The sequence below is a fragment of the Lynx canadensis genome, chromosome E1 (assembly GCF_007474595.2).
Source record: "Lynx canadensis isolate LIC74 chromosome E1, mLynCan4.pri.v2, whole genome shotgun sequence".
Taxonomy (NCBI): Eukaryota; Metazoa; Chordata; class Mammalia; order Carnivora; family Felidae; genus Lynx; species Lynx canadensis.
Window position 1 is genome coordinate 54,490,951 of NC_044316.2, and position 1,110,469 is coordinate 55,601,419.

Sequence of the window (1,110,469 nt, forward strand, 5' to 3'; positions counted from 1 at the left end):
ACCCTTCCAACTCTGTCCTTGGTCACCCACTCCTTATTGACAGCTGTCATAGGCCCTAACAACACAGGACCTGAAACTAGGCTGTGCACTTAGACCAGCACTCAGGGGACAGTCACAGAGGAAGGCTGGGGAAGGTATAGAGAATGTCTGAGAGCCCCAGACACTGGCTCTGAGCTCTGCAGCCACTGTGACCATGCCCCAGCCTGGAGGAAACCTCACCGTGGAAAGGCACTCAGGATCCAGGGTGGTGGAAGGAGTGTGCCCACAGCTATACAAATTTTATCTTGATGAAGCAGAGGTCAAATGTAAGGGTGGAGGTTCCCAGAGGACAGTGAGATCCTGGGGCAAAGAGAGGGTAGGAGCTTCCAGGAAATCCCTGGGTATTGAGACCCTGGATCCCACCAGAGTACCCAGGGATGGGGTGGAGGGCTGTATCCTGCCTGTTCTGAGTACCCAGGGGCAGGAACTGCCACTGACAGGACTAAGCCAGGCTGAGATGAGGGGTGCTGAGATGGTGCAGACCCCTGAGTATGATCCCCTCAGTCTCCCATACCAGACCCCCCAAGGCTTGAGACCATCCCTAGAGGACCAAGGATGCACTTTAATGGATCCCATCCCCTCCTCCCACTGTTTGTATCTAAGGAAATTCAGGCTAAGCTAAATGACCCTTCGTGTAAGAGCCAATCCCAGCACTGAGACCGCTGGCAAGAAATGAGACATAGGCACAGTGATGATATGTGTCCAAGATGTACCTTATAACTAATACAGGCATCTCCTACACAATTCACCCAGAAGTTAAGGCATCTTAGGGTGGGTGAAGTGGTATCTCATTGTGGTTTCGATTTGAGTTTCCTTGATGACTAATGCTGTTGAGCATCTTTTCATGTGCTTGTTGACCATTTGTATGTCTTCTTTGGAGAAATGTCTACTCAGACCTTTTACCCATTTTTTAATGAGGTTATTTGTCTTTTGGTTGTTGGGTTATATGTGTTCTTTGCATATTCTAGATACAAGTTCTTTCTCGGCTATATTATTGCAAATATTTTCTCCCATTCTGAGGGGTATCTTTTCACTTTCCTGATAAGTGTTTTGGCACACAAAAGTGTTTGATTATTTTTTTAATTAATTAATTTATTTATTTATTTAATTTACTTATTTTATTTATTTATTTATTTACTTATTTATTTTTGAGAGAAAGAGAGAAAGTTGGGGAGAGGCAGAGAGAGGGAGACCGAGGATCTGAAGCCGGCTCCAGGCTGACAGCCGAGAGCCCCACTGGAGGGCTCAAACTTGAGAACTGAGAGATCACGACCTAAGTCAGAGGCAGATGCTTAACCACTGAGTCACCCAGGCGCCCCGATGATCCTTTTTTAAAAATTATATGTGTATGTGTGTGTGTGTGTGTGTGTGTGTGTATATATATATATATTTTTTTTTTAAAGAGAGACAGATTGTGAGTGAGGGAGGAGCAGAGAGAAAGGGAGACACAGAATCCCAAGCAGGTTCCAGGCTCCCAGCTGTCAGCACAGAGCCCGATGCTAGGCTGGAACTCACCAACCATGAGATCATGACCTGAGCCAAAGCCCGAGGCTTAACCAACTGAGCCACCCCCCCCCCCAGGAGTCCCTTATTTTTTATATATTTTTGAGAGACAGACAGAGTGTGAGTGGGGGGGGAGGAACAGAGAGAGAGGAAGACACAGAATCCAAAGCAGGCTCCAGACTCTGAGCTGTCCGCACGGAGCCTGATTCAGGGCTCAAACTCACTAACAGAGAGTTCATGACCTGAGCCAAAGTCGGACGCTGAACCAAAGTTGGACGCTTAACCGACTGAGCCACCCAGGCGCTCTCCCCCCCCCCCCCCTTTTAAAATGGTGTGTGGTGAGAATCCGAGCTCATCTTTTTGCATATGGATTTTCAGTTGTTCCAGCACCATTTGCCGAAAAGACCATTCTTTCCACACTGGGTTGTCTCAACATCTTTGTGGAAAATCAGCTCATCAGAAATATGAGGGCTTATTCTCAATTCTCTTCTATTTGACCTATGTCTATCCTGACGCCCGCACCAAACTGTCTTGATTACAGTAACTTTGTAGTAACTGAATAAGCTTTAAATAATACATATTAAGGGCTGGCTAGTGGGGAGGAAGATGGAAAAGAGCCCGCAGCTCTGAAGAGCGCATGCGGAAGTGGTGGCCGTCTTCTGATCTGCCTCCAAAGGTCTGAGGGTGGCCCTCTACGCTCGACCGCGGGTGTCTGCCTGCGTTCTCCTGGTGCGGCCCTCAAGCTCCAGGCTTTCAACGCAAGGACCACTGGGGAGCTAAAGCCGCCAAAGAACGCTCCACCCTGGCCTCCCACCCGACTCCCGCTGGGAGGTGGAGCCCCTTAATGGCACGCTTTCTCCCTCCCTCCCATTCCTGGAGGCTCTAGCGCGTAGAGGGAGCAGAAAAATCCACAAGTGGAAAAGAGTCTGCGACCTATGCAAATCACAAGCTAATGATATGCTAACCGTCTCGCGGAGCTGGCATCTCAAGCCCCGCCCAGCTACTGGACGGTCCTGGCCACTCGGAGCACTGGGCCAGGCTGAGGTTGGAGGTGCAGGACCCAGTCACGCCCAGCCACGCCCCCCCACCACGAGGCCCCGCCTCCTTCCCCACTGGACGGGGACTCGGAGGTGGGCCCGCCCACCGGCGCCCTGTGCCCGCCCCTCGAGGGCGCGGTTCTCCGCCTGTCGGCGTCCTGCCTCCTCCATCGCCCGCTGGCCGGGCCGCAGGAAGCCGGGCGCGGCGGGAGTGGAGCCGCTTTTCTGCCGGGCCGCGCGAGCCGGTGAGCGGGCCCCCCGGGACCCCCCTCCCCCGCACTGTCCCAAAGGTGCCCTCCCGCCGAGGTCCTCGCCAGCGCCGTCGCAGACCCGCCTCGCCGTGGGCGTCCTGGGCCCCTTCCCGCTTGTGACGGGCTCTGGGTTGAGGATCCAGGAAAGTCTTGTCCCATTCCTGAGCTGCCCCAGCCTGGGATGGCTGGGGACCCCCATGCCTGAGGGGTCTCTCCCAAGCCGTTCCCATCCTCCAGGGCCTAGGGGGCTGGGGGAGGCACCGGCACCGGCACCGGCACCGCGCAAGGCCTGGCCTGAAATCACGCGGGCGCCGCCTGGGCGTCCCAGACGCCCCACCCAGAGGAGATCCGTCCTGGGGAGGGTGGGAAAGCAGAATGGAAACGAGAGCCAGGACGGCAGGGAACGGGGCCAGGCTGGGAAGAGCTCATGAAGTCCCTGTGGCCTACCTATCCCATCCCCCACCCAGGCTGAGGTCAGCCGGCCCCTGAATGTGGGGGAACCTTTGGAGGCAGAGAGAGGAGGAGGGCGACCTGCCCCAGTTCGAGGAGACCTGGAACGCCCTGTTCCTTCCATAGCCCCTGCCAAGTGCAGAGGTTTGAAGACTTGTCAGTCCCAACCTCAAGCTGGTTCTGGCAGCTCTTCTGTCCAGAGGAAGCCCTACCACTGCCACCCTGTGTCCTGGGCCCTGCCTCATATGGGGTCTGGGAAGGGAGGGATCTTCAGGGACTGCTCTGGGGCTGGTGGTTCTTCCTTTTCCCCTCACCGTGGGAAAGGAGCCATCCCCTCCGCTCAGCACACCAAGACCCTGCAAGAGAGCTTTGGCTCACTCCTGTGACCATGCCTGCAAGCTTAGCGGGGCAGAGAGGGGATTCTGAGGGCCTAGGGAGGGCTCTGGCATCAGATGGGAAGCCCTAAAAACAAACCAAGGTGTGTGTGCAATGTGTGAAGGACAAGAAATGCTATTTGAATTTGTGCCCTGCCCATAAACCCAGCTCCCTGCCACTTGGGCGTGAAGGTAGTCTCACTCTGGGCTGGGGTTCCTGAGGGCTGAGGTGGGCAGCTCCTGTGAAAAGCTGCTCACTTCCAGTCCCAGGAAGTGAGAGTGAAGTGTCTCTAGCCGCATTTCTTTCTTTGCCTCAACCACATGCCAGGCAGTGATCATGATTCATGGTGCCCAGTACAAAGGAAAGACCACTTCCCTGCTGGGACAGAATTGGAGCCAAAGCACCCAGCCCCATCTCTGCTCTGCTCTGCTTGACTCTCCTGGAATGGACCTGTCAGCCAGGAAGCCAGGTCACCCCTGGTCCTGGCCTTGCCTGCCTCCCAGGGAACACAGGTGGGTCACTCACATTGATATTATCTTTTGTGCTCACCCAAGGCTGGGTGGGGTGTGTGAAGAGGTCCCTGCTCATAGCGTGGGGGGTGGGGGGAGGAGGGTCGACAATGATAAACAAGGGAATAATCCACTCCAATGTGGTGTGAAAAGTACTATTTAGGAGAGAAATAGGGGTATCTGGGTGGCTCAGTAGGCTAAGCCTCTGACTTTAGCTCAGGTCCTGATCTCACAGTTTGTGAGTTTGAGCTCTGAATCAGGCTCTGTGCTGATAGTGCAGAGACTGCTTTGGATTCTCTCTCTCCCTGTCTCCTACTCCCCCCTCTCTCACTTGCTCTCTCTAAAAAATGAATAAAATAAAACTTTTTTTATATTTAAATTTTTTTGTTTATTTTTGAGAGAGAGAGAGAGACAGAGCGTGAGTGGGGGAGGGGCAGAGAAAGAGGGAGACACAGAATCTGAAACCGGCTCCAGACTGAGCTATCAGCACAGGGCCCAATGCAGGGCTCGAACTCACTAATCGGGAGATTGTGACCTGAACTGAAACCAAGAGTCAGATGCATAACCGACTGAGCCACCCAGGTGCCCCCAAAATAAAACACTTTTTCAAAAAAGGGAAACAGGGGCACCTGGGTGGCTCAGTCAGTTAAGCGTCAACTTTGGCTCAGGTCATGGTCTCACTGCTCATGGGTTCTAGCCCCGCATTGGGCTCTGCTGACAGCTCAAGAGCCCGGAGGCTGCTTCGGATTCTGTGTCTCCCTCCCTCTCTGCCCCTCCCCACCTCAAAAATAAATAAAACATTTGAAAAAAAAAAAAGAGAAATAGAGGAAGAAGGCCTAGCCCAGCCTGGGGTGGGGGCCAGGGGAGCTTCCCAGGAGTGCTGTCAGGACTGAATCTTGAAGGACCAACAGGATTCTCTCTGGCTAGGATTTTGGAATGTCCACAGCTTAGTTCTTGAGGAGGGCCCAGTTTACTGGACGAAGGGGCTGGAGGAACAAAGGGACCAAAAAGCTGTGACCTAGGAGTCACTGGGGGTATGGAAGAGGACGCCCCCTTGTGGCAGGCAGAGTTTACAAGGGAACTCCCAGAGGGAGGCCAGGGGTCCCAGCCGGCAAAGAAAAAGCAAAGGTGCTTGGGGTTTCCTGGGCTCTGACTGTCCCTGGAGGCCTGGAGGAAGGAGAAACTGGGAAGAGTCAGCCCCATTGAAAGATTCAGAGTAAAGGTCAGAATCCTGGACAAAGTCCCCGAAGGGCTGCCCAGAGAAGTGGCTGCTGAGAAGGGTATTCTAGAAACCTCTCTGTAGAGGGCAGGACAAGCAGGAACAAGAAAGGACCAGAACTGGGAAATGGGGAGGGGCTGGGCTGAGGTCCAGCCTCCAGCGCCCCCTCCCCCACATGTCTCCCCTGTCACCCACCTCCTCCCTGCCACCTTGGGGTCAGTGACAGTGTGCTACTCTGAAGGGAACCGGCAGGGTCCCAGGGCTCAGATGGGACAGGAGTAGAGCAGTGGGGACGGAAAGGGCAGGAGGAGGAGAAGGTTGTGGAGGAAGCCTGGGCGTCCTGGGAAGAAGAGGGGAGAGCAGGGGGGGGGGGGTACAAACTGTGGCGAGGGTGTGGAGGGGACATTTGGGCCAGCACAGACAGGATCAGGTGGCGCTGGTGGCCTTTCCATTTGCTGTGGATACAGAAATCCTAGAAGGGACTGTGTCTGAGTCTGATGTTTGCCCGAGCCCGGAACTGGGCCAGGAGGATTGGGGCTGAGGGATCTCTAGGGCCAGTATCACATGCAGGAGCCAGGATGGCAGGACGCCAGCGCGTACAGCATACGCACGCACACTCTCACTCACCCTGAGGTTGGGCTGAATGGACCACTCACTTTGGCAGGGCTCCTGGGGGTCCTCTGGGGAGGGAGCAGACTTTGTGTCCAGAGAAGAGAGAGATTGGAGCGTGTGAAGGAGGCAGTTTAGGGCGGTTCCCATAGGTGCTATTTTAAAGCACCTGAGCCTGGGGCAGAAGGTGTGGAGCGCTCGGCATGTTGGGAAGATGGGGTTGCATATTTCTGATAGTTTCCTGAGTTTCCATGGATCTTCCCAGGACCTGGGGCTAAAAGGAAGAAAACTGTGGGAACCGGAGCTCAGGGGATCCATTGGCTTCACTGGGGTGAAGGCTGCCAGAGCCCAGAGCTCTGAGTGCGGGTGAGGTCTGAAGGCCACGGGGAACCAGGAAGCAGGAGGAGAGCCCAGAGAGAGGGGACTGGAAAAGCACTCTGCATTTGAGGAGGGGGCCTTGAGGCTTTGAGGTCGGGTTACAGCAGCTTCTGAGATGGGAGGGCGGCCCGGATGGGCGGTGTGGAGGGGGGGGAGGTGAGAAACTGAGATAAGACTGAGCCAGATATGGGGGTGGTACGGTTTCATCTGCATGGTGTGTGACCCCATGTGCATGTGGTGTGCCTGTATATTTGTGTAGCATTTGTTTATCTCTGGGCTTGTCTGCATGTGTCCGTGTAGGTGTGTATTTGTACATTTGATGTCTGCATGTGTCTGTCTGTATATGTCTGTGCATGTCTGCATGTATGACTGTGTGTGTGTCTGTGTCTCTAGATTTTTCTGTGTGAGCGTGTATCGGTGTAAGTGTGTCTGCACATACGTCTGTGTACCTGTGTGTTTCTGTCTATGCAGTGTGTGTGTGTGTGTGTGTGTATGTGTGTGTCCGTGAACATGTATCTTGGCATATGCCCATGTGTGGCTGTGTATGTATCTGCATGTTTGGGGGTGGGTGGAGGGGTTGCTCAGAGAAGCCCTGGCAGGTGGTGGGTCATTATCCAGCATCACTGTAGAACTTGACTCTGTCATGGGCTCCCTGTGAAAGGAGTAAGTGCCAAGGGCCTTTGGATGAGACCTGAGCCTTTTCCTGAAAGCTGCTGGTTTGGTGCCCTTGGAGGACTATTCTGTGTGTGCTCCTTTGACTACACTCAGCACCGGCTCACCCACCTAGGCAGTCTCAACAGCAATGACAGTAGAGCCGGCAGCGTTGTGAAAGTCTGTGTTTGTGTGCAGGAAGCCTGCTTATGGATGTTTGAAAATACATCTGTGTGTGCCTGCGGGGGCATTGGGACTAGGCTGGCTCTAGAGGTCTGTTCCATTCTACAAGCGACTACTGAGCGCTTGCTGTGTGCGGGAGGGGACCCCAAGACTGGGCCAGGAAGTACCACCCGCTGACCACCAAACGATGTAAGTCTAGGAAGAGTTCCACCCACCTGCCCTGTTGCATTGTTGGCTCACCTACCTGCCCCTCCTGCCAGGCTGGCTCTGGGAAGTGGGTGAAAGGAAATGCCAAGGCCAGCGTGTTTGCCTCTGGCCATCTCCTAGGGGGCGGTACACTTGGTGATACCTAGTGCTGGGGCAAGAGGAAGGAATGGTTTCAGCCACCCAGGGAAAGTGGCAGGTGAACACGGGGAGGGTCGGCAGCTCCATTCTGTCCCCTCCACAGGTGGCCCAGGCAGTGGCAGCCGTGACAGTGAGGCGGTGACAGCAGAATTTGCGGCAAAGGATGCCCCAGGTCCTGGAGCGTGCAGAGGGCTGCTGGGCCTGGGTAGTGCTGCTGGCCTCCCTGGTGACCCAGGGCCTCACCCTGGGCTTCCCCACATGCACTGGCATCTTCTTCACTGAACTGCAGCATGAGTTCCAGGCCAGCAACAGTGAGACCTCCTGGTTCCCCTCCATCCTGACAGCCATGCTCCACGCTGGGGGTGAGCAGCCTGGGGAGGGCCCAAGGGAGGGTTGAGAAAGAGCAGGGGGTGAGAGAGGAAGCCACAGTCTCCCTGGCCTCCTGGATCCCTCTCTCTGCGACCAAAGGCTTTGTCTCATGGGGTGAATTCCTAAGATGTCACCTGATTTCAGCAGGGCCAGCCCCCCTGGCTGGAATCCCATAGGTCTGGGCTGGGCAGGTCTGGGCTAGGTTGGGCTGGGGAGGGGGAGAGGGCTAGAGGCTCCTGGGATACAAAGCCAATCCTCTCAGTGGCTGGGGGATCAATGCAGACTGTAGGAATGTCAGGCACTCAGCAGACTTGAGGAAGAGACACTTGAGTGATCTCTCTGAACCTGTTGCTTCCTCTGCAATATAGAGGTAATGCCCAGCACCCTACCCACCTCCTACATGGGATCATAGGGAAGATCACATGACTCCCCGGAAAGTAGTATTTGGAAGTCCTCATTAGAGTCTTCAGTATGGGAAAGGGGGCTTGAGGTACACACCAGGTGCAAGATCGGGGCAGGGCAAGAGCCCCATCTCTCACCCTGAGGCAGAAGGGCTGGGGAGGTGGCCGGGAAGGCAGTGCCCCACCTCATTTCCTGTTTAGCTCCTCCAGGAATGTGACCCCCTCACCTTGTGAAGGGGGAAGGCCAGGGCTGCCTGCGAGGCTCTCTACAATAGACTTGGGCTCAGGGGCCTGCCCCTGGCTCCTGAGAGCTCTATCACGGAGACTCCGTAGACAGTGACCTCCTCCCGGTGTCAGGGTGGGGGCCGGTCAACCGCAGCCAGATCTCCCAGTCCTCAGGACTCTCCCCATGGGTGTGCTTGCTTGCCTCAGGTGACCCCATCTCCCTACCAACCTCCTGCCACTCCCTCCACCTGGTACCAGCAGCCTCCTTGTTATTCCAGGTCCTTCCTTCCAATTGGGCGGGAGGTCAGACTGGGATAGATGCCCTCACTGAGGTGATCCCTGCACCTGCCGCCCCAGGGCATGGGCTCGGGGCCCTGGGAAAGGCTGGGACTGGCCCAGACCGCATGACCTTTTCACCTACAAGGCTGGAGTAGAAGTTGGAACCTCAGGCAGTTGCTTCCACGCTTCCGGAGCGGGGTCTGCGTCAGGTACTGGGAAACCGGCACCCAGTGGGGACCCCCACTTCTCCACCAGCTTTAGACTCACCGCCCCCTGGCAGGCACACCAGCCCCTCAGTCGGCCTGGGATGCCTGTCTGCCTCACATACATACACCTTTAGCCCATACTCATTCAGAGTATTGTAGACATTTTAAACTTGAATGTGTCCTTGATCCCAGGCACTCCCTGCCCCACCCATCTTAGAGATGAAGAAAACAAGCAAGCACAGAGTGCAGGGCATGCTCAGGGTAGCAGAGTGGGTTTGGGGAGCAGTGCCCCTGCAGAGGAAACCCCCTGCCTCCCGGCACCCTCAGCTGGCACAGGTCCCAGCCCCACCCCGAACTCCATGACTCAGGACTTTTCCAAAGTCAGGCCAGAATTTGGGGTGGGGAAGATGGCAGAAGTGTGGGACAGCAGTCATGTTCACTGCAGAGGCTTGCCTCTCTATAGCGGCCTCTGCTTGATTATCTCTGAGTATGGGCCACTCACTTCCTCTGTCACTCCCGTACTCATACTGGCTCACACCCCCCTCTACCCCAGAGGCACACACTTCCCTTGTCCTTTTGGCTGCGCTCTGGGAGAGTAACTCTGGAGAAACTCCATTATGTGTCCTTGAGGGCAGGGCACTTGGTGAATGAAGCCCTGCCAGGTGAGGAGAAGCAGCCAGCCAGGACCGGCTGCTTTCTGCCCTGGCTCTGGAGTCGTGAGAAAGCAGCTCGGGATGGGGGTGGGGTGGAAGAGAACAGGCCCTTCTCCACCAGAAGCCAAACATCTGAGTGCAAGACTTTGTGTTGGCTGGATGTGATGGGGGTAGGGGGAGCGGGCACCCCACCCAGTTTTCTCCGGGGTCCCAGGCTGCCCACCCTGGACGTGATGGAGCATAGTGGGAGGACTGTGGCCAGTCCTCTTGAGAATGGGAGGTAGGCAAGGGCCTGAACACTCGTGGGACCTCCCCTCGCAGCTGGTCAGATGTCATCCAGTGTGACCTCCTGTAGGGGAGGAAACTGAGGCACAGAGAGGGATTGCGTTTGCCCCAGCCCAGAGCCAGCCTGTGGCAGGGTGGCAATCAAAATCTAGGCTTATAGGCCTCAGGGCTGTGCCCTTTAAGCTGCCACACTAGTTCCTGCTGGAAGCACCTCCCGACCCCCCTGTCTGCCTCCCTGCAGTCCTCCTCACTCAGCTGCCACCTGCTGGCTGCCTCCTCACCCCTGCCCTTCCCTGCTCCTCCTCACAGGACCCCTATGCAGCATCCTGGTGGGACGCTTTGGCTGCAGAGTGACGGTGATGCTGGGGGGCGCACTGGCCAGCCTCGGCATGGTGGCCAGCTCCTTCTGCCACACCCTTAGCCAGCTCTACCTCACGGCAGGATTCATCACAGGTGACTGCATTCCCATTTCTAGAATTTCTGGGTGCCTCCTAAAAAGTGCCAGACGTAAGTGCAGGCAGTGTGCCTTATCTTCTGGGGCTGCTTCTAGTCACACGAGGGAGAAGGACAACGAACAGATAAATAAAGAAGGATTGTTGCTGATCATGACAAGCACCTGAGAAGACAGGACAGCTGATATGATCGTGTCCTGGCTCGGGATGGGGGTGGGCAGAGATTCAACAAGCAAAGAGGTAAAATATCTAGAACACCCCATGCGGAAGGTAAAGCAAGGGCGGGAGAGGTTACTACTTTCAACAGGGCAGTGAGGGAAAGCCTTGCAGAGAAGGGGACATTTGGGCAGAGAACTAATGGGGAGGTGAGGGAATCTGCAACCAGGCCCTTGGGGAAAGAGCATTGCAACAGCAAGGGCAAAGGCCCAGAAGCGCCCAGCAGGCAGTGAGGTGGCCAGTAGGGTAGAAGCACACGAGTAAGGGGGTCAAAAGGTGGGGTGGCGGCTGGATGGGGGGGTTCAGTAACATCATCCAACTGCCATTTGTAGAGCACCACTCTGGCTCCTGTATTGAGCACTGGGGGGGCGGCGCACCAGGTTGGAGCAGGAGAACAGGTACAGACAGGAAGTGGCTATACCTTCAACCAGGGCAATGTGATGGAGACGATAAGTGGTCAGGCTCAGGACTGCAGGTGAGGTGCAGAAAAGAATCAAGGACAACCCAAGCTTCTAGGACCCAAGAAGGGTGACACCAAGGTTTTTGCCCCAAACCACCAGAAGGATGAAGTAGCCTTTAACCACAATGGGGAAACTAGGGGAGGAGCAGGTTTGTGGGCGCTTGGGAAGCTCAGGTGTGGACACATCCCATCTGAGCTGCAATAGGCAGTTAGGGATGAAGACATGGCTGGCATTCAGGTCTTGAGGCGAAGTATCATCCTGCTCTCCCTGAGGGAACAAGGGTGGGTGGCTGAGGAGGCCTGAACACTGAGTCCCAGGACCCTGCAGTGCCCAGCATTCTGGGTGGGAAGAAGTGACAGAGGCAGGAAGAGACACGGGAGAGCAGGATTTCTCACGAAAGCAAGCAAAGAAAGTGCACGGGGTCGTGGCGGGAGTGAGGGCTGCTGTGGATCAGTTGGAGGGGACCAGCCTTGATCTTTGGATTTGGCAATATGGAGGTTGGTGACGTTGATAAGAGCAATTCTGGAGCAGAGGTGAGAGTGAAAGTCTGATTGGAATAGATTCAAAAGAGAATAGGAAGACAGGAATTGGAGACAGCCAAGATAAACGGTATTTCCAGGAAGTTACAGTGAAGGGGAATGGAGAAATGGGCCAGTATCCAGAAGAGGCTGGGGTCAAGAGAGGGTTTTTTTTTGTTTTGCTTTGCTTTGTTTTGCCTTTTTTTTTTTTTTCTAGAGAGTGAGAGAGAACGTGCGCACACTTGAACAGGGGAGGGGTAGAGGAAGAGAGAGAGAGAGAGAGAGATTGAATCTCAAGCAGGGTCCATGCTCAGTGCAGAGCCCAGAACAGGCTGGATCTCATGACCTGAGCTGAAATCAAGAGTTGGACACTCAAGGGACTGAGCCACCCGGGCGCCCTTTCCTCCCCGCCTTTTTTAGATTGTGTTGTTTGTTTGTTTGTTTGTTTGAGAGAGAGAGAGAGAGAGAGAGAGAGAGAGGGAGGGAGAGAGAGACGCACTCACACACAGAGGAAGAGATAGAATCTTAAGTACGCTCCACACTCATCACAGAGCCCGATGCAGGGCTCGATTCCACAACCCTGGAATCCTAATCTGAGCTGAAATCAAGAATTGGATGCTCAGGGTGCCTGGGTGGCTGAGTCGGTTAAGCGTCCGACTTCGGCTCAGGTCATGATCTCACAGTTTGTGGGTTCGAGTCCCATGTCAGGCTCCGTGCTCACAGCTTGGAGCCTGGAGTCTGCTTTGGATTCTGTGTCTGCCTCTCTCTCTCTCTCTGCCCCTCCCCCACTCACACTCTGTCTCTCTCTCTCTCTCTCAAAAATAAATAAACATTAACAAAAATTTTAAAAATAAAAAAAAAATTGGATGCTCAAAGGGGCTCCTGGGTGGCTCAGTTAGTTAAGCATCAAACTTCAGCTCAGGTCATGATCTCGCAGTCCATGAGTTCAAGCCCCACGTCGGGCTGTGTGCTGACAGCTCAGAGCCTGGAGCCTGCTTCCAATTCTGTGTCTCCCTCTCTCTCTGCCCGTCCCTCACTTATACTCTATCTCTCTCTGTGTCTCAAAAATAAACATTAAAGGGGCGCCTGGGTGGCGCAGTCGGTTAAGCGTCCGACTTCAGCCAGGTCACGATCTCACGGTCCGTGGGTTCGAGCCCCGCGTCGGGCTCTGGGCTGATGGCTCAGAGCCTGGAGCCTGTTTCCGATTCTGTGTCTCCCTCTCTCTCTGCCCCTCCCCCGTTCATGCTCTGTCTCTCTCTGTCCCAAAAATAAATAAAAACGTTGAAAAAAAAATTTAAAAAAAAAAAAAATAAACATTAAAAAAAAAAAAAAAGAATTGGATGCTCAACAGATTTGAGCCATCCAGGTGCCCTATGTTTTTTGTTTTTTTTTTTAAGTTTATTTATTTTGAGAGAAAGGATAGAGAGCACATGTTTGCACAAGTGGGGGAGGGGCAGAGAGAGAGAGGGAGAGACAATCCCAAGCAGGCTTTAAGCCATCAGTGCAGTGCCAGATGCTGGGTTCAATCTCACGAACAGTGAGATCATGACCTGAGCCAAAAGCAAGAGTCCGACGTTTAACCGACTGAGCCACCCAGGCGCCCCACCCCCCATTTTTTGCTTTTTTAAACTGCTTTATTAACTTCACAATATATAATGAGTATCGTTCCATGCAATAGAGTAAAACTCCCCTGCTGACAGAATCTTACAGACTGGGTCAAAATATAACTTTAAAAGTGTGCCTGGCTGGCTCAGTCGGTAGAGCATGTGACTCTTGATCTCAGAGTCGTGAGTTCAAGCCCCATGTTGGGCATGGAGCCTACTTAAAACAAAAGCAAAACCCACATTCAATTAGAAGCTGGTTGGGGCACCTGGTTGGCTCAGTTGGTTAAGTGTCCAACTTCAGCTCAGGTCAAGTTCTGTTTGTGAGTTTGAGCCCCACATTGGGCTCTCTGCTGTCAGCACGGAGCCCACTTTGGATATTCTGTCTCCCTCTCTCTGCCCCTTACCTGCTCGCTCTCTCTTTCAAGAATAGGGGTGCCTGGGTGGCTCAGTCGGTTGAGCATCAACTTCAGCTCAGATCATGATCTCACAGTTTGTGGGTTCAAGCCCCGTGCCTGGCTCTGTGCTGACAGCTCAGAGCCTGCTTTGGATTCTGTGTCTCCCTCTCTCTCTTTGCCCCTCCTTCACTTGTGCTCTGTCTCTCTTTCTCAAAAATAAATAAACGTTAAAAATTTTTTTTAAAAAACCAAAAATAAACACTAAAAAAAAAAAAAGCTGATAACAGGAGCCCCACAAGAAACAGCTAACACCAAAAGGTTTACAATCAAGGTACATCGTGAACATGTAAGTTTAGGAAGCAGGTGCGTCTTCTTATGGACTTGAGGGAAAACATCAGGATTCAAGGCATAAGGCAAAACTCATCATGATGGTCACAGTGAGGAGGGTCAGTGCTAACTGCTCGCAGGCCATAAGTGAGTTGCTTTTCCCTCTGATGTCTCACTTCCTCCTCAATCCTTCTCAAATTCTCTTCTCTTACCCTTGCCTGTGGCTCTCCAAGCCTCTGACTCCTGTCTCACCTATACTGCAGGATAGAATGGCCTAGGATTTACTCTAGGCTCATGATACTCACCAGCTTCCAAAGGGAGGGCTGGGGACCCTCAGGGCCACCAGGAGCAGGTACTGAGAAGGGAGCGATGGCAGGGTTTCTGTTTCGGTTTGGTTTTAATGGGAGAAATAACGATAAAGGAGAATGATCTGGCAAAGAGGAGAAAATGGTTGGTGCAGGAGAGGGAAATTGCTGGAGGGATACAACTTTGAGTAGACAAGATGCAGGTGTAAGTGGAGGATTGGTCTCAGCTGGCAGTCTGGACCGTCCAGTGTCACAGGTGGGAGGCAGGTGGTCAGTTGGGAGTGAGGATGGGGAACGGGTGGGGATGCATGGAGAAGGACTGGTGCTCTTCCGGGAGGGCAAGAGAATAAATGGACGGTGGCATCGCAGGTGGCCCGAGGGCCGTGGTCATGGTGTAGTTGTGAGCTTTCCCTCTAACATGTTCAGCTGTGCAGGGCAGACATGGATTGGGTCGCGGGTGGCATCTGAACTGAGCCAGGAGAGGGAGGTCTAAGGGAAGCGTATTCTAGGCAGTGGGAACAGCACCGGCAAATGTCCAGCGGTGAGGGGCAGCTTGGTGTCCAGAGGAAGAGAAAGAAGCTGATGTCGCTCAATCATGGTGAGTGACAGGGACAATGGCCTGAGATGATCAGGGCCAGACTGTGCAGAGCCTTCCAGGGCATAGTAAATTCTGTGGCATTTTTTTTTTCCTAGATGTGATGGGAAGTCTTTGGAAAGCTAAGCGGGGCAGGGACTTACCCCAATTTAGTTTTTTTTTTTTTTTTTTAATGTTTATTTACTCTTTTTTGAGAGAGAGACAGAGCATAAGTGGGCGAGGGGCAGAGAGGGAGACACAGAATCTGAACCAGGCTCCAGGCTCGGAGCTATCAGCACAGAGCCTGATGCAGGGCTTGAACTCATGAACTATAAGATCATGGCCTGAGCCGAAGTCGGACGCTCAACCGACTGAGCCACCGGGTGCCCCTCAATTTAGGTCTTTAAAGATCACTCTGGTGCTGTGCCAAGGGCAACAGGTATGACCCCGGCAGTCCTGGGAAGGCAGATCTGAGGGCAGGGGTGGGACGCTTCTAAGGAGGTGGTGAGGCAGGCTGCTTCCATCTTAAATCCATCCTTGGGGACCTGGAAGTGGGTCTGGGCTAGAGCGGAAGGAGGGCAGACATGGGACACGACCCCATGACCCCGCTCCGAGTGCTGGTGGGAGGCCCCCCCAATGCCCTTGAGCTGGTCTCTCTCCCCCTGCAGGCCTGGGCATGTGCTTCAGCTTCCAGTCGAGCATCACGGTGCTGGGCTTCTACTTCTCCCGCCATCGGGCACTGGCCAACGCACTGGCTTCAGTGGGCGTCTCCCTGGGCATCACGCTCTGGCCACTGCTCTCCCGCTACCTCCTGGAGAACCTGGGCTGGAGAGGCACTTTCCTCATCTTCGGCGGGGTCCTTCTCCACTGCTGCGTCTGCGGGGCCATCCTGAGGCCTGTGGCCACCAGCACGGCCCCTGAGACCAAAGAAGGCCCCCCTCCACCTTCCAAGACATCCGCACCTGGCTGCCTGGCAGCGTGCGGTGCGGCCATCCAGCGCCACCTGGCCTTCGACATCCTGCGGCACAACGCGGGCTACCGAGTGTTCACGCTGGGCGTCATGTGGATGATCCTGGGCTTCCCGCTGCCTCACGTCTTCCTGGTGCCGTACGCCACGCGGCATGGGGTGGACGAGCACAAGGCGGCCCTGCTCATCTCCATCATCGGCTTCAGCAACATCTTCCTGCGGCCCGTGGCTGGGCTGCTGGCAGGCCGGCGGGACTTTGCTGGCCACCGGAAGTACCTGTTCAGCCTGGCCACCCTGCTCAATGGCCTCACCAACCTGGTGTGTGCAGCGTCGGCGGACTTCCGGGTGTTGGTGGTCTACTGCTTGGTGTACAGCGTGTCCATGAGTGGCATTGGTGCCCTCCTCTTCCAGGTGCTCATGGACATTGTGCCCATGGATCGGTTCTCCAGCGCCCTGGGCCTCTTCACCATCCTGGAGAGCATCTCCATCCTTACCTCCCCGCCACTGGCTGGTGAGGCCCCGGGAGGGAGGGAGGGCGGGACCTGGGTGGCGGGATATGGAGACAGGGAGGAGAGGAACAGTCTGGACAGATTCGGGTGCCATCCAGCATCTCCAGGGCTAGGAACCTGGAATCCGATTTTTCCCAAACACCTTAGGGGCCTGGCCGCAGACTGTTCCCCAGCTGGCACCCAGGGTGTAAATAGTTAAAAATAAGGATTTTCGTACCAGCTGTACTGGAGCCCTTCCCCTTCTTCTCTGTGCCTCTGTTTTCTTATCAGTAAAGTGGGGGCGATGAGAGAATCTACCTTGTAGGCTTGTGAGGATCACCGTTACATAGCAAAGAGCTTACCAGAAAGCCTGGCACGTAATAAGTGCCACGCACGCACATGTTTCCTGTTATTAACATCCTGGCTCTCCCACTTCCTGCCTGTGGGACCCAGGCACGTCATTTTCCTTCTCTGAACCACAGTGTCATCTACAAAATGCAGACAAGAACACCTGCCCTCACCACCGATCAGCCTGTGCCAGGCATTGGTGGGCACGGCTGAATACGGAGGCCTAGTCCCCACCTCTCAGGGCTGACTTTCTGGTGGGAGAGTCCGGAATTAAAGCAGAGAGACACGATTTGCTCAGCACGGTGATTTGTGCCGGGAGGGAAACAAACCGATGTGGGAGCAGAGACCCCCATGAGCAGACTTGCCAGGCAGCTGAGAGTGTGACATTCAAAGTGACAGCGAAGGTGTGTGAAGCCCTTGCTGCTGGGGGACAGTCAGTACATGGCAGGGGTTAGTACTGTAGTGCAGTGATGATGGGGACTCTTCCCAAGTGTGGCACTGAAGTCCCAGTTTCCGAGGGAGTTCTACAAGCCAACAAGTGGAGACAGCTTAGCCAGGAGGAAGTACAGGAGGGTCCGGGCGTGGCTGGGCAGATATCCCAGACTGCTAGCTTCCCGCTACCAAGGGTAAGGGAGACAGGCCCTTAGGTGCTTTTCTGGCCCAGAGGTTCTTCCTGCCCCTGGGAGAGCAGGTTTCCTGTTTCCTCTCGTTTCATTCAACAGATCTCTATTGAGTGCCTTCTAGATGCCAGCCACAATAGCTGATACTGGGGATACGGCAGAGCCAAAAATAAGTCCCTGCTCTCTGAGAGCACACAAGTTAGTGGGAAGGAGGCCTGGTATCCCTGGGACGGTGGCCTAATTTGCTCTCTGTCCCCCAGGGCTCCTCCTCGACACCACCAACAACTTTAGCTACGTTTTCTACATGTCAAGCTTCTTCCTCATATCAGCTGCCCTCTTCATGGGTGGCAGCTTCTGTGTCCTGCAGAAGAAGGAGAGGCAAGGCAGGCCGGCCGAGGCCGAAGGAGCCATCACAGAAGTTGCCTCAGAGCAAGGCCTCACAGTGGAGGACCCACGTGGTTCCGAGAAGCAGCTGTACACCGAGATCACATATGTGACCAGCGTCTGAGCCCTGGGATCGTGTGTGTGACCAGCGGCTGAGCCCCAGGGTCTTGTGTGTGACCAGTGGCTGAGCCCTGAGGTCAGTGAGTGACCACTGCCTCGGCCTAGGGATGTGATGTCCAGCTGCCAGAGGCTGGGGTGAAGGGCTCACCAGGAAGCCTGAACCAAAAGCCATCCAGGCTCTGTACATTGGGACTCAGCCAGGAGCTGGGACCTTGGAGGCTGGCCTCCAAAGACTCAGGGTTCCTTCCAACCAGCAGAATCCGGGAGCGGGTCCTCCTGACTTTTCCCCTTGGGTACCAGAGTGAGTCTAAACCCTCCTCGGCTCAGCTGGCTGTCCAGTATTGCTGTTGCAACTCAGCACACTAGACCCTCCAGTCTAGCTCAATGTCTCTGATGTGATCTCTTTGTCCTTCTCCGGCCTCCAGACAGTTCCAAAGAGCCCACCCCACCTCTGAGTCCCTCCTGCCCCATTTCTTCTCAAGTGCCCCAGCCTTGGCCTTAGGGCTGCCCACAGCACAGGTTGCTGGGCCTCATGCTTACTGGAACCTTGGGAAGAAGAACCTCGTGTGAGAATGAGTTATGGCCAGTGATGGTGGAGGGCCAGGCTGAGGGGTTGGCCTGGACGCAGGCTACGGACAGATGAAATGTTGGGTAGAAGAGCCATCCTGGTGTCCGAGCAAAGAACCGGAGGGGAGCCCTTCCTTGGCTTGAGTCCTAGAATCAGTGTGAGGAGTCCCTGCACACTGAGCAGGGCCTGCTCTAGGGTCTCCCTCCCTCCCTTGCCCTCCCCTCCCCCTGCCCCCCAATCTTAGCCATGAACATTAGTGCTGGGGTAGATGGAAACCTGACATTTGACTGAGCAGGGTGGGGAAGGATTGCTAGGCAGAGCCCAAGGACCTCTGTGAAGACAGGGCTGTGCTTTTGCAACAGAAGCCCTTTTACTCCTCCCTCCTGTCCTGCTCTCTTTACTGTGTCACAGGTGTCCACCCTGCTCCCTGTTGGCCTGTGCCTGTGACATGGAGGTCAGTGGTCCCCACATGCATACTCTTTTTGCTGGTACCGTGGTCATCACTTGGGGGCTAGCTGTCATCAGTCCAAACTTGTCCCAGCAGGGTACCAACTGAGGCAATGGAAAAAGAGTTTGTTTGAATCACACACAAAAACCTTCCTGCCGCAGGTTATAAACCTGGTGAACTAATGAAACCGGAAAACAGGCGTAAGTCCTGCCCCTCCCCCTTCAATGCTCCCTGCTCAGCAGGGGTCCGCTCTGACCTAAGTCCTTGTTTGTTGATTCAGGCTCAACCAGGCTCCAACAAGAAAGCCTTATCAGGAAAATAAATTTTATTTTCGTGACCTGACTTGAGCCTTCCTTCTTTTCCTGCCCAGCTGGCGTGAGTAAGCATCCTTGGGGATGTTCAGTTTTTTCCAGGACCCTGCCATGAGTGCCCCCTTATGGTCAAGGAAAGTAGTGCAGAGGTGAAGCAAAGGGCTCTGGGCTGTCATAATTTGCTGTGTAATTTTGGGCACCATCACTGGGCCTTAAAAAAAGGAGGGGGCGCCTGGGTGGCTCGGTCGGTTAAGCGGCGGACTTCGGCTCAGGTCATGATTTTGCAGTCCATGAGATCGAGCCCCGCGTCGGGCTCTGTGCTGACAGCTCAGCCTGGAGCCTGTTTCAGATTCTGTGCCTCCCTCTCTCTGACCCTCCCCCATTCACGCTCTGTCTCTCTCTGTCTCAAAAAAAATAAATAAACGTTAAAAAAAAATTAAAAAAAAAAAAAGGAGGAGGTTGGCCTGGATGAACTGGATGAATCAGAGTCTCTTCTTGTTTGAAAAATCTGATCCTGAAGACCCCCATTGCCTTCCTGCTCCTCACCCAGTCCTGTGCTTGGCCACCATCTACAGCCTGTGGACCGAAGGGGAAATGCTTGGACACATTTTACCAGGTCCTGTCTCCTCCATCTTAACTGAGTGGAAAAGGAGAGAGTTGGGACTGGTGGGAAGGTGGATGCTTTTGGTGCTAGTAGCCACCAGGCTTTGAAGTGTGCAACCCCTATTAGGCCCACTTCCTGGAAACAGATTTCTTTTAAGGAAAAAAGATACCAGTGAACATTCAGCAGAGGGAAATTCAACCTCATCTGCCCCCAGCCAAGAGTGGCAATAATCTCTGGGAAGAATGCCTTCCACAAATATTGAGCATTTACTCCGTGCCAGAGCTGGGCAGAGAAGAGTAAGTCTTGGTGCTGCCCTCAGCACAAAACCAAGGACTGAGAATTGTTCCCCAAGGAGGAAAGCCCCTGAGTCTCTCGGAGGGGACAAATGACGAAGAGAGAAATGAAGGAAGGCGGCCCATCTGATTCCAGAATCCACACTTAGCTGTTTTCCTGGGAATTCTCTAGAGAGGGTCTGGAGCAGTTCCTGACCAGTGGAGAGTAGAGCTCACGTACATCCTGTCCCTAAGCTCTGCGCCCCTTAGCGCCCAGGACTTTGCTACTCTGCCCAGCCAGAGGCAGAGAAGCCCCCGGCCACCTTGGGATGAGATGTACTTCCCCAGGTTGTATCAGCTCCCCACAGAAGTTGAAGGGCTTGATGAGGGGTCTTGGGGCCACTGTCCTAAGTAGAGCCGCTAGGGTACCCAAGAACCCAGATTCTAGTCATAACTCCTGTCCCAAGGGGTGTGCATAGGGCAGGGGCTGACTACAGGCACCATGGTCAAAAGACGCATGTTGGGGTGCAAGGAACTGACGCCCTCATTCCAGAGTCGTCCCTTGGTCTGAGAGGTTGGTGTGCGCCCCTCATCAAGTGCAAAGGGGGTTTTGAGGTCCTTCTGCTTCGACGTTCCCCCCACATGGGCGCCCTCCGACTCCTCTGGGTTCCCAAGGGCCCTTAGAGACACCCCTCGATGCAACCTCGACCCTTCACCACCCTTCCGGACGCGCGTCGCCCCCAGCCAGGAGCTCAAGGCACAGAACGCGCCGCTCACGCGCGCCGAGCGCAGGAACGACCCGGCCCCTTGTTTGCCTAGGCCCGCCCCTTCCGCCCTCTCGGGTGGGGCTAAGTGAGGCTTCCGCCGGAAACCTGGAATCGAGCAGAAAACCAAGCTCGGAAGCTAAGCTCTGGGTGTTGTTAGTCCCTCGTCCTCGTCCCCTGCGTCCAAATTTAGGTTTTCACGCCCAGTTTTTACAAGGTCCTGAGGCCCCACCTCACCCCCACATTCCAACTTCGGCAGAACCTGAGGCCAGGAAAGGAACCTATTTCCGGCCTCACCTCCCACTCTCCTGTCCTTCCCCGGTCCCCCTCTGCCCCCCTGACCATGGCCCAGAAGCCGAAGGTAGACCCCCACGTCGGGCGCCTGGGATACCTGCAGGCACTGGTCACGGAATTCCAAGAGACGGAGAGCCAAGGTGAGAAGGGCAGGGTGGGGGGCAGAAGACGGGGCAGTGGTCCGGCCGCCACAGCCGTTCCGAACCTGGCCCCAATGCCGCTTTTCTACCGCAGACGCCAAGGAGCAAGTACTGGCCAACCTCGCCAACTTCGCCTATGACCCCAATAACTACCAGTATCTGCGGCAGCTGCAGGTCCTTGATTTATTCCTCGATTCGCTGTCGGAGGAGAATGAAAACCTGGTGGAGTTTGCTATTGGTAAGGATGGGGCAGATCTCCCAGATGCCTAATTTGACTTGGTGAGATAAGTGAGTCATTGGGAAAGGAATCTTTTAAGCAGTCCCTCTGCTGAGAAGGCAGGTCGTCTCATTGTCTGTACCAGCGATGTCTGTGCCACCTCCTCGGTTAACACATTGTCCCGGGTCACAGCTAGCTTGAGTCAGGTCTGCAACTAATACCCAGGACTTCCTCTGCATGCGTGCTTTCCCTCCCACTTAGAGATGAGATAATAATTGAGGGAATGGATTGAAGCCACTTGAAGGGAAAAACGTTTATAGAATGCCGTTTTTAAACATCTCTATTAGAAAAAAAAATTTTTTTAATGTTTATTTTTAAGAGAGAAAGCGTGCACATGGGGGAGAGGCAGAGAGAGGGAGACACAGAATCCGAGGCAGGCTCCAGGCTGTCAGCACAGAGCCTGTCGCGGGGCTCGAACTCAGGAACCAAGAGATCATGACTCTAGCAGAAGTTGGATGCTTAACCAGCTGAGCCACCCAGGTGCCCCATAAACATCTATGTCTTAATGTATTAATATCAGGAGACGTAGAGGTGATTTGGAATGGCTATGACTTCTGTAGTTGTTATGGTCTAAAACCTATGAAGTATTCAGTGGACATACTTATTGGGCATGTACTGTGTGAGGAAGTTACTGTTCTTGTTTTGTTTTTTTCTTTAAGTTTATTTTGAGAGAGGGAGAAGGGGCGGGACAGAGTCGGGGGAGAGAGAATCCTAAGCAGGTTCCGCACTGTCAGTGCAGACAGAGCCCGATGTGGGACTTGATCTCAGGATCCATAAGATCATGACCTGAGCTGAAATCAAGAGTCAGATGCTTAGCCGCCTGAGCCACCCAGGGGCCCCTGCAAGGTACTGTTCTAAATGCTGGAGATATGGGGAACAAGTTGGGGAAAGGTCTTTGCCCTCAAGGAACTTACATTCTAGTAGGGGGAGACAGATGGTGAGCAAACAAACAAAAAAGCTGAGGCTCTGAAAGAAGTGAACAGGGTGATGATGGAGAGCATAGGTGGGAGCTGCTTCATTTCTGCCATCATGGGAAGTCATTGTAGAAAGAGGCCCAGCATGGTCAGGAACCCTAAAGCAGGAGGAGCCAGAAAGAAGGCTGATGTGGCAGGCTATGGTGAATGAAGCAGATTGGTACAAAATGGGTTACAGAGGTGGGCGGCACCAGAATTTATAGGGACTTAGATCTAGGCCATGGAAAAGAGTTTGGATTTATTCTGAGGACAAATGTTCATTTTTCAATATGCATCTTAAAAAATAACGTTTTTCTACACAACCAAAGGAATCTTATTTACATAGAGAAAGAAACCTTTTATTTATTTATTAGGTTTATTTATTTATTTTAAAAGAGAGAGAAAACCCACACGCCTGCCAGTTGGGGAAGGGCAGAGAGAGAGAGAGAGAGAGAGAGAGAGAGAGAGAGAGAATCACAAGCAGGCTCCGAGCTATCAGTGCAGAGCCCCATGTGGGGCTCAGTCTCACGAATCGTGAGATCATGACCTGAGCTGAAATCAGGAATCCGATGGTTAACCAACTGAGCCACCCAGGCGCCCTGAGAAAAAAACATTTTATAATAAATCCATTATCACTTAATACCTACTTATGCAAATTTTTCTAATAGTTCCCAAAATGACATTTTCCTGTTGGTTTGTATAAACCAGGAACCAATCCAGAATTCATGCATTTAATCTGGTTGTTATGTTCCTTAGCTCTCTCTTTCTCTCTTTCTGTCTTTCTCTCTTTTTAAATGAACTTCGTGTTTTATTTCTTTAATTTTTTAAATGTTTATTCATTTTTTGAGAAAGAGAGAGAGAGAGAGAGAGAGCATGAGCAGGGGAGAGGCAGAGAGAGAGGGAAACACAGAATCCAAAGCAGGCTGCAGGCTACGAGCTGTCAGCACAGATCCCACTGTGGGGCTTGAACCCGCAAGCTGTGAGATCGTGACCTGAGCCAAAGTTGGCTGCTTAACCGACTGCACAACCCAGGCACCCTAAAAAAAAAAAAAAAAAAAAAAAAAAAATTTTTTTTTTTTTTAATTAAGCTCTATGCCCAGTGAAGGGCTTGAACTCATGACTCTGAGATCAAGAGTTGCATGCTCCGACTATGAGCCAGCTAGATGCCCCATGAACTTTGTATTTTACAACAGTTTTAGAAAAATTGCAAGAATAATACAGAGAGTTCCCATATATGCCACATCCAGCTTCTCTATTATTAACATCCTACATTAGTATGTTACATTTGTTACAATTAGTAAACCCAGTATTGATACATTATTAACTAAAGTCCACACTATTCACATTTCCTTAGTGTTTCCATAATAGCCTTTTACTGTTCCAGGATCCCATCCAGGATACTATATTACTTTTAGTTGTCACATCTTAGGCTCCTTTGGACTTGCCAGTCTCTTAGACACTCCCTTTTTTTTTATGGCATTGATGGTTTCAAGGATTGCCAGTCAGGTATTTTGTAAACTCTGCCTTAACTGGGATTTGTCTGATGCCTTTTTCTTGATTAGACTGGGTTATGGGTTTGGGGAAGGACAGCCACAGAGGTTAAGTGCCATTTTCATCACATCACACCATGTCATGGGGCTGTGCTCTCAGCATGACTTCTCACTGTGGGTGACGGCTTTGATCACCTGGCTGAGGTGGTGTTGGTCAAGTTTCTCCACTGTAAAGTTACTCTTTTTTCCTCCTCTTTCCATGTACTCTTTGGAAGGAAGTCACTACATAAATTGTCACTTTTTGGGGAGCCTAGCTGGCTCAGTCAGTGGAGCATCGAACTCTTGATCTTGGAGTTGTGAGTTTGGGCGTAGGGATTACTTAAAAAATAAAATCTTTTAAAAAATAATAAATTAAAAAATAAGTTATCTCTTTTAATCATTAGTAGGCTCTTCTTTTTTTTTTTTTTTTTTTTTGGGACAGAGAGAGACAGAGCATGAACGGGGGAGGGGCAGAGAGAGAGGGAGACACAGAATCGGAAACAGGCTCCAGGCTCCGAGCCATCAGCCCAGAGCCTGACGCGGGGCTCGAACTCACAGACCGCGAGATCGTGACCTGGCTGAAGTCGGACGCTTAACCGACTGCGCCACCCAGGCGCCCCAGTAGGCTCTTCTTTTGTAACACTAAATATTAAAGGATCCAGACCAGTTCTGCAGAATTTCCCACCTTCCTAATTGTCTGGTTGCCTCTTTCTGGTGTCATTTAGTTTGTTCCTCTTTCCTCTTTATCTTCTGTAGCCTAGAAGTTAGGCTGTAGGCCTTGAAAGAATTAACTAACACTTTTTTTTTTTTTTTTTTTTTTGCGCTGAATACATCATAGGTAGGTGTGATTTAAAATTTTGAAAGAGGGGCGCCTGGGTGGCTCAGTCGGTTAAGCGGCCGACTTCGGCTCAGGTCATGATCTCGCGGTCCGTGAGTTCGAGCCCCGCGTCGGGCTCTGTGCTGACAGCTCAGAGCCTGGAGCCTGCTTCCGATTCTGTGTCTCCCTCTCTCTCTGCCCCTCCCCCGTTCATGCTCTGTCTCTCTCTGTCTCAAAAATAAATAAAAGTTAAAAAAAAAAAAATTTTTAAATTTTGAAAGACCATCCAGGTTGGCCCCTTCTATTTGGGGTACCTGGGGCCAGAGTACAAATGGGGGTCGTCCCTCCTCTTGTCACCACAGTAGGTCTCACATTCCTTATGTGTGGACATCCTGGCTCTGTCCATACCTGCTCTGTGGCCACTCCTTCGGACTTAGGAGTGTCCGCACAACAGGGGTTGCACACACCATCAGTCGAGTCCACCCCCCTGGGAGTCAGGATCCAGGAAAGAGGCCCATGCAGTTGTGGGAGCAGGTTCAGGGCCTAGAGCTCCAGGTATGGGGCAGAGGAGGATGGGCTCTGGGTGGACTCCCTGGACTCTTCAACCTGTGGACAAGGCTCTTAGAGTGAAGCCCTCTGAAGCAGGGCCAGGAGCCCCCGTTGCCCAGGTGTACGAGTGGTGCTGGCTCGTGTCTCTGTCCCTCTGGAAGGTTATTATGCTAAGTAAATATTCTAAACAATCGGTCACTTTAAGATTTTCTTCTGTGTACGTCCTCCAGCCCCTCCCTCTGCTCCACAGCTTCTGCCATCTGACTGGTGACAGTGGCCCCTGCGGAGCATGTGGCTAAACCTCCACCTGGGAGCAGTAGAGCTCCTCCGGCTCAAGCTTTTGACTGGAGAAAACTTGCATGAAAGGAGCAGTCAACCAAAAAAAGGTTTTGCAGGATCAGGAAGTAACTTTCCCAAAGCAGGAGCTCTCTGAGCCCCTGGTGTGCTGGGCCTGGCCTGGATTCTTGCTCTCCTGGGCAGCTTCCCAGAGTAGGTGATCAAGCCCTGGACCTGGAATCCCCAGTCCCAGCTGTTCCACTTCCTAGCTGATTCTTGTGGCCGAGTTCCATCTGTCCCTTCTTTGAGACTCATTCCCTCACCTGTGTTTGCCCTACTCTGCAGGACTGTCGGGGGAACAGACGCACGGGTGCGTGTGTCTGTCTCCGTGAAGGTACTTTGTCTAGCTGGTTACTCTGTTAGTATCATTATCACCAAGCTTTTCCCTGCCACTTTTCCTCCTTGTTTTCTCTTCCTCTCCTTCCCACCAGCGCAAGATCCCTAATCCCCAGAATAGTAGCTTTCCCAGCCTTGAATCCCTCCATGGGGTTGTCGGCAGAGTAGATTTCTCTTGTATTTATTGTGCGTGACAGAGAGTCCCCGTCGTACTTAGGTGCACGTTTTGCTATTGCTGTCATTTCCTTTTCTCTTAATGTCGCTGGCCCTAAATGGCCAGCTGCCGGGTGCTTATTCCACTAACAGGCGCTTGTGGCAGGCCTGAGATTGTGATCTCCACGAGGACAGAGCCCAGCTTTGCCTATCTCTGGGGAAGGGGAGGGAAGGGCCCAGAAGGTGCAGAGCACAAACCATGACTTGTTGCTGCAGCCCTGAGTGGGGTTGGTTCTGGAATACCTGGCAGAGAGAAGAGGTGGGTTAGATTGCCTGTGGCCCACGGAACCAAAACCAGTGTCCGTTGGTTGGCAAGGAGCGTAGTGAGTTTGGTAAGAGCTGGGCTTTGGGGTCAGGCAGGCCTGGGTTCAAGTCCTGGCTCTCCCGCTTAACTCCTGGCCTGTGATTTGCCTTCTCTCATCATGTCAGCACCAGTACCTGCCTCACATAGTTGTTGAGAGAATCAAATGAGATCGAGTGTCTGCAGCTGCAGGATCCCCTAGGCCTCCACCCCAAGGGCCTGGTGTCCAGGGCCCCCTCTGAGGATAAACAGTTCCCTCATCTCCCAAAGAGGAGGTGGGATGGCATGCTGTCCTTCACGAGGGGAACCACTTGTCTGCCTCAGGGGTTCTTTCCTTCTGGAAAAACACTGAATAATAGAAAAAATAATGGAAGTTGATCGTTGGCCTCCCAGCGAGTGTCTGGGCAGCATTAGGCAAAGGGAGCCTGGCCCTAATGCATGTGTTGGCGCTGCACCCAGGCCCCCCTAGCTACAGAGCTGGTGCTCTCGCACTTCGGAGGACGTGGAGTGATAGCTGGCACTCAGGGAGCACCCTCTGTGTGCCAGGCACTGCCTTCTGTGCTTTGTCGCCTCTGACCCTGAGACACTGAAAGTGGCGCTCATAACTTCCATTTTCCATAAGGAGTCTGAGGCTTAGGAAGGATCAGTGGGTTGGCCCGAGGTTTAAAGAGTGCCAGCCTGGGACAGAAACCAAGGCTGTCAGATTCTAGAAGAGGCCAGAGGAGTTCCCAGTTCCTAGGTCTGTGGAAGGTTGAAAGGCACTTCCTCCAAACCCTTCATGTTACTGATGAGGAACCAGGCATGGAGAGAGCACTGCCTCTCGGCTGGTTCATGGCAGGGCAGGGTCCGAATGCAGGCTTCCTTCCGCCTGCCCTTGCAGCCCACCTCAGTGGCAGGCATGCTCCTGGGGTGGTGCTGATGCGCTCAGCGCTGAGATGAGACCTCCTGTCAAGTGGCTCTGCCCGCCCTGGGGGCTGAGGGCCTGACCGCCAGCCCTTTGGTTCAGCTGCAGTTGTTTTTGTGGGCTGTGGTGGCAGGTCTGAAAGCTGCACTGTGACGAGTCAGGGTCCCCGACCATTGACTTGCCGGGGGGCCATCTTCCTGTGACCTGTGAAATACCCTGGGGAGGATGACTACAACCTTAAAGAAGAATCTGGTTCCGGTGGTTGCCTGTAGCCCGCAGGGATTTTTGAGTCTCTGTACCTTCCCCTTTCTTGGCCTTTTCTTTTGTGGATTTGCCCGTTTAGAACAACTGTAGAACTGTTTTACCTTTTGGTTGTAGTCCTGGCTGCCTTTTTCCCCTCAGGGTGAAGGGCTCTGGTTGGGGGCTGTTATGATAAAAGCTGCCTTTCTGGATGCCTACTGTCTGCCCACGGTGTGCCCACTACTTGCCAGCACATGCCCACCTTGTACCAGCACTGCCTGCAAGGTCTCTGAATGTGTCACCAGCCGCAAGGCAGGTAGGACTCAGCCCTCTTTATGTATGAGGAAACAGCTCTTTAGTGAGGTTAGGTCCATTGCCTGGGGCTCACACTGTTAGTGATGACTGGAGCCAGGAATTTACCCAGTCTCCCTGGATCCAAATTCCATGCCCAGGGGACCCAGCTGGCAGACCCAATGCTGAAACCACAGAGCATCGTCTTCCTTTGTTCTTTGTTTCCACTGCACCTTGCCATTTCCACGCTATCCGTGCACAGCCCGGGGCCTTGCTTGATCGCCCACTAAGAGGAGCTGCCACTGGGAGACAGCAGTGGTTCGGGCCAGAGCTGCCCTTGTTTGGGATGGGAGGTGGGAGTGGGTGAATTACAGAGAGCCAGATAAAAAGCCTGGATCTCAGTAAATACTCAAATGAGTGAAAGAATTTGGAGCTCTTGCTCCAAATGAAGCCTTTGGCATTAATTTGGGAATGTGCCCAAAGCACTATTGGTTGACTCTCACGCGTTCTAGATGCAGTGTGTTCACCACTGCATCAGCCTAGATGCTGTATGGAGACACAAAGGAACCAGGAGAGGGCGTCTGGGCGACTCAGTCAGTTGAGCAAGCATCTGACTCTTGATTTCAACTCGGGTCATCATCTCATGGTTCATGAGTTTGAGCCCCGAGTGGGGCTGCACACACATAGTGCAGAGCCTGCTTGGGATTCTCTCTCTCTCTCTCTCTCTCTCTCTCTCTCTCTCTCTCTCTCTCTCTCTCTGCTCTTCTTGTGCTCGCTCACGCTGTATCTCTCTCTTTCAAAATAAATAAACTTAAAAAAGTGCCAGAAAACTTACAAAAAAAAAAAAAAAGAGAGAGAGAGAGATGCCAGAAGAGAATTCTCTGCCTCCAAGAAAACTGGTTGAATTTTAGGATATCACAGAATACTTGGCAGTTTTGTTACTAAATCAGGGTTCCGGGGAGCACCTAAGTGGCTGCATTGGTTAAGAGTCTGACTCTTGATCTTAGCTCATGTCTTGAGTTCAGCGCTGGACGTGGAGCCTACTTAAAAAATACATAAAAATAAATAAAACGGGGTTCAAGTAAGTGGCTTCCCAGAATTCATGTTAAATTACTTTCCCGGTTTCTATTTCCTGCAATACATGTAGTTGCCACCAGATGGTGGTGGTGCTCAGAAAAAGACCAGTATTTAAAAAATAAAAAAAAAAAAGAAAAGAAAAGAAAAAAAGACAAAGATAAATCCTCAGCAATCTCTGGGGAAAAAAATTTTTTTTAATACTTACTTACTTTGAGAGACAGCGCACACACATGGAAGAGGGGCAGAGAGAGAGGGAGACAGAGAATTCCAAGCAGGCTTGCGTTAGTGCAAAGCCTGACATGGGGCTCGATCCCACAAACCGTGAGATCATGACCTGAACTGAAACCAAGAGTCAGACACTTAACCAGGTGAGCTACCCAGGCGCCCCCCTGGAAATACTACTTAATAAAATTGAAGGCAGGCACTCCCCATGACCCAGAATTGTATTCATAGGGTTAGGGTACATGCACATGCAGACACATGCAAAAATGTCACCAGCAGCATGATCTATAACAGTTCCAAACTTGAAACAGTCAATAATAGAGTGGATGCTGACATTATGGGATATTCATACTGCTCACTTAGCAAGGTAAATGAACAATCTGTAGCTACATGTAGTAATCTTACCTGACGTTAAGCAAATGGTGCTCCGCACATAATACATACAGTGTAACTATATTTCCGTAAAATCCAAAAATAGGCGGAAGCGAGTTATGGTATTAGTATAGCAGGGGTATATATAGTAAAATTATTTTTTATTAAAAATTTAAAAGTTCCTGCTTGTTAATTAGAAATTATTAAACTATTACAAGTCAGGAAGGTGTTCACCTCTGATGGGAGAGAATTGGATCAGGAAGGGACATGCAGAGGCTTTTGGGTTGCTGACTATTTTCCTTCTTGACCTTGGTGCTGGTTACATGGGCACGTGCATTCTCATTGTTAAACTCTACCTGTATGTGTCATTTCTTTCTGTACATGTGGGTTGAAGGTATGGCCCTGTGCCAGCTTCTGGGGCTATAAACAGGTGCATGCTTGGTCCACATGTACTGCGTGCTGGGTGGCAGGGGCGGTGGTGGTACTTGATCGCATTCTTTCAATTATCTTGAGCCATTTTGCTGATAAAGAAACTGAGGCTTAGAGAAACTGAGTTGCTTGCTCTGGTCACCTAGGTCCTCAGTGGCAGTGCCAGGAATCTAACTAGATCTGCCCACCTTTGCTTCATCCTCCATATTCTGGGGCTTCACTATACCTCCTTCTCTCACTGATGAGTTAGGTAGGCTCCTGGGATCATACAGCTTTCTGCTTAAAAAGGAATTCCTCGGGGCACCTTCTGCCTCAATAGTAGAGCAATGCAGCTCAACTCATGATCTCGGAGGTCATGAGTTCAAGCCTCACGGGCTTAGAGTTCACGTAAAATAAAATGAAACAAAACAAAAAACAAGGAAGGGGTGCCTGGGTGGCCAGTCAGGTAAGCACCCAACTTCAGCTCGGGTCATGATCTCATGGTTCGTGGGTTTGAGCCCCATGTCATGCTGTCTACTGTCAGTGTGGAGCCCCATGTCCACCTCTCTCTCTGCCCCTCCCCTGTTCTCTTTCGAGCGCATGCTCTCTTTCTCGGTCTCAAAAATGAATAAACATTAAAAAAAAAAAAAAAAGGAATTCCTCAGCCATCCGTCTGTGGCAGGATTCCCCTTACAGAAAGCGGGTGACGTCAGTGTTCTCACCCTACTGCTTCCTTCCACACTAGCTGGACCGGGGCAGTCTCTGCCCTCCCTCCTGGACTTGCAGAGACCAGTTTCCCTTCCACTTAGTTCTGGACCCAAGCAAGGTGTGTGTGTGTGTGTGTGTGTGTGTGTGTGTGTGTGTGTGTGTGTTAATTTATGTGAATACATGATTGATTCACATGGTATAGAATTCAAAAGGATATGTCGTCAACAGTAACACCTTCTGTAGCCTCTTCTGGAAGCAGCCATTTACTAGTTTCTTTTATATCCTCCCAGAGATTATTTTCAGGATTTATGAACAAATATGTGTATTTACACTTACACCTTTTTGCAAGTTCTACGCTTGTGGTGGCATATGATATGTATGTTCTGCTTTTTCTTTCTTTTCTCTCTCTCTCTTTTTTTTTTTTTTTTTTTTTTTTTAGCTTAGCATCATGTCTCAGTGCACCTGCAGTATCAGCCCATAAGGAGCTGCCTCATTCTTTGTGAATGCTGTCTGCTATTCTGTGCAACGGAGGCAGGGGCACATTTAGGGGCGGCCATTCAGGTTGTCTCCACTTCGCCCTCACAGGTGGTGCTGCAGTGGAATACCTTATTTGTATGTCATTTCTCCCCTGTATGGGGTATGCCTGTAGAGTAAATTTCCAGAAGTGAAATATAGGTCAGAAGTACGAAAAGCCTTGTTTTTTCTTCTTTTGATGTAATTTGACGTTTGTTATTATGGGAAACATTCATGAGTTTAGGTCAAAACTATGTGCAAGGCATTTTCAGAGAAGCCTATCTTCCATCTCTAAGCCTGTCACCTTGTTCCCCTCCTTTTTACACATAATGGTAGCTTTCTCTACTTACTGTTCTGTCTCTCCACATTTAAATTTCAGAAAGAACTGTTTTCAAGATGCTAAAGTAAAACCCAAGAATAAATAGGCTCAGATGAAGACTTTTATCTGGGATGGGCTGCATCCAGCCCAGTGCCCTGAGGCGTCTGAGTCATCAGAGGGCATAAAGTCTTGGGCCACTCTCTCCTAGGGCATGACCTCATTTAATTCCCCAGAACAATCCTTAGACCTTCCTGTCGCAGCATCAGCGACAGCATGCAGCATCTTGCTGTGTGACCTGAGGTCCCCTACCTGACCTCTCTGAGCCTTCGGCTTTCTCATCCTTGGTTTTACTCGGGGTTTTTCTCTTTTGCCTCTCCTGGGGGTTTCTGTGGTTCCGTGTGTCTAGAGGGGCCCTGCTTTTGCCTCTTATTCTTTTTTTTGTCTTGTCTGGTTTGCCTGAAACACTTTCATCAGCCAGTCAGAACTTGGTCTCCCTTTTGTTTGGTAACCACGGTTTAAATGGCAGCACCATCAAAATACAGTGACGTGCACATATCTTAAGTGTCAGTTTGACGAATTTTTTTTCTTGAACTTTTTCTTGTTTTTTTAAGGTTTTAAATTTTGGTTAGTTAAAATTCAGTGTAATATTAGTTTCAGGTGTATGATATAGTGATTCAGCATTTCCACACAACATCCAGTGCAGTTTATTGGATTATTAAATTCATTAAGGTATATGTATATCTATGTAACCACTAAAATCAAGACCTAGAATGTTTCCATCTCCCCAGAAAGGTCTCTTTCCCAGTTAGTGTCTTCCATCCCCCCAGGTAACCAATATTCTAACCCATGGGTTTTACCTGTCCGTCCGTCTGTCTGTCCTTCCTTCCTTCCTCCCTCCCTTCCTTGATTTGATTTGATTTGATTTATTTAATGTTTATTTATTCTTGAGACAGAGACAGAGCGTGAATAGGGGAGGGACAGAGAGAGAGAGGGAGACACAGAATCTGAAGCAGGCTCCAAGCTCTGAGCTGTCAGCACAGAGCCTGACACGGGGCTCGAACCCACGAACTGTGAGATCATGACCTGAGCCACAGTTGGACACTTAACCGACTGAGCCAGCCAGGTGCCCCATATTTTATTTATTTATTTTTGAGACAGAGGACGATAGACCATGAACACGGAAGGGGCAGAGAGAGAGGGAGACAGAATCCGAAGCAGGCTCCAGGCTCAGAGCTGTCAGCACAGAGCCCAATGTGGCCCAAACTCACGAACCATGAGATCATGACCTGAGCCAAAGTCGGATGCTTAACCAACTGAACCACCCAAGTGCCCCAAGATTTTATTTTTAAGTGATCTCCACACCCACCATGGGGCTGGAACTTATGACCCTGAGATCAAGAGTCACATGCTCCACCAACTGAGCCAGCCAGGTGCCCCTGTTTTGCCTGTTCTTGAACTCCATCTGCATACAATCACACAGGATGTACTCCTGTGTCTGGTTTCTTTCACTCAGTGTTTTTGATATCCATCCAGATTTTTACAGTGTCCTTAGTTCATGTCTTCGTATGAATATGCCACAATTTGTTCATCCGTTCACCTGTTGCTAGAGATTTGAGTTGTTTCTAATTTAGAGCCTTTATGAAGAAAGCTGTTAGTTTGTACACAAGTTTTCTTGTATAGGTATGTACTCCTTTTTCTCAGAATTATGTAGAAGTGAAATTGTTGAGTCCTAGGGTAGGTGGATGTTTAACTTGTGAAGCTGCCACATACTTTTCCACCTTCATTATGCAGTGTGAGACCCCATACCCCCTGTGTATGAGAATTCCAGCATCCCCACCTCCCACCAGCTCTTACTATTGTCGTTCTGCTTTCTTTTAGCCATGATAGGCATGTGGAGGCATCTGATCCTGCCTCTGAGAAGTAGCTATGAGCACTGTGTCCTACACTGGCCCTATTGTGCAGAGTTATCCAAGTCTCTGTTCATTTTTTACATTGTGTTCATCTTTCATTGATAGTAATATACTTTAAATCTTTTTTGTTATGTTTATTCATTTTGAGAGAAAGAATAACACACACACACACACACACACACACACACACACGCTCAAGCCGGGGAGGGGCAGAGGAGAGAAGGAGAAAGAGAATCCAAAGCAGGCTCTGCACTGTCAGCACATAGCCTGATGTGTGGCTCAGTCCCACGAACTGTGAGATCATAACCTGAGCTGAAATCAAGAGTCAGTCAGCCAAAATCAAGACACTCATCCAGCTGAGTCAACCAGCTGAGCCACCCAGGCGCCCCAGTAATATATATTTCTTTATATGTTAAGTCTATTATTATATAATTTAATACTTAATATACATTATAGACTTTATATATTAAGTCTATTAATTTTTTTAAATGGTGTCATTTGATGAGGTTTTTTTTTTTTTTTGAGCAGCAAGCAAAAGTTTATTAGAATATAAGATTAGAAAGGAAGAATAGGAAAGCTCTCTTTACAGAGAGAAATAGAGCACGTGTGGGGGAGGGGCAGAGAGAGGATCCCAAGTTCAACGCGGGGCTCAAACTCCCAAAACACGAGTTCATGACTTGAGCCGAAATCAAGAGTCAGATGGTTAACTGACTGAACCACCCATGTGCCCTGGCTTTTACTTTCTAGGTGAAATTCAGCTTTTTTTTTTTGTTTTTTTTAAATCCTTTTCCTGGTTACAAAAAAATTTTTTTTTCATGGAGGAAAACTTGGAAAATAAAATAAAAATGACTCCTAATCCTGCTGCACAGAAATAAGTATTGTTAGCATTTTGCTGTGTTTCCAGCTTGTCTTTTTTTAATGTATCTGTTTACTGAGCATGTGTTATATGCCAGCCTGAGGCGACAGCATGGGACAAGACAAAGTTCCCACCCTTGTGGGATTTGTTGTCTAGTGGGGCAACCTTCAGTAAACATGATGACCAGTAATTAGGTGTGAAGGAAGGGAATGAAGGTGGGGAGGGGGCTGGTTAGGGCTGTCACAGAAGGCTCTCAGAAGAGGTGACATCTTATTGGGCTTGCTTTTTTTATTGCATTTTTATCGTATATACAGTTTGATGACTTTCTTTCCTCCTCAACTTTATGTTGTAAGCATTTTCCCGTATTAAATATTCTTTGAAAACATGATTTTTAAGAACTGTATAATTTTCCATCAGATGGACGTACTGAACTTTATCTAACCAGCCTGCTATTGTTGGGCATTGTTTAGGAAGCTTCCAGTTTTTTGTGTTACCCTCTTCCTACAGCCCTCCTTAGTTCTTTAGGGCAGGGTCACAGAGGTAGACTCAGGAGGGAAAGCTCAAAGCACCCACGGCCTGGGCTTCTCCTGGGTCCTCTGGCTCCATTTTGGGTGCTCGTGTTGAGACTTCTTGCCCCCCCGAAGCCCCTCTCTTTCCAGACCTTCGTGTTCTCCCCTCTGAGGATCGCTGCCAGCAAGGCAGAGGGGCTTGAAGAAGTGCCTGTGGTTGGGCCCCAGGCAGTGGTGAGCTCTGGCAGGCGCAGGATCCACCCTTGGAGACTTCCTAGGTCTCCAGATAGGGAGCAGATTGGGCCAGCTGTCCTGAGGCCTCCTCCTGCCTTCACCGTCCAGCACGTGCCATCTGATTATCCCCCAGCCTGGGTGGCAGTGTCCCGCCCAGGCACATCTGTGTGTGATGGTGACTCACTAGCTGAGAGTGACTCAGGATTCATCTTATCATACTTTACAGCGGAGATAAAGCCTACCCTCTGCCCCCGGTCCATTAGACTACGGTGTGGGTAGGAGGCTGCTTCACCGCTTGTAGTTCAGAAGACGTGGTGTAGGTGAGTCCGGGAAGCCAGAGGCCTGCCAGAGCATTTCTACTTGTGCCATGAGAGTGGCATAGGGTTTCCATCCCTGGGACGCGGGGCAAGTTACTCAGCAGCTCAGCTTCCGCTGAAATAGGGGTGATAGCAACACTTCATGGGGTTCGGTCATGTTCCCAGCATGTGTCTGGTGAGAGGACCCCATTGCAGGTCCCTGGGTTGCGGAAGTAAACCAGAAAGCAGGGCCTTGCCTTATGGTGTCCAGTGACGGGGACAGACAGCAAGTAGGAAGGCAGTCAACAGGATGACCCCAGGATATGCTCAGGCCTCTGAGTGTCCCATAGGGAGGGAGCTCCCCATCAGAGTGCCTGGTCTCCCTCACCTCGTGACTCTGAGAGCACCACTAAGCTGCTTCCTTCCCTCGGAGGTGCTCTGAGCCACAGCTCGAATGCCAGCACTGCAGCAGTCTGGGGGGGGCAACACCTCAGGAAGCCGTCCCATCCCCCAGCCCGCGGCCATTCCACCCTTACGCCCCTGCCCCCACCTTACCCCCCCCCTCCCCCGGCTCACTGCTTTACAACCGCTGCAACAAATATTTGTGGAGCGCCTCTTGCGCCCAGCACCAAGGACTTGACCTCAAGGCACGTACCTTCTGGTGGGGCTTGGCAGTTAGCAAGAAAACCAACCTGCCAAGATGGTTTCTGGGAATACTAAGCGTATAAAGAAGACGTGCAGTGATGAGGCGAGTGCCATGGTCATGGTGGGGAGTGGCTAGTGGGTATTCCAGGGAAACCTTACTGGTGAGGGAGCAGTGAAGGGTTGATTCCCAGCATGAGGGAGGCAGCATGTGAAAATCTGGGGCCCAAAGGCCCTAAGCATGGGCTGAGGTGGTGGCTGTTGCGAGTGACAGGGACAGAGAGGACAGACTAGATGGTACGAGGCTGTGAAGACCTCAAAGGGGAGTTCAGATTTTATCCCAAATACAGTGAGAAGTCCCTAGAGGGTAACTGGATTAAAACCTTTAAAGACATTTCCCTAGGGGCACCTGGGTGACTCCATTGGTTAAGCATCTGACTTCAGGTCAAGATCTCCTGGTTTGTGGATTCAAGCCCAGAGCCCCATGTCAGGCTCTGTGCTGACAGCTCAGAGCCTGGAGCCTACTTTGGAATCTGTGTCTCCCTCTCTCTCTGCCCTTCCCCTGTTCATGCTCTGTTTCTCTGTCAAAAATAAATAAAATGTTAAAAAAAAATTTTTTTTTAACATTTTATTTATTTTTGAGACAGAGAGAGAACATGAACAGGGGAGGGTCAGAGAAAGAGGGAGACACAGAATCTGAAACAGGCTCCAGGCTCTGAGCTGTCAGCACAGAGCCCGACGCAGGGCTCGAACCCACGGACCGCGAGATCATGACCTGAGCCAAAGTTGGACGCTTAACCGACTGAGCCACCCAGGCACCCCCCCCCCAAAAATTTTTTTAATAAATAAATTGCACTGCATCCATAAGGTAGTCACTGCATGGCCATTAGATGGTGCCATGGTTGTAGATCTGTGGGCCTGGAAAGATGTTTACAAATACGTTGTGGGGCTTTTTTTTTTTTTCAACGTTTATTCACTTGAGAGAGCATGAATGAGGGAGGGGCAGAGAGAGAGAGGGAGACCCAGAATCCGAAGCAGGCTCCAGGTTCTGAGCTGACAGCACAGAGCCCGACGCGGGGCTCGAACTCACGGGCTGTGAGATCATGACCTGAGCTGAAGTCAGATGCTTAACTGACTAAGCCACCCAGGCACCCCTACGTTGTTTTGTGTTTTAACGTTTGTTTATTTTGAGAGAGAGAGAGTGCAGGGGAGGAGGAGAGAGAGAGAGAATCCCATGCATACTCCGTGCCGTCAGTGCAAAGCCCAGTGCAAGGCTCCATCTCATGAACCATAAGATCATGATCTGAGCTGCAGTCAAGATTTGGACACAACCCACTGAGCTACTCAGGCACCCTGTTTGTTTGTTTTGTTTTGTTTGTTTTGTTTTTAAAATAAGCTTATTTATTTTGAGAGTGAGAGAGCATACACACATGAGCAGGGTAGAGACAGAGAGAGAGAATCCCAAGCAGGCTCCACGCTACTCAAGGCTTGATCCCACAAACCATGAGATCATGACCTGAGCTGAAACTAAGAGTTGGACGCTTAACTAACTGAGCCACCCAGGCGCCTGTATCACATTTTTATTAAATGTTTATATTTATTCACATATTTTGAAACTGAGGAATGAAAAGCAAATGTTAAATGGATGGTAGGATTAAGATGGTTTGTAATTTGGCTTCTAGTATTTATAACCGCTTTATTGAGATAATATAAGCTGTACATCCTTAAAGGATATGATTTGATATGTTTTGACACGTATACACCTGTGAGACCATCACCTTACCTATGTTTTTTAATTCTGTAAAGTGATGTATTACAGATTTTATTTTATTTTTTTGCTTTAATTTTTTTTTTAATGTATATTTTTGAGAAAGAGACACAGAGCATGAGTTGGGGAGTGGCAGAGAGAGAGGGAGACACAGAATCCAAAGCAGGCTCCAGGCTCTGAGCCGTCAGCAGTGTCCGACGCAGGACTCAAACTCACAAGCCACAAGATCATGCCCTGAGCCAAAGTTGGACGCTTAACCGACTGAGCCGCCCAGGCGCCCCTGTGTTTTTGCTTTAAAAAAAAAAAAAAGGAAAGCATATTAACCATTGAACTGGCTGAACCAAGAGGGGAAGGGATTGGTACCCACTTCCTGAGGCTAGGCTGTGATGGGCAGGTGGGAACCTTGAAAGGAAGGGCTGGGTACCAGAATGGACTTTGGATCTCTTGTCCCTGGGCCACCTTCTCATAGGCCTGGGCCCTTTCTCAGGACAAAGTGGGCCGAGAGAAGCTGGGAGGGGCGGTGGGAGGATGCCCAGGCCTGAGCATCCAGTCTCCCTTTGCCCTTCCCCAGGAGGCCTCTGCAACCTGTGTCCAGACAGGGCCAACAAGGAGCACATCCTGCAGACAGGCGGCATCCCCCTCATCATCAACTGCCTGTCCAGTCCCAACGAGGAGACCGTGCTGTCCGCTGTCACCACAATCATGTACCTGAGCTCGCCAGGCTCTGCCTCCCACCCTGAGCTGACTGCCATGCCCGTGGTGCAGTGCATGCTGCGCTTCTCTCTCTCGGCCAACACCAGGCTCCGGAACCTGGCCCAGATCTTCCTCGAAGACTTCTGTTCCCCAAGCCAGGTGGCGGAAGCCCGTAGCTGGCGGGCTCACTCTGCCCTGGGTATCCCACTGCCAAGGACTGAGGCCCTGCAGCAGCCCTGATCCAGGGAGGTCTCATGGCCATGGACACCCTGACTGCTAGAGACAAGACCACAATCCCAGTGGGGACTCGGGGAGCGGGAGCAGCCTGGCTCCCACTGAGTGTGTTCTCCCCAAAAGGTGCCCTTTAAGGTATTTTAAAGGTGAGTTTTCTCAGTGTGACACGTATTTACACTGTGATGAGAGGCATTAGATGAGTGAGGGAGCCAGACCTGGAGGCCCATGGAGGAGAGCAAAGGCCATTTCCATAGGTTGGCTCCCTTAACCAGCTAGAAGTCAAGAGCCTGCCTCCTACCCGCCCCCAAACCCCCCACTTGAGCCAGGCTCTCAACCTAATGTGAGAGAGAAGCAGCTGGGACCCTAGATCCAGAGGCCTTGCAGAAGGGGGTTTTCATGAGGAGCAGCTGGACCTGGGATTAGAATTGTTCATGCTTGAGGGAATAGGAATTCTCCTTTCACAGAAGTATCTGAAGTAATCTTGAGGAATACAAGTGAGAAGCCAGCTCTGGGAAGTTGGTCATGCCCACTCCAGGGCTATGGAAGCTGGGTACCTACACCACAAGGTCTCCAGGCTGGGCATTGGGTATGGTGGACACCGGCCTGGAGAACTCTGTGGCCCGGGATCACCTGTTTATCCACACAGGCCTATCTGCCGGGCACCATGGGCTTCAAAGATGAAGGTTTGGTCTCTACTCTTGAGTGATGCAGTCCGCCGACTGTGAAGGTGGCCATCAGGTGTTAAGACCACGAGTATGAGGGTGAGGACACATCAGAATAAGGCACAGACCCTTGAAGCTTCATATTCTCCCCTCACCACCCCATGGCCCTGGCCTGAACGCCTTGGCCTTCCTCCTCTGTCATCAGGGTTGGGTTAGTGAGGGCAGGTCCCTGGCCCCTGGAAGTCTCAGACTCAGGAGGGCTTCGCGAATGCAAGAGTGGTGCTCAGGGAACACAGAGGACCTCCTGACAAAAATCTGTGGTTTAGAGTCCACAGTGTATGTTGACCAGCACAGGGGAAGCGGTGTGGGACGACCATGGGAAGTTGGGGTTCAGGAGCAATGGGGAGCTTCCTGGCCTCCCTTCTGCAGTCCCTTAAGGTTGACCTCCATGGCCACGATGAAAGATGGCAGATGCAAGAGGCATGGTATCCAGATGGGTGTGGAGGTGGGACTGAGGACAGGAGAAGGGACGAGAAAGCCTCCTCCTCAGCCTGCATTCCAGCTGCCCTCCCTAGGGCTCCTGTACCTCTACTTTCCCAAATAAAGGGCCTTTAAAGAGTGGTGAGCCAAAGTGTTTTATTAAAAAGGTTCCTGAGTAGTTTTCCCACCATGATTCCTTGCCAGCCGTCTTGTGGGGTTCCAGGTGGCTGCCTTGTGAGAACCGAGGTTACTGTGTCTCCCTGCTCCACGGTGCTGGTGGCCACCGCCATGGCACTGCCCTGTCATCCAGCTCTGCTGGTGTTCCCTGATGGCCTGCCTTCCCTTCCTTCAGCTACTACCCACTGTCCCGCCCCCCCCCCCCCCCGCTTGCTGTCTATGATCTCCCTCCAGTTGTCACTCCAGGAGAGCAGCCGTCTCCTTGTGGGGGGCAGGGCGAGGTGCTGGTTGTGGCAGCAGGTGAACAAAATGTGCTCCCAGCTTGGGGTCTCCTCTTGGCCTGGGACAGGATGCAAGAGAAAGGTAGGGAGATGCAGTCTGTAATCTGGTTATTTTTACTCCCTCCCTAATCCAGCAGGCCAAATGCCTGGAAGGTTGCCAGGAAAACGGGTCTAACCTCGAATGGTGTCCTTGTCGTCAATGAGCAGGTCCCCCAAGACCACCGTCTTGTCCCTCGTCAGGATAATGCGCTCCACAAACTGCGGCCCCAGGTGATTCTCCACCCAGCGGTACTGTGGAGGGGGCACAGGTCGGTCAGCAGGGCCAGTGAGTAAGTAGGTGGGAGTGGGGTCTCCAGCCCTTGAGAGATGCTGCTCCCCTCCCCCCACACTTCCTGTGTTTCTGCGGTTTATTTAAAAAAAGGGCTTTTTAAGTTTAATTGTTTTGAGAGAGAGCACGAGCGAGAGAGCAGGGGAGGAGCAGAGAGAGAGGGAGAGAGAGAATCCCAAGTAGGCTAGGCACCTTCAGCACAGAGCCTGAGCCCTAAGCGACCGAGCCCCCGGGTACCCCTCTGCTAGTTTACTTTAATCCTCAGGATTTAGGAAGCAGTTTGCTATCAAGCGCTGGGGCAGCCGCACCTTCTCGGCCACACAGTGTTCATACTTCGTCAGAGGGCTGGTGCAGATGAAGACTTCGGTGCTGCACGCAAGGGGCGCAGGTTAGACTTAGGGTGGTGCCCTCCCTTCTTCTCCACCGCCCCTCCCCTCTTTGCCCTTTCTCACTCCTGCATGTTGTTCATCTCCTGCAGGGCTTCCAAGGCTCCAGGGATAGGCTCCAAGTCTAGGAAAAAGCCTGGGGCTTCATACACACTGGCCACTTTGTCCTGAAAGATACCATGTTCTTGTCCCAGCTTCTGCCTCCAGCAGATCTAGCCCCAGTGAGGACTCTCCAAAGATTCCTGGGGGGGTTTTGGTCTCCAAATCAAAGCCTCGGGGAGACGATTTTGCTTAGGGGGAAGCGCTCTGACAGACTTTCTCGTCCAGGGCGAACAATGGATTCTAAACGGAGGGTTTTGTTAAACAAAGGGGGAAGACAGTCTTGCCCAAGGGGTGGGCTCCCATTCTTAGGTGCCGTGTGGGGTCGGGGCTCGGGCTCCCTTGCATCCTATGGGGTTCGGGCCCTTGCTCCCGGGTATCCTGCGGGGTCGGGACTCCTCGCTCCCGGGGACACTGTGGGGACTGGGGCTCCCTGCCCGCGGACACCCGGCGTTGCATTCCCGCCCTTTGCCTACTTACCGCCAGGTCTGGCCGCAGGGCTCGGTACTGCTCGCGGGCGAGGAAGCCGCGGCGCTTTTCCAGCGCCACGTGCGGCTCCCCGGGGAACCGGCGGCGGAAGCCCCGCAGGAGGCCGGCCTCGAAGTCGGCCAGCACGCCATCCATGTCCACCAGCACCCGCACCGACCGCGCGCGCCGCGCCGCCATCGCCGCAGAGGCCGGGCAGGGATGGGGGGGGGGGGGGCGGGCAGGCGCGGGCCGCAGCTTCCGGAGGCGCGCGGTGGGCGGGCGCACCGGGCTCATTTGCATGGGCGCCGGTGAGCCGGGCCTCGCGGGAGGGCACGACTTTCCCCTGGAGGCGGCGCGGGGCGGCCCGAGAGCGCGCCCGCCTGCACGTGTACCTCCCCCAACTGCGCGGGGGAACGTACCCGCTCACCCCAAGCGGACCCGGGCGGGTCGTGGGCCGCTCGAGGGCGGATCTCAAATTCTGCGATGGGTGAATCCTGTGGGGCTGGCTCCGCCCTTAGAGTCGCGACCGCGAGTCCCGGGGCCACCGGCACAACTCTGCCCTCCCTGCTTGTGGGACAGGGCACAGGATCACGCCGGATCCCGGGCCAGAACTCCCTGAGGCCCGAATCATGGGGGCTCTCAGTAACTTTGGAGTGAATGACTGCTGAAGACCCCTGACTCGTGTGAGTAGAGCTCCTAAACTCATAAACCAGAGTTGGGAGCATCCACTTTATGCATCCAGTCCCACCCAGAGGACACGATTTCCAACAAGCTCAGGTAATCGGAGGAGGTCCTTTCTGTGGAAGGGACACCGCTGTTCTAGAATTGGCAGTTACAGCCCCCTCTAGAAAATGCCTAACATGGCTAAGTTTTGTTGACGCTCCTTTGTAGATTTTTCTCAACTTCCTGACTACGTCCAAATACATTTTCCTACAAACCATAAACTCAGATTTGATTAAGTGACCCATCTTCCTCTAGTTCCCCATCTGAGCACCCAGTACTTCCAAACCAATGTTGAAACACATTATAAAGGGGAGACTAGCCTCTCCTTCTAAAGTGATGTAATTAAAAAACTCTCAAGAAGAGGTACAATCGCTGTAGGCAATAGTGAGTCCTCCAGTGTTCCCCCTCCTTCCCATTCAAGTCACACAAACTGGGTTTATACCCAGTTTATACCCAGGCCAAAGTGTCAACGAAATACTGATTGTTCTGCCATCATCATAAAATCATTCAACTCCACTTTGTAAACCCTAAGCTTTCTAAGTAGAAAATTTAACACCCTTAGCAAACATGTTACATAGAATTTCATAAAATCTGTTCTGATAGTATCTGAATGATTGGCAGAGCTGTCCCTCCCTCACAACACTTGAATTTTGATTAGGCACTTATCTTCAAAAAATAAAAACTTAAAGCCAAGGTACAAGTGTGACACAAATCAGGGACATCTCTTTTCCAGGATCCCCACCATTAGAGAGAGAAGGGTACAGACAGGTTCCCTACCTCCAAAGAGGCTCCAATAGAAACCATAACTCAGGCTAGTATTTGCAGAGCTAACCTGTTTTCATAAAATCAGACAGATCCTATACCAAAGCTGTTGATTCTCCATTTTGCAAATGCTTCCTTTGCACCTTAAGGGAGAAAAACTTTACCCCCTGAATCTATTCTTCCCAAAGAAATGTCCCAATAGTTCAAATGAAGCCAGTGGTTATGCTCATCGTCTCAACGGTCTTACTTTTTAAGATAGGAAACTGGATCCAAGATGACAAGCCTAAAGAACACAGTTGGGTAGTAGTGCAACTAGACCTAAAAGCCAAGTCTTAATGCCCAATTTGGACATTTAATATAAATATAGCATATTGGTCTGGAACCTTCTGCCTGAACGCAAAGAGCTTTCCTCTCTTCTGTCCGCTCAGATCCTCCTCCCCTTCCTTTGGAGTGCTCTTCTGTAGCCACCCACCATTGAGAAGCACCTTGATGGAGGAGAGGACTTAAAAACTTACATGTTACTGCCCAGCACAGAGAGTGGGTACAAGAGTCTAAAATATATTACCTAGGGGCGCCTGGGTGGCGCAGTCGGTTAAGCGTCCGACTTCAGCCAGGTCACGATCTCACGGTCCGTGAGTTCAAGCCCCGCGTCAGGCTCTGGGCTGATGGCTCGGAGCCTGGAGCCTGTTTCCGATTCTGTGTCTCCCTCTCTCTCTGCCCCTCCCCCGTTCATGCTCTGTCTCTCTCTGTCCCAAAAATAAAAACGTTGAAAAAAAAATTTGTTTTAATATATTACCTAATAAATATTTTATCATTTATCCGTATCCCTGTATTTTATTAGCACAGGTATCAGTTAACTATCTTTTTGGCATTTTGAACTCCTGCTATGACTGTAAACCTGTTCTCTTTTGACAGAAGCCCACTTACTTCTCTGGGCCTTCCAATAGTCTTTAACTTTAGTGACTCATCGGTTCTTGGGCAACAGGATTTATAGTAAAGAAAAAAGCAACTGAACAGGTAGAACAGTGAAACGATCTCAAAAAGATGACACAGGACACGATGTTCCAAATTTGCACATTGTTTACTTTGAGCAACAGTCCAGGATTGTGAAGTACAACACACATGTTAAGGATGAGACTTCAGTTCATGGTCAAGCACCAGCATCATGCACACGGCTTCAAGTTATCTAAGAAGAGCACTGCCCCCTTGAGGTCTGTTCATGACGAAGACCCACTTCTGTGTGGCCACCGCCCTCACTTGCTTTACCACTTGGAAATTTGTCAGTTTGAGTGCACATCGAAGCCTTCCTCTGCAAGACAGCAGCAGGCTTAGCTCATCAGCTAGTTGAGTTAGTATCTGGCTTATTTCTTAAGGTTCAAAAATTAAAAAGGCAGTTTTTGTTTTTGTTTTTGTTTTTTTTTTGCTTTGCAGGCAGCAAGGCATGAGGCACAGACCTCTACTGTTCCATATGGCACAGGAAGATGCTTTTAGCAAAGGGCACGGACAAGGTAGGGCTACAATGAGTAGGTTTGGCATAAAGACAACCCTGTGTTTGGGGGCCTGAAGGAACATGCCTGTGGACTGTTTACTGGTCTGCCCAATCAAGGCTTGGTAAACCCAAGTAAAGCTGACAAGAAAAGGGTTTTAAAAACCTCAGTACAAAAGATCCTCTAACACATTTGGAACCAGATTATTCTTAAAAACACCATACTAAGTGTCACAAAACTTTCCCTCCAATCTACTACTAGAAAACACTCATGCCATGGCCTACAGACCCGGAGGAATCAGGACAGATAAAGAGAAACCTGTTCTTAAAGAAAAAAAAAAAAAAAAGACAGCAGTACATAAAGTGCTTCTTTTTTAATGAAACAAATCCAAAAGATGTACAGTCAGGCTCAAGTTGTGCAGTTCACAAGCATGGAGAAAACAAACAAATAAAACGACAGAGTTCAAGAGAGTCAGAGCTAACCCAGGACGAGGCTGGACTTGCCGCCAGGGGGATTTCTTCGGGACGGCGCTGGGGCCGGGGCCACCGGGCTGGGCACGGGGGCAGCGGGCACGGGCTTCTCCTCGCTCTGCCCCAGGCTGGCCTGCAAATCTGTGTCCACATTTTCTAGAAAAATAGAAGGAGGTTCAGGCTTACTAAGCAACTATTTCTAGGAAAGATGGAGAGTCTTAAGATTTTTTTTTTTTTAGAGGATGGTTTAAATCATACCTAGAGATATATAAGACAAGAATCATTCACCCATGTTCCCACAACCCAAAACTAACCACTTAGTGTTTTGCCTTATTTGTCCCCAGGCCTTTTTCTGTGTGTGCTCATTTCTAAATTGTACAAATATATGAAGATGTAGTATTTTAAATTAGAAGTCCACCTCCGTGTGGGTCTCTTCTTCTGACTCCCAGAGGCCCTACTCGGAATTGTGTCCATTCTAGCCCCTCTGTTATACTTACTTATAAGTGTACTTTATTCCCAAGAGATAATATATACTTCTGGGTTTTGTTGTTGTTGTACTGATACCAACTTCCTTTTTTTACACTCGGAAATTTACCCATATTTATACACATGGTCATAATTTACCCTACTTAACTCCTTTATAGTATTTTATCACATGATTCAATATATTTGATATAATACAGTACTGCATTAGCTGTACTAGTCATGAAAACTGGAACCGACCCAACCATTCCAAACAAAGTTGGAATGTATATAGACTGGCAAAGGTGCCCACGGGGAAACAAGGGCTACCATCTTCAATCTGAACAGACACTATGCATCGCCCTCCCTAGAGGAGGCTGTGCCACATTCTACCCCTAACCTGTGTCAGACTGTGCTGTCTGTACACCTTTGCACATCCATCATTTGATAACCACCTCACTTTAAAATTTGCCAAACTGATGGGTGAAATATTATTTCATTCCTGTTTCATGTTACATTTCCATGATTACTAGGTGAGCCTGATTTCTTTTTCTAACCACAAAGATAACCCATAGTACCAACATCATTTATTAGAGTCTACCTTTCCCCTACTGATTAGTAATATCTCCATTAATTAGATCACTCCCATATATATTAACTAGGTACTTTCCATGTTAAAGGCTTCAGAATTAGTGTACTATTATCCAGCATCCTAGAGACTGCTTGATGATTCACTAATCTGTGAAATTCCCAACAAATATATATTCTTAATGAGGCATTTTCCAAAATATGGAAGTCTTTGTTCAAAGTCCAAAGTGACAGTAAAATTCCAGGTCTCAATTCAGTTGCATAATCTCACACCTGCTTTAGAATAAAATCTCGTAGGGCATCTGGGTGGCTCAGTCGGTCAAGCATCTGATTTTGGCCTAGGTCGTGATCTCACCGTTCCCAAGTTCAAGCCCCGCATTGCGCTCTGTGCTGACAGCTCAGAGCCTGGAGCCTGTTTCAGATTCTGTGTCTTCCTCTCTCTCTGCCCCTCCCCCAACTTGTGCTCTGTAGCTCTCAAAAATAAATAAAACATTTAAAAAAATTTTTAGAATAAAATTTCTTGGGGTGCCTGGGTGGCTCAGTTGGTTAAGTGCCCAGCTCTTGATCTCTGCTCAGGTCATGATCTCACAGTTCACGAGATCGAGCCCCGAGATGGGCTCTGTTTGCCCTGACAGCATGAAGCCTGCTGGGATTCTCTCTCTCTGTCCCTCCCCTGCTTGGATGTATGCATGTACTATCTCTCTCAAAATAAATGCTAAAAAAAAAAAAAAAAAAAATAGAATTAAAATCTCTTCTCCTCAATCTCTCTCTCTCATACACACACACAAAGGCAACTTTAGTGTAAGAAACCAAACACTAATTCATAAAACTTGGGAGAAAACTACCTTAAGGTTTAAAGACATTTATTCCCTCCTCCCCTAGATTAAGGTGTTCCAAAGCCCTGGAAGCAGTGAAACAGAAATACTGGTTATGATCTATACCATTTAAGAAATTCATATGGCCCTCATATTTGACACTGATGAAAAGTTCTAATTTTGAAAAAATGTACTTTAAGTTCCCCAAAGACTAACCATTAAAAGCTCATGTTCCTAAAAGCACCTGTACCAAGTTTTAGCGAACTGATACTGAGAAGTCCAAGGGGGAAGAAGTCTTCAATGAGAAACTCAACAAAATCTCAGAAATATGCTACTGCTGCTTTTGACATTTCCTTCTTTTTTTTTTTTCAACGTTTATTTATTTTTGGGACAGAGAGAGACAGAGCATGAACGGGCGAGGGGCAGAGAGAGAGGGAGACACAGAATCGGAAACAGGCTCCAGGCTCTGAGCCATCAGCCCAGAGCCCGACGCGGGGCTCGAACTCACGGACCGCGAGATTGTGACCTGGCTGAAGTCGGACGCTTAACCGACTGCGCCACCCAGGCGCCCCTGACATTTCCTTTTAAGAATTTTTATGACATTCTATAGAAGTAACATAACACATATGATGTTCTATAGTATTGAACTACAAGTAAAAATCAGTATGGAGCTTTCCAGAATGACAGCCCTCATAATTAACTTAAAGCTTGGTGAGAAAGGGTCACGCCTTAATTTCCTGTTGCTACATTCTTGTTTGCACGGGAAGCAGGATTAAATGCATCAACACTGAGAACCCAAGTCTTCTGATAAGTGTCCCGTGAATAACCTAGAAAAATATGTCCCATTTACCACAAATACAAACAAAACCCCAAAACCCATGATTTGAAATAATCCAAGATGGACAAATACGGGGCATGAGTTCCACTTGAGCCAGCCAGCCTATCAGTTCAAGCAATTTCATTGCTGCTACTAGGACTTGGCCTCACCGCTGCACAGGCTCTCACAGGTATCCATTGTCTGCCTGGATCAAGCAGTTATGAGTACTTCTAAAGGACAAAACATTACCTTGCAGCTCTACCGTGATCATTTATTTCCTACTGATTTTTGGATAAATCAAGCTCACACCTACCATTCTTATATTTGTCTTTCATTATTTTTTTTAAGTTTTTTTTGTTGTTATTGTTTTGTTTTGATTTTGAGAGAGAGCACGTGCATGATCAGGAGAGGGGAAGAGAGAGTGGGGGGAGAGGGAGAGAATCCCAACCAGGCTCCACACTCGCAGTGCAGAGCCTGACGCGGGGCTTGATTTGACAAACCATGAGATCATGACTGGAGCCAACATCAAGAGTCTGATGCTTAACAGACTGAGCCATCCAGGTATCCCCCGTCTTTCATTATTAAAGGAACTGTTTTGTCTTTCACTAGATAACATGCCGAAAAAGAAAAAAAGCACATCTGGAGGATAAACAACAGTAGGCCTTAATTTAAATGCTCCTTTGTCAGGGCACCTGGGTGGCTCAGTCGGTTAAGCATCCAACTTTGGCTCAGGTCATGATCTCGCGGTTTTTGAGTTCAAGCCCCACACTGGGCTCTGTGCTGACAGCTCAGAGCCTGGAGCCTGCTTCAGATTCTGTATCCCCTTCTCTCTCTGCCCCTCCCCCACTCATGCTCTGTCTCTTTCAAAAATAAACAAACATTAAAAAAATTTTTTTAATAAAAAAAAAATAAATGCTCAAATTTGTCAGGGCACCTGGGTGGCTCAGTTGGTTAAGCTTTGGACTTCAGCTCAGGTCATGAGTTCATGGTTTGTGAGTTCATGCCCTGCATTGGGCTCTGCACTGACAGCTCAGAGCCTGCCTGGGATTCTTTCTCCCTCTCTCTCTGCCCCACACCCCCCCCCAATAAATAAACATTTTTAATAAATAAATGCTCCTTTGTCTAGTCAGAAATGCTCCAGCCAAAAAGAACAGAGACTAGTCTGTTACTACGTCCCCTTAGTCTGTAATGAAGTAATAAGTACAGGAACTGAGAGGCTTTAGAAACTTATACAGGATTGACTGAGAAAGCTTTTGCTTGTTGAATCTAATGACTGAAAAATGGGACTTTAAACAAACACTTCACCATAATACACATCTAATATACTCCTGACTTGTCTTTCTTCTTTGGCAAATCAACAAGGCACTGAACAGATACCTACATCAGGATAAATGATAAAGTGGTTCATTACGAGGGTGAAAGAATCAGAACAGCAAGAGATGCAGCAGACTAACTTGCCTAAAGGCAGGAAAGACTTGTACCTAAATTCTGCGGACCTACTCCCTCTGCTGCAGATTTCCCACTGCTCCCTTTAGCCATCCCTAGGTTTAATTCTCTAAGAGAGAACGGCAATCTTCCTTATATCCAAACCAAATCTATCTTAAACCAAGCAGAATAGCTTGGCTTCGAAGTAAATTTGGCAACAGAATCGGGGTTGACCTCTACTCCCCCAGATGGATCTTGAATCATTGTGCCCCTTGTCATTTCATGACAATTTCATGAGTGTGCTACTCACCTGAAGAATCTGAAAAAAAAAAATGAGCTGGGAGAGAATTACTAGTAGCACGTCAAGTGACACATTTTTTTTTTTTTTATAACTCCATCAAGGCCCTCTCATCCTTCTCCAGGCTTCCCAAATTCGTAACTATATCCATTGCCCAAAAGTAGTGACTAAGGATTAGCTAATTCTTGCTAAGTAAGGTCTGCTAGTGGAAGTATTTCAGAATATGAAAAGCAGCAGAACTGAAAAGACTTCCAAGATTTTTTTTTTTTTCTAAACTCCAGAAGAGTCTTTTCAGACAGAACACACTGGACATGAACAATAGCTAATACATCTTCAATCCAGTGAGAAAGTGATTTGTTCACGGAGGAAGAACCCAGGTAACTCTCACAAAGGCCCAACAGACTCTCTTCCCACCGTGCCCATCAAGAAACGCTGTCTGTGGGGCACCTGGGTGGCTCAGTCGGTTAAGCATCAGACTTCGGCTCAGGTCATGATCTTGCAGTCTGTGAGTTTGAGCCCCGTCCGCATCGGGCTCTGTGCTGACAGCTCAGAGCCTGGAGCCTGCTTTGGATTCTGTGTCTCCCTCTCTCCCTCTGCCCCTCCCCCGTTCAGGCTCTGTCTCTCTCTGTCTCAAAAATAAATAAACGTTAAAAAATAAATAAATAAATAAATAAATAAATAAATAAATAAATAAACAAACGTTAAAAAAATTTTGTTTTTAAAAGAAAGAAACGCTGTGTGAGAGGGCAGAAGAGGAGTCTGGCTCCTCAACACTTGTTTCACGGGAAGACTGCCTCACAAAATGTAATGGTCTTCCTTCCAGACCAGAGGGCCTTCTGACTGCTGCATTTCACCGAGTCAACTTTCACCCGATTCCTGCTGCCCGACACACTTATGCCTTTCGTTACATGCAATAGTCATTCTCTGGCACTTGTTAAGGAAGTGCCAATAAATACTTCAAAGACTTAACATCATTAAAGAAATGATTATAGCTCATTTCCACATATAATTGGTAACATGGATGAAAATTTATATCTGCCTCCTAAATCATCAGCCACGAGATCACAGAGTTGCCAACGTCTTGCTGAATAAGCACCTCAGTGTAAAATCAAACAAAGTTTGTAAATTAAATGCTGTGTGCCAAGCTTGAAATGCCAGAGCCTTTTACTAAAAAGCTCTCATTAACAGGAACACCCACCAGCCCGACTACTGCACACATATCTGTGAAGGACTCTCCATTTTTCCTTTCTTGTGCATTCCCGGCCTTGCTCTCACTGCGGCGGACACACATGTGGCCATGTTTGCTAACTTCCCAGTTTTGTGTTTCTTTGCTCTCCACCCAGGGTATGCTATGCTGGCCCTTGGGGCAAAGCCAGGTTTCACTCCCCAAGACACTATTTCAAGAAAAATTCCGCTCTATTCTAAAACCATTTACAGAACCAGAAATGTGTACTTCAGAAGGACTCACCATGAATGTCGCCTTCTCCCTGGAAAAGAAAAGAAAATTTTACTTCAGATTTTAATTTTGTAACAAATAAAGCAGTCACAGTTCTGAGAGGCTACTATTTGAAACCAAACGTGGAAGTTCATTTTGATGCAGTCAAGTTCAGGGTCAGGCCACAACACAATTACATTACAACCTTTATACTGACTTTGGGACAATGCTATACAAAACTGCTGCATGACAAATTGCCCCGGTGCCAGCAATACCCAACACACCAAAAAAACCTTAACATTTACACCGATGGCCTAATATCAATTAGCATTTCAGAGGATCTTTTATCAGAATGTGAAACTGGTAAGTTTATTTTTCCATGCTCCCTTTCCTTTTTCCTTATCTAGCTGTTGAGGGGCCTCTATAAATTCCAAAGTCCATTAAGAGGGTTCCACACTGGGACGGCTGACACCACTGTGTGCTCAGAGGGCCCTACTTAGGAGGCCACCCTACCAGGCTTCCAGACACCTGCCTGGGGACATTGGGATCATGTTCCTCTGCAGACAACTGATGATAACACCCAGGCTGCAGTCTCCTCGAGTTCAGCTCAGAACAACTGGGCAACGTTCGTCAGGTCTTTGACCTCACACACGCTACTATATACCACTTAGGTAGGAAGTGTGATCCAGAAGTTCCCAAAATCGATAGTGAAAAGAGAGAGACTGATCCAACTGGTAGAAAAGGCATGTCACTTCAGTTTTCTGACTTTTCTCTTTATGGATCTTCCAGCACCAGTATGGCCTCAGGCCCTTCCCTAGTCACCTCTATGTAAGGCTCTAGTGACAGAACTGAAGCTCTTATTACAATAGGAAGGAAGTCAATTTCCAAACCGGATTAACCTCAAAGCCTTTCTTTCCCCCCCCAACCCTGTGTTGTCACACTGACCTTCAGATCTAAGAAGTCTCCAGAGTTTGCTTCAGAAGAGTTCCTTCTCTGGGGTCCAGATGACTCAGAATCCTCTCTGCCACCACTAGACTTGGCACCTGAATTAAAACATACTTTCTTAAGGACTATGACAGAAAGACCGAAAGCAAAACACTTCTTTTGTGAATGATGTTCATGTTAGTCTTGTATCAAAAAATGAGCAAACAGGTTAAGCGAGAGCTTAAAAATTCTACAGAGGGGCGCCTGGGTGGCGCAGTCGGTTAAGCGTCCGACTTCAGCCAGGTCACGATCTCGCGGTCCGGGAGTTCGAGCCCCGCGTCGGGCTCTGGGCTGATGGCTCAGAGCCTGGAGCCTGTTTCAGATTCTGTGTCTCCCTCTCTCTCTGCCCCTCCCCCATTCATGCTCTGTCTCTCTCTGTCCCAAAAATAAATAAACGTTGAAAAAAAAAAATTTATAAAAAAAATTCTACAGAGGAACCAAATAGCCCAATTTGACTTCAATCCCTATTCTGACCCCTCTCCCAGGCTTTCCTCCAGTGACGAGACTTAACTGTTGTTGATCTCATTATGGTTGGGCTAGATTTTGCTCCTCAGCACAAAACCAACTAGTTATTCATGCTGGGTCTGTACCTTTGATCAGTGGTCACACATATAAGCAGTACCTGCTGACTTGGCCCATGAAGGGGGGTTTTCCTCAGGTGTCCCAAAGATGCTAGAGGCCATTTTGTTCCTCCTCACGGGTTGTTCTGTTGGTTCATCAAAGCCTAATGAAAAATTGGATCCACCACCTGGAGGCCGCAAAACCCTTGGGAGTAATGGCAAAAAACATCCATTTCAGATCATGCCAAAACATTTCTCAGCGTAAATGTTTTCAAACACCTTTCAAATTCATTTCCCTCACCCATTCATTCCTCCTACCCACCCACCCACCCCACCCCCTCCAAGAGAGAGCTGCTAATGGGAAAAGGGAACTGATTCTGTTGTGGTATAAAGTCAGCACTGGATCACATCAGTCAGAATGCCTAGTAGCAGACAGACAAGAAGTAAGTGTTGACAAGGATGTGGAGAGAAAGGAACCCTTGTGCACTGCTGGTGGGAATGTAAACTGGTGCAGCCACTGTGGAAAACAGTATGGAGTTTCCTGAAAAAATTAATAATCGAAATCCCATATGATCCAGTAATGCTACTTTTGGATATCTACCCAAAGAAAACAAAAACACTAATTTGAAGAGATATATACACCCCTACATTTACTGCGGCCTTATTTACAATAGCCAAGATATGGAAGCAACCTACGTGTCAACTGATAGATGAACGGATAAAGAAAATGGATATTACTCAGCTCAGCCATAAAAAAGAATGAAACCCTGCCATTTCAGACAACATGGTCGGATGTACAGGGTATGATGCTAAATGAAATAAGTCAGACAGAAACAGTCAAATACTACATGATTTCACTTATATGTGGAACCTAAAAAACCAAATGAACAAACAAAAAAAACAGAAATGGGGCGCCTGGGTGGCTTAGTTGGTTAAGTGTTGACTTCAGCTTAGGTCATGATCTCACAGTTTGTGTGAGCCCTGAATCAGGCTCTGCGCTGACAGCACAGAGCCTGCTTTGGCTTCTCCGTCTCCCTCTCTCTCTGCCCCTCCCCCACATGCACGCACTCCCGCTCACTCTCTCTCTCTCTCTCTCTCTCAAAAATAAACAAAACATTAAAAAACAAAACTAGAAACAATCACACAGAGAAAAAACTGGTGGATGCCAGAAGGGAGACAGGTAGGAAGGTGGGTGAACCAGGTAAAGGGGATTAAGAAATACAGATTTCCAGTTATAAAATAAATACATCATGGGGCTGAAAAGTACAGCATGGGGAATACAGTCAAGAATATAATAAATTTGTATGAGGACTGCATTTATCGTGGTTAGCATTTCATAAATGTATAGAATTGTCGAATCACTATGTTGTACACCTGAGACTAATAGATTATTCTCAATTAAAAAACTGAAAGTTTTTAAAAATTCAACACTGGATGTTAAGATACAAAATGCTGTTTTATAATATTTGTAGTAAGGTCTTCTGACATGAAGACAGCTGAAAAAGCCTGAAAGTTATCACAAATAACAGCCTGGCTGACGTCCCCTTTTAGATAATGGCAAAAGACCTAACAGACCTTGCCTAATAGGATCAGCTGGATGTATTTGCAAAAAAGTTTAGAAGCATATCTTGTTATTTATTCAGAAAGCATTTCCATTTTTATTTTCACCAAAATTAAAAATGGAAGATTATACATATAAAAAAGTTGACCAATTTAGAAGCCCATGGAGAGCGATACTAGTCTCTTCCTATCTAGGCATCGCCAGCGAGCCCCATTCATACACTTGCACCACAGTATTCTCACTAGAAAACATGAACAATTAGCCACAAGGAGGAAGTCCGTATGAGAAACTGGTGTTAAGATTCACAGAATGTTCGATAACCAGGCACCTTTGGACTCTATAGCTTTCGGTTCAGCAAGGAAACCCGGCACTTGTCCATTTCCAAAGCTTCCTGCTTGGCTTGACCAACGTGTCCCATCCCTGGAAGAACTCAATTTAATTTGTCCTGTCACTGCTCAAAACATAGAAAATGGAGATGGTTTTATGGAAGGAAAGATTTTCTAACTACAGATTCAATTCTATTACTGGAGACAGGAGTAGTCTGGTTTTCTATTTCTTCTTAAGTCAGTTTGAAAAATATTTTTCTAGGAGGATGTCCATTTTATTCAAGTTTCCAAATAAAGAACAGTTGTCATTTGCAAACACAGCTCCTTATATTAGAAAAGAAAAGGAAACATATGGGAAGAGGGGGGAAGAAAAAGAAAAGAGGGAAACAAACCACAAGAGACTCTTAGTGATAGAGAACTATGGGTTGACAGAGGGAGGTGGGTGGGACGATGGGCTACATGGATGCTGGGTACTAAGGAGAACACTTGTGATGAGCACTGGGTGTTGTATGTAACTGTTGAATCAATGACTTCTGAAACCAATACCACACTGCACGTCAACTAAAATTTAAACTTTTTAAAACAGTGAAAAAGATAAAAATAAATTTTAAAAATAAGAAAAGGAAAAATTAAACACTTACAGCATAAATGCCTTCCTAAGTGCCCCTCTAAAGGCATTCCAAGTTTTGTTTTTTTAACTATTGTTCCACTCTAAATATTTTCTCCTTCCCATTATTTTCTTCTTTGACCCATACATTATTTAGAAGTACATGTATCAGTTTCCAAACACAGGGGTCTTTCTGGTTTATTAATTTCTAGTTTTTAACTACAACACAGACAACAGTCTGTATGATACGAATCCTTTGAAATGTGATGAGATGTGATTTATGGCCTAATATGTACTCAATTCTATAAATCTATATATTCTTAAAAAGAATGTGTATTTGTTAATGTTCTATATGTCTACTAGGATCAAGCTTGCTAATGAGTTGTTCAAATCTGATTTTTAAGTATGTAAAAAAAATTTTTTTTAATGTATTTTTGAGAGAAAGACAGCGCGAGTGGGGGAGGGGCAGAGAGAGGGAGACACAGAATCACAAACAGGCTCCAGGCTCTGAGCTGTGAGCAGAGCCCGACACGGGGCTCGAACTCACGGACCTTGAGATCAAGACCTGAGCTGAAGTCAGACACTTAACTGACTGAGCCACCCAGGCTCCCCTAAGTATGTTTTAGCACTTAATGAGTGAATCTATTAACAATTCTTACCACAATTAAGAGTTTGCCAGTTTCTCCTCAGAATTCTGTCAAGATAAGAGTTCTCTCTCAGAATGACTGCCACTGGAGTAAATGTTAGATCAGTGGGAAAAACTGCATTGGCTGACTAATCATTTTGATAAAACAAAACATATCCCTCACTCATTTTATTTACCAAAGTAAGTTCCAGCTAGGCAAAATTATTTATTCAATTTATGTATTTTTTTTAAAGTTTATTTATTTATTTTGAGAGAGAAGAGGGTAGAGGAGAGGAGGGGCAGAGAGAAAGGGAGAGAGAGAGAATCCCAAGCGGGCTCCGTGTGGTCAGCACAGAGCCCCCACATGGGGCTTGAACCCACGAACCATGAGATCATGACCTGAGCTGAAATCAAGAGTCGGATGTCTAACTGACTGAGCCACCCAAGCACCCTCTTTTACTTATTTTTTGAGAGCATTTCATATACTAGTGATGTTATCCTTTGTTGATTATGTGTATTTTTGCCAAGTTTAATTCGTCCATCTTTTCACAGTTTCTGGCTTTCATCTTGTACTTAGAAATAAAGCCCTTTTCTTCAAGACTAGGACCACATTTGTACAAACTTTTGTTTGCAAACTTTTTTTTTTTAATATTTATTTTTGGCAGAGAGAGAGCATGCGAGCGAGCACGCACACTCACCAGTGGGAGAAGGGCAGAAGAGAGGGAGACAGAGGATCCCAAGCAGGATCTGCGCTGACAGCAGAGAGCCTGATTCGGGTCCCCACTCGCGAACTGTGAGATCATGACCTGAGCTGAAGTCAGACGCTTAACAGACTGAGCCACCCAGGTGTCCCTGTACAAACTTTCTAAAGGACATTTTGATAATATGTGTCAACTGTTTGCTTTTTATACGAACCAGCATTTCTACTTCCAGAAATTGCCCTAATTAGATAACCAGATATATATACAAGGATACTCCTTTAAAAATGTTCATCTACAAATAAATTTGGGAATACCCTAACTGTCCATTAGCAAAGGCTTAATTATCAAAGCATGTCCACACAACAGAAAGCTGTATACATTAGGGTGAGAGTTACCTTCATTAGTGGATATGAAAAGTTACCCAAAACACAGTGAATGAAAAACGCTGGAAGACAAACATAAGCCCAATGACGTGTTACATAAAATGACGTGTACAGAGATAAATTTATCTGGTTGTGTGATCTTAGATAAACTGCTTGACTTTTGTTTTGCTTTTCTCTTCCAATGTTCTTTTGTTTGTGTTTTTGTTTTAAAAGAGAGAGCAGTTTTTTAGAGGAAAGGGGCAGAGAAAGAGGGAAAAAGAGAACCTTAAGCAGGCTCCATGCTCAGCACGGAGCCTAACATGGCCTTAATCCCACAACCCTGAGATCATGACCTGAGGTGAAATTAAGAGTCAGATGCTCAACCAACTGAGCCACCCAGTGGCCCCTGCTTTTATCTTCTACCAAAAGAGGTTGGTAGTAATTGCCTCATAAGACTATTCTAAGAATATCCAATATACTGTGCTTAGAAGGCAGCAGTCGTAGCTATTAGCATCATAGACATAAAGGCCTGAGAAGTACCCACACCACAATGGCATCCAGGGTTTGTGCTCTCAGATAGGATTTCAGGTGAATTTCAATGTCCTTTTTTATACTTCATATTTTTCTGTATTGCCACTAATCTAAAATTCTTTCAAAGACTCCTTCTGGGTTCCAGAATTCCCTGACAATCTTTCTTTTTTTTTTAACTTTATTTTTTTTAACATTTATTCATTTTTTTTAAGCGAGAATGAGAGAGAGAGAGAGGGAGAGAGAGAGACAGCATGAGCATACAAGCTGGGGAGGGGCAGAGAGAGAGAGAGAGAGAGAGAGAGAGAGAGAGAGCGTGAGCATACAAGCTGGGGAGGGGCAGAGAGAGAGAGAGAGAGAGAGAGAGAGAGAGAATCCGAAGCAGGCTCCAGGCTCTGAGCTGTCAGCATAGTGCCTGATGTGGGGCTCGAACCCACCAACCGTGAGATTGTGACCTGAGCGGAAGTCCAAGCTCCCCTCCCTGACAATCTTTCTTTTGACAGTACTAATTTTCCTACTGGCCACTGCATGTGATCATTTGTGGACATCCGTGTCCCCTTGGATCTTTCAGCAGTAATCGTGGCTCCTCTGCTGACACCCTGGCCTGGACTCCCTAACACTGACTCTTCTTCCCGTGTGGCCACTAGCCACAAGCCAGCAGAGATGCAAGGTAACGTGACAAACTATCAACATGGCCTCTCAACCGTATCTAGTTCTTACCAGCTTCTTCACCAATCCAGTCATTTTCTCACTGTTCCCCAGAACAGTTCTGGTTTATCTCCACTTTGGGGTATTTACTCCCATCTTTACTCCTGCCTAGAGCACTCTCCACCCTTTCCTCAAGCATCCCTCAAAACCGGGCCCATCTCTTAAACCTCAACCTCCTCCATAAAGCAGACTAGTAGAGCTCTCCATAGGCTCAAAGAATACCAGGTAGAACACGGAGGAAAGGATGGCTTCTGGTGTGAAGTGCCCAAGAGTAAATATTTTTGGCCTGTGGATCATGCAGTATTTTGTAACTATTGGGGTCTGTCATGTGGCACAGAGGCAGCCACAGACAACATGCAAACAAACGAGTGCAGCTGTTTTCCAATAAAACTTTATTTACAGACACTGCAATCTGACTTTCCTATAATTTCCACAAGTCATGAAATGAATCTTTTTTTTGCAACCATTTATAAATGTAAAAATCAGGTACCTGCTGCGTTTAGCCCTTGGGTGATTGTTTGCTGGGCTCTGTTCTGTCTAGTTCAACAGCCTCATTTTAAAGAGCGCAAAGTCTGGGGCGCCTGGGTGGCTCAGTCGGTTGAGTGTCTGACTCCGGCTCAAGTCATGATCTCATGGTTGGTGGGTTCGAGCCCCACATCGGGCTCTGTGCTGACAGCTCAGAGCCTGGAGCCTGTTTCAGATTCTGTGTCTCCCTCTCTTTCTGTCCCTCCCCACTCTCACTTTGTCTCACTCTGTCTCTCAAAAATAAATAAATGTAAAAAAAAAAAAAAAAATTTAAAGAGCGCAAAGTCAAGCCCCGAGAGCCTCTGAAGAAATTGTCCAACATTAGTTAACTGACAGTGACGAGGACCAGAACCCAAATCCTCAGTCTCTGGCCAGCACGGAAGTGCTCAACGTGCTAAAATACAGGAGGCACAGAAGGCCATTTTCTCTTTCATTTTCCTACACACCTATGTACTGGTGCTTTGATTAGTTTCCATGTTTTCCAATCTTAGAGTGTCTTCTATTTCTTCTGTAGGTCCTCTAGCGTCCTCCCCTGGATCACAGATTTGTGTGTGTCCACAGTATAATTCAATACAGAAATTGCACTAAATAAAAATGTCATTATTTTCCCCCTCGGGCGGGGAGGTGGGGGGGAGGGGAGGTTGGGGAGACCCATTGTGTTTTTGGTAACATGTAAAATATTTATAACTCTACTTTTTTTTTCAAGTTTTAGATATTAAATATCCACTTGGATTAATTTCATTATATGAATTAAGATAAGTGTATTCAGGCATACATTATATAAAGTTGATAATTTTAGGTTTGCTTAATTAAATGGTTTAAATCATAATTAAAGGTGTATTATAAATTCTTAATAGGCTTTCTCTCATGTTAAAGTTTGAAGCAACCAGGTTTTTATCCCTTGTTTGTACCCAAATCAACAAAGAGTCAATAAAATCAAAATTCACTTGTTCCCTTGAGATTAGAATGATTTTTTTTTCCTTTATCATCGTAATTAAACCCTCATGAATTAGCCAGATGAAAATCTCCAGAACCCTAATGGTCTGGGAAGTATTTTTTGGCCTTAAAAAAAGAAAAAAAGACACTAGTGCCCAAACACCAGCTTAAAAAGAAAGTCAAAGCTCTGCGCACCCAACTTTTTAAAGGTCTGTGTTCCTCTTGCAAGAACAGGTAATACCTACTCCGATGACGTCAGTGTTGTAAAGCCCGTTTGTAACAGTGAGACATCCCCAAACAAAGGATTTGGATCATAAGACAGAAATTATTCCAATTTTATTTTTTAAGTTTCTCCTATTCTTTCTGAACCACACAGGGTAACTAAACCAGGATTACCTACTTGAGACTCACCAAAAATGGACCCATGTACCACGGATAACAATTAAAAAAAACAAAAATCACTTTTTCTTTCTTCTTTCTCTAGATGCCAGAGTTCCCATGTGATCTTTGCAGATCATCCCGTCCCAGACTAAATTTACAATGTGCTTATGGAGCCAGAAGAATGTTACTGCAGAAACAACTGAAGGAAAATTAGGTGAGATTACAGAGGAAGTAAAGGTAGGAAGTAAATAAAAGGACAAAGCTCCAGTCCTAGGATCACAATACTGGAGGGAAATTGATGACAAAAGGTGAATAAAAGCATTTATTCTGCAGAACCCAAAACCATTTGGTCTCACATTTCGAATATCCATATCAAAAAACTAGCATGAGGATTCCTTTGACCTGGTTACTGAAATTTTTTATGAAGCACTAAACTACACTCAACCCCAAAAGATGAAACCTGATTTTTTTTACATAATGTATAAATTTTCACGTTCCAGTCACTACAGTTTGACCAGCAGAAAGTTGACCGCATGGCACAAAAAGAAAGGTTCGGCGTGTTCCAGTGTCCTCGGCAAAAAAAATGATCTCATTGCAAGAATGACAACAGAAGAGGGAGTGACCAGTATTTTTGTAGGTCTATCCTCCTCAAGGTCCCCAACCTTCCAGGACCCACTAATTTATTTTAAATATTTCCCACTTTCCTACATTGTATAAGGGAAAGGAATGAGTTGAAAAGGGGTGTCATTTCCAACCTGCCGCCTAAGCCTCGCTGCTGAAGCCAGCTTTTTGTCCCCAAGTTCTCCAACCCCTGTGAGGCACTGCTATTTCACGGCTGTCTTCTTAGCCCCACAAAATGGCTCCCTTTGTGCCACTTGCCCAGGACCCCCAGGCTGGCCGCACACGACTGCAGGTCGTGATCAATGAAGAATAGATGCCTAGAAAAAGTGGAACCTAAGCTTCCAGAAGCCCTGAGCAGGATCCCAGAGATGCCTGTATCCCGTCTTAAAAGAGAACAGTGTGCAATTAGCCGAGACAATGTGGACACCTTCCGCCGGTTCCAAACCCTTCCACCAAGTCAGGCAAGGGCTTGGAAAAGGATCCCAGTGCAAACACCCAGTGCCCTCATCCCCTAATGCAGTAGCGACTGTGGCCAGAAAGGCCCCGGCATCCCAGGTGCAGATAGTACGGAAGAGACAATGGATGTCTCCGGCCCCGCCCAAGAACAGGAAACCTCCTCCTGCTAGGGAACCCGGGCCAGGGAAGAACTCGTTTGACAAACGTCAAAAGGGGGAGGGAAAGAGGTGGGATGCAAAGGCCGAGGTCCGAAGGTTTGAGCGCAGAAAACCCACTCGGACAGGCTCACCCCCCTTTTGCGTTCGGAGGTGGGCGCGGGAGGGGAAGGAGCAGGGGTCTTTCCTTTGTTAGCAGAGGAGAAGCACTTCGCAGAGGGCTGACGGTTGGGTCCCGGACGGGCGTGGGGGTCGCGATGACCAGCCCCGCCCGACCACAAATGCCACCTGCCGGGCGGGCCCCAGTGGATAAGCGCCCGCAAGACTCAATCGCTGCGGCCGAAGGGGGTGGCCACCGGGGGGGGGGGGGGACCGCCACCTGCCCGGGGCCAGAGGCGAGAGCGCGTGGCCAGAGGTGGGACAATGGGGCCTGACCGGGACGCCCCGGGGGCTGCCCCGGCACGTGGGGGCCAAGACCACCGCCCTGGGGCCGGTCAGCCGCACCGCAAAGGGAAGGAAATGAACCCTGTCCGCTTGGCCTGACTACCGAAAGCCCGCAGCACTGCGAGGACCAGCGGCCCCGGCCCTCCCCGACCGACCCCTTGCTCCGGGGGAGGAATGAATGGGGGAGAAGCGGGAGTCGGGCGGGGCCGGCGCGACGGGCTCGCCCGACGGCACAAAGACGGAGCAGACGGCCGAGCCCCGCCGCCCGGCCGGGCACGAGTGCGACAGCCAGGGCACGTCACCGCCAACGACCCGCCGCCCTGCCCCCGTGGCCCCGCCGGACGGCGGCCTTCCCTGCCCTCGAGCCCCGCGCCGAGCGGGGGCGTCCCCGCAGCCTCACCGGGAGCTATTCCTGCTGTTGGGGTCGACTCCCTTGAAGGTGGTGGTGGTGGTCATGGTGCCGAGGAGCGAGGTAGGCTGGCGTGGGAGCAGAGTGCTGAGGGTAGGGTCCGAGGGGCGCAGAGCAGCTCCGCACCGCAACGCCAGCAACCGCTGCAGGAGCCTCCGCCACCGCCTGCCTCACGGGCCGCAGCCTTTATAAGGCTCAAAAGAACCCGCCCCCACCGTGCCTGTATTGGCCAATTCAAATAGCTCTTTCGTTCCTATTGGTTCCCTGAAGTGCCAAGCATCGGGCGGCACCCCGACGGGCTGCGGTGGCCCTGCTCGGCCTAAACCCGCCCCCTTCCTGGTCAGGGTGGGTCTATGGAAGTTCCCCCTCCCCCACCCCCAAATCTTGGTGATGATTGGACAAAGGACAAACCTGCCCAGCGTTGGGCACAAGTTGTGCTCACTGTCACTTAAAAAAGTTACCTGACTGAGGGAAAAGCTCGGTCAGCCCCCACCAAGCCCAGGGCAGATTTGTCTTGACCATTTCACTTACTTGCCTTACTCATGGTGAGATAGTAAGGGCATGCTCCTTAAGGGATGAAAATTACTGCTGCAAATTGACATTCATTGAATACCTACTGTGTGTCCCGTTTGGAAACATGACAGTCTCAAAGCAGCAGCACTATGAGTCAGCAACAGAAAGCAAGCCAAGACGATCCCTTTGAAAACGACTGGAAATTCTTCACATTTTAATGTTACTATTTAGCTGTCAGGGGTGGTGCATGTACTAGACCAAAATTACAGTCGTTCCGATTTGAGGGCCTGTTCTAAGGCTGGTTAATGCTCGGCGGTGGGGAATGGTCACATCCCTTGCTACCAAGACTATCGAGCAGGCCTGGCCTCTGCAGCTGTTTATAACCCTTAAGTCATGACTCTTCCACCTGTCTGGGTAAATCTATCCCTGCAACAAATGCAGACAACACTTGGAGGACTCAAGAATGGCTGTTTACAAGATCGTAATGGGAAAGTCTTGAGCAAACAAGAGTGGAGGGCTTCCCATGTCATGCATGTTTCCTCAAGGCAGACCCTTTTCAGTATTTCCATAAAAATTGAACAACATTCGACTCCGTGTGGCCTCCCCCTTCTTGGCAGTTTGGAAGTTTATATTCTTGGTTAACCTCTCTCCTGGGTTTTCGTGGAAAGGTAGAGAGAAGTTCACTCCTAAAAGGCATGGATCATGTCTTTATGTGCTGACCACTCATTTGAATTAAAATCTTCCCATTCTTTTTTTTTTTTTTTTTTTTTTTTTTGTAAGATTTTATTTTTAAATAAACTCCACACCCAACCTGGGGCTTGAAACACAACCCTGAGATCGAGAGTTGCCCCCCCCCCCACTGACCGAGACAGCCAGGCGCCCCTAAAATCTTCCCATTCTTAAAGACTGGGCCTAAATTTCTGAAACTTTTGAAAAAAGAGAACACCTTTCAGACCAAGTTGGCCAGTGAGCACACATACCCTTCTAGTAAGTCATATAATTATCGACTAAGAGGTAGAGTATGGTCTCTCAGGCTCTCATAGGAGAAACCAGAGTTTGAATCTGAACTCTTACCTTTTCTGAGCACTAGTTTCCTCATTTGTAAAAAAAAAGGACAAAATAGTATTTCAACTCCAGACTTGTAAATGAAGTAATGGATAGAAAGTGTTTGGCTCCACACGTAAGAAGTCATCAAAGTGATAGTAGCTATGCTTATTGTCAGATATACTTGGAAAGTAATTACAAACTTTTTAACAATCTGAAATTGTTTTTTATATATTAAATGAGGGGGTTGGACATATCTTCAGGTGGGTCCCTTTTGGTCTAAAGTTTTGAGTTCATACTTGACTTGCCCTATTTCCTCCATCCCCTGTAATGTAAAAGACAGATTGGTAGGGCAATACACCAGACTGGAAATTGAAAACCGTTAAGTTCTGATTCTGCTCCCTTAAAAAGACACTTCTCCCATAAAAGACACTTCTAGGTCATTTATGCTCTTGCTTCCTCATCTATAAATGGGGTTAACAGCACCTATTCTACGTTGTTGTGAAGGGCTTGAAACGAGAGAATTTTAAGAATGTTGACTTGGTAAACTAAAGCTTTCTATGAGAGCTGCCCCATCCTGGCTGAACATCAGAATAACCTATGAGCTTTTAAGGAACAAAAATGAATGCCAGGCCCCCTCTGAGATCTCCTGAATTGGAATTTCCGGGGGGGGGGGGGCGGGAGAGTGTAGGGGGGGGTGTGGGGTAGGGTCTACTCATGGGTATCTTTAAGAAGTTAAACAGATAGCTTTCCCATGTGGCTTGGGCTGAACACCTCTGCTTCAAAGGTAAGGGATCCGTACCAGGGCACCCTTTTATTCTAATGATTTGTAAAGAAGAATAAAGTATATAAGACAGATAACTGATCAAGGCCATCTTAAGCAGGCCTGTTTGGTGCATTGTATTTTAAAGTAAAATTGTCAGGGGTGCCTGGCTGGCTCAGTCAGTATAGCATGTGACTCTTGAGCTCAAGGTCATTAGTTCAAATCCTGCATAGAGCTTACTTAAAAATAAATAAAAGAGATTCCTGCCTTAAATAATAAAGTAAAATTGCCAAAAATTTCCAGAATAACAAGCCCTCCTATTTACTTGTTCATGTCCTACAGCAGTTTTGACTAAAATCACTGTACTCCCCCTTTCTGCTACAAGATGGAGATGTGGGGTAAAACAGGTATGATACATAACTCGGCTATAATGACCTTTGCTCCAGATGACCAACTGAAAATGGGACATTAATGAAATTACATTCTATACAAAAGATCACAGATCAGATCAGGATGAAAAGATGCAAAAGGATGGCCGCTTTTATTTTTTTATAATATTTATTTATTTTTTTTTATTTTTTTATTTTTTTTTTTTTAATTTTTTTTTTCAACGTTTATTTATTTTTGGGACAGAGAGAGACAGAGCATGAACGGGGGAGGGGCAGAGAGAGAGGGAGACACAGAATCGGAAGCAGGCTCCAGGCTCTGAGCCATCAGCCCAGAGCCTGACGCGGGGCTCGAACTCACGGACCGCGAGATCGTGACCTGGCTGAAGTCGGACGCTTAACCGACTGCGCCACCCAGGCGCCCCAATATTTATTTATTTTTGAGAGACAGAGACAGAGCACAAGTGGGGGAAGGGCACAGAGAGAGGGAGAGAGAATCCGAAGCAGGCTCCAGGCTCTGAGCTGTCAGCACAGAGCCCGACGCGGGACTCGAACTCACAGACCACGAGATCATGACCTGAGAGCCCAAGTCTGATGCTTTTACCAACTGAGCCACTCAGGCATCCCAAGGATGGCTACTTTTAAAATCATAATGGTCCAGGGGCGCCTGGGTGGCGCAGTCGGTTAAGCGTCCGACTTCAGCCAGGTCACGATCTCACGGTCCGTGAGTTCGAGCCCCGCGTCAGGCTCTGGGCTGATGGCTCGGAGCCTGGAGCCTGTTTCCGATTCTGTGTCTCCCTCTCTCTCTGCCCCTCCCCCGTTCATGCTCTGTCTCTGTCTGTCCCAAAAATAAATAAAAACGTTGAAAAAAAAAAATCATAATGGTCCATATCACTGATTTTTTAAATACTTATCTAGGGCTCTGTATCTATACAACAGTTGTTCCAAACCCTTAGGTTAACCTAAAAACCTAAAGAAATAGAAGACAAATGAAAGCTTATGACAAGGAACGGTCCAACAAGCTATTTCACGACTATACCAATGTTTTCCAAACTTTTATGAAACAGAATCCAAATATATAACACAGATGAACAAGAGGGCATCTGTGACTGAAACCGAGCAGAGGGTCCAAAATCCTGGCCCTTTCTGCTTCCCCACCCCTGGCTGGCCTTTCTCTCCACTGTCTTCTTTTGGCACACTCCATGGTTCTATGCAATTTCAAAATCACTGCCCTATATGTATGTTCCACTTACACCTGCTTTTTAAATAAGGTGGAGGGAATGAGCAGTTATCCACACTCTGCATAACTTCTCATGCCTTTAAGCAGTTAAGTGCCCTTTGATTTCACTTAGTCCCATGCTGCCACTTCCCTGCTACAAAGTACCCGTCAGTTATTGGTGGCTGGGTGGCTCAATCAGTTAAACATATGACTTCAGCTAAAGTCACGGTCCCAAGGCTCATGAGTTCGAGCCCCACATCGGTCTCTGTGCTGAAAGCTCAGAGCCTGGAGCCTTCTTTGGATTCTGCGACTCCCTCTCTCTGCCCCTCCCGTGCTCATGCTCTGTCTCTCAAAAAATAAATAAGTGTTAAAAATAAATAAATAAAAATAAACAAACATTTAAAAAATTAAAAAATAGGGGCGCCTGGGTGGCGCAGTCGCTTAAGCGTCCGACTTCAGCCAGGTCACGATCTCGCGGTCCGTGAGTTCGAGCCCCGCGTCAGGCTCTGGGCTGATGGCTCAGAGCCTGGAGCCTGTTTCCGATTCTGTGTCTCCCTCTCTCTCTGCCCCTCCCCCGTTCATGCTCTGTCTCTCTCTGTCCCAAAAATAAATAAACGTTGAAAAAAAAAATTAAAAAATAAAAGATGTCAAAAATGTTTAAAAGCCCTAATAATTTTCCTTTAACATGAACAGAAATCCTAGTGGTTTTTTCATTTGTTTCTAGGTATGTGGAGTTTTATTCGAGAATGCAATGTATAACTTACTCAGAATAATCTGGAAGTCGCTCTTCACCTCTTGAGCCTACTAAGGTAAGTAATACCTAAATTTATTTTTTTTTTTAATTTTATTTATTTTTGGGACAGAGAGAGACAGAGCATGAACGGGGGAGGGGCAGAGAGAGAGGGAGACACAGAATCGGAAACAGGCTCCAGGCTCTGAGCCATCAGCCCAGAGCCCGACGCGGGGCTCGAACTCCCGGACCGCGAGATCGTGACCTGGCTGAAGTCGGACGCTTAACCGACTGCGCCACCCAGGCGCCCCTGTAATACCTAAATTTAAATGAAACACAAAAACATACTAACATTGTGTCTCTTAGCTCTCAAGCATCTGTTTTTGCATTGGATGTTACCAACTTGGTTCTGAATCCCCCATAATTTCAACCTGCCCGGATTTATTCCAGCACCCTAGAAGAAATGGGCAAACCACAGGGCCTTATTATTGGTATTTACTCTGCCTAGATTATGCGATCGGGTTTGAACCAATTTCCTAGTTAACGTCTCTCCCTCTGATCCAAAACACACATATTAGGTTGAGCCCCTATGAAATAAATTGCAGACATTTAACTATTTTTGACCTACAAGAACAATAATTATTTATATTCACCCACAGTTTAATACATCTTTTCTTTTTTCTTTAAGTAATCTCTACACCCAGCGTGGGGCTCAAACTCATGAGTCTGAGATCAAGAGTCACATGCTCTACTACTGACTGAGCCAGCGAGGTGCCCCGATACATTTTCTTAATATTTTCCATTCCTCCTATTATTAAAAGAAAATGCTGGTCTTATGCTTTTGAACTTCACTAAGTAACTGAATTAATGAATGACTGACTCACTGACAAGTATTTCTAACAAGCTTTTGAACCCCAAGATTGCAGGGTGCCCATGTCACTTATGTGTGACTTAACCGCACATATTTACACATACATTCTGTATCCATCACTCCTAAAGCCAAATTTAGTATGCATCTGTCCATTCTTTTCTTAGCTGCACGCATGCATGCACACACACACACACATACACACAAAGGCAGATCAATGCCACAGAAAGACAAGTGAAAGAATTCATTTTCTCTTGAAACTCATTCACCACAAAGCAAATATGAGAGGTCTCAAATACGGAAAATGGCGGTCATGTTTTACCTTCACTGTCAAAGGTAAACAAAATGGCACATACACTCTACTAGGTCTGACACACCACTCTCACATCCTTTTCAATCACTGAATTGTGGAAGGAGAGCGTGATTCCTATTTTCCCATGAGTTCCCCTTTCTATCAGACCAAGCTGAATAAAATGGTGTGGATTAAGTGTGTTCGCTTTTCCCAATCCCATGCTACTATTTCTATATTTAATAAACAAGCAAAAAACTCCCCTCACCCATCTGTCCTGCTCTCCTAGAGATGAATTTGGCCTCCTTTGCTAAAATTACAAAACATCAAACAATTCAAAACAGCATGCCCTGGAAAATGTGAGAAAATTCTTAGTATTCCAAATTCTGTAACTTGAGACAAGGTTAGCCACCTAAAATGCCTTAAAAATAGGAATTGCAAAGAAAGCAAACATTACATGACAATTCTGAGACTTTAAACTGTTTCATAAAGGCCCCAAGGGTATGGGAAATCCTAAAATGATCTCATATGTAGTCACATGTCACTGCTTACCGGGAAATAACACTCCACATTCCAAATAGATTAAATTCCTAACCTGTTTATATGCTCTAATTATGTTCCACTCTGAAGAACTCTTTATTAGCTAACCACTATACAGACTGAAATCTCACTATAAAACATGTGTACGTCCTACAACACGGAAGACTACCCCTTAAATCATCACCTACAGAATCAGAATTTTGAAGCATGTTGTGGATGGGTCTTTTGGTTCTGAGAGTATCGGAGAATCATTAAAATCCTGAAGACTGTTTTTCTTTAAAGACTCATTAGGGCACAATTTAGCATTAAGCATTTATTAAAACACGTAACAAGACAAAGGTTGTATTCAGTTTTAAAAATGAACAGAAAAGCTTTGGCCTTTTTCATTTACATTAAGTGCAAGCCATCGGTACGGATTATAGTATTCTGCTGAAGCCTCAGCACCCTGACAGAGCCCTTACTGCAACGCAGAAGATACTTTTCTTTAAAGGGTTCAGTACGTGGGAGGGACCATGTTAGGCAGCTAAAATATTTATTATCTCATGTAATCTTCACCATAAGGTGCTTAACTCTTAAGAGTTGTGAGAATGCCTCCCAGAATTGCTTCTCAATTTCATACCGCTTTGAAAATACATTTCTGGGGGTAGGGCCCCGGCATTGGTACATTTTTAAAAGCTCATCAGGGGATTCTGATGCAAAACCACAACCTAGAATCACTGTCATATTTAAAAGCAGCAGGATCTTAACTCAGAAATAATCCTCAGCAGCACAGCTGACTCTCTCCAATACACCATAAACTCTGCAAGGGCCTTGAGAAACTCTCCAACAGGCTTCCCTCACATCCTGGGTTTCCACCTTCTACTGACCTCCTGCTGTCACAATGTCCCACAGAACTACAAACATCAAGCAAAACAAGGAAGCAAACAACTTGACACTCCTTTTTCTGAAAAATTGCGAATACCTTTTGTTTTGGGTCAAGCAGCGTGTATGAATAGTAGGGGTGCTTCGGAGCAGAAATTTTCTCATTTCTCTACACAGAACTGTTCACTTAGACAGAATTTGCTACTTGCAGGATATAAATATGTGGGGTATCAACGAGACAGCAGCCAGAAAGAGTTTAGCTAAATTGTCTGAGCAATTAATCAAAATGGAAGTGTAACTCCCATCATTTGAACCTCCCCTCTGAAGCCAAAATAAAATGTCAAGATTACTTTCAGTATTTTCAACAATGTACTTATTTTCAAAGTGTTCTTTAAGAAGTGCTTCATAGCCAGGGGTGGGAGGAAGGGGGAAGGGGGTGCCCTGAGTGGCTCAGTAGGTTAAGCATCCAATTCTTGACTTCAGTCAGCTCAGGTCATTGTGAGATAAAGCCCCTTGTCGGGCTCCATGCTGTTTGGGATTCTCGCTCTCCCTCTGCCCCTACCCTGCTAGTGCTCTCTCTCAAAATAAAGGGGTGCCTGGCTGGCTCAGTCAGGAGAGCAGGCAACTCTAGATCTCAGGGTTGTTGAGTTCAAGCCCCATGGTGGGTGTAGAGATGACTTAGAAATAAAAGCTTAAAAAAAAAAGTGCTCCACATATTTTCCCATAGTTTTCTTGGTTACAACGTATGTGAAATAGGGGAATTCAATTATGAACAGTTCATTTAAGAACAGAAATAAGGTGAGGGGCGCCTGGGTGGCGCAGTCGGTTAAGCGTCCGACTTCAGCCAGGTCACAATCTCGCGGTCCGTGAGTTCGAGCCCCGCATCGGGCTCTGGGCTGATGGCTCAGAGCCTGGAGCCTGTTTCCGATTCTGTGTCTCCCTCTCTCTCTGCCCCTCCCCCGTTCATGCTCTGTCTCTCTCTGTCCCAAAAATAAATAAACGTTGAAAAAAAAAAAAAAAAAAAAGAACAGAAATAAGGTGAATCTTTAGTTATACACTGACCCAACTAATAAGCCACAACACACTATATTATCTGTGTGCTTTTCATGCTTTACCCTCTGGCTTTTAAAATTCTATCAAGTATTTCCATGAAGTTTCATATTCCCCCCCAACATGGCAAAAGCACCCATGACATTAGTTAGTAAATTCCTAATTAAACAAGAACCCAGTTCAAATCCTTTCCATAATAAAGTTCTCTGGCATGAATTTCAATCCAAATTTTTAATATTTAGGGCACCACCAAATTCCACCATTCAACAGTACCTAGTGCAACAAATCAAGAGACATGCACTTACCTGATCTAAGAATTCTTGGGGGCAGGCTTCCCACACAGTTGCACAATATAAATTGTAAAAATTGTTAACACGATACATATAAGAAAATAAAAGTTGTTGGTTCAAGATTAACTCCTATATATAGAGTCAAAGTCCAAAACCTATGGAACAGGGGCACCAGGTTTGTTGAGCATGTGACTGTTGATCTCAGGGTCATGAGTTCAAGCTCCATATTGGGTGTAGAGATTATATAAATCTTAAAAAAAAAAAAAATCTATTGAACACCTATCTTTGGGGAAGCTCACTCACCATAAAAATGGATATATATAAAAAAAGACCATATTACAGCAGTGGTAGGGTGAACTAAGTGAATGACAAGGCAGGAAAGGGAACAATGGGGACTTGACCCAAAAAGGCCACATTGGTGAGGAGGGGTGGGAATTGTTTGAGAACCAATATGGAAGAACACAATGAACAGGTATCAGACCTATTCTCTAGTCCTAGTTTCATAATCATCTCTGGACCTCTGCTTCTTCAGTTCTAAAACAGGGGTTACAATTAGGTAATCTAAATCTTTCCAGCTCTAATATTCTGTTCATTGGTTCTATAGCTGTATCCTTCCCCATATTTGAATTTAAAAACTGTGGTACCCTGCGTATTTAAAGCTTTAAGAGTGGATACATGTAAATACCTTCTGTCCCTCAACATTCTCAAGAACAAAGACTCTGTTTTGGGTTAGGGAATATTTACTCATCAGCATGAGAGTCAGAATGGTTAAGTGACTGGGGGAACCTGGGAGTGGCTCAGTCCTTTAAGCTTGATTTCAGCTCGTGGTTTGTGAGATCCAGCCTTACATCATCTGGCTCTACACAGACAGGGCAGAGCCCGCATGGGATTCTCTCCCTCCCTCTCTCAAAATAAACAAACATTTAAAAAAAAAAAAAAGAAAAGAAAAGAAAAAGGGTAAACTGAGTGATTTATCAGCAGAGTTAGCAAAATCACGGTTTTTTCCTAGCTGCACGTACTAACCCATTCTGCCAGGTAGTGTTACACAGAACTCGACTTGGGAGTAAATCCACATCATGACCCGATTTTTGCTAGTAAAGTTGCAGATTTGGAACTAAGCTTACTAAACAAAGGGGCTGAAACATCAGTTGCTAGTCATTGATACACTTTGTTATTCTTTGTTTTGCACCTGTCTGTCAGGAATGCAGTGTAGCTTTAGTTCTTCCTTGAAATGTTACTTCTAGCAGGCCTACTCATTTCAGGGCTTTTTCTAAGCTTCAACTTTTCTACTTAATATTCTTCAGAATAAAGAAAACAGCTCATTTTAAACAAGAAGTTTATTTAAACAACGAGACGTTTGACTTGAAGGGAAAACTATCTAGGATTCATTTCTTTTAGAGTAATTTATCCCTACTTAAAGACAGATTGCCCTACATGTAACAGCTACGTACAAAAAAGTTATAAAATTGTCCTTGGTTTTACAATGATAAATGAAAAACATTAAAATTCTCCAATCGAACAAGGTATGCAAGGATTTTTATGTTGTTCTTTTTTTGTTAAACAGTGAGAGCAAAATAACTTACTGGAATATAAAGATAAGAGCTGAATGAGCATGCCACTAATGGAGAAAGGGGGTATTTTCACAGAACCAGTATTTTTCCCCATCCCATCTCCATTTGATGTCGGTCAAAACATACCATTGGCCATTTAGTTAAAAAAAAAATGCAAAATGCTTGCGCACATACACAGTTACTTTATGTACAATAAAGGAATGGGGAAGGGGAAAATGAAAGAATAGAGAAAACTATACTGTAGTAGTCAGGATGTGGTGGAACCAAATTGCGGTTTTCTAATTGAGAATGTCTTCTTGGTCTGGAGGAACAGAGTTCTGGAGTAAAGTAGCAGGTTCCCTTTTTAGTAGACACCTCCTGTCTGCTGCTGGAACACATCAATTGTATCTTCATCCTCCATTTCCAACTAGCATGAAAGAGATAAAACAAAAAAAAAAAAAAAACACAAATGGAGGGTCACTGATTATCAGCTCTTAAATCTGTAACTATCAGACTTAAGTACCCTGAAAAACTACACAAGTTCCACCCAATTCCAGTGTTCCTTATTTTAAACAACCCCTAGCTTAATGTAGTATCAGGCTTGGGTTTAAATTAATCTTTCACTTGGTCTTTATTTCAGTATAGAAAACTTAGTTTTTAAGTGAAAAAGCTATGTCCAGGAGTTAAATCACCTCACTTTTAATTACTGAAAATTCAGGTCATGATCTCATGGTTTGTGGGATCAATCCCCGCATCAGGCTCTGCTGCCAGTGCGGAGGGATGCTGCTTGGGATTCTCTCTCTTCCTCTCTGTCCTTCCCCTGCTTGCATGAGCACACTCTTTCAAAATAAATAAACAAACATTAGAAAAAAAAACTCAAAGAAATACAGTACACTCTTACATGAAAAGCACACAGTTGTTATTAAAAAATAGGTTTATATGTGTAGAAATGGAACTATTCCTAAGATCTAGTATTGCATTAAAAACAAATATAAAAAGTAAGCAGCAAAAGTGGTTATAGTATTATTATATTTGTTTTCAAAAGTGTGTGTGCGCGAGTGAGCATGAGTGCATACCACGAATATATATCCTCACATATGCACAAAGCACAGTGGTTGTCTCTGTGCAGCAAGGGAAGGTTATGGCAAGAAAAAACTTACTAAAAAACTAATTTAAATTTTAAAATGCTATTCACAAACTAAGTTTTGTAAGGCTCACTACCCACCCATTGTACATAAAACAACCATGTTTAGAGTGGAAAGGTCTTGGTACCTATGGCAGTGCTGTAAAAGAAATAATCTTTGTTATTGGTTTATTATGCTGATAATTACCTTTGAAAAATACTTTCTAAAAACTGGTAATTTTGGAAATAGAACAAGAACCCTGGGTACATAAAGACAAGAAAGGGAATCATTTCTAACACAGTTCAAATATACTAAAAGTAAGGGTATAGCATTAAAATGTTAATGACTAAGCCTCAATCCCCTCTTTGTAAAGTGAAACAGCATTCAGTTGTAAGAATTAAATGAGTCAAAGAAAGTTAAGTATTTAAACAGAATGGTGGGCACATAATTATATTACTATTAAAACTGGTCATTAAGATGTTCTAATTTATCACAGTTCTGCTACTTAGTACTGGGAGAATAATTCTAAAATGAATCAATTTCATTCTACAGTGAATTCAATCTCAAATACTACAGTGAGTTCAATTCCAAATTCAATTTGAAGATTTTACAATGGAGTTGTGCAAAAATCCTCCTCACAGTTAATATTTGCAGCTAGCACTGTAGAAACAAGAACCTTTTTTACGGTGGTGGGCGAGAGCATCAAAAGACAGAAAATACATTCTCGACATCAGAGTTTAGCATAATGGGTTTTTATTCTTTTTAAACCATGAAAACATGTCTTCAGCCTATCCATTGAAATAAAACTCCTGGGATGTTAAATTTCATGGTGAAACTTGAAATGCCTTCAAAGGATAAAAGACTTTTTCCTGTCTCTCATTCACCAACAGAATTCAGCTCCTCCTTGTGGCTACATACTATAATTGCTTCTTAGAGACTCCCCAAGGGAAATTACTTCAAGATATTCTTCCCTCAAGTACAACTTAGACATTTCAAATTTTTGAAGTTTATCAACAAAACCACAACCAGGGTAGGCTACTTCACTCATACCATATTTATTACTTGCTAGTTTTTATGGAGTGATAAATTCAAAAGTAGAAGAGCTCCAACTTAAGTTTCTATCAAAATATTCTTTCCCCAAACTAGAAGCCTTAAGTAGAACCTCAGAGGGTAAAAGGAAACAAAGACAAAGAGCTTCTGCCACGGAAGACAGCCCAGCTGATCCCTGACAAAGCAAAAGAACTGAGGTGATATGTAAAGAGATTAAAGGATCAGACTGTGTCACCTTTTGCAGAAGGCTTTGGAAAGCCACTTATTATCAAGAACCCAACACTGGTCGAGCTAAGCCATCGAGAGACTTGCAGTTGGGAGCCCAAAGATGCCTTTAGTTGACAAGGATAGGTCAAAAAGAATTCAGCATGAGAAGTTAAAATGGCCAGGATCGACAGCCAACCAATCACCTGTGGGGGAGCCTGGAGAATCATCAAGAACTGCAGCAATGAAAACAACATTCTGAATTATTTGCTCCGAATAATGCTGGCAATAGGGAGGAATGGATTAAAGCAACCAAATGACCTATTAGTTTTACAAAATGATAATTGCATATTAAAAACCTCTGACATCTCCTGAGAAAATACTAACATTAATATTCCTATTATTTTCCCTTCTGTGCCCCTTTGGTCATATTTTACATAGTTTTGAACTCTGGCGAAGAACTATACTGCAATGTCTCAAAGTTCACAAATTAACAAACAAGACTGTTGAGCAAATTACAAACCACACTGACTTTTCTTTTTTTTTTTTTTTAATTTTTTTTTTCAACGTTTATTTATTTTTGGGACAGAGAGAGACAGAGCATGAACGGGGGAGGGGCAGAGAGAGAGGGAGACACAGAATCGGAAACAGGCTCCAGGCTCTGAGCCATCAGCCCAGAGCCCGACGCGGGGCTCGAACTCACGGACCGCGAGATCGTGACCTGGCTGAAGTCGGACGCTTAACCGACTGCGCCACCCAGGCGCCCCACACTGACTTTTCTAGCTAGCACAAAGAGATTTTTTTTTACCTGTGCAGGTGTGTCTGTTTCATTGATTGGCTGCCCATCAAATCGGAATCTGATCTGCCTCATTGACAAACCCTACAAGAGAGTTTAAAAACAGTAAGAATGCAAAGAAAACAGTAAAAACTGAAACCATATGCATATTTAGCCACAAATATATTAAAAGAGGGACCCAAATAAATAATCAATACATTAACATTTCTATGTGGGTAAAAAGATTTGGTAGGATTTTCACTTTCTTTGAACCATGTTTGTTTTTCTTTGGAAAAGTGTTCTTTTTTTAAAAAAAGGTCTTTTTAAAAAAGCTGTTTTGCTTTTGAGATCCAAGCTTGGATAGATCATATACCTTGAGTCAAACAGTACATATAAATGAGTTAGAAAGATATTGAAAAGAAATTTAAAGTTAACAGATACAGCAACAGTCTTCCATCCATGTTAAAGAGCTCTCCAAATGGGGGGGAAAACACCCTTCATAATGAAAACTGGAATTCACCTAAGTAAGTGTAAAGATTAAGTTTGCCTTAAAGCCACTTTACCTTCATTTCTATCCAAACAGCTCCTATCGCTAAGCAAAAGTAACCTGTGTCCCAACCCAGCACCATGCTAGGGACACCACAGGAATTCAACAAGTTTTTACCCTCGGGCAGGCAGGACATTCCCACTAGAACTGTCCTAAAATCATTCATAAGCACACAAGCTTGGAACTATGGAATAGTTCAAAAGAAACACCTGCTTTGTAAATTCCATTTTAGTACTTACCCAGACCAACAATTACTATTTGTCAACCTCACTACAAAGTAAGCTCCAGGAGGGACAAGAACCTAAGACTGTCTTGGTTATACTGTATTCCTCGCACATAGTTGGTACTCACAGGTATAAGTTACTGATGGAATAAAATGGATGAAATGCAATATCATGATTCGTTTTACCATGATTTGTTTTATTTAAAAGTACACCTAAAACTAAGTTAAGGAGTAGCTTCATTACAAAAAGACAATTTAAAATTTATATTACTAGAGTTTAGCTTCAAGAAATTTTTATGTTTTTAAGGAGATAAATGAGCCTGAGCATGCCCCTTCTGCAAAGCAGATTCCGATGTTGTACTCATCATTACCTACCTGACACAGGGGTAGGAAGAAGGGGAAAGGAGCAAAAGCAGCAAAGCTGTTGGGAACTGCAGCCAAATGAAGATAGGAAAATAAACTATCTTTGGAGATATGTATGGAGATAATATGTGTACATATTACCTGGAAAAATAGCATAGGAAGCATCCTACAAAAAAAAAATCACTCCTGTATCATACTCAAATTACAAACTGTAATTATTGTTACACAGAACACTCTGCTTTAATTTACTTAAGAAAAAATTAAACTGAATTCCTAGGACTAGAATACTGAAACAAAGTGCTCAATAAATACTTAGAGGACACTTGTATTCCTTTAACAAGGATTCACTATATCTGTCTTTAAAACTACTTCTAACATGAAGATCATGTTACTTTCCTTTACAAACCCTGGTCTTTGACACTAACACTTTCAGACTAGCCTGTCTTAAGGAATACAAGCAATTCCCAGACCAGATAAGGGATATCCATAACCTTAATTCATTTCTCATGACATCCAAATTTAATTTGTAATTATGCAAAGCAACCAAGAATTAAATGCCAAGCCATTAAGTACTAATTACATATTTGCAAACACTCCATTGAAAACCCATTACTTTAATAAAATACTAAGCCATATGCTGGATCTTTCCTCTAGTACGTCTACTAGTACGGTCCTAGGTCAATGGCATGGCCGTTCAAAACAAGGGGGGGTGGGGGGAGCACAGTCCAGAACACACATCGTATTCCTTCATGCTTTTCCTTATCAATAAAAGCTTTTATTTCGCCACAGATCAAAAACCAAAACCCAGGAAACTTGCCTTTCCAATTCCATAAATGACATCAACTCAAACAATGAATTTATGTTAAACCAGTATTTGGGTTCCACTTCTGAATAAATCGTATCTCTGAGCTTTGGCTTCAGAGATGTGCCACAGAAGAGCTGTGTGAGGTTATCTCTTTGGATCCCCATTCCTTCATTTCACAATAATGAACTGGAATAAACCAATGAATCAATCTATGCTCTCTGAAAGTCACAGTAAATGCACACTAGAATGTAGTAGTATGCTCTCAGCAGAAGGCTACACGGTGACAAGTGGGCAAACTCTAATTCTTCATGTGAATAGAAAACTTCTTCACAATCAACCTCTGGAGACAGTTTGAATGTCCTCTATCATTTTACAAGCATTTACTGAACACGTTCTATAAACCAGGTACTGGTCTAAGCTCTAAAGAAATAGTAAACAAAAAGACCCCATGCTCATGAAGCTTACATTTTAGTGCAGAGACAAATATACATCAATGCAAAAAACAGCTGAGAGGACCAAGTGATGGGAGCAGAGGCACTCTGAATTAATCAGAAAAGTCTCCCAGGTTAGTGACTGAGCAAGAGTGGAATAAAATGGTTGAGGGCTTGGCACTATCCAACACAAACACAATGTGGCAGCTCTTTCTGCCCAAAAGGTCCTGTCCCTGTGCTTTAATTACAACCACCTTTTTGCACCGGGGGATATGGATGGACGGATGGATACATATGTATATGTGCCACATATGCAATTTTAAAATTCCCAATTGCCACATTAAAATCAGGTAAATATTGTTTTAACTTGACATACTCAAAATCCTATTATTTTAGCATGTAACTAACATTTGAAAAGGTGAGTACTTTACTTTTTTCTCTGCTATGAGTTTTCAAAATCTGACATATACTGTGCACTATACAACACATATTAATTTGGACTAGCCATGTTTCAGGTGGTAAAGTCACATGTGGCTTGTGACAGCACACTGTTGAGTTTTGAAGAGCACAGGTTTCAGTAGAGAACAGAATTTGTTGGTGGATTTTATTATAGGAGTTATGAAGCATCATCAGGATGATCCCAAGTGTTTGACCTCCCACCTAGATGCTCAGTTTGAGATGCCTATTAGACATCTACTACAACTCCCCCAAAGATCTGAGGCCAAATGAGTTCAGCAGAAAGTATGAGCATTCAATTAATCTGGATAAGAAATCCTTACTCAAGAATCCTCAACTGTCAAAAAACCAAACCAAACCAAACCAAAACCTTTAGCTACGCAAATTAGGTTGCATAAATATTTTAGACTTTTGAAAGGCTCTATCTACACTTAAAAAGCAAGTAATCAGGGGCACCTGGGTGGCTCAAAGTCAAAGCATCCCACTCTTGATTTCAGCTCAGGTCATGATCTCATGTTCATGGGATCAAACCCCTCCCATTCTCTCTCTCTCCTTCTCTCTGCCCCTCTCCCACCTGCTCATACTCTAAATAAATACATTAACTTAAAAAAAGAGAGGGGAGTAGAGAATCAGCCCAATTAGGTGATACTTCTTCAACTCCCTCCTTCTTAGAATGAGAGAAATAAACATTTGAAAAGTAAACAGGAATCTTGTTTCAGTCAAAACTCTGAGGTTATTCTCAACTTAAAAGGAAATTGAGAACAAATCTTTTCAAATTCTTCCTGGATCATATCTTTAAATCATATCTGCATTCTAAGTGATATGCAGTGGAATTACATTTTTTATGGATTACCAATGCTTCTTTTTCCCATACTGCAAATTGAGTGGCCCCAAGTTTAGTCAACTTAAACCTAACTGAAAAAATTCACAAAAAACTTTATTTACATGAGTAATACACTAAATTTAACATACCAGGAAAACCCAAAAGCTCTTGATTGACCAGCTAACTCAATCTCATAGATCTCTTATAAAGACAATCTGCAACACAGGATGGGCTGTGTCTTTGTTTTTGTGGCACATAGTATAATGCCCTGGCACATGGTAAGTATCTGGTAAATATCAGGTAAGCAAAAAAACCTCTTTTGAGGCCCCAACAGGAAATACAGGAAGTCTTAAATATGAACATTTTAGGATGAAGAATCAATAGATACGTATAATAAAATATTAATAGTTAAATCTAGGTGGTGAGCACATGAGCATTCAAAGTATTTTCAACTGTGCACTACGTTTGAGTTTTCATATTAAGTGTTGGAAAATATGACCATCTGAAACCTAAAATTTATCGGGCATCTGGGTGGCTCAGTTAGGCAACTGACTTCAACTCGGGTCATGATCTCACGGTTCATGGGTTTGAGCCGCATAGGGCTCTCTGCTGTTGGCATGGAGCCACTTCAGATCCTCTGTGCCCCCCCCTTCTGTGCCCCTCCCCCAGTTGTCCCCCCATCAATAATATAATATAAAATAAAACCTAAAATTTAGTAACGAGAAAAAATATGCAAAGAATTTTGTTGAAAACCACTAAATCTATGCATGCTTCTATTTTGCAAATGGTGTGCTACGTAAAAGTTCTACAAGATGATTACCTTTTAAAATCCCCCTCTAACCTGAGGGGGCACTAGTGTTCAAATATGTTAAGATGCTAGAGCAAAAATTCTTTAGCACAACTAGTAAGTACATATTTACTAGTTGTTTAAGTGGATTTCACCAAAATTCTTCAAACAAGAGTACACTAAAAACTCTTGGTCTTTCCAGGGAGCTGTAAAATTAATTTATATGGTGAAGATAAAAGCATTATAAGCACATTCTCACTATAAATTATTGTAAATACACCAGACATAAAATAAAGCTTCAATCTCAAAAAGAAGTTTATTTTGTTTCTTCCAAATGCCCTTAGATCTCATGGAGGAAGTCCAACTATGAGCTCAAACTCAACCTCTCAACTTCTGTAGGTTTAAGTCTTACTCTATTTTGAGCCTATTTTTAGGACAATTTGCAATGCTGACAACTGATTTTAGTCTAAAAGAATGGTTTTCCCAACTTTTACATGTTACGTATTCAGGGTTGAATAAAAAAATACTTCTTCCAGGTTATTGTTGAATTAACTGATCTAGGTACCAGAGTTTTTGTTATACTTACAAAAGTCATCTTTAAAGTTGCCTCTGTATTGTTACAGACTCAACCTCACTAAAGGAAGCTTCTTTGTTTTAAACCTGGCATTCAACTCACAGCATCTATTCATTACTTCCTCTTTTTGCTGTCTATTTACTAATTCCTGAGTAAAATGCAAATGTCCCTATAACATAGGAATGTTTTTGTCTGACTCAGGAGGTTAACTTTCTTTCTTGACCTCTACTATTAAAAAAATATAACAATTTTATATGCTTCAGGAAAACTGCAATGTCGCTAAACTCACAATTTAACTTTATTTCCAAACTGGTTTAAATGCTCAAAATAAATTGTTTTGACACCACACAAATTTTAAATAGACTTAAAAAAAAAAAAAAAAAGAAGAGAGCCTGACAAGAAATTTTATCAAGTTCATCCTTATTTTCTTATAAAAGTAAAATCACATCCCCTCGGGAACTAATCGCATGTTGTCATAATTTGATGCATTCTGGCACAGTACGAGAATCATAGAGCATATTAGCCAAACCATCCTAAGGATTTTCATGAAGCATCAACATACCAAGGGTATGATAAAATTAATATGTTAAGTATATAAGTGCATTCATTCAACCAAAGAAGTCTATTATAATATTATGCCAGTCTAGTGTCTACTCTCAAAAAAAATAAGGTTTTTTTAAAAACACGTTTTATGGGAAGTGCATATGTCATTTCCTCACCTGTCGTTCACAATAGGCTTTCATTAGTTTACTAAGTGGTGTATGCCTCTTAATCTTAAACTGCACCACAGAACCATCCTGCCCCGCCACCTTCAAATTAATATGATCGTTGTTCTCAGTCTTGACTCCTTCCTGTTGAAAGAAAAATAAAAGTGTAATTTGGAAAATGTGAAAAACAAACACCTTTTAAAGTAGCAGCAGCCCAACTTGCTTCAGAAATCAACAGGTTTCTCATTCTGTATGATAAAAGAGCATACAGCTGTTTTCGCCGCTGAAATCAATCTGAAAGATGAAAAATCCTGGAGCAACGACATTAAATAGCTGTCACAGAAACAGAAAAGAAGCCTTAACATGTAATACCATCAGCGATAACAATCGATTTTTAAAGATGGGTCCCACTCAATTTACTGTCAAGAACTCTTAAATCTGAATTTTCTAAAAGAGCGTATTTTGCATCTCTCAAAATATGTGTTTGCCCCGAAAAGATTAAAAATAAGTGTCTTTTCCCTTTATAAAGTGCTTTAAGTACCGAATGCAAGGATAAAAATCTAGAACTTGCAACTAATAACTCATTACAACTCTCCTGTTAAAAAGTTACAAACTCTGTTTAGGAACTTAAATCTCAACTACATTAAAAAAACCTAACTGATGAATACCCGTCGGTTCTCTCTTCAAGCAGCGGTAATAACTTAGAACCACTATTAATGTTCGCCTCTATGAGCAGCCTCATTTTTGTTTATTTTCGGTTCAGAGCTCTTACTCTCCCCTCCCCTTTGTTGTCATGGGTCAAATGCAGTTTTCTTGCAACTCTTCCTTGTAAATTTCGACCCTACCTGAAGTTCACCAAAATCAAGAGTAGATGGAAATCTGTAGCCCCCAAATCACTTCAGAAAGGAAGGGGGAGGGGGTGTCACAAAACAAATCAAACGAAAGTGCCGTGTGCCAGGAAGAAGTGTGCCCTAGTCCTCACGGAAAGAACCTCCCGGTGCCTCAAAACCCGCGTTAAAAAGTTAAGCCCTACCAAGTCTTTCTGCTCGCACATCTGCCTCCCAACTTCTCGAAACCGCATGGTCTCCGCAGGTTAGGGGTTATCTGGCACTCAGGGAAATGCCCCTGCCCTGACCCCCTGGGGACCCTGAGGCCATCAAAGTGGGAAACACTCCCCGGGAGTCCCCCAAACCCCGGCCACTCGCGACGGCCCGATGGGGAACCCATCGACAGCCCATTGATTCGCCCCGAGCCCTCACCAGGCCAGCGCGGCCCGGGGCAGGGGTCCCCAGATGCCGGCTACCCCCTCCCCTGAGGGGGAAGCCCCGGGCCGAGGGAACTCCCCGCCACCGCGAAGGCGGCAACACCCGCCGCGGCCCGGCGCGGGGTCCGCGGAGGGTGGGGACACCGCGCGCCCTAACGCCCCTCCGCACGCGCGCCCGGCCGGCCGGGCCCGACGAGCCCCGCTTGCGGCCGGTGGGCCCGCGGGCGTCCGCGATCCGCCCGCCCAACTCGCGCCCGGCGCGCACTCCGAGGCGGCCGGGGGCGGGGGAGGGCGGCGGGGCCTCCTCCGGCGCGGGAGGGAGGAAGAGGGGAGGGAGGAAAATGGCGCGGAGCGCCCGGGCCTGAGCCGCGGCCAGCCCCGTGGGGGGCCCAGGAAGGCGCGGGGAGCCCGTGGCGGGCTCGGGCCGGACCCTAGCCCGCGCCGTGACCCCGACCGCGCGGCGAGGCGAGGAGGCCGGCGCCGAGCTCACCTTGGGCTTTTCGTCGGCCATGGCGAGCGCCGGAGTCTCCTCAGCTGCCGCTTCACAAAAGAGGTACCAGGTCCGCACCGAACGAGCACACAAGCAGCACCAGGAGCGGCAGAAGAAGGAGGCGGCAGCGGTGGAGGAGGGAGAGGGCGCGCGCACGTCGTGCGCTCCCTCCCCCCACCCTGCGTGCGCGAGCACGAGCCGCCGGGGCTTCCCATTGGTTGCCAGCTCGCGGGAGCGCGCAACGCTTACATAACCACCCCCACCCCCCGCCTCGCACCGCCCCGGCCTGGGCCCGGCGCCCGCCAGGCCGGCGGGAAGAGGCGCGGACACGCGCACCCGGCCCGCCGCGGGGGCGCGCCTGGCTCTGGGCGGGGCTGTATTGTCCTCCTTCTGTGGTGGAGCTTAATCAAAATGGCTTCCAGCTGGTCCTCGGTGGGGACGAGGAGGCTTGAGGCCTAGACGTGAGACTCAGGCCGGGGAAGGCAGACTGACTAGAGGAGAAAGGGGGAGCCTAAGTCAAAGCCCTAGCATGAGGTTCTGGAAAAAACCCTCTTGTTTAGTGGCCTAAATGCAGCTTTCCACACGGTTGTGGGAACATCATACTTACTCAGCCTCTCATCCTTTGAATTTTAAAGCTTCAGCCTCAGCCCGCTTCCCACCAGTCTCCTGCCTCAGTGCGGTGCCTACTTGTGTCTTGCTGGTAAACCCGTACTTCGTTAGCTGAGGAAAGATGTTCACCTTACAAACCCCTTACTCATGGCCTGGCTCCCAGCCTCCAAGAGGAAACAGGATCCGTCCGAGAACTACCCCATATCGAGCTTCCAAACCAATCAGTCAAGTTAAAAAAGAAGTAGGTCCCTCCTGTCTTAAGAACAAACAATCCAGACTCCAGTGCAGTGGATACCTCCCGCTCCTCTAGGTAGGCTTTATTGATTATTTCCTTGGTCCCTATGCTTTCTTCCGTTCCTCCCTTAGCATAGAAAAAGACTCTCCCTCGATTCTATTTCCTTCTTAAGTTACCACCAAATCTCGCTCCATTCTTGGCCAAACATCTTGAAAAACTGTCCATGCCAGCTGCCTCCACTCCCTCACCTCCCACTCACTCCTCAATCCACAGCAATCTGGTGCTGTCCCCGGAGCTCCACTGAAACTGCTCTCTGCAAGGTCACCACAGACTTCTGTGCTGAATCCAGTGTGCTTCCCAGTTTCTCACCCCTCTGAATTCCCTCCCTGTGACTTTGGGCTGTTGACTCTAGCCTGTCCTTGATCCCACTGCCATTTTTTGTTTCCTCCTCAGACCTTCCCTTAAATGTTCCTTGCATCGTGCTTTAGATCCTTTTATCATTCCGTTGTCTCTCCTGGGATGATTTCACCTACTTCTATTACCATTGATTAGCTAATGATTCTCAAATAATGTGTTTCTAACCTAGATCTTGTTCTCAGCTTCCAACCTATAAATCCAATTGACCTCTGAACATCTCCACTTGGATGTCCCAGAGGCACCTCAAACTCAGCAAATCTCAATTAAAATTCCCCACTTCACCTTCCCTCTTTGAGTTCTTAGTTCACTGAATGGCACACCAATGCAACTGTTGTTCCTCCAAGCCAGAAAGGCAGGGAGCATCCTTGACTCCTGGCTCTTCTTCTCCCTGGCCCCTCCCCCTGCAATGGATCTCTGAGTCTTGTCGATTCCATTTTCCAAATATCTAGCAAAGGTAGCTACTTCTCTTTAACCTATGTCTGGTCTCTGGGCTAGTCTACATTTGCTGGGCTTCCAGCTGATCCTCTGTGGGGAAGAAGAAGCTTAAGGCCCTACTAGACGTAAGACAGGCCAAGGAAGGCAGATTGATCAGGGGAAGCAGGGGAAGCCCGAATTCAAATCAGCTTACGCCAAGGCTACTGCGATAGCCTCTTGTTTTTTTGCTGTTGTTACAGTAAGGTATGTCCCTCTTGTGTCTGAGTATGTGAATGGATCAGAATCACCTAGAGTACTGTTTTTTGTTTGTTGGTATTTTTGTTTTTAAGTAGGCTTCATGTCCAGTGCAGAACCCAATGCATGGCTTGAGGTCGCGACCCTGAGATCAAGACCTGAGCTGAGATCAAGAGTTGGATGCTTAACTGACTGAACCACCCAGGTGCCCCTTTTTTTGTTTTTTGTTTTGTTTTGTTTTGTTTTGTTTTAAGCAAGCTCTATGCCCAACGTGGGGCTTGAACTCATGTCCCTGAGATCAAGAGTTGCATGCTCTCTACCAACTGAACCAGCCGGGTGCCCCTAGGGTACTGGTTTAATGCATTTTCTCAGAAAAATAAAATAAAATAAATGCATATTCTCAGGCAGTGTAGCTCTGGAACCACCCCCCCCCCTTTTTTTTTGACAAGCTTCCCTGGTGATTCTTCACACACTGACCTGAGAACCACAAGCCATTCTAAAATAAAAACAAAATAAAAGAAGTTTCTGCCACTCCTTGGTTCAGTGGCAATCCTCTGCCTTATGGTGTAAAGTCCAAAAGTCTTATAAGACCTACAAAGCCCTTTGAAAGCTAATCCATGCTGACCATTCTAGCTTTCTCATCATTTCCTCCTGGAAAGTCTCTGCTTCGGTCATACTGAATTACCCAGGGTTCCTAAATGTGCGCTCTCTACCAACTCTAATATCACTGTAGGTATTCAAAGACTCACTGAATGAGTAAATATATTAAAGCTATCACTATGTGTAGGGTCCTATGCTAGGCATTGGGAAAAGTCCTTCACTGAAATAACTTATAATCAATCGGGGGGTGGGGGTGGGGGGAGTTGGTGGTGGGTAGGAAATACACAAGAAGTGAAAGGGGAAGAGAATCAACTGCTGTGTGCTAGGCACTGAGGGGGGCTTTAATAATATTAGCTCATTTTCTTCTTACACACACTTACAAAAAAGGTGTGGTATTTATTTGCTACTGAGGGTCAAAGAGTTAGGTAACTTGCCCAATATCAGACAGTTGGCAAGTAGCGTTGATTGAGCTTCTATGGTATGCTTGGGAAAGAACATGCTGGGTGTTATGCCAAGTACTATAGAGAAAGAAAGAGAGATGCTATCCTTGGTCTGCTGAACCCAGGTCTTCTGTTGCCATTACATACCTTCCCAACCTTGTAAAACTGCAGAACCATCAAAGAGGAATAGGTCATGTTAAACTTACCCTTATTAATATATGAGGGCCTCCAATAAATGACTGTTTAGTCCTTAGCTTTTGGGCGACAGGTGTATCTTACCATATCCTTCTTTTCCAAAGTTACGCTAAATTACAAAATCACCTTCAGGCAAAGGAGGAGCTCCTTTAAAAAGTAGTTAAGCATATTCAAATGTGTGAGCAATATATATTCCAATGGCAGACTGGGATTGTGTGAGCTGAACCTAGGGGATCTACTGAAGTTATATACTGAGAATCTCTTTCCAATTTCCAAGGCGGGGGGTGGGGGGGAAGGAATGTGAAAAGATAGAAATTTCCCAAAATAAAGTTTCTCCCTTCATCATGTTTATAGGGGTGGGAAGGAGATGGCTGTGCACTGGAAAAGGGTGCTTTAGAATAAGAAAGTAGAAGGGGTAGTAAATACAGAAAAGAAGAGCAATGGCAGATGTTAATGGAGTGATTATAACCTAGGGATTCTGTGCTAAGTTCTAGATCTTCAGGAAACCTCTATTATTATTATTATCCCCATTTTACAGATGAAGAAGAAAATGAGACGTAGACAGTTTGGGCAACTTGATCACCCAGCTTGAAGTGGTAGAGCCAGAATCCTTTTGAACTTGGGCTTTCTGGCTCAGAGCCCAGTGCATAGTTAATGCAGGACCATATAACAGATCCCTATAGAAGGAAGAGAAAAAAACATGCAGAAAAAAATCCTGGAGTAGTGCCAGGAGCACCAGTTAAGTTGTTTTGACTTAAATTTTTGTTTGGTTGTGTCCCGGCAGAATAAAATTTCCATGAAAGCAGAGACCTGGGTGCCTTGTTGGCAGTTTTATCCCCAACACCTTGCTTGCTCAGCTCCTGGGTCCTAAAGGATAAGAGAAGAAGAGAGGGAGGAGGAAGCTGTGTGGTGAGTGTTTTCACCATTAGTGGTTGAGTAGGAACTTGGTCAAGAAAGCCCTCTCCAGAAATCGAATTAAACATCAATAATTTGTGTAAGAGGGTAAGAAGAGGGTGACCTCAGGGTCAGCTGGCAAAGAAAAAGCACTATTCCTACAAGGGGTGGAAAGCAAGAATCACAGAGAGTCTTGTTTGAGCTTTAAGTCTTTGCCAAAAACACCGAGAAACACATCACTGAATTTATAACAGACAACTAAAGTGTGTACTTTATACCATCAAATTTCCTTCACATTCTAACAAAGGTTAGTTGAGTACTTGAGCTATCTCTGTGAACACTGAATGTTTAATGCCTAAATACTGCAGGAAATCTGGAGGCAGAATGGTGATATTATAGAAAACTTCCAGCTTTCTATCTTTGCGTCATGGCAAAGATGGGACTCAAGATAGTGCCAGCAGTCAAAGCCAAGAACCTGCTATATTACACTTTAAATGTGTCAGCTGGGGTATAACTGTAGGGAAATATTGTCCCACTTCATAATACCATACATCACTGTTTAGTAATGTACATATTACACAAACATAACTTAGAGGATGGCCCTATAAGCTTTTTGAGGGCACGTATCACTGCTGTTCAACTTTGTAATCTCAGCAAGTAACAAAGTCCTGATAGCCAGGGATCAATAAATATTTACTGACTTATTGATGCAATAGTAACGTAATACTTGTCATGAGAACACCAAAAATGCCTAAATTGGGCTTCCTGAATGCAGCTTCTACACTGGAATTTCCTCTAATCCCATTAACACTCCAGTTCTACTTCTCTGTCCGTTACTGGATTCAAGCAGGGTCCAGTGACTTGAGGCTGTTTGTTTCATAAAATGAACAGAAGCAAGTTGAACAAAGCTTGTATTTCACAGTCATGCCAAATATAGATAATTTGTGTACCCTTCAAGCTCCTGTTTGTGATTGATCACTCTAAGCCTGAGGTGGAGAAGGTAACTGGAAGCTGGAAGGATGGTTCTCAAAGGGTGGTCCCCTGGCGACAACATGACCTTCACTAGTGAATTTGGTAGAAATGCAAATACCTAGGGCCCACCCTAGACCTACTGAATTAGAAGCTCTGGAGATACAGCCCAGGAGTCAGTGGTTTAACAAGCTCTCTAGATAATGCTGAAGTTTGCTGAAGCTGTGGTTGAGAGCCACAGAGTCAGAGCAACTTACACTCCACCAATATTAAATTTGTCACATTCGTAATTTTATTTCTCAACTTGAAGTCTTATGTGGCCTGATAAACATTACTAGGGCTAGAAAGCAGGTGTTTTCATAAATATAGCCTTATTCATGTATTTGAATATACACAGTATATGTATACATGTATGTATTTAAAAGATTTTTAAAAATTTTTTAAGTTGATTTATTTTGAGATAGAGACAGAGAAAGAGAGAGAATGAGCAGGGGAGGGGCAGAGCCAGAGGGAGAGACAGGAATGCCAAGCAGGCTCTGCACTGACAGTGCAGAGCCCAATGCGGGGCTCGAACTCACAGACCCATGAGATTATGACCTGAACTGAAATCGAGTCAGATGTTCAACCAACTGAGCCACCCAGATGCCCCTTAAGATTTTATCTCTATTTTTTAATTTTTAATTTTATTTCATTTTTAATTATTTTTTCTTTTTTTGTAATTTAACTTTATTTTTTATTTTTTAAAATTTACATCCAAATTAGTATATATTGAAGCAATGATTTCAGGAGTAGATTCCTTAATGCCCCTTACCCATTTAGCCCCTCCCCCCTCCCACAACCCCTCCAGCAACCCTCAGTTTGTTCTCCATATTTATGAGTCTCTTCTGTTTGGTCCCCCTCCCTGTTCTTATATTAATTTTGTTTCCCTTCCCTTATGTTCATCTGTTTTGTCTCTTAAAGTCCTCATATGAGTGAAGTCATATGATTTTTGTCTTTCTCTGACTAATTTCACTTAGCATAATACCCTCCAGTTCCATCCATGTAGTTGCAAATGGCAAGATTTCATTCTTTTTGATTGCCGAGTAATACTCCATTGTGTATATATATATATATATATATATATATATATATATATGTATATATATACACACACACACACACCACATTTTCTTTATCCATTCATCCATCTATGGACATTTGGGCTCTTTCCATACTTTGGTTATTGTTGTAATTATTATTTTTTTTTCAACGTTTTTTTATTTATTTTTGGGACAGAGAGAGACAGAGCATGAATGGGGAGGGGCAGAGAGAGAGGGAGACACAGAATCGGAAACAGGCTCCAGGCTCCGAGCCATCAGCCCAGAGCCTGACGCGGGGCTCGAACTCACGGACCGCAAGATCGTGACCTGGCTGAAGTCGGACGCCTAACCGACTGCGCCACCCAGGCGCCCCAATTTTTTTAATGTTTATTTATTTTTCAGAGACAGACAGAGTGTGAGCAGGGGAGGGGTAGAGAGAGAGGGAGACACAGAATTCAAAGCAGGCTCCAGGCTCCGAGCTGTCAGCCCAGAGCCCAATGTGGGGCTAGAACTCACAAACTGTAAGATCATGACCTGAGCCAAAGTCAGACACTTAACTGACTGAGCCACTCCGGCGCCCCTATTTTTATTTGTTAAATGTTTATTTATCTTGAGAGAGAGAGAGAGAGAGAGAGAGAGAGAGAGAGAACAAGCAGGGGAGGGGCAGAGAGAGACGGAGACAGAGAATCCCAAGCAAGGTCTGCACTGTCATCGCAGAGCCTGACACAGGGCTCTATCCCACAAACCATGAGATCATGACCTGAGCTGAAATCAAGAGTCAAATGCTTAGGGGCACCTGGGTGGCTAGGTCTGTAAGCATCTGACTTTGGCTCAGGTCATGATCTCACCGTTTATGAGTTCGAGCCCCACGTCAGGCTCTGTGCTGACAGCTGAGAGCCTGGAGTCTGCTTCGGATTCTGTATCTCCCTCTCTTTCTGCCCCTCTCCCACCTGTGCTTTCTCTCTCTCTCTCAAAAATAAATAAACATTAAAAGAATTAAAACGAGTCAAGTGCTTAACCAAATGAGCCACCCAGGTGCCTCAGGATTTTATTTTTAAATAATCTCTACATCCAACATGGGTCTCGAACTCATGACCCTGAGTTAAAGAGTCATGTGTTCCACTGACTGAGCCAGTCAGGACCCCTCTTTGCTAGTCTTTTTGTTTTCCTACATAAATATCGATAGATACTTTTAATTTTTTACAAAATTTTCCTGAGTTTTAGCTTAAAAAATTTTTGCTACAGTTACCTTTTAATGATTGCATAAGCTTTTTCATACTGTGAGACATTTAAATTACTTCCTTTTGGGGGGGGGGTCATTATTCAAAATGTACTTCCTGATTATTTCCTGGAATTACAATTATGGGTACAAAAAACGTGAACATTTTAAAAATTCTTGACTTTTCCATGTTTTTCATAGTTCTTTGAAATAGCTGAGTAATCCCATTGCTATTATATTTTCTTAGCTATTCCTCTATGTGTGAACATATATACCAGTAATTCTTTGTTTTTAAAATTGTATTTATTTAAGTAATATCTACTCCCAATGAGGGGCTCAGACTCACAACCACAAGATGAAGAGTCGCATGCCCTTCCAATTGAGCCAGCCAGGCACCTCTATACCAGCAACCCTTAACAGAGGTGATTTTGTCCCCTAGGGGACATTGGGAATATAATATCTAGAGACATTTTCGGTCCTCACAATGGATGAGGGCTGTTATTGGCACCTAGTGGGTAGAAGCTGGGGATTCCGCTAAACATCCAGCAATGCAGAAGACAGCTCTCACAACATAGATTTTGTGGCCCAAAATGTCAATAGCCTGGAGCTCGAGAAATCTTTGTTTTTGCATTATATATAGCACATACCAAAATTCATATACCTCTTTTGTTTTGGAATTATTTGAAATCAATTTTCAAGAGAGGACTTGCAGGGTCAAAGTGCATAAATATTGATAGGTCTCTTGATAATAGATGTCTACCTTGTTTTCCAAAATAGTTATGTCTCTTGAAATGATTATGTATTTCTTTCTCTGCAGGCTAGGGAGCATTATATGCCTCCACTTAGTACTTTACTACCTAGGTCACATCTCTAGCACAATTCTGGCTTGATCTGAGAATGATTCTTAGTTTGACTTTGGAGTGACTGAAAGTGATTTCTGGTTTGACTGTTGTGCAATATATATGTTTTGTTTTAGGAGGTTTTTATTTAATTCCAGAAATATTTTTATTTATTTATTTACTTATTTGAGAGGGAGAGAGAGAGAGAGAGAGAGAGAGAGAGAGAGAGAGAGAGAACATGTGAACACAGGGGAGAGGCAGAGAGAGAGAGAGGAAGAGAGAGAAAATCTTTTTTTTTTTTAATTTTTTTTTGTTTCGTTTATTTATTTTTGACAGAGACAGAGACAGAATGTGAGTGGGTTAGGGGCAGAGAGAGAGGGAGACACAGAAGCAGAAGCAGGCTCCAGGCTCTTAGCTGTCACTACAGAGCCTGACGCAGGGCTTGAACTCACGAGCTGTGAGATCATGACCTGAGCCGAAGTCGGACACTCAACTGACTGAGTCACCCAGGCGCCCCAAATCTTTTTTTTTAATGTGTATTTATTTTTGAGACAGAGAGAGACAGGACATGAGCGGAGGAGGGGGAGAGAGAGAGGGAGACTCAGAATCTGAAGCAGGCTCCAGGCTCTGAGCTGTCGGCACAGAACCTGATGCGGGGCTTGAACTGACGAGCTGTGAGATCATGACCTGAGTCGAAGTCGGACGCTCAACCAACTGAACCATCCAGGCGCCCTGAGAGAGAAAATCTGAAGCAGGCTTCATATTCAGCATGGAGCTGAGAGAGAAAATCTGAAGCAGGCTTCATATTCAGCATGGAGCCCAATGCAGGGCTTGATCTTATGACCATGAGATCATGACCTGAGTCAAAACCAAGAGGCAGACACTTAACAGACTGAGCCACCCAGGCACCCCTGATTCCAGAAATATTTTACTATCTTTCTCAGGTTCTGATATACCTCAGGTTGAAGTGTCTCTTGCATATTTCAAGACTCTTCAGAATAGATACAGGAATTCTAGAGTTCAACCAACCAATATAGGGAGAGGAAGAGCCTATGGAGAGCAAAGAAGACAAAAAGATTTGCATGCTGATTATTTAATTTGTTTTTCCAAAAGTATTCCTTTGGGATTATATGTAAGAAAAGGAGGATACATAAACTGTGTAACTGAAACCTCATTCTTGGAAGTATACTGAGAAGGATTAGAAGGAAGAAAAAGGTCCATACATACAATAATAATAGCTCCATTGGCTGTAGTTTTCTTAGGGGGGAAAAAAGTAGGGGCACCTGGGTGGCACAATCAGTCAAATGTCCAACTCTTGTTTTGGCTCAGGTCATGATCTCAGGATTTGTGAAATTGAGCCCCACTCTGTGCTAACAGTGTGGAGCCTGCTTGGGACTCTCGCTCTCCCTCTCTCTCTCTGTCCCTCCCCCCCCCAATAAATAAATAAACATTTTTTTTAAAAGTGGTTTTGGGGCGCCTGGGTGGCTCCGTCGGTTAAGCGTCCGACTTCGGCTCAGGTCATGATCTCACGGTCCGTGAGTTCAAGCCCTGCGTCGGGCTCTGTGCTGACAGCTCGGAGCCTGGAGCCTGTTTCGGATTCTGTGTCTCCCTCTCTCTCTGACCCTCCCCTGTTCATGCTCTGTCTCTCTCTGTCTCAAAAATAAATAAACGTTAAAAAAAATTAAAAAAAAAACAAAGTGGTTTTGAATGATCGTGTAAAGTTGCTGGTGCATAGTGCACTTAGACTAAAAAATGTTTCCAATACTTTTTCCTCGTATTATCTAGCTCTAGGTCAGACGATTTCACTACTTTTATTATCTTCAAATGACAGCCTTTCTTTTTGAGATTTTTTTAATTTTTATTTTTAAGTAATCTCTACATCCAACATGGGGCTTGAACTTACAACTCTGACGTCAAGAGTTGCATGCTCTACTGAGTGAGCCAGCCAGGTGCCCTTTCAGGTGACAGTCTTAAAATATCAAGAAACTGTAGTACTAAAATTCTCTAAGGTCTTTTGTCATTCAAATTATTTTTTTCCTCAGATCTCCTTTTGAAAGGGTTGATTTCCTTTTTGATCTTTCATCCTATTATTTTTTTTTCTTCTGCTAATCCTGTTCCCCAGAATAATTTTCTCTGAAAGAAATTAGGCATCTGTGTTGGGTTTTGTGCTGACAGCTCAGAACCTGGAGCCTGCTTTGGATTCTGTATCTCCCTCTCTCTCTGCCTCTCTGTTGCTTGTGCTCTCTCTCTCTCTCAAAAATAAACATTTAAAAAAAATGGGGGCACCTGGGTGGTTCAATTAGTTGAGGGTCCGACTTTGGCTCAGGTCATGATCTTGCAGTTTGTGGGTTTGAGCCCCGCATCGGGCTCTGTGCTGACAGCTCAGAGCCTGGAGCCTTCTTTGGATTCTGTGTCTCCCTGTCTCTCTGCCCCTCCCCAGCTTGTGCTCTGTCCCTCTCTCTCTCTCTGAAAATTAAACATTTTTTAAAAATTAAAAAAAAGAAGGAAATTAGGCATGTTTTCAGTTAAAAACTGATCTGCTACTGAATGTTTAATTTTAAACATTACAATGTTTTTAATATTTATTTTTGAGAGAGAGAGAGAGAGAGAGGCAGGCAGAGAGATGGGGGGACAAAGGATGCAAAGAGGGCTCTGTGCTGACAGCAGAGAGTCTGATGCAGGGCTCGAACCCAGGAACTGTGAAATCATGACCTGAGCTGAAGTTGGATGCTTAACTGACTAAGTCACCCAGATACCCCAAGTTTAAAAAAAAAATAAATGTTTTACTTATTAAAAATTTTTAAAGTTTATTTATTTTGGATGAGTGAGAGAGAGAGAGAGTGAGCAGGGGAGGGGCAGAGAGAGGTAGAAAGAGAATCCCAAGCAGGCTCTGCACTGATACGGTGCGTGAAATCACAAACCGTGAGATCATGAGCTGAGTTGAAATCAAGAGTTGGGTACTAAACCGACTGAGCCACCCAGGTGCCCCACGATTTTTATTTTTAAGTATTTCTATAACCCAGCATGGGGCTCAAACTTACAACCCCCAGATCAAGAGTCACATGCTCCCATGACTGAGACAGCCATGCACCCCCATTTTTAATTTTTTAAAAAACTTTGTTTTAGGGGCACCTGGGTGGCTCATTCAGTTAAACGACTCAGGTCATGATCTCACAGTTCATGGGATTGAGCCCTGCGTCCAGCTATGTGCTGACAGTGGAGAGCCTGATTGGGATTCGATTCTCTTCCTCTCTCTCTCTACCCCTTCTCCATACATGCGTTCTCTCTCTTTCTCTCTGTCAAAATAAATAAATAAATAAACATTAAACAAGATTTTATTTTTCTTACTCTTTTTCTAGAGAGAGAGCACGCCCATGTGCATGCATGAGAGTGGGAGAGGGTCAGAAGAAGAGGGAGGGAGAGAGAGAGAGAGAAAGAGAGAGAGAAAATCCCAAGCAGGCTTCATGCCCAGCATGGAGCCCAATGGGACTTGATCCCACAACTGTGAGATTGTGACCTCAGCCCAAATTAAGAGTTGGACCCTTAACCAACTGAGCCACCCAGGCACCTCTAAAATATTTTATTTATTTATTTATTTATTTAAAAATATTTATTTATTTTTAATGTTTATTTATTTTGAGAGAGGTAGAGAGACAGAGTGCAAGCGTGAAAGGGGCAGAGAGAGAGGGAGAGGGAGACACAGAATTTGAAGCATGCTGCAGGCTCTGAACTGTCAGCACAGAGCCCAACGTGGGGTTCAAACTCACGAACTGTGAGATCATGACCTGAGCTGAATTCCAGTGCTTAACTGACTGAGCCACCCAGGCACCCCTAAAAGGTTTATTTGTTTTTGAGAGACAGAGAGAGAGAGAGAGAGAGAGAGAGAGAGAGAGAGAAAATGTGAGTGGAGGAGGGGCAGATCGAGAGAGAGAGAGAGAGAGAGAGAGAGAGAGAGAGACAGGATTTAAAGCTGGCTCCAGGCTCTGAGCTGTCAGCACAGAGCCCAACACAGGGCTCGAACTCACAAACTGTGAGATCATGATCTGAGCCTAAGTTGGACACTCAACCAACTGAGCCACACAGGTGCCCCAGGAGATTTTATTTATTTATTTATTTATTTATTTATTTTTAATTTTTTTTTCAACGTTTATTTATTTTTGGGACAGAGAGAGACAGAGCATGAACGGGGGAGGGGCAGAGAGAGAGGGAGACACAGAATCGGAAACAGGCTCCAGGCTCTGAGCCATCAGCCCAGAGCCCGACGCGGGGCTCGAACTCACGGACCGCGAGATCGTGACCTGGCTGAAGTCGGACGTTTAACCGACTGCGCCACCCAGGCGCCCCAGGAGATTTTATTTTTAAGTAATCTCTACACTCAATGTGATCAAGGGTCACATGCTCTCCTGAGTCAGCCAGGCAACCCCCAAATGTTTATTTTACTTTCAGAAAATATCAGCAGCCTCTTTTTACTCCCCGGAAAATGGACATGAATACATTCCTCATACTTCATAGTCATACCACTGGTGTTAGAAACACCTCAGATGATTACCACTTCACACCTGTCAGAATGGCTAACATTAACAACTCAGGCAACAACAGATGTTGGCGAGGATGCGGAGAAAGAGGGACTCTTTCGCACTGCTGGTGGGAATGCAAGCTGGTGCAGCCACTCTGGAAAACAGTATGGAGGTTCCTCAAAAAATTAAAAATAGAACTACCCTATGATCCACCAATTGCATTGCTAGGTATTTATCCAAAGGATACAGGTGTGCTGTTTCGACGGGGAACATGCACCCCAATGTTTATAGCAGCACTATCAACAATAGCCAAAGCTTGGATGGAGCCCAAATGCCCATCAACAGATGAATGGATAAAGAAGATGTGGTATATATATATACACAATGGAGTATTAGTTGGCAATCAAAAATAATGAAATCTTGCCATTTACGACAACGTGGATGGAACTAGAGTGTATTGTGCTAAGTGAAATTAGAGAAAGACAAGTATCATATGACTTCATTCATATGTGGAATTTAAGATACAAAACAGATGAACAGAAGGGAAGTAAAAATGCTATAAAAACAGGGAGGGAGACAAAACATAAGAGACTCTTAAATATAGAGAACTGAGGGTTGCTGGAAGGGTTGTGGGTGGGGGAAGGGGCTAAATGGGCAGGTGGCATTAAGGAAGACACTTGGGATTAGCACTGGGGTTTATATGTAGGGGATGAATCACTGGATTCTACTCCTTAAATCATTATTGCGCTATATGCTAACTAACTTGGATGTAAATTAAAATAATAATAATCAAAAAAAGAAAAGAAACAGATCAGTGAAACTGAAACATCTGGAACACGTAGGAAGACATAGTTGGTAGGACAGTGTGGAATTTTTTGCAAAACTACATTAAATTTTATCCTCTGGATGGCTGTCTTCAGAGACAAGGATCTCGATGAAATTTTGATAGCCCCGAGATTTTTCTTCCTTGCCCAACAGTCTGCATCTCAAAAGAACAAACTATTGGGGAGACGGGATTTTCCTAACCACTCCGTCGTGGTTTTTTTTTTTTTTTTTTTTTTTTAAACCAATTCAGACAGGCCGTTCAGCACCTCAGGGAAAGGAGCATCTTGAAATTATGTCTTGTTTTCAGATCAAATTTCTTTTCTAAATAAAAGCAGCTACTACATTTCCAGGCAGAATTTCCTACGACTTATCTTTAAATTTCCAATTATCTTCAATTTGCTCAAAAAGTTTATTTGGAAATTTAGAAGCATTCCTATTTTCTTCCCTGTACGTGTATGTACTTGTGAATATGACATTTACAACAAACGGCTCCTTTAAATTATTGGAGCACTTTTGAGTTTTCCATAACAAATTCTGGGATTCCCTGATTTGAGTGTCCCTTCCTGCTTTTCCTTGGTGAGATAACAAACCAGTATTTGTATTTAATTAAGCAAGCCCAGCTGTCTCCATTTCACAGTTGTTTCTAGCTGCAACAATTCTGTCCACGTGCCTTTTGAGCATTTCGGGGTGGGAGTGGTGGCGACCGCCTTCCTACACAGCCCAGTGGCCCGACGGGGCTTGGACAAGGCCTGGACACCATTCAGCGAAGCAGTTGCGACTTGCAGTCGCACAAGGCAGAGAATTGCCAGAGTCTGGAAACACCGAGCGCTCGCTCGCTGGCTCCCGGACTAGGCCCAGCACTCGCCCCAGCCCGCGCACGCGCAGCCGCACTGCCGCTGCTCCCGCCGTCTCGGGGGGCCTTTTCCCTGCCCGGCGCGGGCCTGTCCGCGGCGGCGCCTGACCCGGCTGGAAGATAACTGGGTTGACAGGCTGCCCTTCCGCTGTTTTCCCTGACGCGTTGTCGCCGGCAAAGAAGGGACGACACGTTTAGAGTGTGGCAGAAGGAGGATCGTGGCGGAGAGGAGAGGCCCCTACATGGGGGGTGGGGGTTTGGGGCCTGCAGGCAGCGCAGGAGGCGCTCGGGAGGGGTCCTCTCTCGCAGCCGGTTGTGAGCGGGAGGCCTGAGCTGGGAGCTTTAGCGGCTGTGGAAATTCTTGGTGGCTGAAGCGGAGCGCTATGGAGGAACTCGACGGCGAGCCGACGGTCACTGTAAGGGCGCCTGCAAAAGTGTTGCCTTCGCTGTCCGAGGAGTGTGTCTGCTTCGTCACTGCAGGCTCCCTCGAGGCTCCTTTCCCCTTCCCTCAGCTCAGTTGCCACAATTCGGAGGTCCCATTAGCAAGGTGCTTGTGTTTGGGTCGTGGTGTTCGCTAGGTGTCTACTCTTTTGTGTACTCAGAAATGCCTGGCTCGGAGGCCTCACTCCATCCCTCACCCTGCCTTGTCTTCCTCGCCTTCCCATCCCATTTTTGCCTAGCTTCTCCCGTTGGGCTAGTGCTCTGGTGAGCGGGCTCGGACCATGTAGAGCAGTTGGGGCTTTTTTTCGTCCGCAGAGCTCAGCTTCACATCGCGACACCGTGAGCTTGGCTTCTGCTTCGTGTGCCGTCCTGGCCCGAGGTTTGCTGAAAGTACATATTCTCCCCGGAGACTTCTTGTCTTTATTGCTGTTTGCTCCCACTTCTGTCTGGACTTTGACGAGAGCATATGTCGAATGTGAATGATCTATGATGTCCATAAAGAGATTCATGGGTTTTAGGTCGCAGACACCTACCGTTCCCCCTGCCTGGGATCCTCTCTTTTTCTCTATTAGGTTTCTCTCCTCGTTTTTCAAATGCAAGAACCTGCATCCTCTTTCTCAGGAAAGCCTTCCCTCCCCTCCCTGGCTAGGTAAAATATGTTTGTCCATCATTGGCTTGTTCTGCCCCTCTTAGCTGTTGGTAAGCGATAAGCTTCACTGAACTGCTGGTTGCCTGATCTTGTATCTTTGCTTTTTAGAAAGTCGAAATGTGCCTCCAGTTTTGAGCTAAAGCCATCAGATTGCAAAGCAGTGTCTGAGAAAACCGAAAATTAAAGATGGGGGTCATTTCAAAGCTAACTGGACAAAATGAGACCTGAGATCTTAAATAGCAGTTAACGTGGGTTGTAACTCCAAAAAGTTTACTGCTGCAGAGTATTAAAATTTGAAGATCTATATAAAGTACTTGAAATATTTTATATCTATCAGGAGGGACTATGTCATTGTCCGCAGGAAGAAAAATTAGAATATCAGAGTTGCTGAAACTTCTTTTTTTTTCTCCCCCAGTGGAACTTTTTCTTTCTTCCTTTCTTTCAGCTTTTTTTTTTTAAGTTTATTTATTTATTTTGAGAGAGACAGAGTACAAGTGGGGGAGGAGCAGAGAGAGATGGAGACAGAGGATCCGAAGTGGGCTCTATGCTGACTGCAGAGAGCCTGATGCAGGGCTTGAAGTCATGAACCCAACCGTGAGATCATGACTTGAGCTGAAGTCGGATGCTTAACTGACTGAGCTGTCCAGGTGCCCTTCTTTCAACCTTTTTTTTTAATGTTTAAGTTTGAGAGACAAAGAGCTTCAGCGTGAGTCGGGGAGAGGCAGAAAGCAAGGGAGGCAGAGGATCCAAAACAGGCTTTGCATTGACAGCAGAGAGCCTGATGCGGGGCTCGTACTTAGGAACCGTGAGATCATGACCTGAGCTGGAATCAGATGCTTAACTGATTGAGCTGCTTAGGCGCCTCTTTTCAGTTATTTTAGAGAGGGCAAGCAGGGGAGAGGGGGAGAGAGAGAAAGAGAATCTCAAACAGTCTCCACACTCAGTGTGGAACCCGATGTGGGCTCAGTCTCATGACCCCGGGATCATGACCTGAGCCGAAATCAAAAGTTGGATACTCAACCGACTCAGCCACCCAGGTGTCCCATTTGCTTATCATTAAGGCTTGTGAAGGCCAGTTAGTAATCACATTTAAAGATGTTTATGTATATTGGGGCGCCTGGGTGGCGCAGTCGGTTAAGCGTCCGACTTCAGCCAGGTCACGATCTCGCGGTCCGTGAGTTCGAGCCCCGCGTCGGGCTCTGGGCTGATGGCTCAGAGTCTGGAGCCTGTTTCCGATTCTGTGTCTCCCTCTCTCTCTGCCCCTCCCCCGTTCATGCTCTGTCTCTCTCTGTCCCAAAAATAAATAAAAAACGTTGAAAAAAAAAGAATTAAAAAAAAAAAGATGTTTATGTATAGATTCAAAGTAGAGGGTAGAATAATCTTTTAGTTCTTTTTCTAGACCAGTGGTTTTATCCTTTTGTTTCAAAGATACTTAAGAAATGTAAGTTTTGGTTTTTGTTGCCTTTTTTATTTTCTTCTAAGACAAATATCTAGAAGTAGAATTGCTGGGTTATAGGGTAGATTCATATTTAGCTAAAATAAACTCGTTTCTTCAAATACCATTTTTGCACCAGCAACATGTGGGTTCCAGTTGTTCCACATCCTCATCAACTCTTTGTATGGTCAGTCTTTTTATTTATTTGTTTGTTTATTTAAAAATTACATTTATTTTTGAAAGAGAGAGAGAGGGACAGAGCAAGAGCTGGGGAGGGGCAGAGAGAAAGGGAGGCACAGAATCCGAAGCAGGCTCCAGGCTCTGAGCTGTCAGCACAGAGCCCAACATGGGGCTCGGACTCATAAACGATCATGACCTGAGGCGAAGTCGGATGTTTAATTGAGTACCCAGGCGCCCCTGTGTGGTCAATCTTTTTAAATTTTAGCCATTGCCATTCTGGTGGGTATATAGTGGTACCTCATTATTGCTTTGATTTGTATTTCCCTAATGATGACAGATATTGAGCATCTTTTTATATGCTTATATATGAGTCATCTGTATATCTTCGGTGAAGTGGCAGTTAAAATTTTTTGCCCATTTTGTTATTGGGTTATTTTTATTAATGAATTGTAAGAGTTCTTTGTATATTCTAGATATCAAATATGTGTTTTCAAATATTTTCTCCCAGTCTGTGGCTTGTCTTTCCATTTTCTTAACAGTGTCTTTTGAGGAGCAAAAGTTTAATGTTGACGAAGCCCCAATTTATAAATTGTTTTGTAGTTTGTACTTTTTTGTCCTCTCTTTGCTTACTTTAAGATCAAAAGGTTTTCTACTGTGCTTTTCAAGTTTTACAGATTTTGCTCTACATTTGTTTCTAACTTTTATTTTGTCTATGATGTCAGGTTTATTTTCTGCATGTGGGTACCCATTTGCCTCAGCAGCACTGTGTGTAACGTTTCCCCCTTGCCTTGCCCACTCATCCATTAAGAGTCTACTAAAACATCCTCTTTTGTGTTTTTCTCTGCTTTGGCATTTTTCCACTTTTTTTTTTTTTTTTTTTACTGCCTGTTTATTGGACTTCCTCAGTAGACTGCTAGCATTTGGAGGACAGAAACTGTATTACACATTGTATTCCTAGAGCCCAGTACGGAAAAAGGCTTACTAAACATTGCTTAGTTGTTGAATGACTGCATTAGTTCTTCCTAAGAACTGAGTGCATTTGTCTTGATAACAAATTTATTGTCTGCCAAAAATATTTATGGAGTGCCAATTTTGTGCCACGTTCTCTTCTAGGCAGTGAATGAGAATCCCGGAGTCCTTTGCCCTTGTGAGCTTTTATCTATTTACAGGGAGAGGCAATAACCATGTAGGAGAGTCATTTCAGACACTGAGAAATGCTGTTGCAGTCAGGTGAGAGTTGATGGTGGCTTGGATTAGACTGGTAGACGTGGTAAGTGGTTGGATTCAGGCTTATTTAAGAGCAGAACAGGATTTACTGATAGATTGGACAAAGGCGGTAAGGGAAAGAGGAGAATCACAAATCAGTCCTAACAATTGGGGAAGGCTTTGCTCCAGTGGGGGGAGAATTAGAGATGAGCATCAAGAGTCCTTTATTGGTTCTTATGTTATGGATATAGCTCTATACCTAGGTTAGGTAACCTATAAAAGTGTGGATTAGGTAGTTGGATGTATGAAGCTGAGACTCAAAGGGATTGGTCTGAGTCAGAAAAATTGAGAGTCCTCATCTAAGAGATGGCACAGAAGCCATGGGATTGGAGGGCTCCTTTTAGTGAGTAACAAACACTTCAATTTCTTTATTTTTTTAAATTCCCTTTTTCTGAACTGTAGATCACTAAATTATCGTATAGTAATTGATTGTTAAGTGGCAGGCTGGGTTGAGGTGCCCGACAAAGCTCACTTGCTTATTCGGACTTTAACAGATTAGTTTGATCTCAACCACACTCAGCTGTATACATAGAGTAGCACTTAACTTTCATGAACATTGATTTCTAGGGTTATACTTGCAAATCAGTTGAAAGCAAAGCCTTTAGTAAAAGTAAGTTTCTTTGGCTTTTTTTTTTTTACTAGTTGATTCCAGGAGTGAATTCCAAGAAGAAGCAAATGTGTTTTGACTGGGGTCCAGGAGAGATGCTGGTGTGTGAAACCTCCTTCAACAAAAAAGGTAGGTTTTTTTTTTTTTTCTTCCAGATTATCCATCTTGGCACATTTGGTTGTTTTCTTCTCTCAGATTTGACTGAGGCAAGAAACAGTTAAACTTATTTTGTACCATTTTCACTTTTGAAACTTTAGCTATTTAAGATTTTCATTAACTTATGAGACCTGGCAGATGTTGAGTCCAGGGGAAAAAAATTAATAATCTTCCAGGTGTTAAAGGTTTCTTTTATTATTATTATTTTTTAATATATTTAAGTAATCTCTACAACATACGTGGGGCTTGAACTCAACCCTGAGATCAGAAGTAGCATGTTCTACCCACTGAGTCAGCCATGCACCCTGAAATGTTTCCTGTGTATTTAAAAACTTCAAGTTTTTTCCCCTTCTTGTCCAGAATCACTAAATTCCCTTTACAGCAGCCCCTTTATTGTGAAACTGCAGATCTATGAAGACTTTGAAGTCCTTACCTTTTATTATTATGAACTTAATCGAATTCTGTAGGCTGTTGATAAAAGCACAAAGGATTTGGAGAGTGAAATGGCTCTTCCTTATTCTCTAAGTTCCATCAGGTTTTGGACATGGATCGATCTTTCTTTCTCTCTCTCTCTCTCTCTCTCTTCTCTCTCTCTCTGTTTTTTTTTTTTTTTTTCTCCCTGAGAGAGCATGAGCCAGGAGGGGCAGAGAGAGAGGGAGACAGAGAATGTCAAGCAGACTCAGCACCACCAGTGCAGAGCCCCATGTGGGGCTTGAACCCACGAACTATGAGATCATGACTTGAGCCAAGATCAGTTCAACACTCAACCAATTGAGCTACCCAGGCACCCTGGATCTTCTCGCTCTCTCTCTCTCTTTTTTTTTTTTTTTTTTTTGGATATTCTCTTTCTGATATAGACTTTTCTAGTAAGATAAAACTAAATTTTGACATTTGATTTTGCTTTCTTTTTTTCAAGACGAGTCTTGGGAAATGCTGAAGATATTTTTGTGCAGATCTTTGACAGATTATTCAAATGTGGAGGCTTTCTTTTATTATAGAGAGGAGATGGAGCTAATGAAAGTCTTAAAATTTTGGCAAATCGTGTGCAGTTCATGCAGATTTATTTATTTATTTGTTTGTTTATTTATTTAATTAATTTATGGGAGAGTTCGAGTGCGCGAGGGGAAGAGAGAGAGGGACAGAGAGAGTGCGGAACCCAGAGCCGGGCACCAACTATGAGATCGTGCCCTGAGCTAAAGTTGGATGCTTAACCAACTGAGCCAGCCAGGCACCCCGATTTTATTTATTTTTTAAGTTTATTTATTTATTTAGAGACAGAGCACTTGCGTGAAAGTGGGGGAGGGGCAGAGAGCGAGGGGGACAGAGGATTTGAAGCGGTCTCTGTGCTAACAGAGAGCCTAATATGGGGCTCAAACTCGTGGACTGAGATCAGGACTTATGCCAGAGTCGGGCACTTAACTAACTGAGCCGCCCAGCACCCCTGGTTTTTTTTTTTTTTTTTTTTTTTTTTTTTTTTTTTTTTTTTTTAAAGTAGGTTCCATGCTAAGTGTGGAGCTCAGTGTGGGGCTTGAACTCATGACTCTGAGATCAAGACCTGAGCTGAGATCGAGTCAGACACTTAACTGACTGAGTCACCCAGGTGCTCTGGTTGTTTTTTTAATATGGAAGCTTCACGAATTTGCATGTAATCCTTGCGCATGGGTCATGCTAATCTTCTCTGTATTGTTTGAACTTTAGTATATGTGCTGCTGAAGTGAGCACAGTTCATGCAATTTTTAAGTGATGTAGTTTTTCTTGATTTTGTAGTTAAGAATTGTCCCTGATGTTGCTAACTGTTTCTGGGATATTTTGGTATTAAAGATTTCAAGGTTGGCAGAGCTATAGAAGCTGCCAAAGGGACAGTTGCTTAGAGGAGAACCTTCTTTGAATATGTCTGTCCTCTTTTCGTACTTAATGGGAAGGCTTGTCAACATTTGATAGTTTGTCCTCAATTGTTGAAAACGTGAGGTTTACATCTCTTGCAGTCTCATCAGAGATGAGCCATTGAACATCATCATAGCTTGTTTGGGAAGCTGTTGCATAAGAAATTTCCACAAATTGGTTGTTTATATTTTATCATTATAGAGCCTTTTTATCACTGTTGCAAAATAGTTCAGTTAACTTTTGATTCTTTGCTTTAGGAGTAATGGCAGTACAAAGTGATATAAAAATTTTACTTGAATTTGAGGTTATGTAAAATTTTGTCTGTAGATATATCATATTTTTTGAGTTATATTTAGGCTAATATGAAGTGAGTTTAATTTTTTTAGTATATTTCATTTTTTTTTTTCAACGTTTATTTATTTTTGGGACAGAGAGAGACAGAGCATGAACGGGGGAGGGGCAGAGAGAGAGGGAGACACAGAATCGGAAACAGGCTCCAGGCTCCGAGCCATCAGCCCAGAGCCTGACGTGGGGCTCGAACTCACAGACCGCGAGATCGTGACCTGGCTGAAGTCGGACGCTTAACCGACTGCGCCACCCAGGCGCCCCATATTTTTTTTTAGTATATTTTAACTGTTGGAGGCAAAAGTTCCAAAATAAGCCAGTGAGAGGGGACCTGGCTGGCTCAGTCAGTAGAGCATGTGACTCTTGATATCAGGGTTGTGAGTTCAAGCCCCATTTTGGGCCTAGAGCTTACTTTATTTTTTTAAACATTTTATTTTTAAGTAATCTCCATACCCAGTATGGGGCTTGAACTCAGCCCCGAGATCAAGAGTTGCACACTCCACTGACTGAGCCAGCCAGGCACTCCAGGCCTAGAAGTTACATTAACAAAATAAAATAAGCCAGTCAGCTGAGGAGTAAAGTCTGAAAGTAAACATGTATATTAAATAATTCATGTGTGGATAATTGATAAATAATTCATACTTTAAAAAATGAAATCTAGCAAAGTAGCTGAAGCTGTTGTAATTAGATAACTCAATTTAAAAATTTTAGAGTTGTTATATGAGAGTAATGGTGATCGATGTTAAATTTTTCCTGTTTCAGAAAAATCAGAGACTGTGCCAGGCTGCCCCTTTATCTATATCATCCGAAAGGATATAGATGTTTACTCTCAGATCTTGAGAAAACTCTTCAATGAATCCCATGGAATCTTTGTGGGCCTCCAGAGAGTTGAAGAAGAATTGACTGGAAAATCCAGAAAAGCTCAGTAAGTAGGCTGCTGGTAGGTACTGCAGTCCACAACTAAAGCGTGAAAGCCAAATGAACTGCCTCGTCCTTTTGCATGATGGATGGAGTGCCTGGAGAAATAAGGGGCTCCTGGTTCTATTTTGAGGCTTCTGTCCTGGGCAGTGGAGGTAGGTAGGGATGAAATGTCTTTCAGGGACTGTGCAAATGGCTGTTGATCGATTTGGTGGCTTGATAAACTTTTTGTTTGTTTATATTCCTGTTTCATTTACCCTGCAAAGAAGAAAATTTAGGCCGAATAAGCACCTGAAAATCACTGAAAGAAGTCCCACTGTGGGATGATTTTGGAATTATCTTACTACAAAAATGAGTTTAAAAAAGTAGTTTTGTTGTATCTTTAAAGAATTATTCTCAAGGCATTTTTGGTAAGAGACCAGAAAACTATTATACTGTATATAGACTAGGGTTGTTTGAAGTGTGGTTCATGAGGTAACTGCATCAATATCAGATACTTGTTAATGGCAGATATCTGCGCCCCACCTCAGATCATAAAAATTAAAGTTTCTTGGGGTGGATCCTCAAATCTAAAATCTCCAGGTGAGTCTTAAGCACCATGGAGTGTGAGAACCTTTATGTTAGTTTTTTATCAGTGTCCCTAAATACAGTTAGAGCATGGGCAGTGTTGGTATTTGTATTGGGGGAAAAAAGTTTTTCCTTCCTGTTGAGTGTCTCCTTTGTTACACACTACTGCCATATTCATTTCTTTGTTTTTTTTGTTTGTTTTAAATGTTTATTTTAGAGAGAGTGCATGCAAGTGGAGGAGGAGCAGAGAGAGAGGGAGACAGGATCTGAAACAGAGTCCTCGGTCCATTCGGACAGTAGAGAGCCCGATATATGGCTCGAACTCATGAACTGTGATGACATGACCTGAGCCAAAGTTGGACGCTGAACAGACTGAGCCACTCAGGCTCCCCTTGTTTGTTTATTTAAAAATTTTTAAATTTATTTTGAAAGAGAGAAAGCATGAGCGGGAGAGGGGCAGAGAGAAAGGGATAGACCGAATTCCAAGCAGAGTGGGGAGAGAGAGAGAATTCTAAGCAGGCTCTGCACTGTCAGTGAGATCATGACCTGAGCCAAAACCATGAGTTGGACACTGAGCCAACTGAGCCACCAGACACCCCCATATTCCTTTCTGATGCCAGATGTATGGCACCAGACAATTCTGTCACACCAGCTGGGCATCCTATAATTTTTGTTTTTGTTTTTGTTTTTTTTTAAGTAAGCTGTATTTCCCAGTATGGGGCTTGAACTCACGACCGGAAGATAAAGAGTTGCATGCTTGGGGTGCCTGGGTGGCTCAGTTGGTTACTCATCTGACTCTTGGGATTCTGTCTCCCTCTTGCTCTGCCCCTCCCCAACTTGCTCTCTGTCTCTCTCTCAAAAATAAAAAGTCACATGCTTTACTGACAGCCTGCCAGGTCCCCTGGGTATCATATAATTTATCTCAATTTTGACCCTATCTACCTGGAGATCAGATTTCATAGGTTAAGGGCTTAGTCCCACAAGACTGTTCCCCGCTTCACATGTGAATTGCAGTTAGTGCATTCCCACATTACTTAAAGCATTTTTCTGGCCCAGCTACAAATTGGAGGTTCCTAAACCTCCTCATGTTCAATGAATTTGCTAGAGTGGCTCACAGAACTCAGGGAAACACTTAGCTTACCAATGTATTAAAGAATATGATAAAGGATACAGATGAACAGCTAGGTGAAGAGATAAATAGGACAAGGTTTGGGAGGGTTTGGAGTACAGGAACTTCTGTCCCTGTGGAGTTTGGGTGTGTCCCCCTCCCGGTACGTGGATTTATATACCCACCTGGAAATTCTCTGAACTCCATACTAATGGGATTTTATGGAGGGAGGCATGATCAATTATTAACTCCATTTCTAGCCCCTCTCCCCTCTCCAGAGAGGTAGGGTGCAGGGCTGAAAATTTCTATTTTAATTTAATTTAATTTTAATTTTATATTTTTAAATGTTTATTTTTGAGAGAGACAGAGCACGAGCAGGAGAGGGGTGGAGTGAGAGGGAGACACAGATCTGAAGCAGGCTCCAGGCTCTAAGTTGTCAGCACAGAGCCCGACGCGGGGCTTGAACCCATGAACTGTGAGATCGTGGCCTGCGCTGAAGCTGGATGCTCGACCCACTGAGCCACCCAGGCGCCTCTCTTTTTTTATTTTTATTTGTTTTTGAGAAAGTGAGGAAGTGTGTGATTGGGGAAGGGGCAGAGGGAGAGGGAGAGAGAGAATCTTAGGCTCCATGCTCAGTGCAGAGCCTGACATGGAGCTCTGTCTCAACCAGGAGATCGTGACCTGAGCCTGTTGGGCTCTATCTCAGGAACCAGGAGATCTTGACCTGAGCCGAGATCATGAGCCAAGATCAAGAGCTGAGATCTAGACTGACTGACAGGCCACCCTAGCACAGCAGAAGATTTCGGTCTTCTGTTGATGGCTGAGTCTTTCTTTGACCAACCCCAATCCAGGAGCCCACCCAGAATGGCCTCAATAGAACGTAAGGTGCTCCTGATGCTCTCATCACTTAGGAATTCACAAGGATTATAGGAATCTTGTGTCAGGGACTAGGATAAAGACTAGATGTTTCTTTCTTTCTTTCTTTAAAAAAAAACAACAACAACTTATTTTTGGGAGAGTGCAAGATGGGGAGAGGCAGAGAGAAGGGGACGGAGGATCCTTTTTTTTTTTTTTTTTTTTTTTTTTTTTTTTTAAAGAAAGATTTTTAAGGTTGTTTATTTTTGAGAGAGTGTCTGCACACAAGTCGGGGAGGGGCAGAGAGAGAAGGAGACACAATCTGAAGTAGGCTCCAGGCTTTGAGCCGTCAGCACAGAGCCTGACAAGGAGCTTGAACTTAATGAACTGCTAGATCATGACCTGAGCCAAAGTTGGCCGCTTAACCTATTTAACCTTCCAGGCTTCCCTGTTTTAAATTTTGTTTAATGTTTCTTTTCTTTTTTTTTTTTTTTTTACATGTTTATTCATTTTTAAAAGACAGGGAGAGACAGAGCACAAGCAGGAGGTGGGGTGGAGAGAGAGGGAGGGGCACAGAATCTGAAGCAGGCTCCAGGCTCTGAGCTGTCAGCACAGAGCCTGACACGGGGCTCGAACTCACGAACTGTGAGATTGTGACCTGAGCTGAAGTCGGATGTTCAACCGACTGAGCCACCCAGGTCCCCCAGTGTTTGTTTATTTCTGAGAGAGAGTAAGAGCATGAGTAGGGGAGGGGCAGAGAGACAGACACAGAATTCAAAGCAGGCTCCAGGCTGTCCACACAGAGCCTGACGTAGGGCTTGAACCTATGAACCATGAGATCATGACCTGAGCTGAAGTTGGTTGAAGACATTCAACCAACTGAGCCACCCAGGTGCCCCAGGGGGACAGAGGATCCTAAGTGGGCTCTGTGCTGACAGGTTGATAGTAGCGAGCCTGATTTGGGGGCTTGAACTCATGAACTGGGAGATCATGACCTGAGCCAAAGTTGGACACTCAACTGACTAAGTCACCCGGCTGCCCCGATGTTTATTTCTTATAAATCACAGTATCACAGTATTTTACTTCCTCGTAAAATTTTACAAATGACTCATTCTGGAGGATACCCTAGTCAGCTTCGGGGGATGGCAGAGAGGGAGGGAAGGATAGAAGGGGAAATCACTGGTTTCAAGAGGCTCTGGTAACAGAATATTGGTGACTCAAACATCATTATTCTAAGAGAAAAACATGTCGAAGATCCTGTAATTCCTGGAAGGCAGGGAACTTGTCTTATTTATGTGGGCCCTCTGTTCCCACATACCCTTGCACGTTTATAAAGTACGTGCTCTAAGGGCATCTGGGTGGCTCAGACAGAATCAAGAGTCAGCATTCAACTCTTGATTTCGGCTCAGGTCTTGATCTCATGATATGTGAGATCAGTATGTGAGATTGAGCCCTGTGCTGTCAGTGCAGAGCTTGCTTGGGATTCTCTCCCTTCCTCTCTCTATGCCCCTCCCCCCTTGCTCTCTCTCAAAATAAGTAAACATAAAAAAATAAAATATATGCTCTAAAATGTTGAATGAATGAATGAATGAATGAATGCCATCCTAATGGTGGGGTGATAGCTCCTGTTCTGTGTATCGGGGTTAGCATATCACCTTATTTTTTTGGCTGAATTATTTATCTGGACCTGAATCTTGGCAGTGAAAGGGGATGTGGGGTAGTGAGGATTGGGTGAGGGAATACGTGCAGATTGCTTTACCTCCTGCCAGTCTTGTTGTAGGTCATATGCAGAATGTTGCTATTCTTTTTTTGATTTAATTCCAGGATAATTAACATACAGTGTTATGTTATTTTCAGGTGTGCAATATAGTGATTTAACAATTCTATATGTTCTAAAAAATATGGAACACTTCACAAATTTGAATGTCATCCTTGCTCAGGGGCCATGCCAGTCTTCTCTGTATTGTTCCAATATTAGTATATGTGCTACTGAAGTAAGCATGCTGTTCATTTTTGAATGGAATGAATAGGTGGTCTTTAGGTCTCTTCTTCTAGAACTGTTTTTGTTGCTAAGGACTGCATCTTGGTAACTAAACCAGTTACTTTCTTGTGGATGTTTGTTATGTTTTGTCATTTTCTTTTTTTTTTAATGTTTATTTATTTTGAAAGAGCGTGCATGCATGTGTGCTCACAGGAAGGGCAGAGAGAGGGAGAGAGACAATCCTAAGCAGGCTCGGTGCTGTCAGTATAGAGCCCAATGTGGGGCTGGATCTCATGAGCCATGAGATCATGACCTGAGCTTAACCGAATGAGCCACCCAGGCGCCCCGTCACTTCCTTTTTTAAAAAGACTTTATCTTGAAGTAATTTTGGACTTACAGAAAAGGTACAAGAATAATGGATTACTGCATATCCTTCATCTAGCTTTATAATGTTAATATCTATATGTTACCATATTACTGTCACTTAAACCAGGAAACTTAAACATCAATGCAGTATGCTTGAAGACTTCATTTGAATTTCACCAGTTTTTACACTAATGTCCTTTTTTTCTCTTCTGTGACTGAGGTTGCATTTAATTTTTTTCCCATAGTCTTCTTTATGACTTTGACACTTTTGAAAAATATTGGCCAGTTATTTTGGTGCTGTCCCTCCATTTGGGTTTGTCTGGTTTCTCATGATTAGACAAAGGTTATGTATCGTTTTTGAGATAATGCATTTTTAGTAAGAATACCACAGAACTGGTATGATGTGTCTTCAGTACATCATATTATGGGGTTTATCATGTTGAAGTTTTATTACTGAGTTTATTGACCTTCATCACTTGGTTAATGTGGTTTCTCCTGGGTTTCTCCACTGTAAAATTACCATCTTTCCTTTGTAACTAATGGGTATTTGGAGGAGAAACTTTGAGATTATGTAAATTCTATTTCTCTTTAAAATTTCAACCATTATTTTTAGTGTCTATCAGTAGATCTCATTTGCAACAATTAATATCACTATGGATTTGGGGATATTTATTTATTTAAAATAATTTTTTTATGTTTTTATTTTATTTTTGAGAGGCACAGTGAAAGTGGGGGAGGGGCAGAGAGAGATGGAGATAGAATCTGAAGCAGGCTCCAGGCTCTGAGCTGTCAGCGCAGAGCTCAACGCGGGGTTCAAACTCCCGGACTGCAAGATCATGACCTGAGCTGAAGTCGGACGCCTAACTGACTGAACCACCCAGGCGCCCCTCCGGGATATTTTTTGTACTCAGTGGGTTATCTTATATGTTACTTATTTTGATGCTAAAGTTGTTCCAGCCTAGGCCGTTAGGAACTCCTTCAGGTTGGCTCCTGTATTTGAGCAAGCTCTTATCTTCTATTGCAGACTTCCTTGCTTTTTGTCACTACAAGATGCTCCATGTTCCTGTTGTATGTCATTTCATTTTTGTAGATTGGTCCGAGTGAGTAAGAACTACCGATCAGTCATAAGAGCCTGTATGGAGGAAATGCACCAGGCTGCAAGTAAGGATTTTGTGTGTGTACATGTTACGGTAATTGAAATGTTTGTCAGTACTGCAAGGTAAATCTATTTGACTTTACAGTTCAAAAATCTTACTTTCCCATCTTACGTAACCTAATATTTTGGCAATCGTCGAGTACGTTTTTCAAGTTAGAACATATTGAGTTGACAGGTGTGAGACTAACGGCCAAATTAAAGATCTTTGAAAATCATATTCCCAGTTCTTTTACTTTCACAATTTAAAGTCACCATAACCTTGAGAGCCATGTGATTTCTGGGTGCTGAGTAAAGTCTTTTATAACATGATGGTCTCTGTTCTGTTGCGGTTGAAAGTGTTGCTTGTAACTTAAGGGCATTGGGTTTACAAATCATTGATCTGCAACAAAGAGATATGAAGCACTTTTTAAAAACTTACAGTGAAAATTGGTAGTCATTAGAGGAAATAGGCACAAGCAAAGAACCTTGTATATGAAGCTATAACTATGAGACTAAAAGTTTCATTGCTTACTTCAAAATGTTTTGTGTTTTGTTAGTTGCTGCTAAAGATCCAGCCAGTGGTCGCCAGTTCAGCAGCCAGGTAGGGGCGCCGCCTGCCTTTGTTGTCCTGGCACCGTTTTGTCCTTCTGCATCCTCAGCACCCACCTGGGGTGGCTTTGCAGTCATTGTTATGTACAAGTCTTTCTTCTTACCAGGTAGACAGGCAACTCCTTGGGGGCGGTAAGGATCATCTTGAACTTCTTGGTGCCCCCTTTAAGGCATAATGCATTGGAACACAAGGGTGTGCCTGATAAGTACTTGTATGAATTTACAATTCTTATGGGGAAATATCAGTCCTAACCACATTGTGTCACCTGAGTTAGTGAACTGAGCTTTTGGAACCACTGCTTATTTTTATGAGCTGGACTCAGCTCGTGACCCAGCATTTTTACTGAGTTGTTTATTTTGTTGGAGCTGGAAGATGGCTGAAAGAATTCTCTTTCTTTGGTAGAATCTTGATAGTGTTCAAGCTCAGTGGTGAGTAGGGATTGGTGCAGCAAAGCATTTATTTTCTCTGAATAAGGTCGTCTGTGTTTTTGTATGAAAAGATGGTGGGGAAGGGGACTGAATATTTCCTAGGGCAGGGTCCATACCTGACTTATTTTTGGGTCTTATATTAGGTTTGCTTTTTAGTAGACTTTCTTAAACTTTAGTCCCTTGAATACCACCTTCATGATTTTTGGTATATCTGTAGAATTCTTAATATTATTTACTGAATAAATTTTTCTAAAAATCATCTTCCACTTTACTCAGAGCCTCTTTCTAAATCCTAATATTCATCAAGACCATGGGCGGGATGGGCTAATTATATTTTTCTATAACGCACATTAAACTAAAATGAGAACTATTAAAAAAAAACAATGTTAGTCTGCGTACCATCCCCTAAAATTCTCTCACTGAATTCCCTGTGGGAAATCCTGTGGGATTTCCATAGGAATATTCAGTAAATGTTGGGTTAATAATGAATGACCATCATGTGCTTCATTCCTTTGCTCTGAGAGCAAATATCAGGAATGTTTTCAGTTACAGCCTTGTCTCCATTTCTTCCTTAGGTCTCCATTTTGTCAGCAATGGAGCTTATTTGGAATCTTTGTGAGATTCTTTTTATTGAAGTAGCCCCAGGTGAGCATGGAATCATCCCTTCCCAACATCAAAGGTGTCTACCTTTCCTGCATGTCATGATGAGAGTTTAATTGCCCAGAATGCTCTTTTCATCACTCTCCATCAACGTAACCATCAGAAAGTTGTACGTAACACCCAAAGAAGCCTGCCATTTTGTCACCTCTTAGAAAATGCCTCCTGAAAACCTAAAATGTTAGGCTGGTGGCCCCTGAAAAACACCAGTAAAACGTGTTAAACTGCTGTATGACAGGGGTGGTCAGTATTTATGTTGTGGACTGGTCAAGCTTATGAAAGTTTTAGGAGAAGTCAGGGGAGGGGCATGGAATGGGTTCTCCCTCCTAGGCTCAGAAGGAGCCAACTCTGCTTACTCCTTGATCTCAGACTTCTGGCCTCCAGAAGTGTGAAATAATAAAGGTCTGTTGTTGAAAAATTTAAAAGAAAGAGAAACTTTTAAGGATGTGAGGGATTATATGGTGGGAGGCAAAGTCACTTGGAGAATTCTGTCACCAGTGATTGGGGCAGGGGCAGCCCTACACGTGAACTGTCCATTCTGAATTATCGCATGTTCTTGAACCAAACTGTGGGTGGTACGGTATCCTTGCTCTCTGTGGAGGTGCTGCAGGCTTTGTTTTTTTTTTTTTTTTTGTATCTCTTGATAGTTTATGTTTGCTGTTACCCATAAATGAGTGTTAGTAATCTCTGTAGTCATAGCTTTTTACTCCCATTCCTGCTAAAGTCCTGAGCAACTTGAAATGAAAATTAGTTGTTTCTATGTTTACTGCCTCCAGTATATCTTGAGGGCTGTTGCTGTGTTTCTGTCATTGTTGCTTACCTAGCACCTAATCAGTACCAGTCCCTAAGTGGCTGTTCCTTACCTGGCCATTGCACACTGCATCGTTGTGAAGAATTGGGGGTGGTGCAAGTGGTGAGATTCAGCCCTATCAAAGATTCAGTGAAAGGTGGAGCTGCCTGGCTCAGAGGAAGTATTCCTAAAGGTCCATTTGTCAGCCCAGTCCTTTATTCAGGACCATATGTGTGCCCACCTACGAGGGATAAACCACTTCTCCATAGTTCTCTTCTCTGCCCTATACTTTCTGTCCGTACTGTGGGAAAGTGGAATTTGCTACAGATGAAGCTGAGGTTTGTGTGTGACAAGAGTCTTTCCTCCTAGCCGGCCCTCTCCTCCTCCACCTCCTTGACTGGGTCCGACTGCATGTATGTGAGGTGGACAGTTTGTTGGCAGATGTCCTGGGCAGTGAGAATCCAAGCAAGCATGAGAGCTTCTGGAACTTGGTAAGGACCTCATGCAGGTTGGGGCTTCCTGACTTTCACCTCACAGTGTTTTCCCAGTATTCATAGGCAGGCCTGAGGGTTGCCTGCTGAGCCTGCTCACACTCAGACTGGCTTTTGGGTCTGTGATTATGGAGATGCTCTTAGATCTTTGCTTCCCTGATCCACAGAAGAGTTTAGAACTAAGTTGTCGTGTAAAAAAAAGTAATGCTTTGTAGGCTTTCTGGTGAGCAGGGAAATTTAGTTTCTTTGTGAACCTAAGGAAGAGAAGAGAAGATGGGGTAATACAAACCTGATTGATAGGGGCTGGGGGTGGGAGCTTAATGTAAATAAGCATGAGGGGTTTTGAGGTGATAGAAATGTTATAAAACTGGATTGTAATGATGGTGCACAACTCTGTAAACTTACTACTTAAATAGGTGAATGTTGGTGGTGTGTAAATTATAGGTCCATACAGCTATTAAAGATTGATGATCCTGAAGTCATTTTGGATTATCGGTTTGGGAGTCAACAGGTCTCAGGGGCGCCTGGGTGGCTCAGTTGGTTAAGTGTCCAACTTTGGCTCAGGTCATGATCTCGTGGTTCGTGAGTTCGAGCTCCATATTGGGCTCTGCACTGACAGTACAGAGCCTGCTTGGAATTCTCTCTCTTCTCTCTCTCTGCCTCTCACCCACTCGCACCTTCTCTCTCTCTCAAGATAAATAAAAACTTAAAAAAAACAACAACCGTGAAGAAGGTCAGCATGTCTCTTGGTGTTGTGTGTGTGTATGTACGTATGTATGTATGTATGTATTCTGTGCCTATGAAAGCAATGCTTTTTTCCATTTACCTTTCCTGACTTGTGACCCATTTGGGAGGGCCTGGGGAGAAGATTGCAGTTGACCTGAATAATGGAAGGTTGATTAAACTTATAAACTATGGAATTCAGGTAAAGAATTGTTGCCTTTGAGACAGGAAATCTTGGGCCCAGATTTTGAGTCTCTGATTCATTCACTGAATATTTATCAAGCACTCCTGTTTGCAAGGCACGGGGGAAAACAACTATGACCAAAGTGGGCAAAGATTCCTGCTCTTCTGAGTCTTACATCTTGGGTGGGGAGACAGAAAATAAATACAGAAACAAGTAAAATATGTAGCATGCCTCACAGCGAAGCCCAGTGGTATGGAGAGCAGAGGAGTCCGGGAAGGCCACCCTCATGAGGTGATATGGGAGGAGGGGCGCTGGGCCAAAGGAGGGGAAAGAGCATTGCAGGCAGTGAGACCTGCAAGCGCTCTGACCTGGAGGCACAGTGGGACGAGGAGCAGAGGGAGCAAGGGCTGGAGTTGGGGAGGTAAGGGCAGAGAGCCAAAGGGCCAGATCATAGGGCCCCCTGGACTGTCCTAGGACTTTAGCTTTGAGAGAGGCTGTAGAGCAGAGTGGTAGGAACATGGTCTGTGGTGCCAAACTGTCTGGGTTAGCATCCCAGCTCTGCCTCTAACTAGCTGTGGGGTCTTGAATGAGTTATTTAACTGCCGTTAGTTTCTTCTGTGCAACAGGGATAGTGATCAGATCATGTTTAAGATCATGTAATGATGAAATTAAAGCACATAAATGTGTGTAAGCTGGTTGATAGACACAGAGCTCCTGTTTTACCTTGGAGTCAGATGGGGTGAGGGGGGCTTTGGAGAGCTGAGCAAAGGTACACCATGATCTGATGTAGGTTTTCAAGGCTCTCTGGCTGCCCTACTGAGGACGGAGCAAGGGCAGAAGTAGAGACCAGTCTAGAGGCTATGGTACTAAACCAGGCAAAGATGTTGGGGACTTGGACAAGTGTAGGAGCTGAGCAGAGGAGGTCGTGAGAATTGGTTAGATTCTGGTGCAGCTTACAGATACAGTTGGTGAGATTTGCTAATAGATTGGATGTGCGTGCATTGGATGTGCGTGCGTGTGTGTGTAAGAAGAGAAGGTAGAATGATCAGGTTGGTGAGTTGGAGGTATCTGGGTGTTTACTTTTAGACATGCTATGTTTAAGATGCCTATAAAATCCAAGTGGAGACACTGACTAAGGCTGTAAGATATACAAGTCTGGAATCCAGAGAAGGAAGTCCAGGTTAGAGAAATTGGGGATTTGTCAGCATATATATCCTTGGCTTTTTTCAGCATGACTTAGTAAGGGAGAATGTTACTATGTATGTTTTACATGTATACTTGTGTGTATATTACTGCTGATTGTCATTATTTATAACGGTTAGGGTCTGTAAAGTTGCCTGGAACATTGTATTACTGATTACTGTAATACAGGGTTCTTCTGGCCTCTGATCATGTTTTGTCAGCTGATCAGTATGTAACCTTGTGTTATATATGTTTTTATTTAAAAAGATACCTTATTAAATATATATTATTGATTCCTGGGATGCCTAGGTGGCTCAGTCGGTTTAGCGTTCAACTTCGGCTCAGGTCACGATCTCACAGTTTGTGGGTTCGAGCCCTGCGTGAGGCTCTGTGCTGACAGCTCAGAGCCTGGAGCCTGCTGTGTCTCCCTCTCTCTCTCTCTGACTCTCACCCGCTTGCACTCTGTCTCTCAAAAATAAGTGGATATTAAAAGAAATTTTTAATATATATCACTGACTCCTTAACATTGAACTCATGGCTAAAAGCCTTGTAATGCATGCCTGAATGAAGCTTATCTGACATGTATTTTCTCCCTATCGGCCTTCATTAACACTTAAAAACACTGTATAGGGGCGCCTGGGTGGCTCAGTCGGTTGAGCGTCGGACTTCGACTCAGGTCACAATCTCGCAGTCCGTGAGTTCAAGCCCCGCGTCGGGCTCTGTGCTGACAGCTCGGAGCCTGGAGCCTGCTTCCGATTCTGTGTCTCCCTCTCTCTGCCCCTCCCCCGTTCATGCTCTGTCTCTCTCTGTCTCAAAAATAAATAAACGTTAAAAAAAAATTTATAAAAATAAAATAAAAAAAATTAAAACACTGTATAGCACTTCAGCACTATGCTCAGGGGCTCAGGAAAAAGCACAGACATACAGGGGAGCCTGGGGCTCAGTCGTTAAGCATCTGACTCTTGGTTTCTGCTCAGGTCATGATCTTACTATGGTTCATGAGTTTGAGCCCCACATTGGGCTCTGCACTCCCAGCACAGAGCCTGCTTAGGATTCATTCTCTCTCTCTCTCTCTCTCTCTCTCTCTCTCTCTCTCTCTCTCCCCCCCCCCCCCCCCCCCGCACTCACACTCTCTCTCTCTTTCAAAATAAATAAACTTAAAAAAAAAAAAAAAGACTGAAAAAATATACAAAAAAAGTGGAACTAAATAGATCCTGGAAAAGATACTTGTTTAGTGTGAGTTGATACAAGAAGGTAGAGCACCACCTATTTAACCTCAGCTGCAAATGTGCATATCAAGTGACTCAAATTTTTTGCCATTCTACACATGTCCACAAGTAATGGTGAAAGTACATCATATAATGATTTGGGGGTTACAAGTAGGCAAATTCAGAAACATGAAATCTATGAATAAACAGGATTGACTATATTGAGTGTATGCATCTGTGCATCTATTTATTTGAACTGAAACTTATGAATCAATTTTTATTTGAAAGATTGAACTGAAACTTATAAATCAATCTTATTTATACTGCCATTTTCTGTTTTATTCATTAAGTAAATTCTACGACTAACGTGGGTCTTGAACTCGTGACTCCAAGATCAAGAATCACATGCTCTACTGACTGAGCCAGCTAGGCGCCCTTATTTCATTTTTTCATTTTTTTTTTCTTCAAAGTTGATTTATTTTGAGAGATAGCAGGGACAGGGGAGGGGGCAGAGAGAGAGGGAAAGAAAGAGAATCCCAAGCAGGCTCTGCACTGTCAGAGCGGATCCTGTCGCGGAGCTTGATTCCCATGAACCACAAGATCATAACCTGAGCCAAAATCAAGAGTTGGATGCTTAACCTACTGAGCCACCCAGGGGCCCCCCCCCCCCCCCCATCATTTATTTTTAAAATGTTGGTTGCAGTGGTGCCTGGATGGCTCAATTAAGCCTCTGACTTTGGTTCTGGTCATGATCTCACATTTCGTGAGTTCGATCCCCGCTTCTCGCTCTCTATTTCTGTCCCTCGCTCACTTGTGCCCTCTCGAAAAATAAAAATTAAATAAATATAAGATATAAAATAAATATTGTTTAAAAATTTAAAAAAGGGGGTGCCTGGGTGGCTCAGTCGGTTGAGCATCTGACTTCGGCTCAGGTCATGTTCTCACGGTTCGTGGGTTCGAGCCCCGCGTTGGGCTCTGTGCTGACAGCTCGGAGCCTGGAGCCTGCTTCAGATTCTGTGTCTCCCTCTCTATCTGTTCCTCCCCTGCTCATGCTCTGTCCTTCTGTCTCTCTCTCTCAAAAATGAATAAAGATTAAAAAAAATTTTTTTTAAGATATAAAATAAACAATAAAATATATAATATATAAAAAGCATGTTGGTTGCAATCTGTGATGGGTTACAACATGCAGTTTGAAAAGTATGGTTTAGGTTAAAACCATGAGACTAGATGAGCTAGATTACCTCTGGAGGAAAGGAACCATCATACTTCCCCAATGTAGGAAGTTTAAATGTGGATCGAGGAGACTGACTTCCAGGCCTTACTTGAATGCTTATGTTCTTGGTGCCCTCCCAGGTGACCATCTTGGTGCTACAGGGCCGGCTGGATGAGGCCCGGCAGATGCTCTCCAAAGAAGCCGACATCAGCCCCACCTCTGCGGGCATGTGCCGAATTCTGGGGGACCTGATGAGGACAATGCCCGTTCTCAGTGTATGTGGGAGCAGACCTGCTCTGTTGGGCCATGAGATATGGGTTTGTTCACTAAGCACAAGGGGTCACTCACTGTGAGTGGCAATGGCATCTCACTGTGTCTTTCCCCTTAGCCTGGAAACACCCAGACGCTGACAGAGCTGGAACTGAAGTGGCAGCACTGGCATGAGGAATGTGAGCGTCATCTCCAGGATGGCACGTTCGCCTCCAGTCCTCACCTGGAGTCTCTCTGCAAGGTCTGTGGGAAGGAAGTTCAGGTTGGGGTCCAAGTTGGAGCTGTGGTTCCAGTGCAGCAATAGCAGGAACATGATGGACAGGGCTGTCCATCATCTCTGTCATGAAGGAGAGAGCTTTCAGACCAAATGCTCTACTTGAGATTAGGAGAGTTAATAGAGAAGTTGCCCCTGGAACTAAAGGAAAATGTCTCTCTCCTTAGATCATGCTGGGAGATGAAGCTGCCTTGTTGGAGCAAAAGGAACTTCTGAATAACTGGTATCATTTCCTAGTGACCCGGCTCCTGTACTCTCATCCCACAGTAAAACCCATTGACCTGCACTTCTATGCCCAGGTGAGCCTGAGCTTTAAGGAGTGGGAGGAGGGAGTAGGAATCATGGGGGTAGGTCATTTTCAGTGTGTGGCCTCTTTGAGTTGAACCTCCCTGGAGAACAGGAAAGGTCTTTCCTTTTGCACCCCCCTTTTTTTAAGTTTATCTTTTTTTAGTAATCTCTACCTCCAACTTGGGGCTCAGACTCATGACCTCAGAGATCAAGAGTTGCGTGCTCTTCTGACTGAGCCAGCCAGGCTCAATCAATTAATTGAGCAAGAGACAGCATGTATGCGTGAGCAGGGTAGGGGCAGAGGGAGAGAGAGAATCTTAAGCAGGCTCCACGCTCAGTGCAGGGGCCAATGCAGGGCTCAATTCCAAGACCCTGACATCGTGACCTGAACCAAAATCAAGAGTTGAACGTTCAACCAACTGAGCCATCCGGGTGCCCCTCTTTATTTTTTAAGTCATCTGTCCCCAACATGGGGCTCAAAGCATGACCCAGAGGTGAAGAGTTGCATGCTCTTCCAACTGAGCTAGCTCAGCATCCCCTACTTTGGCCCTTTTTGAGGGACCCATCATCCTTCTCCAGGGTTCCCTACACAGAAGCCCCACCTGCCCCCTTGAGTCTCTGCTTACATCTGGGAATTGAGTTGGTCACCACCTTTCCACAGTCCAGCCTTGACCTGTTTCTGGGAGGAGAGAGCAGCCCAGAACCCCTGGACAACATCTTGATGGCGGCCTTTGAGTTTGACATCCACCAAGTGATCAAGGAGTGCAGGTAGGACCTGCTACACCCCCACCATTCTGTCTTGAGGTGTGCAGTTCAGCGGCATTAAGTGTATTCCCAGTGTTGGTGCAACCATCTCTACCATTCTTTTTTTAAGTTTCGTTTTACTTTGACAGACCATGCGCAAGTGCACATGTGCACAGGAAAGCAGGGGAGAGGGAGGGAGAGAGAATCCTAAGCAGGCTCCACACTATCAGTGCAGATCCCGATGCAGGGCTGGAACTCAAGAACTGTGAATCAGATACTTAACCGATGAGCCACCCAGGCGCCCCTCCACCATCCTTTTTTAGAATGTCTTGTTCCTTCTCACTGGTGTCTTAACTTTCTTCCCACAGACATGCTCTTCTCCTAGGCCACATGTAGGTAGATCCTGGCTTCTCTCTGGACAAGCTTGGGGACCTTCCTAAGGCTTGGGGGCTACTGTATTTACAGCAGTTTTCATTTCAGGGATGTTTACTTGAACAACATTGCAGTAAATTACTTTGGTATTTAAAATCCATAAAAAGCCAGCAGACCTATTTCTTGGAACCTGCTGGATATGCATACCACCTTAAGGGACAGTACTTCTCATTAGTTTCCCTCTCTAGTGAGCCAAGGGCTACCACACCAGCAAACTGCTGGTTGAGTCTGTTTAGAGCAGGGATTCTACACCACCCCTCTCCTCAAAAGGGTATCTTGTCATTGCATTGAACCTTCAGCAAGGCTGGAAAAGGAGTATCAGACATAATGAGTCACAGGTAAAGCTTACTAGGAGTTTCCATACATAGGAAGTCAGACACAATTTATCTTCCCTTCTTGTGCATCCTGGACAAGTGGGTATTGAATTGAAGACTCCCGGAAGGGAGAGAGTTGGGAACTATAGCAGATGACCTTGCTCAACTATCAAATTCACTGATCTCAACTGGATAATTTTTAATAGATTTGGGCAGTGGGAAGGGATCCTTTCCTGCTATGCTCCTGTCAAGCGAAAAGAGAACCAGGGCGTGAAGAAAATGGTGCTAGATTTGGAGAAAGAAAACCGAGTTTTATGTCTATATCCTTTTCACAGACCTGTAGTTGGAGCTGGAAGGTGACTCAGAATCCAGCTGATGAGGGGCATCTGCACGGAACCGTTAGTGAGAATCACTTACAAAGGCACACACGTGTCATTATTTGGCTTTGTCATTGCCTCAGCCTATAATTCGGAGTAATAGGCATTCCCAAATATACTGTCTGTTATAGTACTGGGTTATTTCCATTAAGGCTTCCTTCATAAGCCACATCTGAATTTTTAGGAACAAATCAGATTTGAACAGAACCAGGAGGAAGGATAATGAAAAGGGAAAACACCCTGTTCTTTGCAGTGACAGTAGAAGAAAAAGGGGAATGCCAGAGAAGAGGAGTGGCTTTCATGAATGTCCCAGAAAATGGCATCACCCTCCTCCTACTCACACATAGGGATCAGGCTCTCAGCCCCTCAGTCTGAGCACCTCTGTCTCCTGGCAAGCAGGAAAGAGTCTAAAGTATTTCTGTTTGCTATAAACTTTGGAGTGTGGGTTTTTCTAAAAAATTTTTTTAACATTTTTTTTTTTCTTTTTGAGACTGAGTGTGAGTGGGGGAGGGGCAGAGAGAGTGAGATACAGAATCCGAAGCAGGCTCCAGGTTCTGAGCTGTCATCAGAGAGCCTAACTTTGGGGCTTGAACCCACAAACTGCGAGATCAAGACCTGAGCCAAAGTCGGACACTCAACCAACTGAACCTCCCAGGCGCCCCTGGAGCTTGGGTTTTTCTGATCCGGGAGCTACTTCCTACTCTGTTCTGAAAGAGGCACCATAATGCAAGTCTTGAAACCTCATCCCAGAAACTGGAGGAAAGGCTGAAGTACCTTTAGAGAGAGTAGTAGAGCTTTAGGAATGTGCCCTCCTGGATGGGGAAGGATTGGATTTGGCATTTTACGAACGCTTGGTTTCTCTTGGTTTGTACCAGTCAGACCCAAGCTTGGTTCCTGGGAAAGTGGGGAACGTCTGGTGTTGGGCCAGTGGGCTGGTGATGTAGGCAAGTCTCGCAGGTTTCTTTGGGTATGACGTCAACTGGGTTCATGACTACCCTGTAAAGGGGAATGAAGGGAATCCTTTCTAAAGGTGCTAAAAAGGAGATTTCTAAATGAGTATTCGATGATCCCCATGTTAGCCAGACCCTAAGAGGCACAAAGGGCAGTGAAGGGTGCTGAAGTGGAGCATAAAGGCCCTCAGAGGCTATAGTTCATCAGCCCTTGCTGGAGAGCTGCATGTTTGCCTATTATCCCCACAGCCAAAAGGAGAAGTTGGGAATCCTCCAAGTGCTCATTTCCTCCTCTCTGGCTTACAGCTTCCTCTAAAAGCCAGTTCCTTGCTACCTGGCAAAAGGAAACAGGGAGCTGGCATGTACTTCACTGGGAGCTAGGCAGGATGGCAGCTTTCTGGTGCCCTTAAAGTCCTGTCACAATATTGAACTAGAAGGAAACAGGTCTTCCTTCAAAAATTAAGAAGAGGTCCAGTTTAATGTTTACCTAATCTAGAATCTTCTTGCCAGAACTTTGTCCCGGCCCATAACTTTGGCTGCGGATTATGGCGGTGTGCAGACCCTCACACACCATTTACAGAAGAAGGTCCACAGCCGCCAGAGCTCAGTTAGGTAGTGGTTGCTGCAGAGGTGCCAGAACAAGATACAGGAGTTGGGGTAAGGGGGCAGCAGTGGCCCAGTGCAGGGCAAACAGTCCCGTGGAGAGTTACACTTGTTTGCTCTGGGTAGGGCCTTCGCCACGGCTGGTCTTCCCAGCTCCTCAATTTTCTCTTTTCTGGCAGAGGCCACTCCAGAGCTGTTGAGTCTTCCTCAAACGTTTTTGAATAATGAGGCTGTTTGCTTGGTTTGTATAGAGGTTGCCTTGGGAATTCTCCATCATTTGTGTGTGAAGCTCCAAAATCTGTTGTTGAGACTTGTCTGGCTTTGCAGGGAGGGTGTGGCGGCCTTGTTCAACACTCCATCCTGTCCTGGTCACTTGAGCAGTGTCATTAGCACCCTGCCTTCAGTGGTCGCTGCCCTGTGGCCTTGGAGGCTGCTGTATCCCTTTGGGAGATGCTTGAGGGCTGCCAGACTAGGGCATGCTGTGGCTCCTCAGCCACCTCACTGGCTGTCTCACTAACTGTCACATCAGTCTGGGCAACAGCAGCTGTTCAGGAGGGCCAAGGTACCATCTCCCCTCACCCATCCTTTATGCCCCACCCTGTGCCAAGCTTTGCGATTATAGCAGTTTTTCTTGTATTCCTGAATGTATTATCTAGGCCAGATGTTGTGGAACCCCTTAAGAGAGGACCCTATATCAGATTGTGAGGTGAGGAAAAGCTTCTCAAAGGAGGCTACACTCAAAGCGGAGTCCTGAAAAGTTCAGCCAAAAACATCATTTTGGGCAGAAACAAAAACATAGGGAAAGACAGGAAAGAAAGAAGGCCTGTTACCTGCTGAAGGAACTGTAAACATCTCTTAGGACCAAAACACTAAGTGAGGGGTTGAAATGACAGAGGTCAGAAAGGAGTCAGATTATCAAGGACCAGATACACTGTACCCAGTAGTTTTGATTGTATCCAGATGGGGAGCCACTGAGGATTTTAGCAGGATAGTGCTGTGAAATTTGTATTTGAGAAAGAACAATCTGAAGAGTGTGGAGGACAGCAAGGCTGGCAGCTGGTAACTTAACAAAATTACTAAAATGGTTAGTAACTACAGTAATGGTGATAATAGTTAAGATTTACTAGACTAAGTTTTAATGGATTATTTCAATTTGTCTTGGAACAGACCTTTGAGATGGGTGCCTTTTTTTTTTTTTTTTTTTGTTAAGTTTATTTACTTATTTTGGGGTGCCTGGGTGGCTCAGTCGGTTAAGCGTCTGACTCTGGATTTTAGTTCAGGTCATGGTCTCATGATTTGTGAGTTGGAGCCCTCCAGTGGGCTCTGTGCTGGCAGTGCGGAGCCTGCTTGGCATTCTGTCTCTCCTCTCTTTGCGCCACAGCACAGAGCCCCACGTGGGGCATCGATCTCATGATCATGACCCAAGCCAAAATCAGAAGTTGGACACTTAACTGACAGCCATCTGGGTGCCCTGAGATAAAAAGTGTTGTTTTTTTCTTTTGTTCTTTATTATATTTTTTTTAATGTTTATTCATTTTTGAGAGAGGCAGAGCATGAGCAGGGCAGGGACAGAGAGAGGGAGACACAGAATCTGAAGCAGGCTCCAGGCTCTGAGCTGTCAGCACAGAGCCCAACGTGGGGCTCGAACTCACAGACCGTGAGATCACGACCTGAGCAGAAGTCGGACGCTCAACCGACTGAGCCACCCAGGCGCCCCAAAAGTGCTGTTTTTTTCAAGCCTATCTCACATATGAGGGAAGTGAGCCCTGGTAAAGTCACACTGCCAGCTAACAAGGGCCCTGTGGCTGTTTGGCCCCAAAGCCACTTGCTAAAGCCCATACAGTTTGCTGAGCTCTTAAGCACTAATGAAGCCATCAAGAAGTTCTATTAACTTCAAAATGATCTCACAACTGGTTACTTCTCGTTCCCTCCTCAGCTGCCACCTTAGCCCAGCTACCATTATCAACAGCCTGAACTATTGCAGGTTGACTGGCTTCACCACTGTCCCCATCTCTACATTGTCCATTTGGACACAACCGTTCGAGTACTCTTTTCAGTCTTTAAGTTTTTATTTAAATTCCCATTAGTTAACACACAGTATAGTACTAGTTTCAGGTGAACAGTATGGTGATTCATCACTTCCATACAACACCCGGCGCCCATCACAAGTGCACTCCTTAATCCCCATCACCTATTTAACCCATCTCTCCACCTCCTTCCCCTCTGGTAACTATCAGTTTGTTCTCTAGCGTTAAGAGTCTGTTTCTTGGATTGCCTCTTTTCTCTCTCTTTTTTATTCCCTCTTTGCTCATTTTAAGATTTTATTTTATTTTAAACATTTATTTTTCTTAAGTTTATTTATTTTGAGAGAGAGCATGGGGGAAGGGCAGAGAGGGAGAAAGGGAGAGAGAGAATCCCAAGCAGGCTCCACATGTTCAGTGCAGAGCCCAGTGCAGGGCTTGAACTCATGAACCATGAGATCATGACCTGAGCCGAAATCAATTTGGACGCTTAACCGATTGAGCCACCCAGGAGCCCCTTTAAGATTTTTTAAAGTAACCTCTACACCCAAGGTGAGTGTCAAACTCACAACCCTGAGATCAAGAGTCCCATGCTTTGCTGACTGAGCCAGCCAGGCTTTTTAGTTTTTGTTTTTTAAGAGAGAGTGGGAAGGGCAGAGGGAGAGGGAAAGAGAGAAAGAATTCCAAGCAGGCTTTGCACTGTCAGTATGGAGCCCGATGTGGGGCTAGAACTCAAAAACTGCAAGATCATGACCTGAGCCAAAATCAAGAGTTGGACACTTAACTGACTGAGCCACCCAGGTGCCCCAGGAAGCATTTCTTTAAAGAGTTTTATTTATTTCAAGAGAGGGAGAGAGAGGGAAAGAGAATTCAAGCAGGCTCCACCCCTGAAGTGGGGCTCAAACTCATGAACTGTGAGATTGTGACCTGAGCTGAAGTCGGACACTAAAAAGACCAAGCCACCCAGGTGTCCCTACCATAGCTTCTTTATCCATTCATAAGTCCATGGACTCTTGGGCTGTTGCCATAATTAGGCTATTGTAGATAGTGCTACAATAAACATAGGGGTGCATGTATCCTCTTGAATTAGTATTTTTGTATCTCTTGGGTTAATACTTAGAAGTACAATTGCTGGATAATAGGATAGTTCTATATTTATTATTTATTCATGTATTTATTTTTGAGAAAGCGCGCACACACACACCTGTGAGTGAGGTGGGGAGGGGCAAAGGGAGAGAAACCCAAGAATCCCAAGCAACTTCCATGCTGAGCATGGAACCTAATGCCCCATGGAGCCCATGACCCTGGCATCGTGACCTGAGTGGAAATCAAAAGAGATCTAGTGACCCAAGGTGGTTCTATCTTTAACTTTTTTTTTTTTTTAAACTAAGCTCTACACCTAATGTGGGGCTTGAACTTATGACCCCTAGATCAAGAGTTGCATGCCTACTGACTGAGGTAGCCAAACATCCCCTCTATTTTTAACTTTTCGAGGAACCTCCATACTGTTTTCCAGAGTAGCTGTACCAGTTTGCCTCCCCACCAACAATGCGTGAGGGTTCCCTTTTCTGGGCATCCTTGCCAACACCTGTTGTTTCCTGTGTTGTTGGTTTTAGCCATTCTGACAGGGGTGAGGTGATATCTCATTGTAGTTTTGATTTGCTACTTGTTTTCAGTGTTGAACCATTTTTTCCTGCTTTCTGTCCCAGTGGCTTCCCATCACGAGGCACTAAGTGAGCTGGCCTTTGCCTGACTTGAAGTTTGAGTCACACGGGCTTCAGTCTGAAGTAGGAACGAGACTGACTTCCTGCTCCAGAGCCTTTACACTGACTGTTGCCTAAATTTCAGGGCTGTTCCTTTCTCTTGTCTTCCTGTGGCAGGTTCTCCCTCCTCCTCCAGCCCTCTGTTCAAAGAACTAGTCCCTCGTCATTAATGTTCTCTATGGTCCTTATTCTAGGAGGGTGGACTGTGCCTGTAGTTGTGAGTAGGGGAGGCAACTTGTTTTTAGATCTTATGGGTTAACATTTGCTCACCTTATTTAATATTCTTCCTTAAGACTGGCCACTTCTGATTTCATCTGTTACCCTTGAATTTTTTAGAACTTCAGTCTCTAAAGATAGCTTCAGAGTCTCAGAGAGCTGTACTGACCATCATAATTCCTCCACTTTGGCAAAGAAGCTGAAGTTAAGTAACTGGCCAGTCACTGAGTTAGCAGGACTGGATTTGAACCAATTTGCAGTGCTGCTAGAGCACATCCATGGTGGTCTCTAAGCAGTTTAGTAGGGCACTATTTATGTGTTAACCTCAAAGCTTGGATTTACTGATTTTTGTATTTATAGAGCACTACTGAAAAGAATTTTTTAAAGATATTTTGTATCAATTTTCCCATTTTTTTCTTTAAACAGTCCAGGTAGGCAAGAGATAAAATTACTTCCATTTTCCAGATGACAGGGACAGAGAGGTAAGGACTGACTGAAATGGTGGTCTCGAGTTCCATTTGTAGTATCTTTTCCACGAAAGCACTGTCTAGTTAACCCAATGACAGTGTTCAGTTGAATTACTGATACATAAGGACGTATGACGAAGTTAGAATAGTTAATAGCAACAACATTATCTGATGAGTTGGGGTTTTGTTTAGGGGGCTGCCATAAACAGAGATTTATTGGAATTCTTGTCTAGAAAGGACAAGGTCAGGAAGGAACATAGCAGAATAACAAAATTAGTAAAGCCATAGCTAAGGAAAACATGGCCCAGGAGAGTACTCTTTTGTTTATTTGTTTGCTTATTAGTTTATTTGTTTTGAGAGGCAGGGAGGGGCAGAGAGAGAGGGAGAGAGAATCCCAGATCAAAGCCCATGGGCTTTGAACTCATGCACCATGAGATCATGAACTTGGATCAAGTCCAGTGCTCAACTGACTGAGCCACTCAGGTGCCCCAAGAGAGAACTCTTTAAAAACTTGAGCATGTTAGGACTTCGTGTAGCATGTAATGAATTTTTAGAACTTAGTATTGGAGGATGATAGAAATAGAGGAAAATCTTTGAAATTTGGCACAGATAATTTTTTTTTTAATGTTTATTTTTGAGACGGAGGGAGGGGCAGAAAGAGATGGGGACAGAGCGGGCTTTGTCCTGACAGCAGAGAGTCTGAAATGGGGTGCACAAACTGTGAGCACATGACCTGAGCCAAAGTTGGATGCTGAACCAACTGAGCCACCCAGATGCCCCAGCATGATCATTTTTTAAATGATCTCTGTGCCCAACATGGGGCTCAAACTCATGGCTCTGAAATCAAGAGTCTCATGCTCTACCGACTCAGCCAGCCAGGTACCCCAGCACACATAGTTTTTTGAATGAATAATAATACAGAGCTATTAATAAAGTTGGAAAATAGCTAATCTTCAAAATGAATGTTAGGAAGGCCAACAAGCATATTTATTCCCTAATGGTGGAATCCTGGAACAGATGGAGTCTCTGAGTATGTCCACATCCTTAAGAATGAGGCAGAAGTTTTAAACATTTGTCCAATAATTCAGTGTAAGCCAATCCCTATTTTTATATCACGAAAGCAGCATTTTTTACCGTAATGCATTATTACACCTCCGAGACTCTGTCTGCCTTGATAGTCTGCTCCTTTCATTTGTGCTTGATTTTGTTACAGAAAGCAATCATTAAGGCTTCTTTTCCCTTTTCCCAAGATTTAAAAAATAGGCATCAAATACAGAAGGCCTATGCCAAGTAACAAATGAATAACCTAACCTGAAATGATGGAGGCACACTGATAAGTGTTCTGGTACACTGTACAAAAGGATGCTAGGGAGCTTACAAACATTGATGATGTAAAACAGTGATTTCCAAGGAACTTACTTAATCAGACCTTCAAAGGGGCTTAGAAACCTTCATTTTTCACAAGGGCCCTAGATGATTCTAGGCTTTGATTAAAAGTTTGATTTGAGGGGGGTTGGGGGGGTGAAGTATAGTTTGGGGAAGGACTTAACCTTCATCCTGGTCAGACTATAAATACAATAAAATTACAAATCTTGTAACTGAACAAAAATTTCTTCATGCAAAGTATTAAAAGAAACCTGAACACAAGATGGTTTTTAAACTGTCTTATGTTTACAGTTGTATTCATAAAGTACGCTGATCGAAAGCTATACGATGAGAAACATTAACAGTGAATCCAAATGAAAATATGTTCCTCTGAATTCCATGTTTCCTGAAGCATCAGAAACCACTAATCTTTTAGTCTTTTTTTTTTTTAATTTTTTTTTTTTTGAGAGCGCGTGCGCGCTCATGCAAGTGGGGGAGGGGCAGAGAAAGGGGGGAGAGAGAGAATCTCAATCAGGCTCCACACTGGCACCACAGAGCTCAGAGCCTGATGCAGGGCTCAAACTCTCTAATTGTGAGATTATGACCTGAGCAGAAGTCAGATGCTCAACTGACTGAGCCACCCAGGTGCCCCAGTGTTTGTTTATTTTTGAGAGAACATGAGTGGGGGAGGGGCAGAGAGAGGACAGAGACTCTGAAGTGGGCTCTGCACTGACAGTAGCGAGCTGGACCTGGGGCTTGAACTCATGAACCATGAGATCATGACCTGAGCCAAAATTGGACGTTCAACCAGCTGAGCCACCCAGGTGCCGTGATCTTTTCTTTTTTATCTTTAAGTTTATTTATGAGAGAGCGAGCAAGAGTGAGAGAGCACGTAAGCAGGGGAGCGGGAAAGAGGAGGACAAAGAATCTGAAGTGGGCTCTGCACTGACAGTAAGAGAGCCTAGTGTGGGGCTTGAACTCACGAATCATGAGATCATGACCTGAGCCAAAGTCAGACACTTAACCTACAACCATCCCATCTTTTTTTTAATTGAAGTATAGTTGATGTGTTAGTTTCAGGTTTACGACATTGAACAATTCTGTACGTTACAAAATACTCCCCACCAGCAGTGTAATTACTATGTCATCACACAAAGATTATTATGTTCCCTGTGATGTAACTTTCATCCCCATGACTGACTTATTTTCTAACTAGAAGTTTGTACCTCTTCACCTAGTTCTCCCATCCTCCCACCCTCCTCCCCACTGGCAACCACCAGTTCTGTTTTTATAAATCTGTTTCTTTTTGTTCTTACACATTATTCTGTATCCACATTGTCTGCATCTGATTGGATCCCTGAATTTTATTTTCACTGTGACATTCTCCATAGATACAGATTATTGGCTGCCACTTTGAGGGTTGACCTTCCTTCTGGGTATGCACTGTCAGTCCTCACACAACACAGAGAAATTTCTTCCAAACGGATTTCAGCTTGTCATTGTCCCACCTATCCTTTTATTCAAAGAACATGAGGGGTCCTGGTCATGCTCTGCTCATATGGATCCTACTCTCTGACCCCGACTCTCCTCCTTGGGTTTGAACCCACAGCATTGCCTTAAGCAACTGGTGGTTTGTGGCCCATCTGACAGACCTGCTGGATCACTGCAAGCTCCTCCAGTCACACAACCTCTAGTAAGTATGTGGCAGCCAGGCCAGTCCTTGGGACTTGGCGGGGGGAGGGGGGTCCACTGTATGGAAGCACGGTTGGGCTATGGGAGGGCCCTGAATGGAACAGGCCATGGGTTTTGGTCTCATGTTACATTTTATTCCAGCTTCGGATCCAACATGAGAGAGTTCCTCCTGCTGGAATATGCCTCCGGCCTGTTCGCTCATCATAGGTAGGAAGACCCCGACGGTGCTTTTCAGCATGCAAGATGGTGTTCTTTCCCATCTGGTTCCCTGAAGTTTACGGGGCGTGTGGGAGGAGCCATCTCAGTGCCAATCCTTGAGCTCCAGGGCAGCACCTGGGCTCTCCAGGCCCTCATGTCTGTCCTCGGACTGTTGCAGCCTCTGGCAGTTGGGAGTGGATTACTTTGACTACTGCCCTGAGCTGGGCCGAGTTTCCTTGGAGCTGCACATTGAGCGGATCCCTTTGAGCACTGAGCAGAAAGCCCTTAAGGTGCTGCGGATTTGTGAGCAGCGGCAGATGACTGAGCAAGGTGAGCCTGCCCTCTTCCCGGCATACTTTCTCCTCATGCCGTGCCAGCCACACTAGAGAGAGGCCGGGCAGTGCGTGCCAAGAGATAAGCCAAAACAGGAAAATTATTGAGGAAGGAAGGACAAGGAGCTGGGGATCCACCGAGACTTAGAAAGCAATGGAGCACATTACCTTTTAAAAAGATTCTTACCCACTTCTGTCTCCTGCCTACTCTAAGTTCAGGGTTGGGGTCAGCTTCTCCCAGGTGGGTTGCTGTTGCTAAGGCTGCTCAGTGGGGAAGAAGTAGGACCAGAGTCAGCTCAGGAGGAGCACAGAAAGGAAAGCAGTGTTATTTGTTCCTCCTCCCCTCACCGTTGAGTGCAAAAACTCAAGTTTTCTTTTCAAGGCATTTGCTTGCATATGACCATCTCTGAAAGCACATGGCATTCAAGACCCAAAGGGTTTTTGACACCTGGACAGATAATGAAGGAGCTGACCTGTGGAGAGCAATAAGAATTTTTTGCCATCCCTGAAATCAAACCCACTCACAAAGCCAGTCCTGCCAGGGTGGGTCATAGTGTGATCAGAGTCAGGAGACAATTTATAAACCCCTAAGTTCCCAGTGTTACCGACCAACTTGTATTTGGAGCCTGTGGACAGGCTGCAGAAAGCTCAGAGGAGTTGGGAAGCCTGTTTCTGTCCAGCAAGGGTTATGAATGGAGTGACTTGCAGGGTGAAAAGTTAACCTTCTTTCTTTTTTCTTGCCAAGTTCGCAGCATTTGTAAGATCTTAGCCATGAAAGCTGTCCGCAACAATCGCCTGGGCTCTGCCCTGTCTTGGAGCATCCGAGCCAAGGATGCAGCCTTTGCCACGCTGGTGTCAGACAGGTGGGTTCAGTCAGTCCCTTTTGGCTTTCTGGGAGCTGTATGGGAAGTTGGGAGGTTGAGGAAGTGGGGCCTGGGACTGCCGCTCTGACCTCTGGGCCTGGCCTTGCAGGTTCCTCAGGGATTACTGTGAGCGAGGCTGCTTTTCCGATCTGGATCTCATTGACAACCTTGGGCCAGCCATGATGCTCAGTGATCGACTGACATTCTTGGGTGAGTCTTTGGGCTCTGTCCCCTGGACCTTTGGCATGGTGGAGATGGGAGGTACTATCTAGACTTCTCCAGTGTTTCCTTCCTGTTAAGCCCAAATTCCAAACCACGTAGAACCCTGTGTGCCAGACTCTGCAAAGCATACTTTCTGGTTAACATTTCCCAGTAATTTCAAAATTAAAGAGAAAGGTGCAAAAGTAGTTGCAGGAAGAAGGAACTCCCATGTACACTTTATCCAGATTCACCATTTATATTTTGCCTCATTTATTTTATTAGGTTTTTAGGGAACAGTCTGAAAGTAAGTTGGAGACTTTGTTTCCCTTTCCTCATAAATACTTGAGCATGTATTTTCTAAGAACAAGAACATCCTCTCATATAACCAGTTACCAGAATGCACGGCTCTCCTCAGATCTGTAATCTACATTCTGATTATATCTGCTGTCCCAGCAAGGTCTTTTATCAACTCCACGTTCACAAATTCAGTTGTCCTGTCTCTTTAGTGCCCCTGCCTTTCTTGGTGTTTCTTCACTGTGACATTTTTGAAGAATCTGTTCAGCTCTCTTATAGAACATTCTCTAGAATCTACGTGAATGGGGAGGGGCAGAGAGAGGGAGAGAGAATCCCAAGCAAGCTCCACACAGCCAGCACAGAGCCTGACTTAGGGCTTGAACTCACAAACTGTGATGTCATGACCTGAGCTGAAATCAAGAGGTGGACATTTGACCCACTGAGCCACCCAGGCACCCAAAACATGTTTGTTTGTTTTTAATCCTGTTGTTCTCATTGGTCCAGGACGTTTGGAGTCAGTTCTGAAAGAATCTCTCTGCTTTCACGTGGCTGGTCTGGGGTTTCTCTTGGCTTGTTTAGGGCGAGAGGTGACCTAGTGTTCTCTCTTCACAATAGGAAAGTACCGTGAGTTCCACCGATTTTATGGGGAGAAGCGCTTTTTTGATGCGGCTTCTCTTCTCCTGTCATTGATGACTTCTCAGATTGCTCCACGATGTTTCTGGGTAACACTACTAACAGATGCCCTGCCCCTTTTGGAACAGAAACAGGTACAGTTTTAATCCACAGTGATTTTGTGTTTTATAGTCTTTGACAGAATGCTTCATTCTGTAGCTGTTGCAGATGCACATCCACACATCATCTCCCAAGTAGAGCCCTGTGTGTGGGGCATTCTCTCGTAATGCCCTGTCTGGAAATGAGAGTTATCTACAACGAGAAAAGCTACTTAATTTGAAATGAGGCAGCTGTCTACTAACAATACTCAGCCTAGTGCGCTGACGAGAAAGGCTGGGGGTGACAGTACAGGTGCTGTTCTTCCAGGGCTGCATATATGAAGCCTGCCCCTCCAAAGGGTGTGCACGGAAGGCAATCTCTGAACCCGGGCACATGCCCAGATCAGCGCAGGCCTTGGTTGGGAAGCATCTAAGCAAAACAGCTTCTTTTTTCTCTTTTAGGTGATTTTTACAACAGAGCAAACATATGAGCTGATGAGATGTCTGGAGGACTTGGCCTCAGGAAGGCCAGTGCGGGGAGAGCCTGGTGCTCAGCGACTCCAGGTCATTTTAGCTTTTGGGTTGTTGATTCTGTAATGGCGAGAAGAAAAGGCTCCCTCTATCTTGGACTCCCCTACTTCCCTCCTGAAACGCTGGCCCCTTACAAACTTGTGCTTCTTGGTTTAGCTCTTAACCTGTAATTGACACACCAGCTTGTTTTAGGAGAAAGTGGGGTGATCCTAGTGTTCTGGTCTCTACTTGTCTGTTGGTCAGTCGCAGAGGTTCTTTGCATGCAGTTCCCTCAGATAAACCACTTGCTAGAAGCTATTAAGGGTTAAATGCCCTTGGTCTGCCTCCGGGTCACATAGAACCTTGCAGAACTTTAAAGAAGGAACACTTCCTGCCATACCTTATGCTGGCCTTCTTTACTTTTTAGGAGGACATAGAGAACACCAAGCTGGAAATGCTGAGACTTGCTCTTGCGCGAAATCTTGCCCGGGCCATTATAAAAGAAGGCTCACTGGAAGGCTCCTGAGGCTAGCCAAGAGCTGCTGTAGCCTGGCATCTTTGTATGACAATGTATATAAATTTTTGAAAGAATAAAAACATTTTTTCCCCCCTCAAATAGAAGGCAAATTCTTAAAAGTTCAGCTAGGGGTTTTTCCTACCTCTGCTGTGAACTTAAGGTGTTAGAAAGTACGCGTTCTGTTCTCCTTAGCATGGAACTTTTTTCCTGGTCTCCCAAAAGAAAAAGCCACTCCTGGAAGTTATGGTGAGTGCAGTGCCCTCTTCCTATTTGAAAATCAAACGAGAGCAGTCAGTGGTTTACTTAGGCTTCTGAAATTGAGCCTCATTTTAGAATCAACTGGAACATTGTTAATTGTTCTGTCCTTTAAAAAAGGAAAAGGTTCAGGAACCTGTACTTTCATCAACAAAAACCTCAGGTGATGCCAGCAGATGTGTCTACATTTGGAATTCATTAAATGGTACTCTGTCCACCGTGGGGTGAATGGGTATTAGGATTCCAGCTACGGCAAAAATGATTTTATTTGACATGCAGCAGAACAAGGGCAGCAGAGTTGGGATATTGTATACAGCCATTTGTCACAAAGCAGTGACCTCAGTAGTAACACTCAATTTTAATGTCTAAAGCTTATTATAAAGGTGTATTTTCACACAGTAATCCCATAAACCTTCCCAGGGCTGCTAGCAGCTGGCTTTTGGAAAGCTCTTGGATTTACTCTGTATGTTGTGAATGGATTCACTTTTGACCTGTTCTAATAATCAAGCAGTGAATTCTGCTTGCGGAAGCTGGAAGGGAAGCGGGAGGGGACCTTCTGATACAGTAAGGAAACCTGGCAAAGTGCAGGGAGGGATCAGGGATTGTGGCATGTGCCACCTTTCCCCAGAGATGGCTTGGAGCCATCCAGCTAAGCCCAGATGAGCTGAGTGCTCTTTCCTCAGCTGGTGGTTGTCCCTTTCTTGCCCTGTGAGGCCTGGAGTCCCTGGCCCACTTGCATCTGGTAGAAGGAACAACCCGGACAAGCGGTCGGAGGTTGAGCACTGCCGAAGCAATAGGGTCTGGTGACTCGATTCAAGCACGGCTCCTAATCTCACCACCTCCAGACCCCGTATCTTGCGGACATGCCCCTCAGCAGCTGGGGACAGTCAAGGTTCCTAGGCAACAGGTAAGAAGTCTAGTGCAACATGCCTGACCCTGAGGCTGCCTGTTCCCAAATACATGCCATACCACAGGCCAAATGGAAGAGGGGGAAGCCTAAGCAGGAGAATGCAGAGGATGATGGGAGCTGTCCTCTCCTTCAGAGACTCAAAGGGCAGGAGAGCAGTTTATTTCATGCCAAGCAAGAGGTAGTGAGTAGGATGGCCTATTCCCAAGGCAGGAGGCACACTTTTCCCAGAAAGCTTTGAGTACCTGCTTCCAGAGAAGGGGAGACACTGGTTCTCTTCCATTTGCTTTTGTATCCCTAGTTTTGGCTGCCACAAGGCCAAGTTCTGTTTCTAATAGGCTGAGTTTCATATCCCACTGCGATGTCCATAGGACACAGCCTGCAACCACCAGAGACGAGCACACAACTCCTCACCCAGCGGCCATTCCAGGATGCTGCTGCCCATGGAAGGCAGGGCTGGAGACTCGGTAGTACGTCAACTTCTCTATGCCCAGGGCCACTTGGGACCACCGGGCTTTGCCTACCTCCCAAGAGGAGCCTGCCAGCAGGGGAAGCACAAAGTAGTGATGAGGGGGCTGAGGCCTCTGGGGGGGGGGGGGTGAGAACACGGTCCTTGAGGGAGGGTGCCAAGTCTCTTTAGAGCCCTCCCCCCTTATGGCATCAGGATGCCAGCATGGGAGGAAAAAACCTACTCCCCTGCCTTGGGTCCACGTTCCCAGGGCAATAGTGCAGAGTCTGGAGCCACTCCCCACCCCTGACAGCACATGGCCACTTCAAGTCACACAGGTAGACAAAAAAACCAGGTCCTTTTAGGGGGCCAATGAGAGATCATCACGGCAGCAGCTTGGCTCCCAGCAGCAATGCCCAGGGCCCCTGTTCCGTATCAAAGCTCTAAGCACTGCAGTCAGGATGTGGAGAATGACTGGACCAGAGAGCCCTCCTGTCTCGTGGCAGCCTGCCTGAGCTTCAATGCGGAGGTGACACGGAGTCCTCTGGGGTCATAGGTTACCCCACTGTTCCACAGGAGGGAATTGGTCCACCTCGCCCACCTCTGTGCTCAGCTGCTCTCCCAGGGCGAAGGTCAGCCTATACCGAAGCCTCGCTTTCTCCTGTGACAGAGGGGCAAGCGTGTGAGACCTCCTCTTCTCCTCAAACCTTGGGGGCCCTTTCTGTGCTCCCCTCACCACCCCAGGCTCACTCGGCCACTGAACCAGGGTAGGGAAGGGACACAGTTAATGCTGCGGTATCACGGCACTTCAAACTGGGAGGCAGAGGTCCTAATCTGGGGCAGCTAGGGCTTCAGGATGGACCTTGGTTCTAGCTCACCTTCAGCGGATTGGCCAGCAGCATGACCTGGGTGATGGCTGCAGGCGGCTGGATGGGACTAAATGGAGACAGCTCTGTCCCAGAGGGTGGCTGTAACTTCACCTTCATTGACTGAAGAAAAAGAGAAGCTCCTTTGAAGAGAGATGGCAGGTGCCCCTAGGAGGGAGCCCACTGGAGTCACAATGGACACATGGCTGCTGCCTGCTGGCCTCAGGGCCCCTCAACCCAGTGGGTTCAAGATAAGGCTACTTCTCTGCCTCTAGAGGCCCCAGGAAGCCAGGGGTACCTTTGGCACTGCGGCCTGCAGCACGATGCTCTTGATGGGCAAGGGAGCTGTGTTCAGCATGGACACTACCACCACCAGCACGTCAGGCCGTCCAGGCGGACACTCCTTGGCAAAGTGGAAGAGGATGCGGAAGCCATTTTTATCATAGGCTGTCACAGGAAGGGCGCTGCCTGTGAGGAGAGATCATGTGGGTGAAGGAGAAACCTCACAGAGCCCAGAGGGTGTTGGCCACAGCCAAGTGGGCAGGACCGGGCAACCCTGTGGCCAGCAGGCTCCTTGCAAGAATCTGGGAAAGAGCCTCTCAGAACCTCCCGAGAGTCCAGTGGCAACAAGGAGAGACCCAAGACAGCAGGGAAGCGGGTCATGTCTGGCTCTAAGGGACCTGGGCAGACAGCCTGGGCCCGCCCCTCATTCCCTATGACCCCACAGCCCGGGCCCCACATCCCCTCCTGCCCCATGCTTCCGACACTTACTAGGCTTGATAGATTCCAGGGGAACATGGACACTGGCCAGGGAGAGCTCTGGCCCCTTCATGGGGCTGCCCTGGGGCTGGAAGAGAGGACTGCTGGGCCCAGGGGAGAAGGGGAGGAGAGGCCGAGCAGTGGTGCTGGTGGGGACCAGAGGGGAGGTGGTGGCCCCGGGGAAGAAGATGGAGGAGACGGGTTTCACCAGACCTGATGTCCTGAGAGGCAGGAAGGAGGACAAGGCAAGTCAGAGACCTGGGGAAGCTACAGCGCCAACCCCTCAAAGCACCTCTCCCCTTCCTGCCAGGCAGAGCGGTTCTTCCTACCCCACCTCCCACCGTTTCCAGATTCCCAGCTGACTCAGTAGGCCAAAAGGGCACATCCCCAGACCCTCTGGAGCTGCCCCTGGTTCTGCCAAACCCAGGTCCAGCCCTCCCCAACCCAGCTCTCCCCCACTCATTACGCTCCGGTCTCTTCAAGAAGATGATCAAGGGCATCCAGCTGGTGCAGGGTGCTATCGCCCAAAGCCGAGCCGTGGCACCCGAGGGCTGTGGGCTCAGCCTTGAGGGCTGGGGCTGGTCCAGTTGGGAACAAGAAGGAGCCTGGTTTGGGGGCGGGAACACTGGCTGGGACCGCAGGAGCTGGGAAGGAGGGCGGCAGTGGAGCCTGGGAGCTGCCCGCGGACGGTGCTGAGGGCGGGACGAGAGGCCCATCCGAGGGGCTGGCGGCAGCACTCCCGGGCTCGGGGCCGCCAAAGTCCAGGTCCAGCTGCTCGTTCTGTTAGGGATGGAAAGTGCATGAGCAAAGGCTGTGGAGGGGTCTGCCGCAGATGGCAGGTTTCGGGTCTCCAACTCTGGCCCCCTTCCCTGGGGGCCCTGTGACCCCACCACTGGACGAGCGGCTTCCTGAGGCCAAGGCCAGCCCTTGGATGTGATCCACGTTCCCAAATGCACGCAGGGCAGTGCCCCAAGGAGTAAGGACAGTCGCCGCAGTTGGCTGCAGCCAACTGGGGCTGAGGATGAGTCGGGAAAGAGAAGTGAAGCTCGCCGAGCATTTTAGTGTCGTCCCCTATGTCCCTACCTGGAACAGGGGCCATTGGCTGTTTCCAGCTGACTCTGTGGGAGGGGCAGTGGGGGCTGGATCAGCAAGGCCTGAAAACAGAAGATGATGGTGAGAAGGGGCTCTGCCTTGGGCAGTCCCACCTCACCCAGCGAAGGTCACATGACAAAATGAGCATCAAGGGGTGACAGGCGGGGAGGGTTTCCCCCAGGCAGCCTCCAGGGGGAGAGGGATCCTCTTCAGTCCTTATGTTCCGTATGTGGTGGGGGGCGGGGGGCGGGGGGCGCAGAGGTGGGGAGCAGAGCAGGACAGTCCACTGCGTCCACGCTGGAGCCTGGGTGCAGACTGCCCTGAAGGCCACTGAACTGGACTCTGTCCCTCCACCTGAAGCCCCCTTCTCCACCTCTGCTAAGTACACAGCCACCCCTCAGCCCTCCTCCCGATTCCACACGCCTTTTTGCTCTGCTGGCCCCTCCAGGACACACCCAAGCAGAGCAGCTCCTCGTCCAGCAGGCAGAGGGCATTGCTTGTGCTGTTGGGTCCCAGGGCGGCCTCGGCATGACTGGATGGGTGGCTGCGCCCAGGGCCTGAGGTCTGGGGGGGTGGAGGGAGGATAGGGATGCCGGAGGACGGTGGGGCCGGGGCCGGGGCCGGGGCCGACACTGAGGATGAGCTGCTTGGTGTGTCCAACTCAGCAAGGTCGATGAGAGTGCCTTGGTCCCTGGAGTGGTTTCCTGGATGGGCGAATGGAGGGGGACGGGACTGATTAGGGGCCACTCTAGTGGCTGCACAGAAGGAAGCAGAACCCTGAGCGCGGCCTCCAGCCTGGGCAACACTGAAAAGAAGCAAGCAAAGAAAACCCTGTCCACAGCTCCTGGCCTCTGGGAAGCTGGAGGACCACTTGGAGTGGCTCAGAATCCCCTCGGGCCCTGCAGGATGGCTTGTGGGTCAAGCGCTCAGGGCTCAGGGCTCGGCGGCAGGGCCCACGGCTGGTCTGGATGGCTCGGTGGCGGGGCCCGGGGCTGGTCTGCACGGGTCCAGAATGGAGAGCTGGAACACTTTACCTTCAGAGTCTGGAATGGCTGAGGTGGCTACCTCACCATTGACCACCTGCCCTTCAACGACTGTTTTGTAAGAGCTGATGACCCGGGAGAGGTTGTCACTGGCCTGGAGGATGTCCCCTAGAGCAGAAAAGAGGTACTTCTCACTCCAGGCCATGACACTCCCCCACTCCACGCCTCCGGGCCAAACCCACATTCCTGGGTCATCCTTGCCAACTACTCTTGAACTCACCCAAACTATTGTCATTGTCCTCTGTCTCACTGGCTAGTTTGAATAATGTCCGCCTCTTATTCTCACACCGATCAAACAGCTCCTGAAAGAGTCCCAGACCTAAAAATGAGAGCTACAAAGTCCCTTGGAAATCCTCCGGTGCGGTGTTCACGTCCAGGCGCTCAGGGGGCTCCTCTAGTGCCATGGTCAGTTACCGGCAGAACTGGGCTCAGAGCACACATCTTCCTGCTCCCAGCTGTCACCACGGTGGATCACCCGAAAGGTCTGCTTAGGACCAGTGGGAGTGTGTCCCTTCCTGTCCCCGAGGTGAGCACATGCCTCAGAATTCAGAGCATCTATGTGACCAAGGACTAAGGTGCAGCAGCGTCAGGGGCACAGGGTGGGTCTCTCTACCCAAATGTCCCTGAGGCAGAGAGAAGTGAGCCCTGATGGTGGGTCCGCGGGGTCACACAGACTCGGGTGTACACACGGCTCTTCTAGCCTGAGTTAGCCACAGCTCGTGTAAAATGGGGGTGTCACTGCTCCCACCGCCACCCGGCTGCCGTGCTGATTAATGAGGAATGGCAGGTACTGAGCAAAGGCTGGCCCCCGTTCCCAGAGCCCAGCCCCCCGGAGACGCGCCTACCTTCATGAGCTCTTTATCTGCCTCTGAAGAATCCTCTTTGCTGTAATGAAGCAGCATCTCATTGAGCAGCTTTACGTTGTTATTAACTTCCTCTAAAGTGTGCAGACGCTTGGTCACCTTCTGGATCCGTGCCTCGTCCTGTATCGAAGATGATCAAGGAGAAAAAGCTCAACTAGACTCATCCCACGGCCCCTGATGCCCCACAGCAAGGACTGCACCAGAGGACACGCGCAGAGGCCAGTCCCAGTGGAAGCTCCTTTTCACGCACGGTTCTTGGGAAACACAAGTCCCAGTCCTGACGCACTTTTTCTTTTAAAATAGCGGCCCGCCCTACCCCCCAGGCTGGCCCCATCCAGGTTTGCTCCTCTAGTCCATTCTCCCCCCAGAAGCTCCAGTGCGCCTCCCGCTCTCTGGCCTCTCCAGATGAGGGCTGGGGGCAAGGGCAAGCAGCAGGCCTCACACCAGGGGAAGGGACTATTGTTCTGTGGTCAAGAGTTCCTCCACCCCAAGGCCCAGGGCCCACTCACTTCCTTCACCATGGACTTGATGAGCTTGTTGGCCTCTTGTAGGTCATCTGGGTTTTTGCTTTTCAACAACTTGGCTAAAAGCTGGAAGAGGAGGTACCGAAGGTAAAGGGAAAGGTAACACCCCACCTGGGAGACCGCAGAGGAACCGGAGCTCCCGTGGCACTGAGTGAGCCCACGCCTCATCTGAGGACGCTATCGGCTGGGATGCACTTTACCTTGGATTTCTCCTCATCATCAAAAACAGGGTTTTTGGGACGAGGTGGTGGAGAGGGGATCAGTGTCCTGTCCACGGGGATCAGCGGGTCAGACTGCACTATGCCTGAAAGGGAACATAAGGGGGCGGAGTGTCTGCTCAGGCTGGGGTCACCTTGTGGCCGTTCCTCACACAACGAGGGCGGGCACAGCCCTGTGACCAGGACCTGCAAGGGGTGAGGACCATCTCAACCTATCAAACTGCAGCTGAGCCCTTCCCAGGATCTTCCCTTCAGGAGGGGATGGCAGACACCCCCTCATTCTTCCTGGCCTTAACCAGCCTCTGGGGCTGCTCGGAGGCCGAGGGAAGGTAAGCACATACCCTGTCTCTTCAACATGTGATAAGCATCCTTGATCTTTGTTTCTTCTGGCAGGGCCAATGTCCAGCTGTAAAGCAGCTCGATCACCTTGGTCTTCACTTTCTCAGACACCCTGTCCCCCAGGTACTAAGAGGCAAAAGGAAATAGGGAAAAACCTCGTAACTGGTGTCAGAGGCAGAGACCACGGGAAAGCTCTCTTCACGGCAATGAAAGGTGGCTGGTTAGCCCCAGTCTTCAGGCCTGTCCCAGAGCGGCAGGTGTCCGGTGTGTGTGACATAGAAGGACACCACCGTGGCAGAGCAGGATCTATCAGGGCTACAGTCTGTGCTCAGACAGGGAGTTTCCATGCACAATCTCCCAGAAACAATGGCAATTTATCTCAGAGGAATTAATGAGAATGTCTGAAGTATAAAAAATTGGTCTCTGTGCTTTAAGTGGTGCCTAGAGCTGAAGCAACACCAGCGAGCAACAGAAGCTGAGCGGCTGAGTGATGAGAAGAGTAACTCCTTAGACCTACGGAAGACGGACCAAAGAAAAGTGACCGCGGTCCCAGGAGCCCCCCTCCCCGCCCCCCGCCCCCAGCCAGGGTGCGCGTTAACACCTGCGGCCACATCACCTGTCACATTAAGGCCAGGAGTCCATCAGAGGGCTGCCTGTCCCTGTGGCCTCATGGTCACCCTGCTACACTCAGGGCCTAGCTCTCTGAGGACAAGATGTGGACAGCTCTCTAAAGACAGCTCTGTGGAGATGCCGGCTGCAAGGTGAAGCCAGTAAGACGGGAGAGGGGGAGGAACACGAAAGGAGTTCCTAGAAATGAGAAAACCGCCACTGACTGACCTTTGGAGAGACGACTTTGATTAACTCATTCAAAAACCGGAACTTTCCTACTTCATTATGAAATCTCCTGCCACAGTTCTTCATACACGCCTCCAGCACCTACAGCCACATGGAGGGGAGGTGCTCAGTGCGGGTGAGGGTCGGAGCTGGCGCTCAGCCAGGACCCTGCACGTAGATCACAGTGACTAGACCTTCACAAGGAAGAAACCGATCGGGAAGTTTGTGTGCATTCCCCCCCCCCCCCCCCGGAGCATCAGGGCAACAGGATCACGGACACCTTGGGCCCCTTAAACCTCTTCTGGAGAAGCCGAATAGGAACTAAAGAACAAAGCACTGGGACCCAGATACCAAGACAGTTGAATGTCTGTCGTAGAAAGTGCCTGCTTGCAAGATTCCGCCCTCATCATTTAGATGAGGAAACTGAGGCCCAGAGACAGAAAGTTTCTCTGACTCTGGGTCCAGGGCTCTTGCTATAAGCTGATCAATGTTTGGGGAAGATGGAAGATAATATTTAAACAGTTTTCTTTTTCAAAGACATATTTTCCCTCCCTGCTCCCATCGATTTTCCTTCTGAGGCACATAAACTACCTTAAGTTTTCGGTGCTTCCTGGGGCCCTGGGGCCTGCGGTTTATGCCCAGGAGAGCTCCACCCCAGTGTTCCCTTTTTTGGCTTCTGACTTTGTAAAGCAGGGGTTTTCCAGCATATCGCTACTGACATTCTGGGCCATTCTTTGTTGTGGAAGCCCGTCCTGTACATTGTAAGATGTTCAGCAACATCCCTGGCCTCTAGTCACTAGATACTAGTAATGCCCCATGACACGTGACACCCAAAAGTGCTTCTAGACACTGCCACAGGTCCCCTGGAGAGGAAACCCACTCCAGGTTGAGAAGCATTGTTTTATAAGGCCTTCTCTCTGCAGTGAACGCAACAGAGGTGTGCACGTGAGCCGTCTGAGCGCCCTTCCCATGCATGACCCGGCTGAAGTCAGGGAGAACCTAGGAATCCTGTGAGCTCAGCCACCTCTGGCTCAGTGCCACACTTGTCCCCTCTGAATAAACACTAAGCTCCACCTGTCGGTGGTGCCTTCAGCAGGAGCTAGCGTCACTTTTAGCTACAGAACAACTTTACTTGCCTCATTTTCCTTTAGTTGGCTAACTCTTAACTGGCAACACAGCTGTTAGCATCTCTTCAAGAAGCCGCCTCTGGGCTCCACCCTGGGCTCAGGGCTCCTGCCTCTGGCTCCTTCCCTTAGCCACTCAGCTTCTCCCACAAGACCGGTGGCCATGGTGCAGGGACTGCACTTCAGTCATACGCATTCGTGGGACAGTTTACAGAACGCGCTCCAGATAGATCTAGTATCAGGGACTTCCAGCTGCCTTAGGACGTGAGCCATGAAAACCCCAGAGAACCCAGTGGGCGCATGAGGAAAGGCTTGGGCTCACTGAAATCCACCATCGCCATGAAACCACATACCGTCAGGGCCTGGACTGCCTCCCATTCCTGTGGAGACTGGATCTTATGGGCCAGCAGTCGGACAGCGATCTGTGGCCTGGGAGACAAGCAGACCCTGCTTTCAGGCACTGACCCTGGGACCACGTGACTGGCCCTCCTTGGCCAGTTTTTACTTCTACAGTCAGCTCTCTCCCACTTGCCTCCCAACAGCTTTGAGACTCACCCTTCAAGCTCTTTGTTGATCTGATCACAGAAGCCAATTATGTATTCCCAGTCCTCCTGGCGGTTGGAAGGATTGGTGGCTTTATCTTGGGACAGAGCAAAGCGGAGGACAATTGAGGACACAATGGAAAGTGTTCCAACAATTTTTAGGCATTGATGTGAAGCTAAGTTTGTTTCCACATTTCTTTTCTGATAAGAAAATCCTCAACAGGTCAGTCCAGTATTTTGAAAGTCACAGACGAAAGGGAAAACAAATTCTCAGCCTTGCAAAGCTTAGAGTTGACCACGGTCGATAGTACAGATGAATAATTATAAACACAAATGATAAAAATCTTCAAACTGATATCCGCAAAAATGTTTAATGTAACAAATAAGTATAAATAATTCTAGTTACATAAAAATAAGCTATTAAGCAAGTAGGAGTTATCAAGAAGTGTTTCCTGGAGAAATTAAAGTCAGGTGATACTTGATAAAAAAAAATATATATATATATACTTAGGAAATGTATTTCCTATGTACCCTTCAAACATTTTTCCAAGACCCAACTTTCCTTAACGCTTTAAATGTTTTTTAAATTGTACACAATGTCATCCTTTAAAAAAAAATTTTTTTTTTAATCTTTTTATTTATTTTTGAGACAAAGAGAGACAGAGCACGAGCAGGGGAGGGGCAGAGAGAGGGGGAGACACAGAATCTGAAGCAGGCTCCAGGCTCTGAGCTGTCAGCACAGAGCCCGAGCAGGGCTCGAATTCACAGAGTATGAGATCATGACCTGAGCTGAAGTCGGACGCTTAACCGACTGAGCCACCCAGGCACCCCCACGATGTCATCCTTTTAAGTGAAACTAATATTTAATGAGCCCCTACTGAACACCAATCATCGTGCTCCATCCCCAGGACCGCAGATACAGACCACCCCTACAGTTTAAATGACCTTCTATGGGGCACCTGGGTGGCTCTGTTAGTTAAGCATCAAATTCTTGATTTCAGCTCAGGTCATGATCTCTCGGTTTGTGAGTTAGAGCCCCACATCTGGCTCTGTGCAAACAGTGAGGAGCCTGCTTGGGATTCTCTCTCTCTGCCCCTTCCCTGCTCGCTCTCGCTCTCTCTCTCTCTCTTTCAAAATAAAGAAAGAAACTTGAAACATTTTTTTTGAAAATAATAAAAGAATAAAAAAATAAGTGGTCTCCTATGATTAAGGACCAAGACAAGTGTTGGAGAGTTCTCAGAGGGATCACTGAGGGTTTAAAACCCACGTGCTAAATGTCAAGTCTCCTAATATTTGGTGGGGTCCCCTCTCCCCTGTTATCCCCCAGAACCTTGCTAGGGGTGGTTAAGGGTGTTCCCACCTCTGATTCAGATCTTGGAGTCTGCCTCTTCCAGAAAGCACTCTCAAGCTGTTTGCTAAATTTAGGACTTCAGGTTCAGAAGAGGAATGGAAGGCTGAAGGCGTAAATCGTTTTTAAATCCCCATACTCCCACACATTTCCACAAGTCCCAAAAGCAGAGCAAGAGAACCTTGAAAAAGCCCCTCCACACAAGGGGTGTTGTCAGAAGTTCTTGAATTCTGGTTTCTCGTGACTCTGTTTTCTTAACTTCCTTTTTCCTAATATCAAAAATCACTTGCTCCGTGACCAAATCCTAACAAGGCCTCCCAGCATCTCCCCACCCCCACCCTGCCCCAAAGAGGGCTCTGAGGTGCAAGAAGTCAGCAGACGCCACCCGGAGGCGGAGGGAAGGTGCGCAGGACCCACAGACGCAGCGCGCGTGCCTGGCAGTGTTTCTGCTCTGATCGCAAGAAGATTCTGATGCTTTGAGCTCCTATTTGGAGGAAAAGAGAAATGTCTGTCCTCAATCATGAAGAGAGAATTAGCAGGCCCTTTAAAATGTCAAGCTAGAAAGGAAGCAAATTAATTTCATTCCGTCAAGAGTGGCTATTTATTGCCATGGTGACCTACAAGCTGTCACCTTCCAGAAGCCCCATGTTTCTCCCATCAGTTGCCTGATATCTTCTCAGGTGTTAGCATGGCCGTGTTACTAATCCCCATCATTTGAGATGCTTAAAGTTCTCACATGACATCAAGAAGCTGAAGGATGCAAAAAGAAGATGGTCTGAGAAGCCATACCCCTCCCATCGCTGCTATTATCATTTTGAGAAGAGTCACGTACTTCATGGCGTAAGAAAGACTAACGCATTCACTTGCACTGTTCACAACTGGAAAAGGACGGCGGGGAGTGCTGCATGGATGCTCCCCTGCCCCCGCACGTGCATGAGCAATGGACCGCCACCACACGTGTTCTCCCCAGGCCTCCTGTAGTTCTTGTAGCACTTCTGCTTCCAAGTATACGCCCACTCCCTTCTCACTCGGGTTCAACTTCTCCAGAATCCCACTTCCTTTCATCTGGACAGACCTTTCTACTGCAACTCTGCAGGGAGCTCTCTGCCTACATGTGGGCACAAACAGCCCCTGTTCAGCAATGGTCAGTCCTGGTTCTGAGTATCTGCTCCAGCTCTCCAGCCTACTCAGGAAGCTGACCACAGCGTCCTCAGGAACTGGAAGAAAACTGGGGATACTTCTGGGTGACTCGATCTCTCCATTTGCCCACTGCCTCCCTCCAGCAGATGCACACAACTTTCCACCCACAAAACAAGCTCTATTACCTGGCACAGAGCTGACACCACAGCCTCACCTGTCGACCCCACCCTCTAGAACTAGCCCTGGACTCTACTTTGACTCAAGGTTTCTATTTTCAGGTCTTTCTTGAAAGCCTTATTCTCTTGTGTGTCTGTGCATCTAGATTTTTTGCTCTCATTTTTCAGCTTAGTTCCAACACTAGTTTTGACTGTTGTGGGGCCTCAAAAGGTCAAGTGGGGATGGTTCAAGTAGGGGCAACACTGGCTACCCAATCCCAACACAGCTCAAACATTTCACAGATGACAAATTCTATGTAACATATTACTTAGAGATTAAGAGAGGCAAGAATACAGGATGGAAAAGCAATCAAGAGTCAGCCTTCAGTGCTAGGGTCTTGAATCAAGAGGGTCTTAGTCACCAAGTCTTTGTTAAGTGCTCACAGAAAATTAAGTACACAGATCAACTGTATTGTACTATATTATTCAATCAATCAATAACGTAACTAAAGGAAAACTAAGTACAGAGCATTTGGCCATAGAGGGACTACAGAAAAAGTCCAAGACTCAGAGCCTAGCCTTGAGGAGGTTATACTCTGTTGGTGCAACACGTGCAAAATAACCAGAGCAAAAAATTAGAGTATATGATTTGTTACAGAAACAAGTTTTAAAACAAGCTCATTACTTCTCCTTCCTGACTTCCCTATTTCTATAAATGGTGCCATCATGGGGTGTCTGGGTGGCTCAGTTGGTTGAGCATCGGACTCGGTTTCTGCTCGGGTCATGATCACACGGTTCATGAGTTCGAGCCCCACACTGGGCTCACTGCTGTCAGCACGGAGTTCACTTTGGATCCTCTGTCCCCCTCTCACACTGTCTCTCTCTCAAAAATAAATAAAAAATTAAAAAAAAATTAAAGAAAAATGGTGCCATCATTCAAAAACTCCTTTTGCCCCCACATCCAGGCATCCGGATTTGAACCCCCATTGCTGACTCCTTCCCTCTTACCCATTTCCATCAACCTAGGGTCCCTTCCTTCTCAAGGTCTATTTATTTATCCAGCAAGCACAAGCACGGAATGGGCAGACAGAATCCCAAGCAGGCTCTATGCTGTCACCACAGAGCCCGACATGGGGTTTGATTTCACAGTGAGCCAAAATCAAAAGTCAGACGCTTAACCGACTAAGCCACCCAGGTGTCCCCCCCTTAAAATCTTTTTAAATCTCTCCTTCCTTTCTTACCTCTGCCCCTACCCCAACCCCTTCTTCACCTGCTTCTTGAATTTCTCCTGGCCATCCTATATAAAACCCCTATACTAACCCTTGTAAAACACTGATTTCACGAGAGATGGTAAGATCGGGGACCTGATAACTGTCGAAATTTAAGCTTTTTGAGCTGGAATTCCAGCTTTTCCAGAATTTGGTTCTAACTTCCCAGATTTCTCTCCCACCACACTCCTACTGGAACTACCTGCCTGAACCAGCCAAAAACCTGTTCCTATATGGTTTCTCTATTTACATCACCGTCCAGTGTTTTCTTAGCCAGTTTTCCCCAGTCTTTAAGGCCTGGATCAAATGCTACCTCCTCACTGACAGAATCATGTTTCCATTCCACTTCTCCCCAATTTCCTGAAGAAACTGCCTGCATTTTAGCATTTACAGTTCTTGCCTTGTACCTGTATCTTTTTAATAATGCTTTATCCACCCAGGATCACCTTTACCGAACTTAAGGTAAAGACAGATTGAACTTAATTAATTTTCATAATACCTCACATAACAGGTATTTCTTAAAAATCTTTTTATGTTTACTTATTTTTGAGACAGAAACAGAGCATGAGCAGACGAGGGGCAGAGGGAGAGGGAGACACAGAACCCGAAGCAGGCTTCAGGCTCTGAGCTGTCAACACAGAGCCTGATGGGGGGCCTGAACCCACCAACTGTGAGATCATGACCTGAGCTGAAGTCGGATGCTTAACCGACTGAGCCACCCGGGCGCCCCACATAACAGGTATTTCTTATGGACTGATTATAGTAATGACAGGAATTCAGAAAAGGCTGAAGTCATCAAGAGACAGTCTGTGGACAAGGAGAATCTGGGATGGGTTTTAAAGCATTCAGTTAAGCAAAGGAGAACAGGGTTTCCAGGGAAGGAGAGCAATGTGTGCTGATGGGACAAGAACACATCTGACTTAGCAAAGCAAGAAGACGCTCAGGAAGCCACCAAGAGGCGGCAGGAGGCGTGCGGCAGTGGGACGACCTGATTCCACAGAAGTGCTCTTCTGGGAGCAGAATGCCAAGTGGACAGAAGGGACGTGGGGAGACACCTGAAGCACTGGGACCAGTAGAGGCTTCTATAATAATTCTGGCAACCCACAGAGTGACAAGGACCTAGACTAAAATAGTGCTAAACCCCAAGCACTGGTTCGTTCACCTGGCCAAGTTCACACCAATAAGTCACAAGAACTGTGAAGGTGAATGACGGATAAGAATGGAAGGAATCTGAACACCGCCCCTAATGTCACTCTAATGGGAAAAATCAAAGGCCAGTATCAGCTCTAAAGTCTACAGACACCATTGTCCTTCCCCCACTCACAATCTCTACTCTCCCTCAAAAACAGGTCTGTCCCTCTCCTATTTCAAAATATAACTCTAAATCTAGCCTATTAAACTCAGCTTAAGTCAAATTACTTCAACGTCCCTATTCATATTCGTGAATCAAACAAATTTCAGGGACCCATGGGTGGCTCTGTCAGTTGGGCATCTGACTCTTGATTTCAGCTCGGGTCATGTTATCACGGTTCGTGGGACTGAGCCCTGGGATGGGCTCTGCACTGACAGCACAGAGCCTGCTTGGGATTCTCTCCCTCTCTCTCTCTCTCTCTCTCTCACTCACTCACTCAAAATAAATAAACTTAAAAAACAACAACAACATCCAATTCCAGTGTAGTTATATCTATATCTGGTTAGATGTCTCTGGACAAGTGGTTTGATTAGAGTCAGGGTGTCCTCTTTTTGTGAAATGGTGCCATTAGTACCTGCTTCACTAGGATACTTGATAAATGAATTAAATGAGTGTCTTTGGAGTGCTTTGAGCTCCTTAGAGAACAGTTCCATATATACAGAAGACTGTGACCTGCCTGCAACTGCAGATTTTGCAAATGTAACCTGGGTTCAACAACCTGAAGGGGGGTTCTTATTAAGAAAGCTCAGGCCATTGGAGGAAACAGCCTGGGGGCTCTGGTACATAAGAGGTCTCTGCGCAAGGCAATCTCTAGGCATCCTACCTGTCACCATCCTGCCCAATCTGTGTTCACTTAAAGAGGCCTCCAAGGGCCTCTTCTAGCCCATAGGAAAGTTAACTTATTAACCCTTCAGCAGAGTACTACCTGCTAACAAGGTTAACCTGTATTTCCTTAACAGAAATATGATTTAGCAATTAGAGCAAAGGCCGCTCTAACTACAGCACTAGGCTGTGTTCCTCAGCTTTGCTCAGAGTACGCTATCGACGATGACTCGTTAAGGTGTTCAAGTGTGTGTGTCTCCCAACACAGACATAACCAAGCTTTGGCCGCTGCAGGAAAATAGAGTTCTGTTCTTTACCCTACTTTGGATTATTCTCACTTCAAACATTCTGCCTCAGCGAAGCGGCCACTTCTCAAATACATGGTCGCAATTCTGAAGCAGTATGTGTATACTCACTGGTGCCCACCGCTCCCGAAGTTTCAGCCCCAATCCGCGGCTTTTCCCTCTGTCTGAGACTGAGGCACGGGGGTCTGAGAAGCGGGGCCCCACCACAATGTCCCCAAATCGCCGATGCATGTCAGCCGGGAGCACTTAGCTGACGCTTCCCCGCAGCCCGCGGGGCCGGGACAGTACGCAGCTCCCGCCGCCGCGCGCAGCAGTGGGAGGAGGCGCCGGGAGGGGGACCGGGCGCCCTGCTGGGGAAGGGGCGTGATCGCTGACAGCTTGCGGCGAGGGCAAGCCGAAGCGCGAGCTGCTAGGAGACGCCGCCACTGGACCCTGGGAGGAGGTGTGGGGGGGGGCAGCGGGGGCGGCGAGGGGGCTCGAGGACAGACAGAAGCGGCCGCGGCTACTCACTCAGCCAGGACTCCAGGCTCTCCCCTTCCGCCTCCGCCATATTGCAGCCGCCCGGGCCGGCCCTGCGGCCTCAAACCTCGCGAGAACTTGCAAGAGATGAGCCGGGGCGGGGCGTGCATGGGGCCTGAGAGGAGAGAGCCCCGCCGCCGACGGTCGAATCAGACTGCGACGGATGAGAAGCCGAATGTTTCCTTTCGATTCTTCCCTTCGGACCTCGGAGTGAGAGACTCTTAACGTCTGGACTAATAGGGTGACGCACAGATTTAGGACCCTGTGGAGCTTTTTCCCCGCCTGCCGTCCCTCGCTCAGGCACGCCGAGGACGGCCCTGTTGGGGTCCTTGTGGCCAGCCAAGATGGCTGCGCCCGCGGTGAAGGCTGCGCGAGGGTGGTCCGTTCTGGCGCTGGGCGTACGGAATCGTCTCCTGCGGTTTCCAGGGTAGGAGGGCGGCGGGAAGCCGGGGGGCCGCTTGGGTCTTCACGGAGAGACCTGCAGGGAAGGAAAGGACCACAAGCGGACCGTGCGGGGACCTGGACAGAGCCTGCGGGCCAGGACACCTGGGTCCAAGACTCTGAATTAGCGGCGTGACTTTGGGCCAGTGTGAAGGTTTCGTGATTGTTCCCGGCTATGGGGTTCTGATTGGAAGCTGAAAGTGCGGTCTTACGAAAAGAGCTCAGTGCTGGGATTTTCTGTGTTGGGAGAGGTTGGGGGAGAGCTGCCTAGGCGGGGCGCCTATCCTGTGATTTCAGGAGGCTCTCCTTACGGTTGGCACTTGACGAGGGGGAGACTTTCCTGGCCTTTTTGGGGGGAGTTTACTTACCTCTTGGGACAAGAGCCAGAATTACTGCGTTCAGGTTTGCCTAACGCTCACCCTGCCTCTCTCTCCTCGACGGGTTGGCAAACATGCCTATTAAGTAAGGCCTTTTCTCTTGTGGGGTCAACTTTTGCCCGCCTCTTCCTCTTCCCCCCTCTTAGGCTAACCCAGGTGAGGGGGAGCCGCTATGGTCCTGAATACAAGGATCCACAGGTTGACAAAGAATATTACCGTAAGCCATTGGCAGAGCTGACGGAGGAGGAGAAGTATGAGCGGGAACTCAGGAAGACTCAGCATATCAAAGCTGCCCCAGCGTCGAAAACAAGCTCTGTGTTTGAAGACCCGGTGATCAGGTCAGATGGAAGCAAATACTTCTGTTCCACAGACTGGGACTATACCAGGGAGGGTCTGCAGTTAGGATTCTGTGGAATCCTAGGCCTTGGAAACCTAAACGTGTTGCTTTTCTTCTTGAAGTAAATTCACCAACATGATAATGAAAGGAGGAAACAAAGTCCTGGCCAGATCCCTCATGGCGCAGGTAAGCAGCTCGTCTCCCGTCTGCTTTCTTACAGCTTTGTATGTGGCTTTCACTTTAGCATAAAAAAGCATAAATTCGCATACCTGCCATTAGAATGACCTTCCTATGTATGGGTGGAGGTGGTGACTTTAATACATCCTGCAGGAGTCGGCCACCACCATTCACTCCCCCAATCACAAATCTTGGCCTGTTTGCCTGGTCCTCGCTCAGAAAGAGGGAGGCACTTAGGAACTTTGCCTTAGAAGTTCTGAGAGAGGAGCTGCACTGTTGTAGGAGAGCAGGATGGGAGGAGTAAAGGGCAAGGTACTAGCTCAACTGGGAAAACCCTGTAGGGAGGCTGGTGCGGTGTCTTTCAATGTATGCCTTTGCAGACTCTGGAAGCTGTGAAAAGGAAGCAGTTTGAGAAGTACCATGCTGCCTCTGCAGAGGAACGGGCATCCATCGAACGCAACCCCTATACCATCTTCCACCAAGCACTGAAAAACTGTGAGCCTGTGATTGGGCTGGTACCCATCCTCAGAGGCGGCCATTTCTACCAAGTGAGTGGTCAGGGCCGGAACGCAGGGCTGCCCACCCATGAAACAAGATGGTTGGGGGGGTGCTTGCGAGGGGTAGGGTCCAGAGCAAGGCCAAGATTGATAGTTTTATAGGGACTAGGTTCTGTCAGAATCTGCTCGTCGGAGTCCTAGTGTAAAACTCACAGGCCGAAGATGGGAGGGGAAGAGAGCAAAGAATCATACGAATTACTTTTTCTGGAAGCCCACCCCACCCCCATTCTGTCCACTATGCCCTGTTCTAAATTGTAAGCTTCTTGCAGTGAGGGACTGTGTTTATAACTCCTCTTCATCTCCCGGTGCCTAGAGTAGCGCTTGACCCGTAACTGATACTTCATCACCATTTCCTGAACTGAATGAGGGGTCTGTTACTGCACTTAATTACACATCATTGTTATAAGCCAGTGTTCTCATCTTTTTTTTTTTTTTTTAATTTGCTTTATTTTTGAAAGACAGAGAGCATGAGTGGAGGAGGGGCAGAGAGAAGGAGACACAGAATCTGAAGCAGGCTCCAGGCTCTGAGCTGTCAGCACAGAGCCCGATGCAGGGCTTGAACCCACAAACCGTGAGATCATGACCTGAACCGAAGTCGGACGCTTAACCGACTGAGCCACCCAGGCACCCATCATCTGCTTTTTTAACATAAACTTCACAAGGGAAGAGACTCTCATTAATGACTGTGTCCCTGGGGTCTTGTGTGGTACCTGGTATATAGTGGTGGCCTAGCAGATAATTTTTGGACAAGAGGATTGTGTTTATAGGCACCTGTGATCTGAGTTAGCTGAGTCACCCCAGCTCGATGGGGCTTTTCCCAGTTGATGTTTGTATCAACTTGGCTAAGGTTCCATTTAGAGGTGAAAGAGGTCTGTGCTTAATGAGCGTTTGCTCAGTGAACGCTTTTGTGTCTGCTACACTGAGGTCACTCGGGTGTGGGTAACTCACAAGAGGAGAAGCGAGGCCCTTCTTCTCAGGAGCGTTGCCAGGGCTGGGTCAGAGGGAACCTGTGGCTACCCCTTACAGCTTAGGGAGGAAGGAGGCTGCAGGCCTGGCAAGTTCTTGGACTAACTTGCCCACGTCTTGTCTCCTTCAGGTCCCCGTGCCACTAGCCGACCGGCGCCGTCGCTTCCTGGCCATGAAGTGGATGATTACTGAGTGCCGGGAGAAGAAGCACCGGCGGGTGCTGATGCCGGAGAAGTTGTCCCATGAGCTGCTGGAGGCTTTTCACAACCAGGGCCCTGTGATCAAGAAGAAGCATGACATGCACAAGATGGCCGAGGCCAACCGTGCGCTGGCTCACTACCGCTGGTGGTAGAGGGAGGGTAGGGGCCCTGGGAGGAGCCCGGGGCTCTTTGCTGCAAGAAGTAATGAAACACTTAAGGGTTAAGGATGTCGTTCCTTTTTCAGGGCAGGCAGGCCTCATAAGGATGGAGCAACATATGTATTGCTTGTTAGTCCTTTCTTTCGGGCCTAGAACTTGCTCTTCCTATCCCATCTCCTTACAATGAAGGAACATACCACTTTAGATTTCCTGCAGGAAACTTAGGGCCCATCCAGTCTCTCCCCTCAATTCGGGGGTAGAACTTAGGATGATACGAAAGGAAGCAGTTTTAATGTTAGAAAAGCTTTATTAGAAAACTGTCACCCTGAACTGGTGTAGCATGTGATGGGGTGCTGCCGTTTACTAAAACCGACTAGAAATACGTTTGCTTCCGAAGTGGTCCTTGTACAAAATGTAAAAAGCACTCTCTGGTGGGACTTGTGCTCTGCCCCTTGATATCCCAAAGTATCCCACCAGTAGCTATGGGTACCCATTTTACAGATGGGGAAACTGAGGCACCAAGACGGCTGTTGCACCAGTGGCTACACAAGGCAGTGGTTCTTAGAAGCTGCATTTCTCTGCCTGGCCCAGGTTGGAGGTGATGGGACAGTGGGGGGCAAGTCTGTTTGGTGTTTTCCCCAGTTCCCGAATCCAGAAGGGAAGGGGCTCGGGGCAGGACCACAGCATAAGTGGGAAACCGCTCAGGAGCTGTTGAGAGTCTGGAAGGACAGTCTTTGGGAGAGGCAGGAAGTCGGGTAGGTGAGAGGCCGGTGCTTCTGGTGCGGCAGCCTGACTGGGAGGCCTAGTCGGAGACCTCGCTATAGTAATACTTGTGGGCAGCCGGGGTCGTCTTCCAGCCGGCTGCCCGAAATTCGATGATCTCCAGCAGCAGCAGCTGGGCCAGGGAGCTGAGGCCACTTGGGAGCAGGAAGCCATCCCGGATCAGGACAAAGAGCTCATCCATGCGCTGTCGGTTCATCTTCTCCAGCTGCTCCCCCACCCGATGCAGCTGGAGCACCAGGCAGTCCACCTGTGGGGGAGGGCAGTGGGAGGTGACCCCCAAGGCAGTGCCAGCCCATCACCGAGCAGCCGTGAACGGAGCGCTTGCAGGGTTCCGTGCTTGGCCCCATATGCTCATCTTCTCCTGTCATCCTCACACCACCTGGTGGGCATCAGCCACATTTTACGTGAAAGGAGACCAGTTCAGGACTTACCTAAGGTCTCTTGGGCCAGGCTGGGTGCAGGCCCTCTCTGTAAGCTGCCACTTAACCCAGCCTTTCTACCCCTCTCCTCACCTGCCTAACTGATGGGTTTCTGGGCCATGTGTATCCACAGCTGGATTCCTATCGCAGGTTAGCTTTCCTACTGGGGACAAAGCCTCTGAGCCTGTAGGTTTTGGCTGCTCTGTTCTGGATAAATTCCAGGCCTGGCAGCTTATCCTGGAACTGAGGCAGGCCTCGCATGCCCCCACCAGGCTCCTACCCTAAGAAGTGATGCTCTCGGATGCCTCCATGGACAACAGGCATCTGAGACTGCCCCCCCCTCCACAGCTGTCCGAACGGGTCACCCACCTCCTCCTCCTTGTTCAGACTGTCAGGCTGGGCCAGCCGGAAGAGGCAGTCGTAGACGGGGTTCACCAGGGCCATCATGGGCATGTTGTTCACCTGTGGGGGAGAGTGGGGACCAGAGCACTGGTTTAGTGGCTGAAGGAGACAGGCTGTCTCTGCTGCACAGGGTGACTACCGGGGCCTCACCCTCAAGTAATCAAAGATGTTGCAGATAAAGGTGACATAGCAGACCCAGCCCTGCAGGGACCGGGCTCGCAGCTGCTCCCGAGCCTGGTACTCCTGCTGCAGCCGGTTCAGGAGTCCCCGTCGGAAGACACTCTGGCCTGCTTGCTTGCTCTCAGCCTGTGAGCCAGGGAAAGGATGGTGAGCAGAGGGCGGTGCCATGGCAACCCTCACCCAAGCTTCGGTGACAGAGGACCCTCCTGTCCATCTCTCTCCACCCGAGGGGAGCCCTGTGCATCTCTGCCCTGCTGGCCAGGCTTTCTGCCCTGTGCTGAGGTCTTTCTCAAAGCATCTTCCGCTTTACCAGTCCCGGCCAACCTGAATGATGGCATAGCACATGCGCCCTGCTTCTTTACTGAAGACGCAGTCCTGCAGAGAATGGTCCACAATCACATTGGCCACCTTCTCCAAGTCCACAGCACCTGGATCTGGGGTAGAGACAGGTGGGAATCCAGAGCTGCTGAATTACCACATTTGCCTCTACTTGCTTCTACAGGGATGGGAGATACTTACAAAAGAGCACTCCCATTATAAACCTGACGTGTAAAGAGACCAGAAGATACATGGAGAAGTAACCACACACAGGAGCAGCTCTACCGTGAGCCTGATGGCCCACTCGGAGGAAACCAGAAGGGTTATGTGGCCACTACAGACTAATCAAAGAAGGCCAGTTTTTTTAGGGCACACGTCATTTCCTGGCACTAGGCTGAGGAAGGAGCACTGAACAGCGATGTACTTGACAGCAATTTCACGGAAGAAAGTGTTCTTAACAATACACAGTGTTCTTCTAATACATGAACCCTGACAAGAGCGGTCCAGGCAGGGCCTCCCCAACAGGCTTAGCTTGGCATGTGATGGGCATTACTAACTGTTAGCTGAGTCAAACTTCTGGGTGCTGCAGAAGGCACAGATCCAGGCCAATTACTACATCTCCTCTGCCAAGCACAACGCTCCATCCTCTGTCCCAAGTCAGCCAGCTCTGCACATTCAAGACAGCCTCCTGTGGCTGAAACCTGGTCCAATGTCAGGGCTCAGGAGACGACTCTCTTCTCTGTGCTCCAACCCCTTTCATGGGAACTTGAACTTTAAAAAATGGCTTTACTGCCTGAGAGATGACTCTATGATTCACACTTTGAAATGCTGGTCTAAATGTAGCTTGTCCTCCAGTCCAAGAGTGACTTACTCGCTCCTGCTCACAGAAAGCAAAGGGACAGCTGGGCATTCTGGGCTGAGACTCAGGTCTCCAGGCCTGACACTTTGGACCATTCTGTACAGCTCAGGGGGGTGCCCATGCTCACCTTTGAGTGCTGTCTTCAGCAGCTGCTGAGTCTCTGCGTCAAAAGACTGGATTTTATACTCCTCTCTACCAGGCTCCCCCATGACCATTCAGCCCCAGCAGCTCTTTACTGGGGTGGGACTAATGACAGCACCTAGGGAGGAGGAGAGGGGCAAGGGAGAGGCCTCAGGTGTGCACTGTGGGGCCAGGTTCCGATCCTGCACGCCCCAGGCAGGGCTGGCCCGCACACTGAGACAGGTCCTCCCAGCCAGTCCGTTGCATTGGGCGGTTGGCTGAACGCCCACCAAGTTTGGCTTCTGGTGGAGACTGGGCACCAGCCAGGCACCTGCTGCTCAGTTTAAGAACCCCAGTAGCTTCTGGGATTACACAAGCGTAAAGAGGTGAAGGTGAACGTGCCTACCCTCTTGTCTCCACAGGAGGTAGGGTTATTCTCAGCTCATACCAATGTTGGGGTGGGGTGCGCGGCGCTGGGGGTGTGGATGGGGGCACATCAGACACTTGCCCTGTCTATATAAGCCAGCCTGGAAGCTGCTGGCCCAGCAGACTTCGGCGAATGACCGGGCTGGGGACACCGGGCAGCTGTCTCAGCAGGGTTCCAAGCCCCGTCTCCCCTCCTTCGGCTTTAATCAGAGTCCCTCTCAGTCCCCAAACCCGCCCTTCCAGCCCTAGGCCTGGCCTGTGTGGGCGGGTGCGGGAGCCCGAACTGCCGCCGTCCCGGTCAACTTCTCCCAGGGACGGACTGGTTAAACTCGCCTCCCGAGCGGCAGAAACCCGGTCCTGCCCATTCAGGACTCCCAATTCCTGAGCTCCATTCTGGACCCTTCCTCTTAAAGAAGAGAGGAGCGGGATGACGCGTCTCCCAGCGGCGGTCCCTGTGGGAGTCCCCTCTCCGGACGCGGTGCCTCCCCGCTGGTCAAAGGAGACGACCTTGGGGTCTCCAGAGCCAGGCAGCTTCTCCAAACCCGGAACACCCTGCCCGGCGGCGCAGGGTCGCCGTCCGGAGTCCCGCGGGCGAGAGGCGGCACGAGCGTCGGAACCCACCTGCCGGGCCGGCGCCGCGCCCGCGTGCCCGGAGGCTGCTCGGAGAGCATGGTGCGCGCGACCCCGGCCGCCGCGCAGCAGCAGCTGGAGTGGCTGGTCGGGCCTCGAAGCCGCTTAGGTCATTTCCGAGCGCGGCGCCGGGGCGGAGCCCGGCGTGGATGGGGCGGGGCCCGGCCCGGCTCGGGAGGGGCGGGAGCAGTCTCGCCAGCGCCACCTGCCGGAGTCCCGGGGACGCTGTCCTCACCGCTCGTCCTTCGGAGGTCAGTGGTGGTACCACGGGGAACATCCGCGACGCTGTCCCCACCCTGTCCTCACTCAACTCGCCCGCGCCGGGCGAGACCTACTCCTCCGCCCACAGGAAGCCATTGGTAGCAAGTGGTGGCACCCTACCCCGTCCCAACGCCTGGGGCTCGGGCTAAAACGGGTTCCAAAGAGGAGACTTAAAGAGACCCTGCGGAGGTAGGGCAGTGATGGCTGGAGGGGTAGGAACTTACAGGTGGTGGCCTCTTGCCCCCGACGCGAGAAGGCAGGGGTGCCTGTAACGGCTGGATCACTGCTCCCCTTTCCTTCTCTCCTACTCCAAGTACAAACAGTACTGGTAAAATAAGTTGAAAACCAGTGGACCAGCCCAAGAACCCCATCCCCCTGCTAGCCTGTGACCCGCGAAGTTCTGGGGTGACCCCGAAGTTGGTTAAGCTCCTAGCTTGGTCTTGGCTGGGGCTGGGAAAGAGGCATAGGCCTAGCAGCTTAGGGCCCTCCCCGAGGTTGGCCCTGGGTTGCAGAAAGGCAACCAGAAGGGGCTGGAAGAGAATTGCCTCTTTTCATGGTGTGGACAAGAAGTGTCCATGGTGACTTCCTGTTGCCAGAGTTCTCTCCTCTGATTAAAACAGCTGGCGGGAGTGGTCACCAGAAAAATGAGGAAGGACGGCTGTAGCAAAAGAAAGTAATGAGTAGAAGAGATGAAAAGAATAAAGTGTACTTTATTCCACTCAAGTGGAATTTCTTTAAAAATACATTCAGGCAGCTGCCTTCCTGCAGCCCCAACCCAGGCCTCCAGTGCCCCAAACCCTACCCACAGCCTAGATCTTCAGAATTAGCAGCCAAGAGCAGGGAAGCGTCAGGAGTCAGGGTCCCAAACATACCACAAAGCCCCAGGTCAGAGCCCAAACAGTTCTTATGACAGGAGTCCGAGGGCCACGACACCCACACAGGCTTGCTCCCAGCCTGTGCCTTCATCCTAAGTCACTGCAAAGGCTGGAGCCAGATCCCAGTCTCAGAGCAGGGTAAAGTCCTGCAGGGGACTCCTGTACTCCTCCATGCTGGCCTCCCCTGCACAGCCAACCCTGCAGGCTGGGCTGCCCTGGGTGGGTACGTAGGGGGGCAGAACTGGGTGGAAAGGGTGGTGCTTGTGTTCTGTAAATTCCCTCTCACCCCCGTCCCCCTAAGTGCAGTGTCTCCTCTGTGCACAGATGAGTAGATGTAAATTCTTGCGCTGACACCCCCCGCCCCCAATTGTGCCCTCAGCAGGCTGTCTGTCCGACCCTTTCCTTCTACCATCTGCTCACATGGCTGCTTCAGAGCTGTGGCCCTTCAGGAATGACAGAGGATACACACAGCACCTTGGGGCACCCTGAGAGGGCAGCTGATGCCAACTGGCTCAGCTGTAAGCTTCCCCCCACCCCATGCAAGAGGAGTGATCCCAGGTAGACTAGGGAGAAGGGCCCCCATCTTCACCCACAGTCCTTCCCATCAGCACAACCCCCCACTGCCTTCAGGCTGCTGGGACCTGCCTACCACCCCCCCCCCGCCCTCCCCCCCCAGAGGCCCTCAGCTGTGCTCCGTTGTCCAGGGGAGAGAACAGCCTGAGTGGAAATTAAGACATGAAGATCTGGGCATGGGGTGCGGGTGGGGGGGGGGGCGGTTATAAAGTGACCAGTTCTTCCCCCAGAACTAGAAGCAAAGCTGGGTGAGGGATGCAACTACTTAGAAAAATGGCATCTGAGGAAGGCAACGGTCCCCTCCCTCACACTTTGTGAGGAGGGATGATGAGGAAGGGAAGATGGGAGTGAGATTAAGGAATGTGCTTGTAGCTTCAATGTGTATTAAATTAGTTGGTGGGAGTAAGAGCCTACACGTGAGGACCAGGCCCCTGCCAAGGGCCCGGGCCCAGTCCCAGCCTTCGTGCTCCAGCCACGGCCCCACCCAGAGCAGGGACAGTTCTCTGGGTAGAAGGGGCTAAGAACACAGGGTAGCAGCTGCTGCCTTTCCTGTGAGCATGGGCTACAGAGAAACCACCGCAAACTCCTCGGACCAGCATGGCTGTGTCCCCACAGACCGAGTCCTGTGTGCTCTCCTTGCCCTTCTGGTGACAGACACGCTGGCTGGCAGGGATGGAGCGGGCGGCAGCTCTCAGTGCAACACAAGATCGTAGGTGAGCCTGCCTTCCTTCGGGAGGTTGCCCTTCCTGCCCTCGGGCCTAGCTGTCCGCCTTCTTCATGTGGTGGAAGAGGTTACAGAAGAGCTCATACCAGAAGAACACGAAGCCGGTGGAGAGAGCAGCCTTCAGTAGGCTGGGGGACAGGCCCTTGAAGAAGCCCCTTGGGCCTTCCTCTCGAAGCACCTGCCGGGCACAATCCACGAGGCCCTTGTAGCTGCGAACCTGGGGAGAAGAACAGGGAGGGTACTTGGTGGAGAGCAGAAGAAGAGCTCAACATGTGGGTGTTGGCTGTACTCTTTTGTCAGCCCAGCACCCGGCACATCACAGCTCCCAATAAACACTTGCTGGACAAAGAAATGACAAGGCAAAAAGGACAGAAAAGTAGACCTTTTCTTTCTCTTCCAAGTGGACTAATAATTCAGACTGAACAGATGTACCTAGAAATCAGCACTGGACAGAGCTTCTACTGACTGCGCCTCTTAAGGACCCTCTTCCGAAAGGCACCTCCAACCCTTTATCCCATCCCACCTGGTTCTCTTTGGGTGGTTGATCTGAATTTAGCCCTTGTTAGCTTTAGCCTCCAGTCTGGCCTTCTCAGTTGACCACATATTGCTGCCAGACTCGCGTCCCCAAGACACAGCTCCCTCCAAATCTCCAGTAACTCCCCGTGGTGTTGGCAGTGGTATTATAAAGAACCAAGGGGTGCCTGGCTGGCTCAGTTGGTAAAGTATGCAACTCTTAATCTCAGGGTTGTGAGTTTAAGCCCCACGTTAAGTGAAGAAAAGAAAGAAAGAAAGAAAGAAGAAGAAAGAAAGAAAGAAAGAAAGAAAGAAAGAAAGAAAGAAAGAAGAAAGAAAGAAAAAAAGAGAAAAGAAAAGAAAAGAAAAAAGAAAAAAGAAAAGAAGGAAAGAAAGAAAAAGAGAAGAGGAAAGGGGAAGGGGAAGGAAGGGAAGGGATCAAGTCCACACTCCGTGGCCTGTATTCAGAGTGTTGCTCCATTTGGCCTCAACTTCCCTCCCTGATCTGTCGTCATCCACCACCGGTCCTCCCACAAAACCAGCCACACAGTCTGTTAGAAGCAGGGCCTAGCTCCTCTGCCCTGGGCTCTCGCCAACTGTCCAAACTCAAACCGTCCTTTCAGGACAAGGAGGAAAAAGGAGGTTATAAAAACCTTGTGAACAGCTCCATATTTGTTAAAATGTATACACGTATGTTTATGCAAAGAAACAAACCTAGAGCCAAAGATTCTGCATGACTGCTACCTGTGGGTAGGTGGTGTTGGGAGTCATGTGTGATTTTAATCTTTCCGTCTAGCAGACTTCTCTGAATTTCCTACAAAGATATATTACAACTAACTCCATTCTTTCCCTTCCCTCAAGTAAGAAATGCTCCCGCCCTTCCCTGACTCCCAATCCATCCCACCCCTCTCTTCTGGGTGAAGAATGAATCCATGTATGAGTCGATCAGATTTAATTCATTCCTCTCCAGGAACCACTACAGAATAAAGCAAACAACTCTATGTGCCGGTGGGAGTCTCCTTCTCCGTGTTCTTTAGTATTTTGGGGACCTTTCTCTGGCCCAAACTGAATCGAACACTTTTTAAGAGGAAACACCGAGCTCTCCTTCACCTGGATCGTCCCACAGTGCCCAACATGCACGGGGCTTTGTGTGTGGCTTTCCCGCATTTCTGGGGGTCCCCAGGGACAGGTCAGGGATGACAGGGCTGTGGGGGCTAATGCTGCCCAATGGGCAGGTGAGGGATAAGACTCAGAGCTCTCTGAGGGGGACGGCTCACCTGGCCAAAGGAGGCTCGGGCCTGCTCAAACCCTCCGACCTGCAGCCGTTTCTTGAAGAGGTCCAGGGGGTACGTGAGGGCCTTGCTGATGACTCCGGCTCCACTGCCACAGAGGAGGTTTTTGAGGTTCTCTGAATCAAAGTGGGATTGAGGGGGATAAAGGAGAGAAGTGTTATCGGGGGCAGACAAGTTCAAGGTCAAGAGCCTAGCCCTCCACCGTGAAACAAAGACCCACCAGCACCCTGAGTCTGAGAACCACACACAGCTATGTTGGGGAAGAGTGACAATGAGGATGGAACAGAAGTGAGGGCTTGCCGTCTGCCGTGTGACTCGGTTCAAGGCTCGGGAGGGACCAGGACGCCCACCGCTCTTCCCATCCTCCTCAAACAAGAACCAAACAAAAGACACAACCAAAACCAGGCTGCGTGTAAGTGGGACCTCAGACAAAAATGAAAACCATGACTAAAGTCAGAAATAAATTTTGACAGTGCCACCGATGGGGTGGCAAGATCCAAAAGCGAGGGAGGGTCTACAAGCAGCGGGACTGGTTTGGTTGGCTGGGTGTATTACAGAGCAAGGTCTGGAGAGCGGGATGTCTTAGCTTCTGACAGGAAGCCCTTCTTTCCCAGGTGGTTCAGAAGGAGATGTTCTGGCTTGGGGGAGGGGGTGCAGCGGTGACCCAGCTTCCCTTCGTGTGAGGGCTGTCTCACCGTTTTTCCTTCCCTCGGCAGGCATGACCCACTCATGAACGTGCTTCAGGGCGTTATAAAAGGAGAACTGGAAGCCAGCGTAGGGGAAGATGGCGATCAAGGTGGGGTTCAGGCCTTTGTAGAAGACCAAGGGGCCTTCGGTCCTGTACATGGTCACCACGGCATCTCGAAGGGTTTTATACACCTGGACAGACATGTGCAGCTCGAGTGAGCGTGGGTGCCGGTTTAGCCCTAGAACGCCGCCCATCACATGCATCTCCCCTCATCGAAAATCCCAGCTGCCAGGAGCATTACTTGTCCTGCCAAGAGGACAGAGAAAATATTGGACAAAAACTCCAACAGTGGGGTTTTCCAGCAACAACCTGTCTAGCTCTTTACAAAACTCGTCTGTCTGCACAAGTGCACACAAGAATGTGCCCAAAGACAGCTGCCACAGTGTTCCGCACAAAAGCAAAGACGCAATGTCCACCCCTGGGCACATGATGTCAAAAGAACACAGAGCAACTGTTAAAACGTCATCTATGCGGCTGATAAGGGATCATCCCCCAAATAGACAGCTAAATGAGCACAGTGGGATGCAGAACAGGTATGGTGCTTGTGGAGGAAAAAAACTATGCAGAGATTATCCCGCACAAAGATCCATAGGAAACAAGGAAGGGCGAGCATTACCTCCATGCGGGGAAAGGTGGGGGCAGGGGAAGAGGGAGATTGACTTTCACCATTTTAGATTCTCTGGGTATTTGCCAGGTGCATATATTTAACCTTTTGTGAACTGTCAGCAGGCCATCTCCACGTAGGAAGACAACAGGGCACGGATTTTCCTTCTACTCAACATATACTCTCTGCAGTGGACCAGAGGGGGTTGTGGGCGCAGCGAGGCACGGCCCAGACAGGGCAGCTGAGGGAGTTACTCTGCACGGAGAAGGGAGGACCCTGGCCGCCTCCTCACCACTTGGCTCCCAGACGCAGACATCCACACTGAAGGATTTCGCCCCAGGGGATGTCCACGAAAGGGCCAGGACTCAGAGGAAGGCCATGAGGCAACAAGCCTGCCAGGCACCCACAGTCCCACTCTGCTTCCCTGTGCCCCCTTTAACACCAGGCTGGCAGCCAAGGGACACACACATCTGAGGAGAGCCTTCATAAACAACGGAGACCAGGGGCACCTGGCTGGCTCAGTCAGTAGAGTGTGCGACTCTTGATCTCAGGGTCATGAGTTGGAGACCCACGTTGGGCATAAAGATGACTTACAAAAAAATAAAAAAATAAAAAACCCAGAAAACATAATGATCGATGGGAGGCACAGAAATCATCTGGAAGGAAGAAACAGTATAGACAAAAGAAGAAAACTAACGGAAATGGAAACCAACCACAGAATTGGAAGTGATATTCTCAGGCCACAGAGAAGGGATCACCTCCGTGATATTTTTTTTTTTTTTTAAATTTTTTTTTTTCAACGTTTATTTATTTTTGGGACAGAGAGAGACAGAGCATGAACGGGGGAGGGGCAGAGAGAGAGGGAGACACAGAATCGGAAACAGGCTCCAGGCTCTGAGCCATCAGCCCAGAGCCTGACGCGGGGCTCGAACTCACGGACCGCGAGATCGTGACCTGGCTGAAGTCGGACACTTAACCGACTGCGCCACCCAGGCGCCCCGTGATATTTTTAAAAGAGGTAAGGGGAACGCCTGGGTGGCTCAGTCGGTTAAGCGTCCGACTTTGGCTTAGGTCATGATCTTGCAGTTTGTGAGTTTGAGCCCCTCGTCGGGCTGTCTGGTGTCAGTGCGGAGCCCACTTTGGATCCTCTGTCCCCCCCCCTCTCTGCCCCTCCCCAGCTTTCGTGCTCTCTCTCTTTCAAAAATAAATAAGCATTAAAAAAAAAAAAAAAAAGGTAAGCTTCAGAGAACAAGACAAGCTCTTGAGAGAAAAATCTTTGTGAGTTTGAATTGGGCAAAGATTTCTTAGATAAAATACCCAAAGCAAAATCCATAAAAGAACAAATTGATAAACTGGACCTTACCAAATTAAAAGCATCTTCAAAAGAGACTATAAGAGACAGGGGCACCTGGGTGGCTCAGTTGGTTGAGCATCTGACTGCGGGTCAGGTCATGGTCTCCTGGTCTGTGGGTTCGAGTCCTGCGTCGGGCTCGCTGCAAAGCCCACTTCAGATCCTCTGTCCAGTGTGTCCAGGAAAAAGGTCTGGACTAAAGGGTCCAGGAAGTACCCATCACAACAAATGACAGAGGGACCAGTGCACGTCACTGGTAAACTTCTAGAATGTCAGAAATCAGGAAGGGATCCTGAAAGCTCCCAAGGCAGGAAGGGTGATAGTTTCATATAAAGGGTCATTAATCAGAGTGATTCTGGACTTCTCCCCAGCAACACTGAGAGCTACCTAGAATTCTATACCCAAATCATGAGTCAAGTGTAAGTAAGGGTCAAATTAAGGCATTTTCTATCAAGGTTTCTCTAAAGAAGCCATATCTCATGTTGTGCTCCACCAAAATGAGGGATTAATCAAGAGAAGACACAGGACCCAGCAAGAGAATTTCTAACAGAACAGCTGGCAACAGTCCTGGGACAAAGAGTCCACACTGAAGCCAGAGGGTGAAGGCTGCCAGAGTGGAGGGCTCCAGAAGAGGCTCTGTAATAAAGTGGGACAGATGACCACAGGCTGACCCTATCAAGAGGATAACTTCGTGATGAGCATGCAGAAAGCTAAACAAATAAAATACAAGGCAATCACTAACTTCAGGCAAGACAAAAATATAAAAGAAAATGTAATCATAATGTATTTCAAGGCTCAGCAATAACATTTACATAATCATATCTGCAAGACACTGATATTGATCTAGCCAAAATCTAGAAATCAGGTATACTGTAATCAGACAAAGGAGGAAACACAAGCACACGAGGGTGATGGTAAAGAGGTAAACTCTCATCTTCCACAGTAGCCATCAAGAGTTACTGTCTGTAATTTAAAAATTAGAAAGAAAAAGAGACAGGGGCGCCTGGGTGGCTCAGTCAGTTGAGTGACCGACTTTGGCTCAGGTCACGATCTTGCAGTTTGTGAGTTCGAGCCCCGCGTCGGGCTCTGTGCTGATGGCTCAGAGCCTGAAGCCTGCCTCAGATTCTGTGTCTCCCTCTCTCTGCCCCTTCCCCGCTCATGCTCTGTCTCTCCGTCTCTCAAAAATGAATAAACGTTAAAAAAAATTTAAAAAATAAAATAAAAAAAGAAAGAAAGAAAAAGAGACAGAGATGTAGAAGGTTAAGCATGCTATGAAGAATTAGGAAGTAAATAACGGGAGAAGAGCCACGAGTATTAAAGTGGTTGCCTCTTGGGGACTGGAATCAGGGTGGCTGGTGTTTTCTTTATAATTCATGCAGAACCACCAGACTTTTTAACCTATATTGCTGATTAAGAAACATTTTAGGGGTGCCTGGGGGCTCAGTCGGTTAAGCATCTGACTTCAGCTCAGGTCATGATCTCGTGGTCTGTGATTCAAGCCCCACCTCAGGCTCTGTGGTGACAGCTCAGAGCCTGGAGCCTATTTCAGACTCTACGTCTCCCTTTCTCTGCCCCTCCCCTGCTCGTGCCCTGTCTCTCTCTCTCTCCTTCAAAAATAAGATAAAAACATTAAAAAAAAGATGTTACCAAAAAAACCAGAAACATTTTAAAGTTGAGGATTTACACCATGGCCACTACTGATCTGCAGCTTTTTTAAAAAAAAATTTTAGTGTTTTACTTATTTTTGAGAGAGAGAGAGAGAGAGAGAGACAGAGCATGAGCAGGGGAGGGGCAGAGAGAGAGGGGGACACAGAATCTGAAACAGGCTCCAGGCTCTGAGCTGTCAGCACAGAGCCCGACGTGGGGCTCGAACCCACGGACCGCGAGATCATGACCTGAGCCAAAGTTGGACCCTCAACTGACCGAGCCACCCAGGCGCCCCTGATCTGCAGCTCTTAAACAGATCTTTTCCATTCACTTTTGCACACAGATGATTTCCTGATCATTCCAGAATCTAGAATCCGCATCTCAATCACCTTAGCTAGAGGTAATGAGCTATTCTCTTTTCTCTTATATTTTTTCCTTCTCACAGACTTCTTTGGTTAATTTATTACTGAAGTATAATTGACACACAATGTTATATTAGTTTCAAGGCGCACCTTCTCATAGATTTTTTTTTTTTTCCCTAAAGGCTGGGCAGTCATGGAAGAGGACTCTAGCATCCCAGAGCAGGGAAGGTGATGGAGTGTCATCCCTCATTTTTCCTCATCCCAGCAGCCACCATGTTGCTGAGGTCTGTCTGTCTTTTCCATCTACAAACACCTTTCGTCCCCATCTCTCTGCTCAGTGCCCAGGGCCCCTCATCTCATTTCCCCATTAGGAGAAACCTCTATTTCCCACTGAAGTGCCATACAGAGGGATCTAGTTCTCATGCTCCATTCATGAGCTCGCAGGTTGTTCCCAGGGCACTTTGCCCTTCTGAACCACAAAAGTCATCAGGATGTCTCTTGAACAAAAGGGCTTCACCAACCCAGGATCTCCAGCCCAGGCAACACCAAGAACCAGCAGAACTGAAACCACAGTTATTCTTAAGCAGAGCGTCATTCCCCACCCTAAAGCAGAAGGGAGACGGAAAAATTCTTCCGTTGAGAAGAATCGGGTTGAGCATGGGCACACGCGCACATACACGTGCACGCACACGTACTGCTGTTCTTATGTAAGTCCAGGAAACGGAGATTATGGTGGGGAGCTCTATTTCAGGATTTAATCCCTCCCTTTCACTCAGTAAGTTCTTCCTGGAATCTGACTCAAACTTTCGGCGTAAACCAAAAACAACTCTCGCAATAACCCAGCAATACGATCTCAAGTCTCACTCTCCCGGACGCCCTCACCGTCCAGCCTGCTGTTCAGGATTTGTTCTGTCTCCCACGTGAGGCTGTGAGCACCCTGCACGGGGCTCAGCACAGTTACGGGTGTCACAGATGGACCAGCGGAAGGGACGCAAACCCCGGGTGCTCCCACTTTGTTTCCTCTAAGGAAAAGAGCCCCACCTCCTGGACCACCTTCGGCGACTCATTCCCGCCCCCTCTGGCCCAGCCACTCACCTTGGGCTCACCCTGAGCTGCAAAGCGGGTGCGCAGGACATCCACAGGGTGCACGGCGAGGGTGGCCGTGCTGGCAGACAGGCCTCCGCACACAAAGTGCACTGAGAAGTCGCGGGCATCGTACTTGCTGGCTCTGTGCACCAGCTCGGTCAGCAGTTCAAACGACAGAAACTGCAAGAGCACGCGACAAAGTTACTGACAACCCCCCCCCACCCCAAAACGCCACCATGATCCACGCGCGGCCCGGTTCTACAGGCGAGGAAATATTCTTCTTAGGCAGCGACGGGACACGATAAACATCTAATTTTGTTCAGAGCACAAATGCCATTTTCTACTCACATTTTCTACTGTGAGGAGAGCCAAATATCCAAAGGGTTAAGAAAATATCCGAGAAAAAATTTTACATCAGAAAGTTCTACTCCTCAACTGAGTTTCCTCAGAACCAGGGAAGCAAGGCCCTTATTTGATTCTCGGTGGGCAACCCCGGGGCTCACCTGGCGGTGGCACCGTTTGACAGACGTTCTGCCCTGGAGCAGAAATTCTCTTGGGAGAATTCCACATGTTCCACATTCTATGCCGTAAACCCCCTTTGCTCAGATCTTCCCCAGCCAACTCAGATGGGCCAGGGTCCCGAGAGCACGCTGCTGTATTTATTCATCACGCTGCGGTACCTGAGTGCCAGCTGCTGAGGCTGAAAGGCACGGGCACGTCAACTCATGAGCTCCCGACCCGAGCCATCGCTGTGATGTCATAGAAAAGCAGGCAGGGACTGCTCGGGCCCCAGCTGCCCAGGTGGGCATCCCGGCTCGGCTGCCTTTCCGGCTAGTGACTTTGGTTGGGGTCATTACCTAAGCTCTCTCTGCCTGGTCTTCCGTCTATAACACAGGAGTGACCACAGAACACCCCTCAAAGCGCTTAAAGCAGAGCCGGGCTCACCATTAGCACCACACGCAGGCAGCCCACTACCACCACTCCGACCGTACGGCTGCAAGCCATCCGCCACGAAATCAACCGGCACCGAGCCGCACGAATGTGTGAACAAAAGTCAAGGAGCCTGAATTCTCATCCTGGCCCCACCACTTCCAGGCTGTGTGGCCTCTGGCGGCTCGCTGACCCTCTCTGTGATCCACGTAACGTCTATTCTACCTCCCTCACAATGCTGCTGGGAAGTCTAAAGGAAGCACAGACGTGAAAATGCTATTTTGAAAAAATGCAAAGATTTGTATCGCCCTTTGCCAAGCATGGCGTCAAGACGGTCTCCTAGGGGCAACATCTAATATTCAGTCGGTGCAAAGTGCCCGCGGTGGGGAGGAGGTGCGCAAGGGAATACCCGTGGTATAACTCAGTCTGACTGTCTTCAATTTCAGACTTCAAACTTCAGGTAGTTTTGCAGTTAAGACAAGTAAGAAGTGTGGTGACCGCTCCTGCTGCCCTACCCAGACAGGGTCCCCGCAGGCCCCACCCTCCCTGTGTTCCTCTATTGAACAACTCCAACCCAGGGGCCTGGCCCGTTCCCCTGCCACCTACTTGGACAGCTCCATAGCCTATAGAGAGAAGCTGGGCTGGGATGTGTCCTTTCCAGAATGCTGTCGGGCCTTCCTCCAGCAAAATCTGTCTCGCAGCCTGGAGGATCCCGTGGTATTTTGCACTGGGATCACTGCGAGACAGGCGCTCAATCTGAAGCTAGGGATCAAAATTGAAAAAGTCAGGACAACAGGAGCAGGTGTGGGATGAGAAGGAGAACTTTCAGAAAAGGTTAACAAAGGCAGCAAAGTGCTTCTCCTTGACAAAACTCCAAGAAGAGAGAACTTGCCCTCTAGCCCATTATGTGGAACGAGGGGAAAAAGGTACCTGGAAACGGATCTTGATGACATCCAAGGGGCTGATCATCACCCGCGTGACAAGTCCAGACACAGACCCAGCCACCGCCACCTCGGAACTGGAGATATTCCTGCCATCAGCTTGGGGGTCATAGCCAACCATCCCTGCCCCTGGCCCATACAACGTCCATCAGTTTCAGGCTGCAAGCAAGAGACGTGGAGTAAACACCAGAGCAAGTTCTTAGGGTCTCTGCTCATATGCCACCTCCTCAGAGCAGTCCTCCCGGACCATTCCATCTAAAACAGCACCTACATGCCCTCTTGTCCCCTCGCCCTGATTTAGTCTTCTTTATGGCATTAGCACACTTGACGTTTATTCTGCACGCTTCTTGTCACCCTCCCCCCCTGGAATGTGAGCCCGTGAAAATGTGGCCTGGCTCCCATTTGCCCATCCCTGTATTTCCAGAGCCTGGAACAGAGCCCAGCATGGTGAGTGGTCATATTTGTTAACTGAATGAACAAACAGGCTTGGGCGGAAATCATTCACTTCCAGAGATCAGCTTGCTTTCCAAGACACCTGGCTCTATGGCCAACTCCCATCCAAGGTAAAGTCCCAGGCTGAGCCAGCATGACAGCAGATGAGCATGGAGGGAGACGTCAGACATGCAGGCTCCAGGAACGGCCCATGGGACTCTCCAACAAGCCCACGTGATCCCAAGGAAGAGCCCAGAGACTCCTTAGCTTTCTCCATTGCCTCCCCAGCTGCAGCAATGGGGGGGGGGGTGCTGCTAGGCTTTGAAATGATACTTCCTGGCCCACCCGATCTCCACTGACCTCCTCGACCTCACCCTGGACCTCTCTTCAGCCACTTCAATCAGGGTGGGCTCCGCTCCGGACAAGTTTCTGGAAAACACTGCTTGAGTTCCTACTGCCAGCCTCGCCTCTGCATCTACTGTCCCCCATGTCTGAAACACAGTGGCTCTTCCCCACCTCATATGCCCCCACTCACCCTTCCCCTGTAGCTCCTCCCCCTGCACCAGGGCTCAGCTAAAGAGCATCCCGCCACGGATCGGACTCCTGTCCTCTCTAGCATTCACAGCACTCGCTCTGGTTGAGAACCACTGTTGTCAAGAAACACTAGCAATGGTGTATAAAATGACATGCATTACATCACTCTTTGTAAAACTGGATATAACACAAAGGGATGGATAAATACACTAAGTCACATCCAAGCAATGGACTCGTACGTCGCCATTAAGAAGAACGAGCCAGAGTGATACGCACACTTGAAAAGATGTCCATAATACACTGAAACGTGAGGCAAAAAAAAAAGCAGCAGGTTTCAGAACAGCGTGTCTAGCAAAACCCCATTTTTGCAAAAGTAAACCAGCAAGACCTATGACACTGTGTAGGGTAGTAGAGAGCACGGGGCAAAGTCTGGAACTGCGCACCCCCCAACAGGCTGGTTAAGATCACCTTTACGGGAAGGGTTGGGAAAGGAAGACAGAAAATACATCTCTCCCTTTCTCTTTCTTTTTTTTAATGTTTATTTTACTTCTGGGAGAGAGAGAGAGAGAGAGAGGAGAGAGAGTGTGTGCGTGCACGTGCGTGAGCGGGGGAGGGACAGAGAGAGAGGGAGACAGAGGTTCTGCAGTGGGCTCCGGACAGCAGACAGCCCAACGTGGGGCTCGAACTCACAAAACATGAGACCATGACCTGAGCCATAGTCAGACGCTTAACCGACTGAGCCACCCAGGCACTCCTCTCCCTTTTTCTTTACATAATTCTATATCATATGAATTTGTTACAAAACTAAATATAAATGATTTTAGAAGGAACCGCAGAACCAACCTAGTTTTTGAATACTAACAGTTACAATAAAGTCGGTGCCCACAGAGAGACAAGGTCCATCCCACCACTGATTCTTTTTCTCCTCTGGAACTCTGAGAGCCCCAAACTCACGCTTCTGAAAGTAGGAAAGTAGTGCTCCAATCCATCCTTAAAATTAACAAGGCATTTCCATGGGGCTCTCTTAGCAAAGTATTCTAAAATATTTTATTAAAAGTCTAATGGTATGGGAGCACCTGGGTGACTCCAGTCGGTAGAGCATCCAACTCAATCTCAGGGTCATGAATTCAATCCTCGCACTGGGCGCGGAGCCTACTTAAAAAGAAAAAAGTCTCAGGGCACCTGGGTGGCTCAGTCGTTTAAGCATCTGACTCTTGATTTCGGCTCAGGTCATGATCTCACAGTTCATGGGATCAAGCCCCGCATCAGAGTCTGCACTGACAGTGTGGAACCTGTTTGGGATTCTCTATCTCCCTCTCTCCCTGTCCCTCCCCTCTCAAAATAAATCAACATATATTAAAACAAAAACAAAAAAAGCCTCATGATGTGAAACTGCCACCCCTCCAGGAATGTGTCCGTTTCTCGGCACTTTCTTCCCCACACTCTCAAAGGAGGAGGGAGATCTGGTCTTGCCCACCAACTTCTGAGACATTAATTCAAGCTGCTTCTCTCCAGGCACCTGTGAGAAACAGATGATTGACAGGCAAAACCTCGACTGCTGAGGTCTCACTGAGCAGGGTGAGCTCTCTGCCATCAGGAAGGGAATGAGGTATTTCTACAAATAAGCTGCTGTGCATAGCTGGACATAACATTAAATCTCATATCAATAAACTTAAGTTCTGCCTCCCTAGTACCCCGAGAGGCTTATTTAACCTGGGTTCCCATCCCTCTCCTGGAAAATGAGAATGATGTCCGCCCTGCCCAGCCCAGACTGCTGGGAGGATCATGCACGATAACATATGTGGTAAAGTTTTGTAAAAAAAGGTAAAAGTTTTATACACGTGAAAGGGCTGGTTAAATATAGTTCAGTAGTGACCTTACGTTTCCCGCTTGCTGGATTTCCTTCTTGTACCAGTAAGCCTTGATATTTATCTAAAGACAAAATAAAAATGAAATAGAGCTATACGCATGATATATAGACTAGAGCACCCAGAGGATGGGGGGCCGCTGGAGTGAGTGGCAGGGTGGATGGGGTGCGTGAGAGTTTGCCTTGGCCAGGCCATCCCCCTTCTCTTACTGCGGAAGCCCCTGAGATCGGATATGAATGGTGAGCTCGGGTGCCCGTGTGCCCAAGTGTTCAACGGGGGGGGGGGGGGGGGGGGGGGGGGGGGGGATGTCCCCGCAGGTGTCCCCGCGTGTGGACGCAGGTGTCCAGGAGTGGCTCGGAGCGTCTTCTCCCCGAGTCCGAGAAGATGCCAGCCAAACAGGCACCCACGTGTATGGGTGTCCCGCGTGTGTGCGGTTTTGCCTCCTGCGCCGCTGAAGATGCTTCTTTGGTCAGGCGTGACACGAGTGCGTACAGACCCTGCTCCCTCGTGAGTGCTGGCGCGCGTGTGCGACCCCCGGGTCCCCAAACGCACGGTGAGGAAGTAAGAGGTAGAGGTCACTCACCCGGCACGAAGGGCGCGGCCCGTCTCCGCGCGCTTCTCTTCCTATCTACTCCAGCAGTCTCACAGCAACCCTAACTGAACTCGGCAGTAACTGACGGGCTCCGGGGCCAATCACTGCGCAGCTTCCGACATACGCTGGACCAATAGTTGTACAGCCGTAGAACCGCAACACCTCTCGCAAGGTGTAGCTGGGTAATGTAGTCCGCCGCTACGAAGGCGGGTCCCCGTGCAAGAAGTAGAGCTTTCTGGGAGATGTAGTCTCGCCGCGCGCGTGGCGCGTCCCCAAGTCAAGGCTGCGCCCTTGGAGGTCTCGGCGCCAAGTGGTGTGTGGCTTTCGTCGTCCAACCGGCAGGTGGAAGCTTGGGGTGCGCTGAACTTGACCCGTTTTCCTCAAAACCCTCGTAGTCTCAGAACCCGGACAATCTAAACTTGGGAGAGATGGCGGGAAGTTTAGCTAAAACCTGGAGGACTTGGGAGTGAGACTAGATGGGTTTTTGAAACCAGGAAGAAGACGGCAAAAATGTAGAGGTTTTGTTTTCCCCTAGAGTTTATTATGCATAATTTCTCATTATAAAAATGATATAGAAATACATTACAGACCCTACAGAAAATGTAGAAACGAAGGGAGGAAGTGAGTCATACTACCACTCAAGCCAAGTAGCATCAGCGTTTTTTGCAGGACAGTATTCCCGATTTTTAAATTGCATTTTCCACATTAGTGCAATCACTTTGACGCACACTTTTAAACCATTTTCATTGCACAAGTTAAAACATTCATACATATACAAAAGTAAAATAGCCTAATGAACACCATACAGTCATTACTCAACTTTAACAATGAACCAATTCATGGTCAATTTTGTGTCCCTTATCCCTGCACCTATGTCGCCCCCTAACATTATTTTGAAGTAAATACCAGACAACATATGATTTCACCAGTTAACATTTCAGAATGTATCTTTAAAAGACAAGCACTCCCCTTTTAAAGCATATCCCCCAAACTTACCATCCCCACCCCCCAAAAAATTAACTATAATTTTTCTAATATTATCAAATATCAAATTAGTGTTTACATTTCCCCGATTGGCCTATCATTTTTAATGACATTTAAAAATGTCATTTTTTTTAAAGTTGGGCTAATTGCTATCCAGGCTATACACTGGAACTGGTTAGTATGTCTCAAGTCTTTTCAAATCTATGGTTTCCCTCTTCTCTGATTTTTGCTTGCAATTTCTTTCATGTTCTTCTCATTTCTTTTCCTTTCTCGATTTGTTTTTTAAGAAACTAGGTGGTTTATCCCGTAGCGTTTTCCCCAGTCTGGATCTGGCTTGTGGCATCTGCACGGCATTGTTTTAACATCTTTCTCTGCCTCCTGTGTTGTTTGCTAGGAGGTCTGATCAGATCAGGTTTGATTTTTTATTTTACAAGATTACTTATGTGGTATTGTGGACTTCTATAAGGAGAATCACAGTGCCTGCGTGTCTCTCATTTTGTGATGTTTGCAGTCATTAATATCACCACACTGCCTGGGGGTTGTAAATAGTGACATCATTTCAGCATTTATTAGCTGGACCATCTGTAAGAGGAATATCCCTTCATTGGTTAATTGATTATATGAAGTACACTTCATAGAAGAAAGGCAGGATAAATGCGTGACTATTTTTAGCAGTTTTCAAAATAATTAACTGGTTCCCTAGTATCTTTCAAAGGTGATTGATCAATGAGATTTTTTATTGTTATTATCATTATGACCACAAAACATATTTTATTTACATTTTTATTTGTTTTTTAAGTAAGCTCTACCCCCAACATGAGGCTTTAATTCACGATCCTGTGATCACGAGTCACATAACTCTACCGACTGAGCCACTCAGGCGCCCCCACATAGGACATATTTTATATCTATCATTTGAACATATGGATTTAAACAGATTTGTCCTCGGGGCACCTGGCTGGCTCAGTTGGTAGAGCATATGACTCTTGATCTCGGGGTTGTGAGTTCAAGCCCCATCTTGGGTGTAGAATTCACTTAAAAAATAAAATAAAATAAAGAACCATATTTGGCTAGTGGGTGCCTATTCAAGTTGCCTCTGAATCCTTTTGGCAAAATGTCTAGCTTCCTACTTTCTGGTGTAACAAGTTGTTCTAGGCTCATCACAAGTTTTAAACAGTTTTATTGGAGTATAACTGACATTATGTGTCTTTTAAAAATGTTTATTATATATATTATATGTGTGTGTGTGTATATATATATATATATATATATATGTATTTTTAATGTTTATTTTTGAGAGAGACAGAGTATGAGCAGGGGAGGGGCAGAGAAAGAAAGAGTCACAGAATCCAAAGCAGGCTCCAGGGTCTGAGCTGTCAGCACAGAGCCCGACGCGGGGCTTAAACTCACGAGCCTTGAGATCATGACCTGTAAAATGTTTATTATATTTTTGAGAAAGAGAGCACAAGTAGGGGTGGGGCAGAGAGAGAGGGAGACAGAGGACCCAAAGCAGGCTCTGTGCTGACCACAGAGAGCCCAATGCAGGGCTCGAAATCACAAACCGTGTGATCATGACCTCAGCTGAAGTCAGACGCGCAACTGACTGAGCCAACCAGGCGCCCCAACAATTTTATGTTCTGACGTGTGGTGTATATCGCGACAAAAATAGCGAACATATGTCTGTGACTCCAAAAGATTACTTGTGCTCCCTCACTATCCCACCCTCTTCTCCCTCCCTCTTCCCCAGGCACTCTCTGATCTGCTTTCTGTCATCATAGGTTAGTTTGCAGTTTATAGAATTTTCTATAAATGGAATTATATATGATGTCCTTTTTGTCTGGCTCCTTTGCCTCAGCATAATTATCTTGAGATTGATCCACGTTGCGTGTATCATGAGTTGATTCCTTTTTCTTGCTGAGTAGTATTCCACTGTATGGATATACAACACTTTGATCATCCAGTCACCTGTTGATGAATATGTGGGTTGCTTCCAGTTTGGGGCAATTACAAATAAAGCTGCGATAAATATTCACATATAAGTCTTTGTATTGACATCTGCATTCATTTCTCTTGGGTGCAAATCTCAGAGTAGAATGGCTGGATCATAGAGTCAGTGTATATTTAACTTTGTAAGAAACTGCCAAAGTGTTTTCCAAAGTAGTTGTACCATTTTACTTCCCCACCCCCACCCCTGCAGGATGACATTTCTAGTTCCTCTACCTCCTTGGTAAGGTGATTCTTTATGAATCTATCCATTTTAAAAGATATGTAGTAGTATCTCATTGTGGTTTTAATTTGCATTTCCCTAGTGCCATATCTTTTGAATATCTTTTTGTGTGCTTACTTGCTATCCTTACATCCCCTTGGTGCTCAAATCTTTTGTCCATTTTTTAAGCTTTTTTTTTAATGTTTATTTATTTTGAGAGAGAGAGAGACAGAACGCGAGCAAGGGAGGGGCAGAGAGAGGGGGAGACACAGAATCTGAAGCAGGCTCCAGACTCTGAGCTGTCAGCCCAGAGCCTGATGCGGGGCTTGAACTCACGAACTACAAGATCATGACCTGAGCCAAAGTCAGATGCTTAACTGACTGAGCTACCCAGGCACCACTCTGTTGCCTATTTTTAATTGGATTGCCTTTTTTTTTTTTTAAAGGAGAGAGAGCAGGGGAGAGGGAAAAAGGGAGAGAGAGAGAGATAGGGAGAGGGAGAGAATCTCAAGCAGGCTCCATGCCCAGTGCCAAGTCCAACACAGGGCTCAATCCCATAACTCTGGGATCGTGACCTGAACCAAAATCAAGAGTCAGACACTCAACCGACTGAGCAACCCAGGTGCCCATGGATTGCTTTGTTTCTTAGTGTCGAATTTTGAGAGTTCTTCTCTTTTCTGGATATAAGCCCCTTATCATAATATATGTAGCTTCTCATGAGCTATGTGGCTTGTCTTTTCACTCATGTCTTTCAAAGAGCCCAAGTTCTTAATTTTAATAAAGTCAAGTTTATTGATTCTTTTCCTCTTTTACGGATCATGCTTTTGATATCATATCTAAGAGTTCCTTGCCTAGCCAAAAAAAAAAAAAAATTTTTTTTTCTTCTACATTTTCCAATAGAAATTTTATAGCTTTAGGTTTTACATCTAGGTCTCTGGTCCCTTTTGGTGTTTGTTTGCTTGTTTGTTTGTTTAAGGAAGCTCTAGGCCCAGCCTAGGGCTTGAACTCACAACCGCAAGTCACATGCAGGATGCTTGGTTGCGGGAAGAGCATACGATTCTTGATCTAGAGGTCATGGGTTTGAACCCTACACTGGGTCTAGAGATTACTAAAAAAAAATAAATAAACTTAAAAAAAAAAAAAGAGTCACATGCTCTACTGACTGAGTCAGCCAAGCAACCCTGGGTTCATTTTTGTGTATGACATGAGATATGGACAGAAGTTCTTCCTCCTTTTTTATTTATTTATTTATTTATTTTTTATTTGGATATTTCATTGTTTCAGCACTGGAAATCACTGTGGTTTTTGTTGTTGTCGTTGTTGTTGTCGTTGCTGTTGTCGAAAAGTCTATTCTTTTCCCATTGAATTACCTTTTGTAACTTGGTTGAAACTCAGTTGCTCTGGGGCACCTGGGTGGCTCAGGTTGAGCGCCTGACCTTGGCTCAGGTCATGATCGCACTGTTCGTGAGTTTGAGCCCCGCATCGGACTCGCTGCTGTCAGTGCGGGGCCTGCTTCGGATCCTCTGTTCCCCTCTCTCTCTGCCCCTCCCCTGCACATGCTCTCTGTCTTTCACAAATAAACATTTTAAAACATCAGTTGTTCATATATATACAGAATTTTGACTTCTGCTTTCCTTTGACAAGCATTGTCCACATGGGAAGTGGATGGTTATAAATGTTATGGTGGCCCACAGTGGGCAGAACCAGGTACAGAAATTTGACATGTTGTCCTTCATGAAAATGTCCTCCACTTTGCCCTTCAGGGCACCCCCTCACCCCCACCTCCGGTCCTCACTCACCTCCTCTGTCTCTTTGCTTAGATTGCCTTATTTTGCCATGAAAGCCCAGCCTCTGTTATATCTCTGTTTTCATCAGTTTTGTGGACTGATTTTTTGTGGACTGGCTGGCTACCTCTCCCACATAATCTCTTCAGCTATGGAGATCTTTGGTTCTATTTTGTTCTGGACTAGAACAAGCCTACATTTTAGAACAGGTCTCCCCACGGTCACTCAATAGGTAAGGCAGCAGGACTTTGGCTACTGGCTAGTTGTAGGGTGAGTTAGACTCAGGGAACTACAGATCGCAAGAACTGGAAAGACTCATGGAAATCACGTAGTGCAGCCAGGGCCCAGAGGGGCTAGGCGGTGTGCCCAAGGTCCTTCAAAGGCAGATGGCAAATTCGTGGCCCAGCGGAAATGAGATCACTGGCAGGTGCCAGCCTTCCTGGGCTCACACCTTGGCTCCGGCTTTTGCATATTTAAAATCTGGTCATCTCATTTTAAGTTAAATATACTAAGTATATCCTATCGTGCGGAAAGAGAAACCGGAGAAAAGCGGTTCCCGTCAGCTTGGGGAAGTGAATCCTTCTGTGACCTCATCAAAATTTACCCTAAAGAGACCTATTAAAAGCTTCTTTGGATTTCCCCTGCCTTCTCAGAGGAAGTAAATACCTCCTTGGCCTTGACCACATAGGGTTGGTATTTATCAACTCCTCCACCAATGATCTGTCCAATCACAGGCAAAAGAATCTCTTATTGCCCGAGCCGTCAGCTGTGCCACCAAGAAGAGTCCTGAGAGCCAGGAGGTAATTTGCTGTGGCTCTGTAGCCAGGCACGCCTTCCTTTGGGCCACAGTTTCTCTACCTATGAAGATGGAAGTGTTAGGGGCACCTGGGTGGCTCAGTCGGTGAAGTGTCCGACTTCGCACAGGTTATGATCTCGCTGTTCACGGGTTCGAGCCCCGCGTCGGGCTCTGCTGTCAGCTCAGAGCCTGCTTCAGATCCTCTGTCCACCCCCCCCCATCCTCCCCTGCATGCGCTTTCTCTCTCTCTCTCAAAAATAAACATTAAAAAAAGAGGGAGAGATGGAAGTGTTGGACTACAGGGTGTCCAAGCTTTGCTGCCTCTGTGCTTCCAAAGGTATAAAAATATCTGCATTTTTAGTAAGCATCCCAAGGGTTCTCAACTTCAGCTGATGCAAGAATCATCTGGGGTGCTTATTTAAAAATGCGGGTACGCCTCCTTAGGGATACTCATTCTGATCAAGCAGGTCTAGCATGTGGCCCAGGAATAAGCATTTTGGTTGGTGGCCCATGTTTGGAGGAAGATTGAATTAAGGGGTACACATCTTAGTGGATCATCCCAGGCTCTCCTTATTTCTTTCTCCTTTCTTATGACTCTGGGTGAGATGAAGGGCCTCTATTCCCCATCATTTTTTTCCATCAAATATTTATTGAGGGTCTGCCTAGCCAGACACTGTTAAAAAAATTTTTTTTTATGTTTGTTTATTTTGGAGAGAGAGAGAGAGAGACAGAATGTGAGTGGGGGAGGGTCAGAGAGAGGGGGAGACACAGAATCTGAAGCAGGTTCAAGGCTCTGAGCTGTCAGCACAGAGCCTGACGCGGGGCTCGAACCCACGAACCATGAGATCATGACCTGAGCTGAAGTCGAAGTTGGGACGCCCAATGGACTGAGCCACCCAGGTGCCCCCAGACACTGTTTTTAGATGCTGGAGATATAGCAATGAGCAAATCAGAATTTCTTCCCTTCTGGAGCTTTCTTTCACTTAGTAATACGTACCTGAGTTTCCTCCATATCTCTCCGTGGTGTGATAGCTTACTTCTTTTTAGAACCAATAGTTCACTGTCTGGATGCATCACACATTCACATACTGAAGCACATCTTGGTTGCTTCCACATTTTATTTACCTTTTTAAAGTTTATTTATTTATTTTTGAGAAAGACAGAGACAGCATGGGCGGGAGAGGGCAGAGAGAGAGGGAGAGAGAGTGAATCCCAAGCAGGCTCTTTACCGCCAGCTGCAGAGCTCAATGTGGGGCGCGAACTCACGAACCATGAGATCATGACCTGAGCTGAAACCAAGAGGTGGACGCTTAATCGACTGAGCCACCCAGGTGCCCTGCTTCCATGTTTTAGTGATTATGAATAAAGCTTCTGTAAACATCTGGGCGTAGGTTTTTGTGTGCATGTAACTTTCCATCATTGTCATTTACTTATTTTTTAAACTTTGGGGCTGTAAGTTTGAGAAAATCATCAAAGACCAACAACTGTAGGAGGGTTCTGGAGGAAGCTGGGGCAGCTTGCAAGGGGCCAAAGATAGGGGCATGTTTGACCAAGTTCCCTTTTCTGTCCTTTCAGATTCAGTAAATGATTCAAACACCAGCGTACTAACCAAAGGGCGGGAAAACACACACACACACACACACACACACACACACACGAAAGAAAGAGGATTCACTGTCCAGTAGCTTTCAAGAGCTGATTTCTTATGCATTTCAACTTTCTTCTGCTCTTGTCAGCAGAGCCAAACATCAAGAAGCTATCAGGAATGTCAATGTCAGCCCCAGGAGAAAGCTTTCCAAGTCTGCTGGAGGGGTCTCTGGGCTTCCAGCTTTCTGTGGTTTCCAGCATTTGGTTCTCTCTGACAAGATCATCTGCCTTCGTGGGTGACAACACCTCACCCATTACTCATTTCTGAGCTTCCCTGAGAAGGTGTTTCCTGCTGTGTCTGTGGGAAGCCCGTCGTCAGTCACCGCGTAACGCGCAGAGGAAGAGTGGGTGCAGTTCCATCACAGACGAAAGGCTGCTGTGCCCCAGGTGAACTGCAGACCACGTCCCCTTCCTCCACGACTTCTGATCTCATCAGACTCAAGAATGACTACTTCTGGGAACCTCAAACTTGGACGTAAAGTTGACAGTAAAAAAGATGAACGACCCAATAAACAAATTAGGCAAGAGAGCTGAACAGACATTTCACAAAGAAAGATACAAATGGGTAATAAGCAAAGCACAAAAGCACCCGACAGCATAAGCCCAAAGGAAGTGCAAATTTGAAATGGCAATAAGGCACCACTGCACATCCACCGCAGTGGCTAAAGTTGTAAAAGACGGATGACACCAAACGTTAGCAAAGCTGTGGGGCAACCGGAACTCCGGCCCAGAGATGATTTTTAAGTAATCTCTACCCCTAACATGGGGCTCAAATCCAAAACCCTGAGGTCAAGAGTCCTGTGCTCCACCAACTGAGCCAGTCAGGCACCCCATTTTCAACTATTTTTTATTTTTTATTTATTTTTTATTTTTTAAAAAATTTTTTTCAACGTTTTTTTTTTTTTTTTTTTTATTTATTTTTGGGACAGAGAGAGACAGAGCATGAACGGGGGAGGGGCAGAGAGAGAGGGAGACACAGAATCGGAAACAGGCTCCAGGCTCTGAGCCATCAGCCCAGAGCCTGACGCGGGGCTCGGACTCACGGACCGCTAGATCGTGACCTGGCTGAAGTCGGACGCTTAACCGACTGCGCCACCCAGGCGCCCTTCAACTATTTTTTAAACGTTTATTTCTTTTTGAGAGAGAGAGAGAGAGAGAGAGAGAGAGAGAGAGAGAGAGAGAATCTGAAGCAGGCTCTGTGCTGTCAGCGCAGAGCCTGATGCAGGGCTCGAACTCATAAACTGCGAGATCATGACCCAAACCAAAACCAAGAGATGAACACTTAACCAACTGAGCCACCCAGGCATCCCTCAACCATTTTTAAGTGTCCAGTTTTGTGGCATTCACTCCATTTGCAATGTTGTGCAACCATCACCACTCTTTCTAAAATGTTTTTCTCACTCCAAACAGAAACCCTGTATCCATGACACAATAATTCCCCATTCCCCTTCTTTCCTGGCCCCTGGGAATCTTTTTTTTTTTATTATTTTTTTTATTTTTTAAAATTTACATCCAAATTAGTTAGCATATCGTGCAACAATGATTTCAGGAGTAGATTCCTTAGTGCCCCTTACCCATTTAGCCCATCCCCCTCCCACCACCCTTCCCGTAACCCTCAGTTTGTTCTCCATATTTACGAGTCTCTTCTGTTTGGTCCCCCTCCCTGTTTTTATATTATTTTTGTTTCCCTTCCCTTATGTTCATCTGTTTTGTCTCTTAATTTTTTTTTTTAATTTTTAAATGTTTTTATTATTGAGAAAGCATGAGCAAGGGGAAGGCAGAGAGAGAGGGAGACCCAGAATCCGAAGCAGGCTCCAGGCTCTGAGCTGTCAGCACAGAGCCCAATGCGGGGCTCAAACCCATGAACTGTGAGATCATGACCTGAGCTGAAGTCGGACGCTTAACCGGCTGAGCCACCCAGGCGCCCCTGTTTTGTCTCTTAAAGTCCTCATATGAGTGTGAAGTCATATGATATTTGTCTTTCTCTAATTTCACTTAGCATAATAGCCTCCAGTTCCATCCACGTAGTTGCCAATGGCAAGATTTCATTCTTTTTGATCGCCGAGTAATACTCCATTGTGTGTGTGTGTGTGTGTGTGTGTGTGTGTGTGTATATATATATATATATATATATATACCACATCTTTATCCATTCATCCATCGATGGACATTTGGGCTCTTTCCATGCTTTGGCTATTGTTGATGGTGCTGCTATAAACATTGGGGTGCATGTGTCCCTTCGAAACAGCACACCTGTATCCCGTGGATAAATGCAGAGTAGTGCAATTGCTGGGTCATAGGGTAGTTCTATTTTTAGTTTTTTGAGGAACCTCCATACTGTTTTCCAGAGTGGCTGCACCAGCTTGCATTCCCATGGGAATCTTTACTCTACTTTCCAGGTCTATGGATTTACCTCTTTTAGATATTGCATGTAAGTGGAACCATACAATATTTGTCCTTTTGTGTCTGGTTTCTTTCATTTAGCATAATGTTTTCAAGGTTCATCTACATTGTAGCACGAATCAGAATTTCATTCTTTTTTCTTTTACGTTTATTTATTCATTTTGGGAGGGGGAAGGGGCAGAGAGAGAAGGAGAGAGAAAGAATCCCAAGCAGGTTCTGCACCATCAGTGTGGAGCCAGACGAGAGGCTTGAACACACGAACCACGAGATCATGACCTGAGCTGAAATCAAGAGTCAGGTGCTTAATGGACTGAGCCACCCAGGCACCCCAGAACTTCATTTTTCTACGTGGCTGAAAAATATTCCATTTGCACGCATACACCTCATTTTATTCATGCATTTGTCTTTTGGTGGGTATTTGAATAGTTTGGCAATAACTATAACTGCAACAAACATTGGCTTGCAAGTATCTGAATCCTCATTTTCAATTCTTTCATCGGGTCCATGCCTAGAGGTGGAATTGTTGAGTTATATCGTAATTCTATGTTTAGTTTTGTTTGTTTGTTTGTTTTTAGGAATCACCAAACTGGTTTCCACAGCAATTTCACATCCGCACCAGCAATGTATGAGGGTTCCAACGTCTCCACATGGTTGTTAATACTTCTTTTCTATTTGTCTGATGCCATGTGCTTTTGCATACACAATTTTCTCTTCTTTCCCCCAGCGTCTCTCTGAAGCCCTTCCTGACCCCATCTGAGTCTGTGTTTCACCCCCCGCTTCCCCCATACCCTATCCCTGTCCTGAGACAGATCACTGGTCAGCTTCCTCCCTACGTTTTGAGCTCCCTGAAGGTTGGCGTTTGCCAACCTTCCCACTCTTCTGTCTCCAGCACCTAGCACAGATCCACGTTCAAAATGCTCAACACTTGGGGCACCCGGATTGCTCAGTCGGTAAAGCTACGGAGGAGCTTTCTGCATGGAGGAGAGTTGAATGGAGAAAGACTGTGGGGCCTCTTTGGGTGTCTTTTTTTGCTCACCTTTGGGGTGGGGATACACCTGCTTCTGAGGCCCCTTGAGCTCTGGAGAAAAAGAGGTGTCAGAGAATGTGGAGGATGAACGCTTGATACACATGCGTGAATGGTAGGGTTTCAGGATTAGATTCAGCCATGACAGTGACGGGGCCCTACAGTAACAGCGGCTAAATCCATCAAAGGGCAGGGGACACTGTCCAGGGCTGGTTAGGCCACTGTCTTCACGAATGTCCCACGGGCACAGAGGCCTAGTTCATCATGCCACCATCCCAGGTGTGGCTCTCACTGTCTGACCCCAGGCAGCAGCTGGAATTCTAGCAACAGGATGGAGGAAGGATTTGGAGGAGAAAGGGGTTCTGGGAGGGCTACCTGGAGCTCCCACATGAGACTTTCACTTGAATCCTATTGGTGAGAATTCAGTCACAGGGCCACACCTAAAAGCTGGAGTGGCTGAGAGGCACCTGGGCGGCTCAGTCGGTTGAGCGTCTGACTTCAGCTCAGGTCATGATCTTGCGATTGGTGAGTTCAAGCCCCACATCCGGCTCTGTGCTGACAGCTCGGAGCCTGGGGCCTGCTTCGGATTCTGTGTCTCCCTCTCTCTCTGCCCCTCCCTCATTCCCACTCTGTTTCTTTCTCAAAAATAAATAAACATTAAAAAAAATTAAATAAGTGTTAAAAATTTTTTAAAAAAAAGTCATGTACAGGCTATAAATTGAGTGTTCCACTCACTACTCTAGAAGAGGAGGGAAGGGAGGGGGGGAGGAAATGACAGCCCGTGGCTCAAACCACGAGATCATGACCTGAGCCGAAGTCAGATTGACGACTGAGCCACCCAGGCGCCCCATGGACAGTCTTATTTTCTTATTTTTAAATATCCCACCCCCTTGTCAGCTGGATCCAGAACTCGGGCTGGGAAAGCAGGTCACCGTAGCTCTCCTGAGTCTGATAGGCCTCCCGAATGACAACTGGTGTGTTCGCTCTGAGCTCATGTAAGTGCCCTGAAGCGTAATGGGTGCAAACCTGGCCCTTGCCCTCACTCCTCCCCTGGTCCTGTCCTACGCTCGGGAATCGAAGGGCACCGGGTGCCCCCTCTTCTGTTCGCTCCCGTTCGGGCCCGTTGAGCACTCCTGGCAGCGATTTCCGTGGTCGACCTGGTTCCTGGGGTGTGTGGCCTTCTGACTCTGGAACTGGCGGCACCTGTCGCTCTAGCTAGAGGCTGAGGGGAGCCCATTTACACCCCTCCCTGAGACCATCCGCCGCGCCTTTCCGCTCTGCTCTCGGTCAGCCCGAACCTGGAAACTACCCCACTTCGGGGCGTCTGTGTGTGACACCGGTGCGATCTCCATAGTGACTCCCCTGTTGATATGCAAGCCAGCGCGTGAGAGGATTTCACGGTCTGTGCGTGGTGGGCGGTGGGGGGCAGATGGGACGTGGGCCAGCTCCTGCAGGAGGCTGTCTCGGGCCCCCACCCGGGACAAGTGGGCCCTCCCCGAAGCAGCAGGAGGTGCAGTGTTAGGAGAGGTGGGGGCTGGGACGCTGCTAGAGAGGAACCCGGAGAGCCTCCTGCAAGGCGGAGAGACTCCCGCTGGGTCTTCCCGGCCTCTAACACAGACGGAGCAACAGCCACCTCGCGGCAGACGCCGAGGGTCCCGTCGGTCTTGTAGGTGAGTGGCATGAGGCAGCGTGAGTTTGGGGAGGACAAGCACCGGTGCCCAGAACAAATCAGGATCACCTGGAAGGGGCTGATGGGGCCAGGGCAGTTCGAGGGCGTGAAGAGTTACGGCACAGCCCAGCCGGGTTCTCATGCCTTCTGGTCAGTCTCATGCCTTCACAGTGAGCCGGACTGTGTGCGTTCCGGTTCTGTGTGGCCATGTGACGTTGCGCTGGAACGTGATATGCGCCACTTCTACGCTTGGCTGGCCCCTGAGGCCCCCCACGTTCTCTCCTCCCCGCCGCTGGCTGGATGCACTAGACATGCTCTACCACTGAGGTCGGGGGCGACGAGCTAAATGAGCAGCAAGAGAGCGACGCTGACGCTGCCCCGAGACCAGCACCTTGCAGTCCTCCAGTCGCCTCTGCCAGTTCCCTGGGGCCTCGCCCCCCTCCCCAGGCTCGCGGCTCAGGAGGGCACGGCTGGCCGGTTCTCTCTTAATTGTTCTGACCCTACCTCTTGTGCCCTTGGTCAGTCACTGGGCGCATGTTTGTGCAGATTGTCCTGTGGTTCGTTCAGGCCTCTGCTCAAATAGGAGTCCTCTCTCAGAGAAGCCCTCCCGAAATACAAATAGCAATCCCCTCGATTCCAGCACTTTCTCGTCCTGACAGCACTGTTTTTCTGTATAGCTCCCGGGTCTCTTTCTTTTTTTTTTTTTTTTAATGTTTATTTTTGAGAGAGAAAGAGACAGAGTGTGAGCAGGGGAGGGGCAGAGAGAGAGGGAGACACAGAATCCAAAGCAGGCTCCAGGTTCCGAGCTGTCAGCACAGGGCCTGACACAGGGCTCAAACCCACAAACTGCGAGATCATGACCTGAGCCGAAGCCGGAAGATTAACCAACTGAGCCACCCAGGCGCCCCAAGATCTTTAAAACAAAAGAGCCTCAGGGGCGCCTGGGTGGCTCAGTTGGTTAAGTGTCTGACCTCCGCTCAGGTCATGATCTTGCGGTTTGTGAGTTCGAGCCCTGCATCGGGCTCTTTGCTGTCAGCACAGAGCCTGCTTCAGATCCTCTCTCTCTCTCTCTCTCTGTCTCTCTCTGCCCCTCTCCCCCAAAATAAATAAACGGTAAAAAAAAAAAAAAAAAAAAAAAAAAAAAAAAAAAAAAAAATTCAAAGGAGACTCAGTGCTGGGAAGCAGCAGGCTTTCCATCTCTCCTTGGCCCTGGGGCTAGAGCTGTGCTATTCCAGATAGCCCTGGGAAACAGATCAGCAAGCAAATCTTAAGTCAGGCACTTGCATTACAAGAGAGGAAACTTGTTGGGGCTTACAAGGACCCTTAGGACCCTTAGGCTGCTGCTGATTGAGTTGGGTAACCCTGGGGTAGGGAGAGCAGGGGAGCGGAGGGGGGGCGGGGAGGATGTTGGGCTCGTGGAAGTTGAGGTGCTTGTGGGCAAATGTCTAGGAGCAGCATGGCCTCCTCCCCTGTAGCTCAGGACATAAATCTGAGCAGGGGACCCAGGAAGAGAGGTTGTGGGCGTGGAGGCGGCCCTGAAGCCATGGCCCCGGCTGAGACCGCACACTTGCCACTCTTGGTGAGGAAACAGGGCCGAATTCTGCTGAGCCTGAGGAAGGCCAGGCCCTGAAGGCTGGACAAGGGGAGAGGAGGAAGCAACAGAGGCGGCAGAAGGGGCAGGAGGCAAACCAGCGCTGGAGGTGCTCAGGCAGCCCGTATGTGCTGTGAGGACCCTCCCCGAGGCTATCCTTAGCCAGCCCCTCAGCCTCCACCCCACCCAGACTGCGGCCCCCCTGCCCTGCCACACTTTCCCTCCTCCGCTGAGAAACCTTCCCAGCTTCCAGGACCAAGTGCAGACTCCTAACCCTCAGGAAGGTGTGATGTAAGGGGAAGCGGGGAGGCCCAGGGCTTTATTCCAGGCTGTGTGACCTTGGGCAGGGCCTTAAACTCCAATTCCCTTGTCCATCTGTTTAAAAAGAAAAAAAAAAAAAGCCAATGTCGCCAGGTTGGCCTGAGGATCCATGATTGTGTGTAGGTGTTTTCAAACTTTTTTTTTTTTTTAATTTTTAAAGCTTATTTATTTTGAGAAAGAGAGAGACCATGAGCAGGGGAGGGACAGAAAGAGAGCAAGAGAGAGAATCCCAAGCAGGCTCCACGCTATCAGCACCGAACCCGATGCAGGGCTTGAACCCACTGAACCGTGAGATCATGAGCTGAGCCGAAACCACGAGCTGGATGCTTAACCGACGGAGCCCCCCAGACACCCTGGTGTTTTCAAACCATGAAGTGCAATGGAACCGGTACTGATTACGATCTTGGCTTTCAAGGCCTTTTACAGTCTGAGCCTGGTTCTCTGGGCCAATTCCTCAACTCTTTGGCCCCCTAAGTTCCTTCTGAGTGTCCCTGGCTGTAGCCAGCATCCACTTTTCTCTCTGATCTGGGGCCAAGGGCTCTCTTCCTCTCTGCTTGTCTACTTATCCTCAGCCTGACGCCACAACTGACCCACGCCCCACCCCCCACCCCCTGAGGAGCCTTTCCTGACCAGCTTCCTGTGAGCTCTTGCTCTGCCACAGCCTCAAAACCCCACATGCCTGCCTTCCCTCCAATTGATGTCGCTGGTCTCTTCGTCCAACTGAGGAGCTGCTCCCTGAAGCCAGGACCCCTCCTTGACCTGCCTGTGGCCCTGCCCTCTGGCCACCACCACCAAGCCCAGCACCCCGATTCAATAGCCACCTGCTGGCAGGGCTCATCTGCAGTCAGGAGCCGCAGAGCAGTGGTCAGGACCCAGACTCTGGGTGACCTTGGACAGTTTGCCTCCTATGCTTTGGGAGTAACCAGGAGGTGACCTTGTACAAGCTACCTTTCTCAGCCTCGAGAAAGTTTGAAAAGCTATGTGAGGGTTGCCCAGGATACTGTGGGCTCCTCGATGCCAGCTCCCACACCTGGTAATCCATGCATGCATGCATGCCAGCCCACTTCTGGTCAGCCCTGTGCCCACCCATGGCTTCTGTTCTTGTTGAGGGCAAAGAAATTCATCCATAGTTTCCCTCTTTTATGTTTCAACCTTTGACCCATTTGAAGGCTACCCTGGTGATCGTCGTGAGGTTCGACCCAGCTGTCTTTTTTCAGAAGGGTACCCGTTGTCCAGATTATATTTATTAAAAGGTCCATTGTTGGGGTGCCTGGGTGACTCAGTCGGGTGAGCGTCTGACTCTTGATTTTGGTTCAGGCGAGGATCTCATGGTTCGTGAGTTCAAGCCCCACTTCAGGCTCTGCTGACAGGGCAGAGCCTGCTTGGGGTTCTCCCCACCCTCCCCCTCAAATGAACATTAAAAAAAACAAGAAAGGTCCCTTTTCAGCTCTGAGATTTGAGAGGATGCATTTTACACTCTGAGTTTCCATATGCTGGGGTCCTGTTTCTGGGCTTTCCGTTCTGTTGCTGTTAGTGGCCCTGCTGGGCATGGCCGCCAGGCTCATTCCTGAGTCTTCCCAGGAGGTGGGGGTGTCCGATGCGCCACCCCTCTCCCACTGCTCTCCCTTCTCAAGTTCTCCTGGCTCTTCTGCTTGTTCATGTTTTCAATGTAAACTTCAGATAGTTCCAGGAAAAAAGCCTCTGGGTGTTTTTATTTGGATCGTGTTCAATTTATAAACTACCTTTGGAAGAATTGACATCTTTATGACGTTGGGTTTTTTCCTCGCCAAGAACACAGCTCCGCCTTTCCAATTTCATGTCCTTTGGGAATGTCTCAGAGTTTTCCTCGGGGAGGTTTTGCACGTTTCTTGTGATGTTTATTTCCAGATATTTTATCTGTTTTGTTGACATTGGAGATCAGACCTTCTCTTCCAACACGCCATCTCACTGGTGGGTGTTTACATGTAGGAAGGTATCGATTTCTCCATACGGGTTTTTATCTCACTTTCCTCCTGAATTCCTGGACTGTTTGAAGTGGTCTGGCAGTTGGTGTCATACAGATAAAATTGGTTTTAAATCTCAAGTTTAAACCCCACAACTAGGTGAGCTCTAAGAAGGCTCTTCCACTGCTTCTAGATCTCCCTGCACCGGGATCCCACAGAATTAGTTTAATGAGCAAATGACAGACTGAGAGATGGGGGGCTTAAATGGGATGCTTGATGACTCCTTGTCATGAAATCGCCTTAAATCTGTGCCAACATCTTATCTGCACAAAATTCTTTTTTTAAATATTTATTTTTGAGAGAGAGACACACAGAGCATGTGTGGGGGAGGGGCAGAGAGAGAGGGAGACACAGAATCCAAAGCAGATTCCAGGCTCTGAGCTGTCAGCACAGAGCCCGATGCGGGGCTCGAACTGATGAACTGCTGGATCATGACCTGAGCTGAAGTCAGATGCTTAACCGACTGAGTCACCCAGGTGCCCCTCTTTTTTTTTTTTTCTTTTATTCAAAACATTTTGTTCTAAGGGAAACAAGTTGTTTTACAAATGCTTTCTGCCCATAAAATTTCAATCACTTTTGTAGCCTGAGTAAAGTAACCTGTGAGGAGAGATTACCTTTTTCCGAACAAAATGCCAGATCTGTCAGGATGACTATTGTCAGGCAAAAAAATAAATTAATTTAAAAAAGGCAAAGCAACACGTGTTGGCAAGGATGTGGAGAAATAGGAACCCCCGTGTCCTGATGGTGGGAATGTAAATTGCTGCAGCCACTGCAGAAAACAGTATGGAGTTTCCCCAAAACATTACAAATAGGCCTACCTAATGATCCAGCAATCCTACTTCTGGGTATTTATCCAAAATAATTGAACTCAGGATCTCAAGGAGATATCAGCACTCCCGTGTTCATTGCAAGGCTAGTCACAGTAGCCAAGACTTAGAAACAACCTAAATGTCCATCAACAGATGAGCGGATAAAGAACATGTCACACGCACACACAATGGAATACTACTCATCCTTAATAAAAGGAAATTCTGCAATATGGGACAACAGGGATGAACACTGAGGACACTGTGCTAAGTGAAACAAGCCAGTCATGGGAGGACAAATATTGGATGCTTCCACTTACATGAGTCGAAAATATCAAATTCATAGAATCAAAGACTAAAATGGTTAATCAGCAGGAATTAGGTTTCAGTCAAGCAAGATGAGTAAGTTCTAGAGATCTGCTATACAACACGGTACCTATCGGTCAATGATAACGTATTGTACACATGAACATTTAAGAGGGGAGCGGCGCCCTGGGTGGCTCAGTCGGTTGAGCGTCCTGACTTTGGCTCAGGTCACGATCCTGCAGTTTGTGGGTTTGAGCCCTGCGTCGGGCTGTGTGCTGACAGCTCAGAGCCTGGAGCCTGCTTTGGATTCTAGGTCTCCCTCTCATTCCTCTCTCCCCGACTTGTGCTCTCTCTCTCTCAAAAATAATAAACATTAAGAAAAAAGAAAATTTAAGAGGGGAGATCTTGTGCTAAGTTTTCTTATCACAATAAAAAAAGAAAAACATTGTTGGCTAAAATAGCTGGTTCTGGAAGCTCATGGAAGAGGGGAAGTAGGAAATACACATTTAAGGGAAAAAAATTCTTTGCAAAGCTCCCGGAGGATTCTGGCTCTAGCCCATCCTCCTCCTTTGATAGGATGGGCCAGGGATCAGAAGCCCAGAGGCAGTAATGAGGGTCTTGTCCAAGCCCTTAGAGCCTCACTTCCTTGTGGAGTCATCCTGTTTCAGTGCTAGTAGGTATGGACCAGAGAGAACACGGTCTTCCTACTCTCCAGCTGCACCCCTTACCCTAAGAGGTGAAAACAAGGGGCAGATGCATTTAAAAAACATTACTAATTGGTTTTCCTCCAAATCCTTGCTGCCTTTTCTGGCCTGGCAGGCAGGTCTGAACTTCAGAAAAACATGGCTGGACTTCCCTCCAACCTTCTACCCTCGAAGACTCCTAAAGCAGCTGGATGTGGTGGGGGAAAGCTTTGAGGTCTGTCTCCGTCAGCTCAGGCTGCTATAGCAAAATACCAGAGAGTGGCGAGTCTGAGATCACGGTGCTGGCAGATTCGGTTCTTGGTGAGGGCTCTCTTCCAGGCTTGAGACGCTGCGGCCTCGCTGTTGTCTCACAAGGTGGAGAGAGAAAGCTCTGGTTATAAAGACTCTAACCCAACATGACGACCCCACCCCCATGACCTCACCTAATCTAATTCTCTCCCAAAGGGCCTGCCTCCTCATACCATCACACTGGGGGTTAGGGCTTCAATATTTGGATGGGGGGGGGGGAGGGGACACCCACATTCAGCCCATGGCAAAGTTCGTAGTCCTAGCTCCGGATCCTACGAGTTGTGTAACCTTGGGCGAGTTACCTAACGCCTCGGACCTTATTTCCTCATCAATATGATGGAATACAAAGTCTGCCTCCTAGGGTTTTGGGAGAAGTGAGTAATACATAAGATGTCAAGCACGATACAAGAAATAGGGTATTTGCTCAATACAGGTTTCTCCTCTCTGTCCATCTGCGGCAGAGGCTGGCTGTCATCTTCTCGTCTCACATTTCTCATCTCACAGTTTGTGAGTTCAAGCTCTGAGTTAGGTTCTGCACTGACAGTTCGCTCTCTCCCTAGCCCCCTGCCCCTCCGCCACTCATGCTCCCACTCTCTCTCAAACTAAAAACAAAACCACCAAATGAACACACGCTTCAAGAGCATATACAGAGTCTCCCTGTTCTTTACTGTAAAACAGGGCTCAGGACTGGAGAATGTGCATTTCATGGAAACATGGTGTCTGGGGGAATGAAAGCATTTCTAAGGCACCAGATACCATTCCATGTTCATTCTTCCCAGTTATCCAGGCGCTCTGGTAAAGCAGAGCTCCATCCACACATCGCCGACTGTACGCAGGTCAAGGGGGCAAGACAAGGAAAGGCAGACTTCCTGTGCCCCTGGCCTTATCTCTTTCCATGACGTCGGTGTCTGTGCCCTCAAGCACCATCTTGGACTACCTGAAGGTGGGGTCTGGTGCTGCAGAGACTGCCTTGAAGCCCTCGATGGGAGCTGTCAGCACTGCTCCCTCTGCAATCATGTTTGAAAATGAGCCTGTTACCAGTGAGCCGGGCGTACTGGGCCTCCTGCCGCTGCAGGGCCACCGCAGTGAGTGCAGTACGAGGAAGTCTCAAGGCCACTCGTCCGCCTAACTCGTAGGCATCAAACGCAGCTGAGCTGTCCATGGGGCATGCCTCCCCGGGAATTACACATTCATGGTGGAAGGGGATCCAAAAACACCAAGAAACCTGTGACCAAACTCTGCAAAAGCATCACCGTTCCCATTAATTCCAATGCTGTTCTGACGCCATGAGTCAAACAGAGCAAAAAGCCACAAGGAGGCTGATGGGCAGGGCCTTAAGTTTTCACTAAAACGGCCCCACTTTGGAAACAACTGCTCAGCTTCGGAGTAGCTAGCACAGGTGGTCCAGGAGACCAGCAGAGTCCAGCAGGACGGTATCCACTGAGGTCATCGAAGAAATGCGAATTGAAAACTACTGCACAAGTAGGGCAACCACAAATGAGGCAGGATGCTGAACCGTAAGAACTAGACCACGAACACGGGGCCCCTGGGTGGCTGAGTCGGTTAAGCGTCCTACTCTTGGTTTTGGCTTAGGTCATGATCCCACGGTACACGAGTTTGAACCGGGCACGGGGCTCTGCATGGACAGTGTGGAGCCTGCTTGGGATTCTCTCTCTCCCTCTGCCTCTCCCGCACTCTCTCACTCTCAAAATAAGTAACTTAAAAAAGAAAAAAAAAGATTCTGTCTCCCTCCTTCTTCCTCTCCCCCACTGGCACAGTCTCCCAATTTCTTGCTCTCAAAAACAAAACACAACAACAACAAACATAAAACACACACAACACAGACCAAGAAACTCCTTGGGTTCAATTTCCATCAGGCTCTCCCCAAACAACACTTGTTTGGTCTAGGACAGCCAGCACGATGTGGTCAGACACTCCTGGTCTCACCCTGCAACAGCCAGCCGAGCAGACGCTTTTTTTTAGCTACTTAGCACATGGAGACTGCTTCAACACACAGCATTCTGTGCCTCTGTCCTTTATTTAAGGGAGGGGGAGAGGGGATGAGAACCAAAGAAGCCATGCTCTTTTGGTTAAGCGTCTGACTTGGGCTCAGGTCATGATCTCACAGTTCGCAGGCTCAAGCCCCACATGGGGCTCTCTGCTGTCAGCAAGGAGCCTGCTTCAGATCCTCTGTTCCCCCTAATCTCTCTGCCCCTTCCCCTGCTCACGCGCTCTCAAACATAAACGTTACAAAAAAAACAACCCAAAACACCAGGCATGCCTGGCTGTGCCCTCAAGCATCTCGGAGCACCCAAGGGTGGGGTCTGGGCATCCACACTGTGAACAAGCCCCCCAGGGACCCTGATGAACAGCTGAGTGTGGGCATCCCTAATTCAGGGGCCCAGCAAGACCCACATGCTCCCCAAGGGGCTAGGTGAGTCAGAAAACAGGACACAGGAGTCCTGACATATGACATAGCTTTTAGGTTTTTACTTTAAGACGAAAGGGGGAAAAAAAGGAGAAAAGATACAGAGTGAAGAATTCATTGTATGTTTATTATTCACAGTTAATCACTACCTACCAAATGCTATCCGCAGAGTTAAAGGATTAAGTACATAAGTCTTTTTATTTAAACACTGATTTTTTTTTTTAAATATATACACACACAAAACTTAGTTTAGCAAGGCTTCATGATATACACCAATTCCAAAATAAAACAATCAAATGGTCCAGGTGTAGAATGCCAGAGATTCCTCTTATCATCACCAAGGAAAGGAGAAGCTACCAGAAAGGGCGTGAGGTGGCAGATGCTCCATCCACAAGAGCAGCCGCCTCCGGGGCCTCTGAGTACTCCGGGCCGAGTCCCGCTCCATAACCAAAGTCCAGGGGAGACTCCAACCTCCAACCAATTGGAGACTTCAGAATCCAAAGGCCGTCACCAACTCCGGGCAGCCCCATTTTTTGTTGCAGGAATGGGATCAGGTGGAGAAAGTTCACAGGCACATCACTATGAGGGGCAAGCAGCTGACAAGGCGTGCAGAGAGAGCTCTGCCATGGACACGGCCTTCCTACATTTCCCACTTGTCCTTCCCCAAACAGTCCCTGCCTCACGGAGACACTTCCTTGGCGGGGGGGGGGGGGGGGGGGGGGGAGGAGCAGCTATAAACACAGCCCTCTGGGAACAGAGACACGAAAACCCAGCCACTTCATCAACGATGCCCCAGTGCTCGCCTGGGCAGGTTAGGGAGTCAGCACAAACGAAGAAAGCCACGAACAGACACCTCTGTTTCAGAGCAAGAAAAATGGAAGCTCTCATTTTCCACCCCAGTGCTGGAACACAGTACAACCTGGGACAGTCACAGAGGGACGTTTTAATTTCCTTGGGCTTTCCTGTTTGGAACTTGCTGGCTCCAGGGTTTTGTGTCTGGAGGGGGTGGGGGGAAGGATGGTGGGCGCTCTGGAGTTGAGGAGGGGCAGACAACAGCCTAGATCACAAGGTCAAGGACTCTGACCCCCCTCCTCCCTAGGTTAGATCCAGTCCGATGTGGGAGAAGCTGTAACCTCTCCTCCTTCCCCGGCAGCAGGTGCCACTGCAAACCCCAGAGGGCTGGACAAATATTAAAGCTGAACGTTCCAGGCTCGTGGCTGCGGACAGGCAGAAATGCCCACACCCTCCACCTGCGCTGGCCTCCTCTCCTCTACCCCACTCCCTCTCTCCCTCCCCCTACCCAGGGAGGATGATGTACACAGAGTAGGAGACAAATTGGCTGAAAAGCTCTGGACTGTCTTTAACTTACTTTAAAACAAAAAAACAAAACAAAAAAAAAAACACCACTCATAAGCAACTCTTGAAATAAGGAAAAAGGCACTATGAAAAATCAACGTGCTTAATGATACCACGTGGAGAGAAAACAACATAGAAAAGAGACAAAGGTTTTCAGGTTGACTTTTCTCGGGAAGCCGTGAGGGGCCAACAGTCCTTCCTTTTGCCCTGCTCCATTTCCAACTGTGTCACAAGACGCTGGGGCTGGGGGCCGCCCCTCTGGCAGAAGGTGACCAGCAGGGGCTGCCACCCACTGCCCTCTCCTCTGTGCATCGAGGAGCACAACGACGGCTGTTCTTTCTTCTGTCATTCCGACCACGACAGACAGTTTGCATAGAGAAAATACCAGCCTGCTTGGTTTCTTTTCTTTTATTATTGGCATCAGCTAGGACTATATGTGGTATTAGACGTCATGCACTGATGGACAGAAGAGGAAAAGGATGAAAAAGAGGAGAAAGGAGCAGCGGTGAAAATTTGTAATAAAAACTCTTTTCTTAATTTATAGGTAAGTTTTGGCATTTTTATATCCAACACCCCCTCCCGCCCCCCCAAAGTTCCAACCAAAGTGAGAGGGTCACCAGGTGACCCAGCCAGGTGTTCTGAGCTCCCTCACGGGCTGCTGTTAAGACAGCTCGTGGGTTTAAATCTTTTGTATGTGTTTTAAATTTTTCACTTTCTTTAAATAATCTCTTCTTGATTCTTAGACGTTCCGGTTCACAGGGGTGACGTAATTGCGGGGAAACATGCCGGTCTGCCCGTGGCAGGCCCCTTTCCACCAGTTGGGATCTGAGTTATCCATGACGTGGATAAAGTCTCCCCGACGGAATCCCAGCTCTCCATCCTCCTGGGGATCAAAGTCAAAGAGGGCCTGGACGTATGTTGGTTGCTGCAGAAGAGGGGCAGGGAAAGAGCACATGCTGGGTCTCTGCTCACAGCCAGCCCCCTGCTAGGTGGGGCTGGTCACAAGGGCGCAACAGATGTGTGCGACTCTTTATGTCTCCTGAGATGACCTCCCATTTCTCCTCCCCCTCCATTTATCCTTATAGGTCCTACGTCTACTCTCGTGGGGACAGAGTACTTTCACCAAAGCCCACAACACGCTAGAACACGCTGGAGTCTATTCCGCCACGGCGGCCAGGGCACCACACCATCGAAGCAAGTACTGCTTTCTCAGGGAAGGAACTTGGGAAACAGCAATCAGGCTTTGGTTTACAACTCCAGGCTTTGAAAAGGCTTTACTTCCCATCACTTTATTGCTTATAAAGTCCTTAAGGTTTTACAGAGTCAATAGCTTAAATAAAGTAAGGTGGAGGGCCACCTGGGTGGCTCAGTCGGTTAAGTGTCCGACTCTTAATTTCTGCTTAGGTCAGTTCGAGCTCCACATTGGGCTCTGTGCGGTCCGTGCACAGCCTGCCTGGCATTCTCTCTCTGCTCCTCCCCCCCCACTCACGCTCGTCAGAATAAAAACTTTAAATAAATAAATAAAACAAACAGGGGCGCCTGGGTGGCTCAGTCGGTTAAGCATCTGACTTCAGCTCAGGTCATGATCTCACGATTCGTGAGTTCGAGCCCGGTGTCGGGCTCTGTGCTGACAGCTCGGAGCCTGGAGCCTGCTTCGGATTCTGTGTCTCCCTCTCTCCCTGCCTCTCCCCTGTTCATGCTCTGTCTCTGTCTCAAAAATAAATAAAAACATTAAAAAAATTTGTTTTAAACAAAGAAAAGTGGAGCTCCCCGTAACATAGGAATACAGGAATGAGCGTGGACTCCACTCCCTCAACAAGCGAGGTTTTCCTCCTAACTTGCTTCCAGCGATACAATATTGGACAGCGTTAAAGACCGTTTCCCTAGAGAGACATAGGTGGTAACCAGCAACGCACTGCCTCAGCCGAGGGAGCCTCTGGAAAAGGCAAAACTATTTTGTTTCAACCACAAACCTTTAACATGAGCTAAAGGTAGTATTTTGAACAATGAGCACAGAAGCCCTGGCGGTAATCCTCTGAGAAGGTACTGGCCTGCCCGAGGAGCTACTCTGAATCGCTACAAGTGATCCCGGTCTCTCTGATGAGGCTTACCTGCGGCACCTGTTCTATGTCCCGGAGGAATATCTGCTGGTTTCTGGACACGGATGTAGATCTGTGATAATCTACCAGCTCATTCAAAGAGTTGAATTTCACCACCCAGAGGAAGTACTTCCCAGCTCCATCTCGGAGCACCTTGAAGTGCTGCACGTCATTCCCAAACCTGGGGGCGCAGAGAACAGGTCAGAGGGCTCTGTCCTGGCTCCCTGGGGGTCACCGGCCCATCAGATCAAGGAGGGGTCTTGTGAGGACTAGTATTCTGGCAACACTCCTCACAGGCTGAGGCACAAGAAGACTCCCTCGCTGGAGAGTTAGGACACCAAGCGCTCCTGAGAAGCCTCTAGGGGACTGATGCTCACCAGTGATGACAGGAAGTACCCTGGCAGATAGGGAAACCCTGTCCATCAGGTCAATTCTGAAGATGTTTGTAAAACAGAAGAGAATGGCCTAACCTATGGCATGCCTCTGCGTGCCCTGCACTGTACCACATCAAACAGAACCTCATTCAAGGCAAAGAATGTGACTTCGTTAACTTTTCAAGCAAAAAAATAATTAAAACCTTATGTGAGATTTCAAGATGACAAAAGGTGGGACAGGAAGGAGAGAGAGCGGAGGGACTGGACACACTTTCAACAACTTTCCCGGAACTGGGACAGTTCAGAGTCATGATTCCTGCGTAGGGATTTTAGTTCTACTCATGGGAGAAAAGTATCAGAACAAAAGGACGTAGCAGAACAGTAAGTCCACGAGGCTTGCCTATCACCCTCTCACATCAGCCCACAGGAGTGGGACCGCGACTGGGTGCTGACCACCCCTGACCACAGTGCTACGTGGTGTCCTGCTCACTGCTGGGTCCTCAGCCCTCACGAGGCACTTGATGAACATCTGTAAATGAAGGACAGCGTCTCTTCTCTCTTTCAGTCTTCAAGGGGGAAAGAAATGGAAAAACTTCGTAAAAACCACCCAGCAGGTGGCAGCACTGGGCCTCAAGCAGGGGATTCCATGAGTTCAGAAACCGTGTTGCTATTTCATGGATGTCTCTGACTCCACAGAAGCTTAACCCCCACCGGTGTGAGGCAGACAGTTTCTAAAAGGTGTACTGGGTCCCAGACAGTGAGCTGTTACCTACCACAGTGTTTTCCATCACTGATTCACATCTTGACAACAGAGAAACATCTCAGAGACTGTGGATTCTTGAATCTCCTTTGAGAAGGTTTTTTTTTTTCTCAGTGTTTATTTATTTATTCTGAGAGAGAGAGAGGGAGGGGCAGAGACAGATGGAGAGAGAGAATCTCAAGCAGGCTCTGCACTTGCAGCACAGAGCCCAATGTGGGGCCTGATCCTACGAACCGTGAGACCATGGCCCTGAGTATCTTGAGGTGCAATTACTACCTTGATGTTTCTTGTTATCCTGTGTTTCATCATCTGTTTCCTTACGTTTTATGCTGATCTGAGTAGAAATCAAACACTATCAAACGAGGAGGGCAAGCAGTTACTCGTGGGTTAGTTCTGAGTGACGGCCACCACCATGGCAGGTGGTATGAGGTTGGAGGCCTTGATTACCAGTAAGTACTGTGCATGCTCACGCGGTAGCCACTGGCAATCTCCTGAAACCATTCCGTTTTATCAAATAAAACTTTAGGGGCGCCTGGGTGGCTCAGTCAGTTAAGCGTCCAACTTCGGCTCAGGTCACTATCTCGCGGTCTGTGAGTCCAAGCCCCGCGTCCGGCTCTGGGCTGATGGCTCAGAGCCTGGAGCCTGCTTCCGATTCTGTGTCTCCCTCTCTCTCTCTGCCCCTCCCCCGTTCATGCTCTGTCTCTGTCTCAAAAATAAACGTTAAAAAAATAAAAAAAACAAAACAGAAAAACTTTAAAGAGCCCATGCATTTACTGTTTCAAAAATAAAATTTGAAACAGATGTTATTACTACCTTCAACAACACAAACACCTAGGGGGCACCTGGGTGGCTGAGTGGGTTAAGCATCCGACTCTTGATTTCGGCTCAGGTCATGATCCCAGGGTCATGGGATGCAGCCCCACATTGAGCTCTGAGCTGACAGCCAGAGCCTGCTTGGGATTTTCTCTGCCTCTCTCTCTCAAATAAATGAAACTTAAAAAAAAAAAAAAAAAAAAAAAGGCATTGGTAGAAGAGGAAAATTCTGATGATAATAATTAGACCCGGTTTGACTTTTTCATGTTGGGACTAAAAAAACTCACTCTATAGGACACTGATCTGTGAAGTACTGTATCACAAAAAACTGCCTCCCATACCGTCAGTGAGGAAAGGAACACAAAAATTCAGTTTAAATCTACATTTCCAAAAACCGTACTGGTTCCTAAAATGAAACAAGATATTCAGTTGATTCTGGAAACTGAAATATCTACATTCTGTGCAAATGGCAAATAAATCGTCTTATGGGCTTCGCTTAAAACTAATCAATATAGGGGTGCCTGGGTGGCTCAGTTGGTTAAGCATCTGACTTAAGTTCAGGTCATTATCTCATGGTTTGTGAATTCAAGTCCCATGTCGGGCTCTGTGCTGACAGCTAATAGCCTGGAGCTTGAAGGCTTAGGATTCTGTGTCTCCCTCCCTGTCTGCCCCTACCCTGTTCATGCTGTCTCTCTCTCTCAAAAATAAATACACATTAAAAAAATTAACCTTTCAAGTTTTTATTTAAATTCTAGTTAGTTAACATATAGTGTAATATTAGTTTCAGGAGAATTTAATGACTCATCACTTACATACAACACCCAGTGATCTGGGTCTGTATGTAACCTAATCACACTGTCGTATAAATGATGTATAAGTGATGTGTAAGATTCCCAGGGCAGGGGTGCCTATGATAATACATTAAATGGAAAAAGATGGGAGTCAAAACACATATGGAAATGACACTGATTAAAAATCCTTATTTCACAGATGAGAAGCGATTTGCTCTGAATCCTCAAGGTTCCAACTTCTAGCCTCCATGGATTCCTTGGGCGGTAAAATTCCCACCTTCCCCATTCGTTCCCTGCTTTCCAGTTCCCCTTCACATTTATATCTACCACAGGGGAAAGCAAAACACCCCCAAACCCTTGTGTTAACCTTTTAAAGGTAAAGTGAGAGGCCCAGGACGGTGTAGATTCAAGCTAGGCATCACCAACTGAACGCTGGAGTCACGGGGCTCTAAACTCAGTGCTGGTAGAACTAATTTTTAAGAGGAGCCAGAAATTACTATTTTAATGTACAACTTTCTGATTTGATAAAACACAGTTTAGGCCAATCCTTTACCAGCTGCTAACCTTTGGTGTGTGTAGCCAGACACCCGGCCTGTGGCTTCACAATTCAGATCATCAGAGAGAGGACTCCAGGAGACCAGAGCGGGAAGTACTTACTTGACGGAGAGGGAGAAGTCCCCAGGGGCACTCTCACTCTCTCGGATAAGAAAGGCCCCATCATGCCGCTGTTTGCTAAGCATTTCTTCTGCTTTGGCTCTGGGGATTTTGCCAAAAAACCACCTAAGGAAGGAAGACAAGCCAGTCAACATCTGCTTCCCCACAAAGAAACGGGATATCCAGCCTCCGAAATGTGAGTAACAGAACACTCCTTGCCAAAGGAAGGGGCCTCCCTCTTTACCCTCTAGTGTCAACATGCCCCACAAAGCCATTCAAGTCAGCTTCTCCCTTGAGAGATGGACCATCTCCCTTCAAATGACTGTTCCCTACCCTACTCTCCAGAAAGTGACTCATAAGGCATGATCGTGGGCCACTCTTCCTATAGAGGAAGACACTTAAAGATGGGCCTCCCGGGCCAAGGCCCACTGGGCTCCCTACTGACTCATCAGCAGGGCACTGGGGAAAGCCCGGGTCTGTCAATATGAAGCACCGGAAGAACCACATAAGGAGAGACAGGCCTCTACTTGCAGCCATTTGCCAAGGTCACGGTTTTGCTACAGTGGGATTAAGGGAAATGGAGGTAGGAAACCGGAAGGCCCAGAAACTCGAGACAGGGCTACTTCTTGTAACGGCCCAAGGCAAAGAGGGTCAGGCTCTGAGAGAGCAGCCTCTGCTGTCACAAAGGCTGGCACTCCTCTCGAGGCCCCGCTCTCTGCCATCACTGCTCAGAGTCGGCTTCTAGGAACCATCAGGAACATTATAATTTATCCTATGCAGAGGCAGCTAGTGGCAAAATTCAGCTTTTCATTTGGAGGTTACAGATTCTTCTGCTCTCAATGCTAATTCACCTTGGCCACAAGAAAAAGTGGGTGAATTCATGCAAAACTATGGGAGTATCTGGCCTGTGGAGGAGGAGGAGGAGGAGGAGGAGGAGGAGGAGGAGGAGGACCGGTGAAAAGAGCTTAAAGTCATAGCTGCCTATTTCACACGAAAACCATTACTAATTAGGATGAGTGAACTGTGAAAACAATACTCTCTTTTCAAATTTGTCTTTAATGTGTTACTATTTTAAAAAGCAATGATAGGGGTGCCTGGGTGGCTTGATCAGTTAAGCATCCAACTCCTGATTCCGGCTAAGGTCATGGATCTCACGGTTTGGGAGATCGAGCGCCATGCTGATGGTGTGGAGGCGTGGAGCCTGCTTGGGATTGTCTCTCTCTCTCTCTCTCTCTCTCTCTCTCTCTCTCTCTTTCTCTCTGCTCCTCCCTGGCTCACTTTCTCTCTCAAAATAAACAAACACACATTTAAAAAAATAAAAAGCAATGGTATTACTTAGAGCTAATAAAGATCTATCTGCTTCATCAGACTCTTTACATGGTACTTTGGAAGTCTGTTTATATATACAAGCTGTAATAACAAAGGTACCAAAAAGTCCGTTAAAGTAATAAATCTAACTTCTACCTTACAAGTATGGAATCTCTAAAGTAACATACTAAAAAAATTTTTTTAATGTTTTTATTTATTTTTGAGACAGAGAGGGACAGAGCATGAGCAGGGGAGGGGCAGAGAGAGAGGAAGACACAGAATCTGAAGCAGGCTCCAGGCTCTGAGCCGTCAGCACAGAGCCCGACGCGGGGCTCAAACTCACGGACTGTGAGAACATGACCCGAGCTGAAGTCAGATGCTTAACCGACTGAGCCACCCAGGCGCCCCTCTAAAGTAACATACTATACTGACATTCAAACGGAGTGAGCTGCTAGGGAAGATATGTTCAGAAGCTGCTATTAGCTGGATTCACCTTTAAATACCCCTAAACCTACCTTCTTGTGTCTTCCTCATGTTGAGTACTATAATGCCAGGCTGCTGAGGAGCTGCTACGAGCTAGCTTCTGGCTCCTACAAGTAACTCAAGGGTAAGTCCTCCAGGCCCGGAAGTCAGGCCGCACGAGAGACGTCACATATTAATACAACAGAATGATCTCCAACTACGAAAGGACAGCTGACTGTACTGAGACCATTAACACATTTTCTATTTTAATCTCTAGTGCTTTCAAATGTGGGATGCACTTGCAGGCAGTAAGCATCTGACTCGGGGTTGGGGCGGGGGGGGGGGGGGAGTCACTCAACAGCCGCTCTCTTTTCCTCCTAACCCCCCACATCTTCCCACCAAGCAGGTATTGTCCCTTCTCCTCCCGTTTTAAAGTATAAATAATATGAATTTTAAAATAGCATAGATATTCGTCGAGTAAAAATAAAAAGCAAGACTTCCCTCAAAGTCCCCACAGCAGCAACTGTCAGCAGTTATGGGGGGTCGATTTTAGACCCTTGCTTCCGACGCACAAATTCGTAGATCTGGCCAGTGTTTTCCTGCCCCAACTTAAAACTAACTCAGTTTTGTTTTCAGTTAAAAAAGATAAACTTGGGGCGCCTGGGTGGCTCAGTCGGTTGAGCGTCTGACTTCGGCTCAGGTCATGATCTCGTAGTTGACGAGTTCGAACCCCGCATCAGGCTCTGGGCTGACAGCTCATAGCCTGGAGCCTGTTTCAGATTCTGTGTCTCCTTCTCTCTCTGACCCTCCCCCATTCATGCTCTGTCTCTGTTTCAAAAATAAATAAACGGGGGCACCTGGATGGCTCAGTTGGTTAAGCGTCCGACTTCAGCTCAGGTCACGATCTCGCGGTCCGTGAGTTCGAACCCCGCGTCGGGCTCTGGGCTGATGGCTTGGAGCCTGGAGCCTGCTTCCAATTCTGTGTCTCCCCCTCTCTCTGCCCCTCCCCTGTTCATGCTCTGTCTCTCTCTCTCTCTCTCTCAAAAACAAATAAACGTTAAATAAAAAAAATAAACGTTAAAAAAAAGAATTTAAAAAAAAAGATAAACTATAGTGAAATAAAGTACTCTGTATTGGGATTTTTACAAAGTAAACACACTCATTATAAGCACCCAGATGGAAAACCAGAAAATTAGCTGGAGACCATTTTATACTTCTTTTGTATCTGCTTCCGTTTTTACTAATCTCTCTCTCTCTTCTCTCTCTCTCTCTCTCCCTCTCTCCCCCTCTCCCTCTCATGGATGTCCCGGAACATAAGGGGTATTCGTACAACATAAGCAATCGCTCCCAGTTACAACATTTAAATAGTGACACGTATATGTAACAACATGGCTACGGTCACAATCTTTTAAATCTTTCAAAGTTGGGTTTATACTCTGACACAAATAGCAAAGGAGACAGCTAACGAGAGGAGGTGGCTCATGTCCAATTTAATTCTTTACTATACCCCACAGGCTCCCATCCACATGCACTCAGTGTGAAAAGCATAGATCTGGATGCACCCCCAGTATGTACAACCCGTGGTGCAACACTTCTGCCACCAATCACTTGGTAGTCTGTTTAATTTGTTAACCTGAATGCTGCGTTAGGCCGTACTCCATTTGAAACTTCCCTCCTCCTAACAAAAACTAAAGGTAGGGGGACAGGAAGGAGGGAGGGGAGAGGGAAGGGGGGCTCAATCCCCTGTGCTCTCCCACAGCTATGGGAGCGACGTGGACCCTGTACCTATGGATGACCAGTCAGAGCAGTCCTGGAACAGAATACGTGTCCATGAGGCCAGCTGCTGCAAAGACCCATGGCCACAGTCTGTTCAGCAATATGGTTTCCTTGTTCTGAGCCTGCAGTGGAGAAGCACTGCCCGCATTTCAGCCAGAGGCTGCAAAGACCACCACCACGGAGGCTGTCCTGGATGCTTCCCGATAGATTATTATTCCAGAGTTCTTTAGGGTCCTTGAAAGAGGACAAGGCAGGATAGGGACTCTTCCTCGAGGGCTAAACCATCAACTGCGCAATGGGGCGGTAACTCGTACTTTCTGAGGAAGGAGGCCTTTCTTGTGTTTTCCCAACAGTTGGATTCGAAACGCCTACATTACCTCCAACAATTTGAAGAAAAACAAGGATTTAGAGCCACTGGCATTTTATTTAATATAAAAGTTGCAGTATGATATTCTGCTGAATTCCCTTTCAGCACAGAAATATGGAAATGAAAAGGAACTGCAGTTTACTTTGTTATGACTGCACTGAGTGCAGGAGCCAGCAAATTAAAATTATGGCCCCTGGCCCAAATATGCCCAGTTTTTATATGGCCCACAATCTAAGACTTTGACAAATTTTTAAAGGGTTATTTAAAAAAAATTCGAAATATGTGACATGGCAGATATCGCAAATAGTTCTCAAAGTCTACAATATTTATCATCTGGTCCTTTACACAGTTTAGCCAACCTTTGATCTATTTTGAGGATAACTGAAAGAACAGATGTGTACAGACTACCTGGCTTATACGGACTGAGGGAGCTCCCACTATGTGATCTAAGGAGTCCCCCCCACTCCCGGTAACCCCTACCCAACTGCTTTTCCCCATGGAGTGCATCCCATGATGCTGTCCATGGAAAGTTCACACAGCCCCCAAAGCAAATACTGACACTAAATGGTTACAAGGATGCAAAGCTGTCCTTAGTATACTTTCCAGGACATCTGTACTAGTCTTGTGTTCACCTTCTGGAGTTTTTTGGTCGTTACCATTTGTGCCTATGTTTTAGTGACCTGGGCATGGCTGTTCGTAAACCCCTGATCTAATATTATGGGGACTTCAAATAAGGAGTATTAGCAATCCACTGACAGGGGTCCAGGAATCTCTTCCACAGACACCTTTGGAAGTATTTTTTTTTTAATGCCTACTCAAAAAAAAAAAAAAAAATAAGATAGCATTTAGCTCTTATTTATTTGAGACAGAGACAGAGAGAGGAAGTGCACATGTGGAAGGGCCACAGAGGGAGAGAGAGAGAAGTGAGGTTTACCTGGGGCTTGTGTTTTTACCCAGAGCAGGGCACAAGCTCACCCGATGTGGGACTCAGACTCACCAACTGTGAGATCATGACCTGAGCCAAAGTCAGATGCTTAAAGACTGAGCCACCCAGGCGCCCAGCATTTGGCTTGTACTTGACTGCCAGTGGTGGTCACCTCTGAAAGGGGTATGTGTGTAGAGAGAAACTCATGTACTGCTCTACAGTTTCCTACAATGTCTTTTATAATGAGAACTAAATTCATAAGTTACTGAAATTATAGCAGTGAAATAAAAATAGCTTCCCTAATTTCTAGGATAAAGAGAAATGAACTAGATGATCTTAAGGGCCCCTTCGGGCTCTGTGACACCGAGCCGGGTGTGTGATTAGATGGGGTTAAGATCTTCGCTCTAGTGCTTGGGAGAGGAAAGAAATGACGGCCACCCATGAGAGCAGTGACAGTGAAGGAGAGGGACAGTTGGGCTGCTATTCAAGGTGGGTCAAGTCATCTAAAGGGCTTATCGTTTTGTGTTAACTGAAGTAGACACAACTGACTCCTCCCTCGTGTCTCAATGGCACGCTAGTCTGAGCACGAAGCCTCAATTCCCACCGATGTACAAGGAATGGAAGAGACTGCTTCTGAGGGAGGAGCAGGGCCAGTGAAGGAGATGGTGGGTGAGGGTGGGAAGGCTGTGGTCTGTATGGGCTCCCAGGGTCCCACCATGTCACCTACCAGTATAAACTGGGTGGGGGAGGGGAGGTTCCTAGGGAGAAAAAGAGAAAAAAATTCACTGCTCTCAAGAGCCTGGAGTAGGGAGATTATTTTGTTTTCTCTAACGCGGGAACACTAAGTGGTAGGCAAGGGTAGTGATTAAAATAAGCATTTTCTGAAAACCTATTATACTGCCAAGCATTGTGCTCTGGGGATACAAAGATTATTAAGATAAAGTCCTTTAGGGTAATCAAATGTATCAACAAGACCCTGTGGTAAGTACCCTTTCTAAAACTCAAAACATGTAGAATTATGAAACACTTCTGGCCCCAGGGGTTTTGTGAAAAAGAATCCTGGAGTGGCATTACTGTTGTTTTATTATTTGAAGATCACAGACAGTATCAATCCAAAACGTGTACTATTATTATGTAATAGTATATATACTACTGTTTCAAAAATGAAACAATTGCTTCATTAAAGATAACCAGCAACTGGGGCGCCTGGGTGGCGCAGTCGGTTAAGCGTCCGACTTCAGCCAGGTCACGATCTCACGGTCTGTGAGTTCGAGCCCCGCGTCAGGCTCTGGGCTGATGGCTCGGAGCCTGGAGCCTGTTTCCGATTCTGTGTCTCCCTCTTTCTCTGCCCCTCCCCCGTTCATGCTCTGTCTCTGTCTGTCCCAAAAATAAATAAAAACGTTGAAAAAAAAAATTTTTAAAAAAAATTTAAAAAAAAAATAAAAAAAAAAAAAAAAAAAAAAGATAACCAGCAACTATTATCAGTCTAAAACATACTACTATTGAGTATTATCATTACATACTATTAACATGCAAAATCAACATGCTTTGTTAATTTTCTGGGAAGATAAAAAATACGACTATTATCTCTAGGATCTCAATTTTAAAAACATTCTTTGAAATAAGCAGATGGGTCTGACCCTTGGAAGACTAGCAGAGCCCAACTTACGGATGTGGTTTCATTTCTATGTAATTCTTGGGAATGAAGCCATCTTTCCCGTTGAGCTCTGCCTTGTACCAGTTCTGATCACATTCTTCATTTAAAACCTGAAAAGAAAGAAAACAAGGGGGGAAAAAAAATCAATCATTTCCTTTTCTTTTTTTTTTTCCTCCTTATCATTCTTAAAAAGGCAGCCACTAAGACAATGAATTTTGCCATTTAGGTTTGTTTGTATAAGGTGTTATCTGAAGTATGATCAGTTACATGGATGTAAAACTTCACATAAATTCAGAAAACCAACGTTATTGCCACCTCTTATATATTCTAGTTAAAAACAAAAAGAAACGGTCTCTGAAAATGAGAGTCTGGGGCCCCCAAACATCTAGCATTAACCCCTAGATGCAAATGGGAGAATGACAGGGGAAAGTACCAGTTTGGGAAAGGAGATTCTGGACAACAGCAGGCATTGATGCTGGAGAATGAAGGGAGCCCTACAGGGATGCTCTCTAGGAAAGCAGGCAGAACAGCAGAATGGAGAAGCAGCAGCAAAGAACTTCAAGACTTCTCTAGAACCCATCTCCAGAATCACAGATCCAATCCCAGGTCAGCCACCAAACAGGTGTGTCATGTACGTACATCCTTGTGTCCTCATACATGAATCATTTTTTAATGAAAAAGCACAGCAAATCCTACTTCACTCACCCTCAAGGCCACAATGCGTTTGAGTTAGAAAATGCTGGAAGCACACCACCCAGCCCAATTCAGGGGGAAGGTCCAGAGCCCATAAAACCGAAACACGGCATTCTCTAGACTGAAAACATCCTCTACAAATGTGACATGACTACCCAAGGTTATGAGCTAGCGAATCACACATTGATTTTCAGATCCCAAACTGTTCCTTGAGAGTTTACATGGATAGGCTGGACCATGATACTGCATGACAGTATAAGGAGCAGAAGAGAACAGATAGAGTATAAAAGCCACCTCTGAATTCTAGATTTCTAACAAAAGGTAAAGAGCAGAAGGCATTTTAATGACTTAAAAGAGAAAACAGAAACATGAACCCAACTCCAAAATGCTGAACACAAGAAAAGGTAGATGGACCAGCAGAGTGGCAGTTAGTCTATACTACACAACAAAGTTCTGTAAAGAAATTTTTTTTAATTAAAAAAATTTAAAAAAAACGTTTTTTAAAGTTTATTTTTTCTTTACGTGATCTCTATATCCAATGTGGGGTTTTAACTCGTAACTGCAAGATCAAAAGTCACGTGCTCTTTTAAACAAACAAAAATATTTTTTTTAACATTTATTTTTGAGACAGAGAGAGACAGAGCATGAACGGGGGAGGGTCAGAGAGAGAGGGAGACACAGAATCTGAAATAGGCTCCAGGCTCTCAGCTGTCAGCACAGAGCCCGATGCGGGGCTCGAACTCACGGACCGTGAGATCACAATCTGAGCTGAAGTCGGCCGCCCAACCGACTGAGCCACCCAGGCACCCCAAGAAAGCTGGTAAAATTCTTTACAAAATGATTTATTCAAGGGGTGCCTGGGAGGCTCAGTCGGTTGAACGTCCGACTCTTGATTTCAGCTCAGGTCACGATCCCAGGGTTGTAGGACTGAACCCCGTGTTAAGGCTCTGTGCTGAACACGGAGCCTGCTTTAAGATATTCTCATTCTTATTCCCTCTGTCTCCTCTCTCACTCCCTCTGCTGCTCTCTCACACTCCTTCTCTAAAAATAAAATAAATCTTAAAAAAAAAAAAAAAAAAGATTCTCTCTCTGCCCCCTCCCCTGCTCGTGCATGCTCTCTCTAAAAAATAAAAATAAAAACCACAACCAAAACACCAAATGATTTATTCAAGATGCTGAACGATGCTGTACTCATTATCAAATTAGAACTTAGACTGCTCAGAGTGCATGATGTATAGGTACAGACGGTCCCTGACCTATAACGGTTCGACTTATAAATTTTTGGCATTATGATGGTGTGAAAGTGACACATTCAGGAAAAAACTGTACTTCAAATTTTGAATTGTGATAGTTTCTTGGGCTAGCAATACATGGTCCTATTCTCTTTTGTGATGTGCAGCAGCTGAAGCTCCCAGTCAGCCATGCAATCCTGAGGGTCACTAATTAATCCACTGACAGCCATTCTGTACCCATTCGGCCACTCTGGTTTTCAAGTTTTGTTTTTGTTTTTATTTAAGTAATCTCTACACCCCACGTGTGACTCAACTCAACAACCCTGAGATCAAGAGTAGCACGTTCTTCTGAATGAGCCAGCCAGACACACCCAGCCATTGTTTCTTTCAGTACAGTTTGCAATAAATGATGTGAAACGATCTGCACTTTATTATGGAAATAGGCTTTGTGTTACATGATTTTGCCCAAGTAGAGGTTAGTGTTTCGAGCACAATGAAAGTAGTCTGGATGAAGCTATGATGTTTTCATAGGTGAGGGGTATATTAAAGGCATTTTTGATTTGTGATAATTGTAAGTTGAGGAAGACGGGACATTCCAAAGTAAGACCCAACTTTAGACAGGTCAGCTACCCAACAAACAGCCAAGCTGCATCAGCAACAGCTCTAAGCAAATTCACTCCTGAACAGAAGTTACAACCTGAGGCGTTCTACAGTCCTGGTGCTGATCTGTGACGCTCGCCAGCCTCTGGCCCTAGGTGTCAGATAGTTTCAGCGGGCAGGCTAAGAGGGCAAATCCCGCAAGAGTTAATGAACGAACAGCTCTAAAAAACCAGCTACTGGTAAATCCCAGCAGTTTCAGCGATGAAAACTTTTGATTACTGTTTTCCCTTTTAAACCAATCATTAAGTTTTATTAAATACTGCAACGTTACAAACCAATACATGTAAAATACATTCATAATTTTGAAATCTGCATTTTAAAGACAATGAACTGTGGCAGCAGCCAGCAGTTATTCTGTTGCTAGACCGTCACACAGCCCATACTGAGGATAAGTGTTCCCAAGGTGCTCCCTGCCATGACAGCGCTGGCATCCCTGAACAGTGAGGTCACTCTACCAGTGTCACCCAAGATGCAGTGACCTCGGGTGGAAGCCCATAACGTGCCGGTGTCACAGAAGATTCAACAGCATGAGGGTGAAGGAGTGATTTCAGAAGTTGCTTAAGGGAGCGTCTGGGTGCCTCAGTGGGTTAAATGTCCAACTGACTCTTGATTTCAGCTCAGGTCATGATCTCACAGTTCATGAGATCGAGCCCCATATGGGGCTCTGCACTGACAGTGTGGAGCCTGCCTGGGATTCTCTCTCTCCCGCCCTCTCTGCCCTTACCCTGCTCACATGTGCACTCTCTCTTACTCAAAATAAACACACACACACACACACACACACACACACACACACACACACACACACACACACACACAAAAGGCAGTATTCTGTTATCTACCAAAAAGAAGAGCTTATAGAAAAATGTGGCCCAGTAATTACCTAATTAATAATAACAATAACATCAGTAATAAACCTGTAGGCCTATGAATAAGAGTTTTTCAAAATGTCTTTAAAATTCCTGAAATGATGCATTCTCTACCTTAAAGATTTCTTGGAAAAAGAGGAGAATCAGGCTGACAAGGAGGGGGCTCTGGCCCATTTGGGCATCAAAACAGAATAAGGTAATCTGCCAGAAAAGGACCAGTTTTAATTTGTGACCAATAACCTCGCAGAAGAGGATAACTATGTTATACACCAGTTCATATAGCTGCACATTCTTACCACCTTTACTAAGGGCAACCCCCCTGAAGAATGCTCCCCCCTAACAAAAGAATTTCTGGGACAACTCTCAGACTTGGCAGCAATTTAGAACTACGGTTTTTTCTGCAAAACAAAATTATTACTTGGTGTTTAGTATGATTTTCTCCCCAGGAAGGCAGGGAAATATGGAATTGATGCACTTAGATTATTTTTAATGTATGTGAATAGTTAAAATTTTTGGTTTTCTGGAACATTCTATCACCTTGAATATCACTTTACCAGAAAGTCAAAATGTTGCTGTGCATGCCTCTAAACTTCTCTACTCTAGAACTTAGAAGACTGGTTTCGCTGGAGGCACAGCTCAGGAGAAACAGTGTATCTGCCAGCCTGGGCCACCCTGGGAGGCACGGACCAGGTCTTCCCACCCAGCGGCTTCACTGGTACCTCAGCACGACACGCAAGCCTGCAGCTGGGATGATGGAACACATATTTACAAATTAAGTTTTATTCACACATCTAAATGCTTAAAACAGCAAAGGACACAAAATAACTGAAGTGAGTCCACAGTGGAGCAGACAAGGGGACCAGAACCATATGGGGAGGAGTCTGCACCTGTAAAGACTGGGTTTAACTTCCTAAGGATTTACATGAACACTCACATCCTTCGCTAGCAATTTAAAAAGCCTGATCAGAGTTCTGAGAATGAGGAAGCGCCCCTCTCACCATTCGCCACGATGGAAGGCAAGCGCATTCACTCGTTCCCTCTTAAAGAAAATAGATGGTGAAAAAAAAAAAAAAAATAGATGGTGGAGTTCAACAACCAAATCTTCAGTCTTGAACATTCCAAGGAATATTTTCAGCTTTTACCTCACAGCTGTAGGTTCTATTAACTCTCATAATCCCTCAGATTATGACTCTGTAGCCACACAAAACACTCTAGTTTAACAGAAGCAAACTGATCAAGAGAGGAGATTACAAAAGGAGGAAGTGACAAATTTCAGTGACTTTTCTTCTTCTTTTTCTTCTTTTTTGGCAAAAAGACTGAAAATAATGTCAGAACCAAATCAGAAAGACACCTAAAAGATGAGGAATGATGTGAGGTTTATACAGGACACCTAAAACCATTCCAGTCCACGGAAGGGGACATATCAGGGGCTTTCGAGGTGTCATTAATGTTCTGTTTCTTGACTGTATGCTGGCTACCTGGGTATGTTTGGTTTGTGAGAATTCACTCAACTGGGTACTTAGGATACATGAACTTTTCTACATGCATATCATACTTCAACTAAAAGAAATACTCGGTGTCTGACTGGCTCACTCAGTACAGCATGGGAGACTCTTGACACTGGGGTCATCGGATTGAGCCCCATGTGGCGGGCAGAGTTCACTTAATTAAGAAAAAAATAGTTAGAAATCTTTCAGTCAAGAGAACAGAGTCCTATTCTGGTCCAACTCACACATCAGAAAATCACACCAGGGCTTCCTCATACACTTTGGCCACAAACTTCTCACCCCCCAAAATACACAGGGAAGCAGAAAACAACACAGCGAGACTCCAGAAACTCCCACAATCGTAGCTTACTATCACTACTCTATGAAAAAAATTTTCTCAGAAATACAGCTTTCTTCACCATGTGGTTCTACGTTTCTCCATTATGTGATTTTGATACTATTCATTGCTGCCCTCACCCCCAATCGGACACCATTCTTAAAGCAATGCAAATTTCCATTTATACCAAGTCAAAGCTTTCCAAGTGGAAGGAGGAGGTGGAGGGATGGGGAGGGAGGGCAAAGGGAAAGGGAGGTCAGGTCAAAAATTTCAGTCTCAGGCCTCTTAGGATCCACCTGATCTGGATTCAAGGGGCTGAACACATGAGTTTAAATTCCAGTCTCACCAGTGAACTATGTGGTCTTGGGCAAATGACCTGTTCTCTAATTTTGGTTTCCCCACCTATAAAGTGGTGGTAATACCTACACCTCCCGGGGTTACTGAGGTGATTCATGAGAAAATGTGATAAACAGTGTAGCAATCAGTACAGAGCTACATTTCAGCTGTCTTAGTGGACAAATTTCACAACAGTTAACTCTGCCTTACACATGAGCAGCATCAGATCATAGAAAATGTGGCAATCCTGGGGGGACTGAATTTTATCTCTACTAAATTTCATGTAACGCTGTTCGTGGGCACCAGCAGGACACATATTAACAGAGCGCAGGGATTCTTGTTTTATTCTGAAAACACACAAATACAAGACTCTGGGCTTACTTCAAAAAAGATTTTAAATGCGGAGTTCAAGGGTTACAATAACAGCTAATTCTTTTCCCCCATCTCTTCTATACCAATATTGGAAGACAAGAACTGTACTCAACTTTCTATATAAATTATGGAAAAAGGTATCTTTTAGGAAAATGATAGATAAGTATTTTGTTTATAGACTGCTAGTTTAGATTGTAATTTGAAATATGGGGCTATTCTCCTGCCTGAACATATTCAGTTTTTTTGTAAATAAACAACAAAAAACATGATTTTTAAAAAATAGGTATGTAGTGCAGTATGGAACAGTAGGCCAATCCAGAGTTGTATCAATTCACAGAGCAACTTGTGTAAGAGCACTTGTGCATGAACGATAGGAACAATTGCATATTTAGGCTCTTACACATAAGGCCCCCAAAATACCACTTCTCTATGATCCTTGCATCATGGAAATTCAACAAAAGCCAGTGAGTTTCCTCTGCTCTTCAAAGGTCAATCAATGCTACAGGAACAATACTAAAAAACTGCCATGATGTGAAGACAGATTTCAAGAATCTGGTCATCATATTAACCTGAAGTTCTTAGAAAAGGGAGAACACACACACGCACGATGCACATACACGCTTTTAAAAGGCTTGAACCCCTAAAAAACTTGGCAGGGTCCTGGCTAGGGTAACTGCATTGGGACAGCCACTTAAAAATCAGTTGTGTTCAGGGGCTCCTGGGTGGCTCAGTTGGTTAAGTGTCCAACTTTGGCTCAGGTCACGATCTCATGGTTCATGGGTTTGAGCCCCGTGTGGGGCTCTGTGCTGACAGCTCAGAGCCTGCACCCAGCTTCAGGTTCTGTCTCCGGCTCTCTCTGCCCCTCCCCCTCTTGTGCTCTGTCTCTAAAATAAACGTTAAAAAAGAATTTTGTTTTTAAATCAGTTGTCTTCAGCTGTCTGTGGAGTATTTTATTCAAAACTCCTAGAATGCTCTTCAACTTTAGACTCCCTTTGCATGGATTACGGATTCGGTCTCAGACTTGCACTGATTCACTGCTAACACTTGAGATAAGTGCTCTGCAATCACCGCTCCGTCTGTTACGGGTTTTGTCGATGTGAAAAACATCTCAGTTAGGCTGGCTGCTCTACTGTGTGCCAAATCACGAAAAACACCCACACTGTAGATAAGCTATTCAGCTTTTAATGATGAGATGACCAACTTAAAGGCAGTTTAATAATTAAGGTTCCTGGTCCCACAGAAACCTTCAATTGTTTACCCAAGCACACGGAGAGCAACAGTTCTCCAAGTTCAGCCACCAGGTCAGTCTCCAGGCTGAAGGACTACAGCTCCTTCAACACTTGCCGGGGAACCTATGGCCCAGTTAAGACACTTGACAGGCAGTCGGCCTTTAGAGACCAGAAAGTTGAGAAAAACGAAATGCATTTATGAAGTTTTGTGTGTAAACATCAAACTATACCGTTTTATTTATTAAATGGTTGAAAGAGGGGTCCCTGTCTGCCTCAGTCAGCAGAGTCTGCAACTCTGGATCTCAGGGTCATGAGTTCAAGCCCTACATGGGGCGTAGAGCTTACTTAAAAATAAATAAATAAATAAATGGTTTAAAAAAATTTTTTTTTTCAACGTTTATTTATTTTTGGGACAGAGAGAGACAGAGCATGAACGGGGGAGGGGCAGAGAGAGAGAGGGAGACACAGAATCGGAAACAGGCTCCAGGCTCTGAGCCATCAGCCCAGAGCCTGACGCGGGGCTCGAACTCCCGGACCGCGAGATCGTGACCTGGCTGAAGTCGGACGCTTAACCGACAGCGCCACCCAGGCGCCCCAATAAATAAATGGTTTAAAGAAAGCCTATTCAGGGGCGCCTGGGTGTCTCAGTGAAGCATCTGACGTCCGTCGGGTCAGGTCATGATCTCACATTTTGTGAGTTCGAGCCCAGTGTCGGGCTTGCTGCTGTCAGTGCAGAGCCTGCTTCGAATCCTCTATCCCCCTTTCTCTCTGCCCCCCTCTGACTCTAGTGTGCACGCTCTCTCTCTCTCTCTCTCTCCCTCTCTCTCTCAAAAATAAACATTAAAAAAAAAGGCCTATTCATTAAAAAAAGTATTCACATAAAGATACCAAGAGAAGAGGTATTTTACCTTATGGTGAGGACCTCTCTCAGCAAAAGTATTAACATTTGTGCCAAGAAAAGCTTTTTTTAGTTCTCTTTGAGAAGGGTATTTCTAGAAGATTCATTTCTTTGGGGGATCCAGGAGTCTGAAATCTTTGACTTTTTTATGTTATTTTCTTTTAAGAGAGGATTGCATTTATCAAAGTAAAGAAATCCAATGGGCATTTGTTAGCTGAGCCTACCGTCTGACCACGAGGGACACATGGTGAAAGGGGCTCCGTTTTGCCCTTTAAACAACTGAGAGAGAAAGAGGAAGGGAGGGAAGGAGGAAAAAAACACTCAAACTCCCAAATTTTCCACTGGTAAAAATCATTCATCGCTTTTACACTGCCATCTGAATATGAACCAGTTGTACCCCCAGAAATAGTATCTTCTTCCCTGTTGCTCAAGCTCGATTTCTGTACCCTCTCTAAACAGCTGCTACCAACGGAGATCAGTTTGAAAGGGGAACAGTGGTGAATCAGGAGGCTGAGGCGTACCAAATGCCCAAGCATTAAAGCTGCCTTAGTTTGACCTCAATGTACTGAATGCTCCAAATCAGTTGAAACACCACCGTTTTTCTCTTTAAAGAGTACTCGGTAGCCTTCCACAGATTCAAGTTATCCTTAGTCTGGCATTCCAGTTTTCATAACTTGGCCATCACCCACTTAACTGCCTTCCTACCCACTTAGTTCTCTAAATGAACCCTTCAGTTCAGTCAAGCAAGTCAACTCATCAACCTCTAAACACACCGTACTTCCCTTTGGTTAGACTGTTCTCTTCCTTATCTATTTGATAAGCTCTAAAGATTCAGTTCAGAGCTTACAACCACCTTGGTCAACTTTTCTCTGTTTTACTTTTATAGTAGTCCATGGAGGATCATGCTCAACAGTAACATAATCGCTTATAACATCTTATCTACCACTATACTTTGTACTGTGTTCGGGTGTGCTTTGGCCCTCTCCTAAAATAAACTGCAAATACCCTGGAGCTGGCTCTGTGCCCAATTCTCCATCTGTGGTCCTCATAGTGCTTAGAATGGTGTCTAGCATATTTTGAGGAACTGACTTGTATATGGGGGCTGTGTTGTAAGTAACACATACCATAACCCAGAGCTAGCTGGTCTAAGGAGCAGCACAGATGATACACCACCGTCAAATTCCTTGATGAAAAACAACAGCCTCTTAAACAGACCCTAGTAAGAAGTCTGACCATCACAAGTTTGTTTCCCCAAGGAGGGAGAGGCAAAGTAAAGCAAGTAATAGAATCATCAGGCAGTCAGTCTTGCCGTCCTACTTGGGCACCACTGCCCAAAGACTTCCATGTGAAGATCTCAAAGGGGGTATGCTAAATCCTTTCCACAGGGCTATCTGCTGTTACTTTCCCCAAGATAAAAAGATATAAGGCAGGTATATGGGAATGGGTGGGTAGGGAGGAGAAATTTCAGTATGGAATGGAGAAAAGGAGTGATGACTGGATGGAACAGGGATAGAGGAAGTGTAGCTGCTACACTGTCCAGACTAATACCTTTCAGTAAGGGAGCACTTCCTGAAATGCTGACATGCCTGCTTCAGTCTGCATGTCTGACTTATGACAGACTTTTGCAGGGTATTGTTTTATAGCTACAACCCTTCCAGAAAAATTTTTACACAAGACAGTCCAGAAGACCTCGGACTTAACTATTCTTCCACTGAATGGCAGCTAGATTGATGTGGAGAGAAAAATGATTAGAGACACACACACACACACACACACACACACACACACACACACACACTGATTATATTAAGAGTTCATGCATTTTTTTTTAAATGTTAAGACTTCCTTTATGTTTATATATATAAGAAAATGAACAATCAAGAAGGCTAACCAAATTATATTTCTCTTTCTCTGACCAACAGTTAAGTACTCAAAAAACAAATCAGACACTTTCTTCAACCCCTTAAGGTTCAGTTGTCATTAAAAGCTGCTTGTGACATTTCGACAAAACAGGAAGGTAGTTCACACTTTACGTGCTATTACTCCACCCAGATAAACCTGGAGGCAGTGAAACCTAAGTGCACAGGCAATACCCCAAAATAAACTCTTTCTACCAAAAGGGTACCAAGAGTTTCCACTCAAAATAATTGTCTTTTGTGTTCTGTGATTCATGGAAGTTGTATTACATTGGTGTAGCTGACTGCTCAACAGAAAAGTAAAATGCTCTCAGAACGTCAGAATTTCAACGGCAGGGTGTTGGGAGAGATGGGGGAGGGAGAGGGACAGCGATAGATACCAGAGAGTTTCAAGAGAGAAAATTTTGCGCATTTGAAAAGTTCAGCAATGATGGTCTGCTCTAGGCAGGTACAATGCACAGGAGTGCCAGGCCATGAGCTAGGGGAGTGAAGGAGACAGTGCATACCCCTTCCCAGGAGCTCGGAGTTTGGTAACTGCTAGTGCAACACGGGGAGACAGACGCTGGGAGAGGAGGTAGTAAGGGGTACTACCTACAGCAAGGACCAACTCAACAGAAAAATATGAGTTCCCAACACTGAAGAGAAAGACCCAAGTCCAGTTTGGAAGACACAGGAAAACTTCCTGGATCGAGTGTGAACTAGGTTATACTCTCTGCATCTTTAGTTCTCCTCAGCCCATGCAGAACTGTGAGTGGAAGGAACACACTTCCCAACTTGCTGTCAAACAAACGGGGGATGGATTATTCTCTTGGCCACACTTGGCTGCCATTAACTAAAAATGACAGGTTAAGTTTCCTTAAGTTGAAAGTAAAACCTTACTAGCCGTACCAGAACTTCCCAACCGGAAATAACCAAAATAATCTCTAACTATAGCTAATTATTTAACAATAATATATTTGTACAAGATACTGTCCTGGGTCACCTGGGTGGCTCAGTCGGTTAAGCATCCAGCTCTTGACTTTGGCTCAGGTCATGATCTCACGTGATGAGCTGTGCTGAGAGCAGAGCCCTCTCTCTCTCTCCACCCCTCCCCAGTGCACATGCACCCCCCTCCCCCAAATAAATAACAATAACAACAACAAGAAAGATACTGTCTTTTCCATATTGTTTACTGACAACAGAACGTTTTCAATTTTAGGTCAATTTCTACAACCCTCCCCTCAAAGAACCAAACAAAATAAAAAACAAAGCCAGCCAAGGCAGAGCAGCAGGAGTTACTGTTTTCTGAGGATGAGCAAACCTGCGCCCATTCACCAATTCCAGTGTCTAAGACGTACTCGCTCCTCACTGCTTCAGTGTCATAAACACAACAGGGACAGGCGCTACCAAGAAATTCCCCTGCCTCCAAAAAACTAATGACAATAGAGTTTATTAAATTTCAATTAAGGCTTAACTGATTCAAGATGTGAACTAAGATCTATTGATTTACATTGTTACCTGAGAGCTACCTCAGAAAATGTAACTGAAAGAAAAACAAAACAAAACACAAAAACACCAAAACCAATAGTCACTGAGCTACTTACCGACAGCCACATAAGGATCTAGGTCTCTTAAAAACTCAAGGCCAGGGGTCCTTACACCTAGCATGTTAACATTCTGAGCTAAAAAAGCCAGTTGCAAATGCATTTCCACTTCCAAAGCAGTGAATCTGGCTCTAAATCAGACCAGTGTGTAACACAAGACAGACACAGAGGTACTGGATAGAGTGGGGAGTCCCTACTCCCTACTCCCATGGTGGAGGTGAGTGCAGGAAGTCAGGCAGGTAATTACAATACTAAGGTGAAAATGTGGATTACTGCTAAGTATAATCTGAGGGAGGAAACAAACACAGGAACTATCTAGTCTGCCATTAGGGGAGGTGATCAGAGTGGCATTTGGGGGGAGAGCCAAAGGTCTTTCTGCAGATGCTGTGGGCAGAGAGCTACTGTGTGCAAATCAGGGAATGAGAAGTGGTAGCTAGGGATGACAATAAGGTACTGAAAAGTGACACTTTGCTGGCTGCATTGTGCAGGGAAGACAGGTGGCAAGACAGGTGATGACATTATAGTTGTGGGGACCCATGACACAGGCAGGGGCAGCGCAGTAGAGGGAAGAAATCATATTCAAGACATTTTTTGGAGGTGGAATCAAAAGGGCTTGGTAATGAAACTTTTCTTTTTAATGTTTATTTTTAAGACAGAGAGAGGGAGGGAGGGAGGGAGGGAGGGAGGGAGGAGAGAGGGAGGCAAGGAGGAAAAGGAGGGGGGGAGAGGACATGAACGAGCAGGGGAGGAGCAGAGAGAAAGGAAGACAGAATCCTAAGCAGGCTCCAGGCTCTGAGCTGTCAGCACAGAGCCCGACACAGGGATCCAACTCACAAATTGTGAGATCACGACCTGAACTGAAGTTGGTCGCTTAACTGTCTGAGCCACCCAGGTTCCCCAAAAGCCTTGGTATTTAGATGTGGTTCAGTGGTGTCTCGGCCACTGATTTTTTTCTGAAAAGCATTTTAGAAAAACACCTATGTGGAACTGCTGGGCAAATTTCTTTTAAAGACACCATGAGTAAAAATAATAATTTTATTTTCTCTTTAAGTTTTTATTTATTTATTTTGAGAGACAGAGAAAGTGCAAGTCGGGGAGGGGCAGAGAGAGGGGGAGAATCTCAAACAGGCTCAGCACTGTCTTCAAGAGCCCGATGCGGGGCTCGAACTCATTAACTTTAAGATCATGACCTGAGCCAAAATCAAGAGTCAGACGCTTAACTGACTGAGCACCCAGGTGCCCAAGAATAATTTTAAAAGGCAGATGGTACCCCTGTACTGGTACCTTCCACCTGCCTCTCCAGATCCAGCTGACACCCTTCTCTGTCTTTTCGTCCCTGGACCTGTGTGGACCCCATCAACAGGCTCCTCTACAGGCTCTCACGCTCTCAGTGGTCTCTTGCAACCTGGGGGTTTCTGTGGACAATCTTGAACCCTCAACTGTGGTCTTAGCCCCTCTGACACAATCTTTTTCTCCCCCAGGTAACTGGTAACTTCCCTCACTTCCTTTGCCCCACTCTCTGCAGGCCTCTGATGGCAACCCGGTTCCTTGCTCTGACATGGCACCATCCCCTGTGGTTCCCAGAGAAGCCCTGTCTACACCTTGTAAACAGTCTCATTATTAAAGTCTCCTCAAGAGGCGCCTGGGTGGCTCGGCTGAGTGTCCAACTCGATTTTGGCTCATGTCATGATCCCAGGGTTGTGGGATCGAGCCCCCACGTCGGGCTCTGTGCTGAGTGTGGAGCCTGCTTGGGATTTTCTCTCTCTCACTCTGCCTCTCTCCCTGCTTGTGAACTAAAATTTAAAAATTAATAATAAATGAAGTCTCCTCCAATTAGCTGGATTAAGGGTGTCATGTGTTTCCTCCCAGGATTGTGATTGAAATTACTCTCAAGATCAGTTGTATGTATCCTTTGGAACTCATTAAAAAGATATTTTGTTATACAGAGTGATATTTGTTGTGTGGCAATGAAAATACAAGTATCCAATTTCTACCAACTAACCTGGGAGTAGAAAATTATAAAAGAGCCTTGCTTTATGAGGACCTTATTCTTAAGCAGCCAAATGATTGTTCCATTTACTATTCAAATAGTTCTTGGGAACTTTTGAGAAAGAGGGTGAAGGTATGAAAATCCAGAGCCTGTTACCTGGTCATTACTAGATGGTCATAATAATTGACAGTAGCTGTCCACTTTGAATTGCACTTTAGTGAATGTTTATGTGTCCTAATTACACTGAAAGCATTATGCTAGGAAGCTAAAATGGGAATTAAAAAGAAAAAAAACAGACAGACATGGTCCTTGCCCTCAGAAGCAATTATGAACTAAGGGAGCTGTGTATGTAAATAATGAGGGAGTAAGTAAAATGTGGGACAAGGGAAATTGCTGAGTTTGAATTGAATATGGAACCCACAGCTATCGGTTTCCAAATCAGTCGCATGGCTGATGTATAAAATTCAGTTCCTGTCTGGGAACTATAAAAAGGACAACTTCAAAGAGTCCAGGAATAGAGCAAGAACCTAAAGGTACAGCAACTCAGTATGTCAGAGGATATGGTAAACAAACGAATCTCCCCTCTTATATTTAGAAGAAGGGGCCACTGTTATCTTATCACATTTTGCCTGTGACCCTCTGCCAGGTTACGAGTTATCCTCCGGTGATGAAGCGGTCACGTGTCTAAATGACAAACGGTAATTACAGACACCGGATAGCTGGATGTGGCTCCATCAGGCAGAGTCACCTCTTACAGGTAACCACTCTGGCAGTGCGCTACTCCACTGCAGGGAAACTGCTGCCTAACAGGCAAGTCGAGCTGTCCTCTCCGCTGCTGCCTCCACTTGGCGAAAGGGCCAAAGAGTCCTAAAGCCCAGAAATCTTCAAGGACTTCAAGGATTTCATGCAGGCGTGCCTGGGATAACCAGATCAAGTGGCTCACTCCAAGTCTTCTGTTTCTGTCACTCACTTGACAGACCACCCTTTATCTCCCCTCCCTGTGGATGATCATGCTGGCAAAGATGAAAAAGTTACCGGTTGGAGTAGGAAAAAAGGTGTTATGGTTTTATGAAAAGGAACCTGGCCATACGTATCAAAGATCTGAATTTTCATACCTAGTATCCCAGTAATACCATTCTTAGGGTCCTATCCTAATAAAATAATCAGGGAGCAGGCAGCGAGTGCCCACTTTGAGTCAGACGCTGTGCCAGGGACACAACAAAGAACTGATCCTTACTTGCAAGCAACAGACAGTGCGGAAGGCAAGGGAATCATAACTTCAGGTAGGATAAATTATATGATGAAAAGTTTAGGGCACTTTGTAGGAGAGCACATCTCAGGGAGAAATGATCTAATCCTGCGCAGAGATGAGTGTCAAGGAAAGCTCCTGTGGGCAGTAACACTTCAACTGAAACCTAAGCATGAGGAGGTCTTAGCTACGCTGGGGGTGGGGTGAAGACACAGGTAAGAGTGAGGAAGGGATATTCTAAGCAGAGGGAAGAGTATGAGTGGAGGTTCCTGGGGGTTAGCCTAAAATTCAGACACTGAATCCCAGGGAGGATGTCCAAAGCAGAGGTGCTGGAGGTCACGGAGAGAGACCTGGGCAGGCCTTCAGAGAGAAAGACTCTGGCTTTTGTGGGGACAAAACTGGCAGCAGGAAGAAGCTACTGCAGCAAGCCAGGCAGGAGGAGATGGAAATTTAGAGTAGGGTAGGGGGATTCTGACGGTTTTGAAACGCTCTAAAATAAATATTTGAAAGTCCATACACATTATTTTAAGAATGTTCTCCTCCACGTGCAAAATCCCCGTTTGCAGGGATAGGGAACATAGTACAGTATAAGGTGTGCTAGAACACCTGGCGTCCTATCATGGGCTTCTCAGGGTGACCTAATTTAAAAGCTAAAGTATTTTCCACCATAAGTTAAAAAAAAGAAAAAGAAAATCTATAAAACATTGAGAACATTGGTCATATTTTAATTGCTATACAATTAAAAATAGACAAAACTGACATTACTTTTTCAGACAACCAATTCAAACAGGTATAACGTGAAGACAAACTTTAGAATCTATGAAAATACTCCATTTTAACGAGTACACCCTGACCCACGCTTAGTCACTTACTTACTAAGCTTTCTCTAACTTCCAGAAGTGACATTACAAGTCTTAAAAGACCTCAAATTGGACACTTTCATGAAGAAAACGGACACGAGAGTCCAGGATGGGACAACTTTCTCTAAGCACCTCTAATGCAACTGAAGACAAACGGCCGCCGTTAACAGACAGGCTAAACTGACTACCCCTCCTTTTGCTGATGGAGCACAGGCCTCCCTCTCTAGTAATTAACTAGCTCTGTGGCCTCTTTCAGGCACCTGCACCGCCAGAAAGAGCAGGCTGGCAGGGAGGGCTGGGGGGCGGTGCCACTAGGAACGACCAAGCTGCTGCTGGGGACCATCAGAGATGACAAGCCCAGCCTTGCTCTCCTGTTAGTTTTCTTTCTCTAAGCACCTACACACTGTTCTGTGTGGAAAATCATCATTTTCGTCCCACAGAAATGTCACAACCTGCAGAGAATACAGGGACTGAGGACTAAATAATAGGATGTATTAATGCGAACGATGGCTTTGTCAGACCCTCAATTCCAGACTACAAGAACAACTTCCTGCTTGTACGTGGCATTTAAAGCGGGAAACTTGTGTGCCCCCAACCCCCCCGATTCTGGCCTAGCCACAGAACCAACTGAGGGCAGAACTAATCCGTGCTGCCTGGAAATGCAAGAGGGAAGCAGCCATACGGGATTCCCTCCCTTGTCAACAATAACAAGTAGTTTCCCCCCAAATGACCTGACATATTGCCATCAACTCAGGTATGACTCCTGTTTGCAGCTGCAGGATGCTATGGTTAGGCCTTTATAACCCCCCCCCCCCCCACTCCATGCAGTAAAAGGGTTTTAACGTCACAACTGGTTGCACACAACAGACCTGTAGCGATTAAGCTGTCAAATCTGAACTGACTAGAACCAAAATGCTATGTTCTACAGTTGAATTTTCATTGTCAAGGTCATAGTTTGCACCTCTGGGAGAAAAAGTTAAGCTTTTTTTTTAAAAAAAAAAATTACAGTTCCTTGACTGGGTGGCCTTCTGCTTTTCCTAGAGTTCAAGTGGGCCTTAAAACAATTTTTTTTTTCTGGCTTCATTTCACTTTTAAGTTATTACAACTTTTCAAGAATGCTATAAAATATCTGGGATACCCACTCCCCTCTTCAACAGGCCTATCATTCTGGGGTTTTCCTCCAATACCTTTCTCAGCTGGATGTATCAATTTCCAGATTTCATGTCTTCCCCATTCTTGGTTTTAACTGTAGTGCGCTCTAAGTACTCTTACAAGAAAGGGTGCTTGGGAAGTAAACCTTTTGAGTCCTGGCATGCCTGAAAATGCCTTGATTCTATGCTTCTACCTGAAGCCCTGTCCGACTAGGCACAGAACTCCACAGAATTCTCGGCTGAACAGCACTTCCCCTCAGAACGTGAAGGACACTGTTTTTCGGTATTTGGAGCTGTTCATGCGGAGTTTATTTACTGGCAGTCTGATTATCAGTTCTTTATACAGACTTGTTTCTTCTAGATGCTCTTGGAACTTTTTCTTTTTCACTGCCACTTTGAAATTTCACAACAATGTATCCGAGTGTGGATCTGGTTTTTTTCAGCATGCTGGGTGCTTCGTGGGTAGGCCCTTCCATCTGAAAATTCACATCTATCAGCTATGAGAAGTTCCTTCTTTTTTTAAAAATTCGATCATGTCTTTCCTTCCATTTGCACCATTCTCCTTCTGCATCTTTAACTGTGTGTCAGTTATCAGACCTTATGAAAACCCACAAGGGGGCTCTCACTACATTCACCCTTTCCCAGAGGACTCTCACCTCCTAAGTCTCAACAGTGAGTCCACCACTCTTCCCAGCAGATGACATTCCTTCCTACTTCACTGACAAAATAGAAGCTAAAAGAAGACACCTTAGTAAGCTCCTGCCACACCTATACAATTATCTGTATCTATAGTCTTATCCTGGGGCGCTTGGTTGGCTCAGTCAGTTAAGCGTCCGACTTCAGGATCTGGTGGTTCGTGAGTTCGAGCCCCGTGTCGGGCTCTGGGCTAACAGCTCGGAGCCTGGAGCCTGCTTCAGATTCTGTGTCTCCCTGTCTGGCCCTCGGCTGCTTGCACTCTGTCTCTTGCATTGTCTCAAAAATAAACAAACATTATAGTCTTATCCTCTGCCTCCTATTATTCTTGCCCATGCTAGTACTTCTGTGCCACATCTCGTCTCTTCGGACGCTCATCCAGTAATATTCGTTTCTTTCTGTACCACCAATTTTTTTCTGTCTCTACTGGATCTCTGCTATCAGTAAATAAAAATGCCGTTATTTCTCCCCTCTTTGGGACTGGGGTAAAAAACAGATTTCTTTTGATTCGACTACCTCCTATCTTTCCTTCCCTTTACATCAAAACTCCCCGGAATAGTTGTCTCTATTCCCAATTTCTTTTCTCCTGTTCCCTCCCCCACCCCCAGCGTTAGATTTTCAAAGTTTTCTTTTTTTTCCTTAATTCTCAAGTTAGTTAACATACAGTGTAGTCTTGGCTTCAGGAGTAGAATCCAGTGATTCATCATTTAATGTATAGCACCCAGTGCTCATCCCATCAAGTGCCCTCCTGAAAGCTCATCACCCATTTTTCCTATCCCCACCCCCTCTTAAAAAAAAAAAAAATCACGTATTTATCTTGAGAGGGCGGAGGAGAGGCAAAGAGAGAGAGGGGGAGAGCTAGAATCCCAAGCAGGCTGTGCCGCACTATCAGTGCAGAGCCAGAGCCACGTGCGGGGCATGGGGCTTGATCCCACGAACTGTAGGATCATGACCTAAGGTGAGATCAAGAGTCGTACAGTTAACCGAATGAGCCACCCAGGCGTCCCTATTAAAGTTTTCAAACGTAGAACAAAGTTAAAATAATTTTACAAAGAACACACATTTACCTACCCACCTAATTTATATCATTAACAATATGTGTTTTACGGGGCGCCTGGGTGGCTCAGTCAGTTAAGCATCCAACTTCATCTCAAGTCATGATCTCACGGTTCGTGGATTCTAGCCCTGCGTCAGGCTCTGCTGACAGCTCAGAGCCTGGGTCCTGCTTCACATTCTGTCTCACACTCTCTGTGCCTCTCCCCCACCTGCACTCCATCTCTGTCTCTCAAAAATGAATAAATGTTAAAAAAAATTAAAAACAGTATTGCTTTATCACATATTGATCCATCAATACATTCTTCCACTATCTATCCTGTTTTCTGATACATTTCAAAGTTGCAGACAGACATCAGTACACTTTCTCCTAAATACGTCCGCACACAATTACTGACTACATTTAAGTACCAGTTCGCAGTGTTTTCTTTTGGTGTAAAGTTTACATAATCACTGCCACTCCCTAGCAAGTTTCCTCATGCCCCTTTCCCCGGGCCCACCCTTCTCTCTGAACCCACTCCAAGCCTACATTTGCTCTCACTACTCCACTCTAACTATCCAGAGAGGTCACTGATGATCTCCTATTGCTGAATCCAAAGGTCAGTTCCCCATCCCTATCTGACCTGGTAACGTTATGAGCAGCACATAACTGGGGTGACCACTTCCTTTACCTTGAGATACTTCCTTGGCCTTCAGGACGTGACACTTGCTAGGTTCTCTTTCTATCCAACTGGCCACTCTGGTTCAATCTCTTTTGCTAGCTTTTTTTCCTTTTCATTAACTTTTAAATGTTATAGCCATCCCTAACCTACTTTCTGCTCTATCTGCACTCACTGCCTTAATTTTCTCATCCTGTCTCATGGCTTTTACATACCCCAAATCAGAACGTTCTCTTCACTTCTACTGCTATCACTCTATCATTCCAACTGGCATTACCTCTGCTTGGTTATTACAGTGACTTCTTAACCGGTCCTGTTGACTTTTGTTCTGCCCCCTTTCAGAATGTTGTCAATTCTGCAAACCAGAGTAACATTGGTAAAATGTAAACCAGCTCAGTCAGCGGAGGAATCCAGGCAAACATGACAACTAAGGGTAATGTGGACCTGGAAGGGGCTCTGGGACACAAAAAGGACATTAGGAAAAAAAAAAAAAAAAAAAAAAAAAAAAAAAAAAAAAAAAAAAAAACTAAGGAAATCTAAATAAAGTGTGGACTTCAGTTAATAATGTGACAATATTCGTTCACTAATCGTAGGAAAAAAAATACACCATACTATACCATAAGATATTAGTTCTAGAGGAGATTTGGTGTAAGGTGTACTTGAGCTTTTGTACAACTTTTTAGTAAATCTAAAACGTGCTGAAAATAGTTTTTTGTTTTTTGTTTTTTTTAAGCTAGACTGTCATTCTGTTTAAGATACTTCAGTGGTTTCCCATTCCTCTAAGGTCCGGTCCTCCCTAGCTGTGTGTTCACATCTTAAGCTGAGACAATACAAAAGCCTCCTCTGGAAGTGGGTGAGGCTGGACAACATAAGCCTTTGCTTCAGAAGGAGTGAGCAGGGGTGTAGCTAGGACTCTTTGTTAGGAAGACTGGCTGAGTACCATTTCCAATGCACGAGAGTTTTTGGAGACAATTTAGCAAAAGCGGCATTGTCTGTTTTTCTCAATGACAGTTCTACCTTTGTTGATAAATCCTCTCATCACATTGTGACCTCCCTTTAAATTACAGATCCTGTTCACTGTTCTTTGTATTTTCTACTGAACACTCAACAAGCACTGAAAGGGAACGGGGAATGAGTGTGTCCACAGATGAAGAAGGAAGAAGGGCTACCACACAGCTTAAATTGGGATTAAAAACCAGCAACACAGCAATGTAGGAGACACTTGGTCAAATGTATTAGAGCTTCAAAATTCTCATCAAAATGTTGAATGTAAGGACTTTCCCTCTACCAATGTAGGTAAAATCTAATTTGGAATCATTCATCTTAACAGGTCTATGACCACATTCTTAGTTTAAATATTTACTTACTTATAAAAAGCTATAGGCAGGGAATCTGATAACTCAAGTGAAAAGCTGGGGATTAAGTTCAGGGAGCTGGCCTTTAACTGGCATAGCAAACACTACCAATCATTTGGTACAAGCTCCCAGTGCTTCCAGACTGCTATCAAGGGCACAGCTCCTCCCTATCAGGCCCCCGCCTGGCTCTCCAGTCTTGGCGGCTGTTAGTTACTTCCTGCCTTGAGCTCCAAGTTCCAACAAATACTAAAGCTACTGCAAGTGCTTCCCAACTGCCAGGATGTTTTATGATTTTCAGACTTGGTATATGCTGTTTCCTCTACTTAAAATGGCAAACTCAAGGCTCAACTTCAGAATCACTTCCTCTTTGCTACCGCTGATCTTTGCATTATCTCAGCTCTACCATCATACAGTCTCAATGTATTTTAACGATCTGTCTTCTCTACTAGACTGCGCTACTTGTGGGCAGGTCCCTCAACTATAAATCTTGGTATCCCTCAAGGGCACTCAGTGACGGTTTGATGGTTTGTCTTACAAGGAAAAACCCAAAACCTTTGTTGGAGAAACAGTGCTACAGAAATATTCTAGTTCTTTCTCTCTTAAAAGAAATGACAAACTATCTCCCAAATGTAAATGAGAAAATGTGATTATTGCATAATGAATTTTTATGGCTGGTTTTCTTTTTACTCATAATAAGCAAATGCTTCAATAGCTTAAGTCTCAAAAATATGGTTTCAACAGATTGCAGGCATTTAGTGTGTGCATGTGTCTCTGTCTCTCTCCCCCACCTCGTTCATGCGCACTCTTCCCCCACCCCCATCTTCCACCCACCCACATCTTAAAAAGACAATTCTGGACAACAGGGACTGGTTTTCTATGTGTTTGGAATAATTCCTGGTAATTGTAAGCCCTTCACACATAAAAATCAAAGGACCAGATGGGCTTTTAGGAGATCTTCCAATCCATTTTCCTATTATAAAGCCTAGTAAATGAAGTCACAAATATGGACAAAGTAATTATCCTATTTTAGGAGGCTTCCACAGAACTATCCTTAGGAATCCACACAAATGTAATCACTGCCAATGCAATGTAGGTCTCAATCAGCATTAGCTCACACACAGCCCTCACCATTACCATGTGTGTCCGCCCGGTAAGGAATGGTGTTAGAGAAAAGAAAGGTGCAGCGGAGCCGGAAGAACCAGAGCCAGTGGCATCCATGCTGTCCCTCCCTCTAACCTTGCTCCAGTCCCTTGACTCGTCTGGGCCTCACACAAATCCCTCATAAAATAAGAGTGCTGGACTGGAGCTGCACAATGCTAGCGGTCACTGCTGCCTTTTTTTTTTTTTTTTAACTTTTTAACATTATATTGTGTGTCTGTTACATAACCTTTCTATGTATATGAAAAACAACTCTTCCCAGAGAGGGTATTTTTATTTTATAGATGAACAAAGCAGGGCTCAAAGAAGTTCACTGACCACAAACACAGTTAATAAACCATGAAATTGCCCCTCAAATTTACGTCTCTCTTGTTCTACAATACATTTTGCTCATCTGTCTCCTGGAAAAGGGGGGGGAAACCCAAAACTACACAGTGGCAAAGATACAAATAAGTGTTTTCCTTCAGGCAGTGTAAGGGCAGAAAAATAGGTCAGGACAGTGTACTATGCCATGGGAAGGGATAGGGAAATAGAAGAAAAATGGGCCGAAACACTTGGCTCTTTTAAAATGTCATTATAAATATATTATTTCTTTATCAGTCGCTTCACTTATTAGGAAATACCATCTTACTAGTCGCACAGATCTACCTGCAAAATACTACCTCCTGAATGAAGGTAGAGGTTAATACCTCAAACACGGCGAGGAACCATCCTCAATATCATAGTTGGAGGAGGGCAGGGAGAGAGTGCAGAACAAGAAACTCCTCACCAAATTGGAACACAAAAAATTCCCAATTTAGTAGTTTTTACCATCCCTGAAAACATTATGACGTCATGAGCAAAATGTATTATGCCAATTAAACGTCTGTTGCTAACTGAACAATTCCACTCATACAGATCATTAGTATCGTAAATCATAATGTTGGAAATATTTTAGGACTCATGTTTTCCCACTCTTGGTATTTTTTTCTGATTTTCTCATGTTTAAACCAACCTCAAAGTTCCTTGATGTAAGTGAACTATACAAATCAACTTTTTTGAATCCTTACATATACAGTGTTAGAATCACATAAGTCCTCAAAGCACCCATAGGCATTCTGGAAACACTTCAGATTATTCAGAGTTTATCACCTCAGACCAGTTTTAGGATGAGAAAAATAAAGAAGGTGCATTAACACCCTCACAGACAGACACAGGGACTCAGAGCATGACAGGCACTGGAATGGGGTAGCCCAGTGACCCACAGCCTTAAAAGAAAAAAAAAATCACCCCCCCATGAAACTTTTGTTACCAAAAATATACTATGTATCTATTTATGTAATATATGCATAAAAAGAGTAAGATTTTTTTCATCCTCCAACCACCAAATTTCACCCCCTGAGGGAAGAAGTCATCCCTGATGAGAATGCAGGATCCAGCTCATTTCCTCCACTAAATTACTCAGAATGCATACACGTCAGCAAGTATTAACAATTTGGGAGCCAGCAGATATTTTTTAATACGCTGATTTTTTTAAGCAATCAGCAATACATACAGGTACTGAATAATTTTCACTTTATTTCTGTTCCTAGTATTTTAAATTGCTGGATGAAGAAAAACAGAAATAAAAGTTCTGTCTGTTGTAAAGTTTATCCTCTGGCCCCATTAGGTGCACGGGGCTTTGTCTTGCCTTTAAAAATTCTAAAACTATACATGCTCCCACTCACAGTATCATGCTTTTGCATTCAAAATCCAGCCAGCCTGCCTCTGCTCCTGTGTGGGCATCTGAGCACAATGGTATGTGGGCCAACCTTAAAAAGGGCAGAACAGCCCCCCACCTCCAGCCAAGATCACCCAATTACTAATGTGACAGATACACACAGCCAAATAAAGCACTACAGTTAAAAGCTAAAGGCTTCCTCATCTTTGAGTATAAGAAGGAAGAAGAGTGGGGCGCCTGGGTGGCTCAGTCAGTTGAGCGTCTGACTTCGGCTCAGGTCATGATCTCACGGTTCGTGGGTTCGAGCCCTGCGTCGGGCTCTGTGCTGGCAGCTCAGAGCCTGGAGCCTGCTTTGGATTCTGTGTCTCCCTCTCTCTCTGCCCCTCCCCCATTCATGCCCTGTCTGTCTGTCTCACAAATAAATAAACATTAAAAATTTTTGGAAAGGGGCGCCTGGGTGGCGCAGTCGGTTAAGCATCCGACTTCAGCCAGGTCACAATCTCGCGGTCTGTGAGTTCGAGCCCCGCGTCAGGCTCTGGGCTGATGGCTCAGAGCCTGGAGCCTGTTTCCGATTCTGTGTCTCCCTCTCTCTCTGCCCCTCCCCCGTTCATGCTCTGGCTTTCTCTGTCCCAAAAATAAATAAACGTTAAAAAAAAAAAAAATTAAAAATTTTTGAAAAAAAAAAAAAAGAAGGAAGAATAGTAAGTCCAAAGGATAGACAGGGAAAAAAAAATGAGAATCGTTCGAGTTGGGTCATTTGAAGAAGGAAGGAACAAATGAAAACAGAGGTGCCCAGCTGAGGGCTTGTTCCGGACACCATACTTTGTAATCTACTCTTGTCACAAAGTATGTATGTCCTATTTGTTTTGGGGGGAAAGATTATTTTCTATCACAAAGGTCTCCTGGTTTCTAACATCAAGAATCAAGACAAACTCTCTTAAAGGGTCTGAATACCTAAATTATCTTCTTTGGTCAACCTGTGTCCCAACACCCACCCACTACTAAGTACCTGCCAGATCTTCCACTTTGCGAACGTCTAAAATCAGCTCCAGGGGGTAGGCTACTATCATTTCCACTCTGGGTAGCACCTTCGGCTTCTAAGCTTTCTCTATGGAGGATCTTTTCCACTTTGGAAAACTATGTGGCTTGTGTAGAAGAAGACAGTGATATTTTGTTTGATCATTTATCTCCGGAATCCAAAAGTTCAGTGGACACAAAGAATGCTGTATCTGTAAAATGCTCTACACAGAGTCTCATTCTTAAGAAATCACAACTCTGGGGGCACTTGGGTGGCTCAGTTGGTTAAGCGTCCGACTTTGGCTCAGATCATGATCTCACGGTTTGTGGAGTTCGAGCCCCACATCAGGCTTGCTGCTGTCAGCCTGTCAGAGCCGAGCCGCCTTCGGATCCTCTGCACCCCCCACTTGCGTTCTCACCCCCCAAAATAATATTAAGAATGAAAGAAAAAGGAAGGAAGGAAGGAAGGAAGGAAGGAAGGAAGGAAGGAAGGAAGGAAGGAAGGAAGGAAGGAAGGAAGGAAGGAAGGAAAGAAAGAAAGAAAGAAAGAAAGAAAGAAAGAAAGAAAGAAAGAAATCACAACTCTGAATTTGTTAAGCTTGCCCTAAGAGCGAATCAGCTAAAGAACGGAGAGCTGACGTGGTGTACACCAGAAAGTCAACATACTGACCGCACACCGAAAATTCACCTAAGATGTTGCCAGTACAATTTTACAACGGCCTCTTTCGGTTTCAGGTGGCAGGAGTGCTTCCCCCCCCCGCCCCCCGCGCTCGTGCCAACTCCCCTTCAGATGTCTAACACTCCTCCAGCTTCTCTTCTTGGTACTATTCTAACCTTACAGTTTCACTTTAGAAAAAGCTCACCTCTGCACAAACTCTCATTAGTGCCTCCATTCTACTTGGATATGCACAAATCTCTTTAGCCCAGACCAACCTATTTAACCGTCCAATAAATCTCTTTTCTTGGACGTCTCACAAGCACCTTAATCATAACCAAATGGAGCTCAGGATGTTCCAAAAAATATTCTATCTCCCATATTACCTTTCCCAATGAATAGCACCCAGGCACCAAGCTGCTTTAATCAGACTTCTTCCTGACCCGCCCCTCAGTCTACTTCTATCATCTAAATAGGCATCCTCCTCAACAGAAACACCCACCATCTCTACACAGTGGAATGTCCTCACTGATTTCCCTTTACCACTCAGCTACAACTTCTTTCTTAAAATGAAACTCTGACGTTATTTCCATGCTTAACATCCTCCAATTACTTCCTGCTCTTAAAGAATCAAGTTCAACATGAACTCCCTAATTATATAGTTTCTGCCCACTTCTCCAACTACCCCTGCCATTTCCCCACAAAGACCCTGTTGCATTTTTTTTTAAGTTTGTTTATTTTGAGAGAGAGAGAGGGAGCGAGCAGGGGAGGGGCGGGGGGGGGGGTGGACAACAGAGAATCCCAAGCAGGCTGCAAGCTGTCAGCACAGAGCCCAACATGGCGCTTGAACTCACAAACCATGAAATCAACACTTGAGCAAAACCAAGAGTCAGATGCGTTTTAACCGACTGAGCCACCCAGGCACCCTGACCCTGCTGCATTTTGACAACAGCAGAATCACCTGCGGTTCCCCAACCTTCCATGGTTTTTCATGTCTCTGCTCTCTGCCTGAAATGCCCTTACCTCCATATTTATTTACCTAATCTACTCTCAATCTTCAAAATGTAGCTGAATGGTCCATCTGTAAAATCTATCAGGGCCACTCTCCTTTCTAGGTGTGTACCTTGTACACATCTCCACTAATGAAATGAAACTAACTATACTACACTACCGCAGAGCATATACTCCCTACGTCCTGCAGAGTCCAGTCTTTGGTTTCATCACATTCCTGTATACAGGAGACACTCAACACCTGTTAGTGGGAAGAGTTAATCCCTCCTTTAATGAATAACTGAAATAACACAGCTTACTGTTATTAAGCAATTATTATATGCCAGAATTCAAGATATACTGGGCCATTTCATCCTCCTAACAACTCTGTAAGATGGGTAGGTATTATTCTATTTTAAAAGTGAAGAAGCTAAGGTCCACTCAAAGAGGCCAGAAAACTTGCCCAAAGAGATAAAGCTTGTAAATGGAAAAGGAAGGACTGGAACTCAGGTCTGACCAATTCCAGAGTCCATGCTTGTAGCCATTATGTATATTTCCCATCACGTGTTGTTTTCCACTTCTTTAACAGACATCCCCAAAAGTCCTATCCTGCTACTTTTTATTTATTTGTTTTAAATGTTTATTTTTGAGAGAGAAAGAGAGAGAGCGCGTGCATGCAGAGGAGGAGCAGAGAGGGAGACACAGAATCCGAAGCAGGCTCCGGGCTCTGTGTTGTCAGCATAGAGCCCGACGCGGGGCTCTTGAACTCATGAACTGTGAGATCGTGACCTGAGCCGAAGTCGGGCCCTCAACTGACTGAGCCATCCAGGTGCCCCCATCCATGCTATTTTTGACCAGTACTTCACAGAATTATCTAGTTAGGTTTCTATTAGGGTCTTATACTTTCTGTATCTTAGGGAATAGATTTATTTCAGCTTAAGAATGCTATGGACAATGAGCTCAGAATAATAGGATTACTATAAATGGCCTTGCATGCAAGTATCTGGTACCCAGTCTAATCTTTCCATTGTAACCAAACAGAAAAACCCAGCCACCTGGAAAGGTAGCTTTTTGAGGTCCACATAGGAAGGAGGAGGAGGAGAAAAAAAGGAGGAGGAGGAGGAAAAAAAGGAGGAGGAGGAGGAGAAAAAGGAGGAGGAGGAGGAGAAAAAGGAGGAGGAGGAGGAGAAAAAGGAGGAGGAGGAGGAGAAAAAGGAGGAGGAGGAGGAGAAAAAGGAGGAGGAGGAGGAAGAGGAGAAGAGGAAGAAGAAGAAGAAAAAATCTAACCACTTATTTACTTAGTTCAGTCTTCAAAAGGAGTAACTCCTCTCAATTTCTGGAAGGCAGGGCAGTCTGAAAATATAAAAACAAATCTTTTCATTTGGCAGTTTTGAGTCTCACAACCAAACTTCTGATGGCAGACCATGAAGACAAAGAGCAAACTAATCTAGTAAAAGCCTCTCCTCTGCTCCCAGCCATCTTTATTTTTAGGACATTCTCTGGCAGTTCTAGTATCAAATGATTGCTATACTGAGAATATGTAAGCTGGCAGGTGTCTAATACCAATCCTACCATCTGCTGCTCACCCAGATGCTTACATTTAAACTGGGAAAAAGTCCATGAAGGGAGTAGGAGCTAATGGCTCATCTTAAACCAGATCTCCTACTTTTAGCGATCTCAAAACAAAACAAAACCAAAAATCCTCTAAGTTAGGATTATTTAAATCTTCCCAGATAGAACCTTTTATCAAAGAAATTCTCAATCCTACTTTAATGAATTCTACTTTTGTTGTAAATAATGGTACAGAAAATTAAGCTGTCCTTTTCCTCAGAATAAATCAGTTATGCATTTTTAATAGAAGTGAAACAGTAAAACTAAGAAAGAGATGGCAGGGACAGGCGATTCTGGCCAGAAGTTGCCTTTACAACTGTGGTAGTAATGACTGACCGGTCTGACTTGAAAAGGAACATCCAGGGGCGCCTGGCTGGCTCAGTCAGTGAAGCGTCCGACTTCAGCTCAGGTCATGGTCTCGCAGTCAGAGAGTTCGAGCCTGGTGTCGGGCTCTGTGCTGACAGCTCAGAGCCTGGAGCCTGTTTCGGGTTCTGTGTCTCCCTCTCTCTGCCCCTCCCCAGCTTGTGCTCTCTCTGTCTCTCTCAAAAATAAATAAACATTTAAAAAATTTAAAAAAAGAAAGAAAGAAAAGGAACATCTGGTACCATTTTCATTAAGGTGAAAGGTTCAAATCGAAGGATAATGGGACTGTGGGGGACAGAAATAATGAGTAAAAGAAAAAAGCACCATCAGTACAATTAGTGTCTTTAAAAGTTGAATGGATGAAAATAATTGGGAACAATTAATAACCAGTGGGTAACCAGGGGTTGCTCAGGAACACCAAAAAGATGACTAGAACCATCGGAGGAATGGCTCTCATTCAGTCTGTGGACACCAAAACCAACCGTCCAACCTCCAAGCCTCCCTACTATCCCACTGGCAACTCTATGGTAATACCACCCACTCTCACCATGACTTCTTTTCCCTTTCTTTCATATTCCCATCTACTCAGGTACCAAGTCTTATTTTTCCTTTAAAACACTTCTGAATATAATATTACATTAATAAGGATACTCACCTCAGCATTATTAAATGGTGGGACAGGGAGAGGAAACATTCTAAAATGTCCAACAATAGTGGAATGGTTAAAAATTATGGCACAGTCATATAATGAGATAGTCTGCAGCTGTTACAAATGTTGCTTCTAAGAGTTTATATTTATAATAGCATGGGCGGAGAAGACATTAAGTGGTCTCCTCAAACTCTAGTCTGCCTCTATGTAGTACCCACGAGGCTCGGGTGGGACCGGACCCCCAATCAACTCTCCCCTAACCCCCAGTGACTGGCTTAGTCCTTGGTTACTCGAACGAACCAAGCCAAAATTCAGGACTTTTGCTGGAGGTGAGGAGGGCACACTTCTCTCCCCCCTAATATTTAGTATATCTTTTAGTCAAGGTCCCTGTGATAGGCACACTGAAAACCAGCCTCAGAACAAAGCTAATACGTGTAACAAGGCATAGCTACCAAAAAATTACGGAGACACTGAGCTGAGGCCCTGATCAAACCATATCTGATCTCTACCCAACCTTTGATCTTTCTGATAACATTAGCCTATATTTAGACCAGTGAGTAGCATATTCTGTTGTACACAAACAACAGCAGCTTAATGCAATGGAAAAATACCGATTTTTTAAGAGGCACTTTCACATATGGTATGATCTCTACTTTAAAAATATCTAGAAGAATGATCATTAGAAAAGAAAAGCAAATATAAACAGTGATTATTTCTGGGTGGATTGGGCTAGATTTGGGCAGTGATCAGGAACCGTCACATATTTAATTGCAAAAAAAAGACACTGCCATACTGATCCTTTTGAAACTCATATTCCATGTACACTCCAACCCTCTGTGAATACTACCACCTTTTTCTACCTATCCAGATCTTAGCCACTCAGGATCAGTGTTTCTCTTACTTCTTACCTTTAATCTCCAACAGCCACTTTCTCTGAATGTTCGATGCCTTCTCTGAATAGTTAACAGCAGCCAACTATTATAACCACCACATTTATTGAACATCTGCTATAACACCAGCTACATCCTGGGAACTTTATGTTATTACACGAAAACATAACTGTTTCTGTATTAGTCACTTCTTTTCAACTAAATACTAAATCCCTGGAGGACAGGAATTGTTTTACATTTATGTTGAACTGCCTCAACACCTAGCATATTCTAAAATAAAGCAGAGGTTCTTAATACAGAGTCTTTTTATATACATTTGGAAGGCAGGAAATCGTTTTCAACAGATTTTCAAAGGTGTGACCTCCAAAAACAGGTTAAGAAGTACTGCGACAGAGATTCAGCAAACAGTTCTTACATCAATAACTAAACAGACCACCAGGAAGCCAAAGATTCCCAGGGAAAATAGCCTGTGACAGACACCAGTCAGCAGAAGTCCCATTTTGGTATATTACAAGGCTTTAGGAATCTCACAGAGATAGTACTCTGATGAAATGGAGGCAAACAACTTCCCCTTGACAACTGACAGCACTGTTAATGGTCCCTCTCCACTGGACTCAGGGAGAAGTACCTGTGTTTTCAACCTTCTGTTCATACGAATTAGCTCTGTTTAACCAGAAATCATTTTAGCTAAGCCAGGAAGCTTTACCTAGGTCTACCATAATAAGCATAACTGGGCTAATGGGAAGTATAAAATTAACACAAGACTTTAGTACTTGAGCATCTTACATGGGAATTCTCGCTTGAATCTTTCATTTACAGGGCTATGCTATTAGCTATAAATAAAAATTACATTCTACTGTAACCAATTTAGAAAGTCTACTCCAATGGATTCTAGCATTTGCCACAAAGGGTCACGATCCCATCCATCACTCTATTTTAAGACAGACAGTGAAATAGGAATTGCCTACAGCAGTTAAGTCACAGGGGTGATTCATGCTCCTCCAGGTTAAGGCTGCTTCTTGCCATGGAAGATACAGAAGGAAGTTACCTCGTGAGCAGCGAGGTGGGTCCTGTTACCGTTTACTTAATTCACCCGTGGGTAGATTCTAAACCGTCCACAATATTTTTAGTTAAACCTCTTCCTATGGTTTAGCATTAAAGCTGTTTTCCCCAATTAGCTAATCGTTCACTTTCCCACCTTGGTTAGCGGTACCAGGGTGTCCCAGCCTCAAAGCCTCCCAGTCTTCCTGCCCACCTGCACCTCTTGCCCAATGAAGGCGTTTCTCCCCCTGTAATGCCCTCTAGACTGCGACTCTCCTCTGCTCCTGAGGACTTATCCCATCAGCACCCTGGTGGGATACAACTACATAGTTGCAATTTTAAATACTTATGTATTTTTTTAATGTTTGTTTATTTTTGAGAGAGAGAGAGAGCACGAGCAGGGGAGGGGCAGAGAGAGGGAGACACAGAATCCAAAGCAGGCTCCGGCTCTGAGCTGCCAGCACAGAGCTCGACGTGGGGCTTGAACTCACAAACCAGGATATCATGACCTGAGCCGAAGTCGGACACTCAGCCGACCGAGCCACCCAGGAGCCCCTACTTACGTATTTCAATTCACCTAATCCTCACAAAAATCGGGTGAGTACTGTCAGTATCCCCATTTTTCCAATGAGGAAATTTGGCACAAAGGAGTTAAAAAACTTGCCCAACATCACTCACGGTAAATAGCACAGCTGAAGTCTAAACCCAGACTCTCTGGCTCCAGCCCTGGCTCTTCACCCCTATGCCCTATCTTGCCTCTAACCTTTCCCTAGTCAAAGTCATCTTTCCAAAACACAGCTTTGGTAATCTCACTGTTCTAGGACCTATCAGAAAATGCTGCTGTTAAATCAACATAAATGCCTGCCTTCTGATCAGCCCACAGTTCAAAATCTAAATCTGATCAAATTATGCTCAAATGCCTACCCTCCCACTCATTAGCTATGCAATTTCGCACAAGTTACTCAACCTCTCTGAGTTGCTATTAGGGCATTTGAAAATGCTCTCTCACTGAGCTGTTGAGAAGATTAAGGAGCAAAGTACCTGGTTCAAAGCCTGCCTGGCTCCCAAGACCATGAGCTCAGTAAGAGCTAATTTTCTTGCTCTAGCAAAGCTTTACTTCAGAAAGGCATCTCCATGGGGCGCCTGGGTGGCGCAGTCGGTTAAGCGTCCGACTTCAGCCAGGTCACGATCTCGCGGTCCAGGAGTTCGAGCCCCGCGTCGGGCTCTGGGCTGATGGCTCGGAGCCTGGACCCTGCTTCCGATTCTGTGTCTCCCCCTCTCCCGTTCATGCTCTGTCTCTCTCTGTCCCAAAAATAAATAAAAAAATAAAAACGTTGAAAAAAAAAAAAAAAAAAAAGAAAGGCATCTCCATGTTCACATCATCTCTGGACTCCTGTTTCCTCCTACCCAGAAGGTTCTGATTGCTCAGACGGTAGCTACCATTTCATGCAGTACTTCTGAGTCCAAAATGACTTAGTTACAGTCCACAATCACTACATCTGAGTCTATGTTACTATACATCCTCTAAATCACCATCTTATCAGAAGATGCATTTCAGAGAATGGTCTCCTTTACACACTGATTCACAGGGACACAGAGCCTCAACCAGCCCAACTCAGAGTCCCAAGCACACCGAAACAGTTGGCACATGTGCACGCGCGCACACACACACACACACACACACACACACACAAAAGCTTGGGGACTGACCCAAACACAGTGTATGAAGAGAAAAATCTCAGGAATGTATTATGAGTTCCTTCATTTTACATCAACTTACCACCAGATAGTCCTGAGTCCAAAAGGGGATGTATCAAAACTATAAGTTATTTCAATGATTTTAAGTTAGAACAAGTAGTAGTAGCTTAAAGTTGTAGCAAAACTGGAGGTTTCTCACACTACAATGCCAGGACCCAAAGGTAAAATATTTAAGAAGGCAAATATAAATCTTATGTTGCTTTACTCAAGTTTAAGACTCTGATCAACCTTGTACTGAAAAAAAACCCCATTTATTCCTTTGCTTCTTCTGAGCTCAGCTGCTTAGTCACCTCACATGACTCCTGAGACAAGGGCTGGGGGCTGACAGGGGCTGGGTTGGTAAAAAATGTGGACTTTCTGATTCGAGCCAACCAGCCTACTGAAGAATGGAACCAGTCATAACAGAGATGGTACTTAACTTAAGGACTCTCTAATCCACCTACCACTACTAGAAAAACGCAAAATATATGTAGTCCTTTTGCTTTAAGGATACCATTAATACAGAAGTCATCTTATTACTGATGAAGAGGCACAGACACCCAACACTTTTTTTAAATGTTTATTTATTTTTGAGGGAGAGGGGTGGCAGGGAGCAGGACAGAGGATCCAAAGTGGGCTCCGTTCTGACAGCTGAGAGCCAATGTGGGGCTTGAACTCACAAACTGTGAGGTCATGACCTGAGCCAAAGTTGGACACTTAACCGACTTGAGCCACCCAAGCACCCCTGGAATTTTTTTAAACATTTTGTTTGTTTTAAATAGGCTCCATGCCCAGCGAGGGGCTTGAACTCCAGATCCTGAGATTAAGAGTTGCATGTTCTGCCGACTAAGCCAGCCAGGTGCCCACAGATGCAAATTAATTATTTTGTGAATATCACAAGGCTACAATGTTAACACAGGTCAGTCACTGTTTCGGCTCCAAGTTTATCACCAGTATATGTACATTTCCAAGAGCTGGCTTCTACGGGTAAATTGAAAAGGAGGTATTAGTGCCTTGTTGGTTGAAACCCACTCCTCAGGGCCTAGAAGAACTGAAATGTCAGCCTATGAACAAATCAGAAGCTTGTCAGATCTGCCTGCATCACTCTCCCATGAAGATTTTCCAGAGTCCCACTAGGAGAGTACACTATTTACACCATTTGTTCATTCTGACTTCAGGATCGCATTTGGTTTGGGCCTGTTCCAGGTTGGCTACAGCTATGCCTGGCACCACAAAGCATGCCTCCACTCCTAAGTGTGTTGCTAATAGGAGGTCAGAAAGCGTCCCTGGAAGCACAGGGACACAAGAGTTCAAACAATTGTCTGGAAGCAAAGTGTTCTGGCAAAGTTTCAAAAACAAGAAATTCTTCCCACTTCCCCTCAACCCACCTCACTTTTTAGCAGTAAATTCAAGAGAACATCTGATAAGAAAAGACTCCTCTTCCTGAAATCCAGTGCTCTGTGAAGTTGTTCTCTGGCACATTCTTCAAGGCTATGACTTGTGTAAATTATATAAATCAGAACAAATCATCAGGGTTACTTCAAACTATTTCTTGGAAAATGTTTTCCTGTTTTATCCTTTCTTAAGTTTATTTATTTGAGAGAGCGAGCAAGCCCGCACGCATATGTCATTTACCACCTATCTAATAGCACCCTAGAGGGTCTGGCAGTGCAGGTTGAATTCTGTCACATGTTTGGCTCCCTTCTCTGAATGCGGCCACCCCCATTTCCTCCTTCCCCTCCCTGTGTCCCTACCACCCTGTGTCATGGGTCATGGTGTTGGAGTCCCCTTGGTGCACACACAAGCAGAAGAGGGACAGTCAAGGGGAGGGAGAGAGAGAGGGAGGGAGGGAGGGAGGGAGAGAGAGAGAATGAGAGAGGGAGAGAGAGAGAGAATGAGAGAGGGAGAGAGAGAGAATGAGAGAGAGAGAGAGAGAGAGAGAGAGAGAGAGAGAGAGAGAATATGAATGAATATGAATGAATCCCAAGCAGGCTCTGTGCTGTAGTGCAGAACCCAAAGTGGGGCTCGATCTAAGGAACTGTGAGATCATAACCTGAGCCAATATAAAGAGTCTAATGCTTAACCAGCTGAATCGCCCAAGCACCCCTCCTCTTTCTTCTTCTTACACTTAAATAATAAAGAACAGGGGCGCTTGGGTGGCTTAGTCCATTGAGAGTCCAACTTCAGCTTGGGTCATGGTCTCGTGGTTCGTGAGTTCAAGTCCCACATTGGGTTTGCTCCTTGTCAGCATGGAGCCTGCTTCGGATCCTCTGTCGTCCTCTCTCTCTCTCTGCTTGTCCCCCGCTCATGCTCACTCTCTCTCAAAATTACACGTTTTTTAAAAATAATAATAATAATAAAACAAAGGACAAACTCAAGAGAGAAAGCCTAAGTATTCAGAATCTCCTATAGCAATATTTCTTATATACCTAGGGACTATCTGCTGAAATAAATACCACAATGACTATGGATGGAATAAATGCCCCAAAACAAAAAACTGGAGGAAACTGGAAATGTGTTTTGGACAATAACTTAAAAATAAAACTGATTGAGGGGCGCCTGGGTGGCGCAGTCGGTTAAGCGTCCGACTTCAGCCAGGTCACGATCTCGCGGTCCGTGAGTTCGAGCCCCGCGTCAGGCTCTGGGCTGATGGCTCGGAGCCTGGAGCCTGTTTCCCATTCTGTGTCTCCCTCTCTCTCTGCCCCTCCCCCGTTCATGCTCTGTCTCTCTCTGTCCCAAAAATAGACGTTGAAAAAAAAAAATAAATAAAACTGATTGAGTATTCTTTACATTATATGCACAGAAAAATGTAATTAAACTTTACAAAGACTCCACAAAAAAGCAGCTAAGAAACCTAAGGCAATCGCAAAAAATAAGGGAATAGAAAATACAACAGAAATTCAAGAATTCTTATTTCGTATCACCTAAATTAATGCAAAAACAGCCGAGGCAACATAAGAACCAAGCCTGACCTCTGACAGTGCAATGCTGGTGAAAACAAAGACAGTATCAACTATGGACTTAATTTGTACCGAGCAGGATGAAAGTGGTGTGGATTTCAATGCTTCCATTCCAACCCACTGAACCACCATATTGCTAGGCACTGTCAAGACAGAGACACAGTGCCCTACTGAGATATAGGGAATAGAAATACGCTGTGGCCAGATGTATACAATGGAGCCAAGGGGCAGTGGAGAGGGACCTGTTTGCTCTAGGTAATGAGGGAAGGATGGGAGATAGCCAAGATTACACTGGACGAAAAGAACGACATGACCAAAGACCAGAAGATGTAAAATAGCTTGGTGTTCAGGGAAACTATGCAACCAACTGAAACTTGACCAAATTTTGCTTAAAGATAGCATAAAGATGAACTGACCCATTATTTGACATTAATGGCAAAAGTATTCATCAACAGAACACTGTAGAGCTTTTTGGATGAGGATATTGTGCAAAATTTTAGAACAAGTTGACACAAAGAATCAAAATGACTCTACAAGACGACTAAGACTTTCTCTAAGATTATTTACGTAACACAGTTCTGGGAAAAAAAACACAATAATTATGGTTTTTGAATTCAAAGAAATGCTGCCTCTGCTCTCTAGATGTACCTCAGATGCTGCTGTCTGCACATTTAGCTCAAGGCCACATTACACATCCAGTGACACAAGGAACCCAAATTAGAAGGGAGAGAACTAGACTGGACAACCTCATATGTCATACCAGCAGAGCTAGTCTATGAGCACTCTTCTGGTCCCTCAATTTTCAAAAGAAAAGACAAATACCAGGTGGCAACAAGTTCCAAGTATCTGCCTCTGCACAGGCTGGAAGTAGAGAGGGCGCAGGACCATGAAGAAGGGGGCTTGAGAAACCAAAAGTTCACAAGGAAAGGGAGCAGTACAGACAGGGAAAAACTCCTAAGAGAGAGCCCACCCCAATTCTACCCCCAGCCTACAACAGTATTCTGCCTTCCCTCTCCCACACCAAGTCTGCCCCAGGGCCTCACCTCCAAGGACCAGAGTAACCCTGGACGCTTTTACGAGGAGAGAAGATAGGATTCCTGGCGTTCCAAGGTAAAACCCAAAATACTTTGAACACTAACAATGTTATCTAGGTAGGGACAATGTATAGCAGAGCTGGTCCAAAAACACTTCCTGCAACGATGTAAATATCCTATGTCTGCACTAATACAGTAGTCACTAGCTACATGTAGCTGTTGAGATGCTGAAATACAGCCAATGCAAGTGAAGATGGAATTTTTTTTATTTGACACAATTTTTTTTTGTTTGTTTTTAAGTTTACTTCTTTTGAGCCCAAAACCCACGGAGCCTGACGTGGGGCTTCAACACACAAACCATGAGCCCATGACCTGAACCAAAACCAAGAGTCAGATGCTTAATCGACTGAGCCACCCAGGTGCCCCTAACTTAAATTAATAAATTTTAATAGTCATATATAGCTAGTGGCCACAGTACTGAACAGTGCAGCACTAAAGAGCAGGCATATGGAGACCCAACACTTTGTGTTCCAGCCTTAAAATGTCATTAGCATGTATTACATGAGAAATAACACCTTCCACAGAAACAAATTTATAAGTTTTAGAAACCTGTCATTAAGTAGGGACTTAAGAGACTACTTAATGGACTCAAGAGAATGTTAAACTTTCAGTGTGTGTATGTATATGTACTTTTTAGAATCTAGGTACACAGGGGCTACCGGCTGGCTCAGTCGAAAGAACATGTGCGACTCTTGATCCTGGGGTTATGAGTTTGAGCCCCATGGTGGGTGTAGAGATTACTTAAATAAAAACAACTTAAAAAATAAAATAGGGGTGTATGGGTGGCTCAGTTGGTTAAGCGTCCGACTTTGGCCCGGGTCAACATCTCATGGTTCATGAGTTTGAGCACCAGATTGGGCTCTGCGTTGACAGCAAGGAGCCTGCTTGGCATTCTCTCTCTCCTTCTTTCTGTCCCTCCCCTGCTAACACTCTCTCAAAATAAATATTTAAAAATAAATAAGTTTTTGAGGTTGCCTGGGTGGCTCAGTCAGTTAAGCATCTGACTTCAGCTCAGGTCATGATCTCACAGTTCATGAGATCGGGCTCTGTACTGACAGCTCAGAGCCTGGAGCCTGCTTTGGATTCTGTGTCTCCCTCTCTCTCTGCCCCTCTCCCGCTCACAGTCTTTCTCTCTAAAATAAATAAACATTAAAAATATTTTTTCTGGGCGCCCAGGTGGTTCAGTCGGTTAAGCATCTGACTTCAGCTCAGGTCATGATCTCACGGTTTGTAAGTTCAAGCCCCGTGTTGGGCTCTGTGCCGACAGCTCAGAGCCTGGAGCCTGCTTGGGATTCTGTGTCTCCCTCTCTCTCTCTGCCCTTCCCCTCCTCACACAAAGTAAACTTAAAAATAAATAGTTCCTTCAAGGGGGTTGTGGTGTCAGAGACACAAAATTTGAGTTTAAAGACACTTACCTAGATAAGGTCTTACCTAAATAAAGAAGGGTCATAATTACTCTGAAGATCCTGCACGTGCCACGCTATTACCAATATGGCTCACATCTACTTTTATAACTGCCAAATACAAGGAAAGGCCATTAACTATCCAGGTTTAAGTATTCTAGGACAACTCCCAACATCTCTTCAGGGCTGAGAGCAAGCTCTACTAATGTTAGAAACAGAAGTTCTCAGTAAATCAAGCATATCTGGATGGACAAATTGGTCCTGAGCATTTCTAAATTATGTCGAAAAAATTTTCAATATTCATGTCTCACTAAGTCTGTTTCATTCAGAATATCCAGTGCACACCTCTGGCACAGCTCTTAAAACAGTGTATTACTAAATATTATGTATATTTTGAACCCTTTGCACTAAGCATAGTACCCTTCACGTAGGACATACTCAGTAATTTGTCATGATTTACCAAGATACTGGATAAACAGTTGTAAGAATTCACCAAAATTCCACAATTATCATGACACACTCAAGGAAAAAATAATTCACCAACTAGACCTAATAGACATCTCTTTCTTTCCTTTCCTTTTTTCTTTCCTAATCTCTGTCTGTCATGGGGCTTGAACTCATGACTCTGAGATCTAGAGTCACATGTCGTACCATCTGAGCCAGCCAGGCCCCGCCTACCAGACATCTATGGAACTCTACCCAACAACAAGAGAATAAACACTCATCTCGAATGTGCAGAACATTTTTCAGCATCATTTGTGAGGCAACAAAACAAGCACCAATAAACTTAAAAAGACTGAAATAATTCAAAGTATGTTCTACATGCACAATGAAATTATAACAGAATTCAACACCAGATGGAATTCTGGGAAATTCACAAATATGTGGAAATTAAACAACACACTTCTAAATAACCAGTGGGTCAAAGAAAAAAACAAGGAAAATTAGAAAATACTTTGAGATGAATGAAAAAAAAATAACTGCATACCAAATTTACGGGATGCAGCTAAGGCAAAATTTAGAGGGAAATTTATAGCTGTAAATACCACAGTTCACTCCAAATGGAGGTTGCTATTATTTTATGTATAAAACTCAAAACCTAAACCTCAAAGCAGGTAATACAAGAATAATTTCTCATCAGGTTATTTGAGAATATGGAGATGAGAAGCATGCCCTTTTGGCTAGGCCTTTAGTATCTAACTGGATAGGTATTTGTTTTTTCTGCCACACCAGCAACCTAAATTGGGGAAACCAATAATGCAATTAATCTCAAGAAAAGACCTGTAGGGATACTAGTTTCCACTTCTAGCACTAAGTGGCCATTAGTCACAAATTCACCTGGATATCTCATATGGACAATATTAACACAGTTTTAGAAAACTGACACCAATTTCAGGTTCAAGATCTACTGTGATTCAGCTTTATCATGTCACTTGGAGAAAGTAGTAATCATTATGATCTTCTCTAACAGCCTGGCATAGAAATCCTTTGAGCTACTGCTATTTTCAAAAGAGGTACACTTCAACAGAAACCCTGTCCTTGCTTCCGTAAGGTGAAGTACCTGCTTATTTTCATTATTAAAATTTTGAGTATGGTTTCAAAGTGTTTCTCACTGTATCTGGAAAGCATTAAAAAAGTAACTGTGGCTATATTCTTTAATTTTTTTTTTTCCTGAAAGGTGACAGAAAACCTGACCAATGAGTTTCCTTTTTTACATTTTCTAACAATAAATGCAACATTTATTTATTTAATTTCAAAACAAAAACAGTTATCTGGGTGACAGGAGTATGGCCCAACTCTCTTTTACACTTTTCTATTAAATAATTCTAATAAGTGTTTAAAAAGAATAAAATGAGGGGCATCTGGGTGGCTCAGTCGGTTGAGTGTCCGACTTCGGCTCAGGTCACGATCTCATGGCTCGTGGGTTCGAGCCCCACATCGGGCTCTGTGCTGACGGCTCAGAGCCTGGAGTCTGCTTCGGATTCTGTGTCGCCTTCTCACTCTGCCCCTCCCTCGCTCATGCTGTCTCTCTCTCTCTCTCTCTCAAGAATAAATAAAACAGTAAAAAATATTTAAAAAAAGAATAAAATGAAGACACTTGATTTTTAATGCATAACAGATTAACTAGAAACCATTAATAACTTCAAACCTTTTTGTCTTAATTTTACTTTTCTAAGCTACACATTCTATTAAAGTTGATAAATAACAAAATGTCAGTTTGACTAGACCTAAATATGGACAAAAGGAGAAATGAATAATTAAACCTCTGAGAAGTGCAATTTGGCTGCATTAGTAATTTTAATCCAGTTTGAAAACTGATTTAAGTGAACATTAAATATGTAGGAAAGCACATAACATTACTTTCATTATCACTTGTCGCGAAAAGATGAGTGGGAAATAAATAACTAGATCTGGGTGGCAAGACCAGTTTCAGGGCCAAACTATTCATAAGGAAAAGGGCTGAGCATGCTTCTAGTTCACGGCCACACATTCTACACAAAGCCTGTGCAATAGTCCTCGATGATGTGGAGGATGCTTGGGCTTCCAAACCAAGAGGAGTAAAACAAAAAACATAGAACATAAAACATAAAACAAATTTGCTCCACGAGGCTGTACAGTGTTTTTTCCCTCTTGTTAAGAAAGCAAAACAGGCCTACCAATGTCTGTTGATTTGTAAACTGACATTTGAAAAATTATTGTGGTGGTGTTTTTTACTGCTTTTCTGGTTATGAAACAAATGTTTACAAAAACATCAATTATAGAAATACATGCTACAGAAAATGAAAATTCACCATAATCTCAAATATCCAGAGAAAACCGTTACCAACGGTTTTTTTTCTTCATACTGCAGTACATGTAAGTGAGGATGCTTCAGCAAGTCATTCTACCTTTTTGTTAAAAGCTCTCAGCAGAAGGTCCTGGCTCTAAAGAGCTCAACATTTACAGCATCAACTAACAAAACCTGGTTTGTTTTTCTAAACATAAGTTACCATGGATGATTTCCTCTAGAAGGGTTTCATTTAGGCAAAGTAAAACGGAATTAAAACTACACCTACAAGAGACGCCTGGCTGGCTCAGTCAAAAGAGCCCACAATTCTTGATCTCAGCGTTGTGAGTTTAAGTCCCATGTTGGGTGTAGCCATTACTTAAGTAAATAAATAAACTTAAAAGTAAAATAAAATAAAACTACATCTATGAATACATACCAAACTTCTCAGCTATCAAAATTACTTATTAACCTGACACAGCTATAAAAGCAGATTATGGGCACCTGGGTAGCTCAGTCAGTTAAGTGTCCGACTCTTGATTCTGGCTCAGGTCATGATCTCACGGTTTAGGAGTTCAAGTCCCGCCCTGGGCTCCAGGACTGACAGAGCAGAGCTTGCTTGGGATTCTCTCCTTCTCTCCCTCTCTCTATCTGCCCATCCCCCCCTACACACACGGCGCTCTCTCTCTCTCTCTCTCTCTCTCTCTCAAAACAAATAAACTTAAAAATAAATAAATAAAAGCAAATTATCAGCAGAAGGAATAGCACAAAATAAAATGTGCCTCAGAAAATCTATGTGCTGTTGTCAAGTATCTTAGATGCTGAGTGGAGGTTCCCTTGCTTCACACATCTGGTTCCACCGTCAAACTGAAATAATGTTCTGTGTTAAAGGAGACTGAAGCATGAAGCAGACATTAGCTGTGCTATTATTATGTATTCTGGCTATGCAGTATGAGCCATTGTCATTTAACCAAAGTCAAGCAGGTAATCTGTTCAGCCCTTTTGGGAAGTAGATCATATACACCAAGAACCTCCTTTGAAATTATGAACAAAATTATCATCAGAAACAAGGTAAATATCAGCAATAGGGAAATAGTTAAGTCTATTATGATCGTTAACTTTAAAAGTACTTAATATCAAACCATTCCAAATAATCAGTAAAACTGGGATGCCTGGGTGGCTCAGTCGGTTAAGCATCTGACTCTTGATTTCAGCTCAGGTCAGGATCTCATGGTTCCAGAAATCAAGGCCTGAGTTGCTGGCAGCTCAGAGCCTGCTTAAGATTCTCTGTCTCCCTCTCTGCCCCTCCCCTGCTCATGTTCACTCTCAGAATCAATAAATATTTTTTAAAAAATCAGTAAAACCAATATGGGAAAATGGTAACATATGTTGTATTTTAAGTCTACTACAGTTACAGCATTACGAAAATGTACATATAATAATAAAACCTAGAAGAGATCTGAAATCATAAAAGTACAGGGGGAGGGGAACATGCAGGATTTTGAGCTTCCTATTTTTTTCTATGAATGTATATTAACGTAATTTTAAATGTTAAACTAAAGTGGAAATATTGCTAATAAAATGCTATAAATATATTTTCTCCTAGCAATCCATTTTAAACCATACTTCTCAAAAATAAAAATAAAAAATAAACCATACTTCTCTATGAAAATAAAGGTCTATGCGAGAATAACACAAAGACGACAGGCAATAACCTATTTTCTCACTGATAACACATGCTCCTATTTCTCTGCAAAGCCTACAGTTTCAAGGTTCAAAATTTCCCCTCACTTTATAACTAATTTGATGCTTTTTGTATTTTTCAAAAGCAAAGTTCTACAGAAGGCTTTTGTCATTTTGCTAAACCTAGGTTTTAAAAGTCTGCTATTAAAGAATAAATTAGTTAAAAATTAACAACAAAAATAGACATTAAAGAGGTATTAGAAACAAAAAGCAAGCAAGCTATTGTTAAAGTGAGAAAATACTTCCAATATTTTACCCACAACCCTCAGCACCTGTTGGGGTAAAAATATATGGACAGAAAACATAAGAACTGATGCTAGAAATGGGACACAAGTAGGCTCTAAGCTTTCCTATAAGGTAAAGAAGGAAACATGTTAAAGCCGTATTTAAGCATCTCTAAGATTTTAGAAAGTTGTTTGGGGGGAATATCCGCCTATTTCTGGCACTGAGACCAGAAGAGAATCTTTTCTCGCCGAGGACACTTACAAACAGTGAATGACTCCTTAATACCCCTACAGTAAATAAAATGATGAACTTTCCCAAGGCTGTTTCTCACCTATCTCAATGTTGGCCAACAGCACAACACTAAAGCTCCATTCAGCCAAGAAGTCTACAAAAGGAAGGCCCCCAGCAGAATGCTGGGCAGGTGCCCATTTCCTTGCTTTTGGGTTCAATCCTGAGGGAAACCAAAGACTTTAAGGATGGAGAAACCACTTGTCTTCCACACAACCCTCCACCAATGCCATACTTTTAGCTGAGCTCTACAACAAGGTTTAAACAGTTCTGACTTTGAGGTAATGTCAAGACAAGAACCTGGCTGGTTTTATGGGTAGAGTCATGTGACTTAACCTGAGCCAGCGGTTGGACTGACATCTTATCAAAGCTGTGTACCTGAATAACATGAATAAAATTAATGGCAGGGGCACCTGGCTGGCTCAGTCGGTGGAGGGTGCGACTCTTGATCTTGGGGTCATTGAGTTCAAGCCCCTCCTTTGGCGTAAAGATTACTTAAATAAACAAACAAACCTTTTTAAAAACTAATCAAAAAACAAAACTAATGGCAGCTAGCCTTGTTGTCTACTTCAGTCCAATCACAGCATTAAGTACACTAACATATTAGCTTTTTAAATCTTCATTGTGACTCTAGGAAGGTAGGTGTTCTTCGTTCCATTTTACACATGGTTGAACCAAAGCACAAAGTAAATCGCCCAGGATCAAAATGCCAGCTCTCCCAACGGCTGAGCTGGGATTCAAAGCAGCTAGGTCTAGCCTGGAGTGTTGGAGTATGTGTTCTTTATCACAATACTACAGATGTCTCTCATTCCACATCCACAAGGAGGTGAAACTGAGGGGCCAGTTTCACCAAACTTGCCAAAAGACCAAGATTTTCCTTGAAGTCATTTTGAGTCACTTTTTAAAATGTCTCTAAGTTTTAGGACACTGACACACAGTGAATTTCAGCCTAAAGATTTAAAAGCAGGTTAAGTCTCAGCTATTAAAAAAAACCCAACTGGGGCACCTGGTGGCTCAGTTGGTTAAGAGTCCAAATCTAGACCTCAGGTCACGATCTCATAATTGGTGAGAACGAGCCCCAAGTCTGGCTCTGCACTGACAATGCAAAGCCTCCTTGGGATTCCCGCTCTCTCCCTCTCTCTCTCTGCCCCTCCCCTGCTCACACAAATGTGAGCTAGCTCTCTCAAAAAAAAATAAATAAACATTAAAAAACAAATAAATCTTGGGGGCACCTGGGTGGCTCAGTCGGTTAAATGTCCGACCTCGGCTCACGGTTCGTGGGTTTGAGCCCCGTGTCAGGCTCTGTGCCTACAGCTCAGAGCCTGGAGCCTGCTTCAGTTTCTGTGTCTCCCTCTCTCTACCCCTCTCCTCGCATTCTGTCTCTCTCAAAAATAAACAAACATTAAAACAAAACAAACATGCTGACCAGAGCACTTTAACTTCCCGGAATATTCGTCAAATAAAATGGATACAAAATGGTAACTACTATTTCAATATAACTTTTTTAATTTTTTTAAAAATATTTATCCATTTTTGAGAGACAGAAAGAGACAGAGTGTGAGCAGGGGAGGGGCAGAGAGAGACAGAGGCACAGAATCCGAAGCAGGCTCCAGGCTCTGAGCTGTCAGCACAGAGCCCAACATGGGGCCAGAACACTCGAACCTTGAGATCATGACTTGAGCCGAAGTTGGATGCTTAAGGGACAGAGCCACTCAGATGCCCCATAACTTTATTGTTTTCATAAAACTATAAATTGGTTAAAGTAAGACAAAAGAGTACAAAAGAAGAAGGAAAAAAAATCACCTGAAATCAAGCCCCTTGGAGGTTACCACTGTTACCTTTTAGAGGACCATTCAGAAAGTCCACGTATTTAGCAAGCAAACAGAAATACCCCTAATGGGAGCTCCTTCTCCAGTTTGACCTCATTTGGGAATGAAAAGGCCCTACAGGGTGGCAGTTAAGAGCACAGAATCTGGATCCAAACCAGTCTGAATCTGAATGCTAACTGGTGAACTTGGGCCACTTACTGAACCTAACCCTCACATCCCTCATCAGTAAAATGGGAATAACAGCATCTTTATTAAGATTCTTTGGAGGGCTAAAAGGGAATGGAAGTAAAATACTTAGCTTCCTGCAAGGACATCCTGAGCACTAATGTACTAGTTACGTTACTACTTTTTAAAAAAAGATCCACTTAAACACTTCTCTGTGCCAAGTGTAGACATTCTGTGTTGACATAGATTTACACCAACATTAACACCTTCATAGCATTCCATCTCACGGCACGATAACCTGCTTACGTAGCGTCCTAATGATGGGCTACTTAGGTTTGGGGTTTTGGTGTTTTTTGTTTTTTTTTTTTTTTTTTTGGTAATATGGTTAATTCCATCAATTTAAAGATGCCTCTTTTTACACATTTTAACATGTCTGAAATGCATCATGTTTCATAATTTAACTGCAAAAACTTATTTTCCAGGTGGTACATATATTAATTGAAGTAAATATCCTATGTCTACATTTACACAAACTTGTTTGAGAATTTTCTTAGAATAAATTTTTAAAAGTAGAATTGCTGGGTCGTTTCATGTTCTGATACATGTCACCAAGACACCATTCAGAAAAATTGTATTGTTGGGGCACCCGGGTGGCTCAGTCGGTTGAGAGTCCAACTTCAGCTCAGGTCATGATCTCATGCCTCATGAGTTCAAGCCCTACATCGGGCTTGCTGCTGTCAGCTCAGAGCCTGGAGCCTGCTTCCCATTCTGTGTCTCCCTCTCTCTCTGTCTCTGCCCCTCCCGTGCTTGTGCTCTGGTTCTGTCTCTCTTTTTCAAAAGAAATAAACATTATAAAATTTTTTTTTAAGAAAAACTGCATTATTGGTACAAACCTCTGCTGGCAGAAGGTGACAGAGCCCGTTTCTCCACATGCTGGCCAACACAAGGTGGGGTCAATTTTTATCATCTTTGCTAATCTGACAGGCAAAATGACCTCATTTTCTCCACTTCTTTCACTACTGAAGTCAATTTACTTTAGACAGGATGTCCAATAAGTCACTCAGTAGAAGAGTGCCACAAGCCGGCTGTCCAGGCCTGGCAGGTGAGCAAAGCAGGTCTGCTGATGCCTCACATTTCTGGGCTACTCACACCTGACAGTTAAAAGGAGCGGTAACGTGCTGTCGGGGGAGCATCGCAGCCAGACCTGAGACCAAGCCCCAGCTTTGTAACTTACTGCACTGTGTGAACCTGAGCAAGTTACTTCACTTGTGAGCCTGTTTCTGCAGGTGTAAGATGAGGCTAACGAGGGCCAACCTTTTAGTACCCAAACTAGAAATAATGTACGACATTGGGGCATAGTAAATGCTCCATAAATGGGAGCTATTCAAACCGAAAGACCCCCGAAGGAACACTGTATTTCCTTACTCATTTCTTCCTCTAAACAGGGATGACTGGTCTTCAGCCAGGCCCCCAGAAGGAGCCCTGTATGGGAACCGAAATCTCATTCTTAGCACCTACGTGGAAACAGTCCATTCAGATGACGGGGGAAAAATGCGTACAGTCAAAGGCAAACAAATCATTTGTTCTAAGAGAATTCAAATCATCCTCATACATAAAAATTAAATGCAAAATTCTGGTTTTAGTCAACAAGATCAGTAAGAATTCTTATCAACAGGCAGAGAAATGCTTCCACCAAGCAGACTGATACTAGGAATTTGAAACAGTTCCTTATTAAGTACTTTAAATCCCATCCTGTGTTTAATCATTCAAATACCTGAAAAGAGACTCCTGTACCCAAATTCAGGAGTTCTAGCGGCTGTGAAAACTATTACCAATTCAACCCCAGTTCAGATTCCTGACTTCTCAGGAACAGGCTCAGTGGGCATTCTTCTCTCAGCTACACGGATTTATTCCAAATGTCCCCAGCAGAAATTCCATTATTTTTCCCCCAGCATCTCTCAATGCCATCCACCCCCGACCTTTGTTCCTAGCCTCTGACACCTATGCAGGCACTTGCCTCCCAGGAAGCTAACTGCAACCTTCCAGGCTGGGGCTCCAGGCTTCCCTCCTATCACAGAACACTTCCCTCATCAGCTAAAAGCCTTTAAAGGCTTAAAGACAGATCAAATTCTTACTCTTTTTTCTTATCTTGCTCCAATTCTACCTTCTTTTCTACTATGGCACAGTCTTCAACCCCATTCTAGCATTCCTATCTCAAACACAAGCACCCACTCCCCCTCACCATCTCACGAGGTCGGGTTTAAGTCACACACCCTCCAACCGTCATTCTCAGACTTCAGCTCTTACAATCTCTGCCCTTCCTACATTATTACTCTGGCAGTCACAGTGTGTGACACAACTCGGCATTCCATTAAATAAATACCAGTTCCTTACTGGGACTCCTGGATGGTTCAGTCGGTGGAGTCTGACTCTTGATTTCAGCTCATGTCATGATCTCACAGAGTGTGAGTTCGAGCCCCACATCGGGCTCTGTGCTGACAGCTCAGAGCTTGGAGCCTGCTTCAGATTCTGTGTCTCCCCCCCCCCCCCCCATGCTCTGTCTTTCTCAAAACTAAAGAAACATTTAAAAAAATTAAAAAACAAAAAAACCCAGTTCCTTACTAAGTACTTACTAAGAATTGTGATCTTGGATCATTTAACCTCTGTGGGCCACTTCCTCATCTAAAAAATAAAATCTAAATTAAGACCTTTTAAAAGGTCCTCACCTGTTCTAAAAATCCTCTAATTTTGTATACTGCCATATCCTGTTTCACATATTAATTTCACTTCTCATATTTGATTTTAGAGGTCCTGAAGGGAGAAAGTATAACCTGTATTTCTTCCCCAACTTTCAAAGCAACTTATCCCAGGGTGTGGCTAAAGAAGATGCTCAGTAAATGTGACATTAAAACGGTCATCTGCACCAAGATAGAACGCTTCAAAGAGCCGAGTGTGAAGCCAAGACCTATTTCTTTCTTTCTTTAAGATTTTTATTTTTAAGTAATCTCTACACCCAGCGCTGGGCTTGAACTCACATCCCAGAGATCAAGAGTCACGTGCACCGAGCCAGCCAGGCACCCCGCAAGACCAATTTCTAAAGCAGTCTTGAAAACTGATAAAGGTAGTTAGTGCCAAATGAGCAGAAGACACCTAGACGACCCACTGCTGGTTCTCTTCTAGAATCAAAGGTCTGCCTTGATAGCAAATAAAAGCCACCAACTCTAGAAAGGAATGAGCACAGGTTTGAGAGCTCAAAATGGTCTCTTAATTCGTACGCAGCACTGCCTGAAGCACAGGCACATAAGCCCCTAAATGACAGATCTACCTTGGAGGTAAGCTCAGATGTGTTATGCGCTATAGGGGAGAGGATTCAGGGGCCTTGTCTGGTGGAGAACCCCTGGGACTATCTGAAGCCTGCACTACAACGGCAGGGAAATTTAGGTTCATTTCAGCCACGCAAGGCTGAAAATTGCAACAGACCAATTCCTTCCATTTCTATGCCCCAGTGCCCTTCTTCTCCTCCCCTCCAAAAAAAAAAAAAAAAAAAAAAAAAAAACCACACACACACAGACAAGGGACAGTAACAAAGGAGATATATTGAAGCATTCAGTTCTATTTTAGGTTTCCAGTGAAATGTTTTCATTTTTGTCTCTTTTCTCAGAGCAGCACGAGTCAATATGTAGAAAGAAAGTAAAGAAGTGGTCTGCTGGAGGATGGGGTCCACATTAACCAAAGTTAACCAGGCGCTCCAAGACAGTGAGAGGATGTAATCTTTCTGAACTCTACTCGGAGGCAAAGGGCTAAGCCCTTTTCTAGGGCATTATCTTCAAATAAAATGTATTCGATGCCCATATGTACACACACCCTCCCTTAGCAAAAGAGGGCAAATATAGCCCTATTTCAATCATGTCAAACTGGTCAATGCTATTCCAGCCACTTATAAATATGCTTTGGCTCACAACTAACATCCTTAAGAGCTATCAAATCAAATCAAAGCCACTCAAATGAAACCAGTTACTCCCTGAATAATCAAATGGAGAAAACACTGCTTTTTAAAATAACAGTTCTTAAGACAAAGCAATGTCCCTCCTCTTCACTCAGCTGTTCCACAGAATCATGAGACAAAGGGCAACTACTGTATTAGCACTTTTTTTTTCTTTTTGGAGTAAAGCCACAAGATTACTAACAAACAGCTAACGGTCACCATTCAAGAGTAATAATGACATTATGACTTCATATGCCAGTTATCTACCAAATTGGAAAGAAGCAAATATATGTATTTTTCTCTTCCCAAAGAAAATCTGAAAGTAAATGTGAGCACTCTGACTCACTTTCTCTCCCAACAGAACAATTTCTGGGGGAATGTTAAACAGTACCCTCTTCTCTAATTATAGGATGGGAGAGAAGGGTTTCACACTTGTTCGTGAGCTTACCAACTGAAGCTGGAGAACTTACAAGATCCTCATGGTCTAGGTCTAGGATAAACTTCAGTGTTAACACTCAGGGAAAAGCTCTTGCCTAAAAACTCTTAAAAATAGACCTCAAATCCTTAGTTTTGTTGCTTTAGTGCTAAATATGTAACAGGGTAAACGTAGAGGAAAATATGAACTACCAGGCTTCTAGGTTTAAGTTTCTTGGGTAAGCTTAATGGAGAAATCTACGTTTGTATTGCGGGGCGGCAGGGAAGGCCCCACAGGGTTTCGTACAAGCAACAGATACGGGTAGTTGAACAGCCAACTGTTTAAATTCCACTATAGTTAATGTTCACTGTTATACTGGTTTCAGGAGGACAATATTTGAGTAGCCAATCTTCTGATGATACCACAAGCTGCTTATCTGTTGAAAACAGTAATCACCTATGAACACATCAAATTACTCCTCTGTACACCAATGAAAGAGTAATTTAATAGTTCAAGTTATGTCTGGTCCCTTGCTCTGACTTCTAGTTAAGAAAACAGAAACAGAACACATATATTACCCTAAAACCTATAGCTGGTTCTGTCTGCTGACAATTCAGTGCTGACTTGGAGAATACCCTCAGAAAGCTGGGCATCACAAAAAACAGTTCTGAAAAGAACACACTTTCCTTCTGTTCCAAGGGTTCTTCAATATTGCCTTCTATGAAATACAACCTAAGATCAAGAAACTACTGAGCAGGTAACTTCAGAGTTGAACTCCATGCCTCCGGCAAAGAGAGCAAAATAGTAGCTACCCACAGGTCTGAAGGACTCAAAAGAAAAACAAAAAACAAAAAACAAAAAAACCCGTCCTTCTATAGGGGATATTTCTACATTTCCACTTTGTGCCTCTTTGTAAAATTCTCATAATTTTCATTCAGGGGTAACAAATGGGTGGCAAACCCCCAACCATCAGACTAGGCTCAGAGGAAAAAAATGTCGAAAGCTGAGACGCAGTGAACATGCAAACACTCAACTTCAGGTTCTCCTCATGCAGAGCTGACACATTATTCGATAACACCCACCCTTGTAAAAATAAATTACATACCCAAAAGGGCAAGCTGCTGCCGTCAATTGGGTAAACAACATAATTACCATGTGCCAGGTGGAAAGTGAATCCTCGTGTAAATAGTTTGGGCTCAGAATGAGCTGCAAACTGTAAAGAAGCTGATTTTTAAACTGTCAGCAGGTTTCTTTTGTGCAATTAGAGTTTAACACAGGGTAATTGCTCAAGTTTCTTTTGAGAAAATCGCCCTGTGACTTGTACAACAACGCAACAAACCTCAGGATTTAGAACTCCACTAGTTTTCTCACAAAGAATAAAAATACACTGAGGTTCTTTAATGAGTTTTGGCATATACTTCTAACCGCCTCTCAAAACTAGAGGAAATTAATTTCTAACCAACTAGCATCATGTTCCAGAATGCAAAACCTTGACTGTGTAAGATAAGACTGAGTGCTTTTACATAAATACTTCAAGTTTAAGTCTTAAAAAAAAAAAATCCCCTAATGCTTAATAAAACTGCAAAATGTATCAGGCTACTCCGATACTTCCTTGTGACAATCACGCTGCTCTGACTTTACGTGCAAACAACAAGCAAATAGAGATACTGGAGGCATTCACACAAAGGCAGTTAAAGACCATACATCACACCAACCGTCTTAAGTCATATTTAATATTCCTCTCAGCATCTATCTCAGCTATCCAGAGCACGCCCGATGGTAAATGGTCAACGCGGGCACTGAGAAAGGAGGAGCTCGGCTTCTTTGTGTGTTATCAGGGTAAACGAAGGTAGGGGAGTACAAGGGGAGGCCATCTCAGCATCTGCGTGGCATCACACTTACCTTGAGGATGTCCCCCCTTTTGAAGCTCAGCTCGTCGTCAGCAGTAGCTTTGAAGTCATATTTGGCGATGGCTTCCATTCTGGGCGCCGCTCAGTGCTCAGCAGCCTGAAGCCGGGGGAAGGGAGTCTTCCCTGCCGAAGCCACCCAGCGCCCTGGGCTCGGCCTCGCCGCTCTCTCGGGACCGGCTCGTGCACTCCGGGACACACAATGCCGCCCTGAATCACAAGAGGGATGGTTGAGAGAAGTGGCCAGCACCGAAGGCGGCCCCGCCCTGCCAATCTGCCTGCCGCCCCAGCCCCCACGCCCCCTGGCTCGGCCCGCCTCCCTCCCTCGCAGGCAGGAGCCCCGATCGCCTCCTTCCTCTTCGCAGGCTCGGCCCCCAGGCGACTGACAGGCCCGCCGGCCAATGGCGGCAGGCGCTCGAGCTATTCCCGCACACACTTCCTCTTCCTTCCCGCTGGGTGTGCGCGGTGTTCAGGAGGAGCCGGCTGAAGACCCTCTCGGTCTCCGCCTCTCCTCCCTCGCCCCTTGCGCTCTCTGCTCCTCCGGCCCGAAATGCAGTCCACCCAAAGAAAGGCCTCGCCCTGCGGACGGCACCCAGCCTTTCCCGGTTACACAGGCCTATCTCCTTCCTTTCTCCCTGCCGACCTTTCTGGTGTTCTGAAAATGTTCCGTCCCGTATCCAGTCAAAAGCAAGCAATTGTGGCTTTGGTCTTCAGCTGCTTTATTTCACTGTTCTCGGAAACTAACCTCGGTCTGCTCCTAGGAAAGCAGGTCAAAGTGAACCTAGGAACTACTTTTTAAAATTCAATTTGCTGTTCTGAGCAAGGCAGCTCTCTCTCTCTATCGCTTCCAGACTGATCGGCAAGCTCAGGTAACCAGAAATAGAGATCCAGCTCTGACGCTTGAAAAGGCTCCAGCCTTTTGTTGAAGACCTGCTCTTGCCTAAGGCTCCTTCTCCCCTGAAGACCCCCAAGACTTTGGACTCCAAAGAGCCCTTGAAATAGAGGTCTAAAGTTCAGCAATTCCAGAAGAAGCTTCTACATCACTTCTCACTACCCTAAGGAGCAAAGCTTAAATCCTAACTACACTTGAAAGGAATCCCCTTTTCCGAATCTGAGCTGCCAGATGTCTTATCCGGGGGAAAGAAAGTGCAGGGAGATGGTGCCAGGAAGTCTAACAAATCTCTCAGTCAACCTGAGAACAGCTACTTCTCTCAGCACCAAAGGAATACTAAGATGAACCAAGTTGCATTTTTGCAGGTAAAGATTCTGTAATAACCCTTAGGTAGTGTACTAGGTGATGGTGAACTGTGGGCAGTACAATCACTGTTGTAAAAAAAAAAATCTCCAGGCACCAATACGGCCACAACCTAGACCTTTGCGTAACTAAAGGAAAATAAAGCCCCATTTGTCTTCAGTTACTGTTTTCATACAGGCTAAATAAAAGCAGAAAACAACACGGGACACTGGCAGAATGGGGACAGATTATTTATAGTGACACCGTTCTTGGATAATTACCACCTAGCAGAGAGCTCATCTGAGGGGCATGGGTGATTATCATCCTTTGTTCTAAAGTTAACAATTGGGGCATTAATCAGGCATAGCTGCAAAAGGACTAAGCAGTAAATCAGCTGGGAATATTAAGATTAGAAGAAAATGAGCATTACCAAAGAGGACAGAAATCACCTAGTAATAAAAAGTCCTTTAGTCAAATTCTGAAAGCCAAACATTCTACTGCAGGTAAACTAATCAACCAAACCAATGTTTATTCTATCAGGCCATGATATCCCATGTAGGGCTGGCTCTAAGAGAGGAAAGTAAAGAGAGAGCTCTAGCAAAAAAAAAAAAAAAAAAAAAAAAAATACAATTAGTCTCAGTATTTATTTATTTAAAATTTTCTTAGGTAATCTCGACACCCAACATGGGGCTTGAACTCATGACCCCACAATCAAGAGTCACATGATCTACTAACTCAGCCAGCCAGGGCTCAAAGTATTTATTTTTGTGTGTCCTTAAACCCCCTTTATTTATTCTCTCTGTAGTTGCTTTTTTTAATCAAACTAACCCATGTATATAATTTTGAAAGTCACAGATTTTGAAAGGCTTATTAAAAAAAAAAAGGGCAGTTCCCCACCCCAACACCTACAAGCAATCACCCTCAATTCTGTTTTTAGCTTTCTTTTTGCACCTACAGTATTTCTAAATAATATGCTTCTGTTGTTTTTAAATTTATTCCAGCCATGACCTATTGCTTGCAAGATGTTCACCCCCGACAGTTTCCCCTTGCCCCATCCCAGTAATACCACATATTCCGGTTTAAGCAGTTTCACACTGCAAAATATTCTTCACTGCTGATTTAAATATATTACAACCAACCTTTCTTTCTAGTATAATCCTTTACTTTTTCCTGGCATTAACAACTGCTTTTCCTTCTTTGACTACTCTCCAATATGTGTACCCATTTTTATTTTTTTGCAAAGGCTTCAAAATCTCTGCTATATGCCTGTCAATGTTTTCTACTGAGTATTTATTTTAATTGGCCTCCAGGGTTGACTGTTGGAATCATGTATCAGTGATGGGAAACCTAAGAATAACTGAGCAGATCTAACAAAAATAAGGAGCTGCATTTTTGAAAAAGAGAAATCAGAAAAATCGGACAGAAACTCAAAGCATTGTCATTGTCAAGGTGCTATGTTGCAACAGGGCGCAAACTTCTATTTCATTCGGAATTTCAGACAACTGCAGTGTAACCAACCGAACAGCAGCAGCATAAAAACCAAGACAGTTTTCAACACTGGTTTTCCTGTTACCTAACTCATCTACCACAGGTTTCCTAGAGAAAGCATAAACAGACTAACACTCTTGAAAATCATGTTTCAAGTAACTACTGCTTTGTGAGATACAGTTTGAGACAAATGAAAACCAGGCACAATCAATACTTCTGTGGCTGTGCCAAATAAAAATTAGCAGCTCATGGAGAAGACCTGGAGGGGTCAGCTTATCAGGCCAGCCACAGAAAAGAGCACTCAGGCTATTCAACGGGGTGTGTTTCATTAATAACAAAACTATCTTACACACAACACTAATGACTAAAAGGAAGAAAGCTGAAAGTGGACACAATGTATAATGATTTCAACAGAGAAGATGGGTGGAGAGTACACTGAACCCTAATGAGAATACTTAAAACTGTTTCAGCATACACCCTTCCTTCAGTCCATCACACAGCAAATTCTAAAGCAAGTGCAACTTGAATCGTTCATTTCAAGCAATGTGCACTGAATCCTAAAATGCAGTCTCCTAAAGGTATCTGTAGGATTTGTTCTCCTTCCATTTAACTCTTCTTCCCCAAATTTACAGAAAATAAAAATACACAACATTCACTGGGCAATATCACTTAGTGTTAAGACCCCATGGTCTCTAAAAGCAGGTTGATCTGGGTTGAACTAATGACCTTGGTGCTTACCGGCTATAATTTTGGGCAAGCCCCCCCCCTTTTTTTTGCTGGGGGGTAAGCCTTTTAAACAAGCCCCATTTCTCATTTGTAAAATGGGGATAGTATCACCTACTTCATAAGATTCATTCACCATTAAATTAGGTAATATAGATAATATATACGTGAAGTGCTTTGGACAGGGCCCGACATTAAGTCATTCAAAATAAGTTAAAATGTCCCTCCCCCGTTCATGCTCTGTCTCTCCCTGTCTCAAAAATAAATAAAACGTTAAAAAAAATTAAAAAAAAAAAAAGGGGCGCCTGGGTGGCTCAGTCGGTTAAGCGTCCAACTTCGGCTCAGGTCACGATCTCACTGTCCGTGAGTTCGAGCCCCGCGTCGGGCTCTGTGCTGACAGCTCAGAGCCTGGAGCCTGTTTCGGATTCTGTGTCTCCCTCTCTCTCTGACCCTCCCCCGTTCATGCTCTGTCTCTCCCTGTCTCAAAAATAAATAAAACGTTAAAAAAAAAAATTAAAAAAAAAAAAACAAAATAAGTTAAAATGTGATTCTACTTAAAACAGAGAAGATGTTCAACTTCACTAGTTAGAAACTGCAAATTACAACAATGAGATTTCTTTCACCTACTAGTTGCCCAATTTTTTAAAGGGTTATAATATTTAGCCTCTGTAATTCTCTGGTTGAACAGACTCCCAGGCTCTTTATTCAATGTTCATCCACTTAACAATTTGAGCTGCTACTATATGCCTGACAATGTGCTTGGTATTGGATTGTAATAATAAAACCATCACAGAGCACAGGAGCAGGGAATTAATCAGTTCAATCTTTTTGGAAAGTAATTTTATAGTATCTACTGACAATTTAAAAATACCCTTGAACAAGCAATTCCATTTCCTACATTTATCTTGCTGAAACACTGACAAACACCATGTGCAAAATGCATATATACCTGATCAATATCCATGAGAATGTCTATGAAATATATTTCTATATAAATACTAAAAGATATTATCAAGTTAAAAACAAAAAGAAAGATTTGTTTACCCCATTTCTGTAAAGCAAAACATTATTTATCAGCATGTGCTAAAGAAAAAAAAAAAAAATCAAAGGGTTAACAATGGTTATCTCCGGAAGCAAGGTCACAGAATATTTTCATTTTCTGCACCATATACCTCAGTTATATTTTCATCACTACTTTTATAGTCAGAAAAAACCCAACACCAGGACGCCTGGATTCCTGAGTTCGAGCCCTGCATCGAGCTCTCTGTGTCTGCACAGAGCCCACTTCGGATCCTCTGTCCCCCTCTCTTTCTGCCCCTCCCCCGTTTGCACGTCCAGGCGTGCTCTCCCCCCCCCCAACCAAATAAAATAACATTAAAAAAAAGAAAGAAGGAAAAAACAAACACCAAAATCTTACTGGTGTTCTGGAGTCAAACCTGGATTCAACTGTCGCTTTACCACTTGACTAGATGGGGAACACTAGAGAAATAACTTATAGTCTCTAATTCCTAGTTTCCCTAAGCTGGAAAATGGGGCTAACAGCATCTACCTTTCTTTTAAGGGCATTTTGATGATTAAAAGAAATAGCCCATGGGGCACCTGGCTGGTTCTGTCAGTAGAGCTTAGAGAATGCTCCTCTTTATCTCAGGGTTGTGAGTTTGAGCCCCACATTGGGTGTAAAAAATACTTAAAAAAAAAAAATTAAAAGTCTTAAAAAAAAAAAAAAGGGGCGCCAGGGTGGCTCAGTGCCCGACTTCAGCTCAGGTCATGATCTCACAGTTCCTGGGTTTGAGCCCCACATTGGGCTCTGTGCTGACAGCTCAGGGCCTGGAGCCTGCTTTGGATTCTGTGTCTCCGTGTCTCTGTGCTACTCCCCTACTCACACTCTGTCGCTCTCTCAAAAATAAATAAAGATTAAAAAATTAAAAAAATATATATTAAAAAAAATAAAAGAAATTTTAAAAAATCTTAAAAAGATTGAGATACCATGTGTAAAGGCCTTCATAGAGTCTCTGGCGCAAAGTGCTAAGAAGTGATAACTGGCTAGTATCACCAGTACCTTTTCAAATACCAGGCCACTATATTCTTACATCGTCCATCTTCCATCTGCGTACAAACTTAGCAGAGCATTCTCGTAGGTAAATTAACAGCCCTATTAAGTACAAAGTTTAAAATTAAATTGCTCCACATCACAGTCCTAACAATGCTCACATACTTACGCATATAAAGACTAATCACATCTATCATCAGTTACTCTGTTTGGCTTTTAAATATTTACTCTGTATATACAGAAGGTGTGATTTTAAATGGACTAATTGAAAGCCGCATTCCACTCCATCCTCATTATTTTACAGCTGCATTCTGCAGCAACAGTCTTGGTCCTTGGACCAGTAGCATCAAAACCTCCCTATTCAGAGACTGATTCACTGTGGGGTGCCTTCTGGAGTTCCGCAAAAGGTAGGGGCCTTAGGCCCAGAGCCTGATTTAAAGTAAGACTCACGGTAATTCTCATGCACACTAAATTCGAAGCATCACTGTTGTACTAGAAGGGCGCCTTAACCAGATTTTAAACTTTGCATTCCACACAATGCACTACAAGGTCTTTGCATAAAATGAAAATAATGCGTGTTCACTCGGCTCAACCAGGAAAATGCCAACTTTGACAAATAAAACCAAGGACTCCCAACAGCCATTCAGTAGTGCTGGAAAGTTCTTCTGAATTAAGCAAGTAACTAATTAATTTCTCTCAGCAGAGCGCGGTGAGTCTCCGTATTACTTAATTTCTCCAAAATCTATTACTCTTCTGTTCTAGGTAACAATCAGAACTGCTGCAGCCCAACAGGCAACATAACAGATTTTTCTCAGAAAAATCGCTAAGTACCATCAACTAGTGGTATTTAAAACCTAGCAATCCCTCAGATCTGAATACACTTGCTAACGAAGTGAACTCCCTCAAGCATTTAAATGCTTGCTCTTAGTATCAGAAAAAGCCGATTATAAGAATTAACTTCGCTTTTTACCTTGGGAATTCAGAAAATTTTGAGCAAGGGAAGGAGCAATGGAACACAAGTTATTCCTCTCTGTCAAAAAAAAAAACAAAACAACAAACAACTCCTCAACAACAATAACAAAGATGAGTAATTAAAAGAACCCTGGTAAAGAATTCATACTATCACAATGGCCAGGTTTTAATTCATCGGCGGTCTAAATAAATTCCATTCCCTTAAATATTTCACGTTATCTTAATTCTATTGTAATATACAGGTCTATGACTGGTTTTTGTTTTTCAACATTAACCACTTCCCACTAAAAGCCAAAAAGAAGTCAGATGATGAGTGGGCCCCTGGGTGGCTCAGTCGGTTAAGCCTCCGACTTCAGCTCAGGTCATGATCTCGTGGTTCACGAGTTCGAGCCCCCAAGTAGGGCTTCTGTGCTGACAGCTCAGAGTCTGGAGCCTTCTTCCGATTCTGTGTCTCCCTCTCTCTCTGCCCCATCCCTGCTCTCTGTCTCACAAAAGTAAATAAATGTTAAAGAAAAAAAAAAAAAAGTCATACAAGCCCCAAATTGACCCAATCTTCCTTACTAACATGAGAAACCTAGAAAGAAAAAAGAAAGCAGTCACACAGTACAATGTTAAAATGAAAACAACTAAAACACAAATAACACAAGCCAGCTACACTTGTGACCTACTGGTGGTATTGATTACTTACGGATGAATTCAATCCTTTGAGCCTCCCCGTTCCCAGGGGGAGAACTTAAAAGTCTAGGCAAGGTTCTCTGGCAACTCTTCTGGGTGACTGGAGGAACCCATAAAGGAGGAAAGAGGGTATCTTCCCCAGAGAGAAAACGGACTCTTTAAATGAGGGAGAATACGAATTGCACCAAAGGTCAGAAACCTCGAAAAATTATGCCCAAGAGGGGGACAAAAAGGAGGAAGGGGAAGTAGATTAGAAAGAAAAAAAAAAAAAAAAAACGGGGGCAGGGAGGAAGCAAATGACTTGCATTACACGAGTAAGCATTTAGTGCACTCAGTGAAATGGAGAAAGGAAAGGCAACTACTGGAGAAGTGCAAAGCGAAAAAGTGAGACAGGAAAGCCAAAGAGACTATGCTAACTTCTTTCATGTGTCTTTTAGACTCGTTTCCGAGGCAACAGAGCCAAAAGATAGACCCCGAGTGCCCTTCGGCTCCTCTGCAAATCGGACTTTCATAATAACTCCCTAAACAAGCTATAACTCCTACGGCTTGTGTTTAAAAGAGCAAATGAAAAGTACCACTGCTTTTCTAGCCTCTCGCATTGAAATCATTCCTCGGAACATTTCAACCAACTGCTGCTTGTTGTTCTTTACAAGAATTTTTCAGAGGATAGTTTCAAAAATTAAAAAAAAAAAAAAAAAAAAAAAAGCGACAGACGTAAAGGCATCTCAACCGGCTCCAGGAGCAAAAGGTTCTCATTCATGGTATTCATAGGGTTGGTGGGGTCCCTCCCCAAATTCGGCCTAAAGACACCAGGAGATGGTGACGTGGTGGCCGTGCAGGTCGAAGGAGCATCAATCACCACATATGCAGCCGCTGCGAATCCCCCGCCTCCCGGGCCAAGTCAGACTGACTCACAGAATGAGTACCCAGGGCTCCCGGGCTTCTCCCGGGCCCCTTCTGCGCAAACCCTCTCGAAGAAAGCGTAGAACTTAATTAGGAGCCCCCGGCCCCCTGCCCCAGGGTCCGGGGCTGTGAGCCGAGCGAAGGGCCGGGGGAGGACGGTGCCCCAGGAAGGAAGCGCTCCAAAAGGGGAAACGCGGTGCCCGGAGCCCCGGGGACTCCGTCCCCCGCCATAGGCCTCGCCACTCCGAACCCGAGCCCCGGCAGCCCTCGGTAGGCTCCGGCCCGGTCCCCGCGGGCCAACTACCTCTGCGGAGCGGGGGGGAAAGAGGCACCGGAGCAGCGCCGCCGCCGCCACCGGCCGCACTCACCGTGGCGCAGCTGCTCCGCTCCGCGCCCGGCCGTCCCCTCCGCAGCGGTGCGAGCGGCCACCGACCCCGCTGCTGCTCCCCTAGGGCAGCGCCTGTGCCCGTCGCCGTCACCGCTTCAATCTTCGTCGACACCGCCGTCGCCGCCGCCGCCGCCCGCTCGCCGAAGCAGCACAGCCGCCTGGCTTCCGCTCCTCGTCGGGGTCCCGCGAGAACTTCTCCGCGCGGCCCCGCCCCGCCCCGCCCCCGCGAGACTTCCCCCGGCGGAAAAGCGCAGAGCGCAAGCGCTCCTCCTCCGCCCGGGTCGAGCAGGTAGCCACCATCTAGCAGCCTAGGCGCCTGCGCCAGACCGCCCCGCAGCAGGTGGCACCGCCGTGGCTCCGCCTCCGGGTCGCTGTAACCCTTTCGGTTCCGAGGCGGGTAAATTACAGCCCAGCCCTGAAGGGGTGACTCTCCACCACACCCTAATCACTTCCCTTTTCTTGCCACCAAACCGAGGCAGTTGGCGGGGAGTGGTGATGGGGTGCGGAAATCTCCCTCCAGCATGAAGCACTCCAAATAGAGGACCAGGTTTTGAAATATTTGAGAATCCGGTCCAAACTGCAGTGTTAGGCGAATATATTCTTTGCTCCTTGATCTAATCAAGTGCTTGAAATATGCTAAGCGTAGGTATGAGTATAGGTGCTAGGTATAGAAGGTACAATGATGAACAGAAATCCTAGCCCTCAAGCAATTCAAGGTCTAGAGGGGATTAAAAGTAAACAAAAAATGCTGTATGTAATGTTAGAATTATTTGGGGGAATGCTGAGTAAGCCAAAAAGATGCGAGGAAGGACCGCTACTCTCATGTCAGAATAGCCTTCCCTGAAAAGGTGAATGATGATGATGTCTGAGCTGAAGATCAGTAGGAGTTCACCAGACAGAGAGGTGGAGATAGATGCATTCCTGACGAAGGGAACAGCACGCATGTACAAGGAACGGAGGCGTGACAGAGTCGTGTTCTGTTCAATGCTAAGTAATTCCTATACCAAGGAGATAAGTAGGGTAGCGACAGATGAGGCTTGAAGAAGTAATTCATATTTTTCAGTTCCAAAAGCTCTTTCCAATTAAAGAGAACAGAACGTATCAAATGGTAATGTTCTCCCTGGAAGCCAACAAAATAGTGCTGAGAGGAGAATGACAAAACATCTGATTCTATAGAGAAAACAAGCCATCGAAATAAGGAAAATGAATTTTTCTTTCACCAAGTGATTATTGAGCATCAACTCCATGCAAGGCACTATGGGAGGGAATAGATGAACCCTCCAAAGCCTCTGCTTTCAGCAGTTTGTAATCCAGAGGAGAGTTGCCTAGTCTGCAAGGCAACACAGCTGGCCTTACTTAATTCCCATTGAACCGTATATAAGACTTCAGAGGAGGGAGCCAGTTACTTGGTGCTCAGGTAATCAGGGAGGGCTTGGTGTTTGAACTGCAACCTCAAAGCAGGGAGGAAAGAGTGACAGAATTAGCCAATATTTCAGATTGCCCAGAGTTTAGTATTTGGGGTGGGGGGAAGTAATAAGAGGCAAGGCCAAGATGTATGGCTTAGGGTTCATTGGCAAGCGATTACCAGCCTCTGAAGGCTTTTGAGCTGGACATGTCTGATACGTAGTGAAGATAATAAGAGGACTATCTATTTACTAACTGGAGTATGCTAAAGTCATAGCATTTCTACAGGGTGGATAAAAATATCCCCATTTACAGACTCAGAAACTGAGGCTTAGAGTTTAGTCTCAGCCTAGGCTTAGAAACTAGGCTTCTTAACTTACCCAAGAAAACCCAATTGTAATAGACCCAAGACTTGAACTTAGGCCTGTCTTGTTTCAAAAATCCATATTTTTCCAACTATGATACTTTATAATTACTTTGTAATTCTAGAATGGTGGCCAAAAAAAAAAAAAAAAGAGAGAGAGAGAAATGAAAGGGTAGGACTTTGCTGAGCAGAGAGGAGAAGGAAGCGAGGGAAGAGTTGCATTTCTTTGTTTTGAGTAGGGGGAACAACAGAGAACTTTGCCAGTCAAGGGGACTAGCTAACTGGGCAGGGGAGGAGTTGTGCAGGGAAGGGGCAGGGAAGGAGATAAGGATGTCCAGTTTTGGAAATGGAGAGTTCATCATTCTAGGAGACATGCAGGTAGAAATGTCCAGTATGCTGTTGAAAACCTCAATGCATTCATTCGTTCTCCCCACAACGTTAACCGAGCAACTACTTTGTAGAGAGCGGAATGACCTGTCACAGAGCTTGCAGCCTAAATGGGAACATACCATCGAGAGTATGACATTTGCAGTCCAAAGTCCTTAGCACCTTTGGGAGCATACAGCGGGGGACCTGACCTAGCCCAGGGAAGGCCAGGGAAGGCTGAGGAAGAAGGTTTGAGACTCTGATTAGCCTGAGAGGAAAAGAGCGTTTAAGGAGAGAGGACGGCATGTACAAAGCCCAGACAGTAAGAGAGGACTCACGGAAGCCATCTCACTGGGATGATGAAGAATGTGGGATGTGCATAAAGCATTTGGAGAGGCTCATGCAAGGCCTTTTCAGTGCTGCTAAAAACTAGGCACTTGATCCTATAGGATGCTGAAGCAGGTGTGGGCCACGGTCAGATTTTCATCTTCAAACTACTTTATCACTCTGCCTGCAGAGTGAAAATCAATGAGAACTAAGATATTTATCATCCACAAGACAATAATATCTCAAGTTCCTTGCAAGACCTTTATGGATCTGGCTCCTGCCTGCCAGCCCCACTCTGTCTCCAGCCAACACACACGCTCCACCCAAACTAAACCATGGAGGTTTCCAGAAGGTACCATAAGCTTCTGAGTGTCCATATCTTGGCACATGCAGTTTCCTCTGCTCAGTTGGAGCCACCCCACCCCTTTTAGGCCCTCAAGCCAGTTTTAGGGTTTCTTCCTCACAATTCCCACAGTCCCTCCAATCTCATGGCAGCATTATTTGCTCAAAATCTTCCCCCACCCTCCCTCCCTTCTAATGCTCTACAAGCTCCCAGAGAAACAGGACCATCTCTTTTCACATCTGTATTCCCAGCTCCAGCACAGTGTATGGAGGGAATAATGGATGGATGGATGGAAAATAAATAACAGAAGTTGACTAGAGATAAAGATGTGGCTGCTTTTCTGTGTGATGTGATATTTGAAGCTAAGGAAGTGGGTGAGATCTCAAAGGAGTATAAATTTCTAAGACAACAGGGGGAAAAAAGTATGCACTTCCTTTTAAAAAAGACTCAGTATATCTATGCAAAAATATATGCGTACGGACCAGATTTGGAAGAGAACATTTAAAAATAAAAACAAATGTCTTGAAATGAAGCAATGTTGGTTGACTTATTAAAAAACAACAACAACAACAATACACACACACACACACACACACACACCCACACACACACACAAACCCACCAAAACAAAACAAAAACCCCACTGAAACCTTCAACATTTGTTATGTGGTCTTTTCCACAAAAATTCTTTTCAACAGGCACAGACTCAGAAACTTAAGAGAACAGTTGCCCAAAATCATTCCATGTAGAGAAAATAAACCGCACTAGAGGCAACAGCATTTGGCATGCATGTGGCTAATGTTAAGCAGCAAAAAGATGGTTGGAGTGAAGAGTCAAGTTGTGAGGTCAAAGTCACATCCTGGTATGCAAACCTGTTGTAACTGTAGCAAAACGTGCTGATTACAAACTGGCCACATCAGTCACTTCAGAATGCATAAATTAATCACCAAAAAAAAAAAAAATCTCTCTTTTCGTTTGGGTTGGGGTTTGCGATTATTTTTAGTCGTCAGAAACGGTTTCTCGCTTTGCATTTTGTGAATTGTGGTGCTGCCGCCTGCCGGTAAGAACTGGACATTACCCTGGCGTTTACTGAGCCTTCAAAGCGCAAAGGAAACTGACCTAGCAGTTGACCCCCTAATTTAGGAGCAGCCTCCAGCCTGTCTCAGGCTGGTCCTCGGAGCCCACATTTCTGAACTCCTCTTTAGTGGGAAAGAGCCAGGCAACCAGTGACAACCGAAACTTGGTCATTGAAATTCTACTCCCACCTGTTCAATTGACCTTAGAATTTCCTTTGGTCAAGTTGTGAGCCAAGGCTTTGTAGGCTTCTCAAGCTTCGAGCGTGGCCTCTGATGCTGAGCCTGCCAGTGCGGCAGCTAATCCTGTGGCTTCCCTTCCTCTACCCCCTGACTCCATTTCTAACACCTAACCTGGTCCGCATCACCATCGTTTCTGCAGGGTTGCCCTGGGCTGCTTACTGATCATCCTGCCCCCTTCAAAATCATTAGCTACATGGCAACCAGAGTGGGCTCTCTAACTACAAATTGAATTGAGGGCATAGATAAGGTTCAAAGTCCTTAGCACGCCCCATATGGTCCTCTGTGGCTGGCTCCTGCCAACAATTCCAGCCTCGTTGTCTCCACCCTTCTGAATGACGTGCAGTTCCCCGAATAACTCTATAGTTCTCTTACCTCCATGTTTTTGCACATACTGCTCTTTTGGGCCCGAGTGCCTCCTCTCCCTGCCTTCCCCAGAATCACCTGGCTCCCGTCTTGTCATTTAATATTCTATCTAGGTGCCACCTCCACCAGGAAGCCTCCCATGATGCTCTGGTCCTGCCAGTGCATTCTTACAGCACTCAGCATACTGCATTGCTGACAATTTCTCAAGACCATATGTTGGCCATCAACTTACCTGTCCTGCTCCCCTTTAGATTATAAGTTTCAAGAACAGGTACCATGTCTTGTTTTTCTTGGCTCCTCAAATAAAGCCTGACTCTAAGTAATGTGATCCAGCATGACAAGTGCTCTAGAAGCACACGGACTCAGTGTTAAGGGAGTCCAGGAGAGAGAGATAAGTTGGAGATAGAGAGTCCAAGAAGGCTTCATGGAGGAGGTGATAACAGTCGTCTTGAAGAATAGCTAGTATTCCATTAGGTAGAACCATAGAGGCCCTTCTGGACCAAAGAGCAAGTTTATGGGGTACCTGGGTGGCTCAGTCGGTTAAGCGTCTGACTTCAGCTCAGGTCATGATCTCGTGGTTCATGGGTTCAAGCCTCGCGTTGGGCTCTGTGCTGACAGCCTGGAGCCTGCTTTGGATTCTCTGTCTCCCTCTCACTCTGCCCCTTACCCACTCATGCTCTGTCTCTCTCTCTCAAAAATAAATAAACATTAAAAAAAAGAGCAAGTTTATAAAATGGAGAAAAGAGCCAGCAATTCTTTTCTAATGTTCTTACATTTTAATACACAAGAGAATCCCTGGGGATTTGTTTAAAATGCAAACTCCAGGGGCGTCTGGGTAGCTCAGTCGGTTAAGTTTCTTCTTGGATTCTGCTCAGGTCATGATCTCATGTTGCGAGAAGTTGAACCCCACATCGGGCTCTGCGCCTGCTGGTGTAAAGCCTGCTTGGGATTCTCTCCCTCTCTCCCTCTCCCCCTCTCTTTGCCCCCCCCCAAAATAAATAAACTTGAAAAAATGCAAACTCCAGTACCCTAGAAATATTTAGCTCATTAGGTCTGGGAAAGTCCCAGAAATATGCATTTCAGGAGCCTCCTGCTCTACCAACTGAGCTAAGTGGGCACGCTAGAAACACACATTTTAAATAAGCAGCTGCAGGTAATTCTTTTTTTTAAATAATTTTTAAAGTTTATTTATTTATTTTGAGAGAGACATAGACAGCATGAGTGGGGGAGGGGCAAAGAGAGAATCCCAAGTGGGCTCCATACTGTCAGCACAGAGCCCAATGAGGGGCTCGAACTCACAAAACTGTGAGATCATGACCTGAGCCGAAACGGAGAGTCAGATGCTCAACCGACTGAGCCACCCAGGTGCCCCATTGCCGGTAATTCTTAGGCTATTCTCTGGGCCAGACTTTGAGAAGATAATGCTTACTGAATAAATGAGTCATGGGGATTCTGGAATCTTCCCAATAGGTCCTAGATTACAGGAATCAAAATGTGAATTGCTATGGGCCAAGAGAAATTGGGAACTCATTCCCCTGTGCACTCCCTTGGGATCTTAAGCTGCCCACAGCTGAGAAATTCCAGTAAAGGCCGTTGGTGTGGCCATTATCTGGGTGAGTAGCACTTGGCATCACGGTGTAAATAAATAAAAAAATAAAAGCACAGATAAGCAAATGGACTCTGTTTTGACTGCTCTCTGTAGCAATGCCAGAGTCAAGTTCAGAGCAGGCTAGCTCTATTCCTTCTGTTTCAGTTTCCACATCTCTCTTTCACAAGAACACAAAAGATGGGAGCGCCTGGGTGGCTCAGTTGGTTAAGTGTCTGACTCTTGATTTCGGCTCAGGTCATGATCTCATGGTTCATGAGATTGAGACCCACATTGGGCTCTGGTCTGACAGTGTGGAGCCTGCTTGGGATTCTCTCTCCCCCTCTCTCTCTCTTTCTGCCCCTTTCCCACGCTTGCACATGCTCTCTCTCTCTCTCAAAATAAATAAATAAACTTAAAGAAAAAAAGAGCACAGAAGATGAAGTCAATTAAATTTTGGCTATGAGCTAAAATACAAGTGATGTATCCAAAAGGTGGAAATTTCCCCGCTGTTCCTACGCCTACAAGAAAGAAACATTAGCAATTTTAATACTAGGAATTTCCTCTGATATTGGTTTTATCATATTCTTTTAAGTAATAAAACATTCTGCATATGAGACTCTCCCTTTTCTTCTCCCTTAAGATTTTTCATTTTTAAAAATTTATTGGAGCCTCTGATGCCCTTTTGGTTTCTAATTTTTTTTTTAATATTTATCTATTTTTGAGAGAGAGAAGGAGAGCGTGAGCAGGAGAGGAGTAGAGAGAGAGAGGGAGACAGAGGATCTAAAGCAGGATCTGGGCTGTCAACACAGAGCCCGAGGTGGGGCTCAAACTCAGGAACCATGAGATCATGACCTGAACTCGTCGATGCTTAACCAACTGAACCACCCAGATGCCCTTAATTTTTTTTTTTTTACAAACTGAGTATTAATTAGACAAGCATTACATGGACAAACCCCTTATTTCATGAAAGATGAAAATATTAAAGACTAGCCCACAGGTATTGAGCACTAATTTGAGGCCAGTGAAAGTCTGAAGGCTTTTATGCACATTATCTCATTAGTCCCCACAATAACCACACACAGTAGATATTATGACTATACCCATTTTATTGAAGGGGAAAGTAAGTGTTTCCATATGGAGGGGGTAGTCAACCATGTCCAATGTTACCAGAGCGGATGGGCAAGAGGAAGTCAGGCAATCATTGAATTTGGAGATTGCTGGTGAAATGGACAGGAAGAATCTCAGCGGAGCTGGGGGGTGAGAGTCTGACTGGAGGGGATAAAGAACTGGGGGACAGAAAAACTATGTAAGTAAGGAAGTGCAAGCAAGTAAAAGTTCTTATATAAGAGTTTTGGGATAGGGGTGCTTGGCTCGGTCAGTCCGTAGAGCTCGGGGCTCTTGATCTCAGGGTTGAGGTTTCAAGCCCTTCTTTGGTTGTAGAGATTACTTTAAAAAATAAAGCCTTTAAAAAAAAAAAAAGAGTTTTTCTATACAGCAGAGCAGAGAACAGGATTTAAAGAGCCAAGGAAGGGATTTTAAATACGGGACCTGTTAGGGCATGCTTTATATGCTCAAGGGAATTATCTAGTAGACAGGGAATCTTTGGGATGCAGGAGAGAAGAGGGATTGGGAAGCAAAGTCCCTGTGGCTCACTCATTTTCACGGACAATGAGTGGCACAGATGAGAATAGATACAGGTCCATGCGTGGCAATGGTCGTGGGAAGATGCAATCTCTCTGCACTGTAAACTTCTAGTCCCAAGGTCAGGGCGCCTGGGTGGCTCAGTCAGTTAAGCATCTGACTTCAGCTCAGGTCATGATCCTACAGTTCATGGGTTCGAGCCCCACACTGGGCTCTGTGCTGACAGCTCAGAGCCTGGAGCCTGCTTCGGATTCTGTGTCTTCCTCTCTCTGCCACTACCCACCCACTCATGCTCTGTCTCTCTCTCAAAAATAAGTAAACATTAAAAAAAATAAATAAATGAGTGGAGTCAACACCTGGGTGGGGGAGGGGGGAAGAGCGCAGGAAGTTTGCTTTGGTCAGAAGGCATGAAACTGAACTTTTGGACTGTGGGGCATGAAATCAACTCAGGAAACATTACAGGTTGTGCTGAGGTTCCACTTGGATTTGTGGTTTTAATTTCAAAAGAGGCCACTCAGCCAGGTTGCGTGCCTTTAACCGGTTAAATTTGGCTGCCTGGTTGTAGACGCAGTGCAGGCAAAGGGTCTGAGTTGGCCAGGTTGGGATTTTGTGAAGCTGATATCACCAAAGGTGCAGGGCCAGGGTGTGGAGGGTGCATGTAAGGGGTCAGGTGTCTCGATGGGGCATGGAATCCAAGCCAAGCAGAACAGAAGGGTGCTGTGTGTGTGTGTGTGTGTGTGATGGGGACAAAGTTTCTGTTAGGAAAGATGAAAAAGGTCTGCAGGGGGGTGGTAGTTGATGGTTGCACAATAACATAAATGTACTTAATGTCACTGAACTATATACTTTTCTTTTTTTAATGTTGGTTTTGAGAGAGAATGCACATGCACTCACGTGAGTGGGAGAGGGGCAGACAGAGAGGGAGAGAGAGCATGTCAAATAGATTCCTTGCTGTCAGCACAGAGCCAGATGCAGGGCTGGAACTCACAAACCCATAAGATCATGACCTGAGCCAAAATCGAGAGACAGGCACTCAACCGTCTGAGCCACCCAGGTGCCCCTGAACTGCACACTTTTGAAAAAATATATTTTTTAAACATTTACTTATTTTTGAGAGAGAGAGACAGAGAAAGAGAGCAAGCGGGCGAGGGGCAGAGAGAGAGGGAGACACAGAATCCAAAGCAGGCTCCAGGCTCTGAGCTGTCAGCACAGAGCCCGACGCGGGGCTCGAACCGACGAGCTTTGAGATCATGACCTGAGCCGAAGTCAGATGTTTAATCGACTGAGCCACCCAGGCACTCCCTGGTGGTTAATGGTTAAAATGGTATTATGTATACGTTACCACATTAAGAAGCTTTTAAAATATATCAAATATTGAAAAAAATGTATTGATACCTGGTGCTGTCCCAGATAAAGTCAAATCCCAGGAATTGGGGCCTAGACATGAGTGTTTTACTATACCGTGGAATTGCTGGATTAGCACGTTTTCACTCATTCGTCCCACGAACACACACTAAAGGCACATTATGACCTAGGCACTGGTGAATTTAAAAGGACAGGATTCCTGTTCTTGTGGAGCTTACGATCCGGTGAGGAAAGGTGGATGACACATCAGTAAACAAATAAATATTTAGGAGCGCCTGGGTGGCTCAGTTGGTTAAGCGTCCGACTTCGGCTCAGGTCATGATCTCACGGTCCGTGAGTTCGAGCCCCTCGTCAGGCTCTGTCCTGACAGCTCAGAGCCTGGAGCCTGCTTCAGATTCTGTGTCTCCCTCTCTCTCTGACCCTCCCCCATTCATGCTCTGCCTCTGTCTCAAAAATAAATAAAACATTAAAAAAAACAACAAATAAATATTTAAACCACAATTTCAGAAGCTTGTTGCAACCACTTAAGTGAGTTTGGACTAGGTTGGTGAGTCAGAGATGGCCAGAGGGGCTGTGGGATGGGCGGGCTCGGGATCTTTACTGCCGGAGAAACCACAGCTTTCAGTGATGGAGCGTGGAGACGTGTGGTTGCACGTTGCTGCATTGGAAGGGAGAGGTGAGTGACAGCGGGAAGGAAGGGTGACTCCCGGGCTTCCAGCTCGAGGACGGGAGGACTGACCCAGGAGACACAGTGAAGTACAAGCAGGATTTGACATGGGAGAAGTGGTTCTCATGATAGCTTTTCTGCTAAGTGACTGTGTGATCTCTGACGGGGGTTATGACCTGTTCGAGACTTAATTTTCTTGTCTGGAAAAATGGGGAATGCAAGTCAAAACAGAGCTGTCATGGAAATGAAGCAAAATTAGATAATCTGTTGTAAATGTTCCTTAATCTGTTGCAAAATGTTCCTTAGTCATAACCTTTTATTTTATTTTATTTTATTTTATTTTATTTTATTTTTTAATTTGTTTGTTTGTTTTGAGAGAGAGAGCAGGGGAGGGCAGAGAGAGGGGAACAGAGGATCTAAAGCGAGCTCTGCAGTAGAGAGCCCAATGCAGGGCCGGAATACACGAACCCTGAGATCATGACCTGAGCCAAAATCAAGAGTCCGATGCTCAACTGACTGAGCCACCCAGGTCCCCCCAGGACATTCTTTTATAAGTGAGCACTGGTACACAGTTTCTCCTACAAAAGCCTTAAGGCTCTTCTAGAGAGGAAACATCTCACCACCACCCTGTAGCTGGCCAGGTGGTACCCCTGAGAGACACATGTGTCATTCTAATTCAAGACAATCACTGCCAAGGCCAGGAGGTTGGGCACATCCAAACATTCAGTGGTTTCATGTTTTACAGGAAAGCATACTTCACAGCTTTAATTAGCAAGTGGGATAATTTCAACTTGCTCATGCTGTCAACCCTACCTGTCATCATCAACCACAGGGCAATTAGCAAGGGAAAGAAGCAAGAGGCTTCTGTTGTGACGAGGAGTCCAACATTTCGAAGGGGATCTCTTGCATAGGCTGGAAAATTGGGCAACTCCCTCTGGTTGCCAGTAGAGGTCCATCTAGACAGGCAAGAGCTTCCTCAGAGGTTGTAGCACTAACTGTAAAGGAATGTTGGTGTTTGGCTCCAAAAATGGATTTGACCTCGCTGCTGCCGGGACTAACTGCTCTTGAATGCCAGGAAATGTCGCCTGCCAGGTCCCAGCGATGGAGCGTGGAGGAAATATCCAGTTGCACCCTATGCAATGGAAACCCTACTTCCCTGGAGCCAAAACAGAAATCAAGAATGAACAAGACTCCCCTCCCCTCTCACTCTGCCTGACCCCCAAATCTGCAACCACAAGTTTCAACCCCTTGTGGTTACCAAAGGATAGAAGTAATATTTTCCCGTTTATTTAATAAACCCCAAAGCTGCGTCCCCCTCCCTTTTTGTGTGAAACATGCCTTCCGTCTCCGCTAGACTCTTCTTTTGGTTTTATGGCCTGAGGGCAGAGCGTTATGGAACTTATCCTCTCTTCTCAAACTTTTTCAGATTGACACGGTTCCGCTGCAAGGTTTGTGGTGTCCTCCCTTCTGGCAAGGATCCTCGGTGTCTGAACATTTTGTCTCAGGAGCCTAGACGTAATAACGCACGTAGTGTGTTTAAGTCAGAGCCTGGCCCTCAGTAAGCTCTTAAGAAATGCTCACGGCTACCGTTATTACTATTATCGTGGCATCTGGACCATGACATTAAGATAATAGTCGGGACTGAGAGGAGCGAGACTGGTTGCAGGGATTTATTGTCGCCGCAAAGCCACTCCCAAGGTGGCCAGACAGCCCAAACTAGATGGTCACCGGGAACCACTCTCCCTGAGCAGTTCAACCACAGATGCCGTTTACTGGCTGTGTTTTGTATGACAACACAGCTAAGGGTTTTAACTGGCAACTCGAATAATGTCAACTCCATGGCTCCTCTAACCTTTCTTGTTATCAGCAATATAGTCAGGAAGAGACACAACTTGAACTGAGCGCCAACTACGTTTTAGGAGCTTGGCCCATTTTATCTATGAGATAAGCTATCTTATTATTTTTTTTAATTAAAAAAATTTTTTTAACATTTATTTATTATTGAGAGACAGAGAGAGACAGGCTATGAGCAGAGGAGGGGCAGAGAGAGAGGGAGACACAGAATCCGAAGCAGGCTCCAGGCTCTGAGCTATCAGCACACAGCCCAACGCGGGGCTCAAACTCACAAACCACGAGATCATGACCTGACCCGATGTCAGACGCTTAACCGACTGAGCCACCCAGGCGCCCTGAGATAAGCTATCTTATATAGCATAGATATTTCATCTATGACGGCTTTAGAGCCGTCGGCCTTAAGAACGTGGGGTGTTATGAGGACTAGTTGATAAAGTGCATTTTCTTGCTTTCTTTAGGCTCATTTCATTTGGAAGAGGATTGCTTGTAAAGTAATTCTAATGCTTTTTGTTTTTCCGGTTTCTCCTCCTCCTCCTCCTCCTCCTCCCCCTCCTCCACCCTCCTCCTCTTCCAACTCCTCCTCCTTCAACTTTGTCTAGCTGAGGGTTTTATGAGACTTTACCCTGTCACAAAACACAGGGGAAGTTTACTGATGCCATCCTGTTCTCCTGCTCTGAGCCCCAAAGAAATAAAGCAACTCATTTCAAAGTCTTGCTGGCAGCCTTTCTGGGGCTAAGAGTCAACTGCTGAGTTCCTGAGTCTTTGGATCTGCTCAAGAAAACAAATTTCCATCCTTTCCCAAGTTAACACGAATATTTGGGCTTTAGGAACATGAAATCTCTGTAAGCATCACCGTGAGCTAAGATCAATATAAATACCAGAACTGCCTAGAGACCAGAAGGGAGTGTCTTTATTCACTCACTCTGATATTTTGGAAAGTCAGAAAATCTTTTGCTTTGTAAAGCTGTGCTTATACACACACAGGCCAAAGATGAATTCAGACAAGTGGCTCCAAAGGCTTGTAGGATGCAGGGAAAGAGGATGCTTGTAGGAAGTGACAAATAGATGCCACCTCAAGGATCCTTCCCTATGTTCTGTGGAGGGAAAGTTCTTCAGGAGTCCCTGGCCTGTTTCGGAGGCCCTGAAAAGGAGAGAACACGCAGACCTGAACCGAAGGAGTAACTGAGGGGTTAGAAATTGAATGTAAATGAAAGATGAAGGAACTTGGATGGACTTTCATTTAGAATGAAAAGGACAGGAACGCCTGGGTGGCTCAGTCTGTTAAGCATCCAACTTCAGCTCAGCTCAGGATCTTGCGGTTTGTGGGTTCAAGCCCGCGCCGGGCTCTGTGCTGACAGCTCAGAGCCTGGAACCTGCTTCAGATTCTGTGTCTCCTTCTGTCTCTGCCCCACCCCTCGCACTCTGTCTGTCTGTCTCTCCCTCTGTCCCCAAAATAATCAACATTAAAAGATTTTTGAATTAAAGGGACAAAAGCTAGTGTCTTCAAGCACACAGAAGACGATCACCACTATTTTCCTTAAATACTGGCTACCAGAGGAACTGCAGCTGTAGCGAACTGGGGTTAGATCCAAGTGGGAACTTCCTGACATAGAGTTAAGTACTGGAATGTGTTGCCGAGGTCACAGAATCTCTTTCAATTGGGGTGATTAAATACTCGTTTGTTTGACAGAAGACTGAAGGCAAGTGAGTGAGCTCTCTTAGCTCTATATATACACACACTCACCCTACTGACAGTGTGGCGACAAATAGCCCTGTTTATCCAGTAAACAGGTGCATCTTACGACCTGGGCAGGTTTAAATTCACCAAGTCGACCATGGATAAATATAAGATCTTTGGATTTTACGAAAAGAGACACCGGACTCCAGCAGGCCAGGGAGAGAAGGAAGGAAGGGATCCCTGCTCGTTCCACCCGGCCTCTGCCCGTTGCCTTCTCTGACTCGTGCTTCGGACCCCCCCCCCCCCCCCCCCCCCCCCCCCCCCCGGCAGCTGAGGGCAAAGCTAGGCTACCTCAAGTATCTCTGCCCAGGAGGAAGGCAGAGACCCTAAGCCCTGGGGGAATGTCAGCAATGTGGGCTTGGCAAATGCGGAATGTCGGGAATGAGTTCACAGTGCAGAGTTCAGATCCCACAGTGTGGCTTTGCCCTGCCCTGACGTCCTCCACCGCAGATGAGGGGCTCTCTGCTCTGGGAGCTACGAATCCTGCTTCTGAATCATATTGCTTTTCTGAGCCCATGTGTCTTATTATAGCTAGAAAGACTTTATCCTGTCTGGCTCAGGCTGCAGACAACTAGCTATACTGTCAAAATACTCCCTAAGCTTGGGATCCAACAAGACCACACAGACAGCTGTCTTTATTATCAAACTGTTCTGCCTGGTGTTTAGCAAGGTATTCCACTGCAATGCTCATCAAAACGAATTTCACTCAACTGGGGTGTATGGCTGGCTCAGTCAGTGGAGCATGTAACGCTCGATCTCAGGGTTGTGAGCTCGAGACCCACACTGAGTGTCGAGGTTACTTCAAAAAAATTAAAATCTTGGGGCGCCTGGGTGGCTCAGTCAGTTGACTGTCCGACTTCGACTCAGGTCATGATCTCACGGTTCGTGGGTTTGAGCCCCACATTGGGCTCTGTGCTGACAGCTCAGAGCCTGGAGCCTGCTTGAGATTCTGTGTCTCCCTCTCTCTCCGCCCCTCCCCTATTCGCACTATGTCTCTCAAAAATAAATAAATGTTAAAAAAAAATTTTTTAATTAAAATCTTAAAAAAAACCCGGGGTGCCTGGGTGGCTCAGTCAGTTAAGCATCCAGCTCTTGGTTTTGGCTCAGGTCATGATCTCACAGTTTATGGGATTGAGCCCCTCAATGGGCTCTTCGCTGACAGCATGGAGTCTGCTTTGGATTCTTTTTTATTTTTCTCTCTCTAAAGAAATAAGCTTTAAAAAAATAAAAACAAAAATCTTAAAAAATAAAAATGAGGGGTGCCTGGGTGGCTCAGTCAGTTAAGCATTCAACACGAGCTCACGTCATGATCTCACGGTCCGTGAGTTCGAGCCCCGCGTCGGGCTCTGTGCTGACAGCTAGGAGCCTGGAGCCTGCTTCGGATTCTGTGTCTCCCTCTGTCTGCTCCTCCCCTGCTCATACTCTGTCTCTCTGTCTCTCAAAAATAAATAAATAAACATCAAAAAAATAAAAAATAAATGAAAATCTTAAAAAACAAAAACAAGGGGCATCTGGGTGGCTCAGTCTGTTAAGTGTCCAATTCTTGACTTCAGCTCGGGTCATGACCTTGTGGTTTGTGGGTTCGAGCCCCACATCGGGCTCTGTGCTGGCCATGTGGAGCCTGCTTGAGATTCTGTCGCCCTCTGTCTGTGCCTCCCCTGCTTGCTCTCTCCCTCTCTCAAATAAAAATAATAAAACTTAAAAAAATAGATAAATAAAAACTAATGTCCCTCACAAGGAATTTTTTCAATAATGACAATTTCTGGGAGGATTCTCAGGAAACCTGTATATTAGCTGCCTCTGGAGAGGGGACCTGGAAGGAAGGGACAGGGCTGGAAAGGGACCTGTTTCTCACTGTATACCTCTTTGTTTCCTTTGAGTGACTTAAGTTGCATGTATTACCTATTCCAAAATAAATGTGATAATTTTTTAAACATAAGGTTTGTAAAATTCTGTGTGGAATTTAACTTGGCTCCTTCTCTTCCAAAGCAGGTTTTTTTCCCTTTCTTATTCAGCTCCCCATTTCACTGACGGTCACGACAGCCACATCCACCTGGTACCGACCACTTACTATGTACTGAGTGCTGTGCTCAGTATCTCCTGACCATTACCTCGTGATGTCGCTTAGCAAGCTAATGAGAAGGTTCCCTGGTTATCCAGCTTCTACGGATGAAGAAACTGGGGCTTAGAGAGGTCCCGTAGCCCGTAAGTATCAAATGTAGAATTCAAATCTGGGCTTATCTGGCTAGGCCCAACATAACCCCCAAACATCCTCCCTCAGTAGCAATTAGAACACGGAAGTATTAAGTGCATCAGACATATTGGGGGGGGGGTGCCACTGGGTGGCTCAGTTGGTTGAGCATCCCAATTTTTGATTTCGGCTCAGGTCATGATCTCAAGGTTCTTAGAATGGAGCCCTGCATCAGGCTCTGCGCTGACAGCATGGAACCTACTTGTGACTCTCTCTCTCCCTCTCTCTCTACCTCTCCCCTGCTCATGCACAAGTGCGCTCTCTCTCTCTCTCTAAAATTAAATTAAATTAAAATAAATAAATAAATAAATAAATAAATAAATTTAAAAATATTAAAAAATATTGTGAACTTTCTCACAAATTCCTTTGTCAGCCAAACCCTTAAAAGGCACAAAAGTGATGAAAAGCATTTAATGCACATTTTTCCCTGATAGCAAAGCTGGGTTTTTCAGTACCTGTGCCTTTTCATGTTGGGGGCACATCATTCTGCATGATAACTGACTAAGCCGGCTTATCGAAGTATGAGGCCTCTGATCCCCCGCAGCTAAACCCTGAGAGAGGGCCCTCTCAGCGGGACACGTCATAAGCAGATTCAGATGGGAAAGAGGACACTTTTGGTCTGAGTTAGAAGACACCACCAATAGATACACCAGCTCTATTTCTGGTTTAAGTGGGGAAAGCTCTGGGGTTCAGAGCAAAGCTGTGAGAATCTCAGAGGCCCCTTGAAAGGACAAGTCCCTGCCTTACTGGCAGTTTCTATGGACACAAGAAGAAAGGACAGGATTGCAATGAAAAATAAGTAAGCAGCCAGCAATTTGAGACAAGGCTGCAGAAGGCCAGGTGGAAAAACAGCTGATAATATATCACACGCTCTCATGAAGGCCCTGCCGCCCAAAGATAGAAAAGGGCTTTTATAAACAGTCATCAATTATTTCAGGTTTGTGCGGTAAAAATCAAGGCAAGGATCTGGTCATTGTCCTTAAATAAACATGCCTTCCTTCACGCAGCTTATTCACGTAGTTAGAAGGAAGACTTATGATATACTTTAGACTTGGCAGTTCAAAAGCATCTTCACATACAGTATCTCATGCGATCAGGCAAGGGTCCTCATTCTCCCCAGTCCTGGGGTCCACCAACTTCTGTCTTCACATCCGCCCCCAACAAGCAACCACGTTAGGCATGCTGCCTTTATTTAAAAAAAATTTTTTTTTAATGTTTATTTATTTTTGAGACAGAGAGAGACACAGCATGAGCAGGGAAGGGGCAGAGAGAGAGGGAGACACAGAATGTGAAGCAGGCTCCAGGTTCTGAGCTGTCAGCACAGAGCCCGATGTGGGGCTCAAACTCACAAACTGTGAGATCATGACCTGAGCCGAAGTCCGACGCTTAACCGACTGAGCCACCAGGCACCCCTGGCATGCTGCCTTTAAAGAGCGGACCTTGGGAAGCAGCAGCAGGTGAGGTTCTAGGTCTACAGGTTCTAAGGTCAAGTGTTTGGGGCTGTATCCTTGACTTTAATTTGTGGGTTTTTTGTTTGCTTGTTTTTGTTTTTGTTTTTAGACAGAGAGAGAGCACACGAGAGGGGGAGAAGGAGGAGAATGTTAAGCAGGCTCCACGTCCAGCATAGAGCCCAACGGGGGCTTGAACTCACGACCCTAAGATCAAGACCTGAGCTGAGATCAAGAGTCAGACGCTTAATGGACTGAGCCACCCAGGCGCCCCTCGGGGCCATATACTTGATTTTAAACAATGTGGCTTGAGGTGATTCAGCGTTGGCACTGGAACAAAATTTAAGAGAGATTTCTCCCACCTTCCTTCTCAAAGTTTGCACTTATGACGTTCTTGCAATTAATCACTTCCAAGTACAAGCAACCACCCAAGTGAGCCATGTGGCTGAGAAGCACAGGGGACAGAGACAAGCCTGAGCCATGAGACATGTTCTTTCCCAGTGCTCACACTTCTCTGCCCAACAAATTCCAACAGACTCCCTGGGAGTCTGGCTCCCAATTAATAGTTAAGACTTCTTGGGGTGCCTGAGTGGTCAATTGGTTGAGTATCTGACTCTTGATTTTGGCTCAGGTCATGATCCCAGGGTCATGGGATTGAGCCCTGAGTCAGGCTCTGTAACTCAGCTTGGAGTCGGCTTAGGACTCTCTCTCTCTCTCTCTCTCTCTCTCTCTCTCTAAAAAGAAAGAAAGAAAGAAAGAGAGAAAGAGAAAAAGAAAAAAGTACTAGACTTAAAAAAATAGATAGTTAAGACTTCTAGAAACGATAAGAGCTAATGGTAGGCCATGACTGACGGAGAGTTTGTAGGAGAGAGCAAACCTTCCCATAAAGCGGTGTTTTAAACCTTTTCAGGATTTCATTATTTCCCCCCAAAGAAAAAAAGTAAATTGAATTCAAATAATCCTTAATGAGGGAAATTAAATACCAAGAAATGAGATTTTGTTGGGCAGAAATGAGCTTTGGAGGCTCACCAACAATTGGAATATGTACAGTTTTTTTCATCTTCTGAAAACCAATTTTCTTTATTCCCCTTTAGGGGCAAAATTAGTCCTGTGGAGAGAATGCATTTCATAGAGGAAATTCAAGTGTTTATCTTTTAGGGATATATTTTTTTCCTGGATGGCCATATCTGCATTCTTTCTTCTTCTTTTTCTTCTTCTTCTTCTTTTTTTTTTTTTTTGAATTTTAATTTTAGTTAGTTAACATACAGTAAAATATTGGTTTCAGGAGAATTCAGCGATTCATAACTTAGGTACAACACCCAGTGCTCATCACGAAGTGTTCTTCTTTTAATGTTTTTTTTATTTTTGAGAGAGAGACGGAGACAGAGCGCAAGCAGGGCAGGGGCAGAGAGAGAGGGAGACACAGAATCCGAAGAAGCAGACTCCAGGCTCCGAGCTGTCAGCACAGAGCCCAAGACGGGGCTCGAACCCACGAACCGCGAGATCATGACCGGAGCCGAAGTCAGACGCTTAACCGACTAAGCCGCCCAGGCGCCCCACCATGTATTATTTTTAACTAGAAAATTACGAGCTATACCAAGCAACTAGTATTCTAATGCTGAATGGAAAATGAAGTTTGTTGTATACTTTTTCTTGTTTGAATTTTTCTTTCTTTCTTTCTCCTCCCTCCCCGCCCTTGCAAGGTAAATTCGGTCTTAATCAGTTTTTCAGTTTCCAAATCTGAAGCTTACATATCAGCAGCATTGGCCAAATTGTAACTCTGCAACCCTGGAATAGCCTGGCCTGGCCTGGCTGTTTACCAAGGATAAAGAAAACATACTGTACCTTCAAGTTCAGCTTGGATTTTCCCTTCTGGTCCAGAAGCTGGAAGGGCACGTTCCAAGTGGCTGGGATCCCCAGGCGGCTGTGCAGCAGGCATCTGCCCCCTATAGAACCTGCCCCTCCCCTGGAAAACTCAGAGGCCAGTGGAGAGGCGCTTGAAGCTCACCCGCTGAGGGAAGGGTGTGATGAATGACAAGCTTAGGACTTTATTTTCAGCCTCGACCCATAGCCCATTTATTGTGTGATCCTGAGCAAAACCATTTAGCGTGGTTGTCCTACCATTTTGCCTTGGAGAATATGGCTACGATTTTGCGGACTGCGGCCCATCTCGCGGGGATGTCCTAGGCAGAAGGGAGGTAGGACCTCAGGAAGCAGCTGTGGGAGGACCCCAAGGAAAGGCAGTGAGTGAATTCAAGGCTTTATTACGAGAACAGCAAACAGCTCTGAACTTCAGTCCAATAAAGACGTTCAGGGAGCACGAAAGTTTGTTTGACACCGAGTAACACACTAACCACACCCAGGATAAAATCTAAACACAACCAAGGCAACAACATGGGTTGGCCTTTTCACTCAAGATGAACTGCTCAGCTGCAGGGCTGGCTTCTGAACACCTGCAGAGTGTTGTCCCAGCGAGGCCTCCGGTGTCTATTAGCTGACATTGATCACACAGCCATTACTGCACCCACAGGCCCCCGAGGCTGTCCCCCTGAGGTGGGGAATATGGTAGTGTAGAAGGAGAGGGGACAGCTGAGTCATCGGTGTCACCAGCCCGGCAAGGGACTTCAGCAGAGAAACCAGAAGAATCTTAGGTGCCGTCCTCTGGCAAGTCCCGAAGCCATCCCCCCTCAAACATTCCTGCTCTTTGTGTGGGGCTTGTTGGCCATGCAGATTCCACAGCTAACTTCCATTCATCTGCACGCCCTGAGACAAGTTCCCTGGGGGAGAAAGACCCATCTCTCTGAGCGGACACAGCCTCCAGTGCTGAGGGGCTGGAAAGGGGGTGCACGCGTGAGCTGAAGGGCTGGGGAAAGTACTCATGAGACTTCTGTTACACTCGATACCTAAACTGACCAATTATTATTATTGTTTTTTAAAGGTTTGTTTTTATTTCTGAGAAAGCGCAAGTGGGGGAGGGGCAGGGAGGGAGGGGGACAGAGGATCCAAAGCAGGTTCTGCACTGACAGCAGTGAGCTGGATGCGGGGCTCGAACTCACAAACTGTGAGATGGTGACCTGAGCCGAAGTCAGACGCTCAACCTGAGCCACCCAGGTGTCCCCTTAAAGTGACCAATTTTTTTTAAGTTTATCTACTTATTTTGAGAGAGAGAGAGAGAGAGAGAGAGTAAGTGAGAGCCAGGGAGGGGCAGAGAGAGAGGGAGAGAGAATCTCAAGCAGACTCCACTCTGTCAGCACAGAGCCTGATGTGGGGCTTGAACCCGTGAACTGTGAGATCATGACCTGAGCCGAAGTCAGACGCTTAACCGACTGAGCCACCCAGGGGCCCCAAAATGACCTATTTTTAAACATAGGAATATTCTATTCCTCTGTATTAACAGCACATCCAGACACTAACCAGTCCCCTTGCAAATTTCTGCCCTTGAACAGAAAGGGACATGGATGAAAGGGAGCAGGTGAACTGATACAAACTCATGTCTCCCTTTAGAAAAGGAAGTGACATCAACCTTGTCGGGGAATGACCTGACATGAGGAATCTGCAACTGGCAAGGGTTTTTCTTCTGGGGACATTTTCTGTCATTCTCAGAGGCAATCCCTCACCGCTCCGGTTTTAGGTCACTCAAAAAGTCAGGCGGGTGCCAACTACGCAAAGAATCTCAAGACTGATGTTAACACCAAACTGGTCATTTGATTCATAGGATCCTTCACTACAGGAGGCTCAATAGAGAGGCATTTAAGAAACTTGTCTCGAGGGGCGCCTGGGTGGCGCAGTCGGTTAAGCGTCCGACTTTAGCCAGGTCACGATCTCGCGGTCCGTGAGTTCGAGCCCCGCGTCGGGCTCTGGGCTGATGGCTCGGAGCCTGGAGCCTGTTTCCGATTCTGTGTCTCCCTCTCTCTCTGCCCCTCCCCCGTTCATGCTCTGTCTCTCTCTGTCCCAAAAATAAATAAAAAACGTTGAAAAAAAATTAAAAAAAAAAAAAAAGAAACTTGTCTCTAGGGGCGCCTGAGTGGCTCAGTCAGTTAAGAGTCCAATCTCGGCTCAGGTCATGATCTTGAGGTTTGCAAGTTCAAGCCCCACATCAGGCTCTCTGCTGTCAGTGTGGAGCCTGCTTTGGATCCTCTGTCCCTCTTTCTCTCTCTCTGTGCTCCTCCCCTGCTTGTTCTCTTTCTCTCTCTCAAAAATAAAAAAAAAATTAATTAAAATAAAAGAGACAAACTTGTCTCTGTATCCCACATGACCCAGCAATTTTGCTCCTGGGTAATACCCAAGAGAAATGAAAACACACGTTCACACAAAAACTTACGCACAAATGTTCACAGCACCGTTATTCATAATGGCCAAAGAAAGTGGAAACAACTCAAACGTCCGTCAATGAGTGAATGGATAAACAAAATGCAGTCTATCCTTAGAATATTACTAGTTATTATTATTATTTTAAATTTTATTTATTTATTTATTTATTTTTTTCAACGTTTTTTATTTATTTTTGGGACAGAGAGAGACAGAGCATGAACGGGGGAGGGGCAGAGAGAGAGGGAGACACAGAATCGGAAACAGGCTCCAGGCTCCGAGCCATCAGCCCAGAGCCCGACGCGGGGCTCGAACTCACGGACCGCGAGATCGTGACCTGGCTGAAGTCGGACGCTTAACCGACTGCGCCACCCAGGCGCCCCAAATTTTATTTATTTTTGAGAGAGAGCGCGAGTGGGGCATGGGCAGAGAGAGAGGGAGATACAGAATCCGAAGCAGGCTCCAGCCTCTAAGCAAGCTTTCAGCCCAGAGCCTGATGCAGGGCTGAAACTCACGAACTATGAAATCATGACCTGAGCAGAAGTCAGACGCTTAACCGACTGGGCCACCCAGGAGCCCCGGAATATTACTGGCAACTAAAAAGAATGAAGTACTGGGGCACCTGGGTGGGTCAGTTGGTTAAGCTACTGACTCTTGGTTTTGGTTCAGGTCATGAACTCACGGTTCACAGGTTGGAGCCCCGCATTGGATTCTGCACTGGAAGTGCAGAATCTGCTTGGGATTCTCCCTCTCTCCCTCTCTCTGCACACCCCTCCCCACTCACTCTCTCTCTCTCTCTCAAAGATAAATAAATAAACATTTATAAATAAATAAATAAATAAATAAATAAATAAATGGAATGAGGTACTGATACATGTTACAATGTGCATGAATCCTGAAAACATTGTGTTTAGTGAAATAAGCCAGTCACTAAAGATCACGTGTGTTCTATGAATCTACTTATATGAAAAGTCCAGAATAGACAGTCCGTAAGATAGGAAGTAGATTAGTGATTGCCTGAGGCTGGAGGAGGAGGTGGAGGGAAAATGGACATGACTGCTAGGGAGGATAGGGTTTCTTTTTTGGATTCTAAAAATGTTCTATAGTCACTTGCTAGGATGGTTGCACATATCTACCAATATACTAAAAGCCACTGAATGATAACTTTCTTCATTTTTAATGTTTATTCATTTTTGAGAGAGAGAGAGAGGGAGAGAAACAGAGTATAAGCAGGGTAGGGGCAGAGCGAGAGGGAGACACAGAATCCATAACAGGCTCCAGGCTCTGAGCTGTCAGCACAGAACTCGTGAAAGTGAGATCATGACCTGAACCGAAGTTGGACACTTAACCGACTGAGCACCCCTACTTTATTCATTTTTATTTTATTTTGTTTTATTTGAGAGACAGAGAGAGAGAGAGAGAGAGAGTGTAAGCGTCAGAGGGGGCAGAGGAAATCTTTTTTTTTACTTTTTTTTTACTTTTTTACATTTTATTTATTTTTTTTTAATTTTTTTTTCAACGTTTTTTATTTATTTTGGGGACAGAGAGAGACAGAGCGTGAACGGGGGAGGGGCAGAGAGAGAGGGAGACACAGAATCGGAAGCAGGCTCCAGGCTCCGAGCCATCAGCCCAGAGCCTGACGCGGGGCTCGAACTCACGGACTGCGAGATCGTGACCTGGCTGAAGTCGGACGCTTAACCGACTGCGCCACCCAGGCGCCCCAATTTTATTTATTTTTGATAGGCAGAGAGAGAGAGACAGAGCACAAGTGGGGGAGGGGCAGAGAGAGAGGGAGACACAGAATCTGAAGCAGGCTACAGGCTCTCAGCCGTCGGCACAGAGCCTGATGCAGGGCTCGAACTCACAAACCACGAGATCATGACCTGAGCCGAAGTCGGACGCTTAACTGACTGAGCCACCCAGGTGCCCCTAGAGGGAGAGGGGGAGAGAGAGAGAGAGAGAGAGAGAGAGAGAGAGAGAGAGAATCTTAAGCAGGCTCCACATTCGGCACAGAGCCTGACATGGGGCTTGATCCCAAGACCCCAGGATCATGACCTGAGCTGAAATCAAGAGTCAGACGCTCGGGGCGCCTGGGTGGCTCAGTCAGTTAAGTGTCCGACTTAGGCTCAGGCCCTGATCTCATGGTTTGTGGGTTCGACACCCGCATTGGGCTCCATGCTGACAGCTCAGAGCCTGGAGCCTGCTTCAGATTCTGTGTCTCCTTCTCTCTCTGCCCCTCCCCTGCTTTCGTTCTGTCTCTCTCAAAAATGAATACATGTTTAAAAAAAAGAAGTCAGACACTGAAACGACTGAGCCACCCAGGTGCCTTTGAATAGTATACTTTAAATGGGTGAATTGTATGGTATGTGAATTATATTTCAGTAAAGCTGTTAAAGAAAGAAAGAAAGAAAAGAACCTAGCCTCTAGAGCCAGACTGCCTGGTTGGAACCCGGAAAGTTACTTGGACCCTATGGGCCTCATTTTTCTCATCTCTGAAGTGGAAATGATAGTATTTCTAGCCTAATAGGGTTAGTATGAGTTACGTAAAGCATTTAGAAGAGTGCAGAGTACATAGTAACCCTGCATAAAGGTTAACTATTGCTGACACTGTCATCGATCCCGTGTGTCCCCCAGGGTATCACCCAGCTGGTTTAGAACGATTCAGGAAAATGAATCGGAAGGATGCTTAGTAGTCAGTACTCAGTACTTGGTCCTTAATGCTTAGAAAGCACGAAGTCAGAAGCCGGTGGATATTCTTGTGGGTTACTTCACAGCCTTTGGAAGGCCCTTATGCACTCATTAGTCAAAGTCATCGAATGCGGGCTGGGCACTGTTCTAAGTGTTGAGAAGATAGTAATGATCAAAATAGATACAATTTTCTGCTCACAAAGCCATTCCAGGAGTTCCAGCAGCGGAGTGACATGATCTCACTTCTGTCATGAGGAGGTCCCTGTGGCTACTGGGCAGAGACTGGGTGGAGGGAAGCTGGAGAAGCAGCAGGAACTGAGTTTGGCAGTGAATCATGGCAGCCGGACGGCAGGTGCTAGCAGTGGCCTGGACTGCGGTGGTAGAGTTGGGAGTGAGAGAAGTGGACAGATTAGGGCTGGGGGCACCTGGGTGGCTTAGTCGGTTAAGTGTCTGACTCTTGATCTGGGCTCAGGTCGTGATCTCTTGGTGGTGAGGTCAAGCCCCACGTCGGGCTCCACACTGAGAGTGGAGCCTGCTTAGGATTCTCTCTCTCTGCCTCTCATCGCCCCCTCTTAAAGTAAATAAATAGGGGCGCCTGGGTGGTTCAGTCGGTTAAGCGTCTGACTTCAGCTCAGGTCATGATCTCACGGTTCATTAGTCTGAGCTCCACTTCGGGCTCTCTGCTGTCAGCACGGAGCCCACTTTGGATCCTCTCTGTTCCCCTGTTTCTCTGCCCTTCCTCCACTCATTTTCTCTCTCTCCGTCTCCCTCAAAATAGTTAAATAAAACTTCAAAAAAAAAAAAACGTTAAAAAAAGATTAGGGCTATAATTTGGAGTTAGAGTCCACAGAACTTGCTGGTAGTTGAATACAGATAGTGAGGAAAAGGCAGGACTCAAACCTGACAGGTTGCGGCTGGAGCAGGTGAGTGTTTGCTCATGCTGTTTACTGCAAGGAGGGGGGAAGGAAGCTGTTCCAGGGAGAGGCCATGAGCATGTTTTGGATGTTCCAAGTCTGAGATGCTTCTTAGACCTCCGGCAGGGGCGGGGGGGGGGGATGTCAAGTAAGCAATTGGCTAAGTGAATCTGGAGTTTAGGGGAGAGATTAAAACTGATACAAGGAGCACCTGGGTGGCTCAGTGGTTAAGGGTCTGATTTCAGCCCAGGTGATGATCTTACGGGTTCGTGAGTTTGAGCCCCACATCGGGCTCGTTGTTGTTAGCACAGAGCCCACTCTGGATCTTCTGTCCCCTTCTCTCTGCCCCTTCCCCACTTGTGCTCTCTGTCTCAAAAATAAATAAACATTAAAAAAAAAAAGACTGATACAAATGTGGATAGTCCTCAGAATATATCCAGCATTCAGGACCAGGGGCTTAGAGAAAAACCTGAGCAGAGAAGAGTGGAGGCCCTCCTCATGCCAATATCCAGAAGGGGAGCCAGCACGGGGACTAGGGAGGGGTGAGCAGTGAGTGGGAGAGGAACCAGAACAGAGCAGTGACCTAGAAGCAGAAGAAAGTCTTATTAAAAAAAAAAAAAAATTTAAAGTTTATGTATTTTGAGAGACAGCACGAGCACAAGTGGGGGAGGGGCAGAGAGAGAGGGAGAGAGAGAATCCCAAGCAGGCTCCACACTGTCAGCGCAGCGCCCAGTGTGGGGCTCGAACTCCCAGACTGTGAGATCATGACCTGACCCGAAATCAATAGTTAGCGGCTTAACCGAATGAACCATCCAGGCAGTCTTTCTAAGAGGGTGAGGGGTGAGCGGAGAGTACCGTGTAAGTTTCAGGAAGCTTGTCTGTTACCCCGAAGGAGGGGCGGTGACTGCTCACTGACAAAGAGCACTTCTCCGCAGGAGGTTTGACTGTTTCCTTGATGCGCTGCATCCTGTTCGACTGATGTAGCCTGGTCATGGTCACTTCTGGTCCCGGCTGATCTGCGTCAGGGATTCTCCCACAATCCCACTGGAGTGGTGCCTCATCCAATGGCACTGATGGAGATGTGAAACATCCCTTGCCCCTGAATTTTCTCCAAACCAACCCCTCACACAGGCATCTATCTACGTAGATGTCTCCACTGAAGGGTTGGGGAGGTGTGGGGATTTACATTGTAGAAACACAACCTTAAACTCCTATCAGGGACATTTTTTTCCTGAAAGTCCCTTGCTGTTTCCACAGTTCAGGCTCCAACCCCCGTCCACATTGCTCAGCCTTCCTCTCTGCTCTTTCCTCTCTTGTCCAGCTCCAGATTTTTGGTTCGATTTTCAGTGTAGAACATTTGGGTGCACTCTCTTACCACTTTGGCGCTTGCGGACCTAGGCATTTGGGGCCTCGTCTTTCCTTAAAACACATATCAAGTCTTTTCCTAAGCAAAGACAGTGTCCTCACTATCATTTTTTTGTGCTACTCTTGGGACACAAACGTATATGTAAACAACCACTCTGATAATCTGCGAGGAACTAAAAGCAGAAGGGCACTGTGCTCCCAGAGGGCGTAAATGTAGTTAATGAAATTGTCTTTACACCCAAGTGCTAAGAAGCAGTGTAAAAAATGAGTCCCAAATGCCAGGCAGAGAAGTCTGGAGCTGGTGTTTGGGAAATAAAGTGCTGGAGAAGGTTCCTGAAGTTGGGGTGGGAGGTGAGGATGGCTGGCTCCCTGTCTCCATGGGCTCCTCTTTCTAGTTTCTTTGGTTTTGTTTTTGTTTTTGTTTTCTGAGAGAGAGTGTGTGTGTATGAGTGCGAGCAGGGAAGGGCCAGGGGGAGAGAGAGGATCTTAAGCAGGATCTGTGCTTATTGTAGAGCCTGACGAGGGGCTCGATCTCACAACCCTGGGATCATGACCTGAGCCAAAATCAAGAGTTGGACGTTCAACTGACTGAGCCACCCAGGTGCACCGTCCTCTTCCTAGTTCATTTTCCACTAATATATCTTTCTTCTTCCCAAGCCTATCTTTTTTTTTTCTTTTAAGTTTTATTTAAGTAATCTCCACATCCAACGTGGAGCTTGAACTCTTGACCCCAAGTTCAAGAGTCACATGCTCTAAGACTAAGCCAGCAAGGTGCCCCTCAAGGTGCCCCTGACTGTCTATTCTCCTTCATTATGTATGTATGTATGTATTTTAATAATTTATTGTCAATTTAGCTAACATACAGTGTATCCAGTGTAGTCTTGGCATTGGGAGTAGATTCCCATGATTCATTGCTTACATACAACTCCCAAGGCTCATCCCAACAAGTGCCCTCCCCAATGCCCATCTCCCATTTTCCCTGCCCCCCCAACCCCCACCCCATCAACCCTCAGTTTGTTCTTTGTATTTAAGAGTCTTTTATGGTTTGTCTCTCTCTTTGTTTGTAACTTATTTTTCCTTCCTTTCCCCTATGGTCTTCTGTTAAGTTTCTCAAATTCCACATATGAGTGAGAACATATGATATCTGTTTTTCTCTGACATATTATTTTACTTAGCATAATACCCTCTAGTTCCATCCATGTTGTTGAAAATGGCAAGATTTCATTCTTTTTCATCTCCGAGTAGTATTCTATTGCATATAGATACCATATCTTCTTTTTTTTTTTTTTTTAAATATTTAAGTTTTTTTTTTTTTAATCTTTTTTTTTAACGTTTATTTATTTTTGAGACAGAGAGAGACAGAGCATGAATGGGGGAGGGTCAGAGAGAGGGAGACACAGAATCTGAAACAGGCTCCAGGCTCTGAGCGGTCAGCACAGAGCCCGATGCGGGGCTCGAACTCACGGACTGTGAGATCATGACCGGAGCCGAAGTCGGACACCTAACCGACTGAGCCACCCAGGTGCCCCGATACCATATCTTCTTTATCCATTCATCACTTGATGGACATTTGGGCTCTTTCCATAATTTGGCTATTGTTGATAGTGTTGCTATAAACATTGGGGTACATGTGCCCCTATGAATCAGCAGTCCTGTATCCTTTGGATAAATTCCTAGTTGTGCTATTGCTGGGTTGTAGGGTAATTCTATTTTACATTTTTTGAGGAACGTCCACACTGTTTTCCAGAGTGACTGCACTAGTTTGCATTCCCACCAACAATGCAAGAGGGTTCCCCTTTCTCCACATCCTTGTCAACATCTGTTGTTTCCTGAGTTGTTAATTTTAGCCACTCTGACCTGTGTGAGGTGGTATCTCAATGTGGTTTTGATTTGTATTTCCCTGATGATGAGCGACGTTGAGCATCTTTCCATGTGTCTGTTGGCCATCTGGATGTCTTCTTTAGAAAAGTGTCTATTCTTGTCTTCTGCCCATTTCTTCACTGTATTATTTGTTTTTTGGATGTTGAGTTTGGTAAGTTCTTTATAGACTTTCGATACTAGCCCTTTCTCTGATATGTCATTTGCAAATATCTTCTCCCATTCCGTTGGTTGCCTTTAGTTTATTGACTGTTTCCTTTGCTGCGTAGAAGTTTTTATCTTGATGAGGTCCCAAAAGTTCATTTTGCTTTTATTTCCCTTGCCTTCGGAGACCTGTCAAGTAAGAAATTGCTGCAGGTGAGGTCAAAGAGGTTGTTGCCTGTTTTCTTCTCTAGTAATTTGATGGTTTCCTGTCTCCAATTTAGGTCTTTCATCCATTTTGAATTTATTTTTGTGTATGGTGTAAGAAAGTGGTCCAGTTTCATTCTTCTGCATGTTGCTGTCCAGTTCTCCCAGTACTATTTGCTGAAGAGACTGTCTTTTCCCCATTGGCTACTCTTTCCTGCTTTGTCAAAGATTCATTGGCCACACATTTGTGCGTCCAACTCTGGGTTCTCTATTCTATTCCTTTGGTCTATGTGTCTGTTTGTGTGCCAGTGCCATACTGTCTTGATGAGGACAGCTTCGTAGTAGAGGCTAAAGTCCGGATTGTGATGCCTCCGGCTTTGGTTTTCTTTTTCAACATTACTTTGGCTATTCGAGGTCTTTTGTGGTTCCAAACAAATTTTAGGATCGTCTGTTCTAGCTCTGAGAAGAATGCTGGTGCTATTTTGATTGGGATTGCATTGAATATGTGGATTGCTTTGGGTAGTATTGACATTTTAACAATATTTGTTCTTTGAATCCATGAGCATAGAATGTTTTTCCATTTCTTTGTGTCTTCTTCAATTTCTTTCATAAGTTTTCTATAGTTTTCAGTGTATAGATTTTTTGTCTCTTTGGTTAGATTTATTCCTAGGTATTTTATGGTTCTTGGTGCAGTTGTAAATGGAATAGATTCCTTGATATCTCTTTCTGTTGCTTCATTTTTGGTGCACAGAAATGCAACCAATTTCTGTACATTGATTTTATATCCTGAGACTTTGCTGAATTCATGTATCAGTTCTAGCAGTTTTTTGATAGAGTCTTTCGGGTTTCCACCTAGAGTATCATGTCATCTGCGAAAAGTGAAAGTTTGACTTCTTTGCCAAAAGGGATCCCTTTGATTTCATGTTGCTGTCTGATTGCTGATGCTAGGACTTCCAACACTATGTTAAACAACAGTGGTGAGAGTGGACATCCCTGTCGTGTCCCTGATCTCAGGGGGAAAGCTGTCAGTTTTTCCCCATTGAAGATGATATTAGTTGTGCGCCTTTCACATATGGCTTTTATGATGTTATGTTCCTTCTATCCTGACTTTCTGGAGGGTTTTTATTAAAAAAATTTTTTAACGTTTATTTATTACTGAGAGACAGAGAGAGACAGAGCATGAGCAGGGGAGGGGCCGAGAGACGGGGAGACACAGAATCCGAAGTGGGCTCCAGGCTCGGAGCTGTCAGTACAGAGCCCAAAGCGGGGCTCCAACCCACAAACCGCGAGATCATGACCTGAGCAGCCACGCAGGCGCCCCCTGGAGGGTTTTTTTTTTAATTTTTTTTTTTTTAACGTTTATTTATTTTTGAGACAGAGAGAGACAGAGCATGAACGGGGGGAGGGGCAGAGAGAGACGGAGACACAGAATCAGAAACAGGCTCCAGGCTCTGAGCCATCAGCCCAGAGCCCGACGCGGGGCTCGAACTCACGGACCGCGAGATCGTGACCTGGCTGAAGTCGGACGCTTAACCAACTGCGCCACCCAGGCGCCCCTGGAGGGTTTTTATTAAGAAAGGATGCAGTATTTTGTCAAATGCTTTTTCTGCATCAACTTCTCTATTTAAAAGTGTTGGGGAGGGGTGCCTAGGTGGCTCAATCAGTTAAGCGTCCGACTCTTAATTTCAGCTCAGGTGATGATGTCACCGTTCTTGAGATGGAGCCCTACGTTGGGCTTTTTACTGGAAGCGCCGAGCCTGCTTGGGATTCTCTCTCTCCCTCTCCACCCCTCCCCAACACAAGCGCACGCTCTCTCTCACTCTCTCAAAATAAATAAACATTTTTTAAAAAGTGTACTTTAAAATATATAAAAGTGACAGGGGAAAGGGTGTTTTCCTTTATCTTCAGAGAGTTAATACTGGCTCTTCAGAAAACGGCTCCAACCTCCTCTAGAAGGACTTTCCAAAACAGTCCCTCCACGAAATGCTCCAAGCTCTCTGACCACAACAGGCAAGCTAGGTTAGGCTCAATTCCTATCGATGAGCAGTGAAATATGGCTTCTATTCTGGAAGATTAAAAATAGCTGTTTTGCAGCATGCAGAAGACCTGGATGTGAGTGAGATGCTGTTTAGTTATTTCTGGAAAGCAAAGAAAATAGAGGCCCCTCCTACACTGAATCCCAAAGATCAGTGTAAGGTGATACACTAATGGCATCATGGACATTGTGAACCAGATAATTCCTGGGTGTGGGGGCTGTCCTGTGCATTGTAGGGCATTTAGTAACATTCCTGGCCTCTATGCACTAGATGTCAGTAGCAGTCCCCAGTTGTGACAACCAAAAGTGTCCCCAGACATTGCTAAATAACCCTAGGGGCAACATCGCCTCAGTTGAGAGAGGAGATTGTTTTATATACATATACCTTTGTCTCTTATTTCTCTCTCTCTCTTTCTCTCTCTCTCTCTCTATATGCCTTATTGAGGTAATGTATTTTTTTATTGAATTAATTTAAATACACCAAAATACACAGATTTTTTTTTAAGGTAGGCTCCGTGCCCAGCGTGGAGTCCAACATGGGGCTTAAATTCACCACCCTGAGATCAAGACCTGAGCTGAGATCAAGATCTGGCTGGCTCAATCAGAAGAGCATGAGACTCTTGATCTTGGGGTTGTGGGTTTGAGCCCCACACTGAGTATAGAGATTACTTAAAAATAAAATTTTTAGGGGCACCTGGGTGGCTCAGTCGGTTGAGTGTCTGACTTCGGCTCAGGTCGTGATTTCGTGAGTTTGAGCCCCACATAGGGCTCACTGCTGTCAGCCTATCAGCACAGAGCCTGCTTCAGATCCTCTGTTCCCCTCTCTCTGCCCCTCCCCTGCTTGTGCTCTCCCCAAAATAAATAAATATTTTTAAAAAATCTTTGGAGGCATCTGGCTCTCTCAGTCAGTAGAGCACGTGACCCTTAATCTCACGATTGTGAGTTCAAGCCCCATGCTGGGCATACAGCCCACTTAAATAATAATTTTTTTTAATCTTAAAAAAAAATAAAAGAGAGAGAGGTGCCTGAGTGTCTCAGTCTGTTAAGCCTCTGACTTCGGCTCAGGTCATGATCTCATGGTTCACGAGTTCAATCCCTGCGTCTGCTTCTGTGCTGACAGCTCGGGGCCCAGAGCCTGCTTCGCATTCTGTCTCCCTCTCTCCCTGTCCCTTCCCTGCTCACACTCTGTTTCTCTCTCTCTCTCTCAAAATAAACATTAAAAAAAGAAGAAGTGTAATCAACATTCAGGCCATTTCCAGTTCGCAGTCACCACCCCAGAGGCCTGGCCCTGGCATCTGCCCCCTTTCTCAGCCTCTGAGCCATTTCCTCATGGCTTTTTCCTCCCCTGCTATCTCCTTCCATCCCTTCCTGCTGTGCAGTCGGAAGCCCTTGTGTTTTTGTGAGGAAAATCTCCACCAGCCTCGGGATCTTCAAAGGACCCTCTTGCTATCTGCTTCCTTGCTCCAAGGAGTGACCTTCCCATTAAAGGGTCATTTTTCGGGGCGCCTGGGTGGCTCAGTCGGTTGAGCGTCCGACTTCGGCTCAGGTCATGATCTCGCGGTTAGTGGGTTCGAGCCCCGTGTCGGAGCCTGGAGCCTGCTTCGGATTGTGTGTCTCCCTCTCTCTTCTCCACTCATGCTCTGTCTCTCAAAAATGAATAAACGTTAAAAAAAATTTTTTAAAATAAATAAAGGGTCATTTTTCCCACGGTCCCTGATCAGAAGAAGCACTTCTGCCAAAGCCAAGTACCTCGGGGCTGGGAAACAGCAGCCCCGTTTTCCCTGCTTTTGTGCCTAATTCCAGACCATTCCCTTTTTTCCTCATGAAAATTCCCTTTCAAAGAGCATGCCATCTGGCAATCATCTGTGACCCCACATGTTCCAGTCTGTTCCATGCTCTGCCATGACCCTGTTTGGATAACCCATCCAATTGCTTAGGCTATTCTTGCTTTTTCCCCCTTGAAAGAATTGAGATCTAAGTGGCATACAACATTGTGTAAGTTTAAGGTGTACCCACCCACCCACAGCTTTGGAACTATTTCCTAAAGTTGCATTACCATGGAAAGAGATAATCAAGACAGAGAGTTGATCATTTCATGGTCAGATTGGCCAGCAAAAATATTGTAACCATGTACGATGCAATGCAAAAAAAAAAAAAAAATATATATATATATATATAAACATACAAATTTCACCATAGACTCAGCGTTATTACATTTTATTATTATATCTAGTAGGTGAGAAATGGCACCTGTGTGTTACTTTTATTTATTTATTATTTTAATGTTTATTATTATTTTTTTTAATGTTTTTTATTTATTTTTGACAGAGACAGAGAGACAGAGCACAAGTGGGGAGGGGCAGAGAGAGAAGGAGACAGAATCCAAAGCAGGCTCCAGGCTCTGAGCTGTCAGCACAGAGCCCGACGCGGGGCTCGAACTCACAGACCGCAAGATCATGACCTGAGTTGAAGTCGGACGCTCAGCCGACTGAGCCACCCAGGCGCCCCTAATGTTTATTATTTTGAGAGAGAGAGACAGGAGCGGGGGCAGGGGAATGGGACAGAGAAAGAGGGAGACAGAGAATCCCAAGCAGGCTCTAAACTGTCAGGATGGAGCCCGAGGTGGAGGCTCGAACTCATGAACCGTGAGATCATGACCTGAACTGAAATCGAGTCAGATGCTCAACCAACAGAGCCCCCCAGGTGGCCCTGTGTTTGTTTTAAGGTAATGTTCTTTGCTTATTAGTGAGATCGAACCCTTTCCCCCCAAAACTAATTCCTAATATTCAGTTTCTTCTTGTGTAAACTGTCTGCTCACGTCCTTTGATCCTTTGGTCCACCCTTCCAAAGAGCCTGGAAGTGCCTGGAGGTCTGTCTGGAACTTCAGAGCAATAGAGGTACTTAGCGATTGGCAGGATGTGGATCCCGCCATTGATTTCTGACAAAGGACTCTTGATTCTGATTGCGGTGTTTAGCTCAGTGGAGTTAAAAGAATTTCAGCCCAGAGATCTTCGACCATCACCATCTCATGCTGCCACCTTTAAACAAATGATTAGGTGGAAAGGCCAGGAGGAAGGATGTTCTAGCACAGGGGGAGGGGCTTGTTCAAAACCTGCATCAAGTCCTGCGGAGTCACCCACGTTCGTTCTCTGACCCAGGTCTCAGATCTGCATCTAAATTTTTTTTTTACCGTTTATTTATTCTTGAGACAGAGAGAGACAGAGCATGAACGGGGGAGGGTCAGAGAGAGGGAGACACAGAATCGGAAACAGGCTCCAGGCTCTGAGCTGTCAGCACAGAGCCCGACGTGGGGCTCGAACTCACGGACCGTGAGATCATGACCTGAGCCGAAGTCGGACGCCCAACCGACTGAGCCACCCAGGCGCCCCTCAGATCTGCATCTAGATGAAGTGAAGTCTCATAAACAGTCAGAATTGTTTCCTGGATGGTGCTTCTTTGTTCTGTGCTTTGCTCTCAACTGGCTGTTTCGAGGCATCTGGGGCTGAGCAGAAGTACCTTGCCATTAGAACTGATGCCATGTGAGGTCCAGCATGTAGAAACCTAGGTATCATTCGTCCCTTTTTCTCCCCGGACCTTACGTCCCATCAATCACTACCTTTTGCCTAGTCTGCCTGCTAAATATCTCTGGAACACATCTACCTCTTGCCACGCCGGCTGCTACCCCCTTAGCACTGGGGCTACGTCGAACAGATTACTGCCAAGCCTTCTCTCTAGGCTTCTCCAAGCTGCTGTTGCTTCTCTGCAATCCATTTCCCACTCAGCAGCCGAAATGAGTATTTTTATTTTTTTAATTTTTAAAAATATGTTTGTTTATTTAGTTTTGAGAGGTAGAGAGAGCACAAGGGGGAGGGGCAGAGAGAGACACAGAATCAGAAGCAGGTTCCAGGCTCTGAGCTGTCAGCGCAGAGCCTGACGCAGGGCTCGAATTTGTGAACCGTGAGATCGTGACCTGAGCTGAAGTCAGACGCTTCACCGACTGAGCCACCCAGGCGCCCCCAAAATGAGTATTTTTGTAAATGCCAATTGGACCGTGGTACTCTCTTGTTGTTCAACTCTCTTGTTGAAAACCCTCCGAGAGGGGTGCCTGCTTGGCTCAGTCCGTAGAAGAGGGAATTCTTGATCCCGGGCTCGTGAGTTCGAGTCCCACACAGACTGTGGAGATTACTTACCAACCCCCCCTACCAAGAAACCATCCATGAGTTTTCCAGAGCCCTTAGAATAAAGTTCAAAACCTGCAGCGTGTTGCAGAAGACCCCGGGTGAGCTGCCCCCCGACACCCCTGGCTTTGTCTCCACCATTCCACTCTCCCCCTTCCCTGATCCAGTCATGCAGGAATCCCCTTCAGTTCCTTGGTCTCATATCTTCCTTCCTCAGGGCCTTTACGCCTTCCACCTCTCCCTCTGAGATGCTTGTTTTCATTCCCTTTGTCTGACTAACTTGTCATCCTTCAGATTTCAGCTTCAACGTTACTTCTTCAGGAAAGCCTGCCCCAGCCAACCGAGATGTTAAGATGCCATTAGAGATGCTTGTTTGCAGCACTTTGCACACTGGTGATGAAGTAATTATTTCTTTAACACCTTGTCTCCTCCACTAGAATATTAGCGACTTGAGGGTGGGATCCTGTCAGTTTTCTTCACCACCGTATGCCCAGCGTCCAGTTCCGGTCCTGGCACATACAAGGAACTCAGCAAACATGTGCTGACCAATTGGCAGGTAGGTCAACATAGTATGATGTCGTTGGTCAGTTTCAAACTGAGGTTTATTTCGGGCTGATTTGATAACGTTTGAAACATGTTTCTTAAATTCACATTACACTGACATGTTCAGCTCGATCTCTGAAATATTCCACAGGGTCACAAAATGAATGAAGCAGTGATTTTCTGTTGGCTATACTACCTAAGGTGAAGTCACTAGGTGTTACTACTGGCTAGTATAACAGAGACATTGCATCGCAGAAGGAGAAGGAGCTGGGGCGCCTGGGTGGCTCAGTCAGTTGAGCGACCAACTCTTGATTTCGGCTCAGGTCATGATCTCCCGATTGGGGACACTGAGCTCTATGTCAGGCTCTGTGCTGACGGTGCGGAGCCTGCTTGGGATTCTTTCTCTCCCTCTCTCTTTCTACCCCCCACCTTCTCAAAGTCAATAAATAAACATTAAAAAGAAAAGGAGGGGGGAGCCTGGGTGGCTCCATGGTTAAGCATCCGACTTCAGCTCAGGTCATGATCTCACAGTTTGTGGATTTGAGCCCAACGTTGGGCTCTGTGCTGACAGCTCAGAGCCTGGAGCCTGCCTCAGACTCTGTATCTCCCTCTTTCTCTGCCCCTTCCCCAGAGCTGTGTCTCTCAAAATAAAATAAAACATTAAAAAAAATAAAGAAATAAATAAAGGAGAGGGAACTTCCTGCTGGCAGATCCATTAGCTATATGGCAGAGTGTCACATAGGACAGACCATGGAGTATGGAAGGCCTTCCTCCTTTCTCCTTCTCTTTTCCCTCTACCGCCTCTCCCCTTTTGTTTTAAGGAGAGAACTATGCGTGTTTATACAGCTGGGGGGGAAGAACTGATAGAAAGGAAGCAACTAAAAACGCAAGAGAGACGGGATAATTGGGCACCAGTTCATTTATTCCACAAGCATCAGATGTCTATGGTTAAACAAAGCCAGGCACTTTGTTAATCGATACTGACACACAGATGAGTAAGACACAGTGCTTGGAATCGAGGGGATCACAGGAAGAGAAATGTCACATAGATAATGCTATTAACTATACGAAACCTAGCAATGGGCATATCCATTCTTTACACAGAATTATATACAAAGAAATGTTAGCTGGCACCCAGAAGTAATCACAAAGCAACTTTAAATATTATTGTATTCTCTTGAGAAAAATGCCAAAGGGGGAATTCCATACATGGTTCATAAGAAACCTTCTTAAACTCCTATTGTTCATTTCTCTTTCCCTCCTCCTGTCTGTTAAGGAGGACTCTGTCTTTACCTATTAGATTTCCAGATCATTGCACAGTATTGAATAATAGGGGAAGGCATTTTACCTATTCACCTAAGGTATTTCTTTAAAAAAAAATTTTTTTTTTTTTAGTGTTTATTTTTGAGAGAGACAGAGAGAGAGAGAGACAGACAGACAGACAGAAGCAGAGCATGAGCAGAGGAGGGGCAGACACAGAATCCGAAGCAGGCTCCAGGCTCTGAGCTGTAGGCCCAGAACCCAATGTAGGGCTCGAACTTGAGAGAACCATGAAATCATGACCTAGGCCAAAGTCGGATGCTTAACCGACTGAGCACCCAGGCACCCCATCTAAGGTATTTCTCACTCTGCCCAAAACTTCTCTCTTCCATCGCTCCAAACTTCTTCCACCTCTTCTAGAATCCACACCACCTTGGCTCTTCTCTTTGCTTGCTCCTCCCCTCTTTTAAAACCATCTGCTCTCATCAGCTGGTAACTCCTCTTCCTATCCAAACTAAACCAAGTCATTCAAGACTTGGCCCTTCTCAGTCCTACCCTTCCCCTATTAATCTACTGCTGGGCAATGATCTGGGAACCTAACGAGCACAGACAGAATCCTCCTTAGCAAGCAAGAGGAGAGAAAAGAGACTGGAAATACGCATTATTATTACTGTTACTGTTCTTATGAATTGTAATTTCTTAGTTGAAATATAGCTGAACACTAGTGCATTATTAATATTATTTTCCTGTGGTAAGTGAAGTGATACGGTTATCTAGGGGCATTCGGAACAAACAGAGCAGGACCATCATCATAAAGGACGATAGGGAGTTAGCCAGGAAGAAAGGCGGTAAGAGGCATTTCAGGCACAGTGAACAGGATAAGCTAAGGGCTAGGGATGGCAAATAGCATGTGAGACTGGGGTAGGGGGAGGGACTGAGGATACAGATGGGGAAAGGAAGAGGGGTCTCTCTTTTTTGGAGGCACGTTGAGAAGGAAATAGAAGTAGCTGGAGTAGATGAGAAATGTCCAACTGGAAGGCCTTGGTTTCTTCATCTAGGTTAATTTGGAAGGGAGACAGAGGAGGCTCCAGAACAATGAAGGGTTGGTACAGCTGCCTGATATTGCTAGACAGCCATCAAGACATGACCACTTTGACCTCAGAGCTGCCAAAAGTCTTTCCAGGGTGAACTTAGATTGGGTCCACTGGTATGCTTTGGCTTGAGTGATTTGATTTACTTCTTCAGCAAAGTTTTACGGCTGGGGCTACTGGCAGAGGGAATGGTCAGGGGGTAAAAGGAGTATAGCACAGACCCTGAAACTGGTAGGTGCACAGTTCAAGTTTGTTGGGTGATATTCATAAAACACAGTGGAGCAGAGAAACAAGTGTGGCTAGAGGAGACAGGGGTACAAGGTAGAGCAAGGCAGGATGACTGTGGTACATTTGTTAACTTTCCAAATGTAGCCACCTAAACCTTCTGGGATGAGGTGGAAAGACATAAGGTATAGGCAATTGGCTAGTTCAATTCAGCAAACATTTACTGGGTACAAGGCTCTGAGTAAGGTGCTGTGGGGACTTCCAGGGTAAGCCGGCTGCCTTCAGGGAGCTTCAGATCTTACAAAAATAATGCTGTACAAAGCATTATTTTTGTAAAGGCATCAATGGAGACACAAAGAGGCATAGCACTACACAGAATTTCAATGACTAAAAGTCAGGGAAGGCTTTGAGGCAGGGAGCATTGGAGGTGAACTTTCAGGATGTGTGTATATTTGAAGGTTGGCTTTATTGGTAGAAGGGAATCTTTAAAGGGTAGGGAAGCTCTTGGGTTAAAGAGCAGAGAGGTGGGATGGTCTCAGACGCATTTTAAGGATGGAGAATCTGGGGTGCCTGAGTGGCTCAGTTGGTTAAGTATCCAACTCTTATTATTATTTTTTAATTTTAGAGAGGGTGTGGGGGAGAGGGGCAGAGGGAGAGAGAGAGAACCTCAAGCAGTCTCCAGGCTCAGCATGGAGCCCAACTTGGGGCTTGATCCCATGACCCTGGGATCATGACCTGAGTGGAAATCGAGAGTCAGACACTCTACTGACTGAGCCACCCAGGTGTCCCAAGCCTCCAACTCTTGATATCAGCTCAGGTCTTCATCTCAGAGTTATGCGTTCAAGACCCACGTTGGGAGCCTAAAAATGGATGGTGAATCTATGTGGCTGCAGGATTAGATTGGCCTGTGGGGAATTAGCCTGGAAACCTATATCTGAGTTGATTTATGAGGGGCTTTGAATGTGAAGCAGAGAGATACAGACTTTGTCTATAGGCAAGGATAAACTGCAGAAGATTTTTGTGTGCAGAACGGTAACATGATTCAATCACTGTCTTAAGCAGGGCTAAAACAGTTGAAACACACATGATTAGGTACCAAAAGGATACCTTCTTGAGAAGGGAGATTTTAGTTACATAATTCATTAACAGGGGAAAGGGGCTCTTACTTCCCAGGGCCAGTCATGACCCTCTTCCGATTTTATAAACAGATTGAAAAACAAAACACAAAAAACTTAAGTCTCCAGACTTCCATCTCTGGGAAAACAGAAGTAAATACTGACACAGGCTTGCTTTGTTTTCCCAAGAGAGCTCTCCTAGACGATTTCTCTCATTATCTAGGGGGAAAAAAATTAACTTGTTTTTCCCTTTAGAGTACAGCTGAGCTGAAGGGAAAACTGAAGTATCGCCTTAGATTCTCCAGCTTTGGTTTGGTTGCAGTATTAGTCTCTGAGCCAGGTGTTCACAGCAACAAGAAGGGAGCTTACTTAGAAGAAGTAGGAGACGCGGGTGCTCTGCAAAAGGGCTGATTTTAAAAAGAAAGAAAGAAGGCGGCTGGGGCGGGGCTCTGTCCATCTTTTTTGGATAATTACGTAGGAAAAGTAATTGAGGTGGAAGCCGTGCCCTCGCCTCTAGTCAGGACCTCTGAACCTGAAAGAGCCAGAGCAACATGCCCAAGGATGGACAGGGGTTTCCTACTCTCCCGCCCGCATCACTCGGCGGTTAATTCCGCCAGGCTCCCAGAGGGACGATTTTAGCTACAGTCTAGCGCGCAGTGCAGCCAATAAGAAGCCAGGAATCTCCACCCGTCTCGGATTTCAACCAATCGGCGCCCAGAACTTTAGCTTGCTAGCGGCGTCCCTGTTGTCCGAGAAAGGAGGCAAGCCCCCTTAGAGTTGCCAGCAACGGACATGGCCGCGGCCCCTGGAGGAGGGGACGTGAAGTGAGGAGGGGGCTGGGAGGGAAGAGGACGCGAGCAAGGAAGACAGCCCCCTGGGCCCCGGTAAGTACGAGAAGGCCAGTGGCCCGAAGCAAGGGGAGCAGGGAAGCAAGGGGGCGTGGGGCTCGGCCTTCGACGTCCTCTGGATTCTTGGCCAAGGAGAGAGGAGTCTGGGGTCTGCACCCAGGAAATGGCCTCGGGGGATCTCTTCGAAGGGGGAGTCAAGGGACGGGCTCTTGCCTCCAGCTCCTGGCCATTTCCTTTCCCCAGGTGCTCACACTTGTCCTTGGTCCTGGCTTGGCCCCTTGGGGGTCCCGCGTCAGATCGAAGCCTCCTGCCAACAAAGAACCCTGCCCCAGGTTTGTGGTGGCTGGGCCCTGGCGCAGGGGGGCTTCCAGCGCCGAAGCCCAGTGTATTTACAGGCCTCTGGGGGCCCACACCCCCAGCCCCAGTTCAGACCGTTGTCCCCGCTGCGCGCGCTCTCTGCTGCTGCCCGGGCCCTCGTGCTGACCGCGTCCCGTGTCCAGGTGGATGGAACCGGATGGGGCTAAACCCTGAGCGGCGACGGTGCAGTTTGAGCATGCCCTGCCTTTTTTTTTTTTTTTTTTTCTTTTCTTTTCTTTCCGTCTTTCCAGAAACGTTTAAAGACTCCTTAGAAGCAACTATAGGAACACAGTACTTGCCATCCTGCAAACCGACTGCTGTGCTGTGCCCTCCTTCCCCTGCCGCACACCCCAGAAGTCCAGTCTCGCAGTCCCTCGCGTGCCACGGCGTGAGCCCCTGCCGGGTGCCCGGTGCCAGATGCCAGGGAAACCTTGCCCTTTCATTGGTGTGGAACCACAGGCTGCACTTTGGCGTGTTCGTTGATTTTGGTCACGTGCTGCTACATCCCACCCTCTCTTCCGAGTTTTTGTGTGGCTCTAGGGAAAAAAAAAAAAAAAAAGGAGGAAGCCTTGCACTGAAATCTGTTTCCCTTCAGGCATGTAATTTTAGCTTTGGAGATGTTAGTTTTCTCATGCTTTGTTCACACACTCAGCTTCAGTGACATCCTTCAGTTATTCCCCGGGCACCCTTCGACGACGGAAGGGGGGAAGGAGGAGATGTAATGTTTTTATTTTACAAATGTGGAGAGTAACTTTTGGGAGGGGCAAAGGGGCGGGGCCGAGGTCACCTGGAGCCAGGACTGGAACTCTGAGGTCCAGATGCTTCAGTTCTTTATCCATTACGCCAGTTGTTTCCTAGGTGAGATTGAGAAATCAAGTTCCTTAACTTCTCTGAGCTTATTGCAGGGTGATTGAGGGCCTTAAACGAGAAAGTATACGGAGGATCTCTATCGATAGGTGTATATATAGCATAGGTACCAGCGCTTACTAGGTTGTTAATACATGTTTGCATTTGTTATTTGTAAGTAACCAACAGGTAGTTCACCGGCGGATTTCTTGCATTAATATTTATTGTGGTCTTTCTATATGGAGCCAAATGATTTCAGTGATTCTCAGTTGAGAGAGCAGGAAGGGATGGAGGCAAAGCATCGTAACCTCTTCCTCCATTTTGGCGGAACTGTTGTGTTATTGTAGTGTTACTGACAGGGATGTGTCTCCTATAAGAACAGTGTAGAGGCAGAAAGACGTTGGGAACCACTGCAGAAGAAATACTACTGTGGTATGTCTCTGTGGTAATCTTGGCAAACGAAGGGCTGATCTTCGTATTCCAACAGGTGGTTTTAATTTTTTTTTTTTTTTAAGCAATGGCACAGATAAGGCACATCATCTGAAGAGTCAAATAAAAATGGTCCATGGGATAAAAAAGTTTGAAAATCACTCTAAAGATCAGAACACATCAGAATGTAGCCTATTATGAACCCTGGAACAGGGGCAGCGTGTTCAAATAAAATCCACAAATTATCTGCAAGTCTTATATTGGCTGCCCTCTTAGCTTTAACATCCTTGCTCACTGGTTCTTTTTGTTAGAACTTCAAATAGAGAAACTGCTGGATACCACGGAGACGCTTCCTTGACTGGGGAGGTGAAGTACAAACCATCCCCTTGATAATCAGCCTCCAAACAATTGAGAGTTAACTGCCCTTGAACTCACCCCCACCCCCACCCCTACCCTGCCCCTTGTTTGTGGTGACCCGACATCAGAAGATTAGACCGGGAGAGCCTGGGCTGGGCGGTGAGATGGAAGAAAACAGAAAGCCCTTCACAATTCTATTTTGAGAAGTTGCTAGGGAGTGCCAGCTCCAAGTGTTGAGAATCAGCCTTTTGGAAAGCTTAACTCCTGCTGAACTAATGAGAAGTGAAGGTCACAGTACTTTGGTTCTGTCCCACTGCCCTTTCCCTAATGTTGGGCTTGGGAAACAGTGTCTATGAGGAGGGGGAAGGGCGCTAATGTAAATACTACCTAAGCCCAAGGCTTTACTGAACCTTACCTGGTGAGTTGAGTCTGAGCTCTCACAATAGTGAGTTGGAAAGACACAAAACCTCTAAACCCATTCCTGGTGTTCCAAGCGAGAAAGTCCCAGGTCACGGTTGGCACTTCTCCACTGGTAAATGTGTGTCAATATTTTTTATCTTGTTATCGTGTCAGTGTTGTTTCCTTGAGAGTGTCTTTCTTTACCTAAAAGCTAGGTTCCTTTAAAAATATTGTTTGAACCCTGGTTTCCAAGCCTGGATTTGTTTCTAGTAGCACAGGTGAGCTAAAGGGTAGGTCAAAGCTGTAACAGGAATGTTTTTCTTCCGGAACTGACGCGCCAGCCAGAATGTGTGGTTTGGTGATCAGGGGTTTGTATAATAATAAGCTTCGCCTGTGGCTGCTGAGACAGTAGTAAACAGTATTGGTCACATGGTGTGGCAAGTAGGGTAAGGGCCAGATTTAAACCCGCCTCAAGCTCGGCACATCTCACGCTGATTGCTTTGGGTTTCCCTAGCTCCAAAGACCAAAGTGGTGGGGGAGTCAGGGGTGCCCAAGGGAAGGAGACCCTTCCAGGGCTTACAGCAGCCTTTGGGAAACCAGAAATCTCAGTGTAATTATATGAACCCAGTTGTTTTTTCTTTTTAAATGTTTATTTATTTTTGAGAGAGTGAGCAAGAGAGTAGGGGAGGGGCAGAGAAGGAGGGAGAAGGAGGATCCAAAGTGGGCTGTGTGCTGACAGTAGAGAGCCAGAGAGCCTGATGCAGGGCTTGAACTCGTGAATCTTGAGATCATGACTTGGGCCGAAGGCCGACACTTAACTGACTGAGCCACCCAGGTGCCCCTGAACCCAGTTTTATTAATTTCGGGATCCTTTTGAAAAAGAAATTCATGATAGCAATATTCCTTAGTAGGGAGGTGAACAGAAAAATATTGGGAAGTACTTGGAAAAGATATATACTGGAGAGAAAATCAAAGATGTGTTTAAAAGAGCATAAATATCCCTGGAGTTGACATGGAACTCAAAAGGGGGAGTATTGCTTAGTAACATAAGCCAGATCTAATTGCAAAATCAGAATCAGAAGTTGGTGGGTTTTTTTTTTTATTGTGATAAAATCGATCATTTTATTTTTTATTTTTTTTAATGTTTATTTTTGAGAGACAGTGCATGTGCACACGTGCACACACATGCATGATTGGGGGAGAGGCAGACAGGGAGAGAGAGAATCCCAAGCAGGCTCCGCGAGGGGACTTGAACCTGAGGCAAAATCAAGAGTTGGATGCTTGGGGCGCCTGGGTGGCTCACTCAGGCGTCTGACTTCAGCTCAGGTTATGATCTCGTGGTCCATGAGTTTGAGCCCCACATCGGGCTCTGTGCTGACAGCTTGGACCCTGGATCCTGCCTCAGATTCTGCGTCTCCCTCTCTCTCTGCCCCTCCCCTGCTTGTGCTCTGTCTCTGTCTCTCTCTCTCAAAAATAAATAAACATTAAAAAAAAATTTTTTTAAAAAGAGGAAAGAAATCTAAACCAAAGTCACAAAGATTTTCTTTTATGTACTTTTAGAAATTTTATATTTTTACATTTAGGTGTAGGATCCATTTTTAGTTAGTTTTTGTATATAGTGCAAGCTGTATTTCCAAGTCCTTTTTTTTTATCTCAGTGTTCAATTTTTCCAGTATAGTCTGTTGAAAAGACTTTTCTCCACTGAATTGCCTTTGCAGCCTTCTCAAAAATCAATTGACCAAATATATCTGGATCTATTTCTGGATTCTCTATTACCAGGCCAATACCACACTGCCTTGATTGCTGTGGCTTTACAAACCTTGAAGTTGGATGGTGAAAGCCTTCCAAACTTTGTTCTTTTGCGGTAGTCTAATGTGAATGTCTCTTATTACAAGTGGAACTGAGCATCTTTTCATATGTAGAAGCTGCTGGATTTCTTGATCTCTCAGGGTTAGAAGACATTATAAAAGGTTATTCCTTTCTTATTTGCTCCCTGATGTATTTATTATCTCCATAATTTCCCAGCCTCTGCTTGGATCCTTCCGGTGCTGGGGAGCTCGTTGCCTTTCAGGGCAGCCTGTTCCATTTTTTTATACAGTTCTAATTATGTAAAAGATATCACTCATGTTGAGTCCCAGTCTGTCCCCCCTGGAGTAAGTCTGGCCCTCCATTCATGTGGCAGCCATTGTGCCCTTCTAGACGGCTCTTACCAAGTGTGCTTTGGCCAAGTGGCTAATCCTTTCCAGCATTTCTCATATCAGAATTTCCTCAACCTTTCTGCTGCTGTCAGAAAGCTCCCCACTTTTGTCAGTGTGCGTGATGGACAAATGAACAAAATATTCCAGGTGTGCTCTGATAGGTACAAAAATCAGACTTACCTCTCTGTTTTTGGGGGATGTGGCATGTTAATTAATTAACATGTCTGTTAATGCAGCCTAACTGGAATGAGCTTGGGGTGGCCATGTCACCTGTATTGAAGTTGCACTTAATTAAGCCACTTAGAGTAGTTTTACACAATAGTTTTTAATGTTTAGTTATTTTTGAGAGAGAGAGGGGGCGGGGGTGGGGGAGGAAGTACAGAGGATCCGAATCAGGCTCCAAGCTATGAGCACAGAGCCTGATGCAGGGCTCGAACTCATGAACTGTGAGATCATGACCTGAGCTGAAATCAGTAGCCGGCCGCTTAATCGACTGAGCCACCCACGCGCCCCTATACAATAGTTTTTGAACCTCAGCATAGGACATAATATCGAATCTATTGCAGTTAAATTGAATCTGTTAGGTGCAGCCTGTTGAGATCTTCTTGGATCTTGACTTTTATCTTGTTTCCAGATTTATGCTGAGATTAGCACACCATCTGTTTTCTCACCCAAGTCATTGATAAAAATATTGATTAGGATGCCACCAAGGAGAGAACCCTGAGGCTTGTTATTAAAAACCTCCTTCCAGCTGAACATCAATCCATCAGTTAGTACCCTTTGGGCACAGCTATTCAGCTGAATACAAGTCCCCCGCATTGTGTTTTCTGGGTGTTGGGTATGGCTAGAGTATAAGCAGAGCTAATGAAGATTGTATTGGAAGGGATTAGAAGGACAGCCAACTCCTCAGCTCGCCCTCTGCCTGAACCTTGGGCATCCACTTAGCTCTTTTTGATGCTGGATCTGAACTTGGCACCAGGAAGCATCCGTCCCTTTGTTTCCATGGCTACTATGCTGCCTTTGTCTAGATACTCGTCATGGCAAACCAAAATTACTGTAATTTTCGTCTACCTCTTCTGCCTGTAATTTCTTTCCCTTCCCCCTCTGATCCGTTCTCTACCCTCTTAAAATACTGGGACCTGCTCAGAAACCTTCAGCGACTCCCCAGGGTCACTTTGTTTTGGCCTTCAAGGACCTATGCATTTCAGCTCCTCATTCCCCTCTCTATGTGGCCTTTCATTTCTTCTTACTTAGGTCTTCTGCTCTAATCGAACAGATCAGATCACCGTCTTTCAAAAAGGCTCTGTCCATTTCTTCCTTGGTGCCTTTGTTGAGACTCCTTGTTCTCCCTCTTCTCACCCTTAAGCTTTCCTGAGTGCACCACTTGGGTCTTGGCTTCTTCCAGGAAGGGATCCCTGGCCCCGCCAGCCCCCATTTGCAATTCTCATTTGGTATTTCAATGCCAGTGTGAATATTTAGTTATGTTTTCTCATAATATTCAAAACCTGGCTATAGTATAAATCCCTCTATGGAAGGGACCATATCTTATACTTTTGTCAAAGCAGGACCATTCCGTACGCTTAGTAAATGTATACAGTTATTATGTGCAGTGGGCACTTGATAAATGTTCACTTCCCTCATCAACCCTTCTCTTTTATATCCACCATATCTTGTGTGTGCTAGACATTTTAGAGCTTGGTAGAGCTGATTAGTTGGATCTCAGATCCCACCTTACTTTTTAGAAATGAACTCTACTGGGGCGCCTGGGTGGCGCAGTCGGTTAAGCGTCAGACTTCAGCCAGGTCACGATCTCGCACTCCGTGAGTTCGAGCCCCGCGTCAGGCTCTGGGCTGATGGCTCAGAGCCTGGAGCCTGTTTCCGATTCTGTGTCTCCCTCTCTCTCTGCCCCTCCCCCATTCATGCTCTGTCTCTCTCTGTCCCAAAAATAAATAAACGTTGAAGAAAAAAAAAAAAGAAATGAACTCTACTGACGCAATATTTCCACAAGATAGGATGCACCTATTTTAAGTATGTAGTTCAAAGAGTTTTGACAAAACTATACACCCTCGTCACTGCCACCCACAATCAAGATATTGAACAAAAGACCCCTGTGCCCTTTGCAGTCTTTCCCTCCCCATGACCCTAGGCAACCCCTTCCCTGCTTATTGTCACCATAGATTAATTTCACCTGTTCTCAATTTTATATAATGGGATCATATGCTATGTGCTCTTTTGTGCTTATTTCACTCAGCAAATGTTTTTGAGATTCAGCCACATTGTTGTATGTATCAGTCACTCCTCCGTTTGGTCACTCCTTCTGGGCAGAATTCCATTGTATGGATATACCACAGTTCATTCACATGTGAACAGACATCTGGGTTGTTTCCAGTTTTTGGCTATTTTGAATAAAGATGCTATGAACGTTTGTATATAGTTCTTTTTGAAGAAGTATGTTTTCATTACTAGGATATATAGTGAATGTATACTTAACTTTCTTAGAAACTGCCAAAATGTTTTCCAGAGTGATTGTACCATGTTACATTCCCATCAACAATTTATGGGTTCATATCCTCACCAGCACTAAATATTGTCAGTCTTTTTCATTTTAGGCATTCCAATAGGGTATGTATGGGTATTAATATTGATAAACATGAATATATTAATATAAATTTTAGCATTTAATTATTTAAACATTAAATGTTAATATTGAGTCTTCCAATCTATGAACATGGTATATCTCTCCATTTATTTAGGTCTTGAATTTCTCTCAATAGTGTATAGGCCATATATAATAACTTTTAATGTTTATTTATTTATTTTTGAGAGAGAGAGAGAGAGAGAAAACAAGCAGGGGAGGGGCAGAGAGAGAGGGAGACAGAATCTGAAGGAGGCTTCAGGCTCCAAGCTGTCAACACAGAGTCCAATGTGGGGCTTAAATCCACAAACTGTGAGATCATGACCTGAGCTGAAGTCGGATGCTTAATTGACTGAGCCAACCAGGGGCCCCTTACATATATATTTTAAAAAGTCATCCCTAAGTATTTTGTGGGTTTTTTTTTTTTTTGGTGCTATTGTAAGTGATATTGAAAGTGTCCTATTTTTCTATATTTCATTATAGCATATAGAAATTTAATTTATATTTGTATTTTGTATTTTGACCTGTATCTTGTAACCTTGCACACTTATATGTTCTATTCCTTAGAATTTTTTCATATATTATCTAGCCTTCTGCAAATAAAGACAGTTTCACATATTTCTTTACAATCTTTATGCCTTTCATTTCTTTTCCTTTTTTTTTTTTTTTTTTTTTTTTTTTTTTAAGTGAGCTCTAGGCCCAGTGTGGGGCTTGAACTCATGACTCTGAGATCAAGAGTCGTACGCTCTACTGACTGAGCCAGCCAGGCACCCCTGTTCTCCTTACTTCTGAGTCTTTATTCTTCACCTAAGTGGCACTTTGTTCATATTTCTTGTTTCTTGGTGATAGTAATGGCAAGTATTTATTAACACCTACCATGTGCTAAATACTGTACTAGACCCTTTGCATATAATATTTTATGTAATTCTTGTTCCTTCTTTGTGAAATAGGCATCATTCTATGAACAAGGACCCTGAGGCTCAGAGAGACAAGTAATTTGCCAAGGTGATTTGGCAGTTGACACATGTTGGAGCCAGGATTTGAACCAGGGGTATTTTGCTTTGAAGCCTGTGCTTTCTTTCACGTTGGACGAGGGGTAGAACTGGCCCTTTAAGGATCTAGCTGCTGGTTTCAGATCAGGCAGTTGAGGACCATTCTTTCCCAGAATCCCATGTATGGAATGATGGGAAAACAGAGACTCTTAGAAAAATGTCCTGCTCCTGGCTGCCCTCTCTGAACACTGTGGTTCCAGCTGGCCGCAAAGTTATTACACTCTCGTCGTGTTGGCAGAAGGAGTTAAGCACAATCCCCATCTGGCTTCTGGTGCCTTGTTCTGTGTGGCAACTACCTCATCCAGCCCCTGCTGGGATGGGGCGTATGGGGAGCTTGCTCTGTACGCCGTACTTGTAAACATGGCCTGGGCTGCGTGAGTCAGAACGGCCTTGGGGAGACGTGGATTCAGCCGCTCAGGATCCCATTTCAGTTGGCTGCCAAGGACCAAATGTCACTGCACTGCAAGGCCACTTCCAGTGTCACTGTCTGTCTCTGACCCTCGGGGGCTGGCTCACTCCGCTCTGAAAGCCTCGGCTGCAAAGGCAGGCGTAGGGAGAGGCGTGGAAGCACAGACGCGTGAGGTCAGCCCTGGTGCTGCCATGAGAGGAATCACACGGGGTCCTAGAGTGGAGTGGGTGACTGCAGAGCCTAGGCCTCCTGGCTGGGGTCCCCTGGACACAGCTTTTTTTTGTTGTTTCTAGACAGCTCTTTTATGGATCATTTCTCCCGGGCTTCTGACCAGCTCCTCTTAACAAGGCTTTGCTACAGGCCCCAGAAAGAACTGCCCTAGTCAGCAGGTTGGTGCTTACTCCACAAGGAGTCACTGGGCACCAAACCAGATTACTCAGTGGCACCCTACCCAAACACTCCCTGGTCTGAAACCTTTACAGTGTGCCCGCTGCCAGGATGGATGGGTGACAGTCAGGGGTTGTGTGGGGAGGTAGGGCTAGTCTTCATTTTCCAGATTGTCGTCGAGATCGGATCACCCGTCCTGGTAGGTGTGTGCCCGGGTGCCCGTTGACCGCTGCCCTATCAGCAAAGCACACGAGAGGTTCGGCTACGTGACACGTGGGCACGTGTGTGTGGACACGTGTGTGGGCATGTATGTGCGGGCATACATGTACGTGGGGGGGCGTGTTTGTGGGCATGTGGGGGGGTTCCAGTTACCTTAATGCTCACTTTTATTTATTTATTTGTTAAAAAAATTTTTTTTATTTTAAATCTTAAGTAGGTTCCATGCCCAATGTGGGGCTTGAACTCACGACCCTGATATCAGCAGTTGCATGTTCTACTGACTGAGCCAGCCAGGCGCCCCCTAACTTTTATTTATTCTTAAAATGAATGAATGAATGACTTTCCCTGATCTTTTTTTTTTTTTTAAGTGTTTATTTATTTAAGTAATCTCTACACCCAACGCGCGGCTCGAATTCAAAATTGAGCCAGCCGGGTATCCCTAATCTTTACTTTCTAAAAAGCTGAGAAATCAACGTTTTTCCTGCTTGCCGGAAGTCTGTGAGTTAGAGTACATGCAGAGCAAAACATAGTGTGCCTCCGAAAATGAGGGCTCACAGAGGGGAAACTTCACCCCTCTGGCGTGGCCTGGGCAGGACCAGCCGGGCTCTGGTGCCCAGGGGTCAAGTCTTTCCCATGTAGTGCTCTGTTGTATAGACGACACCATCGTGTTTCTCAGTAGCTGCTTGTTCGACAACCGGGACTCACGGGATCTCTTCCGTCTTTCTCCCCAGATGCCGTGACTGTGACAGAGTCACTGGGCCTTGTACATGCTGGGGAGGAGCCTTCCTTTTGGGGGTGATCACATTCATCTGGGCATGCCTGCAGTACTCTGGGCCCATGGATCTGAAGGAGAAGCACGTGGTAGGCCATGCTCGGTTCCCTTATGGGTATTGTCTGTGTGCCTCTGTTGGACTCTCCCTACTTGTGTTTGCCTGGGGGGGTTCCTCACTGGGGAAGGCTTTAAGCCAAAAGTGACAGGGGGTGTGTGGCTCTGAGGATTGGGGTACGGGATGGTAACCCCCCCCTGAGAGGGTGCTGTCGCTGGGCTGGGAAGCGCTCCGGGAGCCGGGAGCACAGGACAAGGGGTCGACCAGTTAGCGCAGCGGCACGGGAGCAGGTTTCTGATTTGGGTTGGCGCCAAGCCAGTCTTCCACTTCTTGCCCAGGGGTGTGTAATTTCGTTGGTTTGCTCTTTGTAGGGCTCTGCCCCAACCTGCTGAGCCATGTTGAGTACTGTTGGGCACCCTCTCTGTGGTTAGAGAAGAGCTCCCCAGTCAGACTCCAAACACAGCTGCGTAACCAGCTGGAGGTGAGAGCCAGGAGGCCCAGGCATCTGCGAGGTCGGCCCCCCCCTTCCTCCTCATTGCCTGACGCAGGTACACCTCCCAGCCTCCAGGTACACTGCCTTCTCCTGGCATCGGTCTGCCGTCAATCAGAGTATCCCTCTCCCGTGACGGAGACCACCCCGGCAGAGGTCCTTCCGTCTCTTGCCTGGACTTCTGCCACAGCTTCCCACGGGTCCCTCTGTCTCTGATCTCCTTCCTCCACTTGCTGTCAGACGAAGGTATCCAGAATGCAGAGATGGCCTTTTGTCCCCTCTGCTTAAAAGTCACCAGTGGGTCCACACCACCTGCTGAAACCTTGGGTGTGGTGGGCAGAGCCCTCCGTAATCCACTGCTGCCTGTTGGCCCAGTGCCTAGCCTCCCCCGCCGTGGTCTTTAGCACTAGTAATTCTGAATGCTTCAGAGTTTGGGCACACTGTCCACGTTTAGGCTCCTATTTTTTTTTTTTCCTGACAAACTCCTGCTATTCTTTCTTCAAGAGCCATCACCTTCTCCTGATAAGTCCTCCCTCCCCTCCAGAGGACCCTCTTTCCAGCAGTCATAGTCCCTCCGCCACTGTGCCCACCACACGGTATTGAAACAATCTGTCTGTCCCACTTGATCCCAGTGTCCCTGACTCCTAGCACAGAGCCTGGCATGCAGCAAAGGCTTAGGAAATATTTATCAGCTTGAACTTATGGATAGTGATCTTCCTGCCAAAGAGATCTTGGAAGGTCTGGAGAGGGAGCTGTGGGTCTGCACGCTGGGTCCCTGGTGGAGCCTGGCTGACTGCTGGCTCGTTCAGCTCCAGGCTTCACATGCCTCTGGGCCAGCTGTGGAAGAGCTTGTAGGCCTGAACTTGAAGCAGGTATGTTCAGCGTCCTGTTCACAGATGCCTCTGGCTGCTCTCCAGGGGTCCATCCTAGTAGGACTGGCGCAGAGGGAAAGCTACTAGCCTGGCTGCAAGGCTGCTGTATACAGCTGTAAGAGCTGTGCACTGTTCAATTCCAGGGAGCACCCCCTTGAAGCTTTGATATTGTGTGATATGGTGGCCTGCCTGGGTGAGGCTGAGTGTCTCAAAACAGAGGATGGTGTTGTCCTCTGGTTCCAGCGTGTTGCTGAAACACCAGGTTTCTAGTGAGTTGGGGAAACAAAGTTCTGTGATCCAGCCAGCGGGCTGGCTTCTCTCTCGAGCCTGAGTAAGAACACTTGAGAGCCCAAGATGGTTAGGTCTCAGGGGTCATTTTTCCTAGAGAATTTTTCTTTATTCTCGTCTTTGTCCTTCTGGAGAGATGAGTCCTGTCCTAGAAACATCATCAGCTGCATTCATGGAACCCTTCCTTTGGGTTGGTGGAGCTCTAGGCCGTGGGGAGGTAGCCCCTGGCTTGGAGACACTTACAGTCCAGCTGAGGAACTGACAGTACAAGCAGTTAAGAAATAGAACTGGACACGGTTTCTACCGGAGGCGCCTCCTCGTGAGTTGTATACATGGGCTTGTAAAGATCACCCCGGGTGGCCTCCAAGAGTCAGGGCTTCTCGGAGGCATGGGAACAAAGAGAGCTGGATGGCAGAGGTTGATGGAAAGGGCCTGTCGTCCCCTGGCTGTAGCCCAGGATCAGCTTGGCTGTTGCCGGTTGATTCTTTCTCCCCCCGCTCCCCTTCATGACCTACTGGTCCTCATTGTCCCCGTCAGAACCTTATCTCCTCGGTTCCGGGTCCGCTGTGGAGGAGGTGCTGTGGCAGTGAGCGCCTGGGCTTCTGTTTCTTGGGTGCAGCGATCCCTTTTCACTTGCTGAGGCTGGCAGTGTGGCAGGGGGCGGGGTGGGAGAGGGCCTCATTGGGGTCCCGCTGAGCCGCTGGCTTAGACCCTATGAGCTGTTCTTTCCAGGGCCCATCGCACAGCAGGGAGAGTGCTTGCTTAGTTGTGGTGCCCACAGAGCAGGGCCCTGGCAGAAAGCTAAGGGAAAGTGTCTCCTGGGAGCAGGGGACAGGGGGATGCCAGTCCCTTCCTGGCGGTTTGCTAAGGCTACAGCCCACTGCACTGCTGCCTCCTCCACCCCCTGGCCTGCACCTCGCGGAGACTTCCCGCCCTTAACCTCTGGACTGCCTGGCCCCTCCTTTTCTGCTCCTGTTCAGATCTGGATTTGGCAGAGGAAGGGGGCGGGGAGGGGGCTGCGCTGGGTGGGGGGAGGAGAGAGGCGGACTTGAACTCAGCCGAGGCTCTCTCTTCCCTTCCCTGCAGCTGGAGATAGTGGAGATGGTGTTGTTGGTGTTGTCTAGGAAACAGGGCCCTGGAGAAAAGTGTTCAGGCTCTCTAGTTATTGGACCTGTTGGGCTGCTTCCTCTCCCTTGGGGTTTTACAGCCCCTTCCTAAAGGTGGCCTGGACGCAGGCTGAGAAATTTGCGGTCCACTCCCAAGGCCTTTTGAGGGTCTGCGCTGAGAGCTGCCCGTGTGTCAAATTCGGGGTCCCAGTGCTCGTGGAGCCCCAGGTCACTGGCTGGGAGATGAGGGCCCATGTCCGCAGGGGTCTCCTGTCCCAGAAGCTCTTTGGCAGGTACGTCTAAATGTGACTGCGTGATTATCAGCCGCTGGCCCATCTCTGCTGTTGGGGTTCCTCGCCCCAACCTGGTGGGAAGCTGTTAGGTCTTAGGTATTGGAATCCTCAGAAGCCCTTCCTGTCTGCTGGCTCCTCCCCCTTCAGCTGGATTCTTCCACTGGATTCTTCCGCCTGATTCCGGGCCCCCTGCTCTGCCTCTTAGAAGCCACTGCTCCAGGCTTCTCAATGGCCTGTCCTTCCCCTCCTCACGGATGTGCTGCTATTAATAACTGGCAAGTCCCCCCTCCCCTCCTTCCTGCAGCTAGAACTGTGGGAAGAGCTGTTGCTGGCGCGGCTCCGTTCGGGGAGTCTCTGAGTGATTTGGGGGAGCTCTCATGGATGGCGGGCGCCCACCTTGCCCAGTGAGTTGGGGGCCAAGGAGAGGTGGTCTGGGGAGAGAGTCCAGGTACCCCTGGGTGCCACGGTTGCCCCCAGGTTCCAGCAGCCACCTCCTGCACGGCCTCTCCTCCCCATGCACGCACAGCCCCTTGGCCGCGGGTGCCCCTCCGCTCACCCCTCGGTGGCCTCTGATGAATGGACCGAGCTCCTGGGCATCTGGCAGAGCATCTACAAACTTTCTCCTCTCAGCCCGGCTCCTCCCTCCCCCCTGCTCGCCTCTCCCTCCCTCCCACGGCGCTGTTGCAGCACTGCCTCCTCCTCCCTCCCTAAATCTGCAGCGTGACTGGAAATAGGCTGAATTAATCAGCAGGCTGAAGCTCCACTCTGCACGGGTCCGGATCCGCTGCGGCTCCAGCTCCTAGCTCCCCAGCCCTCGCCTCTCTTTCTCTCTCCTCTCTCCCTCTCCCTCTCCCCCTTCCTGTCTCTTCTCCTCTCTGCTGGAGGGTGGCGGTGGAAGTTCTGTAGTTGACTTCTGTGGCTCAGGCTCTACCCCATGCTCTTTAAGCAGACAGAGCTATGGATGCCCCATCGGGGCAAATGCACCAAAGTGAGTATATGCCAACTTGGTTTTGCATTTCTGTTACAAACGCCTTGTTCTCTGCTTTGGGTGCACGGCTTTGACGTAGCAATTTGCGCCAGTCTTGAAGGTGGGTGCCGAACCGCAGGCAGCTCAGATTATGAGGTAGCTGGGACTGAGGAAGGAGGCTGAGAATGCGAACCACAATGCCCGTGTGTCCAGGGAGCTGCCAGCCAGGCTTCGGAGGCACCCAGAGTAGGACTGGAGCTGAGTGTCCCAGTGGGGCATCCTATCGAGTTATGCTGGGACCTGGGTCTCCATGCACAGGTGACGGGAAGCCCTGGGCCTGGAAGCCACCCCTCCTTGGGGCCAGCAAGGGGGCTTTTTTTTTTTTCCCCCCCGGATCACATGGGTCATTGAGGTAGGAGCAACCAGGGCCAGGCTGATTTCTTCCTCAGTCTGGGTGGTCGCAGGAGGAAGAAGATGGGTCGATGGGTCGAAGTGCCAAGGTCAGCATGCGCCCGGAAGAGGAAGAAGCTTGAGGCTTTGCTTTGCCTGGCTGAAGACAAGGCTGATTTGTGTCTGGCCATGCTCAGAAGAGATTTATCGTGGCTACTAAAAAGGACCAGCTTCAGTGATTTAGGCACTATGTGGGTCCCCTCCCCACCTGCACTGGCTAAGAAAGCTGTGACCTGGGGACTTGGTTCAAGGGCCAGCCAGTTCTAATTAGTGGCTATCTGCTGTTGTCAAGGCTAAGGGTCCCCGTCTATGTTTGTAACCTATCTACCTGAGCCTCTGGGACCTGGTTTCTGCTCCCCAAATAGGTGGAGTGGGAAGGAAAAGAGCAGCTGTGTGGACCTATGAGGAGTCCTGAAAGGACAAGGGCTGGGGGCCAGGGACTCGTGGCTCCGGGCCACCTGGGAAACCTGACCGAGGTGGTGCGGGAGAGCTCAGGAGTGTTAGTTCTGGAAAGGCTTGTTAGACTGACCCAGATGCTCTGCGTCAGGCCCTGCAGATCTGGTCCTATTCAGTAGCGGGTTTTTTACAGTTCTGATTTGATGGATAGAGTCCTTTCCCCACCCTTCCGCTCCCTTAAAGCCCCATGCCCTCCCCGTGTCCCCCCTTTGATGACGGAGCAGGCAGGAGAAGTCCAGCTCATGAGGGGCGTTTGTGGCCAGCATCCCCTGAGCCTGGGTTTCTTAGGGGCTCAAGCTACTCTGTTGGGTCCACTTGAGTCTGACATTTAAAATGGCGGGATGGGGTTGCTTCTACCTGTAAAGCATCGGTGTGAGTGGGGAGGCAGGAGCCTGCCTCTGGGGTAGAGATCTCGACCAGCCATCCTGCCTCACCCTGGGAACGTCTTGGGAGGTGTCTGGCGGTGGGGCGGAGTGGCAGATTTTGAGCATCTGGAAGCAGGAAGAATCTCTTACTCCCTGTGGGTACTTAAGGCTGGGGCAGCTTTCTTGGCCCTGTGGACAAGAAAAGCAGACCTTCGGGTGGCGGTGTACGAGTCAGGTCCTTCTTTCTCAAACCAACCATACGCATCCGTGTACAGGGTCCCCCCCTGGCGTCCAGCCTCACTCGTGTATTGAGAAAGGCCGGCAGGGCCAGCTCGCGCGTGGCCCTTTCTTAATTTCCCTTGAAGATGCCCAAGTTCCGCCAAGTTCCTCGGCTTTGGCTCTCACGTTGCAGCAGGGAAGGTGCCGTGAGAGAAAACAGTGATTTTACCTGCAACCGGGACTCTCCCGCTGGAGACAGGGTGAGGTGTTGCTGTTCCGTGTCAGCGAGGGGGCCGTGGCATTTAGATGAGCGTGGCTGGGGCCAGGCAGAGGAGGCTGGCCCAGAAGGCTGTGTCCTCGCCCCAGGGCCTACCTGTACGGGCAGGCACTTTCTTCGGGAAGCATGTAATTACAGAATGGCTACTTTTCCTCTGCTGTGCTGTCTTTAATCGCCAGTCTGGAGCTGGTGTTCCTGGCCAGACACAACATGCGTGGGCAGACACACACAGTCCGTTCCGCAGGCCTCTGCTGGCCCTGACCCAGGAGCACTTTGCCCTCTGGCCCATACCTCCCACACCTGGAGACGCCTGGAGAACAGCAGTGTGCGGGTCCCAGGAAGCCGGGTGCAGAGAGAAAGGGAATCGGTTTCTGGGTTGTGGAAGGGGAGGCCCTGGGTTTGGGGGCACCTGGCATGAGGCAGCGGATGTCAGGACAGCCACAGGGCAAGCAGAGGGCAACTGCGGCTGTCCAAAGTCTAAAAGCCTGGCTGGAGGAGGGGCGCCACCCTGGTTCCCTGGTTGCTCCTCTTAGCCCTCGCCTGCCTTCCTGAGCATGGTCCGCATCCCAGACCCAGCAGCTTCCCACGTGACCTGCAGCCCCCTGGGATTTATCCAGCCCTCCCTCCGTCCTGCCCAATCCCCATCTCTTTGGCGGGCAGCCTTTCTACCTCTGCAGGCCAGCCCTTCCCTGCCTCCGGGAGGTTTTCTCACTGCAGCGTTCCTGGAGGCCCTGGCAAGTCCGTCTTGGGAAGCTTCGCGTCTCCCCCTGCGGAGAGGGAGCTCATAAAGCTCCCGGGGGAGAAGTGGGCAGGGGTGGAGGGGTGGTGTGGGAGGCCCTGTGTACCCAACTTCTTCTTCCCTGGCCCAAATCTTCTTCCCTGGCCCAGGCGTCACCCCCTGGGCCAGTCCCTTAGACATGAGAAGGCCTCGGGTCCCCTTTTCCTTTCTTCCTCCCCTCCCCCACTCCCGTGCAGGAGTCAGGGAAGCAGACGTACAGACCTCAGCCTTACCTGACACTCATTTGTCCCGGACCACGGCTTTTCAGGAAGGCCCCAGGATCTCTGCCAGAGGGAGGTGGATGCTCTGGAGTATAGTATTTGCCCATGCTAGGGTTCGGGCCCTCTGCCCAGAGGGCCATTTCTTCCTGAGCTGAAATACCCAGTTATCCCCTCTGGGAAGAAGCAGCTCTTATCTCCATAATCCCCCAAAGCCAGCATGGAGAGTGGGGATTAGGGGAGATTTAGGCAAGGGATCTGGGAAGTCTTGGGGCCAGGTTTGCTCTGGAGCCCGTCCTAATTTCTCGGACTGAGAAAGCTGGCAATGGGCCAGTGTGGGGACTCCACTCAGGTGGGTCCTACCAGGGTGGGTCTGCAGCCGGGGGACACTGCCCCCGTGCAGCATCCCATTCTAGTAATGGAGACGTGTGTCCTGTGAAAGACGAGGCTGCCAAGGAGAGGGCTGGATATGGAGAGAGGCACAGAGGAGGAAGTCTGGAACATTAGTGGGCAAAGCCAGGGCAGACCCCAGGGAAGGCAGGTGTGGAGTAGGGGAGGGGAATGGGCCGAGGCAGCCAGGGCGTCACCAGCTCAGCCACCCTTGATCAAGACTCGGTAGATGACCTCAGTCCCTTTCTTGACGCCCCAAGTCTAGGGCTTTGCTCCTTTTACTCAAGAACCTTTCCTGGTGGGAGCTCACACTGGTGCTCTTGGGATGGCCCTGGGAAAGACCCAGTTCTCCCCCAGGCCTCCTTTCCCCGGGGGTGTTCTTTTTCCCAGGACCCCCGACCTGGGGATCTGTGCATCAGATTCAATGTGTGCATCAATCCCAACTTCTGAAGTTTTGATTCAGTGGATTTGGGTGGGACCTGGGCATCCACCTTTTTAGAAGCTGCAGGTGTTTCTGCTAGAGATCCCGGGCTGACAACCCCTGATGGAGATGTCACTGGGATCCCAGAGTCCCGTGCATGCATTCATTCAGCAAGCGTTCACTGAGCTGCTGCCGTGTGCCAGGCCCTGTCTTAGCAGTTGGCTGCAGGGGTGTGTGGAGATGGAAGAATTCAGACCTGTTTTCAGGGAACTGACAGCCAGGTGGGAGAGCCAGACAAGTACATCTATAATGACAGCTCTCCATGATGCAGACTGTGAGCCAGGTTGTCCAGTGTGCTATTGGAATACAAACCTCTCCTGTAAGTGCAGCCCTTGGTTTTGGGAAAATTTCCCAGAGCAGGTGATCTTTGAGCTGAGTCTTGAAGGGGGAATAAGAGTTGTCTGGGGCAGGCAGCGTGTTGTTGGTAGGAAAATTCAGAAAGGTGCTCGCCCATCAGCTAGGAGAGCATGGCTTGCGTCAGGAGTGGAAGAAATGCCGGAAAGGGGACTGGAGAAACTAGCAGATCACAGATCATGCTTTGGAGTCTGGGCTTGATTGGCAAGATAAACGCGGTCAGTTGATCTGATGTCTGCTACTGTGGCTGGATGTCACAGTTGGTTTGGAAAAGGTAGAGACTGGAGAGGGGGAAGGGGAGGTAAGGTTGGGGGGAGGGGGGTCACTGCAGGAGCTGTGCTGTCTGGGCCCGGAAGGGCCACATTCCAGGGTTTTGGATGAAACCACTCCTGGGCCCTGTGAAACAGCAGTACAGCAGTTGAGTAAACAGGCCAGAATTCAGGGCAGTGGTCAGGCTAGAGGTAAACTTCAGGAATTGTAAGCTTGGTGGTGATGAGCAACTACTCCATGATGGTGGCTGAGGTTGCCCTGGAAACTTATATGAATTTGTCGAGATGTCTTAGGGTGGGCTGTGGGGTTAGATGGACAGGAAAGAAAAGCCAGTCAGAGAAGGAGAAAACAGGAGCGAAACCCAGGAATGGGGCTGTCAATAAGAAGAGGCCAGGCTGGGGTCACACAGGACAACATGGGTGGTCCCCAGAGTTGCCCAGGACCACCCCCATCCGTGCCCCCTTCCACCACCCTCGGTGACGTGACAGTCGTCCCTTTCCTGGGAGCAGCTGTCTTTTGTCTGAGATTGTGTCCTTCCCCATGCTGGAGCATCCTCCCTTCTGTGAAATGGTGGAAACAGAAGATCGTGGGTTTTTTTCTTAATGCTTTTACTAGGAACAATGAAGAGACAGCGTCTCTTTGTTAGTTATCCTCTCCCTGCTTAAAAACACACTATGTTTCGGCCTGTGAAATATAAAGACGGCAGCAGAGGTAGAGGGGAGGGGAGGGGCCAGATCGGTGCGAGGGGTGGGGAGATGCTGATGGCCTTGGAAGGTGGGTTAGGAAACCCTGAGTAGAGAGAGTCGCGGGTCTGTTTCTGTTTTAAACTTGGCCTTGAGGAGTAGGGGATTTTTAACGTGGTGGAGATTTGAGCCAACACCCTGAGGGCTGGGACTAGTGGAGGAAGAGGAGGGAGGATTCAGGGGGGAGGGATGAGGGAAGGCCACTCCAGGCAGTGACTGGGGGGGGAGGGGGTGCCCAGAGAGATGCTGAGGGCCTTCTGCTTCCCTCCCAGGGCGAGCCACCCTTGGCCCTGGGCCTGTCCACCCGGAAGGCCCTCAGCATCCTGAAGGAGCAGCTCGAGGCGGTGCTGGAAGGACACCTGAAGGAACAGAAGAAATGTCTCACGTGGAAGGTGAAGGAAGCTTCTTCACAGGGAGCCCAGAGCCTGAGTGGGATGGCGGAGAGGCATGGGAGGCCCGTGACTCTCCCCGTGACCCTGGGCTGCCTCGCAGACTCATGTCCTGGGTGCACTTGGCGCAGGAGCCCGGGAGGAGACCGAGGCAGCCCTGGGGGGGAGAGGGGGGGGCGGGGGGGGGCAGCCAGTCGGTCGGAGGGCTGGGGCAGGGTCAAGCAGCTGTGGGAGGAAGGCGGCCAGATTCCAGCAGGACGCTGCGTCCCGGCTCCTTCCCCGGGCCCTCGCTCCCCGCCGCCCTTCCTCACCTCCTCACCTCCTCACCTCCTCACCTCCTCACCTCCTCAGGAGATGTGGAGAAGCAGCTTCCTGCACCACAGTAACCGCTGCTCCTGCTTCCACTGGCCGGGCGCCTCACTCATGCTGCTGGCGGTGCTGCTGCTGCTGGGCTGCCACGGGGGCCAGCCGGCGGGCAGGTGAGCTGCCTCCCTCCTCCGAGCCGCCCCACCCCTGCCTCAGGTTTAGCATGTCTGCACCACCACCCCCCCCCCCCGCCCCCCGCCCGGGTTGTTAGGAATCCTCAGTCCCTTGGCTGGCTGCTGTCAGCACCAGAACCAGACACGCTTTCCAGAAGGGGCCGGGGCGGGGGGCCCCTCTCCCTGCTAGAACCCCCTTCACTCCTTCCTGCCAGCCACGGGGCCGAGCTGGTGAGCGCCTCGGCGCTGTGCCTCCTGCTCCTTCTCAACCTCATCCTCATCGGGCGGCAAGATCGGCTGAAGCGCAGGGAGGTAGAGCGGAGGCTCCGAGGGATCATTGACCAAATCCAAGGTGAGGCCAAGGGTCAGGCGTGCCAGGCGTGATGCGTCGGAGCCCTGTGAGCTCTTCTCCCGAGTCCCAGCCAGGAGCCTGGCACACGGGTGGTCAGCATTCTGGCGGCTGTTGGCGTCAACAGAGTGAGAAGGCTCACCTGCCCTCTTTTGAGCAGGACAGTGATAGCCAGGGACACCTAGGCGCATGCAGGTGGTGGCCTGGGCACGGCACGCGGGCTTGCTAATGGTGGGAGACTAACAGAGAAGACCCTCTCTTGGCAGGAGAACAGTGATATTTTTCCCTTCTATGTCTGTCTTGTCCGGTGGTACTGGGCCAGGGCAGGTGGGAAGATGGGCCAGAGAAGTCTAAGACCTGCAAGAATCAGGGGTGGGGCCCGGAGCCGGGAGCCCCAAATGGAGCAGCCCTGATCCTAAAGAAGGGAGTTGCTCAGTCAGATTTCTGCTTGTCCTTTCATTCAGGTAGTGGTTACGCCCCAGCTATGGATCGGGGGTGTTAGGTTCTTCTGAGAGACGGTGGTTCCCACTTCCCAAGGGCATGTGGTCTTGTAAGAGAAACACCTGTTGTCTGAGACCTTTCTCTAACTGTACTGGGCAGCAGACATTTGAATGCTAAATGAGGGGATGCCTGGGTGGCTCAGTTGGTTGAGTGTCTGACTCTTGATTTTGGCTGAGGTCATGATCCCAGAGTCATGGGATCGAGTCCCATGTCGGGCTCTGTGCTGAGCATGGAGACTGGTTAAGATTCTCTTCCTGTCTCCCTCTGCCCCTCTCCCCCACTTGCATTCTCTATCTAAAATAAAAAAAAAATATTTAATTATTATAAATAAATAAATAAATAAATAAATAAATAAATGCTAAGTGAGAAGACGTTGCTTCATTCTGAAATGACCAATGAGTTGCAGCCATGTGCCAGGCACAGGAAGTGACTGAGAAAGATGGGCCCTGCCCTCCGAGAGCTTAGTCTCTTGCTCAGGAAGCATCCATGGCTCCCTGTTGCTCATCAAAGCATCCCAGAAACTCTGGCCCAGGCTCCAACCTTCCTCTCCAGCCTCTTCTGCTACTCACCCTCACGTGAAAACTACTCCCCAGTCCTAAAACCACTGCGGACTTCCCTGCTTCTGTGCCTCCTTCCTGCTGTCCTGCCTGCCCTGCTCCTCCCTCACTTGGCTCTAACTGAAGATCTTGCCCCTCCTTCAGGACCCACCCTTTTGCCCTGAAGCCACCTCTGATCACATCAGCTCCTCTGTGCTCCCTGCAGCACTGGGATCTTTCCTAACACTCTGAGCACATGCTTGCCTTGCTTTGGTGTTATCTGCCCACATGCATCTCTCTTTTCGGTTATGGCTCCTCAAGGGCAGGGACTGTGTCTTCTTTGATCTTTGCACCCCTCAAAGCCCTCGGCCATGGTTATGAAATGTCTTTGAATGGAACGGGGCTACAAAGAAGAAGAGCTTCAGGTGTTCAGAGGCCTTGGCGGTGCCTGGGCTGGAGCGGTGGGAAAGGCTTCACAGGGGAGGTGACCCTGGGCGAGTCGGAGTGAATGGTGTGGGTTGCGGCAAACCTTCTGGGAAAGGAAGGAGAAAGAAGGCCGCGCTCCATGGTGTGTGCTGCCGGGTGGCTGGGGTGTGGGGCTGTGGGTGAGGTGCTTTTCCTCTTTCCATTCTCGTCAGATGCGCTCAGGGATGGCAAGGAGATCAAGTGGCCGGATGCCATGTACCCAGACCTCCACATGCCCTTTGCACCATCCTGGTCCCTGCACTGGGCGTACAGAGATGGACATCTGGTCAACCTGCCAGTTAGCCTGTTGGTGGAAGGAGACATCATAGCTCTGAGGCCCGGCCAGGAATCGTTCGCCTCTCTGAGGGGGATCAAGGTAGCTCAGGACTTTTTCTCCTCCCCTGGAAATGCCGTGGGAGCATTCACAGGCAATGGTGGGAGGGCCCCAGGGCTTAATCCTGAAGCTTCCTGGCCAGCTCACAGGCTTCTTGGCAAGGGCTCTTAGGAGAACAGAGAAGGGCTAGAATATTTTTCTCCTTCTTGGCCTGTTCTTTCTTTTCTCTGCCCCTTAAGCTTGTGGGAATCCAGTTCCACAGCTGCCCCAACCCTCCGCCCCACAGCTGACTCTTTGCTAACTGATGGTCCCTAACCCAATGAACTGCTTCCATTTAGCTGGAATTGGCAAGGAAGGGTGGCTTCCGAATGAACCTGTTAATTGCCCTCAACCTCCTCCCCCTTCCTCCCTGGCAGGATGATGAACACATTGTCTTAGAGCCGGGAGACCTGTTTCCCCCTTTCTCTCCACCCCCTTCCCCCAGGGGAGAAGTGAAGAAAGGGCCACAGAACCCCCAGCAGCACAGACTCTTCCGTGTCCTTGAGACCCCTGTGATTGACAACATCAGGTAGGGTTGCTATCCTGCCTTCCTTCTGTCCCCTGACTTATCCTCGTCCCTAGTGGCTCTGTGAGCTGGGGGCAGGGGGTGGGTGACGAGGAGCCTTGTTTACGCTGAGGTTCCCTTAGGGCAGGCACCTCTATGGGGTCTTTTCTTTAGTGTCTCATGAGCATTTCTAGACTGGGTGATTGTTCCTCTCCCCCCTGTTGGAACTCTGAGGGGACAGCTCTGGAGGCTGCCCCAGACCCCTCTCTTGGGGGCGGGGGACTTGGTGGGGGCCAGGGAATAGGAGAGATTGCCTGACTCAGTGATGCCCCGTAAAGGTGCATGTTTCTGGCCTCTTCCTGAGAGCTTGCACAACTGTAGGGTCACCCCTTTCTGCAGGTGGTGCCTGGACATGGCCCTGTCCCGCCCAGTCACTGCTCTGGACAACGAGCGGTTCACGGTGCAGTCGGTGATGTTGCACTACGCTGTGCCTGTGGTCCTGGTGCGTGAGGCGGGCCGCGCAGGGCAGGGGAGAGGGCCAAGAGAAAGGGGGAGCCTCAGGGCCAGATTCAGGTGAGCGTGTGAGTGAAGACAGGGATCCCAGAGTGAGCTGGCCAGTGCTGGGGTTGGGGGCGTGTAAGTGGGCAGAGGAAAGGGAACCTTAGAGCCCGAGTGTCTCTCTGGGTGGTGGGGGCTAAGGCTGCACCTCTCCTGTGCCCCAAAGGCCGGCTTCCTCATCACCAATGCCCTGCGCTTTATGCTGAATGCCCCTGGGGTCACGTCCTGGCAGTACACCCTCCTCCAGCTACAGGTAACCCCCACCCTATCCCGACTGTCGTGCTTTGCACTTTCTGTGGAGCCTGGGTCCCCTCACGGCGCCCTGACTGTTCCTTCCTCTCTGTAGCCCCAGGGTCCCTCAGGCTTCAAACTTAAGAATGCCTGCTTTCCTTCTTCTCTTCTTGCCCTGGACAGCTGTCCCTTTCTACTCAGGGAATGGCTTCAGGGCCGGGGAAGCCCTTCCCTCCCTCCCTCCTTCCAGGCCAGCAGCTCCTTGGGAGCCTTCAGTGTGGTTCGCGCTTTCCCAGGTGAACGGCGTCCTGCCCGTCCTCCCCCTGCTCTTTCCAGCCCTCTGGGTTCTGGCGACCGCCTGTGGAGAAGCCCGCGTCCTGGCTCAGATGAGCAAGGCCTCTCCCAGCTCCTTGGTAGGTTGTTCCAAGGCATCTGGGGGACAGTGCAAAAAGAATACAAACCAGGAGCAAAAAGAGGGTGCCCAGCGAATGGGTGCAGACTGTGGGCCCGGCATGTGGGCAGGACTTGGGCAGCTCTCCAGGCCAGGCCTGGGAGAGGCCGGTGAGTGTCTGTCCTGGCGCTCAGCAGACAGGGGATTCGGGGACTGCCCAGGTGTCCTTTACCAATGGCATTCGGAGCCTTGCTGGCGTGGGGCCCCCCACCTTCCAGCTCAGAGGCCTGTGTGAGGGTGGCCCCCTGAGGCGGCTCCCTCTTCTCTGCGCAGCTGGCCAAGTTCTCGGAGGACACTCTCAGCAGCTATACAGAAGCCGTCTCCTCTCAGGTATGTTCACCTGGGACACCTTTGGCCCCAGGCCCCCGTAGGCACCGACCTGAGCTCCCTCAAGCTGGCCCCTTGTGGAACCCTGGGGCTCCCCTGCCTGGTGGCCATTGAGTCTCCTGTCTCATGAGGGCAGCGCGCTTTGCCCAGACAAATGCCTCTCCAACCCCAACTTCCTGGCATCCCTGCACTGTTTCCTCTGTTGGCCCCAGAGGCTATCTCTAGGGAAATAATGCTGGACTTTGCCTCTTCCGCCAGGAAATGCTACGCTGCATTTGGGGTCACTTCCTGCGGGTGATCCAGGGGACGTCGCCGACGCTGAGCCATAGTTCCAGCCTGTTGCACAGCTTGGGCTCTGTCACGGTGAGGCTGGGCCCCGTGGGAGGACCCCGCCTCAGCTGGCCTGCTGCCTGGCTATGTGTGGGGTGCCTTTCTGCCACTTACGTGGACCCTGGCAAGTTGGGGAATGCCAAGCCTCCTTCCCAATTCCTGTCTCTCCCTGCAGGTCCTATGCTGTGTGGACAAACAGGGGATCCTGTCGTGGCCAAACCCCAGCCCGGAGACCGTGTTGTTCTTCAGTGGGAAGGTGGAGCCCCCACACAGCAGCCACGAGGACCTAACAGATGACCTGTCCACCCGCTCCTTCTGCCACCCCGAGGTAGAGGAGGAGGTATGGCCGGCTCCCGGGGACTCAGCTCTGGGCCCGGCCGGTGGCCTCGGGGAGGGTGAGGCTAAGAGGGAGAAGGACGGCTCGAGCACCATTAGGATCTGCTGGGCAGTTGAGGCGGAGCCCCCACAGCCAGCAGTGAAGGGACATAACTGCCCTGCCTCCTTGGTCCGTGGCAGCCGTTGGGACCCCAGTCCGAGGCCTGTGCTCCTTGTTCTCTTCAGCCCCACGAACGAGATGCCCTCCTGGCTGGCTCCCTGAACACTTCCCTGCACCTTTCCAATGAGCAGGAACGCGGTGACTGGCCCGGTGACGGTCCCAAGCCCCCTGAATTCTACTCTCACCACAAAGCACACGGCCGCAGCAAACACCCATCCGGCTCCAATGTGAGCTTCAGCAGGGACACAGAGGGTGGTGAAGAAGAGCCTGGCAAGGTGAGAGGAAGGTGGAGAGCAGCCGTGGGGTGTCCCGGCCTCCCTGCCGAAGAGGCTATGGGGTGCAGATGTCACGGCCTCCGTTCCCAGGCCACCAGGCTTGGCCAGGCAGGGCCGTCTCCCAAGGCCTCATCTGGGACCCTTCCGGGAAGTAGGCCCTTTCTCCCTTTCTGGATTTCGCGGGTGGTAATTGGTCGGGGCGAGGCCCTTTCTCCTAGTTACCACCTTCTAAAGACAGAAAGCTGGTGGCTTCCTCTAAAATATTTCCACCCGCCTGAAAGAGATCCTTCATTGTTCCCTCCCTGGCCTGGGTACTGCCATCGTTGGGGGTAGCTACTAGAAGCAGCTGAAGGCCAGCAAGGGCAGGGAGAGGGTGTCGGGGAGGGATGCACAGAGCGTGAGCACGAACCCTCCAGTCTGACGCTGTCCTCTCCCCTCCACGTTTTCCTTGAGGCCCAGCCCGGGCTGGAGGGCGAGCCGTACGAAGCGGAGGACTTTGTGTGTGACTACCACCTGGAGATGCTGAGCCTGTCACAGGACCAGCAGAACCCCTCCTGCATCCAGTTCGATGACTCCAACTGGCAGCTGCACCTTACCTCCCTGAAGCCCCTGGGTCTCAACGTGCTGCTGAACTTGTGTAACGCCAGCGTCACGGAGCGGCTGTGCCGGTTCTCAGACCACCTGTGCAACATCGCCCTGCAGGAGAGCCACAGCGCCGTCCTGCCCGTGCACGTACCCTGGGGCCTCTGCGAGCTGGCCCGCCTCATAGGTATGCTGCCCGCCGCTTCCGAACCTACTGGTGCCCCGTGGCCGCATGGAGAGCGCCGTCAGCCCTCTTAGCTTCTTTTTTTTTTTTTTTTTTACTGTTTATTTATTTATTTTGAGAGAGAGAATGCAAGCAGGGGAGGAGCAGAGAGAGGGAGAGAGAATCCCAAGCAGGCTCCATGCTGTCAGCACAGAGCCTGATGTGGGGCTCGAACTCATGAACTGTGAAATCATGACCTGAGCCAAAATCGAGTCGGACGCTCAACCAACTGAGCCAGCCAGCGCCCCAGCCCTCTTAGGCTCTGACCACCCCCTTTCACCAGGCACCGTTCGGCAGTGCTTCCTCATCTCGTCTTGGAAAGTAACCAACAGCGGGATGAGCAGGGGAAAGGAAGCAGCCCAGCCTGACTGGGCTTGTCTCCGTGCCAGGGAGGGCGGTGCAGGTGCTTCCTCCCGGACACTCTGAGTTGCTATCCCTCCCCCTGCAGGCTTCACTCCTGGGGCCAAGGAGCTCTTCAAACAGGAAAACCACCTTGCACTCTACCGCCTCCCCAGTGCCGAGATGGTGAAGGAAACCTCGCTGGGAAGGCTCTCCTGTGTCACCAAGCGGCGCCCCCCCCTCAGCCACATGATCAGCCTCTTCATCAAGGACACCACCACCAGTGAGCCTTCCAGGCTTGGCCAGCATCAGGCCAGACCTTCCTGGAGCTTGGCAGGGCGGAGCTTCTTTTAGGCATCCCTCTTTAGGGGCAGCCCGGGCAGATGAGCGCTAGATAACGTCCCGAGTCTTCTTTGCACGTGGCAGGGATTGGATTTGGGGACTGGGGCTGGGATGGCGTGGCCACAGGGGCCTGGACTGTTTGAAGGACGGGCGGCCTAGTGTCTGTTTCACAAGCCCGGCACCTCCCACATAAGCCTGGGATATTGTGTGGAGACCCCCAAGGTCTCCTTAGCACCCTTCTCGAGGATGGCAGGGTGTTCCCTGAGTGAGTGAGCCGGGAGGAGGGCAGCGGTGGCTTGGGGCACTCACGGCTCGGCCTCTTCCTCCCTGCCTCAGGTACAGAACAGATGCTGTCCCATGGCACGGCGGACGTGGTCTTAGAGGCCTGCACAGACTTCTGGGACGGGGCCGACATCTACCCTCTTTCGGGTTCTGACAGGTGGGTGAGGAGGCACACGCCAGTGCTGGTCGCAGACCGCCCTGCCGTCTGCCTTCCCGCCGGCCCACGGGCAGGGGGGCATCTCAGGACTGCTCGCCTCACTCCTGCCCTGCTTCCCTGGCAGAAAGAAAGTGCTGGATTTCTACCAGCGAGCCTGCTTGTCTGGCTACTGCTCTGCCTTTGCCTACAAGCCCATGAGCTGCGCCCTGTCCTCTCAACTCAACGGCAAGTGCATTGAGCTGGTGCAGGCGCCTGGCCAAAGCAGCATCTTCACCATGTGCGAGCTGCCCAGCACTGTCCCCATCAAGCTCAGCACCCGCCGCAACAGCTGGAGCTCTGACGGTACCGTGCACATCCGTCCCTGTGGGGGCCCCGAGTGGGGAGGGCTTCCGGAGGGCCGTGGAGTCCATCATAGCAGAGGGGACAGTGGGCGCAGCATCTAGGTGGCACTCACCGCCTGGTGATGTGGGCCAGTCCCTTAGCCTTCGCGTGGATAGGTAGGTGCTTGCTCTGCTCTCCTCTCCTCACAGGTTTCTTGTGACACTCCGGTGGGATACTGGATAGCAAAGGGCTTTCTTTGAAAGTTATAAAATGGCAGTATTTATAGAACATTGGCCTTACTTGAATCAGACAAAAGGCCAGGTCACAACCCTGCTGAAACAGAGGGACTCAGAGCCACCCTGCCCCTCCCCACTCTACCAAACAGACAGACTCACAGGGGTCTTATGACCCAAAAGACCATGAATTGAGGCCATTGCTGAGAGTGAGGGCAGCCCCCTTGCCTTGGACCAGGGCTGGGCTCTATCGTTACTCCTGAGGATTGTCACCTGACTGATGAGTACCTCTCGTTGTCTTCTCTCCTGTGTCCGTTGGCTCCTTTGTATGTCTTGGCTGTGTGTGTGCGTGGCTGTGTGTGGTCCCCCGGGGCCCACGTGCTCATTGATTTGGGTGTGGCATCTGTGTGTGTGGCCTGGGCCGCCTCCTGGAATCTGCTGGTTCCTGGGTGTTCCTGGCCGGGCTCTGTGCCTTGTGCCTACCTGAAGAAGGGATCGGGGAGGTGCTGGAGAAGGAAGACTGTATGCAGGCCCTGAGCGGCCAGATCTTCATGGGCATGGTGTCCTCCCAGTACCAGGCCCGGCTGGACATCGTGCGCCTCATCGACGGGCTGGTCAATGCCTGCATCCGCTTCGTCTACTTCTCTTTGGAGGATGAGCTCAAAAGCAAGGTGGGGAGAGCCACCCCTCTCTGCTGCCCCTGATCCTTTCTCCCATGGGCTTGTGGGCCCATCTGTTCATGGCCATCTGCCTTTTGCAGGTGTTTGCAGAAAAGATGGGCCTGGAGACAGGTTGGAACTGCCACATCTCTCTCACGCCCAATGGGGACATGCCTGGCTCTGAGATCCCCCCCTCCAGCCCTAGCCATGCTGGCTCCCTGCATGATGACCTGAATCAGGGTAAGGGCGAAGTTTTGTGGTGGGGACGAGGTGGGTGTGGGCACTTCTCTCCTGGGAGCTACAGCTAGAAAGAGCCTCCGCAGATCTTTCCTGATAAGTACATTCCCTTGGAAAATGGCTCTCGTCTCCCCGCGGTAACAACAGTTGACAGCGAAGGAGAGGAGACCCAGATGCAGGAAGTTCTCTGCCATCTTCAGGGCAAGGAAAGGCCCCCAGAAAGGCTGACTCCAAGGTGAAGGACAGGCTTTCATCTCCACAGTGTCCCGAGACGATGCAGAAGGGCTCCTTCTGATGGAGGAGGAGGGTCACTCTGACCTCATTAGCTTCCAGCCGACAGACAGTGACCTCCCCAGCTTCCTGGAGGACTGCAACCGGGTATGACGGCAGGGTCTGTGCCCCTTCACCCCCAGAGGTAGCTGAATCGCTGGCCCCGAGAAGGGGGGCAGGGAGGGACGGACCCTTCTCCCCAGTCCTGAGGCTCCTGGCATCTCTGCTCTCTCCAGGCCAAGCTGCCCCGAGGCATCCACCAGGTGCGTCCCCACCTGCAGAACATTGACAACGTGCCCCTGCTAGTGCCCCTGTTCACCGACTGTACCCCCGAGAGTGAGTACCATAGAGGAATCTGGGCTGGACGAGCTGGGGAATCCAGGGGGCTGGAGCTGTGGGTGTGCCCTTTCTAGGGAGTCAGAAGTGACAATCATTCCATGATATTCATGCTCCTGGGGGCAGGACTGTCCCCAAGAGGGGCCTGCTTCCCCTGTCTCCTGCTCTCCTGCCCCGTGGGTCTCTTCCCAGAGCCTCACACAGGGCTCCGCCTACCTGACTCTTGTGCCCCCCGACTGCACCCCACCCCAGCCATGTGTGAGATGATCAAGATCATGCAGGAATATGGGGAGGTGACCTGCTGCCTGGGCAGCTCTGCCAACCTCAGGAACAGTTGCCTTTTCCTCCAGAGCGACATCAGGTCAGGATGACATCCTAGAGCGGGGGCTTACACGGGCTGGGGCATGTTCCACGGCTGATCTTACCCTAATTGGGACTGAGGGACCTGGACATGGTGGAAAGAGAGGGAGCAGGTGCTTGCCTAGTCCTATGGGCGATGGGATGGGGTCTTTGCGGAGTGTCGCTGAGGGGTATGCTTTCCTCCTGTGCCGAGCAGCATCGCCCTGGATCCCCTGTACCCGTCCCGCTGCTCCTGGGAGACCTTTGGCTACGCCACCAGCACCAGCATGGCCCAGGCCTCGGATGGCCTTTCTCCCCTGCAGCTCTCAGGGCAGCTCAACAGCCTGCCCTGCTCCCTGACATTTCGCCAGGAAGAGACCATCAGCATCATCCGGCTCATTGAGCAGGTGGGGGCTCGGGAAGGCGGTGGGACGTGGGGCCTGCATGGGGTGGGGAATAGTGACACAGGCTCCACCTGGGCTCCCTGGGGCAGATGTACCTGCAAGAGAGCCTTTCCCGGGCACTGTTATTTGCCTCCACCCTTTCCTAGCAGGAGCATCTGGGGCATCTGGCTCTTGGCTGAGATCTGTCAGCTGTAGGCCTGGCCACAATCTGTCCCTCCCGGTCCCTAGGCTCGGCACGCCACCTACGGCATTCGCAAGTGCTTCCTCTTCCTGCTGCAATGCCAGTTGACTCTGGTGGTCATCCAGGTGAGGTGGGGCCGGCACAGGCATTGCCCCTCCCCCGCCCGCTTCCCCCGCCCAGGGCCAGTTGAGTCTGAGGTGGCAGTTCCGGGGGATGCGGCACAGCCTAGGGGCCCCCTAGCCTCTGTGAAACCCCTGGGCTTTTGGTAATGACCCCATCAGCAGAGTAGTGGCCCCTGTGGCCCCAGCTCCTCTGGGCACCTGTCTGGGCACAGGGCCAGGCGGTCCTGGGGCTCCAGGCATCCCACTGTTCGCTAGAATCTAATCATGCTTCCTGGGCTCTCCTGGTCCAGTTCCTGTCTTGTCTGGTTCAGCTGCCACCGCTGCTGAGTACCACTGACATCCTGTGGCTGTCCTGCTTTTGCTACCCTCTGCTCAGGTGAGAGTCATTCTGCCCCTCCGTGCCCAGGCAGGCAGGGTTGGGATGTCCCCGAGCAGCCCCAGGAGCCCAGGTTCTGTGGGACCCGCTTTGTGCTCACGTCTCCTGGTGCAGAGGGCACTGGGGGGCTCTCTCTCCTTCGTCTTATCCCATCTCCTCAGACCTCCCCTCGCGTCCCAAAACTCCCGAAAGGCTACCCCTGTGGGAATTGGGGGACAGAAGGCCACAGTCGCCACGCTTCACCAAGTCCCTGCTTTTCAGCATCTCTCTGCTGGGAAAGCCCCCGCATAGCTCCATCATGTCTATGGCCACGGGGAAGAACCTTCAGTCCATTCCTAAGAAGGTAAGCAACGTGGAGGCCTGTGAGCCTGGCCCTTTCCTGAGGGACGGGTGCGTGGAGGGGACGGAGCCTTGGGGGAGAGAGGTAGGGGCCTCCATCAGGACTTCCGCCAACCGCAGGGGAGGTGGTGGTGTGGAGCCGGGAGGCGTCCCCCGCCCCTGGGCCTGCCCGTGTCCTGGAGAGCCCGCCGCGCCTGGTGCCGGAGGGGCCGCTGCCTTGCGAGTGACAGGCCTCCCTCTTCTCTGCAGACCCAGCACTACTTCCTGCTCTGCTTCTTGCTCAAATTCAGCCTCACCGTCAGCTCGTGCCTCATCTGCTTTGGCTTCACGCTGCAGAGCTTCTGTGACAGCTCCCAGGCCCGCAACCTCACCAACTGCTCCTCCATCATGCTGCGCAGGTGGGTCCTGGTCCCCCCCCCCCCCCCCCGCCCGCCCCCTGCCCACTTTCCCGGGGCCCAGAGGGGGCTGAGCCCACCCCTTGCTTTGGCAGTCACGCCGACACAGCTCCAGCCTGGTTTGACGACTTTGCCAACGGGCTGCTGACGGCCCAGAAGCTCACGGCGGCCCTGACCGTCCTGCACACGGGTGAGAGGCTCCCGGGGAGGGGGCCTGTGGCGGCCGGTGGGGCACCCCGGGGGCAAGGCCTCGGCCGGTGGGAAGTCTAACACCGCCCACTGGCCCTGTTTTCTCCAGTCTTCATTTCTATCACCCACGTGCATCGCACCAAGCCCCTGTGGAGAAAGAGCCCCTTGACAAACCTCTGGTGGGCCGTGACGGTGCCCGTGGTGTGAGTATCTCCGGGCGGAGGTGGGGGAGGGGCAGGGGACTTTGGCAGAGACTAGGGGGTTGAGTGCTGTCCCCCTTGAGCTACTCGTACTGGGAAAAGCAGGGCAGGAGGCAAGAAGAGGCAGGTTCACGCAGGGCTGTCACCTCCCCCCTGCAGCCTGCTGGGGCAGGTGGGCCAGACGGCAGTGGACCTACAGCTGTGGACGCACAGGGACAGCCGTGTCCACTTTGGCCTGGAGGACGTGCCTCTGCTGACATGGCTCCTGGGCTGCCTCTCCCTGGTCCTTGTGGTGGTCACCAACGAGATCGTGAAGCTGCATGAGATTCGGTGAGCTGCCAGCTGGGCACTCCCTCCAGGGTCAGGCGCGTTCCCCAAGCCTGTCACCTCCTGGGCACTTGCCCGCTGCCTGGACTTCCATCCTTCTCTGGGGTCCTACCCTGTTCCCGGTCTGGGGTTCTGCTCTAACCTGTGCTTTAATCTCCTGCCCCACCAGGGTCCGGGTTCGCTACCAGAAGCGACAGAAACTGCAGTTTGAAACGAAGCTGGGCATGAACTCCCCCTTCTGAGCCATTGGCCACAGTGCCCATAGTTGCCCTGGTCCTGGGGCTAAAGCCAGACCAGTTTCTGAGTCTGGGGAGTTGGTATCGCGAAGGTTTCAGGGTTTCCTCTTGCGCCCCATGGCACTGGAGGCCCAGGTCTGTGTCAGACCCAGCTGTCATCCTGCCCCCTCCCCGGGGCTTAACCGTGGAGGAGCTGGTGAGCCATGGCCTCGGCATCAGGCCAGTCTGGTCTTGAATGTATGACCTAGTGCACTTAGTAGAGGGGCCCTTAGCCCCCTCCACCTGTGGGCTGCCCCCCTCTTTAGGGGCTCTTAACCCAGGGCCCTCTGCTCTGGGGTCTCTGGGCAGAGCCGTGAACTGTGGGGCCAGGACCTCAGGGGTAGCAGCCGTGGGAGGTCCAGACAGGCCACTGTCAAAGGCAGCGGTGGTGGTGTATCCTCCCTGCACCCCAGCCTGTCTTCCTGGGGCAGGAGCCTGGATGTGGTTGAGTGTTTCCCCTCCCTCCTTCTACGGGGGAGCCTCACGCTCAGACCTGAAGATGAAGAGCCCGCCCCCCCCCGCCCCCACCCCCGCCTGGCCCTGGCCCCTCTTCCTGTGCTGCCTTCAAGCTGGCCTCGAGCGTCAGTCTTGGGGATGTGGCCCAGGGCTCCTTTTAGCCCCCTGCCGTAGTTCTCGTGTGAGAATGTTTTTACTGGTGTATATTTTTTACTGGAAATGAGCCTTTTAGGAATGAATGTAGACTGGTTTGTATTAAAACTTGTAAATTGCCTAAGAAAAATCTGTGGCTGGTCCATGAGGCAGCCACTAAGGGGCCCACCCAAGACTTTGGCTGGTGAGGGAGCCCCGAAAGCGAGGGGGGGGCCCGAGCCTTCCTCCTTCCACACTGGCAAGAGCCCTCAGGTCTGGCTCAGGTGAGAACCCTGGGCTCGGAGGTCCACGGCACAGATCCAAACACACAGCCCGATCACATGGAATGACACTTTCATTGGTGTTAGTTGGGAGAAGAGGTTAATGGTTACAGAGCCAGGGCCTGGGCCAACCAGATCAGGCTTCCGGCCCCGAGGTGGGCAGTGGGCACTCTTGCTGTGGTTCGAAGCCCCTTCCCTTGTGTCCTCTCAGGTGGTTATAGATAGAATAAATTCCATTTAAAATATATGCATTTCTCTCTGCTTAAAAAATAACATTTACAGTTGAAAAAGTTTGGACTTTGGGCATCTGTTAATCCCACTGCCCCCATGCCTGCCAGCTTTGCCTCACTGAGGGCAGGCAGCAGCGGGAGCAGGGGCTGGCCTGGGCACCGCCACCGCCACTGACAGCAAGCCCCTGGCTGCCTATTTCCATGTCCTGTGCATACCTGTGGGAACTGGGTCAGACACACAGCTTTCTCCAGCCTTTTAGAGTGCCAGGACAGCACGGCACAGCAGGCGTCAGTAGGTCCTCGGCACAGACACTTGAGACATTGGAGGTGGTAGGAGGGCGGAGGAAGCTCTTACCAGGGTCCCTGTCCACGGGGGCAGGGCTGTCTGGTCAGATTACACAGCGGGAGGGAGCCCTGCTGACATGTGAGGTTCTGACAGGTCCCCTCAGCCTGCCATGAAGACCGCCCCCTAGAGCTGCAGTGCTGAAGGTCGCTGGCTTGGAGCAGCAGGGGGGACCCTGCTGGGGGCAAAGGCAACGGACGCTGCACCGCTGACGGCTGCCAGAAAGTCTCAATCAAGCATGGCATCCAGCTGGTCAGCCAGGGCATCAAACATGGTGCTGATGTCATCCAGAATGTGCTTGGTGGAGGTGCCGGGAGGGCTGCAGCGGGGGAAGGACTGGGTCAGATCAGAATGCACCCTGCTGGCCCTGGGCGGGCAAGGGGCTGTTCCTGAACACCTGGCTGGTGCCAAGCACTTTGTGTGCCCCTTGCTTCTCCCAGCCTGCTGAGGCAGCAGGTGCTAGTGTCCATTTAGTGAGAGCTCTGGGGCCCAGGAGGAAGCGCTGTGCCTCTAAGCGATGGCCCCCAGGATTCCCCCCAGGTCACATCTGGGGAACTTAAGAACCAGGGCTCCTCCTGTTTTAATAGGGGTCGCCCGGGCCTAAGGATCTGTCTGGGACCACCCCCCCTCCACATTCCCAGGACCCCGGGGAAGAGGATTCAGGGGGAGCTGTTCCTTCCCTGCAGCCTTCTCTCCCTCCCTGCCCACCGGGCACCCAGCACCCCTCACCCTTCTCGTTCCTCTGTGCCAATGCTCTTCTCTGCGGCCCTTAATGCAGCTGCCAGGGATGAGCTGGTCTGTTCCAGTCTCTGCTGGGCCCGGCCAGAGCCCACGGCTCCAGTGCTCTCTGGCCTTGGAGGGGGCACGGGGCGGGGGCCAAGCCGAGGAGCCAGCTTAGGACCAGAAAATGCCAGCTGGGTGCAGGCCACAGACACAGGCTTGGGGGCTGTTCCTGCAGAGACAAAAAGGTTGGCCGTGACTTGGCTGGGCTTGACACAACCCTTGCAAACACTGCCCCCTCCCGCCGACCCTGCCTCGTACCTGCACCTGGCACCTTGATGAGGGCAGCGGGGGAAGCTGGGGGCTCGGTCTCCCCATGCCGCCAACTGCCCGCCGAGTTCTCCAGAGCAGGCCCAGAGCAGGGGGGAGCAGGGGGCTGGGCTGGGGAGCCGGAAGAAAGAGGGGCTGGAGCTCCCTGAGTTGGAAGGCTGCTAGGGTCAGGCCGGGGAGGGCTGGGAGAAGCTGAGGAGGGGGCCTCGCCGGGGGTCTGGGAGGGCAGGGGGGCAGCGGGGCTGGGCGTGGCACTGGCCACTCCGAAGGCCAGAAGTGCCGTCTGCAGCGGCTCTCTCTCCCGGCATTTGGGCCTCCGCTTAACAGTGTCTGATTCTGTGAGGTTGAAATCAAGGCCAGCGGGCACAGGCGTCTCCCGGGGTGGGGGGCCAGCTGGTTTCGGCCGCTGTTTGATAGTCAGGTTCCCCTCCTCGGCAAACGGGAGCCCTTCTCCTGAGCTGCCCCGAGATGGGGGCGTCCCCTCAGGTCCTGGCTCCTCCTCCTCTGTGTCCGACACGGGGCCAGCTGGGGCAAGTGGGCCGGGGGGCTCTGATGGGCCAGTTGGTTCACTTAGTGTTCGCCTTCGGGGCACAGAGGCCCCCTCCTTGGGCCCCGGGCTTCCGTCTAGTGGAGGCGGCTCCGTGGTGGGGCCAGAGACAGAGCTGAGGCGTTTAGGGGGTGGGGGTGGGGGGCCTTTGCGTCGGGCACGAAGGGCAAAGGACTGGCTGCGGGGGGCCCCTCGAGCTGGAGTCGGGCTAGGGCTGGTCCGAGCTAGGGCACTGCGTCCCGGTCGCCGAGTGAGGGTGGCGTAGCTCCCCAAGGCACTGCCCACTGGCCCTTCAGCCTCTCCCTCTGCTTCCCCCTCGGTGGGGCCGGGGCGGCTTAGGCTATGGGACCGGCGCTTGGGCCGAGGTGGGTCTGGAGGAGTGGCGGGGGGACCAGCCAAGTAGGAGAAGGCACGAGGTGCACCAGGAGGTGGCCCCGGGGCTGGGCTGGAGGGTGAGCCCTGGGGATACATAAAAACATAAGGCGGAGGGCCTTGACCAGGAAGTGGGGAACAAAGCTTAGGGGGCCGCTCTGTGCCCTCTGGAAGGTTCCTCTCCTGTGGGGTGCTCGGGTCTCCACCACTGGGCTGGGGGGCCGGCTGTTCCTGGGAGTGACCGGACCCTCGTGAGCGTGCTCCAATGCTCTCCTGGCTGGGAGAGCGGGCAGGGGGCAGGGGGAGGGGCTCGGGGCCACCCCCAGCCATGGCTGCCTGTAGCTCTGGGCTCAGCTCACTGCCCTGAAAGGTGAGGAGGCGTGGGCCAGCTGCAGCCGGACCGTCCCCATTCTCCAGCCCCTCAATGGCCATCAGCTCCGGGCCTCTGGCTAGACGGCGGCCACCTTCAGCTGGGGCCTCCCCCTGCAGTAGGCCCCGCCGAAGCTCGGCCAGCCGTTTCACTCCCAGCATAAGCTTCTTCTGATGACCTGAGAGGGGACGGGTAGAGGCAACAGGGTTAGTGGGGGCTACAAAGGGTCACCTTGGTCCCCCTGGGATCCCATTCTCCCTTCTGGGCCTGACCCCTGAAATGTTTTAGACACCCTGGGAGGCACGTGGGGGCCCGGCCACAAGGCCCCAGGGCAGTCCTCACCGAGCTTGTTGACCCCGATCTCTTGCAGCTCCTCCCAGGTGAGGTCGGCCACCAGCCCCATGGAGTCGTAGCCACTGCTCACCAGCTGCTTGTGGTACTGCGGCAGCCCCAGCGCGCACAGCCACTCCAGCAGGTCCGCCTGGAAAAGGACCCCAGTGGAGCCGGGTCCCCAGCCAGCCTCAGCCCCCAAGCCAGGAAGGGCCCACACGGCCATGGCTGAAGGTGGGTGCTGGCACCAGCCACCTGCTTACCGGGATGTAGTTGGGCAGCCACTCGGCGATGCTGAGCTGAGCAATCTCCGAGGCGATCTTCTTCCTGTGCCCAGGCTTGGTGACCCCGATGGCCGTCAGGTCCTGCCACACAGACTCGTGCCGTTAGGCCCCCTCCGGTACCCACTGGGCCCTCTGCTGCCTTCCTGCTGTGGCACCTACCTCAGGCGTCATACGGCTGATGGTTGGCACGTCGTAGCCAGCCTGCAGGAAGTGGGCGGTGTAGCCTTCCAGCTGGAACTCACTCAGCCAGTTATGAATGGCCTGCGCATCCTGTGGCGTGCGGGCAGAGAGGGAAGTTAACAGAGCGGGGTCTATGGAGGAAGAGCCGAGGCTGGGGCCCAGCCATCAACCCCAGCCTCCCCTCGGGGCCCGGCCAGAGCAGGGGCTTGAGTCCATACTGAGGCCCATCCCACGCCGGGCCCACAGCCCACTTCTCAGTGCGGGGGGGTGGTGTGTGTGGGGGGGGTGTCACACCTTCCCCTCCAGCAGCTGCTCCGGCCTCACGTCCTGGGTGAAAAGCTGTTCCCCAGAGTGGTAGTTGACCAGAGGGCGGTGGCTCAGGTTGTCTTCAAGAGGGAAAGAAATGGAATCAGGGGTGGCAGGATGGAGGAGTGCCCGCCCGGGTACCATTTACCCTTCCTACCTGCCAGGGACGGGGGGTGCAGTCCTGGCAACACCTGGTCCTCTCCGGGGGAAGGCAGTGGCTAGAGACAGGACAGGAGCCACTCAGCACGTCGGGGAGCTGACAGCAGGGCGGAGGGCTCTGTCCTAGCCCCAATGCCCCCTCCCTCCTACCTGAGCATTCTCAATAAGAAGGCTGGTGCCATGGCCGTTGGTGCCCTCGGAACTCTGCCCGCTGCCGGCACTGCGGATGCTGCCCACGCTGCCCTCGCTGCCCACGCTATTCCTGTCACCTGCTGCAGGGGCACAGGCAAAGGGGTTAGAGCCCCAGTTGGCCTCACCAACAGCTGACTGGCAGCTTGCCAAGGCCAGACACCCACCCCAGTGCCCAGCATTGCCCTCTGGGAGGATGTACCTGGGCTATCTGGGCTGAGGCCCACCCGAGGGAGCTGGCCATAGGTCAGAGAGTGCAGGGGGTCGTCGGCAGGGGGCTGCTGTGTCCGAGAGAAGCCTGGGCGGAGGGGGGTGGGCACCGATGGGAGGCGGGGCGCGAGGATGCCCACTCGCTTGCTGACCACCTCCACGATGCCTGGGGGGAAGTAGCCCACACGGTCCGTGCCCCTCTGGCTCTCATGGATGTGGCCCTTCCAGCGGCCGTCGGGATGTTGCTCAAGCACCTGAGGCAGATGGGGCATGGGGGGGTGATGGCATCGATCACTTCCTGCACCAAGCAAAGGCAGGCAGCCAGCCCTATAGCCATGGTCCAGCTTTTCCTTTCCCCGCAAGGAGCTGATGCCCAAGTGCACCCACAGTTCTGCCCTTCCTGCCAGCATCCGGCCCAATCCACCTGTACCGGGGCCTCACCGTGATGACATCCCCTGCCCGGACATTGAGAGCAGTGGGATCGTGGAGGTTCCAGAAGTCCTTGAGTGCTCGGACCTTCAGGATCCCCGAGGCCTCTGACAGAAGATACAGGGCTGGCATCATCTGAGGGTCCTTAGGGTGTCTTCCCACCCCTCCTGTCCCTTTCACGACCCTCCCCCAGGTTCCCGTTACAGCAGTCCCCTGACCAGCCCTAGGTTTGGGGGCGTGGCATCTTGCTCCTGGGACATTGCTCCTGCTCCACTTCCTCGTACCCACTGGAGTGGCTCTGGCCGCCCCCTCCCCCAACCCTGGGCTGGGTCTCCCCTCACACACACTCACCACGCAGCAGCTGCTTGATTTCTCGGCTGGCCTGGGAGGTGGTGAACTGATTCACAATGTCCAGTGCCGTCTGGTTATACGTGTTCCGAATGTTCACATCCACCCCGCCCTGGGTGCACAGTGTGAGCACACACTAAGAGCTTCACTTACCACTTCCCCCAGTCCTCGTGACTACCCAGGAGGCGAACGGTACCCACTACTTTCGAATTTTACAGACGAAGAAATGGAAGCTCAGAGATAGGATCAAGGACGAACTCAAGGTCATTCAGCTAGTGACAGGCAGAAGTGGGGCTTGAACCAGGTCTGTCTGCTTTCCAGTCACAAGGCCACTGCTTACCCAAACACCACCTCGTGGGTGGAGACCCCCTCCCGCGTGCGGGCTGCCTGGGTGCCCACACTTACCTCCAGGAGCAGCCGGACTACCTCGGTCTTGCCGTACAGCGCAGCCTCGTGGAGTGCGGTGCCTGTCTTGGTCTGGCGGTTGATCTCGATCCCAGCTCTCAGGAGCTGCCTGTGGCGTAGGGCGGGGGGCGGGGTGAGTCACGGGGGTGGTGGGGGCAGGGGAGGAAGCAGACTGCCCCCGGCTGGGAGAGTGATCCAGAGCGAGAGTGAAGAGGGCGGCAGGGCACCGAGGGGACATCACCCATTCCACAGGAAAGGGATGAGGAAGTGGGGGTGGGGGGCGGTGGGTACCTGATGACCTCTCTGTGGCCGTTCTTGGCAGCCAAGTGCAGGGGCGTGGTGTAGTTGGGGTCACACGGGTCCTTGGCCTCACCCTCCAGCAGCGCCACACACAAGTGACTGTTCAGTAGTAGCTGGGCCACCTGCAGCAACCAGCACCCAGGTTGGGCTTCCTCCTGAGACCCCACAGATGCCCACGCCCTGGCACCCTAAGGGCTACAGGCCTCACCTTAAGTCGCCCAAACTCGCAAGCCAGATCCAGGGGCGTCTTCTTTGCCTTGTTGACCAGGCAAGGGTTGGACTGATGCTGGAGGAGCATTTCTGACTGGGGTGTAGGGAGCGGAGTGAGGCGTCTGGCCTGGCCAGCGCCCCCCACCCCCACGCCCCGGCCCCAGCGCCCCTGCAGGCAAACAGGCTCTCATACCACTTCATAGTGTCCGTACTGGGCAGCCAGATGCAGCGGGATCTGTCCATCCAGCGAGGCGGCGTTCACGGCCGCGGAGGCCCGCAGCAGCAGCCTCACGGGCTCCAGCCGGCCTTGCCAGGCTGCGTAGTGCAGTGGGCGCATGCCTGCAAGGAGGGAAGGCGGATCGGAGGAGGTCCTGGGATGTGGTGGGGTCAGGGGAGGGAACTGAGCAGACTGTAGAGCCACCCTAGCTGCAGGGGGAGACGGACCCAAGGGCGGGGATGCTGGTCTGGTCAGGGAAACGTCTGGGTGCCTGGGGCTGAAGTCAGAATCCCACCTTGCCCACCATGGGTGATTCCTCACGATAGGAAGGTAACCTCAGCCTCCTCATCTGGAGAATGGGGTGTTAGTACCACCCACTACCCCAGAAGGCTGTGAAGATTAAAGAGGTAAAGCATCTGCAGGCCGGAGAAGCTGTGCCAACACGTATTAGCATTGCTAGAGTGTAGCAGGAGCAAACTCTGAGCACAGGGTCTGGCTAGGGGACACACCGGGGTCTCACCATTGCTGTCTTTGATGTCAACGGTGGCCTGAGCCTCCAGTAGCAAGGCTATGAGCTCCAGGCTGCCCCCCAAGGCGGCATGATGGAGGGCAGAGAATCTGGTGTGGTGGGTGGGACACAGGGCAGGGGTGTTAGCGAGCGGTGCCCCACCCCCCAAATCCTGGTCTTCCACACCAGACTCATCCTGGAGGCTGGCAGGGATGAGTTACTTGCCCACTGTGCCCCCGCTCCCCCACCCTGCCAGCCCTGCCGTGGGAGCGCAGAGCAGCGGGCTACAGCATGAAAGGGCTCAGTGTCTGGGCTGAGAGGCCTGTTTGTCTGGCCTCCCCCCCCCAGCCAGCCCAGGGGAGGGGGCCGTGGGAGCAGGAGCCCGAGGGCTCCTACCCTCTGGGGAGAAAAAGGGGGCCTAGCAGGAATCTGACCCAGGAGGCCCCTCAGAGAGGCACCAGGGCTCCCTCCCCTCACTCAAGGATAGCTCCACAGGCAGGAGGGTGGGCAGGAACCAAAGCTCTCAGCAAACACCATTCAAGGGCCAAGTTTGAGAGGGGAAGGGATTCTAGGGCCCAGGGCTTTCCCTTTACCCCTCCCCCACCCCCACAGCTCTCGAGGGGGACAGGGGCTCACACTCACCCATCAGCATCCTGGTAGTTGACGTTGAGTCTCTTCGTGGAGCCGAGGAGCTCTGGGGGATCAGAGCAGAAGGCATCAGGACACGTTAGAATGATCCGCCCTTACCTGCATCCTAACCAGCGCTCCCACCCCACCCTGCTCCCTAATCCAGCTGACCTCTTGGTGTGCAAGAAAGCACCTGCCCCATGGCCCTTCTGTGATCCTGTCCCTGTGGTTCCCCACCCGGCCGGCCAGCCCATCAGCTTGAGGGCACCCGGTGCAGGGAGCTGCTGCAGCAGTGGCCTGGCTTCCCTGGGCCCCCAGCCCAGCTTGTTTATAGAGCCAAAGGGGGCGGGAAAGGGGGGGACTGGCATGCCGTGCCCTCAATGGACAGGCCCACGAATGCATGGTTAGCATTCCTGCCTGAAAGGGACAAGGAGTGTCTCATTGTCCCACTGGGCCGAGGGGGCTGCGAGAGAAAGGAGAGGGGCACTAGACGCTGGAGGGTTGCAGGGCAGATGCCAGGACTGGGCCCAAGCCCGGGGACATCCCTGAGTGGAACGTGGTGAAGAAGGTGGCATCAGACAGAACCTGCGCTGTGCCCAGCTCCGCCATGTACCGGCTGTGAGATCCTGAGCAAGTCACTTAACCTGTCGGGCTTAGTGTCCTCATCTGTAAAATGGGCCAATCACAGAGCCGGCTCACCAGGGTTGTGAGGATAATGCCTGACCCTCGTCAGCACGCCAAAGATGGGAGCCGCTGCCCTTTAGGACTCCTTACACGTTAGCCATCAGGGCCCACATGCCGTCCTCTGGTACAGTCCCCCCACTGGCTCCCGTCAGGGAGATAACTGCTGATTCTGCACCCACAGGCTCCCCAGCAGAGATGTCCAGGCCCCGGGCACAGGGCTCTCTACGGGGTGGTGGCCAGAGGAGCCAGGGGCACGGGCAGGCCGCTGGTTCATCCCTGTCAGGAATGGTGACAGGATTCAGGCAAGTGTGCTCCAGGCAGGGGCCAGGACACAGGAGGGGGCGGTCCTTGAGGGGGAAGGGGAATGTCTGTCACAGGCAGGCCCCTGCCTCCTGCTGGAACCCACCCTTGCTGGGAAGGAGGAGGCCTGGCTCAACCCAGGCTGGGCAGGGTGCCAAGCATGCTGGTCCGGGCCTGCCCTCCAGGCCCTGGTGGGCCCCTGAATACCCCAGCAAGACAGGGCTTCATTCCAACAGGGAGGGATCGACGCGATAGTGAGGAGCATGGGATGGGGAGAGAGGGGACCAGCTACGTTTAGGGCTGAGCCGGATTAAGCTATGTACTACGCAGAAAAGGTAAATACAGAGCTGGGCAGTGACAGAAGGGGAGAAGGGGTGGGGCTGCTGGAAAGAAACATAGGCCTCCCAGCCTTCCTCGAGGCCCCTTGGAAAGCTCTTGTCACACAGAACCATTCAGGGCAATGGAAAGGAAAGGGGCTTTAGAAGCAGGAAGTGTGTGGTCCAAAGTCTCCCCCTTACTGGCTGCACGACCTTGGCCAGCCAGGGTACCTCTCCGAGCTTTTGGTGAAGACAACGAGGTCAGCGGGGAGGACACACGAAAAGTCCCTCCACCTGCTGCCAGCCTGGACAGTCCGGAATGGGGCAGCTCAGTGGTGAGATACAGCCCCTCCGGGGAGTGGCAGGACAATGTGACAGGAGGGACAGGAACAGGGGCAGGGGCAGGCTGGGTGGCTCTGTTCTTTCCAGAACAATGGCCGGAAAGGCGGTGGGGGAGAGGCTCAGAGTGACTGGGCTTGGGACCTTGGTTGGAGGGCGGAGGGTCCTGGTTCCTGGCAGTGGCTCCAGGCACTTCCCCTGCATCACAATCTTCTTCCCCGGCCTGGCTCTGGGGGTAGAAGGGTCACTCCTGATTTAGGCTCAGCCAGAGGATGTGAGCTCACTGGGCCACCCTCAGCCCACCCCATTTCCTCTGGCCAGAGAAGGAGATAGCTCAGAAAAGGGAGCAGGGGAGGGAGAGAGGGCAGGGTTGAGGCCAGGGCAGCTGCTCCTCTCTCCTCCCAGCCACCTGCTCCTTTAAGAGGACCTGGGAGGGCAGGGAATGCCAAACCACCAGTGACCAGATATCAAATGGAGGAGGCTGAGGGAGCACCTCTCTTTGGCCAGCCAGAAGGTTCTAGCCATCCACCAGAAGGATAAAGGGGAACCCTGGCACCTCCCTTTCCATCAGTTTCCTCTGCCTCACTGTGATATGGAGTAGGAGTTCCCAGCCTCCCTTCTGAGAACTGTTTTAGAGTCACCTGGAGACCATTTTGATTTGCAGAGTCACAAGACCTCTAGGATGATTCTAACTCTGAGGAAGAACAGGGAGTTGGCACTTTCAGAAAAATCACTAGGTAATTCTGACGGGCAGCTGAATGCAGGAGCGAGGAGGGAGGACAGGGACCCTGATCTGCCACACAATGTCTGTGTGACCTTGGGCAAATCACTGAACCTCTCTGAGTGTCAGTTTCCTTATCTGTAAGGTAGATGTAGAAATACCCATCTCACGGGGAACTGAGGGATTATAACATCTCGTAAACTGTGGGGTCTGCAAACATCACCTTGTGCTCTCCTTTTTGCACCAGATTTCCTAGCTTCTCAGAGGACTGGGAGGGGAGGCTCAGTGCCAGGGCCTCACAAGGAGGCCCAGGACTCTGTCACTCTGTGGCCATGCCTACATTCTGTACAAGTCTCCTTGGGGGCTGAGAGAAGAGATCTCTTCCCCCATTGGCATTTTCCCTGGGGCGGGGCACCTTCCCAGGGCCTAGGAGTCTGGCTGTGAGGTTCCCGCCACCAGCCTCCAGACCCCACCCACTTGCCCTCCCGAGGGCCTCACTTTGAGGCCCCAGAGCTGTGAGGCCAGCAGCAGCTCAACCAAGGCCCTACTGGGCAGGTCGCCAAAAACAACACAGAGGTGAGGGGAGGAGGGGGAGTGGTTCCCACTCTTGGGCCTCCAGGGCCCTCCCAGGACCTCCTTAGCACCTTCCTTCCATCTGCTCAACCTGCATCTACTTCCCCAGGGCACAGAGACCACTCGCCGCCAGCGCCCCCCCACCCCAGCCACTATTCCCATCTCCCCATACCTTGGGTCTCCTGCCCTAGTGTGCAAGTGGGTGCACATACACGTGTACAACTCCCAGGCCCTTCAAATCCATCCTTCTGGCACCCCAAACTCCCAGGTGTGGGTGAGGATAATTATATGTCTTCACATAGTCTGGGGGGCCCCTTCCTGTGCCTGGGGCTATAGCCCCAGCACTCTGAAGGAACCTTCCCACACCCAGCCCCAGTCTGGTGGCAGGGGCTACCTCCTGCCCCTGCTGGTCTGGGAACTCAGAACGAGTCCAGTGTCCTCCTGGGACTGCCCAGAGAGCTTGCCCTGAAGTCCAGAGGTCCACTCTCCTTGGAGGAGTGGGGTGGGGAGGGGTCTCACCACAGAGGTACCCAAGAGATGGGGCTCAGGTGTGGCCACCCATGCATAGAGCCCCTGTAACCCCGTCAAGACTAGAGACCCAGGCTTTGGAGAAACCTCTAGAGAGTTAGCTTTGGCCACACACACACCCCAGGGGATACAGACAGATAAGTCCAGGGGAAAGGGGCTTTAGCAAGAGCTGAGATAGTGGTGAACTTTGTTTTAAAGCAGTAGCGATCTCTTTTTAAAAGCTATCTTACAGGCATCCCCACTACGCTGACATAAATGCAGAGATGCCGTTGCTGAATTGGGGGGATGGGGCTGAAGCTCTAGCTATTCAGTCTTTCCCAACCCACTGCCAGAAATCTCGTGGCTCCTCTTCAGAAAAACCACCTGCTAAAGGCAACTCCATGAGGGCAGGAATTTTGGTCTGTTTCATCCACTGCTGCGGCCCAGTGTGCCTAGAACAGAGCCTGGCACACTGTAGGCACTCAAAAAACCCTTGAATGAATGTATTTCAACCCTTTTACTTTACAGGTGAGAACACTGAGGCCCAGAGAAGTTAAGTGATTTGCCTAAGGTTACACAGCAAGGGGTGACTCAACTTCCTCTCTGGCTCTCTCACAGAGGCATTCCTTATACAGAATAAGACAGTCCTCCTACTCAAGTCCCCAGGTCACAGTGATCCCCAAGCCTCTCTCTGTGGCCTGAGCACACAGGGGAGGGTCTCAGCTAGACAGTCCCCCCCCCACCCCCCCACCAAGCACTCACTTGTTTTTGCAGCCTTGACTTTAGCCACCAGTTTCTGCACACCAGTCACATCTCCATTCTTGACAGCGAGGATCAGGTCCTGTTCACGACCCATTCTGGTCCCTGGGCTGGGATCTGGGATCAGGAGTCCGGGGCAGAGGCAGGAAAACTTTAGGTCTAAGCCAAGGTCTCAGGGTACCATGCTTTGGCCCTTTGGAGGGCCAGGTGTCCTGGGGGAGTGTGTCTGGTGTCCCAGGCAGTGGGCTTCTTGTTAGGCACTGATGGGTACTCCCTCAAGGTGTTTCGTGAGCTGCCACCACAAGCAGGAAAACCGATCTCTGAGGGGGTGGAGGCTGCGTGGAAATCTGGACAGATATCTGCTTGCAGCGTCTGACGGCCCAGGGATGGGCTGGGGCTGGGCACGCCGATCTTCCCAGTGTGGCTCAGGAGCACTGGCGCCCACCCAGAGAGCAGCCAGCATTCCCTCGGGCCTCGGGCAGCAGCAGTGGACAAATCTCAAGGGTCTGGAAAAGGTGCAGTGCCTCTGCTGAAGGCGGGCCAGGCCTGCAACGGTCCCAGAAGTGGGGCTCAGAAGAAGAGGAAGACAGGGCTTCCAGGGAGCCCCCAAGCCCCCCCTAGCTGCCCTTTTGAGTCAAGGAAGGGCCAAGCCACTCAAAGCGGGGAGACAGCTGCCAGGCATGAGAGCAGTATTTGGGGGAAGGAGGTGACTTTCTGGGAGGGGGAGGCTGAGTCACTGAGGCCCCAGGGCACCTGGCAGCACCTCAACCTGGGGGCAGGAGGGGCCCTGGCAGCACGACACGACACACTCGGGCAGGCTGGGCCAGCAGCCTGTTCTCCACAGCCTGGGGCTCTGACACCCACAGACAACTGGTGGGCCAGGAGGTGGAGCCTGGAAGGGTCAGGCACAGGCAGGCGTGCAGGGGTCACTCCCTGTGGAAGGTGCCTGCCCCCAGACTCCTCCCAACCGAAGCTTTACAATAATAGCTGGATGCCCTAGCCCCAGGCTCTTTATGAATTCAAAGGGTGGGGTGGAGAGCTTATAGCTCCCCATTTCTGGCCGGGGTCGGCCTGCTGGACAGGGAGGCTTTACAGCACCTGTTGCTGACCCATCCTCAACCCTCGCACGGGATGAGGAAGCAGCTGGGCAGAGAACAGACAAGAGCTGGGGTACTGTTTGCAAATGGGGCTGCGTGGCCCCCCAAGCCTGAACCTGAGGCCCGGAGCTCCGAATTCGCTGCAGAAAAGCTTACGTCAGTTTTCGGTGGCCAGGAATTTGTTGCCCAAGTCCTGTGGCATGAGACCCGCGCAGGCCTGGGGCCCTAGCTGGGGTCTTCTTACTCCCAGAACGTCCCAAGCCCAACCCAGATGGCACTCCTGCTCTTGCCCGCAGCCGACATGGGAGGAGGGAGCCCCTGGTAGAGCTTGGGGTCGGGCTGGCTCCCCCGCCCCCCGGAATGCCAGTTCAGCGCCGCGCAACCCCCCAACCCAGCCCAAGCCAGGCCGACCCGGGGAACAAAGCGGCGGGAGCGACCGGGAGAGCCAAGCGCCGAAGGGATTGATGCATGAGGACGGAACACGGGCGCGAGGAGAACGGAAGGAGCAGAGAGACGAAGGCGCCCGCCGATCGCGAAAGAAAAGTTAGTTTGTGCCCGCCCTCAAAGGTGCTGACCACCAGCGCAGGCCCCGCAGTCTCACCTCTCCCAGCTGCCCCGCCGGGGGTCCGGCTGGCCTGGCTCAGTCCCTGGCACTCTGGACCGTGGCTCCCACTGCCCCCCTTAGCCCCTTTCTCCTCCTTCTCCTCCTTTTCCAAGGCCGGCTCGGCGCCTCCCGCAGGAAATCCCGCCCCTCCCCCCTCCCTCCCGCCGGATCGGGAGCAGAGGGACCGTCCCGGCCGCGCAGTCGGACTGTCAGTCAGAGCCTGCGGCCCCGCCCCCATCCGTGCCCCGCCCCGCCCCCAATAGCTTTCGTCCGCCCTGGGCACGCTGGCCCGGTCAGCGCATGCGCCCAGGTGAACGGGCCGGGGAGGGGTGAGAATGCGCGCCGCGGTGTCCCTGTTGCGGAGCCGCTGCCACCTGGGGCCCTAGAGTTCAGACCTAAGGGCGAGATGCCCTGCTTATGACTGGGTGGCAGAGAAGACGTTATGTGAAGGGGTCTAGAAACCGAGATGTGGGGACCCCACTTGGGAAGCCCCCTTCCTTTTCGCCCTTCGCCCCTACTGGGACTCCCACGGTGACCTCCACCCACAGCCAGAGTCGCCGACTCAAAGTCGCTGGTTAGAGCAATGGTGCCACCTAGCGGACCATGTCGGAGAGGCCCACGGTGGCTGTTGCAGGGACCCCAGCCTCCAGGAGGTGCTAATGACGGGCCGGAGTGGCGCTTCAGCACCATCGTGGGCCGGACAGCTCCTCCCGCCCCCGGCCCTGGAAGCCCGGCTTCTGAGCCCCTCGGAAGGGACCCAATGGTAGACCGAGAAGGAACTCCGAACCTACCCAGACCGCATCTGACAGCCCACGATGGCCAGTCTACGAGGCTGGAATGCGAGAACCCACAACTCTCCCTTCTCTAAATCCTCCTTTCTTCCCTCCTTGTCCAGCCTGAGTGGTGGAGACTAAGCGTCCCAGGGCTAAGGAGGGGAAGATCACTCATTTATCCATACTACACTCTCAGACGCCGGGTTCCTCAATTTTTACTAGAGAGGAGCCCAGGGCATGGCTGGGGAGGAGAGGAGCTCCTACAAATCCAGAAACCTGCAATCTCTCGGTCCCCGGAATCGAGGCACAAGTTTATTGGCAACGGTAAGACAGTCAGGAAGGTGGGAACCCCGTTGGTTGAGCCCGCAGCGGAGGCAGGATCCGCGGGCGCTAGGGCCCCGCGGAGATCAGGCGGTGGGCGGGCCGAGGGCGGCGCGCGCGCAGCCGCAGACCTCGGCCCGATGGAGCCCGAGCCCGCCGAGGTGGAGGTTCCCGCAGGGCGCGTGCTCAGGTGCGTTCTGGCTCGGGGAGGCGCGGGTCACGCGGAGAGGGCGTGGGGAAGGGGGACGGGAATCCGGGACGGGACCGGGCGGCCCTGACTGTGCGCCGCTGACCCCACGTCCCTTCCTTCCCCAGTGCCCGGGAGCTCCTCGCCGCCCGCTCGCGGTCCCAGAAGCTGCCTCCGCGCTCGCATGGGCCCAAGGACTTCCTCCCCGACGGCTCGGTGGCCCAGGCCGAGAGGCTGCGCCAGTGCCGCGAGGGGCTGTGGCAGCTGCTGGCGGAGGAGCGCGTGGAGCGCCTGTAAGGGGGACGGGCCGGGGCGGGGCCGGGGCAGGCGGGGCGGCCGGACCGCGTAGACTTCGCGGGTGGACTGAGACCGACTCCTCCCTACTCTTCGCTAGGGGCAGTTTGGTGGCTGCCGAGTGGAGACCGGAAGAGGGCTTCGTGGAATTGAAGTCTCCAGCGGTGAGCTGCCGGGCTCAGGGAGAGAGACCTGCCTTCTCTGCCTTTCTGGCTCCTTTGTGACATTTGCTCTGGGTCCTACACAGGGTAAATTCTGGCAGACCATGGGCTTCGCAGAGCAGGGCCGGCAGCGGCTTCACCCCGAAGAGGCCTTATATCTGCTGGAGTGTGTGAGTGGGGCCCCTGGGGGGTGAGGGAGGGTTGGGACCAAGGAACCGAAGGGACATGTTTTTATTGGAGAAAAAGTGTAGATGCAGCGGAGTATTCAAGAAGCTTGTAACCTGAATTGCAGAGCCAGAGACAAGAATACCGTGTAGAGAGCAGGGATTCCAGTCCAAAGCAGTGGTGCTGCCCTCCTTTCCCAGTTGGCCATATTCTTGCTGTGTGATGCTGGGGGCGGGGAGGGGAGAGGGCGCCCATATATCCCAGCCTGGAAGTTGCCCCACTGGGTGTGCCACCACAGCCACAAGGTGAGCTGTTGACCCCACTTCCAGGGCTCCATCCAGCTTTTCCACCAAGACCTGCCACTGTCTATTCAGGAGGCCTACCAGCTACTGCTGACTGAGGACACCATGACTTTCCTGCAATACCAGGTATCTGCCACCCTCTCCCAGGAGAGGAGTCACCCATCCACCAAGTCAGTGAGGATTTGTAAGTACCCATGAGGTTCTAGACAGGACAGGTGAGGGCTCTGCTCTCATGATGCTTGCATCCTAGTGGCAATGGGTAACAAGTGAGCAAATCAACTGAACGATTTGACTTCACAGAACCAAAGGCTAGGAAGAAGACAGAGCAGGGTAACAACCCAAGGCTAGAGACAACTGTGGACATCACGAGCACATGGATGGTGTTTAAAACCACAGGGCTGTGTGGGAGTGTAGCCAGAGTAGAGAGCTGTCTGAGACCTGGAGCACTCCGGTGTGAGGAGATGGGGTGTGGGGGCAGGGGGGAGATAGAGAACCAGAAACAGGGACTGAGGAGTGTCTGACAGCCCAGGAGAAAAACCAGGAGGGGTGGTATCATAGAGGCCGGGAGAAGGACAAAGTGGGTGGCTGTGTTGAAGGCTGCTGAGAGATCAAGCAAGATGGGGGCACTCCTGTATACATCTCTCTGATGCGGGCATTAGAACACAAGGATGGACATGGGGTTCTTTACCAAAAACCACTCCTACTGTACCCCTGTCTGTGGAGGTGTAGGGCTGAGTGGCAGGGGTGGGGGGTGGGCTGTTTACCACCTTTGCCACCTTCTTGTTCCCGTTGTAGTCAGGAGCTTCACTCTGGACAGCTCTGGTATCATAACGTTCTAGGGTGTGGTTCTTTTTCTGCTTCATCAGCTATTGTTTTTTGGGGATTCCACACTTAAATCACAAAAGTGCTAAATGTTATTTGTGCCCAGAGTAAGGTAAGCAAGAGACAGGAATTCAGAGACTGAGACCTTCGTTTGGGGAGGGTGTGTATGATGGAGTATGGTCCAACCCATGCCAGGGTTTGGAATCGGGGTGTGCAGGAGGGGCAGGGGAGGGGGGTGGGGAATGGCTCCCGATTGGAGGAACCATTTGGTGTTTTCAAAAGTGGACGTCTGATCTTTACTTTTTCTCTTTGAGGTCTTCAGCCACCTGAAGAGACTGGGCTATGTGGTTCGACGATTCCAACCAAGGTAAATCCCGATCCCATCTCCCTCCCATTTGTTCTAATCCTGGGACCTGGTAGACAAACCCCAAAGTGGAAAATGGCCTCTCCTTGGCTGGAGACATGGGCTCTGTTGGAAATGCTCTATTGAGAGGCATGTTGGGACAAATCTGGGTCATTTCAGCTTATCCCGGGCTATCACATTGAGCCCCATCTTCAGCCTGTTTGCTCCACAGGTAACAAGTGAACACTTGCAGCTCACGACAGGTCCCTGGCATGTAGCTGTAGCGCCAGAGCAGTGCCTTAATCGGGGTGCGAGCACACTTGATGAGGGCGTGCCTGAATGAAGGACCAAGTGAGGAATTAACAGTTGAGTTGGGTCTCACATACCTTTTGCCAAGTTAGATGTTCTTTCTTTCTGGAGCCTCTAAAGATCATCATCTTAGTAGCCCAGCATTGCTAAGAGTCATAGAGATGATCAGCCTTAGAGTGGAAACTGGTATAGCCTTCGCTGATTCACAGTACGTCGCGAAAGCTCTGGGACATCCATGTCCTTTCGTTCCTGAAAGTGGGATATATCCTAAGGAAATAGTCACAGATGTGTGCATAAGTTCATCTGTGAGAATGTTCAGTCATTTGACAATACTTGTTGATCGCTTGCTGGGTGGCAGGCCCCGGCTCATTGCTGAAGAAAAGCAAAATCACTGCCCCCACAGAATTTGCATTTAGCGGGGACCTTACATGAAGCATCATCACTTTGCAAAATGGTGAACTTGGAAACATCCTGTGAGTTCGACGGGGAAGGCATGGTCACACAAATTATAGTTTATCCTTTAGAGCGGCACTGTCTGGTAGAACTTTCTACGGTGATAAAAACAGTCTATGTCTACGCCATCCAATATATGTGGCTTTGCAACTGTGGGACTGAATTTTTGTCTAATTTTCATGGATTTAAATTTAACCTTAATGGCTCCTTGTGCCTAGTGGTGGGTACCATTTGGACAGTGGAGTCTTAGCGCCATGAAAAATCATGGCAGGGAAGAATGCTATAGTGGTAAGGGGCCGTGTCTGTAATATATATTCTTAAGTATAAAAAAGACTAAATAGCAGTATGTTAGTACAATGTCATTTTTTGTAGAAAAAAACATATGGAGACAGTATGTGTGTTACAGGGGTATCTGTGGTTTTGTTCATTTTTATTTTTCTGTATTTTCCAAGTTTTCTAGTTCTCTTGATTTTTCTCACCAGTGATTAATCATTTATTGCTGGCTCTGCAGGAGCCCGGGTTCCAGTAAGTCTCTGTTCAGAGGTGCCATTGGTGAGACCCAGAGGCCTGGGCAAAGATGCATGGGCAGGCCCCTGTGATTGCCCCCATTCAGCTCGCTTGCAGGTCTGCCCAGGGCCTTTGCCCTGGCGTGTGGCTTTGACCCTGGCCCACCGACTTGTTCCTCTGGGCCAGTCCCTCACAGATTCCACTGGGAACTCCAAAGTGAGGAAGTCGATCTGTTGCTACCCAATTCTCAACCCCACAGCTCCATCCTGTCCCCTTATGAGAGACAGCTGAACTTGGATGGCAGTGCCCTGTGCTTGGAGGATCGGAATGGCAAGAGGAAGAGGAGGAGCTCCAGCTCTCGGTAATGCTCCCCATGTGGCCACACACACCCCCAGGGAGTTCTGGGGAGCGGAGCTGTTGAGGGAATGCTCATTTTAGGAACCCTGGAGAATGCATTGTCTTAAGAGCTGGGTTTGGGCGGCTCCCTTGTAGGACCCTGGAGGCAGTAGGCGTGCGTGGGACGTGTGCACTTCAGCAATCAGGAGCAGATGTGCTGGATTTCCTCCCCACGTCCCTCAGGTCCATTAATAAGAAGGCCAAGGCCCTGGAGAATCCCCTACAGGGGGTGGATGAGACAACTGAGAGCCTGACAACCTCCAGCCCACCTCCCTGCAACCAGAACAGCCGATGCCCAGAGGAGAAACCTCAAGAGTCAAGCCCTGTAAAGGGTCCCACGGGTCCCTCTCTGCTTTTGGGAGCCCTGGAGCCCTGGCCTGGCCTGGCCAACGAGGGGGGTGGGTGCAGCCAGCAGAGTGGCAAAGTAGAGAATGGGGTCAAGGGGGTTCGTAAGCCACGCTGGAACTTTGAGCAGATTTCCTTCCCCAACATGGCTTCAGACAGCCGCCACACCCTCCTGCTGGCCCCAGCCCCAGAGCTGCTCCCAGCGAACGTCGCTGGGCGGGAGACAGATGCTGAATCCTGGTGCCAGAAGCTGAACCAAAGGAAGGAGAAGCTCTCCAGGAGAGAACGGGAGCAACAAGCAGAGGCCCAACGCTTCCGGGAAGATGTAAACGCAGATCCCGAGGTGCAGTGCTGCTCCAGCTGGCAGGAGTACAAGCAGCTGCTGCAGCGGAGGCACCTGCAGAAGAGCCAGAGCCGCCCCGCACACCTGTGGGACCAGCCGGTCCACCCCTTGCTGAGTCCTGGCCAGGCAGACTCCCCAGGTACCCCCTCACCCTGCCGTAGCCCCACAGGCCCCTGGCAGCTGAGGCATCCTAACGCTTTGAAAGGGGGTATGGATTGACCACGACTAATTGAGGCTTAAGAAAGATGGGACCGAGAGAGCTGTCAGTGGAGTGGAACCCACAAGGACAGTCTGTTCTGGAAAGCAGCGAAAGGACCCACATGGGAAGGTTTGGAAATGGCAAGTCTGTGTCCGGGGAGAGGCCAGGAGGAATGAAAACTACAACTAGAGCCTTAAAAATAATAAGATGCACGTGGATGGCTCTGCCACCAGCTAGCTGTGGTCCCCTGTTCTCCCAGCTCTGTTAGAGGAGAACAAGGAGGTGCCATCTTGGCTAAATAAAAGGAAGGCTTACTGTGTATACCCTGCATGTTTAAGGACAGGGAACTAAGCACTGGGTGTTGTATGTAAGTGATGAATGACTAAATTCTACTCCTGAAGCTAATATTACACTATATGTTAATGAACTAGAATTTAAATAAAAATTTGAAGGAAAAAAATAGGGAACTGACAAGGCAACAACTATATTAACAGATTCAGGAGACTGTGATCTTTTATAAGAACATGGGAGATTCCAAGTAACTAGATTAGGTTTGCCAGATGAGTTCAATTTGACTTTCAGATAAACAGCTAACTTTTTTTAGTATAAGTATATTGCAAATATTGCATGAGACATACTTACAATTAAAAAAAAAAAAAATCTAAGTCCGGCAATCGTAAACTAGATGGCAGATTCAGAAATGTCAGAGGAGTCTGTAGATGGTGGACTTCTCTCCCCAACACGTTGTTTTCTTTTTTTTTTTAATGGTTATTTATTTATTTAGAAAGAGAGAGAGAGAGAAAATGTGTGCAAGCAGGGGAGGGGCAGAGAGAGAGGGAGATACAGAATCTGAAGCAGGCTCCGGGCTCTGAGCTGTCAGCACAGAGCCCAATGTGGGGCTCAAGGTCATGAACCGCGATATCATGACCTGAGCTGAAGTCAGACGTTTAACCAACTGAGCCACCCAGGCGCCCCTCCAACATCTTATTTTGACCTTATGTCCTTACAGCCACAGTGCTTCAACATATCTCTGTGCTGCAGACCACACACCTCGCCGATGGAGGTACATGGTGAGTTTCCAGGTAGTGCCTGTCTCCATAGCACCTTGGCTGCCAGCAGGAGTTGGCAGCTGGGATTTGACTCCTAAAGTTGGGCATGAGCTGGGGGATCATTCCAGGGACCCTTAGCCTGGCTGATATTCTAGGGGAAAGGGAGGGATGAGTGGCAAGAGGTAGATTTAGCCCGAGGGTTGAGATAGGCAGCTGAGCCTCCCTCTGCCTAAGTGGCACCTCACAGCAGGACCTCAGTTCCCACTGGAGGAGGCCTCTTCCTGGAACTGGAGGAGGGAAAGCATGGCATGGAAAGGAAAGGGGGAGGAGTAGGAGATTCCCTGTTTCTTAAGGTTTCTCACTCTGTCTTCAGGTTGCTAGAGAAGTCTGGAGGCTTGGAGATCAGCTTTGACATTTACCAGGCTGATGCTGTGGCCACATTCCGAAAGAATAACCCTGGCAAGCCCTATGCCCGGATGTGCATTAGTGGGTATGAGACCATTGAGCCCTAGCCTCAGGTTATTGCCAGTTCTCTTGTAAACCAAGTGGACGTCCTCTCCATGTCCCTGGGCAGTCTGGCAATCTGAAAGAAACCAGAGGTCCAGAGAGCTGTGACTGACCCAGGGCCACACAGCCAGTTAGTACTACAGGAACTGGAGCTTTCCCAAATCCTCAGCCCTTATTCCTGGCGTTTTTGGTAGTCTCTCTCCTGTGCCAATGTAGTGCAGGGCTCACCCAGTCGGAGGGATATGAATCAGAGGGATTCACAGGCTAAGAGTGGTGAGAACCTTACTTTTCCTAGCCCCCCTCGTCCACCCAAGGCCCTGGGTTGCTCTTGGAGAACTTACCAGAGCTATGCAATTTGCAGACAGGAGACTCCAGCGCCAGACTTCTTGTACCCCCAACTCCTGTCTTACCATCTCCCTTCCCTGGCAGCCTCAGAGGGCTGGGTCTCAAAGCTTATGGTTGCCTATGTCTCTGTCTCAGTCTAACTTTATCCCTACAGATTTGATGAGCCAGTTCCAGATCTCTGTACCCTCAAGCGGTTGTCCTACCAGAGTGGGGACGTTCCTCTGATCTTTGCCCTGGTGGATCATGGAGACATCTCCTTCTACAGCTTCAGGGACTTCACGCTGCCCAGGGATCTGGAACACTGATCACACCGCTCTGGCAGGGCTTGGGACCTGCCCTGGGGAACCTGGACTGTCTACTCTCAGGGACCATCTCAGCTGCCTCCTATACCCAGACTCTGACCTGTAGCTTCAGGAGCTAGTCTGGGCCTTGGCCCTGGGTGTCTGATGCTTGCAGGAGAAAGATGCCATGCCCCCTACCTGGCTTCCATAGCCCCATGCCTGAGATCGCTGCCTTGCAGTGATCCCCTTGGAACTCAGGACTAGATTTCAGAGACCCAGCGGGGTGGGGCAGAAGAGAGGACTCTGTGCCTTTAAATGAGAGGGTGCCTGCTTCGTGCGATAAAGCCAAAGCCATTAAAAAATAGATCCATTTTCTGCTGTGACTGGAGATAGTGAACAAGTCCCCAGCCCGATCCTGGGAGTGCAGAACAACACTCCCTCTCCCTCCATCCTGTGGTCCGTGGGAGCTATCCCCCAAGGCTCTCGCCTCTGCTTTGCAGACCCACAGACAGCGAGGCCTTCTCTGGTGCGCAAGCAAAGAGAAATACTGGGGAGGGCAAGAACGCGACCCCGCACCTTTGTCAGGGCCTGCAACCAGGGGACGGGAAGTCACAGACCTAGTCTTTTCGGCTTACTGCATGGCAGTCCGTAGAGGGAGGCTGGCCTCGATGGGGCCTTCCCTGAATGCAGCAGAATCTGGGCAGAAGGGCGGTGGAGAGGCACCATGTCCGTGTGGCTTGAACCCTGGCGGCTTGGAGTCGTGCTGTGTGTGGAGTGTGCTATTCGTGTCCCCGGCCTCCGCGCCCCTTCCGTTCGCCCCTCCTCGCTCCAACCCGCTCGCCCTTTGTGCTAAAAACTCTGGTCAATGTTGCTGTCTGTCCCTTGGGGCATCGGACACCTTCCTGCCTCAGCAGCGACTCAGAAGACGGGGGTCCAGGCTTGGGGCCCTCTCCGAGAGGAGGCGCCTCGCGGCGACACCCCAGTCCCCGGGGCCACCACGCTCTAGGGCCCCGAAAGCTGGCCTCCTGTCCGCGGGTCACCGGCTCTGAGTGGGCTGGGTGTTCTCTGGAAGAGCCGGCCTGGCTACGCCCCTCCCACAGCCGCTTAGGGCCGGCGTGGGGGAGGGACGGTTCCCTTCGGTCCCTCCTGGGAGGTGGCTAGGACAGCGGCGCGTCCCAGGGACTATTTCCTCCTCCCGGACGCGGCAGGACACTGGGCGCGGCGTGCGTCGTGAGTCCAGGTGAACGCAGGTGAGGCCGGGGGGCGGGCCGGCAACGCCTCGTGCATATTCACGCGGGCCGCGGTCCCGCCCCCCCGCCTTCCCCCGGGACGTGGATTGGCCAGAGAGCGGCCACCGCCCGCCTCCCGAGGGCGCCCTCGCTGCACTCCCGCCCCGTCGGCGCAGAAATGCAGGGGGCGGGGCCAGTCCCGGGGGCGGGCCGCTGGGGCCCGGCGCTCGCGGCCCCGCAAGCCCTCCCGGCTCGCCCTTTATGTAAATAGTAGCGGCTCCGCCCCCTGCTCGCCGCGCCGGAGGTGAGCAGGAAGGAGACGGCCGCCCAGCAGCCCGTGGGCCGGCGGCGGAGTGAGCGGAGCCGGCGGCGGGAGTCGTGGGACGCCGAGGCCTCGGGCGGGGGCCGGCCTGGGGCTCCAGGTGAGGCGCGGGCCCGGAAGCACCTAGCCGGGCCCGCCCCCTCGGGGCGCCCTCCACTCGGGGCGGGAAGGTTGGGGAGGGCCGGGACCCCTGGTTTCACGGAGCGGGGCGGGGAGAGCTGTACAGGTCCGCTCGCCTAGCCCTGGATCCCGTGGCTCCGTTCGTCTGGGAGAAAGACACCTGTAGGAATTGCGGCTGGGAACTTTTTTCTGCCTGATCCGCGTGCGTTTCCACGATTTGAGCTTCGGAATTGCCCAGTAGCGTTGGCTTGGGGAAACGGGGAAACAAGTGCCCGGCCGGGCTGTGAGTGCAGGAGGTCACCGCCGGCGGGGGTGGGATCCCCGGGCCTTGGGCCCCACGTGCAAGGCGCCTGGCCCAGGAGGCCGGCGACGCGCGTCTCAGGTAGCCCGCTGTCTTCGAGCAGCGGCCGGAGCACGTTACCTCGGCGGCTTAGTCCCTGCCCTTGCCATCTGGGCCCACTCCCGGCCGGCCCTTTGTGCCTCCTAATCCCCGGACGCAGGAAGCCCGCGGGAGGGACTTCGGTCTCTGGGCCTTTCTCCGCGTCTGGCGGCTTTGGACACCTTTAAGGGAACGTTTGGAGATCCAGTAGGTTTTCCACAACGACGCGGGTGGGGTTGCGTTGCGATACGTCGGGACTTGGTGAGGAGTGAAAAATGTGGTCTTGCCAAAGCGTGCAAAGTGTGCTCTCGGTTTACCCCCGCTGGACACTTTGTACACACGCGCAGCTTTGGCAGTGAGAACTGACTAACCAGGAGAACCGTGGCGTGGCCCCCTCAGGCTCTCACCTGAGATACGAGGAGCTTTGGGTGAGGCGGCGGGCCTTGGACTCCGGGCCCCTTCCCGTGGGGATCATGTGCCAGATGCAGGGCGTCTGAACCGGGGCTCTTGGGATCTTAGGCCGAGTTTACAACTCAAAGTCCTGTCAGGCCGCAGAGGGGATTGTGAACAGGGAGGGGAGCTGGGAGGGAACGAATGTCAGGGATACGGGAACCCCCAGGTGGGAAGAATGAAGAGGTAGTCTAGAATAGCTGTGGCCCAACCCGGGGTCACAAGGGCTTTCCAGGAAGACAGTCTGTTGTCTGTGTGAGCTGAGGCATTGGGAAGGGTCCTCGGACACATGGTCCTACTTCTTTATCTTATCTGGTTTTCTTAAGTGATCTGCCCACAGTGCTTACCTATGGCAGTCAAGACTCTAACCCAGCTCTGGGGGCTCTGACCGCTGCTCACTCCTCTTCTCCAAAGTTAGACTAGGCCAATCTCTGTGGGGGCCGATGGACAGTGTTTCCAGTGTCTGAGGTCAGCCTGCTTCCCTACTGTTCCTTGAGTCAATGGAGTGTCCCCTTTGGTGGCAAAATAATATAATTTCAATAACTTCATAATTTAGCACTTAGGAACTTTTGAATACAATGGCATTAAAAGAATAAAAAGGCCCGTAATCCCAGATGAACGGTTAGTTTAAAAAATTAAAAAGGCGGTAGGAGCCTGGGACACCTGGATGGCTGAGTCGGTTAAGCGTCCGACTTCAGTTCAGGTCATGATCTCGCGGTCAGTGGGTTCGAGCCCCACATTGGAATCTGTGCTGACAGCTCACAGCCTGGAGCCTGCTTCAGATTCTGTGTCTCCCTCTCTCTCTGCTCCTCCCCCTCTTGTGCTCTGTCTCTCAAAAATGAATAAACGCTAAACAAAAAATTTAAAAAACAAAAGGCAGTAGGAGCCCATTGTGGGGAAAGTAAAACGTTTTAGAAAGTGTAAAATAGGGGCGCCTGGGTGTCTCAGTCAGTTAAGCGGCCGACTTCGGCTCAGGTCATGATCTCGCGGTCCGTGAGTTCGAGCCCCGTGTCGGGCTCTGTGCTGACTGCTCAGAGCCTGGAGCCTGTTTCGGATTCTGTGTCTCCCTCTCTCTGACCCTCCCCCATTCATGCTCTGTCTCTCTCTGTCTCAAAAATAAATAAACGGTAAAAAAAAAAAAATTAAAAAAAAAAAGTGTAAAATAGTCTACGGACATACCACCCTGAACGTGCCCGATCTTGTCTTATCTCAGAAAGTGTAAGATAAGAGGCATAACTCCCTCTTGCCTGACAGTCTTTTTCCTTAAACATGGTGTTAAGTTTTAGTGTCTTTCTGGACAGCAGGTGTAGTTTTGGATCATGCCTTGCTGATTTCTTGCTACATATACATAATCTTGGCTCAGTGACTTAACCATGCCAAGCCCCAGCGAGCCTTGTTGACAGGAGAATGAAAAAAATGTCACGAACACGCGTGGCCTGGTTTATAGCAGGCATGGGGGTGTGTGTGAGCTGCTTAAATTCCCCCATAAAGCATAAAAAGCGTCACCTGTGGGCCTCCGGGCAGACTCCTGAGCCTTTTGGACATGCTTGATGAGTAGTGAGGGAATTCGGCTTCTTTGTCCAGACGTCAGCTGAGAAGTCCTGATTTTTTTTTTAATATTTTATTTTATTTCTTTAAATTTTCTTTTAACATTTATTCATTTTTGAGAGTCAGGGAGGGGCAGAGAGAGAGGAAGACACGGAATCCGGAGCAGGCTCCAGGCTCTGAGCTGTCAGCACAGACCCCAACACAGGGCCCAAACCCATGAACCATGAGATCATGATGTGAGCCAAAGTCAGACGCTTAGCCACCCAGGCGCCCCAAGAGGTCCTGATTTTTGAAAGCCTCTGGAAGTCAGAACTTTTAAAAAGCAAATATTGTTCCTTGAAACTAGGGAGGCAGAGGGAGAGGACAGTGGCCTCTTCTAACTTTTCACCTTGCGTTTCTGTGGCCCTTGGTACTTCCCCCTGCTCCCTGGAAAAGCCAGAAGTGAGGCATGGTAGCCAGACCCCAGCTGGGGGCCTTTCCTGGGAGGAAGAGGGTATACAATCTAATCTTTTTGCTCAGCAGAGGGCTTGGCTGTATGCGTTTTATACCCCGTTGGAGGTGGAGGGGGATCAATCACATTCTTGTGTTGCTCTGTTGTCCTTAAGGAGCTTTAACTCCATGGTGCTTTCTTTCAACTTCGTTTAGGAAAGGGGTGTCCTTCTGGCTCCTGGCCCCAAGTCTCTGTGTCTGTCCCCCACTCCCACCCCCCCCCAGTTCCCTCCCCCCCCCCCCATAGAGGAAGTGGTACCTGGAGCTAGAAAGTGTGGAGCTTCTACAAACAGTCTGTAACACGCCCCCACCCTCCTATCCCGTCTGCATCAAGCATACCGGGCAAGAGTCTCTGGAAACCTGTGGGGTTCCCCAGCCTTCCTGGTCCTTCCAGAAGTGTGAGGGGCAGCTGTTGAGACACCTGAGTGGAGGCCCAAGAGGCCCATGGTCCCTGCTCCTGGGTTGGCTGCTGTGAGCAGCACTGGCCGGCTGGACTTCCTTCTGAGTACTCAGCACCGAGAAGCCTTCTTATCTCACCCAGGCAATATCACAATCAGGGCTCCTCCTGGGTCGAGGCGTGCCAGGTCTGTTTGGCAACTTTGTTTTCCCCTTCCCAGGAGCAGTCTTCAGGGAGAAGGAGGGTATGGGGCAGGAGAGGGGTGTCCCCCGGGGGGCCATCCGTACTGCTTGCTCTTTCGCACTTCTCCAGCTTTGGCTCCCAGGGTTCCCCGGGACACCCTCCCTTCCCTGTGCCCTGGCACCATGGGGCTCTGCTCAGCTCCCTTTGAGGTGACCTTCCTTCCCCGCCCTGCCTCTCAGAGGAAACTGGTACTTTGAAGAGTCACCCTACTCCTTCCCCTTCCCAGGAACCACAGTGAATTCTTGAGCTAGGAGAGGCTCCTCTGGGCGTGGGGACAGGGAAGCTGCTAGGTACCTGACTCTACCCTTAAGGAATTCAGCAGAGACTAGAGCCTTCTCTCAAGACACCTGACTCAGTGTTCCCAGGGTTTGATGAGAGGGACATCTGGGCACAGGACTACTTGATTCTAGCAAATAATATTATTCTTGGAGCCTCCTTGCGGGGTGTCTTGGAGCCTTGGTCTGAGGCAGGGCCCACAAAGGTATCTCCAGCAGGGTGCCAAGCATGATGTCTACATGACCCTGGCCTTGGCCCAGAGACTTGAGAACAGGGTGGGGAAGTTCCCTGAGGGACCCTGTGGGACCCAGTACTCCTTGGGGTCAGTGGTTCCCAACTAGAGAAGACCTTTGCCTTGTTGATCTCTATTCAGTCCTAGCTGTTTACTCATTCAGGTAATAAGTATCTACTGGTGCCTCTACATGCCCAGAGTGGTTTAGACACCAGCCATTAACCTTACACAAAACAGAGATCTCTGCCATCCCAGGACTCACGTTGTAAAGGGTGGGGAGCGTGAGTGACAGAAAACGAGCATAAGTAATAAAGTAAGTGTTAAAAGTTGATTCAAATTATTTAGAATAAGAACAAAAGTAGGGGATTGGGACCACTGGGGTGGGGGGTGGGTTGCAACTTGGAGAGGTGGCGAGGGCGCCCGTTTGAGCACAGACTTGCAGGAGGTGAGGGAGTTCTTCAAATAACACCGGAGCGTCTTCCACGGCGGGCACTGAGCACTGGGGATCCAGCCATGGACAGGACAGGCGTTGTCCCTTTCTCCTGGAGCCGACCTCTCTTGGAACCTCCTTGGGTCAGCTGTTCAAGGTTTGAGGCAAGCAGGAGGCTGTGGAATGGGGCCTGAGAGGATGAGGCAGGCCACCTCCCACCCCAGAATGGCTTTCCTCCTCAGGCTTGGCCAACTCCAGTCTGTCACTTCCTTGGAGAAAGTCTGATGTTGGGTTGCAGAAAGGGACTGAGGCCTCCAGAATGGGGATGTGTTCAGGGAATGCATGCATTTAGACTTCCCACCCCATCCTCCGGGAGGGAAACCCTCTAGGAGGAGCCCTGGGTGCGGCAGGAAGGCCCTCCCAGGATTGTGAGATTGGCCTGTGGCTCCTTAGGATGGGGTTGGGGGTTGCGACTGCTCTGGGCCCAGCCGGGGAGGCTCTGGCCACTGACCCAGGTTGTCCCATCCAGGCTTTGCCCTGCTCAAGGGGACTGAACTTGGCAGACAGAGGGTGGTGCAGTCAGGTTGGAGCTCAGATTGGGGCTGGTACTCTCACTAACTGCTTGGGTTTGATATCTCTCCGAATGGGTTATTCCATAAGTGATAGAGTTACATGCGATGATGCAGGTGGAGTGCTTCCGATGGTATCTGGCCACGGTTTGGGTCTCGATCCTTGTTATTACCTAACACCAGCAGTGACAACCCTCTGGTTTCTGTCCCCTCTCTGGGTGTTCTCCTTAGTCCCACCTCCCACCTAGCCCCGCGCCCTTTCAGCCAAGGTGTGGTTGCTAAGCTGCTGGCCAGGGCACTGTCTGGTGCCTCTGGGAGATTGGGTTTCCCTGGGCAACACGGACGCCGGCAAAGCAGCCTTGGGTATCTCAGTTGGCACAGACAACTGCCCCAGTCGGTGAGAGCCCTGCCCCACCGCTCCCCTTGGTAGGAGGTTTACTCACACCCGGCAGACGGAAGGACACAGCCACACGCGGGCCTCACACAGGATGTCGTTGTCGCCCTCGTGGGGAAGGAAGGGTAGCCTCTGCGGCAGCAGGGGGCTGTGGGGAGTGTAGACAAAGGGGAAAGGAGAGGAGAGCTTGGGACTCCAGGTCATGCTGTTTGTGCTCCTGGAGATGGGGAACTCAGCCAGGTGCTGAGTGTGGCTACCGGGGCCTTCTTTCCCTCGGGCCTAGGTGTCCAGAGCCCTGCCCCTGGGCATAGCCTCTCCTGGCAGATCACTGGAGCTGACCAGGCTGTTGAGGGACCTTCTCAGGTCCCATCTCACACGTTTGTGACAGACGGGCTTAGCTTGGCCAAGCCTCTGCCTCTGGGCAGTCGGCACCTGTGTGGGGTGAGCAGTCTGGGCTGGGACCCCCTTTTTCCTCCCTGCGAGCACAATCAGATCTGCTTAGAGATAGGGGCCAAGACAAGCCTGCCCCATTCGGTTATTTTGTCTCTGCCTCTCCTGGTCTCTTTACTGAGGTCCTGAGATGCAGGGTTCATATGCATCTCAACGGTGGCGTCTCCCCCAAGGATGGAAAGGGAAGCCGGGGTGTGAATTTGCCAAAGAGACCACTCTCCTGTCTTTTCTAGGGTGTGCATCAGGTGTGGGGAGACCAGTCCTGGCCTCTGGCATGTTTCATGGCCGGTGGCAGTGTTGGGTGATTTGAGCAGCAGGAAGGGAAGGAAGGGAATCACCGGGTCAGCTGCCCACAGGGAACTCACAGGCTGGTTCCACACATGAGGCAGAGACCTGTGTGGAAAATGGGTAAGAATCAGCCCCCGTCCCCCAACCCACACAGCTCAGCCATCAGTCAGCAAGCTTCACATGGCCCAGCCCCAAAGCCTGAGTGCCCGCACCCAACGGAACAGGGGGCAGAGCCAGGAGGGATGCTTGGAGTTTAGTGCCGTCAAGGACAGAGAGGGCGACAGGCAGGACCTGACACTGAGGCTGGGCAGTCTTTAGGAGTTCAGGGGATGGAGGTGTTTCTCCTTACAAAGCCCCCTCTCCGGGGTTATGCTCTGGCCATGTGGCGGCCCTGGTGCAGGGAGCCAGGAGGACACTCAGAGCTTCTTACACGTCTCCAGTGACTGCCTCAGTCTCTTCTTGGCCTCCCCATTGGGCGTGGCCTGTAAAGTAGTAAAGTCCTTCACCCCCAGGTCCCGGGACCCAGAAGCCCAAGGTCATCCAGCTGGTCCCACCCACCTCTCTCTTCTCCCCTGTTCAGGTTAACATGGCTGGAGAGGAGCCCAGCCCCCAAGAGAGCAGGAGTGATCCCACCAATGGCACTGAGTGCCTCCTGTGAGCTTAGGGGCCCCTCATACCTGACCACTCTCTGGGCCTTCGCCCCTTCTCACATGTGATCCTCTTAACTGCCCTGGCTGGGAGGCAGATAAACCAAAAGAAGAAAAAAAATCTCCACTAATCCCATAACCCTGCCAGTGTGTTGTCTACTTACGTAAATATTTTTAAGAGTCTACCTGGCTCTCGGGTACATCGTGTGCATGTTTCCATGTCCACTGTCTTCTGCCCCTTACTGACTATACGCCTTCCATCGTGGTGCTGAGCACACTTCACCCGCTCCCTGTTGTCAGCCCCTTAGGTGGCTCCTGATTTTCCCTGATAGCTTAATGACCAGCACAAGGCTGGGGAGAACATTCGAGGAGCTAAATGGGTGCCCTTGTCCGTGGTGGTTTTAGGGATCGTTTTAGCATAACATGTGGTCAAGCCTTCAGGGCGGAGGGGGAGAATGGTCAAGATGGGTTCAGAAAACGCTTTTTAGATGATTTTTGATGTGTTGCATGAGGGACACGAAGGTTATTTCAGATGAAAGCACACATGGAGACCATAGTGGATGGAGCTTGGGGTGGGGGGCTGAGCAGATGGGTTGGCCAACACAGGGCCACGTGGGGTGGGGGAGGGCAGACCAAGGCAGACCCTGCCCAGGACTGTCAGCCGGCTCCCAGTGAACTAGGACTGAGACTCTCCTCGGTGGCCCGCCAGGCCCCCCTTTCTGGCCCACTTCATCTCTCCTGTTGCCGGTACTCAGCCCCTGTGCTTGTCTTCATCCTCCTGGAAGATGCAAGCTTGTTCCGTTCCCCTGACACGCCCTGCACCTTACCACGGCTGACCACTTCCTATCATTCAGGTCTGGGTGGAGACGTTTCCACCTCTGCTCGTTCAATTTAGCAGGGGCGCTGCAGTGAAAAGAGGGCAGAAGTCCTGAGTGAGAATGAGAAGGCTCATCCTTGTGGAGGGCTGCCCAGATAACAAGATTAGTAGGGAGACTGTTTTACTGTGACCAGTGCTAAGGAGCAAAGCAAAGCTGGGAAGAGAATGTCCAAAAGGGACATTTAAGTAGAGGGGAGGGAGCGGGTGGGCTATGGGCTATCTAGAGGAAGCAGAAGGAACAGCAAACCCACGGACCCAGATGCGGGAACATTCACTGAGTCCTTCCAACCACCACACCCTGGTCACTCTGTCTTGTCCCCTTCCTTCGTTTCCTTGTTGGCCCTGCTCTCTATCTGAAACTGTCCCGCTGACTGATTTGTGAACTTGTGAGTCATCACGGTCTCCCCTGCAAAGATATCAACTTGGTGACATAAAGGATCATGTCTGTCTTTGTCACTGTTGTGTCCCCAGCCCTAGGACAATGCCTGCTCCCTGCCAGCAGACCGGTGCATCCCCCTTTGCAGATGAGCTCGCTGGGCCTGGAGAAGCTACCTTGGGAGGCCACCCAGCTTGGAGGGGCTAAGCTATGGTGGTTGAGCCCTGGCTGTTGGTACCAAGCCCTGGCTCTTTCCCTTACGCACCTCCCCACCCCCCGTTTCCCACCACCCAGGAGTGGGCTGAGTAGGTAGGGTCTGTTCCCATACCATGAAGCTCCAGGTCTGGGTTCCTGAAGCTTCTCTCTGGAGAACCCACTAATCGGGGGTGAGGGGAGCTGAGGGTTTGCCTGGAGGTGTAAATCCAGCCAGTCCCAGACCTGTTCCGTTTCAAGAAGGGGTGCGCTTTTTATGCCTTGACCTGGGCAGTTATTTCTGTGTTGGGAGCAACATTGAGGGGTTGGCTGGAGTGAGGAACGACGTGGCTGTTGGTCTTGGTCCTGGCTCCCCCCACCTCACCTACCCCCTTCCTTGAGGTCCCAGCCCACTGTGGAGCAGGTGGCACCTCACAAGCAGCGACCAGGCCCCAAGCCCCCACCTGCATGGTTGGCTCTGAGCTGAAGGCACGTGGGAGTGTGTGTGTCTGCATGTGGCCGTGCCTTTTAATTGCAGGGATGTAATTAGGCACCCTCTGTCCTGTCGCATCCATCCTTCCCTGCCTCCCAGAGTCCTTAGATTTGGAGTGCGCCAGACCTGGGGGCAAATCCAAGTTTTGCTGGTTTCTCCTCAGCGCCCTTGAAGCTCCCCACCCTCTGTGGTCTTCATTCCCTTGTCTGCCAAGTGGAGATATTCCACTCAACTTCAGGGGGGCTCGTGGAGGGTGAACAAACATCCGGAACGAGGTTTAGGTGTACCTTGTACAGAATGCAAAGGAAAGGAAGGGTCAGGACATGTACCGACATGCCATGAGTAGTGGGATTTCGGGAGGGTTTTCTCCTCTGGGTTGTTTTTTGTTGTTGTTGTTGTTTTGTTTTACAGTGAGCAGGGATTACTTGAGCGAACTGTTTAAAAAGTAATAAAAATAACACGTAGGAGTCTGGTATAGCGCCTGGTATGCAGCAGATGTTCTGAGGGGCATTTGGGTGGATGGCATGGCAACCATCTCCTACCAGTCTCCACATCCTGTCTGCCTCCCTCCTCCCTGCACCTCGTCCCCCTGGGTCTGTGCCGTGTCACCCTCGAGCCTGCGTGGGTCCTTGGCACAGATGGCCCTGTGCCCTCTGGTCCTGACCCCACAGCCGGCATGGGTCCTTCAGGGCAGAGCCCAGAGCAGCCTCCCCCTGGAGTCTACAGGCCCCTCTCCTCCTCCAGGGCACCGCTCCCAGCTTCCTCTGGCTTCTGACCCAGTGACCTAGGCCCCGGCGGGGAGAGCGGACGCCCCCAGGAGCCCGGAGCGGAGCTGCTGCTGATTTATGAGCTTGTGCCGCCCTCCCCCACAGCTGGAATGCGGGGCCGAGGCTCAGCTGTTTGTCCGGGAGGCCCAGCAGTGTTTTCACGCTTGGTCCCTAGAGCCTCCAGGACTTACCTGTGTTTCTTCCCTGACCTGCTCTGGGCCTCGGGTCCCGTGGGCACCTGGCAGTTTCTCGGCTACCTGCGGTGCCCCATTCTGCCCTGGCTTCCCCAAAATGTGAAAAGGCCCAAACCTCTCACATCCACCCCACCCCCTCCTGCAAGTGGCGGTCTTTGTGGTGCCCCCAGAAGGTGATGGCCCTGGGGGGGGGGGGGGGTGCTGGTCTTTACCTGTTCCCAGCCGGGGTGGTGTTTGGATTGCCCCAGGATGTGTCTATGCCAAGTGGGGTGACCCCTCCCAGCATAGCCAGCCCTTGGTTGCTCTGCCAGAGACCACCGCCGCCACCCCCCTCTGCCAAGCACTTGCCTTGGAGGGAGCCCCCAGTCTTGGACCACACAGGGTCCTTTCATATGCAAAGCCCTGGCCTGATGGGTAATTTTGGTCACCTCCTGAGAAGCCAGAAACTAAAGGGCATCCTTCAGGTCTCAGATCCTTCTTTTCCCAGTCTGGGCCGGGGGCTTTTCCCAGTCAGATCCCCCAGTCTGGGCCAGGGGCTGCCCTCAACCCGCACCCTGGCCTGGTGCCCCCTGGCAGGGCAACTCACTCCACATGCTACACTGGCCTGTCTTTATCTGCACCTCCTCCGGTGCGGGGGCCGGGTCTGCTTAGTCTCTTTATAGTGTCCGAGTAGGCCTGAGCCCCTGTGTTCCTGAGGACGGGCCTTGGTGTCCTGTGGTCAGTGGGAGGCCGTGCTACTGGAAGCCGGAAACTGAAAAGATGATCCTTCTCCCTTCCCCCAAGGATGATCCAGAAATAGTTGCCCTCGGATTGGGAATGCATTCTACATTCGGATGGCTTGGGCCGATGGGTTTGGGGCCTTGAGCTGGTTTCTTTATTGGGAACAGATTTCTTCTGATAAGGCTCCACTTAGGCCCATGGGAAAGGGAGTCACAGTGCACCCCATTAGAGCCCAGGGGAGCTGGGACCGGGATGGCCAGAGATGGGGGGCGGGAGGCATGCAGCCGGGAAGCCCAGGGCGAGGGCTGCGGCTTCCGAAACCCCAGTGGCCTCTGACTGTGTGCCCTGCACGTCACCCACTCAGGCTCCTGCCAGTTGTGGTGGGAGAGGCTTCCCTGCGGTCAGCAGGAAGGGTCTGCGCGGGGGGTGCTGGCCCCCAGAGATAGCTGCCGGGCCTCTCTCCTGCCCCTGTTTGGGTTCTGGTCTGGGAGCCCTGGTGGACAGCCTTTGTATTTCTGCCTCCCAACTGGCTCTCGTGAGAGAGGCTTGGGAAGTTTCCCTTTCTGTTTAGCTGGGCTTTTATGGTTTTTCAGAAAACAGGTTAACAATTAAGCTAATTAACCTCAGGGCCTCCACTCCTATAAAGCCAGGTGAAATGGCTTCCTCCCCCAGCTTCTCCCGCTGGCTTTATAAGGCCACAGGTGGCCAGGAGCAAGCGTTAGAGCTTCAACCAGCCCCGGACCTCCAGGTATAGAAGTCCCTGAGGTCCCTCGACTGTACTTTGCAGATGGAGCGAGGGTGCGCAGGAGGGTCGACGGTGAAGCCGCCGTGGGCCCGGGGAGAGGGGCTGGGCCCGGCCAAGCTGGGGCCTGGGAGCCAGGATGGGCGCTGGGGCCGGGGGCTGTGCGTCTGCCTCACCCTGGTGATCAGCGGCTCCTCCTCTTTCGCTAGGAGGCTGCACACCAGGCACGATGAGACGGTTCCTGAGGCCAGGACATGACCCTGCGAGGGAGAGGCTCAAGCGGGACCTTTTCCAGTTTAACAAGGTAAGGGGAAGTGGGAGAGGCGGCCAGGTGTTTATGGCAGGCACCATATTGTCCACCCTCCACGGGCTGGGGCACTCAGCTTGCCTTTACCTGGATTAAGGTACTTCAGTTGGTGCTGCCTGCAGTCCCCCTTGGGAATCTGACTCTGGAAGTGGGGTCCAGTTGGCAGGCTTTCCTGGGAAAGGGCAGTGGGATGCCCAGGCATCAGGACTCCCTGTCCCGAGTGCCCTTGGCTGTGTGACCTCTGCAAATCACCCTGCTTCGTCTAGCCTTAGTTTCCCCACCTGTAAAATAAGGATAAAACAACCTCTCTCCTCACGGTGCTGTTGAGGATGCTTAGGGACAAGAAAGGTGAAAGGAGGCTGAACCCTGCAAGGTGTAACTGTGTTCCCGTGATGCCAGGTCCCTTGGGCACTGACCACAGGCTGTGGCTGTCCCCTTTCTCCTCACGTTGCCCCCAGAGGAAAATGCAGCTGTCCCTATAGGCCCAACGCAACAGCTCCTTGTGGCAGCTCTAGGCCTGGGTGAGCGGGGAGAGGCGCCTGGGACAATGTGCCACAGCTGGCATTTGGCTGCCCCAACCCCAAACCTGCTGCTCCTGAGGTCCCAGAAGCTCCCCAGGGCCTCCCCAGGGTGGCTGGTGCCTGAGAAGGCCAGAGCTGCCCTGTAAACAGGAGGAGCACAACGTGGTTTATTAGCTCTGCAGCCACCTAGCAATCTGCTCCTGTTTCGGGGTAATTAGCCTCTCTTATGTCTGCTTTGATCTGGGCCCGTGGCCTGCGTGCCTGAGCTTCCCTCTGCCCCACCAGGTGGACTGCAGGAAGCGGAGGACCATGGTGCTCTGCTCCTCAGGGGCGCCGGGACCCCTCCGGGACGTGTTGATGGACGGGGCTTCAAATCTCACTTGGCCACTTAGCACTTGGGTGACCCTGTGCCTGTCACCCACGTCGTAGACATGTTACAAGGATTATATGGAGTTAAACAGTTTGTGGTCCAGGAACACTAGCTGCTGTCTGTCTTCAGAGGCTGCCTCCCAGGGAGAGAGAGTTCCCAGGGGCTTGTTTGAGGCTGGTGGCAGTCCCCACGTGTCCTGCCATTTTCCTCTGATTTTCTTGACCTGTGGCAGGTGTCATGATGGAGCTTTGCTGTGAGGCCACCCCCCCTGTGGGATGAGGGCTTCCCTAAACGAGCACCTCCTCCCACTGTCAGAAGGAAGCTGTGGGCAGGATTTTTGGGCCGTGGGAAACGGGGTACAGGTGTTGGGAATGTGGGATCTCGGGGCCCCTGGGGGCCTGCCACCCTTGGTTCGAAGGAAGTAACCCGTGAGTTGGGGGGGGGGTGGGTCTCAGAACATCAGCACCCACCTCGGGGCTTGGGTGACCTATGTATGCCTCCATTGCCCCTGATGACACTGAGAGATCTCACACCCCAAAAAGGTGGCCAATTCTAGTAGAAACCGGACAGACAGGCTCAACAGAGGGAGGAACCCCTGCCCCAAGTTCCAACTGTGTGTTGGGGTGGGGCTGGGGCGGGGCTGGGGTAGAGGAATCATCCCCACCCCCCCCACCCCCCCCCCCCACCCCCCCCCCCCCCGCCCTGCAACCAGTGCCCCACAACTGGTGGCCTTCAAACTTGGCTGCCCCATCCCCTAGGCCTGGCTGGGGAGAGGGAGAGAGGAGGCTCCTTGAATCCCTTCCTCCTTCCATTCACTTGCTAGAAACCTGCACTGAGCACTACTGCCCAGGGCTGGGGCTGTGGGGATCTCAGATAACATCTTTGCCCTCCAGGACTTTTATAGTTTGGAAAGAGGGAAGGACCTGATGGTCTGAAAGAAATTCCACTTCCTGGGACTAGAAGAGGGGGGGGGGGGGATGTGGGCTGGTTTAGTCTCATCTAGACACTGAGTGAGTGGTGGACCCTGAAGGGTTGGGAATGGGGGATGAGGCCAGATCCTGGAATATTTGGAAGCCTGGGTGGTCCCACCCATGCCAGCCCCTCCCGGGCCCCAGGCTTCCCTGGAGTCAGCTTGAGGGAGCCTGGAACCTGGGAATCTAGGGCCCAACACACCATAGCTGTGGTGGGTTTTTAGCAGGACAGTGAGCGATCCCATTTACAGTTTAGAAAAGAACTTTTTTTTTTTTTTTTTTTTTTTTCTCAGAAGAGCATTGCAGTGATTGGATGAGGCCTGGGCCGTTGGAGGAGGGAGGGGGCACAGGTGTGAATAGAACAGGGCTTCTCAACCTCCTCCCTCTTGACATTTGGGGCTGGCTATGTGGTGAGAACAGTTTAGCAGCATGCCTGGCCCTGCTCTCCCAAGATGTACAGCCAGAAATGTCTCCAGACACTGCCCAATGGCCCCTAGCTGAGGACCACTGGATTAGAGAACTATTTAGGGCATGAGGCCTGGTGCTCAATGGGGGTGTAGGAGTAAGGGGGGCAGGGAAGGGCGGTGGGTGCCCAGCGTGACTGGGGGGGGGTGCCATCTCGGGCGGTTAATGGTGCCAGGCACTGGGGTGGGGAGCCCAGGAGAGGTGAGGAGCAGGTTAAGGGAAAGTGATACGTTTAATTTGGACAGAATAACAACGGTTATCCATTTATTGAGAGGCAGTTTGGTCCAGGGGTTAGTGGTGCCAGCCCCAGAATTGAGTGTCAAGGTTCACCAGGTGGGTGACCTTGGGCAACTCACTCATCTGTCCAGGGGAGACGACAGGAGCTACCCCAGAGAGTTGGTGGGAAGGTTAAATGAGTTAAGGTCTAAGTTGCAAGGCTGTGCGTGGCTGGTGGCTAGGGATTCAGAGCACAGCCCTATGGGCCTTCTCTGGCCCGAGACTGAGTTTGGGGAACCTTGGAAGCCTTGGGTGTCCGCACACAGGGGGATGGATACACAGAGCTGGAGTTCTGAGCCTTGGGTGGCCCATCAGTGCAGGTGTTATTAACACGGAGGTGAGGGGCCCTCTGAAGGGTGCCTACGGCTGGTGCAGCATGCAGTGTGCAGACCAGACTGGTGGTCTCTGGGAAGGAGCTGTGCCTGTAGATGGATTCTCTGAACCCTCAGCCAACCAGCTAAGGGGCTGGGTGGTTCCATGGTTAGGGGCAGGGAGGCTGGAGCCAGATGGCCCGAGTCTAGATGCCAGCTGTGCCGCTTTCTCACTAAGTCACTGCAGACACGTACGTTACTTACCCTCTCGGCTTCTCAATTTCCTCATCTATAAAGCGGGCATCGTAATAGTCTCTACATCCAGGTTGGCACGCTAAGCAAGTTAAATGGCTTTGAATGGTGCCTGGTACACAGTTGGTGCCTCACCCCATCCTCATGACTGGTGCCTCACAGCTGGTGGCGTTCCCATTCTGCAGGTGAGAAAACTGAGGCCTCTAGGGTTTGCACAGCCTGAGTATATGGCAAGTGGTAGCGCCGGCTGGGAACAAGGTCCCCCCCATTCCATCTACCTACCAGCTGGCCCCTGAGGGTGGCGGCCTCACCTCCTAAGCCTCAGTTTCTTTCCCCTTGACCTAGTCTTCTGAGCCATCGAGGACAAGATGAGGGGACTGTGGAGCCTGCTGGACATGTCAGTGGGGAGGAAGTGATGCCAAGGGGACAGAAACTTCATGCCATAGTGAAACTGCTTCCTTGGAAATCACTTGAGGCCCTTCCCTCCCCTGGTGAAACCAGCCGTTGATAACGGCTCTGCGCCCTTCCTGCCCAGCCGGCCCACACTCCCCCCACCCCCAGGCCCTGAACAAACAGTGTGTTCCTGACCGGCTGCCCCTGTCCAGGACCAGGTTGTTTTGTCTTGGCTTTTTTGTGGCTGGGCCCCTGGTGTCAGGTGACAGCCACACAGGGAGGGCCAGGTTGCTGCCACCGCCAGGAATCTGAGCTGACCACACCCAGTACAGGGCAGTGCCACCCAGCCCAGCGGCTGGGCGTGACCCCTCTGGCCCTAGACAGCCCTCCTTCCAGCCCCCCAGCAAGATCCTAGGCCCTGGATCTTGGCCGGCGTCCTCCCTCACTGAGGACAAGATGAAGGGCCCCCACTGTCTCTGACCAACAGCCTTTGCTCTCTCCCTTCCGAGAACTTGAAATGGGGTCCTGGAGCCAGCAAGAGACAGACGGGGCTTTCTTCCTCGCACTAGGCTAATGTTGCAGTTTGGCGGCTCCTACAAATCTCTCCTTTCCCAACTGCTGTCAAAAGAGTTCATTGTTCTCTCCTCCCTTGGCAGAGGTCACCTGAGCCAGGTAGCAGGATAGGGGCAGGGCCAGGTAGGCTGGATGCTGAGCTCAGGAGGTAGGGGAGGCTGGCATCAGTGGCTGTCAGGCTTTGGGGCAACCTCCCAGCTTGAATTTGAGCTGGAGGCCTCTGCTGTCCTAGGCTGAGGCCCCTTCCCACCCCTTGTCCTGGGTGGAGGGATGATTCAGGGCTGCTGTGTGCCTTGGCAGTCCCACAGCAGGGCACCCCTGGGGCTGAGTCCACTTCCAGTGCCCCGCATCGACCTTGTACTCTGCTGGGGGGCTGCGTCTTTAAAAGCTGTCAGAGGTTGGGGGATGGGACAGCCAAGGAAAGGGGAGGCCAGGCTGCTCTGGGTTTCTAGCTCCTCCCTAACTGACCTCTGTCCTCTCCCCAAATCCAAACCCCCTCTTTCCCCATTCCCAACAAGACCCCCAGGCCTTTTGGAACGGGTCTGGGGCCACACCTCCTCCCCCTGCCTGCACTCAGGTTTGCAGCCTCCTTTGGGGATTTGTGGGCTTTATTTGCATGTTTGCCTCTCTTCCCCACCCCTCCGCAGACCTGGGGAATCCCCTGTCCCCACACTAATTACATTTGAACCTACTCTCTTGGTCCCTGCCCAGGTACGGGCACCATGATGCTTCCTCCCCTCATTTTGTTCTTGGGGGAGCCATGATCCCTTGAGGAAGGTATCCTGAGGAATTCCAGGGACTGATGCCTCAGGAGGAAGGCAGGCTCTAGGGGGCAAGGCCTTTGTGCTCTGGGGGGTGGTCTGAACCTTCCAGCCACCGTCTTCTTGAGGGTTTTGTTGAAGCTGCGGGTGGTCCTGCTCGATGCAGTCGTAGGTATCCTCCCATTTATCAGACGTAAAGTGAGGCTCAGAGAGGCAAAGAGCTCACCCAAGTCCCAAGGCATTTTAGGTGGCAGAAGGGGATTCAAAGCCTGGTGGGACTGACTCAGTCCCCATTTGTTTGTTCTTTCTTTTTTTGATACGTATGTATGTATTTATTTTTATTTTTATTACTATTTTAACTTACATCCAAGCTAGTTAACATACAGTGTAACAGTGATTTCAGGAGTAGAGTTTAGTGATTCATCACTTACATATAACACCCAGTGCCCACCCCAACAAGTGTCTTCCTTAATGCCCCTCGCCCATTTAGCCCATCCCCCTACCCAACACCCCACCTCCAGCAACCCTCAGTCTTTTCTCTGTATTTAAGAGTCTCTTCTGGTTTGTCCCCCTCCCTGTTTTTATATTATTTTTGCTTCCTTTATGTTCATCTGTTTTGTATCTTAAATTCCACATATGAGTGAAGTCCTAGGATATTTGTCTTCCTCTGACTTATTTCACTTAGCATAATGCACTCTAGTTCCATCCATGATGTTGCCTTTCTTTTTTTTTTTTTTTTTTTTTAAGTTTATCTTTTTTGAAAGAGAAGAGAGAAAGAGCAGGGGCAGAGAGAGAGGGAGAGAGAATCCCAAGAGAATCCCCGTCCCGACACGGGGCACGATCCCACATGAGATCATGAACCTGAGCTGAAATCAAGAGCTGGATGCTGGGGTGCCTGGGTGGCTCAGTCAGTTGAACGCCCGACACTTGATTTTGGCTCAGGTCATGATCTCACAGTTTGTTGGTTCAAGCCCCGCATTGGGCTCTACGCTGACCATGTGGAGCCTGCTTGGGATTCTCTCTCCCTCTGCCCCTCTCCTGCTTGTGCTCATGCACACGCACGTTCTCTTTCTCCCTCTCTGTCTCAAAAATAAATAAGCCTAAAAAAAAAAAAAAAGGTCGGATGCTTAACCAACTGAGCCACCCAGGCGCCCCAGTCCCCATTCTTTCTAAACCAGCTTATGGAAAAGAAGGTGGAGACCAGAGGCAGTAGAGAGAGGCGGTGGGAAATGAGAAGTACAAGAGACTGAAGGATGGGTCCAACCTTTGTCTCCCTCCAGATTAAGGAAAAGAGGCCCACCAGCAGGAATAAGTCAGGTGGGATGTAGGAGAACTTCCTGCCGGTGGGTTGGTAGGATAACGTGTGGCTGGAGAGGCTAACAGAAAAAGAAAGCTGCACGCTGTTTTCTCTTTGGCTTGACTTTCTTGCCCATATCCTGAGGCAGAATTGTCTAGGGCAGCACCTCGGCCCAACAGGAATATAACATGAGCCACATGTGTAACTTAAAATGTCCTAGCAGCTGCATTACAACATTTTTTAGACAAGTGAGATTAACTTTGATAATATATTTTGTTTTTAATTTTTTAAAAACGTTTATTTATTTTTGAGAGAGAGTGCGTGCATGCACATGACAGAGGTGTGAATAGAGGAGGGGCTGAGAGAGAGGGAGACACAGAATCCAAAGCAGGCTCTAGGCTCTGAGCTGTCAGCACAGAACCTGATGTGGGGCTTGAACTCACGAACCGTGAGATCGTGACCTGAGCCGAAGTCGGATGCTTAACCAACTGAGCCACTCAGGCGCCCCTGATAATACATTTTGTTTATTAACTCAAAACATCCAAAATATTGTTTCAACATGTAGTCAGTAGAAATTAATGAGGGTTTTTCTAGGTTTTTTTGTTAACACAAAATCTTTGAAACGCCAAGTGTATTTTACACTTACAGCATACTTCAATTCAGACACAAAATTTTCTTTGGAACTGTGTGCTCTGTACTTAGAGTTTGGGAGATTTGCAGCTTGGTCTGCCTGAATCCAGCCCCTGTTCCTTTAGAACCCAAGAACTCACCTGGAAAGTTTTTCAGTGACTGAACTGTATGCCCATTCTTAAATTTAAATTAATTAAAGGGTGCCTGGGTGGCTCAGTCAGTTAAGTGTCTGACTTTGGCTCAGGTCATGATCTTGTGGTCTGTGGGTTCAAATCCCCGTTTTGGGCTCTGTGCTGACAGCTCAGAGCCTGGAGCCTGTTTCAGATTCTGTGTCTCCTCTTTGCCCTTCCCCCCACTCGCACTCCATCTCTGTCTCTCTCTCTCAAAAATAAATAAACGTTAAAAAAAATTTTTTTTTTAATTAAAATGAAAACTTCTGTTCCTTGGTGGCACTGGCCACATTACAAATGCTCCGTATCTCCGTGCAGCTCACAGCTGTCCTACTTGGCAGTGCGGGTCTCCTCCTGGGCACAGGGCTCCTTCCTGCAGGACTTTTTCCCCAGACTCCTCCAAATTCCAGAGGCTTTGGCCTTGTGTTCCTGCTGATTGGGATGATCGAAAAATGCTACCGTCCCAGGAAACTTTTCTCAAGCCCTGGCTGCTGATTTCCTGAGGCCCCAGCAATCTGAGACTGGCTGAGGCCGGAAGGGGGCTCTGGGGGAGCTTGTCCCCGCAAACACCATCACATGCCCTGCCCCCCCCTCCCCTTTTCCTGGGAAATGTTTACATTCCAGACACTCTGCTATCTCCCCAAGGCTTTTCCAGGCGCTGCATTTTTTACATAGCTGAATTGGGACCTGGGCTGGCTAGGGGGGCTCCAGCTGGGTCACTTCTGCTCTCCAGGCCATCCCTTCCAGGTATAGCCATTTGTAGGGCAGACTAGTTCCTGGCAAAGAGCCAGACCTGGGGGGCCCTTCCACTTATGTGTCCCCAGAATAGAGACTCCGTGGAGCTCTTGTTCCTGGCCTGCCCCAGCTCAGGGCCTCCTTCTGTGAACCACCGTCCTGGACTGGATGAGCCAACAGGCAGCATTGAGTTTACTAAACTATCATGCCCACCGTCGTCAGGACTTCTCCTTTTCTGCTCCTTTGAGGCCTGATGGGACAGCTGAGGGAAGCCTAGAGGAGGACCCTGGGCCTAAGGAGAGCCGCCTGACTGGTACAACCTTTCTCTGCAGGGCAGAGTCTCCATTGCTTTAAAAAACGAAAAGTAAAGCAGCTGCCTGGCATCCTTTGCCCTGCTCTGATCTAGCTCTACAGGTTCGGCATCCCCTGGGGTGGGAGGCGGGGGGTGGGGAGGGCTGGTGGAGAAAAACAACCAAAAACCTCCCTGAAGATGGTTTATCAACCCAGATCTGTAGTGTATACACCCATGCCTTTTAAACCTGGAGTTCCAGAACTGGAACCTATCCCTAAAGAAATACTCCAAGTTGTAAGCAAAGGTAGGAGTCCAAGAAAGGTCGTCAATGCAACTGATTGGCAACTGTAAAACCCGCAGAAACAAAGGTGTTCAACAACTAAAGCCTTGTGAGTTAGGGCACCTTTATGTAGGGAATAGTCCTTAGCCGTTTAAAAGTCACTTTAGTGCCTTTGACGGTTTGGGCCCGCTACATACAGGCGGACAAATGGGCGACAAAGCTATGCATGTCCGTATATATCCGTGTGGCACAACCCCAGTCAGGTCTTTGTATTAAGTAGAGACACACACGTGTACAGTCGCAACACAAGAAAGACTCACAGATGTTAGCAAGGGTCACTTCTGGTTGCGGGAGCATGGGTGATTTTTGTGTTCCTTTTCAAACTCCTTCATATGTCCCAAGTTTTCTATAATGTGTATTTCTATAAGAAGAAATGAGCAAAAGCATGTGTCTGCAACAAAACTCTAGAAGCTTCTTTTCTGGAAAGATAGTGGAGAGACCTCACGACAGAAAGACTTGCGAGAGAGCAGGTGTTTGGCCCCGGAGGAGCCTCAGATGGCCCAGAGCTGGGACAGGCTACTGGGGGGTTCTGTCTAGCCCCTGGGACTGCCCCAGACTGTGGTACAACCAGGCTTCCCGAGCCATCTGGTCCATTGTGGCAGCCTCCCCCAAAGCTTCCCTTACCCCCCACAGGAGGACTGGGTCAGTCACCCACAGTATGGGTGGTGGAGGAACCAAGTCAGAGTTCCTGGAAAGCATCGAGTGGCCAGTGTGGTGTCGGGGGAGAATGCGCTCCCAGGGCTGGCCCCAGGGCCTAAGACTGGGTCACAAACGGGTCTGGGATTGACTCAGCACTCAGGTATCTGGGTAGGAACCTGAACGTGACTGAATTTCTCCTTCCTGCTGGAGGTGGCTCTGTGCTGCAGCACCTCTGTCCGGCCCTGGTGCCCCAGCCGTGGCGGGGCAGAGGGGACATGTCTGCAGGTTCCATACCCACATGGTTCTCGTTGCAGACAGTGGAGCATGGCTTCCCACACCAGCCCAGCGCCCTTGGCTACAGCCCGTCTCTGCGCATCCTGGCCATTGGCACCCGCTCCGGAGCCGTCAAGCTGTATCCTTTCTGTCCTCCCAGCTCCCACTGGGGGAGGGGCCCTGGCGTTGGTGGGATTCAAACAAAAGTCAGTTGTAGATGACCCCTCCTGGTACTGGGATGTTCCCTCTTGGGGAACCCTCTTGCGTAGCCTCTTGGGAGTCAGCCCCAAATGCCGGAGGTGGAGTCAAGTTTTTTGTTTTGTTTTCCTTTCTCCCACTTAGTAGACCTGGGGTAGCAGGCCCAGGGTGCTGTCCAAACCAGGGTGTCCTTGGGTTTGAAGAGCAGTGCTAAGCCTTCCAGATTCTCCCCAACCGTGCATACCTGCCATGTACACACAGGCACATCAGAGAGTAGAACTGACTCCTGGTTGGCAGCACATTGGTCTGAAAGGGCCACATTTTATCCAAAGCATTGGTTCTGGGCTGCAGGGGCCTCTGCGTTTCAGAGGCAAGCCCGAGGGTTCCAGGATGATGAAGGATCACCGCTTGGGTCCTCTGGCCTGGACTACAAGTCTGGGGACTTCCCCAGCCCCAAATCCCCCCTGAGTCCCTAGAGTTGAGCCAGTTGGGACGTGGGAGTACTGGGAGATGGGGAACCACCCATGGGAAGCCTGGCTGGAGCCTCCAGTGAGGCTGCGGCTCCCTCCTGTTCCTCTTATGCAGCAGGGGCGGGGGAGGCGGGGACACCTCTAGCGGGCTGGCCTAGGCTGGAGGTGGCGGATAGCACTCCCTCAGCTGGTTAATCATTGCCAGGCTACAGCCACATCCTGGTTACCAATCCCCGGTGCCACAGCTGCTGGGGTGGACCCATGGGGGTGCCCTGTCTTTTTCTCAGGTGCCACCTTGTGGTAGCTGATGGGTTTGTTGCAGCTCAGGTGGGGGGGGCGGGGCTGGGCACTGTAGGAAGCAGCCCAACAGTTACCGGGATAAATCTTCACCATCCTAGGGTGTCTGCCCGCCCCTCCACCCCCCCCCCCCCCCACACACACCTGCCTGGCTGGAAACGTTCTCCCTGGTTGGAGCTGGCTCCACCTTGGGGTGACATCACCACTGGCCAAGGGCCCTTGGGCCAGGGCCACTGCCGTCTCCTCCCAACCCAAGGCCCCGGTCACTGCCGTCTGGGAGGAGGGCAAGCCCTTCTGTGATGCTGAGGTATTTACACTCCTTGCCACGTGGGCCCAGAGGTCCTGGCCCTTGGGCGGGAAGGGGTGGTGTCCTGCCTTCTGGAGCTTTTCCTGAGCCTGCCACTCGTAGCTATGGTGCCCCAGGGGTGGAGTTCATGGGTTTGCACCGGGAGAACAACGCTGTGGTGCAGATCTACTTCCTACCTGGCCAGGTGAGGGGGCCCTCCGCATCCTCCTACTCTCACATCACCTGGAAGGGGTGGGGAGAGGCAGGCGTTTAGTAGTCCTGGGTTTGGTTCTGATAGCAGGGCCTGGGACCACCTCCCTTCCCCCAGCTGCGGTTCACAGACCACCCTAAGAGCAGCCAGGGGTCTTTTGGTTCTGGGGCTCCCTGAATCAACCGGCACGGGGTGGGCCACCCCAGTGTGAAGGGCCCCAGTGAATGCTGGCCCTCCCTGGTTAGCGACACCACACACTCCTGGTTCCTGTCCCCTTCCCTCCCTAGTGCCAGCTGGTCACCCTGCTGGACGACAACAGCCTCCACCTGTGGAGCCTGAAGGTCAGAGGAGGGGTGTCAGAGCTACAGGAAGATGAGAGTTTCACGCTGCGTGGCCCCCCAGGGTAAGGACCTGGTACCCGTCTTCTCCCGGCCAGCCTGACCGGCGCACCCAACTCCTGGGTGGAATCACCCTGTGAAGGTCCTGTGGAGCCCTTGGTGGTCCTGGCAGTTGTTTGAGCCAACACATCCCCACATGCGGGTGCTCTGGAGGAGCAGGGCCCTCCACGCCTACGCCGTCTGCACAGGAGGCTCTGGGAGTTTTTTCTGCCTCCTAGCCCAAGCTCTCTACCATCTGTCTTCTGTCTTGGCAGGAGACACTCAAAATGTTTGTCCTGGCCCAAGACACCATCAGACCCCGTTAAAGGACCTCACGGGCCCGCTTTCCCCAGCCACGGCCTTTCCCAGGACTGCTGAGGGCAGCCAGGAGTCGGGGATCCTAACCCCAGGGTCTCCCCTGCCTGAGTGGCAGCCAGCTCACAGGCAGCCATTCTCGTCCTCAGGGCCGCCCCCAGTGCCACACAGATCACTGTGGTCCTGCCTCATTCCTCCCGCGAACTCCTCTACCTGGGCACCGAGAGTGGCACCGTGTTTGCGGTGCAGCTGCCGGCCTTCCGCACGCTGGGGGACCGGACCATCGGCTCGGACGCTGTGCTGCAGGGGTGAGCTGGACACCTTGTGCCATTAGGAAGCTGTTCCCTCCAACTGAGCGTGGCCTTCTCCCTTGAGTCCCAGTAGTGTCTCGGGAGCTCATAATTTCTCTCCTGGGAAGTCTACGGGGAGGGGAGAAGAGACTCTCAGCCCCCAACCTGTCCCTTAACTTGAGACTCTCGCCCCATAATGTGTTGGCACCATAGCACTCTGAGGAGTCTTGGGGGTAACCTGTCATTTCATTTAAAGGTGAGGAAAATGATGCTCAAAATGATTTCGTAATGTCACCAAGTCTCAGTCCGGCAGTCTTCACGCTGATCATGTGAATTTCAAAACCCCAGGGGCTCCGCAGGGGGGCAGGTGGGGCCCAAACCTCGTGTTGCCACGTCAGGTGGGGCAACTCCTGGTGAGATTTATGTTTTGGCGTCCGAGCTAAGTTTTCGTTTGCACGCAGGCCCCATGGCCAAAGCTCTTGGACAGCCATAAGCCTGTAGGTTTCTTCGGATCACTCTGGAGGTTTTGCTCCATGACGATGATGTCGGCAACAGAGAGGGAGTCAGATCAGGTCTGGGTGTGGAGAGAGAGTGCCAGGGTCCAAAGGAGGAGGAGACGAAGCACTGGCAGTGGTGGAATGTTTTGCCATTTCACGGGACAGAGAGGAGGCCGGGGTCCTGGGATGTGGGGCTGCTTCAGGCTCAAGCGAGCAGGACCCTGGTCCCGAAAGGACTGGCCTTCCAACGTGCTCACATCGCTCAGGGCCCACTGTCCAAGGAAGAGTGTCGCTGGGTTTGGGAGGATTCCTACTTGGGGCTGGCTCTGCCTGAGCCCAAACGTCTGTCTTTCCCACCCGGCAGGGTAGCGTCAGGGCAGCACGACCACGGTCAGAGCAGGACTGTTTGCGGGTCAGCAGGCATGGAGGCTTCTCAGCCTGGGCGCCCCGTCTGTGGCCAGGACAGCAGGAGGACCTGTTCCTCACGTGTGGCCCTGCCGGCACCCACCTGACTCTGTGCTGGTGGGAGTCTAGTTGCGGGGGGGCCTCCCCCAGCCTGAGTGCCCCGGGAAGCCCCTCCTACCAGTGTAAATCCTGTTCTAAATGAAAAGAGGTTTGGCTTGGGTTGGCAGAGAGGGGTCCAGGTGTCTGTGTTTCCTGCTCTCCCTCTTTGGTGTGGGTTCTTGGTCCGTTGCCTGCCACCTCGTGGTCTTCTGTTGGCTTCAGCACCTCCAGACTTCACGTCAGCATTCCGGGCCCAGAGAAGGAGGAGGGGGACAGGGCTCAAGGCCAGACCAACCTAATGTAGGGAGTTTTATTTTGTGGGTTTTAAAAACTGTTTCCTTATGAAATACCACTTCTACAGAAACGCACTAAGTATGAATGTGCGGTTTAATGGATTCTTGTAAAGTGAGCGTTCCTGCAGCCACCCCCTGGACAAAGAAATAGAACTTTGCCAGCCTCCCAGGAGCCCCCGCTGTCCTTCCCAGTCACGAGTCCCTCCTTCCCCCGAGGTAGCCACCGCATCAACTCTTCTGGAAGCCACTGCCTTGCCTTTCTTCGTAGTAGTGTAACCGCCTGCGTTTGTGGATGGATATACAGGATATATAGGTTTCTATATATCCTTGTCCTCTTGTGCGCACGGCTTCTCTCTCCCTGCGATCTTCCCACGCTGGCACTTGCACGCCGTGAGCAACTGTGCCACACGCTCCGTCCTGCCCTGTTGGTGGCAGCAGCGTGGGCTCACAGTGCTTCCCTCGGCCAGGTTGCCCGAGGACGCCCGCCACCGGCGAGTGTTCGAGATGGTGGAAGCTCTGCAGGAGCACCCCCGCGACCCCAACCAGCTCCTCATCGGCTACAGCCGCGGCCTCATCGTTGTCTGGGACCTGCGGGGCAGCTGCGTGCTTGGCCATTTCCTCAGCAGCCAGGTAGGCGGCGCCTGGGATGGTGGCGGGTGCCGCGTGGCGCTCTCAGGCCCCCGAATCACCTAAAGCCCTTGTGCTGAGACCTGCGGGCACAGGACCACCACCCTGACCCCAGCCTGCGCGCTTTCCCTCTCTTCCTCTGCAGCAACTGGAGAACGTCTGCTGGCAGCGGGACGGCCACCTGATTGTCAGCTGCCATTCCGACGGCAGCTATTGCCAGTGGCCTGTGTCCAGCGACACCCAGCACTCGGAGCCCCTGCGCAACTGTGTGCCTTACGGTCAGTGCTCCGTCCGCCTAATGGGGCCTGGCCCTGCCCTGTCACTTGCAAAGCAGTGTCCTCTGTTCCCCGTCTGTCTTCCCCACATTCGGGTGTAGGTGCCCAACTCCTAGAAGCAAAACTGGGGCCCAGAGAAGTGAAGGCTCTGTCCAAAATTGTGCAGCAGATTTTCAGATGCCCGTCATGGCTTTCTCGAGGGACTGCTCAGAGCAAGACTCCTGTGCAATCTGCTGCATGGGTATGGGCATGAAGGGTCTGGGCCCTATGGACATAGGGGTGGAGGGCCCATTCAAGCTGGTTCCTTGTCTTGTAGGTCCTTTTCCTTGCAAAGCTATTACCAAAATCTTCTGGCTGATCACCAAGCAGGGGTAGGTATCAGTGCTCTGTCCTCCCTTTCAGCAGCCTTCCGAGGGGCTACTCTGGCCTCTGCTTGTGGGAGGCGGTGCCTAGGGAGTGCCTTGGGGGTCCCACATCGGTGTCTCAGATGCCAGCAAAGGGAGAGAGAGCTATTCATTCATACCTCTCATGGCTAATTCCTGAGCAAACATTTCTGACCTTTCCCTCCACCCTCCCGGAAAGATGATTCAGATCAGCCATTTTCAGACTCTGTTTCAGCAGGAGACCTGTTTCTTCAGAGACCTACAGGGAAACCTGACGCATAATCAGGGTGGGCTGGGGGTGGAACCCGGGGTAAAGCAGGAGTGGCTACAGAGGCTCAGGAACCCCAGCCTGGGTGCCCCCACCTCACCCCCAAGTTCTCCTGGGTTATTGCAGTCAGGAAGAGAGGGCGGTCCACCCCACCCCTTCTGGGGACCTTGAATGAGCACTTACTTTGAGACTGGGCTCCTTCCCTGGTCCTGCCACTCTGATCCCTGGAAAGTCTAAGCTGTCAGTTCAGCCTGTGGCTGAGGTACTGTTGGGAACCCCAGCCCACCCCACGGCTCTTCTGTGCCCGCCAGGTTGCCTTTCACCATCTTCCAGGGGGGCATGCCGCGGGCCAGCTATGGGGACCGCCACTGCATCTCGGTGGTCCACGACGGCCAACAGACAGCCTTCGACTTCACCTCCCGTGTCATTGACTTTACTGTCCTTGCTGAGGCAGACCCTGCTTCAGGTAGGTGGGCTTGGGAAGTGGGTGAGGGGATGCGGCCTGTCCATTTCCAAACGCACCACTACCTGAGCCCCTCAGCCCCCCTGCACCCCTCTCAGTGCCTTTCCCTTCCCCTGCTTGTGGCTTCATCCTTGCTGGCCACACCTCCCACCTGCTCTGAACCCTCTTCACCCTTGCTCGGCTCTGATGGGACTGAGCCCAAGGCAGGCAGATCTAGGCTGTGGGGCTTAACAGCTACCTAGCTGAGGCAAAGAGGTCCTGGCTTAGACACTCGAAGCCCTCCCATTGTGGGGTGGGGCAAGTGGTGCCGTGTGGGGCCTCCTGGAGCTGGGCCAAGACAGCAAAGCCCTGAGTCAGGCTCGTAAATTGGTGACAGGCAAGACCAGAAAGGGCGATGTCGAAACCTGGAGCGGAGGCCTGGTGGGAGATTCCCAGGAGGGCGGGCCTCTCCTCCAGGTGAGTCCAGCCTCACGAGGCCAAGGCCTCCAGGTGAGGGGCTTGGGCCTGCTCCGGACACCCTGGGCTGTATTCCCGTGCATCCTCAACACCACAAGACCACTTGCTGTCCCTCCTTTCTCAGCCTCTTCCCTCCTCACGCCCGATGCAGGATGCCGGCGGTGGGGGGGGGGGGGGGGGTCGATTCTTTAGGATTTTCTACAGAGATGATCACGTTCTCTGTGAACAAAGACAGCGTTACTTCTTCCTTTCTGACCTGTGTCCCTTTTTTTTTCTTCTCTTGTCTCCCTGCAGTAGCTAGGACTTGTAAACAAGCAGAGAGAGGGGGCATCTGCCAAATTCCTGATCTTAGCAGGAAAGCTTCATGTTTCGCACTATTATAGTCACATGAGCTGTAGCTTTTTTGTGGATGATCTTTACCAAGTTGAGGAAGTTCCCCTCTCTTCCTACTTAGATTTTTTATCATAAATGGGTGTTAGATTTGTCAGATATTTTTCCTGCGTGGATCAATATGATCACGTGTTTTACTTTAGCCTATTGATGTGATGGGTTCCGTTAACTCATTTTCATGTGTTGACACAATCTTGCACACCTGGGATAAATCCTACTTGGTTGTGGTGTGTGATTTTCTCTATGTTTCTGGATTTGGAGCTTTTTTTTATTGTTGATTTTGGGGAGAGAAAGCATGAGTGGGAAAGGGGTGGGGGGCAAGGTACAGAGGATCCAAAGAGGGTTCTGTGCTGACAGCAGAGGAACCATGAGATCATGACCTGAGCCAAAGTTGGACACTCAACCGACTGAGCCACCCGCTGCCACTGGAGCTTATTTTTATTTATTTGTTTGTTTGTTTGTTTGTTTGTTTGTTTAGAGAGGGAGAGGGAGAGAACGAGGGGGCCCAGGTGAGCAAGGGGCAGAGAAAGAGAATCCCAGGAGGGGCAGAAGGAGAGAGAGAGAAGTGGGGCTCGCCTGAAGTGGGGCTCCTGCTCACCGGAAGCAGGCCTTGAGCTCACCCCGAAGTGAGGCTCAAGTGGAGCTTGTTTTTAAAATGCCGATTCTGGGGCGCCTGGGTGGCGCAGTCGGTTAAGCATCCGACTTCAGCCAGGTCACGATCTCGCGGTCCGTGAGTTCGAGCCCCGCGTCGGGCTCTGGGCTGATGGCTCAGAGCCTGGAGCCTGTTTCCGATTCTGTGTCTCCCTCTCTCTCTGCCCCCTCCCCCATTCATGCTCTGTCTCTCTCTGTCCCAAAAATAAATAAACATTGAAAAAAAATAAAAATAAAATAAAATAAAATAAAATAAAATGCCGATTCTGGGGCACCTGGGTGGCTCAGTCAGTTAAGCATCAGACTCTTGGACTCTTGGTTTCGGCTCAGGTCATGATCTCGCGGTTTCGTCAGTTCGAGCCCCACATCAGGCTCCAAGCTGACAATGCGGAACCTGCTTGGGATTCTCTGTCTCTGCCCCTCCCCTACTTGCACTATCTCTGTCTCTCTCAAAATAAATAAACTTAAAAAAAATTTTTTTGTAATAACAATGAATTAATAAAATAAAATGCAGATTCTCCAGGGGTGCTTGGGTGGCTCAGTCGGTTAAGCGTCCGACTTCGGCTCAGGTCATGATCCCACGGTTCGAGCCCCGCGTCGGGCTCTGTGCTGACAGCTCAGAACCTGGAGCCTGCTTCGGATTCTGTGTCTCCTTCTGTCTCTGCCCCTCCCCTGCTCTTACTCCGTCTTACTGTCCCTCAAAAATAAATAAATGTAAAAAAAAAAAAAAAAAAAAATGCAGATTCTCTGACTCCAGCCCTAGAGCTTAAGATCCTGCAGGGCTGGGCTGGGCTAGGGCAAACTGCTTCCTACGGTTCCTGCAGCCCCTGACCCTTGGCCTGTCCCCCAGCCTTTGATGACCCCTACGCCCTGGTGGTGCTGGCCGAGGAGGAGCTAGTGGTGATTGACCTGAAGGCGGCTGGTTGGCCACCAGTCCAGCCTCCCTACCTGGCCTCCCTTCACTGCTCCGCCATCACCTGCTCCCACCACGTCTCCAACATCCCCCTGAAGCTGTGGGAGCGGATCGTCGCCGCTGGCAGACAGCAGCACACACACTTCTCCACCATGGTAAGTCTGGCACCAGCCCTGGCCCCACCTCGGGCCAAGCTCTCCCATGGACTTCTTGGTCTCATTCTTTAGGAGTGGCCCATCGATGGTGGTACCAGTCTGGCCCCAGCCCCTCCCCAGAGGGACCTGCTGCTCACAGGGTAGGTGACTTTCATGGCACTCTCCTCCTGCCAAGTAGAATACGCGGGGTGGGAACAGACCCCAGAGCGGGTGCGTGCCAGTCCCGGGCCTCCCGGGCACCCCTGGCCTGGCATCCCTCACAACTGGCAGGTGGCTCTGCCCGCAGGCACGAGGATGGCACAGTGCGCTTCTGGGACGCCTCCGGTGTCTGCTTACGGCTACTCTACAAACTCAGCACGGTACGGGTGTTCCTCACCGACACAGAGCCCAGCGAGAACCTCAATGCCCAGGGCGAGGATGAGTGGCCCCCACTCCGCAAGGTGAGGCCGGGAGCCTGGAAACCAGGCAGGGCAAGGACAGGCTGGGTCTCGTGCTTATGGCCACTCGCGGAACTCCTCTCCCTTGTCAGGTGGGCTCCTTCGACCCCTACAGTGATGATCCGAGGCTGGGAATCCAGAAGATTTTCCTCTGCAAATACAGCGGCTACCTGGCTGTGGCGGGCACGGCAGGGCAGGTAGCAGGCTGGGCTGGGGCAGGGGGTGCAGCTAGGAGGAGTGATCAGGGGACTTTGGGCGGTGTCCAAGGATTGGGGGGCAGCAAGGACAGACACCAGCCTCCTGGGCACCCACTGAAGATGTCGCCAGGACCATCACCGACTCTTGTGGCTCTTGTGTTTTTCCCAGTGGATAGAGGTTGCCTGGTCCCATTAGAGACAGGCCTTTGGGATGATTGTTTCTCCTCCAGAAACCAGGATTAAGGGCCAGGGATCGGGAAGGGCCTTCCAGCTCTCCTTGGGCCCTAGGCTTTGGTGTGGGTCCCAGGTCCTTCACTCTCCCACTCTCAGGGTCCCTGTGGTCCCACTATTCCTTGGTGTTGGGCGGGGGGGTGGGGGGGTGGCTCAGCCCACCTGCCCCCCACCCCCCCCCACCCCAGGTGCTGGTGCTGGAGCTGAATGACGAGGAGGCGGAGCATGCCGTGGAGCAGGTGGAGGCCGACCTGCTGCAGGACCAGGAGGGCTACCGCTGGAAGGGCCACGAGCGCCTGTGTGCCCGCCCGGGGCCCGTGCGTTTTGAGCCCGGCTTCCAGCCCTTCGTGTTGGTGCAGTGCCAGCCCCCGGCCGTGGTCACCTCCTTGGCCTTGCACTCTGAGTGGCGGCTCGTGGCCTTTGGCACAAGCCACGGTTTTGGCCTCTTTGACCACCAGCAGCGGCGGCAGGTCTTTGTCAAGTGAGCAGCCCTCCCGGGGCGGCCAGGGCCTGAGTCTAGGGCTGGTGCTGGGCAAGCACCCTGGGGCCCTGGCAGCACTGATGTCCTGATGTTCCCCCCAGGTGCACGCTGCACCCCAGTGACCAGCTGGCTTTGGAGGGCCCCCTGTCCCGTGTGAAGTCCCTAAAGAAGTCCCTGCGCCAGTCCTTCCGCCGGATACGGCGTAGCCGGGTGTCAAGCCGGAAGCGGCGGCCAGCTGGTCCCCCTGGGGAGGTGAGGCCGAGACCGGCCACGAGCCCGGGGCGGCTGGCAGCAGGTCCAAACTAGCCCTCCCTCCCCCGTGGCTTTGGCTGCAAGCACCGAGCAGGCTCACGTCCTGCCCCGCTGCCCACTAGCTCTGTGGCCTCGGACGCACACACGTTGCATCTCTGGGCCTCAGCTTCCCCAAGTGTAGAGGGTTAAGTCTTCAGTTAGTATCACCAGGTGGGCAGTGGCCATCTTCCCCTGGAAGGACCGGTGCTGGGCAATCGGATCCCCCCAGGAAGGGGAGGCCAGAGCCCCCCTCAGCCTGACCAAACCCACTGCAGGTGCTGGAGGGAGGCGCCAGGGCTGAGCGGACGGGTACGCAGAACATGGAGCTGGCCCCTGTGCAGCGTAAGATCGAGGCTCGCTCAGCAGAGGACTCCTTCACGGGATTCGTCCGGACCCTCTACTTTGCTGACACCTATCTGAGGGACAGTGAGTGGCCAGCCTGAGGTGTGGGGGGCCCAGGAGAGCACCCTTCGGCCTGAGGGCGTGTTGGAGGCTGCTGCCCGGCCTGGCTGGGAGCATGGGGAGACCCGATCCTCTGCCTGCCTCTTTCTCTCCCGTGCCTGGGTCTCCAAGGCAGGTTGCCCTGGCTTCGTACTCAGGCTCCACCACTCTAGAAGTGTGACCTTGGACGTGTCACTTAACCTGGGGTCAGCTTCTCTCCTGTAAAGTGGAGGAATATCTTTCTCCAAGAGTGCCTGCTAGTACCCAATGTGCCCTGCAGAAGCTCCCTGCCGCCCGCCCACCGGGGCAAGAGTGGGGTGGGGGTATCTGCTGCTGTATCTTCAGGGCCGAGCTGTCCCGGGTTCAAGACCACCTGTGCCTGGGTCCCTTAGTGGTCAGAGAGCCTTCCCAGCTCTTCCCATCTATACCCCCAGGAAATAGGCAGGGCCCACAGCCATTCCGTTTTACAGAGGAGGAAACAGGCTTACAAGGTTTGCTAACTTGACCTTGGGGTCACACAGGTTGTGAGTGGCAATGCCGGGACATCAGCCCAGGTCACCTGGCTCCACCTGACCCCCGGAACTGTGGGTTAGATATAAACCTTTGCTTCCTGGCAGGCTCCCGCCACTGCCCCTCGCTGTGGGCTGGCACCAACGGTGGTACGGTCTATGCCTTTGCCCTGCGTGTGCCCCCCACCGAGCGGAGAATGGATGAGCCCGTGCGGGCCGAGCAGGGTGAGTGCTGGGCAGGGGGAGAGCAGAGGGTCCTTATCTGCCTGGGATGGGGTGGGGTGGGGTGGGGTCTGTAGTCTCACCCTCCCCCCGACCATCAACTACCACTTGCCTCTCTCCCTGCAGCCAAGGAGATCCAGCTGATGCACCGAGCACCCGTGGTGGGCATCCTGGTGCTGGATGGACATAGCGTCCCCCTTCCTGAGCCCCTGGAGGTGGCCCATGACCTGTCAAAGAGCCCAGACATGCAGGGAAGCCACCAGCTGCTTGTGGTGTCAGAAGAACAGTTCAAGGTGTTGCTTGGATGGAGGCGGGGCTCCCTGGGGATCCCTGGGACATCTGGGGAGTGCAGATCCTGGGCACAAATGACAGTGGCCGGGATTCACTTAAAGTTGTATTTGCAGCTGGTGTGTGACAGACTACCGAGGCACCGAAAAGGAGAGGGGTAGAGATCCTGGGTCCCAGGGTCAGCACGGGGGCACTGAAGTGGGACCTATGTCAATAGGGGGGACGGAAAACACAGACATGGAAATGAGTAGCCCTGGTGTCCCTTCCCGGTCAAAGCGTAGTGGCCGCATGTCCGAGCACTGAGCAGGCACAGAGACTGGGCAGTCGTTGCTGGGGAGTAGGGCCCTGTGACGGCACCAGGCACGGAAGCCATGGGTGTGAGCCGTGCCCTGTGCCCCCAGGTGTTCACGCTGCCCAAGGTGAGCGCCAAGCTGAAGCTGAAGCTGACCGCTCTGGAGGGCTCGCGGGTGCGGCGGGTCAGCGTGGCCCACTTCGGCAGCTGTCGAGCCGAGGACTACGGGGAGCACCACCTGACTGTCCTCACCAACCTGGGTGACGTCCAGGTGGTCTCGCTGCCCCTGCTCAAGCCCCAGGTTCGGTACAGCTGCATCCGCCGGGAGGATGTCAGCGGCATTGCCTCTTGCGTCTTCACCAAATACGGCCAAGGTGGGCACAGCGGGGGCGGGCAGGCGGGTGCGAGCAGCCGGGCCCCGGGGGGCGGGGCGGGTGGAGACTCCCGCTGCGCTGCTAGGGGCTGCTGGGAAGGGCAGCTTGGGGTGTTGCGGCCGAGGCCAGGCTGGACTGACTGACTTAAGAGAACTTTTGAGGGAGGCCCCCGGCCCCTCGTTCCTCCTGGGAGGAAAGTCCCGTCAGCAGCTTCAGGGCCTGGGAGCCGTGGGCTGGCCTCACCTCCAGGCTTCTCCTCCCCCCCCCCCCCCCCCCCCCCCCCAGGATTCTACCTGATCTCACCCTCAGAGTTTGAGCGCTTCTCTCTCTCCACCAAGTGGCTGGTTGAGCCCCGGTGTCTGGTGGATTCAGCAGAAACCAAGAGCCACAGCTGCCCCCACAACGGATCAGGCCCAGAGAAGGTCTCAGGCCAAGCCAGGTCGGTAAAAGGACAGGTGGCCTTTGCCCTGGCCCCTCTCCTCTGAGCTAGGCCTACCCTCCTGGCTCTGGCTCGCTGCCCCCCCTTCATATGCCCCTCCCTCTCATGGAAGCTGCCATCCAGGGCAGAGCTTGGTTTATCACCCTGGCTCAAGGTGGGCCAGGTTAGTTGACCTCATTCTTCATGGGATCAGGGCTTTCTGAGCCAGAATGGGGAGCCCAGAGACTCCCAGTCCTCACCATCTCTCTCCCCACAGGAACTCAGGGAGCCAGAGTGATGGAGAGGGTAAGACAGGGTTCCCTGTGCCCAGGGGTGGGGGTGGGGGACAGATACATTGTGATACTTAGGCCCAGACCCAGACCCAAACCGAAGGGGAAGGAAGGGAACCCCAGGCCAGCAGGTGGTATTGGGGCTAAGAGTAGAGACGGCATCGCTTCCAGTCCTGGGTTCTGGGTTCCGGCACTGCTGCTCTAGTAAGGAGGGAGCTGGGGCAGAGGAGGTCTCAGAGCTCGCCTGACCTGGCCCCTGCCTTTCAGAGAGGAGGCCTGGCCCGGTGATGGAGCACGCTCTGCTCAATGACGAGAGTGAGTTGGGCAGGAGTCGGTGGGCCGTCATGAGGGATGTCCCGAGGGAGGCTTGGAAAGCCAGGGTGGAACTGAGGGCCGTTACTCTGAGGGAGGCAGACCTGTCCAACACTCCACCAGTAAAAGGGGGAGAAACATTTGTGTCTGGCCCGGCCTCAGCAGGCCTCTTCCCCAACCCTGCAGGGGTCCTGAAGGAGATTCAGAGCACACTGGAGGGAGACCGAGGGTGAGTTCCTGCTCGGGCCTGCAGGGGTGGGCCCTGAGGTGCCAGGAGTTCTCTGGGAATAAGGGTCTTCGTCTGGTCTCCCCGAAGTCCCCACGGATGGTAACTGCCCTGTCTTTGCCCGTGCAGGAGCTATGGCGACTGGCGATCTCAGCGAGTGGCCACGGGTTACAGCCTCAGCAATGGGGGAGGTAGGGGCTCTGGGCACCGCTGCAGGGCTGGGGGGCGGTCGGGAGGGTATGCCTCCTAGTTGGGGAGGGATAGGAGGGATAGGAGAATGAGCCCACACATGCCCCTGGGTGGGGGACTGAGGCCCCCCCGGCCTGCCCAGGAGGCCCCCGAATTGCCACTGCTCTGTGTCCTTCCACAGCAGAGTGAGCAGGTCGCAGGTCCAGGCTACGCGATGAACACACACTACTGAGGGCGCTTCCTGGGGCGCTGCCCCCCGGCCCCAGGAGGCCCATGAACTGGGCTGTGCCAGGGACTGGAGCCGACCCCGGTGTGCACCCTGCTGCTGCTCTTGGCCTCGGAGAGGAGGGACCCCAGGGCCGTGGGGCTGCCCCACCTGGGCCTTGTCTGTCTTGGTTCTTTTGTCAATGTTGCACAGTTTTTTCTCCCTCCCCTTTTTGTAGTGGGCTGGGTTTTAAATTATAAATTTTAACTGCCTCTGGGTGAAAAAGTTTTTAATAAACACCTTATTACCTCTTCACTGGACTGGTCCAATGACTGACTTTTTTAATTGTGCAGAAATTTTCTACGTAGACAGAAATGATTGGTAGCCGGTCCCTTGCCTTTGCCCCTGGGGTCCATTTGCTGGACCAGGCTGGTACTCCGGAGAGTTAGTTTTTTAAGCTGTTGAGTCAGAGCAAACGGTGTCTGTTCATATCTGAACACTATGTCTTCTGTCTTTGGAAACGAACGGCCAGAGTTAACCACCCTGAGGGTACATGGCTGCATCCCAGGGTCGGGGGCAGAGGGAGTCCTCTTTGACCGGCCTTTGCTTGCTGTCAGAAGGGGGAGACACTCACAGTACCTCAGACCTGGTGGCTTCTTCCAGACTTCAGGGAAGGACTGTGGGGTGCTGCTGAGGTCAGAGGCAGTTCCCAGAAGTGAAAGCTCTTACCCCCAGATGAGGGGCTGGATCAGACCACTGTTATGGTCTTTATAAGCCAGGGGGTTGAGTCTACTTGATTCTACTTCATTCACCTGTCTTTGTTGAGTACGTATTATATGCCAGGCGCTTGGGGTCAGAGGTGGCCAAGATAATGTGGTCCCTGCCCTCTGAGGCTCACAATACTAACAAGGGCAGGAAATCTTAGGATGCAGGCAAGCCGGGGGCCTGTGAGAGATGCGCCTGGGAAGGTGACGTTAAGCTGGGGCAGGGACGTGACCAGGAATGGGCTGGGTGCTCCGTTCTACACAGAGGATAGAGGGGCAGGCAGCACTTGAACTGGTCGGCCTGCTGTGGGATTGTGTTAAGAGTTGAGGGTAGCTGGCAGGAAGTGTGCCAAAAATGAGACCACCAAGTGGCCGGGGCCAGACTGGGACCTCCTAGAGCCTGGCGAGGGTAAGGGCACTGCTATGTGCCACAGGAGCCCACGTGGCCTGTTGGAACGACATGGATTAGCGCACAGGGCAGAGGAGGAGTCCAGGCCCAGGTCCCTGGATGGATACGCCATGGGAGAACCCTACCCATCACCCTCCCGCCAAGCATGTGCAGCTCAAGAATCTGGGTTGTGTAACTTGGGCCACTCCAGCTCTCCTGTTCTCCTTAGAAGTGGGGTGAGGGTGGCACTTACTGAGGCAGGAGTCCCAAAAGCCACAAGGAAGGGGGAATAGTTGCCCCAAAGGGAAGAGGAACACAGACCATGGTCGCAGAAGCAGTGGAGAAGGGATGCTGGGTAGATAAAAAGACAAAGCTACAGACAGTGGGGAGTGCTGCGTACCCTGCAAGACAGTCTGGACTTGATCCTGAGACTCTGGAAGCATCTGAAGGGCTTTGAGCACAGAAGTTCCATTATGAAGTTCATTCTTCCGAAGACCACTGTAGTTTAAATCCCAGCAAGTTCCACTCGTGTGACAGGCACATTGCCTTCCTGTTCTGCACCCCAGTTTTTTCTGGGGGAACGGGATGATAAGAGTATCCCCTCACGATCTGTTGTGAGGTTCATGGGAGTCCACGAGGTTCAGGGTTTCGTGATGGGGGTGACCCTCTGTCAGGGTCAGGGAGAACATGTTAGAATGCACAGGATCTTTATTTTTATCATAAAAGAAATTAAGCCTTGTGTATATCCTGGACTGGCACTCGGCCCTCAGTCTTTCTGGAGAGCTGGACAGCTACACACACACACACACACACACACACACACACACACACACACACACACACAAGTATCAAGACTCTGAAAATGGATTTACCTCTGCCCTCATTCAGGATGAGCATTGCCTTAAGTACTTTGGGCTACAAAATATTAACTCATGTTGGTGGTTCACCTGTTTTGGTTCTAGGAAAATATTCTATTGGGAGTGTGAGATCAACAATTTTTATTGATAGGTGTGCACAAGTGGAGGAGTTTGGCACCGTCTAGAAAGTGGATTAATGGAAGCTCAGCCGGCATGGAGGGAGGTTGGAGGGCCCTGCCGCTTCTGTCCAGGGGGAGGTGGCCATAGTGGCCAGATGGAGATACTGAGGGGTTGGGTTGACCAGGGCCACTGCCAGATGGAGAAGGTGAGTGGCAGAGGTCACTGCTGACACCAAGGGCCCTGCCGATGTACCACAGGCAGCTGGGCACATGGTCTGCAGACTTGGATCTGAGGGTCTTCAACATCGACAGGTGGGAGACTTAAGTGTTCACTTAGACTTGGAAGTCAGGCAGACCCAGTCCTCAAACACTGGCTTCACCTGTGACCGACTGTGTGACCTTGGGCAGATGACCTCACTCTTGTGCTCTAGTCTACTTACCTATAAAACAGGGCATAATCATAGGGCCTGCCTCAGAGGGTGGTAAGGATTAAATGAGAGTCTGTAAAATCGCTCGGCACCTTAACACCCAACGAAAGGAGGTGAAAGTTACCAAGTTACGGTGGCTGGTGGTAGGGGCCAGGAGAGGAGGAGACGGTTCCCGAGGGAGGGAGGGAGAGTGGAGCATGGTCAGAGGAGGACTCACAGACTGGAGGAGCAAAGCAGGTGAAGGAAAGAATGGGGAAAGTGGGAGCCAGAGGTGAAAGCTGGGCTTGGAGGGAAAGTCCCCTCTCCCTGGGAGGCTCTGGGAAGACAGCTGGCCACACCCATGCAACTGAGTGAGCTACAGGCCCCGGTCTGGATCAATAGGGCAGAGAGGAGGGAGGGTGCCAGGAAGGCAAGAGATTGGAGATACATCAGATATGTTGTAATGGGCCAACGAAAGTCAAGTTTACTGCTGACGGTAGCCCCTCACACCTGTTCTCCAGCGGGCCTTGGGAGCCGGACTGCCCGGGTTGGCGTCCCACCTCTGACCACCACTGACACTTGGCTGTGTGCCTCAGTCGCATCAGCCATAAAACGGGAATCCTTAGGGCACCCACCTCTTAGCATGCTTCCAAGAATTAAATGACTCCATAGTAAAGTGTTTAAAACAGTGGCTGGCATATAATAAGCCCGGAAGTGTTAGCTCTTTGCTGATACTATTGAGGCCAAGGGGACGAAGGAAGGAGAGTGGGTATCCCTTAGAGTCCCCAGGATGATGGCCCAGACAGGCTCATTGAAAGGGGGGCAAGCGGTGAAAGGGGAGCAGAGCACGTGGGTCCCTGCAGCTTGGCACAGTGCCAGGCTGGCCTGGCTGGCAGTGCCTCCCAGGTGGCACAGTTGCCCCGTCCTCGGCCTTTGATGCTGAAGCGTCTCCTCTTTCCTGGGCGGCCTCCACTCCTTTGTTGGTCTAAGGGGTCAGGACCCCGCGGCCAACTGCATAATTAATGCTCTTGAGTAAGGCTGGAGCCCCCAGGGGGTAGACTGCTAGTAGAGCCAGAGCAGAACGGGTGTGGGCGCTGCCAAGAGCTGAGGGCACTGCGGGCTAAGGTCTTCAGGGCGAGGACAGAGACGCCGAGAAGCCCCTCTTCACTGGGCCCGCCATGGGTGGGAGCAAGGGCAAAGCGTCCCAGCGCCAGGAGGGCCCCAGGAGGCCGGTCGCAGGGGAACAAGAGTCCCGGTCGGGCAGCGCCCACTGCGCGCCCAGCCAGGAAAGCGGACAGGGTCGCGGTAAGGCCCGAAGGACCAGACCGGTCTTGGAACCGGTCACTGCGGGAAGCCACAGGACCCACGCTGGCCGCCGGAAGCCCACCGCAGAGCAGAAGGGCGGCTGCAGACGGTCAGGGGCTGGGCCGCCAGCAGAGGCCCAGGGGAGACTAGGCAGTGCGCGGCGTCGGGGACGCGGATCTAAGGAGAGCCGCGAGCCCCGGGAGGACCGTGGCGGGCGCCTGGAGGAAGAGAGTCTCTCCCGAGAAGGGACAACGAGTGAGCTCTGCCGCCGCAGGAGGAGAGGAAAAGGGCGGGGACCCTCGGCTCGGCAGGGCTGCCGGGAGACTCGGAGCCTGCATGGGGACACGTCGGGTGGAGACGGGGGCAGCTCTTGCCCGGACAGCGAAGCCCGCGAGGCCCAGGAGAGCGACAGCCAGAGCACTGGGGCCCCAGAGCTGCGACCCAAGCCGGAGCAAAAGGACACGGTCCCGGGAGACACCCAAACCGAGTCGGAGCCAGAGCTGGAACCCGGCGAACGCCCCAGCAGCGACGGCGGGGGTAGCGCTGAACTCCGGAGCCGGGAAGGGTCGTCGGGGGTGGGACCCCAGGGAGAGAAGGAGGATTCCGGGACAGTCACGGAATCGAGTCTGGAGGGGGCCGGACCTGGAGGGGGCCCACGGACAGCCCCAGGAACGGCGAGCCAGGCCACCGAAGCCGAAGAGACTAGGCCGGGCAAAAACCCCAAGGCCCCCAGCCCCCTCGAGGGCAGCCCAGAGTGCGTCCCCCGGAGCTCGAGGGCTTCTCGGGACCCCAGGCTGGCCCGGGACACAAGAAACAGCGAGGCGCGGCCGGAGGCTGAGTCGCAGGGCGCCGAGCCGGGAAGAGCCGAGGCCTCCGGGACTCGGCGCCTCCAGGTCGGAAAGGCGGTGGGGGAGGTGCAAGTGGCGGCAGGTGAGAGCGAATCTGGGGCTGGAGCGGGAGACGGGCCCCGGGCCCCAGCGCCGCTGGCCGCCCTCGTGGCGCTCCGCCGGCTCCGCGCGAAATCCCCGGCAGGCCCCGCTCCCCAGGCCGCCGCTTCGGCTCCCCGCCGCGCCGGCCTTAAAGAGCGGCTGCGGCGCGTGGCGCGCGCCCTGGGTCTGCTGCGGTGGCTTTGGCTGCGGCTGCGGCGGCCGGAGGGCGAGGGCCGGGGGGCGGGGTCGCGGGCGGCCGGGGGGCGGGGCCGCAGGCCGGGACCCAGGCGCCGTCTCGCGCTGCGCCTGGCGGGCGTAGCGAGACTGGGGGCGCGGCCCAGGCCTCCCCCTGGCGGCGGCTCGAGCTCCCCACAGCCTTCGAAGAGCCCAGCTCCCGAGGGCCCTTCTGAGGATGAGGACCGGACTCCGGACCCCAAGTTCGCGGTCGTGTTCCCCAGGATGCACAGGACCGGGAGGGAGTCGAGCAGTCGGAGCTCAGAGGAAGCGTCCGCGGACGCCCCAGCCCGGGGGGGACGCGTTTGGCCTTGTGAAGGGGCTTCGGGGGACAGGGAGGGGCGCAGGGCGAGTGGAGAAAGTGTGGCCGGCCCCCGCCGGGACTCTCTCCTCGGCTCTGCTCCCCGCGACGAGCCCCCACTGGACGAGAGCGGCTCCAGCAGTGAAGCGGGGCCGGAAACCTTGGAGGCCGAGGCTCCGGTCCACTGGACTCAGAGCTCAGAACCCCGCGAGGACCCCGGACTTGACACCGACGACGCGCTGCTGCCTCGACTCACCTTGGAGGCCCACCTGCGGTGGGAGAGAAGCCCGGGCCCCTGCGGGCCTCCGAGGGGGCGGTGGGTGCCAGGAGATGAGGCTGAAGAGGCGCTGGAGAGGGACCTGGAGCTGAGCCTCGGGCCGGGCCTGGAGGTACCGCCCTCCCTGGGAGCGGAGGGCAGGAGCCTTGCGGAAGGCCTGGAAGACACGGACGACCTGGCTCGGCTGCGGTGAGCAGGCGCAATTCCAAACCTGTCCTGTCTGGGTCAGAGTTCCTCATATGTCACCCCCACCTCCATTTTTATAAATTGTATTCTTAGACGGTATTGTAACTCACAAAAGGTCTTCCCGCGGGAAGAGGCGGGTGAGGGGTGAAAATCAGGTGCGCCGGCCTGGGACTTTCTTCTCTAACTGGCACAAAGCTGCCCTCTGGGTCAGCGGCCTGGTCCTGCTTGTAGCCCCCATGGAGCGGGTAACTCACAGAGCAGCCACACCCCTGTGTTATGGTCGGGGGCTCAGGGAGGATGCACGACTTGCCCAAAGTATGTCTCCATCCGGTGACAGCGCTAACCTAAGACCTCCTTCTGCCCACCCCACCCCCATTCCCTGCCTCTCCCTCCTGCTGTCCCCACAGACCAGTGTGTAACAGCTCTGTGCTGCTGTGCCTCAAGAAGAGGTTTCACCTGGGCCGAATCTACGTACGGGGGCACCTGGGGAGGGTGGGTGGGCTGGGATTGCCTGTCCCCTGGGATCAGAGGGCTCTCTGGCACTTCTAGAACTTCTCCTTCCTTCTCCTCCCTGGGCTGGGTGCTGAACCCTCTCTGGGGACCTGCAGAGCGGGGGGGCTGGGGGGCTGGGCTGGGGAGCACAGCAGCCCCACTCCATTTGTAGCCCCTGCTTCCTCCATGCTGTGACGACAGCATCTGTTTTTTTCCCCAGACATTTGGGGGACCCTTTCTGCTCTCCCTGAACCCCCGCCGGCCCCTGCCTCTCTTCTCAGCTGAGGTCCTGGCCAGCTACCACCCCAAGAAGGCCCTTAACACCACCCCGTACGTGCCTTTGCCCCCATCAACCCTCTGCTCACCCCCTGGGCGGCTAAGCCCCAGCATGTGCCACTGATTGAGATCCTGGGAGGACCGAGGGCATGTCCTGCCTACATGTAGGAGGGCCCAAATGCCCATCTCTGGCAACCTCATTTGCTCCCACCCCCTTCCCTCAGACACATCTTCGCCATCGTGGCGTCAGCCTATCGCTTGTCTCAGAGCACTGGGCAGGGCACATGCATTCTCCTCAGGTGAGCGGTAGGGCCCTGCTGAACCCACGGGCCACTCTGAGGGCTGGGAGGCAGGGACGTGGGGTCTGCATTTGAAGCTGTTGGCCTGGTGCCCTGCTGGGTGGCACCGCTGGACTTTGTAAGGGCTGTGCTCCTGGCTGAAGTCACCGCACGTGCCCCTCGACTGTGGCCTCTTGGCATCATCCTTCTCCTTGGTCTCCATGCCCTGGGTCTACCTTTCCACATTTCCGGGGGTAGGAATCACTTTCAGGTGGGCATGCCCCAGTTCCTGGGCTCCATGGGGTGTCCTATGTGCCCCTTCCTGGAAACCCTGTCAGCCCCTCCCTCCCACAGTGGGCACAGTGGCTCAGGGAAGACAGAAGCTGCCAAAAAGATTGTGCAATTCCTAAGCAGTCTGGAGCAGGAGCAAACAAGGGACAGAAGATGTCAGGTGAGAGGCAGCTGGGCATTTCCCAGGGTCCAAGAGGAACCATCCTTCTCCTTTGGGCCAGGTGGGCGGTCTCCAGGCCTCTGGCTTCTCCTTGGGGGCAGCCCCAGGCATTGCCTCCTGGAGGCCAGGGTGAGGTGGGGTGGGACTGACCCTCTCCAAGGACGGGCGCAGCCCCTAGGCACAAAGTATCCTCAGCTGGGATGCCTGATCGTGACCCGGCTACCACTCCTGGGGATACTTGAGTGCCCCTCCCCCACGCAGCTGGACGGTGTGCTGCTGATGCTTCGCAGCTTTGGCCACGCCAAAACAGTCCTCAATGCAAACGCCAGTCGCTTCGGCCAGGTCTTGCGTCTCTGCCTGCAGCGGTGAGTTAAGGGGGTCCTGGTGGGCACAGGGGGGCACCCACGATCAGTTCCCTTTACTGGGAACCAGAGGCTGCTGCCCTTGGGTCCAGCCCGTAGTGGGTCCCATTCTGAGCAGGGCCCCTGGGTCACATGCACCCTGGGCACCCCCCCCCGCCCACTGTCCCGTGCCCTCAGTGGGGTCATCGTGGGAGCTTCTGTGTCACATTATCTGCTGGAGGCCTCGAGGGTGGTGTTTCAGGTAAGGCCCGTGCTGCTGCTCGCCTCTCTCCAGCTTCCCAGAGTGGGAGAGGGAGAGGGGCCATGCAGGGAGTGTGGTTGCTAACCCCCTTGCCCCCCACCCTGCATCCCTGCCTTTCCCAGGGCTTGTCCTTGCTCCCCTGAGGCACAGGACCAGAGCCCTGCTCCCCCTAAGCCAGTCCTTCTCCCCAAGGCCCAGGCTGAGCGGAGCTTCCATGTTTTCTACGAGTTGCTGGCGGGGCTGGACCCTGTGGCACGGGAGCAGCTCTCCCTACAGGGGCCGGAGACCTACTACTACCTGAACCAGGTGGGGGCGGGGCTTGCCCGGGGAAAGGTCTGGGAGCAGGGGTCTGAGGAGTGGCCGGAGTGGAGGGAAGCTATGGGCTGTCAGGCCCTGCCCCCTCACCCCTGCCCCCTCACCCCTGCCCCCTCACCCCTGCTCCCTCACCCCTGCTGTGCTCTGCAGGGCCAGGCCTGCAGGCTCCAGGGCAAGGATGATGCCCAGGACTTCGAAGGACTTCTGAAGGCCCTGCAGGTGCTGGTCACGCGCCCTGAGGAGCTGACCGCAGCCTGGGCCATGCTGGCCGCCATCCTGCAGCTGGGCAACGTCTGCTTCTCCTCTTCAGAGGTGGGCTCCCGCTGTGGCCAGAGGCCAGTCTGGACGCGGCTTGTTTGCACGGTCAGGGCAGCCATGATACCGAATACCTGTGGGCCTCCCTCCAGGCCTCATGGCTGCCCTGGGAAGCAGGCGGGTTCGTTGTGTAGATGCGAGAACAGAGACCTGGGTCGTCTATGCCAGTGCCAGTGCCACCAAGCTGCCACCCTGGAAAGGGAGACCTGCACTAACTGAGTAGCTCCTATGTACCTGGCTCCGTCTAAATCACTTTATATATTTGTTTTCTTTTTCTAATTGTTTTTAAATGCTTATTTATTTTAATATAATTTATTGATTAATATACAGTGTGCTCTTGGTTTTAGGGGAGTGTTTATTTTTGAGAGAGAGAAAGAGAGAGAGGGACAGACACAGTATGAGCGGGGGAGGGGCAGAGAGCGACGGAGACACAGAATCCAAAGCAGGCTCCAGGCTCCCAGCTGTCAGCACAGAGCCCCGCATGGGGCTCGAACCCATGGACCGTGAGATCGTGACCTGAGCTGAAGTCAGACGCTTAACTGACTGAGCCACCCAGGCGCCCCTCTATCTGTTCTCTACTTCGGTTCTCACGACAACGCTGGAACTTAGGGTCGTTGTTTCCCCTTTAACAATAAGACAGTGGAGATTCAGGAAAAGTCTTGCCAGAGCCAGCCAGCTAGTGAGGAAGTAAAATTAGGACTCGCACTCAGGGCCCCCAGGCTCCAGAGTCGGCTCCTACCTGCCCGGAGCTACCTGTGGGATGTGGCCATTCCTCCCGCAGAGCTGTTCCTGTTCCCTCCCTTCTCTGTCCAGCGGGAGTCCCAGGAGGTGGCTGCTGTGTCCAGCTGGGCCGAGATCCACACGGCAGCCCGGCTGCTGCTGGTGCCACCAGAGCGCCTGGAGGGGGCTGTCACCAGGAAGTTCACGGTGAGCCCCGGGGCTCCTTAGGAGGCAGGGCCAACCCCCACCACCCGCAGGCTTGGCGTGGGCCCGTGTCAGCCTCGGTCAGACCTGATGTTCTGCATATACCTACCTCCCCTGCCCTCCAGGAGACAGCCTATGGCTGGGTCTGCAGATCTTTGCCGGTGGAAAGCGCCATTGATGCCAGGTGGCCCCAGGGGCGGGAGAGAGCCATAGCCGGGCCCGGCTCGCTACTGCACTGGCTCACTCACCACGCCCACAGGGACGCCCTGGCCAAGGCCCTGTATTCACGGCTTTTCACTTGGCTTCTGGGGAGGACCAACGCGCAGCTGGCACCACCCGGGGAGGGAGAGAGCATGGACACCGTCACCGTCGTGGACGTCTATGGCTTTGAGGTCACCCCTTGGGGCGGGGCCCAGGACCGGGTGCCCACCTCATCCTGATCATTTCTGGGGTCAGCTCTCCCTGAGGGTGGCACTCGTGAGCCCTTGCCTGCCTAGCCACGAGACAGGACACAATCCATGGGTGTGGCCTTTCTGCCCTGCTCGGTCCAGCCCTGATATCGCTTCTGGAGAGTTCTGTCCTGCTCGGCCTTGCTGAGTCTCACAGGAGCCTCTAAGGCAGCCGGGAAGGCACAGGCCCTAGAATGGGTCTCACCTCCTGTGCACCAAGAGGAGCAGGAAAAGGGACAGTGCCCTGAATGGCCCTGAGTTTTCATAATCAGGGAGGAGGGGGCTTGGGCAAGAGGAGGTGGCCTCTTTCCCTGGTCGGGCACTGTTCACTGCTCCCTGCTCTCTCGTCTCCAGCGTGCCCTGGGGGACCAGGCCCTCTCTGAGCAGGGGATGTTTGTGGCAAGTGTGGGTTCTTGTGTGTGTGTTAGAGCGTGGCAGGGCTCTCCGTACAAAGCTGCGTGGAGCGGGGGCTCTTCCGGGCTTGTGAGTGAAGTGCTGGGGGGCACAGAGGAAGGAGCCTGTAATCCTTATGGGAGGAATGCTGGAAGGTTTCCTGGAGGCAGCAGCCTGAGGCCCTGTTTATGAGGATGTGGGATTCTGAGAGCCAGCGAGCTACTGGGCCATAGGAAAAGGCCCCTTCCAGGCCACAGGATGGCTGTGACCAGAGGCCTGGAGGCTCACAGTTGTGCTGAGGCAGAGGGAAGGGTGTGGACTGAGGCGTGGGCACACTCTGCGCCTAGGCCTTTGGACTTGACCCTGGAGGCTGCAGCATCAGCCCCTGGGCACCACTCCTCCTTGAGTTCTGGGAGGAGAATGAAGGACACCAGGCCCGTGTGCAGCACCGCCCCTCACGGCACCTGCCCCATGCCCCCACCTCGTGCGGGTGCCCACCTCACTGCCCACATGCCCCTAGGCCCTGCGGGTGAATGGCCTGGAACAGCTGTGCAATAACCTTGCCAGCGAGCGCCTGCAGCTCTTCACCAGGCAGACGCTGCTGGCCCAGGAGGAGGTAAGAGGAGCTGGGCCTGGCGGTGGGAGGGGGCACCCAGGCGTTCCCAGAGCAGAGGCCATCCTTGGGAAACCGAGGGCGCTGAACTGAGAGCCCTGCCCCAAAGCACCCCCGGCTGTGGGCCATCTCAGCCTTCCTGGGCCTCAGTTTACTCATCTGTACAATGGGAGAGCCACCCCTGCTCTGGCTCCGATGAGCTCCCCCATGAATGTGGGCATGCCCTGTGACTGGCCCAGTGCTGGCTGTTCCCAGGAGGCCTGTCAGCGAGAGTTGCTGCCCTGGGTGCCCGTTCCCCAGCCTGTGAGGGAGACCTGCCTGGACCTCCTCGTAGACCAGCCCCACAGCCTCCTGAGTATCCTGGATGCCCAGACACGGCTGTCCCAGGTGAGCCCCCAGTGGTAAGGACAAGGTGGGGGCCCTAGTGGCCAGGCCAAGGCCATCAGGGTCTCCCAGAGGAGCAAAAAGGTGATGGGGCCCAGAAACCCTGCCTATAGCCTCTCAGCAGAGCTTGGGAAGGCAGTGGGCAAACTAGGTTCAAATCCTGTCTCTGGGTGACCTTGAGCAAGATACCTGACCTCTCTGGGGTTCTTCAAGTCCTTGCTGCAGAAGGCGCAGGGTGGTGGCGACTGCACAGGGCCTATGTGGGGCCTGTAGGGGTCCCTCAGGCCTCCAGCTAGTAGAGGGCAAGCCTCAGGGCTGTGGTACAGCCGTTCCACAAATACTGATGGACCCGGAAGGGATGCACAGTCCAGGCAGGGCGACGTCACGTGCAAAGGCCTGAGGAAAGCTCATCTCTCTTATCAGGCCACAGACCACACCTTCCTCCAGAAGTGCCACTATCACCATGGCAGTCACCCCTGCTATGCCAAGCCCCAGCTGCCCCTTCCTATCTTCACCGTGAGGCATTACGCTGGGACCGTCACCTACCAGGTATCAGGGTAAATCAGAGACAGACTCCCGTGTGAATCAGTGGTGTCTGCTCCCCAGAACTGAGTCACCAGACAGGTAATAGGTGAGGGGAGGCCCCTTCGAGGGCTTGACTGTTAGGTTTCTACCTGTGCCCTCGGCGCTACGCAGTGTTTTCTTTTTTAAAAAAATATTTTTTGAAGTTTATTTATTCATTTATTTATTTAGACAGGGAGGGGCAGAGAGAAAGGGAAAGAGAATCCCAAGCCCGATGCAGGGCTTGAACTCACGGAACTCAGGAACCGCGAGATCGTTACCTGAGCCCAAACCAGAAGTCCAACAGTCAACTGACTGAGTCACCCAGGCGCCCCAATGCTACACAGTTCTGAGCGTGACTTACTTACCTCAGGCTGAGCACGATGAGGTAGAGGCAGTGGAGGCCTTGGGAACCTTAAGACCAGGAAGGGCAGAGCAGGCGTGTGGGACCTGGCTCTGATAACCTCAGGCTGTCTGCTCCTCCTTTTTTTTTTTTTTTTTTTTTTTGTAATGTTTGTTTATTTTTGAGAGACAGAGCACAAGCAGGGGAGGGGCAGAGAGGGAGGGAGACCCAGAATCCGAAGGAGGTTCCAGGCTCTGAGCGGTCAGCACCAAGTCCAACGCAGGGCCCGAACCCATGAACCGTGATTTCATGACCTGAGCTGAAGTGAGACACTTAACAGACTGAGCCGCCCAGGCGTCCCTCTGCTTCTCCTTCTGAGCCTTCATTCTCTCAACTGTGAAATGGGAGTGGGAATCTGTCCTATAACATTGTTGTGAGGATTGAATGCAATAATGTGGAAATGGTCAGGCAGCTGCTAGGTGCCCACCAAAGGCACCCTCCTTTCCCCCTTCTGAGTTTCACAGAGGCTGGGTAGGGGCCTGGTATATAAAAGGTAGGACCATGTGACTTGTTTGAAGTAGGGCAAGTCAGGGAAGGCTTCCTGGAGGAAGTGACATGCTTTGGTTGTAGAAGAAAACACAAACTATCCAAGAGTTACACAAACCCAAGGGACTTATGTCAATTATACCTCTCCCCGCCACCCCCCAGAAAGCCAATCATGTCTGGGAAAAAAAAAAAAAAAAGAAACACAGGGAGATTGAATAGAGAAAAACCACAAACTATATTGAAACTCACAAAAGAAAATCTGAAAAAAGAGGGTCAAACCACGTTGGTGGGGAACCCTAATACTGTTCCTCCTTTCTCAGTTAATCTAGAAAAGCAATACAATTCCAGACGATACCCCTGTTGGGTTCTTATGGGAGGAGGAGGAACGAATTTTGACAAAACTGTTCTGAAGTGTTACCTAGAAAAGCATTGCATGAGAATAGCCAATAAAATAATGAAAAGCAGAAGGTTAGGGAGGAATTTGCTCTACCAGATATTAAAACATAGTCATTGAAAGAGTATGGTGTTGATAAGGAACAGAGCCATCAATGGAACAGAATTGTTCCAGATAAGTGAGATCTTAGTGCGTGTGTGCGTGCGCATGCATGCGCGCACACACACACACGCACACAGTCCTTTTGTGTCTGACTTCTTGCACTAAGTATGATATTTTCCCAAGGTTCATCTATATTGTAGCACGTGTCTGATTTCCTTCCTTTCCATGGCTGAATGATAATCCGTTGTATGGATGGACCACATTTCATGTATCTGTTCATCAGTTGATGGATACTTGAGTTTCAGCTTTTTTGGCTTCTGTGAATAACGCACGGCTGTGCGAGTCTCTATTCGAGTCTCTGCTTCCAATTCTCTTGGAGTATGTACCTAGGAGTGGAAGACCTGGGTCAAAAGTAGTTCTAGGTTTACTTTTTTTCAAGGAGCCGCCAAACTGTCTTCCTCAATGGCTGCACCATTTCATATTCCCATGAGCAGCGCGTAAGAGCTTCAGTTTGTGTCCTTGCCAGCACTTGTTATGTTCCATTTTTAAATTTTTTATTTTTTTAAGTTTATTTATTTGTTTTGAAAGAGAGCGTGAGCTTGAGCTGGGGAGGGGTGCAGAGAGAGAGAGAGAGAGAGAGAGAGAGAGAGAGAGAGAATCCCAAGCAGGCTCCACACTGTCATCGCAGAGCCAGACGCAGGACTCGAATTCACAAACTGTGAGATCATGACCTGAGCTGAAATCAAGAGTCAGAGGCTTAACCAACTGAGTCACCTGGTGCCCCCTTATTTTCCATTTTTTAAAATGATAGTCCTCCTAGGGGCGCCTGGGTGGTGCAGTCAGTTAAGCGTCCGACTTCAGCCAGGTCACGATCTCGCGGTCCGGGAGTTCGAGCCCCGCGTCAGGCTCTGGGCTGATGGCTTGGAGCCTGGAGCTTGTTTCTGATTCTGTGTCTGCCTCTCTCTCTGCCCCTCCCCCGTTCATGCTCTGTCTCTCTCTGTCCCAAAAATAAATAAAAACGTTGAAAAAAAAAATGATAGTCCTCCTAGTGGGTGTGAAATGGTGCCTCACTGTGGTTTTGATTCATGTTTCCCTAATGGCTCATGATGAGAATCTTTTCATGTGCTTCTTGGCCAGTTGTGTGTCTCATCTGGAGAAGTATCTATTCAAGTCCTTTGCCCATTTTCGAATTGAGCCGTTGTTGTTGGGTGTAGGAGTTCTTTATATAATCCGGATATTAATTCCTTATCTGATACATGATATTTTCCCCTACTCTGTGGGTTGTCTTTTTGTTCTGTTATCTTTTGAGGGGCACCTGGCTGGCTTAGTCCATTGAGCGTCTGACTCTTGATTTCCACTCAGATCATGATCCCAGGGTCTTGAGATCAAGGCCTGCATCAGAGGTGCACTGATCGTGGAGCCTGCTTAAGAGTCTCTCTCTTTCCACCTCTGCCTCTTCTCCCTGCCTTGCACATGCATGTATGCACTCTGTCTCTCAAATAAGAATAAATAAATAAAACAAAAATGTCTTTTGATGCACGAAAGTTTTCGTTTTTAAATTAATTAATTAACTTATTTAGTCATCTCTAAACCCAACATGGGGCTCAAACTCACAACCCCGAGATTAAGAGTCATATGCTCCACCGACTGAGCCAGCCAGGTGCCCCACAAAAGTTTTTAATTTTGATGAAATCCAGTGCATCTATTTTTTTTTTCTTGCCTGTGCTTTTGGTGTCCTATTCAGCAAATCATTGCCAAGTCCAATGTCAGGAAGCTTCTCCCTGTGTTTTCTTCTAAGAGTTTTAGAGTTCTAGGAGTTCTAGGTCTTACATTTAGATCTTGTTTTTTTTTTTTTTTATTTCACTTATTTATTTTGAGAGAGAGCAAGCGGGGGAAGGGGCAGAGAGAAAAGGAGAGAGAGAATCCCAAGCACGATCTATGCTGTCAGCACAGAGCCAGATGTGGGGCTCGAACTCACAAACCGTGAGATCATGACCTGAGCTGAAATCAAGAGTCTGGCGCTTAACCGACTGAGCCACCCAGGCTCCTCTTAAATTTAAGTCTTTGATCCATCCATTCATTTTGGGTTAATTTCTATATCTGGTGTGAGATAAGAGCCCAGGTCCATTCATTTGCCTGGGGATTTCCAGTTTTCCCAGAGGCTCTAGTTGAAGAGACAAAGGAGGCTCTTTAGCTCAGTGGGGAGAGGCTGGGTTACGTCACCAAGACCCCAGCCTCCACCCCAGCCTCCCTCCTTGGCTTCCCCTCCGCTCCCCACATTGTCTCTTGCAGGTTCACAAGTTTGTGGACAGAAACCGGGATCATCCTGACCCTGCCGTGGTGGAAATGCTTGCTCAGAGCCAGCTCCAGGTGTCCCTGCCAGCCTTCTCTGGGCCCCCACCCCTCCACACTGTGGCCCCCACTCTGCCCCGGACACTCTTGCCCAAGGGCCAGCCCCTGGCACTTTGGACCATGGGCTGAGCTCTCCAGGGTCTGGATGCTACGGACTGCTCCCTGCCCCCAGTTCTGCAAAGACAGGGCGCAGGCCCACCCCAGCTCCGCGGGGACGGGGCACGGGCAGGGCTATGGAGAGGCCTGGGGGGCAAGCCAGCTCAGCCTCCTCTTGCCCTGCAGCTGGTGGGCAGCCTGTTCCAGGAAGCAGAGTCCCGGTCCGGGGATGGGCGAGGCAAACCCACGCTGGCGTCTCGCTTCCAGCATTCTCTGGAGGGCCTCCTAGCCCAGTTGGGCAGGTGAGAACAGTGCCCCCCACAGGAGACCCCAGGGAGTTGAATGGCGGGGGGCTGGTCTATGCCCAAATGACCCCCTTTCCTCCCATCAGGAGCCATGTCTATTTCATCCAGTGCCTCAACCCCGACCCGGGAAAGGTGAGCTCCCCTCCACCCCATGCATGGCCCTGGAGCCTTCCCATCCACCTGCCCCGCCTTTCTCAGTGGCCCCTGCAGCTTTAAGCCCCAGCTTTCATTGGCTCTTTCCCACGGCCACAGCTTCCGGGTCTCTTTGATGTAGAACACGTAGCAGAGCAGCTGCTCCAGGCAGGCATCCTGGAGGCAGTGTGTACCCGCAGCGCCAACTTTCCTGTGCGTGTGCCCTTCCAGGCTTTCTTGGCCAGGTAGGGCCCCAGGATGGGGGCGGCCAAGGGCCCGGGGACCTCCGGGCCCAGACCCACAGGGACGGCTGGCAGACCCGGGGTTCCTTTGGGGCGGAGATGGACCCACTTTCTTAGGGACCTTAGGCCTGGCTTCTATCCTCTTCCTCGAGCTGTTCTTTCTCCTTCTCTCCCTCCATCCCTCTCTCCTTCCCTGTTCATTCCCCCCCCCCCCACCACCACCACCAAGCCTCCATCTGTCCCTCCTCCATACAGCAAAACCCTGCTGGGTGCCTGGCACAGAGTAGGTTGTTTCCAAATCGCTGTCGAATGACTTAGGGACTAAGTAGACTGAGGGCGGGGGGATGGTCAAACAAGGGTGGAGGGAGGTCCTCGCTGTGCTTGTTCTGACCTCAGCTCTCCATCTGAGGGGCAGGTTCCGGGCCCTGGGGACAGAGGGGCAGGGAGAGTCCTCAGACCGGGAGAGGTGTGGCGCCATCCTGAGCCAGGTGCTGGGGGCTGAGTCGCCCCTCTGTCACCTGGGAGCCACCCAGGTGGGTGCACGTGTGCAGAGAGGCAGGCGTGGCTGGAAAGGGAGAGGAGTGTTCGGGGACAAACTCGGGATTTGGAGTGGGCCTGGGTGGCAGGTGTCCTGGGCTCCCCGCAAGAATGGGTTGTCCTGCTGGAAGGGAGGAGGCTGAGGCCTCAGGAGAAGAGCAGGGTGGGCCCTGGCTGCCCGAGCCCTCCCCTTTGCCCCCAGGTCCTGCTGCGGGAGTCCGGCTGGCGGCAGCTGGAGTGGCACTGGGCCCGGCGACGCTCCCAGGCCCTGCTCGCCCTGCACCGCAGCCTGCGCGCCTGCATCTCTCGCCAGCGCCTCCGCCTCCTCCTCCTGCCGCGGATGCAGGCGCGCGTGCGAGGGCTCCAGGCCAGGTCTGCAGGGGTGGGATGCGCAGGGGGCAGGGGGGCTTCTCAGTTGGTGGGGCAGGGTGTGGGAGGGGTAGGGCCTCACGGCAAGTCTATCTGCCCCAGTGCAGTCCCCGCCCATACCCCTGCAACCTCTGCTTGAATGCCCCTACTCACAAGAAGCCCACTACCTGCTAAGGCCACCCAAAACTGCAGTCTTGACTCCTTGAGTGTTTTTTAGTCTGTTCTTCACTCCGCTGCAAAAAATGCTCTTTTAAAAGCATGGATCGGGGGGCGCCTGGGTGGCTCAGTCGGTTAAGCGTCCGACTTCAGCTCAGGTCATGATCTCACTGTTCATGGGTTCGAGCCCCACGTCGGGCTCTGTGCTGCCGGCTCGGAGCCTGGAGACTGCTTCAGATTCTGTGTCTTCCTCTGTCTCTCTCTGCCCCTCCCCTGCTCGCACTCTGTCTCTGTCTCTGCCTCTCTCTCAAAAATAAATAAATATTAAAAATTTTTTAAATAAAATAAAAGCACGAATCAGGCTGTGTGAGGCCCTGCCTGCCTCTCCAGCCTCTAGGTCAGAGTTTTATACTCCAGGCTCTTTGGGTTTCTTGATCCTATAACACTCCCTCCCCCTTCTCACATAATTAACTCCCATTCACTTTCACAGCCTGTCTTTGCTTGTTCACCCAACAGCTGTTGGTTGACCTCCTCCATCACCACCCACCCTCCCCCCCACCCCCAGCCAGGCACGGGGACACAGGGATCAAGGCAGAGATAGTGCCTACCGGGCTCACTGGGGAATCAGGTGCAGAGGGTAAACCAGCCACCAGGCACCCCAAAGGTGGTGTGAAAGTGCTGAGACAAAGTAAGGGCAGTGTCGTGGACACCAGGGAAGCCTTCCGAGGCAGGGCACCCATCAGCGCTATCCATTTCCAAAAATGTTTTCATCACCGACAGAAACTTTGCATCTCTTATGCAATTATTCCCCACTTGCCTTTCCCCCAGTCCCTAGTAACCTCCAGTCTACTTTCTGTCTCTACCAACTTGCCTGTTCTAGATATTACATGGAAATTGACTCATACAGTATTTCCTTTTACACCTGGCTCACTGCGCTAACTGTAATGTTTGCAAGGTTCATCCATGTCGTAGCCGGTATCAGAACTTCATGTTTTTTAAATCTTTAAAGAAGTTTTTATTTTTGAGAGAGAGAGAGCATGAGCAGGAAAGGGGCAGAGAGAGGGAGACGCAGAATCCGAAGCAGGCTCCAGGCTCTGAGCTGTCAGCACAGAGCCTGATGAGGGGCTCGAACTCACAGACTGTGAGATCATGACCTGAGCCGAAGTTGGACACTCAACCGACTAAGCCACCCAGGCACCCCTCATTTCGTTTTTTTTTTTTTCTTTTAATTTATTTTGAGAGAGAGAGTGTGTGAGCAGGGGAGGGGCAGAGAGGGAGGGAGGGAGAGAGAATCCCAAGCATGCTCCCCGCTTGTCAGTGTGGAGCCCAGTGTGGACCTTGAACCCACCAACAGTGAGATCACGACCTGAGCTGAAGTCAAGAGTCAGCCGCTTAACCGACTGAGCCACAAAACTTCATTTCTTTTTTATGGACGAATAATGTTCTATCGTGTGCACAGACCACACCTTGTGTGTCCGCTCATCCGTCAGTGGTCATTTGGACTGTTTCCACTTTTTGGCGACTGTGAGGAAGGCTGCTCGGAACGTGAGCGTGCGAGTATCTGTTCAGGTCTCTGCTTTCAATTCTTTGGGAATTGAAAGGAGTGGAATTGCCGGATCACGTGGTAATTCTCTGTTTCGTGTTTTGAGGAGCTGTTTTCCACGGCGGCTGCCCCGTTTCCTGTTCCACCAGCATGAGCCAGGGTTACGGTTTCTCTACAGCTTTGCTGATGTTTATTTCACACTATTTATTTATAAAGTTTATTTATTTATTTTTGAGAGAGAAAGAGAGCACGAGCAGGGGAGGGGCAGAGGAGAGGGAGACAGAATCCGAAGCAGGCTCCAGGCTCTGAGCTGTCAGCACAGAGCCCAGTGCGGGGTTCAAACCCATGAACCACGAGATCGTGACCTGAGCCGAAGTCGGACACTTAGCTGACTGAGCCACCCACGCGTCCCTATTTTCCACTTTTTAAATTAGAGCCATCCTACTGGGCGTGAAACAGTACCTCATTGTGGTTTTGATTTGCATTTCCCTAATGGCGAACGAGGTTGAACATCTCGCTTTTCGGCCAGTTGTGTATCTTCTTGGAGAGATGTCTAGTCAAGTCTTCTGTCTGCCTTTTGATTGTACAGTTTGTCTTGCTGAGTTGTAGGAGTTCTTTATAAATCCTGGATATGAAACCCTTAGCAAATCTGTGATTTGCAAACGTTCCCCTGCCTGGCCTGTGGGTTGCCTTTTCACTTTCTTGATAGTGTTCTTTGAGGCCCCAAAACTATACATTTATTTTATATATTTCTTAAGATTTTATTTTTAAGTAATCTCCACACCCAACATGGGGCTCGAACTCACAACTCTGAGATCAAGAGTCACACTCTCCACCGACTGAGCCAGCCAGGTGCCTCCTATTTTTTTTTTTTAAGTAAACTCTACCCCCAACATGGGGCTTAAACTCATGACCCCAAGATGCTCTACCAGACTGAACCAGCTGGGCACCTCAAAACTGTACATTTTTTTATTTACAAAGATTTTTTTTAATGTTTTATTTATTCTTGAGACAGAGAGAGACAGAGCATAAGCAGGGGAGGGGCAGAGAGAGAGGGAGGCACAGAATCCGAAGCAGGCTCCAGGCTCTGAGCTGTCGGCACAGAGACCGATGCAGGGCTCGAACTCAACAAACCGCGAGATCATAACCTGAGCCGATGTCAGACGCTTAACCGACCGAGCCACCCAGGCGCCCCACATTTTTTTACTTTTTAATGTTAATCCTGCTTGTGACTCCTTTACTGAGGAGTCTGGTCTTATATCTGGAAAATTCTCAAAGACACAATCTCTTCTGCGATGTCTTATTGGATTTCCAGTGACGGTATTTTTTTTTTTTTTTCATTTTTAGAAGTTCTTAAATAAAAACATGTCAGGGGCGCCTGGGTGGCTCGGTCGGTTAAGCGTCCGACTTCGGCTCAGGTCACGATCTCGCGGTCCGTGGGTTCGAGCCCCACGTCGGGCTCTGGGCTGATGGCTCAGAGCCTCAGCCTGCTTCCGATTCTGTGTCTCCCTCTCTCTCTGACCCTCCCCCGTTCATGCTCTGTCTCTCTCTGTCTCAAAAATAAATAAACTTAAAAAAAATTAAAAAAAAATAAATAAAAATATGTCAGACTCTTAACATGTCGGTTGATTCAGTTAATCTTGTGGTGGGGCAGGTATTACACGAATCCTCATTTTGCAGGTGGTAGGGACAAAACAGAGAGGGAAAGTAACTTCCTCATGACCGCGAGGACTAAACAGGAGGGAAGTGAGCCCAGTGGTCGGCTCTGCTGTCTAAGACCTTAATCTCCTTCGCTGAACACCTGCTCAATGCACCTGTCCTTTCAAAGTGTCCTGTCCCTTCCCTGCTGCTTCTGTTAAGCACCTGGGGTGGGGGGCCGCTGGCCCGGGGTCAGTGTTTACGTTCATGTCTTGGCTGGGGGATTCAGGTACTGGACTAAGTTTGGACTCCTCACCACGCCCTCCTCCCCCACCCCCACCGGCCTCTAGGAAGCGGTACCTCCGGCGGCGGGCGGCTCTGGGACAGCTGAACACCATCCTGCTGGTGGCCCGTCCCCTGCTCTGGAGGTGGCAGAGACGGCAGGTGCAGCTTTTGGGTGGGGCAGCTCGGGGTAGAAGTTAGGCCGCCTTGCCGGGTCCGGCTCTTCCCATTCCCCGCTGCCTGCTGTAGGCCGGTGCCTCCTGGAGGTCGCTTCCTTTATCCCTGCCCGTCCTCCAGAGTCTGACTCTCCCCTGTCCGTCTGGGGTGCCTTCCTATCCCCTCCAGGCCTTCCTTAGGGCCTGCCAGCTCCCCTCTTTTGCCTGATGATTCCAATGTGAGGGCCATAAAAAAGCTCAAAGGTCAGTGTCCACATACTGCTCCCCTGGCGCCCCTCCCTGGATGGACTTTGTCCCCTGGGATCATTTCTTCCTGCCCTCTCCTCAGTGCCCTGGCAGACGGGCAGCGACGCCCACAGCACTAAGGCTGGTGAGGGCTCTGGAGGGCCGGTGGCAGGTGGCCGGCCCCTTGGGGTCTGTGCTTGTTTCTCTGCTGGGGGCTGGCGGGGGCAGCTGAACTGCCGAGGCGGGGAGGAGCTGCTGGGAGGTTTGAGGAGACTCCTCCCCGGGACCCCAGCATCTCCTGCGTCTCCCCGAGCAGCTCGGGCGTTGGCGTGGTTGGCACAGCAGGGGGACCTCCGAGAAAGCGCCAAGCATGGTAGGTGGACTGGAAGCTTGAGGGCGTCCACTGGGTTATGAACCCACTGAACCTGGCGTGGCTCCAGGGAGAGTGTGGGGTCCCAGCCGAGCCACCGTGGCTCCTAGCTCTCAGGGGCATCCTACGCACCCCCTAAGAAGAGCCCTGGGCTGCCCTATTTTCCCTCCATGGGCTCCTGGGGTCTTATTTGTGTCCAGGATCAGAACCCTCGGTCTTTGGAGATGTTTATAGTCCTGGGGGTGAGGAGGGACGCTGGGTCCCCGTAGCCCCTCCCTTAGCACCTTGTCAATTGCTCCTCTGTGCCAGGAGCTGGGACGCTTGGAGATCCCGGCTGAGCTGGCCGTCACGCTGAAGGCGGCAGAAGGTGAGTTTTGATTAGTGTCACTCTTGCCGTGACCCCTCTCCCCACCCGGTCTGTCTGCAGTGTGGTGGCTCTGACCCCACGGTCCCTCCCTGTGATGCGTTTGGCTCCCCTGAGCTCCCTCTGCCCCGGGGGCTGGGGGCTGATGGTGAGTGGGGGAGGCGGTGCCACAGCCCGGTGCCTGACCTGGTATTTCGGCGCCTCCCCGTGCTGTCCCCAGGCCGTCAACATGTTTTGGCTGATAGCATCACGGAGTCGATGCCCCCGGAAGTGCCTGTCCGGCCCAAGCTGACCCTCCCCCCCGACATTGACCAGTTTCCGTTCTCCGGCTTCATATCCATTAGCTTTCAGGTGGGTTCCCAGCCCTCGGCTCTTCCCGGCTGACCCCCACGGCTCCCCAGATGTTAGCCCTGCCAGGCAGGGGCTGTGTCTCTTCTTCCTTCTCCCCTGCAACACACCCAACCTCTCCTGTCACGGGAGTGATGGGTGTGGCTGCACTTCTAGGAGACTATCCGTTGAACCTAAACGCCTAGCCCTCTAGTGTCACTTAGATCCATGATGCCTCACCTTTGTTACCCCTGTGGCCCCCCCCCCCCCCCCACCGCCGCTCCCGTTGAGGTCCTCTGGTTAAAGCGTGTGTAATGACGAGGCAAACGTCTGGGCTGCAGTGTTGGATACGAAACAGGATTCGAAACTGCACATGGAGTATGATCCCAATCTTGTTGACAGTGATAACAGGTGTGGGAGGGTGATGTGTGTTATCTATGCATAGAAAGTAAGACTAGAGAGACTAAAATGTCAGCTGTGGTCACGACGGGCAGTGAAATATTAATGGTGTTTTTTTATTCTTTATCCTTTTCCATGTTTTCTGAGTTTCCTGCATGCACGGGTGTCAATTTTCTAACCAGAAAGAACAATTAAGATGCACACTGCAGGTGGTTTTCCTGCCGGGCCCCCTCCGCCCTGAGGGCGCTCGCTCCTGCGGGCTCTGCCGGGGGCTGTCTCCAGCAGGTCAGCACAGACCAGCACCTGCTCAGGCACTGTCACCCTCCTTGCTTGCAGGAGCCATCCCTGCCCCACCCTGGGCAGCCACTGACCAAGCCCCTGACCCGGCTGGTCGGGGAGGACCCTCAGCATGCCCTGGATATCAACAAGGTGGTGAGTGGCACATCGGGGAGGGGACGGGGTGAGCCGGGCCCTGGCTCCTAGGTGCTGGCTGAGCACAAGGGAGGTCTGCACGTCCTGCACTCGTCCCCGCTCTGTGTCTACAGCTGCTGCGGCTCCTGGGGGACGGGTCCCTGCCCTCCTGGCAGGAGCAGACCATGGGCGAATACCTGGTGCGACAGGGGCAGCGCCGACCAGGGCTGCGGGACGAGATCTTCAGCCAGCTCGTGGCCCAGATCTGGCACAACCCGGACGAGCAGCAGAGCCAGCGCAGCTGGGCCCTCATGGCCATGCTGCTCAGCGCCTTTCCCCCAATGCCCACCCTGCAGAAGCCGCTGCTCAAGTAAGGGGCCCGCCACGCGGGGGCCCAGTGACCGGGGTCGGTGGGCTGCCCACCCCCACAGCAGCCGCGTGCTGTCCCCACAGGTTTGTGTCCGACCAGGCCCCCACAGGCATGGCAGCACTGTGCCAGCACAAGCTCCTGGGGGCCCTGGAGCAGACGCGGCTGGCGCCCGGGATGGCACGCGCCCACCCGCCCACGCAGCTCGAGTGGACAGCCGGACGGCGGCGGGGCCGCATGGCACTGGACGTCTTTACGTTCAATGGTGATGCTCACCTTCCGCTCTCCAGCGGCACCTCCTGTGACCCTGATCTCCCTTGTGTCCTGCTCCTGGAAGCCCCGTGGGGACAGCGGCCCCTTCCTGTCAGGGAGGACCTGCTGCCGCTCACGCGGGCCCCCCACCCCTTGTCCCTGCAGAGGAGTGCTACTCAGCCGAGGTGGAGTCCTGGACCACGGGGGAGCAGTTCGCTGGGTCTATTCTGCAGAGCAGGTACTGGGGCCCGGGGTGGGGAGTGTGGCCAACGCTGACCACTGTCCCATCCTCCTGTGTCCCGCCAGGTGCCTCCTGCAAACCCAGGGCCAGAGCCTGCTCCCCCGAGGAGTGAGGCTGGGTGGGGGTGGGGACACGGAGGGGTAAGTGGGCTCCATAAATAAATGAGCACGTCAGAGCCGATGTAGAGGTAGAAGGCCGTGAGGTGCAAATGAAGGAGAGCCGTCTGAGGAAACCAGTTCCTAACCCAGGTTCCGCCAGCCACCTCCGCTTGGCCCGCACTCAGGTCCTTGCCCCTTCCCCGGGGGGGGGGGGGGTCGTCTTCCTGGCTGACCACTGCCTCTGTCCTTCCCAGAGGCCTGGAGGTGCCCCCCCGTGGCTGGTCCGTGTCACTGCACTCCAGGGATTCCTGGCAGGATTTGGCGGGCTGTGACTTCGTGCTGGACCTCATCGGCCAGACTGAGGACCTGGGGGACCCCGTCGGTCCTCGCAGCTACCCCATTGCCCCCCGTGGCTTGTAGGTGCCGCCCAGCGCCCCTGTCCCCAGCCTGTTCCTGTCTCAGATCTGTCATAGGTGACCCCCCGTAGCTACCCCATCACACCCTGGGGTTCATAGGACCTGCTACAGGGCCAGCCCCCCTCCAACCTAACCTTCTCCCACCACACGGGGATGACCCCCCACAGCGGCTTCTATCCCTTGCCTCAGCCGGGGCACCACCCCCATCCGAGGCACCCCCTTAGCTGGGCCCTCTGTCTCCTGCAGACCTGAGGACATCCCCCCCGCCCCTGGCATCCAGGCCCCCTCACTGCCCCCAGATCCACCTCCGGGTCCGCCCCCAACACTGTCCAGCAGGAGCCACACAGGTAAGGCAAGAATGGACACGGTAAGGTTGGCACGTGATGGGAATGGGGGTGCAGGAAGCCCCATACCCTAGAGTGACACTAACCCGCCTCTGGCCCCACAGCCGAGTCTCAGGTCTCAGGGAGTCTGGACGGCTTCCTGGACCACCTCTTCGAGCCGGTCCTCTCCCCAGGCCGCAGCGTGAGTGTTCTGCACACACACCCGACCCCCACCCACCCCTGCCCCACTCGATGCCTCTCCCATCTCTCCCAGGGCTCCAGTTCTGACCCCACGGCCTATGGCCTTTGTCCCTTCAGGATCTGGAGCAAGGCTGGGCTCTGAGCAGCCGCATGAAGGGAGGGGGCGCCATTGGGCCCATGCAACAAGGCAGCTACCCCATGGGTGAGTGCAGGGCTGAGCACCTATCCGGGGTCTCCCCAGGCAAGCATGGCCTGGGACCCCACAGGAAGCACCCGTGGCCCCTGCTCTTCTTGTTGTCTGGGGCTGGAGGGAGGTGGTCGTTGGGCCTAGATAGGAATCGACCTGGGAAGGCCCTGTGCCCTCAGTTTACCCAGGGATGATGCAGATGCCCGGATACCAGCCGGCCATGATGCCTGCAGCCATGCCCATGATGCCGGCGGTGGGCGCAGTCCCTGCCATGCCCGGTAAGGTGGAATCCCGGGTCCCTTCTCGGGTAGGAGCCGGAGGAAGGGAGGTCCGACCAGGGTCCCGGAGGGGACGGTGGGCGGAGGGCCGTGAGCAAGCTTGGCACTCGTATGCCACTTGCAGCCGTGGTGGTGCCGCAGCAGCCGCAGCCGCAGCCCCTGCTTCCCGGTGTGGACCCGAGGCAGCTGGCGGCCCAGCAGCAGAACTTCATCAACCAGCAGGCGCTGATCCTGGTGAGGGTGGGCAGGGCCCGCAGATTGCCTCGTGGGGACAGGTCCGCGGGGCAGAGCCAGACCGGCTCTCACCGGGCCCACTGCCCCCTCCCTCTTCAGGCCCAGCAGATGACCACCCAGGCCATGACCCTGTCGCTGGAGCAGCGGACGCATCAGCGTCAGCGCCAGGCAGAGGCCCAGACCCGTGGAGCTGCTGCCCCGACCTCACCCCCAGCCGTCACCCCCAAGCCCAAGAAGCCCCTGGTTCCACGGGAGGAGCCGGAGCAGGAGCTGGAATCGGTGGGTGCTCGTCTGAGGGTGAAGAGCTGAGGCCAGGCAGGTGGCACGGCCTGGGGTGGAGACAGCGGGCTCCAGGACTGAGTGGCCGGGAGACCCCACGGGAGCAGGAAGATGAGGAGAAGATGCCCGGGGCCCTGGCCCCAGAGATGGGGTGGGGGTGCAGGTGCTGGGAGAGTGGCGCCTTGGCTGGCCAGGCCGCTCCTTCGCTCCCCCTTCCCGCCCACAGGAGATCTCCCAGGAGCCCCGAGACAAGCCCCGGAGGCCCAAGAGCTTCCAGCAGAAACAGGACTTTTTCCAGAAACTGGGTGAGGCCGCTCGAGGTGGCAGGCCTGTGCAGAGCCCCGTCCGCCCCAGCCTGTCCAGGGCATGTGGGGCACATTCTCCTCCCCTGCGTCAATGTAGCCTGTCCAGGAGGCCGATGGGCAGGCCAGGTGGAGAGTAATAGGGCCATCTGGGGCACTTTCAGGGCAGCAGCAGATCAAGGTGAAGACGGTGAAGCCGCCGGCCAAGATACAGATCCCCCAGGAGGAGGAGCGGGACGAGGAGGAGGACGAGGAGGAGCCCAGAGCAGGTGGTGGGGAACACGGGGGGTGGGCAGGGCCCGCCCTGTGGGCGTGCACAGGGTCTCACCTGTTCCTTCTCCTCCGGCCAGTGCCATCCCCTCCTCCTCCCCCTATAGTGAAGAAGCCACTGGCACGAGGGGGGGCCAAAGCCGCACGAGAGGCTGAGGCTGAGCCGGCCCAGGAGGCGGGGCCTGGTGCTGATCCGGAGCCCGCACAGGACAGAGACCTGGTCCGCAGCTCGGACCCCGCGCCCCGACGGCGGGCAGAGCCCAGCAGGGAGATCCGCAACATCATCCGCATGTACCAGAGCCGCCCGGGCCCTGTTCCTGTGCCAGTGCAGCCATCCAGGTGGGTCCCGGGGGTGACCAGGGCTGCCCACTCCCCAGGGAGTCACCCTGTGGACTCGTGACCTCTTACTTCTCTCAGGAGGCCCCCAACGTCTTTCATGAAGAAAAACAACCCCAAGGATGAGGCTCTGGCTAAGTTGGGGATCAGTGGTGCCCACACATCCACATCGGTGAGGCCCTATCCTGTCCAGGGCATGGCTTCTCACCTTGGGAGTCCAAGGCTCTCTGGGGTAAATTTAGCCTCACCCCTAGAGCCAGCTGTGCAAATTCTCCGTGCCTTCTCTAGGTGCTGTCCCCCAGCCCAAAGAAGGGCCCCCCGCCACCTGTGGCCCCTCGACCCAAGGTCCCAACACAGCTTGGGCCCTCCAACTCCATCAAGGAGGACCAGGGTCTGTTTGGCCAGACTCCGCCCACTGCCGATGCACCCCCACCTCCTCCAGCGCCCCCACTGCCTGGGGAACCAGGGACCCTTTCAGCGGAGCCCCGTGGTGAGGAACCTCTTGTCCCTCGGTGGTGGGCTTCGTTGAGACGGCTGGGTTCCGAGCGGCCTGTCAGCACTCACGGCTGAGGTCGGCCGCTCGGGGTGCTCAGGCTTCGGGACTTTGGAGCCCCAGCTTCCTCATTCCCGTCCAGGGCGGGGCCCGGGCACTCCTGGCGCCCATGTGGCCCTGAGGGACTGTCACAGGGTGGTGTCCTCAGTACAAACCTGGCAGCTCCATCAGGAATTTAGTGGCCCTGCTGACCTGGTGAAGGACAGCAGGGAAGATGAGGGCTGGAGACGGAGGCAGGAAATGGGACGTGGGCAGGACGGAGGCAGCAGAGGTCGAGTGGGCAGAGCCCTCGCAGGGCCCCAGGGAGGTGAGGGTCTTCTGTCCCCATATCCCTGCCATTCGGGCCCGGGCAGCTCCTCGCCTGAAGCTCTCTGGCCCTTCCCTCTGCCAGGCTTGATGGAGCCCATGGGGGACCAGGGGGTCTCCACCCAGCTGCTCGTGCCCTCTGGCAGCGTGTGTTTCTCCTACGTCGGTGCGCCCTGGAGGCTGTTCCTACGCAAGGAGGTGGGCGCGGGCGGTGGGGGGTTGGCCGCCGCGGAGGGGTGGCAGGTGGTGGGCGGGGGCCCAGCGTCTCCCCACACACGAACGCTGGGGCTGCCTCCCCACAACCCACCTCCTCAGGCCTGGTTTTCCTTCTGGGTCTGAGAGGGAGTGGGGGGCCAAAGAGGGGCACCGTTGCCGACTCTTTTCCATCCCCGTGCTCTCCGACAGGTGTTCTACCCCCGGGAAAACTTCAGCCATCCCTACTGCCTCCGGCTCCTCTGTGAGCAGGTGAGGGCCCGGGCCACCTGCAACACGGACAGACAGACTGCTCCTGCGTCTGGGCCAGGTTACCGTCAGTGCAAGAGGCAGGAGAGCAGCAGTACTAATGGGGCAGGTGCTGTGTTTCGAGCCCTGCCTTTATTTAACATCCCTAAGAGCAAGGACCACTACTAGCCTGTAAGGAGGATGCAAAATCAAGCGTATATAGCCCCCAACATGGGCTCCGGCACCCGGCAGACGCTCCCCGATGCTTCTTTGCCACCGCCGAGTGCTCCCAGGACCCTAGCTCTTCCCCCAAATTCCAGAGCGGCCTCCCCCGGGTTCTGTTCCTTCAGGGGGAATTTATCTCAGGTGACCGAGGAACAGCAGCCCGCTCACGCAGGCGGCCGTGGGGAGGCGAGTGGGAGCTCCAGGTGGAGGTGGCCCTGGGCTCAGAAGTCCCACGTCCCTCCCTGCTCCACCCATGCCCACGGGGCTCTTTAGCTTTTCCTCCGCGTGTGGCTGCTTCCACGGTGAGCTCTGGCTTTGGGATCTGGTGGTGACCACTTGGCTCTGCCCCCCAGATCCTGAGGGACACCTTTGCTGAGTCCTGCATCCGGATCTCCCAGGATGAGCGGCACAAAATGAGAGAGCTACTGGGTAGGGTCCAGGGACCCTGGAGTTGGGGAGCTGAAGAGCGGGGGGGGGGGGGGGGAGAAAACTCTGGGGTCCCCCTGTGAAGGAGCCTGAGGACAGTCTGGGGCCGTTCCTGCCCACAGGAGACCTGGAGGTGGGCCTAGATTCGCTCAGTACCACCGAGGACAACGTCAAGAAGCGCATCGTGGTGGCCGCTCGGGACAACTGGGCCAATTATTTCTCCCGAATCTTCCCTGTCTCGGTCAGGGAGGCTGAACGTAGGGCTGGGGATGGCAGTACCACAATCTGGCTCCTAGCGTGGCCTGCGTGGGCCTTTGTGGCAGGGATGAGAGCTGGGGGTGGGGTGGGCACAATGGAAGGACCCCCCGGGGCATCTTGGATGGCGGTGGGGAACCGGGAGCCTGTCACCTTCCTTCCGGGCAGGGTGAAAGTAGCAATGACGTGCAGCTGCTGGGCGTGTCCCACCGGGGGCTGAGGCTGCTCAAGGTGACCCAAGGCCCCGGCGTCCACCTCAACCAGCTGAAGACTCTCTGCTCATACAGGTGAACCTGGGCCGGGGGCGGCGCTGTGGATGGCCCCCGGGGTGAGAGGGCTCCCGGCTCATGCCTCCACCCGTGCACAGCTTTGCCGAGGTGCTGGGCGTGGAGTGCCTGGGCAGCTCCACTCTGGAGCTGTCACTAAAGGCTGAGCAGCTGGTGTTGCACACGGCCCGGGCAGGTGCCATCAAGGCCACGATCGAGCTGTTCCTGAGTGAGCTCAAGAAGGCAAGCGCAAGCTGGGCAGCGGGCTGGGTGGGGGCAGGGGCTGGTCAGCGGAGCTCCCTCAAGCCGCCAGGGGTCCTCGGAACTCTGGAGCGCCGGGTGGCGGGCGAGGCCAACAGGGGGAGCAGGTGAGGCGGGCAGGACCGGGGCCACAGGCAGCCTGGCTCCCTTACCTGCCCGCCCTCTTGCCTGCAGGACTCTGGCTATGTCATCGCCCTGCGAAGCTACATCACCGATGACCACAGCCTCCTCAGCTTCCACCGTGGGGACCTCATCAAGCTGCTGCCAGTGGCCGCTCTGGAGCCCGGTATCCTCGGGGGGCAAGCAGGGTGGCTGGCTCAGGGAGGGCAGCCCCTGGCAGAGCCTCTGAGGGGCAGAGGGGCCAGGCGGGTGAGCCACCATCCTTGGGTGCCTTCCAGGCTGGCAGTTCGGCTCCACCGGGGGCCGTTCTGGACTCTTTCCCGCCAACATGGTTCAGCCAGCTGCTGCTCCAGACTTTTCCTTTTCGCCGGAGAGGAGCGGCCGGCACATGAGTCAGCTGCAGCACGGAGAGCCGGGGCTGGCTCGGTGGGAGAGGGCCACGGAGGTGAGGAAGACTGGGGGGAGGCGGCGGGGGGAAGGCGAGGCCTGACTAGGAGTCGAGGAAGCAAAGGGCTTGATTGCCCCTGAGTGGCCAGGTCCAGCTGCCGCCTGGCAGGTGGTGCTCGGTCTGATGCTGCCCCTCTGCCCTCTCCCAATTTCTTGCCTGGTCTCCTCAGCAAGGCTGTGGGCTCCTTGCGGGCAGGGCCTGGGCCGTATGGCCTTTGTGTTCCCTCGCAGCGTTGGAGTGGTCCCCTAGAAGATGCTCAGTAAACACCTCTTGACCCTCCTGGTGGTGTGCTCCCTCCAGCTGCTCTCCCTGGGTTGGGCTGGGTGGGGGCTGGGCATGGCCTCTGGACAGGCCCGTGGGCACTCGGGTGGCATGAGACGCCCTGTGTTCCCAGCGCCATGCCCACCCCCGGAGCCGGACACACAGTGACAACTCCGAGGCCACCAGCTCGACCCACTCTGCGGCCTACCTCTCTCTGTCCACGGAATCCCACAACTACACCATGCAGGAATTTGCCCTGAACCACTTCCGGAAGCCTCAGACCTTGTGAGTGCCCCGGGCCCACCCTTCTGCTTGCCCATCCTCAGTCTCCCTGAAGTAGGCCTTCCTGCTCAGAGCCACCAGGCCCGTGCTTTTAGCACTCTCCCTACACAGCCTGCGATGGGGGGGGGGGGGGGGGGGCAAGCAAGCAGGGCTGTCTTCCCCTCTGCCCCCTCAGGCTGGACCAGACACATGGAGATGCTAAGAAGGCCATGGCCAGCCTGGTGCAATACACCAAGGTGAGGGGGATAGGTGGGGAGGAGTCGGGCCAGCGGATCTGCCCTCTGGCCCCCACAGACCCCCAACCCAGTCTCTTTGGCCGCAGGCTCCCATACAAGAATCGCTCATCAGCCTCAGTGATGAGGATGCCAACAGGCAGGCTGTGGAAAGCTTCCAGGGTGAGTGGCCACAGCATCCTGTGTCCCCATATCCGTGGTGCCTTGGACCCAGGTGCCAGGTCTCCTTCCCTCCTCGAGTTTGTCGACTCAGGGAAGCTCACTGGTGGTTACTGTACCTCAGAGCCCTCACCTCCTTCTACACACACCCAAGGAGTGGTGGGTGTCGTGTACGGTCTGGACAGACAGGCCGCACCATGTCCAGCTGGCTCTGGGCCGTATGCAGCCACAGGTGCCCACGGCACCCCTCTCTCTCAGAGCCCTGTCTCCTCATCGCTGATGTGGAGATTGCTCTGCTCTGCCTGGCTCCCGTGCATTTTCGAGAGCAAGGCAGGAGACGATGGGGAAAGCCCTGTCTGGTGACAGGAGCCAGGGCCAGGCCCCCCACCCAGCTCACCAGCTTCTCCTCCTGCCTGCAGTTCTGATGCAGTTCATGCAGGACCAGCCCAAGCCCCGGGGCAAGAATGAGTCGGAGCTCCTTTACGAGCTGCTGAGGGTAAGCAAAAGCTTGTGTGCCGAAAGCCGGTTGGGGGTGGGGGGCGGGTACCATGTGCCCAAGGGTCTGTTCCGGTCTTCATGCCCGGGCCTGAGTGAGTTCCCCTTTCCCTTGGCCACTAGTCTTTCAAATGATCCAAAATTTACTGAGTCCCCATTACATGCTGGGGGGGCATGGTCGTGAACCAAGCAGGCCAGGTCCTCGCAGAGCTTACAATCTGGTGAAAGAGGACAGTCGCAAAACCATGACACAATGTATCCAAGAGTTCAAAGTGCTGTGGGGAATGACACAGCAGGGAAGGGGCTGCTACAATGCAGAGGCTTGGTGACAAGGTGACACCGGAGCAGCGATCTGAGGGAAGCCGGGGAGAGAGGCACGTGTGCATCCGGGCAACACATGCAGGCGGAGAGAGGGGCAGGGGTGACGGTCCTGATCAGGGCGAGTCTCTAGCACCAGCAAGGCCAGCATGGCTGGAGCCCAGCGAGCCAGGTCAGGGTGGAGGATAAGGCCTGGGAGGGGTGGCAGGTCCAGGTCATGGCAGGCCATCGTAGGCTATTACTGGCACTCTGATTTCTCAAGAGGAGGGGCACTCGAGGAGGTTGCAGAGGGACTGGCTTACACTTTGAGATGGCTCTGGCTGTTTGCCACCCCTCCCAGGGGGGTGTAAGGGCCAGAGGAGGTTATGGCCACGATCACCAGGTGAGGGCGGTGCTGCTGGCTGAGCCCACAGGTAGCAGCAGAGGGGAAAATGCTCAGAGCAACAGGGTTTGCTATGAATTATATGTGGGGTGTGACAGAGAGGGGCCAAGGGTGTCACCGAGGCCCTGGGCAGAGCAGTGACCATCTTCAATACGAAGGCCCGAGGGAGGAGCAGATCTGGGCTGGTGCAGGAATGTTTTGGGCATGTGAAATCTGGGGTCCACTCTTCCAAGCAGGGGGCCTGGGTTCAAGGGAGAGGTTTAGGCTGGAGGCAGGCACCAGCAGACAGCAGGTGGGAGCAGCTGAGATCATCAGGACACGTAGACAGAGGCCCGAGGGCACGGTGTTCCCTAGAGGTCAAGGATAAGGGGAGCCAGCAGAGAAGACAGGGCCGAGCATAGCCCATAAGCAGACGAAAACAGTGATTTAGAAAGTGACCACTCGGACACAAGCTGTGACAAAGACCAAGAGCTGGCCGCCTGCCCGTGGCCGTTAGCAGGATTTCTTCCTGACTTTAGACCCCATGCCACCCTGCCCCCACAGCTGTGTCGGGAGGAGAACCTCAGGGATGAGATTTACTGCCAAGTCATCAAACAGGTCACAGGACACCCTCAGCAGTGAGTATGCTGAGCCAGGGGGAGCAGGGAGGACAGCCCGGTGCTGAGGCCGGGATCTGGCCAGCCTGAAGCCCAGGCTCTCTGCCCTGCAGGGAACACTGTGCTCGTGGCTGGAGCTTCCTCAGCCTCCTCGCAGGCTTCTTCCCCCCGTCAACCACGCTGATGCCCTATGTGACCAAGTTTCTGCAGGACTCAGGCCCAAGCCAAGGTGCCTATGGGAGGGACTTCCAGCCTGGGGTCTCAACAGCTTGGCGAGGGGTTTGGAGATGCCTGTGACCCCAGCCTGCTTCCCCTCTGCAGAGCTGGCCCAGAAAAGCCAGGAGCACCTCCAGCACACAGTCAAATATGGGGGGCGCCGGCGGCTGCCCTCTCCGGGTGAAATTCAGGCTTTCCTGGTACTGGGGGGGAGGGGGGTACAGGTGGCTGGGCATCTTGGGACTCCCTGGTGGGGGATACGAAGTTGGGGCCTCTGGCCACTGGAAGACTGACCCTGCAATCTGTCTTGGCAGAAAGGGCAAGCAGTCCGCCCGCTTCTCATTCACTTGCCAGGGGGTCTGGATTACAAAACCAGTATCCAGACTTTCACGGTGAGCATGGGGCTGCTGAGGAAGAAGGGCTGGAGGAGATGGGAAAGCTGTGGCATCGGGACCGCCCCCCCCAAGTCCCCTGCCCCCCCCATGGCCCTGTCTCTGTGCCCAGGTGGCAGCAGAAGTGCTGGAGGAGCTGTGCCGGCAGATGGGCATCACTGACCCCCAGGAAATGCAGGAATTTGCCCTCTTCCTCATCAAAAAGGAAGGTGAGCGGGGCGCCTGGGTGGCTCAGTCGGTTGAGCGGCCGACTTCGGTTCAGGTCACGATCTCACGGTCTGTGAGTTCGAGCCCCGCGTCGGGCTCTATGCTGACAGCTCGGAGCCTGGAGCCTGTTTCCGATTCTGTGTCTCCCTCTCTCTGACCCTCCCCCGTTCATGCTCTCTGTCTCAAAAATAAATAAACGTTAAAAAAAAAAAATTTTAAAAAAGGAAGGTGAGACCCTTGCCTGGGGAGAAATCGGGGGGGGGGGGGGCAGGCTGGATTCCAGGAGGTGGCTTACCTGCCAGCTGTGTGCCCGTGAGTGAGGCAGGTCCCCACGCTGGGGCTGGCAGGCCTGCGGGCAGGGTTGACCCTGGACAGCAGGGCAAGCTGTGGACCTGGGTTCCCCACTCAGGCGAGCTGGTGAGGCCCCTGTGGCCCCACGAGTACCTCAACAGCGTGTTGGATCAGGACGTGAGCCTACACAGCCGGCGGCTCAGCTGGGAGACCCAGCTGCACTTCGATCACCCCACCTACATCACCACCCACTACAAGCAGGTCAGCTGCCACCCCTGGCCCCCACCCAGCCCCGGGCAGCAACTTGCAAGCGAGCCCCTGCCGGGGTGAGGGACCTCCAAGCCTCCCTCCCCCGAAGAAGAGATGGTGACAGGACCGAGCTTGAGCCCCAGGAGCCACCACCGAGTGGGGGCTTTGAGGCACAGCTGTCCCCTCCCCTCACTGCTGTCCCTCCTCAGGTGCTGCGGGACTATCTCCAGGGGAAGCTGTTGGTCAGTCCCCAGGCAAACGCCCAACTGGCCAGGCTGGCCGCCCTGCAGCACCGCAGCCAGACCCAAGAGGACCGGCTGTCAGAGTGAGTGTGAGGGTGGCCCCACACCTCCCGTCACCCCTCGTCCCTGCCGGTGCCGAGGCCCACCTCAGCATGCACCCAAGGTCCTCTCCTTCGGCCCCCCACCCAGTCCTCCAAGGTCAAGGCCGCTCAACTTGCACCTTCCTGGCCTCAGTGTGATGGGCCTGGAGTAGTGGAGGCTGTGTACACCTGACTTCCCCATCCCAAGCTCCTCAAGGGCAGGGCCCAGACGTCATTCGTTAAGACCGGATTCCCAGCCTCACCTGCCTGTAGTAGCCTTGCTCGCTTATTTAGCACCTGCTGTATACCCAGCCTCGACTGACCAGTCTGTGTCGTAGGCAAGACCTGTTGGCTTACTTGCCAAAGCCGCTGCAACGGTTGGTGAGCACGTCAACCATAAAGAACCTGGTGGAACAGGAGTTGAGGTGGATGCAAGCATGCAGCTCCCAAGAAGCACAGATCAGCTTCATTGGTGGGTCTGGGGCCCTGGGGGTTGCGAGGGCCGGAGCAGGAGACCGTGAAGGGAAGGGGTGAAGGTGCAGGGCAGCTTCTCTACCTGCCCTGCCTCGCTCATCCAACCTGGAGGCCGTCGGGCAGGTCCCAGGGCCACAGTGACCAGAACTGCTCTCCCGGCCCCTCCCTTCCCAGAGGCTGTGAGCCAGCTGCCCCTCTTTGGCTACACCGTCTATGTGGTGTTGCGGGTCAGTCAGCTGGCCCTGCCCGGACCCAGCCTCCTGGGACTCAACCGCCAGCACCTCATCCTCATGGACCCCAGCTCCCAGGTGGGCCAGGCTCCCGCCCCGATGCTGGCCTGAGCACCTTGCGCCACTCTCCCACCATCCACGGTGACCCCTCCCCTGAGAGGGTCCAAGCTCTGCTGTCTCTACTGCCCCCAGAAACTGTACTGCTCCGTCGCCCTGAAGGACCTGCAGAGACTCCACCTGCTGAGCCCCCTGGAGAGCGATGGGCCCCCTGGCCTGGAACTCAACTACGGCTCTGCCGACAACCCCCAGACCATCTGGTTTGAGCTGGTGAAGGTGAGCGGCCAGGGCCTCCGATGACATCCTGGGAAGGCAGCACACGCGTGACCCAGGCCTGGCGTGGGGTGGGGGTGCAGAGCGGGGAGCCGTGTCCTCATGTGCCTGTGCCCCGGCAGGCCCAGGAGCTGAAGCACACCATCGCCTTCCTGAAGGACAGCGGCACTGCTTCCAACTAACGGCTGGCCTCACCCAAGAAGAGGGGGAGAGGGGAGGAGACGAGGAAGGGGCCCCTCCCACATCCAAGTCTGACTGGGAGGGTCTCCCTTGGGTGCCATCAGGCCATTTTGGTTTGGACTCCACTCCCCCACCCCTGGCTGTTCTGGAACCTCCCACAGCACGGAGCTCCTGGCCCACGTGGCGGCCATGAGGCAGGAGCTACTACGGTGACATCAACTGGGAAAGAGAGTAGCAAGACTCCCCCCTGGGGGTTCCCGGAGTGGGGGCTGCAGGAACTCGCTTGGGCAGCTGATGCTGCCTACCCTGGGGGAGATGCCCGTATGGCGCCAGGCCCTGGCTCAACACCAGAACGATCCCAGGCCTGGGAGAAGCAAATGCTGAGGAAATAAAACTCCCAAGAGAAAAAGGCTGTGTTTGTGTTTGGCGGGGGAGGGGTGTCAAAACCAACAGGACTTTTATTTCTCAGGTACGTCTCAGTCCGGCCCGGCCTTCCTGACCAGGAACTGAGCAGAGCGCAGGGCGCGGAGGCTGCCCTTCTCCTGAGCTCTGCACCCAGGGCCAGCCTGGAAGCTGGCCTCGCAAGGGAAGGGGGGAGTGGCCCAGGACCTGAAGGGGCCAACACCTCAGACGGGTGGGCTTCACCCTGGCTTACAACCTGTTAAGAACAAGAGGTGGAGGGACCACGCCTTCCTCCTGTTCCCCTGGCAGCAGCGACACCGCCCCACTACCTCCTAACCTGGGGATCTGGCTCAGAAAACCCAGCCAAGAGAGGAAGGGAGGCTAGGAGGAAGAAGACCTCAGATTTTGCAAGCAGAAAGGTGGCTGGCCTCTGGCCTCCGACCTTGATTTAGGAGGCATCTGGGGCCATCTCCAAAGCAAGCATGGTTGGAGGGGGGAGGGACCCTGAGCAAAGAGGATGCTCCTGATGGCTGCGGGCTTTCCACCTTCCCATTCCTGAGCGAGGCCCAGGTTGGCCCCCGGTTGAGGCCGGAGGAGCACTCTGGCCCTAGTGGGCAGCAGCCGGTCATCTCTGTGGGTCACACAGGCCGTGCCAATCAGCTTCACTCTCGCACCGGGCCCGGCCATGGAAAAACTGCTTGATGAAATGCTGGGCCTCTTCCTTTACTACAGATTTGAGAAGAGGAACATGAGGGCCAGTCCCCTCCCCACCACCGAGCCCCGCAAATGCTCCCTGGCCTGGTGATGCAGGCACTCACCGCTCTTTCCGGGAGGAGTCTTCTGAGTCAGCGAGTGCGAGAGGTGGCGGGCGAAGGCTTTAAACAATTCCTGGAGGCGGAAGGTGACAGGAGCAAAGGGTGCAGACCCCTGCCCTGCCCCCACCAGTGGCCCATAGCCATGACCCAAGGGCAAGGCGGACCCAGGGAAGCAGGCAGCTGGCCTTAGGACCTAGCCTGCTTCCGCCCCGCTTTGTCCTGGCTACAGGTAGGACCTGTCCTGCGCCCAGGTATCCCAGGCCCAGGAGAGGGCAGAATCCACCCACCTACCCTACCTTGGATGCAAACTTGCCCTCCTTGTAGAAAGGGGTCAAGCATTTGACCACAACATTTGCAGCCTCTTTGAGGGAGATGCCAGGGACTGGGAGAGGACAGGAGCCTTGGGCTGTAGGGTTCAAGGTGTTCTGATCGCTGGCTGAGATGCTGTCTTCAGCTTCAGCTAAGATGGAGGCGTTGGCTGAGAGGCAAGGCCTCTTCTGAGCCTGGTTCTCTAGGCTCTCCTGTGCAGGACCCAAATGGAGCATCACTCTCGGGCTCCCTGTCACGGCCCCTCCCCTCCTTCTGGAAAACTGGGCCTCAGCATCTGCTGGCTCCCTCCAGCCCAGCCCATCTAACTCTGGGATGTAAAAAGAGGGAATTTTCCCCAAATCCCTAATCGGGAGAACAGAGCAGACACCAGCCTGGTCTATAGGCCTCCTCCCCTGTGGCCTCATCCCTGTCAGTACCTGCTGGGTTCTGGGCCGCTTGCCCGTGTGTGTCTCCTTTGTGGGGGTGGGCTGGCCTTCAGGGGACCCCTGGTTTCTGGGTGGGCAGGACCTGGCCAGGGAGGAGAGCAGGCGTCAAGGGCTCCAGGCACCAGCTGCACCCTCAGCTCAGCTGGCCCAGCAGAGCACACCCTGGCCAGGGCTTCAGAGATCCAGTTAGCAAAAGAGATTCCAAAGAATTTCAGAACTATCAGAGCCCTTACCTTGACCTCTCACTGGTGCACTCCTTGGTCTGGGGGGATGCAGCCAAACACCCCAGGGCTCCATCCTCCCCTGCACACTTCTCTGGGACTGCTGGGGGTCCCCGCATTCCCTCACGGGAAAGGCTGGCACCTCCTGTCCCTGGTGCTGAGGTGAGGGGAGACGGGCTCTTGGCCCTTTGGCAGAAGCGGACGATGTTCTGAGAATCTTTGAGGGCTGCTGCGGCTAGGAGCTGTTGCTTCTTGCTGGCCCGGGCCTTGGCAAGGGGACCGCCCTTAGAGGGACTTGTCGCCTTCCTCTCAGGGGAGGACCCCCCACAATGAGCACTGCTTCCAGGGGCCTCTCCTCTGGGCCTCGGGAGGCACTCACTGCAGTCCTCACTCTGGAGGCCGCGGGGCTGGCTGGGGAGCTCCCGCTCACCTCCCAGCACAGGCTGGGGGGCTTGCTTCTCAGCCCGCGTCTTCTCCATCAGCTCAGTGGCCGTCTGGAATGGGCAGGAGCCTTTGGGAAAACCAGCTCCCACTCGCTTGGGTTTCAGCTGTGAAGAAGAGGAGAGAGGGTTCTGACCACCAGGTCCTCGAGGACACTCACGGGCTAGTCTGGAATGGCTCTTGGGAGCGGAGGAGGGAGAAACCAGGCAGGACACTGCTAGGGGGTCAGGCTGATGAGAGAAGATCTGTGGGGGCTGCAGAGGTACAGCTGGGAGGGCAGGGAGGCTGGAGGGCCTGCCCCAGGGTGCCTAGGGCCGGGGCTACGGCGCCCAGAGAGGGCCAGTGGCCATACTGTGGCTGAGGACAAGGGGAAGTGATGCCTTTCCCAGACCCAGGTTTGGGGTGGATGCCAGGACACCACTCACCGAGTACACTTGGGAGGCCGGCCGGATGTCATACTCGGTGGGCTCTGGGGGCTGGGCCTGGGCATTGTGACTTCTGGTGTCGCCTCCCACGTCATAGAGCTGCCCCTCCTTGGAGGCTCTGTGGATCTCGGCCACCTGAGTCATGGACAGGTTGGGATGCCGTGGCACCCACTAGCTCCTGAAAGCCCCAACCCAGGCTTTCCACAGGTGGGATTCTGGGGCCTGTGGCTGAAGGTCACTGGACACTGGACAAGTTCTAGTCCTCAAGGGGTTGGCTAGAAACATCTTCAGCTGGCAAAGACGGGAGGTCAGGCTCCCCTGTGTATGTGGCTGCCTTGCAGGGGGCAGGCAGACAGCCTGGGAAGGTAGAGGGGCTGCCTCTCCCACCCTAGCCCATAAGCATACCCTGCCTGGGCCCACCTTCTTTAGCACGCTGGCCTTGTACAGGTTGGCCACCTTGGCATTTCGGAACATCTCATATTCCAGCTCCACAGCCCTGGGCTGGAGATCGGGTCTGAGGGTAAGAATAAGCATAAGGCGTCAGGGGGGCCTGAGCCCTCTCTCTGTTGAGCTCCTGCTGGATTCCATCTGGGGACCCTGGAGATGGCTTCACGGCCTGGTGGGACTGGCCTTGGGCACAGGGATTCCAACCCGGACTCTGGGCACCCTGTGGCTTACTGCCCTTCAGCAGGCGCTAGCAGCCCCTTAGTCCTAGCTAAGCCTGCCCCCTGGTGGGGCGGTGAGACCTGCTGCCACTGGGAGCAGGATGCGTCACGATCCGGGGAGGGGGTACCCAAGTAAGCCAGGAGGGCTGGGGGCTCTTGTGGTCTGCAAAGGAACAAGGGCTCGGAGAAGCCTCCTAGGCCTCCGTGACCTGAGACACTCACCCATCGGCGGTCCCTGTGACCTGGCGATTACTGCTCAGAGCCTCTTCCAGAAGCCCCAGGCAGTGCTCACGGGCCTACACAGGGGAAGGAATTTTGTCACTCAAGCCTTAAGATTGGGGGAGGAGTCTGGGGGACAGAGTTGCCCACCTCTTACCTTCACAGTGAGCCTGGGGATCTTCTTGCTGGAAGCCTCTTTCAGGGGACAGTCCTCATCTGTGGGGAAGAGGGGTGGGTCACTGCACTCTACTTTCTGCTTTGTGGAGTCCCCAGCCCACCGTGAGGCATCTACACCCTGGGAACAGCCCCAAAGTCCCTGAGGACACTTCGGTACTGACCTGGAGGTACGAAGTCTTCTATCTTGGGGTCTTTGCCCTGGAAGGTGACATGAAGGGCCTATGAGGCATCTTGCTTGGCTGCAGGATGGCCCCCCATCCAGCACCAGGGTAGGGGCCGAAAGAGTGTGAACGGGGGGCCACTGGAGACCCCATCAGGCCCCCATCCCCTTCACCTTGCGTAGGCTCATCTGTCTTTGGTAGAAGAGATTCCATTCCCGCTTGTGGGCCTCGTCTCTGCCCTCGTCCCCACTGCCTCCAGACCCTTCGTCATACCTAGGGGACAGACTAGGCGTGAGCAGCCCTGGGCCTGGGCTCTGCCCTCCTGTCATGCCTCTCTAGCGGGGCACTGGTTGTCTCCGAGAGCCTGGCCTCCAGCAGCAGCATCAAGCTCCTGGCTCCACCACGGCCCCCAGGGGCAAGGGGTGAACTACGACATTGGGGCGCCTCTGGTCTGGCCTTGGCACGAGGAGGAGAATGCCAGCCTATCTGCAGTGGGTTGGGGGCCCCTGACTCCACGGCCCCTCACCTGCTGAAGCCCCCATAGCCCCGGCGGCCTCCCTCATACAGCTCAGGGTCAAAGCCATTCCCCTGGGAAGGCCCGATGCAAGTCTTGCTCCAGCTGCTTCTGTGCTCCAAGGCTTCCAGCTGCTTCCGCAGGGCCACAGGGTTCCGGCAGTGGTCACAGCCCTTGGTGCAGGCAGGAGGCGCATCCCCAAAGTACTTGGCGATGGCAGCATGGCGGCACCTGACAGAGGCAGCACAACAGAGGCAAGGGGTGAGGGACCCAGACAGGCCAGTGTTCACTCGCCCGCTCCCTAAACTCTGTCTGAGGAGCGCTACGTGCTGGGCACCACACTCAGCATCTCGTACGCCTCCTCTTGTGCGAGCCTGACAAGCAAGGCACCATTTAGTTGCCCATTTTACGGATGAGGACAATGAGGTGAAGTGTTCCCAAGGTCGTATAACATATGGGGGAATCCGGAGAAGACAGGGTGGGACCCCCACTCCGTCCTGCTTCTCTATGGCTTCCTCCCCTCGGTCCCGGCCTCCCGCTCTGTGCTCTGTCCTCTGTCCTCTGGCAGTGGGGTGCCCCGGGAATAGCTCCAGCTCTGGGTACAGATGCTGACTCTGCTGCTGAGGCTGCCTCCTTAGGGAAAGCATTTGACTTCCCAAAGCCTACACGTCCTTGGCTGTGAGACGCGCAGGAGCGCCGGCTCCATGGCCGGGGCGTGGGGCGTGGTGCCTGGCACACACAACAAGGGTTCTTTTTAGCACCTTCACCCTTGCCCGGAGGTGGGGGAGGGAGGGACCAGCACGAGGTAGCCCTACCCCAGCCTCAGCACTCGGCTCTGCCATCTCTTGACGGCCTCTTCCTTGTCCCCAAGAAGACTGTGCGTGCGTACGCAGTCTTGGGCCGGGGGACCGCCCAAGAGCTGGAACCAGCAGCACTGAGAGCTGCCAGCGTATGCTGGTCGCTGCTGAGGGCAATGGGAGACCAGCCTTGGCAGGAGTCTCGTCACATCGCCTGGCGCCTCAACTCCACTGCCACGGCCCCGCTGCTGGGGTACCAGACTCCAGCTGTCTCTGACTCCCAGGAGGGGGGCACAGTTGGTCCTTGAGACAGGTGCAGAGGCCCCCAGGGTGGGGGGTAGGGTGCAGATCTAATCACGGCCCTTGCAAAGGGCCAGTCTTGCCACAGGAATGTAGCAGGAGGTGGGAGAGCACGAGAGATTGGGCAGCAGAGGCAGGGCTGTCCAGGCGCCATGTCCCGAGGATAAGAATAGGTGGTGTCACCCTCCGGCCAGAATGCCTCTCGATGTGAGCACCGCAAGAAACACTTTGAGGAGCTGAGACCCTAAGGGACAGGCAACAGGAATGAGAGCTGATGTTACACAGATCCTAGGAAGTGGGGTCTGGCTGCCTTGTTTAGAGAAGGCAGCTTTGAAGGCAGCAGATGGCAAGGAGGCCCAGGCAGCCACCAGGGGGCACTGTTCCTGCCACTCCTAAAACCAACATGCGACTCCTTCCACTGCTAGTCTGTGCATCTGCACAGTGGCCGCCTGTCCAGCCTCTGGGAGGCTCCGGCACCCAAGTGGTGTGGCTATACGGTTGGCTTCCTTCCCCCCCCCCCCCACCCTCCCTCAAGCCCAGACTCACTGGGGTTTTGTGCTCACACTCAAAGGGCTCCATTGAGAGCTCACAGATGCGGGCTGGGGTCAGCTCCTGTCCTGCTCCTGTCCTGCTCCGGGCACAGCCTGGTCTGCTGGGGTGGCACAACCAACCAAATGTCAAAGGGCCCTGCCAGCCACTGAGCTCTGGAGCCGGTCCCTGACGGCCAGGGCCAGGAATGAAGAGACAGCCCCAGCACTCTTTGGAAAGAAGGACATCGGCAGTGTCCTCCCTCCTGGGGTGGTGGAGCACCAGACACTTCCCCCGGCAAGCAGGCCAGTCTCAAGTCACCCCTAACTTCCTCCCCAAGGGTCTGGCCTCGTGGGTGGTCCGGCAGCTCCCCCAACTATTTACTTCCTAGGAGGGGCCAGAGGGCAGGACCAGCCAGGGAGTCTCGAGAGAGACAGGTTGGCTGGTCAGGCGGATGGGCTCAAACCCCTCCTGAGGGTAGGGAGGGAGCCAAAGAACTTGAGCGCTGTGGGGCGTCCCTCCCTCCTCACTCCACGGCTCAGGTGGAGCCTCCCAGAGGGCATCTTTGCCAGGGAAAAAGAGAGCCGACCTCTTTTATCAGCTCTCCGCCCAGGCCCAGCCCACGACGGCTTAGCACACACCCGCCAGGAGGGAGAGGAGAGGAAGAGGAGGCACAGAAGAGACGGGTTCGCCCTTGCAGACCTCCCAGGGGCAGGGCAGCCACAGAGGAGTCTGAAGCCACCCTCGGAGGTCCCAGCAGGGATTCACTCGGCTGGGCAGGGGCAGCGGTGGCACTGGCTCCCCTGCTTCAGTGGCCGCCCCTTGTAATTTGACACTTGGATCTCCAGGACGACCAACAACAAAAAAGCTGAGGCCGAGACAGCAGCTGGCTGTCAGCAGCCAGGAGCTCCACTCCTCTGAGGAAGGCGCCCAGCAGCGGGTCAGGAAAGAGGCATCCGAGAAGGAAGGAAGAGGTGGTGGCCGGGCGAAGCCAGGCAAGGGAGGCTGCCGGGCTCCCCAGCATCCGCGGTTGCCCCTCAACCCAACACCTGAGCTCCCAGGTGAGTGGTGCCGGCCACAGATTTTGGGCGAGGGGGCCAGCCAGGGCCCCCTGCCCCAAGGGTGGAGAGCCACAATCTAGCACGATCACAGGGGCTCGTGGGGGTGCACTCGGTCAGTCTCCAGACAGCCCCGTTTCAATCTGGGCTCTCCCTTCTTTTGTGGGGACCCAGCACTGGAGGGACACAGGCTGAGGCTGCAGCTCTCTGCTCAGAGTGCTTTCCTCCCTGCTTGCTGAGCAGGCAGAGGGGCCCCGAGTGCCTGCTTACTCTGCAAGTTAGTTTAAGCTTTTTCTATTCAGGGGGCTTAAACAGGGATTTGGCTGTCCTGGCCTGGGAGAGAAGGGCTGTCTGCTCTCTGGGCCTCCCTTTTTCCCAGGATCAAGGCAGAGCCCTCTGTCCCTGCTTTCTCCCAGCGGAGGAGGCTCAGGGCAGGGTCTGCCCCACCACTTCGTGCCCCTCAGGATGTGGCAGGACCCACAGCAGCTCTGCCCATCTGTGTCCTGCATCAGAGTGGCAGCTGCCACCCCTTGAGAGGGGCTTGGCCCGCTCATTGCCAGGTGTTCCTAGCTCAGAGCCAAGCCTGGGTGCTCCTCCCTGGGTCCATTTAGAATCCCACGACCCCCCAGGTCTCTCCAAATGCTGTGCCAGAAGCATGAGGGCCTGACCCTGAACCCAAGGTGGGGTGTGGGAGGAGGCGATGGTGAAACTGAGGCCAGTGAAGGACGCACCCGGTATGTGGCCCTGTGACACGCCATTGGAATGCTGACCCCAGCATGGCTCTCCAGCAGCCCCGGGAGCAGCCCCCTTGGGCAGGGCCCCATGAACGGAGGCTGCCTGCTCCTCCTGCCTTCTTGTCCTCACACTAGGGCTAAAGTCTCCCTTCCCCGCCCCCCAGATGTTTCCCCCAAAGCAAACAAACTAGTATCTACTAGGAAAGAAAAACAACAATCCAGGGAAAAGTGGAAACCAAGAATCAGTCCAAGTGTTCTTGGCTCAGCAGAGTCTGTGAGATTTGGCCTGAGTCGGTGGCTGGAGAGGCTAATGCCCTGCAAAGACGGCCATGCAAGGCAGAGAGGGGACAGGCGCTGGCCTGTGTTGGAGGCAGCAGACAGGACTGGGTGAGGGACGGGCACAGTGGTGAGCCCAGGGCTACCCCTGCTGGCTCTGATCTGTAAGACGGCCCAGGCAGGCGTGCGGGCGGGGATCAGAGTCCCTGCGGCCACAGGACATACGTGGATGGGGTCCCCAGAACCCAGGCCCTGAGCTGGAACGGGAGGGTGATACCTAGCTTCTGGGGCTACGGGAACCATCGCTAGCAGCCGGAGGTGCCTCCTCCGGTCCTGGAAAGCAGGACTGCTCTGGGTTCAAGCAGCTACTTCCCACAGCAACTTGGAGCCAAGGCAGGAAAGGGCATCGTCTGAAGGCCTGATGCGGTCAGTGCACAGTGGACACCTCTGCCTTGCTGGTCAGGCCCCCAGACGCCGAAAATCTGCCACAACCGTCAGTTTGCCTCGTGACAGCTGTTTCTCAAACAAGACAATGCCCTGTGGAGCAAGGGTGGCTACAACTTTCCATGACAAAATGACAGGGGCAGAGCAAGAAACCCTTGGGGCCCTGAGCCATCGATACACCACTTATCAGTCACAAACACACCCGCCTGCCGCCTGTTCTCTTCCACAAGGGGCCTCTGGAGTTGAAGTATCAGTTTTGCAAGGAGGAAACAGGGAAGCTTCAGTACCAAATGGCAGTTGTCCGGCCTGCAGGTCACCCGCGTGCCCTGTCACAAGGCTCCCTGTGGCAGGAGATGCCACACAAAGGAATGTCTTCTGGTCCCTCCAGCCCCTCCAGCCTTCATCTCTGCCTGGCTCACTTTCCCTCCTCCACTGGCTGCCATTCCAGCCACAGAGCACCCTTCACAGGCTCCAGGAAGGGCCACGCAGGCAGCCAAGGTTGCTCTCTCTTCCCGGGGCCGTGGGAAGTCACTTGCTTGGCTGCCTCTGACCAAAGTACTCCAGAGCACAGGGCCGGCAGGGACTAGGATTTCCCTGATTCACAGGCAGGAAGTACAGTTTTGGAAGGAGTCTGGCAGAGCGAGACAGACCAGAAAGATATATACAATATCAGTATATACGTACTGATACGTACAATTATCAGTACCCCTCTGGGCTTCCCTGCCTTCCTCCCTCCAAACCTGGGAAAGTAAAAGAGATAAGAGGCAGCCAGCCTCAGAGCACCCGCTTTCCCCAGACCACAGCTGGGAACACTTACTCCCTACAGGGCAATGGCCAAGGAACATGCTGCAGGGTCACCTGACGACTGCTGGTTATATTGGGCACCAGGCGTCAGGCACCCCCTGGGCCTCGCTTTAAATAGCCCACTGGGAAGAGCGCCTGGGACCTGCTGGAATGTGCCTCCTCCCTCTTAGGAGCACAAGGCCCCTCCAGCTCCCACGGTCCCCACTAAGGCTTCTTCTGCTCAAGCCCAAGCTGGAAATGGCAAAACATCAACTGGAAAACAAAGGGCGTTCCCCTTCAGCCTTTGGGGCAGAACATCAGTGCCCAGTGGCTCCATTCCAGTTCACAGACGGACGGAAGCAGTGGGCAGCCCTGGGTGAGACCCCAGGGCTGGTACAGCTTGCCAATTCAGCTCACCAGAGGCGCCCTGGGCGCAGAAGCATGATGCCATCTGTCCGCAGCCATACGGCCTGCCTCTGTGTGGACGGGCACTCCTCCCGGAGCGGGGCCTGGGCCCCTGGGTATGACTGCAGCATCCCCACTACACAACACCCGGAGGATGGCCGACTTCAGAGCCGAAGCTTCTGATCGACAAAGGCCACCTTTCCCGTACAGCAGAGCAACCTCGGCTCCACCTGCCTCCCCCCTGCTCTGGAGATCACACCCCTCAGACCGACAGGGTCCCCACACCACTTCTCGCTCACAAGCGGAGGCCTCCCCTCTATAACCCCTCCCCGGGGCTTTGGATGTGGAAGCACAAGTGACAAAGCTCCCGCTGCCCGCTGGCCTCCGCCCGCTTCCTCTTTCAAGGAGTCTCTGCTGCTACATTAGGCAATGCAGGCACGGGGCCAAACAGGCTGAAAAAGCCAGACCAAGTGTAGACGGGGAGGAGAAGAGGAGCCCAACTCCTGAGCCCTGTGCAGACTCTCCCCCAGGGCCTTGGCTGGCACTTCTGTTCCCTCCTCCAGGAATGCGGAGGAATATTCTCCTGGAAACGGGAAGTGGATGAGCAGAGAGGCTCCAGAACGAGAGGGGACTGCCCTCCTTGTGCAAGCCAGCTTCGTCGGTCAAAGAAGGGGGGCGCTGTTCAGTGTGACCAGAGAAGAGGGGCACCATGCTCGGGAAGGAGTTTGGTGAACCTGAGACAGACACGTGCCATCTGTCCCTTTGGCAACAAGTCACATGTGGTTCCCAAAGAACAGGTGTGGCCCTGGCCTCGTGAGTGATGTGCCTGAATAAAAACAGTGCCCCAGACTCCTGAGCGTGGAATGGGGCTGATCGTGCAGAGCACACCTGTGCTCAAAGAGTTCCGGGGCCCTCGTCCCTGCACTGGGCCCACCGCGAGGGCAGTGTCCTCAGAAAGCTGCTCCGTGGGCTGACTTGACCTTGCGAGCCACAGAGCAGGCTGCCTGAGACAGGTCTCCATCAAGAGACAGCATGGGGAAGTAGGGGGAGCCTGGCTAGGCCCCCATCCTGCTGTGCCACCTCAGAGGAATCACTGTTTCCCATATGTAAAGGGAGGCAGGAATGAATGACGCATGGGATTCTAGGATCTCTTGCCTCTTTGTATACTTGAAAACTGGGATCTTGATCGCCTTTACAGAAATGCGCTAACCCCGGGATGGGGCATAAGAGAAGATAGAAGGCTCTACCAGGAGACTCCCACTTCTGACAGGAAGCCCTCTAATCCTCCATGGACCCATCATCTGCCGGCTACCCCCAACACTGCTTAAAATACAGCTCCCATCTCCAGCTTGCCCCCTCCCGCCCCCCCACCTTCCTTTACCTTACACACCACAAATATCCTGGGAATGAAAGACACAGACGAAACTCCCCAAGGTGTTTGGGGAGGGTCTTTGACAGTGTACAGGGTGGGGGTGTGACTGTCCCCAAAGGCTTCCTGTGGTGGCCAGACCCCCCCTCTCCACAGACACACACCGCAAGAGGGGAAGCCCACCTGCTGGGCACAAACGTGTGCCAGGATCTGTGCTTCCTGCCGCTGTGCTTCCGGGTGTCAATCCTCCCAACGGCCTTGAAGGATGGCTATCTCATCTTATGTAAGATGAGGAAAAGAAACAGACTCAAAGAGACAAAGTGACGCGTCCACGTCATGAAAGCAGAAAGGGGCAGGCATTCAAATCCAGGATGATCCAATGTTCCACGGGGTGCAGGCGACCTTGTGGAAGAGGAGACATAGGAGGCACATGCCAGCTGCCATCCAGGTCCGGAAGGACTATGAGGCAGAAGGTGGGCTAGAAGCATCCTGTGTGACCACAGGCAGGACCAACGAGGTCAGGAGGGGGTTCCACCTTCCAACGATCAGCACTGCTCCGAGGAGGAACAGGGCAAGCTGCCGTAGCAGATGGGGCTCCCCATCTCACCCGGAGGGGGCTCAAGCAAAGGCTGCACACCAGAGGGAGTGCAGAGAGCCAGGTACAGGGTAGGGGGTTCAAGCAGATGACCTTCAAAGCAGTTCTAAGACAGCTATACTGTGGCGATAGTACCAGGAGTGACCAGCTTCCAAAACTGCAGTCATCTCGGAAGAACCTGCCTGGCTAAGGCCCAGGACAAGGCGGCAGTAATTAGATCCTGAGGTCTGGCACAAGACCTCGGCCACCTGTTACGCTCCCTTGGATTAGAGCTGCCTTGGTGAACAAGTTCAGGCTGGGTTGGCACCAGGCTGTCCCTGGTCCATCCCTGAAGAGGCACTGGCTCCCTCATGCCCACAGGGGAGGCAGAAGGGGAAAGAAACTCCTGATGTACAGCTGGCCCAACTCACAGACTCAGCCTGGACCTTCACCGTCAGCCTATTGGGCACCCTTAGACAGGAAGAGGCTCTCAGTCATCACCTGGAAGGCTGAGTTGCTACATACCTGGGGTGAGGGTGGGGACACAAGGGACTCTCCTGGTCAGGCCAGAGGAGCAGGTCTGAGCCAGCAGAGGAGGGCCTGGTAAACCAGCCATGGGATGTGTGATCCCGTCCCGAGAGGCCTCCTTGGGGAAAAACTGCAGGGTACACAGCATCATCTCTGCCTCTTCAAAGAATACCATATGAGTAAAGAAACTGAGCTGGTGGGAGAAGTGGAGGGCCCTGGAGGGGCTCAGACCACCTCCCCCAGTTAGTTCTCACCCAGCTGACCCCTGCCAGGAGCCCCATGTGCCCACTCGAGGAAAAGCCTGACTCCTTCTGCCCCACATATGATGAAAGGCAAGAGCACCAGGCTGGAATCCTAAAGCCCGGTCTCCCCACTGGGAACCCAGGGGAGGCACCAAAGTCCTGAAGGACCCAGGAGTCACCAGGGGAGCCGTGCCAGCCCAAGGCGCTCAGCAAACCCAGGAGTAGGACAGTGAAGCCACCCCACCTCGAGGTCGGAAACCTTGGCCAACCGTGGCCAGCTGGCAGGCCTCTCCTGTGTCTGGCAGTGCCACGCAGCCTCCGGCGGCAGGGCCTCAGGCTCCCTGCCATCACCAGCCTCCCTCAGTCCGGGTGGTGCCAGGTGGGTGGGGGCTGAGGGCCGCCACTGGGTGGAGGGCCCTGATGGCTCCCTCCCCAGTCATGAGCCACCAGGGGTACAGGGGTGAGACCCGACTAACTCGTTCCACTGGCTGCAGGTGGGTGGGGACTCCCAGCCCCGTCCCGGTGAGGCCTGGCAGGAGCCCGGCAGGAGCCCGATGCACCATGGCAGCCGCCAACTTTGTGCAGGAGATGCGCTCCATGGGCGAGAAGCTGCTGCTCAAGCTGCAGAAGCTGCCCCAGGCCGAGCCTGTGGAGATCGCGGCCTTCTCGGTCATCCTCCTTTTCACAGGTAAGCTGAGGCTCTCACGTTCTCCCCAGCGCCGCTGGTTCTTCCTGGCATCCGGGAAAGGTGAGACCACAGTGCTGGCCAGAGCGCTGGCCGAGGTGGCCGGGTGTCCCCCAGACAGAGGAGAGGCAGATGTCCCTGGGGGGGAGCCAGAGGATTTCCCGAATCCTTGACAATTTGCTGATGGGGTGCAGAGGCAACCCCAAATCCCAACCAGGGGTGAAGGGAGAGAAGCTCAGGGCAGCAGAGGCGGCATGACAGGGAGGTCAGTGCCTAGTGGCTGGCACGGGGACAGTCGACACCTCTTGCCAGACTCTCAAGTATTTCTGACGAAGCCAGATCTCTGGCTAAAGGCCCTTCCCACACACCTCTGGAGGGCTTTGTTTAGAAGTAAGGCGTATGTTCTTTGTCTTCCCTGCCTGAGCTTCCCGTGCTCTCTGCTTCTCTCTCCTAACCCCCCAGCCACCGTGCTGGTGCTGCTGCTGATCGCCTGCTGCTGCTGCTGCAGGGACTGCTGCTGCCCTGAGCGCAGAGGCAGGAAGGTCCAAGTGCGGCCCATGAGCCCATCGTGAGGGACAGAGACGAGGAGGAGAAGCTGGAGAGGAAGCTGCCGAGCCATGATCCCACGTACCAGCCTGGCCCCAGCCCTGGCCCTGCCCGGGAACCCGACACCTGCAGCCTTATCAAGGAAACAAGGGCTGGTACGGCCACCAAACTCTCACCTGCCAGTGAATACTGGGTGCCAAGGAGGAGTCACCTGTTTAAAACCTGAGGAAACAAAAACTGGGGATTCTTTCCCAACTCGCACTTTCTAACAAAACACAGAAGTGGGGGCCCCATACCTGGAAGGAGAACAGCCTGCAGCGGTGGGGAGCCAGCCCAGAGGAGCAGGCCAACCAGAGGGGCTCTGTGCAACAGCTGCTGGACCCCAAGCTTCCCACCGGAGGGGAGCACGTCAGTATTCTATTCCGGTATTTGCCCGTTTCTATCTCAGTAAAAGCTTTCTGGTTGTGTTTCTGCGGCGCCAGACTCCCTGGCCTGGGCTCTGTGCTTCTGAAGGGCAAGGTGCCAGAATTCCAGGGGTGTGGCCAGTGACTGTCCTTGCCAGGCCTCTATTCTCCCCGTGCCCACGAACGCTGGAAAAACACAGGCAGGAATGCCACGCAAGAGGGAACCAGGGGAAGGAGAGGGTGAAAATCCATCAGCACTGGCTGCTACCAAACTCTGGCTACAGGTGCCCCCTCTACAGTGATGGGGCAGCGTTTGCCCAGGTGCTAGGCTCAGAAACGCCACTCAACAGCTTCGGCTGCCATTTACTTTAGCCTGAACACCCCACACCCACAGGCTCAGGCCCCTGGGTCTTTCCAAACTGCTAGAGTAAGAGAAGTCAGGCCCCTACTATTGCCTGCATATATATATATATATTGCCTGCATATATATATAACCTGCATCCCAACCCCTCTGTCCTTTCCCCCATTGTGTCCCAGGCTGTCTGGCCCCAAATCCTCACCCTGCCATTCACCAGCTGCATGAACATAGGTTAGTGACTCGACCTCCCAGAGCCACGTTTCCTCCCCTGTGGGTCGCAGCCAATCCCGGTAGCTGCCTCCTCGGGTGAGCTTATGAGGATAAACTAAGGTGACCTATAGGGAGCGCTTGGCACGGCACGGAGCATATCCTAGTCCTTATCTGCTCCTCTAAACAAGAGGGGCATGGACCCCAGGAATTAGGGTAGGGGAGGCAGAAAGCTCCCGTAGTACCTCCCCCTCCTTCCGCAGAGAGGTCTGCAGTTTTTACATGCCTCCGTCATCTTGCCCTGCCAGCCCGTGCTCTGGCTGCCTAGGGGCACGGCCCCGTCTACCCAAAAACCAGGGAGCGGAGAGGGAGATGCCAGGCTCTGCCCCTGCCCCTCCCCCCATCTCCAGCTGGCAGGCAGGTGAGAGAAACTGGCTGGCTGGTTTCACTTCCTGGTGTCCACTGACTTGTCTGACGGGTTTGGTTTAGGTTGAAGAAGCAGAGAGGAAGTTCTTCCATACAAAAGAAAAGAAATTCAAGAACCGGCTGTACCCTCCACCCCACACCACCCTACAAGAAGGGGATTCAGAATCACAATGATACCGTTGATAATGATGATGATGAAGGTGGTGGTGAGGATCAAGTGAGTGGAAATTTACTGAGGGCTTCTGTGTGCTCCCCCACCACCTGAAGTGTTTTCATGCAGGTGATTCCGTATAATCACCACAGCCTCAATGCCATAGATACCATCATTATCCCCATTTTGGAGATGAGGAAATTGAGCCCTAGCAACAATATGCAACTTGCCTAAGTTCAACCAGCTAAATACGGCAGAGCCAGCCTCTGGGCCCAGCCCAGCACAGCCCATCCAGCTGCAGAGCCCCTGCTCACCACACCGAGGGCCTGCAGTGCAGATAAGGCGCTGATCCCATTATCCTCCATCAACCAATCCTAGATCCCACACCCTAAAGTGTGCTAAAATCATCTCCCGGTGAGTGGGTGGAGCCCAAGAGGTAAGAGCTAGGGTGGGGCCCAACTAGGTCTCCCTCCCAGAAGAAAAACAGGGAAGGCGGGAGGGACTAGATGGGAAACCACTGCCCTTTTCAGTCCAGGCACCAATAGCTTAACAGCTGAGTCCAAATACGATGGATCCCAGTAGGCATCAAACTGGTTCACGCTGAGCCCTGCCACTAATGGCTCCCCACAGCAGTCCTGGGCAGGTTTCCATCCCATTCGGCTCAACAAACCACATCTGTTCCAGAGTGACAGCAGCCTGGCACCCTCCCAGCAGAGGTCTTCTCGGAAAGAGAGGCATGGAGAGGAAGCAGCAATCTTCCCATTGTGGGAAAGGACAGAGAGGTATAGCCATGGTGGCCACGGAACAGGAGGCCAGTAGGCTGTCTGAGCCCCAGAGAGCATCTGGCTATCACAGGTCTCCATTCCTGCCACCAGCCGCCCTGCAACGATCTCCCCTCGACGTCTGCCTGCGCTCACTGCCACACTGGTTTCCCAGCCTCTTCAGGCCTCCCCTCCACAGTAGTCTCTCAGTTCCTCCAAAGGTCTGCACTGGAGATCTGTGCATTTTACCGTCTGTATATTCTGCCTTATCAGAAACCACAGAACCGCCAGGGCAAGAATCTCATTAGCAAAAACTGGCAGAGAGCACATAAAACACTCTTCCCCTAAATCTGTTTTCTCAAGCATTAACATTTGAGAGCAACCTACAATAAAAAGTCTTGAGGACATATGTGCATGCCGGTAACACAAATCCAGACCACACAAAACGGAAGACAAATTAATTTTGTTCTTAAAGGTTCCTCACCCTCCTCGGGACCCGCTGCCTGCCATGAAACACTGCGTCCTAATCCTACCTCTCACGTAGTCCTCACATCTTGACCTAAACCTCACTCCTATAGGGTTTCCTTCAGCCCCCAGGTCAGGCTATGCCACATATACTCCAGCGCCCTCCACCTCTTTCCATATCGTTCCCTTTGTGATACTCATTTCCGTAGAATCTTCCGATCAGGGCCAGCAATTGACTGAGTTGGCTAAAGCAACTTCTGTGTACATGACACATACATTCCCCACACATCTCATTTTAAATAGAAACATATACATGCACATTCCTTGGCCAATCTTTTTGATGTAGGGCCAAGGTCTTTTCTCTGAGTGTGGGTTTGCCGGCCAGAGTTCCTAAATTGTCTATTTGCTAACTGTGGTTACTGTAAAGCAGAACAAGAACTTAAAGACATCCACAAAGAAATCGGAGTGTGAAATCCTGGATTTTTACAAAACGTTTCCATTTGTCTTGCCACATCTGTTTTGACAGAAATACTGAGTGATTCCAAAGTCATTCCAAGTGGTCAAATAGGTGCTTCTAGAAATAACGCTCTCCCTCCACTCCCTTTGAGGTGCAGCACAGAGCTTCAGAGTACAGACTGCAGCGGAGCTGAACAGCTCGGTTTAAATCCCAACACAGTTACTTCTTAGCCGTATGACCTTGGGCATGTTGCTTAACCTCTGTGCCTGTTCCCCAGCTGTAAAACTGGGGTTTCAACTATTACTGTTGCTCCATTTTCTTGTTTTATGTAATGTTAAATGCAATTATGTAATATCAATAACAAGTACAAATGCCACAAACAGGTTTGGGAACAAACTACTGACTCCTGACAAGCATCCAACTTAACTGAAGGAGGAAGTACGTGGGTGTGCTAGCGACCAGCCTGCTGGCTGGGAGCGCTCAGCAGTCAAAGGCATGAGTCAGTAAGTTTTAAGGAGGGAAACTCGAAGCATCAGGTAGGACCATGATAGGTAAAAAGGACTTTACTGAACTTCCTTATCATCTGTCTCCTCCAACCCTGGATGTACGTTAGAATCGCCTGGCAAGCTTTACAGAGACTGGGGCTCTGACGTGCCCAGACGGAAAGAAGTGGTACCAGGGAGGGCCTGGGCACAGGTTTTAGAAAAGCTCCCAGATGATTCTAATGAGCAAGGCTGAGGACCAGTGTGCTAGAACGGAAATCTGGGCAGGCAGGACCTGCCTCCCTTGGTTCACAACTGACACGCGGTACCTGCCGCAGTTCCTGGCCACACCAGGCACTTCAAGCCTATCTTTTATGGAATGAATGGTGGCTACCAGGTTCCCATTCCCACTTTCTAGCTGCCCATGCAGCAGCTGAGGTCATGCCTGGGAGGCCAGCAAAGGCACTAGGGAGAAATTAAGCCTCCAGGACCCTGGGGCCTTAATGGTGGTAAACACCTCCACAAAAAAACTCGCTCCAGGAGGCACCAGCCGGAGGCTTGTTAATCATTCACCAGCACCCTAGCACCGCAGGGAAAAGCCTGCGTGCGGCTCCAGCCCAGGGCTTCCCGGAGTCCTGGGCTTCCTGCGCTCTGGTGGGGGCCTCCCGGTCTACAGGTCAGCAGCTGGACAGAGAGGAGAGAGAGGCAGGACCCAGCCACGGGTGAGGCGGACAGTGGCTTGAGGCAAAGGTGCTGGATCCAGTCTCCTTCCCCACCCTACCCCAAGCCTGACTTCTCTGAGGACGCCAGAACATAGGTACCCTGAGCAACCCCCAAAACGACATCACAAAAGAACAGAACGCAGCTGAAGAGGTAAGTATGGAAGGCAGAGAAACACAGTTGCTAGGCAACAGGCCCTGGCCCACCTTTGTTCGCTCTGGTGACTGCGATGAGGTCTGATCAGGGACACTCGACAATGCCAATACCTTTTCCTCCCAAGAGTTGCTTCTTTGAGTCAGGGCGTGGCTCGGCCCCCAAAGTGCAGGGCCTGAAGGATTACCCTGATCGGCCCACTCTTAGGACACAGGAGTGTTAACAGCAGAATCAGGTAGTGACGCCTGTCTTCTCGCCATTACTCCCTCCAACTGGCTATTGGCCTGCAGCCTGCCGACTTTAGCTGTTTCAAGATTAGCTGGTTCTGTTTCCACCTGACTCCAAGGGAGTTTACCGAGGCCTCAGCTGGAGTCAGTCCACCCCTCAACTCCTATGCCGATCTCTCAAAATTCTCCCCAAATGTTTGGCAATTGAGGCAGGGAAAACAGCAAGGATCTGCAGCGGTGCATTTTAGGTCCTAGCTGAGTAAATCTCAGGGATGGTGAAGTTCTGGCTCACACCAGGGCTGTTCAAAATACAGAGGCAGTCTCTGGGAGAAGCCCCTGCACTCAAGGACTCTGTCCCCTCTTTTCCAGGTTCACATGGACAAACTGATGACAAAGCAGGACATCTGGAATGATGAGTTCTGGCAGAACCCCTGGGACCAGGGAGGCCTGGTAGTGATCATTTTATTCATCACCACGATCCTGTTTCTCATTGTGTTTGCCATTGTATTTGGTTTTCTCCCTCCGCTTGAGAACATCAACCAGTGTGAAGACTTGTGACCTGACTTTCTGGAGGCCAAGAAGGGGACCACCTGTTAGATACTCTCAAAACACCATGTACGTTTTCTTCAAAGCCTTTTCAGAGTCTGCAATTATACACTTTTATTAATGTAATTAATTAATTTGTTAACTAATATTATCTGATAAGTGCCTGCCTTCCCCACTGGACCGAACACCACAAAAGCAGGTGATGGGTTTCTGCTCACCATTGTATGCCCATATCCGATGTGCCTCACATACAGTCCATTTCAAACAATATTTGCTGGTTGAATAAATGAATGAATGAATAAACGAGCAAACAAATGGATGAACAGAAGGGTGCTGGGCTTTGGCTCCCCTAGACCACAGCCCCCAGATGGACAGAGCCCAATTCAACTGAGGCCTAAACACAAAGCTATTCTGTCTCAGACAAGGTACAGAAAGGCCTCTTAGCTGGAAGTTGCTTCAAACCTAATTACTGTTCATTTCAACACTAAAAGGTACAGGGCGCGGTCACGAAGGAACAGATATACTTCACGGCCACAGTGCAGACAAACTAGCTGCACGCAAAGAGAGGAAAACCGCTGGATGCCCCACCTTGACCCCATTCATACTGAGTGTCTTTTCTGTTGGTCCCAGAGCTGCCCGTGCACCGCAGACCCTACAACGGCACTTTTGTAGAAATGTACCTGCCTCTGCCAGAGCCACCATACTGGCCTGCCCCTTGCTGCCAGGTGCCCTCCCTTAGCAAACAGCTGCTTCAACTTTAACCACACACCAGGACTATTCTTAGAAAAGGAACGAATATGTGGTGAAGGGGCGATACACCATTTATGTAGTAATGAAATGTTCCTTTTTACTCAAAGAGCAATTCCACATTCAGCTACACCAGCATTGTTTATGCCATCCTGGGAAGTCCTGGAATCCGGAACCCTCACACATAGCAAACAAGGTAGGAGAAATGAGGCCGCACGTGACACAGCAGGAAGCGCACTGATGCCCAGACCCCCTGAGGCACTAAGGGGCCCCAACTCCCGAGTGTGACACAGGAGATATAAAGGCAGAGCCCCCAGGAGGACCTGTCCTGCTGTCTGGTGGGCTACTGCAGCCCAGAGGGATACGGCAGAGCTGACCCTCCAGGCAGCCCTACAGAGCCTCCAACTTATCCCCGAAAAGAACCCAGCAGGGTTATTTCCAGCAGAAGGGACTCTGACAATTAGCAAGGATACTCGGCCCTTTCATTACGAGTGCTTTCTTCAAGGAGCCCGAGAGAGCCTAGTTTAACAACTCCCTGTACTAGTGCCTGAGAAGGACTCTGGTAGTAATCGCTGTGGGCAAGGGGGCCAACCACCTCTGCTGGGCACGGCTGTGCCACAGAGGCCCAACGAGAGACTCAGTCCGGGAGCCACCAACTCTTCGGTGAGTCGGAGGGGATGGGAATCAAAACATGTGGCCCAGCCAAGTACATTTCTGATTTCCAGAGGAGAGCCCCAAACATCTGTTAGATACCAGTTCTATGTACCTAATCAGCTCCATGCTTCAAGAATCTAGTCTTGCAGATACCAAGATGGGATTTGTATATGAAATGTGCATGTCACTAAAAATCAAATACCAGGATTAGTGGTATCTGTCTACTGTGAGCTCTATGACTGTGACTTCACTGGGTATCGGTCTGTTCATTTCAAAGTCTGAAGCAGTCCCTTCTGCCTCATCTACCTCACAGGATTTTCCAACAAGGTCTGACCAAAGGGCTGCACACATGCAAAGTGCTCCCAGCTTGTCCAGAATCTTCCTGGGTGTCCCTTGTGTCCAAAACCTGTCCTGCCACAACCTGCCTGTCACTGAGCAGCCATCAGGCTTTTTCATTCCTCCACCACCAGCACATACAGATAAAATACAGAAATGGATTCCAAGTGGGTGGGCTGGCATTACGACAGAAAAGCTGACTTCTATTCAAGCTTATTATCCACCCCCAAGACATAAGCTGGGCCATGCGGCTCTGTTTGGGTCCAGGATAAGAGTGACCCCTACTCAGTGGTCCAGTGGCAAATGGTGATCACATGCTAATGGCACAGGACCAGTCACATGATTCATGACTGAGCCACCCATGGGACCAGCCACTCCAGAAGTGGAACATAATGTTGCCACACTGCCAGTTTCTGGGGCCTTCCTGGGAAGGGTACTGACTTCCAGGCTGCCTGATGGGCAACACCCCACACAGTCGCCTTCAGCAGGTAGAGGTGCCTTAGTCGCCCAAGAGCTGCCCTACATTAGCTGGTTAACTAGTAGGTGCTGGGGGAGGAAAGAGCTCATTAACACATGGCTCCACATATGAAATAAGTCACTCACCCCAATTCTTCACAGAAGGCCACCAGGGCATCAAAGGCCAAGACAGCAGCTTTATCAGATGCTTTGCTCCCTCTCTTTTCCTGGAGACAAGAAACAACCACTTAGCAAAAGTCTTACATAACTGACGTACCTTGAAGCCTAAAAGATGATGAGGGAGAAAAATATCAAATGACAGTAAAAAGGTCACTTATAACATGGTGCCCCCAAACCTGACCATGCATCAGAATCACCCAGGTAATTTTTCTTTTTAAACATTTATTTATTTTTGAGAGAGACAAAGACAGAGCATGAATGGGGGAGGGGCAGAGAGAGAGGGAGACGTAGAATCCAAAGCAGGCTCCAGGCTCTGAGCTGTCGGCACAGAGCCTGACATGGGGCTCAAACCCATGAACCGTTAGATCATGACCTGAGCCGAATGAAGCTGGATGCTTAACCGACTGAGCCACCCAGGTGCCCCTCATGTAGGGCCCACACCCAGACCTAAATTGAACTTTCTGAAACTGGAGCTTTTGGGAGTTTATTTTCAAAAACTGCTCAGGTGGTTTCACGCAAAGGGCCCAGAGACTGGCATTTGGAAACCACTGTGTAACATGATCTGAATTTTTTTTTTTAATTTTTTTTTCAACGTTTATTTATTTTTGGGACAGAGAGAGACAGAGCATGAACGGGGGAGGGGCAGAGAGAGAGGGAGACACAGAATCGGAAACAGGCTCCAGGCTCTGAGCCATCAGCCCAGAGCCTGACGCGGGGCTCGAACCCACGGACTGTGAGATCGTGACCTGGCTGAAGTCAGACGCTTAACCGACTACGCCACCCAGGCGCCCCTGATCTGAATTTTTTTTAAACATTTTATTTTTAAGTAATCTCTACACCCAAAGGGGCTCGAACTCACATCCCCAAGATCAACAGTCACATGCTCTACGTACCTAAGTCAGCCAGGTGCCCCAATACAATCCAATATAATAGTAAATTTAGTAGTAAATACGCACACAAGTGTGCATACTTAGATTTGAAGGAACACACATCTATGTGTGTATGGAAGGATGAATACTACAGTGTTAGAAGTGATCTCTGGGCACCTGGTGGCTCAGTATGTTAAACATCCGACTTCAGCTCCGGTCATGATCTCACGGTTCATGAGTTCAAGCCCCACGTCGAGCTCTATGCTGACAGCACAGAGCCTGGAGACAGCTTCAGATTCTGTGTCTCCTACTCTCTCTGCCACTCCCCCATTCATGTGCGTACGTGTGCACTCTCTCTCTGTCTCTCAAAAATAAACATTAAAAAAATTAAAAAGAAGTGATCTCTTGTGTTGGGATTGTGCATCATTTGCCTTTTTGTACATGTCTATTTGTCAAAGATTCCTTTCAAAAAAAATGTGAAATTTTTTAAACTACAGAAAAAAAAAAAACCCAAAAGTAAAGAAAATAAAACAGATACTGATATCTGAGATCTATTGACTCTCTGCTTCTGGAAGGTGGATCATCCCCACCTCCCAAATGCGCACAAATACGTGTACTTCTTTCATTCTGCCAATCTGTTTATATCACAATTTCTTCTTAATTTTCCCTACAGTGAGGAAACTATGGCAACATTGATCAGAGCTAAACCATTTACATTTTTACATTTTCCATGATCACATATCCTTTCTTGTACAACTTTATTCCCTAAAATTAATAGCTGTTTCATTTTTTACTTAGATTTTAGTATATTACTACTTCACCCCCAAATGCTGTGCTATAATGAAAACTGCATGTCGACAGGGTCAAAGATAGTAGGTTCCACTTTTATTTTTAGAAACTCCTCCCCTGGAGCCCTTTTGTCCCCCTGATTCAACCCGAACTGCTGTCCTCTAGGTCTGGAGCACAACTGAGACTGCCCTTCAGTGTCGTTCCAGGACAGTCCTCTTGACTCGCTGGGGGTCAGATCTCTATCTTTCCCTCTCCAATTACTGCCTTTGTGGTGGGGGACATCCTTCAGTAGCTTCTCCACAGGAGGGAGCTTCTTGAAATCTTGTGTCGGAAAATGTTTTTTTTTCCCCCTTAATCATAAAGTCTAATTATGGTTCAGAAAAAATTGAGCAAATAACTTTTTCTGAAAACATATACTGACTGTGTGTAGACTGCAGTTATTTGGGAGAAGGGAGCTGGTAAGTTAAACCACCCTATTTTCTATTCTGAAAATCATATAAAGTCCCAATTCCCATCTGATTATAGAGATACATGTGTCCAAAATGGCTGAGAATAAATACAACAAGAAAGATAAAAGCTGCAAAGCTAAGAGCATGTAACGGGCTCCAAGAGAAAGTCTCAGAAATACCCAAAGTGTACCCAAACAAGGAACGTTTGGCTGGAACCTGAAGTTCTTTTCAGTCATCCTTGTCTTTGGCTCCGTGTTTAACGATGGGCATGAACTCAGTGGAATTGGGATGTCCCTTCTTGTCCACAGCTGCTCCTCCGTGTAGCAACTCCACTTCCACACCTATAACCCAGCCTCCCAGCATTGTCTGCAGCCCTTAGGTAATTCCAGCTGGTGCCAGTCACTTCTTCATCAAAGCAAGCAAAAGCATTTCTTCTGGATCTGTGCCATTTAACTTTTCACCGAATATAGTGAGGAATGTGATGAAATTTATGGGCCCTGGAACCTCACTCATCATGGTATCCAGATACTCATCAGTTGGATTCTTCCCCAGGGAGGCAAGCATATCATGCAAATCTTCCTTGACAATGAAACCATCTCTGTTCTGATCAATCACGTTGAAGGCCTCTTTGAATTTCTGAGTCTGTGACTGATCAGACATGGCGAACATGTTGGATTTTGCACGCTGCGGATGCTTCTTGGTGGTCTTGGTGTTTGCCTTTCTGCTTGATATGGTGGCAGTTAAATCCCTGCACAGCCTTGAGAATCTGAGCACTTCCGTAACACCCCCCACCCCCCGCCATTATCAACACCCTTCTATTCCCAGAGCTTCTAAAAACAAACACTTCCAGCCTCTGCTTAGCAAACCGGAAGTTGAAAATGTCTTTAACCTGCCTTCACACTAAACTGGCTGGCTGAGTAGGAAATTCTAGGTTGGAAACAGCTTATTTTCTAGGTTGGAAGACACTGCCTCATAGTTCTCATTTCTGGTATTATGATAGAGAAAACTGGTGCTGTTCTGGCCCCCAGTCCTCCACATATCACCTCTCTAGGAGCTTTCTGATCTTCTCTTTGACTCAAATGTCTTAATAATGAGTCTAGTGTGAGTTCTTATAACTCACTGTATAAGTTTTAAATAAATACCTTATACCCAATCACCTTACTAAATCTTTTCCTTGTCTAATTTGAATTTCAGATAAAAGGGACAAGTTAATCACACCCCCTTTGTTCATGGCAAAGTATCATTCTTGGTCCTTGCAAAGCCCCTTCCTTCCCAATCCCTACTTGCATTCACCTTCCCTCACCATTTATTCATTTATTTATCTATTCAAAAAACATTTATCATGCATTTACCATGTTCCCAGCACTGACCTGGGCATTACAGATACACAGGAAACTAAAGGTCCCTGCGCTCATGGAATTTACATTTCAACAGAGCAGATACAGAATAAGCAAATCTACAATGCCAAATCATAAACATGATTTACCTTGTGACTTTTTTTTTTTTTTTTGCTTTTTAATAGTAGTTTCAACATTTTACTATTATTTATAATGGGGTTTGTTTTCACAAATTTTAAAAAAATTTTATTTAAATCTAACTTACTTGACACAGAGTGTAATAATGGTTTCAGGAGTAGAATTTAGTGATTCATCACTAACATGTAACACCCAGCGCTCATCCCAAGTGCCCTCCTTAATGCCCATCTTCTATTTAGCCCATCCCCCCACCCAGCACCTCTCCAGCAACCCGGTTTTCCGTATTTAAGATTCTCATGGCCTCCCTCTCTTTTTTTATCTTATTTTTCCTTCCCTTCCCCTATGTTCATCTGTTGTATTTCTTAAATTCCACATGTGAGTGAAATCATATGGCATTTATCTTTCTCTGACTTATTTTGCTTAGCATAATACACTCTAGTTCCATCCACGTTGTTGTAAATGGCAAGATTTATTATTTTTGATTTCTGAGTAATATTCCACTGTATATAAATACCACATCTTCTGGGGTGCCTGGGTGGCTCAGTCGGTTAAGCGTCTGACTTCAGCTCAGGTCATGATCTCACGGTCCATGAGTTCGAGCCCTGCATCGGGCTCTGTCCTGTCAGTTCAGAGCCTGAGGCCTGCTTCGGATTCTGTGTCTCCTTCTCTCTCTGTCCCTCCCCCACTCAAGCTCTGTGTCTTTCTCTATCAAAAAATGAATAAACGTTAAAAAAAAATTTTTTTTAATAAAAAATAAAAAATACATCTTCTTTATCCATTCATCAGTCGGTGGACATTTGGGCCACACTTTGGCTATTGTTGACTGTAAACATTGCTGCTGTAAACACTGGGGTGCATGGAAAACGTTGTTGTTTTTTTTAAAGCAAGATACGAGCTCTCCTGGGCCCTCAGCTGTGTCTATGGCCCCATAGTGAGCATGTACTATAATTTCATCACTGCTTGTGGCTGGGTATTTAATTTGTTTCCCAGCTGCAGTCCTCATGACCAATGCTACCACACAGGCCCTTGAGCCCATGAGCCTGTGCATTGCCACTTTTATTTCAGGTGATCTGATCCCAGAAACAGGGTATCTGGGGTCAAGGGTACCTGTATGTTAAAGAGTAATAATACTCCTAGAGTGCTTCCCCCAAGACTGCAAACACTTCCTTTTTCTCCTGGCAAAGTGCAAGCCCTCTCCTGCACATGCCCCAAGCAACAAGTGTTAGAGCCCTTTCACAAGTGTGTCACTTTAATTTGCATTTACCTGATTATTATTGAATTTGAGCATCTCTGGACGTGCCGTTTGGCTGAGCTTTTCTGGGAACTTGCTTTCATACACTTTGCTTCTTCCTGTTAGTTGGTGAAAGCTCTCCGTTTATCCTCAACTTCAACCTCTGGTATGGGTTTTACAGTAACTAGTTTTCCAGATCTGTTAATCTGCGGGCTTTGTTTATGGTATCTTTTGCCACATACATTCTTTTTCATGGGTTGAGGATTTACAGAAGTTCAAGAACTTCAATTAAAATACTTTTTTTTACGATAGATTTCTGAGTTTCTAATTTTCAGTACAAAACTATTTCAAGCCTAAGGTTACACACTGGAATAAAGTCTCTTGTAAAAGATTGTTTATTTTTTACATGTCAGTCCTTAATCTGCCTTCTATATAAGGTGCCAAATGGAGCACTTTTATTTTACTCCAGAGGGATGTCAGCACCACCCACTAGACAATCCCTTTGTTTTCCATTAAACTGAACTATCGGCTTCATCAAATATTAAACTCTCACATGTTTTGGGACTCATTTCTTTCATCTTTAACATTAATTTTTTTTTTTTTTTTTTAGAGAGAGAGCGTGCACAAGTGGGGGAAGAGGGGCAGAGGGAGTGAGAGAGAGAATCTTAAGCAGGCTTCGCACTCAGCACGGAGCCTGATGCAGGGCTTGATCCCACAACCCTTAGATCATGACCTGAACTGAAGTCGAGTCGGATGCAGGGTACCTGGGTGGCTTAGTTGGCTGAGCATGTGGCGGCTGATTTCAACTCAGGTATGATCGTGGGACTGAGCCCTGCATCAGGCTCCGCGCTGAGCATGGAGCTTGCTTAAGACTCTCTCTCCCTCTGCTCCTTTCCCCTGCTGGCTTGCTGTCTCTACAGAAAGGAAGGAAGGAAGGAAAACTGTATCAAACATAAAAGTAATTTTTTTTTAAGTTTATTTATTTGAGAGACAGAGCATGTGAGTGGGGGAGGGGTAAAGAGAGAGGGAGAGAGAATCCCAAGCAAGCTCTGAACTGTCAGCACATGGGGTTCAAACCCACAAACTGTGAGATCACGACCTGAGCTGCAATCAAGACTCAGACGCTTAACCAACTGAGCCACCCGGGCACCCCATTCTGGGACTTATGTCTAATTCTCTTGTCTGTGCTACCGCTTTAGTCTACTACATGGATTTGGTTATAGCCGCATCCCAGCATGTTCTGACACTGGGTTAAGCTCGTCACCTTCACCATTCTTGCTCTTAAGACTTTTCCTGGCTGTTCTTGGGCTCTGATTCTTTCATACAAATTCTAAGATTTTACTTCCCAACAGAAGTCTTTTGGGATTTCAACTGGAACTTCATTTATATTAACTGTGAGGAGAACTGACAGTTTTATACTTCTCACTCACTTTTGGTACCTGCTCAGAGCTTGTTTTCTTTCAATGAGATACCAGTTTTCTTTAAATCAGTAGTCCTCCTCCCTGGCTATACATCAAAAGCACATGAGAAGCTTTAAAAAAAAATGTCTCTTGTTAACAGCCTGTAACATTTACTTCTAGGTATAAGTTTCATTTTTGCAAACTAAATATTTTTTCATTTCCACTCCTAGATATTCATGGTAATGTGGAGAAAAGCTAGGCTTTTTAAAGTATTTCCCTTTCATTCAGCCACTTTGCCAGGTTTCCTTATGAATTCTAATAGATTTCCAGTAGAGTCTGGGGTTTTCTAGACAGACATCTGTTGATATTTCTACCTGCTGGTATCTTGTCTTTTGTTCCCCTCGTCCCTGTGGGTTTATATATATTTTTGTCCTCTTACTGTCATTTGGTAGACATCAGACAGAAGTACTTGGGTCCCACAGTTCTTATGAGGAAAGTCTACATGTAGCCATTTGTAGCCTCACAAATTATGCTTTTGGTGACTTTATCCATGTTGATTAATGCAGATTTACTGTGTCATTTTCAACTGCTCTAGACTATTCCACTGTGTGACTAAGCCTATTTATCCCATACCCTAAGGAGGAAGAAAGAGTTCATTATGCGGGAGTTGTAGCAAACATCCCTGTATGGCCTTGTACACGTACATCCTTGTACACATGACAACTTGTCTACCTAGAAGTGGAATTACTGACTCACAGAGCACCAGTACCCCCTCGCTATACGTATCACCTCGTCTCTCTTCAAAGCAGCCATACCAGTTCATCTTCCTGACATCATGCATTCCCCTTTCCCCACATCCTCGCCCGCAGTGATTATACAGATGTCGCACGTTTTTGCCAGTGTGACAGGCATAAAGCGACAGCCCATCTCCTTTGCATTTCTCTGATTCCTAAGGGAGGTTGAGCGAGTCTTTATACCTTTGTTAGATACCCTGGTTTCCTCTTTTTGTGAAATTCACACGTTTTGCTCTGCAGTTGTCTGCCTTTTACAGATTTACCTGTAGGACTTCTCTGTGTATTCAGTCAATTATGTATATTGCAAATCTCTTCCCCGACAATGGATCATTTTTTTCACTTTGTTAGTGGTATCTCTCGTTACGTGGAAATTTTTAGTTTGAATTGAGTCAAACAGATCACATCTTCCTTCATAGTCTCCACTTTTAAAATCTTGACATGCTCTTCCCTTTGTCAAAGGAACAAAGATATTTTCCCCCAATTTTACAGCTTTTTTTTGAATTCTTTAATCCACCCATAACTTATATGTGTATGGTAGAGGAAATAAGTATCTGATCTTATCTTTTTCCAGCACCAATCATTCAACAGTTCATCCTTCTCCTGTTGATTTATAATGCCACCTCTCATACATCAAGCTCACTTATGTACTTGGATCTATTTCTAGGCTCTGTGCAAAACGTGTACAACCCGTAAAACAAAACAAAACAACTGAGAACAAAAACAAAGAACTTTCAACAATATGGGAAAATGCTTGTGTAACAATGCTAATTAAAGCAGGATTGATCTTGACTATGTAAAATAACAGGCACACAAAAGACTGCACATATAAATGGAAACGTCTAACCTAGCTGTTGCAAGCTATTCACCAGTATACCATTCCCCCCCACCCGCTATACCTTCTAACCCCAGGAGCACCCCTGTAGCTTACACAAGCTCTACCTGGGTTCAAAAATAAGCTACATGAAACCGGAGAGTGGGGGGTTTGGATGAAAAGGTCCAGGCTGCCCAGGACCTACCTGGAGTTTTGCGACTTCCTTTCTGATCAGAAAACTGACTTGGTCCCTGTCATTCCTGGAGTAATAGAGACGGCACCAGGAAGGCTTCCCGTCCCTGCCAGCCCGGCCGGACTCTTGGTAGTAGCCAGCCATAGACTTGGCAATATTCCAGTGGGCAACAAACCTGTAGGATCCAAAGGGATGAGCGGCATGAGCTGTGGCAGAAGAGACGAGGGGAAGAGGTCTCCACAGTGACCAGGAGCAGGGAGGCTAGCAGCTTCCAAGTAAATGTGGCCAAGACCCCTGTACCCCATCAGCAGGCCTCCCGGCCGTGGAACGGCTCAGGTTAGAGGCCACAGCAGAGTTAAGGGGGGCAATTCCAGCACATGAGAAACCAAAAACACTCACAGAGGCCCAGAGGCAAAAGCACTGGGCTTAAAGCAACAAGAATAGGCCACTAATGAGCTGCCCAACCTCGAGTAATCCTTTAACCTCTTTGAAGAGAGAAAGGGATGACATTATTAAACACCTACTATGAGCCAGTTTACCCATTTGTCTCATTTAATTTTACAGTTACTATAAGGTGAGGTAACCCTGTTTTATAGACAATGAACTTGAGATTCAGGAAAATGTATACAAGGTGAAATAGCAAGGGGACAGCAGGGGTTAAGATTTGGGCCTAGGGGTGTCTGACTTCAAAGTTGGCCCCCAACAAGCCACCGCAGCCCCAGGGTCCAAACTCAGATTCCAAAGCCTGTGTTCTCTCAAATGTAAGCGCACAGACTCATTCCTCCACTGACCAACTCAGAGTCCCTGTGAGTCTTACTGAGATCATGTATGCCCAAGTGCTCTGTACATCATACAAAGCATTATTGTTGGTGTTAATGAGAGCAGACGGCTTTAGGCTGTAGCGCAAAATGTCTCTGGAAGGTTGGGGGGGGCTAGAGATAAAGACTCCCCAAGAGTTTGCCAGGGTGGTACTAGAAGGCTGGGTGGGGTGAGCCCCACCCATCTCTTCTAGACTGTCGAAAAGCAGTAACAAGGAAGGCTGGGAATAAGACACTGACTTTGATATCCCACAGGGAGCAGCTTAAGACAGTTCATTCCACCCCCTCACAGGGACCATGTGCTAGATGCACATGCTGCATTACGGATGGGCCTGATGGCCTGTGTGCCGCCCTTTCCTGGGGGATGACAGAACCCTGCGATGCAGTCACCTGGGAGTAGGCTGCACAGCACCTGTCACCATGTGGGCTGTGCACCAGGGACTCTCTCCTGGGGCCCTAGAAGGAGCCTATGGACTTGCTCCTTGAGGCACAGCACCAGGCAACCCACCTGAGCCAGGGCCTTGACTGGGAAAGAAAGGCAAGAAGCATCACTCACCTGACATTGGCTTTATCCACTCCCATTCCAAAACTAATGGTTGCAACAATGACAGGAACCTTCTCCTCCATCCAGTCGTTCTGCACCAATGTTCTCTCAGAAGGCTTCAGCCCTGTAAATGAAGGCAAGGTGTCAGAGGGAACCCACATCTTCCTTGGGATCTACCTTGGGCTTGACCCTGCCCTGGGTGCTGCACACACACCTTCAGTCCATCACACACTGTGATGGTTTGAATCTTGCCTTAACACTTACAGTCCACTGGCCTTTAAAACCTGTGCTCTCTCTACGACACTAATACCTAGACTTAGAAAAACTCATCACTTGCTGCTGGGAGGGCTCAGGGTGAGAAAAGGACTTCAGGAGTCACAGTCCTCATTTTAGATCTTATTTGTGTCTAGACTCCTTTTTGTGGACGTAAGTGAATTGCTTTAGCTCTGTCTGGGTATCTGGAAAAAGATGACGGACCATCTGATTATCCAGGATCTTTAAAGAACAAGAGACCCACTGAGAGGCCTCTGAGAGGGAAGAGGAGCACATGGCCCAGGCGCCCCTTACCTGCGTGGTATGCCTTGGCATTCACACCCCTGTAACTGAGCTCTGTTGCCAGCTGCTCGCAAGCCTCTCTGGTCCTGCAGTAGACAATGCCGCAGCCAGAGAGTGACTGAATGAGGAGACATGGGAAGACAGCACTGAGAAGAAAGAACAATCTGCCCATTATATTGTGGACTGCTTTAAAAGAAGCTTTTGCTCTGGAGTGCCTGGGTGACTCAGTTGGTTAAGCATCTGACTCTTGATTTCAGTTCAGGTCATGATCTCACAGTTCGTGAGTTCGAGCCCCTCAGAGCCTGCTTCACAGAGACTGCTTGGGATTCTCTTTCTCCCCCTCTCTCTCTGTCCTTCCCCTTCTCTCTCTCTCTCAAAAGTAAATAAACTTTAAAAAAAGAAGAAGAAAGTTTCCCTCTTTCTCATGTCAGTCTCACAGGCTCCTCTGAGGCAGGCCACCAGCAGGGCTCTGCCACTTTGTAATCAAGCAGCTCAAAACCATAACCCATCTAACTCCTCTGCTTCTTGTCCTGAAGCCTTGGAAAGGTCTGCAAAGACCTCACTCAGGGTTGGCTGCTCACCTCCCACAGGAGAATGTCAGGACAAGGGGACTCCATTAAGAGGAATAATGCCAGGAAACCAAAGGAACAACTCTCAGAGTGCAAGTTTTAAGAGGCGGCAGCTAGTTCTGGCTAAAGCAGCAAGAAAAAGCAAAGGTCCTAGAAAACCAACATCCACCTCTACACTGCAAGATACCAGCTCGGGGCTCTCGAGGCATCTTGGCCCGCCCCCTCCCCCCACCCTCCCGCCCTCAGGGCCCTCACCCCTTTAGCAGTCTTCTGTCCAAGAGCCTTAAGACAGAAGTCCTTCAGGTTTCCATAGGGATCAGAAAGCAGTTCTTTGAACTGCACATCATAGAAGAGGTTGGCTCGAAAGCAGGGAGTCTTGAAAGTGGCAACCGGTTGCTTCAGGTGCAGGGCAGCAAACACATCCTCTTGGACCTGCGGAGTGGCTGTGGCAGTCAGAGCCACACACGGGGCATGTGCCAGGCGGGAACGGAGGGTACCCAGACGCAAGTAGTCAGGACGGAAGTCATGCCCCCACTGGGAAACACAATGAGCTTCATCCACCACCAGGTAGGAGAGCAGGTGGCGGGACAGCAGTGAGTTCAGGGTAGGCTGGAAGGAGGCTGAAGCCGCCATCTCCGGTGTGATGTACAGAAGTTTGGTCTGTGGCTTTTCTTGCTCCAGGTCCGAGAGCAGTTCCTTCTTTTCCTGTGCTGAGAGCTTTGAGTTCAGAGAACTCACTCGTACCTTCAGGGCCAGCAAGTGGTCCACCTGGTCCTGAGGGTAGAAGGGAAACAGGCCACAGAGCGGAGGACACAGTGGTAAATGTCATCTTGACTCACTGGGCATTCCCCAGCCATAAATGCCCTCCCCCCAACCTCCAAGGTCTTCTCTCTGCACACAAAAAGTTCAGAGGGTGAAGTGGGTGACAGCACAGGCTCTGGAGACAGACAGACCTGGCTCATTCCTGGCTCACTTAATCGCCACACGCTCTTTGACTGGCTCTTAGCCTCTGAGACTCAGTTCTCTCTCTCTCTTCCCATCCCTCCCTCTTGTAAAACTGGTAACTATCTAATAGGATAGTTGTTAGCATTAAGTGAAATTTTACACTGCAAAGGTGAAGTGAATGCACCTAAGGCACTTAGCACAAAGCCTGAGACCTCGTGAAACTCACGAAGCACTGTTATTCCGTTTCTCTTCATGGTGGATGACTCTTAACCACATAGCCACACTTCCTCATTTCTGATTCTATCAGCCCATCTGCAAGCCTTAAATATAGCCAGAGGGGCAGAGCAGATGCTGACAACATCCCAATCAGTTTATATCATTTTAGCTCTCTACCCATCTGCATCTTCTATCCTGTCAAGAGTGCCCATGTGTGTACATGACACAGTGTCTATGTGTATACAGATACATTTCCACACTCCTCTGGGTGAAAGGTAACAAAGGAGAGACTCTGGGCCATCAAAATACAGAAAACTCATTCATAACCTGCCAGAGTGATATGCACTAGTGGCGATGATGACACATTTGGACAATTCAGAAACCCGATATAGAAAGGGAAACAGGCAAATCAAAGGAAATAAAAGGCAAAAGACCAAACAAATGAGACATGACATTCCCAGCGGGAAAACAAAACAAAACCAAAACCAAACAAACAAAAAGGCTCACCTTCCCCTAAACTTTTTGGGTTACTATCTTCATCCCCCTAAGGCTCACCTGAATCAAAGCAATGAGTGGAGAGATTACAATGGTGATGCCTTTGGCCAACACAGCAGGAAGCTGATAGCAGAGGGATTTTCCTGCCCCTGTGGGCATGCACACAAACACATCCTTGTCACCTGAAAAAATGCAAGATAATGATATCTAAATGCTTCCTGCCTTTTATCTTTTTCCTTGTCAAGGCTGCTGAAAACTAAATGAGACTTTAGGGAAAGCGCCTAACAGAGTGGCACATGTAAAGGTAATAATGCTAATTTCCTTCCCATCCTTCTTGTGCTAAGGGCAGAGATCCAGAGAGATTTGGAAATGGACACAAACCATTTCTAGTAATGGCAATGACAACCATAAGGGTGAAAAGTCTGAGTCTGTTGGGATATGGATGATTGAATTAAACAGCCATGAAAGTTGAATACTTCTAGATGGAGTGGGTATACCTGTGGAGACATGGAAGCCACATCACTTAGAAGACTTTTGCATAGGGACGCCTGGGTGGCTCAGTCAGTTAAGCGTCCAACTTTGGCTCAGGTCACAGTTTGTGGGTTCGAGCCCCGCATCAGGCTCTGTACTGACAGCTCAGAGCCTGGAACCTGCTTCAGATTCTGTGTCTCCCTCTTTCTCTGCCCCTCCCCCACTTGCTCTCTCTCTCTCTCTCTCTCTCTCTCTCTCAAAAATAAATAAAACGTTTTTAAAAATTAAAAAAAGACTTGCTTATAAACGTTACAATGTAATTAATGTTACATTGTTACTACCCTCTTGATAACCTCCATTGTCAATATGTATCAGATTTATAATACTATTACTCCTTCCTTCCCTATTTGGGATGGAGACCACTCAATCTTCAACAAAAGGCTTAGAAGATCAAAGACTGGATTAGGCCATTCCTGCCACTCCCACTACTGCCTACACACAAACGAACATGAACTGAAATCTATGAACTGCTTTCAAAGACAATCTGCAGCTCTAGCTATGAAATGTAAGAACCAGAACAGCTGGGTGATTCTGCCAATAAAACCGCAAGTTTTAAGTGACAAATCTACAAGATTTCCAGCAATAATTACGGACCAAGAGTGGGGAGGTAGGAAGGGTCAGAAAGAGAGTGTTGGCACCCTCCATGGTAATGCTACAGTATAGCCAGCACAAAATGTAAACACAGGTAGTTTTAGCAATGTTACCTTTCACTACAGCCATGGTCGCACTCTCCTGTAATGGTGTCTTAAAAGAGTCAAACCCAAAGACCTTCTTCAATGTGCTCCGGACTCGACGTTCAGGGTCAAAAGAAGGGTGGGTGCTCATCTTAGCGACAGACAGTGGCCAAAAGTTAAGGCATATGGTTGCGATGAAAACCCCCTGTTCTGCTTTTAAAATACTGCTTTTCTCTAAGTAAAATTTGCTTTATTACTCTCAAGCAGTATATTATTTCCAAGTAACATAGCTCCAGGTGAACACCCTCAAGCAACATATTCCTGGGCAATTAACATGTCCACTTCTATGCTGAGGAAAATAAAAAACATTGAACTATGCTATGCAGCGGTATGGCACGGAGCTAGAAATCAGATCACGAGAAGAAACACAAATGTCTTTGGAATCCTTTGGAGAAGATGGAATTGTTTTTCTAAGATCCACCTTCTGCTCCTTTTATAAGTGCTGCTATCACGGCCATTCTACCCCGACCCCTTCTTCCCACCTCCTGGAGGAGAGCTCATCGCTTTTCTTCCTGTTAAACCCCCGTTAGCTCTTTTCTCCCTTCCCCAGCCGAACCCTCCCTCTCTTCACCCCAAGATATCAGAGCTGGCGGTGGGCCACCCCGGAGCGAAGGACTCTTGGCCGGGCCGCTGCTGCCCGCTGGTCGGGAACTACTCGAAGACCCCCATATACCACCCCAAACTCTGAGAAGCCAAAAGGCTGGGGATTCAGTGTCAGCTAAAACCCACACAACCTTACATCCGTCGCGCAGTGATGATGTCACGGCAGCCTGGCGGGAGGGGCGGGACCGGGCCCAGAAACGGCCGTTTTGATTGGTTTCTGGTCAGGAACCCGCGCGGGTTCTCCTGGGATAGGAAAAAGTCGCCTTTCCGCACGGAAGTCGGCTTCTTTGAGTCATAAGACTGAGGCGCGCCGGGAGTAAGATGGCGGGGAAGAAGAACGTTCTGTCGTCTCTGGCAGTTTACGCGGAAGATTCAGAGCCCGAGTCCGACGGCGAGGCTGGCGTCGAAACAGCGGGCAGCGCGGCTGGTGAGGCCTGAGTAGGGAGCTGGAAGGGGAGAATCAGGTGTCTGCTCGGAAAGCTGCTCACCTAGCAGGGCGGGAGGGGAAGAGATGGTCATTGTGCCCCAGGTATCGGGCCCCGGAGCCCCGGAGCCCCGAAGCGCGATCGAGACCCTGGTTGGGACAGAGTGGACGCCCTGGAGTAAGAATGGACCATCTCCTTCCGTTGATTCGGTTATTCTGCCGTAACTTAATGAAAGTCTTCTCCATGCCGGGCATCGTGTTGGGCATAGGGATGGGCGAAAGATGGAGAGGATCCAAAGCTACGGATCCACCACCTGTTCCTTCTGGGCTCGTTGTGTAATGGGGGGAGCGATGCGTAGAACGTACGTGGAGGGTGGTAAAGGTTGTGTCTTGTTAAGTTTATAACTTTGCATTAGGAATGTGCCCTAGACTCATATTGGAGCTTTTAAAAATCTGGTCTCGCTGGCGAGAGTAATTTGTAGATTTGGGGGTAGAATCTGGGCATTTTGTAGCTTTTTAATACTCTTCAGTGATTCCAGTACTTTGTAGGCTGTTGAAGCCCATCAGTGATTTTGTTGCCCTACTCAGGTTGAGAATCACAATGTTAGGAAATGGGAACAGATTTCTTTGGCATCATAGAAAGGGCAGCAAGCTACCTAACATATCTGGGACTTCCTTTCCTCATCTGGACGTTAGCTACTCTCAGTTTTGCATGCCCTCTTCCAGTCAAGAGGTTCTCTGGTGGTTTCCCAGTAATTGTAGCATTTTGTATTTTTCTTGTTGTTGTTTGTTTTGGTTTAAACATAGAAGACTTTGCTTCTCAAGTAGGTATGATTGGGAACTCCTCTCAGTGCCCCCAGTTAAAATTCCTGTTCCTAAAGGAGAACACAAAAATGACGGCAACAGAGTCTTTATCTTGTATAAGAAGACAAGTTCTGGTGCCTCGGGTACAAGGTAGAGATACACATATCAAAAGAGGTTTTCCAGGGGCGCCTGGGTGGCTCAGTTGGTTAAGCACCCGACTTCGACTCAGGTCATGATCTCATGGTACGTGGGTTCGAGCCCCGCGTCGGGCTCTGTGCTGACAGCTCAGAGCCTGGAGCCTGCTTTGGATTCTGTGTCTCCCTCTCTCTGCCCCTCCCCTGCTCATGCTCTCTCTGTCTCAAAAATAAATAAAAACATTTAAAAAAAATTTTTTTTAATTAAAAAAAAAAAGGTTTTCCAGGCCCCTGAGTGGCTCGGTCGATTAAGCATCTACTCTTGATTTCAGCTCAGGTCATGATATCAGAGTCATAAGCTCGAGCCCTGTGTAAGCTTAAGATTCTCTCTCCTTCTGCCCCTCCCTTGCTGTCTCTCACCCTAAAGAAAAAATAAATTTAAAAAAATTAAGACAAAGAGGTTTTTAAACAATGTGCAGTAATAGTTCAGAGAAGAGAAGCCTTCAGTTGTCATACGAGGTGGATTGGAAGCATGAGAGAAAGGGGGTGCCTGGGTGGCTCAGTCGGTTAAGGATCCAACTCTTGGTTTCAGCTCAGGTCACGATCTCGCGGTTCATGAGCTTGAGCCCTGCATCAGGCTCTGCGCTGACAGCACAAAGCCTGCCTGGGGTTCTCTCCCTCTGCCCCTCCTCCACCCTGACTCTCAAAATAAATAAACTTAAAAAAAGAAAAGCATGAGAGAAAGGATTTAGTAGTTGGTTTTCTTCCATGTTCTTTTAATGACTTTATCTATTGTGCTCTTTCTGAAGGCAGTTTCTGGGCCTATTCACGGGAGATTTAGGCTCCCCTTTGATCTTCAGAGATAGTTCTGGCCATTCAAACCACTGAAAGGTTGTCTTTCATTTTTGTATGCATTTATTCATTTTTCTTTTTCCCTCTCTCAGAGGAAAAAGGTGGATTAGTATCTGAGGCCTATGGAGAGGATGACTTTTCTCGCCTTGGAGGTGATGAAGATGGTTATGAAGAAGAGGAGGATGAGAATAGCAAACAGTCGGTAAGTCAGTCTCTTCCCAAATCCAGAGTTGTTCAAAGCACCATTTCATTTGTCAAAAACTTTCTGAACTGTACCAACAGTGTTCCATTCCATGGCCAACGTCATTTCCCCCTCTTCCCCTCCTCCCCCCCTTTTTTTTGTTTGGTATCAGTTGAAAACTGAAAACGAAATTTGTTTTCATCTGGACCATTTTGTATTAACTTTTCAATTGAAATTGGGGGGAAAAGACAGTGGACTATTCTGTTTAACCCAGATATCAAAGAATGTTTCGTGTTCATTTTCTTTGCTAAGATAATTTATTCCATTTGTGACAACACATTCCTCCTAACCGATTTATTATTTATATCTGCAAAAACCTCTGCGTTATTTTTAATCTTGGTTTAAATCTTTCAGCTTATTAAAAAGATTAGGAAGGAAAACTGTTTAGCTTTTTATTTTTGGTTTGATCCTTCTGAACTTCTTTCTTGACATCTTACTTGGCACTTTTATCAGAGTGCCTTTGGTTCTTGAGCACAAATCTTGCCTGACATTTAATATGTGCTGGCAACAAAGAAAGCTGTCTTAATTAACCGGAAAGCCTGCTGATATACTATCACCTGAACCTCATGAGCCAGAATTTAAAAGGAGAGAGAAAACAAGGGTTCAAGCGGGGGCTTAGCACAAAGATATACTAAGTGAAATCTGGATATAGAGTCTGGCTCTTTAGCAACACCGTTAATTGAAACAGTGTACTTTATTATTTGTTTGAAAGCTTTCTTATGCATTGATATGTAATTGTTAGCGTTAAAATGCTTTCTAATGAAACAAAAATGCGTTTTGTATTTGATGCCCTTTTGGAAGATATTTTCGTGCCCTTAGCCCCACCATTAATGCTGATAATTCAGAATTGACTAAAATTGTTTAGAAAAGCTTTGCAAATTGTTTTCTTTTCCTGACTTTCTCACATGCACACATACTGGCTTAACACCATAACTGTTTTCTTCAATAATTTTGCATGATGTGTTTCTGAAGTGTTGTTCCACATTGGCTTTGCTTAGAATTTTCATCATGTTTACACTTTATTTCATATTCTAGTAAAGTCCTCTCATCAAATTCCAATGTAGACGTTCTAAAATGTGATTGTCTTTGGCTGAGCTACTTCTCTGATTATTTGGTGTGACTGATTTCATTTTAAGGAAATCATGGAGATTGCATTTAAACCCTTGGACTCACTGGCACCTGACAGGACAATTCAGTCTCAAACTCATCAGTATAATCTGTTCGAGTCTCGCGGGTGATGTTTATGTTAACATCTGGGGCGCTATTTATGCTTGGGTTAAGGTGTAGCTCGATTGAAAAAAGCAATTTCAAATGAAACTTAATTTTTTTTCCTGGGTGTTAACTTAAAAGGCTTTTGTGCATTGGGGTGTTCTGGGAGCAGATGTGGATATAGCTACCTAATAGGGTAGCTGATCGTTGACCTTCACTGGCATTCAGTGGAATGGTGGGCTAGCTTGTGTGAGGCCAGTGCACGCTTTGGAGAATGCCTTGTTCACATGGTGCTTTGTGTCAGGCAAGCTGTTTGGATCAGGAGCAAGACTGGGGAGAACGGGTCAGTGGCAGTTCTGTGAGAGCCTGGATGGAGGCAGGGTCTGCTCAGCTGAGACCCAGGAAAGGCTGGCTGTTTCTCTTTAGTCCTTCCCTGGGTCACTTGCCCTGGTCATTTGATGCCTGTCTTCCTGCTGTTCATGTAGCTGTGAATGTTCCTGGGCTGGAGTGCCAGGGTGTAGTTATACGTGGGTCATGGCACTCCGACCGTGAACAATGTCACGGTAGATCTGAGTCCAATGTATTTGTGTGTGTGAAAGTCAAAGAAAGAAGAAAGGTTCACGTTCCTGGTTTTAAATAATTGATACTTCATTGAAAACACTGTGCCCTTTTTATCCTGTGGGGCCTGGTCTTCTTTTCTGAAACATGACCGCCTTTTTCCATTTTTATATATGTGATTTTTAATCTCGGGCATTTTCATCGCTGTAGACTGTGACACTGCTGGAGTAACGACTTTGAGCTGCTAATGTCCTCCCTCCCCATCCCCGGAACATCTCCTCCCCTTCTCTTTCTCTATCTAGTTCTGGGTCATAGGGCAGGGGAGGGGTTCTTGGTGGGATGGCCCAGGCTGGGTAAGTTACTCCAGCCCCTAGTTATGCATGTGAGAACCCTCAGGCCCACTCCTTTAAGCTTAATCCTCTAAATTCTTTGTCTTGTAGGAAGATGACGATTCAGAGACTGAAAAACCTGAGGCTGATGACCCAAAGGTATTTGGTGTTGGCTGTGGTGGGGTGGCTGGATGCGAACAAGGCATTGTAACATTATGTCTCAGTTCCTGTGTCTGGTCAAGATTGGCCCCACTAACACACCCTGCAACCACGTGTAAATATTCTGGGATGAAACTAGCTTTCTAAAGAAGCCTGGAGGTCACCATGGAATGAGGAAGTCCTGAGGCAGTTTGGATTTCCAGAAGCACAGATAGTGCCTTATCTCCAGACTAGAAAGGGGAGAGGCCTGGCTGAGTGTAGCCACCTGCCTGTGCTCTACAGCCAGGTGAGCTTGGTGGGGTCACTGTCCCTGCAGGTGGGTTAGACGTGGGAATATTTCTAGAATCAGGAAGCCCTAAGGGCTGCCATTTGTACTCTTTAGTCATCTAGGTCAAAGTGAGGTCTCCCCAGCTGTTGGAGAAGCTGCACCTAACTCTTACTTCCTCCGGCTGGTACCCATCCACTCGTGGGTAAACAGAATGGTCTTTCGGGTGTATCCTTCTGATAGTTCCTTCCCAGTAGCAGCTCAGAGTAATTAAAGACATTTCCTGTCATGCTCCCTGACCTATTGTGATGATGGCTAAGATCTCATTCCCCGTCCCCTGCAAGTAGGCTTACTGTGCTATGCACTGGGCATCAGTATAACTGTGCTTGTTAAGAACACGGTCTTTAGGAAACATTTCTCTTTCAAAGAGGAAGTCTTAATTCCATCACTCTAGGCCTGGGAAATATGGGCCGACTTTTGTGATTAAAAACTGCTTTGAAACCAACTGAAGCCTTCAAGGCAACGTAGTGAAACTCTAGAAAATGGTCCCAAATTGTAATCAAAATGGTAGTATGTCCAAAAATACAGTTCAAATTTGAACAGGTTCTGTGTTTGGATAGAACTGTGGCGACCATTGGAATAAAACCCGTGAAAAGTTGTGGATGATGCAGATAACACATTTCACCAGGAAAGGAAGTTTGGGCATCAGCATGCAGAAAGAAGAGAATATTGAGCCCTAGGCACAGCAAATGTCACTCCTTTCTGTGCCAAGTAAGGAACCCAGGCTTAACTCACGCAAGCACTACGAGCAGGAGGGTGGACGTGTGGCCTGGATCACAGGTGGCCATACCTCTGCTTGGGCTCGCAGAAGGAAATGGCCAGTAGTAGCAAGAATCTTCTGTCTTAGTAGTCGGGAGTGTGTGTGCCTTAGAGCCCATGCGTGAAGTGAACCCGAGGAGCTGCCAAGTGCTGGGGCTTCAGTGTGGAGGGAACGGAGGCAAAAGGCTCAAAGGCCTCCTGGGGAAGTTGGCTGGAGAGAAAGGTGCAGGTACTTTACTGTCAGCCCTTCTGGAAAAAACAGCAAATCCCCTGGGAATGAGGAAGAACACTGGCGGAACCCCCTGGCGGGCTGGGGGTGAGGTGGACAGAATTGGGAAGTTTGTTGATATGTCTTCTGCTCAGTCTTTCTTGGAACCACATGAAGGTTGGAAAGACACGTTTATACTTAACCCCTTGACTGATGTGCTTTACTGTATTTCATTCAGTCATTTGAACTTTTAGTCTGTTGTAGAATGAAAAGCTTTCTGAGACAGTTTTTGTTCTTAGGGAGCCCTTGGAGAACAGGACAGAACCTACTCTCACAGTAACTTGACATAGTTCTTTTGGAGGCTGAGTGTGGAAGGGGTCAGACAGAGCTCTCCCGCTCAGAGATCCTCAAGTCCAAAAATCATGAGTGTTAGTGACATCTCCAAGGACTAGAAACAGTCCCCAGCATGAATCTTCTGTGCTCCCATGCCTTAGTCCTGGCGTTGGCTTCCTCTCTTGCCCTGAACTGGCATCAGACTATCTTGAGGTAGTGGCCTAGACCTCAAATGCCTCCCAACCCTCCCTCTACTCCGGATCTTTTCTGGCGCATTTAATTGGCTTTTAACAATATTTTTATCTTCCACGTCTTGAATTTTGAGTATTTTTGCCTTCGGTATGTGAAATTTCTAACAATAAGAATATGTCACCAGGATGGATTAGGGGTGTCATTTATTTTGGTTGTGAATGGATTGATGTCATAACTGTCTTTTCCACCAGATGGCACTCCTTCCTGCCTTGGCCTTTTTTTTTTCTTTTTTCTTTTTTATTTATTTTGAGAGAGAGAGTGCAAGCGAGGGGGGCCGGGGGCAAAGGGAGAAGGAGAGAGAGAATCCCAAGCAGATTCTGCACTCTCAGTGCAGAGCCCAACAAGGCCTTAACTATGAACTGTGAGGTCATAACCTGAGCTGAAATCAAGATTCAGACGCTTAACCGACTGAGCCACCAGGCACCCCAACTGCCTTGGCTTTTTAAAATCTGCTTTTGATTTTTTACTACAGCAGTTCTCAAAACATTTTGGTGCCTTTACACAATTAAAAGCTGAGGATCCCAAAGAGTATCACTTCGTTTAAAATTGAGAAACATTTGGGATGCCTGGGTGGCTCATTCGGTTAAGCGTCCAACTTCGGCTCAGGTCATGATCTCGCGGTCCCTGGGTTTGAGCCCCGCATCAGGCTCTGTGACAACAGCTTGGAGCCTGGATGGTGCTTTGGATTCTGTGTCTGCCCCTGTTTCTGCCCCTGCCTCACTCGTGCTCTGTCTTCTCTCTCTCTCTCTCAAAAATAACATTTTTCTTTTAACTTGAGAAAATTTTTAAGTATTTGTAATGTTTATTTTTGAGAGATTAAATAACATTAAATTTTTTTTAATTGAGAAAATTTTTAAATATTTTTTTTAATGTTTATTTTTGAGAGAGACAGAGACAGGGCGTGAGTGAGGCAGGGGCAGAGAGACAGGCAGACACAGAATCCGAAGCAGCATCCAGGCTCCGAGCTGTCAGCCCAGAGCCTGACGCGGGGCTCGAACTCACGGACCGTGAGATCATGACCTGAGCCGAAGTGGGACACTTAACCGAATGAGCCATCCAGGCGCCCCTTAAATATTTTTTTAAGGTTTACTTATTTATTTTGAGAGACATAGAGTGAGCAGGGAAGGGACAGAGAGGAAGAAAGAGAATCCCAAGCAGGTTCCACACTGTCAGCACAGAGCCGGATGTGGGGCTCGAACTCACAAATTGTGAGATCATGACTTGAGCCAAAACCAAGTCGGACACTTAACTGAGCCACCCAGGTGCCCCAGATATTTATTATTTTAAAATAATTAAATCCATTACATGTTAATATAAGTCACATTTTAACAAAAAATATTGCTGAAACCAAAGAAACTGAAACTGAAAACACAAAGACAGGCATTGGGTCTCCTAAAGGTCTAACATCCAGTTTAACGGACAGCCAGCTAGGTTCTCTCAAGTGCTTCTGCATTCAGTCTATTGTAGTGCGTTGTTTTGGTTGAAGTAGTTGAAGAAAATCTGGCTTCACACACAGGGCATTAGAAAGAGGACAAGTATCTTAATAGCCCTTTAGGTGATTGTGAATCTTCTTCTTTGATACTAGATCAGAATTCAACAGGCAGTGGTTTCCTAAAAATTAGCTGCACTGTAGGATGTGAACCCTTCTCAGTGAACTTTCTGTACTCTGCTTCATTAACCTCCACGGGTCTGCCTTGCACTCTCAGTGGCTCTTTTAGCCACACTGGTATTGCATCCTCCGGCACTGGTGACATGGAAAATGTTGGTTCACTGAGATCTCCAGTGATGCATTTTGTCTTATAATATCCAAAAACTTATATTTGTTAATGACATTACCTATCTCATCAGACAAGCCATTAAGTATTGGAAAGCTGTCTGCTCCCAGTGGGGATGTATACATTTTCTAAGATGCTAGTTTTTACTTGAGATCTTGAATTGCTTCATTTTTTTAGGAACCGTCTGCCAGTTACTCAAATCTGACTAAGCACCGTCATTCTTTCAAGTAAAAATGGCATTCCGTGAAGAAAGCAACTAGATCAGCTTGTAACTCCCTCACTTAAGTGCTTTTCCTTGAGGTAACCATTGGACCTCAGTGAGCAGCAGAGGTGTTTATGTGACCTCTCATGTCATCACACAAAATGCAAAAAAATAATAATAATTAAATTTGTACTCAAAGGTCAAGACTTAATAAGGCGCATCATTTTTACTGCTTCCCCAAGGCTATATGTATATATATATATTTTTAAACTGTATTTATTTTGAGAGAGAGGGAGAGAACCAGCAGGGAAGGGGCAGAGAGAGAGGGGACAGAGAATCCGAGGCGGGCTCTGCCCTGACAGCACGGAGCCCGATGTGGGGCTTGAACTCAGGAACCGTGAGGTCATGACCTGAGCCGAAGTCAGAGGCTTAACCGACTAAGCCACCCAGGCACCCCAGCACCAACGATATTTTTAAGTGAAATTGGCTTTTTTGGTAACTGCGAGTGTCCCTACGGCCAAAACTCAGTGCAGCTGCCTTGATTTGTTCTAAAAGGCCAGCAGTTGCCCCTCATTGCTCCTGCCAGTGTAGAACAGTGAAAAAGGCAAGTGATGTCTTAGTACTAGGAAAGTAGTTTTGACCTTACAGACCTCCAGGGGTCCACAGATCAACTTTGAGAACCACTCTTCTTCAGAAGCCAGAATCTTGGGTCAGTCATACTAAGTAGTTGTTTGGTGACTATTTCCACTGCTCTGTAAGTGTCCAGTGAGCTGTCAGCCCTGCGGGACCTTGAGCTGCCGTGAGGGGGGTAGCATATCCAGAGTAAGACAAGACAGCCCCTGTGGGGTGGAAGTTAAGGTTCTGGAGTCATAGACCTGAATCTGAATTCCAGCTGTCCTTGGAGAAGTCCCTTAACCTCAGAGTTTGCCACCTGGGAAATAGGCTTTTTTTTTTTTTTTTTTTAACATTTATTTTTGAGAGAGAGAGAGTGTGAGGGAGGGGCAGAGAAAATCTGCCTCATTCATTTTACGTGAGTTAACTGAGTAAACCTGAGTTGGTAATTAGCTTAATAGTGTCGGCATGTCCATGTTCAGGAGCGTTCGTTGCAGTGACCTATGCTTGCTTCCCAGGCTGGTCACCCTGTCATTGGGCTTGTGTGGGAATATCGAATTCCACATTTGGAAACTGGAATGCACTCAGAGGAGAGCAATCATGAAGGTGAGGGGACTGGAAACCACATCACATGAAAGGTTTAGGAGCTGGGAGAGGCAACCAGGGAGGAGCCTGCAGTGTTATCTGTTGTTTGGAGGTCTGCTAGAGGGAGGGGAGGTGGAAGCCACGTGCTGAACTTGAAGAAACATACAGAAGAATTACAGGGACCGCGTTTGTCTTCACATAACGAAGAACTTTTTGTCATCTCTGACCAAACGTGGGCTGAGCTGCTTTTTAAGGTAGTGAGCTCCCTGTTTCTGGACCTTTTTCAAGACAAATTTTTGGGGGGTTGAGTAAGAAGTGATAAGTTGAGTAAGAAGTGATAACTCCCGGGGTGCCTGGGTGGCTCAGTCTCAGGTAAGCATCCAGCTCTTGATCTCAGCTCAGGTCTTGATCTCAGGCTCATGAGTTCAAGCCCCGTGTTGGGCTCTGTGCTGGGTGTAAAGCCTACTTAAAGAAGAAAAGAAATGATAACTCCAGACCCACCTCTAGAGAGAGCCTTTGGTCCTGATCCCTCCACCTGAGGAGGAGGGATTGAGCTCTGGGTGGCTGAGTTTGCCCTTAACTAGAGAAAAGAATGTGGCTGAGCATTCCACGGGAGGCAGAATGCTTTGACACTTCTGTTCCGTCATGTCTTTTCCTCTAACTTCAATTTTCTGGTCTTACCTCCTCAGTAAGCAACCCGACTCAGCCCGACTCAGATCTGACTACTCAACAGAAGGTGGCACTGCTGTCCTAGAAAAAGTCAGAGCGGAAGTGGCAGACCTCTGTTCAGCTCTTTAATGCAGGGACAGGGGTGCCAGGTGGCTTAAGTGTTTCCTCCATCTGTTTGCCCTTGGCATATGGGCTTCCTTTTCCCACTCTCCTTTGTCTGTGTTCTACCTCGGTTGCCCTGGAACGTTTTCCCTTGTTTATTTTTTTCCCCACTCCCACAGTTCCTGTGGATGAAGGTATTTCCACTGGCTTACTGTCTCTGACACACCCTTCCTTTGAAAACAAACACGGGCATTGATGACCTGGCACGGGAAAGCTGGAGCGGCCCGTTGCCAGCTAACTGGGAGGGCTGGCTTCGCTATGTGGGGTGGGAATGCCGGCCTCCCTGAGGTGTTGCAGTCCCAGCTTTGACCCAGGGAAGGAATCCTCTTGGCCCAAAGAGCAAACATCTGTCAAAACAAAATAGCCTCTCTGGGTCAAGAAGGTGGCATCGGGTGGGGGAGAAATGGTTCCGGCATTTTTTAAAAGATGTGCATGCATAATCCTAGTTAAGACAAAACATTTTTAAGATTCTTGGACCCCGAAATTAGTGCAGAAATGTGAGTTCACACCTTCGAGCCAGGCTAGTGGACTTGGACCCAGAAGACCTGGGTCGAGCACAGGCTTGGCTTCCCTCCAGCTGTGAGACCACAGGCACATAGCTTCGGCTGCCCTCGCCCGCTTTACCAGGTGATGTGATAGCTACAAGAAAGGATGCATAAGGCCGTGTTTTTCACAATCTAAAATGCAGTTGTTGGCACTCCTTGGCCTTTTTGGCAAAACTGAGTCGGGTCAGATGTCCTCATCTTGTATGTCAGAAGTTGCCACATTTTCTCAGTTCGTAGCACCCTTGGCGTCTCAGGAATTTTTCACAGAACTCCTAGGCCAGGGGTGCCCCTCTGGCTCAGTCAGTGGAGCGTGTGATTCTTGATCTCCGGTTTATGAGTTCAAGCCCCATGTTGGGTGTAGAGATTACTTATAAATAAATCTTAAAAAAAAAAAAAAAAGAACGAACGAACTCATAGGCCAAAAGAAATACCTAACAATTAGCTCTAAAGAATCAACACGACAATCCTCAGAATTTGATAGCCACTTGAAAAAATACACATGAATTTGTGTGGTATCTGATAGATGTTGAGTAATGCTGTGTTTTCCTTGAAATTTCATGTTGTGTGCACCTTTGTGAATTTGCTGTAGCTCCCTGGGGGTGCCCTGATGGCAGTTTAGGGACTGTGTTGGTAGATCGTCTCTGAGTTCCAGAGCAGAGGGACTTGATGAGTCCTCACTTACCCTCCCCAGAGACCTTGGCTCGGCCAAGTAAGTAGGTCTCACCTTTGGTGACTGTACATAACACACTTGAATTCCTTTAAGAAGGTCAAGTGTCTCAGTCGCCAAGTGTTATTAATTGGCTTGCAGTCTAGAGGAAGGATCTGCTTTGGGGTAGAAATGACTCCGTAATCTCCCGCTGCTTCTCTTCTCCAGCCTCTCCCCCTACCCAACATTGTTACTGATCTTTGCAAGTTTCAGAATGCTACGCCTGCTGACTGAAAACTGCCCAGGGAGTTTGTTTCCGACGAATTCATTACAGACCACTGATTTTTTTCGGAGAACTTTCAGGAGCCTGCCGGCAGTTGCACGTGGGCAGCACTTCCAGTTGAAACCCTCGATTCTCTGTATCAACCATGTAAGGAAAGAGGCTCTGGAACACATGCCAGCTTCTTCAGGACTGCCGCAGCACACGTTTTCCCATTTGGGCTTTGAGCGTGTTCACTCTACCTCCGGGACTTTGAAATCAGAGAGGGAGATGCTCAGGCTTTTCATAAGCAAGCAGCATAGGGTTCTGTTCATCATGAAGGACACCCAGAGGGGCAGGTTGTATGGTGTGGTAAACGATCCACGAGTCCCTTTGTAGCCTTCACGCGTGGGTCATCGTGCGCCTTTGCTGGGTGAGCTCTGGGAGAACCCACACTTGTGGAATGGTCCACTGAGAATTATTTTTCAGGATGGTACACCGAAGGTTATCTGTTAGAGCATAAACTTGGGCTTTTTCTTAGAGTTCTTTGACTTGGAAAGAATTGCATGGTACTGTTTTTCTGGTGGTTACCTTATCAGGGGTTTGTTTTGATTTTATTGTCAAATTATTATAATAGCAAGAATTGAAAATTTTGAAAAAAATATCATCTAATTCCACAGTCCTCTAACAGGTGTCCCATTTTCCTTCTTCCATCTTTTTGTTTGTCCGTATGATAGCGTACATATGTTTCTATCTGAATATTAAATGTTTTCTGTGTTGTTACAGTCTGAGCAATTATAATAGCAGGACATAACTGAAAAATTAAAAGCTAAACACTTAGGGGTGCCTGCGTGGCTCAGGTGGTTGAGCGTCCAACTCACAGTTCAGCTCAGGTCATGATCTCATGGTTCCATGGGTTCGAGCCCTATGTCAGGCTCTGTGCTGACAGCTTGGAGCTTGCTTGAGATTCTCTCTTCCTCTCTGTCTCTGCCTCTCCCCTACTTGTGCTGTCTCTGTCTCTCCCAAATAAATACATACATACATACATACATACTTTGAAAATTAAAAAAAAACAACAACTAAACACTTAAAGGGTCACCTAGATGGCTCAGTCAGTTAAGCTGCCGACTCTTGACTTTAGCTCAGGTCATGATCTCACAGTCAGTTTGTAAGTTTGAGCCCCCATGGGGCTATGCGCTCACAGCGTGGAGCTAGCTTCAGATCTTCTGTCTCCCTCTCTCTGCCCCTCCCCTGCTCATGTGCGCATGCTTTCTCTCTCAAAAATAAATATTTTTTTAAAAAACCTTTTTTAAAAAAGCTAACCACTTAAAAATTGTGTGGGATGTGAGTTATATCTCAGTGAAACTGCTACAAGAAAAAAGTTTTTGTTTTTTTGTAATTTTCTAAATACCTTTAAACGGGAATAGTAAGGAAAGGTTGCGATCCACCAACTTTTTTTCTAGAAGTGAAACCAGTCATTAAAACACTCTTTTTTTTTTTTTTTAAGTTTATTTACTTCTGAGAGGGAGAGCAAGAGAGAGACAGAGTGTGAGTGGGTGAGGGGCAGAGAGAGAATCCGAAGCAGGCTCCATTCTCTGAGCTGTTAGCACAGAGCCCGATGCAGGGCTCGAACTCAAGAACCACGAGATCATGATCTGAGCCAAAGTCGGTAGCTTAACCGACTGAGCCACCCAGGCACCCCTACACTTTTTTTTTTTTTTTATGTTTACTTATTTATTTTGAGAGAGCACGAGCAGGGGAGGAGCAGAGAGGATCCCAAGCAGGCCCCACACGGAGCCTGACGTAGGGCTTGATTTCACGACTGAGATCACAACCTGATCCAATATCAAAAGTTGGACATTCAACTGACTGAGCCACCCAGGCACCCCATCAGCACACTTTTTCACATCAATTCCCGTGGAGCTAGATAGAATAAAACCAGACTTAGTACATTACAGTAGCAATAAAAGTATTTGTAGCTACTATCGAATAAAATACCATGTAAGCGGTTTCTTTCCAGTTAGACTCTGGTGGATGGAATACATGCCGTGCTCTTTACGTGGGTCAGAAGGAATAATGAGTTCCCATTACAGTCATCACGATTGTTCACCCAGTACAGGATGAGGGCTTAGTGGTAGTCAGGATTTGGTAACATTCCTTCTGTCAGCACCCAGGAAGTCCCTAGGCTAAGGACAAGGGTGGTGGCACCCACTTGGTTGTATGATTAAGTTTTCAGGACCAGTTGTTCCATTCAGATCAACTCAGACATTACTCACCGGAGCAGTAGGGCCTCTGGAGCTGTCGGCCCTGATCGTTATAGTTAAAAGGTAATAACTTCTGGCTGTCTTCCCCTTAAGTTGAGAGCTTAACACTTCGTTTGCCCTGTGACCTGCTACAGAGTCATCCCTGAAGAGGTATTTTTCCTTCTTGGTCTTTGATGTTGGCTTCCCCGGTGGTTGAACCAGAGGCTTCCTAGAAACTGTCATTATCTGCCGCCTCTTAGTCGAGAAGGAGATCAGAAGTTGGGAAGCAGTTATGACTAGGCTTTAGAGTCAGACAGGCTTGGGTTTGGGTCCCAGCATTGCCACTTCCTGGGCAAGAAGCTGCTTTGTTGTGCTTTGCCTCGGTTTAGTCATCTGTAAGATGGGAATAATAACATCTGCCTCGTGAGGTTACTGAGAGATTTGGATAACGTATGTTAGTTTTTAGTGAGTTCTGTTGTTTAGGGTGTGTGAGCGAGAATGTGTACTTGGTCCCTCCATCTTGGTTTTGTTATCCTACCTTCTCCCGTGTGCTGCCTCCCATATGTACCCCATAATGCTTTTGAGTGCTGATTAGAAAAAAAAGTTACAGCATGACTCACCCAGGACCAGAGAAGGAAATGGCCCTTGACCATTGCTGGATTGGGAGCCATCCACTCTTCTTGCTGGAAGTTGTAATGTGACCTTTGAACTGCTGAGAATGCTCAAGCCTTCTTAACATTTCACGTTTCCTCGTTCTCATCCCGATGAATGGCCAAATGGCCTTCTTTAATCAGGCTAGGGTCGCCCTTGCACAGGTGGGAGACAACAGAATTTCCATGCTGAGGAGAACACCCCCCAGTACACGCTCCCAGCCGGGGTCTGTGGTTCTAAGTGGTGACCTGATACAAGAAGCAGACACGACTGAGGTTGGGAGAGGAGGAGGGTGCACGCTATGGAAGTAGCTCTTTTGTTGTCCAGACTGAAAGAATTCCAGGCTAGGTCCTATGTCGAGCTGCCTTCCAAAGAAGGCCTGGTAGAAAGGGAATCGCTGCAAGTGATCTCCGGCAGAGGGGAACGGCCATTAGTCTCCCTCTGCCCTCCCCTCTCGGCTCCACCGAACTGCCAGCAGGGCCCTCTTGACTGCACTCGCTCCTAGTCACCTGAGGATCAGACTCCCAGCAGCCTCACCCCGCTCCTTGTGGTTCTGCAGCCGGGGCCTGCGCATGCCCAGTCGGCCCGCCTTCGGCCATGCAAGCCCCAACATCGTTCTCCCCTTCGGGCCCACATGCCATGGATTACTAACCAAGGTGTGGCTGGGTGCCTCCTTCCCTAGTCAAGATTTATCTTTTTGAAAAATTCTCTGATGCAGAAAGCAAGCTGCCCGCCCTTCGCGATCCAGCACTTCCCACCTTCCTTCTGTGTTCTGATCCTTGTCTCCTGAAATACTGCTGTGCAATTTCTGGGTTCAGTGTTCAGTAGAATTTTGCTCATTTGCATTCCTAACTTTGGACGTAGGTACATTTTTTTCTAAGCAGTGCCTGAAAGATACTGGCTTTCCTTTTAGCCCCGTAGATGGTTCATTCCTGTTCCTGCCAGTGTGTGGATGGAGACCAGTTTGCATTTCTAATCTCCTGGCTTTCTGATATCTCAGTAACTTTTGCCTTATATCTTAATCTCACACCTCAGTTTGGTGGCTGACCTCTCAAGCAGGATAGTGCCGTTGTGATTTGGTGGCCGTGTTATGTGTCACAAAGACTTCACTTTTCGGGGCGCCTGGGTGGCGCAGTCGGTTGAGCGTCCGACTTCAGCCAGGTCACGATCTCGCGGTCCGGGAGTTCGAGCCCCGCGTCAGGCTCTGGGCTGATGGCTCAGAGCCTGGAGCCTGTTTCCGATTCTGTGTCTCCCTCTCTCTCTGCCCCTCCCCCGTTCATGCTCTGTCTCTCTCTGTCCCAAAAAATAAATAAACGTTGAAGACTTCACTTTTCTGTCCCCAGCCTCACAAAGCTGTTTCCCTTTGTCTTGGCTGGCTCCAAGTCTTCCCACCCCTGCCCCCAGATAACAACCTGAAGCACAGAGACACTGTTTTTGTGGAAAACCTTTCAGAAAAAAGTGCACCCTGGCCCACCACTGAAGGCTTAATTCAAAGTCTTGATGTGAGGTGACCTCTGTACCTAAGCACAAGCCTACCCAGACACCCTAGGTGTTAAGAGAGGAATGGAATGGCCCTCTCTGAACATCTTCTGCAACTTTCAACAAACCCAGAATCTTCACGTCTTGACTCAAATGTGAGATCACACTTGGGATAGTCAGATAACAAAGGCTCCCCTTTGGAGATGGCTGCTGGCCAGAGCCTTGCGTTGACATCGAAGTCTGGTTGGTTCCACGTGGCAGAGCGTCGCACCACACAGCAGTGTCGGCTTTGTTGAGCTCGATGTTTCAGAAGAAACCGTTCCCTCTTTTCTTCAGTCTACGAGGCCAGTTCTAGGGCTGGCTTCATTTGTCTGAGCGGGTGCCTCTTTCACCCTTTCCTGTAGAAACCTCTGCTTGGGGGAACTGAGTCTTTCCCATCGGTGAGCTGGGGGTGAAGGTGAGTCTGTTGGACCCAAAGTGACCCCACCAACTTGCGCCCATTTTTCTGATAAATTGAGTGTCTCCATCCCCAGGTAGGCAGTGTGCCGTGTCAGTGACCCAGTCCTGGCCAACAGGATACACCTAAAGGAAACGTGCTGGCGACCGGCTTTCTCGAAGGCTCCCCTGTGTGGGGTGGGGGGTAAAACAGGGCACGGACGCTGGGCATCCGTGCCATGGAGGGCTATCTCCTTGCAGCGTGGGGCTCGGTGACTTCTGCTGAGCCTGGGGATTACTGACAGCCCTCAGCACGCCCCACCCTTGTCTGTCAAACCACAGTAACTTTTTTTCCTGCAGCTTGGAGGTGTTTTGACAAAAGTTCCAGCGTTGCTGCTTTCTCGGCACCTGAGCTGACTCCCACGCGTGTGTCAGTTTGATGCCGTCAGGGGGGCTTCCTGGGCCCACTAGTCATATCTGAAGCCGCAGCGTTGTCACTCACACTTCATGGGGCTGTGGTGACAGTGAAGTGATGTTTCGTTGAAGTACTTAGCGGAACACCCAGGATTTCTCCCCAAGATCGGGTTGTGTTCACATCGTATCCCCAGTGTTTGGCCCGATACGTAATAAAGGCTCAGTCGATTATTTGTGGAACAAATAAACAGACTAACTCTACAGTAATTCTGTCTTTTGTTTCAGGATTGGGAGCGACAAGCTAGGTTTAAGGGTTTTTTAATTCAGTATTGATGCCCCCACCACCTTCTTCCTTCTGCCTGTCATTAGCCTTGTATCACACGTCTGGCCCCTTCTTAGTTCCTGTCCTGCTGCCTCCCTTTCTGACATCAAGTTGCACGTTGGAGCTGACTGGGGGCCTCACTGGAGTCTAGGGGGACAGCGCTGCAGCTGAAGGTGGCTGTGGAACACGTAACCTGGGCTGAAAAATGGACCACTGGCCACTTAGAAAGGAGAGTATGTCTTTGTACATTGTGTGTGTGTGTGCGCACGCGCGCACACGCACGTTTCATCAGTGTTTGAGCACCTGTTGTGGGCAGGGCATTAACCTGCAGGTGCTAGGGACACAGTGATAACTAAGACAGTGAGTAAGAGCCCAGAATAGAGCAAGGTCCTCATTGGCCCGGTGCGGGTGGGGCAGATAAAGGCTTCCTTGAGCCGAGGACTGAGGTCTGAATAGGGCTTACTTTCAGCAACAGTGGGGAGGAGGTGTTCCAGGGAGGGCCTTTACCTGGGCCCTGCTCCGGCTCTGTGCTAGGAGGAGGAGGAGGCTGAAAGGGCCTGTTGGGAGTCTCCCAGGGCCTCAGGCCACAGTAAGGAAACTTTTTTTTTTTTTTTTTAAGTTTTATTTATTCTGAGACAGAGAGAGGCAGAGAAAGAGAAGGAAGGAGAGAGGTTCCCAAGCAGGCTCTGCACTCTCAGTGCAGAGCCTGACACGGGGCTCGAACTCGTGAACCACGACCTAACCCGAAATCAAGAGTCAGACTTAACTGACTGAACCACCCAGGCGCCCCAGTGAGGAGTCATTTTTAAGTGAGATCTCACTAAGACTTAATAACTACTTGGGAAGTGCCAGGTGTGAGAGGAGAGAAGATTTAGAAGGCGTTGTTTTATTAATCTGTCTCCCCAGCTGCCACCTGCTTTTAAGATGTAGGATTACATCATCTATCAGAAAATGTAGTCCGTAGCGTTCTTCCCCCAGCAGCACGGAGAGACTGCCCTCTGCCCTCTGTTCAGAGTACTTCCTCTGTGCCTGATGCTTCCAAAGCTGGGGCAAAAAAAGCAACATTTAGATTTGGCAGAATCCAGCTGCTGGAGGCCGCATTGCTTTGTCTCCAGTTGGACGCTGGACCTTTGAGCGTGCTTTGTGGGGCTGGCTCGGGAAGGATTGACGAAGTGTTGTTGGCTGTAAATAAACCTCCATTCTCTCTACCAGGATCTGGTACTTCTCTGCTGAGCAAATCCTCCCAGCTCAAATGGCAGCTTATCCCGTGTCATGGAGCCATATTGTTTCTACTTCCTTCCTCTGCTCCAGTCATAGTTTCTGGATGGCTGGACTTTTTTGTATTCTCTGCAGGGGAACCACATTCCAGACTCTACAGTCCCTGAGAACGAGGCCCCTGTTGTGGCTGCTGTGTTCTTACAGGTCTCAGACATAATTGATTAAGGAACCAAAATTGGCAGTTTCAGATCATTGTTCTTCGGGGCCATCCCTGGCCGGTCAAGGCCACTTCATGTCCTGCGCCCTAGTGAGGCTTTAGGCTCAGGTGAAGCCTGGGGAGGCTGGATGGGTGTGGACAGTCGGGAGGTGAGGCCTTGCCTCAGCATTTGTTTCTTTGACCAGCTCAGCCCTCCTTTCGTGCCTTTCCCGTGGTCTCACTTGGCTTCTTCAGAAGCTGTGCGTTTTGTTTCATTTTTCTTTTTGTCTTAATTGGACTTGAACTGGAGCGTTGAAGTGTTTACCTGGCCTTTTTTCCCAGGAGCTGCTAGGTGAGATGCTTTGTTTTTGCCTGCCTAGTGAACTGGGGGGAAACCTCTCGGCCTGCTGAGTCTGGGGGCCAAGCTCTCCTATATACAGGTCTGTCCAGGTCTCTGGGCTGTGGGTTCCATGCCTCCCAGCTGACTCAGACTACAGTCTGGTGCATAGATCTGGCTGAGTTCATGACTTAAACCAACTGGGAATATCCACCTGGAGGCCAGAGGGTTGGATTCATACAAGTCAAGACAGGCACCCCCTGTGCGTTCCAAAATACCGCTTTGGGGCAAGAAAAGGAACAGTGGTTTCTTGTTGCTTTTTACTTATATCCTAACTGTTCCTTCCTGCCTCCTTAAGGGCACAGTGAGAACCTATAGCCAATTTTTTAAAACTGCTGTCTTGAACGGCTGGCAGTTTAATAATGTGGACCTTCCATCTCTCTCCTTGGCTCTGTCTTAAGTGCTTCATCAAATGGTTTTCTTGGCTGGCTGCCAGGGTAACTAGCATGGGTGGTTGGTTCATTTTGTACTGAATTCCTGGTATCTGAGGCATGTCTGGTAGGAGCGTGCCTCTCTGGGTCTTCATCTCAAGTGTGGACCACCCTCTGCCCTCAGTCCTGTCTTCCCCCGAGGCTGCTTTGATTGGATGAAACTTGCTTCAATGCACAGTTGAGCGTAAATGGTCCTGAAATTTATGCGTCTTTGGGGTATTTGACAGCCATCCTCCGTGGTCTCACCAGACACCCCAACTCTCCTTCCTTGCTGACCTTCCTTCAGCATTGTTTGAAGTCCTGGAATCATCCCCCTTTGAAGAACCCGTGAGACTGTGGCTCCAGGCCCTTTATTGTGGAACTTAATCAAGCCTCCTTCTCATGCTCAGGGCAGGATGTGGGGCTAAACTGCTTTAGGATCCAGAAGAACCTGGCTTGTTGGCTTTCTTCTTTGGGGGCACCTTTGCACAGTGACACATGTCCGGGAGCTCAGCAGGCTCACAACCCAGCTTATTTGTGTCTGAGGAAAGAAGAATTATATTCTAAAGCCTAACAAGATGTGGCCACCAGGAGGCACAGATTCCCGTGGTCTCATCGTCCGGGGCCTTAGGAGTCCCACCAGTGTCTGTGACATGGAGGAGGGATCTGAACAACCAGTTTCCAAAGTCTTTCCAAGAGAACTTTGTGCAGAACTACATGGCTTCCAGTCTATGGTGGCTCATTTATGTTGTCACTTTATAAACTTGATTCTCTTAAGGCCAGAGAATCTTGCACTTGAGTTAGATCGATGGTTCATAGGTTGGCACTTTGTTTGGAGGGATCATGGGGCTGAATTCCACTGCGGGGAGGGGGTTGTCCCTGGGGATGTTGAGTTTGGGATTGAGTAAGAGCCCATAGCTCCATGGGGCTCCAGGTACACTCTGGACACACCCCATCCGTGTATGTGTGTGCATGCGCACATGCGTGTTGTAACATTAAAACAAAAGACTAGACTAGTTAGCAAGTGGAAACCCACTATCAACTTTATTCCTTCTTGTATTTGTGTAAAATGATCGATTTGAGGAATGAGGAACTAAGCCAGAAAAGGAAAGTCTGAGAGATGAAGGGATGCCTCCCCGCTGGTGACTTTGCTCCATCTTTGGTTTTCTCCCTGAGACCTGACTCAGCAGCCTCAGCTCAGCCAGGCAAGAACCTTGTGAAACGTGGGAATCCCCGTCCCTCCCATTGCTGGGGGCACAAGCTTTAGGAGGCGCAGTGGCTGACAGCCTTTCACCCTGCCCAAGGAGCCTTCGGGTAAACAAGTATTTTCCTCTTACAAGAGACACTTCATGTTTGGTGACTAACTTCCTGTGCCTCTGGAGTGGCCCCGGTAGCATTCCCACGTGGATATCGTGGATATCGTGCCTCCTTCCTCGGGCCGGGCTGGCTGAGGGGCTGGCGCCCTGCGGTGCTTTGGGAAGGAGCCCCCAGGGAGCCTTTGAATAGTTAACAGTCAGTCCTTGGATGACCAGCCAACTGGCCACGGAGGGGAGGTAGGATGTACCCAATTGATGTTTTCCCACAATTAGTACCCAGAAAGCTGTCCCCTAGAGGGAAAATTTAAGGACCTTTTACAGCCCCACGTTTTGTTGCTGCCACACTCTTTTAACATTGGTTCCTCCGGAGTCACTGCTACAAAGGGATTGTTGTGGGGCCCCTGGAGACGGGCGCTCTCTGTAGAGCAGCTGATTGATGACCAACCTGAATTCGGCATGGCAGTCTTCCAGGCGGCCTCCCAACCCTTCTGTTCCCTAGCTCAGGCCTGCCTCCTCTTTGCCCACCTGACTGGCAGGGGGCGAGTAGCTGGAGGAGACAGGTTGCTAAGCAGCCTGGCCTGGACGCTATGCCTGTTTCGGTCGAATGAATAGCTGCAGTGTTCAGAAGAACGAGGGGGTTTGGGCCTTTCCCAGAATCAGGAGAGACTTTTTGGGGAAGGGGGCTAAGAACTACCATTCTTAGCACAGAGCCATTGCATGGGAGGGCTTCTGGCATCTTCCTTTCTGAAATGTTAACTTGCTGTAACATTTCTTCCCGGAAGTGAAGTACCCAGAGCCCTGCTGCTGACTCCATGTGCCCATTTTGTTCCAGAGTCGTTACTGTCTTAGACACCTCCTCCCCCACCAACCAAAGAGAAAAGAAATGAGGTCCAGTAGCTTCCCCCGAGCGCAGTTTCTGCCACTGTGATCGTTAGCATATCGTGCACTTGAGGCCCCTGATCCGAGCGTGTGTGAGGGGCCAGGTTTCCCCAGAGACGGGGAAGACAGGTATGTTGTTGCCATTGGACATTTGGGGCAGTGGAATCAAGGGTCGGCCTTCCTCCCCACCCTGCCCAGGCTTGTTTCAGAGGCTGGGACCTTCGCCTTCTCCAGGTTGATCAGGTTTAAATGAAGCACTTACTCTGAGCAGTGAAATACAGAGCAAGTCCAGCAAAACGTCTGATAAGAAACCTTTGCTCTTAAGTTTCTGCACTCGGCCAGCACTGAAGGACCTGTAGAAGTGGGCGTTGCAGGGCGGAAGTTTGCACTAAGGATCAGAGAATGCTTTTCTTTGGAGAGATACAAAGCCATTGTAAAGAGCCAAGAGGTGAGCCAAGAGAGAAGCTGCCTCCGTGCTAGGGCCTTTCTGGGGGCCTGGTTCAGTCGCTTGTTAAAGGCACAGTACATGCCTGCTCCAGGGTTCCACGAGCTAGCCCGTTATGATAAAGTCTCTCTTTTTTCCTTAGACTGAAAGTAAGAAAAATCTCTTGGGAGCAGATAGTCTTTTGTGCTTTAGTCTTGGGATTCTCATGTTACAGAGTTGCCACCTCTTGCTTCCTCAGTACTGGGTAGGGGTGGCAGTGTTCTGGGATGGCTGACCAGGCCCCAGGGGAGACAGCGGGCAGGGTCCAGGTGTACAGGTGACGAAGGCTGGCATTGGCTCTGCTTGGCATTGAGGGATATTGGTCCCCACTGGGGGCCGCGGAGGAGAGCCTGAAGCAGGCATCCAGAGCATCTTGGCTGCTCTGATAAAGGGGGATTAGGAGGTTCAGGGGTCCCAGAAGGCCGCCAAAGCATCGGCTCACTCTTAGGTTCTTTGTGTTGCTTTTACCTTTTCTCCTCCCTTAAAATCCTGAGTGGTTTCAGTGAAGAAAGTAACTGTGTGGGTCAGGAGCCCCGGGCTTACCTCCTTGTATTTATTTCTCTTCTGCAGGATAACCCAGAAGTAGAAAAGCGAGATCCTCAGGAATTAGTTGGTGAGTACCCCAGGGGGAGCCTCGGAGGCGGATTCCTGAGTCTTGCCCGGAGCAAACTGGCTTCCAGCCATGCAGGGCCTACCCCTGCATGGGGCTTCTCTCTGCTTCAGCCAAGGCAGCCGTTCTGCTGAGAGCCTGGTCCCTTCATGTGCTCTCTCAGGGCCTTTGACATTTCCTAAGATGTCTGAGTAAGACGCCCAGGGAACAATTCTTCTTTGAAAAGCATATTCATGGTGCATTTCACTGGGCTGTGGTCAGTTGCCAATGTTTTCAAGATGGATTTAGGGCCCCTTTCAGCTGGGAGCTCGTTCCAGTTGTGCCCTAGGCTTGTCCTCTGTCCTTGTACGCCCCCTCCCCGCTTTGCTGGCATATTCGTGTACTCAAGAAGCAAATATGTGGCCTCTGCTGGCACTTTGCTCTGTCCCCAGGAGGGAACATGCCTCGTAGCCCCAGAGTCCAAGACCCTTTTGGCTTGTGGGGCAGGGCAGTTCTGTTTCCGAAAAGTGGCATCCCAGTCCCTATGCTAACTCTGGTCTCTTAATCCTTTTTTAGAAAGTACCTCGACTCTGTCAGTTTGGTCACGGACTTTGTAACAGCTCTGCCAAAGCCTGTGCAAACGTCATGGAGAGGGCGACCCTCCCTCCGTGTGGTTAACTGTGACCATCTCTCCCTGCCTGCTCTGTTAATCTTCACAAAGCAGGGGTTCTGCTTCAAAGGCAGCCTACGGAACCTTCCCCTGTGCTTCCAGATGGAGGCTTTGTGGCCTGCAGGCCCTCGAGCCCATCCTTTTTTTGGACAGGATCCTCTCACGGGATATGGGAGGTGGAAACCTGTCCTGTGTTCCTAACTAAAAGGATGAAAATTACCCCATTACATTTGTTCTCTGAGCAAGGATTGGGTAGGAAGGAACCCTCAATAAGCAGCCTCAACCCTCAGCAGGATTCTGCCTTTAGCGCTGAGTGTTGTGTGTGATGAACACAGTAGGAGTCTTTCAAATCCTATAAAACCCAGAATTTTCCTAGACCTCAGAGTTCACTGCTTAGAAAATGGCCGTGTAGGGGACGTGCCAGCTGGCTTTGCAAACAGGGGAAGCAGAGCACAGTGTCCTCCCCGTGGGTAATGCACAGGGGCATGTATGGATCGGAGCCTCAGTCTCCTGTTCCTTCCTGGCCTTACCAGTCCCTGCTGTAAACTACCAAGAAATGGGGGCTAGGGGTCTGTGGGGTCAGAGCAGCCGGGAGCCCGATGCAGCAGTGAGCTCTGCCCACAGTGCTCGGCAGTCAGTGGAACTGGGGGGCACATCAGCACCTCCGCCCCAACTTCCACCTTTTCTCTCCTTGCCGTTTTGTGAAAATAGTTTTGTTGAGGTGTAGCTTACATAGGGTGAGGTTTGCCAATTTTTAGGGTGCCATTTGATCAACTTTGACAGATGCGTGTAGTCACCTATAAACTCTCAACTCTAACACCTATAAACTGTAAAACACTTCTGTACAGGGGTGCCTGGGCAGCTCAGTCTGTTGAGCATCCAACTTTGACTCAGGCCATGATCTTGCTGTTTGAGTTCAAGCCCCACATTGGGCTCTGTGCTGACAGCTCAAAGCCTGGAGCCTGCTTCAGATTCTGTGTCTCCCTCTCTTCTCTGCCCCTCCCCCGTGTGCGTGCTCGCTCACGCGCTCTCTCTCTCTCTCTCTCTCTCAAAAATAAACATTAAGGGGCGCCTGGGTGGCTCAGTCGGTTAAGCGTCCGACTTCGGCTCAGGTCATGATCTCACAGTTCGTGAGTTCGAGCCCCGTGTCGGGCTCTGTGCTGACAGCTCAGAGCCTGGAGCTTCCTTCAGCTTCTGTGCCTCCCTCTCTCTCTGCCCCTCCCCTGCTCATGCTCTGTCTCTCTCTGTCTCAAAAATAAATAAACATTAAAAAAAAAATTAAAAAAATAAATAAACATTAAAAGAATTTTTTAAGATCCACCTCTTTGTAAAGTTTTTTTTTTTTTTAATATTTGTTTTTGAGAGAGAAGAGTGCATGAGAGCAAGGGAGGGGCAGAGAGAGAGAGAAGGACAGAGGATCTGAAGCAGCTCTGCACTGACAGCAGAGAGCCCAATGTGGGGCTCGAACCCATGAACTATAAGATCATGACCTAAACTGAAGTCGGACTCTTAACCAACTGAGCCACCCAGAATCCCCATGAAACACTTCTGTCGCTCCAGGGATGCCTGACTGGATTGGTCAGTGGAGCATATGACCCTTGATCTCCGAGTCATGACTTCAAGTCCCACTCTGGGCCTAGAGCTTACTTAAAAATTCATTGATTAATTACTGTTTAAAACAATTAATTTCCTTCGCTCCAAAATGTTCCTTATACCTCTCCTCACAGACGATTTCCTCCCCGGGCCTCTGGCAAGCAGTGTTGTACCTTCTTCACTACAGTTTTGCCTTTTTTAGAAATTTCATAAAGATCAGGATTTCTCAGCCTTAGCACTATTGACCTTTTGGACCGGATAATTCCTTGTTGTGGGGGCCTGGCCTGTGTTTTACACGGTGTTTTAGCATCCTCGGCCTTCTGGATGCCAGTGGCACTCCCCTCCCTCTGCCACATGTGCCAAGGAAAAACGTTTCTAGACATTGCCTAATGTCCCCTTGGGGATTGGGGGGAACGTAATTGCCCCCAGTTGAGAACCACTGACAGAAATGAAAGTGCCATCTTATTTTTTGTCTGGCTTCCTTCGCTTCCCATATGGTTTTGAGATCCTTCTGTGTGATTGAGCGTATCCGTAATTTCGTTTTATTGCTAAATACGTTATTTTATTGTAGGATTACCGCCACAATTTAATCTGTGCACCACAGTAGGTATTGGAGCCTCGTAGTCTTGTTTGCTCCTACTGTTTCTCACTCAGGAGGTGGTACTTGAGGTCTGCCTGAACTCAGCTCCTTTTGTTAATAAAATACCTCTGGAGATAGGCCTCTCGGGTTGCTCCCCTGGTATGGGAAGCATTTTCCTATATGTAGGTGGCTCCAGGTTTTGTTTTCTTTTTTGCAATTAAAAACAAATTTTTATGTGTTTTATTTTCTATTTGAGAGAGACAGAGCACGAGCAGGGAAGGGGCAGAGAGACAGAGACAGAATCCGAAGCAGGCTCCAGGCTCCGAGCTGGTGAGCACAGAGTTCGATGCAGGGCTCGAACTGAAGAGCAGTGAGATCATGACCTGAGCCGAAGTCAGACGCTTAACTGACTGAGGCACCCAGGCACCCCTTTATTTTTTTTATTATTATTATTTTTTTAAGTGTATTTATCTATTTTGAGAGAGAGAGGGAGAGAGAATCCCAAGCAAGCTGTGTGCCATCAGCCCAGAGCCCGATGCAGGGCTCAAACTCACGAACCGTGAGATCATGACCTGAGCCGAAACCAAGAGTCGGACACTTAACTGACTGAACCACCAAGGGGCCCCTAGGTGGCCCCCGTTTAATGGAGCAAATGAAAGCAGAGCAGCTGACTCGGGTTCCTCCGACACTGTGGCCGCTTGACAGCACTGAGCACGCGTGGCCAGTCTGTCCCCTCCAGGCAGCCGACGGATGCCCCCTCGTCATGCCTGGAACTGTGGCCTGAGGCGGTAATCCAGTCGGCTTCTCCGTGTCTCTGGTGAACTAGAGCGCACTCCACTGCCTCCTCCCCTCCCCACCGTACCCCCCAGGCACTTCTTCTCTCCCCACCGTTACGTAAGCCCAGCCGACTAGCTGGTCCTGCTCAGATTCGTACCTGGCCGTCACGCATACCATGACCGTTTTTGGCTTGGATGTGCACGGGGTGAGTCACCGAGGTAGACTTCTCAGATCCTGAGTACGGCTGCCCTTCTAGAATGCCCCCAGTAGACCCCAAGGGCAGCCACAGTACTGGGAGCTGCCCCCAAGGGCCTCGGCACCTTTCTCCATGGATTTCCTGGGAGGATGGTTTGAGGCCTTGTGGCCGCCCACATCACCATATGTATGTGGGGTTGATGTCGTCTACTTTAGATCATCCTGGGCCTTAGGAAAGAATCGCCGAAGGATGGCTTCTGAAATCACTGAAGGAAGCTGTGGGAAAACTTTTATCTAATTTTCTGACTATATCCCTTCACTTGCCAGTTACTGCGGAGGAGTTCTTTTGTTCCTAACCGGGGAGCTCAGGAGGGGCCCTGTCACACTATATACTGTTTGAGTCCTAGTGTGGTTGGGTTGCTGTGGCAACAGTGTCACACCCTGTTTTTCCAAAAGGCTTTCCTGGCAAATGCCAAAGGGCATTCTTTGTCTCTCCATCACATGCACACATACATTCTCCACCCCTTCTTGTGCCCAAAGCCTGCCCAGGCCCTCCTTGCTTTTGCCGTCCGGAAATAACGAGGGCCAGCTCACCCCAGCTCATTCCACTCTCAGCTGGCCTCTGCAGCCTGCATGAGCCTCAGGCTGAGATGGAGGGAGAAGCCAGGACGAGACTTGAACTCTAGCCAGATAATGGGTGCCACCATCGCTGCAGGCGTCAGGAGACAGAAGGTGCTGGACAAAGAGGAGCATGTAGTCCCCTGGCGGAAACCGCTCCTAGGCCGCACTGGTGTCCCGGGTCCACAGCAGGACGTGTCACCCCGTGTTGGTCCTCGGGCCTTCACCCAAAATGGCACGCCTAGCGCTCTGTTCTCAGGGCACATCCAGTGAGAACCCACTGCCGGCCGTGGGAGTCTGCACGCGTAGCGCGTTATGAGACTCCGCCCCAGCCTCAGTGCAGGGTGTTTCGTAGCAGTTGAGACTGGCAAAGCCCGTGGAGCCATACCCTCAGCCCTTCTCGGCACTGAGTTCTTCGTAGTAACAGCACAACTCAGTGGAGATCAGAGCGCCTTATCTGCTAAGAAAACATTAACCCAGCCCCGGTAGAAAAGAAGGCGAAGGCTGTGCTAGGCTCTCATCACGCCGTCCCGGCAGCCACTCAGGGCTAAGAGATAGTATGGCCCCGGGCCTGGCACACAGTGGGTACCCAGTAAGTACTTGCTGGGTGTTCTTGGTGCTGGTTTGTTCATTCTTTCCCTTCATCCTGCCCCACCCCACTCCGCCTGCTGTTCTCTCATTGTATGCTCCTTTTCATGAGAGAATGTTTTCAAGAGCACAGACAGAATCTTACAACAAACAGTGCATTGTCTGAGTGACCCAGAGCACACTCTGCGGGCCCAGGGTGGCCAGAGGCTACAGGGAAGGGAGCGGAGAGTGGGAAACTTGGGTGGGCAGTGGCCGATTGCTGAGGGAACTAGCCCTCGGGAGTTGTGGTTCTTCACATCAGAATCAGGCCCTTTGTTCCCAAGAACTAGGCAGACCAAAAGAGAGTTGATTGGTTTGTTTTTAAAAGACTAAGCTAATAAGCAGCAGGTAATGTTTGAAATATTTATGCACAGGGCAGTTTTGAATGCTTTGAATCCCACAGCCTAGGGAACCCCGAACGCTGCTTCTCCTGTATCTTGGGTCGGATGGCCTAAGGTGAGAAGGATGACATACCAAGCAACTCTGCGAGTTTCCAGGATCCTGGGATGGTGTTGTAGGAACACAACCGGGCGGGCTGGAGCTGGCTCACTCCGTGAGCCAGTGATGCGCCCCCCACCTGGGCCTCGGTCCAGCGACGAGAGAACGAATACCCCGGAATCTGGCAGACGCTGTAGATCACAGCTCTTCCCCTGCTCACCTCCCACCCCCCAGCTGGCTGTTAAACATTTACCAGCACACCCTGCACGTACCCTTTCCTTCAAAGTTAACTGCTGGACGTAGTAGCATGCATTCTTGACACTTGTCCCCTCTTCCCCCGGGTTGGCACATGCTGGTTCCTTCTGGTCATTTGATCTCAATTCAGATGACACCCGCGGAGAAGCCACTGGGAACCCATTGTACCGTTTCATAGCCTTTATCTCTCCTGGAAAACGTATGTGCCTTTTTTTTTTTTTTTTTTTTTTTTTTCCTTTTTAAACTTCATGTCTGGCCCTGATCCTTCCCCCGTCCGCAGCCATCCCCTGACATCCACACTCACAGAATTTTTCTCTCTCTGTCCTCCCACAGCCTCCTTTTCTGAAAGAGTCCGGAACATGTCGCCTGATGAAATCAAGATCCCACCTGAACCCCCTGGCAGATGTTCAAATCACTTACAAGTAAGTACAGAGCTCGGCTGACGAGGCCTGTGTAGATGAGAAAGCCTGGGTCAAGTGTCTCGTTTGGTCCGACTTTAAGAGCCCTTCCGTAAAAGAAACAGCCAGGTGGGCAGGAGCGTGCAGTCCTGGTTACCTCTCTTAGCCTGCCATCAGGAGTTTGCTCTGTCCCCACCGCCACCCTCTGCCTCATCACCTGATGCTGTTCTAGCTGGGACCCCCTAGCTCGCCCTCAGGTCTGAAGCCGAGGCAGAGAAAATAAGGTACCTTCCATGCAACCCAGCTGAGCCAGTGGGGACCTTTGCCAAGAAACTGAGGGACCATTAAAATGTAAAATAAACAATGTAGAAACACCAAAACACAAGCATTTCTGTGCCTGAGATTCCTGTGCTCCTATTCCTGACGTGGCAGTTCACTAGCTCGTCTGACAGAATCGCAGACAGACGTGGCCTGAAGTTCTGAAATCCCAAGGAGGTAGACTATTTCGTGCAGTTACTCCGTTGAGAGCAGGACCTCGGGGTGGGGGGACGGGCCCTGGGATTTGCACCTCCTTTTCAGCCCCTGTGATTGTTTCCCCTTGTCCTCTGGGGGTTCCCCTGTGTGTGGAACCTTGCGACAGACCATGGGGCGGACACCCAGGGCTGCCCACTAGTGGCATCAGGTCCCCCTGCTCTACCTCTCATCCCACAGATTCTGCTGGTGCCTCTGGCCACACCACAGGCCCATGGCACCATCCTGACGGATAGATGACTAAGGGGACCCGGGGCTCTGGAATGCAGCTGGCTGGGCAGGGCCAGAGTCGGGGTTGGGGGCACAGTACAGATTCTCTTCCTTTCCCAGAAGTCTCCTCCCTTTGCTGAGTTGTCCACCACCCCCCCCCCCCCAGGATAGCATCTCCCCTCCCTGCCAGGCAACAAGCCGCAGCCTGGAAGGACAGTCTGGCGATCTGCCAGACAGAGACAACCGGCTGGCTCAGCCTTCAAGTTCAGTGTATTTCTCATTTTTAGATTCTCCTAATCGTGGAAACCACGACATCAAGTGAACGCTTTAGTTGACTTGAAATGGGAGAACCCATCTGATGGCCCAGAAAAGTAATCTGTAAGATACAGGTCACCCTCCATTTGCCAGGTCTTCTGTGGAAAGCCTCCCTTTGCCCTCGAAGAGATAACGTTGAAGTTTGTGGCTCTTGGTTGTCTCTTCCGTGGTAAATGTATTACAAACCTCTCTCTGCACTTCAGTGCTTCCTCTGGCCAGTCTCGGCAGAAAGATTCAGCCTCCTGACAAAGGGAGTGGATCACCTCTCCTGATGTTCCCAAAGGGCGTCACACAGGACCTCCGGCCCTGCCCACCTCCTGTCGCAGGTGAAGAGTGCCCCAAATGTTTTCCTTCTGGAGAGTCTGTGCCTTTAGCCGCCACTAGTGGGGGAGGCTGCAGAGAGACCTTGCCCTGGGCCAGCACCAGCCTTGCTGGGTAACACTGGTCCACCTCACAGGTGGCTCTGTCCTGAGACTCGGGTGTCTGGGGCCTCTTCACGCGCTGGAAAGTGTGGAGGCCATCTGCTGCAGGGATCACCTGTGGGTCTTGAGATAACCTGTGGGACTGGTCTGCATTCCTGCCAGATGACCCTCCTATTGCCGGTTGAAAGCCAGAGAGCAGGGGTTTTGGGGGCGGGGGAGTTCTAATGAGATGAGCTCTTGACCCCTGACAGTGCCTCTGCATAAAGTGGTGGGGACTGGCCATCTGTGAGCCTCCCTACAAGGGACACCGTAGGAAGCTTATGAGACCAAATCCAAAAAACTCTACTCCTGCCTTCCTCCGCAAGAACTTAGCCTTCCCAGGTCTCCCACTGAGGACTTGACCCGGTGTTTAAATTCAAAACCAGCATGGAGCCCCTGCCCATCCACTCTTTGCCTGAATCCTCTTTGGATGATTCAGGAGCTGATTCACAGGTGGGGATACGTTCGTTGTCTTGTCCGCGGTTTCTCTTCCTCGACCTTTTACCACCCCCTCTGCCAGCCATCCAGAGGGAGGAAGCAAAACGAAAACAGACTGATCTCAGTCTGTCTTATTTGCGCTCCGCGCCGGTCACAGGCTGGGTGGAGAAAGACAGTGTGGCTGGAGTAGGGCTGCGCATGGCTCTGTGGGTCTCCTGTGACCAAGTGTCCCCACACAGCACGTGTGACCACAGACTGGGATTGTCGGTGGTGGGGTGGCGTCATAAGTGCCCTTCTGTTTCTCCGCCTAGGACAAGATCCAGAAGCTTTATGAGCGGAAGATAAAGGAGGGAATGGATATGAATTACATTATCCAAAGGAAGAAAGAATTTCGGAACCCCAGGTGAGTTTCCCGTGGGCCTGCAGGGTCAGTTGAGTCGCTGATGTTGGACTGGGGACTGGGATGCCCCCATGGAGGTGGCAGGGTGAGGCTCGGCTAAGATCCCCCCTCTGTCCAAAGGGGCCATCACCCAGACTGCAGTAACACCGAAGCCAGGGTGTGGAGTGGATGCTGAGAGACCTGAGCTGGGCTGGAGGAGGCCTGGCCGGGTTCTCTTGCTCGCCCTACTCCTAAGGCACACAGCCTCACAACGTCTCAGTTTCCTCATCTCTATAATGAGGGAATTGGACTAGGCCATTCCCGTGGGCTCCTCTTTCACTTCCAGAATGTCACTGATTCTGCGTACAGGTGACAGGTTTTGCGAACAGAGCTGTGTCTGGGTCTTACTCTCTCCAGGGTCTGAGCAGGTGGCGCACCTGGGAAAGTCTGGTATGGTGGTGACCTCAAGGACGTGCCCCGGCCCTTATGTGGGCCCAACCCGGCCACACAAACTGAGGGTCAGATGTCTAGATAAGACCGAAAACAAAAACAAAAAAAAGCCCACGGCCCTTGCCTGGACACCATACCCGTCCTGGCTAACGGTCCATCTCTCTGGGAGTGGGGAGGACGACGAGTGACTTCGTGTCAGGCCAGTGGACGTTTCCCGTTCTGTCGGGAATCCTGTTTACAACAATTCAGCTGGGTTTAAAGGGTTCGTCTGAGCCCAGGAACTAGACCGTTCTGGCCTCTCAAATCAGGTGCCACACAGGCCACGGGACTAGGGCCTGCTCAGTGCCTTCTGGCATTTTTCTTTCAGCATCTACGAGAAGCTGATCCAGTTCTGTGCAATTGACGAGCTCGGCACCAACTACCCAAAGGTACGTCCCGTGTGCAGAGGCTGGGGGTTGAGGGGAGGGTACCCAGGGCCCTGCGCTCACCTCGCTGGATTCAGCCTGGAGCTGCTGAAAGGCCCGTGTAGCGGCAGTGCTGGCTGGAGAGCACAGTTCCCTGCTCCCTTGTCAGGAGTCCCCGCTGCTCTGGAATAGTCCGGGGAGAGATTGCGGTGACAGACCTGGCCCCAAGCCCCAACCGGTCAGTGAGGGTGGACTTGGCTGTGCTCTGATGGCACAGCCCGTCAACAGGCTTGTCCCTGCTTCATATTCCCAAGAGCAAATCGGCCACCCCTTTGGCTAGAAACCCAGGATAACATCTGAGTCCCTATGCCCTTAGAGCAGGGGGAGTCCAGGCCAGGAAGATCCATGGAAAGATTCGGGGAGAGGGGACTTGGGTTTCTAAACCATCGGTCATCCAGTGACCCTTGCTGGCTGCAGCATTAACTCCTTCTTTTTCAGGATATGTTTGACCCCCATGGCTGGTCCGAGGACTCCTACTACGAGGCATTAGGTAGGTGGCCGTCCATCCGTCTATCCTGTCTGTTCATCCAGTCAGTCAGCCAACATGTATTTCAGGGTCCCCACTGTGTCAGGCCGTGTCGGAGGAGGTAGGTACACAGTGTTGAACAAGACAGACCCGCTCTGACTCAGGAGGCTTATGATGCAGCACGGAAGGCAGAGCGGTCCTAGCAGTGAGCAGTGTTGGGGGACAGCGCCCAGGCAGGGCCATCTAGCCAGCCGAAGGGGTGGGACGGCCTTGCTGTGGGGGCCGTGTTCAAGACGAGGTTTGAAGACGTACAGAGGCCAGTCTGGCAGATGCAGACAGTGTCCCAGGCAGGGGGACGGAGTGTTCTGAGGCCGGCGAGAAAGCATTTTCTCAAGGGTCCCAGTAGGGAGAACTGGGAGGAATTACAGAGTCCAGGCCCTCAGATGGCAGACCTGAATCGGCAGCCCATGGGCCAGGTCTGGCCTGAAAATGTGTTGTGTTTGGCCCACACGTCTTATCTTGTTTTAACTTGAATCAGTTGCCAACGTTTTACCTAAAATCCGTAACGCAGCTGCTCTTGGTCAGTGGGAAGGTATTCCACCCTGGCCCTGCGTCCCCGTCCCCGCACAGTGACAGTCAGCTAGGGCTCAGGGGCAGCTCACCCCTCCAGACGAGGTCCTTTACATCTGAGGCCTCTGCTCTGTAGATCTAAGGCCACTTCCCTTTGCTGGTCACAAAAGGACGGTGAGACTGTGCGGCCTCGAGGCCACCTGCGCGCGGGGGTGGGGGCGTGACAAGTGCTGTTGTGGGGTCCCTCCGCCTAGAGTGTCTCTTCACGTGGGAGCTGTCCCAGGGCTGCTTTTGTTACAACTTCTCTGGTCTCTGTAGCTAAAGCCCAGAAGATCGAGATGGACAAACTGGAAAAGGCCAAAAAGGAGCGAACCAAAGTAAGTGGTGGACAAGGGTCCTGAAGGAAAAGGCAGGTGTCTAGGGTGTCGTTTCCCACCACCCCCCACCTTCAGCTTGAAGGTGCCTCTCGGTTACTTCCGTTTGGTTTCTTGGGGTCTTGTGGTTTGCTGCGCGATGTCCTCCTTGGCCTCCCCCTTCCAGCTGCAGAGCCCCGGTGGCTTTCTCTTTAGTGTCACCAGTGTCCTCCCTGAGAGGTGTATTCCTTCCGAGAGTACTTACTTGGCCCCCAGATCTGATCTGCACAGTCTGCCTCAGTGCTTCCTTGTAGGTCCCATGTCTGGTGTCCGGGTGACCCCTCGTTTTAGGGCTCTGAGCACCACTTCTTCCCAAGCAGCATGTTCTAGATCCTTTGGGGAACGGAAATTTGGCTCTGAGACTAAATGAGACTTGTGCCCTTTGTGAGCAGTCTCCGAGACAGAACACTGGGCCTCGGGGCACCAGCTCTGCCCACCCTTGGTTTGGTCTGACCTCCTGCAGCAGCTGTGGCCTCCAGGATGTGCCCCTGACCCCTGAGCAGAAAGGCTGCCAGCCCTCTGGGAGCCGGTGCAGGGGCGATCGGGTCTTGTCGTTCTTAGCGCTTGGTGAACTGCCCCTCTCTCTCTTTCCCTCCCCATTCCAAACCCCAGGCTTAGTGTGGGACGTGTCCTCGGCGCCTGGGGACCAAAGCTGCGCTTCTCCCGTGCGGGTGGGTGCGCCTCCATCCCGGGTGCCGGGCGCAGTGGCGGGCCGGGGTGCCCTGCACGTGCAGAAACTTGGAGACACCGGGAGCATTCCGTGTCAGTTTGGAGGGCTCTCCTCAAAATGGTAGAAGTCCCTCCAACGCCTCTCCCTCCCTCAGACAGCACGACAGGGCTGCCTCCCAGTGCCTCCTGTGTATGGTGCCAGACTCTGCCGCCCGGGAGCAGACGCTGGCAGAGGATGCGGATAAACAGCTTGGCACAGGTTTTCTCTCTTTCCTCTTCCCCCTCCAGATCGAGTTTGTGACAGGCACCAAGAAAGGTACCACGACCAACGCCACGGCCACCACCACCACCACGGCCAGCACAGCGGTTGCAGGTAGCAGGCTGCCTCGTTTGGGGGAGCAGAGGCCATGGGGACCTGGGCCCAGGTTCCACCTTGCTGTGCTTCTTTCCTGACCCCAGAGTTTGTGAGGCATCTTGGGAGCCTGGGGTGGGGTCCCCGGTTCACCGGCTGCCCCTCGCACTTCCGTGGCAGGCGGCCCCGAAGCTCTGACCGCTGCCTGCTAGAAAAGGCAGCGTCGCTCTTTGGTCTGTCTTGATCCTGACTCATCCCTTGCCTTCCTCCAGATGCCCAGAAGAGAAAGAGCAAGTGGGATTCGGCCATTCCGGTGACAACGATAGCCCAGCCAACCATCCTCACCACCACGGCCACCCTGCCAGCTGTCGTCACGGTGACCACCAGTGCCAGCGGCTCCAAGACCACGGTGATCTCTGCCGTGGGCACCATCGTGAAAAAGGCCAAGCAGTGACCCGAGGGAGCAGCCCGGGTGGCTCGGACACTCTCCCTTCCATCGAGGGGAGGGGCCGCTCCAGGACTTGATGAGAGTGCGCAACCCGGGGACCGACACGGCACAGAGGTGCCGCTTTGTGTGTTTCAGGACTGGGATCTGCTCCCGCGACGCCACCCCAAGAGGAGCCTCCGTGTGTCATCCCGGCCAGGAAAAGGACATTGCCGCAGAGGAGTCGGGTGCTCCAGAGAGCGTCCACACACCGCTTGGGGTCTGGTGCCCTGTTAAAAGTGCTGTGTTCTTACATCTCAGCATCTTGGATGCAGTGGCCTCTGCCTGTGGTCCGTTTTCAGGCACATGTGGAAGTTCCAAGTGTCCTCTCCTCTTCCCTGTTGGGGTTATTACCTCAGGGTAGGTAACGGAATGGCCGAAGCCTGTGGTGCTAGGGGAGGCCCCGTGTCCCGGCTGTCTGCTGCCCTGATCCTGAAACCCGGCTGGTTATCAGACGAGAGCCTCTGCTCCCTTGGGGGCCACTGAGCCCTCTCGGACCACTTTTTGGACACACCCAGGCTTTTGAAGTCAGCCGGTTACCAGAAGGCCTGGGTTTGATCCCCAACCCACACAGCCAGAGGGGCCTCAGCGCCTGGCCAAGGTTGCCCCGGTCCTTCAGTGCCCGCCGAGCGCGGCCAGCAGGCTCCTCGCGGCGCGGGACATGACTCACCTCCTGCGCTGGCCGGCGGCAGCTCATTGTTTACGTGCGAGCCAGGCTCCTGGGAGGACCCTGCCACCCCACCTTTCCTGTGCCTGTTATCTCTGCCCCACAGCAGTATCTGGGCAGCGCCAGCGGCCGCCGGGCTCCTCTTGGGGCCAAAACAGATTTCCCAGCCGCCGTCGGCCCGAAAGCCGGGAGGAAATTCGCTTGCCTTCCTTGCTGTTTGGCAGCTCTCCGGTCCAGCGGAAGGGCTACGTGTCAGAGAGGGAAGCCGGGCCGTGAAGAGCCGGGTTGCTTCTGTGGCACGGGCAGAGCTTTAGAACGATGGTCCTCAAAGTGCACCTGGTAACTGTTGCATGACCAAAGGAGTGTGGTGATCCTGCCCTGCCGTCCCCGAAAGAAAAGTGGACTCACATTGGTCCCTTCCCCCGTCCCCCCAGCCACACACACTTGGGCACCAAGGGAGGTCCGTTGTCCCCCTCCCCTCCTTTGCTGGGACTTCGCGGGCCCCGGAGAGGAGCTGCTGTGCCCTGAGTCCCAAGAGGGTCTCTGAAGGCTGGCTGCCCTGCAGCCTCCAGCAGGGGCACCTCCGTAGTGTGGGGGCTCTGGGGCTCGCGCGGGAGGCTGTGTGGCACAATGGGAGTGGCACTGGACGCAGACTCGGCCCCTCTGCCCTGGATCCTGGGTTAAACTTGAAGTTGTGTGTTGGTTGGTGTGTCTTGGGCCATTGTCTCTGTGAGTCCCCTCTGTCAAATCACCGTAATAAAGCTTTGTAAGGTGGTTGTGAGGAGTCCGTGAGCTGATGCGCGCAAGAGCTTTATAAACTGTAAGGGACCCTGCAAGTGCGTGTTGCTGGCCTATCCGGCGCCTTCTTGCTTTAGACCAAGGACAGAAACTCCACAGCTGATAAAAAAAAAACTCCAAGGTCATGGCCCTTTGCTGTCCTCTGGGCACCCACTGCCCTCCCATTGAGCAGTAATGACCACTCACCCAATGAGTTGGGCAGCCCGAGGGTAGCCCCCCGGAAGCCTTGTGAGTTGGGTCAAGGTCTCTAATCCCTCTGAACTTTACTCTTTTTGTAAAACAAGATCAGTGCCTGCCCACCTTAGTCCCACTGAAGGTGGCACGGGGTCAAATGACCAGTTTCTTTCTGTGGAAACGGTGTCACAGGCACTAGGCACCAAGTCGTTTCTGCCTGGTTTGCTCGCAGAGAACTCAGCCTGGTCAGCCGAGCTCTCCCACCCACCCAGGCATCCCTGCCTTCTTCCTGTGCTTCTAGGAGCACGACCTTATGATCTGTCCTGGGCCAAGAGCTCCACACCTGAGATCCTGTGCTGTCCCCACATGTGGTGGGCCACTTCGGAAACCCCTTTTCTGTCGCCATCACCCCTGCTTAGTTCCGGCCCTCGTCCCTCTTGTGGCAGATTGCTCTGACCTCGTCTGTATGTTTTCTCGGTCTCTCCCGCTCCCATCCAGGTTCCATCTGGCCACCTCCTCCTACACCCCCTCATCACAGGACTCTCGCCAGGTCGCGTGGCCCCTGCTTTCCCCCTGAGAGTCCCCCTTCAGTGTGGCAAGGGAAAGACACCAGTGGCCTCGTCACCACTCCCAGCCTCCCGAGGCCTCCAGCTCCTTTTCTCCACTGCCCTTTGACCATCCCCACCTCTGCACATGAGGCACTAACAGATGCAGCTCAGGCCTTCCTTCCCGGTCTCCCCTGGGCGTTCATCGCTCCTTTCTCCGTGCCTTGTAACGGCTGAGCACACGTTGGGGGCCAAGACCACTCGTCTCTCCCTGTTCTCCTTGTGAGTGGAGACAGAGTGGTCAGCCACCTTGTGCCCCAAGTGCCCAGGTGACTGGAGGGACAGGGATGGAAGGAGAGGTGGTTCCTGCCCGCTCGGTCACTGGTCTGAAAGCTCCCAACCCTCATCCCACCCGCACGGCCTTCTGTTCTGGATTACCGGCACATTGGCAATTGTTGAGGCCCAGTGATAGGCACAGAAAGGTTCATTCACTATCCCCTCCAAATTCTGTGTATGTTTAAAATCTGTTAAAGGAAAAAAAAAATGAAAGGGCCGTTGAGCCAGAAAAGAAGAATGAGGAAGATCTCCATGGACAGATCTGGAGTGATCTCAAGGAAGGAGAAAATGACAGGGGCAGGGTGTAGAACACCGCGTGTCATACACTGCCTGTTGTGAAGAAAAGAGGAAATACAAAACAAAAATGAGAGCAAAGAGATAAAAGAATAAACTCCCAAGAAATTAAGAAAGTTCTCTAATGTTTGGGAAACATCAATATGAATTCATGATTCCAAAAAAAAAAAATTTCCCAGCTATGTCCACTGGAAGGACCCGGAAGCAGTGGCCCATAGGAGCAGTCAGTACAAGCAGCACCCAGATCTCGACCTCATAATGCGACTCCCCACAAAAAGGAACAGGGCTCCTTAGAGAAAGGGCTGATCCTGAAATCTAAGTGGGACTGGGGCAGTTTATTACAGAAAGCCAGGAAGCCTGACAGGAGTGTTCCAAAGGTCAATTGAACCGGTTTTGAAGGGATCTCCCCCTGGCCAAATGGGATTAAATTTGAACCTTCAGAAAGAATGCAATTATTGGGGCGCCTGGGTGGCTCAGTCGGTTAAGCGTCCGACTTTGGCTCAGGTCATGATCTCGCGGTCTGTGGGTTCGAGCCCAGAGCCTGGAGCCTGTTTCAGATTCTGTGTCTCCCTCGCTCTCTGCCCCTCCCCCGTTCATGCTCTGTCTCTCTCTGTCCCAAAAATAAATAAAACGTTGAAAAAGGAAAAACTCTCTTGTTCCCTGTACACTACCACTCACAACACCCCCAGAACACTTCTGACACCCAATGTGTAGGCTTTTCACATCCTGTAATTTCTTAAGTTTATTTATTTAGTGGAGAGAGCGAGCACGTGAGCAGGGTAGAGGCAGAGAGAGAAGGGAGAGAGAATCCCAAGCAGGCTCTGGGTTGTCAGCACAGAGTCCGATGTGGGGCTTCAACTCATGAATGGTGGGTGAGACCATGACCTCAGCTGAAATCAAGAGTCGGACACTTAACTGATTGAGCCATCCACGCAGCCCCCACATCGTGTAAGTCTGACACCAACTGCTTGTAGTTTGCGCAGACCCCAGGTTAAGAGCTTAGTACCACAAGACTGCCCCCTGCTCAAATGCTGATTGTAGGGCCAGGCCCCTGGCACTTCTGACCAACTGGTTATAAATTGGAAGTTCCCATGACCCCCTCTTCAGACTCAATAATTGGCTAGAATGGCTCACAGAACTCAGGAATAACAGTCAACTTATTAGACTAGCTTATAAAAGGGATACAACTCAGAAACAGCCAGATAAAAGAGATACATAGGGGGCTCAGTAGGGATTAAGGAGTATGGAGCTCCCACGCCTTCTTTGGGCACACCACCCTCCCAGCACACCAGGTGTTCAACAAGCTGGAAACTCTCTGAACCCCGTTTGGTTAGGATTTTGATGGCGGCTTCAGTACGAGGCATGGTGGATTAAATCACTGGCCATTGGGGATGGAACTCAATCTTCAGTCCATTCGCCCCACTCCCCAGAGGTCGGTGGGGGTGGGGTGCGGGTGGGGAAGGGTTGAGGCTGAAAGTTCCAACTCTAATCATGCGGTTGGTTCCCCTGACAACCAGCACCCCCATCCTTAGTGGCTTTCCAAAAGTCACCTCATTAACATAAACTGGTGTGATTGAAAGGGACTTGTTATGAATAACAAAAGACACTCCTTTCACCTCTATGGCTCCCGAGCTGCTCTGGGAACCATGGACAATGACCATTTATAGATGTCTTACTATATCACAACATCACCATTGTACACTATTGAGTAAATACAAAATTATTCATGCAAAAAATTATTCATGCATAGTATTTGAAAAAAAAATGTAGTCGTGGACCACTGGAATTGAATACCTTAACTCTTTACTCTGAAATTGATAGTTAAAAGAATTCACCCTTTGGGCATTCCTGATGGAATTCTAAAATGGCACAATCATTCTGGAAAATAGTATGGCGGTCCTCAAAAAAGTAAACATGGGATTGATTACCACATGATCCATCAATCCCACTTTTGGGGATATATCCAAAAGAATTGAAAATAGGGTGGAGAAGATTTATTTGCACACCCCTGTTCATACCAAGAAGTGGAAACAACCCAATGCCCATTGACAGAGGAATGGATAAACAAAATGTGGTATTTAGATACTAAGGAGTATTATTCAATCTTAAAAAGGCAGAAAACCTTGCCTCATGCAACATAGATGGATATGATGACAAGTGAAATAAGTCAACCACAAAAGATAAATGCTGTATGATTCCACTTATATAAGGTATCTAAACTAGTCAGATTCATTGAGACAAAAATAGAATGGTAGTTAACCAGGGACTAGAGGAGGAGGAAATGGGGAGCTGTTTAAGGGGTACAGAGTTTCAATTGGCAACATGAAAAGTTCTGGAGACCTCTTGCCCAACAGTGTGAATATACTTGACACTATTTTTATGCCATGTTTTTACCCCAAGTGAATTCTGTTGGGTTGTTTGGTAATCTTAATAGTGATTTGGGGGCGCCTGGGTGGCTCAGTCGCTTAAGCATCCCACTTCGGCTCAGGTCATGATCTCACAGTGCGTGGGTTCAAGCCCTGCGTCGGGCTCTGTGGGATTCTATGTCTCCCTCTCTCTTTGCTTTTCCCCTGCTCATGCTCTCTCCCTGTCTCTCAAAAATAAATAAATGCTAAAAATTAAATATATGCTATATATGGATATATATATATATAGGGATATACATATAGGGATATATATAGAGAGAGGGATATATATATATATATATATACACATAAGGATATATATATAGGGATATTTAAAAGGCTCTGTCTTGTTTGATTTTTTTTTTTTTTAATATTAGAGAGAGAGCGAGTAGGAGAGAGGCAAAGAAACAGGGACAGAATCTGAAGCAGGCTCCAGGCTCCAAGCTGTCAGCACAGAGCCCAATGCAGGGCTTGAACTCACAAACCGTGAGATCATGACCTGAGCTGAAGTCAGACGCTTAACCGACTGAGCCACCCAGTTGCCCCAATTCTGACTTGTTTGAGGAAAAACATCAGCATCCTAGAAACTTTGGCTGGAAAGCAAAAGCTTTTGGTGAATGCACTAACCTCTGCCTCTAGACTTCTTAGCCTACTCTTACCCACTGGTTGTGGACGTGAGCTGCAGCCTCCCACAGGGTTCCCACCCTCCAGCGCTGCCGCAGACTGGCTTTCCCCACGTCCTTCTATCCTGGCTGTTTCTCCTGCCCAGTGGGGTTTTGTGCAATTTGGAGTTTTTCATAAACTGACAGTCTTACTCGGATAGACTTTAGTCAACAGATTTTTGTAATAAGAAACCAAGGACCTCCCTTAAGTCCTGAACAGGTTTTTACTCCTAATTCCCAAAGTTTTACGAATTTTCCTAGTTTACTACTCACTACATGGGTGAATAGGACTTTATCCCCTTTTACTATGCGAAATTCTTGAAGTCTTATTTTCTTTTAAGCTTATTTATTTATTTTGAAAGACAGAGAGAGAATGAGGAGGAAGCAGGGGAGGGGCAAAGGGGGGCAGGAGGGGGACAGAGGATCTGAAGCGAGCTCCTTGCTGAAAGCAGAGAGGCCGATGTAGGACACTAACTCACACACTATGAGTGAGATCGTGACCTGGGTTGAAGACGTTTAACCGGCTGAGCCACCCAGACGCCCCTAAGGTCTTATTTATGTTTTTAAAGATTTTGTTTTTTTAATGTTTGTTTATTTTTGAGAGAGAGAAAGAGACAGAGCACAAGCTGGGTAGGGGCAGAGAGAGAGGGAGACACGGAACCCGAAGCAGGCTCCAGGCTCTCAGCTGTCAGCACAGAGCCCGACGCGGGGCTCGAACTCACAAACCGTGAGATCATGACCTGAGCTGAAGCCGGACGCTCAACCGACTGAGCCACCCAGGCGCCCCTCAGGGTTTTTTTTTTTAATTAATTTGTTTTAAGTAGGCTCCACACCCAATGTGGGGCTTGAACTCATGACCCTGAGATCAAGAGTCACACGCTCTACCAACGGAGTCAGCCATATCCTATATTTTTGGAGGCACATAGTTCATTCCCTGTTGATGAGCAGAACTGATTTTTTTTTTTTAATCAGAGGATGCATTCTATTAATGTAGAAACAGGAAATCACCATTCTTCAATCCCAAAATTCAGGCAAAGATCAACAATGGATCTTTGATCCAAAAATGGATCCACAATCACCTTCACTAAAACCCTTCAGTGAAAGTTTGCGGGGAAGTGGGCAGGGTGACAAAGCATCATCACCCCGTCTAGATTACTTCTTAATCACAAAGTAAATAACGTATTTTTACAATGGGGAAAGATGGCAGTCGTTTCCTTAATAATTACTAACAGCGAGACAGCTGACATCATGTGCCACCCAATAAAACACACCCAGCACCATCTATGATCAGCCTTGCCAAAAATGTTTCCCATAAATCTAATCAGGCCTTTATACATAACTTCCAGTTTACAGTAGACTAAAAAAAAAAAAAAAAAAAAAAAAGTCCAATGACACCATGAGGAAGCAATCAGACAAATCTGTACAGTAGGACATTCTACAGATCAATTGACCTCTTTGTGGGTTGTTTTTGGTTTGTTTTTTTTTTTAATGTTTATTTATTTCTGAGAGAAAGAGAGCACAAGCAGGGGAGGGGCAGAGAGAGACACACACACAGAATCCGAAGCAGGCTCCAGGCTCCGAGCTGTCAGCACAGAGCCCGACACAGGGCTCAAACCCCAGAACCGTGAGATCATGACCTGAGCTGAAGTCGGACGCTTAATCGACTCAGCCACCCAGGTGCCCCAATTGGCCTGTTTCTTTGAAAGGTCAGTGGTGTGGTGGGTGGGGGTGAAACTGTTTTAAAGCAGGAAAGAGATAAAACAGTCAAATGTAATGGGTGACGTGGATTGGACTCAAATTCAAAAGGAAACAATTTTTTAAAAGTTAAAAAAAAAAAGGAAACAGTTATAACAGACATCTTTGGCACAACGAAGAAATTTTAATATGGACTGAATCATAGATAATAGGACATCCCTGTTCATTTTCTCTGGTGTGAAAAAGCTATTGTGGTTATGTGGGGGACTGATCTTGGGAGATGCCTGCCTAGATGAAATGTCATGGTCTCTTCAACTTAAATTCAAATAAAAAGATATATAGGTGTTCCCGGGCGGCTCAGTCGGTTGAGCAACCGACTTCGGCTCAGGTCATGATCTCGCGGTTCATGGGTCCGAGCCCTGCGTCGGGCTCTGTGCTGACAGCTCGGAGCCTGGAGCCTGTTTCGGATTCTGTGTCTCCCTCTCTCTCTGCCCCTCCCCTGCTCATGCTCTGTCTCTCTCTGTCTCTCAAAAATAAATAAATGTAAAAAAAAAAATTCAGATAAAAAGATATATAAATACATAAATAAAGCAAATATGGCAAACGTTAACTCTTGGGTCTAGGTGATCTTTGTACAATACAAGTGATCTTTATACTTTTTTTTTTTTTAACTTTTTTTGTATGTTTGCAAATATTCAACATAAAAAGTTGGGGGTGGTGCACCTGGGTGGCTCAGTTAGTTAAGTGTCCGACTCTTGATCTCAGCTCAGGTCTTGATCTCAGGGAACTTACTTAAAACTAAAAAAACATGGGGCGCCTGGGTGGCGCAGTCGGTTAAGCGTCCGACTTCAGCCAGGTCACGATCTCGCGGTCCGGGAGTTCGAGCCCCGCGTCAGGCTCTGGGCTGATGGCTCAGAGCCTGGAGCCTGTTTCCGATTCTGTGTCTCCCTCTCTCTCTGCTCCTCCCCCATTCATGCTCTGTCTCTCTCTGTCCCAAAAATAAATAAACGTTGAAAAAAAAATTAAAAAAAAAAACAAAACTAAAAAAACATGCTGGAGTAGCTCAGGTCCTCAGGGTGCTTGTGCTGGCCTGGAACACCCAGACCTGAGTGCCTCAACCAAACCGGGGCTCCTGCCACAGTGCTCCCAAATCCAGGAGCCAGCCTCTTTGAGTTCCTGGCAGGTCCAGAGCAGCTCTCAAAGACGACAAGCTGGGCAAGCTGGCGGCAGTGAGTGTGGCTCACACAGTTGCAGTGAGCACTCGTGTGTCCATGGCACCTCCATATCCAGTGCCAGCTACTCCCACGATCACTCTGAGAGTTGCCAGTGCACAAGCCTGTTTACACATGAGAGCACCGACGGTTGGGAGGCTTTGTGGCAGTCCCATCAGCTTCAGCCACACTTTCGCTGAGCACCTGCTCCGTGCCAGGCACTGTGCTAGGTGCTGGAGATAAAAAGGTGTGCTAGAGAGCGTTGGTCCTCAGGGTTCACAGTCCAATGGAGAAGAAAGACCCCTAAACGGATCATTTCAAACCCATGTGGCATACGGCATGAAAAAGTCACGCCCTGGGGGGCCACAGGGACGCGTAACCCAACCGAGGGTGCAGGGAGGTCAAGGAGACTCTCTGGAGCAGGCCACATCAGCACAAGGCTTTCAAGTAAAAGGGGGATAAACCAGGCTGGTTGGGGGCAGGGATTGGGAAGGAGAACCGAGATATCTGGAGCAGAGCCCAGCCTGGTGTAAAAGCGTGGTGGCTTGAAGCTGCCTGCTTTGGGCAGGGGGCGCTGCTGGCCATGGGTGTGGTCTGACATTGTTGGCAGGTGGGGCTGGAGAAGTAGACCAAGTCCCGGGGACTTGAGAGGCTCCAGCTTGAGCACGTGTGGACCTTGAAGGACTGCAGGCAGAGGACTGGAGGGGTCAGATTCGTGAACCCGCTTGTCAAGAACAACTATAACCACTTGAGTGCCTACTCCATGCCGGGTCGGGACTGGCCACTTGATGGGTATTACTCAGATTTTAAGGAGCTTTAAGTACCTTGCTTGAGGACCCTCAGGGAAGCGGTCCTTCCTGGCATCTCCCTCTGGACACACGCGGAGGCCGAGGGTGGGGGAGGCTGAGAGGAGGACCCGGTGAATGACAGATCAGGCTTGGGTCATCCCTGGGCCCCTGCCTCGCGCAGGACAGAAGCCATGAGCACAGTCGATTGCCGTCGGGGCCGTGGGGCTGCTCACCGCCTAGCGCCCGGAGGTGGGAGAGCGGCGGCCGGGCAGGGGGTCTACGAGGCCACCCCGGGCCCGAGGCATCCGGGCAGCCGAGAGTCTGCAGGCTGGAGGGGTGGGGAGGCGCCGCGCCCGGGGCTGGACTGGAGAGAGAGGGGAGGCTCCTCCCCTGCCCCCGCCGCCGTCGGTCGGGACGAGGGGCCGGGCGCCGCGGGAACCGCAGCCTTTTCCGGGGGGCGGGCCCGGCGACGGCGGCGCCCCGGCTCCTGCCCCGACAGGTGTGCGCCGCGCGCAGGAATGCGGCCTGCCTGACTCACCAGCGCCTCCTTCCCACCTGCCGCCCGCCCCATAAAGCGGTCCCCTCCCCGCGGCCGCCGCCCGCCCTCCCTGCCACCCGCCCTCCGGGCAGTCCCCGGACAGTCCCGGCTCGCCCGCGCGCTGCAGCCGGAGCGGCCCGGCGGAGCCCAGCGCGGGGAGGGCGCGCGTCCGCGCCAAGGTAGGTCTGGCCTCCGACCGCGGCGGGCGCCGGGGGGCCTGGGCACGGGGCGGGGGTGGGGGTGGGGGAGCCGGGGATCGCCGGGCTGCACCCCTCCTGCGCCTCCAGTGCCCCTGGCGGCCTGAGCTGGGCATCCAATCTGGGACTTTGGAGGAGAGGAGGAGAAAGTGAGTGCCCACCCCGCCCCGGCCAGCAACTCAGGGGACCCTGTTGGGAGGGCTGGGTGGCTTTTTGTTTCCTCAGCTCTTCCCTTCCTAAAGGCTGGCAGGCCTTGGCCCCATCCTGCCCCTGCCGGTGCCTGGCCTGCCAGGGTGTGCCCAGAGGGCAGCTGGGGGCAGAGGGGCAGTGCAGCTGGAGGAGGCTCTTGCCTTCAGACCTCTGAGCTAGAGGAGGGAGCAAGGAGAGAGGCCTGGGAGTCCGGTGAATGTTTGAGAGAAGTGGGCAGAGGTTAGGCAGTGGCTGGCAGGCCTACTGGGCTGGGCCCCTCTGGGGTTTGCAAAAAAGGTAGAGGGAGCAGCCACCCGGAGGCAGAGATCGCCCTGTTGGCCTGGGCCGGGCCTGTTACGTGCGGCGCCATAGTCCTTGCGGAGTCTGGAGAGTCCCTGACTCTCCTCTTGGCCAAGCACATGCCTTCACTCCTCCCAAAGTCGCTTCAGGACACCCTTTGTCCAGGAAGCTCTCTTGACCTCATTCCGCAGCCCCGGGGGCTGTGCCCACCACTGAACCTCCTCCTGTGCTTGCCCCCTTCCTCACCCACTCAGCCTCTGGGCGGCCCTCTGGCTGTGGTGCAGGGCCTTCCAATGACTTCTGATAGCAGGGCTTGGGCTCTTCCTCACCTCACCATGGCCTTGCCACACTCTGAACGCAAGGATCTGACCGAGCTGGAAGTGAAGGCTGAGGGTCTCCATCCTGGGCGCTGAGAGAAGAGAGAGAGCTGGATGACAGCAGGGAAGGGGTGCCTGTCTCCTTGGCCCTGATTTCCGTGGGTGATAGAGCAGCCAAGGGGCCAGGAGATGGGAAAGCAGGAGGGGTGGGGGCTGTGGTGGGCAGGTGCATATGTGCTAAGCAGGGGTCCCGAGGGATGGGGTGAAGCGTGGGTTCTGGGAGAGCTCCCAGGACTGGGACGGTTCCTAAAAAGCCCCAGCAGTCTGGTGGGGCCCACGGTGTCCTGGAGGGTGCGTGTCCTGAGTGCCTGACCCAGCCTGTGGTCGCAACTTCCGATAAGCCCACAGTCTTAACCTTTATGTGAGATCTCGTGGTGTTTAACATCGACAGCTAGTTTTACAACTTTTTAAATGCAAGCTGAGTCAGACAAGACATTCTTGAGTGCATAACTAACCCCCTAATGCCATCTTATGGCCTCTGAGGATAACGTGGAGGTTAAATGGGGTCTGGACTGCCCTGGTCCTGTCCAGGCTGCCTCACTACTGGCTATGGAGGGAGTAAGCCTTGCAGCCTTCTGCCTCATATCCATTCCTCCTCTGGGAAATGGGGGTAATGCCATCACCCCCCACTGGGTTCCTGCACAGATTAAGTAGCAATCATGTCTGTGAAGCGCTGGGCACATGCCCGCTATGTGCCCAGCCTGTGGGCACGGGAAGGTGAGTAAAAGCTGGGCTCAGCCCTTTAGTGCCTGTACCTGCATGTGTAATGGTGCCCCAGGGAGGTCCAAGTCTGCAGCCTGTATTCCGTAGCATGTGGGTGTGGTACCTGTGCCCCAAGGCTGCAGGAAAGTCATTCTCCCCAGGGAGCCTCCCCTTGGCTGGCTCAGGGCTCCCCTACCTCAGGCCCCTCCCCAGCTCCCTCCGCCTGTGGATGTGTTGGGACTGCCCTGCTCGTGGCCTCCTGGGAGCTGCATGCGTTAGAGGGAGGGAGGCAGTGCCTTCCTGCCCCCTTCCACAAGCTTCCCCAGCCCTCGGGGGGAAACTTGCAGGGGAGGCCTTAGCTCCCCACACCCTGGGGCTGCCCCTGCCCCACAAGCCAAGGACTGGGGAAAGGTCCCAGGAGAAAGGACCAGTGGGCATGTGGACACTGGCCCTGGAGAAAGAAGCCAGGGCCCTAAAGTCTGTCCTCAGTTCTGCCCAGCTCCTTCTCTTCCGAGGCAGCAGGCCACCTATCTTTTAAAAGGTCTCAGGGATGCCAGTGCCCGCCCCGAAGTTCACTGGTGAGCTGAGACAGTGTAATAGTGAGCCAGAGGCAGGCGGGCTTCCTGGGGAGGCTGGCACACTGTGTGTGTGTGTGTGTGTGTGTGTGTGTGTGTGTGTGTGTATAAGTGAGTGGGCAGGAGAGGCTTGTAATCTACTCCGGGTTAACTTCTGAAGGGGTGATATGCTCAGGGACCCCAACAACCCAACTCTGGAGCAGGCGGAGGTAGGAGCTGGGGCAGGGGACCCCACTTCTGATGGGCCCGCAGTCATTACAGAGCCTAGCTGAGTGCCGCAAGCTCTCTCCTCCCCTCCGCAGGCCCCAGATACTGGAAGGGGCCCCTCTCCTCGTGGCCACACCGCCTTCATCAAAGGGCAAATAGGCCAAGACAGGGAGGGGGCAGGAAGGGAGGGCCAGGCCCTCAAGGGGTGGCATCCCTGTTGGGTGAGACCGCTTTCAGGCCCACTGGGATCTGAAAGCAAAGGCAGAGTAAACCCTGCCCTGCCCTCAACCAGATCAGCATAAGAGCCCTGGCACTAAGGCAAGCTCGGAGCCCAGAGTCCTCAGTGACGAGAGGATGGGCCCTCCCCGGGCAGGGTGCAGGCCTGCAGGCCATCTGGTCACTCCAGGGATGGCAAGGAAGAGGACAGTGGAAGAGAAGAGTTGGGGGCCCTGGACCAGTGGCCTTTAACATCACTGAAGCTCTCAGGGCCTCGGTTTCCACGCCGGTGCAGTGAGGATTCTAGACCTCCGACGGGAGCCCAGTGAGCTGATGGCCGCGACCTGGGCTGTGGAAGCGTCATATGTCAGTTATTGTTGTTACGCAGGAGGAAGAGGATGGCAGGGCTGCGTCCCAGCCCATGGACCAGGCTGCTGCTGGCAGCCCTACTGAGTGTCAGCTTCCCCGGGCAAATGGGTGAGTCTGGCACACCTCTCCAGCAGCCTTCTGGGCACGGGCATCCCTTTCAAGGTTGTCTCCCCCCGACACTCACTTGGCCACTCAACGAACAACCACGGCCCATTTCGAGGGCTGGAGAGCAGTGAGCCTGAGCCATGCGGCCCAGAACACGGAGGGAGGAAGACTTGCTCTAGAAGAGAGAGAAGATGCCCACTCAGAGAACTGAGGCACTTGTAGGGTGTTCTTTTTAGGAATCGGGAGGAGAGGGGGACTGGTGAGTCGTCACCTGCCCTCTCTGAGTGCCTGCGGTCTGGAACCAGCTCCTACCGATGAAATTTGGCCTGTCGGAGGAGGCTGTGTTGATAGCCTGAAATAGACCGTGGCGGGAATATGGGCAAAGGCTGCAAGGCAGGGCTCCTGCCTCCCCAGAGCCCCTGTTAAACACTGACAGTGCACCTTTGCCCGGATCCCAGGAGGCCAGTCACTGTGTGCCCTGGGTGCACACAGTAGGTCCTCACTGTGATTTTTAACTGAACAGAACCCAAGGGAATGCCCATAACCTTTGAGAAAACTCTGCAGTTTTCCTTCATTCGTTTCCGAACAATTTGCTGGTGTGCCAGGCTTGAGCTAGCCATGGGGGACACAGCGACAAACAAGACAGACACAGTCCCCTTTACCCTGGAGGAGCTGGAGAGGGACAGCCAGGCCGTCCCTGCCAGGTGTGAGATCTGGCTCTGCCCTAAACTGGGCAGATCGGCTACCGGCTGGCCTCCATTTCCTCCTCTGTAAGATGAGAGACAGTCCCATCTCTCTTCATTGAGGATGCACGTGGGAAAGGGCTTGGTCACCGGTGAGGTTCATCTCAGCGGGTCTGCTCCCCTCTGCCCTCCAGCGAACCGCTGCAAGAAAGCCCAGGTGAAGAGCTGCACCGAGTGCATCCGCGTGGACAGGAACTGTGCCTACTGCACCGATGAGGTGAGCTGCTGTCACCCGCCTGCCCTCCTGAGCCCAGCACCGGCCCAGCCCCGTTCCCCAAAGTGCGCGCCCCACCCCGCTGGGCCCCACCCCTGGGCTCTGGCTGAGTCCACACTTGCCACACCCTCAGCCCAGCCCCAGGCCGGGGGCGGGTGTGGAACAGGCAAGGGTCAGGATAAATCCAGGGTTGGGACAGCCAGGGGATGGGCACTGCCCCCCCGTGACCTCATCTCCTTTGACCAGATGTTCAAGGAGCGGCGCTGCAACACCCAGGCCGAGCTGCTGGCTGCGGGGTGCCGGCAGGAGAGCGTGGTGGTCATGGAGAGCAGCTTCGAGATCACAGAGGTGCCCAGAGCGGGGGCTCAAGGGAGGTGGGCCCTCCATGCTCGAGGCGGGCTGTTCACAGGGGTCCGCTGTGTCCGCTGCTTGGGCTGAGAGGCTCCCCATCAGGTCTCCGGAGTGGCCCTCCAGCCAGCTGTCCCCCTCCCCTGGACACAGGAGACCCAGATCGACACCACCCTGCAGCGCAGCCAGGTGTCGCCCCAGAGGCTGCGGGTCCGGCTTCGGCCAGGCGGGGAGCAGCACTTTCAGCTGCTTGTGTTCGAGCCCAGCGAGAGCCCTGTGGACCTGTACATCCTCATGGACTTCTCTAACTCCATGTCTGACGATCTGGACAACCTCAAGCAGATGGGGGAGAAGCTGGGTATGGCTGGGCCAGTGTAGAGGACTGTGGGGCAGGGGAGAGAGAGGGTGGCCTCACCCAGCTGGCTGGGCACCTGCTCGGGAGGCCAGGGCTCAGGATAGCTGCTCCCACCCCACAAGGAAGGATAGGACATCTGAGCCCCCCGCCAGGAATTTCCTCCTTGCCCATTCTCGGGGCCGGGGGTCGCCGCTAGACCCCACTAGCCAGTCGGGACTTCACAGAAGGCTCAGGCTGGGGGGGCAGCAGAGCCCTCTGGCCCTGACAAGGAGCACACCCATGGCCGTGAGGCTCAGGCTCACCCCAGCTCCGCAGCCAACTGGTCCAGTTCCCCCGCCGCCCCTTCCGGCTTGCTCCACGCTCGAGTCCGGGCCCCCCGAATCCCGTCTCCCCTATCTGTGAACAGGGACAAGGGCTACTGTGAACATGAACTGATGTTCACATGCAAGGTATTGACAGGGGGCCGTTCTCCCCTCTTCCTCCTTCCCGAGCCAGCCCCCCACCCCCGCCCGGCCCCCTGCACTGATGGGGGGGTGTTGGGGCTCAGCTGCCCCCTCTTTTTCCTGTTGACATCCAGCTGAGGTCCTGAGGAAGCTCACCAACGACTACACTATTGGATTTGGCAAGTTTGTGGACAAAGTCAGCGTCCCTCAGACGGACATGAGGCCCGAGAAGTGAGTGACCGAATGGGCGGGGGTCCTGGCCACGGGGCCCGCCTCCTCTCCACCAGGGCGCTTACCAGTGTTCTGGGTGAAGCAGGCCAAAGGGGCACTTCCAGAGAGGGTGGGCCCAGGGATATATGGGGTCTTCGCCCCTGACTCTGTCTCTCTCTCTCCCTCCACCTCTGCCCAGGCTGAAGGAGCCATGGCCCAACAGTGACCCTCCCTTCTCCTTCAAGAACGTCATCAGCCTGACGGAAGACTTGGCTGAGTTCAGGAACAAACTGCTAAAAGAGCGGATCTCGGGCAACCTGGACGCTCCTGAAGGAGGTTTTGATGCCATCCTGCAGGCGGCCGTGTGCACGGTGAGTGCCAGGGAGAGACCCGCCTGCCTAGACCAGGGTCATGTTCTTCTGCAAGGGCGTGAGCTGCCCACTGGCCTGCTCTGGTGCCAGGCGGAGACCCCCATGCGCGAAGACAAGCCCAGGTCTCCAGGTGGCCCTCCATGACAAGCCAGGTGGAGATGTGCCGGGATCCAAGATCCCCCGGCCTGAGCAGTCATAGCCTGCTCTTGTACCAGCCAGCGAAGCGGACGTGAGTTCTGAGGTTCTGGAATCTTCCGTGCCCTGAAGCCAGCCTACCACCCATCTCCATGTGAATGCCAGTCTTCCAGGAGCCACAGTCTCCAACTGCACTGGGCAGCTGAAGAGGGCAGTTTTTATGTGCATATCAATTTTTTTTCCATCTTGAAAATAATACACCCATCTTATAAACAGTTGGGAAAACAAAGGACAGAAGTTGCCTACAGTTTCACCACTGTTGGCCAGCCCGCCGACCATGTGATATCTCACCGGCGTATTTTGTTCCCTTTTCCTGATTTTATACAGCTGGAGTCGCTGTACTTATAATTCTGAAATTTGCTCTTTTTTTTTTTTTTCTACTTCACGCTATCGTGAGCATTTCTGCTTGTAATACAGTTTTCCAAATCACCCCATATATTTTTCTAACAAACTGCCGTGCCCAGCTGTCATCTGTTTCAGCCGGCCTTTTCATGTAATATTGCGTGTGTACATTTTCCGACGCAGTTGAAATTTTCTCGCCTGGTGGTTAGGAAGCTGGGAGAGCCGGCTGGATGAACCTGGCTCAGATCTTGCCTGGTGGCCGCTGTGTGGACAGACCCTGGCTGCATCTTTCTTGCTGTTTTCTGCTGCCCACCGCCGTCGCTCCTGTGCCGTCTGTCACATGATGATGGCATGCCGTGAATCCCGTGGTTTAGCTGAGCTCCTGTCGGGACCCACTTTCTCAGGCACACATGATGTGGCAATGCATTATCTTCAGTAGGCAGCCTGCTCGAAGGGCCTCCCTTCTTTGTCCTTCCCAGAGGGACATCGGCTGGCGCCCCGACAGCACCCACCTGCTGGTGTTCTCCACGGAGTCTGCTTTCCACTATGAGGCTGACGGTGCTAATGTGCTGGCCGGCATCATGAGCCGCAATGACGAGGCATGCCACCTGGATGCCTCGGGTACCTATACCCAGTACAGGACGCAGGACTACCCGTCAGTGCCCACCCTGGTGCGCCTGCTTGCCAAACACAACATTATCCCCATCTTCGCCGTCACCAACTACTCCTACAGCTATTACGAGGTGCGGGGCCGAGGCCTCACTGGGCAAGAGGGGGGGCGGGAGGGGGGTCCACAGAACTTCTCAAACATTCCCTCCCCTCCCTCCCCCCTTCTCCTCCTTCCTTCCCGAAACTTTTGCCCCTCCCAAAGGGCCAAATGCATCCTGATGGAAATGGGAGGTCCCGTGCCCACCCGCCAACCCAACTCCCAAACAGGCAGGGGTGGGGAGGGCAGGCTCTAGAATACCCCGGGCCTTGGTTTCCCCATCTGCAAGGTGAGGATAAGCTCAAAGCGGTGGTCCAGATGCAATGAGCCAATACTTGCTGAGGGCTTAGCCCCGGGCTGTCATTGTCTCCCACAGAGGCTGCGGACGTACTTCCCGGTCTCCTCGCTGGGGGTGCTTCAGGAGGACTCCTCCAACATCGTGGACCTGCTGCAGGAAGCCTTTCAAGTGAGGGGCAGTGTGGGCTCCAGTCTGAGTCCTTCTGGGGCAGGGCTGGAGAGGGGGCAGAATGGGCAATGGATGTCCCAAGGAAGAGCTGAGGAACAGGACAGGCCAGGGAGGAAGGGTCTCTGCTGTTCCCTGAGGACGCTGAGGAGCCCGCCTTAGCCCGGCCCCAGGTTCCCGAGGGCTCTGACACCCGGAGCACCCTCTCTTCCACCTCAGTCCTCCATGCACGGTGGGTGGAGCTCGGCCAGGCCTTCCAGAGCGGGTGAGCCCAGGGTCCCCCACCCAGACCATTGATTGCTTGCCCCTCCTTTAGCGCATTCGCTCCGACCTGGACATCCGGGCCCTGGAAAGCCCCCGGGGCCTGCGGACAGAGGTCACCTCCGAGATGTTCGAAAAGACGAATACTGGGTCCTTTCACATCCAGCGGGGGAAAGTGGTACGCCTCTGTGGGGCTTCGGGGCAGGGGAGGGTGGGCACCGGGACCCGTACTGGAGGGGGTGGTCTGCCTGAGCAGAGGTCAAGGGCGTAACGTACAGGAGCGCCTTGCTGGCTCGGTCGGTGGAGCGTGCGGGGGTCATGAGTTTGAGCCCCACGTTGGGCATAAAGATTACTGAATTTAAAAAAAAAAAAAAAGTGTTTTAATAATAAAAGAAAAAGAGCGTGGCCTTCAGAATCAGACAGGCCTAGGTTCGAAGTCCCCTGAGTCAGCCACTCGGATGACTTTGGCACCTTCCTCAGCCCGTCCCCATCTGCGAAGTCGGGATTAATCAGTACTGAGCTCAGAGCGTTGGTCAGATGAGTGAGCGGGCCATCTGTGCCTCTTGTCATCTTTGGTGCTGTTGTTGTCCCGGCTGTGCCTAGAAGGAGCAGGTTTTTAGTCGTGAGGAGGGGCAGCAGGGAGCCGGGTACCAAGGTTCCAGGCACATCCCTGAAACTTGAGGGCTAAGAATCTTGGCACAGCCACTCCCTGCTGGTCCAGCCGCGTCTCCTCTGGCTGACGGTGGGGTCTTTGCAGGGCACCTACCAGGTGCAGCTGCGGGCTCTGGAAGAGCTGGATGGGACCCACGTGTGCCAGCTGGGAGAAGAGGACCAGAGGGGCAACATCCATCTCAAGCCCTCCTTCTCGGATGGCCTCAGGATGGATGTGGGCATCATCTGTGATGTGTGCCCCTGTGAGCTGGTACGATGTGGCCCCACCGGGCGGGAGGGAAGCGCTGGCCGACTGCCGTGGGGCCCTGAGGAACGAAGCAGAGCCTCCGGTGGCCATAGCTGCCTTGCGGGGCGCCCGGAGGGGCAGGGGCAGCAGAAGCGTCTAGTGGCCCTGTTTCCCCAGTGGCGCTGTCACGCCTTGCCACAATCTCGTTCCAGCAAAAAGAAGTGCGTTCAGCTCACTGCGGCTACCACGGAGACTTCATGTGTGGACACTGTGTGTGCAATGAGGGCTGGTGAGTGTGTGGGGGCCAAGATGGCACCCGGGACGCCCTGGCCGCTGCAAGGCTCTGATGGGGTGGGGGGGGGGGGGACACACCGTGCATGCCCGGATGAAGAAGGTGGGATGGTGGGTCATAGAAAGGCTCAGAAAGGGGCAGGCCCGGTTGTGAAGTGGATTCAATCCAAAGCCCTTCAAAATGCATAGATACAAAGGACGTCTTTGGGGAAAGATGCAAGAATCAGGACAGTGGTGGCCGGCAGGGCGTGGGGACTGGATGTTGGGGGACAGACACGAGGGGGACACTTTGTGCCTCTAGTATTCTGAACCACGTGCACGCATTACCCGATCAGAAACGAGCTCCTAAATAAGGGGTAGTGAGGGCTTTTAAGGCTTCAAGACACTGAACATGTCCATCGTGACTCGAGGAAGGGACACTGGGAGGGATTGAGACTGACATTTGACTCTCAGCTGAGGCGCTGCTGTCTGTGCGACTCTTAGGGCGTCAGTTTTCTCATCTGTAAAATGGGGGGGGGAGGTAAAAGCCCCAGCCCTCCCTCCTCCCGGGCTGTGGGGAAGTGACTGACTCCTTCCTTAGGAGCGGCAACACGTGCAGCTGCCCCACCGGCTCACTGAGTGACATAAAGCCCTGTCTTCGCGAGGGCGAGGACAAGCCGTGCTCTGGGCGTGGCGAGTGCCAGTGCAGCCACTGCGTGTGCTACGGTGAAGGCCGCTATGAGGGTCCGTTTTGCGAGTATGACAACTTCCAGTGCCCCCGTGCCTCTGGGTTCCTCTGCAATGGTGAGCTCAGCAGCCCCGGCGGGGGGTTCGGGACAGCAAGGGTGACCTGGGTGCCTGGGCCCTCGCCTGCCCCCGACTGGCTCTCCCACCCAGACCCAGGTGGGAGGGCCAGGCCAGGAGTCTGAATCCCCAAGTTTAGAGGCAGCCCCCCTCCGGGCTCTCTGAGTGCTTCCCCCAAGGCTACTCTCAACCTGGACCTCTCTCCCCTCTACAAACTTGAGGCCCAAGGCCCCTGCCAGTGCGTATTCCACTCATGGTCAAGACCACTCCCCCGAGGCCCTGTAGCCCATGCCCACCTCATGAGGGCGAGTCCGATCCAGCTGAATCCTCAGTGGTTGGCGGTACACGGCATGGCGGTCTTTCATGTCTCGGAAGACAGCACGTTTGTAGCGGGCAGGGCCGGGAGTTACATGTCCGCCATGGCCCCCCGGGGCTTCCAAGCAGGGGCCAAGAACCCAGATAGGGGCCACAGATAGGGTTGAGCGATTGAATGGAGGAGGATCAATGAAAATCCAGGCACTAAATACTTTTTTTTCATATATATATATATATATATTTTTTCATATCCATATATATATATTTCTTATGAGACGGAGAGAGAAAGGGAGGGGCAGAGAGAGAAAGAGAGTCTCAATCAGGCCCCTCACCATCAGCACAGAGCCCAATGCGGGGCTCAAACTCACGATCTGTGAGATCATGACCTGAGCCGAAATCAAGAGTCAGACGCTTAACCGACTGAGCCGCCCAGGCGCCCCATAGGCATCAAATGCTTATTAAGCCTCAACTGTATACTTGTCACTGGGGGTCAAGCCCCTGCTTTTCTACCTTTGCTCCCTTTTTGCTTTCGTCTGCCATTTCTCCTCTTCAGCTGTCCATCCCAAAGTGTGCTCAGAGACGTGAAAGAACCCTGTACATCTGGAGAAAGGCAGACATTTGGCACAGGCAGAGATGTAAGAGAGCTGCTGGAGAAGGAGGCAGGAACAGAACTCAGGGCTTTGGGGTCCAGTCCGGTCTCGTCCCAACTTTTTCTTAAAGGGCCAGGAAGTACATATTTTCAGTTCTGTGAGCCATTTGGTCTCCGTCACAACAACTGAGCTCTGCCACCGTAGCAGGAAGCAGCTATAGACCATATGTAAGCACACGAATGTGGTGTATTCCAATAAAACTTTAGCAAAAACAGGTAATGAGTTGGATCTGGCCTGCAGGCCATAATTAATCACGACCCTTATTCTGGTCTAAGGGTTTTAGACTTTATCCTTTGGCAAAAGAAAGGCGAGATTTTGATTTCATTTTCTAGCTATTTGCATATTGGCCTTGTATCCAGCCACTTTGGTAAAAGCACTTATGAAATCTAATAATTTATCTGAAGATTCTTTTTGATATTTTGTGACATGTTCCTAACACTTACAATAATGGCAGCCTTGTTTCTTACTTCCCAACACTTACATGTTTTCTCTCTTTTTCTTACCTTACTGCTTCGGCCAGAACTCATTAGAGGTTCTTACACCAGGGAGCCACATGATTGGATTTGTGTGTTAGGATAATGACTGTGGCTGCAGAGTGGAAAGTAGAAGGCAGAATGGGATGGGAAAGAGACGGAGGGAAAGAGATTCCAAAAAGTGGAGGAAATGGCTCTTTCCCTGGCTGGGGAAATCCTAGTTCAGGCTCAGCAACCACAGGCCCTCCCTGGCAGATGTGGGCGGCCTGGGCGCGGGAGTGAATGTGGCTCTCCTCTCCCGTCCTTCTCCCTCTCTGCAGACCGGGGACGCTGTTCCATGGGCCAGTGTGTGTGTGAGCCTGGCTGGACAGGCTTGAGCTGTGACTGCCCTCTCAGCAATGCCACCTGCATTGACAGCAACGGGGTAGGCCTGGGCACGAGGAAGGCAGTGCAGGGTGGTAGAAGGGACCCTAGCCAGGACCACCCACCCTTTCAGGCAGGGCTGGGGTTACTGGTGGCTCACCGGTGCCTCCTCTTGCCCTAGGGCATCTGTAATGGCCGTGGCTACTGCGAGTGTGGCCGTTGCCACTGCAACCAGCAGTCGCTCTACACGGACACCATCTGTGAGATCAACTACTCGGCGGTGAGGCCAAGATCACTGGGCTGTGGGCGTGGGGACCCCAGGCCCAGGGCGGAGCGGACAGCCACCCGACACGGTCCTGGTTTCCCCTCCTCTCCCACCCAGATCCGCCTGGGCCTCTGTGAGGACCTGCGCTCCTGTGTCCAGTGCCAAGCCTGGGGCACCGGGGAGAAGAAGGGGCGCATGTGTGAGGGGTGCAACTTCAAGATCAAGATGGTGGACGAGCTTAAGAAAGGTGTGAGGCACCCCGCTGAGGACGGGGGGTGCTAAGAACCTAGGCAGAGGGCCTCTGATGGGGAAGGGGGTGTCACTCACTGCAGCAGGACTATAGAGCTGGGCAGAGGGCTGATACTCCAGGTTGAGGTCATGCAGGCCGGAGAGAGGGGTTCTAGACCCGGGAGAGGCCCCAGAACCCAGACAGGGCACACAGACCCGGGCACGGGCACACGGTCTGGCCAGGACACAGAGACCCAGGCAGGAGGCACAGCTGAGTTGGGAGCAAAGAGTCTGGGGAGGGGGCACCTGGCTTGGCCAGGGGGTAGATAGCTGGGCAGGGATATGAGCACATTAGGGGCACATAATGGGGCCATGAGGGCACACAGCCTTCTCTCCTCCAGGTCAGATAAATGTCCTAGGAGCCAAGTTCCTGAGTGCACCCGGGATGGGGTGCACAGAGGTGCAGCCTTTGATGCTCCTGGGCAGGGACAGGGCAGCTTCCCACCTCACCCTGGCCCTGTGCCAGGGTACTTGTGTCCTCCCCCAGGGAGGCGCCTGTGGGCCCCAGAGGAGGGGACACCTCCCAGGCGCAGGGTGCCCTGCTGAACATGTGTGGGTGCAGGAGGCGAGGTGCTGGAGCACTGCTCCTTCCGGGATGAGGACGATGACTGCACGTACAGCTACACAGTGGAGGGTGACGGCACCCCTGGGCCCAACAGCACTGTCCTGGTGCACAGGAAGAAGGGTGAGCCGACGGACGGGGCAGATGGGCAGCCTGGCAGACCCTGGTGGAAAAATGGGCATCGCCTCCCTCCTTTTCTCCCTCCCCTTCCTCCGTAGACTGCCCGCCCGGCTCCTTCTGGTGGCTCATCCCTCTGCTCATCTTCCTCCTGCTGCTGCTGGCACTGCTGCTGTTGCTCTGCTGGAAATACTGTGCCTGCTGCAAGGTGGGAGCTTCCCCAGGTCCCCACCTGACCCAGGCCCTCACGCCCCCAGGGCCCCACCCCCCCCCGGGGCCCCACTTCCCACCAGGCCCCACTTCCTCTCAGGTCCTCACCCCCGCCAGGGCCCCACCCCTTCCAGGTCCTCACCCCCACCGATCCCCATCCTCCCCCAGGTCCCCACCCTCCCCAGGTCCTCACCCCCCCACCCCGGGTCCCCACCGCCACCAGGTCCCCCCCTCCTACCAGGTCCCCACCTCCTACCAGGTCCCCAGCCCCCACCAGGTCCCCGCCTCCTACCAGGATCCCCAGCCCCCATCAGGATCCCCAGCTCCCACCAGGGGCCCATCTCCCACCAGGTCCCCAAATCTCACCAGGGTCCCCACACCCCCACCAAGGTCCTCATACGTGGAGAGGCCAGGTGAAGCCATGTCTTCTATCCAGCTCTAGTTCCCTTCTTACCCCAGCCCTTCGCCTCTGCCAATCATCAGTGGCCTATACCTGAGACCACCTGCCCTCAGGTCAGGCACATGCAAAGGGCCATGGGAGCCAACACAGAGAAGAAAGACCTTGCCCACCAGGAGCTGGTAGTCTCACTGGGAAGGAAAGATGAGAGGCAGGAAATCATGGGGGATGGTCTGGCATGGAATGCTGAATTGTCGGGGCAGAGGAGAAACTGCATAGTAATGCCAGTGTTAGGGGCTATTATTAGTGTGTGTTACAGAGAAAAAGAGGTCTGTGGTCAAATACATTTGAGAAACAGGCTTCTCTGCGGGACTTCTCAGAGCCTTTGATGTAGTTGTATGCATAGTGAAACTGTGAGAAGGGCACAGGGAATGAAGTCAGTGCTTCTCAAATGGGTTTGATCACAGAACCATTACTTTACAGGGCATCTGGCAGGACCAGGGTCCCATGGTACAAACTTTGGGAACCCTCTGCCCCCACCAACCTCTGTATTCACCATAGGTGCTCCACACCTAGATCCCTTCAACTTCCTTGATATCTTGGTGTCTGGGGAAGGCAGTGTTGCCGCTCTGGACCATTGGCGTGGGCGGGGAGGGGGACGGGGGGCGGGTGGCAGGTGGCCGGAGGGGCTTACCTGGGCTGGGGCAGTTGTCCCAGCCCTCATCCCCGCCCACCTTATCTCCTAGGCTTGCCTGGCACTTCTCCCTTGTTGCAACCGAGGTACGGGCCCAGCATGTGCGGGGTGGCAACGGCTCTGACCGCTCATTCCCCCAGATAGGGTGGAGGAGAAGTAGGGGTGTGTGTGGAACGGAGGCAGGAGGCCTAGGGTCCCACCCTGAGGGGGTGTGGCTGGGAGGGCCCAGGGTGGGGCCCCATGCTGAGCACCCTGTCACGCAGGGCACATGGTGGGCTTCAAGGAAGACCACTACATGTTGCGGGAGAACCTGATGGCCTCAGACCACCTGGACACGCCCATGCTACGCAGTGGGAACCTCAAGGGACGTGACATGGTCCGATGGAAGATCACCAACAACGTGCAGCGGCCTGGCTTTGCCACCCATGCCTCCAGCACCAACCCCATGGAGCTGGGTGAGGACTGGGGCTTGGCACGGTGGCTCTTGGGAGCGCCCATGGGGCCTGGGGCACATTCACCGCTGGTCCTGGGTTCAAATCACACCATTCCTGTTTTCTCTGGGCGTTGGGGGCAGACACAGGCTTGGCCACCTTCTGCCCTTCCTGATGGTGCTACAGGCCTCAGGGTCTCGGCCAGCAAGTTGCCCCTGCCCCTGCCACCATCTAGCATGGGTCTTGGAGGGGGTTCCTAGAGTGCCCGGTGTGCCGGAGGCTGATGACCCCCATCCCTGCCTGCCCCTAGTGCCCTATGGGCTGTCCCTGCGCCTCGCCCGCCTTTGCACTGAGAACCTGCTGAAGCCTGACACTCGAGAGTGTGACCAGCTGCGCCAGGAGGTGGAGGAGAATGTAAGGGCCAAAGAAGCTGACCCTGGGGCCACCGGCATCCCTGGGCATGGGTGTGATCCGGGTAGGGGGAGAGCAAGGAGAAAGCAGCTGCGGAACCTGGATTTTTCCAAGTAGGAAAGAGGGGCTTCCTTGGACATGTGCCTGGTGTGGGGTCGTCCTGTGAATGTTTCCAGAAGGGGACAAGGCAATGCACATGGATGGCCATGTGCATGTCCCAGCCAACCATATCCTCTGGGTCTGGGTGGCTCTGGGTAGAGAGGCTTACCCAGGGTGCCAGCCTCACGCCTTTCCTTGCCTGGCAGCTGAATGAGGTGTACAGACAGATCACAGGTGCACACAAGCTCCAGCAGACTAAATTCCGGTGGGTCCTGGGTGCCCGGGGGCGGGGGCGGGAGCTGCCCCCACTACCCACTCTAGGGGGCCCCCCCCACAAGCAGGTCCGTGCCTCTATCCCAGAGACTGTGTGGCTCATGCTCCCTTCTTTGTCCCCCCACAGGCAGCAGCCCAACGCCGGGAAAAAGTGAGTTGAAGGCACACGGGTGGGGCAGCCCTAGGTCAAGTATCTTGCCCAAGATTACCTAGTTACTAAGAGACAGAGCCAGGATTTGAACCCAGGCAGTTTGACCTCAGCACCCTTACCCTTAGCATCTTTTTTGTACGGCTTCTATTGCTGGAATACCACCTGAAGAGGTGTGGCTGGGAGGGTTTAGGGAGGGGCCCCATTTCATAGATGAGGTGGGCAGGGTAGCCCCATTTCATGCATGAGGACCCCGAGGCTCAAGGAGGCACAGTGGCTTGGCTGAGACTCAAGGTGAGGTTGGGGGGGGGGGGGCAGCGTGCCAGATGCTCTGTGAAGTAATTGTTCTGTGATCAAATCCATTTGAGAAGCACTGACTTCGTTCCCCACGCCCTTCTTACAGTTTCACTATGCATACAACTCCCTCAAAGGCTCTGAGAAGGCCCGCAGAGAAGAAGTCAATTTCTCAAATGGAGTTGATCACAGATCTCTTTTTCTCTATAACACACACGAACGGCCTGTAACACTGGGGCTACTTCATGGTGGCACTTTTTGCTGCCAGGCGTCTTGTCCCTTAATGGGGAGAGGACAGGCAGGAGGGTGGGGGCTGGGAGGACAAGTGCCAGCATCCGTGGCCAGCCTGACACATCCCCACCTACCCACCCCCCACCCCAGGCAGGACCACACCATTGTGGATACGGTGTTGATGGCGCCTCGCGCGGCCAAGCAGGCCCTGCTGAAGCTGACGGAGAAGCAGGTGGAACAGGGGGCCTTCCATGAGCTCAAGGTGGCCCCCGGCTACTACACCCTCACTGCAGACCAAGGTAGGTGGGCAGGCTCCCTGTGCCACTTCCTTATGCCCCCCACCCCTGAGCAGCCGCCTGAGCCACGTCTGCCTGCCCCCCCCCAACTCCCACCCAGATGCCCGGGGGATGGTGGAGTTCCAGGAGGGCGTGGAGCTGGTGGACGTGCGGGTGCCCCTCTTCATCCGGCCTGAGGACGATGATGAGAAGCAGCTGCTGGTGGAAGCCATCGATGTGCCCATGGGCACTGCCACCCTCGGTCGCCGCCTGGTAAACATCACCATCATCAAGGAGCAAGGTGGGTCAGGGCGGCGGGAGCAGGGGGGCATAAAGGGGGCTCCTACTAACATCTGAGGGCAGATGGGGCCTGGCCGTGTGGCCTAGGCAAGTCACTTAACCTCTCTGAGCCTTGGTTTCTCCATCTGTAAAATGGGCGTCTGGCTCTCAAGAGGGGTATGTGGCTATGCATCGTTGCACAGTGCCTGGTGGTAAGCACTCAATGTGGGAGCTTCTGCTGTAATTATAGGGTGCCGTGTCCTCCTGAAATTGTCCCCCATCCCTCCCCTTCTTGCCCCTGTGGCCTTTGAACGTAGGAGATTGAATGGACCTCCCCGGGATGCCAGGACATCAGAGCAGGAAGGGCATTGGGAGTTCATTTCACCCGAGCCTATTTAGAGGGGAAGCAAGGCATCGCACCACTGACACCCAAGTTGCCTTCCCTCCTGGGGACCCCCGAGTTGTTGATAAGCATCCTTTCTGCATCCAGAGGGTCTGTTGTGGTCCCCGAGCTCTCCTCCCCACCTGCCCCTGCACCACAGGCCTTTGTCCTGCTCTGTCCCAGCCCAATCTCAAGCCCCCATCTCTGGTTCTGGCCCTACCTGGCCTCCTTTCTCTGCCCTGACACTTCCAGGATGTCAGCTGGACATTGTGCCAGCCCCTCCACCTTTTCTGGAAGAATTTTCCATCCCCTCCCTAGAGTGGGGTGAGGAACGACAGGCAGACTCCTGGAGGCGGGGGTGGGCCCAGAAAGAGGGTGCGTATTGCGAAAGGACTGAGGTCAGGCCGCCCTGACTGGTGCCTGGGTCCTTGCAGCCAGCGGGATAGTGTCATTTGAGAAGCCTGAGTACTTGGTCAGCGGCGGAGAGCAAGTGGCCCGCATTCCCATCGTCCGGCGCATCCTGGACAACGGCAAGTCCCAAGTCTCCTACCGCACACAGGATAACACCGCACAGGGCAACCGGGTAAGGCTCTGCCATGAGGTCACAGGCATCTCCCAGGGGCCCAGCGAGAGCGGGACACGGCAGCTGCCGGAGTCGCTGGGATGCTGGTGGCGCCCCTGGCCAGCCTCCCAAGGACATGTCTGCCTGCTCCTGCCACTCATAATAGATGTGTCTCACCAAAAGTGCCGGTGGTGCCCTAGGTGAGGCCTCGTCGCTACCAGGGACATGTCCGGATCACTCATATCTCCCTTCCAACAACCCAGTATCTGCCAGGGCAGCCAAACCCTACGTAGTGAGATGGATTCCGTCTGCCCACGTCCAGGGGCTTTGGGCTTCTTGAGGTGGGAGCATAGGCCTCATGTCCCTGGGCAGACTCTCGAGAAAGGCTGTCACAGTTTGGCCCCCTGCCACGCCTGTGAGCCCACATCCCCTTCATCACTGGACCCCAGTCTCAGGGAAGAGCCACGTCCAGGTGTTGGATGTGCTTCTGAATTTATCAACATTTACAAACTAAAAATATTCATATCAGCAATTCAGCCGGAGTAATACGACCTAGTCTCACTGGGCCCACAGGCCAGTTTGGCGAATGCCGGCTGCCTGGCCACGGCGTGTTCTTCCCTTCCTTTTATTGGAAGGAGCAGTTCTCATTACTGCTCCGGGGCCCCCGATAAAAGTTCCAAGGAAGAATTTGTATGTCCATAAATCTCACTGAACACACCGTATTATATAAGGGATTCCAGCTACCCTGTTATGCTTTTATAAAGGCATTTTGGTGTTTAAGTATTTTTAAAACATTTTTATTATTTCCCAACTTTTTTTTTTTTTAATTTTTTTTTCAACGTTTATTTATTTTTGGGACAGAGAGAGACAGAGCATGAACGGGGGAGGGGCAGAGAGAGAGGGAGACACAGAATCGGAAACAGGCTCCAGGCTCCGAGCCATCAGCCCAGAGCCCGACGCGGGGCTCGAACTCACGGACCGCGAGATAGTGACCTGGCTGAGGTCGGACGCTTAACCCACTGCGCCACCCAGGCGCCCCATTTCCCAACTTTTTATTTTGAAAAACTTCAAGCCTACAGGAAAATGAAAAGACTAATGCCATTAACACCCATTTACCCTTAAATAATTTTTTCAATGTTTATTTATTTTTGAGAGAGAGAGAGAGAGACAGAGTGCGAGCAGGGGAGGGGCAGAAAGAGAGGGAGACATAGAATCCGAAGCAGGCTCCAGGCTCTGAGCTGTCAGCACAGAGCCCGACGCGGGGCTCGAACTCCCAAACTGTGAGATGATGACCTGAGCTGAAGTCAGAGGCTTAACCGACTGAGCCACCCAGGTGCCCCAGCACCCATTTACCCTTTACATAGAGTCACCAATTAATAATAGTTTTCTTGTTCTCCTTCTACATAGATATAAGAATAGATGCTTCTATCTAAAGATATATATGCGTATCTGTATCTCTTTTCTAGAACTGTAGAAAGACAGGGGGAGAGAGAGTTGTGTTTCATTTCATTGTGTTTGCTCAACAGAGTAAGTGATAGACATCACATAGACCCTAAAGCTTCTGGTGGCACCTGCTGAGAACAAGGTTATTCTACACAACTACAACATCATTACCAACCTTAAGAAACCTCACATTATAGGGGCACCTGGGTGGCTCAGTCGATTAATTAAGCATCCAACTCTTGATTTCGGCTCAGGTCGTGATCTCACGGTTCATAAGTTCAAGCTTCACATCAGGCTCCACATTGACAGCACAGAGCCTATTTGGGATTCTCTCTTTCCCTCTCTCTCTGCCTCTCCCCTATATGGGTGAACACTCTCTCTCTCTCTCTCTCTCTGTCTTGAAATAAATTCTAAAAAGCATTACCTAATAATTGGTTCATATTCAGATCTCCCCATGTTCACATGCCCCAATAATGTCCTTTATAGCGGTTTTGGGGTGTTTTTTGTTTTTTTGTTTTTGTTTTTGCTCCAGTCCAAGAACCAATCCCGGATCTGGCATTGCATTTTGTTGTGTGCCTTAGGTGTCCTTTTATCTAGGACAACTCCCTGGCTTTGCCATTTGTGACTTTGACTTTTGGAAGAGTTCCCCCCCAGCTCAGTCTCAGTCGTCTAGTGGGTAACTCCTGCTTTTCTTACACTGACTGCAGTGTCTCTTTCTGGGTTTCTAAGCCGTTGGATTTGCCCCCTGCTGGGCCTGAACTTGAAATGTTAGTGTGCATCGCCACCTAGTGGTCTCATGTGAGCAGGATACATGTATGTTGACACGGACACACTTCCCTGGGTTGCTCGGGAGAGCCCTGGGGCACTGAAGGAAGAAAACTGGAGCTGATGGGGGCACCCTCCCTAGGAGGCAGGGCCTGGGGCCTGGTCGGATCCCAGACTTCAGAGCCGCAGTGTGGGGCAGGTTCTTCCCTCCCTGGATGGGGTCTGCTTGTGTGAGACTCTTCTGGATCTGCTATACATCCCCATCTCTGGGCCTTGGTTCAAACCTCAGCTCTATCACAACTGCCTGTGTGAATTTGGGCAAGTTTCTCCACCCCTCCGTGTGCCTCAGTTCCTCATCTGTAAAATGGGGACAGTAATAGCTCCACCTCACATTGCTGTGAGGGTCAAATGAGCTAGTAAGCGCAAAGTGCTTGATGCACGGGAGGTGCTACGGAAACAGGAGCCATTTCATGTGCAGGTGGGATGGTCTCTCTGCCGTATCCAGGAGGTTGGGTGGAGTGGCATGATTCATCCTCCAGGCCTGGTCTGACCCTGACCCCTTCTCCCTCCCAGGACTACATCCCTGCAGAGGGGGATCTGCTATTCCAACCTGGGGAGACCTGGAAGGAGCTGCAGGTGAAGCTCCTGGAACCGCGGGAGATAGACTCCCTCCTGCGGGGCCGCCAGACCCGCCGCTTCCACATTCAACTCAGCAACCCCAAGTTTGGGGCCCGCCTGGGCCAGCCCCACTCAGCCACCGTCGTCATTGGAGACCGAGGTGGGCAGAGCCCCTTCAGCAGGTGGGGAGGGAGGGCTGGGGGCCTCTCCACTAAGGCTGCAGTAGGGGCAAATAAAATATAGGATTCCCTGTTAAATTTGGATTTCAGGTAAACGAAGAACAAGTTTTGTGTAAGTATGTCCCACACCTCAGTGGGATATACTTATCCTATTTGTTATTCATCTTAAATTCTGGCTTAACTAGGGGTCCTGCATTTTATCCAGCAATCCTGCTCTCAGCCAAAGAGGGTGGAGTCACGCTGTGGCTACCCAGCCTGCTGGCGGCGCCATGAACCCCACCGTTAGGTCTTAGCCCTTTGATTTCAGCTTCAGTTCCAACTAAAATGCAGGTGTTTCCTAGAGGAGGGGTGAAACAGTTCTTATGGGTCCTTAACCTCCAGTATGGTGGTGTCTATGAGCCCACCCCAGAGAAGCCTTGCCTGGAAGATAGGAGAGGAGGGGGGATTCTCAGAGTAGAGTGGGGAGCACGCTGGGGAGGGGGGCATAGAAACAAACGTTCTGACATGGAACATTCCTTTGGCTGCCAAGGGAGAAAGAAGGGCAGACGATCTCCCTTCTCCTTCTCATTCCTCCAGACACCCCCTGCCTCCGGGTCCTCCACCAGGAGGGCAGGATGCCCTCTGTAGCACCAGTGGGGGCACCAGCCCCCCCAGAGTCCTGGGTGCTGAGTGCTGTCAGTTGTCAGCGGTCAGTTGAGGTGGGGAAGAGTTGGTAACTGAGTCTCTGGAGCCCCCTGGTGGTGAGGGTGGATCCCTGCTTCACTCAAAGAGGGGGTGTCTGAGCTGTCTGACCCGTGCTGACTCGGCCCACTGCAGATGAACTGGACCGGAACTTCACAAGCCCGACGCTGTCATCATTTCCACCTCACCCTGGTGACCTGGGTGCCCCACAGAACCCCAATGCCAAGGCCGCCGGGTCCCGAAAGATCCACTTCAACTGGCTGCCCCCTCCGGGCAAGCCAACGGGGTACAGGGTAAGGTGGGAGGCAAGGAGGGAGGTGGACGCGGAGGGCTGGTACCCACTGGGGAGACGGGCCACCTGAAGCCAAAGGGCCCCCGAGGGGGCAGAGAGGGCACGCTTGGCCCTGGGGAGCCAAGCACAAGTGGACAGGGGGATCCCCCATCTGTCTGGGGAAGAGCGAAGGCCCGTCCCTGAAGTTTTCAGACATTTGCCCTCCTTCCTGGAATGCGGCCCCTCCCCCCACCCAGAAGACACCTGAGTTCTGCCCCAGCCCTGCTGTGTGAACCTGGCAGGTCACCAACCCCTCCGTGTCTCATCGGTGCAAAGGGGACAATAAGGGCAGGAGGTCAACGAGCAGCTCTGGCGCTTGACGCCTCCCGCTGACCAGTTCCTCCCCTGGGAGCAGGTGAAGTACTGGATCCAGGGTGACTCGGAGTCCGAGGCCCACCTGCTCGACAGCAAGGTGCCCTCGGTGGAGCTCACGAACCTGTACCCATACTGCGACTATGAGATGAAGGTGTGCGCCTACGGGGCACAGGGCGAGGGTCCCTACAGCTCCCTGGTGTCCTGCCGCACCCAACAGGAAGGTGAGGCCTCACCACACGTCGGTCCCAGAACCACCCTGATGCCCCCGTGCCCAGCTCTGCCCGCTCTACTCCCAGAACCCTGCCCTCCACCTGCTGCTGCTGACAGCTTTCTTCCTACACTGCCCCCCCCCTTCCCTAGTACCCAGTGAGCCGGGGCGTCTGGCCTTCAATGTCGTCTCCTCCACGGTGACCCAGCTGAGCTGGGCTGAGCCAGCTGAGACCAACGGAGAGATCACGGCCTACGAGGTCTGCTACGGCTTGGTCAACGAGGACAACCGTAAGGACGTGGGCCCCTCCTGCCCCTAGGACAGCAGGAAGGGGAGGGAGCAAGGCGCAGGAGGAAGGTCACATCGTCCCGGTTGGTGGATGTGTCCCATAGGTCTGGTTGCCCGAGGCATCATCAGGTTTGTGGTCAGGTTGGGGCTGGTTGCATCCCATGACCAAGCCCAGAAGCTCACAGGGCAGGTGGGGATAGAAGGCATGAGAAGGCTTCCCATACAGCAAACCCTCACGGCTCACTCTCACGCGGTTCTTGTAGGGCCAAAGTAGAGTTGGTAGGATTAGGAAATAGAGGATGCCCTGAATTTCAGAGAAACCATTTTTTTTTTCAAGTACATCTCAAATAACAGCCCAAGGCCGGAGTGCATGGCAGCACTGATATTTCTTCCCAGTCCTGGAAGGGAGGGAAGGGAGGGAAGGGTGGGCACCCCTTGCCAATGGCCAAGATGAGGAAGTGAGGGAAATCGGTTCCACCTGCCGCCTGGTGCAGGGACCTCCTCCTTGTGCCCTCACTTCTGCTTGCTCTGTCCCAGGGTTGCAGAGCTCACCACCCCATATGACCCATGGACCTTAACGTGGGTCAGGCGCAGCACTTCTGGGATGGCCCAAAAGGGCAGAGGGCCCCAAGATTATTCTAGACATCAGGCTCGTGGCTCTTTACCAGCCAAGCAGACCACATGCAACCTCAGCAGCTACATCACACCTTTGGCCTGTTCCAGGTTTATAACACCTAGTCTTCCCATGGACCACTGTTAGGAAGTGTCCTCTGATCCCGCCTTTCATCCCAGGAATGATACGTACCCTGTCCAAAGTTCATCCCTGATGATTTCGGGCATGGCTTCAGTCTGCTGAGGTCTCAGCTGTGTCCTGGAATGTGCTGGATGGCCCTCCTGGCGGAGGGCATCAGCACTTTGGTGGGTGTCCCTCTCCCCTGTTCCCACTAGCTGAAAGAGATGTGAGGGGTGGGCGGAGAACAGTGCCCACCTTGGCAGCTAGAGACCTCCCCCAGGCTGATGGGCTTCCACCAATCAATTCTTTTTAAGCACAGTGGTTGGCTGGGGGTAGACATCAAGCTTATCAGGTAGCACTTTCCAGAACCCTCCTTTGGACCTCTTCGGAAACTGGGACCTTTTCTGGCCTCCATCCTTCTGGGCCTTCTCTGGTTTCCCAGAAGCCTTCTAGCATGGCAGGGCACTTCTTGCTGTGTCTGGGCCCAGGTGCCGTCACTTGCCCAGAGCAACGAGGGTCACGTTCTCCTTTCTCCCAGGGCTGCGTGTCTGCCCTTCTGGGTGTGAGTGGAGGAGAGCTGCCTGGCCTCTGCTCTCTGCTCACCTGTCACTGCTGGCGCTCTTCTCCACCCTTCTCCCCACCCCTTCGCTCTCCGAAGCCTCAGCCTGCCCGGAGGTGCAGCTTCCCTGAGCCCACCCCTCTATTCCAGTCCTTGCTCCTGTGACCACAGGGCAGCTGGGGTGGGTGTCTGGATATCTCCACTTTCACCTCCTCAGCGGAGCACTTGGGGTCTGGTCGTGTGGACAATGAGACAGAGGCACCCTCACTGCCGGAGTGTGCCTCAGGTGGAGGCGCTCTGGACACAGGACCGTTTACCAATCCGTAGAGGTCACAGTGGGGCCACCTTGAGTCTAGTCCTGGCTTTGCCACTTAAGGATGAGCCCTTCGGAGAGTTGGTGACCCTTCTTTTTTTTTTTTTTTTTAATTTTTTTTTTCAACGTTTATTTTTGGGACAGAGACAGAGCATGAACAGGGGAGGGGCAGAGAGAGAGGGAGACACAGAATCGGAAACAGGCTCCAGGCTCCGAGCCGTCAGCCCAGAGCCCGACGCGGGGCTCGAACTCACGGACCGCGAGATCGTGACCTGGCTGAAGTCGGACGCTTAACCGACTGCGCCACCCAGGCGCCCCTGGTGACCCTTCCTTAAATGAGGCACACCCAGGTTCTCAGGGCGCGGCAGGACACAGGAGTTCCAATAGCTGCTTGCTCTCTGCCTTGTCCCCTGCGCCCTCTCCGTGCAATTCAGAGACCACGCAGCGGTGCTGTTACATCAGAGGCGGGGCTGGGCCAGGCAGGAACGTAGAAGGACCCCTCTGAGGCACTCTCCCTGCCCCAGGACCCATCGGGCCCATGAAGAAGGTGCTGGTGGACACTCCTAAGAGGCGGACGCTGCTCATTGAGAACCTGCGGGAGTCCCAGCCATACCGCTACACAGTGAAGGCGCGCAACGGGGCAGGCTGGGGGCCCGAGCGGGAGGCCATCATCAACCTGGCCACCCAGCCCAAGCGGCCCATGTCCAGTGAGTGGGGGGGGGGGGGGGGGCACAGGGCGGAGAGGGGAGGACAGGGGGCTGGGTCCCTGGCTCACCTCTCCCACCCCTGCAGTCCCCATCATCCCGGACATCCCCATCGTGGACGCCCAGTGCGGGGAAGACTACGAGAGCTTCCTCATGTACAGCGACGAAGTACTGCGCTCCCCGGCTGGCAGCCAGAGGCCTAGCGTCTCCGACGACACCGGTGAGTGGGCCTGGGATCCATGAGAGGAAGTCCTGGGTAGGAGGTGGGGCTGTCACTGGTGTCCAGAGAAAGCAAAGGGGCCGATGACCACTGGGCCTAGAGGTCAAGACCAGAAGTCCCTCTCAGCTCCAGGTGGATATCTGCAGAGCCGACCATCTGGCAGGCATCATACTGGCACTGGGTACAGAGGGGACAAAGCCAACGTGGCCCACATGCAGTCGTGTGCACATCTGTGTATAAGCACAGGCAGAGACTTGCTTGGGAGCAGATGCACACAGAGTCACGTAGGCTCATGCACATGGGACCAGTGTGGAAACACAGCCTTGCTTCTGGAAGGCTCACCAGCTGTGCCATGGAGTCAGGACATTCAGGCCACCTCCCAGGGACAAGGTGGGAGGAGGCAGGCATGACCCAGAAGCTCAGAGCAGCCACCTGCCCAGGGTCAGGGAGGCAGTGTCCCCTGTCTCGTCCACTGGTCCAGTGCTCCTCTTCCCTCCTGATTCCCTGCAGTGTGGTACAAAGGGTCCTTGGCTGGACTCCCTGGTTCTCAGTTTTAGCTTTGGCTCTGCTGTGGGACATCAGATGAACTGTTCGCCCTCTCTGTGCCTCAGTTTTCTGATCTGTAAAATAGGATGCCAGTCATACAATGCCACGAGTGAAGGTTCTCTGGATTTCTACTTTCTTCCACCCTTGCCTAAGCCTCAGGCCCCCTGTGAACACCTACGTGCCCTGACAGAGCTGAGCTTGGACTTCAGGAACCCCAGCCCAAGGGTCGCGGGGGTTTTGAGGGTATGAGAGAAAGCTCAGCTGTTAACACTACCTTGTGACGCGCTCTGTGGCTTCTGGAACTGTCCCTGGGAGGCAGGCAGGGGAGAGATTACTCTCTCCAGTGTACAGATGGGAAACTGAGGCTCAGACCAAGAGGCCTCACATCTGGTGCCAGAGCCAGGGCTACCCCTGGGGCCTGTCCTCCCCAGCTGCAGCCCTGCCAGCTCTGGCGCACACGGAAGGCCTCCTCTTCCGTCGTGCTGGCCGAGGGGCCCGCCTGTCGCCTGCTCCGCGACCGACCTCACCCCCCCGCCCCCTCCCCGCCCCGACACACTTGGATTCCGGAGAGCCGAGGACGGGCTCACGTCGCTGGCCTCCGCCCCGCCGCGCCCCCTCCCGGAGCCGCCCGCGCCCGCCGGCGGTGCCAACGCGGCCCTTCGTTGTTCCCAAGGCGGCAGCTGGAAGTTCGAGCCCCTGCTGGGGGAGGAGCTGGACCTGCGGCGCGTCACGTGGCGGCTGCCCCCGGAGCTCATCCCGCGCCTGTCGGCCAGCAGCGGGCGCTCCTCCGACGGCGAGCCGCCCCGCGGCCCCCCGGAAGACAGCGCGGACGGGGGCGCGGGCGGGGAGGGTGGCGGCCTAGCCCGCGGCGCCACACCCAGGCCCCCCGGAGGTGACGGGCTTGCCCGGCGCGCCCCGACCCCGCACCCAGCCAGGCGCGCTCGTTTGCCGCCTGCGTCCAGCCTGTGCCCCCTGTGGTCAGGCTGCCCACGAATGGCCCCCTGCCCAACCTGGGGAGGTGCTACGGCGCGGAGGCGGACCCCCAGAGCCGAGGGACCCCCGGGGCAGGCATTCGTGATCTCCTCAAAGCAGGACTGCCCGCAGGAGCATGCAACTTCAGAAGTTCGTCGTGCCCAGGGGCAGGCGCTAGTACCCAAGGAGACCTCCCCAGAGGTCTCAAGGGACACGAGGGCAGGCATCTGAGCTCTCCCCCAGGCAGGGCTGACGGCAAGGGCAGTAGGTCTCCCAGCTGGGGTCAGCGGTGCTCACACGGTCCACACTGGCATCCTGCAGGACTGACAGACATGGGCCGCAGAAGCCTGTGTGGCCCCTTGGACTCTGCCGGGAACACAGCTTCTTTCCCTGGTGGGCCAAGAGAGGCTGGTTTTCTTTATGCCAAGCGCCCCCCACCCTCTCCCCTCAGAGGGTAGGTAATCCTAGGAATTCCCAGGGCCACAGCCTGCGTCTGGGTCTGGCGCAGGCCTGTCCGAGTGACCCTGCTCTCCTCCCACAGAGCACCTGGTGGTGAACGGGCGGATGGACGTAGCCTTCCCAGGCAGCTCCAACTCTCTGAACAGGATGACCGTGGCCAACACCGCTTACGGCACCCACCTGAGCCCACACCTGCCCCACCGGGTGCTGAGCACATCTTCCACCCTCACGCGGGACTACCACTCGCTGACCCGCACGGAACACTCCCACTCCCACTCTGCCACGCTGCCCAGGGACTACTCCACCCTCACCTCCGTGTCCTCCCACAGTGAGTGTCCGCTCCCAGCCCTGCCTCTCCCACTGACCCTGCCTCTCTTCCAGCTCCAGGAGGCTGGGGTTACTGGCCGGGCTGTGCCCCGCTTCCCATCCTCCAACAGGCACACTTCCTGCCCTCACTCTTGTTTTGTCCTGCCCTAGGCCTCCCTCCCATCTGGGAAGAGGGGAGGAGCAGGCTTCCGCTGTCCTGGGCCCTCGGGTCCCTGAGTCGGGCTCAGATGAAAGGGTTCCCTCCCTCTGGGGACTCCCGAGACACTATAATCCTGGCTGGGCAGCCAGCGGCGCCCTTTCGGGGCCCAGGTAGTACAGGGGTGGCCATCTCGTGTCTCCACAGCTGTCCCGCTCCATCTGTCACCCATCTGTTCATCGCAGCCACTGCCCAAACCCAGCACTTCACCCTCCATTTTTCATCTCCATCAATGCTGATGCCTAATATAGCCTCTGCCCTTGCGGGGGTGATGGGCTGGGGGAAGAGGGGCGGCCAGACCAGCTGAGGGGGAGGGGGCGGCCAACTTCTGGTGCTCACCCTCTCTAGGCACAGGCAGGGCCCGCAGCCACTCTGAGTTGTCCAGGGAGGTGCTGGGTGGCCCAGACAGGGTGTTGCAGGCTGAGTGAGCCGCGAGGCCAGCGGCCAGCAGAGATGAGACAGCCGCGGGAGGTCAGAGGGAGGGCTCCCGCCCAGAGACCCCCCTGCCAGAAACTGACTGTGGCCTCCCGTCTTCAGGCTCCCGCTTGGCTGCAGGTGTGCCCAACACACCCACCCGCCTGGTGTTCTCGGCTCTGGGCCCCACGTCTCTGAAAGTGAGCTGGCAGGAGCCACAGTGTGAGCAGGCACTACAGGGCTACAGTGTGGAGTACCAGCTGCTGAACGGGGGTGAGGCACAGCTGCCTGCAGGCTGGGGGCTTGCAAGGCTCGGGCACCCAGCTGCACAGGAACCCACCCAAGTCCCTTCAACACTAATGATCCCCACCAGACGTTCTGAGAGGGCCTCACTTGCATGCTCCTCGCTGCCCGTCACTGCCTCCTCTCCTCTGAGTTATCCAGCTCCCTGGCCCTCTCTCCAGGTCATCCCCTCTGCGAGGCGTTGCGTAACAAGTCTTCACTGACCTAGGGACAGACCCAGGGCCTCCGCTGGCCTGCGAGATGCTTTTGTGGGAACCGGGAAGTGCTGCTTCCCTGGGAAGGCAAACTCGCAGCAGCAATGACCTGGGCCCTCAAACAGGCAGAACATAGGTGGGATTTTAGGCTCCACTCATCCCTCGTGTAGCATACCACCTAAACTACCAGCCACACCATACCAGGCTGATCCCCACCTGTACCCAAACCGCAGCGAATCCTGGGTGGGATGATCAGTGGCAGCCTAGGGCAGGGGTGGGATCAGGCCAGGGGTAGGAGTAACACTGACCCCGGTCTGCCCTCCCCAGGGGAGCTGCATCGGCTCAACATCCCTAGCCCCAGCCAGACTTCGGTGGTGGTGGAAGACCTTCTGCCCAACCATTCCTATGTGTTCCGTGTGCGGGCCCAGAGTCAGGAAGGCTGGGGCCCAGAGCGTGAGGGTGTCATCACCATTGAGTCGCAGGTGCACCCCCAGAGCCCACTCTGCCCCCTGCCAGGTGAGTTGACTCCCCACCCCGTGGCTGCCCCCATGACGTCCCCTAGCCACCCACACGCTGACAGTCTTGCTCTGCTGCCCCCAGGCTCCACCTTCACTTTGAGCACACCCAGTGCCCCGGGCCCGCTGGTGTTTACTGCCCTGAGCCCAGACTCGCTGCAGTTGAGCTGGGAACGGCCACGCAGGCCCGATGGGGATATCCTCGGCTACCTGGTGACCTGTGAGATGGCCCATGGAGGAGGTGCTGCCCGTCCCCACCTCAGGGGTGGCCAGGGGAGGGGTGGAGAGGGAGCCACAGAGGCTAAAGGCATCTTCCCTGCTCAGAGCCAGCCACCACGTTCCTGGTGGATGGCGACAGCCCGGAGAGCCGGCTGACAGTGCCGGGCCTCAGTGAGAACGTGCCCTACAAGTTCAAGGTGCAGGCCAAGACCACCCAAGGCTATGGGCCGGAGCGTGAGGGTATCATCACCATCGAGTCCCAGGACGGAGGTGAGGTGGCTTGCCCATTCTTCACCCCTACCCCTTCTCTGGCCACATCTTCTCCTGGCACCATCCCTGACTGGCGCTCATCTGCCCATGCCAGGCCCTTTCCCTCAACTGGGCAGCCACCCTGGGCTCTTCCAGCACCAGCTGCCAGGCGAGTACAGCAGCATCACCACCACCCACACCAGCACAACCGAGCCTTTCTTCCTGGGTGAGTCGCTGGGCAGGGGATCCTAGTTCTCGTGGGGGAGCACAGCGCTAACAGAGCAGGACAGACAGGGACCCAGGCAGGGTCCTTCAGTGCTTTTTCCCCTGCAGATGGACTGACCCTGGGGTCCCAACGCCTGGAAGCAGGTGGCTCCCTCACCCGCCATGTGACCCAGGAGTTCGTGAGCCGGACACTGACCACCAGTGGAACCCTCAGTACCCAGGTGGACCAACAGTTCTTCCAGACCTGAGCCCCCCACCCCTACCCGACAGTGTCCTGGAACCTGGGCCCCCACCCTGCCTCCTCCTCCTGGCTCTGCCTCAGCTACTCCATCCTCGGACCCCTCGCAGCCCAGCACACCCCCATGCTGATCACAGGGCCAGCACGTCTGGCTACGGAGCAGAGGGTAGGTGTCCTCTGGGAGGCGTGAAGGGAGCCAAGGTCCCAGATGGCCCTTCTGGCCACTACTCCCTTACCCCAGGCCCAAGCCCGTTTGTGCGTAACCAAAGAGCTGGGACCAGCATGACAAGGACCCAGCTTTGCTCTGCACTTAATAAAAGATTTTGCTACCGCTTGGCTCTGCCCTGTCTGTTCTTCCAGGGAGTGCCAGCACACAGCAGGCGGGCGGTTCTGACACACGCTTCTCTGATCCCCAAGCACACACCCACCTCTAGAGGCAGGCGGGTTATCGTGGTGGGAGGCACAAGTTTATTGAGCACCCAGATGCAGAGGGCAAGAGGCGCCAGAGGCCTGGAGCTTCGTGACGTGCTGCCTGGCAGGCCCCATGCCCACCGGGTGCTGTCCCGGGGAGGGCCTCACCAGTGCAGCACCTTGGCACCGTCGGCCGCCTGAGAGAGGTAGAAGGTGGCGGTGCCGCTGTACTGCTCCTAGGGGAGAGGCAGGTGGGGTCTAAGCGTGGCAGGGCCCCGGGAAGCCCTTTCTCCATCCCTCCCACCCGCAGGCACCGGCACCCACCCACCTGTATGTGCTGCATGGCCTGGGGAACGGAGGCAGCCTCCAGCAGGGTCACGGTGCAGCCACCGAAGCCACCACCAGTCATGCGGCTGCCGTAAACCCCAGGTGCTGACAGCGCGGCCTCCACGAGCTGGTCGAGCTCGGGGCAGCTCACCTCATAGTCATCCCTGCGGAGAGGATACAGGAGAGGGCGGGCCTAGGCCTGGTCCCACCCTGCCCTGGGGACAGCCTGTGCCTGGGAGATACAGGCACCCAGGAGTCCTCACCTGAGCGAGTGGTGACTCTCTACCATGAGGCGGCCAAAGGCTCTGTAGTCTCCGCGGCTCAGGGCAGCCGCGGCCTGGGCCGTGCGCCGGATCTCGCCCACGACATGTCGTGCCCGCCGGAAACCCTCCTTGCTCACCAGCTCTCTGCCAGCTGGGAAGGGAAAGGGGTCAGCAGACCTGCCACCCCACCACCTCTGGGCCCGTGCAGATGGAGGGATGGGGGCACCAGGGTGATGAGGCTAGGGGGCAGGGGTAGCAGGGGTAGGGGTGGAGGTGGCGGGGGGGGGGGGAGGGGAGGAGCCTCCAGTCTTAGACCTGGTTCTGACAGAGCTGTAAGCAGAACCTGGCATTGGTGACTAAAGTTTGGAGCCTTTCCTCCTCGACTATAAGATGGGACCCCTATGTCACTCTCTGGGACCCCCTATGCACTGATTGGGCAACATGCCAGCAGAGTGCCCGGTGCACAGTGGGTGCTCAATAAACAACAGGGTAAGCCCCAGACTCTTGGTGCTTCCAAGGTGAGGGGGACACAGGAGTCCACAGTGGCACAAGAGGGAGAAGAAATCCCGCCGCTGTTTACGCTGGAGCATCAGTGGAGCCCCTGAGAGCTGGGGCTCCAGAGTTGGGGTACAGCCCAGGCAAAGATCAAGAGACAGGGCACAGGGCCCACCAAGAGTAGGCTATCCTGCTGGCTAATGCTGAGGTGGGGAAAGCAAGCCGAGTCGGTAGCGGCAGCCCGGGGTACCGGGGGACTCTGCTACTTAATTCTGGATGCCACACAGGTTTTGGAGCAGGGAAGGGCTGGAGCTGAGTTCTGGTGGACAAAAGTGACTGCCTAGGGCAGAGGGCCCAAGCTGGGAGAAGCAGGAACCAGGAACCCAGATAGCAGTTGTTAAACAGTCAGAAACCAACGAGGGGACTGATGTGGGGGAAGAAGGAATGGAGGGAACAGAGATTGGAGACTGGGGGTGGGGGGGTGGATAGTGAGGACACAGGGGACTGAGGTTTCAAACAGAAGTGACAAGGGTGAGGAAATCACAGATAAGGGGAGCTCAGAAGCCTATGGGGGACAAAGGATGATGGGTTCCCTTGGGAATCGGGTGGAGGCTCCAGGACTGCAGGTGGAAATGGGGCCGGGGGGGGAAGGGGGGGCTCCAGGCGGGAAAGCAAGGGGCTGCAGGCTCCTGTCTGAGTCCTAAGCGGAGCAATGGTGGCTGGGGCCGTGCACTGAGGACAAAGCCTGGGGCAGGCACACACAACAGGACTGAGAGAGCAGCGGCCGCTGAGGGGGAGGGAATGCAGGCTGTGGGTGTGTGCGGGGAACCCCCCAGGAGCACTGCTGTGTCCCGTGGCAGGAGCAAGGGGCAGGCCGACCGAGAGGACGGAGAAATGAGTGGAGATGAGAAAATGGGGGCCAAAAGCATTAGGTCTTCTTCCAAGATGAGCACAGGAAAAAGACTCAATTTTAGAAGGGAAGAAAACCGACCAGGTTTCCAAGCAAAAGGGGAAGAGCCAGGCAGAGGACAGGAAGGAGGGAAAACAGGGCTTCTGGAACAAGACTCTGGAGAAGGCGGAGGACAGCACTGTTTCCAAGGTTGGGGGAGACCCCCCCCACACACACACCCCAGGAGTGGTGGGAAGGGATACAGTGGAGAGGATGGACGGCCAAAGTGTTCAAGCGTGAACACCTCCAATAAGGTCACCTGCACAGACAGAGCAGGTGGGGCAGGTGTGAACATGACAGGTCACCAAGAAGGACAAGCTGGTCCCACCAGGCTGGCCAGTGTCCTCCAAATGGGCACCCGCACGCTGCCAGAGAAGGCACAACTCCCAAAGCCAGCAGCCTGGCCCCGTGGCTGAGAGTACGGGCTATGGGGGGTTACATGCCTGGTTTGAGTCTCTCACTAAGCACTGCCACTTACTGTAGCTTCCTCATCCAAAACGATGAACGGAATAAGACTATCTGCCCCACAGGTATGACGGAGCGAGATGGAATTTGACCCTCAAACTATTACATATCCTCTCTTCCTGGCCACGTGTATCGTGAACCTTTAAAATACTTGCACCTTTTGACTCTGCGATCTTACGCCTAAGAATCTACTCCTAAGAAGATAATGAGAGAGACTCTCTTGCACGAAAACATTCGCCGCCGCATCACGGGATTATTAGAAAATGATTAACTTATGACACACCTGTATGCTGCAGTGTTAGAAGCCTTGCTGATGAAGTGCCCCTAATGGCACAGGAAAGGGCTCTAAGATGTAATGAAAGAGAAAGCCAGTGACCATATGGCCTATACTGAACTTGGTAAACGCAGATGTAGAGAAACACTGGCGGTGTTAGCGGTGGCTATCCCTGGGTGGTGGCCCTCTAGCTCACTGTTTTCCTCTGTGTGTTTTCCTACATTTTCCACAGCAGAAACGTAATCCTCCTCTTAGAAAGAACAATGTTAAGATTTCAGCAGCCCTGCCGAGGTTGGAGCCCTAGGTCTGCAGTCTTAGGGGGAGTGGGCAGAGCACAGCACAGACCCCCGGAGAGGAGGGGGTAGACAGGAGGGTCAAGCCCACGTCAAGGGCCTGGCAGCCCCACAGGATGCCCAGCCAGCTCTCACCCTCCAGTTCCTCCAGCTGCACCTCTCGAAGGCTCTCCTTGCCCAGCGCCCGGGCCACTTCTTCACACTGGCGCCGCCGCAGAGGGTACTCGCTGGAGCCCAGCGAGTGGCGGACGTTGGAATTGGTGATGAGCACGGCCAGCTTGGGTTCTGCCAGCGGCACCAGGCTTGTCTCCAGGGACCTGGCATGGAGTCGGAGTGGGGAGATGACAAGCCCAAGTGTCTGCTTGCCACACCAGGTGGTGGGCACGCTCCACCCAGAAGCTCCTCATGACGAGGTGGGAGGGTACAAGGGGAGCCCCTGACCTGCAGTCAATGAGCAGCGCGTGGCCTTTCTGCCCCAGCAGTGCGATGAGCTGGTCCATGATGCCACAGGGCACCCCTGCGAAGCTGTGTTCGGCCCGCTGACACACCTGAGCCCGGGCAGCTATGGACCCGGAGTCTGCGGCACAGGGGGAGGTGAGGAGGCTGGGGCCCAGGAGGGGGGCACGTGGGAGTGGGCGAATGGGAGCAGTGGGACCTCCAAGGACACGCCAGAGCGATTCCCCACCCTCCTCCGGAAGCCACAGTTGAGGAACAATCTCTGACAAGGAAACGTCAGGGAAGGAAGGCTGGGGTCTAGGAAGTACCTGGGCAGAGCTGCTGCAGGAAAGTGTATGTGGCCACTTCCAGGGACGCCGAGCTGGACAGGCCGCCCCCCAGGGGCACTGAGCTGACCACCACTGCACTGAAGCCAGGGAGGGGAGCAGCTGGAAAGAATGGGTGACGGTAAGATGGGCCATCTGGGAGGATGGGCCCATGAAGGGCATGTATTTTGTTATGCAGGGAGGCAATGCCTGATAGCTGCTTCCAGGGCTGTGTCTCCATCCTCCTACCCTGAGGTTCCTGGGACACAGTCTTCCCAACTCTCCTCCTGGTTTAGGGCTCTGGAGGCCAACAGGCTAGGGTTTGAATCCTGGCTCCACTAATCATAAAATGGGCAGCTCAGGACAAGTTCTGGAACCTCTCAGGGTATCAGTTTCATCATGTGTAAAACAGGGATACCCTCCCCTATACGTTACCCCATGGTGGATTAGATGAGCTAAGGAGCTTTGCAGCTGAGAGGTGGTGCTCCTATACTACCAGCATGAACTTGACTCAGCCCTAGTCCCCATACCTGGGTAGTGCTGAATCACTCCCTTGACATAGTTGGCCCAGCGGGGGGTCCCGGGCTCCAATGACCGCTGGGCTGTGGGCAGTGGAAATTGGAGCCGCCGGGGCTCATCAGCATCTTCGGAGGTGGTCAGGAGGGAGACAAGGCCGTCTGCCCGGGGGCTGCCCACCAGCACAGTCACAAGCTCCAGCGCCTGGCAGGAAAGACAGGGGGTATGTAACGCTTTTGCCAGGCGACCCATGGATGAGGCTTCTCTGATACTAAAGTTCTGAGAAATAAAAAGTTTCAGACAGATTCCTTTTAAGGCTCAACAGGAAGGAATTGGAGGAGAGGGGGTGTCTCAGGGAAGAACCTGAGTGCTGAGCTGGCCCTGGGGGCTTGGGTTCTGCCCTTGGGTCTTGGGGGGGGGGGGGGCAGGGCCAGTGCTGCAGAAGTGTAGACCTGGACTCTGCCCTGAATATGGGCTCTCAGCTGTGGGGCACGGAGCAGGATAACAGAGTAAGAGGAGCTCCAGCTGATGCGTTCCCATTTTGGAGTGGTCTCAGGTGCACTGTACCCGCTCGCTTGCCAAGCCGCACCAGGTGGAAAGAGCTGAGAGGCCTGACTCCAGCCCCACCAAGAACCAGCTGTGTGACCTTAAGCAGATCACTGACCCTCTCTGGGCCTCAGTTTCCTCCCGAACGGGTAGGACCAGGAGGTCTGAGGCTAGTTCCCCCAGGTCTGCGTTTGGGGCCCCCGGAAGCCAAAGCCCGAAGCGCCCCCATTCCCGCAAGCCACACTGGAGCCGCACAAGTTGAGGTGGCTCCCAGCGTGATGGGGAGGATCACGTCCACAGAGGGCGGGCTTGAGCGAAGAGGCGCCGGCACACCCCCTCCTAGTCTACTTCCTCGCGGATCCCCCGCTTCCTCCCTTCCAACGTGGGAAATACCCCGTCCCCGGGTCTCTCCGACGTGCTCGTCCCCCAAACCCGGGGCAGGAGGGCTAAGGTTTGGCGCGGCCGCCCAACATCCACGCGGGGACCAGGCACCTCCCCGCGCGCCTAAGGCCGGCCCTGCCGCTGGGGAGGCTCGAGGCTCCCCGCCCGGCCCCTCACCATGGGCAGCACCAGGCCCTGGTTGTAGTCCGTGTGCTCCCCGATCAGGTTGACGCGGCCCGGCGCCGACACCGCCAGCTCGGGCTCGGCCCCGAACTCCTCCCGGAACGCTCTACGGGCCTCGGCCAGCAGCTCCCCGGCCTGGGGCTGTCTCCAAGCGGCCATGATGCTCACCCTGCAGCGAGGCCAGGTCGGCGCGGGATGCCCGGGGCGGGGCCGCGCGGGGGCGGCGCGCATTCCTGCACGCGCCCCCCGCCCCCACCGCAGGCCTCCTCCCGCCCCCGCCGCGCCGGGCCCGCCCCGGCGCGCCTCGCGGCCCAAGCCACCTGCTGGGCACTCGGGGTTGGGATCTCCCCTACACCCCCACCGCGGAAGGATCTGCCCCACACCCCCACCGCGGCGGGCGGCGGACTTTGGAAGAGACCGGCGGGTGCCCACTCGAGTGGTATTGGCTGGACTGGAAGATCTGAGCTGCCCTTCCCTGGGCCTGGTGCCCCTTTCTCTGCTACCAACACCGGCCAGGCCATTCACCCACAGCCATAGCAGGGCTGGCATCCAGCCGACCTGAATTTCCCAAAGGGCTCTCCCAGGTCCTAGAGTCCTGCCGCCGTGAGAGGTCATCAGACCCTGATCTTGGGTCTCTGAGAGGGTGGCCTGGCACGATGCGTAAATTGAGATGAGGAAAGCCAAGTTTGGGTGCTGACCAGGGAGTCGCTTTCTACAGGCCCTTTTCTATAGTGGCCCCGCTGTCATAACTGCTAGCAACGGAAGGAGGAAGGAGTGGCAGTTGGACAGCAGTGGGCCCAGCCTCCACTGGAAGTACCTACCGGGGCTGCCAAGGTAGGTGGGGCTGTTGGCCCCAGCAGGTGCTTCCTCAGTCCTGAGCCTTGGACGCAGCATCTGACACTCACCACCGCCTCTTTCACCAGACTGCGTCCTGAACCTTCAAGCTGTCCCTGCCTGGACGCCTGTCCACATTTGCATCTATATGAGGCGGAAATGCTGAAATGTAAGCAGCCTATTTGGGACTAGGGTGGGGGGCTTTGTGGAGAGTTGTGGCCAGGTTTAGAGCTTGGGGTCTGCTGGGGGGGTTGCCCAAAGAGTGGAGTAGTGCATTTAAAATGCATCTCTGATACTCATCATGATGAGCCCAGAGTAATGTATAGAATTGTTGAATCATTATGTTGTACACCTGAAACTAATATAACACTGTATGTTATTTACACTTCAATTAAAAAAAATGCTGGGGGTGCCTGGGCGGCTCAGTCAGTTGAGCCTCCAACTCTTGATTTCCACTCAGGTTCTGATTCCAGGGTCGAGGGATCCAGCCTCCAAGCTCAGCGTGGAGCCTGCTTAACATTCTCTCTCTCCCTCCCTCCCCCCCCCATCTCCTGTTTGCGCGCTCTCTCTCTAAAATAAAAATTTTTTAAGAAAAATTTTAAAAGGCAGCTCTGAAAACTTCTAGAAATAAATATAGAGATAAATCTTTGTGACCTCGGCAGTGGCTTTTTTGATATGACACCAAAAGCACAAGAGATAAAAGGAAAATAGATAAGTTGTACTTCATCAAAATAAGATACTTTCCTGCATCAAAGGACACAATGAAGAAAGTAAAAAGACAACCCACAGAATGGGAGAAAATATTTGCAAATCATATATTTAAGGGCCTTGTATCAAGAACACACAAAGGACTCTTACAACTCAAAAAAGACCAATAAATTTAAAATAGGCAAACGACTTGAACGTTTTCCCCAAGAAGATTACAAATGGCCAATAAGCACATGAAAAGGTGCTCAACATCATTAGCATTAAGGAAATGTAAACCAAAAGCACAATGAGGTGCTATTTCACACCCATTAGTCTGGCCAAAATGAAAGACAATAGCAATTACAGCAATGTTGCTGAGAATGTGGGGAAATCAGAACCCTCAGTCTCTGGTGGGAATGGAGAACAGTTAAGCATTTCCACCAAATGCTCAACATAGAGTGCCCATGTGACCCAGGAATTTCACTCCTAAGTACGTACACAAGAGAATTGAAAACGTAGGTCCAGGGGCGCCTGGGTGTCTCTGTCGGTTGAGCGTCTGGACTTCGGCTCAGGTCATGATCTCACAGTTCGTGGGTTCCAGCCTCGCATCCGACTCACTGCTGTCAACGCGGAACCTGCTTCAGATCCTCTGTCCCTCCCTCTCTGTCTCTGCCCCTCCCCCGCGCCTTTCAAAAATAAATAAACGTTAAAAAAAAAAAACACAAAAAACATAGGTCCACACAAAACTTCTACATTAATGCTCATGGTAGGACTATTCACATTAGCCAAAAGGTGGTAACAACTGAGCGCGCTTGGCTGGCTCAGTTGGAGGAGCATGCGACTCTTGATATTGGGGTCATGAGTTCGAGCTCCACATTAGGTGTAGAGATTACTAAAAAATAAATAAATATATAAACTTAAAAAAAAAAAAAAAGATGTTAACAACCCAAAGGGATAAATGGATAAAGAGAATGTGGCATGTCCATAACAATGAATTTGGCTCAGGCATAAAAACAGTGAAGTGCTGATACACAGTATGGAACTACATGGTTGAGCCTTGAACGCATGGTAAATGCCGGAAGCTAGTCGCAAAAGACCACAAGTTGTATGATTCCAGATACACACAATGTTCAGAGTAGGCAAATCTGCAGACAGAAAGGAGATTAGTTGTTGCTTAGGGCTGAGGGAAATGGAGGGGATAAAGAGTGATAACCAAGGGTACAGAGTTCTCTTTGTGGTGTGGAAAGTGTTCTAAAATTGACCGTGGTGATGGTTGCACAGATCTTCAAATATACTAAAACCACTGAATTTTATACTTGGAATGGGTGAATTGTATGATATGTGTAATGTATCTCAATAAAGCTGGTTTTTTTATTTTTTTAATGTTTATTTTTGAGAGAGACAGAGCACGAGCGGTGGGGGGGGGGGGGGCAGAGACAGAGGGAGACACAGAATCCGAAGCAGGCTCCAGGCTCTGAGCTGTCAGCACAGAACCGGACGTGGGGCTCGTACTCATGAACTGTGAGATCATGACCTGAGCCCAAGTCAGACGCTTAACCAACTGAGCCACCCAGGCACCCCTAAATTTATTTTTTCATTTAAGTAATCTCTACACCCAATGTGGGGCTTGAACTCACAATCCTTAGATCAAGAGTCGAGTGTTCTTTTGACTGAGTCAGCCAGGCACCCCTCAATAAAAGCTGCTTTTTAAAAAAAAACCTTGGGGGGCACCTGGGTGGTTCAGTCAGTTAAGCGTCTCTTTATTTAGGCTCAGGTCATGATCCGAGAGTCGTAGGATTGAGCCGCCACCTTGGGTGTAAAGATTACTTAAATGAATAATTAAATATCTAATTAAATAATCGCTTAAATAGGCTCCACGCGAAGGCTGTATCTCTCCCTCTGCCCCTCTCCCCTGCTCATGCTTGCTCTATTATAAAAAAACAAAAACAACTTGGGAAATGAAACTATCCCAAATTCCATCTGATGGCCTGCTCCCTTTGAGCACTCCTCAGTAAAGCATTTTTTAGCGTAGGCAAAACAAAAGACAAGACAATGAGTGGCCCTTAGGGCTGGTTGAAATGGGATTAAACTCATAAACCATGCCTCCCATCCAGGCACCACTCTCAGAGACACGTGGGACCAGGCAACCGCTTCTCTGTGAATGCTTTACCTACCTGAGCTCTGACGTCCAACAGTCCTGAGCCCAAATCTCTGCTCTTACGATCTCAGGCAGATGACTGCACCTGAGCCTCAGTTTCTCATCTGTACAATGGGGGCTAGCGATTCCTCCCAACAAACGGTTATAAAAAGGAACAGAATGAGATCATTTTCATAAAGTGCCCAGCCTAGCACCTGGCACTGGTAAGCACAGAATAAATATTTGCTGTTATTATCAGTCATCCATTAATTCAACAGACATCAGTGGACTCTCCTGTGTGCAATTGGCCAGATAAAAGCCCCAGGCTCTCCTGCTCTGGGTGGGAGGCAGACACCATCCGGCCCCCTCTGGCTAAGTGCTGGGATGGAGGAGGAACGCTTTCTAAATAAGGAGAGAGAGAGAGGAGGGATCCCAATGCCTGCCAGGCCTACACCCTTGTTTTTATTTCCATTGTTTCATTTTGATTGAAAACATATCCATTTGCCCTATACTCATCCTTTGTATTGTTTCAGTCTTAGAGAACCTGGATTTGATCTAAGGGCAAGTGTTCCTGTTTGTTCGGTGGAGGAACTCTGAAACATTGATTTTATTTGGAAGATGTGTTTACTCCGTTTCTGAAGCCCATCTAGCGGGTTACATGAAATTTGTTCAGAAGTCTGCCTCTGACCTCTGACCCTCGCTCCCACTTTCCTGGCCAGATGTCACAGGGTTGGCGGGAGCGGGGCGGGGTGGCACCCTTATTGGTCTGTTCTTTGCTCTACTGGCTGAAAAACTCACTCGTACCAGCACAGCCAGAGCCATCTGTCACACGGGACTGCGGTATGGTGACCAAATTGCCAGTGATACCCACCACAGTGATGGAAATACCACAGTGCCAGCCAGATGCCCAGTGGCTGAGGCAGACCTAGAGGCTGCTGACCCACATCTGTCCAGGCGATAGTGAGAACTGGCTCCTGACTGAAGACAGGCACTCTAGAGGTGCCTCTTCCTTACCAGAATCTGTGTCCGTCTCTGTGCTGTTCTTAGCCTTTGGGTCCTTCCTGCTAGACTCAGTTTTTCAGGGTGCCTGGGTGGCCCGGTCGGTTAAGCATCCGACTTCGGTTCCGGTCATGATCTCACGGTTCGTGGGTTTGAGCCCAGTGTCGGGCTATGTGTTGACAGCTCAGAGCCTGGAGCCTGTTTTGGATTCCGTGTCTCCCTCTCTCTCTGCCCCTTCCTCTGCTCATGCTCTCTCTCTCTCTCTCAAAAATAAACAAACATTAAAAAAAAAAAAAAAAAACCACACACACACACATTTATTTTTGAGAGACAGAGAAAGAGTACGAGCCAGGGAGGGGCAGAGAGAGGAAGACACAGAATCCCAAGCAGGCTCCAGGCTCTGAGCTGTCAGCACAGAGCCCGATGCGGGGCTCGAACCCATGAACAGTGAGATCATGACCGGAGCCAAAGTCGGACGTTCAACTGACCGAGCCACCCAGGTGCCCCCAAAATAAATAAATGTTCAAAAAAGTTTTTTTTAGACTCAGTTTTTCTTCATGCGATTGAGGGGCTCTGAGCTCTGTGTAGCTCTCACTTCTCTGCTGCAGTCACAGCCTGGACCCCTGATGGGATTTGGGTCCACATCTCCCATGCTGATATCTACAGACACCTTCTCTGAAAATGTTTGCTCTCGGCAGATGGCCACCCTCTCACTCATTCTGGGAGTTTCTCTTTGTGGTTGTTTCCAGAGGGCTAACCTATCTTCTGATTTGGACCCCCTTTGCCCTTCTGTAACATGAATGATAGCAGCTTCTGTAATATTGGTAATACTAACCCTGAGCTTGTGGTAAGCCCTGATATCGGGGCTGTACTCAGCCAGAGGGCAGTACTGGTTGTTTACTACTACCAGTCTGTGTTCTGATTGGTCAGTGCCCTTTACTTCTGCTGTCAAATATTTTTAGTCACCAGGCTTTGCACAGATTATGTCATTAAATCCTTTCAAGCCTATTAGACACTGCTTTTATTCCCGTTTTACAGATAGGGAAGCACAGATGGGTTCGGAAACTCATGCACATGGGGGAGCTGGCCTTGAACCTGAGCCTGGCTGACCCTGAGCCTATCCTCTCAGCTACCACCCTGTCCCCAGCAGCATCCTGACCTGCTATAGCTTCTGCTTACTGAAGTGTCAAGACACAAAGCTCAGATTCTAATAAGGGACGGGAGGGGGCAGCTGTTCTCGGGGACCACTGGAGCCCCAGTTTCTTTTTTTTTTTTTTTTTTTAATTTTTTTTTTCAACGTTTATTTATTTTTGGGACAGAGAGAGACAGAGCATGAACGGGGGAGGGGCAGAGAGAGAGGGAGACACAGAATCGGAAACAGGCTCCAGGCTCCGAGCCATCAGCCCAGAGCCCGACGCGGGGCTCGAACTCACGGACCGCGAGATCGTGACCTGGCTGAAGTCGGACGCTTAACCGACTGCGCCACCCAGGCGCTCCATGGAGCCCCAGTTTCTACATGGAACACTCCCAGTTTGGAAGCCAGGCCGGTAACCAAAGCTCTTGGGACTTTGGGCTCATTCTTTGCCACCCATGCCAGGAGCAGATCCAGCCAGCTGTGCTGTGGGCTGCCAAGGCCATCCGGGCTGGTCAGCAAACACGTCTGGAGCTTCTGCTGTGCGCCAGGCACAACTCCAAATACAAGCAGGTCTCAGGCCTTTCCTTCAAAGCACCAGGAGCTTCTTGTCCCTCCCTGGCCTTGAATGCTTCCACCAAGAGGGGCCAGCTTTAGGCCTTACCTTTATTTGGTGCCCCCACCATGTCCCTGAAGTTCCTGTTCTCTAGGCTGATGACCGTCATGCCAATGGCCAGGGAGAAATCCAGACTCCCAAGATGCAGGGGACAGCTTAGGGCCGCAGGCCTCTCTTCTTAAGTTTTTGTTTTAAGTTTGAGAAAGAGAAAGCAAGCACAAGCAGGGAAGGGTCAGAGAGAAGGAGAGACAGAATCCCGAGCAGGTTCTGCACCAACAGTGCAGGGGCCTAAACTCATGAACTGTGAGATCATGACCTGAGCCGAGATCAAGAATCTGATGCTTAACTGGCTGTGCCACCCAGGCACCCTTTTCTTATTTTTTGATGTTTTTATTTTTTTAATGTTTGTTTTTAAGAGAGAGCAAGAGGCTGAGCAGGGGAGGGGCAGAGAGAGAGAGAGAGAGAGAGAGAGAGAGAGAGAGAGAGAGAGAAACAGCATCCAAAGCTGTCAGCACAGAGCCTGACACGGGCCTTGAACTCACAAACCGTGAGATCATGACCTGAGCCGAAGACCGCTGCTTAACGAACTGAGCCATCCAGACACCCCACAGCAATCTGTTCTTGCACCTTGCACTGGGCACTGCCCACCCTCCATTCCACTGTATATATTCCTGAACTAGGGCTGGCAGCTACTGGATGGAGACAAGACCCCAGTCCCTGGCACCCTTCCAAGTCATGTGTGGCTTTATAGCCCCTCCAGGGACCACAGCCTCACCAAAGCCCCTGCCCTTGCTTCCCTGGTAGTGAGGGTGACTGCAGAACTCTGAGCTTCCTCTATGGAGAAGGGTGATGGTGTACGTGGGGTGGAGGAGGGTCCTCTGCTCAGGGCAGAAAGCTACATGCTTCTCCTGGGTGTGCCTGACCGACAGTCCTGGCCCCTGATGCTCAGGCAAGGGGCACATCCCAGAGAAGTTCCATGATCCTGCTTGGAACAATGGTGGTATCCAGGTGGGATCCCTCACTGCCAGGGGGCTGCTGGGCAATTAACAGAGCCACGGGGAGCAGACACCCCCCAGGGGGCAGGACACCAGGCCCTGGCTCCACCTCACGGCACAGCCTTCTTCTGTGTAAACTCCAAGCTGACCCAGCTGCATCACCTCAATCTACAACCTTGCTCATTCCCCACACGTGCTGACAAAGAGGTGACAAAGGGGTCAGGGAGCCAAAAGGCCAGCCATCTGGCCCAAGAGGGCATTTTTAGCCTTCTCGGTGGGGGTGCTGCGGGATTTGGGCTAGCAGCCTGGGCAGGGACTTGGCCCTTCCCTCCTTCCCCTAGCCTTGTCCTCAGGAAGGCAGCTCGACGGCTGTGCCTGTGCTGAAGTTGCTGACCAAAGCCAGGCCCAGCTGGACGGACTCCCCCTGAGGAATGCCCAACGGGGGCAGGTGGGACCACCACTGGGCCGAGGGAGGAAGAGGCTGTGGGGCCCAGGCACGGCACAGCCAGCTCAGCGGTGTTCTTCGGTCGGTGCCTCAGTGTCAGGGCTGAGGGAAAGCAGGCTGTGATGGCCACAGTGGGGTGACGGTGAAGCACTCCCAACCCAAGGGACGGGGAGGCAGGGGTGGGGACCGGAGGCTCAGGGTGGGGGCTCAAGATTCTCATGCCCAGTAGACCACAGCACCACCGGTGAGACAACAGCTGCGGACGGGTGTGGTGAAAACCACACCTCGCCCTTCCCCGTTGGCGGGCTGGGCTGGCCACAGGCCTGAGGTTCTGCTCTCCGGCCCCCTCTGCTGTTGCTCCCGGACACAGGCTGGCCCCGTCTTGTGGGAACCGAAGGGCGAGCCCAAGTTTCCTGCTGACCCACTGGCAGACAGCTGACTGGACTGTGTCTACCCTCTGCTACCCTACCTGAAAGTGATCCAGAAGGGGCCTGCTTTCCAAGTGCTGCACAGGCCCCAGCCCCCATGCCCACCACCAGGCAGGAGGCAGTGCTTGCAAGGAGCCAGCTAGGGAGAGCCCGGGGGAGAAAGCTGAGGAATGACTGAGGAACTGAGTGGAAAAGAGTAAATTTCCAGTCCAGCCAGTTAGCTCAGAGCTTGTTTCCCTACACTCTTTGAGCCTCCCTGGCTGGGAAGCCCCCGCAAGGGGTATGGGGTGGCCATTGCTGGCCTCTCCCGGATCTGTCCTTCCTTCTCGCTGAAGTGTGAGGACGACCCAGTTAGCTATTTGACTAAGGGCAGATCTCTGTAAATAAGCTGGGTTCGGGGCACCTGGGTAGCTCAGTGGCTTGAACATCCATCCAGCTGGATTTCGGCTCAGGTCACGATCTCACAGTTGTGGGTTTGAGTCCGTTGGCCAACAGTGCAGAGCCTGGTTGGGACTCTCTCTCCTCCCCCTCCTCTTCGTCCCTGGCCCACTTGCACTCTCTCAAAAAATAAACAAGGAAACTTAAGATATATTTATAAAGTTGGGTTTGAAATGCTTGCCTCTGTTTTCATACTACCTTAAACTTTGCAGTTTTTATTTTGTTTTAATGTTTATTTTTTTTTTTTAATTTTTTTTTTCAACGTTTATTTATTTTTGGGACAGAGAGAGACAGAGCATGAACGGGGGAGGGGCAGAGAGAGAGGGAGACACAGAATCGGAAACAGGCTCCAGGCTCTGAGCCATCAGCCCAGAGCCCGACGCGGGGCTCGAACTCGCGGACCACGAGATCGTGACCTGGCTGAAGTCGGACGCTTAACCGACTGCGCCACCCAGGCGCCCCTTCATGTTTATTTTTGACAGAGAGAGCATGAGTGGGGGAGGGGCAGAGAGCGAGAGAGACAGAATTTGAAGCAGGCTCCAGGCTCTAAGCTGTCAGCACAGAGCCCGATGTGGGGCTCAAACTCACGGACTGTGAGATCATGACCTGAACTGAAGTCAGATGCTCAACTGATTGAGCCACCCGGGGGCCCATTTGGTTTTTTTTTAAGGTTTATTCATCTTTGAGAGACAGAGCACGAGAGGGGAAGGGGTAGAGAAAGGGAGACACAGAATCCGAAGCAGGCTCCAGGCTCCAAGCTGTCAGCACAGAGCCTGATGCTGGGCTCGAACTCACGAACCTTGAGATCATGACCTGAGCCGAAGTTGGGACGCTCAACTGACTGAGCCACCCAGGCACCCCGCCACCTTAAATTTTGTAAATAGAGTGTAATTTCTACATGTTGAATAAATCATCTGGTTTTACACATACCAGTTTAAGGATGAAGCAGGGGTTATTTCAGACTTAGAAACAAGGGCCCACAGGTCCATAATTACTATTAGCCTAGCAGGGAAAAAGGGGAATGCAAGGACAAGCAGGTGTGGAGGAAAAGCAATGGGGGCTACCTCACCAGGGTGGACCTGGCTTTTGGCCAGGCTGAGGGCTTCAGGACAAGGGCAATAAACAGCTTGGTTCAAAATCTCCTGGTAGTCAGAGCCCGTGCAGGATGCGGACACTTCCGGCCCTCAACGGGTCTGGCCTAATCAAATCCATCGACAGTCAAGAAATGCACCATTAATGCACAGGCTCAACAGGCATAAATCTGCAGCCTTGGGCAAACTGTGACACCTTTCAAAAGGGGGTCTGCCTGTCCTTTCTGAATGCATCCCCCGCCCCCGAGCCCCCCAGCTGAGTCAGAAGGCAAACTTTCCGGGCATTTCCCCACAAAAAGTTTTATTTGTGAAATAGATGTTATCAATTCAAATGAAGACCATTAACAAGATGAGATAATCTCAACTTCAAAAAACTTTATTTTTGTCTCATCCATCAAGGGCACAGGATACCTTCATCAGCTCCAGCTTTTGCTTTTCTCCTTACAGATTCTGTTCCATCACCTAAAACCCAGGGTTATCCTGTGTGGGCAGCTTCCTAGAACCAAAAGATACTTTCGACTGCTGGGCTAAGTATGCTCATGCACACTGTGCAAGCACAAGCTGCCCAATAAAACCCACAAACGTCTACATCAGGACGTACCCAAGTTGTACTGGGGAAGAGTCAAGTCTCACCCCACTTGGGTTATCACAACTAGTAAACTCAACAAACGGACATCACCATAGTTAAGTCTACTACTCAGACACTGCCAGGCACCCCACAGCACACTCCCACGTCCAAGATGGCAACGTCCTTCAGAAACAATGTTGAGATCATCAGAATTGGGAAGTCACTGCTCCAGAGCAGTTATTGGACTCCACCCTTCCACCTTCAGTGCCTCGTGAAGACTCATTAAGCTGCCAAGAATCAACCCTATGTATCCTAACTTGCATCTCTTCATAAGCCCCTTGAATGTGAAACTAACCCAAACTTTTTTTAAAAAGCTACTTTATCAGGGCACAACTATCTTTTCTATAGCTACTAGCTTCAAACACACAAAATGCTCATCTGATGACCAGTGGCCGTTGTGCCCATGGTCTTGCTGACTAGATCTAGATACTAACAAGCTTACAGTGGACCATCACTGGTCAGTTAAACTAGCTTCATACTGAAAAAGTGGCTTAAACCAAGGTACTCTGTACTCGTGGTGAAATGACTTGTCTAAGGAAATTCGTCATTATTTTCGTATACAAATGGTTTGTCTACCAAGCAAAACCAGATATAGACCAAGCTCAAGCTTCAAGATACAAAGAACCTAAATAATGGATGTATTTCTCTGTATATTCAATGTAGGTTTTTGACACTTCGTTGAATAAACAAGTTTATTTGTAAATTTAGTCAACATACATAATTGACCTAAAGACTTCAATAGAAGGTTAGTTTTTAAAACCACTTGGAAGGCCACCTCTATAAAGTGATTTTTCCAGGACCATGTATCAGATGTAACCTAACCCGACACCACCTTAACTGGCAGAGGTTCAAGAAGCTGGAGTTGTGTGCCCCTCTCCCACAGCAAGTTTACTCTAAGGGTTATTATAATACAAACTCCACAAGGAAAAGAACTTCGGTATGGTTTCCTCTTTGTAGAGAAAAAACCTAGTTATGAGACCAATCACAACACAAAGAAAAGCTGCACTAACTAGTATAGAATATTAGTAACAGATGATGCTGGTGTGAATAACTTGTATTATATTCTAGAGCCCTTATAAATAAAATCCCCCCCTTAGTGTTTGCATTAATCAGCTAGAGGGTTAGTTAACATGTGGTAGAATGAGGACTTATGCAAGGTATAATTTGCAAAGCAGTTTACTCTCATGAAAACAAGTGCAGTCTAGTTAGGAGAAAACCAACTGGACTTTAAATTACACACACCTTAATGACAAGACTCCCCACCACATGTGAATGTAAAACATTTAATTTAAAAATGTTGACACTACAATATATAAAATAGCTATTATAAATGCACATAGTGTATTCTATAGCTGCCAGTTTTACTTTTTTTTTTTTTTTTTTTAAGGAAACTGTAAGTTACACTGTGGTTAAGACTTGTATCTTCACCCTTGAAAAAGCCCACATTCTATCACAGTGATGTATGGTCAGACTTAACAGCCCCAATTGTTAAACACTTGGATCAAGTCATAACCAGTTTTATTGCAAAAGGACCCTGTACACATTTATCAATTCTAGTACCTTAATAGCTACCCAACAAGTCATTAACATACAGAAACATGCATCATGAGAAGCAAGAAATATCACCCATCCCTTCTGCATATTAGCAACTTGTCACTCCTGAGCAACAGTGCTCACATCACTGAGGTCTGTGAACAGTCACTTTTCGCATTCATCCTGAGTGAAAGATGGAATGACTTAAGTACAAATGCAACATATTATAAACAATTTCTTACAAAAAAAGTCACAAATTAAACCAAAGTATTTTACAGAATTTACTACAAAACACCATAAAAACTGCCTTCACTTAAGCTCTCTCTCCCCGTATCCGGCGAGCCAACTGGATGTCTTTGGGCATGATGGTGACTCTCTTAGCGTGGATGGCACACAGATTAGTATCTTCAAATAAACCCACCAGGTACGCTTCACTGGCCTCCTGTGGAGCACAAGAGCCACACCATTAAACTCTCTCCGAGGACGAGAAGCCACGCAGAAGCCCTCCGACCCTACTCCAGCCACGCTCGTCTTACCTGCAGCGCACCAATGGCGGCACTCTGAAACCTCAGATCGGTTTTGAAATCCTGGGCGATCTCCCTCACCAACCTCTGGAAAGGCAGCTTCCGGATCAGAAGCTCGGTCGATTTCTGGTAACGACGGATCTCTCGAAGCGCAACGGTCCCGGGCCTGCAGCGGGCAGGAGAGTGTAAGCGGATCCCCGAGAGCGGACAGCGCTCCCGCTTGGGGGCCGCGCGCCGCCGGGTCATTGTTTTCCTTCCGACTCGCCTACCTGTAGCGATGAGGTTTTTTCACCCCGCCAGTAGAGGGAGCACTTTTCCTGGCGGCTTTAGTGGCCAGCTGCTTACGGGGCGCTTTCCCACCCGTAGATTTACGAGCCGTCTGCTTGGTTCGGGCCATTTTCTTTTACCTAGAGAAGACACCCATGACTCTCGGGCCGTGGCGCTAGCCTCCCGGGGGCGGAGGATAGGACGGGCTCGGCGCCCCTGCCCTTCCGCCTCTTTGCCGCGGCAGATGGCCCGGGGCCGCCGCCTCCTCCCCCTCCCCTAATGACTCAGGCTGCAAGGAGCGGCGGCGGCGGCCTCCCCCGGGAGGGGGAGCGCGGGGAGGAGTCACTTCCCCTCCTCGACGGGCGGAGGCCCCGCTTGCCCGGAACCCGGCGTCGGGACCTCTGAATCACCACCGGGAAAGAGGCGGAGACGCGGTTCCGGAACGAAGCCCCAAGGGAAAACCTCCCGGCCCCACACCCGACACCAGCGGCCCGAGCGGCCCGCACCGGCCAGCGCTCCGTTCCCAACGGCTGCGGCCCGCGGCATCAACGGCTGCCGGGGCCTCGAACAAAGAGTAAAACCGCCAACACTTACCCAACGCCGAAGTCTTAGGCCGCTTCTCCGATCGTCGCGCCGCTCCTGCTCCCCAATGAAGAGCCGCAGTCGCCGAGTAAAGAAAAGAGGACCCTCCAACGAACGACCAAACCGCTCTGTGCTCCAAGCCCCCCCTTTGCCTCCGCTTTTATACCCACGCTTCACGCTGCGTCTCTGCGTCATAGGGGCTTCATTTGCATACACCAACGACTTTTTCTATTGGCGGGAGCTTTCGCCGACGCGCTGACATCCCCGACACAAAGGCCGTGCTTCGGCCCCGCTCCCGGATTGGTGGGTATCTAGGCCGCTGATTGGCTGTTAAAGTGGCCTGATGATTGGATGAATGCAAAGAGGAATGGGCGAATCAGAGGTTAGCACGAAGCGGCTCTTCTGATTGGATAAAATGAAGCTATGTTTGGATCCTTCCCTTGGTTCCAAAGCTCTACAATAGAAAGTCAATGCAAATGAATTGCATTGGTCTCTATCAGGGCTTAAGGGTACGGGATGGGCAGGAGCCTAACCATAGATGCATCTCGCTAATAAAATGCAGGAGGAGAAGTTACTTTAAGGAAGTTTTTGCAAATATTTTCCATTGTAAAATAAAATGTGTTCCCTGTGATTATTTACTTTCACATTTTGATAGTTATGTACACAGTGTAAAAAATTAGAATTCAGCAAATCATATTACATCACCAAGTATTTTAGACATCACACGTATACATTTTAATCAAAAGGCAGTTCTTTTGTTTGGTGGTGTAGGTAGGAGTAAATAGTAGATACAAAGAAAAATGTCAATAAATGATTTTATGCTTCCTGTTCTGTATGTTCTCAGACCATCACAAATTACATCAACATGCTTAAGAAGTAACCTACTAAGCAGCATATTTTGAATTACGTAATTCAACTGAATGAAATGACTACAGCCAGAATGGGAATAGTCCCAGAACAGCATTTGCATGTCCATAAAGAATAAAGAAAACTAAATTAAATATGTGTCCTTGTATTTAATGGTATATTCTGGTAGATATTTCAAGAAACGTGACAAATGTATAAAAATGGTAATCCCTACCTTTGCCTAAATAAATGTCTTTGATGTTTTGTAATACTCAGTTCTCCTGATGACACAGGTATATAAAATATCAAAGCAGGCTTAAGGTTAAGACCAGCCAAACAAAGCTCAGAAAATTGAAATAGAGCTTTGGACATTTTACTCCATTGTTCCTACTCTGGCTTCACAGAATTTTTTTCACAAAGATTTTATTTTTAAGTAATCTCTACACCCAGCGTGGGGCTCGAATTCACTACCCTGAGATCAAGAATCACCATGTTCCACTGGCTGGGCTAGGTAGGCACCCCTGAATATTTTTAAATTTACCAAAATAAAAGGTAGCAAAACCAAGTATTTGTAGATGTTAACCAGATAATTACTGTACATAAAGACAAATACCTCAAAAATTTACTTGTGACACTGAAGGTCTCCTCTCAGTATCAACAGTGAGGGGGAAAATGCACAATTTGAAAAATCAGGTATGGCAAAAACGGCTTTGACCCAATCTCCGGTATCAAATCCCTCTCATTTCAGCCCTCTCAATCTTAACAGATACAATTTGTATTTAATTATCACATACCTAAACTTTTATGCGACAATTTGGTCAACCTTAATTTCTGCATTCTTCCCAAAATTTACAGTAGGGGAAAAATTAAGCTTTCTGTTTCATTCATGTGATGCTGAGAAACCAAGATGGAGGCTCTCGCCCTGTCCTCAGAACCTGTGTAAAGCCAAGAATCAAGGTACTGGTTAGATCCCACATAGAAAGCCGTCGAACGATCTGGGATGTAACCAGAAAAATACCCTGCAAGGGTTAACTTTTTTTGACCGCCCAGATGTACTGGAGAAGAAATGGGCTCTCAAGTTAACAATCCTTTTGTGTTCCAAGGATTTTCTAAAAGATCCAGAATCCTGTCTGTCCCAAGCCTCCAGAGGACAGACACTCCGGTTTTGTTTTTCTTTTTGCAGTTTTGTTAATTACCAGAGGAGAACTAAAATTGCTCCATGAGATGCTAGGTATAGACTTACATTTATCCATTTAAAGGATGGTTAGTGAAAAGAGTTTGTCTTTCTTCCTGGGCGGTTATACAGATTTCTTTTTTTTCCTAAATTGGTACCGGGGCAGAAAAGGCAACACAGGAAATGGGGAAGAACTGAAAATGTTTATACAATCAAAACAATGTACAAGTGATGCAGCATGTAAGCTACTAACTTAGTTTTTGTTCTGCCATGTGCTTGCTGAGTAACTCTGTGCAAATTCTCTAAGTTTCGGTTTCCTCTTTTGTAAATAAAGCAGTTTGGATGATATCATCTCCCAATTTTACCAGTACCCGCTCATTCTGAAGCTTATGGTATATACACTTACTGAAAGCCTAGTGCTATGAACTGTATTTCTTCATTCAAATCACACTCGGGAATTTGGGGAATAACATACAAACCAATTACCTGGATTTAGTAACAGGGTTAAAGCAATACTACAACTTTTATTTGTCCTTTTGGAATTTTTTTTTATCTTCACACGCCCCTAGTGGTTAAACAGTTGATTTGGCCTGTTTGGGAAATACCAGTTTCTCAACTTTGTAGGCTGACAATTTGGCTTCTGATGTGAGGCTATTCGGAACTAAATAAAATAAGTATGTGTCGTTCTTAAGCATTAACAATTTTCCGTTCACCCCACCCTCCATCACTCCCAAGATTACCGGGAATGTTTTCCTTTACGTGACAATCATTAGGTAACAAAATCCTATCTAATCATGTATAAATCGGTCTTAAAAACAATGGATTTAAATAGACTCAATACGGAAAACAAATTAATTAATTTATTTATTTTGAGGGAGAGAGAGAGAGCGAGAGCACACGAGATGCGGAGAGGCAGACAGGGGCTCCAGGCTCTGAGCTGTCAGCACAGAGCCAGACGACGCAGGGCTCAAACTCACTAGTTCTGAGATTATGACCTGAGCCAAAGTCGGATGCTTAACCGACTGAGCCACCCAGGTGCCCCTGGAAAACAAAGTTAAATGACAAGTGTCAATGCATCACGAAGAGCTTTGTAAAGCTCACAGAGTGCCTAGGTCAGAGAAATTGGATTATTTTACAAAATCCACGTTGTGAATTTCGCTGGACTAGCGGGAAGCAAGGACGAGAAACATAGAAAGCCTGCCAACCGGAGCACAAAACTGCAGTGGATTATTAATTGCCCCGCCCCTACTCAAACCCAAGATCTGCCTTTGGACCCTGTGTGACACTTCTCAACACCCCTGCAACTTGCCAGTGTAACTCAGACTGTTCTAGACGGAGATTAAATTCGTCTTTGGCCCCTAATGTACTGGAAACAAGTTGGTCAGGCCAGGTGTCAAGTTGAGAAGGGACCCAAGTGGAGTTCCAGGTTTCAGGGCGGGTAAAGGTTTATGAAGCGCCTCAGCAAAGACGCGGGAATACTATGCCGTGTAGCGCTACTTTAGCAAAGATTTCTAAGACTGACTTCTAGTAGGCACACTTTCTTTCATGCCTCCCCAGCTAGGCCGGCCCCAAGAATAAGGATGGTGGAGAAATACTGCAGGTGCCTGCAGCACAAAGGCCCAGAGCTAAAAACGGACAGTACAGGTTCTTAAGCACACTGTTGGGGCCGGCATCAGAACTGAGCCCAAGCCCTACTAACTCCGGTGGCGAAGTAATCATTACACTGTAGGCGATGAAATTATACTTGAGACTGTTTCACATTAGTCGGTAGGGCCTCTGTAGCTCTGAGCGTCTTCTACTCCAGGAAGTCCAGTTTCGAGGAAAGCTCCTCTGAGAAACTGGAAACGCACTGGCAAAAAGGAGAAACGGCACGGGACTGCAATCCCCACAAGTCGTGGCGGGCCGTCAGCATCCGGGACACCGTCTGCAAAGATCCCTGGGTATTGTGGTCCATTCCTTTGGTAGCAACCCTCTGCCGACGGTAAAATTCCTACCGAACCGAGGACCACAACTCCCAGCAACCCTTGCTGCCGTGCGGGGGGTCTTCACGTTCTCGTGGCGCGGCGCAGGCGCACTAGGTCTTCGGCGCGGACCGCGCAGACTGAATAATAAAAGGGGAGCGGCGAAGAGGCAGGAAGACAGGACCATGTCGAAGGGCCCCGGGCCCGGCGGCTCCGCAGCTTCCTCGGCGCCCCCGGCCGCTACCGCTCAGGTGCTGCAGGCACAGCCCGAGAAACCGCAGCACTACACGTACGTAGAGCCCCCCCCGCCGCGCGCGCACGCCTGACGTCAGCGGCCAGCGTGAGTCACGCGCGCAGGGAGAGCGCGAGGCGGCCTCTCCCTCCCCCCCTTCCTCCTCCGGCCCGGCCCAGACCGGTTCCAACCTGCTGGGGCCGGTCCCAACCGCCTCTAACTGCCACCAACCCCTGGTCGGGCCGTGGGGCGGGAAGCTCGGTCCCCGCCGCTGAGTGGGGAAGGCGGGAGCGCGGGGTGCGGAGAGCACACATCTCAGGCCAGGCCTTTGAGGCCTAACTGTTCCTCAGACCGTAAAACCACAGTCTCAGGCACTCGCGGGGGCGATAAGAAGCCCAGGACACGGCCAGGACGAGTGCCCTGGGGGCCAGCCCTAGGGCCGCTGTGAATGACGGTTGGCGCGAGGTCCTGTCAGGCGCCCCGCGCACTCTACCCCGGAGGCCTTTTGTGTCCCCGAAGCCCGTGTGTTGCGTACGGCGGCCCCTCTTGCTGGAACTCGCGGGGACAGCTGACCCGGCCTGAGTCCGGGGCCACGAGGGCGACGGGGTTCGAGCGTGTCCCCAGCCCCACCACTCCCACCGCAGGAGTCCAGCGAGATGGGACTGGTGTCTGAGCGGAGGTCCCCGTCTCCTCTTTATGTCCTTTCAAAGCACGCTCAGCGACCACCTAGCGCTAGGTGCCTCGGAAGAAAGAGCTACAGAGGCGGGCCCTCCTGTTTAGCAAAATGTTGGTTTCCAATTTCCCTGATGCTCTTCGAGTGCCTCCCAGGTGCTGTGTATGTTTAGAAGGATCCCCAGGTGGACCTGAGGCTGGCTGGAGATTTGGAACCTGGGGGTCGAAAAACCCTTAAGAGCCACACAGTAATGCCGCCTGGTGAGCCGAGCGCAGGGAGCCCCTGTTGGAGTAGAAAGAATTAAAACTAGACGGGAGGAGCTCCTGTTTGTCACTCACAGAAGTAAGCCCCATTGGGAGACTGTTCTGGGATTGGGGGACATCGGTTTTAGAAAGTGTATTGGTTTCTTTGTGAGATTCCCTGCTATTGGTTGAAAGGAGTGGAAGCTTTTTCTTGGCTACAGTCCGACTCACGTTAACCATTACTTTTCTATTGAGGCCATTGCTTTGCTGGTCCTTTATTACTGGAGTTCTTTCGGCCATTCTTCCATTGGTTTTGGTGAAATGCTCTTACCTCCGAGCATACGGATCAAGTTGAGTGATGTGGTCAAGCAGCAGTATGGTTTTGATTTGAAAATCTGCAGATTTCACATAAACTGGAGCGTCTTTATATAATCTGTGGTTGCTTGGATCATATTTTTCCGTAAAATACGTATAATATCTTGAGTAATGTTTCGGCAACCTCTGTATGTTGTTACTGAGTATGCTGTGGAATTTATATTGGAAGGGCTTTCTTATAATTTTGAGTTGACAGATGAAACAAGGTAACATCTGTGTAAGTGTTAATATCTGAGTTTTTGTCCTATAGACGCTCATTTGTTTAAAATCTGTCTTTCCATTCCTTGTTGGGTAAGTGCAGAGTAATCATCAGTCTTGGCTGTTGCGGTGGCTTAGTAATCAACAGAAGTAGATGAAACAAACGCCCAAGCCTGATTGGGTGGATTGGAGGTTGTAGGTGTTGCATCTTTTATTTCATGTTAACTGTTCATTTGTGTGTATGTTTGTTTTCATCACCAAAAATCAGAGGTGGACATCTGTTGTCTTCCTTGGTAGATTTATGGGCATTCAGAAGCTGTGATGATTTGGAAAACTTCATTCCCCTGTCATGCCAGGTCTGAGTTGCAGGGAGCTTGAGCACACAGATGATGGCACCTGTACCCTTACTGGCACTGATTTTTTTTTTTTTTTTTTTTTTTTTAAGGTGAACCCATTTGTTATCCCTGGGGGTTAGAATACAGGAATATTTTTATTTTAATATTTGCTTTAAAAATTTGAGCTGGCCAGCATTTTTAAAAATTCTTCCTCATAAGCATGAACTTCCAGAATTTATACCAATCTGAATATGGCCTTAATGTTGCATCGATCCCATTGTGGAATACAGATACAGACCCTTTGTTTTTTTAAATGTCTGTATTTAACTTTTTTTTACTTTTTCAAACTTGGACATAAAGTACACTAACTTTGTGTATTTTTTGTGCCTGATATTATTTGAGATTATGTGATATGCAATAATCTGGAAGAAATATGTGTTAAAATTGACTGCCACTCAGAACACCTGGCTGGCTCAGTTGGAAGAGCACGTGACTCTTGATCTCGAGGTCGAGAGTTCGAGCCCCATAATGGGTGTAGAGATTGCTTAAACATGAACAAACTTTAAAAATTTTTAAAAATTGAGTGCCATTCATCATAATGGCAGACAGTCTTGGCAAACACAGTTGAATCCACCAAAAACAAATATTGCCTTTCCGTAGGCTTGTCTTCTTGCCCCCACAAAGTCCTGGAGTTTAAACTATCTTTTTCCTAAACCAAGAAGATTATTCGTGACATAGTTTGAAGAATAATTATTTTTTTGGTCTTTTTTTTTTCTCTAAATTTGTGAATAATCTTGCTTTAAGAAAAACTTTGAAATAATTCTTTTAGCAAATTGGTGTGGTAGGCACTTGTGCTAGACTTGAGGAATCCTGCCCTTTAGAAAATGCCTATATTAGTTAACTCTTTTGTACAGCTTCAAGCATTTGATTAGCATGCAGTAAAAGGATGTGCACGTAGTAGTCCTCTTCTACTTGACATCTTGCTAGGTAATTTGTTTTATTTTCAGAACAAGTCCATCTTGTATATTGTAGTAGAATTTTATAAAGGCAGATTTAAGAATGGGAAATTTCAGAGCAATTAGGTTCCAAAATGTATCTACTATTTACCTAACTTTGGACTTTTTGCTGTATAACAGTTACATTATTAAAAGTATATAGTTGAATAAAAAGGAAAAGTATACAGTTGAAAGATCACCAAAAAACCTGCCTTCCAAAATAACCGGGTTTCTGACTCATTATTCTGTCCCTGTAAGAGGTTGTAAGCCTTAAAGACACTAGATTGTTTTTGGATTCCTTCACCTGCAGTTGATTCTCAGACTTCTTAATACCTTTGGGGTAAAGGAAAATGAAATTCTAGTTCAGTGACGGTTTCTTGGAGTTTCTGGCCACTGGGTGATTTCTTATAGGTAGACAGAGGATAAGTGCTTTATGACCTCATCTAGCCACGTGTCATTTTAACTTAGGACTGTTCCCTGGGCATCTTTAAACAAGGATAACGTAGCAGTATTTCCATACATAACTATTTTGAGGCAAATTTGTTAATTTATACATTGTATAAATGTCATGACTTCACTTGATTGCATCTGACTGTGTTTTGGAAAATCCAGGAAATGAAATTGTATTTAAATCATTATTGCAAATTGCAATAAAATTGTAAATACATTAGGAGAGTACGACTTGTCGTGCAACAGAAGTCACTGGAAGTGTTGCTAAGCAATCTCAGCAAGCATGAGTTAAATTACCAATAAATATTTCTGTATCTTGTTTACTTGTTTATCAAGTAGAACTAATTTCTTACAGGACAAAAATTAAGAGCTCGTTGTGGCCATCAGTCAAGCCCACAATATCCCCATTAAGAATTAAGTGCCCATGCTAAGGGTAGAGTCAAGCATAGCACTTAGTTGATATTTGCTATGATCTAAAGTAATGATTAAAGTGAAGATTTGCTTAATGGTTAAGTTTTTTTGTTTTAATCCAGCTATGTTAGATACTAAAGAAGGCTTCCCCACAATCCATTTGCATCTGCTTTGACTGGTGGTTTCTATCAACCTACAAAGACTGACTTATTGGTGAGGGCAGCTGGACAACTCTGAGAGCAACTTAGAGAAATCCATCTTGGGCACACTCTATAAAGGAGCTCCTTCTCTGGAAATAGCACCCCAGATAAGTGCACAAAAGCAAGACACCCTCGTGGACCTACTTCCTCCCGCTTTCAACACCCTGATGCCTGAAGGTGAGGTCTCCTTCCTGTGTGTCTTAGAAGCCATGAGCTCACTTAGGTAATAAGAGCCCTGCAGCAGCCTGAGCACCACACATCTGCAGGCTTTCCTGCCAGACCTTTGCCTAAAGGTTATTTTTCTCATTAGGAGAGGCTCTAGGTCACAAGAATGATAAAAGTAAGGTTGCATTTAAAGCTACATTACTTTAAATACTGGACTGGTGTAGGGATTATTTTCCCAAACGGGGCAGTATTTGCTTAATGATTAAGTTTTTCGTTTTGTTGTTGTTGTTTTGTTTTGTTTTGTTTTAATCCAGCTATGCTTGATACTAAAGGAGGTTTTCCCACATTTGCATCTTCTGTATTTTGAAATTGCAACTATGGACAGTTGTGGCTAATCCTAGTAGATTGTCTTCCCTTCTTTTAACATCTTGGATGAATTTGGGGCACACTAATGTGTTATGTGAAGATGGATGTTGAATGTAAGTTTCTCTGCCATTCTTAGACAATATATAAAAATTACATTAGTCTGATTGCTAAAAATGCCAAGAATTTGGGTTCAGTAGCCTTTTTGTTTTCTTATCGTATAGATACTGTGTAGATTCACCCCAGCCTGCCATCTTAAAATACCTGCATGGGCCACAGAATATCTGCGGAGAAAGTTTGGGTAAAATCAGTGCATATGATGATAGGTATGGGGTTTATTTTGGGGGTGATGGAAATGTTCTAAAATTAGGTAGTGGTGGTAGTTCTACATTATGTTGAATATACTAAAATCCACTGAGACATACACTTTAAAATGGTGAATTTTTAATGTTATGTAAATTATATCTCGATTATTTTTTAAAAAGGGTTAAAAACCAGCATATAAGAATCTATCAGGCTCATATGGCCTATCAGGGCTTGGCAGCATCGTTTGGTATGGGAAAGCCTGCAGTTTGTGAAAAGCTCCTTGGTGCCCTTTTTCCAGCCTTCTCAATGGCTTAGTCCCTGTGTATCCATTCTAGGTGAATGCCCCCCTGTTCTGAGTCTGTGGAGAACTGAATACTCAGCAAGTTTGAGACTCCTAGTTGTTGGTAGTTGTACTTCAAATTGACTCTGAATTGACAGCCATTATAAGGAGCAAGCACGTTTTTCCCAGTGCCTTTGTAAAAATGAACAAAGTGGGTGGGAGGTAGAAGAGAAAGTTGCTCTTCTGCTGAAAAGTAATGAATAACGTTCTCAGGTACTTTATGGTTGTTTTAATGTTCACATAGACATTTCTTTAAGGACAGGCCATGTGTTTTAGGCATTTTAAATTGTATTAATAGCTATAATATTTTAGTTCAAATAATCACAAATTTTTTATTATTTCTCTATACAATCCCTCAACTTTCACCCCTTTTTTCTTTGCCAGTGTGTAGAATTTGACAGCAGTATCAAGAGCTGATGAGGAGGAGAAGATGGAAAGGAGTCTAGCGACTTAAAAATCTCATAGCATTCTCTGTGAGGTGATCTTTTTCCTGTCGGGGGCTCAATTTATTTAGGAGATAAAGAAGATACTCAGACCTGTGACAGTATCATCATGTCATATCTGAGCTTATTGAAATGTTTCTTCCCTTTCCTTAATCTTTATATCACCGTTTGCTTTTTGTGTTCTTAAGTGAACTCATTTGTTTCTCCTAGTATTTGAAACATTGTACGGCCACTGTAAGTTTTAACAAAATGACTTCTGACGAGGAGGGGAAAGGCCCACGTTCCCATCTTCCTCAGAAATTTTGGCCTACTCACAAAACTACCCCCATTGAGGAGAGGTAGTTACACTTAGGAAAGAAGTGATGAAAACTTTTGGCTTTGTGTTTTGTGACTTAAAAGTTTTAAATACTAGTTTTTATACCTAAGTTTTTTGTTTTGTTTTGTTTTGTTTTCATTTTGGTAAGAACATTACTATCTCTTTTTGATGTAACTTTCACCGCTTAGAAGTGCCAGGTATTTGGTAGCCTGCCATATTAGGATTTGTGTAAATTAGTCTGTCAAAACATGACAAATTAGAAAACTGTACCTGTATTTTCTTATCTAAAAAAAATCTAAAGCTTAAATTTTATTATTGAACTAAGAGTACTTTATAATGGGGCACCTGGGTGGCTCAGTCAGTTAGGCATCAGACTTTAGCTCAAGTCATGATCTCACATTTCATGGGTTTGAGCCCCACATCAGGCTCCGTGCTGTTAGTGTGGGATCCCATTTGGGATTCTTTCTATGTCTTTCTCTCTCTGCCTTTCCTCCACTTGTGCACGCGTGCTCTCTCTCCCAATAAATAAACTTTAAAAAAAATTAAAAAGGTATTTTATAATGAATACATAAGGTAATTACTAAATATTTAGTAGAGCATGTTAAAGTTAACATTTTTGGGTTTTTTTTTTTTTATAATGTTTATTTCTTTTTGACAGAGACAGAGTACGAGCAGGGGAGGGTCAGAGTGGGAGACCTAGAACACAAAGCAGGCTCTAGGCTCTGAGCTTCAGCACAGAGCCTGACGCGGGGCTCGAACCCACAGACTGCGAGATCATGACCTGAGCTGAAGTCTGATGCTTAACTGAGCCACCCAGGCACCCTGATTTTTATTTTTAGTAACTTATTTTTTGGTTATTATAATTATGGCCTGTCAAAATCTTCCTGACATATTTTGAACAGATTCTGGAGAGTCCACTTATGCATATTTGCTGTTACTCTTGTTTTTCTTTCTAGCTCATTAAGGGAAGCAGAGTTAACAGCATGGTGTTTAAGAGTACTGACTCCAGGGCAAGACTGATTGGGTTTGAAGGCCAGCTCTGCCACTTACTAGCTGTGTCTTAGGCAAGTGAGTTCCCCTTTGTATGTCAGTTTCCTGAGGATACCAGTACCTGCCCTGTGGAGTTAACGAGGTCTAAGTTAATATATGTAAAGTGCTTAAAATAGCGCATGGCATTTAGCACAGCATATGTACCATTCTTATCAATATTTGACAAGCCCAAGTTACTGCTTTCAGTTTCATTGCCACCTCCTTCAATAGCCTTAACCAAGTGCCATCTTTAGCTACATCTACACTAAAGTAGATTCTTCAGAGGGCCCCTAGGTGGCTCAGTAGGTTAAGTGTCCAACTTTGGCTCGGATCATGATCTCACAGTTCGTGAGTTCAAGCCCTGCATTAGGCTCTCTGCTAACAGCTCAGAGCCTGGAGCCTGCTTCGGATTCTGTGTCTCCCTCTCTCTGCTTCTCCCTCGCTCATGCCCTGTCTCTCTCTTAAATAAATATACGTTAAAAAAAATTTTTTTTAAATAGGTTTTTCAGTTCTTAGGGCACATGTGGGTCATTGTTGTCTTCAGTATACTCCTGTTCTCCATATCCATTCAAATTTTACTTCAGTTGCTATTCTTCGTGTAGCCTTCATCAGGCTACCTGTATCTTACACAACGGATTTGTATTTAAAACTAAACAGATGTGCTGTTACAGGCCAAAGCATTTGTTCCGCGGAAGTTTACAAAATAACACATCAATTCAAACGTTTATGCTAGAACATTCATCAAATTGGAGGGTTTTTTAGGCCAGCTGTGTACAGAAAAACTTTGAATCAAGTCACAGTGTTCTCTTACTTAGGGAAGAATGATCCAGGGTTTCCAGTACTCCTCACATATATTCTACAAAATCAGTGATGTGAGTGAACCTTCCATGAACTTTCTCTCCTCAGTTTTTTTTACCAGTTCCAAAATCTTTAAGCCAAGGAGACAATCATAGGAAGCAGGGACATGTAAGACTAGTTGCACACCAACGTTGTATCATTCATGTTAGTTCTTGGGGCCAGGATGGCTCACTGGTGTCAGACCTTTCCCAATGAAGAATGCGCTGCAACTGTTTACCTGTGAATGGTTCCCCCACCTGGGAACCAAAGCGTTTGCTTGCTTAAGTGCCTGTAGCACTTGTATTGTAGGCTCCTGTGTATGTTTCTGTATGTTAGGACAGTTCTGTTGTATCTAGGAGGGGTCATACTGGCTCTGAGGTCCTACGATATCTGCTCTGGCTAAAAAGCCAGGTATAGAATCAAAAGCCTACATTGAATGTTCAGACACACTCAGAAATTCATCAGACACTATTTGCCTGAATAATGTTTTAAACCAGGATCATTTCAGATTTGGAAACCAAATGTCTGTAGCCGTATAGTGCTTTTTCAGAATTGTCCAAATATTTGCCAACCAAGTTTTAGCTTTATTTGGTCTTGTTTTTTAAAAGCCATTTTCTGGCAGCTCCTACTGGTAAGGTTATTGTTACACGGTTGTATGGTTTCTGGGTTATGTTTGGTGTCAGAACAGAATGTATATATATATATCCTTATAAACACTTAATCTAGAACTGTTAGTACTTTATCTTAAGCTCTTCAAAAATTAACAAAGATTTGCAGCAAATTGTAAAATATGTGTGTGTGTGTATGATCGTATGCATATTTGGATAGTAATTTAGGATTCTTAATCTGCGTAACAACTCTTAAGGTATTCACCTTGGAATTAAATGTTTTATTCTCAAACTTAAAAATGAAGAATTCTGATAAGCCGTGGTCTATGACCTCTATGACTAAAATTTTTTAGGAATTCTGTATGGGTAGGGGTAATATTAATATGGAAACTAGATTACAGATGAGTATCATTTGAGGCTTTGCATACTACACTGTACTATTTGACAATGACTGGTGATTTTTTTGTTTTTTCTTTCCTTTGTTAGTTGCAGAATCCTATCACTTTGTGGTTAGATTTCAGTAAAGAATGTTAAAGAACAAGGTGCCTGGCTGGCTTAGTCAGTAGAGCATGTGACTCTTGATCTCAGAGTCCTGAGTTCAAGCCCCACGTTGGGCATAGAGCTTACTTGCAAACAATGGTCCTCTTCTTCAATATATATATATATATTTTTTTCAGATTCTGTTTCTATGGTAAAGCTTGTATGTTGCTTGAAAAAGATGCAATTCGGGGCGCCTGGGTGTCTCAGTCGGTTAAGCGTCCGACTTCGGCTCAGGTCACGATCTCACTGTCCGTGGGTTCAAGCCCCGCGTCAGGCTCTGTGCTGACTGCTCAGAGCCTGGAGCCTGTTTCAGATTCTGTGTCTCCCTCTCTCTCTGACCCTCCCCCGTTCATGCTCTGTCTCTTTCTGTCTCAAAAATAAATAAATGTTAAAAAAAAAAATTAAAAAAAAAGATGCAATTCAGTGTTTAGGAGACTAGCTGTAATAAAGATGAATATTTGTGGCTCATTAGAAATGTGTGCATATCACATTCCCCATGTGAGGCTTATGAACAGTCATCTGACTGGCCAGGAGAGCAGTGGGCTCTCCAGGACCAAGTGCTTCCTCATGGCCCTCCAGGGTCATGACCTCCAGGTTGGGGGTGTGAGTGGCAGTGTCTGGCATTTCTTCTGTTGGCTCAGTCTTTGGCTTGTTGCCCCCTTTTTGTTTGGCTCACATATTGTTGTTCACTATGGATATTGAGCTTTATCAAGTCTTTAGCAAATCTGGTCTCCCTGCACCATCTCCTCTATTGCTTCTCCAGAGGCCGTCACTATTTTATTTGCAGTTTTACTCCAATCTAACCACTTTGCATATGTGTCCAAATCAGGTTCTGCACATCATGAACTGGATGACATTCAAATAGTGATTTACTTTGCAAAAATATTTACCACAGTTCACTTTTAACTTAAAGGAACTCTTCTGGCTTATTAGCAACATCTTTCATCTAATTTGGGGTCAGGATAGATTCTCTGTCAAGTTGTCATTAATATGATGGGTTACGTTTCCAAAAGCTTTTTTTAAATTTTTTATTCTAAAAGCAATCCCAATTCAATAAAGAGTCCAGGTAACCCTTAAAATCAATAATACTGGATGTATTTTTCCTTCTAGTTTTTTTCCCCCTGTTATAGTCTGGTGATCTACTTCTATTATTTTTCTGAATAAATCTTTAGTTAAGTACCCAGTTTTTGCCAAATAGTCATCATAATACCCCTTAGTTTTTGGAGGAAACAAAAAAAGGATTTAATGCATCTCTAGCGAGCTCCACACATTCCTAGGAATTACAGGGCAAGCCATCCCACTGGTTTCTTTTCTAGTCTGCATGTGAGGCTGATCTCAAAATTAGTGTTCAGGGTGAAGAACAAGGCTGTACAGACATTGTGGGGAAGGTAGCTAGAGAAGTTACTGGTTCCTTAACTGCCAGGAGAAGCATGTAAATCAGAGATTGGAATTGCTTCTCTTGGTTTTGTTGGGTTTAGAATATAGCTGCTATGGACCAAGCTTGTACCATTTGTGATGCTTTACAGCTTGGCTGTTTCTTGGATAGACAGACATATCTGGAACGCTTGCTGTGAGCCAGCTTGCAGAGGTGCAGAGATGAGTAGACATGGCTACAAACAACTATGGTGGGGGCTATATGGGCTGTATTCATACATTGCAGTGGAAACATGGAAGGAAGGTGATTAACACCTGTGGGCAGGGGCAGGGAACCCTCCTCACGTAGAGAAGAAGCCAAAAAGGTGATCCAGACACCGGGAGTAATACGCTCAAAAGTATCGAGATGTGAGGGGAGGGTTATGGTGTGTTGGGGAATTCCAACTCTTCAGAGCAGAGGTTGGCAAACTACGACTCGTTTGCCACATTCAGCCTGCCACCTGCCTTTGTATGGCCTGTGAGCTAAGAATGTGTTTTACATTTTTAATTGTTGAAAAAGAATATTTCATGACACATGAAAATTATATGAAATTCAAATTTCAGTGTCCATAAAGCTTTAATGGAACCCTCTCCTTATTGGTTTATGTATTGTTTATGGCTGCTTTTACGCTGCAAGATGCAGCAGTGTGACAGAGACCATATGTGGCACTCTCCTTGCTTGGCATTTCTGTTCCGTGTACTATAGGTTGCAGTGACAACAGTTATAACTTGACAGCGTTTCCAGTACTGGGTGTATCAGCATATCAAAATGTTTTATTTATTCTTTATTACCAGTGCCTACCAATTATGTCAGAACAAGAGAGGAAGAGAAAAATGGACTTTGAATGTCATGTCTTTAGGGCACAGTAGAGTGTGAATTATTTTGTTATCAAACTAGGTGGCAAAGCTGTCTTTAATAAAAGCTGTGCTGGGGTGCCTGGCTGGCTCAGTCAGTGGAGCATGCAACTCTTGATCTCCGGGTTGTGAGTTCGAGCCTCATGTTGGGTGTAGAAATTACTTTAAAAAAAAAAAAAAAAAAAAACTGTGCTGAAAGGACCCATCCATTAACATTACCAGACTAAATAGTTGTCAAAATAATCCCAACTCATAGAAAGGCAATGGTCAGAAAAATTAGAAATTTTACACTTGATCTTAGCCAAAAGGCCGAGAAGCAATAGAAAAATTAGAAATTTTAAAGGGACTGAGTCACCTGGGTGGCTTAGTCAGCTAAGCATCTGGCTTCGGCTCAAGTCATGATCTCACAGTTCGTGAGTTTGAGCCCCACGTCAGGCTCTGTGCTGACAGCTTGGAGCCTGGAGCCTGCTTCAGATTCTGTGTCTTCCTCTATCTCTCCCTGCCCCTCCCCTGCTCACTCTGTCTCTCTCTCTCTCTGTCTCTCTCTCTCTCTCTCAAAAATAAATAAACATTAAAAAAAAGAAATTTTAAAGGGACTGTTTCATCACAGCAGCATTTCTTCACAAAAATGAAAATGAGGCTACAACTGAAGTAAGTTTCCCGAGTGGCTCATTTATTAGCTAAGCAAGGGAAGTCATTTACCAATATTGAATTAATTAAATTGTGTTTGATTGCAGCAGCTGAAGAAATATGTCTAGAGAAAACAAACTTGTTTAAAAGTGTTAGCCTTTCGACAAGAACAATTTCTCAAAATGTTGAAGTCCTTGGGAGCAGTATCAGTAGTCAAAAAACAAGGCAAATGATTTCACGTGGTTTTCCTTGGCTCTAGATGAGTCAACAGATCCTACCGCTACTCTTGGTTTCTTCATGGAGTCAATGTCTCGTTTGAAGTGACTGAAGAATTAGCATCAATGAATAGTCTATTTAAAACAACGACAGCTGAGAATATTTTCAAAAAACTGAGGACAACCTGAAGTATGATCTGATGATATCTGTTACAACTGATGGTGGTAAGAATATTGTGGAGCAGAAAAAAACCTCACTGGACAAATTTGCAAAGCTTATGAAATTGTAAGGTGTTTAAAGCCTGTGGTTGGTTATTCATTATATTATTCATCAGGTTCTTTGGGGAAAAATACTTGAATCTATCATGTGTTACTGAACCATTAGAATCAGCAGTGAACTTCACTCCCTCTTGTGGACTTCACCATGATCAATTCCATGAATTTCTGTCAGAAAAAGAAACTGAATATTCTGATGCCCTACCACACAATAGTTTGATGGCTCAGCAGTGGTGAAGTTTTCTTGTAATTTTCTGAGTTCAGGGCTGACATCGAAACTTTCCTGAATGAGAAGAATCATTCTCAACTACTACTGAACACTGAATAGCTTTGGAAATTGGCTTTTGCTGCAGACTTGATAAGGTTTTTTAATGAATTCAACCTAAAATTACAGGGCAAACAGCTTGTTTGCAAACCTTAAATTGTAGTTCAGTCATTTCGACTACTAACGTTTGAGTCACGTCCAGTTACTTTATATACTTCCTGTGTACTGTCAGAAGTTGAAACAAAGGCAAGATCTACATTCCTACACAAAGGTCCTGTGGATATGATTTCTAAAGAAAAACTACAGTTCTAACTGATTTTGCAGCTCGGTGTGAATGCAAAAGAAATTTCGTATTTCAAAATCCATTTACCTGTGCAACTAAGGAGTTTACACCAAACCTTCAAGTGGAAGTGATTAAAAGGCAAATATCAAGACTCCAATATAATCCTACAAGTGTCTTCTAAGAGAAGGATATGCTCAATTAAAATCATGCTTGTGGAATGATAACGGCATTTGGCCATAACTATCTATGTGAAAAGACGTTTTCAAAGGTGAAATATGTAAAATCTTGTTACAGAATCTGCATTAGCAGAGGAACATTTATAACCAATTTGATGCGAGGGACCCTTAACTTTACAAATATTATTCCACCCACCCCCCAAAATCTGGTCTCATTAGACCTTTATTGTAGCCAACTATTATATTTTGAATTTCATCAATAAAAATGGAAGTTTTGTTTTTTTCTCTTGTTGCATTAGTTCATAATATCCTCGATTTGGCCTCTTGGCCTTCAGAGTCTAAAATACTTGCTATCTAGTCCTTTACAGAAAAAGTTCATTGATCCTGCTCTAGAGTCTGGTTTGTTGTTGGAGAAGGGAGCAGGTCAGTGGCAGTAGGCAGGTAGAGTCAGTGAGACCACAAACACACTGTTCTACAAGCAGTGAGGGACTAGATTTGGATTAGAACAGCAGCTCGTTTCTCCCCATTGCCTCTAAACTTATATTCTTTCTGTCACCTCTGATAGTTTTCGGTGTATTCAGATTAATTCTTCCTCACACTTCTCCCCAGAAGAGAGTAAAACACCCAAATTGATAAATCTATTAAATGAGAAAACTTGGAATAGGATTTAAAGTTTAGTTAGAAATTGAACTGGTAGCAGTTTAGCACTTGATTCATCACCTCCTTTAGAGTGATATAAAGTCTTGTTAATCCCTCATGTGCTATCACTTAGTGGGGCAAGTGATTAAATTTAGATTTCCAATAGCCTGCTTTTTTCTGTTATTTAGAATTTTGGAAAATGAAAATAATCCAGTAAGCCTTGGAAGTATTTGATTTTTAAAAATTTTTTAATGTTTATATTTGAGAGAGAGCACATGCACAAGCGGGGAAGGGGCAGAGAGGGAGACACAGAATCCGAAGCAGGCTCCAAACTCTGAGCTGTCAGCACAGAGCCCAGTGTGAGGCTCACATTCACTAACCAAGAGATCATGACCTGAGCCAAAGTCGGAGGCTTAACCGTCTGAGCCACTCAGGTGCCCCAGTATTTAATTTTTTTTTTTTTTAAGTGGATACACATATTTGATTTTAAAAGATTTTAGGGGCACCTGAATGGTTCAGTTGGTTGAGCATCTAACTCTTGATCTCAGGTCAGGATCTCAGGGTCGTGAGTTCAAGCCCTGCATTGGGCTCCATGCTGGGCATGGAGCCTACTTAAAAAATAAAAATTGGGGTGCCTGGGTGGCTCAGTCAGTTGAGCGTCTGATTTTGTCTCAGGTCATGATCTCATGGTTTGTGAGTTCAAGTCCCACATCGGGCTTGCAACTGTCAGCATGGATCCCACTTCAGATCCTCTGCCCTCTTCTCTCTTTGCCCCTTTCCCACTCATGCTCTCCCAAAGATGAATAGACACTAAAAAATAACAAAAGCAAAAAAAAAAAAAAAGTTTTTTTTTTTAAATGAAAGCTTTTAGAGAAAAGAATAGTTGTGTAAAGCAGTTTAACAATATGGTAGATACATAATGATTAAATCTGTAAAAATACTGAGAGAAAACTTATTACCAAAAGGCTAACATTTTTATTGATGGGATTAAGGGCAATTTTTGCCTTTTCTCCACTTTCCAAATTTTTTGTAGGTGGGCATGTGACTTTCATCATATTTTTTTTACATGTATAAATAAACCATAACTAGGATAATTAATGTGATGTCCTGAAAAGAAGTGAAAGATAGCTTTTATTTAAGCTTAGTTCCCAGTTGGGCACATAGGAAGGCACTGTTTAGGAAAGGTGAAGCTCTGACCATTTGTGTGTCCCTCCAAGCTTTGTTGATCCTTCTACCAGTTGAAGGCATGACTTTGTCTCAGAGCTCTTACTTCCCCAAGGCCTGTGTGGTTTCTGGATTCATTCTGGCCGTAGTAGCAGCTCGTTGAGGCCTTGCAGTTAGGAACTATTCTATGTTACTGCTTTTACCCTTGAGTGGAGGTCTTCCTGGGAGGTGAGAGTGTGAAGAATTGAGTCTTGGGGGCCTTGTACCCTCCTCAGAGCTTGGATGGGAGTGGGGGGAGTGAGTAGTTGGTGTGTCTGCCTTCCTCCGTTAGATCCCAGGACTTCTTGGGTTTCCTGAGAACCGGTTGTATTAAAGAGTAAGTTTCAACATATTTCGTTTCTTAGATTTGTACTTTCAAACCTTTAAGATGAGATGGATTGGTACTTAACAGCGATAGTTATGCATTTCCACTGAAAATTTGTTTCATTTTAATCCATGAAAATAGAAAAGTGATCTCTAAGTGGTTTTCTCCTTGCTTTCTGGGTACTGCATTGCCGGTTAGCACAGGGTCAGAGTGGGAGAGGGAGTGTGGGAAGTTCTGACCAACCGTTTTAGTTCTTAGGTAGCAGGTAGTACAGTTCCATTAATGACTTTAGCAAAAGGTTAAAAATTTCTCTCCTCTGACTGTAGTTGGTTGAAGGTGGGCTCTCTGCCTGCACTAAATCTTGTCACTCAGCCCATTCTCACGAGGGGCTTTTCTGCAGGAAACTGCCCTATCTGCTGAGTTATGGGTTTCCTGCAGTGTGATACTTTTCACGAGGGCATAGGATTAGGCTTTCCGCTCTCAATGCTTTGCCTGCTGGCAGCATCCCAAAGCTGTTGCTGTTGTTTTGTGGGCTTTGCTCTTTCTGTGACCTCATTTCTTGTATTCATTCAGCAAACTGTACTTAGCTTTTACTTGCTGTCAAGGATTTTATAATCTAATAAAAGAAAAAAATAGTAGACAAAAATACACACGTTGTTAATATGCAATGCAGGATAAAGGCTACAAAAGTATCTAGAGAAAATGTTGGCAAAACAGAGAGTATAACTTAGCTGGGGATATGGGCAGAATGGGGAGGATAGGTGGAAGTCAAGGAGGGTGTCATGGAGGTGGTGACATCAGGTTTCTTACCATTGAATTCAACCTTGAAAGATTTCTACAGGTAAGGAAGGGGACATGAACAAAGGCAGGGAAATTAAAGATCTATTCGCAAGACACCAAGGACTCCAGTTTTAGCAGGGGAATGGAGAGTAATCAAGGGAACTATGGCTGGGAAAAAATATTGGGCCAGATGTATAGAGCTTGGAATGCCAGGCTGAATAGTTGGTGTTTATCCAGGGCTACTGGGGGAAACTAAAGGCTTTTAACAAAGTGAGAATTAAGTTTGTGCTCTCTGAAGAATATAATGAGTGCTGTGTAGCTTAACTTGGACAGGGGAGAGGCTGGGAGCAAAGAGACAAGTTTATTAAAAGGTACCAAGTCCCTGGCCTGTGACTTAAAAGGTTATTTGTTGCTTCCGTATCTGTCCTCTGTGGCATCCCTGCTAGGCTGAGAGCCCTTGTGGAGCCGTGGCTTCTGTGTGTGACACTGTGGACATGACTGCCCCAAGCAAGCAGCCTTGCCAGGACTCTTTTCTCAAAGAGGACAGACTATGCCCAAAGTCAGGGTGACCACATCTTAGAGTCCTTCCCCTGGCTGCCTCCCTGGTTTTTCGCTGAGGCACTGATATACCAAGCAGACAAGCACCACTCAGGGTTGCCAGATTAAGCAAATAAAAATACAGGATGTTAGACTGGAATTTCAGATAATGGATACATTTTTAGTATAACCATGCCCTGTGAAATAATTTGGTTTATCTGAAATACGATTTAGATGGGTGTCCTGTGTTTAATCTGACACTCCTAACCACCTTCACTCTTCTCTGCTCCTGGCCCTAGACTCTGCTTCCTCCTCTCCCATTTTCCATCTGTCACCTCCTGAGTTGGTCTCCTAGTGAGTCCAGAGTCAGATAGACTATGTGCTGTCCAGGAGGGATCAGCCTAGTCATTTGGAGGATGGGTGTCCCAACTTAGGGCCAGGTTTTGGGACATGTGTGCAGCATGAGGTGCCGCTTTCTGTCCAACCAGGCAGGAAGAAAGGTCTTGTGTTCCAATGCCAAAAGGGACAGGAGAACATCAGGCCCTCGGGAGACTTCCAGGTTTCTGCCTGGTGTCTCACAATGTCCCTGGGGCCCAGAGATGATGTCCCTGCAGTTTGGCTCCTCCCACACCTCACCTTATCCTCCTTTCCCTTTTCCAGTTCCTGTCCCATCTACTCACATCCCACAAATGTGCCTGGAGCTCTTGGACCCAAGACATCCTCTTTCTGAGCTCACACTTAGCCCTTTGCCTAAAACGCCCCGCCCACATTCTTCATCCACCAACACCTCCCCATTTCCCTTCCTCTGTCCCAGCCTGGGCCCCTGCTCTGGGCTCCCAAAGAACCCTCAGCAAACCTCCTTCATAACCTTTTCCACACTTGATTGATTCTGCCTGTTACTTGTATGTCTCTCCCATAAAAGTATGGGCTGACAAGGACCTGGTTCTTCATTGGTGTCCCCAGTGCCTACCAGCATATGTGCCAAATGAACAGCAGACTCTATTCCGAATTTTTACTGCCCCTTAAATCCTTGTTTGTGTTCCTCAGGGAGTACCCAGTTCCAGCTTCCCCTGGCCCAATACATACACCTGGACATAGCACACTTCAAGGCTGAGTGGATTTTTCAGCACATTTCATTAAAGCATTAAAGAAAACCTATCTGGAAAATCTCAGCCCTCCACTTACCTGTCCCTACACCTTCTGTATGCCCAGACAAGGAAGGCCCCAGGTGTCCTGGCCTGAGCCAAAGACCTGGGCTGGACCCTCTTGCCTTCATCTGGTGCCTTCTAGCTTCAGGCGCTACTCCAGGCCTGGACAGTTGCTTCAGGTCAGGTTGTTCCTCACTCCATGCCCTCTTCTGCACACAGACTTCTGTGCCTTCTGGAACCATCCTCTTCGCTGGCATCACGTGCCCCTTATCAGGTCATTTATTGCCTGCATTGTTAGGGCTTGAGGGAACGAATAAAGAAAACTGCGCTGTCTGCCCCCAGTGCCCTCCCCCCCCCAGGTAGAGGCCCCCAAGCCTAAGAAACCCTTCACCTGGATACATAGAGTGAGCAAAGCACAGATGGATGGCATGTTCTTTCTGTAAGGGGGTAAGTGGGTCTGGGGCCCTCCACTGGGTAGTGCCTGGGAGGGTGACGTGTTGGGATGTCTTGGCCATTACATGAAAAGCAGAGGAGAGGGACAAAGGTTGGGAGGAGGCCCAAAGGACAGTGCCCCCGGATCCCCAGGTTAGGACGTAAACAGCCCCATCTGCTGCAGGTGCTCAGGTATGAGAGTACTGGGGGCAGGCAAGGCTGAGAGGGGGAGTCTCTTCAGATGCTGCTGTAAAAAGGAGCTCTTTCACAGACACCTGTGTAGTGCTAGGAAGTGTCTCTGGGAGAAGGTAGGCAGACAGGACAGTAATTTTCTGACTCAGTAGTTTAGAGGGAACACTCCGTGACTTGGGCTTTCAGCTCCAAAGCATCAGCCCCCCCAGCCCTCAACCTGGAGCCCCAGCCCCGCTCCTGGGACAGGTGAGACCTCCAGGGATCGGCAGGCAGACCTGGGCACAGAGGACCCTGCAGGAAGTTTGGGAGAGGCCCCCCTTGTTCTTGTTGGCAGCCCTTTGTCTGCGATCGGTGGTTTGGTCTTAGAAGCCTCAGAGAACTAAGCCACGGATTAAGCCCTCCGCTGGCAACCCGGCAGACAGCTGACTGCTGAGGGCCCTTGTAGCCTATGATTCCTGCTCTTCAGGCTGCCTTGGGACCTGGGTGCTGGGAAGGATCTGGACACTAAGGTCCACCCTTAGCTCTGGGCCTTTTTTTAGTGTCCTAATGGAACTAGCACCCCAGAGTAGGGCCCTCAGAGAACTCGGTGGCTAACTTGTTGCTCGGAAGCAGGGGTCTTAAGTCTCTGCTCCTGGCCCACCCTACGTGGGGGCTCTCCCTGCAGGTACCTGAAGGAATTCCGCACGGAGCAGTGCCCACTCTTTGTGCAACACAAATGCACTCAGCACCGACCCTACACCTGCTTCCACTGGCACTTCGTGAACCAGCGACGTCGCCGGTCCATCCGCCGTCGGGACGGCACCTTCAACTACAGCCCCGACGTCTACTGCACCAAGTACGACGAGGCTACGGGCCTCTGCCCGGAGGGCGACGAGTGAGTGTCCCCCGCCTCTTTCCCCCTCAGTCCTCCCCGCCCCCCGCCTGCCCTCAGAGGAGCCTCATGTCTCCTGGATCAGGTGCCCTCAGAATAGGCCAGGCAGAGTCTGAGAAGCCAGCCATTAGGCTGCTTCTGGGGAGACTGCTGCATCGTGGCACACCTTCCTGTGGCCTGGACCTGGGCTCAGACCTTGCCATCCCCTGGGGGAGGCCCCTTCTTTACCCACTTTTCAGAAACCCTACACAGGCTTCTCTTCTGCTAAGCAGAAGTATAGAAAGGGCAAACCTGAGGACCTCACAGAGGGAACGCTTGTTGACCCTGCTTGTTTGAACCTTGCAGAGGCGGTAACGGGAAGCACTGTCGGGGGTCTATGGGTACAAATCACTGAACTGCCCCTGCACTTCTCCCAGAGGTCCAGGTCTTGTTCCCCCTCCTCCGGCCCCGGCCTAATATAGCACTGGGGCAGGAGAGGGTGTGCCCATGCTGTGAGCAGACTGTTTCTCTGTGGACCTCTGCGGATCCAGCCAGCACTTGCTGTCCCAGGAGTGTCCCCCCTCTGGAACTTCATTCAAGTCAGCCCAGGGCCCTGACCGTACTCAGTCTTTGGGAGGACTTGCTGAGCAGTCTGAAGTGGGAATTCTGGGCCCTGAGGGCTACAGCATCCAACAGATGGTGGGACGGTGGTTCTGTTACGTCAGCAGAGCTCACTGCTGCTGGCCTCCTCAACCTGCTATCCGTGCACCACCTGGGTGGTGGGGAAGGGCGGGGACTGATCTCCCAGGCTGTAGGGGCAAAGGTGAGTGAGCCCCCTCCCCCCAACGTTTCAGGTGCCCATTCCTGCACAGGACCACAGGGGACACTGAGCGCAGGTACCACTTGCGTTACTACAAAACTGGAATCTGTATCCACGAGACAGACTCAAAAGGCAACTGCACCAAAAACGGCCTGCACTGCGCTTTCGCCCACGGGCCCCATGACCTCCGCTCCCCTGTCTACGACATCAGGTGGGCTGATAGCTGTGGGCTGGGGTGGGGGCCTGGCTGGAGGCCTGGCTGCTGACCCGATGAGTCCCACAGATGGAGGGCAGGGCTGGCACTCTGCTCTTCCCCTCATGCCTCGTCCCTGCTCGCCTTTCCTCCCAGAGAGCTCCAGGCCATGGAGGCCTTGCAGAACGGCCAGACCACGGTAGAGGGCAGCATAGAGGGCCAGACGGCTGGGGCTGCAAGCCACGCCATGATAGAAAAAATCCTCAGTGAGGAGCCTCGGTGGCAAGGTAAAGGTGGTCCCACAAGTGGCCATGCCTCCTCCTGTCCTCTCTTTTCTCCTGCCCATAGTTGCCCTAAGGATTTGGCCCACTACCGCCCTTTTATCCCACCTTATATCCAGCCACAGTCCAGTCACTTGGGGGCACTTCTGGGGAGTTTCCCTAGATATACCTTGCCTTCCTCTCATCACTTCAGTGCTCCCCAAATTCTTCAGGGGACTTTCCCATGTGTGTACTTATGAATATTTACATATACATACACACGTGTTCTTGACCCTCCTGAGAGTGCCCTTTTTTACCCTGTGTGCTGTATCTCCAGTAAGGGATGGTTCTTACCTCTCTCCTGGGTCTCAGTCTTGGTGTTGGCACATGAGGAGGTGGCCTGAGCTCCTGGACCCCTTCCCATGTGGCTTCTCCTTGCCCTTCTGCTACATCTGCCTGACCCCTGCCTCTGGCTCCCTGTGTAGAAACTGCCTATGTGCTGGGGAACTATAAGACGGAGCCGTGCAAGAAGCCCCCGCGGTTGTGCCGCCAGGGTTATGCCTGTCCCTACTACCACAACAGCAAGGACCGGCGGCGGAGCCCCCGGAAACACAAATACAGGTCCTTTGGCCCAAGCAGGCCAGCCATGGGAGGGAGGGGTGGCAGGGAAGGGATCATGGCGGGAGCTGCTTCCACTGTGTTCACAGCGAGGCAGGGAGACCAGCCCTAGGGATTACAGAGTCGCAGGACCCAGGTACAAAGGGAGGGAATAGTGAGGACAGCTGAATGATGGCGAGTCCACTGGGATCCTCTTTTGCCACGAAATGAGGTACTTGGGTCAGATGATCTCTAAGGCCCCTCCAGTTCTGATTCTGAGGGGTGATTGCTGGGGATAAGCCATGGTCTGGAGAGTATGGTTCTGGCTATAGCCTGGCTCTCCTGGGGCTGCAGAATACCTGACACGAGGACCCAGCAGAAGGGGACCAAACAGTGTTCTTGCTGATACGGCCATACTGCTCCAGAGAAGCAGAGCCTGGCTTCTGGCCCCAGTAAGGTTCTCACTCTGGAGTTCCTCTTTTCTCTTTGTGAGCCTGGCCCTGTGAAGCAGGGAGACCAGAGAGGAGCCTTTAACAGGCATCTAGTTGGCATTCCCCAGATCCCAGTGTCTCCCTCTCTGGCATCACTCTGACCCCACCATCTCCTTGGACCAGGTCATCTCCATGTCCGAACGTGAAACACGGGGATGAGTGGGGAGACCCCGGCAAGTGTGAGAATGGAGATGCCTGCCAGTACTGCCACACCCGCACGGAGCAGCAGTTCCACCCGGAGGTGTGCCTTGGAGCAGGGGCTGGGCCCTTTGAGAGCTGTGGGTGGCTTAACATACCCTCTTTGGGAAGCCAGGCAAAAGGAAAAGAAGGTCTGGGCAGATGTGGGCAGATATCACGCTGACGCCATCCAGGCCTCCCTAGGCAGTGCTTGAGGAGCCCTGAATCCTAATTGGGTAACTTGCCTTGTTCTGAGCCCACGGTCACCAAGCAGCCCCCTTGCTCCCAATTTTGTTTCTTTCCCTCACCCCGGGCCTCCTGTCAGGGAGCGGCATGGACTGGGCATCGTTACCTGGCCATTCTGGACTTGGCACCACTCATGGTGCTTAGACTCCAATGACCTCAAGATTTAAAAAAATAAGAAAGCCCCTTCCAGCTGATGTGTTTCAGATCAGAGTCTCTGGTACCGGCAACCCAGCCCACTGGCCCCATGGTGTAGCCTTGAGCCATGTCAGTGTGCCAGGATCTGGAATAGGGTGCATAGAGGCACATGCTGTCCCTGCCCATGGGTTCATGGAGGCATAGACATATGGGCAGAGGCCACCTTGTACGGGTTGCAGACAGCAAGGTGGAAAGTTAGATGTAGATCCCAACCCAGGGTACACGTAGGTAGAGGGATGCTGCCTCTGATCTTGGCTCCCTTAATGTCCCAAGAGACATTCGGAGGTCACAGCCCTGGCCAAGACCCTGAGTGGGGAAGCAGCATAGAGAAGATCCCTTTGTGAGGGCCTAAGCAGGGCTGGTTGAACCTGTGACCCCAGAAGGGGGGGCTGTCCTTAGCATGAGGGTGGTTGTATCTGCTTCAGGAGTTTGAGTAAGAAGTCAGTAGGGAAAGAGTTAGGGAAGTGGCGTGGAATGGGGAGGAGAAAAGAGATTACTAAGCTAACCCTCCCATGTTGAAGGCACCCATGCCTGCCTGTCCCTCTCTGCCTAAGCCTGACGTGCCTCTGCTCTGCCCTCCAGATCTATAAATCCACCAAGTGCAACGACATGCAGCAGTCGGGCAGCTGTCCCCGAGGACCTTTCTGCGCCTTTGCCCACGTAGAACGTATGCTGTTCCCATTCCCCTCTCCACCCTCTCCTCCCCTCACGCTCTGCTCAGGCTCAGTCAGAGGAGTGGCCTCTCATCTGCCAGCCAGCAACAGGCTCTGTCCTTGCTGGAGGTTCCAGTCCCCCCTGCACACACACCCCGGAACTGGCCTTAAAGCCCTGGAGCTTCCAAGGTCGTGAGACAGAGCAGGACCAGGTCCCTGGTCGGGCACTCACAATCACAGGCCGAATGAAGCACCCTTCCAGAGCCAACTAGGCAGATCTCAGCAGCCACCCCATGCCCCATCCATGGCAGACATCCCTAATTGAACATGGCACTCTGTCCTGCTGAGAGCAGGGCTGTCTGATCAAAATGTAATGCAGCCCTTCTTGTGTCATTTTAGATCTTCTAGTAACCATGTTAAAAAAAAAAAAAAAGGCAAAAGAAATAGGTTAAATTAATGTTAACATCCCTTTACTTAACCCAGTGTAAAATATCATTTCAAAAATAATTACTGTAAAAAATCAAGATATTTTATTTTTTTTTTTTTTTTTTTTTTTTGTCCAAACTAAGTCTTTGAAATCTGTTGTGTAATTGAATAACTGCAGCACATTTCAGTTCAGCCCTGTTGTGAGTGCTTGCTAGCCACATGTGGCTCATAGCTACTGGATAGCGAGGTGCTCAGTTCTCGCGCGGCAGTCTAGACCGCCAATACCCATCTTAGAGCTGGAGCTCAAGTCGGAACCCTTGTCAACCACAAACCGCTGCTCTGGTTGTCCTTAACGTCTTCTCAGGCTCAGCCCTTATCTCTGGGATTAGGGTCAAAAATAAGCTGAGGGCCCTAGGAAGGGGAATATTCTTGGCACAGAGATCGTCGCCAGCCATGGGCAACTGGGACCACCTATTGAGGCGACACAGGGAAATAATTAATGGCTCAGGCTTTGGAGTAGTACAGATCAGGGTACAAATCCCAACTCAGCTCTGTCACCTAGGGAGATTACTTCTATGAGCCTCAGTTTCCTTATCTGTGAAATGGAGACTCTGATGTTATTTGTATCTTCTAGTCATCGTGAAGATTCACGGTGAATACAAAGTGCTTGGCACGAAGTAAGCACACAGTACGCAGTATTAATAGAAATAAGGGAGGAGCTTTCCCTTTATATACGGAGGGTGCATGGTCTCCTTTGAAAAAGATCCCCATGTGTGTTTGGAGGGACAGAGCTGGCAAGGAGCCTGCTGACAGCCTGACTCTGTCTCTTGCAGAGCCACCCCTCAGTGACGACCTGCAACCTTCCTCAACTGTGTCCAGCCCCACTCAGCCGGGTCCTGTCTTGTACATGCCATCTGCTGCCGGAGACTCCGTGCCCGTGAGCCCCTCCAGCCCGCATGCCCCTGACCTCAGCGCCGTACGTGCCTATCCAGGGAGTGGGTGGGCACCATGCCTAGCCAGGAGTCAACACCTGCCTCTAATGCTCCCAGTGCCCTCTCAGCCTGTGCTTGGAGGAGGGGGCCCTGGTGTTTTGCCTCAGGCCAAGGAGTTCTGCCCTTTCTGCCCCAGGGTTTTTCTATCAAAAATCTAGTGGTGGGTGGGGTCCCCAGAGCCTGTGTTGGTCAGCCTGGGTAGAGCTGGTAGAAGGGACAAAAGCCTTCGGTCACAGTTCCCCCATAACTTCCTCACGGAGACTACCCTGCGTGGTAGTTGCTGCCCACTGGCAGTTGAAAATAGAACTGAGCCCCTTGCTGAAGAATCTCCCTCTGTGGAGGGGACAGAGGATGGGCCATGGCCTAGCCCACATTTTGCCCACCAAGCCACTCCCTTTCTTCTCTGCAGCTCCTCTGTAGAAACAGCAACCTAGGCAGCCCATCTAACCTCTGTGGCTCCCCCCCGGGCTCCATCAGGAAGCCCCCGAACCTGGAAGGCATTGTCTTCCCTGGGGAGTCTGGCCTTGCCCCTGGCAGCTATAAGAAGGCTCCTGGCTTTGAGAGGGAAGACCAGGTGGGAGCCGAGTACCTGAAAAATTTCAAATGCCAGGTAAGGGACGCAAGGGGAAGTCCAGTGAGGTTAGCCTTCTGCAGGGGGCAGGAGAAGCCCTGGAGAGCTGTCCTGGCCTGGCCGTGGGGAACATGACTGGGAGCTGGGAAGCCCCTGTCCTCAGCCTCTTTGACCCTGAGCAGAGTGAGGGAGCCCATCCCATTTTACAGATGGAAACAGGAAAGTTAGCGTGGCCAGGCACCTGACCCTCTCACAGACCCAGTTAATAGAGGAGCAGGGACTCCACCCTCGGTCTCCTGTCCCACCATCTGGTCTTTTCCCTGCCTTATGCTGCCTTGATAGAGTGGCAGGGCCTTGGGGAACAGGCAAGAGTGTCCCTCACTGGACTTATCTGAGGCTTGGAGTCACCAGGGAGGAGGGAAACAGCTCCCCTGGTTCCTAGAGTAGGGAATGGAGTAGGGGTGGGGAGGGAGAGCAGGGTATGTGTGTGGAGGGGGACTGTGTGACAGGTGCCTGCAGCCTCAGTGGGCCATGGCAGGTGGATGCTTGGGAAGACTCCTGTACTCAGGGGCCCTTCCTAGCACCACATGAATCCCGTGCTCCCTGACTTTTCTTTCTTAGGCCAAGTTAAAACCCCACTCACTAGAGCCCAGGAGCCAAGAGCAGCCTCTGCTTCAGCCCAAACAGGTATACAGCTCTCAGCCCCCTTCCTCCCCTTATGGAACCCCTGCTGTTGACAGGATAGGCCCAGAACCCCAGGCTTTGGAGAAGGGGGCCGCTGCTTTCCCCATAACCTGAGGGCCGAACTAAAGTGGGGCCCCAGCCCTAAATCCAGAGAGGTAGGGCTCAGGCCCTGCAATCCCTTACCTCCTGGACTCACTCATGAGTTAGTCAAAAAAATATTTCTTGAGCGTCTATACTGTGTCAGGCGCTGTACTCACTTCTCCCTTCCCCTACTGCAGGACTCTAGGGTGAGTGGGCCCTGCAGCCTGTAAGCCACAGCTGTCCCAACTCCAGCCTTGCAGCAAGGTGTTGAGTGGGTGGGGTCCCATCTGAGCTTGGGGGCAACTGGATGAGCCCTGGTTTGCACCATTTCCCTCCAGCCCCTGGCCATGGCTTCCATGAGCGGGCATCCCATTGTCTCTCCTCCTCATTCTCTCGTTGCAGGACATGCTGGGCATCCTTCCCGTGGGCAGCCCCCTGACCTCAAGCATCTCTTCTAGTATCACCTCCAGCCTGGCAGCTACGCCCCCTAGCCCTGCTGGCACCAGCAGCGTCCCTGGCATGAATGCAAATGCTCTGCCCTTCTATCCCACCAGCGACACGGTAGAGTCAGTCATAGGTAATTAGGCCATTTCTGTTGCCAAGATCTGGACTGGGTCTGGAGTCAGAGAAACTAGCTCTCGAGTGAGAGCCAAACCAGGGTGCTTGTCACTGTAGACATTTACCTGGGAGAGTCAGAAGGTGGGCACTCTGAGCCCTTTGACCTAAAGGGAAAATGAGCCCAGGGTGTAGGGCCCTTATAGCCCTTATAGCAAATTAGCTATTTCTCTGTTGTGGAAATTAGGAAGAGCCGCCTCTTCCCTTGGACCAATGCAGCCTCATTCCACGATATAGGTCCCTTGGCCCTCATACTCTCACTAGGTACCCTTATGTAGCAGACAACCTACACAACTGCCCTTCTCTGTCAGCAGCCCTTTATGGGTGGCACTTTGTGGCAGGTCGTGTTTCAGGCACCAGGCTGGCAGAGATGCGGATAGGGTGTTCCTGCCCTCGAGGAGGGACATTGTTGCCAGCCTCCCCGTCTAGTTCAGCAGAGGGCAGTGGGTGTTTGTCAAGCACCTACTGTGCATTAGCCACTGAGGGCCCAAAGATCTGTTTCCTGCCCTTGAGAGCTCAAGGATGAGACATACAAGCTGTAACATCAGGAGAGGTATCAGAAGGCTTTGGAAGAGAGCCATCTGAGCCGGACGTGGCAAGGCACACAGCACAGGGTGTCCATGTTGGCAAAGGAGCAGCCCGACAGGCGGAGGCTTGAGAGCCTGGGTCTAGTGGGGCCGAGCATGAATAGGAGGCAGTAGAGGTGGGTCCTGGAGACGAGGCCTGGAACCTCAGGGTTCTGTGGCCCCTTGGGAGGCAAGGAGGTTTATGTACCAATCTCTGTGTCCCCAGAGTCTGCCCTGGATGACCTGGACCTGAATGAGTTTGGGGTGGCTGCCCTAGAGAAGACTTTTGATAACAGCGCGGTGCCCCACCCGGGCAGCATCACAATTGGTACTGGGTAGTGGGTGGGCAGCGCATGAGGGAGGGCTCCTAGGGGTCCAGCCTGGCCCGGGCTGGGCAGGCGAGCCTTCCCCTGCTTACGTGGCTCTGTGTAGCTTGCCCCGCCTTCACTGGGCCCTCTGGGGCCTCTCTTCCAGGTGGCAGTCTGCTGCAGAGCTCTGCACCCGTGAACATCCCTGGCTCCTTGGGCAGTTCTGCTTCCTTCCACTCAGCATCCCCGTCCCCTCCTGTCAGCCTCTCCTCGCATTTCCTGCAGCAGCCCCAGGGCCACCTGAGCCAGTCCGAAAACACATTTTTGGGGACCTCAGCATCACATGGATCTTTGGGTAAGAGGGGGGTGTGTCTCTCTGAGACCTGGGGCAGCAGGGTCTGGGCTTTTAGAAGTGCTTTTGGCCACTTTGTCCATAGCCAGAGGCAGTGCAGAGTAGAGGTTGGAGCAGGGACTCAGAGCTTGGAGGTGGGTCAGGTCCCTGTCCCACGTTTCCCTTAGCTGGGTACACCTGGACAAGGTGGCTTAGCCTCTTTTAGTTTCCTGTGCTTTAAAGTTTGTAGAAATAATGGCATCCTCCTCCTCATAAGGAAGGTGCAAGCCTTAAATGAAATAATGTGAGGGAAAGAGACGAAGGGAGAAGTCTGCACAGGCTTGCCCCAGGCTCAAGGTGGCCTTCCTAGAAGAAGAGGCACCAGGCAGACCCGGCTGTGACCCCAAAGGCTGCTGAACATGAGAACCGGAATGGGATGGACTGGGGGGTTCTAGAGGGCACATCACATGACAGTGGCTAGAAGCAGGGCCTGGCGAGCTGCAGGCTCCACCGCGGGCAGGGTACCCTCTCGTGGGCAGGCTGGCATGAGTGTTTACTGAGGTAATGTGTAAAACAGCACAGTGCCCAGCTCGCTGCCTCTCAAACAGCAGCTGCTGCTCTTAGCCCCCCCCCCCCCCCAACCCTCCCCCCAGCAGCTGTTCGAGAAGATCAAGAAATAACCTCTCCTGAGGGTGCTGGGCTTCCTGGTCACACTGAGTCTGAGCCTGTGAGCCAACCTTTGACATTCTGACCAGAGATCAGGGCAACACGTTGATCTCTAAGCATCTTTCCAGTTTTGAAGGTGGCTGTTCCATTTTATGTTGGCTCTGTTAGCTTCAGATGCTTTGTGTCACATTTGTCTGGCTTGTTCGTATTCTGGAAGCATCTTGACTGTACCCCTTCTTGCCACACACTCTTTCATTCCTTTCATCCCTCTCCGTGTAGTTATCAAGCAGGGTTTTATAGAGTGTGAGCTCAACAGTCCCTCCTGCCACAGAGCTGTGGTCTAGTCAGAGAGGCAGACCTTCATGGACACTAGAGCCTACTCAGAAACTGTCACTGTTGTGTGGAGTTAGAGGCCTGGCTTTGTGATTCAGAATAATAGAGGGAACCTGACCTGGACGTGGTCAAGAGAGAAAGTGCCACTGAGTGCGGAGGGAGGTGCATGGGAAGAGCTCGCTGCCAGGATGACATTTTGTTGGTCGTGAGTTCCCACCTCTGGGGACAGGGCAGATAGGCTCATCGATAGTGCACATCTCAGGATCTCTACATAGGATGACATCTGTCATAGTTTGGGTGTATGTGTTGCTTGGAGGAGAGAAAGAATCCTTTGATTTCTGGAAAATCCTTGCTGGATTAGTGGGAAGGGAGTGAGAAAGAAGTTATTAGAATGAGAAGTGTGGGCAGAATGAGGCCAGAGGTGGGTATGGGTCCCCCTCTAGAAGACAGGGGCTGCCCTGGTGGCCACAGAGCGAGGCACATGGTGTTAGCAAACATCTGTCAAAGGAGTAAACGAATACATGGCTGGGTGAGCGCGCAGCCCAGCTAACTGGAGAAAGTAAGCCTTTGGAGTTAGATGCCCTGACTGTATATCGTCTCCACCGTTTACCGTTTGTGTGATTCTTAGTGACACCTTTTTTTTTTTTTTTCTTGTTTACTCATCATAAACCAAGGAGAATGAACCAGGGTTCCCTGAACTTTTCCTACTACAGTTCTGCCATCATCTGAGGCTCTGGGCCACATTTTTGTCCCCGAATTTCCTCCCTAGCCTCACAGCAGGTGTAAGGGGGTTCTCCCCTCTCTAGCCCAACAGTCAAGTCACAATCACAAATTGCCACCTTTACAGACTGCTGTTCCTCCAGTCCTTCCCAAGTCCCCTGAATCACTGTGAGGCAAGTGATGGGAACCTCACTTTACAGATGAGGTTGCTAAGCCTCAGAAGTTAAGTGCTAAGTGTTGAGTAGCAGGTGATGCTACGGTAGGTCTGATGCAGCTGGGGGGCCAACACATCCCTGTAAAATTCCCTGGCCTGATATTGCTGAAGCCTTGCACAGCTAGCCCCTGGAAGCCTCCAGGCAGGGGTGGACGGGGCCCAGGGTCTGGGTCTGAAGCCTTCCAGAACCCTGATGTTCCTCCATTTCCTGATGCAGGTCTGAACGGGATGAATAGCAGCATCTGGGAGCATTTTGCCTCTGGTAGCTTCTCCCCAGGCACTTCTCCTGCCTTCCTGTCAGGGCCAGGGGCTGCTGAGCTGGCCCGGCTGCGGCAAGAGCTCGAAGAAGCCAACAGCACCATCAAGCAGTGGGAGGAGTCCTGGAAGCAGGCTAAGCAGGTACTGGGCCCCCACACCCACTTGCCTTCCCAGGGCCTGATGGCATGCAGCCTTCGCCCATCTTACGCAGAGGAGGCGCAGGGGTGGGAGGCCCAGGGTCCTGGAGGACAGAGCAGAAATTTAGTTTTGTTCACTTTCTTTCCCTGTGGAAACACTTGCCTTGCCAGTCAGGACCCTGGGCTGGCTGGTGTCCCGGGCCCGGAATTCCCACTGTGAGTTGCTTATTTGGTTTGATCCCACAGCACTGCTTGACTCTCCCCAGCAACCCTGACTTTCCAGGGTGTTCTAGGCTCTGAGATGGTCCCTCTGTCCAGCTGCAGCCTGGCTGCTCCTGCAGGTGCTGGCCAACGTGCCCAGCTCTGCCTAGCGCTCCTCTGCCGTGCTGGCTTCAGCCCCCTTCCTGACACACACAGGGTCTCTTGCAGATCTTGAAACCTCCCTTGTCTGCAGGCAGTGTCAGCCCCCTGCCTGTGCCCTCCCCAGACAGTTGACCCAGCTCTCCAGTAGGCCCCGCAGCCACGGTGGTCCCTGCAGGCTCCCAGAGATGTACTTGCAGGGGGGAGGGTTGCAGGGCCAGGGGGCCATCAAGATGAGGTGCTGTGTGTTGGGCCCACAGGCTTGTGATGCCTGGAAGAAGGAGGCAGAGGAGGCCGGTGAGCGGGCCAGCGCAGCAGGTGCTGAGTGCGAGCTGGCCCGGGAGCAGCGGGATGCACTGGAGGAGCAGGTTAAGAAGCTACAGGAAGAGCTGGAGCGGCTGCACTCAGGCCCCGACCCACAGGCCCTGCCCACCTTCTCCGACCTGGAGGCCCTCTCACTCTCCACCCTCTACTCCCTCCAGAAGCAGCTGCGGGCCCACCTGGAACAAGTGGACAAGGTCAGCCCAGGAGGTTAGGGGAGCGCTGGGTGGGGGTGTACAGCAGCCTCAGCAGCGCTTGGACTCGGATGGGTCCACGCTGCCCCAGGGACAGCCACCCTCCTGGGAGCCTCTGCCCAGCTGCTGGGCTGACACAAAATGCTGCCCTCTCGGAGGAGAGGTAGGAGAAAATGTCACTTGCTGGGAGGTGAGAAAGCTGGAGACAGGGAGGCGTCAGTACCCACACTCCCCCCCCCACCCCACCCCCACTGCCCCAGCCCCCACAGTTCTGAGGGTGGGGCTGACCCAAGCTGCATTACTAGGCCTGGGCCTTCGGTTACATTGAGACGCTTCTCCTGTGAGCTCTGCACATACCAGAAGACATTCCAGAACAGTTAGGTCCCCAGGGCTACTTTGTCTGCATTCCTAGGTGCCCCACTGATCCCCAGGGAGGAAGGCACAGCAGAGAGTGCATTCTTTTTTTCACCAGGCATTTGCAGCCAGGCCCCATTGTTCTCGTTTGAGGACTGAGGGTCCCTGTGAGATCGAGACAAGAGGCAGAGGCTTTGTGGGAGAAAGAGCCCATCAGGGTGGGGGCTGCAGAGCAGCACTGGCCCTGCCCTCTCCCTCCGCACCCCTGGAAGCAGACATTGGGAGCCCCGAGGGCATCAGCCTGGACTCTGACTCTGCCCTCTCACTTGGCAGCCATGCTGCTGAGCTCTGTGCCTCTGGTTCCTCATCAAGGGGACCAAAGAGAATGTTGAGGAAAGCTCCTTGTCCAACTCCGGGCCAGGCTGGTGACCATGATGTCACTTTCTCCCGCAGGCCGTGTTCCACATGCAGTCGGTGAAATGCCTTAAGTGTCAGGAACAGAACCGAGCGGTGCTGCCGTGCCAACACGCCGTGCTGTGTGAGCTCTGTGCCGAGGGCAGCGAGTGCCCGGTCTGCCAGCCTGGCCGGGCCCACGCCCTCCAGTCGTGACCCCGCAGGCCTGGCCCTGGCCTGGCTCAGATCTTCTTACCTAGGACTTTTTAAAGTATATATATATATGTATGTATGTATGTATGTATGTATGTATATGTATATGATTCTGTATATGTATACATTTCCGTATGTGTGTAGGTATGCGTGGGCGGCAGTGTGTGAACAGTGTCTGTGTGTATATCTGTATATAGATATAGACACACACTTTAAAACAGACTTACCAAGCACTTTTTAAAAGAAAAAACTATTTTGCAGCCCTCCCCTTGCCCACTCCCTCCTTTTCCACTGCAGAGACAAAGTCCCCTCTTCGCCCACTGGGCTTCAGCAGGGGATACGTTTCTGTCTCTTTTTAAATGTAGGGAAACTAACTAGTTTTAACTTCTTCCTGGGGCCTGAGCGGGAAGCTGGGAGGGGCTGAGGGGAGGGACCAAGCCTTCAGGGCAGGCTCTGTTCACTGCACCTCCCCAGGCCAGGGAGAGAGCCAGGGATGTGGACATCCCCAGGGCATACGTGGTTCCCAGCTGTGAGGCTTGAGGGGGATGTGCTGGGGTCGAAGCCAGCCTAGCTCCTAGGTTTACCAAATGTGTATTTAGTCTGGGGCTGGCAGGCCAAAGCTGCAGGGGCCAGCCCCATTTCCTCCCCTGGGCCCTTGAAGCTCCTTGAGGGGCAGGGCCCAGGAGTTCTACCCCTCAGGTTCCTGAGGCCAGGGATCCACCTCAGTCCTCTCCCTCTGGGCTCCCAAAAGCAGCCTCCCTGGCCCCAGGGCCACCTACCAGACTGGCACTGCCCTCTTCATAACCCCCCAGCTGCTGTCAGCTTCCCCCCCCCCCCCATTTCCTCCCTTCCCTCTGGCAGCTAGCAGGGCAATTGGTGGGGAGGAGCTACGGACTGAGGACCAAGGTAGGGCTCAGGCCCTGCCCTCCTCACCGGGAGGGGCTCCGTATGCATTCCTTGGTGCTCTCTGAGTGCAGCTGACGTCCTGCCCATTTGGAGCAGACGCCTGTGTACATGTGTGTGCGTGCCTGTCCGATGTATATTGTGTCTTAGCTTCCATTTTAAAAATTGTTCTGTACAGAAAGATGCAGTGGGTGCGGGAGGGCAGAGCGGGTGGAGGGAAGCCACCCTGCTCCCAGCGCTGGGGGTCTGGGGTGGGAGCAAGAGGGCTGTGAAGGGTCTGGCCTGGACCAGGCTCTCCTTGGGCTCAGCACGAAAGGGCTTTCAATGAATTAAGTGAAAACTTTTTTTTTTTTTTTACGAAAATGCAAAAATCAACAAAGCTCCAAACCTATTGGAAATAAAATATGAACTTAACAGTGGTAGCTTGTTTACATGAGGGTGAGGGAGATCCAGCCCCACCTGGGCTATAGAAAGAGCTTATGCCCCATCAGCTGGGACCCATTCACTTACTGTTTTGCAAAAGACAACAGGGCCCCTAGTAGTTTCTCAGAGGAGGAGAACTGTCTTCTCTCAAAAGCACTAAAAGGAAGGTTGAGGGTCCCAGCCTTTGAGCCACCTCTTTCCTCCCCCTGCTCTTAGCTGGCCTAGTAGGTAGCTGTGAAGAAACACAGCTAATGGGCTCTCTGTATGGATCTCAGGTTCAGAGCTGAAAGGAGCCTTGGATGATCTCGACTGACCCCCTTCACCACCCTCCCCCATCATACTCGTGTGGGCTCAGAGAGGGTCACACAGCTAGATAGGACAACCCGGCCTTGGGCTCTCTCAGCATAGGGGCCACGTCCCCCCCCAGGCCAGGCTGCAACTCCATTCCTCTCAGCCCTTGAATAGACACACAACTGAACTCCTGGGAGACCCCCACTTATGGTGCTCCCCTTGGGAGCATCAGGCCCTTGTGCTAGGCAGCAACCGCACACACGGATATGCCTGGTAGTGTTTTGTTGGAACATCAGTTACTCCCACATCTCCCTGCTCTATAACGTGAAGTGAGGGGCCGAGTGGGCCACAGGTGGGGGGACAGCTCAAGGTCTCCTGAAGGCTGAGGAGGGGGATTGCAGGGCCTGACTGTAATCTCCTGGACCCCGATGCAGGGCAACAGCATAGTTCCTTAGAGGACGATGAATTGTTTTTGGTTTTTTATTTTTGCTAAGAAAGTTTCTAAGTGGCAGGTACTGTCCCAGGGAGGGGTCCACAGTAGACACAGTTGGCCAAGCTGTCCTTCCTGCTCCTCTATGCCAGCCCCACTGCCTGCCAGTTCTCACCTCTTCAGAGCCAGAAGGTTCCCAGTAGCCGCCTCAGGAGAGGAGCCAGGCTCCCTTCATTATAGCTGCCACCCTCCCTCTCAGGGCAGCGGTAGCCCCAGCCCCAGTGAACCAGGGAAGGAGAGCTAAAGAGCAGGCCCCAGGGAGCCCAGCCCCCCACCCCAGTGACTGGAATAGGCAGGCCAGAAACGCAGGGAGACAGCTCTGCCAGAGCAGGGCCCCCTCCCCCTGGTGCTGAAATTTGGTAGAGAATGCTGAGGCCAGGGCTGGAGGCGGGGGGGAGGGAGTATAAATACCACAGGGGCCCCAGCACCCCGGGCCCCTCTGGTGGGAGGACCAGAGAGGATCCACACTCTGGGCCTTCCGCACACCGGGGTTCCCCAGACTTGCAGGGCCCTTGCGGACTGTTAGGCCAGGCTGGTGGGGAGAACCCAGATCTCGCAGGCACCCAGCCCCCTCCCCAACCCCCACTGCTACCGCCCTGGCTTTGGGGCATGCTGGGAGGCCTGCTTGGCTCGCTGCCTCCGCAGCCTCACAAACACCTGGGCCTCCCGATCACCCTTCCGGCTCTCCAGCAGCTGCAGGATAGGATCCCCTGCGAAGAGAGGCGTTTGGGGGTCAGCCTGCGGCGCCGGGGGTGGGGGTAAGCAGTGCCTGGCTAGTGGTGGGGGTCACAGCACTGACCCGTTCCCCAGCCATCCTGAAAACTAGTGATGGACACACACCAGCCAAGCTCACAAGACAGCCTGAGGTTATCCCCTAGCACAACCGCACTGGCACAGACACGCACCCAACTGCATTGGAAGAGGCTGAGGTGCGTTTCAGGCTGCAACTCTTGCCTTTTTGCATGAGAACCTTAGGCTAGGGAGTCGGCCTCTTTGTGCCTCAGTTTACTTATCTGTAAAACAGCAATACCACCTGCCACACTGGGTGGTTGTAGGATTGAGAGTTAATATGCGTCAGGTGCTTAAAAGTGGCTCATAAGTGCTTGGACGTGTGACCTATTCTTACTATCCAGCCTGGAGGATGCTTGGGCTGTGCCCCCTGGTCAGAGACACTCAGGCCCTCTCCCCAAGTAAGCCTGTTAGTGACCTTCCTCCACTAGAGGGTCCCACCACACTTGGGCTAACAAATTTCCCTGGTCTCTTGATTAGACTGAGCTATCTACTCCGCACGAGCCACCACGCAGACTCCACTGGCTTCCACATCCAAGGAGGGATTTCTCTGACCCCGACTTCATGTGCTTCCCTGGGGGCCACTGCCTGAGGTTTTACAGGCTGCCCTTCCCCTGCACCCCCAGTGCTGGGCCTGGCCCTGCACCCGAAGCCTCACAGCCTCTGCCCTGGGGCTCAGGCCTACCGTTGAGCGCAGGGTAGGTGAGGGGCAGACGGGTCTGAGGCACCTCGCCAGGCTCCTCCGTCCCAGTCAGGCCCGGCACTGAGCGTAGTGGCAGAAAGGCCTCCCCTTCCAAGTCATCAGCCCCCAGCGTGTCATGGTCCAGCACCGTGAGCAGGAGGCAAGCTCCGTCCTTCCGGCACGGCTCAGCAGGCACCAGGCTGAGTGGGGGACAGAGTGGGGCTCAGCTGCCTGCTCCCCCACCCCACGGTCACTGGCGCCCACCCGCACACACAGTTCGCCCCTGGATCTTGAGGACAGGACAGGGCTGAGGGCAGACAGGTGGGAGTTAGGATCGCAAAGCCAGTTCTCAGCCTAGTATGTCCTAACTCCTCCTCTGTGGGCTGATACTTCAAAGCAAGGGCCTCTGTCCCCAGACCTTCCCTGGAAGCAAAAGCCTCTCAGCCCAACAGGTGGGGGTCTTCCCCTCCAGTCCAGCTCCTCCTCCCGGGGTCCCAGCAAACCCCTGTGCCAGGTGCCCCTCCCTGGGACCCAAATGCGGTCCTCTCAGGGGAGCCCATCGGCCTCAGGTGGGAGGAGCAGGCCCGAGGGAGGTCCGGGGCTGGGGAAGGGTGGCAGGTACAGGGACCCACTCACAATTCAAAGGTCTCATCAAACAGGGGGTGAAGGTCCTTCTTGTGCTTTTGGGTCTCCCGGGGGGCCAGCTCAGGGAACTCGTGCCTGGGCTCCAAGGTCAGTTGGACAAAGGGGTCGCTGGAGCCTGACAAGTGAGGAGGTCACCTGGGGAGGCCACGTTGCCCAGGATACCCCAGCTCCCCGCCTCGTCCAGGCCCCTGCAGCCGTGCCCTGTTCGGCAGCATTGCCCCCTCCTGGCGATCTGCAGAAACTGCACGCAGTGCTCCCGCTCGGGAGAGAACTGCCAGAGACGCGGGGGAAGGGGGCCTGAGCAAAGACTCGGGAGCGGCCAGTGGACAGCCTGCACTCACCATTGGAGTCCAGGGGCAGCAGGCTGGAGGCGCTGAGCAGTTCCACACGCAGCTTCTGCTCAGAGGCGCGGTAGGAGACTTTGACTGTGACCGCCCCTAGCTCCTCAGAAGCCGCTGCTGCCTAATAAGGGCGGGGCGCATGGGCAGTGTCGGCTGGGGCAGAGTGGAGGCGGGGCTCCAGGGACACAGGGAGCGCAAGGGAGGAAAGGAGCCTCACCTGCTGCTGGATCCGGCTGCAGAAGTACTTCTGGATGAGCTCCCTGCTAGAAGCGGCCTGCAGCTCCAGGTCTTTCTGCAGAGCCTGGGAACGGGGCACAGCCGAGAGGTCACCTGAACTGTCACACTCAACCGTAGCCCAGGGCTGCCCTTGGGGAACTTGCCGCCAAGAGGGGATGCCAGTTTGATATGGAAAGCACTGGGCGTTCCAGAACCTCCGACCGCAGAACGCACCCTCAGGACAGACAGGGTGGGCTTCACAGGCGTGCTCCCCCTGCAGTGGCACAGCCACCCCCTCACCATGCTTAAAAAACCTGATGCTTGGTTTAAAACACCAAAGCTCTGCTGTGGCTGCCTTCAAATTTTCAATAATTTCTGAAAAGGGGGCTCACATTTTCTTTTCGTGCTGGGCCCCATCCGTGACGACACAGGTGAGCACAGAAAGGCAGGTGTCCCCCCCCCACCCAACCAGCTCACCAAGAGACCCCTACCTGGAAGGTGGCTGTGTGCAGGGCCTCAGGTGGCAGGCCACAGCCCTCTGCGTAGAAGCAGATCTCCAGATTCTAGGGGGTGAGACATCAGAGGTGACCCCAGGCAGCCTCCCACCAGGATTATTTGTGGTCACTGCTATTATTACCTGAAGTGCAATCTTCAGCCTGCTAGAGGCCAGGGGGCAGCTCCGCTGGGAGGCGGCCACTTCCACCAGGACGGTGAGCGTGTGGGTCCAGAGCAGGGTCAGAAGGCTGGGGTGAGGTGCAGAGGGACATCAGTCACAGGATAGGAGGGTGGAAGGGGAGGAAGCAGAGACACTCTTGAGAAAGGGACCCAGACCCACCCCCAGCTCCTCCCCACCCCCACCCTCCACTTCTACCCTCTTCTCAGGTAGGGCTGGAGCCACAGGCAGGAGTGGGGCAGGGAGGACAAGGGGTTGGGGGGGGGGGGGGCAGGTGGGCGGGGCCAGTCCCAACCAATGTGTCTCATAACCTAGCAGAGAAGCCTGCTCAGTAGGATTATCAAACCCCAACAAACAAGGTGGGGAGGGGAGGCTGGTCCCCCAGTGACAGGATCAGGATTCAGTAGAGGAGTGGCCAGAATGAAGAAGATTCCAGCATGGATAAGGATGGATACACTGTCAGGAGAAAAAAATAGCAACCAAGCCACAGTCCTACTAACCACCTGAAAGAACTGAATTTTGACACGCCAAAGTAGATTCAGGCAGTTAAGAAAAAAAAAAAAAAAAAAAAAAAAAAAATGGGTTGTGTAATTAAGAACGGGGAAGGTCATACTAATTAAAGGTAGCTAATGTAGTCAACATATTTGGGTGCTTATTATGCCCCCAGACAATGTTCTAATGGCTGTTGAGACACCAGTGAGCGAAATCCCTGGAGTGGGGATTTAACTCTGTTTCAGCTGAACAAATGGCATGTTGTGGCCTGAGAAACGAAGAAGGCGGGCTTCCCGGGGGCTGCTGCACCAGGAGTGGTACGCGGGGAGCACGGGCAGCAGCCTCAGAGCCCAGATCCCATGGGGAGGACCCATGGCCATCGGTCTGCAGCGCGCCAACCACTTCCTTTGCACGGGCGCTACATTCGACACCCCACGTGACTCACTTGGTCCTCATTAAAGGCCAGAACTATGATCATCTGCACGGAAAACTTGAGTAATCTGTGCACTCCGCCCACCGAGCAACAGCAAAGCTAGAGTCTGAATTCAGGTGGGCTGGGGCCCACACCCTTGACTTCTAGCCATGCTGCCCAGGCCCCTGCTCGAAGAGAGACCCTAACTAGGGGCACCTGGGAGGCTCAGTCAGTTAAGTGCCCAATTTTGGCTTAGGTCATGATCTGATCTCACCATTCGTGGGTTCAAGCCCCACATCAGGCTCTGTGTGGAGAGCCTGGAGCCTGCTTTGGATACTGTCTCCCTCCCACTCGGCCCCTCCCCTGCTCACACACTCTCTCTCTCTCTCTCTCTCTCTCTCTCTCTCTCTCTTTCCCTCTCTCCCTCTCTCAAAAATAAATAAACATTAAAAAAAAATTTTTTAAAGGCACCCTAACTAGAAGTTCCCCTGAATCATGGGAGAATACCCATTGCCTGTAACGTTAGGAGGGGAGATGAGCCAGCAAGGCCCACAGATAGCCCGCGGCTAAAGGAGAAGGCAGCTTTCTGCTCAGCCTAAAGGGAAATGGGCAAGTGTGTGAGGAAGTGAGCCCCCTGTCCCTGGAGGTGAGCCTTGAAGCAGAGGCTGGTTGCATCCTCCCCTGAGAATGGATGCTGAGGCCGGGAAAGAGGGGCTGGTGGGAGGCGGCGGGGCGCCGCAGGGTGGGAGGCTGCCGCAGACCTGTTGAAGTTCTCCTGCACCAAGTTGGTGTTCATGTAGCAGAGCTTCACTTCCAGAAACTTCATCAGGGGCAGAATGGCCTGGGGAGAGGGGTGGGCAGCACGTCTGGTTCTGGCCCATTCCCATGCCCTGACTCGGAAGGGCAAACAGGACCGGGAGCTTTTGTGCACTTGCTTTGGGACACCTGCAGGAGCTGACCCCTGCCCACAGCCGGCTCCAGCCACACTGGCCTCCTGTACGCACGGTCCTGGCTCGGGGCCCTGGCCTTTGCCGTTCCCTCCCCTGGAAATCCTCATGGCTCCTTCTCTGGCTTCCTTTAGGTCTGGGCTCAGCTGTCACCCTTGAGGAAGGCTTTCTCCAGCCACTGTCTAAAAATATCTCCATTTTCTCTAGCACTTATTATCTAACATGCCACGTGTGTGCACGCGCACACACACGTACGTATAGTTTTAGTTACATACAAGTACTTGGCTCTTTCGCCTCCCCTACCAGAATGTAAGCTCTAGGAAGGGCGGACTTTTCGTAATTTTTGTTCATTGATATATATCCCAGTGCCTAAATCAGTGCCTGGGACAGAGTGAGTGCTTCAATAGCTGATGACTTAATGAGTCAGCGTCTCCCAAACAACCAAAGGTACGCATCACTGTGCCCCCTGACAGGTGAGGGTGCTCGAATCAGCTGGCGTGTGCAAACAGGAGCTGAGAAGGATGCACGCCCAGATCTGTCTGGCTGCAAAGTCCAAGCTCTCCCCGACTGCAGTCCCCACACTGATGCTGGGAGAGTCTGTGGAATGACCCAACCCTGCCCCCTTAGCATCCAAGGAGGAAACCGAGGTCCAGGAGGGAACATTTCTGGCCCAAGTCTGGGGGACTCATCGCTGACATCCCACCGACTTCAGCTCCCTGCCACCCTAAGCCCCTTTGGCAAAGCTGAGCAGGGAGGGCCACTCACATCCTCAGGCAGGACAGACTCCTTGACACTCACGAGCTTCTGGATGTGCTTGGCAATGCCCACCTCCAGCTGGGGACACAAAGCAGGAGGGGGACCAGGGCGTGAGTGCGGGGAGGACGGGGTGAGGCCACTTGGAGCCTGGGTTTAGGTTCGGGAAGGGGTAGGGGCCGGACGTCAGCCCAAGTCCGCTGGGGGGCGGGCGGGGGGGGCCCTGCGGATCAGACAAGGTACCTGCTCGGCCAGGGTGCGGACGCCAGTGCGGATCTCGTGGCCCAGCCCGGCCAGCGCGCCCTGCAGCTGGGCATACAGCGTGTTCTGCAGCTGCCCCTGCTCCAGCACAGCCCCTACCCGCTGTTCCAGCGCCTCCCATGCCAGCTGGGTGGGCAGCTTGCCGATCACCAGCCGCAGCTGCTCCATGTCGTTCACCACCACGCATAGCTGAGGGCAGGCACGGGCGCAGGAGGCAGAGCTTCCGGAGTTGTGCCGGAACTGGCAGCCCCCACCCCGACCCCGGTCCCCGACACCCAGGTCCGGCCCTTACCATGTTGGCCGCCTGGCCCTGGTCCTTCTGGCCTGCGGAGAGCTCCCGGGCCCGGGCCTTTATGAGGCTGCAGTACACCAGGGCCAGCCGACAGGTATCCTGGGGTGGGGAGAGGAGGGTCAACGCGGGGGGAGCCCACGAGGGGGTCAATGTGGAGAGGCACGGAAATCTCGGTGACTTGGGGACTTAAGACACAGGCCTTTGGAGGCTGCTGGGGCAGGAGGAGCTGGGGAGAAAGAGGGTGAGTGAAATGGGGCTGTCCTAGAAAGGAGGGGAAGGACCCACGAAGACGCCGCACCTCCACAAACTTGACGGTGATCATGAAGGCCTCCTCTGGGTCGGGCCAGTCCAGCTGCCGGGCAGTATGGCTGATCTGGGCGAAACAGGTGGACAGATCCACGGCTGACGTGCTGTGCTTGGTCAGTTCACCCAGGGGCACCAACTGGGGGATGGGAGAGGGTGCAGAAAGGAGGGCTCAGGCCTTGCCAGATTCCTGCTCCTCCCTCCCTCCTTCCTCCCGCAAGCATGCAGGACGGGGCGGGGCGGGGGGGGGGCGGACTACCAGGGGTGCGAGCGAGGCTCCCCACCCAGGGACCCCCCCCCCCCCCCCGGCTGCACAGATCAGTCTGTGAAGGAAAGCCACGCTTTACACCAAGGATATCAGGAGGCGGCGTTTTGCACAACTGGCTTCAAGAGCCGGTTACCAGCTTCTGCACATCCTGGAGGTACAAGCAGAGCCCCGAGCCCCACCCCCAAAGCTGGGACCCCATCCCTGATCTCGGGCCCCGCCCCCACCTCATCCATCTGCACAGCGCGCTGCACCCGCGCCAGGGCCACACTGTACGTCTTCTGCAGCCAGGAGGGGACGGCGGGCTGGAACCAGCGGTGAAAGCCATCCAGGGCCAGGACGCCATCCCTGGGGAGGGCCGGGGCTCAGCCTGGGAGCCTCTCCTCCGCCCTCCTCTCTCTTTTGTGCTGACCCGCCACTGCCCACCTCTCTGCGGGGACTGGGCCCAGCTGGCAGAGCTCCTTGAGGCTGACATAGAGCTGGAATAGACTCTCGCCCACCTCCGGGGACACGGGGCTGCCCGCCACCGCCGCCGTGTGGTCCTGTACCCGCTTGGCCACCTGCGAAGGGAAGGCGTGGGGACAGGGCTCCAGAGCCAGGGTAGAGGGCACGGCCCGGAGACGCGGGGCGAGACTCACCAGCCACTGAAGCTCCAGGAAAGCCATGGAGAAGAGGTTGACCTTGAGGGCACTGGAAGGAAGGCGACAGGTGTGACCTGGTGGCACCCACAGGGGTCCTTCTGGTCCCTCTTCTGAGCCCCCGCCGCACTACCTCCCAACCCAGCCACCTGCTCACTTCTGGAAGATCTTGTTCCACGTGCGCTGGCACTGGTGTAGGTCGCCAATGATGTCCTGCACCAGGCTCAGCAAGGCCTTGCCCGCCTGCAGCATGCCCTGGCAGGGACGGAGGTGCGCTGAGCAGGGCTGCAAGGGGCGAGCACCCCACCCCGCCGCCCTGCCCGAGCCCCCTCACCTGCACCATGGGCTGATGGTGCTGCTGCTTCAGGTGGAACCATTCGACGGTGCCGGTCTGCGGGCAAAGAGGCGGTGAGCAGGGAGGGTCACTAGGCTCAGGCACGTGCCCTCCTCGTCCCCAGGGTGAGTACCCATACCCGCAGCGCCTCGGTCACCAGGCGGGGCAGGGGGGCGCTGTCGGGGCACAGCTCCCTAAAGGCCTTCATCTTGCACATCTGTACCAGGACCCTGTGGGGACAGACAGCTGGGTCCAGGATGCCCGCTGCCCCTGTACCCCCCCCCTCCCATCTCCAGCAGGCTGCCGCATCCCTGCAGGCACCCTCGTTCCTGGCCTCACGGAAGAAGGGGAAGGGGTAGCCGCTGACCTGAGAAGAGATTGCAGCCGGGCTGGGGAGTCGGGGACAGAGAGGGGGAAAACAGACCGGAACCTCCTGATGAGGGAGAGGCCGTAGGCCAGCAGGTTGCGGAACGAGGCAGCCAGCTCTTCTTGCTGCAGGGCCGGGCCGAGTCGGGAGCTGCTTTACGGGGCCCGGACCGCCATTCCCGCACCCTGAGCTCCGCCTGCCCAACACCCCTCATTCCACCCCAGCCCACCTGCTCTGCCTTGAGCCGGCCCTGGATCCACTGGTACTCGATGCTGGTGATGGGGTGCAGGAGGCAGCTGCTCGGAAACTCCAGGCTCTGGTAGAGACGACTATAGGCCAGCCACTGCCTGCAGCGGACAGGAAGCCCTCAGCCCCGCCAGGCGGGGCAGCGTCCTTCCCGCTGCTCGCCGGCCCTGGGGTGGGACAGCGAGGTGCCCTGCCCCCGAGACCTCCTATGGACCCCCATCAACCTCATCAAGTTGTTTTTCAAACGCGTAAATGAATCATCTGTTCCTCAAATTGGGATATCTGTGACTTAAAGATTCAGGATCTCGGGGCGCCTGGCTGGCTCAGTCGGTCAAGGGGCGGACTCTTGATTTCAGCTCAGGTCATGATCTCACGGTTGTGAGTTTGAGCCCCGCGTCGGGCTCTGCGCTCACAGCGCGGAGCCGGCTTTAGATTCTCTGTCTCTCTCTCTGCCCCTCCCCCTGCTCACGCGTGCTCTCTCTTTCTCAAAAATAAATAAACGTTAAAAAAATTATTTAATATAAAAAAAATAATAAGAATTCAGGATTTCTTGCTTCTTTCGAAAAAAAGATTTGGAGACTTGAGCCTTCATGCACGCGTGCCAAACATCAGCTGGGACTGCCCCGTAGACAGTTTAGGGGACACTGCACAGAGGTGATGACCAAGCTGAAATGTGGCCCAAGCGGCACTGTGAAGGAGGACGGAAGAGAAGAGCAGCCCAGGGACAGGCCTCGTCCTGACCGGGACACCGCACTGCATGCTCGGGCCCCGCAGGACCCTGGGCCCTCGCTGTGGGTGCCCGCTCCCGGGCCCAGCCTCACCCACATCCCCTGCCCACTTATCTGGGAATACCCACCTGCCCAGGGTCCTACAAGCTGCCCTTCTCCCCCAGCCCCCTTCCAGCCCCTACTCAAGTGCCAAGTGTCAGCCGTGGCCCCGGGGCAGCGGGCACCGTCATTCCTCCTGGCCTGGCCAGCGCCCGGGGTGCCCCCAGTTCTGTACTCCTCACCCGCACAGGAACATCTGAGGACTCGCGCGTGCCCCTCCCCTCGTTCCCACAACCTCTTGGGGCACAGGGGATGGGACAGGCCCTCAACACAGATCTGGTAATGCCGGCGCGCAAGTCTGTTGACTCAAGGGTGGTGGTGCTGGAAGACGGGGCTGCCGATCTGGGGCAGGGGTGGCGAATTCAAATGCCAGGGAGTGACACGGGCCGATGGCAGCCGTGAGGGGCCGGGGAGGCGGTGCGCTCCGTTGTGGCCAGCTACAGCCCAGCAGAACGACCGCACTTAGGGTCCGTGGGACGCTGGACACGTGACTCCATGTGGAAAACCTCCAGATTTGTAAAAGTGGGCAACTGACTCAAAACTGAAAACACAGGGAGACCGCCTGGGCGGCTCAGCCGGAGAAGCGTCCAACTCCTGCTTTCGGCTCAGGTCGTGATCTGAGTTCGAGCCCCGCATCAGGCTCTACGCCGACGGCAAGGAGCTTGCCCGGGCTTCTCTCTCTCTCTCTCTCTGTACGCCCAACCCGCGTAAATGAAACTGCATAAATAAACTTAAAACAAAAACAACTTAGAACACACAGTTGGGGCCAAACAGAAATCTCCCGAGGGTTCGACTTTGAGCTGCCAGCCTATAGGAGGACAGGTGACCCTCCCGGGTGCTCCGGCTGGGCCGTGCACTCACGCCATGGACTGGTGGAAGTCGGACAGGTCCTTCTGCGTGGCGTGGAGAAAGAGGATGGTAGCAGCCTGGGGACTCAGCGACCCGTCCCAGGAGGTACTGCCCGCCTGCGGGGACAGGTGGAGGGGTGTCAGGACCCAGCAGGCGAGCCCCGTACCACCCGGCGATGGGAGGGCAGTACCTGGTGCTGGGTGACCTCGTGGGACACGAGCTGCTGCAGCAGGTGGAGGTGCACCGTGTAGCTGGGCTGGGAGCGGCTGGCCGCGGTGGCTCTCTGCAACGGGGCCAGCACGGCGGCGAGTGGAGGGCCCCGCGGCCGGTGCGGCCCGTCCAGCCACCCCAGGCAGGCCCCTGGACGGTCCCTGCACCCGGCCCCCAACCTACCCGCTTGTGAATGAGCTGGAATTGGAGGTGGCACTGACCGCGGTCGGGGTAGGTCTCGGTGCAGGGCTCCAGAGGGTACCACTGATCCTCTTGGCAGCGTAGGTCCTGGCGGGAAGGGCGGGCAGGGGGGTGCCCGTGCCCACGAGTGGCATGAATCTCACACAGTTGGGGGCAGAGGAGGCAAGAGGAGGGAGACCCCAGGCCCTGCTTGGTGTGGACCCAGTACCGCTCCCCTGAACTCCTCGTGAACCCCCGTTCGGTCTCTCTCCTGAGCCTCTTTCCTGACCCCACTCACCTGTAGCCTCAGAACCACGTTCCCCAGAAAATCATCCTGGCCTTTGTCCTTCCGGGCCTCCTTAAAGATCCTGTTCCAGGCAGGGTCCATGAGGGGGATGGGCCAAGACACTGAGGGGTCAGGCTGGGATCCGTCCCCATCCTGGGCCCAGACACAGCCTGCAGCCCAGCAGACAACCCGCATGCACGGGGAGGGCAGAGGGGCCCACACGCCCTCCCCAGGAACCTGCTCCCCACGGCAGTCACCTCCGCAGCCCATGCAGATCGGTGAGTTCCCCGAGCTTCTGTCTGACAGACTCCACGGTATCCAGGTCCCTGAGGGGGGCAAAGGTCTGAGCAGGAGGCAGGGAGGGTGTCCGGGGAGCCCCTGACCCCTTCGGGAGGAGGGTCTACCCCGCCCCCACTCGCCCCCTTTCTCTCCCTGACCCCGCCAGGCAGGGGACGCCCCTCACCACATGTCCAGATGGAAGCTTGAGTTGCTTATGTCCTCAAACTCCCTACAGGGAGGAAAGGGCACGGCTGAGGGCCTTGGAGGGCCGGAGCCAACCAGAGCCTGTCCCTGGGAGCTCCCTCCCCCACTCCACCACTGTCCAGTCCGACCCCTCCTAGCAAACTGCTCCTCCGTCCTCTAAAGCAAGGCTTCGGCCTACCCCCCGGACGAGCCCAGTCCAACCCTCCACACCCCGCCTGCACACGTGGGCCACTGCTCTGTCCTGTCTGGCCTCCTGTCTATCTCTGGCCCAGGGAGCAGGCTCCTCCTCCGGTCAGGCCAAGTCACCTCCCCTGAGTCAGGATCTCACTGAGGGGATAGGGGCTGGGGCCTATCCTTCACATGGTTGGGCTCGGGCTGACCCACGTACAGGATGAAGGTCTCCTCCCAGACAGGGTTGAGGGTCTGGGTGATGACCTGGGTGCGGTGGGTCTGCTCCTCCGGGATGGTGTGCCTCACCACAGCCTTCTGCCGATGCCGGGACCCAGGGCTGCCTCCCGGCGCGCCTACCCCCTGCTCAATGCCCAGCAGGCAGTAGGGGTCACTGAATCCTGGGGAAGGGGGGGAAGGACGAGGCCACCAGGGTGTTGGCCAGGCTCCCTGGGAGACTCCCTCATCACCCCAGGGGCAGAGCCCCGGCCCATCCACAGACTCGGAGGGCCCGGGGTCAGCAGCACCCAGGTGAGCCCCGGGGGACGTCTGGGAGATGGGAGCTCCCTCCCAGTTCTGGGACAGCCTGATGGGGAGAAGGAGATGTTGGCAAGAAGGCCCTCAGGGACCCTCACCCTCTACTCACCACTGACGTCTTTGCCCAGAATGCCCTTGGCTTGTTTCACCGTTGCCTTCAGACAAAATATTGGCTTCTGGAAGGACGGGAGGGTGAGCCTGACTCCTGGAGGGAGCTGGGCTTCCCGGCCCCTGTCCTAGCCTAGGGCGGTCCTGGACCAGGGTTACCTCAAGCTTCTGGACCTTCTGCAGCAGCTGCTGGTGTTCCTCGGGCCCCATGTGGAAGGCCTGGTGGGATGGGAGCGTAAGAGACTTAGGGCACAGGGCGGGACGGCCGGCGGGGAAGAGGACTCCTGCCTGAGTCCAGGCTGCAGGATGGCGGGCGGAGTGGGGGCTGGGCTCACCTCCTGCAGGTATCGAAGCAGCTCTGAGGCCTCCTTCACATGGTTGGGCTCGGGCTGACCCAGGCGGTGCAGGATGGTGTAGAGAGCTTCCTCGTAGAGTAGGGCCCGCTGAGGCACAGCACAGTCACCTCAGGGACCCCTGTCAGCCCACTGCAAGGCGAGCCCCCCCACCCGCCCCCCGCCATCTACCCCTGGCACCAGCACTGCACTCCCAAAGCTGGGACGAGGCACCCCCAACGTGTGGGGGATGGGAGGGGTTAAGACCCAGAAGTCTCCCTCCCCTGCTGTTGCCATCAGCCTTGGCCAGTGGCCAAGGAGAGTGTTCTGAAGAATGTGGGGCTGCCTCCCACCACCTCACTGCCTCCCCAATACTCTGATTCTTACCTCTTCAGGGGAGAAGTGGTGGGATGGAGGCTCGATCTGGGGAGCAAGGTGAAAAGACAGATGTCCCCAAGGCCTGGACCAGGGCTCAGACAGCAGGAACGGCTCCTCACAGAGCAGGCCCAGGCCTAGGGCTGCGGGGTCCCCGGCCTCCAACCCACCAGGGCCGCACACCTGTTCCCACAGCAGGCCTCCCGGGAGTCCAGGCCCCGGACCGCCTTCCTCGTCCCCTGGCCGGCCGCGGCTGAAGTCCATTGGCGCTTGGCTGCCCCAGCAGGGTGAGCTCGCGGCACCCGTGGCCCCAACCTCCCTTCCTTCCCCAGAGGAAGCAGCACCGCTTATCGGGTCGGCCACGCTCACACCCCAGCGGCGGAAGTGAGGCCCAGCAGTGGAGGTGGGAGACTGGGGGACGTGCCAAGCAGGCCTGGGGGCCGCTCAGCTGGTCCCCACCCCCCCCCCAGCACCCCAGCCCACGGCAGGGCCGCTCCCTAACAGCTGGTGACTTTGGAGCTGGAGGAGCAGGGGATGGGGTGGGTGGCCCCACCAAAGGCACAGGCTCAGAGGGCCTCAGACCCCAAGACCTGAGGCCCAGGATGGCCCAGAGAACACGCGGCAGCCCCCGGTCTGCCAACCCAGAAGGTCCTGCCCAGGTGCCGCGAAAGGCAGGGAAGGGACCACACCCTTAGCCCCAGCCCGTGAGAGGTGGAGCCCCGCACCCTGGCCACTCTTCTCACTGAGGTCACTCCTACCTCCTGAGCCGTTCGGGGCAGGGGATCCTGCAGATCTCTGACCCTGCGGCGCCTTATCTTGATGGCCTGGCGTAAGAGGGGAGGGCGCCGCTGGGACTGGGAGAGGTGTGTCGCCATGGTGGCCCGTTCTGCCCTTCCCCTCTGCCTAGCCGCCGCGGCCGCAGGGTGAAGATCGCGAAGCCACAGGATTATGCAAAGAGCACCGGGTGCCACCCTGCGCGAGGGAGGGGTGGGGGCCGGCGGGCCGGGGGAGGTTCCGGTCAGGGTTTCACCACCTCTGAGGCCTGTACCTTCCTTCCTCCGGCCTGCTGGGGTCCTGGGAGAAACTCTCCCGAACGGCAGGCAGGTGGACCCGGTGGGCGGGTCCGGCTCCACCCCACCCTCCCACAGAGGCCGGGAGACGGGGTGGGGGCGGGGGGGCGGGGGGCGTCCAGTCCAGCGTTCCCCAGCAGGGGCGTCAGCGCCACCCTGCCCCCTCCCAGCCGTGCACCGGGCTGGGCCAGGGGCCGAGGGGAGCTGCCCCGTGTCGGTGGGGTTCTCACCCACAGACCTAGGGCGGAGCTGGGCAGGGCACAGGGTGGGGGCTCCAGAGAGGCATCTCCCCAGCGGGCAGCCAACTGCTCAGCCTGCTCCGCTCCACTCCACAGGTGACATTCCACCAAGGTGACTGGGCCAAGCCAAGCCGTGCTGGGCGGAGACGGCCCCGGGGCCCCTGCCCCCACAAGGACATCAAGAGGGTGCTCCCTTCACATGCCCTTGTAGGGGGTTAGCCAACCCCAGGGACGTCTGGGCGGGGCTGGCCAGAGGACGAGGCTGGAGAGCCGGCGCAGCCCAGCAAGAAGGGACAGGAAAATAGGACACTTCAGTGCTGGGCTTTCTGAGCTCCCAGAGGCACGGATGCCACACCCACGGCCTTCCTCCAGGCCAGGGCGCAGGGGGGTGCGGGGCTGGGCACGGAGGTTGGCTCTTCCCTGCTCCCAGGCACGGAGCTTCACAAGGAGAAGGCACCCGCAGGAGGGGCCCCCTGACGTGTCCCTCCCACAGGCACCCTTCCACGAGGTGGTGAGCACAGCAGCCCGGCCCCTGGTTCTAAAGCTCCCAGCCCAGGACAGCTGCTGGGCTGCCCCAGGCCCCAGGGGACCCCGTGGGTGGGCGAAGTTGCCGAGTAACCACCGTGGAACGGAGACGTGGGAGGCCGGAGTGGTCCTGGGCCCCCATGCGCTGTGGGAACAAGGGGCTCTCACACGGGGCGGGAACAGTCTCCCCAGGGCCCTTAGCAGCCAGTTCTCTTTTCCCAAGAGATCACGCTGGTCACCACACACAGAGCCAGACAGGTCCAGTCACTTCATTTTTACTACTTCACATTTTCAGCAAACAAATCAAGGTGCAAACAGGGTTTATTTCACGTTAATATATTAACTGGTTGTTGTCTTTCTCTTTCCTTTCTTTTTTTTTTTTTTTTTTTTTTTTTTTTGTCAAATAAATAGGGAATTCTCTTTAAATAACCATCTCCTCACTTCACGGCCAGTCCAGAAGCAAATGAGAGCAAATTTTAGTGCATCCAGGGGGCATATCACCAATTAGGCATGAAGCTTAAAGGGAAGAGGGCAGGGTGAGGGGCTGGTGAGAGGTCACGGTCAGCACACAGGTTCAGGCCAGGCCCCAGGGGTCAGGGCCTTTGTTCCAGCCCACCCAGCAGCCCCCAAATGGCATGATGGGATGGATGAACACGCATCCAGTCTGAGAAGCCCCTTCTAGAGAGAAAAGAGAGAAGGCAAAGGGAAACAAATGCCAGAAACACTCGGAGGGAAGCAGTGGGCTCCCTCCCCATCGCGGCGGCCTGGTCCTGAGGCGGCCCACCCCCTGGAAGCTCACGTTAAAGCTCCAAAAAGTCACAAGGCGGTGGCGACAGACGACAGACGACCGAGGACAGGACAGGGAGGGGAAGAAGAGTGTGACCGGGGCTGGAGGCTGGCTGGGATTGGAATGTGGGCTGACAGTCCGGTTTCCATGGTTAGGCACAGACCAGAGTGGAGGGAATGTGAGGGGGGCCTGGCAGGGGCCCTCAGGAAGACGCGAGGCTGGTCTGAGGGAGTTCACGAGGCCGAGTATAAAGTGGATTCCAAAACGAGGGAGCTGGACTGCGGTACAGGAGGTGGCCAGAGAGTCTCCGTGGGGAGAAACTACTAGAGCAAGACGGGAACGAGGTGGACGCTCACGCTCCTGAACAGAGCCCCAGGCGTGGCGAGAGGGAAGCACGACCGAGCGGCGCCGACTGAGCGGGCTCTGAGCTATAGCTTGAGAAGCTGGGAGGCACGGCTCCCGAGTCAGGGGGGCCCCCCCTTCCCTCAACACCAGTCCTTGGGAAGTGTTTTATAATCACACCTGGAGGAAGAACAAGGCCCTTCCATCACCCCCCGGAACCCCAGTCTCAGCCCCAAGAGGAAGGGAAGGGAAGAGTGACGAGGGGTGGGAAGCAGGGGTGGGAGGGGTCTACTGGGTCTTCTTATCTTCCGGGGGGTAGTAGGGAGGTGGCGGAGGCTGGGTCTGAGGAAGGAAGGAAGACAGATCGCATTAGAAGGTTCACAACGAGACCAGATCTTCCCACCCCTAAACCCCTGCATCTGGCCGCCCGCGCATGGGCCCTGCTCACCGTGGGCATGTAGACGTTGTGTGGGTTGCCCGGGTTGTAATAGGCGCTGGCAGCCGCTTCTGCTGCCTTGGCTTCAGCTGCGAGAACAAACACGCCTGGGCTAAGTCCCAGCGACAAGCCCTCCCCTCTTCCAGCTGCCCCTGGAGCTGCACCGAGATAGATGCCCCCCGCCAGGCATCACCCCCCCAGCAGCTAGTGCTGCCTGGTCCAGTTTGGTTCTTTCCAGCTCCTTTACCCCTCTCTCCCCATGATCCCGCCAGGTGGTACTGCCACCATGCGGTTACAGACGGTTACAGACGACAAGACGATACAGGGAGACCTTCCCAGCCCCGGGGCACAAGGCTAGTGGGGGAAGAGGCTGGAGGTGAGGGTGGAATCTAGACCCCCCCCAGGAGCAACCACACTGCTAGTCCCCGGGACTAGTCCAAGGCTCGGGGTCATTCACCATGTGGGGCTCCCGGCCGACCTCTAACTGTTCTCTGAGGCTCTCCACACAGCCACGGAGAGGGGAGGGCTGGCCCCCCAGGACTGCTAGCAGCCCAGGGCCTCACCTGCAGGAGTAGAGGGGACATCAGGGCCGCTGACAGGAGGTTCCATGGGCCCAGGATAGGGCGGTGGTGGGGGCTGCACATATCCCATGGCCCCGTCCATCATGGGGGGTCCTGGATAGAACTCTGCTCGGCAAGAGAGGAACAGGGCCCAGTGAGCAGCCTAGCCCCTCAGCTGGCAGCTCCCGGGCCTCTCCACCTTCTCAATTAGTCCTGAAGCAGCTTGAAGAACAAGTCTCCCCTCTACAACCCCCTGGCCTGGGTGGGGTGGTTAGTGGGTGGGTGGGGTGAGGGGTGGGCAGCAAAGGACACACTCACCAGGTGGGGGCGGTGGATAGGGGTAGCCAGGAGGGCAGGGGTACATTCCATTGGCGACTGGCGGGGGAAAGACATAGGCCCCGCTGGGCATGTAAGAATACCCATAGGCTCCATTGGGGGCTTCACCTCGGGAGGCTATAAGTACAAGGGGAGAGAGAAATGAGTGTCGCCTACCGAGGGGAGCTGCAGGGTCCCTGGAATGTGCACAGCAGACACGCCTTACCCCGCCCCATTCCACTCCCCATCCACGCTGGAGCCAGCCTCGGTCAGGGAAGAAGTGAGGAGTCTGGATGGGGAGGCAGCTCAGAGCCAAGGCAGGGGAGGTCAAGGGCAGCGGGGAGGGGTGGGCAGAGGACAGATGGACAGAAAGAGGGAGGTTCGGGGATGGGGTACCAGCCGGAGCCGGGGTGAGGCTGGGGGCGACGGGAGGATGTCTGCTGAGCACAACCCTTGGGGATTTCAAGTGTTAATGGTAGCTTAAAGGTTGGGTTTCATGTTTGTTTTTATGAGGCCACAGTAAAATGTCCTTGGGTCCAAAGAGCTTTGTCAAGATGTCCTATACCTGCTCCAGACAGGGCAAACCCAGCCTTCGAGGTACAGGCCGGAGTGATGCTAATTACAAGCTTTCTTCTCAATTCCCAGCCCCGGCGGGCCCGGGGCCCAGAGACTTTCTCTCTCTAGTGCTTAAAAAATCAGAATAAAAAGTAAACCAAGTCAAATGCACAAACTAAACCCACGCGTGTCAGTGTGTCCTTCGCCCCGGGGGCTTTCAGAGCCTTGATACCTTGAGATGCCACCTGTAGCATCCGTTGTCCAAACTCGATGGCTCCCCCTGCCGTAAAGGTCAACTTGTATGGCGCAGAGCCTTCCCAGCCACCTGGGAGGGGAACATTGCGTCAACAGCTCAGGAAAAGAACACAGCCTCAAGAGCCTCAAGAGACGGCTCTCTGTTCTCTTGGGGTCTCTGGCCAGTGACCTGGCGGCCTGCGGGGCAAGGGTTGGCTCTGCAGTGCCCGCCTCCTGCCCGTGCCTGCTTCGCTCTTTGGAAGAGGCGGCTCTTCTTTCTTGGAACAAGCCTGTTACCCCACCCCCAGCCGTGGAAGTCCATCAGCCCTAGAGCCTCCCACCCCCACGAAGCAGCCTCCCTAGGGCAGGTTCACTCAGCAACAAGTGACATTCAAGTTCAGAGCAGATCTCCCCTCCTAAGGGGCCTAAGGATGGACCCCTGGCCCCTCGAACCTGGCTTCTGCCAGAGGGGAACTGTGAGCGCCTTAGAGACCAAGCTTCCACTTGGCTGGGTGTGAGGGGAAGGCCAAGTTCGACAAAGAAGTCTCTGGTGTCTGCACAAAAGCCGGCCACCAAACAGGGCGTCTCTGGTGGCGGAGAGACAGCTGGCTCTTCCTGGCTCTAGGGAAAAGGCCCCTCCCGAGAACCTGACAGCTAAACTTTGCACACATTCCCCAGGTCACGATAAGCATTTTTTTTCTTAGTTTTCAGTGACATAGCTGATTTTGCTCTGAGAATGTGATCTGAGTCGCTACCTTTAACGCCAGCATCTCCTAGCCCTTGGCCAAAACCCACCTCTGCTGAACAACTGGCAGCCTGGGTGTTGGGCTTGGAAGCTAATCCAGAGCCAGGAAGAGGACAAGGCCAGGGGGTGATAAGGGTCCGAAGGGGACGTCTAGCAGAGGCGCGGCAGAGCACCTCTCTGGAAGCCCCATCCGTGGCCCGGAGCCTTCATCACCCACCTCCTGCTTCAGCCTTCACTGTTCCCTTGATGTAGTTCGCACCAAACACAGGTTGCTTGATCTCACAGTCCTTCATCAGATAAAAGGGCATCATGAAGGACTGCATGGCATCCTTTCCTTTGGACAGAAAGACAACCTGCAGGCAGAGAGGACGGGAGCCATCAGCGCCCACCCCACGGCCCGAAGCCCCCCTTAGCTAGCACCTCCCGTGCGTGAGGGGTCTGCTCCCCCGGCCAGGGCCCAGCAGCCCCAGGGCGCTCTGCACCGAGGAAGCTTCTGGAGAGCGCTCTGAAAGTGAAAGGTCCCACGTGCAGCCTGGCTGGAGGCCGAACGTGGGTGTTTGTGAGAAAAAAGACGCCGTTCACAGCGTGTGTGAGAGGAACAGACCGCTCTGCCGTTTGAGTGGCGGTGAGGGGGTGGCGGATGTGGCACAAAAGCGCAGAGCGCTGGGGCAGAGAGGCAGGGGTAGGCAGCGCTGCCTTCCAGAGCGGGGAGGTGCAGCCCGACGGGGTGAGATCCTGGGAGAAGGGGGCTGCCCAAAGAGCAACAAGAGCTTCCGGTCCCGCACTTGGGACAACCCTCTGTTTTAAACCCGTGACTTCCATCTGTGGCTGGAGATGACAGAAAAGGGGTTTTGAGGCTCCCTTGTCTCTCTGCCAAGGCCCGTTGATAAAAACTTGAAGCTACGCCCCACTTCCAACCGTCTTTAATTAGCAATAATCGCGCCTCGGATAAACCTCATTGGCTACGGTACTGCCACTGCGCAAAGCTTCCAACCGTCTTTAAATCTAACTCTTGGTAGCTACAGGCAGCGAACCTTTTTCAAGAATGGCCACTTGTCTTCCTCTGGAAGGCTCTCAGAGTCGGCCTGGGTAATTCTCAGGCCAAGGCCCATTCCGCAGTCTGGCACTTCTCGCTCTGCAGGGTTTTGCCGGGCTTTCTGCCCAGCTGGAGGCTGTGGCCCTGCTACTGTATCCTGTTTACCACGTTTGTCACTCTGGATGTACACAAAGGCCTCGTGGGCTACTCTGACGGAAACCAAAGTAACAACAGCCTCTACTCCAGGCTGCAGTCATCCCAGCAGCGGGGACTGACCCAACAACACACAGATTTTACAGCAAAAGATCTGGAATTTGCATGGAGTCAACACCCAGGGGTCAGTTCAAGCTGCACAAGCAGTCTGATGGTTCTAGCACCCAAGAGCATGTGACAGAAACACGTGGAGTGAGGAACGAACATTCACCAGGTTCAGAGGCCACTGGACTCATGACGCTGACCTAAAACCCCCATCGGCGTCCAGGAAACACAAGCTTTCAAACCAACCATCACACTGTGCAACTCACCCGGTAAGGGGTAAGGTAGACGGTGCCTTTCTTGGTCCCTTTGAAGGCCTCGGGCACGTTCTTCATATCATTGAATGTAAGTTCCACATGGTCATAAGACATCAGGATGCTGTGATAAGAAAGGAGGAAAAGCCCTGATGAGCCAGTCTGGAGCCATGATCTGTTTTCCCCAGGGACTGCACCCCCCTGGTAGGCAGGTGTCCAGCATGTCGCATCTCTGTTTTGACATTGCTGCAAGGAAACCATTAATATAGCCCTGGAAGGGAGGAGCAAGGCAGAGGTCTGCAGAATTTCCCCGAGCCGCGCACACCCCCCACCCCCAGGTGACCACACCAGAGGAGCTGAGGGCTTTAAAGCCTTAACCCTGTAATCCCTCAAATCAGGTTAGATTACCTGGGTTAACTCTCCCATTTTCTTCTGAGTCCTTATTATAGGTGTTTTCTGTTTTCGGCTGGTTTGTTTTTGAGTCCTAATACACAAACCCTTTAAGACGTGGCTCTATGCATCCCCAAAGGGCTCACTTCAGGGTTCCTTTAAAGCTGGGTTTCCAGACCTGGGTTGGCTGGGGTTTTAGGCCACGAAGCCCTTGAGATGATGGTGCACATGCATTTTTCTCGGAGAATCCGTGGCTTTGATCACTCTCAAAGGGATTCATGACTTAAAAGAGCAAGGCTATTTTACACATGAAATTTTAAACACTAAACTTCAACTACTGTATACGCAATTTTGGGGGAAATGAGGCCAAAGCATTTTCTCAAACAAGGCACACTATTATTTAGCAGAATGGAGCCCTAAGCCAGGTAGGAGGCCCAAGCAGGATAGATACATTCTCGTCCCACAAAGTCCCACTGAGAAAGAAAGAAAAATAGTCCCAGGAGATGTTACCAAATGGCATCAAAAGTGTTTTTCCAGGCCGGAGACTGGCTCTCACACAGACAGCTTACAAAACTGGGAACAATGTGAGATTTCTCTGATTATAAGATAACAAGATCCAAGTTCACATGGTTCCATTTGTCTTCCCCTTCCTCCCAAATACCACAACTTTCTTCACTGGGGAGGGCTAAGTGGGAGAGAGGACTAGTACCAGAAAAGAGAAGGACAACTCAGGGAAAAGAGGTCATTACTAGGAACAGGCTGGTCCAGCAGACCTGAGCACGTAAGATAGAGGGGAAGTCAGTATTCTGAGGCTGGGAGCACCCCAGGCTTTCTCCTGACTCATCAAACATTTCTGGGTGCTGGCCTTCGCAGGCTACAAAGCTCTGATCGCACCAAGTCTCTTCTGGTGACTCAGACTCCTCCTAAACGCCTTCTGCCTTCAAGAAGCATTTCAGAGTCAGCATAGCTCAACCAAAGCTGGATGACCCAATTCTCAGTGCCCAAGGAGCCAGAGAGAAGCCACTGAGAGGTCCAGAGATGGGGAGAGAGACAGAACTGATGGGAGGGGTGGGAAGAAAGAACTCTTAAGTTGGGAGACCTCGGTTCTGGGAGTAAACCAAGTCAACATGCATGGGAAAGAAACAGACAAGGACGGACACCGTGCCGGGAATTGTGTTAGACATTTGACAAGCGCTACCTATTTAACGGCACCTCTGGGTCTCAGTTTCTCATCTGGAAACTCAGCAGTTCTGGAATATACTAAAAGGCTACATACTGATAGTTAAACCTATTGACTTCAGAGTAAAGACACCTTTCCTGGAATCCCATCTTGGTTATTTACAGCTCTGTGATCTCAGGCAAGTTACTCAACTTCCCCGTGCCTCACTTTCCCTACGTGTAAAACGTGTATAACAGTATGTTCTGCCGCGCAGTACTTACATATTAAATAAGATAGGAGAGAAGCAGGGCCTGACACGTACTAATGTAGTAAACGCCCAAGAAACGGCAATTATTTTTGTCTAAGGCTGTTCCCATCTCTTGAAGTCATCGACTCTGGGAAGGGGGCTCAAGAACGACCCCGGGGCCCTGTCTCCCCAAGCCCTGTCCCCGTCCAGCAGCCCCACCCCCACCCGACGGCTAATCGCACCCTCCTCCTCGACCGGCCCTCCTCCCGCCGGCCCCGCCTCCAGCCGTTACCCCCCCACCACCGCACCCCATCAGTTTCCCATCTTCAGGGGCTTATCCCCCACCGCCCCCCGCCCACGCTGCCCACCCCGCCCACTCCCCCCCTTCGTTCCTCTAGGATCCTTCCGCAATGTTGTCACCTCTCTGTGTTGTTGACGATCACTCCGCCGCCCTCCGAGTGATTCTTGTTGAGCGCCATAGTCTCTCGGAGAAGGGTCCCGAGACTCCCAACGCAGTGCGCTTGCGCCTCCCTAGCGCCCGCCCCTAGTGGCGTCGTTCGTATTAGAGTCAGCCAATCACAGCTCTTGCGCGGAAGCTGTCCCCACCACCTGATCTCGAGCGTCACGTGGTCATAGTTTACTCACACTCCCCCACCCCTCCGAGCTTCGCCTGCATCACAAACAAGCTGAAGACTACAGTTCCCAGAAGGCAATGCTCCTTCAATCGGCCTTTCTCTACGCTAGTGGAAGGATGTATTCTGGAGTTTGTAGTCTCCCAAAACGTAGGCCTGGGTTGACTCCTTTTATTGCTTGACTCAGCGGCCTGCGCGTTCCCCACTCCCCATCCCGTCTTCAAAGAGACCCAGAATGAACAGCTGAACACGTCACAGGGGAATTTATCATAAAGGCCCTGAGCTCAAAAGTGCATACTCACCTAATAGGGGTATAGGAATCTAAACCTGGTGTGGGGAATGCTGAACAGCCACTTGCTGGCGCATCTTTATTCACTCAACATTTATGGAGCCCTGAGTCTGACTTTGCCCCGGATTAGGGTAGTCCCTAGCCTCGTAAATGAGTGCAGGACCCAGTTCCAGGACATGGTGGCGGGCTGGCAGAGAGGAGCCAGGAAAAACTTCCATCCATGTCTTGAAGTCAGACCCACACTCTCCGAGTTGGGGGTGAGAATGTCCGTGCGGGGGGAGGGCTCGATGCCCGGACCTGACCCCTCCGCCAAACCCACCTTCTGAGCGGTAGCCACCCCACCTCCTGGCCGCCTCCACCGAGCTGGCCTCGCGGTGGCGCTGCTACTCCTGGAATGTTCTAGCTTACAGTCGGGCCAGCCCAGCAGCGTCCCAGCTGGAAGATTTAAACAAGACAGTAATTAAATGGAACTAGGCGTAAAGCGAGACCGGCAGCCCCATTATATGGCTTACAAAAGAGAGCTGACTCATCTCAGCTTAGGACCCAGCACTGGGCGGCGTCCACTGGGCAGCTGTAGTTATTATGTAAACTACCCCCACCTCTGAGTGGATCTTAAGGAGGAATCAGGGGGGGTCTCACTCCTCACGTGGCGGTGCATCATTAATCTTACAGGATCAGAGTTTGATTTTATTTATTTTTTTTAAGGTTTATTTTTGAGAGAGAGAGAGATATAGAGAGAATCCCAAGCAGGCCCCGCGCTGTCAGCATAGAACCTGATTGCCAGGCTTGATCCCATGAATTGTGAGATCATGACCTGAGCCAAAATCAGGTGTTGGAAGCTCAACTGACTGAGCCACCGAGATGCCCCTGGCCTTCTGTGAAGACTTGTGCAGAAGCAGGTGGGACTTTGCAGGACACGTGCATGAATCACTGCATGATGGACATGATATACTCTGCCCTAGTAGTTAAATTAATTTTGGCACATACAGTGTATGCAGCTGTTTGAAAAAAAAATTGAAGACAAATTCTATGTGCAGATACAGAAAGATTGCCAGTTTGTTAAGTACAAACTGGTGTATAATCACTTCTCGGCCTTTTGGCTAAGATCAAGTGTAAGTACAAACTGGGTGTGTAAATATGCTTCAAAAAAAAAAAAAAAAGCTTCTGCTTGTATTTAAATTAGGATCTAGATCTAGATCTAAAATTTCTGGAAAGAACCACCGGGCATTGTTTTTGGATTACCCCACTGAGGCATGGGTCTGGGGAATTGGGCAGGCTGGTGACTCTGTGCATTTGTTGTCTACTTCCTTGTAATGTCTAATTGTCTGTTGTGCACATTCTAAATATTAATAACAAATTTCAAAAAGAAAGTGAAATCCACCCAGTAAAGGGTATGCAAGAATGGCAGCTTTGAGGACCATAAAAGGGAAGGTGGGGAACCAGTACAGTCCCATCCCCCCACCCTTTGCGGAACTTGATTGGTCACAGAGGCAATTGGAGGTTTTGTGGGGCCTAAAGCTTTTGGAGGCCTTGCTTAAAGAACTAAAATACACAATCCTGAAAACACAGTATGTGGCCATGGTTAGGCCTCTGGACAGGAGAGGAAATGTGTTGAAGAGGAAGTCAGAGTGGAGAAGAGATCGCAGGCCTAGTTGAGTCCAGCTTCAATGTTTGACTTTTCCAAATTTAATGAAAACATATGACCACGAGGCGCCCAGATGGCTTGGTCAGTAGCGCGTGCGACACTTGGTTCTCGGGGTTGTGAATTCGAGTCCCACGTTAGGTGTGGAGATTGCTTAGAAACAAAATCTTTAAAAATAAATAAAGTACTTAAAAATAATAATAATAAAATAAATGCATGACATATGAACATAGTGTTAGGATCTCCCAACTGTGAAAGGGGGCAGTGGTTTCCAGCACCCATGCTGGGGGGCTCGAGGGCAATTCATTGCTGAACCAAGTCAGCAGCAAAGTGCCCCGTGTCTGGGCCCAAGTCTCAGAACTCAGACTTCTGCCTTAGAGTCCACACAGGCTCTGCTTGTTTCCAGAAATGATCGCTCTTTGCTGAGCTGTAATCCCTCCTGATCTCCAGCGAGGAGGAGCTTTTTTTTTTTTTCCCCCAGAGGGAAGCTTCTTGAGTGGTGCGCTAAGCTAGGGCCCAAGTATGCCTGACATACTGGTCCCTTCGCCCCAGGACAACCCCGTGGTGGCCGGTCACCTCTGAAGGCCCAGAAAGCATCATGCAGTTGCCCTAGTGAGCAGGACAGATCCTATTTGTTCTGAATAAATAATCATTCTCTATACGTGCCACGACATTACAAAGTTTGGGGAGCAGTTTACCAGATGGTGGTTTTCTTTCTTTCTTTCTTTCTTTCTTTCTTTCTTTCTTTCTTTCTTTCTTTCTCTCTCTCTCTCTCTCTCTCTCTCTCTCTCTCTCTTTCTTTCTTTTTCTTTCTTTTTTTTTTTTTTTACCCCCGACCCCATAGTAAGAAATACATTTTAGGAACATCTGGGTGGCTCAGTCGGTTGACTTTGGCCCAGGTCATGATCTCAAGGTTCACGAGTTCAAGCCCCTCATCAGACTCGCTGCTGTTAGCACAGAGCCTGCTTTGGAGTCTTGGTCCCCAACCCCCCACCCCCCTCCCTCCCTCTCTCGTGCTCTCTCTCTCAAAAATTAAAAAAAAAGAAATACATTTTATATCAGGACAGAAGTACACACAGATGTATATTTTATAAGTGCAGCTGGAAGAGGAAAAACCTGTTTGGGTCTGAAAGAGTAAAAATCAGCTCAGACTAAAACAGAAAAGAGCAGCCCAGCAGTCAGGCTGGGAGGAGAGACACAGATAAAGCCTACAGCAAAGCTAGCAGAAAGCATGGTTTTCGCCCAAGGTCATGCAGCTGTTATAAGACAGCTTGATGATCCCCCTCGGTGACTGCTGAATCCTTATCAGGGATACCCCTAGACAGGCTTTGCAATTTCCAACAATTAGTGGGCGTGCCCCAGATCTAAGCTGCAGGGGGAGCGGCAGAGAAAAGAGGAGAGAGAGAATCCCAAGTAGGATTCTCACCATCAGCCCATGGAACCCAGCTTACGTGGGACTTGATCCCCCGAACTGTGAGATCATGACCTGAGCTGAAAGCAAGAGCCAGACGCTTAACCAGCTGAGCCAGCCACGCACCCTCACTGGGCTCCTGACTGAAGACAGCTGGGTTGGGTAGGTGGGTAACCAATTTCCCAGAACAAATCTTAATGCTATTAAAATTTATCTGGGGCGCCTGGGTGGCGCAGTCGGTTAAGCGTCCGACTTCAGCCAGGTCACGATCTCGCGGTCCGTGAGTTCGAGCCCCGAGTCAGGCTCCGGGCTGATGGCTCGGAGCCTGGAGCCTGTTTCCGATTCTGTGTCTCCCTCTCTCTGCCCCTCCCCCGTTCATGCTCTGTCTCTCTCTGTCCCAAAAATAAATAAACGTTGAAAAAAAAAATTAAAAAAAAAAACACAAAAAGCAAAACTCTGGTTTTCCCTAGACCAGCTTTGGGACAATTTAAATTTGTATGATTTGATGTACTCTGAAACTTTCTATTTTATTTTGTAATTTTAAAAAATTGCTTGGCGCCTAGGTGGCTCAGTCCGTTAAACGCTGACTTTGACTCAGGTCATGATCTCACAGTTCCTGAGTTCGAGCCCTACATCGGGCTCTGTGCCAACAGCTCGGAGCCTGGAGCCTGCTTCAGATTCTGTGTCTCCCTCTTTCTCTGCCCCTCCCCTGCTTGTGCTCTGTCTCTTTCTCAAAAATAAATAAACATTAAAAAATATTTTTTAGGGGTGCCTGGGTGGCTCAGTCGGCTGAGCGTCGACTTCAGCTCAGGTCATGATCTTGTGGTCCGTGAGTTCGAGCCCCGCATTGGGCTCTGTGCTGACAGCTCAGAGCTTGGAGCCTGCTTCGGATTCTGTGTCTCCCTCTCTCTGCACCCCCCCACCCATGCTCGCTCTCTCTCTCTCTCTCTCTTTCTTTCTTTCTCTGTGAAAAATACTTAAAAAAAATTTAAAAAAATTTAAGTTAAAAAAATGCTAATTGTTATGCACTAAATTGATTATGCAATCTTCAGCTTGAGAACCCCTGTTTCAGAAGAAAGGATGAGGGTGGGGGTGGGTGGGATGGGAGGAGGAGAGAAGGCAAGGGGAGCATTGAAGTTGAGGATGGCAACCCCCACCCCCACCCCCACCACCGTGGGGACCTGCATTCTCCCCACTCCTGAAGCTGATACTGTCTCATGTTTAGGATTCCCAAATCAGTATGCTAAAGGGTTGCATCGGGGTGATTTAGGTAAGTCTCAGCCTCTTTGTAAAGCTGAGCAGCTGTTTAGATATCACCTTGTTTCTTCACTCTTTGTGTGGTGGCTGACTCAGACTGAGAGGCATTTCTCCTCTCTCAGCCAAGAGGGTAGACAAGCCTTCTTGTTCCCAGGGTGGGTGGGCTTATGGGTTCTCTAACAGATGTTCTCAGTGCTGGCTGAGCCCAGAAGTTCCCACATCCTTCTAAGAAAAAAAAAGGCCCACTGTGTGCAGCTGGGGCCGGAAGGGCTGGAGGGCGGGAGAGGGTAAATGGCTGGACCCGCAGAGGGGACGGGGTACTTCCCAGAGCCCAGGGACAGAAGCAGAGTTTGGGGGATCCTCTAGCGGTAACCCACTTGCCTTGCTCCCGTCTGGCAGTCCCAAGAGGTGGGGTGTGGCTGCCGAGAGCAGGGGTGCTGGACGACGAGAACTGTGGTTTGGGTTGTGTCAAGGGGTCCAGTCCGGAGACGAACCACAGCAGCTATGGGACCAGAGAGCGTTTACTGTGAAGAAGTAAAACAGGCATAAAGCTAGTCGTGTCGCTGGAGAGTTAGGTAGCGAGGTAACTGAAGAGGTTAAGCAAAGGATGCCAAGGTGTCCGGAAGTGCTCGAAGCTGCCACCGCTGGCGAAGAAGACTTCCCTCGATGTTGGGGTGCCCGGAGCCCCCAGGAAGTGCCGTTTCCCTCTCCTCCTAGAGCCCTGCAGGCCCTCTAGCGCCCCCTGTTGGCAGAGCCCCGCGAGGAGATGCCGGACAAATGTGGCCCCTAGAGCTCCAACCCCAGCATCCGGAAGCCCAATGTAGAGGGTGAGCGTCATGGGCTGAATTGTGTCCTCCCCAGATTCATGTGTTGAAATCTTAGCCCCTAGTACCGCAGAACGTGACCTTAAGTGGAAGTAGGGTTGTTGCAGATGTAATTCGTTAAGATGAGGTAATTAGGGTGGGCTCTAATTCAGTATGACTGTTGTCCTTATAAAAAGGGGAAGTTTCTTCACAGGGAGAAGGCCATGTGAAGACAAAGGCTTCTACAAGCCAAGAATTGCCAAATAGTGTCAACAAACTGCCAGAAAACAGCGGCCTTGTTCATAGATTCTCTGTCACAGCCTCAGAAGGCACTAAATCTGCCAAGACCTTGGTTTCGAACGCTGGCCTTCAGACTGGTGAGACAACAGTTTCTGTCGTTTAAGCCACTTACTTTGTGGTACTTTGCTCTGGCAGACTACTACCGTGGGTTTGGAGCAGAAAGACAGCAACTGGGCACCATCCCCGACCCTCGCTTGGCCCAGGGGAGAGAAGGCTCGCCATGCAAAGGACCACTTGGGCTCAGACAGTGGGCGTCTCAAGTGCCATCCGTGTGGAGAGAAGATTCCCACCCCACGGAGAAGCTCTCCTATCCAGCGGACAAAGGACCAAGGACAAAGACCACCACCATCCTTCCAAGCGTGCCTGAGGTTGGATATCTTACCCTCTTGGCAAAGGGCAGCTCATAATCAAATTTTATTTGATTTAGGAAAAATACTGACGGTTCTCGTACCTGAGTGTTATCGAATAAACCCATGCTTGATATACCAGGTTTTTTTCACTCCGCCAGTTGTCATCTTTCAAACAAGCCAGTGAGAGAAAGACTCCTGGTGACCTTCAGCTTTCAGCCACCTGCTGCTGGTTGGGTGGCCACGATGTCGGAGTGGCAGGTGCCACATGAGGGGCTGGTGATGTGGAACCGAGCTATTCCGGGCGCGTCATTTTGCCTGTGGGTATTTCAGTAACACAAGCTCCTCCATCAGAAGGCAGAGCCAGGGCCTGGCTGGGGCTATTTCTGGTTGCTATGGAGATGAGCCCCGCCCCAGGTTCCCAGTCCAGACCTCCCTGCTCTGTCAAGTTCAGTCTCCCCAGACGCAGCTGTAAGGCCTATTCTGAGCAGTTCCTGCTATAGCAGTGTTTACCTAAGCCTCCCGCTGTCCGTTCCCACTTCTGTGTCTCCAAAGCCCTGGAAAGACATGGGCATCACCTCTGAAGGTGTCCCCACCCCGGCAATGAGGAGCCAGGCCTGGAGGGACCCCTCTGATGGGGGGGACTCAGGGAGAAGAGCGACCAAGAGAGGCTGTTGCAGATGTGGGCCCCTCCCTGCTATTCTGGGTGCTCTTTCCCAGAGCTGGCGAGGTTCCTCTCCTTCTTCCTGGAAAGATGCGAGGTGGGGCATTCGTAGTCCCTCTCATCTGCTTTTCCCTCCTTAAGCCCACTTCTCACCTAAATAACAGAGTGATTTTATTTCATTATTAAAAAATAACTTTATTTTTAAATGTTTCTTTAGTTTTGAGAGACAGCGAGCATAAGCAGGGAAGGGGCAGAGAGAGACGGGGACAGAGGATCCGAAGTGGGCTCTGTGCTGACAGCAGAGAGCCCGATGCGGGGGTCAAACTCATAAGCTGTGAGATCCTGACCTGAGCCGAGGTTGGACGCTTAACCGACTGAACCACCCAGGCGCCCCATGAGTGATTTTAGACTTTCAAATCTGATTGCATCGTTTCTCAACGTGACACCCTGACTTGGCTTCCCATCGCTTCTAGCAAAATCTAGAATCCTCCTGACCAGGCTCTGCCATGTCAGACCTGGCTGGTCCACCTCATCCTGTTCCCTACCCTTATTACACTCCCTGCCGGGAGAGCTCAGTCCAGGCCCCGCCCACACCCGCCCTCTTTGTCCTTGGCCCACGGCCTCAGCTGTCCCTGGAGGAAGGTCATCCCTGGAAATGCCCCTCCCCAGCCCTATTAGGGTCCCTTCTCATGGCCACTGTCCTTTTCTTTCTTTCTTTCTTTCTTTCTTTCTTTCTTTCTTTCTCTCTTTTTTTTTTTTTTTTCTGTCTCATCGTGCTGTAGGGGAGACAGAACTTTCCCTCTGCCTTCGTAGGGTCTCTAGCTGGACCTGAGAATCAAGTTGACATCAGACAGATTAACAGGAGAAAAGGCAGCAGATTTGATTTTTCCATGTACGTGGGAGCCTTCACAGGAAAAAGAAGACCCCAAAACTTAGGCCCAAGTGCTCATATACTAGGTTGAATGAAGAGGAGTAATTGTGGCAGAGAAGGCCAAAGGAAGTTACGAGTTATTTTGACAAGGCTGGTTTGTACAGATGTCTCTAGGCCTCAACATCCCCTCCCTGGTGATAAGAATGTTTTTTTTCTTCCTGGTTTGAGAGAGCATCTTTCACGTGGGAGTTTTATCTTCTCTTTTCAGGAAGAAAGGGGGAGGTCAGAATGCCTTTCCTGTGTCTGCTGTTTTTGGAGTCTCGTTAGCACAGGAGGCGTGTTCTGACCCCCGTCAGTGGTAAAATACACATAGACTGTACTGTTTGGGGGGGCGCCTGGCTGGCTCAGTTGGAAGAGCATGTGACTCTTGATCTCTGGGTCCTGAGTTCGAGCGCCACGTTGCGGGTAGAGTTTACTTTAAAAGAAATTTACTGTTTTAACCATTCTAGGGCGCGATTTGGTGGCGTTCGGTACATTGTTAGGCAGCCATCATCACCATCCATCTCCAGAACCTTGTCATCGTCCTGAACTGAAATTCTGTCCCCAGTAAACGCCGACTCCCTACTTCCCCTCCCCCGCCCCTTTCTGTCTCTGCGAATTTGCCTACTGTAGGAACCCCATATAAATAGAATCATATAAGATTTCTCCTTTTGCTTTTGGTTCATTTCACTTAGTGTAACGTCTTCAAGTTTCATCCTTGTTGTAGCAAGTGTCAGAATTTCCTTCCTTTTGAAGGCTGAATAATAGTTCACTATATGTAAATACCACATTTTGATTATCCATTCATCCCTCGATGGACACTTGGATAGCTTCCACCATTTGGTTGTTGTGAAAAAGTGCTAGGAATATGGGTGTGTAAGTTTCTGGTCAAGTCCCTGTGTCAGTTCTTTTGGGCGTCTCCTGAGAGGCGGGGCCGTGCCCTTGTATTCACAAACAATTATCGTTTGTGAGGTTCCTATGAGGACAGGGGCATCTCTGTTTAGGTCACTCACCCCTGTCTCCCTAGCACTGAGCACAGCGCCCCACACTGAATAAATACTGTTAAGTGAGCGAAAGTTTCCAATCTTAACGACTGGGACATGATGTAGTGTCCTGGCAAACTTAGGTCTGGGCTAACCTTAGCTCCTGAGGAACAGATCTGGGGATCTCCCAAGGATTCACACATCTTCTAAGAACATTGATTTTATTTGGTTATACTGGGGAATAATAACAACATTAACTATTACTACAACAACACTTACTGAAATCTCGCTGTGCCAGGACTTGTACCAAACGCTTTCCCTAAATTATCTCTTTTCATCTCCAACATAATGCTGTGCAGTTCCACTCTTATCCCTATTTTACAAGTGAGGAAACCCAGGCACGGAGGGGCTAAAGTACCTGCCCGAAACCTACAGTTAAGAAATGGCTGAAGGAAAGTTTTTAGCCAAAACTTTCTGATTCCAAAACTCACGCCCAAAAACATTCTCACTGCTGGGGCAGAAAAGCATTGCTTTTGTGTGTGTGTGTGTGTGTGTGTGTGTGTGTGTTTTGCTTTGTTTTGTTTTAAAGTTTAATTTATTTTGGGGTGCCTGGGTGGCTCAGTCACTTAAATGTCTGACTTCAGCCTGGGGCCATGATCTCGTGGTTAATGGGTTCGAGCCCTGCATCGGGCTCTGTGCTGATAGCGCGGAGCCTGGAGCCTGCTTCAGATTCTGTTTCCATCACTCTGCCCCTCCCCTGCTCGCACTCTGTCTCTTTCTCTCTCAAATATAAAATAAAACAAAAATCAAAAAAAAATAAAGTTTATTTTGAGAGAGAGGAAGACAGAGCATGAGCAGGGGAGGGGCAGAGAGACAGAATCCCAAGCAGGCTCCACACTGTCCGTGAAGAGCCTGAAGTGGGGATCAAACTCACCACCCGTGAGATCGTGACCTGAGCCAAAACCAAGATGCTTAACCGACGGAGCCACCCACATACGCCTTGTTTTGTTTTTCATTTGTCTGTTTGTTTTAATTTTTTTAAATGTGTATTTATTTCTGAGAGAGACAGAGTGAGAGCGGGGGAGGGGCAGAGAGAGAGGGAGACAGAATCCGAAGCAGGCTCCAGGCTCTGAGCTCTGAGCTGTCGGCACAGAGCCTGATGTGGGGCTCGAACTCAGGAACTGAGAGATCATGACCTGAGGGGAAGTCGGGCACTTAACCAACTGAGCCATCCAGGCCCCTCTGTTTGTTTGTTTGTTTGTTTGTTTGTTTAAGTAGGCTTTACACCCAGCTCACACACTAGCTAGACCTGAGCTGAGATCAAGAGTCGGATGCTTAACTGACTGAGCCACCCAGGCACCCCAAGCATTGCTTTTTATATTAAAGCAAATAGGAGATCTTACGGAGTAAAATTCAAAATTGGAATGTCTTTTAAAGATAAAGTACACAGAATACCAAAGCGGACTTCCTGCCTGCCTCAGTGCTCTGCTCCAAGTACCTCTGAGCCGTGTAACCCCGGCTCCTTCTCTGAGGGCCCTGGGGAAGAAGGTTGCGGGCTCCGCCCTGGGGGGAAGCTCCTGAGGACCTCCCAGGGCCTCCTGCAGTTCCTACGAATCTTCGGGAAGATGTGGCCCTGCAGCGGGTGAGTGTCCTCATGTTCCACGTTTTACATGGTAGCATCAAATGAAACTGTTTAGCCACAGTCCCCGTCCAGCCTCACCCGGAGCCTGGGAGGTGGGGAGGTGAAAGAAGGCACTTCTGTGAGTGTTCCTTGGGAGGGGGATGAGAAAGGAGGGGAGAGGGCGGTGAGCCTCTCTCCTCCTGGACTGTGGGGAGGGGGCAGGAGACGAACACAAAGGAGTCAGGTTGCAAGGCGGCTGCCAAGACAGTGCGATGCTTAAGGCCACTGCTCAGTCGGTTGTTTGGAACTCCGGAGCTCATTTTCCCACAGAAACAAAGCTCAAGTGGAGCTCAAGGTTGGCTCCCCGCCTGGCCCAAAGGAGCCAAGATTCAGCTAATAGCAACACAGCCTCAGAAGACCCTTCACACTCTCTTCCAGCGCCGGTGACTGGCAGGGGCTCTGGCGGGAGCCTGGAGACCACAGGCCCTTGGGGAAGCTCTGCCAAGGGCTGTGGCAGCCGTGGGAACTGGGGCACCGGGAGGGCAGTTCTTCAATAGGGGACAGTGCTGGGAAGCACAGTGTGTGTGTGTGTGTGCGCGCACGTGTGTGTGTGTGTGTGTGTGAGGTGTGTGTGTGTGTGTGTGTGTGTGTGTTTACACATTTCTAAGCACAGGACATACCTAAACCATGGAACATGGAGCTGGTGACCCGGACTGGGTGGCCTTGGGCAGCGCCTGCTGGTCTCTGTGCCTCAGTTACTTTTCATCTGGAAAAAAAAAAAAAAAGGTAGAAGGTTTGGACTAGATTGGTGGTTTTCTAACTTTTTTCTTTCTTTTGTGTTTAAGTTTATTTATTTTGAGAGAAAGAGAAAAGAAAAGAATACGCAGGGAAGGAGCAGAGAGAGAGAGAGAGAGAGAGAAGGAGGGAGAGAGGGAGAGAGAATCCCAAGCAGGCTCCTCTCTGTCAGCACGGAGCCTAATGCAGGGCTTGAACTCATGAACCGTGAGATAATGACCTGAGCGGAAGTCAGACACTTAACCAACTGAGCCGCCCAGGCACCCATCTAACATTTTTTTTTTTTTAAACGGGTTCCCTTTTTGAGCAAACTGGATGAAGTATGTACCATCTGCTCTGATTGAAGTGTTGGCAGGGACGGTGAGGGGCTGGCCCCCTGGCTTACTCCTCCTGCTCTGCCCTGCCTCAGTGTACCTCCTCGGAGCTCGGGATCTCAGAGAACCTCACGCAGGCGCCAGCCGTCCAGCGCGAGCATCACCCCAGAGTCTCGGAGGAAGTGCATGGTTGCAGATAACGCTCCAGATGGGATGACACTGAAACCTGGAGCCAGCCCCTTGCCAGCTGTGCACTCCGGTGAGCCAATCCCCTGCTCTGAGCTGTAAAGCTGTAGATGCTGGGATTTGGCGTTAAGGTGCACAAAGTTCCATGAGTTCTGCAAGTTGGGAATCGCTTCGCAAGTGGCAGGGACTGCTGTGGCTGCGGACTTGGCTAGTCAGGCCCGAATTCCAACCAGGCAGCACCAGTCCTGTGCAGGGGCCTCCGCTGCGTAGCTCACCGTCTGTGACATGCCAGGGCCCTGCAAAGTCAGGTACCCGAGGGGAGTGTGTGGGGAGGGAAGTGCCAAGCTGGGGGAGGAAGAACTGAGAGCACGGGGTGGGGGGTGGGGCTCTGTGAAAGGTAGGAGGCTTGCAGCTGGTAAGGGGACTGGAGCAGGCGGCCATCTGTCCATGTTTGTGACGGTGACAGGAGCAGCCTTCCCCATTCTGGTGAGCTGGGGGCCCTGGCTGCCAAGGAAACCGTTTGAGAACACAAAGCACCAGGAGCAAGGGGGCCCCACCCGGAAAAACAACATCCTGGCTGCTGGGGCAGAAGCAGAGCTCGAAGGAGGGGCTATTTTTAGCTGCTGAGGGAGGCAGGCAGCAGACAGGACTTGTATGGCCTTGCTGTCTGGCTGCATAACTCACCCATTGTCCCGTCTGACCTTGGGCTAGCGCCGGAGAGGCCTCAGTCTGCCCCTGTCCTCCAGGCATGGAGGTTCACCTGGACCAAGGAGAACCCAGGGAGGAGGGGCTGGCCTGGAGACACGCCTCCTGGCTCCAGGAACAAGCTGAACTCAAATATTCTCTGGGAGCTAGCTAACTCGGAATGGATATCCAGGACCAGGCTGAAGGTCCTGGGGTAGCAGTGGGGCACCGGACCTTCCTGGGAGAGAAGCAAATAGTCTGCGGGGGCTTCGGGTCTGGGTCTCCCCAGCGCGGAGCCCTGTTCCGGCCACAGGGCTGGGTGGGTGTGGAGAGGTGAGGCGGATTCCGGAGGAGGACAGAGACCCCTTTATTGTAGAAGTTCTCGCCTCCAGCCACACCCTGGGGCCTTCTCAGCCACAAGCCTCCCCGACTGAGAAGGTGGGTGTGTGTGAAAGAGGCTCTGGGTCTCAAACGTTCTTGCCCACACCCAGGAGCGGTGCCCTGCTCTGGGCAGTGTGCTGTCTGTGTTTAACCCTGGGCACAGACACCACGGGCAGGGCCAGGATCGAGCTGTGGCTTCAAGGGATGAAAATAGCTGGCGAGAACCAGGCCACAAAGCCCTCAGGCAGCCAGAATGACTGGGGGGGGGGGTCGGCCCCCCTCAGAAGAAGCCACCTCTAGCTGCCCCTGCCCAGAACTAGGGAGTCGGCTGCCCCTCCTGCTGGGCCAGGGCTCTCCCCACCAACAGGAACACTGGCCCCTTGCCATTCAAGACCAGCTCTCGAAAGATGAAAAGTCCTAGGAATTCTCGGTGGGTGGAGAGAAGGATAGAGAAAGGAGTCATTCATTCAACACATGTTTATTCAGCACCTATTATGTGCCAGGCACTGTCCTAGGAACGTGGAAAAAGAAGGGTTGGGGTAGCCTGGATCTGTCCCAGCTCTGGCTTTCTGTCCCAGAAACAAGGCCCATAGGGAGACAGGGTCTGAGGGCACTTCCAGGGGCCTGGGGGGAAGGCCAAGTATACGGAAGGTGAGGCCTCCAGGGAGGAGAAGCCTGGGGATGTGGGGGACCCCAAGGTGCGTTCACTGGGGCAAGATGGGGGTGCAGAGAAGCAAGCTTCCCAGGAGCTGGGACACGGCAGGAGGCCCCACGCCCCCCTGCATCACCTCCTCTTCAGCACAGATATGCAGGATTTCTTCAGGGGCCCCATCTGCAGATGGGCGTCCACACTCTCCAGGAAGAAGGCAGGCTTTAGCCTGCGAGTGAAGAGCCCTGCAAAATGGCTGTCCAGGCGGCTTTGGAAGGGGTCAATGGAGGAGGACAGGGAGCTGCTCCGGCGGGCCCGGGAGGCCTTCAACCTCCGAAGAAGGTTCATCTTGCCATCCCGCACAGCATAGAAGGCCAGGGCTCGGTCGGCATATTCTAGGCAGATCCCGACGGTGGGCGAGAACGGGTGGGGCAGGGGCGCCTCCAGCCCGTGGAACCAGACGGAGAAGCTGCGTCCGTTCCACTGCAGGCAGCAGGAGTGGGCGTTGCGGCCGAGCCGGCCCCGGTCATAGGGCTCTTGTGGGGAGAAGTCTTCGGCCATGACCCCCACGCTGACCCAGCCTTCAATGATCTCTACCTCCCAATAGTAGGTGCCCCGGTCCAGGGCACCCTCACCCAGCACCTGCTCGCAGTGGGTGAAGCGAGTGGGTGACTCGGGGTAGTTGATGGGACACAGCACCCTCTTTACACCTTTGGTTCCAAACAGCTGCAGGTACTTGTCTGCCGTGTCGCTGTCCAGGTCCACGATGTAGGCAACTGCTCCCATGGATGGGAGAGAGACGCAGGGCTCAGGGCCAGGCTCAGGTGGGACAGCCCCTCCCCTAGGCGCGCACCTCCCCTCCTTAGCAGCCAGCGCGACTCAGCCCTGCTACAGAGCACCGAGAGTGAGCTGACCTAGTTCACCCTAAGAATGAGGGAGGAGAGTCCAAGCCTTCCTGTGCTAGAGCCCAGCCCAGCAGCCTCGCGAGGGCCCAGTGTGAGCAGAGGGGAGAGCCCAGGTGTCTACTTACACTTGAGGAAGTAGTCCCTGGGAGCCTCACTCTCCAAGTGGTTGGTGCTATCGGGGTCTTGGGACTCAGCATCGGCTGCAGAAGAGGAGACAGTGGGGGAGGGGTTCTCCCCAGCTGTTGGTGGCTGGGCAGCTGTGCCACGTGCTCCCCCTCTGAACCTGGGACCGAAATCCCTCTCCCTTTCCTTCCTCCCAGCATCCCAAGCTCCCTGGGGACAGGCACGCCCCGCAAATATGGCAGGCACTCTGTGTTCCCCGAGCAAGCCAGGTCCCCGGGGTCGGGCCCCCTGCTCCACCTCCTCCCTGCCCAGGCCTCAGCCACTAGAGGGCAGGCCAGGAGAAGTCCCCTCAACCCCCCAGGCTGTGTGTGGCCAAAGGGGCGGACTGGTCATCCCTGCGCGGTGGCCCCACTCACTGGTAGGAGTTGGGTCCCCACCCTGCACCAGGCACAACACTGTTTCCGTCCTCCACTCCTGAATGGGTATCAGGCCTGGGGGCCTGGGTGGGGACGCTGGGGCAGGGTGAATCACTCAGGGGGTGTGGGGCACCCACCTTCTGTGCCCAGCCCCCGCAGCTGCTCCCACTGGCTGGCACAGGTGGCCGTTAGCAGCTCTCTCACCGCCCGCACGGCTTGGGATGATCTGGTGAAGCTGAGCTCCCTCGGGGGGCCGGGCCCAGGGCCGCACCCCTCCTCCAGGGCCAGCCTGAGTGCCAGGAGCTCCTGCGGCAAATCCAAATCCGTGACTATTAAGGCCCTGTTGGCTACAGCGCCTCTGGCCGGATGAGACAGCCCTGCCGGGAGGACGGTGCAGCCCTGGAAGCCTCTCTCTCAGCTTCTTGCTGACCCCCCCCAACCCCCCCCCCCCCCGTGCCCTCTCAGGCCCGGAAGAGCTGCGCTCACCTGCAGGAAGCTGACTGAGTCGGCTTCAGGGACCTGACTGAGGTTGTGGCGGGCCCGGCTGAGCCTGCTGCGCTGTTCCTCCTGCCGCCGCAGGTCCCCCTGGGAGCGGCCCAGCATGGTGGCCTCGCCCTCCTCGATGAAGCCCAGCACCTCCGTCTGGAACCCCTGCAGGATGGCTGCAGCCTCGGCGAACAGCCGGCTCACCCTCTCCCGCTCTGCTGCGGCGGCGCTCTGCACAGGGCCACACAGAGGCCAACGATGAGGGCGAGGAGGAGAGCGTTATCCTGGCCCCATCCTTCCCGGACCCCACCTTCCCACCCTGCCCTCTAGTGGGGACAGAGGGACTGGCCGGAGCTGCCCTGGACCTATGCTAGCCCAGGGGAGCGGCTCATGCTCAGCGGGGCCAGGCAAGTCCGCGAGCACCGGCTTGTTTGGAGAGGACCACCCCATGCCGCGAGCTCGCACTGCCAGCAGCCTGCTTTAGGACTGCATGGGGACCGGGTTAGGGTGGGGGCTGACCTTGATGAGGGCCACCGTGCGCCGGGACTGTGCAATGCAGGCGCCCAGCTCATCCATGCGGTCCTCCACAGCACTCAGGACTTTGGACTGCTCGGCCTGTGGAAGACATCCTTAATTAGCACGTGGGCTGGCAGAGGCCGCAGGCCCACACTTGGGGCACCAGGCCTTACCAAGGGGGAGAAGAGGGATGACCCGAGAGTGGTATTTGTGCATGGGGGGGGGGGAGGGGACGCTGAGAGTGGCTAGGATACCCCATAATAATGCCAGAGGTGCCTCAAGCCCAAGTTGGTGCCATTCCCAAATGCCCGCGGAGAGCACAGGCTGGCTGGCTTGTGTCCCCTCTTTGACCAGTGGGCAAGTACAGGGCCATCCGGGCTCCTCAGTGTCGCTCACACTCACTGGGGAACTTCCTTCAGTGAGGAAGGCACAGAGAAAGAGAGCAGGGTAGGTGCTGCAGGAGAGGGCACTCAGCTGTCTTGGGGATCACGATCCCCAAAGAGTCTGTGCCCCCAATCCAGGCCTAAAAAATGGGGATTCCGGGCAAGTCCCCTGGGTCTTATGAGTCACTGCTCCAGGCAGGAGAGACGGAAAATCCCAAGGCCAGAGGCGCCAAGACCGGGCTGGAAGCCAAAGGAAACTGGGGGCGGAGGTAGCGGACCCATCGCGGCGCACATGCTCACACCACGGGCCCCCGGAACAGCTGGACAAGAGCGGTCTGTGTGCTCGGTCCACCCTCCGCCACACTCCTGTCGCCTGCCACACCCATCTAAACCCGGTGCCTCAGCCCAGGGCAAATCTGAGCTCGGACCGGCAAGGACCCGGCCTGGCGCAACAGCCGCACTTCCAGAATCGGCCGGCCGGGACCGCGCGGGCCTGGTTCTGCTCCCTCCTGCCTTAGATCCCCATCGGCCCAGGCCGGGGCTTCAGGCCCCCTGCTTCCCCTTCGTGTTCTTTTCGCGTTCACACTGGGCCCCCACAACCCCCATTCCCGTCTCTAGCGGAACGTTCCACAGCGACTGGACGGATGACAGTGTCAGTACTGGAAACAGACGGCAAAGAGCCTCAGGTTAGAGGAGGACATTAAGACCCTACCGGGAAAAGGGGTGGGTGGGGGGTGGGATCCAGGGCCCTCGGCGGGCTCGCGCGGCCCTCACCCGCCCCGGCGCGCCCCCGGTGCCCGTGCCCACCTCCTGGAGCGCGCGCTCCTGCTCCAGCGGCACGAGCTCGTGGCCCTGGTGCTCCTGGGCGGCGCAGGCCTCGCACAGGCACATGCGCTCCGCACGGCAGTAGCGCTCGAGCGGCCGCAGGTGGCGCGGGCACAGGCTCTCCTCCAGCCGGCGCAGCGGCGGCACTAGGCGGTGTCCGCGCAGCGCGGGGCTGCGCTCGTGCGGGCCCAAGTGAGCCGGGCAGAAGGAGGCGAGGCAGGAGAGGCAGGAGAGCGCGGCAGGCAGGGCGGCGCCCTCGGGGCACGCGTCGCAGCGCACCGGCTCTTCGCCACCGGGCCAGGGCTCGGGCGCGCAGGGAGCCGAAGGCTCCGGGGCGCTGGGCGGGGCGCTGGGCGACGCGGGCTCCGGGGCCGAGGCCGAGGCCGGGGCCGGGCCGGAGCCGGGCCCGGGCGCGGAGCCCGAGCCCTGGCGGAGCTGCAGCAGCTCGGACAGCGTGTGGTTCTTGCGGAGCTGCAGGCCGTCGGGGAAGGGCTCCTGGCACAGCGGGCAGCGGGCCGCGCCTCCGGGCCCGCCGGCGCCACCCGCGCCGCGGTGCGGCCAGAGCGCGCCCAGGCAGGCGAGGCAGAAGTTGTGGCCGCAGGGCAGCGTCACCGGCTCCCGGAGCGGCTCCAGGCAGATGGGGCAGCTGAAGGGCCCGCTGCCGTCCATAGCTCCGCGGCCGCCCGGGCACCGCCTGTTCTGCTCCCGCCTGGGAGGGACCCGGCCGGTCCGCGCTGCGGCGCCGCCCCCTGGGACCCAGGCCAAGGGTCCAGCCCCCTCCCGTCCCGGGCTCGGACCGCCCCCCAACGCCGCAGACCCGCCCGCGGGTCCCCGGACACAGGGCCCTGGCCTAGACTGCGCGGGCGGTCTTCGGCCCCGTGTGACCCCGTGGGGCTCCTGGGCGATCGCCCCTCCTGGTCGGAAGGGAGGGCGGCGGCGGGCAGAGAATGCGAGGGGGGGGCACCCTGGAAGGAAGCGGGGAGGGAGTTCACGCCTCCATTACCCCTCCACTCCCCCCAGGGCCAGGCCCCCTGGCTCCAGAGGGGTCTGGCGTTCCCACCGGACCAGCCAGCCCCTTCCCGCTCCAGACCTTCTCCGAGGCACTTGTTAGCAAAATTTCTGAGCTGCTGACTACAGAGAAAATGAACTGCTGATGTGTGCGTGTATTTGCCCCTTGGCGACTCTATTTACCCCTTGTGGGGAACTTGGGCTTTTCTAAACCTGAAAGGGGAAGTTGAGGTGACCCTCCGAGTCGCTTGTCTGCGGGAATCCAGTTCCCCTCCAGGGGACCCCCCCGCGGGCAATTTGGTGTGCCTGGGATTAGGGGTGTCGGGACATTTGAGCCTTGCACTTCATGGTGTTTTAAATAAAACGGCAACAAATTAAAGTAGCACTGGCTTATAACCCAAAGTATAAAATAAACATCCATGAGTTCATACTGATATAAATAAATGACTGGGTAAATAAATGGGGGAGCATAGACAGATTTCCCATTCAGAATTCTAAATAATTTTTGTAGATACTCCAACATGGAGTGTAGCTTCCCACTCCAGTGTGGACTGGGCATAGTGACTTTTTTTCGAAGGGAGCAAAAGAGTCACTTTACAGTAGTGAAGCCTGGCGAGCGTGACCTCGTTAGGTGATCAAGGTCACCACCAACGGTGATAAGTCATATTGATAGTAAGTACCCTTGATGATATGGTCTTTCTCCCCAAAACCCATAACCCAGTCCAATCGTGATTAAAACATCACACAAATCCCAGTGGAGGGACAGTCTACAGCATACCTAACCAATACTCCTCGAAACCTTCAAGATCATCAAAAAAGGGCAAAAACAAACAAAAAATGGGGAGAGGTCGAAGTCCGAGAAACTGTCCTAGTCATGAGGAGCCTAAGGAGATGTGATGAGTAAATATTATGTGTATTCTGGATGCATTCCTGAGAGACAAAAAGGACATTAGGGAAAACTTAAAGGGATTTGAATAAATTATGGAACATAGTTAATAAAATGTATCAGTATTGGCTCTTAATTATGACAAATGCACCATAGTCATGTAAGATGTCAATAAAAGGGGAAATTGGGAGTGAGGTATTTGGGAACTCTGAGTTCAACCTTTGCAACTTTTTAGTAAACTTACAACCATCCTAAAATTTAAAGTTCATTAAAAATAATTGAGGGGTGGGGCGCCTGGGTGGCGCAGTCGGTTAAGCGTCCGACTTCAGCCAGGTCACGATCTCGCGGTCCGGGAGTTCGAGCCCCGTGTCAGGCTCTGGGCTGATGGCTCAGAGCCTGGAGCCTGTTTCCGATTCTGTGTCTCCCTCTCTCTCTGCCCCTCCCCCATTCATGCTCTGTCTCTCTCTGTCCGAAAAATAAATAAACGTTGAAAAAAAAAATTTTTTTTTAAAAAAAAATAATTGAGGGGTGCCTGTGGCTCAGTTGGTTAAGCATCTGACTCTTGATTTCGGCTCAGGTCATGATCTCACAGTTGTGGGATCGAGCTCTGGGCCAGGCTCTGTGCTGACAGTATGGTGTCTGCTTGGGATTCTCTCTCTCTCTCTGCCTCTCTCCCTCGACTTGTGCCCTCTCTCTCTCAAAAAAAAAAAAAAAATATATATATATATATATATATAATAATTGAGACAATTCTTCCTACTCCCCCACCAGGCTCCCTGTTGGCAAGAGTCCAAAGTGGAAGGAATAAAGGGGTGAGGGGCATTCCATTCAGAAGTGGGGCTTAACCTTTCTCATCATGCCAGGGCCCCTCTCGAAGCCTGGTGCAGCCCTTTCCAAACTAATGCTTAAAAAAATTTTTTTTTAATGTTTATTCATTTTTGTGAGAGAGAGACACAGCGTGAGTGGGGGAGGAGCAGAGAGAGAGGAAGACACAGGATCTGAAGCAGGCTCCAGGCTCTGAGCTGTCAGCACAGAGCCCGACGCGGGGCTCGAACCCACGAACTGTGAGATCATGACCTGAGCAGGTGTCAGACGCTTAACTGACTGAACCACCCAGGCGCCCCTCCAAAGAAATGCTTTTAAAAATGCATAGGAGTTCATGGAAATCAATTACACTGAAGTATACATACAATAAGAAAGTTAATTTGTGGGGCGCCTGGGTGGCTCAGTTGGCTAAGCGAACGACTCTTGATTTTGGCTCAAGTCATGATCTCACGGTTTTGTGAGCTTGAGCCCCGCGTTGAACTCAGTGCTGACAGTGTGGAGCCTGCTTGGGATTCTCTCTCTCTCTCTCTCTCTCTCTCTCTCTGCCCCACCCCTGCTCATGCTGTCTCTCTCTCAAAATAAAAAAATAAACTAAAAAACACCCCCAAACCCCAAATTTGTGTTAAAGTTGTATATGTGTTTAACACAATAAATGACAACATCCGATGGAGGCCTAACAATTAATATATATATTTCAAATAGTGATGAACAGAAGTGATATTTCAGGTTCTCTGCCACCACATAATGTGCTTCGAAAATATCTGCTGTTTCTATTGGCGGCAAGTCACAGATACTGTTAATTCCACTATGGTGTGTCGTCTCCATTTGTAATAGAAATGCTAAATTTCGGTTTAGAGAATGGTGAAAATACAGAGAATTTTCTCACCAAGACCCCCAGTTTATGAATGTCTAGTTTAGAAAGATGCTATGCAGAGCCTCCTTACATCTTTCCTGGAAGGAGAGAAGAAAACTAAGATCTATGAAATGTTAAATGAGGGGTGCAATCCTGGGGGACTCACAGGAAGGCGGAGCTCACGGAGGCCCGTGTGGAGGAAGTGGCATCTGAGCTGGGCTTTCATGGGTTGCTAGGACTCGGCCGTGCAACAACTAGGGTGGGAAGAGATCTTCCAGAAGAGGAGTAGCAGAGGGAACCGGCCTGGGTGTGCCCAGTTTGGCAGGAAGGCGGGTAATGAGTTCCATACGTTGGTTTCCACACGGATCACTACTTGATCATGACTGCCGCTTGTTTGCCAAGACCCAGGAACAGTTTGGAGGCTCAGGCATCCGCGCCACCCTGCTCCAGGGCTTGGCGGCCGGGCTGCCTGGGCTTGCCGAGTCCACAGACCCGCCTGGTTCTGGAGGAGTGAGGGGTGCCGCTGGGAGTGTTTATGGACAAGCCCCAGCTAACGTTCCGCTTCCCACCCCCGACCTTGTTCAGGAAGATCTGCTTCCCTAGGAAGGCGTAGAGATGTGATTTGTCTAGATGGTGGTGTTTGAATAATTCATTTCCATTATCGAAGCTTTAAGTTTGTCCCACGTATTCATTCTTTTTGAAACGAATTGGCTCTTAAGCGGAAAAGGTAACTGGCACTTTTGAGGTCTGCAGGAGCATGTTCACACCTGCATCTCACTCTGCCTTTGCGGGAACTATGTCACGAAGAAGGGGAAATGGAATTCCGACAGGTTACACATCTTGCCAGAGGTCATATAGCCAGTCCCGCGGAGCAGGCAGGACCGAAACCGAGAAAGTGCAACCTGAAAATAATCCTAAACCTCATATATGAACCCGTTTCTCGGGCTGCAGTATTGCTTGGAAGGAAAAAAAAAAAAAAAGGTCAAACAGAAACAAAAACAAATGAGCAAAAGCAGTCATTACAAATGGGAGTAATTAGCTAGTCATTCCTAGCCTGGCTTTGCATCTATGAAATTGAAACGGGATCCACGCCATGTCCCACGGTAGCACTTAATGGTGCTGATGTACTTGAAAATGTTTAATTTGTATTTATTTCGGGGCGCCTGGGTGGTGCAGTCGGTTAAGCGTCCGACTTCAGCCAGGTCATGATCTCGCGGTCCGTGAGTTCAAGCCCCGCGTCGGGCTCTGGGCTGATGGCTCGGAGCCTGGAGCCTGTTTCCAATTCTGTGTCTCCCTCTCTCTCTGCCCCTCCCCCGTTCATGCTCTGTCTCTCTCTGTCCCAAAAATAAATAAACGTTGAAAAAAAAATTAAAAAAAAAATTTTAATTTGTATTTATTTCAAAATAGAGAAAATTTGACAAGCAATTTAATGAGGCTTATAACAAAAGCTGGGACTTCTGTGTCCCACCTGCTGCAGATTCTTGCTCCCATAGACCACCAGTGTCAACTTTTACCTGTTACTTTTAGCATTTGCCTCCTCATCCCTAAAGCACATGCTCACAGGCCTTGAACATCTGCGTGCATGTTTGTGCTCCAGTTTCTGGAGACTTAAATTCTTTATCACTTCTCTTTTGTGTTGAATTCTTTGTTGCTTGGGTCCCAGGTCTTCTATCCCCTTCATTCATTTACCTCTTTATTTTTGGGAAGTACACGTCCTGGGGGCTTCCTGAGAATAGATGCGAAAGTGCCTGCTAAGGTCTTTGCTCAAGCTTTGACACTGACAGTTTGGCTGGGTATGGAACTCTAGAATGGGAAATCCTTTGCCCTCAGAAAGCCTGGCTCCATTGTCTTCTAGTTGCCAATCCCATGTTACCATGCTACTCCCTCCCATGCTACAGTCACCATGCTGCTCCCTCCCATCCCTTCCGGCCTGGGGATGAGCAGCCTCCAATCTGACTCCCCCAATTCTCCTGGCACTGAAGGCCCTGGTCTTTTAAAAATCTCTCCTGTCCCCCTGCCCTGCCCCTTTCTGCTTATGTGCCCATCCTCCTGATTCTGCCTCACAGAAGCCCAGAAACTGGAGGCGTGGGGCACATATGCTGGAAAAACCCACAGGCTAATCAAACGTGTCCCCTTTACAAACGTTACACCCCAAAGTCCGTGCTCTTTTCCCTCTCTCCCAATGCATTTTTCCTGGAGAGGAGACAGACTTCCGCCAGAATCACATGGACCAAGGGAACTCCATTGGAAGCAGCTTTCCAACAGATTCGTAAATGCTTGCCCCACACCTCCTAGGGAAGCACAGTCTTCAAAAATGGCAGCGGCATCTCATTGTATGTAAATAAAGGTTAAGTCACAATAAAGAACACTCCCAAGGAACAACATGGAAAGAACTAACAACCTGATAAAAAGTAGTATCATAGAATAAAGACCCCAAACACTTCCCCCACAGAAACGGAAGGAGGCTGTTCTTCCTTTCTCTCACCTTCTCAGAGTGTGGACACAGCCCATCGGACACACGTGCTGGGGCTTTTGGTTGTGGGGGTGGGGGTGGGGGTGGGGGGAGGATGGTTACAATCTGTACAAGGTAGGGGGATGGGGGGGGCGGCAGCCGGTGATGCCAGCCACTTGGCCAGCCCAATCCTGCTTCCTCTTCTGCTGGGTCTCTTAGCATCTGTCAACCCCGCTGTACAGCAAGGTGACCGCCTGGCGTCATTCCTGTCAGGCTGCCCAGTGCGAAAGCGCCCCCCTCATGTTTGGCAAGTCCCCAACGTAGGAGTCTCACTAGAAGCCCCTTGCCCAGGTTGTACCAATCAGAAGCCTGGCCCTGCCCTTGAACAGAGAGCCACAGGCTGGGGAAGCAGCTGCACGATGGAGTGTGCGACCCTCGCAGCAGCTGGCATCAGGTTACAAGGTAGGAGGGAGATCTAATTTTTACAAATACAGAAATACTTTGTATTTTTTTGGAGGATGTGTTTTGGCATGTGTTATCCTTAAAAAATTTTTATTGTGAAATATTTACACACAAGCATATGAAACATATATGCACAGCGTAAGAAGTGATAAAGCAAACATCCTTGTAACCACCACCCAGATCAAGAAGCAGAATGTTTTTTGGGGCGCCTGGGTGGCGCAGTCGGTTAAGCGTCCGACTTCAGCCAGGTCACGATCTCGCGGTCCGTGAGTTCGAGCCCCGCGTCAGGCTCTGGGCTGATGGCTCGGAGCCTGGAGCCTGTTTCCGATTCTGTGTCTCCCTCTCTCTCTGCCCCTCCCCCGTTCATGCTCTGTCTCTCTCTGTCCCAAAAATAAATAAACGTTGAAAAAAAAAATTTTTTAAGAAGCAGAATGTTTTAAGTAATAAAATGACAGTTGCCTTGGGTCCCAGCAACCCTACTTCCAGAAACACAAACAAATAAATGTCCAGGGATCCTTCGGGGAAGCACCTTCCGAGTAGGAAAAACAGAAGCAAAGGAAGCCAGCACTGTTCTGTTGCGTATACGTATCAGTGCGCTTAATCCCCACACCCTGTGTTGGGATGACGGGGGCTGAGGCTGCGCCCAGATGGCGGGGGCGAGGAGGGAATAGTCGGCCTGACTCCAGGTTGATACATTTTGGCCTTCTGTGTAAAAAGAAAATCTTCCAGTGCTAGTTACTTTTCCATTGAGGAACTCCACTGAGAATTTAGCCTACATTCGTAACCATGGATACGGCCAAAGCTTCCTGCTCAAAAATATTCACCGTGGCCAAATTTTTACAGCCCCAAATAAAACAACATGAATGTCCCATACAGGTTCCCCGGGGCTACCCAAAAGCAGAGCATTCTCACGAAATCGTTCACGAGCAGAAACGGCACGCGGCAGACTACCCCTGGCTTTCGCAAATTTGAGGTTCTGCCACTCTGCTGTATGAAAAACCTACCTTAGTACCTGTTTTCAGGTAACTGAAGAAAGCCGAAACCATGCTAATATAGGTCTTTTATAAGAGAAGTGGAGGGGCACCTGGGTGGCTCCGTCGGTTGAGCGTCCGACTTCGGCTCAGGTCGTGATCTTGCAGATCACAGGCTCGAGCCCCGCGATGGGCTCTGTGCTGACAGCTCGGAGACTGGAGCCTGCTTCGGATTCTGTGTCTCCCTTGCTCTCTGACCCTCCCCCGTTCATGCTGTCTCAAAAATAAATAAACATTAGGGGCGCCTGGGTGGGTCAGGCAGTTAAGCGTCTGACTTCGGCTCAGGTCATGATCTCGAGGTCCATGAGTTCAAGCCCCGCGTCAGGCTCTGTGCTGACACCTCAGAGCCTGAAGCCTGTTTCAGATTCTGTGTCTCTCTCTCTCTCTCTCTGACCCTCCCCCGTTCATGCTCTGTCTCTCTCTGTCTCAAAAATAAATAAATGCTAATAAATAAATAAATAAACAAATAAATAAATATTAAAAAATAAAATAAAATAGAAAAATTACAAAGACTGTTTATATGGTAATCATTCAGGGAAAAATTTTAATACTGTGAAAAATGCTTGTGCTGAGTAAAAAAGGCAAAAAAACACCCCACCCCAATTGTTTACAAAATGTAATCACAAGGATATACAAAAGAGACTAAGATATGCCAAAATGTTACGAGAAGAGAGAGAAGGAGGTAAAAATCGCTTTTCTCTAGGTTTTCTCCAGGAATTGGTTGTGCTTTCCCCCCCCCCCCCAGGCCCCGTCCCTTTGGTCTACATCACATTCAAGGGAGGTGAGCTGCAGCGAAGTGTGTTGTTGTGCCTCCTGTGCGGCGAGGTCTGGACCGCACACACTCTCCAGCAGGAACAGGGGCCCATGGGCGCCACACTAGCCTCTGAGGCCCAGGCAGCACCTCAGCTGGGCCCCGCGGCCTCTTCCTGGAGTCCCGGAGGGAGCTTAGCCTCAGGCCGATGGCACAGGGTCAAAGTCCTACCCTCCAGGAGCCAGAAGACGGGGTAGAGGGGCTGGGTGAAAATGGCGTGGAAGGTATGTAGGGGCTGGGCCTTGGGCTCCAGGCTGTAGAAGGTGAGGCGGCCAGAGGCCAGGTCCAAATCCATGCCCAGGAGCCGCCCGGACACCCCTGGGAGGCGCCGGGCCTCCCCGTTGTGCCAGGCCTGGGCCCTGTCCTCCTGAACACAGAGCCCCCAGGAGCTAGGCCCACGCCCAATGTTGTCTGTGTGGGGCCCCTGCTTGTGCCGTGAAAGTTCTGGATAGGCGACGCCCAGCGTCACTGAGTGATTAGACGTGCGCACCTCCCAGTAGTGTCGACCGTTCCGGAAGCCCTGGGCACACTGCACCTGCCACAGCTGGAAGCTGCGTGGCCCGGCCAGGTCCCGGGGCTTGTGACGGTGCTTTACCTGCTGGCCCTGCTGAGACAGGTAGAGGTGGCAATTGGCGCTGTCTGGGTCGAAGGTCAGATTGCGATAATCTGTCAGGGACAGATGGATGGGAGGTGAGCGGGTAGGTGTCTGTCTGCCATTCTGTCCCCGGAGGGAGAAATGGCAACTGAAGCTTCCCCAACGCACACCAAGCGTCTGCCAGGCACACAGCCAGCGGAGCAGGCACTGGGCACCAGCGCGGGAGTCCGTCCTCGCCACAGCCCTGGGTGGAAACTTCTATCCACCTCATTTCAAAGATGAGGAAACTGAGGCTCCCGGAAGTAACCTAACTTGGTAACAAGTGGAAGAATCATAACCGATCCCAGGGCTTTGCATGGGTTTGCATGCCCAGAAATCTCCGTATCCCTGTATTGGCTCCACATGTAAGAAGTTTACATCCTACGACAGGTGTGTGTGGTGGGCACAGACCCAAGGAAGGGCAGGGAACAGACACCCTGGACAGGGCAGTCACAGCACATGCCCCCTCCACGTACTCACACAGACGCGCACACATGCTCACGTGTACTCACGTGGTGTACACACGGTTGCACAACGCACACACGCCTATGCACACACACCCGTGCCGGTCTCCTTACTCTGCCAGAGTTTCCTCCTCAGTGGGCAAACCGGGCTTGGGACTGGTGCCAGGGGGCCTGGGGCCTCTAGGAGGCAAAGAAGTGTTAGGGCAGTGACGGGGAGAGAGCTCATGGGGGGCAGGGTCCCGACCCCACTCCCACCGGCTGTGGGAGGGCCAGCTGGGCCCGGAGGGGTAGAGAGAGATCTGGGGTCAGCCTTACCCACGGGGCCCAAATCAGCAGCCTCAGCCGGTGCCCTGGGGTGGCTCCCCTCATCCAGGAGGAGACCATACAGCCGGCTCAGTGACTCCACGCCAGACAGCTGCTGCTCTTCGTCCCACTGCAGAGGAGCCAGGGGCCCAAGAGGGCCTGGGGGTGCCAGGAGCTGTGATTCCTGAGCCCCAGGGACAGTTGCAGTAAGCCTGTGCACGAGGTGCAGGGTCGCTGGTCGACCTGTGCAGGGTCAGCCAGCGACCTGTGCACGAGGTGCACCTGTCGCCCCGAGACCCGGTACCTGGAGGAAGGTCTGGTCATCCCACCGCTCCAGGAGGTCCCGGACCCTGCGGTCGTAGTGAGCCAGGGCTTCCAGGTGGCCCCGCAGCCGCCGTTCTTCATCCTGGGCCTGCGTTAGTGCCTGTGTCTTGGCCACCTCGATGTCCGTCAGTGCCAAGGTCCGTCGCGTCTCCAGGGCCTGCAGCAGGCAGCTGAATTTGCTGGAGACCACGGAGGCCAGGGTGCAGGCCGAGCTCTGAGTGGGCAAAGGAGTCGCCTAGGGTGGCTGGGGCCAAGGCTGCCCCCTGGACTGCGGGGTGGTGTGGGGAGCCAGGGCCCCTGGAACCGTTCTCCCCCCCCCCCCCCCCCCGCTCAGCCCCTCCCTCCCTGCTGCCAGGAGGCATTTCCAAGGTGGCTCGCACCTGCTACCCAGTGTCCCAGGGATCCATTGGTGGCTGCCCGAAGGGCACGGCATGAGGAGGTAGTGAGGTAGAACAGACGGGCCTCGTACCTGGACCTGGCTGCTTTGCTCCTGCAGTTCCTTTAGCTGGCTCTCAGCCTCGGTGGCCTGCTGCTGGGTGACCTCCAGCATGGCTCTCAGCTGGGCCTGTGGTGCCCACAGTGGGAACAAGTGACAAGAAGAAGCCAGTTAGTCAACAAACATCTGTAGATGCGGGGCGTCCCCTCCCAGGGCCACCCCCAGCAAGGCAGACCAGTGGGCCAGCACACAGAGCACCAGCCTCGGTCTCAGCACCCCAGGGGAACTGGGTTAGCGTCCCAGGGAGATCTGGACAAAGCCGGTTCCCAACCTGGAACAGGGAGGTACACAGGCAGAGCAGAGGCCTTTGGATTTACACCTGACCTCCAGTCCCTCTTGCAAGCCGAGCAACCTGGGGCAGAGCACCCACTGTCTCTGGGCTGTAAACCCACCCCGCACTACCCCCAGGCAATAAATGGTGGGAGCGGTACTTCTGGCTTCGGCTCAAAGCACCAAAGCTATTTGGGAAGTGGGTGGTGTAGTGCATGCACGAGGCAGGTTCCTCCAAATACCGGCCAGTCCTCAGCCCCAGCTCTGGGCATGAGGGGAAGAGGGCACCCCTATTTGCGACTCCTCTGGTACCCTTGAGGGTAGAACATCGTGCTTTCATGGAAACGGGACAAAGCACCATTCCCTGCCCTTGCTCAAGAGCCTGTCTTGCTTCTCCTTCTCTTGGCCACACTTTATGAGGCAGGAACCATCATGATCCCCACTTCAAAGATGAGGAAATGGGACAGAGAAATTGATAATTTGGCCAAAGCCATCAGATCTTCCTAAGCCTGATGCCTGTGTCTTTGTCCAGGCCCCTTGGCCTCCAGCGTTCCATCATATGCTGCATGCAGAAAGGGGGGGGGGACCTCTTCTGGTTCCACCAGAGTCTCCCCCAGGGACGGGCATCTGTCCTTCTCACACCCCGCATCACTTCCCTCTAGCAAAACACGGCCCCTTAGGCATGTGTGTGCCACCTGGTGGTACCACCTGCCACTCCCTCCTTGTTGTCATCTGCTGGCCTTCACTGCAAACTTCGAGCTCAGAGCCTCAGCAGGAGCATTCTATTCTCTGTGACTTCAGCAGCCACAGGGTTTATCCTCCAACACTCCAGCGCTTGGACCCCTGGCGTCCTCACCGCTTTCTTCACTCCGTTTCAGCCACTCAGTCCTGGGGCCTCACCCTGAGCTTGTCACCAGCTCCGAAATCTCTATTTCAAGCACCTGTTTTCTCCTTCTATCCAGGACCACAAACATCCCAAAGCCGCCTCCTGCTTAAGCTGTCCGCCCCAGCCTAGGCGCCTAAAGACAGGGCAGGGCACTCCGGTGTCACCTCGCGTTCCCGACGCTCAGTGTCCAGCAGCGCCCGCTCGTGGAGGCGACACTCGTTCACGGTGCATGCGCTGCACACGCAGCGACCCTCCGTGCGACAGAAGAACTCGAGGGGCTGCCCGTGCCGGGGACAGCGCGCGCCCGGCCCGGAGCCGGGGGCCGGGGCGGGGTCGGGGCCGAGAGCCGGAGCGGGGTCGGGATCGGGAGCCGGGGCAGGCCCGGCGCGCATCAACTCGAGCACGCCGGTGAGGGCCACATTGCGGCGCAGCTCGGCGCCGTCGGGGAAGTGCTCCCGGCACTCGGGGCACGCCTTGTCGCGGCAGCCCCACCAGTCCCGGATGCAATCCCCGCAGAAGTTGTGGCCGCAGGGCAGCGTCACCGGCTCCAGGTAGAGCTCCAGGCAGATGGCGCAGGTCAGCTTGTCTTCCAGCTTCTGGGCGTCCATGGCGGTGGCGGCGCCTCGTAGAGCCGGCAGGGGTGGGGCCTCAGCGAGGGGGCGGGGCCTCGGCGAGGGGGCGGGCAGCGCAGGGCGTGGGTGCGGCGGGGAGGAGCCGGGACGCGCCGCGACCGTCGCCTCCCGCGCCAGCCGCGCCTCGGCCGTCGCCGCACCGGCCTCCTCCCTTCTGTCGAGGCTCCGAGTCACCCCAGGTGGGAGTTGGGCTCCGGCTCCCGGTGGTTCCACCCTGGGAACTCCATCCCGTTGCTCCAAACCCTCGTTAAGCAGCTCCTGTGTGTGTGTGTGTGGGGGGGGGGGGTGTTGGGGAGCGGCCCCCACCTACAGAGACAAGAACTTTTGGGAACCCCGTTGGGCTTCGGACGCTCCTCCTGCCTGAGGGTCACCACGGAACCCCTTACGGGCCCATCTGAAAACCTGAACAGCAGCTACTTCCCAGCAGCTTTGGCGATTAAATGAGGCTGCGCGGGGTTGTGCCTGGCAGTAAGAGCTCTGGGCACACAGGCTCTCTCCTGATGGGAGGTGCTCTGCTGCCCTTTTCCTTGGGCGGAGTTTCAGGCATTTGCCAGATTGGGGTATCTCCTTTCTCTAGGCCACGCCAAATTTTGGTTCTTTTAAAGTAAACAGCGAGGTGGAAATTTCTGGTCACCAACACAGACCAATCCACAGTGTTTTTTTCATACCCCCTTTTAGTGGAAACCCAAAGCAACCTTCAGCTGGCCTTGGAATCCTCTCTCCGTGTGGGTCCCCTGCTGGGGAGTTCCTTGTTTGCAGATGCAAGCTCTTCTGGAAGAAGAGCTCCCTTTTTATAGAGGTCCCCCTGCAGCTGAGCACAGGAGAGGGGTCCTGGCTCTGACCCACCTGCCCTGGGGCAGTGTGCTGGCCCAGCGTGAGCTGGAGGAGGATTACTTCTGGTTTCTCTAACCAACCTGGCTTAGTTTTGAGGCAGGATGCCCGCTCACCGCAATGCAGCAAGCATGAGGTCTTCTGTAATTCGTGAAGCTCCTCTTCCCGGAAAAGGTGCACTGGTGTCCTCCTGACTGGCTACTTAGGAGAAATAATACTGTAACCAGCCAGTGAGGCTGCAGGGGCTTTCTGGGCCCCAAGCGGGGGTGTGCCAGAGTAGCCGATGCCAGGGTCTGCCCCTGTACTGTGAATTCAACGGCAAGGGGACAATGCTTGGGGCTGGCAAAGCTCTTTCAAGAGGCCTGTGGGAGCAACCAAGCCCCACCGCCTGCCTTCTGTACCTGTCTCTGGCCACTCGATCTCAGGGCCCGACACCCTGGGGAGGTAGAGGTGAGGGGCCACCTCCTGAGGCGGGAGGCGGTTCTCTTTCCATTCGTGAAGCATGACAAATCCATCGTGGGGTTGGAGGAGGGAGCGCTGGCTGCTCCCGAACACAGACTCAGACGAGCTATGGCAAAAATCATCTTTGGGGCACCGCTGGTTAACAGTCTGACTCCTGATTTCAGCTTAGGTCATGATCTTACAGTTCGAGTTCGACGCCAGTGTTGGGCTCTGTGCCCCTCCCCCCTCAAAATAAATAAACAAACTTAAAAAAAAAAAAAATCTTTATTCACATGTCCCACCCCTGCTACCATCTTCGGAGAGCTCTCTTCACTCCCAAACCCTGGGCCTGCCGGCAGGGCCACAGAGGAGCTGCCTCAAGCAGGACCCAGAAGCTGGCCCTGTGGCGCCGTGTCTTTATTGTTCCTGCTGGTGGAGCCTGAGAGGCTTAGTCCACTTTCTGGGGTGGGTGGCACTCTGGTCACTTAGTAGATACCGTAGGTGGGTTCGTGACTGTCCCTGTACCGGTCCAGGTAGCGCAGGGGCTGCCGGTGGGGGAAGCGCTTCTGCTTGGGGTGGTAAGGGGGTGGCCGCACAAACTCAAACACAGGCTCCCGCATGTCTGCGGGAAGAGGGAGTGTGGGTGTGGACTGAGGCAAGCCTGAGCCCCTTCCCCTTGTCTGCTAACCCGGGACTGCCCAGCCAGCCCACCCAAGGTGGCCCTCCCTGGCAGGTCAGGAGAGGTCTGTGAGCTCAGGCCACCGCCCCCCTCCCCCTCCAGCCCCCACCCCTAGCCCACTCTGGCCTTACCCAGAAGCCGGTGGAAGATGTGGGTGACGGAATCATCCCAGCGGCACTGGAAAAAGGCCAGGCCAGCTGGTGTCATGGCTTCCTGGTGTTTCTTGTAGAAATCAAAAGTGTGGAAGGTCCTTTGGGCAAGCTGATAGCTATAAGAAGATGGGGAGCATTTAAGAGCAGGGAATGAGGCATCAGAGCCCCACACCCCACCTCCAGCCCCACAGGCAATCCTGAGAAGCCCCTTATGGTCTGCACAACTACCCTTCTGCCCGTCTCAAGTGTAAGAGACAGGAGAACTGAGCAGGGCAGACCATTCCTGGGAAGGTGGCCTGAGGCCTGGGTGGCGAGAGGGAATGGGGCCGGGAGAGGGGCTGGACGTGTAGATTACCAGGGTGAGGGCCGGGTGTCCCCAGAGAAGTCAATTAGCTTGTCCTGCTTGAAGAGCAGGAAAGCAAAACGGTGGAAGCCGGAGCCTCGGGCAGGGAAGGGGGGCAGGTAGGGACACGTCTCCTGTCCTTCAGCCACCCTGTTGCCTGGGATGTTGGTTCTGGTGGGAGGAAAAGGATCCATTAACTGACACTCAAGGAAGGCGGCAGCTGGAGTGCTCCCTAGAGGTGCTATCACTCCCTGGGAGGACACCCCCTAACATGACCTTCATCGAACAGTGAAGCAGGAGGCATAGTTCTGTGAACCCTCGGACGGACCGCTCACTTGGAAACAGCAGAGGTTCAGAGGCTGAGGACAAGAGTCCTAGAGATGGTCAACAAGAGGATGAGGTCTAGCGCCCTGTTTATAGGCCATGGGGAGCCGGGGGGGGGGGGCCACCACGGCCTTTTGGGCTGGACAGCCACACTATCTTTGGGCTGCCCCTGTGTTTCCCGAAGGCTCTGGGGTTTGTCAGGCAGTGTGAGCCCGCTCTGGCACCACAATGGCTACTATACCTCCCCTAGATATAACTCCCTGGAGGGTCCTGCTGTACACGTTGGTAACTGCAGTTAACTAAAAATGGTAGAAACCAGCCTCCCGGGTACTGGTCCCAATTACCCATCAGTCCCAAAGCTGGGGTCAACTGCCTGACCTCTGCCCCCCCTGGCTCCAGAGCCAAAGGCCACTGAGAAAACAAAAGGCAGCCCAGCTCGGGCAGCCCCAGCTGCCAGGGGTCTCTCACTGTCCTTTTCGCATCTGATTGTCATAGAACCCCTCAGGGAGGCTAAAGCGTGGGGTGGCATCACCCTGGTTTTACACAGGAGGAAATGAGTTCAGGGAGACCAACAGGCCTGTTGGCAACAGCTAAGGCCTAATGCCTGCTTTTTCTTCTGGACCTGTCTTCAGCCAGTGAGTGGATCACAGGGCTCTTGGTGGCATCAGAGAGCGGAGGGGAGGGGCTGCCACCTGCGGTGGGAGGTTAATCCAAAGGTCCACAGTTAATCCTCGGTGGAGCCAAGACTAAAATTCAGGGGCAGCTCTTTCCAGGATCCAGGGCTCCCTCACATGCCTCTGACCATTCCCCCCCCCAGGTACTTACACCAGCCAGTGGATGTATTCAGCATCCGGCTCCAGCAGGTGTCCATCTGTACACAAACAGAGCCCACTGACTGAGGGGCCCCACAAGCACCGGCCCCGCCCCTACTACCCGCCCCCCCCCCCCCCAGCCCTGGCCCATGGGAGGCGAGGGAGGCAGGAGGCCTGGTGAGCCCCAGACACCTACCCAAATTGGTGAGCAGCAGTGTCCATATGGAACCCTTGTCTGCCTCATAGGTCACCTCTGGGGCCTGGGCAGCCTGGCGGGGAGACAACAGGGAAGGTGTCACCCCCATCAGGGATAGACCAGCTGCGGTAAACAGACCTTTCTGGAGGACAGGAGTCTGAGGGAGCTTGGGGGAAGGGAGAGCCCGCTCTGATTCAAACACCCTTGACAGTCCCTTGAGAGGCAGGTCAGCAGAGAAGCTTGTAGAAGGAACCCTGCAGAGTTGCCTATCCGGCTCTCTATCCAAACCACAAGGCGGCCCTCACATCAACGGACAGAGGCTAGGAGGGCACTCCGAAGACAGGGGGCCAGGAGTCTGCCCAGACAGGGCTTCTTTTTCTTTCATTTTATATTCCTTCTCTGGTGATTATTGTGGTGTTTACCAGGGGATCAAAAGGGGGAAAAGAACAAAACCCCAAATCAGCCTACATAGATGGCATGCTTGTGCCCTTTACCACCATAAAAACTGCCTCTGCAAGTGCTTTCAGCAAGGAGCTGTCTGTGGTCCTGCAGTGGGCTGTCTGTCCACACGGTGCGGGGAGGGGCTCAAGTAAGCAGTACCTCTGTTGGAGTAATCTCGTTGCCGTGGTATACAGGCATCAAGTCGTCCTCCCCCACGGCATAGGCCACGTGCAGGGGGACGCGGGGTACGAAGGTGGCACCATGGAACAGGTCTCGATAGAGGCCGTAGTACTCAGCCAGACGCTGCTTATGATAGGGGCCACAGGTCCTCTCCCACTCGGCCCGCACCGCCTCCAGTGGGATGCGAGCTGGTAAGGAATGATGCTGCTTAGGATGCAGGGTGTGGGGGGGGGGGGGCCACTCGGGGGGCCCCCCTACCCTCATGGGGGGAGCTTACCTGTGCGGAGGCGGGCGGCTCGCTCCTCCTCCGGGTTGGCCCGCAGCTCCCGGAGGACCCGTTTCCGCTCCAGCAGCTGTTGGGTCCGGCTGACCTTGGGTGGAGGGAGCCCGATGTCAATCTTGTCTTTGGGATCTGGGGAGGGAAGGTATATATACTGGAGAAAGTGGGAGCAAGTCTCAGTGAAGCTGCCTATCCCTGCCTAGTCTTCCAACTCGCCCAAGCTTTACCCTTTAATTCACGAAACTCAATCAATACTGTGCAGTCTCTTCACAGGCCCGAACAGGGTCCAGGTGCTAAGCAAAGTGGGTTCAACTTGAGACTGCGTTTTCTGATCCCTAAACCAGGTCACCCTGCCTGGGTCATGGGAAATGCAGGTGGATGATCATCCCAATTATGGCTGGGATGACCTTCAAGCCTGTTCACACCTGGACACAGACATGAACCTGAGTTCCTGGTAGGATAATGAGCTGAAGCCAGATAAAGCCTTAAAGAAGCACACTTCTCACACTTTAATGGACACACCTGCGAAGTTTTATTAAAATTCAGATTCTGAATCAGCAGGTCAATGTGAGGCCGGAGATTTCTCCTTTCCTAACAAGCGCCTAGGTAGTGCCTATGCTGCTGGTCTCAGAACACGCTTTGAAAAACACCGGCCCAAATGACTTTCAATCCAATACCTTTTTCCATTTACGTTAGACGGTAACAATAAGTAAGATGCACTGAACCCTCGTCAGAGATGGCATTTCTCTAAAAAATTCCGATGGACTGCATCCCTTAATACAGCAATTTTGTGACACAGACACAACTTTTATTTTACACTGAGGAAAGCGAAGCTCAGGCAAGCCACTCTGAGATGGGGAAAATGAAGGGCTCCATAAAAATCTGCTTTTTGCTCCTTTTCCTGCCTCTTTTAAGTTTATTTATTTATTTTGAGATAGAGACAGAGCGTGTGAGCAGGGGAGGGGCAGAGAGAGGGGAAGAGAGGATCCCAAGCAGGTTCCAAGCTGCCAGAGGAGAGTCCGACCTGGGGGTCGAACCCATGAACCATGAGATCACCTGAGCCGAAATCAAGAGTTGGGACGCCTAACCAACCGAACCAAGACGTCCCTGCCTCCACCTCCCCACCCCCCATCCCCCGCTTTTTAATGGAAACTCTACGGCCAACGTGAGGCTTGAACTCTAGACCCTGAGATCAAGAATGGCATGCTCTACCAACTGAGCCAGCCAGGCGCCCCTTCCTGCCTCTATTTTTGCTACGACCTGCATCTCCACTTTACAGATGCCTCTTAATATCCTTTGTAAGAGACATTTCTTTAGATGATATAACATCTAAAGAAGGACCAGGTGAGAATGACAAGATAAATCCATCATATATGTGTATTCCAGACCATCAGCGCTAGACATCTTGAAGCCAAGCTCCCCTGGCTCCAAGGAGTAGCGCTTGCGTCCTCATCTTGGTTCCGGCCGCCGCGCACCTGACTCCTCGCAGAAGTACTCCCGGTACGTCCGCCACCAGTGCGGGTTCCGCGCCTCCTGCTCCGCCCGGCGCCGGTAACGGTCGAAGCTTCGGTACTTCTCCAGCCGCTCCAGGTTGCTCACATCGATGTCCTCGTTGGGCATCGGCCCCAGAGGGGCGGTCCGGCGACTCAGGGCGGCTGCGGGCAGAGTGCGGGACGTGAGGCCAGGGGCGGACGCTGGCTCGAGCTCCGCGGTTTGATCTTTACGGGGACCTCCAAGAGCCCCCCACCTCAGACCCCTCACCCGAAGTGCTGAAGCTCCGCCACCTCCGACTTCCATACAGCGCGGCTCGCCACCAGGGCGCCGCCATCTTCCCTGGGACGCGGCAGAGGTGGCCCGAGCAGTGCCTGAGCGCACAGCGGAGGCCCCGCCCCTGGGCTCGCGTCCTGGAAGCCACGCCCCCACCCGGGCCCCAGACTCCTCCTTCCCGGAGGCAAGAGCTCCCTCCTCCGGTGCGGAGGTGGCGGCGGGCGCCCTGCGCCCTGACTCCGGAAGTGCCGGGGGGCCGGCGGGGCGGAGCTGCGCGCGGTCCGGGCCCCTGCCCGCGGCCGGCCACCAGGGGGCGGCAGACCCGTAGCTTGCCCCTCTGCGAATGCGGACACCCAGGGTCTCCAGGCCCTGAGGTTTGCGGCTTGCTGGTCGTTGATCAGGCGGCTGGGATTTCTCCATTCGTTCTTACTTTTGAGAAACATGCATGTGGGTGCCCTAGAACCCACTAAGAATGGGGTCGCTTGTAAATTAACTATTTGAAAGGCCTAGCACGGATTCCCACATGTATCAACCGCAAGCAGATAGTATCTTCTCTCATTGTCACTTTCCACCAGCATTTCTCTCTCTACAGGGAACGGAATTAAGCAACTGGGTTATGATCTTGAGAGGTTGTTTATAATTGTGAAGGGAAAAAGGCCAGCAGATACACAGCTGTGTAGCCCTCTGCTGTGACCTGAGGGGTGGCGGGGGAGGGGCGGCGTTGACGTTAGGGGATAAGTAAGCTACCTGTCACACCTTAATGCCAGAGACAGTGATACAGAGCATGTACAGGGACCGAGTAAAGTATCATTGTAACCCAACGTCTGTGGAACATCTCTACTTGGCTGTTTCATGGACACTGGTGTCATCTGAACGACACCACCCACTTGCCCAGGCCAGAAACCTGGGGGTCCTCCTTGACACGTGAAGACCCTCCACGTCTGGCATCAGGTCCCGTGGGGTCACTTTTTTACGACCCCTCACTGTCATGCCGGGTAGTGCCATCCTCAGTCTCGGCCGCACCACTGCCAGCGGTTCTGACCCGCCCCTTCCAGTGAGTTCACCCCACAGCCACAGTGCATTTTCTAAATGCAAATATAGTCCCACCCTGTTTACAACAGTTGAGTGCATACCCACTGCCCTGAAGATAAACAAGGCCATACAGACCTGTTTCCTAATTCTAAACTCATTTCTCTTGGTCTTGAAAGGCCAAGCTCATCCCTATGGGTCTCCCTGCTGCGTGATCCTGTCTGTCAGGGGACTGAGGAAATGCCAGCTGCCTCCAGGCCGAGCCAGTGCTTACAACTCTGCAGGTGTTCACACGGGTGGCAACGTGTATTCGGCTGTTGAGAGGAAGACCCAATTCCAGGCTTCACTGAGGTTTCAAACAGGACCTCCTTGGGGCAGACTGACGCGTCCCTCCTTGGGGCAGAAGCAGCCTGGAGATCCCCACACCTCACAATAGCACTGTGTGTAGGGCGCTCTTCTAGAAGGAGGCAGCAGAGTGAGGTGGTTGACAGCCTGGGGCTTTGGAATGTGCCCAAGCAAAAGGTGCTATTTTCTGTCAGCTGGGGCAGACTATTTAATCTCCTTGAGCCTCTGTGCCTTCATGTGTGAGGTAGGGCTGGTCCTCATCCCCTTCTCCTGGTCACGACACAGCCGTCTGATGTGTGAACCCAGGCCAGAAGGTCCCAGTGCCAGCCAGCAAGTAACAGTGCTACAGAGCCAACACCTCTAAATCACTGACTCAGGAGTCACGGCACATCGTAAGAATGCTGTCATTAAGAATATGGCAATTTAATGAGTCCAAGATGAAGGCTGTAAATTGTTGGTACACGAAGATCCTTCTGAAAGCCCGTACGCGCCTGCTCGTACCCGCTCCGCCTCGTCCTCCTCTGCCCTTTGTCCTCTAATGGAAGGTAACCGGTCACTGGCCGATGGAAGCCACTTCAGGATAACTGTGGTCACGTCAGTGGAGTCCCTCCATCCTCAGGTTTGTTGGGACAACTACCAAGCCTCCGCCCCTCTCCTGAGGCCCCTGCAGGGAAATGTGCCAAGGCGCCCTCCCCGGGGGGCAGCTTGGGTCCGGTCCAGGCCTGCACAGCTCCCCAGTGCTCTCTACCCTCCCAGGGCAGGGGCCCTCGCTCCCTTTCTTCTTTCCCATCTGCTGTGACTTCATAGCAGGTGAACAGGACAGAGAAGCCTCTCTACTGTTCCCTCCCCACACCCCACCCCACCCCACCGTCACCTGGGTCCTGCCTCTGGGAAGCCCTATCAGAAGAAGCCGACAGGCCAGTGTCTGCGCAAGGCTGGTCAGCTCCCCAGGCAGCTGGGAATGAGGCTGAGGCTGAGAGCCCGTCATACTGAGAGGCAAGACCTGGGTGGGCGACACCCTCCCTGTCCCCACAATACCGCCCGCCTCCTTGCCAGGAGGGTAGAAGGCCCTTCAGGACGTGCGTTCTGACCCCGTGTCCCAGTTTGGGAGGAGAGCCCGTGCAGGCTCTGCTGACCTCTCGGAGGGGGCAGGAGGCTGCTCGTGGAGTCATTCAAGAAGACGCCCAGGGGAAAGTATCCTGCCTGCTGAGGAAGGGAGAGGTCCACAAGGCCCAGTCAGAGCCTCGGATCCGAGCTGCAGGTCGGGGGTGGAGAACCAGCGGCTGGCGGTGTGGTGTCGTAGGGCTGCTGTCAGCCCCACACCTCCCAGGGGCCGTTGCCCCTCAAGCCCTAGAGGCTCCAGGCATTGGCTGGAGGGCTCAGAGAGAACGCACTTGCACCCTGTTCCCGGGAAGAGCTGTAATCAGGCCCCGGGCACCCACTCCTCAGAGCTGGCAGCCGGTGGGGCGGTGGGAGAGACTTCCGGGGTTGGAGGCCTTGCTGAGGAGACAGCGGAGCCTTCAGGCTGAATGGGATGTCATATTGTAGGAGGCTTTCTTCAGGGTCTCCAGGAAGAACTGTTCATTCTCCAAGAAGTCACGGTCCTGAAAGGCAGAGCTGGCTGAGCGGTCCCCCTCTGGCTCCCTCCTGTACCCACTTCTGAGAACAGGGACACTGGCTTGCAGGACCGAGAGCAAGGTGGAGCCAGCCCTCACTCGGGGGCCCTCTCCCCACGCACTCCCTGGTTCGGGGATGCAGGGACATGGACGTGAGTGAGACAGACCAGGTCTTAGTCTGGCGAGGCCCCTCGTTAGCACATGGCTGCACCTCTCTAAGCCTGTTTATAGACCGGAGATAATAACATGACCTGCCCGTAGGGCTGGGGGAGGGCAGAGGCTCAAACTGCACATACAGCTTTCCCACGGAGCCTGGCTTGTAGGAAGTGCTCCGTAAGTGATGGCTGCGATCTTTACGGTCGCAAGGTTACCGTGAGGTTCAACAGAGATGATGGATGCCAGTTACGTCCCACAGAACCAGGCCTGGAGTACGGGTCTCAGAGATGCTCACTAGGCAATCTGCACTATTATTCTGGGGTGGAGTGGGGGCTCCGCACCCCCCAGGGGCCAGGGCGTGCTCCTTCCTGCCTCCCACCAGGAGCCCTGGGCCCAGAGCCGGTGGCGGCTCAGGAGACTCACCTGCTCAGCTGTGTGTTTCAGCAGCATGAGCCTGGCGTGGAGGTGCGAGGGGCCCAGGCCGGCGGGTGGCCGGCTGCACCCGACGGGGGTGGGGGCAGGAGCCACAGTGGCTGAAAAGGTGAAGGAGGAAGTCAGGGGTGCAGCCCAGGTGGGAGAACAGAACAGCCGCGGCTGGTTTCCTGGGGGCCTTCTCACCACCGTGGGAGACTGCAACCCGGACAACCTTCTGGGCACTTCCACCAACTCTCCAGAGCCTTTGAGAATGCTCATGGGATCTTACCTGGCAAGTCCAATTCTAGGAATTTACTCGAGGGAAATAAGGCAGAGGTGCAGAGATGTATGTACGTCTCCGCTGAGTGTTTATCTTAGTGACAAAAAACAGCTCACTAAAAAACATGGAGCATAATGGACAATTCTGCTGAGTAAGAATTATGATCGGGGCGCCTGGGTGGCTCAGTCGGTTATGCATCCGACTCTTGATTTCGACTCAGGTCATGATCTCACGGTTCGTGAAATCGAGTCCTGAGTTGGGCTCTACGCTGACAGTGCGGAGCTGGCTTGGGATTCTCTCCATCTCCCTCTCTGCTTCTCTCTCTTTCGTAATAAATACATAAATATTAAAAAGAGGAATTATGGTTAAATGTTTAATTACTGATAGGAAAACACGTTCTGTATGTATATTTCTGGATGAAAAAACTCAAGGCACAAAACATACGATGTCAAATTTTTTAAAAACATGCACAGTGTAGAACGCTACATCCCAAATGTTAAAAGTGGTTTTCTCTAGAGAGGGATGTTTTATAAAACAGCGTTCCTCTCTCTTATGTCTTACTTTGTTTTCTCTAACGGACGTGCGTTACTTGTGTAACAAGGGACTAGTGAGCGGACTCCACGGGCCCCCTAACCCCAGCGGAGGGAGGCTGATCCTGGCAGCCGGGCCCGACCCCCAGCAGCCCAACCCAGCCCAGCCCAGCCCACTTCCGTCCTCGCCCTTTGGGAGCTACTCACCGCTCAGGCAGGACGCTGCCGGGCACTGGGTCCCAGGGAACAGCGCCGCGGGGCCGGAGGGCAGGTCCTGGCGGATGCGGTCCAGCCGCAGCCTCTGCTGGGCTAGACTCAGGTGCTCCTGTCCCCGACCCCAGAGAGAAGGACGTGGCTGTGAGGGTGGGTGACCAGAGGGGGTCGTGGGGGCCGCCGGAGCGGGGAGGAGCCTTGCCTCGTGCACGTGCCGCTCCTGCTGCCGCAGCCGCTCCTGCTGTCGCTGCACCAGCTGCAGCCGCTCCTGCTGTTCCTGTTGCACCTGCCGGGCCTCACGCAGCGCCCGCTGCCCCTCCTCAAACTTCTCCGAGGCTACCTGCGGGGAGACAGGCAGGGTCAGCCGTGCCGGGCGGGGGCCGGGGGGGGGGGGTGTCCCGGCTGTGCCCCCGGAGCTGAGCAGCTCAGCACCTGGCTCATGCTCTCCACCTCCTCGGCGCGGAGCCTGGTGCGCAGGGCAGCGGCGCTGACCCTCTCCTTCTCCAGCCGCAGCTCCTGCCGCTCCCGCTCCAGGGCCTCCCTCTCAGCCGCCAGCTGCTCCTCCTTGGCTCGGAGCTCACTGGCTCTGATCTTCAGCTCGGCTTGCTCCTGGAGACAGCAAAGCCTTTGCTGCCTTCTCCTCTCCAGAACCAACCGCCCTGGCCCGCCCTGCATTGTTTCCTCGGCTCTGATCCACCCCGATTCTGGAGGAGGTGGCGGGGCAAGGGGTCCGAGAGGCTTGGGGTCAGGCCTCGGGGCCGCTCCTCACCGGGGGCCCAATTTCTCTGAACGCCAGCTTCCTCATTTCTAGAATATTTAAGTCATGGGGTGCCTGGCTGGCTTAGTCGGTCAAGTGTCCGACTTTGGCTCAGGTCATGGTCTCACAGTTCGTGAGTTTGAGCCCCGCGTCAGGCTCCATGCAGATCGCTTGCGGCCTGCTTCGGATTCTATGTGTCCCTCTCTCTTTCTGCCCCTTCCCTGTTCACATTCTGTCTCTCTCTCTAAAATAAATTAACCTTAAAAAAAAAAAAATTTAGAGTATCTAACTCTTGGGAACGCAGTGAGGATTGAATAAGGGTATGTGTATAAAGCACCTAGGACCGTCAAAGGCAGTTTTTATCATATGATCATTGTTTTAATCCCGACGCTCTAGGCTCTTTGCTTAGTGAATGCATCCTGACGGAGGAGCAGGGAGGCCGGGGGAAGGAAAGGGCAGGGCTGCCGAGCTCCCCGCTGTCCCAGAGGCCCTGGGCCCTACCTTGGCCAGGCTGATGAGGGTGCCCTCCCGCTGCGTGTCCACCTGCAGCGCCCTCTCTGCCTCACGCTCGGCCCGCTCCTTACTCAGCTTCTGCTGCGCGAAGAAGTCGGCCCACTCGGCCGCTAGGCGCCGCCGCTCCTCCCCACACCTGTGCATGACGGACTTCTGCTCCTCCAGCAAGGCGCTCTGGGATGAGGGGGCAAGGGCACGGGGTGAGGGTCCGTGGGCTCACGGCAGGGATCACAGCGGAGCGTGGCGTGGCTACACTCACCTTGGCCTTCTCCAGCTCCTCCCGCTCCATGGCGATCTGCTGGACCATGACCTTCCTCTGCTCCTCTAGAGCGCGCTGCGTGGACTCAGCTTTGCACTGCTCGGCATTCACCCGCCATCGCTCCTGGGGGTGGGTGAGGTCTGAGGACACATGCCCCCTTGACCCTCCACCTGCCCCCACGTCTGGCCCGACTGCGCCCCCGGCAGCAGTGCAAACGCACCTGCCCCTCCCACACTATGCCACAAACCCCTCGTTTCTGGAGAGGTACAGAAGGAGGGGGGCTGAGCGGAGCTCCCAGGGCCCAGCCGCTCGGATGAACTGTACCAAGGCCTGGTGGCTCAGGAACTGCCACTGAGAAGCACCGGGCCGCTCCACAGGGCCCGAGAACAGCCACATCCCTGCTCCCTGAAATGCCAGCTACTCATGCTGCCTGCCCGTCTCCTGTCCACCGTGCAGGCGAGTGTGCCAGGGCGGGTGTGACACGGCATTCGCCGGGGCACCGGGGGCCACACGAGCACGAGCTCAGAAGCTTGACTGTGCCTGGCCCGAGGCAGGGGCTTAATCAAGTCACCAAATGGAGAACTGAATACATATGGTTCACGCTACAAGAGCACCTATGTCTACATGTTGATGAGTCTACAGGATGCCCAGGACGTCCTCGGGGGCCATCTCTGACTAGTGGGGAATTTACATTTTCTCCTTTATTGCTAACTGGACTTTTTTTAATATTTATTTTTTGGGAGGGCACAAGTGGGGGAGGGGCAGAGAGAGAGGGACAGAGGATGTGAAGTGGGCTCTGTGCTGACAGGCTGACAGGAGTGAGCCCATGTGGGGCTCGAACTCACCAACTCCCAATGTGGGATCATGACCTGATGCTCAACCGACTGCCACCCAGGTGCCCCTGCTAACTGGACTTTAATTTTTCAGTGTAACGTTCTCATGTTATAAGCTGGTACGAGATACGCAGGAGTTTGAAAACGCATCTGTTATGGCTCAGGAGGCACAGGCTTCAGTGGCCAGACAACCGTGACAGACCCAGGCGAGGCGGGCAGGCAGGGAGGCACTGCTGACACCCTGGGGTCAGCTGGGGACGCAGGCCCTGCCGGCGGGAGGGCGGCCCACCTGCTCCAGCAGCCGGCTCTGCTCCGTCAGGCGCGCCTCCGTCTTCCCCATGACCTCCTGGAGCCGGCTCCGCTCTTCCTCCATGTCCCGCTGCTGCCGGCCCAGTCTCTCCTGCAGCGCTGGGGGGCCGCAGGGGGCTTAGCGCCCGCCCGCCGGCCCGGCGAGGGGGGGGGGGGGGGGCCGGGAGGGGGGCCCCGTGGCCCACCCGGTACCTCGGAGCTGCTCGTCACGCTGCCGGAGCCCCAGCTCCCGCTCCTGGGCCGTGCTGAGGTGCGAGGCCTCCACGCGGGAGGACAGCTCGTGCAGGCTGCTGGAGAACTTCTCCATCTGCTCGATGACGCCATTCAGGGACCTGGGGGAGCACCGGGTCAGCCGGGCGCGGAGCCCCAGCACTGCCCCTCGGCTGGGCCGGGCCCGGACGGCGCACGTACCGCGTGTGGGAGGTGGCGCTGGTGACGGCGTCAATCTCCCGGTCCTTCAGCAGCTTCAGCCGCTGCAGCTGCTCCTCGTGGTCCTTGCGCATCTCCAGGATGGAGGCCCTGAGGGGACCGTGGGGGCGGCGCAGTGAGCACGGGGCAGCTCTGCGAGGGAGGGGGCTCGGCCATCAGTGCTCCTGGGCTCTCCTCCTCCTCCGCTCCTCCAGGCGCTGCCTCTGCTTCCCTGGCTCCTCATCCTTATCTGTCCTGGGACCTCAATGCCACATCCACTCTAACGGGGAGATTCCTTGTGTTATTCAGCAAGGGACACTTTCCACAGAAAAAAAGACAGGTGCGTGCACAGCCTCTTCTTGTCTGGCCAATCTCAGATGTGTTAGAAGGCCTGCTCTGCCTGCATTGACTGGCTCCCCTAATGGACCCCTTCTTAGTTTGCTCTCATCGAGATCGGACATCTCATCAGCGGGATGGGCACGGCAGGCACAACGCTGCAAACCCCTTCTAGACTCGAGAGCTCTGGCAGGTGAGGGGCTTGACCTGTGCTGAGTTAGGGCCTCAGGTTCTTGCTGCTGCCAGGACTTACCTAAACAGTCAGGGACCCCCCAGGCCTGCAGGGGCACCTGCCCCATTGCTGTAGGGGGGGTGGGCCCTCCCCTGAGAAGGGGCAATGGCTCACTGTGCGTGGCCTTGGTTCTCACATGGAAAAGAAAGGGTCAAGCCTGAGCTGCTATGCCTCTGCCAGGGGTCTCCACTTCCTCCGGCCGTCCTGGAAGCCGGCTCTCTCCCCGCCTGCCTGCCTGCCCGCCCCAGGTCTCTCCTTCACCGCTGCCCCTCACCGCTGCAGCTCCCGGAGCCGCTCCATCTCCTGGTCCTTCTCTTGTGCGGCGGCTGCCAAACGCTGCTGGTGCTGGGCCGTGAGCTCGGCACGGGCCTGCTCGGCTTCCTGGCACTGCGACAGATACCGGGCCGACAGCTCCTCGTGCTCCCTCCGCAGCCGCTCTTCCCGTCGCTGGTACGATGTTTCTAGCATCTTTACATGGCTTCTGCCAACAAAGCACGCAGCTGTGGGGCTTAGAGGGCGAGGGCAGATGCCCAAGACCTCTCTGAGTACGTCAGCTCAGGCAGGCCTCGAGCCTCGGGACGCCCAGGTGGGAGGAGCATGGGTACCTGTGAGCACTCTCGAGGAGCTCCAGGTCTGCCTGGTGTCGCTGCTGCAAGCTCTCCAACAGCAGCTGGTGCTGGGTCCGCTCCAGCTCCAGCTTCCGCACCTGGAGATGGCGGGAGGGAGGGCGGTGGGCTCTCTGGGACCCCGGGGGGGAGCCTTCCAGCCCTCAGAGGGACACCCTTCCGCCCCAGCTTCGCCCCCCAGCCCGTGGCCCCTCTGCCCTTCACCTGGGCCTCCAGCTCCGCCAGCCGGGCCTGACTCTGCAGAAGGTCAGCCTGGAGCTCGGCAGTGCCACTCTGCAGCTGCACCTGTGCGGCCAGGAGCTGCCTCTGGTATTCTGTGCCCGGTACCAGGCTCCGTGCCAGGGACTCTGGCAACAGGGACTGTAGGAGAGGGCGGGAGATGTTTCCGGGGTTAGGCAGGGGACAGGGACTCAGCTGAGCCCAGCTACCTCTGGCTCTCAGCTTGCTAGGCCTCCTGGCCCCTGTGCCTGATCTGTGGCTGCAGACGGGGACGAAGACGTGGCACCAAAAGGCCAAGGGCGAGGCCTTGGAGTCATGCAGTCACCGCACCTCCCCACTGGGTCTGGTTAGAACGGGTCTCCCCCCTCCCTCCGAACAACATCCTCCCAGCAGATGTTCCAGATCCCTAGACAGCCGGGAGAGCCCCGGCGGCATCTCAGCTGTGACAAAAGCTCCCGGCCCTGGCACCTTCCGTGGGCCCGAAGCCCAAATGTTGGCTGCTACCCTGCTTCCTGCGGGTGGGCCACTACCCACCATCTCCAAAGGTGCTTCTGGGTTACTGGGGAAATGTCTCTGTGGCCTCCTCGCAGCTGGGCTCAGAGGTGGCTGGGAAACAGGTGGCGCGGCAGCGGGACGATGGCACGTATGGAGGCGGCTTTCGAGACGGGACGACAGGATGCCTGCCGCCCTGCTTTCTGACCGGAGTATTCCCAGCTGCCCCTGCCTGGGTGCCATCTCTCATTCCCTCCCTGAGCCGGAGAATTAGTGCCCAACTCTGCCTGAGAGCGGCAAGGCTAGAAGCTGAGGAAAGTGCTGGCTTTGGGGGGAGGGGGGGTGCTGGTGAGCCGTCCAACGTCCTGACACATGACTCCTGACAGGCTGCTGTGGCCCCTGCCCCGCGGGCCTGAGGTCTATTCCTGTTTGTCCGCCCTCCCTACCTGGACAGGCACAGAAGGCTCTGTGGTCTCCTGGGAGCTGGGGAAGCAGGCTGCAGGCTCTGAAAATCAACAGCGGAGAAATGAGCAGGAGGCCCAGAGAGACCGGAGGTCTTGCGTGTGCATTTGGGAGTCCAGCCCTACGTGTCTCCCGGGCCCCGAAGGAAGCGCCAAGTGCCTCTTCCGCTTCCAGAGGCAAAGCACCACACAGAGGAGAAAACAAACCGGCGCTGGAGAGGTCTCCACGGGCTGTTCCCCTCTGGGGGTCACCGACACGGAGGGCCAAGGCAGCCTGGTTCCAAGTCACGGGGGACCTGAGGACACAAGAGATTTGGGGGGGGGGGGTCAGTGGTGGCAAGATGAACAGGCAAGGTGGCCTGCTGTGTAGGACGCAGAGAGGTACGAAGAGGGTTGGCGTGGGCAGTAAAGGAGAACATCAGGTGCAGACAGTTGACTGGAAAGGCCTGGTGGCTGGCAGTTTACTAAGAGTCAGTCTTGGTTGGGCAGAGGAGATGGGGACCTGGCTCTGAGTCCCCTTAGTCAGCGGGCCTGATATAAGGTATTAAATGCCATATGCCAAGCTGACCAACAGCCCAGCACGGCTGCCCATCATCTCTGAAGAAAGGGGCCCGCGCAGGCCCGACCCAGCCTCTCCCCCACCCTCAGCCCCCCGCAGACACACCCTGAGGTGGTGGGTCCTGCCGGTGGCTTATGTGCCGCTGTTCCTGAGGACCCTCCAGCAGTCGCTTGCTTGACCCCTTGAGTGCTGGCAACAGGCTGGCTGAGGAAGCAAATGTTAAAGCAAAGGTGGCAGAAGGTTCAGGTTAGACTGGACGTGGCCGGGCGGGGACACGGCCTGAGCATGAAGCGGTTAGCCATTCCCTGAGCCCCAGTCTGAGCCCCTGGCCTTCTAGTAACCCTTTTTTCTTTCTTCAATTTGTTTTTGTTATGTTTACTTATTTTTTGAGAGACAAAGCACGAGGGGGGGAGGAGCAGACAGAGAGGGAGACACAGAATCTGAAGCAGGCTCCAAGCTGTCAGCATGGACCCCGATGAGGGGCTCGAACCCACGAACCATGAGATCATGACCTGAGCTGAAGTTGGACGCTTAACCGACTGAGCCACCCAGGCGCCCCGCCCCTCCAGTACCCCTTCTTGGCCCCAGTGCCTGCTAGGGCACAGTGAGTGGCACTGACCATGTGTTGACAGTGCAAGTAGTGACAACCGAGGTGTTACAGACACCAGAGTTAAGTTCGAGTTCAAGCTCAAGACCTTTTTCTGGCCCATGTAGGTCTGCTGAGTTAGACTGGGGCTCTGCTCACTCTCCTGCCAGGTTCAGCTCCCTTTGGGCTCCTCTCTTCTCTTGTCTGTGGTTCCCATCCACTTTGGCTCTCAGGGTCAGGGGAAAGCTTTCCTCTTGGTTTCAGATGGAGGTCAAAGCCACCCTCCTCGTTCACACCAACCCCAGGGTTGGGTTATGCTCCTGGCCTGTCATGCAACTGCCCACTTCACCTCTTCCTTGCTCTGGCCACACAGCATCTTGCTACTTCCTCTGCATGATCCCGGTCTTGCTGGTCCCTTTTACCCTCCTGCCCTCAGAGGTCGGTGGCTATCCTGCCCCCACAGATCTCCACTCAGTGGGTTTCCTCAGGAGTTGCCCCTTAGCCACTGTCTTCTCTCACACTCCCCAAAAGCACCAGCACACGTCACGTATTTTAGCTCGGGGCAGCAGAGGCGCCAATAAATTTAGACACTGGGTTTTTTTGGGAGCAGGGCCCTTACTCAGAGGCACCAGGATGGCTGTGCTTTTGTCACATCAGGGCACCCTCTTTCCCTGCCTGATCAAGTCAGCCCTTGTCCACACGGCAGTCAGGGTGCGTCAACGACCTCCTGGTTCCCTCATGTCTGCACCTGGGCAAGAGCGGGGAGCCGGACGCTCTCTCTGCCTCACCCAGATAAGTAGAGAGGCACAGCTAAGAGGCGATGTGGGCTGGCACTCGTGACCGAGGCGCTGACATGGGCAAGGTTGGACCCCCCACCCGCCCCCCCACCGCCCGGCCCTCCCTCCGCTAGGCAGCAGCCCAAGCCTGTACCTGCTGGAAGGGGGACTGCCCGCTGCCCCCACCAAGTGCTGGCCTCTGGAGGCCTGGGTGTGCTCCTCTCGGGCCAGACCTCGGGACTTCTTCCGACACAAGGCATAGCTCAGCCAGTCCTCTTCCTCTTTCTCCTTCGATGCTCCCAGCTGTGAAGGCTGGCCGGCTTTCGCAGGGAAACCCGCACCCTCTGGAGCTGGCTTGGCCCCCGGAGAGGAGGTGGGCAGTCCAGCTGGGGCAGAGTGCTGGCTCCTGGGAGGGGGCGCGGAAGGAGTGGAGAGTGCCTCCCCTCCCCTCTGAGCCTCTCTGGTGGGGGAGGGAGGGAACAGGTCCTCGTCCTTCAGGCCCAGCCAGTCAGCTCCTCCCTTCCTGGGGTGGGTGGGGCTGGCGGCCACTGGGGTGCTCCGTTTGGAGGCTGGTTCTCCCTTGGGGTCTGCGCCACCTTCTGCTGAGAACCTACTTCAAGACAGAGAGGAGGAGGTCTAAGGCAGGGCAAGCCGTCCATCCTGCGAGCCCCCTGACCAGCCTTTCCCTCCGCTGCTTGGGGGTGACCGTGAGTGAGAGGTTCCCCGGGGCTCTGTGCAGCCAGCCCGACACCCCGTGAGCACAGTGCCCACGCCAGCTTGGGTGGCAGGGCAGCGGCCAGCTGAGTGCCATTACTAGAACACCATCCAACGCACATCCTCAATTCCACCACGTGAACGGGGGACAGTTTCATTTGCAGCAAACAAGACCAAATCACAGCCGTGGGCACACTCGTCCAGAGAAAATGCAGTCGGGTCAAGTGGTTTTAGGTTTTCCATTAACATTTTATTACCTGTTCATTTATTTGGCCACTGCCTGGAAGTGTCACTGGCCAGTGGCAGCGGGTTGCAAGGTCTAAGAACACCCGGGGACTGAGAAAAATGTCAGTGTGTGTGGCGGGTTATTTAGATACAAAGAGGCTGAAAAGGCCAACATGGCATAACGCCAACATCTGCTGAGTCTGGGCGAGGGATCGGAGGCAGTGCTTTGTACCGGTCTTACAACTTTTCCGTCAGTTTGAAATCATTTCAAAGCATAAAGTTTAACATCTATATGGGGAGGAAAACTCCAAATTCAGAAAATTCTATCCACTAACTTAATGTTTTATGGCACACTGGGACGAGCCTGCTGCCAGGCATCGCGGCGGGCCCCAGAGCAGTTCCTGGGGAGCAGGGTGTGAGAAGCCACCGAAGGTTCTCGGTCTCACTACCCCAGGGATTGGACATTCCTCGGGGAGATCTGCTGACATTAGCTGTTTGTGGCTTTAAGGGCTCCAGGCGGAGTTGGGGTCCCCTCTTGCTTTTCCTTCCAAGGAGGCTGGAAGGAAACGGGCCTGTGTGGGTGGGACGGGGCAACCCCCTCTTCTCCTTCAGCACCCACAGGCTGCCACCCCTCTGTCTTGTATGCTGTGGTTCCCAAACTGGGGCACTTCCTCCTTCCCAGTGGGCACCTGCCCCCAAAACCAAGCTCCCAGCAGGCCCTGCTTACCTGACCGACTGCCGGTGGGACTGCCGGCCCTCGCAGGAGCCCACAGTGGGCTGATAGGCCCCAAAGGTGAAGTCCTCATCACCCCAGGGATCTTCTTTGTCTGAAAATGAAGAGGCTTGTGATCTAGAGCAAGGGAGTCAGATTCTCTTGTGGCTGCAGAACACTATTTGAGAAAAAAACAACAAAAACTGAACTGGCAGGGGCGCGTGGGTGGCTCAGTTGGTTGAGCGTCCCACTTGGGCTCAGGTCATGATATCTCACGGTCCGTGAGTTCGAGTCCTGCGTTGGGCTCCACACTGTCAGCTCAGAGCCTGGAGCCTGCTTCAAGTTCTGTGTCTCCCTCTCCCTCTGCCCCTCTCCTGCTCATGCTCCATCCGTTTCAAAATTAAATAAATGTTAAACAAAAAAACAAAAAAAAAACTGAACCGGCAGCTTGACGTGTCAGGCAAGTGAGTAAAGAGGAGGCCGCTCTGGGGAAAAGCAGGGGTGCAGCGCTGGGTGTGAGCCCGGCGTCTCGGGGTCTGGCACACAGGGCATCATCTGGGAGTGGTGACGGAGGCACTGGCGGGGTCCTGCCCCAGACAGCCTTTGGATGAGGCCCGGTGAGCCGCGTGTGTTATGAGAATGATTCTCAACACACGGCCCACGGGCCAACGCTTTGAGAAACCGTGGTCTAGATGATGATTTTCAAACTGTGAGCTGCTATCCATCAGCCAGACCCGATTTAATGAGTCACAACCAATGTGTTTATAAATCAAGTAGTGCCCAGATAAAAAATAACAGAATGCTGAACACAGTAGTTGTTATTTCGTGACACTTTTGTCTTCGTCATAATAATGCGTGTGTGATGTAAAGCTTCTAAAAAAAACTTTTTTTTTAAATGTTTATTCATTTTTCAGAGAGAGAGACAAAGAAAAGTGCATGTGCACAAGCAGGGAAGGGACACAGAGAGGGGGACAGAGGATTTGAAGCAGGCTCCACACTGACAGCAGAGAGCTGGATGCGGGGCTTGAACTTACAAACTGTGAGATCATGACTTGAGCCGAAGTCGGTTGCTTAACCGACTGAGCCACCCAGGCGCCCTGTAAAGCTTATTTGTTATTACGGGCTGTGGTAGAAATGTGGTCTAGGGGTCCCCCACCTCGCCTCCCCTACCCCACGAGCCTCCTCACCCTGTGGCCTCTGGAACTTCTTGTCCAGCTTGAACTCCCTGTGTTCCCCAGTGCCCGGGCGAGCCAGGAGTTTGGTGGCCGTCCCCCGACCCAGCAGCTCATCCAGTCTGGAGCGAGCAGGACGGGGCCCTTCCCTGCAGGACGGGACACACGCAGGAGCACGTGAACATGAGGGGCTCCTGGGGGTGGGGGGCGTCACTGGACCCACTCTCTAGCTTTTCCCAGGACCTGAAGTGTGGCCAGCGTTTCTCTACTTATAAGGACCCTTACTGGTCTCCCATCTGCCTCCTTTCTGCTGTGGGGCTGTCTGCAAAGCCCAGGGTGGCCATGATGTCATCCTCCTCATCAAATAGCACTTCTTCTTTCTTTCGGACCGGGGTGTCCCCAGGAGTTAGAGGAATAGAAGGACCTAGAACACAGAACACGGGGCGCAAGGCCCACGGCCCACCATGCCCTCAACCGTACTGTCTGAATGGGTAGAGGGGGGTGTTTCTCTGTAACCCGGAACTCTGGGTGTGACAGCAGGCGTTGCACATGTCCGGTCTGCCCATAGGACCTGACTGCCCCCGCCCCCCCCCCCCCCCCCCCCCCCCCCCCCCCCCCCCCCCCCACCCAGCGTCACGCATCCCACCTCCCTGTTCGGAGAGACCGATAATCCCTTGGTCCAGCATCTGAGGCCTATGGTCCCGGACTGGCAGAGTTCCGGCTTGCACTGCAGACTCCAGCCAGCCTGCTGCCCACTGCATCTGCCCCAGGACGTGTCACAAGCCCACCCTCCCTACCTTGATCTCTGACTGGGGCTGTGCCCTTTTCGGAAGCCAGTTTACTCTCTGTCCTGGGTGGCTTCTTGGTGGTTCCTTCCTCATCATCGGAGAGAAGTCCCGCCAATGGGTCTTCCAAGTCTCACGGCCAGAAGGGCAAGCACAAGTCAGACTGCACGCTTCGTTCAGAGAACAAGCCCTGCTAGATTTCTAGCTATTCCCACACATGAACAGGCCGCTCGGCACCCCAGAGGACACAGACCGGGCTCAGCAAGGAGACAGGGAGCTGGAGAGTGGGCTCGGCCTGCAGTCCAGCATGGCGGGCCCGGGCCTGCCCGTGCGCCCCCCCAGCTCTGCTGTCTGCACAGCCTTCTGGAAATGTCCCCCAAGCATCAGAAGTGAAGTAAATACAATGTTTGTGCATCTGGAAAAGGAAAGGGAATTCTTATACTTTATAAAACCTTCAGTTTGATGTCTGGCTTCAAAGTCCTTGCAAATAAGTTACTCCAATCTCCCAGCCACTACAACACAATCGGTCCCTCCCTGAATTCCTGAGGAGTTGAACCAGTGGCACCAGCTGTCTGCTCCTCCTCTGACATGCGTGGCAACCTGACCTTGGGCAAGCAAGTAGGCATTACCCAGGTTTCTCCACTCTTAAAACCAAAGTGACCCAGAAGCGTGACCACGGGGCCTGTGGTACCTTCGAAGGAAAACTTCCTGTACTGATGCCCAAAGTTGCTGGGAGAGGGAGGGGACTTCTTGGCAGGAATGGTGTCCCCTGCAAGAAGCAAACAGAAGGCAAGGTCACGGGCCTGGGCCTCTCCCAGCCAAGGTCCTGCCACACCGTGACAGGGACCCTGGGGTGGTGTGCACTTCTCTCTGGGCATGCTGAGGGCTCATGGCCGTGGAGACTGTTCTCCCACAGGCTTCTGCCAGGGAAACGTGGTCCGAGGCCACCTCCCGCCCCTCCGTCACATGTCATCACTCCAGAGTCACAGACTTGGGAGGTACACGGGCTACCACCAAATTCCCCCAATTAACTCAGGTGGTTTTTCCAAGAGCTGCCGTGTTGCACTTAGAGGCACTGGAACCACAGGAGGCAGGAGGAAGCTGTCCCCTCCCCCACCACAAACATTCAAATGGCCTCTCCACCCCCCGCAGAGAAAACCCACAGCAGTGACAGCTCCCTTCCGAGTATCTGAGTATCTGCCGAGTCCCCAGAATGTCCAGACACCAGGCGCTCTCTCCCACTCGCCTTTCTCACTGGCTGTTAATAGGCCGGCAGATTTAGGATGACTAGGCAACTCTTCTTTCCCAGAGCCCTTTGCAGCTCTTTTGCTGGAGGCCGGATTGGACTTCTTCAGACCCAAGAGATCGGCATCCATGTCGTCCAGATCCTGGAAAAGCGGGAGGGAGGGAGGAATCCCCACGGGTGCTTGGCTAGTGGCCGCTAAACGTCCCCGTGCTCTGCATAGCCTGGTGGTGACACTGCCGCCATATTGCACGGGGGACACACGGGGACTTGGTTTGGGGAACTGACCCCAACAGGGGTAGAGAACAAGGTCAGAGGCCAGGCCGAAGCACAAAGTCTCCACTGGCTCGGTCTCTGATAAGCCTCCTGGTCTCAGATGGTACCCCTACCACCATTTCGGCCAGGGGCACTAAAACCTGTTTGCTGGTGCTTCTCCCACAGGCTCAGTAAGCGGTGAAGCTCTATTTACGGTGGGAACAAAACTGCATGATCCTGGGGTTGAGGACCCAAAGGGACTGTCCTGGGCTGTGAAAAGGGGCCCCGGGGCCACAGTCAAGGAGTCCTTAGCCCGCCTGGGTCAGAAGAGGCAGAGCGTGATGAAGATGCTGTTCCGGGTCAGTGAAGGTTCTCTGGTGATGACACAAGCCACTAGGCACCCAGCCAAGCGTCTCCTGGCCACCACGGCCCCTGGTACAGACTCGCCAAATGCTGATCCTCTTAAGGGGACGAGGACTTCGATCCGGGAGGATGCTTGGCAGCCCAGGGGCAGAAGCGTGAGGGACAAAGGGGAACGAGAAAACTACGCAGGAACAAAGTGAGCTGGGAGAGAAAACTGAACCAAAGGTAAGCAGAGCAAGCTGGGGGACAGAGCAAGCTGGTTCTGGCGTGAGACTCAAAGAGTCACCGCCGGCAGCAGAGGCAGAGGACTTGGGGGTGGCCGCCAAGGGTGCCAGTCAGCTGGCCTCGGGGAAGAGAGATTTCAAGATGAGGTTAAAGAGGCTCACTATGGAGTCAAGAAGGGAGCAGACTCTGATTCTTCGGCCCCTCCCGCCCCCCCAAGGCTGAAAGCAAGTGCTCGGCCGGGGACGTGGGTTAACCAGAGGGGCAAGAGACTGCTGCTCGACGGAAGGGCAGGGGGGAGCAGAGGTGACCTAAGGTTTCAGACCCCAGCCAGGCCACCTGCGCCTTGGAAGATTATCTTATAAACTGTACAGAATTTATGTCTTAAAATTCCATTGCCAAGCTTAGCTTGGGGCTTGATCCAATGAGAGCACAGCCAGACTGAAGGGGATTTGGCAGGGGATGTGGAAAGAAATACAGACAACAGTTAAGAAGCAGCATTGGAGGAGTCTCTCCTCCTCTCCCCTCAGTGGTGGTGTTGGTACAGGGACGTAGCCCGGAGTCTCTGGGAGGAAGCCAGCCCCACTGCACTAGGGGCCTATCGCATGACGGTGTCTCTGGGTAGTAAATCTCTATAAACCAGGAAAACAGACTTCTATCCAGAAGGACAGGAAGGGCAGCAGCTCATAGATGAGCTCCATTCGTGACTAGAAAGGGCTCAGAAACACGAATTGCAGAGGGAGAACCACGAGGGAGAAGAAAGGCTTGGCATGGAACACCTGGGTCCTGCCCCGGGTCCCAGAGCTGTGCAAGCGGGTGCCTTACCTTCATGGTCTGGAGGAGAGCCTGCGGGTCTGCATCTGAGACGTCTGAAATCTAGGTGCGCAGGACAGTAAGGATGCGTGTTAGTCGAGGACCACCACCAAAGCTCAGGGGTCTAGCTCCTTGTTGCCTTGCTTCTATGAGGGCAGAGCTCGGCCAGTGCGGCACAGATAGGAGGTCCTGCCTTCACCTGGGACTTAAGTGTAGTCGGAAGCCAAACCTCCCCAGGTGTGGAGACCCAGAAAGTGCTGCCGCTTTCTGTCCCTCCCAACTGTAAAGAACCCTTTCATTAATGGGCTCAAATTATGCTACTTCCCAGGGGCACCTGGTTGGCTCAGTAGGTTAAGCGTTCAACTCTTGATTTCGGCTCAGGTCACGATCTCATGGTTTGTGGGATTGAGCCCCATGTCTGGCTCCGTGATGAACGTGGAGACTGCTTGGGATTCTCTCCCTTTCCCTCTCTCTCTGCCCCTGGCCTGCTCGCACACTCTCTCTCAATCTCTCTCAAAATAAATAAACTTATTGTGACAGGAGGCCCAGTTACAAAGGGCAACACAAGCTCTGCTCTCCAGTGCATCTCACTAGTAGGAAGGAAAAGCATGTTGGGTCCACAATGGGGTCCACTTGGCGGCCTTTGGGTATCATTTTAAAAAACACACCGGCTTTGCAGAAACTACTAAACCCTTCTGTGAGAAACCTCCCAGCCACCACCCATTTCGCTGCTTTTAGGGATAAGCAGAGAGGGTGGGGGTAGGGTGGGCCAGGCTCACCTCAGCATCAGGTCCTGTCAGGCCTGCTGTGGTGCTGAAGGCACAGTCTTCCAGGAGGAACCTGCAAAGATGCGGAATTGGGACCCACCTGCAACCCCAGGGCACTAACTGATTCCAAGAAAGGAAGGTAGCTTAGAGAGTAACCAGTGAACCCGTAAGACTTCTCCGGGAGAACAGGACAGAGCTGCTCAAAGGAATTTCACAGGCCACCTAAGGCAGAGATTTTCACTTTTTCTAAAGCAGGAGAGCCCCTTTAAGGACAATCCGGTAAACACTCGTGGTGAGCACAGGATAACTACAGACTTGTCCGACCGCTATGCGGTACATTTGAAAGTATTTTAACGCTGTGTGTCAGCTGTACTTAAAAAAAAAAACAGCCACAAGATTGAAAAAATAAATAACCAAACTGTTGAAAGCAACAGATAAAAGAGAAAAACAGAATTGCTTGGCCAAGATGAAGGTGGAGGGTGGAGAACTCCTAAAACTCCCTCCCATTGCTCAATGGTCAGGAGCACTTTAGAAGAATAAGCAATCTGAAAGCCAATTCTTTTATTCTGGGGAAAAGAAAATTGAGGCTCAGAGAGGTTCAGCAATCACCCAAGACCACACAGTAAGTCGTATATGCAGGACTAGTAGCCAGGACTTCTGACCCCTGGTCAGTTCTCTTTCTACCCTTCGGGCTTGTTCACAGACCGGGAACAGGGAGAAGGGAAGAAATCAGTGACAGCAGAAGTAGGGCAGAGAGGAAGTGGAAAGTGGGGTGAGGAGGCAAGAGCATTTGGACCGAAGGGGCCACAGCCACCCAAGCCAGTCCTGCACTTACTTTGTTCTAGCCCTTGAAGAAGGGAGCGCCTGGGTTACGGCCATGGCATCTCGGGCTCGGGAAGCTAGTTTCACAGGCTCCTCGGGTAGTATCGCTGGAAAAACACACACACACACACACACACACCAGAAGAGGTGCCATTTGGCTAGGGAACTGGAGTCCAGATGAAAAGGACTGAGAGTTCCCCACCAAGCTCCCCAGAAAAACCTTGCAGGAAGGTCAACCCTGAAAGCCAACTGGTGCCAGATGAAGAGCCCAACCCCACCACACTGCAAGGAAAGGCAGAAAGAGCGATGCACTCCGCCACCCAAAGCTCTTGGCCGAACATAGGGCTTGGGATCCATGGATTCTTCTGGGTTGGGTGCGGGGAGCCTCAGCCTGGCTGTCCCCGGTGAGCATTCCAGGACCCTGAAGCCCTGCTCCTCAGGGCAGATGCGGACACACAGGATAAGGACCTCGTATCCAGAATATATAAGAAACTCCTACAACTCAACAGTCAACAGACAACCCAATTTCAAAAAGGAGCTGATTAGACCTTTCTCCAAAGAAATGCAAATGGCCAATCAACTCATAAAAAACAGATTCGGGATCATTAGTCATCAGGGAAATGGACATCAAACCCACAATGAGACACCACTGCACATGCACTAGGATGGGGATAACCAAAGAGACAAAATAACAAGTCCTGTGTGAAGATATGGAGAAACTGGAACCTTCGTATCCTGCTGGCGGGAACGTAAGATGGAAAATGCTTTGGTGGCTCCTCAAAAGTTAAACATTGAGTTACCGTGCAAGTGATTCCATTCCTCAGTAGACACCCGAAAGAAGTGAAAACATATGGCCACACAAAAACGTGTACATGAATGTCCCTAAGAGCGTTATTCATCAGAGCCACGCCAAAACGTGGAAGCCATCAGAATGTCCAGCACTTCAGGAGCGGATCAGCAAAACACGGTCCGTCCACACACCGAAATACCATCCAGCCATAGGAAGGAATGGAGACAGGAACGGTGCAGGCGAACCTCGTGAACACCACGGTGGGTGAACGAAGCCACACGCAAAAGCCATGGGCGATGTGATTCCATTTTATACCACATGTCTCCAACAGGCGAGCCCGTAGGGAAGGAAAGTGAATAAGTGGGGTTGAGGGAAGGGAGAGTAAGGAGTGACTGCTAATGGGCATGGGGTTTCTTTACGGGGTGATGAAAATGTTCTGCAATTAGACTGTGGTGATGGTTGTATAACTTGGTGAACACACTAAAAGCCAGTGAAATGTGTACTTAAAGGGAGTGAATTTTATGTGAATTAGATTTCAATTAAAAAAAAAAAAAGGATAAGCCTAAAGCAGGGGATTCTGGGAAAGGGGCACTTACTCTCATCCCCCAAGAGGTCACCGAGGACATCATCAATGGAGCCTAGAACAGAAAAGGAGGCAGCAAGACTTCAGGAGGAAACAAGAATGTCCTCACAAGTTTCACATCTTGAGACCTCATCCCAGTTCCAGACTCCTCAACACCAGAGTGCTCAGATGCTGGGGCCTGGGCCCAGCTCTCTCTTCGGTGGCCACGAGATGTTTCCTGATTCTCTGGCAACAGACCACAATGCCTTCTTGAAAGACCCCAGGGTAGAAATCAAAAATCACTTTCTCAAAGGACGATGCTGAAGATTTTGAGGAGAACCGACATCCTAGGGGACACACTGGCCAACGAGCCAGTCTTCCAGACCCTGAATAAAGCCCGGCGAGCTTCCTTGGAAAAGGTGTCCAAGATTTCTAGGCACACACAAGCTTCTTTCACACCAACAGCCCCATTGTATCCTTCCACCTAAGACCTCCTCCTCCCCCCAGAACTGGTCTGGAGGCACACCTCCTCGGCCACTTTCCAAAGGGGGCACATGGGGGAAACCCAAAGTACAAACACTGAATTAGTTCTCGAATCCAGCTTAAGTGCCTTTATCACCCTTAATCCCAGCCGTATACTTCTGGATACAGAGCCCAACAAGAAGTTTTTCCCAAGCCCCATCCCTTGTTTATTTCTGGATGACTCTGAGGGCCGACAGGCAGCACAGGGAGTTCCCTAGGCAGACCAGAGCCACCTGTGTAATTATGGCAAAATCAGCAAGTTACAGGCACGTCCAAGTTGTTTGTGGATGAAAGGTTGGGGAATTATTTTTGGCTTAAGGCTGATGTTCTATTTCTCCACTCACCTTCCTTTTTTTTTTTTTTTTATAACAAGGATTTTCTTCTCTTTTTCTTCTTTTTTAAGTTTATTTATTTTGAGAGAGAGAGAGCACATGCAGGAGAGAGGCAGAGAGACAGGGAGAGGGAGAAGAAGAGAGAGAGGGAGAGGAAGAGAGAAGGGGAGGGGGGAGAGAGAGAGAGAGAGAGAGAGAGAGAGAGAGAGAGAGAGAGAGAGAGAATATCCCAAGCAGCTTCCACAGTTTCAGCACAGAGCCCAAAATGGGGCTCGAACTCAGAACTGTGGGATCATGACCTGAGCTGAAATCAAGTCGGACGCTTAACTGACTGAGCCACCCAGGCACCCCCTTGACTCACCTTTCAATCCCTTTTTGGTTTTTGGTGCCTAAAATGGGGGGAAAAAAAACCCTAAATCAAACAGTGAACACGGCTGAAACTGAGAATACAGAATAAATTGCTTTTGCCAAGTCACCAGAGGAAAAGGAGCACCAATCGCATTTAGAGACAGAAGCTCTTTATACTTTCCTAGAGTTTCAGACAATAGACTCATTCGGAGCATGGAAACAGCCCCCACTAACCAGCAACGGATGCCCCTGTGGGTGCCATCTGGTGGGCAGAAGTCTCCCTTTTCCCTGATTTCCAGATGCCACGTGCAAACCCTCCCGGGGCAGGATGTAACATAACTGGGAAGGGTTTCCCTTATTCTGTGTCCCTGACTTCTCAACACCAGCAAGAGACACTTAAAAATGCTTCCAGCTGACCATGCAGAGGCTCAGAAGTCTTGCTCATTGTGTAAATCAGATATCAATTCTACTTCCCATCATTCTTCTCTTGGGACCATATCCTGGTCCTTGTCAGCCAGCCCCGAAAGTCCCCCATGCAGTCAAGATCTTGGGGGTGAAAGTAGCGTTGCGTCTGCATTCTGCCTACCATCTCAAGACTCTGGGAGCTGCTTGTAGCTTGTTCACAGTGCTGTCCAGCTCATTTGAATTCTGCCCACATCAGGCTCATCCTCCCTAATGAAGAAAATTCAAGTGGTTGCTTAAAAACAATGTAGTTTTAACAGGGCTTGGGCCCAAGGCCCATCAAGGCTTCTGTCTCTCTACTCATTTGAGAGGTCAAAACCTAGCTCGATAAATTAAAAATTCTTTACCGGGAGAGCAACTTAGATGAGAAGCAAAGTGCTCTGGATGACTTAATGAGCTGAGATTACTCACATAAAGTGGGGTGGTCCTCATGTCTCACCCTGAAGGAGGATGCAGGAGATGCTAGGTACCCATCTCAGGAGGAAGGTGGGTGCCACTCACTGTGGCCAATAGGCATTCCCCGCCAACACCCATGACTACTTTCTCGGCAGCATTCAGCACAAAGAGTGGATGTGAGGCTGCTTACTCCTTAACACTATTTTCCCCTTCAGGCTAACTGTAAATCCGACTTAGCCCATTAATAGAGAAGTGTTTTACTCAGGCTGTCACTCTCTCCTTCCCCATCCTGACCATTAATTACCAAGACAGACCTTCCCATGCCTTGGAAGAAAGGAGTCGGAGGGGGTCATCTCTGGTGTTGCCGGTCCTGTTAATAGAATGCAAAGTTCATCTAGGATTAGGTACAGGGGCCACTCTGAATGTTTGTGTTGCTCTTTCTTTGTGATGGCAGTTTTCACGACCTACAAGTCCAAGCACGTTTTGTCTCATAGATCACATCCAGGAGTTTCTTCCATCTCCTAGGGATCCTGTCCCAGCCTCCCAGACCGCGGGAATCTCTGAGAAGTTTGCAAAGGCCAAAGGGCCACAGAGTACCATCACGTCATCGCCTCCGCTCAGCCAACTCCGTCCGTGTCTGGCATTTTAAAATCCCGAGCCCGCCCCTTAGCAAGGGCCCGCCGGGAGTCGCTCCACGGTCGGGAGACTCCGCGCCCCTCCCTGCTTCACCCCCTCCACGCGCCCACCCCAGCTCAACCCGAGCGCCACCTAGTCTCCTCCCAGCCCCTGAAATCTCCCGGGTTACGCGCCGTTCCCCGCAGAGGCGCAGCCGCTGGGGCCTGTCCCAGCCATAGCCGCTGGTCAGGACCCCACTCGAGCCCAGCTCGCCCTGGTCTCTCGTCGGGAGCCCAGCGAACGCCAATCTCTCAGTTGCGCGGCCCTCGGAAGAAAAGTGAGCCTCGAGGCATCCTGGGAGTTGTAGTCCTCGGTCCGGAGCCAGAGGAGCAGGGGACGCCAAGATAAACTACATTTCCCAGAGTGCCCGTCGCGGCCGTTAGTCGAGGCCAGGCCTGTTTGCGGCCCTGCGCGTTGCTAGGAGCTGCCTCCACGCCACTTGTGTTCCTGTTAACAGAATGGAGGGCGCCCGCTCCAAGGCCGGTCGGATTCTTCCTCTGGTCCTCCTTCCAGGACTGCCGGGACCTGGGTTCTAAGACCGAACACTTATCCTTCAGCACTCATCCGAAGGCTGACTCGTGACCGGGTGAAGGGCGTGAGAAATGTGCTAAGACTGAAAAATTGACGTGTGAAACCATGAACAATTATCTACGGATCCCACACCCCGAAACTTAGGGAAGTGTCTATGACCTCCTGGTTCAGTTGTGAAAATCAAGGGTGCGGAGCCAGAATAGAACCCAAACACGGCCACCCAAAAAGGGCACGTAACGCATTTTGTGTTAATTACAGGTTTTATTAAGGGTCTTGTCAAACTTTACAAAGGAAAAAGCGGTTTATGGTTTGGCTTACCCGCAGCCCAAGCCAAACAGGGCTGGCAGGGCACGGTTGTCTGATCGTGGTTCCCAAGTTCTGGACCCGTGCACCTCCTTGGTGCTACCACCTCTACCGACTGGCTCCGCCGGGGATGGGTAACAATACATGCTAAGTAACTGCATCTTGTCAGGTAGGAACCAAACGCAAACCCTAACAGTAAAAGGGAAATAGGTAGCAGGTAATTATACGCTCTGAAGAACACAAGTAATTTCCTTGAATCCACAGCGATTGGAAATTAAATTGTTTACAAACAAATAGTCTGAACATTATGTGGAAGGTCATGTATTTGCTACCCAGTCTATGAAACAGTTGACAGCATTGTGGCACAACAGCTTATTTTGGTTCAGAATTCTTCAAATCACTCCCCGGTTTTTCATGATCTTCCTAAGATAATCAATGGCCCAATTAATTGTAAAGCAAAGTAAGAATGAAACAAAAACCCCTGGAGATCCAGGAATTTGAAGGTTTGCAACAGCTAACACCTGATTAAAGGTTCCTCATGTTTCTATGTTTACAATCACGGAGCGCAGGAACAGGTAGTGAAAATTTTAGTGTACAGCTAAAAGCACAAGTCCAGTGGTATTTTAAAATATTAAGTCATTTTAGCAATGTACAGTGTGACTTGGTCAAATCCTCCAAGAATGGAGTAATAGTTAGTTGAAGTGACCTCTGTATTATTTCATGAAAATGATCAAAACCTTTATCCTGAGTAAGAATCAACAAAAGACTTTTTGTTGGTCTCACGTAGAAGAACCTATTTCCTGGCACTGCTTGGAGGCAACCAGTGACCCGGGCACACCTACCACATTTATAAAGATTAGCATGTGTGCAGACTGCATCTAATCTCTTCTTTCCAGCTCACAGGGACTGTGAGCTGCAGTCATCTAAAGAATTTCCGTTCCCGATGAATTTGAGCAGTTCTATTTCTCCAGCCAAAGCCCCGGACTGAAGAAAATCCAAAAAACAAGATCTAGCATGTTAACTTTAGGAACTATAAAATGCCTCCAGGTATATGCGATCTGAAATTACAGGCAGGGAGTTCCCCGAGAGCATGTGAACATAGCTAATGTTGCAATTAAGCCAATGTTCTGAAGAAAAGCTGATACTTAGCACTGCTTTGTTCTGAAGACCAGAACACGAAAGGCCCTGAAGGCTTTGGAGCCAACTGTGCTCTGAGATCACTAATGTCCAAAGGCTGAAATACTCCTTGGTATATATGTATCTAGTAGAGCTCCAAACACTTCAGGAAGAATCAACCTTCATCCGTTACAAATCGCAAAATCCTATTAAACCTCAATTTCCCAATTTTGAGTTCTGTTCACAGTACTTTTTCAAAAAGGCTTCCATCAGTATCTAACAGAAAAATCTTCCAGCCTCTCAGCATTTATCCATCAGTCTGGAGAAGAGGATGTATCTTTGTACTTTTTGTGAAAACGGCTCACCGAAGAACCAAACAGAACGAAACCTATCTGTAGCAAAGCCTGGCTTCTTAGGGAGAGCAAACTGGATATGCTGCTTTGAGAGCGGCCCGTGAGCACGAATTCGTGCACCAGCGGGATCCCGCACAGCAGCTGCAGAACCACACCAGTGACAGGATTTAGAGCGATCTGCCCAGGCAGACCTCACTCCTTCCCGTTTCGTTCTGCTACTGAACCTAATAACCTCATAAAACCGTACCTTAAAATTTCATAATTTCAGCTTATGTTTAATTACGTGGCATTCTCTTTCCCTCATGACAGTACAAATTAGAGAGGTTTTACTATATTTAGATTACAGTGAATAAAGTTCAAGACAAAAATCCCAGCGTTAGTAAAAACAGTATCAAATATCAGATTTCGTGTTTAAGTAAACTCAGCGTGCAGGACTGAAGTCGGCTGTTGTGTCTACAGCTTGCTCAGACCTGCTAAGATAGATCCCAGATCAATGCAGCTGAATCAGGTCCCAACTACAGATGATCATCTGTGAACAAGGTATTTAAATTAACCACTAAGACTGAGGCAGTTTTACACGTAACAGGCTGATATTAAGCAATTTAAATCTATTTTATTTCCCAGAATCGGAACTACTGTCAAGATCTAATCCAATGAAATTAACAGACTGCTTACTTCAGTCTTACAATTCCCAAGCAGCTTTCCTGATGGAAGGATTAAGGCTTGTGTCAACAGCGTTTCTGTGGGACCTGAAAATCTCATATAACTGGTTCCACTGGGGTAGTTTTTATGTTGGGTCCCAAGGTAGGGAGACATCTCCCTGAATTATCCTACATTCTCAAGACTGATTACAGAACTGGATTCATGAGGCAGAAGTTACAGATACAGTTAACAGGTAAAAGAAAAAACAAACACAACAAAACAAAACAAAAAATCAACTCGTGTTGCTTTACATTGATCTTAAGAAAAAACTTCATTAGGAGGTCCATGTTTAACTTTTAAATGCAGAGTGATTGTGTAAATTAGATTTTGGCTCAAAGGACAATGTTGCAATTCAGATCAATCTCCTAGGAACAGACTGAATATAAAGCCAATGTACAGTAAGAGAGAGATTCTGTGAAACTGGCATTTATCCATTAGCCATAGTTTCGATGATTATTTTGATTTGACGATTTACATCCAAAATCAGAAGCCATGGTTTGTCAAAGGGGTTTTCTGTGCTCGCCCTGGGTGGAAGAGGTGGCCTGAGTGATGCTTCTATTTTATAATGCCCAACACTGTAACCTCCAAGCACTGTAACAGACTATTGAAAAATCTAGATTGTTCCAGAATATCCAGTTAGTATGGACACTACAGTCAGAGTGACCATAACTGAGAGAGCTCTCCCCATACTCATTCTACTATGAAGGAACTGTGACCCCTTCTTTTCCTTTCTTAGCATCTCTTTCGGGACAGAGAAAGGGGTGGGAGAGGAAACACCACACGGCCAGAGGTGCAGCATCAGTTGCTAGAAGTCAGATGCAGAGATGATTTTGCTTCTTCCCCTTTCCTAAGAAGTTTGGGACAAAGTAAATTGCAATGCTACTGCACAGACGATTTAGGGATCCCTCGAATGGAAGGAAGATTAACTCCTAATTATGCGGGACAGTGATCCTATTCTAGGCCTGTGCTGAAGTCAAAGAAGTCCTCATGCTGGAAAGGTGCTACTATGAATAGTTAGGTGGAAATACCAGGTCGGCAAAGCGGGGCAAATGGGCACGTCGCATCAATGTGTCGGGCACAAACTCACTCACACTAAATGTCTCGATTAGTTTCTTTCCCCGAATCCCTTTTCTTCAGTCCTGCTTCTTAGCCAGGGCCCATGACAGGAACGTTTAACAGAAAAGCTGGGAAGGGTTCTATCTACCCCGCTTAAAAAATACCTTTGCTTAAAAACACTTATATATCCAGTGATTAGCAATTAAGAGGTGAAAATAATTAACTACTCAGTAGTTAAATTCTACTAGTTATCAAAAGTCATGGCCTACTGGAACCAGCAGCACTACAAATGGAAGGCATGCTGCATTTCTTAAAGCTTCTTCTGATGCTCGATACGTCTCTTGCAGTGTTAATTGCACTTAAAACACATCTGTTTTTTTCATTTAATCTCTGAAATTTGTTCATTTTTTTCTTCATTTATAAAAAGAGGAAAGGGCTCAATTTATCATTTGCTCTATAGCTCTCTGAATTTGATAGAGATTCCAAGCAGATTTGTGTGATGAGTATAAGGGGAGCGGAGTACAGCTGCTTTCTGGAGCAAATGAAACTTCTCATCATGACCCTTCAGAGCTTGGACTGCAGGGGCTTCAAATACTTGTGGTAAGATTCATGGACCTGCAGGGAAGGAAGAGAGAAAAAAATCACTGACAAGCAGCTGGCGATGTAAAACAGCATACTTTTAATTGAGAAATTATCTGGACCTTATTTGGACCCTGATTTGAAAAACTAAAGGGGAAGAAAAAACGGAGTCAATTAGGGGATTTGGACATTGATTGGGTAGTTCATGAAATTATTCTTAATTTGTTTAGGTGGGAGAATGGTTCTGTGGTTACGTTTTCAAAAAACGTATCTTTTAGAGATACCTACTGAAATATCTATGGATACAGGTATCTGGTATCTTGGATTTGTTTCAAAATAATCCCAAGGGGAGAGGGTGGGGGGCGGGGGGGTTCAGGTGAAACACATTGGCCGTGAGTGTGTCACTGAAGTGTGACCAAGGGTCCATAGGGGTGTACATGTATTCTGTTTTTTGCATATGGTTGAAAATTTTCAGTTAGTTATTAAAAAGTCACAGAAATGAAAAACCTGCATACTGTGGGAACGACCCAGTTCCTTTCTGGATCTGTTACTCAAACAAAGTGACTAAGTGGCCACAGGAGCTTCCAAAGCTTTCACACAGGTGAGTCACTCTGAGGTCTTTCCTGCCTTAATATTTTTTTTTAATTTATTTTTAATGCTTATTTATTTTGAGAAAGAGAGAGTGCGTGAGCTGGGGAGGGGCAGAGAGAGAGGGAAAGAATCCCAGGCAGGCTCCATTCTGACAGCAGAGAGCCCGATGTGGGGCTCAAACTCATGACCTGAGCTGAAATCAAGAGCCGTAAGCTTAACGGACTGAGCCACCCAGGCGCCTCTCCTGCCTTAATATTTAAATAAGGAGTTTCAAAAGGTGATAAAACATTGTTTTTGGTACCTCTGCTTTGTTCAGTGGGGACTTCTTGGCCCACTCAAATAAGTTTTCATACACGTTCCCATCATAACGGCCGAGCACAGAGCCGAGTGTCACATCCTGAAAGTCAAACGCATCAACCAAAGCAACAGCATCTGGGCGAATCACAGTCAGCAGCTCCTTAATGCGCTGATTTACTTGGGTAATTTGAGACTCCGTCATGATGCCTCCCTAAGAGGAACAGAACAGGCAAACGTTTAGACATATATTCACGTATGCCGAGAGATATTCACATATACGTGCACATACGCAACTGTAAAGTAGACCACGACTATTTTTCTAGCAGAGAAAAGGACTTAAATTCAGCAAACACTGACCTGCAGAAAGTCCCCTGCCTTTTGACTGACTCCATACAGGCAGTACAAGAGACATAAATTCTTCAAGACAGTGTGGATGGACTTATCTTGGATTTTGAGGAGTTTTTCTGAAAAGAGCTTAACTACCACATAGTGGCAATGTGCCTAGATAAAAACACACCAGAAGGAGAGAACCTTTGAAAAGGATTCAATGCACAGCAATGAGGGTTTCTGCACTAAGAAAACGGGGTGGCATTGGGTGGGGTGAAGAATGGAGAGGGAGACAGGAAGGAGAGAGGGAGGGAGGGAGGGGGGAAGGGAGCATGACCACCGACCTCGCTTGCTCGAACAAGGTCAATGGAAGTTAGATTCCATGCTACCTCCTTGCTTTCTCTGTGAATCACTTCATTTTGAAGGTTTTTTGCAGCAATTTCTACTAATCTGTTAAGAAATGAAAGAAAACTGGAGCTTGCAGGAAATGATGAGCAGAACTCAGGCTTCCTGCTCTTCCATCGGCCCCAGCCCCCAGAGCTCCCCCCACCAGCTGCCAATTCCAGCTCCTAAGGGTGGGCTCACCTGGCTGCGCGGAGTTTATAGGCTTCCGTTAGGCTGTCGGGGCTGTCGATGTCCACCACAGTCGGCCAGACCGCGACCTGCTGCGGCTGGATGCGCTGACTGGGCAGGTCATTCAAGTAGGACACCATACCACACATCAGCTTTCCTGAGTGCACCTGGTCATAACTTTTCATCAGGAACCTACAAATCACCGGTACACATGCCTTCAGTACCTACACTCTCATGACACAGAGGCAAATTCTTGCAATGACTCTAAGCTGGATGACAGGTGTTTCCTACTCACTCGTCTGACCATGAGATAAAAACAGTGGGTCAAGATGGAAGGCAGAACCACAGACTACAGGAACAAATAGAACGTGAAGAGCAAACACGGGAACAGGAACTGATGAAGATGACGCAAGCATTCTCGACAACGGCGAAATCGCAAATCAGGTTCTCACCTAGCCGTCTGCAGCATCATGACAGTGTTCTCTCCCTCAAAGGTGCAGGTGGGGGTAAAATTGACATAAATGTTTGGAAGGCCGCTGCAGTGAGAATAGCCATGCCCGCCACAAGCCATCCGACAAGCTTCGATGGCAGCATTAGTTGTCCAGGAGGTGAAAGCCTTCAACCCGGCGGTGAGGGCATGAAGCTGGAGGGGGAAAGCACAGGCCGTCAGAACGTGGGTGACGCCAGCAGTCTGGTCCGGGATGCAGCTAGGAGCACTCTTCCTCGCCTAGGTGCCAGTCACTTGCAACATCACACGGCACGCGTACGAACAGAAGCACGATCATTATCAGTGGCCTGAATTAGTGTTCCCACGCTCCCAGTTCCCACTGCCAAACTGTTCCGCTTGGCAAAAAGTCACCAATTATGTTCCTTTGATCAACCAATGACCAACATAGTACAGTACTTCTGAAACTTAAAAACAAAACCCACGTATCTTCATACGTGATCCACTTTCAATTAAAAAAAAAAATTCTTTTGAGAATATATGGATTCTTTACCAGAAATCCCAACAATTAGTTCTCTCTGGACATTATCCAACAGGCAAATCTCAAACGGGAGGGTGCCCACAAGCGAATGAGTAAACACATACCTCGGGCAGTTCACTCAGGTCCCCTTGGCCAATGTCCTCATTAATCCGATGGTAGGTCTCCTTCATGTACGCGCCGACAAACTGGAAGGCGTAGGCAGTAGCCAGGAGTGGGAAGAGTTTATACTGCTGGGTCTGAAAATCCAAAATCTGTGGTTCTGGTTCACTAAAGGATACAGAAGAAAAAGAAGTAAACACTCACATGGAACTTAACAGGTGCAGATTCTAGTCTAAACACTTTGATATATTGCAGTGGCTATTATTTTCTTCATTATACAGAGGAGAAAACAAGAGATGAAAAACCTGCCTGAGGTCACACAGCTAATACGTGGCAGATCCTCAATTTAAGTCTAGCTGTTTGGCTACAGAAGACCATGTTCTCAACCGCCTTGTTGAACTGCCTAGGTCACAGAATTTTCTAGCTGTGAAGTTCATATCTAAGTCTTTGCAGTATGACTAAGGAAACTGTATCTCACACCAACATACAAAATCAGAATCAACTTCGCAGAAGGAAGGCAATGATAAAAACATCTAACACTTAGATAGCTGAATAAACTATTTTAACCACAATTCTGGAGAAGTCTCAATGAACAGAATTAAGTATCTGGTGTCTAAGCAGGTCAGCTCTTACTGATTTCTTTATTCCTTCTGTAAGAGTTAAATAAAAAAGGTTATTGGGGGGGGGTGGGGGGGCGGTGCCTGGGTGGCTCAGTCGGTTGAGTGGACGTCCAACTTCAGCTCAGGTCATGATCTCACGGTTCGTGACTTCGAGCCCTGTGTCGGGCTCTGTGCTGATGGCTCAGAGCCTGGAGGCTGCTTCGGATTCTGTGTCTCCCTCTCTCTCTGCCCTCCCCTGCTCGCACTCTGTCTCTCTGTCTCTCAAACATGAATAAATGTTCAAAAAAATTTTAATTAAAAAAAAAAAGGTTATCGGGAGTCACGTTCAAGTGAAAGGCAGCAGTAAGAACTATGGCCGGGAACACAAGAGGGAATCAAGTGTCACGCCACTTTCACCAAACCCAATTCATAGTTGTTAGTAGCAATTAAGGATTTTCAAATTGCCTTTAGTGTTCTGAACATTTCAATTGTAGAGCTCAGGTAATATTACTGTTTTTCTTAGAAGGCTAAAAATAACTTGACCACTCTCATCTTTCCACTTAAGATCCGGCACGCTGCCATCTTAGCTAATTTTGCGTAGCCAGTGAGTATTCTCTATATCACATTTGAAAATTTTGGTATGTGAATGGGGTCAAAGGTAGGTCCTCGGCACTGATGCCACCCTTACCCTGGCTTGAGTTCAGACTGGTGCCTCACAGCGCTGTATCTGATGGCAATGGTGCAGGCCTTGGATAGAGACCGAGCGGCTTCTCCTACGAGGAAGGACCTGACAAACACCATGGTCCCGTAGGTCAGCTTGTTACTCACGGGCTTCACGTACGTGCCATCAGGCTTCACCTGGACAAAGAACACGGGACTGATGCTTCCTTCTGTTAAACCCAACTGGCAGGTGGGGCTTGTGATTCTCCAAGTTTGGTCCCCAGACTGGCAGCATCTCCTGGGAACTTGCTTGAAATACAAAATCTCAGTCCCCACCCTGATCTACTTTAAACAGCCCTCCAGGTGATTCCGACACATGCTGAAGTCTGAGACCTGCTGGTTTAGCAAACTAGAATATGCTCTTCATACCCGCCAACTGCTTTTGATTTCATGGTCATTAATAAAAGAAGCATTGGGAATAAAACTCTATTATTACCTTCTAAAAGAACAGACCCTTCTAACCCCGTGGTTATCAACAGCTGCTGAAACCCCAATGTTTGACACCTCTGCTCCTCTAAATATACCTGGGCATACTTCATCAGCATGTTTTCTCTGGGAATACGATAATTGTCCATCTTCAGGTAGCCATTATCCATCTCATCATAGCCAAATTTGGGGCCAATATCGCCAACAGTAATACCTACCACAGAAGAAAGGAAAGTCACCAGATGTTTACGCTCTGCGATTCCTGGCTGGCACTGGCCTCTTCAGCTGTGTGTTCTACTTTCTGCAGAAGAAAGTGATCGGTTTAGCTCTTTACCTCAACATCAGATGAACAGTTCTAACCTGGCAAAGGCTTATGGGTCCCAATTTCACGAATCGGTACGATGAAGGCATGTAATCCATAGCACTTGCCCTTTGTGATGAGCTGGGCAAGAACTATCGCATGATTTGAGGTCTTTCCAACTGTAACATCAAAGAGAATGAGACAGAGAAGTGAGTGCAAGCATTCTTACACTTTCAAAGGATAGAAATGAGGCGGAAAAGCCATATGTTAAACACCATAAGCCGGGAACTCTCTGGGCGTCTTATGACGGCACCATACCCAGTTTTCAGAAAGAAATCCACTTAAGCGGATAGTTATGAAAATGTATTGAATTTTGGTAAAGCAATCCTTTGTTTTACATATATGTAAAAGTTTTTATACAAGTTTTATTGAGATATTATTAACCTATCATATTTATAAGTTTAAGGTGTACAGCCTCTTGGTTTGATAGTAATCCTCCATTTTAAAAAGACTTTGCTTTCTTTTCTACTTTTTTCTCATTTGTTTACATAAAAAAATTTTTTTTTAAGATAACCATAAGACCACTATTCATTTCCTTTTTCTCTCTTATGGAACTGCTTTCCAGAACAGTGGCCACTAGCCACATGGGGCTCTTTACATTTAAATTAATTATAACCAAGCAGGGAATACTAAGTTACTTTAAATGATGACCAAGGAAACTGAGCTAACGATAGGAATGTTGGGAAGAGGGGCGCCTGGGCGGCTCAGTTGGTTGGGCAACTGACTTCGGCTCAGGTCATGATCTCACTGTCCGTGAGTTCAAGCCCCGCGTCAGGCTCTGTGCTGACAGCTTAGAGCCTGGAGCCTGCTTTGGATTCTGTGTCTCCCTCTCTCTCCCCCTTCCCTGCTCATGCTCTGTCTCTGTCTCTTGATAATAAATAAACGTTAAAAAAAAAAAGGAATGTTGGGAAGAAAAATTAAGAAAAGAGAGTAAGAGGCTGAACTCTCTATGTTGTAAATATAGACATATCTAGAACATGCACTGTAAGAGACTGTGAAACAGCTCAGAAGAGCTTAAGGCTGAAGAGTTCTCTCCAGACTTCAAAATGATATTCTTGGACAAGCTCTACATTCTACACACAATCTTGTAATGACTCTTTGAAACATCCAAGAAACGCTAAAAACGTCACATACGTCCACCCGGCCACCACTTGATGGAGGTCACGGTAGGGCTGTTGAGAATGAACTCCTGAGTTTCAGGGTCGTAAGTGGCTGTGGTTTCCAACCCTCGGAGATGAGTTCCTAAGGAAATAAGTTACATTCACTTCGGGTAAAATATGGGCTAAAAAAAAAAAACAACACAGGGTTAAATCTCCTGCCTCCTCCTTTCAGCTCTAGAAACAGCTCAGAGAACAACAAAATCTAAAGGCAACAAAACATTTGTATATGAGCTACAAATAGCTGATAACCAAGATACGTTAATTTCCTATCTTTTTTTTTTTTTTTTTTTTTTTTTTTTTTAACAGAAAACTCTATGGGGGTGCCTGGCTGGCTCAGCTGGTGAAGCCTGTGACTCCTGATCTCAGGGTCATGAGTTCAAGCCCCACACTGGGTGTGGAGCGTACTTAACATAAAAATTAAAACAAACAAACAAACAAACTCTACATCTCAACATGGGGCTTGAATTCATAACCCCGTGATCAAGAGTCACGTGCTCCACTGACGGAGCCAGCCAGGCATCCCCATCATTTCCTATACTTAAACCAGACAACTCCTATTAGGTTGAAAATATGTCAAGCATGTTCTGTTTCTACACTTGAATTGATTCACCTCTATGACAGTGGATTTGTAACATGATTTAAATCAACCAGAAGAAAATGTAAAGGCATTTTAGAATCATATTTTCAGAAGATCACAGGATATGAACATAACAGGGAAGCTAAACGTCTCTTTAACACCTCTAAGCTTTAGTATGCCAATGTCAACTCACGTTTTGTGTTTACCACACCAGTTCAACATTCTGGACTTCTCTATTTACGAAGACTAAGATAACAGGTGACAGAAAGAGACTGCAGCCAAAGTTCTTGTAAATTAAGGACTTATTTCAGAGGGATGGCTAGAATAGAAAATGAGACTTAAAAAAAAAACTATAATCACTATGGGGAAAAAGAGCCAGAGCTGTGACTTTTGGATTTCTAAAGATCAAAGAATAAGGTGTGAGTTTTCCAATACCAGGCCTTTAACTTCCACCTGGCTGGTTCATTAGCGTGACAAGGAAGAGTTCCCGGTTTCAGACGTTTATTGGAGATGGACAAGGGTTCATGCGTTAGATCCTAATATAAATGTGCCAAAATTCTTTGAAAACAGTTATGGAAAAATGTTCTAAGTGACACTCCCTCTAATAACACTACCCTGAAGCAAATGCTGAGGACCTTTTTACCAGACTGGTTTGATAATGACAGACCTCATTAAACACTTACACTTTGAACATTTAGAAACTTCCAAGTGGAGTTACAGAAACGGCCACTTTATGAGTGATCCACAACCTTCCCAAGTGTGAATCCAGGAACCAGATACTAAGACTCATTTCACCACAGAAGGTCTTTGTTTTTTTTTTAGCCAAAGAAGTTTTTATAGAAAAAGAAGTAATATAGTAACAGAACAGATAGTGACAAATTGTTTGCAAATGCACAGCCGAACCAAACAGTACTCCACTTTCAGTCTTGTGAAATATGACTCAGCACCAAGAGCCAAATTGGCTGTAAAATCAAGATGAAGTTGTACACACAGAAGGAGCAAGTGTGGCAAACATACATCAGACCAGTTGTTCTGAAACCTCTAAGTAGGAGAAGAGAAGACAGAAGGAAATGAATAGCAAACACAGATACCAATTCAGACCAGATAACAGGGACAGCCACCATCTCCCAGACCAATGGCCTAGAAGTGCGGCTTATCTTATTTTTGAAATAACCTTTGGCCAAGCCAACTTCAGAACTTTACTGAATCAAGGCACAAAAAAAGTCAAAGTATAAAATGCTCACATTATGGTTATATAAAGCCACTCATTTCCCGGAAGCAAGTCAAAGAGCACATGTACTATTAAGCTGTGTTTCTTCTGGAATTTGTGCAAGTTCATTAAGCTATCAGTAGCAAAGGTAATGAGAGTAATAAAGAAAAAAAGATGGGTTCCGATTCCACATGCACACAAATCCTACGTAACTCCAGTGAACTTGAAAACCCACTCAGGAAACAAATCCTTGACCTACTGAAGGGGAACCATGAAAAAGAATAATCAGCCTATCTCTGTGCTGACATAACCTTTAATTTCCACTGACCAAGGCAATGTCTACGCCAAGACTTGTATACGCGAAAAGCCTGGACTCCGCAGAAAGATCACGGTAGGTGGCGATGCCATTGCTAACCTGTGGTGGGCTCTCCCTGTTTGCTAAGCTTGCAGAGTCCCACCCAACCCAGAAGGTAGACTGAATGCACCATACCATGGCCCATCTCTGTCTGGGCATAAGTGCCAATGATCTCCAAGTTCCAGGCGGGCATGAAGAAGCGCTCCTGTTGTTCCGCGGTTGCCTGGTGAAGTAAAGTAGGCAAGAACATGCCCAAGTGAAGATCCAGAGGCTCAGGCCGCCCTCGGTGCACAAAACTTCGAAGAAATACCAAGGATGGGCATTTGAGAGAAGAGTCATCAGGTGTGAGAGAATCAGCAATGTGAACAGAGTAAAGGGAAGGAGAAAAAAAAATTCTTTTAAGTATGGGTTAGCTGGGTAGACTTTATCATGGATAGGAGCACTGCCCCCTTTTGTATTACTTTCATAAACTCTTGGCAAATTCCATTTTCCTTAATTTGGCGAGAAGATTTTCTTAAGCTACTCAACCCTTGGATAATTAATCTGGGTTGAGGACTGGCTTCCGATTCCAAAGCCTGTGCAGCGCAGAAATATGCGAGTCGGGCAGAGGATTCCAGCCTTGCAATTAAATCAAAGGAAATGAAAAATGTGAAGAGGTTGTATGGAATGGAGAATTCAAGTTGTACAATGATTTACCCTGATGAGAAGGTGAGACCGGAGAACTTCGGTCTCTCAGGCCGACAATATGCTCCCCCAGATAAAGTTTCTCCTAGATGCATTTTCAAGAATGCTTCCAGGCTGGAGTGCTTTGTGCTGGCCCATAAAACATCCAGCACAGATCCACACCCCTCACATGAATCTGGTAATTTCATTCAGATTCATCACAAATATCCAGCCAGGCCCTACTGAAACAATTTAATACAAAAATGGGCAGTGCTCTGCATCTGGTAATTACGTGCAGAAATAAAAAAAGACATGCAATTTCTAGGAAAGACCATAATAATAATAATTACAAATAACAGATTCATGCATTACAAGGCGGTTAAACGTGAATTATCACTAATGATAATAAACATCTTAGGTTTAGTAATTTTGAATCCACTTTAAAAAAATGTAGTTCATTTATTGTTTTTTTTTTTTTAAGTAGGCTCCACACCCAGCATGGGGCTTGAACTCATGGCACTGAGATCAAGAGTCACATGCTCTACCAACTCAGCCAGCCAAGTGCCCCCGGAATCCACTTTCTAAAGTCATTCTTTTCCAGTTAAAATCTGCAGGTGCCTTAGACTTGTGTGAATTTATTTCCAATAGGAAGTAGATTGATATGCCTTTGTTCTTTTTCCACATTGCTGGCATTCTATTTAACTTCCAGCTCTAACTTCATCAACTATATACTGCTCTTATTATTCTATTAGAAATGAACTGACACAACATTTCAGTTTTAAAATTTCTCAGTTTGTTCCGAAAGTAAGGAGGGAAATAACCGGGGCACACTGCCCAGGCAAGAGCCGATCAACTGTCTTCCAATCGGGTGGCTGGGCTTTCAGCTATCTGATCACATAAAAATCAAAGAACGTGCAACCGATGTGCTCATTTTACAAAGAAATTAGATTGAGGTGAGTTAAGTGCCTTCAGATCAAGAAGATAATGGCAGAGTGAGGACAAGAATCTTCTGATTGGGGCAGTTCTTATCCAAGTGCAATGAGGACTGAGCACAATGATGAGGACACCAGGAAACCTTGCCCAGATCAGAGCAGCCATCCTAGGAAGCAGCAAATGGAAATCCCGTAAGGTGTCAGCACTGGTGGAAAATGGGTGAAAGGTCCATGGGATCTCTCTCTGCTATTTCTGCAACTTCCTACGAATTGATCATCATTTTAAAACAAAAAGTTAAAAAAATAGTGGAAATCCTCAGATAAACACATTCATGTGATGAAAGAGAGTGCTTTCACTTACAAACAGGAATGCCACTGTCTCCAGTTTTAAAAAGGATGGTACCTAGGAAGAAAAATAAATGTACACCTAGGACGCAACAGAAGAAAACTCTGAACCAGGGCTGAAAACTGAGGCTTGGGACCAGCCACTTTTAGGGCTGAAAGACTACTATGCATTACTAGAACCCAGGGCAACTGCTGGTAAAGGCAGGGCCACTCTGAAGCACCCATCAGACTCCTGGGAGGGGTCTGCATCAGGGTGCCGTATAATGGAGCAACAAATACCAAGGTTACAAAAATACACTTAGTAGGGCAGGGGTAAACTATTGTAATCAGAAACCGTTTTGAGGGGCACCTGGGTGGCTCAGTGGGTTAAGCCTCAGGTCATGATCTCACAGCTCATGAGCTCAGGCCTCGCACAGGGCTCTGTGCTGACAGCTCAGAGCCTGGAGCCTACTTCAGATTCGGTGTCCCTCTCTCTGCCCCTCCCTCTCTCACTCTCTGTCTCTCCAAAATAAATAAACATTAAAAAAAAAAAAAAAAAAAGAAACCGTTTTGAGACCAAAGAATGTTTTTAGGAGAAAAATGTCTCTTGTGACTAAGATAAGGACTATTCACAAGTGGATGAAATTTAGACACGTTGCAAGGAGAAAGTGACTGGATAGTTTTTGTTTTTATTTATTTATTTTTACTTAAATCAAGTATTTGTTGCATAAAGCTGGTTATGCATGATAAAGATTATATATTATTTTTAAATAATTTATTTTGAAATTATAAAGGACGAACATTTTGTTATGGTGAAGCGGTGCAGTCAATTCTTTTAAAACCATTAACACCTGGGGCGCCTGGGTGGCTCAGTCAGTTGAGCGTCCGACTTCGGCTCAGGTCATGATCTCACAGCTTGTGGGTTCGAGCTCCGCATCGGGCTCTGTGCTGACAGCTTGGAGCCCGGAGCCTGCTTTGAATTCTGTGTCTCCCTCTCTCTCTGCCCCTAACCCACTCGCATTCTGTCTCGGTCTCTCTCAAAAATAAATAAACTTTAAAAAAAAAACAAAAAACAGAAAAAAAACCATTAACACCAAAAGGCCTGCCCAGTATCTGCTACGTGATACTGGGCTGGAAAGGCTGGTAGCCAATGCTGAGGACAAATTATTAGACTGATAATATATAAGAAAGAAAGAACTCAAAATAGCATCTCCATGGACAGCATGATTATAATGCCAGGGAATCAACAATAAAATACCATCAATAATAAGTGAACTTAGAAAAGCTGTAGGCTATAAGGAAAAAAACCCACTGCATTATTATCCATTAGGACCATTAAAGGAGATATATCAGGAAAGAGAAAAACAATTTATAAAAGCAACAAAATGTTTAAAAATGTTTAAGTAACTTAGCTCAGGATATTAAAGATTTAATTAAGAAAAAAATATCAGGGGCGCCTGGGTGGCTCAGTCGGTTAAGCGGCTAACTTCGGCTCAGGTCATGATCTCGCTGTCCGTGAGTTCGAGCCCCGCATCGGGCTCTGTGCTGACAGCTCAGAGCCTGGAGCCTGTTTCAGATTCTGTGTCTCCCTCTCTCTGACCCTCCCCTGTTCATGCTTTGTCTCTCTCTGTCTCAAAAATAAACGTTAAAAGAAAAAAAAATTTTTTTTTAAAAATATCAGCACTAATGGGATGGATAAAAGAAGATAAATAACAGAAAAGAAATTGCTAAATCCTGGTCAAGATGTCAGTCCTTTCTTATAATAAAGATAATACTTCCCAAGGAAATATAAGGATTTAATGTAACACAGATTTGAAATTCCTGTAGAATATAATTTAGATTTTGACAAATTAAGATCATAATTCTCCCAGAAGTATATAATAACACCAAATATGTAGGTCTTAAAATGTAACAATAGCAGGATTATCTTACTAGATTTTTAAATATCTTACAAAGCAATAATGAACCAGTGTATGACATTTATGAGAAAAATGGACAAATCAACGTAATATATTTTAAGGTTCCAGAAATAAAGAGAAACTCATAAAACTCTAAGAAGAACCGGAAAGAATTAACAATGGGAAAAAAACCCCACTAGTTAATAAAACATAAAATTAGTATGGGATTCATTCATCACTCTATACCATATACAAGTCAAAGCATTAAGCATCAATCAATCAAACAAACAAAAAAAACTGTTAGAAAATAGAGAATAATTATCCAAGCTATGGGGAAAAAATTTTATACCCACTCAGAGAAGGATGCATTAAATACAGAAAGCCAAAACGTTTAACAAAACAGATGGCAATAGAAAAAAACACTGGAAGGATACTATATAACCATGTAAGATCAACACACAGATTCTACTGAATCAATACTCAGAGAAAAATGCAGTTCATACATAGGAAATGTATACAGTAAGCCAAAACATGTAATAACATCCAGGCTCACTGGCACTGGAAAATTAAAACTTCAACTCTTAGATATGAAAGTAGCAAAAGCATTTAAAGTAACCACGCTGACGGGGTGTATGGAGACACAGTATGCTAGCAAGTCCCTAAATACACTATAAAAAGGTTCTGTGTTAAACCATGAAATGGAAGCTATACAATGTTCCTTTCAATACAGTAATTCACATCTGAGAAAGATATTCTGAAGGCATAACTCCAAAGGACACAGTTTTTAACAAAGAAGTTTATATCGTTATTAAAAACAATAGCGGGGAATTCGAACAGCCTAAAAACCGCGGGAGCGTGTCTCACGAGAAGTTCAACAGGGAAGAGACTCCGAAGAAAGAGAACAGGAGACAGAGCACTGAAAATACAAGTGGAGAAAAACCAGTGGCTTACACAATCAAGTTGACGATCTATTTCTCGAGTTTCAAAGGAAGAAAGGTGCTTTAGTTCGTATTTGAGTATTAGAGATGGGAAGGTGCAGATATAGCCCATCAATATTACAGGATGGTAACTATGTATTATATAAGCTCTATTTTCCTGAATAACAACAACAGAAAACAAAGCAAGAATTGCTGTAAAGTGGCCACAACTTGAAATGAACAAGTATGTGTCAAGACCAAACATACCACCTGCTTTGTGACCCGGAGAAACGTATGGCCAGGATGATTATCACTGGACCACGTTCCACAGACGGTCCCTTCAACACCAGAACCCCACGGAGAGGGTGCGCCCCTCAGCCCACACCTCTGCCTTTGCTTAAGGGTACAGACCCAGAGACCAAATGTGCGTCCGGTTTTGTGCACCTACACAGACAGGTGAGTATTTAGAGGAGAGAAGACAGAAAACAGGTGATCGAGACTTCGTGCAAGAGACTGAATTTTAAGATTCTTGAGGATCCTGGGATGAGCCTGAGCAATACCATCTCCTCACTTCTCCGCAGCCACCTAGAGCTGAAAGAATCCCAAACTCAACGTGGCCGCCAACTCTGTGACAATACTTTAGACAATTGTCATTAACCATTCAACGTTCCAGAGGCTCAGGATTTCCTCCCTCTGCACGATTTGCTCTATTTCCAGTCTCTTTGATGTTGAAGGACTTCTTATTCTTACCCAGTCACCGGACGCAAATGAACTGACAGCCTGGTGCTTCCGGAAAAGGACAGTAGCAGACACAGCACGACAAACGCCAATATGAATGAACAAGATTCCAGCAAGCAGCAAGACCCAATCTCACAACCCTGTTCTCTAAAATACAGAGATTAAGACAAAGCTGGTTCAAATACAAGAAAATATCCGAAAAATAAAGGCAGCAAAGGAAAGAAAACTAACAAATGCAAACTCACCCAGAACAACATAGGATCTCAGTCCGATTTCTGGGCTCCTCAAGCCGGTAAACTTTAAGTTCCAGTTTCTTCCTCTTTCAAAATTTAGGGCAACTATACATTTACATTGTAGTTTACAGAGGCAGAAAGGTTAGACCGATATACATATCAGGCCTATTTAGCCTCAGAATAATTTACATCTTTATGCCTCCTATAAATAGCACCACTGTAAGTCAAATTCCACAATGATGCATACAAAAACAAAACAAAAAAAGGGCTCTGTACCACAAAACTATTTTAAGATTACAAAACTCTCCCTCTCTTTCTCTCCACCACCTCCCCCCACCAGGATGACTGTAAGAGTGTTACATTCCTGGGGCGCCTGGGTGGCACAGTCGGTTAAGCGTCCGACTTCAGCCAGGTCACGATCTCGTGGTCCGGGAGTTCGAGCCCCGCGTCGGGCTCTGGGCTGATGGCTCGGAGCCTGGAGCCTGTTTCCGATTCTGTGTCTCCCTCTCTCTCTGCCCCTCCCCCGTTCATGCTCTGTCTCTCTCTGTCCCAAAAAATAAATAAAAAACGTTGAAAAAAAAAAAATTTATAAAAAATAAAAAAAAAGAGTGTTACATTCCTGCCCTTAGGCAGGTTACTTTAGTGTTGGCCATCCCCGGAGCTCAAGTCCTGGGTGTCTTGGCTGGGTGTTCGTAAGACAACATCACGACAGAACCTGCAGCTCTCACGGGGATCATGATAAGGAACATCTTAAACCATTTCACAAATCAAAAAGCACCACATCAAACACAAAAATGAAGGGTATCTCCGTCCCTTCCTCTTTTCCTTATTTACATAATGGAAGCATTATGGTAATTAAGGAATGAGACTGGGCAGCTCAAATTCAAAACCCCCAAACCTGTCAATGGCCTTGTCTATGAAAACAAACCTCTTTCACCTTAAGACCAAGCACAAAACTTTTTTGAGTAGGGCATTTATGAACAATTTAACCAATGACTGACAATACAAAGTCCAAAAACACGTAAAAGGAAAAGATATAATAAAAAGACTACTGTAGTCGGGGCGCCTGGGTGGCTCATTCGGTTGAGCGTCAGACTTCGGCTCAGGTCACCATCTCACAGTTCGTGAGTTCGAGCCCCCACATCCGGCTCTGTGCTGACAGCTCGGAGCCTGGAGCCTGCCTTGGATTCTGAGTCTCCTTCTCTCTCTAACCCTCCCCTGCTTGCATTCTGTCTCTCTCAAAAGTAAATAAACATTAAAAAAAAAAAAAAAAAAAAGAAAGAAAGACTACTGTAGTCAAATGCAGAGAATCCTGAACCTTTCCCCAAACTGCCTTATAGCCCAGCTAGCAGGCAATGGAAGAAAGATTAAGACACTTAAATGCTCCAACCCTCTGCCCCACCCAGAAAATCAGCATCTTCAGCTTCATTAAAGCAGAGAGGCAACTTCCAGATGTTGCTGAGCCATTAACACTCACAAGAATTTCCAACAAAGTCATCTGTATAATAGACACCAACACAATTTTGCCATGTTTCAATCCTATCTTTCCAAACTGCTCAACAGTCATTAAAATGGGGTACACGTGAAGCAGGGGTAAAAAGGCTTTCAGAAGGAACAGTGGAGGATGAGAGTCCTGGGCACGTTTATGGGGAAATGACCTATGAGAAACAAGAAGCTGGATTTTATTTGACATCTGAAAGACCAAATCCCAAAAGGGTAGCAGCAGGAAAAGACGAACACCAGGGGTCATTTGTCAATTTAAGTCCTGAGGTGGGTTACCCACGGACCCTCAAATGTGGACTAACCGTGGCCCATTTCCGTCTGGGCGTAGGTGCCAATTATCTCCAATCCTTTGCAGGAGAGCAGCCATTTCTCTTGCTGAGCAGTGGTGCCCTGATTCAGCAAGGTGGGAATAAACATGGAGAAATTGAGGTTCACAGGTTCCACAAAATTGACCAAATGTATTCTACAGGAGAGAAAAGAAAAGGGATCTCAGCCTTACTCTAGAAACTGCATTCTACTACCCATTCTTGTCAGACAGCCATGGCCCTCAGGGACTGAGGTTAGGACAATTTGAAGCCTTTTCTCAAGAAATTAAATCAGAAGTTTACCATTTCCCCAGCAAAAAGGCCAAATCCAGTGGTATCTACTGCCTCCCCCTCAAGTCATTTCAGGGCCAGAAATCCTCTTTAATTCTACACTTCATCCAGGAAGCAAATTCTACCCATGTTTTATAGCTTAGAAACCCCTGTGTTTTTTTGTTTTGTTTTGTTAGTGTCATTTGTTGGTTTGATTGGTTGGATTCTTTGGAATGTGTGTGTTTATTTTCAGATTTTACTTGTTCTGAAAATCAGAAAGAGCCCCATAGGACATTTATTTGTAGGACTGTTAACAAAAGCAACTAAATAGTTTAATCTTTCCCTAGATAAATAAAGCAAACATCTAGGATAGTAAATATATACTATACCCCAGGGCCAAACCACAGATCTCTAAAAGTCTTCTGAGTTTACAGATGGATAAGTAGGTATTGTGAGAATGTTAAACGTTTACTGCTGATGATCTTTGATAACCACTCCAGATTAAGGGAATTCCAATCATACTAAAATTTAGTCTTCAACTATTTTCTCATAAAACAGAATCTGTGGGTGCACCCGAGTGGCTTAGTCGGTTGGGGATCTGACTCTTGATTTCGGCTCAGGTCACGATCTCACAGTCATGAGATTGAGGCCCTCGTTGGCTCCCCGATGATGCCTGCTTGAGATCCTCTCACCCTCTCTGTCCCTCCCCTGCTTGTGCACCTGCACGCTCTCTCAAATAAAACAAATAATAAAACAAACTGTGCAATAGTCAAAATACAATTTACATACGCCAGTCAGCTTGGTTATGCCATTAAAGATTTTACTGGGGTCTATTTTACTCTACCTACCTACCTATCTATCTATCTATTGATGTTAAAGGACAAAACAAGTGTCACCTAACTGCTTTTCACAACTCTGCAAGGAATGAATAGGAAGCAGTGTCACCGGTTTATCTTGGTCTGTCCAATGAGGATAGCATGAATTAAAAGAAAGAGGGAGAAGGCTACAGTTCACTTTTGGGGATTGAATCCCAACCCCACCGCCTTTAGGTTGGAAGATCACCTTTAAGGGTGCTGTGGACAAGCTGAAACATCTAAGGAGTGCCTGGATCCAAGAAACATCAAAAATGCCCTTTTAACCCAGAGATTCTAGACTTTTTACACCAGTGTCAAATGTCAATTTAAACTAAGTGGAGAACAAGAGGAAAAAGGAGGGGTATGAATAGAAGAAGTGAATTGAGTTAGCTTCCCAGTAACTTGGATTAACAGGAGTTTCCTGCTGCTGGACTGTAGAGAAGCAACACCCCGCCTCACTGAAGTTGAGGGTCAAAAGCCTGAGGAGGTGGATAAATGTAGAAATTGTTCTCTCAAAGGTAAGAGCACCACCGCATTCCTTAACGATCATATTTTCCTAAAAGAGGAAACAGACTTAGGAGAGTTTCTGAGAAACAGAAGCAGTAATTTAGGTGCTAAAAATGGTGGCAAGATAAGACACTCCTATTCCCTGGAGGGAAGTGAGGAGCTGTGGGTTTATAAAATGACGATAATGACACAATATATAATTCTGGGAAACTCAGAGAGAAAAATACGTGACACAAAACAGACTGCCCAATGTTTATGTTAATAAACATAGTGAGATTCTTTTGAAGATACTCGAAAACCAACTCATGAACAAAATCCCAGTGCTTGTTTTTCAATTGTTTAATTCCTCCTGAAAATGCTTTTCAAGGAATCAGCTGTAAAACCTAAAGAGAGTAACAGATACCACGGCTGATCTTCATCAGAATTTTAAACATTCTTAAGACCATTTTAGTTTTCATAGTAAACAGGACAGTTAACAGACAAAATTACAGGAGAGTAGATTAGGAAAACAACTTTTACATTCCCCAAACAGCAAGGTTTTTACCCCGAAGACTGGAGAGCACATTTCTTTTATTGCTCAAGTTGAGAAATCTCAGTATTTTACTAATATTCCATCAACTTTAAAATATTCCCATATGTGAATTTTATTTTGAGATAGGAGAAATAATTGTAAAGAAACCAGTAAATGCTCAAAATCTCCAGAAAGAGAAATATTACTGTATTTCATCAGTTCTAGCATGTAGTAAGTCAGGTGTATCTCACAACTAACAGGATGTCATAGTTAACTGACTGCATTGCTTTCTTCTTAGCGCTACGTGAAACATGCGTGTTAGTTACAATGGATGGCAGGTTGAAACTCAATGGCATTCAGTAACTGCCAAAACTAATTTTCAATCCCCTTTTCTCGCAGAAGTTGATCTCCCTGTCCTATCCTAGAACCACTGGAAGGATATCAAAAGGTGTGTTAAATTTTGTACTCTACATTCCCTAAACAGCAAGGTCTATATCATGAAAAGCGATAGACGAAACTGGCTTGTGTCCTCTGCTCTTTAACCCACATAAAGGAATTTGTTCTACTTCATTGTGACTTCACTCCACTCTGGTTACACCACTGATTATGAAATCTCCTAACCAACTCTGAAACACATAGCATCAACCATTTAAAAGCAAAATGAAACAAACCTCTTCCTTTGGGTCGTTTCAAAAAAGAATAAAATCTTACTAAATTCTTAAATTTTGCATAAAACCCAATTCAGGTAATTCAGACACATAACCATCTAGGAGTTACTCAACCTCAATACTCCCACAGCTATGATGAGTTACAAACTTCAAAAGTGTAAAAAGAACATTTGGAAGCGAGTAAGTACTCTGATTTGGACTACCAAAAATAAACAAATCCTAACTTTATGACTAAAATGGCAAGGAGTTCTCAGGCAGTCCTAAGGGCCAGAGTAAATGATTCCATCCTCCACAATAACAACCAGGTCAGACTGAAAATAATCAGACACCGAACATATTAGAGGCAGTAGAATAAGGGAGAATTTATATTACTACATAAACGCAGAACTTGTAACATGTTCCATTCTTCTTAGCTCTTGAATATACACCATTCCCGTCACTTAATCTTTACTGATAGAAAATACTGGAATCCTTCTAAAATGTGGAAACCTAAAAAACGAAGTGCCCAGGAATAAACAAGAAGCGTAAGAGAGGCTACAAGCCAAAGAAAGGACCTTGTGCTAAGGGTGCTAAGGTCATGTAATCATAGTGTTTATTTAGATAAAGGCAAAAAAAAAAAAAAGTGCTTGTTTCTAATTAAAAAACAAAACACAACAAAAAACAGATGGTCTGGAAAAAGTACATACTCTTTTCAGCATAAGGACCAAGGCGTTTTGAGGTCTCCTATGCCCAAGAGCCATTTAAATCACACTGCAACCAGATTCAAGAATGCTGGGTTCTTAGAATGCTTTATATTCAATTCTGAAATCTTCATCCAACCCACATTTCCCATTATTTTAAACTCAAGGTCTACACTCTCATATGGAAAGACAATCTGCTATTGCTCCAAGATACTGTTTGGTCTTGCAACTAAAATTTGTCCCAGGGTGGGGGCGCCTGGGTGGCTCAGCTGTCTGACTTCTGCTCAGGTCATGATCTCGAGGTTCGTGGGTTGGAGCCCTTTTGTCCGGCTCTGTGCTGACAGCTCAGAGTCCGAACCTGCTTCTGATTCTATGCCTCCCTCTCTCCCTGCCCCTCCCTGCTTGCACTCTCTCTCTCAAAAATAAATAACCGTTAAAAAAATTTTTTTTAATCATTCCAAATCCTGCCTCTAAATTTAACAAGCCTCCTTCTTACAAAGAGCAAAGTCATTTTGCAAGCAACTCAAATCACTCCAAGTTGAGATGTCTGAACCAAACAAATGGGTACTGATTCTTAAGAAGGGGAAAAAAACCCAAAACCCTGCAGCATCTCCATTCATTATCGGCCTTCTACAAATGTCATCCTTTTAAAGGGCTTCCAGTACAAAAGCAGACACTGTTTTTCACACACATAACTTTAAAGTGGAGTGAAAATATGCAATTTGAGTCTTCAAACACCAAGTCCGATGGAAAAGGAAGTCACAGGCTGCGGGTTTAAATGTGAAGTTTGGGCTTGGGCACTTCATCTATGGGAAGGCATACCTACTTTTTAAACCACACGATTTCTTCAGGGTCTGCGATGCCAAACTCCCTCATCTTCTTCACCATGCTGGCGCTCTTCTTAACAGCCACCTCGTAACGCTGGCTGCGACTGAGGAAATTCAAGTCCTCATGCTGGAAGTCTGGGTCATTCAGAATCAGGTTCTCTGCAAGGGAGTTAAAGGGCATCAAGAGGAAGACAGAAATTCAGGGCTCCGTGACACCTTGAATCCCAGCAGCTTTCAGGGTGCGGGCACAGGTCCCCTCTCGGGATGGACGACATCCGTCACTCAGCCCCGGGGGGCCCCAGGGAGTGGGGGTCCCGGCTCCCCTACAGCTGAGCCCCGCGCGGCTCAGGCGCTGCGGCCTACTCTCCACAGCGCCCCCCCACGACTCCTCATCGAGGGAATCTCGAGCCGCGCTCGGGCAAGGAGGGAAGCCTCGTCTGCCGCCCTCACCGATCTCTCGGCGGCGCCGGGTGTTCTCGGGGCTGCCGTCCAAGACGTGCGTGAGCAGCTCCGGGTTGAAGCTGGCGCCTTCCCGCTCCCTGCGAAGATCCTGGTTCATGGTAGCGACCGGCAGCGGCGGTGGCAGCAGAAGCCAAGGTGGCGGCGGCGACAGCGACGACGGGTGTCCGCGGCGACAGCGCGGGCCCGGCCCTAAGAGCCGCCCCAGGACGGCGCGAGACCCCGCCCCCGCTCGCCTCGGCCCGCCCCGGCCCGCCCCTTTTCCTTTCCAGCCGTCCGTCTGCGCTCCGCCGACTGAGGCCCAGGCGGACGCGGCGCCGGCGTGGACGCCGTGACCGCGGCCGGCAGGGGGGCGGACGAGCCCCCCGCTCTCGTCCAGGGAAGTCCTAGGGCGGCCCCCAGGGAAGGGGACCCCGGAAGACGAGCCAGAAATTGCCCTGGAGGAAGAAGCGCGGAGCTCCCGCTAACCCGCCCCTCCCTCGTCACGTGACCGCGCGGGGCGAAAAGAGGGAACCCAGGGCCGCTGCGACGCCCGGACAGGTTGGCGACTGGGCTGGGAAGGGGCGGGACGACGCGACTGAGGAGGAGTGCGCCTGCGCCTTAGCAGTTGCCGGTCCCGCCGCTTCCGGGTCCGCGTGCAAAGGCCTCCCCGGAAATGAGGTGGGAAGGTGGACCCAAGGTTCTGGGCGGGGTTGAGTCTGTCGGCCGTGCGACGTTGTTGGGGTGGGTTGTCGTAGGATTTCCCCGAGCCCTTCCAGGTTGGAGGAAGAAAAAGGGACTAGAACAAAAGTCGCACTGGGAAGAGACTCCAGTTATCTTGTGTTAAGATAATGGCATCCTTGCTGCCTGAAGCTTCGGGGAGCTGAGTATGGGATTGCCGGCGCTGCTCCCTGTCTGTGGGGTGGGTGTGGACCAGATTGTGACCGAGCTGGCTGTTTAGAGGTCTTGGAATCCGGACTTTTTTGTTTTCCCAGTTATCATCGTCGTCATCAAAGTAACAGTTGCCCACGTTTAGGGTACCTAGTATCCGAGAATTTGTAATGAGAAAGCTCCCCATCCTCAGAGGCAGCCCCCTTAAACCAGTTGTGTTTTTAATTCTGATTGCTAAAAAATTGCTAAAAATACTTACATGCTAGTTCCTGATTTCTTCTAGATAACGTTTGACTTCATACCACGATAAATGAGGATCCAGCATAGTACACCATCCCCTTCTTTATCTCTCCCTAATTTACCCTTGTAACTTAAAGCAACCTACTCATCCATTGGGTTTTAAAACTATGCACTCCGTTCTCTGTTACTTATTACATCAGTTTTTAGTAGTAATCCTGGGAATAGGTTAAGGTAAGTGAAGCATCCCCTTGGGACACAATTTAAGGGACCACTAATCAAGATTGATAAAGGCAAGATAGTTATTACTGATCTTTCCTTTTGTCTCAGTTCCCCATATACCAGGACTAGCCACTGTTGCTACGTTTTTAATGCCCCCAGACATTAAACTATTATTTAGTTTGGCTACTGTGTTTGGATTTTACTCCTCTTGTCAGAAGCTGGCTTTCCAAATACCACCAAGGTAACAATATAAGACAAAAGTGAGGTGATGGCTTACTCAGGTAAGGGAGAGCACTACTTGGCAGAGCTTTGGCAGGGCCTCAGGAGAAGGTAAGGCCAGAATTTATGGTGAGTGGGAAGTTTGGTTTAAGGCATGTCGTTCACTTCAGGGTTGGGTAAGAACTGATGCGCGACAGTAGAAAAATGGTGGAAACGGCAAGGCAAGAGAATTCAGATCATCTCAGCGGGCAAACTGGCTATTGATGGTCAAACCATTCGCATAGGCTGGACATTCAGGAAAAGTATTTAAAGGAAAAAAAAATGCTAATGGAAGCGTAGGACCACAAAGTCCCGTTAATGTAGGCAGTAAGATGTGGTTTGGGTTCTCTGTCCAGGCTGATTGTGGAGGTAGATGGTCTTTTCTTCATGAATACATTCACCTGTTCAGTAAATATTTAATACTGTACCAGATGCTGTGTTAGGCACAGGAGAGACTCTGAGGAATAGAGGAAACCCTGCCCTCCTGGAACTGGTAATCTAGTGGGAGACAGAGGCATTAAACAAGTAAACAAATCCCACTGTTTGAAATTGTATTATTCAGTAAACTGGAATGAAAGAAAATAAATGAAGCTAAGGGGATAGAGTTACTGGGGGTGGTGGAGAATGAGAATTTGGAGAGGGTTGACAGGGAAGGCCTCGCCGAGGAAGAGGAGGATGAGGTGGGGCCAAAGTAAGGAAAGAAAACCAGTTACGTGAAGGTCTGGGGAAGACTGCTCAAGTCTGAGGAAAAGCAAGTGTGCAGGTCCTGAGGGCGAGCTAGAGGAGGTGTGGTGGTAAACAAGGGCAGAAAGGTAGGCCAGGTGCCAACGCCATGTGGCATTGTGGGCCAACAAAAAGACTTTCAATTTTTTACTTTATTGATTTTTTGGAGACAGAGTGGGAGTGGGGGCGAAGGGCAGCGGGGGAGAGAGAGAGAGAGAGAGAGAGAGAGAGAGAGAGAGACAGAGATTGAGAATCTTAAGCAGGCTCACTGCTCAGCAAGGATCCTGGTGAAAGACTCGATCCCACGATCCTGGGGTCATGACAGCCAATATCAAGAGTCTGACAACTGACTCTTAGCCACCTAGATGCCCCAAGATCTTCAATTTTAACAGGAGTTTATAATAGGAAGCTTTTAGATTTTCATTGGGGTTAGTGATCTGATTTACATTTTTAAACATTTTGTTGTGGAAATGTTCAAACGTACAAAGGTAGAAGGAATAATACAACAAACCCCATATACTTTTCCCCCAGGTCCAGTAATTTTCTACTATAATTCCATCCACTTCCCTACCACATTAATTTTAAGTAAATCCAATATCCTATCACCTATAAATACTTTTAGGATGTATCTTTAAACTATTTTTAACATGATCCTAATATCATTATCACACTTGGAAATATTAGCACAAATTTCTTGTCATCATTGCAATCAATTCAAATGTTTCTTAAAAAACTATCTACAGTAGGGGCACCTGGGTGGTTCAGTCAGTTAAGCATCTGACTTCAACTCAGGTCATGATCTCGTGGTTGATGAGTTTGGGCACCACGTCAGGCTCTGTGGTTCCTCATTGGACTCTTACCCAGTACATGTAACATTCATTGATAATTCTTCTCTGGATACATTTTTACTCTGGTGATTGCAAAACTTTTAAAGACACGGTACACAATCCTTTTGTTTTTGTAAAATTCACTTCGTTGAGGTTACATTTAAAATTTGTAGCAATCCCCATGTGATAGAATCTTCTGAGGCCAAAGTTCAAACAACCTGATGCAATTTGAACTTTAAAGTTGAAGGTTCGTTGTGCAATATAAGCTAACAAAGAATTGTAACTTTACAAACATTTATGAGTCAGGGTTGGTGATCAAGCCCAGGTCGGGGACAGTGTGGTGCTCTGAGACAACATGGGAGCATCACGCCCCTTCCCACATACCTTGCTCCACACGTCTCTTCCATCTGGCTGTTCCTGACTCTTATCTTTTTATAATAAACCGGGGATCTCTTCCAATTGTGGAGTAGTAAACATATACGATCAAGATTCTTATCCCCTAGAAGGAAACCCAAAGCTGATAAAAGCTGTAATGATCTTGGTTTTGGGTGTTACTTCTCTGTCCTTTAGTCCTACTGCAGAAATCTTAGCAATTGCTTCAGAAAAAAAAGGAAGAAGCAGTCACACTGGGTCACTATCCTTCCCATCCTTCCCGTATGGTATTTTCTAATTTCCCAGTTGTTTTTTAAAAAAGAAGAAGAATGGGCGCCTGGGTGGCGCAGTCGGTTAGGTGTCCGACTTCAACCAGGTCACGATCTCGCCGCCCGTGAGTTCGAGCCCCGCGTCAGGCTCTGGGCTGATGGCTCAGAGCCTGGAGCCTGTTTCAGATTCTGTGTCTCCCTCTCTCTCTGCCCCTCCCCCGTTCATGCTCTGTCTCTCTCTGTCCCAAAAATAAATAAAACGTTGAAAAAAAATTAAAAAAAAAAAGAAGAAGAAGAAGATTTCTCTTGTTCATACCATGGATTTTTCTCCCAGAAGTGGGTATTTTGCCTTGGGCAATGAAAAGGGAAGGCTCCCAAGTACAGATTATACCAGTATTCAGACTTCTAAAGATGTTATTTGAAATCCTGCTGAGCCACAAGAAAAGCCAGTCCTGACATACCTACTCAGAAACTCTCTTGAATAGTCTGATGATAACGTAGATAATGATTTGGTGAGCCCGCTGTGCTTTGTAAATTAACAGACATGTCTTAATAAACACATAGCAACTTTTGTTGGAAAAAAAATCAATGAGGTTAAAATTTACATCTCTGTCCCAAAAATAAATAAACGTTGAAAAAAAAAAATTAAAAAAAAAAAAAGGGGCGCCTGGGTGGCGCAGTCGGTTAAGCGTCCGACTTCAGCCAGGTCACGATCTCGCGCTCCGTGAGTTCGAGCCCCGCGTCAGGCTCTGGGCTGATGGCTCAGAGCCTGGAGCCTGTTTCCGATTCTGTGTCTCCCTCTCTCTCTGCCCCTCCCCCGTTCATGCTCTGTCTCTCTCTGTCCCAAAAATAAATAAACGTTGAAAAAAAAAATTTAAAATTTACAAAAGCGCATCCCCCCTCTCCAGAGTCAATTCCACTGTATGACAATTCAAAAAATAATAATAAATTTAGTGATGTGGTTACTTACAGCGTATAGTATATGTGGTGTCTGAGAGCAGAAAAACTACTTTTTACAAAAGATTCTAAGTTTTCACCTTTTTGCTAGATTGGACAGAATTGTCCCCATTATTCCAAAACAGAAACCACAACATTTTCCCCTTACGGCTGACTTTTGGGTTTTTTTGGTTTGTTTTTTTGCTTCTCTCTCATGCCAGAGATGATTAGGGGGCTCTCTCATTTCTGGGGACAGGAACGGCTCTGCTCCCTGGTCACAGTGATTAGAACATCGGCACTTAGGGCAAAATACGATGGGGCCTTGGCCAGTTGCCCCTGTGCTGCTGTTCTACACGCTATCTTGAAATGACCTTAGAACATTGACCAACAACACTCCTGATGAACCCCACGTTAGAGGTCCTGAAACCAATTGTGCAAGTTTCTAGGTAACATACACTTCTGCACTAAAGCTGTGTCCTCTGGTTTTTCCAAGAATCTTACTGGGGAAGATATAATTACAAATTTCTTTGTATGTCCATTGGCGCATCCTGTCAAATAGCTGAAGCTGTCACCTTCAGGATTCCTTTGTCATTAATCCTCAGGGTCCTCGTGTCATTGAACTCTGGAGTGTTCTTTTGCTCTCACATATGCAAATGTACATATTAGATGTAAACGCCTGCTCCTTACTTTTTTTCCTAATGATAGATCTTGGAGATCTTGCCATGCAAACGCGTATAATGTGTCATCCTAAGAAGCCTGCTGAATGTCCATAGTATCATTATTACATCACTTATATAACTTGTCTTTTCTTTCTCTTTTTAAATTTTTTTTTATGTTTTTATTTATTTTTGAGTGACAGAGACAGAGCATGTATGGGGGAGGGGCAGAGAGAAAGGGAGTAGGCTCCAGGCTCTGAGCTGTCAGCACAGAGCCCCATGAAGGGCTCAAACTCGTGAACTGTGAGATCATGACCTGAGCCGAAGTCGGACGCTTAACCAACTGAGCCACCCCGGTGCCCCTTCTCTTTCTCTTTTTAAAATTACTAACAAAAACTCGTAACCCTAGTGTAACCATGAGAAAGACATTAGACAAAACCCAAACTGAAGGTCATAGTACAAAATACCTCAAAATTCTCAAGATCAAAAGGCAAGGAGAGTCTGAGAAATTATCACAGCCTAGAAGAGTCTAAAGAGACATAACAACTGAATGTAATGCGGCATTCCGGAAGGGACTGTGGAACAGAAAAGGGACATTAGGGAAAAAACTAAGGAAATCCAAATAAAGTATGTTGTTGAGTTGTTAATAACATATTGATATAGGTTCATTAATAGTGGCAAATGTGTCAGTACTAATGTAAGATGTTAATTAGAGGGAAAACTGGGTATGATGTACTATCTTTACAGGGTTGCTGGGTTTTTTTTTTTTTCTTTCAGTAGGCTCCACTCCCAGCACTGAGCCCAACGTGGAGCTCGAACTCGAGACCCTGAGATCCAGAAGTGAGCTGATAACAAGAGTTGGACGCTTAACCAACTGAGCCACCCAGCTGCCCCTACAGGTTTTTTTTTTATAAATTTTTTTTTTAATGTTTACTTTTTTTTTTTAATTTTTTTTTTTCAACGTTTATTTATTTTTGGGACAGAGAGAGACAGAGCATGAACGGGGGAGGGGCAGAGAGAGAGGGAGACACAGAATCGGAAACAGGCTCCAGGCTCCGAGCCCTCAGCCCAGAGCCCGACGCGGGGCTTCAACTCACGGAGCGTGAGATCGTGACCTGGCTGAAGTCGGACGCTTAACCGACTGCGCCACCCAGGCGCCCCATTGTTTACTTATTTTTGAGAGAGACAGAGACAGAGACAGAGTGTGGGTGAGGGAGGGGCAGAGACAGAGGGAGGCACCGAATCTGAGGCAGGCTCCAGGCTCCGAGGTGTAGCAGAGCCCAAGGTGGGGCTCAGACCCACGAACTGTGTAATCATGACCTGAGCTGACGTCAGAAACTCAACCGACTGAGCCACCCGGGCACCCCGAAATATTTTGTTTTTTATTAAACTGCTACCCACTGGAACTAGCCTTTCCTGTGTGGCTGGTCTCAGGAACCTGCTAATCTCAGTCTTGTGTTCTGCTTGGTTTGTCAGGAATCTTCAAAAATCCACCTCTGCTCTTTGAGATGCTGCCCAAACCTGGGATCTATTACTTCCCCTGGGAAGTCAGTGCTGGCCAAGTTCCCGACGGGGGCACCCTGAGAACATTCGGAAGGTCAGAATGGTTTTTTCACATAGTCGGGGGAATGTTTCAATTCGTCACCCCCACCCCCGACAGAAAAAAACTAATTAAAATAGTTTTATTATAATTTTGTCTAGTAATTTTTTTGATGTTTTTAGAAGTTTTACTTATTTAAAAAAATTTTTTTTTCAACGTTTATTTATTTTTGGGACAGAGAGAGACAGAGCATGAACGGGGGAGGGGCAGAGAGAGAGGGAGACACAGAATCGGAAACAGGCTCCAGGCTCTGAGCCATCAGCCCAGAGCCCGACGCGGGGCTCGAACTCACGGACCGCGAGATCGTGACCTGGCTGAAGTCGGACGCTTAACCGACTGCGCCACCCAGGCGCCCCAAGTTTTACTTATTTAAGTAGTCTCTACACCTCACATGGGGCTCAGACTCACGACTTCAACATCAAGAGTTGTATGCTTCCCTGACTGAGCCAACCAGGCGCCCCTTGTTTAGTTATTTTATTTTTTTAATTTTTTAATGTTTATTTATTTTGAGAGAGGGAGAGATAGAGAGCAAGCAGGGAAGGGGCAGAGAGAAAGGGAGACAGAATCCGAAGCAGGCTCCAGGCTCTGAGCTGTCAGCACAGAGCCCGACGCGGGGCTCGAACCCCCGAGCCGTGAGATCATGACCTGAGCCGAAGTCGGACACTCAACCGACTGAGCCACCCAGGCGCCCCTAAATGCTAAAAAACTAGCATATTTTCATTGTACAAAATGTAGACAATCCCTAAAAGTATAAAGAAAGCAAGCAAAAACACATGTAATGCCACTTACTGTCTGGACAGCCACTGCTAACCTTTTGGTGATTACTTGACACGTTTTCATGTGTATGTACGTACATGAATATGAGAATGGGTGTGTGTTCACACAACATGTGTATAGCATCATTAGTCATTAGGGAAATGCAAATTAAAACCCACGATGAAGGGTGCCTGGGTGGCTCAATCAGTTAAGCATCTGACTTTATTTTTAAAGGGATGTCTGTCTGTCTGTCTTTCTTTCTTTCTTTCTTTCTTCCTATTTATTTTGAGAGAGAGAGCAAGCAGGGGAGGGGCAGAGAGAGAGGGAGAGAGAGAATCCCGGGAAGGCCCCACACTGTCAGTGCAGAGCCTGATGCAGGGCTTAAACTCGCGGACCATGAGATCACAGCCTGAGCTGAAATCAAGAGTTGGACACTTAACTGACTGAGCCATCTAGGTGCCCCAAGTATCTGACTCTTGATTTCAGGTCAGGTCATAATCTCAAGGCTCATGAGTTTGAGCCCTGCATTGGGCTTGACACCAACAGTGTGGAGCCTGCTTGGCATTCTCTCTCTCTCTCTCTCTCTCTCTCTCTCTCTCTCTGACACACACACACACACACACACACACACACACACACACAAAACAAGTGAATAAACTTAAAAATATATTTAAGAAAAAGCCAATGAGATGCTCCTATACACTCACTAGAGTGGCTACATTTAAAAAGACTAATAACATGGGGATGCCTGGTGACGCAGTTGGTTAAGGGTCCAACTCTTGATTTCGGCTCAGGTCACGATCTCATGGTTCATGAGTTCAAGACCCACATTGGGCTGTTCGACGACAGTGTGGAGCCTGCTTGGGATTCCCTCTCTCTCCCCGGCTTCTCTCTGCCCCTCCCCTGCTCTCTCATGCTCTCTCAAAAATAAATAAACTATTAAAAAAATTTAAAAAAGACTAACAAAACCAAATGCTGGAACTCCTGTACACGCTCCTGGTAGGAATGTAAAATGGTACAACTGTTTTGGAAAACAGTTCGGCAGTTTCTTTAAAAGCTACACAGGGGTTCCTAAGTGGCTCAGTTGGTTGAGCGTCTGACTCTTTGATTTCAGCTCAGGTCATGATCCTGGGGTCATGGGATCGAGCCCCGCTTAGGGCTCCACACTGAGTGTGAAGCCTGCTTGAGATTCTCTCTCTCTCTCTCTCTCTCTCTCTCTCTCTCTCTTTAAAATAAAAGAAAGAAAGAGAAAGAAAGAAAAAAGATTTAAAAGGTAAACATGTATCTCATGCAGTGCCTGACTGGCTGAGTCCATAGAGCATGAAACTCTTATGATCTCAGGGTTATGAGTTCGAGCCCCACATTGGGTATGAGAGATTACTTAAATTAAAATATATATATATATATGTACATATGTGTGTGTGTGTGTATATGAACATATATCTATCATGATCCAGCTATTCTCCTCCTAGGCATGTACTCAAGAGAAATGAAAACATGTCTGCACCAAGATTTGTGCACAATATTTTAATTTTTTAAAATGTTTTATTTATTTTTAAGAGAGACAGAGAGACAGAGCACGAGCAGGGGAGGGGCAGAGAGAGAGGGAGACACATAATCTCAAGCAGGCTCCAGGCTCCGAGCTGTCAGCACAGAGCCCGACGTGGGGCTCGAACTCACAGACCACGAGATCATGACCTGAACCGAAGTCGGACGCTTAACCTACTGAGCCACTCACACGCCCCTTGTGCACAGTTTATAGCAGCTTTCTTTGTAATAGCCAGAAACTAGAAGCATCCCGGGTGTCCATTTGAGTGAATAAATAAATCGTGGTGTATCCACACAATGGGATACTACTCAGAAGTAAAATGGAGTGAACTATTGTAACATGCACTGATACGGATGAATCTCAAAATAAATATGCTGAAGTAAGGAAACCAGCCAACCCCCCCAAGTTACATGTTGTATGACTCCTTTTATATAAAAGTCTAGAAAATGCAAAGTAATCTATAGTGGAAAAAAGGAGACCGGTTGCCTGCAGGAGTTCCCTGGGTGTGGCATGTAGGAGGATTACAAAAAGGCAAGAGAACTTTTCAGGGTGATGAAAATGATATGTTCCTGTCTTCATTCTCAAGTGTGTACGATGTCAAATGTCAAATTTTGTCCCTTAAATGTGTATTGTTTATTGTATGTCAGTTATACCTAAGTAAAACTGGAAGGGAAGACCATATGTTATAGAGTGTTCAAACAGAGGAGGGCAAAAGGCTTGAAGAAGCACTTCCTAAAAGCGGATATACATAACAATTAGCAGTCCTACAAATAAGTGAACAATTTTGCATATGATGATTAAAAAATATATATGTATATACACTCAAATGGACAATAAGCACATGAAAAGATCCTCAACATCATTAGTCACCAGGGAGATGCAAATTAAAACCACAATGAGGGGCGCCTGGGTGGCGCAGTCGGTTAAGCGTCCGACTTCAGCCAGGTCACGATCTCGCGCTCCGTGAGTTCGAGCCCCGCGTCAGGCTCTGGGCTGATGGCTCAGAGCCTGGAGCCTGTTTCCGATTCTGTGTCTCCCTCTCTCTCTGCCCCTCCCCCGTTCATGCTCTGTCTCTCTCTGTCCCAAAAATAAATAAACGTTGAAAAAAAAAAAAAAATTAAAAAAAAAAAAAAAAAAAAAAACCACAATGATATGGTATTTTCATGCCCAGTAGAATGGCTAAAATTAAAAAGACTGACCATACCAAGTACTGGCAAGGATTCGGAGTGACTAGAATCCTCAGACGTTTCGGGTGGGGTGCAAAATGGCACAACCATTTTGAAAAACAATTTGGCAGTTTCTTTTTTTTTTTTTTTATGATTATTTATTTTTGAGAGAGAGACACAGAGCACGAGTAGGGGAGGGGCAGAGAGAGAGGGAGACACAGAATCCGAAGCAGGATCCAGGCTCTGAGCTGTCAGCACAGAGCCCGATGCGGGGCTTGTACCCATGAGGCTTGACAGATCATGACCTGAGCCGAAGTCAGACACTTAACCAACTGAGCCGCCCAGGTGCCCCTACACTTTTATTTTTTTTAAGAGAGGGAGAGAGAGAGTGCATATGCGTGCAAGTGGGAGAAGGGCAGAGAGAGAGAGAGAGAGAGAGAGAGAGAGAGAGAGACACAGAATCTTAAGCAGGCTCCACACTTTATCCCATGACCCAGGCATCATGACCTGAGCTGAAATCAAGAGTTCGACGCTCAATTGACTGAGCCACCCAGGCACCCCAAACAAATTATTTTTAATAATTTCAATGGTGTCCTACTGAGCAATAAAAGGAATAAACCACTGATTTACCCAACAGCATAAATGAATCTCAAAACCATTATGCTGACCGAAAGAAGCTAGACACAAAAGAATACATATTTATATGAGGTGCTTGAGTAGAAAAATTCATCTGTAGAGACCAAAAGCAGATCAGTGGGTTGCCTGGGATGGGAGATGGGGAGATTGATTTCAGAGTGGCACAAGGGAACTTTTGGGGGTGATAGAAATGTGCCAAAGCACCCTGAAATGTGGCGAATCTTAATTGGGGTGGTGGTTATATAAGTGTATACTTTTGTCAACACTCTTTAAACAAACGCCTTTTAATGCATAGAATTTGTTTCTTAACAATGTAGACTGAAAACAATTTTCCGACTTGTTGCTGCCATTTTTATATCTCTGACCAGAGTCCCCTGGATTTATGGGGCTCCCGGAACCTCTTGAGCTTTTAGTGTTTGTTCTGTGTGTGGATACAAACGATCACGCTTTTCCTGACCTGCAGGTTGTGCCTCTATGACATGACTCAGTCCCGAGTCACCCTGAGGGCTCAGCATGGATCTGACGAGCACCAGATCCTGGTGTGTACCAAGCTGGTGGAGCCGTTCCAAGCCCAAGTGGACTCCATGTATCTTGTCCTTGGGGAGCTCGAGCACCAGGGTGAGTCGTGGCCTCACACACTCTTTTCACTGTGGGTCCCGAGTGGGACAGTCTTCAGTCAGGATGGGGCCTGGCTTCTGACCCAACAAGAGTCACTGGGGTTAACTTTCCTTCTAAACCAGCCCACAAGTTCAGGGACTCATGGGAAACGGATGTGATCCAGCTCAGTGGACCTGCTCTCCGAAAGTGAGAGAGGAGAGAACCCATTAATTTCTGAAGGCTTACCATGTGCTAGGCCTGGTACTAGATAGTTCGCTTAAATCTTTGTGAATCTGCCCACCGGTCTTCAACTGAGTCTTAACTGTTGCCGTTTCATAGGTGAGAAAACCAAGGCTCAGAGAGGATGGGGCTAGAATAACAGGCCAAGAAGTCAGGGTGAGAGAAATAGAAGGGAAGGAGTATCAGCAACCTGGGAGAATCTCTCCCAGGCATCAAGAGTCGAAGGTTGCTCTTTTTTTTTTTTTTTTTTTAATGTTTATTTTTGAAAGGGAGAGAGAGCACGAGAGAGCGTGCGTGTGTGTGCACAAGAGCAGGGGAGGGGCAGAGAGAGGGGGACAGAGCATCCGAAGCGGGCTCTGTGCGTCAGCACAGAGCCTGATGTGGGGCTCAGACTCACAGACCGCGAGGTCATGACCTGAGCTGAAGTTGGACGCTCAACCGACAGAGCCACTCAGGCGTGCCGAAGGTTGTTCTTTAAAACCTAGGTACTTGAATGAATTCTTTGCTTCGCTCTCTGGCCATTCCTGTGTCATCTTCCTTTACACAGCTGATATCATACTATGTAATGTCGTATCTGGTTATTTCGGCTTCATGTACATGGTAAATATTTCCCCAGGTTTTAAAAGTTTGTGTAGACATAGTGTTTTATAGCCATATAATATTTTATATGTACCTTGATTCACACGACCATTGCACGTGTATATTGTTTCCATTTTTTGCTCTTACAAAAATACTGTACGTTGACTGGTTAAAGAAATTATAGTATATTCAGTCAGTGGGATGTTATGCAGCCATTAAAAATGGTGTTGTAGGGGCACCTGGGTGGCTCAGTCGGTTAAGCGTCTGACCTCAGCTCAGATCATGATCTCACAGTTTGTGAGTTCGAGCCCCACATTAGGTTCTGTGCTGACAGCTCAGAGCCTGGAGCCTGCTTCAGATTCCGAGTCTCCCTCTCTCTGCCCCTCCCCTACTCATGCTCTGTCTCTATCTCTCAAAAATGAATAAACATTAAAAAAAATTTTTTTTTAAATGGTGTTGTAAATCTTTATCAGTTGACATGAAGATATGTTCATAGGGGCGCCTGGGTGGCTCAGTCGGTTAAGCGTCCGACTTCGGCTCAGGTCATGATCTTGCGGTCCGTGAGTTCGAGACCCGCGTCAGGCTCTGTGCTGACAGCTCAGAGCCTGGAGCCTGTTTTGGATTCTGTGTCTCCCTCTCTCTCTGACCCTCCCCCATTCATGCTCTGTCTCTCTCTGTCTCAAAAATAAATAAACGTTAAAAAAAATAAAAAAAAAAAAAGAAGAAGAAGATATGTTCATAATATCTTACTAAGAAAAAGCAGTTTACAGGGGCGCCTGGGTGACTCAGTTGGCTGAGTGTCCGACTTCGGCTCAGGTCATGATCTCATGGTCTGTGAGTTCAAGTCCTGTGTCGGGCTCTGTGCTGACAGCTCAGAGCCTGGAGCCTGCTTCGGATTCTGTGTCTCCCTCTCTGACCCTCCCCCAGTCGTGCTCTGTCTCTCTCTGTCTCAAAAATAAATAAACATTAAAAAAAATTTTAAATAAATAAAAGAAAAGAAAAAAAAGAAAAAGCAGTTTACAAAACAGTATGTATTGTAAGATCACATTTTTTAAGATTTTATTTTTAAGTAATCTCTATATCCAACGTGAGGCTCGAACTTACAACCCTGAGATCAAGAGTCACCTACTATCCCAACTAAGCCAGCCAGGCACCCCTAATATACATTTTTTTGCATACATCTATGTATATGAAAGATTATTCACCGAAATGTTAATAGAAGTTATTTCTGGTGGTGGGATTGTGGGATTCTTTGTATTTTTATTAGCATTTTATAGTGAAAACATACTGCTTTTTTTAAATCTTTCCTTAAAAATGTTTTTAATTGATTATTTTGAGAGAGAGAGAGAGAGAGAGCATGAGCATGAGAGAGAGAGAGCATGAGAAAGGCAGAGAAAGAGAGAGAATCCCAAGCAGGCTCTGCGATGTCAGCACAGAGCCTGATGCAGGGCTCACAACCCGCGAACTTCGAGATCCTGACCTGAGCTGAAATCAAGAGTTGGGGACACCTGGGTGGCTTAGTTGGTTAAGCACCCAACTTTAGCTCAGGTCATGACCTCACTGTTCATGAGCTCGAGCCCCCCTATCGGGCTCTGTGCTGATAGTTCAGAGCCTGGAGCCTGCTTCAGATGTCGTGTCCCTCTCTCTGCCCCTAACCCACTCACACTGTGTCTCTCTCCCTCAAAATAAACATTTCAGGGGCGCCTGGGTGGCGCAGTCGGTTAAGCGTCCGACTTCAGCCAGGTCACGATCTCGCGGTCCGTGAGTTCGAGCCCCGCGTCGGGCTCTGGGCTGATGGCTCAGAGCCTGGAGCCCGTTTCCGATTCTGTGTCTCCCTCTCTCTCTGCCCCTCCCCCGTTCATGCTCTGTCTCTCTCTGTCCCAAAAATAAATAAACGTTGAAAAAAAAAAAATTTAAAAATAAACATTTCAAAAAATTTTTTAAATAAAAGAGTCAGAGACTTAACTGACTGAGCCACCCAGGTGCCCCGAAAATGTACGCTTTTATAGCCAGAGGGTAAAAATGTTAAAAAAAATTGTCTACGTTGAGACATATTAAAAATGCCACAGTTAATACCCTTCGGCACTAATCTCTGTCCACTTTCTGATTATTGCCTCAGGCTAGTTTCCTGAACATAGAATTGCTGTATCAGAGGATACAAACACACGTTTCTTGCTTTACATCACCAACGTCCTTTCTAAAAGTCAGGGTGGTTTTTAACCCTGGATGAAATGTACTAGAAGAAATGTTAATGTTCATGTTTAATTATCTTTGATTTCATAATAGTTAATCTTTATTCAGGCTCAAGCCTTTGAGCTCACAGAGTTCCTGCCCTCCTGTTGATTTGAGAGAGGCATCGGGAAGGGGCTGCGAATGGGTACAACGGGCTTTTGCACAAATGATTTCTACTTTGACTGCAGCCCCAGGTCACCTGAGGCTTTCTCCTGTACCCCCAGCCCTGCAGTGAATCCTGGGAGCTCTCGGGAGCCCACTGCACAGAGTCTGGGGTGCTAAGGCCTGCTTGCCAATACAGAGAGGGGTTGAAACTTAGGACGGCAGGCCAGGATGAGAGCAGGACCTGGCGTGGATGTTCAGAATTACTTGTGGGAAGAAAAATGGAAAAAAACTTGTGTAAGTTCAACCCATGTAATTTTTTTAATCTAATATTTTCAAATCAAATGTGCGCGAGTGGAATGGTAGAATGGACCTCCCTGTCTGTACCCATCACCCAGACTCAGCCGGGATCCATAGTCTACGGTTCCTGAGTCTCCACTGCCTGCATTTATTTATTTGTTTTATTGGTGTCTTTTAGAGCAAATCTGATATCATTTTGTTTACCCAGAAACACCTCACAGGTCTCTAACATTACCACAGTCATACTCAAACAAATTGACTGTTCTTGATATAATAGAATACATTTGTCCATGTTTACTCTCCTCCTCGTCATGGCTTTTTTTTTTTTTTTTTTTTTTTGAGAGAGAGAGGCAGAGACAGAGACGGAGGATATGAAGCCAGCTCCCCGCCGAGAGTGAAGAGCCCCGTGCGTGGCTTGAACTCATGAACCATGACATCTTGATCTGAGCCAAAGTCAGATGCTTTAACCGACTAAGCCACCCAGGTGCCCCTCCATGGCTTTTTAAAAAATTGGTTGGTTCAGATCAAGATCCCAAGTCTATATATGGCATAAAGACTTGGGTTACATACCCCAAGTCTCTTGTAATATTTCTGGTTTCTTTTTCTTTCTTTCTTTCTTTTTTTTTTTATTTTTGAAAGAGAGAGAGAGAGTGGGAGAGGGGTAGTGAGAGAGGGAGACACAGAATCCGAAGCAGGCTCCAGGCTCTGAGCTGTCAGCACAGAGCCCGACACGGGGCTCGAACTCATGAACTGCCTCGTGGCTCATGACCTGAGCCGAAGTCGGACGCTCAACTGACTGAGCCACCTAGGTGCCCCATGTTTTTTTAAATGCCATTTATTAGAGAACTCGGGTCTGGAATTGGCCAGTTGCTTCCTCCTGGTTGCGTTAAACCTTCTCCGTCCTGCCTTTTCCTGAGGGTAGTTCAGGGACAGCACAGGGTCGAAGAGAAGCAAAGGTTCTTTAGATAGGAATCACAGTCAATAAATGCAAGAAACTTCGAGAGGCACCTCTTTGAGAGCCCTGATGAAATAATGAATCTAGGCCAAGATCGATCTTATCACTGGCTGCTCCCATCGTTCCATGAAAGTATGACCGGAACGTTGCAAAGCCGGAGTCAGCCAGCAGCACCCACACCCGCCCGATAAGCCAGACACCGCGGAAGTGGATCGATCAGTGTTGCACCTGCGCCGTGACTCACTTTGAAAGCACAGACAGCACCACTCTCAAGTGTCTTTGCGTCCCCGCTCCCCAAAACTGAACCTGAATAATCAAGCCTCAGATCAAGCAGCAGCCTCCCTAGGCTCTGGCTACGTTACTGCTTCTCCTTACTTTCATCACAGTCTATTTTTTTCTTTCTTAAAAAAATGTTTCAGAGGCCCCCCCCCCCCCCCCCCGGTGGCTCAGTCGGTTAAACGTCCAACTTCGGCTCAGGTCACGATCTCATGGTTCGTGAGTTCGAGCCCCACGTCGGGCTCTGTGCTGGTGGCTCAGAGCCTGGAACCTGCTTCGGATTCTGTGTCTCCCTCTCTCTCTGCCCCTCCCCCACTCACACTCGGTCTCTCTCAAAAATTAATAAACACTAAAAAAATTTTTTTTAAGTTTCTCCCAAATTTCTAATTTCTGAATAACACATGCTCATCATTGGCAACTGACACGGGAGGAAAGACAACGACGGGGGGAGAGGGGCAGAGTGTGGGCTGAACGTGGAGGTGGCCGCTGACCCATATAGACCAGGATGCTCCTGTGTGGCTGCTTTCAGACCTCCTCCGTATGTCCTGTCCCAGCCAGATTCCAAGTCCTTTGGGGCACAAAGGTCACCTAGACACAAGACAATGCCCTGTGGCAAGCTTAGCAGTTCTGATGACAGAAAAGAGGCCACTTAAGGTCACTTTCTGAGATTTGTGCACACAGCTAGCCAAGAAGAACAAAAAGGTGAAGCTATGTCAGAAACCTGCTGGCTGTGACACGTTCTTTGGGTACCATCTAAGGGCTCAAGGACTTCCTGCCCAGGGATTGAGGTTTGGGGATGTAGGCTTTCCCCCAGTGCTGCTCCAGAGTCCCTAGACTTCCTAGGCTGCAGGTGACCTTGCCTACAGCGAGAGGGCTGCCCTAGGGCCCTCGCCATAAATCCCATAAACCCCACCTGCCTGGTTTTCTTCCAGCTGTTGTTCCCTTACAAGCCTTCCTGTCGTGTTCTCTAGAACCTTCCCTCCTCCCTGAAAGACTCCTTTTTATGCTCTCACCTTCGATGGGACTTGCCTGAAACCTGGCTCTTCCCCAGGACAACAGCTCCCCTCCTGTCCCCAAGTGGCACCTGGTCAGCTTTCCAGGCCACTGCCGCCACCAGACCCGGAGAGGTGCCAGCAGCCAGCTGGCTCCTCAGGTCAGCTGTTGTGAATCCTTATCCTTCTCTGCGGCCAACCGGTTCTGCCTGCAGGCGCCTCTTGCCCCACGTCTGCGTCCCATGGCCGCATCTCTGCCACCTGAAACTGCAGCCTTGCAACCTCGTACCTACCTGTCTGCTGCTCTCTCCTCTGCAGCGCCCCGCAGACCTGTGGACCTGAGACACTCCTTCCTTTTTCTCCCACCTTCTCTGCCCTTCGCTTCTCCCTCCTCTAGCCCCACCTCACTCTGAGGGCAGCCCCCTTTGCTGGCAGAACTTTCACGCCCTCGCTTTCCATCACAGTGGCCCGATCACCCCCCGACCTTCGCCCTCTCGGGTCCACCTGTTGATGGAGAAGGTTCGCATGCTCTGTGGATTCCCAGCATGATGGTTTCAAGGTGTCCTGCCGCACCGGGCCTTCTCTGCGTGTCCCAGTCAACCCACCCCTCCCGTGGTCCACAACATCTTTTCAGCCACTCACCTGTCACACATCTGCTTCATCACCTCCATGCTTTCGGCAGATGACCTTGCCTCCTATGTCCCGGGTGAAATCTTAAATGACCTGCGTCCACACCCACCAGACGCTCCTTGCGTCTCGTCTGGGAGAGAGAAGGGTCCGACCTCTGTGCGGCTCAGCCCCTGTGCTGTGACGCACAGCCTGCCCTTCCGTGGGGACTTTGCTCTTCCAAACTGAGTCCGTAACCTGTTCCCAGCTGCTTCTTCCTTCTCAACACATAAATCCCTCAAGCTTCTTGTCTATTAAAATAATAGTGTCCTGGGGCGCCTGGGTGGCTCAGTCGGTTAAGCGTGACTTTGGCTCAGGTCGTGATCTAGCGGTTTGTGGGTTCGAGCCCCACGTCGGGCTCTGTGCTGACAGCTCGGCGCCTGGAGCCTGCTTCCGGTTCTGTGTCTCCTTCTCTCTCTGCCCCTCCCCCACTTGTGCTCTGTCTCTATCAAAACTAAATAAACGTAAAATTAAAAAAAATTTTTTTAATAATAGTGTCCTCTTCTGTGTCCCTACCATCGCTGTGGCCCTCCTTCTCTGGGCAAACTTCCTAAAAGCAGGTCTGTTTTGGGGGCGCCTGGGTGGCTCCGTCAGTTAAGCACCCGACTCTTGATTTCAGCTCAGGTCATGATCTCATGGTGCAGGGGTTCGAGCCCCACAGAGCGCAGAGCCTGCTTGGAATTCTCTCTCTGCCCCTCCCCTGCTCAGGCTCACTCTCTCTCTCTCTCTCTCTCTCTCCCCAAATAAATACACTTAAAAGAAAGAAGGTCTGTTCTTCATATCACCCCTTCCTTCTCTCCTACCCACGCCTCTACCCACTGCATTCCAACGTTGTCTTCATCCAGGCTCTGTTGCTCTGGGTTCGTTAAACTTCCAAGAACTTCCCCTAAATGACTCTCTCCTTGGCCGTCTTGTGTATAAACGCCGTTCTCCCCTCCCTACAGCATTTCTTCAAATGCTTTCAATCCCAGTTACAGAGACCTTCTGCAGACGGACTGACACAGATGGACTGATGGACTGACCCAGTTTGTCCCTTGTGGTAACCGTCTTTCTAAAGGTCACCTCCATGTTTAATAACATTTTTCATTCACAGGGAGAAACGTGTTCCTCAATGTAAATAGAGAAGGGAGCGTTTCCCCAGGCTGGCGGGAGGGAAGGGCTGATAGGCATCATGTAAGGAAAGTCCTGCGAAATCAAGTCAATTAACTAATAAAATCTTCGTACAGGTGGTTTTAATTGCAAACGAGAGCTGTGATTTTGTTCTTGCTTGTCCCGTGTCACCCTGAACATGGGCAGCTGCTCTGTGACACCTGTGTGGGGCTACACGTGTCACAAGAAAAGGTCTAGCCTTTCGGTGCCAAGTGACGTTTGCCAGGTATCCTGTTTGATTCATCAGTATCCATCACCCAGCTATTCCTGAAGTGGCCCAAGTGATGAGAATCAACCATCTACAGCGATGGAGAGATCCAGACAGTGCCACACGGCCACTGCTCTCCAGGCTGTGCCCTGTCTGCAGCCCAGAACTGGGACCAGTGGAAGCTGAGGACACACAGGCAGCCTCCTGTTCCAAACAAGTTTATCTGCCGGTGCTGAAGGCTGGAATCTAGACAGTCCAACATTCTGAATTGTGCCCCCAGGCCATGTTAAATCAAGAAAGTGGTCCAGGGGGCGCCTGGGTGGCTCAGCCCGTTAAGCATCCCACTTTGGCTCAGGTCATGATCTCGCGGTTCGTGGGTTCGAGCCCCGTGTCGGACTCTGTGCTGACAGCTCAGAGCCTGGAACTTGTTTCGGATTCTGTGTCTCCCTCTCTCTCTGCTCCTCCCCCTGCTAGCCTCTCCTCTCTCTCTCCTCTCTCTCTCTCTCTCTCTCTGCCTCAAAAATAAATAAACATTAAAAAAAAATTTTTTTTTAAATTGTCTAGGGGTACCTGGCTGGCTCAGTCAGTAGAGTGTGCAATTCTTGATCTCGGAGTTGTGAGTTCAAGCCCCATGTTGAGAGTAGAGCCTACTTAAAAAAAAAAAGAAAGAAAGCGGTCTAGACTAGGAGATGGTGATTGAGACCCCTCTTCAACTCCGGGCACTTGGGACCTACAGAGCAGGTGGCAGGAATTAAGACGACAAAGGAGGGGCACCTGGGTGGCTTGGGCTCCACGAGGGGGTGTGGAGCCTACTTTATGAGACTGACGCGCTGCCCACTGCACTAAGAAGGCGACAAGTGGAGCCTACTTAAAAAAAAAAAAAAAAGACAACAAAGGAGGGAAGTAGAGGGTACCTCGATCTGGCCCTTCTGCCATGCAGAAGTGGGATTTTCAGGCTATCCCCTCAGTTCCAGACATGTGCTAATTGTGGTGTGGCAGGGCCACAGTTCTGAAGCCCTAGAAGGAAATACGGGGACCCCACGCGCCATCCCTCCAACTCATCCTGTTAAAATTCAGTCCTGAGAGCAAGGCCAGGGGAAACAGCTGGCATGCATCCGTAAGGTGACCCATGTGTCAGCCACTGCCAGTGCCTTGTGCTTGTGTCTTTCAGACGGAGGCTCCGTGGTGAAGGCCCGGGTGCTGACTTGTGTGGAAGGAATGAATCTGCCCTTGTTAGAACAAGCCGTCCGGGAGCAGAGGAGGTACCAGCAGGAGAGGGACAGCAGCCAGCAGCAAGCGACAGTGCCTGACAGCTGTCCCCCCCAAACCTTCCCTGAAGCCAAGCCCCCTGGAGATGCCAGAGCCACTGCGGGGAAGACGCAGGACCTTCCCCAGGAGTGACAGCCTTTGTCTGGAGCTGGAGAGAGGGGTGGGGGTGGGATGGGGTTGCTAATTTGGATTGTTCCAGACACCCTGTGGGAGGCTGCACTGTGGGGTGCTGGGGCCTGAGCCTCGAGTGGGAATATGGAGGGTTCTGGAAAGTCCTCATGAATAAAAACCCCAGTGGGGGGAGACCTTGTGTTGTGTGCACGTGGTGCAGCGCCGGCGGGGACCAGGAGGGGGAGCCGGGGAGCCGGCAGCCTGTTAGCAGCGAAGCTCCAGGAGCACAGGTTTCTGGTGAATTCTGGGCTGCGGTTACCAGGGGGTGGTGCTGGGGGTCCCCAGGGCTCGGGTGGGGGTCCCAGGATGCAGGGGGCTGTCCCCACGGAGTTCTGCCCTCACAGGAGGCGAGAGTCCCCAGACGAGTTGAGGCCCAGGACACCCTCACCCTGGCCTTGCGGCCTAGAGCACGACTGTGGCTTCAGAAAACCCTTCCGACCCCTGACCTCTGCCCTGAGCTGCCCATGACCCTCTCCCCCGGCCCCTCAGGCCACCCTTCTGGGTAGCCTTCGCCCCCACAACCTGGGGCTGGCAGGGCAGAGGCGGGAGTTCCGCTGAGAAGTTTGGGCCCTCCTGCGCTCCGTAGCTGGGCACCTTCCTGGCTGGGCTGGGGGAGGCCTGCGCTGGGGATGTGTTCTCTGGGGCTGAGTGGGGCAGAGGCGGACCTGGGCCCAGGCAGGGGCTGGCCTAGGTGTTCCGGGGGGGCTGGAGGGGCAGCGGGGGCGCTGGGTGTGCCAGTGAATGCCCCAGGCGCCCTCTGTTTCCTGGGCAGCTCTGCGGCTATGGATGTGTTCCAGAAGGTAGAGAAGATCGGAGAGGGCACCTATGGGGTGGTGTATAAGGCCAAGAACAAGGAGACGGGGCAGCTCGTGGCCCTCAAGAAGATCAGCTGGATTTGTGAGTGCCCGGAGGGCCCCGGGACACACCAGCCCCCAGGGGTGACCCCCGTCCGTCCCACACCTCAGGGTGCACTTCTGAGTGTGCCCGGTTACAGTGCGGGGGGGGGGGGGGGGCGGCGCACAGAGGTGCAGCCCTCCTCGTTCCCTCCACGCTTTGCCCGGGGCCCCTGGTGGTGCTAGTGTGTGCCTCATGAGGACCGCAGCGCCCCGTCGCTGGGGGCCGGGCCATCCTTCTGGAATACGGAACACACAGGTGACTCCCTCCCGGGGCAGAAGCACCCTTCTTGGCTCCCTGCCTCCACTGGCCGTACCCTCCTTTTCCCGTAGGGAAACTGAGGGAGTCCCAAGCACTGCCATCAGGGAGATCTCCCTGCTCAAGAGCTGAAGCACCCAACATCGTCAGGTGAGGTGGGGAAGGAGGCGGGGAGGCTGGGCCCGTCTCCTGTCCAGCCGGGAGCCGTGTTGTGACTGGTGGACCCCGGGCAGGCTGCTGGATTGTGGTGCACAGCGAGAGAAGAAGCTTTACCTGGTGTTTGAGTTCCTCAGCCAGGACCTAAAGAAGTACATGGACTCCACGCCGGCCTCCGAGCTCCCCCTGCACTTGGTCAAGGTAGCGAGGGAAGGACGGGGAAGGCCAGCGAACCGCCCCCTCCGCCAGCCCCCCTTCCGCTCATCCGGCCCCTTCCCTTGCTCCCTGTTGCAGAGCTACCTCTTCCAGCTGCTGCAGGGGGTGAGTTTCTGCCACTCTCATCGGGTCATCCACCGAGACCTGAAGCCCCAGAATCTGCTCATCAATGAGTTGGGTGCCATCAAGCTGGCTTGACTTCGGACTGGCTCGAGCCTTCGGAGTGCCCCTACGCACCTACACCCACGAGGTTCCGCAGGCCCCGGGGGAGAGGACGGCTGAAGGGACGTCACCTGAACACTCAGCCACCCTGCATGATGCTGTTTTCTTGCTCCCACAGGTGGTGACACTTTGGTATCGCGCCCCTGAGATCCTCTTGGGCAGCAAGTTCTATTCCACGGCTGTGGATGTCTGGAGCATTGGCTGCATCTTTGCCGAGATGGTAAAGAGGGACAGACATGGCCACAGGGGGGGCTACAGGCAGGGTCCTGCTGGGGGGGGGGGGGGGGGGGGGGGACAGTGCGACTCTGATGCACCCATTAGAGGTGGATTAAGGGGTGTTTGGGCCTGGTTGCGGGACTAAGGAAGCGGAGCTCATTCCAGAAAAGGTCGGGATTCTCAGCACAGCCCCGGGAAGGATATCTTATCTGGTGTTGGATTCTGTATGACCAGGGAGTGGACCCCACACCCCATCTCCCTCATTGCAGGTGACCCGTAGAGCCCTGTTTCCTGGTGACTCTGAGATTGACCAGCTCTTTCGGATCTTTCGGACCCTGGGGACGCCCAGTGAAGCCATATGGCCGGGAGTCACCCAGCTGCCCGACTATAAGGGCAGTTTCCCCAAGTGGACCAGGAAGGGGTTGGAGGAGATTGTGCCCGGCCTGGAACCAGAGGGCAAGGACCTGCTCATGGTAGGTACAGGTTGGGGGCAGGGGAGGGCCAGAAAGGCTGCTGCTCCCACCACAAGTGTCCTCTTTGTCAGCCAGCCCCTTGTGTCACCTCACCTCCTTCGAGTCTCTTTTTCTGACCCTGATTGTCCCACACCCTGCACATTGTTCAATCTGGAGACCCCCTCCCCTGAGGAGTCGAGTGTTTGTGTTTCCTTTTAAAACTCCGATCTTCTAGTTAGTTAGCTTTGTTTTTATGCTGTGATGCCTGCCCTTTCTCTGTAAGCTCTCCCAGGCAGGGAGCACGCCTCCTGCCATGGTGGTTACTCTCTGCACCAGGCTGTTCCCTGCCGTCTGGGCCCCTGCCACACAGCCTTCACTCGCCTGTCCTGTTGTACCATCTTGACCCACTGGGCTGGGCCCAGGCCAGGCTGCTCGGGAGGCCCCAGGTAGAACCACCTCTTCTTGCCCACAAAGATTTGGGGCCACGTTTGTCTCTTTAATCTGGTCGTTGGGCCAGAGGAAGGCAGGGCCGTATTTTCATCTTTCCAGAGGCCTGCGTAGGTCTGTCTACCAACCCAGTGCCAGCAGGACGGCATAGACCTCCAGCCAAGTCGCTTAGCATTCCATCGGGACTACTCCTAGGCAAGGGGTCTGTCCGCAGCCTAGCCGGGCTCAGGGACTCCTACTTCCTGCCCCGCCCTCAAGCATGCGCCCTGGACAGCTTGGGGCGCCCTGGACGCCTTCTCCATACATAGAAGTCTGTCTCAACCAGACACGGGCTGAGGCCTGGGAACCTCAGGCAGGGAGAAGACAGATGGTCTCAGCCTCTAGTCGGCAGGAGGCGGGGAAGGTCTCCCAGGGCCGGACTAGAGCTCATTCTTTGTCCCCAGATTCCGAAAGCATCCAGAACTGGCTTGTGAGCTGGGAGATGGTAGTTGCCTGCGGGTCTGGCTTGAAGGCAGCTGCTCCTGGGTTTGGGGCCCGCCCCCTAGGGCCCGAGGGTAACTCCTCTCGGGGGCCCGGCCCAGCCCAGCCCAGCCCAGTGCTCAATCTCTTTTCTCCTCCTTCCTCCGCAGCAACTCCTGCAGTACGACCCCAGCCAGCGGATCTCCGCCAAGGCCGCCCTCGCACATCCGTACTTCTTGTCCGCTGAGACCTCCCCGGCCCCCCCGCAGTGTGTGGTGGAGCGTTTCTGCCGCTGAGAGGGTGTGAGGTCCTCCGCCTCGGAGCCTCTCTCCGCTGCTGCCCCAGCTGCCTCCCCACCCATGTCCCAAGAAAGAGGACCTATCTGGGAGAGAGCAAAGTTCTGAGGAATTTGGCATCGGCTGCCAGAGAGCGGAGTTTGGGTTAGTCCTGCCCGCAGGTTAACGAGTTCCAGTGTTGTTTGTTGGGTTTGACAGTATCGGTTCAAGACGGGGGCACCGGAGCTCTGTGCGCAGGGGGTATGTTAGAGGTTGGGCCCCCTGCCGCAGGAACAGCTGCTGAGATGAGGAGGAAGCCTGCCCCCGTGTGGCGGCAAGGCAGAGCCAGACAACGCACCCCCCCCCCCCACCAAGGGAAGGGGTGCCCCCTGCCGGTCTTTTTGGCTTTAAAATGTTTGGGGGAAGAGTTGCATACCAGTTAAGAGTCCCAGTTTAACGGGAAGAGAGAGGACATTTTCCTGATCCCAGGGAACGTCTGGGATGTGTGTGGCTGTTCTAAGTACTTGTCTTATACTTAGGATATGCTTACGTTGTTTGCCTCTGGCTTTAAGAACAGTAAATAAAAGTGCTATATTTCCTGAGTTTTCCAGTGTTTTTCTTGGGGGGTGGGAAGGGCGCGTACCAAGGACTTGCTGACAAGGGGGAGGTTGACAGAAGGCTGGAGACTGTTCCTGGCCAGAAGTCAAAGTCCCGGAGCAGAGGCAGTGGGGACGGGAGGGGCTGTTCAGGGTCTCTCCGGGGCCTGCCGGTGCACCCCTCCGAGAGTCCAGGGAGCCAAAGCCCTTGGAAGCATCCATTCCCTTGGCCAGGCTGGGTGGATGGGTCTGCTTCCCACCTGGGAAGGACCCCAGCAACTCTCCCTTGTGCTTATGGCTCAGACAAATCCATCCTGCATTCCCAAATGTGAACTAGACGCGGGGAGAACTCATTTATTGGAAGCTGGGGCAGGAGGAGGGAGGAGAGACAGATGTGCCGACGGCTGGGTCTGGGGATGGGCTGGGCAGCCAAAGTTGGGGGAGGGGTCCCACACCGCAAACTTCCGAGTAACAGCACAGGTATCAGAGGAAGGACCCACCCGCTTGGATGAGGCTGTTCCCGGGGCGAGGAGTGCACGTGTCCCACCCTCCCCCTCACACCCGCTCCCCGGGACGCCTGGCCCCCTCAGCGCAGGGGCAGGGAGCGCAGTACTGACGGGGAGGCGGCACGGTAGCAGCGGTACCCCTCCAGGGCAGCTGGGAGCAGCAGCAGGCCACTCAGGGGGTCTCTCCGGCAGCGCCCCACGGCCTCCTTATAGCTCATCCGCTCCTTGGAGATGGGGTCTGTCAAATCCTTCTCATAGCCGGACTCATCCTGCAGAAGCTGGGCCAGCTCCTCGCTGATCATTCCAGAGAGCACCGCCTGCGGGACCGGGATGCGGCCGGTCCTCTTGGGGTCGATGAGCCCCCCAGTCAGGTGCTGCACCTGCAGGTGTGGGAGCACGCTCTCCCGGGGCATCCAGCCCTTCTGGACGGCCTCGCCCACCGACAGCCTCTTCTTGGTGACGGGATCCTCGATGCCCGTGAAGGCCTTCTGGGCGTTGAGCAGCCTCTGCGTGGAGGTGTTCTCGATCAGCCCCCTCTCCATAGCCTTGTGCACGGAGTAGCGCTCCCGGCTGAGGAGGTCTATGATGCCCCCCGTGGCCGCCTGGGCCTCCAGCAGCTTCTGCCCGGTGATGGGGTCCAGCATGTTCTTGGCCACTGCCGTCTTGATGGTGCATTTGTTGTCTGTGGTTGTGTCGTAGATGCCGGCGATGGGGAAGCTGTCATCGCCGAGTCCGAGAGAGAGGCTGGGAGAGAAGAAACCGGTGCCCTGGGGCGCTGGGGAGGCCAGGGGGGACTTGGAGATGATGGAGCCGATGGAGAGTGAGGAGCAGGGCTTGGTCTCCCCCGCCACGAGCAGAGCGAACTCGGAGATGGGGAGGCGGCCGTCCTTGTAGAGATGGTACTCTTCCTTGGAGATGCGCCGACAGCGCAGGGCGGCCTCGATGGAGTACTGCTTCCCGCTCTTGCGGTCCAGGAGCACGGACTCCTCCCCACAGGGGCCCGAGGTGGTGACCTCCTCCCAGTCACACTCGAGCTCCTGTAGCTGAAGGTACTGGCCTCGATCGATGATGCCCCTCTTGTAGGCCTCGTATGGGGACATGTCCTTCCCCGTCTCCGGTTCCAAGATGGAGATCTTGGTGGAAAGGTTGGTCTCTCGCGTCTGGGTCTCCTGGTTGAGCTCCTCCCTGCTCACCTTGGCGTGGAGGTCCCGGAGGGTCCTCTCCTTCTCGTGGATCTGGTCCTTCTCGCGGAGGATGGCCGCCTCGAGCTGCGAGAGCTCCTGGCCGCGCTGGGCGGCCTTCTGCCGCTCGCTCTCCGTCCTCCGGCTGAGCAGCTGCGCCTCCTCCTGCAGATGCAGCACCGTCTGCTGCTTCTGCTTCTCCAGCTCCCGCAGCTCCTGCTGCAGCTGCCTTCGCTCCTGGGCCGCCTGGTCCCGGCCCTTCTGCAGCTCGGCCTCCTCCCGGGCCCGCGTCTTCCTCAGCGCCTCGGCCTTGTCGATGCGCTCCCGCAGGTGCCGCACCTCCTCCTCCCGGCTCTGCCGGGCCGACCGCTCCCTGTTGAGCGCCTCCCACGCCCGGGACCGCTCACCCTCCAGCACCCGGTCCTTCTCCACCCGGATTACCTCCTTGTAGATGGTCTTCTCTTGCGCTTTGGTTGTCTGGAGGACGTCGATCTGGACCCTCAGGTTCTTGCACTCCCGATGCAGCCCCGTCACCCGGGCTTTCTCCTGGTCCAGGTCCCGCCGCAGGGCTTCTGTGGACTTCTCCAGGTCCGGGTCCTTCTCCAGCTTGACCACCTCCTCCATGATGATCTTCTCTTGCGGCACAGGAGGCCGCTCCTCGAGCTCCCGGATCTTCAGGGTCAGCCGCCGCAGCTCCCTCTCCGCGGCCAGCTTCTTGCCCCGGTCCTCCCGGAAGCCGAGCAGGCCCTCCTTCTCCTGCACGCCAGCCTGCAGCTGCTGGACTTCCCGCTCCAGCTGCCGCCGCCGGCCCGCCTCCTCGTCCAGGCTCCGGCTCAGCCGGCTGTGGTCCTCGCGGAGCTTCGGGTCCTTCCGGGTGACCACCACCTCCTGCACCACCACCTTCTCCTCGGGCCGCCTCCTCTCCAGCAGCAGGTACTTACTCTGCAGCTCGGAGACCGCATCCTCGGCCGCCCGCCTCTTCTGCGCGGCTTCTCGCACCTCCTGGCGCAGCCGCTCGGCCTCCTTCTCCAGGACGGGGTCCTTCTCGTGGCGCACCACCTCCTTGTTCACCGTCTTGGTCTCCACCTTGGAGCGCTCCCGCTTCCACTCGTCGCGCTCCCCCCGCAGGCGGATGAGCTGCTCCTGGGCCCGCCCGCTGCCGTTGACCAGCTCGTTGAGCTGCGCCTTCAGGCGGTCGATTTCCCGCAGCACCTCGGGGCTCCTCTCGTGTTTCACCACCTCCTGCGTCACCTCCTTGTACTCCACCGCGGGCTTCTGGGCGCGCAGGGCCGCCAGGTCGGGCAGCAGCGCCGCCACCTCCTGCTCCACGCGGCTCCTCTTGCCAGCGGTCTCCTGCAGCTGGGCCCTGAGCCTCGCCATCTCCTGCTGCGTCTCCGGAGCCACCTGGAAGGTCTCGTGGACGCGCTCCTGGAGCTCCACTTTGGGCTTCTGCTTCTCCGCCGCGCCGTGCCTTCCCCGCAGCTCCTCCAGCTCCCGCGCCAGGGTCGCGTTCTCGCTCCGGGTCTCCTCGAGGAGGCTCCTCAGCCTCGCCGCCTCTTCGAGAAGGCCCGGGTCCCGCTCCACCTTCTTCACCTCCTTCACGATCACCTTGGGCTCCACGGCGCCGATTGCCCGCTCCAGCTCTTCGAGACGAGCCCGCAGCTTGGCCACGGCCTCCTCGGCGCCCTTCCTCCGCACGGTGTCCTCTTCCAGCTGCAGCCTCAGGGCCTGGGCCGCCTTGAGCATCTCCAGGTCCTTCTCCACCTTGACCACCTCTTTCACCACAACCTTCTCCTTCACGTTCGGCTCCTTCTTCTCCAGGGCCAGCAGCTCCTTCTTGAGCTCCTCCAGCCGGACCGAGACGGTGGCGTTCTGTCCCCGCAGGTGCTGGATCTCGCGGCCGAGCTGGGCCGCCTGGCTGTCCAGGTCAGGGTCCCTCTCGATCTGGGTGACCTCCTTGGTCAGCAGGTGGGGCTGCATGGCCCTCCTCTTGCTCTCCAGCTGGACCACCTGCTGGGCCACTGCCTCCAGGTCCGCCTGCAGGCTGGCCCGCTTCTTGTCCTCATCCTCCACCTGGGACTTCACCCTGGACAGGTCGCTCTCCAGCTGGGGGTCCCGGTAGAACTCCACCACTTCCTTCTCTTCCAGCCTCTCCAAGGGCCGCTGGGTCCTCAGCTGCAGCAGCTGGTTCCTCTGTTCCTCCAGCTCGTGCTGCACCTGAGCTACCCGCTTCCTCTCCTCCTCCAGCTGGGACTTCAGGGCCTCGGAATCCTTCCCTGCTCGGGCTGGGCCCTCAGACCCCTGCCGTGCATCATGGGTCACCGGGATATCCTCACTGAGCTCCTTCTGCAGAGGGAGAGGAGGAGGGAAAGAGTCTTGGAGGGGAGGTGGGCGGGGGGGGGGGGAGGGATGAGCCCCATTTCTATCATCCCCACTGCACCCTGAGATCAGAGACCCCTCCCTGCTTCCTGAGGCTTCCGGTAGGTTCCGGGAGCAGGAGTCGCAGACGTTGGACGCAGGATTTTGAGAGGACCCCTCAGCCCCACGATGCAAGGCAGTGTTCGGGAGGAATTTGCACCAGAATGTGCAAACAGGACAGGGTCTCCTTTCCAAGCCTCTGCCCCTCCCCTTCCAGCCAGGCTCCCGGGTACGGGCCCACGCTCCTCTGGGGGTGTCGGTGTAGGAGAAAGATGGCAAGTTCCTCAGCCAGACACCAAGAGCCATGGAAGGCTTCTGTCTCCCAGGGATGGAGACTTAGGTGGCCTCTTGCCCCTTGAGGCTGGTCCTGAGCTAAAGACTTCGTGGGGATTTTCTCCTGTCCCCACTGGCAGACTGCCCAGTGGCTAAGCTGTGACTGCACTGAATGACATCTCCAGGGCCTGACTCTGACACGGTTACCAGCCTGGAAGAGCCGGTGGGGAGAGAACCAGGGAAGGTAGAGAGCTGTACCCCTCAGGCCGCCGAGCCTGCCATGTCCGTGACCAGCCCAGGCTGCCTCGCACAGGGACAGAGTGGGCGCTGTTCCCGTACCTTCTCGAGCATCCTTCTGGCAAACTCCAGCTGGCGCAGCTGCTGCTGGCATGCAGCTGCCACCTCCGTGTAGGCCTTTGTCAAGTTCTTCTCCTAGAGACGGGGAGCAGGGAGGGAGAGGGAGGACAGGGTCAGCTCCAGCTGTAGAGCTGGCAGGGCTGGCGCCGAGGGACACTGAGCCTCGCCGGGTCCCATCGCACCTGGGCCTGGATGCTCTCCTGCAGGGGAGCTACTCGGGGTCTCTGGGGGCTGACCCTGCCTGAGTGGTCTCCAGGGAGCAGCGGTAGGTATCTGCCTGCAACGCGTAGTCCTGAACAGGGAGGGAAGGACAATAGGCCGATGGTCAGTGGGGGAGACAGGGGATGGGAGAGCAGAGGACTGGCAGAGGGAGGGGAGATGAGTGAAGTGCTTGCCTGGAGGGCTGCCTGCAGGTCCTGGGAGAGGCGGGACGCCATGGCCCTGTCCTGCTCTCGGCCCTGGATCTCCTGCTGTAGCCTCTGCCAGGGAGAAAGCGGGAGTCGAGGGAGGTCGGCAAACACCATTCAGCCAGGCCCTCCTCCGGGGCCTCAGGCAGCCAGCACGCTCCAGGGGCCGCAGGGGCAGGAGTTCACCTGGGAAACTGCCCTTTCCGGGAATTCTTCCTTCCTCCTTTTGGGAGAATCCCTTCCTTCTGCCCAGTGCCCCTCAGAGTCACGTTCTAGCCCAGGGGCCTTCACCCTGTGACCCACCTAGAGAGCTTGTTGAAACAGAGATTGAAGGCCCCCCTCCAGAGGTCATGACTGAGCAGAGCTGGGTTGGGGCCTGAGAATTTGCACGCCTAACTGTCTCCATGATGCCGGTGCTCCAGGTCCAGGGACCTGAGGACCACTGCTCCATCTGAATCGTTCCTAACCTTGGCCGCCCCTTTTCTTCACTTGGGGAACTTTTTAAAAAGTGCTGATGTGGGGCACCCGGGTGGCTCGGCCAGTTAATTGTCTGACTCTTGATTTCGGCTCAGGTCATGCATGATCTCACGGTCCGTGAGATCGAGCCCCGAGTCTGGCTCACGTGCTGTCTGCTTGAGATTCACTCTCTCTGTTCTTACTTCCATGCACACACGCAGGCTCTCTCTCTCCCTCAAAATAAATAAATGAACTTAAAACAACAACAAAAAAAAGTACCGACGTTCTGGTCCCGGCGATTCCAATGTAATCAGTCTGGAGTGGGGTTCTGGGACAGGGATGTTTTAAAAAGCCCCCCTGGGTGATTTCTAATCTCCAGCCAGGTCTAAGAATCTCTGTCCCAAGCCACCTGCCCGGCCTTATACCCCTTTGCTTTCCTCCCTAGACACTGTCATTCCTCCTGCAGCCCCCAGGCCCTTGTCTTCCAGACCACTTGCCCTGACCCTCTGTTGTCCTGCCAGGGGCTCCCACGGGGCTCTGGCTCTCCACCAGAGCCCTCGCCAGCAAGGTGGTCTGCAAGGCACTGGCCTCCCCCACCAGACTGGCTGTGCCCGTCGCCTCTGGTTCATTGCCAGTGCGTAGCAGGGGACTGGCAAGTAGGAAGAAGAGGATGAGGGAGGAGCTGGAACCCCCAGGAGCGTAAAGCTCGCTGCCCACCTCATACCAGATGGCGCTGGGCTTGCCGTTTCTGTGGGCCAGGCGGAGCGAGTGTTTAGGGTGGGGGTGACCCCAGCAGGGGCCTGAGCTCTGAGGTCTCTTAGAACGCTGGCCACTAGGGGGCCACACGCACGCGGGCGGCTCTCCCTGTGGGGAGGGCCCCCAGAGAGGCTGGAGGTGGCCTGCGGTCCCAGCTCCTCACCTTCTGTGCCTGCAGCTTGTAGGCGACCTGGCTGGGCCCATCGCTGGGCCGCACCTGGTTGTGGGGCAGGTGCTCCAGCCAGAAGCTCAGGTTGTCCCTGCAGTTCTTGAACTGCTGGTAGGTGAGGCTGGCGTCCTGCAACATCTTCTCCCTGCAGGAGGAGGAGGAGGAGGCCCGGAGCAGAGGTGACAGCTACCCTCTGGGGACAGGTGAGGGGTGCACAGAGGAGGACCGGTGGGTGCCTTTCCTCCCTGGGACGGGTCAGAAGGCCCTATTCTGGGCCTATGCTGGAGCTGGGCATTCAGGGAAGGCCCAGACAGTCTCTGCCAGGGAGGTAGGCAGGCTCGCCCTGGGAGACGGGTGCTGTTATTATCCCATTTTAATTAGCAATAATCGCGCCTCGGATAAACCTCATTGGCTACGATACTGCCACTGCGCAAAGCTGGTTATTATCCCGTTTTAGAGTTGAGGAAACCCAGCCTCAGAGAGGTGAAGTCACCAGTCCAAGGTCACACAGCTCGGTGGCAGCAGCCACTGCTGTGCACTGAGGGGGGAGGGGGAGGCGCGCCTCGAGCCCTAACAGCCCAGCCACTCACCGCAGGTCCAGCTGGTCCCCCACAGCGTGGTAGCGGTCGGTGAGGGCCCTCGCCTGGCGCTGCTGGTGAGGCAGATCTTGGCAGAACTCGCGGAAGCTGTTCTGCAGGGTGCTGCACGCATGCTCGGTGGCCTTCAGCTCGCGGTGCAGCCCCAGCACGCAGGCCTGCTGTTCCAGCAGCTCCCTCCGCAGGCGCTGGGGAGGAGGGGACATGGCGCCATGCACCCTCGTGGCTCCATGAGTCACCACGCCCACCCCCCCACCGCCCGCAGATGCTCGGCAAGGCCACCCGGCCCCTCACCTGCAGCTCGCTGACGCCTCTCCTGCAGCGCGCCTGGGCCGGCAGGGAGAGGGGCCGTCCTGTGCCACAGAAGATTCCAAGCCTCGGATGACCCTCTCCGTGTCCTGGATCTGCCGCTCCAGACCCAGGGCAGCTCTGGCTCTGTGTCAAGGGGGCCCCATGTCAGGAGCTCCCAGGGCCACACGCACCCCAATGGCACCACCCAGCGGTCCCCCTTCCCAGTCCCCGGAGCACTCACTTCTCCCCGTAGAGGTTGCAGAGAACCTGAACATCACTGTACTTGTTCTTGACGCTGTTGAGGACCACAGCAGGTGCAGGGCCACGGGGCCCACGGGCTGGCCAGACAGAATGCTTCACACTCCTGCTGGGCTGCCTCCTTCTCTGCTCCCAGGCTCTGCAGCCGCTGGGCTGTGCCCTGGGGCGGGGCGGGGCGGGGCCGGGCGGGACAGGGTCAGAGGTCTCCTTCCAGAAGGGCCCACCCAACCCTGCCCACAAGGCCTCAGAGCATGGTGGGCATGAGCCTGGGCTGAGGCCAGAGATCAGGGGTCAGTCCTGGCCCCCAGAATCCCCCTGTGGATGACCTTGGGCCTGTCAACCTCCCTGAGCCCCAGTGTCTTCATCTGCAGAAAGACTGATGGGAGGAGGCAGCACGACCCTGTGGGTGTCACTGCGCCATTCACAAAACGGTTCCCTGCCCGGTCGCCCAGGTCAGGCGGCAAAGCCCTAGCTCTGTCCACATGGGTTATTCTGTTCCTCCTCAGCCACTCACTGTCTACCTTCAGGCCTAAGTGCGCTTCCTAGGGCCCCCAGCACCCCTAACGTGGCAGACGTGGTGGCTTCAGGACTTGAGGACCCAGTTGGGGGCTGCCATGTCCCCATGCAGTCATAACTGGTGACTCAGGTGTAAAGGCCCAGCCCCCTGTCAGCCCCAGAGCCTCAGCGGCGGGGGGGATCTGTGTTGAGGCTGCATTCTGCCCCCTGCCCGCTCCGCCGTCCCCCCATGACGTCCCCTCGGAGTCAAGACCCAGTCTTCAACACCTCCTGCGCATCCTGTCCCAGCCCTGGAGCCCTCCTGTCCCCACCGGCCCTCTGAGCATCTCACACCTCCGGTACAAGGTGGAGTGGAGACCAGCTGTTTGCATGGGGACATGGGCCAAAGAGATTCAAAAATTTAGAAACCAAACCCCAGCACTGTATTGAACAGAAACTGGTCGGCAAGGACAGAACTCAAACCGCCACCCCCTTCCTCCCTGCCCCGTGGGGAGGGGCTGCTTTCACTGTTAGCGCTCAGAGGACTGTCCTTTTGTGATGGAGTTTACACACTGCAACCTCTCCTGGGGAGGCTCCCCCACCTGCCTCCAGGAGGAAGCCCAGGCTTCCTTGCTGCTCTCGGGACCCTTGCTGGAACACCTCCCAAGTGCAGGGGCCAGGGCCTTTACCCTGGGCCCTGACCTTCTAGAACCTTCCTTGGGCCTGACGTCATCCCTGGGACAACCAGATGCATGGGTATCACTGTGTCTGTTTTCAGTGGCGAGGAAATCAGGGCCCAGAGAGGTTAAGTGATTTGCCAAGATCACAAAGCTGGTCAGCAGAGGAGCCAGAGTGGGAGTCAGCTTGTCTTGAACCCTGGACTGTCCGCTCCCTGCCTCTGCCTTGGGTCCCTGCGGCTGCGCGCACACTCGCCTCACCTTTAGTTCGTGCGCCCCCAGGGGAGGGGTTGTTCTTATCCCTGTTGTCCTCGCTCATCCACCCACCTTGTGGCTTTGGATGCGGCCCTCCAGGTCCTCCAGTGGTGCCGTGCGGCTCAGTGGGGCCCGGGCCCAGGCCAGCACCTGCCTCTCTATTTGCCCTAGGTCTCCATCCAGTCGGGTCATCTGTGTCAGGAGCTTCTGGGCCTGTGGGTCTTCTGGGGCTGGGCCAGCGGGAGCTGGGGGCATAGAGTTCCTGTAAGGGTCCAGGGCCTACCTGCCCTCTGCCCATCTGCCTGAGGAGCTCTTCCCTGGTGCCCCCATAGCATCCTGTGTGGGGAAGGGAGGGAGGCGGGTGGGTAGGGCCTAACTGGGGGAGGGACCATGCTCCCTCGGGGCTTGCCAACCCAAGAGATGGAACCCCCCAGCAGAAGTCTCTAATCCAGGGTCCCCCCCTTCCCATCACAACCCCCCCGACAGCGACCAAAGTAGGAATCTACTCCTTCTCTCCCAACAATCCCCAAGTCTCTGGCCAGCCCTCAGTACCCTGCTGGCCAGTCTGTAAGGGCTGTGTAGTGCTGGCCGTCAGGTGGCTCTGGACTGTGGCCAATTTCTGCTTCAGGGCCTGCAGCTCCGAGGCCAGCCTAGAACAAGGGGGAGATCAGAGAGGGACGTCTCTCCTCTCTCTCTGAACGCCACCCCCCCCCCCAACTCCGCCCCAGGAGTCACTGCTCCAGGTGAAGGGCAAACACCACAGGACCTGGTCTGGGCCCACAGCCTGCCTCCTGCCCCCGAGTATCCCCAGGCGGACCCACTTGGAGGCCCTGGCCACGGCTTCAGGGTCCGGAGCCGGGATGCAGAAGCAGGCGGCTGGGGCGCGTTTGGTCTCCCCACCTGGGCCTTGCACGACCCAGGTGTGCTGGTCGGTGTTGTCCATCAACACATACCGCTCACCCCGCAGCAGCTGCGCCTGGGGGACAGGGCAGGCGGGGCTCGTGTTGGCTCAGGGGCAGGGGGAACTGAGGCCAAGGTGGAGTCGGGGCTGGGTACACGAGCTGGGGTAGGGGCAGGGACAGGCCAGAGGCAGAGCAGGGCTTGGGGGACAGAGGGCTGGGGCAGGGTGGGGATGGGTGGGAGCGGAGGCAATGGTGGGACTGGAGGAGGCAGGGCTGCGGCTGGGCGGGCAGAGCCTGTACTTCTTCTGAGTCCCAGTCGCAGATGCTGTCCACGTGCAGAGGCTGCTGGGGGGGGTTCCTGCGCTGCTGCAGAGGGGCCACCTGATGGCTCCGCCGCTGCAGGTCCCCAATGGTCTTCTCAGCGACAGCCAGCTGCTTCTTCTCTGCCTGTGGGGTCCCAGGCTGCACTTGAGGCCTGCCCCGTACTGCCCACCCCCACCATGAGAGCCAAGGGGCCTTCATGAAGACAGGGTCTCTAAGTCAGGAAAGTAAAAGAAGGCCCTCCAAGGGGCCCAGGATCCTGGGGTCTGCTGGTTGGGGTGGGGCGGGGCGGGGCGGGGTGGGGGGCTGCTCAGCATCACCCAGGCCTCTAGAGTAGGGGCTGGGGTGGGTGGCGCACAGATCTCTCCCGGGCGGTCTCTGTCGCATTGCAGGTGAGGAAACTGAGGCCCAGAGGTGGAAAGGGCTTGCTGGTAACAGACCAGCCCCTTCCTACTAGAGCAGACCCCCTTCTCCTCCCCACCCAGGGTGGGCTCAGGACGGGAATAAGTCCCCGGAGAAGGCGGAGACCTAGACGCAAGGGCCAGCCCCATCCCCCGGAGCAGGGTGCAGGTGGTCTGGTGGGGCTCGCTCACCTCCAGCTGTTGTAGCAGCTCTGTGGGGGCGCCAGGGGGCCCCCCAGGGGCAGGGCTGTACTGGGTGTCCAGGCTGGAGTTCAGCTTTGCCAGGGTTTGGCTGACGGAGTCGGCCTCTTCCTGGAACTGAGGTCGTGGGTAGTCAGGGGGAGAGCTCTGCCCACCAACCCTGCACCGGCCCCTGCACCGTCGGCCTTTCTACCCAGGCCGTGCGGCTTTTTTAACCGGAGTGTTCTGCAGATGGGCGTTTCTGGCTCACTGGGCTTGTTTCAGGGTTATGAAGCACCCTGGCTTCTGTGTCTTCCTGCCCAGATGGAGTGGGGCTCTCCTGCTTACTCCAGTACCTGCTGTCGTCCTGGCTGGAACCTGGGGTGGGTGCCCCCAAGTGGAAGCTAGGAGTGTGCTTTACAAAGAAACTCCTGGGGGCACCTGGGGACACCTGGGTGCCTCTGTCGATTAAGCATCCGACTCTTGACTTCGGCTCAGGTCATGATCTCACGGTTCGTGGGATCGAGCCCCGCTTCGGGCTCTGCACTCACATCACGGAGCCTGCTTGGGATTCTCTCTTTCTCTCTCTCTCTCTCTCTGCCCCCCTCCCACTCATGCATGCTTGCTCTCTCTCTCAAAATAAGTAAACTTAAAAAAAAAAAAAAAAAAAAAGAAACATCGTGCAGTTGGGTGATATTGTGGAATTCTTGTCCGTGTGATAATGGTGTGGCAGTTATGTAGGAAAATATTTTTAAAAAGGAAGGAAAAACCCCTTTGGCTTATGTCCCTCTCAAAGTATATGAAACATCACTTGTGATTTATGCAGAAGAGTAAGATTTTAACTAATTTATTTAGCTTGCCTTTGAGAACCAACCCCTTCCCCACCCCCCGGCCCCCAGGAGCCACCTCGCCCTGTTGTGAATGTTCGCGTGACCTCGTTTTCCCTCTGGGACCCAGTCACGATGACACAGCTCTGCCGTTTTTATGAGGTGCCTTGTCTCCCTCCGTGTGAGCGTGTCCTGTGGCGTTCTCCAGGCACCTCTGCGCCCAGGGCCCCGGTGGCCGCCCGCCCCTGTCTCCTCCGGCCCCCACCCAGCCCCGCGCACCGGCTCACCTGGCGATACGTCTCCACATGCTGCAGCTGGCTCTCCTGGCAGATGCACAGGTTCAGAAAGTTCTGCCACGCCATCTTCAGGGCCTCCTGGTGGGTCTGGGGACAGCAACACCCAGCCCTCGGACCGCGCCCGCCCCGCCCTGTGCCCCCATCCACTGCCCGCTCGGCCGGCCCCACCCTGGGCCGTGTCTCCCTCTCCCCAGCCTCCCTGGGGAGCCCCCGGATTGAGGGAGCGGGCGGCCCTGAGACCACGGCAGCCTCTGTCCCTCGCACCTGGATGGGCCCCACAGCCGGGTGCCCCAGCTCCACCATGCGCTCCCCGTCGTCCTCTAGCTGGTTCACGCTCTGCTCCTGGCTCAGCAGCTCGTGCTGCTTGAAGTGCTGGGGGAAGAGTCCGGAGCATCAGTGACGGGGGAGGACGGGACGGGATGTCCGCGTGCCCCCCTCCCCCAGCCCCCCACTCTGCCGCCGACCTCGTACTCCCGCCGCACGCCCTCGGGGTCCGCCATGAGGTCGCTCCAGTCCTGCTGCAGGATGCCCTGCTGCTGCTGGGCCAGGGCGTTCAGCTGGCGCGTGCAGCCCTGCAGGTGCGTGTACAGGCTGCCCAGGCTCTGCCCGCGCCACGAGGCCGCCTTCTGTGCTCCGCGGGACGCGGCGGGGGAAGGGGGGTGGCAAGGGGCGCCGTCAGGCTGTGCCCGGAAACGCTGGCCCCGGGAAGGGTGCAGGGGGCCAGGCCCAGCCCTCTCCCTGTCCACCCAGCCCTTCCGCTCACCAGGAGGTCCCGGTATTGGCTCCGGATGGTCGCTGCGTCCTGCTTCACCAAGGGGGGAGACAGAGCAGGCTCAGCAAGAGGCGGCATGCAGGGGAGACTGTACCCCTTGTCCTGGGCCCACTGTGCCCCCCACCTCCATCCCTTGCCCCAGAGGGCCCGCCAGGCCACTTAGGCTAGGATGGGAGAAAAGGGAGGGGAGGGGAGGGGAGGGGAGGGGGGGAGGGGAGGGGGGAGGGAGGGGGAGGGGGAGGGGGGGAGGGGGAGGGGGGAGAGGAGGGGAGGGGGAGGGGAGGGGAGGGGAGGGGAGGGGAGGGGAGGGGCCAGGCCGGGATGTACATCCCCCACCTGCCCAATGAGGTTCCGCAGCTGCTGCCCGTAGGCCTCGATCTCCTTCTGCAGGATGTTGTGCTCGGCAATCTGCTCTTCCAGCTGGGCCATGCCGGGCCCGTACCGGCCCTCGCGCACCTGCTTCTGCAGAAGGAGCTGGGGGTTCAGCTCAGCCGCAGGGCGCCAGCCCTCCCACGCCCTCCCCGCGTCCCCGTGCGGAGGAGCGGAGTCGGTCGTTTGGGCAGAGGGTGGACAGGCCCGCAGAGCAGCCCAGGTGAACGGCAGGCAGCTCACCCCGGGGGACATGCTGCCCTCTGGTGGCCCTGGCTGAGCGTCATCACGAAAGCAGTCCCCGATGCCTCCTGGTCCCCAGAATGCAGAGCTCAAATGTCTTCCTGCCCCTCCCTGCCTCCTTACCTGCCCTGGCCTCGGTACCGCCCGCCTACACACCTGTCGCTAGGCTCTGGGACCCTGCGACACCTGCGACACCCGTGCCCTCCCCACTGTCCCTTCATTGTCATCAGGCACCGTTGTGTTGTGATATCAAGGCACGGTTCCCCACCCAATGCTCAGGGTGACACGCCCATGACCTGGCTCTGCCTGCCTCCCCAGAAAACCCCGCTTCCCACCCCACCCCAGGCTGGAGCCTCCCTTTCTTCTTTCTGGAATGTCCTCTCACCATTTCACCCCAACCTAACTGAACCCTCCCACCTCTTCACACACCCCTTCCTGCAGGAAGCCTTCCCTGGCCGCGCACGGTCCCCTGCGAGCTCTCCCTTCCCAGACCCTCCCAGGTGCAAGCACTCAGCAGGCCCCCCCCACCGCCCCCCGATGACACAGAGCTCTGTGATTTCCGGTTGGGTCAGCTGTGATTCTGAGCTCCCTGAGGTGTCTCCGACTTTGGGGATGACCCTGACCTGTTTCTGCTCCAGCACCCGTGCCCAGTCGACTCTGGGCCCCACGGCGGGGGGCAGCACCACCTTCTCGTACAGGGCGCGGTACTCGGCACACGCCTGGGTCACCCGCTCGTGCAGCTGCTTGATGCTACGAAGGAGGGGGGCCGGCAGGTCAGCGTCTGGAGCCCCGACGCTTCCGTTCTCCAGCCCCGGCCCCGGCTGCCAGCCACCCCACTCACTCCTTCTCGATCTCCTCGGCCTGCGGGTGCTTGAGCCGCCGGGCCTTGTCCACGTCCAGGAAGAGGTCCTTCAGCAGCACCTCGGCCTCCTTCAGGCTGCGGCCCACCTCCTGCCGGTGCTTCAGGGCCTGGTCCTGCTCGCCGTGCACTCGGTCCTGCGGGCGTGGGACCACATCCTCGCTGCCCATCACCACCCCTGCCCCGAGCCCCATTCTCGCATTCCCATCTGCCGACCTCAGTGCCCGCACCAGCGGAGGGCCAGGCCCAGGGCATCTGTGGGGCAGGTGCAAAGACTTGGGGGAGCCCCTTTGACCCTCCCAAGTTGGAAGGCCAACAGAGAAGAAGAGCGGAGCCCTCTCTCCCACTGTGTTTGGGGAACGACCAGAGAAGGCCAAGGGTGGTCTGTCCCACCTTCACCGCCTGCACTCCAGATGCTCCAGGGAGCCTCCCTTGCCCCCTCACCCCTGCGGCCTTACCTGCTGCAGTTTCTTCTGGGTCTCCAGGATGTCCCTCTCCACCTGGTCGGCATTGGCCTGCATGCGGGAGATGAGCAGGGCCAGCTCCTGGGTGGCAGCCCTGGGGTGGGGGTGGGGACAGAGAGCAGCCTGGTTGGAAAAGAGCCACCTGCATGGGGTCCACCTGTGTGGGGTCCCCTGTGTCCCTCGGCCCTGTTCTTCTCTGCAGCCAGGCTCCCTGCCCAGAAGGGTGGCATCCAAGACGTGGGGTCTCTGGTCTCTCTCTGCAGGAGGTTCTGGGAGATTCCCAGTCCTGAAGGTCCCCACCCAGCTCCCTGCCTCTCACTTGGGAGTGAATCATGCCTCAGCCGCTAAGGCCCGAGACAGCATGGCTGGGCTTTGGGAGGGGCAGTGGGCTGGCTGGGGGTAGGGGAGCGGCGGCATGTCCCCCACCCCAACCTCCTCCCACCCCAGCCCTGTCTCCCCCTCACACCCTGGGCTTTGCCTATGCCCAGGCTAATAACCATCTGGAGGAGACACACAGCACTGGGGCAGGGGGAGGCATAGAGATTGTGCGGACACTTCAACATCCCCAGATTAAGGGGATTTAAGCCTAGATTAGGACCTGACTTGCTCTAGGTCGCACAGCAAGGAGCAGAGTACAAGCCTGATCTGGCTCCCCAGAGTCCTTTGCACGGGGCACTTGCTGTGTGCCTGAGCTCACGCCCTGCGGCCTAGAGGGTCAAGCAAACCTAGTAAAAGGTAGAGTCGTCCAAGCCTCATAAGCACAGCACCCTGTGAGGTCACAGCCCTGGGGAAGGGGAAGGCTTCAGGGAGCTGGCCTTGAATTAGGGATCAAAGGATGAACCCCCACCCCTGGCTGCCCCAACAGAGGGATGGTGCCAGAAAGAACTCTGGGCAGGGGCAGCTGGGTGGCTCATTTGGCTAAGCATCCAACTCTTTCAAAAAAAAAAAAAAAAAAAAGTTAATGTTTATTTTTGAGAGAAAGAGAGCGCAAGCAGGGAAGGGGCAGAGAAAGAGGGAGACACAGAATCCCCAGCAGGCTCCAGGCTCCGAGCTGTCAGCACAGAGCCTGACACGGGGCTCGAACCCACGAACCGTGAGATCATGACCCGAGCCAAAGTCGGACGCTTAACTGACTGGGCCACCCAGGCACCCCTAGTATCCAACTCTTGATTTTGGCTCAGGTCATGATCTCACGGTTCAGTTCCTGAGATTGAGCCCCGAGTTGGGCTCTGCACTGATCTCAAAGAGCCTGCTTGGGATTCTCTCTCTCTGCCTCTCCCCTGCTCACGAGTGCTCTCTCTCAAAATTAATAAACATTTTTAAAAAATGAAAGAACTGTGGACCAAACAGCCTGGGTATGATCACTTTCCAGAGCTATGCTGCTGTGTGGCTTTGGGCAAGTTGCTTAAACTCTCTGTGCCCGAAGTGCCTCGTTTGTAAAGTGGGGCTTCGATACTATCTACATCACAGTGTTTCGTTGGTTCTGTGTAAGGTGGCATCCTCAGTGCCTAGAACAGTCCTGGCACACAGTAGGTGCTCAATAAACGTGTCAAAGGACTAGACGGCACATGAGGGGAACAATGAGCCCTGTGTGGGGCGACTGCAGCCAGAGCCAACTGAGCTGTGTAGACAGAGCCGCCAGCTGCCCCAGGCTAGGAAAGCGCTGCCCGGGAGCCTGGCTGGGGACAGGGGGCTGTGGGTCCTGCCTGAGCCCCGGGTCACCTGTCTTCAGGCCTGGCCTCCTGGGAGGGCTGCTCCCATCGGGAGGAGTACACTCCACCCTGGGCAGGGCCCAGGAGCCCCAAAGGACAGGTCACTGCAGTGAGAGTCCTAACTGCCGTCTTTCCTGTCTGCCCAGAAGCCCAGCCTCAGTGTCATCACCCTGATCCCTATCAGGGTAATGAGCCTTTCATCTCCGCTCCCATCTGCCACCTCCACCCTGCAGAGGGGGCTGACGGCCAGTGAGAGGGAAGAACGAGAAGGGAGCAGCCAAGTCTGTCTGCGGACCACGGGGCTGTCGAGAGGCGAGAGGCGGGCCGGGCCGGGCAGGGAGCCGGGGCAGCAGAGGGAGGCTCTGAGGATGTCCCGGGCCTTCTGGCCCTCCCCTTTCCCTGCGGCACCCTCTCCTCACACCCCAACACTGTAACAAAACTCAAGGCCCCAGGTGAGAGCCTGGAGAGGAAAGCTACAGCTTGGACCCAGCAGCACAACGGCCCCGCCTCCCTGCGCCAGGCACCCAGCCTCCCTTCTTCGCCTCCGTCCCTCTGCCCACCCTGTACCCAGGTTCCAAGGGTCAGCCCAGCCCAAGCAGAGCCATGAGGGCAGAGCCACGGACAGGGAGCCAGGCACTCCCGTCTCCCAGCACCCCCCGGGGGCCCTCCTCATCCATCGTGTCTCCTGCAGAGCACCCCAGCCGTGGCCCTCAGGCCCCTTGGAGAATGCGGGAGCCCCAGGCCGTCCCTGGCCTCCTGCTAGGACTGGAGCTGTCTGGGCAAGGGAGAGAGTCCACCCCCGGGGCCCTTTGGCCTCGGGACACTAAATGCCAGCACTGGGCTGGTCCTGAGCTGCGGGCGGGCTGCCATTTGCAGGTGGAAACGGGAGCACCTGGGCCGGGCACCACCCCGCTCCAGCCCGCTGCCCCGGGCCCCACTTACCGGCTGTGCTTGCTGGGGGAGCCCTTGGGAGAGCCCTTGGCCGGGGAGCCCTTAGGGGACCCCTTTCCCTGGGAGCCTTTGTTCAGACCCTTGAACATGGTTGTAAAGGCAGGTGCCGCTCAGGCTGGGCTCGGCCGGTGCAGGCGGGTGGCAGGCAGCGGGCGTGTGTCCTGGCTGGCTGCTCAGCTGGGCTCTGGCGAGGTGGGGTGGCCAGGCACCGAGAAGGCAGTTTCTGGGAGGCCCCTCCCCGCAGGTGAGGCGGCGAGCGGGCGCCGGCCGGGGCTGCCACGCATGCACCCACACTGCCCACACTCAGCTGCTCCTGCACAACCAGTTTGGGAGGAAGAGGCACAGCCCAGAGGGCGGGGCGCCCGAGCCTGCCTGACTCCCAGAGAAGGTTTGGACTTGTTACACCCACACGCCCAGAGGGAAGCGGCAGAGATCGCATCCAGGCAGGCGGGGGGGAAATAGCCGGGCCAGGAGGGACAGGGTTGCGGACAGACAGAGGCTCGCGCATGCTCAAAGACAGGAGCCCGGCCTCGCAGCTCGGGCTGGGGGTTGATAAACACCTCCAGGCAATACAGGGCACCTGGCTATCGGGCTATCGGGCACGCCCCCACCCACAGCTCTTACCCCACCGGCTGGGGGCGGCTGGCCTCTGCTCTGTGCTCTCCACCACCATGATGCGGCAGCCAGGGGGCATTCACCCCAGACAACTGGCGCAAGGTACATTTTTAAAAGCGGGCACCACCCAGTTGGCTCCCCAGAGGACACCCCACAGTCCCGCTGCCCGGTCTTCCTGGCTGGCTCAGTGTCATCCTGTCTGTCCGTGGCCCTGGGGCCAGATGCAGTAGGACATAACATCCCTGGGATCCTCCAAAGAGTCCGAGACCAGCTCCAGAGGGGCTGGGGCGCCCCTCCCCCAAGAACCCCCAGCATTAGCCTTCAGGTGCTGTTGAGCCTAGGGTCCGGCTGAGCCCCTTGGGAAGCTACTAGACTTGGGTTTTCCTGACTACCTCTCCTCACCTGGTCCCCCAGAAGTGGTCCCTGGTGGCTTTTTCTCAAGACAGGTGGAGTGGCGGACAGCCGTACCAGTTTCGTGGCCTCTTCCTCACACTGAGTGCCAGGGAGGCCATCTCGGTGGCCGCCTTCTCCCACGGTGCCCCCTCTATTGCCAGCCACTCATTTCACTGGCCCGCCGAGAAGAACCCTTCCGCGGCTCTAGAGCCACTCCCTGGAACCATTACAGTTTCGGTGGAGGAAGGGCTGGGGCAGTAGCAAAAGGGAGGGAGGCAGTCGTGCTGGGTTTGGAGGCCTGGGACCTCCCGGCAGGCCCAGCTGAGGGCAGAAAACACCCAGAGAAGAAAGAAGGATCCCTCCGACTGGAGACGGCAGGGACAGAGCTGAGACCGGCCGTGTGCGCCGGGAGGACAGAAAAGGTTTGAGTCCCTTTGGGCAGCATCTCATGGACAAGCCACTGAACTTGGTCCTGGAGAGGGGACACAGCAGTCACCCATCCTGGAGGGGCAGGGGCTGAGGGGGGCAGCAGGGGTGGGGAGGGCACCAAGGAGCCTTGACAGAGCAAGTAGCAGTAGGGGAGCAGAGTGGTCTCCAAAGTCCTGTTTCCAGTTGAACGTGATGGTGAGCGGAGCCAAGGATGGAAGGCCAGGCCCAGAGGGCACGTGGCCCCCGCCGCCCCAGCCCTCCCTCCCTGTTATTGCAGGGTGACAATTTTCTTCTAACCACAACTAGCAATCAACCGTTCTCAGAAAAGGGCCATTGTTTAAATGACTGCAAGGTCCAGCAGCCAGCCCTGAATGCCAACTTCGCATATCCAACCAGAGAGCTCACTTCCTTATCTTCGAGATTGGACAAGTGGCGGCAGCCCCTGGGAGAGCCGAGACAGGAAGGCTGCCTTCCCGAGAGCTCCAAGTCTCTTCCTGGGAGGTGGTGGTCAATGGAGGGAGGGGGCGGGGAGAAAAGAGGTCTAGACTCCAGCCCTGGGAACAGCTGGGGCCAGGGGAGGGCCCCTTAACCGTGGACAGGGGAGAGGGAAGCAGACCCCGGCTGGAGAAGGCAGGAGGCGGAGATTTGGAACATTTGAGCTTTGTTTCCTGTCTGCAGAAGCTCTCCTGGAAATAAACGAGCGCCACAGGAGGCCTGCGCACGCCCCAGCGATTAAGGCTAACTGATTCACTGCAAGAAAACCAAGAGGTGAATTCCTGGCGTGACTGTCTAATGCCGAGTCAAATCAGCACCCAGCTCCCCAGACAGGGGCTGACACGCAGGCAGGAACAGCCTGATCTCGGAGATGTTCCTAGTCAGATGGCAGTGATCCTGACCCCCAAGACTAAAAGCACAGGAGAAAGGGAAGGGACAAAGAAAGAAAAGATGTAGGGCTTTAAATATGTGAGCAAGCCAAGTGTCACTGAGAAGGCCGGGATGGGACAGAGCCTCCATGGAGACCTGTACCGTCCCACACGGCAGCCACTTGATTTCAAAGACTCAGTATGAAAAGATGTAAAATATCTCATTTTTTTTATATCGATTAAAGTCAAAATATTTTGGATACACTGTGTTAAATGAAATGCATTAAAAAAAATAGTTTTATGGGTTGCTTTTCACTTCGCTTTTAATGTGCGTTTCCAGAAAACTTAAAATTACTGATGTGGCTTGCATTTGTGGCTCACAGTAAGTTGACCCTTGGACAATGTGGGGGGTGCAGGGTGCCCCCCCCCCCCCCCCCCCGTTAAGTTGAAAATCTCTGCATGACTTTTGACTCCCCCCAAACTTAACTACTAACAACCTACTGTTGACTGGAAGTCTTACTGGTAACACCAATGGTCGATTAGCCCAGATTTTATATGTGATGTGTATTATATAGTCTCACAATGAAGAAAGCTGGAGAAGAAATATTAAGAAAGTCTTTAGGAAGAGAAAATCTGTTTATAGTACTGGACTGCATTTATTTTCTTTTAAAAAAAAATTTTTTTTAACGTTTATTTATTTTTGAGACAGAGAGAGACAGAGCATGAACGGGGGAGGGGCAGAGAGAGAGGGAGACACAGAATCAGAAACAGGCTCCAGGCTCTGAGCCATCAGCCCAGAGCCCGATGCGGGGCTCGAACTCACGGAGTGCGAGATCGTGACCTGAGCTGAAGTCGGAGGCTCAACCGACTAAGCCACCCAGGCGCCCCTGGACTGCATTTATTAAAAAAAAAAAAAAAAAAAAAAAAAAAAAAAAAAAAAAAGCCCCAAATAAGTTGGCCTGCACAGTACACACCCATCTTTTTCAGGGGCCAACTGTACAATTCTACCAAACAGCTCTGACCTGGAAGCTGGACAGGGTGTCCCAACCTTCAGGCTTCCCAGGCCTCGCCCCTGCCACATCTCCTTCTGAAGCAGGCAGGCCGAGCTCCACCTGGCTCCTTGTCCTGCCCCCAGGGCCTCCCCTCGCCTGGAGCTTGCGTCCTCCTCTGTGGCGTGAGCAGCGGAGGTGGACTAGTCCAAGGTCTCCCCCCAGCACTGTGCCAGCTACGACTTCAAGCGGTAGCTGCTTGCATCCCCCAGCCTGGAGCACGCAGGCCGAGTGACGTGGGCCACTCGCAGCTCGTGGGGCCGGAGGCCAGAGCAGGGCTGATCAGAACTGAAAGCCGCCCAGGTCCCAGTTCCAAGGCCGCCATGCACGCACGCAGCTGGGCAACAGGGTGGCAGCTGGGACGATGTGCCAGGGCTTATGCGCCGCCCCCCCCCCCCCCCCCCCCGCTCCCTGGGCTCCTGCAGAGAGGGGCATTCTTCTGCCTGCTGAAGCAGATGGTGGCAATTGCCGACTTTGCCCTGGGAGCCATCACCTGCCAAGCTCCCGTGTGGCCCTCGATCAGGCCAGACTTGCATCTCTGCAAATTGCCCTGTTTGAACAGAAGCTCTGCCACCAGGCCCGTGGAGCCGAGCTGACTGATAAGCTCTCCCGCCTCACGCCTCCTTGGCCCGCTGAGGAGCGAAGGTGCCTCCACCAGCTGGGCCTGGAGAGGTGAGGGCTGCCGGGGCAGGGCGTTAGGGATGAGCCTCCCTCTGCCTGCAGGCGCCAGGGGAGGCAGAGCTGTGGGCCCCGGAAACCAACAAGCCTGGAGGTCAGCCTGGAGACAAGCAGAAGGTGACCACGGCTGCCTAAGAGCAGAACAGGAGGAAAAGGAGCTCTTCCTTTTGGGCCTTTTACAGGAAGAGTCTAGCAATTCAAACCAGCCAACAAACGAACCCCACCTATCGCGAGATTAGGGCCCCCCATACTGGATGGCGAGACAGAGAATACAGGGTGACCTCAGGAGTCCTCAAGTCCCAAGTTGGCCTGAGAGGACAAGGTCAAGGCGGCCTTCTGGTGTCTGTTCCCCTCTAGGAGTGACTTCCCTTCCCTAGCCTTGGGCCACAGAGGCCGGCCCAGTCCAGGTGCTGGACCAGTGCTGGGACGGCCCCGCCTCTGGGCCGCAGTGAAGCCTGCTATTGCACAAGCAACCCCTATGTTCCAGAAAGTTCCAGAAGTCTGCAGCTGCCCACTGTCACCCCGGAACTGCTGGGCCTCCAGGTCTCCCAGGGTGCCCAAGGGCTCCGGGCTGCCACCTTGAAGACCTGCGGCCCACCTGTGAAGTTCAGGTCTGGTGGAGGCGGCGAACCTGCACGGAGCCCCGGGCACTGGCCTGAGGAAGGACGAGGTTTACAGAACAAAACCGAAAGAGCTAGCAACAGTCTTCACAGCTGAGGAGCAGCCCTTCCTAATTAGTCTTCCCTGCCAGGAAATTGGAAGCACACAGGACAGGCAGCTCTGTGGACTCGGCTGGTTGTCCTGGTGACACTGTTTAGACCCAGCAGGGCCCGGCTCTGGAGGGAGGGCGGCAGAGAAAGGCGTGGGGTGCGCTGAGGGAAGCCCACCCCGGCCAACTCCCTGCACGGCAGCCCCGCTTCCTGGACCCGGGGTTCACATTGTCCCAGCAGAGAGCCGCTCGCTGTTGGGCTACAGTGAGTCATAGAAGAGACTTCTATGAACGGGTCCTAGCTGGGCAGGAGCTCCTCCCGCCAGGCCCCAGGTCAGAGCCCCGAAGGGGCACAGGTGCCAACGGGCTACAGGCAGCACTGGAGGGAGAAGCACGTGTTCTAATGCCAGCTGCGTCCACAGAGGAGCGAAGGGAAGGAAATCCCTCTTTGTCAAGTGGCTGTCGGGTACTAAGCCCTGTGCCTGCTGTCCTTCTCCATTAGAGACAGACGCCCCTCTTTTACAGGTGAGGACCTCCACACCCTCTCCACTCCACACACGAGCCAGAGCGAGCTACCACCGCCAGCTTTCGGGGACCCGTTACCTGTCTGCCTCCTGCCAGATGTGGCTCTTTTCCACGTGTGAGTCCTTCAACCACAGACTGAGCATGAGGACACACAGTGACAGTTAATGGAGGTGGAAAGAAAGGGGACCACAGAAGCCGGGCTCCCCCTCCAACACAACGCAGAGGGTGCGGCCGGGAGGAAAGCGGAGCCCCGCCTGCTTGGGGTTTTCTGCAGGTCCTGGCACCTGCCCAGAGCAGCTCGCCAGACGGACGGACGGGCTCTGATAGGGCTGTGGAGGCTGTCACAGTCCCGCCTTAAAGCAAAACTAAAAATCAAACCTTAGATCCTGAGATCAGTCCCTTAACAGTTCGAAATTGAAAAGGTCAGACAAAAGGTTCTCGGGAACATTCCATCGGTATTCAACATCCGAGATCCTATTTCCTCCAACTCCTACCAACTGGTAACACCACTAACATTGCAGAGCGCTCACCGTGCTGGGTGGTGCTTGCCGCCGGGCCCGTCCTGCCCGTGCCCCATGCAGGCTCCCTAACACCTGGTAGACCCACGGGCTAGATTCTTCCAGCTGGGGCTGTCAGGATGCAGGCAGCTTCCAATTTATCTCCCGGCTTTGGAACATCGATAAATTTTACAGCTAAACCTGGTTTCCGTCTCTTCCGTAGCAACAAGTGTCTTAAAAATAAAACTAAAACCAACACATGTTTTTCCGATCTTTGGACATTTTCCTAGGCCTCTGAAGGTTCCAAGCTTGTGAAGGCTGTGGATGGCCATGTGTTGTTTAGAATTCTGCCATCAGCTAGCTTTTGGTACGAATGATGCCAGATGAGTCAAATCGGCATCACAGCATCACAGTGGCCAGGCGGAGCACAGCCCCTCCCGGCAAGTCCCCGGAGTCCATCGTCCTCTCCTAGAGGGGGTGAGGCCACCGTGGGGGGAGGGGTGCACTGCCACCACAGGCTGTCACCTCAGGGCCATGGTCAAAGGCTCAGGATGCCACCAGGAGATGGGACCCAGCCTGGCAGTGTTTCATTTCCAACAGGGAATCCAAGAATTCTCAGCTTAATGTAAAACCAGAGAGGCCCAGTACCCCAGAACAATCACAAGAAAGGAGGAAAAAACGTAGGAAACTGGTAAGGCAGGGCTTGTCTGACCCCAGGTGTCTCAACGCTCCTTTTTTCCAAACAGGACCAACAGATTCACGGGCAACAAACTTGGCCAAATTACGTCTTTGAATCTGATGTTCAGCATTATCCCCTGGGAACTGAAGTTAGCTTTTCACTTACTACCGCTTCTGCAAATCAAGACCGCCACCACTCAACAGACAAGCAAATAGAAACCATGAGCACAGCAGCTGTAGGGCATGTTCTAAAAGTGCAGAGACCATGGGCGCCCTGGGCGGCTCGGTCGGTTAAGCGTCTGACTTCAGCTCAGGGTTCGAGTTCCAGCCCCGTGTCGGGCTCTGTGCTGACAGCTCAGAGCCTGGAGCTGCTTTGGATTCTGTTGTCTCCCTCTCTCTCTGCCCACACCCCCCCCCCCCACTTGCACTGTCTCTCTCAAAAAATAAGCATTAAAAAAAAATTACAGTGCAGAGACCAAATTAAGCTTCCCTTACTCTCTGCAACTTGGGAGACTGAAGTTCTGGCAGGGTCCAAACCTGCTGACCAAGCGTAGCTCATCTGGGTGGAGGGAGGGGAGCCACAACTGCAGGAACGAGCACAGGAAGCAAAGCGGGTGCCCGCACCCAAACCTTACACCCCGAGACCTCACTGCGTCTCTCGTTACCTGTGCAGGAAGGACTGAGTGGCCGCTGGCGTTTCATTCTGTGACTCTACCCAGCAAGTTGCGCCGGCCCAAGGAGCAGCCCGGGGCTCAAGTCTGAACCCATTCCCAAGAAGAGGGGAGAGCTGCTTCCTGGCCCGAGGACAGAATGGGGTCCTGCTTTTGGCCCTCTGTCTCCCGCGACAGGCTGTTTAATGTCAAGGGATCCTGTGTGAAGGGATGTACAAACTAACCGGAGACCTCGGCCCTGCCAGGTCTGTCTTCTTGTGTAAACATGTGCTCTTAATACTAAACATATCTTGTTACGGCCTCACTGGCCGACCACAGCCACCACTACAGAGCAGCTGCCAGGGACACTGGGACGAAGGGAATTTCTGGTGTCGCCACAAGAAAGGAAAAGCTTAGAAAAGGTCAATCAGAATGACTGACTCCAGACTCTGATCCCCTACAGATGCCAGCACTCCAAAGAGAGTGGGAGGGGCAGGAAGGGCCATCTGCAATACAAAGGGACACCTTCCCAGATGGGGGCAGGAGATGCAGGCTGGAGGGCTGCCTGCAGGTGGGTGCCCGGCCCAGCTGTGGCTGGAGGGTCAGCAGAGAATGTGGTGAGGGAAGTACAGAACCTAGACCACAGCCTGGTGCTGCTAAGCCGGGGAGCCAAGAAGAGGGAGAAGAGGGTGAGGAGAAGGATAAAGGCCCCCAGGGCTCCCTCAGACCATTAGAGACACTGCTCCAAGCCTCTGGGACCAAAACGCAAGATGTCAGGCTCAGGTCATCCGCGCTGTATCGTTGGGGGGGGGGGGGGGGGGAGGACACCCCTCGACTGCGTGGCACAGATGGGAAAACTTTCCATTTGGAAACAAAATCTGCCTCCTAAGGCTCTCTGACCCAGAGCAGATCCTGAGGGGAGGAGAGCTCACCATCTGAGCACCTGGTGTCCTACACAACATTCAACTCTAACACAGGCGGCTGATTTGTCTTCCAGTCTCACTTCTGGCGATACCCACCCTCTGCAGCTTCCCCGGGAAAACACAAGGCACCGTGGGTTCCATCTTGAAAGAACAGTCTCAGGCCTTCATTAACTGCCCAACCTTCCCTTCGAGCCGCCCTACTAGGCTCCAGGTCTGTGCCGCAGGGAAGCCAACACTGCCCGCGGTGGTTCTGCTTTCCTAAGGGGTGAGTGTGCGTCCCCAAAAGGGATTCAGTGGTTTCAGATACAGCTCATGTCTAAATCATTTTTACTCCTAGCTTTCTTACACTGCTTTTGGGACTTCTGCTATTGATGCTACGAAAGAAACAGAATAGGGTCACTAAGGGAGAAAGTTTAAAAAGCATGGAAATTGATTCAAATATCATTTATGGCATCTAAAAATCTTGATGGGGGGCACCTTCTCGAACACTGCCCTATCTGGCCTCGGACATGGCCGAGTTGCCACAAGTCGGGGTACACCTGACAGGACGGGATGGGTGAGGACACGTAAAAAATGGGCACAGTCTCCAGCATCTTTGCCTTTTAATATAAGATTTGTTTTCATCGTTTCTGAGTGTAACACATTTCTTCTAAAAATAGAGCTCTTTGCTTGTTCTGAAACTTAACTCCACTAGGAGGTGACAGGGAATAAGGCTGACCGTAATTTTGGGGTGACGCTGCCAGTGTTTCCTGGTCACGGACTCTGGATGCTCACAGCGAGGAGGAGTCCATTTCAAATCCATGGTACTGAAGAAACGTGACAGAAAGTTCCGAGCTCCCATCCATGCCTGGCGTGGACCCACCCGAACGCGGCTGACACGTGGCCAGATGGCAACGGCCCTTCCTCCAGGAGGTGCGGACAGAGGGATCCCACACACGTCCACCGGAAGACAGCAGGGTCCCCTTCTAGCACACCGGTTAAGAATGTAAGTGCACGAACACACGAGACATAGGGACGCGGCGCTGAGGATGTTACACTCCGGCCCTGGGCCGATGCAGACCTGGATTTAATATCACGGAACTCGCTGGGGTTTTCTCACAATACAGATGAAGAGTGAGATTCTCCCCCTGCCCCCAAGAAGAGCCTGGTTAGCTCCTGAATCCAAAGATGCCCTTGATGTATCCAGTGAGGCCACTCTTGGTCTTCTGCTCCAACTTGTCCTCGAGGGGTGGGAAAGCCACATGGTTGAGGGCCAGGTCAAAGAACAAAGGCTTGCAAGGGATGGGTTGGAATCCTGGCGGGAAGTGCACGAGGTTGGCTTGCTTGGTCACAAGGGAAGGGTCCAAGCAGAAAGTCTCAAACCGTTCGACCAGAGGCTGGAAGGCAGATCAGAGGGAGGAACCCAGGCGTTAACCACAGGCCACCAGGGGAGCGTCATTCACTACGTGCTGAGCATCCAGTTCAGAGCCTACAGGGGCTCCCTCACTTGATCCCCACAAATCTCCTACGAGGGTGCCATCATGTTCCCATTTCATAGCGGAGAGTCACTGAAGCCTAGGGAGGGTGAGCGAGGGGTGGGCCAGGACCGGGGCACAGGCCTACCGGACGTCCCAGGCAGAGCTCCCAGCCAGTGGAGCTGCTCTGCACGGTACACGTTCCTACACCACACTACACGCTCCTTATCTGGGCCCACCTAGCTGGCGCTAACCTTACCCAAGCAGCTCTGAGGTCTCCGAGTAAAAGAAGGGAGACAAGTATGGTGTTTACTTAGAAGTTAAGGGTCCTCTGCTCTGTAACCGAGCACACATTCCTAGTGAGTTGTGAATCCTACTCTTCATTCCTCAAAAGCCCCAGACGTACCTTGTTATCCTTTACTTGGGAGGAAGTCTCCGTTTGGTGGGAGTCACTTGCATCTGAAAGTTGCATAGGGACTCCGTAAGAAGAGACACTTAACACACCACAGTCACATATGACACCTGTCACACGTATGGGTTCTAAATCCCAAGAGCCAACATGTGGGGAAGTTAGCCCTCTCCTTCCTGGGCCAAACTCTGCTAAGCACTGCAGACAAGCACATGATAAACCCAGAAGTAACGTCAGCCCGGTGGAGCTCCCACGGCCGTATGAAAATTACTAGGGAGAAGAGACGGCCTAACAGTTTCTCTAAATTCTTCTACACAGTTTGATGCCTTCACGTGGCAGATGTAACAGCAGAGAAAAAGAAAAATCTTACAGATTAACCAAAACAGTAGTGTACGGGGTGGCAGAGAGGAGGGATGGCAGCGAAGGAAATTCGGGAACAGAGTCAGCAAAGCACAGGCAAGTGGCTCACCCAGGATCGCTGCCGCCTGCAGAGAACACTTCTCTGACCTCACTTGTGTGATGAGCTCTTGAACGTCAGGCAGGTCCTGTTAACGAGTCAGAAAACAGGTTCTCACGAGCCAGGGCCAGGTCAGAGACGGGCACCAAACTAACCTGACTGCGCTAAGTGATCCCACTGGTATTTTCGTAGGCTTGAGACTTTATAAATGGTCTGCCCTATTAGAAAACAAAACACTAGCTTGGGGTGCATGCCTGGCTCAGTCTGTGGAACAGGCAACTCAGTCTCAGGGCCGTGAGTTCAAGCCCCACTTAAAAAACGAAACAAAAACTAGCTTGTTTCAAACAGGAAAAGCTATGCCGTGGCTTAAGTAACATTGCCCGGAGAGTTGCGATAACAATAAATAAGCAGATCAGACGCTAAATGCACGATGGGCCAGGCTGTGCTGAGCAGTTCACATAACTGCTGATTCCATCTTTGCAATAATCCTGACATAACCTGCACTCCCCTTTGCGGAGGAGGAGACTGAAGCATAGGGGGGCCACAGAGCGGGCTGCAGTCTCACGCCCGGCAAAATTCGGAATGATCTGAATCCTCCCGCCTCCATTCCCAGACTTAGGTCAGACGGGCATTTGTAAATGCCTCTTCCTCCTGGGATAACTGTCCGCAGAGTCTGCTTCCACATCCCAAGGACATCCCATGGTTACACTGCCACCGTGCTGGTCACACGCCCCCCCCCCCCCCCCCCCCGACTCCTTCCTCTCTCTCCACCTTCACCAGAGGACCTGCTCCTTCCTGCTCGCCAGTCTGTGACTGCGACAAAACCACAAGCTCTCTGAAGGCAGAAGCCAGGTGTGCACGTTACCCTGGAACCCAGCACTGTTCTGAGGGAAGGGGCGGGCGCTTGGGGAGCAGTGGGTCCCGCCATGGGTAGTCCCGGCTTGCCTTTCCAAGTAGGCTCCACCAGTAAAATGTGCCTGGATTCCTTGGCCCGGCCAATGCTCTGATCTCCACTTCATCCCAGCAGTCCACAGCTTAAGAAGCTAGCTGTCATTCAACAAGCAGTAATACGAACCAAACCACCAGGTACTTTCCACAGGCAGGCAAGCTTCGAGGAGGTACACCCAGATTGCCCAGGGGACTCGCTAAAATGCAGATTTAAACCAAGCAGGCTTGGAGTGGGGCCTGAGAGTCTGCATTTCTAGTAAGTTCCCAAATGCTGCTGCTGGCACAGGCATACTTTGTGTGGAAAGGCTTCGTCGGTGGTTCTCAACTTGGCTGTGTATCACCATCACTGAGGGGCTTTAAAAAATCCCGGTGCCCACCCTAAACACCACACTGATTAGAACCAGCATCTCTTGGGGTGGGACTCAGCCACCTTTTAGCAATCTTCCCAGGTGACTGTAACATGTAGCTGAGTCTGAGAACTGTACTTCAGCTTTACTTTAACCAGGGAATGGCTTTCCTTGTTAGCACGTGAGTCCATGTGAGGCCTGGAACGCTGCCAGGAGTTACAGCCTGTGGTTCCCGGGCCCTCGGGGGCACACTACATCCCACGGCGGACCAGGCAGGACCAACCCGAGGAGGGGCCTCAGCCCCCACGGAGCCTCACAGCACAACTTCTCTGGGCCTGGAAACAAGGACCAATGACTCACCTTTAGGCTGTTCTTGAAGGCTCCGGCGTCAGAATTTACTTCATTTGCGTATTTCAAGACTCTGTCATACAGGACAAGGGCTTCGCTCCACTTCTTCACCAACACATAGGACTGAGCGATGAAAAAACACCTGAGGGGAACGGGAAAGAGCCAGAGTATTTTAGAGCAACAGTTACCTGAGATGAAGGCTTTCCTTCAAGTTAAGGCTAAATTTTACATTTGGAAACAGGTTTGTTTTTTAAATTTTTTAAATCTTTATTTATTTTTGAGACAGAAAGAGAGAGAAAGAGAGAGAGGGAGAGAGAGAGAGAGAGAGAGAACGAGTGGGGGAGAAACAGAGAGAGAGGGAGACACAGAATCTGAAGCAGCTCCAGGCTCCGGGCTGTGAGCACAGAGCCCGACGTGGGGCTCGACTCACAAACCTTGAGATCATGACTTGAAGTCGGTTGCGTAACCGACTAAGCCATCCAGGCACCCCTGCAAACAGGTTTCTTAACCTCAGGATCACTGCACACAAGATCCCGACTCCTCATCACTGCATGGTGACCCCGACATCCTCCATCCGGGCTTGCCAGGCTAACCTAGCCTCTTCCCCGCCGGTGACAGTGCAGGTCCCACTCTGTGAAAGACCCACTGTCTTTCATCTACTGTCTGACTCTGCCGCTCCCAAAGGCATGTGGCAGAAGCGGGGACAGGCACGAAGGAGGAACGCTGCCTGGCTCAAATATGAAATCCACCCGCCACGCACACGTCCGGGCCAGCTCGTTCATCCCTGCTCATCTTTTTCAAAACCAAACCCGAGAATCCTTTTCCGAATGGAAACTACTCCACTGGGGTCAACAGGGCCTGGGGCTGCCGGTCCCTAACAGAAGGGTCCACGTGGACCAGGAGGAGGGGTGACAAGTGCGACGACGAGGCACGCTAGAGAGTTAGCGCTAGGGCATGAGAGCCAGAAGGCGGGGGCACAATTTCACAACCGACGCTATTCTGCCATCCTGTCCATGCCCATCTTGCTCCACACTGCCCACCTCCAAGTTATAAATAACATGATTCACTTAAAAAACAAAACAAAACAAAACAGAGGCTTAGCTTTCTCCCAATCCAATTCAGGTTCCGCTCTGGTTCTGTTAACTAAACCTTTCCTACACTTGTCCCTTTTCCACCGGGAGGAAGGAGGGGAGAGGAGGGAGAAGACCTTTAGCAGGGGCTCCCCCATCCCCCTCACCCCATCCAAAGAGCAAACGAGGTACAATGGAAACTCCCAGCCACCACCTTCAGCAAAGACGTCCCCTGAGCACGCTGGGCTAACTGTTCTGACCGCGGGCCAGGTAGGCATACAGCCAACAACCCAATCTTCTCGAGTCTGGTCCACGCTCCCAAGGCTTCCAGAAACAGCACGCGGCACAGGGGAGCCCCATCCACCTCATGGGACCTTACCTGTAAGCCTTAAACACCAGCGTCCTCAGGCCTATCTCCTTCTGGAAGGCTCTGTCCTCCTCTAAGCCAGGAAGCTGGAGCAATTCCACCAGATTCTGCACAAGAGAGGCAACAAGAGAACTCATGAAGAGCAGGCCTCTGGCTGGGTTTTTGACAGGAAACCCTGTAAAAAACACACGTGGGCAAGGAGAGCCCGGGCCAGGAATGACGGGAAGGTCTGCGAGGGGAAGCTTGGCAGCAGCCATGCCTGGTGTCACCGCCGTCCCCTCTCTGCTACCGAAAGCCCGCTTGTCCTTTACGCCCCTGCTCACGTCTCCCCTCCTTCTGAGGCCTCCCGGACCAAGTCAGCTAGAGGAGGCCTCTTGCCTCCTTCATTTCAGAGCAGCCCTCTGTTTGGCATCTCCCACAGAGGCCTGGTTTGTGTGCACGTGTCTCTCGATCTCACTCACCGGCCAACTCCCAGGGGGCCAAGCCGGCGTGGCCTCAGGGGGTCCCACGGCCTGTGGGGGAGGATCTCGCACAGATAACACCTAAGAGGTCACTGGCCTCCACACATCAGCACGTGGCCTGTCGAGGCCCAGACTGCTGAGCTGGTAGAACGAGACCCTTTTTCCCGAGACACTAACAGCTGCTGCCTGTCACACCCCCTTCACTGTGCAAAGCCGAGTCGTTCTGTGTCCAACATGCAAAGGACGGGCCCTGGCTTCCCTAGTGCTCGTGGGTCACCTGCAGGATGATGTCATAGAGGCGGATCAGATCCTGGGGCCGCGGGGAGCGCTTGCTGTCGTCTTCCGGCTGCTGCTGCAGCAGTGCCTTCTGAAGACCTTTAGCCATGTTCTCGTTCCGCTTGATGGCCGTTGACAGCTTGATGTAAGTCAGGTAGCTGGAATGTACCACACGTCAGCTCAGGTTATGCTCAGAGAAGCTGGCGTTCTGAGAAGAGCACTGGACCACAAGTTGGGACTGACCTAGGGGAAGGGCGTGGGGCGAGGGCGTGTCACACAGTAGGGCCATTTGGCCTGGGCCTCAAGCTCAAGGGGCCCACGATTCTGGCTGCTATTCAGTGGCAAATCTGCGGCGAGCCAGTATGAGACCTTACGATGAAATCTGATTTTTGCTTGAATCATATCCCCTGTTTCTTTCTTAAAGAGCCACAAAGCTACTAACTAACTTCAGGAGTCACTGTTAGTCCTTGAGATGATCCATGGACGGCAAGCTCGTCCCTGGAGCAAGGATTAATGACGTGCTGGCCCACACTACGAGGACACTGAGCTTGCACGACAGCTGCTCCTACTCATCCGACGACCTTCTCTTCTCAGAAAGTACTAAGGGACAACTTCTCTGGATGGTCATGTGTACTGAACACACGTACACACTGGAGACTATGCCTGCTTATTGTAACTGGACCGCCTGGAAAATCTCTTTTAATACTTGGGGATATAAATGTGGTAACAATCGAAGACTGTTTAAAATGTATTTAGAGGGGAAAGTATTTGGGCCTCTAGATCTCTTACTCTGGCAGAAGACTGGAGGCATCCCTGGGAGAGCACACAGCCTGGGGACAGGCACACAGGCATAGCTGAGGTCAGGGTTCCACAAAGAACGCTGGGGATTACGAGACTGTCAAGTCCTAGGTGCTGCCCCCTAGCCTTCCCCTACTCGGCTTGTAGGACAAGAGCTGCTGGTACATTCTGGGGATCTGACCCACCCAAGAAAACACCCTCCGAGATTTTGGAGTCAGGGTCCCGGATGAAAAGGCAGAACCAGAACGTCTGTAGCGAAGCCCAAGCTGATGAGCCCCACGCACAAGTGGAGTTCCCACCAGACAAGGTACATTTTTTAACAGATGTCGAACACCGCATAAAGAAAACATCTAATAAGGCAGAAGAGGCCAAAACCAAGGGGGAAAAACAGCAACTTGGAAGAATCAGACTTGGCAGGAAGAAGAGGGAGGGAAAACTTTCTGGTCATAAGCTTAGAAAGAGACACTAAGCTTATGGGACACCTGGGTGGCTCAGTTGGTTAAGCATCCAACTTGATTTCGGCTCAGGTCATGATCTCATGGTTTGTGGGATCAAGCCCCCATTGGGCTCTGTGCTGACAGCACAGAGGCTGCTTGGGATTCTCTCTCTCTCTGCCCCTCTCCCACTCGTACTCTCTCTCTCTCTAAATAAATAAATAAATAAATAAACATACATTAAAAAAAAGAGAAAGAGACACTATTTAAAAAAATCAATATTCAAACAATACACACAAGCTCTTAGAAATTAAAATGGTATGAGAAATGAGGAAGCTTGTAAGGAAGCCAGCTGGGAGGGACCAAAGGAAGAGCGCGGGCCATCGTGGGAAGGGGTAGGAAATACCTAAATCCAACACACTCATGTCATTTAGAGATGTAGAGGTAAATACCAAGAGACTTTGTTTAAAGAATGATAAGGGGCAATCCCTATCAAAATAACATGAGCATTCTTCACAGAGCTGGAACAATCAATCCTAAAATTCTAATGGAACCAAAAAAGACCCTCAACAGCCAAAGCAATCTTGAAAAAGAAAACCAAAGCTGGAGGCATCACAATCTTGGACTTTAAGACATATTACAAAGCTGTAATCATCAAGACAGTATGGTACTGGCACAAAAACAGACACTCAGAACAATGGAACAGAACAGAAAACTCAGAAACGGACCTGCAAACATATGGCCAAGAAATCTATGAAAAAGCAGGAAAGAATATCCAATGGAATAAAGACAGTCTCTTCAGCAAATGGTGCTGGGAAAACTGGACAGCGACATGCAGAAGAATGAACCTGGACCACTTTCTTACACCACACACAAAAATAAATTCAAAATGGATAAAAGACCTAAACCAAGACAGGAAGCCATCAAAATCCTAGAGGAGAAAGCAGGCAAAAACCTCTTTGACCTCAGCTGCAGCAACTTCTTACTCAACATGCTCCAGAGGCAAGGGAAACAAAAGCAAAAATGAACTATTGAGTTCTCCATCAAAATAAAAAGCTTCTGCACAGCGAAGGAAACAATCAGCAAAACTAAAAGGCAAGCAGCGGAATGGGAGAAGATATCTGCAAACGACATATCAGATAAAGGGTTAGTATCCGAGATCTATAAAGAACTTATCAAACTTAACACCCAAAAACCAAATAATCCAGTGAAGAAACGGGCAAAAGACATGAATAGACACTTCTCCAAAGAAGACATCCAGATGGCCGACACACGAAAAAATGCTCCACATCACACATCATCTGGGAAATACAAATCAAAACCACAATGGAGGGGCGCCTGGGTGGCTCAGTCGGTTAAGCGTCCGACTCCAGCTCAGGTCATGATCTCGCGGTCCGTGAGTTTGAGCCCCACGTCGGGCTCTGTGCTGACCGCTCAGAGCCTGGACCCTGTTTCGGATTCTGTGTCTCCCTCTCTCTCTGACCCTCCCCCATTCATGCTCTGTCTCTGTCTCAAAAATAAATGTTAAAAAAAAACAAACAAAAAAACCCCCCACAATGGATACCACCTCACTCATACCTGTCAGAATGGCTAGCATTAACAACTCAGGCAACAACAGATGTTGACAAGGATGTGAAGAAGATCTTTCTTGCACTACTGGCGGGAATGCAAACTGGGGCAGCCACTCTGGAAAACAATATGGAGGTTCTCCAAAAAATTAAAAATAGAACTACCCTATGACCCAGCAACTGCTGTACTATGTATTTATCCACGGGATACAGGTGTGATGATGTTTCGAAAGGGCGCATGCACCCCAATGTTTCTAGCAGTGCTATTGACAATAGCCAAAGTATGGAAAGAGCTCAAATGTCCAACAATGGATGACCGGATAAAGAAGACGGGGCATACATGTACAATGCAGTATTACTCGGCAATCAAAAATAATGAAATCTTGCCATTTGGAACTACGTGGATGGAACTTGAGGGTATTATGTTAAATGAAATTAGAAAAAGAGAAATATCATACGACTTCACTCATATGAGGACTTTAAGATACAAAACAGATGAACATAAGGGAAGGGAAGCAAAAATAATATAAAAACAAGGAGGGGGACAAAACATAAAAGACTCTTAAATATAGAGAACAGGGCTGCTGGAGGGGTTGTGGGAGGGGGGATGGGCTAAATGGGGCATTAAGGAATTCATTCCTGAAATCACTGTTGCATTATATGCTAACTAACTTGGATGTAAATTAAAAAAAAAAAAAAAAAAAAAAGGACAAGTGGCTGCTTCTGAGAAATGGGAAAGATCATGAGATGGATTTTCCTAAAGCTTTTCAGAAAAATGAGATTCTCAAAACAAAGTATTATTCAGAGTGGTAAAGGAATTTAGATACATCTTTACAAAGTTTTATGAAAATACAACAGCTAATTGATTCGTGCTGTCAATTTACCCCAAAGCTGGCTTCTAGAGCCTAATTTAAATCCAGAGTCCTGGTACCAGCTAGTTAAAAAAAAAAAATTCTTTTTTAAATGTTTGTTTATTTTTGAGAGAGAGAGACAGAGTGCAAGTGGGGAAGGGCAGAGAGAGAGAGAGAGAGAGAGAGAGAGAGAGAGAGAGAGAATCCGAAGCAGGCTCCAGGTTTTGAGCTGTGAGCACAGAGCCTGACACGGGCTCAAACCCACGATCCGCAAGATCATGACCTGAGCCGAAGCTGGACACTTAACTGACTTAGTCACATAGGCACCCCATCCACGGTCCTGGTACCAGCTAGATGTGCAAGTGGGAGAATGGATTCAAAGGCAGGGAGGCATCACAATTTGAAGGTTTTCTGAGTCCTGTTGAAGCTCAGGGTCTTTTCAAGGATAGGAAGTTGGATCAACTCCTGACTCCCGACTCTCTGTGGCTGTTAACTACAAACGCGCTCCCTAACCTCCTGGGTCTTGGCTTTCTCACAGAACTGCTGCGATACAGGGCATCAAAGAGACGTTCTTGTTCGATACCCCTCCGAGTCATCTGGCACTCAATTTGACATTCACATAATATTGAATTCTCTAATATAGACAGAGGGTGTTTGCACAGTTTTGTTTTCATAAAAAAAGGGAGGGGTTAGGGGAATGGCTGAAAATAGAGCCAAGTTCACTAAAAAAGTTACGAGCAACAACTAAGTAATTAAGATTTCAAGGTCACGTGGGGTAGAGAATCTAGAAGTGCAGTGTTCCCAGGTCACTTTACTTCTCCCCATGAAGTTCCAAAAAGGTCACTCTTCCTTCCATCCTTCTGTGAAAGAAAACGAGCCATACCTTAAAAAAAAATTAACCTGACAAAGTGATTTAAATTTTTTTTTTTTTTTCAACGTTTATTTATTTTGGGGACAGAGAGAGACAGAGCATGAACGGGGGAGGGGCAGAGAGGGAGACACAGAATCGGAAACAGGCTCCAGGCTCTGAGCCATCAGCCCAGAGCCCGACGCGGGGCTCGAACTCACGGACCGCGAGATCGTGACCTGGCTGAAGTCGGACGCCCAACCGACTGCGCCACCCAGGCGCCCCCTGACAAAGTGATTTAAAAACGTATTATGAAAAAGCAAAGGGAAAGAGTCCAGCTACGTCTGAGGAAAAACCTGGCGGGGGACCTGCTCCACCAGACACCAAGGCTTACTACAAAGTCACAGGAAATCACAGTACTGGTGTGAGTACAGAAAATAAATCAGCAGAGCAGAAGAGGGTCCAAAAAAGAGCACGTGAGGAGAAAACGGGATGCACGCCTGACCGAGCTGGCACCGTAGGTTAGTGGGGGAAGGATGGCACAGTCAATAAATTGTAATGAAACAATCTATCATCCTAACGGAAAAAAGGTGAAGCAGATCCTTATGCTGCACTCAAAATAAACCCAATATAGAATTAAACTTAAGTTGAAATTGAACTTAAATGTAAAAGGGATGATGGAAAACATTCAGAACACGGAGGAGAGTAACTTTAGGAGTCTGGCACGAGGAGGAGAGTGGTTACCTGTAGAAGAGAGGGAGGAATAACCAGGCTGGGGCCACAGGGAACTTTGGAGTTACTAGCTGTATTCTCGTTCTTAACATACGACGCTTAAAATTATATGGATCACAGAATAACATACGAATGCAGTATATATACTCTTTTCCTTTTTCTTTTTTTCCTAAGTAGGCTTCACACTCAGCACAGAGCCCAATGCGAGGCTTGAACTCACAATCCTGAGATCAAGACCTGAGCTGAGATCAAGGGTTGGACACTTAATCAACTGAACCACCCAGGCGTCCCGGTATATATACGCTTATGATAAAACGTGCATACGTTTGTTAGTGTTATTTACTATATAATATTAAAATACACATAAACGTTATATATACTCTTTCATTCCAATGATATATTTTACTACATTGTGAAAAAGTAAAAAAAATGACAGCCCTTACCTGTGCAGGTACTGAAGATTAGATACCTTCCCCGACTCCCCCTCAAGGGTGTAATCTCTCTGTTTCTGCGGAAAGCAATAAAGGTAAAGGTAAAACAGCCGACCCTGTCCTTGGCTCTGACCCCTCATTCCATGGCGTGGTCCCCAAGGTGCCGTGGAGCACAGGCACAGCTCTAGTAAATTAGGGATCTTTAAATATCAAATTTCTCCAGGGCATATTCTAGAACAGCAGGGCCACTCGGCTGTCACCAGCACCTGAAAACTGGACTTAAGTAAGAGAATTCAGAGTTATGGCCAGTCAGGCTTCCTGTCCACCGCTCCCAGTGTCTAGACCCAAAGCGTGAACAACAGACAGTCCACAGCCCATGGCTCCGTTTTAGGGCCTGCACCTCGGATGCGCGTTCTGAGATCCAAACTCTGGGCTATCAGCTCAGCCTTTTGTGGTTGGCTGAACAATGGCTCCTACAGATGTGAACATCCTAACTCCAGGACTTGTGAAGGTGTTACCTCACATGGTAAGAGATGTGAAGAAGTTAAGGATGTCTTAATCAGCCTGGATTATCCAGATGGGCCCAGTGTAATTACAGGCTCCTTCTAAGAGGGAGCCAGGAGGGCCGGTGACAGAGACAAGGTATTGGGACTGAAGCAGAGGTCAGAGAGGAGTGAAGGGGCCAAGCTGCTGGCTTTGAGCATGGAGGAAGGGGCCACAATGCAAGAAATGCAGGTGGTCTCTAGAAGCTGAAAAACGCCTTCTCTGGAATGCTGAGAATGGATTCCTCCCCTAGAACTTCCAAAGGGATGCAGCCCTACGAACCAGTCTTACACTAAAGGCCATCTGAAGGTGGGAGAAAATTAGATGTGTGTTTTTCAAAACCCTAAGCTTGTGGTAATGTTACAGCAGCCAAAGGAAACTAAGACAACTTGGTATCACCATATTCACCACACACGCTGTGAGGGGTCCCTGCAACTGCTATGGGTTCAAGGTGAATGATGGAGGGCGGGGCTCTGTATATACCTATTAAGTGGATGAAGAGAAGTATAAAATACAAAGGTGGCTTAATGATAAAGGAAACAGGTCCACAGCCTAACAAATATTTATTAATGTTTTTTACTCAAAGCACCACGGCAGATGCTAAAATATAAAGTTGCTTTTAATATGCTTATAATCTTGAAAAAACGTATTTAACAAAGTAAATATAAAACAATACATAAGATGTTAAAAGGTAATTCTTGGCAAAGTACCAAACAAAAATTACAGCCACAAGTGCTAGATATTTAGAACACGGGGAGACCTTTATGGGCCAGGACGGTGCAGGCAGGCTTCCCAGAAATGGTGAGCTCTGAGCTGGACACTGAACACCAGGGCGGGGTTTGGACAGGTGAAGAGGAAGAGGAGGGACAAGCCAGGTGTGAGCAGGGAAAGGAGAAAAGGGTAGGAATGCACGGAGGCGGGAAAGGCCTACTAACAAGATGGTGAATACAACAGCTTGAGGCACAGGACCCAGAGGGGAGCAGCAAAGTACAATCTGGAAATGGGAAGGCCCAGAATCCAGCTCACGGAGTTGGAAGTGCACTTGCTAGACCAGTGAGCTCTCAAGCAGGGTGCACACGACCCAACAAGTGTGGTATAAGAAGAAAATGAGGGGCGCCTGGGTGGCGCAGTCGGTTAAGCGTCCGACTTCGGCCAGGTCACGATCTCGCGGTCCGGGAGTTCGAGCCCCGCGTCGGGCTCCGGGCTGACGGCTCAGAGCCTGGAGCCCGTTTCCGATTCTGTGTCTCCCTCTCTCTCTGCCCCTCCCCCGTTCATGCTCTGTCTCTCTCTGTCCCAAAAATAAATAAACGTTGAAAAAAAAAAAAAAATTAAAAAAAAAAAAAAAAAAAAAAAGAAGAAAATGAGAACTTCTACTTATGTTTACCTCATTTCTATTAAATAATAAATTATATATTTACCAATAAGCGTATCAGGGGTACATGCTCAATTTTACTTACTGGGTGCACTATTACAAAAGTTTGGAGACCACTGCTCTAGGACTGGGAGTATCATTGGGTCTTTCAGTGAGACAGTGACATGGGATCAAGAAAGATCCCACTTTTTGGCGGAGAACTGAACCCAGACCAAGATGGTAAAGAACAGTCAGACCTCTGTGGCAGTCTAAGACAAAAGGCTAACCAGAAACGGGGTCGGGGTGGGGGTGGCGGGGTGGACAAGTGGAGACAGAAGTCACAAAGAGAGTTAGCAGGGTTGCTGGTGATTTGTAGAGATAAAAATGGTTCCGAGGTTTTCAGCCCAAATGCCCGAAAGAATCACAGTGATATTAAAAAAGGGAGCACTGGAGAATTAATTACCTGGAGCTATGAACTTGAGACCAAAGGCTTACTATGAACCCATTAAGAGGAAGAGGATGGAGAGAAAAATCTCTCAATCTGATGGAGTTCACAGGCATCTGTCTGTTAGCAGACCACCATAGCTAAAAATACCATGGCTAAGAGTCCCTGCACTCAGACCACTGGACCCCCTGCCCCACTCCTACACTGAGAATGAGACACACAGACTGAGAAGGACCTCAGCCCCGAGCAAGGGCCTGGGGCCCAGATGACAGTCCTACCTGATCTGGCTTGAGCTCTTCTCGAACGGCCTGGATAGCGTCCCGACACTCACTGAGCATGGATTCAAACAGACGCTCCTTGGTTTCTTCGCTTTCAGCCTACACGAAGACGGAATGAAGTAAAAGATTTTCTTCTGAGTAAGCCACAGTACTCTAATGGGAGGAGGGCATAACAGTGCCTTGATTCCCATTACACATTGAACACACACATCCAAAACACCCTAAATCACAGACCATTTCAATTGTCACTCTTCTCCACCATATGAGGTTTTTCTTACAGTCTTTCTCATTATTCGTATGGAAATGGAATTTTATATATATTCACATATAAATATAAAGCAAACATACTGAGAAAGAATCTGCATAACTGATCTGAAACTGTCAAACGACAGATGCTTTAAATTTTCTCCTATCATAAAACTTTCTACCACTTTCCCCCCACGCTCCTACCTCTGCTCAGGACCTGCGTCTGACATCCTTGAAGCACAGCACACCCCACACTGAAACACAGCACGCCAGAACAAATGGTCTGAGACTCTACTGTGCGCCAGCAGAATTGCCCTTACAAATGTAACCCCAAGACTCGCTGATTCTGGATTTCTATTAGGTCCAAGCAAGTGAGTAATAGTGCCAACCAATACCCAATTAAAAATAGATTTCTCTTAAGTATCATACGAAGCTCCCTTCACCACAGAAATCTTGTACCCTGATATTCCCTATGGCTATGCTGAGGCTGACAAGCACTCCACGACAGTCTCTGTACAAGTTCAAGGGTGTGGTTACGCCTCTGCCAGCCAGCAGGGATAAGGGAAAAGTGATTCATGAACTGAGTACCTGCCAAACCACATTACCATTGTAAAGAATCTGATTGAGCAGGTAGGAATGGATGAGAGGCAGAAAGGAGATGGACTTGTGTTACAGGCAGACCCACTGTGACTTTAAAACATCAACACTCCATTATTATATTTGACTTTCCACAGATACATCCAATCTAATCTCTTGACATTCAACTGACCTTTAAGCCCAAAAGAAAAAACCCAGTACTGCCCACTCCTTGAAGAGGCTGGTAGGGGCTTATAGAAAAACCTTTTCTTCTCTTGAGAACTCTTATGTTTTTCCTGGTTTCCCGTGAAAAAAAAAAGCCAACAAAAAACGTCCTTATGAATTACCCAATATAAATCAAACATACTTTTCTACTTATATTGACTTTCCTGTTGATCACTAACTTAGGAAAAAATCAAGGGCACATTCTATAAACCTATAAAGGCAAACATGGCCACCATTAATTTGCTGAAACCTGAAGAGCACTGTCCAAGAGAACTTTCTGTGAGGGGGCATCTGGCTGGCTCAGTCAGTAGAGCACATGACTCTCAATCTCGGGGCTGTGAGTTCGAGCCCCATGTTGGGTGTAGAGATTATTTATTTATTTTATTTTTTAAGTTTTTATTTATTATTTGTTTTAATCTTTATTTTTGAGAGAGAGACACACACGGAATCCAAAGCAGGTTCCAGGCTCTGAGCTGTCAGCACAGAGCCCGACGCGGGGCTTGAACCACAAACTGTGAGATCGTGACCTGAGCCGAAGTCGGACACTTAACTGACTGAGCCACCCAGGCGCCCCAATAAAACACTCCTAAGCAGCACCTCAAGTTAGCAAGATCCTCTGCAATAACTGAATCAAACCTGCTGGCCAAAGGTTTTGAAGTGTGAACCCTGTGGGCTAGGGCGGCCACGTAACAGTTAACCGGAATAAGACCTGTAGACACACTTGCCACCGACCACGACCATGCACGAACCCCCAGCCACACTGTCAGCAGGCAGGGTGAGCCTGTGCGTCCAGCACCGTGTCGGGGGAGGGTTTCGCCTTTTCGAGCAAAAGGTATATGAAGTTAAGAGAAGAGCAAGCCTTGTTTCGCCAGCTACCTAGGAGCGGTCTGCCTTCCTGTAGAGAGAGCGTGGCACAAGTAACTAAAACGATGCAAAACGCTCGGCCTCTTTACTGCCGTGGGTCACCCCGTTCCCTCTGAGTAAGGACACCTCGGCACCAAGGTGCTGAACACAAGCAAACTTTCCCACTGCTCCCACGAAAGCCTCCGTTCCAGCAGGAGTTTTACAGAAGCCTTAAACCGCATTGCAGGAAAAGGCCCACGGCAAGGGAGGGCCCGCGGTCACAGAGCACAGTGACTCAGAGATCGCTAATCTCTGCAGCAGAGCTTCTCAGGGTTCGCCCGGGACTGGGCAAGAGGTCTCCAAACAGAAAGGCTGAAACGTACTTTGCTACTTTCTCCCGTATTTATAAGCCTATCTGGGAGGCTAATAGCCCTGAAAAGACAATGGGACAAGATCCACCCTCCGTGGAGAGGCAGGATTCCTCAGGATCTACATGCAGACCCCTCACGTCTGCCATGGAACCAACAAGAACGTGCTCCTGTACTCAAGTGGCAACCTCCCTGCCTGAGAATCTGTGGTAGGCCTGCACCTTTTCCAGGTGTGCCTATGAGACAGAGAAACCTTAAGCCCAGAAGTAATGTGTTACTCGGACCTAATAAACTAAAAAATTCGAATCAGTTTTTATAGAACTTGGGACACCCCAGGATGTGTTTTTCGACAGCCTCAAGACATGTCTCAGGGCCATGTACACGTGCAGAGGAAAAGCAGCTGCTGTGTATCCTGGGGTAGAGACCAGACCCCCTGCTATTCAAAAGGGCTTCCAGACTGTTTTCACTGGTCTACAAAGACTGCTGGAAGGTGGCGGTGTGACTAAGAGACTGACAAGACGAGTCTGACCACATTCTGCACTGCACCTGCAGGAGAACCAAGGGGATGGGACCAAGCCTTCCCCAGGCCACTAGGGGCCAGGAAACAACCCATGGAAATCTGCTAAAGGAGGAGAACACAAACCTCCCTTAAGGGACAGATTAAAAAAAAAAAGAGAGAGAAGGGGACAAATGGTCTCCCTTCCACTCACACTTTAAAATATTAACCATGACCCGAGGATAAGACTCATCAAACCTGCCATCCTCCCCAAAAGAGCTGCCTGACAACATTTTCGCAATGCAACCACCAGTGACAATTCAGGTATGATCAAGTATTAACAAAACAAAACAGAAACAAATTATAGAGTAAGGCAATTATTTAGCACACGAAGACGTAAAGTCTGGCTCAGGAGACCAAGAATGTTGCAACTGGATTTTGGCAGTAGATTTATTCTCTGCTCCAGTCTTTTTGGTCTAACACTCTATCTCCCTGAATTATTTCTTCCTTCCAGGCTTTTCAGTGAACCGCTGTTCTAATATTTAAATGGCATAAAAGCTCTACAAGCAAACATCACTGGGCCTACCCAATTCTTGCATTCCAGTTCCTAGAGAGGGGCAACAGCAGTACTAGTTAAGAAACGCTCAAGACGTGCCTGGCCGGCTCAGCGGGTGGAGCACACAACTCTTGGTCTCAGGGTTGTGGGTTCAAGCCCCACGATGGGTGTGGAGATTACTTAAAATCTTCAAGGGAAAAAACAGAAGAAAAGAAGCACTGAAGCATCGAAACCAGGAGTCTGCATCTCCAAGGCACAGCTCTTGGTTCCCAGGGCAAAGAACAACTCCACATAATGAGAATGGGCAAGGTGGACAGGGCCTGTGGGATATCCAGCCAAATAATCTGGCAGGGGCACAAAGGGGGAAGTGGTTCTTCTTGGGATCAACCTCAAATGGCCAAAGGGTATTTTCCATAGTTAATAACCCATGTTTGATTCAATTCAATAGACATGTAATCAGCTACAGTGCACGGCCTGACATCTAAGGATTTGAGTAAACTTTATTTCATACTGTACTTGAATTATTTTATTTACCCGCTAGATTTGGTATATGTGTGACATACGACATTAGGCACTGAACTGTTTCTAATGTTAAAACCTTACCAGGATTCTCTGGGATTGACACACTTTTGTTCGATCAAGATCTTTTACATCTACCACATTATTTGAAGATCTCGGATATTCAGAAGTGACCCTAATGCACTACTGTAAGGTCCTTAATACCCAGAGATCACTGTATTCACTGCAATCAGAACATCAACTAGGCACTTGACAGGGGCTAACAAACACTACACATCCTACAAACACTAAAATGATAAGGGAATATTATAAACTTAATGTCAATAAATTCAACACTGTACATGAAATTAATATACCCTTTTTAAAAATAAGATTCATCCAAAGGACACAAGATGAAACAAAATCTGAGTGCTTTATCTAATAAAAGAATTATATTTGTTGGGGCGCCTGGGTGGCTCAGTCGGTTGAGTGACCGACTTTGGCTCAGGTCATGATCTCACGGGTCGGGAGTTTGAGCCCCGCGTCGGGCTCTGTGCTGACAGCTCAGACCCTGGAGCCTGCTTCAGATTCTGCGTCTCCCTCTCTCTCTGCCCCTCTCCCACTCATGCTCTGTCTCTACCTCAGAAATAACATTAAAAAAAAAAAAAAAAAAGAATTATATTTGTTTAAAACAAGCAAAAACAGGGGTGCTTGGGTAGCTCAGTTGGTTAAGTGTCTGACTTCGGCTCAGGTCATGATCTCGTGGTTTGTGAATTCGAGCCCCGCATCCGGCTGTGGTAACAGCCTGGAGCCTGCTTTGGATTCTGCGTCTCCCTCTCTCTCTCTGCTCCTCCCCTGCTTGTGCTCTTTCTCTCAAAAACAAACATTAAAAAAAATTATTTTTATGGCACAAAAACACTCAGATCAATGGAACAATATAGAGAACCCAGAAATGGACCCATAAACGTATGGCCAACTGATCTTTGACAAAGCAGGAAAGAATATCCAATGGAATAAAGACAGTCTCTTCAGCAAGTGGTGCTGGGAAAACTGAACAACATGCAGAAAAATGAACCTGGACCACTTTCTTACACAATACACAAAAATAAACTCAAAGTGGATGAAAGACCTAAACGTTAAGACAGAAAGTCATCAAAATCCTAGAGGAGAAAGCAGGCAAAAGCCTCTTTGACCTCAGCCACAGCAACTTCTTATTCAATATGTCTCTGGAGGCCAGGGAAACCAAAGCAAAAATGAACTACTGGGACCTCATCAAAATAAAAAGCTTCTGCAGAGCGAAGGAAACAATCAGCAAAACTAAAAAGGAACTGACAGAATGGGAGAAGACATTTGCAAACGACCTATCAGATAAAGAGTTAGTATTTTAAGATTTATAAAGAACTTATCAAACTCAACACCCAAAAACCAAATAATCCAGTGAAGAAATGGGCAGAAGACATAAATAAACACTTCTCCAAAGAAGACATCTATATGGCCAACCAATACATGAAAAAATGCTCAACATCACTCATCATCCAGGAAATGCAAATCAAAACCACAATGAGATACCACCTCACCTGTCAGAATGGCTAACATCAACAACTCAGGCCAACAACAGAGGATGCGGAGAAAGAGGATTTCTTGTACTGCTGGTGGGAATGCAAGCTGGTGCGGCCATTCTGAAATGGAGGGTTCCCCAAAAAACTAAAAATAGAACTACCTTACGACCCAGCAACTGCACTACTGGGTATCTATCCAAAGGATACAGGTATGCTGTTTCGAAGGGACACATGCACCCCAATGTTTATAGCAGCACTATCAACAATAGCCAAAGTATGGAAAGAGCCCAAATGTCCATCAATGGATGAATGGATAAAGAAGATATGGTGTCGGGGCGCCTGGGTGGCTCAGTCGGTTGAGTGTCCGACTTCGGCTCAGGTCATGATCTCGTCAGTTCGAGCCCCGCGTCGGACTCTGGGCTAACAGCTCAGAGCCTGGAGCCTGCTTCAGATTCTGTACCTCCCTCCCTCTCTGCCCCAGCCCACTCACATTCTGTCTCTGTCTCTCTCAAAAATAAATAAACATTTAAAAAAAAAAAAAAAGGATGTGGTATGTACACAGACACACACAGACACACACAATGGAATATTACTTGGCAAACAAAAAGAATGAAATCTTGCCATTTGCAACTACGTGGATAAAACTGGAGGATATTATGCTAAGTGAAATTAGAGAAAGACAAACATATGACTTCACTCATATGAGGACTTTAAGATACAAAACAGACGAACATAAGGGAAGGGAAACAAAAATAATATAAAAACAGGGAAAGGGACAAAACATAAGAGACTCTTAAACATAGAGAACAAACAGAGGGTTGCTGGAGGGGTTGTGGGAGGGACGATGGGCTAAATGGGGCATTAAGGAATTTATCCCTGAAATCATTGTTGCACCATGTGCTAACTTGGATGTACGTTACGAAAAAACAAATTACAGAAAAAAAATTTTTTTTAAACAAGCAAAAACAAATTTTAAAAACCTTCCCACAAGTATCAACTCATTATGTTGTATACCTGAAAGTATATGTTTTATGTCAATTACATCCCATCCCAAAAAAGAAAACAAAAAACAAAAACTTCCTACAAAGAAAACTCCAGGCCCAATATTTTCACTAGTGAATTATAACAAGTATTTGAGAAAGAAAAATACTGATATTATATAAACTCTTTCAGAAACAAGGAAGGAAAATCTCCAAACTTGTTTTATGAAGTTGTGTGTAACCCTGATACCAAATTCTGAAAAAAGACATTATAAGCCACTATTCCTCATTAAAATAGATGCAAAATTCTTAAATACTACCAACTGAAATCCAGCAGTATGTAAAAAGCACAGTAATGTATCACAGCCAAGTGGGGTTACCTCAGATATACAAGATTGGTTTAACACTGAAATTCACTATCTTAACATTCTTTTTTTTGGTACAGTTTACCCATTAACTTCTTCTTTTAATGATAATTTAACTCTATTTTTTATTTTTTAAAATTTACATCCAAATTAGTAGTATATAGTGAAGCAATGATTTCAGGAGTAGATTCCTTAATGCCCCTTACCCATTTAGCCTATGCCCCCTCCCACAACCCCTACTATCTTAACAATCTTATCTTCACCCTTTACTCTCCCAAATTGAAATTTTGGTGTTTTTTTGGTTTTTTTTTTTTTTTGATGTTTAAAAAAAACATCCTCATATGGCTCCTCTCTCCCTTTGATTTCTTACACCCTCCAACACTCCACCATATCCCATGGAATACCAGTTAAAAACCCATACGATCTTCCTGGCGTACCTGCACATTACAATTTTCACTGGCAGTGGGTCAAGCCTTATGTTAGGTTCTCTAATGACCCAACCTGACTGAGGTGCAGCTACATTTAGCAGTGAAAGCTTGCAGGAGCTGGGGCAAGAAACCTTGGCTACTTATCCTGACTTAATCTCAAAATAAAATCCTAGACCAGCTCTCTGTGGAACTGCATAAAACGTGTCCAGTGGGAAGGGCTCTTTCCCTTGTGTTAAGAAGCACCTGCATGTTCTTAAACTGAGTAACTTTAGGGGCACCCGGGTGGCTCAGTCAGTTAAGCGTCCGACTTTGGCTCATGTCATGATCTCGTGGTTTGTGGGTTTGAGCCTCACATAGGGCTGTCTGCTGTCAGCACAGAGACTGCTTCAGATCCTCTGTCTCCATCTCTCTCTGCCCCTTGCCTGTTCTCGCTCTCAAAAATAAACGTTTAAAAATAAACAAATAAATACATAAATAAACTGAGTAACTTCAGCAATGTAAGTAAGACACAAAGGATAATGGATAAATGAATGCTGGAGATCTTTAGAAAATGATAAAACACAACAATGCACCACCTTCACTATTGAGCCTTTATATTATCGCAAAGAGCTACTTACTGAAGGATGGTCGTCTTCTTAAGGACTTCAAATACCAGTTAACAAAACATAGCTTATGAAGAAAAAACCCAAACTATCAAATACACTGACCTTTTGCTATCCTTCCACTTCACTTTTTTGGGCACGCACTTACTAACAGAATTTTAAAACAAACATCACCTCCAGTACATCAAGATTGAAAATTCTTTGCTGTTTTTTAATGTTTATTTATTTTTTAAGAGAGAGAACAGGGAATGGGGACAGATAAAAGGGGACAGAGGATCCAAAGCAGGCTCTGCGCTGACAGCAGAGGGCCCGATGCAGGGCTCGAATTCACGAACTGTGAAATCATGACCTGAGCCAAAGACAGATGCTTAACCGACTGAGCCACCCAGGTACCGCAATTCTTTGTTGTTGTTTTAAAAAAATTTTTAATGTTTATTTATTTTTGAGAGAGAGACAGACAGAGTGCAAGTGGGGGAGGGTAAGAGAGAGAGGGAGACACAGAATCTGAAGCAGGCTCCAGGCTCTGAGCCATCAGCACAGACTGAGTTCGATGCAGGGCTCAAACTCATGAACTGCGAGATCATGACCTGAGGCAAAGTTGCCACCCAGATGCCCCAAGATTGAAAATTTTTAACTTAGATAACTTTATTCAATCAAAAAAAGAGATCAAACATACCTATTTTTAAGTCCACATGGTATTTTTCACTTTACACAATTTATCCTACAACAGTAATCCAAAATACAGAAAAGTCCATCTAGTTTTCACTGCACCATCGTTTACAGTGCTTAAAAACTGTACAGAATGCGAATGCCCAGTAGATGTGCTTTGATTAAACAGCATTTTAAAAAGCGCACTTGCCATTATCTGTGTATATTAAAACGGATATTAAGTAGAATACACTTAACTACACAAACGCAAACACTGGCAATGAGGTGAGAACACAGGACTAGCAGATATACTGAGATGACGGACTCTGAATACAGCTGACCCTTGAACAATGTGGCAGTCAAGGGCGCAGGCCCATGAAGTCAAAAATCCCAGTAGAAGTTCTGACTACACAAAAACCTAACTACTAAGAGTCTCCTGTTGATAGGAGCCTCACCAATAACATAAACAGTCTATGAACACCTATTTTCTGTGTCAGATGTATTAATACTACATTTTCCCCCTTTGTGCTTGCCAAAGCCTTTTAATTTTCCTTCGTCTTTTCACAAATATCTAACAAACAATTATAATTTGTAGAGCTATTGAAAGCATGGTCCCTGGACCAGCAGAATTAGCACCACTTGGAGTTTATTAGAAAAACAAATTCTTGGGCCCCAACTCAGACTTACTAAATCAAAATCTCTGAGGGGTGGGGCCTTGAGTATGTTTTTTTTTTTTCAACGTTTTTTATTTATTTTTGGGACAGAGAGAGACAGAGCATGAACGGGGGAGGGGCAGAGAGAGAGGGAGACACAGAATCGGAAACAGGCTCCAGGCTCCGAGCCATCGGCCCAGAGCCCGATGCGGGGCTCGAACTCACGGACCGCGAGATCGTGACCTGGCCGAAGTCGGACGCTTAACCGACTGCACCACCCAGGCGCCCCTGTTTTGGTTTTTTTTTTAATCACTGTATTATTTTTTTCATCATGGTAAGTGTACTTTTTAATATTTATTTACTTAATCTCTACACCCAACATGGCACGTGAACTCACAACCCTGAGGTCAAGAGTCACAGGCTCCTCTGCCTGAGTCAGCCAGGCGCCCAAGTAAGTGTACTCGTTGATCCCTGTCCTCCTTTTCACCCATCCCACCCCCCACCACCTCCCCTCTGGTATATACTGCATTCTACATAGTACAGTCTCTGTTACATCCTATATTCTTATAATAAAATAAGTCAGGGGAGAGAAAACATTAAGAAAATCATACAGAAAATATGTTCAAAGCATTAGATTTATAAAAAAAAAATCCACATTGGGGCGCCTGAGTGGCTCAGTCAGTTGGGCGTCCAACTTCGGCTCAGGTCATGATCTCGCGGTTTGTGAGTTCGAGCCCCGTGTCAGGCTCTGTGCTGACAGCTCAGCCTGGAGCCTGCTTCAGATTCTGTGTCTCCCTCTCTCTGCCCCTCCCCTGCTCACGCTCTGTCTCTCTCAATAATAAATAAACGTTAAAAAAAAATTTTTTTTTAAAAAATCCACGTATAGGTGGACCTGCGTGGTCAAACCTATATAGTTCAAGGATCACCTGTATCTTTTTTTTAACCTATTCAAGGCTGGAATAACGTTGTTATTTTCTTGTCAATACTATCAAACTTTTGGCCAATCTTGAAGTGCTTTAAAAGGAGTGGCTACTGGGCACCTGAGTGGTTAACCATCCGAGTCTTGATTTCAGCTCAGGTCATGATCTCACAGTTCCTGAGTTCAAGCCCTATGTCTGGCTGCACATGGTCAGCGCCGAGCCTGCTTGGGATTCTCTGTCTTCCTCTCTCTCTGCCCCGACCCTGCTTACTCACTCACTCTCTCTCAAAATAAATAAATAAACTTAAAAAAAAAAAAAAAAAAGGAGCGGCTACGATCTAAAGATCCAGAAGTCGACCCTTCACGTATACTAACACCTGAGTTTAAGAGTGGTCCTTTTAAACACATACACAAAGCTCAACTAATCATCACATGACTGAAATGATCTTCAATTTCAAAAGCAATGGCTTCACATGCAGTCATAAAATGCTTTTACTTCATCTAATTTAATTCAAGTTAATTTCACAAATAAGGCAAAAAGATCTTCCCCCAGATGAATTTTTATTTTCTAATTATGTGTACAAAGCAGGAGAAAAGATAAATTCAGATAAAACACCACTATTCCTTCTCCTCCCACTAACTACTGAACTGGAGATGATTCCCCTGCCAAGGACTTTTTCTTTCTTTTTCTCCCGCTCTCCCTCTCTTTTTCTTTTTTAAGTAGTCTCCATATCCAGCATGGAGTCCAACGTGGGGTTTGAACTTGTGACCCTGAGATCAAGAACTGAGCTAAGATCAAGAGTCAGATGTTTAAACGACTGAGCCACCCAAGCACCCCAAGGACTATTTGTTTCAGTGAAGGTTCTGCTCATTCAGTCTTGCCCAGGGAACCAGGACTCTGCTTGTATACTGCATTAAGTAAGATTACATTAGCTGTTCACCAAAGCCAAGTTAAATGATCCTGCTACTAGCCTTCCTGGTACGCGGGAAAGTTCAAGGAACACGAGCTTTGGAGTCAAAAGGGCAAGATTTTTTATTTTCTTTTTTAAGTTTATTATTTTGAGAGACACAGACAGCAGAGGAAGGGCAGAGAGAGAAGGAGAGAGAGAATCCCAGGCAGGATCCATGCTGTCAGCATGGAGCCCAACGTGGGACTTGAACTCACAAACTCTGAGATCATGACTGAGCTGAAACCAAGAGTCAGATGTTTAACCTACTGAGCCACCCAGGTACCCCCCACCTTTTAAAAAAAATTTTTTTAAGTTTGTTTATTTTGAGAGACCAAGAGAACAGAGGAGGGGCAGAGAGGGAGAGGGAGGGAGAGAAAAAATGGCATGCTTTTAAAGGCAAGCACTGTTTTCCCATCTGTAAAATGAGAGTATTACCCACTCCATAGAGTTAAAAAGGTAAAAACACGAAAGCTTTAGACAGTGTATCTGGGACATTAAGGAGGACCGTTCCCCTCCTTTGGTCATCTCTGTGGTGTGTCTGTCCAGGTGACCACTGTGTATTTTTACATTTTGTGGACTGATGTGTAAGACCATGGAAAATCCTTACAACACGCTAAGAAAAACAGGATATAAAACTGGATCTCAGTATGATTTCAACAAGTAAAAATAATACTTGACATCTTTTATAAATATAAAAAAGACTAAAAGGAAGTACATTGTCCTTTTTATCAATATAATGCAACATCAATGAAGGTATATGGGAAGTGGGACTAAAGGTTGATCTCTTAAAAAAACATTTCTCTTTTCTAAACATTAAACTAAATAACTTTTTTAAATTAACAAATGTTGGCTTTTCTTCTCATTTGCCTAATATACGTCTGTGGCCCTATTCCCCAAGGAGCCCCCCACTTAACTCGCTCCTGGGCCACTCCCCACCCAGACCCCCGCCCCATTACCAATGACGCAGCTCACCTCTTCCGGCACGTACCGCCTTGAAACAAAAGAATGAACCCAACTACATAATCTACAGGATTGCTACCAGAATCCTAGTCCAAAAGAGATACTACCACACAGCAGTGCTGATGAAATGCTCTCCAAAAAAATTTCTCGATCTTTTAAAAAAAAACAAATCAACTTACTGCTATCGTTCTAGTCTCCTGCTCTTCCAGCAAATGGAAGGGAAACAAGAGAGGCAATATATGACATAGAGACACAAAGAAATTCTTCCACTGTTGAAGGCTGCCCCCAGCCCAAAGTAGCTGTTTTGGAACAAGTCACCTAAAAGTCTGGATGCTTAAAACAACTCACGAGCACAACGAGCAAAGCACTCCTACGTACGAATCATTCAGGGTGCAACAGTTTTCTGCCACGTGGCAGGAAACGCCCCTGGTTCCTGGGGAGGCTGGAGACACATTCAGCAGCCTGTTGTTTTTTTTTAATGTTCTTCACCTCACACAGAGGAAGAGCTCCAAAAAGGGCCTTCCTCGTAATTGTCTACTTTGTAAAAACCCAGATCGCCAGGATCTCTCATCTTTTGGAACTTATTTGGTTGTTCACACCCATAAACAGGTGACAATTAAGTCAGTAAGCACATCAAGTATACCGCTTTACATGAACATTACATAAACACCACATGTACAACAAGATATTCTGGCTTAGCTAGGTGCTCCTGAAAAGGCTCAGGAACAAGAGGTGGCCCCTTTAGGGACAGAAGGCTAGGACAAGAGGTCACAACAGCTAAGCTGCTGTACCACCTACTGGGCTGGACAGGACTCCTTGCATTAAAAGCCAGCCTTACTGCTCCCATTTCCACGTCGATAGCAGCTACTGCCAATTTCTGTGCCCTCTGTACCTAAGAACTCTTCTCCAAGCCCAGCCTTTACAAAAATTTGGTGACCAAATCCCAAATAGCATTAAGACGAATTTTTTGTTTTGTGAGAAATGAACACCAAGAAAACACTACACCTGGGGGCGTCTGGGTGGCTAAGTAGACTGTATCCGACTCTTGATTTCGGCTCAGGTCATGATCTCACGGTTTCATGAGTTGGAGCTCCTTGTTGGGCTCTGTGCTGACAGCACAGAGCCTGCCTGGGATTCTCCCTCACACTCTGCCCCTCCCCTGCTCACGCTCTGTCTCTCTCAAAATAAATAAACAAATTTAAAACAAAACAAAACAAAACCAACCACTACACCTTAAGCACGCAAGGGCAACCTCAGACACATACAGAAGAGAGAACAGGCACTTCCTCCTCACCTGAGCAATGGCTGCTTCGTTATCAGCCAGTCCCAATAAAAAGATCCTCACTTTGTCGATCTTCACCGGAACCGTCCTCCCTCTCCACTCCACTTCACTCATGGTGGCTGCCTGTTTGGCTCGAGTCTGAGTGATCAACGCCTGGAAAGTAGTTTTAAAAAATTACAGTTTTAACTGGTGATGGTTAAAGTAAGTAGAAACTACTAGTTGTCTGTTTCTATAATCAACACTGTTCACTTTCTAAAGCAGAATATAAACTGTACTTAAATAATTCCTCCTTGGTTATCATCTATCTTAGCTTACAGAAACTCAAACATTAAAAGAACATAACTGAAGGGGCGCCTGGGGGGCTCAGTTGGTTAGGCGACCGACTTCGGCTCAGGTCATGATGTCACGGTTTTGTGAGTTCAAGCCCCGTGTCAGGCTCTGTGCTGACAGCTCAGAGCCTGGAGCCTACTTCGGATTCTGTGTCTCCCCCTGTCTCTACCCCTCCCCTGCTCACGCTCTGTGTCTCTCTCTCAATAATAAATAAACATTAAAAAAAAAAAAAAAACAGAACAGAACAGAAGGTTAAAAAGAGCAACACTGGGGCACCTGGCTGGCTCATTTGGTAGAGTCTGCAACTTTCGACCTCAGGGTTTTGAGTTGAAGCCCCATGTTGGGTGTGGAGCCTACTTTAAAAAATCATAATAAAAAAACTTTAAAAACTTAAAAAATAAAAACAGTGATACTAAGGGTGTAAGGAGAAAAGCATATCCATATATACTGCAAGCAAAAATGTAAATTAGTAGAAACTTAAAGATATTTGTCAAAATGAATCAAAAACTTGTATTCAATTCCGTTTTTAGGAATGTATCCTAAGGAAATAAGTGCTCAGTGAAGCAGACTTCAGCACAATGGAGCACAGCACCACGTGGCTTTCAAAAGATGACACTTTTGCTTACTAAAAATGTGTCAAAACAAAGATGTTTACTAAAGTGGGGAAAAAATGCTTGAGATATTTTATTTAAAAAGCATGTTACTGGGGCGCCTGGGTGGCTCAGTCGGTTGAGTGTCCGACTTCAGCTCAGGTCATGATCTCATGATCCGTGAGTTCGAGCCCCACGTCAGGCTCTGTGCTGACAGCTCAGAGCCTGGAGCCTATTTCAGATTGTGTCTCCATCTCTCTCTGCCCCTCCCCTGTTCATGCTCTGTCTCTGTCTCAAAAATAAATAAACGTTAAAAAATAAATAAATGAAAAGCATGTTACTAAACACTGTACTGAGATCCCATTTAAAAAATATGTGCCTGGGGCGCCTGGGTGGCTCAGTCGGTTGGACGGCCGACTTCGGCTCATGTCATGATCTTGCGGTCCGTGAGTTTGAGCCCCACGTCGGGCTCTGTGCTGACAGCTCGGAGCCTGCAGCCTGTTTCAGATTCTGTTTCTCCCTCTCTCTGACCCTCCCCCGTTCATGCTCTGTCTCTCTCTGTCTCAAAAAATAAATAAACGTTAAAAAAATATAAATTAAAAAAAAATATATGTGCCTGTTTTTCCTATGTATATAAAACTCTTCACGTTATTTGTAGTGATTACCTCTGATTTTACCATGTGATTTTAGTCTTCCCCCATCTTTGGTATTTCCTACTTTTCTATTCACCTACATTACTTGCTTAGAAAATAAATATGAGATAAAAAAATACTGAACACTTTTAAATATTCAACGAAAAAATTTTTGTTAAAAATACACAGTAGTCGTGGGGGGTGGGGGAGCCTGGATGGCTCAGTTGGCGAAGCATCCAACTTTTGATTTCGGCTCAGGTCATGATCTCAGGATCACAGGATAGAGCCCGACATTGGGCTCTGAGCTAAGCATGGAGCCTGTTTAGGATTCTCTCTCTCCCTCTGTCCCCCTCCCCCACTCACCCACTCTATCTAAAAAAAAGAGGGGTGCCTGGGTGGCTCAGTTGGTTAAGTGTCTGACTTCGGCTCAGATCACAATCTCATATTTCATGAGTTTGAGCCTCACATATGGCTCTCTGCTGTCAGTGCGGAGCCTGTTTCAGATCCTCTGTTTCCCTCTCTCTTTGCCCCTTCTCCACTCGCACTCTTTCTAAAATAAATGTTTAAAAATAAATAAAATAAAATAAAATAAAATAAAATAAAATAAAATAGGGGCGCCTGGGTGGCTTAAGCATCCGACTCTTGGTTTCAGCTCAGGTCATGATTTTAGTTTCGTGGGTTCGAGCTCCACATCAGGCTCCACGCTGGATTCTCTCTTCTTTCTCTGCTCCTCCCCCCACATCCACTGTCTCTTTCTCAAAATAAAATAAATAAACTTAAAAACATATATATTCTTAAGCATCCAACTTCAGCTCAGGTCATGATCTCACGGTTCACAGGTTCAAGCCCCACGTCGGGCTCTGTGCTGAGCTCAGAGCCTGGAGCCTGCTTCAGATTCTCTCCCTCTCTCTCTGCCCCTCCCCCGCTCACACTGTCACTGCCTCCCTCTCTCTCTCTCTCTCAAAAATAAACATCAAATGTTAAATATATATATATTTTTTAAAATACACAAACACAAATCTATATATATATTAATAGCAATTACACTAGATGATAAGAGTATAGCTTATTTCTTTCTTCTGGACTTTTTCAAACCAAAGGCTTCACAAAAATGTACGGGCCAGATTACCTCCAATTTTTCAGCCAGGAGACCCTCAGTGCCCCCAGACCTCAATCTCATCTGCATGAGTTCATTGATAGCCGACTGGTCCCCTGAAAAGAGAGAGAGGTGTTGAGTGGAAAATCCTGAAGGGTCTCTTCTCTTGAGAACCACTAGATTCCACTCCACGGTCTTCCCATTGCGTGAGCACATTTCAGTGAATCCCAAGTCCTTTGACAAAGCTCTGGAGGAGCACACACGTTGGCAGGGTGGAAACAAAGCACAGGAATTGCCTTCTGCAACTCTAAGCCGAGCTGATTTCAATAGCTCTACTTTTCTCATTAGCCAAAACCCATGCCACAGATGGATGCAAGGACAAGGGAAGAACGGAAGTTCAATAAATCCTCTAGGCTCTCCCGGATGAACCACCAATAACCCACCCGTCAAGACAGCTCAGCCCTTGCTCACCAATGTTATATGCACAGTAGCGGATGTTAGGCGAGATCTCCTCCACACGTTGGTTGTACAGCACGGCCTGCTCTTCTGTGAAAGCACTGGCTAGCTTCTCATAGATAGTTCTGCGAGGAAAGAAACATCTGGTTTCACAGCAGCCTTATTTAAGAAAATAAAAAGGAACAGTGGCTGAAAACAAAACACGGCACTTTGAGGTCCTTCTACCAACTATGAGAACTGGCGTATTCTAAAGATGAATGAGAATAATCAATGTTTCTAAAGGGAAGGGAAAAAATTAAATAAATAAATAAATAAAACGAAATAAAAATCAAAGAAACGGTACTTTCGTAGAAACAATCATTAAGTTATCTGCTGCTTGAATGGGACTATGTACAATCAAAACTGGCCATGGCTTCTGGACCGGAGGACTTACTTGCATTTGTTAAAAGCCTCAATGGCAGCTTTCCATTCCTGATGTTCAAAACGCAGCATTCCTGAGAGGTAAGCCGTGTAAGCCTGGGAGGGTGGGAAAAGGGAAAGGCTTCAACACCCATGAGTCGATGCCACAGCTCAGCCTCCTCCACCTGCTTTCAGCTTTGACATCAGGAATACAGACATATTCGGGGTAATTTTAAAACAGGAAACTTATGGGCGCCTGTGTGATTCAGTCAGTTCAACATCCGACTCTTGATTTCAGCTGAGGTCATGATCTCACGGTTCGTGAGATCAAGTCCCACACTGGGCTCTGCGCTGACAGCCTAGAGCCTGCTTGGGATTCTCTGTCTCCCTCTCTCTCCGTCTCTCCTCTCCCCCTCAAAATAAACAAATAAACATTTAAAAAAAAGAGAGAGAGAAAACTTATTTAATAAGATGTAACATACAGAAAATTCATTATGATTCATTTACTTCCCAGGAGAGAATTTCAAAATAAAGAAAATCTGTTTCCTTCATTTAACAACCAGCTTCCAGGCTATGACCTTCAGTATCAGAAGCTGAATGTAAATGTTCAGTGTCTATCACTCTTTAAAAATTCATTTCAAAAGATTCTTATTTTGTGAACTTCCCAGATCTAAGATTCCAGCTTTCCATATCCATTTCAAGAGAAATATGAGCTTTTTTTTAAAAAAAGTTAAAGCTAATTATTAAAAACCAAGAGTTCAAAAACAAAAATAAGAGATGCCAACTTCCCCTTGAAAAAGCAACACCATGTTTTTGCCTCTCCTATCAATTTATAATATCGGGAACCTGTTCTGTTTAACCATAAGGTCACGTCTCTAACCTCCACAATGAAGAAGCTGATGTAAAGACACTAACCTGAGCCTCTAACTTGGTCTTGGCATCCACGCGATTGCTCTCACACAAGCGTTCCAATTCCTCTGCGTGCTTCACGGCTTTGCGCAGGCGAGAGAGCAAATGGAACCGTTTTCGGGGTTCAGTATTGGCTTCCTGTTTAAGCTGCATGGCATAGCTCCAGGCTCGCTCAGCGTCCATCAGAACCAGAAGCAAATACCTAAACCAGAGAGAGAACAGGCAAACTGAAGAATGAAGGCCAGGAGCGTGAGACTCAGATACTCTTCAAGACACAATCTTCAGCCTCTCATCTTTTCTCCACGTCCTCCTGGCCTTCTTCCTCAGAACTACTCTTCTCCTGGTATCACCTATGGCACTCAATCAGTATCTGACCAGGATCTGCCTCCACTTTCTAACCTCCTACCAAACAGGAGATCAAATCCCGCATCAGGCTCTGCACTGACAGCTCAGAGCCTGCTTGGGATTCTCTCTCTCCCTCTCTCTGTCACTCCCCAGCTCGTGCACACGCACGTGCACGCATCTCTCTCTCTCTCCCAAAATAAATAAACTTAAAGGCTCTAGAGTAGGTGTTGGCATCTCAGTGCCACCCCCACTAGCTATGTGACTTCGAGCAAAGTACTAATCTTTCTGTGCCTCCGTCTCCCATGCAGTAATACAGGTAACACATTTAAACCAGAGTCTGGCACTTACTAAGGACTCAGCAAGTTAGCTGATTTATTATGATGATGATGAATCTTTTGTTAAACTACTGCCTTGATTAAATATCCTTAAACATCAGCTTAATCTTGTCTCTTCAAAATAAAGAATCGCACCATCATAAGAGACCCTTCCTAACTTGTTCTCAACGGATTTAACCAATACATCCTGCTGAATCCCACCGTGGTCTCGACGCTCTAGTTTTCTGTGTCTCCATACACCAAGCTCCCAGCCTTTCAACTGTCCAGAGCATTATAATTCCTATAGTGCATTCAGACACCATGGCCTGCCGTTTCCCCTCACACAATGTTCTTTCCTCTCACAAATCCCTCAAGGTCCAGCCTCCTCCATGCATGCTTCCTGGCTTCTCCATCAAAAACTCCCAACTAACATCTCTCCTTCAAGACTTCAAAATTCTTAAGAGTAAATGACACACAATATGGTAGTTTCCCTATCTCGCAGTGCTCTGTTTTGTACCTGACTGATATCACAGGCAACAAGGTTCAAGAACTATGCCTCCCCAACTCTTCTACATCTAAGATGGTGCCTCACTCTGTCTTGGCCATATATTAGACTAGGGCACAACAAACATTTTTTTGTAAAGGGCCCAATAGTGAATATTTTAGGTTTTGTAGGCCATATGGTCTCTGTCACAACTACTCTGTTATTGTGCTACTGTAGCACAAAAGCAGCTGTAAACAACACCTGAATAAACGGTGTGGCTGTGTTCCAACCAAACTTTGTAAAAACAGGTGGCAAAAGGGATCTATTTGGCCCACAGGCTAAAATTTGAGAAACTGGCCTAGAGACCTCTAATACATACTGCTTGACAGATTGATCCTTCAGCAAATATTAAGCATGGCTACATTCAGCACTGAAATATAAAACTTTTCTGGAATAACTTACACACAACTTTAAGATATACTGGTTTAAGTTAGCCCGTACACATTGAAATTTGCATTCTAGAAACCCCACCTAATAACCACTTAGATTCTAATCACTGACTTTAACATTTAGCATTTCGCCCTAGTTCTTGAAAAAGTTACTGAACCTCTTTGAGCCTCAGTATCCTCATTTTATGGCACAAGAAAAGTAAAAATGCGCACCCCCACAGAGCTGCTAAAATAAATCACATCAGGTAATTAAAGAGTTTTGGCACACTAACATATAACTGTTCAATAAATGTGTTAGCCAGAAGTATTTAACAACTACCACTGAGGAGTCAATACCTGTTATCAGTCAGAAGATCTTCAGTTACTTTTTTCCCTGTGAATTTGTGTCTGTTCCCCATCTTGAAGTTGAGAGTTTTCCGAAGGCGTCTTTGTCTACGGGAACAGTAGCCCCTGAAAGACAAAAACAAAAGTAATTCAGACAAGCTTGTAGGACACTCAATAGCAAATTCTATAATAAAGTCAAGTCAGAAGTTTGAGGTGTTCTACTTATGGTTACCACTGATACCACACTTCATCTTATAAACATTTAGTGAACTAAAACCTGCAGGGCGGTAGGACTGGTGTCACAGAAAACACATTTCAAAGCTAATCTAAGGTGTCAAAAGTCACAATTGTGGTGACCTTTGGGGAGGAATGGCTTGTGACTAGAAGGAGCAAAGGGGAACTTTAGGGATGCTGGTAATGTTGTGTCTTAATCTGGGTACTGGTTACAGGTTGTGAAAAACTCATCACTTTCTGTATACTTTTCTGTACATAAATTATACTTCAATAAAATGATTTAAAAATCCTTCAATAAAATATTTTCTTAAAAGGGGAAGGAACAGATGAAAACAAAAGGGCAAAACGCTGATCACTATAACTGATTTCCTTAGTAATTAAAAAACAAAAATAAAAACAAAAACTCAAATCATCATAGTCTAGTTTAAAACTTTTTCGTGGCTTCCCACCATACCTAGATTAACACCTGACCGAGTTACCCCGGCTTACAGGACCCTACCCATTCTGGCCCTGCTTAGTTCTCCCCCTTTATCTCCTACCTCTCCCCACCTTGCTCAAGCTGCCCCAGCGCTGTTGACCCTTTACAGCATGGCCGACTCCTTAGAATCTGCAGAGTGTTTTGTTTAGAAGTAACTTTAAAAGTCTGGTAGTCAAAGCCTGTATCTATAATATAAAAGAGTTAGATACTTCCGCTTCCAAAGTTCTGAACTGTACTGTACATTAGACATCTATTCTACTTTTTTAAGAGTCATATTAAATTTGTCTTCTAACTTGAAGACTGTTACAAAGTTTACCAATAAGTTGTAATGACATCACAGAATTCTCCATATATAGGAGTGCCTGGCTGACTCAGTCAGTGGAGCATGTGGCTCTTATCTCAGGATTTTGAGTTCAAGCCCCATACTGGGCACAGAACTTAAAAAGAAAAAGTAGGGGCGCCTGAGTGGCTCAGTCGGTTAAGCGTCCAACTTCGGCTCAGGTCATGATCTTGCATTCTAGGAGTTTGAGCCCTGCGACAGACTCTGTGCTGACAGCTCAGAGCCTGGAGCCTGTTTCAGATTGTGTCTCCCTTTCTCTCTGACCTTCCCCCACTCACATGCTTGGTCTATCTCTCAAAAATAAATAAACATTAGGGGCACCTGGGTGGCTCAGTCGGTTAGGCGGCCAACTTCGGCTCAGGTCATGATCTCATGGTTCATAGGTTCAAGCCCCGCGTCAGGTTCTGTGCTGACAGTTTGGAGCCTGGAGCCTGCTTCGGAATCTGTGACTTCCCCCCTCTCTTATGTCCCCTCCCCAGCTCATGCTCTGTCTCTCAAAAAATAAATAAACGTCAAAAAAAAATTTTTTTTAATAAATAAACATTAAAAAAAAAAGAAAGAAAATTTCCATATATAATGCTTAAAAAACTGAAAAGCTTTGTATTTAACCAAGACTCTACCGACACGGTTAAGTTAAAAAAAAAATGATTACCATAACTGCTTGCCATTTTCAGCAGAAGCCTCCAATGCATCTACAATATTGTGAGGCACAATGGATAAAAAGATTGGCTCCTTTTATTCATTATGAAATTTTGAATTTTACAAGTATATTCTGAGCACTCAATATATTAAGTTCAAAGTGAGACTTTCTACGGATACTTTCTGATGCAACAAAATAGGTAGGATATTAACAAAAGCAAACCAAATCTGAAAATTCCACAACAATTTCCATACATCTTGCCCATGATATTTACCTATACCTCTGAAAATCTCCATGCCGTAAACCATGCTGCTGCTGGGATTCCTTGATAATCTGAAGAACTAGAGCCAAGATTAAGGAAAAGCTTACAAGAGTAAGAATCCAAATAAATCAAAACCGGGTCCTGTCAGTTCATACTTGTACCAAACCATCAAACATTTCTGAAATCCTTAGTACATTAGCTACTGAAACCTCTTATAATCATTTTCAAGAGCTATCTTGTCATAGGACAGGGCTAAGAATGTAAAAAAAACCTGCCTGAACTGTTACCAGCTTTCAAACTAAAAAAGAATAGTATCATTGGCCACTGAGGATCACTGAAACCCAACAGCTTAAATAAAGTTGCTGGATTCTAACTGCTGATTGTAACTGGAGTGGTTCCCACTGATTTACACCTGGACCCAGTATTTTACTCATTCAAGCAGACTCAGGTTATAAATGACGTGTACTACTCCTCTATTTGCATAACTTCCTACATCTACCAAACCTACCTTTCCTGAACAGCTGTAATGCTACACGAGCCCGTGGTTAGCACATACTAACCAACCCAGACGATAGCTTATATAAAGTCATCAGTTTTTCTTTTAAAAGAAAAAAGCCCTGACTATACTCTTTTTATTTTTGTTTTCCTTTTTTAAGAATCTTAAAATATTTTAAGATTATGTACCAAACATTAGGAAGTCTAGTGACCTTTATCTACAGTTTCAATTCTTTTAGTCCTCAGTGCTTCTCTATAGACATACATTAAAATACTGAACACTAAGACTATCTCAACAACTAAAAAGGGAGAAGCCATAAGGTTCTTTAAAAAAAAAATCAAGGTATTCTAACATTCATTTGGAACTACACCAGTTCAAAAAGTAAAACCCCCAAACCCTTGAAAACTTCATTAGGATGTCAAGCTAAATGTGTTATTTCAGAAACTCACCTACACTTTCTCCATTTCTTATTCATTACAAAAAGCCACAAACTAGTGTCTCAGGCACTCAATTGTGATATTCTGATGGAAAATACAGACAGATTCCTCCAGCTCAACTGAACGACTCTCAACCAGATAAAATGCCTACAAGCCTATTAAGAAAGCTATACAAGCGATGTTAATCTACGTTTATATTCAACAAGTTTTTCCATAGAGCAATCAATCTTTGCCTCCATAGTCAGGACACGGGTCCCCACGGCTGTGGGACAGAAGTTTTAAGCCAAAAATGTCAACGCTGTAATTTTCCCTCCTCAGTTCAGTGACTCAAGGTGCCAAGACAGGAGCTCACTGGGGTGGCCAGAGTGTCATCCCTGTCACCAGCCCTCCAAGCAGGCAACTGAGGGGGGACACTGCAGAAATCTGCCCAACCTCCTGGGGCCACGAGAAAGAACCGGACGTTTCCCCAGCCTGGAAGGCGAATGAGATGCGAGAAAAGGCCGGTCGAAATACAGACCCTGAAACTCTGAGCGCCAGAAAGTAACGGCGAGGGAAACTGCAACCCTCGGCCGCTCCTGTCTGGGACGTGCCGGGACCCGCCGCGTCTCCCGCCCCCGGCCATGCATATCGACACGTAGTCATTGCGAGTTAGGCCCGATTACTCTAGGATACTCTCCAAACTCAGGCTATCCCCGAATTCTTTGTTTGCCTTCGATCCGGCTGAAGGCCGTTCGTTTTCCTTATTTTCGTCTCCTCCGGCACCGCGTCCACCGCCGCTACCACCACTACCGCCGCCGCCGCTGCCGCCACCGGGAACCTGTTTCTCAGCAGCCATCTTGCCCCTGCGCCGCAGAGCCAGACGGGATAGAGGAGGCGGGACGACGGAGGAGGAAAAGAGCGAGGCCTGCCCAGACGGCCTGACGGGATAGTGGCGGACTCCGCCGCCGACGTCCCGGGCCGCAGGTGAGACGCGCTCGTTGGGAGTGCGCCTGCGCGTCGGCTGGGGGTGGGGCGGCCTGCCGTGATGGTGACCGGGTTTGGGGCTCGTCCTTTCCGGGAGGCTAGGGAGGCTAGAGGTTTTGAGATCTTTTCGGAGCAAACCCTCCTCCCCTCCTCCACCTAAGGCTGAGGATCGGGAGATGGACCCCCGCCCCCAACTCCCCGCTCCTGCCTCCCTGCACGGGGCATCGGGCTCACGTCTCAAGCACAGAGGGAGGGAGCGGTTAGCTAAGGACTGGATTTCGGGGTGTCTACCTCCCTGGATACTCGAGAGATGGGGTTCCCACCCTACCCGAATGAAGCAGTCTCCCTGTGAGGGAACCGCCTCTACGCTTTCCTCTGGGGCCGACCCTGAGAATGCCATGGCGCTGGTGGGGTCAGGGGGTCAGCAAGCGGCCACCAGGTGTAGGAACTTAGACTGCAGGGGACCTGTGTCTCTGGTCTTTGGAGCGAGCAATTCAAGCAGTTCAGGAGGAAGAAGTGTTGGGGCGAGGGACACTGAATCTTTGCTCTGCAGTATGGCACTGTGGGCTTTGGGGTCTGAGTCCTACGTCTCAGACCCTGTCTCCCCCATTACTGGTCGGAAGATGTTGGGCAAATAACTTAGTCTCCCTCTAAATCTTTTCCCTCCCCTGTGAAATGGAGATAACCAATTAGGACGGTTTTTATGAAGATAAAATGAAGCAATTTAAAGTAAGTCTCTACTCAGTGTCACTAATCGTTAGGGAAATGCAAACCAAAGCCACAATGAACTATCACCTCACACCCATTAGGATGATTACTATTTTTATTTATTTATTTTGGATGGTTACTATTTTCTAAAAAAAATAACAGAAAATAACATGTATTAGCAAAGATACGGAGAAATCAGGACCCTGGTGCCCTTTTGGTGCCAACGTAAAGTGGTGTAAAACAGTATGACTGTTTTTTGGAAAATTAAAGAATTACCATATGATCTGGCAATCCCACTTCTGGGTATATGTTCAAAAGAATTAAAAGCAAGGTCTCCAAGAGATATTTGTACATTCATGTTCATAGCGGCATTATTCACAAAAACGCAACAGAGAGAAGGAACCCAGTGGCCCTCAGGAATAAACTAAAAATGGTACACCCATACAATGGAATAGTATTAAGCCACATGCTACAGCATGGATGAAGCTTGAAAATAATTGTGCTAAGTAAGCCAGTCAAAAAAAGACTAGTATTATATGATTCCACTTATATGGGGTATTTAGTGTAGTCAAATTCATAGAAAGTACACTGGTGGTTGCTGGGGGGGGGGAGGGGGGAGGGGAAGGAAAAATGGGGGATTATTGTTTAATAGATACAGAGGTTTGATTCTGCAGGATTAAAAAGTCCTGGAGATTGGTTGCACAACAATTTACTTGTGAATTTACTTAATACTACTGAATCGTATACTATAAAGTGTCTAAGAAGGCAAATTGTATGTTTTGTGCATTTTACCACAATTAAACATAAATCTTAAAAAAATAAGTCTCAGGGCATCTGGCTGGCTCAGTCAGTGGAGCATGTGACTCTTGATATCAAGTTGTGGGTACAAACCCCGCATTAGATGTAGAGGATACTAGAAAATGAAATAAAGGGGCGCCTGGGTGGCGCAGTCGGTTAAGCGTCCGACTTCAGCCAGGTCACGATCTCACGCTCCGTGAGTTCGAGCCCCGCGTCAGGCTCTGGGCTGATGGTTCAGAGCCTGGAGCCTGCTTCCGATTCTGTGTCTCCCTCTCTCTCTCTGCCCCTCCCCCGTTCATGCTCTGTCTCTCTCTGTCCCAAAAAATAAATAAACGTTGAAAAAAAAATTTAAAAAAAAAATGAAATAAAATCTCTTAAGAAAGTCTCCTGGGGTGCCTGGGTGACTCACTACGTTAAGCGTCCAACGCTTGATTTTGGCTCAGTTCGAGGTCTCATGGTTTGTGGGATCAGGCCCCAGGTCAGGCTCCACGCTGGCAGCTCAGAGCCTGCTTGGGATTTTCTCTCTCTCCATCTCTGCCCCTCCCCTGCAAGATAAGTAAATAAACTTTAAAAAATATGAAAAAATTTAAAAAATTAAAAAATACGTCTCCTAAATGTCCGTCGACAAATGAGTGGGTAGAATTGATATGACCATACAATGGAATATTATTTGGCCCTAAAAAAGCAATGAAGCACTGATACATGCTACAATGCAGATGAATCTTTAAACTATTATGCTAAGTGAATAAAGTCACACAAAGGACCACATACTGTGTGATTCCATTTATATGAAATGTCCAGGGGTGCCCGGTTTAGTCAGGAGTTGTAACTGGCTGCCTACAGCTGAGGTGGGGGTGGAGATTGGAGGTTGATGGCTAAGGAGCAGGAATTTCTTTGGAGAACATTCTAAAACTGATTGTGGTGATGGCTGCAAAACTGTGACATGCTCAGTCAGCAGAGCATGTGATTCTTGATCTTGGGGTCATGGGTTTGAGCCCCACATTGGATGTAGAGATTAAATTTAGGGTTAGGGTTAGAGATTAAACAAATAAATAAACCTTAAAAAATAAAATAAATAAAAATAAGTTACATTTAAAAGTAAAACTATATATAATATATACACATGTATATATATGTATGTATATATATGTTCAGAAAAGGCAAATCTATAGAGACAAATCTGTAACTGGCTGCCTAGGGCTGAGGTGGGGGTGGAGATTGGAGGTTGATGGCTAAAGAGCAGGGATTTCTTTGGAGAACGTTCTAAAATTGATTGTGGTGATGGCTGCAAAACTGTGAATATATTAAAAACCAAATGCAAACTTTAAGTGGGCAAATGGCATGACATGAGGATGATATTTCAATAAAGATCTTTTTAAAAAGTAAGTCGGATGGTATTAATCCTCTAGCTAGCCGGAAGTCTGCAGTGGCCCCTCGTTCTGCTCAGACTGGAAGGCACGTTCCTTGCAACCAAAAAAGCCCTACCTGTCACCTCCTCTCCTGTCAATCTCCTCGTTTATCAACTCAAGCCGTAGCAGCCTCCTTATTTAGGGATACAGGCACACTCCTGCTTTGCGACCTTTGCACTGACTGCTGTCTCTGGAATGCACTTCCCCCAGATATCTGCTACTCTAGCTCCCTCACCTCCTTCAAGTGTTTGTCTAAATGTCACCTTCCTAATGAGGTCTGCCCGGCCCCCCTATTTCAAAGAGCACCACCTCTACCACTATGGTACTCCCAGTTCCCTTACCCTGACCTACTTTTCCTGCAGGAAAAAAATGACCTGTTACTTAAGGGGCACCTGGGTGATTCAGTTGGTTAAGCATCTGACTTTGGCTCAGGTCACGATATCATGGTTCATGAGTTCAAGCCCCGCATCAGGCTCTGTGCTGACAGTGCAGAGCCTGCTTGGGATTCTCTTTCTCTCCCTCTCTCTCTGACCACCCCTGGCTCAAGGGTGCGTGCACCTGTGGGCGCACGTTCTCTCAAAATAAACAGACTTAAAAAAAATTCATACTGAAAAACCGAATGGCAAGCATCTCATAAACATGAACTGTTAGTATCTTCCTATTCCATGAGTAGGCAGGCCGGGCAAGCGTCTGGATAACGTTTCCCTGCCCAAAGGTGTAGGAGTAGGGCTTTGGGGGCTGAGATCCTGGGGGGAGTGGGGGCGTGGGGGAGTGGAGAGGAAAAAGAATGTTCCAGACTGGGACCCCATGAACAGGGCAGGGAAAGATGAAGCAGAAACCAAGCGACAGTGGCAGAGGGTGGTGAATTTCAGACCCAGTGAACCGGGAGAGGGGAGGTGGGTAATTCTATAGAAACGGTAATGATTCTGCGTCACCAGCGCTTGATGCCTAATGTGTCAAAATTAGAAACAAATATTAAGTTTTATTGCAACCTAAACACCCTCCTGGCCTTGTAGGAAAATGCTCCTGGTGCATGGGACTCTGCTGTTTAGTATTTCCTTCATGTTTTCCCTCTTTGGATATCTGACTGGGGCAAGGAGACAGAGAGGAATTTGATTCACTGAGATTCAACGAACGGGCTTCAGTTCACACATCTCATTCCATGCTCACCAGAGCCCTCCCGGAAGGGACTATGATCCCATGTTACAGCTGAAGAAACTGAGGCACAGCGCCAAGGACAGAAACTGACACACAGAAGGGGGGCGGCAGTGCCGTTCCCCCTAACCGGATGGGGAAAGCCGAGTCCCCTCCGCCCACCTCCGCCTCTTGTCACCTCCTACCCACCCCTTAGGGGCCCCCGAGGACGCCCCCAGCCAGACCCGGGAGGCCTGGAGCGCCGGCCAGACTGCAGGGCGAGGTATGCGTGGTCCCAGGAGCGCGCTCCCGGCCCCACGGCGCGCCCGCAGGCCCCAGGGGCCGGTCCCCCCACCACTCCCGCGCACGGCCGGGAGGTCAGTTCCTCTCTCGGCGCGACACCGGCCGGCTGGGTGCTGGAGCGCGCCGACGGGGGAGCAGGCACCAGCGGCCCCTGTCCCCGGGGTGGGCCACCCGAGAGTCCTTCCCCCCCAGCGCGGGGCTCAACCCACCCCTCGGGCTGCTCGCTCCTCCCCCTGACCCCAGCGCACCCCCACCTCCCCGCCCCAGCCAGGCGAGGCTCACTCCGCCCGCAGCTCCGGCGACTCGCCTGCAGCGGCTGGAGCCGCGGGAGCGGCGCGCTCGCCAGAACTCAGACGGCGGCAGGAGCCCTGGCAGCCTCGGGGTCGGGGACGCCATGAATGGCTCTGGTGGCCCGCGGGCCGAGGACGCCAGTGAGGCGAATGGCAGGGACAGCTGGCAGCCCGAGGCGGTTATCGTGCCCATGTTGTTCGTGCTCATCTTCTTGGTGGGCACCGTGGGCAACGCGCTGGTGCTGGCCGTGCTGCTGCGCGGCGGCCAGGCGGTCAGCACCACCAACCTGTTCATCCTCAACCTGGGCGTGGCCGACCTGTGCTTCATCGTGTGCTGCGTGCCTTTCCAGGCCACCATCTACACCCTGGACGGCTGGGTGTTCGGCTCGCTGCTCTGCAAGGCCGTGCATTTCCTCATCTTCCTCACCATGTACGCCAGCAGCTTCACGCTGGCCGCTGTCTCCCTGGACAGGTGAGCAAGCGCCCTGGCGGCCCCCCGGGGGGGGGCGGTCAGACACCCAGGTGGGGGCCACAGAAGGGAGCGGGACTCTAGGAGGGACACACGGAGGGTAGACAAGGACACTAAGAAGGCAAAGGGACCGGAAGAGAGTGAAAGACAAACTGACGTGGAGAAGGAAAAAGGGGAATAAGAATGGGGGACAGCGGTGTCCCCTTAGGTGCGTCCTCACTGCTCCACGCTGGAGACCTCAGCTCTCCAGTGCCACCAGTGCCTGAAAGCGCAGCGTTTTCTGACACAGAGCGTTTTCCCGTGTCTCTTTTGAGCTCAGTGCCCCTGTGAAGTTGGGATGGGAGGGATTACCGTGCCCAATCTACAGATGAGATTGAGTTCAGAAGTGACTTGTTCAGAGTGGCCCATCCAGTAATCGTGTGCGTGGAATCAATGGTCTGTTTCCTGGAGTCAAACTCAGGCACCTCCACCTCGCTAGCCTCGAATCTACGGTTTGCTGGGAGCAGTCGACTCTAGTCTGGACTGAGGAATTTGAGTCCTTCCAAAGGGCCCAGGCCAAAGTTGAAGCTGGCACACCGGAGGGTCCCTAGACACCCTCCCACCACACACACACACCTCCAGGCCCAGGGTCAAAGGCAGAGAGAAGAGGGCGCCGGAGGGTCTCCCTCCTCTCCACTGGCCACCTGGATGGTTCCTGGGGAGGAAATCTGGGTCTGACTCCATGATTTCTCCAGGTCCCTCTACCCTCACGTCCTCCCGACCTCCCTTGGACAGGCAGGGAGGTGAGGCCACCTCCCCCATATAGCTCCCACTTCCACTGAGCGCGGAGTGTGTCGGTTCCGGTTCTGAGAGCTCTGGTGGGACCCATAGAGCGTCGGCTTCTCTAAGAAATTCCCTCCAGGTGCCTCGCGGTGCCTCCAGGCTGTCCGCTAGAGCCTCAAGGCGCCTGGGTCCTACCTCTCTGGGCACAGGCACTCTTGGGTAATGACAGCCTCCCGGAACCCCAAAGCCGGTTAAACCTTGGGGTGCCCTCCCTGGTGGACTCTGACGGTGGTTATAGTCCCGGGAAGACCAGATGAGTGACCTACACGCACTTTCCTGCTGCCGGTCCCGCCCCGCATCTCGAGGCAGCTGAGAGTGTCTGGGATGCTCTGGCCGGTGCGGTGCGACCGTGCGCTAGGGACCTTCTTTGAGAGAAGGTGAGGTCAAGGTTTAAAGGTCTGACCCTGCCCCCTTCCCCACCCCCACCCCCACCTCCACCCCCACCCCCCGCGAATTCACCTGTTCACCCGTCTCTCTTCCGGGCCTGACGCACAGGTATCTGGCCATCCGCTACCCGCTGCACTCCCGAGAGCTGCGCACGCCTCGCAACGCGCTGGCTGCCATCGGGCTCATCTGGGGGCTGTCGCTGCTCTTCTCCGGGCCCTACCTGAGTTACTACCGCCAGTCGAAGTTGGCCAACCTGACTGTGTGCCACCCGGCGTGGAGCGCGCCTCGTCGCCGCGCCATGGACCTCTGCACCTTTGTCTTCAGCTACCTGCTTCCCGTGCTGGTGCTCGGCCTGACCTACGCGCGCACCCTGCGCTACCTGTGGCGAACGGTGGACCCGGTGGCCGCCGGTTCGAGCGCCCGGCGCGCCAAGCGCAAGGTGACGCGCATGATCATCATCGTGGCTGTGCTCTTCTGCCTCTGTTGGATGCCTCACCACGCTCTCATCCTCTGCGTGTGGTTCGGCCGCTTCCCGCTTACACCTGCCACCTACGCGCTGCGCATCCTCTCGCACCTGGTCTCCTATGCCAACTCCTGTGTCAACCCCATCGTCTACGCGCTCGTCTCCAAGCACTTCCGCAAGGGCTTCCGCAAGATCTGCGCAGGTCTGCTGCGCCGTGCCCCACGTAGAGCCTCAGGCCGCGTGTGCATCGCCGCACAGGGGACCCACCGCAGCAGCGTCCTAGAGCGTGAGTCCACCGACGGGACGCACGTGAGCGAGGCTGCCGGGCCCTCCGCCCCTGTGCTGGCACCTCTCAGCAGTCCCCCGGCCTTGAACCTGGTACCCGGGCCATCCTGGCGGGACCAAAATGCCCCCAAGGGCATCCCGGCAGTGAATGCGACCTGAGGGCATTTATTGAGTATGCTTTGGTGTTAAAGGATTGGAGTCAGAGGTTGGCGGGGGGAGAGGGGGAGGGAGCGGTGGTTAGGGGAGGGAATTAAATCTGTTAATAAAATACGCAAACCTTTTCACATGCGGTGTTGCGCTGTGTCTCCACACATCTCATGGTTACGAGGCTCCGGGTTGGAAGCCTCTGGGACTTCACAGGGGAGCTGTGGATGGATGGGTGCAACGTGCTTTAATGAACCACAGGGAAAGAGAGTGGCAAAGGCACCAGAGGCAGCCGAGTTAAAAGTCAGCATGGAAATCCCTGAAGCCGGGAAGCACAGGAGGACCAAGGCTCTCCGCACATGGCCAACCTGAGGCGCCAAGTATATATAGATCCGCCAACCAGCAGCCACCTAGGCGTGCGACAAAGGCAGGCAGAGCGTTTAAGCTGGCGAGATAAGTTGGTCGATGAGTGAGCGCAGACACTGTGTTCCTAGTAACGCTCCTAAGCCAGCAAGTGTGTGTGTGTGTGTGTGTGTGTGGCGGGGGGGGGGGGGGTCCGCCCTGCTCCCAGCCTTCTGGGGCTCCTTCCCAGTGTCCGCAGACTGATCAGTGTCTACTTTCAGCCTTGGGGTTTCCTTCTGTCTGGGGTCAAGTCTCCGGCAGCTAGGTATTTCTTCTGGGCCAGGGAAGGCGCCCCTCACCCGCCGTGCTCCAGGGTACCCAGGAGCAGTTCTAAGGCACTGCTGGGCTGGGGCAGGCTGAGAATTGCATGCTGGAGCAGGAATGCCACAGGGCTTTGCTGGGGATCTAACCTCTACCTGCCCAGGGTTTGCCCCTCTCTTGGAGTTCTTGAGCCTTTCGAGGCTTTTTACACGGAATCGGTTCAGTGTTTGAGGAGAGGCAAGAAAACTCCCAAGGAGGTACGTATCTCATGGTGTTAATTGCAGGGCACTTTGGCAAAGGCTCGAATACTTAACCAGCCGGGCGCCCGCTTGCAAAAAGGCAGGGAAGACCCGTGGCGTCTGCCTGGATTGGAAGGACTAGGTCAAGGGGAAAGCAGGAGGGGGAATCTGTGCTTGCCCACTCCCCTTGGCTATCCCTGAAGGGGACAGCTGATTCTAGGTGATGGAAATGGAGCGGGGCAGGGAAGCCGAGGCAGGTGCAGGATGGGTGGGGCTGGATCCTGTGCTTTGTCTTCAGGTGTTTGCGGAACCCCGGGTTGGGGGTGGGAGGGTGCTGACTCCAAGGCCCCAGAGTCCTTGCACAGAGCAGCTGCCTGCCTGACTGCCCAGTCCCCCAGCAAAGCAACTGAAATAGAGGCAGCAGTTTAGATCCCGTGGCTCCATCCAGCCTTCCACGCAGCCACTGAAGATGGCCCTGCAGCTCCTACTCCATGTGGCCTTCCTCAGGCTCAGCGCCACCGCCGGGCCCTCGGTCCAGGCGCGGGACTTTAGAACACCGGCAGTTGGTAGGTGGAGAGAGTCAAGTCGTTTAAGCTTTGGGATTTGGACCCCAGGGCACCCACCCAAATGACCTCCACCTCCGTCCTTCAGCCTGGCCATCCTACTTCGACTTCAACTGGCCCCAGGAGGTTCAGGAAACCATCCAGATTCCGAACAATGGGAGCGCGCCCCTGCTCGTGGACGTGCGGGTGTTTGTGTCCAACGTGTTTAACGTGGTAAGCGTCCTCAGGCCACGGAGGGAGCAGGTGCCGGGTGCCCAGCAGGGCGATGGGTGGGGTCTCTTGCCTTCTTTTGTCCCATAGCGCCCAGCCCCAGGTGACACACTGCCCTGCCACTTCCTCAGGACATCCTGCGGTACACAGTGTCCTCCATGCTGCTGCTTCGGCTGGTGAGTGCCCAGGGGCTGGGAAGGTGGGATGGGAGGACCGTCTCTTCGTCCAGCTCAGGAGTACCAGCCTTCATCAAACTGCCCGGGGGCCTGTGTATCTATGGGAGTGGGAGCCTTAGTGGCTTCTTTGTGTCCCCAGTCCTGGCTGGACACTCGCCTGGCCTGGAACGCGAGTGTGCGCCCACGGCGTGCAGTCACACTGCCCTGGGACTCACTCTGGACTCCAGGACTCACCATCCAGGAGGCGTAAGTGAGGTGGGAGTTCTTGTGCCAGGAAGCCCTCCTTAGGGACTATCCCCCTCCTGGTGGCTCTGCCAGGCCACAGGTGCACCTCACTGCCCCATGTCCCCCTCACCCTTCTGGAACCCAGATGGCAGCAGAGGGCAGCTGGGCTACACTGGGGTCTCCCCCACGTCCCCCTTCTGAGAAGGGGCTGAGCCTCTGGCTGTATGTCTTCCCCGTGCCCAACAGGCTCTGGGTGGACTGGCAGGATCAGAGCCCGAGGGCCCGAGTGGACCCCGACGGCCACGTTGACCTGTACTTGACCCTCACCACCGAGACCAACTGTGATTTTGAGCTCCTCCACTTCCCCAGGGACCAGAGCGACTGCAACCTCAGCTTCTACGCTCTCGGCAACACTGGTGCTGACGGGACAGGAGCTGGGGAGAGGGGAGAGGGGAGGGGGAGCCTCTGGCCTTCTGCCGACATCCACCCGACACAGACACGGGGGGCAGCCGGCCTGTGCTCACACCAGTCTAGGGGAGCTGAAGAGATCGTAGAACAGAGCATGCTTCTCGCCTGTACCTCCCAAACGGCAGCTCACCTCCCAGCTCTCCCCTGCTCTGGCTGCAGCCCCCTTTAGTCTCCCCTCAGCTACCCCAGTGCAGCTGTCCTCAACGGCCAGGGCCAAACCGCAGTGTCTGGGCCACTCTGATGGAGCCCGGAGACCTAGGTTGCTGCAGCCTTATTCCTGGAAGCATTCCGAAGGCGTAGCCACCCAGTAAAATATCCCACGGACCCAAGGGTGACATCCAGCTTGGCCCAGAAACCCTCCCCCCTTGCCTCACCGCCCCCCCCCCCGCCCCGCCTCCAGCCAGTCCCTGCACCTTTACTCCCGAGAGAGATTCGGGGACAGGGGTACCTCCTTCCTACTTGGCCACTCTCACCCTCACCCCTTCCAGCCCTGGAGCTGGAGTTCCGGGCGCACGCAGTGAACGAGATTGTGAGCGTCAAGAGGGAATACGTAGTTCGGGATCTGAAAACCCAAGTCCCACCCCAGCAGCTGGTGCCCTGCTTCCAGGTGACGGTGAGTCGCGGCGCGGCTGGCAGAGGACTGATGGGGGCGTCATGCGTGCAGAGGCCATGGCGTCACCGTGCAAGTGCCCAAGCCCCCCTGTACACCCCCTCCTCCCCCCCAAAGCCCCAACTTCCTTCCTACCAGCTGCGCCTGCAGAACACAGCGCTGAAGGCCATCATAGCTCTGCTGGTACCCGGGGAGGCCCTGCTGTTGGCGGACGTGTGCGGGGGGGCTACTGCCCCTCCAGGCCACCGAGCGCATTGCCTACAAGGTGACCCTGCTGCTGGGCTACCTGGTCTTCCACTCCTCCCTGGTGCAGGCCCTGCCCAGCTCCTCCTCCTGCAACCCACTGCTCAGTAAGTCCCGCGCCCCTCCCCCGGCCCTGGGCTGCGGGCGGGCCTCTGCTCAGCTCCCTGGGCGCAGAGGTGCAGGCCTGGCCTTGACCTGCCCACCCCGCCCTCCTGCCCCCAGTTTACTACTTCACTGTGCTGCTGCTGCTGCTCTTTGCCAGCACCATGGAGACCGTGCTGCTGGCCGCGCTGCTGGCCCGGGGCGACCTCAGGGCCAAGAGCGGCCCCAGCCCGACCCCTAGAGCGGAGCAGCACGGTCACGGGGACTCAGAGCCAAATCCTGAAGGTGGGCAGGAGCCCCTTCCTGGAACGGGGTAGAGGGAGGAATAAGGGTAGGAGTGGGTGTGACAGGGCAGGGCCGGGAGGCCCCACACCCAGGGCTGAGGCGGGGGTCACTAGGCTGGCGGCTCCGCGCATTCACTCTGCTAGCTCCACGGTCCCTGGGCTCCACCGTGTCCGTCCTTAGAAGACGCGGGTCTGGGGCGCCTGGGTGGCGCAGTCGGTTAAGCGTCCGACTTCAGCCAGGTCACGATCTCGCGGTCCGTGAGTTCGAGCCCCGCGTCAGGCTCTGGGCTGATGGCTCAGAGCCTGGAGCCTGTTTCCGATTCTGTGTCTCCCTCTCTCTCTGCCCCTCCCCCGTTCATGCTCTGTCTCTCTCTGTCCCAAAAATAAATAAACGTTGAAAAAAAAAAAAAAAAAAAAAAAAAAAAAAAAAAAAAAAAAACGCGGGGCCGGAGCAGGGAGCCAGGTTAGCTTCTGTAAGGGCCCAGGTGACTTCAAACTCCCAGAGATAGCCCTATGCCTCTAGGAGCCTGTCTATGAGGGTGTTTCTGCAGCTCAAGATGGCCTGGAATGGGCCAGACCCCAATATTCATTAGCTGTAAATCTAAGGAAGGCACAGATACAGGCGGACGACCCCCAGGGTTCACTCTTCTGCTCCGAGCCGGCATGTTGGGCGAGCCTGAAAAACACCGCCTTTTCCTGCATCTCCCCCCACCAGGAGCCCCCAGGGTGAAGGGGTCGAGAAGGAGCCAGGCCGAGGCTGCTGACCACGTCTTCTTCCTGGTGTATGTGGTGGGTGTAGTGTGCAGCCAATTTTTCTTCATCGGGCTCTGGATGTGGGCGACGTGCAAGTCTGACCCAGCTCCCGGCAAGGCCGTGCCCCATGGCGGGCAGCCCAGGCTGTGACAGCTCAGGGCCCGGGGCTGCGCACCCAGGGGAAGGGCCATGACAGCGTCTCTGGAGAAAGGAGGAGGTCAACTCTTCTCCGAAGCCCAGAGGATCCCAGGCCACCCTGAGTTCTCCCTTCTGATAGCCGTGAAAGCAGAGCGTGAAATAAACCCGTCATCACCCAAGTGATGTGTGCACGTGCACCTCAAGCATCTGTCTTCCCTGAACTGGCTACTCATTCCTGTGCTATGCGGGTGGGGCCGACACCTGCACAACCCCTACCATGCTCCTGAACTTCTCACCACTGTGCACCAGGCATCTGGCCCCCATTTCTGCGACTACTGCTGTTGGGCCTTGGGCCAGGAGGCCCTGGGCACCAGGAGACAGGGGCCTGAGTCAGGCCACATAGGGTAGCCAGGCTTCTCAGAACTCCTTCTGCAGGGTGCTGGACCCTAGAGACCACGGAGAGAGGGCACTCCCACTCCCTGGGGGATGCCTAGGAGGCAGAACACCCCGACTTCCGGGCTGTGGGTGAGGGGGAATACGTTTTCTGCACCGAATCCACAAGTGGGTCGGTCCTGCTTGTTTTTTCGCCACGCCCTCTGGCTGCGCTGTGGCCTGCCCCTCACTGGGCCCTACCGACATTTCTGGGCTCACGGGGGCGTTCTCCACCCCCAGCTCTGAACTGGGCCAGCGGTGGGCTATTCACTCTCCTGCTCTTGTACACATGAGGCAGCTGTGGCTATAGGCCTTGGTCTTTCTTCTTTGTCCTTTCCTGTCTGGAAGCTAGCATGTGGCCCAGGGAGGCTCAGGGTCACGGAACCTAAGGTGTGAGGGAACCCCAGGGTTCTGGGAGAGTGGTGGTCTGGGGGGCTCCAGGAAGAAATGCAAACCAGGACCCCAGGGCTCGGGGACAGGGCGCCGGGCTGGGGAAGGGGTGGAAAAAGGCCCCTGGCCCCAAGGATGTCAAACTCACCAGGCCCAGAGGCAAGTTAACACTGGTTTATCTGTCCAATAACATGGCTGACCTGGCAGAGCCAGGCAGGAGCAGTAGCAGGCTCAGGCAGAGGTGTCAAAGAGGCGCTCGATCATGTCGCCCACCTGTTCCACGCGGTACTTGATGTACTTCTCAGGGTTCTTGGTGAAGGGCACGCTGCCATACCTGACCAGGCACTGAGGTCAGGAGGCAGGCTAGCAACCCCCCAGGTCGGTCTCAACCTAAGGCACTCCTGACAGGGCGCCCCTGAGTGACGTCCCCGTCTGCCCCCCAGCAAAGCCCAGGGCGCCGGCTCTGCCACCCACACCCCCCAGCCCCTCCGTGGTTTTTTGGAAGGAGAGCAGAGACCCAGCGAGGGGGAGCGAGGGGCGTAGGGCTGGGAAGGTGGGGACCGGAGGGCTCACCTGTGCAGAAAGGCCCCATAGGTCTCCCTGACGATGTTTTTCTGAGCTTGGCGAATCTTGTCTCTCTGCTCCGTGTCAGGAATAGCCCAGGCCTTCTGGATTTTGCACAATTCTTCAAGGCCATCGTTGAAGCCCTGGCCAGCAAAAAGGTGGAAAGAGAAGCGACCCAAACACAAAGACTCTGGGTCTGTGTCCCCGCCACAGCAGCGGGAAGCAGTGGAGGGGGGAGGACCCCAGCTCACCTTGAACCGCTCCTTGATCATCTGCCGCTCCTTGTCCCTCAGCTGGGGGTGGCGAGAGAGGGCAGAGAAAGCGTCCCTCAGAGCAGAGCCGCCCTGCCCCTGGCTCCTTCCCCAGACACCTGAGCCCGGCCCTTTCTCCCGCTGCCCTTTGCTCGTCCCGGCGGGATGCTTGTCCGTTTTTCACCCAGAGACGTGACAAGTATCACATCTGCTGGACAACCCTTCCCAGCCCGGGCCTTCCACCCACCTTGACTCCTGGTTGGAATACAGGTAGATTCTTCTCAGCGATGTAGTCGGTCACCTTTAACCAGCTGCCAGGAGGGGAGAGAAGCAGAAGGCAGAGAAGGGACAGCTTCAGGCTGCTGCTGCTTCCCAGGGGCTGGTTTGGGGTGTGGGTGTGTGTGTGTGTGTGTGTGTGTGTTTAATGTTCATTCATATTTGAGAGACAGAGTGTAAGCTGTCAGCACAGAGTCCGAGGCAGGGCTTGAACCCACGAGCCGTAAAATCATGACCTGAGCCGGAGTCGGATGCTTAACTGACTGAGCCACCCAGGCGCCCCTGGTTTGTTTTGCTTTTTAAATCTCTTGACCTACTGAGTGGGGGGGAGGTCAGCAATCAATTGGGGTCACAACTAAGCAGAACACAACTGAGATTTTTCCTTGGAAAAAGAAAACGTTCGAGCTGCTTGCTTTTAAGAACAAGAAACGGAATTCAATACGTTGAACAGATACAACCAGCTACGCTCACATCGATTTCACGGAGCATAAGGGTGGAGAAGCAGATGAGAAAGAAAGGAGGAAGCAGAGGACAAAGGAAGGAGGGAGACCGCTCACGGAAAGAAACGCGCAAAAGGAGACCCGCAACCCCAAGAGGAGCAGGGAGGAGGAGCAGAAGGGGTGCCGCAGAGCGAGGCTCCGCCAGTTGAAGAGCTCTCGCAAACTCGCAAACTCGCTCTTTGCCTGGCCTCACACCCCCTTTCGATCCTTCTTAGCCTGCAGCCCTGGCAGCCCACCCTCCGGGGAGGCTGGCCACAGCAGCCCCGAGGACAAGGGCTGCGGTAGGGGAGGCGGCTTCCCTCTCCACCCTGCCAGTGTGGTTAAATAGCAAGTGGCGGACTGGGACTGGGTCCACAGGGGAGCGCGTCCCCGTGACTGACCCCACTCCGCCTGAAGCTCGGATAGGAAGAGGGGGTGAGGGGAGGGCGCGGGGGGGGGGGGCCACCTGCGCTGGTAGGTCTGGATCTGCTGCTCGATGTGCTCCCGGTAGGAGCGCTCGGCAGTCTTCTGGGTCACGGCCACCAGCTGGATCAGCTCGGATCTGGGGCAGGAGCAGGGAGAGAGCAGAGGGGACGGGATCAGCTCTCAGGGCCCAAAGGTGGCCGGCCTCCGCGGCAGCACCGGTGGGGCGTGTCTCACACCACTCCAGGTCCTGGGGCCACAAGGGGTAAGGCCCTGCCTCCCCGCCTGTCCAGGCAGAGGGCACAGGCTGCCCCACGAGGGTGGGCAGGGGACCGGGGAGAGATATACACCGGCACCTGCCGCCACTCACTTCTCCAGGGCCTTGAGGATGTAGTTGTAGTTGTTGTGCAGGAAGATGGCGCTCAGAGCCGGGTCCTCATACACCTTGGACTTGCTCAGCAAGTTCAACTGCAGGTTGCCCAGGACTTTACCTGCACAGGGAAGGACGTGGCTACATCCACCATGGCAGTCTGACCAAAACGACCCAACCCCTGGGCCGCGAACCGGCTCCTACCCCTCGTCCTTGTCCCTCCCAACTCCAGACTCCACAAGCGTCGGGGGCCCCCTGCCCGCCCGGCGCCTCTGCCCCTAAATCGGAGGTTGGGTTACGATCCCAAAGGCCAAGGGTGCCCAGGAGTGGACCGGCAGTAGCAGGACAGCACGAAAGAAGGAAGAGGTGGCGGATATGGGGGCGGGGGGCTCCTGGCCGGCCAGACCGCACTCACAGATATACGTGCTCAGCAGGCGCTTGCTGAACTCAGAGCTGTAGCTGGTGGCTGAGGAACTGGTCTCTGGGAGAGGAGAAGGGCAGTTACTGCACTGGTGGCAGCAGCCAGGACCCTCTCCGGCCTTCCCTCGGCCCCAGGAGCCACTGTGGAAACCCTGGGAGGGGCCCCGAGCCTTCCTCGGGTAGACTGGGTGTGGAGGCGCTCGGGGCAGAGCTGGGTGTCTGCGCAGCCGCTGGGCTCCTGCCTGCTGCAGGGAGCCCTCCCTCAGACTCTTCCTGGAGCCCAGGGCCAGCCCCTCTGCGGTGACAGGGTGGCGTGGTGAACGAGTTGGACTGTGATCAGCAGGAAGGCTGGCAGGACAGGAGTGGGACACCCCGTGCCCCCCCAGCCCCGACTCATGCTGGGTGCTGTCTACAAAGCCCACCTATCCCATTTGTGGGCTCCCCACGGCCTCTGCCCCTTCTCCCCCACTTCCCACAACCCCCTCTACCCGGCCCCTCTGAACAAGCAGAAGGCCAAGGGGGAGGGGGGGTGGACAGGGAGGGAGGGGGCGCACAGGTGCTGGGCTAGCCTGGAGGGGGCACTCAGGGTGTCGCTTGAATAAGCTCAGGGACAGAAAGTGGCCCTGTGGGGAGCTGAGACCATTAGGAGTGCCCCGAAGACACCCATGTCCCCTCCGACCCCCGCTCCCCAGTAGGTCCTGAGTCTGTCCAGGGGCCTCTGTCCCCCATGGGGCTACACAGGGGCAGGATGGTGCTGCTTACCTCGGGGGTCTAAAGGAATATTGTATGTGTCCCCGAGAACTACGGAGTGAAAGGCAGTGCACTCAGAGGGGGAGGGGGAGAGACAAAGAAGGAAGAAAGACGCAAAGTGCAAACACAGGTTAGAAACCGTGTCCCCAAGTCAAGCAGACCCCTCCCCGTGACAGCCAGAACACAGACACTGGACCCCTGAAGGCAAGGGAGCATGCAGCGAAGTGGGGGTCCGGAGAACTGCAGGCCAGAGGCCGCTCCTGGCTCCTCGCCCCGAAAACGGACAGAGGGGGAGGGCCCGGGGGCCCCAACACATCGGGTTGGTTCTTGGTGCTCAGAAACGCCAACCTCCCCAGCTCCAGTGCCAGGGCAGTGATCAGCGGGTAGACACCAGGCCGGCCCTGAGACTCCAGCCCACGGAACGGTCAGCTGTGTGGGACTAACTGGGAGGACAGGCGAACACAAAAGCAGGTGGAGAAATGCGGAAGGAGGGGCGAGCCAGGCAGGGCATCTCCGACCCAGGGAGTGCCACTCTCCAGAGCCAGGAGGGCAGAAGGAGCAAGAAGGGGGGGAGGCTGGGACAGGAAAGGCACAGTCAAACCCCACTCCACAGGGCTGGAGGAAATCTCTTTCGGAGGTGGCCGGTAACCCCTGTGTTTCCAGACAGAGGGAGGAGTGGGGTATGGGGTAGGGGGCCCCACTGGGAGGTACCGAGTACCTTGGGAGGCCAGCATGGCACCAGCCGTCTCCTGGAAGTCCAGGAGCTGCTGTAGGAAGAGGATGGCCTGTGTGGGGAGGAAAGAAGGTCAAGGGCAGGACCTAAAGGTCAGATTACCTCCCAAAGGCATCCCTTCTGACCATTCCAGGGCAAATGCAGGGCCAGGGGTCTGCCCAGGGAATAGGGTGGTCGCAAGCCTCCTGCCCTGAATGAACTAGTCTACTGGAGACGCCAAGTACTTTGCCATGCATCCTGCCACCAGCATGCAGCTCTGGGCCACCCTAGGCCCCCTTCCCTCTCCAGGCGACCTGGGGCAGCACCTACGTTGCTCGTGAGCTCATGCACGGTGCCATCCTTGGGCATGTTGTATTCCTTGTCCGGGTCATTCTGTGGAAAAAACAGCCCAACTTCCAGAACCTGCTCCCAAGGCCTCGCCTCCCTCCCCACCCTGCCCCCAGGCCCCAGGCGGCCCGCTCTTGGTGCCACCTCCTGGCAGACAGGTGTCAGCACACCCATCAGACACAAAGACGAGCAAGACGGGACAGGACAAGTGGGGCAGGAGCTTCACCCCTTGGGGGCTCAGGAGCCCCCTGGGAGAGAAAGGGAGGCCAGTGGGTGCTGACAGGAAGCAGGCCCCTGGTGGTCCTGCCCACAGCCCCTAGGGCAGCGGCAGCAGCAGCGGAGAGCAGAGAGCACCTTGATGTTGTCAGCAAAGTCTTCCAGTGCCTTGGCTCCCACGGTCTCCATGGAGGTGATGAGGCCGGCCAGCTTATTCTTGGTGCTGGCGGCCGTTCCCTAAGGACGCAAACACAGAGCAGTGGAACCCAGCTCCTTGCCAGCTGTTTCCCTGCCCCTCACCCCAGGGCCTCCCCTCTTGTCCGGTCACCCCGTGAGTGTCTCCATGTGCCCAGGGCCCCTCTGAAGCTGCTTCCACTCACCCTGCGAGCAGAGGTGTTAGGGCGGAGAAGGCGGCTCCCTCGGGAGACTGTGCCAGGCGGCAGGATCCCTCCTCCCCATGTCCCCAGGGGGTTTCCTACCCGCATACCTGGAGCACTTGGTCAAACTCGGGCTTGGTCTGCTTGAGGTGCCGCAGGATGGGGAAGACGGTGAGCACGGCAGAGAAGTCGTGCCGGATGATGGCTTTCCGGGCAGCAGACACGATGTTCTCTCCTTCCAGCATCAGCCCATCCAGTGCATCCTGAGAGAGTGGGGCGAGGGCACAGCTCACAGAGGCGCAGGGAGGTGAGAGCTGGCTCCCAGGGGTGGTAAGGGCTCCCGGAGGGGGGTGGGGGAAGACGGCATGCCCCGCAGAGGCAGCCGGGAACGGGGAGGCGCCCCAGACGCGGTGGTGGCTACGATGAAGGCTACGGACGACAGATCTGGCCCAAACTCAAGCTTCTGCAGTGACAGCTTTTGCTGGGGCATCTGGTCAGGCCCCGGGAGCAGGGTGAGGCGGGGCAGAACCTGGATCAGGGAGTCAAAGGTCTTTTTCTGATGGTGCTCGGGGATGATGTCCATCAGCAGCTGGTACTCGCTCTGGGCCAGCTTGACGAAGGCGCTGACACAGTGAATGTAGGCGTCGGTCTCCACGTCCAGCGTGTCGTCTCTCCCTGGGGGGACAGCAGTGCCCCTGAGCGGCTGGTCTGGAGGCAGCCATTCTCCCTGCGGGGCGTTGGGGGGGGGGATGGGTCTCCCCAGCTCCTGGCCTGTAGCCCAGGCCAGCAGCACATGGGAAGGAGGTAGACCGTTCTAGCAGAAAGCTGAGAGGGCTCTAGCGGGCCTGACCGGTTCAAGGGGAAAAACGGGGCTGAATCCAGCCTTTGTCCTGGCTTCACTTTCAGCTCTGCCGGACAGTATTTATGTCCCAGAACATCAGGTACTCAAGGTGGCAGGGAGACGGATAAACGGATGCAGAGGCAAGAGCCCTAAATCAGCTTCCTGGCTAAGGTGCACCTGACCCCAGGACTGAGGATGGTACTAGAAAGAAGCCACCCAGCCAGGGTGGGTGAGCAGCAGTGCCCACCCGTCTGAGAAAATGCTGGGCCACTGAAGGCAGTTATCAGCCCAGCCAGACCTCCTGGAATGTCTCAGGCAGCGGTGGGCCATGGGCTATGAGACTAGCCGGCATGGGGTCAACCTTTGAGAAAAGGTGATGTGAGTCCCAGAAAGGGAGGGCTCCCTGCCGGTCAGCTGCCCCAGGAGGAGACCCGGCCCCGCTATTGGAGGCTGGGACAGGGGCACCTGCAGGCAACCTGGTCCTATCAGCAAACGAACGGGCTCCGAGTCAGAGCTTTGGAGCTGTTGTTGGAGTCAGATGTCAGGGCTCCCTGCCCTGCGGGGAGCCACCTTCCAAGTAGCAGCAACTTCTCCCCTTGGCCCAGGCCCTGAGAGCCAGGCATGCACTCCCATCTGGAGAGAGGCAAGGAGACCTAGTGCCCAAAAGACAGACTTGAGAGAGAGACAGAGAGGCAGATAGGCCTGGCTCATCCTCAGAGCAGAGCCCTCCTCGGCTGCCCTCGGGCTGGGCTGCAGTACTCACCAGCCAGCGGCCCGTGCTTGTCGTTCAGGGCCTCCGACAGGTGCTTAACTCGGAAATCATGCTCGTGACCTAGCGAGATGTCGGCCGCACAGACGCGAGCAGCGTTTATCCGGGGGCCGGGTGGGCTGCCCCTCGGGGCCAGGGAAGAAGCCCTCCATCTCCCGGGTGGGGTGTGAGATGGGGTGCAGGGGAAGGGGCGCCGGAGTGGGCTCTGAGCCCTTCCTCTGCCTGGGACCATGTTGGGAACAGCCGTTTCAAGCCTGACTTGCAGTGCCCCAGACAGTCCTTGAGAGCTGCTTCTCCAAGCCCTGAGGCCAGAGAAAGCCTACGGGACCACCAAGCTCTGAAGAGCTTCTGACAGCTGCAGAGGGTCTGATGCTTGGCCCCAGGGGGTTTATCGACCTCACCCTATCAGGGAGAGAGACTCAGCTAGAGAAATGTCACTGCGGTGTGAATGGGCCAGCCTTCTTTTGTTTCCCAGGGTTATTCTTTCAAAGGAGGGTCAGGTCCACCAGGGCAGGGCTGTCCTTCCTCTGACAGGAGACAAGGAGGGACATGACCTACAGGCTGCCCATCCCCCTTGTGGCTCTCACTCCACTTTCTAAAGCTGGGGAAGGAGGGGGTGGCCCGGAGGCCTAGGCCAGCTTGGTCCTGCCACTGCTGGTCTGAGCGTGAAAGGGCTGCCCATGACAAAGAACTTGCTCTGAGTTCAAATAGGAGACAAGGACAGAGACAGGGAGGGGAGGGAGTAGGAAGCCTCAGGGAGGGCAGAGCTGCCGGCAGCCAGACAGGACCAGGCCAGAGGCCGTGAAAGGTGCCCCTGGGCCAGCTGGAACAAGAGGCACCAGGGACTTGCTGTTCCCGCCCCCTGCTTCCCTCTCCAGGACTCTCCCGCGACCCTCCTGGGGGCTTGGAGGCTCTGCCCTGCCACGAGAGTGGACACATGGTGGAGGAGGAGGGAACAGGAGAGGAACACGGAGTGATTACCTTCCAGAGGAATGAGGTTAGAGCCCCCCTTTTTCCCATCTAGACCATGCTGGGAATACTGTTTCAGAAGGTTCTGAGCCTTACGGATCGTCCCTGTCACCAGAGCCACACAGAGAGGAGATAAGAGGACCTAGGAAATGAGTGAGAGAAAACAGCAGCAGCCCTCCACCTGCCCCCCGCCCTGAGCCCCACACCCGGACCCCCCGACAGTGAGCATGCCCACACGCCATCTCTCCAGCAGGCCCCTTCCCAGGACCACCGGAGACGCTGCAGATGGGCAGGAAGGAACAGACACGGGTCGCTCTCCACACGGGGCTCCTGATTCTGCTACTGACCCTCATCATTCTGGATCGAGTGCTTTTTAGAAAGTGCAGCAGGTGAAGGAGAGGAGATGGGCAAAGACCCATCAGGGGAAGCCAAAAATAAAAAACACTACTGAGTGGCATTTAAGTCAGAATAAACCAGGGCTCAGGACGGAGGAGTTGGTGACAAGGCTCTCACACCCAGAGGGCACAGCCAGGTTGGCAAAGCCTGGGGACCCCTGGAGGCCAGCAGGCCCAAGGCCCGGCCTGAAACCCCAGGCAGAGTCCCCGGCCCCAGGCATGCTCAGTGTTGGGATGTGGCTAAACAGAGGTCAACAGAAAACAGAACCCGGGAGTTGGTGAGACAGCACTGAGCTTCCTGGGACAGCAATGCCCAAGACGGAAGGCTTGGAGACCCTGAGGCAGCCTGGCCCCGTGCACCAAAGCCACCTGAACCCCCAAAGCAATGGGAAAAAAACTCAGAAGCTAGGATGGGGGGGGGGGCGGTTAACAGAAGCCACGGCACAGAGCCAGAGGGAGGGCAGTAGAAAGGGTGCATGCTCTCGGCATCGGGGGAAAAAACAACAGTTAGTATCACAAGTGAAAACAACAACGAAAACAAAACTGCAGTGCCTACAGCCTCCAGGGTCAGCCACCTCTGCGGGAATGAGACATCTCAGGGCAGAAAATGCGGGCAAATGAAATAGCTTTTAAAATGGACGAGGACAGCTCCCTCGATGATGAAATGCACTGGGAGGGGGGACGAGGTCCTCGTAGCTAACTCTGGTCCATTTTCCCTGGAGACTCCTGTGTCCCCCCCCCCCACCCCCTCCCATGTCTCTGAACAGAGTGAGGCGGCTTGGGTCCTGGCAGCCCCCTCCCCAAAAAAGCTGGGGGAAAAGGAGCCTGGTCTGGAGTGGCTCATTTCTTTCTGTTTGTACCACATCACAATTAGCTACTAATGACCAGGTTCAGGGCCTCAGCTCAGCATCTGTCTCCCTGTGCTCTCCCCATTCGGCAAGCGGTCCTGCTAATGAGCGAATCAGATTCCTGCCCCACAACAGACCAGGAACAGATGGGCTTGCAGACGGGCCTCGAGGAGTCTAGATAGCACGCTGCCATGGGTGTGGACGGGGGACACTGATCGGGCAGCCGCCAAACCCATCAGGCACCCAATTACCACAGAGACGCTGAGGCTGGTATTAAATTACCGACCCACTGAGGCCTCCCTGCTCCTCTCCTCTGAGCCAGGAATTGACGTCCCAGAGGCCTGATTCCCTAGTTTCCAACATGGGTCCTAACCTACTGGCGGCTGACAAGTCTGGAAACCCCACAGCAACTGCAGGGATCCTCACAGCCAGAGTTTGCTTCTGGGGCCCATAAGCCAAGGACAGATTAGACCCACTGTGAGCCCCGGCATGGCCAGCCAGCACTCTTGGGCCACTGCAGACCGGGTCCCGGGCCCCCCCCCCCCCCCGGCGTGGGCCTGTCAGAGAAGAGACAGGGGAAGAGAGCACAGACTGGCCGAGGCAGGCAGCCTCAGAGCCTCGAGGCCCCTGCCCAACCCACAAAGGCACGGGGATAGATTGAATGTGTGCAGGCAGCTGCAGCCCAGCGGGCTGGCTTAGCACAGTCACTGTTTGGAGCCGGTTTTCTAGGTGACCGCCGGGACAGTCACCCTGGCGGGGAGAAGGCGGCGCACTTCCTGCCGGGGCCACCAGGCCCAGCTTCCCCAGCCCTCTGCTCACTTGGGCCCTGAGGGGCATGGGCAGGTCGGGAAGGAACGCCCTACACACAGCCTGCTGTCACGAGACGGGGGGTGGGGTCCCCCAGGTCCCCCAGGCCACACAGGGCACGTGCCTGCCGCCGCAGCTCGGCAGTGTGGGCTAAGGTGGAAGAGGCCCCTGGTTTCACGAGCTTTCTCTCCCTGGTGCTGGTCACGGCAGCCCCTCGCCCTGCGATATCCTAGCCTCTCTTTCAGCCGAGGGCTGCAGCTCTCGGCAGCCTGACACAGCCAGGCTTGCCAAGCTGCGGCTGGCACGTGGGGACGTTTCACCTGGAGCACGGAGCCTCGGTGGACGGGGCTCACTAGGTGGGTAGACACCTGCTCTCTGCACTGGGTACCTACGGTCAGGGGTCACCGTGAAGACAGGCTCTGGAGGACCAACACTGCTAACCCCAGGGCGGCCGAAAGCAAGGCAGGTCCCACGCAGCCTTCCGGCTGGGGCGGGGGCTCACCTGGCCTCTTGGTGGGCTTCTTGGTGGGCGTGTCTTTCCTCTTGTTGGGGATAGCAGGGGAGTAGGGCACCCCAGAGGAACAACTGCTCTTCCGGAAGTGTTCCTTCAGGCCCTTGAGGGAGCGGTCTAGCTGGCTGGAGCGAATTTGGTAGTAGACATTCATGAAATCTGGGGAGAGACGGGGTGACAGCGCTATGGCAGGTCCCTGCCTCTGCCCTGCCATGGGACCCTCTCTCCCACCTCCATATGCAGTGTGCAGGGCAACAACAGAGCCCACTGTTTCTGCCCGCTAACCCCTTTGTAGCACCTGCTGTGGCTCCCAGCGACCCACATAGCCTGATCCCAAATCAGGCTGTTTTTAATTTTTTTTTTTAACGTTTATTTATTTTTGAAGGAGAGAGAGACAGAGCGTGAGTGGGGGAGGGGCAGAGAGAGAGGGAGACACAGAATCCGAAGCAGGCTCCGGGCTCTGAGCTGTCAGCACAGAGCCCGACGCGGGGCCCGAACTCACGAACCATGAGATCAACACCTGAGCCGAAGTCGGACGCCCAGCTGACTGAGCCACCCAGGCACCCCACCAGGCTGTCTTTAGAAAAGGAAAATATCCCCCAGAAAAACTGATGATTACGTTTCAAAGCTACGTTTTTTTTAGATAAAAAATAGAAAACTAACATCCAGATTCACCTTGGTAAGGGGACAAAGGACGTGAGCAATTGACAGGAGGCAAAGAGGCAACGGAATGTCTTGGTGAAGGAAAAACACGCTCTATCTTTAGCTGTTAATGAGGTGCAAATTAAAAAAAAAGGACTGTGACAGCCCTAGATGAGATAAATGAAGTTAATGAAGACGAAAGAGCCATGGGACCGTCGTGGGACTGTCAACTGGCCCCACTGACCTGGAGAGGAGCTCACAATGGCAGAAGGTTACAGATCTGTTTGGGCACTTCTATCCAATAATTGCGTCTTTGAGAAAACGCCCGAGAACTCCCTACCTAAGAAAAGCAATCCACACGAGTATGCTTACTGCAGCACCATTTATCAATACCAGAAAACGGGAACATCCAAAAACTCGAGTGAGCAAGGAAACACGCCACGGTACATTTCAGCAGGTCCCAACAAATGGGTCACGAGGAGCCCCGGTGTAAAAAATGGGCCAAAGCACAGAGGCTCTGGCTGAAGGGTGCTGAGGGGTCTGGAGGCTATGCACTGGCCTCCATCTTCTCCCCAGAGAGCCCCTAAAAATGCCCCGCCGACCCCGAGGCCCCCCAAAGTGCAGCTTATGAGCCATGATGGGTTCACAAGGTAACCACCTGTAGCCCTGAGACCTGTCACCACGCAGTCCGTGAAGGAAGGAGAGGGTAACAGTAATGCACACTGACAGCTGGTGTGTGCATATGCTAACAAATAGAAGGAGGGTTTGGGGGGGGCTAAAAAACCTTAAAATTGAATATTCGTTGGAGTTTTTGTTTTCTAAAATTTTTGCTTGACTCAAGTTTTTTTTTTTTTTTTTAAATTCTAGGACCGGCTAAAGAAATGATGTTACCACCATACCGCAGAACATATGCAACTGTTAAAAAGGACAAAGGCTTTCTGCACTACTTGAAGTCTTTGTGACTGGGGGGCGCCTGGGTGGCTTAGTCAGTTAAACGTCTGACTTCGGCTCAGGTCACGATCTTGCAGTTCACGGGTTTGAGCCTCGCACTGGGCTCTGCACTGACCGCGTGGCGGAGCCTGCCTCAGCTCCTGTCTCCCTCTCTCTCAAAAATAAATAAACATCGGGGCGCCTGGGTGGCGCAATCGGTTGAGTGTCCGACCCTTGGTTTCGGCTCAGGTCATGATCTCGCGGTTCATGAGCTCAAGTCCCGTGCGTTGACAGGGCAGACCCTGCTTGGGATTCTCTCCCTCTCTCTGCCCCTACACCACTTGCTCGCTCGCTCTCTCTCTTTGAATAAATAAGTAAACTTTAAAAAAATAAATAAACATCGGAATCTTCATAACTAATCAAAAAAGTAAAGAAATAGGAGATTAAGGTATATAAAGAAAAGCCTGAATTTGGCTACATTCACAATTTGACACGTAAACTGTAGATCATTGCTCATGTGTGATTTCCTACTAACCTCCTTTTTATTAAAAAAACAACAAAATCCAGATGGATTAAAGAAATAAACGGGGAAAAAAAAAATCCCACTCCGTCTGGCCTTGTCACCTGGGCCCTCTCACCTTGGTTGCGGCCGTATTCCACCAGCCAGCGGGAGATGCGGATCACATCCTGGAGCACTCCCTCGGGAAGGTGCTCCAGGGGCACCTCCTCCTGGACCTCCAGCTCGTCCTCACCGCTGATCAGATCCAGGATGAGCACAGGGGAGACAACCTTACTGTGCCTGGTCATCAGGCTGCGGAACTCGGACTCCAGAGACTCCTTCCCCCGCTCAAACAGCAGTTTCTAGGGGGACAAGGGAAGGAAGGAAGGGAGAGGGTTTGAGGCTGCTTCGGCATTCAGCTGGCCCCTCCTCTGCCTTCACTTCCTTTAACCCCGAGAAGAAAGACCATGAAGCTCCCCCTTGCTTATGTCTTTGCCTCGTGTTCTCTCAAAGTGTAATTTCACGGGTGAAACTCAAAAGTTTTATAAGATACAGGTGCTTCGCAAATATTGGCTGACTGTTTTCTCACTGAGCCATTAATGTGTCCTCTTGTCAGAAAATGGTTTGCAGGGGCGCCTGGGTGGCTCAGCCGGTTAAGCATCCAACTCTGAATCTCGGCTCAGGTCACAATCTCACGGGTTCATGAGTTCGAGCCCTGCATCAGGCTACGCACTGTCAGTGCAGAGCCTGTTTGGGACTCTCTCTCCTCCCTCTCTCTTTGGCCCTCCCCCGCTTGCGTTCTCTCAGAATAAGTAAATTAAAAAAAAAAAAAAAGAAGAAGAAAATGGTTTGCAAAAGAAAAAATAGATCAATTGAACAATGTCAAACGAAAAACTTCTGGGCTGCAAAGGACACCATCAAAAAAGTGGAAAAACAACCCACAGGATGAGAGAAAACATCTGCAAATTGTATATCTGATAAGGAACAGATATCCAGAACATCCAAGAGAAGAGAAAACATGTGTCCACACAAAGAGTGTACATGAGGGTTCACAGTAATGCTACTCATAATAGCCAAAAAATGGAGAGTCCATCAAGTGGAGAACGGAGAACCAGAAGAATGTGGGCCATCCACACAATTCGGTATTATTCAGCCATACCCAGGACTGAACACTGACATACAACACTATGTGCGTGAACCTTGAAAACATTATGCTAAGTGAAAGGCAGACACAAAAGGTCACATATTGGGGCGCCTGGGTGGCGCAGTCGGTTAAGCGTCCGACTTCAGCCAGGTCACGATCTCGCGGTCCGTGAGTTCGAGCCCCGCGTCGGGCTCTGGGCTGATGGCTCAGAGCCTGGAGCCTGTTTCCGATTCTGTGTCTCCCTCTCTCTCTGCCCCTCCCCCGTTCATGCTCTGTCTCTCTCTGTCCCAAAAATAAATAAACGTTGAAAAAAAAAAATTAAAAAAAAAAAAAAAAGGTCACATATTATACGACCCTATTCACATCAGAAGCCTGGAAGAGACAAATCTGGGGAAAGAGAGCACAGACCAGTGACTCGCAGAAGCTGGGTGAACGGGAAGAGGGGTGGAGGGGCATGGCCGCCAGTGGGTTCGGGGTTCCTGTTCGGGTGATCAAAGTGTTCTCAAATCGGTCCCAGGGACGTCGTGCAACTCTGTGATTATACTAGAACCAGTGAACTGCATACTTTAAGTGAGCAAACGTTATGGTATGCGAACTGTATCTCAATAAAGATGTTTCAAAAACGAGAGAGGAGGGGCACCTGGGTGGCTCAGTCGGGTGGGCATCCGACTTTGGCTCAGGTCATAATCTCGTGGTTTGTGGGTTCGAGCCCTGCATTGGGCTCTGTGCTGACAGCTCAGAGCCGGGAGCCTGCTTCGGATTCTGTGTCTCCCTCTCTCTCTGCCCTTCCCCTGCTCATGCTCTGTCTCTCTCTCAAAAATAAGAAACATTAAAAAAAAATTTAATGGCAAATTTTATATTATGTATTTTTTTTTTTTTTACCATAGCAGAAAAAACACAAATGCATGTATAAAGATCAAATGTTAAATTTATGGGGCGCCTGGGTGGCTCCGTTGGTTGAACACCCGACTCTTGATTTTGGCTCAGGTCATGATCCCAAGGTCGTGGCAGCGAGCCCTGCATTGGGCTCCTTGCTGAGCACGGAGCCTGCTTAAGATTCTCTCTCCCCCTCTCCTTCTCCCCCTCTCCCCAACTTGCATTTGCGCACTCTCTCTCTCTAATAAAAAAATAAGTACAAGAATAAAACATATTTATATTTGATATGTAATTTACAGTTCAAATTATAAAAACGTACTAAAAATGTGTTATCTACAATTCCTGACGCAGAAATCTTAATGCCTACAGTATGCATATTGTATTACCTACTAGTGTTTCTTCCATACGTTCTCTTTTAAGCTGGTCCAGTGTCCCTCATGAGACCAGGACAGGGGCTGGTGTCCCCAAACCTCCCACATTAGCCCGCAGGCCCCTCACCACTTTGTTGAGCTCTGGGCTGTCTGGGCTATTGTCCTGGAAATACTCCACCGCCTTCTGAATCTTGGCCATGCTCCCCAGATACTCTTCCAGCCGGCCTGTGGGTCTGTGAAGGAGAAGAGGTGCATGAGCTCGGGCAGTGGAAGATGAAAAGGAACGACCATGTGAATGGTATTTGGAAGAGAAGAGAATTAGCACAGAGAATTCTAGGCTCAAATATTCAAGCCCTCCTTCCGAAAGCCTAGGGTCACTGGCCCAAGAGGTGTTAGCCATGTGACCCTCTGGCCCTAGCTCACCCCTCCCTGATGATTTTCTCAGTGTCACTGGCCACATGGTAGTAGCTGATGACATGGTCCAGGCAGGATAGAGTCTTCTCAACATTCTCCTGCAGCCGCTGCAGGTTCTCTGTCTGCTTGTGCACAGGGATGATGGAATTCTCCAGCTTCATAAGGCGGCTCTCAAAGGAGGACAGGATAGACACCTGCGGAGGGCAGCCCAGTCTCAGGACTCAGGGTTGTCCCCGGACTGCTTCTACCCACCCACGGGGTCTTTGGCATTTGCTGCCTTTTCTCTGGCTTTCTAGATAATAAAGTCCATGAGGGAAGGGAGAGGGCGTACTTGTTCACCACTGTACCCCCAGCACCCCCCCATGTGCAGAGCACAGAGGAGGCGGTCCAGATAAACTGGATGAAGTTTGATTTGAGGGCAGGCCAAGCATCAAATGAACTCCTTCTAAGGTAATCACCCCAGGATGGCTTCCCTTCCACCCTCTGAAGCCAAATCTCAATTTCACCTTCTCTCTGAAGCTTTCCTAGATTGAACGGGAAGTGGTTTCATACAGAGTAGCCTCCAATGCATTGCTCGTACCTTCAAAACCCTCTCTCTCTAAGGGCGAATCTCATTAAATAAGGACTAGAACTTTATGATTGTGTTACTTAACACATACCCAAGTTTGTATCTACTCAATTTGAGCTTTCCCAGTCTCTTCTAGAAATAAGGAAGGAAACTCGTATTTGTTGAACACCTATTGTAGACCAGGTACTATGCAAGATGCATTCCCATTGGCTCCTATGACCTTCACAGCCACTTTGGGAGGCTGGCATCGTCTCTTAGTAGACGAGTTAACTAAAGGTCAGAGTTACCTGTCAGGAGCCACACACACATAAGACGATCTGTCTGATTTCAAAGCTCCATCTACCCCTAAAGCCCTCTGAGGTGAAGGCTGAGTTTACTCTGCCTCCGAATCTCAGGCTAACCTGGTCCTCTGATCATCACTTGAATTGAGGATGACACAGGACCAGTACTACCCAGCCCACGTAAATCGGTCTCGCTAAATGACCAAGGAAGGGGGGAAGGAAGAATGGAGAGCTTGGACAGAAAGCCGAAAAGTCTGCGCCAGCAGGGGCCACGGCATCCCCAGTGAAGGGGCGGAAAAGGGGAAGAGAGCTAGATAAGACACCCACACTGTTGCTAGAGAAACCCTCACATTACCACCATCACCGCCCAGGCTCCAACCCCTGGCCTTCTGTACCGTTACCGCCAGGAAAAGGGCTCTCCCCCAGGGTCTGGAGACCTGTCTGGCCCTCCCGCCCGAGGGGTTACTCACCATGTTCTTGGTGAGCTGGTCGCTCTTCTCCAGGCTGTCTCTGATGAAGGACAGCGTCTCTTCCTCCTGGGGGAAGCGGGGGGAGGACATCTCAAGAAGCCGGAGGCTAAAGCAGACCATCGCGTCCAACCTCACGGCCTCGCCCCCAACCCCTTCTCCTCGCAGGGTGTGCTCCCTCCTAGCCCTGTCTCCTCCCTGAGTAGAAGCTCTGGCCCGGATCTCGGCCCCTTCCCTCACCTGCTTCAGCTTGTCCTCGATCTCCCGCCGCCGGGCGGACGCCTCCTGCGGGGGGATCATCGCCTCGGCCCAGCAGCTCCCACTCCCTTGTGCCTGGCCTCTGCGAGCCTTCTCGGCTCCCGTCTGTGCCACACCCACTTCCGCCTTTGGTCCCACCCCGGGGCGCGCTGGTGGTGCCATGTTGGGAGTGGCAGTCGGAACTGAGCTTGCGCGGAACTAAGTAACGGACGGGTGCAGGTGGCCATCTTGGGTGTGGCAAGGGCGGGTTGCCTGCCTTGTCCGAAAAGGTTCACAAGTGGCGTTGTATTGCGCGCCCGGCAGGACGGTGACAGCTCGTTTGCCGTTTTCGTATGCATGCTGACCCTTTGGACAAAGGCCGCTGGGGAAGACCACAAATTTGTTTCCCTAGACCGCATTTTATGTCCAGGCACCGATATCGCGTTCCCCGCAGACCGCAGCACGAAGCGTGTCACGCCGCAGGCCCCAATGTGTGGCCATTTAATGAACTAGGGGCTTGCGTAGTGGCTTCTATCTTCGTTCCTACAGTATGCAAACTTTATGGAGCGGGCCGTGTGTGCAAGCCCCGGACTGGGAGCTGGGGACAGAGTGATCGCTCATGACCCGGGTGTCAGCGATAACCATAATCCTGGCTTGTGTGGGGCCGGCCAAATTCCAAGCCGCACCCTACAGCAGCAGTTTTGGAGAGAGCTCTGGTTTTATTTGTTGGGGGCGGGGAGGGGGGGGGAGGGGGTTAGGAAGGAATCAGGCTGCGGGTAGAGAAGGGTCTTCTGCTGGGAGCTTACCTAGATCGGGAAAAGGTACAAGGGGGAAGGCTGAAAGATCCGAAACCTGCCTGAGGGATTGAGGCCCAGCATCTTAACTATTATCAGTTAGGGAAAGATGGGCGCCTGTCTGCAGGGATTCAGACCCACAGGGAGCATTTTTCACAGAGGCTTTGGGGCAGTGAGATAAGGCTTGGAAGGCTGGCAGGGCCCCTTCTCCAGAGTTCCAAAACATCCTAACTCCTCTGCCCAGAACTTCCACTAACCACAGCTGCAGGGGCCCTGCGTTCAAGGTCCCTGCAGAGCGCTGGATGTTCTGTATTCACAAGACTCAGCTCCTGCAAAACCTAATGTCACTCCTTCCTCCATCCCTTCCCTGCCCACCCTCCCCTAATCCTTGGGGAGGTAAATGGCTGTGTGGTTTTCCTGCGTTCCTCTACGGACTCAGCATCCAGGCGGAAGGGGACAGACAACAAGGCATGTACTGGTGGGTGAGAATATTTCAGGATACCAAGCCATAGCATCCCCAAGGTCACCCCAGGACCCACCACATCAAAGAGGAGGGAGGACAAGATGGGACCAAGAGCCCAGAGAGGGATTGGGCAGCACTTCCACTGGGGCAGGAGGACAGTTACAAAAGTGGCATTGAAGGAAATCTCCATGAAGCACAGCCCCCTTGCAGATGGGGCAGATAAGAAAACAGATTCATTGTGGAAGGGCACCTGGGATGATTTCACCGAGGTAGTCGTCATGCAATCCTAAGAACTACGTAACGGGGAAAGTTTAAACAGTGAGGTGCCACGGTACAGAATGAAGGCCAGGAGGGCTACCGTGGAAAAGGCTTTGAGCTCAGCGGAGCAGCCCAGAGGGGCTCCTTCAGCACCTACTTCTCTGAACAGTTCCTAGCCCACAGGAGATGCTCAGTGGGCTCCACTGACCTCCATGCTCCAGATAACCTCATGCTCTGGAAGTCTTAAGATCCCTGTGGTTGTGAACAAATACCTTGAACTTTGTAAGGTACCATTGCATTTTTGCAAATAGGTTACAGGTGTATATGCTTTTTTGTATTTTCTCAAATCTCCCTAAGTGTACTTTGGTAGCCAGCTATCCTGTACTGAGAGCCCTCTGTTTGCCCATCTCTGTGACAAATACCATCCTGACTCCTTATCTCATCTAATCCTCACAATAAACTTACAAGTCAGGCACAGCTGTTGTCTCCCTTCTGCAGATGAGAGAGGTCAGGTGCACTAAGTCAACACAGCTGGCTGGGAGCGGGGGCAGCTGAGGCGGCTCCCTGCCTCTGCACCGCTGGGTGGCTCAGGAGTGTTGTTTGTTGCCACGCGAAACCGCCAATCTGATTTTCGAGAAAATCCATTGTAAAAAGGAGGTTATGTTTATGACAACCATATCTAGTAAAAGTAGACAGAATGAAAGACGAGTTTAAATCATTCTCAGCCCAATGTCAGGCGTGTGTTGACAAGCAAACAGTGATTCAGTGAAAGCTGTAATTCACCAGCTATAGTCGGCATGAGCTGCTTTGGCAAAAGGAGCGAGTGGTGTTTTGTTTGGTTACAGACTCAGAAGCCTTGCTTTTCATTCGGAAATTTGTGCGGAACACAAAGGGGGCAATCACAGCCAAGCCCCCCCCCCCCGGCCCCCGTCCACTCAGAGACTCTCTTTCCAGAAGGAAGGAGGGTGGAAGAGCCCTCTCTCCCTCAACAGTGTGTTCTTTAGTTTGGTAGCTTCCTAATTCCAGACTTTGTGCTCTCCCTGAGGAACCAGGTGTAGAATTCCTCCAAACCAATGTTTCCTGGCCCTGTAGTGATACTGAACTTGTGTGTGCCAGGAACTACACGGCTGGCCTTACAGACATTGAAAATATGGTTGATGAGCTGCAAGAAAGACTTCAGGAAAACACAAAGTACTAAAATGGTAAGCAGAGTAGATGGGTGATTCCGTTTCTCTAGTTTCGAAACACAATGAGTTTAAATTACTTTTCTATTAAAACACTTCTAAGAAAACAAATTTTCCTTTTTTCAGTAATGATCAAAAATAGCCTGTCTCGGGGTGCCTGGCTGGCTCAGTCAGGAGAGCATATGACTCTTGATCTCAGGTTGTAAGTTTGAGCCCCATGGTGGATATGGAACCTACTTTAAAAAAAAAGGGGGGGGGGGGGCGCGCCTGGGTGGCTCAGTCGGTTGAGCGTCCACCTTCGGCTCAGGTCATGATCTCACAGCTCCTGGGTTCGAGCCCTGTGTCGGGCTCTGTGCTGACAGCTCAGAGCCTGGAGCCTGTTTCAGATTCTGTGTCTCCCTCTCTCTGACCCTCCCCCGTTCATGCTTTGTCTCTCTCTGTCTCAAAAATAAATAAACGGTAAAAAAAAATTCAAAAAAAAAATAAATAAAAATAAAAATAAAAAAATAAAATAAAATAAAAAAAGGGGGGGCGCCTGGGTGGCTCAGTCGGTTGAGCGTCCACCTTCGGCTCAGGTCATGATCTCACAGCTCCTGGGTTCGAGCCCTGTGTCGGGCTCTGTGCTGACAGCTCAGAGCCTGGAGCCTGCTTCAGATTCTGTGTCTCCTTCTCTCTCTGCCCTTCCCCCACTTGTACTCTGTCTCTCTCTGTCTCTCAAAAATAAATAAACATTTCAAAAAACTGAAAAACAAAACAAAAACAAAGAAGTGAAAAATGCAAATGCTATCCCATTAAACATCCTTTCCTGTGGCCTGTATCTTCATACAACCTCCATCATCTTTCAATATCAGTATCAGAGATTTCCCACCTCCTTTGCATAGTATTTCACTGAAGAGATACATTATAGCAAAGCCGTCCTCCACTAGTGGGCACTTGGGTTGTTTCCAGGTTTTTGCTGTTGGAGACTGCCCCTTACATAGGTGGCTCATACATCCTGCACAGACCACCCCTATATACAGATATCTACACATTCCTAAGTTGAACCATATACTTTAAAATTTTTTTAATGTTTTATTTTTGAGAGAGAGAGAGAGAGAGAGAAAGAGAGAGACAGAGTACACATGGCTGAGGGGCAAAGACAGAGGGAGACACGGAATCTGAAGCAGGCTCCAGGCTCCGAGCTGTCAGCACAGAGCCCGGCACAGGGCTCGAACCCAAGAACCTCGAGATCACGACCTGAGTCAAAGTCAGATGCTTAACCGACTGAGCCACCCAGGTGCCCCAAACCATATACTTTTAAAAATCTGTATAGATGTGTACAAATTACCATCCCAAATGGCTGTACTACTCTGTACTTCGGATACCACTTTACAAATGTGCCTCCTTCCCCACAGCTAAACCCACACTAAGTACTATCAAATTTTAACATTTTTGCCAATCTGATAGATGAGGAATGGCATCTCATGTTTAATTTTGAACTAAATGAAAAGGAAAATGCAATTTATCAAATGTTGTGGGATGCAGTGAAAACAGTGCTTGGAGGGAAAGTTATAATATTGAATGGATACATTAGAGAAGAAAGACCTAAAGTCAGTACATCTGGGGCGCCTGGGTGGTTCACCCGGTTAAGCGTCTGACGTCAGCTCAGGTCATGATCTCGCGGTTCGTGGGTTCAAGCCCCACGTCGGGCTCTGTGCTGACAGCTCAGAGCCTGGAGCCCGCTTCCGATTCTGTGTCTCCCTCTCTCTCTGCCCCTCCCCCGATTGTGAGCACATGTTTTCTCTCTCTCTCTCTCCCTCTCTCTCTCTCTCTCTCAGAAATAAATAAACATTAAAAAAAAGAGAGGTAAAAAAATTCTTTAAAAAAATGAAAAAGAATAAAATCAATAAATCTAAGCTTCCACTTTAGGGAACTAGAAAAAGAAAAAAACATTAAATCCGAAATAAGCAGAATATCAGAAATAATGGACATTAGAAATCAGTGAAATTGGGGGCACCTGGGTGGCTCAATTGGTTGGGTGTCCGACTTCGGCTCAGGTCATGATCTCCCAGTTCGTGGGTTCGAGCCCTGCGTCGGGCTCTGTGCTGACAGCTCGGAGCCTGGAGCCTGCTTCCGATTCTGTGTCTCCCTCTCTCTCTGCCCCTCCCCTGCTCACACTCCGTGTCTCTCTCTCTCTTTCTCTCTCTCAAAAACAAATAGGGGCGCCTGGGTGGCTCAGTCGGTTAAGCGTCCGACTTCAGCTCAGGTCACGATCTCGCGGTCCGTGAGTTCAAGCCCCGCGTCGGGCTCTGGGCTGATGGCTCGGAGCCTGGAGCCTGTTTCCGATTCTGTGTCTCCCTCTCTCTCTGCCCCTCCCCCGTTCATGCTCTGTCTCTCTCTGTCTCAAAAATAAATAAACGTTAAAAAAAATTTTTAAAAAACCAAATAAACATTAAAAAAAATTAGAAGTCAGTGAAATTGAAGACAGAAAAGTAATAGAGAAAATCAAGGAAGTCAAAAGTTGGTTCTTTCAAAAGAAAATCAATAAAATTGATAACTTCTACTCAGATTAATCAAGGAAAAAAAAGGGAGGACCCAAATTACTAACATCAGAAATGAAACAGGGGTCGTCGTTACTGAGCCCATGGACACTAAAAGGATAATAAGCAATACGATGAACAACTCTATGCTCTGAAATTTAACTTAGTGGAAACAGACCAATTTACCGAAAGACACGGTCTACCAAAACTGACGCAAAGAGAAAGAAATAATCTGAATAGGGCTATATCTGTTAAAGATGTTTAATGGATAATTAAGAAACTTCCAAAACGGAAAGCACCAAGGCCAGATGGGTTCACTGATGAAGTCAACCAAAGATTTAAGGAAGAAATGATACCAATTCTCTACACTCTCTTTCAGAAAATGGAAACAGAAGAAATACTTCCAAACCCATTCTGGGAGGTCAGCATTACCCTAAAACTAAAACCAGCTAAAGGCATTACAAGAAAGAAAAATTGCAGGGGCATCTGGACTGCTCAGTTGGCTAAGTGTCCAGCTCTTGATTTTGGTAATGTCGTGATCTTGCGGTTCGTGGGTTCGAGCCCCATTTGGGGCTCCACGCTGACAGCACGGGGCCTGCCTTGGGACACTGTCTCCCTCTCTCTCTGCCCCTTGCTCGCTTGCCTGCCATTTTTCTCTCAAAAATAAATAAACATTAAAAAAAAAAACAACTGCAGAACAATATCTCTCATGAATACAGATGCAACAATACTCAAAATATTAGCAAATCAAATCCAACAATGTATAAAAAGAATTATAACACCACGACTAGGTGGGATTTATTCCAGGTATGAAAGGCTGGTTCAACATTTGAAAGTCAATCGAAGTAATTCATGATATTAAACATATCAAAAGATACAAAAAAAGCATTTGACAAAATCTAACATCCATTTGTGATAAAAAATTTTTCATCAAAAACCTAGGAATGAAGGCACTTGGGTGGCTCAGTCGGTTAAGCATCCGACTTCAGCTCAGGTCATGATCTCAAGGTTCGGTTTGTGATTTCAAGCCCCACACTGGGTTCTCTGCTGTGAGCGAGGAACCCACTTCTGATCCTCTGTCCCCCTTTCTCTCTGCCCCTCCCCCCTCAAAAATAAATAAGCATTAAAAAAAAATAAAACAAAACCAGGGGCTCAGTCAGTTAATCCACCGACTTCAGCTCAGGTCACGATCTCGCAGTTCGTGAGTTCGAGCCCCGCATCAGGCTCTGTGCTGACAGCTCAGAGCCTGGAGCCTGTTTTGGATTCTGTGTCTCCCTATCTCTCTGTTCCTCCCCCGCTCATACGCTGAGCCTGTCTCTCTCTCTCTCAAAAATAAACAAACATTAAAAAAAATTTTTTTAAAGCAACACAACTCTATTGTTCAATACATTCAATACATGTAATGTTTCATATTTCCTTTGGGTCTTTTTTGGTCTTCTCAGAAAAACTTCCTAGGTAGTCTCCATTTTATTTTTAGTTCATTTATTTTCAAATGAACTTTAAAATCATTTTCACAATTGCCCACCGAATGTCCCCTGAGTAAACTGGTTGAATGGAGGTCTTCAAAGAGGCTGGGAGGTCACAAGGGGACCTATGCCCACTTGAGGGCTGCAGGCAAAGTGTGACCTTGGAAAGGGGGTCTGGACCAGAGCTGGGACCAGAGAATTCCTGGTGGAGCCCGTGAAGCGGCCAGCAGAGAGCGAGACCCACCACCAGGAAGAGCGAGGGCTGAGGAGTGGCCAGGCCCCAGGGAGTCCGGTGGAGGGCAGCTCAAAGGCAGGCAAGAATCAACTGGTCCTCACAGTTGAGTGACAAAAGCCAGAGGGAAGCTCGGCCTCTGGGGCTGGTGTCAGGCATGTGACAGGAAGGCCTGGGCTGGTCTTCTAATGGACCCGGCACCCAGCCTTGGTCAGACACGGGGACATATCTATGCTAAACAAATAAACAAGTGGACCATGGCTAAATCCAAGAGGATAAGGGCAGAGCAGGGCATGGAGGGAGCAACAAAGGGGGGAGATAAGCTCGTGGGTGAGTGTCTGGGAGTGGAGAATCGGGGGCGGGGGGAAGAGTCAGGTGTGCCTGGTGAGGCAACAGTGAACCTCTGTGCCCTGGGAATCACAGCCACCTACGAGGAGCAGAAACACTGGCAGAGACGCGGCTGAGACGAATCCCTACCCCCTCCTGCCCTTTTCTGGACCCACACTGGCTTCCCACTCCCCCTTGTCACCTTACCCAGAGCAGGTCTTGGGAGAGGTCTGTGCAGAAGGTGGGAGTCTGGCTTTGGACGCATCAAAGGAGTATGTTCCATGCGGTGGTTGACTCCTGTTGACATCACCGCCGGACCTACGATGCCGCAGAGTGGGAAGTGAGAGCCCTGCATTGGGGGCAGACAGGCCTAGCCTGCTCCCGGCCCCGCCAGCCACTAGCTGTGCTGCTTAAAGCTAAAGTCCCCTCTGAATAACACGCCGCTCGAATTAAGTGACACGGCATATATAAAGGGCCTGGCATACAACAGGTGCTCAAGAAACGTTCAGCGGTGTCTACCGGGCTCTTCGCTGGCCTTTCTGGCTATAAACGGAGCATATTAGGAATTAAATAGGTTTCTATAGCTACCACTGCTTAGACATGTGTTCTAAATCTCCATACAGCTGGGGTAGGGGTGGGGGGCAGGAATGTGTTCTGAGTTCCAAATTGTTGGCTTATCCAGAACCTTTAGAATGCCCTACCTCCTTCTGTCTGCCCCAAACCCGTCCTGAATCACCGCCAGCACCCGGAACAGTCTGGCTGGTGCCATCCGGTGAGGTCATTCTTGAAGATCAAGGAGGCGAAATCAACCAGGCCGTGAGTGCCAAACATTGGACAGGTTGTTTAAAGAGCAGAAGCCACCAGGTGCTGGCTAAGGGGACATGGGAGTGACATTTCTCACATTTCCAGGCCAGGGAGGAGGCCTGTGATATGAGAGGACCACCACGTGTCTAGCACCATGCTGAGCCCTTGTAATGGCTACGCCTGGAGTCCTCACAACAAACTGTGGGGGGGGGGGGGGGGGGAGAAGGGGTGGTAATTAGTGCCCCTGCAGAAGAGGAAACCAAGCTTCTAGAAGGTGACAGACCCAGACCCGGAAAGCAGATGCTGCATTTTCCGCTCAAGATTTTGCGGGCTGGCTCACACACAGACACGTGAATGACCTTCCTGGGACTAGCCGGACGCTCCCGGGCCACGACCGGAGGCCCACATCCCGGCAAGATAGTGCACCTGGAGGTGATAAGTCAGGGTTACTGGGGAGATCCGGAAGTCAGCTTGGCCAGGAGCCTTTCAGGTCCCAAAGTGGGATAGTGGGTCAAAGAGGCACCCGGCTATCACCCTGCTGCCGGCCGCCCATGCCACAGCCCCTGTGCTGTTCCCGGGGCCTGGAGAACTTTTGCCTCCCGGACACGGGAGAGTCCTGGCCACCGGCATGACACTGGCCACCAGACAAGAGGCTCTCCACTGTGTGGATCTGGAGGATGACCAGCCCTTGAGGGAAATTCACCTGTTGGCTTTTCAAACTCAAGCTCGGGGTCAGCTCGGCTTGGAGGACCGGCAGGGATTTGCTTCTGATCCCAGGGTCAAGGCCTAGCAGGGAGCCAGCTGAGGAGGCCAGTCCCTAAAGGCCAGATGATTCTTCATGGCTCCAGGGCCTCCAAGGTCAGGGGGCCACTCCGCATCCCTTTACTCCTGACTCAATTCCCCATTCCTGCCCCTGGCATAACTCTCACCCCTTTACCCTCCGCTTCATTTCAGACCAGACTTCCCAGCACGTCCCCGCGCAGGCTCTACGGAAAAACACGTGAGGAAATTCAAGAGGCATTCCTTCCCTCTCTCTCTGCTTGTAGCAACACCTGCCCCTTCCCCAGCCTGTTCTCCCTGGGGCATCTTCTGTCTCAAGGTCCCTTTCTGGGGACGCCGCCTTCAGCTTTCCGGAACCCTGTGCGCGGGGGCCGCTGGGGGGCGTGCGACCCCCGCCAACCCAGGAGTTGCACCTCCGCCTCCCGCCGAGAGGGGACCTGGGGGGCGAGTGCCAGGTCTCCCACCCCCGAGGCCGGGCTTAGGGGGTCGCCAGGGGGCGCCCGACACCCATGGACATCTCCGCGGCTCCGGGGGGGGGGGGGGGGGTGCCTGGAACCTGCGAGAATGTCCAGGGAAGGCACAGAAAGGGAGGAGAGAGGCCAAGGGCAGGTGGATGGGTGGAAATGGAGAAGAGGCGGCGAGAGGGGCCACTGAGGACAGCAACGTGGAGACCAGGAGAACACCAACAAATGAGGAAGGCTCGGGAAGGCACGGGGGGAGCGGTAGGGGCAGAAACGGGGCGGCCGGGGCAGGGGTTCGGGACCTCCCCTCCCACTATCCCCCAGACCGGTCCGCGGAGCGGGGTCGGGGCCAGCGGGCACGGTAACGTCAGCCACCGGCACCCGCCGCATTTCGGTCCCGCGGCTCCTGGCAACCGAGGACGCCGGTGGCGGGGCTGCTCCGGGCGGGGACGCCGGGCGGCCCCTCCCCGACGGCCCGTGATCCCCCGCCCCCTCTGGCGCGCCCCCGCAGCCCCAATCCCCGGGCGGCCCGCGCGCTCCCGCAGCCACGCGCCCGGAAGGCCGGGCTCCCCCGGGGCCACGTGCCCTGAACGTGACTCAGCGCTTTCCGGCGCCTCCCCGGCCGCCCGCCCGCGAGCTGGGCGGAGCAGAGACCCCAGTCGAGTGGTGGGACCCGGCCTCTTGCCATCTGGAGCGAGGGCCCTGGAAGCGCCCCCAGCCGAGCCCTCCCTGCAGGCAGTGTGGATCTTTCCCTGCAGGCAGGGTGGGTCATTCCGGTTGGAGGACAGCTTCAATCATTTGTGCATTAACTCAAGGGCGCTGACCGAGAACCTACCGGAGGCAGCAGACCGGAAAGGACAGCCTGCCTCAAGGCGCTGACAGCCTGCCCAGGGTGCATCCAGTCCCTCTTGCTGGCTAAATCTGTAGATAAGAAGATAGTCCTCTTGGACGCCTGTGGGCACTTAGGGTACAGGGCAAGCCTGTGGGAAACAGGCCACAGGAAGGACCAAGGGCTCTGGGCCTGGGCTGTCCCAGCAGGGGAAGCAGCATCACAGCCACCTGGGTAGATCAGGGAGGCCTTGGGAGGCACATTGGTATGGCCTGGAATTTGAAGTTGAGAAGAAGAACCCCAGAAAGAGGGTCTAACTAGCCTTACAGAAGCTGGGAAGTAGGGAAGGGGTGTCCAGAGAGGACAGTTGAGTTTGAGTTTGGCGGGGAGTGGCCTTGGGGACCATCAATCAGCTAAGGGTGGACTGGATTTGGTGAGAAGCTTCTGCGGGGTGGCCTGAGGCAGGGACACAAGGGAGCAGGCCACCGGACCCATCTGGGGGATAACTAGAGTGCACGCGGGAGAAGGCAATGAGAGAAAGTGGCCTGGTTCGGGTGGTGGAACACAGAGGGGACTCTACAGCTGTTAGCCAGAGCACAGGGGACACAGAGGATGCCTGCCTGGAGCTGGCTAAGGGCCAGATCTTTCCCTGAGGCCGACGACTGACTGATGGATCCTGCCTCTGTGGTGGGAAAGCAGGAGGTCTTCCTCCCTAACCCTATGCTGCCTTGAGGCAGGGGATTGAATGAGGTGACCCTGCCTTGGGGGTCCCCAGTGCACTCTTGGGACCCACTTGCTCTTGCTCTGAGCATTTGGTCTTCTGTTTGTACGTGTCCTTCACACCCAGGGAAGGGTCTTCCCATCTTTGAGATCCACTGAATGAATGAATGAATGCATGAATGAATGAATGAATGAGCAGAGAGAAGCCAGTGACAGATGCACCTGTTTCTCGGTGCACATTACCTGCCAGACACCACACACAACCATGTCCTCAGCGGGGGCTTTTTAACAAGGTCAAGGAGGGGGGCTAGGGTGGGAGACAAGGCCCAGGGTTCCCGAGGGCAGGCAGGACAGACCCGAGCCGTCTGTCCCCTGGCTCCCCACTGTCTCCCCAGCTCAGCGCTCTGACTGCTGGATCTGGCAGAATTGGAGAACTGGGGCACCGCCCGTCCGCCCCCTCCATCCATGCCGCTACACTCTGCTGAGCACACGCCATGTGCCACTCCTGACTCTTGGCGGGTGCCGTGGAGAACCGGGCACTGCCCCTGCACTCCCTGGAGCCCCCCTCCCCTCCGCCTCTTGCAGCAGGAGAGGCACACATGCTGTCAACATGGTGAAATAAAGGGGGCACTCCAGCGCCACCGCGAATAGAGAGGTGGCAAATGTCCCCTAGCTAACAGAGCCCAAGAGAGAAGCCAGCCTTAGCTGTGCAGACATCCTCAGAACTGCTCCTCTCTCTGTGCCTCAGTTTCCTTACCTGTAGGTGGTACTAGAAGGCTCCTAAGGCCCCACAGGGACTAAAGGTACCGCGTCTATGACTGAGGACCATTCCAGCTGCCCCCCAGCCTCCACAGAGAGGGCAAACAGACCAGACTCGCCCTCTACCCCCTCTCTCCAAGAGTCGGGGCCTGCAGATCCCTCAGACCAGACTCAGAACCTTGAGTGTGCCAGAGGCCCAGCCAGCTGATGCGGGCCACCTTCCCCAACCTTCAGCCCAAGACCTTCCCCAACAAATCTGAACTCCGGACGGCAGCCAGGAGCACCGAGGTGGGCAGTCTATGCTGAGAGCGGGGAAAAGGCGGGAGTATGAGGCAGGAAGTGGACAGATCCCCTGATACTTGTCCTGACTTTGAGTCACGCGACAACCTTCAGAAGTGAAGCAGAGAAAGGGATCGTGTTGGAGGCCATCCCTCAAACAGAGTTCTAGACCCACCAGTTAAAGGGGCTCCAGGTCAAGGGTGGCCTCCAGAACGCTGGCCCGCTGGAGTCACAGTAAGTTCCAGGGACGCTCGGTCCTGATGCTGTTCCGGCCGCCCCTCCCTTAAGGATGTGGCAGTGCTGGTGCTGTCATTGGTTTGGGTACCAGCCTGGGGACCCTGACATGTGCAACCAACTGCCTTTTCAAGCAGAGGTGCGGAAAGGATTGGTGTGAGTTCTCCCAGGGAGTTGTTCTACCAGCTGGAGCGGGGGGCAGCACCGTTGGGGACTCAGACCGTGGGAGCCTGAAACTAAGTCATGTAGGGAGTTACCCAGGTGAAGGGGGAGAGAGGAAAGGGGTTCATTCAGGGCGGGGGTAGGAGGTAGGGTGGGGATAGTGACTGTGAGTAACAGTGTGACCGGTCCCAGAAGGAGGGACAGATGGGAAGATGAGTGGGAGGAGGGGCCGATCTTGGTCATACTTAGAGGGCCTGCAGGTGAGGGGAGTCACTGCAGTGTCCTCAAGGAGAAGTGACATGGCCAGAAGTGCTCCTGAGAAGAGCAGAACGCTGGCCGCTCACCCTCCCCTGTACTGAGCAAGCCAGGCTGGTTCCCTCCTCCTCCCATTCTGCATGTAACTCCTTTCCTCTCTGATTCCTGCACAATCCCCGGGACTACCCTTAAGGCGCGCCTCGGTGGCTCAGGCAGTTAAGCGTCGAGTCTTGATTTCGGCTCAGGCCATGATCTCACCATCGTGATAGCGAGCCCCCTGTCAGGCTCTGGGCTGAGCATGGAGCCTGCTTGGGTTTCTCTCCTTCTCTCTTCTTCTGTCCCTCCTCTGCTTTCTCTCTCTCTCTCTTAAAAAAAACAAACAAAAAAAAGAATTAGTTCAGGACAGACTAGTCGAGCATGACAAGTGGACTGAATGTGTTTCTCTTTCTTCCTGAGCCCTATCCAAATGAAAGGAGATTAAAAAAAAAAAAAAAAAGCTATACTACAAAAGCCCTGTCCAAGAACGTTCATAGCAGCTGTAATCACAATAGCCCGGCCCTGGAAACAGCCCAGACAGTCATCAGGAGGAGACTGGATAAAAAAAGCTGCTCAGGGCATCCAATGGAATACTACTCCCCTGTAAAAAGGAACAAACTGTTGACGCCTGCAACAATATAAATTTCAAAAATTACACGCTGAGTCAAAGAAGCCAAACACAAAGTACAAACTGTTTGAGGTCATTTATATGAAATTCTAGAAGAGGCAAAACTTACCTAAGGTGACAGAGATCAAATTAGTGGTTGGGCGCCTGGGTGGCTCAGTTGGTTAAGCATCCTACTCTTGATCTCAGGTCAGGGCTTTTTTTTTTTTTTTAATGTTTACTTATTTATTTTCAGAGAGAGAGAGAGAGGACATGTACACACTTACGTGAGTGGAGAAGGGACAGAGAGAGAGAATCCCAAACAGGTTCCTCACTGTCAGCCCGACAGGGGGCTCAGTCTCACAAACCATGAGATCATGACCTGAGCTAAAAGCAAGAGTTGGACACTTAAGTGACTGAGCCATCCAGGTGCCCCTTGATCTCAACTCAGGTCTTGATCTCAGGGTCATGAGTTCAAGCTCTGCACTGGGCTTTGTACTGGGTGTGAAGCCTACTTAATAAATGGAAGGAAGGAAGGGAGGGAGGGAGGAGAGAAAGAAAGAAAGAAAGAAAGAAAGAAAGAAAGAAAGAAAGAAAGAAAGAAAGAAAGAAAGAAAGAAAAAGAGAGAAAGAGAGAAAGAAAGAAAGAAAAAGAAACGAAAGAAGGAAGGATGAAAATTAGTGATTGTTGTTTGGGAGGGGAGGAGTGGAGGGGCCAGTAAGGGTTGACTAAAAAAAGGGTCATGAGGCAAAAAGATAAAGCGATAGAAGGTAAGAGAAAAAGGACGGTGCAATTTAATGTTTAATGTCTGAAAATAGTTGTCTCAGAAAAAGAAATCAGGGCACCTGGGTGGCTCAGTCAGTTAAGTGTTGGACTCTTGGTTTCGCTCAGGTGGTGATCTCATGGTTCATGAATTCAAGCCTCACATCCGGCTTCATGCTGTCAGTGGGGAGCCTGCCTGGAATTCTCTCTTTCTCCCTTTCTCTCTGCCTCTCCCCTGCTTGTACTCTCTCTCTCTTTCAAAATAAATATATAAAAACTTAAAAAAAAAAAAAGAAAAAGAAATCAAAGGGAAAGAAATGATCACAGAAAGACTTTGAGACATTGTCGCAGATTAAAAGGCTTCAATGGTGCACTGCAGGTGAATGAAGAAACGGCCCACAATGAGGGCCACCATCATGGACTTTCAGCACACCAGGTATAAAGCACAGACCCTAAGCACTTTCTAAGAGAGAGAAACAAATCAAATGTCAAGGTTTAAGATTCAAGGGGTAGCAGATTTCATAGCCACAGCCATGACCATGGCTTCAAGTTTCTGAGAGCGATTTTATACCCAGCCCAACAGGCAATCAGATATGAGAATTGGCTAAAGATATGCATACATATTCAAGATCTCTTTTTGAGATCTTGCACTTCCTGTGCACCCTTTCCAGAAGTTTCTGGAAATAAATCAAACAAAGGGTAGAAGTAGAAACGGGGAATCCAGTACAGGAGAGAAGCAAAGAGAAGCCATAGGATAAGTTTGATTGCAGCTGAGTGGGAAGACGGTGTCTGGGAGGGATGCCTGCAAAAAAGAAAGAAAAGTAAAACTGAGATTCTCTGTTGCAGCTAAAATTTCATATTGATACTTATATGCTTGTATAGGTGTAAAATATGCCTGGAAGTCTGCAGGAGAAACTAGTAACTGATTGCCTCAGAGGAGAGCTGGGTGGCTTGGGGTTAGGACAGAAGGGACATTTGCTTTTCACTTGTCACTGAAGCCCCTTTTTGTATCTTTCTCCAATTTTACAGCATGGGTATTTACGGATTATTTAAAAAGGTATTCAAGGGGGTGCCTGGATGGTTCAGTCAGTTGGTTAAGGCATCGGACTTCAGTTCAGGTCATGATATCATTGTTTGTGAGTTCAAGCCCTGCCTCAGGCTCCTGGCTGTCAGCACAGAACCTGCTTCGGATCCTCTGTCCCCGTCTCTCTCTGCCTTTCCCCCACTCAAACTCTCTCTCCCCCCCTCAAAAATAAACATTATAAAAAATAATAAAAATAAAAATTAGGGGTACCTGGGTGGCTTAGTTGGTTAAGCATCCGACTTTGGCTCAGGTCATGATCTCGAAGTTTGTGAGTTTGAGCCCTGCGTCAGGCTCTGTGCTGACAACTTCGAGCCTGGAGCCTGCTTCGGATTCTGTGTCTCCGTCTCTCTCTGCCCCTCCCCCACTTGTGCTCTGTTTCTGTCTATCAAAAATAAATAACATGTAAAAGAAATAAGTATAAAAATTTAAAAAAGGAATGCACAGAACCATTATTACACTAGATGTTAACTTAGATTTAAATAATAAATAAATAAATAAATAAATAAATAAATAAATAAATAAATAAATAAAGTATTCACAGGAGCGCCTGACAGGCTCAGTTGAAAGAGGCTCAGTCGAAAGAGTGTGTCACTCTTGATCTCGGGGTTGTGAGTTTGAGCCCCATGTTGGGTGTGGAGATTACTTAAAGATAAAATCTTTTTAAAAAATGGAACAAAAGGGCACTTGACTGGCTCATTTGGTTGGCCATCCGACTCCTAACCTCAGGGTCGTGAGTTCAAGTCCCCCCCCACCACCACCGCTAGCTGTGGAGTGTACTTAAAGTAAATTAATCCATTTTTAAAAAGGTGTTAACAGGGGCGCCTGGGTGGCTCAGTCGGTTGAGTGTCGGACTTCGACTCAGGTCACGATCTCGCAGTCCGTGAGTTCAAGCCCCGCGTCGGGCTCTGTGCTGACGGCTCGGAGCCTGGAGCCTGCTTCCGATTCTGTGTCTCCCTCTCTCTCTCTGACCCTCCCCCGTTCGTGCTCTGTCTCTCTCTGTCTCAAAAATAAATAAACGTTAAAAAAAAAAAAGGTGTTAACAGAGAAGAGAATAGTATTGATAAGGATTTGTAAGACCTTCTGGAACGTTTGTTGAAGATTTAGCCATAAGGGAACAGACAACTAAGTAACTGACGAGAAATGAGGCACTTAGGACCACCTACATCCTACATGAAAAGGACTTACTCAGAGCACACTCTTGGCTCAGCAGGGAGCAGGGTGAGGGACTTTGTAACATCACGTGATCTCTGGCTGCTTAACCCCACACCTGACCACGTGGGCGAATGGAGATGAGCTACATAAGAAGCCAGTACATAATGTCTAGATAAGCTGAAAATCCGGTGCTGGAAGTATTAATTAGAAAGATGGCAAGGCGTATTCTGAACAACCGGAAGGATTAAAAGCGGTCACGGTTACTTCTGGGGATTTGCTTGAAGGGCAGGAGATTTCTTTGTATGTATGTATGTATGTATGTATGTATGTATGTCTATAGGCTTCAATGCTCTGTGCCCCCTGCGTGGGGCTTGAACTCACCACCCTGAGATCAAGACCTGAGCTGAGATCAAGAGTCAGATGCTTCACGGACTGAGCCACCCGGGAGCCCCTGTTGTTTTTACATAATAAGTCAGTTTTTTTTTTCAATTTTATTGTGATATAATTGACATATCCAAATCTTTTTTTAACAAAGAGAGAATCCTTTTTTAAAATTATCTTATTTTATTTTTTAAATGTATTTGTGTGTGTGAGAGAGAGAGAAAGAGAGAGAGAGAGTGTAGGGAGGGGCAGAGAGAGAGAGGGAGACAGAAGATCTGAAGCCAGCTCCGGCCTGGTGCGGGGCTTGAACTCATGAACTGTGAGATCATGACCTGAGCTGATGTCAGACGCTTAACCGGCTGAGCCACCCAGGCACCCCAAGACAGAGAATCTTTTTTTTTTTTTTTTTTTTTTTGGGACAGAGAGAGACAGAGCATGAACGGGGGGAGGGGCAGAGAGAGAGGGAGACACAGAATCAGAAACAGGCTCCAGGCTCCGAGCCGTCAGCCCAGAGCCTGACGCGGGGCTTGAACTCAGGGACCGCGAAATCGTGACCTGGCTGAAGTCGGACGCTTAACCGACTGCGCCACCCAGGCGCCCCCCAAGACAGAGAATCTTAAGTAGACTCCACACTCAGTGCAGAGCCTGACACAGGGTTTGATCCTACAACCCTGCGTTCTTAACCTGAGTTGAAATCAAGAGTTAGATACTAACTGACTGAGCCACCCAAGTGCCCCCCAAATCTTTTTTTTAATTAAAAAAAATTTTTTTTAAGTATTGGCTCCATGCCCCAATGTGAAGCTTGAACTCACAACCCTGAGATCAGGAGTTGCATGCTCTATAACTCTTCTCTTTTTAAAAAATATTTTTTAATGTTTATTTTTGAGAGAGAGCGAGACAGAGTGCAAACGGGGAGGGACAGAGAGAGGGTGAGAGAGAGAATCCCTAGCAGGTTCCACGCCATCACCTCAGAGCCCAGTGCAGGGCTTGAACTCATGAGCCGTGAGATCACGACCTGCCGAAGTCAGACGCCCGACCGACTGAGCCACCCAGGGGCCCCACTCTGTAAATAACTCTTTTTAAAACTGGCTTTTTAAAGGGGTGCCTGACTGGCTCAGTCCATAGAGCATGTGGCTTTTGATCTTGGGGATGTGAGTTCAAGCTCCGTGTTGGGTGTGGAAATGACTTAAAAATAAAATCTTTAAAAAAATGTATAAAACTGATTTTTTAATAGAAGCAGATGTATCATTATGGTAAAAAATTAAAACTTATATAAAAAGAAAAAAAGAAAGATCCACTGGCTATTAGTTGGAGAACATGCTGGAATGAAATGGCCACACCAGGAGTTCCAGTGAGAGGGGAGGTGGGCTTGGTGCCATCGTTCCCAGAGTGGGGAATGTGGCAGGAAGGAAGCCTTTCAGGGAAGGTGGGGACTCAGGCGGGGGGGTATGGAGACTTTGAGGTGCCCATGGCACAGGTGAGGGGTGCTTGAGAGGCTTCTGGGTAAGGAAGGAGGGTTTCAGGAGCGCCCTCTCAGAAAAGGAACCATACCCTGTGAGCAAAGCTCTGAGAATAGAATTCCCATCCTGAAACAGATGACTGGGGTCCTGAGAAAACGACTCTGCCTGCCTCTCGGAGTGAAATCAGAGGTCACGGCAACAAGGCCACCCTGGTCCCCAAATCAGTGGGTCAGAAAGAGTTAGGGAGACAATCAGTTTGGGGAGGAAGCGTGGGGGAAGGGACACAATGGCCACTGACACTTGCAGTATCAGCCTGGTTCTAAACACCCCCCCCCACCCCACGCTTGGCTCCCCAAGGTCACAGGGCCAGTCAACTCCAGAGTCAGGGATGAGAACGCAGAAGTCAGTTTTCTCCTCTGCAAAAAGAGGGCCCTGAGTCCGCTCAATGTCCGTGCCACATGGAACATTTTCCCCCTTCCTTCCCTCTCCTCCCCCATCTGATTTTCTCCCGAAATCTTCCTTCAGACAAGAGCTCCCTAGGCCGGGAGGGGCGGAGTCTTTGAGGAGACTTTGAGGGGTGGGGACTGACCTCCCTTAATGACCCACTTCTTTCTATGTGGAGGGGGTCAGACCTAGTTGATTCGGATTCCTTCCTGGGCTGGGAGACTCTCGAGGTCCCTCGCTGTCAATAAAACCCACACGGGAAGTAGGGAGTCTAGAGAGACCCAGGGAACGTGGATGGGGGTTGAGTCCTGGCCCTCTGTGAGGTCCACCCTCTCACACCCCCGACACCCCACCCCTTCTCTCCAAAACTGACCTTGAACTGGTGGTCCTGACTTTGCCTGGCCTTGTGGGACAGTGCCTGCCCCTGCCCAGCTGCCCGGGCAGTTCCCGCCAGGCCAAGGTTAATCTTTAACCAAACACCAGGCTCTGGGGGCTCCCGGGCTCCAGGGGTGTCGGGCTCAGCGGCCCCGGGACCCCGTCCAGGTGCACCGGGACAGCTGGGACAGCTGAGCTGGGCACTGCTCTGTCCTGGTGACCTTGTAGCTGGGGCACGATCAGGCAAGAGGTCCGTTTGCCCGCCACGCGGGTTTAGATGGGGGTAATAACAGGTGTGGGGGAGCCCTGAATGCCAGGATGTCCACACCAGCCCGGTCTCTGGGCTTCCTGTGATTCTCACTCCCGGGACCTGGGCCCCCGGTGGGGGAGGGGCTGAGCGGAAGAGAAGGAGGAAGCCAGGGCCTCTTCTGCCTCCTGCTCCTTCCTCCTACCAGGGTCCCCTCTCCCTCACCTGGCTCACAGCGGCCACACACCCCGCTCAGCTTCGGCCGGCCTTCAGGGCCCCACCTCTTTTCCCACCCCGTCCCCACCCACAGGCTCAACAAAGGAGCCTCTTCCTTGCGTCCAGAAGAGGGTGGCATGGGGCTTTTCTCAAAGATCCCCCCCGGCCTGAGGGCTCTCCCCCTGCTATCTCTGTACCCTGGGGGCCTCAGGAGCCTCTTCACCCCCAGCCACCGGAGAACCCCTAGGTGGGCGTTGTCTGCAGTGAATATTTTCGCCCAGGCTCCTGGCGTGTTTTTCTACCTTTTATCCATCTGCCTTGCCAGTACATTCACTCAGTACTTGAGAAGTTGGGCACGGTCCTTGATCCTGCAAATGTAGGAATGAGCAAGACAGGTTATCTGCCCAGAGGGGTCCAGACGTGTGGGTTCTGAGGCTGAAAGCGGAGGCAGGGCCTGGGTCCCACTCCACACCCCCCTTGCCTGCCCTGCCAACACAGGGCCACGGTTCACGGTAAGCAAGTTAGAGGGACGAGGGATGCCTTGTGGGGTGAGGAGGGGCTTAGTGCCCCAGTGAGGCATGAAGGGGGGCAGGGGGACTGGGGGTGGGAATAGGCCCACGGACAGAGCACAGAGCGGCGGTGGCTTGGCCGCGGGCAAAGGAGACTGGGCAGCCTCTGGGCCTCAGCTCCGCTCCCTGCGCAAACAGTAGGTGGGAGCTCCCCTCCCCCTGCCCCTCCCCCCCATACCTGGGGGAGACTGTGGGGGGGAGGCTGGGCGGGTGGGTAGGCACACTGCCTGCCCTCCCCACTTCCTGGAGCTCTGACTTTCCCCAGAGCTCCGCCTCCTTCCTTCCAAGGGAAAGAGGGTCTGGCGCTCAGCCCCAAGCTGCCGCCCTGGCTTCACGACAGCCTTAGGGTGACGGGGCTGGGCTGGGGGTGGGGGCAGCAGTGAGACCTTGGGCCCCGTCACTCCCCCTGGTTACTGTGCACCTTCCTCTCCCTGCCCTGCCACTCAGGCTGGTTGGCTTCTGGGGGACAGTGCCCTCCAGCTGGGCCCTGCCTGCTCTGGACACTCAGGGAAAGTCCAGGCCCCAGCACTCCCATCGGAGCGGCTCTGACCTGTCCCACCTGGGAGCCACAGACGGGGACAGACACGTGTGCCTCCAGAGGAAGGTGACCCCCTCACCCCCAGGGGCTCCTCGCCTGTCTCTGGCTCGCACTGTTCAGGGCACCCCCAGCATGGGTGGCCTCACACAGCCCCGGGCCCTTCCCCAGGGTCCTCCCCTTCCTTGTCACCTGTATTTTCCTCCTCATCACACAAGACCGTGTCAGCAGGACCTGGGGCCACTCTGCCACCCCATTGTTAATGCAGGCCTCCCCGCCACATCCCCACCCCCGACAGGCCCGGGCCTGCCTCGCGGGCCAGCCCACTGCCCCCTGCCAGGAGTCCAAATACACCTGTTTACCTTTGGGCCTCAGCCTGGGATGGAAGTGCGCCTGACTCATGACCGCCTCTCCCCCAGCCCTCTCTCCCCTCCCTACCTTCCAGCCCTCCGGCTGTCTTCCTTCCGCAGGTGTGGGTCCCCGGAGAGCGGATGGGGGTGGCATAGACAGTCCTGCCCTCAGCTCTGCAGGGGGCCTGGCCCGTTTGCTCCAGGACTGCAAGGTGCTCCGGAATCCCGGGACCTTCCAGACACTAGAGAGTCACTGGAGGGGGTGGGGGTGGGGGCTGTCCTGTGGCACAGGATGTGCTGGAGCCGGGACGGGAGGGCCCCCAAGGTCTGAGCTCCTGCCTGCCCCCTCCCCATCACATTCCTGGCTGGGGGACCCATGGGGGAAGGAGAGCAGGGGAAGGTGGTGCCTCTGGAGACCGAACGCTGGCTCCCTGCTTCGGGAAGGCGCTGTCCCCACAGTCGGGCACGAAGTGGTTCAGGGGCTTCTCACCTCAAAGGTGGGGATCAGAGGAGATAAGGAGCCTGCTGGGAGAGCTTGAGTCAAGGGCGCCAAGCCACACAGCCCGAAAGAGAGAGAACCACGCAGTGCAACGTGTGAGCCTGGCAGGGGGGCAATCTGCAAATCTGAATAGAGTCTGCGGTTCGAGGGATCACCCGTGAGCGCTGGTTTCCTGGCCGTGGGCGCGGCGCTAGGCCTCCATGGGAGCGTGCTTGTTCTAAGGAAATACACGCTAAAGTATTCAGTGCTGACAGGGCATCATGTCTGTAACTTACTGGCACATGGCGCGAAATCTATTTAGATTGGGATTGCATTGAATTTATATATAAATAGGAGGTAAATGAACATGGTTAAAAACCCACCCAGCCAAGGGCCAGAGCAGGGATGGATCGGGCTCTCCCCACAGCCTGTTGCCCCGGGGGAGAGTTTGTGAAGCTCAGCGGCCCAGCCCCTCTATTGGAAACATCTGGAGACCCTTAAAATCGCTGATGCCTTGGTCCGACCCCACCTGTCAATCCTGAGTGTACTCCCTTTTGGCCAGGACTGGAGGCTGATCCTGGGGGTCAATGGGAAGGCTGGGGCCCCCTTGTTCCCCTCTACTGGGGACCGTGGCTAGGAAGGCTGGTGGGGGTGGTGGGGAGAGAGAGGGAGGGGTGAAGGGAGTCTCAGTGGAGGCAGCCGCCTCAGCCTGCTGTGGGGCCGGGGTGGGCTGGCTTCTGGGCTCAGGAAGGCCCCAACCCCCTGGCCCAACAGTGTGTGCGCCCTCCCGAAATATTTGGAATAATTAGCAAGTGAAAGCCGCAAGTTAGCACAGGGAATGCCAGGTTGGCCTAGAGCCAGACTGGAGAGAAGGGAAAGAAAGGGGCTTCGGGAGAAAGGGGTCTGTGGAGGCTGGGCAGGGTTGTGCGAGACAGTGCTCGTTTGTGCCTCGGGTGTGGGAGGGGGCTGGGTGGAGAGGTGGGCTCCAGACAAAGCTGGGGGGAGGGACTGAAAGGTGCCGCTGTGCGTCACCCAAACACACGTTTCCCGTGCCTCAGTTTCCCCATTAGGACTCCGGTAGGCTGGTCCCTCGTGGGGGACCCCCCTGGTGGCCTTTTCCTCCTCCAGCCCGCGTTGGGCCCGGGAGGGAGGGAAGGCGCCTGGCTGGGTGAGCACACGCCGCGCTGGGGCCCTCTGGCCTCACACCCTGGCCCTCCAGGAGAGGACCCAGGGAGGGTGATGCTGGAGACAGGCCCAGGCCAGGACCGCAGACTCAGGCCGGCGAGCCCAGGCAGGCCCTCGCGGTCAGGGACATGTGAGCGTGTCCCTGGGCATGCTTGGCCCTTGTGAGTCCCCAGGGCCAGGGAGGGGGCTGCGTCTCCTTTGTCGCCCTTTCCCCGGGGACTATGGGTGCAATTCTCCCCATTGTGCAGACGGAGGTGCTGAGGCCCAGGCTGGAGGGGACCCCTGAGGACTGCTTCTCAGCCCCTTCCTCCCAGGGTACACAGAGGTCACGGAGAGTTCATCAAGGGGCACTCTGGAGGCCTCAGCGCCCCCACATCTTCCTCCCAGCCAATCCCCTCCTCCCAAACTGGCCCTTGCCTTCTCCTAAAGTTGCAAGCAGGTCCATCTTCAGATTTTTAAAAATTTTATTTTTAAAAATGTTTTATTGTAAATAACTTTCCATGAAAAAGGTTAGGTTGCCCCACGGGGCAGGAGGGTGGATGTGGGAAGCAGACTGAGGGGCTCAGGGGAGAGCGGGACACTCCCCCCCTCAGCAAGCGCGGGCAGGGATGCGGGCGATCCGTCCCCCCCACCCCCCCCCAACCATTCCTGGTCCCAGAGGTTCTAGCAAGCTCCATCCCTCCCAGTTAAGCCTCAGCTACAGCTACACTCACTACATTAGTCTGTCTGTCCCCTCCCCACTGCAGCTCAGCTGCCCCTGCCCCCAACCCCCAGAACCCCAACTCCCCCACTGCTCTCTGCCTCAAAGATTAGGGATTTACACTCTTTGCCCCCACCTCTAGGGATGGGGCCAGGCAAAGACCCCAGAGGCCTTAGAAAACCTCCTCGCCCACCAGGCTCCCCGACCTCATTCTGTCTCTGCCTTCTGTCCCCTCCCCCCTCCTTCCCCAGGCCCAGGGGGAAGGCTTTGCCCGGAGGGGCCTCCAGGGGGTTAATTTGCTGTCACCTAATTAGCATCTGTTGTACCTGGGATCTTTCTCTGGATAGAGACCCGGGGAGGACAGCGGGGAGAGGAGGGAGAGGTGTCGTAGCTGAGGCACCCAGGGGCGGGCCCTGTACTGTCGCTCCCCAGCTCGGGCCAGCGCCCCTCCACGTGCAGCCCCCACTGTGCGGGGCCGGAGCCCGTCCCTGGGGCAGGAAAGAGGAGGATCAATGAAACACTGTGTGTGCGGCCGGGGGGCCGGGGAGGCAGCAGTTCTGGTCCTGGGCCTCGGCTCTCAGCCTCCTGGGCTGGAATCTGAAGGCAGCCCGGGCTGGGGGCCGCAGGGCCTCGTGGGGCCAGCCTCGGGAGACCTGGCCCAGCCCCTGCCCGGGGCGGTAGGGTGTCCGTGGGCCTGTGCCGGGTGGGTGGGTGGGTGGGGGGGTGCACTCTGGGCCCTGACTCGGGCACTGTCCGGAGCTGGGGGTGGGGCCTGGCCTCTTACAAGAAGGCGCCCACGCTGGCCCAGTCTTGCAGGTCGGCGGCCAGGGTGGCGTCCCCGGCCTCGAAGAGGGGCTCCGGGGGCAGGCAGCCACTGCCGCTCTCGTCCCAGGGGTGCTGCAGGAAGGACGTGGCCAGGAAAGTCTCGTCGAAATCCAGGCTGTCGGCCGCCCGCTCCACCGGAGGCCCCCAGGTCGCGGGGCAGTCGATGTGGCGGCCGTGGACGGTGAGGTCCACGTCCCCGTGCGAGGCGGGGCTCAGCGGCGGGCTCAGCTCCAGGGCCTCCAGGGTGCCCAGCTCGCCGCCCAGAGCGCCGGCCTCGAAGATGGCCTCCCAGTCAAAGTTGCCTTTGAGGGGCTCCAGCTCGCCCTGCTCCTCCTGGGTCAGCAGCAGGGTGCTGGGGGCCCGCGGGACCTTGGCCACCCGCTTGGGCAGCGGCTGCTTGCGCTTGTGCCCCAGCCTGCCCTCGCCCGCCTCCCCGGTGGCCTCCTCAAACTCCCGCAGCAGCTGCTGGGCCTCGGTGTTCACGGTCAGCGGCCCGGCCCACGGGGCGGCGCCGGGCTCCTGCGAGGCCTGGCGGGCGAAGGCCGGGTGGATGTGGACCGGGGGCAGCCGCCGCTTCTTGAAGGCCCCGCTCAGCAGCCGCTCGGCGTACTGGGGGTCGATGCGCCAGAAGCCCCCCTTGCCGGGCTCGTCCTTCTCCCGAGGCACTTTGATGAAGCACTTGTTCAGGGACAGGTTGTGGCGGATGGAATTCTGGGCACGGGGAAGGGAGGGGGAGACGAGAGAAAGAGGTCGGCTGGGTGAGCCGGAAGGGCCGGCGATGGGGGGGGGGGGGGCGACTCGTGCTCCTGCCCGCAGGGGAGGAGGGACGGACACAGCGCTCTGACCGGTGGCTCTGGGACACAGGCCACAGGGCACCGGCGGCCAGGAGTGCGGCCGGGGGGCTTTTGTTCCCTGTTGCCGGGATATCCGCCTGCTCAGTCATCCGAGCCCTGAGCCGCAGGGTGGCTCTCAGGGCCACCCCGGCCTGCCCTCCCTCCCTTACCCCACCGCTTGCGGTCTCTGGCCAAAGGCTTCAGCTCCCCCAGGGCCTGGACGGCCATCTCACTCCGCCTGGGCCCGGGCCTGGGCCTGGGCTTGGCGGGCCCTGTTTGTGAAGAGTGGGTGGGTTGAAAGGTGGGGGTGGGGAGTGCTGGGCTGTGGAGGGTGTGAGGGTGTGTGCTCTGAGCGTGTGTAGGGATGAAGTGGGGGGGATCTGATGCCTTGCCCTGTTTGTTGAGCCCCTGCTGGCCTGCCCTCCCCGCTCCGCCCCCCGCCCCCCCCCCCCCCCGCAGGCTATGAGGCCTCAGTTGATTATTACCCAGCCTGGAGCACAGCACTCATTCCCGACACCCAAGTCCCGAGGTCTAAGCTTCACGGGCTTGGGGGAGGAGAGAAGGGGGGGCGGTCTCTGCTTTCTCATCGAGGGTACAAATGACACTTGCCCCAGTCAGGGCCCCAGCAAGTGTGGAATGGCCTGGGACTGGGATTCTGCAGCCTGCTCCCGGTGGGTGCCCCAGGGAAGAGTCTGGGCGTTCTGGGGCCTCTCTCTCCAACTAGACCCTGATCTAAAGTGGAAGGCTCATATCTGCTTGGCCTCAAATCACCACTCTGCCTTGTTCATTCCTAGGTGCACAGTCTTGTCCAAACCACGCCAGGGGACAGGGGTTTAGGGCCCAGAAGGCAGAGCAGGTGGGTGGGTAGCGGCCCCCCAGTAAGGCTGGGATGTTTACATGGAGGCTCGGGCCCCTTGGCTGCTCTGTGCCAGGTTCCGGAGACTTGGAACATGAAGCCAGTGAGTGCGGCAGGGAGAGCCCCTGTGGAAAGCACCTGGCCCAGGTAATTGTCCCCCCGGGGAGGTTGACTGAGAAGAGGGGGAGGACAGGAGGCAGGAAACTGAGGAGGAGTTGGGTGAGGGGCTGGGGCAGCAACGTTACTTTAGGAAGGCCCCACAGTCCCTCCAGGGGGACACAGCTGGCCTTCACATGCCATGTCCCCCCACCCCCAGCCCACCTCCACTGGCCAACTGCAACAAGACAGAATGCAGAGCCTGGCAGGGGCCATGCTCCAGCATCCCATTCTGAGTTGGGCCTTGACAGACTGTCCTTGGGCAGGGCGGTGTCTAGGAATTCTAGGACTTGGGACAAAAATGTGTCCCTTAGTCCATCATCCTCTCTTAGAGGACCATGTCCGCGCATAATCTGGCCCTGGTCTTTGGGCTGGGTCTACTGGATGAGCGACAGGTGCTTTCCCCATGAATTTTGGGGTCTGCATCCTTTCTAAAGCCCTTTCAACCTCCTCCCTCCTCTCTCTCTGAAGTCAAAGGGAGGGGCAGTTCCAAGCACTGGGCTCCCTTGAGGTCCTTCCTCGACGGCCTTCCTCCCTTGGGGCCCTGCCTGCACAGCGAGCCTACTCGGCGTGCGGACCTGGGACCTAAGTCCAGTCAGTCCGCCCCGCGTGGGGAGAAAGGAGGTGAGTGGGGAGGGAGCGGCCGCCACCTGCACCTCCCCTACCTGCCAGGTGGGATCAGCGTGGCGGAAGTAGCAGAAGTTGTCCGTGATCCACTTGTAGATGGCCGACAGGGTGATCTTGGTGGCCTTGCTGGCCTGCATGGCCATGCAGATGAGCGTGGCGTAAGAGTAGGGCGGCTTCACACTCGGGTTGGTGGCGTAGTCCACGTCGTCGGGGGGCGGGGCCTGCAGCCCCGGGGGAGCGCTCCGCGACGTGCATGACGACGTGGGCTTACCCGGAGTGTGCGGCTGCCCCAGGCAGGCGGGATCGGCCGCCAGGGGCGACCCCGGCGCGACCGAGCCTGGCACCTGGTGATAGCCGTGGGGGTCGGTGCCCCCCGGCGGCAGGGCGGGGGCCTTGGCGTTGAGAATGGAGAATTCCTGCAGCCACTGCAGGCTGGTCAGGCTGTCGTCCAGGGCGTCGGGCTCCTCCAGGCCGCCCTCCGGCCCCGCCTCCTCCGCCGCCCCTGCACCCGAGAGGCGTAGCCAGCTCTCCGCCATGTCTGCGGGGACCCTCCGAGGGGGCGGTCAACATCCACGGCTGAGCTGAGCCGGGGGTAGCCCGCCGCGCTCTCCGGCCCGCTGACTCCCGCGGCTCCAGTTACAGGGCCTCCCGGACGCGCGCTTCCATCCCGCGACCAGGGGGTCGCCTCCTCGGAAGACCAGTGTGGTTCCTGCGAAGGACCACGGCGGGAGCTGAGCACTTTCCCCACCCTCGAGGGGAGAGTGTGTGCGAGGAGGGGGAGGCTCCTCTAAAATCGTCCCCGCTGCTGGGGAGGATCTTTGCTGGCCGAGGTCTGGGAAACAGAACCAGTGCCCTGGGGTCCGACCCCCCGCTGTGTCCATCTCACTCTTTTCCTCTCCGAGGTTTTAGAGGAGACTTTCTTTACTGGGTATCCGAGGCTATCACCTTCTCCCCCAGAGCGGGAGATCAACCCTCTCACAACAAATGGAAACGGGGCGAGGGAGCCCAGGAGGGCAGAGGCCAGAGACGCGGAAGTCGTCTGATTTTTGAAAAGAGATATTAGGATGGGGGGTAACGGGGAAGGAAGGAAACAGGATAGGAATTACAGGGGGGCGAGAAGTAAGTGTCCCCCAAACTCAGATGTCATTCCCGGGTCCACCAATTCACTCGAGGACGGATGGGAGAGCGGGCTGGTACAGACACCCTCCCTTCCCGCGGCCAGCAGCCGTCTCAGTCCCTTACCTGGCTCAGAGCGCAGCCCGGGCCAAAGGAAGGTTCTGGAAGAAGTTCCTCCCACCCCCCCGCGGCTCTCTGTACCCAGCTCGAGTGCCCCGCCAGCGCCCCTTGTCGCCCCCCCGCCCGACGGCGCCTCTCTGAGCGCTAGTGGCCCCCGGACCGGCATTAAGTAGCCGCTGCAAAGGCTTCTTCTGCTGCCATGGCGACGCTCCGCCCCCATAAACAGCTTCCGCTGCTGCTATTGGCCAGTGCGTTTCTAAGGAGATCGCGGGCTCTAGCCACTCTCTCTGGCGGTAACTCTCCTCGAACTCCCTCCTTCTGCCGCCCTCTCCCGCGCCACCCAGCCCCCCTACCCGCCACCGCGTCCCGGCTCCGCGCATTCCCGCTCGAGGGCCCCGCGCAGGACTCGGAGAAGCGCGCGGCTCTCGCCCGAGGCCCCCGGCACGCCCGCGAGCCGTCCGCCGGGGCAGCCGCACTCCCGCCCTCGCTCCCTTCCTGTCCCGGCTGCTCCGGGCGTCCACGGCTCCGCGGACGGAGCCAGGGGCGCGGGGGCCAAGGCTGGGAAGGCTGGGAGCCGGCTCAGGCTCGGGAATCGTGTGCTTGGGGTTTCCTTTCCTCTCCTCTGGGCTCACGTTTCTGTGCCCTTTCCCACCCTCCCGATCCTGAGTGTCGTCTGGGTGCCCGCGGGCAGGTCTGACTCTCCGGTGCCACCTGCCGCTCAGGCCCGCAGCAATGGCTGCACCGATCCCAGGCACACCAAGGCGAGCAGGGTTTCCCGGTAAGCGGCTCCCTCCCCACCCCTGCATTCGGCAAGGTTCCCGGAAGCTGACTTTCCAGAGGCTTCTGCGGAAGCGCTCTCCCTCCTTTTCAGATAGCTGAGGGAACAAAGCCGGTGAGTGAAACTCACAGAGGTCACAGACTTGCGGAACTCTCCTAGCAGGGTCATTCGCCCCGTTCGTTTCACCAACTTTCTAGTGGCATGGACTAAAGGTAGGGGGACACCAGGGGCTGCTTCCTCCCCTCCTCCTGGTCTCTGGCCCATCACCAGCTTTCCTGCTCTTCAATTATTGAGGAGCTGCAGTGACGGAAGTTCTCCGGTTTAAGGGTGAGGGTGGGGTGAGGGCTCCTTACTCAGGCCTCTGCCCAGAAGCTGGAGGGCAGGGAGTGGGAAGCCCGTGTCCTCAGGGTGGCCCCTCAACTCCCACCTCCCACGCGGAGCAGGTCTTTCCCTACCTTCTGCCTCCCCCACTCCGCCATCTGGAGATTCTCTTGAGGAAAAATGTTTGAGTGCTGGAGAAAGTCGGACAGAAACTTTCACAAATGAGCCAAGGACACAGTTAATAGCTCTCCTTCCCTTGTAAACAGTTTTATTCGTTTTAAAGAATCATGCAGCAGTCCATAAATATTGCATCCTTGATGTCCCCACTGTAGTGTGCCCACGAGTGTACTCCAGGGAGTGAGGGGTACACAGATGGCACAAACAGTACACACACACGCACACACACACACACACTTGCACACACCAGGTGTGCAGGTCCTAAAGCAAAGTGATCAACCAGCATGCCAAGATCAGGTGGACAGGACACCAACTCTCCCCAGGTGAGACAGCTCAAAGTGTGCGGCTCTATGCCCAGGAGATGCCCCAGTGCGGGCATAAACTCCAATGGGTGGAGCTGGGTGGGGAAGGAAGGAAGGCTCCATGCGGCCGGGATCAGCACACCACCTGGAGGCCACAGGGACCTCGGGCCAGAGTTGGCAGGAGAAGCCACAGGCCTCCAGAAGTCTGTGCCCTTGTGCGAGAGGCCAGGCCCCATCCCATCCTCACTGGGCCAACCGCTCATAACACAACTGTCTCCGGATGACGGACTGGGTGCGGCAGGGTCAGGAGCTGCCCTGTTCCCTGATCAAGCTGACTAAAGTCCAGCTCCTTTGGATGGGATGTTTCTGCTTGCCTCAGAGCCAAATGAGAACGAAGAGGTAGGAGAGACAGAGTGACAGAGACACAGAGGGGTCGGTCCGAGAAACAGGAGCGAAAGGGCCATTTCTGACCTGGGCATGTCTTGATTATGGAACCAAGACCTTGAAGAATCTTTCTGAGCCTCTTGCTGGGAGAGGACCCAGCCTGTGCTGTTGGGAAGGACACAGACCCTCCGGGAGGGGTGATGATAATGCTTTTCTCTCAGGGCTCCTGGCCACTGTGGCAACTGTTTACCTACATCTCCTTCATCTTGGGTAACACCACACGGTGAATACTACCTGCCGAGAGGGGAGGGAGGCTGTGGGCCGCCACCCCCGGCTGAGGGAAGATCCCCATTCCCTGGGGCTTAAACTTCAAGGAAATCAGGCAGTGGGGTTATTGCTCTGACCTCAACCGCAGAAGGGGCCGTAAGGATGTTGGGGGAAAGGACAGGAGTCGGGCCTGAAGCAGCAGGGTCCAGAAGCCCCGGCAGGGCCTCAGAGAGGGGGACATGGGGACTCAAGACAGAAGCTTAGATTCAGGCATGACTCACGTGTCGTGTCTGTTGGGACAGCAGGCCTTCCCCCCACCAGGGCAGGACCTGAGTCATAACCACTAGGCCGGGCAAGGGTCACCACCGCCTGGCAGTGCAAAGAAGCCACACGGAAGGGGTGAAGGATTCCCTGGGCACGGGGCTCACTTTGGGGTGTTGGAGACGACCCTGAAAGGCTCTTCCAGGGTAACAGTTCCAAATACAAAGACAGGCCATCATGATGGTCAGAGCCTAAAGGCTCTGTGGTCTCTGGGCCTCATAAATTGCTGTATCTAACTCTGCTTCCCCATCTCAGGCTCCACTAAAAGACCACCTTTTCCCAAAGCCAACAGACACATCTGTGCAAGAACTGTGCGGAGCCACCGATGGCAACACCGTCCAGAGAGGAGGAACTCCCAGCAGCTTACAGCCTGGCCTCACTGTTTCAGACTTCTGTTGACATGCCTCGCACGGGGCTGAGGAGAGGTGGCGGGGGTGGGGGTGGGGGTGGTGCCTCTGATCTGAACCACAGAATCTCTGAATCTCTAAAGAGCCTGTGGGAGGAGTGCCTCCCCCTCCCCTGCTCAGGCTCGGCAGGTCTGGAAGGCAGGGAAGGGTAACACTTGGGGTGGGGAGGCCCCGGCTCCACGTGTGCCACTTCCTGTGGGACTCCTGGGCACCGACTTGAGAATCACTGTTCCACCCCTCTCTCAGCCTATTTCTTCAACTATTGACAAAAAGGGGTGGGCACAGGGACAACAGATAGAAGACCACCACCGGACCGGGCTGTGGTGAGGGAATGTGAGAACATCCGACAGCTCCTAACACAGGTGCCTGGCACACAGAGGTGGTCAAAGATGTGTTTTCTGGAAGGTCACCTTAGGATGGAGTCCCAGGCCTTCATGAACGCACCTGCTCCTAAATAACCCTCCCGAGGGTCATCACGTAACTGGGGGATTCTCAGATTCGAGGCCGCCTTCCTAAGCACACAGATGCACGAGGCACAGGGGACCAGCTCTGTGACCAGACCAGATGTTCCAGAGACCAGAAAATGCCAGAGGGGTGTTTGTAATGAAGCTGCCAAGACTCCAGGTCTTCTTGGTTGTGCCCCCTAAGGAGAAAAAGATGCACGAGGAGCAACCAGCCCGTGGACCTGAAGGTCAAGGTGGGTACCTTCCAGAGAGTCTCTGCAAGAGGTCTCATGAGCTGCAGTTCACTGAGAGGCTTTGGCCCACGAGGAGAGAGGAGGCTGCCAGTTCCTTCTGGGTGGGGAAGGGTGGGGATTACGGAGGACACCGGGCCGGGAGCGGGGGCAGGCTGACCTCCACGTCTAGCTTGCATCTGGGTGTAGAGAGTCTTCGAGGTTTCGCTGAGGATGCCGAGGAGGCCAGCAGTCCAGTGAGGCCGGGATGGAACGTGAGGGTGGCAGGGAGCCCAGGGACAGGCTGGGGCTCTCACACAGCCAAAGGACCCCACACGCAAGGCCTGTCCTGGGGGTCCTCCAGGCTGCCGGATGGTAAGCGCGGGCGCTGTGTGTGCCGACGACCGACGACGTTGTCATCGGCCTGCCAGGTGCCTGGAGAAGAGAAAAGAAGGGGATAGGAGCCAGACCCCCGGCCAGGTCCGGATGGCATCTCCAGCAGGACAGCCCAGGAGTTCGGCACGGAAGCTAGCAGGACGCGTGTTACCTGAGACCCCCATGTGTGTGCAGGCCACAGCGAAGGAGAGAGAATCGGGCGAGGTGGGCACCCAGGGGGCAGGGGGCTGTCCCTGTCCTAATGGGCTAGGGACAGTCACGGCCACCATGGACTGCAGAGAAGAACATACAGGGTATTTCTCGTTCTGTGCACCTGCCCTGCAATCCACTTCTGTGTCTTTGTTTTGAAGTTTGCCTAGATGTTATGGGGGGTCGGGCTGAGGTTTTCCCCAGGGCAGGAAGCAGTGGAGGGGAGTGAGAAGAGCGTGTTAATTTGGGCTCGGTGTCAGTGTTTGCCGTGGGAGCCGGGAGGGGCAGGACGGGGCTGGTTGCTCAGCAGGGTGCCAGGGACAGAAAGGGGGGGGGGGGGGGCGCAGGTGTGACGGGCCCACCTGCTGCTCTTCATCTCTGTCCACCCGAGCAGCCCTCTGGGGTCACCATCAACCCCGGGAGACACCAGCCCGAGAGCCTTGGGGTCGCCCAGGCGGCATCCACAAAACTCTTGTCCTCCCCCAAACTCGCCACGGCTCCTGCACAAGGAGCACCGGCTGCTTGGTCTAGAAGCCTATTCTTGGCTCCTCCGTCCTTCGTGCTCTATTTCATCCGTCACTACCTCCTGTCTGTCATCAGAAAACCTGGGCTTCCCTCCTGGCTCATGACTGACGGACTGACCGTGTGCTCCTGGGCGGAAGCCTTGATTCACCCACCCATCGAATGGGAGCGGAGTGCTCTCCTCACAGGGCTGCTGGGACGACAAAACAAGGTGACATGGGAGTGTGCTGAGCAGGGCGTGCCTTGTCCAGGCCGCCCTCTTCTCTCCCCGGGGTCTCCCCTCAACTCTCGTGCTGGCCCCGACTGCCTTTTCCCAGTGGCGCCCTCCAGCGCAGTGCGAAGCTCCCTGTGACACAGAGGCTCCCGGGGAAGACCTGACTCCACGGGGCCCGCGGACCTCCAGGCTGCGCCCCCCAGGTGGTGCCCCCAGCCCGACTGCGGCCACAGTGTGCACCTCAGACGGCGAGGGAACCGCCAGGCCCTTGGCCTCCTCCGTCAGACTGCAAGCTCTTCTGGGCAGGCCTGGCCCTCAGAGGACTCATGCAGGGGACAGGCCGGGCTGAGCCGGTGCAGAGGGAGGGCCCGAGGCTCACTGTGCTCGTGTTTGAGGGGCTCAGCCTCACGCCAGGGCCCGCCCAAGACCCTTTCACGGCCCGCACACTAGGACTGAGTAGCTATAAACTGCGTATCTCCCGGAAGTGCCCTGGTGTGATCATCCATCTAAAGGCTCTGGCGGCAGTGTGCGGAGGGGGGGGGTGGGGGCCTGGGGCAGAGAAGTGAGTGGAACAGAAAATTCGTGCTGTCTCTCGAATCTAGATGGAAGCTGGAGATTTCAATTCCCTGGAGTCTAGGACATGGGCCAAAGTGCATTCTCCTCTAAGGGAGGCTCTCTTCAGTGTGACAGGATGGACAGAAGGCAAGATTGCCCTTTAAGTCAGGAACCCCCAAATACAATGAGTTGTTTGTTCACTTATATAATTTGGTAGATCTCATACCTATTCCTCAATGTTTATGGGGCAGGACTCCGGAACTGCGGCTGTTCGGTAGGAAAGACCAAAAGCAAACGGTGAACGAGAGAGAAGACACACATGCATGCACAAAATAAAATCCACGCCACCGCCGCCGCCAACCAGCACGCCACGAAACACCGGACCGACAGGCCGCCCTCACTCTGAATTCACACGAGTGCCTGCTACAGACTCCACCGCTCTAGAACCCTGAGCCAGGGCCTGGAACCGATCCTGCCGGAATAGACTCAGCACTCAGACCTGAAGGATCTGTTCTTGCCGGCTTCTTAATTCACTCCGTGGCGAGGGGAGGGTTAGCAGCAATCCCGTGGTGCCCTTCCTGCTCCCCCCCCCCCCGAAAGGACTCCGAGGGGCCCTCAGCAGAACCCTGTTGCTGCTCCCGGGTCACATGTGCAAAGGGGGAGCCTGGCTGCAGAGGGCAACCGGCTCGCAGACGGGGCTTCCCGAACACATGCTCCCACTGGGTCCGGCCCTTCAGCCAGAAACCGGAGCTTGTTGACTGAAAATCTGTCGTGGCGACAGATCAAGGTGCCTTTCCATTTAGAGGATGGGAAACAGGAGGGCAGAGAGACCTCTAGAGGTAGATTTGGGGAGCACATTTAGGGGAATTCTGCACATCCCTTTCCCAGCTCTACCAAGCCCCTGATTAAATGTAGGCGTTCTGACAGTTTGATTGTCTCATGGAGTTTCCAGGGGAAAGAGAAACCTAATTCAGATTTCTCCTTCACGTCTAGGAAATATGAACTCTCCTAGGTGCATCTCAGCTTCAGGTTATGAGGCTTGAAGACAGGAGGAAACTGGACTTCAAGTTTTTGCCGGTATTGCTGTGCTTTGCTGGATATGTCCCCTCCTGCACACTGCGGTCATTTAACAATGTATCTCTATTTCCACTAACAAACCCAAATTATGTTGGCTTTTTTTTCCCCCCTATCACCTACACTACCCAGAACCTTATCACTTACTCTACCCAGACTTGTCTCTGGTCCTCTGGCCACTATGTTGCCACCTGCGTGGTATGTCATCCAATTCCTTGGAGCCACATCCACTCAGCATGGCTTCACGGTCCCAACCTGCTCACCACCTGCACCAGTCGACTTAGGCTCCCTCCCCTTGAGACCTTTTAGAACACTCTCAGAACACACCACCCCCTTGGTCTTGGAGCCCAAGAAGGCCCAGAAGCTTCTTAGGGGAAGAAGGGCTGGAAGGCCACGGGTGCCCTCTCAGTGACACTCCCACAAGTGGGATAGGAGTGGTGAGGACGGGGACCTGCGTGGTCTTCGTCACGGGCCGGGTCTCCCGGCAGAGCACACACGAGCATGGGGAGCGTGGCATGTGGGGCGGGGAGAGCGCGGGATGCTCCCCTTGGCTCCGCTTCTCATCAGCCCTCCGCGACGGGAGTGGCACCACCCGGAGAGGGAAACCGACTCGAGCGGAGACCAAGTGCCTGAGAAGCTGTCCTGGTGGCCGCAGAACACGGAGCCGAGCCAGCCTGTGGGTATCCCAGAGGATGGTTTGGACTTAACAGCTGAGCGCGAAGAGGCCTATTTATTCCACTGGACCTACCAAAGCGGATGCTCCTGTTATTAATCCAACAGATGCTTCCAGAGAGTTCCCCAGCAGGCTGCTACCAGCGTGATGCTAACGGTAGAACCAGAGGAACATTTGGCCGAGAAAGCAGATGCGCCTTCCCTCTTGTAAGAGCCCTTGAGACCTGTGGTGAGAGGGCACAAGGGGCCACCTCAAGTGCTTCTACCTGAGTCGCTCTCCCGACAGGCGTCACAGGCATTTGGCTGCACGTCTGGCTTGGACCGTGAACCTAGCTTAATCCCAGTGCGCTGGCTCTTGAGAGCACCATAAGGAACCCCGGGGGTCCTTTCGCCTTCCCGCAGTCCCGCAAGTGGAATAAATATCAACAAGCAGGTTGGCCAGAGAGAGTCAGGAGGCGGAGGGAGCGGAAGGAACAAAGTCAGTTTCCAGCAGCATGGTTGGCTAAAACCGTTCCTGGCAGCCCCCTCTGCCAGAAAACGGGGGTGAGGGGGAGCCCCTCGAGGGAGACAGGAGCCTAGCAGAAGGACGGCTGCTAGTGAGCTGCCACAGACACAGGGCAGAGAGGACAGAGATGTCATCATTCCCGACTCGTGCCCCAGGATGCCAATTCACAACGACTCGTCCTCATAATGCTTGCCACAGAAGCATCCCCATTTTTTGTGGAACAGGGACTCATCTATTTTGACAAATATTTTTTTCTCAGAAAATCTCCTATTGAGTGCAGGCCCTCGCCAGTTAGGACCGGAGACCTAGGCAGAAGCCTCTGGCATGTGCACACGCCCAGCAAGCTCGGTGTCGGGCACAGCATGGCTGGCGGGGGGGGGAGGGGGGCGCGGGGACAGTGCTGGCGCAGAGTGAACATGAACTTCCATACGAGGTCTACATAACATAAATGAGCTTCAAAAGAAACAAACCAGACAGACAGATTTACATTTGGCAAAAAGACGTGAAAAACAAATGGACAGACGGAAGCAAGATACGGAGTGGGAAGGCAGGAAGTGAAGTGTGCCTGGGCCCCACAGCTCCAGTCCAGGCCTGACACGGCATCTTTTGTCCTCACTGAACGTGAAGAGTCCTGGGCAGGATCTTCAGGACAAACTAAATAGAAAACAACCGGAGAGGCCTTTGAAAGGCTGGAGAAAGCGCCTTCTGGGGATTACGGCTTCCCCGCCACAAGCCTGTGTGGGGCAGGGCGTGCGAGTCCCCGTGTCTCTCCCAGGCTGACGGAGAGCGGCCACCACAGGAGGCTGTGCTGTTCCGGCGCCTCTAGCTGCTTCGCTGAGCGAGTAAAGCACTGGACCCATGATGTGACGTGGCTGTTCTGAAGTTCAAATAAGTCTCCATTTCAGGGGATGTTGAAGAGATTTACAGACACCACAACGTGGATGACCATCTCTGCTGTGAAACCAGGAGGGCGGTTTTGACCTAGTCTACCCGGCCGTGACTCGGCTTCAGAGGAGGGGTTTGTGGAGCCCTTGAACGAGCACATGGAATAGAAGGGGGTGGGTGCTTAGCGGGATTAACGCGGTTCCCGTATAGGAAGTTATCCCGGGTTTGGCTTAGTATCATGAGAGGGAAAAAGGGGGCCTATCGATAGTCCTGACTCAAAGTCAGGGCTCCGGGGAGCATAGTCACCCTCGACCCCTGACTTCTCCTCTGGGATCCAAGTCTAGTAAGTACAATGCAAATGTAACCCAAAGCTCACTGGATCACAGAGCCATTTGCTAGTCTAAAAAATGTCGGCTTTCAAATTCCTCCCTGTTCCTCTGAAGAGCTATGGATCCCCTTTCCAAAGGCTCAGGCTATCTTTCTAAGACCTTCTTAGAGAGGCGGGGTCTGCCTCAAACTTCCTGTTGATGAAAACAAGACCAGGCTACCTGCCACGGGGCCTGCAGGATGGGGGTGGAAGGCTGCTTGGTCAGGCCAATTCGGAAGAAGGGGGGTTTTTTACTCCTGTCGTCCTGTCCTCATATTCTTGCTCAGGGCAGGGTGTGCTCTCTGCACAAGTTCAAGGACTCTCCCGAGGCCTCCTCACTTCCTTTCAGCATCTGGCTTCCAGCAGCCTAGCACAGCCCATGCCTTCTTGCAGGAAGGCCGGGGCAGGAGACAGGTGTCCCAGGGTGAGAGCAGGGGTGCGAGCAGGGGTGCATCTCCCACCAAGTTCATGTTCAGCAGACTGCCACTCACCGGGTAAGCAGACCTCAGGGCACAGCTTATTGTCCAGTGCTTTCACGCTTGCGATGCCAAAGTCATTGTTATTGTCACACTCCATACCTAGAAATGCGCGTGTCCTCTGGCCTGTAAGGGAGTTAACGCAGTTAGAGAGGGGCTGGCGGTATTTTTTCTCTGCTTTGCTGTCCTTAAAAAAAAAAAAAAAAAATCTTAAGGATGGAGACAAAAAAAATCAAATCATATGTTTAAAAAAAAGACAGTAATTAAGTGGGTAAAGAGTGGACAATAAAGGAATCAAATTGTGTGAGGCTGCCTGTGTGCCTGCCCTGTCCTGCCCTGTCTCCCTAACTGGCTGCTTCCCAGCAGGTGCTCAGCCTGCTGGAGGCTGCGGGGCACCGGCTCATGCAGAACCGCACTGGTGTGGACTGCGGCGGGGAAAGCTAGGGAGAGCATCTGCTGAAGCTACCCCTGCTCCTGCCTGGGTCTGGTGTGTGTGTGTGTGTGTGTGTGTGTGTGTGTGGTGTGCACGCACGTGCGTGTTTATGACCACAAGGCTCTGTAAGATGATAAATACATACAACAGACACTAAAAGTCTCAGTTTCCATAATTTTGCATATAAAATCAGAATCACCACATTCACAAAATTATGTTTTGTTTTCCTATGAAACTTGTTATTTTGAGGCTGCCTTGAGGGTCTGACCAGAAACCTACAGACATGTGAGGGGAAGGGGAGAGTTTCAGAAGTTATTTTTTCTAGCTCCCCCTGTGCCGCCGTTTTTCTCTTGGTGAAAGGGAGAGGAAAAAACGTAAAACCACCGTGCGGGCCGTGGGATGTCAGGCAGAAACCGCTCGCCACCCTGCAGTTTTCAGAAGCGAGTATTCTATGGGCGGGAAGCAATCACAAAAGGGCAACTCAGGGACCTTGAGCGCTGAAGGCATCCACCGAGCGGACGACACGCCGGGCCCTGTCTTGGGCTGGCGTGCAAGCGTGGCAGGGGCACAGCCTTGGCGGCCGTCCCCTCCTCCTTCAGGGCTTCCTGGTCAGGGGAGAGTGGTCAGGCCAGCATGCACACCCCTGAACTCCCCAAGCAATGGCCAGCGCTAAAGCAGAAGCAGGTAGGATGACATCTGCGTCCGGGCTGCGGCCCGGGTCTGCTCCGGAGGTGCCCTTCTGAGGGAGGAAAGAGACGCTGGCCCCTGGAGCGCGTGGTAGTCCATTCCCAGGGGGATCCTCCCAGTACCCCCCACCCCCCGACTCTTCTCACTTCCCTGATCTGAAGATCATTCCTTCTCTCCCAGCCTCGCTAGAAACAAAACTCTTCCATCTGAAGATATAATGGGGGCGTGAGTTACAGTAAAGAAAATTGTGATGATAGCCTACAAACGCTCGTCTACATGCAGCAGCTGGCGTCTGTCGCCTTCTCACCCCTGCTCTGCGCCTACGGGCTCCGAAGGTCCCTCCACTAGCGAAACGTCAGCCACCTTCTTCACCAAAGCAAAACCAGACCAACTGCCTGACGGTCCTTTCTCCCACGTGGAGGAAACTGTTCTGCTGCTGTTCCTAATCATTGGGGCTGCCGGAGCAGCTCTGGGGGGGCGGGGGGAGGGCTCAGCTGCCAAGCGGAAGCGGGAAGGAAGGAAGGTGATGAGGGTCGCCCAAGAAGCTTCAGAACTTAGTCCACGCGAATTTAGAGCTCCCCGTGCGCTTTGTGAAGCAGCTCCGTCCTGATGTCCTCGGCCCTGAGGCCTCCAAAAAGCCAGGAAGATCGCTGCGGCCCTCAGACTCCCTGCTTGCCTTGATACTCCATCAAGAAGGCCGCCTTTCCCCACCAGGCGCACTGGTGCCACCGAGTCATCCCGGTGTCCCTTTCTGTACCCTTTGAAGAATCCCAAGAGGGGAAATCTAATAAGAGGGAGCGAAAGACCAGGTCTTTTACCATCTTCTTGTGGGGGGGGTCCGTCCTCTTCCTCCATAACATCATTTCCCTAGGACAGAAGGAAGGCGCTATGAGTCTGTAAAAGCAGTAAAATGAATCTGTTGATCAGCTGAAGACAGAAGTAATTGGCCTAATGGTATCTCACTCCAGGGCCTACGTCAACGGCATACATCTCCCGTCGTGTCTGAGGGGCCTGGGAGGCTGAGCAGAGACAGATTTTCCTTGGTGAGGCATGGTCTGCCCGCAGGGACCGCGTCTGAGGCCCGTCACAGATGTGCCCGGGGAATGTCAAGAATAGCCTTGGTAACAGTTTAGCTCATACTGTCTCTGTCTCTTGAAGGTGGAAATAAAAGTTGTCAAATGAAAAGGTAAATAGTAAGATCATGGAACTTTCAGAAATTCCTTTGGGATCCCAAACCCCAATGGGCTCTACTGCCGTGAGAGCATCTGGCTCAAGAAAGAGTGCTAGTGCCCTCACTGTGACCTGGGCCTGTCACGCACTTCCCGAATACCTCCATCAGGGCATTCTCATACTGAATTGTAATCCTGTCCGCACCACCTGCCATGGGGCTTCTAGACGAACAGGACATTTAGTGACTCTACACACAACATGGGGCTCGAACTTACGACCCTGAGATCAAGAGTTGCAAGCTCTTGTGACTGAGCCAGCCGGGCGCCTCTGCATGAGTCTGTCTATACAGTCAGGGTCGGGGGGGAGGCCAACACCAGGTCACTGGGGTCTTTGTGTCATCCCGTGCCAGGAGGTGCCTGAGACAGTCATTCTGTGTAAATACTGAGCGAACGAAGGACACACACGCTCAGGTGGAGGGTCCGACCCAGAACAGTTCCCTCTAGGACCCATTCCACACCTGCTACGCTGGGACTGGCGCACGGTGCCGTAGGACAGTCCACTGACCGGAGTGCGTGGCCACTCTCCCCTGCACACCACACCCCACCCCCAACTGAGCCAAGCCTGCCACCTTAGGAGGCCTCTTCCAGAACAGCGCCCATCCTACCGCGCCCCCCCACCTCCGCCAGAGCCAACAGCCCCACCATCGGCGTTACCTCTGCGTCCTGCTCCTCGGCGGCGAGGCCGACGAAGTTGCTGTCCGGAGATGCTGCCGGCATCACCTGCCACAGAGCAACAGAGATCAAGGCACAGACAGACCCAGCTCGCAGGGCTGCAAAACCGACCCGAGCCCTCGGCACGGAAGTGGCACCAAAGAGAAGGGTCAGAGGTGAGGGGTGTTCGATTCAACGACCCCACCTCGTCTGCCAGGCCCTCCTTCCGAGCCCGGGGGGCACTCGGCAGCTGTCCCCCTGGCAGACCGTGGGGCGAGCTGCCCTGGCCGCGTGTGCCGAGTCACGGCAGCAAGGACCGTCCCCAACCCCGGGCTCCTCCCTCACCTCTCCTTCTTCTGAGGGGGCCCTGCTGGTGGCCCGGGGCGAAGGGAGCGCCTCTCCCTCTTCTTCAGTGCCAGGGGCGATGTAAGAGCCGGACATGGAGGAGACCGTGTCGGTGCTGATCTGGGAGTGGCGGCTCTGGGAGGACACCATGGACATGACGGACTGGGCCAGACTGCTGCTGGCAGGGTCTGGGGAGGCCGGAGCGGAAGGAAGGAGACGGGAGGTCAGGCTTCGGCGAGCGGACTGAGGAGCGGACCCACCTCCCTGTGCTCACGCAGTGAGGACCACGGCGGCCACACCGCACCCTTACCTAAAAAGCTTCGGGTTCAAGGTTTTCCGAGGTTCTGCCCCTTTGCATTTTAGAGCTCAGGACTCTACCCCGGGAGCCAGGGTTTGCTCGTCTCTGACTTAATGTTACAGGAACCGCTGACGGCAGGCCGGGAAACAGACGAGGACTCCTGCCCCCCTGCCTGGCTGTCAGCAGGACCCCCTTGCCTCTGACTTTGGCCTCGTTAGTCACGCAACTTAGGTATCAACCTGCTGGCCCAAGTCCATCCTGGAGGAACTGTCAGGGGTGCTGAGCGCTGGGCCGAGGGGCCGAGCGTGCAGTCCCCCTCCCTCATGTACCTTCTGGGGAGGAGATTGTGGAAGAGAGAGGCGTCCCTGTGCAAGACGACTGGTCAATAGCTCCCGACGATGACATGGTAAGATTCTCACTTTCTGGAGTTATGCCACATTCCTGGAGGGAAACAGTTAAGTGCAAAGGGAAGGGTGTAAGGGCAGGGGGCTGGCTACGGAGGGTGAGGGGGGCATCGGGGGCGCTGAGGGCCCCTCCGTCAGGGGGCTACGTGCAGAGGAGGGGCGGTTTCTCTTGTCCTCACTTCTCTGCCGCCCTGGCCTGGAATGGCTGTCTCCCAGGGGAGGTGCAAACTTCAGTCAGCACATCCTGCCTGAGGCACAGCATCTGCTAGGGCCATACAAAGACTGCAGCTCAGGTGACACAGGTCACCCAGCAGCTGTGACACGGGAACACCCCAGGTTTCCCCAGGATTATAAACCGCTTTCCTTCTGAAGGAGAACACAAAACCAGCAGAGGCCTCACTGCCTGCCAGGCACCTCCGCTTGGATATCGGGTTAGTTCCAGCTCAATCGACCTAACACAAACACTACCTTTGCCTCCCCACCCACTCCCGACACCCCAGCTATCGGTCACCTGGGCCAGTACCCTCACCCCATCCCAGGCAGATGGGGATTCTGCCCCTATAACCTTTTCTCCAGGAGTTTTGTTTGGTTTTAAGTAGTCTCCACACCCAGCGTGGGGCTTGAGCTCACGACCCTGAGATCAGGAGTCACGTGCTCTACTGACTGAGCCAGTGGGTGCCCAAGGAGCTCTGTGTTTATCGTAGCTCAAGGATTCCCTCCCGCCTGGGCCAGTGGAGTCACCCTGACGGCCTGCTGGAATCTGGGCGGCCACTGTGTGCCTCCGTCAGGCAGGCCTTCCTACAGCAAAGCTCTCCCAGACAGCGGGCCTGCTCAGAGCCCCGGCCTCCGCCCTACACCTCTGCGTGCCCTGCCCTGGCCATCTCAGATGCTTCTGTCGCCTTTCTCTAGGAGTCTAAAACATGCTGAGAGTCAGCTCAAATGCTACTCCTCCACTCTGCTCCCCTGGTTTATAACTGCTCCTGTCTCTGCCACAGCACTTTACTGTCCCTTCTTCTCTATCGTTAAAATTCACTCAACGGGGCACCTGCGTGGCTCAGTTGGTTGAGCGTCCGACTTCAGCTCACGTCACAATCTCTCCGTTCAGGAGCCTGAGCCCTATGTCGGGTTCGCTGCTGGCAGCGCAGAGCCTGTTCTGGATCCTCTGCCCCTCTATCTGCCCCCCCCCCCAATAAATAAAACATTAAAAAAGATTCATCTATTCATCCATTCAGCAAACAGTGCTAGGCACAGCACTGATACTTGTGTGTGCGTCCTGTCCCCAACCAGACACTGAGCTCCCAAGGTCAGGAACCACTTCATCAGGTTTGCCTGTTCACTCTCCCTAGCTCACTGCTGTACAGAGAGCGGGGGTAATGAACCTGTTCAATGAAGCCTGTGGGGGGCACGGGTGGCAAGCCCTGCCCTCTTCCACCGGCCTCCCAACGCACCTCTGCTGGGCCTTCCTGCTGCCTGTTCCCACGCCCGCAACCCGCTCTCCTCAGACATCTGCATCGTTCACTCTCTCACCTCCTTCCGTCTTGGTTCACAGACTACTTTTTACAGACAGCAACCCCCACCTCTGGCCTTGAACTCCCTTGTCTGACGAGCCAATCCACAGCACGGTCTGACACATCCCTTTTCTCCTGTCTTTGCGTCCATCCTAGCCCTGATAGCAAGAATATCAGCGCCACCAGGACAAGGACTTTTGCAGTTTCCTTACTGCTACTGTTCTCAGCATACGGAACAGTGCCTGGTAGAGAACACAGGCTCAATATATTGTTGAAAAGATGGACGTAATGAAATCTTTGCTGCTGTCTCAAAGGGTGTTCCAAGGTGCCCGAGGAACGAATGAAGGCAGACGGACCTGGAGAGGCCTATGGGACGGAAGAACCTGTGGTCCAACGTCCAAGAAACGGAGGGGAATGAAATTACCTCTTCGAGATGCTGAGCTGAGGGTCTCTGAGAGAGCGGTGTCTCGGACTCGCTGCAAGAACGCTCGTCTTCCTCTTCACGCAACACAGAAGAGTTCTGGGAAACAGACCTGTAACAGTCCGGAGGGGAAAGCATCTGGCGCCAGAATCCACACGAAAAGGGGGACTGGCTTGTACTCTCACGAGCCGGACTCCATGGGAAGAAGAGGCCCGAGAGGGGATGGAAAGGAAGCCCAGGTCTTAAGGAGGAGGACGGAGGTGGGAAAGAGCCCTAGGGGTAGCCTGAGCGCTTTTTGGGGTGTCAGAAAATCTGGGCTTTACCTTTAACTCCTTTAGTAACTTGTGTCTGTACCTGGGGAAAAGTCACTGACATTTTTAGGGTCTCAACATTTTCATCTATAAAATATGCTCCTTAACTCTGCCACAGAAAGCTTATCATGACTTGTGCCTAGTTGGATTTAAATGCTTATGAGGTACAGGTACAGATCACAAGGTTCCTTCAGTGTTTAGACTGAGCGACGCTCCCCACAGGCGTCAATGACCCTAGGGATGTCCTCCCCCCCCCCCAAAACCCATGAGATTTGCCTGTCTGGATTCTAAGTACCCACAGGTACCGTAAGTATCTTCCTCACCTACGGAATGGGGTAACCTTCTGCCAGAGTGTTCACCCCAGGTCTTAAGTGGGACAAAAAAGCTCCGGGAACAGCCCAGAAGGTCTACGCTGCCCTGGGGACCCAGGACGTGAGCCCGCACTGAGGAGGTGAGAGAAGGAGTGAGAGCCTATCATCAGGGCCTTGAGGGGCAACATTGTCGAGCACCAACCACTCACTTGGAGAGACTCTTTTTGAGCTCGATTCCTTGGCTGCTACAGTCGGACAGGCGGTCGAGTGGGGAGAGCGTCCTGACAGGAGGCAGGTGGCCATCACTGCCGTACGAGGGGAGCATTCCCGAGAGGTGGCCGTCTCCAAGCACGTGAAGGGCAGGGGCTGCTGGGGATGGGGTGAGGGGCCCATTGAGGGCCTCCAGAAGAGACACAACTTCATAACCTGGTGGAATGTTCTCTGAGGACTAGGGGAATCAGAGACAGGTTGAAAAATTAATTAAGTACTCTTTGTTTTATGACATGATCATGTTTCTCACTCTACACTGAAAAAAAAAATGTTTTCTTTTACAGCTGGTCTGGCAAGAAAAGCTTCTGCAAAGGAGGCCAAAGAAAGACACAATGTCAGGGAACCTGCATATTCCTACATTCCGCTTACAGGCGAACATCTTCTCAGCAATGTTTATTTTTCTGATTGTAATGGGAATACATGTTCGTTACAGGGAATACGTGTTCATTACCGCAAGATCATATCCTAAGCAGAAATCAAGAGTCAGACGTTAACTGACGGAGCCCCCAGGCGCCCCTATCTGTAAATCACAATTTTATATCCTGCTTTATTTTAGCAAATGTAAGTATTTTCCTTCATACACGTCCCCTTGTCACAGATTCCATGTTTCCTACCTGTTCTCTGCCCAGGATTTAGCTGCATCCACCATTTCCTACTGTAAGCAACATTTTGAGGAACATCCTTGTGTACAGATCTTTTATTGTTTTTGGAGATTTAATTGGCTTCATTAAGCAATTCGTGAAGCGGGCAACATCCCATCTAGCAAGAAGAGAGATGCTACCACAAATCTTTTTTTTTTTTCCACATTGTTTTCTTGGTATTAAATTCTTAGATCTTCGATGACCAGATACAGATGTTTTTAAGGCGCTTGATGTACACAGCTATACGGTTTTGTTTCTTCAAAGAGCCTTCTAGTCACACTCCTATAAGCAGCACAGAAAACCTATTTCAACTGCTTCTCTGACAGCATGGAGTATCTTTAAGAAGCTTTCGAATCTGGGGGCGCCTGGGTGGCTTAGTCGGTTAAGTGTCTGACTCTTGGTTTCAGCTCAGGTCATGATCTCATGATTGGTGGGTTTGAGCCCTGTGTGCAGACAGCGTGGAGTCTGCTTGGGATTCTCTCTCTCCCTCTCTCTGCCCCTTCCCTGCTCATGTTCCCTCTCTTTGTCTCAAACTAAATATATAAAACTTAAACAAACAAACAAAAAAAGCTTTCGAATCTGGAAGGTGAAAAATGGTACCTCATTTTATTTTTTTTTAATTTTTTTTTTTTTTTTTTTTGAGAGAGAGAGAGAGAGAATGACAGAGGGGCAGAGAAAGAGAGGGACAGAGGATCTGAAGTGGGCTCTGTGCTGACAGCAGCCAAGTCCAATGTGGGACTTGAACTCACAAACCAATGAGATCATGACGTGAGCCTAAGTTGGATGCTCAATGGACTGAGCCACCCAGGCGCCCTGGAACCTCATTCTAATTGATTGGTATATGGTGGATCTCTAATGTGGTTGACTTAAAAAAAAAAAAAAAAAAAAAAAAAGATTGTTAACCAGTTAAGCATCCTCTTCTGAGAATTAAAAAAAAATATTGTGGGGTGCCTGGGTGGCTCAGTCGGTTAAGCATCCGACTTTGGCTCAGGTCATGATCTCACAGTATGTGAGTTCTAGCCCCGCGTTGGGCTCTGTGCTGACAGCTCAGAGCCTGGAGCCTGCTTCGGATTCTGTGTCTCCTCGTCTCTCTGCCCCTCCCATGCTCATGCTCTGTCTCTCTCTGTCTCTTAATAATAAGTAAATGTTAAAAAAAATTAAAAAAAAATCCTTTGTCCATTTATCTACTGTTTTATCATATGAGCCATGGCAAAGACATTGTCTTTCCTCTGATATAAATGCTGAAGATATTTTTTTCTCTAAATGATTTGTTGTTTACCTATTTTAATTTTTTACACATGTGAACTTTTACATTTTTATACAGTAAAATCTACCCTTCTTTTTTTTTTTTGTACTGTTCCTCTGCTTTTAAGCTTAGAGAGTCCTCTCCCATGCCAAGTCAATTAAAGAATCACCTATAATTTATTCTCAGTCTTTAATATTTGGTTTGGTTTCATTCGCTTTAATATAGTTACTCTATCTGGAATGTTAGTTGTTAATCTGGTAAGGAGTAAAGTGCTAGGCTGATTTCTCCTCCCTAAATAGCTAACTAATTATCCTAATACCATGTACTGAACAATGGCTCTCTTCTACTGGTGTATGAATCTGAAGACGGTCTCTGCTACGAAAGCACAGCTTCGAGGCTGCGTTCTAACGCCATCACTTATGCTGTGAAATCGAGGTGAAATATTTCATCCACTCGGGTCGCAGTTGCTAAAGCCATGAAATGGGATAAAGAAAACAGTTACCTTCTTCGAGGACTCGGATAAAGACAGTAAACTGTATTCAAATCCAAAACAATCATCCCCTTGTTCCTGCTTGGGGGGAGTTCCAGAGCTGGACCCCACTGGGAGGAGGCTGCACGCAGACAGCTCTAGGCGTCGTAAATATTAACTGGACGCCCAGTTCCCAGGGAGGAAAAGGGGGATTTAATGATCAGTATCCAATTTTCCGTGGTAATACCGGTCGGTTTTAACACAATGTGACCTCAGCCAGCTTACCAAATACTGCAGCGTGCCAGGGTTTAATTACTTGTTGCAAAGTCAGGTAAAGAAGGGTAAGAGGTGAAAAAAAAAACCCAGCAAGGAGAGCAGAACGCCTGCCTCACAAACGGTCACGGTGCCCAGCCCAACTTACTGAATGCTCTTCCGAGTCAGACGTCTGAGACGAGATGATGGGGTTAAAGCCGGTTGGGGACAAGGGGCCCAGTTTTTTCCTCATGGCCCGGATCTGAAGCAGTGCCCGGAAGGCTGGAACAAGGAAACAGGCCATCGGGCCATCCTGATGCAGGAGTCAGGCCACACGAAAGCCCGGGCAGAAACCACAGTCCCCCCACCCCCACCCCCACCCCCACCCCAGTGTCGGTCAGTTCGCAGACCCCGTTGTCGGGTCCCGGCCTGCGGTTCTGGGGCTTACGCAGTCGGCAGATGGGGCAGTTGTTGGCCTGGTAGCGCAGGGTGTCCGCACACGTGTTACACAGGCAGAGGTGGCGACAGGGCAGAATCAAGGTGTCGCGGACATCCGAGAGACATACCACGCACTCAGCGCTGTTATCGCTCACTTCATCCTCAGCCACCTGTCCCAGGAGACAGAAATTCAGCCGGTGACACAAAGCCCTTCGTGTCCTCCATTTTCTTCACAAGCAGCTTTGCCTGAAGAGCTGAGACAAGTGGTAAGAACAAAACCTTACATTTGCTTTGGACTTAAAAAAAAAAAAAAAAAGTTTATTTATTTTTGAGGAAAAGAAAGGCAGAGAGACAGAGAATCCCAAGCAGGCCCTGTCAGCACAGAGCCTGACGCTCTGTGCTGGGGCTCGATCCCATGAACTGTGAGATCATGAACTGAGCCCAAATTAAGAGCCGGACGCTCAATGGACTGAGCCACCCAGGCGCCCCTGCTTTGACTTGACTTTCCCGTTCAGCAAGTGCGTTCACATACTGGTCAGTATCACTTCTTCTGGGAACTATTTATCTCAAGCTCGTCCTATGGGGCTCAGATCTGTCCTCTCCGACAGATCTGGTGGGGCCCTAGGAGACCACACCAGGAAGGGCAGGGGCCAGGTAACTGGGTGACCAGAACTCTGCAGAACAACTGATCCCAGCCTGCCTGTGTTTTTCATTTTGGAAGTGAGGTAAGCATAAGCATCTGAAATAAGGAACAAGAGAACACCCTCCTAGGACCAAACTGATTCCAGAGTTGGTCATGCTAAACCCCGAGATCCCAGCTTCATCAGAGCATTTCTTACTCCGTCCCCAGGGAAAAAAGTACATTCAGAATTTCGGATGGAACTTGCCTTAGAATCCTGGGTGTTGTACTTGTTTTCAATTCCATAGATCTCCTGAAGGAGGTAGCTGACCCCATCTACCTGAAGAGCAAACAGAGAAGTTCAAGGGCAGGCTGACTCAACAGAGATAAGTAGGAACTTGCCCCTCAACCTTCTCTGGTAACCAAGGACTACTGATGCACAATGAAAAAAAGCAAAGGCCTAGACAAGTAAGGATGCTTTTTTTTTTTTAATTAAAAAAAAATTTTTTTTTAATGTTTATTTACTTTTGAGACAATGCGAGAGACAGAGTGCAAGCAGTGGAGGGGCAGACAGAGGGAGAAACAGAATCCGAAGCGGGCTCCAGGCTCTGAGCTGTCAGCACAGAGCCCGACGTGGGGCTGGAACTCACGAACTGTGAGATCATGACCTGAGCCGAAGTCGGATGCTCAACTCACTGAGCCACTCAGGCACCCCAAGGATGCTTTTATTTACTTATGTTTTCTCTTTGACAGAGAAAAGGAAATCCAATGTTTGATTCACCCACCATTATACCCAACAGGGAACATGAAAGTTCACAAATACAACACTAATCTGTGTACTGCAGCTCACTATTCCAGACAGTTAAGAAGGGATAGACTAAGCAAATGGAAGAATGTGCATCAAAACAGAAGCATCAGCTAGGTAACCAAAGTTAAGTGTAGACATTACAAAACCAAAGGAATGGAAAAGAGAAAGCAAGAAAGCAAGAAAGAAAGGCAAGGGAAAGAGGGGAAAGGAAAACATCTGAAGCAAAGAGAGACAGAAAGATCTTGAAGGGGAGGCCAATGGAGCCCCTCCACCTGCACGAGCCACCATCACCTACAGAGCCAAGGACCCCTCTTGGCCCTGTTCCTTAAAACCCCAAGTTCAATGCCCACTCCCACTAGCCTAGCCACGTCCGAGCCAAAGCAGGCCCTTTTCTCGTTTCTTTACACGAGCCCACTCCTCCCTTGGCTTCACCTCTGTCCCACTGATCCCCTCCCCTCAGACCTAGCCTGTCACTGATTTTATACCTCACTCTCCAGTGTGACAGAGTCAGTTGCTAATGCCAAGCTAGCAATAGGAAAATAGACCATTTACCTTGAGCTACCCTAGCCTTTCCATCCTATCTAGGCGTTCTGGGAAATGAGGCCTCCCCATGAGACAACTCACCAAAGCCTGGCCGTGGCAGGCAGTACTCTGGGCCCAGGATCTGTTTCCTCCTGTGCCTCTTAAAACTTGTTTCGACCTACTGATTCTAATGGAAAGGATATTATCAACAGATTTAGACTAAGGTGTTATTGACTACTATTGGCCTCATTAATGAATAACTCAGAATTTCAGACACCTGTCACCCATCTGCAGGGGAGGCTGGCCAGTGCCACTGGCACCACTCTCCAGGACTCTCCGCTCACCGTTGCAAGAGTGGAAAAAAAAGTGCTGGCACACAGCAGGGGTTAGGCCTTTGAGCAGACATATGCGTGACTTGCTGGTCATCCCGGAAGACGGCAGATGGCCAGGAAACTTGGAATTTTAGAAAAACACTTGGTGGGATAAATTAAGCCAAGGGCCCTAACTGGCTCTGAATTGGACCCCGACATTTTATCCTTTAGCTCGGAATGTTTCTCGCCCTGGCATTTTCAATGAAAAGAGTTCTCCCTAAACCTAACGTCAAGAGACAAATCCTGTTCTTTCCTTTCTCAAGACCTTTGCTCAGATAATGGCTGCCTCCACGCCAACAATTCTGGAACAAGAAAGACACCAAAGTCAGTATTCTTTTCAGGCCACCCAAGGAGTTTCTAACACACAAAAGCACTCCTTTTTTTTTTTTTTTATTTTATTTTAACTTTTCTTGGATTAAAAAAAAGGGGGGGAGTGGAAGAGAAAGAAGCATGCTTAGCAAAAGAGAAAAAGAGAGAGATGAAAAGAAAGAAGTCTGGGGGGGGGGCCAACGATCCCCGGCCCTCAGATACCTACCACTTGTTTCTGTTTGAGGGGCTTGACACAGAATGACCCATCGGTGTGCTGGAATGAAACACGACCGTTAGGACCAGGAAGCAGGGGCAGGAACCGGGCGTTCTCGGGCACTCCTCTCAATGACACCTGCGTGTGATGGCACACTCCTCACGCCGCGGGGCCTCATGAGCATCTAGTCTGACCCTCCCGTCTCGGGAAGAGGAGACTGCGGCCTCGAGAGCTGCAGGTCGAGCAGCACGCGGGCGGCAGAGCTGGACCGAGGCCCGAGGGCGGCCCCCAGTGTGGTGCTCCTCCCGCTCCGTGGGGAGCTGGGCCCATCCTGCCGCGCTCAGAGAGCTGGCCAACAGGCCGCACGCGTCACCGCACGAAAGACAGCTAAACAGAACCGAGTGAGGCCCTGTGAAGCTACTCACCTTTTCAAAAGTGCCCAGCAGTACATGGCAATGGCCAAAATACTCTGAAAAAAATAAAGGGACGCGGGTGAAGGAGAAAGGCAAACAGCACACCTTGCCACCCATCTATCTTCCCCAATTCCCCCCAACCCGGAAGACCAGACGCTCTGGGCCGTCAGGAGAAGGGGCCCGTCCCCTTCACCCAGGGCTGTTCTCATCAGCCTAAGGAGTGCAAGGGGCATGGAAACTGGCTGCCTGATCCCCACGGCGGGGGCATGTTGTTCCCGAGGCCACAGCGACTGCCCGGCCTGTGCACCACAAAAGGGCAGCACGTAGAGCAAAAGAAGACAGAGAACGCCCATTACCATCTCCTTCATCCACCACGGCGTGGACCACTAAAGGGTAAACCTCTCGGTCCAGATCAAAGCCAAGCTGAAGGGAAAGAAAAGGGGGGGGGGGGGAAGAAAGACTTAATACGTGTAAATGGCCCAGTAATCCATCAGAAAGGGAGACATGGAGGGGGGGGGTCGCCTGGGTGGCTCAGTCGGTTAAGCGGCTGACCTCGGCTCAGGTCATGATCTCACGATCAGTGAGTTCGAGCCCCCTGTCGGGCTATGTGCTGACAGCTCGGAGCCTGGAGCCTGTTTCAGATTCTGTGTCTCCCTCTCTCTGACCCTCCCCTGTTCATGCTCTGTCTCTCCCTGTCTCAAAAATAAATAAAACGTTAAAAAATTAAAAAAAAAAAAAAAAAAGGGAGACATCATCAAGAAGCATTAACTTCATCTCTGCTCTCGTTCGTCAACTTCACGACCACCTAAGTCTGTTTAACTGGAGGCCACCGTTGCTTTCTAAAGTCTCATGGCTGTGAAGCCCTCTAACTGGCAGGTTCTTCTCTTTGAACGTGACTTTCTCAAAACACCTGGGGTGAACGTGCTACTTTGGAACAGAAAAGCTATCGACATGAGGTGTGTTTTAAGGGCAAGGAGAAGTTACAGCGCTGAAGAACATGGCCTCCCAGCATCTGGGCGGTCCGGGCACTGCCGGCCGGAGTCCCGACTAGGTCCTAGGCCCATCTGGGTCCATGTGAGGGACCTGCCCCCACGCTTTCTCCCAGCAGCCTGTCACCGCCCCCGGAGGCAGCTCACCTCCTCTTCTGCCCACTCTGAGGGGTCCACGGTGTGGGAGGGCAGGCAGAACTGCTGGCCGACCCCTCGCTTGTAGTGCACCGTCTCCGACTGGAGGCTGTTGTCCTTGGGGATGTAGCTGTCCATCAGAGAGGGAGACAAAGCAAAAGTCAGTATCTAGCCCGGAAGGATCTGACCGCTTCCTCCGTCCCACGCCTGGTCTCAGTATCAACGGGCTCTAGGTACAGAAAAGGAAAGGAAATATTTCCTTCTAATGTGTCCTTTGCTCTTGCTTGGGAACGCCGTTAAGATTATATGTCCAACCCACACATCCGCACAAAGGTGGCTTAACAGATTTTTAGCAGCATCTTGATGAAATGCAAGGTTGTGCCACCATCTGCCGCTGCACAAGCTGGCCCAGATTGAAGGGAAAAGGCAAAGAGGTGGGGCTCTGCAGAAGAAAGTCCGAGCTCAGGAACCAGATCTCACCCGGTCCGTAGGTTTTTTCCCCACAGGTGAGCGCGGAAGGCTCGCCTGTCTGGGAGGGATGTGGCTCACCTGGCCTCTCGTTCTTACCTGGCAATCCCGTTCTGGAACTCTTCCGTGGCCTGATAGTAGATGGTGATGGCCACCCGAGCATCAGTGTCAAAGGTGAACTCCACATTGTAGTGGACTTTAGCTCTGCCTGCCTCTTCTCCCAGGGTCTTCACTTCCTCGGCACACCTAGAAAACCAGAAAGACGTGGCATTTGGGAGCTCGCAAACCAGTTTTCAATTTATCTTTTACAAATTTTTATACTTCATACATCGTGAGCTTCTCTCCAGGGTCGGAAACTTAGGCCCGCACCTTCATTTCGAGTGATGGCTGAACACCCCGTGAGCACTGCTGTTGGGCATTTAGGTGACTTCTGATGTTTTGCGGTGCTATAATGAACATTTGTGCATTTGCCAGACCTGTTTTTCTTTTTTTTTTTTTTTTCTTTAGTTTTGTTGTAATCGAAGTTACTAATCACATAGCTTCGTTTCCTCGGGGCTTGTTACTATCATAGCAGGCCCTCCCCCCTCCTTTCCCCCTCTTCAGAGACAATCTTTACCTCGTTTAGCTGATCATTGTCGCATTTACCTATTTTCTATACAACATGCTTAGATTATCCTTTTTATTTTTTTAAATGTTTTTATTTTTACTTTTGAGACAGAGACAGACACAGACACAGAGCACAAACAGGGGAGGGACAGAGAGAGGGAGACACAGAATCCAAAGCAGACTCTAGGCTTTAAGCTGTCAGCACAGAGCCTGACGAGGGGCTCGAACCCATGAATGGTGAGATGGTGACTTGAGCCGAAGTCGGACACTTAACCGACTGAGCCACCCAGGCACCCCACGTGGATCATTCCGGACTCTTCAGTTCCAGGTGCTAGCCCTGACTTCGTACTATGGGAACCAGGATTTCTTTCTCTTTCCTCGCGCTGCCCCATATGTAGTACCCACCCCCCACCCCCCAGTACGCTCTATCTCGATTCTGCTAGTTCAGCACATCCGCGTCTGTCTTACTGTGATTATACGGACGTGGTTCCCGGCTTAGCCACAGAGTAATCTCTGAGTATTTTTCTTTCCCTTTTTCTCAAGAGTTTGTGCTCATTTCTCTTTCAGTCGCTCGGTTTCCTAGGTACTTTCTCACTAATTCAGACCCTAGCCCTCTGCTGGCCATCCGTCTAAATCTCTCCATGTCCAGAAATGCCGGGTGTTCCATGCATTTTGTCTTCTTGAGGGGGGTCCTACCTGGACCCCAGGCCCTCTGTGCCTGGGTGCAACCACCCGGAGCCACCCTCCCCCCGTTAGCCCGGGAAGTCCCCTCCACCTCTTTCCTGCATCTCCTGGCTTCTTCTTCCTTGGGGCACGCTTTCACTGTGGCAGAGCACCTCTTCCACTAGCCTCCTGAAAAAGGACGTGTTGGAGGGATCAATTTTTTTGAGAGATTTTAGTCTACAGTCACACCACACTAAAAGTTTGGTTGAGGGGCGCCTGGGTGGGGCAGTCGGTTAAGCGTCCGACTCTTGATCTCGGCTCAGGTAATGATCTCACAGTTTGTGAATTTGAGCCTCGCATCAGGCTCTGCACTGATGGCGCGGAGCCTGCGGCTTGGGATTCTGCCTCTCCTTCTCTCTGCCCCTTCCCTGCTTGTGTGCTCTCTTCTCTCTCTTTTGCTCTCTCTCTCTCTCAAAATAAATAAATACGCTTAAAAATGAAAAGATCATTTGGTTGAATAAAGAGTGCTGGGTCATAAATACTTCTAAAAAGCCATTTGAAAACATTGCTGCATCATCCTCTGGCGTCTAGCACCGCCTCCAGAAGCCATTCCAACTGCTGGCCCTTTTCCCTCTGATATATAATCTCTGCCTTATCATCCATTGAACTCAACACTCCAGTAGTCCTTTTTTTTTTTTTTTTTAATTTTTTCAAATGTTTATTTTTGAGAAAGAGAGAGAGACAGAACATGAGTGGGGGAAGGGCAGAGATGGGGAAACACAAAATCGGAAGCCGGATCAGGTTCTGAGCTGTCAGCACAGAGCCTGACACGGGGCTTGAACCCGTGAATGGTGAGATCGAGACCTGAGCTGAAGTCAGACCCTTAATTGATTGAGCCACCCAGGCGCCCCTCCAGTGGTCCGTTCAATTTAGAAACTCATGTCCTCTGGTTCTGGGAAATTTTCTTAAATTAGTTATGCCATTAATGATGATTTCCTTCCTTCTATAGTCTCTGTTCTCTTCCTAGAACCATTATTGGATATGACACCTTGTAAACTGGCACTCTATGCTTTGGATCTTTCTTCTTCTATTTGCTGTATCTCAACCTTTTTGGCCCACTTTCTAGAAAGTTTCAACTTTTCTTCCTCCATTCTATTGACATTTTCATTTCTGCTGTTTTTGAGTCTTGTTTATTTCCTAAATGGCCTGTGTCATTGCGTCCATGAAATAAGACAGCATCTACTGTCTCTGAGGCTACAAATGAGCTTTTTCTCTTCCTGCAGTTTTTATTTCCACTTAGTTATATTTTTTCCTGTTGGTTTGTTTGGCCCCTATATTTTGTATTTTTTTTTTTAATGTTTATTTATTTTTGAGACAGAAACAGAGCATGAGTGGGGTAGGAGCAGAGCAAGAGAGAGACACAGAATCTGCGGCAGGTTCCAGGCTCCAAGCTGTCAGCACAGAGCCCGAGGCGGGGCTTGAACCCACCAACAGAGAGATCATGACCTGAGCCGAAGTCGGATGCCTAACTGACTGAGCCACCCAGGCGCCCCTCTTTTGTCTTTAAGTAGGCTCCACGCTGGGTGTGGAGCCTAACTCGGGGCTTTAACTTAGGACCCTGAGATCAAGATTGGAGCTGAGTTCGAGAGTCAGACACTTAACCGACTGAGCCCCCCAGGAGCCCCTTGCCACCGTCTTTCATATTACAGGCACTCCCTATGCATCTAGGAATCTTTGGTTGTCTGCTCATATTTAAGAAATTAAATCTCCGGTTGGAAGTCTGAATGCATGGTGGGGTTTGGGGACCCTGGGCTTCCCCAGGGACCAATCTGGGTCTTTGGAGGAATCTCCAAGGCCAGTCTCTTTGGTCTTCCCATCTGGGAGGGTCCTGCTCCTCAGAGACAGTGTTCCTCTCTTTGGACAAGGGCCTGGCAGCCAGCATTCTGGGGGCAGACAGTGTTGGGTGGTGGCAGGCTGCAGGGTTCAGCATCCAGTGTGCCCAAATTCCCTTAACCCCCATCTTTAGTACTGAGTCTAACTTTAGCCGTCCCTGGGTCTCCCAAGTCCACAGAGTCTCTGTTTTAACTTTTCACTGAGAATCGCCTGCCAGCCTTCTGCCAGGGTGTGCAGAGGGCAGCTCTGGCCGTGTGGCAAAGAGAGGATCTGACCGCCTCTCGAGCAGGCTTCCCACCAATGCTCTTCATGTTAGCCTTGCACCTCGATATCCAGAGGTCCTGGTACTGCCATTTCCTGAGCCTTTGGGGGGGGGGTCACAGTTCCACTGGGTGATTCTCAGCTTTTCCTTCGGCTCACTTGGGATCCTGATTTCACAGGCCTGCTGCATTATTTAACTCTTACCATTTGTCCCAGCCTCTAAACCGAGAGGTTTAGTTTTTGCAGTTACTCCTCTCCCATTCCCCCACTGCTTCTGGATTTATGCTTTAAAAAAATTGCTTTTTTTATTAAAAAAAAATTAACGTTTATTTTTGAGAGACAGAGTGCAAGCAGGGGAGGGGCAGGGGGAGAGGGAGACACAGAATCTGAAGCAGGCTCCAGGCTCCGAGCTGTCAGCACAGAACCCGATGCGGGGTTCAAACTCACACACCGCAAGATCACGACCTGAGCAGAAGTCGGACGCTTGACCGACTGAACCACCCAGGCACCCCAGGATTTATGCTTTTGAAAAAAATGTTTGTTTATTTATTTATTCTGAGAGGGAAAGAGAGAGCATGAGCAGGGGTGGGGCAGAGAGAGAGAGTCAAAGAGAAGGAATCCCAAGCAGGCTCTGCACTGTCAGCACAGAGCCCATGCGGGGCTCCATCCCACAAACCGTGAGATCATGACTTGAGCTGAAACCAAGAGTCGGAAACTTAACGGACTGAGCCACCCAGGCGCCACTGGATTTATGCTTTTGAAAATACACTTATTAGTGGGTTTTGACAGCAAGCGAAAGATGTTCAATCCTCCATTTTTACCAGGAAATCTGTGAATCAGTATTTACCCTATTCTCATAATCTCAGAAAAACAGACCCAAAACACCCTTCACCTTAATATTTATTGAACAGCAGGTGTTTTCTTCCTATTATCTTGCTGAATTCTGACAAGAGCCATTAAAGGTCAAGTGTGGTGTCGCTCTCTACGTTACGGACGGACGGGAAAGGACTTACAGGGTGAGAGAAAGAGGAGAGAGCGGCCGACAGCCGCTGGCTCCCGAGGGCTCACGGGCCGCAATCCACTCTGCTGCGGCGGGAGCTGCCCCACGGAGGGTGAGCACCCGCCTGCAGGCTGCCCCGCGCACAGAGCAAGCACCTCCTTGGCTGCCTGGTCCCCAGAGTTGACTCCAGGGCTGGGGAAATCGTTGGGGAAGCAGTCAGAACTTCAGGGGCAAATGAAATACCGTATATAAATCAGGAGAGAAACACAGAAGTAAATTAGTGGTTGCTTAGGCCTGAAAGAGGGGTTTCAGGAGAAATGTGGCGTTACCACCGGTGAGTTCAGGGTCTCTTTTGGAGGTGATGAAAATGTGCTAAAATTAGATGGTGGTGATGACTGCACAACCCTGAATATACTAAAAACCACTGAATTGCACACTTTAAATGGGCGAATTGTACAGCATATGAGTTACATCTTAAAAACAATGATCAGAAATAAAACTTCCTACTGCTAACAGGACTGACCTATACGGGCATAAAATGGACTCATGAGTCATCTTCCTTGTCCGTTCAGAAAAACCTGAGATCTGCGATTTGCCCTAGCCAAAGCTGTCTTCCCAGGGGACCAGTGGGCATCAGATTAGCATGCTACCTGGAGGGCAGCATCAGTGTAAAAATTACACTATCTTACGGACTGTACAGAGAAGGTAAATGTTGAAGATACTTAATAATGATGATGATGATTAACCAACCAGACAAGGACACAAGGAGTTCCTCTGAGGAAGGACACATGAGATGAAGAATAAATTGAAAAGTAAATATAAGCAATAAAATAACGCTTTTATATTCCAACTGCAAATATCCCATTTTTCCGCAAGCTTGCTGAGGTAGCTGCAAGATTCACTTTTTCCCCTCAATAATTTTATTTATTTATTTGTTATGAGAGAGATAGGGGGGCCTGGGTGGCTCAGTCGGTTAAGCGTCCGACCTGCTCAGGTCACGATCTCACGGTTCATGGGCTCGAGCCCCACGTCGGCTTCTGTGCTCGCAGTTCAGAGCCTGGAGCCTGCTTCAGATTCTGGGTTTCCCTCTCTCTCTGCCCCTACCCCGCTTGTGCTCTGTCTCTTCCTCTCTCTCAAAAATAAATAAGCATTAAAAAAAAAAAAACTAGGGGCGCCTGGGTGGCGCAGTCGGTTAAGCGTCCGACTTCAGCCAGGTCACGATCTCGCGCTCCGTGAGTTCGAGCCCCGCGTCGGGCTCTGGGCTGATGGCTCAGAGCCTGGAGCCTGCTTCAGATTCTGTGTCTCCCTCTCTCTCTGCCCCTCCCCCGTTCATGCTCTGTCTCTCTCTGTCCCAAAAATAAATAAACGTTGAAAAAAAAAATTTAAAAAAAAAACAAAACAACAACAACAAAAAAAAACTAAGAGACAGAGAGCACGAGTGGGGTAGAGGAAGAGAGAGAGGGAGAGAGAATTCCAGACAGGCTCTTTGCTGTCAGGAGCTCAAACTCATGAACCACGAGATCATGATCTGAGCCGAGATAAGAGGCTCAGGACACTTAACCGACTGAGCCACCCAGGCGCTCCAATATATATATATATATATATATATATATATATATATATATATATATATATTTTTTTTTTTTTTTTATCATAAAACAAGAATAAAGACTGCTTCTGGGAAAAGGGAAAGTCTTTCATAAACACAGACTCTCGCACAAAGTTCTGAACAATCTGGATGCGGGAAGACCTAATCTACGTGGACAGGGGCTGCTCGATCACCGCCAGGGCAGTTCACATCCTTGAGGCCAGGGGAATGAGACTCTGGGTCTGGAAGCAAACTGCTCTGCTAGTCTCTTGAGGGGTGGGGGAGGGGAGCTGCTCCGCACCTAGAACCGGGCCTGAGCCCCAGCCCCAGGGGAACTTACTTTACAAGTCTTAGTGTGTCCTTTCGGATGTTGATCAGGCTTCTCAGAGTCTTCACAGGTTCTTGGGGAGGTGGGGCGGCATAAGGAAACTGTCGGAAGCAAAGTGAGAAGGCAGCATGTTTATAGAGACCGGTCACTGTCCCCGGCTGGTACACAGCTTCAAGGCTGTCAAACAACAGCTTTGGGAGGTGAGATGGGAAGGCGCCACTCTCCTAACTAAGTGAGGACACCCAGACCTGACATGTTAAGCGAACTTGCCCAAGGTCACAGCTAGTGGTAGAACGGGGATTCGATTTGGCGTCAAAAGGGCGAGATTTCTCTGCTTTTTCCATTAGATGCAGTTCATTTGAGTCAGGATTCAAAATGTGAGTAACTAATACAAACTCTCACTGAAGTTCCAAATACCAAAGGACAGACTGTGGCCGAGTTAATCACAAAAGGCTTTTCCATCTGACCTGAGACAACAGGGAGCCAGACCTGCAAGGTTTTTCCTTCAGTGAAGCCACATGGTGTCTTCGGGATTTAGGGACCGTAAATAAAAGAGAAGCCCATCCTGTGTACAGAGCTGAGGCTGCAAACAGTGAAGAACAAATTTTCCCTGCAGCTGGTTATATAAAGCAGACTCCTTTAAAATGTGAGCCAAGAGCTATTTTGGGGTCCTAAGAGGTCTGTGCTTGCCCGTCATTTACCTTATGCTTTCACTCTTGCCCCATTTAGAGGGCTGGATTTGGAGTTCTGTGTGAGGATAATGTGATAAGAAAGGGAAAACAGTAGAAACGTTAAGCGAGACTTGCTTTCAGATAGTTAAGAATGACTGTTCTAGTGTTACCTGGACAATCTACGTTTTTTACATAGAATTCACAGAAAACCCACCAGTCTCTGTAGCTTGGCCAAACTGTGGTACTCCTAGGCTCTAAGAGTCGACCTCCTAGTGCTGGGATCAGAAAATAGGATACCCACATTATACTCTACTTGTGCCTTCACAGATTTTTGCTGAATGTGGCTCTTTTTCTTGGGAAACATAATTTAACCCGCGGTACGTGTGATTTTATGTATTCAGTATGACTGCTGATAATTCACTTGTATGAAATGGGACCCTTAAGAAAACACATTCAGTCTACAATCATGCGCCTTCAGATTACCCACCTTGTGGGTGTTAGATAGCAACATTTTACTTTTTCATGGATACATTAAACATGTATTCTTTTAAAATACAGGGTGGTTGGCTTTTCTAATTATAAAGCAATACGTGTTCAAGCAGAAAATCTGAAAAACACACAAAAACTACAAAATCAGCCATAATTTCAGCACCCAGCAACACCAAAGTTAACACTGCAGAATATGTGTCTCCAGACAGGCATCTATCCCCTCACTCATCCATCGGTCCAGCTGTCTACTTACCCACCCATCTCTGTATCTCTGCACTGTTTCTGTGCAGAGATATCTATGCAGCCGTGCCCACTAATTTTTTCCGTTTTTCATTTAGAAAGATGCGGTAACCCTAACCCTAACCCTAACCCTATAGACTTTTAAAGTCTATGGGGCGCCTGGGTGGCGCAGTCGGTTAAGCGTCCGACTTCAGCCAGGTCACGATCTCGCGGTCCGTGAGTTCGAGCCCCGCGTCGGGCTCTGGGCTGATGGCTCAGAGCCTGGAGCCTGTTTCCGATTCTGTGTCTCCCTCTCTCTCTGCCCCTCCCCCGTTCATGCTCTGTCTCTCTCTGTCCCAAAAATAAATAAACGTTGAAAAAAAAAATTTAAAGTTTATAATCAATCTGCCCATGTGGCTACACACATCAGAGACAGCACCGTACTTTCTTTGACCAATTCCATATTATTCAATGCTTTCCATTGGCTTTACTTTTTCTTCTTCTTCTTTTATTTTTTGTTTTTGCCGATACAAATGTTGTGGTGAGTGCCTTGTCCCTACATTGCTGCATGCTTGTTTGATTACTTCTTTAGGACAAATTCCTAGAAGTGGAATTACTGGATCAAAGAGTAAGCATATTTTGAAGACTTTAAAAAATATTTTGCCAAATTGTTTTCCAGAAAGCTGATTCCAATTTTGCTCTCCCACTGGCAGCGTACGAGGGGGCTTTTCTATAGGAAAGCTTCAATTCTGGTTCAGATCCTCTCTGTGGCCTGTTCCCCTCCCCCCCCCCCACTTCCCTAGGCTGTCACACTAAAGGAATTTAAAACAATTTTAAAACAAGCTTAAGCAAAAAGTAATTAGGCGAGAAAATCCGACACAAGTGCTAGTCTATTCTAAAGCCAAAATAAATGACTTTGGGATTAAAATTTTTTTCTGGAGTAGCAAAGTTAATCATATTCATTTGCACAGGTACTTGGGAGTTATCCATAACTCCTGAGTTTAAAAAAAAAGAAAAAAAAGGCGATTCTTCCTTCTTTCTTCACCCTTTACCCTCTATACCCCCCAAAAAAGAAAAACAAAAGGAAAGTGAAAAAAGGAAAACTAGTGCTCTTCGTCCTCCACCTCGAATAATCCCTGAGCCTCAATTCTCGGTCATAAAGGTACTGACCTCAGAGGTTTTGTCTGTCAGTCCCTGACCAGACCAAACTTAATTCTTTGTCCACTAGTCTTTACCTAAACCCTGTCTTCGTTATGAAAGGTGAAGCAGAATCCCAGAAACGGCACTTAGGCGTCCTTCGTGAGGCCGTTCAGCTGATGTACTCCAGGATGATGCCTGAGGAACAGGAAGGCATTCCATACGCCCATCCTGAGCTTGAGGCAAGAGGTCAGGATGTGCCCTGCAGAGGCTCGACAGTCTTCCTCCATCGGTGGGCCTGGTGGCATGCTTTGTCCAAGACAGAAAAGGCCACTTCCTCCCACTGACTGGGCTAATTGTGCCAGGGTACTTGTGTCTAGTGGTCTTCCTTGTCACCACTCACTCCCGAACTCAATGGATGGTCACCGAGTGGATCCTGAGTCTACTATGTGCCAGGATCATGCGGGGTTCTTTGGATATTTTGTTTTTCATTTGACTTTACTGAATTGTGGTAAAATACACATAACATGAAAATTTTCACCTTCACCTTTCTAAGTACACGGTTTGGTGGCCTCCAGCACATTCACATGCCGTGCTTCCATCGCCACCATCCGTCCCCAGTTTAAATACATTTTTATTCAATAGGCTCAACACTGGGAGACGTATTTGCCACGCACACCAGATTGTAAAGTCCCGGAGGAACTCAAAAATTATGCTGGTTGATGGGATAAATGAAGAAAGTCAGTATTAACATCCTCACTTTGCAGATAAAGAAACTGAGATTCAAAAGATTGTCTGATTACTGAAGATCCAGGCCTAATAGCAGAATCAGGATTTGAATCCAGAACCAAGAGTTCTGGTTCTTTCTCTTGTAGCTGCCTCAGCTAGTGCAGGGCAAGTCTATGGGTTGTTCTGATCCCGGGAGTATTCTAGGAACCTGAGCAGAGTGTAGACAGCCTGACAGTTAAACACTCATTGCAGAAGGTACCGCATCCTGTTCAGGTTCTGCAAGTTAGAGTCGAAACTCTGGATCACATCCTTACGCTCACTTAGCCAGCAGTACATACAAAAGCATACCTAATGCCATACTCCTTTTAAATTCTAACAGGAGTATCTAAGGTCTTCTCAGAGAAAAGCTTTCTTGGAGCACAGCATGACAAACTCCTTTTGTTTGTAAGATCTAACAGCACCTGCAGGAGACACAAATGTACATTCAGGGTATGGCGGCCACAGCAGAGGCAGTCACTGTTCCTCTCCTGCCCGAAGTGCTCAGACGCATGGCACTGAGAGATATTTCTAGAGCACAGTGGGTTCCTCTAAACTATTTTCAAAGCACAAAGATGGGCACCCATCCATTCAACACTCTCGCTTCATCCTGAGTACTCCGTGCTAGGCCTGGGATTCAATGAGGGACCCGGCACACCTTTCCTGGTCCTGCTTGTAAGGGGCCCAGAGCTGTGACAGCTTTTGTTGGGCCACTGCGCTCACTGGCCTGCGGCTTCTGCACTGAAATAAGACCAAATCTCAGAATAATTTAAATCCCAAACACCTCATGTCCAGGATAGGAGTATGGTACAGGCTCAGCCAAATGAACCCTTTCAATGAGCCCCAGGGGACTGCCAATCAGGGTTCCCTGTGAATACTGAGCAAGTTCCTCTTTGGCCTTTTATCCTGGTGTTCATCAGTTTCCTTTTACGTTAGCCTTACGCTGGCCAAGTGCCACCTAGTGACCAAATGTGGAACTGCCAGTTTAGACTCAACAGAAGCATGCGTTGCTGTGTGTGTGTGTGTGTGTGTGTGTACATACAAAGTATACACACGTATATATGTGTGTGTGTATCAACCATATATCCTAGACTTCTAAACCATTCTAATTTTCTTTTTTTTTTTTCAACGTTTATTTATTTTTGGGACAGAGAGAGACAGAGCATGAACAGGGGAGGGGCAGAGAGAGAGGGAGACACAGAATCGGAAACAGGCTCCAGGCTCTGAGCCATCAGCCCAGAGCCCGACGCGGGGCTCGAACTCACGGACCGCGAGATCGTGACCTGGCTGAAGTCGGACGCTTAACCGACTGCGCCACCCAGGCGCCCCTAAACCATTCTAATTTTCAAGTATTTTGTTAAATCACCCCAACGGATGCACACATTTTGTCGTAGAAAATATGGTCACAAGGCATATAAGGTAATAGAATATCTTATTTTAGTTGTAAATTATTAGGCAATTCCCAGTAGTCTATAAAAAGGGCTATAGCCATTCATAAAAATAAGTAATTAACTTCAATCAAAAAGTTTTTAAGTACATAATTTGCTAACGTTTGCTATTAGATTTAGGCCTGATCAGATGCATACAGCCTCCCAGATTTGGCTGTGGGGGGGCTCCTTCAAGGTAGGTTACTGTGTCCTTTGACATGCCCCCATTATTTTCTGAGCACTTCCTTACTTTCTGGTACCACAAGATATTCCAGGCTAATCTTGTGTTTTTCTCTGATCCCCGGAATTGTTCCAAGGGGCCCTGGGGTTCTTTGAGAGAAGTCTACCTCATGCCATGACTTAGTCACTAATCGTTCACTAATGAACACTTGGTCTGTTTCTAGTTTTCACTATTACAAACAGTGATGCCATGAACATTCCTTGGAAGGAATCTTAATAGAAAAAAGAAAAAAATAAGGAAGAAAAAAGGTGGGGGAGAAAAGCAAATTAAAATGCACTAATGCAGTTTTTATTTAGGAAAGCAAAGGCCCCAAATGCCAAAAACCTGCTTCCAAAGAGAGAGGATATTATTTTAGCCAATCTTCTATGATTAAAATAGAAAAGAACTCATTTAATATATTAGCAGTCTTGTAATATTTGTGCTAAAGGATCAAGTAATAGTTACTATGGAAACCGACATCTGGGGTCAGACGAATAACTCATTTACAGCACTACAGAAACCCTGTCTTTTATAGATTTTTTGGATTTTTTATATGTAAATGTCACCTCCTTTTTATTTGATGTCTGCTTATGTTCTCAGCTTTCGCTATTTCCCCTCTTCTCAGATGTGTAGTGTGTCCTAGACTCACCAGTGGGTATTTTTAGAATTGCGATGCTTTAAAACATTTTCTTAGATCGGTGTCAGGGGAGAACAGTTTAGTCTCGGCTTGAGTGCTCTGAAATGAATTTGCCTATTTACCAGCTGCAGCGCTGAGACAGACTGTATTGTCCCTGCTATAGACCAGAGCATCAAATAAGCTATATTCACAGCTGTTAAAAACCCCTTTTCACGAATCTCCCATCCAACCCTCGTGGGGAGTCAATCACCAGTGTAGAAAGACTGGCGATCACAAAGCTGACAACATACAAGACACTCTTTTCACTTATATCAGAAATGTGAGCAACACACCAAGAGGGTGTCACACGATGACCTTAACACAAAGATGCTCTGTGTTCAGGGTTAGTTACCAAAGGAATCAGTCCAAGAAGGCAGCCTATTTATAGTCCGTTAACTCTTTTGCAAGGTCTCCTGGCAGGAAGCACACAGGACCAATGGCATGGCCATGTGACATCACATCTTATGTTGACCTTTCCCAAAATATTTAAACCCTAGTATGAGTGTGCCCAATTAACCGAGTCTCTCCAATCCCTCTAACCGGTGATAAGAAAAACATGGAAAATCCACTGCAGAGTAAAGCATCCACCATGAAACCACACGGATCTAAGTCAGTGACCATTGCTATGTACTGCTTTGGTGACAAATGAAACCTACTCGACTTTCAGTTCCCCACTGACAGAAAGCCCTCGCCAAAACCAGGCCCCTCCCGGGAAGGATCAGGATAAAGCACGACCCAATCCTACTGTGCTCCTGAAATAAAAGTACCTTCCTGAGGATGAGCTGTTTTTAGATATACAGGGTTTTGCCTAACACCAGCTCATTTTAAGGGGGGTTAAAAGGGAAGTAGTAGTGCTTTTATTAAAGCAGACACAGTCATCTTTTCCCTCCAGGCAAGTTGGTAAATAATGACTAATGGCCAGAGAAACTACTTTCAGACAAGCACTCCATTCCAGACGCCTGACTTCCGGATTGCATCTGGTCAGAAGACTCATAACCCAGCTCACAAATAAGAATCCACTTTTAAGCAAGAGATTTTGAGATGCCTGACACTGTATGTGAAGAATGTGTCCAAAGAGACAAGCAGCAGTATTAGTTGAAATAGGTATTTTAATATACAACACCTATTTCTCCCCCAATGAAGCATATGAATGTTCTAATGCCACCAAATGCTAGTTTTCTGGTCATTTTTAAAAAATGTTTACTTCCTTATTTTTAGAGACAGCATGTGCACGTGGGTAAGAGGCAGAGAGAGAGGGAGACAGAATCCCAAGCAGGCTCCTCACTGTCAGCACAGAGCCTGATGCGGGGCTTAAACTCCCCAATTGTGAGATCATGACCTGAGCCGAACTTGGGACGCTTAACGGACTGAGCCACCCAGGCTCCTCGTTTTCCAGTCATTTTGAAACAGGCATTTTCAAGAGGCCAATCCCTAAGAAGGGCAAGAGGAACAAAGCCTTCTTCATTCCATATTTCAAAAAACAAAAAACTGGGGCGCCTGGGTGGCTCAGTTAGTTAACTGTCTGACTTTGGCTCAGGTCATGATCTCATGTTTCTTGAGTTCGAGCCCTGCATCAGACTCTCTGCTGTCAGTGTGGAGCCTGCTTCGGATCCTCTGTCCCCCTCTCTCTCTGCCCCTCCCCGGTGCTCTCTCTCAAATAAATAAATGAATGAATGAATGAATAAAAAATAAACATAAAAAAAAAAGCAAAACCAAAAAACTATAAACTGCTCTGCTGTCTTTCTGTGCTCCCACTGAAATATACTGACTCTAAAACTATATAAATGAGGTCCAAGGTTAATCACAAGAGTTGTCAAGTCTCTTCTCACATTCCTGGAAAGAAAATATGCTCTTGCTTGAAAAAATAACAGTATGAAATACGGAAATAGTTAAGTTTATAAGCCAATCAGTTACAGGATTCTCATCCCTGGTGCGGTCTGGAGACTTTGGCGAGGCTATCTATTCACAGATATAGCCCTAGGAAGAACGCCATTACTCTGAATCGGTGACCCTAATGAGATTTCATTTTCTTTAGCTAACCACAAGATATGGCAACCCCATATAATTCGAACTAAATAGCATGCAATAAATATCTATAGCTCATGTCTGATGGTTTTAATTTGTAAGTTATCAACATTACGATCTGTAGTCTGCAGCTAATTTAACAAGGTGATGAGCTCCATGTTGCCCTGCTAAAGTTCCAGAAGTTGTGAGAGCTCTGATTATTCTTCAGTCACTCCTTAGTAGCAGTGAATACCCAAGGTTCCATAACCCAACTGAACTACTTTATTTGGCTCATATGAAAGTCTAAGCTCATTTAAGGACTGTATATAGTGAAATCTAGCAGCTAGAACCGTAACTATTGTCCTGGATGGTGAGTCTCAGAGACAAAATGCACGTATTACAATAAACCATGTTCAGAGTCCGGCCTAAAGTTCGATTTTTGTCACTGGCTTCCCTCTCTTCGTGGGATCCGTCCCCGTCCCTTCCTTGGCCTCCTACCTGAGATCTCTGCACCTCTCCGTGTCTGTCATCTCTCAGCCTGTTCTTGCAAATCTCCACTTCGTCAGCCACACGCTTTAACATCTGCAATTTTCCTATTGCCAGCAACCGTGTCTCTATGGCTCTTCCTCTTTTCACCGATTTCCTGCATGCTGTGAAGACCCTGAGCTTCTGATTGTATTTCAGGGCTTGTCAGAGGTGATTCCAGTTCATCAAGAATAGGTGTCCCAGTGTTAACCAAAGCTTCCTGAGACTAAAGACGGCCAAGTTCCAAGTTGAACCATGGTGCGACACAAAGGTGGATACAATGGATAATAATTCCCCAAGAAGCACTACACCATCGCATCTCCTAACACCACGAATCTGACTCCTAGGTTTGTAATTCGCGGCCATGAACACAGAGATCCTTTAAGCGCCGGATAATAATCTGTTCGGAAAGCACAGCCCCATAATTAAGTGGGCAGTCAAACGTACAGCACGAGGATTTAGTGGCTGGCTTCTAACCAATAAATTATGGAAAAGGAAAGGCGTATAGTGGGTAAACCTGACAGATCCCACTTGGACCAAGTGATCAAGGTCACCATCAGCAGTAGTAAGTCATGAGCTATCAGGTACCTCTGAGGTGATGCGATCAGAGGAGCACTTCCCTCTGTGGTACTCTTCCCCCAAATCTGCAGCCTTGGTCTAATTACCAGAAAACCCAAACCAAGGGAAGTTCTAGAGAATATCTAACGGTACATCTCAAAATTGTCACGGCCGTGAGAAATAAGGAAACACTAAGACGCTGTCACAGATGAGAGGTGACAACCAAAGGTGATGTGGGATCCTGGATTAGATTTGGGAACGGAAAAGAGACATGGAAAAACTGGGGTGGTCCTAATAAAGTCTGTAGGGTTTTTTGTTTTGTGTTTTTTTTTTATGTGTGTGAAAAGAAAGCTGGGTAAAGTCTGTAGTTTAAAATAGTAATGTACCTATGCTAATTTTTAGTTGGGATAAATGTACCGTGGTGTGTAAGAGGTTAACGGTAGCAGAAGCTGGAGGAAGGGTATTATGGGAATTCTCCACTACCTTTACAATTCTTCTGTAAATATAAAATTATTTCTTAAACAAATGTTTATTTTTGAGAGAGCAAGTGGGGGAGAGACAGGCAGAGAGAGGAAGAGACAGAGGATCCCAAGCAGGCTCCACACTGACGGCACCAAGCCCGGTGCGGGGCTTGAACTCACGAACCGTACGATTATGACCTGAGCCAAAGTCGGACACATAACCGACTAAGCCACCCAGACGCCCCAGGATAAAATTATTTTTTTTTTAAATAAGTTCAGGTGGCACCTGGGTGGCTCAGTCTGCCTTCAGCTCAGGTCATGATCTCACGGTTTGAGTTTGAGCCCCACATCAGGGTCTCTGCTGTCAGTGTAGAGCCTGCTTTGGATCCTCTGTCCCCTTCTTTCTCAGTCCCTCCTCCGCTCATGTGCGCATGTGCGCGCGCTCTCTCTCTCTCTCTCAAAAATAAATACATACATACATACATACATACATACATACACAAATGGAAAGCAGAGGATCTCAAAGTGGAAGGTGCAGGTCCTGGCTCGTGTACTACTGGTTGTGTACTTTCAGATAAATCACTGTACTTTACTTAAGTAAGTCTCCATCCCTCACCAGTAAAATATGCCTCACAATTTGTGACATTAAAGGCTGTATTCATCAAGGGCAGATTAGGAAAACAGAAACCACACTGGTTACTTTAACAGAGAGAATCTATTCTAAGGCACGGGTTAAACAGGCACTGGAGAACTAAAACACGAGAAAGGGACCCTGAGCTGACAGAGGGTGACCTCAGGAAGCAGCTACCTCCCCTAAGGGCTGGGAGAACAGAGGAGAGAGTGGGGGTTATCAGATCCCAGAGGCCCTGTGAAGCTGGGCTCAGACTGCTTCTTCTTTTTGGATATAGCTGACACAAAGAAATTAAAGATGACACAGACTGAAAGACAAATATTCCATGCTCATGGATTGGAAGAATTAATATCGTCAAAAAGTCCACGTTACCCAAAGCAATCTGCAGATTCAACGCAATCCCTACTAGACTTTTGAGGTGGGCCCTTCTCTTCCTCCAGCCCTTCCAGCGCTCCTTGTTGGTAGAGCCTGGCAGGGAGCAGCGGGTAACGGAGAAACATGAGAACGGAGAACGGAGAAACACTTCCAGCCTCTGGGGTGGTTAGGGGTCAGGAGACAATAGCTTAGCTATTACCTGTGAGATAGTTTTATAGACAGTAAACTCTGCCCACAGGTATGTATTATTATCATTACTTCTAAGAAATGCTTAGGCTCACTGCGTGTTCTCTTTCTTTTAAAAAATATTATTTATTTTGGGGGGCGCCTGGGTGACTCAGTCGGTTGAGTGTCCAACTTCGGCTCAGGTCATGGTCTCGTGGTTCGTGAGTTCAAGCCCCGCACCAGGTTCTGTGCTGACGGCTCGGAGCCCGGAGCCTGCTTCGGATTCTGTGTCTCCCTCTCTCTCTGCCCCTCCCCTGCTGGTGCTCTCTTTTTCTCTCTCCAAAATAAATAAACATTAAAAAACATTAATAAACATTAAATAAATATTTTTTATTTTTAAGGCTGACGATATACACTTCTAGTGTTTATAGCATTTAACATTTTAGTGAGTAGAATATATGGCTAGGAACTACATTCTATTCTATTCTTAGAGCAACCTTTACTGCAAAGCTTGCTTATCACTGTTCCTTCTATAGATAAAGCCTATGTCTGATTGACTTCTGTAATAATCAGGGCTATTTTATGTGATTGACCTGGTAAGGCCACTTGAGAGAATGCAGAGAGCGTGCTCCTTAGGGATGCTGGTATGTACGTGTAACCAACTGTTGTTTGACTCAGAAGCCTTTGACTTTTATAGAATTTGTGGAACAGCTTCATGACAAAATAAGGCCACTATGCATCCCTTTAAAAGCTGAAAAAATTAACCAAATTTTTCTTTGAAATGCAACAACAAGAAGCATAGTTTCCCGTAAGGTGGGGTGGACGATGACAACAGGAAACAGAGGTGAGAGTGTGTACGCTTGGCTTCAGTAGGTTTCAAAGAAATTTCGAGGAAATTCCTCCAACACAGAGGCTTTAGTTTCACTGCCAAATACCACAGCAGTTCTTAGCACTCTGGTTTGTCAAGAAACAGCATTAAACAACAAACCACAAGTTCAAGCGCTTTAGTGGCACTTTCCAAGTCCGCAACACTGATGTCATAAAGCGCCTTTCTCAGGGCTTCTGTGAAACTGTACAATTCACGATCACGTCCTCTCTGTGTGGTGTCTGCTCTTCCTGCGAGATTATAAACTGGAGGGAGAAATCCATGTTAGAGTTGTCTTTGTATGGCCCAGAGTGATTAGACCAGAACACGGACAAGACAGGAGGAGGGATCTGTAGAACGAATACAAGAGTAAGATCTTCAGAAAAGCATGTGTCCACGGTGGCTCTCGGGATTCTGAACATTTGCCCTCAGGCTACGTGGCAGGCTGGCACAAACAGTGTTCACAAAATAACTGGACAACGCGCACTGCCACGTGTTTTTTAATACAGGTTTGTGGGGCAACATTTATTAAGTTTAATGAGGCGTTAAGACCCTCCGGTCCTGCCAGTGAACTGTGTGCAAGACTGGAGAAGGAAAATGAAATTATTTAATGAACTGATGGCAACACCAGGAGCTGGAAGACCCGGTTTCGTGCCTCGGTTCTCGCACTTATTGATAAGTGAGACCTCGGGTGAGTAATTTATCATCTCGGCCTCAGTTTCCTCGTCTGTAAAATGGGATTTACAGCCCTGTCCATCTCCTAGGGCGATTAAAATCAAATAAGAAATGTTTTAAAAACGATACAGTGCTATGAAAATACTGGTGATCATTAGCGATCGCTGTTAGTGATAATACTGTCTCTTCTTTAAAGAATTCTACCTGTAATGCAATCGTGGACACAGGCATACTTCGGAGAGATTGTGGGTTCGGGTCCAGAATGCTGCAATAAAGCAAGTCAAACGAATATTTTGGTTTCCCAGTGCATATAAAAATGATGTTCACACTATGCTGTAGTCTCTTAAACATGGAATAGCGTTCCGTGTAACAAAAACAAAAACAAATGATGTACATACCTTAATTTAAAAGTATTTTATTGCTAAAGAATGCTAACCATCTTCTGAGCTTTCGGTGAGTCATAATCACTTATCCCAGATCACCGCGGCAAATATAATAATGGAAAAGTTTGGAATATTGTAAGAATTACCAAAATGTGACAGAGACATGAAGTGAACAAATGCTGTTGGAATATGCTCGACGCGGTGTTGCCACAAACCTTCAATTTATTTATAAAAAACTCAACATGTGCCAAGTGCAATAAAGAAGCACAATAAAACGAGGTACGCTTGTGCTTAGAAAAAAGAACGTACAAATGAAACGTCGGCAACTCGATCTCCCTCTCTTAACTGTGAATCCCGAAGCACTCGGAGTAAATACAGTTAGGATGCATCTCACTTTGTTGTGACCCAGGAGAATTATTCTAAATGTGCCACTTACTCTATTGGAATTCTAACTCCTGGGAAGAGCAAACTCCCAGGGAGGTACGGAAGTTCCTACCACAGTGACTGGTAGGCTCTTTGAGGTTCTCAGCTTGTGATTAGACGGAAATGGAAGAAGACACTGGCTAAAGTAAAAGGAGAGTTAGGCAAGCTCTCCTCTTGCTGTGGCCCTGGCGGCCTAACACACAGGACTTCTGCAGCATGACCCCAAACAGTCATGAACCAATGAAGAAAACAAAGCACAGGTCTGGGACGAACAGCTTCTGTCCTGCAGCGAGACACATGCACCCGTTGCTGGGGAGCTGGGATTAATGGCTGTGACCGAGGGCTGCCCGTGACCGAGGGCCGCCCGTGACTGAGGGCTGCCCGTGCAAAAGCCAGGCTGACCTCCCACCCCTCCCACCACCACACTGGGATCTGCGCCTGTCCACAAACAGGGGCTCCCTGAGCTACGTGGAGACCAGGCCTGAGAGAGAACGCTGGCATATCTATGAACCCCTGCTCCCTTCCAAGATATATTCTTTTTTAAAGTCAGGCTTATTGGGGCGCCAAGGTGGCTGAGTCAGTTAAGCTCAGGTCATGATCTCGCGGTCTATGAGTTCAAGCCCCTCATCGGGCTCCATGCTGACAGCTGGGAGCCTGGAGCCTGCTTCGGATTCTGTGTCTCCCCCTCTCTCTACCCCTCCCACACTCATGCTCTGTCTCTCTTTGTCTCTCAATAATAAATAAATGTTAAAAAAAAAAAAAGTCAGGCTTATTGAGATATGATTTACATCAAAAGTAAAATTCACCCTTTTCAGTATGCAGTTCTATGAATTTTGACAAACACATACAGTTGTGTAACCACCATCATAATCAAGATACAGAACATTTCCACCACCCCTAAATGTTTCTTCATGCCCTTCTGTGGGCACCCCCTCCCTGCACCCCCAGGCCCTGGCAACCACTGATCTGTTTTCTATCCCTATAGTTTTGCCCTTTCCAGAATGACAAGACATATTCTTTACAACACTTACATAAAATAGCCAAAGGCCTCTTCCAACTCGCACACTACGCTGTGTGTTCAGTTGCCTTACGACCCTCTTGCGTATGCTAGGAGGGAGAACCCAGGGTCTGAGGCTTACAAAGGGCAAGAAAATTCACTGCAGCTTGAGAAGCCTACACATGGTCTCCTGAGAGCAGGACACATCCTGGTGGGAGGGGGAGCCGCTCTTTAAAGTCCAAAAACAAAGGCCTCATTTTAAACTGTCCCTGTGTAAACCTCCCAGCTTCCTCTTCCCTGACTGCACAGCATTAGACACAACTAGGTTTCCTTCCGGTTTAGATGAATTTCTGGTGTTAAAGGAAAACGTGAATTACTGTGGCTGGAACTGGATATAGATGAGTAAGAAAATTCTGCTAGGCTAAGAAGCTTGAGTTTCAGTAGAATATTCTTCCTGTCAGATCTGGCTTGACCTCACACTGAGTTATTTGGGCCTTGCAAAAGACTGAAGTTTTACTGAATTCTGCAGGAAGCGCTCAAGACCTAGGCGGGTCTTGGGTTAGGGTTGAGGTTAGGGTTCTTTGCACACAAAGGAAATAATTATGTGACCTGATAGAGATATTAGCTAAAGCTACAATCATACTGCAATATAAAAATATATCGGATCAACACACTGCATACCTTAAACTTACACAATGTCATACGTCAATTATATCTCAGTTAAAATACATAAATTAGAAGAAAGGGAGAATGAAAGGCAAGCAGAGACTTTGTAAATATAAACATATATTTACATATATCTATCTGAGAAAGGACTCCTATTTTCTTAGTATTTCCTTACCAAGAAAGAAAAGGCAGATGACCTCGTAGAAAAATCAGATAAGCTAATGGAAAAGATTTGAACGGACACTTCACAAAGGAGGAATCCAAATGGCCAATAAACAAACATAAAGGTGCCCGTCCTCACGAGTCATCAGGAAAATGAAAATTAATTCTTGGGGCACGTGGGTGGCTCAGTTGGTTAAGTGTCCAACTCTTGATTTCAGCTCAAGACATGATCTCTCAGTTCATGAGATGAAGCCCCACTCTGGGCTCCGTGCTGACAGCGTGGAGGCTGCTTGGGATTCTCTCTCCCCGCCCCCTCTGAGCCCCTCCCCCCGCCACTGTCTACCAATTTGTGCTTTCTCTCTCTCTCTCAAAATAAATAAATAAACATTTAAAAGAAAAAAGAAAAACAAAATTAATTCTACACACCCACCAGAATGAGAAAGAGAAAATACGAGGTGCTGGAGATTTCTAAACCATGCTGGTCGGAATAAAATTGGTGTCAAAACGGCTTTGGGGAACGGTTCAGCAGTTATCCACAACAGCGTCCTCCCGTGCCCTGGCAATGCCCATCCCAGGTATACTCGGAACAGACGTGGGTCCACGTGCACAACAAAATACACACGATGGGATGGTCACAACGGCACTATTCGCGACAGCCCAGAACAGACGGCCGAATGCTGTAAACCGTAGGGTGGATAAACTGTGGTGTACTCACACAGGAAACACACATGCAACAAGCATAATCGCTACATGCGATGAGGTGAGCAAATCTCACAAACATTGAGTGAAAGGAAGCAGACATAAAAGGGCCATATGCACGGTTCCACTGACATAAAGATCAAATCAGGAAAGAAGAGAGGATAGTGGCCAGGCTGAGTTACAGGTAGTGATAGGAAGGGGTATCAGGGCAGCTTCTGGGAGGCTGGCCCTGTTCTAGTTCTTGATCTGGAAGCTGGTCATAGAGGTGTGTGGGCTTGTGAAAATCAGGTGTACATACGATGTTACCTTTCAGTGTATCCGTTATATTTCAGGAAGCATAATTTTTACTTTTATTTAAAAAAATTTTTTTTAATCTTTATTTTTGAGAGAGAGACAGTGTGTGAGCAGGGGAGGAACAGAGAGAGAGGGAGACACAGAAACTGAAACAGGCTCCAGGCCCTGAGCTGTCAGCACAGAGCCCGACGCGGGCCTCGAACTCACAAACCGTGAGATCACGACCTGAGCGGAAGTCGGACGCTCAACCGACTGAGCCACCCGGACGCCCCCAGAAGCATAATTTTAAAAGGACAAGCCAGCCTCATGTAAATAGATCCAGAATGATCTCCAAGATGTGCTATTCAATTAAGAAGCGAGAAAAAAAAAACAACCAAGGGCTGAAGTGGGAATGGGGTGTGCGGTGACGCTCTAACACCCGCCTCCACTCCCTCCCGGCATTCCCACTCTCCAGCTGCTGAGAATGTCGGCCACTGACAGCCCACTGCGGCTCCTTCGCCAGGAATCAGGAACCAGAGCCTCCTGGTCCAAGAAAGTGCCCTGGACTTCCCCTTCATCAGACCACCACAGGGCAGTCAGCAACCAGCGAGACCTGGGCAGGGCATACGAAAGGCCAGGCCCCTTGCCTCAAGGTAGGGCGACGCTGTGACCCCAGTTGTCTTCCAAAGCTTCCCAAGGAACCAGGCCGAAGCGAGTGTCTACCAAGACCCCACCGTTGTTCAGTTTTGCTCCCCTGCCCCATCTGGCTTCTGCTGTCCCCGTTCTCAGGACAGCCTTCCTTCAATAAACAGATTTCACAAAGGTCTCCGTCTCACGTTTGTTTCCAGAGAACCTGGTATCAGCAGCTGCCTAAGGAAGTGGACTCTGCGGGTGCAAGTTGGGGGTAGGTTACCTACCAGCCAGATGGCAAGGAGGACCCATCCCCCGACACGGTCCCTGGCGTGTTATGGTAAGTGTACCACTGGCTGGCTTACGGGAAGTGCAAGTGAAATTGTTTCCATAAAACTGTAGAAGTGGGTGGCTATTATTAAGATCCATCCATTCACCAAAACGGGAAAAAGTCTCGGACACAGCAGTCAACAATTTAAAGCCAGGTAGGACAGGCAGTCAGCCTCCTTTGGCAAATTTTAAAGACCGCCATTTCCTGCAGCCACAGGACCTAACTTTAAGGAGTGGAGGACAAAAAGAAGGCTGTGCTCTTAGCCCAGGTACGTCTATGAAGGCAAAGTCAGGGCTCTGATGGGGAAAGAGTGGCCTCTAAGGCTTGAGAAGGGGATATCTATGTATACTCACTGGAGAACCATGAACCCCAGAGTCCCTCGACTCCCTCTCCTTGGAAGACAGGCGACACGGTGCTCTCACACAAGACAAGCTCCTTACAAGACAATGCTTGCCCTGCAAAGGACCTGCCCATCTTCCGTCTTCCCCCATGGCCATAGACCATAATTAGGGTCAAATCTCAGCATTATTCACTTGGGGCCCGCTAGGCCTGCTAAGGGTGGGGCGGGGGGGGGGTGGCACGTGGATTTTTATGCCAAAGATGTGCAGGCCCAGGCTAACACGGACACAGATAGGACTAGAAGCATACGTGGGAGTGGTCCGAGGGCACTGGGGCAAGGAGTGTGGAATATAAAGCTGGATGAGGGACAGCCCACTGGTTACGGGAACATTCTCTCGTGACACAGAATTAGCACCTTGGCAAGCTCCCTGGGTCTAACGTGCTGGGGAAGGTGGCCTCTTGGGAGCTTAGAAAAGCAACGGACCATACTAAATGATATCAGAACTGGTGCAGCAGTCGCCGGAAGAAAAGATCAAAGCCTTGCAGGAGCAGGTACACTAGGATGGGTCTGTCACACAGGAAAACCCACCAGCTGGCCATGTCCTGTGGGGGAGCCTAGAAGAGTCCAGTTACCAAAGCCTAGACGCTGCCGCTTACACTGGTTGCCAATGTGAATCCTGCCTCACGTATCAGGGCCTTCCTCTTCCTTGGCCCTGCAACCCGAGACGAGACCTCCATCAAATCTCATTTGGACAACTGGCTCTCCTTTACCTGTCCCCACAACCCCCTAAGTCATCTTCTACACTGTCATCTGAGTGATCTTTCAAAATGTGTATTATATGACACCCAGTTTAAAACCCATTAGTTGGGACACCTGGGTGGCTCAGTTGGTTGAGCATCCCCACTCTTGATTTCGGTTCAGGTCATGACCCCAGGGGTTGTGGGATTGAGCCCCAAATTGGGCTCATGCTGAATGTGGAGGCTGCTTAAGGTTTCTCTCTCTCTCCTTCTGCCCCTTTCTCCCACTCATACTCTCTCTCCAAAAAAAAAAGAAAATTTTTTTTAACCCATAAAACCCATTAGAGGTTCCCCATGGCTACCAGAGAAAAGTCCGAAGCCTGCAGAAAAGCATACGAGGTCCCTCCGTCTAGGCCTGGCTCTGGATGCTACACTTCAGTTAGATGGAATCATCTGGAACACACAAACCACCTTCCCTTCTTTAGATGCTTTTCTGCCTTTGCTCATCAGCCCCTCCTCCGACACGTTCAGGTTTCCTGGCTCGTGGATAAGTTCCTCAGGGCAGGGACTGCATTTGCTCTGCCTTTGTGTCTCTCGTGTTCAACATTAGTCTGGAATGTCACAAGTGTTCAATAAAATGTTAAACGAAGGAAGGAATGATTGAGTCAGTCAATCAACGATTTGTGTCACGGGGAGGGGAGAAAAAGATCAACGGCATGGTGTAATGATTAGTAAAGAAAACTGTATTCTCAACCAGTACAGACGCCAAATTAAGGCAAGAACAGAAGAGAAACTATTTCTTCCTCTTCCTTCTCTACTTCTCCCTTTTATATTCTCTTCCATTTATAATCCAACCTGATTTTGAAATACTTTTTTTTTTAAGCTTTACTTAAAAAGTAAAGCTTTTTTTTAAGCTTTACTTATTTATTTTGAGAAAGAGAGAGAGAGAGAAAGCACGTGAGAGACAGCAGGAAAGGGGCAGAGAGAGAGAACTCCTAACAGTTCTCTTGGGGCTCGAACTCACCAACCATGAGATCATTCATCTGAGCCAAAATCAAGAGTAGGATGCTTAACTGAGCCACCCAGGAGCCCCTTGAATATAGAGAAGGTAACCCACTAGCAGTCAACAGCTACTAAAAACTACTGTTCCTCATTCATCTCCAGCAAAGTTTCTTCTCCAGAGAATTTCTCTCCTTTCTCTCATAATCTCAGGTTACGCTACAACTGCCTTCTATAGCTTCTCTTCATATTACTATACCCTGTAGTCCGCACACCAGACAGATAAAACCACGATCCCTGTCTTCCATCTCAAAGCAAGGCAGTACGTCTAACATGGAACATACTGTTTCACTAACCTTGGCCAATGCAGAAAATGTAGCTAAAGGAAGGAGCAAACGTAGTTGATGTTTTTTTGCATTAAAAAAAAAAAAAAATCCAGGCAGTAGTTGCAAACTATCTTCCCCAAGATACTTATCATTTATCTGCACAAAGCTGTTATTTAACAAAGTAATACAGATGCAATCAGGGTTAGGCACGGGGAGGTGGTGCCGGCAACATTCCACTTTTTGATCCGGGTGGTGGGTACAAGGGCGTCTGTTTACGGTTTCTTTAAACTGTAGGCATATGGTTTACATAGTTATGAATATTTCACAAGTCACAATAAAAAAGCGAGAAGAAAACTCATAGGAAATAAATTAAAAGGAGTTGTTTTCTTAAAAAAAAAAGAAAGTAAGGGGTACCTGGGTGGCTCAGTGGGTTGAGTGTCTGACTTCAGCTCAGGTCGTGGTCTCGCAGTTCATGAGTATGAGCCCCGCATCGGGCTCGTTGCTGTCAGCATGGAGCTTGCTTGGGATTCTCTCTCTCTCCCCCCCTTCTCTTTCTGCCTCTACCCTGCTCACAAGCTCTCTCTCAAAAAGAAATAAGCTTTGTCCATCTGGGTTGACTCAGTCGGTTAAGCATCCGACTTCAGCTTGGGTCACGTTCTCACTGCTTGTGAGTTCGAGCCCTGCTTCGGGCTCTGTGCCGGCAGCTCAGAGCCTGGAGTCTGCTTCAGATTCTGTGTCTCCCTCCCTCTCTGCCCCTCCCCTGCTCACAATCTCAATCTCTCTCAATCTCTCTCTCTCTCTCTCTCTCTCTCTCTCTCTCTCTCTCTCTCAAAAAATAAACATTAAAAAATTTTTAAAAAGAAGGAAATTCTGACACCTGCTACAACATGGATGAACCTTGCAGACATCATGCTAAAGCCAGACACAAAAGGACAAATACTGTAAGATTCTACTTATATGAGGTAGCTAGTCAGATTCAGAGACAGAAAGTGAAGAGTGGACGCCAGGGGCTGGGGGTTGGGGAGAATGGGGTGTTAGCGTTCAGTGGGTACAAAGTTTCAGTTTTACAAGATGGAAAGTGTTCTGGAGATCGGTTGCACAACAAGTTTACCGCTGAACTGTAGGCTTCAAATAATTAACATGCTATGCTTTATGTTATGTGTATTTTGTCACAATTTTTTAAAAAACTATTAAAGCTCACTTATTGAACTGAGCAGTATGGTCACCTCTGGGAGGAAACTAGGAACAGGGAATTAATAAGGAAGCAGGAATATTAATAAGGAAGCTATTTTTTTAAATACTTAAGTAAGGGGTGCCTGGGTGGCTCAGTCAGTTGAGAGACCGACTTCGGCTCAGGTCATGATCTCACGGTTTGTGAGTTCAAGCCCCATGTCAGGCTCTGTGCTGACAGCTCCGAGCCTGGTGCCTGCTTCGGATTCTGTGTCTCCCTCTCTCTGCCCCACCCCCACTCATGCTCTGTCTCTCTCTGTTGCAGAAATAAATAAACATTAAAAATAAACAAATAAGCAAATAAATAAATAAATACATCAATACATCAATACATCAATAAATAAAATACTTAAGTAATACTGTATAAAGCCCTAAACCGTATTTAAAAAACAGGATTATTCATTCTCCAGTTTAGGCGTTTCATAGTCTGGATTTTCTTTTACTCTCAGATTATTAAAAACTAGGCTGTATCCATCATGAATCAAATGGTTCTAACAGTGAATCATTGCACACTGGCACCAAGAGGATGAAGCCACCTGATTCCATATTCCTCTTCATGCTTATTCTGATCTTGTTACTATTCTCCACAAGCCCCCAACCCCACTCGGCAAGCCACACCCTTTCTGTAGTTCACTAAACAATTAAACCATTATTTTATTAATTTCCTTAATTTTCCCATTCTATGTATTTTCCTAGAACTGTCTCCTTTCCTGCTCAGCAGTGGGCCCTTTTCCTGTTTTTTTTTTTAATGTTTATTTATTTTTGAGAGACAGAGAGTGAGCAAGGGAGAAGCAGAGAGGGAGACACAGACTCCGAAGCAGGCTTGAGGCTCTGAGCTGTCAGCACAGAGCCCGACGCGGGGCTCGAACCCTACGAACCGTGGGATCACGACCTGAGCCTAAGTCGGATGCTTAACCGACTAAGCCACCCAGGCGCCACCCCCCGTTTTTTTTTAATGTTTATTTATTTTTGAGAGAGAGTGAGCAGGGGAGAAGCAGAGAGAGAGGAAGCCCTTTTGCTATTTTTACAAAAAAAATTAAATGCTTCTGATTTTAAAAAAAATTCAAATTCAAATATATATTCACACAGAAAAATACAAAGTCAGGAGTATGTACCTCCCCTCACTGATGTAGCCCGAGAGTTACCACTGTAACGGGTAAAATGCATTATTCTCTTATGTATTTTATGCACCTACAAATATAAATACACAAAAAAGCATACAAATACACATATATTGTTATGCACTGTTATATTTATCAGAAATGAAACTGGATTCTATAGGATACATAACAACTTGCTTTTTTCAGCACACCATGTGGTCATAGACGTATTTTTATCTCAGTGGGGTACAAATCTACTTTATTTTTGGTTGAATACCAGTTCTTAGTGTAGACACACTATAATTTCCTTAACAATTCCTGCCTGATGTGTGCGAAGCCCACATATCTGGTGTCAAAAACGAGTTAGCATTGTGGCAGAATATTGAGAGAAGAGGAGTAAGTTTCTCCTTTACTCAGAGATTCAGAGAAATGAAACAGGTTGGCTAAAGGGTATGCAGAACTAGAAATGTAATAAATATGGCCAAACTAAATGCCAAAGACAGCTGTAGTACAATTTATAAGGGAAGGAGGAAGGAAAGACAAGAGCATGCAAAAGGCAAGTAACTCAATCTACAACACACACCCACATACACACAGAAAAGAGGCACGTTCCTGTCATGGACTCTCATATCAAAATTCTTATGTTAAAGCCCTAACCCTCAATGTGACTATATTTGGAGGGGAGGCTTTTGGGAGGTGATTAGGGTTAGGTGAGGTCATAACGGTGGGCTCTCAAGATGGGATTAGTGCCCTTATAAGGAGGGAAGAGAGAGAGCACTTTCTTTCTGCCATGTGGGGACAGAGCACGAAGACAGTCACTTGCAAGAAACCCTCACCAGAATGAAATCTGCCAGCACCTTGATCTCGGCCTTCTTGCCTCCAGAACCTTGAGTGATGGATACCTGTTGTTTAGCCCCCTAATTTATGGTATTTTGTTTTAGTAGCCTGGGTAGACCAATCCAGGCTCTAAGGCAACGCATGCCAGGGTACCTGTATTGTGACCCACCTGTCTGATTACACTGGGGCCAGGGCACAAACGAAACTGCAGATAGGGGGCGCCTGGGTGGTCTGACTCTTGATTCCGGCTCAGGTCACGATCTTGCAGTTTTAAGATCAAGCCCCAAGTGGGGCTCTGCACTGAGCATGAACCTGCTTGGGACTCTCTCTCTGCCCTTCTCCCACTTACGTGGGCTCCCCCCCCACCCCAACAAAATAAATAAAGAAATTTTTTTAAATGTTTATTTATTTTTGAGACAGAGAGAGACAGAGCATGAACGGGGGAGGGGCAGAGAGAGAGGGAGACACAGAATCGGAAGCAGGCTCCAGGCTCTGAGCCATCAGCCCAGAGCCCGACGCGGGGCTCGAACTCACGGACCGCAAGATCGTGACCTGAGCCAAAGTCGAACGCTCAACCGACTGAGCCACCCAGGCGCCCCGAAATATTTTTTAAAAAGAGTAAAACTGCAGGGGCTCCTGGGTGGCTCAGTCAGTTGAGCCTCCAACTTCGGCTCAGGTCATGATCTCACGGTTCATGGGTTTGAGCCCCATGTCGGGCTCTGTGCTGACAGCTCAGAGCCTGGATCTTGTTTCAGATTCTGTCTCCCTCTGTCTCTGCCCCTCCCCCACCCATACTCTGTCTCAAAAATAAATAAACATTTAAAAAAATTTAAAAAGCGGTAAAACTGCAGATAAAACCCACACATGGTATGCAGTTGAAGTGCTAGCTGTCCCACAGAGGCTGTTTCTTGTGTCCTTAACTACGCCCTGCCTTCGGTTCAGACTGCCCACCGTCCTGTAGTCTGAACCATCTTTACCGTTAACGCCACTGTTCTAGTTCAGGCACCGTGTATCTTCCTTCCTATCTAAAACAAACCACGACCTAACTGGCTCCTTATCTCTTGTCTTTCCAATTCACTCTCTACACCGTGAGATGATTTAAAGAATTAATTTTCTGGGGGCACCTGGGTGCTCAGTCAGGTAAGCGTCCAACTTCGACTCAGGTCATGATCTCAGGGTTCATGGGTTCGAGCCCCGCATCAGGCTCTGTGCTGACAGCTCGGAGCCTTGGAGCCTGCTTCGGATTCTGTGTCTCCCCTCTCTCTGCCCCTCCCCTGCTCACACTCTTTCTTTCCTTCAAAATTAAATAAACATTTTTAAAAATGTAAAGAAATTCAGTAACAGTAGGGTGCCTGGGTGGCCCAGTCGGTTAAGTGTCTGACTTCAGCTCAGGTCTTGATCTCAAGGTCCATGAGTTCGAGCTCCGCATCAGGCTCTGTGCTCACAGCTAAGAGCCTGGCGCCTGCTTTGGATTCTGTGTTCTCTCTGCCCCTCCCCCCAAATAAATAAACATTAACAAAAAAATTAACTTTCTGGGGGTACTTGGGTGGCTCAGTCAGTTAAGCATCCGACTCTTGATTTCGGCTCCAGTCATGATGTCAGTTATGAGATTGAGCCCCAAGTCGGGAGCCTGCTTAAGACTCTCTCTCTCCCTCTCCTCCTGCCCCTCCCCAGCTCATACACACGCATGCTTTCTCTCTGTCTCTCAACAATGAAAAAGAATTAACTTTCTGAAAGGCAAATCAAATCATAATAGCTGTCATTTCTGGAAAACTTAAAATATATCTGCAAGATAGGTATTTTTATAGATGGGGAAACTGAGGCTCACTGATGGCTAATATGTTAACCAACACCAAGAAGCTACTCAGTGGCAAAGCAACTCATGACTATGACCTTCTTTACTGCCTTAGAAAGAAAGGCATAAACTTCTCAATACGACCCTCATCGCCCTTCCAACATGGGCCCAGTCTGTCTTTCCAGCCTCACCTCCCACCAACATACCTCATGACCCAATCCTTACAGCCTGCTCACCCTTCTGGAAACCCAATCTTAGTCGCTTCCTCACGTTGCTTGTTAATTCTGCCTTAGTGACCTTCCCGACACCCACTAGGGAAATCCTGCTCATCCCACCCGGTTCAAGGAGTCGTCTCTCAGAGCCAGCGCCCTGGGTGGAAATCATCCTCACTCCCCTCTGTTCCCAGAGCACTCTGGCCCTGTCTCTCACACAGTCACACAGGACTTACCGGAACACATCACAGTCGGGAGCAACCTGTCTACCCCATCATACCGCGAGCTCCTCGGGGCAGGGGCAAGCCTTCTTCATCTTTGCACTCCCAGCTGCTAGCGCAGTATATGACCCACAGATATTTACTGAACAAATGAATGACCGTGACGGACACAACGCTCTGGATGGCCCAAACTCTACTTTGTAAATGGATACATTGCCAAGTTGTGTTAAATAGCTCGCTCTCCCTGCACACCTGTGGATAAAAGGGCTGAATTTACAGAGACTTGATGCAAGTACAGCTTTTAGGTGTATCTCTGTTGGGGGGGAAGAAAGACCCACCTGTGCCTACCTTGATTCCTACGGCCAGCTGTGCAGCCCTGGCTGCAGGGAGCAGGACACAGAACCCGTGTCAAGGGGGTCTGGTGACACAACACGCGAGATGGCGCATCAGAGGCCGGACTGGAACTCAGCTGCTTTCCTCTAAGGTGAGATGATAGATCTGAACTCAGGTAGGGTCGAGGTATCACTTGATTCTTGGACAATCCTGAGGTCACCACGCCTCTAAATAACTTAGAGTTTTAGCAGTAATCTGCCTCAACAAAAGAAGCCCTCGCTCAGTAAAGGAGCAAAAAATCAGCACCAGCTCTTCCACCCCGTAGGAAGGCCAAGGATGGTCTTTATTTAACATTTTACAACGGTGATGTACAAACACAGGGATCTCAGCTCCTCTATATATGGGGACCAGAACAGAAAGACCATCAGAAGCCCTGTTGACCGCTTAAGACAATTACTTAAAAACCAGTGACTATTCTCTCCACGCAAAACTATCGGTAGCTGCAGAAATAACCAACCTGAAAGGGTAGCAGTACAGCCAACATTGTTTTTACCCTGGCTTCTTTTTACCCAGCAATCCCCAGACATTCTTCAAGCATCACATTCCCATAAAGTCAGAACTATCCCCCTTTACCACTGGGTAATCTGAGAGCCTCAGTGATAGATTTGCCAAGGTTGCAAAGAGTCTAGTGGTTAAGATGTAAACAAAACCTGAAATCTTGACTCCAGCCTCTCTTCAACCATCCATGTCTATGCACGCTCTAGTTCATTAAATCTGACCCCTGGGACTTGATACTAAATTTGACGTTGACGGATTATCCCAAGTGGGAGATCGGCAGGGCTCCAGTAAAAACTACAGGCTGAGTGATGCGTTTGCAAGCAGTATTCTTTTTAGTTTGACCATTCAGAAATGACAGGAAATACCACAAGTCCCACAAGCCAGGAAGTCTATGGCACTTATATTTTATGTAACAATTTATTTCAACATCTTCCACTCCTTATCTTCATTCTCCCTCGAAGGAGGAGCTGCTCGGTGGCTTTAAAAGGTTGTTCCCGGGGTGCCTGGGTGGCTCAGTCGGTTGGGCGTCCGACTTCGGCTCCGGTCATGACCTCGCAGTCCGTGAGTTCGAGCCCCACATCAGGCTCTGGGCTGACAGCTCAGAGCCTGGAACCTGTTTCAGATTCTGTGTCTCCCTCTCTCTCTGACCCTCCTCTGCTCATGCTCTGTCTCTCTCTATCTCAAAAATAAATAAATGTTACAAAAAAAAATTTTTTTAAATAAAAGGTTGTTCCCTTTCCTCCGCAACCGGATGCCCACATACTGACCCTGGGGGACATGTTGCTAGAGAGTAGAAGTCAAGTCCTCAGAACTCAAGCTACAAGTCCATGTTCAATCTCTGGGCCGTCCCCCAAACAGGTATGGTGTGCAGTAACGACAAAACACAGAGGTCAGACCAGCAGATGGAATATACACCAAACAGCAGCTCTCTCAAGGGACACTCAGAGAGAGCATGTCCCTGCCACTCGGTCTACTTTTAGATCTCTGTCTGCATCTCACAAATTACACTTGATGATCTGCTAGGACAGACTCACAGACAGGATATGCACAGAGTTCCTGAGCACACATGCTCTGAATAGCAGAAACCGGAGTGCTTCAGGCTCTGGGGCTGGACGGCTAGGTTCAAATCCCAATTCAACCACGTACAGGCTTAGTGATCCTTGTTTAAATTCTTTGCATCCATGTTCCTCATCTGTCAAATAAGGACCTTCCTCACCAGGGTGTGAGGACAAAATGACATAACATGTATGAAGAGCTTAGAGCAACCAGGCCTGACAAATAGTAAGTGTTCAATGAATGTTAGCCATGATCATTATGAAATAACGTGTGGGGAAAGAAAAGGAAATGTGCCACGTTTGTTCTGTATACCTTCTTTTTTTTTTAATTTTTTTATTAATGTTTTATTTTTATTATTTTTGAGACAGAGAGAGTGTGAGCCAGGGAGGGGCAGAGAGAGAGGGAGACACAGAATCCAAAGCAGGCTCCAGGCTCTAAGCTTTCAGCACAGAGCCCAAAGCGGGGCTCAAATTCATGAACCGTGAGATCATGACCTGAGCCGAAGTCCGATGCTTAAACCATTGAGGCCCACAGGCGCCCCCTGTATACATTATTTCTATATATATCTGAAGTTACTCCAATTTGCTTTATTAACCTGAAATGATGATATCTCCTGAAAACATCTGCTCTTACAACATTAAGCATATTTAATGATGACTACATAGAAACAACAACCAAAATGTCAATACTCCTTTAGAAAAAGCCTCAAACTTCAGGTCAGGGCTGCTCTTTAGGGCTTCGGGAAGACCTCAGTCCTTCACAGGCTCACAGAGAAGCATAAACAGGGCAGCTGAACCAGGAGTCTGCCAGCCAGAAGAAACCTCAGTAGGAACCAAAAGAAGTATTTATTTGTTTTAAAATAATCTTTATGGGGCGCCTGGGTGGCTCAGTCGGTTAAGCGTCCGACTTCAGCTCAGGTCATGATCTCACGGTTTGTGAGTTTGAGCCCCACGTCGGGCTCTGTGTCAACAGCTCAGAGCCTGGAGCCTGCTTCAGATTCTGTGTCTCCCTCTCTCTCTGCCCCTCCTCCACTCGCATTCTGTCTATCTCAAAAATAAATAAAAACATTAAAAAAAAATCTTTATGGTCTGAAAAGGTCAAAATTAAAAAAAAATAATAAACTATTCTCACACAAGAAGAAAGAGGAAAAGAAAGGAAGTAATTGACGTAAAAAGAAAGGGCCATTTTTCAAGCATGAATTGACTCCCAGGGAGGGAGGCACAATTCTTACCTGTCTCTGTCAAAACAAAACAAAACAAAACAAAACAAAATAAAACAAAACACCAAAGATTCTTCTACTCTAATTGCTAAGGCACCAGTAACAAAATCAGAGAGCGGACATTTGGTGAGCATGAGCTGGCATGACCGAATACGAAGCAAGAAGGATGTGGTATTTTGAAAGCACTCCTGGTCTGTGAATTAGGGGAGGGGGTCACTCCAGATAGAAAGGGAGAAACCAGTGAAAACCCATCATCAAAATATGTTTTTTTAATTAAAGCTCAAGATGGGAGATAGTCACTGGATGAATCTCCCTAAAGGAAAAAAAAAAAAAATTCTCCAGGTCACTTATCTACCTAAAAGTCTTCAATATTCCCCATAGCCTACAGGTAAGAGTCAAAAGCCTTAGGGGTAATGCAGCCCCCACCTACCTTTCCAATCGTGTCTCACCATCAGGAAATGTCTACTCCTGCCAGCCTGACTTCCTTATTTGTTCCCGGGAGAAACAGACCATGCTCATTTCGGCTTGGTGTCCCCAGCGCCCATCACAGTACCTGGCACACAGCAGTCGCTGGGTAAAGGTCTGCTGATTTGACAACAACGGGAAAACATTCGGGCCTGTGCTCTGCACCCGCTCCTGGAAAGCCCCTTCCCCACCCGTCTGGTAAAAGCCTAGGCCTCTCCAAAGGCTCGCTCAACACCGTCCGCCTCTTCTCAACACGAGCATGAGGGGGTCAGGCCTGCCGTTCTCCTCTCCTGCTCGCAAGCCCCACAGTATCCAATCACTTCGGACCTCTCCAGCTATTTACGCATCTCCTGTTCCTGTGTTTCATCTGCCCCACTGACCCAGGAGTTTCTGGAGGAAGGCAGGGCTTTTTGAAGCAATGAGAAGCAGTGGAAAGGTCATCGACCTGTGGCCAGGCAGACCTAGTTATTGGAGTTTGGGAAAACTTTATGTAAATAAACACTTAGAACAGTGCCTGGAACAGAGCATGCACTTATCATTGGTCATTTCTTAGAACCTCAGTTCTCTTGCTTATGAAACGGGATTAATAATTGGGACACCTGGGTGGCTCAGTCGGTAAAGCGTCCGACTTCTCAGGTCACGATCTCATGGTCCAGGAGTTTGAGCCCCCGCTTCGGGCTCTGTGCTGACAGCTCTGAGCCTGGAGCCTGCTTCAGAGTCTGTGTCTCCCTCTCTCTCTGCCCTCCCCAACTTGCGCTGTCTCTCTTGGTCTCTCTCAAAAATAAATAAACATTAAAAAAAAATTTTAATAGGATTAATAATAAATCTTCTGGTGCCCCTAGCTGGATCAGTCAGCAGAGCATCAACTCTTGATCTTGAGATCATGAGTTCAAGCCTCACATATTAGGTATAGAGCTTACTTAGAAATTAATAACAATAAATCTCTGTCAGGTGGGTCTTACGAAGATTAGGAATAACGTCTGAAAAGTCTCTAGGACCTTCCTTAGCCACTCACTAGCCATATGGCAGGCTATTCTTCCAAAGCCTCGGGCTGGGTGTGGAGAGGATGCTACATACGTTTATGGCATGCGCTGAATGAACAGAGACATAGCCTAGTATCAATTCAGATATGAAGGGAAACCTTTTCAGTCATTCATTCAACAGCTCTTTAAGGGCTTGTCGGTATGTATCAGGCTTTGTTCTAGGTGCTAGGACGCAACAGTAAAAAGAGTCCTGACCTGTGAAATATACATTCTAAATTTTTTTTTTTTAATGTTTATTTATTTTTGAGAGAGACAGAGACAGAAGGCAAGTGGGTTAGGGGCAGAGAGAAAGAGGGAGACACAGAGTCCGAAGCAGCTCCAGGCTCCGAGCTGTCAGCCCAGAGCCCGACGTGGGGCTCGAACTCACGAGCTGTGAGATCATGACCTGAGCCGAAGTCGGACGCTCAACCGACTGAGCCACCCAGGCGCCAACCCCCCCCTTTTAATTTTTTTTTTAATGTTTATTTATTTTTGAGAGAGAGACAGAGACAGTATGCGAGTGGGTTAGGGGCAGAGAGAGGGAGACACAGTGAAATTTACGTCCTACAAGGAAGGGCAGATAAAAAACAGAGGGCGAGACAGAGAAATACAAACTGATATGGTATTAAGTGCTATGAAGAAGAGAAAAAGAGGTGGCATTTAGCAGAGACAGGAATCTTTCGGACATCCAGACATCGGGAACCTGTGAGATGTCCTCCCCCTTAGGCAGACTCCCACAGTCTTTCCAGGGGTCAGCCTCTAGTGACTGGAGACCCAACGCCAGCCAAGGGGCTGTGGCCTGGCTCCCAGGGACCCTCTCAACTCACACCGAGCTACAGACACCTCCGAACCAATGATTACAAACTTATTTTTATAAGACTGTTTGTATTGGCCACTGAAGCCCCACGCGGAAATAAACAGGTCATAACCATACCGCTACTGGTCTGTTCCCCAGAAAGTTCAGATCACTGTTCTCTCCAAATAGGTAACCTTCGGGGTGCGTGGAGTCAAACTTCTCTCCTCCCATAATGAAGTGGCTGGCAAAATAGCTTCCTAGACAGGGAGACACAGAGACATCAAACAGAAACCAGTCAAACTAAACCAGGTAAAAAAACTGACTCGAAAAAACGTTAATCCTTCCAACAAATAATCAGTGCAACAGTTAATAACTGTTAGGGATTTTCTCTTGATTTGGGACAATGGCACAAAGTACACCAAACCATAGCAGCGAAAACCCAAGCTACCAACCACAAATAGATGAATTTTCCTTTTAACGTTGTTAATCGAATCCTTATTATGACCTGTCTGTAATACCATCAGCCAAAAGACCAGAAGTGCACATTAATGACCACATGTACGTATTTTGTCCCCGTTTTTTTCCCTTAAACTTGAAGTGGTTATTTTCTATCCCCTATATATTCAGGGATCTTAACTATAGGCACCAGCATGTATACACACACATACATTTCTCTGCCTGGATTTTCCTAAGCCAGTTCATACCTAAACACACACGTCTCAGTACCTGCCTACTACCACATACGTAATTCCATAACCCTCTACAATGAAGGCTCTTTCCTTTTCACATTTGCTTCAAAATGATTGTTGTTGTTGTTTTTATTGAGAGAGAGAGAAAGAGAGAGAGAGAGAGAGAGGACACATAAAGGCGGAGACAGAGAGGAAGAGAGAGAGAGAGAGGGAGAAGCAGGGCTCACCCAAAGCAGGGCTCGTGCTCATCCCACGTGGGATTCGAACTCACTCACTGTGAGATCATGACCTGAGCCAAAGTCACATGCTTAACCGACTGAGCCACCCAAGTGCCCCAAGATGATTATTAAAATGAATTTATATAATACAACTGTCCTTGGGGGCACCTGCGTGGCTCAGGCGGGTAAGTGTCCGACTCTCGATTTCGGTTCGGATCACAATCTTGCAGTTCATGGGATTGCGTCAGGCTCTAAGCTGACAGCACAGAGCCTGCTTGGGATTCTCTCTCACCCACCCTCCCTGCCCCTCCCCTGCTCTTACACTCACACTCTTACTCTCTCTCAAAATAAATATCTCAAAATAAATAAGTAAACATTTTTTTAAAACATAGCTGTCCTTGGGGCACCTGGGTGGTTCAGTCGGTTGAGCGTCCGACTTTGGCTCAGGTCATGATCTCACAGTATGTGAGTTCGAGCCCCGCGTTGGGCTCTGGGCTGACAGCTCAAGAGCCTGGAGCCCACTTCAGATTCTGTGTCTCCCCCTCTCTCTGCCCCTCCCCTTCTCATGCTCTGTCTCTCTCTGTCTCAAAATAAATAAAAACATTACAAAAAATATATATATAGCTGTCATTGACTTTACCTACCAATTACCACACAGATTATGGAGTTCGACAGGACAATAGTTTAGAACTATGAAAAGACACATGTGCACACACACACACACACACAAAACACACACCCTCAGTCCCAAATTCACTAACGGTGTGAATGGCCAGGGTTTCAGAGACATCAGTCATGTCTTGGCCCCACCTTGACTCACGAGGAAGCAGGGATATTTTTAACACTACAGTAACTAGAGGCAATCGGTACTCAGGGGTCAGAATCCCCATCTGCCTCATCCAGACAAACTGAGGAACTGTACCAGGACGTGAGGGCCACTGATAAGTCACCAAGGGAGGCTTAGGTAACACTGCAAATTCCACCTGGGAATACTTTCCAACCTAGACTTAAATGAATGCCTCTTAACATAAATTTCTTTTTTTTTTTAAGTTTATTTATTTTGAGAGAGAGGGAAAGTGGGAGGGAGGAGTGGGGTGGGAGAATCCTAAGCAGGCTCCGCGCACTGTCAGCGAGGAGCCCGATGTGGGGCTTGAACTCACAAACCGTGAGATCACACCCTGAGCTAAAATCAAGAGCTGGACGCTTAACCGATTGAGCCAGGCAGGCACCCCAACCCAAATTTCCATAATCTAATTATCCCATGAAGATAAGCCATCCGAAGGAAAGGATTTATCCCCCAACACGCCTTCTCACGGCTCTCCTCACATACCCCAATTCCTGGATGAATTCAAAAAACGTATGAAATGGTGAGAGGCTTCGTCGTTATCTGTCACACAGCAAGAGTATAGATACATTTTCTAAACCAGTTTCAATTTTTGTCGAAGGTTTATAGCAAACTAAACACAGTGAGATTCAGCACTTTCAGCTGTGAAAAAGCCATAGGAAGGAAGACAGAGAAGCAAATTCCAACAGAAAAACTGAACCACATGTTCATTCGCGGGTGTTCTTCCCATGCAGCTTTACAAACACTTATTACACGAGGCAATGTGGATAAAAATCACTCACCACAAAGTGAGGCGGTTCTTTAATTGAACAACAAGTAGGAAAACATTATTTGAGAGAAAAAGCGGCCAAAATCAAAGCATCACTGAGGAACTCGCGAGAGTTACCCACCAAAACCGAAAAATACAAAGTGTATGTATCTGCGGTGACAGTGCAATTCATCATTTGGGAAAGCTTAATTATCAATTATTTATGTCTCGCACTTGCAAGCCCTATTTTCCAAGTGCATAATTTATAGAGGGGGGAGGTGCCGAGTTGCCCTAAGTAGAAGCTGCCATCTCAAACAGTGGAAGTCATTTGCTGTTGGAACTTAGCAAAATATATTTTCTATACGTTAGAGACTATATAGTTATCATCCATTCGCTGAAATTTTAGAAGTTAAAGATTTTGGGGCGCCTGGCTTGCTCGATCGGTAGAGTGTGCGAGTCTTGATCTCTGGTCAGGAGTTCGAACCCCACGTTGGGGAAAGAAATGACTTAAATAAATAAATACCATAAGATAAACAAAAAGTTAAAGGTTTCACGCTGAGGGATGGCTTGCCCAAGTCATGAATAAAGAATGGAGGGAGGAAGGTTTGGTGTCTGAACTGTACTGTTGAGTTCAGTATGGGACACGCTGAGTTTCTAGTACCTGTGAACAGTCAGGTGAGGGATGTAGGGACAAAGAAATCCAGATAATCAACTTACCGATGGTAGTGATTATCCTAGCAAGAGAAGAGCACTGATGTCTTGGGGGGTAAAGGGCTAAAGATGGTGACAGGGTTCTTTTTTTTTTTTTGCCATAATATTAAAAGAGAAGAAATTACCAAGAAAGTAGGGTACAGCTAGCTGTACTTTTGCCTTACACTAAAAATCAAGAGCACAAATATACACAGATTTAAAATTAGGGTCAATATATCACAGGTGAAAAAAGGACTTCTGCATTTCAGTAGAAGAGTCGATGTAAAATTCCTTTAAAAAGATGATCTCCGGGGGCGCCTGGGTGGCTCAGTGAATTGAGTGTCCGACTCTCGGTTTTGGCTCAGGTCATGATCTCACAGTTTGTGGGACTGAGCCCCGCGCTGGACTCTGTGCTGACAGTACTCTCTCCTTCTCTCTCTCTGCTCCTCCCCCCAACCCGTGTGCATACACACGTGCGCGCGCTTTCTCTCTCTCTCTCAAAAATAAATAAACTTAAAAAAAAAAAAAAAAGATGATCTCCCTTGGTGCACTTAAAATACAAATACCTTCTCTGTTAAAAAATAATAATAATAAGCTTAAAGCAACCAAAAATTTGCTCGTTCCTTTCTTTGAAACGGACCCCTGTAATAACTTGCCCTAATTAGACTGGCAAGAAAGAGCAAATCTGCCTCTGCGGCCTGGATAAAGCTTTCTGTCTGTCTGCCCAGCTGTCTAAAGGGACAGATCAGCGCACAGTCATGTGCCGCTACCGCATCAGCAGACGGTAACGCCGGAACACACTGACGGTCTCTGAAAACGATGCCTTTTGGCATATTTGTGCACAGTTTCACTTTTCAGCATGAACTACACTCTAAAATCAGAAATGGTAAGGGGGAAAGAACTGTACTCAAATACTTTGCCTGTTTGCTAACAGGAACACATATGACTAATGGATAAACTGCAAGCTTTTCATTATGAGTTAGCTAGAATTTCTTAATCAGAATTCGTATTCAAATTCTTTGTGGGCTTGAAGAAGGTATATCTTGTGGTAATCATTTTACGAGATAGACGTGTGTCATCTCATCGCTTTGTACACCTTAAACTTATACAACGTCAATTATATCTCAGTAAAGGGGGAAAAAGAAGACACATCATACACGGAATTCCAACATTATATTTAAAACACAGCACGAGTGGGAGGGAGAAGGGGGAAATGGTGTTTAATGGGTATAGAGTTTCTGTTTTGTAAGAAGAAAAAGTTCTAGAGATCTTAACACTACTGAATTGTACACTTGAAAGTGGTTGAGATAATAAATTTAATGCTACATAATTTTCACTACAGTAAAGAAAAAAATAATAATAAGGTTTGGTCCAGAATGGCCAACACTAATTCAAGTTCAGGATTAAAGGGAAAAAAATATTAAAGAAAAAAAGGCATCCAGGCAAAAAAGTAAAACTATTTCTAAGGGAAGAAAATTACACTAGCACTGTTCCTCCAGATCAGGGCTGTCCAATAAAAATATAACACAAGCCAAAAGTGCAAGCCCCCTACGTAATTTTTAAATTATCTAATAGCCGCATTTTTTAAAAAGCAAAATTAATTTTAATATATTTTATCTATCCCAATATTGGATATCCCAATATCCCAATAGATCCAAAATGTTTTATCAACATGCAAATCAGTGTAAAAATTATTAACAAGCTATTTACATTCTTTTTTTTTTTTAAGTATGGAGTCTTCAAAATCTGGCACATATTTCCTACTGTTTACAGTGCATCTCATTTTGGACTGGCCAGGTTTGGTTTTTTTTTAATGTTTATTTATGCATTTTGAGAGAGTGAACAAACAAGCAGGGGAGGTGCAGACAGAGAGAGAGAGAGAGAGAGAGAGAGAGAGAGAGAGAGAATTCCAAGCAGGCTCCACACCATCAGCACAGAGCTGACATGGGGTCGTAAGATCATGACCAGAGCTGAAACCAAGAGTCAGACGCTCAACCAACCGAGTCACTCAGGCGCCCTTGAACTTGCCACATTTCAAGTGTTCTACGACTACATGAAGCCAGTGGCCGCCACAGTAGAGAGCACAGCTCCAGACACTATTCCTCATCCTCTGATTTAATCTTTGTCACTATCAACACTTTCTGGCTCTACAAAAACTTCAGAGTAATTCCAAAGGAACTTGTATAGTACCAAAGGAATCCTACCCTATCAAAGACAACTTTTGAACCAAGAGCTCAAATCAGTAAATTGACTTCAACTGTCCACAAAGAAAAATACAACTATTTGTTCCTTACGTGAAGAAGAGAAAAACCTCAGTTTTTCTGAGAAAACTGGTTTTCTAGTTTTCAGAAAAACCAAAGAGAAAAACCTCAGTTACAATTCACTATCTTAAACAATTTGCCCAATGAATTTAAGCTATTGGGCCATATTCCGAACATCACAGTGAAATTAAATATTGCTCAATTGATTCCATAATTTACATCTGATCCAATGAGACATTCTGATATATGCCACCAAACTGCTATGAACTATAACATCACACAATAAAGAACAATTAGACCCACTTCCCATTTTCCTGCAACTCTGTATGCCTTTTATAAGATATACATATATCAAATCATCACATTGTTCACCTTAATCATTATGGGTACCCTATATATTAACAAAAACTCTAATTTAAAAAAAAAAGGGGGGAACTGGCTGGCTCAGTCCCTAGAGTATGTGACTCTTGAGTCAGGGTTGTAAATTTGAGCCCACGTTGGGGGTAGAGATTAATCAAAACTAAAATGTAAAAAAATAAAAACTGAGCCCGGGTGGCTCAGTCTGTTAAGCGTCGGACTTCGGCTCAGGTCATGATCTCACAGTTTGGCAATTCGAGCCCCGCATCAGGCTCTGTGCTGACAGCTCAGAGCCTGGAGCCTGTTTAGGATTCTCCCTCTCTCTCTGCTCCTCCCCCACTTGTGCACAATGTCTCTGTCTCTGTCTCTCTCTCAAAAATAAAAAATAAACATTAATAAAAAAGATTTTAAAAAATAAATAAGAACTTTTCTTTCCAAATCCATGAAATTACTGAAATATGTCTGCCTACAGAAACCAGGCGTAGGAAAAAAACCCCAACTGTTTAGGCCTCTAAGTAATGGCACATTGCAAATCAAAGATTTTAAACTCAAGTCATGGAAACTTTATATTTTACAAAACAAACAAAACTCAAAGATGAGCAAGCAAAAAATTTTGATAATTTATGTGGAGTAAATGATAAAGTAAAACGTATTTGGGATTTTAGCCCCTATCTTAGGCTAAGTGGGAGTTTTTATTGCAAGATTTATAAACAATCTTCCCTTCTTTTTGCATTTTGAACGATGTCACATAAAACAACTATTCTGCCTATAAGTGAAAAATATTAATCTTCAACTTAATGGAGGTGTATGCTTGATTATTGCAAAAAAATGGAATTATATTTAAAAATAACTTTAGGGGTGCCTGGGTGGCTCAAGGTTAAGCATCAGATTTCGACTCAGGTCACGATCTCCCAGTTCATGAGTACAAACTCCTCATCCGGCTCTCTACTGTCAGTGCAAAGCTGGCTTCAGAGCCTCTGTCCTCCTCTCTCTGCCCCTCCCCCATTCTCTCTCTCTCTCTCTCTCTCTCTCTCTCTCTCTCTTTCAAAACTGAATAAACATTTAAAAAAGTAAATAAAGGGGCACCTGGGTGGCTCAGTCAGTTAAGTGCCCGACTTCGGCTCAGGTCATGATCTCAGGTTTGTGAGTTCGAGCCCCACGTCTGGCTCTGTGCTGACAGCTCAGAGCCTGGAGCCTGCTTCGGATTCTGTGTCTCTCTCCACCCCTCCCCTGCTCGCTCCCTGTCTGTCTGTCTCTCTCTCTCAAAAATAAATAAACATTAAAATTAAATAAATAAATAAAATAAAAATAAAAAAGTAAATAAAATAAAATAACTTTAAAAATAAAATAATAACTTTATACAAAATTTAAATATGAGAAAATTGGCTATAGGAATCCTATTAGGTTTCCATGTATTTGAAAAAGCTTCATCTACACAATATTTAAATAATATAATTTAAGCTTTTGGTCGCAAAAATGAAAAAACAGTAACAAAAGTTTTTCAAACATCTCTAACTATTCGACTCAATTCTTTAAAAAAAAATTTTTTTAATGTTTATTTATTTTTGAGAGAGAGAGAGAGAGACAGATTGTGAGCAGAGGAGGGGCAGAGAGAGAGGGAGACAGAACCCGAAGCAGGCTCAGGGGTCGGAACTGTCAGCACAGAGCCTGATGCGCTGCGAGCCGTGAGATCATGACCTGAGCCGACTAATGCTGTTCACTCAATTCTATTGCCACAGCACTACTTTTGTTATTTATGCTTTTATTCACTTACAAAGGGCACCTGGCTGGCTTAGTAGGTGGAACGCAGCGACTCTGGATCTTAGGGTTAGGAGTTCGAGCTCCATGTTTGGTGTGGAGATTACTTAAAGCCTTTGTAAAAATTACACAAGTAAAACATATCCTTTGCAAAAAATAAAAAACAAAAATACACAGAAGCGCGTAATTTAAAAAGTGATAATCCAACCCGATTATCTGTTCTGTGAGATGTAACTCTGCTATTAAGAATTGGTTTGTGGCCTTCCAGATTTTCCTACACAGATGTAAACACATTCGGATTTTCTGTTTTACTTTGTCTTTTAATTTAATTGGAATATACACATATCGATCTGCAATGTTTTTTTTGTTTTTGGGGTTTTTTTGCCTATCGCACTCTATGCATCTTTCCATGTCTGCCCTTATAAATCAAACTCGTGGGGCACCTGGGTGGCTTAGTCGGTTAAGTGTCCGACTTCAGCTTAGGCCATGATCTTGCGGTTTGTGAGTTCGAGCCCCACATCGGGTTCTGTGCTGATGGCTCAGAGCCTGGAGCCTGCTTCGGATTCTGTGTCTCTCTCTCTCTCTGCCCCTCCCATGTTCATGCTCTGTCTCTCTGTGTCTCTCAATAATAAATACACGTTAAAAAAATTTTTTTAAAAATCAAACTCATTATTATTATGACCACATAATACCTCATAATAATAACCTCAATGTAATAACCCCATATCGAGGACTCACTCTATACCAGCACTGTACTAACAAGTACACATAGGTTATTCCTCACAACAACCATATAAGGTAGGCGGTACAAATTTTTTTATTTTGCAGAAGAGACAGTAAATGCACAGAGAGGGTAAGTAATTTGTCCAGGATCACACAGCTAGTAAGAGGCAGTGTCAGGTCCCAAACCCAGCTATTTTTGTTACAGAGTTCCTATGTGTACTCTTAACCATTGTACTATATTCCCATTGAATGCCCAGATTTAATGAACTGGTTCCCTACTGATAAACATTCCCTACTTTCTAGTTTACATTGCTTGCATACTTTTTTTTTCCCGTCCTGGGTATTGTTGTTGTTGCTATTTGATCTGGAATTTGTCCTTATAGACTGTGTGGGATAAGGGGTTAGTCTTTTTTTTTTTTTTCCAAACGGGAAACTTTACTAACACCATTTATTGAATATTCCATTAACCCCACTAAACTGAAAATCTATTTTTATCATGCTATATATACATACCTAGCTCCAGACTCTATTCTATTCTGAATGAGCACAATGAAGTGTTTTTGTTTGAGTACAATATAGTTTTGTTTTGTTTTTTAGTAGGCTCCATGCCCAACATGGGGCCCAAACTCACAACCCTGAGATTCAGAGTCGCATACTCTACTGACGGAGCAGGCCAGGTGCCCCTGAGTACAATATAGTTTTAACAACTGTAGCTTTCCAATATTTAGAGCAAGGCGCACATCGACAGAGCCAAGCCTTCCCCCCATTTTCAAGGTACCAAACCTGACTCTTCCACTTTGCGACATCCCCTCAAAATCCTTCAACGTCACAAAAGCTTCACCACCTCGGGGTGCCGAGGTGGCTCAGTGGGTTAATCATGTAACTCTTAACTTTGAGTCAGATCATGATCTCACAGTTTTTGAATCTGAGCCCCACGTCTGGCTCTGTGCTGACAGTGCAGAGCCTACTTGGGATTCTCTCTCTCTCCCCCTCTCTCTCAAAATCAATCAATAGAAAAATCCTTAAAGAAAAAAACAAAAACAAAAAACCAAAGTTTCAACACCTTCCAACTTCCCTATATTTCTATCCATACATTCTTCCGATCTCAAGAAGGTAGCCCTTTCCCCATTCCAAGGTTAACTTTTCCGCTTGAGTTCCCATTCCCAACTGCCTCTCCCTCCTCGAGACCTCATCAGCAACCTCTCTCTTTCTCAATATTGCTATTCCTCTGTCCACCATCTTTTCACTTGCCTTGCGCTGAAAGCATATTCTGGTCTCCCCAACTTAAAAAGCAAATACAAAAAGAGTTTCATCTGCCATGCCTTAAAATCCGCCCCCTGGGCCCGCATCCGTCATTCCTGCCTGCTCCCACCCACGTCCAGTAACTCCGCAGCTCTTCCAGTGGTTTCCGCCGCTCTAAATTCTTCCCTGCAACACCAGAGGGCCAAGTCTGTTCTCACACTTCCTTCACCCTTATGAACGCTCAGAAGACTTCCACACTCATTTCTGAGGCTCCTTGTCCCTTGGCTCCCCAAACCCTCCCGGTCCTGAATCTCTTCTTACCTACCACTTGTTCCACGCTTTTGTGCAGCCCACAAACGCGGAAGTGTCTCTAAGAGCTCAGGTCTCTCCTTTCCTTTCATTCTTTCTCCCTCTCTCTTCCTCATAGAATCAAAGCAGAGGCTCTGACTTAAGGCACACGTGAATTTGCTCCTGGTGCCACCTTCTACCACTGTATGACCTAGGACAACTTATTTAACTTTTTTGAGCTGTGGTTTCTTTATTTGTAAAACGGATAGTAACACCTCTTTCAAAGGACTGTTGTCAGGCCCAGGGAGCAATCAATACACACGGGCTCCTCCTTTCCCATAACGCGACTCCCAAACATTTTCTTCTGATCCTTCTTTGGAGTTTCAGCCCAAATCTTTAACCACCTGCTGTATCTTTTCATCCGGGTAACCCCTCTTTGCTTCAAGTTCAATGAATCACCTTTATTGCTGGGAGGAGGGGGAATAGAGAGCATTTTATCTCAAGAGCTGTCAGCACAACTCCTCTGGGTGAAGGCACAATCTTTTTTTTGGAACATACCTTAATGAGCTTCTGAGAATGAAGAACAACAACACACCAAGGGTCCGTGTCCTTTTGTTACTGGTTGCAACTCAAACTGTTTTGTAACTTTTCTTCTCAGGAGAAAGGGTGAGAAGAAGAGTCAAAAAGGCAGAGAAATGACAGGATGAGAAAGGCTGGGGCTGGGGAACCTAAGAGCCAGTAAAACTCCGTAGCTGAAGTTCAGTTTAGGGCGATGCTGCTTGCTACTCCTTTGTATTTCTGCGACGTAAACCCCAACTTCATTGCCCTCCACAGATCTTTAGCAGAATCTATACTTTGTTGTGTGTTTTTTATGTTTATTAATTTATCTTTGAGAGAGAGAGAGAGAGAGCGAGTGCTCGTGAGCACAAACATGCATGTGAGCAGGGGAGGGGCAGAGAGGAGGGAAAATCCCAAGCAGCTCCAAGTTGCCAGCGCAGAGCCTGACTCGGGAGGGATCGATCCCACACGACCCGGGAGATCATGACCTGAGCAGAGACAAAGGATCTGATGCTTAACCGACTGAGCCACCCAGGCGCCCCAGAATCTACGCTTTCAGGGCTTTCTGTGAATGGAATTTCTTGGAGAAACTGAAGAATGGACCGAAGTCACATTTACTGTGGGGCAAAGACAGCAAGCTGGAGCTCCGGAGCCAACATGACTATACCACGGGATATGCAGGAATTCGCAGAAATCTTGGAAGTGGCATTAGAAGTCTACACTCTATGATTTGGGGGGGTTGGGGGGGGTTCTAATTCTTCTAGATTCTAAGGAGCAGTAAAGCCCTGGATGACATTTGGAACTCACTTTAAAATTCTTTTTTTATTTTTTATTTTTGAGAGAGAGAGAGGCAGAGAGAAAGGGAGACACAGAATCCAAAGCAGGCACCAGGGGCTCGAACTCATATGATGACGTGAGCTGAAGTTGGACATCTAACCGACTGAGCCACCCAGGCGGCCCGTTTGGGACTCACTTGAAAAGCAGTTTCTTCCCCAGATTCTCAATTTCTGTCAACGGTGCTCACTTCTCTGGTCACCCAGCCTAAAAATGTCATAGTCATCAAAACCACAAAAACACTCAACGTGTGCTTTGTGCCAAGCATCCTTGTCAAGACCTCAGCCCTTTCCAAGTTCGGTTACAGTGGATTATCAGGTTATACTTCCCTAGCAAATCTCCATGCTTCTAGGTCTTCTTCTCCCTACAACCTATACCTCTAAGAGATAAATCTTCCTAAGAACACCACCTGGTTCCTCTCTCTTTTGGCTCCTACCCACCTCCCAAATTTTATTTCACACTATCTTTCTACTAGAATTCCCTGCCTCAACCAACTAATCTATTCGCTATTCTCTAAATCCACCAAGAATACTGGCAAGTACACCTGAAACTAATACAACACTAGATGTTAACTGACATTAAAATAAAAACTTATAAAGGCTAAAACAAAACAAAACAAAAACAAACAAAACAAAAACAAAGCACAGCAGCAAACTTCCAGGCCATTACTAATACTATTCTCCCTCTTGGGCTATTTGAGCGTTCTACCCTGCCTTCGATGTGTTCAGAACCATTGCTTTCTAGAACTCTACCCTTACTGATCAAGCTCTTTTCTGTATTTTACTCACTTGGCAGAAACCCCTGTGTAGTTACTTTTAACAGCTTTACTGAGGTATACTATACATCACATAAAATTCACCCATCATGGGGCACCTGGGTGGCTCAGTCGGTTAAGCGTCCGACTTCGGCTCAGGTCATGATCTCACGGTTCGTGGGTTCAAGCCCCGGGTGGGGCTCTGTGCTGACGGCTCGGAGCCTGGAGCCTCCTTTGGATTCTGTGTCTCCTTCTCTCTCTGCCCCTCCCCAACTTGTGCCCTGTCTCTATCAAAAATAAATAAATGTAAAAAATAAATTTTTTTTTTAATTCACCCATCGTACATTTTAATGACTTTGGTAACTATCACCACCATCCACTTGAAAACATTTCCACCACCCCCAAAATGTTCCCTCGTGCCCATTTACAACGAATTCCCACTCCCTTCCCCAGGCTTAGGCAAACACTGCTGTTTTCTAGCTCTATAAATTTGCCTTTTCTAGCCATTTTGTATAAGTGGACTCACACAATATACAGTCTTAAATCCGGTTTCTAGCACTTAGCACAATGTTTTCGAGGTTAATCCGTGTAGTGCAGCATATATCACTAGTTCATTCCTTTAAATTGCTGAATAGCATTTCATTGTATGAATTTACCTCATTTTATTAATCCATTCACCAGCTGATGAACATTTGGATTACTTCCCATTTCTTGCCTATTCATAGATACAATGCTGCTATGGACATGCACATACATGTCTGTGTGTGAATCTTCTGGACACATTCGTTGAGAGTGGAATTCTAGATCATAAGGTAACTTTATGTTTAATTTTTTAAGACACTCCCAAACTCTTCCAAAGTGGCTGCTACCATTTTACATTCCTTTCAGAGACATACTAGGATTCCATTTCCATGCATTCCCACTAGCACTTAAGATCTTTTTCTTTTTTTTTGACATCGTCTTTCTTATTGTAGCTCTCCTAGTGGTTGTGAACTGCTATCTCCTTGTGGTGTTTTTTTTTAAATTTTTTGTTTATTTATATATTTTTGAGAAAGAGACAGAGAAAATGAGTGGAGGAGGGGCAGAGAGAGAGGGAAAGAGAGAATCCCAAGCAGGCTCCGCACTGTCAGCACAGAGCCCAATGTGAGGCTTGAACTCACAAACCTTGAGATCATGACTTGAGCAGAAAGCAAGAGTCAGAGGCTTAATCGGTTGAGCCACCCAGGTGCCCCTCATTGTGGTTTTGACTGTATTTTCCTAACGACTACTGGAAGTGAGCATCATTCTATGGGTTTATTAGCCATTCCTATATCTTCTTTGGGGACATACCTATTCAACTCGTTTGTCCATTTTTAAATTGGGTTGTCTTTTTTTTTTTTTTTTTTTTTTCAACGTTTATTTATTTTTGGGACAGAGAGAGACAGAGCATGAACGGGGGAGGGGCAGAGAGAGAGGGAGACACAGAATCAGAAACAGGCTCCAGGCTCCGAGCCATCAGCCCAGAGCCTGACGCGGGGCTCGAACTCACGGACCGTGAGATCGTGACCTGGCTGAAGTCGGACGCTTAACCGACTGCGCCACCCAGGTGCCCCAATTGGGTTGTCTTAACACTGTTGTTAGGGACGCCTGGGTGGCTCGGTTGGTTGCGTGTCCGACTTCAGCTCAGGTCATGATCTCACCATTTGTGAGTTGGAGACCCGCATCAGTCTCTGTGCTGACGGCTTGGAGCCTGGAGCCTGCTTCAGGTTCTGTGTCTCCCTCTCTCTCCATCCCTCCCTCACCCACGCTGTCTCTGTCTCTCTCAAAAATAAATAAACATTAAAAATAAATAAATAGGGGCGCCTGGGTGGCGCAGTCAGTTAAGCGTCCGACTTCAGCCAGGTCACGATCTCTCGGTCCGTGAGTTCGAGCCCCACGTCGGGCTCTGGGCTGATGGCTCAGAGCCTGGAGCCTGTTTCCGATTCTGTGTCTCCCTCTCTCTCTGCCCCTCCCCCGTTCATGCTCTGTCTCTCTCTGTCCCAAAAATAAATAAAAGTTGAAAAAAAAAATTTTTTTTAAATAAATAAATAAATAAATAAATAAATAAATAAATAAATACTGAGTTGTTAAAGTTCTTGGTATATTCTAGATGCAATCCTTTATCCATGTGTTTTGCAAATATTTTCATTCAGAAGATGCCTTGTCTTTTCATCTATCTTAATGTTTTCTGAAACAGAAACATGTTTAATTTTGGAGAAATCCAATTTATCAGTTTTTTCTCTTCTGGATAGTGTTTTTGGTGCTGTATCAAAGAACTCTTTCCCTAATCCGAGTCAAATAAATAATTTCTCCTGTATCTATATCTTCTTTTAGGGGTTTTACAGCTTTAGTTCTTACATTTAGGTCCATTTTTTTAAACAGCTTTATTGACATATAATTCATACACCTTACAATTCACCTATTTAAAGTACACTATCCAGTGGCTTTTTAGTATATTCACAGAGTTATGCAACTATTCATCATGATCGTATTAGTGGACATTTTCATGATCCCAAAAAGAAACCCATTAGCAGCCACTCCCCATTTTCCCCTCCCCCAGTCACTGACACTCACTAATCTCCTTTCTGTCTCAATGGATTTGTCTTTTGCAGACATTACGAATAAATGGGATTATTCGATGTACACCATTTTGCATCTGGCTTTTCACTTAACATGAATGTTTTCAAGGTTCATCATGGTATAGCAAATACCCTGTTATTGCCAAATAAAGTCCCATTGTGTGGACTTGTCACATGTTATCAGTTGTTCCATTTGCCAGTTGATGGACATTTGGGTTATTTCCACCTTTTAGCTATTACGAAAAATGCTGTCACGAACATTCATGTACATATTTTGGTGTGGATTTTCCCCATTTTTCTTGGGCATATATATACCTACGAATGGAATTGCTGAGTCATTTAAGGAACTGTCAAACCGTTTTCCAAAGCAACTGTGCTCTTTTACATTTCTACCAGGAGGGTACCAGAATTTTAATTTCTCTACATCCCCACCAACACTTATTATTTCTTGTATTGATTATAGCCACCCTAGTGGTTGTGAAGTGGTATCTAACTGTAGCTTTGATTTGCATTTCCCTAATGGCTAATGATGCTGTTTTCATGTGCTTATTTTCCATTTATGTATCTTTTTTTGGAGGAATGTCTATCAAGACCTTTGTTCCTTTTTTAAGGTTTGTCTTTTTCTTTTTTTCTTAATTTTTTTTAATGTTTTATTTATTTTTGAGAGAGAGACAGAGCATGAGCAGGGGAGGGGCAGGGGAGAGGGAGACAGAATCCACAAAGCAGGCTCCAGGCTCTGAGCTGTCAGCACAGAGCCTGACATGGGGCTTGAACTCACAAACCGCGAGATCATGACCTGAGCCAAAGTCAGAATGCTTAACCAACTGAGCCACCCAGGCGTCCCAGGTTCTTTTTCTTATTGAATTGTACAAGTTCTTTATATATTCTTGATACAAATCCCTTAACATACATATGAATTGCAAATATTTTCTCCCATTCTGTGACTTGTGTCTTCATTCTATGATCCATTCTGAGTTAATTTTTGGTGATGTAAGAAAGAGTTTAAGTTTATTGTTACTATTATTTTTTGCTTGTCATTATCCAAATGTCCCAGCACCATTTGTTGAAAAAAACTATTCTTTTCCTGTTGGTAAGTCTTGGTACTTTTGTCAAAATCAACTGACCATGAACATAAGGTTTTATTTCTGCCTTAAAATTCTGTTCCATTGATCTATATGACTTTTGTTGTGCCAATACCACACTGTGGTTTTATGGTAATTTTTTAAATTGGGTAGTGCAAGTCCTTTAACTTTGTTAGTCTCTTTCTTTCTCTTTCTCTCTTTCTCTCTCTCTCTCCCTCCCTCCCTCCCTTCCTCTCTTCCTCCCTTCCTTTTTTTAAGATTTTTCAGGGCACCTGGGTGGCTCAGTTGGTTGAGCATCCAACTCTTGATTTTGGCTCAGGTCATGATCCCAGAGTCATGGGATCGAGCCCTGCATCAGGCTCTGTGCTGAGTGTAGAGTCTACTTAAGACTCTATGTCTCCCTCTGTCTCTGCCCCTACTCCACTCGTGCTTGGCCTCCCTCTATCTCTCTCTCAAAAAGAAATGTTAAATAAAAAAAATTAAAAAGAGAAAAAGAATCAGTTGGTCAATTTCTTTAGAAAAAGTTTGTTGGGATTTTGACTAAATTTTTAGATCAATTTGGAGAATATTGGCATCTTGACAATACTGAGTTTTCCAACATGAAGTGTTTAATTACTTAGATCTTTTAAAACTTCTTTAGTTAAAGCATCAATCTCGGTAACATTGTAGAATTTTCAGTGTACAACTTTTACACTTTTTTTTTAAAGTTTATTTATTTATTTTGAGCCACAGTGTGTGCAAAAGCGTGCAAGAGTGAGCAGGGGAGGGGCAGAGAGGGAGAGAGAATTCCAAGCAAGCTCTGCGCTGCCAGCACAGAGCCTGAACCAGGGCTCAAACTCACGAAACCCTGAGATTATAACCTGAACCAAAACCAAGAGTCAGACACTTAACTGAATGAGCCACCCAGAAACTCGAGGATGAATTGCTTTCTTTCTTTCTTTAAAAAAAAAAAAAAAAAATTTTTTTTAAATGTTTATTTATTTTTGAGAGAGAGACAGAGTGCAAGATGGGCAGAGGCAGAGAGAGAGGCACAGAATCTAAAGCAGGCTCCAGGCTCTAAGCTGTCAGCACAGAGCCTGATGCTGGGCTCAAACCCACGAACCACAAGATCATGACCTGAGCCAAAATCCGACACTCAACCAACTGAGCCAGCCAGGTGCCCCAGCTTTCTTAATTTCATTTTCAGATTATTCCTTGTGTGTAAAAATGCAATTGATTTTTATATATTGATCTTGTATGTGCAATCTTCCTAACTCATTTATTGATTGTAGTAGTTTTGTGTGTGTGTGTGGAATCCTTGGTACTTTCTCATACAGGATCGTGTCACCTGTGAACAGAGTTTTACTTCTTCCTTTACATTCTGGGTGCCTTAAAAAAATTTTTTTTAATATGTACGTGTGTTTATTTTGCCGTACTAGTCCGAATCTCCAATCAACACTAAATGACAAAAGCAGACATCCTTGCCTTGTTCCTGATCTTAGCAGGAAAGCATTCTGTATTTCATCATTAAGTATGATATGAGCTGTGGGCTTTTCAGAGATGCCCTTTATCAAATTGAGGAAGTTCCCTTCTATTCCCAGTTGGCTGAGTGTTCCTCATCTTGAAAAGGTTGAATTTGTCGTGTTTTATCTCCATTTATTGAAATAATCATGTAGTTTTTATTTTTTATTCTACTAATGTGATATATTAACATTAACTGATTTTCAGATATTAAACTAACCCTGCATTCCTGGGATATACCCCACTTGGTGACGGTAGTCTGTATTCTTACTTACCTCTGTATGCCTGCATTCCACCTCTGACACTAGATTATAAGCACTGAAATTCTGGAAGAAGCGTAATTTTTAAATAATGATTTCTAAAGGTTATAAATTTTAGATTTTTTTTTTAAATAGGTTTTGGGGCACCTGGGTGGCTCAGTCAGTTAAGCCTCCAACTCTGAGTTTTCAGAGGCTTGGTTTCGGGTCAGGTCATGATCTTGCAGTCTGTGAGTTCGAGCCACATCTGCACTGTCAGCACAGAGCCTGCTTGGGATTCTCTCTCTCTTCTTCTCTTTGACCCTTCCCTGCTCATGCTCACTCTCACTCTCTCTCTGAAAAGAAATAAATAAAGAAAATTTTTTTTAAAAAAGAGGTTTTCACAGCACAAGTACTCTTTCATCAACTAAAACCTCGAGCTTAGCACCTACTTCACAAGAATAATTAGTTAAAATAGGAAGCCACTATAGTTGTAAATTTTGTGTGTCTTGGCTGGGCTGTCATGCCCAGCTGTTTATCCAAACGTTAACCTAGATGTTGCTGTGATGGTATTTTGTAGATGTAATTAACATTTACAATTAGTTGACTTTAAAGAAAAGAAATTACCTTGATAATGTGGATGGGCCTCATCCAATCAGTGGAGGACTGTAAGAGCAAAAACCCAAAAACCGAGGTTCCCCAGAGAAGAAGGAATTCTGTCTTAAGACTGAAAGAGAAATCCTGCCGGAGTTTCCAGTCTGCTAGCTTGCTCTACAGATTTCAGACTCATGACTACATCAATTCCTGTCTGTTTCCAGCTCGCTGGCGGGCCTTATAAATTTTAGACTTGCCAGCTCCCACAATCACAGAAGACAATTCCTTAAAATAAAAAGTAAACATAAAAAAATAAATCTTTTCATTTTAAGGAACATACATAAATTTTTTAAATATACATAGATCTCCTATTGGTTCCGTTTCTTTGGAGAATCCTGACTGATACTGCCACCAAACAGCTTGTGTTGTTAATACTCCCTTCTGTGACCCATATCATGAATGACAAAGTTGATTTGAGAGCTATCCTGATGCTTGCCAAAGGAATCAAAATCACTGAGCACAAGGATCAGAATCTATATACTGGTGCACAGTACAATGCATGATACACAGCAGGTGCTCAGTAAAGGTACATAAATGGTAATAAACAGAAAGAGAAAACATGCTAAAGAACAAAAGGATACAACCACCATCATATAAGGAAATCAAAGGCCCTAAATCTTAGAACAAAATCAAGAAGTAAAAGAAATCGGTCTGCTTTTAATGAAGTATCAATAAAACAAAAACACTGGAGGTTTCAGGGGCACCTGGGTGGCTCAACTGAGGGTCTGTCTGACTCTTGATTTCAGCTCAGGTCATGATCCTACAGTCGGGGGATTCTCTCCATCTTTCCCTCTGCCCCTCTCTCATACTCTTTCTCTCTGTCTCTCAAATAAAAAATAGAAAATTTAAAAAATTAACAATAAATACTGGAGGTTTCAAGAGGAAAATCACTACATTTTAAGTGTTTGAAAAATAATGCTGGCATTTGAACTCTTGACCTTGATGGTCATCATTAAATGGAGGAACGTTTAGGTTTTTTATGGTATTCAGTGTATTTACTATGAATTTCAGATTACTTTCTTTTTTTAATGTTTATTGCGGGGGAGGAGCAAAGAGAGAGAGAGCCTATCAGAAGTGGCCTCTGTCCTGACAGAGTTCATGACCTGAGCTAAAGTCAGTTGCTTAATCGACTGAGCCACCAGGCACCCCAAGGAACTTACTTGATTTTAAAGTTATCAAACTGTCCCAGAACTGAACAATTCTTTATTTTGTAGTGAGTTACAGATTTTAAATTCCTTGGCTTCGAAACTAATATTAAATTGATGTTCCTAAAAACTAAGAGAAATTGTTATAACTATTTCACAAACAAGAGACGTTATCCATGCTTAAAAAACTGCTCTTGGGGGGCGCCTGGGGGGCGCAGTCGGTTAAGCGTCCGACTTCAGCCAGGTCACGATCTCGCGGTCCGTGAGTCCGAGCCCCGCGTCAGGCTCTGGGCTGATGGCTCGGAGCCTGGAGCCTGTTTCAGATTCTGTTTCTCCCTCTCTCTGCCCCTCCCCCGTTCATGCTCTGTCTCTCTCTGTCCCAAAAATAAATAAACGTTGAAAAAAAAAAAAAAAACTGCTCTTGGGGCACCTGCGTGGCTCAGTCGGTTGAGCATCTGACTTGATTTTGGCTGAGGTCGGGATCACAGGGTTGTGGGACTGAGCGTTGCTTCTGGTTCCACACTCAGTGTGGAGCCTGCTTGGGATTCTCTCTCTCTCTCTCTCTCTCTCTCTGCCTCTCCCCTGCCCACACTTGCATGCTCTCTCTCTAGCTCAAAATAAATAAACATTTAAAAAATAAAATCTTTGGGGTGTCTGGGTGGCTCGGTTGGTTAAGCATCTGACTTTGGCTCAGGTCACGATTTCATGGTTTATGGGTTCAAGCCCCACATCCAGCCCTGCGCTGACAGCAAGCAGTCTGGAGCCTGCTTCAGATTCTGTGTCTTCCTCTCTCTCTCTGCTCCTCCCCCTCTTGTGCTCTTTCTTTCCAAAATAAATAAATAAACAAACATTAAAAATGTATACAAAATAAATAATAAATAAAATCTCTACAAAAAAAAGGTTTTAAAAAAAAGGTGCAGAACAGCCTAAATAGCATGTTATGCTTGTATTCGCACAAGAAACTGGAAGAATTCCAAAGAAACCAAAAGTGGTTACACAGGGATGGGAGGAGGTGTATGGGGAGAAACTGGGTGATGAACAGAGCAGTGAGAACAAGACTTTCACTTTATGGCTTTTCATTCTTTTAAACTTTGAATCATGTAACTTAGATTACTTATTCAAAAAATAAATAATTATAAAACAATTTAGGCTATCTCTAAAAAAAGAAGCCTAATTTTTTAAAGAAACTTCAGTTTCAACATGAAATCAGTTGTTTTCAGTAATTTCTAAAAAAATTTTTTAGGGGCGCCTAGGTGCCTCAGTTGGTTAAGCGACCGACTTCGGCTCGGGTCATGATCTCGCAATTTGTGAGTTCAAGCCCCGCGTCGGGCTCTGTGCTGACAGCTCAGAGCCTGGAGCCTACTTCAGATTCTGTGTTTCCCCCTCTCTCTACCCTTCCCCTGCTCACGTTCTACGTCTGTCTCTCAATAATAAACGCTAAAAAAATATTTTTTTAAATTATTTTAATATTTACTTTTGAGACAGAGAGCGAGAGACACAGAGCACAAGGGGAGGGGGGGGGGGCAGAGAGAGGGAGACACAGAATCTGAAGCAGCTCCAGGCTCTGAGCTGTCAGCACAGAGCCCAACGCGGGGCTCGAACCCACAATCATGACCTGCGCTGAAGTCAGATGCTTAACCGACTGAGCCGCCCAAGCGCCCCTGTTCTCAGTAATTTCTAAATGTTTCCATTTCAGTGAGCATACAAAACTAAGGGGTTCCTCTAAAGACACAAACAAAAGAAAGCAATTTCTGCCAGGCACTGTAACTATCATCACAGGGCCAGATGACAGAGTTGCTTTCTGAAACTCTTCCACGGGCAGCAGAGTCTGAGACTTTCCAGGGAGTCAGGGCACGGTCTCAGTTTAGCTGGTCACCTGGAGAAAGCTGACTCTGTTATCTGCTTTGTCCTACTATCAGTACTGAAGATAAGAAGGCTTAAAATCAACCCAGTCTGATTCCTCAACAAGGACGGGCCTTTGAGTTCTGTTTCAGTCCTGATGCAGAGCAGCCTCCTTTCCACAAGTCAATTCCTTTGCGAAAGGCAGAGGCTGATGGCTTAGAAAGAAGTGCCCTAGGGGCGCCTGGGTGGCTCAGTTGGTTAAGCGCTTCGGCTCAGGTCATTATCTCGCGGTCTGTGGGTTCGAGCCCCGCGTCAGGCTCTGTGCTGACAGCTCAGAGCCTGGAGCCTGTTTCAGATTCTATGTCTCCCTCTTCCTCTGACCCTCCCCTGTTCATGCTCTCTCTCTCTCTGTCTCAAAAATAAATAAATGTTAAAAAAAATTAAAAAAAAAAAAAAAAAAAAAAAAAGAAAGAAGTGCCCTAACTTGATGGGTGCCCTGGCCAGACTAATTTACGTCTCTGGACTTCCACTTTCTTACCACCGACATGAGTGGGTCTTGGGCCAAATTCTCTCAAAGGTCCCTTTCAGGTCTACAATACTATCATCCCCATAAAGAGCCAAGTCGGTTTAAAGATCAGATGAAGGAAGGGGCGCCTGGGTGGCTCAGTCGGTTAAGCGGCCGACTTCGGCTCAGGTCATGATCTTGCGGTCAGTGAGTTCGGGCCCCGCGTCGGGCTCTGTGCTGACAGCTCAGAGCCTGGAGCCTGTTTCGGATTCTGTGTCTCCCTCTCTCTGACCCTCCCCCTTTCATGCTCTGTCTCTGTCTCAAGAATAAATAAACGTTAAAAAATTAAAAAATAAAATAAAGATCAGATGAAGGGTGGGAAATGTCTCCAGACTAGAGCATATATGCAAGTTCATGGAAATTCTCAAGTACACAAAGATGTGCTGGCTGGGACATGAATGTTCTGGTTCTTATCTTCTGTGTTTTATCTTCAACACAAATAATTTGGCCCTTTTGCTGTAAAGATTTCTCACATATAGAACTTCCAATTAGAAATGAGCTACGACTACTTAGCACTTTTAAAAGACTGGTGGAGTGGAGAGGATTATTTCAGACTGTCAGCACAAAGTGTGTTGCATAAGGAAAGTTTTAGTTTGGGGATACCTAGGTGGCTCAACTGGCTGAGGGCCTGACCTCGGCTCAGGCCATGATCTCCCAGTTCGTGAGATCGAGTCCCGTCCCGAGACGGGCTCTTCACTGACAATGTGGAGCCTGCTTGGGATTCTCTCTCTGCTCCTCCCCCAGCCTCTCTCTCTAAATAAATAAATAGACTTAATAAACAAATCTTTTTAAAAAGTTTTAGTCTGGTCCATTTTCCTTTTATGATCATCACCCAAGGCTCATACTTGTATTAATATCCTTTGGGGAACCGCCTTCTAGAGATTTACCCATGCTAATTCCCACACGTGAAGGGAGGGTGAATCCTCTTCTGAGACTGCAAACTCTACTGAAAACTCCAAGCTCAGCAAAATATGTTCCATACTCCGATCAATAAAAGCTAAGTGATTTCAGGGGGGAAAAAATCCCCCACAAATACTTGTGCATATTTCTGTCCATTAAAAAGCAAAGTGCACGCTTCTATGGGCATTTTTTCATACAGTCCTAATTAGCTAGGGTTTTACTAAAACACTAGAGATCCCGCAGCTTTATCTTAGACTGTTCTAAAACGGCTCTTAATCGTATTCAGCAAGGATTCATTCTTTGGCACAGCAGCAGCAAGAAACAGCGCTGGCAGACAGTCCGCAGGGCGCAGGTTCATTGTCTGGTCCCTGCTTCCACCTGGCACACACTGGACACACTGCTGAGAAACCAGCTCATCTCATTAGCATGTCTTTACCCTGAGGCTCCCATCCTGACACCTCTCCAAGATGGCCCAAATCCTCATTAGGTCCCAGGCCAAAGAGAAGATGGTAGCCATCCGTCCCCCAGAAGTCTTGGGAAAAAGCAATGAAAAGTCACGAGCAAAGAGGTCATGCAGCAAGCAGTTCAGAACTGGCCGGTGCTCAATCCACTTGGGACCCTCTCCCCCTCCCTGGCAAAACCCTCGTCCACCTCCAACGCTTAGGCCACAACCCAGGGGCTGCAGACATCGCTCTTTTCAATGATTCTGACCACACACATAGTAACTTCCAGACATTCTAAATGCCTGTGCCCTGTCCCCTAGCTCTCCCCGTTCCAAAAGCCAGGCCTGCCGCTACTCCGGCAAAGGGACAACCCGGGTGACTCTGATACTCAGATGCCCAAACATTTCTGTGAAACACTTCTTTCTGCTTCTGACAGCTTCCTGAAAAGCGCCAGCCTGCAAACGCATTCTGGGCCTCCATCCTCCCGCAGGCAATGGAAGCTTTCCGCCCCCCCCCCCCGCCCCCCCGGCCACTCCACCCCTCCCCGAGAAACCTACTTCAAACCTGGCGTCCGCGCCTCCCTCTCCAGAGGCCTGGATGCGCGGCCCCCGGCCCTCCGCCCCCGTTTCGGACGCCAGGCCCGCCTCACCTAGCCCTCAGCACCCCCCGGCGGAAAGGGCGCACCGGGCGCCAAGAAGGGCCCCGCGGGCACCCCGCCCCTCCGGAGCCGCAGTCCCCGCCGCTCGCGTCGCTGTCACCGGGCAGACGGCCTGCAGGCCGCTCGCGTCCTCGGGCGGCGGGCCGGCCGGCCACCGCGGCTACCCCGCCAACGGCCCCGCCGCACCGGCCCGCAGACCTCCCCACCCCCCGGCCCCGGGGCGCGCCCAGCCCGCGCCCGCCGGCCCTCACCGGACTTGGGCGGGTAGCGGTACACGGAATTGGACGGGATGTCCACCTCCTCCACGCCCGCGTGCTGCCGGCTCGTCAGGGCCCCCATGGCGCTGCGCCCGCGCCGCCCTCTCGCCTCACCGCGGCCGCTCGCCCCGCGCGCGGTGCGGGGGTCGGCTGTCCGCCGCAGCCGGCTCCGCCTCGGCGCTGCGGCTCTGGCGGCGGGGAGCCCCCGGCGCGCCGCGCACCATCCTCCGCCGGGCCCCGCGGCGGCGCCTCTGCCGAGGGGGGTCTGCGCGCTGGGCCGGGGGCGCAGCCGCCGCCGCAGCCGCCGCCTCGGGCCGCGTGATGTCAGCGGCAGCTGGAGCAGGGGGCCCGAGGCGGCGGCCGCGGCCAATGGCGGGGCGGGGCGGGACGGGGCGGGGCGGGGCGGCGGCGGCGCGCCAGCCAATGGGCGGGGGGATGCGGCGCGAGCGGCTGCCATCCGGGCGCGGGGAGACGGCCGGGGGCTCGCGGCCGCGGGCTGGGGCTGTGGGCTGCGGACCCGGCTCCTCCGACCGCCCGGCCCGGAGCCTGCTCGCCGTCGACCCGGACACCTGAAGGCGGCGCGAGGCCGCCGGGCGGTGGAAAGGCTGCCCCAGCCCCGCCCCCGACACGAGCGAGCCGGCGGCCAGAACCCCGCAGAGGGGCGTCCCCAGCCGCAGCGGTCCGAGCGCGCCCCAAGCAGAGGACTGCGTGGCATCGGCGTCTCTCTCGCCGCCCCCCACGCTCACCGCGCCTCTGCTCTAAAGTGCCCTGCTAATCCCACCTCCCAGGGGCCGGGGAGATTACTCAAGGCTGGAGACCCGCTAAACCTGGGTCGCCAGGGGTATCGCCATCCCTCTCACGTAGCTCCTTTCGGAGCGCCCAACTCTATACATGCTCCCTGTGGGTCCCTGAGGCGGCTCCTGCAGCTTCGAAGTTCGGAGAGCATCAACCCACGTTAAGATCAAGACATCCAAGCTCTGATTGCACCTTTTGGGGGCTCTTGAGGACTGCGTGTGCCAAGAATCAACGCAGGGGAAGGCGAATGGGGCCAGGCAGAGCACGGGGCCTCTCTTGATGAAAACACTTAAGACAGTGAGAAGCTGGGCAGAAGGCGTCATTCTAAAAACTTAATTATAGACATTTGTATTTTAAACCTTTTATTTTATTTGTGGGTCGGGTGTTTTGTTTTGTTTTGTTATGTTTTTCTGAAAAGGTGGGCTGATCAGCAGAAATTTCAACTGCCAAAATATGACTTCAACAACTTTTCACAATGTTTTTTTTTTTTAATTTTTTTTAACGTTTATTTATTTTTGAGACAGAGAGAGACAGAGTATGAACAGGGGAGGGTCAGAGAGAGGGAGACACAGAATCGGAAACAGGCTCCAGGCTCCGAGCTGGCAGCACAGAGCCCAATGCGGGGCTCGAACTCACGGACTGCGAGATCGTGACCTGAGCTGAAGTCTGCCGCTCAACCGACTGAGCCACCCAGGCGCCCCTCACAATGTTTAAAGTACCGTGTGGAGTGTCCAGTTCCCTTGATTAGGTTTGCAAAGGCTTTTTATAGTCTTTCCTGGTTATGTTTTGCGTTGTTCATTGCCCTCTTTTGGCGCTAAAGGCACTTAGGACAAGTTGCCTTGGTTTCCTCCAAGGTCCCCAGGATGGCAGGAACATGTCTCTGTTATTTATGTTGACTGATGCTATGAGGAGGGCTGGAGCTACAGGGCAAGTCCCTGGCCCAGACATGTTGGTGGGTAGCCTTCTCCCAAGCTCCAAGGCTCCCTGGCAGAGTCCAGAGCCTTCCCTCCAGCCCCTGGCCCCAACCACTAGTAGGCTCGCAGACATATCTCTGGGAGGGAACTGGTGTCCTCCTCGATACTCCATTCCCCACATGCAGGTCCTACCTTATAGTAATAATAAGGTAAAATACGAGTCATGAAGAATCTACAACAACCTCAAAATAGAAGGCCTTCAGCACATCGCAGAGTAGAATTTAGCCTTATAATCTTGGGCTCCATTCAGAAACTTTTGTTCTTCCTGCTCTCAGCATTTTGTAAAGGGGCTACTGTCCTTTTTATGAGTTTCTCTGCATCTAAGGGTTTCAGTCAGAGCCGGGGGGGGCGGGGGGATGTGTCTCAATAGGGCAGCTCAGGGGCACCCGGATAGTTCAATCATTAAGCATCTGACTCTTGGTTTTGGCTCAGGTCACAATCTTGAGATTCGTGAGTTCAATCCCCATGTTGGGGTCTGCACCGGCAGCACAGAGCATGGTTGGGATCCTATCTCTCCTTCTCTCTCTGCCCCTCCCCTGCTTGTTCTCTCTCTCTCTCTCTCTCTCTCTCTCTCTCTCTCTCTGTCTCTGTCTCTCTCTCTTTAAATAAATAAATAAACTTAAAAAAATAAATAAATAAACTTAAAAAAAACTTTAAAATAAAAAAATAAATAAATAAACTTTAAAAAAAAAAAAAAAGGGCAGCTCAGTTCTGTTGCTTGCAAGGATCTGTTCTGGTCCCACCTCAGCCTGCGCCGAGTCTGGGAAACAGGTTCATTCCTCATCTTGGATAACACTCTACAAGCCTGTAACCTGCTTCCTGCTCCCATGAATAGTCAGGAATCCAATGCTTGGAAGAGTGAAGAAAAACAGGGCATAGCACAAGAACATTAGCAGACATTAACTGAACACTTTCTATGTGCCATGCCCTATTTTAAGTGTTTTTACATATTAAAACATTCATCCCGCCACGGCAACCGTACGAAGTACGTGCTATTAACCTTTGGTTTTACAATTGAAGAAACGGAAGCAGAGGAAAAGCACTGACTTTCAGTTGGACAAATCGAGACCCTAGCCAGTTATGTAACTTTGGACTAGGCTCTAATCAAGTCTGTTTCCTTGTCTGTAGAATAGCCCGGCCTTCATTGGTTATTAAAGAACCAATGAGTGAATCAAGAGGCAGTTAAAAAGAAACCGTAGAGGTGGTGCCTGGGTGGTTCAGTCGGTGAGGCATCTGACCCTTGATTTTGGCTGGGGCCATGCTCTTACAGTTTGTAAGTTCGAGCCCCATGTTGGGCTCTCTGCTGACAGTGTGGAACCTCCTTGGGATTCTTTCTCTCCTTCTCTCTCTGCCCTTCCCCCCACCTCAAAAATAAATACACAAACTTTGAAACTAAACAACAACAAAAAAGAGAAGCAATAAGAAAAAAGTAAACATAAATAAATAATTAAAAAGCATCAATAAGGGTGCCTAGCTGGCTCAGTTGGTAAAGCATATTAACTCTTGATCTCAGGGTCATGAGTTCAGGCCCTACGTTGGGTGTGGAACCTACTAAAAAAAAATATTTTTTAATTAATTACTGTTTTCACAAAAGGGGTAAAGGAGCCTCAGATCAGCCTTTCATCAATTCAGATCAGTTTGTACCACCAAATTTAGGGTTTTCTGAATGTCTGGGGTTTTAGGAGTTGCAGATAAAAAAAAAAATAGTGGAGATCGGGGCGCCTGGGTAGCTCAGTTGGTTAAGTGTCTGACTCTTGGCTCAGGTCAAGATCTCACAGTTCATGAGTTCCAGCCCCAAGTCAGGCTCTGTGCTGGCAGCCCAGAGCCGGCTTGGGATTCTCTCTCTCCCTCTCTCTCTCTGCTCCTGCCCTACTCGCACTGTCTCTGTCTCTCTCAAAATAAATAAATAAACTTAAAAAAAAGAGAGAGACACTTCCTGTGAATTAATTGGGTTAAAGTCCCACTTTCTACAACATAATCACATAATGTTAAGGTTTGGGAAAAGAGAACTTCAGCCAGTGCCCAGGGCAAAGGAGAGAAAGCTATGCAACCAAGCCTTGGAGCAGCCACCTCTGGGGGGGGCCAGTCCTGCATTCCTCTCTGGTCCTTCCTTGGCGCCACTTGGCTCCCTCGCCAGAGATCTGGGCCAGGGAAAAGGCCCGAGGGAGAAGACGGCACAGACGAGAGGAAAAATCCAGAAGTGATTGCCATCAAGAGAGCCATAAAAATGCTTTTAACTTGAATAAACGGTCTGGTGAGGGGTGGCAGAGCAGTGAGTGGGGAAATTACATGCAAATACCATGCATCCTTTGTGTAAATAGCCTCACAGCATCCTCTCTATTTGCATGCTACAGATGCAGCCCTTGGGAAAATCCCCGCAGAGAACCCAGCATTTAAGGGTCTCAGGGGCTTCCTCTAAGCATCCACTCAAGGCTGGGAGGTAAAAGCCACATATTTTATCACGTCCCACCCCTTCTCAACCTTGGGTCTAAGGGAGAAAGGAGAAGCAGGGAGAGGGAGCACAGGGATGAGTAATTTCGAGGTCAGCCGGTCCCTTAGAGCTTTCAATTTTGTTCATTTGGGCTGTCCTGATTTCAGCTCAGATGTTCATTTTCCACCTTTGTAACACATCCACTCATTTGAACGATTCTCACAGATTCCTGTAACGGGAAGGAGAGAGAGCCTGCCAGGGAGAAGCTGACAGATGCTGGTCTGTTTGTAGCACAGCATTCCCATGATAGCAGGGGAAAGGGGCGGGGGTTGGGGGGGGGAATGCCTCCTGGGAGCCAGAGGAGCTAAGACAGGCCCCTTATTGGCTGTTGGCTTGGCCTTTCCGCCCCTGGTAGGGCGATAGGAAGAATAGCCCTCTGGCTGTTCTGAGCGAGTGCAAGGTCTCTCCAAAAATGGGGCCCAAGCAGCAATCTATGGCCCCGATCCCTCTCTAAGTCCATGGGCCATGGTTTCAGTGGGTTAAAGCTAAAGCAACCAGAAGAAAATTTCACACGCTACCCCAGATCAGCCTACTAGGCTGACACTGACAGAGGGGTCCGATCCTAAACGCTTTGGGACCCTGCAGATAGTTCCTTCGGCAACCTTAAGGCTCTCCGTTGAGGAAAAGAACCTTGTCCGTTAGGAAATCAGCAATCAGGCTTTCATATTTTGCTTCTTGCCAAATGTGAATTCCTCATTGTTAGTTTCCTCCTCAGCTGCGAGCCGCCGCTCACAAAGGAAAGCTGTTCAAATGGCCCCGAACTTCGGTTGGGGTTCGTAGCTTCTTAATCTACTTTTCCATTCCAGACTGTAACCGAAGACGATGCTTGCACTGCCCAGTGTGGCCGAGCCCTGGATGGGGAGAATAAGGTGTTAGGGTGCATGATCCTTACGTGGCGCTCACACTCACCGCCATGCGGGTGCCTCTGCTGCCTCTCCCTAGTTTTAGCCCTGCTGCCTGGGCATCTGGCATTTGCAGAAATGAGGCACCTGGGACATGAATCCCGTTCAAGAAATTGAGAGTCCATTCTACTGCACTTTATTATTTTTTTTTTTTTAACGTTCATTTTATTTTTGAGACAGGGAGACACAGCACGAACGGGGGAGGGTCAGAGAGAGAGGGAGACACAGAATCCGAAGCAGGCTCCAGGCTCTGAGCTGTCAGTACAGAGCCCAACGTGGGGCTCGAACCCACGAACTGCGAGATCATGACCTGAGCCGAAGTCGGACGCTTAACCAACTGAGCCACCCAGGCGCCCCTATTGCACTTTATTTTAGTTTACTTCCTGACTGTTCTACCAAAATACCAGACCCTATGTAAGCTTGTTTCAGTATAGTCACTTCTGCCTTCATTTGGCCCTGCTTTTGTATCTGAGCTCAACCCCACCTGAGGCTGCACATTCTACACGATGAAGTCAGGGTAAAAAGAATGCACCTCTAACATTTCAGCCCAGTGTCCACTCAACTGCCTCTTCTGCCCTTCTCAGGTAAACACACCTACACCCGGCAGGCAAAAAGCCCAGCATCTGTCACCTGCGACACAGAGAAGCCGGAATGTGAAAGAGGCAGGGAGGCAACAGCCCTCAGACCTCCCTTTAACAAATGTTCCCCTGTGGTTACTTAGACAAATCAAAGGAAGAGAGGAAGAACAAAGGCTCTTCCTTCTCCTAGGGCTTCTTGACAATGTGTGTCCTGGCTAGAGCATCAGATCTGGAAGAAGTCTAAAGGTCATCCAGTCCAGCCCCCTCCCCTGACAGATGCGGCAGGTGCAGCCTGGAAAGGGAAAGGGGGACTGGCCCAAGGCCACACAAGTGGCAGCACGGCTCGGAACTCAGGGATCCCAGGCTCTATGTGCTGGGCCCGGCAAAGGGAAACCCATACTGCTGGTTTGGTTTCTATTTATTACAGGGTAGACTGTCTTCTAGAGCCGGTATACGAGGACAAATCAACTCAAGGGAAAAGCTCAGACACCCAACGCAAACACAGTACCAGTATGGACGCGGATGTGATGTGCATTTGCCTGGAAGCTATCCATAACCATGCTCAAGTTGGAATAAGAAAGCCACGGAGACTCTGTCACCCGGAGTCTCCCCACACTCCCCCTCTACTCCTTGGAAACTGGAACGGAGGTCAGATCTGTCACCTAACTCCTTGAAGGCAAAGGAAGCAAAGCTCAGATGAAAAAAGGGAGGGAGAGCAGCCACCGAAGGGATCAGATTCTTATCAAGCGGGTTAAAAGTGTCCTATCCCACTGATGTTGTGACTCTGCTAAAGCCTGAGCTAAAGTCCAACACAGGCCAGGGATTCGATGACTTCGTTTACAATGACACATTCATTCCTGAGCTAATTGCTTATTTATTTAAGTGATAACTACTGTCCTCATTAGGGCACTTCAAAGACTGTGTTGAGCTGAAGAGTAATCAACAGAGATCCTACCTACTGTTGTGGTTCTCACAGTTACTGTTGCAAACCCTAGGTCTTTTTTATGCACCATGAGGTGCATATTTATTATATCTCTTGGTTGTATATACTGTTGTCTTTTATATTGCAAGATGAAATCTGCACATGAAAAGAGGTCTGGCAACTTCATTAGCTTCCTCTCTGGTCTTCCTGCCTCTTGATCCTGCCCCTAAAAATTACTCTCAGGGGGCGCCTGGGTGGCTCAGTCGGTTAAAAGCATCTGACTTCGGTTCAGGGTCATGATCTGACGATTCGTGAATTTGAGCCCCGCATCAGGCTCTGCATTGACAGTGTGGAGCCTGGAACCTGTTTCAGATTCTGTGTGTGTGTCTCTCTCTCTGCCCTTCTCCGCTTGCGTGTGTGAGCCCTCTCGCTCTCTCTCAAAAACAAATAAATAAATAAACTTTAAAAAATAAAAATAAAAATAAATTGGGGGCGCCTGGGTGGCGCAGTCGGTTAAGCGTCCGACTTCAGCCAGGTCGCGATCTCGCGGTCCGTGAGTTCGAGCCCCGCGTCAGGCTCTGGGCTGATGGCTCAGAGCCTGGAGCCTGTTTCCGATTCTGTGTCTCCCTCTCTCTCTGCCCCTCCCCCGTTCATGCTCTGTCTCTCTCTGTCCCAAAAATAAAAAAAAATAATAAATAAAATAAAAAGTTGAAAAAAAATAAATAAATAAATTGGGGTTCCCCGGGTGGCTCAGTCAGTTAAACATCTGACTTCCGCTCGGGTCGTGATCTCACCATTCCTGGGTTCAAGTCCCGCATAGGGCTCTGTGCTGACAGCTCAGAGCCTGGAGCCTCTTTGGATTCTGTGTCTCCCTCTCTCTCTCTCTCTGTGTCCTTCCCCTGCTCATGATCTGTCTCTCTCTCTCTCTGTCTCAAAAATAAATACACATTTAAAAACATCGGGGGGGGGGAGGGCGCCTGGGTGGCTCAGTCAGTTAAGTGTCCAACCTCAGCTCAGGTCATGATCTCACGGTTCATGTGTTCGAGTCCCACATCCGGCTCTGTGCTGACAGCTCAGAGCCTGGAGCCAGCTTCGTATTCTGTGTCTCCCTCTCTTTCTGCCCCTCCCTGACTCTCACTTTGTCTTTCTCTGTCTCTCAAAAAAAGAATAAGTGTTAAAAAAAATTTTTTTTTAATTGTTAGCATTCTAAAAATGGTGGGGGTGGGGCGTGCCTTGGTGGCTCAGTGGGTTGAACATGAGACTCTTGATTTCAGATCAGGTCATGATTTCACAGCTCGGGGACGGAGCCCCGAGTCAGGCTCCTCACTGAGCTTAGAGCCTGCTTGGGATTCTCTCTCTCCCTCTTTCCATTCCCAGCTTGAGTGTGTGTGTACTCGATCTCTCTCTCTCTCTCTCTCTCTCTCAATCTCTCTCTCTCAAAAAAAAAAAAAAAAAAAAGTTAGCATTTATTGAGAACATGCTCTATGCCAGGAACTGTGCTAGGGCTTTTTTTTCTTTCCAAGATTTTATTTAAATTCAAGTTAGTTAACATATCATGTAGTACCGGTTTCAGGAGCAGAATTTAGTGATTCATCACTTACATATAACACCCAGCGCTCGTCACAACTGCCCTGCTTAAGCCCATCCCCCTGCCCACTCCCCTCCAGCAACCATCATCAGTTTGTCCTCTATGGTTAAGAGTCTCTTGACGGTTTTTGTCCCTGTCTGTTTTTGTTGTGGAGTGGTTGCATTTTAAAGGTATTTTTTATGTCAGAAGTCAGGATTTCTGAGCCAGGATGTGCATTCCAGACCCTGCCTTCAGTATGCATGTGATAAAACTGAGGTTGGCATCCCCCTTGGCTGAAGGCAGAGCCCAGGGGTTGGATCCCCTGAGATACCATCTTCCCGTGCCCATTGGAACTCCAAACGCCAGGGACGCATCTCCCCCATCACGCTGCTGAATGGCCAGAGAAAAAGCCAGGTTTTTTTCCTCCTCAAAATGCAGCAGCCTGAGTCCCTACACTCAGCGATTGCCACCCTAAATAGCCCTCTAGCTGCTACAATCTGGATCAGCCCTCTGTGGACAGGCAGGGGGAGGGTGTAGCCGTGAGTCTCTAATGTTAACTTTTCACTTATGTGTCATTTGCTAACTGGAGAGAAAGCTCGTTGGGTTGGGGCCTGCTCTCTAGAGCTGATTGTTCAGTTTTGCCAGCCAGTTGTTAAACTGTCAGTAGCTTGAAATTGGCCGTAATGAGACTATTTAAACCACAGAAACCATCAAATGCTGTGTATCAGGGCTTCGCCCACTCCCTGCGACGGTTTACCGCCCACTCCTGGTCTTAGGTTTCTTCGAATTCACCCCCTCTACATACACACAAGGACTGGACACATTGTTTCCCATATATAAGTACTCATTACATACATAGCTATTGAAATACATATGAAGAATAATCTTTTTTTTTTTTCAAGAAAAAATTTTTTTTTTTTTTACTTGTAAGGAATCTCTGCACCCAATGTGGGGCTGGAACTCACAACCCTGAGATCAAGAGTTGCATGCTCTACGGGTGGAGCCAGCCAAGAGCCCTAAAGAATAACCATTTTTTAAATTTTTAAAAAATTTTTTTTCAACGTTTATTTATTTATTTATTTTTATTTATTTTTTTTGGGACAGAGAGAGACAGAGCATGAACGGGGGAGGGGCAGAGAGAGAGGGAGACACAGAATCGGAAACAGGCTCCAGGCTCTGAGCCATCAGCCCAGAGCCTGACGCGGGGCTCGAACTCACGGACCGCGAGATCGTGACCTGGCTGAAGCCGGATTAACCGACTGCGCCACCCAGGCGCCCCTAACCATTTTTTTAATGTTTATTTTTTAATTTATTTTGTGAGAGAGAGTGATAGAAAGCGAGCAGGGAGGGGCAGAGATAGAGGGAGACAGAGAATCCCAAGCAGGCTCCGTACTGTCAGCGCAGAGCCCAATGTGGGGCTTGAACTCATGAACCTGACCTAAAATCAAGAGTCGGCACCACCCAGGCGCCCCAGAATAATCATTTTTGAGCAATCACCCCATCTAAGCGTTTATTGAATAGATTATTTCATTTAATCTTTAAACCAAAACTAAGAGATAATGCTCCCATATCCCAGATGGGGAAACTGAAGCTCCCTCAACTACAGGTAGGGAGCAAGAACTTGCCTGAGGCTCATCTGAGTCCAAAGTCCCCAGTCTTCCCCACATATTGCCTGTCCTACCAGCTTCCGTGGGTACCCTGGTCCAGGGCCAGGCCTGCTGGTCACCAAGCCAGCAGAGTGGCTCTCTCTGCAGTGGCACCAGTAATAAAAGACGATGGGGACTTCCCTCCAGCCCCACCTTCCCACCTTGCCTCTCTCCATATTTAACCTGCCTTCCTTATCCTACCTACTTCCTTCTACATCATCGCCTTATCTGAATTAGGACGCTTTGTATTTTTTAGGACCATTTTTCAACAAGCTTGACGCTCCAAACCCCCTATAGAAATCCTTTTTGGCCTTCAACTTCTCTCCAAGAGCTCCGGCAGATGAATAACCTCCTATAAACTCTGTGGACCCTGTGCTTTGTAACTGTCTCCAGGCCTGGACAGACGCCCTGTCTTCTTAAGGAATCCCTTCCGATGGCTGGGCTCCATACACAATGCGGTCAGTGGGGCAGCTCTGGTCTGGAGGCTCCTGAAGTGCAAGGACATGGCATTTTCCCTGACTGCTCTCAGGCCCCAGGGCCATGCTAGGCATGGATGCTGCTGCTGATGAGGAACATTCTGGTGGTTTCCCAATTCTGCTGTGTACAACCCAGTGCTCTCGTTCTCAGCAAATACTTCCTTCCTCTTTATGCAGAAGACTGTCCTGTGTTTATTTACAGCACCCATGCTTGGTCCAAAAAAATGATCTGTGTGGCCTGGGCTTTTGGGGTCAGGAAATAGCACGAGTGTATCCTTTGCCCCAAGGTGCCCTGTGTTCCTGAAGAAGGGCACCTATCATTGCCAAATATAAAAAAAAAAAAAAAAAAAAAAAAAGATCAGGGTATTTATTTCAATCAAATGCTTCTCTTCCAGGACTTGCTAGCTTTTTTTTTTTTCGTGTACCCTGACTTCCTGTGTTCCTGAAAATTTCTGAAACCTCAAGCCACATCTCATCAGAAATTCCAGACCTCTTCAACATTGCCCTCCGCTCTACTGAGTCCTCTGCAATTTAAAATCCCTCTGCAGCTCTGGGATTTAGAGATAAACAGGTAAAAATAGGCTCATCCTCACTGCCCAACAGTCTGGTGCCTGTGGAAGAGCCCCATGGTGGTTGTTTCGACTAATGCTCATCAGTACTCTGGGCTCCCCTACTTTTTGCTTCCCCCTGAGTTAGGAGAGGCCGTGTGATTCTTCTGGACAAGGAACCATGAACAGAGGCGTGTTACTTTCAGGCTAAAGCAAGGAATTGCCAAGGCTTGACTCTCCAGCACTCTCGCTGCCTGCCTGCCTGCGGAAGGTTCCACGTAGCACAAAGGACAGATCGGAAACCTTTTAGGCTTTGTGATCCATCCCTCAACCATTCGGCTCTGCTGTAGGATAAAAGCAGTCATAGATAACACAGAAACAAATAATGGGTAGCCGTGTTCCAATAAAACTTTATTTGTAAAAACGGGCAGCCGCCCAAGGGCCAGAGTTTACAAACTGGGAGCTACAACATGTGGAAACTCCCACAGTCTGGATCATCATGTCCCTGCCCAGAGGGCAGTTCTTGAGAGTTACCAAACTTGTACTGGTGAGAAGTAGAATTTTAGGATTGCAGCGACCTCGACACAGCTCAGCCTAACCTGATTAACTTCAGGAGTCTCTGCAGCACCTGGAGAAAGCATGTGCCATTTGGGGGGAATAAAGGAAAGGATACTAACCACCCTCCTCCCCCACTGCCCACGCTAACGTTTGCCCATCCAAGCTTAGCGTCACCGCTACCCCACTGTCTCCCAACAGATGCCCCGAACAGGCCTTGCTATAAACTCGCTTTCAAAGTAACTTCTGTGCTATAGTTAGCACTGTTTCCTGTTCTGAAAAATACCTTTCGTTCTCCTTTCTACCTACCCCAATCCTTCCCAGCTTCACTTCTTCCTCCTCAAAGGAGCCTCCCTATCTCCTTACCACCTGTGATGCTAGTTTGGATCAGAGGTGCTGTCTCGGGTCATGGAAAAGAGAACAAGAGAGCCAGCCCCATCTGCCAGTGACCCATATTGGTAAGGAGGGTCCACTGAGCTCACCCAGCAGAGTTAATAGAGGGAGAGACTGAGCACACAAAAGGGGCGAGCCACTTATGCAAAGGAAGCAATCCAATCAGTCACACCCACAGTGCATTGTTTGGAGATACCTACATACAGGATTAAATGCGAAGAAAAGCAAGGGAATGATTAATGCAAATTTGAGGCTTAGGAGTCTTTCTGGGAAAGAAAGAAAGGTATGCATTTGGAGAAGCTCTTAGGAACGTTTTCAAAGGTGCTAGTCTTGGACATCTTAAGTTCTATGTTGGGTGTGTGGGTGATTCGATATTCTTCGAACTGTGCATAGATTATGCACAAACACTTGGTGTATGATATATTTCTCAGAAATCAATCAATCAATCAAAGGGTGGGTCAGGGGGCGTCTATGTGGCTCCGTCGGTTGAGCTTCTGACTTTGGTCAGGATCCCATGCTTTGTCAGTTCGAGCCCCGCATCGGGCTCTGTGCTGACAGCTCAGAGCCTGGAGCCTGCTTCAGATTCTGTCTCTCTCTCTCTCTCTCTGCTCCTCCCCTACTTGTGCTGTCTCTCAAAAATAAATAAATATCTAAAAAAATTTATTTTTAAAAAGGAAAGTTGTCTCTCTGCCCTGCCTTTCTCTCCCCCTTGGCAAAGACCTAGCTTCTGGCGTCCCTTTGAAAAGTTGCCAGAGCCTCACCTACCGTGAGACATACCTGGCAAGCAGGGGCAGGGCCTCCTTATCGCTGGGCTGGCGTAGGACAGAGAGTACAGGCCATCAGGGCTGCTTTTGGGAAATGCCATTAACTATGTTGGGAGTGGTACGGCCTTTGTCCCTTGTGGGACATGTGACATTTGGTGAAAATGTAATCTGGTATAAACCAGCAAGAACTCATCACCTGGGGAATGGCCTTGACCTACCTGCTACTTCCAGCAATGGAGACAAGCTTTTCGATCTGATCTTTTTAGTACCACTAAGGGAGAAGCTAAAGTGGATTCCAGGGGAGTAGGCAGGGCTAGAAAGTAGCATGTGATATTTAAGAGCACCAGGTTTGGGTGCAAACACAGGTACCTGAGTTCAGAGCTCAGTTCCACTCTGAGCTAGCTGAGTGACCTAGAGCAAGTCACTTAACCTCTCTGATCCTGCTTTTCTCACTTGCTAATTGGGGGTGCACAGGGTTTCCCACCTCACTGGGTTGTTGTGTCAGATCAAGTAATTCAAACAAAGGAGTTAGCACAGAGCTGGGTTCATAGTTCCTTCTCCACAAACACAAATCTCAGTTATCACAGAGAACTGGGATTTGCCTGGAGTAGAGGAAGCCCTCCTGTACTAGTCCCCATCCTCTTTAAGGAGACAGACCAGAAAAAACTTCATGCTTCAAAGTGGCAAAGTCAACCGAACCTTCCATATAGTAGAAATAGCGTACATTTCCACCGAAAAGGAGTAGCACGAAATAGGTTGTGTTAAGCAAGCAAAGGCTAGCGATAAATAGCATGGGAAGTCCGAGACGGGGGAAGGGAGCCATCCCACACCTGTCAGTACCTGAGCCCCACTTGCTGAGCCGGCCCTTCCCCTCCTCCGCCAGCTGATGCCCCCTTTTCCCCATCGGGGGTTCACTCAGTGGAAATCCCAATGTCCTTGACAGCCCTCGTGTGGAAAGGGCAACCACTCCGGCACGAAGGCGGGCAGTGTGCTATAACGGGTTACCGCGGGGTTCTGGAACTAGTCTGGAGCCAATGCCTCACCCCACTGCTTACTACTGTGACCTTGGGGAGGCTCCTCCCCTCCCAGGTGCCTTACCTGCCCAGCTGGTGCTAGGGGACTCCGGATTGTGTGGATTGAAAGGAGTCCGCTGACGTCGAACTCTTAGAATGGTGCCTGGCCCGCAAGAAGTGCTGGGTAGGCGGCAGTGGTTTGCTGCGGTCCAGCTGTTGCTGTCCTGTCTCAGCACCCAGTCTCAGCACTCGCCGACTTACATTCACAATTTCCTTGTGAGCCGCCCGAGGAAACACTGGCTAGGTCTGTCTAGCCAGGTGCCGCATCACGGCTCGTTCTGGAGTTTAGACCACTGATGGGACCAAGAGTTTGTTCCTTCGGAGGCTCCTACTGTTTTGTTATTAATGGGCATGTTTTTATGGCTCTGTTTTACGTGCTGCACATGGTCCTCTCAGATTAAAATAATGATACCTTCAGTTAATAATACCTTGCACTCGGAGAGTCGCTTTCATCCCGGCAGCTCAAAGCCCTCTACAAACATGACCTCATTCATTCTCCCTGGGCTCCCAGGACGGGGACACTCCTATGTTAGCCAGCCTGGGAAGAAGACGCCCTACCCCCGCTCATCTCCAACCAGAGTCTCAGAAGCCAAAGTATTGACAGAGCATTTCCACCTCTCACGGCCACAAGTCAGAGGCAGAACTCGGTTGCTCTCCCTCTCTCTGCCCTGAGTGGCCTTATGCACACACAAGTGGAGCCCCTCGGGCTTGGGGGGGGGGGCTTGTCCTCTAGGCCTTTCTCAGGTGCCCGCAGCTGTGATCAGGATACCTGCCAATGGTAAACCTTGAAGAAACCTTCAGAATTAACTGCCTTGAGAGCCGGAGTGGGGGTGGGGGCAGGGGAAGGTTTGGCAACCTTGGCGTTTTCAGGATTCTTGTCTTTCTGGAGAATTTCTTCATTAAGACCTAAGGGCTCCTGCAGGCCGAAATGCCTCTGCCCGGGTAAATCCTACTACTCACGGTCCTGACACGTTTGCCGCCTGTATGTACTTGTGAAAACCAGAGCCCCACAATGACAGTACTTCCTTGTTCTGAGGCTGCTTGTGGCCCGAGCTCCCTGGCAATACGAGCTGCTTGGCTGCTCACTTTTGTTTTCACCTTGCAATTACTGGAAGGGAAGGGCTGCAAGCCGTGCTCGACTCTCCAGCCACGCTGGGTCTCAGCCCATGTGCACTTAATTATGGCGAAAGACGCAAAGAGCTGACTCCTTCCCCTTCAAAATAAACAAACAAGCAAGTAAACAAACAAAAAGACCGAACGGGATAAGCGCACTGTAACGCCCCAGGCTGGGGCTGTTTTACATCAGGACATAAACACTGGGTGTAATTTCTTATTTTTATTTTATTTTTTTATACGGTCAGGTTTTCTTAGCTAGAGACTTAAATCCGCTGTAGGCAAAGTCAAAATAGACCCGTGGCTTGCTTCCTTCCAGCTTCCTATTCTGCAGACTCTTAACTGATTTAAAAAAAAATTTTTTTTTAACGTGATATTTTATTTTTGAGAGAGAGAGAGATACAGATACAGCATGAGTGGGGGAGGGGTGGAGAGAAAGGGAGGCAGAATCTGAAGCAGGTTCCAGGCTCTGAGCTGTGAGCTGTCAGCGCAGAGCCTGATGCGGAGGCTGGAACCCACGAACCCGGAGATCGTGACATGAGCTGAAGTCAGACGCCTAACTGAGCCACCCAGGTGCCCCAACCCTGAACTAATTTAAACATAGTGTGTAATTGGTATTTCAGATCCAAAACTTACCAAGTTTTTCAGAAACTGAAATTCTAACAGTGAATCCCTAGTAATATTTACCTTCCTAACTTCTCTGTCCCTTCCTTAATCCACTTAAACTCCTAGTTCTTTCCCCACCCCCACAATACCCAAAAAAGCCTGGAAGGTCAATCCTTTTTTTTTTTTTTTAAGATATTATTTTTAAGTTATCTCTACACCCAACCTGGGGCTTGAACTCACAACCCCGAGATCAAGAGTGGCTCGCTCTTCCTACTGAGCCAACCAGGTGCTCCTAAAAGCCAAATTTTTATCCAGAAGATGATAGCTCAGCACATATAAACAAATCTGGTTTTTAAATGGCTAGGGTTGAGAGCCAGTAGCCATATAGAAACACTGTATTCAAAAAGATGGTAGAAATTTAGCTTCAGCTAGGCCAATTGATTTAAGGAAAAAAAAAATTCGCAGCTTGGGCTATTAGTGACTGAGAAAGTCTCATTTTTCCCCCCTTGCAATTATACTTAGTGTATGTTAACATCGGTTTATATCTTTAGAGAGCAAAAGTTTTTGGTCTAAAAACTAGGAAAAGTTTGTTTGGCCTTTGGGGAGGGTAATGATCGAAAGGCAGAAAGCAGGTACCTTATATTTCAATAAAAGGCTAAAAAAAAGGAGAGCTGTTCGAAAGTTTTAAAAAAATAAACAACTTTGAGACTTGAGCAGCTGCAAAGCCTCTGTTTTCTATTTTGATCATTCTGTTTCTCGAGATGACCACATCTTTCAGAGGAAATGAGTCAAAGCCACTCTGTCTTGCTTTTCCAGCTGAGCATGTACAGTTTCAATGAAGTAATGAATGAACTTGGCCGCACCACCCCCAAGCCTACAACAGCAAACACAGGGCCCTCGGCCAATCAGCAGACACTCAAGGTTTTCAAGTTGAGTTCAAACAGGCCCACGGGAGGCCAATCAACGAGCGCGGCTCCGCCCCAAACTCCCGGCCGCGGCCAACCAGGAGCCCGGAAGAGCCAAAACACAGCGGCCGACCAATGCCGGGCGGCTCCACGGCGCCGAGCTCCGCCAATGGGCGCGGCCGGGCGAAAAGAGAAACAGTGCGGGCCGCAGGCCGCAGGATTCGAATCGAACGTCCGCACCGGAGCCGGGCGCAGGCCGAGCGGCGCGGGCCAATCAGCGGCGGCGGCTCGCGGCCCCCGAACGTTGGGACAGCGGCCCCGCCCCGCGCCGTTGTTTGTGGTGTCGGCGGCCGCGGGAGCCGGGCCGGGACACTCGCCGGGCGGGCGGCGGGCGGCTGGGGGTCCGGAGGCCGCGGGCGGGCGGGCGAGCGGGCGGCGAGCGCGAGCCGAGAGCGGCCGGCCTCCCGCGGCCGCCGAGCCGGAGTCGCGCGGCGGCCGGAGCCATGTCGGTGAACATGGACGAGCTGCGGCACCAGGTCATGATCAACCAGTTCGTGCTGGCCGCGGGGTGCGCGGCCGACCAGGCGAAGCAGCTGCTGCAGGCGGCCCACTGGCAGTTCGAGGTGCGCGCGGGTCGAGGCCCGGGGCGCGCGGCGCCGGGGAGGGGGCGCTCTATTTGTGTCGCCCCGTCAGGCGATCCGCGGCCGGGAGGTGTCGCGTGGGGCGCGGGCCCGGGGCCGGGGGCGGCGCGGGGGGGCCCTGCCCGCGGGGCCGACGGGTCGGCCGGGGGCCGATGGTGGGGGGGGGGGTGGCTTCCCGCCCCCGTCCCCGTTAACCGCCGCCCTGCCGCTGTGTTTGTCCGCAGACCGCCCTGAGCACGTTTTTCCAAGAAACCAACATTCCCAACGGCCACCACCACCACCAGATGGTAAGCGGGGCCGGGTGCCGGCGGGCGGGCGCGGCGCGGGCGCGCACCCCGGCCCCGCAGCTCACCCGGAGCCGAGGGCGCGGGCCGGGGGCCGCTGTCAGCCGCGGGCGGTGACAGCCATGTTGCCGGGGAGCGCCGCGCCGCGATGTAAACAAAGAGCCAAAATGTCTTCCAGGAAAGAGCGGCTCCCGGGGCCGGCTGGCTCGCCCAACTTCGTGGGCCGGCCTCCCAGGCGACTGTACCTCGACCTCGGGCCTGGGCCGGGAGCGCTCCCCGGGGCCGGGGGCCGGGATGGCCGGGGGATGGGGCAGGGGCTCGGATGGGATGGTAACGGGTCGTCTGGGAAAACTGGGAGCCCGGGTGAAGGACCCTGAGGGGGCTGGGAGCTGGGGTGTCTGTGTTTGCGGAGAGCTCCCCCCCGCCCCACACCCCAGCCAAACAACCCAGCCCTGCAGGGAACAGGAAAGGGATAAATCCACCCAGGCTCGGGTAGAGCTAGGCTCTACCCGGAGAGGTATGTTCACTCTTTCCTGTTGTTGGAAAAGGGACTTGCCCTGAGCGTGGAGGACATACGGATTTAGACAAGATAAGGACAAGAATTTGCATTTAACCCCAGTACGTAAAGACACATAAAAGTACAGGAAACAGAAGCGGTTGGGGTCTGGGTTTGCTGTCTTTTCCAAGCCGGCCCCCCGGGGCCTGAGGCTTTGCCCTCCTGGCCGGCGGGGGTGTCCTGCTTTCCAGGGGCACAGGACGAAGCTTTCACTTTAGAGGCTTGAATGCCTTTCCCTCCCCACCCCTAGTTACCTATTAGCTCTGTTGGGGGGGGGGGGTTGGGGAGGGACCGGGCTCCGCAGTAGGGATTGTAAAACATTATTCCCCAGGAGATCTGTTGTGGCTTTTGGAGTACATTTTTGGCATTTTAACACTTGGTGTCCTTGCCCATGGCTCCCTTCTCAGCTGCTCCCTTTCCTGGAGAAGCTGCACGTGGTTCAGTGTTGTGTCTTATCCTTGGGGCCCTGTTTTCATCTAGGTGAAAGGACAAGTAGAAGGGTCCGTCTTGACCTTTTAACCAGCTTCTCAACTTGGAATGGTTTATGCTGTATATAAATCAAAGGACAAAAACGTCTTGGAATATGAGGGGAGAATTGTGCCGGCTGCAGGGCTGTGGCAGCTAAGGCCAGGTTCCTTGTATAAACCGTGAGGGGTCATCTCCAGGAGACCTTGCCCTGCGTGTGACCATGGGAAAGCTCTGGCTTCCACCTTGCGCTAGAACCTGGGAGCCCCCTGCCTCCCATCTCTCACAAGAGCCTTGGGGTTTGCTCCACCAACTGTAGCCATTCCAGAACGCCCAGGGGCTTCCAGAACAAGCATTTTGTGGTGCAGTGAACAGGGAGAGCTGGGACTATGGGCCCTTTTAGGTCCTGTAGTTCCTTCTCTGCAAATCCCAAGGGATTATAATCTCCCTCTCTCCCCCCCTCTCTGTCTCTCTCTCTCCCTCCCTCTCCCTCCCTCTCCCTCTCAATCTCTGTACCCCACGTGAGGCTGGAACTCACAGCCCCGAGATCAGGAGTCCCATGCTCTTCAACTGAGCCAGCCAGGCGCCCAGGGATTATAATCTCTTAAAAGCTTCCCTCAAGGCAGGCGGCAGATTTTGTAACAGACTTTATAATCTCGGGTATCCATCAGCCCGCCATGTATTGAGTACTTAATCAGCACAGTGGAGAATGCCATTCCTGCCCTCAAGGAGTCTAATTTTAGAGAGAATCCAAGGAAAAAACTTAACAACAAAGAGAACAGTAGTGGCATAATACCCGAAGTGACCCAGGGCACAGGTAGCTGATAAATGATTGTCCTGTAAATTACTGTACAGTCACACAGCCATAGGCATCTTCCCAGACAAGGCGGGGGGGGGGGTGGGGGGCTTTGGGCAGCTCTAAGAGTAAGGCACTGCATCGCAAGCAGGGTGCAGTGGACACTGGGTGTGCTTGAGGGCTGGAAGCTTCGTCCACAGTTGTTAGAAGCAAGGAGCTGCAGGGGCTTCGGGAGCATGTGGTCCAAACCCCTGCGTTTACCAAAGTAGAGAGGGAGAGAACCTCAGAAAGGTGAAGGAACTTGCAGGAGCTCACCCAGCCAGGTGGGCACGGGATGCGCCCGGTCCCCCCGCGAGCCAGACCATTCTCTGCAGCGGGGTGGTTCATCGAGGCCAAGCTTCGCTGGCTTGGTCAACTGGGGAAGTCACGATGCTGTGATGCAATTGGCCTCTACCCGCACCCCCCATTCATTGTTTCCTGCTGCCGAGAAGTCAGCCCTGGGGTGGGGGGCGGGGAACAGAAGGGAGGAGGGAAGCGGTCGGTCTGGGTGGGGCCGTGCCTGCTGGGAGCCCTGCGGCCGCCCCTGAGGAAGACAATGGTTGGTGCTCCCTAGCTGCTGGTAGGGACCTGGCCCAGTTAATAGGACTGCTTCTCCCTCCTCAATTTCTGCCTGGGATTTAAAAGCAGAGCTGTGAAAGCGCCCTCTGGGAGGTGAGGAACCCTAGAATCTTGTCTCCCCCGCCCCCCCAGCCCCGTGCCTGGGGGAGGGGCTGGTGTTGCTAAAATTAGGAGAAATTCAAAGAAGTACTCTCCTGGCTTCCCCGGAAAGGGAGAAGCTGCTGGTGAGGTCAGAACAGGCTTTGTGTAAGGCCTTGCTCTCTGCTGCCCTGGGCCGGGTGCCCCTGTGGGACGCTTCTAGGTGGCACCCTCAGCCCCACCACGCTGCACTACCCCTCCCCCCCTTCCCCCCTCCCCCCATAGGCGGGGAGAGTCCGCCACCCTACCCCAGCCCTTGGCCCTTCCTGGCGGGGGTCCCTGATCAGAAAGGGTGGCGGATACTGGAGAGTTCGGGGAGTTTCCCTCCCAGGGTCGTGGCAGAAGACAGCAGGTTTTGCGGTGTTGGTAAAGGTACCCCCAGGAGGCGGGCTGAGGGACAGAACAGGCCGAGACTTCTGGCAGCCTCTGGCTGCCACATCATGGGAGAGATGCTGGGGACACAGGAAACCCAAATCCCTCCCTGGTTTTTGTCCTCCGGGAGCGAGGCATGAAGTTGTACTTAACTCTAAGTGCAGATGACTCAGGGTTGGGTAGAGATTAAGAGCTGGGGCCTGGAAGATCTGGGACCCCACCCCCAGGAATTCGAGCCTGGGAATCCCATCTTCTCAGCTTGTAGTCTGCTGCGGTGGATGTGCCTTGGTCACTTGACTTGAGCTCCGGGCCTCAGTTTCCCCATCTGTGCCCTGGCGTCGTGAGAAGTGGGATAACAAAGTGTCCAGGGCCTGCTGGCCGGTGCTGTTAATGCCGAACGAACCCAGACACAGAAAGTGTAGCTTCCGGGCATCGGAGGGAGACCCTGGGTCTGGCCGCCTTCCTTTGACCAACAGCCTCAGAACATCTGAGGGCGGATTATTGAGGGAGCCAGCTGGTTTCTTACCCAGGGTGAGGCGCTAAGCAATGGTGTCCCGGGCTGCTCTCTTGTCCTCACTTGAATCTGACACCCTAGCTTCTGGTTGGAATTAACCCTTTACTTCTGACGCTCCTCGGGATGTCGCTTCCTGGCATCATGAAACTCTCTTTGGTTTTGATGAAAATCGTTGGGGTTTGTGTGTATCGATTGGCTCAGGGTGGAAAGGGTGCTTTTTCCTGTAGAAGCTCCTCGTGGACTGGAAAACGGGAATAACGGAGGGGCTGGCCTTGGGGGAGCGCCACCAGAAGGCTCCGGGCCCAGGGGGCGTGGCTCCACGTTGGGGGCGGGGAGTGTGCCGGTAACCCTCCCCACACCTGTGTTCTCTTCCAGCAGATGTGCACCCCCAGCAACACACCTGCCACGCCGCCCAACTTTCCGGATGCACTGGCCATGTTCTCCAAGCTTCGCGCCTCGGAGGGCTTGCAGAGCGGCAACGGCCCCATGACGGCCGTGGCCTGCTCCCCCCCTGCAAACTTCAGCCCCTTCTGGGCCTCGTCCCCCCCCGGCCACCAGGCCGCTTGGATCCCACCCTCCTCGCCCACGGCCCACAGCTTCCACCACCTGCACCACCCACAGCCCACGTGGCCCCCCGGAGCACAGCAGGGGGGCTCCCAGCAGAAAGCCGTGGCCGCCATGGATGGCCAGAGATGACACTGGATGCTGCCAGGCGCTGGGCTGGAGCTGGGGGGCAGCCCAGGGTCGCGGAGACACAGGAGGGCCAGGGTGGGGGGAGCTGGGGCGGGCGGGGGTTTCCTGAAGATCGCACTGGAAGATTTTATAAAAAGAATTGTTGTGGGGGGGGCGGGGCTAGTAAACTTCCTGAGCCACTTGGGTCCTTCAGGAGTTTCTCTTCAGGCAAGTTTTTTCTCTTTTTAATATATAACTATAATATATAAATATATAAATGTAACTAATGTATGTGAGAATGGAGCTGGCTGGTCGGGGTCAGCAGGGAAGGGCTGGAGCGTCCTCCCCTTTGGGCCAGCACCCCTCCCTCCACCCCTGGTGCCGGGGCAGGTGCTTGGGGGCCAGGTGTCTTGCTAGCCGCCTCCCCTCAAAGGTCATGCCTTCTGGAGTCAGAAGAGGACCCCCGTGGAGCCACTCCAAGGAAGTGCCCAGCGGCCGGAGGGGTGGAGGCCTCCTCGCCATGGGGTGCTCTCCCCACCCTGGCTTCCTCGGCGGCCCCGCAGCTCCCGGGGTCCCCCCATCTCCAGCTGGATGTGCGGGGCTCGTGCGGAACTAAGGAGCCGGCTTGGGTCAGAGGCCCAGGCTCTGCCTAGCCGGGGGACCCGATTCTCCACGGCCAACCCTGCCTCTCCCGCTGTGCGTCCCGTCCGAGTGGGTGACAGAGTGGAGAGCTTGCCTTTGGATTTAGTTCCCAAATCAATCATCTCACCAGGGTGAAATTTTAATTTAAAGACTTAAAAAGAGACTTTTCTAACTTTTCCTGGTTTGCGGTGCCTTTATTTGCCTTGGCAGGAAAAAAGCGCTCTCCTGGGGAAGAGGGGCCGGGGCGCCCCGGCTGTGCTGTGGTTGGAGGGGAAGGGCTTCCTTGCTAGGTGGCTGGGCTGGATATTCTGAGGAGGGGTGTCCAGACCCCGGCGCTGAGAGGACAGGCTGGGTCCCGTTGAGTGTGGAAGGGAGAAGGGGAGACGGGGCCTGACTCGGTGACCGTGACCCTCTCCCCTCTCCCCTCGGCCCTTGGCAGTGGGGAGTGGCCGGTGCTCAGCCCTGGAGCCTTTGTCTGGTCCGCAGTGAGGAGAGCTACCCCTCCACTTGGTGGCAGCCCTATCCTCTGCCCCTGCCCCCAATCTGGACCCATCCCTAGTATTCTGTCCTCGGCCTTTGGGGTAGCCTGTCCCTGAGTGCATGTTGACTGGCCATACCCCAAAGGTCAGCCCAGGCTGTCAAGGATCCAGAGAGAGGTGTCCCCACAGGAACTGACCTCCTTTTGTTTCGTACCTTCCCCACAGCCTCCGGGCAGTAGAGTGGAGGCAGAGATTCCTGGCCCAGTGGGCCCCTTCCTCAGGTGACCCTGCCGTGCGGGTGGCCTGGGTGGCAGGAGCCTACGAGCCGGCTGGAGGAGTGGGTGGCTGGTCCCAGGGTCGGGGCTCCTCCGTGAGCCTCATGCTGGGGAGGAGGGATGCTACCCTGAGTCCCTTGTCCCCCAAGAGCTTGTTTCCTCCCTCTGAGCAGCCAGAGCCCGGGAGTGGGCCCCCGCTGTAGCTCGGGGACCGGAAGGTCTGGGAGTTCACACCCAATGCCTGCTAAGCCAGCCCTCCCTGCTCCTGGGTCTTCCCGCACCTTCTCTCGCTGGGAAGCCTGTAGCAGCTCCCCTCGGCTTGTGATGGTTTAGGGGCTGGGTCCGTCCTTTCGGTTTTGTTTCCTGGTTGGAAACCCCTGGGGCTCCTCCTGGCCTCCCCCCACCAGCCAGCCCACCTGTGCTTTCCCCGGACTGCCAGGGGAAGTCCCTGCGGGGCACGTGGGTGGCCTCGGGACCACAGCCCCGGTGAGGGTGGGCGGCCGGCCCAGGTGCGGGGAGGAGGGTGGGCCTCCATTCCCTGTCCTTTCGTGGGCGTGGGGGAGGCCTGGGTGCGGCGGGCCGGCTGTCCTGCTGCTGCCGCCCTGCCCTGCCAAGCTGGTGAGTTTGGATTCGAGGCCAGGGACACGGAGCCAGCAACCTTCTGACATTTCTCAGGGTGCGAAATGGGAGCCCGAGCAGAAGCAGAGGGGCTGGCCCTCCCCTGCTCCCTGCTCCAGGAGAAAAGGGCACTGGCTGTGAACCCGGGACCCCACACCCCGGACCCCGGGGTTCAAGCTGCTCCCCTCCTCTCGTCCAGAGCATTAGGTCATGCGTTGCATGATGCGTGAAGGTGAAAGCATCTCACTCAGGAGATGGGGACAGGAGGGGGACGTCCCCTCCCGCGGGGAGCCAACCCCACCCTCCGCTTGCCCACATGGAACTGGGGAGAAACCCTTTTCTGGGCAGTTTCCTGCCACACTTTCCTTTACGGTGTGACTTGTCACCCCATCTTCTCACACCGTAAAGCAGGCCTCCGGTGTCAGACATCCCTTTCCCATGTCGGGGAGATGGGGACTGGGGTGGGGAGGGGGGGCGGCGTGAGAACAGACCTGAAGATGGTTAAAACTGCTCTCAGGACTTCAGAGGCCTTCGTGTGAGGGCGGCCCCCTGCCCGGGGTTGGGGGTGGGGGGTGCTCCTCCCTTGCGATTGCTGTACCTGCTGAGCTCAGCCCTGCCCTTGCCCCTCTGTCCCCTCAAACCTGCCGGGACCTTTAGCACAAAGGACTCGGGATAGCAGTGAGAGCTCTCTTGTCTGTTTGGGGCTGGTGGAGCCGAGCAAGCTGGAGCAGGACAAGGGCTAGGCCTCGAGGCCACCTGGCTAATGGCCGTCACCAGGCTAACCCCCTCCTGACACACTTCTCCGTCTCCCTGGGGAGGGAGGAGGGGAACAGGGAACCGGCCTAGGCCAGCCAGGCAGCACCACCCCCCCCCCCCCCCCCCGCCCCACCCCACCCCCGCCTCGTCTAAGCCCCTGCTTGCCTCTGCAGCAGCCACCCAAGGGTACACTGCACAGGACAGCAAGCAGGAACCTTCCCGGGCGCACTGGTCCCCCCTGGGACCCGTGCCAGGAGCTGGGCACTGCCAGAGCCATCCGTGGGGGAGCAGCTGCCGGCTGCCACCCTCACCTCCGCTTCAAGGTACAGACACCGGGAGCCCCAACCTCTCCGGAAAGCCCCAGTGGGCCCAGACGGGAAGGCCGCAGCCTCCGGGCCCAGCTGAAGTCCAGGGTGAGCTGGGGTCTGGCCTCTGCTGCCCCTGCTGACCCCTGGTGCAATGCTCAGCCCTCCTGAAGCCCTTGGAGGGCAGCTTCATCTGTTGGGTGAGGGGGTCGCGGTCTAATTCCCAGGCTACAGGTCATTCCTGGTTCTCCAAGAGAAGCCCCCCGCCCCCGGACCTGGGGGCAGGCTGGAGGTGCCTGGCCTGCAGGGGCCCCTCCCTTTCCACCCCATCTTCCTGAGCCCAGACCGGAGAAGCCTCGCTGCCCCAAGCTTCTTCCTAAACATTTATTTGTAGCTTTGCTCAGTGAGCAGTGGTGGACCTCGGCCCCCGGGTGGGCTCCTCGAGACCCTCCCCCGGCGGGACATCCAGGTGCACGTCCACATCCGGCGGCCGGTTTCCCATCTCGCTGGGGCTGGGCGGGTGGGCCACATTCGGCTGGGAGAGGAGCCCCTCGGAGGAGACGGGTCTGTCTTTGCGCTGATGGGAAGGAGCTGGGAGACACGGGTGGCTCTGTCTCACTGCCCACGCCCGCCGCAGCCCGCCACAGCCCTCCCCAGCTCGCCCAGAGCCCGGGGGTGGGGGTGGGGGGCATCAGGAGCAGCCCCACTAGCCAGGCAAGTGGGGGCATAATGCCAGAGAGGGGGCCCGTCGGGCTGGGGTGCTCAGCGCAAGCCCTCATTGGAGCTCCCGAGCAAAGCTCCTTTATAATCTCCGTGAGTTAAAAATAATCAGGCTCTCCGTCAGTGGCCAAGAGCCTGCCTCTTAAGTAATGTTTCCTCTATTAATACAGGGACTATTTAGGCAATCTTCACATAAATAGGTGCGGGAGTTTTTCCCAAGACTGCCCTGCCCCCCTCTCCTGCTCCCGCAGCATGTGAGGTGCCTTCACGGTGGACAGGGGGATGCCAGGGAGAAGGAAGCAGAGTTCCCCCACAAAAACCGTTTTGGAAGCCAGGGTCACAGACCTGCACCCTCTGTCCACTACTGAGTCCTCTACCCCACCCTGCTACCCTCTGTTACCAGCGGAGGCTCTGGAGGCAGACAACTTGGGATGGAATTCCTAAGAATTTAGTTCTGCTGCTTCCTCCCTGTGTGACCTTGGGCAAGTACCTGAACCTCTCTGTGCCTGTTTTCTCAGCTCTAAGTGAGGCTAACGATTAGAACTCGTTCCTACATGTAAAGCTCCTCACAGTGGCTCAGCTGGTGAGGAGCCCTCACATTCGGATCCCCTTTCTTGGGGGCCGTGACACTAAGGGCACCAATCCAGCAGCGCCCCTTTATGGACAGATGAGGAAACAGGTCTGGAGAGGGGGGAGGCTTGCCCAGAGTCACTTGAAAGTGATCTGGCCTCGTGGCTCCAGGCCAGTGTCCTTCTCTGGCCCCCACATGTGGCTGGACCCTGGGGGTCCCTGAGCGCACCCCACCCCCCGACTTTCAGGAGAGATTTAGCCCCTCAGGGGAGAACAGGGACTCTAGGGACCTTTCAGGCCTGGGAGTGAGGAGAAGCTCCTCCCCAGACAGGGTCAGAAGGAGGGATTCTCGGTGGGGAGAACCGCCCATGCCCACCAGCTGCCGCGCAGAGCTGAGCACTCACTCCGGGAGAGTGAGCACACAGGAGTGCGGTGGGGGGGTGGGGTAGGGGTGGGGAGGAGGGCTTGGGGGGTGTGGCTTGGGCCTGGACCCAGAGCCGTGGGCTATAGCCCTGCCCCTATTTCCGGTTCAGTGAGATGGGGAGAGTAACAGCATCTACCCCACAGACCTGGCGTGTGTCGAGAACTCAGTAAAGACGATTTTCTCTCTCCTCCCTCCCATCCCCTCTCTCAGCTTCCAGGCGCTTCCTCTCTCCAGGGAATTAAGGGCAGCTACCAGGCCTGGGCGGGAAAGGGGGCCGGCAGGGCAAGCAGGAGAGGCCCCGGGGGAGGAGGGCAGTGGTGGGGCCACCTGGAAGGAGGCTCCAGCCAGAGGGAAGCTACCTGAATTGTTGCCAGCCAGCATCTGAGCACTTTGTGGCCGGGAGGGCAGCTGGCTGCTGACGCTGAGGGACTGCTGCCGGTGCGTGTGCGGCCGGGGCTGCTTGGCCTTGTGCTTTGTCATCCCCGAAGCTGAGACCGGGGCTGGTGGGGACAGAGGATGGGAGGGTCAGTTCTGAGACACCGAGGGAGAGCTCTGCGGGGCCCCATGGGGACCTGGAGTGGGCTGCAGGGCAGATGGTCACGGCCGGCCCCAACTGGGGTCTTTGTAAGCACACCATTCATTCCTGTGTCCGTCCGTCCATCCGTCCACCCGCCCAGATATCCTCTGAGGACCCACGCGCACCAGCCCCATCTTGGGTGCGGGGTGAGTTCTGACCGGGGCTCACAGTTGAGGAGGGGAGGCAGCGAGACAGGTGCACACGTGGCTCTGAGACCAGGTGGGGAGTGGGGGTGGGGATCAACAGGGCCCCGCAGGTCTGGCCAACTGGAGGTGGGCATCATGGGGACGGGAGATTCACTGAGTGGTGGGGGGCTCAGGAGGAGCATTTTGGGCTTTGAAAAAGGGGTAGGAACTCAGCCCCGGTGGTGCTGGAACAGGGGCTGAGGCAGCGAGGAGAGGGAGCCTGGCATAAATACGTGGCCGTGATGTCCCAGCTCATGGGCTGAGGCCGGACAGCTGTCCCCCACCCGCAACACTGACCTGGAGCTTTCAGAGCCCTGAACGCTTGGGATCAGGGAGGCTGCAGAGGAAGGCAGGCAGCCAGATCCAGTGGCCCCATGGCCTTCCAGGAACTGGACAGAACCCCGGGGACCCTTGAGCAAGGAGGCTGAGGAGCCTCCGGGCCACCTGGACACTCACTGTCTTTGCTCGGGATGCCCGGCAGCCTTGTATCTATCCGTCCCTTGTAAATATGTCCATCCAGGCCCAAGATATCCACCTCATCATGCTGTGGGGACGGGCGGGCATCCGTTACCATGCGGCACCTTAGGGCTCGCCCTCTGGTCCTTCCTCCACGAGGGCCTGGGGCACCGAGTGACGTCCTCTCCCGACTCCCGGCACCCAATAGTGCTCAGAACCCTCCCCCGGGCTCTGGCAGCACCAGGGTGAAGGGAGGGCCCACGGTGGGGGTGGGGGTGCCAGGTGGGCCGGCAGCCAGGATGCCATTTCTCCCAACGAGGCACGAGGACCAGAGGCTTTAGCTGGGACTGTTTAAGAAGCGGCCTCAAGGCAGAGGGCTGGTCATCCGCCCTTCTGGCGACTGGTGGTGGTTTTTCCAGAATGACTGGAGAATTCGGGGTCATGTCAGGGCCCTGCTCCCAGGCAGCACCCCCGACCTTCATGGCGATCTGGATCTCCTCGGTGGGGTACAGGCCCTGTGACAGGTGCTGCAGGCGGTTGCGGCGGGAGGGGTAGGTGAGGGTGTGGCTGCCCCCGCAGCGCCGAGGCGCGCTCGAGTAGGTGTAGTCGGCCATATCTGGCACCCTGCGATGAGGACAGCAGGGTCACCGGGAGCAGCTGTGACCTGGGACACACCTAAGGGGATGGGGCAGTTGTCTTGGGCCGGGGCGGGGGGGGGGGGGGGGGGGGGGATGTCTCTGGGAGTCAGGGCAGGAGCAAGGGATAGGAAGGGGCGAAGGCATGAGGAGAGCGATCCTGAAGACCACTCTTTCTCCCCCTCACCGCCCCCCCATATGCGCACGCACACCCACATGCACTCTCCCTCCCTCCCTCTCTGGCAGGGCTTTCCCCCCCAGCAGTGGGTGAGACATTCACAGGGCCGTGCCGTGCCGTGGGCGGGCCGAAGCCGAGCCCCATGGGGGGACGGGGGGGCCGGTCTCTGTGGTCCTACCGTCTGTGGCAGGGGGCGCTCAGGCACTGGGCCTGCAGCAGCTCACGGATCATCTGACTGCTGGCCTTGACTGAGCCTCCAAAGTGGATCTGCACCTTCTCAATGTCCATCAGCATCTTGGAGTGCATGGTGCGCAGGCGTCCCACGCTCCGCTCCGTGTGCGCCAAGTCGCCCCGAGGGAAGGGGGCACAGCCCAGCTTCAGGCTGGGGGGGGTGGTGGTGCAGGCAGATGGAGGGGTCAGGCGACCGCAGCCACCTGAGCCCACACTCACACAGACCCTGGCCCCCTCCCTCTCTTTATGCCTCTTTAAACAGGACCCTGTGTGGGCAGGAGCCCTTTCCATAGCACCCTGAGGGACCACAGCCAGGCTTCCCCGGGAAGGATTCCTGAGATGAGATCGTGCAGAAGAGCCAGATGGGGAGAAGCCCAGCGACTCCAGCTAAGGCTGGGGGTCCTTGGCCCCGCACACTTGGCCTTGCCTACGTGGAACACCTATAGGGCTCCAAAGTGCAGTTTGAAACGATCCTTACTGCTGAACCCCCAGCCTTGGGAGGAGGAAACGCAGTGGGGAGGAGGGCAGGAGCCTGAGGGCGTGTGCAGTATGTCCCCACCTTCTCCCCCCACATTCACTGAGCCAACCCTCTGGCTGGCTGATGTCGGACCCCTGCCTTCCCCGTACCGTGCTGGGGTTGCTGAGACAGCTGAAGCATCTGGGGGGTAAGGGGAGGTAAAGAGGAGCTCCCCTAGCCAGTCAGCACCCTTGGCAATGTCCCACCGGGACCCCCAACAGGGACTCCAAGGCAGGTGATTACGCCAAGGCAAGTAAGATTACTCTTACTCCTTCTGCGAAGAGCTGGGGGGGGGGGTGGCTAGCCCAGAAAGTACTCTAGTGGCTCCCACCATCCCAGCCAGGAGAAGGAGCCCTCCACACCCACCCTCCAGCCTCAGCCCCTGCCTCCCCTGCAAAGGGGACCCCGCTGCCCCGCCCGTACTTGCGGCTCTGCTGCCGGACCTGCTCCAGTTCAAAGACCGTGTAGGGGCGGATGGAACGGTGCCCGGGCAGGCCTGGGCCCATGGGAATCACAGGGATAATTCTGGGCAGGGACAGAGGGGAGGAGGAGGGTTGGAGAGTGAGAAATCCCATCGTCCAAATCTGGCACTCCCCGTTCTACGTGCCTGAGGAGCCTTCCTGTCCAGGGTCTGGCGGAGGGCAGGTCGGAGGGCCGGCAAGCAGTCAGGCATACAGGAATGGACCCATGGGAGAGGAGACGAGACGAGGGAGGACAAGACTTGGAGGCAGGTAGGGAACGGGCGAGATACAGCCCCCCCCCCCCCAGTGTCCGCCCTCATTATGGCCACCAGCTGGGGTTGGCCAGGGGGGAACACTCACTGTCCGGTCACAGGTGTCTCCAAGGGACGGTCGCACGAGAGGCAGTGGAAATGTGCCAAGAGCTGCCTGTGGGGAGTGGGATACACACAGAGGGTGAGAGCCCTGCCCAGGGGCTCTGGAATGGGAGAGGCGAACGCAGAAGGGCTTGGCCCCTGCAGGCCAGGCAGCTGGAAGCTCGGCTCACCAGGGTGGCAGACCCCAAGCCACCAGAGGCAGATCCAGCCCCGTTCCCTGGGAAACACACTAGCTTCTAGACGTGCCTGCTTCTGGGCGCTCACCCAGCACCCACCTGTCCTAACCCAAAGCCGGCCGGGTTTCAGAGGGTCCCTGAGGACCTATGTGAACCTCGGGGGCCCTCTGGCGGCCAAGAGTGGAGATCCTGGGATTCGAGCCTGCTGTGGGCCGGGCCCCCCAGGACCAGGCTCAGACCTGGGGACCTTGGGCCCCTCCCTGTCACAGCGACCCAGCGGAGCTCGCCCGCTACCCGGAAGCCTTGGCCTCTCTCCCCTCCCTTTGTCCACTGCGGTCGTCACTAGCCTGAGCTGGAAGAGCTTTTCGAGCTCTCAGATTCTGTCACGCCAACCTTGGGGTGGTCCAGTGGGATCGGCCATCCTCCCAGAGCACACTGCGTGGGAGCTGTTCATCTGGGGACCCCCAGAACCCCCCCACCGCCCCCAGTCCGCAGCGTGTGCCAACCCCGCCCCCACGCGGGGGCCAGGCCTCACTTCCGCATGGCCGCTGCCTCGTCTGCCTGGTAGAGGGGAGGGCGCTCTTTAAGCTGTTGCCGCAAGGCTTTCCACCGATCCTCCAGCAACTGCTTCACGGGGTCCAGCTCCAGGCGGTCCAGCTGCGGGCCGGGGTGGGTCACCGGTGAGTTCCGGGAAGGCGGGGTTCGGGGGGGGGTGCGTTGGGGGGGGGCGATCTGCGGCACCTGGAGACGAACTGCCGTCTGCCCTCACCTTGCTGTCCATCTCCACCAGCAGCTTGTCCAGCATTTTCTGCCAGTCCCGCTCCTGCCCGCTCATTTTAGACATCAGCTCCTGCATCATGTGGTTCAGCTGCTCCGTGGTGGCGTCAAACTGGACCCGGCTCACTTTGGCCTCCAGGGCACTCTTGTCAGCTTTCTGGCCGTTAAGAGAGGAGGGGGTCCCCCAGATGGGAGAGAGAGCCACGGAGGGGCCGCATTGCCCCGAGGCACCAACCCTGGACGTTGAGCTCCGCCCCCTTCCCCCGCCCCAATAGGCTCCTCCCCTCCCGGCCTTCCAGAGCTTCCAGAGAATGACCAGCGAGATCTCCTGGGACACAGGTGGCTCTTCCAGGCCGGGCCCTTACCACGTCAATCTCCATCTCCAGGTGCTCCCTGTTGGCCTTCTCCTTCTCGAGCTTCTCCAGACCCTGGTACAACACCTGGGAGGCCGAGGGAGCAGAGAATGAGGAGCGGGAAGTGAACGACCTCACCACCCCCCCACCCCGCCCCCCGCCCCCCAGCCGCCCTGCCGGCCCCTCACGTCAATGTCCTTCTGCTTCTGCCGATGGTCCTCGATGAGGCTGCCGGTGGTGATGTTGAGTTTCTCGCAGTCGCCCTGTACCTGCAGGATGGCGCTCTGGATGTGGCCCAGCAGCTCTTCGTCCTGCGGGGAGGTGGCACACAGGTGTTGGGTGCCGCCCCTTAAATCATCGCCCAGCAGGTGACGCTGACTTCAGACCCCTTTTCTGGCTCTCCTCCGCAGTTGCCCCCTGCAGTGGGGAGGCTCTCTGCTTTTTTCCAAGTGTCCCCCTAACTGGACATGAGCTTCAGTCTCCCACCTCCCCACGGACTAGCCTCCAGGGAACTGGCCCCCCTTTGGGGGAGACCAGAACAGGCGATCGAGAGGCTCCGGAGTGGCCCCCGAGAGCTGGGATGTGGCCTACGGTCTCCCCATCTGCCCTGAGCTGGATCTGAACTCCAGAGTCCAAGAGGTAGGACTCAGGGACTTGTGCCTGTCCCTGCCCCCACCAGCAAGCCTGCCCTTCTGTGGGGAATTAAGAACGGTGCTGGAAGGCTGGCATGAAGGGGACTTAAGGAACCCTAAAGCTATGCCAGCGTCCCCGAGGCACACGAATACATGGCTCTTCACCTCAGCCAGCTCTGCCGTCCCACCCCTACGGAGCCAGCTCTTCCCCGTGGTCTCCTGTCCCCAGAGCCAGCTCTGTTGCTGCCCCCACTGTGACCCCGTGAAAGGACCTGGGACTGTTGTGGGGTCAATAAAGAGCTCCACAATGGAAAACTGGCCCTTAGGCCTGTTAAAGCTCCACCAGCCACTCCCTGCTCTGTGGGCCTCTGAGCTGTGGCTCCCCCGCTGGGGGCCGTGTGTGGCCACACGAGGAGGGAGGCCAGCGGGAATCACCTGGCTTTGCAGCTTGGCTTTCTTGGAGGGCCGGGTGGCAGCCAGATTGGTGACCATGTCCTGGAGCTGCTCGTAACGCTGCACCAGCAGGCTGACCTGATGGCCCAGGTCCAGGCTGCAGGCCGGGCAGGTGGTCTCAGGGTCGATCTGGCTAGGTGCCGAGGCTGTTAGGATCTTGCGAGGAGTCATGCTCATGGACAGCAGCGTGGAGGATGAGGCCAGCATGCTCTCGATGATCGTCCTGAGCTTGTCCAGCTGGGCGCGGGCGAGAAGGCAGGTGCAGGGCGGTGAGTGAGGCACGGCCACCTTCTGTCCACACTGCCACTGCTGGCGTGTGCTTTCTGCCCCTGGCCTGCGCGATGCAGGCGGTCGCTGCAGCCTCACAGAGAGTGCGGCGATGGAAGATGCCCGGTGCCTGTCCTTTGAGTAGTGAATATGGTGCTCAGGGAGTGAAGCATTAATGCTGAATAAAACCCTTGCAGGAGGGAGGTTTCGGGACCTTTCTCCAGCCAGCTCATTGAGTCAAGGCAAGGACATAGCTCTTCTAGCTAAACCCTAGGGTGGTGATGTCAGTTAGCCAGTCCACAAACACTGAGAGGAGCCTGACGACACACAGACACGGCTCCAGGCCCTGGCGACTGGAGGGGTGGGCTCACACATGCTCTGTCCCCATCCAGCGTGTCGGTAACAATAAATCAGTGGGGTCAGAGCTACTTCTGCCGCGGGGGTCTCTCACGGTCTGGGCAGGAGCAGGTTCCTTCCACTGGCTCTCCTGCTGTCTTCTGTTTCCCACAGTCCCGGTTTGTCACCACAAAGGACTGGTCTCGGGTCAGCACCCGATTTGGGGGCAGCCAGTCCCACAGGCGTTTGACCTTTTGCCTGGCTCAGAGAGGGGCTGGGCCAACCTAACCCCCTCTTGGAAGTGTGCCACGTTGTCGGGCCTTGGCAGCCACTGTGGGCCGTGTGTGAGAGATAAGAAAGCTGGCCGAGAGTCCCGCGGAAGAGAGATGTGGAGGTATTTGAGAGAAATGGAGAAGGACAGGGACACAGAAGCACAGCTACACACAAAAACAGACACAGAAAGACAGACAAGCGGGGGCCCCCGGGGGGACTGCCCCCTGGAGGTTCCACTCTTTCCCAGCCCCTGTAACCCTGTGCCCTTTCAACCGAGCTCCCTTTTGCCTGAGCTCAGTGAGACTCTTGCTCGCGCCCGGAAGAGCCCACACTCTTCTGAAGAGCCCATGATAGCGTGTCAAAGGGCCCCTGGGATAAAAAGGATGGATTAATTCTAGAAGAGAGGATGATGCAGTGGAGTTGGGAAGAACGAGTAGCAGTCGTTTGGGTGAGAAGGGGTGACAGGGACATTCCAGGGAGAGCAGCAGTGTGTTCAGAGAAACGTGGGAAGCCCAGGTGGCTGGAGAATCGGGAGTGTGGAGGCTGGGGCCTTGAAGAGGCTGTGGCAGGAGGCCAGGCCGGCCCAGCAGGGAGCGGCTTCTCTCTGAATATGCCCTCCCACTCCCACCCCTGACAGCCCAGAGGTGGCTAAGCTCAGACATGAGCTTTGGGGTGACGACTCTGGGACACATCTGCTGCTCCTCAGGCCCCACACTGGACAGCTGGCTTTGGGGTCACAAAATGGAACACGCACGTGCTCTGGCAAACTTGGAAATGGCCCAGAATGGGGCCTCCAGCACCGAAGGGCTCCTGACATGAGTCCCCTTGGCCCAGTGGCTTTTCCTATCTGATCCTTCCACAAGTGCTCAGAGGGCTGTCCAGACACTCCTCAGTGGGGACCCTCTGGGGTGACCAACGGTAGCATCACTCAAGATTTAAAGGTAGACATTGTCAAGAGCGTGTAAAGGGGGGCGCCTGGCTGGCTCAGTAGGTTAAGCATCCTACTTGGGCTCAGGTCACAATCTCAGGGTTTGTGGGTTCGAGCCCCGCATCGGGCTCTGTGCTGACAGCTCAGGGCCTGGAGCCTGCTTTGGATTCTGTGTCTCCCTCTCTCTCTGCCCCTCCCCACTTGTGCTCTGTCTCTCTCTCTTAAAAATAAATAAACATTAACAAAAAATTAAGAGCGTGAAAAGAGAGTGGGAGAAAGTATTTGCAAATCATATGTCACGTAAGAGTCTAGCAGCCTCACCGCCCACGGCCAACTCCGAGAAGGGGCCTGGTTCCTGCCCCTGAAGAGTCTAGAATCCTTACCTGGTCCTGCAGGTAGAGAGAGGCTTCGGAGACTGAATGTTCCATGCTGACCTTGCCCTGCTCTTGGCTCTCCCTGAGCTCGGCCAACTCCTTCTCAATGTCGGCCACGGTGACTCTGAGAGACGGGCAGGAGGGTTGGCCTGGCCCCACCGGCCGCCCAAAGGGCCCAGGCCCACCGGGTCCACTAGGGGCAGAGTAAGATGCACACCAGGGCTGTCCCAGCCACCCTGCAGCAGGTTCCGTCTAGGGAGTCCCAGGTGCTGCGTGTCCCGGAGGTGTGTGCCCGCCTGCTGGCCTGAGAGGTTTCTAGGGGGTGAGACCTGACATCACAAAGTGAGGGCTCTTGAGGGGCTCTGGCAAGTGCTCTCCTACAGCCTCCGACTGGGGAGAGAGACTAGCCTCTTTTTTCCTTCCTAGCCCTGGTGCTGAGCTGTTTTAAGAACTTAGGAAATTTTCACCAGCAACTTGAACTAGACACTGACACCCTGAAGGGCAGACACAGCCCGGGTCAAAGACAGGGCCCAGTTCAGACTGTGAGTGAACCCAAGGCTCCTTGGCTGGGAATATGTGATGCCAGGACACAGGCTGCCCTTGGCAGGGGCGTTTTACCTGAGGATTCCTAGCTGCGTGCTCAGCTGGTCGTCTTTCATTTCTTTTCCGATTTCCTGTTCCCTTTCGCCCTCCAGGAGCCTCTGTATCTTGTCCAGCTACAAACCCAACAGAAGAGGAAGGTCAGGCGGGCTTGAGTTCTTTGCTTTCTGAACATGCTCCTGCAGCCCGAACAAGCCCCCTTCCCCAGTCCCGGTCCTGGTCCTATCCTCTAACAAGAGCCATCCATCAGGGTGTCCCTTCCGGACATCCGTCGATCCATCTATCCGTCCATCCTGGGCATGTGGACAGCTGGCATTAAGAGAGCAGCTGAAGGTCTAGCAGCTCCTTGCCATGACCACTGGCCCCAGACAGTCCCACAAACTTGGCTCCAAGGCTGCTGCAGAGACAGTGGGCTTTGCTGGAAAGGGCCCCATGTGATGCAAGGAGCACAGGCCTCCTTGTTGGCTCGGCTGAATCTTAACAGCTTTGAGCGTCAGGTTTTAGATCCAGGAAATGAACACGGTGATGCTTGAGGTGCGTTTCCTATCTGATGGGTTTGTAAAGATCCAACGAGATGATGTCAGCGAGAGGACTGTGTAATCTATCGAAAGACAAGTGCAAAGTGGGATTGCTGGCTCTCAAAAGCAAACCGGGTGGACCCTCCCTTACTTACTTTGGCTCTTTCCTGCCGCACTTCTTTGGTCAAGGCCTTTAAGGTCTTCAGCTGTTCCTGCAGGTCAGGTGGTATAGTCTTTTTGACTACGAAAAATGGAGGCCTTATAGTCAGAAGGGTGGGATCTCCAGCAGGCCCCCCATCCCAGCCCCCCACAGTGAAACTACCCTGGAAAGCAGCAAGATGTACCTGCTTTTCCTGGTGACTGGGTGGAGGCGATGGGAAGAAAGCAGAGAGGGGGTGTTTTCACCCCATAAAAATCCACCTGATGCTTAATATTCTAAAGGGCTTTGGGACTACTGACCCACACTTTCCACCCAGCTCTCAAATCTTAATTATTCTCTGGTCCCACAGCTGTGAACAAAGGTGAAATTGAATTCTTCCAGGTCCCCCCACCCCCCCCACACACCCCTGGGTGCTACCGCTGCCCTTGCCCGCTGTCCTCAGCTGCTGTCCAGAGAGTCTGATGAGGCATCAGAACCACCTTACTCTTCGGCTGAGGCTTCTTCACTTCTACTGGTTTAATTCCAGCTTTTGGACCCCAGAGGCTATGGTAGAACCCAGAGTGGCTTTTCAAGAAAGGATATGCTATTGGCAACGACTCAGGAAGAAACTCAGCTGCCAGGAGAGGAGGCCAGGGGGAGGTTACAACACAGTGGTCCCTCCTCCACATAAGTGGTACCTACCCATGAGTGAAAGCAAGTACTGTAACTTCTCTAAGTCGGTCTGGCCAGCCTTCTCCTCATCCAGCTCCTTCATGTTCTCCTTGAGCTCTACATAAAGGCCAATGAGCTCTCCCATCAGACGAAATGTTTCCACTGCTATAGGGAAGCTGGGAGACAATTTATCCAGGGAATCATGTCTTTCGCTCTGGATATCGACCCTTTCCGATGAGGCTCGGTAGAGATCGTTGGGAAAGACTGTACTCTTGGCAAAGGTGGCTTCTTGGCTTGGGGTAGTCTGGACAGAAATTCCAGCTCGGTCTGAGGTATATGTTTGTTGTGGATCCACACTGACCTGGAGCTGATCTGCCCCAGGAAAGCCTGGGCCCCGAGGGCCAGGATATGTTAGGTCACGGGATTCTGGGATAGAGTATGACTGGTCGTGCTGGTCTGCACCTGGTTTTATTTGGCCGCCCTGGTCTGTGCCCGGATGTATCACGCCTGGCTGGTAAGTTTCTGATAAACCCTCTTGGTCAGTACCTGGTGGTGCCAAGCCTTGGCCGGAGAGGAGCGGTGACACCCGGCCATGCTGACCTCTGCTAGGAGGCATTACACCATGCTGATATGGATGTGGTGATATAAATCTTAGAGACTCCGGGTGGAATGTTGGAAAGCCACGAAGCTCTGTGCTTGATGGTATTGAGCCTTGCTGATCTCTACCGGGTTGTCTCAAGCCACGCTGATCAGTAAGAGGCTGCATGAAACCACGTGGAAGTGCACCAGGCTGGACCAAACCACGAGGATAGGCACCAGGTGGAACCAAACCTTGTGGATAGGCACGAGGCTCTACTGAACTGGGAAGATATGCACCTGGCTGTAGCAAACCAGGTGGATAGGCACCAGGTTGAAAAACGCCACGTGGACCTGTGCCAGGCTCTACCAAACCACGCTGCCCCACTCCACGTTGCACCAAACCAGGCTGAGCTGCTCCTGGTTGGACCAAACCAGGCTGAGCTGCTCCTGGTTGGACCAACCCAGGCTGAGCTGAACCAGGTTGTGCCAAATCAGGCTGACCTGCACCAGGCTGGGCCAAACCACCCTGATCAGCACCAGGGTAGACCAAACCACGCTGATCCATTCCAGGTTGCACCAAACCAGGCTGACCTGCACCAGGTTGACCTGCACCAGGCTGGACCAAAGCAGGCTGACCCATTTGAGGTTGTACCAAACCAGGCTGACTTACACCAGATTGTACCAAACCAGGCTGACGTGCACCAGGTTGGGCCAAACCATACTGACTCATTGCAGGTTGCACCAAACCAGGCTGAGCTGAACCAGGTTGTGCCAAAACACGCTGACCCATTCCAGGTTGGACCAAACCACCCAGATCCATTCCGGGTTGCACCAAGCTAGGCTGACCTGCTCCTGGTTGGACCAAACCAGGCTGAGATGCTCCTGGTTGGACCAACCCAGGCTGAGCTGAACCAGGTTGTGCCAAACCACGCTGACCCATTCCGGGTTGCACCAAACCAGGCTGAGCTGCTCCTGGTTGGACCAAACCAGGCTGAGCTGCTCCTGGTTGCACCAAACCAGGCTGAGCTGCTCCTGGTTGCACCAAACCAGGCTGAGCTGCTCCTGGTTGGACCAAACCACGCTGACCTGCTCCAGGTTGCACCAAACCAGGCTGAGCTGCTCCTGGTTGGACCAAACCAGGCTGAGCTGCTCCTGGTTGGACCAAACCACGCTGAGCTGCTCCTGGTTGCACCAAACCAGGCTGACCTGCTCCTGGTTGGACCAAACCAGGCTGACCTGCTCCAGGTTGCACCAAACCAGGCTGAGCTGCTCCTGGTTGGACCAAACCACGCTGACCTGCTCCAGGTTGCACCAAACCAGGCTGAGCTGCTCCTGGTTGGACCAAACCAGGCTGAGCTGCTCCTGGTTGCACCAAACCAGGCTGACCTGCTCCTGGTTGGACCAAACCAGGCTGACCTGCTCCAGGTTGCACCAAACCAGGCTGACCTGCTCCTGGTTGGACCAAACCAGGCTGACCTGCTCCTGGTTGGACCAAACCAGGCTGAGCTGCTCCTGGTTGGACCAAACCAGGCTGACCTGCTCCAGGTTGCACCAAACCAGGCTGAGCTGCTCCTGGTTGCACCAAACCAGGCTGACCTGCTCCTGGTTGGACCAAACCAGGCTGAGCTGCTCCTGGTTGGACCAACCCAGGCTGAGCTGCTCCTGGTTGGACCAACCCAGGCTGAACTATGCCAGGCTGCCCCAAATCGTACTGATCCATTCCAGGTTGGACTGAATCTTGCTGACCCAATCGAGGTTGCATCAAACCAGGCTGATCTGCACCAAGCTGTACTAAACCAGATGGATATACATCAGGGTATACCAAATCAAGAGGATAGGCACCAGGCTGGACCCAGCCAGTGGCATATGCACCAGGTTGAACCCAATCACGTAGATAAGCACCAGGCTGAACCAAACCCCTTTCATCTACAACAGGCTGCACCAAACCGCGCTGACCCGCACCAGGCTGGACCAAACCAGGCTGGACTAAAGCATTCTGATCTGTGCCAGTTGGTCCCAAACCGTGCTGATCGATGTGAAGAGGTACCAATCCACGCTGAGCCACATCAGGCTGTTGGTCTGGGCCAGGAAATATCACGCCGTGCTGATACGTGCTAAATGGAACCATACCAGGCCGATCTGTGCTAGGTAGCTGCAAGCCTTGCTGATCTCTGCCAGGTACCAGTGGTGGCATCATACCACGCCGATCCATGCCAGGTAGCACCGATCCCTGCTCATCCACTCCAGGTGGCATCATACCAAGCTGACCCATGCTGAGGGGTACCACACTGTGTGGGTAAGTGCTATGATCGAGCGATGCAAGCTGATCCGTGCCAAGCGGTGCTATTCCACGTTGGTCTGGCCTTGGATAGATTTGACCGTAGCTAACGTGTACCCCCCCGTGCTGATCTGGGTACACACGAGGATGCCGATCTCTGATCGCGGTGGCTGAGGGCAAGTCCTGTTGAACTAGACCGGGGCGTGCCTCTCGTTCATCTTTCCTCAGATATGCTGAGGTGTGCGGCTGCAGCTCTCTAGTCCTGTGACGATCTGACTCTAGTCTGAATTGGGACACAGACGGGTGATGGGACTTTGCCACGCCAGCCTCGTCACGGGCCCTTGGGTGCTGTTCTCTACCAGGGGAGGCAGTAGTGGGGGTGCTTTTCTTTCGTTCCCTGCCAACTCCTTCAGAGGGGTATCCCGTGGCACTGATCCCTGATAAGGTCCGATCGGAACCATGACCATTTGCAGAATCCACAGTTGGGTCAGCACTTGAGTGCTTGGTGGAGGCTCCATCATCTGATGTTAAGGAAGTATGCTTTTTGCGTTTAAGGAGTCCCGTTGTTGTCTCTGAGCCCTGGTTGAAGTGGAAGAAAGAGGTCAGTAAGTGTAAGTAGAAAGTCCTCACTATTATAAGACACGAAGGACAGAAAATCTGGGACATCTGACAAGGATGACTTAGGGCCTTTGGAGAAACCTCTGGTCCCCAAGACTAAGCTGGACACAAGGACTTTGACATTCTTGAAGGACAGGTCTCCAAAGCTTTGAGAATCTGCACATTTGCAAGTGGCCTCATAAGATGTTATTTTTTAAGTTTCTTTATTTGAGAGAGAGAGTGAGCGTGTGTGCATGAGTGGGGGAGGGGCAGAGGGAGAGGGAGAGAGACAATCCCCGGCAGGCTCTCCACTGTCAGTGTGGAGCCTGACATGGGGCTTGGACTCACGGAACTGTGAGATCATGACCCGAGCTGAAACCAAGAGTTAGATGCTTCTCCGACTGAGCCCCCCCGGTGCCCTGCCACCATAATATGTTAATTCCCTTCATAAAGGACAGCGGGAACACTACACAATACAAGTGATCCACTCCAACTATTGCTGGGTCTACAAATAAAGGACATGAGTAATTTTATTAAGTTTAAAATATAAAGTCTACCCCATCAGTGGCCCATTGCTGATGGCAAAAGTATACACGGCAGGGGGAGTAAAAAACCATGTCTCCAAAATGTGAATGCACCAACTCTTGTACTCGGAAATTCCATAGGTAAGATTTTCTCTGCGGACTCTTACAAAGGGCTGCCGGGATATATATACAGAGTCTGCAGCATTGTTTATGAAAACAGATTATCAGTAGGGGGCTGATCTAGTTAGGGGACACACTCATACAGGAGAATACTAAGAATCCGTTAAAAGAAAATAGGGACCATTTCCATTTCCAGCCCAAATGAAGTGACAGGAACTGGATTTACCCTCCCGTCTGTAATAACCAAAAATCAAAAACCAAAAGCAACAACAATGAAATAGACACGCTGGATACCGGCTAGTGAAGGCTGCCAACCCCGGAAACATGGGCAGGCCAACAACGTGAGCTCTACTGCCTTAAGAGAGTTTCCAGGCTACAGTGCCAGGAGAGGGACTCCCCGAGCTGAGGAGAGAGAGTTGAGCCTTCAGGGAGACTGAGGCCACAAGGGCTCACAGGACAGAGTATCAGAAAGAAGGGACATGCACCTAGAGAGGACTCTGGAGCTCTGCAGAGGGCCCCCTTTGGGTATCCAGCACAGAAATGATCAGCAGGACTATGTGAGGAAGCTACCCAAGGTTGGGAAGGGAGCCATCTGCAAGGCTGGAGGGAACCGTGCCCAGACTCTCCTGGGGTTGGGAACGGTGCCGGTTTCTATCAGCCAGTTTGGAAAAAACTCCCAATTCGGGGGAGAGTGCTCAGAAAGGTGTTGCTCAGAAGTGGAGAATAAGCGGCTCTATGCCGAACACTGCTATGAACCCCCTAAGAACCCCAAAACATATACAGAAAAAGAAACAAGGGAATGAAAACAGCGCACGAGAATACATTTATGTAACACCAAAGAGACGCGATTGAGGAATGGGGGAATGGAAAAGACCTAAGATATATGGAAAACACATAGCAAATGGAAGACGTAAATCTATTTTATCAGTAATTAAACACCCCAACCAGGAGGCGCCTGGATGGTTGGTTAGGTGTCTGACTCTTGATTTTTGGCTCAGGTCATGATCTCACAGTTCATAAGATTGGGCCCTGCGTTGGACGCCATGCTCATGGTGCAGAGCCTGCTTGGGATTCTCTCTCTCTCTCTCTGTCTCTCTCTCTCTCTCTCTCTGTCTCTCTCTTTCTCTCCCTCCCTCCTGCTATGCCCCTCCCCTGCTCATGCACGCACTCTCTTTATCTCCCAAAATAAATAAACTAAAAAAAAAAAAAAAAAAAGAGGAAAGAAAAAAAGAAGCACTCCAATCTGAAGTCTCCAATCAGAAGGAGATTTGCAGAATGGATTTAAAAACCTGATCACCGTGGGGCACCTGGGTGGCTCAGTCGGTTGAGCCTCTGACTTCGGCTCAGGTCACGATCTCACAGTGTGTGAGTTCGAGCCCCGCATCCGGCTCTGTGCTGACAGCTTAGAGCCTGGAGCCTGTTTCCGATTCTGTGTCTCCCTCTCTCTGCCCTTCCCCTGCTTGTGCTCTCTCTCTCTCAAAAATAAACATACAAAGAAAAAAAACTGATCACCGTGTGCAGCTTTTTCTTTCTGCATCTGGAGGCACATGAGACCTTGTCCACAGACTAGGCAGCCATGGCCAGGGAGGATACAGCAGCAAGCACCAGCGTGTGTGTCCTGGGCAGGGGTGGTGCCGGCACAGTACGTGTTCACCTTAAAGAGGAACGGGAGGCAAAGGTCCAAGATCACTGAGATGCCTGTATCCAAGCCCTGCATCTCTGGACGTTGCATATTGTCTATGCTGTTGTTCTAGGACAAGTTTAAGAACAGAACTCGGAGTGCCTTTAAGGACAACTGACTAACCAAGAAAGAACTAATAAAAAAATCTGCTGTGTATGTGAAAATGAGGTCAGAATTCCAAAAAAGTTCAGGTCATATCAGGAGCCTTATAAGAGAAGAAATGATCTGTGGTCTTATCAAAGAAGGACCCTGCCAGCCTTCAGGTAATAATAGACTCCGATAGGACTCTAAGTGGGTTTTCCTAGTTCCTAAAAAGGGAAAAGATGCTCACCAAGTCATAATATCATTGACAATTATAAGCTGGTGACAAACGGAAGTCCAGAAAAGTTACTTCAACAAAAAGGAAAAGATTATGCTACAAAAATTGATCCTGTTCCTACCATAGAAGTACCCCTAATATGGTTGAATGGAACCCTAAATCACAGGGTTTGCTTATTGAACAAGCTCTACCAAGAGCTAAACTGAAAGAAAGAGAAATTGTGGCAGAATCTGATGTATGTTCAAGGAAGGATACAAGAATTTGATAGTCTTTGATAGTCTTTGATAAGCTCCAACGACACAGTCTCCCTGTGTTCAAATTTCAGCTGGGTGCTGATGATGCACTGCAGGAAGTTACCCATCAGGCTGGCGTTTATCACCCAAATGTCAGAATCATGACCGACTTCATGGATTTTGATGAAAACGGGGTGTTCGAAGGACTTAAAGGAGAACCAATTCATGAATTTAACAAACATGGTGCCTTGAACACCACAGAACATTTTGATCAACTACAAGACAGTCACATCATAATTCTGGGAGACTCCCAAGGAGGCTTGAGGATGCCAGATGGACTATAGCCAATGCTGAACACATTCTGGAAACTGGATTTCAAAATGATAGGGTGGGTGAACTCTTAGAAAAGTACATGCACTCTTATGATGTTCCTTTAGTAAAAGATGAATCATTGCACATAGCCAACACTGTCTTACAGAAGATTCTATAAACAAGCATTCTTCAAGAAGACCTCTTTCCTCTGGAGGCAACTGATACAAGAACTGCTTGTCCATTCATCTTGCTACAAAACTCTTATTTATAATATATTCTTGCCCTTGAAGGTTTCCTTTGCACTACTCAAGTATCTTCAGACACACTGAATCTATCGACTGGAAGTTCCTTTTTCTTCACCTCGCTCAATACACTCCTCACCATATTTTTTGTCAGATTAAAGAAACAAATAAACCTTAAAGCAAAATTTGAAAAGTAACGCCCAACTTATCCAAAAATTAATTTTGTAGTTCATGTTATCACAAAGTTTTTGAAGACTTTCTTTTTTATACTGGCCAGGTTGGTAGAAGTTAAAACAGAAGTTTTATGAAATGGTGAAATAATGTGCATGATTCTAAGTATTGTTCTTTTTATAATTTGGGTGCATTATGCTGATGCTATATATTATCCTGAAATTGTGTTATGTGTGATTATTTTGTTTCAGGAACATATTTATCAGAAATGATTGGCACTTGGTGTTGAAAAACTCTGGGTGCCCACATGTCACTGATCTTCACAAAATGTTCTATAGCGGAGGTGCCTGGGTGGCTCAGTCAGTTAAGCGTCTGACTTTTGATTTTGGCTCAGGTCATGATCTCAGGGTTGTGAGATTCAGCCCCTTGTGGGGCTCTGCACTGTGTGTGGAGCCTGCTTAAGATTCTCTCTCTCCCTCTACCCCTCCCCCCTCACTTGCACTCTGTCTAAAAAAATAAATAAATAAAATTAAAAAACCCAAAATGTTCTATAATGAAGCACTGATAATACACATGAAATGAAAAGCAAAAACAAAAAAACAAAACTGATTCATGATTCAATTATATGCTGTCTGTAAGAGACATATATTAGAGTCAAAGAAACAAGTAGAAAGTAAAAAGATAGAAAACAATAAACCATGCAAATACTAATCAAAAGATAGCTGGAGGGATGCCTGGCTGGCTCAGTCAGTGAAGCATGCAACTCTTAATCTTAGGGTTGTGAGTTTGAGCCCCATACTGGGTGTAGAAATTACTCCCCCCACCCCCAAAAGAAAAGAACAGAAGAGAGCTGGAGTGACTGTACTAACATCAGACAACATTGTTAATAGAGACAAAGAAAGACATTTTATACTGACACAAGAGTCAATTCATTAGGAAGACATAATAAGTTTTAAAAAATATATGAACTGAGCAACAGAGCTCTAACATACATAAAAAACCGGACAGAATTAAAGGGAGAAATAAACAATTCAACAATAGTTGCAGACTTCAATACCCCACTTTTTTTTTTTAATTGTTTAATGTTGATTTTTGAGAGAGAGAGAGAAAGAGTGCAAGTGGAGGAGGGACAGAGAAAGAGGGAGACACAGAATCTGAAGTAGGCTCCAGGCTCTGAGCTGTCAGCACAGAGCCAGACATGGGGCTCGAACTTATGAACCATGAGATATGCTGGGTGGGACACTTAACCGTTGACTGAGCCACCCAGGCGCCCTGATACCCCACTTTCAATAGGGATAGAACAAATAGGTAGAAGATCAACCAGGAAACAGAAGACTTGAACAGCACCATAGACCAACTGGACCAGCAAATATCTGTACAACACTTCACATAACAAGATCTGAATAAACACTTTCCACAATAGACCACATGTTAGGCCACTAGAACGCAAACAAAACACAAAACACAGGAAAAAATAAAGATGTTTTCAGTCATATAAATACAAGCTGAAATTCATCAGCAGCAGACTCACACTATAAGAAATGTTAAATGGAACCCATCAGGCAGACAGAAAACGATACCAGATGGAAACCTGGATCTACACAACGGACAAAAAGCACTGGAAATGGAAACTACATGGATGAATCTATGAGACGGTTTTCTTATGACTCAAATCTCTTTGAAAGATAATTGACTGAACAAAATAAGAACAATGTATTGTAGGGTTTATAACACACGTGGAAGTAAAATGCAAGACAACAATAGCACAAAGCATGAGCTGGCAAACAATGGCCATGGGCCAAATCCAGCCCATCATCTGTTTTGTTAATGATAGTTTATTGGGACACAGGCACACTGATTCATTTATGTATTGTTTATGGTTATTTTCACATAATAACAAGAGTTAAGCAATTGTGACAAAGACTATATGACCCACAAAACCTAAAAGATTTACTTGCCTCCTCTAGAAAAAGTTTGCTGACCCCAGAAATAAAAGCCCCTGGAAATATGCCATTGTAGAGTCCTTATACTATGTGAAAGTGGACTGTGATTAAGCTAAAGAGGTATAAACCTATAAACCCTGAAGCAACCACTAAAATAACAAAGACTTGGAGTGCCTGGGTGGCTGAGTCAGTTGAGTGTCTGACTTAGGCTCAGGTCATGATCTCACAGTTCGTGAGTTGCTGTCAGCGCAGAGCCTGCTTCGGATCCTCTGTCCCTCTCTGTCTCTCTGCCCCCCCCCCCCACATGCTCTCAAAAAAATAAATAAAACATTAAAAAATAACATAAAATAACAAAGACTTATAGCTAATAAGCCAACAAAAGAGGTTACAAACAAAAACATTCAAATAATACAAAAGAAGAAGACAAAGAGGGAAAGAGGAACAAAAAGCAGATGGAACGATAGAACACTAATAGCAGGATGATAACTCAACCCTAATTATATCAATAATCACACTAAATATAAATGATCTAAACAGCCGGATTAAAAAGCAGAGATTGTCGGATTGGTTAAAAAAGCAAGACCAACTCCATGTCACTCGTAAGAAAAAAACTTCATATAGAGAGACACAAATAGGTTAAAACAAAAAGAATGGGAGAAAGTACACCACACTCACACATGTATAAGAAAAAAAAAAGCTGGAATCACAGTATTAATATCAGACGAGGTAGATTTCAGAAAGAAAAATATTACTAGGGATAAAAAGGTGATTTCTTCATATAAGGAGATCAATTCATGAAGAGAGCATAACAATCCTAAATATTTGTGCACCTAATAACAGAGCTTCAAAATATGTGACACAAAACCTGACAGAACTACTACAAGGAGATATGGATAAATCCACAATTATAGTCAGATATTTCACTACCTTTCCCTCAGTAATTGACAAGTAGGCAGAAAGTCAGCCAGGACACTGTCTTCATTTTCTGGAGCTGTTACAACAAACAGACTGGGTGCCTTGAACAACAGAAATTTGTTGTCTCACAGCTCTGGAGGTGAGGAGGTTGAGATCCAGGTGTGGCAGGGGTGGTTCCTTCTGAAGCTGTGAGGGAGAATCTGTTCCATGCTTTCTTCCAGCCTCTGGTGGCCTCAGGCATTCATTGATGGCTATCTTCTCCCAACCATCTCCGGACAATCATCTCTCTATATGTGTCTCTTTCTGTCCAAGTTTCCCCCTTTTATACAGACTCACTTATATTGGATTATGGCCCACCTTAATGGCCTCATCTTAACTTGATCTTCTGCAAAGACTCCATTTCCAAATAAGGTCGCATTTACATTGCAGGGTTAGGACTTCAATACCTTTTGGAGGGGTGGGGGTGGGGGGACACAAAGGTTAACCCACCAGATACAGTAAACTTGAACAAAACTATAACCCATGTGACTTGACTGACATTTATAGGATACTTGCCCCAAGGATAGCAGAGGACACATTGTTCTCAAGTGCACACAAGCATTTACCAAGAGAGACCATGCTCTGGGCCATAAAATATACATCTAACAATCGAAAAGGATCCAGGTTGTACACATTATATTTTTTGACCACAATGGAATTGGAAATCAGTGACAGAAAGATCCCTGGAAAATCCCCAAATATTTAGAAACAAAATAAGACTGCTAAATAGATCATAGATGAAAGAAGAAATCAAAAGGGATATAGAAAGTATCTTGAACTGTATACTAGAATTTGTGGGCTGCTGCTAGAGCAATACTTAGGGACATATTTATATAGCACTAAATGCCAATACTGAAATAGAAAAAAGTCTCAGCTTGCACTTCAAGGAACCAGCAAAAGAAGAGCAGATTAAACCCAGAACAAGCAGAAGAAAGGAAATGTTAAAGGTCTGAGCAGAAAGCAGAAAACAACAAAACAAAACAACAAAGAAAATCAATAAAATGAAAAAACAAGCTATTTGGGTAAAGCAACGTGATTGATAAACCTCTAGACACACTGATGAGGAATAAGAGAAGACATAAATTACCAACATCAGGAATGTCATCAAGGAAATGCAAATTAAAACAATACCACTACACAACTATGAGTATGGCCAAAATCTGGAACACTGACAACAGCAAATGCTGGCAAGGATACGGAGCAACAGAACTTTCCGTTCGTTGTTGGTAGGAATGCAAAATGGCACAGCCACTGTGGAAGATAGTTGGCGGTTTCTTACAAAACTGAACATATTCTTTCTATATCCCAGCAATCACGGTGCTTGGTACTTACCCAAAGGAGTTGAAAACTTATGTCCACACAAAAACCTGCACACAGATGCTTACAGCAATCTTATTTATAATTGCCAAAACTTGGAAGCAACCAAGATGCCCTTCAAGTAGGTGAATGGATAAACAAATTGTGGTCTAGCCCAGATAATGGAATATTATACAGCGCTAAAAAGAAACGAGCTATATCAAGTCATGAAAAGACATGGAGGGAACTTGGGGCACTTGGGTGGCTCAGTGGATTGAATGTCCGACTCTTGATTTCGGCTCAGGTCATGATCCCAGGGTTGTGGGATTGAGCCCTGCGTTGGGCTCCATGGTGAGTGTGGAACCTGCTTAAGATTCTGTCTGCCTCCCTCTGCCCCTCCCCTGCTCATGCTCTGTCTCTCTCTCTCTCTCTCTCAAAAACAAGTAAACATTAAAAACAACAACAACAAAAAACTATGGACTTTGAGTGACATTATGAGTCCATGTAGGTTCACCAGTTGTAACAAATGTACGCTCTGTTGGGGGATGTTAGTGGGGGAGGCTATGCAGGTAGGTGTGGGCAGAAGGCAGATGGGAAATCTTTATACCTTCTTCTCAATTTCTTCCTTCCTTCCTTCCTTCCTTCCTTCCTTCCTTCCTTCCTTCCTTCCTTCCTTCCTTCCTTCCTTAAGCAGGCTCCACACCTAATGTGAGGCTTGGACTCACAATCCCGTGATGAAGAGTCACATGTTCCACTGGTGGAGTCAGCCAGGAGCCCTTATGCCTTCCACTCAATTTTGCCGTGAACCTAAAACTCTAAAAAGACAAAGTCTAGGGGTGACTGGGTGGCTCAGTCGGTTAAGCATCCGACTTCAGCTCAGGTCATGATCTCCTAGTCCGTGAGTTCGAGCCGTGTCAGATTCTGTGCTGAGAGCTCAGAGCCTGGAGCCTGCTTCAGATCCTGTGTCTCCCTCTCTCTCTGCCCCTCCCCTGTTCATGCTCTCTGTCTCAAAAATAAATAAAAACATTAAAAAATAAAAAAAAAATAAAAACATAAAGTCTATGTTTTTCAGTCAATTTTTAAACGTGGGGGAAAAACATGCCGTTCCATAAGCCCCACTACCCTCTTTCAGGCACATCTAATCCTGACCAGAGGCTGTGGTGTGATCCCCATGACAATCATTTTTTAGTCAGGATCCAAGTTCCCGTGATTATAATCTTTATTTTTTTCTCCTTGATTTTTTCTTTTAAGCAATCTCTACACCCATTGTGGGGCTCGAACTCACAACCCCAAGATCTAAGAATGGCATGCTCTACGGACTAAGCCAGCCAGGGGCCTCCACCCCCGCCCCCTCCCCCCAACCCCCAGTGATAATTTTTTTTTTTAATTTTTTTTTTCAAGGTTTATTTATTTTTGGGACAGAGAGAGACAGAGCATGAACGGGGGAGGGGCAGAGAGAGAGGGAGACACAGAATCGGAAACAGGCTCCAGGCTCTGAGCCATCCGCCCAGAGCCCGACGCGGGGCTCGAACTCACGGGCCGCGAGATCGTGACCTGAGCTGAAGTCGGACGCCTAACCGACTGCGCCACCCAGGCGCCCCAAATAATCTTAAATGTCATTCTCAACTTGTTCCACATCGGTTGAGCAGCATCTGTAAAGCTGCAAAAACGCACAGCTCTCGGCAGGGGACCCTGGCCAGGGTGAGGCTGGCACCACCCAGTGTTAGTGTGTACTCCTTGGACCCTGGGAGACCTTAAAATCTTTGCGAAACAATTTCCTACTCTTCCCAATCACCTACAAGATCCCAGGAAGCACGAAAGATTTACAACGTCTTAGGGCCTCACCTTGGCAGAGCGCAATACTTCCCTCTGAGGTCAGGAGCCTCACTGGTGACACTTGATGGCCCACCTGCAATCCTAGCTCTGGAACTACTCGGTGAGGCCCCAAACCATTTAACAAAGACACCGGTTCAACGACCTGGACTCGTTTTCTCCTGCCGTCTCACAAATTGCCACAGACATAGACACCGAAAACGACACGAGTTTAGAGTTGGTTATCTCACTGTTTCCATGGGTCATGAGTCTGGACATGTTTTATCTGTGTTCTCCATCAGGGCCCTCAGCCTGCAATCTAGGCCAAGCTGCGGCCTTATCTCAGGCTCAGCATCGTTGCCAGAACTCAGCTCCTCGTGCCCGGCTGTAGCTCTTTGCTCCTAGAGGCCACTCTCGATCCCAGCCAGTCGGCCCCCTCCACAGGGGCCAGACTCGGGTTTCACTTGCTTGAGAGGGTTCACCTGATTAGGTAAGGGCCACCCAATCCTTCCTGAGATTAACTCAAAGTCAGTGTATTAGCAGCCTAATTATGGGAGAGGTACCAAATCATATCCACAGGTTCTGCCCACACCCGAGGGGATTATACAGGTGTGCGCAGCAGAGGGCAGGAGTCTTGGCAACCATTTTAGGGTTCTGCCTGTCACCTAGAGAGGCCTACTGGAGTTAAAATCAATCACTACAAACAACAACAAACAAAAGAGGAAGAGAGGGAGGGAGGAAAGGAAAGGAAAGGAAAGGAAAGGAAAGGAAAGGAAAGGAAAGGAAAGGAAAGGAAAGGAGGAAGGGAGGAAAGGGAAGGAAGGAAGGAAGGAAGGAAGGAAGGAAGGAAGGAAGGAAGGAAGGAAGGAAGGAAGGAAGGAAAGGGAGGGAGGGAGGGAGGGAGGGGAAAGAAAACTGACTGCATGCAAAGATTTTGAAGGCAAATCTTAAAAGACACCCAATGTCTTAATGTATTGCTCGTGTCAGAAAACCATTCCAGAACCAATTGCTGTGGACTTTGTGTCCGTCCAGGTTGCTGCCTGACATTCGGAAACAATATCGGAAAAGTTCAGCTAAACCTACAAGACTTAGACAATCATTCATGAACTGCCCTCAAGAGGAAGAAGGGGACTGTATTAACCTGTTCCTGATGGCTGCCATTACAAACTGCCCCACAACTTAGTGGCTTCAGAGAGCACAGATTTCTTATCGTACATGTCGGAAGGGCAGAATTCCAAAGCTAGTTTCACTGGGCTGGAGTCAAGGTGACTGGCAGGTGCTGACTGTGTAGGCTCTCGCCTTCTCCAGCTTCTTAGACTTGCTGGCATTCCTTGGCTTGTGCCTGCATGGCTCCAATCTCTGCTTCTGTGGCCACATTTCCTTCCCCTCCTCGGGAGTAGAATCTTCTGCCTCCCTCTCATCAGGACCTTTGTGATCACACCACTGGGCCCACCCAGATGATCCAGAATAAGCCCCCATCTCAAAATCCTTAACTGCTTCACATCCACCAGGTCCCTTTTGCCATGTAAATCAATCCTATTCAGCTTGCCACAGTGCCTAAAACTAAAGCTACAGTTTGCAATCCTGGAAAAATGGATATATTGGTTATGGTGGGGGGATGGAATGGGGTTTTCGAAAAGTTGGTCGTTTTGGTTTTGGGGGCGCCTGGGTGGCTCAGTTGGTTGGGCGACTAACTTCGGCTCAGGTCATGATCTCGCGGTTTGTGAGTTCGAGCCCCGCGTCGGGCTCTGTGCTGACAGCTCAGAGCCTGGAGCCTGCTTCAGATTCTGTGCCTCCCCCTCTCTCTCTGCCCCTCCCCTGCTCTCACGCTCTGTGTCAATAATAAATAAACGTTAAAAAAATCATTAAAAAAAAAGAGAAAAGTTGCTCGTTTTTGTTACTGGCATCAGATGAGACCCACATCATAGCTGAGGATCACGGGAATTGAAAATAACAGGTGCCAGGCCTGACCTCCTAACATGAACCGTACTTCAGACTCATCTCCTAGATTTCTAAACAACAAACTGTAACTACTCACCCCCCCTCCAGCTGGGAAAATCTGGAAAACAGCCATCTGTTGCTCTGTCCCTTACACCCTGCGCCAAGTCCAAGGATCTTGGAGGCAGAGATGCCAGGTGCTCTATGTTAAGACCACTTATCAACTCTCACCTTCCAAGATAGTCAATACCATAGGACTTTCCTACCAAAGTGTATCTCGTGCCGGCTCTCCTCACTTCAGCAAGCCTAAGGTGGTGTCGTTTACGATGGACCATCAATTTACGTACCGGTAGAAAAAGGAAAATGCTGCCAATCAATTACAAAATACCATCAACTCAAAGACACAACCTGATTTCAGAGACGCTAAAATGTGAAGGCGGGGGAATGTACATCTTGGAATCAATGGGTCTATTTTGAGTCAAAATACATTTCTTTTAAGCCCCTCCTTCCCTGTTAGCCTGTTAGGTTGTGATCTGAACGAGGAGGATGTAAGATGAACTCGTCTCTACAAAGGATTCATCTAGCGCTCCCTCCTGGACTGGGGCTTTCAGTCCTTTCTGCCTTAAATGAGATCTGCACCCCCAATCCACAGAACCTACCTACTATGTCCATGACGCCGAGACATTACGACATTTTAATTTGTTTCCCCGGGGATGTGCCATTTTGCCCAGGTAGATGAGAGCAGGGTCAGTCTTGTGAAGCCCTTCCTCACGATTGCTCCACTGTTCTTTGGGTCCTGAAGCAGAAGATATCTAAATGCTGATCACAACTTCACAGTTGTACTGGAATACAAGTTTTAATTTTTGCTTTCTACTCTGTTTAGAGGCCACAACGCTTTGAAGAGAAAATGCCCTTTATCTCGGACATGCTATTTCTGCAAGAGAATGTCTGTGCTCAAGGTCCGTGGGCCTGGTAAAATGGTTGCTGAAAAATTCTTCCATTGTTAAATGCCCGTCACAAAGGGATCTAGCTGGAAATTCAGATTCAACGCTGTGATGACAGGAAAGTGAGGAAGCTTTTTCCTCCCTTAACGAAAGTTTTGATTGGTGGGCTAGGGTAGGCTCTTCTCGGTTCTGACCCCTAGTAGTAGGACAGGAGGAGGGAAGAAGGAGAAGCAGCAGAAGCAACATCATCATTCTTGGGTATATGTGAGAATTAAGGCCACCCACCCAATCAAAGGAGGGAGGCAGAGACTCCGAGCACAGTGAGGCGAGGGGTTGATCACCAAACGTTAATCAACGTCCTTGCAAGAGTGGGCATCTGACCCACGGGCACACTCTGGGCAGTTACAGCAGACAATTTACCTCCTAGCACGCAAGTCCCTCCCCTGGTTCCTCATTGGCTGAGTGCTACAGAGGTAAGTCCCTCCCCTGATTCCTCACTGGCTGAGTACTACGGAGGTTACAGCCTTACCCGGAAGTCGCCTATGCCCATGCCCATGTAAGGCAAAAAGAGTCTGACTGGAACAAATGTACATTCTTTGAGGTGACGCAGAGACTTCAGTTTTTTGGCACATGCTCATTGCAAAGCCCACAAAAATAAGGCCTCGAATCAGAGACGGGAAGGGGGAGGGTGGGGAGAACCAGGAAGTGATGTGTCTAAAGGTTTGGGACTCCATTAGGGGGGGGGGGGGGAGGGTTCATACATGTTCCAATAGATTGTAAACCTACTGTTAGCACAGCTTTTATCTGGTATTTCTGAAAAACGAATCATCTCCCTTACTTCTTACGGTATACAAAGTTGTAAAGAACACCCTGTTGCCCATCAGAATACGCCTTTGGCTGGCACTGGGCTGTGTCCCCAAGTACATTCAACTCCTGGGACGGGCACCTTCCTCCTCAGTTCTGAGCTCCCATAACTGTAGCTGCTATGTGTGTGCTTGCAGCCTTCCTCCTCCAGATCAAAACACAACTCCTTTCCCATGTCTGGCGTTCCAGATATGATATTGACTCCTCTGTGCTGATCACCCTGTACTCACCGTCCCAGTGTGTGTCCTGACCCCCTACTTAGGATACAGGCAGTTGCTGTGCCTCAGCATCGCCTCAGAGCTACCGCCCCTTGGCCAAAACACATAGTTGACCTTAACGATGCTGAGTTTTGGGGTGCCTGGGTAGCTCAGTCAGTTAAGCGTCCAACTCTTGATTTTGGCTCAGGTCATGATCTCGCAGCTCATGGGTTTAAGCCCTGCATCGGACTCTGCGCTGATAGCATGGAGGCTGCTTGGGATTCTTTCTCCCTCTCTGCTTGCTCTCTCTTTAAAAAAACTTAAAAAAAAAAACGCTGATTTTTGAAATCCTAATTTCATAAAGGGTCCCACCAACAGTGCAAGAAAGATGGGGCTCTGGCATGTCTGTCGTGTTTTCTCAGCCTGACACAGGGACGCTCTCCACGCATTCATTTTGGTCTGTGCGGCAGGTGGACTCATTACCAGAACTTGTTCTCAAAGATGTTTTCATGTTTATAATTTATCCTCATTTGTTCCTGGGGTTGTTCACGATTACAAGCAACTGTCAAAACACACACACTTTCTTACCTCCATAGAAGCGAAAATGTCTAAAGGAGCTTATATTGTGCTTAGTTATAGGTCTGGCAGGTGTCTCCTATGGCACCTTGAAAAAATGCATAGTTCACTTAAAACAGGATACTGGTACGTGCACAAAACCTTTGGCTTAAAACACACACACACACACACACACACACACACACACACACACAGCAAAAGCAGAGGCAACCTTTTTCTAGGCCATTCCTTTCGTTTGCAGGGTCCTCTTCCAACTCCTCTGAAGATGCACCCCCATTCAAAAAGCACCCACGTAATAGTGAACGTGCCCCAGATGGCCACTTGGTGGCGCCAAAAGGTCCATTGTCTCCCTGGTTTGTGTGAATAGTGGGGTGGGGAGAGAGGGTGGTCCTTTCTGAGTAATCCAGAGGCACAAAGCCGGGAGAAGGGGAATATCTGGACCAAAAGGGCAACTGATCCTCGTCCTTGAGGGCCATTTGAGAATACCCATTTTATTCAGGCGGAGACAGGGTGGGGATCTAAAAACAATTTGGTTACCCTGTGCACCGCCTTAGGACGGACAGATGATTGCATGCACCCGTGTGTCAAAGTCATCAGCACAGGGCCCCCTAAAGACGTTTTATTTCCAAGGTTGGTCATCTTTGTCCACTAAGAGTGAAGGGACTCAGGCATCTCAGAACAGACTGTAAAGGAACTTTGAAAAGCTACAAAAGCAAATCAAAACTATACTCAGGTACCATTTTCCATCCAACTGGGGAAAAAACGGGTACTGGAAGACAGGGCTGGTGGGAACTCGAGAAACAAGTTCTCTCCCACATTGTTGGTGGGGGGTTAAATTGGAAGCATTTCCGCGGAGAACTGTTTGGCAAAAATTAGCCAAATCACAAACCCACATTCCATTTCTGGGAATCTGCCTTGAGGGTATGTTTGCATGTGTGAAGGTCACATTGGAGCGTGGTTTGTTACAAGATAGGAAAAAAACCACATAAAACACCCATAATAGGAAACATGAAATTATGAACATCCACGTAATGGAATATTGTGCAGTAGTAAAAAGGGAGAGAGGTTCAGGGGAGCCCCACCCGAGACCACGGCCCAGGTCCCCCCCCCCCCCATTTGTTCACCGCTTGTGAGGCCCTCCAGCCATCAGTAATTGCTTGCTCTAGCTCCTCCCAGGTGACCATGGTGACTTCTTCTCCAACAGGCATCAAACTCAGCTTCCGGCCCACTAGATCCTGACGGTAACCGACAACAAGAAGACAGACAGACAGACACACACACACCCCTAGTTTAGTCCCTGAAAGCTTCAGGAACAGAACTGAGCTAACAGAACCCTAGCCCTAGCCCTGAGGACAAGTCACTGTCCTTCATGTGACCAGTGAGTCTTGGGCAGCCAGATTCCTGTCCCGTGACGGCTCCTTGTGGGACACCCGGACAGGGATGGGAAGGATTTCCCCTCAATCCAGGGGCAGTGCCCAGAGGGCAGAGGGCATCATCGAACCCCAGAGGGACACAGACCTCTGGGGTGGGAGTCTAGACATCTTCCCCAGCTGCCTCCTTGAGGGCCCTTTGTGACAGAGCTTGCCCATATTACCAGGAATTTGTCCCGTTCTCTGATTATCTTCTCTAGTTCATCCATCCGTTGGAAGGCTTTCTGGAAGAAGAGTTCAGAGACTGAGGATCAAAACAGCTCCTCTTGTGCCCCCCCACCCCACCCCACGCACAAGGAGAAGAAGAAAGGAGGTGTGCTGATCTAGGAGGGGAGGAGGGTAGAGGTAGGGCTGGTTAAGTCAAGGCTCTTCTTTTCCTTTCCAGCCAACTAGAGGAAGGGAAGTGGGGGGGGGGGCACTGGAGGAGGGACTGGGGGACAGCGGGTCAAGAGCAAATGCTAGCAGAGGAATGGAGCCTTGGGTCCTGGGATTCATTTCATCCTACCCACCAAGGAAACATCCCAGCCCTGCTGACTGAGGCTGATTAAGCCTCTCAAGGACAAAAATTATCAGGCACTTCCAGGGTGTCTGAACGTCTGTGTGGTTGAAAGAGAAAAGCACCCCATAAGAGCCAAGACAAATTGCTAAAACTTAAGTTGCTCCATATGACTTCTGCAAACCTCCAGAATGTAGGAATCTCAAGGTAAAACAAGCCTTTAGTCTAAAAGCAAAAACAAAAAACAAAACACCCTACCCCCCCCCACCCCCCCAACACTACATTTCAAAAAGAAAAGCTTCCCAGAGTGAAAATGAGTCCCGCTGGGCGCTCAAGGCCTGGGACCCGAGGTAGAATGTGGTCACTGGCTCCCACCGTCTTCTTTGAGCTGTTCTGCGCCAACCCCCCCAGCCTCGGCGGGAGAGGGGGAGGGGGGTGCTTCTTCCTAATTGCCCCTCCTCCTCCTTCCAGCTCCGAGCCCCTGGGTGGCCTCCTGAGGGCCTAAAATAAGAGCACTGCCTCGTGCTTCCGGTCCCTACAGTGCGTCTGAAAGTTCCACTTCCTTCTCCAAGGAAACCGAGACCCAAGTTCAGGAGCCGATGCCCGCGGCTGCTGTGTGACCACGGCGCTCTCTCCATCTCAGGCCCTCCTCTAGGACGGAGATTGGGCTTTCAACACCCACCATCTTACTTTATTCTTGTTTAAAGGAAATTGGCTCAAAGAATATTCTGAGAAGTTGTCCGCCCCCCCCCCCCCCCCCCCCCCATGCCCCACACTGGGCCCGCTCAGGATCCCTAGGTGTCTGAGGACTGGTGGTGGAGCGGCGAGGAAAAGCGCCGCGTGGGAAGGGGCGACTCATCCGCGAGGTGGGGCTCCCCACCTCCCTCACCAGGGGACCTCACCTCGGAATGCTCCTGCGCCTTTTCCTTGGCTTCTTTCAAGGCTTTCACGTCTTCTGCGACATCGTGCAGCAGCACCGTGGCCTGCAAGGTCGAGAAGGGCCGCTCGGTGGTCTGGCGCCCCCACCGCGCCCGCGCCTCCCTGCTGGGGACCCCTCCGCTTGGGGAGAGGCCTGTTGGCCACCCGCGCTCACCTTGGTGACGCTGGCCCGCTCGCCGTCCTGCTCGCCGTCCTTCCCGATTTTCATCGACCCTCCTCGAGCCCTGTCCGGCAGCAGCACGGCCATCTCCTCCTGCAGCCAGTCCTGGGAGTCCACGGGCAGCCGGCCCACGGGATAAGTAAGGTGCTGCACGTGGCTCATGATGCCCTGCACCTGGCTTGTGACGGTCTTGAGCTGCTTGCTGAGGTCCTTCACCCGGCTCTCCAGCGCCGGCGGCCTGGCCGAGCTGCCGCGCGGCTTCTCTTTGGGCACAGCCAGCTGCGGGGCGCTGAGCACGGTCCGCGGGAGCTCCGAGGAGCGACTCGACTCGGGCGACGGCGACTGGAAGTTGATGCGCATCTCCTGCAGGTTGAGGCTCCGGAGCATGGCCACGATGAGCGTGTGCAGGGCCGTGAAATTGACGGCGCCCACCTCCGGGGTGCCGATGGCCAGGTCGGCCAGCTCCCGGAGGGAGACCGTGGCGGTCGCCGTCGCGGGCGGCATCGTGCGCCTTCTCAGCGGGGGTCCGCGCCCGCCGCGTCCCCCTCACTGCCCGCCGCGCCCCTGGCGCTCTCCGGAGCACGAGTCACCCACCGTCTGCAGCGCTCGGAAGACGGAGAGGAAGGGCCAGGCCGCCAGGCTTCCCACTCTTTGCTCCCAGGGCCGGGCGCCTGCCTCCCCGGCGGGGTCCGGACGCCACCTGCCCTCCGCAGTCCGGTCTCCCCTCTCCCGTCTCCCAGCTCCCCGAGCTCGAGCCCTGGGCCGCCCTCCCCTCGCGCAGGGTCGCGGCCGGTGGACGTTTGGAACGGGAGGGACCGCCCCGTTCGCTGTCCGGTTGTGCAGGCACGCCGCGCGCGGAGGGTTCTGCCAATGAACAGGCCCCGCCGAGCGCCTTACGGGACCTCCCCGTACACGAAGCCACCCGCAAACTCACAAGGGGAGCCCGTTCTAGTGGGGTCCGGGGAAGCCTTGGCCATATCCCCAACACACCACTAACTGTTATCGGTGAATGCTCCTAAAGGGGCTTCGGGGCTGGGCCAAGGCATCGCTATCGGGAGCACAGCATTTGGGGGAGGGGGAGGCCTCCTAAGGCTCACCTAGATTCGAGCCGTCCCTTAACCGCCCCATTCGTTCACTCAGCCACTGGGAACAAAGATTTAAGGGACACCATGTGTGTCCTTAGCTTGTTCCATTATTCAGGGCAGTGGCACATGTCTTAGGGGTGCAGTCCTGAGACCTTGGCCTCTTGGAGACAGTTCCCATCTCACTGTGCTTCAGCAGAAAGGAGGGGAACTTGGGAGAGACCACTCACTACCCAGGCAGCTCTGACCAGCCACCACATGGCAGGCCTTTACTGTGCCACCCTGGCCTAGTTCATCTCAAAAACGACTCATCTGGTCAAACGCCAGCATTTCAGCTCATTACGAGGCAGGATTAGACAGGACTAGAGGAATTTGGTGCTCTTGGCAACTGGGGCTCGACTTCCCCATACCAAAGTCTTCCAGAAAACAGAAAAATTCAATGTTTAGTATATTCAGGAAGGGAAGACCTGTGTATCTGTACTATTGGAACTACTTTTCAAATCCAGATTTTTAGTCTGAGCTGGTAAAATTTAATTGAAATCCTTCATGCCCCCCCCCCCCCCAGCCCAAGTGTTCCCTGGGAGAGAGGTGAAACATCAGCCTATAACCTGCAGGAAGGTTAACACCCAAACATTCTTGTTCATCGTCATAGTCCTAGCACCTGACACCCCGTAGGCCTTCACACGGTTGCTGATACTGTCAAAAGAACAAAATTCTTGGGGCGCCTGGGTGGCTCAGTTGGTTAAGCAACTGACTTCTGCTCAGGATGTGGTCTCACAGCTCATGGGTTCGAGCCCCACATCAGGCTCTGTGCTGACAGCTCAGAGCCTGGAGCCTGCTTCGAATTCTGTTTCCCTCTCTCTCTGCCCCTCCCCACTTATACTCTGTCTCTCTCAAAAGTAAACATTAAAAAATTTGGGGACGCCTGGGTGGCTCAGTTGGTTAAGCGTCCAACTTTGGCTCAGGTCGTGATCTCCTGGTTCGTGAGTTGGAGCCCCGCATTGGGCTCTGCGCTGACACACAGCTCAGAGCCTGGAGCCTGCTTCAGATTCTGTGTCTCCCCCTCTCTGCCCCTCCCCCACTCATGCTCTCTCTCTCAAAAATAAACATTAAAAAAAATAATAAAAAAAAACAAATTCTTTGTGTACACTTGAGGCCAGATCACAAAGTTCAAGCCTTGCGATAGAGCATCCGCTGTCCTGGAGGGAGTAGAACGTGGGCTTCTCAATTCTAAGTTGGGTGATTTCCAGAAGGATGTTACCCCTTGCTCCTGCTACTACTACATTAGCTCTGGCCAGAGCGTCAGCTCCCCGGGTCCTCATGGTTTCATTTCAGATCCCTGAGACTTGGCATCATGCCAGTCACATATCAGGACCCACTAAATGGCAGTGGAAAGGGCGTATATGAATATATTCTAATTCTAATCTGAGGAAATATATTCTACTGAATGCTTCTGCTAAATAAGTACATATAAACACAGGAAAATGAACATTCACTGGACATATAAATGGAATTTTGGAATTGAAAAGGACCTCCCTTAGCTGTTGGATCCAAACCTCCCTTTTTCCAACTGATGACAGAGGCCCAGAAAGGACTAGTCATCTGCCCGACATTATGAATAAGAACTGGTTTCCTGAGTAATAGTCTACGGTTCCTCCTCTACCATTTCACTATCTGATAATTAAGTTCTTGCTCAAAATTCCCCTACGTGGGACTCTCAACAGAAGGCGACATGTGTGCTGGAAAGAGCTAATGTGCTCAAAGTCTTGACTGTGGTTAGGGAAGCTTTCAAGTCATTAGGAAGAGGGATAAAAATGTCAGGGAAACGTCCCTGCAGGGAAATACAATTGTACAACGAAGCAAATTATCTTACTGTCTCATAGGAACAGAACCAACAAGCAATTCCAGCTCGCTGCCCAAAAGACACTGCCCCTTCCTGCTACATTCAGTCCTGCCCTGGATTAGACGGAAGGTTTAAAAGGTCTACCTGACATGTGTGCTATAACTAGAATTGTAATTTTATTATTTTTTTAAATGTTTATTTTGAGAGAGAGAGAGAGAGAGAGAGAGAGAATGCACGCACAGGGGAAGGACAGAGAGAGAGAGAGAATCCCAAGCAGACTCTGTGTTGTCAGCGCAGAGCCCAACGCGGAGCTCGATCTCACAAACCAGGAGATCATGACCTGAGCCAAAATCGAGTCGGACGCTTAACCGCCTGAGCCACCCAGGCGCCCTGTGGCCAGGTAAGTTTAAATGCTGCGTAGAAAGGTCCAATGCAGCCCTAGGTAATGCAATACATGTGTCACCTATCACCCATGAAAAAGCATGGCGAGTTCTTTTTTTTTTTTTTTTAACTTAGATTTTTAAATCTACTATTCCGACAAGGATTGGATTCTGTTGCTTAGGAAAGGGATGGAACCTGCAGGCGGAGACTCACGTCTAGGGCTCGAGACCAGCCGTGGACCTGGAACGCCTTTTATTTTGTACCCGCTGTCTCCTGCACAGCCTGGACAGAAGTCAGTCACCGTGAAGGCAGGAGAGTGGGCGGCTCTGCGAGGCAGTGAACAGACCAGCAAGAGCACAAATACTTTTATTTGCAGTTGAAGAGCAACGCAGGTATCCAGAGACGGGATGCTACTCTCTAATCGGACCTCCTTGCTAGGGGTCGTGCCACACATGCTTCGTTGTTCAGCGGCCGGAGGCCCAGCAGCCTCTCACAGAAAAAGAGGGTTTTTCTACGAAAGGCTTCTGTGAGGTCGGACGGGGAGAGGACAACTAGAATGGAAGACAGCGCCGGGCGCTCGGCTCCCCTAACCAAGCTCCACACCGACACACGCAGCTCCCCGCGGTGCCGACCGCCAGTTACGGAGTTAAGACCTTACCTGCCTTTAACTCCTTTTCCATTTCGGTAAGATTCGGAGCTGCTTTTCAGGAAAGCGTAACTTGTGTTTAAGGAACAGAATGAGGATGGCAGACGTTAAGGCCATTTATCCATGAGCTCTGTCCTCCCCTTGACCAGCTCAATGCCTCCTACCTCCCGAACTTGGCAAGACAGACTACATGGCTCCAGGCTGTCTGCAGTCCTCCCCTGGAAGGAAACACGGGGATGGAAGTCGACGGCACCGCTTTCCCCACGTTTTCCGCAGGGGCCCCGCAGTTCAGGCGACCGTGGTAGCTAGTCATCCACAGTGATGTTGCGGAAAAGGTAGGCCATGGATTCTCCGTTGTGGATTCTCCGAATCGCTTCAGAAAGGATCAGACTGATATCCACGGTCTTTATCTTGGGACACTGCAGCTTCTGCACCTCGTGAGGGACGGTATTCGTCACCACCACCTAGTCATCGCGGCAACGGGGGAGATAAACACTGTTACTGATGTGCGTGCCCCGACGTGGTCACGCAGAAAAGTTGAGCCAGCCACCTCCCCGAGCTCCAAACTACAAGACCTCATTCCGCTGAGTATAGTTTTTACAAAGCAAACTCAACCGACATTACACAAGAAAAAGGTGACAGAGTCCAGAACAGAAGATTGTCAATGTCACGGTCTGCTTACGCAGGAATGACAGGGCCCGGCGCCTTGCTGAACCTTCCTGTGGTCAGGGAAGAATTCGAGGCTTCGGAGGAATGCCACCAGAGTACCAAATTACACCGCAATACAAACTACATGAAGTACATAAAGCAAAGCTTTATGCCAACAGACACATGTTCCCAACTACACGTCTGGCCCAACAAACGGCCGGCCGGCAAGGCCACTACCTCACAGGCCCTCCAGGGAGCAGCTCGGCAGTATTGATGGAGCCACCTTACTATTCACAGAAAAGAGAGAAGCCAGTTTGGACGCAGGCTCGGTGTGCCAAGAAGCCCCTTAAGAGCAGACGCACCTCGTCAATGGAGGACTCCTCGATCAGGCGGGGGGCCTCTGCAGACAGGATGCCGTGAGTGGCCATGACATAGATCTTGTAAGCGCCTCTCTCTTTCAGGATCTCCGCAGCAGCGACGAAACTTTCCACATCATCGATGATGTCATCCTGAGAAGAGAGCAGACTTAGCAGTAAGGAGCCACCCTCGGTCTCTCTGGACACACGCCTCTCTGCTCTTCTCTGCGCTCGGTTTCAGAGGATCTCCCACTGGAGATCAGAGCTGTCCGCCTGGGCCCCAGACTGAACATCCCGCAGTGGCAACAGAAGCGTGTGGACGGTGCTTCGTGTGGCTGTCAGTACTCAGAGTCACATGTGACACGTACAGCTAGACGTCGGGACTGCCAAGGCGCATTCCTGTGTCCCACTTACTTGTTTTCTTTTTTTTTTTTTTTTTTTTTTTCTTCAAGAAAAAGTGAAATGCCAGAACACAGAAATAAAGTGAGCCATTGTAATCAGGCCCAGCAACGGCATTTGGAGCTGGGAGCAAATCGGTCGTGCTAACGTACAAAGAACAAGGCACTTGTTCTCATTCGTAAAAATGGAAGAGCTCATCTTTAGTTCATCTCGTGGCCCTAAAGCTGAAAAGTTGAGTCCCAGACCCCTGAAGACAAAGGTTATTCATGGGGTTGAATTCTCTTACGGGAGTTCCTGTGTTCTTTTTACATCTGTAGGTTGTAATAATCCCTGTTCAACTAGATAAACATTTCTACTTGTCCTAAGGGAGTGTGGATGAGAAAGGACAGACGAATCCATTTAATAACTCTGTCATCCTCACTAGAAACATACTCCCTGAGTGGACAACCTACTAAGAGGCAGCAGTGTCCTCCCTGCACACGAAGGACGACACATGACCACGACCATACCACTATGATTGCGATGCGCCCGCCAACATCTCCGACTACAGTTATCGGTGGCTTCTCTTTGGCCATCATCACTAGCAAAACAAAACAAATCACAAGTTAGTCACGTGTCACTAAATAAGTATAATCGCAACCTCATTCCCTGGAAGTGGTGGAAAAAACCCATTATTTAAAAAAAAAAAAAAAAAAAAGAGGAAATTCTCCTAAATGAACCTAGGGTCTCTGAAACAGACTGTCTAGAGCAGTGCTGTCCAGTAGAAACAGGTGAGCCATATGTAATTTTATGTAAAATTTTATGTAAAAAGAGGGGTGCCTGGCTGGCTCAGTTGGTGGAGCACAAGACTCAAGGTTGTGGGTTCGATCCCCTTGTTGGGTATAGAGATTACTTAAAATCCTTTTTTTTTAATGTTTGTGTGTGTGTGTGTGTGTGTGTGTGTGTGTGTGTGTGTGTCTGTGAGAGAGAGAGAGAGAGAGAGAGAGAGAGAAAGGGGGTGGGGAGGGGCAGAGAGAGAGGGAGACACTGAATCCAAAGCAGGTTCCAGGCTCTGAGCTGTCAGCACAGAGCCTGACACGGGACTTCAACCCACAGACTGTGAGATCATGACCTGAGCCGAAGGTGGACGCCTAACCGACTGAGCCACCCAGGCACCCTATAGAGATTACTTAAAATCTTCAGGGGCGCCTGGGTGGCTCAGCCAGGTTAAGTGTCTGACTTCGGAGGTCATGATCTCACAGTTCATGGATCCAAGCCCCACATCCAAGTGTCCAACTTCGTGCTGACAATGCAGAGCCTGCTTGGGATTCTCTCTCTTTGCCTCTCCCTGACTTGTGCTTTCTCTTGCTCTCAAAATAAATAAACTTTAAATAAAATCTTTAAAAAATAATAAAATCTTTTTTTTAAGATTACTGTTGACTACGTTTTTTTAAATGTTTATTTTTTAAAATTTGTTCTTTTAAAGTTTATTTATTATTGAGAGAGACAGAGAGCGAGCACAAGCAGGGGAGGGGCAGAGACGGAGGGAGACAGGATCTGAAGCAGGTTCTGCACTGACAGCACAGAGCCCGAGGTGGGGCTCAAACTACTGAGCCGTGAGATCGTGATCTGAGCTGAAATCAAGAGTCAGATGTTCAACCCGCTGAGCCACCCAGGTGCCCCTAAAATAAAATCTTAAAAAAAAAAAAAAAAAGAAAAGTAAAATTAATAGATTTTATTTTACCCAGTATATCCAAGATATTATCATTTCAGTATGTAACAGATATGCAATAAATAAATAAATAAATAAATAAATAAATAAATAAATAAATAAGGGATGTTTTGCTTTTTTTTTATACTAAGTCTTTGATATTTGGTGTGCAGTGTCCATAAATAGCACTGGCCATGTTTCAAGAGCTTAAGAGCTACACGTCACTAACAGCCACTAAGAAGTCTTCAGACAGCACAGGTCTAAGGACAGAGTGAAAGAGCGAGGAAGATCTTATCGACAGGAGAAGCCACGCTGTGATGCCACGCAAGCCAGAAATATCTGACTCTAGCTGAGACTGATACAGAAATGTAAACTCAATCCCACTCTGTAGAAAACGAAACTGGCAAAGGTGCCAGATAAGAGAGCCAGCTTTGCTTCACCGTCTTCCAAAGTGACTTTATTTGGACAATGTAACCTTATTATCAGATTATTATCAGATAACTGGCCTATTGACATCATCAGTTTCCTGAAAATTAGGAACTTGAGGACAATAACCATGACTCCATCATCTCTTCCTGATTTGACTGGTCCTTAAAGGAGAGGCTTCTTATCTCACTGGACAATTTACACGTGGGAAGGCCCATCAGTATACAAACCTAACTATGGGGTAGAAAAGGGAAACAAGGGGCGCCTGGGTGGCTCAGTCGGTTGAGCGGCTGACTTCGGCTCAGGTCATGATCTCGCGGTCCGTGAGTTCGAGCCCCGCGTCGGGCTCTGTGCTGACGGCTCAGAGCCTGGAGCCTGTTTCGGATTCTGTGTCTCCCTCTCTCTCTGACCCTCCCCCATTCATGCTCTGTCTCTCTCTGTCTCAAAAATAAATAAACGTTTAAAAAAAAAAAAAAAAAAAAAAGAAAAGGGAAACAAGAATTCACCCTCAAAAGAAAGTGAGCGAACAAAGAAAAAACAAATTTCAGAAGAACAGGCTAGGTAGTCTACTTTTTAAAGCTTCTCGTTATTCTGAAATATTAAACCAGGAGGGGGAGAGGGACATAAGAATAAAACTCAAGGTAGTCCTATAGGTTAGTAATTATCAGCAAACAGTCCATTTTAATGGATTCCTCTCTACAGGTACGGCGAGCCTCAAAGAACAGGCGTGCCTCTCTACCTACCAGCATCGGCCAAGCCGAAATCCAGCACTATTTTACTGGCCAATTTCAACCAACATTTCCTGATTTCCCATCCCAGAAACAAGGGCAATTTTTTTGAATCCAGGCAGTTAAAAAGGCTCTGCATATACATAGCACCTAAAAGAGGGAGAAAATAAGCCGCCGACATTAGGAAAGGCTTCCCTAAGCTCTGTCTTTAAATTAGACCACGCGAGTAGGTGGTTGTGTTGGCCTACCCACTTCTTAGAGAGATGTGGTCCCTGTTCTTGACCATTTTCCTCTGTGAAAAAAGAATTGCAAGCCAGTGTCCCTCACCCAAGGCCAATAAAAACTCAGCTCGTTTGATGCAGAAAACATGTCACCGTACTCCTGTTTACTTTTCTGTAATTCTGCTTCTCCCAAAAAAACTTCTATCCGTTTGGAATGAAAACCAGGCGTGGCTATAGGATGGAGGCTTAAAAGGCTTTTTTTTCTTTTGAAAAGCAAGCATCCCTCCTGGTAGGCTCATTCCCTGCTCTTAACTGGGTTTGAGATCCGGATAAAACTGAACATATGATATGGTCGCTACCAAAAAACAGAGATTTTAGTATAGAGTCAAGGGAAATGAACAGCACCTCACAAACCCAAATTTCCTAACAGCTTGCCCCAAAAATAAAACACTGAAAATTCAAAATTTTCAGTAAAAATTTTCAGACATTTTCTGTATGTACTGAAGTTTAAGGGTAAAAGATGCTAAAACTACCGTTTAAGATTCTGTTCTCTTGCCTCATTTTCTCCAACAAAACCCAACCTGTTTAAGGATAAGATGAACTGCGGGGTACCTGGGTAGTTCAGTTAAGTCCAACTCTTGATTTAGGCCCAGGTCAGGATCTCACGGTTCGTGGGATCGGACCCCGCGTCGGGCTCTGCGCTGACAGCATGGAGCCTACTTGGGATTCTCTTTCTCTCTGTCCCTCCCTGGCTCATGCTGTCTCTCTCTCTCTCTCTCTCTCTGTCTCTCTCTAAGTAAATAAACATTTTTTTAAAGTATTAAAATTTATTTTATTTTATTTTTTTAATTTTTTTTTTAAATTTTTTTTTCAACGTTTATTTATTTTTGGGACAGCGAGAGACAGAGCATGAACGGGGGAGGGGCAGAGAGAGAGGGAGACACAGAATCGGAAACAGGCTCCAGGCTCCGAGCCATCAGCCCAGAGCCTGACGCGGGGCTCGAACTCACGGACCGCGAGATCGTGACCTGGCTGAAGTCGGACGCTTAACCGACTGCGCCACCCAGGCGCCCCTTAAAATTTTTTTTAAAGAATAAAATGAATTGTGCACCATCACTTGTGGCCAGAAATCACTATTAAAACTGTATCAACTCACTGCAGTGAAAATGTCAATTTATCAAATGACCTCAATACGAAGAAAGTAGGAAATTATCTTTTGCTTTTAAAATTAGCATTTTGCAAGCCACGTTTATAACCAGCCTTAAATTTTACATACTCTTTTACTCTTTCCCCAGAGTCAATTAACCAAAACTTCCTCTCTTGAAATATAGAGCAAGAAAGAACCAAGAGGAATTACTCATTCCTTATGCAGTTTGATCTTGTTCTATTTTTAGTTCAATGGAAGGTCAAACTTTATCAACAGACTGACAGTAAAAAGAGATATAAGAAATAAAGGTCTCCAGTAGAACCAGAACTGAGGTCATTTTCAAGCTCACGACTCCATCCACATGCAAACAAGTCAAAACTTACATTTAATTGAGGCGCATGTCTGTTTTCACTTTAGTGGTGAAAACCACATCTTCACTTGTAAAATTAACAACCCAGGAAAACCAAGCCAGAAAAGGAGACGTTCTCTCCTTTTTGTGATCCAAACTCTTTAATTTTCACCAATGTGGCAAACACAGAGCCGTCTTTCGCAGAACCACTGGCCTACAATCCTTTCAAGTTCATTAGATGCCCTTGCCATCAGGACGGATTCAACTCTACCTCATAAAACAGAAAAATTTATACGACTTCACTTGTTTTTTAAAGTTTATTTTTGAGAGAGAGAGAGAAAGAGAGAAACAGAGTGAGCAGGGGAGGGGCGGAGCGCGAGAGGGAGACACAGAATCCGAAGCAGGCTCTAGGCTCCGAGCCGTCAACCCAGAGCCCGACCCGGGGCTTGAACCCACGAACCGTGAGATCGTGACCTGAGCCGAAGTCGGCCACTTAACCGACTGAGCCGCCCAGGCGCCTCTCTAAGACTTCACTTTTAATAAATGACTCTACAACACGGTTCCTCAGGCTCGGCGCTCCTGGCATTCTGGGCTAGGTAGCTCTCATGTTGTACCGCAAGGATGTTTAGTAGCTTCTCTGGCATCTGCTCAACAAGATGCCGGTGGTACCCGCCCTCCTTCGCGGTCGAGACAACTGGAAAGGCCTCCGGACCCTGTGAAATATCATGGGAGCGGCGGAACCGCTCTGGGTGAGAACTATCGCTGGTCTGAAAGAATGGGTTCCGGAAAGATAGAATAGTTCGTCTGCCTAAAAACTGCGAAGACTCTGGTCCTAGCAGTCCAGCATCGTCATCCTCATTACCAGTAAGCCCTTAAGACGTACCGGAAGCATAACGGACGTATAAATATAAAGCATATTTAATTTGGAAGGTACAATTACACACACAAAACTAGCATTTTTTTTTTTTTTTTAAAGCATCCCCTTGGCTAAATCTGTAAGAAGAAATCAGAAAATGATCCTACGGCAACTATAAAAAGTAGTCATGTGAATACACCTGCATGTGGATGAAGGAACACACTGCTTTACACCAGCATAGAAAATACTACGATACATCCCCAAAGGCAAGGGAATTAAAAGCAAAAGTGAATTACTGGGACCTTATGAAGATAAAAAGCTTCTGCACAGCAAAGGAAACAACCAACAAAACTAAAAGGCAACCAACGGAATGGGAAAAGATATTTGCAAATGACATATCGGACAAAGGGCTAGTATCTAAAATCTATAAAGAGCTCACCAAACTCCACACCCGAAAAACAAATAACCCAGTGAAGAAATGGGCAGAAAACATGAATAGACACTTCTCTAAAGAAGACATCCAGATGGCCAACAGGCACATGAAAAGATGTTCAGCGTCGCTCCTTATCAGGGAAATACAAATCAAAACCACACTCAGGTATCACCTCACGCCAGTCAGAGTGGCCAAAATGAACAAATCAGGAGACTATAGATGCTGGAGAGGATGTGGAGAAACGGGAACCCTCTTGCACTGTTGGTGGGAATGCAAATTGGTGCAGCCGCTCTGGAAAGCAGTGTGGAGGTTCCTCAGAAAATTAAAATAGACCTACCCTATGACCCAGCAATAGCACTGCTAGGAATTTATCCAAGGGATACAGGAGTACTGATGCATAGGGGCACTTGTACCCCAATGTTCATAGCAGCACTCTCAACAATAGCCAAATTATGGAAAGAGCCTAAATGTCCATCAACTGATGAATGGATAAAGAAATTGTGGTTTATATACACAATGGAATACTATGTGGCAATGAGAAAAAATGAAATATGGCCCTTTGTAGCAACGTGGATGGAACTGGAGAGTGTAATGCTAAGTGAAATAAGCCATACAGAGAAAGACAGATACCATATGTTTTCACTCTTATGTGGATCCTGAGAAACTTAACAGGAACCCATGGGGGAGGGGAAGGAAAAAAAAAAAAAAAAAGAGGTTAGAGTGGGAGAGAGCCAAAGCATAAGAGACTGTTAAAAACTGAGAACAAACTGAGGGTTGATGGGGGGTGGGAGGGAGGGGAGGGTGGGTGATGGGTATTGAGGAGGGCACCTTTTGGGATGAGCACTGGGTGTTGTATGGAAACCAATTTGTCAATAAATTTCATAAAAAAAAAAAAAAAGAAAATACTACGATAATTTGGCAACATCTATCAAAATAACCTTTGACCCAGCATTTTGTTTGCCAGTCTCCATCCTGTAAGTACATTCAGTCACTCAAGAAAGAACAGAAGTTAAGGTTAGTCACAGGTAGTAATGTGACCCAAATCTTGGCTAGTAAATACCACTTTCCACTAAAGGAATCGGGGCTCCTTGTTAGGACGGTTGATTCCAGGGCTAAGAGAGTACACGATAAACATGGAACGTCTAGTTGTACCAGACAGTACGGAAGTATCAAAAAATGATACGGGCGCGTCAAAAGAACGCGGGAGGTGGCTCGAAGGCGTCCTCTTTGGCCAAGTCTAAGACAATTTGAGCATTACAATAAATAGTAGCGATGGATTAGAGAACATGCTGAACAAAAGTAAGATTCCACGAATCCATCCCGATATAAGTGAAGGAACGAACAGGGCAGAAGGGGAGTTGGAAACATCACCATGTGACAACAGTCATAGTAACTGATTCAACCTAATGTGAAGAAATACACAAGCCCCAGTGAAGGGATATTCTATAGAACTGGCCTGTACTCTTCAAAAGTGTCAAGGTCATAAGAGACCAAGAAGAGAGGAGCCATTGCAGATTAAAGAAGACTAAAGAGAAACGTCAACTGAGTCCGATGTATGATCTTATATTGGGTTCTGGGCAAGAAATGATTTCCCTTCGCTCTAAAGGATCCTGGTGGGACAACTGGTAAAATATGAGTAAGGTCTGCAGATTAGGTAATAGTATTGTAACAATGTCAGTTTCCTGAGTCTGATAACTGCACAGTGGTTACCTAAGAGAATATCTGTTTTTATGAAATAGGTACTGACGCATTTAGGAATACAGGGGCACTGTGTCTGTAAATCCCTCTCATATGCTTCAGAAAAAAAGAGCATGTACATAAATGTTAAATCTGGGGCTCCGAGTCAAGAGTAGAGAGGAATTCTATAAAGCTGAAATATGGATCCTGGATCCCGCTGCTTCACTCCAAACCCTGGCTCCGCCAGCTCCGGGCCGGGTCTCCGTTTCCTCACTGGCAGACTAAGGGACAACACAAGCACTTTCACAAGGTCGTGTGAAGACCACATCTGGAGGTCTACTAAAGGGCTTCGAATATCTTTTGACACATAATAAGAGCGCAAAAGATGTTTATTATCACTGGTGCTTTGTTTTTCATAACCAAAGCCTGGGAAAACTCTACATGTTCGACAACAGGGGACTGATTCAATAAATTATGGTATATCCAGGAAACAGGGCACCACAAAACTATCAAAGACCGAGAGATCTGTATAGACTGATAGGGAAGGGACGGAGCAATGTGATATACTACCACTATGTGAAAATGAGAGAACATGAGATACATATAGTCTCTAAATGGATATAAGAAGCCAACCATCTGCAGGTCAGAGCAGCTGGGGAGGAAAGAGAAAAATCTAGGAGGAAGATAGGGGGAAGATAGGGGATACTTTTCGAATTTTGAAGTATTATCAATGTATTGCCTATTCAAGAACTTTAATTATGAAACCTTCAAATAAAGTAAAATGCTACGGTACCAAGAATTTAAATTGACAGAGTATATTGCTTGTTTGTCTTGTACAGAAACCTCCAAAGTTGAAAACAAAGCAATGGAAATTCGATAGGGGAAAAAAATCAGTTTACACCTTTGACAGGAGTCTAAGTAACCTGGGGTATAACCATTCTGATATTTTCCCACTCTACTAACCTCTGTATGTTTCTGAGGCATGGCAAATAGATGCAGATTTGAAAAAGAAATAATCTTTGGGGTGCCTGGGTGGATCAGATAGTTGAGCATCCGACTCTTGATTTCAGCTCAGATCATGATCTCACCATTTGTGGGTTGGAGCCCCGCGTCAGGCTCCGCGCTGTCAGCACGGAGCCTGCTCGGGATTCACTCTCTCCCTCTCTCTTTCTCTGCTCCTCCTCTGCGCTCTTTCTCTCTCTCTGTCTCAAAATAAATAAGTAAACTTAAAAAAAACAAAGAATCTTCTCCCTCTAAAAAGTATATTATATTATAGTATAGGATGCAGGTCATTACCACTCAAAATCCATGGAAAGAAATAGCCTCCACACTGTTGGACTAATTAATAGCAAGTTAGTCAAGTATCAGGTCGAAGGGCTATATTACTAAAATAAGTGCTAAAAGTTACCTGGATTGCCAAAGACTAGTGCATGATCAGTGGCTGCTACTGTCGACCTGACCAAAGTATAGAAGCGTAAGATTTCACACCATTACACATACAGCATTTTCATTAGAGCTAAAATTATTCCACACTCTCTGAATGCTAAGTGCCACCCAGATTAGTTCCATTGTCCTCACATGGTCTGTGAATGTAACACAATCTCCTTTTACCAAACGGGAAATCAATGCAATACCATTCAATTACTGGAAATACCAAGATAGCATACATCCATACACGTATTAACTCCTAGCCAGTCACACTACTCCAAACTTTCTTCCATTTACAAGTGAAATAAAAACACAGAGCTAATCTTACACGGCAACTCCAGGCCCGGGTGGACGGTGGCATTTTTGACCATCGGGGGAGAATGACGACCGTCATCCATGTCCAACTCTGTACACTGGGCTTCTCCGTGGATTACAGCCAACCCCAGACGGAGTCTCTCTGCATATGACTGTGCCCTAAGAGAAAGAGGGAAGCAGCAAAATTCACGGGAAGAAAACCCAAGTGTCACTATCTCATTACTCTATTTATCATAAAATGAAAACATCACTCAGGCTTTTAGGGACACACAGGAATTATTTATACAAATCAGAGGCCTTACTGAGGCCTAGACCAGAACGTTAAGTGCCTCAAGAGGCCCAGGAATTGACATGTGGGCCAGCATCTGGTTCTGGATAATTTTGGTTCTACCCTTTGTCCAATATTGTAACACTCCTAGGGGCGCTTGGGTGGCTCAGTCAGATAAGCGTATGACTTCGGCTCAGGTCATGATCTCATGGTTCATGGGTTCGAGCCCTGCATCAGGCTCTGTGCTGACAGCTCAGAGCCTAGAGCCCGCTTCAGATTCTCTCTCTCCCTCTCTCTCTCTGCCCCTCCCCTCCTCGCACTCTGTCTCTCTCTCTCAAAAATAAGTAAAACATTAAAAAAAACAAAAACACCCCACTGCCTGAAAAATGCTCATATCCCTTTGTTTTCCTTTTCCTGAGAACCTGAAAGGAAGAACTTCCTTTTCTCCCCCAGGAAAACGGAGTAATTCAGAGACTGATCTGTATTGTTGGGAGACTAGAGACAAAGCTGTGATGGGGACAAGACAATAATGGGAAGGGGGGTGGGGGACGTGCACTCAAGCCAACGAGCCTTTCCGGGACACATTATGACAGACCCTAGATTCCAAAACAGCTCATTCTGACTCAGAAGCACCCAAAAGGCATTTTTACAAACGTCTAGCTTCTTTACCTTTTGGCCGCATCAGGAGACTTCGCTACAATGACTGCATTCCTGTAATTTGGGATCTAGATTTGGGGGAAAAATAAGAAAATACTGGAAAGTTATCAAAAATAACACCTGGATGCTGGCATGACACTTTTTCCTCTCCTAACAGTGACCCATACTAGCAATCGGATACGCTAGGATTTCATTTACACATTTAAAATTCTTTTAACACTTATCAATGAACATCATTGCCAAAGTACTGCTACATCAAGAAGCTAAATAATTAATTCTTAACACCTTCATTTAAGAAAACATAGGTAATTGCTAAATATACTTAGAAGGAAATCTATTTTTAATGGCTTTACAAAATATGATCCTCCTCGCCTCTATGCTGACCCTATCCGGCTGCCTGAGGCATGAAGACTTAAGGGAAAGATCATTCGATGTGCCCTTCCATATTGAAATCTGATACCAGAGAAAAACTACATAGGGTCTCTTTTGAGGAAAATGGGGTGTTTGCTCGTGCTCCTCACTTCTTCCTGGATATACTGAAGCAGGAAAGGTGAGGCTCTAAGGTTGTCCACAGGAAAGCTGAAAAAGCCTTGTATTTCCTTTTGATGAAGATCCATAGTGATAATGTGAGTTAAACCTGAAATTTTAAAACAAACAATTACAAAGTTCACCCCTACAAGTTACTGGCTACAGTGGCCACAAACTAGACGCCCACTCCTGTTCCCTAACCGAAGGCTGAAAGCAGGGAACGGATTGCGAACAAACACCGTAAGCTACAGAGACTTTATTTGCGACCTTAACAAAATTGAATGGACTAAACAATGGGTCAAGCCTCATGTGAAAGAGCCTATGCCTTCCACATAGACAAAGAGCGCTAAAGCAGAGAAAAAGTGCTCTCCTTTACTATCATAACTAGCTTGGTCCCGAAAATGAAGAAAAACCAGACAGAAGCAAAGATATGAATATGGGATTAATAAATACTAGAGAAGTAATGGGTGTAAAAAAAAAGATAGTAAGGCCTTGACTAAAGAGTCTAGGAAGAAATGTTAAAAGGCCTGTGGCTGAAGTAGAAGGAATAAGAAAACAAATCCAAAGTAACATACCTATTAGAAGAAAAACTCATATAACACAAAGATAAGACATTGGAGTTTGGAACAAGCTCTAAATGTCACATAAGAATGGGTCAAGAAGTATTCTAGAAAAACAAGATACACTCTTACAGTCAACAGTGCTGATCGAAAAAAGGTACACATGTAAAAACATTACAAATGGCCAAAGGTCACTGCAAAACTTCTAGGGCAGTATTTCTTGTTCCTCCCCAAAACATTACACATTTTTAGAAAATGGAATTCAAATGTTTTTTCTCAGGACTCAAATATATATTAGAGTTTTTAAGTAAACACGCCAGGCGAAAATCCCAGTAACTAGAAAGTGTTTTTACATTTGATTCATAGGCCAGAAAGCATGTTACCACTACAAAAACACAGAATGAAAGCAATTAAGAACGAGCTGCTAGACAGAGAGACAATCAGGGAGGGGGGGGGGGGAAAGCATTATATAAACTGGAGAAGTAGCAAAAGGAAAACCTGGTTTTAATATTATGCACATGAACAGCATTTAGCTAACCGAGGCAAATACATAAAACCTAGACCTGGAGCTCAAAAGATCCCCTACGGATGCCAAGATCACAGCTAAAGTTTTCATGGTCAGATGAAATGAAAAGAAGTGACAGATGACGGAAAAGCCCAAGATTAGAGAAGAGACGACGTCGCACTCAAGTAAGACAAAGAGAAAAGGAAAAGATGAGGATCTACACCTAAGCTCACATATCCCTAACCAGAACTATCAAAAGGGAACAGAAGAAAGTAATTAGTGAGCAACACTTAAAACCGGTCCCGAATTAGCTCTGAGGGAGGGACTACTCTCAAGCAGGAAGAGTCCTAAATGAGCACCCCAAGGTCCGCGGCCACACTCACCTGCTTTCGCCAGCATGGACGCCAGGAGCTTGCACACAATGGAGCCCCTCTTCCTCATCTTGCTCTGCTTGCTGTAGGGGAAGTAGGGGATGACTCCGATAATGTTCCTGGCACAGGCCGTCTTCAGCGCGTAAGCCATGATCAGTAACTCCATCACGGCGGTATTCACATCTCTGAAACAGGTAAAGTTTGTATTTGGGGGGGAGTTTCATTTACTAACCCCTAAAAGAGATCTGAACGTCAGCGCTGGCACACGGGCCGCCAAGATGGGCGTCACAGGCATTTTTATCGTCACCTAGCTTACAATGGCACCTTGTGAATACAGGGGAAAGGCTGTTAGCTCTTTGCAGCTGTGGTTGTCATCTGTGGTTAGGTAAATCCATAGCACAGCTACCCACACTCACCTACGCCTGGCGCTTCTGTCAGTGATGCGATCACTGGGGTGGCACGTGAGACAGTCGTCAACTGCTGGTGGCCAGAGTTAAGCAACACCTGCGGGCACCATCCCAGGCACAGGGGACTCAGCCCCTGCGTCCTGCGAACGCCAAGGGGGGAGGCCCACTGTCCTGCTATGTAGCTGCCATCGCCAGGAAGGATTTGGTCTGTTTGTTCTTCCAGGGGTAGCGGGTAGGGTGGAGGATGGGGAGGTCTTGGAACTAAGTTTTCAAAAATCTCATCCCTTTTTTCTCAAGTACACAGATTCCCAACAGAGGTTACTCAGAGAGAGACAAAGAAAGAAGTATGAATCTGAAAGATATTCAAAGGAAAGGCTACTTTCAATTTTAATGAATGTGGATTGCTACTCTTCGCCAAGGCTGATGGCACCCAAGAAGGGCTCTGCCCTTAAAATAGGTGAGAACCAAAAAACCCAAAACCAGCCAAACACACACACACACACACACACACACACACACACACACACACGAGGTGAAAACCTTAGGGCAGAGGGAAGCTCCGAGCTGAGTCCCTTGTGTCACTCCACTCCAGGTCACCTGGGAAGGTCTGAGACTGGAAGCCAAAAGCACCCCCGACAGGGTCCTCCCTGAGTTTCGTGGAGGCGAGTTCCCAGAGAATCTGAGACAGGGCCCACTGGGCAGGAGACTGGGCCGAAGACTCTGCCCTTGGGGAGGGGCCTGGCAGATGCCTCCTTAGCTGTAGCTTGGAACACACTGGGCTAGCAGAGTGAGTTCAATGGCTGGGGGGAGGTACTCTGCCCTCATAACCCAGTAAGACTACTCTCCCCTGTTCACAAAAAAGAAAAAAAAAAAAAAGAGGTGAGAGCCTTGAAATCCTTCAGGATGTTCTTCCAATAGTCCTTGGATTATTCAAGAATCGTCAAACACCCTCTCTCTGGAGTCAGGAGTGTATCTCCCTTGCCTTCCTGGGAAAGAGGATCATTTCCCACGTCTTAGTTTCTATCCATGTGGGCAGCCGGCCCTCTGGGGGTCAGTTCTTGAACTGTCTGATACACAGCAGCGACGCCCTCATTTATAGCAAAACGGAAAGCCTGCCATCAACATGGTACCGACTTCGTTGAATAAGATACTCATCATGGAGATTGCTTTTTAGCCTGAAGGGCGGTCGGGCCAATTCCTCTCAGTCTCTGAATTCGTGTGTGTCCCTCTCTCTGAGGGCATCCGTCCTCGGTGCATCTGGGAGTGACACGCTGCAAAGACATCCCTGTGCTCCGACAGCGTTTACTTCCACATTCAACTTCTAGAACTTCCGACCTCACCTTTGTAATCTGGATTTTTCGTAAATATTTCAGGGTTCGGTCACACAAGCATTTCTCCCAGAGCGTGGGTATAATTGACTCAGGGCTCAATTTTGAGACAACTCTGACCTTCCTTCCGGACTGCTGACAGGTTACGGTATTTTCCGGTTATTTCCTTCCTCTGAAATAAACTGGAACATTCTTCCTTCTCATGCTCCCAAACTAATACTGTCCCAAGTCGGGCATCACAAGGTTAGAGGACACACAATCTTTTGGCAATAATCAGGACAAAACATTTACCAAACACTTTCAAGGTACTTCGGAATTCGTTAGACCTGGTCAATGTTAGTTCATTCACATATTCAACAAATATTTATTGAGCAACAGGAATCAGGCACTGTTAGGTGGGGGAGTTAAAATGGCAAATGGGGCTGACCACAGGGGAAGAAAATGCCAGAGGCCCACACTGGATCACCCTCGTGGTAATCACGTGTCCCAAGAGGGGGCACGTCTAACTCCACGTTACCCCTCCCAGACTTTTATTTATTTATTTGTTTTTTTATTATTATTTTTTTTAATGTTTATTTATTTATTTATTTTTTTTTTCAACGTTTTTATTTTTATTTTTGGGACAGAGAGACAGAGCATGAACGGGGGAGGGGCAGAGAGAGAGGGAGACACAGAATCGGAAACAGGCTCCAGGCTCTGAGCCATCAGCCCAGAGCCTGATGCGGGGCTCGAACTCACGGACCGCGAGATCGTGACCTGGCTGAAGTCAGACGCTTAACCGACTGCGCCACCCAGGCGCCCCAATGTTTATTTATTTTTGAGACAGAGAGAGACAAAGCATGAGCAGGGAAGGGGCAGAGAGAGAGGGACACAGAATGTGAAGCAGGCTCCACCCTCCGAGCTGTGAACAGAGCCCGACGCGGGGCCTGAACTCACGAACCGTGAGATCATGACCTGAGCCGAAGTCGGACGCTTAACCGACTGAGCCACCCAGGTGCCCCTCCCCTCCCAGACTTTTAGACTTCATTCCACAGAGGGGAGAGCTGCTCTTCCCCCACTGGATCACCTGAACTGGTGCCTCGTGGGCTCTGAACGTTAAGCTGGAAGGTTACACAGTACCTGGAGGACAGCGTGTAAATAACTCAGGCGTCCACATCTAGACTAAACACCAGGCATCACATCTACTATAGCCAAAGTCCTCTTCCGCATATAGACTGCTTGACGATGTTGGAAATACAATTAGAGCTTTCTTAACCTTCCAGGGGCGTGATACTGTGCGGTGTTGCAAAAGTTCCGCCGGCTGTGGTTTCTTCCATCAGACCTCAATGTCAGCAATATGGTTAGAGTTGAAGTTAATAGATTCCGAAAGAGTATCTGCCCAGGTGGCTGGGCTTTTAGCTGGCTTTGTAATAGCATTTATAACACACAACCGTAGGATGCAGTGAGGTTTGGGCAGCACACCTCAAGGCCCGCCCAGATGGTAAGATGTTAACATAACAAAATGAACAATTTTCAAAGAGCCTGGATTTCAGCAAAACTTCCCTTTCACTAATTACTAATTTCTGCCGTGGGATTTCATTTTCTACTTTTTCCTCTTCCTATTGACCTATGCCAAGGGATTCAACATCCTCCAGCCCGAAGCTGAGGAAAGCCTCCCATGCCCCACCCGTTCGGTCAGGAAAGCAACAAAGGAGCCTCTGTCACACTGGCTCTCCCCGTTCCCTGCGGGACACTAGACAAACCGGACAGCAGGCAGTTAATCTGTGGGCTAGCAGGGTGAAGAGAAGCTGGCTGGCAGCCTCTGCTTTGTTTATCTGTTCCCTAAGACTGTTCCAAGTACATCCTGGCTAGTTTTCGTGGTCTTTGTATCTAAGTAGGACAATCTTAATTGTTTACCAACTGACTCGTTTTTCTTTCCCCTAAGATAATCACATCCTATATTAAATTCGACCTTGTTGCTCTGCCGGTTTCGATAAACAAAGATAAATGAGACACGAGGAAGCAGACATGGTCTTACGCCGGTCGAACTGCGCAGGACCGCAATGACAGGCCGACGCCATAGATTGAAGGAGTGACAACATGGTAACGGGGTGGGATTTACCCCACCTCCGACCCCACGACTTAATCATCTGAAGCAAATAAGGTATAAATGTTCTTCTCTTTTTCAGTTTTTAAAGTTTATTTCTTTTTAGAGAGAGACAAAGGCAGGGTGAGCAGGGGAGGGGCAAAGAGAGAGAGAGAGAGAGAGAGAGAGAGACAGAGGGAGAATCCCAAGCAGGCTCTGCACCGTCAGCACAGAGCCCAATGAGGGGCTCGAACTCACGAAACCGTGAGACCGTGACCTGAGCTGAAACCGAGAGTGAGACACCCAACCAACTGAGCCACCCAGGCGCCCCGTAAATGTTCTTTTAATGACTTCTTACATTACATCAACACACTAGGCCTTGTAACATAAACACGGAAATTGTGCTTCAAAAAACACTCTGTAAGCTTCACATCCATTTTACTTCCTTCCCTCGCTCAGTATGTTTGGAAGCCCCTGGAGTACGGATGTGAAATGTTGGGGTTCGGGAGCAAACGGTCAAGAAAGAATTCTTGAGACGTCTTCAGTGCAAAAAAGGGCTGTTTTATGAAAGCACGGGGACAGGACCTGTGGGCAGAAAGCACTGCACCGGGGTTGTGAGGAGTGGCTGATCGTATACTTTCAAGTTGGGAGGGGGGTCAGGGACAGCGTTGAGTCTCGAAGGAATATGGAAGCAAGGTGTCCAGGACCTTGAGGGGCTAGCTCTTATGAGGAAGAGGTCATTTCCTCCAGTAAAACCGCAGTCATGAGACCCTGCAGATGTCTATCAGTAGGCCAAATGCTTGGAGAATGACTGCTAGTCTATATCTTGGGGCTGGGAGGGGGCAGTTAGAGATAAAGGAAGTTTCCAAAGGGATTTTTTATAGGATCCTGGAGGTTGGACAAACGTCAAGCTAAGACTGCCTCTTGCCTCTAGCAAAGTATTAACGTGGAGGCAGCTAAGCTCCCTGAGGAAGGTCACTCTGCGTGTCTCTAAATACCTGTCACTGAGCTGTAAGTTGTGAGGAAGTTCAATTTTTTTTTCTTTCGCCTTTGTTCTCCACATCAAGTATCAGACATTTAAATCATGCAACATAGCGGTGCCCGGGTGGCTCAGTCAGTGAAGCGTCTGACTTCAGCTCAGGCCATGATCTCATGGTTTGTGGGTTCGAGCCCCGCATCAGGCTCTGTGCTGACAGCTCAGAGCCTGGAGCCTGCTTCGGATTCTGTGTCTCCCTCTCTCTGTCCCTTCCCCGCTCTCTCTCTCCCTCTCAAAAATAAACATTAAAAAAAAAATTTTTTTTTTTAAATCATGCAACATAATCACTTCATTCAGAAAGGCTTTTTGCCATTTCCAAAAAATTGAATCCACCCTCAACAATAAAAAACGTGCGATTACTGGAGCAAAGGGAATATGCTGCGGGCTCTGGAGGGGGGTTTGGAAGGTGAGCCCCACCTCCGGGGCTATTGGTCAGCAGCACCACCAACAGGGGTGATGACATTAGTCTCCCCTGGCGAGCACAACACCAGAGGGCAGCCTCACGGGTGACAGAGCTCCCACGCTCCCGCATTTCGCCCCTAGACAAGACCCTCAGGTCTTCCCCTCATTTAAAAAAAATTTTTTTTTAATATTTATTTTTGAAAGAGGGAGAGGGGAAGAGAGAGAGAGAGAGAGATAGAGAGAGAGAGAATGAGCGGAGGAGGGGCAGAGAGAGAGACAAAGAATCTGAAACAGGCTCCAGGCTCCGAGCTGTCATTGCAAATCCCCATGCGGGGCTCGAACCCACAAATGGTGAGATCATGACCTGAGCCGAAGTCAGGTCAACCGCCTGAACCACCCAGGTGTCCCCTCCCCCTCATTTCTAAGGTGCAGCATCGAACAAAAGCACGAGGCAAAAAGAGTGCCAGGAGCGGGAGGAAACCAGTACAAAACCAAAATTGCCGGAGGACTAGTGGGCAAAGTTACTATCAAAGTATCTATCAGAGCCGCCTTATCTAACAATACTACAGAGGCATGGATGTTTACACCCAGCAATTCCATTTCTTGGAATCTTCCTATGGAAATACCAGAAACACAAGATGTCCAGGCAGGGTATGTGCTGCAGGCACTCGGGCACAGGCTTCTGAGGACGGATTCACCCCCGTGGGGGAGGGAGGGGCTGAAAGTTCCCACCCTCTATCCTCTGCTGACTTCCCCAGGAGCCCCCCTCTAGTGGTTATCTAGAGGCTTCCCAAAAACCATCTCAATAACGTCAGCTCAGGAGTGGCTGTAAGGGGCTTGCTATGAATAACAAAAGACACCTTTATTGCTCTTATCGCTTAGGAAATTCCACAGGTTTTAGGTTTTAGGAGCTCAGCACTGGGAAAGGAAGACCAAATACACACACACACACACACACACACACACACACACACACATTTTTTTTTTAAGATTTTATTTTTAAGTGATCTCTACACCCTGGGGCTCGAACTTACAACCCTAACCGAGATCAAGAGTCGCATGCTCTACCAACTGAGCCAGCGAGGCGCCCCCAAATATATATTTCTTATTACAAGTCACATTTTCACTGAGGCTAAAAGTAGCTTCCATGTGGGATTTGGGTGAAGGCTTAAAGAAGATACATGTAAGAGCCTCACCCCGATGGCCTCCAGTGCCGTTCTCATCTTTTTTTTTAATGTTTATTTATTTTTGAAAGAGAGACAGCATGAGTGGGAGAGGAGCAGAGAGAGAGAGAGAGAGAGAGAGAGAGAGAGAGAGAGAGAGAGAGAGAGAGAAAGACACAGAATCAAGTTGTGAGATCATGACCTGAGCCGAAGTTGGGTGCTTAACCGATGGAGCCACCCAGGCGCCCCAAGTGCCATTCTGACCACGACCACGGTCTCAGGAATCTCAATAAACCTAGACAGGAAGGTCTGCACTTTCCAGAGACATACACAGATACCATCTACACCAGAGCAGCTTGAAATGGGCCACTATGCAAAAAAAAAAAAAAAAAAAAAGTGCAAAAACTGTCTTGCGAGGTACACATCGGCAGGGGCCATGCTTCGGATTTAACAACAAAAAGCTTTTCGGAGCGCCTGGGTGGCTCAGCCCGCTCCGGGATTCTGTGTCTCCCCCCCTCTCTCTCTGCCCCTCCCCTGCTCATGCTCTGTCTCTCTCTGTCAAAAATAAATAAACATTAAAGAAAAAAAAAAAAGAAAACGGAATTGTTGCTTCTATGATAACAGAATTCTATCGCTAAGATTTTTAGAGGAAATCTTACCTCTAATGCTAATCTTACCTGGGTATTGTTTGTATAATGAAAATATCTTGGCCACGAACAGATTCTTTTATTTCAACTCTTGTTTCTGAAAAATAAAAAAAAGTCCAATAGTTTAGGGAAAGCACTTCGTGATACACTAATTGGGCAGCACATGGACGGAGTCAAGATGAAATCTAAATCAACACTTCACCTAGCGCACCAAAATAATTCTGCAAGAGATCTCAGAATGACAAGCATCCATATAAAAATAGTGAAGCTGAAGGGAAAAAAACCCAAAAATAAGCTAAAAGGCAAAAAAGTAACACAAACAGATCCACATAAAATCTCGGGGTCCAAAAAAGCAAACCCATCACCGAAATAAAGACTGGACGCCTGGGGAAAAGTAAAGAGGTCAAAAGTTAACTGCCTTCTTCCCACAAATGTGGTGGCCTCGGGCCCTGTCCTGAGGTCCCCAAGTGGAAGACCTGGGCCAAGCAGACGAGGACTGATCCAGGAGAGACAACGCAACGCCAAAGGCTGGGAGACTTTTCAGGCTAATGTGACAGAAAGAGACCAAGAGATGGGGCGCCCAGCTGGCTCAGTAGGTAGAACACGCGGCTCTTGATCTCAGGGTCGAGAGTTCGAGCCCCATGTTGAACACGGAGCCTACTTAAAAACAACAACAACAGCAAAAGAAAAAGACCGGAGAGCGAATAGTGGGGTTGGTTAAACCACCTTCTCGTCCTCAGGTGCTTTATCTCAGGAGCTCCCCAGATGCCATCACCATAAATTAAAATTGTCACTGCTAAACAGACTAGCTCGTCTATCTGCTTTCAGCTTTAGGTTTTTGAATACCAGTATCTCCTGACTTGTCTTGACTGTAGATGAAGTTTTTAAAGTCACCAAGTAGAAAGTTACTAAATGCAGGGGCGCCTGGCTGGCGCGGTCGAGCGCGCGACGCTTGACTTCAGGGTCGTGAGTTTGAGCCCCACGTGGGGCGTTGAGATGACTTAAATAAATAAAACTTTTAAAAAAAGTGACTAAGGGGCGCAGTGACTCTTGATCTCAGCTCAGGTCATGATATCACAGTTCATGAGTTCGAGCCCCATGTCATGTCAGGTTCCGCGCTGATAGTGCGAAGCCTGCTTAGGATTCTGTCTCTCCCTCTCTCTCTGCCCCTTCCCCACTTGTTCTCTCTCTCTCTCAAAATAAATTAATAAACTTAAAAAAAAACAAGTTTCTAAGTGTGGAAGCGGGATGAAGGATATCTGGGGGTTAATTATACCACACATGGAACTTACAACATTTTGGGCACATGTGTTTTCCACTAAACCAGCCACTAAATCATCTTTCCTTTTTCAAATACCTTCCTTTTTTAGATGCCTGAACATCACTAGGTCTTAGTAATTTACCTCCTCAAGCTACTTACACCACAGATAGTTCTACCTTAGAAAGAAAAAAGGAAGCAAGAATCATAAACCTAAGCTTTCAACTTTGCAAAAATAGTTCCAAACAATTTTTTTTTAATTTATTCATATTTGAGAGACAGAGAACGAGTGGAGGAGAGCAGAGAGAGAGGGAGACACGGAATCCGAAGCAGGCTCCAGGCTCCCAGCTGTCAGCACAGAGCCCGACGCCGGGCTTGAACTGTGAGATCACAACCTGAGCCGAAGTCAGACGTTTAACCAACTGAGCCCCCCAGGCACCCCAGTTCCAAATTATTTTACGTTAACTTGTCTTCACAGGGCATTGTACGGCCTGAAGTACACAGCCCCACTAGATTTACGATGCAGCACTCCTAGGACATGGGCAATCAACAAAGTGCTTTGAAGCGTTATCATTTAATGTCACAATTTTCCACGGAAACTCAGAGGGCAGCCAAAATGGGTTACCAACCCAGGATGAGAGTCTACAAGAGAACTGAGAAAAAAATTTAGGGATGAAAGAACTCAAAGCTGGGTTTGTTTGGTTTGTTTTTTATTTTTATTTATTTATTTATTTATTTATTTATTTATTTTTTATTAAAAAAAATTTTTTTTTACATTTATTTATTTCTGAGAGACAGAGAGAGAGACAGAACACAAGTAGGGGAGGGGCAAAGAGAGAGGGAGACACAGAATCTGAAGCAGGCTCCAGGCTCTGAGCCGTCAGCACAGAGCCTGACACGGGGCTCAAACTCACGAACAGTGAAATCATGACCTGAGCTGAAGTTAGACGCTCAACCGACTGAGCCACCCAGGCGCCCCTGGTTGTTTTTTAATTTTTTTTTTTTACATTTATTCATTTTTGAGAGGCAGAGAGACACAACACAAGTGGGGAGGGGCAGAGAGAGAAGGAGACAGAATCCAAAGCAGGCTCCAGGCTCTGTGCAGAGGGACGTGGGGCTCAAACTCACAAACCGCGTGAGATCATGACCTGAGCCGAAGTCGGACGTCAAAGCTGGTTTTTTTAAAAAGTCATTACTACCTGGTACCAGATTGCTCTAGATGCCATTTGATGACATAAGGAGACACAGATGTAAAGGGCATTTAGCAAACGGAGCCCAATATAGAAGAGAAAACATATTCTTTACATCTCTCCTTTTTTCACTGTGAAATGACAAGACAGTCACATTATCCTGGAAACAGGGGAAGGGGACTTTAAGAAAGAGAAGAAAGAAAGAAAGATTTAGAGGCAAGTAGTGAATGATCTTAAAGAAAAATGTTTTCATGTTACACGGGAATAGTATCAGCCTTTTAAAAACATGTCAGTTGAAGGGCTCCTGGGTGGCTCAGTTAAGTGTCCAACACAGGTCATGATCTCACGGTTCGTGAGTTCAAGCCCCACATCGGGCTCTGTGCTGACAGTGTGGGGCCTGCTTAGCAATCTGTTTTCCTCTCTCTGCTCCTCCCCCACTTACACGTGCTTTTCTTCCTAAAAAAGGAAAGAAAAAAAAAAAATAGACCAACTTGATTTTGGCTCAAGTCATGATCTCCTGTTTCCTGAGTTTGAGCCCCATGTCAGACTCTGCACTGAAGCATGAAGCCCGCTTGGAATTCTCTCTCTCTCCCTCTGTTCTTCCCCCTCTTGCTCTCTCTCAAAAATAAATTAACATTCAAAAAAAAAAAAAAAACCCACATCAATTGACTAAACAGTTTAGAGAACAAAGGATGTTTAAGAAATCATTTTCACTTACCTCCATTGGTCTCTTGATAGACCACAGATTTCCCCAATTCTGCACCAAGACGCCTATGGGGGGGGGGGGAGGGGAGGTAAAGGCAATAAGCTCTTTAAAAAAAAAAACTTCAGTTCCTATGTGTATGTTTAACAAAAAGGCTAAAATAACTAGACTAGCATTCTTTCCCCCAAACCCAGAAAAGTTCAGAAAGTTTAATGCATTAAGAACCACACACCCTCCACTGTTCCACAAGCAGCTTCAAGGGCCCACCATTTTGTAACACGCTGCTCTACTGGGGGGGGGGGGGGGGATCCACAGCCAAAGTTTAATGTCTAGTTCATTGTTTTCTGAATAACGGTCTTGGAAAACCATTCCCAAACAGACGTGTGGCTACCGACACCGATTCCAAAACCACAAGTCACAGTTAAATGCAATGGCCAAAAGCGAATAGACTTCAGTGCCATTAACCAAATGCAGTGTGAATGTTGCTTGGGATCCTGATTAGAATAAACTAGGCACAAAAAGCCATTTTTGACACAGGGGAGGGAACTATGAACAAGGGCTTGATACTAAATGATATTAAGGAATTAATGATGTCATAGGTTTTGCTTTTTTTTTTTTTAAAGATTTTTATGTAATCTCTATACCCTCTGTGGGGTTTGAACTCACAGCCCCAAGATCAAGAATTACACGCTCCACTGACTGAGCCAGTCAGGTGCCCCGTCATAGGTTTTCCTGGTTATCAGGTAGCATTACCACTTTAGTGAGTGAAATGCTATGATGTGAGGGGGGAATCTGTTTAGAAATACTCCAGCCGCGCACGCAGGACAGCGAGGAAGGCCGCTGGGTAGAGGAGGTTGTGGCTTTCTGGTGCTTTGAGGAAACGTCAGATGCGAGGCCTTCTGGCCAAGTGTCTGAGAGTTTAGACTGTGGAGGATTCTTATATCCTAGAGGGCTGCAGCCTTCACTCCAGGTTGCTGCAGTGGAACCAAGAAAGAAGGCATAGGCAAATTTCTACAGAAATTATGATTCCCTGAGAGATTCTGAGGTGAAGAAGGCTGGTGCCTCTTGGGGTGCAAAGTGGTTTTGGAATGTAAAGAATTTCTTCGGGTTGGGTTCCATGGAAGTTTGTCACTGACCTGGGTTTCCTAACTATGAAACACGGATATTGGGGTATGAAATAGTTTCTCTTGATAAGCAAACAACGAACAAATACTGTGCACAGTATAAATAAATAGAATTATTCCAGTCAAGTCTACAATAGGATATTATTCAGCCTTAAAAAGGAATGAAATTCTGATACATGCTATAATATAGATGAACACTGAAAAAATGATTCTAAGTAAAAGAAGTCAGACACAAAAAGACAAATATTGCATGATTGCATTTATAACAGGTACTTAGAAGAGGCAAATTCAGACACAGAAAGGAGAACAGAAATGACCAGGGATTGGGAGGGAAGGGATCGGGGAGTTAGTGTTTTAAGGGTATGGAGTTTCTGTTCCGGATGATGAAAAAGTTCTGGAAATGGATACTGGTGACAGCCACACAACACTGTAGATGTATTTACTGAGTTGTACTGAGTTGTACGCTTAAAATGGTTAAATGGTGTGGTGCTGGGGTGGCTCAGCTGGTTAAGCGTCTGACCTCAGCTCACATCATGATCTCGTGGTTGCGGGGTTTGTCAGCCCCGCGTTGGGGCTGACAGCTCAGAGCCTGGAGCCTTCTTTGGACTCTGTGTCTCCCTTGCTCTCTGCCCCTCCCCCGTTCGCACTCTGTCTCCATCTCTCTCTCAAAAACTGAATAAACATTAAAAATATTTTCAAAAAAAGGTTAAATAAATGGTACATTTTAAGTTATGTACATTTTACTGTAATTAAAAAAAAATCCTTGGGGGGTACCTGGCTGGCTCAGTCGGTAGAGCAAGCAACTCTTGACCTCCGGGTCATGAGTTCAAGTCCCACATTGGGTATAGAGCTTAGTTCACACATATATATATATTTTTAAGTTTCTTTATTTTGAGAGACAGAGAGAGCATGTGTGCAGGAGCAGGGGAGGGGCAGAGAGGGAGAGAATCCCAAGCAGGATCCCTACCATCAGCATGGAGCCTGATGTGGGGCTTGAACTCATGAACCCTGAGATTATTATCTGAGCCAAAATCGAGAGCCGGATGCTTAACCGACTGAGCCACCCAGGCATCCCTAGAGCTTAGTTTAAAAAAAAAAAAAAAAGAAGAATCTAGCCCCCCAAAAAGTGAGAGATAGGTAAAGTAAATGAAATAAGACTAACAAAAAGTTGTTAAATTGAAGCTAGATGAAGGGGGTTAATTATAACACGTATGTAACTTACACACATCCTGGGAATCCAGCACACCTAACTTTTCTACTGATTCAAGTGTATAACCAAAAGTGTTTGAAAATCCCTGCTTGGAAGTTCAGATCCAAAAGCAGTCATGGAAATAAAATATCCTAACGTCAGGGACCTTCACACTTTGCTCAGTGGTAAAAGCCTTTTTTCAAATAAAGTCTTACTCAGAAACTCAACATATGAAACAGATAAAGGAAGTATTTACAAATATTATTTACAGTAATTTAAAACATTTCTGGGGGTGCCTGGGTGTCTCAGTCGGTTGAGCGTCCGACTTCGGCTCTGGTCATGATCTCGCGGTCTGTGAGTTCGAGCCCTGCGTCGGGCTCTGTGCTGACAGCTCAGAGCCTGGAGCCTGCTTTGGATTCTGTCTTCCTCTCTCTCTGCCCCTCCCCCACTCATGTTCTGTCTCTCTCTGTCTCAAAAACAAATATAACCATTAAAAAAAATTTTTTTAATAAAATAAAAATAAAACATTTCTGGGGGCGCCTGGCTGGCTCAGTCCAAAGAGCATGGGACTCTTGATCCCAACTGGGGTCGTAAGGTTGAGCCCCACGTTGGGGGTAGTGATTACATTAAAATTAAAATCTTTAAATATTTCTGGAACAAGGCAGAGAAGAACCTATCATTAAAAGAAAAAAGCAAAACCATTGACCTTTTAAATGTGCCCTCCTCCATCTGCTTTCTCTCAGCAAGGTCACTGTGGTGAATTTGACCGAAAACAAACATGAGCTTTATATTTAAAGTTAGCATTTTAGTTGGCCTCAAAAAGCCAACATTTATCAGGGGTTAGAAACAGAAACTAGGTAGTAGACTGCAAAAGGATTTACTCTTCTAATCTCACTTAAAACCCCCAACTGAAAAGAAAATAGGCATTGCTGAGAAAATAGGACTGAAGTTTCCCTTCGACATTTCCATCTAGAACCCAAAATTATATCCTTGCGATTATTCATCAACTCTGAAAAATCCAGAGGAACTCTAATGTAAAACTGTTTCCAGATATAAAAATGACTTTAAATGTTAAAAAGCAAGCTATTCATTTTTATACCTTAGGTTTGTAACAAGTTTATCTGGAAAGGGTTCCTAAGGCTCTTCCTTTGCATTAGAGCTCTGGGACTCTCCAAGAGCCAACTAGAAAAGAGTTATTATTCCGAGGGCCACTGTGAGCCTCTGCTCAGCTACAAGCTTTATCTACATTATTTTGTTGCTGCTCACGATGTTCCTGCCCGGTAGATAACAGCGCCGTCCCTATCTTACCAATGGAATTCAGGAAAATCAAGTCTCTTGCCCAGTGCCCCAGGGTTAGTAAGTGGCAAGACTGGGGAAAGACATCTCAGAGCTGTCAGACCCCAGAAGCCACTTGAGATCACAGGCTTCCTTGGGTTAAAAACACACGGAAGGGCAAAGAGCTCCCTTCAAATGACTGCTCGAAAGCAAAGCTGACTTAAGAAAATACGGTTAGACTTATTTCTATCAGCAACTCTGACAAATCTGCTCCCCTGGAGTTGTCCTGTCCTCGCTGCTCTCTCCGCCACCCCGGCTAGGGTTGGTGCACCCGGCGCCTGCCACCTGCAAGGCCCTCCCGCCGCCCCCCGCCCCCGCGCAGCCCCCCTTCCGGGCGCAGCGCCCCCCATCGCCGGGTCAGCGTGTTATAGCCCGGGGACCTGCGGGCCTCGGGCCCACCGAGGAGACCGGGGAGTGGCGATGACCCGGCTCCGAGGTCAACTCCCACTGTGGGGCAGGGGGCCGCGCCCAGGGTCCCCCTCCGGGCCCTCCCTGCGGGGCGACGGCAGCCTCGCCCCTGCCCGGGAAGTGGGAGTGGGGCGAGCGGTGCCGCGCAGCCGGCGCGGGGAGAAGTCAGAGTCCGCCGATCGCGTCTCTGGTGCAGAATGGCCACCCGCAAGGGTCGGTCCGGCCCGGAACAGGCGGGCCCGCGGCTCCGCGGCCCGGGTGCAGGGCGGCGCCGAGGGGAAGGGGCGTCGGGACGCCCCCCCCCCCGCCCCTGCCACGGCCCGGGGCCCCGCCCCGCCCCCTTACTCGGTTATGCGCTTGGCCAGCTCGGTGCAGGCGGCCGTGGAGTTGGCCGAGAAGACTCGGTAGCCGGTGCGGGCGGCGTTCATGGCCGGGCGGGCGGCGGGGCTGGCTCGCGGGGCGCGGAGAGTCGAGGACGCCGAGAGCGGGGGCAGCAGCAGCAGCTTCTTGGGCATCGTCCGGCCCGAGGCGCGGTTACAGCCGGCCGGCGCGGGGCGGCGCCCGGAGCGGCTGCGGCTGAGGCGGCCGCGAGGCCGGGATTCCGGCTGGGGAAGGGGAGAGGCCCGAGACCCCCACGTCCACGTACGCGAGGCCACCAAGGGCTGGGGCAGAACCCACGCTCGTGGCGACCGGCGTTGCAGCCGCCTCAGAGCCAGTGGCGAGGCCGCCGCCCCCTCTGGGAATTGGAGAGGCGCCGGCTAGAGCGCCCGCGGAGCCGCCATCTCAGATGAGGGCAGGGCGGTGGGCAACTCTTTGAAAGCTTGTTCTGCCGAGAGGAGGCTCGCGGATCGCCCCGCCGCTTGCCTTTGTCGCTCCCACGGGAGCTCTTTTGCGCTCACATTCCGGGGCGGTGCGGCCTGACTTGGTAGTGGTCCCCGCCGTTTCCAGCTCTTCTGCCAGGATCCAAAATGTCTGCGTCCGAGGAGGGTGACCATCTAGCCCCGCGCCTCTATGCTAACACAGCCAGAGCGCCCAGCTGGGATTGATTTGAAAAGCGGAGGGCGGGGTTGTTTTCCGCCGGTCGCGGGCAGTGCTGAAACGCCCCCGAGGTGGTGTGTGTCCCGGAGCCTGATCTTTATTCCCCAAACGGACCCTAGCCTCGTATCTGCACTTAAGGCAAAGTTCCCTGAGCGGCCAATTATTGCTTTGCTCTCAAGCGCCAAAGCCCTTCTTCCTCCTCTCCCACATGCTGCGGTCCCTCAAAGACCTACCCGGTGTAGCATCCGCTCCGCGGAGTCTCGCCAGATCACCTCAATCACACTCAGCCACCCTCCGCCCCCCGGACTGTACCGTGGACGGAACCATGCATAGTTGCTTGTGTTCTGATTTACCGTTGTGAATTCCCAGCTAGGATGTAAACGCTCTTTGGGCAAGATCGTGTGTCACTTAGCGCTTGGGATTGCCCAGGGTCTAGGGCAGTGCTGTGGGTTCCAGATGCAGGCAATCAGTACATGTTGAGTAACATCCGAGAAGAAAAGTGAAAATCGAAGGCTTTGAGTCGCTGGTTACCAGCTGCCCCAAGACTAGGGAGGGAGGCAGGTGGAGTGCTTCTCACACGCACAGTACCAGCTTCTGAAAATGTCTCTTAGGGACTCCGCCTGTTGTAACATTGGGCCAGAGGGAGCAGTGGATTGTGACTTATCACCTCAAGAAGCCTCACAATCCTGAAGATTCAGGATTTGGAAATCTGAAGCCGTCTGATCCACATTTGGCTGGCTCTCCAGAATTACTGCCCCACCCACCCCCTCTCTCCTTGGGGTAGGTTAAATTAAAAAAAAAAAAAAAAAGTATGTGAGCTAAATAGCCTGGGCCAAATTATGGTTAACCATAAGCCTTGTTATCTTCTAGAACAGAAGGAAATCACTTCCTTTCACATTTTCCTATCTATATCCCCCAGAACCCTTGTACCATCTTCATTTTTTCAGGTCTCCTTGGAACTGTGCTGCTTCCTCTATTCCCGCTGTGACTGATCATAACCTTGAGTTGATTTCCCAGCCAATAAATCCTGGAGTTAACTTTTACCCCTTTCATTCCCCCCCTCACCTCCCATTTCTACATCTATCCACTTATCCATACGTTAATGGTTACTGAGCACCTATTTGCCACGCCCTTTTTAGGTGTTTGGGATACTTAAGAAAAAAACAAAAAAGCTCCTATCCTGGGGGTACAATCTAGCAGGGGAAGAGAGATAAAAAATGAACAGGGGCTGGGCGCCTGGGTGGCTCAGTCTGTTAAGTGCCTGACTCTTGATTTCAGCTCAGGTACGATCTCCAGGTTTGTGAGTTGGAGCCCCACATCGGGATCTACACTGACAATGTGAAGCCCGCTTGGGATTCTCTCTGCCCCTCCTCTGCTCTCTCCCTCCTTCCCTCCCTCTTTCTCTCTCTCTCAAAATAAATGAATGAATGATTGAATACATATATAAAATAAGCTTAAAAAAATAAAAGCAATTAGATCTTCAAATTTAAAAAAGAAAAATGACCATTTGGGTTATACTGTTGAAAGTTTTGGGGGCACCTAGGTAGCTCAGCTGGTTGAGCATCTGACTCTTGATTTTGGCTCAGGTCATGATCTCTTGGTTCGTGAGATCAAACCCCACACTGGTCTCCACACTGACAGTGGGAGCCTGCTTGGGATTCTCTCTCTCTCTCTCTCTCTCTCTCTCTGTCCCTCCCTCCCCCTCACTCGCACATGCCTTCTCTCTCTCAAAATAAATAAACATTTTTTAAAAAAGGTTTCCCCAGTTTCTTTTCTTTTTGTAGATTTTTTTTAAGTAATCTCTACACCCATGTGGGACTCGAACTCACAACCCTGAGATCAAGAGCTCATACCCTACTGACTGAGACAGCCGGGTACCCTCCCCCCCCACTCCCGTTTCTTTTCCTTTTTTTTTTTTTTTTTTAACTTTTTAAAATGTTTATTGTTGAGAGAGAGAGACAGAAACGGAATGTGAGTGGGGGAGGGGCAGAGAGAGAGGGAGACACAGAATCCAAAACAGGCTCCAGGCTCTGAGCTGTCAGCACAGAACCCGATATGGGGCTTGAACCCACGGACCCACAGACCCTGAGATTATGACCTGAGCCGAAGTCAGAGGCTTAACTGACTGAGCCACCCAGGCGCCCCTCCTCCAGCATTTTTAACCCACCCTCCACATCTGCGCCCCAGATCCCCTGGTTAAAGGTCTCTGGGGCTTTCCACTGCCTGCAAGATGGAACTTCTCAGCCAGATCTGGCCCAGGTCTCCAAGCCCAGCTCCTGTTTCCCACTGTGGGCCACACTCTGGGTGTGTGGATTCCGGAACAGTTTGCCCCTTGTTGAAAATAATGTAGTTTCTCGTGGCTGAGAAACTTTGCAGTTGCCGCTGTGATTTCTTCTTCTTCTTTTTAAGTTTATAATTTATTTTGAGAGAGAGACACTGTGAGTGGGGAGGGGCACAGAGAAAATCCCAAGGGGGCTCATGAAAGTCACGAAACTCTGAGATGATGACTCTGTCCTATGTGTCTCATGCTACTTTCTGCTGGGTTACTTGGAGCCTTGCCAGGGATATGTACGGTTTAGGAGTCAGTCTGCAAAATAATTTGTTCGCGGAACTGTGCGGTTCGGGCCTCTCCGAGAATTTGCCCCCTGGAGTCCCAGCCACTCTGGTGGCTCAGATTCTGACATCTGTCTCTTCAGCTAAAACTGTTGCTTTCTGCTTGGACTTTACTGACCCTGGTTCACCCCCGCAGTGTGGACGTGGAGACACCCTCAGGGCAAAGGCCAAGTGACTGGAAACTTTCTTCAGTGACTTTGCCCCCATTAAGGATCCCAGCTCTCAAGTCTTCTCTTCCCTGGGTGCTCTGTAGTGCTGTCTATTGAACAGGAGTTTCGTATGTTTGTCCAGCTTTTATTAGGTGGAGAGATTAGTTTGACACCTGCTTCTCTGTCATGGGTGGAACCAGAAGTCCTGAGTGTCTTTGGACGTGACATCTGGACTCAGAAGGCCCATTCCCAAGATCATGCAACTGGAAAACTCCTTTTTTTTTTTTTTAATTTTTTAAAATGTTTATTCATTTTTGAAAGAGAGAGAGAGAGAGTGTGTGTGTCTGAGTGGGGAAAGGGCAGGCGCTGACACAGAATCTGAAGCAGGCTCCAGGCTCTGAGCTGTCAGCACGGAGACTGATGCGGGGCTCGAACCCACGAACTGTGAGATAACCGGGGGGGGGGGGGGCGCGCCTGGGCGGCTCAGTTGGCGGAGCATCTGACTCTTGATTTCAACGCAGGCCGCGAGATCGAGTGCTGTGTTGGATTCCGTACTGAGCGTGGTGGAGCCTGTTTAAGATTCTCTCTCTCCCTCTGCCCCTCCCCCGCTCGCTCACTTGCGCTCTCTCTCTAAAAAAATAATAAATAGATAAATAAATAAATAAATAAATAAACTAAAAAAAAAGAAGAAGAAGAAGAAATGACCTGTGTGGGGCGCCTGGGTGGCTCAGTCTGTTGAGTGTCGGAATCTCGACTTCAGCTCAGGTCTCGATCCCAGGGTTGTGGGATCGAGCCCCAGGTCGGACTCCATGTTGAGCGTGGATTAAAATTCTCTCTCTCTCCTTCTGCCCCTCCCCGGTTCACTCTGTTGCTCTCTCTAAAAAATTAAAATTTAAAAAATTTACAAAAACCGATCTGTGTGTATTTCTGTGCAAAGTGCGAGCTGCCAGGTCTCAAGCACTCAGGCATCCTCACTGCTCACGCGACTGGGGTTTCAGACTGCAACCCCTGCAGGTCACAACCCGGAGAAGCCGGGGAGTGAAAACCCAGCCCCTCACCGCTCCCTGGGGACAACACTGTCTCCCAGGGCTCCCCGGCTGTCCTCGGCCATAACCTGTGCAGTCGCACAGCCCCCCTTTTGCCATCTTCTTTCTCTTCCTGTGTCCCGCCCATTGCTGCTTCCTGGCTTTGCTTCCCACGTCAACCACTCACACGTTCTTGCCTTAGTGCCTGCTTCTGGGCGGCCTCAAGCTAAGACAAGTTTGTACCTACAAAGCTTCTGCTCATTTCTTTCTTCCTTGGGCAAATCCCTAAGGGTCTGCAACGGTTCATTTGATGTATCAATTTGGCTGGGCCATGGTGCCCAGGATGAACATTTGCATTTGGTGGATTCTGAGTAGATTACCTTCTGTCATGTGGGTGGGCCACATCTAATCAGCTGAAGGTCTGAAGAGAACACAGATTGACCTCCTGGCGCAAAAGGGAATTCTGCCAGCAGCTGGTTTTTGGACTCAAACTGCACCTCTTTCTTGAGTCTCCAGTTGGCCAGCCTCCCCCCATCAGTCGTGGATGTACATATATATACAATGATATATACACAATGCTTGTACCGTATATAACATTGGCTCTGTTTCTCTGGAGCACTGTGACTAATACAGGGTCTGAAGTTAGGAGAAAGGGGCCTCTGCTCATTTTGTAAAGAATGTCCTCTTTGGGGGCGCCTGGGTGGCTCAGTTGGTTGAGCGGCTGACTTTAGCTCAGGTCATGATCTCGCGATCTGTGAGTTCGAGCCCAGTGTCGGGCTCTGTGCTGACATCTCAGAGCCTGGAGCCTGTTTCAGATTCTGTGTCTCCCTCTCTCTGACCCTCCCCCGTTCATGCTCTGTCTCTCTCTGTCTCAAAAATAAGTAAAAGTTAAAAAAAAATAAAAAAAAATAAAAGCATCGTGATTTAAAAAAAAAAAAAAAAGAATATCCTCTTTGAAGTTGGAAGGGAGACTTCTCTTGACCAGTTTCAATTTTTGTTGGTTTGTTTGTTTCTCTGGCAGACCTGGCTCATCCTTAGGTCCCAGGTCTGCTGAACGTTTCCTGCAGGAACAAAACAGCTCTGGTCAGCACAAAATGACGTTTCCCATATTCAGACCAATTTCAATTTTCAAGTCTAAAAACAATGCTGCCGCTGTTGAATGGGCCGCAGGTTCAGCAGGAGCAGTAGAAACGTGATCTCCTCTGTTCTTACAAATGTGTAGACCAAGGGGGCACAGGTTCAGATTGGACGGGAAGACTTGGCCAAGAATGGTCTGGACAAGACAAAGAGAGGTATGTCTGGGATTGCTCAGCCTTCTCCCCCGAGGGACGGGCAAGGTCACCTCTGCAACCAAAGAGGACATTTCGGGCAACGATGCGGGAGTTTTGCCTCCACCTTGCGCCGCTCCAACTTGAACTTGGGAAAAATACGAGGGCTTTCTCTGTTTTCGTTCCACGAGCAGGCCTCAGCAAGCTGAGAAGGAATGATCTTTATTTCTAAAAATAATACCAACTTGGATCTCTGAGCCGAATCTCGCAACGGGGCACCAGAAACCATGCTGGGGCAAGAGCAGAATATTGAGCAGACAGAGCCAAGCACGCAGGGAGTGACCCTTCCCAACTTCTGCAAGGACAGTGGTAGCGCGAGGCTGCTGGGATGGCCGCTGGAAAACCCGAAATGGAATCTCAGTGCAGGGTGTTCAGTAGGACAGAAGCCACCTATCTATGATGGGGTTTTCAGTAGCTCTTGGTGGAGGCCTTTGGAGGCACGTACAGGGTCTCACAAATACCCATACATCATCGAAGACTTTGGTTCAAGTAGAAACCATCTGGTGCTTTCTAGTGCCTTCTAGAGCTTCTGCAGGAGCTCCTGCCAAACAAGAGAAGATTCCTTGCCCACATCACCAGATTTCTAGCGGCACTGGCAAGATGGGATCAAAGAGAGACATGGAGGGGGGGAGAGAAGCCAAGGGCAGAAGAGGCTGAGAGGGTAGGAGATGAACATTAAGGAGACAGGCTATAACAACTCACGGGCCAAATAACTGAGAAAGTCACAAGGTTCCTGGCTTGAAGAATGCCAAATCTCAGGTTCAAGAGGATCTGGGCTCTACAACAGCTAAAATCTGCAAACAGTACAAATGTCCAAGAGTAGCTACGGTCCATTCATAAACTGGGACATTATTGGGGTGGGAGAGAGAAAGAGAGAGAGAGAGGGAGAGAGAGAGAGAGAGAGAGAGAGAGTGTGTGTGTGTGTGTGTGTGTGTGTGTAATGCCCCAAGGACTCTCCGCGAGGCCGCCAGTGCACAGAATGGGCATTGTCTTTGGGAACCAGACTCTGGGAGGCAACTCTTATCAGCTGCGTGACCTGGAGAAAATCATTATGTCTTTGCCTCTGTTTTTCTTCTCTACAGTGGGGATAATAACAATTGCTACCTAGAAGGGCTTTGCGATGGTTAAGCTTGTTAATACATGTCAAGCAGTTAAAACGGGGTCTGGCATATATGAGTCATTGAGTGAAGAGAGTTGGAAAGTGTTTACACATACTTATTAGTCAGGAGGCAATCAGGAAAAGGAACCACATTCATTATTTTAACAAAGACTTAACACAGAGAATTGGTGAAATGGATATTGCGGGACAAAAATGGCAGAAAGGAGACGCTGGGGGAAGGGAGAGAGAGTAACGGCAGGGATGAGTGGCCCCACCTCGGCGCCTGGCGACACTGGATTGGAGGAGGAGTGGGACCCTTAGCAGTTGATTTGAAGGTAGGTCTGGGGGCTCTCGGCTGGCTCCGTCGATAGAGCATGCAACCCTTGATCTCAGGGTTGTGAGTTTGAGCCCCACCTTGGGTGTAGAGATTACTCAAAAGAAATAAAAATCTTTAGAAATAGACGCACCTGGGCGGCTCAGTCGGTTAAGCTTCCGACTCTTGGTCTCAGCTCAAATCACGATCTCACGGTTCATGGGTTCGAGCCCCGTGTTGGGCTCTGCGCTGATGAGCACGGAGCCTGCTTGGGATCCTCTCTCTCCCCTCTCTCTCTCTCTCTCTCTGCCCCTCCCCCACGCATGTGCACTCTCTCTGTGTCGCAAAATAAATAAATAAACACTAAAAAAAAATACTCTGATAAAAAATAATCTTTAAAAAAATAAAGGTAGGCCCGAATGAAAGTGTGGCGGTAGGTGGGAGGAAACAGGACAGATAGGCACACTGGACTTCGGCATTGGAGAAATGGTGTGGTCCAGCAGCAGCTGTGAGAGTCGGGGCTGAGGGTGAAGAATGTTCTAGGTCAGAGACAGATTGTGGCAGGGGTCCAGTTCCCAGATCCCGGATCCCAAGGTCCTACGCATTCTCAGAAGCAGTGGGAGCCGAGAAGATGGTGAGCGAGGACCCGAGATGTCCCAGATGAGAAGAGGGGGAGGCCCTCACCCCCACAGCAGAGCGTCAGAGCAGGGACGGTTTCGCAGGAGGGAGACGGGTGGTTTGGAGGCTGTGTGGGGAGCCGGTGGGGTGAGGCCAGCTCATCCCTGCCTGTCAGGGCAGGAGGCAGGGCACCTTCTGACCCATGAGGGGGCAGCTTTAGGGCCCGAGGCACCTGCCCTCAGGTGTGGTTTCTACTGGTTCACCTGGGCCGGTCTCCAACCCGCGCACCTGTGTTTCTTCCTCTGTAAACCAGTGGTCACAACACTACCTGCCTTAGAGTTACGAGATGCTGTGTGTGTGACAAGGTCGAGGGAGGGGCCCAGTGGGATCTCTCCTGTTCTCCAAGTATTACCAGACTCCACTACCAAGGAGAAAATGCACCCCAGATTTTAAGTTCAGAAGACTCCAGCTGGTGGGCTAGCTGACCCTATAAACCCTGTGTGTAATAAAGAACTTGGCTGGGGGGTCGGGGGCGCCTGGGTGGCTCGGTCGGTTAAGCGTCCGACTTCAGCTCGGGTCATGAACTCGTGGTTCATGAGTTCGAACCCCACGTCGGGCTCTGTGCTGAGCGCCTGGAGCCTGCTTCAGATTCTGTGTCTCCTCTCTCTCCCTCTCTGCCCCTCCCCTGCTTGTACTCTGTCTCTCTCTGTCTCAAAAAAATAAATAAACATTAAAAAAAGAGATTAAAAAAAAAAAAAAGAACTTGGCTGGCCTTCGTCCCCAGGTCCTGAGAGGTCACCTCTAAATCCTTGGAATTTCCCGAGAGATAGGAATGTCTGCTATTCATGCTGGGCTCCCCAATCCCGCCAGAGAGTTTATGATAAACCGCGTGATATGAGCTCAACCTGCCGGAAGGAGAGGGGGCTGGAGGTGGCATTCGGACGAAGGTCAGGAAAGGAATCAAAGTGCCTACGCGACGAAACCCCAATAAAAACTCTTAGGTCCCAAAGCTGGAAGGGCCTTCCTGGTTGGCGTTTCTCTGTAGATGGTCACATGATGACGTACAAGAACATGTGACTCAGGGGAGCCCTTTGGGAGAGAGTCTCTCGTGGGCCGGCCGGCGGGGCCCCCTCTTGTCCACAGCAAGTCTACAGAGCACTGGGTCTCAACCAGGTTGGTTGCCCCGAGGGACATCTGGCAATGCCTGCAGACGTTTTTGGTGGCAAAGCTTGGGAGGAGCTACTGGCGTCCAGTGGGCAGAGGTCAGGGGTATTGCTACACTGTGCACAGGCCAGGCCCCCACGACCAAGAACGATCCAGCCCCCCAAATGTCAATAGCGCGGAGGATGGGGAATCCTGTTCTAGAACATGAGCTAGATCGGCAGTGATGGCCCAGAGCCCGAGGACGACCACAGAACGGCCGCCGGCCAGTCACCGCAGGGAACACGGGTGGTTTTCCACTTCTCTCCTCTCGGCCTCAGCCTCATAGAAGAGAGCTCAGAGGAGGGGACACAGTGGCATCAGAGACATGCATGTCCCTGCTTCCTCATGCTGGGGCCTCAGGCCTGACCCGCGTAGGGAAAGGTGGGGGGTAATCCGAGATAAGTTTTGGGTTTTTTTTTTTTTCCACTTATTTTTTGAGACAGAGACAGTGTGAGCAGGGGAAAGGACAGAGAGAGAGGGAAACAGAGTATCCCGAGCAGACTAGGTGCTGTTAGCACAGAGCCCGATGCAGGGCTCGAACCCACAAAACCGTGAGATCGTGACCTGAGCCGAAACCAAGAGTCGGACGCTCAGACCGACTGAGCCGCCCAGGTGCCCCGAGACAAGTTTAAAGGAACAGATCTTAAACAGCAGAGTCAGGCTGTGTTAGCAACCAGAAATGACCAGAAAGCAGACTGAGGTGCCTTAAATGGGGAGCCTTCTTCCCCGGGGGGAAAGGGGATGTTGACAGGGCGCAGCTGGTGGGAGCTATTCGAGTAAGAGCTTTTGCTGATGTGCACCTTCAACAAGACCCATTTGCTTAGTGAAAGTGGCTGCCGGTGAACGCGGCTCCTCGGCGCGAGTTAGCACACTGCCTGACACAAAATAAAAGCTTGATAAACGTTAACCACTTGGAGTAACAGGGAAGTGGGAAATCAGCAGCGTCTGGCAGGGAGAGGGGTTTAAAGATGACTGTTGTCACAGAGACAGCTGGTTTCAGTTAAAGCCCGAAGATCAAGGAAGCCGGGACCTTGACCAACAAGGCACCAGGGTTCCTGAAACCATATTTGAAGGAGTCTCCCCTTCTTCTTCTTCTTCACATTTTTTATTTTTAAGCAATCTCTATATCCAATGTGGGGCTTGAACTTACAACCCCGAGATCAAGAGTCCCATGCTCCACTGACTGAGCCAGTCAGGCGGCCCTGAAGGGGTCTATTCGTAAGCTGCAAACCAGTTTCCCGAAGGGCAAAGCAATTCTCTAAAGTTGCCCCATTTCTTCCTTCCTGAGGTAAGTTACCAGCTCTCCAAAGATGGCGGCCATCAGTTCCTTCTCTTTCTGTAAGCCAACCCTACTCCTCACACCAAGGGGGCGGGGTCCTAATTCCCTCCCCCTGGGATCCGGGCAGGATTTAGTGATTTGCTTGAGCAGGGGAGGGGCAGAGAGAGAGGGAGACACAGAATCCGAAGCAGGCTCCAGGCTCCGAGCTGTCGGCACAGAGCCCCACGCGGGGCTCGAACCCCCAGACTGTGAGATCGTGACCTGAGCTGAAGTCGGATGCTTAACCGATTGAGCCCCATGTTCTGGGACTTCTGAGGCTGGGGCATGAGAAGCCTCGTAAGTTCTGCCTCGGTCTCTTGGAATGATTGCTCTTGGGACATTCCCTCTTGGAACCCAGCTGCCATGTCACATGGAGAGACCACAGGGACTTGCTCTGGCTGACAGCCCCAGCTGAACTCTTCGATGACAGCCAGCCACAACTGTCACCACATGAGAGAGCCATCTCAGACGTTTAGCCCAATGACCCGGTAACCACATGAGTCCCCAAGTGAGAACCACCCATCTGAGCCTAGTCAACCCAGGGTGAACCCAATAAATGATTGCTTCGAGCCACTAAGTTTTTGGGTGATTTATTACTCAGACACAGATAAGCGGAACACTTCCCTAGGGAGTCAGTACTTTCAGACACATATGTTCCTTTCTTGGATGAAAAATTAATTGTCTTTCTAGTAATTGCCCAGGAACGGTTCGCACAAGTGGGATATCGGGGCTGATGGAAAGATGTAAGTCAAACACCAACACAAGCCCAAGTTCCAGCTTATGTATAGTCCCAGCTCAGAAGCCAGGTAACCTCTGATGTAAGAGCATCTCATCGACTCACTTCCCTTCCCCACCCGACGCTTTCTTCTTCCTTTCCATTCCTCCATAAATTTCAAACCGCTGTCCCCAGTCATGATAGAAACATAGGTGCTTGGAAATCTGATTCTGGAAAGAACAGCGTGGCACGGTGGAGGGGGCTGGACACTTCAAGGCTCACATCTGAGGCTTAGCCACCAGGGTGAAGTGTTTAAAGTCCTCATATAAAGGGAAGGTAATCTTTCATTTACACACAAGGGAAAATAGAATCCCCTGGTAATTAAATACTAATTAGACATTAAGAAAGTTGTATTACGATTCAACAGGGAAATAAGACTTAACTGAGCTTTTTTTTAAGTTTTTTTTTTTTTTTTTTAACGTTTACTTATTCTTGGGAGAGAGAGAGAGACAGACAGAGCACGAGCGGGGGAGGGGCAGAGTAGACACAGAATCCGAAGCAGGTTCCAGGCTCCGAGCTGTCAGCACGGAGCCCGACACGGTGTTCGAACTCACAACCTGTGAGATCGTGACCCGAGCCGAAGTCGGACATTAACTGAATGAGCCCCCCAGGCGCCACGACTTAACCTAGCTTTTTAAATTCCCCAATGCTCCTTTTTGATCCCACCTAGCCGGATTGACTGTAATAGCTGCGGCGCCCCCTGTCCCCTTTACTTGGAGCCTGGCTGGCGGCCAGCTTTGTCACCCTTCCCACATTCCCACGCTGGTGTCTGAGGGGATGTAGGGAGATTGTGATAAGATGCGTCATTTCTCCACTACGCCTGGTCCATTTCCAAACATGAAATAGTCACTGGGACCATGACAGTTCACGATGCCCTTCAAGAAGTTTTCTGTGGCATTTACAGAAATCTGTGTGTTCTTTGAGCTTGGCCACCTGCTTGGAAAACACGCTACAGATCCCCCCACACACACCCACTTTCTTTTTAAGTTTCTTTATTTTGAGAGAGAGCACATGTGTGTGAGCACAAGGAAACTTGAGCAGGGGAGGGGCGCAGAGAGAGAGAGAGAGGGAGAGAGAGAATCCCAAGCAGGCTCCACACCATCAGCGTGGAGGCGGACGCAGGGCTCGAACCCACGGATTCATGAAATCATGACCTGAGCTGAACTCAAAGAGTCGGACGCTCAATCAACTGAGCCATCCAGGCTCCCCAAGATTCGCTAAGTCGGCAGCTTCCAAATTTGTCTGCGCGCTAGATCTCCAGGGGGTTCCAATGTGCTGCCTCCTTTGGGAGCTACGGTGCTAAGTGACCCTGGAATTAGAAGGGGCCATCAGCAGATCCCGTGGCTATTGTCTGTGGCCTCCTCTCTGCTTTCTACTAGGGATATCCTCAGCCCGGGGTGCCTGGGTGGCTCAGTCGGTTGGGACCCCGCCTTTTGGTAATGGCTCAGGTCAGGATCTCAAGGTTGGGTTCATGGGATCGAGCCCTATGTCGGGCTCTACGCTGACAGCTCAGAGCCCGTTTCGGATCCTCTGTCCCCCTCTCTCCCTGCCTCTCCTCCGCTCACGCTCTGTCTGTCTGTCTGTTTGTCTCTCTCTCTCAAAGATAAGTAAACATTAAAAAAAAATTTTTTTAAAGAAATTGGGGCGCCTGGGTGGCGCAGTCGGTTAGGCGTCCGACTTCAGCCAGGTCACGATCTCGCGGCCCGTGAGTTCGAGCCCCGCGTCAGGCTCTGGGCTGATGGCTCAGAGCCTGGAGCCTGTTTCCGATTCTGTGTCTCCCTCTCTCTCTGCCCCTCCCCCGTTCATGCTCTGTCTCTCTCTGTCCGAAAAATAAATAAACGTTGAAAAAAAAATTAAAAAAAAAAAAAAAAGAAATAGACATTTTGTGCATCACAAAAGAATGATCCTGAGAGAGGCACTGCCCTTTCCTTCAAGTTCCTTATTTGGAAAAAGAAATTGAGGTGAAATGCACAGGACACAAAATGGACAGCTCAGTGGCATCTCGTGCATTCACAGTATTGTGCAAACACCGCCTCTGTCTCGTTCCAAAACATCTTCGTCACCCCCAAAATAAAACCCACGTCCAGTAAGCAACGACTCCCACGCCCCTCTTACCCCAGCCACTAATCTTCTTATCTTGATTGACTTGCTCATTCTGTACACTCCAAACAAATGGAACCACACAACAGGTGGCCTCTTATTTATTATTTCTTTTACTGTTTATTTATTTTTGAGAGAGAGAGAGACAGAGCGCCAGCGGGGGAGGAACAGAGAGAGAAGGAGACACAGAATCCGAGGCAGGCTCCACACCCCGAGCTGTCAAGCACAGAGCCCGACGCGGGGCTCGAACCCACAGACCGTGAGATCATGACCCGAACTGAAGTCAGACACCCAACCGACTACACAACAGGTGGCTTTTCACACCTAGCTTTTTTCCACGGAACATCCTGGAGACTCGGCCACGTTCAGGCACGTGTCAGCACTTGCTTCCTTTTCGTGGCCAAATAACCACTCCACGATACGGATTTGCTGCTTCTGTCTATTCATGCGTCCACTGACGGACATTTGGGCTGTTTCCACCTTCGGTTGTTGTGAATAGACCTGCCGTGAGCATTGCTGCGGAAGTTTTGTGCGGACACGTTTTCGTTTCTCGCGGGTGCACGTGGACCCAGGAGTGCAACTGTTAGGTCACATGTTCAACGTTTCGAGGAACCTCATTTTAAAAGCTATTTCTCTCAAAGGCTGATGGGTAATCCTAGCTTCCTTTCCCACTTTGGTTAGGGCCACGTTTCCACGGTTGACCTGCTAGGCTTTGCTGAGTGCTCTCAACATGGGGGTCTTGGTCTAGAATGGCAGTTTCCAGATGTTTCTCTCAGGGTCTTCAGCACTGCAGAAACGCCCACGACTGGGGGCACCTGGGTGTCTCGGTCTGTTGAGTGTCTGACTCCGGATGTTGGCTCAGGTCAGGAGCTCACAGTTCGGGAGTTCGAGCCCCGAGTTAGGCTCTGTGCTGGCAGTGGGGATCCTGCTTGGGATTCTCTCTCGCCCTCTCTCTCCGCCCCTTCCCTGCTTGCACTCCCTCTGTCTGTCTCAAAATAAATAAGTAAACTTAAAAAAAAGAAAAGAAGAGCCTGAGACTGCAGGGACGTGGCCCTCGGTGTCCTGAGGTTTGCTGTGGCTCCCAGCTCCCGCTCAGCCTTGTCCCGGTCAGTGTGGCTCCCACAACGCTAAGGGCCGCAAATCAGAGTAAGAGATCCAGCCCCTGAGGATTCAACGGGCTTCTCCCGTTGGGAATATCACTCGTGCCTGCCGGAGCTGAAGGAGGCAGACCCTGTCCCACGCTAATCATATTTTGCAGACATTGGGTGTTTGCCCTCCTCAAGGGCTCAAAGGTGTCCATCTGAGAACCGAATAGTCACAGACACTTGTCACATGGTGCCTGGAACTCCGCCTAAAACGGTAGGATCTGTGTGCTTGCTTGCAAATGCCCAGTTCTGATGCTATGGATTTTCCTAGGCCATCCGAGTCAGGAAGACTCAGATATCGTTTTAACTCTGCCTCGGAGCCATCTGGCCGGCTCTCCCGGGACCCGTCGGCCTGCTGTGCCCCGCCCGGAGGAGGTGGGGTGTGGGACCGCGCCCTTTTGGGCCCCCTGGCACCCCCTGGCACCGAGATGTGGCTCTCTCTCCTGGCCTCTCTGCTGCAATTGCCAAGGGGGATGCGGTGGGGAGAGGTCAGTCCGCAAGCATTTCTTGAGGACTTCCGTGGGGAGGACCACAACGACTGCAGTTCTAGGAAGGAGACGAGAAGGAAAAAGACGTGTTCTCCAGCCACCTACTACACAGGAGCACTCTCCAGGCCCATTCCGTTTTTGGCTTAAAAAAATTTTTTTTAATGTTTATTTTTGAGAGAGAGAGAGAGAGGGAGGGAGAGAGAGAAACAGAGCGTGAGCAGGGGAGGGGCAGAGAGAGAGAGAGCGCCGCAGAATCTGAAGCAGGCTCCAGGCTCCGAGCCGTCAGCACAGAGTTCTCTTTGGGGCTTGAACCCATGAACTGTAAGATCGTGACCTGAGCCGAAGTCCCACGCTTAACTGACTGGGCCACCCAGGTGCCCCCCCCCAATTTTTGCTTTTAAAAAACAAATTCAGGAATGGCTGAGTCTGGGTGGCTCAGTCAGTTGAACGTCCGACTCTTTGATTTCAGCTCGGGCCGTGATCCCAGGGTCGTGGGATTGAACCCTGCGTCGGGCTCAGAGCTGAGCGTGAAGCCTGTTTAAAATTTTCTGTCTCGGGGCGTCTGGGTGGCTCAGTAGGTTGGGCTTCCAACTTCAGCTCAGGTCATGAATCCGCACTCCGTGAGTTCGAGCCCCGCGTCGGACTCTGTGCTGACAGCTCAGAGCCTGGAGCCAGCTTCTGATTCTGTCTGTCTCCCTCTCTCTCTGCCCCTCCCCTGCTCACATTCTGTCTCTCTCTCTTGAAAACAAACATTGAAAATTAAAAAAAAAGATTTTTTTCTCTCTCTCTCTCTGTCCCTCTCCCCACATTCCCCTGAGTGTGCACATGTGCGCGTTCTCTCTTTAAAACACACACACACACACACAATTTCACTAGTCTGTAAGCTCTGCCAGGTAATCACTTGTTTCCCCATTTCCTTTTTGAAAGTGAGTTTCAGAGAAGGCTGCTAGGATCATCTGACGGTGCCTTGAAGGAGAAATGACATCTTAACTCATTCTCAAGATGCTAGTCACGTGGCCGCGGCCAGGACTTCAGAGAACAAGGAACTGCTTTTGGAAATGGGCTCTCCTGTCGGATCAGCACATCACTCCCCTTGATGCCCAAAGGCTTCGGGGAACACGTGTGCAATTAGGTTACAGTGTCCCTTGCCCCCAGCCCCCCTCCCCGGCCCCAGCTGTCCAGCCCATGCTGTATAATCATGGCTTACATTACCGGGGCTGTGTCTGGAAAGAATCGAAGGGTTTGACCTTCAAGTGGCAAGCCTCCAGGGAAGAGGAATTTCTATTTTCAGGATGTGGATAATGAGCATCAGGGGTAGGCAAGCCCCGCTCCAGGATCCGTGTCTTTGTGCAGCCGGGCAGAGTAGGGCGCCCATGCCCCTCTTTTGCCCCCAAGCTACCACCCCCCACAGATGGCATCTAGGGAGAGGAAGCCTGAGCAGCCGCAGGGTTCGGATGAAGAAGAAGGACGCATGTCCCAGGTGGCCACCAGGGGTCAGTGGGGTGCCGGGAGCGGGCGTTCCCAGAGGCAGGGCAAGCTTGTCTGGGTCCCGGTGACAAGGGACTTCACCTCCCCGGCAGCAGGCAGGCAGGGTTCACGTTAGGTTGGAGGGAAGGCACCGGACCGCTGGTGCCAATGCACCGCCCACCTCGGCCGGGTCCGGCCCACTCTGTTTGCTTTGGGAACGTCCCAAGGATGCATCTTAGCTTTTGAAAGAGGTGAGAGTGGAAAACATTGCACAACATCAAGCCCCCGGAAAATTGTGTACACACCCATCCCCTTGGCTTGGATCCTGCCTGTCCTGCTGCCCTGCTCCCCAATTTCAGAGCGCCAGGCCTCTCTTCCTGACTCCCAGAAGTTTCCCTTTGGGGAACTGCCGCGGGCGGCCTGACGTGGCTTTCCTTCCCTTGGATCAAGGCTCCTACCAGTTGCCCCGGTCTCCGAACCAGTATAAATGAACAAGTAGGCACAGTTGGGTGGGGTGGAGGGCTGGCTGCAGCCTCAGGAAGGGACAATCATGGCAAGCATCCAGGATGTGGGGTTGGCCACTGGCGAGCAGACCAGAGGCTGCTTTGGGCCCAAACCGGAGCTGATGTCAGCCAGAGCCTCTGGAATGTTCCTAGCCACGATTTTCTGTGTGGCAGAGGCACACAGAGGGGCAGAGGCAGCAGGGCTGTTAGATCACATGATAGGGGCCGAGAGGACCACACGCTTCCTTTTGGTACCCAGGGGGCCCATGGCGAACCCTTCCGGCAAAGCCGAGTGGAGAACTCTGCCAGGCCGAAAAGGGATGGGCTGTTCTGTTTCCCGTCCCTTCATCAGGTGAAAAGTTGGGGTTTTGGAATGCCGGAATTACTGTGTGTAGCCAGGATGCCAATTTTTCTCTGGGGTAATTTTCAAAATTGGAAACCGGTATTCTTTGCAGGGAAGTTGACAGAATCACGTGTGGAGACCAGCAAAAGTGTTTTCACCCCCACACGATAGACACTTATTTGGGGGAAAACAACCTCCTGGTGTGTGTTCACTTGGGGGTGCTGGGGACGGGTGTCGGAAAGTTCTTCAGCCAAGACGCAGTTCCCAGACTTTCCCTAACTCCTCCGTGGTTGGCAGGATAACTGCCCCCCAAATGTCCAGGTCATAATCCGGGGCGCGGGCGAATATGTTACCTTATATGGCAAAAGGGCTTTGGAAGAAGCTTAGGAAGCCTTAAATTAAGGCCCTTGAATGGTGAGACTATCCTGGGTTATATATAGGGGTGGGGCCGATGTAATCGCCGGGTTCCTTTGAGGAAGAAGGAGGTAGGAAGGTCAGAGACGTGACAATAGAAGTAAAGGTCAGACGAAGACCTGAAGTCCTGTGCGACTGGCTTCGGAAGGAAGAGAGGGTCTGAGCAGAGCAATGCACATGGCCTCCAGAAGCTGGAGCAGGCGAGGCAGGGCAGCCTCGCTGACCCATTTGAAACTTCTGACCTCTGGAGCTGGAAGACAGTAAATCTGGGCAGCAACAGGAACCTAATACGCTGACACAAAACTCAGCTTTGTTCTTCCAAGGGCCGGGGAAACAAACCCATCTTCTTAGGAAGTCAGAGACGCCATAAGTCAAGGTGTAAAGTAAGATCTGAAAGTCGAGGGAGCAGTGTGCAAGCCTGGGCGTGCAAGGAAGTGTGGCAGGCATCAACAACCCCTCCCAACGGATCGCACCCTGACAACGCCGGGAGAAGGGTGGTTCCGGTTTCCAGACGCCCACTTTCCTCCAACACGCACGTGGACGCACATTATCTCCCTTTTTCAGGACACCTAGTATTTGTCCATTGAGGAAAATAATGTTTTTTAAGTTTATTTATCTTGAGAGAGACAGAGACAGCGCAGTGGGGGGGGGGGGGTGTGGGTGGTGGGGAGGGGCAGAGAGTGAGGGAGAGAGACAATCCCAGTCTCCAGGCTATCAGCACAGAGCCCAATGTGGGGCTTGAACTCACAAAACTGTGAGGTCATGACCTGAGCCGAAACCAAGAGTCAGATGGTTAACCGACTGAGCCACCCAGGCGCTCCTAGTATCTGTACATTTTTATTTTTATTTATTTTATTTATTATTTTTTTTACATTTATTTATTTTTGAGACAGAGAGAGACAGAGCACAAGTGGGGGAGGGGCAGAGAGAGAAGAAGACACAGAATCCAAAGCAGGCTTCAGGCTCTGAGCTGCCAGCACAGAGCCCAATGCAGGGCTCGAACCCACGAACCGTGAGATCATGACCTAAGCCGGTCAGACTCTTAACTGACTGAGCCACCCAGGCGCCCCTATCTGTACATTTTTTAAAAAGTGTTTATTTATCTTTGAGAGAGAGAGTGTGAGCGAGAGAGGGGCAGAGAGAGAGAGGATCCGAAACCGGCTCTGTGCTGACGGCAGAGAGCCCGAGGTGGAGCTTGAAACTCACAAACCCTGAGATCGTGACCTGAGCTGAAGTCGGACACGCAACCTACGGAGCCACCCAGGCGCCCATAGTATTTGTACATTGTTTTGATTGAAAATGTGATACGCTAAAAAAGTGATACGTTAGGGGCGCCTGGGTGGCGCAGTCGGTTAAGCGTCCGACTTCAGCCAGGTCACGATCTCGCGGTCCACGAGTTTGAGCCCCGCGTCGGACTCTGGGCTGATGGCTCAGAGCCTGGAGCCTGTTTCCGATTCTGTGTCTCCCTCTCTCTCTGCCCCTCCCCCGTTCATGCTCTGTCTCTCTCTGTCCCAAAAATAAATAAACGTTGAAAAAAAAATTAAAAAAAAAAAAAAAGTGATACGTTAATTCACACTAGTGTCCTAATAACTCATTGGTTTTTCCCTCCCACAGTAATTTGCATTTGAAAAAGAACAAGCCCACAGAACAGAATACAGACCCCAAAGAACAAATCCAGGGGCGCCTGGGTGGCTCAGTGGGTTATGCGTCAGACTCTGACTCAGATCATGATCTCACAGTCTGTGAGTTTGAGCCCCACCTCCGGTTCAATGCTGTCAGAGCACAGCCCACTTTGGATCCTCTGTCCACCCCCCCCCCCCCCGCACCCTCCCACCTCAACATACTGGTCTCAGACTCGGGACCTCTGGGTCGGTGAAACAGTAGATTTCTGGGAAGTCACCCAGTTTGTGGTACTTTGTGACAACGACCCCAGGAAACTAGAATTGTCTTCAGATGTTGGGCAGACATTCGAAAGGAGTGGAGTGGGCGTGGCCTGCAGGCCTCCACACTGAGGGCGTTCCAGAAGCTAATCACCCTGTCAGGGAGCTAGAATCAGCCGGCCAGCAGGAGAGGGTGGAAGGCAGACCCTAGAGGAGACAGGTGTCCCCAGCCTTAGCAAGGAAACCCACGAGGACAAGGAGGCTGCCCGAAGGATAGAGCTAAGCTGATCCCAACCACGGCAGAAACAGAAACTCTGAACACTCCCTGCGAGCAGCCAAGAATCCCGTGTGACCAGTCCGCCCTCCCGGATCTCCACAGGCGGCACACCCCACGACCCACAACACCCGGCACGGTCACGAGCATCTAGGAAACTCTCAGAACGGAAAGCCACATCTGGGACCGTCCTGAACACAAGTCTTAAGGGGAGTTTGTAGAGTTGGACACCTCCCCTTCCCTGCCCTCGCAGCCTCCCAGGCCGAAAGGACTCAAGGTCAAGGGAGGCCTCGAGGCTCTGCAATTCAACTTGGGAGCTGCAATCTCCCAGGGAGGATTGCTTCCGGGAACAGAGGGATGGTGGGGATCCTATCCTAATAAAAGCAAGTCATGTGCCATCTGGTGGCCTTGGCCCCACGTTTCCTGAGAGCTGGAGCTGGGCCCAGTGAATGCCTGCTTTCTTTCTCTGAAGCAGAAGAGAGGCTCTCAGGAGTGTCTCCCTGGGGAGGCTGCCTGGGGGAGGAAGAGGTGCTGGGAGAGATGGAAAGGCAGTCTCTTTGACCTGTGAGACAGGTATTGCCTTCAAGCCGAGCTACCCAGTGGCAATCCGGTCAGATCAAGCCTGGTGGGCCTTGCTGGGCACAGGGGCTGGTTGCTAGGACTAGGCTTGGGGGAGGAAGCCTGGAGAGGGCTTCAAGACGTTTTCTTTCTCATTGGGGCAGGCCACCTACCGGGTCAATCGATAGGATACTCAAACTTTATCAGCAAGAGGCCTGTCTTCCGGGCTGGGAGGCAGGACTCCTTGATTTACTTCTCCGCTCTGTTGGGAATTGGCTTGACAGCTTGGGCAAGACCCTTCACCCCTCGGGGTTTGGGTGCCCCCAATTGTCAAAGGGCCACAAGCATCTTGTTCTTGCCCAATCCCGTCTCTTGGGCCAGGGCTGCTGATGGGTGAGTTTCTGCATCAGATAAGGTTCTTTAGAGAGAGGCTGGGGAGAGGCGGCCTGGGAGCCGGGAGGTGAATGACAAGAAGGAGGGGGGTTACAGCGGAGGCCGTGGAGGTGAGGGGGGCAGGAGAAGAGGCGCCAGGGAGGACAGAGGAGCCATTGTGCAGACTGGAACCCGGGCCAGAGGGCTTTGCCCTTCACCTCCCTCCCACTGGGCCCCCGGAGGCCGGATAAAGAGCCCAAAAGGCTGCCCCGCCTCCCCTCGCCCGCAAGGTTTCTGGTCAACCCCGCCTCCACCCGACTCCCTGCGACTCCGGCGGGGCTCCAGCCTGGGGCGCCTGGAGGAAGCGCGGGACCCTGTAGCAGGCGAGCTCTCTCACCATGGACTCATGCACAGCCACCTCTTCCCTTCCCTGTGCCTCAGTTTCCCACCAGACTCCAAGGTTTAAAGCAGCAGCTCTTCAGGCCTGATGGGGGAAGGGGGAGGCTGGCCTGGCCTTCTCCGTAGCCACCTCCCTCCAAGGCCGAGATCTCAGGGGGAAAAAAGCGCGTCCCGCTTTTTCGAAAGCGCCTAATCCAGACTTAGACCCTAGCCTGCGCCGGAGGGGAAGAGAGGGGACGGAAGGGCGGGAAGGGGAGGAGGGGAGCAGGGGGGAGGGGCGGGTGGGCTGGATCAGGTCCTCAGGCTCCCGCACTGAGCCGCCTCCTCCGCCGCCGCTCGCGTCCCCGCGTCGCGTGACCGCGGCACTGCGGCTGCAGCGCTGCCCTTCCCGTGCCGGTTTCCTGCGGAGTGGGGGTGGCGGGCCCGGAGGTTCAAGACCAGACCGCGGCCGCGGCGCTGCGAGAGGGTGATGGCGCTCCGGCTCCCTCCCCACGTTCTTAGTTTTACGGAGTTTCTCGACCCTCGAGCGCATCGCTGAGTCACTTTCTCGGAACGCGCTCGGGACGCTCGGGACCCAGCCAGGGCCGCCCGGGGGCCGCGCAAGGCGGAAGCGCGCACCGCTGCGACGCGCGCCGAGCCGCGGGTCCCCGGGCCCGCGCCTCCCTCCTAGCCCGCGACCGCGGGCTCCGCCCCCCCGGGTGCCGGGAAACCGGGACCCGCTGCCTGCGTTCCCCGGAAGAGACCCCGCGGAGGCGTGCCCGAGTTGCGACTTTCGGGGGCGTTGACAAGTGCCAGGTGTGCGTGGGCCGCGTGGCTGCGGGTGCGGGCGCGCGAGCCCGCAGCAGCCTGGGCCCGGACCACCTCCGCCCGCTACAGGCTAACGTTAGGCCCTTCCTAACTCTGGCCTCACCTGGTCAGGGCGCCTAGTCGGCTTTGACCCCTTCCTCCTCCGGGTCTCCGCAGATAACCCCCCCCCGGGGACTCAACTCGAGTTGGTCGCGGACACGTTCAGGTCAGACACTTTCTCCTGATATGTATGTATATCTCTCACGCACGCACTGACACGCGCTCCCCGCTCTGCCTCCGTCGAAGTGAAGGTTCCCCCGGCGCGCTTGCATTTTCCCACTGAGCCAGGGGAGGCGGCGGGGGACACTCCGCCGCGGTTTGGCTCTCCAATCCCGACGGGGACCCCTAGACCTTATTCACACCTCACGGAGGGTGAGGGGCGTGGGCCTGGATCGCCTGCTGCGGGACGGCTTCTCTCGCCCCGGTGAGCCTCGATGGTTTCCTCTGGGGAAAAAGATCCAAATTTTAAGGTTCTTGACAAGGCCCCCTCCTCCGGACAGCAGCCACCCCACCCCACCCCCACCCCGGCGGGTCCCCTGTCCCCTCCCCCCCGCCCCCCGACGGCGCGCCTGACTGCCGTGGGCTCGGTGGCTGCGCGACCGGGCTGCCGCGCCGGGAAGCCAAAAATACTCCTCCGGGGGAGAACGGGCGCGGCAGCAGAGACGCCCCGGCACAGAGGAGGGGTACCCGGTGGGGTCTGGGCCTCGAATGCCGGGGGACTGCGGTGGGGCGCACGAAGGGGGAAGATCCCAGGGCGGCAGGTCGCAGCGTGCGGGGGCAGCCGAGGGTCTGCCCGGAGCGCTGAGCCGCGCGCGCCTGGAGCCCCACAGGGGCGGCTCGGACTTCGGGCGGCGCGGCGAGTTCGCGCGGGGCCCGCGCTGCGCGTTCACCCTTGCGCGTCCGGGACTCTGAGCTCGCGGCCGCCGCTCGTGGCCGGACCCCGGGCTCTGCGCCTCGCCGACTCCAGCCGGGCCGCGGCGCCGCCTTCTCGCCGGTCGCCCAGTCTGAGCAGCGGGCGCGCGCGCGCGGGCGCGTGGCCGGGCCCCGAGATCCGGCCAAGCGTCAGCGCGGGGCCGAGCCGCGGGGGCCGACAGTGCGGGAGGCCGGGGGCGGGCAGGCCCTGGCCGCGCCAGGCGCCGGTTCCACCCCCGGGAGCGCGGGGGAGCGCGGGGTGTGGCCAGGCCGGGCGCAGAGGCACAGCGCCCTCCCAGCGCGGCGGCGCCTGGCGGCGAAGTTGAGCTAAAAGTTTGAGGCCAGAGGCAGCGAGGCCGTGGAGTCAGCGTTAGTCCGGCGCTCCGGTCGTCGCTCAGACGTGAGGCTGAGCCCGGGACGAGCCGAGTTCCGCCCTAGGCCACTGTAGGGAACGGAGGTGGCGCCTCCCCAGCCAACCGGACCGACTGGGTAGGGCCGCCCGCCCTGCCTTCTCGCCGCTCGTGGCTCCTGGGCGCCCACTCGGCGCTCGGCTGAGGGAGGCGACGGCCGGCCGCGGGGCTCGGGCTCGGCCCTCGCGCGGCCCCGGCGCGGCTCCCACGGGCAAGGCGCGCGTCCGGGCAGCGTCGCGGGGCCTCGGGAGGCGCGCGCGGCGACCCCCGCCGCTCTGCAGCTCGCGGTTGTGGCCCCGGCCCGCCGGGGTGGCTCGGGGCGGCGGTCGCTCGCGCCCAACTTCGCGCCCCGCGATGCCCGCTCACGTTCTGGGATTTTTACGCAACTGGACTCCCGTCCCTCTGGCAGTCCCCGGGGGGTGAGGAGCTGGTGCGACCGAGAGAGCCACGGGGCTGTGCCTCATCGTCGGGCCGGAACCCGAGGCCCCCAGGGAGGAGAGTCCCCAGGAAGAGAGACCTTTCGCCTCTGAGAGTGGAGGGGCGGGGGTGGGGGGGCTCAGTTCTAGGACGGGAGCGCCCTTGGTGGCGCCAGACCTCGGCTCTCTGGACCTCTCGGAGGACTAGGCGATGCCAGAGAGCGCGGCTCCCCGCGCGCGGCCCGAGGATCTAGCTGGGCGCTGCCCATCTCTGGGGGCCGCCCGGGACTCCGCCAGCGCTGTCTCCTCTCCCTCAGATCCCGCAGCCGCAGGGGATGACGCCGGTACCTCCGCGGCCCCGACTCCGGGCGGGAAGGGCGAGCCCCTCAGCCCGCACCGCGTCGCCCGCCTGGGCGGCACCGATAAGGAGCTGAAGGCAGGAGCCGCCGCCGCGGGCAGCCCCCCAACAGCGCTGGGGACGCCCTGGCAGCGGGAGCCGCGGGACGAGGTTATGGATCCAGGTTTGTGGGGTCCCGGGGGGGTGGGGGAGGGGCTGAGGGTGGGTGGCCCTTCCGCCCTTGCCAGGAAGAATGGCCAGAGTCAGCTGGGCAAAAAAAGAAGGGGCTGGCTGGGGGACAGTCGAAACACTTTTCCCGACGAGGCCAGAAGCTGGCGGGGTCTGAGCCAAGAGCCGGGGTGGCAAGGGCACCGTGCTCCCTCCCGCTCCTGGAGCTCCCCCCCTGGAAGGCCGCTGCCTCTGGCGGGGATCTGTTGGATCAGTTACCGGGGGGAGTTCATCAGGCCCCACGTTTCCACCCCAAGTACCCCTTTTGTGATCCGCGGCCCCCTAGTGGCCGGTTGGGGACGCGGTCTTTTGGGGTTTGTTTTTACAGCGGGCGGCGGCGGGAGCCTGCTGCCCGAGCGGTGCCGCGTGCTGGTCCTGTTAAACCCGCGCGGAGGCAAGGGCAAGGCGCTGCAGCTCTTCTGGAGCCACGTGCAGCCCCTGCTGGCCCAGGCCGGCATCTCCTTCACGCTGATGCTCACTGGTGAGTGCCTCCCCGAGGGGTGGCAGGGAGCAATCCCAGCCACTGTCCCCCATACATACCCTCGGGGCCACCCCGTCTCTCCACAGAGCGTCGGAACCACGCTCGGGAGCTGGTGCAGGGGTTGGAGCTGGGGCGCTGGGACGCGCTGGTGGTCATGTCTGGAGACGGGCTGATGTACGAGGTGAGGCCCGCCCCAAGAGACTGGGTGTGGGTGGTGGGGGGCGGGGTGCTCCCCAGGCTGAGGCCACCCGTGCTCCAACAGGTGGTGAACGGGCTCATGGAGCGGCCCGACTGGGAGACTGCCATCCGGAAGCCCCTGTGTAGCCTCCCAGCTGGCTCCGGCAACGCACTGGCAGCTTCTTTGAACCATTATGCCGGGTGAGAGCCCAGGGTCCGAGGGGGCCTCAGTTTCTCCTCCATGCCACCCTCCTGCCAGGTTTTCTTTTCTAAGTCCCCGTATCCCGGGGTAACTTCTGTTCCCTCTTCTCGGGAGCCTCCACGCTGTGTTCTGGGGCCCTCTCTCGGTCACTCCAGCTGGCTGCCTCCACCTGCTCCCTCTGTCATTCCTACCGACTAACTCCCTAGGGACCCGGTGTTGCTTGGCCTGCCTCGAGTCCCCAGGCAGCGGAAGGGGAGGATGCACGAGGGCTCCGGCCTCACTCCCTCCGACCTCTCTCCCCCGCAGCTATGAGCAGGTGACTAACGAGGACCTCTTGACCAACTGCACCCTGCTGCTGTGCCGCCGGCTGCTGGAGCCCATGAACCTCCTGTCACTGCAGACCGCCTCGGGGCTGCGCCTCTTCTCCGTGCTTAGCCTGTCTTGGGGCTTCATCGCTGATGTGGATCTGGAGAGCGAGAAGTTTCGGCGCCTCGGGGAGCTCCGCTTCACTCTGGGCACCTTCCTGCGCCTGGCGGCGCTGCGCGTGTACCGGGGCCGACTGGCCTACCTGCCCGCAGGAAGGGGGGTCCCCGGGGTGCCCGCCTCCCCTGCAGTGGACCGGCAGGACCAGCAGGGCCCTACGGACGCGCACCTCGTACCCCTGGAGGAGCCGGTGCCCGCGCACTGGACGGTGGTGCCGGAGCAGGACTTCGTGCTGGTGCTGGCGTTGCTGCACTCGCACCTGGGCAGCGAGATGTTCGCTGCCCCGATGGGCCGCTCTGCCGCCGGCACCATGCACCTGTTCTACGTGCGGGCGGGCGTGTCTCGGGCCACGCTGCTGCGCCTCTTCCTGGCCATGGAGAAGGGGAGGCACTTGGAGCAGGCCTGTCCCTACTTGGTGTACGCGCCCGTGGTCGCCTTCCGCCTGGAGCCCAAGGATGGAAAGGGTGTGTTTGCCGCCGACGGGGAGTTGTTGGTCAGCGAGGCTGTGCAGGGCCAGGTGCACGCGGACTACATCTGGATGGTCAGTGGCTGCGTGGAGCCCCCACCCGGCCAGAAGCCTCGGCGGGGATCACCTCCAGAAAAGCCCTTATGACTCCACGGGCCTTGTCGTGCCTTAGCCTGCTCGGTCTACTCCGAGCTCAGGATCCTCTCCCCTTCCCCCCGGACCGGAGGGCCTGTCCCCAGCTCGTGTGGTGGTGGGGAGGAGGAGCAAGCGGACCCCTGGAGAAGGTGGGAAGGCGGAGGACGCGCTTTGGAAGGCCGGGCTCTGCCCCCCAAAGGCCAGAATGAGGCTCTGGGCCAGGAGCCCAGCCGGTTGCCCCCCGCCCCTGCCTGTGGGAGCCAGTCCCGTTTTGTCCTGGGAGCCCCACCCCATGAATCAAAATACAAATAAAGTGACCCTCCCAGCCTACTGGTGTTATTCCAGGTGTTGGGGAGGGAGTGGGGTCTAGAACTTAACGTCAGCGATGCCCAGTGGTGCCTCCTGGATTGGACACAGCAGGGTACTGACCCCTGCTAATAGCCATTTTGGTGGTGGGCACGGGACCAGGGCTAGTCCGGGTTTTCCTTTTTTTTTTTTTTTTTTGCGGAGGTTAGGGCCCTGCCCCAGTGGTCATCCCGCCTTTGGCCTGGGAGAAGCCAGGGAGCTCAGCCAACTGCCTAACCCCATATGGAAGACAGGCACTCAGATCTAGTGTCTTACCCGGGGCCACACAGCCAGTTAGTCTCCGCAAAAAGGGAAAATGTCTCCGATTTCAGGGGCATTAGGGAAACTGGCAACAAAGTCAAAATGGGAGGTAGTTACTCCCTTTGGAAAGGAGTCTTATCCCTCCAGTGAGGGCTCTAGGGCTCCCCCAGCCTCCTCCACCTCCTCTACCCTACCCTGCCCCTATCCCCCCATGGGCAGGAGTTAAAAGGAAACAGCAGGAGGGGCACATACCAGGCCCCCAAGCTGGTCCCCGTTTTGGCGTAAAGCCCAGGTCGGATGTCTGCTCCCCCAGCATCTGGAAGGAGTTGACCTGGCCGGGCCGGTCAATTACAGGCCCCTGGGACCCCAGCCGCTGCTGGCAGACATTGCCCAACACTGGCCCTTGAAGAACGGGACTCGAGCCCTGCCCGCGAACAACAGCACTGACCCGCTGAACTAGATCCCGGGCTCCCGGCCCCCGGACGCCCGTGAGTCCTAGGACCGGACGCGCAGAAGGCGCGGAAGCAGACCGGGTGGGTGCAAGGTGCCGCTGCCGTGAACCTTCCTGGCAACCGGTCTTGCCTTCCCCTGGGGGGGTGTGCGTGAGGTGCCCCAGAGGGGAAGAAAGGCGACAGAGCCCAGATGAATGGCAGAGGCAGGTTTAATGGTGCCACCTTGTCTTTTTTGTACATTGTAATGAGCCAAACGAAAAAAATGCAAGTAAAAAAAAAGTTTAATCACACAGCACTTTATACAGATATCGTAAGCAGTAGGCATTCACATCTCCACATGAACAACGCACCGGGAAGCACAGCCCCACCACTCTAGATGTTTCTCAAACAAGATACCGACTCAGGGCTCCAAATGCCGCGGCCCGGCTCCGTCCTTCCCTGCGGCCGCTGCCCGCCGGGTGGTTACGGCACAGCACAGGCGTGGAGCCAGCGGAAGGCGGACAAGACGCATCATGCTTTGGCTTCTTTTTTTTTTTTTGTCTTTTTTTTTCTAATAAGAGTTAATATCTTTGCTTTTGAGATTTATTTTCTTTCAACCTTAAATATTACATACATACACCAAAAATTACATAGCTGCAATGTGCTCAACAGCATCCTCTTAACCTGGAGCTTCACATTATCAAAAGCTTAGAAAACTTGTAAACCTCTGGGCCTGTCTCTGCGAGGGAGGAGAACCCCTGTCGGCCACCTCTCTCTCCCCAGATTGAGCCTGCAGAGTTTGTAAGCAACAGGAGGCCTCATCCTCAACCGAGAAAGAGAGAGAGAGAGAGAGAGAGAGAGAGAGCGCGCGCGCGCGCGGGCCGGTTCCTTCTGTGTCACCTCCCAGGGTTAGCATGTGATGGTGGGAGGGGCAGAGTCTGCGGGAGGGGCCCCAGCACCTGCCCCGGCCTTGTCTGTGCCGCTGCCCTGCCTCCTAGGGCCCCGGGGCGGGACGGGGCAGGGAGCAGACCGGCTTCGGCCCAAGCGGTGAGGCCGGCATGCCAGCACTGCGGAGCCCCCAGCCACCTGGGACGCAAGAGCAAGGCACCTACAGCTGTCTTCTTTTCCAGCAGCAACCTGGTCCTCATTCCATGTTATGCGCAAGGGCCACCACCACCTCTCCCGGGTGTCACCCTGAACCCAGCCTGGTCCCAACCTCTCTGAGAGAGCAAGTTCAACAGCCTGAGGGTTATCCTGTGAAAGGTCCAGAGCAGAGCCAGGAGTCGGTGACGGCAGCCACAACTCCCCAGCTGGGGATGAAAGGGGGTGGGGGGTGGGGGGAGACAAGGGAGGATCTGGTGGCGGTGGCAGCGGGAGGACCCAGGAACGGGGATGCTATGGGGCACCGAAGAGGTTGAAAGGGAAGAGGGGGGAAACGCTGGAGCAACCCACACTTCATGCAAGGCACACCCACTCGTCCTGCGGCTGAGCTGCACGGCTCGTGGGGCAGAGGGAGCCCCCGAGCCAGGCCCTAGGAAGACCCCACCTCCGCCTTGAGATGGGGACGGCGAGGGAGCAAGTGCCGGGACGCTCTGCCTGGGTGACAAGTGGAAAATCAGCAACAGGTTTCAGATTCTCTTTGCCACAGGGCACCGGCCCGTTGGAAGATTGCTTCGGAAAAGAAACGGCAGCATCTCATGAAACTTCTTGCACTTCAGCATCAAACTCACCTCGGGGAGAGGGCAGCGAGGGGCTTTCGCGTTGGGGACAGAGGAGAAAACGGGAAGATGGAAGGTTCCGGGGGAGGGAGCGAGCGGGCAGCGGCTGGCCTCTCCCCACGTGACGCTTCTTCCTCAAGGGCTGGCGGCTACTGGTCCTCCGCGCTCTCAGGCATGCCCGCCTCTAGCAGAGCGGCCCGGAACTGCGTCAGGACACCCCGGATGCTCTTGATGAAACCCTTAGAGAGTGGGAAGAGAGGGAAGCCGATGTCAGGATAGCCGCTCTTCTCGGGCAAGAAGCTCCGGTAGCTCTTTCTCCGCTTCTTTGGTCTGACACTGGGGGGCACCGGGGCGTCGGGCGCTGCCTCCGAAGTCTGGTCTGTGCGGTCCCTGCTGGCCGAGGCCAGGCCCTGGGCGCCGCCCTCCGAGTCTGAGCCCTGGGAGGCCTCTCCGGGGAACAGCCCTCCGTCCTCAGCTTCCTCTCGGCCGTAGTCTGAGAGCTCGGCCACGGCGGGTGGCTCCGGGGAGCCGCTGTCCTTGGGGATCCCGTTGGGCAGCGCCTGGGCCCTCTCCAGCAGGGCGTGGGTTTCCAGCCAGGACTCGATGCGGTTCACCAGCCGCCAGCCACCGGTGCTGAAGTGTTGCCGGATCTCCTGCTCGAAGACCTCGGGCGGCCGCCGCACCAACTGGGTCATGGACTGCACCACGCGGATGAGCGCCATCTCGTTGTAGCAGCGACTGTTCTCATACCCCTCCTGCAGGCCCCGGTCGCTGTCGAAGCCCGCCTCGTTGTAGTACGGTTCATTCACCAGGATTAGACCTGGGGGTGAGGGTGGGGGTGGGGGGCGAGAAGCCCGTCAGGGCCGGCCCGACCACTCCAGGGACGGCCAGAGCCACAGGCGGGACGGGGAGGACACGGAGGCCAGCGGCACCGCACCCTCCAGCGGCTCTCCCCACCGGCGCCCCGCACCCTGCCCGCCGTACCTTGGATGGAGATGAGCACCTGGAGGAGGCTGGATTTGCTCGTCCACCTCTCTGTGCCCTGGAACGCACATGCGCACAGCCTCATCAGCTCCGGCCCCGACACCCCGCCTTCCCCCTCCCCCCCCCGCCCTCCCCCGTTCCCACCCGGCTCCTGGCACCGTAGTCACCTTTCCGATCCAGGTGCCCAGGAGGCTGACGCACACTTTCCCGTTGTCATACAGGTTGGGGTTCAGGCGGCCACTGCACTGGGAGAGGTAGCAGAAGTGGGGGGGCACGGCTGGGTAGATGTTGGGGAGCTGGATGTCAAACAAGTAGAGGCCGTCCTCGTAGGGGGTGCGAGTGGGGCCCTTGATCAGGGCTGAGAAGAGGTCCTAGAGGGAGGGAGGGAGGGAGGGCTGAGGTCGGCGGGGGGGGGGGGGGCTCCAGACACCACCGACACCACCAGCTACGGAGAAGCTAAACGTAAATACCTCTGTGCAGAGCCACGCGGCATCTTTTAACTCCAGGCGTAAATAGAATTATCCAAAGTTGTGTTTATTTTACCAGGCTTTTTTTTCCGTTAAGTCATTACTTTAATTTTTAAAAATTTTTTTATTAAAAAAAATTTTTTTAATGTTTATTTTTGAGAGAGAGAGAGAGAGGGAGAGAGAGGGAGAGAGAGAGAGAGAGATGGTGCCTGAGCAGGGGCAGGGGCAGAGAGAGAGGGGGAGACACAGAATTCGAAGCAGGCTCCAGGCTCTGAGCCGTCAGCACAGAGCCCGACGCGGGGCTCGAACTCACAGACCGCGAGATCGTGACCTGAGCTGAAGTCGGCCGCTTAACCTCTTTCTGCCTTTTAAAAAGTTTTTTTTATTTATCTATTTTGAGAGAGAGCATGAACGAAGGAGGGGCAGAGGGGGAGGGATAGAGGGAAGGGGAGAGGGAGAGGGAGAGAGAGAGGGAGAGAGAGAGAGAGAGAGAGAGAGAGAGAGAGAGAGAGAGACAGAGAGAGAGAGAGAGAGAGAGACAGAGAGAGAGAGAGAGAGAGAGAGACAGAGAGAGAGAGAATCCCAAGCAGGCTCTGTGTTGTCAGCGAAGAGCCCGATGGGGCTGGCTCGATCTCACCACTGTGAGATCACGACCCGAGTCAAAACCAAGAGTCAGACACTTGACCGACTGAGTCACCCAGGAGCCCTTCATTACTTTTATTTTCACTCTTTAAAACACCTGCCCTGACCTCCACCCCCATGAAGACCAACAATAATCACAACCAGTTAGAAAATGAAAGGACATCCTAGGGCGGCAAGGCTCTACCTGCTTTTGGGAACCGGAGGGATAGGGGATCTGGAATTCCAGCAGAAACGGTGGCAGAGCGCCAGAGACTCCGGTCACTAAGTCACCGGGCAGACGCCCCACAGATGCTCAAGATCTGGGTGCATGCCGGCGGACGGGCGGCATCGGCAGCCAGACCCGTGCTCGGAACACGGGGTGACAGAATGGCGAGGGCGGAGTGCCGACTGGACCGACAGCACCCTCTCCCGCGCTTTCTCACGCGGCCGCCCTGTGGGCCTCAAGAGAAGGCACTACTTCCCCGTCCCTCCGAGTGAGACTTGGAAAACATGCGAGTCCCTTCCGTCAGCACAGCTGAGACCAGCCGGGAATTTCACAAGTTTTACTAAAATCCAAGAACGAGCCAAAGTGTCGTTAAGAACCCGGAGCAGCACCGACCCTGTGGAGACCCCAGCCCTGCTCTGCGGTTTCCGGCCTGCGGCAAGAAGGTCTGAACAGCGCCTCTCTTCTGTCCTGGGGCCCCTTTCACCAGGGCTGGGCTGGGGCCCAGGTCAGAGTAGGGTTCAGGGTCTCGCACGAGGCCCAGCACACAGCAGGCGCCTGGTAAGTGTGCTGGATAAATGAGGGGCCAGGCGGACCGGGCTGGCCTGCGCCTGGAACGAGGAGGTGCTCACACGGCCTCTGGTGGCAGGACTCAACCCTGGGCCTGAGCCATGAAGACAGGAGTGGAAAACGCAATGCGGCATGGCCGCGTGACGGGACGCTATTCTGTAGCTGAAAAAGAACGGACTGGATCGACATCCATCAACATGGGGGGTGGGTCTAAAAAATTACCCGATTGAGTGAAACAAGCAACCCGCAGGTGACATGTACGAGGACGGGCTGTTCACGTAAAACAAATCACACGAAGTGTTTACGGGGACACACGAGAAGGTAAAGACATGAAAAGAGGGTCTCCTGTAAGGAGACCCACAAAACTCAGTCGTGACTCCCAGGGGCGGGGTGAGGATTGCTCAAAGGCAACTTTCGCCTTTTCCACAACGTTGTAATATTTCAAGAGAACAGGACTCAGGCAAAGCTCTGTGCTTCAAAACTGACTTTTAACAGGAGGGAGAAAGGGAGGAAACCATGCGATCCGGACATACATGCGGGGCTCCTGCCCCGTGAGGGGTGCGGACGGCCTCCCAGGTGCTGCCGGGTCCCGCGGCCCCCTGGGTACCAAGCACCCACACGAGCACGTCTGCAGCCGCCCGCGCCAGGCCCACGCCAGGCTACTTGCCATTCTGTCCTCGAAGGTCTTGACCATGATGCCGTCAGGCAGCGAGGTAGCCAGCAACGCCATCTCCTTCCGTACTGTGCTGAAGAACTTCTTGGCTTCCGGAGGCTGGAACTCAATTTTCTTAAAAGAGTGATTTGCTACAAGGCAAGAAAGAGCGGTCAATCGCTAACGGCAAGCCCCTGAGAGCTCTATCTGGAAACAGAGCTGCCGCCCTTGGGAAGCCTGGCCCCGAGGGAGCGGCCGGCTGCTGGGTGTGCGCCCCCGACGGGGGGATAACCCCACGCGCTTCGCACCCGCCAGCCTGGCATCGGCACCAGTGACCACACCGGGGACATGGCCTCCTCCCCTCAGGCGGCAGCTGGCCACCGGCCTCCAGATCTGGCAACAAAAACAAGGTGAACTCACAGGGCGCGAACTCCAGCACTGAGAAGACCTCGCCCTTAGCGCTGGTGAAGGTGACTCCGGGCTTGCCGCCGCACTGCTGACAGAGCACCGGGGTCTCGCTGGGCCACTCGGCCTTCACGGGTGACTGCCCTTCCGGCTTCTCCTCCTTGCGCTCCGTGTCTGGCATCGCCTCCATCTTCTCCTCCTCTGCGATGGCCACATTGTCCAGGGTCTTCTTGAGATTTTCCTGCAGTTTCTTGATGTCATCTAGAAACTTCTTCTCCCGAGTCGGTTTCTCCGGCTCCACTGTGGGGGAGGTGGGCGAGCCTGTCAGAAGCTGCTCCACAGTCATGTTCTTGAGGCTCTCCAGGATCTTGATGGCCTCTTTCAGCTCCCGGAAGCTCTTCGGGGGCCCGTCTTTGCCAGCCTTCTCCATCAGCCCAGCCACGGGGGCAGCCATGGCCACGGCCCCCTGAATGGCGGCCGTGGCAGCCTCTTCGCTGATCACTACCCCCTTGTCCTCCTCAGGGGCCGCCGGCTGCTCAGTGGGCGGGATGGGGGGCTCCTCTATCTTGGGGTGCTCATCCTCCACCAGCCCGTTGTCCGTCTCCCAGCTGTCACTGTCGTCCTCCCACTCATCCGAGGACGCCCCACTGGTGCTGCCTTCCACCGAGTCATAGTCCGACTCCTCAATCTCAGACTCGATGTTGTACAAGTGCTGGGGGTGGGGGAAGAAAGGCAATTCAGAGAGGCTCTGCTGGGCGCTCTGGGGCCCTCACTCTGCGGCCCGTCCCGACCCTCAGAGCTGATGGTGACTGGGTGCGTTGAGGCCTCGGCAGGCCCCTTCCACCCGTTCCCCCTCTCCTGTTCTCGACTCCGCAGTTGAGTCTCTCTGCACTAGCTGGTGCCCGGGTCTCTAGAAGGCGCCTCTGCCTGCCCCACACCCACTGTGGGGGGCGGGGGGGGGGGCGGAGCTCAAAACCCCAACCAACAGCCAAAGGCTGTTCCAGCCTCCCCTGCCCCTGTGTGCACCCCTTGGCCACCATTTGACCTTGATGGCAAATCCGGCCCCTCCCCTAGAGGATTCAGGTCAGCCACCTCCGTGGGGCTGCACGGGTAGCTGAGAACGTGCAATGGCGGGGGGGGGGGGGGGGGGAGGTTCAGCAGAGCCGGCCTGTGTCACATCCTGTTCCCGTACCCTGGAATGGCCGCCCGGACGAGGGGGTGAGTGAGTCACTCCCTCCTCTACCCCGTGAAGGTGCCAGGAGAGGGGAGCTGGGGCGTGCAGATCAGCTCACACAAGGGGGGAGGGAAACGGTACTGAGAGTAGCTTTGCTGCTCAGAGCCCACCAGCAGGGGCTGGGACTGGGGCCCAGCTCTTCTCCTTCCTCTTGCTGACGTGTGAAAAGTTTTCCTAGGACTGTTGGTGGGAAAGGCTCTATCTCCTATAGGAAGTAACCTGTGTTTCTCAGCACAGTGAGATGGGGACACAGGCAAATCTGGAAAGCTTGTGAAAATCTGCACACACCTGGCAACCTGGGGAACCTTCCAGGTGGGACAAGACTACGGGCCAGCTGTGGGCTGCCCCTCTGTTCTCCGGACTGCCCACACCACAGTTTTGCATGGGACAGCTCCTTCCTCTCAGGTGCTCTGAGACCCAAACGCCCCAAAGAAGAGACCCTCGCCGGGAAGACCCGAGAGCCTGTCTCCCTGTTCCGTGAGCAGGGACAGGAGACGAGCCACGGCTCCCAGCCCGGCTGCCACGGTTACGGTCTGGGCCTCAGCAGGGGCTTACCTGGGGCAGAATGATGGTCTTGGAGTTGTCAGCCCACACCACCTCCACCTTGCTGCTGACGTCCACACGGGCCACCTGGCCAACTGATGGCTGCAGGGCAACGGGACAGGGTCAAGGGAGCATCTCTCTGAAGGGTGAGGGCCAGATCACCTCCAAAAGGGAGCTCCGGCAATGGGTGACAAGGGCGAGGCCGTGAGAAGGGACACGGGTGCCAGCCCGAGGCCGCACAGGGTGAGCAGCTCAAGCGTGGGGCCCTCTGGCTCCGGCACCGGCAGCCAGACACCAAGCCCCTGTTAACTCCCTTCCCGCTCAGCATTCTGCCCTCCCTGGGCTTCCCGACCTTCTCGGGACGGGGTTCCTGCTCTTCCTCGGCTTGACCCCACCCGATGTTCCCACCTGCTCGCCAAGGCAGGGCTTGGACGCCCCTTCCCCCAGCCTCTCCGGTGCCCCCACGGCACTCAGGACCAGGAGTCGGACTTCCCCACTAAACAGAACCACTGGGGCTCAGGGAGCAGCTACGTGCAGTCTGATCCTGACGGGCAGGCAAATCCTTGTGGAGGCGCACGCGAGGGCACGCGGAGCCCAGAGGACACCTGCAGGTCTGGTCTCCTGGAGCCACCCGGTGGCACCTCCAGGGATCGCAGATGCTGCCTGGGGCGGGGAGCCGGCATGGAGGCCGTGAACTGGGGGGGGTGGGGGGTGGGGGGGGGCAGACCTCATCCTCCTTGTGAGGAGCTCCATCCTCAGTATTGCCGATGCGGATGACGATGTCCGTGGTGCGGAACCGGAAGTCAGGGTGGTCAGCAATGTCGTAGACGCTCACGTCCTCCTCTTCTCCAATCAGCTGGAGCACGGGATGGGTTGTCATGAGCCCACGGGCCTTACAGCCAGCCCACCAGAGCCCACCCTGAAGGAAGGAGCGGGGGCTGCGCATACCTCCACGTCATCGCCACTGGGCCGCAGCTTGAACCACTTCACCATGCAGGTGCGGCCCACGTGGTCCCCAGACTGCACCACGCCGTAGACGGCGGGGTCTGGACAGGTCTGGACTGGGAAACCGGAGGAGGGAACGTGACTTAGGGCTAAGGAGCCCTGCCGCGCCCCCCCCCCCCACCGCCCGCCGCCACTACATCGCGGGGCACAGGGCACAGGACCTGTGTCCTCTGGCCAGGCTGGCAGAGGCCAGAGAAGGCTGCCCCAGTCCTTGAAGAAGTTCTTCAAAGGGGGCGTCTCCTCCCTGAGCCCGAGGCCTCCGGCCCCTCCCTCCCAAGCCCTGCCCAGGCCCTCGGCTGGGCGGCCTTCTGGGGCCGGCACTACCTCGCTTGTCCACCACAAAGTCTCCGGGGCAGAATTCGTTGTTGTCCAGGTGGTGCACGGGAAAGAGGTCGTTGGAGCGGATGTTGCACTCCACGGAGCCGTCTTGCCACATCACGTCTGCCGAGGTCATGGTGGTCACCACCTCCACCGCCACCCTGCAGGTGCGGTGCATCCGGTCGGCCGGGCCACACGCGACAGGCAAGGAAAGAAGGAGGAAAGACAGGTCCGTGAATGCCCCCCCCCGCATGTCCCGTGCCCCGGGACCTCCTCTGAGGCCTCGTTTGGGAGAGCCCGGTGAACGCGGTCCCGGAGGCCAGACTCGGGGCCAAACGGTGCCTCCACGCCACCTGCCGGCCCCACTCCCAGAGCTCTCCTCTCCACGCTGGCCAAGGCCAGGCACCCACGCGGCCTCAGCTGGGCCCCCCCGAGCCTGCGTGGGGCTCGCAGACTGTGCTTGCGTGTGCGGGAGCCAAACGGACAGCCTCAGGCCGGACACTCAGCCAGGAGGGAGAGGGCGCCTCTGGGTTTACCTGTCCCCCGGCTTAAAGTCACGAGTGATTTTATTCTTCTTCCGCTTGTGTTTCCGCTTCAAGTTCTTGATAGACAAGGGGATGCTCTTTTTTCTACTTGTGCCGCTGCCACTCTGGGAGGAGGTGGTGGAGCTAGCAGAGGAGGTCACCGAGCTGGTGTCATCCGTGTCATCGGCGGCCTCGTCGTCCGCGTCCTGCTCTGCCGAGTGCAGCCTGTCGTCGCCACCTTCCTTCAGCAGGAAGGGGGGCAGCTGCTCACCCGCGTCCTGGGCCTCCTCTGGGCCCTCGTCCTGCATCTCCACCGGGCTGGCGGCCCCATCGGGCGTCTCCTCGGGGCTGACCGACCCCGTGTCGCTCTTGGCTTTGGCCCCGCCTTTCTTTCCCGGGTCCTCCATGGAATGGTCTCGGGAGCACTGCGTGTCCGGGGAGCAGGACATGATCCTCACAACCTGCTTCTTCAACAGGCGCTTCACCTGTGAGGGCGGAGCAGGAGGCACGGGGGCTGTGGAGCAGTAGGGCGCCCCTGGCCCCAGCCTGGGCATGTGGGACACCCAGGCAGCTTGGGGGCGAGGGGGGCCGCGATACACATCGAGGTGGCCTGCAAGGTGACTGGGGCTGCCCCCCAAGGCCTAAAGCACAGACCGTCCTTCCCGGCTGTGGAAACAGCTCACGGCCAGTTCCTCAAACGCCCACCTATCCCAACCCCAAGGACGTACCTTCTTGGCCATAGAGCCCTCCCCCTGGGCGCAGTGTTTTTCTGGACATTCACAGGCAATCTTGGCCGGCTCTACCTTGGCTGGGAAGACATACAGACAGCGCTCCCCAAGCTGCCGCTGAGCATGGTCAAAGCATCCGAGACGCTTCACCCTGGGAGGGAGAGAAGCGAGGGGTGGACCAACGGTGATCTCGGCCCCCCCCCCCCCCCCCCACGGCTCTCACTTTGGTCCAGAGACACGAGCAGGGCACGCTACCGGGGTCGCTGGAGTGGGCATGCTGGAGCCACTCACCTGCCTAGGTTTTCCTGGGTAATGACAGAGGGCGGGGGGCTGACGCTGTCCGTGCCCCCTGGACAGAAACTCTTGGTAATCCATGTGACTTTTAGCTCTACGACCTGCACCTGGGGATGGTGGGTGGGACAGGGTCTTAGTCGGCAGCTTGACCGCTTTCTCAGTTAAGCAGCTGCCCGGAGCCCACCTGACCTCCGGAGCAGGAAGCCAGATGGATCTTCACAGCCTACCACCAAGTAGGACACCCCCAGAGCAGGCCCCACCTGTAACAACTACAGCCTCACCCCACGGATCCCCACCCTGTCAGGGCCCGGCGGGTCCACCACTCACCGCTGTGCCACCTTGCTGGGTCAGGCTGGGGGACACCTGCCTAGCAGTTACCCCAAGACCACGCCCTGGCTTCCCTCTATCCTTAAAGCCCTTTCAGATCAAGAGGGCTAAGGGGCCTCTTGGTCCTCCGAGCAGACAGCAAGGGAGTGGTAAGAGCTCAGCGCCAGGGCGCAGAGGCTGAGGCCCCGGCCCCACCCCAGCCTTACCTCTTCCACCACCACACGGAACTTGCTCTTGGTGCTGAGCACAGGCTTGACCCCAGACAGCCACTGGGCGCTAGAGAAGATCTTGGCGGGGCCGATGAGCACCTGGCCCGGGTAGAAGCCATAGGAGTCATCAAAGAAGAGACCCTGCAGGATGTGGGGCCAGAGAGAAAGTCCTTATGAGTGGCACCTGCCCAGGGGACAGTGCTCTCTGCATCTACGCCTGCCTCACCTCACACCTGCATGCTCCCCAGCCCTCTAAGCTAAGACAGACCCCTAGGGCTCCGGAGCAGCACGCATCACATCTAAAATGCACATAAATCACCCAGAGAGCTCATTAGAATGTACACCTGACTCATCCCAACAAGCTCTCAGGCCAGGTCAGTGTTGTTGGTCAAGGGTGACACTTCGAGGGCTCTAGAGGGCAGGAGTCCCCACACTGGTCTGATCATGTGCCCTTCCCATACTTACTTATAAACAGTCATATACTATTCGTTCTAAAATATCCGACTGTAACAACACAGTGTACTACTCTAATACTGAAAAGTGGCTATTTGTTAAAGAAAACATACAGTTAACAAAATGCAAAGAGAAGTTCTGATACTTTCTGTCCAGGTCTAGACTTCTAGACCTTTTGGTACGCACCCACCCCTTTTCTAGGAAACCACTCTGCCTAGAAGCAGCGTCTGCTTAGCCCGGGCTAGCTCGCAGCTCTCTGCTAAGAAGTCCTTCTTCCTGTGCGGCCCAGAGGGCAGAGGAACATGAGACTCTGTCCCCTCCAAGCCCGCCCCCGGAGAAGCCTGCCTGGGTGGAGCAAACGTACAGAGTCGCTGACGTGGGGACAGACGTCATAGAGCTTGGCGCCATCTTCTGTGTTCATGGAGCACCTGAAACAGCGAACATGGGTTTGGTCTCCACCAAGGCACAATGACGGACACACCGGTCCAAGTGGTTCCCCCGAGACAAACAAGGCCCCGACCCCTGAGTACTGACTACCATTAAAAATTATCGAAAATAAAGCACCAACCCCTAACAGATGCTCTAAATTAGGCCAGGGCGACAGGAGACCAGCCCAGGGGCGGGCCCCCAGAGCCAGCAGCGCGTGTCACCGCAGGCCCCACGAGAAGACGCCCTCGGCCCTCCCTGGCCCGCGGGTGGCCCCTGCAGAGCGTGGCCCCGTATCACGGGTGAGCTGTGTACCTGGCACCGTTGGACAGCTTCAGGATGATCTGGTTCTTTAAGTCGTAGACCTTCCCCAGCCAGCAGTCATAGGCAATGTAGTCCCCATACATGAAGGGCTGTGGACCGGGCCGGGGTGTGAGAGGCAGCGGGAGGCACTGGCGTGCAGCCCACCAGCTCCTCTTTGCCCGGAGACGGAGGAGGAGGGATCCGAGGAGCTCGCTGCCTGAGCCGGCCCGCCCTCCCCCCCAAAGAGTTCTACGCTGCACCCCGGCTCCCCCTCCCAGGTCGGAGGAGGGGGTGGCGGGGGGGGGGGGGGTCTGCCTGGCGGCAACGAGAGAGTTGCGCAGAGGCCACGGAGCCTCCGAGGACACGGCTCCGGGGCAGGAGTGGGCTGTGGAGGTGGCAGGTGGAGGGTGGTTACGTGGACAAGTAAGCGATGCAAAAGCAAGTGTCTCCCTGCTGGGAAAGGTTCTCACTCACACAGAAAAGCGGAAAGGAAAGAACGAACCTGAGCTGCTTAAACGGAACTAGAAGTATTGAGACAAAATCACATATTTTCATGTGTCCGTAGAAGAGGTGCTGACAAATTCAGACGTGCCTCCAGGTACACACACAGGCATCTCCTGGTGTGGTCCTGAGAGGCCCTGCTGGCGATCCGTATACCCTGCACACGGCCAGATTTCTGTTTAAAATGCCATTCCCCTCTGAAAGGAACCAAGGCTCTTGGGAGAAATGGCTGATTCCAGGGCCGGATCAGAAGAGGTAGAAAGTAAGAAGGTGCTTAAAACAAAACAAAACAAAAACCAAAAACAAGACCCAGGATGCGAAAGTGTCGAAAGGACACAGATATCAGCTTGAAGGGGCGCTTACTGGCTAAATCTGCAATAATTTAAGCAACAAAATACTGGCAGTAATGGATTGCAACCAACCGAACAGAAGGGGACCTCGGAGTCCGTACCGACGTAAAAAGAATTAAACGAACGAGGCTGAAAGTGAAGCTCTTCCGTACAGAATGCCAACTAATAAAAAGGACGAGAAGCCACCGTGCCATCAAATCACCACTCAGCAAGCATTAGAGGGCTAGCCGGCTCAGGTGGGAACTGCTAACGGAGGCTAAGGCCGGTGGATCGGGGTCTCAGCAATTATGGACACAACCCCGGAGCACCTCCCCGCAAAGCTGGCCGGCTCGGGTGGGAAGTGCTAACCGAGGCTGGGGCTGGTGGACCAGGGTTTCAAAAGTAACAGGTTATTGACGCAACCCTGAGGCATCTCTCCCCAGAGCAGAATCCCTTGCAAAGGTGGTGTAAATGGTGACCTTGTGGAGAGGCTGGGCAGACACCAATACGGCCGGGATCACGACGAACACCCCTACTGTGGCCGCTGGATGTCACGGGCCAGGAAGAGCTCCGGGTGTTGCTGGGGCGGTCCTGACAAGGATGCGGGGCCTGAGTCTGGTCAGGAGGCCGATGACACGGCTCCGCGCTCAGGTCAGCCACTGGAAGGTACCAGGGCGTGGACCACAAAGCAAGACTGGGGAGCAGTTCCAGATGAGGAATCAAAGAGCTGACAACCGAATGCAAAGTGTGCTTCTGAACGGAGTCCCGGATGGGAGGGGAAAGGCCGTTGGAACAGCCGGATGGGGTCTCTGGGTCGGACAGATGCGTGCTAGTGCCACCTTCCTGAACGGGGGCGCTGAAAGACGGGTTCCGGGTTTGGGGAAGTACGCACCGTAGTGCTTCAGGCCCGTGGGGCGCTGTGTCTGTAGCTTGCTCTCCAGCGTGTCAGAGAAAAGACTGGGGAGACAGAAGGAAATGCGGGGAAGGGAGGAGGAAGGTGATGGGGCCAACGGAGGGAAAGGTTCACCGCCAAGGAGCCCAGTGATGCAGGGAGCACGGGAACGTACAGCTTTCCCTAAGTTTGAAATCACTTCAAAAAGAAACTAAGGAAGAAATTTGTTGTTTCAAAACAGAGTGCTAAAGAAGAAAGGGAGCGAGGGAAGGAAAACCCCACCAGCAATGCATGCCGGAGGCACAGGGAGGTGTCCCGACCTCACGTCCGCACGGCTTCCTCACAAGGAGCGCCACTCAGGCAAGCCCGCCCCGGGAAGGTGCCCGGAAGGTGCGGCGCGGTGGGGACAACCGGACCGCCGAAGGCGGGCAGGCGGGCGGGGCCGCTCACCCAGATGTGCTGCAGGTCCTTGCTGTTGACAGGGTAGATGATGCAGTTGGTGCCGATGAGCTTGACGGCACAGTCGATGCTGACGTCGATCACGGTGCCGCACTGGCTGTCCTGGGGAGGAGAAGGCATCCAGGCCCGAGCAGGCGCACGGCACCGGCCGCCAGGGCAGACCCGGCCCAGACACTCCCCAGGCAACCCCCGCGCCAACACTCACGGTGGATCGCATGTGCCGGACCACGTCCCGGGGCACCACAGAGCGGTCCTCTAGCTTCAGCTGAGAAAGAGAACACGGTGTGACAGAATGGCCTCTGATGTCATTACGGGGTGCGTTCCCCCCCAACTTCTGACTACGCTGTGACACACAGACAGCCAAGCACACAAACCCTAAGTGCCGAGCACGGCTTGGGCCAGCGCCACACACCCTCTAACGGCAGCCAGACTGACAGACAGAACTCCAGGCGCTACCTCCCGGAGCTCCAAAGGCAAACAGTATGGTGACCGAAGGTCGTTTCGATCATACCGAGAAGCGTGCCTAAATGACAGATCACGTAAGGCCTCCTTCAAATTACAGGTTCGACGGCCCGTCACACAGCAAGACCGCCTTGCTAGGAGTGACATCCTTTTCCCACTTTCTGCGAGTGCCTGCCTGCGCCCCCACTGAGCGCTGCGTTACAGGGGGTGGAGGAGCGGCGTGACACCGGGCCACGTGGGTCACCCTGACGCCCGCTATCGCCTGACACGACCTTGTAATCTGGGCTATCCTTTCCGACCAGCCGCAGCCTGCTCCTTATCTACTGCTCCGCAGAGCCGAGCCCAGCACCGCGGGGGAGCCCTCGGGACGGCCGGCTCTGGAGCCCCGCCAACTGCTCGGCGAGCACCGGACCCATCCCTTCGCAGCCAGCCAGGCACAGCCTCCTCTGAGCCAACAGCCAGGGCCCCTCGAGGGCCGTCCCCCGCCTCCGCCAGGCACGGGACCCCCCTCCAATGGCCCGGCCGCAAGACAGTGGTCCACCGGGCCCACGTGTCTTCTTTGCTGGCTCGCCCAACCTGGGGACGCCCCTCGGGAATGCTTCACTGAGTCACGGTACCGGGTGAGTCTCTGACCGCCCACCTCCTCTGGACGGGCACCTCCGAGACCCCAAACCACAGGGGTGCGAGAGCTATTCTCTCAAACAACACCCAACCTACGACTCCTCAGGCTCACTCCCCCAGTGCAAGGCCCAGGGCAGGGAAAGGTGAACTCCACGGAAGGAGAACTGAGACACCGGCTCAAGGTCACCGAAATTTTGGCAATGATGGCTGACACAAACCCTGCTATCAGTAGGATGATGTGATTTACAAAAAAGTAAAGGAGGAAGCGACAGGCCCCATTATTGACAAGCGATGGAGATTCTCCTACCTGGGAATACAAGCCCATGATCCAGCTAAGAGTAAGCCCGGGGGTTAAAATCAGGGGTCCCTGAGCCAGACACTTACACGTGCCAGCTCTGAAACCTCAGGAAAGTCACTTATGTCCACACGTGAGAGCAGCCGTCTGGGAGTGGTGGAGGGGATTACAAAGGCAATGAAAGCACAGACGATCACAGGGCACCGGGCACACAGTAAGTGCTCAGCTAATGCCAGATCTGCTGTCTCCCAGGGCACAGGCTGAAGGCCCTCTGAGGTCAGGCTCTTCTTCCCTCTGCTCAAAGACCCCAGGAGGCTGTGAGGGGCCACAAGGAGCTCTGCTCAGGGTCTGCCGTGATGATGGTGCCACTTTTCTAACTCAAAGAACTTCTTATCCTGTAACCCTCTGTGCCCAGAGCTCTGGTCTGGGTCATGGTATTTTCAGTGCTGTCCCACCCTATCTCAAACCTCTGCTCCCATTTTAGACTTCAAAAGCCACAACTGCAGGTCTTCCCAGGTTGCCATAGAAACCAAAGTTACAGTGCCAGGAAATCCAATGGGAGAGGGGCCGTGCTGTGTGGGACACAGGGGTGCTACCCTTGGTGTGAGCCACGGCCGTGGGCACAGGCCGCCTTATCTGCCCGGGGATCCCTGAGGAGAGCCCCAAGTTGAGTCTGCAGATCACGTCCCCACCGAGGGGTCTGTGTCGGGCCCGACAGAGCTGCAGGGAAGGGACGGGCACAGGCCCAGCTCCTGAATCAGTGTAGTCTGTGATGGCACGCCGCCCGGCCTCGCGGCACCCTGGCCCGAGGGACGCTGCTCCTGAGGGTGGGTGGGTAGGTGGGACCGAGGCGACCGTTCCGAGGCCAGCGCGGGAACAGCACGTGGGTGAAGGCTGGTGTCACTGCAAGGCCAGAGGCGGGTTTCCTCCAACCTGCCTTTGTGAGCCCGTGCGGAAGGCGGCAGGGCAGCAGTTCAGTGTTCTTGGGAGAGGGGAGCTGGGGAGCAAACACCGTCCTCTGGATATGGCTATGCTGACCTCCCCACCCGGAGGCCTGGTCCTCAGGCCCTTCTAACCCTCTGTGACAAGGAGTGACATTTCTCCAAAGCCCTGACAATGCGGGGAGGGGAGCGGAGTGGGAACGGCAGGGAGAAGAAAGGGGTGTGGCGGCCACGGGTCTGGCTACATAGCCTTCCCTTGGGAATTCGAGACGGTGAGAGAAGGGCATCTGGAAGGGCTTAGATCAACCTGCAAGGCTCTCGCTGATCTTTCACAACCTTCCTCCCCAGCTCCCTACGTCCCACCCACACGGGGCACCGCCTGTGTCCACACAAGCCAGTCCTCCCCCTCCTAGGCGCCTCTCCACTGCACAGGTCCTTCCAAACGCTCTCCTTTCCTCGCCCCACTCCCATCACGTGCTACCTGCATCGCGAAGGCTCTCCATAGCCCCACTCTGGGAGGCACCTCAGTGCTCCCGGGGGCTCGGGAGCTCTGGAGCCCTCTGCCCACGGCACCGCCCAAGGGCGACAAGCAGCTTCCTCGGTGCTTTGTGTGTTGTAACCTGTGAGGTCCTCCACGGAGCTCTGAAGCACACTACTCCGGCCATTCCCATTTTACAGATAAGTAAATGGAGACAGAAAGAAAACACAGCTCCACGGAGGTGGACCTTGACTTGAACTCAATCTGGCTCCAGGGGCCATTCTCTTAACCGCACAAAAAGCCCAACCCTCCCTGGAGCCGCAAAAATGAGAAGCGAGTAAAACACGTTCCTGGAACGTCCATCACAGTGAAAGATCAGCGCTGTATTCATTCCTGGGCCGGGGATGCAGAGATCGGGCACCCAGACGGCGGGCACTGGAGGCCAGCACTAGAGGGCGCTGTGCCCGCTCTAGGAAAATGCCGGGCTCTGGAGCTGAACGAGCCGCGAAGCAAAACCTACCAGTGATTTTCTGGTAGGTACACCCTGACTGCAGTTACCCAAAGCTCGTTACCGGAGTGGGATCTGAGGTGGGGGATGGACAGGTCCCAACTGCCATTACCGGCTCTAAATTGCTGAACAACCTCTGAGGAGGGGACTATCAACATTTTTTGAGAGTGTAGCTGCCAGAGACTTCTGAACGGGGGGAAAAAAAAGATGCCACACCAAAATGCTGACCTGTCTCCGGATGAGAAGGGACTATGGATGGCTTTTAAAGGGAACGTGCATTACTTCAGACGATTTTGGGACACGACTGTGGGACGTCGTTTGCTCCCCCTGCCTGCTCTGGAAACAGCGACGCTGGCGCTGCTCTGCGGGAGGAGAGCCAGGCGTCACAGAGGAGGTGACTCATCTGAACAATGATGACTGAGCACCTGCCGTGGGCCAGGCGCTGGGGAGACAAGTGCCGGCTCTCACAAAGCTTAAGTTCTAGCGCAAGGAGGAGACACACGCGTGTGAGCGCACACACAGGTCAGGCGGTGCTAAGTTCCATACAGAAAAAAAAAAAAGGCAACTCAGGGGCAGGGGTGAGAGACCAGGAAGGGGAGGAAGCAAGAGTGAGTGAGTTATTTTATTTACTTTTTAAAGTAGGCTTCATGCCCAATGCAGAGCCCAACGTGGGGCTCAAAGTCACGGCCCTGAGATCAAGACCTGAGCTGAGATCAACAGTTAGATGCTTAACCAACTGAGCCACCCAGGCGCCCCAATGAGTGAGTTCTTTTGAAGGCTGGTCAGGAAAGGCCACGCCAAGGTGCCATCTGACCGGAGATCTGAGTACAAGAAGGCGGTGAGCTTTCCAAGCAGAGAGAAAGGCGGCCACAAAGACCCTGTGGGCCTGCGTGTTCCATGACCAGCAAGGAGGGCAGTAAGCAGATGAGGCTGGCTCATTCAGGCCTTGGAGAAAGACCCGCAGGAAGGGCCTGAGATTCCATCCGGTGCGGGGCTCGGGGGCTCGGAGCAGAGCGCGTGCATGACAATAACGTCAAAAGAATCCTCTGGCTGCCGGCTGTAAAGAGGGGTAGGGAGACCAGTTAGCCAAGTGGTTCTCAACTGGGGGCGACTTTGCTCCCCAGAGAACATTTGGAGTGTCTGGAGGCACTTTTCATTTCACTGTCACCACTGGGAAAAGGGGTTTCTGGTACACAGTGGGGAGGGATGCTGCTAAACGTCCAAGGAAGCACAGGACAGCCCCCCACCCTATTATCCCTGATGCCATGACAAAGAATGCGCTAGCCCAAAGCATCAGCTGCACTGAGGCTGAGAAGCCCTGAGGCTGCCCCCAGAATGGTGGCAGGAGGGAGACAAGAGCACTGGGGGAAAGGATCGCCCTCCATACAGTCTCATCAGAAGGCAGAGCTCACTGGGGCGCCTGGGTGACTCAGCCGGTTAAGCGTCCGACTTCGGCTCAGGTCATGATCTCACGGTCTGTGAGTTCGAGCCCCGAGTCGGGCTCTGTGCTGGCAGCCTGGAGCCTGCTTCGGATTCTGTGTCTCCCTCTCTCTCTGCTCCTCCCCTGCTCATGCTCTCTCTGTCTCAAAAATAAGTAAAAACATTAAAAAAATTTTTTTTTTTTTTTTTTTTTTTTTTAAGAAAGAAGGCAGAGCCCATAGTTGGGAAGCAACACAGATCACAGGGAAAAGGCAACACGGCAGGGAGGCTAGGCACTTCCATCACCTCCATTTGAGCTCCACGGAGCTCTGCTCTGACCAGGAGGACTACTCTCCTCTCCCCGGCCCCCACCCGAGGTGCACACTGCTTTTGAGCTGGGTCTCGGGGCCCACCACTGACAACACGACAGAAACACGAGCTGGTCCTGCAATCCTTGGTCTAGACCCTCACTCATAACATTGCTCTTTATTGACCTGGCGGAACCCAAATTCACGATATCAAACTGTTTCAAGAGTAGAAAAAGGCAAACTGAGGCTGATCAACAGGTTGAAAATGCAAGAAGCTGCTTTCAAGCAGACCGAACGTCACATCTGTAGGACTGGGTGGCCATAAGGGCTGGCCTGCTCAGTGGAGGCCAAGCACTTGCTCTGGGGAAAAAAGGTGGCTTTGTTCCTGGTCAGGAGCCCGAGCACAGGGGCCCCCAGTGTGAGAGGGGAAGCGGCAGAAAGTCCCCAACAAAAGGCAAAGGAGGGGCCTTAAAGGTACCTGAGCATCTGTGTCAGGGCTGGAATCCGCCCACCAGCCACCGCCATCTCCTGTCAGATTCTGGCGAGGGCCACAACACAAGCGAAGTGGGTAGATCTCCTTAAGTACCACCCGAGAAAAACCAACCTGGTCTTTGCTGGGGGGGAGTGACATTCTCACCACCAGACTCTCAACTTACAACCAGAAAGAGCTTCAAACCCAAAAGGTACGGCATCGTGCCAAGCACCTACGGGCGCCTAATAAAGTCTCAGATCACAAGGACAAGCTGTCTGCCAGCCCCTAACGGTGGTGCCCTGGTGAGCAAGTGGAAAACTGGGGACAGCCGGCAGCGGGCCCAGCTTCGGTTTGTATTCAGAGTGAGGTTTTACTACACTCCCCTCGACTGAGCCAGGCCCGAGACCCCGGGGAGACCGCTCAGGGGCCTCACGGTGCTCAGCAAGGAAACCAGAATCTTCTGAGCTACGCTGCTGCTTTGCCCGGTGAGGGGAGGTGGAGGGCAGCGTGGCCCGCAGACGCACGTAGGAATTAGGCTGTTTACCTAGGCCAGGACTCAAAGAACAGAGTCCTGAAAGGAATATGAGGTCAGACGAGCACTGGAAATTTCTAAAGGCTTATTACTTCCCAAGGGGGTAACAACCCCATACAGCCTGAGCCGAGGCTGAGTCCAAGCCGTACTGGAGAAGGATGAAACAGGTCAACAGGGGCTTCCACTTGTGACGAGGACCCCAGGGCCTCCTAAGCAGACCCCCACCCCTTCAGTGTCACAGACACTTTTGATGCTGTCCCCGAGCCTGAAGGGCCTAGCCACACTGCCTGTGGGCCGGGTCCACTGCAAGTACCACACCGCACTGGGTGGGGGGGTGGGGGGGGGGAACCCAGCAGTAGAGGGGGCATGCTGGTGAGTGCACACACACGTGCTCCGCCGGCTTCCGTCCGGGGAGGTGAGAACAGAGGAAATCATTCACCAGGAACTTTGCTGACACCTAGGGTGGAGGTCATTTAATTTCTTTAGAGCTTCCTGTAGATTCAGGGCTAGAGAGAACATCCAAATGTACAAGGAGCGAACACTACCTTTAAAGAATTTACGAGCACCTGGCACAGAGATGGGTGGGGAGGGGGATGGTCCAGTGGCCTTAACCCTTTCCCCTCCCCGAGGTAACTGCAACTGGGTGGCCAGAGAAGCTAATTATGCCAGACTGGGAAGTTTGTCCTGCAGTGAGGACTTCTAGAAAAGTTTTGGAAATCCCAGAATGAATGGAATGCTCTCTAGAGCAGTGTTTTCCAAACTGTGGGCTGTGACCCATTAGTCAGGAAATCAATTTAGGGGCACCTGGGCAGCTCAGCTGGTTGAGCGTCCAACTGTTGGTTTGGCTCAGGTCATGATCTCACAGTTCATGAGTTCGAGCCCCAAGGTGGGCTCTGAGCTGACAGAGCAGAGCCTGCTTAGGATTTCCTCTCTCTGCCTCTCCCCCTGCTCAAGCTCTCTCTCAAAATAAATAAACTTTGAAATCATGATGTAAAATTTAATATTCTACAGTGGGTCGTTTTCGAGAAGCTTGAGAGCCCCCACCCTGCCTACCTATCTGCCCGGTGCCTGTGCCCGGCTCTACTGGCTCTCTCTGGCTATGGTTTTGGCCAGTTGCATCCAGGAGAGAGAAACAGCTCATCAGAAGCTGGTCTGGAGCCAAAAACAAGCAAACAAACAAAAAACCCCAGATCTGTATGTTCACACGTAGACACTGTGGGGGTGGGGAACCTCGAACTCTGTGACATTACTTACAAACGTCAGTATGGTGGCTTTCAGAACCGGAAAACCGGAAGTGAGAGGAAATGGCACGTGAGCCCGAATTCCCCGTTCACACTGGGTCTGGGGATGTGACTGGTCAGGGATTCTAGCATATGCCGGGGTAAGGCCTTTCTCGGAGCAGGTGACCATCATGTGGCCAGCCCCGGACAACCCAGCAATCAGCAAGCTGCCCACCTGAGGACAGAAGGTTTTACCGGCAAAACACAAATGGCCAGAGGGCCTCCCATGCATGGGGAGGAGAGAACAGCTGGAAATGTCTGGGCAGTATGGAAGAAAAGACAAAGGTCAGTGCCCCTAACCAGAAAATCCTATTAATCGTGGAAATCATTCATCGGAAGTTCTGCTAAAGCCAAAGACTGAGGTCAATTAATTCCGTAATTTTTTAGTGTTTTCTATAGATTCAGAATGAGACGAGAATAAAAATCTGTAGGAATATGCACCTACATTTAGATGGGGAGAAAAAATGAAAATACGTGCAAACATTTATACACAATACACATACACTGCTTAGCTGAGTAGGGAGAAGAAAAACTCCTGTTTCTGGACGGTTGGTGGGGGAAGGTGGGAAGGGCCAGGCTGCACAGGAACTAACCATCAGAGATACAGGCAAGGGATGTCCACCACCTCCTCTGCGTCAGATGAAAACTGGCCAGGCCTCTGTGCTCTCAGCCCCCGGGGGCAGCACTGTCCCCAGGGAGCTCCCTCTTTGATCCCACACCCCAGACACCGCAATCTGGGCTGGGCAATGCGGCATGACTGCATCACTGCCTGGAAAGTGCAGCTGCAGCTTGCCAGCTTGCTGGAATGGCCTGGGAGGCACAGCCTGCCCCAGGGGGCAGAGCAAGGGGACCGAGTCGAACTGCCTGCGAAGTGAGGGGGCAGGACTGGGGAGCTGCGCCCGCGGCAGGCCAGCTGGAGCCTGGGCAGCAGGGCTGGGTCTCTACAGATGCCGTGATGTTTGGGGTGCGGTGCGTGCATTCGGTGGCAAGAGGCCGCATGGTCATAGAACAAAACCGCCCATGACTCCTGGATTTAAATTGAAGGGAGGGTACAAACAGGAAGCTTTAGGAGGAAACCTCCCTCCTCAAGGAGCACGACTAAAAGGTAGAAAAGTAAACAGTAAACATGACTTCTTCTTCTGTTCTTGGGGCCAGGCTGCTGTCCTAGGGCTGCTGGGCATCCCTGGGGGTAAGCACGCAGCAGGCCAACTGTCCAGGCGCAGAGAGGGCTCATGGCCTCATCACTGCCTTCCAGACCTCCACCACCTGATGTCAGGTCGGCTCAGGGAACGACAGACCTTTACTGAGCTTGCACAGTGTAGGGAGGAGTGCCACACACTCTGCCCCTTGCAGACCTCACAGCCTCTACAAGGGGCACCACCATTACCAGAGTACGGGGGCTTGGAGAGGCAGGTGAGCTGCCCAAGACCGCCCTGGCAAGAGCACTCCAGAGCCGGTTTTGCAAACTTGCCCTTCCTCATCTGGCAAGCGTGACCTACGGCGCAGCCCTCGGGCGTGGCGCTGGCCAACGAGAACCGTGCTGACACGGTGTGGCCCCTGACGGCAGCCCCGCCATCTTCCCAGAGCTTACTGAAATGCAGACTCCCAGGTCCCACCCCAGCTCTGCCGCCTGGAAGTCCACATGTTAACAACGTCTCTGCTCTCCGGGTGACCCGTGCACACGGTACGCCGTCTTCACGTAACAGAGGGTCTCGACAGAGAGGGTATCAGGATAGAGGGAGGGACAGCCCTGTCCCAGGTGCACTGCTCAGTCCAAAGCCCCAGGAGGGTATTCTGAGAATACGCATTCTGAAAAAACTACCCCCAAACCTGGCTATTCTAACTAGCACTTTAAAGACGGCAAGGGAGGAGGAGAAATAGCTCAAAGGGACTGTCTCCGGGTCCAGTGGGGTGGGCCAGGCCCACTCTCCAACCGTAAGGGACCCCACGTGGAAGAAACATACCCTCCCTGGACCCACAACCGACCTCTGCTTGTTTCCCAAACACCTGAGGTTACTACCTCCCCGCAGATGAGTACCCTATATCCTGGGGTACTGCGTGCCACTTGGGCACCAGATGGCCCTGCGGCTGGCACACTAGGGGCTGAGGTTACCTCTGGGTCTGATCGTTAAGTCTCAAAAACCCTGAGTGCCCAGCGCTCGCCCATGGCAACTTGCGGTAGGATGACATAGCTCATTGGGCTGGGACTTAAGATACTTGCAGACGAAACGGCAGAGTCGCTGAGACTGGAGTAAGAATCCCTGCAATCGCGCTGTCGCATCGAGGTGGCCCGTCTCCCTACCGCACAACCACCAGGCCCGGCAGAGGCTGGTGCTGCACTGGGGACGTCCTCTCACCTCCCCGGGTGTTAGCCGCCTCATCTGGAACAACAGCCCTGGGTCGGGCAAGCTCCGGGCTCTTCCAGCTTGAGCTCATTCCCTATAACATCGGGGGGGGGGGGGGGGGGCGGGGCAGGGGCAGGTTTCTAGCACCTGCCCGCCGCTGTCACTGCAGAGGGGCAGTCTGTTTGGAGCGTGCATCCCTACAGACCTCTCAAGTAGGCAGGCTAAACAGAAAGATGTCCCTGGTCTACCCGGTCTAAGAAAGCCCCACGCCAGGAGCACCCGGGCCCAGCCTGAAGCAGGCGCCTCCTCTGAGGTACTTACAGAGCCGCTGGAGAAAGCGAACACACACGCGCGCGCGCGCGCGCGCGAGGTAATGTTTACAAAGACTGAAACAAGATGCAACAATTAGCGTAAGGGCACATCTGGATTTAGATATCACTAGGAAAAAGCCTTTTGCAAACTGAAGGGATTTTAGGTACAACAGGGGAGCTATTTCAAGAAAACCCACAAGAAATCTTATAGTATACAAATAACCATGTTCCCATTCAGAGGGTCAAAATTCTCCCCTCCTTTTAATGAGTGTGGACACACTCACCCACAGGGGATCCGAGCAGGAGTAAATCAGAGAGTGTGGGACAGAGCGCTCTCAGCTGGGTCCGAAGCTACAGTAACACTGGCCGATACTGCTACCCCGGCTCCGGGGCGCAGGAGGTAACAGCGCTGCCTGGACCGAGGGGGTCCAGCAAACAGATCATCTCAGCCCTGGGTGAGGGGTGCTCAGGGGGGAGGGGGAGGGGGTACGTCTAGGTGCCTCACAGACCTCCTTCAACCCCCACGGCCGCCTCAGGGGGAAGGTCTTCTCCCCCCGTCGGACAGGAAACGTGCAGGGACAGTCACAGAGCCGCCCCATCCCAGGACCAGAACAGCGTCTCCACCCCAGGCTGCTCCAGGGTGCCCCTGCGGGGTCAGGGAAGGGTGAAGGGTGACTAGTGAACAGACACCAGCACACGAGACACAGAACCTCAGCCGTCCAGTGATCTTTTCTGTACAATCAGGCACGGAGCTTCTCTCCTTCTCCTGGGCCCTTCTGGGCTCTTCGCGCAAAGGGCCTCTCAGCCAGAATTCATAGTATCACAAACCTGAGGGGAACGCATTTCCTGAGAGCAAGAGGGCAAAACTGACTTGCACCCGCTTTTAGACACCGGGCCTTACAATCGGCAGCTGCGAGGTGGTGTTTTGGCTGACCACACGCTACCGTGTTGGTCTCTGAAGGGCCACAGGTGGAAGCCGACAAATGGCCCCATAAAAACGGAGCAGAGGAAGTCTAGATATTTAATTTGGCAAGTGCCAAAATCGTGAAAGATTGTGAGGAAAGACGGAGGCAGCCTCAGTAGGGCTCTTGGGAGGAGGACTAGGTTCTAAGGCGGCTACCCATTAGAATCCTCGCGCTCTTTTAAAACGGATGCCTGGGGGCGCCTGGGTGGCTCGGTTAAGCGTCCGACTTCGGCTCAGGTCATGATCTCGTGGTCCGTGAGTTCGAGCCCCGTGTCGAGCTCTGTGCTGACCACTCAGAGCCTGGAGCCTGTTTCAGATTCTGTGTCTCCCTCTCTCTCTGACCCTCCCCCGTTCGTGCTGTCTCTATCTCAAAAATAAATAAACGTTAAAAAAAAAAAAAAAAAACAAAAACGGATGCCTGGGGTGCCTGGGGGGGTGGGGGCTCGGTTGGTTGAGGATCTGACTCTTGGTTTGGCTCAGGTCATGATCTCATGGTTTATGGGTTTGACACCCGCATCGGGCTCTGTGCTGACAGTATGAAGCCTCCTTGGGACTCTCCCCTTCCCTCTGCCCCTCCTCCGCGCGGGTGCACACTCTCTTTCTCTCAAAATTAGTAATAAATAAACTGGAAAATAAAACAAAACAGGTTCTTTATTTAGCTTTTACCCCAAACCTACTGAGTCTCTGGGTGAAGCCAGAAATGTGCTTCTTAACATCCCCCAGGCAAGTCTTGACAAACAGCCTGGTGAAAACAGTTCTGACCCAGTCAGTAAGTTTCCCTTTCTTCTAAAACAAAATAGAACCCCAACTACTTACGGACATTTGTTTTTAATTTTAAAATATTTCAGGGGCGCCTGGGTGGCTCAGTCGGTTGAGCGTCCGACTTCGGCTCAGGTCATGATCTCACCGTCTGTGAGTTCAAGCCCCACGTCAGGCTCTGTGCTGACAGCTCGGAGCCTGGAGCCTGCTTCGGATTCTGTGACTCCCTCTCTCTCTGACCCTCCCCGTTCATGCTCTGTCTCTCTCTCAAAGATAAATAAACGTTAAAAATAAAATAAAATTAAAAAAAAAAGAAAAAAATAAATAAAAATATTTCAGGGCGCCTTGGCGGCTCAGTCGGTTAAGTATCCGACTCTTGAAGTTGGCTCTGGTTGCGATCTCACGGTCGTGAGACGGCGACCCGCGTCCAGCTCCGCACCGAGCGCGGAACCTGCTCGGGATTCTCTCTCTGCCCCTCTCTTGCAAGCGTGCTCTCTCTCTCCAACGAGATAAACTTTAAGAAATAAAAAATAACTTTTAAAAATATTTTAAAGACATAAACCTGGAGATCAAGGTACAAAAACAAGGTGACTAAAATAACGAACACGGTGAGACCCAACTGATTACCGCCGCTTTGCCTCAGTTTTCCCTGATACACTCGTGGTTCAGCCTCTGACGAGATACACGCGCACCAGGTCGTCCAAGTGATGTGGCCCCAACTGTGACCTCTTTTCGGGTGGTCCGGACCCTGATCTAGGCCAGTTACCAGACTGACGCCAACAACAAAGCCTGAGGCCCTGCGACCGCTTTTAGTGCGAAACCTCTACTGACCAGAGTCAAGGGACCTGACTCAGGCCAGCTGCTACCGAGGTGGCAAAGAGCAGATTCTGCCGTCCTCAGACACCTGGGGGACACGGTTTCGCCACCTTAAAGACTTCCAGGCAGAAAGGCAGCTCCTGGGCCCGCGCTGTGACCACGAAAGCCCGATTTTCAGAGCTGGGTTTCAGGACGGGTGTGAGCCAGTAAATGGAATGTGGCTCTGCCCACGGGTAAGTGCTCCAAATCTGAGACAGAACTACCCCGGTCTGAAGGGTGTGTCACTGTCTGGCCCAAATCATCCAAGATGGCCACCAGGACTTCATCTTTATAGACGCTCCCGCTCCCTTTCTTCACCTTCCCTCCCGTGAGCCCGCAGAAACATGACATCATCTCCAAGATGACATAATCTTCACTCAGCAAAGAGCTGACACCTCATTTCCACAGTGGCTTGTGACATCCAGCCTCACCTCCACCCACAACACCTGCGTCTCCTTCGGGCCACGCTCCCAAACACTGAGAATCAGCTGCTGATCAATAGCCACTCTCTGCAAAATGCATCCTACCTTCCGTGGCAGACTCAGACTGAAAGGGATCCACTCAGCACTGCTATTTTTAAAAATGCAAATATGGTAGGAAAAGGCAGTAAAAATAACACACCAGGGCCCCGATCCAAGGCAGATTCTTTGCCGAGGGGCCAGGATTTCATTGAAGTAGGGGTGGAGCGTGTGGGGCTCAGGGTGGCTGATCTTCCTACGGAGTTTTGGTTTTTATCACACCTGTGCGCACAGAGCTGCGGAGACCGTACAGACTGCCCCGCCTCCAACCTCTCCCTGGTGAGCCACCCCACAGCAGGTAAGCTGAACCCATCCCAGAGGGGCGGGCAGGCTTCACGGTCCTTCCCGGAATGACTATGCCAAACACGGACGGTTCTCTGCTTCCCTCAATTCTAAAATGACATCCTTCCAAGACAAACTGAGGTGGGTGTTGCAAACATTCCCCCGCCCCCCAGGGAAGCGGGGGCTTGGTAAAGGCACAGCGAGCCAAGGAGGAGACACACGAGACCCTGGGATGGGAAGCAAGCCGGGGTCCTGCATCATTCAGTGATGGCCCTGACGGCCAGATGGTCCCAAACTGCAGACTGCCTTCCAAATTGGCTGGTCCACACTGCCGATGCTATGGCCACAGAGAGCCCAACAGACAGGCGGATCCCGCCGCTGCGAGTCAGCAGACATGGCCTCGCCACTGCGGCGCCAACACGATGGCCATGGCGGCTTCCTTTCCCCAGCTCCCCACGTCACTAGAATTAGGTCAGGACAGGAGCAGGTACCCTGCCTCTGAGCAAAGATTTCTAACTAAATGAAACACAAATATTTAGCAGCCCGTTTCTGGGCAGAGTTCATCGTAATTGGCATGGCTGGGAAAGTGGAAAGGACTCCCCAGCACCCACCGGAAAAAGAGGTAAGGAGGAAACACCTAATGGTACTGCAGACTGATCTCTAACATGCCCTCTGGCCCTCTAACAGGGAGTGGGAATAATCACGGCTACGACAAGTGCCCCAGGGCCGAACCCAAGTGTCGAGAAGGGCCAGAGACTTGCTGGGGTACGGGTTACAGCTTCTATGGAATAAACCTCTCAGCCTTTCTGGGCTGGCCGTCTTCCCTTAATCCCCGGGTCCTGGGAGCCGGCCAAGGTTGCTGGAGTGGGAGTCTGAAGAAGAACCAGAAGGCGACGCCGGACTGGCATCTGAAGAGTCCTTCTACCTCTAGTAGGCTGCACCCAGACCTTCTCAAGGACCACCGATTCTAAGTGGGGGAAGGCGGGGACAGATAAAGACGTCTCAGGGGCTCTGCTATGGTCCTGCGAGGGCCAACCAAGCCACGTGAGGGCAAAGGCAGGCCTGCGGCGATGGTTTTGAGCTCTCTGTGTGTAATAAGCCCTGGGAAGCACCAGGACACGTGTGGCAAACAGTAAGTAATCAAGAACGATTTCCTTCCCGTGCCCCCTGCCCATGCTCTCCCAACCTTTTCCAAGTTTACTTCACTCATCTGCAATCTGAACTGTCCCGACACAGTAGACGACGTACAGAAACTGTGGAATGAAGTACACGGGGAGAGGTATGATGGAGGTGTCTCACGTTAACCCCCTTTTGTCAGGCTGCAGCTCCAGTCCTGTCTCTCCTCTATCAAGGGCTGGACAGGGACAGAGCCTGCCCTGTAGAGAAGTCTGGGCTCCTGACCGGTTGCTTCCTTTGACATTTGTGATATGCCCCTCCCCTGATCGACTACAGACCGACAAACCATCCATCCACTGATGCAACCAACTAAACACCTACATACGGGATGCCAGATGCCGTGTCTGATGCTAATGAAACATGGGGAAACGAGACAGACTCAGCCGGGGCAGAGCCAAGACGGGTGCGGAAGACAGGTAGTTCCATAAGCAATTACGTGCTGACGCGTGCGGGGCTGGGGGAAAGCATGAGCGGCCACACGAACAATCACGGCTTTGGTTTGTCCAGATGGCCGCACTCAGGTCTTTGCTCAGATGTCACCTCCTCAGAAAGGCCTTTGACCGCCCCATCTGGACTCATCCCTCCTCATTCTCTACATACTCCCACTTTTTCTCCACAGCACCTGCCATCCCCTGCACCCGTTACCGTTTGCCCCATTCGACGTGACTGCCCCCCACGAGGGCAGGCACCGCTCACCACCGCATCCCCACCACAGTGCCAGGAATCCACAGGGTGGAGGAAGATGTGAACATTCGGGCCTGAGAGGGAACCCACTGGGGCAGTCTGCAGCATGGCGTCTACGAAGCCATCTGCATACTGGAGGTACTGCATACTGTTCGGAAACGCCACTACCTTGAGGAGGCTGGATTTTCCAAACCTCAAGCCCAGAGTCCATTTCCTGTGACATCTGCCCTGCCTCCTCTTGGTGGAGGGTGGTGCCGAAGGGCATGCTACCTGTGGTCATAAGCCTAGTGGCTCAGCTCCCAACCGCCAACACCAGCAGCCCACGGGTCCAGTGCGACAGTTCTGATGGGTGTCCGCACAAAAGGAACCACTTCACAGGTAACCGCGATCTGAACAAGCAGCACTCGTGCCGAACAGGCCAAGAGCCACATGAAAAGAAGCACCGCCTGGAAGGGTGAGGCCGCCTTACCACTCGGTTCTCAGTCCGCCAGCCTTTCAACAGTATTTTAAACCCAGTTTTGATTATTACACCCACAGGGTGTAGAGAATTTGGAGAAGATTCAGAGCGGCACTAGAAACAGGATCTGCGAGGAAAGAGGGAGACACACTCTAGGACAGAAACGAGAAGCCCGGGATCGCTTCTGTCTTCGAGTCTGGAACTTCCATGAAAACACTCAGCAACTCCAAATGTCTGTGGAGAACTTGGAGTAGGGATGGCTGGGATGGCTGGGCGGCTCGGTCAGTTAAGCGTCATGATCTCACAGTGTGAGTTCGAGCCCCGCATTGGGCTTTGCACTGACAGTGCCAAGCTCGCTTAGGATTCTCCCTCCCTCTCTCTCTCTCCCTCTCCCTCTCTCTCTCTCTCTCTCTCTCTCTCTCTCTCTCTCTCTCTCTTTCTCTCTGGCCCTCCTCCACTCGTGTGCTCTGGCTCACACACACACTCTCTCTCTCAAGATAAACTTAAAACAAACAAACAAACAAATAAAGTAGGGATGGTTGGGCAAAAGGAAGAAACCAGGGTCAGGTAACTCCCCTCCAGAATGGGCTTCTCCAATGTTCCTGGGTCAGACCTAAACTGTCCAACAGGGAAGCCACTGGCCACATTCGGCCACTGAGCATCTGAAACATGACCAAGTCAGAGAGGAGACGTGCCGCAGCACAGACGAGGTGGCGACGACGCAGCGTGAAGAATGCAAATCATTACTCTTGTCACCTCTGTTGCATATGCTGAAATGATATCCTGGATCTACACTGGCTTGAATACAACATTAAATTCACCTGCTCCCTTTTGCTTTTTTTTTATGTGGCCACTAAAAACAACCTGAAATTACCTATGTGGCTTAGATGGCCTTTCCACTGAACAGTGTTGGTTTAAACCAGTAAATCCTTAACAACACCAACAACAGAGTACCAGACGCATAAAACATAAAACAGCGCCCAGTTGTACTGTCTCAATAGTGCTCCCCAGAGGCAACCACTTTCTACTTTCTTAGAGATTAGAATATTCAGCCACATGTAGAAACCATATGCTTGCATCACTAATTCCTAATCTGTTAACAGCAGACATTACCTACTGTTTCTCCCCTCCCCCTGACAACCCGTCCCTCGAGCCCATCTTTCCAACAGCTCTACCCTTTGACTGAAACAACTCGATCGTGTTGTAACGGAGCAAACAGAGCTTAGAGCCGAAGGGGCACTCCGCGAACACGTACAACCTGTGCGTCAAAAACCTATCCATAACTTTTCCCAACCTGCTCGAATAATTCATCAGGTGTTTTCTAGGTTTTGTGTCTGTTGGAGACCGCCGTTCCACCCTGCCTCTCCTACGTGGACTTCCCTTTGCCGCAGGGCAACAAGGGAGCTCTTGTTTCCCGGATCCCAGAAAACTCCCTCGTTTTGGTGAAGCACACCTTCCGTCAGCTTCCGGAGAAAGGGTTCAAGGGAAGCATGTTATTTTTCCAGTCCTTGCACGCCTGAACAGAATTACCCCGCTGGGTCACCTGGATGTGGGATGGGGGATGTGGGATTCCCACAGAACGTCGAGGGCTTTGCTCTACTGTCTCCCACCTGTCATAACCGGCACGTTCGCTCTGTTTATATTCACTGTGATCGTGCGGATTTCTTTCTATCACCTTTAGGGCCTTCTATCTTCCAGGCTTTTTCTTTGCTCTCCTTTTTTCTAGGAGAATGACCTAGTTTTTAATAACTGAGTATTTTCTCTCTATTGGTTGGAAAGCTTTCAGGCCTATTTCTATTTGACGGTTACCCTTACTTAACACGCTGGTTTGTCTACTGGACTCAGGCTGAATCACAGCAAGGCCCTCCTACCCTTCCCAAACGGGTCAAAGGCCTTAGAACGCGTTCATTACAATCGTCCCCTCACTCTCATTTCCGCTGTTTGTCGGGATTTTCCCTTTAAGCTCTCCTCAAATTAGTAATGCTCACTGTTTTGTGTTCCCCATGTCCTGGCACGCCGTTCCTTGTTGTCTGTCTCCTTTCTCCTGGGCTTAGTTTCCTTCTCCCCGGAGTATGGAGAAGGTCTGTCGGTGAATAAATTCAGTGTTTCTGTGCTGTGAAAATGCCTTTATTTTGTTCTCACTACTGAGTAGTAATGAGGTGGTTACTGAAAACGAAGGTAGCAACCTATTTTCCCTAGCACCCTGAAGAGTCTCTTCCATTGTGGTCTGGCCTCCATGTGACTACCTGGACCCCTGCTGACTTACACGGTGAACCCTGGGAGTAATCGGGATTTTTTTTTTCCCCTCAAGCTTTTTCCCTTTGGGAGCTCCCATCAGACACAGGCTGGGCACTCCCGTCCATGCCCCTGGTGTTACTTCTCTCCCTTCCATCCCGTCTCGCTCTACTCAACTTCTTCGAGATCTGTTTTCCAGTTCACGTAATTCTCCCTGGGGGTGTATCCACTTGGCTATTTAGCACTTCCACTGGGTTTTACATTCAATTAGAATTTTCATTCTGGAGGTTTTTTGGGTTCTTTTAAAACAAAGCCCGTTTAAAGGTACTGTCCTAGGCTTTCCTTTGATTTCTTCTCTTTCCTTTAGTTCTTTAGCCCTTCAATCCCTTCAGACATTTATATTATAATCTCTCCTATTACCTGGAATTTTAAAACGCTGGAAATCCTGTTTGTTCTGACAGCTGATTCTTATTGTTTCTGCATGTTTATCAGTAAACCCCTGGCGTGAGCTCATCATTTTGGTGGAGATGTCAGGGTTCTAGGAGGCCAGCCATGTGGAAGGGTCATTCAATCCAAGTTCTGCTTTTCTTCCTCAAGGGGCTCTGAGGGCATCACCAGCCTGGTGCTGGCGTGGGGATTCCTAAAATAGGAGGCTATTATCAATACAGAAATCAAACGTGGATGTTTCAACTGCTTATAAGAGACCTCCCCCAGCATCTCAGAGTGTGGTGCCGTGATAAAACTTCCCAGCCATTTCTCTAGCCCCACAATGGAGATCTTCTCGAATTCCTTTTATTCCTTTTAGCAGGGAAGAGCCCTTTGAAGGGATCTCTATTTCAACTCTGCACATGATCATCGAAATCCAAACTTCTATTATTGTGAGGGCCTGTTTTAAGGTCCAATCAACACCCCCTAAAGATGCCACAGTATCAGTAGGCCTTCTCGGCTCTAGTTTTAAATTCCTTCTTGATTTTGGTTTCTTGTGATCCCCTTTCTTTCTTATAAACTTAGTTACATATTTAAAATCTTCATTATATTCTATACGGCATTTTCTAAGTGATTGAGTAGGAGTGGTTCTACATTAGCTCAATCTACCGTGTTAGACTGGAAATTCACTCCACTGCCTGCTGGCTCCCCACAAGATTGAAGGTTGCAAAACTGGAGGTATCTTCATTCCCAATCTTTTGCATGTAACCTCTTTTCTCTCTTTGGAAGCTTCATCACCAGTGTTCCGGAATTACACAATGTGCCGGTCAGAACCTTTTCCATTCACCATCCTCGAACTTTGTGATCATCAATTCTGGAAACAGTTCTGATTTCTCTGATACGTTTGTGTCCTTAATTTTTCTTTCTTTATACATCTCCTAGGTGTTTTCACTCTATTTCCTGGGAGTCTTTGTCAACTCTTTTCTATCCCCTGATACGTTTTTAACACCAAGAACTCTTTATTGTTCTGAGTTTTATTTTTTTTTTAATTTTTTTTTCAACGTTTATTTATTTTTGGGACAGAGAGAGACAGAGCATGAATGGGGGAGGGGCAGAGAGAGAGGGAGACACAGAATCGGAAACAGGCTCCAGGCTCTGAGCCATCAGCCCAGAGCCCGACGCGGGGCTCAAATTCATGGACTGCGAGATCGTGACCTGGCTGAAGTCGGAGGCTTAACCGACTGCGCCACCCAGGCGCCCCGGTTCTGAGTTTTATACCATTCTGTTTTATTTCATCAACAAAACATTGGCTCTTATTTCTGAGAAGACATTCACTATGTTTTGAGGGTTTCTTTTTTTTTTTTCACGTTTGTTTATTTTGAGTGGGAGAGAGACACACACACACACACACACACAGAGGGAGAGAGAGAATCCCAAGCTGAAGAAGGGCTTGATCCCACAAACCTTGAGATCATGACCTGAGCCAAAATCAAGAGTCAGATGCTTAACTGCTGAGCCACCCAGGTGCCCTTAGGGTTTCTTCTGATTCATCTCTTGGCTTATTCTAGCTTTACCGTTCATGTTGGAAGCTTTTTGAATATGTTCAGTGACCCCTGGATGTCCATTCCTATTTGAGATGCGGGAACAGGAAATCGTGATGGTGATGGAACAGTTCTGTATCTCGATTGCTGCGACAACTACATGAAACTACACCTGATAAAACGGCACCGAACTGCACATACATTGTGTACCAGTGTTGATTTCCTGGTTCTGATACCGTCTGTAGTCATGTAAGATGTGACCACCGGGGGAAACTGGATGAAGGGTACAGGGGACCTCTCTGTACTATTTTGCAACTTCCTGTGAATCTCTAATTATTTCAAGATAAAAAGTAAAAAAAAAAAAAAAAGTTGAGAGATAAAAAGACGATGGAAGCTTTGCGAACACAAGCAGGGCTTTGGGCCGGTACGGATCATATTAGCTGGGGTAGAATCTAGCTTCTGCTGAGGGACTGTCAAGCCCCACAAACTGCAGGTCTGTCTCTGACGCCATTCTTTTTTTTTCCGGAGAGGAATCCTCCAACCCCACGCCTCATGCCTGGTTTCGGCACTCGGGGAGCAGGCAGGGAGCACAGCGGAGACTTCCCCTTTTGGTGTACAGACTTCCTGGAATCCCTATTTCATCTCCGTGTTATGCTGCCCTTCGTTACATGGGAGCTGTGTCAATCCACAGTCTCCCTGGTTCGATTTCTCCAGAGCACGAACCTCTGCTCTCGCACGCGGGGTCTGCACGGGCGGAGAGGCGAACCTCTCATCTAATCCCTCTGGCTTTGGGCCCAAGCCTCACCTACGCCTTGGGCAACATCAGGGGCGTCCGATCCCTGAGACTTTCTGCAGTGCTTCTCGGTCTCCATAAGCACCCACACGGTCTGGGCTCATCTTCCAGAACTTAAAATCTTTTGTTCTCTGTTCTTGCAGGTTTACACATTCAAAAACTTCATTTACTGGGGCATCCGGCGGGCTCCGTCAGGGAGCACAGGACTCCTGATTTCGGGTCATGAGTTCGAGTCCCATGGTGGGGGTAGAGATGACTTAGAAAAATAAACTTAAAAAATTCATTTACTGCCATTTCAGAAGGGCTTCTGGAGGAAGTGGAAATAAAAGTTCAATCTACCGTGTTTACCTAAAGGATGCCAACCACAGATCTCTAACCTTAATTCAGCAAAGTACTTACCTACAACCACGGGACAGATTTGAAGATGGAGAGATGGGAAGAAGTTAGTGAAAACAAGAAATCACAAATTCAAAAATCAGAATGCTTTAGTTTCAACATCCACCCACTTAATTTAGAGACCAGTTCATCATCGAGGGGCTCGCCCAGAACTGCTGTTCTAATATGCGAAATGGTGGGGGGGGGGGAGCGGAGGGGAGGGGAGGCACAACTGTGTCAGAAACTCCCCCAGTAACCTGAGGGGGCACCTATCTGTGCGGACAAATGGCTTGCTTTTTTGTTTTTTTAAATGTTTATTTATTTTGAGAGAGAAAGAGAGAGCGAGCACACAAGCAGGGGAGGGGAAGAGAGAGGGGAAGAGAGAGAATCCCAAGCAGGCTCCGTACTGTCAGCACAGAGCCCGATGCGGCGGCTCGATCTCCCAAGAACCAAGAAAGAGATCATGACCTGAGCCAAAATCAAGAGTTGGACGCTAACCAACTGAGCCACCCCAGTGCCCGTGGCTTTCTTTCAAATGTTGAAGAAATTCTGAATTCTACGGATTGCAGGGATTCAATCACGACAGTCAGACCTGATCCCAGACAAAGCTGGGCTCCGGGTGGAAGAGACTCACTCTCTGTGCCTTGCGACAGACATGGGGAACCGACACTTCACATGCTCACGAAGTTAAATTAGATTCTTAAATGCTAAACTAAAAACAAGCACCGAGAAAGTCACAAAACATAAATAGCAGCCCATGTGCCCCTCAGCAGACAGCCACTCTGCGTAAGGATGGGGGATCTGGGAAGCAGCGGGAGCCAAGACGCACTCGGCCAGCCCGGGGCCTCCGTTACCAGGCACCGTTTGTCACACGCCCGGCACCCCCCACGCGCCTCGGCACAGCCAAAGCCTCAAACCTGCCAAACGGCCACAGAAACGCCTCGGTTACCAACACACATGCGTGTCTAGCAACAAGCACTTCATCACCTACTGCGTAAGACGTATCATAACCCGTACTACAGGGGAGCCGGAGGGGGAAGGAGGTGGTACCGTCTCTGCCTCTGAAAAACTTCAATTGCGACTGCATGCCGTGCCTAATTCGTGCGACTGGTAAACATCTGCAAGCTTGCCCCTATGTCAAGGAAGCCCTATTTAGCAACCCCTTTCTTATTCTCGGGGGAATATGGAGCCCCAGATGTCAAACAATTAAAACTCAGTTCAAGAAGATTTAGAATTTAGAGCCCTTTCAGTTTATAAGGATCTCAACTCCTCTAAAGTACATTTAAATAGGAAAGGAAGTTAAATCCGAATGCAGTGCAAGACGCCTGGCAGAGACCCCCGTGACACACACACACAGCACCTACCGCAGGAAGTGGTCCCCCTGCCAGCCTCTAATGGACAGAGAAGACCCAAAGGCAGGGTCTACTAGGCAAGCCGACAAATGACCCACTTAAAAAGCGCGCAAACGATTCACTGGAAGAGACATTTCTCCAAAGAAGAGTTACAAATGGCTACGAAGCGCGTGAAAAGACGCCCTCAAAGCCGTCAGTCGCTAGAGATGCACACCAATCGTGACGCAATAACCACTCCACGCCCACGGGGGCGGCTGTAATCAGATGGCCAATAACAAGCACTGCTGACGATGCGGAGCAACTGGAACCCTCACATACTACAGTTGCTCAGAAGGACACACGCCGAGTCACCGCATGACCCAGCAACCCACTCCTGGGCATGACACCCCAGAGAACTGAAAATACGTGCCCCACAAAAACGTGTACGAAAACGCTCACGGCAGCATCGTTCAAAATTGCCCCCCAGATGGAGTGTCCGTCAACCGATGAACGGATAAACAAAAGTGACATCCCCATACACCGGACCTGGTCACAGAAGGGGAACGAGGTCCTGATGTGTACTACGACATAAAGGAAACTTGGAAACACGCTCAGTGAAAGAAGCCAGACACAAAAGGCTGCACGGTACGTGTTCTTATAGGACATGTCCAGAAGAGGCAATCCCATAAAGACAAAAACCCAAAGAGACAAACAAAGAAAGAGGTTACCGGGGGCTGAGAAGTATGGGTAGTTCAGTGGGACGGCTTGCTTTCAAGGGTGATGGAAATGAAAATATTCTACTTCTATACAGTGAGGGTGGGTGCACAAAGCTCTGAATATACGGAGAGCCATTTGAATTGTATAACTTAAAAGGGTGAATTTTATGGCATGTAAATTATATCTCAAAAAAGCTGGGTTTTCCTTTTCTTTCTTTTCTTTTTTAAAGGCAAGCCTAAGGTTAAGCTGCAAGTAGTGACTTTGCCTGCATCTATGATCTCGAGTAGGAAGTTTCTTGAACATGCCTCCTGAGTCACAGTTAAATCCTCTGTATTCTACATTTTATTTAAGTCAAACACAGAACCCATCAACTAGCACTAAATCACCAGAAAACTAAAACCGGCACTAACACCCTCTACTTCTACTCCTAGAAATTAGATGGGTGTCCTTCTGTGAACTTTTCTTTTCTGAAGTCTCAGGGTCTTTGTCCTTTGGTGGCTTCCGTCATCCTTAACCTGAACCAGTGAGCCTCCTGGGGCCTCAGTTCCCTGATTATGAAATAAAGGGGTCAAATGAAATCCTTCCTTCCGGTACCACTGCTGTGGGCCCAGACATACCCTAAAACCCAGTATACGGCCAACGTCATTCATCTCAGGGGCTCAGGGAAAGACCCGCTGGCACTGGGCACCTGATAACTGAAAACTCCCTTGTCCTCTGATGTCACCAGCAAAGGAGAGGCAAGCTTGAGGCACAGGGGTCTACAGGAGAGACAGAGAGGATGGAGATGGCATCACTGTACAGGACACAGTCATCGTCCCACTATGAGCTGGGTCATCTGACAAGTGCCTCGGTGGAGCCATGTGCAAGAGATGGGGATTCTGAGCGCTGACTGGGGTTAATGCCTCACCCTGGGGAAAGGAAAAAGGCCCACTTTATGCGACCATGATCTGCATTTGGGTCGTGGAGGGCCCTCTGAGAGTTCAGCCTCTGCAAACGCCAGCCCATGTCTGAGCCACCCTAGCTCCCCTGGCTTTCTCACCGTCCCCTAGGCCAGCCCTCTGTTCAGGGAATGCGTGCCCTGAGCCGAAGGCACAACAGACTGGCCTACCAGTCCTGCAGAGCTCGGGGACACCCCTGGCCACGAGAAGGGCTTGTTTCTTGGTGACAGAAGAGTACAGTCAGAAACATGCCTAGTCAACTGACCTGAGTTCTAGTCCCCAGATGCTGCCAGCTAGCTGGGGACCCCCACCTAAGTCACCAAAACCTCTCCCCACCAGCTGGGGAGACAGGCACTGCAAGATGGAAGTGTATACCCGCATACCACTTTGGGGGACGACTGTTTGGTAAAATGAATCCAAAGTCTTAGCAGTGTACTCCTATCCCTTGACTAGTAATTCTGTTTCAGGAATTTATCCTGAGAAACTAGAAGATTTGTTAAAAAAAAAAAAAAAAAAGGTATCAAGTGTAAGACATTAGTTCCATTACTGAAAACTGTGAAAACCTGGAAATGTTTTAGCTGGTCAAAAGTGGACATGAGCTCAAGAAACTTGGGTTGGTCCACCTGATGGAATTATGGGCGGTCATTAAAAAGCATGCTACCAAAAATCTGTTTTGAAACGGGAAGAAAACACTATGACACACAAACACCTCCACCTATGAACACCTAACTTCTAAATACCGTAGGCAGCACCAAAGCCACGTTCCCGAAAAAGAGCGGTCGTACTTGGCCTTTCTAACACACTTAGCCCATGTGTGTTTCACGAACGTTACACCTGCAGGGAGCGGAGGCAGTGGCACCGCAAGTGCTGTGCAGGGAAGCCGTTTGGCTGCGGAGGTCCCCAGGGCACAGAGGACAAAGACGATGAAGAGATGAAGGAGAGAACAGGATGAACAATTCAGGAGTACCCGGGATGCGCTGATTTACAGCGGAAATGACCCTAAGGGCTGAGCAGGTCTCTGTGAGATGCCAGCAGGGCTGCGTCTTCGCCGGGCAGGGAGATGGCCAGGCCACAAAGGCCTGAGCGCTGCCTGACCCTGACGTCTACTGCTGGTTCGCAGAAGGCTCAGAGTTAAGACCCTGAAGCCAAAGCAAGGTCAAGCGGCAAACAAGTTCTTGTTACTGGTGTTCTCTGTTCTTAAAATGCAATCTAGGGGAACAAAACATAAGAGACTCTTAAACACAGAGAACAAACTGAGGGCTGCTGGAGGGGTTGAGGGTGGGGAATGGGCTACATGGGCAAGGGGCATCAAGGAGGACACTTGGGATGAGCACTGGGTGTCATATGTAGGGCATGGATCACTGGATTCTACTCCTGAAATCACTACTGCGCTATATGCTAACTTGGATGTAATTTTTAAAAAAATAAATTAAGAAAAAAAATGCAATCCAAGGGGTGCCTGGGTGGCTCAGTCAGTTGAGCATCTGACTCTTGATTTCAGCTCAGGTCACGATCTCACCACTTGTGAGTTCAAGCCCCACGTTGGGCTCTGTGCTGATAGCTTGGAACCTGCTTAGGATTCTGTCTTCCTCTCTCTCTGCCCCTCCCCTGCTTGCTCGCTCTCTCTCTCTCTCTCTCTCAAATAAAGATAAACTTAAAAAACAAAATAAAATAAAATAAAATCCAAGAATGATTCTTTAGGTTTGAGCCCATGAGAATCAGTGTTACATCAAAGTGAGAGAAAATGTCAAGTAGCTCCTGAGGAGTTTCCGGGAACACCTGCACAGGTTGTCAAGAGAGGGTCACCTGCACAGCAACAGAGCTGATAACGTGCCCCCAGGAAAAACCAACAACTATAAACTTCAGACAAAGAGAATAATCCTACCAATTTTTCTTCAGAGTTGGATCATCAGAGACTGAAAGGGCCCCTAAGCCTACTTCCCCTACTTCCCTGACTTCCTCACTCTGCACTCACCTGTCCAGCCGCCACCCTCCTCTCTGGGTACTGCCCATAGTTACGGGTCACCTCCAGACTGCCTCATTTTCAAGGGCATCTTGCTTGACCCCTCTTCCCTGGCGTCAAAAGCTGTTAACAAAATTCTTCAGAAAAATAACTCTTAAGGCAGAGGATGAACTGAAGATTAGATCAAGAGAAAGATCAATTAGGTTTTTTTCCAACATTCAGAAGGCAATTACGCAGGGGCGCCTGGGTGGCTCAGTCAGTTGAGCATCTGACTCTTGGTTTTGGCTCAGGTCATGATCTCAGGGTTGGGGGATAGAGCCCTGAGTTGGGCTCCGTGAACATGGAGCTTGCTTCTTGAGATTCCCTCTCTTCCCCCCCCCCCCCCCCCCCCGCCCCCACTCTGTCCCCTCCCCCACTCATGCTCATTCATGCTCTCTCTCAAAAAAAAGAAGCAATTATGCAAAATGCAACGTAGTATTGTGAACTGGATCCTGAAACAGAAAAAGGACTGTGGTGGAAAACTAATCCAAATAAAAGTGTACAGTCTAGTTTATAATGTAAAACCAATGTTAATTTCTTACTTTTGACAAATATACCGTGTTACATAGGACGTCAACATTAGAGGGAGCTGCTGCAGGATATACTAGGATCCTTATAAATTGTCTATAAATCTAAAAAGTGTTTATTTAAAAAATGCAATTATGGAGGCGCCTGGGCGGCCGGTTGAGCGTCTGACTCTCGATTTCGGTTCAGGTCACGCATGACCTCAAGGTTGGTGGGACCGAGCCCTGAGTCGGACGGCGCAGAGCCTGTTCGGGATTCACTCTCTCCCACTCTCTGCCCCTCCCCCGCTCACGTGCCTGCTCTCTCAAAATAAACAAACATTTAAAAAAATGCAATTATGAGGGCATGGAAGAGGACAACGACAAGAATCAAAGCAAGACAGGACTCAATGCGCATTTCCAAGGTAGGGGTCTCTTCTCACGGATGATTCCAAGCATCTACGACACTCAGCTTCCGACACTCAACCTCCCTCGCGCTTCTGTGTCCACGCTGTTACTGGCGGGACTATCACCTGGGCGCGCACTCCGGAGGCCCGAGTCTCTGCCACGCTTCTTCCCCCGCCTCGCTCCTTGTATGTCAGGAGACCACATGTCTACAGTGAACGGGTCACTGTTTAATGGGGGCAGAGTCTCAGTCTGGGAAGAGGAAACAGTCCTGGAGACGGGTGGCAGTGATGGGTGCACAACAGCAATGTACTTCATGACACCGAACTGCACACTTAAAAATGGTACATTCGAGGGGCGCCTGGGTGGCTCAGTGGGTTAAGCGTCCGACTTTGGCTCAGGTCATGATCTCCCAGCTTGTGAGTTTGAGCCCCGCGTTGGACTCTGTGCTGATGAGCCTGGAGCTTGCTTCAGGTTCTACGTCTCTCTCTCTGTCCCCCCCACTCGTGTGTGCTCTCTCTCTCTCACTCTCTTCTCTCTCAAAAATAAACATGAAAAAAAAACTTTAAGAAAATGGTACATTTTATTATGTATATTCTACCACAGCAAAAAGCAAACAGGGGCGCCTGGCTGGCTCAGATGGTTGAGTGTCAGACTCTTGGTTTCAGCTCAGGTCATGATCTTGCACCTTCATGGGTTCAAGCCCCATGATGGGCTCTGTGCTGGCACCGTGGAGCCTGCTCAGGATTCTCTCTCTCTCCCTCTCTGCCCATCCCCCTCTGTCTTGGTCTCTCTCAAAATAAATGAATAAACTTATAAAAAAAAAAAAAAAGAGGATAGCCCTAAAAGAAAAGAAAAGAAAAAAAGAAAGAAAGAAAGAAAGAAAGAAAGAAAGAAAGAAAGAAAGAAAGAAAGAAAGACGTACATAATGGCTCCCCAACCCCCTTCTGATCATCTGAGACCCTGGGCACGTGGACAGCCACTGCTCCAGCCCAGTTGTGTTACACCTGCTTTCCCTGCCACTCCTAAATGCCCTTAATGGCTCTTGCCTGCCACCATCTGAGAAATCTGTCCCTGGGGCGCCTGGGTGGCTCAGTCAGATAAGCATCCGACTCTTGATTTCAGCTCAGGTCACAATCTCATGGTTCATAGGTTCAAGCCCTGAGTTAGGCTCCACAGATCCTGCTTGGGATCCTCTCTCTCTCTCTCTCTCTCTCTCAGCCCCTCCCTGCTCACTCGTGCTCGCACTCTCTCTCAAAATAAACAAACTTTAAAAAAAGAAAGAAAGAAAGAAAGGAAGGAAGAAAGAAAAAGAGCAACCTTCCCCAACCTCCCTCTACCTCTCTATCCCTACTGCTCTAACTCAAAGTGCCCTGGCTGCTCTCCGATTCAATAGTCCTCATTGTACTTGGGAGTCAGGTCCCAAGGTCAAACTGAGCATCGTCAAAATTATCCTTAAAAAGCTCCTTAAAGCTATCAGTAAGTCCTCCAACACACCAACTTTCCCTCTGGCACTGGAATAGGTTGCTGCTTTGTTCATTGAATACTGGAGGAAGTTACTGGTTCACACGTAGGGGCCATTTTGTATGAAAACCGGCACTTTCAAAACTCTGCCGTGTGTGTGTGTGTGCGTGTGTGTGTGTGTGCGCGCGCGCGCGCGTGTGTGTGTGTGTGTGAGAGAGAGTGTGAGAGAGAGAGAGAGAGAGAGGGAGGGAGGGAGAGAGAGAGAGGGAGAGAGAGACAGACAGACAGAGAGAAATGCCACGCAAATTAAATGCACAAAAGATAGAACTCGCCAGCACTGCAAAAGCTCCTAACCGGTCCCCAGGCTTCCCAGATCCCACCCCCCTCCCCCAATTCCATCTTAGGAAATGCTGCCACACAATTCACCGCAAACTTTGAAGTGGCTCTTCATCACGTGGAAAAACAGCCACAACACAAAGCCAAACTCCAGAGGCTGCCATCCAAAGACCCTTACCCCACAGAAGCCGTGTGCCGCGCAGTCCCGGAGGGGCAGCAGACCTTGTGGCTGTGGGGGCACCTGCCTGGGCTTCACCCAAACTCTCCTTCGCTACACATAAAATAGGAACACCTACGCCACAGGGTTCTCCCACAGGGGCCTAAGGAGCCCCCCGTGTGAAGTGATCGCAACACACCGAGAGCACAACAGGACATGAGAAATGCTGTCACCACCACCGGCGACCGGGGCCAGCCCGGCTAACCGGTGCTCCCTCTCGCCCACCTCCTCCTTCCACCCCACCGCCAGCTCAGCAGTCCTGGGCGCATGCTCCGGGGGTCCTGAGACCCCCTCCGGGAGGTCCCAAGTCAAAACCTTTCCGTGGTCCCATTAAGATGGAATCTGCCTTTGGCACTCTCATCCTCTCCCAAGTCCACGGTGGAACTTGCCAGAGGCCACGCGGCGTAATGATGTCCCTGCTCTGATGGCCAGAACGAGTGCCTGGGTATCTTAGGGCTTAAGTTTTGCTTTCACTTTGCACGTGTAAATACTGATACAACCCATATAAATAAAAGCTCCTTGGGATCGTCGATAATTTTTAAGTGTAAAGGAGTTCCAAGGGCCTGACTGAACGATTTCTCCCAAACGTGCGAACTCGTCCTGCGCCCGTCTTTCTTCACGTTGATCTTCCCGCTCAGGATGCGCTTCCCTCCCACCACTGTTGGTCCAAATTCTTCTCACCTTCCAAGGCCTAACTCAAAAGCTGCCTGCATGAAAGCTTTTCCTAAAGTTCTCCCACCAGTCTCCGCTTCCCCCCCTTCCCCCCCCCGCCCCCCCCCCCCCCGCAATGTTGTCTGTGCCTCCAGACGGGACTCAGCAGCCTCTACCTTCCACGTACCCCATTCACCCATTAAACAAGGACCACCGGGCACCGGCTCTGGGCCGGTCTCTGTTCAGGCACGGAGAGCAGGGAACGGTTCGCTTCTGCCCTCCGCCCTTCTGGCTGGGGAGACAGTAAACAAAGAAACGAGGCAATGAAATCTCAAATAATGCTAGATGCTCTGAACAAAACAAAGCTAAGCAAGGGACTGGAGGGTTTTCTCTCCCACCAGAGCGCGAGCCAACGCGTGAGCCACTACAGACAGAAGAATGTAAAATGTTTCCTAAGAATTTTTATACTGATTGCGTATCGATATGGTGTCTTGGTAGAACAGGTCACATAAAATTTATTAAATGTAATGTCACCTGTTTCTGTTTTCTTTTTCTTTTCTTTTTTTTTAAGTAGGCTTCACGCCCAGCACGGAGCCCAATGTAGGGCTTAAACTCACAACCCTGAGATCAAGAGCTGAGCCGAAATCAAGAGCTGGATGCTTAACCAACTGAGCCACCCAGGCGCCCCTCTATTTACTCTCTCAAACGTGGCTCCTGTCGAGTTTAAAATTACAGACGTGGCTCGCATTGTATTTCCATCAGTCAGGTCTCTTCTAGAGCAGAGATCGGCAAACTATGGCCTCTAGGCCAATTCCAGCCTGCTGCCTGTTTGAAATAAGATTTTACTGGAACACAGACATGCCCCCTCACTCCCTTATTGTCTCTGAACGTTTTCACGCTGCAATGGCAAAGTTGACCAGTCGTGAAGGAGACAGTATAGCCCGCTAAGCCTAAAATATTTACTATCTGGCCCTTTACAGAAAGAACGCTGGTCCCTGATCTAGAGCGCAGGGCCTGTGTAGGGGTGTTCTCTGTACTCCCGCAGCACCCAGCCGGCGAAAAGGGCCCGTGCTCTGGCAGCACAGACACCCAGGCTCTGCCCCTCGCTAGCTGTGTGGCTTTGGGTGAGTTACAGGCATTCTCTAGGTTTTAGGCTCTCCCTCTCTAACGTGGGGACACTGGCCACTTTAGGGAAGGAGTAAGATGATGATACGCGCAAAGCATTTGTTACGCCGCCTGGCACACGGCAGGAATCCACTGCTCCTGAATGGATATATATATATTTAAAAAAAGCAAGTTTCAATCATTTTCCTCTTGGACTGGTTGCATTCTTCTCGTAACAACAATCATATGTGCATCCTAAGAAGAAATGAAATCCAGCAAAACCCTTAGCGGCAACTGTGCATTAATACCGGTCAGTAGGCAATGGGGGGAGGGGGAGGGAGAAGCAGGTGTTTCCAACAGGAACACTAGGTTCTGAAAGCACTGCCTGGTTATTAGAGGTACTTAATGTCTCTTCCCTCCTGCCACCCCCCTTTTGATAATTTCTGGCATTACCACTGCTACCGGAAGACTAAGGCAGAGGGGAGACAAAAACCTCAAACCAGTTACACGCATACAGTTTGAGGGCGGGGTGACGGGGGTCACACCTGAACCTACAGACATCAACAGGGTTTCTGAAGGACCTACAATGTCAGTTCAATTCCGAGGACAGTCCCAACCAGCAGAATCAGCGTCCCAGGGGGCAGGTTAGACGTGCACACTCTCAGGTGCACCCCTGGCCATTTCAGAAGACTGCATTAACAAGAGCCCCAGGCAAGGCCACACACATTAGCCTTCCAGAAGTGCTGCTCTGGATTCCATGGATCCACGCTCTCCCCATACTCCCGGCACCCCTGGTGAGCCGTGTTAATAGATGGTGCCTGATTCCTTCAGAGTAACAGGCCGGGCACAGGCACGCCAACTCCAGGCTGCGCTCTCTAGGATGCCCCAGAGCACCGAGGCAGGCAGAGCACAGAGCCCAAGCTGCGCTCCCAGGCAATGCACCGCTGGGGCCCTGTCCTGTTTCCAGCAAAGCAGGCTTACACTAAAGACCCAAAACCATCTCCTAAGGTGAGGGCTGTTGGGCTGCTCTCCATTCATGACCTCACACGTGTGAACGTAGGTCTCACAAGTGTCTTCTTCAGCCGGGTTGTTACAGCTGCCCCTCACGACAGCCTTGAGATGGGCATCGTCCCCATTTCGTAAGCTGAGAAACTGAGGCTCAGGGACGGTGAAGGCTCCCACCAAAGTCTTGAAGTTACTGTGGGCGCTAGAACTTGGGCGGCTTCTAAATGTTGAACTGGTGCTTTTTCCAGATCGTTCAGAGCTTGCACGAGGACCTAAAGGAAACCCAGAATGGCACCAACCAGGGAGAGTCTCTACTGGCTTCGTGAGGCACAGCCTCTTAGTTCTCATCCCAGCCCGTGCTCCTAGGGAGCCTGTGGCCAGGAGAGTGTCTCAATTCCTGCTAGGTTTTAATCCCAGACACAGCTGCATTTCGGCCGTAGCTGACACCAGCTCTGGCTAGCTTTATCCTAGCCCACTGGGCTCATGCTCTGCCTGGGGAGCTTCTGATGGAAGTTGCTGAAACAGTCAACTACAACACGGTGTATTTTTGATTAATCTGTTCTTCCTGGTGTTAGGATACCCACATGTCTCAGTCTGGAGCAATTATTCATAGTGCTCTCAAAAGAGCCCAGCTTGGACGATAAATTACATGGGCAACCTACCTAGTACCCTAAGGGGACGTGTCAGCTGGCGAGGTGCCCGCATAGCTCCAGCACAGATCATGAAGCGTCTGGAAAAAGGCTAAGAATACTCTTTGTAGGTGAATGGGAAGGATCTGGTCATTAACTCAAACAAACGCCTCCCACGAAACTAGACGTGAGCCATTCAAAATATAAGCTTTCACAGCATATCAGGAGTCACTGTCTTTGTCTCTCAAGAAGCTTCCAATCCAGGGAGAGAGACCTCAAGTGTGTCACGTTAAGTGCCATGGGGCATCAGTGGAAGAGAACGGCACAAGTGAACCGGGGAAACAGATTAGATGCAGTCTACTGAAGGGGCAGAAGATTAAGCACAACACGAAGACGAGGAGCCTTGAGTGACAAGCTAAGGCGTGTCAGGAGGCTGGGTCCCGACACAATCCAACAGTCATTCAGAAGGTCAGCCTGTGGCACTGCGCACTGGGCTGCAGAGGGCTAGAGGCAGGGAGACCAGGCGAGATCAGTCCAGGCGCAACACGGTCAGAGTGAGCTCGTGTTGCAGAAAGGAAATGCAGAGGAGGCAAGAGGCATTTCGAACAAAGATTTGATGACAAATTAGAATGGGAGGCTGACACCAGAGGCACGGGCAATGAAAGAACAGACAAACTGGATTCATGAAAATTAAAAAAAACATATTATAACGCATTAAAAGACAGTATCAACTGAATAAAAAAGGCAACCCACAGAATGGGAAAAAATATTCACAAGTCATATATCTGATAAGGGATTAATATCCAGAATATATACAGAACTCCTACAACCCAACAGCAAAAAACCGCCAAATAACCCCGTTCAAAAATGGGCAAATGACCTGAATAAATGCTTACTCAAAGATATTTAAGTGACCGAGAAGCATGTGAAAGGATGCCCAACATCACCCATCCTTAGGGAAACGCAAATCAAAACTACAGTGAGACACTACCTTACACCCATTACGATGGCCGAAATAAAACAGAGAGAGAGAGAGAGAGAGAGAGAGAGAGAGGAGAGAGCGCGCACAAATGACAAACACTGGCCATAGAGAAACCGGGATCCTTGCGCACGGCTGGGGGGAACATGAGATGATGCAGCTGCTGTGGAGCACAGTAGGCCAGCTCTTCAAAAAAGTACACATAGAACTACCGCATGGCCCAGCAATCCCACCTCTGGGGATACACCCAAAAGAACCGGAAGTGGGATCTCGAAGAGGTATCTGCACGCCTATGTTCATGAGCTGCGTTACTCGGGACGGCTAAAGCAGGAAAGCAACCCAAGTGTCCACCGACAGATGAAGAGCCAGGCTGAAAGCTGTGATACATACAGTGGAATCTCATTCAGCCTTTAGAACGAAGGAAATTCTGCCGTCTGCTACAGCATGGATGAACCTTAGGGATATTATTCTAAGCGAAGTGACAGTTCACATCAGAAAGTAGAACGATGGTAGCCAGGGGCTGGCGTGGGGAGAAACAGGGGGTTATTGTTCAGTGGGCACCAAGTTTCAGTCTTACAGAATGAAAAGAGGTCTGGAGATGGATGACGGGGGTGGCTGCACGTTACGAATGCATTTAATACCACTGAATTGCACACTTAAATTAGAATGGGCGCCCAAGAAGGTAAATTTCAAATGATCCCAAACGTCTGAATTTTAGAAGACGCAAGCTTAAGTATTCAGAGCCGTCCGCCGTCACGTCTGCTTCTGACTTATCACATGACTCAGGAGAACATATATTTACATACACAGGTAAAGCACAGAGAACAGAATGTTAACTGCTAACTCATCATTATGGGTAATTAATACTCTTTGGCCTAGTCTTTCGGCTTCTCTGTATATTTGAAGATTTTTCATGATCAAAAGTTGGAACTGGGGGTGGGAAGGGCAGCTACACTTATAAAACTTTACGCCCACAAAGTCTGAAGTTCTAGATGACAGGAGGGAGCCGTCAGGTCCACGGCGGGGACCGCGGAGCGGGTGTGGAAGCTGAGTGCGAGAGCCAGCTGCAGCCTCAAGAGTGAACAAAAGTACCGAAGATAGGAAGGTGGTGAGGGGAGTGACAACGTGGTATGTGGACAAGTCTCACAGAGATAAGAGGAAAAAGCTAAAGAGAAGGGGCACCTGGGAGGCTCAGTCGGTTAAGCATCCAAGTCTTGATCTTGGCTCAGGTCATGATCTCACAGCTCGGGAGATCGAGGCCCGTGTCGGGCTCCACTGACAGTGTGGAGCCTGCTTGGGTTTCTCTCTCTCCCTCTCTCTTTCTCAAAATAAATAAATAACCCTTAAAACAAAACAAAAACCACAAAGGCTAAAGGGAAAAATTCAGTATGGTTGGGTATATGGAACCCAACGAAAGTAAGTTTCCAGTAACAGGGCAGGACCGACCACAATCAACAAGGCTGATGGACCAAAAGGACGAGGACTAGGGAGAAGTCAGCAAATACAGTGACCAGGAATCCGTTAGTCCTTTGTGACCTTCAGAAGAGCCATTCACATCCAGTGGTGAGAGGCCAGAGGAAGGCTAAGAGGTCGTGAGGAAATGGAGGCAGATACCTCTTGCAGCATACTGGAGGTAGGGAGAGCAGCTTTCTTCTTTGGCTTGAAGATGATATCATCAACCTTCAGGGCCCTCAAACTCCCTTAAGTAATTGAACAGTCAGAGCAGACAAATAAGGGGATGCTTTCAGCACAGACTCTGTTCCTGATCCTCCTGGAAGCCACACAAGACACAGATGCGTGTGTGTGTCCCTTCCTACCTGCACTTAAGGGGCTAGCAAGAAGTGCCGTGGACATGCCTGTCACAACAGCTTCACTGACCGTCATCACAGCAGCATCTCCCACAAAAAAAAAGATCAAAATGAAAACAAGACGAAGCACCTCATCAGAGCTGCTGAGTGTCAAAGACCAGCTCTCACTTGCAGGATGTAAATGAAGAACATGTTCTTTTTTAGTTTTATTTTAATGTTTATTTTTGAGAGAGACAGAGACACAGTGCGAGCTGGGGAGGGGCAGAGAGAGAGGGGGACACAGAATCTGAAGCAGGCTCCGGGCTCTGAGCTGTCATATCAGCCCAGGGCCCAGCGCGGGACTTGAACTCACCAACTGCAACCTGAGCCGAAGTCAGCAGCTTAACCACTGAGTGTCATCACCCAGGCACCCCAGAACACTCTTTTTAAGACTGCAGAAAATCTCTCCTGCTTGCTGGGGGTTTTCATTTTATTGTTGGATAGAATCAAATATGTTTTCCTTTCTATTTTTTTTAAGCAATATACAGTATCTTAAATTCAAAAAATTTTTAAATTATCATAGCTAGAATGAATCCTCACCGGACATAGCTAGGGTAGTTTGATCTTTTTTTTTTTTTTTTTTTTTTTTTTTTAGATTTTTATTTTATTTTATTTTTTTTAACTAATGGCTACATCCAACTGGGGCTCGAACTTAAAGCTCCAAGATCAAGACTGCATGCTCGGGAGGCCTGGGTTTCTCAGTCGGTTAAGCATCCGACTTCGGCTCAGGTCATGAGCTTACAGTTCGTGGGTTCAAGCCCTGCGTCAGGCTCCGTGCTGACAGCTAGGAGCCTGGAGTCTGCTTCCCTCTCTCCCTCCCCAGTACATGCTCTGTCTCTCTCTCTCTCAAATAAATATAAACATTAAAAAAAATTTTTTTAATAAAAAAAATTAAAAAAAAAGAGTTGCATGAGCTAGCTGGGCACCCCTATGCTATTGATTTAAACCCAAAGTGATCTGATAAGTGTCGTATTCCTTCGACCCAGCTACAAAAAATTAAGTGTTTCAGTCTCAAAATAGGCAAATCCCTCGGCCAACCAGTCAACCAGATTTAACCCCAAAAGGCCATTTGTTCCAGTACATGCTGCCTAGCTGAATACTTCTGAACAGTGTATCATCTGCCTCAATGTTTAAGTCAAAAACTTGTTTTTCACAATCTTGCTTCAGAAGAACACAGTATATCTGCAGGCAAAACTGACCAAAAGATCCATTCAACAAGGTCGGCCCTGGGTCGAAGGCTCAACCTCAGAGTGCAACTTAAGAGCAAAACGAGGGCGAACAACCCCGGAGTAGACAGACTTCAGAGGGCCATCCGTGAACATGACTCCATTTGATTCCGAAGTCCAAAAATTTCCAGTAAGCGTTTTGCTCTTCCCTGTCTGTGACCACACACGTGTCAGGTGGTTCCTACTAGAGCCCCCTGAGGCCAGCAGAAATGTCAGCAACGGAAGCAATTCGGAATGTGCACCCCGCTCACTAGAGCCGTGAGTGTGGGGCACGCAACAGCCTTGAAAGCACCACCTTCTCAGTGGCACCCAGCCACCGGGCAGGTGGAGTCTCAGAAGGAGCTACAGTTAAAAACACCAAAATCCTAGTAAGTGTAAGCGAGAGCATCTTGTAAATGAAAAAGCACGTTTCCCTCTTTCGATTATCCATGTGAATCAGCACCCTCCCATCCAGAAGCAGGCTAAGCTCTGGGCAGGGAAACTCTGAAAGCTTCCATCAATTGGAATAGGAGCACAGATCACGTCCTCCTCCCAGTTAAAACTGCAGAATGGCTCTTTAAAAAGACATCACCCTAAATCCAACTGTGAGGGGACCACCGGGGGCAGCTGACACTGATCATGGGCCCAGCGCTGTTGTGATGCTGATTCATGTTACGCACGGTAACCGATAACCGCATCCCTTTTGTAAAGTACTGGCCCCACAGAGGTTCCACTGGATTCCATGAGGCCCCTGGGTAAAACAGTAAAAAAGAGAGCAAGATTTCTCTTGATGGAACAGGAAAACGAAAAGAAAAAAAAAGAAGAGCAGGGATAACAGTGAAGTGGGAACGGGAAGGGCGCAACAGGACCTTTAATGTCCTAAAACAAGAAGAAGGCCGAGAGCACAGTCAGGTTCAGGGCGACTGAAGGAGAAGGAACTCAGCCTCTCTCCAAGGAGCCCTTCTGAACCCGTCTCATGACTCAGCATTCCCAGCGGGAGGGTGACAACAGCAGCAAGAGGGCGGACAGGTCTTTGGGGGCAGGAGGTCAAGCTGGATTTCCTAAGGCTGACCATTTCTAAGGCAACACAGAAACGCCCGTTCCCCGGACTTCTGGTCCAGGAGGTGCGGAGGGGACTAAACCAGCACTGGAATGAATCACACAGAGCTTGCTTTCATTCAACATCTAGGGGCACTCACAGGTTCTCCAGAAATAAAATGTATGTTTTGACAATGATTTTGAGAATGACGGCGGGGCCAGGGGATGAAAAATGCAGAACAGAAGCACAGCACAAGGGCCAACCTGGCGCCTCCTCCCATCCTGTCCCCGGAGTGAGCTTGCTCTCCCCTGGCCACCGGTACACCTTCCACCCATCCCAACACCCTGCTCCTCCCTCTCTCCTTACCTGGGGTTACCTCCTCTCCACTAAGACTTTCAAGTGTTTAATGACTGGATGATTAATACCAACCACAGGGTCTGTGACTCATGTTTAACCAGGGCACTTGATGCAGTAATGATCTATGAATGCTGAACTTAAACATTCTCAGGTGAGAACTACATTTACTTCAATTTGTATTCAGGTTCCTCCACTTATTAGCAGTGTGACATCGGACAAGTTACTTAACCTCTCTGCCCCTCAGTTTCCTCCTCTGAAACGTGCAGATAATAGCAGGACCTAATTCACAGGGTTGCTGGGAGCACTGAGCGATATGCAGAAAGCACTGAGAGTGCCTGGCACACAGTAACACGACATAATGCTTATCCATATTATGTTAAAATACAAAAGCAATAACCTACCATCTTTGTAATTCGTTCTTTTGGAAATTTCAAAAGATATCCTCCAGATTCTGGAAAATATGCACACGTATATGTTCATTCCATCCCTCTCCTGGAGGTTGGTGGACTTTTTGGCAGGTGTTACTTTAATTTTTTTTATTCTTTATTTTGGAGACAGTAGGGAGGGACAGAGGGAGGGATGGAGAGAGAGAGAGGGAGAGGGGGAGACAGAGGAGGGAAAGGGGAGAGGGGGGAGAGGGGGGAGAGAGGGGGAGGAGTGGGAGAGGAAGGGGCGGTGAGGGGGGGGGAGAGGGAGGGAAAGAGAGAGCGAGAGAGAGATAGAGAGAGAGAGAGAATATCTTAAGCAGGCTCCACGCTCAGCACAGAGCATGATGTAGGGCTTGATCCCATGAGCCTGGGATCGTGACCCGGGCAGAAATCAAGAGTCAGATGCTCAACGCATGGAGCCACCCAGGCGCCTCAGGCAGGTGTTACTTTATTTTTTTTTCAACGTTTATTTATTTTTGGGACAGAGAGAGACAGAGCATGAACGGGGGAGGGGCAGAGAGAGAGAGACACAGAATCGGAAACAGGCTCCAGGCTCTGAGCCATCAGCCCAGAGCCTGACGCGGGGCTCGAACTCACAGACCGCGAGATCGTGACCTGGCTGAAGTCGGACGCTTAACCGACTGCGCCACCCAGGCGCCCCAGGCAGGTGTTACTTTAAAGGCGCATAAAGTTCATGAGTATCTATAGAACAGTCTTAAAAAGAAGTCCAATCTATAACCCACCAGGTCAAGAGCAACAACATGATCAATGAGGAACTCCTACACCACCGAAACAAACCCCTGTGGCGCACGTTTTGCCTCCCAAGGTGCCTCCTGGGTGTAGCGCCACTCTGTGACGCATGGAAGTGGTCTCCTGAAGGGACGGGGCAGGGGTGGCTGGCTCTGTCCGATGGACATCAGGGTGGTGTCTGCTAACAGCCAAGTGGCCACAGCACTCAGCTACGCTTCTGTTTCAGGTTCATTTCAGGGGCTAGAAAGACAGATCTTGTATTTTATTGCAGAGAGAAAATGAGGCAGTGACTAGGCCAAGGTCATTCAGAGTAGGTGACAGCTGGGAAGAGCACCCAAGGGTTTTGACTTCCAATCACAGGACACAAACACACACCCTTCTTCTGGTGAAAGCGCCCTTGAGCAAGGCGGCAAGTCAGACAGAGGCACCATCTCGGCACCGGGTCCCAGAAGTCAGAAGGGGGGAAACCAAAGGACAAAGAACAAAAGCACAGGGGAGCTGTGCGAGTCTACAAGTGCTGTGATCCCCTCTGAGTCAAGTGCAACGAGATGCACTCGGTCCTGCATCTTGGTTAACCTTCCATAACTTCTTCCTATTACATCACTAAGAACAGTGACTTTTAATGGGTCCAGCACCCGGACTAGTGAAGCAAAGCCAGCTTCACATGCCATGATGCTACACCTAAACAGTTTTCCCAGTGGAAATGCTGGCCTGAGTAGAAGCCAAAAATAAACCGAAAAGCCAATTCCTGAGGGATGTGTCATGAGGGATGCTACACACACACACACACACGGCCTTCGAAAAGCAGCGTGATCGCAGAGACAGCTTAATTTTGAGACATCAAATCTCAAACCAGGAGAGACTCTGAACGTTGTGGTAACTCAAAGCAAGGGACAGCGCACAAGAGATGGGAAAGCCAAAGCCTAAACAGGAAGCCCCCAAACTTGGACGGACAGACGGCAGTCTGTTCTCTTCCTTACAGGGGCCATTGTGTCCAACCATAACCGCTGGAGACCAGAAAGACCCGCCGGGTCTAGCCAGTGCGCGAGAAGGCAGAGAGACTACCGGCATTTGGCTTTATTCCAAAAGTTTACTCAAGGATGGTCGCTGATGGGGAAGGCGTCAGTCACAAAGGAGACCCATGGCCAAACGGGGAAGTCTCAAGGAGTACCGGGCTGAAGGGGTCAGAAGATTGAGGGAAGAAAGGAGCACAAACTTCGTGTTTAAGTCCTAAAGAAGCTCAACGTTGGCTGCTGGAAGCCTCAGGAACTGGACCATAAATTCTGCAGTCTCCAAGGAAGAGCTACTTATTTGATTTCTGTTGATAATTTTCACTGAAGGGGCCAGGAGGGGGCAGAACTTGTCGGCCAGCCTCTTCATGTCTCGTCATGAATCTGTTCCTTTCAAGCTTGCATCAAGAGACTAATATTACCCCTTTACTCATTGCCCAACAAATTAACCCGAAAACGACAGAAATACTCCACAGCCTACTGAACGCTCCACATTAAAAGGGTACTATTTTAAAAGATGCCAAGAGGTGGCAGCTTTAAAAAGAAATACGTTTCTCCACACCGTCAACCACGTTATTCTATCAGTAAGTGGGTTCTCAGATCTCATAACCAAATCGGATGGAGTAGGCATCAGAACCTAAATGTTCAGCCTTGGTCTGAGAGTCTTTCCTTTACAGCCTCTACGGATTTCCAAGGAGAAGTGAGAAGAAGAGAAAAAAACAAAACTCTTCCTAAACCACTTCCGAAAGTGCAAGGTCCCAGGACCCACCCTACCGCCCCAGTCGGGGTCATCTGTGCCTAGAGTTCCTGGGACCCCAGAGCTACTTATCGGGTATACAACTCCCCTCCCCAACAAACCTACTCTCAAAGAACTGGGTCTTGCCATCCACAAATGGATTCCTAAGGTTCCCAGGCCCCTAAGCTCAGAAGCCACAGACGCTCCGGTGGCAAAGAAAACACCACCACCGGAGCTACAATGGACTTCAACAAATTCAAAGCAAATCACCAGAGGCCACCTTCAAGATATATCCAAGCCGGTGCCTTACCTTACAGTTATTTTCTGCTTAATTCCTAAATAGGTATTTTAAGCCCAACTCTGTAGATAATTACACATGGTGGAAGGAGGCGGGCAGAACATAACCGTAAACAAAGTTAACCACCAAAGTCAAGATGAACGGGAACCGACAACTGATAAACATGGCAGCTCCCGGTAGTGAACTTGGCCGGGCAGCCTGAGTCCCGGGGCAGGAGGCCATGACACGGTGAAACGAGTTGCCTTCCGAAAGTCACAAACCTCTGGAGAAGACGGTCAGGGCAAAACATTTTTTGTTTAAA

The 1,110,469-nt window shown here is 51.0% G+C and overlaps 46 protein-coding genes, 3 long non-coding RNA genes, 4 other non-coding genes and 2 pseudogenes across 126 annotated transcripts in view; 23 read left to right on the plus strand and 32 right to left on the minus strand.

The window, feature by feature from the left end:
* Positions 1–2,745: 2,745 nt before the first annotated feature.
* On the plus strand, positions 2,746–19,104 carry SLC16A5 (solute carrier family 16 member 5). 4 transcript variants are annotated; one of them, XM_032591137.1, is made up of 6 exons: positions 2,746–2,824; positions 3,983–4,167; positions 7,653–7,911; positions 10,277–10,420; positions 15,488–16,297; positions 17,503–19,104. In XM_032591137.1, exons 3-6 carry the CDS (start codon positions 7,713–7,715, stop codon positions 17,748–17,750), a joined length of 1,401 nt encoding a protein of 466 aa, XP_032447028.1. In that variant the 5' UTR covers positions 2,746–2,824; positions 3,983–4,167; positions 7,653–7,712; the 3' UTR covers positions 17,751–19,104. The 4 variants fall into 4 exon arrangements, with proteins under 4 accessions (XP_032447028.1, XP_030151975.1, XP_030151976.1 ...); XM_030296114.1 differs by lacking the exon at positions 2,746–2,824 and adding an exon at positions 7,220–7,393 and having other exon boundaries at positions 4,081–4,167; XM_030296115.1 differs by lacking the exon at positions 7,653–7,911 and having other exon boundaries at positions 2,747–2,824.
* TRNAK-CUU lies at positions 13,354–13,426 on the plus strand. The gene has a single exon. It is a non-coding gene; the product is annotated as a tRNA-Lys (tRNA).
* Positions 19,105–20,820: 1,716 nt separating the features above from the next.
* ARMC7 (armadillo repeat containing 7) lies at positions 20,821–39,934 on the plus strand. Of its 5 annotated transcripts, none has more exons than XR_003964669.1 (4): positions 20,821–21,147; positions 21,242–21,385; positions 27,765–27,918; positions 38,299–38,384. XR_003964669.1 is itself a non-coding variant. In XM_030295702.1 (4 exons), the coding sequence occupies exons 1-4, from the start codon at positions 21,057–21,059 to the stop codon at positions 26,136–26,138; spliced, it is 333 nt and encodes a 110-aa protein (XP_030151562.1). In that variant the 5' UTR covers positions 20,821–21,056; the 3' UTR covers positions 26,139–27,758. The 5 variants fall into 5 exon arrangements, 4 of the variants coding, with proteins under 4 accessions (XP_030151562.1, XP_030151559.1, XP_030151561.1 ...); XM_030295702.1 differs by lacking the exons at positions 27,765–27,918; positions 38,299–38,384 and adding exons at positions 23,375–23,379; positions 26,046–27,758; XM_030295699.1 differs by lacking the exon at positions 27,765–27,918 and having other exon boundaries at positions 38,299–39,934.
* Positions 39,596–41,771, minus strand: NT5C (5', 3'-nucleotidase, cytosolic). Its single transcript, XM_030295698.1, has 5 exons — positions 41,548–41,771; positions 41,035–41,135; positions 40,891–40,951; positions 40,431–40,545; positions 39,596–40,313 (listed from the first exon to the last, which is right to left on the minus strand). The coding sequence occupies exons 1-5, from the start codon at positions 41,731–41,733 to the stop codon at positions 40,099–40,101; spliced, it is 678 nt and encodes a 225-aa protein (XP_030151558.1). The 5' UTR covers positions 41,734–41,771; the 3' UTR covers positions 39,596–40,098.
* A 2,311-nt stretch (positions 41,772–44,082) lies between these two features.
* JPT1 (Jupiter microtubule associated homolog 1) lies at positions 44,083–61,887 on the minus strand. Its single transcript, XM_030295272.1, has 5 exons — positions 61,698–61,887; positions 52,424–52,566; positions 51,763–51,860; positions 50,851–50,869; positions 44,083–45,133 (listed from the first exon to the last, which is right to left on the minus strand). The coding sequence occupies exons 1-5, from the start codon at positions 61,751–61,753 to the stop codon at positions 44,985–44,987; spliced, it is 465 nt and encodes a 154-aa protein (XP_030151132.1). The 5' UTR covers positions 61,754–61,887; the 3' UTR covers positions 44,083–44,984.
* A 9,691-nt stretch (positions 61,888–71,578) lies between these two features.
* On the minus strand, positions 71,579–82,612 carry SUMO2 (small ubiquitin like modifier 2). Its single transcript, XM_030295275.2, has 4 exons — positions 82,433–82,612; positions 80,691–80,822; positions 74,996–75,067; positions 71,579–72,236 (listed from the first exon to the last, which is right to left on the minus strand). Exons 1-4 carry the CDS (start codon positions 82,451–82,453, stop codon positions 72,174–72,176), a joined length of 288 nt encoding a protein of 95 aa, XP_030151135.1. The 5' UTR covers positions 82,454–82,612; the 3' UTR covers positions 71,579–72,173.
* Positions 82,613–97,064: 14,452 nt separating this feature from the next.
* Positions 97,065–133,671, plus strand: NUP85 (nucleoporin 85). Its single transcript, XM_030296822.1, has 19 exons — positions 97,065–97,208; positions 101,406–101,499; positions 104,518–104,680; positions 110,641–110,711; positions 111,243–111,286; positions 112,299–112,368; positions 113,540–113,661; positions 118,312–118,446; positions 118,560–118,682; positions 118,883–119,014; positions 119,665–119,771; positions 129,865–129,948; positions 130,089–130,154; positions 130,324–130,475; positions 131,223–131,340; positions 131,450–131,550; positions 132,451–132,602; positions 133,008–133,109; positions 133,483–133,671. Exons 1-19 carry the CDS (start codon positions 97,176–97,178, stop codon positions 133,579–133,581), a joined length of 1,968 nt encoding a protein of 655 aa, XP_030152682.1. The 5' UTR covers positions 97,065–97,175; the 3' UTR covers positions 133,582–133,671.
* LOC115501966 lies at positions 103,142–103,248 on the minus strand. The gene has a single exon (XR_003965005.1). It is a non-coding gene; the product is annotated as a U6 spliceosomal RNA (small nuclear RNA).
* On the minus strand, positions 109,099–109,205 carry LOC115501955. The gene has a single exon (XR_003964995.1). It is a non-coding gene; the product is annotated as a U6 spliceosomal RNA (small nuclear RNA).
* Positions 133,672–134,075: 404 nt separating the features above from the next.
* GGA3 (golgi associated, gamma adaptin ear containing, ARF binding protein 3) lies at positions 134,076–150,258 on the minus strand. Its single transcript, XM_030296821.1, has 17 exons — positions 150,127–150,258; positions 143,400–143,484; positions 143,198–143,273; positions 141,724–141,822; positions 140,889–141,012; positions 140,530–140,633; positions 140,315–140,395; positions 139,788–139,925; positions 139,163–139,244; positions 138,934–139,050; positions 138,355–138,603; positions 137,891–137,961; positions 137,274–137,587; positions 136,820–137,028; positions 136,347–136,516; positions 136,061–136,171; positions 134,076–135,843 (listed from the first exon to the last, which is right to left on the minus strand). The coding sequence occupies exons 1-17, from the start codon at positions 150,164–150,166 to the stop codon at positions 135,733–135,735; spliced, it is 2,181 nt and encodes a 726-aa protein (XP_030152681.1). The 5' UTR covers positions 150,167–150,258; the 3' UTR covers positions 134,076–135,732.
* On the plus strand, positions 150,256–153,730 carry MRPS7 (mitochondrial ribosomal protein S7). 2 transcript variants are annotated; one of them, XM_030296830.2, is made up of 5 exons: positions 150,256–150,562; positions 151,100–151,291; positions 151,413–151,476; positions 151,848–152,015; positions 153,121–153,730. In XM_030296830.2, exons 1-5 carry the CDS (start codon positions 150,480–150,482, stop codon positions 153,340–153,342), a joined length of 729 nt encoding a protein of 242 aa, XP_030152690.1. In that variant the 5' UTR covers positions 150,256–150,479; the 3' UTR covers positions 153,343–153,730. The 2 variants fall into 2 exon arrangements, with proteins under 2 accessions (XP_030152690.1, XP_030152691.1); XM_030296831.1 differs by having other exon boundaries at positions 150,277–150,345.
* MIF4GD (MIF4G domain containing) lies at positions 153,636–160,092 on the minus strand. 3 transcript variants are annotated; one of them, XM_030296833.1, is made up of 6 exons: positions 160,005–160,092; positions 156,437–156,568; positions 155,457–155,566; positions 155,103–155,258; positions 154,920–155,012; positions 154,151–154,378 (listed from the first exon to the last, which is right to left on the minus strand). In XM_030296833.1, the coding sequence occupies exons 2-6, from the start codon at positions 156,522–156,524 to the stop codon at positions 154,151–154,153; spliced, it is 675 nt and encodes a 224-aa protein (XP_030152693.1). In that variant the 5' UTR covers positions 156,525–156,568; positions 160,005–160,092. The 3 variants fall into 3 exon arrangements, with proteins under 3 accessions (XP_030152695.1, XP_030152693.1, XP_030152692.1); XM_030296832.1 differs by lacking the exon at positions 160,005–160,092 and adding an exon at positions 157,477–157,581; XM_030296835.1 differs by lacking the exon at positions 160,005–160,092 and having other exon boundaries at positions 153,636–154,378; positions 156,437–156,524.
* Positions 158,437–173,229, minus strand: SLC25A19 (solute carrier family 25 member 19). Of its 7 annotated transcripts, none has more exons than XM_030296828.2 (9): positions 172,810–173,229; positions 172,240–172,290; positions 170,185–170,253; positions 169,382–169,551; positions 169,058–169,213; positions 167,531–167,701; positions 162,419–162,602; positions 161,709–161,839; positions 158,437–160,135 (listed from the first exon to the last, which is right to left on the minus strand). In XM_030296828.2, exons 4-9 carry the CDS (start codon positions 169,511–169,513, stop codon positions 159,953–159,955), a joined length of 957 nt encoding a protein of 318 aa, XP_030152688.1. In that variant the 5' UTR covers positions 169,514–169,551; positions 170,185–170,253; positions 172,240–172,290; positions 172,810–173,229; the 3' UTR covers positions 158,437–159,952. The 7 variants fall into 7 exon arrangements, with proteins under 7 accessions (XP_030152688.1, XP_030152687.1, XP_030152686.1 ...); XM_030296827.2 differs by having other exon boundaries at positions 170,185–170,263; XM_030296826.2 differs by having other exon boundaries at positions 172,235–172,290.
* A 20,655-nt stretch (positions 173,230–193,884) lies between these two features.
* GRB2 (growth factor receptor bound protein 2) lies at positions 193,885–266,940 on the minus strand. Its single transcript, XM_030296946.1, has 6 exons — positions 266,747–266,940; positions 258,329–258,543; positions 207,133–207,230; positions 200,629–200,751; positions 197,246–197,414; positions 193,885–196,059 (listed from the first exon to the last, which is right to left on the minus strand). Exons 2-6 carry the CDS (start codon positions 258,404–258,406, stop codon positions 195,874–195,876), a joined length of 654 nt encoding a protein of 217 aa, XP_030152806.1. The 5' UTR covers positions 258,407–258,543; positions 266,747–266,940; the 3' UTR covers positions 193,885–195,873.
* Positions 266,941–306,406: 39,466 nt separating this feature from the next.
* TMEM94 (transmembrane protein 94) lies at positions 306,407–340,236 on the plus strand. Of its 15 annotated transcripts, XM_030295467.1 has the most exons (34): positions 306,409–306,633; positions 306,841–306,929; positions 316,617–316,746; positions 317,084–317,193; positions 326,002–326,121; positions 326,470–326,597; positions 326,813–326,949; positions 328,622–328,824; positions 329,199–329,350; positions 329,726–329,828; positions 330,051–330,137; positions 330,412–330,528; positions 330,840–330,896; positions 331,152–331,256; positions 331,399–331,563; positions 331,785–331,994; positions 332,448–332,763; positions 333,248–333,421; positions 333,817–333,919; positions 334,044–334,261; positions 334,963–335,144; positions 335,234–335,372; positions 335,632–335,747; positions 335,876–335,975; positions 336,168–336,336; positions 336,532–336,721; positions 336,947–337,024; positions 337,312–337,397; positions 337,659–337,740; positions 337,986–338,134; positions 338,227–338,321; positions 338,430–338,523; positions 338,680–338,850; positions 339,017–340,236. In XM_030295467.1, the coding sequence occupies exons 3-34, from the start codon at positions 316,653–316,655 to the stop codon at positions 339,087–339,089; spliced, it is 4,323 nt and encodes a 1,440-aa protein (XP_030151327.1). In that variant the 5' UTR covers positions 306,409–306,633; positions 306,841–306,929; positions 316,617–316,652; the 3' UTR covers positions 339,090–340,236. The 15 variants fall into 15 exon arrangements, with proteins under 15 accessions (XP_030151332.1, XP_030151331.1, XP_030151329.1 ...); XM_030295472.1 differs by lacking the exon at positions 306,841–306,929 and having other exon boundaries at positions 306,407–306,633; positions 331,399–331,551; positions 331,851–331,994; XM_030295471.1 differs by lacking the exon at positions 306,841–306,929 and having other exon boundaries at positions 306,408–306,633; positions 331,851–331,994.
* Positions 340,237–340,386: 150 nt separating this feature from the next.
* CASKIN2 (CASK interacting protein 2) lies at positions 340,387–353,624 on the minus strand. 5 transcript variants are annotated; one of them, XM_030295482.1, is made up of 20 exons: positions 353,504–353,624; positions 351,809–351,922; positions 347,621–347,672; positions 346,991–347,088; positions 346,447–346,592; positions 346,252–346,347; positions 346,035–346,165; positions 345,744–345,852; positions 345,342–345,450; positions 345,003–345,097; positions 344,554–344,815; positions 344,313–344,434; positions 344,161–344,221; positions 343,992–344,083; positions 343,677–343,787; positions 343,497–343,598; positions 343,246–343,384; positions 341,606–343,081; positions 341,294–341,516; positions 340,387–340,883 (listed from the first exon to the last, which is right to left on the minus strand). In XM_030295482.1, exons 2-20 carry the CDS (start codon positions 351,900–351,902, stop codon positions 340,793–340,795), a joined length of 3,609 nt encoding a protein of 1,202 aa, XP_030151342.1. In that variant the 5' UTR covers positions 351,903–351,922; positions 353,504–353,624; the 3' UTR covers positions 340,387–340,792. The 5 variants fall into 5 exon arrangements, with proteins under 5 accessions (XP_030151342.1, XP_030151341.1, XP_030151344.2 ...); XM_030295481.1 differs by having other exon boundaries at positions 351,809–352,351; XM_030295484.2 differs by lacking the exons at positions 351,809–351,922; positions 353,504–353,624 and adding an exon at positions 347,777–347,836.
* Positions 353,625–354,737: 1,113 nt separating this feature from the next.
* TSEN54 (tRNA splicing endonuclease subunit 54) lies at positions 354,738–361,984 on the plus strand. Of its 2 annotated transcripts, none has more exons than XM_030296480.1 (11): positions 354,738–354,790; positions 354,916–355,080; positions 355,182–355,245; positions 355,329–355,412; positions 355,737–355,835; positions 356,846–356,898; positions 358,403–358,504; positions 358,723–359,366; positions 360,436–360,496; positions 360,849–360,965; positions 361,482–361,984. In XM_030296480.1, the coding sequence occupies exons 1-11, from the start codon at positions 354,741–354,743 to the stop codon at positions 361,630–361,632; spliced, it is 1,590 nt and encodes a 529-aa protein (XP_030152340.1). In that variant the 5' UTR covers positions 354,738–354,740; the 3' UTR covers positions 361,633–361,984. The 2 variants fall into 2 exon arrangements, with proteins under 2 accessions (XP_030152340.1, XP_030152339.1); XM_030296479.1 differs by having other exon boundaries at positions 354,739–354,790; positions 358,636–359,366.
* A 1,169-nt stretch (positions 361,985–363,153) lies between these two features.
* Positions 363,154–398,028, plus strand: LLGL2 (LLGL scribble cell polarity complex component 2). 2 transcript variants are annotated; one of them, XM_030296270.2, is made up of 26 exons: positions 363,154–363,259; positions 374,642–374,736; positions 384,050–384,147; positions 385,383–385,464; positions 385,758–385,873; positions 386,312–386,470; positions 388,214–388,376; positions 388,519–388,651; positions 388,965–389,019; positions 389,611–389,765; positions 392,110–392,327; positions 392,400–392,467; positions 392,614–392,767; positions 392,857–392,961; positions 393,381–393,673; positions 393,775–393,925; positions 394,240–394,390; positions 395,023–395,139; positions 395,263–395,429; positions 395,826–396,090; positions 396,376–396,529; positions 396,786–396,814; positions 397,066–397,113; positions 397,297–397,339; positions 397,466–397,527; positions 397,707–398,028. In XM_030296270.2, the coding sequence occupies exons 2-26, from the start codon at positions 374,662–374,664 to the stop codon at positions 397,712–397,714; spliced, it is 3,069 nt and encodes a 1,022-aa protein (XP_030152130.1). In that variant the 5' UTR covers positions 363,154–363,259; positions 374,642–374,661; the 3' UTR covers positions 397,715–398,028. The 2 variants fall into 2 exon arrangements, with proteins under 2 accessions (XP_030152130.1, XP_030152131.1); XM_030296271.2 differs by having other exon boundaries at positions 397,710–398,028.
* A 3,415-nt stretch (positions 398,029–401,443) lies between these two features.
* MYO15B (myosin XVB) lies at positions 401,444–433,572 on the plus strand. The gene is made up of 62 exons (XM_032595716.1): positions 401,444–403,500; positions 403,905–403,968; positions 404,210–404,319; positions 404,490–404,564; positions 404,898–404,994; positions 405,256–405,359; positions 405,534–405,597; positions 406,063–406,224; positions 407,041–407,154; positions 407,277–407,543; positions 408,514–408,609; positions 408,862–408,993; positions 409,414–409,539; positions 413,229–413,306; positions 413,571–413,686; positions 413,776–413,821; positions 413,942–414,066; positions 414,479–414,596; positions 414,803–414,972; positions 418,657–418,750; positions 419,306–419,362; positions 419,669–419,726; positions 419,944–420,074; positions 420,786–420,881; positions 420,995–421,230; positions 421,314–421,492; positions 421,645–421,717; positions 422,073–422,234; positions 422,481–422,581; positions 422,683–422,759; positions 422,876–422,960; positions 423,125–423,223; positions 423,348–423,457; positions 423,557–423,736; positions 423,963–424,041; positions 424,203–424,307; positions 424,389–424,647; positions 424,726–424,816; positions 424,933–425,134; positions 425,589–425,701; positions 425,909–425,968; positions 426,523–426,598; positions 426,718–426,836; positions 427,019–427,137; positions 427,218–427,359; positions 427,552–427,663; positions 427,776–427,942; positions 428,340–428,491; positions 428,664–428,724; positions 428,811–428,883; positions 429,300–429,376; positions 430,619–430,692; positions 430,785–430,900; positions 430,993–431,087; positions 431,202–431,279; positions 431,392–431,488; positions 431,896–432,038; positions 432,236–432,351; positions 432,687–432,820; positions 432,997–433,130; positions 433,245–433,385; positions 433,505–433,572. The coding sequence occupies exons 1-62, from the start codon at positions 401,444–401,446 to the stop codon at positions 433,562–433,564; spliced, it is 9,054 nt and encodes a 3,017-aa protein (XP_032451607.1). The 3' UTR covers positions 433,565–433,572.
* A 402-nt stretch (positions 433,573–433,974) lies between these two features.
* Positions 433,975–469,512, minus strand: RECQL5 (RecQ like helicase 5). Its single transcript, XM_030297036.1, has 20 exons — positions 469,356–469,512; positions 468,745–468,879; positions 467,570–467,691; positions 466,109–466,627; positions 465,297–465,402; positions 464,742–464,853; positions 463,380–463,542; positions 455,324–455,403; positions 438,370–438,588; positions 438,017–438,116; positions 437,844–437,880; positions 437,663–437,721; positions 437,509–437,582; positions 437,042–437,135; positions 436,622–436,756; positions 435,768–436,303; positions 435,526–435,616; positions 435,076–435,300; positions 434,783–434,852; positions 433,975–434,690 (listed from the first exon to the last, which is right to left on the minus strand). Exons 2-20 carry the CDS (start codon positions 468,863–468,865, stop codon positions 434,590–434,592), a joined length of 2,964 nt encoding a protein of 987 aa, XP_030152896.1. The 5' UTR covers positions 468,866–468,879; positions 469,356–469,512; the 3' UTR covers positions 433,975–434,589.
* Positions 440,647–447,850, plus strand: SMIM5 (small integral membrane protein 5). Its single transcript, XM_030297042.1, has 3 exons — positions 440,647–441,043; positions 446,890–447,083; positions 447,543–447,850. Exons 2-3 carry the CDS (start codon positions 446,957–446,959, stop codon positions 447,650–447,652), a joined length of 237 nt encoding a protein of 78 aa, XP_030152902.1. The 5' UTR covers positions 440,647–441,043; positions 446,890–446,956; the 3' UTR covers positions 447,653–447,850.
* SMIM6 (small integral membrane protein 6) lies at positions 447,006–453,281 on the plus strand. Of its 3 annotated transcripts, XM_030297046.1 has the most exons (3): positions 447,938–448,051; positions 449,085–449,238; positions 452,807–453,270. In XM_030297046.1, exon 3 carries the CDS (start codon positions 452,813–452,815, stop codon positions 452,993–452,995), a length of 183 nt encoding a protein of 60 aa, XP_030152906.1. In that variant the 5' UTR covers positions 447,938–448,051; positions 449,085–449,238; positions 452,807–452,812; the 3' UTR covers positions 452,996–453,270. The 3 variants fall into 3 exon arrangements, with proteins under 3 accessions (XP_030152904.1, XP_030152906.1, XP_030152903.1); XM_030297044.1 differs by lacking the exons at positions 447,938–448,051; positions 449,085–449,238 and adding an exon at positions 447,006–447,083 and having other exon boundaries at positions 452,807–453,281; XM_030297043.1 differs by lacking the exons at positions 447,938–448,051; positions 449,085–449,238 and adding an exon at positions 452,086–452,210 and having other exon boundaries at positions 452,807–453,281.
* Positions 469,513–469,661: 149 nt separating the features above from the next.
* On the plus strand, positions 469,662–506,256 carry LOC115501834 (SAP30 binding protein). 3 transcript variants are annotated; one of them, XM_030297039.1, is made up of 12 exons: positions 469,662–469,804; positions 471,684–471,793; positions 474,040–474,087; positions 491,705–491,827; positions 492,434–492,476; positions 498,539–498,627; positions 500,870–500,961; positions 501,755–501,815; positions 502,290–502,341; positions 503,206–503,264; positions 504,258–504,342; positions 504,594–506,256. In XM_030297039.1, the coding sequence occupies exons 1-12, from the start codon at positions 469,699–469,701 to the stop codon at positions 504,773–504,775; spliced, it is 1,050 nt and encodes a 349-aa protein (XP_030152899.1). In that variant the 5' UTR covers positions 469,662–469,698; the 3' UTR covers positions 504,776–506,256. The 3 variants fall into 3 exon arrangements, with proteins under 3 accessions (XP_030152899.1, XP_030152900.1, XP_030152901.1); XM_030297040.1 differs by lacking the exon at positions 491,705–491,827; XM_030297041.1 differs by lacking the exons at positions 474,040–474,087; positions 491,705–491,827.
* Positions 506,257–514,218: 7,962 nt separating this feature from the next.
* Positions 514,219–545,046, plus strand: ITGB4 (integrin subunit beta 4). 4 transcript variants are annotated; one of them, XM_030296017.1, is made up of 40 exons: positions 514,299–514,384; positions 518,070–518,158; positions 519,033–519,115; positions 519,359–519,460; positions 519,614–519,818; positions 520,393–520,489; positions 520,668–520,839; positions 521,856–522,119; positions 522,459–522,548; positions 522,862–522,984; positions 523,564–523,728; positions 523,917–523,993; positions 524,576–524,778; positions 526,537–526,640; positions 526,761–526,859; positions 526,962–527,091; positions 527,695–527,817; positions 527,913–528,019; positions 529,165–529,198; positions 529,376–529,567; positions 529,854–529,957; positions 530,260–530,318; positions 530,454–530,477; positions 531,150–531,298; positions 531,396–531,575; positions 532,370–532,518; positions 535,279–535,483; positions 536,319–536,476; positions 536,870–537,050; positions 537,190–537,327; positions 539,455–539,637; positions 539,723–539,854; positions 541,914–542,159; positions 542,309–542,467; positions 542,892–543,041; positions 543,593–543,781; positions 543,866–544,021; positions 544,105–544,269; positions 544,364–544,474; positions 544,582–545,046. In XM_030296017.1, exons 1-40 carry the CDS (start codon positions 514,356–514,358, stop codon positions 544,719–544,721), a joined length of 5,466 nt encoding a protein of 1,821 aa, XP_030151877.1. In that variant the 5' UTR covers positions 514,299–514,355; the 3' UTR covers positions 544,722–545,046. The 4 variants fall into 4 exon arrangements, with proteins under 4 accessions (XP_030151879.1, XP_030151877.1, XP_032447017.1 ...); XM_030296018.1 differs by lacking the exon at positions 514,299–514,384 and adding an exon at positions 515,063–515,097; XM_030296019.2 differs by lacking the exon at positions 542,309–542,467 and having other exon boundaries at positions 514,219–514,384.
* Positions 545,047–545,156: 110 nt separating this feature from the next.
* Positions 545,157–550,773, minus strand: GALK1 (galactokinase 1). The gene is made up of 8 exons (XM_030296020.2): positions 550,570–550,773; positions 549,480–549,669; positions 548,953–549,072; positions 548,630–548,765; positions 548,324–548,505; positions 545,713–545,863; positions 545,451–545,613; positions 545,157–545,358 (listed from the first exon to the last, which is right to left on the minus strand). The coding sequence occupies exons 1-8, from the start codon at positions 550,732–550,734 to the stop codon at positions 545,287–545,289; spliced, it is 1,179 nt and encodes a 392-aa protein (XP_030151880.1). The 5' UTR covers positions 550,735–550,773; the 3' UTR covers positions 545,157–545,286.
* A 114-nt stretch (positions 550,774–550,887) lies between these two features.
* On the plus strand, positions 550,888–551,968 carry LOC115501126. Its single transcript, XR_003964729.1, has 3 exons — positions 550,888–551,409; positions 551,499–551,578; positions 551,870–551,968. It is a non-coding gene; the product is annotated as an uncharacterized LOC115501126 (long non-coding RNA).
* A 9,715-nt stretch (positions 551,969–561,683) lies between these two features.
* Positions 561,684–564,057, minus strand: LOC115500556 (histone H3.3A). The gene is made up of 4 exons (XM_030295061.1): positions 563,924–564,057; positions 563,332–563,469; positions 563,075–563,228; positions 561,684–562,980 (listed from the first exon to the last, which is right to left on the minus strand). Exons 2-4 carry the CDS (start codon positions 563,457–563,459, stop codon positions 562,852–562,854), a joined length of 411 nt encoding a protein of 136 aa, XP_030150921.1. The 5' UTR covers positions 563,460–563,469; positions 563,924–564,057; the 3' UTR covers positions 561,684–562,851.
* Positions 564,058–568,028: 3,971 nt separating this feature from the next.
* On the plus strand, positions 568,029–600,855 carry UNK (unk zinc finger). Of its 5 annotated transcripts, none has more exons than XM_030295053.1 (19): positions 568,099–568,181; positions 571,926–572,180; positions 572,483–572,647; positions 572,756–572,832; positions 586,984–587,193; positions 588,024–588,200; positions 588,339–588,469; positions 588,928–589,063; positions 589,654–589,771; positions 590,731–590,815; positions 592,061–592,203; positions 592,629–592,829; positions 593,412–593,477; positions 593,958–594,132; positions 594,963–595,064; positions 595,211–595,399; positions 597,526–597,707; positions 598,324–598,581; positions 599,386–600,855. In XM_030295053.1, exons 3-19 carry the CDS (start codon positions 572,639–572,641, stop codon positions 599,539–599,541), a joined length of 2,415 nt encoding a protein of 804 aa, XP_030150913.1. In that variant the 5' UTR covers positions 568,099–568,181; positions 571,926–572,180; positions 572,483–572,638; the 3' UTR covers positions 599,542–600,855. The 5 variants fall into 5 exon arrangements, with proteins under 5 accessions (XP_030150917.1, XP_030150916.1, XP_030150913.1 ...); XM_030295054.1 differs by lacking the exon at positions 568,099–568,181 and adding an exon at positions 568,560–569,139; XM_030295055.1 differs by lacking the exon at positions 572,756–572,832.
* LOC115500558 lies at positions 572,864–581,346 on the plus strand. Its single transcript, XR_003964559.1, has 2 exons — positions 572,864–573,655; positions 579,956–581,346. It is a non-coding gene; the product is annotated as an uncharacterized LOC115500558 (long non-coding RNA).
* LOC115500559 lies at positions 583,353–586,907 on the minus strand. The gene is made up of 2 exons (XR_003964560.1): positions 585,733–586,907; positions 583,353–583,846 (listed from the first exon to the last, which is right to left on the minus strand). It is a non-coding gene; the product is annotated as an uncharacterized LOC115500559 (long non-coding RNA).
* A 764-nt stretch (positions 600,856–601,619) lies between the features above and the next one.
* UNC13D (unc-13 homolog D) lies at positions 601,620–616,109 on the minus strand. Of its 3 annotated transcripts, XM_030295050.1 has the most exons (33): positions 615,965–616,109; positions 615,415–615,628; positions 614,669–614,704; positions 614,285–614,392; positions 614,109–614,168; positions 613,951–614,017; positions 613,525–613,705; positions 613,117–613,161; positions 612,911–612,979; positions 612,666–612,735; positions 612,371–612,475; positions 612,168–612,260; positions 611,990–612,093; positions 610,285–610,402; positions 610,056–610,180; positions 609,828–609,918; positions 609,689–609,745; positions 609,512–609,609; positions 609,355–609,406; positions 609,143–609,276; positions 608,944–609,064; positions 608,447–608,590; positions 608,149–608,247; positions 607,839–608,045; positions 607,608–607,676; positions 606,657–606,736; positions 604,956–605,061; positions 604,810–604,881; positions 604,320–604,403; positions 604,103–604,223; positions 603,753–603,876; positions 603,120–603,316; positions 602,234–602,355 (listed from the first exon to the last, which is right to left on the minus strand). In XM_030295050.1, the coding sequence occupies exons 2-33, from the start codon at positions 615,529–615,531 to the stop codon at positions 602,234–602,236; spliced, it is 3,276 nt and encodes a 1,091-aa protein (XP_030150910.1). In that variant the 5' UTR covers positions 615,532–615,628; positions 615,965–616,109. The 3 variants fall into 3 exon arrangements, with proteins under 3 accessions (XP_030150911.1, XP_030150912.1, XP_030150910.1); XM_030295051.1 differs by lacking the exon at positions 615,965–616,109 and having other exon boundaries at positions 601,620–602,355; positions 615,415–615,531; XM_030295052.1 differs by lacking the exons at positions 613,951–614,017; positions 614,109–614,168; positions 614,285–614,392; ... (1 more) ...; positions 615,415–615,628; positions 615,965–616,109 and having other exon boundaries at positions 601,620–602,355; positions 613,572–613,618.
* Positions 616,110–616,749: 640 nt separating this feature from the next.
* Positions 616,750–624,333, minus strand: WBP2 (WW domain binding protein 2). 3 transcript variants are annotated; one of them, XM_030295058.1, is made up of 8 exons: positions 624,226–624,333; positions 622,025–622,133; positions 620,682–620,817; positions 619,718–619,810; positions 618,934–619,068; positions 618,619–618,741; positions 618,068–618,144; positions 616,750–617,961 (listed from the first exon to the last, which is right to left on the minus strand). In XM_030295058.1, exons 1-8 carry the CDS (start codon positions 624,282–624,284, stop codon positions 617,908–617,910), a joined length of 786 nt encoding a protein of 261 aa, XP_030150918.1. In that variant the 5' UTR covers positions 624,285–624,333; the 3' UTR covers positions 616,750–617,907. The 3 variants fall into 3 exon arrangements, with proteins under 3 accessions (XP_030150918.1, XP_030150919.1, XP_030150920.1); XM_030295059.1 differs by lacking the exon at positions 624,226–624,333 and adding an exon at positions 623,840–623,976; XM_030295060.1 differs by lacking the exon at positions 624,226–624,333 and adding an exon at positions 622,418–623,815.
* LOC115501943 lies at positions 621,281–621,452 on the minus strand (annotated as a pseudogene).
* A 13,153-nt stretch (positions 624,334–637,486) lies between the features above and the next one.
* TRIM47 (tripartite motif containing 47) lies at positions 637,487–642,446 on the minus strand. The gene is made up of 6 exons (XM_030296534.1): positions 641,310–642,446; positions 640,123–640,218; positions 639,604–639,834; positions 639,255–639,423; positions 638,704–638,778; positions 637,487–638,449 (listed from the first exon to the last, which is right to left on the minus strand). The coding sequence occupies exons 1-6, from the start codon at positions 641,994–641,996 to the stop codon at positions 637,809–637,811; spliced, it is 1,899 nt and encodes a 632-aa protein (XP_030152394.1). The 5' UTR covers positions 641,997–642,446; the 3' UTR covers positions 637,487–637,808.
* A 6,913-nt stretch (positions 642,447–649,359) lies between these two features.
* Positions 649,360–653,664, minus strand: TRIM65 (tripartite motif containing 65). 3 transcript variants are annotated; one of them, XM_030296347.1, is made up of 6 exons: positions 653,197–653,664; positions 651,850–651,945; positions 651,361–651,594; positions 651,069–651,240; positions 650,868–650,933; positions 649,360–650,321 (listed from the first exon to the last, which is right to left on the minus strand). In XM_030296347.1, the coding sequence occupies exons 1-6, from the start codon at positions 653,638–653,640 to the stop codon at positions 649,747–649,749; spliced, it is 1,587 nt and encodes a 528-aa protein (XP_030152207.1). In that variant the 5' UTR covers positions 653,641–653,664; the 3' UTR covers positions 649,360–649,746. The 3 variants fall into 3 exon arrangements, with proteins under 3 accessions (XP_030152207.1, XP_030152206.1, XP_030152205.1); XM_030296346.1 differs by having other exon boundaries at positions 650,868–651,240; positions 651,361–651,537; XM_030296345.1 differs by having other exon boundaries at positions 650,868–651,240.
* A 1,542-nt stretch (positions 653,665–655,206) lies between these two features.
* Positions 655,207–660,210, minus strand: MRPL38 (mitochondrial ribosomal protein L38). The gene is made up of 9 exons (XM_030296348.1): positions 660,105–660,210; positions 659,819–659,998; positions 658,341–658,475; positions 658,043–658,251; positions 657,443–657,515; positions 657,260–657,305; positions 656,123–656,281; positions 655,747–655,883; positions 655,207–655,558 (listed from the first exon to the last, which is right to left on the minus strand). Exons 1-9 carry the CDS (start codon positions 660,169–660,171, stop codon positions 655,422–655,424), a joined length of 1,143 nt encoding a protein of 380 aa, XP_030152208.1. The 5' UTR covers positions 660,172–660,210; the 3' UTR covers positions 655,207–655,421.
* Positions 660,211–661,883: 1,673 nt separating this feature from the next.
* Positions 661,884–684,305, minus strand: FBF1 (Fas binding factor 1). The gene is made up of 30 exons (XM_030296341.1): positions 683,879–684,305; positions 683,293–683,378; positions 682,720–682,747; positions 681,539–681,580; positions 680,166–680,259; positions 679,343–679,403; positions 678,576–678,626; positions 676,914–677,055; positions 676,359–676,436; positions 675,680–675,799; positions 675,168–675,306; positions 674,898–675,031; positions 673,726–673,825; positions 672,214–672,672; positions 670,803–670,901; positions 670,346–670,434; positions 670,124–670,182; positions 669,171–669,326; positions 668,946–669,046; positions 668,615–668,821; positions 667,776–667,883; positions 667,557–667,696; positions 667,345–667,463; positions 666,223–666,345; positions 665,952–666,137; positions 665,126–665,302; positions 664,896–665,033; positions 664,688–664,805; positions 663,680–663,789; positions 661,884–663,088 (listed from the first exon to the last, which is right to left on the minus strand). Exons 2-30 carry the CDS (start codon positions 683,293–683,295, stop codon positions 663,005–663,007), a joined length of 3,465 nt encoding a protein of 1,154 aa, XP_030152201.1. The 5' UTR covers positions 683,296–683,378; positions 683,879–684,305; the 3' UTR covers positions 661,884–663,004.
* Positions 684,306–685,011: 706 nt separating this feature from the next.
* ACOX1 (acyl-CoA oxidase 1) lies at positions 685,012–709,639 on the minus strand. 3 transcript variants are annotated; one of them, XM_032591184.1, is made up of 15 exons: positions 709,441–709,628; positions 708,990–709,149; positions 704,671–704,831; positions 697,296–697,456; positions 694,993–695,100; positions 693,858–693,977; positions 693,596–693,711; positions 693,040–693,209; positions 691,758–691,920; positions 691,120–691,310; positions 690,680–690,859; positions 690,439–690,544; positions 690,125–690,268; positions 689,772–689,978; positions 685,012–688,915 (listed from the first exon to the last, which is right to left on the minus strand). In XM_032591184.1, exons 3-15 carry the CDS (start codon positions 704,733–704,735, stop codon positions 688,865–688,867), a joined length of 1,782 nt encoding a protein of 593 aa, XP_032447075.1. In that variant the 5' UTR covers positions 704,736–704,831; positions 708,990–709,149; positions 709,441–709,628; the 3' UTR covers positions 685,012–688,864. The 3 variants fall into 3 exon arrangements, with proteins under 3 accessions (XP_032447075.1, XP_030152203.1, XP_030152202.1); XM_030296343.1 differs by lacking the exon at positions 697,296–697,456 and having other exon boundaries at positions 709,441–709,639; XM_030296342.1 differs by lacking the exon at positions 704,671–704,831 and having other exon boundaries at positions 709,441–709,638.
* A 75-nt stretch (positions 709,640–709,714) lies between these two features.
* TEN1 (TEN1 subunit of CST complex) lies at positions 709,715–730,401 on the plus strand. Of its 5 annotated transcripts, none has more exons than XM_030296349.1 (5): positions 709,715–709,989; positions 715,597–715,718; positions 716,296–716,416; positions 720,990–721,144; positions 729,994–730,401. In XM_030296349.1, the coding sequence occupies exons 3-5, from the start codon at positions 716,328–716,330 to the stop codon at positions 730,221–730,223; spliced, it is 474 nt and encodes a 157-aa protein (XP_030152209.1). In that variant the 5' UTR covers positions 709,715–709,989; positions 715,597–715,718; positions 716,296–716,327; the 3' UTR covers positions 730,224–730,401. The 5 variants fall into 5 exon arrangements, with proteins under 5 accessions (XP_030152209.1, XP_030152210.1, XP_030152211.1 ...); XM_030296350.1 differs by having other exon boundaries at positions 715,600–715,718; XM_030296351.1 differs by lacking the exon at positions 709,715–709,989 and adding an exon at positions 709,996–710,109.
* A 581-nt stretch (positions 730,402–730,982) lies between these two features.
* Positions 730,983–734,459, plus strand: CDK3 (cyclin dependent kinase 3). Its single transcript, XM_030296355.1, is given in 9 exon segments — positions 730,983–731,163; positions 731,489–731,542; positions 731,544–731,564; positions 731,648–731,771; positions 731,865–731,981; positions 731,983–732,036; positions 732,127–732,228; positions 732,494–732,697; positions 733,753–734,459. Coding segments are annotated over 9 exon segments (921 nt in total). The 5' UTR covers positions 730,983–731,044; the 3' UTR covers positions 733,879–734,459.
* A 321-nt stretch (positions 734,460–734,780) lies between these two features.
* EVPL (envoplakin) lies at positions 734,781–752,050 on the minus strand. The gene is given in 27 exon segments (XM_030296515.2): positions 734,781–738,486; positions 739,171–739,263; positions 739,371–739,414; positions 739,417–739,480; positions 739,584–739,667; positions 740,971–741,121; positions 741,567–741,760; positions 741,867–741,881; positions 741,883–741,921; positions 741,923–742,007; positions 742,105–742,174; positions 742,177–742,212; positions 742,215–742,281; positions 743,621–743,793; positions 744,101–744,198; positions 744,370–744,524; positions 744,751–744,897; positions 745,365–745,490; positions 746,467–746,562; positions 746,740–746,847; positions 746,940–747,101; positions 747,239–747,277; positions 747,584–747,709; positions 748,483–748,609; positions 748,701–748,855; positions 749,177–749,276; positions 751,837–752,050. Coding segments are annotated over 27 exon segments (6,099 nt in total). The 5' UTR covers positions 751,935–752,050; the 3' UTR covers positions 734,781–735,039.
* LOC115501942 lies at positions 741,270–741,414 on the minus strand. The gene has a single exon (XR_003964986.1). It is a non-coding gene; the product is annotated as a U4 spliceosomal RNA (small nuclear RNA).
* Positions 752,051–760,439: 8,389 nt separating the features above from the next.
* Positions 760,440–797,499, minus strand: SRP68 (signal recognition particle 68). 3 transcript variants are annotated; one of them, XM_030295085.1, is made up of 16 exons: positions 797,311–797,499; positions 795,718–795,784; positions 793,764–793,877; positions 791,842–792,037; positions 790,961–791,043; positions 790,543–790,652; positions 790,105–790,187; positions 787,436–787,576; positions 774,270–774,368; positions 771,665–771,729; positions 765,993–766,149; positions 765,267–765,361; positions 763,830–763,959; positions 762,187–762,262; positions 761,715–761,767; positions 760,440–761,230 (listed from the first exon to the last, which is right to left on the minus strand). In XM_030295085.1, the coding sequence occupies exons 1-16, from the start codon at positions 797,471–797,473 to the stop codon at positions 761,003–761,005; spliced, it is 1,860 nt and encodes a 619-aa protein (XP_030150945.1). In that variant the 5' UTR covers positions 797,474–797,499; the 3' UTR covers positions 760,440–761,002. The 3 variants fall into 3 exon arrangements, with proteins under 3 accessions (XP_030150945.1, XP_032446977.1, XP_030150946.1); XM_032591086.1 differs by having other exon boundaries at positions 790,543–790,686; positions 797,311–797,484; XM_030295086.2 differs by lacking the exon at positions 795,718–795,784 and having other exon boundaries at positions 797,348–797,498.
* Positions 797,500–802,314: 4,815 nt separating this feature from the next.
* Positions 802,315–804,828, plus strand: GALR2 (galanin receptor 2). The gene is made up of 2 exons (XM_032595717.1): positions 802,315–802,715; positions 804,030–804,828. Exons 1-2 carry the CDS (start codon positions 802,348–802,350, stop codon positions 804,826–804,828), a joined length of 1,167 nt encoding a protein of 388 aa, XP_032451608.1. The 5' UTR covers positions 802,315–802,347.
* Positions 804,829–806,184: 1,356 nt separating this feature from the next.
* Positions 806,185–809,636, plus strand: ZACN (zinc activated ion channel). Its single transcript, XM_030295088.1, is given in 10 exon segments — positions 806,185–806,281; positions 806,367–806,491; positions 806,620–806,664; positions 806,804–806,910; positions 807,136–807,305; positions 807,846–807,970; positions 808,106–808,186; positions 808,188–808,317; positions 808,433–808,597; positions 809,312–809,636. Coding segments are annotated over 10 exon segments (1,233 nt in total). The 3' UTR covers positions 809,500–809,636.
* Positions 809,637–810,468: 832 nt separating this feature from the next.
* EXOC7 (exocyst complex component 7) lies at positions 810,469–827,186 on the minus strand. 8 transcript variants are annotated; one of them, XM_030295078.1, is made up of 21 exons: positions 827,068–827,176; positions 826,831–826,896; positions 825,521–825,705; positions 825,225–825,330; positions 822,846–823,068; positions 820,627–820,794; positions 818,087–818,179; positions 817,100–817,168; positions 816,025–816,170; positions 815,606–815,758; positions 815,257–815,355; positions 814,885–814,947; positions 814,561–814,627; positions 813,855–813,893; positions 813,088–813,153; positions 812,673–812,793; positions 812,346–812,441; positions 811,372–811,435; positions 811,125–811,166; positions 810,883–811,016; positions 810,469–810,643 (listed from the first exon to the last, which is right to left on the minus strand). In XM_030295078.1, the coding sequence occupies exons 1-21, from the start codon at positions 827,125–827,127 to the stop codon at positions 810,541–810,543; spliced, it is 2,163 nt and encodes a 720-aa protein (XP_030150938.1). In that variant the 5' UTR covers positions 827,128–827,176; the 3' UTR covers positions 810,469–810,540. The 8 variants fall into 8 exon arrangements, with proteins under 8 accessions (XP_030150938.1, XP_030150940.1, XP_030150939.1 ...); XM_030295080.1 differs by lacking the exon at positions 817,100–817,168; XM_030295079.1 differs by lacking the exon at positions 813,855–813,893.
* A 22,723-nt stretch (positions 827,187–849,909) lies between these two features.
* FOXJ1 (forkhead box J1) lies at positions 849,910–854,825 on the minus strand. Its single transcript, XM_030296836.1, has 3 exons — positions 854,709–854,825; positions 853,505–854,175; positions 849,910–851,705 (listed from the first exon to the last, which is right to left on the minus strand). The coding sequence occupies exons 2-3, from the start codon at positions 854,000–854,002 to the stop codon at positions 850,950–850,952; spliced, it is 1,254 nt and encodes a 417-aa protein (XP_030152696.1). The 5' UTR covers positions 854,003–854,175; positions 854,709–854,825; the 3' UTR covers positions 849,910–850,949.
* Positions 854,826–856,043: 1,218 nt separating this feature from the next.
* RNF157 (ring finger protein 157) lies at positions 856,044–938,964 on the minus strand. 3 transcript variants are annotated; one of them, XM_030296723.1, is made up of 20 exons: positions 938,799–938,953; positions 915,100–915,218; positions 885,301–885,389; positions 879,049–879,195; positions 878,494–878,611; positions 877,714–877,780; positions 877,370–877,413; positions 876,957–877,004; positions 874,989–875,060; positions 874,112–874,271; positions 873,833–873,945; positions 870,995–871,233; positions 870,167–870,275; positions 868,160–868,271; positions 867,533–867,720; positions 867,191–867,256; positions 866,126–866,174; positions 864,203–864,313; positions 860,435–860,475; positions 858,681–858,767 (listed from the first exon to the last, which is right to left on the minus strand). In XM_030296723.1, the coding sequence occupies exons 1-19, from the start codon at positions 938,884–938,886 to the stop codon at positions 860,435–860,437; spliced, it is 1,980 nt and encodes a 659-aa protein (XP_030152583.1). In that variant the 5' UTR covers positions 938,887–938,953; the 3' UTR covers positions 858,681–858,767. The 3 variants fall into 3 exon arrangements, with proteins under 3 accessions (XP_030152582.1, XP_030152583.1, XP_030152584.1); XM_030296722.1 differs by lacking the exon at positions 860,435–860,475 and having other exon boundaries at positions 856,044–858,767; positions 938,799–938,948; XM_030296724.1 differs by lacking the exons at positions 858,681–858,767; positions 860,435–860,475; positions 864,203–864,313; positions 866,126–866,174 and adding an exon at positions 866,763–866,918 and having other exon boundaries at positions 938,799–938,964.
* Positions 938,965–955,543: 16,579 nt separating this feature from the next.
* UBALD2 (UBA like domain containing 2) lies at positions 955,544–960,986 on the plus strand. Of its 2 annotated transcripts, none has more exons than XM_030294835.1 (3): positions 955,544–955,735; positions 955,978–956,040; positions 959,872–960,986. In XM_030294835.1, exons 1-3 carry the CDS (start codon positions 955,616–955,618, stop codon positions 960,190–960,192), a joined length of 504 nt encoding a protein of 167 aa, XP_030150695.1. In that variant the 5' UTR covers positions 955,544–955,615; the 3' UTR covers positions 960,193–960,986. The 2 variants fall into 2 exon arrangements, with proteins under 2 accessions (XP_030150695.1, XP_030150696.1); XM_030294836.1 differs by having other exon boundaries at positions 959,875–960,986.
* A 2,627-nt stretch (positions 960,987–963,613) lies between these two features.
* On the minus strand, positions 963,614–977,920 carry QRICH2 (glutamine rich 2). Its single transcript, XM_030294625.1, has 19 exons — positions 977,831–977,920; positions 976,495–977,310; positions 976,016–976,254; positions 975,120–975,245; positions 974,414–974,618; positions 973,759–973,856; positions 973,150–973,264; positions 970,945–971,199; positions 970,066–970,188; positions 969,890–969,964; positions 969,517–969,681; positions 969,283–969,404; positions 968,558–968,623; positions 968,160–968,261; positions 967,167–967,370; positions 966,652–966,799; positions 966,176–966,263; positions 965,317–965,457; positions 963,614–963,834 (listed from the first exon to the last, which is right to left on the minus strand). The coding sequence occupies exons 1-19, from the start codon at positions 977,918–977,920 to the stop codon at positions 963,644–963,646; spliced, it is 3,369 nt and encodes a 1,122-aa protein (XP_030150485.1). The 3' UTR covers positions 963,614–963,643.
* A 2,770-nt stretch (positions 977,921–980,690) lies between these two features.
* On the plus strand, positions 980,691–981,923 carry LOC115500433 (annotated as a pseudogene).
* A 13,446-nt stretch (positions 981,924–995,369) lies between these two features.
* On the minus strand, positions 995,370–996,178 carry LOC115500330. Its single transcript, XM_030294626.1, has 2 exons — positions 995,669–996,178; positions 995,370–995,558 (listed from the first exon to the last, which is right to left on the minus strand). The coding sequence occupies exons 1-2, from the start codon at positions 996,176–996,178 to the stop codon at positions 995,370–995,372; spliced, it is 699 nt and encodes a 232-aa protein (XP_030150486.1).
* Positions 996,179–999,330: 3,152 nt separating this feature from the next.
* PRPSAP1 (phosphoribosyl pyrophosphate synthetase associated protein 1) lies at positions 999,331–1,028,163 on the minus strand. Of its 3 annotated transcripts, XM_030294832.1 has the most exons (10): positions 1,027,789–1,028,163; positions 1,023,403–1,023,455; positions 1,020,267–1,020,333; positions 1,013,201–1,013,373; positions 1,011,746–1,011,861; positions 1,011,237–1,011,292; positions 1,010,313–1,010,458; positions 1,001,539–1,001,609; positions 1,000,637–1,000,783; positions 999,331–1,000,090 (listed from the first exon to the last, which is right to left on the minus strand). In XM_030294832.1, exons 1-10 carry the CDS (start codon positions 1,027,956–1,027,958, stop codon positions 999,932–999,934), a joined length of 1,158 nt encoding a protein of 385 aa, XP_030150692.1. In that variant the 5' UTR covers positions 1,027,959–1,028,163; the 3' UTR covers positions 999,331–999,931. The 3 variants fall into 3 exon arrangements, with proteins under 3 accessions (XP_030150692.1, XP_030150693.1, XP_030150694.1); XM_030294833.1 differs by lacking the exon at positions 1,023,403–1,023,455 and having other exon boundaries at positions 1,027,789–1,027,849; XM_030294834.1 differs by lacking the exons at positions 1,020,267–1,020,333; positions 1,023,403–1,023,455; positions 1,027,789–1,028,163 and adding an exon at positions 1,016,043–1,016,284.
* A 20,395-nt stretch (positions 1,028,164–1,048,558) lies between these two features.
* Positions 1,048,559–1,054,288, plus strand: SPHK1 (sphingosine kinase 1). Its single transcript, XM_030294627.1, has 9 exons — positions 1,048,559–1,048,597; positions 1,049,367–1,049,747; positions 1,050,679–1,050,892; positions 1,051,035–1,051,112; positions 1,051,767–1,051,970; positions 1,052,343–1,052,495; positions 1,052,582–1,052,676; positions 1,052,758–1,052,873; positions 1,053,181–1,054,288. The coding sequence occupies exons 1-9, from the start codon at positions 1,048,559–1,048,561 to the stop codon at positions 1,053,968–1,053,970; spliced, it is 2,070 nt and encodes a 689-aa protein (XP_030150487.1). The 3' UTR covers positions 1,053,971–1,054,288.
* A 991-nt stretch (positions 1,054,289–1,055,279) lies between these two features.
* UBE2O (ubiquitin conjugating enzyme E2 O) overlaps positions 1,055,280–1,110,469 on the minus strand; it is a 57,246-nt gene continuing 2,056 nt past the window's right edge. Inside the window, 17 exon segments of the mRNA XM_030296924.1 lie at positions 1,055,280–1,057,533; positions 1,057,698–1,057,755; positions 1,057,865–1,058,068; positions 1,060,246–1,060,382; positions 1,060,651–1,061,347; positions 1,062,425–1,062,514; positions 1,063,140–1,063,268; positions 1,063,361–1,063,473; positions 1,063,742–1,063,896; positions 1,064,272–1,064,744; positions 1,064,988–1,065,138; positions 1,065,279–1,065,388; positions 1,065,815–1,065,958; positions 1,066,635–1,066,698; positions 1,067,012–1,067,109; positions 1,069,172–1,069,282; positions 1,069,386–1,069,445. Coding sequence (XP_030152784.1) covers positions 1,056,863–1,057,533; positions 1,057,698–1,057,755; positions 1,057,865–1,058,068; positions 1,060,246–1,060,382; positions 1,060,651–1,061,347; positions 1,062,425–1,062,514; positions 1,063,140–1,063,268; positions 1,063,361–1,063,473; positions 1,063,742–1,063,896; positions 1,064,272–1,064,744; positions 1,064,988–1,065,138; positions 1,065,279–1,065,388; positions 1,065,815–1,065,958; positions 1,066,635–1,066,698; positions 1,067,012–1,067,109; positions 1,069,172–1,069,282; positions 1,069,386–1,069,445 — 3,465 coding nt within the window. The 3' untranslated portion in view covers positions 1,055,280–1,056,862.

Bases quoted from the DNA above. Each gene is read 5' to 3' on its own strand.
- GRB2 (XM_030296946.1), bottom strand. From the start codon at position 258,406: ATGGAAGCCATCGCCAAATATGACTTCAAAGCTACTGCTGACGACGAG. The intron at 207,231-258,328 runs GTAAGTGTGATG...CTTTCTTTTCAG, and splicing joins AAAGGGGGGACATCCTCAAG to GTTTTAAATGAAGAATGTGA. The intron at 197,415-200,628 runs GTAAGTACTTCC...CTGCGCCCCCAG, and splicing joins GACTTCTCCCTCTCCGTCAA to GTTTGGGAATGACGTGCAGC.
- SMIM5 (XM_030297042.1), top strand. From the start codon at position 446,957: ATGGCAGCCGCCAACTTTGTGCAGGAGATGCGCTCCATGGGCGAGAAG. The intron at 447,084-447,542 runs GTAAGCTGAGGC...CTAACCCCCCAG, and splicing joins GGTCATCCTCCTTTTCACAG to CCACCGTGCTGGTGCTGCTG.
- PRPSAP1 (XM_030294832.1), bottom strand. From the start codon at position 1,027,958: ATGCCCAAGAAGCTGCTGCTGCTGCCCCCGCTCTCGGCGTCCTCGACT. The intron at 1,013,374-1,020,266 runs GTAAGATTAGCA...TACCTGTTTCAG, and splicing joins ATTATACAAACAATACCCAG to AGATGTGAATACCGCCGTGA. The intron at 1,000,784-1,001,538 runs GTATGGTCGTGG...CTCTCTTCTCAG, and splicing joins GGCGCATCGCAATCATAGTG to GATGACATCATCGATGATGT.
- JPT1 (XM_030295272.1), bottom strand. From the start codon at position 61,753: ATGACCACCACCACCACCTTCAAGGGAGTCGACCCCAACAGCAGGAAT. The intron at 52,567-61,697 runs GTGAGGCTGCGG...ATTACTCCCAAG, and splicing joins AACAGCAGGAATAGCTCCCG to GGTTTTGCGGCCTCCAGGTG. The intron at 51,861-52,423 runs GTACTGCTTATA...GTTTTAATTCAG, and splicing joins TTCATGGGCCAAGTCAGCAG to GTGCCAAGTCTAGTGGTGGC.
- TRIM47 (XM_030296534.1), bottom strand. From the start codon at position 641,996: ATGGACGGCAGCGGGCCCTTCAGCTGCCCCATCTGCCTGGAGCCGCTC. The intron at 639,835-640,122 runs GTCAGCCCCCAC...GGCCCTGTGCAG, and splicing joins GCACGGTGGCCCTCATCAAG to AGCGCCGCCGCAGCAGAGCG. The intron at 638,779-639,254 runs GTGGGTGCCCCA...CCTCTTCTGCAG, and splicing joins GCGGGGGCTGGGCACAGAAG to CCGATGCTGAGTCCCAAGAC.
- EXOC7 (XM_030295078.1), bottom strand. From the start codon at position 827,127: ATGATCCCCCCGCAGGAGGCGTCCGCCCGGCGGCGGGAGATCGAGGAC. The intron at 816,171-817,099 runs GTGAGTACTGCA...CTGTCCCCCCAG, and splicing joins CAAGCACGGGCCGCTGGCTG to GGAGAGACGACACGCTGGAC. The intron at 814,948-815,256 runs GTGCTCTCTGCT...TTTTTTCCACAG, and splicing joins ACTTTGCTGACAACATCAAG to AATGACCCGGACAAGGAATA.
- ARMC7 (XM_030295699.1), top strand. From the start codon at position 21,057: ATGGCCCAGAAGCCGAAGGTAGACCCCCACGTCGGGCGCCTGGGATAC. The intron at 21,148-21,241 runs GTGAGAAGGGCA...TTTCTACCGCAG, and splicing joins CCAAGAGACGGAGAGCCAAG to ACGCCAAGGAGCAAGTACTG. The intron at 21,386-38,298 runs GTAAGGATGGGG...GCCCTTCCCCAG, and splicing joins CCTGGTGGAGTTTGCTATTG to GAGGCCTCTGCAACCTGTGT.
- FOXJ1 (XM_030296836.1), bottom strand. From the start codon at position 854,002: ATGGCGGAGAGCTGGCTACGCCTCTCGGGTGCAGGGGCGGCGGAGGAG. The intron at 851,706-853,504 runs GTAGGGGAGGTG...CCCCGTGCCCAG, and splicing joins ACGCTGATCCCACCTGGCAG to AATTCCATCCGCCACAACCT.
- MRPL38 (XM_030296348.1), bottom strand. From the start codon at position 660,171: ATGGCGGCGCCCTGGTGGCGAGCCGCGCTGTATGGAAGTCGGAGGTGG. The intron at 658,252-658,340 runs GTAAGCTCCCCC...ATTCCTTACCAG, and splicing joins AGCCGCCCGCCTCCGCACAG to CTCGCATCCCACTGGAGGCG. The intron at 656,282-657,259 runs GTAAGTACCTGG...TCCTCCCACCAG, and splicing joins GAATACATCCACTGGCTGGT to AACCAACATCCCAGGCAACA.
- TEN1 (XM_030296349.1), top strand. From the start codon at position 716,328: ATGCTGCCCAAACCTGGGATCTATTACTTCCCCTGGGAAGTCAGTGCT. The intron at 716,417-720,989 runs GTCAGAATGGTT...CCTGACCTGCAG, and splicing joins ACCCTGAGAACATTCGGAAG to GTTGTGCCTCTATGACATGA. The intron at 721,145-729,993 runs GTGAGTCGTGGC...TGTGTCTTTCAG, and splicing joins TGGGGAGCTCGAGCACCAGG to ACGGAGGCTCCGTGGTGAAG.
- CASKIN2 (XM_030295482.1), bottom strand. From the start codon at position 351,902: ATGGGTCGTGAACAGGACCTGATCCTCGCTGTCAAGAATGGAGATGTG. The intron at 346,593-346,990 runs GTGAGACCCCGG...CCCTCCTTGCAG, and splicing joins TGACATCAAAGACAGCAATG to GCATGCGCCCACTGCACTAC. The intron at 343,599-343,676 runs GTAGGTGCCACA...TCTGTGTGGCAG, and splicing joins TCAGCCGTATGACGCCTGAG to GACCTGACGGCCATCGGGGT.
- ITGB4 (XM_030296017.1), top strand. From the start codon at position 514,356: ATGCCGGGTCGGGACTGGCCACTTGATGG. The intron at 529,199-529,375 runs GTACGGGCCCAG...CCTGTCACGCAG, and splicing joins TCTCCCTTGTTGCAACCGAG to GGCACATGGTGGGCTTCAAG. The intron at 529,568-529,853 runs GTGAGGACTGGG...GCCTGCCCCTAG, and splicing joins CACCAACCCCATGGAGCTGG to TGCCCTATGGGCTGTCCCTG.
- QRICH2 (XM_030294625.1), bottom strand. From the start codon at position 977,920: ATGGGTCAGCTTGGTATGATGCCACCTGGAGTGGATGAGCAGGGATCG. The intron at 975,246-976,015 runs GTAGAGCCTGGC...ATTGTCTCCCAG, and splicing joins GAGTGGGGCAGCGTGGTTTG to CTTCCCTATAGCAGTGGAAA. The intron at 973,265-973,758 runs GTAAAACGCCCC...CCCGTCTCTCAG, and splicing joins ACGCAGCTAGGAATCCTCAG to AGTCACCGTGGCCGACATTG.
- MRPS7 (XM_030296830.2), top strand. From the start codon at position 150,480: ATGGCTGCGCCCGCGGTGAAGGCTGCGCGAGGGTGGTCCGTTCTGGCG. The intron at 151,477-151,847 runs GTAAGCAGCTCG...ATGCCTTTGCAG, and splicing joins CCAGATCCCTCATGGCGCAG to ACTCTGGAAGCTGTGAAAAG. The intron at 152,016-153,120 runs GTGAGTGGTCAG...TGTCTCCTTCAG, and splicing joins GAGGCGGCCATTTCTACCAA to GTCCCCGTGCCACTAGCCGA.
- LLGL2 (XM_030296270.2), top strand. From the start codon at position 374,662: ATGAGACGGTTCCTGAGGCCAGGACATGACCCTGCGAGGGAGAGGCTC. The intron at 388,377-388,518 runs GTAGGCGGCGCC...CTTCCTCTGCAG, and splicing joins GCCATTTCCTCAGCAGCCAG to CAACTGGAGAACGTCTGCTG. The intron at 388,652-388,964 runs GTCAGTGCTCCG...CTTGTCTTGTAG, and splicing joins GCGCAACTGTGTGCCTTACG to GTCCTTTTCCTTGCAAAGCT.
- RNF157 (XM_030296722.1), bottom strand. From the start codon at position 938,886: ATGGGGGCCCTGACGAGCCGGCAGCACGCGGGCGTGGAGGAGGTGGAC. The intron at 879,196-885,300 runs GTAAGTTCCCCT...CTGGTTTTCTAG, and splicing joins GACACACTAAGACTTGTAAA to GTGTGCCGAGGAAGTGAAGA. The intron at 864,314-866,125 runs GTAAAAGACCTG...ACTCCCTTACAG, and splicing joins ACCCCCCCCACAAGAAGATG to GCCAGAGGACACGCGCATTT.
- UNC13D (XM_030295051.1), bottom strand. From the start codon at position 615,531: ATGGCGACACACCTCTCCCAGTCCCAGCGGCGCCCTCCCCTCTTACGC. The intron at 614,018-614,108 runs GTAACCCTGGTC...CCGTCCTTCCAG, and splicing joins AGAAGGTCCAGAAGCTTGAG to AAGCCAATATTTTGTCTGAA. The intron at 605,062-606,656 runs GTCTGCGGCAGC...ACCTCACCCCAG, and splicing joins GTGCAGGAGAACTTCAACAG to CCTTCTGACCCTGCTCTGGA.
- LOC115500330 (XM_030294626.1), bottom strand. From the start codon at position 996,178: ATGCCGCCCGCGACGGCGACCGCCACGGTCTCCCTCCGGGAGCTGGCC. The intron at 995,559-995,668 runs GTGAGCGCGGGT...TCGACCTTGCAG, and splicing joins AGCGGGCCAGCGTCACCAAG to GCCACGGTGCTGCTGCACGA.
- GALK1 (XM_030296020.2), bottom strand. From the start codon at position 550,734: ATGGCCGCTTGGAGACAGCCCCAGGCCGGGGAGCTGCTGGCCGAGGCC. The intron at 545,864-548,323 runs GTGAGAGCTGGC...TTCCCTTCCCAG, and splicing joins GCAGCTGGAGGAACTGGAGG to CTGGCAGAGAGCTGGTGAGC. The intron at 545,614-545,712 runs GTGAGGACTCCT...TCCTCTCCGCAG, and splicing joins GAGAGTCACCACTCGCTCAG to GGATGACTATGAGGTGAGCT.
- MYO15B (XM_032595716.1), top strand. From the start codon at position 401,444: ATGGGTGGGAGCAAGGGCAAAGCGTCCCAGCGCCAGGAGGGCCCCAGG. The intron at 404,995-405,255 runs GTGAGAGGCAGC...TCCCCCACGCAG, and splicing joins CAAGGGACAGAAGATGTCAG to CTGGACGGTGTGCTGCTGAT. The intron at 414,597-414,802 runs GTGGGTGCACGT...CTTTGCCCCCAG, and splicing joins GTCACCTGGGAGCCACCCAG to GTCCTGCTGCGGGAGTCCGG.
- LOC115501834 (XM_030297039.1), top strand. From the start codon at position 469,699: ATGGCGGGGAAGAAGAACGTTCTGTCGTCTCTGGCAGTTTACGCGGAA. The intron at 471,794-474,039 runs GTAAGTCAGTCT...TTTGTCTTGTAG, and splicing joins ATGAGAATAGCAAACAGTCG to GAAGATGACGATTCAGAGAC. The intron at 498,628-500,869 runs GTAAGTACAGAG...TTCTCCGCCTAG, and splicing joins GATGTTCAAATCACTTACAA to GACAAGATCCAGAAGCTTTA.
- TSEN54 (XM_030296479.1), top strand. From the start codon at position 354,741: ATGGAGCCCGAGCCCGCCGAGGTGGAGGTTCCCGCAGGGCGCGTGCTC. The intron at 354,791-354,915 runs GTGCGTTCTGGC...TTCCTTCCCCAG, and splicing joins CCCGCAGGGCGCGTGCTCAG to TGCCCGGGAGCTCCTCGCCG. The intron at 355,836-356,845 runs GTATCTGCCACC...TTTCTCTTTGAG, and splicing joins TGACTTTCCTGCAATACCAG to GTCTTCAGCCACCTGAAGAG.
- SLC16A5 (XM_032591137.1), top strand. From the start codon at position 7,713: ATGCCCCAGGTCCTGGAGCGTGCAGAGGGCTGCTGGGCCTGGGTAGTG. The intron at 10,421-15,487 runs GTGACTGCATTC...CTCCCCCTGCAG, and splicing joins CACGGCAGGATTCATCACAG to GCCTGGGCATGTGCTTCAGC. The intron at 16,298-17,502 runs GTGAGGCCCCGG...TCTGTCCCCCAG, and splicing joins TACCTCCCCGCCACTGGCTG to GGCTCCTCCTCGACACCACC.
- UNK (XM_030295057.1), top strand. From the start codon at position 568,078: ATGTCGAAGGGCCCCGGGCCCGGCGGCTCCGCAGCTTCCTCGGCGCCC. The intron at 593,478-593,957 runs GTATACAGCTCT...CTCTCGTTGCAG, and splicing joins CTCTGCTTCAGCCCAAACAG to GACATGCTGGGCATCCTTCC. The intron at 595,065-595,210 runs GTACTGGGTAGT...CCTCTCTTCCAG, and splicing joins CCCGGGCAGCATCACAATTG to GTGGCAGTCTGCTGCAGAGC.
- NT5C (XM_030295698.1), bottom strand. From the start codon at position 41,733: ATGGCGGCGCGGCGCGCGCGGTCGGTGCGGGTGCTGGTGGACATGGAT. The intron at 40,952-41,034 runs GTGAGAAAGGGC...CCTTGCGTGCAG, and splicing joins GAGATGAACAACATGCAGGA to CACCGAAGTCTTCATCTGCA. The intron at 40,546-40,890 runs GTGCGGCTGCCC...CCCCCTCCACAG, and splicing joins AACACTGTGTGGCCGAGAAG to TACCGCTGGGTGGAGAATCA.
- SUMO2 (XM_030295275.2), bottom strand. From the start codon at position 82,453: ATGGCCGACGAAAAGCCCAAG. The intron at 80,823-82,432 runs GTGAGCTCGGCG...TTCTTTCAACAG, and splicing joins TGGCCGACGAAAAGCCCAAG to GAAGGAGTCAAGACTGAGAA. The intron at 72,237-74,995 runs GTAAAAAAAAAT...CTTTCATGCTAG, and splicing joins AAACAGACACACCTGCACAG to TTGGAAATGGAGGATGAAGA.
- RECQL5 (XM_030297036.1), bottom strand. From the start codon at position 468,865: ATGAGCACCCACCCTTCTTTTGACCCTGAACGTCGAGTCCGGAGCACA. The intron at 438,589-455,323 runs GTGAGTGACTTA...TGCCTCTGTCAG, and splicing joins GCCTTCTGTGAAGAATTGGG to GTGCCGCCATGCTGCCATCG. The intron at 437,583-437,662 runs GTAAGAGGTGGG...TCCCCTGTGTAG, and splicing joins TCCCCAGGCTCACTGTGAAG to GCCCGTGAGCACTGCCTGGG.
- GALR2 (XM_032595717.1), top strand. From the start codon at position 802,348: ATGAATGGCTCTGGTGGCCCGCGGGCCGAGGACGCCAGTGAGGCGAAT. The intron at 802,716-804,029 runs GTGAGCAAGCGC...CCTGACGCACAG, and splicing joins GCCGCTGTCTCCCTGGACAG to GTATCTGGCCATCCGCTACC.
- LOC115500556 (XM_030295061.1), bottom strand. From the start codon at position 563,459: ATGGCCCGAACCAAGCAGACGGCTCGTAAATCTACGGGTGGGAAAGCG. The intron at 563,229-563,331 runs GTAGGCGAGTCG...TGCCCGCTGCAG, and splicing joins AAAAAACCTCATCGCTACAG to GCCCGGGACCGTTGCGCTTC. The intron at 562,981-563,074 runs GTAAGACGAGCG...TGTGCTCCACAG, and splicing joins CCGCCATTGGTGCGCTGCAG to GAGGCCAGTGAAGCGTACCT.
- UBALD2 (XM_030294835.1), top strand. From the start codon at position 955,616: ATGTCGGTGAACATGGACGAGCTGCGGCACCAGGTCATGATCAACCAG. The intron at 955,736-955,977 runs GTGCGCGCGGGT...GTTTGTCCGCAG, and splicing joins CGGCCCACTGGCAGTTCGAG to ACCGCCCTGAGCACGTTTTT. The intron at 956,041-959,871 runs GTAAGCGGGGCC...GTTCTCTTCCAG, and splicing joins GCCACCACCACCACCAGATG to CAGATGTGCACCCCCAGCAA.
- GGA3 (XM_030296821.1), bottom strand. From the start codon at position 150,166: ATGGCGGAGGCGGAAGGGGAGAGCCTGGAGTCCTGGCTGA. The intron at 143,485-150,126 runs GTGAGTAGCCGC...CTCTGTCCCAAG, and splicing joins GAGCCTGGAGTCCTGGCTGA to ATAAAGCCACCAATCCTTCC. The intron at 139,051-139,162 runs GTGAGTTCAAGA...TTTCTGCTCTAG, and splicing joins GGACAATGACAATAGTTTGG to GGGACATCCTCCAGGCCAGT.
- SRP68 (XM_030295085.1), bottom strand. From the start codon at position 797,473: ATGGCTGCTGAGAAACAGGTTCCCGGTGGCGGCAGCGGCGGCGGCGGT. The intron at 791,044-791,841 runs GTTAGTGTCTTT...CCACCCTCCCAG, and splicing joins AGACCAAGTTAGAGGCTCAG to GCTTACACGGCTTACCTCTC. The intron at 761,231-761,714 runs GTACGTCTGGGG...TCTGCCTTCCAG, and splicing joins CCCAAGTAAAGGATAACAAG to CCTCTGGTCGAACGGTTTGA.
- SLC25A19 (XM_030296829.2), bottom strand. From the start codon at position 169,513: ATGGTTGGCTATGACCCCCAAGCTGATGGCAGGAATATCTCCAGTTCC. The intron at 169,214-169,381 runs GTACCTTTTTCC...TTTGATCCCTAG, and splicing joins TCATCAAGATCCGTTTCCAG to CTTCAGATTGAGCGCCTGTC. The intron at 162,603-167,530 runs GTGAGTGGCTGG...ATGTCTGTCCAG, and splicing joins CAGCTCAGGGTGAGCCCAAG to GTGTATAAAACCCTTCGAGA.
- MIF4GD (XM_030296835.1), bottom strand. From the start codon at position 156,524: ATGGTCATGGGGGAGCCTGGTAGAGAGGAGTATAAAATCCAGTCTTTT. The intron at 155,259-155,456 runs GTTGGCCGGGAC...CCTGGCTCACAG, and splicing joins TGTGCTATGCCATCATTCAG to GCTGAGAGCAAGCAAGCAGG. The intron at 154,379-154,919 runs GTGGGTGACCCG...CCTCCCCCACAG, and splicing joins GTCTGAACAAGGAGGAGGAG to GTGGACTGCCTGGTGCTCCA.
- FBF1 (XM_030296341.1), bottom strand. The intron at 675,307-675,679 runs GTAGGGAGGGTG...TCTGTGTTCTAG, and splicing joins AGCCCCAGTCAGAGATCAAG to GTCCTTCTATTCCTCTAACT. The intron at 670,902-672,213 runs GTACAGGCTTGG...TTGCTTCCTCAG, and splicing joins GGCAGTCCCCCTTCCAGCAG to CCAGCCTGTTGCCAGCACTC.
- NUP85 (XM_030296822.1), top strand. From the start codon at position 97,176: ATGGAGGAACTCGACGGCGAGCCGACGGTCACT. The intron at 118,683-118,882 runs GTCTGTGGGAAG...CTCTCTCCTTAG, and splicing joins ACCTGGAGTCTCTCTGCAAG to ATCATGCTGGGAGATGAAGC. The intron at 130,155-130,323 runs GTAGGAAGACCC...GGACTGTTGCAG, and splicing joins GGCCTGTTCGCTCATCATAG to CCTCTGGCAGTTGGGAGTGG.
- SPHK1 (XM_030294627.1), top strand. From the start codon at position 1,048,559: ATGACAAGAAGGAGGGGGGTTACAGCGGAGGCCGTGGAG. The intron at 1,049,748-1,050,678 runs GTTAGGCCCTTC...CGCCGACTCCAG, and splicing joins TCCGCCCGCTACAGGCTAAC to CCGGGCCGCGGCGCCGCCTT. The intron at 1,051,113-1,051,766 runs GTAGGGCCGCCC...CCTCTCCCTCAG, and splicing joins CAGCCAACCGGACCGACTGG to ATCCCGCAGCCGCAGGGGAT.
- WBP2 (XM_030295058.1), bottom strand. From the start codon at position 624,284: ATGGCGCTCAACAAGAATCACTCGGAGGGCGGCGGAGTGATCGTCAAC. The intron at 618,145-618,618 runs GTGAGGCCCTGG...TTGTTCTCGCAG, and splicing joins TGTCCCCTCTACTCCTGCAG to CTGAAGCCAAGGCAGCAGAA. The intron at 617,962-618,067 runs GTGAGCAGGGCC...TTCCTTCCTCAG, and splicing joins ACAACGTCTACATGCCCACG to ACCCAGCCTCCGCCACCTCC.
- ACOX1 (XM_030296343.1), bottom strand. From the start codon at position 709,549: ATGAACCAGGATCTTCGCAGGGAGCGGGAAGGCGCCAGCTTCAACCCG. The intron at 709,150-709,440 runs GTGAGGGCGGCA...ACTCCCTTGCAG, and splicing joins CCGGCGCCGCCGAGAGATCG to AGAACCTGATTCTGAATGAC. The intron at 690,545-690,679 runs GTGAGCCCACCC...ATTTCTTAACAG, and splicing joins TATAAACTCCGCGCAGCCAG to ATTAGTAGAAATTGCTGCAA.
- TRIM65 (XM_030296345.1), bottom strand. From the start codon at position 653,640: ATGGACGCCCAGAAGCTGGAAGACAAGCTGACCTGCGCCATCTGCCTG. The intron at 651,946-653,196 runs GTGACACCGGAG...TGGGCACCACAG, and splicing joins CTGAGCGTCGGGAACGCGAG to GCCCAGCTGAGAGCCATGCT. The intron at 651,595-651,849 runs GTACGAGGCCCG...TTGCCCACTCAG, and splicing joins AGCAAAGCAGCCAGGTCCAG to AGCTCGGCCTGCACCCTGGC.
- TMEM94 (XM_030295467.1), top strand. From the start codon at position 316,653: ATGCTGGGGAGGAGCCTTCCTTTTGGGGGTGATCACATTCATCTGGGC. The intron at 326,950-328,621 runs GTGAGGCCAAGG...CATTCTCGTCAG, and splicing joins GATCATTGACCAAATCCAAG to ATGCGCTCAGGGATGGCAAG. The intron at 330,529-330,839 runs GTAGGTTGTTCC...TTCTCTGCGCAG, and splicing joins AGGCCTCTCCCAGCTCCTTG to CTGGCCAAGTTCTCGGAGGA.
- SMIM6 (XM_030297044.1), top strand. From the start codon at position 452,813: ATGGACAAACTGATGACAAAGCAGGACATCTGGAATGATGAGTTCTGG.